Genomic DNA, 1,030,777 nt, shown 5'->3' on the forward strand with positions numbered 1-1,030,777 from the left:
ATCGCTAAATTATTATTATTTATATATTTATTTAATTATTGCGATTTTACGGTGAAAATTTACGCGTTAACTTAAAGAGTTTCTTTCAATAATTATTTTATTTATTGTTAGGATTATTATTTTTTAAGTAAATAATGAGTAGGATGAACTTTAGATGATATTATAAATTATTAAATTTAATTTAAACTTTAGATTTTTAAATATTAAATTATTTAACGCTGGCATTTTCAAGACGAAAAAAGAGGAGAGAGAGAAAGACCTTTTCATGATGCCTTATCATTAAATTTATCCGCACTTATTTTCATAGTTGGGAGATATTAATCAAGAGACATACTATTGGCTGAAAGTATCTTATTAATAACATTATTATTATGTTCAGAATTTTTGCCTTAATTTCAAAATAATAATTAATAATTAATGATGTGAAATTTTTGAAATTAAGGCAATAATATTCAACATTTAATTTTATAAAAAAAATGTCATAATTTTTTTTTAGGACCAATAAGAAAGCCGTAATTTTAATATTAAGATTTTTTTTAATTAGAAAAAATTTGAATCATTAATTATGAATCTTAATTTTGGAATTATTGCTTTCTTATTGGTCGTAAAAAAAATTGACATTTTTTTCTTATAAATTAAATCCTGAATAATTTTAATTCAAAAAAAATTTTTTTACGACTAATATTTTTGCCTTAATATAAAAAATTTGACACCATTTATTTTGAAATTATGGAATTGAGAAATTTAGTTAGTCTTTCGTTAAATTTATATCCGATTTGGCTGATATGATGGATCAACAGGTTTGTAATAGATCGTGAGAAATAAAAATGACATTTATGTATATAGTTACGAGAATAGCTATATAAATATATAAATATATATAGTGTAAAAGAATAAGATATTGAATCAATATTGTAAATGAGAAAAGGTGAAAGTTCTAGGTGGATGTTGCTTTATTTTTATTGTAGTATTATAATGTACTTTAACGGCTTTATTCATCGGTGAAATGGGGAAATGTTTAATTTAAATATGCTAAATGATAACGTCACTTTTAAATTCATTGGGAATACAAAACAGTGTGTGTATGTAGAGCCCATAGGATATTTGCTGTATACGTTTGGGTATTACATATCAGCATTATGTTAAAGAGAAATTTCAGCATTGTCTTTGACGAACAAAAGACCCACTGTACGATCACTTTGATTAGGCTATCAATACCATGAAAACTGAGCGAGTCAAGGAATTCATTTACTTTCTTACATTAGATCTAGTTATAATTATTATTTAAAATTTTACACATAAATTTTTCAGTATTTTGATTCTTCAATTTAATGAAAATTTTTTAAAATTTTTTTATTCACTGATAAAATTCTTTTTAATTGATTAAAAATTTTTTTTTTTATTAAAATACAAGGTAATAATTTTGCTGAGATTGAAAAAATTTTTGGTAATTGTTTACATTAAAAATCATTATTATTATTAAAAATTAACATTTTCAATTTTTTTCTGTTCTGCTCGTTTTTACAGCGCATTTATTATAAAAAATGTCGTGAAAGAAAAAAATAAAGATTTCAATAGCTTTTTTGATTTCAAAAGTGATAAAAAATTTTGGCTCTCATGTTTTTGGATAAAATTTCTATTTTATCTTTTTTTGATATATTTTTTCGAAAAGTACAAAAAAAATAATTAACAATTTAAAAAAAATAATTAGATATCACAATTTTCAAAAAAATTTTTATTTTTTTCTTAAATTTGTTACAATTGTACAAAGGAAAAAAATTTTGGCTCTCATGTTTTTGAATAAAATTTTTATTTTATCTTTTTTTATTGTTTTCGATATATTTTTTTTAAAGTACGTAAAAAAACTAACAATTTAAGAAAAAAAAGTTAAATATCGCAATTTTCTAAAAAATTTATAGTTTTTTTGCAAATTTGTTAAAATTGTACAAAGGAAAAAATTTTGGCTCTCATGTTTTTGGATAAAATTTCTATTTTATCTTTTTTTGATATATTTTTTTTAAAAAGTACAAAAAAAATTAACAATTAAAAAAAAAAGTTGAATATCATAATATTCTAAAAAAAAATTTCAAATTTTTAATTTATAAATTTAAAATTTATAAATTTTTTTGAAAATTTGTTAAAATTGTGATAATTAACTTTTTTTTTAAATTGTTCATTTTTTTATGTATTTAAAAAAAATATATTAATAAAATCAAATAAAAATTTCATTCAAAAGAATGAAAATTAAAATGGTCCTCACTTGTAAATATTTACCAAAATTTTCATTAAAACAAACAGAAAAATTAAAATAATATTTGATTTGTTATAACGTCGTATTTTACGCTTCGTAACAATGTTCAACTTTCCCCGTTACTTTCGTTTTCGTTTGGTTACTCAGTACTCAGTACTTGGTGGGCCGGGTGTCTCTCATCGATATAAAATATATTTTATGTTTTATACTATTTAATAATAAATTTATTACTAAACATAAAACATTTCCCTTTTAGTAAGATTAGGAAATTTGGTATATTTGTGCTTACTACGGCAAAGTTAACATTAAAACAACTTATAACTTAATATAACTAAAGTTATCCTTTCTTGAGCAATGTACACCAAGACCTACGACTGCTATAGAACGGTAGCGGCAGATACAATTTTAGAAAGGGCTACTTATCTTTCTACAGTTCTTTCTTTGTAATATAACTGAACGCTACGCAGAGCCAGTCAATTTAACAGTGTTACAGATATTTTATATAAAAAAAAAAAAAAAAAAATAAATTATATGTAATACCAAGTAACCACTTGAAAAATTACAATGTATAATTTTAAGGATCATTATTTAATCTTCTTATTTTATTCAGCTGCTGTTTTATTTGTACCGTTGAGATTTGATGACGAGATAATCAGGGAAGTGGTGAAATTTTATTTAAGACTTTGAAAGTAGTTCATAGTTGACCGTATTAAATTAATCTTAACTCTTACATCTTTTTTTTAAGTTCATGTTACATGTTATATATACTCTTTAGCACCTCTAACACCTTTTACTATTTGATAAAACTTTCTAATGTAATTCAGAAAATAATTGTATTATTTTTTTACTTCAAGTAAAAAGGCTTTTTAATTTTTTTTTTTCAATTTATTTTATTGTAGTGATGATTTTTAAAATTAAAAAAATTAATTGTTTTGATAGAAAAAAGTATAGTGAAAAAGTTATTCAATTAAATTAATGATAAATTTTTTTGAATTAATAAAAATTTGTATCTTTTTATTTATATCATTAAGAGCATAAGCAAAATTTTGTGGCCGGTGTATTTATATGATAAAATGGATTTTTATGATTAAATTTGGTATTGTTGGAAAAGTCTTGACCTGGAGTTGTGCCTTTTCATGGTTTCATATCATTCTCACCAATAGTCAATTTATGATTATAAGTATTTTGGCTGCATTCATAAATGCTGTATCTCTAGATACATAATTAAGAAATGACCTTGTATCTCGTGAACTATTGACATTTTTTAAGATATAAGCTCATCCCGATGTTACACTCATCGAGACCTTTCATTTAAGTACCCACATCAATTTTTCATATATTTATATATGTTTTATATATGTATATATGAAAAATATATCAAAATGCACGTGGGTACTCAAATGAAAGCTCTTGATGAGTGTTATATAGGGATGAATTTATATCTTTAAAAATGTCAATAGTTAAGAAAGTATAGTGCAATTTAACAGATATCTTGTGAACTATTGACATTTTTAAAGATATAAGCTCATCCCGATGTTACACTCATCAAGACCTTTCATTTAAGTACCCACATCAATTTTTCATATATTTATATATGTTTTATATATGTATATATGAAAAATATATCAAAATGCACGTGGGTACTCAAATGAAAGCTCTTGATGAGTGTAACATCGGGATGAGCTTATATCTTTAAAAACGTCAATAGTTAAGAAAGTATAGTGCAATTTAACAGATAACTTGTGAACTATTGACATTTTTAAAGATATAAGCTCATCCCGATGTTACACTCATCAAGACCTTTCATTTAAGTACCAACATCAATTTTTCATATATTTATATATATTATATATATGTATATATGAAAAATATATCAAAATGCATGTGGATACTCAAATGAAAGCTCTTGATGAGTGTAACATCGGAATGAGCTTATATCTTTAAAAACGTCAATAGTTAAAAAAGTACAGTGCAATTTAACAAAATTCATTATTTAATCAAACAAAATTTTTTTAATTTATATTTCACAAGTCACAGCAGTCACATAGTGACTGCAAGGTTGCTAGTATATCTGAAGTATTCAGAGGATTTTATAACTGCAATTAGTGCAATATATCTATCTTCAGGAAATAATATTTTTAAGTTTAATAAAAGATCATAAAATTTATGAAATTCAACGAGCAAAATATTTTTAGTTAAAATCAAAAGTTTAATTAAAAATAATTTTAAATCTAAATTTTAACTAAAAAAAAATAATAATAAAAATTATTTTTAACACGTATATTTTATTTTCCATTAAAAAATAATGCCATACATACATATTATTATGATATAATACATATAAATATATTTAATTAAGAAATAATAGAATCTGCACAAATCAACTTATTATTTTTATTTCATTTCGGCGCATATCACTTATTCGCCATTAGGTATTTACAGTGTACGTGGAACAGTCTTTTTTACATATACAATACAATATTACATAATTTTAATAATAATAATAATAAAAAATGGAAATAAAAAATTTATTAAAAAAAATTGTAGATTTAAAATCGATTGAGAAATGGAGGAAGAAAAAATCGGTTACATCCTTTTCTCATCGATTTTGCTTTGTTATCTCTCGTGGGATCCCAAGGTCAAGCGGCGAATAATATATTACATTATATATGTCGAATATATAACATATAACATAATAAAATAACGAAATGAAAATAAAAGAAGGGAAACATGCGGTTTCCACGTGTACAAAGGTGTATAGCGAAAAAAGTGTGCAGCTCTAACCTACCCTGTTCCTCCATAAAAACATTCACGAATGTAATAATAATAATAATAAATAATAATAATCATAATAATCACTTATAAAATACTTAGTTATAGTTTTAACTTTTTTTTATTTATTTATATATATATATATATTTATATATTTATCATTTTTTCCTTCAATTCTCACCTCATACTAGTGATTATACTTTACAATTATTTTTTTACTCAGCTACTGAAGATAAATTTGCAAGTAGGTGGCGCGGAGGATTTAATTGCATGGCTTAGCACCAAATATAATAAATAAGAATAAAAATATTTATTTTAATTTACTTAGTTGTCTTACCAAAAGAATTTTATAATTTCAATTCTGTTATTAATTTAACTATTATGTTCGCAATCAAACAAAACGTAGAAAAAATGTCAAGTATTTTTTCTGACTATAACACTGAAGGTCGATAATTTTATTTTTTTATTAAATATATATTAAGTGTAACAAAGGATTGAGATATCAAAAGTACGTTTTATCAAAAAAATAAGAAAGAAAAACATCTTATATCCTTGAATTCATGTCTAATAGAGATAACGAAACAAAAACGCAAATAGAAAAATAATAGAGAAAACCTTGGTTAAATGTCGCCACACCAAAGAGCAACCAAGCATGTACACAACGAGTCTTTGTTGTTAAACTTATAAATTTTTAATTTATGATGATTTTATAGCTCATTTTTTTTTATTTTTTTCAATAGGCAGTGTTATATTTTATTATTATATTGTTAAACATGGAACAATTTTTGTTTAATTGCTTTTTATCGGCAGTGTTTGATTTTTTTTATTATTGAAAACCTGAGAAATTTTAGTCGCATTGCTTTTTAATTATACACGAAAAAATTTTTAAATTATTTATCAAAATTTGGTAAATTTTTTTTCGGACTTTTTCCTAATTTGTAAATTTGGTAATTATTTACAAATAGGGTCAACCTCATTTTGGGTCATAACTAGGTGAGAAATTAAAATTTAAAAAAAATTTTTTTACGGCGTATTTATGATAAAAAATGTCGTGAAAAAAAATCAAGATTTTGATAGCTTTTTTTGTCTTCAAAAGTTGAAAAAAATTTTGGCTCTCATTTTTTTGGATAAAATTTATATTTTATTTTTTTTTATAAATTTTTTTTTGAAAAATACATAAAAAAATGAACAATTAAAAAAAAAATTGAACATCACAAATTTCTAAAAATCTTATAAATTTTTTTGAAAATTTGTTAAAATTGTGATTATTAATCTTGTTTTTTTTTTAATTGTTTATTTTTTTATGTATTTTTCAAAAAAAAAATATATCCATAAAATAAAATAGAAATTTCGGTCATAAAAATGAAAATTAAAATAGTTGACCCCACACGGAAAGAACAAGATGACACTGGATATTATCCCAGATTATACTCAGTAATATCTGTGGTGAAAAAAAATTTCATAGAGTAGCTGAAAAAATCCAGATTATACTGTGTGATATCTGGATTATACTCATTGTTATTTGGATTATACTCATTGTAATCTGAATAATACTAGCTACTATCTGAAATTTTTTTTCTCTCAATATAATCTAGGATGATATCCAGTGTCATCATGTTCTTTGCGTGCACTCATGAATATTTACCGTAAATTTTGATAGTAAAATTTTTAATGTCAGTATTTTTCAATTTTTCTGTCTAAATCTTCGATTTTATCGCAATTTTAAATAAAAAAAATACAAAAAAAAAGCCTTAACAATATTTTCGCACATGACAAAGTACTTTCACCCAATTATCAAAACCTTACAAATATTTATACGGGTAACTATATAAATCCTTAATTAAAAAGTAGTTTGCGCAATTTTTCATAATATTAAATTCCTATTACGGTATTTATATTTATTATTCGTATTTAAATAAATAAATATATATAAATATTTATATAATCGAAGGTCAAATACGACAATGGGATTTACAAAGTATTTTCCGAGTCGGAGGAGCTTAATCGTGTTAACTTTAAACGCAAATAACTAATACGTACATTTATATTCATATATATATATATATATATATATATATATATATATATATATATATATATATATATATATATATATAATATCGGATAGGAGTAAGTCTGTTAGATACCTCCAGTAAATCTATCTCTCCAGTTGGTCGCCATCATTGTCGTACAGAGTACAGAGCAGTATTGAATGCTTGCAAATATCCGAGTTTCGTAATTGAGGACAGGCGCTTCGATGGAAAGAAAGATTTACGTGAGTCAAGAGCGATCGAGTTTCGCATTTATTGGCCTCGTTCCCTCTACGGAAATCAACAAGTCGTTTAACAACAACTATTCGCTGATTCCACTCTAAGTGATTTTATCAATTGTCTTTCATTCTTACCCACTAGAAGAGATTTATCTTTACTTATAACTTACTCACTTTGAATAATATATATATTTATTTATTATTTTATTTACTTATATTTATTTATACAAGTCATTCATGTCATATCAATTTCTTCAGTGGCGTTTAAGCTAATAACAAACATTTTTTATGATCTGAACGCTCATTATTACTACTTCAAATATGCACATAACATAAATAGTATTTATTAAATACATTCATATATATGTATAAATGTTTGCGCAAACGCACGGAGAAACTTTCATTAGTAGTTTATTCAATATTAATACCTATATATTTTTGTCGGAATCGAGAATAAAAATTAGATAATTTTACTTTTTATATTCTGATACACTCAAGATAATTTATTCAGTACCTTCTATAAATTCATCTTCCGATAAATCGACTGTTAAATTATAAATGATCATTACGCAAACAAATAGTAATAAAATAAAGAGTTATTCTATTAATTTTCAATTCCAAGATATATATATATATATATATATATATATATATTCGATTTATGTTGTTATTCTTATTTTAAATTTATGAATCTCTTTTAATCTCGTTTAATCATCAGACTTATTGAGATACGGTTTGATTAAAGCAGCTCGCGGTTGAGCGTCAATTATAAATAGCACAACTTTTACTTTCAGCGTTTGGAAAATACCACCCGGATTGGGTCAAATAGTTGTTGCTGTTGTTAATAATATTATTATTCCTATAATATTTAAGTTAGATAAAATTTAAACATCCTTTACATCATATCAATATTCCACGTGGATCATATCAACTCTTCGTGCCCAAGACATTTCACCCCGACGTCTTCGGCAGCTAGAAAGAAGTTAAGAGTCGCTAGCTCTTTCTCAACTTTAACTATAAATTATGCACTGATAAAAAAATCAATTTGACTCAAGAGCGAAATCTTGAACCAAGAGTACTATTTTGAAGAAAATAACTTTCTTGAGTTAAGAGAATAAATTCTTGAGCCAAGAAATTATTCTTGATTTAAGTAAATTTTTCTTGTCTCAACAAGATTTCTTTGTATTTAAGAAATCATTTTTTAAACATCATTTCTTAGTATTTAAAAAATATTTCTTAGTATTAAAGAAATATTTCTTAGCATTTAAGAAATATATATCGCGTTACTAAAACCATAAGGGCGTATCTCAAAATATACGCCCTTATGGTTCTACAGAACCTTATACGCCCTTATGGTTCTGTAGAACCATAAGGGCGTATAAAAAAATTTTTTTTGCTCCAATCAATGTAAAAATATTGAAAACATTAACATCTATGGAAAAAACGAAAAAAAAATTTTTTTTTGAGATACGCCTTTATGGTCAGGATCATCTGTGTCTAAGATAATAAAAGTAAAAAAAAAGATTTCTTAATTTTTTTTTTAACTAGATAATGACGAAAAAATTTATAAACTATGACCATGGCTGAAAATTAAACTTTAATAATACCGATGATATTTTGTGGGACAGTGCCTGATGTACAAAAATGATTTAGATCATCAAACTTGATCCAAGATATTGGTATTGAAGAATCATAACAATTCTCAAGAATAAAGTTCTTTTTGAATATCTTTTTTAAAATTACAGTTCTAAATGGCTTACAAAACTCTTTTGTTAATTGTAAATAGATCTGAAGTAAAAAAAAATCAATTTTGAAAAACTTTGAGGGTAATTTTATTAACTTGAAGACATACCGATTGTTCTCAAGTTGTTATGAATTTATTTTTTCTTAATTTTTTATTCGTTTTTTCACTCAAATAAATATTTGTTGATATAAATTAAGTTGTGGAGTGATAATTTCTATCACCTTTGCAATTTTTTTTCTTACTCCGACCTATAATTGATAATAAACCGAAAAAACAGGATACGCCCTTATGGTTTTAGAAAAATGTTTTCTTAAAACCATAAGGGCGTATCACAAAAAAAATTTTTTTTTTCGTTTTTTCCATAGATGTTAATATTTCCAACATTTTTACATTGATTGGAGCAAAAAAAAATTTTTTACGCCCTTATGATTCTAGTAACGCGATATATTTCTTAGTATATTTTTTAAATACTATAAAAAATAAGAAATATTTTTTAAATACTAAGAAATAATATTCAAGAAATGATTTCTTAAATACAAAAATTAGGGGTGTGCGAATAGTGTTCGAATCGAATCGAATCGAATAGTACTATTCGATTCGAAATTCGAATCGAATATTCGAATAGTTTGAATAATTCGAATAGTTCGAATAATTCGAATAGTTTGAATGATTCGAATAGTTCGAATAATTCGAATAGTTCGAATAATTCGAATAGTTCGAATAATTCGAATAGTTCGAATATTTTAAATAATTGAAACAGTCGTTTTCTGTCGATAAACCAACTAATTTTTATGTAAAAATTAATTCGTTTGATTTTATTTGACTAAAGGAGTATTCATAATTATTTGATAGTAAAGGCTGCTTATTATATTTGTAATAAATATTTCTTGGTGAATTCGGACCCCCTGTTTCGGGGCACCTCGTCATTTTGACATTTCTCCGGGAAAATTCGATTTTATTTTAAATAAGATCTACGACACGATGGTTCAGACATTGAAAGAAGAGTGTAAAGGTAGCAATGAAAAGCGACAACAATGAATACGTCGCATAAGCTTTTTAATAAAAGATTTTATAGATATGATATTTACACAGTAAAAATTTTGCGTCATTGCGTCAAAAATTTTGTGTTAAAAATTTTATGTTAAATATTTACACTTTTGTGTTAATTTAACATTTTTCTGTGTTAATTTAACACAATTAATGTTAAATTTACACATAAAAGTGTTAAATATTTAACACAAAATTTTAACACATAATTTTTTGACGCAATGACGCAAAATTTTTTACTGTGTATCATATTTGTGAAATATATAAAATATATAAAAATTCGTGTGGGTATTTAAATGATAGATCTCGATAAGTGTAACTCGAGGATGAGCTTGTATCGTTCGTTAAACATATCATCAGTAGACAAAATACAAAGTCATTCTTCAATTCTTGACATTTTTAAGACATAAGCTCATCCTGATGTTACGCTCATCGAGACCTTTCATTTGAGTACGCACACGATTTTTTTCATATATTTTATAAACCTATATGATATTTCCCATATTTGTGGAATATATAAAATTCATAAAAATTCATGTGGGCTATGTAAAATATTACTATAATGTAATATAGCTATAGACGTAATTTATTTCAGTTAAGAGAAAAATAAATTAATTTAAATAATCTTAGCTAGAGATAAAGCTATAGAATTTCCATAGTCTATATTTACACTTTTTCAATGTCTGATCTATCGTGCCTGTAGATCTCATTTATTAAAGAAATCGAATTTTTCCGGAAAAATGTCAAAATAGCGAGGTGCCCCGAGGCGGGGAGTCCGAATACACCAAGAGATATTTATTACAAATAATAAGCAGACTTTACTATCGAATAATTATGAAGACTTTATTTAGTCAAATAAAATAAAACAAATTAATTTTTACACAAAAATTAATCAGTTTATTAACAGAAAACGACTGTTTGAATTATTTGAGCTATTCGAACGATTCGAATTATTCGAACGATTCGAATTATTCGAACTATTCGAATTATTCGAACGATTCATTCGAACGATTCGAGTATTCGAATATTCGATTCGAAATTCGAATCGAATAATTCGATTCGAATTCGAGGCGAATTATTCGTAAACTCGAATATTCGCACACGCCTAAAAATCTTCTTAAATGCTAAGAAATCCTTCTATCAGTGCAAGAAAATCATTTTCTTCAAAATGGTATTCTTGGTTCAACATTTTGACTCTTGAGTCAAGTTAATTTTTTTCTCAATGTACATTTTTCTTGTCTCAAGAATTTTTTCATCAGTGTGTTAAAAATTAAGATTTTCAATTTTAATTGCCATCAGATTAATTTTTGTTTTGTTATTTGTTGATTTTCGTGAACCTTACCACCAAAGTGGCACTCTCGAGTTGCAATTTGTAACTCACCCTATTTCACCATCGTCCTTTTCCTCTCACTTCTGGCTAGTTGCCGGCGACGTGAGCAAAAAAAAAATAATACTCTGTGCTCGATGTGGCGAATTGTCTTTAATAAAAAATAGTCCTTTTTTGTTTCTCCTGCGCCCGCTTTTCCGACTTCTACTCCACTCATTGCTCTGATAAAAGTAAAAAAAAAAATAAAATAGACAGCGATAGTTATCTTACGACTTATTGCCCTCTTAATTAATGTCTCTGGAGCTTTAATGGCGTATAAAAATAAATACGTATCATTATACAATAAGAAGAATAATTGTACAGAAAAACTTGAAAGATTATCCTTAATCACGGAACCGAAAAACGCTTATCAAAGTTTCTCTGACAAAACTATTTTTAATTTAAAAATTTTATAAAAAATTGACACTATAAAAATAAAAAAAAAAAAGTGTTACAGGTTCTATGTTTAATTTTGGGCACGGAACAATCCACGTGATTATTTGTCACCATACTATACGTATATATAAATATAATACATCATTAAAATTTATAATAATTTATCTTACCCCCTAAAAAACTAAAAAAAAATATTCGACCCTGAAAGTTAACATTCCTGGCTTCAAAATATCAGTACATAAAATGTAATTAAAAATTTTTAATTGTCCATATCAATCTTGAGCTGACTAGATATCTCCAGTCCCAACTCATATCTATATCTCTGATTTACTAGCATCTATTATTCAGCAAACACCTCAGATAAATCCACCGAGCGCGTCGTAGAACTCCTGAAGATAGGCAAGAAGCTGGGGCATAGTTGGCCTGTCCCGAGCCATTCCCAGCCAACAGACTGCCATCACGGCAAAAAGCTCATCTGGACAAGGGCGGGGTTGAACAAGTCGGTAGCCGTCTCTCAGACAGGCCATCATTTCGAAGGGATCCACCTCTACGTAGGGCTGCCCGCCCATTGTTGCCAATTCCCACAGGAACACGCCAAAAGACCACTGAAAAATATATTTCCCATTGCATTCATTTGCTCCCCATTCAATTGCAATATAAGTAAAGTGCACTTTTTTAAAAGTTGACAGTTGTTTTTAAAACCAGTAATTAATTTTATACTGTAGGCTAATTGTACAGAGCTTAATGCTAAGTTGAGTCTCGAGGGGATGGTAAGACGGTAATTGCAATAACTTACAACATCGGTAGCCGTACTGTATTGATTATGCTCGAGACTTTCCAAAGCCATCCATCTAATTGGTCGGTTTTCATTGTCACCAAGACAATGATAGTCCTGGGGGAACAGGTCTCGGGCCAATGCTGCGTCTGCTAAACGAACTCGGAAGTTATTCGGCTCTATTAAGCAGTTTCTTGTTGCAATGTCCCTGTTGTTTAGTAAAATATTTCATTTTATTTTATTTATAATTAGCAATTTTTAACTTGTTTACTGATAGAAGGATTTAGTACGGAGTACTACTAGTCATTAATTTGGGAGAAACAAATATTTTGTACCCATCAATTTTATTTGTTACAGTTTAAAAAATGATTTCTTTAGATGAACAAAGCCTTATTACATGGAAATAGATATTTAGTTCCACCAAATAATATTTAGTAACAGGTACTAAATATTTCTTTGGCAAGTATTGTCGGTAGATGGCTATGCATTAATTCCAATGTTCATGTGATACATAACCTATTCACTAACTCAAATTATTTTATTCAGCTCGATTTTGGGAGATTTATTTAACCTTTAAAAACACACATACTCCCAATAAATGTCCCAGGCATTTTTATGATCAGAAAAATTGTTATTTTATTACTAAAAAAAATTTATTACGAAAGTAAAAAAACCTTTCTATTTGGAGCATGGAAAACTAAAATGAAATAAATTTTAGTTTTTTTTTGCTATAAATTCGTAAACCACCGAAATAACAGTCCCCTGGGCTGTCCCATTCCCAAAATTAAAACTTTAAGATTAAATTTTAAGTTATTCGTCCATAATATATAATTTGGTCCATAATGTTTATAAACTTAATTAGTTAACTAACAATCTTCTTCAATAAAAAGTACCGAAAATTAATTTGTTTCATTAAATTCATTAAACCAAAGTTTGTCCCAGGCATTTTAAGAACAGTCCCCTGCCAGAAGTTCAAAGCCAAAAATTCAGCGTGTTATTTTACCTTTTGTAAGGTTTATAAGGACCTAAGCAGCCTTGAGTTAATAACCATAGGGCTGTTAGCGCTTTATCGGCATTTTATTTAGTGTCAAAGCACCGTTTGTGCTGGAAATATGTGTCTGGGCCACTTCAAAACTCAGTCCCCTGGCAACTATTTTTATTTATAATTTATTTATAAAATTGGATCCATAAGTCTTAATATTATTCTAATTAATGTAAACATTCATTGAGAACTTGAAAAGTTGAATGCATTGAAATAGTTTGCTTGATTTTTCTCAATTTGATAAAAAAAACAGTCCCCTGGCAAACAGTCCCCTGTGATGTTATATGGCAAAAGATACACAAACATCGAAAAAGCAAAAATTAAATCGGCTGTTTATTAGGGGTGTGCGAATAATTCGAACTTACGAATTATTCGTTCCGAATCGAATATTAATATTCGATTCGAAATTCGAAATCGAATAATTCAAATTTTCGAATTATTCGAAATTCGACGAATAATTCGAAAAAATTCGAAAAGTTTCGAAAATAACACTTATATACGTGACTGAATAAAATAGTCAGTACTTGTCTCGGATAGCCTAACTGGAAGAGCCCCTTTGGCGCGTAACCGAGAGATCTGGGTTCGATTCCCAGTCTGGGCTGTCTGATTATTTTTTCAATTACGGAAAAAATTCCCCACTGAGTAGGTCCTCCTTTCCCCCTTTTCTATCCGTTCTTTCCCAACTCCCTTAAAATTTGCTTTAATATATGGCTGATATATGAATCATCGAAATATTACTGGATCTTCTATTGTTTCCAATTTGAATCCCATTAGATCGTGTATAAAAATATTATATTATATTTATAAATTATATTTATAAATTTATTTATTCACTAGCTGTTACCCGCCCGCTCCATTGAGCACCTTATAGAATTGTATTTTAAGATCTAGACACGAAATTCAATTGGAGTATTGTTTTGACTTGCACAGATTTCAAATTCCAGCATTGAAAGTTTCAGTTAAAGTAATTGCAGGTCTCATAAGTGAAGTTGAAATCTGCCTAGCTTAAAAAGTGCGCGACGAATTTTCCGTTAATACAAATTTTTTTCCGTGACATCTATTTTGTATAGAAAACTAGAAAATCGAGCGCGCTTCTTCCTTTGTATTTTAAAAAGTTATTAATTAAGAAATGACGGGAATGTTACAGTGATTGCATATTAAACGTTACAATGAATATTAGCTAGAATAATTACATAGTTAAAAGGTACAGGCCAATCCGATGGAATTTGAAATCTGTGCAAGTCAAAACAATACTTCAATTAAATTTCATGTCTAAATCTAAAAATACAATTCTATAAAGTGCCCAGTGGAGAGGGCGGGTAACAGCTAGTAAATAAATAAATTTATAAATATAATATTTTTATACACTATGTAATGAAATTCAAATTGGAAACAATAGAAGATCCAGTAATATTTCGATGATTCGCGAATTTTTCGAACTATTCGGGGTATTCGAAAATTTTCGAATTATTCGAATTTTTCGGAGTATTCAAATTTTTTCGAATTATTCGAAATTTTTCGAATTATTCGTCGAATTTCGAATCGAATATCAATATTCGATTCGATTCGATTCGAAACGATATTCGCACACCCCTACTGTTTATTTATTATGATTAAGCTGATATTTTTGTAGCCCTTGTTAATTTTTTTTCTAATAAAATCAAAAATAATTTGGTCGGACAATTTTGTACAGATTTAAGACGTCCTTGCAGAGAATCACCTATTTATATCTTTTCTCAGTGGAGTTCAGTTTAAATTTTTTAATTTGTCTATTATTGATAAAAACTTGTTTAATTTTAAATATTATAAATGTCTCAAACAAAAAAATATAATTTAATGAGATTCTTTTCTTTATAATACCTTATATTTTTACTTAAAATTATTTATTTTAATTAATATTTTTATTTATTTTAAATTAAAAAGTTAGGTTACACGCTAAAATTAGCTAAAAAATTAATTTCTTTGATACCAATAAACGATTTATTGAGTAGCAATAAATCATTTGTTAAATACTACTAAATATTTATTTGGTGGAACTAAATGGGCTTTAATAAATAATTTAGTACTTGTTACTAAATATTTGGTAATTAAAGGTTTGTTACTAAATCATTAAAATCTTATTAAATCCTTCTGTCAGTGTTCAATAACAAAAAGGCAAGGATGAAGTCCTTACCTGTGCAAGAGACCGCGGCCGTGTAGAAAAGCGCCAGCACGAGACACCTGCACACCGACATTTACCAAATCGCGGGTAACTGGATGATGAAACCCGTCGGTAAGGTAGGTCTTGAGATTTAGCTCGCTGGGTGAACTCGCGTAAGCCAACAGCGGACATGGATTGTCCAGGCATGCAGCCACCAGTGACGCTATGTTCCCGTGCACTAGGCCCGCTAATTGGGAGCCTTCCACCACCAGCAGTGAGGCTTGGTAAGCTGATGCCACTTCTGTTGAAATATTTACGCGTTATTATTTTCAGAATCAATATTTATGCCCTCGTAAGTTGATAAGTTATTGTTATGGATGCTGTTATCTACTTTACCGCAAGTAGTAAAGTTTGATCCCGGATAATTATATTATGAGGCATCAGGCGATTTGGGACATAGCAAGGATATAGGTATTGTGTTAAGGGTGTTTATGTTTTGAAAGCTGTTAGCTCACCTGTTACCGTTTTGATGATAACTTCTTGTTCTCGACCGGCGATGTTCAGCGAACCCTTATAAACTCTTCCGAATGTCCCTTCTTGAATGACACTTCGGCAATAGAGTGCTGATCTCGGGATCGCCATCGCTCTCGCTTTATCACACGGGTCGGTTGTCTGAAATTTATTCATTTTTTATTGTAAATAAAATTATTTTTAGATTAAAAAAAAAAATGCAAAAATGATCGAAGAAAAATGTTAAAAAAATTCAAAAAGGTTTTATTATAGTAAAAATTTAGCTATACCGTATAAATATAAAATTATTTAAGATTTTTTTGAATCAACTAATTTTGGAGTTGTAAAATATCAATAGTTTACAATCGATAATTATAAAATATTCTAATTATTTATTTAAAGTATATGTTTCTTATAAAATAGTTCATGAGCCTGTTTAAAAATATTCATTGAAAAAAATTAAAAAAATTCGCTCTATGCAAATTATTTATCTATATATATATATACTTAGAAATTGAAATCAATTGGAATTATTGAAAAAAATTCAAATCTCATGACAGTGAATTTTTTTCAATGAATATTTTTAAACAGGGTATTTATTATTTAACCTAGTGATAATATCCGTTTAAATAATATTTATTTAAAAATAATATTAATTACATGAATTAAAAGACAAATATTGTAGTTACGAAACTAGATTTTGTTTCCAATAAAATTCGAGAAAATTATCAAAATGGTCTATAATATAAATTTAAAAAAATATGGACAGAATTATTAGATTCGATAAACAAAATGATTAAGTATGTATTAAAAAATTATTAACTCAATAAAAAGATACCTAAATATATCAGGCACTACAATATTTGTATTTTAGTTCAAATATTTTAATTGATGAAATTATTATTATTTTTAAAAACATATTAGTTGAAAAAAATTATTATCAAGTTATATAAAAACTAAAATATTTAATTGATCACTTCTTAGAATTGATTATTAATATATTTCATATTAAATGGTATTTCTATCGAATTTGAAAATAACAACGTTTCGTTGGATACTTTGCGACTAGCCTGTATATGAGTTAACTAAAGAAGTATAACTTCAAAAAAATCACGTTTCTAGAGCTTCAATATCACTTGAAGTAATAACAAAAAAAAATTGAAAGTTTTATCCTTAATATAAAGTAATGGATTAAAGGATCGAATAATAAAAAATTCTATTACGGATAATCTGCAGTAGATTGGATTATTTTTTATGATAATAAAAACATATTTTAGTAAAAGTATAAAGATAATAGAGAGGTAAAAATAATTTTCTTGGACTTTTGTATAAAACCTGAGGGAAAAATCTGTAATAACGATATTACGTTATTAAAGCTTCTTACAACAATGCTGTATATCTATGAGTACCATTATTATTTAGCCGGTGAGGCTTCTCAGTGATACGAATTCTGTTCTGAGGATACATATATATATATATATTTGAGGACTGTACTGTCAGGAAAAGTAAAGCTTCTAGCAGTAGGAATAGCATTTCATCCTCAGAGGATATCAATCCCTCTTTGTTGAAAGTAGACGAGGGTAGTACGCCGCATCAGCTCGCCGAGCGAGCGAGTGGATGGGAAGACCTGGTCATTCATTAATTTCAATTTTACGGAGTTTTGCCTTTGGCATCAAGTCCATCAGCATCGACTCCCTCTTCTCTTGACGCTGTTCTGTCTTTTGTGCTCTCGACAATTTACGCTCGTTTCTATCATTCTTTAAGTACACATTTCTTTTTCTGTATAATATATATATATAGGTATGTATGTGTAGAAATAAATGTTTGAGTTTTTCCCAGTGCTATTTGGCTTTTGTGAGAGCTTAAAAAAAGTTGAAATGCATTAACCGAGAGACAGGACAGATGGATTGAGAAGCTGTTATCCATTACCCTCCTCTCGTACTTTGTATGATATTGAAATCAACAAGGGGATTTTAAATATAATCGAGGGTGAGAAAGCTCCTCTCATCGCCCACCATTCTCTTCGTCACACAGGGATTCCCCTGATGCGCGAATTTTTAAGGTGGTTTATTAAAAAACTTTGTATATGATAAAATACGTGCTAAAAGTTTTATCATGTTTTCCTTTAACTTTTTTTTTTCTTCAAGTTACACCTTATTTATATTTCTTTTAAATTTTTAAATCCTACTTAAATATTTTGACATAATTAAAATTATTATTATGCTGGTCTTGTTACTTTTAGAGTGTTAGTCATTACTTATTTGTCCTGTCATGGAATTAAATTTTTTTGTGAAAATTATTTAAAGGAAAAAAAAAATTTGGGAAATATTGACTAGGGTCAACCATTTTAATTTTTTCGAACGAAATTTCTATTTAATTTTATTGATGTATTTTTTTTTAATACATAAAAAAATGAATAATTAAAAAAAAAGTTGATCACAATTTTAACAAATTTTTTAAAAAATTTATAAATTTTTTAGAAAATTGTGATATTCAATTTTTTTTTAATTGTTCATTTTTTTATGTATTTTTCAAAAAATAAATAAAATAGAAATTTTATCCAAAAAAATGAGGGCCAAATTTAATTTTCATTTTTTTCAATGAAATTTCTATTTGATTTTATTGATATATTTTTTTTTTTTAAATACATCAAAAAATGAACGATTAAAAAAAAAAAGTTTACTATCACAATTTAAACAAATTTTACAAAAAAATTTATAAATTTTTTAAAAAATTCTGATATTTATTTTTTTTTTAATTATTAGTTTTTTTATGTAATTTAAAAAAAAAAAAAAACATCAAAAACATCAAAAGAAGATATAATAGAAATTTTATCCAAAAACATCTTTTAAAGGCAAAAAAACTATCCTTATCTTTATTTTTTTCTTTTACGACATTTTTAATCATAAATGCGCCGTAAAATCAAGCAGAATCGAAAGAAAAAATTTAAAAATGTTAATTTTTGACCCAATTATGGCCAAAAATGGGATTGACCCCACTTATAAGTAATTATCAAAAATTCTTGACTCTAAAATAAATTTTTTTAACTCAAAAAAATAATAATTTATTTTAAATGGAGTTGACTTTGTATAAAAAATAAATATATAAATAAAAATAAAATATTATAATTGAATAAGTTATAAAAAATGAAAATGAAAATATAAAAAAATAATAGCAGTACATAATCGTTTGTTTGGACACAATGACATTGAAATAAATTGTTAAAAAGTTAGTAGCGGAAATGGATTACTATTCTCAGCCCTCGAGGGGTTGAATCGTCGAGTGCATTAGCATGAGAATGAGAATTCTGAAAAATAGTTACAATTTAGCAGTCCCATTCTCGGCAGTTGGGTCAACTAAAAAAGATGCAGCAAAAAATAAATAAAAATAATCGAGAATAGTAGACAAGAGGAAGGAAGGACTACAAAGGAAGCAGCAAAAATAAAGATAAAAAAAAAGTAACTGTATGCCGGAAAAGCGAGTGTGTCGGCAATACGCAATCAGCCGGTCCAATATTGGAATCGGAAATAATTTACGAATCCGTAGTTGTAGTTCGAGTAGAGAGCAACAACCAACAGCTCGCAGCATTTGGAAGTTCGCACGAGCTGTCCCGCGCGAAACGCATTAAATGCAAATGCGCTAATTCCACGGGCTTATAGTGGGTTCGAAGCCTGTAATTATTAGAGAGCCCTCGTTATGCGCATTCACGCTTACACATTGCCGGACAATATTAACGGACATTTATATGTACGATCTGTTAAGTCGAATAAATTCATTTTCATCGTTTAGCTCACAAATGTTACTAAGTGAAATTTCGACGTTTAATTCGTCCAATAATTATTTATATTTAAATTTTAAAATATACTGTAAATAATTATTTAGATAAAGGAGAATTTTTAATTTTAAAATTAACTTTTAATTCTTTTAAAGCCTGCTCGCACATGAGCGCTTCATAAAATAATTATTTAGTACACTGAGAGATAATTTTATTTAATAGTAATAAAAAAGTTTCTTTTGGACTTGAAAAAAAACTTAGTTAATAATAATAAAATTATATTTCACATAAATAAAATTTTATTAGTATTTGATAAAATTTTCTTGAATACTAATATGTGTTTATTAAAATAACCACGAGCGTCGCTTTCGTTTGCTGTCATTAATACGCGTAGTGTGTACTTGTTCCAAAAGTTTGACAGTAAGCAAATAATCTCAAAAAAAAAATTAATATTGATCAATTTAATTTATTAAGGTATATAAGGGTGATTCTCTATAAGGACGTCTTAAATCTGTACAAAATTGTCCGACCAAATTATTTTTGGTTTTATTAGAAAAAAAATTAACAAGGGCTACAAAAATATCAGCTTAATCATAATAAATAAACAGCCGATTTAATTTTTGCTTTTTCGATATTTGTGTATCTTTTGCCATATAACATCACAGGGGACTGTTTGCCAGGGGACTGTTTTTTTTTATCAAATTGAAAAAAATCAAGCAAACTATTTCAATGCATTCAACTTTTCAAGTTCTCAATGAATGCTTACATTAATTAGAATAATATTAAGACTTATGGATCGAATTTTATAAATAAATTATAAATAAAAATAGTTGCCAGGGGACTGAGTTTTGAAGTGGCCCAGACACATATTTCCAGCACAAACGGTGCTTAGACACTAAATAAAATTCCGATAAAGCGTTATCAGCCCTATGGTTATTAACTCAAGGCTAGTTAGGTCCTTATAAACCTTACAAAAGGTAAAATAACACGCTGGATTTTTTTTGGCTTTGAACTTCTGGCAGGGGACTGTTCTTAAAATGCCTGGAACACACTTTGGTTTAATGAATTTAATGAAACAAATTAATTTTCGGTACTTTTTATTGAAGAAGATTGTTAGTTAACTAATTAAGTTTATAAATATTATGGACCAAATTATATATTATGGACGAATAACTTAAAATTTAATCTTAAAGTTTTAATTTTGGGAATGGGACAGCCCAGGGGACTGTTATTTCGGTGGTTTACGAATTTATAGCAAAAAATCAAAATTTATTTCATTTTAGTTTTCAATGCTCCAAATAGAAATGTTTTTTTACTTTGGTAATAAATTTTTTTTAGTAACAAAACAATTTTTCTAATAAAAAAATGCCTGGGACAGCAAAAAACATCCTTACAGAGAATCACCCATATATTAGTATTTAAGAAAATTTTTATTTATATTTATTAAATAATATTAAAATTTTATTACTATTAAATAAAATTGTCTCTCAGTGTAATATTATTTTGAAGTTTGTTAATACTTTTGTTTAATATTCTCTCCACATAATAACATTACATATTTTATCAAAAGTAATAAACTCTAGAGACTAATACTCAGTCAGCGTCGGAAAAGCATTTGGTACCTTTAATAAACACACATACAGTGAAGTACAAATGTATACCTAGTCACTTATACCGAGTGCTCACTAGTATTCGAGATTTGGTTTCGCGAAACTCCATAGAGAGAAAGAGAAGGAGAGTAAAATACATGAGACTAACTTGATTAAAACTTTCTTCATCCGTCAAGCACCACGGTTTATTCACACATGAATAAAGTAAAGAAAACATACTGTACAGTACACCGCAGGCGTATCAAATATATAAAAGCACTGGGTATATAAATGTCTATTGAATCTCCGGAGACTCAAGAGGACTCAAAAGCTGTATACCGGTGTGTATTTACCAGGACGACTGTACTCTGTAGATTCTAACAGTCAGCAGCTCAGAGTCTGTCTGTAGTCATCATAATACGTTGATAAAATAGTCTTGAGGATGTCAACCGTATCGTTTGGCCCGACAGAAGATGTGCAGCATCAATAGAAGCAAGTGGAGTTTAAGACGGATGGTAGAATCGAGTAGAGGAGCGAGCAGTAGCAGAGGGAGACCGTTTTCTGGAAGGACGATTACTTCTATAGCGGGCTGGAGCTTTGGAGAAGACATTCAAGCTTCCAAGGCTGTTTAGGGGGAGCGAAGAGATAAGAGGAGCACAGTAAAGGCATACGCGTACACCCGGTAAATTGATCCAAGATCAAAGCCAAAACAATCACAGGACCTACTTGCAAGCTCACCCATACTACGTGCCTAGTACTACATCGAAACTGTTCAGTTCCTCTTACTCTATTACTCGTGTATTATACCCTCTTCGTTGTTGCTCTTGCTCTTGCCCGGCACGACCTCTGTCTTAACTTTCATCTGTCCGTTAGACAGTCTTTGTCGCACCTCTCTGACTCTTCGGATTGACGCTCTCGATCGGGGATTGCTCAAGAGAAGCAACCGCGTGTGTAACCTTCTCTTCTATCCAACTACTGTTGCTACCACCCGCTTTTGAAATTTCTCCGGTCTGTGTATCGAGTGTACGGAGTTTACTCGGGTGAGATGTCCCTCTGGGATATGCTAAGCCGTGCAGTCATTGAGGTAGAGTCACAAGATACAGATATATATGGGTGATTCTCTGTAAGGATGTTTTTTGATGTCCCAGGTATTTTTTTATTAGAAAAATTGTTATTTTGTTACTAAAAAAAATTTATTACCAAAGTAAAAAAAGATTTCTATTTGGAGCATTGAAAACTAAAATGAAATAAATTTTGATTTTTTGCTATAAATTCGTAAACCACCGAAATAACAGTCCCCTGGGCTGTCCCATTCCCAAAATTAAAACTTTAAGATTAAATTTTAAGTTATTCGTCCATAATATATAATTTGGTCCATAATGTTTATAAACTTAATTAGTTAACTAACAATCTTCTTCAATAAAAAGTACCGAAAATTAATTTGTTTCATTAAATTCATTAAACCAAAGTGTGTCCCAGGCATTTTAAGAATAGTCCCCTGCCAGAAGTTCAAAGCCAAAAAAAAAATCCAGCGTGTTATTTTACCTTTTGTAAGGTTTATAAGGATCTAAGCAGCCTTGAGTTAATAACCATAGGGCTGTTAGCGCTTTATCGGAATTTTATTTAGTGTCTAAGCACCGTTTGTGCTGGAAATATGTGTCTGGGCCACTTCAAAACTCAGTCCCCTGGCAACTATTTTTATTTATAATTTATTTATAAAATTCGATTCATAAGTCTTAATATTAATCTAATTAATATAAACATTCATTGAGAGCTTGAAAAGTTGAATGCATTGAAATAGTTTGCTTGATTTTTCTCAATTTGATAAAAAAAACAGTCCCCTGGCAAACACTCCCCTGTGATGTTATATGGCAAAAGATACACAAATATCGAAAAAGCAAAAATTAAATCGGCTGTTTATTTATTATGATTAAGCTGATAGTTTTTTAGCCTTTGTTAATTTTTTTTCTTTATACCTTGGTCGAAAGTACGCATCTTTTGCACCTATTTCGCGGCAGAAAGTTAAAGATTCGTGCATTGATTAAGCTACACATTCGCCTTCTATAACAGCGGGAGCATAAAATGCTTTCGTTACCGCGACTGACATTAGTCATTTGTTACTAACTATGTTTTGTTTACGCTGATCATTTACGATTGATGGTACAATACAACTTGGTTATATTTCTTTCTTTCTTCTACTTACATGAAATATTTCATATATAGATAGAGATATAGATAAAAATATAACTGTCGTAAGAGTGAGTAGATGATCCGATGTAACTTTATAACCAGGTTGTACTGTACTGAGATTCAGTTTGACAGTGACGTGTGTAAAATGGATCAACTTTATTTAATTAATTAATTATTTAGAAAAATGTACGCAGTAACAACAATTTAATTTGATTTTTATTAATTATTGTTAATTTTCAGATAATATGCTCGTTTTTTCTATTTTTAACCGAGAATAATCTTTATTATGTTTGTTGAATTCAAGAAATTTCAGTTTTATTTAATCTAAAAATTAAAAAAAAAAATGTTTTTTAATTATTTTTTATTTGATTTTACATTAATTTTTTTTTATTTGATGCCTGCCCCCCCCCCCCAGCCCCGACCAGCAGCACTCGCTTCGCTCGTGCCACAAATGTCAGGGGCAGGCATCAATTTTTTGTCGATACAGTACATGAAATATTTTACGTACTTTCGACCGACTATAAAGAAAAATAGTATACACTACACGGGCAGAAGTTTGAGAGCTTTGAACTGCGCGCCGTGATCATAGCGCGCAGTGCAGAAATCTCAAACTTTCTGCCCTGACAGTGTAATATACTATTTCTAATAAAATCAAAAATAATTTGGTCGGACAATTTTGTACAGATTTAAGACGTCCTTATAGAGAATCACCCATATATGCGTGTATTTATATGTAAACAGTGTAAAGTAACACGAGCAGAGAGAGGAGAATATTTATATATGTATTTTCATTGTTTGCCAAGGAAATTAATATAAAAGGTCTGTCTTGTCGAGACTTTGTCGTTTGACGAATAGTTGTTGTGTTCTGGGTTCACTTTTATTTGGAAGTGTAACTAAAGGAGTGAGTGTGAGAGGAAAAGCAAAAGGGTGAGACGGAGAGACGGAAAATAATGGTAAGAAGACATTAGACATGCTGGAAAAATAAATACTGAAATGAGAATGCTATTCGGACCATAAGACGCACGTGGCAAGGGAAATAATAAGTAGGAAAGGAAAGAAAAGGGAAAAATAGGGAGGAAAAATTGAGAGTGAGAAAAGCAGAGATGAAAGAAATAGTCGTAGGGTGAACTGTAAAAGTAAACGCGGCTTTAGTTTTATTTTATTTTAAGATTCTTTATTTTTCTCGTTTTATCCTTTTCTAGTTGCAATGCTCGTACTCTCGACAGAGCATCGTCTTTTTGCCGTAAGCCCGCGTATGCTTTTTTTACTCTTGATCCCATTGCTCGCACGCGGCGCTTCAAAGAGAGTGTACTGGCGAAAAAGTATAGTATAGAGTATAGAGCGAGCCAAACGTCCGGATCGCTCAAGGAACTTTGAGAAAAAAGTAAAATAAAATTTATTTATATGTGGATAGATGAAAAAAAAAAAAAAAGTTGAAATTTGGCGAGTCGAGCTTCTGAAATAATAAAAAATAAAGGGATTGGAAGAAAAGAAGGAGGAGGAGGAGGAGGAGGAGGAGAGAAGATAAAAAAAAGACTAAGAAAACATATTGACTGGAGTTAGTTGGTACAAAATGCCGAGTGGCTTGTGTCGGCGATCGACGGGGGTTGAAATGGGTGAATAAAAGCCGGAAAAGTATGCGCCGAGGATGGACAGAAAGAAATCCGGAGTTCTAGATGAGAGAAAGGGAATTGAGATAAAAAGAGCAAGAGTAAACGAAGGGCAAGCTGAATGAAGGGAGGAGGAAAAGTTGTTCGTGGAAAGCGATTCACTCGACCACAAACTCGATAAACTTTTGAGCCACTACTCTCTACTCTGGCTCGTGGATCTACGTCTCGCACGGTTTCCGCTTCCGGTGCGCACTCACCAAAGAAAAAGGATCAAGAGACGCTCAACTGTTTGAGAGCTGAGGGCTGGTAATACTGCTGGGGATCCAAGAGCCAGAGAGCCGGCTCGCGAGGTAAGGAGGAGAGCCTGTACTGCTTCCAAGCGGCGAGGTAGGTAACTCGAGTACAAAAGTTTAGCTCGGGTTAAGATGGAATAAAAGCTCTGTAGAACCGAGAGCTCAAATTGCTCAGTTACAACGAAATCGGATTTTCCGTTAGTGGAAAACAGTAAACACGAGTGTCGGGGCGAATACTTTTAAGCTACAAGCTTAGTTCTTCAGACTTTTCTCGGATCTTGTTGCTAAGATGATACGTCATAACAGCAACAGCACTCCTGGGTGGTAAATATTGTAGCGACACCCTGCAATGTTGTGTTGTGTGCCGACGAAACATGAGTAGACTAGTGCCTGCATTTTAGGGAGCTCAATAATTCACCAACTACACGTAAGTTGTGACGACCTGCTCTCTTGAATATTGTAGTGATAACATAACACCGTGGGGAGCTCGAGAGGTGTATTTGTTTTTAACAATTTCTATCTTTTTTAACAGTCAAATACTTCTTTTTGTCATACACGGAAAACAGTAAACTGTAATAAATGATAGTTGATTTATAATAAGTTATGATCGACTGGGAAAAATTACGATTTCAAACAGTAAAATTGTGATTTTAATAATCACTTTATAATATTTTTCATTTAAATGCTATAATTTATACTTTACGTGGAAGAAAATATTATTTTAGACAGTAATATTTGCTGTGTGAATGTCGAAAATGTGAAAGTATAATAATTGAGAATTTTGACTGTGATATTTATCATTTCGTACACAGAAAGAAAAATTTCTTGACTGGAGAACAAAATTCTTGGCTCAAGAAAATTTTCGGGTGCCTGAAGGAAGGCCGAAGTAAAAATTTTTCGAGAAATTCTATTCTAGGTGGGTCATTTTTTCTTAATTCTTATCATAAATACTTGATACAATAAATTTTTATATTTGATCAAGATTGTTAGATACTTTAGGGAAGCAGTGCCACCTACTTCAGCTGAGAAAAAAATTTTCTCACCTTGAGAAAATTTTTCTCTTGAATATTTGATACCCATTTTATATTATTTTAGCGTGCAATTATATTGAATGAAAAAAAATGATGAAATATTATTTGATCTTCCTATTTGACATGTTAATCAATAAAAATATTAATGAATATTTACTTCTATCTTTATATTTAATTTTTTGGAGCAAGAGAGAAATTTTCTCAAGACAAGAAAATTTACTTCTATCAAGAACTAAATTTTTTGGAGCTTCGAGGCTGAATTTTCTCAAAACAACAAGATTTTCTTGACTTAAATAAATTTTCTTGGATTAAGATACATATTGACGTTCTAATTAGCAAATTGTCTAACTCCATTTTAGAAAATCTTGCATTTGTACGAAAAAACAATTAGTTTAAAATTAATTATCACTCAAAAAAACAATGTAATATCTAATAAAGGTATAATATTTTGGTTTGGATCATTCAAATTATTTATAATTAGACTAAATGTTAAAAAATCACTCTCTAAAAAATAAGGAGTTAGACCAATTGCTAATTAGACCCTCGATATTTCTTAAAGCAAGAGAATTAATTTTGTTGGAATAAGTGAAATTTCTTGTCAAAAAAAATTTTTTTTTCGTTCAAGAAAATAATTCGGAAGAAAAATATTTTCCTGGCTCAAGTGAACCTTTTTTTCTGTGTACTTTCGTCATAAATATAAAAATATACCATTATACCGGGCTAGGACAATACACGTGTGCATTTATTGGTAGACTGAATGCATATGATAAGATATCAAGAGCGCAGTATAACTTTACATACTATCTCTTCTTACAACTCGACGTCAAGTCTTTCACTTGGACCACCTTCCGGCAACCTATCCGGTGTGTCGTCGTACCCTCAAGAAAGCGTCTTTGAGTCTGTCATTTGAATGGCAACCTAGACAACGAGACTCACAAACCTGCACAATAGTCTCCCGAGATATGATACGAGTTCCTCTCGGCGTGTATACAGAATATAGTACCTAAGGTGGTGTAATGCAGTAAAGTAGAGTACGCCGCAAACCAAATGTACCTGTTTAAAATTCTCCCATTTGCATATCGCGATATACCCAACCGGGAATGTCTTTTGATAGTGTAGTTAGTCTGTACTCCCTTACCCTTACCCTCACCCTCACCCTTGTCTATACGGCGCTGTGGGAGCGGAGAAAAAAAATAAAATAAAAACTAAGCCAGCGGATTTGGCCTTATCTTTGTTCGCTTGAACTTACTAATACAGCCACTGATACTTTGATACTTTAATACTTTATTCAACGAGCATTGTTCTGATAATTATTGTTCTTGTAATGATCATTCTTGGAGCTAATGATGGCTCTTTGGGATAATGCGGCCATACAGAGGATGTTTTTTGTTTTTAAGTAATAATTATTGCGCTATGAATTAAGCGGACATGTGTATTGAAGGTACATTGGATATATGGGCAGTGTATGAAAGATTCTCACCTGGCTTATGTTGGTAACGTGACTTGCTGCGTAATAACTCGCTCTGGAACCGCAGGGCCGCGCGTACAAAGGCTCAAGGTCTGCAATAGTCGCGTAACTTCCGGAATTGGCGCTTCCTGGCCTTGGGTCCACCCTTACCAGCACAGAACTTCCGGTCAGTCCGCCCGTGCCCGCTGCTGAGTAGCTGCAGCATGGCAGTGTTTTCCTGAAATCACCGGCAATTATGCAACACTTTTCTATTTTTTAATAAAATATTTAGATTTTTTTAAATAATTTAACAATTAAATCTTCCGGTTTTTGTAATATAAAATTGCAAATTACTTAAATGTATTTATTAACTTGTATTTTATTTTTTTTCTAACACCAAGTCCACATTAAAAATTCGTTTACTTCCTGAAAATAAATTTTCTTTATTAAAAAAAATTTTTGCACGCCTCATAAGCGAAGCGGATGACGTTGTGCTCTACACTTGCCTTACAAAAATCAAGCGATTTCTTGAACTAAAATTGTCTCTATTTATTTTCGATCGCACTTGTAGAACAATATTTACACATAAATGTACACTGATAGAAGGATTTATTTGTATTAAAAAATATTTGTTAATAGTTAACAAATCATTTATTAGAAACCACTTTTTAGTATTAAACAAATATTTCTTAGTATTTAAAATAATTTATTTGTATTTAATAAATCTGACATTCATTTATTGAATATTATTAAATCTTTTTAAATACTAAGAAATATTTGTTAAGCACTGAAAAGTGGTCTCTAATAAATGATTTGTTAAATATTCACAAATATTTTTAACTATAAACAAATCCTTCTATCAGTGTAATGAAAAAACACTAGTTTCAACACATGACATTTTTAAAAGACATTTCGCTTTTTAAATAAATAAAAAAATATTTAAACAAATTATTCCGTGGACGTCTTGCTGTCAAATCTATGTATGAAAACTGGCGTGATCACGATAACTGCCGAAAAACTTAACTGATCAAGTCCATTTATTTTTTATACGCTCCAGTATGATTTAAAACTAAGTCCTTTCGAAGATCATGGTCTAATTCAACGTAGTTTATTTATAATTAGCAATAAACTAAAAATCCACTAATCGTTTGTAGATCTATATCTATGTAAATAAGGTTCGTTTACAATACATGCGCAGTACCTTTCTTTTCTGGGTGGACAATGACGCGAAAGATTTAAAAGTATTTGTATTTTATTTTAATCAATTTTATTATGAAAAATGAGATTATGAGGCGCGCACTTTTGGATTTTCCAAACTTTTTTGAAAAATGATACATAAAATATCGAGCCAAAATTTGAGTCGAGTATTTTAATAATAAAAAATCTAGAATTTGTAATTTTACAAAAATTTTTAACAGTTTTTTAATAATAGATAATTAATTAGACAATCACTAATTTAAAGTTTAATTTTAACAATAATTATTTTTCGCAATTTTAATACTGAATAATTGAGACATGATATTGATATCAGTAAAAATAATAATTAAATTTTGATTCACTGAATTATTTTTGTAATTAACAATCAAAGTTCGGCTTATATTTAAGTATAAGATGATTTATTTAAGTATAATCAATTTTATTATGAGGCGTAGACTTTTGAATTTTTCAATTTTTTTTTAATATCAATTAAAGTAACTAAAAGAAACTTTTGTATGAGGAATAAAAAATTAAAAACAAAGAGACAAACTAAATTTTTCGCCATTAAAAATTCTAGGTCGAATAGATTCTAGATAACTGTCGGTCTTTGATAGTTTTTGATAAATTTTTTACAAAAAAGTAAAATGATTTCTCGTAGATTGTAAAAGCTGAAATAATTATCGTTAAAAAAATAAAAATCTCTTTGACATATTTAGCTTTAATTCTAAGCGTTTGACGAGGGAGGAAAGAATAGAAAGAATGTTCATTGGTTTTTAACAATCCTCTTGAATATGGTAATGCACAAGCAGCAGCCGCAGTAGCAGCGGCAAAAGCGAGGGTGGATAAAAAATAACCGGAGAAAGAACCGAAGACAGGAACAAATTTTGGCTCACCCTCAATATTCAGTCGTCATCGCCATTTCCAGAGAAGAGGCTCACACCCTCAGACTAACTCATACCTAGCAATAATAAATATATATATGGATATAGATGTAGGTGTATTATGTCGAATTCGATAAGAACGGAGAAGGTTGTTGTGTGATATTGTCGGATGATTTGCATATTGCCCTGAGGGTCGTAGATCGCCGTAGCAAGCGAGATCCGTAGCTCCGTCTGATCTGAAGGGTTCAAGTTGCTTCACCGAGCAGAGTCTACCCCAGAATTGCCAAGTACGAGACATCTTCGAGCATTGTCCTCCTCGAACCTCCATTATTCAACATCCTACGTCCTACATCTAACCATCTACCACAACCATTACCACACGTCCTTGTATCTGGTGAGTTTCCTCTGTAACGAGGTTCTACACTCTCTCTCTCTCTCTCTACAACATATATATACATATATGTATTGAACAGATGAGGCTGAGATGAAGGGAGAGCCTAAGTGGATCCTTAAACACGTTAACTCGTCCGCTTTGTACAAGAGGGGATTGATGCTTATCAACGATGCTTGCGACGTACTTGTGATTAACGGAGATCCAATGACCATAACAATGAATTTGATTTCCCACGAGTTTCTCTCATCATTTATACGGAAATTACATACCTCATGCCTCGAAGTACCTTATGGTATATATCGCGGTGTGTATTGTTCTGCGAGACGTTTAATCAGTCTGTTAATTAACCGTCAGTTCCCATACGAAGTTGCCGATGCTCAACAATTTCCGTTCACTGGCCAAGGCACGGCTACTAATGCTCGGCCAAGTATCGGCGTTTTGTATCGGCCTAGCCTCGGTAAACCATCGGCTTTAATGTTTGGCCAAGCATTGGCGATTTGTACTGGCCTAGTCTAGGTACACGGAAAAAAAAAATTCGTTCTGGTAACCTAACTGTAGAGTTACCACAACTATACACAGTTTACTATTCGTTGTAGAGTTACAGTAACATAATGTTATTTAGTTCTGATAACTCAATGTTGTTGAGCTCTCAGAGCTCTACGGGATTGTTCTCAGAGCCAAACGGTACACTGATAAAAATTGACTTGACTCAAGAGCCAAAGTCTTGAACCAAGAATACCATTTTGAAGAAAATGATTTTCTTGAGTCAAGAGAATAAATTCTTGAGCTAAGAAATTATTCTTGGTCTAAGAAACTTTTCTTGAGTCAAGAATTTATTCTCTTGACTCAAGAAAATCATTTTCTTCGAAATGAAATTCTTGGTTCAAGAGTTTGGCTCTTGAGTCAAGTCAATTTTTTTATCAGTGTATAGTTGGGAGCGCCCTACGTTGCGCAGTAGTGGAGTGCGCTGACATATTTCATAACCTTCTAAAATGACAAACAGAATTATTTTGTTACTCATCCATATTATTAAAAATATATGAGGACAATTAAGTTTTCAGTTTATTTATTTAAGGAAATAGGTTTTTTTTTGTCAAATTGAATTTCGTTAGAACAGTTTTGTATTTGTGGTTTTTCAAGGTTCATTTGCAGTGAGTGTTAATTAAATTTATTAGTTGAATATATTGTGATAAGTAATAAGTTATCGGAATACATTCAAAAGACCCCATTTAACACAAAATAAAATTTGTTTTCGTTTATTTATCTTTTTTTGTGCATATACGGTAGTCATTTTATGTCCAATATTTATTAATATAATCAAGAAAATAAGATAATTTTGTGACGACCATATTTTTATTTTACAAATAATTTTTATTTGGAATATAAGTTCTATTATTATTTTATTTCTATTATAATACTATTCTTATTTGCCACATACAATTATTGTTGGCAATATAAATTCGTTCTGTCGCATTTATTTATTAAATTATCATTGCTAAATCGTAAAAAAAATTATTAATCAGACTGCCAAAAGTTTGTTATAGTCTCAGAACGATCCTGTAGAGTTGTGAGAGGTAAATAACGTTTAGCTCTCAGAGCTCAACGATGTAGAGTTGCAGGAGCCAAACGGTATTGTTACCATAAGAATACGTTAACTTACTGGAACTTTTTACAACTAACTAACTACTATAAAGTTCCTATAGCAAAATTTTTTTCTCCGTGTAAGCCATCGGCTACCGCACGAAATTTATTATAATATAATGGTATGTGATTTGATCATCAGCCATTGCTTGGCCGATGCTCTGGCTAATTTTTTGTTACACTTGAAAACAATTAATACGTGTTAGTCATTACTATCTTGTATTATTGTTTTAATTTAACGTTTGACCAAATTATAAACTAATATGTACTAAAAATTAGTAAATCAATTTTTTAAAAATATCTTACGATATTTTTTTAGGAGAAAACACCAATTTAAATTATTAACAATGTATTTTTTTTTATAAATATTATATTGATCATTTTTTAGTTTTTAATAAACATTTTTATTATTCAACAAGCTCTATTAAGATTAAATCAACATTTGTTTTCACTAAAACAGATTTAATAAGTAATGAATATTTTTTTGGAGGACTTTTTCGATAAATTTTTACATTACCCAATCAGTTAAACCTATTTCTTTTAGTATTAAAAAAAAAAATATTTTAGCAAGAAACTAATGATTTTTAATAAATAATTTATTTACATACAAATAGATTTATGAATATAAATAAAAATATACAAATATAAATATATATATTTATTTACTAATAAATCATTTATTTTTAATTAAGTTTGAACTTCTTGCTTAAAAAATGAAGTTTTAAAAAACTAGGAAGTTATTTTTTATTATTAAAATTCAGAAATTGTTCAATTATGAAATAAATAGAAAAATTCGTAACAACATTCGAGTTAACTCAATTATACTGAGAAAAATTGATTGTTGATCATTGAAATGATTAAACTAAGAACACTACACTCAGATCAGTAAGCAGCGCCCGTGACACCGCTCGAAACTTCCACGTAGACGGACCAGGTTCAAATCCCTTCACATCCAAATTTTTTCAGAATTAATTTCTATCAACCAGTAGTCCATCACCTCAGAATAATAATAATTCAAAAATAAACAACGAAAAAAAATTTTTTCAATTATTTTACCTAAAATTTGATTTTTTTGCCTATGCTTGGCCGATGCTCGGCCAATGCTTGGTTACTATGTTCGGCCGATGCTCAGTCGCCTATATCGGCTGGGTGTTACCATCCGATGCTTGCCCAGTCTTGGCCCAACGATATTTCACGATACTCGGCCGATACTTAAAGATCGGTTACCAGTCTTGGCCCAGTATCGGGCCGATCATAATTTTTTGTATGGGTTGTGCTGCTAACAATAAGACATTTGAATAATGTGCACTCGAAATTTCGATATTTTTAATATATTCGATTAAACTTTGGGTTTGAAAGTCACTCAAGCGGCAGTTATGAGCGAGGATATGACGATGTATGTAATGTATTTTTATTTTTATTTTCACTTTTATTGAGTCCGTAAAAGTTTAAAGTTTGGATTGAATATTTGATGGTCGTTTAAAATTTGATGTAAAGTAACGTGAAAATTTCCACACTATGCACACTCAAGATCTGTTGAAGAACACTTGTATCTGAAATTACTGCTTTAGCCCCTACGGCAAAGAGATTTGCGTGGGAGGGCTCCAAGCCCCTAGTTTAGTGCGCGTTTATTGGAATATAGTGCCCAGAAAGAGAGAATTTAAGAACGGAGCGAGTGGGCAAGAGAGACACGCGACCACTGAGGGGAAAGCTTAAAATATTCCGTCGCGTTTGTGTGGATATATGTTAGCTAGACAATCCGACGGACTGATGGTGATATCAAAAATATATATATATTTTTCAAATGCATATATATATATATATATATATATATATATATATATATATATATATATATATATATATATATATATATATGCGATGGATATCTATATGTGTAATTCATAAAAGAGAGAGTTATAATCGATTTGTCATCGGTTTTGGAAGTCCATAAAATTGTTGCCTAGTCGATTATATCCCAATCGAAAAAAATAAAAAAGATCAAAGGCGCTATCCTGGATGCTGGATTATTGCGAGGGTGAATAGTTGTATACGAATAACTATTACATTTCCTTTAACCACATGGGAAATTCCAATAAAAGTTGATCTTGATATTTGAAACTTTTTTCATTATTTTTTTTTTTCTAAATTTTAATTAAATCGTTAGATATTTTAATTATTTCATGATTTAGTCAAACAAATAAATTATTTTCAATAATAATAATTATAATTAATTTATACTGTATTTTGTTTCTATAAAGTTGATTTCGATTTATTTTTCTTTTCAAAATTTTAATTAAATCGTTAAATGTTTTAATTATTTTATAATTTAGCCAAACAAATAAATTATCTTCAATAATAATAATAATATTAATAATAATAATAATTATAATTAATTTATACTGTCGTAATTTGTGTCTATAAAGTTGATTTTAATATTTAAAACTTTTTTCATATTTTTTTTTATTTTAATTACATCGCAGATGTTTCAATTATTTTGTAATTTAATTGTACACAGAAAAAAAATTAACTTGAATCAAGAGAAAAATTCTTAAGCCAAGAAAATAATTTTGAAGAGTTTTATTGTCTTGGATCAAAACAAAAAAATCTTGAATCAAGTAAAATTTACTTAAATCAAGAAAAATTTCTTAGTTTAAGAATTTTTCTACTCAAATTAAGAAAATGAAATTCTCCAAAATTATTTATTTGATTCAAGTAAATTTTTTTTTCTGTGTACAAATAAATTATTTTAATTAATAAAAATAATTATTATTAATTTTTAAAATAATATATAACCTCTATAAAAATTAAAAACTTCTCGTATTTAAATAAAAAAATATTAAAAAATAAAATAAAAGTAATAACTGAAGCATATCCTTGCATTGTGCTCGTCAACTCATCTACAATTGGATCAAAGACAACTCGAGAACGACTAAAGTACCAATACACGTTGATGCGTCCGAGGAGATGCTTCATAACAAGTACCATTGTTAAATTTGCCGCTTTGCCAAGCGTACGAGACTGCTGCTCAGCTCGTTCTGCTTTGCTCTTACTCGTACTTGTACTTTTGCTACAACACGGTAACTCAGTCGTTGTACTAAGTCTTTATAGCTGAACTCCAGTCCTATCCATCCCCCTGCAAAACTAGAGGGGTCGCGCATCGCCCTCACTCTTACCCTCGTCCCCGTCCCGAACCACCAAGGCGTTATCCCGCCAGCGGAGCCTCAAAAGAGCTAATATATCCCGTGAGAGACAATCGTTTGGCTCCCTCAGACTGTGAGCAGTACAAGCCCTCTTACCGCAGCATTTCTGCCCTCGACGCGTCGTGGCTACACTACGGGCTCCGAACGGAAATTTCCTCAGCCTCCTCCTACATAAGCTCGTTTCCTATCCAAGAGGTCCTCGTCCCGTTATCTTATCCTTATAGGCCATATCCTACAGCCTTATATCCCGCGCTGAATCCTCCGAGAAATCCGGGCAGCATTGCACCCGTGTAATAAAATGTCGGGAGCGATGCCAACCGACCGACAGATCACCCAACTTATTGAAAGGATATTTCATCCGCTCGGAGTCGAGCTATCCTGCTTATCCTACTACATCCCACACTCTGCTACCATTTACCCGATACTTTTTCTTCGTCGGCTTTCTTTTTCGGTTCCTAAAATATCAAACCTCTGGGGAGGAACCTCCCCTCAAACTCTTTCGCTGCACATGCCGACTCTTGGCTCTTGTCGTGGAGAAATAAAAAATAAAAAGTAAATCATCTCCTTCATCTTAACTCATATTGAGGCTTTCTTGGCTTTAGCTCCAACTTGAGCCTTAGCCACTACACATTTTCCATATCATTTATTATTATTTTTTATTACACAAGGATTCCCAGGGATTCACACCTCTTTTGTTGGCAATTGATTTTTCTTAAAGCCTTATGAAAAATACCACGGACCCTCTAAAAGCTTAACGGTTTCTTTCATAACAATTTTCTTATATTTTCTCATATATTTCAAATTTACTTGTATACAATAAGAAAAATTTCTTGACTGGAGAACAAAATTCTTGGGTCAAGAAAATTTTCGGGTGCCTGAAGGAAGACCGAAGTTGTGTTGGCCGAAGTAAAAATTTTTCGAGAAATTCTATTCTAGGTGGGTCATTTTTTCTTAATTCTTATCATAAATACTTGATACAATAAATTTTTATATTTGATCAAGATTGTTAGATACTTTAGGGAAGCAGTGCCACCTACTTCAGCTGAGAAAAAAATTTTCTCACCTTGAGAAAATTTTTCTCTTGAATATTTGATACCCATTTTATATTATTTTAGCGTGCAATTATATTGAATGAAAAAAAATGATGAAATATTATTTGATCTTCCTATTTGACATGTTAATCAATAAAAATATTAATGAATATTTACTTCTATCTTTATATTTAATTTTTTGGAGCAAGAGAGAAATTTTCTCAAGACAAGAAAATTTACTTCTATCAAGAACTAAATTTTTTGGAGCTTCGAGGCTGAATTTTCTCAAAACAACAAGATTTTCTTGACTTAAATAAATTTTCTTCGATCAAGATAATTATTTCTTAAAGCAAGAAAATTAATTTTGTTGGAATAAGTGAAATTTCTTGTGTCAAAAAAATATTTTTGCCTGAAGGAAGACCAAAGTTGTGATGGACGAAGTAAAAATTTTTCTTGACAATACAATAAATTTTTATATTTTATCAAGATTTTTAGATACTTTAGAGAAGCAGTGCCACCTACTTCAGCTGAAAAAAAAATTTTCTCACCTTGAGAAAATTTTTCTCTTGAATATTTGATACCCATTTTATATTATTTTAGCGTGCAATTATATTGAATGAAAAAAAATGATGAAATATTATTTGATCTTCCTATTTGAAATGTTAATCAATAAAAATATTAATGAATATTTACTTCTATCTTTATATTTAATTTTTTGGAGCAAGAGAGAAATTTTCTCAAGACAAGAAAATTTACTTCTATCAAGAACTAAATTTTTTGGAGCTTCGAGGCTGAATTTTCTCAAAACAACAAGATTTTCTTGACTTGAATAAATTTTCTTGGATCAAGATACGTACTTCTTAAAGCAAGAGAATTAATTTTGTTGGAATAAGTGAAATTTCTTGTGTCAAAAAAAAATTTTTTTTTCGCTCAAGAAAATAATTAGGAAGAAAAATATTTTCTTGGCTCAAGTGAAGCTTTTTTTCTGTGTACTCAAAAAGAAATTATTTTAGATTACTTTTTGAATATTTATAATTTTTTAAGTTTTATAATTCATGAAAATTATAATTTATAACAAATAAGAATGTTTCTTTCAATTGAAAATTACTAACGAGAATTGCTGTAATGAATTATGAATTATGATTATGACTGTGAGGGTATTAAAACTTACTGTGATTCTTGCACTCGAGCCTTGCTGTTGCGTATATACAAAGCGCTGCCAACACTTCCGACAACAAGGATAAAAGCACACGCGCAGGTTGCTGCGAGATATAATGCACCTGTACCATTTATGAAGGGACCGGCTTCTAAACGAATTGAGTCGTTACTCGGTGGCGCTTCAACTCCTGTAATCAAAAATATTTTTTATTACAATATAAATATATTTTATAATAATTTTTAATGTTTTGATTTAAAAATTTTCTCGTAAAAGTTATAATTATAAATCATAAATATTTTTTTAATCTAAAATTCAATAAATTTGGGAAAAATTTTATTTTGTATGAAAGAAAAAAATAAATTCATAGTATTTTTATAAAATTTCATTGATAATTATTACTACAATAAACCCATTGAAGAGAAAAGTGAGTTTATTAAAGCCAAGTCTTTGATCAGCCGACAATGTCCAGCAGAAAAATAGTAAGTTTATTCCTTTGGGAAATTCGAGGATTTCTTTTTGATATTATTATTTTTCCGTCCCCCAGTTAGGTGAGCACATTTTTATACGATGTCTCGCTCGAGCTTTGTCGTCTCTTTATCCTGTATGATTCTCTCCGGGATTTTTTTTGTTTCTCATTTCCTCGGCTCTTTGTTCCGACACCGCTGCAGCTGGTGGGCTGCCCGAGAAAGTCGAGGACCACTGTTTCATTTTTTTCCTCTCTTTTCACCGGGATAAATACACCGTAGATAAACCCCGTGAAAGAACAATCGCTAAAAAAAATATAAAATAAGTAAAAACAGAGCAATCCCACCATTTATTTTACATCGATAGCAAAATGATAAATCTTTTATCGTCGATTTTCCCTAAAAAAAAAAAAAGTTTTGTTTTTATAAAAAATTCCAATTGAATTTAGCGGAAGAACAGTTGGGAAAATATAAATAATTCTCCGCACAATTGCCGACAGGTAAACAAACGTAAAGCGGTTATTTCTAAGCAGAAAAAGAAAATGGGCGAAAAATGGAAAAAGGGTAAATGGGACAAAACAAAAAGGAAGACAAAACGCCAGTAAGAAAAGACAAGATAGGTTTGGATAAAAAGTCTTCTAGAGGAAAAAGGAATGAGTAAGGGGCAACGAGAACAAGTTAGCGAGGGCGAGTTTGCTCGGGTGTGATGAGGCGTGTGCAAGTGAAAAAAAAAAAAAAAAAAAAAAAAAGAACAAGTTAAATAAATCACCGGGTAGATCTCGTTGTTCGTATTCGGGTGTATAGCATTCGTTCAAACTGGTATAGAAGGCATAGCACGGCACATCTCGAGTCTACAGTGTAGGACGCTCAGTAGAGCACACACTGCCAGAGCCAAGTAAAGTGTGGCAGGGAATCTTATTTTGTTTATTTACGTCGACTTTCCATTCGGAGCGGTCCGTGTATTCGAGATCTTGCCCGGAAGGCTTTTCAACTTTTTTATTTCCATTTTATACTGTACCCTCATATTTATTTTTTCCTTTTTATTTAAACTCCGCTACCTCTACCTCTACTCCGAACTTGTTCATTTTCTTTGTATTGAGCTCGCTATACTCCGAACTCAAGATATCAGTTTCATAGCAGACGCTTTATACTTGCATTTAACTCAACAGCGAGAATTTTTCTTGAGAACAACTCATCTTCAGTTATAACAAACACAGCCAACTGACTTCTATTCCTTGGTATCTTCTCAGTGAACGGTACTGTAGACTTGTTCCGTTTACTGAGATCTTGTTCGAATGCCCGAGGCAAACAACTCTTAGAGAAAAGTTCCGGCAAAACTGTGCCAGCTTGGACGCCGTATTTCCAGACAAACGCAATTCAACGCCAAGCTCTACTACGGGTACACAGATATTTCAATTCTTCGATATTGCTTAATAATACAAGTTAAACTTTTTCAAATCTTCTCGACCTTTTAACGCGACTTGTTTTTTAACTTATTTCTTTACTTGCTAAAGTATGAGCTACAAAGTTAACAATAATAACAACAACAATTTTATCAATAATCATAGTGATATTTTATGTTTAAATTTTTTTTTAATTAATTAAACTAGTTTAAAATTAAACTAATAAATAAGAGAAATTTTGTGTCCAGAATAGACTGTGATAAAATCGGATTTTTTAGTGAAATTTAGTGTCATTGCACACAGTACAAAATTTTTCGTCAAATTTAACACAAAAATTTATGTTGATGACTTTTTTTACACAATCTGTGTTGAATCAACACTCTATTGAGTTGAATCAATATAATAAAATGTTAAATTCTACACAACAAAATGTTAAACTCTACACAAACATTTTTACACTTTACACAATGACGAAAAATTTTTTACTGTGCAAAGGTCTTGACTTGAATTTGTGCCTTTTCAATTTATTATGATAAGTATTTAGGCTGCATTTGAGAATTCTCTATCTCTAGATACATAATTAAGAAATGACCTTGTATCTCGTGAACTATTGACATTTTTAAAGATATAAGCTCACCCCGATGTTACACTCATCAAGACCTTTCATTTGAGTACCCACATAAATTTTTCATATATTCATAGATATTATATGTATATGTATATATGAAAAATATATCTAAATGCATGTGGGTACTCAAATGAAAGCTCTTGATGAGTGTAACATCGGGATAAGCTTATATCTTTAAAAACCTCAATAGTTCAGAAAGTACAGAGCAATTTTAAGAAATGATCTTATATCTTATGAACTATTGACATTTTTAAAGATATAAGCTCATCCCGATGTTACACTCATCAAGACCTTTCATTTAAGTACCCACATCATTTTTTCATTTATTTATATATGTATATTTGTATATTATATATATGTATATATGAAAAATATATCAAAATGCATGTGGGTACTCAAATGAGAGCTCTTGATGAGTGTAACATCGGGATAAGCTTATATCTTTAAAAACGTCAATATTTAAGAAAGTACAGTGCAGTTTAACAAAATTCATTATTTAATAAAGCAAAATTTTATTTATTTATAATTCACAAGTCACGGTAGTCACATAGTGACTGCAAGATTGCTAGTTTAAAATAAATATATTATCAATATTTTATCAGAAATTTGGTTAAAAAAATTTTGTATGGATTAAAATCGACTCGTAATAAGTTTTAGACCTCTCTAAAATATTTTTTCGCTCAACTTGTAACACAAGCGAAATTTAAAATGAAAAAAGTTAAACGAATCAAGTGAAGTTTTTCAGAATGAAAGAAATATAAGCTCCGAATGCTTGCATACAATCTGGTAGTGTGCTCGGTAGTTTTTTAAAAAAAGTATAAAATTGGAGCAATCTAACCTCACGTATTTTTCATCCTCTTTCTTCTACATTTCTCAGTACTTGTACCTCAAGATCCACTTGAACTTGTATATCGTCATTTTATTGTCCCAATCCTGGTTTCGAAGCAGTAGTCTTACCTGACTGGACATTTCACCGAGTGCCCGGTAGATGAGAGCTCTCAGATGAGAATCGGGAGGGAAGCAAGGACGGAGAAAGAGAAACGAGGAAAAAAAAGAGGATTCGATCTGGTCGTATAAATTGGAACGAAATTCGTGCGCTGTCTAGCTCGTGTGTTTCCTGTACGTGACTCAACTTCACTTGAAAACGAGTATTACAAAGTGCACCAGAGACCTGACAACGATAAAATCCTTCGTTTTCTCAACAACCCGCCGGGGGAGAAATCTCGTATCATCTGAGACGTGACAATTGACAAAAAAACACAACAAATAACGAATAAAAGTCTCGTAAAAACTTTTAACAATAATAAAATAGCCGTAGTTATATTCAACAGTCCAAAAATGCATCCGAAAGTGATAAAAAGTTAAATAAAAAAATATTATCATCGAAATTTTATAATAACAATGTTAGAAATACTTCATCAAATCATATTTATTCTCTAAAAAATTTTTAATTTCAGTGTGGTACTATTTTTTAAAATAAGATGAAGATTGGTATTCAACAACATCTTGTTTTAAAAAATAGTACCACACTGAAATTAAATTTTTTTTTTTCAATTTTAATTTTAATTTTTTCATTTAAAATTAAAAATTTTATTTTTTAATTTTAATTTTAATTTTTTCATTTTAAATTAAAAATTTTTTTTTTTAAACTTATTAAGGTTTAGTTTTTTGATTTGGAATAGAATTATAATCTGTATTATTTATAATCTACTTATAATTCATATATATTTGATTGCAAAATGCACTTGAAAATAATAATGTAAAAATAGGTACTATCTGCAGATAGATTCTAGTTAAATTCCAAATGGACGCCACTTCTCGGATCGAACTGAAATAAACGAAAACTGTACCTACTACAATCTACATAGAAGTAGTAACCATTTGTAAATTTTTTTCACTATAGATGGAACTAGGTTCCGCCCAACATGGAAACCAGTTAAATCTCGTTTTTTCCGTGCATTTAGCAATCTATCTATTAAATTACTGTATTATTTATAAGTCATCTTGTTATACATTATAAATTTTTTATATGCTAATTATTGTAACTATCAACCCTATTAATGGCGTAAGCTGTTGGGTTTGTTTAAATAAATAAATAAATAAATAAATAAAATTGTCATTTTTGAGATACGAGGTTGCGTTAGAAAACCATCGGTATGCACTAATTAATTTTTTAAGCACATATTTGAGATGCTGGAGGCTAAAACCAAAAATACCCGAAGTGCAAAGACTCGCTAATCCAACTATAACATCACTTTTTTTTTTGTTTTCAGAAAGCTAACAGCTCACGTTGTATTCTTTTACTGATTATTATAATTTTCATACGTGTTAATTATCTAAAGAAGTATTAGATTGTTATTAGAAGATTAAAGATTAAATAAAGTGTATAATAAAAGTGTTTATTATTTAATAATTACTGTTAAACAAAATATAAAAACTAATAAATAAATATTGACCAAGTTTCTTCAGTTGAATGTTGCTGCAAATTTGCACTGAGATAGTATTTACTTAGAATAACCAGCAAGTTCGCTGAGATACTGCTGGATTAAACTTCCAATGGAGACAAATGTCGAGGACAAAACCGAAGAGGCGTTCAGATCATCCGGGTTGTTACAAGTATCGTGCGACGTCTGGTGTTGCATAGTCTCTTTCCACTTGCGCAGTCATTTTGTATTAATGCTTCCTTCGCTTGGTGGTTTATCCTTAACCTGATCCGCCCCTTAACCCTATTCCTCTCCTTTCTTGTGCTTCTGGGCCTTGGCCTCTTCCTCATCGCCACAAGTCAGAGATGCCAGCGTCTTCGTCGGGCGACGAGCGCGTACCAGTAGTAACCGCGGTGAGTGGTCAGCCACGATCAAACAGTCTCTAACCGAGATTTACGCTTGACCAGAATTAAGTCCTTCGGGATCAACGGCTTGCTGTATAAATCACTCCGCGTCTCTTGTCTTGCCTCACATGTGAGTGAGTGAGTGAGTGAGTGAGTGTGTATGGGTGTGTTAAAGTAAGCTTGTTTCTTGGATCAAGTAATTTTCCAATTTACTGTGGATTACTTTTTCTTTCTTACTTTAATAGTTCTACTTAATCAAAGTTTTTTATTTTAGTTTTTTTTTTTTTTATTTGAAACTCGTCCAAAAAAAATAACAAGTAAATAAATAAAGTAAAAAATAGGATTTATACGGATGAGATGATGTGAAATCATATTATTCCGCATGATATGAAATAAAATTGGCTATGGCTGTATAGCTTTGAAAAAATGAGGACAAAGATAATTAGCCTCTGTTCTTGGCTAATTGTCCGTTGCTTTGACAATTAAATTTTATTTTTTTACAATTATTATTACTTTTTATTTAAAATTTTATTAAATGAATTCTTAAAATATAAAACGAAATTATAAGCGGGCTTTTTTTGCTTGCCTGACATTGATTTAAGGAAGTTCGAGCGTAACTAATGAGTCAAAATAATGTAAAAATTTTTTTTTAATTTTAGTCTTCCCGATATTTGTAAAAATTCTTTATTTTAATTTAAAATAATTTAAACAATTTAATAATTGATGATTTTTACTTATTTAATAAAGTAAAGTAATAAAATGACTTTGGTATTTATTACTTGCCGGAATAAATAGATTTGGCAATAGCGAACTTTTCTTTTTTCTCAGCTGTTGACGCGATGTTGTCAAATCTTTATTCGAATAAATAGCTGACGATAAACGAGTTACAAACATAAAATTTGACTTTAAATATTTCAAAAATTATATCGGTAATGTATTATTATTAAATTGTTTTTATATTTTGCAATAATCCGAATTTCTTGTGTATAGTTTTTTATCCGTTAAAGTTGGGAGGTTAATATTGAAAAAAATAATTCAAGTCTCGACAAAAATTTGTCCGCCACAAGAGCCCGTGTATAAGGAGATAAAATATGTGATTTTTAAAATTTAATATCTAAGTAACTAAACGGTGAATCTTTTTTAAATTTTGGGATTAGATAAATTACGTACACTGTAAAAAAAACCGGTGTGAGTCCATGCGGTGTACGGTGTTAAATTCAACACCGAAATCGGTGTAGCAGTAACACCGGTCACGGTGTAAATATTTTTTTTCGGTGTTATAAATTTTCCGGTTTTGATAATATTTTAACTAACACAGTTTTTATAATTAAACTTTTTATGTTTAATAATTGAAAATAAATAATCAAAAAAAGTTAATATTTAATTTAGAAAGCTTAAAATAATAAAATATAAAGTAGATAAAAGTTTTTGATTAAAATAAATACACTGTAAAAAATTTCGATTTAAAAATGGACCCAGAGCATTTTACACGGCCGTGTAGTGTGAAATAATGGTGTGAAATTCTCTCGGAGTAAATTTTCGATCGGTGTTACTTTAACACCATTATTAAAGGACAATTTTACGACATCATATAGATAATCGGAAACTCTAAAATAGTGGATTTTAGTAATTATTTCATAACTTTTAAGTATTTTTTTTAAGATTTTCGGAATACTTCTAAGATAATTTTAGAATCAATGCAATTTATTTGAATCAATTTAGTTGAAATTTTGTCCTTAAATCTTATGTGGAACCTTTTTTGAATAATCTTAAAACATTTTTTTAACTATTTGAGAACAAATTTTGAATACATTTGAGACATTTTTTCGGATATTTTTGAGACAATTTTGGAACATTTTTTGGACAGTTTTAGAGTGTTTTTACAACAAATTTGAAACATTTTTAGAACAATTTTACGACAATTTTGAACGTCTTTTAAATGATTTTCATATAGATAATTTATTTTTGCACAGCTGTAGATTTGTCATATTTAAAACATCCATTATATTATGAGAAACATCATGGTTATGATAAAAATAATTATTATATTGTTCCTAAACATTTAATATTGTAAATACTATTTAACTTGTTGTATAACATTCATTAAATCGATTTCTGAGTAATTTTATAAATTGAAAATTCTTAAATAAATGTTTCTTGTCTCAATTTGATAAATATTGAATATTAATTGTGTTTTATGGATCATGTAATATTCATACTCCGATATGGTGTAAATTTATTCTACTGTTACACCGGTATTACACCGGTTTAACACCGGATTTTTAACACCGCAAAAGAGCACCGCAACACCGGTGTTAATACACAGGTGTTACATAGCGGTGTTAAAATGAGTCCATTTTAACACCGCTTTTTTTATAGTGTATATATTTATACGTATACTTAATTTCAAAGCTCAAAGTTAGAAATTATTTTTTACATTAGATTCGCTCGAACCACCTTAAGCCGAGTGTTTAATTCGATTTAAGTCATGAATTTTTTATTTAATTCGATTTATTACTTGAAAATTGAATAAAGTATCGAATGTCGAAAGATGACTAGACAGTTGGAAATGATGAGATAAAAGTAAGTAGAAGTAAAGGGAAAAAACAAAAATAAAAATCGAAGGGGGGGGGGGAAATAAATAAAAAATAAAATAAAAGTGATTGTCGTGTCGCATCACCCGGCACAACGACAGCGATGGGAAGATTTGAGTTCGCGAAAGACTCGGTAGAAACGGATCCGGTTACAAGGCGAGACGGAACAGGGAAAAGCAATCCGTGAGGTAAAATTGAATCTCGTCGGCGGGATTTAATGAAAGAGATCCGACTCTCGAAGCCATCGAGCATCAAGATCAAGGGGCGTCGTCGGAGATCAAGAGACCCACCCGAAGAGGAGAGGAATGGAGTACTAGCGCTGGTACTGGTACTGAGTATAAGCGTAAATAACGTCGGAACATCCTGGTGAGGGTTAAGACGCCGCCGGGTTAGCAAAAATTTAAGGATTCTTGGCTTTCTGGACCCTACTAATACTTATACCACTACTGAGGCTCCCTCTATCATACACTAAAAGTATCCGAGAATACCCCGGGGCTTTTATAAGTAATTGAAAAGCTCCAAGATATTTCGGACAATATTTACACTTGATCGATTACCTTTATAAACTTATTCTACAAACTAATAATTCATCTCAAGACTTACTAACTTAAATATTTACTCTTGTTATACTTGCTACTTGTTATTATCATGCTTTTTTTTTATTTATTCTCTTTTCATAAAATTTATTTGTCGGTGAACGTTTATTAAAATTTCAAATCCAATTGAAATTTTTTAAAATTAATTAAATAAATAAATAAAAAGAGAAATCTTTTTGAGGAAGAACCATCGGACATTAGGAGATAAGAGAGAATAGCACACGGAAAAAAGAAAACTCGAAAAATTACAGTATATAATGCAACGTAGCACCGATAAAAAAAATCAACTTGACTCAAGAGCCAAAATCTTGAACCAAGAATACCGTTTTGAAAAAAAAAATTTAACTCAAATAATGGATTTTTTCACAAGTTACAGTGTTTCCGGGTTTCACACATGACGGACAGGAAAATTTTTTGACCTATTTTGGTGTTTTTTTCCAATTCTATTGCAGTAAATCAATTTTTAAAAAGTATGAAATTAATCTCTATTAAATTATTTCGACAATAGTATGCAAAATATCTTGATTCCGTGAACTAACAAGACTATAATAATAAAAATAGCCGCCAAAATGAGGCGAAAAAAATTTTTCGATCGTAAAGCACTCTCTGATGCTTCGCATCATGAGTCGTGCAATTACTACATAAATTAAATATGTACTTTAAATAAACTATCATTGTACATATTTGCCATTCAGCCAATGCCGTGGCATCAAAATAATTTAAATAAATAAATATAACTTTTACCTTTAAGACAAATTTTGTTCCTTCTAAACACCAAAGTAGTATCGTTATACTTAGTACCAGGAGGCGCCGAAATATTGAGCCGTAACGCCATCGGTATTTCAGCGCTAAGTAAACCCGAGCATGGAATACGTATTCTAAAGACTTGAAGTGTTGTTGGAACTTGGCCTTTGGCTGAGACATTTACTTGCGGTCGTAGCAGTGCCACCGCCTCGGGATTACCACCTTGCACTCCCACAACATCGTAATCTAATTCCATAGAGTACGGGAGCTGTAATAAATTCATAAAAAATATCTCAGTTAGAATAAGTCATATAGCGACATGATTAATAGCTCAATTAAACACTATCTGAATTTATCACGGAAAAAAATATATAATTAATGTGGAAAAAAAAGTTTTTTAACCTCTTTCTTTATCCCCGTATCTTTTTGGCAGTACCACAACAATGCTCTTTATTTATTAGCTGATAAAAGTCCCTCCGTGATAAGAAAAAATAACACAATATGTGGAACGTACTTTTGTGTCCAGGATTTAATATTTATTTATCACTCCTACGCAAGTGCAAATGCTTAGTTACGTAACGTAATACCTAATCCAGAATTCTGCTGATTATTTATATATATATTTTTTTACAAGTCACGTTAAATAAAATCATACAGAAAAATAACGCACGCATGCAGCGAATTTTAGCATGACTTTGCAAGTGAAATAAAAATAATTTTATATTGACGAAATATAAACTCATTGGTTAACTTTTGAGTTTATGGCGGCTACAATCCTTCGTTACGACTCCCAACATCGTTGCTTATGTATAAATATATAAATATATAACTGTCGGTACATTTGAATGGATAAAGGAGAAAATTCATGAGGTTGCGTTGACATTACAGACTGAATTTAAGTAATAAACAACGGAGACGAATGAGTGAATAGAGAAGAGAAAAGGAGAGAGTTAGCGACGAGTATGAGCTCATGACACGCCACAAGTTTTACGAGGTGACATAAATAATAGGGTTAGGCTGTGCGCTGATACATTGTCAATTCTGCATTCAAATACTCCATGCAGTCTCCCCTTGTGTGACGTTGCTTTTTTTTTTTTAGTATTTCGTGACGTGTTTACACGTCGAATTTAAACAATGCTGAAATTGTTAGTGATGTTTGATAATGCTGAATTAAATGTTTGCGAGACTCGGCGGTGATGTAATTATTTTCTTCAATTATGCTTTGATATTGATCAACTCTGATTGTGTTTTAATGCAATACTAAAACATAATACGGTAGAATATTTTATTTTAATGCGGATTGTTCTATTTATATGACAAACGGGATATAACTACTTTTGAGTAATTTATTTGTTTAGATTATTTAATGCTGGCTATTATGCTAATTACAGTTTAGGCGTTCTATGCTAATGGTGTCATTAAAATCAATTTAGATTAATTTTTCAGTGTTTGTAATTGAGGATTCAAATCAGTAGAGATATAAATCTTTTAAATTATAAAATAAAATTAATTAGACGATTAAAAATAGACAAGCAACGTTGCAGTCACTATGTGACTGCCGTAATTTGTGAATTATAAATAAATAAAATTTTGCTTTATTAAATTAATGACTTTTGTTAAATTATACTGTACTTTTTTAACTATTGATGTTTTGAAAGATATAAGCTCATTCCGATGTTACACTCATCAAGAGCTTTCATTTGAGTACCCACATACATTTTGATATATTTTTCATATATACATATATATAATACATATAAATATATAAAAAATTGATGTGGGTACTCAAATGAAAGGTCTTGATGAGTGTAACATCGAGATGAGCTTATATCTTTAAAAATCTCGATAGTTCACAAGATACAAGGTCATTTCTTAATTATGTTAAATTGCACTGTACTTTCTTAAATATTGACGTTTTTAAAGATATAAGCTCATCTCGGTGTTACACTCATCAAGAGCTTTCATTTGAGTACCCACATGCATTTTGATATATTTTTCATATCTATACATATATATATATATATGAAAAATTGATATGGGTACTCAAATGAAAGGTCTTGATGAGTGTAACATCGAGATGAGCTTATATCTTTAAAAATGTCGATAGTTCACAAGATACAAGGTCATTTCTTAATTATGTTAAATTGCACTGTACTTTTTTAAATATTGACGTTTTTAAAATTATAAACTCATCCCGATGTTATACTCATCAAGAGCTTTCATTTGAGTACCCACATACATTTTGATATATTTTTCATATATACATATACATAATGTAAATAAATATATGAAAAATTGATGTGGGTACTCAAATGAAAGGTCTTGATGAGTCTAACATCGGGATGAGCTGATATCTTTAAAAATGTCAATAGTTCATGAGATATAAGGCCATTTCTTAAAATTGTTCTGTACTTTCTTAACTATTGAGGTTTTTAAAGATATAAGCTCATTCCGATGTTACACTCATCATGAGCTTTCATTTGAGTACCCACGTGCATTTTGTTATATTTTTCATATTTACATATATATAATAAATATAAATATATGAAAAATTGATGTGGGTACTCAAATGAAAGGTCTTGATAAATGTAACATCGAGATGAGTTTATATCTTTAAAAATCTCAATAGTTCACGAGATACAAGGTAATTTCTTAATTATGTATCTAGAGATAGCGCATTTTGAAATTCAGCCTAAATACTGATAATAAATTGACTATTGGTGAGAATGATATGAAACCTTGAAAAGGGACAAATTCAAGTTAAGCCCTTTTCAATGACATTGAATTTCACTAAAAAAACCGATTTTATCATATGACTCTTTTGGAAACAAAATTTCGTTTATTCTTTTAATAATATAGATGATTTAAATTGTATAATTAACATAATTATAAATCATAATAGAGCGTCATTATCTTTGTACATTGATGGATGATACTATCTATCTGGATACACTTTAATCATTAAATTAATGAACCAGATATAATTGATAGTGATTATCGATCAACTGATATTCGTCATCAGCAAATATTGGCAGATAAAAAAAATAATAACTCGGGAGGAGTAATTTAGTAGGACGTAAATCGAACGGAATCAGTTTTGAATATCCAATTACGGTAGTAGTAAATGATGAATATATAATGGGGATAGCCATTGAAAATTCGATAACTCGTTGGCTTAAATATCGATCGATAGTGAGTTATGTGTCGACTGGTTGAATTATTATCAACCAGTATCGAGTCTGTTAGCTTAAATTCTCGGTTGAGTCTGTACATACGCTTAGATATACATACAGACCAACAAGACCAGCTCACCGAAATGTATTACCCCAAGACGACACGTGAAGACGGAAAATTTATATTCCCCAAGAAAATAACTTACAGAGAAGCCTTCAGGTTCCCGTCTCAAGTCTCGTTTGCAAAAGAGACAAAGAGACAAACTACTTGTGCTAAAAATTCTTTTTATTCTCTGCTATTGAAAAAAAGTTTAAAAAAACAAACTAAAAAGTTCTCACAATATATTATACTTTTTGCAGTTTGTTTTAGTCCCTTTCGCCGGATACACTTGCTACAAATCAAATTATAAAGTCATTTAAAATGCTGCTGGGTAGTATCATCACGTAGAAAAATTGTTGAATCCTCGAATCGATTTATGGCAGGAAAAGATTGAAGGATTGCTTGTACGCGCTGCACTCCTCGGTGATTTTCTGCAGCTCCAAGCGTTTGCTTAATATCCACTCTCGAATTTCAGTAATAGCGTAAAAATGTTTGCTCGCTGAGCGTCCGTTATACCTCTATACCTCTTTTACTTCTGCTACGACTACTACTACTACTACTACTTGTACTTTTACTTAGACTACTTCCTGTGTAGTAGTAGGACTACTCATACTACTTTTGTGGAGCCAGCCATTTCCGGCGCCCGATGAACAAGCTTTCAACCTCCACTTGCACTTCAATCCCCCCGTCCTGGTATTCGTTCACCTCTAAAATTACCCCAACTGCCCCTTCCCCTTCTACACTGGGTTTGCTCTCATCCTTTTATATCCATAACAACCCCTCGAGCTCCTCTGTGTACTCAACAAACTTTTGTATACTGCACCCAAATATTATCATCATTATTATTATTAATACTATTACCAACTTTGCTAACGTTGTTAAAAAATCTCCATTGATGTAACAGCGATTTAGTTGTTCAGTATTTTAAAATAATCATTCTTAACAGACACTGATAGAAGGGTTTGTTTATATTTAATAAGCTTTATTAACTGTTAATAAATTATTTTTTAACATCATAGGATTTAATGAATATTTATTAACAGTTAATAAGTAATTTATTAACTGTTAACGAATATTTATTAATGGTTAATGAATATTTGTTAACTGTTAACAAATATTTATTTAAAATAAAAGGCAAAAATAGCAATTTTCTTTTGACACTTTTTATAACCCTATAGCTGGAATACATGATAATAATTAAATTCACTAAATAAATTAACGTTTTTAATATTTAAAAATGTAAAAGATAATTTTGAGCTGTGATAGAATTTGATATTTTACAATAAACGACAGTGTAAAAAAAAATCGTCTTAAAATTGTCGTTCGTTTAAGATCTTAAACGTGACACAAACTGACTATTTTAAGACGCCAAAAAAAAAAATTCCGAGAGCAGATTTTTGAAAATTTTGTTCTTGAATTTGTTGTGAAAATTAATTTTTAGGAATATTTCAGACGATTTTACGACTTTCTAACCGCAATATTTTTGAGTAAGATGTTTTTAAATTGAATTTAAAATTGTTAAAAAATTATTATCTGACAATTTTAAGACTTTTTTAAGACGTTCCGTTTTAATGTTCCGGGGCTCTGTCGCTGTTAGCCCATCTTAAAATAGTCTAAATTTTAAAAAAAAAATTTTTTTAAACTAATTTAAGATAATTTTAAGACAATTTAAAGACGCTCCATAATGATTTTCTGGAGCTGTCACGGTGGAATCATCTTAAAATAGCCTAAAAATTTTTTAATAATTATTTTGACTTTTTTAAGACTATTTTAAGATCTTTTCAAGACGATTTTAAGATTTTTTTAAGACTATTTTAAGATTTAAGTCTTAAAATAATTTTTAAATAGTCTTAAAAAAATTTTTAGGCTATTTTCAGATGACATCACAGTGACAGATCCGGAAAATTATTATGGAGCGTCTTTAAATTGTCTTAAAATTATCTTAAATTAGTTCTAAAAAAATCTTAAAAAAAAATTTAGACTATTTTAAGATGAGCTAACAGCGACAGAGCCCCGGAACATTAAAACGGAACGTCTGAAAAAAGTCTTAAAATAGTCAGATAATAATTTTTTAACAATTTTAAATTCAATTTAAAAACATCTTACTCAAAAATATTGCGGTTAGAAAGTCGTAAAATCGTCTGAAATATTCCTAAAAATTAATTTTCACAACAAATTCAAGAACAAAATTTTCAAAAATCTGCTCTCGGAATTTTTTTTTTTGGCGTCTTAAAAGAGTCTTAAAATAGTCAGTTTGTGTCACGTTTAAGATCTTAAACGAACGACAATTTTAAGACGATTTTTTTTTACACGGGCGTTATTATTATGTAATATAATTAATCCAAATAATTTATTATGATGATTTTTGTTTATAAGCAATCTTCATATCATATGACATTACATGCCAAACAAATTCACTCAACAAAATATTTATTAATTGTTAATAAATATTTGTTAACTATTAATAAATATTTATTAACTATTAATAAATGTACTTTCCTCCCAAATAAATATTTATTGAATGTTAAAAAATATTTATTAAAATTTAATAGATTAAATTATTGTCTTCAAATAAATTAAATTATTTATAGTTAATAAATCCTTCTATCAGTAGATAAATTTAACTCTGATTTAAAATTAAACAGTAAATCTTTCTGATTAAAAAAAAAACTGCAGTTTTAAAGTAAAAAAAATTAATCAAATATTGAATTCAATTAAAAGAATCCCAGAAATTCTTCAACCTTTTTAATTGCGATAAAACTAGATTTTCTTTTTTATTTTTTTTTTTAATAAATGTCACTGACAAACTTTGATATTATTCACGGTAGGAGAGCTTTTAATACGATTTCAGAAAGTAATTTCTGGCAGAATGAGATCAGAGCGTGGGGGGCGTGAGTGAGAGCGAGCAGTTTAGTTGTAGTCGGTAGTAAAAAGACCAGAATCATTTTATCCCATTTCGGACAGCGGTTTGTCCGTGGTCGAGTCAAAAAATAAAAAACATACCAAAAGAAATGATAAAAAGCGTAAAAAATCAGGTTGACAAGGGGAGCAAAGGTTTTACCGTTTTAACTTTTATTTTTTTATTTTCATTCTTTGGCCGCGTGCAATAACGACATGCCATTGGTTTCTCCCTTATTCCCATTCTTTGTAAAAATGAAATGAAAGTTGCGAATTCACGCTTTGATTTCATTCCCGCTCTCGGGCTTCTGGCTCTCCTCTTTGTCCCTTACTTCGCGAACCAACTCTAAAACTCCGGCTTCTTCTTCTCTTCTCAACGAGCTTTTACCTACAACTGTTACGGAATGATGACGAAATTCCTCCCTTAGCTGTTGGAAATTTAATCGAGGTGTCTTTGACATAAACGATTCGGAACTAAATTCGACATGCCTGGAATGTGACATTCAATACTTATTTTTGCTACTTTACTTCAGTGTCTGATACTTATTTTCCCTCATCAGATACTCTGTCGTAAAATACAGTCAAAAAATCAAGGCAGCTCTTTTTTTTTTTTATTTACAGCCGACTCACTCAATTATTTATCTCGAGCATACACTGATAGAAGGATTTATTAACTATTAATAATTTAATTTATTTGAAAACAATTATTCAATTTATTAAATTTTAATAAATATTTTTTAGTATTCAATAAATATTCATTTGGGAGAAAAGTACATTTATTAATAGTTAATAAGTATTTATTAATAATTAACAAATATTTATTAACAGTTAATAAATATTTTATTGAGTGAATTTGTTTGGCTTGCAATGTCATATGATATGAAGATTGCTTATAAACAAAAATCGTCATAATAAATTATTTGGATTAATTATAATACATTATAATAACGTTTATTGTAAAATACCAAATTTTATCACAGCTCATAATTATCTTTGATATTTTTAAAAAGTTTGGAAAATCCAAATGAGCATGCCTTAAGCGCTCATGTCATACATAAATTATTTAGATCATAAAAATTATTCGTTTTTAATTTGAATTTTCCCGCGAGTAGTATTATTCCCTCTGTAAGTCGAACTGAAGAAAAATTTTAACAGATGATAAAACAGATAGTAATTATACCATCATGTATGTATAGTTTCTGCTTGTTTATAGTTATTTCAATTCTGTTTATGAAAAATAATATATATGGCTGCCGAAATCGCAGAAAAAGTCACCAAACTGACAATCAAAAAAAATTAACTGTATTGAAACGGAATTATTTTGACACGCAATTTTCACAAGGGTTTTGATAAACTTCCTCAGGAATAAAACAAAAAAAAAATTAAATCGTAAAAGTGATTTTTGACAAAGTTGTGGTGTTATCAAGTCCAGTGCTCCCGTGAATACCACGCTTTTATTCATTTAATTCATCAGAAAAACGAGTTTTTTCTGATAAATCTTATTTAATCGATAAGAAAATTTTTTTTAATGTGTTCTGTAGTTACTATTATTGATTTCAATATGCTTTTTATCCATAATTTTTTTCGTTTTAATTATGAAAATCACGTTTTAATCGAAATCACGATTTTTAGTCGAGAGTAGAGCATACCTGCGCGCTTCGCGCTTAAGGCATGCAATATTAAATGAATTATTATCATGTATTCCAGCTATAGAGTTATAAAAAGTGTCAAAAGAAAATTGCTATTTTTGCTTTTTATTCTAAATAAATATTTATTAACAGTTAATAAATTTTACTTAATAAATTACTTATTAACTCTTAATAAATATTTGTTAACTGTTAACAAGTATTTATTAACATTTAATAAATCGTATTTAATAAACTTTATTAGCTGTTAATAAATGATTTTTTAACATCATAGGATTTAATAAATATTTATTAATAGTTAATAAAGTTTATTAAATACAAACAAATCCTTCTATCGGTGTATACATTATTTTTGGATTACAAATCCAAATTTCATTTTGTTGAGGAAATTTTTTATGAAAATTATTTTTATTCTGAGTAATTTTTTTTTTTCTGAAATTATAATTATAAATATTATTATTATTATTATTATTATTGTAGTAATAATTTTTATTATAATTATAATTATAATTATTATTTTTATAATTATAAATAACAGAAAATTTTCAAGTCTCGAGAGGCTCGTGAGTGTTCATGAATATTTGAATTATTTTTTATTCATCTAATATTGTCAGTCTACATCGACGTATCTTGACATCCTAATACACTATGCTGAAGCAACAAACTTGTGCATTATACACTCTTATACGCCATACGTCGCGTGACACATTACATACTGCCTACGAAAAATTAAGGGAACTAAATTCTCCGGGGTCTTCGTGTGTTTCGGCATCTCTTCGTGGATTGTTCAGGGACACGCGAGAACTCACAACGGTGTATAGCTACTACACTTGAGACCCTGTAATATTTCAATAAAATATTTATTTCTCAATGGTCATGTACACCCGTGCTATTTCATTTTTTTTTTCACTTGAGAATAATAAAATCAAACGCTGGAAGTAACAGATCAAACAAATTTTATTCTCTAATAAATTTTCGATTTATCTCAAGTGTCATTGACATGAAAGTAGATTTCTCGAGCGGTGATTTTGAATTTACTACTAACTTCATTCAAGAAAATAAATATGTTTGTTTGAAATAGTAAATAACATTGAAATACTTTTGTTTCTCATAAAATTATTTTATAAACTACGGATAAATTGAAGTTGAAAAATGTTCCGATGAAAATTCTATTTTTCAAGTATTCAAATTTGTCAATAAATTAATCGGATTTTAAAGAAACTGGTAAATAAATTGAACAAATTGTCGTTTGAATTTGAGTTTACTACAATCGGGGTCTGCTGAAGATGGAAGAGAATAAATCAAGGAATACAATAAACCATTCAAGCGGATGTTTTGGTATCGATCAGACAAACAATCCATAGACAAGAAGGGATAAATCGTAGAAAATATATATAATATAGTTTGGCAAATAATAATAAAGTTAGCATAAATTATGCGCGCGGTGTCTCTCCCTCGTCGGCCCGTCATTTGCATACACGAAAATTTCCAGGGATTATTTAGAGTAACCCTACGGGCAAATCAACTGCGACCGCAGTCATCGGATGACGTGGATTAATTATTATACTTTATACGAGCGCGTTTACGTGGTTTAAACGAAACCGCGCTTTTCGGTTTACATACAATGTCATTGTCATTGTCACTGTTATTCTCATTGATTCTCAACAGTCATAAATTATTATTTATATCATCAGTTTATTTTTTAAAAAATAATTTTATATTATTAATTAATAAATTAAATATACACATAATTAAAGCTTTCAAATTTTTCACAAATGATTTTTTATTTTATTTATAAGTTATATAATTAGCCGCAAAATAATTGTAAATTTAAATCATAAAAAATTTGTAATTTATTTTACTCCAAATAAAATGAAATTTTTAACTTTTGAATAGTTATTTATTAATAACTATAGAAAAGTAAATAGCTGAAATTTTGAACTAAGGGATGAGTCAAGAAGATTCTATTTACACTAACTTTGGACCATCTGTAAAATATAAATTTACACAACCTCAATTTCTATTTTAATTATAAAAGTTTGATTACAATTATTAAGATATTCTGTTTGACGTGCAGATATTTCGTCTTTGCAAAAAATCATTTTTAACTCATGGAAAAAAGAAAACTTGAAAAATTACATTATAAATAGTAATAAGTGTCCCGTCATATTCAAAACTAGAAAAATTACAGTACGAATAAACATTTTTCTGAATTCAAATTTTGAATGTTAATTTTCAGAGCTTTCAATGTAATATTTACATTTTACAATGTAATTCTTACAAAATCTGCATTGATAAAAGGATTTATTTGTATTAAAAAATATTTGTTAATAGTTAACAAATCATTTATCAGGGACCACTTTTTAGTATTAAACAAATTTAATAAATCTGATATTCATTTATTAAATATTAATAAGTATTTTTAAAAATTAAAAAATATTTGTAAAGAACTCAAAAGTGGTCTCTAATAAATGATTGGTTAAATATTAACAAATATTTTTAACTATAATCAAATCCTTTAATCAGTGTGTAATAATTATAATCTGAAACTGTAATTTTTCCACTTTTCATCATGGAGCGCTACGTTACATTATATAATGTAATTTTTCTTTTTTACGTGCATTAAAAGAATACATTTTACTTTAAATATTAAAATTTCGATATCAATATTTAGATATTAATTTTAATAATGTTTAAATTAAAATTTCAAAAGTTATTTAAATAAAAAACAACAATTCATAAAACTAATTACATCCTACGGCTCAAAATTGATGATAAAATAATTATTTATTGACCTTTTTGATTGTATCAATACACAGAAAAAAAATGTTCTTGAATCAAGTTTATAATTTTGAAGAACTTTATCTTCTTGATTTGAATAAAAAAATTCTTAAACTAAGAAATTTTTAATTGGTTTAAGTAAATTTTACTTGATTCAAAAATTTTTCGTCTTTATTCAAGACAATTACCCTCTTCGAAATTATTTTCTTGGTTTAAGAATTTTCCTGTTGAATCAAGTTAATCTTTTTTTCAGTGTACACGGAAAGAACAATAACCCACTGTACATCCTCGTATAGTATACTCCGTGGTATTTGTAGTGAAAAAAAAATTTAAGACTATAGTCAATATCCTTCAAAGTATACTAAATTATTTTTTGACTGTACTCAGTGAAGTCTCCGATTTAATCGATTATTTTTTATGGTTATATCGCGTAAAACTTCACGGGATATAATCTGAAAAATTATTTCGTGTAAATTAAATTATACTCGGTTGAAATTTGGATTATACCCACGGTGACTTCGCCATTTTTTTTTCTAGGGCCTGTGCGTAAAGTGCTGTTTATAATTTGTGAGTTATAGTCAATCAGCTTATTGGACATTAATTAAAATATAATCAGTGAATTATATGAGTGTGTGACTATTTATATATTTTGATATGTAAAAATATTTTTTTCTTAGCCTAACATTTTTAAGTTCGAAGAGTCTAAGAAAAGAAAAAAAAATTTTTTAACCCCAAATTATCGGAAAAATTGTGCTTTAATGCTCCTTAAATGTTTTTGATATATGTAATAATTATTTAAAACAATATTTAACTAACCTAATATTTAAAATACATAATAGATATAATAATGCTAAGTGCGCAGGCGCTAGAAAAAAAATTGGCGGAGTCACCGTGGGCATAATCTAAATTTCAACAGAGTATAATTTAATTTACACGAAATAATTTTTCAGATTATATCCCGTGAAGTTTTACGCGATATAACCAGAAAAATTAATCGATTAAATCGGAGACTTCACTGAGTACAGTCCAAAAATAATTTAGTATACTTTGAAGGATATTGACTATAGTCTTAAATTTTTTTTACTACAAATACCACGGAGTATGCTATACGAGGATGTACAGTGGGTTATTGTTCTTTCCGTGTAGATAAATTTACTAACAACTCTCGATTTGACGTCATTTATTTTCTTAGGTTATAATTTCGATGGAAAAATCTTATATTAAAATTGTTTTTACAAAGATATTTATAAAACTCAGACATTGTGTGTTTTTTCCGAGCTACAACAAAAAAAAATAAATTTTTAATGAAAAAATAGATTGATAAACCTCGCGAGTTAAATTCCAAAATGAAAATTTAATAGAAACTGATATAGGGCTGACGCGCTTCAGCGAGTACTTTTAACGGTTTAATTATTAGCCCGACTGTACTCGAGAGACAAGAGGTTGTTTGCACCCTCGGCGCTAACGCAATACACCCCCAGCTCCGAATTTCGCTCCACTCGTCACTGGGAGACAGAGTTGGTCCGGATAGGAGTGAGACCGCGTGCGAGTAGAGTGAATCGAGTAATTTCCACAGTAACACTCGGTCTCTCATCACTATCAGTCTTTATTGCTTGCGTGTGTTAACGAGTGTCGTAATACAACTCTCAACGTCTATATCTGTGTCTACGTCTACGTCTACGTTTATTCTAGTCCTTAGAGTTGGTCTAGAGTACTGCGTCTCACAACATCCCTTGCATTAAACTTCCCAACTCAGGTTCTATTCTGTATAACTGAACTAAACCCTGATCCTAGATTCTCTCTCGTCTGGGTGTAAGCAAATTCAGGTCCTTTGTAGCGGCGAACGCACGCAATATAATACTCTAGACCGTTAATACGCGACAATCGAACGAACAGCCACCAAAAGCGCCCCTCCTGGCAGCCTCGTGATAAGCAATAAGCTGTCGACCAATCATTCTCCGTTCACCCGTTCTCTATTTCCGTCTCTATCACTCTTTATCGCACTCATGAGAATACTCCGGTTATACCTTTTGCGTTTCTCTACTCACGTTTATATTTATCCACACATCCTCCCACGCTTCGTGTGTGATAGTAATCCGTTTTAAATGTAAAGCACGTTCGATAAAATTGGGATCGGAAAATCATACTTGCTCACTGGAATTTTAATACGAATTTATTAATCGCGCTGTTTATTTCCTTATTTTCATTCCGTCAAAGATTTAAATTATACAAAAATTCAATTGCATCAAAGCTTTTTTTAGTCACTAATTATTTTGTAATTTATTATGAGCTCAACAAACAACAGAATAAAATATTTTTTTTTTATTAGCTCAATTTTGACATGTGATAGATAAATATTTTATTTTATTTTATGATATGCAGAAATTAATTCCCAATATTGATTCAATTTAATTATCTTTTTTTTTTATATTTATAAATAGCCGAGAGACAGTGAAAAATATTCACTCGTATTTATTCGAAATATTATAAAATGCTTTCGATTATTTATAAGAGGTAATTCAATTATGCGTACGTGTTTGTGGAAAAATAGAGTAATAATATTGCGACAATAGATCGATAGACGTGATTACGCAGCTTTACTCTGCTAAATTAAATCCCATTTGACTTAAAATGTAATTAAATTTTTTATTTAATTCACTAGCAAGTTTATTGACCGATTGAGAGAGGACACTTTTATTTTCTCATTTATTTAAACTTTTTCCTCAATTAATCTTGTTCCAGTGTTTTCAAAATTAACTGCCGCTGAATTTTTAAATAGTATTGCTTTTTTAATTGATCAATCTGTTCAAGTCAGCAATGGAAATTTAATTAAAATATAAATTATAAATTTAACATGAAAATAAATTTATTTTAAATAAAAACTGAGGTAATTTTCACAATAATAGTGATCTGTAATTTTCAACTTTATTTTTTTTTTACATGAATAAAATTTTTTCAGAAAAAATTTTATTATTAAATTTTTAGAATCCAATTTTTCGATAAATATTTTTTTAATTAATATTACATTTAATAAGAGAAAAATCTGTCTAGTAGTAATAGCAGAGCTACGGTCATCCAAATTAGACAGAATTTTCACCGTCAGATCGACGTCTATTGTCTCGGTGAAAAAAATCAATTAGCTCCTGTCGATAGAACAAGAAAAAATAGTTCTTTTTTGTTTGACTCTTTTTCAAGGTCTGGTGAACTTCTCGCACGATAGTCAATTCGTTGACCCTGCTCTCTTTAACAATTTTTTTTTTTCGTTTAACCACGATAATGGAAATGCTGCCACGAAAAATAAAAAAAAAAGAAACACAATATCCCAGTCATGTTATCCTTCGTCAATGCAGAATAAAAAATAAAAACTAAATAGAGGAGAAAAAATAGAATAGAGTGAAGTAGAAAAGAATGGAATTGAGTTAGCGTTGATAGAGCAATTCACTAGAGTCTATTTGTAAAAGTGTTTTGTATTTTATCGGATAAAACCAAAAGTAAATTAAGACCATAATTTTCGCAATCAATTTACTTAGCGACCTTTTATACGGGCTGTAGTTGTGGCTGTTGCTGTTATTGTTATTGTTATTGTGTGAAAGCTAACCGAGTGCACTTGGCTGTGGTCTATGTTAGTTAATTGCCGACAAGGGACGCATTAACAGAATGTCATGGGTTGATTAAAGAGGGAAATAAGTGTTGAGAATCTAAGGGTAGAATTCTGTGTCTACTCGGTCTGTTATTTACTCGTAATGTGAAAACATTACGGGGATATACATGAAAGATGTATCCTCCATTTGTGAAGAATAAATAAAAGACTGGCGCTAAAAAAAGTCTCCTGTTGTGTAAAAGTTATTTCAGACTTACAACTTTCACCAAGCTCAACTTAACTATATATATTGCCAGACATAATCTTTTAATCCGTGTTTCTGCCTCCCGCTGCCAACCAACCCATAGGGATTATGAGTAACACGTACAGGCAATTAATCCACTGGATTCATCCGACTTAATTGAAATCAATTGGTGTTTACACCTAACCATAATAATTGCTATTTTTTAGTGTTTTATTCATTTTCAATCTTGATAAATAATTTAATTATTTTTTTTTATACAGAAAATTAATTAATATTTGTCAAAAAATAATTTACTTTTGAAGCAAAAATTATTGTAACTTCTTCAATTTTTAATAAATTTTACAACTGATCCAATTAAAAAATTAATTGAAATAAAAACAGTTTGTATAAAAATGCACCAATTCAAGAAATCTGAATAGAGCAAAAAATAGAGACAAGCTTTTAGCTCATATTTGAACCATTTACATAATTGATAAAGACCAATTAGTCTCGATCGTTAATTACATTAGACTATTCAGGTTTATTGGATGAGGATTTAATGATAATGACATACAAAATGGATCAAGATCGCTTCAGTTTTGCTCTTGGTTTAACTTCTCTTCTGACTTTTTTCCAGCCAAACTTTTCACTATTAATCAAACATTTTTTTTTTTAGTTTGAATCCCAGATGATGAAGTTGACATTCAAGATACGGTGAAAATTTTCTTCTCAGTCTTTTTCATAAAATAAAATTCATATAAATCTTGACTAAGACAGCAAAATGATACGCTTCTTAAAATTTTCTACTTTTTATAAAGAAAATATTGCATGCCTTAAGCGTGAGCGTAGGTATGCTCTACTCTCGCCTAAAAATCAAGATCCCGTGTTTCGTCACAATAATTTGTATCTGACAGACATGATATGCATGTAAATGCTACAAAAAGTACACTGTCAGATAAAAAAATAATCACTGATCATTTAAAAAATTTTTTTAACTATTTTTACATAATTACATAAAAAGCGATTTTTAAGCGCCCGTAGTGTATATTTTTACAAATCACTGTCGGGGTAAACACTATAACTTTAATAAAAATCCATTTTTACATTCTTTTTTTTTTCGAATTGATTCATCATTAATTTACGAACACGTGGAATACAAACTGTAGCTTGAAACCGTTTCGTTTAATTATAATAAATTTTTTTTGGTTGGTCTCGAGAGAAATTTTGTTGTCTTTTAGCAACCATATGTTATTTTTTTTTCTAAATACAGCTTGAAGGCAGCTTAAACTATATCCATACTATATCATAATACTGAATGTCGGTAATGTAGTCTCGATTTACGTGGAAAAATCCAAATGAACTTGAGTTGAATTATACTATAACTTTTAATCAATTTTTTTTTCTGTGATGAATATTTTATTTACTTTGAAAAATTTATAAATAACACAAGCGCTTAAGGCATGCATATTTAGATTTTCCAAACTTTTTTCTAATGCTTATATTTGAGAAATCTTTGACTATTAAGTAAATTAAAAATTAATAAAAAAAGACCATAAAAACTTTATAACTCCTTGAAAACATTAAAACCCGGTATAATTAATTAACTAAAGAGCTAATTAAACATAGAGAGTAATCAAATTTGCCTAATAAAAAAAGTAAGCAAAGACAGTAAAACCGCTGACGAAACATCACGCGATTTAAGCGGGAACAATTCCCAACACAAATACACCGAAATTTACTTTAAACTCATGCACACAAAACACATCTCTAAACAAACACTGGAGTCTTATCAAAATCCCGCACCACGAGTGTAATTACTAACACGTCTCTCCGGCTGGCACACTTCTCGTTATATTCCATCCGCATCTCACTTCCGGAAACTCTGCGTTATATCTAGCTCAAAGCCATTGACAGACACTCACACACTCCTGCTCATAACATAAAACATAGAAAGGAAGCCAGTCAGCTAGTCAGCCAGCCAGGAGCATCGTTTCAGTAATTGTAGTTTAGTAGTAGTGTCATTTTACATATAGCTCACTCGCAATTTATCAAACGCAGTTTAGAAACGTTTATACCCACACTTGCACACATCTAATACGATCTGCAGTGCATCTGAAGCCCCTAACAAGTATAAAGTAACTTTTAATGTATGTGTACTCCATACAATATACATAAATATATGTATATTGCTCCGCGATGAGTTCAATCCAACCTCTCACTTGTTATGCGGAGCTTTAGGCGAGAGTGAGAGGGGTAAGTACACAAAACAAGTCGTATACATGGAAGAGAATAGAGAGATAGACATAGAGGATAAGGATCATCATGCAGATGTAGCTTGTATCTAGCGTGTGTGATAGAAAGAGGAAAGGGAAGGAGGCACAAAAGCAAATTGAATGGAAGGAGGCACGTAGGGCAATTTTCGTGTAATTCGATGGGGTGTGATCGTCATAGCAACTCCCTGTCCATCCTCCCCAGAGGATAGAGCAGCATCAGACTGTTAAAACAAGCTCTAAACTCAGAGCCGGGCCAATCATTTCATCTCACTTTGTTTCTATTCTCAATAATGCCTTTTGTCCTTTTGAACTGGTGGTACTCCTCATTCTCGTCCTCATTATCTGCATCCACGAGGAAAGATATTCATACTCATACTGGAGAGAAGTTCGTTGTTAAGAGGAATAATATAAACTCATGACGCTTATCACGTGCGAGAGAACAACGCGTGTGAAAGCCCTCTGGCGGGATAAACTTGTAATGAGTAGCGGAGCAAAGGTGGAGTTGGTTCGGGAACTAAATAACCTGGATTTCAATTTCAGCACACGACACTCTACTCTACTCTACTCTACTCTGTTATATCCAATCGTTTTCGGGTGTAATTACGAGCTTGTTAGAGAAAAGTTTCGCCGGCAGCTTTGTTTCCTTCGTATGCCGTAGGGTAAAGAGCAAAGAGTATAGAGTACTGAGGCTCTCCTCAGTACTGAAGACTGAGTAAGTGAGGACTGAGAGGAGGATGTGGTTTCACGTCTGGTCCCTTGTCGAGATCTCCAGGTCCGGCAGATTTGACCCTTGTCGCTTCGCATGGATCCTTGCGTAAACACGGGGGGATGCAAAGTGACGTTGGATTGTTGCCGCCTTGCGTTGTGTTAGCTGTCACATTTGATAAACTCACTCGTCGAATCTAGTATGTTGTTGCTAGTGTAATAACAGTCGAGGTCATAGCAACAGAGAGAAGGGAGTTTGAATTTGAGTAAGTCGGGATATTGTGATATTTACTGCTTTTAAAGTTTGCTTTAGTTAGTAATTGCTTTTTGTGATGAAGTTTTCTGGTGTTATTTTGTTACTCGTTTTTATTTATGTTCTAGATGGTAATAATAATAATTGTTGTTTATCTAAATATTTTTATGTAAATTGGAAATGTTTATTGCAGATTATTTCTCTTGAATATGTATCGCGATTTATATAAAAATATGTTTTGAAATAATACTGTATGCTATGACAATCCATTAGCAATAAATCTGGTAAAGCTACGCAGAATGGAACAGTGTCGTAAGTAAACATTTTTTTTAATACAAAAAATGTTTCAATCTCAAAAATAATGTACCTGAGAATTGTGGGACATTGTTTTATTTTTTCCGGATTTCCCTAGATTTTACGGCAATAAAAGTGGAGAATTCTGTTTGAGTAAAAAATTTAACATTTTGTGGAGACTGTCCAAAACGTAATCAAGAAATCTTGTTGTCTTTGCCAGTAAATCTACATCAGACTTATTTCTTTATAAAATTTTTCTTATTTTATTTTTTTTAGACATTACGTTATGTTTATTTAATCAAAGTAATTACTTTTGGATGTTATATTAAAAAGTACACAGAAAGAAAAATTTCTTGACTGGAGAAGAAAATTCTTGGCTCAAGAAAATTTTCAGGTGCCTGAAGGAAGACCGAAGTTGTGTTGGCCGAAGTAAAAACTTTTTGAGAAATTCTATTCTTGGTGGAAGTCATTTTTTCTTAATTCAAATTATCATAAATACTTGATACAAAAAGTTTTTATATTTGATCAAGATTTTTAGATACTTTAGGGAAGCAGCGCTACCTACTTCAGGTGAGAAAAAAATTTTCTCACCTCGAGAAAATTTTTCTCTTGACTATTTGATACCCATTTTATATTATTTTAGCGTGCAATTATACACATTGAATGAAAAAAAATTATGAAATATTATTTGATCTTTCCATTTGACATGTTAATCAATAAAAATATTAATGAAAATTTATTTCTATCTTTATATTTAATTTTTTGGAGTGAGAGAGAAATTTTCTCAAGACAAGAAAATTTACTTCTATCAAGAACTGAATTTTTTGGAGCTTCGAGGCTGAATTTTCTCAAAACAAGATTTTCTTGACTTAAATAAATTTTTTTGGATCAAGATATTTATTTCTTAAAGCAAGAGAATTAATTTTGTTGGAATAAGTGAAATTTCTTGTCAAAAAAAAACTTTTTTTTCGCTCAAGAAAATAATTATGAAGAAAAATATTTTCTTGGCTTTTTTTCTGTGTAACATCAAAATTTTGATTCTTCACTTGCTTTTATTGCAGATCGTTACTATAGGACGGAAGATTTATGAAACACTTTGTTGGAAAAGCTCGAAAATCTTGTTTACTTGTAAAATATAACGGCGGAGTCTTACATATAAAAGCAGGTACGTTTTGACGAATAACAGTAAAGCTTAGTGGAAAACGTGAGTGTGTTTAATGTCTCGAATTTCCAGTGGCAGTCTCGTCGGCGCGTTAACCCAAACGTTTATTTAAGAGCCCTGTAAATTCAAAACGCAGTTTAATTAAAGTAACTTGGATTGATCAATACAGGAGTCTAAATTACCATCTCTAATGCTCTTGACAGTTTCCTTTTCAGGTTATTTCTCTCGAAATCTCAATACTACAAATGGTCACGGTCGGAGCTTTTTTCTTTTTTTTCTCCATAGTTCTCGCTCTTGCTCGGCGAAATAAACTCAACAAAGGGTAAAATAAAATAAATAAAAGAACAAAAGAGAAGTGATAGAACGTAAAAATAATTATCGCGGTTTTCACTAGGGATTGGAATTGTAATTGGAAACTACAAAATCCGAGATTACTTTCACAAGCTCCAAATTAAACGGTACCTTTTTTTAAATATATAGCTTTCCGTATAATTTTCAGTGATACAAGACACCAAAAACTAAACTAAACCAAACCAGACTCACTATTTTTCTCGTCATTCTGTGTTCAATAATACGCGACGTCTCGTCGTCATGAATTTAATGTGCAGCAAGCCGAGTAAAAGATATAAATTAAACGGGAGTTACTGTACGTTATTTGGAAGCCAGTAGCTGCTTGCGCGGGGTTCGGATCCTGCTTAATTATAAAACCGATAAATTTATCCTACCGAGACGTAGGCCAGACATTCAAAATCCTTCACTTGATAAATGAGCTACTGATCCTGAGGAATATATACTTACATACATATTTATGCGGATCCCTATATATATATATATATATATATATATATATATATATATATATATATATATATATATATATATATATATATATATATATATACATATATTTATGTAAAAGCAAGCACTATGTTGTTCATCCAAGCTGCAACTAATTTAAAGCGTCTAAATTTTCGCAACCACTCGATTTCCTTCAAGTGCTTCTATCTGCGAACGCGGTTTACCCACTGCGCCGTTAATGTTGCCGTTCGTTGGAACAGGTGTGTAATTAGATACTACGCTGTCATGTGGATCGTCAACAGCTACTCTCAAAACTACTGGATGCAACCCAACTAACTATTTCAATAAAACACTAATTAATGTGCGATACTCGTAATAAAGTACTTAAATTACTTTCAAAAATTTATAAAAACAAAGAAAAAAATGAAATTCAAGGAGATCCAAGTACCCTCCTAGAGTAAAGAATGTCTATAAAAAATAATACTTTTGTTATGCATCTTAAAATTAATTTTTAAATTAATTAATAACATTTTTGGGAAATTTCCCAATAATTTACTCATTAAATAATTATTAACGTTTAATTGACTGATAAAAAATATAGCACTCTGAATTACCGGTATACACTTGACAACACAAAAAGAGTGTCCCTAACCTTCAAATTTATTTATGTTTACTGTCTAACTAAAATCTAAGATCTTCTAGCATTTAAAAACCCGCGATTACTTATGCGCCGGGTAACTGCGCAAGCGGTGTTGACAAGTTCTTTACAAAATACAAGACTTTAAAAACGGAAGTTCCTTGTAATTTATCATAAAAAATATAAAATATCTCTGTAATACGTTCGAAAAGCTACTTTTTTATTGTTTTAAACGGAAGCTTATTATTTTTCAATCAAATTCAATGAAAATAAAATTTTTTTAAAATCGTTAATTGCATTAAATTCTTAACCAAATACACGGCTGGTGGAATCTACATTTTACATGTACAAATCACAATTTTTAAACCTAATTATTTCATTAATTAAATATCCCGGAAACGCTGTTTTTTAATTTTTTTTATTAATTATTAGGCTACGTAGATTGAATTTACAAATTTTCAGGAAGTTTTAAAAATTTGACTACACTGATAGAAAGATTTATTTGTACCAAAAAATGTTTGTTAATAGTTAACAAATCATTTATTAGAGACCACTTTTTAGTATTAAAAAAATATTTCTTAGTATTTAAAATGATTTGTTTGTATTTAATAAATCTGAAATTCATTTATTAAATATTAATAAATCTTTTTAAATGCTAAGAAATATTTATTAAGGACTAAAAAGTGGTCTCTAATAAATGATTTGTTAAATATTAACAAATATTTTTAACTGTAAACTAATCCTTCTATGAGTGCACAGAAAAAAAAATTTACTTGAATCAAGTGAATAAATTTGAAGAACTTTCTTTTCTTGATTTAAATAGAAAAATTCTTAAACTAAGAAATTCTTCTTGGTTTAAATAAATTCAACTTGATTCAAGAAATTTTTATCTTTATTCAAGACAACGAAACTCTTCAAAATCATTTTCTTGGTTCAAGAATTTTTCTCTTGAATCAAATTAATTTTTTTTTCTGTGTGTACTTCGCGTGGATCTTCTTAAAACAATATATACTTTCATAAATTCATTCCTCGATTACGCTGGAGTGTGAACAGGAATAAGACTCAAAACAAGTGATATAACTCAACGTAAGAATAAAATACAGCGCCCTAAAAAAGTATAATAGCCTGGAAAGCCTTGACAAACGCACGCCGAAAGCTTTTATATAACAAAAATAGCTTCCTCTCTCTTTCCCCGATGTTACACTCACCGTGAGTTAGCAAACTATCAGCAAACCTATCGCGGGGACAAATTTCCTCATCTAACTTTGCGTCGCGAGATGAGATGATCGCTCAATGCCACCTACTACAGCGCAATCACCCGACGTTGAAAGCGTGACTACACCCACCAGCTTTACTTGAGACTACTACATACATTGCCACAGTTTTCCTCTACTCGTAAGACCAATCTTTCTCGCCACCTCCCTCTTCTTTCTGGCCACCGACCCGAAGTACTCTCCCGTGGAAAATTAATGGAGGAATGCACAACTTTTCTCAAATCCACTCACACTAATTTTTTCAGCATTTTTCCTCCTGTTCACAAATCTTTTACATTAACTCCTTTAAATTTATTTATTCCCTATTTTTATTCAACAACTTTTTTAAAATATTAATATTTATAGCTAAATTTATTTTTAAATAAATATATAAACAACAAATAACTTGTAAAAAAATATATTAAAATATTTTAAACATAAGCTTGTCTTATTTAAATTCTCGTTACGTTTTGTATAAGATAGAATAAAAAATCGTTTGGTACACGGGTGGCATTTCTTTCTTTCTGACTTTCTCAATTTTTTTATTCTTCTTTAGCTTCATCTTCTTCTCCTGGTACTTTGTGAAGTTGACATACGATGCACGACGTTATAAAAAAAAAAAAAAAAAAATCTTGCATGCGTACATGGCATAATGCTCCCTCTATTATAACAAAGTACACACGGACACCTTTTGATAGAAGGTGGAAAGCAGCCGCTTTCTTTGGCAGGCGACTAGAATGGAGAGATACGTTATACAGAGCGACACGTATCCGCTTTGCCAGTGGTATAGGTAGATGGGAGTGGAGGTCGAGTCTGTGGACACTTTTGTAGTGTAGTATAAGTTCAGCACAACCAGTACAGAGGGATGGGGGAGTCTTCGATTATTGTACCACACCGTACGGCTTTAGCTACCGAGCCTCTGAAAGAGGCCATGTGGTGTAAAACAGAAGGGTCACCTAACCATTCGGTTCCTAACCACCGATAGCAACTTTAAACAAGGAGCAACATTTTCAATTTCCCCGACTGATCCGCTCAGCTGTCTCGGGCTGCCAAAACTATTTTTTTTAGATCCTGTTCATTTTTTTTCTCGCCTTTATTTGTCCTGTCTATCGCGCTCGATGAAGTTTCTTTACACAGTCGGGTGTCAACAAAAATATAAAAAACTACCAACGAACTGACGTTGACGTGAAAAATTAAGCACAAATATTTTTTTTTAATACAAGGCAAGGCACTTTTGAGTTGTTAAATAGTTAGTTTAAAATTTTATTGATTTTACGGGATATTTTTTAATATATTGATTTAAACGTTTGATATATTTATGATTTTTATTTTTATTTTGAAAAAAAAACATTTACTACACTTATAGAAGGATTTATTTGTATTAAAAAATATTTTTTAAGTTAACAAATCATTTATTAGAGACCACTTTTTAGAATGAAACAAATATTTCTTGGTATTAAAAATGATTTATTTGTATTTAATAAATCTGATATTCATTTATTAAATATTAATAAATCTTTTTAAATACTAAGGGCCAGTTTTTCAATCCTAGATAAAATTTTATCTGAGATAAAAGTACTGCCATTATGATAAAAAAAAAATTAGGAAAACGGTTGACCCTGAAGGCCATCCCTGCAACTTCCCGCCAAAAGTTTTGAGCTCGTCTTCGAGCTCAAAAGTTTGATAGAAGTTTGATAAAAAACTATTTTTTTAATTTTCAAATCGCAATAACTTTTGAATGAATAAACCGATTTTCACGCGGTTGGTGGCATTCGACGCAGTTTTTTAAGCTTTATAAAAAATTTTTAAGTTTATATTGACAGAGTGGAAAATTTCGGAGTAATTCCGAAAAAAACACTTTATTTTAATTCAAATAATTGATAAATAATATTGAAATGTAAACATTCGACGTACTTATGTTTGTATTTTCGGATTATATTTTTATTTTTAATCGAATTGATGCGATAGTAATTGCCCCGGATAATTTATAAAATCAATCGGGCGCGAGTAAACAGACATTTGATAGGGAATTAACAAACATAAAGTAAAAAACAGGAGTGATATTTGAACGAGTTTAATTTAGGTATTAACAGTGGTATCGTAATCTCCAAAAAATAATAATCCGTGATATGGTATTTTAATACCCAGTTATTTGTCGTCTCACAGTGAGTATATAAATTTTACCGGATATTTCATGGGAATTACGCCGAGGTCTCGAGTTTCCAGTGATTATGCTGTATAATCCGTTAGGGTTCCCGGGGCCGGGGCCAGGGCCGGGGGTGTTGAACTGGCGATGGCGATGGCTATGGCGGACGACGGCCTCTAGACTGGCGCTCGCGGATACGTAGAATAGAGCAGAAGAGAGGATAGAAGGTAGAGAAATGGCATACCAGTAACAGAGTGTTTGTCACGGCCACGACGCGGTATGTTTCACGGTGTCGGGTGTACCGTGATATTCCCTGTTATCCGAAACACGAGGCTGTTATCCCACAGGACTTATCGCAGCTAGCCGTCGCGCTGATGCCATCACGAGTAAAGCTTGCTGGTCTGCGTGCATTACCGCTACCACGCTACTCTAACAGCTATATGTCGTGTACTTTGTCCCACACTGTATTAGTAGTTCGTCGACAGAGAACTGCGTACTTCTGCGAGCCGTTTACGCACTGCTGTGCTCTATGTAACAGTGTGTAACAGTGTACACACACCGAAATTTCGGTCGAGCGTGTGGCATGCAATGATGATGCTGGAGGTAGTTAATTAATCACTTTGCGTCGCCAGATCCGATCTCAGTAAATTCCTAATTAATTTGAAATTGCTATCATCAGTGCTGACAGTTATGATGATGCTGGTGTACTCTACCGACTGTTGGCTAGGCACCCGGGCCTCTGAGCTGTATTATTACGGGAGTCAGTGAAGATAATGATGAAGGATCGCTGCACACCGCACATATGCTCCTGTTTTTGGAGCTAAGTCTATTCCTGCGGCAATTTAACCACTTCGTGTGTCACAATCTATGTCACTATTTATTATTCATGGTATTAACTCATTTTTTTATCTTGCTATTTGCATGGAAAATATTAAATTATAGTAAATACTAAGAAATTAAGGGGGAACACCACTGTGACGATAAAAAAAAAGAGATGATTTTCGGGAATTTTTTTGACAGGGAAAATAAAGTAATTTGGGAATCGGGTTTTTTAGTAGATTTCATAGAAATCTAAATATTGCATTGGTCCTTATGATGGAACTTTTAAAAAATTTTGCATAAATGGACGTTATTTTAATTAATAATTAATGATCTATGCGTCTGATTGAAAAATAGCTAAGGACTTTTCGTCTCAGAATTATTTTGTTTATCAGATGCTACAATGGCGTCCGTTACTTCTGGGACACCCTGATTATATATATATATATATATATATATATATATATATATATATATATATATATATATATATATATATATATACGATATAACCGGCCTTGTCTCTTCTCTAACTATCGCAATTCTGTACGGATCTTAATAAAACGTAAAATACTTATTCTTAAGACTATTTCCGAGGTTAAGTTCGAAGATGAGCGAAATCGGTCAATTAGTTTAAAAATCGGAGCAATTCAAAAATTTTCAAAAATTACAAAAATTTTTACTTTTACCGCATTTCCGTGCAATAACAATTAAACGAGATATTATATTCAATTTGTGTGAATTGCATCTGAAAGCTTATTTAATAAGCTTTAATTTGCACACTTATCTATTTTTCGAAATTAAATAGTTTAGGAATGACAGCAATTGAAAAATTATTGAAAATTACAAAAATTTTTACTTTTTCCGTATTTCAATGGGATAACAATTGAACGCGACGTACCATCAAATTTTTGTAAATTGCATCTGAAAGCTTATTAAATTAGCTTTAATTTGCATACCTCATTATCAGTCTAGTCTAAAAATTACCTACTTTCTCAGACAGATTTAATGAAATTTCACTTTTGCATTCGTTTCGATGTCATTGTTTTTTTTTTGTATACAATCCTGCTAGTTTTTTTTATATTTATTATGAAATCTACTTCCATTTCGGCTGCCGAATGGCCTTTTTTGTTTTATTTTATTAAGGGTACATTAAAGATTATTACCCTAAATTTTTGTTAAAAAATATTTAATTATTGCAAAGTTATTAACAATCTTGTAGAGCACTGGAGAAAATTTCACCCCTCCACGGTTAGTTCGATAACTCAAAAACAGATCATATGAAAATAAAAACCCTAGTTGCTTTTTAATCAGTAAAGATGTAGTTATCGTCACACGTACGGAATTCGAGAAATTTTTATTTTAAAGATTTTTTTAGCCGGATTAAAACAAAAAAAAACGATGAGAATAGTGAGAAACTTTTTAATCAGTCGCCATTTTTTTTAAAATTAAAATTTTCAAAATTCCGTACGTGCAACGATAACTATATCCTTACTGATTAGAAAGCAATTTGGGTTTTTATTTTCAGATGATCCGTTTTTGAGTTATCGAACCGACCATGGAAGGGGAAATTTTTTCTAGTGCTCTACGAGATTGTTAATAACTTTGTTATGATTCAATATTTTTTAATAAAAATTTAGGGTAATAATCTTTAATGTGGCCTTAATAAAATAAAAAAAATCCGATTCTCAAATTCCTTTATTTTCCCTGTCAAAAAAATTCAAGAAAATCACCCCATTTTTTCAATCGTCACAGTGGTGTTCCCCCTTAAGGGTAAATATTATTTTTAACTGCAGTGATAGAAGGATTTTTTTATAATTATTAAACTTTATTAACTGTTAATAAATGATTTATTAAATACGATTTATTAAATGTTAATAAATATTTGTTAACTATTAATAAATATTTATTTACTATTAATAAATGTACTTTCCTCCCAAATAAATATTTATTGAATATTAAAAAAAATTCATTAAAATTTAATAAATTAAATAATTGTCTTCAAGTAAATTAAATTATTAATAGTTAATAATTAATTAATTTTATAATAATTATTATTATTATTATAATTATTATTAATAATTAAAATAATAATTAATAACCTTCTATCACTGTATAACAAAAGCTATAAAATTTTAGAAAAAGATTGTGTAGGAATTTATTATTCAAACTTCAATTTTTTATCATATTTAACATAAAAAATTATTGTATGATAAAAAATATTAAATATTGCATGTAAAAAATATTAAAAAAGGTTACTAAATTTGTATAAGAATTTTAATGGAGACAATGTTCATAGTTTAGAAGGTAAAATATTACATTTTTACACTGAGCGATAAAAATGAAACTATAATTATTGACTTGATGCTTTTTACTGTTTAAAACAATAATTTTTAAAGAGAGTCGTTATTTACTGTAGCAACCGCTACAAATCACTTTTTTAAGTATCTAATTAAAAATGTTGCGTAAAATTTAATTTAATGCAACTACCGAGGTCTAATATACTATTTAAAACACTAAAAAGTAACCAGAATCTAATTAAATTTTACTTTTTTCAATCTAGTATTTATAAAATCCTTAATACGATCAATGTTTTTCATGGAGATTTAATTTAAAAATTTTTTCCGATGTTATCAAACTTATTTTACATCTAAAAGTCAGTAATGAGATAGAAACTTTAACTTGACTAATAGGTTTAAGATAAATATTTAAGTTCATTTTGTACTATTTAATTAGAAACTTTTTGTCTGAAATTTAGAGCTTGGATTAAAATTTTAAATACCAATTATATTATAATAATCTAATGAATAAAACGGATTTCATTGATAAAACTTTCTCATGTAAATTTAAAGGAATTTAATATGAAAATTTTATCTCAGTTTCGCAAAGCTTGTATCAGAATAACAGATAAGATTTCAAAATTTACGTTATCGAAATTTTTATGTGAAATAAAATAATAAGACTGTTGAATAAAACATGAGTGATTAATGATCATATGCTTATGATAATCCCAAAAAGTTTTTTTTATTCAAACTGTGCTAATAATCACCAAGTGGAATAAGACGAGCGCGTAAGTAACCAAGCAAAGTGTAAGTAAGTGCTGAGGGTCCCGCATATAGACAACTGTCAACTGTAAGACACTCCTATGACCTCTAAAGTGGGAGCGGAGTGAATAAGAAGAGCCCGGTAATATCTTTTTTATCGAGAGTACGCCCCATCGAGTCCCCATCACCGCTGGGGGCGACAGTATTACAAGTAATTGTCGCCGTAGGGTAAGTTAACTCTCACACCAAGCCACTACTCTCTCTCTTTCTCTTTCTGTCTCTCTCGACTAGTCCCTTACTTACCATTTGGCCCCCCGAGGCGTCGAAAACAGCCTCCCGCTCCAGATCTCGTCTCCGGTTCTCCTTTGGCTTTTCCTCATCTCTTTTTTGGTCCCCCTCCCTTCGGCCCCTTTAATTCTCACATGAAAAAGCCCAAGAGGAGGGCGCGAAAATTTACTCCACTGGAAAGTGGAAGGAACTTTCGTCTAACAAGTGGATGATTCACAAATCATCCCCAATTGCTGGTACTTCTCTTCTTTTGCCTTCCTCTGTGCTGCTCGTATCGCAGCTTAACTTAGTTCTTCGGTGTCGCGAATAAGAGAGAAAACTAAACTAGACGTTACGAACTTTATTCGCGCCCGTATTCATTTGGCTCTTTTATACACTGGAGATAGACGTATATATAAGCTTACACTCAAAGACTCTTACAGCTTGACTCGAAAACACACGTGTATAGATATACTGACAAACGCACTTTGATTTACCCTCGTACAAGCGCTTACAATCTCGTTAACGCTTCGACTCCTATCCTGTTTAGCCGTACATATAGTATTTGTATTGCAGCGCAGACTTAACTGGATCGTGACGATGTTCAATGTGGGAAAATTAAGGTGACAAGTGACTCACGATCCTCGTGTTCACTATTAGTGAGCTTTATTTGCGCCATAGTAGTCACAGATGTGACAATTGATGGGCAGGAACTTTTTCAGGGGTGAAACTATATTAAAGATTAATGTATAGGAGATACTGGTGCCCTTATATTCATAGGGACTAATTTGTTTCTCTTATTTCAATTTTATACGTGCCTGTCTATTAAGCAAACCTCAATACGACCCGCCCAGTGGTAATAACATTAAGTGTCTCAAATCGATTTTGAAATATTTATTAGATAGTAATTGACCAGTGATTGAACTTACAATGAATAAATCATAAGGTACCGGCGGGTAATGAGGCCTAGCTACACTGAGAAAAAAGAATACTTTTATTTATTTTATTTATTTATTTATTTTGGTTAAATGCCAAGGCAGTAGCCGAATGGCAAATGGTACAAAATAACAATTTGAAAAAGTACATGTAAGAGTATAAACAGATCTACATAGATAGATTAACAAGGTAATAATTATAACTAATCGAACAAAGCATAAAGTTTAAAAATTTGAACAATGAAATCCACTAATATCAATCGGCAGGAATGACATGAATAAAATTAACAAGAATTCGTATTTTGAATAGTAAATTTCAAACTTGGGTTTCAATTTAAATTTAAAAATTTATACTTAGAATTTAAAGCACTGCCAATAGCAATAATTAAATTTAATGGTATGGACCGTCATCAGTAATACCAGGTATCCAGCTCTCCTTTAGCTCAAGATCACGGAAAAATTCATAGGCTTTTATCTTGAAAGTTTCAATGCTAAGTGCATTGATGACATCATTAGGTAATTCTTGCCAAAGGCGAATTGATGAAATTAAAAATGAATGCTCATACGAGACCGTTGGAAAATTCGGGATTTTAAATGCAACATTATTTTGTTTAGCAGCTAATCGCTCAGAACCTCTGATATCAGGTGATTCTTCGACGAATAAGCTTCTGAGGAAACTAGGTTCACCAGAGCTGAAAAGTTTGTATAAGAAGCACGCCAGGAAGTAGTATCGCTTTGATTTAACTGTAAGCCACTGTAATGAGTGTCTGTTTTACTCAAAGACTGTTTTACTCAATTAACAATTTCTTCGTTCAAGAAATTCGCTGATGATCAAATATTCTATTATTATTAATTATTAATTTCTGAAGAGAAGAACATCAATATTTATCTTTGGATAATAGATAAACAAAAGAATAGCTTTATTTAAATTAAGTAAAAATTGTTTCAATCATTTTAACAATTTCTTGAGCTAAGAATATATATTCTTAACATTTTTCAGGAACATAAATTCTTGTATCAAGAAAATTTTCTTAATGAAAGTATTTTTTTTTCTCAGTGTAAGAGAGATTTTGAAAAAAATCGAAAATATTGCATTTAATTATTGAAATTTATCATTCATTTTTATATTAATACATTAGCCATGAAATATAATGGAGTAATGGTAATTTTCACCATAAACAAACTCAAAATTAAATTTTTTCAAAAACCTTGCGAATAGGCCTTATTTTACTACAGTAGGGTAATAAGGTCTACGGGTTAAACATACTGGAAATAGTTATACTGTACTTAAATAAAATTGGTATTAGAGATCAATCATCACTTAAATTTAGCAACAATACTTTTTAAGATGTTGATAAAAATTAGAACAATGATTTTAAATTATTTATACTAATATTATAAAGAGGAAAGATTTGATTGTTTGTTTGTTTGCATCGAATAGGCTCCGAAACTACTAAACCGATTTGAAAAATTCTTTCACTGTTGGAAAGCTACACTATCTCCGGGTGACATAGGCTATATTATATCATAATTAATGTTGAAATTTTTGTTAAATACCCATGCGAAGCCGGGATGGACTGCTAGTTAAATATAAAATTATAAAAAATGTTTATCATTTACTCAAACCGCTTTTTAGGAATTATTCTGCGCTACTTTAGCATATGACGGATGATGAAATATAGAAGACAGGGAACGTTGTATCGGAACTCTATAAACTTGTAGCGACATTTCTATGCTAGACGCTTCTACTAGAGAAGCCTTTAGCGGAAGCAGTTATTTTAAATATCATTTCTATCATATAGGCCTTATTACCCGACAGGCCTTATTACCCGCGGGTACCTTATTTTTGCTAAATTTATGAAAAAAATAATTCGAAGGAATTTATGGCTTATTTTTTTTTAATTTATATGGAGCATGTAAGCGATATATAGCGCAAAACAACGATTTTAAAGATGTTTTTTAGAAAAATAAATTGGTGCATGACCAAAATGGCGTTTATATCCTGGGGATGTAAACTTATATTCCAAAAGAAAGAACGCTATAACTTCGATAATATGTTGAGAAATTGCTGCAATCTGAGATCCCGAATTTTTATTTTTATTTTTTTTTAAGAAACTATCAAGTCGTTCCATTTCTACAATACGGTCAATTCAGTTCGGAATAAAAGAAAAAATTACAACAAATTTTTCTCCAACTAGAAAAACTCGATGATTTATCAGCATAAATAAAAAATAAAGTACCTATACTAGAATCGGTAAAATTTATACAAGTATTATTAAATAAAATAATAATAGACAGTAAAAATACACATCACATATCTATAATAAAACTCTACTACCCAAAAAAGTTGGACAATAAAATAAAACTAGCCTTAAATATTGAAATGATTCAGTACAGCAGAAAAATTTGATTTATCTGTGAATAAAAACTGTAATAAATCTGAGATATATCGATAATATAAGATGTTTTGCACTTTCCAGTCTAGTACGACTGGATGATAAAGAAAAAATTTATTGACTTTGTTTATGTTTTATCTTGCGTATCGTAAATGTATAAATTTATTTATATATTTATCTAACCATAAAAAGAATCTAGAGAATACTTGTTAGTAGGACGAAGACGAGGGTCCATTGTCGAGTTTAATTTTATTGGTAATGCTACAAGGCACTAAAGTAATTGATTGATACGGGAGATAAGGATGTTGATGGGTACTAAGGTCGCTGAAGATTAATTGACGGAATGACTCAAGACTATAAGTCAGGGCCATGACATGTTATGACTTTTGTTTATTAGGAAACTTTTAAGACGGCGCAAACGAGAATGACTCAGCCGGATAATCACTCGGGAAAAATCTTAGCAATATACATAAGAATACGCCACGAAACTGCTGAATGTTGCTCTGCTATACAATCTTCTATCTACTCTGCCTACCTACAGATTTATGTGTCTTTTATAGATATATATTTATCAAGAAACAGCCGTAGAAACAGAATAGAATAGAATAGAATGACATCCATAGTTATCAATAGGGACAATAAGAGAAATGGGTGTTCTGGTGGTACAAGTCGTAGTTGTCTGAAAATGTCTACAGGGGTTCTGAAAGTTAAGGATTGATCTTGATAAAGTCAAATAGCTTGTGACTCATTGCAGTTCGTGGGAGCTTTACCGCTGGTACTTCTACTTTTGCTGGTACTTCAACTTCGGCGTTTGCATTTTCACCGCTTCAACGCCAGTGAATGCGCAAAGAGGAAAAATTTATCAAGGATCCTAGAAGAGATAGTATCGCCGCTGAATTGGCGGATGGTATCGGAGATAAACCAAATAAGAGAAACGGGCTATGGGATAAATCAATGTGGTGTGAGTTAAAGCATGCCGACGTGCGAAAGCGCACATACTACCCCTTCTACCTTTTACTTTCCGAAGACGTGCTTGAGACCAAGAATTTGTGAGATCAAACTTGATAAACTGGGGAAACAAATCCCTTTAGTTTTTTTTAAAAGATTTTTGTCTGAGGTTTTTGCTTTGGTTTTTTACTTTACGAGAATAATGCTGGGGGCAATGATGCAGAATAAGCTTTTTACTGAATTTTCTACCTCTGAATTTAAATCCCCGGTTTTAGAAATTCATTTGTTACTAAATCTGCATTTATACTTTATACATTTAAATAATTAACATCATTTTTAAAATTAATAATTATATTTTTATTTTTTTTAATTAATAATTAATACTTGTATTTTTATTATTATATTAAATTAATACACTACTTACAAAAATTAAGTGAATAAAAAAAATTTGCATTTTGGGAAAAAAAAAATTTTTTTTTTGAAAAAGAAGAAAAAAAATTTTTTTTATCTTAATTTTCAATTTTTTTTCTGTCATTATTTTCATTCAAATCTACTGATAAGCCGAGGCAAATTGAGAGCAAAACGAAAATATGTAAATTTTTCATTTTTCCGAAGATTGCAGCACGATAATGGATAAAATCTTATTCCTTTAATTTTTTCAAAATTTTGAATACTCGGGGCGGAAAAACTACTCAATGGATCGATCTAAAAATGTACAAGATTTTTAGGGGTACATTGAAGTGTAAAAATTCCTGCGATGTCTAACTTCCCCGTCGATATTTGTTAAGATACAATCGATTAACCAAAATAAGGGAAAAAGTCACTTTTTTCAATTTTCTTTAAAGCGGTATCGTACATCGATAAGATTTTTTTTTTCTGAAATTTTTTTATCGGATTTTATTGTGAATTTCTTCCAGTTTCCAAAACTGTCTTTTTTTTTGCTGTGCAATTATTGGTTGCAGAGATATTGATGGTTGAAGGTATAAACGTCCTTTTTCGTCTAATCTCGGATATCTTCGCAACAAATGGTCGTATTAAGCTAAATAAAAAATAAAATTAAAGCTGAATAAACAGGTTATCTGTTTTATAAGGTTGCTTTGTCTGAAAAAATTTTTCCGAACCCGTAGAGCGAAAAAAAAAAAACAAAAATTTGGAAAATTTGTTTTTCGCTCTATTTCTTCGGATCATGTTAAACCCGTAATTCTTAAAAAATTTTGACCTACATTTTTAATTTTTGTGATACGATCATTTTCTGCTGAATTACAGCCCTTCAAAAATCTAAAAAAAATTTGCATTTTTTTTTATTCCCTTAATTTTTGTTAGTGTAATTAATAATTATATTTTTATAAAAAACTTTTGTTGAATAAGGGTTAATTTATTAAGGTAACATTTAATTATAATTTTTGAGATTAGGAGACTCGGGAGGAAAATAATTCAAACTTCTTCGGAGATAAATACCTTGTACAGAGCAGACTGCAGTATACTTGAACGCTAAGTAAAGCCAGATTATACCTCGGAGCTTCTCCAGGGGAGTCATATTTTTATATTTCCCAAGTAGAGCCACTTGAGTGTTACAACAACAGACGACAATAATCGCGCCGATAAATTTATACAGAGCTAAGGAAAAATAAAACTCGGATCGAAACATCGCGGAAAACACAGTAATAAAAGACGAGGCCGTGGCTGGAAGTGGAAAAAAAAAATATGATAAAACGAGTCGGTACAGAACCCTCTTTCGTCTTGTCGCGGACAAAGAATTGGAAAAAAGTAGCTAAAAAATAAAAAATAAAAGATAAAATGAACGCGAGTCACTCGGAGATTACCATCAGAGAGTGCTGCGGTGCTCCGGGATTTGAGTTCTGAGCATCTCTCCATTTCTCCTGTCGGACTAACGAACTCTGTTGGAACGAGGAATCCCACAGATAACGGGATGGAAAATGCTCGGATGAAGCTTCAAGCTACCCGACTATCCTGGGTTAGTGGTATGAGAAAAACCAGGTCCACAGAGTAGAGGTAAAAGAGACTGGAGAATGAGGATATAGATCTGTTTCAGTGCAGCGTAAGAGCAAAGGATAAACATTCGGCTGCTACCGTTGCTCTTCCAAACGTCCTTACAAATGCTCTATACATATGTAAAGAAAGGAGTCTCTATGTATGTATGTATGAGCCTGCAATTGCCATTTTGACCCTCCTCTCTCTCATCGCCCCTGTGCTACTACGTACGCCCGGAGATATACAACAGATCTGATCGAAATTCTCCGAGTGGGCCCGGAAAATTAGAGTAATCCAGGAATTCCGTGGCCAAGATATAATACGCTCTTTCCGTTTACTCACGGTCGGAAAGTCGCAAATGCATTTGGTGTAGCTTTTCCCCTTTTATTTATAACTCTTATAAATTCGCTGATATCATTACTATCCGAGTTCCATACTTGAAATAACATTTATCCTACCTTTCTATTGAAAGTTACGCGATATAACGTGACGTGATATGAAAACTCGGAGTATAAACCAACCCGCATAAATATTTATTACGATAATGGGCTTGAAAAATCCGGTTCGAATTTCAGAAATAGAATTTATTGTGAAAAAAAAATAAAGAGGAGATAAATTTTATCAGCAAACGCGCAATAATTTTGTGTGTAACGTTAATTTAATTTTTATCGCTTAAAGTCCGGTGAAAAAAGGCGCCCTCGTATTTTATAATTCGTAAAACCATTATGGGATTATAATAATATACTTTTATGGCTACCGGGTATCGGTATCAAATTTAGCTCGCGGTTTAGCCGGTAAATTTAGGTAAAACCGATACTTATGGATCTAGATATATATATATACATATATATATATGTACATCAGTTAGGGAATCGAAAACTAAATCTCACCGTTTACGAGCTTCCATTCTACAGAGCTTCTCTGACCAGATCGTATACAATCCCACTCATTATTTAACCATAACTCCAGTGTCACGTCGTTATTCATTCTATTATATCCTCGAAATTCCTCGGCTACTAAATAACGAGCTTTTCGTATAAATTCAGTCACTTTCTCACTTGAGCTCACTTCTCGCATAATAAACCCATTATACCGATATTTTTTATCGCGACTATTATTATTAGCTATATAATTACCAATTTTCTCAGAAACTTTACAGAATTTCGATCTTCGCTAAAACTTGGATACTTACAATGTCACAACAGTTCTTTAACTTTTCCTTTTTCTTCTCTTTTGTTTAAAAAGTTGCCCTCGCCCTTAAATTCCTCGTTGATTTTTCTTGTATATAAAACATTTCAATTATCACTCCCTTTAAGTCCTCGAGCAAATTCATTTTTTTCTCCCTCATCGACTTTCCCCATTCCATCATTTATTTAATTTTTTTTCTCTATATATACTTCTGGCATTCTCTTTTTTCTACTTTAACAGTTTTCATCATCTCCTCGCTCCTAACTTTCACTTGATCATCACAAGAAGGAGAATCCACGCAACCGACCCCGCGTTTTCCTGATCCCCCACTTCAGCAAGCTCTTTGCCAAGCAGAACCAAAAGAGCCAGCTTACAAGCTATAGCGCAGCGTCAATTTCCTTGTCGTTTAACGTCTGATTGAGGGCAAAACGGAAGAAACGAATGGCACATTTACCTCGCGGAAGCAAGACAGACATTCAGGAAGGAGAAAGAGGCCTCTGGGGTTGACTGAAAATAAAGGGAATGAGAATTAAGGCTCGGGTGAAAGTATACAAGTGGAAAAGAGGAATCTGAGGAAATAGCAAGAGTAAAGATGAGAGGGATGAGGAAACAAGGAAACAAGGAAGAATAGTACGGTCTCTGTTCACGCTGGCGTTACCAGAACGTTTGGTTTCCTTGACGACCGTAACGTAGTCGGGGGCAGCGGACGCCCCATCTCCAACCTCAACCCCGAAACTAAACCACCGCCACGGCTGTTTGTATTTCATATTGATAGAGTATTGATACTACCCCTCGACGAGAGGCCGACAGGTTTCGCTAACCACCCGATCTCTCGCTCTCAAGCTCTGCTCTGCTGTATATACACTGTATAATGCTGTACAACACACACTTTCACGACTCTGGTACATACTAACTATTACTACATACACGTTAGCCTTCAATTCCAGCATCACAGCCCCTCAACCTTCTCCTCATCTCCAATCTTCAGCAGTCTCCAATTTCGAATCTGTATCGAATAATCCTGACAAGGGCAACAACGTCCTATCAGCTGTCAATAAATTCGGACTACACTTAGGCTCCTTCAGCGGCTCTTGGACTACTAACGGTACAAACTTTTAATGTACTATTGTCATAGTCACTGTCACGTGTTTACTTTGTTTTCCATTCCATTGTCACGAGTGTGTTAATGTGAGCCCCTGTTTTATTTTTTTTCTTCATCCCTCTCACACGATACTTTCACTTTTCACCCCTCTGTATATTCCTACCATGTGTATATTAGTCTATATATATATATGCGGATTTGAATGACCCGCGAGCTCTATTTTTTCGAGGGGACGATGTGATTTCACGATTGTTTGTCTCGGCTCAATTTGGGTTTGAGATTTTTGGGGATTTGAATTCTATTATTATACATTTTATCAAGCTTACGCCAGACTATTTTGATGAATTGATATTTTTGTTCCATAAATAAAAAAAGCGCCATTCGGCCATACCCGACATGGATAAGTAGATTTCTTTGAATATTAACAAAAACACGTTATTAAAAGGCAATAATGTCCTAAAATGTATTTTTTATTATATTTTTGCAAATAACGATATAAGATCGACTACACACACATAGATATTCAAAGACATCTATCTAAAAAATAGGATTTATAACAGATGAAAGTCATTTGATGAGAAAATCTAAAAATTTATTTATTCTAGATTTTTTTTTAATTTTCCCAACTACGAGATAAATTGAAACAAGTATCAAAAGGCGACAAATAATAGCTTAAATTGAAGATAGTTATGTAAATTTTAACATCAATTTGATAGATTTAAACTATCTTTTACGGCCTAAAAATTATTTGAAGAAAAAGAGCCGAAATACGTTCATTGAAAAATTTTTGAAAATTTTCAAAATCACGAAATTAATTGAAAAAATCATTAAAGCTAGACAAATGATAGTTTATATTGAAGGTAATTAAATGAAGTTTAAAATATCTATGATAGATTTTATTTATCTTTTATATCTGGAAAATTATTTTCATAAAATCTACAAAATTCCAAATTTTTTGAAAATGAAAAAAATTTTTGAACACTCATAACTCGTAAGCTAACCGGCCAATTTTGCTCATCTTCGAACTTGATCTTGGTATTTATCCACAGAATAAACCCACAAAATTTCATAACGATCGGTTGAGAACTGTGGGCGCAATCCTGCTGACATGACGCGTTATACATAAATACATATGTCATTTTTCGACATTACTCTAAAATTTTCTAAAAATTACGATATGAGACCGGCTACAATAAATAGATTTCTAAATAAATCTACCTAAAAATAGCGATGCGTGATGTGTGATGTGTGATGCTACTAAAAAAAACAAAAAAGTTTATTGCGTTAAAAATTAATGATGGATTAATATTTTAACGGATTAGGTTTCGGGTAAATTTTTTTTGGCTCATTAATAATAATGAGTATGAAAATGAATAATAAATGTATAACAGAGTTTCATAGACGATTATGTAGTTGCGAAAAGTGCAATCAACCGAGCCCGAGTTCCCCTGAGAGCACTCGTGCACACGGCCCTTAACACGAGCCAGAGCCTGCCAGATCTTCACCCACCCCCTATTACTCGTCCTGCTAACAACATAAATCCGAATTCCTAACGTTGTATATTGCCTTCTTATCTTCGCATTATTTTCTCAATCTCTTGAATCTTGATAGCGAGCATCTACTAATATAACTGACCCCCCAACTCTGACTCCCGGCTTGTGAGTACTAACTACCGGATTATTGAGTACATTTATTATTATGTAGTTACTTACAGGAATGCCAGCCAAGCTCTGCCAAGAAAATTCCAAGTCTGCAATGTTCGCCGGAACGGGAACAACAAATGACATCGCGTATGCATTCACTACGCCCTCTCGCACGTAATACAATTCGGCTTCCAAACCTGAAACAATTACGCTTAATTAAATTCATTTATTGGGCCTGAAGGAAGGCGCTTTTAATGGTCATGAATAATTAACAGCTAGATCAATAGAATAAATACAACAATACAAGTTAATTTATTTTTTTTTTATACTAAAAAAAAATATCTTACATTTTTATCAAGTAATAAAAATTCCAACGATAGATATTACTAATTGTTTTTCTTATCTCTTTGCTGGTAATTGATTTTCGACTTATCTATTTATGATTGTTATTTTGTAATACAATGAAGTTAATAATAACAAAAAATATAAAATGTTATTGTTTGAAAAAAAGTTTGAGTATTCTGTTGAAAAATAAATTATGAGGATTACCCTTCTAATAGACGATAAATTTTTTTTGCATAAGAATCTAAAGCTAATGAAAAAAAAAAACAAGTCAATCCAGTAAATCTCTGGAGAATTATTTTTATTGTTATTACAAACATACATTTATATAGACTAATTTAATTTTTTATTTTTTAATAAACTTTCTTGAGAAAATAAAAATATCACAATAACAAAAATATTTGTCAAAAGTCTTCTTGATATTTTTTCCAGGTCCAAAAAAATGTAAGCCTTAAGGAGGTTCGAGCGAATCTAATGTAAAAAATAATTTCCAACTTAGAGCTTTGAAATTAAGTATACGTATAAATAAATACGTAATTTATCTAATCCCAAAATTAAAAAAGGATTCACCGTTTAGTTACTTAGATATTAAATTTTTAAAATCACATATTTTATCTCCTCATACACGAGCTCTTATGGCGGACAAACTTTTGTCGAGACTTGAATTATTTTTTTCAATATTAACCTCCCAACTTTAACGGATAAAAAACTATACTCAAGAAATTTGGATTATTGCAAAATATAAAAACAATTTAATAATAATACATTACCGATATAATTTTTGAAATATTTAAAGTCAAATTTTATGTTTGTAACTCGTTTATCGTCAGCCATTTATTCGAATAAAGATTTGACAACATCGCGTCAACAGCTGAGAAAAAAGAAAAGGATAGAAATATAGTTACAGAGAGAGAAATGTTTAACTCACACACTCATCCACGTCTCTGTTATGGGTATAATCAAGCACGCTATTGCCAAATCTGTTTATTTGTTCCGGCAAGTAATAAATACCAAAGTCATTCTATTACTTTACTTTATTAAATAAGTAAAAATCATCAATTATTAAATTGTTTAAATTATTTTAAATTAAAATAAAGAATTTTGACGAATATTGGGAAGACTAAAATTAAAAAAAAAATTTTAACTCATTAGTTACGCTCGAACTTCCTTGAAAAAAAATTTATTTTCGATTGAAAAATACGTATTTAATTTTTTTTCACCCTCAGTAGACAATTATTTGGTCTAGAAAAAATAGAAATAAAAATAAGTTTAAATATACATGTTATGTATGATAAATTGTTCGGGTAAATTGCTGTAGGACGTATTCGTTTTGTCCCACGAAATCACAGTGGAATATCCGCAGAGAGAATATCAAGTAGAAATTTAAAAGGTACATTGTGTCTAGATATAAGGTGGTAAGGCTCGTTGATGCTCGTGGTAGCTGAAGGCTCCAGAGACAGGTCCCAAAGAGAGGAAAAGAAGGTGTCTATTTTGAAAGGATGAATTTATGTATGTAGAGTACAGCAGCTAGGTATAAATGACGAGAAGTGTGCTCATGAACCATCGCCCTTTATGTAGTAGCTATCAGTGGCACATCCGGTGTGTCTGGTCTTTTCACAAGTGCCAGTCTCAAGCTGAGTTGTTCATCAAGGTGGAACGGGATTTGTGGTGCCGATCAAGTGAAAATTTCGCCAGAGAAATATCTAAGACTGAAATACATCTCAATGTTAGAATACAGAGCTGAATTTCCTACAAGAGATCTCGGATGAACATATGTTTGTAGACACACATGTTATATGTGCTTATATTATACTCTTGAGTGTCTTCACGAGTGACTACGCAATTCGATATCATGCAAACGTCGTGCTCTTGTAGATCTGCGACAGTCAGACATCAGACATTTCTAACGCCTTTGGATATATAAAGAGACAGGTTTAAAGAGGAAGTATTTCGGATGGAAAAGAATTGGAATCCCGTGTGGACTTAGTATATTTATTTATATTTTTCTTGGAGATGTTTCGTCCGTAAATGGCAACAAGGTGAATGGAAGCACGACGAATACGAGTGTAGTGCTTGAAGTAGCACTGCTAACCAACGTGTATTGGATACGCTACGGTAGTAAGTAATAGGTAGTGGTATAAGCTCTGTTCTGTACTATATACTACTGTACTGGGGATATTATATAGGTAACACACTTCTTGTTCGGTGTACTGAGACGCTCGCTGTCGAGCAGAAAATCGAGTCTGACTTTCCTGGGGGCTTGACTACTGGAAATAGTATTTTATACGTACTTATATACATCCAATTTGGATTGGGAATAAAAAATATTAAAATATCGTTCCATAAAGATAAATTTTTCCTCGGATTTTATTGTTGAAATTTTATATATACTTTTCTTTGATTTTTTGTTCAAAATTTAGGTTTTTAATCACTTCAGTCCTTAGAGTCCTTATTTAAAGATAAAAAAAAATTGTTTAGTAATATTGACGGTGTGATTAGCAATTAGTATAACTCCTTATTTTTTAGAGTGATTTTTTAATATTTTAATGTAGCAACAATTAATTTTTAAATTATTTGAATTATTCAAACCAAAAACATTATACCTCTATTAGATATCAAATAGTTTTTTAAAGTGACTACACTGATGTAAGGATTTGTTTATAATTAAAAAGATTTGTTAATATTTAACAAATCATTTATCAGAGACCACTTTTTGGTCCTTAAAAAATATTTCTTAGTATTTACAAAGATTTATTAATATTTAATAAATGAATATCAGATTTATTAAATACAAACAAATAATTTTAAATACTAAGAAATATTTGTTTAATACTAAAAAGTGATCTCTAATAAATGATTTGTTAACTATTAACAAATATTATTTAATATAAATAAATCCTTCGATCAGTGTAGAAAATCGAGCGCGCTTTAAGCGCTTTTGTCGAAATGTTTATCATCGACAATTTAATTAATTAATATTTTTACAAATTTAACTTATTAACCCTTCGTCACTCGCGTCTTTTATAGTTTCTCGCTCGCACTATAGTGAGTCTCTATAGGTTGAGTAGCTGTTAGGCGGCGATCTGCTTATGGCGCGAGTGACGAAGGGTTAATATTTAACCGTTGCCATGGTAACAGTTGCTGTGGCAACCATTACTATGATAGTCTGCTGTAGCAACGGTTACTATAGCAACGGTTACTATGATAATGGTTACCATAGTAACCGTTGCTATGGTAACCATTGTCATAGTAACCGTTGCTATAGTAATCGTTGCTATGGTAACCATTGCCAAAGTGGTCACCATAGCAACGAAAAGCGACAACAATAAAAACGTCACATCAACTTTTTAATAAAGGATAATAAATTTTGAACTAATTGTTTTTTCGTAAAAATGGAAGATTCTCTAAGATTGCTAATTAGAACGTCGATCTATGAATTTTTCAATTGAAATTAATTCTTTTAATGTCATTAAAATAACACATTTTACCTTAAATATTGAAATTTTGATACTAATATTTGGATATAAATTTTAATAATGTTCAAATTTAAAATTCAAAAGTTATTTAAATAAAAAACAATAATTTACAAAACTAATTACATCAAAATTGATAGTAAAAAATTATTTATTGACCTTCTTGATTGTATCAATAGATAAGTTTACTAATAACCCTCAATTGAACGTCATTTATTTTCTTAGGTTATAATTTCGATGGAAAACTCTTATATTAAAATTGTTTTCACAAAGATATTTATAAAACTCAGACATTGTGTGATACATATTAAACTAAAGCCACGTTAAACATTTTAGTACAACAAATATTGTGACAATAGGAGCATAGACTCTGAGAGAAAATAAATCAATGGAGTTGTGTCTGTTGCTATTGATCACTCTCAGAACTCAGGGTTGCCGAACAGCCGTCAAGTGTAAAGACATTGGGGTTACGAAGGTCGCTCACACTAGCATATAAACCGAAAGTGCACCGGAAAGCCATTAAAGAAAGCATATTATCTACCTACTGCTCTCAAGTATATATAATAGTTCCGATCAGTCTTATTCAACGAGTCTCGCGGGAATATTTCTTTGTTCTTTTATTCTATTTATTTTTTCTCCTTCGTTTTATTTTCCCGGTTGACTTTTTTTCTCAATATAACAGGGTCCATCCTACATAGATAGGTATTCGGTGTCGGACGTCATGCCATCATCGACTCCACGTGCTGGATGCGGCTCCACTGCTAAGTAGAAAATCGTGTCTGGCGTATGAAGAGCTCCTGCCAGAAGCAGACGACGCCAACTGTTAATGCCAGTACCAACTACTCCTACTGTGACTATTATCATCATTATTATTATTATTATTAAATTATTATTGTGATTATCGTTATCGTTATCTAAGGATAGAATAGAGTACAGAGAATCCCTTAAACATAATCTCACGCGCAAGCACACCCGAATAGCGCGGACACACCGCTACGCTAGCCCGACTTCACACCGATAAGCAAATTCAAAGTTTGAGACGAGAACGCCAAGAGAAGGAAAACAGACACTGGTGCACTATTCGAGACACACCTTTACTCCAAGGCATTGGATTGTGAAACTTTGGTAAAATTTCCTTGGCACACCCTGCAACATGCTAATGAGGTGAAATTAGCATCGGGGGATTTCACTAATTCGAAGACGATGTACACACGTGGCTCCGGGGTATATATGCCGCCATACCACCCTCTCACCTCGACGTCGGAGCTGAGCACTCAGCCGAGAGACTAAACTTTCTCAAACTGTTGCCTGACACTTTTATTTCAATTTAGAAACAACATAACACGGATAAACTTTTCTTAAACATCTTAAATACTTGTTGTTGGATAACTAACTTTTAAGACACTTTCTCTTACCGTAATTAGGCTGTCTAATAATGTTTGCTATTTTTTACAGAAAATACTTCTTAAATTAAAGTAATAATTGTATTTTTTAATTTTCTAGTAATAAGTTACTATTGCATGCCTTAAGCGCGAAGCGCGCAGGTATGCTCTACTCTCGCCTAAAAATCATGATTTCGATTAAAACGTGATTTTCATAATTTAAACGAAAAAAATTATGGATAAAAAGCATATTGAAATAAATAATAGTAACTACAGGACACGTTAAAAAAATTTTATTATCGATTAAATAAGATTTCTCAGAAAAAACTCGTTTTTCTGATGAATTAAATGAATAAGAGCGTGGTATTCACGGGAGCTATGGGCTTGACAACACCACAACTTTGTCAAAAATCACTTTCACGATTTAATTTTTTTTTTGGTTTTATTCCTGAGGAAGTTTATCAAAACCCTTGTGAAAATTGCGTGTCAAAATAATTCCGTTTCGATACAGTTAATTTTTTTCGATTGTCAGTTCGTTGACTTTTTCTGCGATTTCAGCAGCCATATATATTATTTTTCATAAACAGAATTGAAATAACTATAAACAAGCAGAAACTATACTTACATGATGGTATAACTACTAATTGTTTTATCATCTGTTAAAATTTTTCTTTAGTTCGACCTACAAAGGAGATAATACTACTCGCGGGAAAATTCGAATTAAAAACGAATAATTTATGTTATGATCTAAATAGTTTATGTATGACATGAGCGCTTAAGGCATGCTCATTTGAATTTTCCAAACTTTTTTTACTATTTTATTAGTTATAAAATAGTATTCTAAATAATCTATATTATTAAGAGAAAAAGAAAAATTTTGTGACCAGTGTATTTATATGATAAAATGGATTTTTACGGTTAAATTTGGGATCATTAGAAAGGTCTTGACCTGGAGTTGTGCCTTTTCAAGGTTTCATATCATTCTCACCAATAGTCAATTTATGATGAAAAGTATTTAGACTGCCTTCGAAAATGCTCTATCTCTAGATACATAATTAAGAAATGACCTTGTATCTTGTGAACTATTGAGATTTTTAAAGATATAAGCTCATCCTAATGTTACATTCATCAAGACCTTTCATTTGAGTACCCACATCAATTTTTCATATATTTATATATATTATATATTTGTATATATGAAAAATATATCAAAATGCATGTGGGTACTTAAATGAAAGCTTTTGATGAGTGTAACATCGGAATGAGCTTATATCTTTAAAAACCTCAATAGTTAAGAAAGTACAGAGCAATTTTAAGAAATGACCTTGTATCTTGTGAACTATTAACATTTTTAAAGACATAAGCTCATCCCAATGTTACATTCATCAAGACCTTTCATTTGAGTACCCACATCAATTTTTCATATATTTATATATATTATATATATGTATATATATATGAAAAATATATCAAAATGCATGTGGGTACTTAAATGAAAGCTCTTGATGAGTGTAACATCGGAATGAGCTTATAACGTCAATAGTTAAAAAAGTACAGTGGAATTTAACAAAAGTAATTATTTAATAAAACAAAATTATATTTTTTTATAGTTCACAAGTCACGGCAGTTTGATATATTTTAAATCAATTTGCAATAATTTTAATACAAAAATAATTCTTGTATATTCTTTAAAAATTTTTAAAGAATAAAAATAAATAGATAACTTTAATTCAAAATTAAATGATAAAATTTGCTAGTTTATTATTATTATTATATATTATATAAACAAACGTAAGATTAAGTATCTTCTAAAGCAAGTATCTATATATATTTGTCTCTAATCCCTCGGTAAAGGCTAAACGGATCTTTACGACATCGAGGAGACTTCTCAGGGTCTCCCTCTGGCTGTGGCGTGTGTCGAGGACACATCTAAACACAATTTACAAGAGCGTATAGAGCGAAAGCAAGCGAGCGGGTGAGTAAAGGAAAGAGCGTGTAGTAAGGTTGAGATCGTAAGGCCGTGGGGGCCATCAAAGGAGCTAGTGGTAGTTCGATCGGGGTTAGGAGCCAAGGTAAATACATTAAGGATACAACATCCTGCGGGAGAATATCCTGTCTAGGGACGAGATTCGATGCGGCTCTGCGGGCTACTTTACTCCGGGCACACTCTCTTCTACACTCCACTCTCTGTCGCTCGCGATATCGAGGGATGAAATTTCTGGGGAAACTCTCGACGCAACTTTTACCTTTATACCCACTATTTTTATTTCATACATGTACATAACACTCATTTACAATAAAAAAACATATACTCCACAGAAGGATACAAAGTTACTGAAAATTTTTCCATCCGGCAATTTTTTATTCGCTCCGCTGAACTTGAAATTGAATCGTCCAATTTAATTTCTCTCATTCACAAAAAAAACAATTCGTTTAATTTGATATTTATTTCTACATGTATCGCTATAGATAAAAGTCTTTTTTATATTTATTTATATATATCTGAACTATATACATATATAGACTATGGCTTTTATCCATATTTTTATCATTTAAAATAATAAAACAAAAATACCACAGCCACAAAAGCTTTTGTCCATAAATCTTTTTGTCGGACGTCCCACTTTCATTAGGTGGAGCTATTTTTATTTTTATTACTATTTATTTTTTATTTTTATTTCGCAGTAGAAAATAAAATAAAAATAGTTTATTTTAAGTAAAGGTAAGATGGAGAAAGAGATAGGATTATTTGTCTTTACGACACAGTATGTACGTGAGGAGTTTACCAAACACGAAGGGACCATATAAAAAATACCTTCCGTGGAAAAATCGTTTATCACGTTCGATCAGAACTGAGCTTACCCAGTTCTCCAATTAATTTTAAGGATCGTTTTTTTACTTTACTTAACCTTATTTGTTTTCATTTGCAGCTCTAGGATAAGACAGTTTCAATCTGAGAGGACAATCACGACTCATTTGTTGCACTTGAAAAACTAGATAACCTTGTTTTCTTTTCCTTCTTTCGTTCTATCTTGTAAACACTTTTGCTTCCACTTACGACCCCACTGGGTTTCACTATCGAGTGCTGAAGAGTTTTTCTCCTTACAGATCAAAAGTACCTTTGAGAAAAATAAAACTTTGAGGTATATCGCCCTAAAACGACGTAAATTATAGAAAAAAAAAAAAAAAGAAACCGATTTTTGTTTACACAGAAAAAAAGACTTACTGAGCCAAGAAAATATTTTTCTTCCTAATTATTTTCTTGAGCGAAAAAAAAATTTTTTTCTGACACAAGAAATTTCACTTATTCCAACAAAATTAATTCTCTTGCTTTAAGAAGTACGTATCTTGATCCAAGAAAATTTATTCAAGTCAAGAAAATCTTGTTGTTTTGAGAAAATTCAGCCTCGAAGCTCCAAAAAATTTAGTTCTTGATAGAAGTAAATTTTCTTGTCTTGAGAAAATTTCTCTCTTACTCCAGAAAATTAAATATAAAGATAGAAGTAAATTTTCATGAATATTTTTATTGATTAACATGTCAAATGGGAGGATCAAATAATATTTCATCATTTTTTTCCATTCAATATGTATAATTGCATGCTAAAATAATATAAAATGGGTATCAAATATTCAAGAGAAAAATTTTCTCAAGATGAGAAAATTTTTTTCTCAGTTGAAGTAGGTGATGCTGCTTCCCTAAAGTATCTAAGAATCTTGATCAAATATAAAAATTTATTGTATCAAGTATTTATGATGATTTGAATTAAGAAAAAATGACTTCCACCAAGAATAGAATTTCAAGAAAAATTTTTACTTCGACCAACACACGGAAAAAAGTAAACTGTAATATTCACTCGGATTCCGGTTAATTTTTATAGTTTCAAACAGTAAAGCGGACATCGGGGTGGTAAAAATATAAATATTACAGAACTTAATCTAGAAAGTATAAAAGCCACAATTTATAATTTAATATCCAAAATAAGTGATTAGTAGCTGTCACTATAGTAAATACGGACTCTTCCATCTTAAAAAATTACAGTTTCAAACAGTAAAAATTGCCATTTCAATATATAGTCCATATTATGAAGAGAAGGGGAACTCAGATGAAAGAGAAGGGGGTCCCACTCTGGGAGAATTTAACATTTGAAACAGTTAAAATTATACTTTTAAAATACACATTTTACCAGTCCAAGCAAGTCAATTATTACAGTTTGATTTTTAGCGTTGCGTTTAAAATTTACCATTTTACTTTTTAAATATTGACGTTGCTTGTATTAGAAATTTACTAACTTTATTTTATGCTTTTTACATATCATTGCGATCATTTTTTAGGTACGAAATGATGAATATCAAAGTCTGAATTCTTAATTATTACACTTTAACATTTTAGACATTTACATAGCGAATATTACTGTTTGAAATAGTATTTTCCTCCATGTAAAGAGTAAATTGTAACGTTTAAATGGTAAATATTATAAAGTGAATAGTAAAATCACGATTTTACTGTTTGAAATGGTAATTTTTAGCAGTTGATCATTACTTATTATAAATCGACTGTTATTTATTACAGTTTACTTTTTTCCGTGTACAACTTCGGTCTTCCTTCAGGCACTCGAAAATTTTCTTGAGCCAAGAATTTTGTTCTCCAGTCAAGAAATTTTTCTTTCTGTATATAATTATATTAATTTTTATTTTTTTTTTCCCGGTGTAAATTATTATCCCCTTGAAAAAAACTCCGGGGTTTTTTATCTCACTAATTTCGGTCTTTGTTATGAATTTAAAAGCCCTGAGTGTACTGAGCACATGCCAATGCTAGGGACAACGGACGTGAACTAGATTTTTTACGGGTTGACATTTTTAAGTTATTTTATGTTGTTTTTTTGCGAACTGAGTAAATAGTAAAATGACGGAACGAGCTGATGGAAGGAGACAGATGAGGGATGAGATAAAGAGCGAGGGGAGAAGGAAGAGAGACCGGAGAATCTCAAAAAGGAGCAAGTAGAATGTATTGTTTTCACGGAGTGGTTCAGCTGGAAGAGCCCGTGAGTTGTAGAGAGATGATGTTTGTCTTTAATTAAAATCAACCCGTTTCCAGCTCGCGATTCCGGCGCTACCCTTCGTACGAGGAATACCAGAGCTCGAGCTCGGGAAGGAGACACTGTTTAAGAGTAAGAGACAGACAATGGAGAGGCACTACTTTGTCAAGTTGAGTTCTTAATATTCAATTATCTCGGCGAGCTTTTAATCATCAACACAATTTTCTTCTCTCTCACTCACTCGCACTCTTGGCTCTTTTATGTTGATCGTGACACTTGTTTGTTGTTTGTTGTTTTAATAATGTACTGCAGCTTAATTAATTAATGCTTACAGTGTACGGAAAACCACAATTACTCGTCACAAAAAGGTAATTAATAATACCGCCGGCTAAAATTATCATTTTCTTCAGCCACAAGGGTTAATTATTTATTTATAATTATAATTATTAAAGTCAGGGGCTTACTTTTAGCCAATTGACTTTTTGTAATTGATTTTTCTAAAGTGCTATTAAGAAATAATAATAGCTGTAATAAAAATAGAAATAGAATTTATGGTTTTGTTATTGTAAATTTTTTGAACGATTAAAATTTAAAAAGTAATTAAAATTTGTCATTGATACTTTATTTTTTTATGCTTCTAATAAAATTAAAGATTAAAATTATGTAGTATAATAGTTGGATATTTATCAATTATATATTCATAAAATTTAGAAAAACCAACTTTCATATTAATTATTTAATCTACTAAATCAACTAACTCATAAAAATAAAATCAATAAACTTTAATAACGATTTTAATGATTTTTTTTGTTTAAGAATTTAATTTATTATCGACCAATAAAATTCACAATTCCCCTTCTATAATTATTCAATACTTCGAATATAAATAACTGAGTCTTAATTTACAGTACAGTTATCAAGAATTTACTTCTCAAGAATAATCATAATACAGTGCAAAAAAAATACACTAGAATTTATAAAAGAGGAATTTCGAAATTTAACTTTAATCGTTATATTTTTTTTCGATCAATAGTTCACATACTTTAATAGTTTCTGAAGCTTAATTATTTTCAACCAATTAAATGTACATTCCCCTACTTCAATTTTGCAACCTTATTATAAATGAGACAGAGCGTTAATTCATAAAATAGTTATCAAGAATTTAATTTTAAAGAATAATCATCGAATTTTGAACAGTTTTATAGTTATTTTCGGCATTATCGTTGCTGCGTATGGTGAAGATCATTCGTCGGCTTTACGAGATGGACCATGTCCCGATATAAAAAATGCTCTATCTATTGATATTGCTAAAGTAAAAAATAAATTTTTTTAATTCACCTTCTATCACTTTCAAAACTTTTTATCAAAAAAATTAACTCAATCTTTATTCATATTTATAAAAACATTTGTTACAGTTTTCCGGAAATTGGTATGGAGCTAAAGAAAATCGGTATGGAGCTAAAGAAAATTCCCTTGATATCCTCGGCCGTGTCAATTGTTCTTTACTAACATTGCAACGTCATGGTGCCGACCAATGGGCTGTACTTTATTCTGGAATCTCACAGAAGTAAATAGATATTGCATAGATTATAATTGTACACTGATAGAAGGATTTCTTAACATTTAAGAAGATTTTTTTGTATTTAAGAAATCATTTCTTAAACATCGTTTCTTAACATTTAAAAAATATTTCTTAGTATTTAAGAAATATTTCTTTGTATTTAAGAAATATTTCTTTGTATTGAGGAAATATTTCTTAGTATTTAAGAAATATTTCTTAAATACTAAGAAATGTTTTTTAAATACTAAGAAATGATGTTTAAAAAATGATTTCTTAAATACAAAGAAATTTTTTTAAACACTAAGAAATCCTTCTATCAGTGTTGATTCCTTGCATTAGTATTAATCTTTTTTTTGTTTATTAAATTATTTAGAACTAAGGAAAGATTATCAGTTACTGCTACTGCCAAAATTTTGGATAAAAAAACTACTATTGTAAATTACAACTTTATATCTTCGGTACCATTAGTAAAAACGTACTGGGTTCTGAGCACAGATTACATCCGCAAGGCCATTGTTGTCAGTTGCGAACAAGTAGGATCTCAACAGTAAGTTCAATTGATTTAATAATCGATAGAATTTTTTAAATAAATTTAAATTTTAAATCATTTTTTGTCTTTGTAGCCAAATCCAGCTTTGGTCGAACAAAAGAAGCCCCGAAGACTGCTCAAGCGATGATGATGAAGAAGATCTAGCAAATGCAATGAGAACCTTGGGTATAAACATAACCATGACTCCAATTAGTCAGTTGGGATGTGTTTACTATTAAGTTATCATACAAATAATACTCCGATGATTTTACAAACATAAAATATTTAATTAATGTAAAAAAAATTTTATCATCAATTTTGTAGCTAATTTCAATCATTTACAATGATTTCGTAATTCTAAGAAATTTAAAATTTATTCTCTGTATACTAAAGCTGTACTTGACCACAGATAATACTCTATTTTTGTGTTTATGTAGAATATCCTCATTATTTTTGTTTCATTTATGAGACATTGAATTTTAATAAAGGAAACAATAATAAAAAAAAAAATTGTATTTATTAATTTAAATATTTATCTACATCCTCCTAAGTAATGAGTATTTCAATTTTAGTTATTTTCGTAATATACATTCGACGGACATACTTTTTTTTATATTGATTATTGATAATACTGCTTACTCATCAGTACTATAAAATGGATCAATTGCAGAAATTGACACGGTCACAAAAAAATAAAAATTTTTAAATATAAATTTAATGGTTTTTCATACAGATTATTTTCACAATTTTCTGCTTAATAAATTAAAACAAACATTTCATTTTTTTATTATTGGTCATAAATATTATATATAAATATTTTTTATACAAAAGTGAATGCAATAATATAAAAAAAAATCTCTTGGATGAAATAAAATTAATTTTCTATAGTAATATTTAAACAAATTGAAAATGTATAAAATAACTTTTGAGATAAAAAAAGAGTAATTAAATTAATAATTATTATTATTAATGTTATTACTATTTTTTTTTTATGTTTCGTCATTTCGACGCTTAGTTATAGCTAAAAATTCCGAAATAAAAATTTATAGATCAATTAGTTGATTATGACAGAAATACAATTTAGTTATTGTCAAAAAAATAAAGTAATTGAAGAAAAAAATAATAATGTTGCAAAATACGATATCAACTACTTTTTTTTATTAATTATCGAAATAGGCTCTAAAACTTAATTATTTTTCGACCAATAGAATTATTTACTCTCTTTAACGCCATGATCTTTAAAACTAAAAAACTTGTTTTTAACATTAATTATTTCAATTAAAAAAAATGATATAGATTATTGGAAGAAAAAACTAGTCAAAACTTTTAAAAGATAAAAATATAACAAGCTACGAATTTAATAGTTTTGTGTTTTTTTCCATCCAATTATATTTCGAAGTATTCTAGTAATTACTACCGCATGATTTTTTTTGCCCAATTGAATTCGCGATTTCCCTTCCGTAGTCAGTATGGAAATCCGAATTTAAGCCGCGGATTTTCAAGTTACATTTCAATTTTTAAAAGTATTTTTTGAGAAATAATCATCGAAACATGAACTTCTTCATCGTGATTTTCTGTGTTATTGCCGGGGCTTACGGTGAAGGACAGTCGCCGTCAACAAAAAATTATTCATGTCCCGGGGTTCCACCTATGCAAAATTTGGAAGTACCTTGGGTATGCGTTAAATATCGCCGTTCTAATTAGCAAATTGTCTAACTCCATTTTAGAAAATCTTCCATTCTTATGAAAAAACAATTAGTTCAAAATTTATTATCACTTAAAAAAACAATTTAATATTTTATAGAGGTATTATATTTTGGTTTGGATCATTTAAATAATTTATAATTAGACTATTGCTACATCGAAATGTTAAAAAATCACCCTCTAAAAAATAAGGAGTTAGGCCAATTGCTAATTAGACCGTCTATATTTCATTTTAAATTTATCTAAACGGCTTTTACTAAAATTTTTTCCAAAAATAATCATTTGAAGAGCAATTTAATTAGTCATCATAAAATAATTGTTTTAGCTTAATAGTACGTTTTATGGATGTGAGGAAAGTGGAACCAATTTTCCTGACTTGAGTTGCACCTCACTGATATTGGTACCCAATGGCCCTAATGGCTGGTCTTCAATTTTTTCTGGATTTTCGAAGGAGTAATTACGTATTCTAAACTCTACTTTCACATTATATAATGATAATAATATATATTTGTCTTCTTCGATTCTTAGAACTGGTTTTCAACAATCATATACAGCTGCATGTACTGTTAATGAAGAAAAACATATAAAAGTAACTTACAATTAATTGGTTGAAGCTACATTAACTTTGAATCTCTGGATTTTGTGGACTGACTATAAATCCGTTGTTTATTTGAGTTGCGACCCTAACAATCCTGAATCGTAAGATCAATTAATTAACACATAAGAATTAAAATTCTTTCTTTTTATTTAAACTTTTACCTCTGATATTTTTTTAATGAATTTTTATTTCTCTAGAATTCCAAAACTTTGGTTACTCGCACAAGATCATAAACTTTGCTCAAGTTATAAAGAACGTTTAGAAACCTTGAAACAACAGTGGGGCCTCAATATAACTACGAACTCAGTTGATCAGAATAATTGTTATTAAATGATCATCAAAATTATTAGAATTTTATGTAAACAATATATTGAGATGTAAAATTATATCAATAATAAAAAAAAAGTATGAAGAAATACTGTCTTATTCATTTTTATTGTTAAAAAAAATTCCCAGAATTTAATGATCGCAATAAATAATATTATTTTTTTTATTGTTATTTGATTGTTTTGAAATCATGTTATTTTCCAAGAGCTATAAGTATTTCAGAAATAATAACCACATCGTGTGTAATTATTTATTTCCTTTTATACAACCCAACAGCCAAAAGGCCAATAACAAGGTCTCTAAATAAGTTGATACAGATTACAAAGTGTAACTTAAAACTAAGTGCACTGTACTAGTAGCTAATACAAAAGAGAAGTAATAAAACAAAAAATATTAAGATATAAAGAAAAAACTAGAGTATTTACAAATATTCCAAAAAATATTGTCATATTATAATTAATTACTAGCAGGTCGCCCTGGCTTCGCACGGGTATTTAACAAAAATTTTTAATTCGCACAAATTCAGACACAGACGAAAAGATATAATTCATCAGTATTATTTATAGTTAATACCTACCCCCGCAATCCCCTGTGGGATGGAATATCGTAAAATTTGTTTATAAACTATTTCTATATCTATTACAGAAGATTCCTTTCAAATTTGGAGTCGATAAGAGCTATATTTAAAAACGGGAATTTTCCATTGTTAACGCCCTCGCAAACCCCTTTGGGGGAGGAATTTCTTAAAATCCATTTTTAGATGACCTCTACATGGCAAAAGTAATATTTCTACCAAATTTCAAATTTCTGAGTCTGATGTTTCCCGAGATATCGTGATGAGTGACTATATAAATAGGAATCTCTAATAATAATATAGATAATTATAATAAATAAAAAATTGACTGAAGATGTATAATTAAAAATGTTTAACTAAAGATGTGAGGGAAAAGATGCAAGTGAGATTAACATTTAGATGGTTTAAATATAGACATGATTATCAATTTATTAATTTGATTTGGCTGTTTGTTATCTGTGTATAAAAAAATTCGGTAAATTTTCCAACAAATAAAAGTAAACTTTAATTGTATTAAATATCATGGATGATAACACAAATCATAGTTTGATTGTATTGTTTTTTTCTCCTACCCTTCAATTCTTCTTATAGCTTCTAAGATAAAATCGATTCTAAACCAATAGAATTTATGTTTTCCCTCCCACAATCGACACAAAACCGCTTATAAGTGGCAATTCTCAACTTTACTATACAGTTATACAATCAACTTTTCAAGAATAATCATAAAATAGATTTGAATAGAAACATGAAGTTCTTAATCGTTATTTTCTGCGTTATTGTTGCAATTTACGGCCACAAACAGAATATGTATAGCCATGGTCGATGTCCTGAGTTCTTAGTTATTGAAGATTCGAATTACGTTAATGTAAGTAGATAATTTTTATAGTTAAAAAATATTTAGAACAATACAAAAAATTTTTAAGGTAGTACTACCATTACTACAGGAGTCAAATCCCAAGATTTAACCTTATTTGATTAACGTAGTAGATTTCTTTATGCTAAATCGCGTTTGAGAAAGAGAGACAGAGATAAATTTTAAATGTTTTTTTATTAACAAATATTCTCATATTCTCTGAAACCATACTGATTGTAATTAAATATATTCTAGATGTTATTTTCTTTCGTTATATTAATTTTTATAAGAATCTGAACGTCCAGTTTTGTGAAATAAAATAAAGTCTGATGTGATTTTCCATAAGGATCAATGGTAAAGGCAAAAATATGTAAATATTAATATCTTTTTTTCAATTCTCGGTAGGCCTCCAAAAATTTAAGTGATTAATTAAGATATTATTATGTAACTATAGGCCAAGTTTCATCAAATTCTAAAATCTACTACCTTAATATTCAACACTAAAATGTTTACACTTTATACAATGACAAAAAATTTTTTACTGTGTAACAACAATTAGTTTTTGTTCAGTTTACAGGAAATTGGTGCATATGTGAACAACACGCCATCGGTCTCCCTGGATTTGACAGATGCATTACAATGTCATTGGAACCAAAAAAATCAAACATTCCGGGTATTTTATTAGACATCACATATTCTGGAGTTTCAGAAAAGTAAATATTTAATAGATTACTTCATATTTTTTGTCTACATTATTGTATACATTTTTTTAATTATTCAAAAGTGGTCAAAGTGTCTTAGTCCATGGCGAAGCACTGTACAAAAATTCCAGAGATATTAGAGCTACATACTTAGTTGGAGAGACTCAAGTAATAAAGCACTACTTCATTAATAAACTTGATAACAATTACGCAATGATTGGCAGTTGTATGGAAGAAGGATCTTATCAGTGAGTTTTATTAGTTAATAACTCAAATTAATGAGCAATCATTTAATTAGAACTTATCAAGTAATTTGGTTCTATTTTTGATTATAGCATTTTTGAAATGTGGGCCGTCGCAAGAGACTGCCTGTCTTGCCTCAACGTACAGAATGGGCTTCAAAAGGAGTTTGAAATTAATCGTTTCAGCTTTAATTTTACCCGAGTTGATCATAGTAATTGCCCATAGACAATTTTTTTTATAAAAAATTAAAATTGTTCTCGGCTTGGACCAATTGTCTCTACTGATTTCTCTAATTCTCATATTTTTACAAAATTTATAATTTTTCATCTTATTAAAATAAATATAAATAAATCATAATTGAATTTTCGAATAATTAAAATTATCCAAAAAATATAAATTGGTGTTTTTATTTAATTAAAATTAATAAAATATTATTTTAGTTGAAATAAAATTAAAAAGGTTAAATTTATTGTTTTATTTTTGAGTTAAATGAAAAAATCGTAAAATATTCAGTCTAAAAAAAAACAAATATTGTCGTAGCTTTGAAGCTTTATAACCATTTCATAATATATTAAAACATACATCGAACAATCGTGAAACGAACAATTCACATATTCGACATAAATCAATCGCCGGTGAATGCCATTGAAGTGTCAGAAAAGCCCGTGGAACGAATAAAAGAAACAAAACAAAATGAAATGAAATAAAATTATCTGGAAAAAACGGTAGGATGTAAAATAAAATAAAAAACTTGAGAGTGAAAAGGGTGGATAGAAAGTTAAATTGTTAGACGACAGAGACACATATGAAACAGCGCTGTGTTCAGCTAATTATCGTCAAGTTTGTTCTTTCTCTGACTTACAAATGTCTACGTTGATAGACCCTTTATACACATACATACTGATGTGTGTATAAACGACTGTAAAACTCGTTAACGTGTATAGTACCGCTGTGGCAACGACAATTGCACCCGACACCTACGATTTTCTGCCCGTTCAATTCAAACAACTGGATATTTTCTCTCTTACTCTCTACTTCTTTCAACAACAATCCCAACACTTTTCTTTATTCTTCCATACTATGTTCAAATTTCCGAGAAATTTTTCGTGTAATTACACTATCATTAAATAGAACAAAAAAATTATGGGTTTTTATCTCCCGTACCCGTACCTCGGATACTTTTTTTTTTATATTAATTATTTGGTAGTTAAGCTCATTATTACACCCATTTTAACAGACACTGTAAAGATAAAACAGGAACAAGATTTTTTTTTTCTTTTAATGAAATAAAATTTGTAACATTGAACGCATGTAAGTTCTATTAAAGTGGCTTTTACGAGCTGGTAATAACAGTCGGAAACAAAGGTTGTTACAGTGGATATAAAAATAGTTAGATAAAAAATAAAAAATAAAATGAGTGAAATGGGTTCAAAGGGAGTTAAATCTACAGATGCTGGTTTTTCCACAATTGTTTACTCCTTTTCTTTTACCTTACATTACTGCTAGTTAAGAGAAACCGTATATAAACGAGTGAAATAGAGGTTTAATAAAAAAAAAAAAAAAAAAAAGTAAAACCAATAGTTTGAGAAAATTGTGGTATCGAAAGAGTCTTCTATTAAAGAGAGAAATAGAAAATATACGAGCGTAATTGAATTAACGAATAATAGCCCAAGGTATCAGCTGTTAAAAATAGGGGTTCTATTGTTATGTGTTTTCAGAAACTGTGACTGACATTGACGGTATAGACAAATATTTATAAACGGATTGAAAGGTTTAAAAGTAATTAATTATAAAAAAAGGATCAAAGCTGGTATTTTTCTCCTTAAATAATTTAGCGGAATAAATAGAGTAAAATTGAAAATTTCAATAGACATGAAGCCCGTTTAAAATTATTTCACGGGAAAAAATCACGGTAAAGACTCAGCTTATTTTATTTACTCGGCTGGGTGAGTTGTTTTGCTTAATGTAGAGCTAAAGAAGTAGTAGAGTAAGAGGGTAACATGAAAAAAACTAATTGTGGAGTTATTGAATAAGATGTTATAATGGTACTTGAGTTTATTTTTACTTTTTTGTAAGATTTAAGGGAAGTTTATCCGATTCCTTGGAATGTTAAATGTTGAATTGAAGGTATGAATACGGGAATTGAGAAAATGAAACAGCGATGAGTCTGTAAATAAGATACAGCTCCAAGCTTGGGGGAAAGTGCTTTAGCATTATTTTTCCTCGTTTTACAAAAAGTATACTAAGAAATATAATGTAAGAATCAAGTGAAATTAACAGCTCAGACTGTCGTCTGAGATATTTGTTATTCAGATACATGACAAAATTCCAAAAGACTATTCTATGAATATTCACAGCATTAAAAAAGTATATTCATTATCTGGAGACTCGAGAGTTGATAAATAAATTTTTTAATAATAAAAGGTTAAATTTAAGACGAGATCAGTCTTGAATCTTGAGAACGAGGACTAAGCCTACTCTCAGCTATTTATACTATCTGGCATTTAACTTCCCGCTCCTCGCGGACTTATTACGGATACTTGGGGAGACTTTGAAGACAGTATATATACCTGGTTCGTCTTTATACCTCGTACAGCTACCTTGCGATTACTTTGGCTCTTGCTCATATTCTCGTTCAGCGATTTTAGCGCCTAGCAAACTCGATTATATCACCTTCCACTTTACTTAACTTTTTTTCACTCTATCAATGCTTTTTTTTATTATTTTTTCAATAAAGCCTGGAATTTTCTTGCTTGATTGAAAATTTAAAAGGCCAAACGAAGAATCAATTTTAGCAAAATAATTATTTATAAAAAATTAAGAAAAATGTCAGACTTTTTTATTAATTTTTAAATAGCTAAATTAAAAAAAAAAAAAAAACGGAATTAAATTTCAAAGCCGAGGAATTAATTGATACGCCAATTCACGCCTTACCGGTCCGAAGTATCTATACTAATAAATGGAGAGCCGATTTTTTTGTCCGGTTATACTGCGAAAACTACAGAACTGATCGGAATAATACTTATACCATAAGATGCAGCGTGTTTCGGAGAAGGTTTTAGTATATGATATGGTGGTGATTACTTATCCGGAGCCTATATTTTTTTGACTTAGAAATAATGAATTTTTATCGTAACTAAATTTATTCTATTCGATTGTCATTTGTTTGAAATAAATTTTTTAGTTCTATTGGTTATGTTTATATACTAGGCAGATTTCTTCACTTATGAGACCTGCAATTTCTTTAACTGAAACTTTCAATGCTTATTAAAAATTTTTTTTTTCATATCAATTATTATTAATTTTTGTAAGAAAGACATGGGAATGTTATAATGATTGCATATTGAAAGTTACAATGAATATTAGCTAGAATAATTACATGAATAAAAGGTGCATGTCAATTCGATAGAATTGGGAATCTGTGCAAGTCAAAATAATACTCTAATTAAATTTCAAGTCTAGATCTAAAAATGCAATTCTATAAAGCGCCCAGCGGAGCGGGCGAGTAATAGCTAGTTATTTATAAAAAATTAAGAAAAATGTCGGACTTTTTTTATTAATTTTCAAATAGTTGAATTTAAAGAAAAAAAATAAACTTTGAATTAAATTTCAAAGCCGAAGAATAAAATCAATCGATACGTCAATTCACGCCTTACCGATCTGAACTATATAGATATATACATACAAATTTCTTAATTAGAGACTCGTTGGCAATCACGCGGCGTACTTGGTCTTATCAATATCGCGTTTAAGAAGGAATTTTTTTATTGAAAAACTGACGAGGTTATTTTTTTTTCTCATTCTTTATTTCCCCGAAGACTCGTCCATTTATTTATTATTTTATTTTATTTTTATTTCCAGCCCAAGCGACAAAACTTTCCGTAATACAGTATTATAGTTGAGTGGAAGAGCGAGGGACAACAAGAAGAAGCAGACTCAGCAGAGAATCAAACTAGGATGAGAATGAGAGTTTGGATGAGGACGCCGATAGATAGAAGGATAGGACAGAGCAGATGACGATGAAGATGATTGAAGCTTTGCTTTTCCACGGCACGCAGACTACTCAATATTTATTAACTCCTCTGTGTGCTATGCAGTGAATAAATAGCGAAAAAATTATAAATAACAAAAAAATTTTAAATTATCATCTCAAGCAGACAGAAACCGTCGGGAGTTGAAGATAAATATAGAATGTAATTACAAAAAAAAAAAAAAATAGACGTGAGAAAATATAATTTTTTTTAGTTTATATTCATTTTATTATTGATACATTTCGATGCGCAATCCCTGGAGTAATTGCATTTTAATTAAATTAAAATTCATTTTCCATTCCCGTGATATTTTTCCATTAAATTCAACCGCAAATAATATAAATAAACAACTTGGTGGATTAAATTGAATCAAATTGTGATTATTCAAGTGTCAAATATTTTTTAATCGATCGTTATGAGTTCTATCGTGATTCATTATTTCAAATCTCACGGATGTACAAAATAAATACATAAAAATTAAATGTATATGATGGCTGGAAACAAAAAATGTTACGAGCGAGAAATTTAACGAGATACTTAGCGGATGAATTTAAAAAAAAAAGAAAATGGAAGAGAGGGTAGTTTATGCCGTCACGGGACAAGAAACTCAACTCTCAAATGTGATTTGCATTAAACAGATATTATGCAGACGTTTCTCGCGGTTGTGGGAGTACTCGAGTTATCATCGGCGTAACCGCGCATCGTTACACCTGTAATTGTCGAGCATTTGCATCCCCAAGTGAATAAAACGGTTCACATCAACAACTTTATTTACAGTCAGTAGTGCTTGTAAAATCTAGTCTTGTTAACTACTGGGATCCAATCAATATTTAAGTGTTTCAAATTATTTAAGTAAAAATAAACATTTTATTAATTGAAAAAAAATCATTTGTTCAGTAAAATATTTTTTCAAGCATCGGAGTGAAATTTCATGAATTACTGAGTGAATATACTTGATATACTATCATAGAGAAACATATCAAACCAGTAACTCACTCCATGCATAGAAGACTCGGACGGATTTGTATATCAATTTTCTCTATAGACAAGAGCTATTAGTGCAATCGTTTGGTGCTTTCATTGCTTACTACAGCGAGTGCTTCTGCTGTTGATGCATTTGGTATCAAATCGGTTTCATGATAAAGCGCTCGGGCGATCGATAATTGATATGCCATGATAGGCACTAACGGGAATCAGCTCTCTCGATATCTAGCCGGTACTTTTAGCTTGACAATTCACATCGCATATCATCGTATATTGGGTCTGCGAATTCCTCTGCGCTTATTTCCCAAAATAAAAGCTATTTATTAATTTCTACACGGAAAAAGTAAACTGTAAAATTCACTCGGTTCTCGGTTAATTTTTATAGTTTCAAACAGTACAGCGGACATCGGGGTGGCAAAAATATAAATAATACAGAACTTAATGTAGAACTTAATAGAGAATTTAATGTAGAAAGTGTAAAAGCCACAATTTATAATTTAATGTAGTACCTCCACAAAAAGCATACTTCAAGAAACTTATGGAATTTTTTTTATCGAAAGATAAATATATTAATAATTCACCACCAAAATTTCAGATCAATTCACCCCTAGTAGAAATGAAATCAAGTTTTTAGCCAGTAACTGGCCAGTTTTACTAGAGATCTAACAAAACATTATGGCGGCTTTCGTGAAACTGTCAGTTTCGAATTCTGAGGTTATTAGGCGTTATTAAAATTGTCAAATAAATTCAAAATAATGTTTAATAAACGATATGATATAAAAAAGTTTCATTTATGTGTACATTATAAAATAGATAACATCATTAGACTGATAGACTAATAATAAATCTAACAATAGAATAAGAAAATAATTATTTTGAATTGGAGATTTGTTTTTAATGCCCACAGTTGCAATTTATATATTGTGTCATTTTTTTTCAATGCATCCATTTTGAAATATATATTGGAAATTATTTACACGTTAATAAACACTAATTTTGATTGATTTCTACTGTTTTTTAATAATAATTACAATAATGATGCGTACAGGTTAATAAAAAAAGTAAACAAACACACACACACACACACACACACTAGTAAAGATACTCTGTCGGTGTAACCAATGTTTATGACTTAGTTGTAGGTGGCGCGATTTCAAGTTTTTACTTGATATCACTGGCCAGTTACTGGTTTATATCCAGTGAAAACTCGATTATTTCTTCTAGGGACCGCACCGTTTTTGAGTAATTAATTTTCGAAATTGTATCTTTTACACGTATGAAATCTTCCGTACCACTCGAGTGATGCAAATAGATTTCATACTAACTTTACCATCTCTCTATACCTCTACGTGTAAAAGATGCAATTTCGAAAATTAATTACTCAAAAACGGTGCGGTGAATTGATCTGAAATTTTGGTGGTGAATTGTTAATATATTTATCTTTCGATTAAAAAAATTCCATAAGTTTCTTGAAATATGCTTTTCGTAGAGGTACTATCTTAATATCGAAAATAAGTGATTAGTAGCTGTCACTATAGTAAATAACGATTATCTCATCTTAAAAAATTACAGTTTCAAACAGAAAAAATTGCCAATTCAATATATAGTCCATACTATGAGGAGAAGGGGAACTCAGATGAGGAGAAGGGGATCTTACTCTAGGAAAATTTATCATTTGAAACAATAAAAATTATACTTTTAAAATATACATTATCATACTTTAACATTTTCGACATTCACATAGCGAATATTACTGTTTGAAATAGTATTTTCTTCCATGTAAAGAATAAATTGTAGCGTTTAAATGATAAATATTATAAAGTGAATAGTAAAATCACGATTTTACTGTTTGAAATGTTAATTTTTAGCAGTTGATCATTAATTATTATTAGGGCCAGGAAGTTGGCGTTTTCTCTTTATTCAAATTTGAGGTTAAACATATGAATGCTCATTTAAACAACTGCGAAATTCCTGGCCCTACTTATTATAAATCGAATATTATCTATTACAGTTTACTTTTTTCGGTGTAAACGTTAAATTATGACTAATATTTCGAATTATATGACGAATATTTGAACGAGTTAAAAAAAAAAACACTTGAAACTTTTGTTTATTTACGGAAAAAAAGGGAAATAAATAAATAATAGATAAAGCGGAAATAAAGTTATAATGAAGTACAAGAGGTAGAGCAACAACAGCAACAACAACAACAACAACATCAACAAGGATCTCGACCTTCTCGGGTTGTTATAGAGTTTCCGGCGAGGAAAGGAAAGAAAAGCTTACGATGGAGACATTTATTATTTATCCCCATTTTACTCGGCTCCAAAGCCGAATGAATAATTAACGAGCTCTTGAATACTCAGCTTATGCACGTTGTGTCTATATATATGTAACTTTTGGCTTCAGTTTCTCTTTCGCGAATTTTAAGAAAAGTATCTCAAATATTCAAAACAACAGAGTTTATTATTTTTTCGCGGAAAAACTTTTACGTATAATTGGAAATAAATTTGGAAGAATTTTATTAATAAAATTAGTCGCCGCAAAAATAAAAATTATTGTTCCAATCGAACGGATCCTTATTAAAAGTGAGCTTACTGCTGGGAACCTGGTCAGCATGGGGATCATAAAGCATAAATGTAATTATAAGTTGAAAGATCGAAATAAAATAAAAATTTTAGATGAAAAAGTGTAACGGGAGACCATCAATTTAACCGACAAACACGCGTCGGAGGTGGTGAGTTAGCCAAATTGCAGTAGTTCGTCGACTGGGGAGATCCGGTTGGGTGATAACGTAAACCGGCGTGGTTTATGGCCTCCTGGACATTTGTCCAGAGCCCATTGCTGTCGGTTATCCTGCTCATCCACCGTCTACCTCTTTACATACAAATACGTACAAATTTACCTTCATATATATGCATGCAGATGCAGATAACTGAATATATATTATATTCACTGTACACAACGAATATCTGCTTTCCTAACCAGTTATGTCTCGTGACTCCTATATTTCCGCATAATCCACCGGTAATAAATTGATCGGGCATTCGTCATGGGATTGACACCAGGACACAACTACGGATCATTAATTTACGACCACTATTTCAACGTCATTTATATCTCATCGTAAATCTCAAGCCTTTTTGTTCGAGACTATAAATTATTTATTTATTTATATGTTTATAAAATCCAGATTTTTTTTAATTGGTCCTTCAGTTTCTCAATCTATATATCTATACACTAAAAAAAAATTAACTTTCATTAAAAGAAAAATTTTGGATCAAGAAAATTTTTTAATTTAAGAATTTTTCTACTCAAATTAAGACGATATAATTCTTCAGTATTATTTTTTTTGATTCAAGTTAATTTTTTTTTCTGTATAAAAAGAATTTTTAAGCGAGAATCTGTTTAGATGTAAACTGTAGTTCGATAATTGTTAGTTTCGATTTAGCTTCAAAGTGATGTTGGCAATTCTCTTTCACTTGATACTGTTTCGAAAATGTTTACATAGTACTGATATTATGGTGCGAGGCTCGGCGTCTGGTCTAGTACAGTCGGTCTGCAGTTATCACCAGAGAAACTCTTGAACCTGGAATGTCCACTCAGACAGAGCAAATAACGACGGGGTCCGGTTGTCAGGATTTGCTCCAAAGCAAATCAAAAATCAATTCAACTATTACCAAGTGCTGTTGGCTAACACTCAGCGCTCAGTCTACTTTTTTCCTCTCTGTATACACCAGAAAAAATTAAAATCTGCCAGTTTGATTACTTTTTTAAACTAATATCCATAGAAATCTTTACAAAGATTCAATTTTTTGATTTTACGCTTGTTAAAATATTTTTACTTAAAAAATAATACTAATATTATTAAGAGAATAAGAAAAATTTTGTGGCCAGTGTATTTATATGATAAAATAGGTTTTTATGGTTAAATTTATTTATTTATTAATTTTAATGCCAAAGCAGTAGCCGAATGGCAAAATTAAACATTTTATTTACATTAAAGAACACGTAGTTTAGTAAAAAAAAAAGTTTTTAAATTATTTTGTAATTTCATTTTGTAATTGTTTGTAATTTCATTTTGAAAATTTTTCAACATTTTTCTGTGAGAGGATTTATATTGAGAAATTTAAAAAGAAAAATAAAATAAATTTGGCATCATTAGAAAAGTCTTGGAGTTTTGCCTTTTCAAGGTTTTATATCATTCTCACCAATAGTAAATTTATGATGATAAGTATTTAGGCTGCATTCGAAAATGCTCTATCTCTAGATACATAATTAAGAAATGACCTTGTATCTCATGAATTATTGACATTCTTAAAGATATAAGCTCATCCCGATGTTAAACTCATGGAGACCTTTCATTTGAATACCCACATCAATTTTTCATATATTTATATATATTATATATTATATATTATATATATATATATATATATATATATATATATATATATATATATATATATATATATATATATATATATATATATATATAAATGGAAAATATATCAAAATGCATGTGGGTACTCAAATAAAAGCTCTTGATGAGTGCAACATCGGAATGAGCATATATCTTTAAAATACTCAAAGTTAAGAAAGTACAGAGCAATTTTAAGAAATGACCTTATATCTCGTGAACTATTGATATTATTAAAGATATAAGCTCATCCCGATATTACACTGATCAAAACCTTTCATTTGAATACCCACATCAATTTTTCATATATTTATATATATATTATATATATGTATATATGAAAAATATATTAAAATGCATGTGGATACTCAAATGAAAGCTCTTGATGAGTGTAACATCGGGATAAGCTTATATCTTTAAAAACGTCAATATTAAAAAAAGTACAGTGCAATTTAACAAAAGTCAAGGTTGCTAGTACTAATTTTATTTGTGAAAATAAATATTTATAATTAAAAAATTTAATTATCAATTTATTGAACGAGAAATGAAAATTATGGATGATATTTATAACAGGATGCTCGGCCCTTTAATTTAAATGAATTTCAAGAACGTTGACCTATAAAATGAGTACTCGGTAATATCAATATTAATTTATCTGGATGATAACCCATACTAAAGCACTCACAATAATTGTGGTGTTGCTAATTGGTTTTAGAATTAGGATTACCACATCATTCATCGAACAAACCGCGAAATGCAATTACGAAATTTCAAACGGTTTATTGTTCCCGCAAAATATATCTATATCTCTTTGTAGCTAATAATAATCAACATTTTTTAATCACAAAACTAATTAATAGCCCAGACTAACACTGATTATTATAAAATATAAAAGGAAAAAGTTATTATAATGATAATAGAATAATAAATTTTAATAATATTACGAGAGCAAAGAGTTGAAGAGGTTAAAGTTGAGAAAAAACTCGAGGGACACTTGGCTGCAATTTCTCTTTGAATAGTTCCAATTAATCCGGTGAAAAGAAGCAATTTTTACTCAAGAACCATTTTAAATCCTATATAGACTGCTATACGCTATAACTAATATTATTTACATTGCGACGCTACATCGTAGAAGCTTCACTTAAGATTTTTTTATTATTGCAGTTATTATTATTCGTCTCTGCTCTGTGAGCTGCGGGTTCGTATACATGGCAGATCCATTCTATGCCAGCGTGTCTGACGATCCATGGAGAAAGAACTTTCCATGGAAGTAAAGTCATTTCACCAGTGCAATCTAAGTTAAGTGACTTCCAAGAGAGACTCCACCAGGCTCAGTGCTTTGCATTCTATATATGTACTCTCTAAAACTCCGCTTGGTCTCTAAGATTTTGACCTGCTACGGAGTTTAGTAACGAGACGTTCTCCGGACGAATGACTTTCTTTAAATTAAACTAAGGGCATACCTGCTAGATTACTAAGTAGTCAGTTACTTAAAAATATTAAAATTTTTTATAATAATCACAGTGAAAAAAAAACACTATCCTGTTATGTTCAATTTTCGTATATTTAATCAACGTTAAAAATTTTTTTCATCGAATATAAGCTTAGAATAATTTTTTTTAAGCTCAATAGACGAAAATAAATAAACTAAATATTAAATTAAAGAAAAGAAATCGATAAAACTCTTAGTCTTTAGTTTTCTTTCTCTACTTGAAATACTCGAGAGAGTTGAATTGGTCGCGCTTGTAGAAGACACAAAACGCGAGTTGTACAAAACTTTTGTTTGAAATTTCATCTCTGCTCTTTAACTTGTAACCTGTTAGCTCCATCCAATCCGGAAATTGAGTGGCTTTCTACTCTTTAATAGCTTCGATGAATCCTTCTAAAGTATCACCCGCAAAACTATTTCATTCGAGTCGACAACTTAGAAACACACCAACCAAATATAATGCGAAAAAAAATTTCATATCCCCTTTCCTTCCCCAACTACAGTTTCGTACAATTTTAAGCTTGAAAGCGGTTGATAATTAATTTTCAAACGTATATAAGTTAGAATTTTTAAAAAAGTGCTTCGCTTTTCGATAGATAATTAAATTATCCTTTTTTGAAAATTTTTACTTATTTATGCGTTTTAAGATTACATTTGTTGTAAAAGTACACTAATAGAAGGGTTTGTTTATAGTTAAAAATATTTGTTAATATTTAACAAATCATTTATTAGAGACCACTTTTTAGTCCTTACACAGAAAAAAAGGTTCACTTGAGCCAAGAAAACATTTTTCTTCCTAATTATTTTCTTGAGCGAAAAAAATTTTTTTTTAACATCAGAAATTTCACTTATTCCAACAAAATTAATTCTCTTGCATTAAAAAATACGTATCTTGATCCAAGAAAATTTATTTAAGTCAAGAAAATCTTGTTGGTTTGAGAAAATTCAGCCTCTTGCTCCAAAAAATTTAGTTCTTGATAGAAGTAAATTTTCTTGTCTTGAGAAAATTTCTCTCTTGCTCCAAAAAATTAAATATAAAGATAGAAATAAATTTTCATTAATATTTTTATTGATTAACATGTCAAATGGGAAGATCAAATAATATTTCATCATTTTTTTTCATTCAATATGTATAATTGCATGCTAAAATAATATAAAATGGGTATCAAATATTAAAGAGAAAAATTTTCTCAGCTGAAGTAGGTGGCGCTGCTTCCTTAAAGTATCTAAAAATCTTGATCAAATATAAAAATTTATTGTATCAAGTATTTATGATAATTTGAAATAAGAAAAAATGACTTCTACCAAGAATAGAATTTCAAGAAAAATTTTTACTTTGGCCAACACAACTTGGGTCTTCCTTTAGGCACCCGAAAATTTTCTTGAGCCAAGAATTTTGTTCTCTAATAAAGAAATTTTTCTTTCTGTGTAACAAATATTTCTTAGTACACTGATAAAAGGATTTGTTAATATTTCAAAAGATTTCTTCGTATTTAAGAAATCATTTCTTAGTATTTAAAAAATGATTTATTAAATACAAAGAAATCTTCTTAAATGCTAAGAAATCTTTCTATCAGTGTATTTAAAAAGATTCATTAATATTTAATAAATGGATATCAGATTTATTAAATACAGATAAATCATTTTAAATACTAAGAAATATTTGTTTAAAATTAAAAAGTGGTCTCTAATAAGTGATTTGTTAACTATTAACAAATATTTTTTAATACAAATAAATCCTTCTATCAGTGTGTGACAGAGATACTTCTGTTTGTCCTATAGAAGGCGAAAGAAAAAAAAGTTTAAACCGTTTTTAATAAAAATAGCAATAATAACAAATATATCTTTAATGAAATTTGAAATTTTTTGCTCACTTAAATATTTCATTACTTTGATGGATTTAATTCACGGTATGCTTTTATGTTTGTGGCAAAAATATTGTGCCAGCTAAAAAAAAAAAGAGTAATAACAAAAAGATGAGTTTAGTTTAGGGTGTGTCGAGGCACGTGCTATTTCAATAACGATATTTTGTTTTCATTTAATGAATAGCTCTCGTCGCTTAAAGTCTCCGCCCCGTGTGTACCTACATACATTTAACTATGAATTATTACCTCGTAAAGTAATATATACGTACTTCTGTATACACTGTATTACACTTATATGCATGCGGATGTGTGTATCTATGTACATTTCATTATTATCATTATTATTATTGTATCATATAGTGGAGTAACTCTTGGTTGTTTTGCTCATATCACACGCTTTACTTATATATACGTTGTTGTACTCTGTACCACTTCCGACAGTAAAGTACTCTGTCCCAACCACGCCGCTGTTTTTCTTGTTTCATAATTTTATTAACTTTTTAGCTTATTTTCCTATATTCGTAAATGCTTCAATAGCAGCTACATATTGTTCCAGCTCAACTTTTATACACATACTAAAAATTACTTTTATATTAAAATTATTTTTCATGTTAAGTTAATATAAATTTCTGTTTATTTTTCTCCAGAGTTTAAAGAGCTTTTACAAAATAAAATACAATTATCAGTAGCTTGACATTTTTTATGAAATTGTTGTGATACAAATTCTTGAAATAGTTTTTAGACAAAGTTAATTTTGAATAAATAAATAAATAAATAAAAAATCCATAATTTATTTAATGTCTAAATTATATCAAAATTCCACAACGTTTCGTTGATAATCTCAACTTCATCAGGCGTCTGTAAATCAACAACAAACCATCATTCACATGTCATCAATATCCAGATAAAAACAAGTATGAATACAAAAATTTCTTTTGAATTATTTTACACTATCTCAGACTATATAAATTACTGAATACATTATAATCTTTTATAAAAATCAAATTCAATAAAAACTAATTTACAGTAAGGTAAAAGCCCCAATAGATGATCATGTACCAGTATATGATCACTCCGTGTATTTGTATACCTATATTTGTGAATATAGATATACAAATACATGGAGTGATCATATACTGGTACGTGATCATCTATTGGGGCTTTTACCTTACATAAATAAAATTTCTATAAAAAAATTATTTATAAAAAAATTCTTTACAAAGATAATAGATAAAAATTAAATAAATTTAATTTACAGTAAATAAATAAACAAAATACCTTCGAATAAATTCATATAGACATCAAAGTCCAAATAAACATGCGCTGTATTACAGTCACATGAAAAATTACTCTCCGTAAATTAAATATTCTCTCAAAGTCCATGTAACTAAGGATTAACGAAACAATAATTGTCATTTGAATATATGACAATTATTATCAACAATATAATATTAATAAATAATATAAATATAATATTTATATAATAATATAAATAAATAATATTTAGCTACTTTCCAAAACATATGATTAAAAACACACAATTAATTATTGTTAATTTTGAATAAAACACAGTTAATTTTGAATAAAAAATTTTGACTCGATTTAAAAAAAAAACAAAGCAAATTTTATTTTAATAAATTTAATACCCCCATGAAAAAAAAATATAAGTTGAAATACATAAAAAATATATTTTTAATACATTAAAAATCTATAAAAAATATTAATTATGTATAGTAATGATATTTTTAATAACTAACTTATGGCAGATTTTCATATATATTTTATATATTTCAAATATATTTTAGATGTATTCAAAACATATTTTTTTTATATTTTAGCTATGTATATTTTATGTATTTTAATAAATAAATAAATTTAAAATATAAAAAATATATATGAAAATCGGCCAAAAGTTAGTGATTAAAAATATATTTACTATACACATTTTTTATATATTTATATATCTTTTATAGATTTTTAATGTGTTTAAAATATATTTTTGATATTTTTCGACATATATTTTTTTTCATGGGGGTAAATGAAAAAAAAAAAAAAAAAAGCTTGGAAATACAAAAACCAAAGAGCGATGATAAAAATTTGTGAACAAAAAAAATTTTTTTTCGCACTGCGGCGGAAGTAGATACCAGTGACGCATACATTTGTTCGCTGTGGTAATTCTAGTGGTTGAATATATTGGAAATAAAGTTTTCGCCTATAGAGATAGATATTACTCGATGGGTTATTTCGAATGGAACGTTAAATCGTTTCCCCGCACCATACGTCCTCTTATTATTCCATTGGTCAGTAAAAAAAAAAATTGTTCAATAATTGCCCCTAATCATTTTGACTTTGTGTAGTAAAAAATTTTTAAAAATAAATTTCAGCAATTTTTAACTCTAACTAAAATGACATTTTTATTTTAACGTCAATTGTCAGTGACATTTAATTAAATTGTGTTGAAGCGTAAAATAAAATGTGAGCAAAAACTGTCAGCTAAAAAAATAGAGATTCATTATTTTCGACTTGTCGTTCTGTGCAAATTAAAAAAAAAAAAGTTTTATCTACATAGGCTCGAGGTCGGACCTCCAACTGGCCTTTTGCCTTGGTAAACAACAAATTAATAAAACAAGCAAACGAATGAACAAACAAGAGTTCCAGATTTAATTTAATATTCAAAGTTTGCTCAGCTTGATGTTAAAATTAAAAGTCCGGATTTTTAAATTATCAATAAAAATAATTATCATTAATTAAACTGTTTCATTCAAACAAACCTCTGGAAGTGATCCAACAAAATGATACTACTGAATTGTTTATGCTCATTAATGTATTCAAAGGACATTTATGGAATTTTATTACATGATAAATGATCAATTATTAATTTTCATCAAACATATTTACCGATAATATATTCAGTTACATTTTCATTTAATTAAAAGTTTATTCGATTACTTTTTAATCATAAACCCGATGATATATTGGACCAAATTAAGGGAAATATTAAATTTCCTTTTTACATCCTATCTCATAATTATTAATTATTATTATTATTAATTATTATTAATTATTAATTCAATAATTTATTGGATAGTATTTTGACAGGAAAAAATTTTTTAAACACTACACGGACAAAAAAAAATCGAAAAATTACATTTTAAATATTAATAAGAGTCCCGTCGTAGTTAAAACTAGAAAAATTACAGTTCGAAATAAAATTTTTTTAAATTCAAACTTTGAATGTTAATTTTCAGAGCATTTAATGTAATATTTAAATTTTACACTGTAATTCATACAAAATCTGTAATAATTACAATCTGAAACTGCACTGATAGGAGGATTTTTTTATATTTAATAAGCTTTATTAACTGTTAATAAATGATTTTTTAACATTATAGGATTCAATAAATATTTATTAATAGTTGATAAATATTTATTAAAATTTAATAAATCAAATAATTGTCTTTAAATAAATTAAATTATTAATAGTTAATAAATCCTTCTATCAGTGAGTAATTTTTCCAATTTTTTATTATATAATGTAATTTTTGTATTTTTCTTTTTTCCGTGTACTAAAATATTTATTAGAATAATTTTATGAATAAAAACTTACCCAATAATTTCATAACTTGGGACTGACTGATAAAAATATTAAGATACCCGTCACTGCAACCAACAATAACAAGAAGGAAAAAAATTCCAAGCCTAATAATTTTAACAGGACTCCACTGCATTGTCACATCCTTCATTGCCCGATCCAATAAAGGATCTCACCTTTCACTCTCAAATTTTTTACACTTAGAGGGTGGCATTTAAAAATAATAAACAATTCCGAGGGACTGAAGCGCATAACATCTTTTCCCTGCGAGAAGTGAAATCAATCCATGGTTAAAAAAAAAAAAAAATATTAGTATAATCCCTGAGAAATTTATTTAAAAAACTCGAGCTGACACGTGGTGAGGCAACGTGATTATAAAAGCGTGGGGATGCTGATAGACTGCGTGAAGTCGTCGACGTCGGTGTCGAGACGCAACTGAAACGTCGCCCAGCGTGTGGTTTCGACGATATCACTTCTAGCGCAGGCGTCGGGTTATTTGTATAGATATATCTAAAACTACCCTCTTTCAATGTTTCGGTCTCACTCGGCGGCCCGCGGACTAGTCCGCTCCCAGGGGCAGTTTGGATGGGGGATGAATGGATAAATGACGAATTTCCGGAAATCGTGCGTACGTGACTTCCCTGCTACCGTAGCCGCAACTCCTACTGCTATTACCTGCTACTGGACTAGTGGATAACCCTAGTCCCACATAAGTCTCTCTAGGTTTGTCATGTCTGCATTGTATACCTTATCAATTTAACCAGGTAATTTATTTAACTTCTGTCAACATTTATTTCATTTAGATATTCTGATTCAATAATTTCATTCCACCTGCCGACTCATTAATTGAAAATATTGAATAAATTTATACTTTAGAGGAAAAAAAATAAATATTAACTTGTGAACTATAAATAAATAAAATTTTGCTTTATTATAAAATGACTTTTGTTGAATTGCACTGTACTATTTTAACTATTGACGTTTTTAAACATATAAGCTCATCCCGATGTTACACTCATCAAGAGCTTTCATTTGAGTACCCACATGCATTTTGATATATTTTTCATATATACATATATGTAATATATATATATATATGAAAAATTAATGTGGCTACTCAAATGAAAGGTCTTGATGAGTGTAACATCGGGATGAGCTTATATCTTTAAGAATATCAATAGTTCATGAGATATAAAGTCATTTCTTAAAATTGCTCTGTACTTTTTTAACTATTGATGTTTTTAAAGATATAAGCTCATTTCGATGTTACACTCTTCAAGAGCTTTCATTTAAGTACCCACATGGATTTTGATATATTTTTCATGTATACATATATATATATATATATATATATATATATATATATATATATATATATATATATATATATATATATATAATATCTATAAATATATGAAAAATTGATCTGGGTACTCAAATGAAAAGTCTTGATGAGTGTAACATCGGGATGAGCTTATATCTTTAAAAATGTCAATAGTTCATGAGATATAAGGTCATTTCTTCAAATTGCTATGTTCTTTCTTAACTATTGAGGTTTTTAAAGATATAAGCTCATCCCGATGTTACACTCATCAAGAACTTTCATTTGAGTACCTACATGCATTTTGATATATTTTTCATATATACATACATGTAATATATATAAATATATGAAAAATTAATGTGGGTACTCAAATGAAAGGTCTTGATAAGTGTAACATGGGGATGAGCTTATATCTTTAAAAATGTCAATTGTTCACGAGATACAAGGTAATTTCTTAATTATGTATCTAGAGATAGAGCATTTTCGAATGCAGCCTAAATACTTATCATCAAAAATTGACTATTGGTGAGAATGATATGAAAACTTGAAATAGCGCAACTCCAGATCAAGACCTTTCTAATGATGCCAAATTTAACCATAAAAACCCATTTTATCTTAATAATATAGATTCACTAATTAAAAGAACTTGATTCGAGGAAAAAAATTTTTTAACTTTCAAAAATTTTTTTCTGGCTTCAATAATTTTTCTCTTGAATCAAATTAATTTTTTTTTTCAAAGTAATAATAATAAATGTAGAAATTTTATATCAAACCATCGGAAGTGAATTTAACCAACAGTACGGTCGTATGGAAAGCATACAGTCGTATATATTTTTTATATTCACTTTATGTATTTTTTAGTCATACGTTTGAGTGTCCACGTGGCGCAAGAATAAAAGGTTGCGGTTGGGTGTGAACCAGCTGGCAACAAGAGGCGCAATCAAAAAGCATCGCATCGCGATTAATGACTGCAACAGAGACACAAACAGCCAAACTACTATATACAGACGAGGATCCATAAAAGAAGCACCAAGAGATAAAAATAACAACCAGGAAAAATATGTGCATAAAGGGATGTTTTATACATACAAAATAAAAATACAGTAGCTGTCGCATTAATTTATCGGACGATCATGGATTTTCAATCGTGCAAGAGCAACGCGCGCGCCCGAGTAAGCACCACGGGGTTTACGAATGCCAGAATTTAATTAAAATAGACGTGCGATCCCGATCCCTTGGTGACAATTCGTACCGATCTACCATCTCTTTTGCTCTTCCTTTCTCTCTTACGTCTGTAGCTGGTGTATTGCCGGTACTACTCTACACCGATGAGCTATTGAGTGTGTCCTCTGATGGTATAACCCTCAACGATATCCTCTTTCTCATTTAACACCCTCTACTCTGCTCCTGATGCTGTGGACAGTTGGACGTGTTTTGTCTAATAGTCTGTCACTGTATCTCCGCTCGCCGAAAACCTCCCAGATACGATTTAGTTTAAATTACTGAGAATGATTTTCCCTAGGATTCGAAAATAGTTCGGAATTAATGAATGTGATTTAATTGAGAAGGAGTGAGAGGAACAAGAGTTTAATTAGGATTCATTTGGGTTACAATTAACTTAATCAAATTTAATGAAATATCACCAAATGTCGAGTATTCCCTTTAGTGATCAGGGCATAATTGCCGCTTGTTTTATTCTTTTTTCTTCTTTTTTTTTTTTTTTTTTTTTTCACGACGGAGAATTGAACGAATTAGTAGCCTAGTGACTGGAGATCTGATACGGTTAATAAAATTCATGTAATAGTTCTAATGGTATGAGTAACAGAGTGATTGCGAAGTATTTGAGAATTGTATAAAGTTTTATAATTAAATCCTATAATATAAAAAAGTTTGGGAAATTCAAAAGTGCACGCCTCATAATCTCATTTTGTACAATAAAATTGATTAAAATAAAATCTAAAAAACAAAATAATAAAAAACAGAAAACTCTAAGAAAATTCTAAGGTGAGGAAAAAAATACTATAATAAAATGTATAGATAGATATACAAAAAAATTAGGAAAACGGTTGACCCTAAAGGCCATCCCTGCAACTTCCCGCTACCTCCATACCTAAGTGCTCAACAATTCACTTATTTTTTAAGCTCTTCGAGCTCAAAAATATAATTTTTGTGTAATTTTGAGCCCTCCGAGCTCGAATAAATCGCTGTTCTGTGTTTTTGAACTCTTCGAGCTCAAAAAGCTAATGGAAGTTTTACAAAACACTATTTTTTGAATTTTCAAACCGCAATAACTTTTGAATGAATTAACGGATTTTATCGCGGTTTACGGCATTAAACGCAGTTCTTTTAGTTCTTTAGAAAATTTTCAAGCGTAAACTGGTCAGACTCAAAATTTCATAGAAATTCTGAAAAAAACATTTTTTTCAATTTTTTTCGACAACGATATCTCACGAACAAATCAACCGATTTTGACCAGACTGGTGGCAATCGACGTGGTTATTCGAGTTTAAGAGCTAATTAGTTTTTTAAATTGATCAGTTCAGCCGTTTAAAAAATATTTCAAAAAAACGAATTTTTGGAAATTTTATTTTTGAGATTTCTCAAAATTGATCGACTCAAATTTTGTAAATTAGTATCAGAATTCTAGGGGCAAAGGAACTCTTCAGAACGCCGCTTATTTCGATCGAATCGGATGCTCCGTTCATAAGTTATGAGAGATTTACATACACACACACACACACACACACACACAGATACGGTGACATCACCGCGGAAATAGTCAGGAAAGCTTCCTAGGACGTCAAAACATCGAGATCTGATGAAAACTCGATTTTCGAAAAACGGGGTGAAAACAATAACTTCCCGATTTTTTTTAATTTTCAATTTTTTTAGCGGGAAGTTAAAAATACACAGTCATATATTAGTTTTTTATAAATAATAATTTAAAGACAGTAAATTGAACGCTCATATTAATTGAGAAAGTCCTAAGTGTGTTACTTTAGATAATAAAAAAAAATTATTCTGGTACGATCATTTTTTTGATCAATTTGATCAATGGGCGCTTTATAGAATTGCATTTTTAGATCTAGACATGAAATTTAATTAGAGTACTGTTTTGACTTGCACAGATTCCAAATTCTGTCGAATTGGTATGCTCATTTTATCCATGTAATTATTCTAACTAATATTCATTGTAACTTTCAATGTGCAATCATTATAACATTCCCGTGCCCGTACTGAAAAAAAATATACGGGGGTAAAAAAAAAAGTATGTGGCGTATATATTTTATATGTGCGACGTATATGTATTTTTGTCAGCATACATGCGCATATATATTTTTTCAGTGTGGGTGTCTTTCTTACAAAAATTAATAATAATTAATATGAAAAAAAAATTTGTAATGAGCATTGAAAGTTTCAGTTAAAAGAAATTGCAGGTCTCATAAGTGAAGAAATCTGCCTAGTAAATAAACATAACCAATAGAATTAAAAAATGTATTTTAAACAAATGACAATCGAAAAGCATAAATTTAGTTGCAATAAAAATTCATTATTTATAAGTCAAAAAAATATAGGTTCCGGACTAGTAATCACCAACATACCATATACTAAAAACTTCTCCGAAACACGCTGTATCTTATGGTATAAGTATTATTCCGATCGGTTCAGTAGTTTTCGCAGTATAACCGGACAAAAAACCGGCTTTCCATTTATTAGTATAGATGTGCCTGACAAATTATTTGACTTGATATTAGTACGCTCATATTAACCTATAAGTGCGATATAAATAAAAAAAATCAATTTCAGTTTCGAGAAAACTGCTTTTTTGAAATGTCGAGAATAGAGCACTACCTCAACGCTTCGCTTATGAGGCGTGCAATTGATAATTGAAGTAAAGTTAGTTTAGTATCAAACACACACACATGTGTATCTCGTATAACTTTCTCGATACTATTCGATAAAATAGACCGTGATTCCTTAGAGGTGTAGGATTAAAGTGCGCGCAGTTTGAATTCTTAGTAATTAAATAAAATAAAAGGATTGTAAATTAAACAAGTTTAGTTTAACTGCTAGTGCCAATTAGACTGGGTAATTTTATCATAAATGAATTTTGTTAAATAGACTCTGTATGCCAAAAGTTTAAGTTTTACATTAGGATAAAGGTATAAAGTTGAACCACCGAGTACCAAGTGTATAAAGAGTCGCGAGCTCACGAAAACTAAAATTTACATAAATTTATTGTTTCAATGAACTTAACGAAGTACTCGATAAATTCACTAAAGTTTAAGATGTTATTTCTTAAACTTTTTGACTCCTAAGTTTTTTGCTTCAACTTCTGCTTTCGTTTCTCTTTTGTTCTTCGATTTTATTTCATCGGCTATGTATAAAACGGTATTTGTCTCATCGATTTTACGAAAAATTTATTATCTTTTAAATTTATTCAGTTGTTGGGCTGCGAAAATGTTCCGCTATTTAAATAATGACCATATAAATGAGAATATGTAATCATCTTAAGCAAAATTTGTTGGTCTGGTTAAATGTAATTGTAAATATGTTTAATAAATTATCGATGCAATCAAATTTGAAAGTAATTATGCAAATTTTAATCTATGAATATTATTACGAACTGTAATTATTTGTGATAATAGTTACCTTATTTAAATACGAATATTCCATTCAAATTATATTGAATTTATTTTATCAAGCTTTCATTAATTATATCCGATTAATATTATGACAAAAATAAATAAAGTACAAGTTTTATGAGTACCTAGAGGCTGTTTTGAACGAATATCTCAAAACAAAGCAATAAAAAAGGCCATTCGGCAGCCGAAATGAAAGTAGATTTCATGATGAATAAAATTAAAAATTACTAGGATTAAATACAAAAAAAAATTAGGAAAACGGTTGACCCTAAAGGCCATCCCTGCAACTTCCCGCTAATTCCGTTAATACCTGGCCGCTTTTTTTGAGCTCCGAGCTCAAAAATACAATCTGTGTATTGTTTTGAGCTCTCCGAGCTCAAAAAGATACCTTTTCTATGCTTTTGAGCTCAAAAGTCTGATAGAAGTTTCATAGAACACTATTTTTTTAATTTTTAAGCCTCATAAAGAATTTCTAATTGGTCAAACTAGAAATTTCGGAATAACTCCGAAAAAACACTTTTGTCGGGTTTCTTTCGTTCACGATATCTCTCGAACGAATCAACCGATTTTGACCGGATTGGCGGCGATCGACGTGGTTTTTCAAGGTTGAGAGCTGATTAGTTTAAAAGTTATCGGGGTAAAACCAATAACTTCCCGATTTTTGAAAATTTTCAATTTTCTTAGCGGGAAGTTAAAAATAAATAATGTTCAATAAAGAAAGAGAAGAATAAAGAATCGAATAACTCGACGCGTTCAAAAGTTATTTGAAGGAGAAGTAGTAAAAGTATCAAATTTTTGAAATTTTTAAATTTTTAAATGCTGTAATTTCTAAACTATTTGACCGATTAAGCTCATATTTGAACTTGACCTTCCTAATAGTTGATAGAATAAGTATGTTGAGTTTCATTGAGATACCTTAAGAATTGTTGACGCTATCGTCGTGACAAGCCGCGTTATGTCGTATATATAAATAGATATACACTGAGAAAAAAAAATACTTTTACTCAATTAACAATTTCTTGGTTCAAGAAACTCGCTGACGATCAAATATTTTATTATTATTAATCATTAATTTCTGGAAAGAAGAACATCAATATTTATCTTTGGATAATAGATAAACAAAAGAATAACTTTATTTAAATTAAGTAAAAATTATTTCAATCAGTGTAACAATTTCTTAAGCTAAGAATATATATTCTTGAAAATTTTCAAGAACATAATTTCTTGTATCACGAAAATTTTTCTAATAAAAGTATTTTTAACTTCTCGCTAAGAAAATTGAAAATTTTCAAAAATCGGGAAGTATTGGTTTTACCCCGTTTTGCGAAAATCGAGTTTTCATCAGATCTCGACGTTTTAAGGTCACAGAAAGCTTTCCTGACTATTCCCGCGACGGTGTCCGTGCGGCTGTATGTGTGTGTGTGCGTGTGTGTGTAAACCTCTTATAACTTTTGAACGGCTCGGCCGATCGGATTAAAATAGGTGGCAATCCAAAGAGTATCATTGCCATTAAATTTCGTGAAAATTTGAATCGATTCGATTCGCTAGATTTTGAGAAATCTCAAAAATAAAATTTTCAAAAAATCGTTTTTTTGAAATAACTTCTACACGGCTTCACCAATCAATTCCAAAAACTAATCAGCTCTTAAGCTTAAAAAACCACGTCGATTGCCCTCAGCCCCATCAAAATCGGTTAATTCGTTCGAGAGTTATCGATAACGAAAAATTTCGAAAAAAGTGTTTTTTTCACATAACTTCACGATTTCTTTTTTGATCGTTTTTGACTAAATAAAATAATTATTAGAGCTAAAAAAATCACGTCGATCGCTACCAAGGACGTGAAAATTGGTTGATTGGTTCGTGAGTTATTGTTGTCGAAAAATTTCGGTTCGATCAGTTTGTGTTCAAAAGTATGTCATAGATTCTGAAAAACTGCGTGGAATACTGCCAGCCGCGTGAAAATCGATTCATTCATTTAGAAATTATTGCAGTTTGAAAATTTAAAAAATACTGTTTTATTAAACTTGTGTCAAACTTTTGAGCTCGAAGAGCTCAAAATAACACAAAAATTGTATTTTTGAGCTCGAAGAACTCAGAAACGTCATAAGTGCAATTTCAAGCGTTTAGGTAACGAATTGGCGGGAAATTGCAGGGATGGCCTTTAGAGTCAACCGTTTTCCAGATTTTTTTTTTCTTAGTGTATATAAACTTTTGAACCATATGTATTTTCTGACTCAGTTCGTCGAGTTAGGTCGAAATATAACAAAATTTATGAAAAGTTACGTCATGAAGACAAATACAATAGTTAGATTTTCATGAAATCTACTAAAAAATAATAAAACATGAAAAAAAAAATTGTAGAGGAAATAAAATATAAATCACAAAGCGGATACATATGTAGACACTGATATCTACTTTCCTTTGAAAATTTTTATTTATTTTTAGACTAGTGTGTATATAACCACGGGGCTATCGACTTCTTGAGGTCAAAAATACAAAGGACACTCACGACATACATATCGATCAGCCGGCGCGTCGGACAGTCGGAGCCCTTCGTTCGTGTTTCATTAATTATTTAAACTTTTCTCATTAGTCGATAGTCATTGATTCAAAGAGGAGAACAACTGCTTCCTTGTCTACGTCTATCACCAACATTATTTCTCTAGCTATATATACTTAAACTAAAACTTTTGTTCACAAGAAAAGGAACAAGCGGTGTAATACTCAAGAATAATATCCACTCTGGAGTTTATACAAACTATATACATTTATAGTGTCTATACTTTATACTTCCATCTATATCATTGGAGACGACACTTGTGAGACAGGCGAAGAAATACATAAGAGCTAGACAAATTAAATCGACGATTGGTTACTGCACTACTCCATTTCATAGACTGGAGAGAAAATAGAAAATAAGAAAAGTTGCCTTCGCTTCTTATACTTCTTCTTCTTCTTGTTCTTTGTCACTGGCTTCTAATTCCTTCCTTTCAATTTCAAAGACAATTAACACCGTGAATTAATCAATTCTAGTTGGACGAGTAATCAGGCCAAATGAATAAATCAACGCGTTGATTAACAACTTTCGTTCTCTTTAATCAATTTATACAAAGAAAAATTGATGGCGCCTAATCGCTTACATTTACTCTATGGCTGAGACATTTAAATTTCCGCCTGAATTGCGTACAACTCCCGCAACTACCGTGTGTGTGAATTTTGATGAGAGCAAATGATCAAGTGGATGTAGATTGACGAGTACACGAGCTAAACTAGGGCTGCAAGGGAATATACACCCGAGCAGAGAGAGAAATTGACCTTCGAAGCGAGACTAACAAGATCCTCGAGACGCAACGTTCTGTATAGCTCTCAATCAGTTGGGTCATTAAATTCTGTAATTAATATCGATCTCCGATCAATCATGAATTCTAGTAATAATTCCCATTGGTTAGATGTACTATCCACGGTATGTCTACGATATATAATATGCATATAGATATATAGGTTGATTTGAGTAAACGCGTCTGCTTATACTGTAATAATACATCCACTACAGAACATTTCAAACGCATGATAATTAGCCGCAGAATTTCGCTGACGACCACCTGGAATTTGTGGCAACCACGAGTGAAGTGGTTGCCTCTCCTCTCTGCTGTGGTTATCGTCGAGTTGCGATTTTCCGGTTTGTAATTATTATACTCTTCGGTATAATTTCTAATGACAGGCATACATTTCGAACGATGAATTTTATTTATTTATTTATTCTGGCATAAATTTATACAGAGGTAGATAAATATCTAGTGTAATGAATTATTTAAATTATACGCTTGTAACGCTTATAATTATTGATAATGATAATACAAACACTGAAAATAAAATTTACTTCAATCAAGAGAAAAATTCTTAAACCAAGAAAATAATTTTGAAGAAGTTCATTGTTTTGAATCAAGACAGAAAATTTTTGAATCGTCAAATTTACTTTAACTAAGAAAAATTTCTTAGTTTAAGAATTTTTCAACTCAAACTAAAAAGATGAAATTCTTCAAAATTATTTACTTGATTCAAATTAATTTTTTTTTTTCAAGAAAATTTTCGGGTGCCTAAAGGAAGAACGAAGTTGTGTTGGCCGAAGTAAAAATTTTTCTTGCAATTCTATTCTTGGTGGAAGTAATTTTTTCTTAATTCAAATTATCATAAATACTTGATACAAGAAATGTTTATATTTGATCAAGATTTTTAGATACTTTAGGGAAGCAGCGCTACCTACTTTAGCTGAGAAAAAAATTTTCTCACCTTGAGAAAATTTTTCTTTTGAATATTTGATACCTATTTTACATTTTTTTAGCATGCAATTATACATATTGAATGAAAAAAAATCATTCAATATTATTTGATCTTCCCATTTGAAATGTTAGTCAATAAAAATATTAATGAAAATTTACTTCTATCTTTATATTTAATTTTTTGGAGCTTCGAGGCTGAATTTTCTCAAAACAACAAGATTTTCTTGACTTAAATAAATTTTCTTAGATCAAGATACGTATTTGTTAAAGCAAAAAAATTAATTTTGTTGGAATAAATTTCTTGTGTCAAAAAAAATTTTTTTTTCGCTCAAGAAAACAATTAGCAAGAAAAATATTTTCTTGGCTCAAATGAACCTTTTTTTCTGTGTGTATACGCTGATAAAAAAGTTAACTTGACTCATGAAAAAAAATCTTAAATCAAGAATGCTACTTCAGAAAAAAAAAAAAAAGCTTCTTGAGTCAGCAAATTATTTTTAGTTTAATCTATTAAAATTTTTTTTTGTTCAAAAATTATTTCTTTTGAATTAAAAAAATGAATTTCAAAATTTTTTATCAGTAGATCAAAACTAAAAATAAAAATAAAAATTTTACCTAATATTTTAAAATATTTTTAATATTTTAGAAAAAAAGTAGTTATAATTTTTTTGGAGTTTCACTTTAATAATTCGACTCATTATTTTATTCCTTACATGCAAAATTAGCGTATTTTCATGAAAATATATATATAGATCCATAAGCAAGGTATAATGCGCATTATTATTCGACATGAGATTCAGCGTTAACGTAGCATTAACGAGGGTCGAGTGAATTTTGTAGAAAGCGACGGATCGAGAACGTCGAGTTGAGTTCCAGTGTTAACGGATTGTGTTTATGTGTATATGAAAGTACAGATGAACTCGATGTGTATGTATACTTATAAATGTACATGTGTATGTATATTATATATTCTTTCGTCTCTCTTTACTTACTGAAACGTGTGGTGCACGGAGCTGATGTTGTACACTCCTTGCCCGACGGTGCGAACGAGCGCGCGTCAAAGTTTTCCCCGGTGACGTTATATACGGAATGCCATTTAATCGCGCACGCCTCGCTGAGAAAATCGCCCCGAGGCGAAATAAGAGTGCACAGCTACAGCTACCAATGCTCTCTCGCTCTCTCTTTCGTTCTCATCTCGGGGATGAAATCAAAGCGCTTGTTTTTCCCTCTGTCCCTTTTACTAAGTCTCAAACTACTTATCCTTCATAATGTACAAACCGCCAAGAATTACGTCTATACTTATACAGTATGCCACAAAATTAGCTGGACATTTCTATCTTCAATTAATATCTGCCATCCCTATCCTAAAACCCGCAATTTCAAGTTAATGAAAGTCTCATTTATTTTAGTGGAAAATTATTTTTGTTTACATTACTTTCATTATTAAATATTTATAATTAATTAATTTTAATTAAAATTTTTTACTCTGGAATTTTTATAATATAAAAAAATAGAAGTTTTTTAAAAACTTCAATTTTAAATAAGTACACTGATAAAAGGATTTATTAACTATCAATAATTTAATTTATTTAAAGACAATTATTCAATTTATTAAATTTTAATAAATATTTTTTAACATTTAATAAATATTTATTTGGGAGGAAAGTACATTTATTAATAGTTAATAAATATTTTGTTAAGTGAATTTGTTTCGCTTGCAATGTCATAAGATATGAAGATTACTTATAAATAAAAATCATCTTTATAAATTATTTGCATAAATTATATTACATTATAATAACGTTTATTGTAAAATACCAAATTATATCACAGATCATAATTATCTTTTATATTTTTAAATATTAATTTATTTAGTTAATTTAATTATTATCATGTATTCCAGCTGTAGGGTTATAAAAAGTGTCAAAAGAAAACTGCTATTTTTGATTTTTATTTTAAATAAATATTTGTTAACAGTTAACAAACATTTATTAACCATTAAAAGATTAATTTAATAAATATTTATTAACAGTTAATAAATTGTACTTAATAAATATTTGTTAATCGTTAACAAATATTTATTAACATTTAATAAATCGTATTTAATAAATAATTTATTAACTGTTAAGAAATCATTTATTAAATCCTATGATGTTAAGAAATCATTTATTAACTGTCAATACAGCTTATTAAATATAAACAAACCCTTCTATCAGTGTAAATCAAATAATAAAATAATAATCAAGCGGCAGGATGGCCGAGCGGGTTAAGTCATTATATCGTTAATTCGTTCGTACATCATGCCGTGAGGCGAGGGTTCGAGCCCCGACCGTTATTCGAATAGTTCCCAACCAACCGTCGGGGGTCGCTCCGGTAGCCGACTTGTACTGGCATGGGTTTTCTCTGTGGTTTCCCCATCGCCACTATTCCAACAGCCATTCGAAAGAGGTGAGAAATAAGGTAAATACAGTACAGGAAGCACAAGTCGGTCCACAGCCGCAAGAGATACGCAGAGATTATAAAAAGTTGAAAGAGCAGGTTGCGATATCTAGGTGCGAAATTTGAAAGGCAGAAACTTTGAACGCAGTGAAAATTTGAAAGAAATTCGAACGCAGTGAAAGAGAGAGAGGCAGTACAATTGTGATGAAAAAAATTGTAAAAAGGCAGTTCTTACTGCTGTACAATGTAACAAATCTATCTATCTAATAAAATAATAATCTTAAATTTTTACCTAAATTCTTAATCCAAATTTAGGAAAATAATTAAACATATATTTTTTTTTTTTTTTTTTTTTTTTTTTTCACGTAATAATTACCGTAACTCCTATTCTTTCCCGCTTCACAGCATTATTTATATTTGTAAAAAATGCTTGCCGTAAGATGGACGGTGTGGTTTAATGTATATAGAATAAGCGAAAGGAAAATTTAGTATAGACCGGATAGCTCAAATGGTAGAGTAGCCGACATGTCTTCGGAAGGTTCTGGGTTCGAATCCCAGTCCGAGCTATCTAATAATTTTTTCTCGCATATTCTATAAACTCACATTAAGATCCTCTCCACATTCCTTTTTCAATCCTTTCCTACCAATATCCTGTTACGTGAATGTGGAACGCTTCACGTAATAATTACCGTAACTCCTATTCTTTCCCGCTTCACAGCATTATTTATATTTGTATACCATTTGGGATACCATTTTTGAAGGGATATCGATATCCAATTAAAAGCATACAACAAAATTTAAAAAACAAATCCGTTTAAACAAATACTAAAAAAGGTTATTAATTACACAGTAAACCTTTGTATTTTATTTCACCAAAAAAGAGAACAAAGTAATCGGTAGAATTGTTACTCGCTAGTGCTCCCTGTGTTTACTGGTGCGAACTATCGCTCATCAAAGTTTTGCTCACCAAATGATATTCAATGATTCCGTCTATATAATGTATATAAACGTATATAATAGCCACAATATGATATATGTATATGCAGCTGTATGTACGCTATAACTTGGATTGTTTGGAGCTGTGTCTCTCGCTTTGTTGGTTCCGCTCCCTTCATTGCTCTATCTCCATTGCAACTTCTATTGATTTATATCATTGCTAGGTAATTAGATATGTTGCATTGGATAAACTATACGTGTATACAGAGGACGAGAGCTAATAGAAATTATACTCGACTGAAAGGAGAGAAATAGATAAATAGCGAAATATTAGTAGAGCACGATTCATCCATACAACATCATCGACAGGTACATAACTCTCGTATGCATACAAAGTTTCCATTACGTTCTTCGTTTGCTTAGTACATCGTGTAAAATAAACATGTTTACTTTCTGATAAGTTTTGTTTAGAACTATTTGATTGTTATATTTTTTCGTATATTATTTCAACTCTTAATTACTTTATTCTTTCATTTTTCAAATGTATTTGTTCTATGTAACGATTCAAAAATATATATGTGTAAATTAATTAATACTACACACTAATGAACATTCATTAAGTCCTTTGTCTGTTAATGATACTTTAATCTCATCTTTGACTCAATTACATTTATTAATTTGATATCGTTTAGCAGAAAAAATATTGTTGTTTCGAAATACCAAAAAAAAATAAAAAATTTTTAATATGATCAGGATCACGAGTAATTGTAAAAAATAATGACTATTTAGACATTGTTGAGGTTAGTCATTGGAATATTAGAATTGTATATTTGTCATGTTTATTAAATTCAAAAATATTTTGTCAATTGTTATATTATTTTTCCAGAACTTGATAAAGTCTTAAGAATAAAGACGAAACGTTGCAAATCATTGATTGTTTAAATTGATTAACATTATTTTTTCCAATTACGCGTGATCCTGATCATATTATTATTTATTAACTGGAAGTGAACCGTATCAAGAAAAAAATTTTTTTAAGCACTGTAATTTTAAGAAAAAATAATTTTTTGAATTTATTCGGTTTCAAATTAAATTTTAGTTTAAAGAAAATTGATAATTAATACATTTATTTGGGTAGGTCTCATATTTAACAAAAATTAATTTGCGCAATATTTTTCTAAGCTGCAGTACTTGATTACCGGATAAATTATTTTTACAAATAAAATAAAGATAAAATACTTCATTTCATGTATTTTTTTTCAAAAATCCACAGCAGTTATTTTTATATTAAGCCTCAAGCCATAAAAAAATTTCTTTTCTGTAGCACCTTGATTTTCAGAAAAATAAAATTTATATCGCTTTATTTGTTTATAATGAAGACCGTTTACAAAAGCCCCGAGCAAAAAATCACAAGGATAAAATAAAAATTTTTTTTTGAGTTAGATAGATTACTTCAAAAATTTAATCATCTCTGTTAATAAAAAAAGACGTCAACTATTCGGGAGATTTCATGAAAGAACAATTTGTAAAAAATTGTTTTTTTTTAGAATTACTTCTGAATTTCTCATTAGATTTTTTCGCAAGAGATAAATTTTTGAGATCGGATAAAGCGAGAATTTTCAGAGATGACCTGCAGGGTCAATAAATTCTCAAATTTTTTCCTCAATTATAGTACCCAGAGATGAGAATTACTCATATATATTGAATCTTCTCTACGCGAATTTCTATCTATCCACCCAAAGCTTTGTATTACAAAGCAGACGTTGATAGGTCTCGCCTGAATATTATGTAAATTTATTCCAAGGTCAAAGAACTCATTCAAAGAAAAATGTTAGACGATCAGTAAATCGATTTTCTGATGCACACAACATTAAAAGTCCATTACGTAAACTCCAATAACGCTCTCATCTATATTCTCAAAGATTATATGATATACACTTCTTTTTTAATTTACATTTTTCAATATTATTCTATTCTTTATCCATTATTTATACCGTATAAAAATAAAAATAAACCAATAATGTTAAAGAATTAAGAATAAATTTCTTGTCATAATATTAATTTTCATCAACTAAATCAACTGAAACGTATTTTTTCGCGAGGAATATAAAATAAAACACCTATGTACACTCGAGATTAATTAAAGTGATTAAATTTCACATCCATTAAGTCACAACTAGAATGACAACAATTTAAAATTTTTATATTTCATCAACAGTTGACTTGTTAAATTTAAAAAAATACCTACGTATACTCTATCGACATTTTTCATTTCCAACAATCAAGTGCAATTCATCGAGAGAACCAAACGCTAAAATAAATACTCTTCACACATCATTGCAAATAAAATTGACAAAGATAAAAACTACCATAAATTCAGTAGTGAGTGTTTATATTTTTTATAAGCAAAATTTCCATTTTATTTTATACTAGCAACCTTGCAGTCACTATGTGACTACCGTGACTGGTGAACTATAAATAAACAAAATTTTGCTTTATTAAATAATGACTTTTGTTAAATTGCACTGTACTTTTTTTAACTATTTACGATTTTAAATATATAAGCTCATTCCGATGTTACACTCATCAGGAGCTTTCATTTGAGTACCCACATGCATTTTGATATATTTTTCATATATACATATATATAAATAGATAAAATATATGAAAAATTGATGTGGGTACTCAAATGAAAGATCTTGATGAGTGTAACATCGGAATAAGCTTATATCTTTAAAAATGTCAATAGTTCACAAGATACAAGGTCATTTCTTAATTATGTTAAATTGGATTCTGCGACCGAATATCCCCGGACAAAATATCCCCCAACAAGATCTCCTTTAGACAAAATATCACAACACATAAGCTTGTGACCGTGTTGTGCCCTTTTATCATGGATTTTGTGTGTGTTTATTCGAAAGTAGACTAACACCGAGGACATTATGTCGAGGGATATTTTGTCGGGGATATTTTGTCCGGGAATATTTTGTCGGGTACCATTAAATTGCACTGTACTTTCTTAAGTATCGACATTTTTAAAGATATAAGTTCACCCCGATGTTACACTCATCAGGAGCTTTCATTTGAGTACCCACATGCATTTTTGATATATTTTTCTTATATACTTATATATATGAATATATAAATATATAGATACATATAAATATTTGAAAAATTGATGTGGGTACTCAAATGAAAAGTCTTAATGAGTGTAACATCGAGATAAGCTTACATCTTTAAAAATGTCAATAGTTCACAAGATACAAGGTCATTCCTTAATTATGTTAAATTGCACTGTTCGTTCTTAAATATTGACTTTTTTGAAGATGTAAGCTCACTCCGATGTTACACTCATCAAGAGCTTTCATTTGAGTACCCACATGCATTTTGATATATTTTTCATATATACATATATATAATACATATAAATATATGAAAAATTCATGTGGGTACTTAAATGAAAGGTCTTGACGAGTGTAACATCGGGATGAGCTTATATCTTTAAAAATTTCAATACTTCACGAGATACAGGGTAATTTCTTAATTATCTATCTAGAGAGAGAGTATTTTTAAATGCGGCCTAAATACTTATCATCATAAATTGACTATTGATAAGAATGATATGAAACTATGAAAAGGCACAACTCCAGGTCAAGACTTTTCAAACGATACACAGTTAAAATTTTTTCGTCATTGTTCAAAGTGTAAAAATGTTTGTGTAGAATTTAACATTTCAGGGTGTAGAATTTAACATTTTAGTATGTTGATTCAACACAATAGAGTGTTTATTCAAAACAGATTGTGTAAAAAAAGTCATTAACACAAATTTTTGTGTTAAATTTGACGAAAAATTTTTTACTGTGTACCAAACTTAACCATAAAAACCCATTCTATCATATAAATATACTGGCCACAAAATTTTGCTTATTATTTTAATAATATAGATTATAGTCGCATGTACTAACAAATTAGTACAGAGCTTCTAGCATTTTACCCGTTCGATTCCATTCGATTAAGTTCCCAGAGCGTCTCGACACTCAGAACATTCATTAACCCCATTCATTAGAGAAGAGCGACTCGTTTAGAGCTTGTGTTTGCCAGTATACCGGTGAAGTATTTTCCTTGTTACACACATACATACATATATACACACATGTGAACATACACACTGGACTAGGGGTTGATGATTCCAAGAGTATGGGGTAAAGATAAAAAGAATAGGTGAGTGAGTGATAGAAAGAGATAAAATTTTCAGTGAGAGTAGTGTATATATGTATAACCACATGGACAAACTTCGATTGGAATTCTGTACGGTAAAGATAAGGGTGGCGACCCTACTTGTACCGAGGATCGGACAATATGCTACCCCTAACACCCTCTAACAATCGAAAGCTCGCTTTCTCCTTTCTCGTCCTGTCAAACCCAACTATACTCTCCAGCACACATACAAGTAAGTCCTATATAAATATCTACATGTGTGTGTACTTTCGCGATTTTAATACTCTTACAGCAATCACACAGATGTAACCCAGAGATATGTATATTGTGCGAAATGTCTCTGCATAGACGGAATGGGCGACTGTATTATCGGACACCCCCTGGTAGGCACAGTAGAGCTGCCAGGAGTTTCTTATCGGTTTGCGCCACGTTGACTAAACGCTCCGAAATACGATTCCGTGATGCTTTGTTTCCTTTCTATGTCGAGAGAGAGATAATTGCGGTGGTATTCGGGACGAGGGTGTGTAGTATGAAGGAGAGCTCTATTCTGCGTTTGAGGGGCTCCAAAATCGTCTTGATCTTGTGCTTCAGTTCGTTTACCGGAGGGTATTAATTACTAGGACACACGAGTCCACTAATTACTTCTTACTGGAGCTATTACTGGGAAATTCTAAATTATTTATTTACTTGCTTGGAAAGTACACTCAAAAACGGCAATTTAATAAAATCTCAGATAATATTTTTTTAATAAATTAATTAATTGATTACTTAAAAATTTGAGTAATTTATAATGAGACAGTAGCGATAAAGAGAATAAATGAATAAAATTTGGCTTTGTTAAATAATGACTTTTGTTAAATTGCACTGTACTTTTTTAACTATAGATGTTTTTAAAGATATAAGCACATCCCGATGTTACACTCATCAAGAGCTTTCATTTAAGTACCCACATGCATTTTTATATATTTTTCATATATACATATATATAACATATATTTTAAAGATATAAGCTCATCCCGATGTTACACTCATCAAGAGCTTTCATTTGAGTACCCACATGCATTTTTATATATTTTTCATATATACATATACATGATGTATATAAATATATGAAAAATTGATGTGGGTACTCAAATGAAAGGTCTTGATTAGTGTAACATCGGCATGAATTTATATCTTTAAAAATGTCATTAGTTCATAAGATATTTGTTAAATTGCACTGTACTTTCTTAAATATTGACGTTTTTAAAGATATAAGCTCATCCCGATGTTACTTTCATCAAGAGCTTTCATTTGAGTACCCACATGCATTTTTATATATTTTTCATATATACATATATATGATATATATAAATATATGAAAAATTGATGTGGGTACTCAAATGAAAGGTCTTGATGAGTGTAACATCGGGATGAGCTTATATCTTTAAAAATGTCAATAGTTCACAAGATACAAGGTAATTTCTTAATTATGTATCTAGAGATAGAGCATTTTCGAATGCAGCCTAAATACTTATCATCATAAATTGACTATTAGTGAGAATGATATCAAACCTTGAAAAGGCACAACTCCAAATCAAGACTTTTCCAACGATACCAAATTTAACCATAAAAACCTATTTCATCATATAAATACACTGGCCACAAAAGTTCGCTTATTCTCTTAATAATAAATAAAATAATTACTTTATTTCTTATCGGGTATCAAATTCAATAGTTTTTAAAATTTATAGTTGCTTTTAACGATTTATTACTTGAGAAAATATTTACTACGGGTTCTTCGTTAAAATTTAAAAGTGAATCATTTTTACGGTTTCAGTTGCTATTAAAGTCTATTTACCTCGAACAAGAGAAATGAAAACATATATTTTCCGCAATTGGAAAATAATTTATCCGCAAGCTCTGTAATAAGGGATACCGGAAAAGTAGCACAAATATCTCGACAAATAAAGTGTCTGAGGGATATTAATTTAATAGAGAGAATCTGGGAAAGTGGTGGATACCAGGAGTAATATAAGGAAGAAGAGGATGAGAAGATAGTGGTGTTTGCGTCTGAAACTCCCTGCGTGACTTCCTACAACATAGTCGGCTTACTTCCGTCGTCGACCAATCACGCGGGGCAAATAGTCCCAATGCAAACGCGTATAAAACTTCTGACATTCATCCTCCGTCACATCCTTTCCTTATGTGTGTTTACATCCTATCCTTCCTATCTCGCTTCTGTAACAGTACGGCAAGCGTACTTTGGTGTGTAGCTTTATACAAATTTCCTTAGATATCTGTATAAACATTGGAAGCAGTTTCTCCTTATGGAGATTTACGAAAACTTGAGTAGTCGCGCAGACTGTCGAGACAAATTTCCATTTTCGTTCAATAATCTTGCTTTTACATTACACATACATAGTCAGCGCTCTTTATTTTAACTTTTTGTCGATAAAAATACTTAGTTAAATTAAACGAAACATAAATCATGGGTAGTTAAATTTTACAGGCGTAATACTTTGAATATAAAATCCAAAAGTAAAGAAAATAAAATTTAAATGTCTAAAGTAGTTGTACATTATTCAAAAAAAAAGAAATAAGAGTAAATATATGGGTAATTCTCTGTAAGAATGTTTTTTGCTGTCCCAGGCATTTTTTATTAGAAAAATTGTAATTTTGTTACTAAAACTAATTTATTACGAAAGTAAAAAAACATTTCTATTTGGAGCATTGAAAACTAAAATGAAATAAATTTTAGTTTTTTTGCTATAAATTCGTAAACCATCGAAATAACAGTCCCCTGGGCTGTCCCTTTCCCAAAATTAAAACTTTAAGATTAAATTTTAAGTTATTCGTCGATAATATATAATTTGGTCAATAATGTTTATAAACTTAATTAGTTAACTAACAATCTTCTTCAATAAAAAGTACGGAAAATTAATTTGTTTCATTAAATTCATTAAACCAAAGTTTGTCCCAGGCATTTTAAGAACAGTCCCCTGCCAGAAGTTCAAAGCCAAAAAAAAAAATCCAGCGTGTTATTTTACCTTTTGTAAGGTTTATAAGGATCTAAGGTTTATAAGGAGCCTTGAGTTAATAACCATAGGGCTGTTAGCGCTTTATCGGCATTTTATTTAGTGTCAAATCTCAGTCCCCTGGCAACTATTTTTATTTATAATTTATTTATAAAATTCGATTCATAAGTCTTAATATTATTCTAATTAATGTAAACATTCATTGAGAACTTGAAAAGTTGAATGCATTGAAATAGTTTGCTTGATTTTTCTCAATTTGATAAAAAAAAAACAGTCCCCTGGCAAACAATCCCCTGTCATGTTATATGGCAAAAGATACACAAATATCGAAAAAGCAAAAATTAAATCGGCTGTTTATTTATTATGATTAAGCTGATAGTTTTCTAGCCCTTGTTAATTTTTTTTTCTAATAAAATCAAAAATAATTTGGTTGGACAATTTTGTATAGATTTAAGACGTCCTTACAGAGAATCGCGCATATATATGCATAATAATAAATGCAATAAACATAACTTTTCCATCAAGATTATAGCGCCAGTGAGTAGTCGAGGCCAATACCAAAGTGACTGAGGGTTAACAAAATATCATAAAGACTTTTTCCCGTTATAGCCTATATTACTGTACAGCATAGAATAAAAAGGGAAGGATTTATTGTTTATTAGACTTGGGTCCCAAGCGGATAGGAACTCCAGACTGTTAAGCAAAGTCCATTGAAAGTTGCCCCGAACCACAGAATAAAATAGCATCACAGCCTCACAAGAGCACGATATAAAAAAAGTTGTCCGCGCAGCAAACTGTACTGCGAAATAGCCATGGCATGTATGTATATGGACTGAGATAGACATTACACATTACAGAGGGTTGGAGATGGCGAGTAACGCTGGCAAGGGGCGGTTTTGTCGGCAGTCGGAGCTTTTTTTGGCTTTTATGAGCTCTTGGCTCGCGAAATTTGTCTGGATGCCATCGGGGTATCCCTCGTCTCTGTACTGAGATGTTCGGTGGATTATACACTGCACGGGATACAGGAAAATCGAGCTAGTGTAGTAATAGCGGAGAGAACGTAAACGACAAAAGACGACAAGAGTTGTATATAGTTGTGGAAAACGAGGACTAAACTCACTAACATACAGCAACTATTGTATTGTACTACCACAGCTACTAATATAAGAGTCTCCGAGACTACTACAACTATGACTTTTAAAATTCCACTGTCCTGGGATCCTTGCACACGTACTTGCCCGCACGTAAGAGAGCTTACCGGCTGGTTGATCCGCGTTACTTGAGAGGGCATACGACGTTCCTCGGAAATCCTCTTGCTGGACCGACGAGTAAATCATCTTTCTCATCGTTACGTTTTCTCAGTTCATGTCGCGATTTTCCGAATAATAAACTCACGTAGTTTATAGTCGTGACATTTTATAATAAAAAAATGTCGGAGAATGTTTTTTACTTGCTCCTAATTTTTTGTTATTTTACTGCTTATGCATGTAGAGTGCATTTATTTTATTTTTTAAAATTTGTCGTTGAATCGTTATCGCTGATCGGCGAGCATCCCGGTGTACTCCGAAGTTGTGCTATTTTTTTTCCTGCTTATATTGCACTTGCGTTCTCTGTTTATCGGGTAGCGAATGTACGCCAAACTCGGGTTATGTTTTGTTATCATTTTTTTTTTTGGTTGAAGCTCGATACGCTGAATACTCAGCGTATGCAATGTCCAACGATCGAGCATCGGGGATTGCATTTTATTTAGCTTTCAACTTTTTTGTTTTTAATCCAAGAGCGCGCTATCTCGTTTTTTCGTTACCGGTTTTTATTTGAGTTTTTTTAACAGACATCTCGAGTATGACGATATCCAAATGTCAACTGGTATTTTTCCGAGATTTTTTTATTAAATGAATATATTTTTTGGGTCGAAAAAAAAATACATCGATCGGTTATTACACTGAACACTTGTAAATATATTGATATGTAGGTTTTTCTTCTGGATTTTCTAACTCGTCAACCGCGAAATTTCAATATGTTATTTTGTATTTTTTTTTTTTTGTTTTATTTCAATATAGCGAGACTGTGTGATTTATTCCAGACTCGTGTGATTATTTTTATGGCAAGTAAAATGCACATTTAAAAAAAAGATATTTTCTTGTGTGCCAGAGTAGAGTTTATTCTCTTAAATCTCAAAATCATTCTACTGTTTTTCCAACTCTCTGGCATCTAACTTGTAGACTATGTTTATTATCTGTTTGTTCTCTTGGCGTACTTCTGAGCATTTAAAAACAATGATTGCTTAATCTGCTACAAATAAACTTTAGAAAAAATAATATCAATTATTTTATTTTTTATTTTTGACCGTCGCTCTTAAAAAATTATTTAAATTCAATTACGGAGAAAAATTCTTGAACCAAAAAAAAAATTAAATTTATTTTTACCTCCAAATAAATTCACTTTTATGTCAATATAAATTTTCATTAAAATTTGCTAAAAAATATTTATAAATAGATCGCCATGATACAAGCGCTTAAATTATGAATAGTGTAATTTAATGTTCCGAATTAGCAAACGACGCAATCCACTACATCGTCTATATTCATGCACATAAATAGTTTACCGTCATTAAAACACATTCTAGCGTACGGTGTGGATGATAATCGTTGGATGGTGCGATACGATACAGAATTCACCGATTCAGTGGAAATAGCCGGCGCTTTTCACTGATGATCGTGCGGCAGGACGATAATGACTCGAACCAGTCATTTGCTTCGACTATCATCCCGTTTGTACATTACATTACATAACATATATACTTACAGTATATTCTATGGAATTAACATGAATATAGGTATTCATACGTATATAATACCCACCCACACTCTAACATACGCGCTAGCGCGACACTGTTGCCGTAGATCAAGAGCAACGATCCATGAACGAGTGTCCACAGCTGGAGAAATAGAGCGTATTTAATCGTTATTAAAATTTCCATCTCAAATAATTATATTTACACTGATAAAATTATTTAAAATCAAAAAGTTACCGTTTTTTTTATTTTTAACTTTTAAATCTGTATAAAAATTGACGGAATTTTTTAATTTTGTTTTTAATCACAGAGAAAAAAAAGCTATATCTACACAAGAATTAATTAAAGCAAAAAAATTAATACATATTAATTTTTTAACAAAAGAACATAAATTTTTGTTCCCATTATTATTAGCAAAAAAAAAGAGCAGCTTTACTTGAATTAAAAAAAAAATTATTTTAATCAATTCGACCAATTACTGAGACAAAAAAATAAATTTTTAAGAATATGTGTTCTTGTTTCAAGAATAAAAATTAAAAAAACAATTATTTTTTTTTCTCAATGATTTATCGAGAATAAATATTTAAATAAGCATAAAGTAAACAATTTAATATGTATTAATTTTTTATGCAAATGAAGTTAGCCGACATTTTCAAATTTTTTATTGAAAAAATTTCAATTAAACAATTAAAAAAAAAAATTTCACATGTAAAAAACTTGAAAAACTATAAGTGCAATTTTTTAGAAATATCTTTTTAGTTGTAATTTAATTAATAAAAAAAATCAAAAATTTTTAGACGTCTGCTAACTTCAGGGTCATAATTTTTTGACAAAAAAACAAATATTTATTTTATTATTATTAGCAAAAAAAAAGATCAGCTTCACTTTAATTAAAAAACAAATTATTTTAATGAATTCGATCAATTATTGAGACGAAAAAGTAAATTTTTAAAAATATGCTTTGTTGTTTCAAGAATGAAAATTAAAAAAACAATTTTTTTTTCTTAGTGATTTATCGAGAGTAAATATTTAAATAAGTGTAAAATAAACAATTTAATTAAGTGTTTAAACAAAAAACTACATGCTGTGTAATGATGGTTTTGATATACCCCCCGGAGATGAGTGAGCTTATAACGTAAACTTTGATTAGAGGATTCTGATAATGACAGGAGATCGAGCGACAGCTTAATCGGATATCCGAAACTGTCTAAGCCATATTATGAATATATAAGACATGTAGGAGCTATATTTGAAGCTGGATTGGAGTCTTTGCTCCTTAGATTAGTATGTATCGTTCAATGAAGATTTCTAGCTCTGAATAATATCACATGCCTAGCATTTACGTACATTGAATTAAAGTCTAGTCTAGGTTTAAGTTTAGATGCTCCAGTCTTGAGTTTACGCTTAGTACCGAATGTTTACTATCAAGCTAAAGAGTTGATCCAGCTTAGCATGCTGAGTCTTTCACCCTTTCATTTTACTGATATTATTCCTTAACATGTAATATACATAAATGCGCATCCTTTAAAAATGCATGCACACGTACGGGTTGAAAGGATAGAAGCGAGGTAGTGTGTGTACGTTGGGTAGATCGAAAGACTGTCGAACAGCATGTGGAAAAGCGTTTGCGAAATGAAAGTGGAAAAAATAAGTGAGAAAGGATGTACCTTAGGATTTGTAATAAGTAGATGTAGATGTATAGAGGAGAAAACGCGTTTGCGGACGCAAAATCTCATCTTGGCAAAGTGCTCGTGCTGGTCTGAACGAGCCGAATTACTCGAGAAGTAGCCGAGAAAGGATATGAGAATAGAGTGAATGTAGACGAGTGGATGTAGAATGAGCTTTAGGTGCCGGAGAATGTGAGGACAAGTGGGAACCCACAAAAAGATAACGATGAGCAAATCAAGTTTAGCTGTTAGATTTTACGCTTATCTTTATAGACGTTGCCACTATTATAGTCTCCGGGTCAGAATCGATCACGATATTGGCTTGATTGAAAGCTATAAATATTATTACTCGTCAGCTGATCATTAAATATTTTTTATCGGCGGGAGTTATCAAAATTAATTAAATTATTCGCTGTTTGAATGATATATAAAGTCTAGACTGGTTGAAGCAATCATTGCTGAACGATTATTCGATTACAAATTGCGAAAAAATATTGTTTTTTATTTTTAAAAAATACTCGGTGTGTTTTACGTTCGATTTAGAAATTTTCTCTGTCAAAGCGAATTTTAATTTTTACAAAATTGTGTTATGCAATGCAATTATTTCTCTACTCGATTTACATGGATTTTGAACGGTATGTGAACCCATCAGCCGCATTTAGTCGATATAATTAAATTTTCCTGCACGGAAAAAAAAGAAATATTCGATCGAAATAAGATTTATTAGTGCCAAAGATATAAAATATCTAGATATGGCAAAATAAATATTTATTTGTGGTAAATAAATCATAGTTGACAAAAATAATGAACTTTTCAAATTTGTTTTATCAATTTTTAGAAATTGGAATATTTTTAAAATGAAAAAAAAATTATTTTTTATTTTTTTAGTGCAATAAAAATATAATTATTAATACAAATCAACTTTATAACTATTTAATTTTTTATGATTGTGAAAATAACAAATATCTAACAATTTCAAGAAAAAATTTTTTTCTAGGTTACAGTTATAGGTTAAGAATAATTTCGATTTGTTTTTGTAAAATATAATATTTTAAATAACTTATCACATAAGTTAGAGATGATTTTTTCTAATCCCTTATTAACTAATAATTCATCCACGAATAAAATTAATGTTCACTACGCAAATAAAAAATTTTTTTGTAAATGTCACTGTCGCTTTAAAGTTCTAATCAAAACAATCAACACTTAGTAATAATGGCGGTGACTTTTGGTGCGGTTCAAGTGACGTCATGAAAGCAGTAATTGAGAGTTTTAATGTTAAAGATATCGTTGCTTTCGACAAATTTAGGATCTTACCACAAATAATAGTTGTCATAAAGAAATATTTAAAAAAATGACTCAAATAAATTGATTTATTTGTGACAAATATTTCTTTTTTTCTGTGTAGTTTTTATCCTGAAAATACTCGAGTACTAAAAAAAGAACCAAAAAATTTTTAGCGATTCTTTGGAGACGAGTGCAATAATTTTTTAAATACTTAATCGCTTTAAAAGCATAAAATTTTTTTTAGCTCACAAAAAATCTAAAAATAATTCCTTAGAAAATGTTTTTGAAGAAAATAAGGACTAATAAAAATTTATGAATGAACTCTTGAAAAGTAAATACTAGTTACGATTTTACAGAGACAAATTTATGTCTGATCATGTTGTTTATGAATAATAAACCTTATAAATATTTACACCTTACATTTAGTAATAAAAAGCATGATTTGATGTTGCACATGAAGTGTAAAGAAAGAAAAAATACGATGAAGATCTGCACCAGTAAAATATAAATAATAAAAAGAAATGTTGGTAGTGGTAGTTGGTGTATGAAGAGAATCATAGAACACGCCCGAGTGCAAGGGTGAAAAATTCAAACGACGAAAAATATCCACATGACTTACGATAAAATGCCCAACAGAATTTTTATGATGCACCTTTATCGTGTCGTTATTGACTCAGAAATACTTTTACGGGCGCGTATGATTTTACGATACCGTTTCTCCTATTAGCCATTATACGTCTCTACGTCCCGCAGGAAGTCATCCTCGTCTTCGTCGAACCATTGGGTGGTCTGGTCTGTCTTCCATTATTTCTGATGTATAAAATAAAAATAAAAATCGAGAATAAAAAAACACACATTTCAACCCCTAGGTTACTTTTCTGTACCTTTTGCCCCTCTGTTCTACTTTCCCCTCGCTACTATACATAGTAAACTTATTTTTTAGATCCTGCAGTAAAGTGTCCTCTCTTTAACGATAAATTGGTCGCCAAGTGCACTGTAAAAAGATTTTTCTCGAATGTTCCGCCACTATCGGTTGAATTGAACGAATTTTCATGTCTCTTATTCTTTCTACATATTATCATTATTATTTTTATTATCATTATTATATCAAGTATAGATATATGGGTGATTCTCTGTAAGGACGTCTTAAATATGTACAAAATTGTCCGACCAAATTATTTTTGATTTTATTAGAAAAAAAAATTAACAAGGGCTAGAAAACTATCAGCTTAGTCATAATAAATAAACAGCCGACTTAATTTTTGCTTTTTCGATATTTGTGTATCTTTTGCCATATAACATGACAGGGGATTGTTTGCCAGGGGACTGTTTTTTTTTTATCAAATTGAGAAAAATCAAGCAAACTATTTCAATGCATTCAACTTTTCAAGTTCTCAATGAATGTTTACATTAATAAGAATAATATTAAGACTGATGAATCGAATTTTATAAATAAATTATAAATAAAAATAGTTGCCAGGGGACTGAGTTTTGAAGTGGCCCAGACACATATTTCCAGCACAAACGGTGCTTTGACACTAAATAAAATGCCGATAAAGCGCTAGCAGCCCTATGGTTATTAACTCAAGGCTAGTTAGGTCCTTATAAACCTTACAAAAGGTAAAATAACACGCTGGATTTTTTTTTTGGCTTTGAACTTCTGGCAGGGGACTGTTCTTAAAATGCCTGGGACAAACTTTGGTTTAATGAATTTAACGAAACGAATTAATTTTCGGTACTTTTTATTGAAGAAGATTGTTAGTTAACTTATTAAGTTTATAAACATTATGGACCAAATTATATATTATGGACAAATAACTTAAAATTTAATCTTAAAGTTTTAATTTTGGGAATGGGACAGCCCAAGGGACTGTTATTTCGGTGGTTTACGAATTTATAGCAAAAAAACCAAAATTTATTTCATTTTAGTTTTCAATGCTTCAAATAGAAATGTTTTTTTACTTTCGTAATAAATTTTTTTTAGTAACAAAATAACAATTTTTGTAATAAAAAAAAATTCCTGGGACAGCAAAAAATATCCTTACAGAGAATCACCCATATAGATATATTTTGTATGAATAAAGTCATATAAATATAAAATCTAACCGCGTGTATAGAGTGTATTTTCAACTGGCCGACCAAGTTATATCAATAAACGTGAAATTGAAAAAGTTTTACTCAACAAAAGTTCTTATCAATATAATTTTAATGTCCATTGTTAAATGAATAAGGTAAAATTTTTTTATGAGATACTTTCTTGACAATTTTCATAATAATTATTAATAATATCACAGAGATTATGAAATAAAATTGCAAATTAGATGAAGAAAAAAGAAGAAAGGTGTAAAAGTGGGTTCAGATTACATATCTCGGACAGCCGCGAGTCTTGTCTTGCCACGTAATCCTCATTGGTCGAGGACACCTCCAATTACAGGATCAAAGGATGGCTCAGCCGTTTCGCCAAGGACTAGACGCCCGAGGGCGCGAGAGAGAAGTATTATCAGGTGTGTCCTTTACATCAGTTACGCCGCAATTTTCTCTTACCCGGGTGGGTCCCTTCTCGTTAATTGGACAATTTTTTTTACCCATTCTTTTCTCCTCTACTTTTTATTCGCAATCTACTCACTTTTTCTCGAGTTTTAAAAGCGTTTCACACACCTCTACACCCGACGGCTTTTATAAGTGAGAATTTCCCTTTGATATACCAACAACAAACTTTTTTAAATTAATTGATGTCGTTAAAAATATTAATAAAATTTATCAGTGACCCGTTGAAGTCACTTTAATTAATACTCCCTTATATTTGTTATTTTTATTCAAAAATCTTAATTAAAATATTTTGATACGAAAATTAAAATTATTTATTATAATTTTATGGGTTTGCTTGAAATAAACCATTGAAATTGCTTAAAATAGTGACACGTAGCTCGTTTAATTTTGTCGAGCCTTTATTTAACTCCAGAAAACTCGTATACGCATATTCGAGTTGTGATATTTGATATTATAGTATTAATATCACGACAAGGTCCTCTTGTCGTATTTATGAGAAATATTATTCGTTGAAATTACATATTTAGCTGCATAGCAAGCCAGACATTAATTTTAAGGTTTAAAAAATCGTAACTATTGGAAAATAAAAAAACGAGCTTATTTGACTTGAAAGAAAAATTTCTCGACTGGAGAACAAAATTCTTGGCTCAAGAAAATTTTCGGGTGCCTGAAGGAAGACTGAAGTTGTGTTGGCCGGAGTAAAAAATTTTCGAGAATTTCTATTCTTGGTGAAAGTCATTTTTTCTTAATTCAAATTATCATAAATACTTGATACAATAAATTTTTATATTTGATCAAGATTTTTAGATACTTTAGGGAAGCAGCGCCACCTACTAGAAAAAAATTTTCTCACCTTGAAAAAATTTTTCTCTTGAATATTTGATACCCATTTTATATTATTTTAGCGTGCAATTATACATATTGGATGAAAAAAATGATGAAATATTATTTGATCTTCCCATTTGGCATGTTAATCAATAAAAATATTCATGAAAATTTACTTCTATCTTTATATTTAATTTTTTGGAGCAAGAGAGAAATTTTCTCAAGGCAAGAAAATTTACTTCTATCAAGAACTAAATTTTTTGGAGCTTCGAGGCTGAATTTTCTCAAAACAACAAGATTTTCTTGACTTAAATAAACTTTCTTGGATCAAGATACGTATTTCTTAAAGCAAGAGAATTAATTTTGTTGGAATAAGTGAAATTTCTTGTGTCAAAAAAAAATTTTTTTTTCGCCCAAGAAAACAATTAGGAAGAAAAATATTTTTTTGGCTGAAGTGAACCTTTTTTTCTGTGTATAACTAAAAATACCGATAATTATTACTAAAACCGCCTTTTTAATCACATTCTTGACCTAAAATATTTTTTATTCGCTATATTTTTATTTACTCCGTGATAAACATACAAGTGACCGTCACAAAAATTCGTATTTTGTGTTCTAAATAAAATAATATAACTAAGTTGATGGTAAAAGTTTATTGTTTATACCCTCGCGGTGAGTTATAGCCGACGATAAAAAATTATTAAAGCAAGTAAAGTGAGATGCGTGCACGCACGCATATAAATACACGCATGGCTGCTAAAAGTGAGCACTGTGTTATATTATGTATTAGGAAGAGAGAAAAAGAGAACATTGGCGACCCTTTCTTCTATTTACATTTTTTTGCTCCTTTACCCGACAATCACTGAGAAAAACTGCCGCGGCTCCCCTCGCGATGTTGAAAACCATTCAAATGAGAATGAACCAGTTGCCACGAGAAGTGAGTCAGAGTAAGGAAAGTGTGTGCCTGAGAGAAATTCCTGGTATAAATTATTACATCCTTGGGCATAAAAAGATCTATAAATATGAGCTCAACGACTAGGCAACTCCATCAACCCTAACACTTTATTGCTCTATATCTTTCTCTATGAGTGCGAGGACTGCCATGTGATTAACCTAAAATCTTTCTTTATACTTTTTGGTTATTTTTTTTCTTTTTGTTTTATTTCTGGTGTAGTTTACCACTTTTTTGCCACCCGACTCGTTTACAAGTGATGCTTCCAGCCCTCGCGAACCGTTTAAGAAAATGACACGGCGGTAAATGAAACTGCGGTGAATTAAAGTGTTTTTTGGTTTACTATCTTTACTTTTGTTATTCTGGCTTTGAGTTATGATTTTAAATTTTATGAGTTTAAGAAACAAGCATTAATACATGCAAAAAAAATTTCTAGTTGATTTGTAATTTTTGAATTAGGTCGAGTAATTAATAATTTCAATAATATCGCAGTATAATTGAAAAAATGATTAAGGGCCAGTTTTTCAACCCGGGGTTTTTATTTAACCAGAGTTTGTGATGATGGCAACATGTTAATGCTTACCGTAAGATGGACGGTGTGGCTTAATGTATATAGAATAAGCGAAAAGAAATTTAGTATAGACCGGATAGCTCAAATGGTAGAGTAGCCGACATGTCTTCGGAAGGTTCTGGGTTCGAATCCCAGTCCGAGCTATCTAATAATTTTTTCTCGCATATTCTATAAACTCACATTAAGATGATCCTCTCCACATTCCTTTCTCAATCCTTTCCTACCAATATCCTGTTACGTGAATGTGGAACGCTTCACGTAATAATTACCGTAACTCCTATTCTTTCCCGCTTTACAGCATTATTTATATTTGTAAAATATATTCTATCAAATAAACATTAGAATAGTACTGTTGGATATGGTTATAAACTCGGGCACAGATAGAAAAATTTGTTTATAGTTAAAAATAGTTGTTAATATTTAACAAATCATTTATTAGAGACCACTTTTTAATATTAAACAAATATTTCTTAGTATTCAAAATGATTTGTTTGTATTTAATAAATCTGATATTTATTTATTAAATATTAATAAATCTTTTTAAATAGTAAGAAATATTTGTTAAGGACTAAAAAGTGGTCTCTAGTAAATGATTTGTTAAATATTAACAAATATTTTTAACTATAAACAAACCCTTCTATCAGTGGGTAAAATTAAAACCCCGGATTGAAAAACTGGCCCTGATTGTCATAATCAAAAGTAAAGTATGTATTGAGAAATCATTTAATTATTAAAAATTAAAAATAAAAAATCTATAGTTTGGAGTCAATTTAATGACAAGTTTACGATGAGTTTTTAGTGAGCAACATTTGTCTAATGTAAGGCCGATAATTTAATACGTCCGATTAAAAATAAAAATTGGTTTTAAAAAATAAAATTTTTATCCACTGCTGCAACACCGCTGCACTACAGCCGTTTGGAAGACAAAATCGCCGCAACACGAAATCTTTATTCTCGACTCGTATAATCGCAACACCGCCGCAACACAGCTGCACGCTGCTTAGTTTTAATCTAAACCATTGATGCAACACAGCTGCACGCTGCTTGATGTTATTCAAATCGTCGCCGCAACATCGCCGCAACATCGCCGCAACACCGCTGCAACACTGCTGTACCCCAATGCTAAAGCATAACTACAATTCCACAAAAAATGGCATCATAATTAATTTATCACACAATAATTAATTAATAAATAACTTGAACATAAATTTTAATGTAAGACCTATTGTTTAATCTCCTTTTATTCAAATGCCTAATATTCAAACGAAAAAAAATTTTTAAATCAGGCCAAAGTACCGCGAAATTATTGATTCTTTTTAGTCGTATTATTGAAGTATATTTTTAATTCTGTCCCCTGGGTTGAACAGAAGCGGCACGCCTATCAAAATACTCTGGAAAAATTTTATATAATGATTAAACTGCAATGGGATTCGAACCTGGGTCGTCTGCATGAAAGTCTCGAACATTACCAACTGCGCTGCAAGTCGTAGTTAACTAAAAGAATTTAGTTTAGCTATTTAAATGATCAACAAATATTTTATTTCAATGTATACCACCAAACGAAGGTAGTGCAGCGGTGTTGCGGTGGTCGATCGAAATTTATTATTTTTTAGTAGAAAATAATAATTTAATTTTTACTCGGGACAGTGCAGCCGTGTTGCGGTGATGTTGCAGCAATCACAATTTTATTATTTCGTCACAGATTTGTTGCAGCTGTGTTTCGGCGGTGTTGCGGGATTTAAGAAGTATTTTAGAAATATTTATTACAGTGCAGCTGTGTTGCGGTAATGTTGCGGCAATTATAATTTTTTTATTTTATCACAAATTTGTTGCGGCTGTGATGCGGCGCTGTTGCGGGCACTTAGACTCCGTACGGCGCTGTTGCGGCTATTTTATGTTTTTACTCGGGACAAGTTGAGAAAAACTTGAAGTACAATATGTAGTACAACTTTTTCACAAGTTCACTTCAATACACTTCAATAGGAAGTTGTTCTCAAATTGCAGTCTTTACAACAACCTTGACCTCTCCAACCTGTCTTCTTCGAATCGACTAAAATTTCCGATCCAACCCTGATAGCTACCTTAACTCAAACTTTTATTCAATCTACTGCCGAAATTTGTCGCCAACTTGATGGAAAGAGTTTGCAAACCAAAACCAAACGGTTTTAGTTAAGTTGTCTATAAGTTACTCTGTAATTTGACGTCAAGACTTTCAGTGCAAGTATTTTAGTAAAGTTGAAAGGAAATTTAACCAAAAATTTGGTGTTAACTTGTATTTAAATAGTAGCCGTAGATTTTCATCAATTTGTTTGCAACTTTTGTACTGTAAAGAATTACCGAAAACTTGATGTTAAGTTAACTGCACTGATAGAAGGATTTCTTAGTATTTAAGAAGATTTCTTTATATTCAACAAATCATTTCTTAAACATAATTTCTTAGCATTGAAAAAATATTTCTTATTATTTAGGAAATATATCTTGAATACTAAGAAATCTTTTTAAATGCTAAGAAATCCTTTTATTAGTGTGAAACAGCTGAAATCCAACTACTTTTAAATAAAGCGTGGTTATCAGGAGAGATTTTATACAAGTTATCATCAATGATGGCTGTTTAATTTTTACCATGCCTGGTTAAAAATTCAGCATTGATAAGAAAGAAGAATTTTTTTTTACCATCTTATAATAATAATAATTTCTACAATAATTAAAATTGTATTTTTGGTACAGCAGTTATCACTTCTATGCGTGGCAGCACTTACCCTGATAGCCACCTCATACTATAAGTTCTTGTAGATAAGTTAGCGACAAGTTATTGATAAGTTAACGTCAAGTCCACAAATGCAGATACTTATATGCAAGTTGACAATAAGGTGGTGCCGAATTTTAAAAACAAGTTATCTATAAGCATATAGTAAACTTGAATAGAAAATTTCGGTAACTTAACGACAAGTGTTTCACTACAATTCGTTAAAGTAAACTTGACCATAACTTAGCGATAAGTTGTAGATTAATACTTATTGCTAACCTACTTTTCTTCAAGTTATCTATAATTCGCCGCACTAAGTTATCTGAAAGTTATAGTATGAGATGGCTATCAGTAGAGTACTTTCGAATTTAAAGCCCACGTTTTCACCCGCCGATAATATAGCTAGCTGCTTACTAACAATCGACCCATGACCATCTGCTCAAGATCCCTTTCACTAACCAATAGAAACTCTCCAGCAGTTTTGAATTTTTTCCGCAGTGAGTCCTTAATGCAAAACTACACTAAAAATGTCGGGCTTCTGAAGCCCACCGAGCACGAGCATGGAATATATGTTGAATAGGGTTGCAAAGGGTCTCAAAAATGGCGACTGTTAACTCCTTCCGGCATTGAGCACTCGTACTAATATGTGCTTTTGACATTATAAACAACAATTATCTAATAAATCTAGCCTGCAATTCTTCACAGCAATATTTACTCCAAAAAAGTCAGTGGTCATTCGAAAAGTGTAAACACTAATCACGTCGGTATTAAAGTGACAGTAAATATAAATAAAGTATTATAAATCCTTTCAATTTCCTTCGGTGACATTATAACCTAACAAGCTTATTACGTTTTTTAAAATTTCCCTTTTCCCGACGATGGCAATGAATGAAAATTTCAATTACTCCGAATTGTGTCGTCTGTGCTCATTAAAATCTAATCATCAGCTCCAAATTTTTGACAAAGAAGGCGAGCAGAGGCAAATACTTTTTAAAATTCGCACTCTCATTGGCTCTGTGGTAAGTTATTTATTTTTAAACTAACAATAATAACAATATTCGAATACATCATACTAAATTAATAAAATAAATTAATTATACAGACAACAAAAGAGGATGTCCTGCCGAAAAATATTTGCCAGAAGTGTCTCTATAAATTGGACATGTTTTTCGAATTTCGGGCGAGCTGTATGGCTACTGAGACTGTTTTAAAAAATTACGCCGATACATTGAAGCAACTTGCACAGTCAGTCAGCAATCAGGTGAAAAAATATTCATAATTATAATTTATAAAAAAATTTTGGCGTATAAATTTCAAGAAAACGTACGTCAAAATAAAATCCCAATACTCGTTTTATTAAATGAAGTAATGCGTCGAGAATGTCAAGACCTTCAGCAGTAGCTGTTGCAATTTGAGGTCTTTAGCTTCTGTTTATTCCTCGGCATCCTCTCGACCTTGTCATCCCTTTAGAAGCAGAGGTGTAAATTCATTTGCCCTTGCTTACATGGTACTTTTACATCCGCGCAACACATTCACATTCACACCCACCTGCATCGAGAAAAATATAATCCATGTAGATAAACATAAACGTGTAAGTAAACACAACACGTGGTTATCCGCGGGAGCGCATTAGACTCTAATTAACGTAGCAATTATCAATGCGTACAAGCTGTGTGTCTTTCCATAAATAACAATCTATTTATAGGCATAAAATAAAATACTAAAAAATGATGGTGAAAAATAATAATTTGGGCGTTGGTGATCGCCTGGTTTAGTTTCTCAACCCTTCAGGGGGCGCGACGCTATCGGCTAGGGGTGATCCATAAGTCTGGACGGGAGCGTAGTTGCGGAGACAATCCCAATAGTTAGTGACCCCAGCGTGGGTGTCGCGGGTCTCGGCGGTCGTACCCTCGTTTATATCAGCAATTCCCGATGCGGGCGACCATCTCAATAATTCCACCCTCTCACACACACGGTGGCAACTTGCTAGATGGTAAATGGTAGAGCATCGCTGTACTATTGATCGGCGCAGGCTGCGTCGCGCTCCGAAAGCGAAAGTCAGTTCTCCTTTCTTCGACGTCTCGCCTCAAGCTGTCCTTGTCGGACTTCGGGATCTGTATGCGTAGCTTCGGTGTATGGCTACTGGCTAAACCAGCAAAGCATGAATGTCTCCAATAGAACCCTTTTTTTTATTTTTGTATCGCATACTTGCAAAGTAACAATAGTCGAATAGGATTGTTGATTTTAATCGGAATTTTTTTATTTGATTTTATTATGCATTGGAATTTTTTTTTTAATTTTGCAGTGAAATATTTTTAAATTAAATTGCAAAAGTAAGTTTTAATTAAAAAAAAAATTTTCTAGACAAATTTCAATTGTTATAAAACTAGAAAAAAATTTTTTAACATAAAAAAATTTTATTTTAACCAAAATATATAATTATTATACTCAAAAAAATTTTTTTGAATTTTTTTTTTAATTTTGCATTGAAATATTTTTAATTAAATTGATTTTAGTGTTAATTACAGTAATATTTTTAAATTAAATTGCAAAAGTACGTTTTAATTAAAAAAAAAATTTTTCTACACAGATTTTAATTGTTATAAAGCTAGAAAAAATTTTTTTGACATAAAAAATTTTATTTTAATCAAAATATTTATTTATTATTTAAAAAAAATTTTTTTGAAGTGTAAAAAATTTTTTTTGCGCGTTAAATTATTTTTTTTAATAATTATATGTTGTTGTAAAATAAAGAATTTTTAAGACAAAATTAAAAAATAATTTTTTGAGATTTAAAAAATATTTGTTAATTTTTTATTAATTTTATTATTAATTAATATAAATAAATTTTAGTGTGTATAATAATTTGTTGTAAAGTATAAATATTGTAAGCTTAAATAAGTATGAGTCTTTTTATGAGTGTAAATACAAAATGTAATGAAAGTAAAGTTGAGTCTAAAATTGGTTACACGTTTGGTTGTTATACGCTGAGAAGAGTCTGAGTAGAGTAACAATATAAAGAGTAAAAGTCGATATTCTTTTTCCCGTTTAGCTGAGCATAGTAGAGAGAGGTACAGGTGCTCCGGCTACCTTCCTTAACTTGCTTGTATTGGTTGTACTGGCTGCTACTATACGCGAGAAAACCTGTTTCGTTAAGATCGACAACAAACACACAATACCCTTCGCAAGTATTGTCGCTTGTAAATGACGAGAGATCATTGGAGGATGAGGTTTGAGGTACCGAGACCTCGCCTCGAGAACCGCAGTACTCGGGCAAAAAATTTTTAAATAAAATAAAATATCATAATACTTAGCCGTAGTACTAACGAACCTATTTATAAAACAACGAATAATATCCGAATAAAGAACCAAAACACTTAACATCTGAATAAAATATCTGGTTCTTCATATTCAGGACAATGACATTCTGTTGACTGAAAATTCAATGCTCAACATTTTTTTACTCCATGTATTTTAATTTTTGACAGAATATTTTTACACCAAAAAAATATTTATATTATTCATGAAATTTTTATTTTTTATTGTATCAGAATTCAGCATCAAAAATAAATATTAGGTCGTAAATTTAAAAATATTTCTACTGAATTCAGCAGACGACTTTTTGACTTTTTTTTTTCTTGAATTCTTATCAAAATTCTTTATCAAAAATATATTAATGGACAAAAAATATTCTACTAACCTTTATAAAGATTTTTTTCGTTTTATTTATCAAATAAATTTAAAACATTATTTGCTCATCACTAAACTGTAAATAAAATTAACTTGATTCAAGAAAAAAAAATCCTAAATCAATAAAATCATTTTAAAAAGCTTCATTCGTCTTGATTTAATTAGAAAAATTTAAAAAAAAAATAATGAAATACTCCAATATAATTTTCTTGGTACAAAAATTTTTCTCTTAAACAATGATAGAAGGATTTATTAACTATTAATAAATTCATTTAATTGAAGACAATTGTTTAATTTATTAAACTTTAATAAATATTTTTTAACATTCAATAAATATTTATTTGGGAGGCAAGTACATTTATTAACAGTTAATAAATATTTTGTTGAGTGAATTTGTTTGGCTTGCAATGTCATAAGATATGAAGATTACTTATAAACAAAAATCATCTTTATAAATTATTTGCATTAATTATATTACATTATAATAACGATTTATGTAAAATACCAAATTCTATCACAGCTCATAATTATCTTTTATATTTTTAAATATTGAAAACGTTTATTTATTTAGTGAATTTAATTATTATCATGTATTCCAGCTATAGAGTTATAAAAAGTGTCAAAAGAAAATTGCTATTTTTGCTTTTTATTTTAAATAAATAAATATTTGTTAACAGTTAACAAATATTCATTAATCATCAATAAATATTTATTAACTCTTAACAAATATTTATTAACATTTAATAGATCGTATTTAATAAATAATCTATTAACTGTTAATAAATATTTATTAAATCCTATGATGTTAAAAAATCATTCATTAACAATTAATAAAGCTTGTTAAATATAAAAAAATCCTTCTATCAGTGAATCCTAAATATTTTTTCAATGTACTAAATAAATTTTCCTAGCTTTTTTTAATGCAAATTTTTTACAGTTTCTTAGAAATTATATTTGTAACTTAATACTTGATTTTTACATCAATAACAGCATTTTTCTTGTGAGCTTTTTAATTAAATAAAAATTAGTTCCCCCAGTTGAAAAAATTCAAATCAAAACTTCTCAATAAGACTACTATAGCCAAAAAAATAAAATTCCCTAAACTCAAGATAAAAATTAGCCGACAATTACCAAAACCCTGAGATAAACTCTAATCCGAGAGTAATATAAAATACAAGTCGAGCTGAATGTCAATGTCAAGGTCACCGGGCCGACGCACTGCGCGGTAATATAATGGTTAGCCGTCTGTCTGTCTGTCTACCTCTACCTATTACACGATTACATGAATAGTTATCATACCATCTATAATAGATCTCTAATCTCTATCTAGCCGGTATAATTGAGTACCCATTACCTAGTAATGCATTGTGTCTGCAAGAAAGTAGTGTACTCAGCGTTAAAATTGCATCAGCAATCTTCTTGCAGAATATTACCTACAGTAGTCCTCTAAAGTACCATACTTAGGGCGATTCCGTACTCGCGTGTGCAACATTTAGACTCACTCAAGGCTTCTTACTAAGAAAATAAAAACTCTTTTTAAAGAAATGACTGGTCGCAGGATTACATTGTAATCTGTTTTACAAAAATTAATATAAAAAACATTTAATAAAATGTCTAAATAGACACAGGAGAGGTTCAAAGTGCTATCGCGGGTGCAACGAAATCGGCCCACCATTAAAGGTCATGAAGCTAGAATGAAAAAAGTCTGTTAATTATGGAATATTTATTAAATTATTTTTACATTCTTTAAAAGAATACAATACAAACTAATTATTAATTTAAATAAAATTATTAAAAGAAATAAATGTTATAAATTATTCACTTTCTATCCAGTCGCGGGTGCAACGTAAAACTATCGCGGGTGCAACACGTCTCACTGTAGTAAATATAAACATTTCCATATAACTTTAAATTGATGCTGTATCACTAATTAGCACTTATTAGCTGTATCACTAATTAGCACTTTCCTATGTAACTAAAATAAATTATTTGTTTGGAATGGTCGGCGATTACTTTTAACGCGTTACTTTTGCGTAACTTTTTTTACAACTTTTCTACGTTTTTTTTTAGTAGCAGTTATCAAAACTAATTTGCTTTTCAAATTAGACTTCGACGTTCGTGCAACACAAATGCTCTTACCCTCCTTAAATTGAAAAAAAATTGGTATAAAAAAAAGTAACAAATACTGTGATTTAAAAATTTATGTCAAAAATTGTCTCCCGCGGAATCGCCCCTTACTTATGGGACAGCGTACTAAAGTGAAAGTTACTTATCAAGGAGGCACTGATTGTGGTCTGCTCGATTACGTCAGACAGTGAACTAGATAAAGTGTCTCATTTATTTATTTACCAAAAAAAATCAACTAACACAGTGCAAGAAGCTGAAGGGTAATGAAAGTGATAGATGATGTACCGAAAGGATACGTGATTGTGATTACTTGCGGAGTACTTAAGCCTTAAAGAGTTAAAGTAGCTTTTAGCTGGTCGTAATACACGTTAAACGTATCTGAGAGGTCCGCGGTGGCGGGACCTTCACGCGGCCCCAGACCCTCCACTTTTTTTCCTCATTCTCTTTCAATCTGTGTTAGTTCATCGAGTCTCATGGACGTATATTATATACAGTATACAGTTTCTTGTATCCACAAGTTTGTTTCAACGTTGTGTGCTCCTCCACTGGTATCACACACAACACAGCGATTCGCGTTTCGGGGCATAGCACACTCGACGACGGTTACAATCGTCGGACGCGCCAGTCTTTCCTCTCTCGTCCGGCACGCTGCATTCCGCGTGTCTCCTTCTGTTTAATTTAACAAGTGTATGTGTACGTGTCCTCTTCATTTTTATTTTTTTAAATATTCTATGACATACATCCGCAATTTTAAAACATCCGTATTTTATTTTTTATGTAATTATTAATGTGCAGCGTAAAAATGGCTCTAAATTTCTAGCCGGTCTGTCTCCACGCATCGCGGTGCTAACTACTTGATTTTATTTTTATTTGTTTTTAACTCTGGTCCTTTCACTTTTGTACGGTTTTATTTTTTTTAGTCGCAAATACTATTTTATTTTTATTCAGTATTTGGTGGGCTTGCAAATTTGTTATTGTAATAATTTTTTTAAATTTTATTTAAAGAACTAATGAGTGATCAAATTAGTCGTAAGTGAGACTTGCTTAGTTAAACTTAAAAAAAATAAAAATGTGCTAAATTTTTATAAAGTGGATAAATAATCGTTTGATTTTTATCAAGGATAATTTTTTGATTGTTCATCGGTTTTGCTGGAGCACTGAAGAATCCAGTCAGCATTGATCGAAGGTCGAATATGTTTTTACAATTACAATTTACCCACAATTTAAAACGTTTGATAAATAATTCGAATTGTTGGGAGAATTTTTAATGAAAAGTCTAGTTTTATGACCATAATATGAGGTATTTTTTTGTTTACTCAAGGGAACAGGTATCTAGATTGAAATTAACGAGGATTAATTTATTTGTTTGTGTTAAATTTCCGGGCGGAGTATACTTGGGCTGAGACATTGATCGCTCTGGTGTATAGAGTTACTATTGTATTGCATCGTAAGTTAATGTGTGGGATACACGAAGTACGGGTCCTATAGTTCGCTGTATATAAGTTGCCTCGGATCGAAAATTTAGCTACTAAAAACTGAAACACCGCAGTTTTAAAATGCTTCGGGGAATAAATAAATTCTAAGAGACTTTAGACGATAAAAAGTTCAATTTTGTTGTTATATTTTTAAAAAAAAATTATTGATGATTTTTTATTATAATTATTTTATTTTAATAGAGATTTTTATTTAATTATAACTCCGGATATTTTCAATTTTATTTTTTAATAAAAAAATGAATTTAATTTCATTTTTAAAAGATAAAACTAATTTAATTCCATTTTTTAAAGATAAAATTAATTTAGTTCATTTTTTAAAGACAAAATTAATTTCATTTCATTTTTTAACGGATAATTAAATAAATCAAATGAAAAATGAGAAATTAAAAAAATTTTCTCTTGTAGTAATTGAATTTTAAATACCAAAAAAAAAAAAATAATAAAGTCTATGTAAAAAAAATTGAATTTTGGATTAAACAAAGTGTCCTTAAATTTTCTCTAAGTAAAAGAAAAAAAAATAATAGTAATAATAATTAACAGAACGATAAAGACAAAATGTCGACAAGCGGGCAGCAGCAACAGCAACGTCCCTCATACGTGGAAGCACATGCAGCAGCGCATACGACACTGCAACAACACATGGCTCAGCAAGTAGCTCAAGCGAGACTCTCTGGTCCAGGACTCCCTTCAGCACCCCAACCACTTAATCCTACTTTCACGTTGCCGGATGATGGCCTGGGTTACGACGATGGACACCGAGTTCTCCGGTCGATTGGCACGTGGTACGTCGCTACAATTTTTCTATCAATAATAAATTGACATTAATAAGCAATAACATCTTAATCATTGTTAAAAAAATTTTTTGACTACAATTTCAGTAAGCAAGGATTTTTGAACCTGCCCAGAAAGAAAGGTTCACTTGAGCCAAGAAAATATTTTTCTTCCTAATTATTTTCTTGAGCGAAAAAAAAAATTTTTTTTTGACACAAGAAATTTCACTTATTCCAACAAAATTAATTCTCTTGCTTTAAGAAATACGTATCTTGATCCAAGAGAATTTATTTAAGTCAAGAAAATCTTGTTGTTTTGAGAAAATTCAGCTTCTTGCTCCAAAAAATTTAGTTCTTGATAGAAGTAAATTTTCTTGTCTTGAGAAAATTTCTCTCTTGCTCCAAAAAATTAAGTATATAGCTAGAAGTAAATTTTCATTAATATTTTTATCGTTAACATGTCAAATGGGAAGATCAAATAATAATAAATCATTTTTTTTCATTCAATATGTATAATTGCACGCTAAAATAATAAAAAATGGGAACCAAATATTCAAGAGAAAAATTTTCTCAAGGTGAGAAAATTTTTTTCTCAGCTATAGTAGGTGGCGCTGCTTCCCTAAAGTATCTAAAAATCTTGATCAAATATAAAAATTTATTGTATCAAGTATTTATGATAATTTGAATTAAGAAAAAATGACTTCCACCCCGAATAGAATTTCTCGAAAAATTTTTACTTCGGCCGACACAACTTCGGTCTTCCTTCAGGCACCCGAAAATTTTCTTGAACCAATAATTTTGCTCTCCAGTCAAAAAATTTTTCTTTCTGTGTGAACATAAATGTGCTATCTACAAAATTTTGAAAACAATTAAGATATTTTTGCTAATTAGCATACGAATTTAATTGGACTTTTAAATTTTTTAATAAATGAAATTCAAATTTATAAAGGTCTCCAGATTATTCAGCAGCGATGGCCCGACCAAGCGGAGTGATGTCTGTGTTTCCAGGTACCACAGATCAGCAATTCTCAAATAATCGAGGCGTGACAATAAACCAGCCATTAAGAACGACAAATAATGTAGGTGGTGTTCGTCCTGGTTCTGTATCGAAGGCAACAAACACTGGGGAGCCAACGACCAAAGCATTCGCTTGCACAGTCTGTGGTAAAGGCTTAGCTCGCAAGGATAAACTTGTTATACACATGCGTATACATACTGGCGAAAAACCCTACTCGTGTGAAGTTTGTGGTACGTTTTTATTTTTAAATACTTTTACCGATTTAATTACGCTTCATTTAACTTAACGGTTTATTTAATGATTGATTATAATAATCAAGCGTTAAATTTTTTTTTTTATTAATTTTTTTGTTAATTTGTTGAACGTTTTCAGGCAAAGCGTTTGCTCGACGTGATAAACTTGTAATTCACATGAATAAACTGCGACACAGACCGGGGGTCACTCCATTATCAACGCCTACTGCTCCTAATACCGACCAACAGCAACAGCAACAACAGCAACAACAGCAGCAACAGCAACAACAACAGCAACAACAACAGCAACAACAACAGCAACAGCAACAGCAACAGCAACAGCAACAACAACAGCAGCAGCAACAGCAACAACAACAATTACGTAGAGAAGTTTCTGTTCATAAATTGAAAGAAGAACCTCTTACTTACGTTTGCGAAATTTGCAGTAGAGTGTTTACCGTCAGAGAAGAATGGACGCAGCATGCACGGTAATTTCTTTTTAATTTATAATTTTTTCTTAAAAAATATCACAAAAAAAAAAAAAATATCTTTCATTAGTAAATGTTTGCTAATTCTCATTTTTACATTTTTATGAGTCAGTTTTCTTTATCACAATATTATGCGAAATATTATGCTGATTACGCTAATCTATATTATTAAGAGAACAAGTAAAATTCTGTGGCCAGTGTATTTATATGATAAAAGGGGGTTTTATGGTTAAATTTGGTATCGTTGGAAAAGTTTTGACATGGAGTTATGCCTTTTCAAAGTTTCATATCGTTCACACCAACAGTCAATTTATTATGATAAGTATTTAGGCTGCATTCAAAAGTGCTCTATCTCTAGATACATAGTTAAGAAATGATCTTGTATCTTGTCAACTACTGAAATTTTTAAAGATACAAGCTCATCTCGATGTTACACTCATCAAAACCTTTCATTTGAGTACCCACATCAATTTTTCATATATTTATATATATTATATACATGTATATATGAAAAATATATCAAAAGTGCATGTGGGTACTCAAATGAAAGCTCTTGATGAGTATAACATCGGGATGAGCTTATATTTTTAAAAACGTCAATATTAAAAAAAGTACAGCGCAATTTAACAAAAGTCATTATTTAATAAAGCAAAATTTCATTTATTTATAATTTACAAGCCACGGCAGTCACATAGTGACTGCAAGGTTGCTAATTTATGCATAAACTGAACGGATAAGGTTTTTGGCGCTCGTATATTAGCACACACGCTTTGCGGAAACTTTTAGAAAGTTTTTTTTATTCATTTTTTAGCAAGGATTTTTTTTCAATTTTTTGTTAATAGAAGAAAAGATAATGAATAATATAGTATTTCAATTTTTAAGTTTGGGAAAGAATTAAAAAAAAATTTAGTCGTAAAAAAAAACTTTGAGAAAGAAAAAATATGATAATTATTGAATAATTGATATTAATTTGTTTTTTTCATTTTCAGATCCCATTTAGTCGACGCCCCAGCCCAAATTCAACATGCAGCAGCATACTTCCCAAATTCGGCGCCTCCACCACAGACCTACACTACGGGAGTTAATTACTGTTTAATGTGTCGCATAGACTTCCCCGACAAAGAGGAGTTTATGTTCCACATACGGACCCATTTTCCTCCCTCACAACAGACACTTCAAAATCAAATTAAACAGGACCCGGCCACCGCTGAAATGATAGCTCGCGGAATGGTTGATCCTACTTTGTGCAGCTAAAATTTTCCTCTATCGTAAAGCAACGTCGACACGTGTCTTACTGTAGTATAAAAAAAACAAATAACATTTTTAATACTAATTATAGTAATTATAATTATTAATCCACATATTGTAATTACGGCTGCATCACCGTGCGTTTTGTGATCGTATTTTTAGATATATTTTTTTTAATAATTCTTTTTTTTTTATTGATTTCCCTAGCATATAAATGCATTGGCTAAATATTGTCAATTAAGTGGGTACTAATTATGTACCACTTGATATTTTTATCGCGATTTTTAAGTATTCTGCGGATAAATATTCTATGACATTTTTTTAACTGTCAAGTCGGTATCTAAGTTTTAATTTACATTCGTTTTTTTTTATTTCATGTTTTATTAATAAGATACACTAGTGTACAGTTAAAAAATTACTTTTATTTTTAAATGAATAATTTAAATATCACGATAATTTAAATATATTTAATATTTATCATAGTCGTCATTGTTCTTGATAATATCCGCACTGAAAAAAAATTTTATCTTAATTTAAAAGCAAAAATTTTAAAACAAGAAAACAATTTTAAGAATTAGATCAAATAAAAAATTTTTTATTTTATATCAAGTTAATTTTTTTTTTAATGCAGGATAATAAAAAGCCACTGTGACTACCTCTTATATCAATTATACACGGAAAAAATAAGATGACACTGGATATCATCCCAGATTATACTGCGTGATATCTGGATTATACTCATTGTAATCTCGATTATACTCATTATTATCTGGATTTTACTAGCTACTATCTGAAATTTTTTTTCACTCAGTATAATCTAAGATGATTTCCAGTGTCATCTTGTTCTTTCCGTGTATATTTAAAAAATTTTAATTATCGAGATATTTATTAAATTTTTTTGAAAAAAAAAAATATTTTCGTACACTAATGTCATTATTAATTTATAATACAATTGAAAGTCAATAAGCTTCCACAGTAAATTACAATGCGATGTATTATTTTTATCTTTAATTATATTTGCTTGAAAAAAATTAAATTTGCTTAAAACATCGCTTTCTTCCTTTACGTCTTCATAAATATAAACATAAAATTAAAATAATTACTTTAATTTTATTCGATATGTAGAGTAAAAAAAATAAGAATTTAATTGAAAAATGAGTATGCAAAAGTTGCCGTGCCTCCTACGCAAACACTATTAATTTTCCACTTTATTTGGACTGGCCAACGACTGATTGCTACTAGACTTTAGCCATTTTATTTTTAAATAGTTAATTAAGAGTTAATTTGTTTGTTTTTATTATTCATTTTAATATTTCACGTTAAATTTAAAATAGAATGAAAGTTTTTTGATGAACAAAAATGTTTGAGTGGTTGTACATATGTAACTTGTTGATAAAAAGTTTAGAGAAAAATGATAAAAATTTTTTTAGCTTAAATATTTTTAATGTAAATTTAAAAATTGGTTATTAATGATGAATGATACTTTTATATTTTTTCAGTGATTTTGTCAAGTAAGCTCTTAGTTTATAAAGTACTTTATTTTTTACTAAATAAGATAAATTGTTAATTTTGTATTTGATTTTTTTTTTATAGACAAGGTGACGTAAAAAATTTTTCGGCTGAGTTATTGAAAATAAAATTACAGTGCAATTAAATAATAATTAAATGAAACTTTTCGCTTCAATAATATTTTATATGGATATTGATATGAATATGATAATAATTACTGAAAGGAAGATACAAATTAATCATAAATAAATTATAAAATAAATAGTAATTACTAGCGTGTGAATAGATAAACAATATGCAACGATATAAAAAAAAAAAGTTTAATATAAATAATAATCGACAAACTGGTTTATTAGATGCATAGTGCCTTGTATTTGGAACTACGTAATATGAATTTATTATTATTATTGTTTAAATAATTTAGTTGTTTTAATAGATTTAACTGTAATGTGAAAAGGAGGCACACTGGCACGCATTTATTATCAATATTATTATTAAGTAGAAAGATAGATAGACTTAAGGTTAATATAAATATATTATTTTATATAAGCATTATTATTATTTTTAGTTATTAATTTTTTATTTTATTTTGTTTAAGTTTATTTTTGTTAAGAAATGTGTATTAAAATGCCATCGCCTCTAGCAGCTGTTTTTATCTACTTTTATACTGTTGATGTCACTTATTGTAAGCTAAGAGTCAGTATATTACTGCCATAATCATTATAATGCAACTGTATACTCATAATATCTTTATATAAATAAATAACATTCAAAATATTTGTCATTTATTTTTTTAATTGAAAAAATTTTTTGAATTTTGTAAAAAAATTATTATTTAACATTAAAAATGTGAAAATAATTTCAATTTGGATAAAATCACCGATTGTAATTAAAAAATTAATAAATTACTAGCAATCTTGCAGTCACTATGTGACTGCCGTTACTTGTGGACTATAAATAAATAAAATGTTGATTTATTAAATAATGACTTTTGTTAAATCATCCCGATGTTACACTCATCAATAGCTTTCATTTGAGTACCCACATGCATTTTTATATATTTTTCATATAAAAATATATATAATATATATAAATATATGAAAAATTGATGTGGGTACTTAAATGAAAGGTCTTGATGAGTGTAACATCGGGATGAGCTTATATCTTTAAAAACGTCAATAGTTAAGAAAGTACAAGGGTATTTTAACAAATATTTTGTGAACTATTGACATTTTTAAAGATATAAACTCATCCAGATGTTACACTCGTTGAGACCTTTCATTTGAGTACCCACATCAATTTTTCATATATTTATATATGTTACATATATGAATTAGGGTGGCGCAAAAAAACCGACTATTTTTTTTTTTTTGAGTTTCGAGTGAAAAAATGTCAGTTTTTGATGTTTCAAGAGCCCTCTCCAAAGAACAGCTCAAACAAAGTTTTTAAGAGGTCGCTCCAAATTTTTTTAAACTTCAAAAATCGTCAAAAATCGAAATTTTTTTTAAAAATTTTTTTTCTCGTTACGTCATAATTTTATAGACCAAAAAAAATAAGTTCCTGAAAGTTTCAATTCAAAATTAAAATTTTGAAAGGTCGTTCATAATTTTTTTTTAAATTTCAGAGTCAAAAAATGGTAATCCAATTAAATAGTCACTAATAAATTAAAAAAAAAATTATGAGCGACCTTTTAAAATTCACATTTTGAACTGAAACTTTCAGGAAAAGCTTTTTTTTTGGTCTATAAAATTATTACGTAACGAGAAAAAAAATAAAAAAAAAAATTCGATTTTTGACGATTTTTGAAATTTAAAAAAATTTGGAGCGACCTCTTAAAAATTTTTTTTTAAGCTGTCCTTCGGAGAGAGCTCTTAAAACATCAAAAACTAACATTTTTTTACTCGAGACTTACAATAAAAAAATAGTCGGTTTTTTTGCGCCACCCTAATATGTATAGATGAAAAATATATCAAAATGCATGTGGGTACTCAAATGAAAGCTCTTAATGAGTGAACATCGGGATGAGCTTATATCTTTAAAAATGTCAATAGTTCACGAGATACAGGGTCATTTTTTAATTATGTTCCTAGAGATAGAGCATTTTCAAATTCAGCCTAAATACTTATCATCATAAATTGACTATAAATAAATTGACTATTGGTGAGAATGATATGAAACTCTGAAAAGGCACAACTCCAGGTTAAGACGTTTCCAACGATATCAAATTTAACCATAAAAACCTATTTTATCATATAAATACACTGACCACAAAATTGTGCTTATTCTCTTAATAATATAGATTCAATTTTGCTTCAAATTTTGACAAAATTGAATTTTTTACGATTTTATGATCTGAAAAAATCAAAATTTTAAAAGTTCAAAATTTATAAATTTTTACAAGTTCAAAAATTGATTATAGTTAATATGTAATTTTTATTTAATTTTGAGATTCGAAACCTTAAAAAATAATTAAAAAATTTTTGCTGGCTCAAGCTTAATTCTGTTAATTATAAAGAAAGAAAGTAAAAATTTATTAATAATCATCAATTAATATTTTCAATACAAATATTTGATAAATTCTTACGAAAGGCTGATAGACACTTAAAAGATTAAAAATAGTTTTTACAAACCATGAAAGTAATATTATAATTACTTAAGTGGTAAATAAAAAGTTAATATGATCTATAAATAAATAAAAGACTTATAAAAGCCGTTATTTCAATTACTATAATTACATACGACAGATTAATGATAGAGTAGATTGAAACCAACAACCGGGTATTGAACTCATGGAATTGCCATTTGGATTTCCATATCCAATTCTTCCATAGATCGCTGTTGAATTAAAATCCGCGAATTGACGTAGAGCGTGGGCTGCAAACCGATCGATTCGGAGTCTGTTGCATCATCGCAAAGGGAGAGTCTCAAAGGTTAAAAGATGAAAGTAAAGTAAAGTGATGTGAATTGAACTTAAGACACCAGCCTTTATTGAGGATTACTGCAAATGTTGCCTATTGCCTGTATTTCCACCAACATTTTGATATAGGGCGTAGTCAAACAATTTCACGACAATTGTTAATATGGTTATTGATTTAATAAATAATTCATTTTTATACCGGTACTCCATAAGTATGCATACTTTCTCGTCATTAAAATATATAATTATCATTATCAGTATCACTATCACTTAATTCCTTGAATATATTAAATAAATTATTCGCGTACTTAACTAGTACGCACGGAAGTTATTTAACGTCGGCTTTTATTCTTACATTTCTCGCAATTTAAATAAACTCGTCGACCTTTACATTGTATCGATACATTTTTATTTTCAGAATAACAGTTTTATTATTATTACAAGTATTTGTCGTTACAAAATTAATATATAAATACATGGAAAGTATATGTTTATTTTTTATAAATATAAATATTTAAATAAAAATATAAGCGCCATACTGACAGAAAAAATTATTAAAAAAAAAACATTCCAAATTTATCACTCGTGTAAAAAAAAATCGTCTAAAAAATGTCTAAAAATTAATTTTCCCAACAAATTCGAGGACCAAATTTCAAAAGTCTGCTTTTGGAATTTTTTTTCACGTCTTGAAAGAGTCTTGGTTTGTGTCACGTTTAAGATTTTAAACAAACGACAATTTTAAGACACTTTTAAGACGATTTTTTTTTTACACGGGCAAAATCTTTTTGAGAATTTTCGTCTATTTTTTCACTAAATTTAAATCAATCTACACAGTAAAAAATTTGGCGTCATTGCGTCAAAAAATTTTGTGTAAAAAATTTTTATGTTAAATATTCAACACTTTTTTGTGTTGTTTCAACAAAATAAATGTTAAATTTATACATAAAAGTGTTAAATAATTAACACTAATTTTTTTGACGCAAAATTTTTTACTGTGTATCAGAATGTTAAAAAAAAATTAATTGAAAATTTAACTCTTATTAAAAGTATAAGAAAAGCCATCAGAAGTTCTGGTAAAATCTAATTTACCTGGCGGATAAAATCTCCGAGGCGCAGGAGTCGTGATCGCATTGTAGCGAGGTCGAGGCGCTGGATTTGTTGCCGTTTGAAAAGAGTACTCGACATAAGGTCGGAGAGTATCAGGTCGCTGGTACTGCGGCTCTGTTTGTTGGTACTGAGGCTCCGGTTCGTTGTACTCTGGCTCTGACTCGGGCTCTGGCTGAAATCGCGGAGGTTGTCTTGGAGGATTGTAATGAAGTTGGGGCTGGTGCTGAAGAGGCTGAAGAGGCTGAGGTCGAGGCTGGTGCTGAAGAGGCTGAGGTTGAGGCTGCTCGGGGGTGTACCGAATCTGCAATCGCGGCTTGTAAGCCGGAGTTGGACGGGGTTCGTATTGGTACTCGTGGACCTCTGGTGGTGGAGTCACAGGCGAGTATTCTGAGTGATATTGGGGCTGGAAGACTATTCGCGGGCGGACGGGTCGCGGTTGCGGGTGAGGCTGGGACTGGGGGTGGAAGTGTTGGCGAGGACGGGGAGGAGGTATTGGGGGTGGGTGTGAGGCAGGAGAGGCCGATTCGTAGGCGAGTTGTCTGATGTCTGGGTCACTTTGGAATTTGTACGATCGAGGCTGTGGTGGCTGGTAGTCCGGGGGGTTGTACTCTGGTAGAGCCTCGTACTCGGGTGTCGGCGGTGTTATTTCGGGGATACCGTCTCCGCTTGCCTGAATATTGATTTTGATTTTTTGTAAAAGTTATTTTTTATTGGAATTATTGGTTTTAATACAGGCTAATGTCATTTTTTAAAAGAAAATTAAGTTTGAATAAATTTAAGTTAAAATTATATTTTTAAAAAAGTTCTTTTTTTTTTTTTTTTTTTTAATTTAAATTCATTTTAAAATTAAAATAGAAGCTTATAAAATTTTTTTAGTTAAAAAAATAATTTTTTTATTCAATCTAAATTAATTAATGAATTTTTAAAAATATAAAATTATCTTAATTACAAAAATTTGATACAAAAAAATTGTCGGTTTTATTTAAATAATTTAAAAAAATATGAGATAAAAATTACAATTAAAATAAATACTGTAAATATAAAAATTAAAAAATTACAATTTTTAAATTAAATTGATTTTGATTTTTTGTAAAAATTATTTGTTATTGGAATTATTGGTTTTAATACAAAATAATGTCATTTTTAAAAAGAAAATTAAATTTGAATAAATTTAAGTTAAAATTATATTTTTAAAAAAGATCTTTTCTTTTTGAAATTTAAATTCATTTTGAAATTATAATTTTCGTTAAAAAAATAATTTTTTTATTCGATCTGAATAAACTAGAAAAATTTTTAAAAATATAAATTATCTTTGTTACAAAAATTTAATATAAATAAGTTATTGGAAAAAAATTGTCGGTTTTATTTATTTTATTTTGTTTATTTTTTATTTAAATAATTTTAATACGGAAAAAATATGAGATAAAAAATTACAATTTTTAAATTAAATTTCTACAAACTGTAAAATTACATTAAAAATTGTAGAAATTATTTTTATTAAAACAGAAACTATAATTTAATTAATAAAATAAATAACTTACCTGAAAGCCATTTTTTCCAGCAGTATAATAAACAGTTCTTCTTTGTCCATTCGGATCTATGTAAGAATAAGAACCTTTACGATCACCATTAGCGTCACTTTCCTCTTTAAACTGCACACCGTCATCCTGTGTATAAGCTGCACCAAATGTACCATCACCAGAAAGATACCTCGCCTCGGATACAATCGCAGGTTGCCGTAAATCTTGAGCTATTGAAGAACCAACTAATCCTAATATCTACAAACATTTTTATTTTATTTTATCAAGCTCACTATTTTATAAAATTAAATCGCTTAATTTTTTTACTACAATTGAAACTTACGAAGACAAGATGCATTATGATATGTCTAATATCTAATCGAGACGCTCTTCAAGAGGAGGAACAAGAATAATGCACCAGGAATGAATAGGAGGGGCGTTTTATACCGGGCAGAGTTCTCGAGTTTCTCATGATCTGCGGGGCCAAAAGGCCTTGATCGTTCTGCAGCCTAGTGTCTCTTTCGCTTCTCCAGAGTTTATACAGTCAATTGTAAATCGACGTCATGAATTGTATCATTATTAGTTTTTTATTTATCGAATTACATGAGCAAGTGCTGCGCAGGATTGCAAAATATTGAGTTTACAATTTTTGCATTTTTTATTGAAATCAAAATTATTAATGAAAAATTTTTTTCGCATTTTTGAATTTTATAAAATTAATAGAGAAATTATAAAACGTAGACAATTTTTTTTTAATTGACCAATCTGAGAGCTTTTAATGCGTTCTAGGGTCAAAATTTCAAACTTTTTTGAATTATGCTGATGCTTTTTTTTTTTTTTTAATGATTAATATACGTTCCAGCCACGCCTGGGCAATAACTTATTAGGCAAATGCATTTCAGAGATCAGGTAGCCGCTAAGAGACAGGTTTATCATTAATAAAGCTCTTTCCTTTGAGCAATACATTTTTAATAGGTGTGTCAGACATAACTAGTTACAGCCCACGGAAATTGTATCCGGTGTGCGATATTGTTATGAAAATTAATGCTTACAAGTGTCTTTACATAGAAAATGTACTGTAGGCTTTTCGATAATTTTTTTACTTAAATTAATAATTTTATCACGTAAAACTATCGTCCGTAAACCGACTTTACAGATAACCAATTTTTTTAATTAAATTAATCAGAGTTCTAATTATTGATTAGATACGATGAAATATTTGTCAGAACTATAAATAGTATTGATAAATACTAAACTTATCGAGGGGCGACCCTCGAGGGGCGACCCTCGCGGATTATGTTTAAAATTTATGGAGGTGTTCTCTATAATAAAAAATAAATTCCCTACAAGTTTCAGCCCTTAATATGCAGCGGTTCTAGAGTTGTGATTTTTTGAAATTTTGAAAAAAAATTTTTTTTAACTTTTTTATTAATTTTTCTGATGAGGAAAACTTTTTTATTAAAATCCACGAAAAATCTTATCTTGTCGGAAAAATTCTCAGCTTTTGAATGAAAATATCCATTTTATCATAAACACATCAGAAGACCCTTTGAAATCCAATTAAAGTGGAAAAATTGATTTTTCTCGGTGTGCGGTGCAAGGTACATCCAATTTGACTTTTTTTTCTAAAAGATCAGAGTTTTTTACACAAAATATATGGTTTTCACGATGTGCATATTTTTTGTTCAATCACAATTAAATTAAACGTTATATCGGCTAAGCGTTATACGATTATTCGGGATAGTAAAATGATTTTCTGTTAAATATTTAGAATTTCAAACTGCTCGTTAAAAAATTGAGTTTATACAATGCAGATGGCGTTCACAACTACGATTCCATTTTCTTATTTAGGATGTAATTTTCCAAAATTTGCGAGAAATACTGATTGGATTATGGAAACTTAATCAATTTATAAAAATTTATTGAATAAATTGATTTGTAATAATCCAACGGGATCGTGCTTCTTCAGAAGTTGTAATAGATGTCCAAACAATGAAGAAATCATTAATTATTTTCATCCATCGTTTAAAGAATTTGATGTAAATGAAATCGAATTTAAAATGTGGACATCAACCGATCGATGTACCATTGTAAACGTTATTTCGGATTCCGATGACTTTATTGATCTTTGCGACGCAACTTGAGAAACTTTTAAAATATGACTTTATAGTAAAAATACAAAGTCGGTTTTTCCCTAATGCGAAATTAAATTTGAAGAGTGGTGAATTAGCGGTAGTTTTTAACTTTGTAGAAAATTGCGTTTGTTGTGCAGGAAGCTGCTCAAGGCTATCATTGAAATAATGACCAAGCTACTATACTTCAAATAGTGGTTTACTAAAACGAAAATGATACTATTAAGCATGTAGGCTTAGTTGGTATCTCAGATTGCCTTAAACATGACACAGTTTTGATTTATTTATTTCAAGAACAATTGATTTCTTTTTTAAGAGAAAAATTTACTGTTATTGAAAGAATTTTTTACTTCTCAGATGGAGCACCTCAGCAATTTAAAAATAAAAAAACATTTACTAATTTATGTTAATATTATGCTGACTTTAGAATCATCGTTGAGTGGCATTTTTTTGCGATTGCCCATGGCAAAGGACCATGCGATGGGCTTGTAGGTCCAGTAAAACGACATGCTGCTAGAGCTTCATTACAAATGGAAAATAAAAAACATATACTGGCACCACAAGATTTGAATTCCGGGGCAATCAAGAATTTTACAGGCGTTGATTTTACTTTCATAATGAATGATGATTATTTAGACAAAAATAATGTGTTAGACGTACGATATTCTTTATCAAAAACGGTAAAGGGTACACAGAAATTGCACACTTTTACCGATAAATGATGAAATTGGATATGCTCTTATTAAAACTGTATCAACATCTGAAAAAAGTTCAAAAATAAAAGTATTTTAATTATAAAGATTTTACGTTTAATTTAATTGCGATTGAACAAAAAATATGCACATCGTGAAAACCATATATTTTGTGTAAAAAACTCTGATCTTTCAGAAAAAAAAGTCAAATTGGATGTACCTTGCACCGCACACCGAGAAAAATCAATTTTTCCATTTTAATTGGATTTCAAAGGGTCTTCTGATGTGTTTATGATAAAATGGATATTTTCATTCAAAAGCTGAGAATTTTTCCGACAAGATAAGATTTTTCGTGGATTTTAATAAAAAAGCTTCCTTCATCAGAAAAATTAATAAAAAAGTTATAAAAAATTTTTTTTCAAAATTTCAAAAAATCATAACTCCAGAACCGCTGCATGTTAAGGGCTGAAACTTGTAGGGAATTTATTTCTTATTATAGAGAACACCTCCATAAATTTTAAACATAATCCGCGAGGGTCGCTCCGTAAAAATGTTCTTATTTGGTGGAATGACCCATATATTAATTTAATATAAAAATATATAAATATCAATCTGCTGTAAATAATTTAAATGATTCAATCTTATTATGTAACATTAGTAATAAAGGTGTTTTTATTTACAATTGTTGAACATTGTAAGCATTATTTATCGAAAATTTTAAAGGAGTAAAATTTTCAAAGTAAAAAATATGTTAATGTTGTTTGAGGTTGAAATTTAACATATCAACTATTCGATAGATAATTTTTTACTACTATGAGATACTAGTTTTCTATTATAAGTCAAGTCATGTCGTATTAATAAAAATGATTTCAAGCTTTATTTTTTTCGACCTTGAGAGAAAAACAACTTTAACCAATAAAATTCACATTAGTATATAATACCTGATAACTTTTGATGGAAAATATCATTTACCGTATGGTCAACTCTTCGAAACAGTATCAATATATAATCAGTAAAAAAATAATTAAATATTTTTAATAAATATATTTTTTTCTATTATTATTTAAATATTTGCCGGTTTGGTTTTTGATAATTATTAAAAGTCAAGATGGTAAGTATAAAGTGTTTGATATTTCCAATAATTTTTAGAATTTTGACTTTAACTCCAATATTTGTTTACGACGATTTTGAAACTTATGATTCTTTCGCGGTAACAGAATGCGTTGATCATGGTTTTCTCGTAAGTATTAATTTCCATGAAACACCATAGCTTGTAAGTAACTTTAATGATAATTATTATCATAAGTAAAAATTTTATAGTGTAACCCCGATCTTGAAAATCCATGCTGTGAAAATTTTACCATATGTGAATTGTATGATTGGCCAAATCAGTATTACTGTTTAGGCAATGGTACGTTAGCAAAATAATATATTCTTATGCTTACTAATTTTTTCTGAAGGAAGTTCGAGCGTAATTAATGAGTCAAAATAATGTTAAAACTTTTTTTAAATTTTACTTTTCCTAATATTCGTCAAAATTCTTTATTTCAATTTAAAATAATTTAAACAATTTAATAATTGATGATTTTTACTTATTTAATAAATTAAAGTAATAAAATGACGTTCGTATTTATTACTTACCGGATTAAACAAACAGATTTGGCAATAGCGCGTCTAATTATACTCATTACAGAGACGTGGATGAGTGTGTGAGTTAAACATTTCTCTCTCTGTAACTATATTCCTATCCTTCTCTTTTTTCTCAGTTGTTGACGCGATGTTGTCAAATCTTTATTCGAATAAATAGCTGACAATAAACGAGTTACAAACATAAAATTTGACTTTAAATATTTCAAAAATTATATCGGTAATGTATTATTATTAAATTGTTTTTATATTTTGCAATAATCCAAGTTTCTTGTGTATAGTTTTTTATCCGTTAAAGTTGGGAGGTTGATACTGAAAAAAATAATTAAAGTCTCGACAAAAGTTTGTCCGCCATAAGAGCCCGTGTATAAGGAGATAAAATATGTGATTTTTAAAATTGAATATCTGAGTAACTAAACGGTGAATCTTTTTTAAATTTTGGGATTAGATTAATTACGTATTTATTTATACGTATACTTAATTTCAAAACTCAAAGTTGGAAATTATTTTTTACATTAAATTCGCTCGAACCTCCTTCAATTCCTTCGTTGCTTGATCACAATTTATTTTAGGTACATTACAAGACTATTGTAAGCTTAACATAGATTGCAACTTGGTAAACAACACGATTTGTTCTAAAAATAAATGCGTTTGCGCTGAAAATTATACGCCATTAAATGCAACAGCATGTGGATCATTAATAAAAGGTGATTGTGATGTTGATGAGCAATGTGTTGCCGAGAATTCGCATTGCGTGAATAAAACATGCGCTTGCAAGCCCGATTTCACCTTTGTTACAGAAAATGAATGCGCTCTAAGTTAGTCTTTAAATATATATTTTACAAAATCGAAGTAATAATTTTTTTTTAATAAAAATTTTTGGAAATTATTAGCTTACACTGGGCAATTTTGCAACTCTGATCAAGATTGTTTTGATGTTAACCGAGCAACATGTTCAGATAACCACAAATGTACATGCAGAGAAAACAGCTTTGCAAGAATTGATAATGATGTTTGTTTATCGTTAATAAAAGGTTATTGTACCAAAGATTCCGATTGCGTTCCTTTAAATTCCGTTTGTCGAAATAATTATTGTACTTGCGATTACATGTTTATAGCTGTATCTGATCACGAATGTAAATTATGTAAGCTAAATTTTCATCTACGTTTTAATCAAAATTTGAAAATAGCAAATTTGATAATTAATTCTCGCCAAATTTCAGCTTATTTAGGGCAGACTTGCAACAAAAATGAAGATTGTATTGAAACTAATCGAGCAATGTGTTCTGAAGATAAAAAATGTGTTTGTAAAGAAAATCATACTATATTTGAAGACGCAGTATGTGTGTCGTTAGTGGGTGGATATTGTTGGCGTCACGAAGATTGTTTACCTGATAACACTATTTGTGTAGGTGATAGATGTCGATGTAAAGAACATTATGAACTTCGATCTAATAATCACTGCGTACGAAGTTAGTAAAAATACTTTAATTGATTTTTACGATTAACTGCGACAATTATCATGCATGATTTTCGTTTTAGAACTTTTGGGACAGCATTGCAAATCTTATGCAGATTGCGATGATATCAGATACGCTAAATGTTCCGAAGACTTATTGTGCGTTTGTAAACACAACCATTATGCAATGGATGATACCACGTGTGGATCATTATTGAACGGTTTCTGTATTGAAAATGGAGAATGCGAAGTATATAATTCGATTTGTGTCAACCGAAATTGTCAGTGTAAGGTCGGATTTGTTCAAGAATCAAAATTTCGATGTGTCTCAGGTAAATCCTCTAATTTAGAGTATTAAGCTAATAATTAATATTATACTATCTCAGGTAGAAAAATTGTAATGATTTATTCACCCATACTTGGTCATTTAAGCTTCTTTGAATAAAAATTGCGACACGGATGAAGACTGTGGAAATATTTGGCGGTCAGAGTGCTCAGATAGTAAAGTATGTGTTTGTCTAGTGAATCATACTGTAGTTGGCGGCTCACGATGTGCACCATTACTTGGCGAATTTTGCCTTAATGCCGATGATTGCGCACCACATCGATCTGTCTGCTTCGAAAGTAAATGTGACTGTCAATCAGGTTTTGTAGTTCAATCCAATACTGAATGTGTACCAGGTAAATGAAATTTTTGAATTCCCGTACAAAAATGGATTGATCAATGATTGATCACTAAAAGATCAATAATTGATTATTGACCGATCAATTATGAGTCTACCATAGATCAACGAGAGATCATTCAGAGAGCGCTCATTGATCACTCTATGGAGACACTATGGAAGAATAGCAGAACATTATTTTTGCAACCATTACGCGATAAATTAATAATCATTAAATGAACAAATAGCGATCACTCAATGATCAATTAATAACCTCTGAGTGATCAGTTAATGATCACTGATAACCCAATTTTTTATCACGAGCTGATCGATTATTGATCACTGACAGGTATCCTATTAATCACGGAAACCAGCGATTGATCACTTCGAGATCACTCAGCGATCAATTTATGAACACTGAATGATCAATTGATGAATACTAAATGATCACTGAGTGATCAATTAAAGATCACTGAATGGTTTATTCTTTATGAATGAGGGATCTATTATTGATCGTGAGTTTATTGAACATTGATCACCGACAAGTTACCTATTAATCGAAGATATCCGACATTAATTAGTTAGAGATCACTTCGTGATAAATTTGATCAATAATTGATCAATCCATTTTTGTACGAGTCATAATATTTTACAAATTTCATTGAAAAATGCTTGTTTTAGCTCTGTTGGGAAAGCCTTGTGAAATAGATGTAGATTGCATTGAAATAAATCATTCAAAATGTTCAAAAGACAATGTTTGTATTTGTCGAGAAAATACTATTGCAGTAAGCAATTCTAGTTGTGAACCACTTTTGGGTAGTTTTTGTTGGAAGAATGAAAAATGCGCTCCAGATAATTCTGTTTGTTTGCAAAATGAATGTCGATGTAAACCTTCTTTTGAGCCACTGTCTTCTAATTGCGTAAAATGTAATTTTGGAAAATGATTTCAATCAAAAATCTATATATAGAGTTTGTTTTGGTTCATTCTTGATGGAATATTTCATTTTTTAGTGCCGTTAGGAAAATCTTGTGTGACAGATTCTGATTGCATCACAACGAGTTATCTAAAATGTTCGCGAGACGACAAATGTGTTTGTAGAGCATTCTACATTGAGGAAGATCAAATCAATTGTAGGCCTCTTTTGAACGGAATTTGCCTGACTAATAATGACTGTTTACCCGAGTATTCTGAATGTATTAATGGCAAATGTAGGTGCCAGGAAAAATTCATACCTGTGTCCAATGATCAATGTATACCAGGTATATTTCTTTTGAATCAATAATTAATGATCTACGTGTTTCTATTATCAGTTATAAGTATCTGTGAATTAATTTCGTTGGATATTTTCAGTTGAACCCCGTAAGCAATGTAATAGTGACAATTCTTGTAACGACCGACACGCAAATTGTAACGAAGTCAATGAATGTGAATGTGCAGTATTATATGAAAAGAGAAACGGAACATGCATGCCATTGATAGAAAATTTTTGTTTCAATGGCGATGAATGTTTTCCCAATCACTCTGAGTGCGTCTATGGTCTATGCCACTGTAAATATCAATTTAAAGCTCACTCCAATAATATGTGCTTGCCAATTGTTTGAAAGGTGAAATATGAGTTTTATGATAAGGAAAATAACACATTGATATGTGATGAATTTGGAATTATATGAAATGTAATCATTAGATTGAATCTTAAAAATTTATCAATAAAAATTGTTGACAATAAAAATTTTGTATATTAATAATTAATTAAATCATTATATTATTACGAAGATAGCTAATTAATTGTGTAAGGATATTATGAAGTGTGATAGAAATATAATAGAGGTAAATTTTGGAAAAATTGGTTTTTTTCAAAACATTCTATTAGAAAATAAAATTAACTCTGATAGCCACCTCATACTTTAAGTTCTTGTAGATAAGTTAGTGACAAGTTATCGTCAAGTCTATAAATGCCCATCCTTATATGCAAATTGACAATAAGATTGTACCGATATTTAGAAACAACTTATCTAAAAGCTTATATTAAACTTGAATAGAAAATAAAATTGTTGACAAAATTTGGGATATTAATAATTAATTAATTCAGAGGCTGGCAATGGCCTGGTCGGCTCGATGCTCGCTTTTCGAAAGAGTGGGACCCGGGTTCGATCCCAGCACGCACCAATATATTTTAGTGATTATAATTAAAAATATGTGCGTTACGTTACGTTGCCAGCCTCTGGAAGTGGCAGAGATAGCCGGGCGGCACACGTCTGACTTGGGCGATCACACATTTATAAATGTAATGTTGCTTATAAGCAACAACTTGAATGGGTGACCACTCTAGTCAACGTTGGCTAGCGCGAGGGATCTTTGCACACTAGGAGAGGGGCCTAATGCTTCAGAGGTCGATAAAGAAGAGTTTCTTATCAATCACTGTAGACTTAGCCCAGCTCCGACTGTACTATCATGGGTTTTCTCTGTGGTTTCCCCATGATTCTGTTCCAACAGCCTGAGAAGGTGAGGTTCAGGGTGAATACGGTACAGAAAGCACAAGAGGGTCCACAGCCGCAAATAAAAAGGGATATATAGAGTGGAGATATAGAATGGAGATAAAGTGGGGATATCAGCCTTGTAAAAACCAGATAACGGTATACAAGTAAAACTCAAAAATAAAAAAAATAAAAAATAATTCATTCATTCATTAAATTATTATGAAAATTGTTAATTAATTGTGTAAGAATATTATGAATTATGATGGAAATATAGTAGATGTAAATTTTGAATAAATTCGATATTTTTTCAAAATATTTTATTACACAGTAAAAAATTTTGCCATTGCGTTAAAAAACTTTGTGTTAAATATTTAACACTTTTATGTGTAAATTTAAAATTTATTTTGTTCAATCAACACACAAAAGTGTTAAATATTTAACATAATTTTTTACTGTGTAGAGAATAGAATCAAAAATTGCAAAATGATTTTTTCAAAGATGATAATTTAAAAATAGTTTGAAAATAGTTTAAAAAATAATTTAAAAGTAGTTTTAAAAAACCCCAAAAAATAGCGAAAATTCGATGTTTTGGCAAGAAGAAAAATTTTGAGATCTAAGGCAAGCATAATTTTCATGTATTTTGATCTGTTAAATACTAATTTCGATCGTACTTTAATCATAAACCGTTTTAAATCTAAAAAAATTGTAAAATATCCTTAAAAGATCTTATTCTGTAATAAATTTAGCCCATATTCCCCTCAAACATTCATAAAACTACAAAAGACCGATAAAATAGCAGAAAATTGCTGCTGAAAAAATGGAAAAAAATCTTTTAAACACAATTAAATAAATTTCTTGTGTTTTTTATTTCTAAAATACAAGATTAAGATCGAAGAATTTACACAAATTGGATTTTTAACGGTTTTTCGAGGGTATTGTACTGTTTCATTCTCAAATGATTTACGACGTGGACACCTCTTCTTCTACCTTTTTCTTTATTTAGTAAAAATTTGCCATCGTGTTGGGATTTCAACTTCTTCGACGTGCAGACTTCATTTCATTGCATGATCGCTTGTACTGGCAATCAGGGCACCTCCTCGGGGTGACGGTGGATAACAGAACGATCTGGCAGAGTCCATGGGTTAACGGCGTAGGTGCCGTCATGACAGGTACAAGTGATGAGTACTTTACGATGCAGGGATTCGGAAACCCAGTATCGGCGTCTGTTCAGGGTGACTTAAGTGAAATGGAGACTAGGTATCAAGGAAATTGGAATATCAACATGATAGCAGACTATTGCTGGACACTCAAAAGAGATATACCAGCAGAAAATAACAAACGAAAGAGAAATCCACTCCGTAGATCATTTGAAAATAAAAATGTTCGATACCACCGCAAAACAGTTTAAATGTTGGGAAAATCATTTTTATAATTTTGTTAATACGTCATTTTCATAGATTTTACAATTTTTTTGCATTTTCAGATATTAATCTTGTATTTTTTCAATAAAAAACACAAGAAATTTATTTAATTGTGTTTAAAAGATTTTTTTCCATTTTTGGAGCAGTAATTTTCTGCTATTAAATCGATTTTTTGCAATTTTATGAATGTTTGAGCGGACTATGGGCCAAATTTATTGCAGAATAAGATCAAGCAAATTAAATGACATAAAAATCTTCATCAATCCGGGCCAACAAAATTTTTTATACCAAGATAATCCCAATTTTCTTCGATTTTTGCAATTTTTTATGATTTTTTATAATTTTTGATGATTTTTTATAATTTCTTTAGATTTGAAACGTATTTGTAAGTATTAATTTCCATGAAACACCATAGCTTGTAAGTAACTTTAATGATAATTATTATCATAAATAAAAATTTTATAGTGTAACCCCGATCTTGAAAATCCATGCTGTGAAAATTTTACCATATGATAATTTAAAAATAGTTTGCGATTTCTTCGATGGTTGATAAGTACCTGGATAACCTGGAAATATAGGCGCTGACATTACCATCATTCGCTTTTTGCTCATATGATCACATATCGAATGATAAAACTCTTTACTCACTTAAAATTCAGAAAATGATAAAATATGATTATAATTTACTAACATTTAATGTTTGAAGTAAAAATTGATTGAGAAAACTTGGAAAAAATAAATAAATTCATAATCGATTGCATATTTAGGACTCTTGAGTGAAAATAAAATTTTATTTTCAATAGAACAATAAAATTTTTCAACTACATTAAATGTAATACTCAGAAAATTCTCATGTAATACGCTTTCATAATTAAATAAAACATACAACAATAAAAATATTATTGCTTCCCATGTTTAACAACAATTTTTATCGTCTAATTTCAGCAAATAAAAGAACTCAAAATTTACGAAAACAATGGATTAACTCTTGAGCGAACTTTTTATGTTTTTAAACATTTTAAATAGATGCATCATTTGTATGCAGTAAATGATCATCATAAATTTTTAAAAAGGACCATAAAAATTCAGCCCAACTTCCGGAATATCATTGAGTTTATTTTAATAGTTATTGTTACTATTGTTACAGCAACAATGCATTTCAAAAGCTTCGAACAATATTACAATATTTAACTGATCAGATAGAAAGAGATCCTATAATATAATAACCTGTGAATTTTTACGAGTCTCTTTACTCGATGGAAACTTTTTACCTCGGCAGACATTATCTCAAAAGTAGTAAATCGTAAAGCAAAGCAGCGGGAATAGAACCACTTACACTTGAGAACCTCAGCCTCTATAAAGAAGTCTCTCGAGTCTCCGCAGCTGATTTCTTCGACAAAACTTGTGTCGCACATCCACGAGAAAAAATCTCTACATATTTTTAACATCATGATATTATTTACCGTGAGTTTACAATTTAATTATTAATTTATTTAATTATTTTACTAGTAATCTATTTATAGACAAGTTAAATTGTGGTGTGATTTTTTATTATTTTTTTCGAGTGAAAAATTAATTAATTTTGATTTTAAATGATTTTAATTAAAGTGAAAGTGTTTTATTAATTATTTTAGTGTCTAAATTTTTCTAAAAATTAATTTGCACGAAAATATTTTTAAAATCCATAAATTATAATTATAGTTCAAAATATTCGTCGTAAAAAAAAATATTTATAGAAATTTTGAATTTTTTCAATTTTATTTTTTTAAAGTTTAATGCAATAAAAAAATTGTTTTCTTGCAAATCAATAAATAAAATTACAATTATTTATTCGTAGTAAATAATTAACTGTAGCGTGAATGAAAAAATGTAAATTATAAATTAACATTATTAATAAGATAATAAGATAAACATCGTATGTTTAATGTATGAAGAATCGTACATTCAAGGATGCGCATGAAGCATGTGTATACTTTCTATCATTAGATTCACCCACGAGTTACATCATCAAGTAACATCGCAAATAACCTTTTGAATTGCTATATTACATGCACTGTTGTTTTTTCTTCCAAGGCATTCCTCTTGGTGACTGTTTCGTCCCAGTTTATTCATGCTGAAGATGCTCCACACCGTAGACTTCGTGCGCCGCAGCAAAGTCGTGCTGACTATCAGGCTCCAGATGGTTAGTCAACCATTTTTCCACAATTATTATCAATTTATTACTAATCATTATTCATTTTAGGATACGAAAAAATTTTCACCCCTAATTCGCAAAGGAAAGCACGCGAGCAAGGACAAAACACGCGACAAGAGCCCATCAGAGCTCCAGTTCAAAAACAGACTGAGTTTTATCAGTACAAACCGTATTCAGCGATTCCGGAAAACATCAAGCAACTACTAAATTATTATTACACACCTCAAGCACCATATGTTAATCCTCATTCATTTTTTTACAACATCAATCCTATGCAAACACTCGCTCAAGATAATTCAGAAGATAATTCTAAACAACAAGAATATTTACCACCCCAAGAATCCAAACAGTTTTCAGCATCGGAACAGTTTCCTGGACCAGAATCTTGGTCCCCATCGACAAGACAACCGACTTATTCGCCTCCTGCTGGTTATGACCAAAACCAACAAAATTCACAAGCTCATCGTTCAAATTACCCGAGTCACACGCTAGCTTCGATAAAAAAAACCCCAAAGGCAGGAATTAAGTACAAAGATGATCTGACTCCCAATCAGTATCAAAATCAAAATCAGAATGATCAACGTTTTGGTTATCGATCATCGGCGAATTCCCGCCAAGATCAAGGCAAAAGGTCTCTAGAAAAGGACTTGGGAAATTTTGAACAGAAACCCAGCCAAGGTTACTCAAATATGCCCCAAGAAATCAGCCAAATTTTGCAGTTCCAGGCTCAAATTCCGTACAATGTTCTCGCGAATCAAATTTTGTTCGAGTTCAAAAAACCATTTGTTCCACAACCATTGCCCAATGACATCCAATACTCAGGACACTATCCTAACAAGGTTTACTACGTGCGACCTGATGGCGAAATTGTCGACCATCCTCCCGAAGAGGCCTCAAGTGGGCAAAATTATAAGTATTAATATTAGTTGGGGCTTTGATTTATCTTATTGTAGAAAGTTGTATAAATTATCACTTATGAATTTATAATGTAAATTGTAATGTTTTGACGTTGATTGTATGCTATCAATTTATGTGTCATATAAAAAAACGTTGTAATTAATGTTGTTAATAAAGAATTATTTTTAATTGATATGCTTTCGTTGGAAATTATTAAGTAAAGTGTTAAGAAAATTTCTAAGTAAGAATTTGAATGAAAAAATCATAGTTTAATATTTAAATAGAAATAAATTGGTGAGGGAAATTAAAGGATAATAAGAATATCCTGTTTAAAATTATTCATTGAAAAAAAAAAAAAAATTGCTCTATGCAAATTATATATCTATAGATATATGCTTAGAATTTGAAATCAATTTGAATTATTGAAAAAAATTCAAATCTCATGACAGTGAATTTTTTTTAATGAATATTTTTAAACAGGGTATGTTTGTAAAAAATTTAGATGAGAAAAACTACAGGAATTGAACATTTTAATGGACGATAAATGTGAAATCATACGCGGCGTATTAATATGCGCTATTGATTGAAAGGAATTTTTCGGACATCATTAATCAGTAATTATCAATAAATCTAATGTACGGGAGGGGGTGGGGGTTAATTTTACTGGATTTCACTTTGGAGAACTGAACAGGATAGTGAGATTTTCTCCGGATCAGGAAGGCTATTTGCCGTTTAAGCGATCCACTTTCGTGGCCTTCACGGTACACTGACTTTACACGGACTCGTTCAAACTATCTTATGCTGGATGTTCCTTTCGTTTTTGCATACCATCAATAATCTATGTAATTTTTGAATTAATACACATCATTTAAGATTTTGATTTTTTTTTAAATTAGATAATATTTCTGTTATATAAGATTTTATAATCGGAAATTAATATTTGCGATGGAAAAAATCGTGTGACATGTAAAAGTGCTTTCCAAAAATTTTCCATTACACATTTGCGAAATACGTATTAAAAAATAGCAATTAAGAAACTGTGAAGCTATTAATTACTTATAACAAGTTCGTTGATCTCCTGAACACGCATCGGAGGTATCTTTTAATCCATATTAGAACTTCCGCTAAAAAGTGAACTCTTACGATATAAAATGCTCGCTCTACAATAGGAAACTTACTCGCCTACTTTACCTTATAAATAATAACAATAATTATAATTCAGTGAGTTTTCTTTTTAACTTAAAGTTCAAAAATAAAAAAACCTCGTAATTACGTCTCGCGGCGATAAAAAACATTATGGTTAGTCCGTTAGACCTCTAACTAGTTTGTTCAGTCGGAGATTTTAACCTGACCCGTAACTCAACTTGTTAAACAATAAATTACAAATGTAATAATAATAAGTTATGATTTATTGTAATTATTAGTGGTATTATTTGTAGAAAGAGACTTGAAGATTGTATCTGTGGAGTTATCAGACAGTAGCTGGGTAACTTGCAACCGTTGAAAAGGGAATGGAGGTGGGTTTCACGAGTCACATCCCCTCGCCTATTACCCTCGCCTATAAAGTGGTTTCGAGAGCCGCGCGCCCGCCTCAGACACACTCCACCCTTGAGCATGACAGGGCATTGCCTCTTCATCATGACGAGATTGCTCGTAAGTTATTTTTAATATTATATATTACATACAATTAACACCTTTTACACTTGTATTTTTAGTTTAATTATTCAGTTTTTGTATCGCGCGATAGATTTTTATTTTTTAGTCCATAATTCAAACAAAATACTAATTATTTAATCAAATTTATCATTTATTAACAATTAATTAAAAAATAAATCATTCTTTGCTAGTTTTTCTTTAAATTTTAAATTAAAAAAATAAAGTGAAGTAATTATTAATTTTTTATTTTGTTCAAAAAGTGTTTTGTGTTTTTTGCAAAAAATTTTTCTGAGTTCTGATTTGCTCTAAAAATAATTTTTTTGTGATTTTGATTTTATTTAATTTAAATAAATAATCTTGCACGGAAAATTTAAATAATTATTATTCATTAATATTTATAAATTTAATTAAAAATTATTTCCTTATTTAATTTTACCGGAAAATTTTTTTATTTACCAAAAAAATTGAGTATAAATTATATTTTTATTCAAAAATATTTCTTTGTAAAATTAGTTATTACTTATTGAGACACAAAAAATTAGAAAAATAAAACAACAGTCTCTTTTTTATCTTAAACACATATAACACGCCCAGAAAAGTTGTAGCAAACAAACATATACGAGGAAAGGCAACTTCTAAATTATACTTCACTTTCTATTCACGTAATATCGGAGTAATGACACGCCTATATAGATTTTATTTAACTGAATTAGACTCAATCATCGAATAAAAACATCGAAAGTTTCTCAACCATTAATTTTCAAATGATGAAGCCCCATAAAAGTGAAATAACCAACAAAGACATCAACCGCAATTGCAAGTCGTTTGTTAAATTTCATAAAGGTTAAATCGCTCTTTAGTCTCATCATTATTGTGGATTCGCTATACGGATAAATATATAATATATAATACATAATGTAAGTCAAAGTCCTTACAAATAAAACAAGCAAAAGCAAATGCAGTTAGTGAACCAGCAACTTTCCCTTCCACTTTACTTGTCGAAGCAGCATTATGCTAATTTACCGAGAAAACAAGATAGTTTATTGCCTCTATAAATATAAACGCGTGCCTACTTACTCTAGATAAGTCTAATTATTTTTTAAAAATTAACACGACAAATATTTATCGCAGGACATTAATTATTATTTTATAATTTCCTGATTCATTTCCGCCACCTGCTGCTTCTATCTATTAGAAATACATTTTACTCTCTCTTATTAAAATTATATTAAAATCTCCGTGGTTATTTATTAACTTGCTTTATCTGATTAATTAACTTCGCAGGTATTACTACTGGTGGTACTGCCATATTGTGCAGCTCAGTTCAGAATTTCAGGACCGAGCGATGGTAATCGAAAAGCTCAAGGATTAACTTATGATAATCAAAAGGGAATTAGTTATGATGACCAAAAAGGTAAATCTAGAGACTCCACAATTAAATTCCAATTTTTTTTTTATATATATCTATGGTCTAATTAGCAATTCGTCTACTTCTTATTTTTTAGAGGGTGATTTTTGAACATTTTGATGTAGCAGTAACCAAATTATAAATTATTTGAATGATCCAAACCTAAATATTATATCTCTATTAGATATTAATGATATTAAATGGTTACTTAAAGTGATAATAAATTTTGAACTAATTATTTTTTCGTACAAATAGTTTGCTAATTAGACCGTCGATATTGAAACCCTTATAGAAATAATCAAGTTTTCATTCGATTTAAATCAGTAACTGGCCAGCGATATTGAGTAAGAACTAGAAAACGCGCCACCTACAACTAAGTCGTAAACATTGGTATATAAATTTATATTCATTAATTTTTTATCAATCGTTGATTTACGTTGAATTTAATTGTTAATTTTTTTAAACAAATCTTTTCATATTCCTGATTGAATGAGAAATTTGATAAGCTCCAAGTTTTCAATTCAAAATTGAGCGTTTTTTCAAAGTCGCCATGTTTTATTGAATCTCTTGTGAAACTGGCCAGTTTCTGATTAAAGTCTAGTTGAACTGGCTAGTTACTGGCCAAAAACTCGATTTCATTTCTACTTGGCAATATTGAATTTATTAATAAATGATTAACAATTGTTTGTCGAAAAAGATTCATTAGGCACTGGGGATTTTTCAATCCAAGGTGCGAGTGATGGAGACACTAATTTCAACATCCAAGGCGCTTCAGACGGAAATACTGATTTCCAAATTCATGGCGCTACGGACGGTAGGGCTCAGTACTACGGACCTTCAGCAGGAAACGCAAACTTCCAAACTCAAGGAGCTACAGACGGAAACGCCAATTTCCAAATCCAAGGAGCTACCGATGAAAACGCTAATTTCCAAATTCAGGGTGCTACTGATGGAAACGCCAATTTCCAGATTCAAGGAGCTACTGATGGACACAGTCAAAGTTCTGTTCAAGGTCCTTATGATGCCAATCAAGGAGGGCAACGTGCTTTGCAGTACAGAGATCCTAATAGCGGTAATTATGTCGTTAAATTCGGCTGCCCAATTTCAAAACACAGTAACTAACATTTCAAAATTTTTTCCAATTTTTTTCATTAAAAAAAAGTTTACCCGCCAAATTGATGAAAAATTTGATTTATGAATAGAAAATACTTTAATATAAATATCTTTAAGAAAAAATACTTGAAATTAAGGTCTAACAGTTATAAAAAATGCAGCAATACTAAAGAAAAATCAGGTATAAAAATTTTGCAGTTACTATGTTTTAAAATTGGGCAGCCGAATTGATCCTAGAGTATTTTACTGAAGCAAAGTGTGTTACTCAGGAGTTAATGTGAACTGGAGGTCTTACCACAATACCCCGCGAGCCCAACCTGCTGCAAATCCTGAAGAATACGCCCCAGCTCCAGCTCCAGTTGCTAGACACAGGAAGCAAAAACAGCAACAGCAACAAGTTTATCAGCAACAACCAGAAGCTCCAGTTCGAAAACAGAATTTGAATTACAAAGTGTTCAACAAAGCGCCACCACAAATTATGCAAATTCTGCAATTCCAACAGCAAATTCCGTATTTAAATATCATTCCTCAACAATTCAGGTGAAAAATATTCTAAAAGTTCAAAATTTATCAATTAGATTCATTTTCATGCTTGCAAATTCATTTTTTTTTTGTCAGGTATGATTTCAACAGTGCATTGGCGTACCAACCTCAACAACAAGCTCAACCCGAACCAGCGCCAGGACCAGCACCAGCACCAGCACTACGTCCAGCTCCAGCACCAGAACCAGCTGTCAATGAAGTACCAGCAGAAGCTCATCAACCGGTTGAACAACGAGCTCGTCCATATCGCGGAAGACCTCGAGGATACAGCCGACAGAAACGTCAAGCTGCTCAGCTTCGTCGTAGTCGCCAGCAAGCGAACCACCAACAACCCCAACAAGCTCAACAAGCTCAACCAGCTGAGCCACAACCAAAACTTCAGACAAATATTCCTTCTCGTATTCAAGAGCTGCTCAACTTCCAACAGCAAATTCCTTATGTAAATCATATTCCTGAGCAATGGAGGTAATTTTATTAATGATAGTTGGCAAATACTTTGACCCTTTGGATAATTGATCCGTTTGATTGCAGGTACGAAGCTTTATTAGCTCAGGAGAAAGAACTACCCCAACCAAAATTCCAACGACAACCTGAACCAGAACCAGTACGTCATAGCCAACGTGTCAGACAAAAGCGTCAAGCTCAACCTCAATACAAATCAAGTCTTCCAGCTCATTTGCAAGAGCTTTTGAAGTTTCAAGCACAGATTCCTTATGTCAACGGTATTCCAGAACATTTAAGGTGTGTAAAAATGATTCTATACTCGAATTTGATACTTTAATAGTCCTGCATAGTTTCTAATTGTTTTTTATATGGATTGGCAATTGAATTGTAGGTATGAAAGACTAGCAGCTCAACAAGGACATCAACGTCAAAAGCGTCAAGCTCAACCTCAGTACAAATCAAACCTTCCAGCTCATTTGCAAGAGCTTTTGAAATTCCAAGCACAGATTCCTTATGTCAACGGTATTCCGGAACATTTAAGGTATCTAAAAATGATTTTATACTCGAATTTGATACTTTGATAGTCCCGCATAGTTTTAAACTATTTTTTTTATGGATTGGAAATTTAATTGTAGGTATGAAAGACTAGCAGCTCAACAAGGACATCAACGTCAAAAGCGTCAAGCTCAACCTCAGTACAAATCAAATCTCCCAGCTCATTTGCAAGAATTATTGAAATTCCAAGCACAGATTCCTTATGTCAACGGTATTCCAGAACACTTGAGGTACTTATTCTGCATTTAACCTTATTTCCATCAACTATCAACCTTATCTAACAAATCTAATTCCAGATACGAAAGACTAGCCGCTCAACAAGGACATCAACGTCAAAAGCGTCAAGCTCAACAACAACCCGCAGCCGAGCCTCAACCTCATTACAGCACGAATCGCCCAGCTCATATCGAACAATTACTGAAGTTCCTAGCACAAACTCCTTACACCAGTGCTATTCCTGAACAATTTAGGTATCTAGATATTTTTATTAGCTTTTGATATTGATAATTAGCAGCTACTAACGAGTTTTGTTCTTTTACAGCGCTGCCAAAGTGATTGGCAATCAAAGACGAAAGCGCCAAGCACCGCAGTACTCTAATCAAGCACCTCAACAGCCTCAATCGGAAGTTGATCTTTCTCAGTATCGCAGAGTAGCTCAACCACAAGTAGAAGCATCCCCTCAATACTCAACAAACCTTCCGAGTTCGATAAAAGAGCTTCTCCAGTTCCAATCTCAAGTTCCTTATGATATCATCGCAAATAGCATCAGTTACAAGTTAGACAAGCCTTATGTGCCTCAACAATTTGCACCTGCGCCAATTGTGCCTTACCAACAACAACCACAGCCTCAACATCAGGCTCAGCCAATTTACCAAGAACCGACTCCACAACCTCAGCCCCAGTATCAGCCCCAATATCCGCAACCGCAACCTCAATCTGTAGCTCCAGTTTATCAACCATCGCCTTTAGGTCAACCTCAACCCCAATCTCAAGCGTATCAGCAGCCAAATCCTTTCTACCAGCAACCTCAACCTCAACCTCAACCTCAACCTCAGTCGCCAGCCTATCAACCCGATTTGCCAGCGCAGCCCCAGTTCCAGCAAGTCAATCATCAACTCAATCAACAGCGGAACCTTCAATCTCAACTCATCCGGCCGCAATACCACCCCAACGCCCTTCCCGCTGCCTTCAATCGGCAAATTCAGGAACAGTACCCGCAGTTCCCCCAGCCACCACAAAATAACGTCCGTCCTGTTACCGAAAATCAGTATTGAGTGTTGAGTAATTGAATTACGATCTATGAAATTGTTTTTTTTTCTTCGGCGATAAAGATATTTTTTTATTTTATTTATTTTAAATAACTAATTATTAATCAACACCGATTGGTGGGGAATTAATATTATCGACGGTTAAAAATATGTAACATAATCTCTTGCAGCTGTGGTGAGCAAAACTGGTTCATTCACGCAATGTGATAGTTTAAAATATGTATAACTAGAAAAACTTTAATCAATTTCATTTATTTTATATAATAAATATTATTTTTAAGATTTTATATTTTTATTGAAAAATAAAATTATTTTGTATAAATAAATAAATTTATTTTCTTATAATTCAAATTGTACTTTTACTTTTTTTTTTCTGTTTTTTTTTTTTTTTTTTAACGTATGGAGTCAGGGCAATGAACTTCAATAAGAAATATGATAATGACTCTGATGAAATTAGCATCTAGATAAATATGATCATAAAATTAAATTGCGACTATTTTATTTATTGACGCGTAAATTTAATATTGCATCAGAAAATTAGTTTACATACTTGAAAAAAACCACTTTTCTTTTTATCGAAAAGTTTTTATATTAATTGTAAAGTTATGAACATGATCAGAAAAATAATTTTTTTTACCAAAAAAAAATACTGTTATTTGATGCATAATTATTATAAGAAATGAATATTTCCCGTTTTAATCAACCTTAGGAAACGAAAAAAATAAAATATAAAACTTGCAATCATTTCCTGGCTTGTAAGCTGTCAACAGGTAGGTAAACGAGAAGGATTACGTGATAGGTTATATATTTTGTATAATGACAATATAATGTATCGCGAGGTTTGCGCTAAAAATTTGTTGCCAATCGGGCATGAAAGTTGGTGGTGGCTGATATATTCTAGTAACTTGAGTAAAGGGTAATGGAAAACGACGCCCATATAGAAGTCTCCTCAAGCTGTTTTGTCTCAGTTCGTTCAGAATCTCGTCCTCTGATTAGAGGACTCCCTTTAAACCCAATACACCAACATCAAAACGCTGCTAATTAACAACTATGAAGTTCTCTGTAAGTTTTTTCAATTTCTATTTCTACACAGAAAAAAAAATTAACTTGATTCAAGAGCAAAATTGTCTTAAATTAAGTAAAATTTCCTTAAATCAAGAAACATTTTATTAAATCAAGAAAAATTTCCTTAAACCAAGAATTTTTCTACTCAAATCAAGAATATTAAGCTCTTTAAAATTGTATACTTGATTCAAGAACATTTTTTTTTCTGTATATCTACTAGTAAGCAACATTTTTTTTCTGTATATCTACTAGTAAGCAACATTTTTTTTCTGTATATCTACTAGTAAGCAATTTTCTTTTTTATTAAAATTTTCTAAGCACTAACTTTTTGCGATAAATTAAATTAAGTACCTAACTTATAAATCATCAGATTATATATCAGTAAAAAAAGTTCTTTTATAAGTAATCTAAATACTTTTCGCTCTGTTCTGCAGATTGCTGTGATTTTAGCGTCAGTAATGACAATTAACGCTCAACATCAGCCTCAACCACAAGCGCAGCCTCAACCACAAAATTACCAAGAGCCGCAATTGAATTACCGACCATTTTCTCAAGCGCCAGCAAACATAAAGCAATTGCTCCAGCTCCAGCAGGCACGAGAGCCAGTGGTCCACCTTCCACCACAACCTGTCCCTAATTTCGGGCCCGCGACACCCGCCAAGCCGGTCCAGACTGCCCAGGGTCAGCTTCCGGCCCATCAGTACCAGCCTCAAGTGCAATACGGCACCAACCCGCAACAGCCGAATTACGCGAATCAAGCTGCTGCGTTCGCGGCCCAGTACCAACCTCAGCAGCCTCAGCAACCCCAAACAGCTCCTGGGCCTCAGTACCCTCAGCCTCAACCTCAGTACCCTCAAGCGAACCCGCAATACCAGGGATAATTCAAGTTTCTTTGTCATTAATCGTTACAATAATTAATTAATTAATTTTTCAAATGAAAGAAATCAAATTAAATAAAACAGTAGTGTTTAGAATAATTGTTAATTATGAATTTAAAAAATTGAAAGTTATTGTGTAGATTAATAGAAGAATCGATTGTTTAATACATAAATTCAAACTGACAAGTTTAGTTTTCGTTTCACTGACCCAATGAATCCGCGCTTAGAGTACTCACGTTTCCTGGCTCGTTTCTCCTGCACAATTGCTTTCACTTTAGCACACGCCGGAGAGGAGGGAGCAAGTGGAGTAACTGCTTGATCTGTATCTTTACTCACTCACTAGACTGCATATTTCTGTATATGTATGTAGATATATTTTTGTAGTTACTCTCGCGACCTGATTGTAAATCTAGTAACTGTGCTTTGTTTCAGTGTAATTTTCTGCAATAATATATGATTTATATACTTAAGATCACTTACTTAATCATGTAATTCAAGCTATACTTAATAAAGAATGTTTTACTTTTCTTTTCATGGCCGCTTTTATTCACCTAATTAATGGTTAATTTGGATTATTTATTAGTTATTTGTTTGATTGAAAAGAAATAATAATTATAAATGTGATTTTTTTTTCCTTTGGATAATTTATATAATTAATAAGGAAATTTTTTGAAAAGGTCTTCGCCTAAATGGATGAACTTTCATGGTTTTATTAATTTTTTTTGCAATAGTAAGTTTATTATAATTTTAAGTTTTTGATGTAATTTCAATTTATGGGTCCTATAAATTTTCTATTAAATTTATTTTAACACTATTTGAATAATGAATAACTAGCAACTTTGCAGTCACTATGTGACTGCCGAGACTTGTGAACCATAAATAAATAAAATTTTGCTTTATTAAATAATGACTTTTGTTAAATTGCACTGTAATTTTTTTTTAACTATTGACGTTTTTAAAGATATAAGCTCATCCTGATGTTACACTCATCAAGAGCTTTCATTTGAGTACCCACATGTATTTTTGATATATTTTTTATATATACATATATATATATAAATATATGTAATATATGAAAAATTGATGTCGGTACTCAAATAAAAGGTCTCGATGAGTGTAATGTCGGGATGAGCTTATATCGTTAAAAATGTCAATAGTTGACAAGATACAAGGTCATTTCTTAATTATTTTTGTTAAACTGCACTGTACTTTCTTAACTATTGACGGTTTTAAAGATATACGCTCATCCCGATGTTACACTCATTAAAAGCTTTCATTTGAGTACCCATATGCATTTTTGATATATTTTTTATATATACATATATATATAAATATATGTAATATATGAAAAATTGATGTCGGTACTCAAATAAAAGGTCTCGATGAGTGTAATGTCGGGATGAGCTTATATCGTTAAAAATGTCAATAGTTGACAAGATACAAGGTCATTTCTTAATTATTTTTGTTAAACTGCACTGTACTTTCTTAACTATTGACGGTTTTAAAGATATAAGCTCATCCCGATGTTACACTCATTAAAAGCTTTCATTTGAGTACCCATATGCATTTTCGATATATTTTTCATATATTCATATATATAAATATATAAAATATATGAAAAATTGATGTGGGTACTCAAATGAAAGATCTCGATGACCGTAACATCGGGATGAGCTTATATCTTTAAAAATGTCAATAGTTCACAAGATACAAAGTCATTTCTTAATTATGTATTTAGAGATAGAGCATTTTCGAATGCAGCCTAAATAATTATCATCATAAATTTGCTATCGATGAGAATGATATGAAATCTTGAAAAGGCACAAATTCAAGTCAAGGCTTTTGCAATTACACTAAATTTCACTAAAAAAACCGATTTTATCATATGACTATCCTGAACACAAAATTTTTCTTATTCTCTTAATAATGTAGATAAAATTAAAAGTAAAAAAAAATATAATTGAGGTTAACTTTCTTCAATAACAATTCTTAATTCTTGGCAATCAAAAATAATTGCAAGTTTCTACTTTTAATTAAATCATAAGACTTTCTTACCCTCACAAAAACAAAAAAAAACATATTGATTGAAGAAATAAGTTTTTTTAATTAAAAAATTCAAGTAACATGAAAAAAAAAGAATCCTGTATCGAATTAATTAAATCAAACAAAATATAATACGTATTTTGTATCACAGGTAAGTTTGTACAAGTAACCACGTGTATGTTGCTTGGTACAGAGTAGTGAGAGGGTGCCTGACTCGTCACTTGAGAAATCAAGGTATCATCGCACCAGTGGTTGCACACAAGGGGCGTATCTGCTATATACAGCGATGTATCCTGACATGTCTCTTAAAGTCCGTCCTTTTTTACATTGAAGTTGTCTTCTTTACACTTAAACTCTGTACTGTCGCTCTGGCCTCCATCGCTTCTATTTTGCAGTCCCTATTTTGATGATCCTTTCAGCATAAGCAGGACGATTACGCGTCGACAGAGTTGGTACGTGCGGCCAGTTCATCCCTAAGTTTGAGCCACGCAGTCACCACCCCTGCTCCTATCCAGTCTCTTCTATGTATTCGGTAATTTTCTATTATATCTGCTCTATAATAATAAATATATACTACACATATGTGTGACGTACAATAAAGTGCCCTCACCGTCAAACAGGGAAGAGGATTAGCGAGTCCATTAAAGTCGCGGACTCTATTATCCGTAGGGCACGTCTATAGTGACATCAACTGTCAACCATTGGCGCAGCCCCAAAAAATTTATTTTTTATCTTCATATTTATTTTTATAAATTTATTTAACTCTAATAATTTATTAAAAATAATTTGTTGATAAAAAAATTAATTTTTTCGGCCTAAAAAAATTTTTTATCGTTAATTTAATGAATAAATTTGTGAAAAAAATTTTTTTATTTATTAATTTTTGAAACGCGTTTAAAAAAAAATTTTTTATTTAGAGTCGGGCATAATTTAGTAAAAATAAAAGCACTTTTAGTATAGGATTGAAAACTCCTGAAGGGCCCGCGCCACTGGCGTCAGGGGGGCATGGAAGTAAATTACAAAGGGAGGATTACCGGCAGCTGGGCTACCAGGCTAACCATCATCGTAATCGTCGTCGTCGTGGGTCGTGGTGGTGGTTTTGTTGAACTCGTATTAGTATATACTTATACACATTATGAATCGCGGGCATTGCGAACTAGAGCCATCAACCATCATCCACGCTCATTGCTCTCGTGCCTGGAGTTCTCCTTGCATCAATTCATCTCTACTCGTTTCAAGAGCTCTTTGTCCTTCGACGCATTGGTAACATAATTATCGGAGTTATTTATACCTAACAAGCCATCAGCCAGTCGCTCGGAGGGTCCTGAGGGGGTTAAGCAAGACGACAATAATGCTGGATTGCTTGGAGCTCTAAAGTGTTAAATCATTTTTGATTTTTATATAAGACTTCGGGATTATTTTTGGAATTATTTTTTTATAAATCAATTTCTCTATTTTAGAATATCAATTCAATCATTTTTTTCAAAAGGTATCATCGATTGTATACCACCAATAATTTTATATTTTCTTGTTTTAATAATTTAATTAATTTATTTTTGTATATTACATAAGATTTAAAAATAAAAAATGAATCTAAAAATTATAACTATAAAAAAATTAAATATTTTCGTATGAAATATTTTAATAAAAGAAAATATTTATAAAAAAATTTTTTTTTGCTTTAAGAAAAATTTTATTTGAGTCAAAACCTTCCTTATTAATTTTCTTAGTTCGAAATAAATTTTTTTTTGTCGATAAATTGAATGTAATAAATAATTAATGTCACCATAAATCAAAAATTGAAAATAATATTTGATCCAAAAATTTTTTAATTATTTTTCAAGTTTATAATGTTTGAATTTTATTAAATTTTTTAACATTAAAAAAAGAAGATCTAAAAATAAGAAATAAATCTAAAAATTATCAGTTTAAAAAAAAAATTAAATATTTTCTAATAAAAATATATTAATACAAGAAAAGATTTATAAAAAAATTTTATTTGAGCTAAAACCTTCCTTATTAATTTCTTTGTTTTAAAAATTTTTTTTTCGATAAATTTAATGCAATAAATAATTAATGTCATCATAAATCAAAAATTGAAAATAATATTTGATCAAAAAATTTTTTAATTATTTTCTAAGCTTATAATGTTTGAATTTTATTGAATTTTTTGACACTCAAAAAAGAATTAAAAATAAAATCTAGAGTTTTATAAATATAATTGATTTTTCCAAACTTTAAGCTCAAAATTAATTTGATTGATTTTACAAGAGATGTTTATTCAAAAAAGATAAATAAAGAATTAAATTAAAATAAATTGTTGTATAGAGAAGAAGCGTGTGAATCTCATTGTGGTTTAGTACGCGATTCCAATAATTGCGCTTAATCCTTACGAGGGTGGTCACACACGCGTCCCGCCAGCGGTGGATGACATCCCTGTAACCCTCTCGTAAATTCGACTCTCATCTCCTACCCTTTCTACTGCACATACCGGGTCTTATTGTAATATCAACCACACACTTATCTGTGTACTGCATGTACACATATTCATATACATATACATTAACGGGTACCTTCGAAACATAAGTACTTGAAAACGTTTTCATATGCTCGAGTTGCATTAACGACAACGTCGACGTCGCACGGGATTTGTTTCAAAAACACTGAAGAGTGCCAAACCAAAAATTCAAATGTTTGCGTTAGAGTCCAGCTAGATTTATTCCAAATACATTCGCTAATCCGTTAACTCTTTGAAAAATAAAAGAATAAAAAAAACATAGACGTCGACTTTGAAGAAAAAAGCCACCTACTATTTAGAGCAAAACGGTTTTAATTCTCCGGTGAAATAGGAGACGATGATCCTGGATCCCAATACAGCATCAGTGATCCTTTTTGAACACGTTTGATTTCATTGTAGTAAGAAGCTAGGCCGTAAAAATTCAGCATGGCCGACGGTAACTGATGGCCAATCAGGATGCACTAGATGACAGCTGCGCATCTCTCGGGACTAAATAGTGCACCCCTCGCCGGCAAACTATATCCAGCATCATATCAGACCTTTAAGAAAGCCGAGCAGTCCCTAACTTTGTGATTTTTGCCTTCATGAAGTCAGCCATTATGAAAAGAGACTAGTTTTTCTCCTGATTCAACGGCACAAAAAACACTTCCATAGTCTTGTTTGACTTCAAAACTTTAACCAGTTTCACCCCTTGATACATTTCTTCTTCGTGCAATCCAAACAATTGGAATCAGTATCCGTTGGCAAATAGTATGTTTTTTTTTCTTTTTATTCAACAGCGATACAATTGTGTAAAGAATTATTTAGGTACTAAATATCTTAATCGAAAAATGAACGAAGCTTTCATTGATCCAAAATATTTATAATTCAATGAAATGATTCGTAAGGTACCCGCGGGTAATAAGGCCTAAGTGATAGAAATGATATTTAAAATAACTGCTTCCGCTAAAAGCTTCTCTAGTAGAAGCGTCTAGCATAGAAATGTCGCGAAAAGCTTATAGAGTCCCGATACAACGTTCACGGAGAAAAAAGTATTGCTATTTTCACGATACAGTATAGTGATGATCACGATCCTCGTATGACTATACTTTAGATGTGCATATGTCCGATCTAGTGGATCGTGATTATCACGATCCACATGGATTCGGATATCGAGTGTCTATATTGCTACACGGAGAAAAAAATATCGTCAGAATAAGGATACGTATCGTTATTCTGACTATACGCCGTATAGTCATTTTTTTTTAGAGATATACGTTGTATAGCCAATTCAGCTATACAGCGGATCATCAAAATGACGATCCATATCATTATTTTAGCGTTACATTTAGTTAATTTAACTATACAGATCCTCACGTTAACGAAACAGTTGCCTGTTTTGACGAAACTACATATATTTACAAGAGCTATTCTCTGTATGCTTTTAATTCAAACAAATGAATCGTTAAATCAGAAATCCGGATTGTTATTTTAAGGAAACGTCATTTGAGGATACGTTGGATAGTCATTTTAACGATATTTTTTTTTCCGTGTATGGTTTATAAGATGATTAAGTTGTCTTTAATTAAATGTTGATTATATTTTATTGCAGATTATTGGTTTTTTAGTTTTTTGGTATATTATTGTTATTAATATTAATAAAAATTCCTATTGTAGCTTGATTAGTTTAAAATTTTTGTGTAGATTATGACAGTCAAGAATTGGGTTAGGTTTAAAAATTTTTAAATAATGACTTACAGCAGTTGGACTTTATCTTATATAACTTTTTTTTTATTTTTACAAATATTATTAGCCTAGAAATTTGTATTATCGAAATATTCATTTAAAAGAGGCAAATATTTTTGTCATAAGAAAAAAATTTTTTAATGGAATTTTTACTCCTTTATTACTGAACGTACTCCATACAATTATATTTTTTTTGTATAAAATAGTATGGGATCAAATCATATATGCTAAAAAAGACTTTTGTGAAAACAAGAATTTTATTTATTTAATACAATATATAATGTACATTGTTTCTTCTTATCAACGCAGTAGAATTATATACAATAACCACGGACACGACATTAACACAGTTAAAATAGGAAGATTTATTTCTTTACTATAGCCTTAAAAAATCGACATAAGTTTTTCAAGATTCCACTCGAGTAATTTATCAACAACCCAATCATCCATATCGCTGTTGATATTAATTAACTAATTTATGTAATTATCACTATTTCATCACCAAAATTGTAAACAAATCTACTCGTAAGAGTTTCAGACTTGGTTCAGGCGGCGCTGAAGGCGTCGTGGATCGTGATAATCACGATCCGTTTCGCCGTAGAAAGGAAACGTTTCTTTATGATCGCAATACGTTTTGACATATTCACTATACCATGGAAAGTTCATATAAGAATCCGAAGTATAGAGTATATCAGGTTATAATATCGTGAAAATGACGATACTGTTTTGAGCTAATCACAATACTACGTTCACGATCCACTGGATCGCTATAATAGCAATACTTTTTTCTCCGTGTTCCCTGTCTTCTATATTTCATCATCCGTCATATGCTAAAGTAGCGCAGAAGAATTCCTAAAAAACGGTTTGAGCAAATGGTAAATATTTTTTATAATTTTATATTTAATAATTTAAAATCATTGTTCTAATTTTTATCAACATCTTAAAAAGTATTGTCGCTAAATTTAAGTGATGATTGATCTCTAATACCAATTGTATTAAGTATATAATATAACTATTTTCAGTATCACGCAGAAAAAAATTTTGTTAAAATAACCTAAGATATGTTATGGTAACAAATTAATTTGTTAACATAGGGATAACAAATTATAAGTTAAAATAACAAAATTTAGGTTCAAACAAGTTATTGATATGTTATAACAACAAAACAGTTTCGTTACTATAGCACAATCTTTAAGTTGATTCGACAAAATACTTTAGTTAGTATAACAAATTTTTTTTTTTAAATAGCAAAATTACTCTATTAAAATTACAAAGAAAATTTGTTGGGTAACAAAGATAATTTGTTAAAGTAATAAAGAGAATACATCATTTAAAAATATGCTATAATCAGCTATAGCTGATTTGGAAAATATTTTAGTAACAAATTAGTTTTGTTACTGCAACAAAATCATTTTGTAACAGCAACAAAGTCATTTTGTGACAGCAACAAAATGATTTCGTTAGGACAACAAATTGATTTGTGAATTAGCAAATTGGTTTGTTGGTACAACTTGAAACATTTTGTTAATGCAACTAATGGATTTATTGCTGTAACTACACTCATTTGTTACCAGAACAAATTTTTCAGTTATCCCGTCTTTTGTTATTTCAACAAAATCGTTTTATGCGTGTATGTTTGACCCGCAGGCCTTATTACCCTACCGTAGTAAAAGGCCTATTCACAAGGTTTTTATGAAAAAATTTAATTTTGTGTTTGTTTATGGTGGAAAATTTTATTTTGTGTTTATTTATGGTGAAAATTACCATTACTCCATTATATTTTATGGCTAATGTATTAATATAAAAATTAATGTTACATTTCAATAATCAAATGCAATATTTTCGATTTTTTTCAAAATCTCCCTTAGCTAGGCCTTATTACCCGCCGGTACCTTATTTGCAACTAAAATTTTGAATTAATGGATTTAGAAATTATTTAAAAGCTTACAAAATAGGAAACAGATGTTCTTTTGTAGATTAAATTGTTGAGAAACTAAAATGTGACATAAAGAAGCTAACACGCAGCAGGATTGAATTTCCAAAAATTTAAACTTTTGATTTTTTCGGAGAATTTGGAATATTTTTATCTAAAAATAAACTTATTTTGTTCTGTTTCCAAGACTCAGTCCATTTTTTAACGTGACTCTGTTCCTGTTATAGATATATTTTCAAGATCTTTCCGGACGGTCGAAACTGATGACTTTGAAGATTAAAAAATCAAAAGAACTTATTATGATTTTAAGAATTCAGTTCATACAATAAGTGGAAATATAAGTTTTGTTGGAAAGGATAATATAGATAATATTTTTAAGCAGGTATGATGAGTCTCATTGTCCATTGTAGAGCATGAAGAAACAGTATCGCTTTGTTGTAAAGAGAAAAATAAGTGTCGAAAAACTGTCATTTTGAAAACAATAAAAGTCAACGGATTACCACTTTCCGAGATTGATGTAAGGCCGGGAAAACTCGTTGAAGCGTGGTGGAATTTTTTGGGCCGTAATGAAAATAGGTGTATCTGTTGAAAGTTGAAAGTGCTCTAAGAGACGTTTAAAAAGTGTTTCAAAAGCCAAAGACTTTAGTAAACATAATCTTTTGAGAAGACAAAATGAGAAATCCTTGACAACCATTCGGCAATGACACCTTTAATCAAGTCTGACTGTATATAACCTGGGTGTATATTCCTCGAAGTCGGGGAAGATAAAGAGAAGGAAATGGAGTCGTTTCGGGAAGGATGGAAGGACCGAGGAAATCTGCTGCGTCATGATGGGATATGACAGGATCAGGTGAAGATTGTGGTCTACCTCCTGATGCGTTTAGTCTATCTAATAATAGCCATGTGACATACTGGCCATCTGAATAATCTGGCGCTGATGGACTTAGTCTTATAAATACAGAAGGCTTTTATGGGCAAACCAGTTGATACCATTATGAGGTTGCTTTTATGTCATTGTTTGTCTTTATTTTCACTTTCGGTAATCGATAAGAGAAAAGTCGGGATGTTTTCATCGCTATTAATTTTTTTTAGACTTTTGAAAGCTAAAAATATGCAAAGAAAAATTATATAATGATCAATTTGATCCTTGAATTGATATTTTTAAACAGTGACAAATTTATAATGAATTTATTTTTTAAAAATTTGAATTTTTTTATATAAATACTAGCTGTTATTCTCCCGCTCCGCTGGGCGCTTTATAGAATTGCATTTTTAGATCCAGACTTGAAATTTAATTAGAGTATTGTTTTGACTTGCACAGATTCCAAATTCTATCGAATTGACATGTACCTTTTATCTATGTAATTATTCTAGCTAATATTCATTGTAACTTTCAATGTGCAATCATTATAACAGTCCCGTGTCTTTCTTACAAAAATGAATAATAATTGATATGAAAAAAAAAAATTTGTAACGAGCATTAAAAGTTTCAGTTAAAGAAATTGCAAGTCTCATAAGTGAATAAATCTGCCTAGGTATATAAACATAACCAATAGAACTAAAAAATTTATTTTAAACAAATGACAATCGAATAGCATCAATTTAGTTGCAATAAAAATTCATTATTTCTAAGTCAAAAAAATATAGGCTCCGGATAAGTAATCACCAACAGATCATATACTAAAACCTTCTCCAAAACACGCTGCATCTTGTGGTATTATTAGTATTATTCCGATCAGTTCAGTAGTTTTCGCAGTACAACCGGACAAAAAAAACCGGCTTTCATTTATTAGTATAGATGTGAAATAAAAAAGTAAGTTCAAAATATAAATTTATGACAAGACTTAATTTTTTGCACGGGTAGTTTTTATAAATTACAATAAAAATCTCAATAAATAATTCTTTTCACCATACCAACCGTAAAATCGTTTCTTCTTATGATAAAATATATTCTACTATTGATGTTTAATATTCCAATCGAAATCTAAATGATAAATGAGTTTTTGAATGCCCAAAAAAACAGTAGGTACAATGATTATTTATTGAACCGATGGCAATTAAAGTAAAACGTTTGATTTGTTTTGAAAATAATAGCCAATAAAATACTGGGTGGTTGCTTGAGCGCATTCTTCTTCATGCTCGCTCATATATAATGAAGTAGAGTATTGCGGAAGAGTGGCATACGCCAAACTATTATAAGCTGATGGATATTGTACACTCATGTGCTCACTATTTTCATTATTATTATTACTATCATGTCATAGAAAATACACGCTCACATGTACATGCACATATTCGATAATTTATTCGAGCAGTGTGTATGAACCAGTGTCTTTTTTCCGTAAAAGACCCCCTCTGGGAGCTGGAGGCAGCATCCGTGTCATGACAGCGATGAACCCCTCAATGACAGCTAGAGCGACCAACATATAATCTGTTCCCATCAACATAGACATAATGGATGCATCACCGGGAGCCAACAATAGAACATTTTGCTTCTGCAGAATGAGAGCTACAGCAACTGAAATAGAAACGTCTGTCCTTCCGTTTTTACCTAACGAATAGAACTGTTGTACACCGAAAGAAAACATCCTATAAAAATTGCTTCAATTTTCCTCAAAAATTTATATATTTATATAAATTTTGAGTTATATGTGTGGATATAAATAATTTGCAAGGTAAATGCACGCCCACCTCAGTCGCTATCTCAGATTTGCTTTATTAAATTCCTGACACGAGGCGCGTCGCACGTGCAAATATTTCGCGTAGGGTCCACGGCGTTTCACTGCTCGGGGATGACTTAAGAAACTTCCTGATTCGTTGGCTCTCTCAACGCCAGCTTCTATAATCTATCTCTGGTTTATAAAATAAAATTCTTTCATTTATAAGGATGGAATTTATTATTATTGAGATTCAGCTGCTAAATTCTCCGTGCATAACTTGCCTTCAATTACACTGTTATCATTGTACATATCTGTGAAATCACTCCTATTGTTTATGTTTTAAATTCTCACACTGTTATTACACAAATTTCTCTCAATGTTTTGTATACAAAAATATTTACTAAAATTTTTTCTATAAAAAATTCAGTCAATTAATATTCAATGATAAAAAAATTTATTTGATTTGAAAGAAAAATTCTTGAAATAAAATTGATTTATTAGTTAAAGAATTTTTCCTGTTTGATTAAAAATTGGTAAATTCTTCAAAATTACATTTTTGATTCAAGATTTTTTTCTCTCTTCTTAAAGAGGTTCGAGCGAATCTAATGTAAAAAATAATTTCTAACTTTGAGCTTTGAAATTAAGTATACGTATAAATAAATACGTCATTTATCTAATCCTAAAATTTAAAAAAGATTCACCGTTTAGTTACTTAGATATTAAATTTTAAAAATCACATATTTTATCTCCTTATACACGGGCTCTTATGGCGGACAAACTTTTGTCGAGACTTTAATTATTTTTTTCAATATTAACCTCCCAACTTTAACGGATAAAAAACTATACACAAGAAACTTGGATTATTACAAAATATAAAAACAATTTAATAATAATACATTGCCGATATAATTTTTGAAATATTTAAAGTTAAATTTAATGTTTGTAACTCGTTTATCGTCAGCCATTTATTCGAAAAAAGATTTGACAACATCGCGTCAACAGATGAGAAAAAAGAAAAGGATAGAAATATAGTTACAGAGAGAGAAATGTTTAACTCACACACTCATCCACATCTCTGTTATGGGTATAATCAAGCGCGCTATTGCCAAATATGTTTATTTATTCCGGCAAGTAATAAATACCAAAGTCATTTTATTACTTTACTTTATTAAATAAGTAAAAATCATCAATTATTTAATTGTTTAAATTATTTTAAATTAAAATAAAGAATTTTCACGAATATTGGGAAAACTAAAATTAAAAAAAAAATTTTAACACTATTTTGACTCATTAGTTACGCTCGAACTTCCTTAAGGATGTTCGAGCGAATCTAATGTAAAAAATAATTTCCAACTTTGAGCTTTGAAATTAAATATACGTATAAATAAATACGTAATTTATCTAATCTCAAAATTTAAAAAAGATTCACCGTTTAGTTACTTAGATATTAAATTTTAAAAATCACATATTTTATCTCCTTATACACGGGCTCTTATGGCGGACAAACTTTTGTCGAGACTTTAATTATTTTTTTCAATATTAATCTCCCAACTTTAACAGATAAAAAACTACACACAAGAAACTTGGATTATTGCAAAATATAAAAACAATTTAATAATAATACATTGCCGATATAATTTTTGAAATATTTAAAGTTAAATTTAATGTTTGTAACTCGTTTATCGTCAGCCATTTATTCGAAAAAAGATTTGACAACATCGCGTCAACAGATGAGAAAAAAGAAAAGGATAGAAATATAGTTATAGAAAGAGAAATGTTTAACTCACACACTCATCCACATCTCTGTTATGGGTATAATCAAGCGTGCTATTGCCAAATATGTTTATTTATTCCGGCAAGTAATAAATACCAAAGTCATTTTATTACTTTACTTTATTAAATAAGTAAAAATCATCAATTATTAAATTGTTTAAATTATTTTAAATTAAAATAAAGAATCTTCACGAATATTGGGAAAACTAAAATTAAAAAAAAATTTTGACTCCGTAGTTACGCTCGAACTTCCTAAAGATAATATTTTTATCAGTATCAATTTAAGAAAAGCGTGCGTAAAAAATAACTATATAAGGGTTAAAAAGTTCGAACGTTTGAAGTTTCAATTTTCAATAGCGATTAAATCATTCGGAAGATTTAATATCAATAACATATAATACAATAATAATACTTGAGTCGATTTTTCAGTCGATTTAACAATAAGCCAAAAAACTAGGCAAGATCACAAGCAAAAACAAAACCGCGACCCCATCACGCGACCACTAATTAGTTGACGTATGGGAGCTGCTCCAGTCTCAGACATGTGAGCATGAGCACACTTTTTTCTGTTTTGTTACCTCGAAACAATGCTGACTCTCGAGTGTTGCAGCTTCGAGCTTTATAGATCTCAGGAGCTTCTAACATAATATACAAACTAGAGGCACAGATTGATACGCTGCCGGCATGACCGAGGGAATTGACCGACCAATTGATGTAACACATAGTCGAGGGTTCATTGTATCGCCGAGTTGCAATTACAGCGGGGCAATGTTCATTGTATGTAGGTATATACACATATATACAAGCATCGATAGCGTTTTGTGTTTTGTTACTGTTACACTTGGACATTTCTTCTAAAGATTGGGCCTACCTCTCCCCTCGATCCTCAATCGACGAGCCTCTTCAGCTCCCGCGTAGAAACTCACCCCTCAATTGTGCAAATCAGCAAAACATACATACGCGACACAGGCGTGGAGGCAAGGTGTAACATTCCCGGTGGGAACCACTTGTCGTTTAAATTTGAAACGCATGCACACTTATATTATTCGGTCCCGCATTTCATGTTCCTTTTATTTCAACTGGTGGAATTTTTTCACCTATTCGAGCCAAATGTTTAATAAAGAGTCTCGAAGAATCGAGGAGGGAGAAACGCCCAATATGTAACTAAATATTGAGGGGTTAGTTTAATTGCCGATGAATTTAATTATTTTCGGCTCAAGTGTCAGTAGTTTGTTACTATTCGATCGTCTGGAAGCGCTACTGTTAAATGCATGGATATTTTTTATGCTTTATTGTTTGTTTCAAGTATTTGGCAGTGCTCGAAAACATACGGATTTTTTTAACATACGGTGTGATTATATAGTGGAGTTTTAATTGCTGTGTTTAATTACTCACCACACTGTAGAGAGAACTGGACCGGCGAAATTGAAACTGGACCGGCGAAATTCTGAAAAAAAAGTCAATTGAATTAATGGAAAATAATTGCAGTAATTTAAAATTCAAAATTTTAGAAATGCAGGAACTGAAAAAAAAAATTGACTTGATTCAAAAAATTATTTTGAAAAATTTCATCTTGAATTAAGAAAAATTCTTAGAATTTTTTTTAGTGTCGACATTTTTTGTATTATTTTTTATTTTTAATGACTGAATTTAATTAAATATTAAATTGAGTAGAGAAATACTTAAAATTGGAATTGAAAATTTGTAAAAGAAATAATGTGATTTTTTTGAAAATAAAGAAATTAATGAATGAACAATAATTGTAGTCATTATTTATAATTTTAAAAATGCAGAAACTGAAACAAAAAATCGACTTGATTCAAGAGAAAAAATTTTGAATCAAAAAAATTACTTTGAAAAAATTCATTTTGAGTTAAGAAAAATTCTTAGAATTTTTTTAACATTGTCGATATTCTTTGTATTATTGTTTATTTCTAATAAATAAATTAAATTAAATAGAGGTAAGCTTAAAACTGGAATTGAAAATTTATAAAATAAATAGCAAGTGATTTTTTTGAAAATAAAGAAATAAAATGAATGAATGGTCAATAATTGCGGTAATTATTTATAATTTTGAAATTCAGGAACTAAAAAAAAATTGACTTGGTTCAAGAGAAAAAATTTTGATTCAAAAAAATCATTTTGAAAAATTTTATCTTGAATTAAGAAAAATTCTTAGAATTTTTTTAACATTGTTGATATTTTTTGTATTGTTTATTTTTTATGAATAAATTAAATTACTTATTAAATTAAATAGAGGTAAACTTAAAACAGGAATTGAAATTTTATAAAAGCAATAAGTGATTTTTTTAAATGATATTAAAGTTAGCTGTCACTTGACTATTTTTTAATTTTATTTAACAAAAAAATTTGTTCCGAAAAATTATTTTTAAATAATTGCATTTTTAATTTATTAAATTTTCTGAATGTCAATTTTTTTTCTTATTTTTTTTATGCATTAATTTATTTTTGGAGAAATTATTAAAAATCCGCTCAATTAATTTTCATTTTTTTTGAAAATAAAGAAATAAAATGAACGAAATAAAATGGACAATAATTGCGGTAAATAGGTGTAAATATTTAAACAACTTGTTGAAATGGATATTATAGTATAATGAATGGTCAGAAGATAGTATAGAAAGTGAAACGAATTATTTGTCACACTAAGCGCTTAGAGCGGTAAATTCACAGGATGTGTTTTTGATTCATAGATATCTTTGGGCGGGCTATTTACCTGAGTAATTTGTCAGGGAGTATAATGGACTCAATAGCGAGGGTAAATCCTGGCAAAGTGAAATGCTGGTGAGGAAATAGTGACGTTAGATGATGGCTACAGTGGCCGAAACGAATCGACGGGCGGTCTCTGGAGGTTTTCACTCAAAATGTTGCCGAAAAAACTTATGTTAAATATAATATAATGTGCAGTACGGTCATATATATTATATTGATCTTGCCGCTGAAGAACGATACAGATGTTGGATGTTAAAAAATAAATACCAGACACCGCATTGATCTCATAGAGAATTAAATTCTGCTTCAACAAATTTCACGGTTGACTTTTCTATTTTTTATTATTTATTTTAGCCGTTAATAATTTTTATTTATATTTTTATACTGCAGGAATTTATTTATTTTATTCATTGGCAATTTGCGATAACGAGTATTTGTCGTAAACACGTTGAACGATGAATTGAGGGGATGCCACAGGGTGCCGCGTATACGTATACACGATAAGTGGCACAACATTTGAAAAGCCAGTCATGCGAAGAACAAGAGTCACTTAAACCATTAGAACGAGCGCCGGTGCTTTTCTCTATCCCGCATCACTTTCGCAACAAGTAAACTTTATATAAAGATCCTTGTTAACATACGCTCCGTTAAGAAATTCGTGAGAATATATTTTCTCAAGTTTCTATTATGCGCTATCCACTTACACTTGAGAAAAAAAAATTTTATACAATACTAGTGAAGATTAAACGTTACAAAAAACTGTTCTTTAGTAAGTAAATATATCTATATTATTGAGAGAATAAGAAGAATTTTTTGTCCTGGATAATCATATGATAAAATCGATTTTTTTAGTGAAATTTAGTGTCATTGCAAAGGTCTTGACTTGAATTTGTGCGTTTTCAGGGTTTCATATCGTTCTCAGCGATGGTTAATTTATAATGATAAATAGTGAGGCTGCATTCAAAAATACACTATCTCTAGATATATAATTAAGAAATTACCTTTCATCTTGTGAACTATTAACATTTTTAAAGATATAAGCTCATCTTGATGTTACATTCATCAAGACCTTTCATTTGAGTACCCACATCAATTTTTCATATATTTATATATATTATATATATAAATATATGAAAAATATATCAAAATGCATGTGGGTATTCAAATAAAGCTCTTGATGAGTGTAACATCGGGATGAGCTTATATCTTTAAAAATGTCAATAATTAAGAAATGACCTTTCATTTGAGTACCCACATGCATTTTTAACATATTTCTTATATATTCATATATATAATATACATGAATATATATAATATATGTATAAATATATGAAAAATTGATATGGGTATTCAAATGAAAGATCTTGATGAGTGTAACATCGGGATGAGCTTATATCTTTAAAAATGTCAATAATTAAGAACTGACCTTGTATCTTGTCAACTATCGACATTTTTCACAATATAAACTCATCCCGAGGTTACACTCATCAAGACCTTTCATTTGAGTACCCACACCAATTTTTCATATATTTATATATATTATACATATGAATATATGAAAAATACATCAAAATACATGTGGGTACTCAAATGAAAGCTCTTGATGAGTGTAACATCGGGATGAGCTTATATCTTTAAGAACGTCAATAGTTAAGGAAGTACAGTGTAATTTAACAAAAGTCATTATTTAATTGAGCAAAATTTTATTTATTTATAATTCACAATTCTCGGCAGTCACATAGTGACTGCAGGTTGCTAGTTAAAATTAATAAAAAAAAATAAATAAATACGCAGTTGATTCTTTAAAAAGCGTGACAAAATATGTCTCCAAGGATAATCGTCTTTAAAAACTAACCCGTTTTTTATTGAAAAAATTTTTTTTTTACAAAATAAAAGTTCAGACCTTGTGTGTGTGGACTCTCAAGTCCATAATAAAAAGTAGCTCCGGAGTCCAAAGTCTTTTTAAGTCGGAAAAGTTTAGAAGGCGATTATTTACCTGCTCGCTTAGTGATTACAGTACCGCGGGTTGTATATAGCCTCGAGCAAATGAAACTTATGTTCGGGCTCTGGACAATGTTACTGAATTAAAGCCATTTAAGCCACTGCTAACAGAGTTGTGAGTTGCGGGCCTTTGTACCAAGATTACCAGTCAAATCACCGTGAAATGCTCGTGAAAATCATGGGCATTGTGACGCAGGTAAGATTTAACAATCTCCAGGCCGGTTTTTTTAAACTACACCCTAACTTTTTCCCAAATTATTTAAACTAAATTTGTGACGAGAAATTTCAATAAAAATAAGTCAAAATTTTTTAGTTTTAGTTCTTTATTAATAATCGCTTAAGCGATTTCTGTACAATATATTATTACCATTAATCTTAGGATTACAATTAATTTCGTAGCGCATGCATTTAATTTTTTATCTACACATTATTTAACTAGGGTTCTGCTAGGCGTTTTGGAAACTTAAGTCAATTGAATAAATAAATAAAATTAATTATTTGAAAAATACGGTATTAAAAGAATCATAAAGAGCGATGGCGCTCGGAATTAAAAGTAAATTTTTAAAAGTTTGACTTAATTTTTTGGATCTTTTAAGAGAAATAGAAGAGGTATAATGTGAAAATTGCAGTTCTAAGCTTTTTCAAACTCTTGATTTTTAATACAACCTTTTTTTACAAAGGTCGAATATTACTAACAAGCTCTCAAAAATTTGAATCTCATTAAGCTTATTAGTAATGATTCAAGCTGTAAGTTATAAAAAAAAGGTTGTAAAAATGAATCAAGAACTTGAAAATGGTTAGAAAAAATTCAAAATTGCAATTTTGACAACATACGCTTCTAATCGATTCATAATAACTATTTTCAAAAAATTTGACCGCTGATTTTTAAAAAATAGGTGACAAAATTTTATCAGAAAAAAATTAGTCTCTAACTCTAAGCGCCCTTCTAATACCGATTTTTCAAATTTAAAAGCTTGCAAAAAATTCAAATTTAAAAGCTTGCTAAAAAATCAAATTTTTAAGCTTCTTAAACTACTTCACTGATAGAAGGATTTCTTAGCATTTAAGACGATTTCTTTGTATTTAAGAAATCATTTCTTAGTATTTAAAAAATGATCGGCTGCCCAAACTGCCAATTTTAAGATTTTTTTAAATTTTTCTTATTAAAAAAAAGTTTGCGCGCCAAATTGATAGAAAATTTGACTTATGAATAGAAAATACTTAAACATAAATATTTAAAAAAAAAAATACTTGAAATTAAGGTCTAAAAGTTATAAAAAATGCAGCAATACTAAAAAAGATCAGGTATAAAAATTTTGCAGTTACTGTGTTTTAAAATTGGGCAGCCGTGATGTTTAAGAAATGATTTCTTAAATACAAAGAAATCTTTTTAAATACTAAGAAATCCTTCTATCAGTGTCCATAACCCTATTTCGAACCTTGCAAATATTTACAAGTAGTTAAACTACGATTTATTGGTAAACCTATCGATTAAACTTAAAAGTAAGTTTATTGCTGAAGCCTATAAACTAATATAAATAATTTTTTATATTCTATACTAAAAAATATTAATAACTCTATATAATATGTTTAATCAAAAGCAAGTATGTAATAAAATTAGTGATATGTCAACATCACAGTTATTTAAACTCTACAATGATTAATGAATAATCTTTAACAATTATTTACAGCATGTAATCTATACACGGTTGCTGAACATCAGCTGTTGTTTTACTTACAATAATATTAACAGATTTTCTTGAAAAAAAAAACGCTCTAAATATCAAGACTAATTTTATCAAAAATTTTAATAAAATTGTTCTTGAAATTTAGAGAGTTTTTTTTCAAGAGTTTCAACTATATTTATTGAGAAATTTACACAGTAAAAAATTTTGCGTCATTTCGTCAAAAAATTTTGTGTTAAATATTTAAGATTTTTTAATGTAAATTTAACATTTATTGTGTTAAATTAACACAAAAAAAGTGTAAAATTGACACAAAAAAGTTTTAAATATTTAACATAAAATTTTTTGACGCATTGACGCAAAATTTTGTACTGTGTAGTAATAAATAAAGTTGTAACCTTAAAAGAAAATCATTGCGACTTATAAACGTCACATATGATCCGTTCAATAGGAATACCACCAATAGTCCGACGGAAAAATAAAGTTTCAATAGCACTACTCGAAACAGACCTCAAAAAGGGGAGCAACAGTAATATTCTGCCGAATCTCAAAGCCCCGTAAGATGAGTGACTGAGCATTTGTCCAAGTGCCAAGTAAACTCCGTCGCGCAGCCGCATGATGTTCACTAAGTCCTTTACTCGGTACCCAGGTGCTAGGGCTGCTGAAGGGGGTGACACTGACCCGTCACTGTTCTGGCTAGCTATTTGTCTCTTGGGGTCCTCGAGAATGGAGGTGAAGAACACGATGGCTCGCAAGCAAGCGAATTCATGGGGGTCCATCGCTGCGGCGTTTATTGCTGTTATTACTTCGCGAAAACGGTGAACTTCTAGCACCAGAGGGCTGTTTTGCTGCTCGGGGATTAATAGAACACCTGGATCCAGTCCTGGTGACATCTGGGCCGTCGATATGAGAAATTCATCGCGCCAAGACGCATCGAGGAGCGTCAGTTGGTCCTCCAAGCAGAGACCCGTGCCCATGGACAAGTCTTTTGCCCAACGGACGTTTAAGAACAATATGCGCGCCGCTTGCTCACAGACAGCGTCTGGGGTGAAGAAGTTCGCCAATGAAATCGATGGGATCGCTGGCATACTCACGGGAATCTGAATAAAGTTCAAAATGTTAAAAATTGGATCGAAAGTTAGTTAAACTTTTTTTTTATCCTTTTAGATATTATAAAAATTTTTTTGCGGATGCAAAAATAAACAGGTGAATTATTAAATAAAATTTTTCAGTAAAATTTAATTATTTTATATTATTAATTAATTGAGACATTAATATGTCAGTAAAATTTTAAATGAATACAAAAAAAGTTATTGCTAAATTAAATTTGACTATTGAAAAATTAAAAAAATAAAAACTATACTAAACTTTCATATAATTTGAAATTTGCATTTAAAGTATACACGGAAAAAAGTAAACTGTAATATTTACTCGGAATCTGGTTAACTTTTATAGTTTCAAACAGTAAAGCGGACATCGGGGTGGCAAAAATATAAATATTACAGAACTTAATGTAGAAAGTATAAAAGCCACAATTTATAATTTAATATCCAAAATAAGTGATTAGTAGCTGTCACTATAGTAAATAACGACTCTTTCATCTTAAAAAATTACAGTTTCAAACAGTAAAAATTGCCGTTTCAATATATAGTCCATACTATGAGAAGAAGAAGAAAGTCTCACACTCGGAGAATTTAACATTTGAAACAGTAAAAATCCTACTCTTAAAATATATATTTTACCAGTCCAAACAAATCAATAATTATAGTTTGATTTTTAGCGTTGCGTTTAAAATTTACCATTTTGCTTTGTAAATATTGACGTTGCTTGTATAGAAAATTTAGTAACTGTAGTTTATATTTTTTACATATCATACGATCATTTTTTAGGTACGAAATGATAAATATCAGTCAAAATTCTTAATTATTATACTTTAACATTTTGGACTTTCACATAGCAAATATTACTGTTTGAAATAGTATTTTCTTCCATGTAAATAATAAATTGTAGCATTTAAATGATAAATATTATAAAGTGATTGTTAAAATCACGATTTTACTGTTTGAAATGGTAATTTTTACCAGTTGATCATTACTTATTATAAATCGACTATTATTTATTACAGTTCATTTTATTCCGTGTAAAAAAATTCATTTTTTTTACATTTTTGTAAAAATTTTCTTTTCGCACACCATAAAAATATTTTAATAATTTAAAAAAAATTTTAGAATATAAATTAAAAAAATACTTACATATGGTCGATAAGAGCCAATTTTAGGTAGCGGAATACTTCCAGAGTAAAGATTAAGATGAGCGGGAGGACCAACATTCCCCATACCAGATAATCGTATCTCATCATTCGAATTTTTCGGTAATGCCAGATTCAACACAGTAGCCGGTGGTGGTGGTGGTGTTATCATGTTAGCCGTCATGTTGCTAATTGTTTCGGGTTCTTTGAAGTACAAAGCCATTTGTCTACGGAGTGTAGCATTTCTGGGTCCCCGTTCATGCTGAACAGCTATTTAAATGAAAACAAAAACAATTTATTAACATACCAATTCAATATTTACATTCAATAAATTGACAAAAAAAAAGACTCGTACCTTCTTTGTTCATGCCAACTTGGATGCACTTTTTGAGCCGACAAGCTCTGCATTGATTGCGGTGAGTTTTGTCAACCATGCATCCACCCTCAGACTTGGCTTTGCAAACGTACTGACGATTACGTCGAATAGATCGTTTGAAGAAGCCAGCGCAGCCATCACAGGCAAATATTCCGTAGTGTTTACCTGATGAGTGATCGCGACAAACTTTGCAAGGTATATCGTACAAAATGCGGCCTAAAAAAAATTTTATTTTAATTTTTAATCTAAAAGTAAATAATTCGTAAAATTAAAACATAAAGCTCGAATTATTTCAGACCATAAAAATTTTATTTACAACTTGGAAGTATATTTTGGCTGCCCAATTTTAAAACACAGTAACTGCAAAATTTTTATACTTGATTTTTTTTAGTATTGCTGCATTTTTTATAACTTTTAGACCTTAATTTCAATCATTTTTTCTTAAAAATATTTATATTCAAGTATTTTCTATTCATAAATCAAATTTTTCATCAATTAGGCGCGCAAATTTTTTTTTAACAAGAAATATTTTAAAAAATCTTAAAATTGTCAGTTACTGTGTTTTGAAATTGGGCAGCCGATTTGTTTTTAATCTGGAGCTTCATACACCTTGCCCACCTTACAAGGGAGTCGAGAATAAAAAATCAAAGGAACTAGACATTAAATGAAGAAATAAGAAGCAAGGAGGTAAGGATAAAAGAAAATAGTAGAGTGTGTGTTGAAATAAAGCATTGAAGAAAAGTATGTACTAGCGTTACATAGTTAAATGGGCGTTTAAATAGGAATAAAGAACCTGAGGATTGATTGGAAGATCGTGATACGATGGAGTGTCGTGTTTCTGGTTGCTCACTTGGCTATTGAATATGCCAGCAGCCACATCCGGTCCATTATTCAAACAGCGCTATTCATAAGCTCTTTTCTAGCTTTTTCTCTGTCTCTCTAGTTTGATTTACGCTTTACTATCTGGCACACATAATACTTACAGCCCGAGGTAGGGGTAGTATTAAAGGAGGCTTGAATGGTGTGAGGGCGGATCGCGAAAATGACAGAAGCACCGAGCATGAGTACGACCGAGAGTCTATTATAAACTCTTGAACCAGTGAGAAACGTACGCGCCTTTTCTATGTCATCTTTATTTTTTTTTATTATTATTGTATTTATATTACTTGGACAGGTATATATGGATAACTCTCCAGTTAACTCAACGGCAAATCGATCCATTCAACAATATACTTTCAATGTGTCATTCATGTGTATATATGTTTTCCTTTTTCGCGTAAACGGGTTTTAACACTAAGTATACGCTGTCCTGCCAAACCTTAAATCGTAAAAGCCCTTTTAAATATTCCGTTTTGTCACGACCTGACGTTGTTGTTATACATCAATAATACACGTCGCACCGTGACCGTAAGTTGATTTTTGTGACAATATATGGTTGATCAATATGAGTGAAAATATTTTTATTTTCTTTTTTTACTGTGAAAATTAATGTCAATAAAATAATCTATTGTTGCTTTTTATAATAATTTTATAATTTTTACTAATAATTATTTTTATTTAATTTTATAAAATAGTTCAAAATTAAAAAATTGAAATATTAAAAAAAAATTTTATCAAAATAAATATCAAAAATATTTTTAAAAAAATATTAAAAATTTTAATTTATAAAAAAATATTTTTATTAAACTAAAAATTTATTAAATTTTATGAAAAAATATTTGGATTTAAGAATAAAAATTATAAAAATATTTTTAAAAAAATATTAAAAATTTTAATTTGTAAAAAAATATTTTTGTTAAAATAAAAATTTACTAAATTTTATGAAAAAATATTTGGATTTAATAATAAAAATTATAAAAATATTTGTCTATAAATTTTTACTAACTTTTTTTAATTTAAAAACTTTTGTTTAAGTTTAAGGAGAATTTAAAAAAATTAAATAAAAATATTTATACTCGTAAAACTATTGCCAGACATCGATTCGTCTAAAAAATTTACCCTTCAATGAAAAAATGTATATTTATTTTTATCCTTCCGAAAACTTGGAAGAAAAGTTTATCTTGGATTATACGCATAAGTATATACTGAATTTTCTATGAATAATCAATCAATCTAATAGTAAGGTAGTACATCAAGTGCATCGAAGGGAAGTGAGCATTGCATTGAAGCTCATGATGTACATGCACACATATGTATATATTCATATTAATGCTTATTCAAAGCACCGCAATAACAGGGTAAGTATTTCCTCACTGGGGAAAGTATTAACGCATGTATATATGAAAAAATAGAGAGAAAGGAAATTGAACTTGAGCTTGAGCTTCAGAAGCAAAACACGCACGCACACAGCAACCGAACCGGTAATTTAAAAAGAATAATAACTATAAAGTTAGTAAAGAAGACTAAGAATAAAATTGTAATTATTATAAAAATAAAAAATAAGAAAAAGAAGATGCTAATGCGAATTGGAGGACAGTTTGTGGGCGTTCTCAACAACTTGTATATCGCGTGAATTTTTTATACCCCACAAGTCTTTTTTTCATAGGTCGTTTGTAACCTGCACCCCGAGTGCGTTATTTCTCCCTCACATTTTTAGTTTTCGTTTGTTTCAACATAAAAGTAAAGTGTCCAGTCTCGTGGCTATTATTAATTTACAAAATTTTAACCTTAAAAGGCCAGTAACCTAAAAGGACAACAACCTCAAAAGTTATACCAGGAAATATTCGAAAGACGAACTTTAATGCACGCTTTTAAATCGAGTAATTGCAAGTCGTTAATAATTACTGTACGAATATGTGATTCACTCTTAAAATTAATATTTTTGTGAAGGGCGAAACCTTGAGCTGAATTTAATAGAAATAAAAAAGTATCTTGTAGTAGCGTGCTATCTACTGGAGTACGCTTTGGGTTCATTCGTTTTTTTTCTTTCTTAAACTTGAAAGTTTCTTAGCTTTTTATTGTCACAGGCGGCTGCGAAGTTTTGTAACTGTATTTAAAACTATAGAAAATTATAGTCAATTGCCTGCTGGAGGAGGACTATACCTGATATAGCAAATTGGTGGCAAATTGCACGCGACAATTGTTTTAATGGAGATGGACAATGTATAACCAGCAATTGTTAAGTAAATATAACAATAATCGATATTAAAGAACAATGATTTTAGTTGTAAAAGTTAAATATAAATAAATGTGAAATTTTTTTATTTTTTAGCTGTTCTATTTTTTTTTTTTTTGCACGACTCATAATGCAAAGCATCAGAGAGTGCTTTACGATCGAAAAATTTTTTTTGCCTCAATTTAATTAATTACACGATTGGTAATCTACGTAGTCTAATTAATTTGCGCATCATTCGACAGACAATTTCATGGAGATTAATTCTGTCACTGGTAAAAATCAATTTAAGATAATAAAACCAGAAAAAAATACCAAAATAGTTAATAGAAAATTCGTGTTAATCAACTCAATTTTCCGTTAAAAACACGATAACTTGCGTAAAAATTTACACGGAAAAAAGTAAACTGTAATATTTACTCGGAATCTGGTTAACTTTTATAGTTTCAAACAGTAAAGCGGACATCGGGGTGGCACAAATGTAAATATTACAAAATATAATGTAGAAAGTTTAAAAGCCACAATTTATAATTTAATATCCAAAATAAGTGATTAGTAGCTGTCACTATAGTAAATAACGACTCTTTCATCTTAAAAAATTACAGTTTCAAACAGTAAAAATTGCCGTTTCAATATATAATCCATACTATGAGAAGAAGAAGAAAGTCTCACACTCGGAGAATTTAACATTTGAAACAGTAAAAATCCTACTCTTAAAATATATATTTTACCAGTCCAAACAAATCAATAATTATAGTTTGATTTTTAGCGTTGCGTTTAAAATTTACCATTTTACTTTGTAAATATTGACGTTGCTTGTATAGAAAATTTAGTAACTGTAGTTTATATTTTTTACATATCATGCAATCATTTTTTAGGTACAAAATGATAAATATCAGTCAAAATTCTTAATTATTATACTTTAACATTTTGGACTTTCACATAGCAAATATTACTATTTGAAATAGTATTTTCTTCCATGTAAAGAGTAAATTGTAACGTTTAAATGGTAAATATTATAAAGTGAATAGTAAAATCACGATTTTACTGTTTGAAATGGTAATTTTTAGCAGTTGATCATTACTTATTATAAATCGACTGTTATTTATTACAGTTAACTTCTTTCCGTGTACGAATTCAATCAGTTTTTTTTTTTTTTTAATGGCTTGGCATTCTTTTTACGGAGATCTCCATTGGAGATGGTAATCTTATTTAATTTTGTTTATTTGTTATTAACGAAAAACTAAAATTAATGAAAAAAATCCACACTCAATGAAAAAATAAATAAAAAAAAGAAATCGTATTTAAAAGTATTTAAAAAAAAAAAAAAAAAAAAGTAGCAAACATCAAAAATAGTTAATTACAAAAGTAATATTTAAATAAAAAAAAAAAAAAAAAATAAAGTAAAATAAAATGAAAAAAAATATTCTTTTAGAATATTAACTATTTTTTTTTAATTATCGAACGAATGAGCATTATAAGTCGTGCACTTTTGGATTTGCCAAACTTTTTTTTATTTTGTCCCTCTGATAATTAACAGTCATTAATAATTAATTATCAAAAATATATCAGGTGTGATTAGTCATTGAAGCATGGGAATTCACCGTCATGTGTTATTTTAAAAAACTAGATGTGTACATCTAACAAGGTAAATTTATTTCGATAAATATTTAAAGGGGATACTTTACGCACGACACCGTCATCTGTTACCCCGCTTGAAAGTTTGCTGGGGGTCGCGGGTCGATTACCTACGCCAGAATTCCGCCTCATCATCAGCGAACCCCTGATACACGTTTACTGACTGCAGACTACCGTACACATGCTTTGTTAATAGTATTTTTATTTTTATACACTATATATTATTGCAATTGCTAAGCTTGCACTGATTGCCCACCAAATGACGCCCAGCAACCTGTTAATTCATATGTGATGTGATTCGTAGGTTTATTTAACGCACGCATCCCACTGTCTATCGCCCCCGAAACATCTGCCGTTATTTTCTCATGGACTTTAAATTGTAATAATATTTATCGTCACTCGGTTCATCAGCAATACACATGCTATTTGTTTCACACGAGATTAGACATATAAAATATAATATAAATACAATACAAAGAGCCTTAATCGGGATTTAGAATTAAAAGTTGATTATTTAAGAAAAAAAATGTTTGCAAGCGATGATTGAATTTATTTTACTTTGACTTAAATTTTGTACTTTTAAAGAATTTTTCTGTGGATTTAGTCAAGAATATTTTGGTTAAATTTTATTGAGGCAATAAACTAATTTTTTTTTTAATTTACGAGGAAAAGAAGTTAAATATAATTTTTATGGTCAAGTTAAAATAGAAAAATATATTTAATTATTTCAACTTATACATATTTTTTTCGAGCAATTTCGTTTAGTTATTTAATATCGATGATATTAAATAAATTACTTTGTTGCAAAGTGACGAAATACAAAAGGTTTGAACTTTATAAATATAAGCTTAAAACTTTTCAGACGATTATTATTTTATACTTTACTAATATTGGACTTATCAAAGTTTTGAGAAAATCATTACTTGTTTGTTTTTATGTTCATTCTATTTATGTGTAATGTGAATTTGAGTCGCAAATAAATATAGTAAATAAAAGTTCAAAAGTATAATTCACGAAATAAAATTAAATTTAAAATAAAAATAAAAAATTTGTTTAAAAATTAACAAGAAAAATATTTTCTCAAATTTACCCGATTAAAAAAAAATTTTTCTTTATAAAAATTCAAAAAAAAATGTAAGTTATATTTATTATTAAAAAAATAAATAAATAATCTACTTACTTGATTGTGCTTGCATTTTTCTACTGGGAATTTGTGTTCTTGGATCATGAACCGAACTCATGAGTGACTTCCGTTCTTTCGCCAGCTTTGAAACGTTTTTATAATCAAATACACAAATGAAAAAAGAACAAAGTTCTAATTTTCACCACTTTCAGCACTTAGGACAACAATAATTGATAATTCTGAGCTATTAAAATTGTAATGAGTAGCGCAGACATACGGATTGGTTAAAAAAAGTTAAAAAAATGTTGTCGCGTGTGTTCAAACGACCGATGAGCTCTGAATACCTGAGACAGTTCCGTAGCAGACTCTTGAATGAATAGTGACTGACAATGATCGAAGTCGAGGCTTTTTGATGGTAAGTCGGGTAAGGTTTTGAGAAAAGCTTTCGATCCTATTGGCCGAAGTTCACCCTACTCTCAGAAAAAGGGCGGAACCGAGGACTTATGTACAACTTGTAGTATATAGAGCTGATTGTACATGTATATAGAATAAAATTTCCCTCTCCTTGAGCCCACGACCACTACTCGAGGGTTGGAGGTTGAACGGTGAGCTTTACGCGCGGCAACGAGCATCAGTTGGCATCTCGCTCCATTCTATACACCCTGTGCTACCACATACATGTGTTTATGCACATATGTATGGGTAAAAATGTACCATGGTAACTATACTGATGACTATGACCCTTTTGTTGTCTGACAATTCATTTAAAGTCTAACAATGTCATCAAATTTAACCCATTTTTGGTGTTTACAAATTATTACTTTTTAAATTCTTACAAATAATTTTTTATGGAAGTTTTAAATTGGTTGATTGTTTTAATGAATAGTGATTTATTTTTTAAGATTTTTGTATTAAAGTTTATGCAGTTTGTACTAAACTAATAAAAGAGTTAACTTAATTTAAGAGAAAAAAGACCATTTGACAGCCGAAATGGAAGTAGATTTCTCAAATTAAAAAAAAAAAAAACAGATTTTTTATAAAATAATATTAATAATAATATCGACGTTTTAATTAGCAAATTGTCTAACTCCATTTTAGAGAATCTTCCATTTGTACAAAAATACAATTAGTTAGAAATTTATTATCACTTTAAAAAACCATTTAATATTTAATAGAGGTATAATATTTTAGTTAGAAGCATTCAAATCATTTATAATTGAACTATTACTATATCAAAATAAATGTTAAAAAATCACCCTCTAAAAAATAAGGAGTTAGACCAATTGATACTTAGACCGTCGATATACATCTTTTGTTACAAAAAAACAATGACATCATTGTTGACACTATTTTGAAAAAAATGAGCTTCTTTTTAATTTTTATATTTTATTAAGTAAATTTTAATAGTTAGGTACTCCGAGTAGATAAAAAAACATAGAAAAATTTCTGTTTCAAACTAAAATTTTCATAAACTCTATAAAAAGTACTTTCAAAATCATAAAAATTAGTTTCAAATAATATCTTTATAAAATAAAACTCTAAATATTTATTTTCAATTTTAAAATGTACCTCTTACAGAACTTGTAAAAATTCTCCTTTAAAATTGTAATTTTTTTTCATTTTTGAGATCAAGATTCATAGAATACTATAATTAATAAAATAAAAAAATACAAGTTAAATAAATAAAAAGAGGCTTCTACATTACAAGCAAAATAAATCATCAATCAAGAGATCTCGAGATAATGGGATTTAATGAGTAGGCGGCTTATTGACTGATTTTTGATGAAACCAAACTTTTACATCCCATTTTTGTCGCCTTAATAATCTTTTACAAATGCTACTAATGTTGTATTGTAAGCTATAATTTACAGCTAACCTTCAGATCGACAATAGGTATTAAGATTGTGAAGTATTGAAATTTTAGATAAAACTTAAGACATAATTACCATGAAAAGACCTCGTTTTAAGTCTATAGACATACAATTTTTACTTTTTTTTTTTTTTTGATTTACTATTACTCTACCTTCAGAAGTTAGATGAATGACATCTTAGTAGAGAAAATTAATGCAAAGAAATTTTAAACAAGTTGAGGTTAATTTTTATGCTGAAATAATTGAATCTAAAATTAAAAAAAAAAAATTTCCTTTGAAAAGTTATTTTTTTTCCTATGCAGGAGTATTTTTTTACGCGTTTACAGTTAAAAGATGCATGGAAGATAGTTAATAAATTAGTTAGAGGTAACACAAGCATTGCTTCTGCTACTGATTGACCGTCACGTTGGCCACCCCAGGAGAGCGTGCGTTGCCGCCCCTCAAGTACGTAACACACGAGGGGTTAAACCGTGTGCGCAGATCACCCAACTCGTCACCCTATTCATTGCGGCGATATAGACTGACAAAAAAGAAGTCACTGTCACGCGCCCTTCTATTACACACTCTATACCTTTCATATATTACAAACTACATACACATGTATAAGACATGAATGTAGTACGAAATAAAAGCCATCGTCAACAAAACTATCATCCTTATTTTATGATGCAGATTTGCCTAATGAATTGCCCTTACAACAAGTAGATACCAATCTAATGGGTACATTTTTTACTTAAAATATGTTTGGTACAAGAGTTATTGTAGATGTAAATCCACTTATTTATGCATAAAAAAAAAGCATTAAAATTTATAAATAAGTGCTTGAAATTTTTTGACTAAAGAACAAAATTCTTGGCTCAAGAAAATTTTCGGGTGCTTGAAGGAAGACCGAAGTTGTATTGACCGAAGTAAAAATTTTTCGAGAAATTCTAGTCTTGGTGGTAATTTTTTCTTAATTCAAATTATCATAAATACTTGATACAATAAATTTTTATATTTGATCAAGATTTTTAGATACTTTAGAGAAGCAGCGCCACCTACTTCAGCTGAGAAAAAAATTTTCTCACCTTGAGAAAATTTTTCTCTTGAATATTTGATACCCACTTTATATTATTCTAGCGTGCAATTATACATATTGAATGAAAGAAAATAATTCAATATTTTTTTATCTTCCCATTTGACATGTTAATCAATAAAAATATTAATGAAAATTTACTTCTGCACTGTTAGAAGGATTTCTTAGTATTTAAAAAGATTTCTTTGTATTTAAGAAATCATTTCTTAGTATTTAAAAAATATTTCTTAAATACAAAGAAATATTTCTTAAATACTAAGAAATATTTTTTAAATGCTAAGAAATGATGTTTAAGAAATGATTTCTTAAATACAAAGAAATCTTCTTAAATGCTAAGAAATCCTTCTATCAGTGTATCAAGAACTAAATTTTTTGGAGCTTCGAGGCTGAATTTTCTCAAAACAACAAGATTATTTTGACTTAAATAAATTTTCTTAGATCGATACGTATTTCTTAAAGCACGATAATTAATTTTGTTAGAATAAGTGAAGTTTCTTGTCAAAAAAAATTTTTTTTTCACTCAAGAAAATAATTAGGAAGAAAAATATTTTCTTAGCTCAAGTGAACCTTTTTTTCTGTATAGGAATAAAATTTTATAATTGTTATTTTAAATATAAGGTCAAAAACTGACATTAATTATTTTCTACAATGTGAATTCATAAAACTAAATCAAGTGAAACAAAAATAATAGTAGAAATTACATAAAAATTTTTTGTAAAACGAAAATTTGAAACCACAAATTACCGTCACTTGACTGATTCTTTTCTCTGGTAAAAATCCCGAAGAAACTAAATACAAAAACGGTCAAATTTTCCACGGCGAGTCAAAGGCGAAAACTTGGGCTACATGTACTTCTTATTGTGCTGAGTATTGTTATAATAAAGGTACAGTATGGGATCCACTAATTTACCGTTGACGTCAGTGTCAGTATAACACAGGTAAGGTAAGTATCATCCTGGGATACGATGAGATCAGAGTCCACGCAATCGTTTACCCCGAGGGCTAACTGATGTTCGGTATCTGCATTGAGAGCACAAAAGCGGTGTATGCGTCGAGAGCAAAACACAAAAAGACGGGAATAGGAGAACGCGTAAGGGAATATTTTCCTGCAGATGTGCCCTAAATATATATATTTATACCTACATGTATATATAATATATGCTCAATAAATAGATGTGTGTTTTGAGAGTGAGTTGATTTAATTTTTTTTTTTTGTTAACTTTTTATTTTGTGCGATATGACTCTATGACTCCATCTTGAATTATATCTGATGGTTGATCCCCTGGCGATGCGCAAGACGATCCCCTTTTATCATCGTTTACAAGTACCCAAGGGGGTGAATATAATCGCATAGTCAACGAGTAAATGATATCATAGAAAATATTAACGCTTCAAGAGATTTTTATTTAAATAATTCATCTGTTCAATAAGTTATGCACCAAAAAATTTATTCATTCATTTTTTCTAAAGAAATTTCTTGAGAAAAAATATTATGATAGACTATCATTCTGTAGCCTACTGAATTCAACAGACGTCTAAGAATTTTTTTGATTTTTATAATAATTAAATTATGATTATAAATATTTAGCAAAAAAAATCTGAATGTACGAAATAAAAATGCGAATTTTTTAAAACATTATTTTTATAATAATTGATTTAATAAAAAAATTGTCACATATCTGCTAATTTTAGTATTATAAAAAATTATGAAAATTAAGTTAGCCGACATTTAAAAACTCTTCGAATTTTTTTTATTGAAAAAATTATTCCAAAAAAAAAAAGAAAATAAAAAATTTCATTCGTAAAAAACTAAAAATTTCAAGTGCAATTTTTAAAAAATATTTTTTAGTTCTTATTTAATAAATGAAAAAAATTAAAAACGTCGGCTAACTTTAGTAAGCTAACTTATTATTAAAAAATTCAGTTGAAAATAACTTGACTGAAAATGTTTGTATATTTTTAAAAAATTCAAACATAAATTTAAAAATAAAAATATTTAGTAAAAAAAAAACTCGACATATCAATCGTAAAAATCACTTAAAAAAACAAGACAAGACTTGTGAATTTAAACTTGAATTATAAAAACTTCCAGGACTGAATGTTCGAGTATATACAGAGAGAATAATAGAAATGTATGTCCGCGTCTCAATATAATAGACATGTATTCCCGGCAATGTGGCACTTCACATTTTAGGAGGCAGCATGTGTATTCAAGGCAACTTTCATCGTGATTGAGATCGAGAGAAGAGAATGAGAGAGTGAGGATAAACCTCTGGGCAAAAAACAAGACGAAGAAAGCCAAAAAAAAACTTCTGGATATATATAATACAGATATTTTTTATACTGTACTGAAAAAGTGGGTAAGGATGCCTTGCAGAGGTTCACCGGGTTTGGCGTATGCTCGGTGAACCATACGTCATTTTGGCTTTAGCGCAATATGTCGGGAAGATTATCCACGCAACTATCCGTCGAAAATCTTAAACACAAAGGCGTTTATATTCCCGTGCTTGCCATCAGTGGGCCTGATTGTTGATGTATATGGATTTATTTTTCCATGGATGTATGAATGTAGGTTTATCCAGTGCACTATAACCTTCAACACTAAATACGAGACTCAAGTCGCTTTGTCAAGAAGGCAAACTCTGTGGCTAAACGGCTGGTAATATGGGGACCAAATCAAAATACGATTGTCCGGACAGGGGTTAAATGTGTATAAAAGCCAAAGAATAAGACTTCATCTCATCGCTATTCAACGATGAGTCTGTTAATGCTGCTTTTGATAATAACAGATTCGATGAAAGCTGCTACGGGCATCCTGAAAATATATTTGTTGTAACAATAATGGGCACCGATGTTTCGGACTTTTTGTTATTTTAGGGCAAATGTCGCGTGTATTTTTTGTCACTTTGTTAAACGTTGACTTAAATGCACTGCTGCGACAGCAGTTGACGGGGTTATTGTCATTATATTTACTATTTATTTAGTCACAATTATTTTCACTCTATAAATGGACAATTTTTAGTAGATTATTGCTGTCAAACACGGACAAAAGAGCTTTTTGTTATTTTTTAAAATATTTTACGAGTGATCGTGTGCTGGTTCTAAACAATTGCGTCGATTTCTGTCCGAAGAATGAAGATTCACAGAAAGAAAAATTTCTTGACTGGAGAACAAAATTCTTGGCTCAAAAAAATTTTCAGGTGCCTGAAGGAAGACCGAAGTTGTGTTGGCCGAAGTAAAAATTATTCGAGAAATTCTATTCTTGGTGGTAATTTTTTCTTAATTCAAATTATCATAAATACTTGATACAATAAATTTTTATATTTGATCAAGATTTTTAGATACTTTAGGGAAGCAACGCCACCTACTTCAGCTAAGAAAAAAATTTTCTTACCCTCAGAAAATTTTTCTCTTGAATATTTGATACCCATTTTTTATTATTTTAGCGTGCAATTATACATATTGAATGAAAAAAAATGATGAAATATTATTTGATCTTCCCATTTGACATGTTAATCAATAAAAATATTAATGAAAATTCACTTCTATCTTTATATTTAATTTTTTGGAGCAAGAGGCTGAATTTTCTCAAAACAACAAGATTTTCTTGAATTAAATAAATTTTCTAGGATCAAGATACGTATTTTTTAAAGCAAGAGAATTAATTTTGTTGGAATAAGTGAAATTTCTTGTGTCGAAAAAAAATTTTTTTTTTCGCTCAAGAAAAATATTTTCTTGGCTCAAATGAACCTTTTTTTCTATGTTCACTTTTTTTAAAAAACTGTCAGTTCAAAAATAAATTGAAATATTTTTCATGATTATGTAATTGATTTTAAATAAAGTTAAAAATTTTTAATTGAAGAACAAAATATTTAAAGCACATTTAATTTTGATCTTGAGTTTAAGTTTGTAAATTACACAGACGCCGAGGCTCCATGGATCCGCTTTTAGAACCGGAAGGAATAATCGCGACACTAGCCAGTTTCGGTTGTAAGTCTCTCTTCAATCACATTGAGTCGACGCCAGTATATAATGAAGTATAACTATAAAAACTCCAGAACAGAAAGCATAGGTGAATACAATCGAAATAGGAAGTGAGGCTCGTGCTTAGCGTCCAAAAAATTTTAATCCACTAGCATCCCTTATTCAGGTATACCTTCGACTTCTCATGTCGCCGCTATCTTCACCATCTTGTTTCCTCTTCCATACCAGTATCCAAAATACATGCATGGATATTTGTATGTGTACGTATAATATAGAATAATGAAGGGATAAAACCAAAGAGTCCAAAAGAAGTCGGCCAAAGATCAAGACCATCAGAACCAACTAAAACGGAGAGAAGGGATAGTTTTCTCTTACTCTTTTTCTCCCTCTGTAATCCTAGTTCTTTGGGCATTCAACTGTTTACGCCTTGTTTTACTGGTATTGCATTTAACGAGGCTCTCCCGTCTTTGCCGCGGTGACAAGACGTTCTTCTTACTTCTTTGCCTCTAAGCTCATCCGGTAAAGCGGCCTTTTTTTCACAGGACCTGAAAGGTGTCTTGCGAACATTGTACTCAAGTCTTCGGTCATACTTTTTTTTTTTCTAACAAAGAAAGATCATTTTTATGGTCATTTTTATTTGCAATAGTTTTGTAGTACTTGATTTTTAATTACCATTATTTATTTACTAAAGTTTTTTAATTTTTCATCAATATTTAAATAATTTGATCTTGGAAATTTGGACAATAAATGGAGATATTAAATTATAAAAATTGCATAGTTTCGCTGATTTATTTCAGCTTCATCAGGCAAACTCAAAATAAAAAAAAAATAATTTTTAGTTAATACAAATATTTGACATATAAAACAAAAATCAATGGTTACTCTTATGGTTAACATCCTCGTCTGGTTTTTACATAGTCAATAGATGTAATAGAGTAAAACAGTATCTTCATAATCTCAAACATTTTTTAAATTACAATTGATTTTTAGTTTGCCCTGATGAAACTGAAATAAATTAGCGAAACATTGCGTATAATTTAATTTCTTCATTTACACTGAGAGACAGTTTTATTAAATACTAATAAACCCTTATTTGTATTTAGTAAAACACGTATTTGGCTCATGCACAAATAAAAAATTTATTAAATACAAATAAAATTTTTATTTGGACCAGTTTTGAGATTTTATTAGTATTTAATACGTATTTAATAATATTTAATAAACGTTTATTAGTATTTAATACGCGTTTATTATTACTGTATAATACGTTTTTATTTATACACAAAATAACTTAGTTTTTTTAGTAATCAATGAATAATAAGATAAAAACATCATAATCGGTTTCGTTTTGTTAATAAATGGTTGTCAACAAATTTTATAATAAATCTATCTATTATCACCAAATAATGTTAAACTATTGACGATTATTCATAGTTTCAAATTAAAAAATGTAAATCAGGAAATGGAATTTTGTAATGCAAATACATAGAAATTTTTTTTTAATTTTTAAAGGTAAATATTTATGACATTGAAGTTGACAGATAAATTAAAAAAAATTTTTTTTTTATTTTACAGCAATTAAATTATTATAAAAAAATATGATCAAAAAGTTCCACATGTGAAAATTAATAAAAATTACAAGTGAAAATTTTTAGAAGTATTTTTTTATTGTGATTGATTTGTTAAAAAAATTTTTAAAATTGACAGCTGACGGCTAACTTCAGTGTTATGAATATTTATAAAAAAATAATTAGAATTTATTATATTTAACTAACTTTTCTTTTATTGAAAATCACTACATGATATAACAATGGTACCATTCGCACTTGTGATGACTTTAAAATTAAAAATCAAGTAAGGCTAACCACAAGCAGGTTATAAACATGCAATATACACATATATACATTGAATTACTTAAAGGAATTTTAATTTTTATTTGCGTTGAAAAATTGGCCACAATGCATCTAAATCCCTTTCTTTTAATAAAACATCCATTGTTTAATAGACACTCTTCACTGTTTAATAATTATTTTAATTTTTATTCACTATTAATAAACAATAACTCCGAATTTTACGCCTTGACTTTAGGATTAAAGATGGCTGCCGTTAAAGCGAGACTGGCGGTGGTTTTAATAAATACATATTAGTATCTAATAAAATTTTATTAAATACTAATAAAATTTTATTCACTGCAAAACATATTATATTCATATGTAATTAATATTTATTGACAAGTAGTACTAAAGTAAAAAAAATCCAAATAAGCGTTTTTATTCGCTGTGAATAAAATTGTCTCTAAGTGTATTGTCCAAATTCCCAAGATCAAGTTATTTAAATATTTTAAATATGAACGAGAACTTAAATATTAATTTTTTCATTTTTAATTTTATAAAAAATTATTTTGAAAACTGTTGAATTATTCTTCAACTTCAATTTTGACATTTTGAATATTAAAAAAGGGAGCTGATCAACGAAAGGGAAATTTTGGGGTCAAAATGCGTACCCAGAAAAACTAATAACGGTATATCATTGCCATTATAAATAAAAAAGTAATATTTTTTGAGTAAAATAAGACAACTGTGAATAAATATATGTATATTTTTTTTTTTGATAAAGTAATTTTCCTTGCCTAGAATCAAAAATATGACGATGTTTCATTAATTCAAATTATGTACATCGAAAACTGACAAAAAACATGTTGTCTTACTTATTTCCGTTCCCCTAATACCGCACAGGATTCCCCTACTTGACTGAACAAATCAATAAGCTGTTTGATTTATTTTTTCAATATGCAGGTTTACATCAATTGAAGGTAAATCTTCGTGAGTAAATTTTATACATACTCGTCGATTATTATTAGACTTGCTAATAAATAAAAAAAAAATATTTTTTACATACTAGATGCAATTATATGAAGTTTCGAAAAGTAACCCTAAATAAAAAATTAGGAAAACGGTTGACCCTAAAGGCCATCCCTGCAACTTCCCGCTAATTCCGTTAATACCTGGCCGCTTTTTTGAGCTCTTCGAGCTCAAAAGTACAATCTGTGTGTTGTTTTAAGCTCTCCGAGCTCAAAAAGATACCTTTTCTATGCTTTTGAGCTCTTTGAGCTCAAAAGTCTGATAGAAGTTTCATGGAACACTATTTTTTGAATGTTCATACCGCAATAACTTTTGAATGAATGAACCGATTTTTACGCGGTTGGCGGCATTCTACGTAGTTTTTTAAGCCTTATAAATAATTTCTAAGTTTCAATTGGTCAAACTAGAAATTTCGGAGTAACTCTGAAAAACACTTTTTCGGTTTTCTTTCGTTCACGATATCTCTCGAACGAATCAACCGATTTTGACCAGCTTGGTGGCAATCGACGTGATTTTATGATGTTAAGAGCTGATTAGTTTTTGGAATCGATCGGTAGAGCTGTTTGAAAGTTATTCCGAAAAATGTCGAAGTTATGTTGAAAAATCCTTATTTCCAAATATTTCGTCGAGGATATCTCTCGAACTAATCAACCGATTTCCACGTTTTCGGCAGCAATCGACGCGGTTTTTTAACTTCTGAAATTATTCTACATCATCAAAAACGATCCGAGAAGAAATGACGAAGTTATGTGAAAAAAACACTTTTTTCGGTTTTCTTTCGGTTTTCTTTCGTTCACGCTATCTCTCGAACAAATCAACCGATTTTGATCGGGTTGACGCCGATCGGCGTGGATTTTCAAGCTTAAGGACGGATTAGTTTTTGAAGTTGATCGATAGAGCCGTTTAAAAGATATTCCAAAAAAACTACTTTCAAAAATGATTTTTTTCTTATTTTTTTTAAGATTTTTCAAGATTTCTTAAAATCTATCGGTCCGAATCGGTTCAAATTCTCAGGAAATCTAAGTTCAGTGTAGCCCTTTCGAATGGCACCAACCGCGATGAAATCGGTTCAACCGTTCAAAAGTTATAAGCGAGTCACATAGTCACACACACACACACACACACACACACACACACACACACACACACACACACACACACACACACACATACATACATACAGACATAGTGACAACATCGCGGGGGTAGTCAGGGAAGCTTCCTGTGACCTTCAAACGTCGAGATCTGATGAAAACTCGATTTTTGCCAAACGGGGTAAAAACAATAACTTCCCGATTTTTGAAAATCTGAGATTTTTAGCGGGAAGTTAAAAATATTTTAATGATGAATAAAAATTTTATTTCTATTGTGTGCATACAAATATGTAATTTAATTGATTGAAAAAAAATTAAAACATCAATTACAAAGTTGCTGACTGATGGGAACTAAGAAAATTTAAATAGGTATTACTGTATTATAATAAATAATGAATAGCGCTTTTATATTTTAATCTACACGTATGACTCTCCTCATTTGTCGGGATTAAATGTCGGCGATGGGAGATACAGAGCTGAAAATTTTTATCGTTAGTGATCGACGGAATTAGGGATCTGGCGAAATTAGGTTGACATATATTTGTTAAAAAGCGCCTGATGCATTGTACCCATTGGAACAAGAGAACGACAAGTCGCGGTAATCCTATGGCAATGATACGCTTGGGTTGTTAGTCTCTGTAGGATCTAGTGTCCGTCAGGACTAAAAATTGAAAATAAGCATTGTAGGCTACTCTATAACTGCAGGGAGCTCAAATACTCACAGACTAGTCCCGCGTAATGGAGGATAAGCCGTCGTGAAGGACTGACTCTGCTAAAGAAATATTTTTACCCTCTGTATATATATTTTATACATATACACGCGCTTATATTTGAATGTCTGTGTGTATATCCTTCCGTTTCTTATATTCATACTTTAAGGTCTCAAATGACGTCTTAACATTTTTGCTCACCTGCTTAGTAACTTTAAAATCTCATAATTGCTAGTTTCGATTTATTTTTAAACAAACTATCATTTTATTTTAAAAGAAAATATTCTACTTAAGATTTTTAAATATTTTTTTATTATTTTAATAAATAGTAATAATTTTATCAAGAATTTTGTATTATTATTTAAAACAACTTGTATTTTTTTTCACCCGTTAGAAAAAATAAAAAATTTAATTTAGTTTAATAAAAAACTATAAAAGAAATAAATTTTTTTATCATTTAAATCAACTAAAGAAAAAATATTGAAATGATCAGCTATAAGAAAATTTTTGACAAATTTATAATAAGCCATATTTGTTTCAAAATATTAATAAAAAAATTAAACTAATATTTTTTGCACAGAATGGATGGCTCATAAATAAAATAAACAAATTTTAAAAAGAGCCAGATTTTCTTTTTAAAAATTATTTGCTAGCATTACTTCGTTCATTGACTTGTACTACTTGTATAAAAAAATTTAAAAACTATTGTTAAAGCTTGACAAAGTAACGCACTATTAATTTTGAACAATAATTAACATTCTATCAATTTCATATCAAAAATCTCCAAATAAAAGTAAATATATTTATATATTTTCATATTGTGCATAGATATACTTGAAAAAACAATTTAATAACTCAATTTGAAACAAAACAATAAAACAAAGGGTTAAAAAAAGACGGCAGACTGCAACCTGTTTCCCTTCTATGAAATATCGATGAATTAAAAACTCGCGGGGGCGCCATGGGAATCTCGAGGCATATGGGCAAGTGATTGTTATTTCTAAATGATGATCTAGTCTGCTCTAATTCTCTGTATACATGTACACTCAACAAGCTCTCCACTGAGCACATTACACATCACTTTGTAGTATAGTGCGTATTTCGACAAACAGGGTGGCGGTCGGCGGTATACATAATCCATCTACCTAGTTGAGGGTGAGGGAGAAAAAGTGAACAGGCCACGGCACGATACACGGAATGATTGTCGATATTTCACCATATGTGAAATTCATAAACTCATGAGAACTATACACTCATCGCTTAGCTACAACTAATATATAACTAATTTAACATGGGAAGTTTGCCGAGTGAACTTTTACTATTTTTCCGTTCCATGTCGATATGAATTTAATTTTCATTCGCTCATACACCCATCATCTCCACCTTATTACGTTTGAATTATTCTCTTATTATAAGTCTATATATACTTATAAAGAAACTTCTTTTATACATATGATTATTCAATAAAAAAAGGACGATAAAAAATTCCAAGAACAAATTCAATCTATACAAGTGCTTATTTTACAAATTATTTGATCAATAATCGATGGTTTTGTTAAAATGAATGTTACAAATGTGAATCACATGTGATTTCTTAATTATGTATCTAGAGATAGAGCATTTTCGAATGCAGCCTAAGTACTTATCATCATAAATTGACTATTGGTGAGAATGATATGAAACTATGAAAAGGCCCAACTCCAGGTCAAGACTTTTCCAACGATATCAAATTTAATCACATAATTTTTCTTATTCTCTTAATAATATAGATAAATCTAATATTAATTACTAGCTGTTACTCGCCCGCTTCGCCGGGCGCTTTATAGAATTGCATTTTTAGATCTAGACTTGAAATTTATTTATTGTTTTGACTTGCACAGATTCCCAATTCTATCGAATTGGCATGCACCTTTTATCCATGTAATTATTCTAGCTAATATTCATTGTAACTTTCAATGTGCAATCATTATAACATTCCCGTGTCTTTCTTACAAAAATAAATAATAATTGACATGAAAAAAAAAATTTGTAATGAGCATTGAAAGTTTCAGTTAAAGAAATTGCAAGTCTCATAAGTGAAGAAATTTGCCTAGTATATAAACATAACCAATAGAATTAAAAAATTTATTTTAAACAAATTAAAATCGAATAGCATAAATTTAGTTGCAATAAAAATTCATTATTTATAAGTCAAAAAAATATAGGTTCCGGATAAGTAATCACCACCATATCATATACTAAAACCTTCTCCGAAACACACTGACAGTTTTAATAAATACTAATAAACGCTTTTATTAAATACAAATAAAATTTTTATTTGGACCAGTTTTGAGATTTTATTAGTATTTAATACGTATTTATTAATATTTAATAAACGTTTATTAGTATTTAATACGCGTTTATTAGTGTATAATACGTTTTTATTTATACACTGATAGAAAAATAATCTTGATTCAAGAAACTTTTTTTCTTCAAAACTTGAACTCTTGAAACTAGACATATATAGATATATTTCTTTCAAGAATTTTTGTCTCTTGGTTCAAGATAGGCGATAACATTGATTCAAGATGTTACCGACTTGTGTTAAGAATGGCTTTTTTTTTGAGTCATTCATTAATTTACTTATTTCCAAGAAATAATTTTTATTTGGTATAACAATTAAAGACTATTTAGTTTTTGAAATATACTTTAATGAATTATTTTAAGTTTTTTAAACGACAATGTTATTTTGATTGAAAAACTTAAATGTATCGATTGAACATAATATAGCTCTTAAGCTAAGAAAATCTAAATCAAGACAAGAAATTCTTAAAGCAAAATAATCATTTGTCTTCCAAAATAAATTCTTAGATCAAGAAAATATCTCTTGAGTCGACATAAATTTTCTGTCAGTGTACACAAAATAACTTAGTTTTTTAGTAATCAATGAATAATAAGATAAAAACGTCATAATCGGTTTTGTTTTATTAATAAATGGTTGTCAACAAATTTTATAATAAATCTATCTATTATCACCAAATAATGTTAAACTATTGACGATTATTCATAGTTTCAAATTAAAAAATGTAAATTAGGAAATGGAATTTTGTAATGCAAATACATAGAAATTTTTTTTTAATTTTTAAAGGTAAATATTAATGACATTGAAGTTGACAGATAAATTAAAAAAAAATTTTTTTTTTATTTTACAGCAATTAAATTATTATAAAAAAATATGATCAAAAAGTTCCACATGTGAAAATTAATAAAAATTACAAGTGAAAATTTTTAGAAGTATTTTTTTATTGTGATTGATTTGTTAAAAAAATTTTTAAAATTGACAGCTGACGGCTAACTTCAGTGTTATGAATATTTATAAAAAAATAATTAGAATTTATTATATTTAGCTAACTTTTCTTTTATTGAAAATCACTACATGATATAACAATGGTACCATTCGCACTTGTGATGACATTAAAATTAAAAATCAAATAAGGCTAACCACAAGCAGGTTATAAACATACACATATATACATTGAATTACTTAAAGAAATTTTAATTTTTATTTGCGTTGAAAAATTGGCCACAATGCATCTAAATCCCTTTCTTTTAATAAAACATCCATTGGTTAATAGACACTCTTCACTTTTTAATAATTATTTTAATTTTTATTTACTATTAATAAACAATAACTCCGAATTTTACGCATTGACTTTAGCATTAAAGATGGTTGCCGTTAAAGCGAGACTGGCGGTGGTTTTAATAAACACATATTAGTATCTAATAAAATTTTATTAAATACTAATAAAATTTTATTCATTGCAAAACAATTGATATTTATATGTAATTAATATTTATTGACAAGTAGTACTAACATAAAAAGATTCCAAATAGGCGTTTTTATTTGCTGTGAATAAAATTGTCTCTCAGTGCACGCTGCATCTTATGGTATAAGTATTATTCCGATCGGTTCAGTAGTTTTCGCAGTATAACCGGACAAAAAAACCGGCTCTCCATTTATTAGTATAGATATTATTCAATAAAAAAATTCCAAGAACAAATTCAATTTATACAAGTGCTTATTTTACAAATTATTCGATCTATAATCGATGGTTTTGTAAAAATGAATCTTGAAAATATAAATTACAGTCTTCAGAGAGGAAAAAGGCAAAAAGCTACATGAATTTTGAATAAAAAGTTCGACGGTTATAAAATAATTTCAATATCATTATTATTTTTAAAAAATTCTTTTGAAATATTTCTTGTCTCATATAAAAGACACACACATCTTCGGGTCTTCATGTTTTTGGCTCGCGACCGGCAAAATATATACATTAATAGCGACCGGTTAATGTCCGTTAGTCGGCAGGAAGTTCAATGTTATGAAAATCAGAGCGTGGATCGACACGAGACGAGACTGGAGAGTAGAGTAAGTGAAAAGAGTCGGTTAAAAACTAAAATTAACAAAAGTTTAATGTTAAAAAATATGCTAAAGCAATAACCGACTGGGATTCTCGTCTTGGCTGACATAACGAACGTTTTTTGCCGGGATAAGTGGGCGTAACGCGTCACAACGATGACAAGTTGCACTGGCTCACTGGCTGGTAGATCAGAAATCAGAGACTATCTTAACAATGCTCGGATTCAATAGAAGGACTAAGGAGTGAACAAGGCGAAGACATCTTCAAGAAGACCTTGCAAGACATACGTACACCCATCCTGGGCGTCAACATCCGGCCTCCGATTACGTATTCACCTATCCATGTTCATTTTTTTCCTTTTTGGTACATAACAACTTGGAATATGTCAACCGGTGGGAATTTCTTTAAATCTTTTTACTCACGGACTTGCTTTTTAACGAGGTACTTTTTTAAAAATTTTTTTCACGGATTTAAACCATAAAAAATAGGATTTAAATAAAAAAAAAGTTTGGAAAATCAAAAAGTGCACGCCTCATAACGCTCATTCATTTTTTAAGAAAACAATTAATTGTGTGATTAAAAAAAAAAAAAAAAAAAATTATAATTAAGTAATTTCTTACAGAGTATTTTTTATTTTTTTTTTAAACATCGGCGCCCTTTTTTCTTGTCATATGCGCACGCAGTCTAAAAAAATCTAGCTTGATCAAGTGGCGCCATAGTTTTCACGTGACAAATAAGAAAAGTTCGTTTGGCTTTGTACGGTTGTATCGTAGTGAATTTTAATAAAAATTCAATTAAAAAAAAAATACACAAACTAGGCCACTGATATGAAATACGGACCCAGTTCATCGAATTCTTAAACTAATAAAAAAGGTCCGGTCTTGAAATATCAATTTGTTCGGGAGTAATCGTTGGTACATCCAAAATGGGGTGACATCCGGACGTCCACGTAAAATTTTTTTCAAAACGTTTTTTTTTTTCAAAATAGCAACTTAAAATGATTTTAGAAATTAAAAGATGGTTTAATTTAAGTGTTTTTTCGGTGTACATCTACTTATATCATTGTATAAGTGTAGTATGCTTGTGATAGAGGCATTTAAAGATCACAAAATTGCTTGAACTTGACGAGTCGAGTATAAAGCACAACCTCACGCGCTTCGCGCTATGAGGGGTGCAATAAGTAAAAATTAGTTGATAAAGCTTTATTTTATTCAATAAATGGCTATGATCTGTTCGTATTATTTGAACCATATAATTTACCCCGATTGAACTAACAGAACTTTTGTTGAGTTAGCAGTAAGTTCGATAGTCATTAAGAAATTAATGCTTTCATGAAATAAAATGTTTCATAATAAAAATTTTAAGAAATGAAACAATTGTTCTAAAAAATTTCATGTGTAATAAATGTTAAAATAATTCAAGGAAAATTAATTTTTACAATACAAATCCAAGTGTTTTAGCAAAACATACATAAAGTGTCTTGTTCCTATCTTGAAGCATTGTAGTCACTTTTAAAACACTTCCACGTGTTTTAATTTCCTAATGTTCAATGCCCATTTGTACACAGAAAAAAAAATTAACTTGTATCAAATAAATAATTTTGAAGAACTTGATCTTCTTGATTTGAGTAGAAAAATTCTTAAACTAAGAAATTTTTCTTGGTTTAATTAATTTTTACTTGATTCAATAATTTTTCGTCTTGATTCAAGACACTGAAACTTTTCAGAATTATTTTCTTGATTCAAGAATTTTTCTCTTGATTCAAATTAATTTCTTTTTCTGTGTAGTCATTTTTAAAATACTTTGATTTACAGTGTGAATAAACATGTCAAAAGTAATTTTGATTTTCAAATTTATGAATTTCATATTTTTTAAATGCAATTATCAACAATAAATTTTGAATAAAAATTGATTTTTCAACAGAAAATTAAAGTTAAGATAATAAAAAACTGACAAATAAATAAAAAATTATAATTTTAAAACGTCTGGTTGAACGGCTCAATTCTATTGTACCTAGCACTTGTCTACGTGGACTAAGATTGTTGGAATTACCATTAATAAGGTCGCGATTCTCTACGCGTGCACCGATATACAGAATAGGTAAAGTCATCAACAAATATGCTATTAATATTGACATTTTTGGAGGACCAGCAGATAAAATAAAAAGTAAAGCAAAAAGGGTGATTCTAAAATAATATTCCAGGTGTACGAATAGTGATTATAAACTATCAGATATATTTTATCAATTAGTGATTAAATTACACTGATAGAAGGATTTCTTAGTATTTAAGAAGATTTCTTTGTATTTAAGAAATCATTTCTTAAACATCATTTTTTAGTATTTCAAAAATATTTCTTAATATTTAAGAAATATTTCGTAGTATTTAAAAAATATATATATTTCTTAGTATTTAAGAAATATTTCTTAAATACAAAGAAATATTTTTTAAATACTAAGAAATGATGTTTAAGAAATGATTTCTTAAATACAAAGAAATCTTCTTAAATGTTAAGGAATCCTTCTATCAGTGTATTAATTACTAAACATTTTTTTCTTGTTTTGTTTTTCTCTTCTTTTAAATTTTTAAAATTTCTTAAATCTATCTTCTCTTTACTGATGCTATTTATTGTATAAAATCATTACTAAAAATTTTACACATGAAAATGTAACATATTGTTGTAAGTTGCCGAGGGCATTTCTTTACAAATAAATAAATAAAACAATTGTACCACTTTACGATTGAAATTGAATAAAATTAGCAAAAATCTTTCATTCGAGCACTAAAAAACGACTAAAAAGACGGTGGTATTTGAAAATGGCGTCAAGCAAAGTCGTCCATAGCAAAAAGTGTAAACTGTTGGGTTCTCGAGGCGTTTGAGGATCCCTCGTGATTCGGAATCTCGCCCGCACCAGCAACCAGCAAGCGATTGGTGAATGGACCCTGAAAAAGCACAACAGCATACATTGTACTGGTGTACAGCCAGTGACGTAACTCGAGCCCTGCGTCACTGTGATGCTGACAGTGCTGCTGTCAGTCTCTCAATAGTGCCTTATCCTACTTATACTCCACACTCCCACTCGTTCCTGTTATATATCAAGTATAAACGAAAGCCCGCAGTGTTCTCATTTTGGCTGTACTCCTCCACATCTCAAATTACCGTGCCCGTAAGAGTGGATGTATACGGACGAAAATTTTATTTTCTCCTCATATATTATGTGTATTTTCTACAACATACCGACGACTCCAGAGCCCTCCCACTTGCATCTTCCAGCGATTCGCCTTTTGACGAAGTGCTTCTTTAGTTTGAAACCCGCGTTATTCAATACCTTCGACAACAAAGAGCTTCCGGAAGCATATAAGATTTTAAGGGCAGGTACCACTCACTCGCTTCTTTATAATTTTCTCTCTTGCGTTTGGTGTTTAGTTCTCTTGGCTCCAGGACCAAGACTTTGCCAGACTCTTGGCTCCAGAGTTTAGGATACGTGGAATTTAAGCGATTTTCGACATTTTTTCTCTTTTTTTGTCTTTTTTTTTTCATGCCCAAATAATATACTTTATTCTAAGGGTGAGATGAAAAAAAAAGATAAAGCTAAAAGTAAATAGACGTTTTTGCTTTCTTAATACTTTGTATTCCCTCGAACAACTAATTTTGAAACCTTTTTTTAGGTGAATAACCTTAAAACTTTTTTAGGTCATTAAAATAAAAAATTCAATTTTATTGTTTCTTGATTTCAGCCTTTAAAACCACAATTAGAGGGTCTTACAAAGAAGTAAGCTGATTTTTTTTGTATTTTAGATGATCTTTTTGTTGCTGCGAATCATTATTTGTATCAACTTTGTTAAAGAAAAATTTTTTAATAGTAAAAAATCAAATCATGTAATAAATTTCTATTTCAAGCTTTTAATTATTGTAATATCAAAATTAAAAAAAACACTTGGAATTTTAATTAAGAACGTCTAACGACACTATCATCTTACAGCTAAGACTATCTCTTAATTTATGTTAAAGCTTTTGTTCCGCAAATCGCATTAAATGTATTTTTCGTTCATTTAAAGTGTCAGAGATAATATCAAAGTACATTTAGTTATATATTTAAATGGCTCATTATTAGAAAAGTAGTATATATATATATATATATATATATATATATATATATATATATATATATATATATATCAGAGACTTCACAAATAGACTTTAGTGCAGAAGTTGTGTTTTTGAATACCTATTGTACCCAATTGCCAATAAGATTGCGACCCAATAATATTTACAACAATTTAAAGTTGACCTTTCTTAAAAAGCAATGAAAAAATAATTCTCCCTTTAAACTTGAGTTCTTAACTGAAGCCATAAGTCAAAACCTTTGTGAACTGACTATTTTGTCTGATTGTCTAGACGTCAGTTCTCTTAATGATAATTTTTTTTTCCCCGATTTAATCCCTTAAGTTTAAATCTGCAGAGAGGTCATCTTAAGTGAATTTAACAATTCATTTCTTAGAGATTATTTTACACATTATTTATGGGTGAGTTAATGAGACAAAATTTCTGGGAGTTTTGTTGATTTTTAAGAGGCAAATATTGTGATTGTTTTATCGTAGTTGACTTTTATCACTTCAAATATTTTGACGTGCTGTAAAATTTTTGATTATACCATAAGTTTGCAGAGAGATATTTTCTACATAAAATAAAAAGAAAAATCAGTAAAAAATTTGAGCTTTCAACGTCAATTTTTTATAACGAAATTATTTTTTTCTTTAAAATATGATTATTTAATTATCTATAAAATCACATCTTAAAAATTAATAATTTTAAGTCGACTAAAAGAATTTTTTTCTTTAAAAAATATTTGAAAATTTTTAAATTAAAATCACTAAAACGACTTTTGGTATTTAAAAAAAAAATGGTTAAAATGAAATAGAATAAAATAGCTTTTAAAATTCTGACTCGTCGTTACTAAAATACATTTTACTGTACCCGTATGTACACAAACTATTTTAGAAAACATTAAATAATTTTTGCGCCTTCTAAAGACTTTAAACAAACTACTTGAAGTGTATCTCAGGTTATCTGTAAATAAGAAAGTAATATCCCAAAAACGAACATAATCTTCTTGGGCAGGTCTAGATTTTCAAAATACAACCTTTTGAAAAATATCTAAAATTTATTGGATGCAATATTTCTCAACTAATCCTATTTTTTCTTCCTTTTAAGCCTCAAACATAATTCGAACATTATTCTGAAGGCTACCGTTAAAAATAAAGTTAAACACTTGTAAGAGCAATTGTGTTATTTATAAGAAATTACGTAGCTAATTTTTTCCATCAATCGTTAAAAAATTGATTTTATTCTAAACATTTTATTAAAATCGCGAATATTGTTTTAATTATTCATAAAACAAAAAATATTAAAAGTTATATTCTGGGTTGTAAATTATATAAATTACGATAAGTAGGAAATAAATAAGATTTTAAAAGCATTATGTGCACCTGTATTATTTACTTAGTTCTAAGAAGAAGTAAAGTCTTCAAGATAAGAAAGAGAAAACTAAGTATTATTGTCAGAGTTTAAAATCTACAACCAAATAAAGACCCAAAGAACTAATACACCTTAAATTGTAAAAATGGAAGTCCCAAAGGCAAGGTTAATAGTAATATTAATTGCAGAAAAAGGTTCTAAGTTTTGAGTTTTTCCGAGGAAAAAAATTTCCCAGCCATTAAAAATTTTACAATGCTGCCAGCTATAATCGGATTACGATAATAACTTCCAGTAATCGAAGGTAATAAAAAAACAAATGTAAAAAGTGTACAGAACAAAATATTATTTATGACTGCAACAGTTTTGTCATATTTTTAAAAGTAAAATTAATTTGCAATAAACTACCGTTAATGTGATAGAAAAAAAAATTCAATTATGGATAGACATCTCTATCACAGAGTAATAAACATTGATCTACAGAACTACAAGATATCATTCACGATGTACCACATATGCTATTGAATACAAGTGTTCACACGAAAACCATTTTTATTAACACCAATCTAATCTATTCTCGACACCTATCATCTATTGTATGTAGAAGCTCGTTTATCTATTTCAATTTATTTCCTCCGTATCGGAGAATCCCCGTGGAGCTTCTATTATCTGGATACAATTTTGTTGATGTGTTATATATTAAGTATCTTGTATGATGATTTTATAAAAATGAAATGTGTTCATCATAAAAAACATCAAACGTTAATAAGCTTTTTTATCTATATTATTAAGAGAATAAGAAAATTTTGTGTCCAGGATAGTCGTATGATAAAATCGGTTTTTTTAGTGAAATTTAGAGTCATTGCAAAGATCTTGATTTGAGTTTGTGCCTTTTCAAGGTTTCATATCACTCTCGCCGATAGTCAATTTATTACGATAAGTATTTAGGCTTCATTCAAAAATGCTCTATCTCTAGATACATAATTAAGAAATGACCTTTTATCTTGTGAACTATTGACATTTTTAAATATATAAGCTCATCCTGATGCTACACTCATCGAGACCTTTTATTTGAGTACCCACATCGATTTTTCATATATTTTATATATTTATATATTTCACAAATACCATATATATAAAATATATAAAAATTGCCATGTGAGTACTTAAATGAAAGGTTTCGATAAGTGTAACATCGGGATGAGCTTATATCTTCAAAAATGTCAATAATTAAGAAATGACCTTGTATCTTGTGAACTATTGAGATTTTTGAAGATATAAGCTCACGCCGACATTACACTCATCGAGACCTTTCATTTGAGTACCCACATCAATTTTTCATATATTTATATATATATGAATATATGAAAAATATATTAAAATGCATGTGGGTACTCAAATGAAAGCTCTTGATGAGTGTAACATCGGGATGAGCTTATATCTTTAAAAACGTCAATATTTAAGAAAAGACAGTACAATTTAATGAAAGTCATTATTTAATAAAGCAAAATTTTAATTTTTTATAGTTTACAAATCACGGCAGTCACATAGTGACTGCAAGGTTGCTAGTTAGAATTGTTATAATAATTTTGATCTGCAATAGAAAGATCAATTATAAATTGATTTTTTTCTCTGAGAATAAATATAATAATAATAATAAGTATGTCAAAAAATGCAAATAAATTTAATTAAAAAAATAAAATTAAAGTTTGGCCAAAAACTCGAAAATCTTTCGGCACTTGAATGATTAAAAATTAAAGTTTGTAGATGATTCAAGTACATAATGACATAGCTTGTGGGTAAATGATAGTTTAAACCGCAATTTCAAGCATTGAAAATTATATTCTCGATGACTTGGTAAAGTTGAAAGGGCACCCCAGTTCCATGAAGATTATTGTAACTATAACGCATAAAATAGCATGTAACACAAAGCGCTTAAAGTGAATACGACAAGGTTCCAGGCGTTGATGTTACGATCAGAGGGTAAGCATCCGAGGGTTGCGTTCTAGTTTGCCACGCCTCCTTAAAACACCCCCGCATGCGTGTTTCGCGCATTCGCTGTCTCTTTCAAAACTACGGCTTTAACTCTACCGCGACACCGATGACACGAACGCATCCACTCTTACACTGTTTTTGTATGTAATATACATTATACATAGTGATCAGAATGATGAACAATTTCAACACGTGACATACGATCCCATGGGAAAATTCAACCAGGGAATAAATCATCAGATGGTGATCATTAGTCACCGGGGATCCGACGAAATTTCTATCAGATGTTACCTGTTTATTCACATCATTTTTTTTCTCATATTTCTTCGAGATGTTTATCGATATTTTGATTTTTTCTAAGCTTTATAACTTGATACAATATAATTGTGTCGCAAATATGTGCTTTGAAATTAATTATCAATTTTTAAAAAGTGACTTTAGTTGTTATATTAGTAAAAAAAAAAATTAAAATTTGTTTAAACAAAAAATAAAATAGAAAGAAAAAAATTTTTTGAACAAACAAATTTTGCATGATACTAAAGTTAGCCGACGTTTTTAATTTTTTTGATTTATTAAATTGGAACTAAAAAATATTTTCTAAAAATCGTACTTGTAGTTTTTCAAGTTTTTTACAAATGAAGATTTTTCTTTATTTTTTTGTAATAATTTTTCAATTAAAAAAAATTCTGAAAATTTTTAGATGTCGGCTGACTTAATTTTCATAAATTTTGCTTGGTTCAAGATTTATTCTCTTATATTAAGTCAATTTTTCTAAAAGTTTTACATGGACTGCAAATTTGTTAGCTAAATATTGTAAAGATTCACAATCCAACAAGCATTTACGACATAAATATTTATTTTTTAAGTGTAAGACTCAAAAAGACCGAGAAAAAAAAAGGAGAAAAAATGTTTTATTTTTTGATTGAGGAGGCAAAGTAGAGAGGTGTCGAGGGTCATAAATATAATGCTCGTGGCGGCACTCCGGTTTATATATTCTCTACTTTGTTCCGTCTGTCATCCGGGTCGGGCTGATGTTATATATTTTTAGAAAACCAAATACAAATGCGATAATAAAGAAGTTTTGAGAGTGGAATTGGTGTACCGGTTTTTGAAACTACCCCTATACCTGTCCTTTTTCCTCTTACTTGGTACCTTATGTGCTCCAGTACATCGGGCACAAGTACTGGACGAACTCGAAGGAGGTCGTTCTTTTATTATTGTTATCACTTATTCCTCTTGGACCCTTTGGTAGCATTTATCGACCCGCATCGTCTTCGCAAAATATACCCTACGATAGATGCGGACTATAGTTTGTAAGGGTTAAAATATGTTGTACTAACATTACTTTGTGAATAATTCAATTGAGGTTTATTTATACTTTTCTATGAATTATTTGGTGTCTCCAAGTTTTGATTCAATGTTTTTTAAATTATTACCTTTACCTTTATCTTTAAAAATTTTTTCAATAGACCAAAAATATTGACAAGATAATTTAATGATAAAAAATTATTATTATATATTCCACTTTTTTTATCATTCTTGAAACAGATGGTTTCAAGAGTGAATTTTTCATTTTAAAAAATTAAATTAATATCGAATGTAGAGCCAAGCTACCCTAGTTATTTATAAATACTAAAAGAAAAATGTATTTTTGACGTGACAAATTATTCAAAATATTTATATGCTCTTGCATTACCAGACATTTTTATTAAAAGAAAATAGCAGAGGATTTAGATCCAAGAGCACTTAGCATTCATTCAGTTTGAATAGAATGAAAAATCATCCGTCACATTCTACCCGTTTTGATAAAATACTTGAATATATACACCGAGACAACTCTGTAATAAATTATTTTAAATAAATAAACAAATATCACAAAATTTTTGGAGGACCAGCAAATAAAATAAAAAGTGAAGCAAAAAAGGTGATTCTAAAATAATAACATTCCAGGTGTACAAATAGTGATTATAAACTATCAATTATAAATTATCAATTAGTGACTATCAATTATCAATTACTAAGAATTTTTTCTTTTTGTTTTTCTCTTCTCTCAAATCTATATATTGTATATAAATATTAACTAAACATTCTACAGATGAAAACGTAACATATTGTTGTAAATTGCCGAGGGAGTTTCTTTACAAATAAATAAAAATAAATTATAAAAAATTTTAAAAAAGAAAACAAAAGGCCAGATAAATTTACTAATAAACTAAAAAAAAATATTTACAAATAAAATTAATGAAAAACAAAAATATTAAATAGTCAGGCAACAATAAACTTCTGAAATTTAAAACTTAGGAAGTAACAAGTCGCAATGTGTGAATACACAAAAAGAAAATATCCCAACAAAAAAAAAATCAAGAGAAATCTTAGAATCAGTTAAGCCAAAAAAATCTTCTCAATATTTTAAACAAATAATAAAATTCTTGTTTAGAAAATTCAATTCAATTGAAAAAAGTGTAGAGGTTGATGGTTGATGTGCTGACGCGAGATGACGAAGATTAAAACGTCTACCGTCTATACTATTAACCGATGACATTTCCAGTTTATTTTGTATTACTTATACTTGAAGGTAGACTCCTCATACATGCATCCACATAATAAGTGTATAAAAAAAAAGAAGCTAAGGAGTAATGAAGAGGGGATGAATGGACGAGATGGCTGTTGAATGGCGAACCAAGAAGCGAGGTATTCAATGTTTTATCAAGTCGAGATCTCAATGTTGCTTTGAATATAGCATATACGCTATATGGTATATCCAGTATGAACTCTGTTAGAATCTTTTTGTCCTGTTGGAGGCGTTCCCATCTCCCATCTCTGCATCACCACTCAATATACTCCGCTAAATACCGGCGTATACTCAAGAAACAAGAAACGCGAGATGAAGATGATGATCAAGACTCAAGACTAATATAAGAGGTAATATGCTACCAAGTAGAGTATAAATATATCATCGGGAGCATTTGATGCTGAACAAGTGATCAAGTGATGGGTTACCAGCGTAGGATACCAAACAACTAAACACAGGTGAACATATGTGTACTTGTAGTAATCCATACGAGGGTTTTATTTCGTCTACATTCTCTAACAACACGATATCGTGTTTTAAGATTTTATTTTTTGTACCTTTACGCACCACTAATTTTTCCTCATTATCCTTTTAAGAACCAACCAAGGACAAAACTCTTTTACTATTTATTTTTTACTGTTTACGGTACTTTCATTGTTATGTCTGCCAAGTACTACTACCACTTACCTGTTCTAGTTCTTCTACTCGCTGTTCTATTGCTGTTTTATGAGCAGCAACTGATTCCACGTTTACAAACCGCTGGATTCAATATTACAGATATAAATTTGGAGTCCCGCAGCGCTGACAAGCTGAAAAAAGAAAAAAAAACTGATCTAGTCGTAATTTTTCTGTCAATTGAGTTCCATTGACTAAAAATAAAACAATTTATAAATGAAAATTAATTTAGCAGATATTTGATAATTTTAATAAATTTTTTAACAAATAAATTATGGCAAAAAAAATTATAAAAAAAAATTGACATGTAGAAATTTAAAAGATAAAAAATGCAATTATTTTTTGGAACAAATTTATTTGTTAAAAAAAAACAAAAAAATAATCAAGTGACTGCTAACTTTAATGTCATAATTTAATTAAAATTAATTTAGCAGATATTTGATAATTTTAAGAATTTTTTAAACAAATAAATTATGGCAAAAAAAATTATAAAAAAAAATTGACATGTAGAAATTTTAAAAAATAAAAAATGCAATTTTTCTAAAATTATTTTTTGCAACAAAATTCTTTGTTAAAAAAAAAAACTAAAAAATAATCAAGTGACTGCTAACTTTTATGTCATAATTTATTGAAAATTAATTTAGCAGATATTTGATAATTTTTTTAACAAACAAATTATAGCAAAAAAATTAACATGTAGAAATTGTAAAAAATAAAAAATGCAATTTTTCAAAAATTCTTTTTTTGAACAAATTTATTTGTTAAAAAAAAATAAAAAATAATCAAGTGATTGCTAACTTTAATGTAATAATTTAATGAAAATTAATTTAGCAGATATTTGATAATTTTTTTAACAAATAAATTATGGCAAAAAAAAAATTGACATGTAGAAATTTAAAAAAATAAAAAATGCAATTATTTTTTGGAACAAATTTATTTGTTAAAAAATAATCAAGTGACTGCTAACTTTAATGTCATAATTTATAAAAGAAATCGTCCTTTGGTATTAATTTATTTAATTTAAAGATTAAATACCTTATTTGTTTAGAGTTTAGAGGAATTAAGTCTGATCGACGTTTAAAAAAATAAAAAGATTTTGGTCGTAAGCAGACTTAACAACTGCTTCGTGATATAGACATAGAAGATACAGATATTGAGGGATAAAAAGTCACGTGTGGCCCTTTGGGGTCTGCATACGTTGTACGTTTACTTTTAACTCATCAGAATCCTCCTGATGACATCAACCACTGGCACTGGGATACAACTAAACTCTAGAATCTATTTTATTTCTATCCGTTACGGGGTCGCGCCCCTGCCGTTTTCGGCTCGGCCACTTCTAAACGCCCTATTGTCTGATTCGATTATCGCGACTGTCATTCCGCGAACTTTATACTACTATTCACTACTATACGTTACGTCAGGGGGTGCGTATGTACTTTGGCTCTGGAAGTAGCTCCGCCAGCTCGTCCTTATGTAGTGGGCTAGGATTAGTATTGCAATTATTTGTACAATGAGAGTGTCAAAGCCTTTTTTCTCCCTTATTTATAAACCTCTGTCTTCTTTCTTGTCATTATTGTCATTTTTATCTGTTCTTTTTATTCCGATCCCAGCTTCGCCATGTAATGGCAGCTCATAATAATGACAGTCTGCAATATCGAGTGCAGTCGCGTGTCCATGTTTACATACGATTCAATTTACAATTACACACACTTATATTCACTGCCCGGCAACTTGTTTCTCTATGAAAATTTATTTAATAATTTTTTTTAATTAATAAATTGTCAAAAAAAAAAAAAATTGACTTGTAGAAATTTTAAAACATAAAAAATACACATTAATTAAATTTAGCGATAATTTTATAATTTTTTTATTTTATTCAACAAATTTATTCTAAAAAATTATTTTTAAAAAATTGCGTTTATAATTTTTTTTTAAATTTTTTATGTCAATATTTTATTCTCATTATTTTTGTCATTTATTTATTTATTTATTTATTTATTTATTTATTTAATAAACAAACCCAACATCATAATTTATTAGTTAAAAAATATTCTAAAAATTATTAAAAATTAATTAGCAGATATTTGATAATTTTAAAAATTTTTTTAACCAATAAATTATAGCAAAAAGTAACCAAATGATCCGGGTTCGAGTCCCGGTCTGGGCTGTCTGAATTATTTTTTCGGTTACCGAAAAATTCCTACTGAGTAAGGTCCCTTCCCCTCTTCATCCTTTATTTCCCCAGTTCCCAAATTTGTCTTTAATGACAAATTTAGCTATAAATTATGGCTCTTTACCGTAAGATGGACGGTGGTGTTTATTACTCGGTAGGTCTTATTAGGTGACGGAATGGTAGTTACGGACAATGTCTCGGATAGCTTAACTGGTAGAGCCTTTGGCGCGTAACCAAATGATCCGGGTTCGAGTCCCGGTCTGGGCTGTCTGAATTATTTTTCGGTTACCGAAAAAAAAATTCCTACTGAGTAAGGTCCCTTCTCCCCCTTTATCCTTTATTTCCCCAGTTCCCAAATTTGTCTTTAATGACAAATTTAGCTATAAATTATGGCAAAAAAGTAGAAAAAAAATTGACGTAGAAATTTTTAAAAATAAAAAATGCAATTTTTTAAAAATAATTTTTTGGAAAAAATCTATTTATTAAAAAAAACTAAAAAATGGTTAAGTGACTGCTAACTTTAATGTTATTAGAAAATACACATTAATTAAAGTTAGCAGTCATTTGATAATTTTTTAATTTTATTTAACAAATTTATTCTAAAAAATTGCATTTATAATTTTTTTGATTTTTACAAGTCAATATTTTGTTCTCATTCTTTTTGCCATAATTTATTGGTTAAAAAAAATTATTAAATATCTATAAAAATTAATTTAGCAGATATTTTATAATTTTAAGAATTTTTTTAACAAATAAATTATGTCAAAAATAAAATAAGAAAAAAATTGACATTTAGAAAATAAAAAATCCAATGTTTTATAAATAATTTTTCGGAGCAAATTTATTAATTAAAAAATTGTCAAGTGACTGCTAACTTTAATGTCATTAAATATCTTTTAAGTTAATGATCATAAAAAAAATTGACATGTAGAAATTTTAAAACATAAAAAATACACATTAATTAAAGTTAGCAGACATTTCATAATTTTTTTGTTTTATTTAATAAATTTATTCTGAAAAATTATTTTTAAAAAATAGGATTTATAATTTTTTTTAATTTCTACATGTCAATATTTTATTCTCATTTTTTTTGTCATAATTTATTGGTTAAAAAAAATTCCAAAAATTATTAAATATCTATAAAAATTAATTTAACAGATATTTAATAATTTTAAGAATTTTCTTAACAAATAAATTATGTCAAAAAAAATTGACATTTAGAAAATAAAAAATCCAATGTTTTAGAAATAATTTTTCGGAGCAAATTTATTAATTAAAAAATTGTCAAGCGACTGCTAACTTTAATATCATTAAATATGTGCTAAATTAATTATCATAAAAATACTATTTATTTAAAATAATTATTTGGAATAAATTTATTTAATAAAAAAAATTATCAAAACTTTAACGTCATTCTCCGTCTCACTCCCGAACTCAAGTAACGCCAGTGACTTCAAGATGGCGGCACTGACCGTTATTTTTGAACGCTGTCACTTTTTTACCAACTGCGCAGCTCGCCGCGCAACTACGCAGTAAGATGTCGGCTACCGATATTTCAGTCGCTTACTGTACCGCTCGTGTGTCAACCGCTCTATTTCGTTTAAAATATTGTAATTATTATATTTTTAATAGAAATTTAAATTAAACTTACTTTAATTACAAATGATGTTATTGTTGAGAAAATCACTCGGTGAATTAAAATAATATATTAAATGAAATGTTTCAAAAGAAAAGTTTCTTTTAAATGTGTATTATTATGTAAATTAGTATGTCAAGTTTTGTTTATTTTTTTTTATTGCACTTGCACACGATCTTCCGGGATGAAAATTGCTGGGTATAACCTTGGGGATTAAATTATTGTTGTTTAATAATTATAAGGTTTTTTTTTAAATTCTTATTTATTATTGTTATTTCGAGTAATTGTAAAATTAAGTTATTAATATTATTTTACAGCTTAACAGGTACCGGATGAAGCTGAAGGATGATACTATAGCAGACATGCAATTTTTATGTTTTTTAATAAATTTTCTAGATAAAAAAAAAATTAAAAATTCATAAATTGAATTTTTTAATTTTTTTTTTTTTGTATATTTTAAAATTCAATGAAAATAAAATTAGCAGACAGCTGATTATTTATAGAATTTTTTTTTTTTAATAAAACTATTACAAAAAAAAATACACATGCAAAAATCTTGAAAAACTATACGTGTAATTTTTTAAAAATATTTTTTTATTGCTAATTAAATTAATAAAAAAAAAATTAAATTTTTTCACTGTCGGCTAATTTTAGTTTCATAAATTAGTCGACAGCGAAAAATTTTTATTTTTTTTTATTAATTGAATTAGCAATAAAAAAATATTTTTAAAAAATTGCACTTATAGTTCTTTTAATTTCTTACATGTTTAATTTTTTCTTTTAATTTTTTTGTAATAATTTTATTAATAAAAAAAATTCTGAAAATTGTCAGCTGTCTGCTACTTTTATTTTCATTAAAATATGTAAAAAAAATAATGATGTTAAAATTAGCCGACGTTTAACAATTTTTCATCAATTAAATTACAAGTAAAATAAAATTTTTTAAAATTGCGCGTATAATTTTTCAAATTTTTTACATGTGAAATTTTTTATTTCAATTTTTTTGTGATAGTTTTTTCAATAAAAAAAATTATTAAAATTTTGAGATGTCGGCTAATTTAATTTTCATAAAAAATTGATGAAAATTAAATTAGCTGACATCTAAAAATTTTAAGAATTTTTTATTATTGAAAAAATTATTATAAAAAAATTTTTTATTTGTAAAAACCTTTAAAAACTATAAGTGCAATTTAAAAAAAAATATTGTTTAGTTATAATTAAATAATTAAAAAAAATTAAAAACTTCGGCTAATTTTATTATTATAAAAATTGTCTGCTATTTTGAGTATCATGTTGGAGATGAAGATATTGATGCGGATAAAATACAGTGAGTCAATAAAGAACATTTCAATTTATTTATTTATTTATTTGTATAAGCCAATAATTAAGCAATTAATAATATTTGCTATCGGATTAAAATTATTGAATCCTTATGGCAATGACAATTAATAATAAATTTATCAAGATGAAGTAACGAAGCTTATTGTAATGATAAAAATTTAGCCCAGAGATGATAAAAAGTATCTTAAATTTATTTATATTCTGTCGAATGCAAATGTGGATTTTATCGTGAAAGCACAAACCAATTACTGGAATAAAAGGGTATCGTCCAGCTCGGTATATATAAGAAGCATGGGCATAAACGGAACCATACGCAGGACCAAGGACGTTCAGTGCCCTCGTCGACCAAAAATACATGTGCATACCTAACGGGCTTTTCGTGTTCTCCCACTTTTATTTAACCATTTATTTTTATTTTATCGCAATGGGTACACGCCTGAATACTTCGTCTTTCATGGCGCCACACGTACTTCTAATTTATTTTCTTTTATATATTTTCAATATATTTCATCTTACACGGCGTATTTATTTATTTATTTTTTTTTTATTATTATTTAATACAAGTAGATTTTATTAATACATATTTATACAAAGATTTTTTAATCGCCTACATCGCTTTATAGTTGATCAAAACTCTTGACAATCTGTTGTCAGACGCTGTCAGCCCTCGGGCGGTCTTCAATTTTTTGATGTTTGACTTCTGAAAATATAATAATTTAAATTAAATAATCCATTTTTTTATATTAATCTCTTCAGGAAAGCATGGTAAATAATTTTATGTAATCATAATGAATAATTTATTTTAAAAAAATTGTTTGCATAAGGTTGAACTTGAAATCAAAATAATCTAGACTGTTCAAGTACACAGAAAAAAAGGTTCACTTGAGCCAAGAAAAATATTTTTCTTCCTGATTATTTTCTTGAGAAAAAAAAATTTTTTTTTGACAAGAAATTTCACTTATTCCAATAAAATTAATGCTCTTGGTTTAAGAAATACGTATCTTGATCCAAGAAAATTTATTTAAGTCAAGAAAATCTTGAGGCGAGAAAATTTTTTTCTCAGCTGAATTAGGTGGCGCTGCTTCCCTAAAGTATCTAAAAATCTATCTAAAAATGACTTCTACCAAGAATAGAATATCTCGAAAAATTTTTATTCCGGCCAACACAACTCCGGTCTTCCTTCAGGCGAAAATTTTTTTTTGACATAAGAAATTTCACTTATTCCAACAAAATTAATTCTCTTGCTTTAAGAAATACGTATCTTGATCCAAGAAAATTTATTTAAGTCAAGATAATCTTGTTGTTTTGAGAAAATTCAGCCTCGAAGCTTCAAAAAATTTAGTTCTTGATAGAAGTAAATTTTCTTGTCTTGAGAAAACTTCTCTCTTGCTCCAAAAAGTTAAATATAAAGATAGAAGTAAATTTTCATTAATATTTTTATTGATTAACATGTCAAATGAGAAGATCAAATAATATTGAATCATTTTTTTCATTCAATATGTATAATTGCACGCTATAATAATATAAAATGGGTATCAAATATTCAAGAGAAAAATTTTCTCAAGGCGAGAAAATTTTTTTCTCAGCTGAAGTAGGTGGCGCTGCTTTCCTAAAGTATTTAAAAATCTTGATCAAATATAAAAATTTATTGTATCAAGTATTAATGATAATTTGAACGACGAAAAAATGACTTCCACCAAAAATAGAATTTCTCCAAAAATTTTTACTTCGGCCAAAATAACTTCGGTCTTTCTTCAGAGACCCGAAAATTTTCTTGAGCCAAGAATTTTGTTCTCCAGTCAAGAAATTTTTCTTTCTGTGTACGCTTTGAGTAAAAATAACAAAATTTATGTGAATATTAATATTTATTCAGTAAAATAATTAAATTAATACTGAGCTTAAATAATAAAATTTAATAATTTACTTAAAGTGCACTTTGACATTGCGTGACTAAAGTCTTTAGCTTGGTACAGGATAATTTTTCACTCGAATCGATCGTTACTTTTTTATCTCATAAATTATTAAAGATAAAATATTTCGCAATAATTTAGAACTAGAGTAATGAAAATATTCAATATTAATACAATAATAATAAATCATAAGAAGGATATTGAATTGAATTAAATTAAATAATAAAACAACATGATTTATTTAATTTATAATTCACTCAATAATTGACTTTGTCAATTTAGTTGTTTAATTAAATGTCATTGCACAAGGGGTTGTTTACGAGTAAGTGTGTGTCCAAGACAGCACCAAGTTACATAACATGCGTTTATTCTCGAATAACATAGTACGATCTTCGTTTTTTTCATTCTTATAATTCGTACAGGATTTATATTTTTGTATAAACGTGTATTCGTGTAAAAAGCTAAAGCTCCGAGCACTTACAGCCGATACACGAATATCTTAGCCGCGATCCTTCCCTTTTATTACATTACTTAGGCCCACTGTGATTTTGTTGTGCAATAACTACAATAACAACAAGTAACTCGAGAGCAAAAGAAATAAAAAAAAATCAAATCGAAGCGAATAAATATATAAAGCAATACAAAGTTTAAATGAACACGTGCAATATAATTGGGAATGTATTTAAAGATGCTGAGAAAAAATTCCAGCTATGCGAAATAATTATAATTATTTTTTTTACCAACCTAGTTATTAAATAATTTAAATTCTTGGCTAATATACACTGTAAAAAAAGCGGTGTTAAAATGGACTCATTTTAACACCGCTATGTAACACCTGTGTATTAACACCGGTGTAGCGGTGCTCTTTTGCGGTGTTAAAAATCCGGTGTGATATCGGTGTTAAACCGGTGTAACAGTAGAATAAATTTACACCGTATCGGAGTATGAATATTACATGATCCATAAAACACAATTAATTTTCAATTTATAAAATTACGCAGAAATCGATTTAATGAATGTTATACAACAAGTTAAATAGTATTTACAATATTAAATGTTTAGGACCAATATAATAATTACTTTTATCGTAACCATGATGTTTCTCACAATATAATGGATGTTTTAAACATGACAAATCTACAGCTGTGCAAAAATAAATTATCTATATGAAAATCATTTAAAAAACGTTCAAAATTGTCGTAAAATTGTTCTAAAAATGTTTCAAATTTGTTGTAAAAACACTCTAAAACTGTCCAAGAAATGTTCCAAAATTGTCTCAAAAATATCCGAAAAATGTCTCAAAAGTATTCAAAATTTGTTTTCAAATAGTTACAAAAATGTTTTAAGATTATTCAAAAAAGGTTCCACATAAAATTTAAAGACAAAATTTCAACTAAATTGCTTCAAATAAATCGCATTGATTCTAAAATTATCTTAGAAATGTTCCGAAAATCTTAAAAAAAATACTTAAAAGTTATGAAATAATTACTAAAATCTACTATTTTAGAGTTTCCGATTATCTATATGATGTCCTAAAATTGTCCTTTAATAATGGTGTTAAAGTAACACGGATCGAAAATTTACACCGAGAGAATTTCACACCATTATTTCACACTACACGGCCATGTAGAGTGCTCTGGATCCATTTTTACATCGAAATTTTTTACAGTGTATTTATTTTAATCAAAAACTTTTATCTTTTTTATATTTTATTATTTTAAACTTTCTAAATTGAATATTAACTTTTTTTTTGATTATTTATCTTTAATTATTAAACATAAAAAGTTTAATTATAAAAATTGTGTTAGTTAAAATATTATCAACACCGGAAAATTTATAACACCGATTTAACACCGAAAAAAAATATTTACACCGCGACCGGTGTTACTGCTACACCGATTTCGGTGTTGAATTTAACACCGGAATTTTTAACACCGTACACCGCATGGACTCACACCGGTTTTTTTTTACAGTGTACATGCCAGTAGCTGGTTGAGTTTTTGTTTAAAACAATGAAACTTTACATGCTTATAAAATTAAAAAAATTATTAACAAGTGTCGAGCGCTGAATTTTACTCGTTAAATAATGGGGAAGGTATGACCAGGTCCTGCGTTAAAGGACAATGATTATCAGAGGGAGGTCTACCGTCTGCGTCATCGTAAGATAGTGATACTCGAGTACATTAAATCACAAATAAAAGAATTTCCCTGGAGTACGCCCATGCCTTGAGCCACATGGAGACTGATCAAGGTCCTATCCCCCAACTGGAAATTAACGACTGATATGTTTATGTAAATTAAACTTGCAATAAGGAGTCTCTTGTGTTATCCTTTAATTCATCGATCAAGTTAAATTACACGTCATTTTATTGCCGCGATACTCTGGAGGTAACTACTTTATTCAATTATTTGGTTCCTTTATTCTGCGACGAGTGTTTTTTTATTTAATCGACGGTATTATCTGCAATGAGAATAAGTGCAGAAATTAAAGTAATAGTTCTTTGAAAGCTTTCGAATAGACTGAAATAATAAAAATTATACATAAAATTAAATATTTTTATTTTCTTTTGTAGCAAATGATTTATTTTTTTTTTTTATATTCGGTTAATTTATAAGCAAGATAATTTATTTATTTATGACTAAATTTTAAATGCATAACTTGAACTAAAAAACTTTTTTATTTAACGATCTTGAGCCTAAGTTTTAATATATTAAAAGTATTATATGAAATTAAAAGTATTTCTATTAAATAGTTGTTTAGAAAAATTTCTTATATATTTTTTACAACCTAAATTATTTTTAATATCTTATCAAAATTCTAAGTCTTAAAATATTTTAAGCTAGAAGACTTAAAGATTAATAAAAAAAAAAAAATAAATAAAACATACAGGAGTCAAATGTTAATTTTAATTATTTTTTTATTTGGTTTATATATGGATATATTCATACATATATATGGTTTTAAACTTTAAACGACATCAAAGATATAATCATTCCTTTAGCAGTTTTGTTGGCTGGATTGAGAAAAGTCTAGGTATGGGAAACCATTTCTTCTCAAAGCATTTTGAGCAACGTTCCTTACCGAAAATCTTGGGAATTGGTCTCGTGTCTTGACCCAAATTCCGGGAACACTACAAAAATTATTTGCCAGGCATTAAAAATTAGTAATGAAAAATCCTGATAGAATTATCTTTTTTTTTGGTTATAAGAACTTACGAGTTACTTCCATCGGTGATGCATGCGTAATATATGGCGTAGCTGTAATAATCTGTGTCAAGAATGGAGTGCTTGACATTAATGTTTTCGATAATTGGTACTACGATGGTCATGTTGTATGTATTAGCGTTAAATGAAAGATCAGTAACAACTTCTGAGTAACCGCCGAGTCTGAACCATAAAATTTATGTTAGTAAAATCTGTTATTAAATAAAAAATGAATAATAGATTATAAAAATAAATGTTCATACACTGGTGAATAGGCAGACAAAATAACTTGTGCTTTATTTCCATTAGGCTGGTTCCAGAAATCTCGTTTGCAAGTTTCAGTATCATGTTGAAGACCAGTGTTGCTGCTAATCAATTGTAAAAACCATCTGCCAGTCATCTAAAAAAACAAATAATTATTAGGGCTAAAATTTAATTCCAACAAACTATTTTTAATGCAACTCATGAATTTTAATAAATCAATTAATTTAAAACGATAAACTTACTCGGTTTAAGTTGACATAGAAGGGACGGACTTTAGGGCACGAAAGAGAGTCTGGGGCTTCATTTTGAGTGACTCCATATGAAGTTTGTTTTTGAGCTGAAGCTCCAAGCACAGCAATGGCACAAAAAGCGATCAAATAGTACAACATTTTGTACAGGATTATTTTTTAGCGTCTTCTGAACAAGATACTCGTATCAGATGATGTATTAACTGCTCGTCGGAGTCTTTTTATACTCAATTTCTGCAGGTCTTTGAATATAACAAATAAATTAGCAATATATATTTAATTTGTTTATTCATATCTTGTTTAATGTCCGATTGCTGTTAAAAAAATATTGCAGTAACCAGTGGGACTCTTTTTTCTAAATTTAAACTTATATCAATATTTAAATTTGTAGCGATTGCAAAAAAATCAAATTTTTTCATAAAAGTCAGAATTATAATTTGTTATTTTCATAAGGCAAATATTTTACAACTTGATAAATTATAATCGATCGGTTGAATTTATTTTTTATGTTATTTAGCTTATCAAAATTTATATCAAAATTTTTTCAGTACAACAATTTGCTTTCTTATTGCATAATATTTCATAGGATTTTTTACTTCCCGCTAAGAAAATTGAAAATTTTCAAAAATCGGGAAGTTATTGTTTTTACACCGTTTATCGAAAATCGAGTTTTCATCAGCTCTCGACTTTTTGAGGTCCTAGAAAGCTTCCCTGACTATTCCCGCGATGGTGTCTGTATGTATGTATGTATGTATGTATGCATTTATGTGTGTGTGTTTGTGTGTGTGTGTGTGTGTGTGTGTGTGTGTGTGTGTAAACCTCTTATAACTTTTGAACGACTTGACCGATTTGATCGCAGTTGGCGTCAGTCGAAAGGTCTTCGCCAAACTTAGATTTCCTGTAAGTTGGAACCGATTCGGACCGATAGATTTTGAGAAATTTAGAGAAATCTAAAAAAAAATAGGAAAAAAAATTTTTTCAAAAGTGGCTTTTTTGAGATAACTTTTAAACGGCTTTACCGATCGATTCCAAAAACTAATCAGCTCTCAACCTTGAAAAACCACGTCGATCGCCGCCAATCCGGTCAAAATCGGTTGATTCGTTCGAGAAATATCGTGAACGAAAGAAAACCGAAAAATGTGTTTTTTCGGAGTTACTTCGAAATTTCTAGTTTGACCAATTGAAACTTAGAAATTCTTTATGAGGCTTAAAAAACTGCGTAGAATGCCGCCAACTGCGTAAAAATCGGTTCATTCATTCAAAAGTTGTTGCGGTTTGAAAATTCAAAAAATAGTGTTCGATGAAACTTCTATCAGACTTTTGAGCTCAAAGAGCTCAAAAACATCATAAATGCAATTTTAAGCGCTTAGGTATGAAATGAGCGGGAAGTTGCAGGGATGGCCTTCAGGGTCAACCGTTTTCCTAATTTTTATTATAGCATTGTTAGTTCACGGAATCAAGATATTTTGCATAATATTGTCAAGATAATTGAATGGAGATTAATTCCATACTTTTAAAAAATTTATTAAGTGCATTAGAAACGAAAAAAAAACATCAAAATAGTTTAAAAAATTTTCCTGTCCGTCATGTATGAAACCCTGAAAACGGTAACTTGCGAAAAAATCCATTGATTGAATAAAATTTTTTTTTTTTAACTCCTCAAAAGAATTGTAGGTCACCGAATGCGAATGGCTGGGTATTTCAGAGTAGTTTATTTGCAATTAATAAAAAAAAAACAAAAATTAGGATGACGGTTGACCCTAAAGGCCATTCTTGCAACTTCCCCCCGCATGGAAAAATATATATGCGAAAAATATATGCAAATATATATTTTCACATATATTTTTTTTGCGCTAAATATATGCCCGCATATATGTTCACATATATGCGTAGATATATGTTCACATATATGCGTGCATATAAATGTCTAGAGATAAACAGAAAAAAATTTAACTTGAATTAAGAAAATAATTTTGAAAAATTTAACTTTATTGATTTGAGTAAAAAAATTTTCAAACTTAGAAATTTTTTTTTTCAGTGTATGTTTACATATATGTAAGCATGTATATCTGCATATATGTCAGCATCTATGAGAAAAATATATGTTGACATATTTTTTTTTTGCGTAAATATATACGGCATATATATTATATATGCGACATATATTTTTGACATATATATTTCTCCATGCGGGCCGCTCATTTTGTACTTAAGCGCTAGAAACTACACATTACGTTTATGTGCTCTTCGAACTCAAAAATACGATTTTTGTGTCAATTTGAGCTCTTCGATCTCAAAACTCTAATAGCAGTTTGATAAAACACAATTTTTTGAATTTTCAAACGGCAATAACTTTTAAATGAATGAACCGATTTTCACGCGGTTGGCGGCATTTGACGCAGTTTTTAAAGCTCCATATAAAACTTTCAAGTTTAAATCGATCGAGCCAGGAATTTCGATCTAATTCCGAAACTTTTTTCGGTTTTCTTTCGACAATGATAACTCACGAACGAATCAACCGATTTTGACCGGGCTTGCGGTGATCGACGTGGTTTTTTGATCTTAAGAGCTGATTAGATTTTGGAAGTGATCGTTGAAGCCATTTCAAAAAAATTTTTTTGTAGTTTTTTTGAGATTTCTCAAAACCTACTGGTTTGAATCGGCCCATAAAGTTATAAGAGGGTCACATACATACATACATACATACATACATACACACACACACATACATACATACACTAAATATCAATAATAAATAAATAATAGTTTAAAAAAACTAAAAAACACGCTTTTTATCAAAAACTAAACTTAAAAATAGAAAATAAATATTAATAAATATAAATTAATAATAGTGTAAATAAGAAAAAAATGTTTTATTGTAAAAAAAGCGTGGGGTGCATGGTGTCAATAGTTATAAATATTTCATTGACAGATATGAGAAGGATTACCATTTCAATAATATCTTAAAAAGCACCCTATGCTTTTTTTTTAAATAAAACATTTTTTTCTTATTTACACTATTATTAATTTATATTTATTAAAATTTATTTTCTATTTTTTAGTTTAGTTTACGATAAAAAGCGTGTTTTTTAGTTTTTTACTATTATTTATTTTTTACTTCTTAGTTTGGTTTATTTATAAAAGTGTTTTTTATTTTTTTCAAAATACTATTTATTTTTTTAAATTAAAATTCTATTTGGTATTTGTTAATATTAGATAAATCGGTTAAAGATAATGATTGGAAATTAAAATTTAAATCAATTCCTGTTTTATCGGCTATTGATACAATTAATATAAATTAACAAAAATCTTATTTTGCAAATTGAAAAATGGAATAATCTTATCAAATTAGTGTATTGTCATCGGTCCTCAATAAATCTACAAAGTTTAAACATGCCTCTCAAAAATTATACAATTCTACTCGTCAAAAAAAATAACATTCCAACAATAACTTCAAAAGAGGTTTTTGGATATGAAATCGAATAATATTAGATTCTAAAAAGTTAACATAAGCTCATTTAACTAAATTATTAAACACGATCTTAATTTATTATCTACACTGATAGAAAAACAATCTTGATTCAAGAAACTTTTTTCCTTCAAAACTTGAACTCTTGAAACTAGATATAGATATATTTCTTTCAAGAATTTTTGTCTCTTGGTTTAAGATAGGCGATAACATTGATTCAAGATGTTACCGACTTGTGTTAAGAATGGCTTTTTTTTTTTTGAGTCAATTAATTAATTTACTTATTTCCAAGAAATAATTTTTATTTGGTATAACAATTAAAGACTATTTAGTTTTTGAAATATACTTTGATAAATTATTTTAAGTTTTTTAAACGATAATGTTATTTTGATTGAAAAACTTAAATGTATCGATTGAAGATAATATAGCTCTTAAGCCAAGAAAATCTAAATCAAGACAAGAAATTCTTAAAGCAAAATAATCATTTGTCTTCCAAAATAAATTCTTAGATCAAGAAAATATCTCTTGAGTCAACATAAATTTTCTATCAATGTATGTTTATAGCCTTAAAACTAAAGGTTTAAAAATAATAAATAAAATGTATAACTATAAAATATTATTTTTTGTTAATTTTATTATTTATTTGGCACTGGGCGAAATTTCAAAGATATAATTATTAGATATAATTAATTATTCGATTAGCAGTTTTGTTGACTGGTACGAGTCACTGGTACGTATGAGAGACCGTGTCTAGCCAATGTATTACGGATTTGGTTTTCTACTTGGGATCCTGGGTATTGGTCTCTGGTCTTGATCCAAAGGGAGGTGGTGCTAATAATAAAAAAATTATTTGCCAAACATTAGTAATTAGCATGGAAAAATAACTGATTTTTTTTTTTGGCCATATACTTACTAGGTGGATCCTTGGTTGAGACATTGGTAGTAGATGACGTAGCTATCGTAGTCGGTGTCGAGGACGGCGTGGTTTAATGAGACGGATCCAACATTTGGTACTTCAAATGAAATGGTGTATTGGTTGTCATTGTAGAATTTGATGTCAGACACAATTTGTGACCAACCACCGATGCTAAACCATAAAATTTTTGTTAGGAAAATCTTTGAATGAATATAGTATAAATCGCGTTATTGATACCATAAGGGCGTATCCCGAAAAAAATACCCTTGAAAAGGCATAAGGGCGTATAAAATTTTTTTTTCCGGGAATCGACGTAGTTATGTCTGAAACGGGCAGAAATGCAAAAAAAAAACCCGGGTGCCATAAGGGCGTATAATAAGCTGATACGCCCTTATGGTATTTGTAACGCGAAATAATAAATTATGTAAAGCAGTCTTCATACAATGGAGAGTAGGCAGATTGGACTAATTTTGATTGACCATTTGAGGGTTGGTTCCAGTTGTCGTATCCACATCTTTGTCCGTTCAAGGGATTATTGCTGCTACGTCCCCAATCGTACCATTTTCCTACCATCTAAAGAAACAAATGATTCTTTAGAGTAAAATTTACTTGCAATAAACTATTTTTAATGGAACTTATTAATTATAATGAATAAATTAACAACCAGAAAATGAAAAACTTACTTGGTTAGCGTTGATACGGCTGGCTCTGAACGACGGACAAGAACCATTTTCCATAGTTTGAGCATAAGCTCCAGCAATGGCACAGAAAGCGATCAAATAGTACAACATTTTGTATAGTAATTGAGTGATTTCTTGGTAAGAAATTCTTATCAAGTGATTTAATAATGCCGATTGGAGCCTTTTTATACTTAGTTTCTACGAGATACCAGCTTTAAAAAGTTATTTAATAATACATATTTTTTTGATGTTTATTCATGCGTTAATAAAAAGTCAAATAATTAAAGAAATTATTGATCAATACCCGTCTTTCTAAAATTGAAAAAAAAAATATCAATATTGTATTATGGCTATTGTAATAATTTCCATTCAAGTTTTATTTTTATTTCTTATCGACATTTGTTTCAATACTTCTTCAATTTAACGGCTGATTCTCGGATTGCGCAACATTATATGCATATCAATGCCAAAAAAATTATTATTCTTTAGAGACCCATAAAAAAACTATAAGGGGACAAGCCGAGTAAAAATTCCTATAGAAAATGTCTAAATCATATCCAAAAATATCTAAATTTATAAAACGGTACGCCATAGTTGAAAAAAATAAAAACCATTTTTCTTGCTTAAAAAATCGGATTTCCTAACAAGTTCTAACTGAATTATTGAAAATTATACTTTTATTTTTATATATATTTTATTCAAATTAATTAATTACATTGAAGTAATGAAAAAAAATTTATTTACTTACAATAAAATAGTATGTTTGTTGAAAATTAATAAAAATATATTTTTACTTATAATAATTCTTGGTATGCATTTGAAAAATTATGAAAAATACAATCGTTTTAATTAAAGATCATATTTGATAGAATATTATATTTTTTTAATCAAATAATTTATAAACAACTTGAGAGTGGCTTTTAGTTCTTTTTAGAATTTAATTTTCGATTTCGTATAAAAAAAAATTCCTCTTATAAATTATTTTTAGACAATACTATTATTTTAATATTATCGTAATTTACATAAAATACAATTTATCTAATTAATTATTATTTAAATTAAATCATTTGAAATTTTTTTTTATTTTTATATTTACATCCACAAAACTAACTTAACACTGAAAAAAATAATCGGTAGAGGCAACCGATTAAAATCGGTAGAGGCAACCGATTAAAATCGGTAGAGGTTACCGATTAAAATCGGTAGAGGTTACCGATTTCTTTTCGGTAGCAGCTACCGATTTCTAATCGGTAATCTCTACCGATTTTAATCGGTTGCCTCCACCGAAAAATCGGTAGCCTCTACCGAAAAAAAGTCCTTATTATTATCCTGATAAGCAGCCTGGAGTTTGTCATGGTGCTCCACCTGATAAAAGTCCTTATTATTATCCTGATGAGCAACCTGAAGTTTGTCCTTTTTAATTTTTTAATAGAAATCCTCATTATTATCCTGACAAGCAGCCTGGAGTTTGTCCTAGTACTATACCTGATAAAAGTTCGTCTTGTTATCCTGATGAGCAGCCTGGAGTTTGTCCTGGTACTCCACCTGATAAAAGTCCTTATTATTATCCTAATGAGCAGTCTGGAATTTGTCCGCTCAATCGTAAACATCAAATCAATTTATTGTCTCCATTGTCAATTTATTTAATTACTTTCTAGAATTTTAAAATTATTTTTGTAACTAAAAAATTAATTCTATTTTGAAGGTTACATTCGTTTAAATTCTTTGAAATTATAATTATTTAAAAAAGTAAAAAAAAACAAAAGTAAAGCTTGAAGTTGGAAGTCGCAACGCAGCCAAATTTATTATTTATTCTTTTGCTTTTTTTTTAAATGCTAAATCTCGTATCTGATTGGTCAACTAAAATTTTTAATATCTCCGAAACCACTCAAAATTTTCAATCACGACTCAGGAGTTTTCTGCTCAAAATTGTCTCCTCTATCGGAATATTTTCGCTGTAAAGGTAATTCTTAATCACCGTGTACAATATATATAAATATATGAAAAATTGATGTGGGTACTCAAATTAAAGGTCTCGATAAGTGTAACACCAGGATAAGCTTATATCGTTAACAATATCATTAGTGGACAAAATACAACGTCATTTCTTAATTATTGACATTTTTTAAAATATAAACTCATCCTGATGTTACTCTCATTGAGAAGTGTCGTTTGAGTACGCACACGACTTTTACATACATTTTATATATATGATATTTTTCATATTTGTAAAATATATAAAGTACATGAAAAATTCGTGTGGATATTCAAATGGAAGATCTCGATAAGTGTAACACCAGGACAAGCTTACATCGTTAAAAATATTATTAGTGGACAAAATACAACGTCATTTCCTAATTATTGACATTTCTTAAGATAATAAGCTCATCTTGATGTTACGCTCATCGAGACCTTTCATTTGAGTACGTTTTGGACAAAATGTTTATCATCGAAAATTTCATCAATCAATATTTTTACAAATTTTAATTAATAATATCTAACCGTTCTCATGATGGTAATCGTTGCCAAAGTGGTTGCAATAGCAACAAAAAGCGACATCAATGAAAACGTTACACCAATTTATAAATAAAGGATTGCCTGCCACATGAAAATTATGTTACTACCACATGAAAATTATGTTACTACCACATGAAAATCATGTTGACATGTCATTTATACTTTAGTTATAAGCCCCAAAAACGATTTCTTCGGTAAATATAAATCGGTAGCCTCTACCGATTATTTTTTTCAGTGAATAAGCTTTATTAGTAAATATATCTTTCTATTATAAATTTGTTCTCAAAATCTAGTTAATTTAATGCTTAAAATTAAAAAGGTCATAGGATAAAAATTCTCGAGAGATTTATTTATTTCAAATTTATTTTAAGCTTGCACATATCGCCAGTACAATAATTAAAATAATTTTTAATCGTCGCTGAAACAATCAGCGCAACCAGCTCGTTTTTCTTTGGTCAACTGTACCATTGGAAGACCACGTTTCTTAAGTGCATTTTTAACTATCGCCTCAAGACCATTTACTGAATCTAGACTTCGAACTTTGACATAAACCGTAGGTATGCTGAAAATGGATATTAATCAGATTTGGAACCTTAATAAAATTATTTAAGCTTAACCATGCTTAATTGATACAAATATTTTTTCATCTGTCAACTTATTATCCCTTTCTAAATTGTTGACAACTCCACACAACATAATAATTGTCGTAATCGTTTTCGAGCATGTAATAGGTCATATTTGTGATAATTCCCAAAACCGGCAAATGAAGATCGATGGTTATTTTATTTTGATCAAATCTTGCTATACCACCAAGTACGGAATTACCTCCTACTCTGGGTCACACAATAGAATCGAATAAAATTATAAACAATGATAAAGAAAAAAGTGACGTAAAGATAGTAAAAATATTTTTTTTGCCCTCCGGGCGGAAAGTGACAACTTTCGTCCCGCTGCGCTAAACTAAGTTGCCGCTTTCCGCCTTCGTCGGACAAAAAAATAGTATACACTCCACGGGAAGTAAATAAGAAAGCCTCAGATCACATGTTTGTTGACCTCGGCTTCGCCTCGGCCAACAATTACATGTGATCTGAGACATTTCTTACTTTACTTCCCTAGGTGTGTAATATACTATTAAATTACATTGAAGAAGCTGCGGAAAAAATCAATTTTACATCGCCGTTGGCGTCGGGTGCGGAAAACGATAATTTTCCGCAACTCTCAGTCTCGTCCTTAGCGTTAGTACTACGTTCCCATTCCTCCCAATCGCCAACCAACTGAACAAATTATATCGCCGTAAAATTTCATTTTATTGTGACAAAATTTACCATTAAATAAAAATATTTTCAAGAACAATACTTACTCGAGTTACGTCAACGTCTTTAGGAGTTATAGTAGGACACATCCCACATTTTGGCTTGATGGAAGAAGCTCCTCCTATTATTACCAAAGTTATAAAAAGCCCCCATATTTTGATCTTTAATAGAAAATTTTGGATAGCTGATAACTTTCTGCCTTTTATATGCCTTTGTTCTCCCAATTTTTTTCTTTTTGGCATATAATTTTTCAAGGTTTATAAAATTTTTTCACTTGGAAAAATATAAAATTTTCTTGAAATAATAAAAAACAAATTGTGTAATTTTTTAAGAAGTCAAAATTACGAAATACTTTTTCCTGTTTTTTTAAGTTATCGATAAAAATTATTACGAAATGTGGAAAAAAAAAAATAAAATCAAAACAAACAATTTTTTACAAATGATGAATTTATTAAAATTTTTTCAATAGTGGCACATTTTTTCTTAAATATCAATTAAAACTATTTTTTGACAGTTTTATTAACTAAAATTACAAAAAGTATGACTCTAAAAATAATCATACAGCTTAAACCAAGATTCAGATGACAATTTATTTAAAAAAAGGGTTTAATTATTGAAATATCCAAATAGTTATTTGTAATTACATGATTACAATATTTGAAAAAATCAAATAAAATTACGCTTGAGCATTCTCGACTGTCTTCAATTACAGATTATTTATACAAAGTTACAATCGAGTATCAGTCGCCAATGGCTAAATACGTACATCGTACATACAAGTATTTTTAAAATTATTTATCCCATAAATATTTTCAATAATTACAATTAAAAATTTTCGTAAACCATAATAATAACTCAATAAATTAATTTAAATTTATTAAAAGAATTAAATTAAATAAAAATTTTCTTGTTCAATAAAATAAATACTTTTAAGAACACTTGCATTGCGAAATTTTACCATCTAATCACATTTTAAATTTCACAACAGCACATTATCGTTCTTACATTATTCCCAACAGTTAAAAAATCTAAATATACATTATATTAAATATAAATTAAATTACATTCATCATATCAATGTTAAATATAAATATCAATGGCAATTGCCGATTGCATCTCAAGCACCACTTGAACATTCACATACAAAATTTTATAAAAAAATTTTTAGAATAATAATTTAGTAAAATTTATTATTTTCAATTATTTAAAATTTCACAAAAATCACAACTATTGCTAAATAAAAGGCAAGAAAAACTATCTCAATAATTGAGGTAATGAGAGGAGTCTGAAATAAAGTAATTAATAATTAATTATTTAAAATAAAATAACAATTACGAACCCCACAAAATTTCTCACTTGAGACTTTTGACTAGGGTTTTTTTTTAAATTACAAAAAAAAGTGGAAACGCTGCCGCGACAAGTTGGCTAATTATTATTATTTTTGTTTAATTTTATTATTATTTATAAGCCTCTTCGTCACAGAAGCGTTTCTACAAAAAACAAGACGCACACACTCTTGACTTGTATGCATCTTGTCGGTGATCATCAGCGTCGATCAATTATTAATAATCCCACAGTATCGAATCCTTAGTAATCTATACATATATAGTAGGAGGATATAAACCGTGAGCTAGTCACGACGTAACTCTGATCTACCGTGCGAAAGGGTAGACCGAACATCATTTCTCACTATATTAAAGCATAATAAGAAGGACGCCTTCAATCTGGCATTATCGAGAAAACTTAATCTCGTGTTTCTCTGTAATAATAAAACCGTAAGTAGGAAAATTGACCGTTATTAATGAATTTTTTTTTCCTTTAACTTTACTTTATTATTCATAAGAATCATTAATGATGAATTATAAAAAAAAAAAAATAAAATAAAAGTAAACTAGCAATTGAGACATGTTACTGTTAAAATGAAAAAGGTCATATTGTCAAGGGTGAGAGGGAAAAAATCTTACAATCTATATTTATATATTTATAATTATTTAATATTACAAGTTGAGGCAGTTGAGTTGGCAAGAGCGAAGAAAATAATAATCAGTCGTGTTCGTTATTGCCTATATGAATACGGCATTTAAACTTCCCTTTATCATATTATTACCCTATAAAACGCTGCACAGAGAAAAAAGATGTCTTGATCAAAAGATTTCTCAATAAAAATAAATTTTTAAATAATTATGGTAGTACGAACACCAAGGCAACTTTTGATAAAAGGCTTGATATTTTTTTTAATATCGACGTTCTCATTAGCAAATTGTCTAACTCCATTTTAGAGAATCTTCTATTTGTACGAAAAAAACAATTAGTTTAAAATTTATTATCACTTTAAAAAACCATTTAATATCATTAATATCTAATAGAGATATAATATTTTGGTTTGAATCATTCAAATAATTTATAATTGGATTATTTACTACATCAAAATGTTAGAAAATCACCCTCTAAAAAATAGACAAATTGCTAATTAGACCGTCGATATGAAGTTTAAATATGTCTAAATATATTCCGAAAATTTGAAAGAGATTCCCGGATTATTTAAATAAATAATTAACTTTGTTGAGCAATTTAACATTGGTCTTATGGAGTAACCTCCAAACTTTGATACATTTCCGTATTTTTCTCGTAAAATTGTCAGTGAATATTTTTAAAAAATTTGTCGATCAAAGTAAATATATTAGTGATAAATTTAATTCAAAAAAATCTACACTTGCCCGACTAATTGAAGTGTATTAATTAAAAGAAAAATAAATGCCGCCATTATCCAATGTTAAATGTATATCTATATATTGAGAAAAATGACATGGTTACAAAATTTCTAATAAACTAATCCTGTACGAAAGATTTTTTAAAAATTTAATTATTTAATTTTTTAAAGAAATTTCTCATTCAAGAGCCTTTTTTCTGTGTAATGCGATTATTAAAGTTTCTTTTAATTAAAGAGCAAGAAATTTCATCAACGCGTCGTAAATTAGCCTAGGATTTATGGTTCCATCAGCAGTGTAACGAACACCCCGTAAAGAACCATCATCATGGCTAACAACCCCGTATTCTCCGACGATAAATCCGTCGGGCGTACGCTCCTCGACGCGGTACTTGCGATAATTTCTTCCCTCGACCACGTACCCAACTTTGTTGTGCCCGTCTTCAGAAGCGTCGACTGCACCCGAGTTTGGCGCTTCTGTGACCCCTTGAGGACCGTGAACATTTCCATTGCTGCCAACACTCACAGCCTCATCTACCTCGTAGTTCTCTTCTTCGGGTTCATGGTTAATCGGCTGCCCATCCAGCCCGTAAATTTTGCTGGGCTCACTGTAAACCTTAGCGGGCTCACTGTAAACCTTAGCAGGCTCGCTGTAAACCCTAGCCGGCTTGGAGTAAATTTTCGCAGGCTCTCCGTAGACTTTTTCGGGCTCCCCATAAACTTTCGCAGGCTCGCTGTAAATTTTCGAGGGCTCACTGTAAATTTTCGAAGGCTCACTGTAAATTTTTGAAGGCTCACTGTAAATTTTTGAAGGCTCACTGTAGACTTTTTCGGGCTCACCGTAGACTTTTGCCGGCTCACTGTAGATTTTGACAGGTTCTCCGTAAATCCGCGAGGGTTTTCGGTAAATTTTTGAAGGTTGGGGATAGACCTTGGGCGGCTGATTGAACAAAGAGCTGTCGTAGTGCCTGCCCGCTTTGCGAGCCTGCAGGTGAGCGACATCTTGGACCTCGTGGATTTCCGAGTTCTCGTCGGGCAGCTCGTAACTCTGCTCGACAGGCTCTGAGCTAGTGGCCATCTCAAGAGAATCTTTGTGCTCTTGCGATTTCGGGAAGCTTGACGAGGTTGAAAATGGCACTGAGTGTGTGATCGTCGATTCTGGTGTCACAGATGACCTTGCTCGCCAACTGGTTCGCGGAAGGCCTTCGTCCACTGAAAACTCGCTGCGGTTTGACTCCGATACAATATTGGTGAGCTCCTCGGTGACTAATTTAGCAGGAATCGGAGTCGACGTCTTAACAGTTGACGTTTTTACGGGTGTCGGAATAGTTGACGTGGTCCAGGTTGAAGTTTCGGTAGTAATCATCGAGCCCGATTTAGCGGTACCGGTTCCAATACCGGTTGCTGCTAAATTGCTACTTGCGGCGAAAGAAGACCCGCTAATTGGCGGCCTTGTTATCATTGTCAGCTGCTCGTTGTCGTAGTGCTCAACTCTTACTTTGTAAGGTGTCGCCTCGACTGTGGACGTGACACTAACCCCGATAACTTTTCTGCTGATGCTTTTAGGCTTGGTTGTGTTTCCGTTGATCCGTTTGTCGCTTAAAGGGTTATGCGTTACCGACATAAGAGGTTTCAAACGGACTATGTCTTCTGTTCCCAAATCGTCAGATAAATGCGTGTGCTCTCGATTAGGGGGCTCCAAAGACTTGTGGCTAACTGGGTAAAGTTTCGCGCCGATTTCCCGGTGACTCGGTCGCGATGTCGTTGGCCTTGGACTGGAGGGCGCACGTGATATCCGGTAAATTGATGCCTCGCTGTGTCGGGATTCAGCTACTGCATTGTCCTGGATCGAGTGCTGGTTGCGTCTGAAACCTCGACGTCGTGGTGTTGGTGCCATTGCACCGTTTATAAATACACTTAAAAATTCAGTTCCCGCTGAAACGTCGTTACGTTTTACTGGTGCTGCGTTTACCTGCTTCCATACGAATGCTGCATCGAGCAGTACCTGAAAACATAAATTGAAATTTTTTATAATTAGTTATTATGAATAATCATCAACACGGAAAAAAGTAAACTGTAAAATTCACTCGGATTCCGGGTAATTTTTATAGTTTAAAACAGTACAGCGGACATCGGGGTGGCACAAATGTAAATATCTCAAAACTTAATGTAGAAAGTGTAAGAGCCACAATTTATAATTTAATATCGAAAATGTGATTAGTAGCTGTCACTATAAGGTAAAAGCCCCAATAGATGATCACTCCATGTATTTGTATACCTATATTTGTGAATATAGATATACAGATACATGGAGTGATCATATACTGGTACGTGATCATCTATTGGGGCTTTTACCTTAGTAAATAACGACTCTCTCATCTTAAAAAATTACAGTTTCAAATAGTAAAAATTCCCGTTTCAATATTTAGTCTATACTATGAGGAGAAGGGGAAAGTCTCACACTCGGAAAATTTACCATTTGAAACAGTAAAAATTCTACTCTTAAAATATATATTTTACCAGTCTAAGCAAATCAATAATTATAGTTTGATTTTTAGCGTTGCGTTTAAAATTTACCATTATTACTTTGTAAATATTGACGTTGCTTGTATAGAAATTTAGTAATTGTAGTTTATATTTTTTACATATCATGCGATCATTTTTTAGGTACGAAATGATAAATATCAAAGTCAAAATTCTTAATTATTATATTTTAACATTTTCGAGTTTCACATAACGAATATTACTTTTTGAAATAGTATTTTCTTCCATGTAAATAATAAATTATAGCATTTAAATGATAAATATTATAAAGTGATTGTTAAAATCACGATTTTAATGTTTGAAATGGTAATTTTTTCCAGATCATTACTTATTATAAATCGACTATTATTTATTACAGTTAACTTTTTTCCGTGTATATAATTAGGAAAATAAAGGAAATTATTGTTGAAAAAGATATGACTTAAAAAAATAAATACTTTTTTTATTAAATTATTGGAACAATTTTAAAAAATTTGTTATTTTTATAAATTATTTATTTATTTCGTCATATTTTTGAATAAATTTTCCATAATGAATTTGGTGATTACAATCTTGTTTTCAATTATAAATCATTGTAAATCATTGAACCAAAGATCTTTTGTTAATAATTTGTAATCCTCAACCGTTATTTAGTGACGACAGGTTGCCAGTTAATTATTCCATTTTATTCTGCAAACAAGCAGATCAGTCATTTTAGATTATCAAGATGACAGCAATAAAATTTTATTAATGTCATAAATTATTGGATACTATTGAGTGATCTAATTAAATGTAAATGTTAATTTAATATTTGTATCTATACAAGCAATGAAAGGTAAAATGGGGTGTTAAAAATAGACCTTGGTTGTAGAAAAAATAAATTGGCATGGAGCTTGTGTTATAAAAAAATAACAAATAAAATTGACTATAAAGCTTGTTCACGAGTTACCTGCAGTCACTTGGCTGCATACCCCGTAAATCATGCGTAGTGAACGAGCAAAATCCGTGACACTGATATAGATGGAAGACTAACTGTTTTTTTCAGCTTTCAATAACAATTGCGTATTCTTTTTGTATGAGTAAAGATATAAGTTGCTCGAATTTAATTTAAAACTGTCAGAGATGCTATTGCTGTAAATTACGATGGACGTTTGTGTGTGAAATATAAAAATAAGTTACTGTGAATTTATCAGCAGACAAAGTACAATAAAATTTTTTAGAGGAAAAAAGTGAATTTTACATTGACATTTTATTTGATAAAATTTTTTGAGATGGTGAAAAAATTTTTAGACAAAATTTATTTTTTAAATAATAATTTTCAATTTTTATCACCTTAGATAAAATTTTACAAGTTTTTAAATCGTAAATTTTTGCTTCCAAGAAAGGAAGTATAAAATTTTTTTACAATCAACTAAAAAAGCCAAATTAAGTTGCCGTGAATTTTATTACTGGCTTGTAATCATCCTATAAAAATATGTATAACTATACAGTCTAGAGCTAGACTGTATTAGAAAAATTTTAAATTGTAGTCAGATTCAAATAAGATGCAAAATAATTAGATTCCCGCATTTAACGGTGACATTTATTAGATAAATTTTTTCTTGACAAATTGTAACGCATTTTTCGAGTGTAATTATTTGAAAACGTGAATAAAGACGTAAACGTCGTTACAAAAAAGAATAACCGGATTTATACGTCAGTGTCTCAACAAATCCCATCACTTTTTTTTCTGAGAATGAGTTCATTACATTATAAAAAAGAGTTGACTCACTTCTATAATTGCAACGATCTAAATACATTATTTCTGCACATCAGATACGATCAAAATATTACAATAAAAAATAAATTAAAATTTATAAAATTTTTTAACCAAAAATTTTAATTATAAAAAATCTAATTTACCATTAAAAAGTGCCGACTTGTTCCTAATTGCGATCATTTAGGAGAATTATCACTCAATCAATCTTTTAGAGAAAAAAATCTTGCATATTTTAATTAAATATTAGCTTGAAAAAGCGATAAATTATATATAAATACCGTTAAAAATTTAATAAAGGGATAGTGAGCGATATGCATCTAAGTCACGATAATATCCTTCCATATACATATATGCATAATTATATTTTTTCCAACTTGGCTCATCTCGCAGACTATAACCACAATAAAGTGTGACATTTGCACATAGTTAAGTCGAACTTACCACCTCAGGGACATCCGATCTCTTCGCTTTCGACCCGCATGCAACTCAAGATATCAACTCACCTGACCTTGATTCCCTGTCTCTGTCTTATTTATATTTCCCGTACTATCTTTGATGCACACGTCTTTTACAATTCCTTAAAAAAGTAATTATGCTAATGTAAAGTACTTTTTTATTGAGATTGATAAATTTATCTACTCAACTTCTCTATTGCAAGTTTAATTATTTTTTTTACCAAGAATGCTAATTAACAAAAGGTTATCTTGATTTACTGTGAATTATTTTGGCTCGACATAATTTTTAAGGCTAAAAATTACTCGATTTACTTGTTCGCTCCTTATGAAGTTTTTGATTAAGATATAACTTAAAAATAATAATTTCTTCCTTTTGATCCAAATTAACCTTTTGTAATCTACACAGTAAAAAATTTTTCGTCAAATTTAACATAAAAATTTGTGTTGATGACTTTTTTTACACAATTTGAGTTGAATCAACACTCTATTGTGTTGAATCAACATACAAAAATGTTAAATTCTATACACTAAAATGTTAAATTCTACACAAACATTTTTACACTTTACACAATGACGAAAAATTTTTTACTGTGTATATTATTAAGAGAATAAGCAAAATTTTTTGGCCAGTGTATTTATATGATAAAATGGGTTTTTATGGTTAAAATTGGTATCGTTGGAAAAGTCTTGACCAGGAGTTGTGGCTTTTCATAGTTTTATATCATTCTCATCAATAGTCAATTTATGATGATAATTATTTAGGCTGCATTCGAAAATGTTTTATCTCTAGATACATAATTAAGGAGTGACCTTGTATCTTATGAACTATTGATATTTTTAAAGATATAAGCTCATCTCGATGTTACACTCATCGAGACCTTTCATTTGAGTATCCACATCAATTTTTCATATATTTATATATATTATATATATGTATATATGAAAAATATATCAAAATGCATGTGGGTACTCAAATGAAAGCTCTGGATGAGTGTAACATCGGGATGAGCTTATATCTTTAAAAACGTCAATAGTTGAGAGAGTACAGTGCAATTTAACAAATATCTTGTGAACTATTCACATTTTTAAAGATATAAGCTCACCCCGATGTTACACTCATCAAGACCTTTCATTTAAGTACCCACATCAATTTTTTCATATATTTATATATATATATATATATATATATATATATATATATATATATATATATGTATATATGAAAAATATATCAAAATGCATGTGGGTACTCAAATGAAAGCTCTTGATAGGTGTAATTTCGGGATGAGCTTATATCTTTAAAAACGTCAATAGTTGAGAAAGTACAGTGCAATTTAACAGATATCTTGTGAATTATTGACATTTGTAAAGATATAAGCTCATCCCGATGTTACACTCATCAATACCTTTCATTTAAGTACTCTCATCAATTTTTCATATATTTATATATATTATATATATATATATATATATATATATATATATATATATATATATATATATATATGTATATATGAAAAATATATCAAAATGCATGTGGGTACTCAAATGTAAGCTCTCGATGAGTATAACATCGGGATGAGCTTATATCTCTAAAAACGTCAATAAATAAGAAAGTACAGTGCAATTTAACAAAAGTCATTATTTAATAAAGCAAAATTTTATTTATACACAGTTCAAAAGTCACGGCAGTCACATAGTGACTGCAAGGTTGCTAGTAATCAATTAATTAATTAATTTATCAATTGTCGGTTTTTATTTCAACGAAAGTTAGCATAAAAATACCATTTATTTGATCAATCAAGTGGAATGAGCTAGTTTTATTTACGGACCTATAAAATAAATCTCGTTTATAGACACTCTCCGTGTATTCGTAGATGGATATGGATAGGTTCGTTACTGTAAAATTGTTTGTACATTTATTACACGTGTGTATTGATACAATGGTGGTAATAAAAGGGCAAAAACGAATTTAAATGTAGGCGTTTCTTCGTACGCCTTTATGTCTCCTTGTTCTTGCGGTTACAGAGTGACCAGTGAAACTAGAATGGTTTCCTGTTGAATGTTGAAAGGCGAACCGTAATATGCCACTGTCTATTATAAACGGGACCGCGTTTCAAAAGACTTACTTACTTATTATTCATTCATATTCATATGCTATTGATTTATTAAGATTGAAGACTTAATAACCTAGAGTTTTTCGACTAAGACCAATTAAAAAAACTTATTTTCGTATGCTAATCGTCTGTATAACTTGTCGATGTATTTTATTTTTTGTGTTTTTACAAACTGAATAACAATAACTACTTACTTTATTTGATAAATAAATATCTGTTATATAACTTGAAAAATTGTTTACAATTTTTACAGTCTCTTACATGACAAATATGACGTTAAATAATAAGTGTTTGATAAGATGTCGTAATAAAATTCAATGTCAATATTGAAAATTTCTTTTGTCAAATCATACGATTACTTTCTTTTAACGCGCTCGTGCTTGTAATTATGCAAGAAACCGAATAATTAAAAAGTATGATTCATATAAGTTTAAATTAAAAACAGATGTAATTAACTTCAATGTTCATATTAACATCTGCGGCAGTGAAAAAAAAAATATTTAAATTTAAAAAATTATCATATCGTTCGATGAAGAAAAATATTTAATTTAGTATTTTTCGTCATTTAATCAATATTTATTTTAATTTGAACGGTATTTTCCTGATGAAAAAATTATTACAAAAAAATATGTGTTAAAATATTAAAAGTAAATAAAAAATTTATGGAAATATCAAAAAAATATATATTTTTAGATGTATTTAAATTACATTAAAAATATATTTTTTAATTATTTTATTAAATTTTTTCCATAAGGATTTTTGTAAAATAAAATATAAACTATGATTCCTCATAAATCTCAATTTTTCTACTTAACAATCATCTTAAAAATAATCATAATCATAATTTACTACTATACAAAATTTTATTCTGACCAGTAATTCTACGAGCGACAGTAACACCTTGAGTGAAATCTCGATAACTTCATTACACTCAGCAGCAAATGAAATTTATTTACGACAAAATAAATTACTAGTGGCACATCCAGACCATGATTAATAATGAAACACTCACCAGATTTTATTATTTTAAAATAAAACAGTACTGAGTAATTAAAAAAGTTGATTAAGAATGAATACTTTTCAGACAACAATATTAAGTACAGATAAAAGATAAACCTAATTGGACTGGTACCGGTTAAAAATATAAAATATTTGTATCTAAGAATAAGTTACCTTGAGAAACCGATCATTCAACTTGATACGCGTACAATCATATCGCTTAAACATTGCTCGGCTTAGCATCATATCAACAAACATACATCCTGTTAATCCCACGTTAGTCTCAAGTATCTAGACCTCATTAATAAAAACATACTTTACGAATAAATGAAATAATCTTTTTAATATGTTAAGCCTTAAACAGAGAAGAGTACACAGAAAGAAAAATTTCTTGATTGGAGAAGAAAATTCTTGGCTCAAGAAAATTTTCGGGTGCCTGAAGGAAAACCGAAGTTGTGTTGGCCGAAGTAAAAATTTTTCGAGAAATTCTATTCTTGATGGAAGTCATTTTTTCTTAATTCAAATTATCATAAATACTTGATACAATAAATTTTTATATTTGATCAAGATTTTTAAATACTTTAGGGAAGCAGCGCCACCTACTTCAGCTGAGAAAAAAATTTTCTCACTTTGAGAAAATTTTTCTCTTGAATATTTGATACCCATTTTATATTATTCTAGCGTGCAATTATACATATTGAATGAAAAAAAATGATGAAATATTATTTGGTCTTCCCATTTGACATGTTAATCAATAAAAATATTAATGAAAATTTACTTCTATTTTTATATTTAATTTTTTGGAGCAAGAGAGAAATTTTGTCAAGACAAGAAAATTTACTTCTATCAAGAACTAAATTTTTTCGAGCAAAAGGCTGAATTTTCTCAAAACAACAAGATTTTCTTGACTTAAATAAATTTTCTCGGATCAAGATACGTATTTCTTAAAGCAAAAGAATTAATTTTGTTGGAATAAGTGAAATTTCTTGTGTCAAAAAAAATTTTTTTTTCGCTCAAGAAAATAACTAGGAAGAAAAATATTTTCTTGGCTTAAGTGAACCTTTTTTTCTGCACAGAAAAAAAATGTTCTTGAATCAAGTATATAATTTTGAAGAATTTTATCTTCTTGATTTGAGTAAAAAATTCTTAAACTAAGAAATTTTTACTTGGTTTGCGTAAATTTTACTTGATTCAAGAATTTGTCGTCTTGATTCAAGACAATTACCCTCTTAAAAATTATTTTCTTGGTTCAATAATTTTCCTCTCGAACCAAGTTAATTTTTTTTTTCAATCTACAAACGGTTAGAGTCGATGCACCGCGTTTCCGAGGAATCTCAAGAAAGAGCTGATCAAGGTTACGATTGATTGGCCAGCGACATATGTATATCGTATTCCCTTTTTTATTTTTTATTATTCACAACTTACTATCTGCATGTAGTCCTACGCTGCGCTCCTCATTACAATGTGTGTAACTACATGCATTACATTTCTGGTCGCGTGTATATTCCACTCACGATATAACCAATAACACATGCATGCAAGTCACACGGTTAGTTCTTTAATCCATTCTCTCTCTTTATACTGTTTATAAATCGGTGCATGGCATACCATTGGAAACAGCACATCTTAGCTCCCACCCGATCAAACTAATTATCTTAGTACTTGACTGCAACACACAACTCAGTTGCTGATTCTGTTTCTGTTGCTGGGCTTCGGCCTTGGCAAAACACTGCTCAAGATTACCGAGAAGCCTCTCTTAATTACCATCCTGCAGTCCTGCAGGATACTGCTCAATATTTGTATCAACATTTTTTAATCTTTTGTAAATACTCAATTATAAGAAACAAGACCCGAGCCTTCTCTTCTTTCCTCTGATTTTATTTTATTTTCGTCTCGATAGACCAGCTAATTAATACATGCCGGATAATAAGTATCGAATAATAAAAATGTTGATTCAATATCTTCGATATTAATGCGCACCCCCAGTGCGAAGGCGTTCACTATCACTTAACCGTCGCAGCCTGATTTAATTCCTCTTGCTATTATTACCTGTTTACATTTGTATCATAAGATCTTTAACTGAATATTATGTTTATATTTGTAATTAACCTTTTTTTTTAAGTGTGCGAAGCAAGTTTGAAAAAATTACACAGTATTATAGAATATGTTTTTATTTCAGCTGCTAAGTTGATAAATATCTTTTTGCTGATAAATAAAAATATGCTTTAATAATATTCGTGAACTTCCTGAATCGTGTAGGAAAAGTCGAAAAATAAATTAATAATTGTAATTATAACGAGGAAATCACGCTTTCATTTTTTTTCAAGGTGTTTTCTAACTAATCAAGCGTTACTTTTATTCACTAACATTTATATTCCTGTGATATAATGAACGTATGGGATTAGCCAGTCTCAGGCGTGTGGCAATTAATCGCGATGTTTAAGGTCTTGGTCAAGTTAATAATCAAGCTCTTCGTATTCTCTGTTAACGGTTCATAGCTTTGTGTATTTTTATAACCAACGTAATTTTTTTTATTTTTCTGAAGCATATAATTATTATTTTCTGGTTTGATATTTATTTATATAAAAAATAATTACACGAATTTTACAGATTAAAAAATTACATAGAAAAAATCTTGCTCCAAAAAATTTATTTTTGAGTTGAAAAATTTTTAAACTGCACAGAAAAAAAAATTTATTTACTAGAGAACAAAATTCTTGGCTCAAGAAAATTTTCGGGTGTCTGAAAAAAAGACCGAAGTTGTTTTGGCCGAAGTAAAAATTTTTCTTGAAATTCTATTCTTGGTGGAAGTAATTTTTTTTAATTCAAATTATCATAAATACTTGATACAATAAATTTTTATACTTGATCGAAATTTTTAGATACTTTAGGGAAACAGCGCCACCTACTTCAGCTGAGAAAAAAATTTTCTCACTTTGAGAAAATTTTTCTCTTTAATATTTGATACCCATTTTATATTATTTTGGCGTACAATTATACATATTGAATGAAAAAAATGATTCAATATTATTTGACCTTTTCATTTGACATGTTAATCAATAAAAATATTAATGAAAGTTTACTTCTAGGATAAATACCCCAATAGATGGACGGTTAAGCAAACTCTCGTGTTCTATTAAAAAAACAATATAGTAATATACAGATAAATTGTGATAAAGTAAATTATATTTATGTAAAAATATATAATTAACCCGGAAAAAATAAGTAAAACTTCGTAAAACGTTGTAGTAATTACTAAAAAAGAAAAAGTCCAAAACCCCAGTAGATGGACAGTCAATACCAATAGATGGACACTACTTACAAGCGATATTTTCAATTCATTATTTGTATCAGAAATAATTAATTCATTAATTTTTTCCACTAAAAAATAAAGCTTGATAAAATTAAAGAGAAAAGGTGATAAATCGGATAGTAATTTTCAAAATACATCATAAAGTAATTTTATTCATTTTGAACACGTGATGCTTTCTCATGCAAAGTAACATATAAAATATATTAATATAAAGAATACTAATAATTAATAAATTATCAATATAAATTTATAAAACACAACGTTAAATACATTTTATGTTGTTTTCTTCTTCTTTTTAATAGGTCTGTTCTCTTTTGCTTTTGAATTTCCTTCTCTCAATTTTCTCTTTTATTCAGCGTTTTCTTTTTTCTCTTCAATTTCTTCAATAATCATAATAATACTTCCATTTTCAGTACATGTCTGTTTGCTATGATCTTTACTCTTATTCTCACATGGATCCACCAATAAAATTAAAAAAAAAAAAAAATAAGAAAATTCATCATATAAACTCAATGTCCATCTATTGGATAAAGGTTAGAAAAGTGTCACCAATAGATGGACACGAAATTCTATTATTTCTTTTCGATTTTATCATTAAAATATTATATTTCTAGCTTTGTTAGTAAAATATAAGCGTAATTATAAGTACAAATCTTACTTTTTTTATTATTTTTAATAATAATAACAAATAATGTCCACCAGCTATCTGTCACACGCTTACTAGTGGTGGCGCTCTCGGAGCAAAACCTCGAGACGTCCAATTTAAATAATTTTTTTAAACTATTATTATAAATAAAAAGTTTAAAAAAAATTACTTTTTGCTCTCAGAACTACTTGTAGACATAAAAAAATATAACGACTTAAGATTTTTGTTCTCAAAACTAATGTAATTGCTTCTAGAAATAATATCTGTCCACCTATAGGGGGGTGTCCATCTATTGGGGTATTTACCCTATCTTTATATTTAATTTTTTGAAGCAAGAGAGAAATTTTCTCAAAATAACATGATTTTCTTGACTTAAATAAATTTTCTTGGATCAAGATACGTATATTTTAAAGCAAGAGAATTAATTTTGTTGGAATAAGTGAAATTTCTTACAAAAAAAAAATTTTTTTTTCACTTAAGAAAATAATTAGGTAGAAAAATATTCTCTTGGCTCACGTGAACCTTTTTTTCTGTGTAGTAAATATTTCATGTCTACTTTAAATAACTTCTTTTTTAAATATTAACAAAATTTATCTATCCTGAAATATTTTGAGTAAAAGTTGACTTGTAAAAAAGTTTCTATTTATTTTTTAGCTCATACATCTTTACTAATTAATATTTAAGGCGGCACGACGGTACACCTACATCACTTATCCTCCAATATATCATAAAATATCTATAAAATATAAAAAAAAAAATTATTCAAATTGAAAGAAGATAAATAAATAAACCAAAAATCAAAAAATTAGTCAAAGCCAATATTAATAAAGTAAAGTGCTCGGAAACTGCCAAGTGACAGCGACTTTCACACTGTTATGTTGTGCGTTTTGTACCGTACGGATTACAATACTCTACACTTAACTTACATATGTATGTATGTAAAAATATTAGTGGATATGTGTACCATAGGACTATGTAATGTTTAATGTTAAATCGACGGGGGCGTGATCGGGTGATTCACTCGATCGAGTGGCAAAAGTATGTATAGTAACACAAATAAAACACATAACATGTTGTGTGAAAAATGTTTAAATCTCGTGTACACATACATAAACACATTTGTCGTCGCTATATACTATCTTCGACCCGGCGAGGACGCCAATCGTCCTCGTGAACTTAAATCTTTTGTTGTCCTTGTTCCTTGTTAAAGCGGAGGACTACGCCATCCGGATATACGGCATTCAATGCTCTCTTTCTCTTGAGGATTGTGTAATTCTCGTGAAGTAACAACTGGTTACATGGTTATATTATATTATATTATTATATTGAGATAAAAATAAGTTAATTCCATTTTTTTCCGATAAATTGATATATTTGAATAATTATTTTAATTTAATATAATTAAATTTTAAACGCTAACAAATTTAATTGTATATTTTTTGATAATGGACTGGGACTGTGAACTGGGTCGGTATTTATGAAAGAGAATTATTTCAATAAATTCACTCGCTCGAGACTCTTAAGATAAAGGTATAATTAAATAATTATTGTTTATGATTGAATAAGATAAAGTATTTAGGTCAAAAATAAATAACGTGGCCTTCCGTATCGATTATCAATCATCCTTGCATTTTATGCTCAAGTGCGTGGGTGCTGTAAGTCATTTTGTTACTTGTTTGTGCATTGGAATTTAAAGTTACTACATCAAGGTAAAATGAGCTAAACTAGTTATTGATATTAAAGCCAGAGAAAGAAAGGAAGAAAGACGGTACGAGATTCTCATTTTATGCTTGGGTTATATGAATAATCCTGAAGGAGTTTCACTTTCAATTTTGCCCTCCTGATCAATAACTTTTTTATTTTTCAGTAATCCTCTGTTAATGGGCATTTAAAATTAAAGAAATTAAGTAATATAATTATGATTATAAATAACTGTTGTTGAGATAAAGGAGATGATAAATAAATGGTGTTAATGTTGAGGGAATTACGGAAGGGGAAGAGGTTGTATTACTTTTTTCACCATACATATTAATGTGTCTTCTGTTCTGTAAATTTTAGTAACATGCAATGGAATTTCATCACCTACTGTTACGCGTGAAGTTTTCTGGCGCCATTTGACATCTGATTCGCGGCGCTTAAGTTACTTAATGTTCCTGTAAAAACGTAATTTCACTTTGTGTTTTTTATCGATGGAATTTTTTGGATTTTATAATTTTTTTTTTTTTTTATTTATTGTGACTCACTGTTTGATTCTACACTGATAGAAAGATTTAGTACGGAGTACTAAACTGATTTAGTAACAAAATTTTTATTCATTTATTTGGAAGAAACAAATATTTTGTACCCATCAATATTATTTGTTACAGTTTAATAAATGATTTCTTTATGTGAACAAAGCCTTATTACATGAAAATAAATATTTAGTTCCACCAAATAATATTTAGTAACAGATACTAAATATTTCTTTGGCAAGTCTTGTCGGTAGATGGCTATGCTTTAATTCCAATGTTTATGTGATACATAACCTATTCACTAACTCAGATTATTTTATTGAGCTCGATTTTGGGAGATTTATTAAACCTTTAAAAACACATATACTCCCAATAAATGTCTTTTATTTATGTCTTTTCTCAGTGGAGTTTGGTTTATATTTTTTAATTTGTTTATTATTGATATATTAAAAACTTGTTTAATTTTAAATTTTATAAATGTCTCAAACAAAAAAATATAATTTAATGAGATTATTTTCTTTATAATACCTTATGTTTTTACTTAAAATTATTTATTTTAAGGTAAAAAGTTAGGTTACACGCTAAAATTAGTTAAAAAAATAATTTCTTTGATACTAATAAACGATTTATTGAGTACCAATAAATCAATTGTTAAATACTACTACACGGAGAAAATTTTATAGTAGAGTTTATTATCTAGTTATGGTAAAATCTATTAACTGAATTTGATAGCAGTAAATATTATTTAAATAATTATGTAAACCATCTGAATTGTAGTAGATACCATCCTGATGGTAACTACTACTATTATGATGGTAATCAGTAATAATAGCTTTTATTATTTTAATTAGTTACTACTATTATCAAAATCGTAATTCCTAATAGAACCTGATGGTTGCAGTTACCATCAGTAATAATAATAGTTACTATCTAAGCTAGTAAAAAATATTTAAAAAATTAAAAATCTGTGTTAGCGTGGATGCATTTCTTAATTAACTAAAAGCAGTTGTAGCGCAGTGTAGAGTACAAAAAATCGGGATTAAATTCGTATTGAATTTATATTTAAATTTTTATTAGTCTAAAACAAGTTTCAATGCCAAATTTTTCAAAAAAAATTTGAAATTTCAAAAAAAAAAAAAATTTTTAATTTTACAAAAAATTTTTAAAAAACATAATTTTCAAAAATTATATCCTTCAACGTAATCAATAACAGTTCTAATATTTGAAAATTTTTATCATATATGGATTTAAACGATTTTGTTATTACTTGTTTTAATATTTTAAAGGAAAAAATGTACATAACTAAAATATGGATGCAAATAAAATATTTAATTGAATAAATTTATATTATTTTCTTTCAGAATTTTTACAATCTAAGATGGTTACAGTTACCATCTTCGATTATAGCAGTTATAATTTTTAATAATTACAATTATCATTTTCGATAGTAATCGTTACCATTATTAATAGTAACTATTACAATTTTCAATTCTACCACTTATTAATTTGTGACTAATTAATGTTATTACCATTTCAGATAGTAGGAGTTTATATTTTTGTATAGTAAATAGTACAATTAATTTTTCTCCGTGTAAATATTTATTTGGTGGAACTAAATGGGCTTTAATAAATGATTTAGTAAGGTAAAAGCCCCAATATATGATCATGTACCAGTATATGATCATTCCATGTATTTGTATACCTATATTTGTGAATATAGATATACAAATACATGGAGTGATCATATACTGGTACGTGATCATTTATTGGGGCTTTTACCTTACCTATTACTAAATATTTGGTAATGAAAGGTTTGTTACTAAATCATTTAGTATCCGTTACTAAATCTTATTAAATAGAACCAAATCCTTCTATCAGTGTAATTTTATTTAATTAAAAATTTTTTTTTATTGAAAAATATTTTTTCTCACAGTAAAATGCAAATATTATAGTTAAGATAAAAAAAAAAAATAAACAATGATGTGATGAGTTTTATTTCTAAAACAATAAATATTCATAAGAAAGATAGTAAAAGTCTAAAAACTAATAAAGTACGTATACTTATCATATAATGATGATAATAATAATATTAACAACAAATAATAAATAATAATAATAATGACAGCAATAATTAATTTAACAGTAAGATAGCAGAGAGTAATATGGGAATAAAATGAGCAGAGAAAGATCTTTTAAAAGTAGTAGTACGAGTTTACGTCGAGTAACTACATCGTAATTAATATGTAAAGTTCATCGAACGTATGCCCTGGGTTTTCTCGGGGTCGCTGTATTCAATTTGAAAACTAATGTAAGGCTTTTACTGCCTCGCTGTCAATAAATAATGATCTAGTTTTAGAAAAAAATTTACGTATATAACTATAGTTAACTGCACACGTTGATGATAGTAATGTTTCTGTTTAAATTATATTAATATATAATATACATAATTATTGAGTAACAAAGAGTAGTAAGTTACACGCGAACGGAATTAAAGTTATAAATATATACTATTAGTTTTTTGTTATTATTATTTGAAAAGATAGGTTTTTAATTAAACACTAAATCATTAACTAGTCACTTTTAAAATATTTGTAACTTTTGAAATATTGATTTTTGGGAAAAAATCATAAGAATACAAAATTTTAGCTTAGAAAATTTCCTATAAAAAATGTATTTGTTCTATGGGGCTATCTTCAGTATTTTAGAAATTACAGAGTCTTAAGTAGTGCTCATTATCTAATCATTTAATATGACCATAACTCCTACTAAATATTTATTATAAAAATTATTATTATTATTACTAGCAACCTTGCAGTCACTATGTGACAGCCGTGACTTGTGAACTATAAATAAATAAAATTTTGCTTTATTAAATAATGACTTTTGTTAAATTGCACTGTATTTTTTTAACTATTGACGTTTTTAAAGATATAAGCTCATCCCGATGTTACACTCATCAAGAGCTTTCATTTGAGTACCCACATGCATTTTTATATATTTTTCATATATTAATATACATAAATATATGAAATATATGAAAAATTGATGTGAGTACTCAAATGAAAGGTATTGATGAGTGTAACATCGGGATGAGCTAATATCTTTAAAAATGTCAATAATTCACAAGATATCTGTTAAATTGCACTGTACTTTCTCAACTATTGACGTTTTTAAAGATATAAGCTCATCCCGATATTACACCTATCAAGAGCTTTCATTTGAGTACCCACATGCATTTTGATATATTTTTCATATATACATATATATATATATATATATATATATATATATATATATATATATATATATAAATATATGAAAAAATTGATGTGGGTACTTAAATGAAAGGTCTTGATGAGTGTAACATCGGGGTGAGCTTATATCTTTAAAAACGTCAATAGTTCACGAGATACAAGGTAATTTCTTAATTATGTTAAATTGCACTGTAAGTTCTTAAATATTGACGTTTGTAAAGATGTAAGCTCATTCCTATGTTACACTCATCAAGAGCTTTCATTTGAGTACCCACATGCATTTTTATATATTTTTCATATATTAATATACATAAATATATGAAATATATGAAAAATTGATGTGAGTACTCAAATGAAAGGTATTGATGAGTGTAACATCGGGATGAGCTTATATCTTTAAAAATGTCAATAGTTCACAAGATACAAGGTCATTTCTTAATTATCTATCAAAAAAATGTGTAAATACCCATTTTATCATATAAATACACTGGCCACAAAATTTTGCTTATTCTCTACATAATATAGACCATTTTTTATATTAAAATTAAATTTTAAGTATGATTCGTTCTCATAAAAAAAATAATTAGAACCATAAATAGACTCTAGCAAAACCAGTGGCTAGTACACGTCATTTCAATCTCCATTGGTGAGTGTTTAGCTTTCATGTGTCAAGGACATTTAATCCATCTACCGGCAAACTTATTTGCTATACATTTATAATTTATATAGTACCAAAACCAGAGTAATTAAAACATGAAGTGTGTAATGGTTAATTACTTAATATTACGGATACTGATATACCAGCTGTTAGTTTAGATTTATTACATTTAACCCTTAAAGTTTAGTTTCACAAGCAGAGCCAACAAATTTAACTTTGGCAAATATTATTTACGGTACAGCGTGTAATAACTAATGAACCACGGCGGTAAAGTGAACGGTTATGTCATTGAGTACGGTGGTAGTACACGGTTGTTCAATTTTTCTATGCATGTAGAGCAAATCAGTCAATGTGGGTCAAATATAGTTTATGTTACACAAATATTCCTTCGGTAGATTTATATTGAATTTTAACGTGCAATTAATCTCAATTTTACAATATGTTGGATCAAATTTTTAAAAACTAATTTTTATTTATTTTTGTGTGATATGTAGGGTAAAGTTAGACAAGTTTAGTTCACTGTGCTGTTAATAGTATTTAGTGTAACAGAAAAACTCTGAATAAATTACTAGATTGTGGTTACACAAACATATAGATTAATTGAAGATAATTTTTATTAATCAACTAATTGTAGACATGAAATCATTCTAGTCATAACTGCATAACAGTAAAATTAATATTAATGATAATGACATAAGAAAGCAAAGTAAAAGTAAACGTCAAATTTGTATAATTACGAACTAAATGTGCTAGATTTAATACACAAGCCATAATTATATTATCCATAAAAAATTTGTTACAATATAATTATAATCAAATTGACTTTTAATAATTTCTCCAACGTGAATTTAATTGTAATAAAAAAATAAAGACAATCTCTATCAGCTAATTCGGGTGTACAACAACAGTAATTACAAAGATAAATTATCCGAGCATGAATAACAATTAGAGGGTCTAAAGACGTTGTGACTTACGATGAAACATTGCAATGTAATAAATTGTAAAAAAGTATTACGTCAATAGTAAGAGTATAAAAGCTTTTAACGACACATTTATTGAATAATTTATTAATAATAGTCTTGAAGTAAAAAATATTTAAATTAAAATTGTTGACAGTATGAGGGTCGAACCTGCACCGAGAATTTAATTTAAGACGCATCAAATGTATGTACATTTTACATTATAAACACAAAAAGATTAAAAAGTCTGTTATTTTAATGGTTTGGCATTGGATTTTTGTGACTAAGCCCGGTGATGCGGCGCCGAGGAACACCCGCTGGGGTCCAGACATACAAGAAGTTACCTCGGAAAAATATAACGCGCCCTTATGATCTTTTAAGCCGCGACCGTAAAAAAAATACACAAAATACACTTCAAGCACCTTTTTACGGTTTAATGTTGCGGTTTTCAGCGACGGCTCATCGTACAATTGAATTTTTTAATGACCCACATATTTTTCTATTAAAAAAAAAATATAAATTTATTTTTCCTCCAAAATTAAATATTTTAATTGCACAGAAAGAAATATTTTTTGACTGGAGAACAAAATTCTTGGCTCAAAAAAATTTGCGGGTTGTGTTGGCCGAAGTAAAAATTTTTCGACAAATTCTTTCCTTGGTGGAAGTCATTTTTTCTTAATTCAAATTATCATAAATACTTGATACACTAAATTTTTATATTTGATTAAGATTTTTAGATACTTTAGGGAAGCAGCGCCACCTACTTCAGCTGAGAAAAAAATTTTCTCACCTTGAGAAAATTTTTCTCTTGAATATTTGATACCCACTTTATATTATTCTAGCGTGCAATTATACATATTGAATGAAAGAAAATAATTCAATATTTTTTTATCTTCCTATTTGACATGTTAATCAATAAAAATATTAATGAAAATTTACTTCTATCTTTATATTTAATTTTTTGGAGCAAGAGAGAAATTTTCTCAAGACAAGAAAATTTACTTCTTTCAAGAACTAAATTTTTTGGAGTTTCGAGGCTGAATTTTCTTAAAACAACAAGATTATTTTGACTTAAATAAATTTTCTTGGATCAAGATCCGTATTTCTTAAAGCAAGAGAATTAATTTTTTTGGAATAAGTGAAATTTCTTATTGAAAAAAATTTTTTTTTCGCTCAAGAAAACAATTAATAAGAAAAATATTTTCTTGGCTCAAGTGAACCTTTTTTTCTGTGTGAATTTTCCAAAACTTTAGCTTTGATTTTTAAAAAAATTTCTCGATAAATAAATGCAGCAACACCTCTCTTATTATCATTATAATAATTATTATTATGTAAATAAACATAAAAATAAAATACAGTTAAGAAGTAATAATTCTAAAAGCAATTCCGGAACTCGGTGTCAGATTTCGTAGCAATCAACAGAGTCTATAATTAAATAGATCAATAATCACCTAATATAAATCGGTTGCCTGGTGTAGAAATTAAAGTTGAGTCGATGTGCGTAGCCGGTGAGATAACAATCGGCACCCAAGGAATTATTTATTCCTTATAAAAGTTCTTGATAATAATAAAACTATTGCACTAATCTACATTAATGTAATCTAATGGAGTTCTGTAGAAAACTTGTGTTGTCGACAACTAGCTTACGTTAGCTCAGTGTCCGTATTATTACAATCTACCTTTATAAATTTATATATTACTAACTAATGTAATAAATATATCTCTGTATTCAATAGTGTACTGTATAAAAAGGGATACATATGTTTGTTACATTGATCGATACGATGTCCGAGTTAAGTTCACGCGGCCTTGTGCAATTACTTGAAGGAAAAGAGATCAACACTCAACTAAGATTGTATTATTGTATACTTGTGTTGTGAACAATTTATACACACACATTGATATTTTTTACTCGGAGAAAATAAAAGGAGATTAGGTCGCGGCAGGCGTGTTGTTTAGTTCATTTGCCCCGGGTGTTTGCATATTTTTTGACATTACATTAAATATACTAATGATATACGCTCTATCTGTCAAAAATACTATAATTATTTCCACGTTATAATTTCACGTAGCTTTTATGATGATAATAAATTTAAAATGTATTATTTTTTTTCGGAAGATATTTTTCTTAGATAGGAGAATAAATATTTATAAGTGCAATAATTCCCGTTAATTTATCTTAAGAATATTTTAAATTGCGTAATAAATTCCGGTGGTATGTAGAGTCTTTTGAGTGACAGACAAATTTAAGCAGGTCAAATTTTTATTGTAATAACAGATAAAATGAATTGTCATTTATTATTTTATTTTTTATTGTTAATGCTCTCAAAATGTCTGTCATATTTTTTAAAATTTCTAATTCATATTTTATTGGGACGTATTTATGTAATAAAAAAAAATTCAAGAGGAAGTAATTATGTTGATCATCAAAATTATGAAACATATAAGCGTTCGGTTATACCCAATTCAAACCCGGACCACAAATTGAAATGAACAACTCCCCTTTAATCTTTGCTGACTATTATTATTTCATTTTTTACACCAGTAGCTCAATTATATTTATCGCAATAACAATAATAACCATTCACAAGGCTGTTCGAACTAATAAATCGAAAAAAAAGGATTAAAATAAATAAAATGAAAAAAAAAACATAAAACTACAAGTACTAATAATTTCGAAAGGAAAAAAATATTTACTTCGAACAATAAAAGCCTCGAACAAAGGAAATAAAACTCCGGATTCAATTCATCAAGGTCGAGTTTATTTTGAACTTTTTATACCGAGATCTAGTTGCATATTTTGAGTGTGATAATAATAATAACTGTTAATAATTTTAATAAATGCACGGTCATGGACATTCTTGAACTTCTTAATTAAACTACTCATCAAAATTAACCGGCTCAATAATAATAATAAATAAATAAATATACATAATGTTAAATTATTCCTGACGATTCCGCACGAATTTCTCATTAAGATGTCGATGGTACCCGCTGTTACTCAATTAAATTCCAATTACACGCTAATTTAATTCCATACCACTGTAAGATTGTTTTTTTTGTCACGACTTACGACTTAATAAATCCTCTTTATAATTTAAAAAAATCCAGTACATCACTTGAATCTATCGAGCTATTATAAATTGATAAAAAAGAAAATTGAGCCAAGAAAATATTTTTCTTCCTAATTATTTTCTTGAGCGAAAAAAAAATTTTTTTCAATAAGAAATTTCACTTATTCCAACAAAATTAATTCTCTTGCTTTAAGAAATACTTATCTTGATCCAAGAAAATTTTTTTCAGTCAAAATAATCTTGTTGTTTTGAGAAAATTCAGCGTCTTGCTCCAAAAAATTTAGTTCTTGATAGAAGTAAATTTTCTTGTCTTGAGAAAATTTCTCTCTTGCTCCAAAAAATTAAATATAAAGATAGAAGTAAATTTTGATTAATATTTTTATTGATTAACATGTCAAATGGGAAGATCAAATAATATTTTATCATTTTTTTTCATTCAATATGTATAATTGCACGCTAAAATAATATAAAATGGGTATCAAATATTCAAGAGAAAAATTTTCTCAAGGTGAGAAAATTTTTGTCTCAGCTGAAGTAGGTGGCGCTGCTTCTCTAAAGTATCTAAAAATTTCGATCAAGTATAAAAATTTATTGTATCAAGTATTTATGATAATTTGAATTAAAAAAAATAACTTCCACCATGAATAGAATTTCAAGAAAAATTTTTACTTCGGCCAACACAAATTCGGTCTTCCTTCATGCACCCGAAAATTTTCTTGAGCCAAGAATTTTCTTCTCCAATCAAGAAATTTTTCTTTTTGTGTAAAAACTGAGCTTACATTTATTGAAATATTTGTTAAATATTTAATACTTAATATTACTTTAATATTTAATATTATTAAATATTTAATAAAATGTTTAATTTAATGACTAAATTTATAAAACTTTGAAAATAAATTCAACTAAGGTCATGTATACCATAGCATAATATAAATCAATCTATTATCTATTATTAAATAATTATTCTCTCGAATAATTCTTAATTAAATTAAAAATCATGAAGGATCTCACGCTTGACGAAGTGAATAAATTTCTAAATATTTTTATTTGCTATTCGCTGTTATTTGTTTATCCAAACTATTAGGAAATATAAATATTTGACATTACGAAATAATAACTAACAAGTAATAAGAAATAATAAGTAAAAATAAAACAGACAATTGTAGGGATTTCGTAAAATCGCCCTTTTAAAATCTTCTTCATATGCGATGCGTCAATTGTTAACAATCCTTAAGTTTACCGAGACATTACTCAATAATAACACATTACACGTAACCTGCCGATTTTCGATGACCCTCGGCTCGGATCGGCATGGCACTGGCTCAATTCTCCATCTGGTCTAACTTACATTATGTTCTATTCCATGGACTTATAATAGACAGAGTCAGCGCGATCACGGGTCCAGGCTACCAGCAGAGTACAGAAACATATTTTTATTGTTATTCTGTTAACTAGCGTTTATAACTAAACGTATGTACGGACTATTATTATACAGGCACGGGTACGTATGGTTAACTCGAGTGCCTGGCATTTACTCTCTTAGCAATGTGAAAGGTGTAGTATCGGAGTCAGGTTCGATCAAGGTACTGTTCTATCTACCACGTCAAAACACGCACACTTTAGAGAAAGACTCTTCAGGTCTATCGTCTATCGATTGCCTGCTCGATCTCATTGCACTTGTCTGCATTCCTCATATCTTCATTCACTTTTTATATTTACATTCGTAATAAATTTTTTTAATTCTTTGAATTTTATTTCGATTACTTTTTTATATTATTTCATTTTTATTTTTTTATTATTTATTTTACTTTCAAAAAATTAGAAAATTTTATAATTTTTTTTAGATAATTTATCAGTTAGAAAAAAACTAAAAAAATTTTTGTAATAAATTTATCGATTATTAATTTTTGTTAAACAAATTAACAAATTTTTAAATGATACTAAAATTAGATTTTTTTTCAATAATTAAATTAGAACAAAAAAAATAATTAAAAAAATTTATCAATTAACAATTTTTGTAAAACAAATTAACAAATTTTTAAACCATACTAAAGTTAATGAAAATTAAATTAGCCGACATTTGAAAATTTTTATAATTTATCTTATTGAAAAATAATTTTTAAAAAATTTAAACAAAAATTTTCACATGTAGAAAATTTTAAAAATTATCCGTGGAATTTTTAAAAAATAGTTTTTTAGTTCTAATTTTTAATTAATAAAAAAAATCAAAAATTTTTTAGTGTCGGCTAACTTAATTTTCATCTAAAGTTAGCCGACGTTTTTAATTTTTTGATTTTTTTTCAATAATTAAATTAGAACAAAAAAATATTAAATTAAACTTTCTAGTTTTTTACAAATGAAATTTTTTTTAATAATTTTTTCAATAAAAAAAAAATTCTAAAAATTTTTAAATGTCAATTAACTTAATTTTCATAATTTTGAAATGTCTTATAATGATTTTTTGAATCTATTTTTGACAAATAAATTATTTTAAAATAAATAAAAAAATTTGCACTTAAAAAAAAATTAAAAAAAACTTATTACAAATTTTGTGAAATTTTTTTTTTAAATAATTTGTGTTGAAAAATTAAAAAAAATGTTCTGTAAAAAATTTTCTAAAACAAAAATACAATAATAGATTTTTAAAATAAAATGAAAACTATGATCGGTAGTGAATTTCGATGAGTAAATTTGATTTGAATAACATATTTGTATATACAAATGATTCCAAGGCTCAGAAGTTAAGTGTTTAGCTGCATTGAGTAGAGACAAGAGATGGTAAAAGAAATAGTGAATAGTGATTTAGTGCCCACGGCGACGGGTCAAGATCCCGAGACATTGTAGCCACAAGTCATGCTTCACTTGTGTATCCACCAGGTAACTCAAGAGAATAATAGGATGGCTCTTTATACTATTTTATCACGACCAACTTATAGGCACATTTCGACATTATGCAAAAGTTCAAAACATCATTGCTAACTATTCTGTTCTACAACAAATTATAGAAGCACCTTACAGTCGCTCGACTCAAATTTTCACTAAAATATTTAACGTGTAATAAAAATAAAATCGATGAATGAAGTTATTAATTAGATCCCGGATCCATTAAAGAAAGTGAAGTCTTGGGGATTAAAAATTTGAAACGGCGCGAATTAATACATTGCGTTCTCAATTAATTGATTCGGCAATTGAAAATTGAATTAGCGTGTAAGACCGAGATCTTCAATTAATATCTATATTAATATCTATATAAACGGATAATAAATAATCAGAGAAGAGAAGTTGAGGATAGTTCTCTAGCTAGCGAGGTCGGTAATTATTTATAGTTTTTTAAAAATTAAATGCCGACAAATAACACTCCAGCTGCGTGGTGGCTGTTAAACCATTTTATTTAGCATTCACTTTACACAGCTTCATATCAATAAATAAAGATATTATAAGTCTGAATGTTGTTGGATTTAAAAAGAAGTTGGGAGTAATAAAAATGTCGTCAAATAAGTTGATACTCTGGTAATCCAAGTACGTCAGTTGTAAGCCTGGGATTTATTTATTTGTTGAGTTATTTATAAAATTTGCTTCATTGTAATTTTATTTAGCCGATAATTAGAATTTTTTGTTTTTTTTTTAATTTTGGTGTTTAAGAATAAAACTGTTTTAATTTGAACTAGCAAGCTTGCCAGTCACTATGTGACTGCCGTGATTTGTGAACTATAAATAAATAAAAATTTGCTTTCTTTAATAATGACTTTTGTTAAATTGCACTGTACTTTCTTAAATATTGACGTTTTCAAAGATATAAGCTCATCCCGATGTTACACTCATCAAGAGCTTTCATTTGAGTACCCACATGCATTTTAATATATTTTTCATATATTCATATATATATAATATATATAAATATATGAAAAATTGATGTGGGTACTCAAATAAAAGGTCTCGATGAGGGTAACATCGGGATGAGCTTATATCGTGAAAAATGTCGATAGTTGACAAGACACAAGGTCATTTTTGATTATTTTTGTTTAGTTGCTCTGTAATTTCTAAATATTGATCAAGATATAAGCTCATCCCGATGTTACACTCATCAAGAGCTTTCATTTGAGTACCCACATGCATTTTAATATATTTTTCATATATTCATATATATATAATATATATAAATATATGAAAAATTGATGTGGGTACTTAAATGAAAGGTCTTGATGAGTGTAATGTCGGGGTGAGCTTATATCTTTAAAAATGTCAATAGTTCACGAAATACAAGGTCATTTCTTAATTATATGTCTAGAGATAGAGGATTTTCGAATGCAGCCTAAATACTTATCATAATAAATTGACTATCTGTGAGAATGATCTAAAACCTTGAAAAGACACAAATTCAAATCAAGACCTTTGCAATAACACTAAATTTCACTGAAATAAACGTTTTTATCATATAACTATCCTGGAAACAAAATTATTCTTATTCTCTTAATAATATAGATAATTTATTCCAAACAATTAATATTCAATAAAAATATCCTGTCCAGAGAAATCTAACATGTTTTGCAAAATTACTCCGTTTTTCAATCGAAGTAATGTGTGTAATTGACTAAAAATAAAAATAAAAACAACAAAGAAGTGATTGATAATTCCTGAACGATAACTCGTTTGGTACACACTTATCCGGGATATATTTAACATTAATTTCTACTTTATTCAGAATCATTATTGTGACACACAAGCTCCAGAGAGTTCAATTTTGCAGATAGGCTAATTACATACGATCACGACCGGCTATTTCTTTAATTTAATGTGTACTTACTATACAGCACTCTGGTATTTTATTTTTTTGAATTGAGTTAAATTAGAGATTACTTTCAGAGAAATTCTTTTGAGATGTTTCATATGGCGACCACCCCTTTTTTCTCGAGCAATAATTTCTCATGAAATAATTTATCTAGTAAAATTTCTCAAGTAGAAAATTTTTCATTGTCAAAATTTCTTAAGGACAAAATTTATTATGTCGTAATTTATCTTATGTTTAATTTCCTTATAGGCTTTGTATTGTCAATTTTTAACGATTATAAATGACACACAAAAATCATATTAAAAAGGTGTAACACGATTACCCGCGTTTATGTTGGTCTAATGTCGAATAAACACACCCAAAAACCATGTTTAGTTTATAGTGTTTAAGAAAATATTGATATGAGAAATTTTAGAGATGAGAAATTTTTGTCAGGAGAATTTTTAGCTGAGAAATTTTTGCATGATAAATATTGCAGGATTAATAAAGGAGGGGATTCATTTCATATGCGTTATTGAATTGCGGTGTGAGTTTATAGTGATAAAAATTATATTTTTTATTGCTAGATAAATTTACAGAGCGCTTAGTAAAATTTTTTTTCTTGGAAATTTATTATGAGTTCTTTGAACGGCTTTAAAAAAAATTAACAAATCAAGAGTATCCTTGAAAATTAATTTAATATGATTTTTTAAATAAATTACAAGACAAAAATCCTGTTTTTCTAAAAACATACAACACTACTTAGGCTCTTTATAATCAAATTGCAATTTTATTTTACGCGTAGCATCAAGTCTGATGAGTTTAACTTTTACAAAAAAAATTTATAATGTCAAAAATTATCTAGTCTATGACATTTATCTCACTAAAATTCCGCGAGAATAAGTTTTATTAATTAACTAAATTTCAAGTGGTTCATTTAAATTGTAAAATATTACTCGAGGAAATACCAACTGGTATAGAAATTAAGATAAGAATTTTAATTATAAATTGGTTAAATTTACTTTAAAAAGTTATAATCATAAAAAATTTGATTTTTTATTAAATTAAAAATTTTTTTATAATTTAATTTTTTTTCTGTTTAATTTACAACTTCACATCTTGAAATTTGAAACAATCAGACAGAATACAAATTAAATAAATCAAAAAAGATCAAACTATTGAATCATTAATGAGTGCTTTAGCGTTAATTCTCTTGTCTAAGAGACAATAGTATCTACTCATACTTTCCTTTCCTGTATATTTTTTCTTCTATATTAAAATTATATCATTGTAAAATCTATATTATAACTAAGTGTATTTTGTTGAGATATTTTCATTTTTTTTTTTTTTTTTGTCATTTATGTCAATATTTTTATGTCAAATAATATCTTAATGGCACTTCATACTGTTACACTGTATCGCTGTATATATTGTTAGAATGACCCTGTTAATGGCTAATGCTGTTGGGTATATGTATAAGAAATAAATAAATAAATTAATTTTTTTATCTCATACACAAATACGAATCAAAAATAAACGAATGTTTTATCACATTAGCCTTCTGTCGGACTTTAAATTTATTCCGTGACGGGAGTTCCCGGCGCCTAAATAATAATAATAATTCCCTGACGTAGAAACAATAATAATAATAATGCCGTGAATAACAAATTAAAGTTCATTAACTTTTGACTCTAATTTTTTTAGCATTTAAATAAAAGTATAATAAATAAATTTCGCGATAAGCCACTAAATCACTTTCTATAATAAAACACCGTGAACAATTAATTGACCAATTAATTAACTAGAATATTTAAATCCGTATTAATAAGCACAAGCATAAAACAAAACATGACAACCGTGACCAATGATTTTATTAAATAGATAAATTAATTAGCAACTTGTCAACGCGCGCACTTTTTTATAAATTAAAATTTTATTTATTATATAATAAAGAAGCGAGCAAAAATTTTTATTTAATGTTAAAAACATGCCAGCTGACTTTTAATAATTTAATATACATTGTACATTTACGGCGGTACAAATATGTACATAAATGTGAGAGAAGAAGTAACAGGATATAAGTAGAGTCTGGCATGAGCGTGGAGCAAGAAGATTGAATTACTATTCTGATAAGTACCATCAGTAGCAGCCCAGAAGACAACGACCACGAAGAGGACGCAAATAAATCCGTAGAAGGGAGCAAGAGTTGAGACAAGACACAAGCCACAAGACCCGATTTCCGAAGGTCGTTCAATGCCACCTTTCCGATCCAAGATCCGACTACCCTTCTCAGGATTCCTTTTCCTTTATATTACTGTTACATATATTGTATACTGTACTTAACTGTAGACCTGGAGAATTAAATTACTCTCTTGCTTTTTTTGAATAAAAGTATTCGCCAATACTTATTAATAGATCTTTCACTTTATATCAGCTGATGGTCGGCATCCTTTTTATTCGTATAAGCTTTCTTCCTTTTTTTTTATTTTCAATGTATTGTGCTATTTACTCCATTGTTGAGTTTGTTGTGCAATAGACTTTTATAAATACCAAACGAAGTGATCATTAGGCTTTTACACTCTGAGAGAAATTAAAATTATATTATCTAGATTTTTCGATACAAATTATCGGTTTATTTTTTTCTTTTAAAAAAAATTTATATTGAATTACTAAAAATATTGATAAAAAATATTTTTTTTTATATATTTTTAATGAATCCCGGAAAAAATTTTTAAGTTTTGAAAAATTCATATTATTTCATTAAAATTATAAAATAAAAATTATAATAATAATGTAACAAAAAAATGGAGTGATCCTTCTGGGGGTGCTTATTTTTCAGGCAAATTGTGGGCGTAGATATTATAATTCTTATTTTATAATAATTTTAATGAAATAATATGAATTTTTAAAAATTTTTTCTGATTACCATTTTTAATTTATATTAATTATAGTTAAAATATATGAAATAAATACTAAAATCGACCAAAAGTTAGTCTTTTAAATAATTTATTTTAAAAAAATATTTTTATTTATTTATTTAGAATTTATTTTAGATATTTTAGCATTGATTTATTTTATGAACTTGATAATTTAGTACTAATTATTTGACTATAAAAATTTTAGTGAGTGAGAAGAATTAATAAATTAATTAATTAATATTGCAAGTGAGAAAAACACGTTTTCTGTTAATATAATCTTGGACATAAAAACTAAAAAAAAAAAAATAAATAAAAATGAACTAGCCGGATGTGCAGACGTGAGCGTAAAATACAATAAATAAAATGTTTTTCTGAAGTGTCAAAGCAATTGCTTTAAAGCAAGTGTTGCCGCATGAATTATTGCCTACAATCGAGTGAAATATACTAACGAAAATAAATATGAGAATAATGAAAACAGACTTACAGGTAGAGGTATTAAAGATAATTTCGCGCAAAGAATAGCGACTTAAGGGGATAATACGTATGAACTCAAAAAATTCCGATCCTTGGTGTGGTTTTCTTTCACTACAGGGTCATCTAGTCTCGCTCGTAAAAAGAAAGGCTATAAAAGTGATAATAAAAGTAGTCGGGCTATCTCGCGCACTGCGATGATACTGCTAGGAACGAGGTGAATAAATAAAATAACAATAAAACACACATGTGCTTAGTATACAATGTATGCTTGTAGTATTGATCGAGAGAAAAGTGACAAAATGTTCAAAAATAACATCAACTCGATTTAAGAAAAATTTACTTTTATTTGCACAGCAGACGAAGTATTACATTTTTTTATCATTTTATTTATTTCTATACGAATGGATTAATTCGCGTGTCGTTGGACTGAAGTCATCGGTTTTACTTCTCTCGGTTTCTCGTCTTCGTCCTTGTCGAGGTCTCACACCTAACGCCACGTCAATGGCCCAAATAATATATGACGCAAGTTATACACATACATGCGGTAAGATAACACCTTAGTAATCCAAAAATAATGGACATTTTTTTCATACAAGTTTTTACTGATAAGGGCAAGGAATTTCTCAAACTTATTTATCGTCCATTGACGGAAATTTTATTCGGGTTTATTTTTGGCTTTAATATTTCCGGTGAACCCATTTCTTTCTGTGTAATTTAATATTATTATAAAAATTAATATGTAATATTAATACTTATACAGTTTTTATTTTTCTGAGATATCGTAAAAGTGTAATATCATGGGCGTTTTAGTTACAAAAAAAAAAAAAAATCACTAATTCGCAGGTCGTTGGAGCTCCGGGGTTATTGCCCGTACCGAAACTAAATCTTATATTGGGGTGGTATGGTGTTTCCCGAGTTTTTTATTTACTTTCGGACTCACATTCCACAGATGGCATTCCACCCAAAACCAGTAAAAATAAACTGCTACTAAACTAATAAGCATATTTGAAAAATTTTTTTAAAATGACGTTTTATAGATAGATATTTATTATTTATACCAAGGCAAAATTACATATTTAATAATATACAGTACAAATAACGATACACATTATTAATTTAACTGATTATTTTAATATTAATTGATTCAGTTTCAATTTATTATTTACTAGCTATTTCTCGCCCACTTCGCTGGGCGCTTTATAGAATTGCATTTTTAGGTCTAGACTTGAAATTTAATTAGAGTTTTATTTTGACTTGCACAGATTCCCAATTCTATCGAATTGGCATGCACCTTTTATCCATGTAATTATTCTAGCTAATATTCATTGTAACGTTCAATGTGCAATCATTATAACAATCCCGTGTCTTTCTTACAAAAATTAATAATAATTGATACGCTGATAGAAGGATTTATTTGTATTAAATAATATTTGTTAATAGTTAACAAATCATTTATTACAGACCATTTTTTAGTATTAAACAAATATTTCTTAGTATTTAAAATGATTTGTTTGTATATAATAAATCTGATTTTCATTTATTAAATATTAATAAATCTTTTTAAATACTAACAAATATTTGTTAAGGACTAACAAATGGCTTCTAATAAATGATTTGTTAAATATTAAGAAATCTTTTTAACTATAAACAAATCCTTCTATCAGTGTATGAAAAAAAAAATTTTTAATGAGCATTGAAAGTTTCAGTTAAAGAAATTACAGGTCTCATAAGTGAAGAAATCTGCCTAGTATATAAACATAACCAATAGAACTAAAAAATTTATTTTAAACAAATGACAATCGAAAAGAATAAATTTAGTTACAATAAAAATTCATTATTTCTAAGTCAAAAAAATATAGCTTCCAGATAAATAATCACCACCATATCATATACTAAAACCTTCTCCGAAACACGCTGCATCTTATGGTATAAGTATTATTCCGATCGGTGCAGTAGTTTTCGCAGTATAACCGGACAAAAAAACCGGCTCTCCATTTATGAGTATAGATGATTTACTTAATATTAGCGTACAATAACTTAAATATCTAATTTAAGTAAGTAGTCAAATAATCTATTCTTGAATGCTTCGAGACTAGTTGCATTTATTATGTCAGTTGGTAATTCTTCTTAGAGAAGAATTGCAATAACAACAAAAGATGTTTCATAAAAATTTGGCATTTTAAAGTTAATGTTGTTTTTCGTTGCCGCTAAAAACTACTGAAACTACGTTTTATTCTTAAAAAAAAAATGATAAAAATTATCGTAATAAATCTTTTCAGTAAAATCAATAAAAAATTGATGTATAAAAAAATTATTTTGATTAAAAAGTCGCCATTAATCTTTACGTTAAGTCCGAAAATAATTTTTAACAAATAACTTTCATTACTTCAATAAAAAGAGATTTATTAAACCAACGAAGAATAGAGTGATAAAAATAAAAAAATAAAAAGTTAAATGTAAATTTATTTCACCCTTAGACTCATAAATAAAATTAATTATACTAAATTGACAAGTAGACTACCTTCAATGAATATTATCCATGTCCGGTATTAAATGAGAAAGCTTACACAAGCAGTATTAAAAGCCATCTTTATCGATAAAGTGACGGCACACCATACCGCAGTGCGACATCCCGACAACAAAAACAAATAATAAATATTAATAATAATATTAATATACTAAATAAATAATATATTAAAATAATTAATATATTAAATAAATAATAAATATAAAGTTAAACTTGAGAATGTCTGTCCTGTGATCGTACAAATAAACAATACATGTTAACAAATGATTAATGCCCAACAAAAGTACTCACTGGAAGTGCACAATACGTGACATTTTGATATTAATGGTAGTCAATAAGGAATAAAGGAACGAGGAATAACACTAGAGAGTAGATAGGAGGTAGCATATACAAATGGATGACAGAAATTTAATCGCGAGATTATCCGATCACTCTTGACGTCTCATGTAACTATCTAACTATGTAACTATTCCTGTAATGTAAGTAGATATAGTGGTGTGTATGTATGTATGTATATGTGCGTGCATAACCGGACATGGACTTCATAAATCGATAGACACGTGACGTCCAACAAGTGGTCACTGTTAAAAACAAGCATGCATTAAAATACAAAATAGAATATATCGGTTGACGTAGGACGTCTAGTCAAGCTGCCGGTGACCTGCGGGGGTGGAATAAATACATGGCTCAACATGTAAGTGTCAATAAATGTTGAAGCTAAAAATTATCATACGTAATAGCTATAAAACAGTATTACTTATAAATAAACAATTAAATTATTCTCTCAAGGTGGTCGCCAATTTGAAATCTTACACAGTAAAAAATTTTGCGTCATTGCGTCAAAAATCTTAGTGTTAAAAATTTTTATGTGTAAATTTAAGATTTATTCTGTCAAGTCAACACAAAAAAGTGTTAAATATTTAACATAAAAATTTTTACCACAAAATTTTTTGACGCAAAATTTTTTACTGTGTATTCTTTAAAAAAAAGAATGTGGCGTATATATTTTATACTTAGCGTAATTTTAATAATTATAAATTATTAATTTTACGAAATATAGTCGACAGTATGCAATTTTTTCCACGTTTATAAACATGACGTATTTTGAAACACTAATAAAAAAATAAACCTGAGTCGAGGAAAAAAATTTTGAACCAAAAACTTTATTTTAAAAAATATAATCAACTTTAAAATTATTTTCTGGGTTCAAAACTTTTATTCTTGAAATAAATCGACGGTCTAATTAGCAATTGGTCTAATTTCTTATTTTTTAGAGGGTGATTTTTTAACATTTTCATGTAGCAATAGTCCAATTATAACTTATTTGAGTGATCCAAAAAGAAATATTATCCTACCTCTATTAGATGTCAATGATATTAAATGGTTTTTTAAAATGATAAAAAATTTTTAACTAATTTTTTTTTTCGTACGAATGGAAGATTCTCTAAAATGGAGTTAGACAATTTGCTAATTAGAACGTCGAAATTCCGTTTTTTTTTTTTTTTATTAATGTACAAAAATAAAGAGTATATTATGATGTAAAAAACTATGTAAATATTTGATAAAAAAAATAAAAATATTTGATAGAAAAAGAGACTAATAAAATCGTTAAAATGCCGTCCAAAATTCTCATTCCTTTCGATGATGATTTCAGTCCGCAAATCCTTCAACTTCTTCGCTTTATCCTTGATATATTAAAGCGTAATTATCCGTGAAATAAAACATTTCTAACAAGTTTATTGATACTATAACCATTAACGCCTGCTTGCAATTGAGCATAATATTAAAATTAATTTTTATTCCGGCAGTAAAATAATTCGGCTATTAAAAGCAATGATTAAATTTTGCAAATTATAAAAATATCCATTGAAATTTAGATTATTTGACAGTAACATGGAAAACAATGGAAGTTTTATTATAAAAACCTTACTAACCCATAAAAAGTATGAATTTGATTTTGCGCATCAGGCAGCGACAATATCAGCAAGCATTAAAACTTAATTTATGAGTATGGGTGGGGACAAAAAATATATATAAACTGGATAGTTAATAAATTTATAGCGTTATAATGTAGCAACCTTCGTCATATATCTTGTCTCTTTCTCTACACCCCTTTTTCAACAAAAGCATCAAAAGTCTGTGGGATAGGAGATGAGGACATGGACATGAGAGTAGAGTACAATTCAACTCTCGAAGGTTATCACGTAGGCCAATCGTTTCTGCGAGAAAAACACGTAGGCCTTGGAAAACCCGATCATCAGAAGGAAATGAAACTGCCTACTAGCATAAGTAGTTTATTTTTTGTTCCACCTTCCACCTTTTTGCCTCCGGGGAAATTCTCCAATCTGGAACGTCCGAACGGGTGGAGTCGGAAGCATCAACACGGAATACGGTATATTCGTATAGTACGGACATAAGCCGACAGCTGCTCCAAGCAATACTGATAGGTGGACCAACTTAAAAATTCAGTCTGGCTTGGCTTACTTTGTTGATTCGATGCTAACCTGTCATTTGATGCACGTAAAAGTGCATGAGCAGGATGTATAATGCTCTGCAGCACGTCTGATGCGAGACGAATTGAGTGAGAAGAATTTGAACTTGACTTAAGACACCAATTACTGGCTTTACTGACTAAAAAAACAAAGCACATTGACTTATACAGAGAGTAAAGCAAGCTGATAATTTTTTCTACTTTTAATTTAACATTTGAATATATAAATTGGTATTTAAATTTATACAATTATTTCGGAATTACAAATGAGGAAAATAAATTTTTACACTGATAGAAGGATTTATTAACTATTAATAATTTAATTTATTTGAAGACAATTATTTAATTTATTAAAATTTGATAAATATTTTTGAACATTCAATAAATATTTATTTGGGAGGGAAATACATTTATTAATAGTTAATAAGTATTTATTAGTCGTTAACAAATATTTATTAACAGTTAATAAATATTTTGTTGAGTGAATTTGTTTCGCTTGCAATGTCATATGATACGACGATTGCTTATAAATAAAAATCTTTTTATAAATTATTTGCATTAATTATATTACATTATAATAACGTTTATTGTAAAATACCAAATTCTATCACAGCTCATAATTATCTTTTATATTTTTAAATATTACAAACGTTCATTTATTTAGTGAATGAATTATTATCATGTATTCCAGCTGTAGGGTTATAAAAAGTGTCAAAAAAAATTGCTATTTTTGCTTTTTATTTTAAATAAATATTTATTAACAGTTAACAAATATTCATTAACCATTAATAAATATTTATTAACAGTTAATAAATTGTACTTAATAAATTACATATTAACTGTTGATAAATATTTGTTAACCATTAACAAATATTTATTAACATTTAATAATTCGTATTTAATAAATAATTTGTTAACTGTTAATAAATATTTATTAAATCCTATGATGTTAAGAAATCATTTATTAACAGTTAATAAAGCTTATCAAATATAAACAAATCATTCTCTCAGTGTACACTGATAGAAGGGTTTATGAACTATTAATGATTTAATTTATTTGAAGACAATAATTTAATTTGTTAAATTTTAATAAATATTTTTTAACATTCAATAAATATTTATTTGGGAGGGAAATACATTTATTAATAGTTAAGTATTTATTAATAGTTAATAAATATTTATTAACAATTAATAAATATTTTGTTGAGTAAATTTGTTTCGCTTGCAATGTCATATAATATGAAAATTGCTTATAAACAAAAATCATCTTTATAAATTATTTGCATTAATTATATTACATTATAATGACGTTTATTATAAAATACCAAATTCTATCACAGCTCATAATTATCTTTTATATTTTTAAATATTACAAACGTGAATTTATTTAGTGAATTGAATTATTATCATGTATTCCAGCTGTAGGGTTATAAAAAGTGTCAAAAAAAAATTGCTATTTTTACTTTTTAGTTTAAATGAATATTTGTTAACAGTTAACAAATATTTATTAACCATTAATAAATATTTATTAACAGTTAATAAATTGTACTTAATAAATTACATATGAACTGTTGATAAATATTTGTTAGCTATTAACAAATATTTATTAACATTTAATAAATCGTATTTAATAAATAATTTATTAACTGTTAATAAAGCTTATTAAATATAAACAAATCGTTCTATCAGTGTATAAAGAAAATTAAATGTCTTCTTTTGGAATTCCTTTTTAGGTTAATTTATTTCTTGATACATTTGAATTATTTTTTACTTAACATAAGTGCAAGTGAGCATTAGCAAGATAACTTGAGATGGGTCTCTGGCATTACCTTGAGACTCGTGCATGATATTGATAAAAAAGCTCGGGCTTTGTTCTTCAATGCGTGAAAAAATTTTGTCGAGAATTACTTACCGAGAGAAGGATATATATTTATTGAATAACATACAACATTGACAAAGGTATTGAAGTGTATAAATTGCCCTGGAATTTTCGACATGAAGAGTGTCGTGGCCAAGATGTGAACAAAGCGTCAGCAGACAGAGGGTATCACAGAAACCGCGACGCCGTCTCGACACAGTATTGAGATAAATAATAAAAAAAGATAAAAATAAAACAAAGAAACACGAGGGTTTCAACTTGTAGGAGAAAGAACAGACCTTCGAGTTAAAATCCCATGACTGCGGCACGTTAATCCGCGTCTTGATCTCCGCTAAGGGAATATCTTGGAGAGAAAATATCGCGATCTCGACGTTTCGTTTCATGTAATAAGTATCGTCGATCTTGAGGATTGATAATATTCCATCGGCTCAAACTTTGACATGTTAATTGACAGTTACGCCTATCATCGCTCCTTACATATCATTACACGCGATTACTACTAATTTATTGTTTTTTAAATAACTTCTGATTGTGTATCAATTGTCTATTGACTACAAATTACTTTTATTTATTTTATTATCTATATTATTAAAAGAATAAGAATAATTTTGTGTCCATAATAGTTAGTGTCATTGCAAAGGTATTGATTTGAATTTGTGCCTTTTCAAGGTTTCATATCATTCTCACCGATAGTCAATTTATTATGATAAATATTTAAGCTGCATTCGAAAATACTCTTCTCTAGATACTAAATAAAGAAATTACCTATTACCTTGTGAAATATTGACATTTTTAAAGATATAAGCTTATCTCAATGTTACACTCATCAAGACCTTTCTTTTGAGTACCCACATCAATTTTTTATATATTTATATATATTATATATAAATATATGAAAAATGTATCAAAATGCATGTGGGTACTCAAATGAAAGTTCTTGATGAGTGTAACATCGGGATAAGCTTATATCTTTAAAAACCTCAGTAGTTAAGAAAGTACAGTGCAATATAATAGATATCTTGTGAACTATTGACATTTTTTAAGATATAAGCTCACCCTGATGTTACACTCATCAAGACCTTTCATTTAAGTACCCACATCAATTTTTCATATATTTTATATATTTATGTATATTATATATATATTAGGGTGGCCCAAAAAAACCGACTATTTTTTTTTTCTCAGTCTCGAGTGAAAAAATGTTAGTTTTTGATGTTTTAAGAGCCCTCACCAAAGGACAGTCAAATTCGAATTTTTTTTTTTTTTAATTTTTTTTTCTCGTTACGGTATAATTTTATAGACCAAAAAAAATAAGTTTCTGAAAATTTCAGTTCAAAATTTAAATTTTGAAAGGTCGCTCATAATTTTTTTTTTATTTTCATTAATTAGTCATATCGCTGACTTTAACTGTTGGAAGTGGTACGTTGGGGTCTTTTTGGTTTGTAAAAATCTTAACCTACGCGGCAAGGTCAAATCTCAACCAAGCTGATTTCTAAGACCAGCTTGGGATTCGAACCCACGCCTGGCAGTTGATTAAATAAAATTATTAAATTAAAAAAAAATTATATTTTCTATGTTGTGCTTGATTTTTAGTTCATCTCGTGATGTATTTTTATCGATTATGATACTAAAAAAAAAAAATTGCATGGAATTTTAATTTGAATAGTAAGAGGTCGCTCGAAAAAATCTAAACTAATGCACTAATAAAATTGAAAAAAATTATGAGCAACCTTTTAAAATTTTAATTTTGAACTGAAATTTTCAGAAGATTATTTTTTTTTAGTTTATAAAATTATACCGTAACGAGAAAAAAAATTAAAAAAAAAAAAGTTCGATTTTTGAAATTTTAAAAAATTTGGAGTAACCTCTTAAAAATTTTTTTTTGAACTGTCTTTTGGAGAGGGCTCTTAAAACATCAAAAACTAACATTTTTTCACGCGAGACTCCAAAAAAAAAAAATATTCCGTTTTTTTGGGCCACCCTAAATAAATATGAAAAATATATCAAAAATGCATGTGGGTACTCGAATGAAAGCTCTTAATGAGTGTAACATCAGGATGAGCTTACATCTTTAAAAATGTCAATAATTAGGAACTAACATTGCTATCTTGTCAACGAATGATATTTTTAAAGATATAAGCTCATCCCGACATTACACTCATCAAGATCTTTTATTTGAGTACCCACATCAATTTTTCATATATTTTATATATTTATATATGAAAAATATATCAAAATGCATGTGGGTACTCAAATTAAAGCTCTTGATGAGTGTATAATCGGGATGAGAATATATTTTAAAAAACGTCAATATTTAAGATAGTACAGTGCAATTCAACAAAAGTCATTATTTAATAAAGCAAAATTTTATTTATTTATACTTCATAAGTCATCGCAGTCACATAATGACTGCAAGGTTGCTAGTTATTATTTAAGTGTTTATTTGGTCGAAAAGCATATATGCTTTAGAAAGTAGCTAATCTAGAGTTTACTACAAATTTATTTAAATTGAAACAAAAGATAAACGATCGTTGGACAAAAGAGGAAATCTCTCGTTGACCAACAGGAAATCCGTGTTAGGTAGGATTAATGTCATCTTTTAAATTGACTGCATATGAAATATACTTAATATTCATCATATCGTTCAATAAACCTGTCACGATTTTAATTTTTAATGCGCTCCATAATAAAATGACCGTTTTGATAACATAATGCACTCCTGTATTTTGGGGAAATTCATTATACTTGACATTAATGTTTTTTTTCTTACTTGTAATTTATTCATCAAATAAATTTTAATCATGATCATGATAAATTGTTTTTTCATATGCAAATTAAAGTAGATAAACTCAGTAATTATAGATACACTATTTCCTTCCTATCTGCAATTATTTTACCAAAACAAACCATTAATCTTGTATTGAGTAACATTACCGATCAATATCTTACATTCGAATCCTTAAGATTATCTTTAATTGCATGAAGAAGTTTTGCAAAGTCTACGAGAATATTCATAACATAATTAACAATCGAAATCGATCCGCAAATAATTTAATTTTAATTTCAGGCCATGAATTCACGGATTTTTGAAATCAGGATTGCAACCATAGATAATTTATACTGTACGTACACGTGCGGGATCAGTTAATGCAACAGATTTGAATATTTGCATTTAATATTTACTTGATATACTTCTTAAATGCGGAGAAGTACTTTTAATTATGCAGTTTAACTTTGAAATTCTTCAGAGTGACTCGTCTTTGAATAAGACTAGTCTTTTCATTAAAATCATATTTTTCATTTAATTACATGTAGTTTGCTTTAAAGTCACTCTTATTTCCTTTGTAAGTACTGTATAAAGACTAATACACCGTTATATGTTTATTTTTACTCTAAGTACATGCATTATGTATGCACTTATACATGTATGAATATATTTAGCTTAATACGGTCACGAGAAACACAACGGAAGTATCGTATCCCATTATAAATAAGTCCTACTTAAATTGATAACATCCTCTATGTTAATATTAAGATTTAATTATATTAGTGACTCTACTCTCACTGAAAATGTTACTGTGATTTCTTAATTAATTTCTGTTATATCATAGTTTTTATTTTTATTATTATTATTATTATTATTATTATTATTATTATTATTATTATTATCTATATTATATTAAGAGAAGAAGAAAAATTTTGCATCCAGAATAGTCACATGATAAAATCGATTTTTTTAGTGAGATTGAATGTCATTGCAAAGGCTTTGAAAAGTATTTAAGCTGCATTCAAAAATGTTCTATCTCTAGATACATAATTAACAAATGACCTTGTATCTCGTGAACTATTGATATTTTTTAAAATATAAGCTCATCCCGATGTTACACTCATCAAGACCTTTCATTTGAGTGCCCACATCAATTTTTCATATATTTATATATATTGTATATATGTATATATGAAAAATATATCAAAAATGCATGTGAGTACTCAAGTGAAAGCTCTTGATCAGTATAACATCGGGATGAGCTTATATCTTAAAAAATGTCAATAATTAAGAACTGACTTTTCTATCTTGTCAACTAATAATGATATTTTTGAAGATATAAGCTCATCTTGACATTACATTCATTGAGACCTTTCATTTGAGTACCCACATCAATTTTTCATATATTTATATATATTATATATATGTATATATGAAAAATATATCAAAATGCATGTGGGTACTCAAATGAAAGCTCTTGATGAGTATAACATCGAGATGAGCTTATTTCTTTAAAACCGTCAATATTTAAGAAAGTATAGTGCAATTTAACAAAATTATTATTTAATAAAGCAAAGTTTTATTTATTTATTGTTCACAAGTCACGGCAGTCACATATTAACTGTAAGGTTGCTAGTTATTATTATTATTATTATTATTATTATTATTATTATTATTATAAAATTTAAGAAAAGGTGATAAAATATTTTTTTTACTAATACAAACTAATACAAGTAAGATAATATTATGAAGGTAATTAATTTGAAGATACAAATACATACGAAAATAGTTAAACACTGATAATTTAGTATAAAAGTCTGCATTAAAGTGCATTAAGTGAAGACGGAAGTAATTTGTTGGGAAAAGAGTTGAGAGTATGCATATTTCAAGAAGCCAAAACAAAACCAGTTAGATAGAATAAAATAAAATAAACAAATGGTGAATGAACCACAAGAAGTTATTTTCTGTATAGTAGTATAGTGAATCTTGTTGCGAGGTGTGAGCGGAGATGTTCAGAGAAACACAACTTTAAGGAGATATCTCCGTCTGATAGTAAACAGTGGAATATTTTCACGGGCATAGTTTACTCCAAGTGGAGAACATACGCGTTCCACCGTACATTTGTATACATATCTACCTTATTTTGTACTTCTACTTATATGGAATATTTATTTTTAATTTATATTAACAGTAAATTTTTTTTATTTTCTTTTAAATCAATAATTTAGCATAATTATTGAACTAGTGACGTGAAATTGAACACTGCACGGAAAGAACAAGATGACACTGGATGTCATCCCAGATTATACTCAGTGATATCTGTGGTGAAAAAAAATTTCATATAGTAGCTAAAAAAATCCAGATTATACTGCGTGATATCTGGATTATACTCATTTTCATCTGGATTATATTCATTGTAATCTGGATTATATTAGCTACTATCTCAAATTTTTTTTCACTCAATATAATCTGGGATGATATTCAGTGTCATCTTGCTCTTTCCGTGTATCAGTATCAAATGACCATTTAAAAGTGTCGCTTAATTTAAGCAAATTATTAGCGGGATAAAAAGGAAATAATAAATCAAATAAAATAGAAAAAATTAAATTTATATACCAGAAGCTAAAATTACCGATAAATCTTTTTTTTTTTTTTTTTTTTTTTTTTAAATAGTTGACTCGTGTTAACGCCGCGGGAAACCAACAACCTGGAATTAATACTATCATATCACAGCGATCACACCAATATTATTTAATTGAGTCCAGCACATTCAGTATCGCTGGCAGCAACTTTCTGGCGCCGCTTTAAATCTCTGGTTTGAACATCTTGCCACCTAAACACGTCCTATCACCGTTTTATCTATTCATCTTTATGTTATCTCCGTCCACACTACACCTGACTCACATAACAACCGAATAATAATTAAAGTTTAATGTTAATTTTCACTTTGCAGCAATAAATTATATATATTTTATTTAATTTATAAATAATAAGTTAATGTTAGACAAATATAATTTCCTTCTTTGGAGTCTTAATTATTTAATAACCGAGATAAGAATCAACAGTAGGTAGTAACTTAATAAAAATCGCGCCTATAATTAACGCGAGTGTGTGTAATATCATACAAGGTCCGCGACACATACTTATTTATTCATATGCTTTTAATTTTCTTATCAATAATTAATCGTATTTGTAACAACTTCATTGTCACGACATTTAATTATTTCCACTGGCTTACAGAACGCACACAGTCGCCTCAGAATCCTGATCTCAATCAATCAACTTATGTATTCACAGTCGCTTAACAATTAATTTATATAACTACAATTTATATATTAAAATTATAATCCAAAGCCTGAGGAAAAATGTAAGGATTAGTATTAAACATAAAAGTATAATAGATGCACGGAATTTACGAGTTAAATAATCGCACAATTGTTGCAATCAAAGTAAAAGTTGATCTTCATTGTCAACCGACTTATTTATTTATTTATTACCTTTATATTTCATTAATAATTACTCATTTTATCAAAACTAGCAACCTTGCAGTCGGTATGTGACTATAAATAAATAAAATTTTGCTTTATTAGATGACGACAATTGTTATATTGCACTGTATTTTCTTAAATATTGACGTTTTTAAAGATATAAGCTCATCCTTATGTTACACTCATTTTATTTTTTATTTTATTTTATTAAAAAAAAAACAAACCCAACAGCTTGCGCCATTAACAGGGTTAATAGAATTATACATAAAGTAAATATAAATTTATATATTTACAAAGCTTAACAAGATGTCCTATGACTAGTATAATATTTAATATCGAATATAATATTTTTAATATAATATTTAATAAAAACTTAATATTCAATATAATATTTATGCGTAACTTTAACGTTAAATAAGTAGCTCATCAAGAGCTTTCATTTGAGTACCCACATGTATTTTTCATATATACAAATATATATAATATATATAAATATATGAAAAATTGATGTGGGTACTCAAATAAAAGGTCTTGATAAATGTAACATCGGAATGAGCTTATCTTTAAAAATGTTAATAATTCACAAGATACAAGGTTATTTTTTAATTATGTTAAATTGCACTGTAATTTCTTAACTATTGACGTTTTTAAAGATATAAGCTCATTTAGATGTTACACTCATCAAGAGCTTTCATTTGAGTACCCACATGCATTTTGATATATTTTTCATATATACATATATATAAATATATGAAAAATATATAAATATATGAAAAATTGATATGGGTACTCAAATGAAAAGTCTTGAGAAGTATAACTTCGAGATGAGCTTATATCTTTAAAAATGTCAACAGTTCACAAGATACGAGGTCATTTCTTAATTATGTTAAATTGCACTGTACTTTTTTAACTATTTACGTTTTTAAAAATATAAGCTCATTCCGATGTTACACTCATCAAGAGCTTTCATTTGAGTACCCACATGCATTTTGATATATTTTTCATATATACATATATATAATATATATAAATATATGAAAAATTGATGTGGGTACTTAAATGAAAGGTTTTGATGAGTGTAACACCAGGATGAGCTTATATCTTTAAAAATGTTAATAGTTCACAAGATACAAGGTCATTTCTTAATTATGTATCTAGAAATAGAGCATTTTTAAATGCAGCCTAAATATTTATCATCATAAATTGACTATTGGTGAGAATAATATGAAACTTAATAATATAGATATTATTCTAGATCTTATTCTCTTAATAATATAGATTATTTCTTATACAAATTCAAGTAATTATTTTAATAAATAATTTAAACTAATAAATTTTGCATAAGTTCAAAATTTTATTTTTTTTTGTTATTAAATAAAAACGATTCAAATTGTCAGAGCTGAGGCTCGATCACAAGTCGAGTCTTACCCTATACAAATTTACTTTCACTTTTATCAATCTCAATTAATAAATTTTATTAAAAAAAATATATTTTCAAAAAATCTGGCTACAAAATTACATAAATTATCGTTAAATTAAGAAAATTTTCATTGATTAGTATTATTTAACTCCTAAAAAATACGTAAAATATTTTCAATAAAAGTTCCTAACCTCTCCAATATTTAATCCGAGTGACCTCAAAATCGTAACACTTTTATATTGACAGACCAATTTTTACTTTTACCAGCAGAGCGTTTTATATTATACTACTATATTACTATTATCTACACTACAGCACGTCAACAGTTTCGAGTCAATCAATCACTTTCTCTGATAGTATCTAAGGTCATTTAGCAAGGTTACATTCCGTTTTATTTTTTTTTGAAACATTTTTTTATATGTAAATATGTTTACCATATAATAAAATATAATACTAATTATAATTAACTAGCAACTAAAATCATAATACGTGTAAATATCATTACCCGTTAAATTAGATCGTAGATAAAAATAATAAAAAAAGAAGCCAGACATCCGCGTGATTCGTGAAAAATTTGAATAAAATATTACTTAAAAAAACAATTACAAGTGCGGGCACTCATATTGTCCAGATAACAGGCATATCCTTGACTCCTGTGACATACGCGTTCGCGTAGGTGCGTTTTATTCTTTGTTTATGTCATGTGGGTCTGTTGTGTTGAACTGATCACTGATCTGTGATATGATCGCGATCGAATTATACAAACCGCGAGTGGAATGGTCATAAGAAATTACTGAGTGACGGGATTATGTTTTCAATTCATAAAGTTAAGGCTGTTATGTGAATAATCTTACACATGTATATTATTGTTATTATTTATGTGTGTAAATATATGTAGGCAAGTATATTGCTGTATTGTTAGATTACACATTGCATTACAATGTGTACCAGAGTTTAAATTTAAAATTACCGTAGAGTTCGGCTAGAGTTCTATTCTGTATTGATCCGACACGTGTGCAAGGTAATTTTACGAGAAAGCGTAATGTAATTGGTCTGTGGCATAAAGAGATAGCAATGAGCGAAACGGGACACATTACCCTATTTATATTTATGTATTATATATCCACCGGCTCGAGCCTTATGACTCGGACTGCTCTTACAAAACAATACCGCTGGAATGCTAACTATTCTGACTATCAAGTATTTACTAATAAGAGGTGTAATAAAAAAAAATTAACATGCTCATTTATTTATATGCGATCGTTATTTTTTATTGAGTCGAATTACTCATTTTTTTTTTTTGGAAAAATTTTATGCACTGATAGAAGGATTTGTTTATAGTTAAAAATATTTGTTAATATTTAACAAATTATTTATTAGAGACCACCTTTTAGTCTTTAACAAATATTTTTTAAAAAGATTTATTAATACACTGATAAAAGGATTTGCTGTGAAGCGGGAAAGAATAGGAGTTACGGTAATTATTACGTGAAGCGTTCCACATTCACGTAACAGGATATTGGTAGAATAGGATTGAGAAAGGAATGTGGAGAGGATCATCTTAATGTGAGTTTATAGAATATGCGAGAAAAACTTACTAGATAGCTCGGACTGGGATTCGAACCCAGAACCTTCCGAAGACATGTCGGCTACTCTACCATTTGAGCTATCCGGTCTATACTAAATTTCCTTTCGCTTATTCTATATACATTAAGCCACATCGTCCATCTTTGGTTTGATCAATTAATAATCAACTATTAATAATTTGATTTATGTAAAAACAATTATTTGATTTATTAAATATTAATAAATATTTTTTAATATTCAATAAATATTTATTTGGGAGGAAAATACATTTGTTAATAGTTAATAAGTATTTATTAATAGTTAACAAATATTTATTATCAGTTAATAAAAATTTTGTTGAATGAATTTGTTTGGCTTGCAATGTCATATGATACGAAGATTGCTTATAAACAAAAATTATCTTTATAAATTATTTGCATTGATTATATTACATTATGATAACGTTTATTGTAAAATACCAAATTTTATCACAGCTCATAATTATCTTTTATATTTTTAAATATTAAAAATGTTTATTTATTTAATGAATTTAATTATTATCATGTATTCCAGCTATAGGGTTATAAAAAGTGTCAAAAGAAAATTGCTATTTTTGCTTTTTATTTTAAATAAATATTTGCTAGCAGTTAACAAATATTCATTAACCATTAATAAATATTTATTAACAGTTAATAAATTGTACTTAATAAATTACTTATTAACTGTTAACAAATATTTATTAACATTTAATAAATCGTATTTAATAAATAATTTATCAACTGTTAATAAATATTTATTAAATCCTATGATGTTAAACAATCATTTATTAACAGGTAATAAAGCTTATTAAATATAAACAAATCCTTCTATCAGTGTAAACAATAAATAGGGTAGAATTACCGTTTTTGGCCAGAACATCTGAATTAATTTATAAAAAATTATAATATTATAACCATATTTTTATAGAGTTTTAAAAAATTTCTATTAAAAAAAATTGAGTTTGTAATGGTTTATTAATATAAATTCATTTTTATCGTTTATTTGAACAATAAATGGCCATAAACGGTACAGTGGCTACAAACAGTACTTCAAAACTTTAAAATACTTTAGAGATATTTTTTCTTGGATTCAGTAGTGCAAATTTTATTTCAGTCTTACTGATAAATTTACGCAATTATCTGCAATCAAATGAGTAATTCTGCTGTCTCATTTTTAATTGCAAAATTTTTCGGTATTATTACATTTTTTTTTTAATTTAAATTATCAATCTGAGTTTTTTTTTTTTAATTTTTTGAAATATTTTTTTGCATAATTTTTTTTTTTTCTAAATTTAGAGTTTGAAATTTTGTCTAAAAAAAAATCTTAATTATTTAAAAATAAGGCTGCAAAATTAACTTTGATTATTTTTATAAAAATTGATGCAAAAAATTTTATTTAAATAATTTAATTAATCCTGATAGTAAAATAATGTGTTAAAAAAAATTATCAACCCCTTGAATTTTTAATTATTGACTTCCTTAAATTTATAAAAATTACTAATAATTATAATTATCATAATAATAGCTGATAAAAATATAAAAACAAGACTAATAAAACAGAACCTAAAGAAATTGATGAAACAATTGATGCAAATTGCGTAATAAAATAATATAAAAGTGGCAGAGTGTAGAGTGGAGTGAGTAAATACGTCACAGTCACACATAGGTGAGCACAGCGAGATAACCTTACGAAATGTGTATGTAATAAAAAAGATAAAGGATAAAAGACAACAGAAACTTACCAGCAGGACGAGAAGTATCGTGCTCGTTGCAGTGCTTTTCTCGTACGATAATCTCCACGCCATCTCTTCTCGCGACTCTCCGGGGAGTGATGCGATTCTCCAGCGCTACCAGGACATCCTTAGGCACGCTGTGATATGAGCAATGACCTGCCCTCTTATTTATATTTATTATTTTCACTTGGTACAAGTCACTGAATTTTAAAAAACACCACAAACTATTCAATTTATTTATTTATTTATTTATTGCAATTTTTTATAAAAAAAAAAACCTCTAGCTCACGACTAGACGAGAATCAGGTTGATTGTGTTTGACAATAATAATTATTTTTCTAATAATAACTTTAAAAACAAATAAAAATTGCCTATCGACTCCTCGTGATGCCTTTCGTCTTTCAGTCGTTAGACTGATAATGTGACGGTCCTAACCGTGGCACAGGGCTCGGGCAACTGACAGCAGGTCACAGTCACCGCGGTCGACGGCGCCGCCACGCCGCTCACAGCTGATCTCTCAGCGCTTGTTGCTCGCTGCTCTCAGTTTCATCTACCCTCTCTCTAAATAAACAACCGAGATACATATAAACATATAAGATATACTTCAGCTGTATCTACTTGAGAGCAGTAGAGTGAAAAACAGCTCGAGCAATCAGAATAAGTAATATAAGTAAATGAATAATCGTGCTCAAGAGATTTTAAGTAGTATCCTGGATGCCCGTCATCAGAGTATCATTTACTGGCTTGTTGCTTCAGATAAGGAGTCACTTGGACCTGATAATCCTCACGCAGAGCCTCTAGGCGCCTTCTTAATTAATAATCAATTTTTTTCCTCTAAAGAGGAGCATGAAGTTCAATAATTGTTAATGATTGTTGAGAATTAAAAGAAGATCTATTTTTTGAATATCGATCGGAATTAGAAAATTTATGGATAGAATTATTTATTTATTAAATTTTGATCCTAGAGCAAGTGCTCCCTAAGGAACATCATAATTAATTACATTTCATAATGATTACATCGATAGATAGATAGATAGATAGATAGATAGATAGATAAATCATTTTATTTGATCTTGGAGCCATAGCTCTTTCAAGACCATCATATATAAGGGTGATTCTCTGTAAGGACGTCTTAAATCTGTACAAATTTGTCCGACTAAATTATTTTTGATTTTATTAGAAAAAAAATTAACAAGGGCTACAAAACTATCAGCTTAATCATAATAAATAAACAGCCGAATTAATTTTTGCTTTTTCGATATTTGTGTATCTTTTGCCATAGAACATGACAGGGGACTGTTGCCAGGGGACTGTTTTTTTTTTATCAAATTAAGAAAAATCAAGCAAACTATTTCAATGCATTCAACTTGTCAAGTTCGCAATGAATGTTTACATTAATTAGAATAATATTAAGACTTATGGATCGAATTTTATAAATAAATTATAAATAAAAATAGTTGCCAGGGGACTGAGTTTTGAAGTGGCCCAGACACATATTTCCAGCACAAACGGTGCTTTGACACTAAATAAAATGCCGATAAAGCGCTAAAAGCCCTATGGTTATTAACTCAAGGCTATTTAGGTCCTTATAAACCTTACAAAAGGTAAAATAACACGCTGGATTTTTTTTTTTTGACTTTGAACTTCTGGCAGGGGACTGTTCTCAAATGCCTGGGACAAACTTTTGGTTTAATGAATTTAATGAAACAAATTAACTTTCGGTACTTTTCATTGAAGAAGATTGTTAGTTAACTAATTAAGTTTATAAAAATTATGGATCAAATTATATATTATTGACGAATAACTTGAAATTTAATCTTAAAGTTATAATTTTGGGACTGGGACAGCCCAGGGGACTAACATTTCGGTGGTTTACGAATTTATAGCAAAAAAACCAAAATTTATTCCATTTTAGTTTTCAATGCTCCAAATAGAAATGTTTTTTTACTTTTGTAATAAATTTTTTTTAGTAACAAAATAACAATTTTTCTAATAAAAAAATGCCTGGGACAGCAAAAAACATCCTTACAGAGAATCACCCATAAATACATATTTGATATAATATAGTAGTACAATGTTTTAAATCTTATAATTTATAAAAATAATCTTCAAAAATAATAATAAATAATATATATTAAAATTCATGTGATATTGGAATGATAGAACATAATAGATTAATCATAGATAATATAATATGATAAGTAACATGATAACATAACATAATAAATAATAATAAAAAAAACAAAATAGTTATTGTCATTGACTCTTCACAATATTGCTGTGCACAATTTCAAAAATCTCTATTAAATAATTTAATGCATTAATTATTGTTGTTATTGTTGTTGTTGTATTAATTTTTACTATGCCATTATACTAGGAAGTAGGCAAAAAATTGGTAGTGATTATTGTAAAAGTGCTCAAAATATAATCGTGAGTGATCATGTGATTCCGTATGTTAAGTCAGTTAAATATTTAGGTGTGATCATTGATGATACTCTAATGTGGGAGAATCAAGTAGTAAGTGTATGCAATCGAGCGATAAAAACGTTAGCGCAGTTGAAAATCAATAACGAAATTTTCAGTGAACAATTACGCGTAAAATTGGTTACGACCTTGATTTTTCCCATCTTTGACTACTGCTGTGCCGCTTACACAAATATCTCAGGCAAATTACAGCAAAGATTACAGCGTAAAATAAATTCTTGTATCAGATATATTTTTAAAATTTCTAGATTTGAGCACACTACTCCGTATTATAAAGAATTAGGCTGATTAAAACTTAATGCGAGAAGAGATTACTTCATAGCTTGTTTATTTTACAAAGAGATCAAACTAAATTATAATCAATTATTCAGATCAAAATTAGAATTTCTGCCGATTGCATTAAGGTGAGGCGATGTCAAGAATGACTATCTGCATATACCAAGAAGTAATTCGGCTATCTATGAAAATTCTTTTCTGATTCGTGGTATAAAAATTTGGAATTCATTACCAGCTAATATCACAGTAATTGACAACTTTGAAAATTTCAAACAGGCTTGTTTTAACTTCTTCTTGCAATCAATGTAATTACCATTAATCGTGCAGTTTAACGTGTTAGTTATTAATTAGTATTAATTAGTTATTAATTAGTAGCGATCTCTAAAATTATATTGCGAACACTGTATCAAATGTACATGTGTAAATTATTATCTTTATGTATTGTTGATGGTCCTGAAGGAGCTTAGAACTCCAGGATCAAATAAAATCTATTATCTATCTATGTTTTTAATCATCAACTTATTTTTCTTGCTCTCCTAGCCGAAAGTACGCTCTTCCTGGCAGCAATTTACTCCAGGAAGAGCAACTTTTATGGCCTGCTCTAACGCATGCGCGCGACGCATATTTTCTGGCTCGGCAGCACAGAACCTCGCTTTCTTTCGTATTTTCGTGGTGCGACCGGCATATACGGCTAATTTAAACTGGATAAGGTAAAAGCCCCAATTATTGACGGGGGTCTAAATATTGACACCCTAAATTATTTTTAAATATATTAAATTATCTGTAATAAGAATAACGATCAAATAAATTTTTATTAAATTCTAATTAATTAAAAAATTGAAAAAAATCACATTCAGTTCAAAATATTAAATATTAATTATTAAAAAAAAATAAAGTTAGCACCAGTTCATCAAATCAGCTTACGAGCGTCTATTTTCTTAACAACTTTGATTAGAAAAGCATTTTTTTTAACTGCCGAGTTTAAATTAATTTTTTCATGTAATTATATGATCTATTTTTTTTTTAATTAACAATATATGAAATATTTATAAAATTAAATAATCGAAATTAATTGTATGCTTTACGATATTTAAATAATGGGAGTCAATAACTAGTTCATAATTTTTATGGTGAATCCCATATTGACAGCCAGTCAACAGCGCTATGACGCCTTTTTTTTTAAGTATAAATTACGTTATATACGCGATTATATTCAAGGCTTTTAACTGTCAAATAACTCGGCGTGTTTTAGTGTTAAATAAGTTTTTAAATAAATTGTTATATTTTTCATAATAATTATTCATTCATAGAAATTATTATTAATTAACTTTAATAATATTGATTACTTTATATCAAGTTTTTGATATTTAAATAACAATATAACCAAATGATTCGACGCATGTGCAGTAGGGGCGTCAATAATTGGGGTTACGGTACGTCAATAATTAGATCAATCAGTTTTTTAACCCGTCAATAATTGGTGTATCCAGATCATATATTTAATTATTTAAAATTAATTAGTAAATATTACTGATTATCATTTTAAAAAAAGAAATTGATTAGTTAAAACATTACTGAAGACATTACCACAAACAAAATTCATCGATATTTATATTTGATTGCTTAAAAAAAATGAAATCATAACTTTGTCTCTTATAGCGTCAATAATTGGGGCTTTTACCTTATATAACAGTCACAACATCGTCTGTATGTAACATGTCAGCGCATAAACTAACCAAAAAATGTCAAAAAAATAAAAATAATTTTTAACTAGATCATTGTTAATGAACTATTTAATAATAATACTGCATAAATAATTTATATAAAAAGTTTAAAAAATAAAACATAATAGTTTTGTGAATTTTATTTGCTTTTTTTTTATATTTTGATAGTTAGTAAAGCAATGTTTATAAAATGATCCATGTACTCTACAAACTTGTAATAATTTAATTTCAATCTTTCTTAGCCGTCGATTACTAATTAAAAACTAATTTTTAATCAACTTAAAAAAATAAATTCTGTAATTAGAATGAGTTTTAATATTTGTGACAAATTCTGTGCATGATATCACTCTTAATCAGAGCATTTGTTAGTAAAGTTTAAAATAACATTTTTTTTTCAATTTATTAACTTTTATTTTTTTTTTTTTTTTTTATACCCGCCCCGACCAGCAAAGCCTCGGCTTTGCAAAAGTCGGGAGGTGCCCCCCTCACGCCCGGCAAAACCTCGGCTTCACCTCGGTTTTGCAAAACCCCTTCCACGGGGTTGCGTACTTTCGGCTGGAGAGCAAGAAAAATAGTATACAACCCATGACCAGAATGTTGGATACCCTGACGTATGTGATATGATGGCCTCGGCTACGACTCGGCCATCATATCCCATACGCCAGGAAATCCAACTTTCTGGCCTTGGGTTGTAATATACTATTAGATTTAAAGGGATTTAAAATAAAGCTGACGAAATTAAATGAATAAATTAATATTAAGTTAATAGTTTATTAATTAGAATTTTAATTATAAAGATTGTTAGGAAGATTTAACTTGAACGGTATTGAAAATTTGAACGGTATGTTCGGTTAAACAGCCGCGGTATGCGTAAGTGCTCGTGGTATTACGTTAACTGCTTGATGAAGACTGTGCATTTTTTTGAAGTTTCGATTTTGCGTTAAGATTGCATACTGGAAAAGAGTCGAAGATAGGGGCGGAGTATTTACGAAAGTACAGTACCTATTGGTAATTGTCGAAGGGTCGGTGTGAATTCTGGTCTCAAGAAGGAAGAAAATATTCAAAATTAAATTAGAAAGAGAAGAGTAGTGATTAGAAAGAAAAGGTAGGTTCACGTGACCATCTTCGAAAATATTACTTTAACTGGGAAAAAACAAGGTATAATAAAGCAATCAAATAAATACGTTTCAAAACAAAAATTTCCCAGAGAGGGATTAAAAAAGGGCCTGAGCGGATTAAGTCATAAATTTAAACTGAATAGGTCTGCATCTCATTACCGTTCAAGTTTTACAATTAGTACAAATATGTTTTACAACAGTTCAAAAATTATACGGTAAAAAAGAATGTTTAGTTAAAATACTTTAAACATGAAGGTATTATAAACTAACTCAATTTACAAGTAAAATTTTTCTAAAATAAAATAAAACAAATTAAATATGAAATTCTTAGAAATTTACATTTTTAAACATACTAATAGTAAATTTTAATTAATAGTCAAGGTAAAAGACCCATTTACTGACACGGGCCTAGTTGTTTAACACTTGCAATTTTATTTTAGTTAAAAAATAACTCGAAAATTTAGTTAAAATATGACTTAAAAATTATATTTATTAATTTGTTAAAATTGATTTTTTGTTTAATTAAAATAAAATTGCAAATGTCAATTACTGGGTTTTTTTGCTCTAATTAGTTTTAAAATAGTTCAATGTTATGAGTGAACTTGATGAGATAAATTTCCTCAACTTTTTTGACGCAATTTGTAGCCTTGATTTTAAAATGACACATCAGAAATACGAAATTTTAATCTGAATCACTCGTGATTCAATTATTTTTTATGAATTAAAAGAATAATCGCGGCTTAGGTGACGAATTTTATAAAATTTTAGTCCTTGACATATATTATTCATATTAAAAATGTTTTAATTGAATTTTTGACATTGTTATGAATGTTATTATGAAACAGTAGAAAAATTCTTAAGCTAAGAAATTTTTATTTATTCGAATAAATTTTAATTCAAGAATTTTTTGTCTTGATTCAAACTGAAAAAACTCTTCAAAATAATTCTCTCGAATGAAATTATTTTTTTTTCAGTGCACAATTTATCAATTTACTAACCTTGAATAATTAAAGTACTTCAATTTGAACTTAACTTTCTAACTGTTTAAAAAAAATAATTTATTTGTTACATTTACGACAATCATCAAAAAGTTGACAATAAATATTTCATAAATATAAAAATATTCCCTTTGATCATTGTAAAGCCAGAAAGTCGGCTTCTTTGCCAATAAGAATGAGCTAATCTTCAAAGGGATGATTACTGTTATTTCCAAGTCTTCTGGAGCCTTGAACGAGATGATTATGATAAAAGTCATACTTAGTATAAATAAACTTATTAAATTAGTTTCCTCGGTAACATGAGTTTCCCTTAAATTAAATTTAACTCCGCGGTTTGGACCCCAAAAAATTTTTTTATTTTATTGCCTTTCAGGATAATGTGGCACTTTATGGCTGTTTTTTTCCCTTCCTTTTTATATATCCTAAAGCTATTAAACTTTTAACCGTATCCGTAAATCCTTAATATATCCAATATTATTTTTATTTTAATTTTAAATTCAGAACTTGAATTGTAATTTTGTATTTTAAAAATTTTTATTTATAAAAATTGATCACTTTTTTTTGCAAAAATTACAATTTACAAATTAAATATTTATTTTCTTCATTATATTTAAACCGGACTATGTAATTAACTCTATTACCAAGTAATTAATTTTAAAAATAAATCGACACTGCAAAAAAATTCTTCCATCAATTTAAATTAATCATTACTCTCGACGGTAACATTTAAAACTTATATAAAAAAAAATCACTAAAATAAATAAATAATTAAAATGATTTATAAATTATTTATTTAAATGAGCGTCATAAAAACGTTGACTAATAAAATAACTAATAACTTATTAGATAATTGAAGCAAAAGAAATGTATTCATAAATATAAATATAAATAAAATATCCTAGTCACATATGTACAAATGAAATGAAATGCAATGTCATGGACGTGATTAAAAACCCGAAGAACCTGTCACATGACTGGAGTACGGCATACATAATTATATACACAGTATACCGATAAATACACAAGCATCCGAAATGTAATTTGTTGTTATTCAGTCATGGGTTCCGGGCACGTTCCAGCTGACGAAGCGGTATCTGGATCTGGAAATAATGTGAGCCAATTTGTGAAATCTTTAAACTGTTGACTGTTGAGTAACCACTTACAACTTACACTCTAGCCGGGGATGTATCTGCGTCCTTGGGCGTGAAAGTGTTATATTAGTCTTCCGAATATAATGCCGAGACTTATTTACTTTCTTCGTGTCGTGGCTCAGACTACAAATCGCTGACTAGCTTCTTGATCTATAATTAAGGCTTAACTACTTTATTTTATTTATTTACGGGACTAGAGACTCTTTCAATTTTTTGTGAGCTATCAATACATCAAAAATATTTAACAATTCGAGTAATTAATAATTGTTACATGATTTTTTATCCTGTCAATAATTGTTGCTATTTTTTTTTATTCTTGCGTAAATATTTTTATTTATTATGAAATTTAGATTTTGTTGCAAGATTTTTCTTTAAATTAAAAAATTAATTTATTTTTTTTACTTTCAATTCGAATTTCAGAGTAAGAAAATTTTTTGCATTAAATTAATGAGGTGAAATATTTAATTTAATTGTTGGTTAAAAATATATGATTTTATAATTATTCAATTTTTTTATTTTTAATTTTTTATAAAGTATTTTTTTTTTAGTTACTTAAAAAAACAATAAATTATAAAATTTAGAATTTATCACATAATTATCTCCTAGATGATTTTATCTCAGAATTTAATTGAAATATTAATATGTGCGCAAAATTTTGACTATTAAAAAATAAAAAATAAATATAAAATTTTGGAATAATTTTGAAGAATGAAAAAAAAAAATTACGGTAATTACTAATTAACATTTTTTAATTTTTTTTTTATTCTGCTTTTTTTACGGCGCATTTGTGGTAAAAAATATCGTGAAAGAAAAAAATAAAAATTTTAATAGCTTTTTTGCCTTCAAATTTTGGCTTTTTTTATTTTGATGTTTTTGATATATTTTTTTTTTGAAAAGTACATAAAAAAACGAGCAATTAAAAAAAAAAAGTTGAATATCACAATTTTCTAAAAAATTTATAAATTGTTTTGAAAATTTATTAAAATTGTGATAATCAACTTTTTTTTTTTTAATTGTTTATTTTTTTATGTATTTTTCAAAAAAAAATATATTAATGAAATCTAATAAAAATTTCGTTCAAAAAAATAAAAATTAAAATAGTTACCAAAATTACTAAATCCGGCTTATAATTTTTTTTTTCTATATTTTTTATAAAAAAACTTAAAACAATTTAATTCTAAATTTATTATAAGGTCCTATTGGTTTAAATATAAGAAATTGATGGCCCATAAAAATTTTCTTGCATAAAATAAATATAAAATAAGTACGCCTGTAAAAAATGAAATTATTTATAAAAATAAAAAGCAGTTTCGCAATCTAATAAGAATTCAACAAAAACAATGAAGCGAGGTCCATAATTCAGAGAATACCCAGAACAACCATCGAAGCTCCACCCGTAAGATAATTACAGGCAAACTATAGTTATATCCTCGGACGGATCGCACGACTTATTCAATTAAACTTGCACTGTACACCGAGTACCGAGTACCGACAAATTTTTATGTCTTCGTCCCAGTTAAAAAGTTGATCAGAATCCCGGACAATAGCCGAGGTTCAGGTCCAGGCGAGGGACCTAGAGCAGGCGCCGACTGCATTATCTTTGAGTTTTACCTTTATCGGAGATTTTTCGCATGCTTATCCGCCCTCTTGTCGTGTAATGCATTTCGCCGCCGGGAATTCCTCCAACAATGTTGCAGTACTATACAGTGTACGTGCTATGCTCATATAATAAGAACAAAGGGTCAATGGTCATCTAAAAATATTTTAGCACATTGTTCAGCTTTAGCATTGTTCGAGAACTCAATTCGTTTTTTACTTCGAGCAACAATATAAATATAAACATAAAAATAAATAAGTACTGTAACGTAACAATGAGCCCTACCGTACACACTAAATAAATAAAGCATGATCGCAGCCACATAAGGTGAAAAATTCACTCAATCCAGTATTTTGATTTTGTTATTAAGCGATTAGGTATAACAACTCCAAAAGTAAATTGAAATTTACTAGCAACCTTGCAGTCATTATATGACTGCCGTAGCTTGTGAACGATAAATAAATAAAATTTTGCTTTATTAAATAATGACTTTTGTTAAATTGCATTGTACTTTCTTATATTGAAGTTTTTAAAAATATAAGCTCATCCCGATGTTACACTCATCAAGAGCTTTCATTTGAGTACCCACATATATTTTTGATATATTTTTCATATATAATATATATAAATATATGAAAAAATGATGTAGGTACTCAAATGAAAGGTCTTGATGAGTTTAACATCGGGATGAGCTTATATTGTTTAAAATGTCAGTAGTTGACAAGATACAAAGTAATTTCATAATTATTGACATTTTTTAAGATATAAGCTCATCCCGATGTTATGCTTATCAAGAGCTTTTATTTGAGTACCCACATACATTTTGATATGTTTTTCATATATTCATATATATAAATATATAAAATATATGAAAAATTGATGTGGGTACTCAAATGAAAGGTTTCGATTAATGTAACATCGGGATGAGCTTATATCATTAAAAATGTCAGTAATTAACAAGAGACAAGGTCATTTTTTAATTATTGATATTTTTAAAGATGTAAGCTCATCTTGATGAAACGCTCATCAAGAGCTTTCATTTAAGTACCCACATGCATTTTGATATATTTTTCATATATTCATATATATAAATATATAAAATATATGAAAAATTGATGTGGGTACTCAAATTAAAGGTCTCGATGAGTGTAACATCGAGATGACCTTATCTCTTTAAAAATGTCAATAGTTCTCAAGATACAAGGTCATTCCTTAATTATGTATTTAGAGATAAAGTATTTTCGAATGCAGCCTAAATAGTTATCATAATAAATTGACTATCAGTAAAAATGAAACGAAACCTTGAAAAGGCACAAATTCAACTCATGACCTTTATAATGACACTAAATTTCACTAAAAAAAACTGATTTTATCATATGACTATCCTGAAAACAAAATTTTTCTTATTCTCTTAATAATATAGACGATTTATAAAAATATTCCTGTGAATTTAAAACTTACAACCATTGAAAGGCACTTCATACTGAGTCGGATAGTTAATAATGATTTTTCAGGTAGTTTATTACATAGATTGGCACGGCGATTGCGTAAGTCATGACTCAAATCCTTGATACCCGAGTAAATCAGTTGAAACTACAGTCTATTGATTTAAAAGAGAAAATTAATCGGTAATTACATGGGATTTTATTTTCAATCTTCGATATCGTTTTCATTGTTCTTACATAATCGAAAAATCAATATTTTCCAATAAATCAATCAATCATTTTGTAAATTCAATTTAACTTTTATTTTTAATTAACTCAAATTACACAGTTGTAGGGAGATTATTTATTTGTTTATTTAATTATAATGAATATAATTATTAACTGATTAGAAGAGACTGAGGAAAAGAGAACGATCTAAAGGACGATTCAGTTTATCTTCTTTGATTCGCATATTGCGTCGCGCTCTTCTTTCAAGTCTTTTTATGTGCAAACGTTCCATTAATTCGTCCATACATCCGCGTCTTTTTTCACGACAGTCCACTGGTATTCCACCCGCTGAACATTTACAGTAATGACAGTAGGTTGAAAAATCTTCTAGTGGTGTACATTCTCGATCATCTATTGATATATATTATTTATATTATTAAGAGACTAAGAAAAATTTTATGTCCAGAATTTAGGCTAAATTCGAAAATTTGTTCTCTAGAAACATAATTAAGGAATGACCTTGTATCTTGTGAACTATTGACATTTTTAAAGATATAAACTCACCCCGACATTTCACTCACCGAGACCTTTCATTTGAATACCCACATCAATTTTTCATATATTTATATATATCATATATATGTATATATGATAAATATATCAAAAATGCATGTGGGTACTCAAATGAAAGCTTTTGATGAGTGTATCATCGGGATGAGCTTATATCTGTAAAAATGTCAATAGTTAAGAAAGTACAGTGCAATTTAACAGATATCTTGTGAATTATTGACATTTTTAAAGATATAAGCTCACTCTGATGTTAGTCATCAAGACCTTTCATTTGAGTACCCACATCAATTTTTTATATATTTATATATATTATATAATTATATTATATATATTACGTATATGTGTATATGAAAAATATATAAAAATGCATGTGGGTGCTCAAATGAAAGCTCTTGATGAGAGTAACCCCGGAATAAGCTTATATCTTTAAAAACGTCAATATTTAAGAAAGTACAGGGCATTTTAATAAATATCTTGTGAACTATTAACATTTTTAAAGATATAAGCTAACCCTGACATTACACTCATCGAGGCCTTTCATTTGAGTACCCACATCAATATTTCATATATTTTATATATTTATATATATTATAAATATGTATATATGAAAAATATATGAAAATGCATGTGGGTACTCAAATGAAAGCTCTTGATGAATGTAACATCAGGATGAGCTTATATCTTTAAAAATGTCAATAGTTAAGAACGTCCGGTGCAATTGAACAAAAGTCATTATTTAATGAAGCAAAATTTTATTTTTTTTTAATTTTTAAAAATAAATTTTAATATATTAGATTTTATTATTATTTTAATTTATTGTTTAATAGCTATAAAGTCAAAGCTTCATAAATAATTAATATATTTATTTATTTATAAATAAATAAATTTCAATAAAAATAAACTTACGAATCGGTCTCTTGAAAGTTTTAGAACATGTAACTTGTTCGCACAAACTGCCATACCCGTGGCTCTTACAAATGCACTCAGCGCAACCATCCAAGTCTAAATGTTTTTTATTCGGCTCACAAATTGAATTTTCATCTAAAATATTGACGATAATATTTAATATTAAATATAATCAACCAGTAATAAAATTTATTATACGACATATAATAAGATACTCAAAACTTACATTCAGCAGCTCGGCGTCCGCTGAATGCACTGAAACCCGATCCGTATGCTGAAAAAAAATCATTTTAACAAGTGATGATTATTATAATAAAAAAAAAAAAAAAAAAAAAAAAAAAAAAAGTAATGGTACAGCGATTTAATAAAACAGAAATGCGAGAAGGAAAATGGTTGTGTGAATTTACTTAAATTGCCGAACGTTCGTTGTAATTGTAATGGCTTGGTGATTTAACGAAATTGAGAGTCGCGAAAATGGAGATGAGGATAAGAGAGTAATTTAATAAAATAATGAAAATGTTGACAGTTAAATAGGAGTAATTTACCAGGTAGTGCGATAATAATAAATATTACAGCATGCGAGTGTAACGACATTGTGGGCGTGAATCGAGAAGCTCTTGCCGTTAGAATGCCCTATATACTCTTGTATGTACCACTCGTCTTGTTATGTTGAGTTTGTCATTCACGAGCAGCTCGACCGTGAAATAAGCTCCATGCAGTGTCAGGAGGTGTTTTAACAGCTTGATAACCAAGTAGAACTTGATTTACGGCTTAACTACTTCTACATTTTCCATCTATGTACGCACATAAATATGTGTATACTTTATTATTATTTTTTCTTACTTTTATCGCTGTGACGCAAATAAATAATGGTTTTTATTTTTTAATCAGACTATTAAGGTAGATTTTTTTAGAAAACAATTGTAGCCGGCCTTTTATGGCAATTTTAAGGAATTTTGGTCATAATCTATATTATTAAGAGAATAAGAAAAATTTTGTATCCAGGATAGTCATATGATAAAATCGGTTTTTTTAGTGAAATTTAGTGTCATTGTAAAGGTCTTGACTTGAATTTGTACCTTTTCAAAGTTTTATATCATTCTCATCAATAGTTAATTTATTATGATAAGTAATTAGGCTGCATTCGAAAATACGCAATCTCTAGATACATAATTAAGAAATGACGTTGTACTTTGTGAACTATTGACATTTTTAAAGATATAAGCTCATCCCGATGTTACACTCATCGAGACCTTTCATTTGAGTATCCACATCAATTTTTCACATATTTGATACATTATATATATGTATATATAATAAATATATCAAAAATGCATGTGGGTACTCGAATGAAAGCTCTTGATGAGTGTAACATCGGGATGAGCTTATATCTCTAAAAATGTCAATATTTAAGAAAGTACAGTGCAATTTAAGATAATTAAAAAATGAACTTGTATCTCGTGAACTATTAACATTTTTAAAGATATAAGCTCATCCCGATGTTACACTCATCAAGACCTTTCATTTGAGTACCCACATCAATTTTTTATATATTTCATATATATTATATACATGTAAATATGAAAATATATCAAAAATGCATGTGGGTACTGAAATGAAAGCTCTTGATGAGTGTATCATCGGGATGAGCTTATATCTTCAAAAACGTCAACAGTTAAGAAAGTATGGTGCAATTTAACATAATTAAGAAATGACCTCGTATCTTATGAACTATTACACTACATTTTTAAACATATAAGTTCATTCTGATATTACACTCATCGAGACCTTTTATTTGAGTACCCACATCAATTTTTCATATATTTGATATATTTATGTATATATGAAATATATATCAAAAATGCATGTGGGTACTCAAATGAAAGCTCCTGATGAGTGTAATATCGGAATGAGCTTATATCTTTAAAAATGTCAATATCTAAAAAAATACAGTGCAATTTAACCAAATACATTTTTTAATAAAGCAAAATTTTATTTATTTATATCGAAATTTTCGCTCAAAAATTTATACGAATTTTTATTTAGTAAATTTTAGAATTATTTTTTCAACCGTAAAAAATATCTAAAATTTATCTTTAATTTAAGTTAATTAATTATTCTTTTCTTTTTTTTTATTTCTTGTGACTTCAGAAGTAAAAAACATTTTCAAAAACTTAATTTCGGGGCTTTATCTCATTTATAAATCCATTTTTTTTTATATTTGTCTGAAAAAATCTACTTACCCACAACTGGTGTGGCCAAATGACCCGTTTTAAGTATATTCACAGCTATCGAATCGGCGCGTCTCCAACAATATCCTACTACAGAAATAAATTAGCATTTATAAATAATTAATTAATCAATAAAACTTTACTCGGCTTCTGAACTTCCAGCAGACAGAACTTGAATAAACGCGTGTAAAACAGTAGTAGGCCTCCAAGATTGTCATCTTATAGCTGGAATAATTGCCGTTAATTTATCTCGGAAAATTTAAATGCTTGACATAAAAAATTATTGCCCTGTAATTAACATTAATAGTCGCTCTTAATTTGAGCAATATAAAAATTTTTTTTAAATAAAATTTTTGTCACCGCGTTATTTAGTTTTTAATCCTCAAAAAGACCATTTTATCGCAGTTCCTTTACCTCTGTGGCAAAACGAAGGAAAATGAAGTAAAAGAAGCAAACCAAGGTCCACTTATTTTTATTTTTTTTCTTTTGCGATTAGACCTGTTGTGGTATTCGTATTAAACATATATAAAGAATTTAGCGATCTCGAAAATAAAAGAAAGTGAAAAACTTATTTGACATTAATAGCTGGGAAGGTGCCAATCGGAATAACGTCTCACCGAAATTACTAACACGAATGAGTCGATTTTACGATGGTAACTCGATTTAACACACTTACTATTAATATATATGTGTGTAATAAAGAACTTAACATTAAAAGAAGACGCCTTTATGTAAAACATGAAAATAAAATCCCAAAATCAAAAATATTAACGATCGTTCTTTTAATCTAAAATGTCTATATAAATTATTTGGATTTTAATAATCGCGATAATAATTATGTTTATTAATAATAAAACAAATAAAATTAAAATATTTTTTTTTTTTAATATTTTATTATGGAAAGTATAAAAAGTTTTATAAAAAATAATTTATAATTCAACTTGCGATTATATGATTAAACCTTATATTTAATACTTTGCGTATTACTTATTGTTCAGATGTGATGTAATACATTATAAGGACTGTCTAATTAGCAATTGATTTTTTTAAATTTTGATGCAGCAATTATTCAATTATAAATTATGTGAATGATCCAAACCAAAATATTGTACTTCTAATAGATATTAAATGGTTTTTTAAAGAGATAATAAATTTTTTACTAATTGTTTTATCGTACAAATGAAAAATTCTCTAAAATGGAGTAAGACAACTTGCTAATTAGAACGTCGATAACAATTGTTTAAAATCATTATAATTTTTTTAATATAAAATATTAGATCTTTTCATCCGTTGCTAAAAAAAAAACTTAATATATCATATCAAATAACTTGTACTATCAGAAATCTTATAAATAATATTGATCTTTGAATGCAGATTTTAAAATTAAAAGTCTTACAATTTATCGATTACGGATTTTTTTACTTGTATTTTATGAAAAAACTTAAACTAATTATTTATTAACTGGACAGTTTTCACTTGCAATTACACATGGCAACGTATCAATACTTTCTATATTGCGTTCCAAATGCCAAAAGAGCGTATAAAAGTTATACGCCCTTTTGGCTTTGCAAAACCAAAAAGGCGTATAATTTTTTTTTTTTTTTTTTTTGGTACCAATTGTTTTATTAACATGCCCGTGCAAAAAAAAATCTGATTCAAAATGAATTTCATCGAAATTTGAAATTTATTTGTAGATAGAAATTAGCACTTCCTAAGAACTTTCATCCTGCTTCAGAATTTTAACAAAGGTTTAAGGAAATTCGAACGTAACTAATGAGTCAAAATAATATTAAAATTTTTTTAATGTACTATTATTAAATTGTTTTTATATTTTGTAATAATTCAAGTTTCTTGTGTATAGTTTTTTATCCGTTAAAGTTGGAAGGTTAATATTGAAAAAAATAATTAAAGTCTCGACAAAAGTTTGTCCGCCATAAGAGCCCGTGTATAAGGAGATAAAATATGTGATTTTTAAAATTTAATATCTAAGTAACTAAACGGTGAATCTTTTTTAAATTTTGGAATTAGATAAATGACGTATTTATCTATACGTATACTTAATTTCAAAGCTCAAAGTTGGAAATTATTTTTTACGTGATAATAAATTCTTAACTAATTGTTTTTTCGTACAGATGGAAGATTTTCTAAATTGGAGTTAGACAATCTGCTAATTAGAACGTCGAAATATTTTTAAGTCTTTATTAAAATTCTGAAGTAGGATCGAAAGTTCTACAGACGTGCTAATTTCTATCTATAAATCAATTTCAAATTTAGATTTATCTCAAAACTAATTCATATTTGTGTCAAAATATTAATTTCAATCTTAGATTTATTTTGAATCAGATTTTTTTTGCACGGGTGTTCTTAGTTTAATAATGAAAAATAAATTTCCAAAGCCAAAAGGGCGTATGTCTCAAGTTATAAGCTTTTTTGATTTTAGAACACTGAAAACTTAATGATCTAAAACCAAAAGGGCGTTATAATTTTTAATTTTCTGCTCTTAATTAAAAATTTTCTAAAATCGGGATGTCATTGATTTATACGGGTGTATAAATTTGGCTTTGCAAAGTCAAAAGGGCGTGTAATTTTTTTTTTTTTGGTGCCAATCGTTTTGTAAAAATGCTCTAAGCCTAAAAATTAAAAAAAAAAATTCCTAAAGCCAAAAGGACGTATAGAGTAGAAGTACCGTTTTTGGCCAGTTAACATTTGAATTAATTTATAAAAAATTACAATATTATACACGGAAAGAACAAGATGACACTGGATATCATCCCAGATTATACTCAGTGATATCTGTGGTGAAAAAAAATTTCAGACAGTAGCTAGAAAAATCCAGATTATACTGCGTGATATCTGGATTATACTCATTGTAATCTGGATTATACTAGCTACTATCTGAAATTTTTTTTTACTCAATATAATCTGGGATGATATCCAGTGTCATCTTGTTCTTTCCGTGTAGCTATATTTTTGTTGAGTTTTAAAAAATTTATATTAAAAAAAATTGAGTTTGTAATGGTTTATTAATATAAATTAATTTCTATCGTTTATTTGAACAATAAATGGCCACAAACGGTACTTCTACCCTATCTTAAGATACACCCTTTTGGCATTAATACGACAAAAATTTTTTTTCTGCAGATCTTTACGTTTCAAGCGATTCTAAAAATGGCAAAAAAAATTTTTTTTATACGCCCTTTTAGTAGGGAATCTTATCTAACTGCTGTAATACGCCTTTTTGGAATTTTGCACGCGATATCTTATTCTAAAAAATAACGACAAATTTTAATTATAATTTAGACGATAAAGTTAAGTGAAAAAATACTCATTGAACAATTGAACACCAAAGACGAAAAATACCATTAAAAACGATAACAAAAACGTCACATTTATCCCTTAAACTTAAAGTCAATAATTAACAAATATTTATTATTATAATTTATTAAAATTACTTTTGATTATCGTTCAGTATCTTTCTCGGTGGAAGATTCTCGTTTAAAAAATTTAAGCAATGAAACCGCGGGACTTTTGATCCTCGTTTCTGTAGACCTTGATCTCGATCGCGCTTTTTTTCTCCCCGGCGTTGTTTCTTGACTATTATTATTATTATTATTATTATTATTATTATTATTATTATTATTAACAGCATTATTATTATTATTACTATTATTATTACTACTATTATTACTACTATTTACACTACTGGAGTTAACATTACCAGGATTGTTTTCAATCTGCGACAAGAACCTTTCGTAGCGTATTTTCGTAAGCCAGTCGACGTTCTCTTTGCTTTTTATCGGCGACCTGTGAATAAGATGCGGCGCGGTCCCGTCGATCGCGAAGTTCGGCAAGTTCATCGTCGGCGAGAATAGAATAGGCCTATCTGGCGAAGTCGACGTGCCCGGTTGAGGCTCGAAGCATTTATTTTTTGGACCAGTCACGTCTTGAGAATTTGTCGGGCTAAATAGTCTCCTTGCGCCTCGGTTCTCAAAGTGTGCTCGCTTGGACGGCTGCTCGTTCTCTCGTATCGGTGATAATATTGTTTTGAACTTGCTGTTCTCCGTGGACATTTGGGAGTATTTTCGTTTGGCAGAACTTCCGGGTGTCGCTACGTCCGGTGATTCTACGGTACTGTGATCGGTATCACTTTCTGTAAAATTAAAAAAAAAATTTATTAATATTTTTAGGCAATTATAAGGCTGCATTCAAAAATGCTCTATCTCTAGGTACATAATTGAGAAAATGACCTTGTATCTTATGAACTATTGACATTTTTGAAGGTATAAGCTCATCCCGATGTTACACTCATCAAGACCTTTCATTTGAGTACCCACATCAATTTTTCATATATTTTATATTATATTATATATATATATGTATATATGAAAAATATATCAAAAATGCATGTGGGTACTCAAATGATAGCTTTTGATGAGTGTAAGATCAAGATGAGTTTACATCTTTAAAAATATCAATAATTAACAAATGACCTTGTATCTTGTCAACTACTGACATTTTTAAAGATATAAGGTCACCCCGGTGTTACACTCATCGAGATCTTTCATTTAAGTACCCACATCAATTTTTCATATATTTTATATATTTATGTATATTATATATATGTATATATGAAAAATATATCAAAAATGCATGTGGGTACTCATATGAAAGTTCTTGATGAGTGTAACGTTAGGATGAGCTTATATCTTTAAAAACGTCAATAGTTAAGAAAGTACAGTGCAATTTAACATAATTAAGAAACGACCTCGTATCTTGTGAACTATTAACATTTTTAATGATATAAGCTCACCCCGACATTACACTCATCGAGACCTTTCATTTGAGTACCCACATCAATATTTCATATATATTATATATATATATGTATATATGATAAATATATTAAAAATGCATGTGGGTACTCAAATGAAAGCTCTTAATGAGTGTAACATCCGGGTAAGCTTATATCTTTAAAAACGTCAATATTTTAACCAAAAAAATACATACTGTAAGCAACATCAGAATCAGGTGAACAAAAAAGATGTGATTTTTTGAGCCCTGAAAACGTCGGCGTAGATTCAAGCTTAGATTGCTGAGGGTGCATAGTAAAAGTAATCGGTTCAGCACGGCCTTGTACTTCAATCTCATCATTCTCGCCTTTTTCCTCCAAACCAACCCTCCAAATCCGGTGATATCCGTCATCACAAGCTGTAGCGATCACCGGCTCACCGTAGGGCTTCCAAGCAACTGAAGTGACTTCCTCAGTGTGGCCACACAATTTGAATATCGGCCCACCAGGCTTGCTTGTCTTCCAAATATACGCGAACTCATCCGTCGAACCACTCAAGAGATACTTGCCATCCGGACTGAGGCAGCTTTTAACATAATACGACTCATTTCTGTGTCCATAGTACTCGGCTATCGGGTTCTGATTATAAGACGATAAATTGTATGAATAAATAACATTATCTCTACAATTTACGTAGAGAATCAGTCTTGACGGACAAATTGCCAGCGATGTGAAACCATACTGCGTGCTATTGCCTTTGTATTTGAAGGTGTGCTTAGGAAGTGGCTCCTTTTTGTGTATCGTGTAGTGCTTCCTCATGTCCCAGACCTTGATAACACCGTCACCGGCTCCGCACGATATCAGAGTATCGTCATCTTGGAAGACTAGTCCTGTAATACTTTGCGCTCTTTCACCGCTTATCAGCGACCGTCTACGACACCGCGGTCTATTGTTGCTATGGCTTGTCAGTACTTTGGTAGTACCGTGAGCGTTGTAAATTCCGCTGTCGGGTTTCGGGTGGTCGTGAGGGTGCTTTGCGCGAATGTCCCAGAGAAATATGTTTCCGTCTCGGGCTCCAGATACGAACACTGACTTGTCTTCGGGCCGGAACACGGCTGTTTTAACGCAGCGGTCATGACAATTGAAAGTGTTTACTAATGTAATTTTTTCTTCGTCTAAATCCCATAATTTTATCGAGTGGTCTCCTGAAGCTGTTATGAGCTTCATTTCACCTGGCATCCAGTTTATGTCAAATATTGCGTTATAGTGCGCCTGAAAAAATATTTATATGTTAGTATTTATTTTAATTATGTAACTGGAAGTTATCAGACAGATGTCAATTTTTAAGATTTTTTCAAATGAATAAATTTTTATTAAAATTTATTAAAATAAATTTATTCAAAATAAAAATTTAATTTATTAAAATTTTTATAAATATATTTTTATATTATATATCAACTTGTTCTCGTGCCAATTGCTACGATAATTCTGTATTCTGTTACATACAATAAATACCAATAAAAAATTTTTATAAAGAAACAAAAAGTGACTTTTTTTATAAAATATTTTCAAGTAAAAATATGTTTTTTTTTTAAACTTTAAAATTTATAAAAATAAAGTTAACAAAAATCTGAAAATTTCTAGAATTTCTCTTATCAAGAAATTTATAGCAAAAAAAAATTTTTTTTTTATTTTACAAATAGTTGATTGACACTTGCAATTTTATTCTAATTAAAGAAATAAAATGTTCTCAAAAAATCAATTCTCTAAAAATTTATAATTCAAAAATGATATTTATTAATTTATTAAAGTTGATTTGTTTTATTTAATTAAAATAAAATTGCAAGTGTCAATAACTGGGTCTTCCACATTAAATAAGTTAAAAAACAATGCGTGGAATTTTTTAATAATATTTTTTTTCATTTTAATTTAATTGATGAAAAAAATTTTTAAACGTCTGCTAATTTTATGAAATGAAAATTTCAATTGACTAAGAACAGAACTGCAGCAGGATATTATAAATTCTCAGAGTTTAAATATTTTTAAAAGTAAAGTATTTGACTTTTTTATGTCACACGAGACTGAAAAAAAATATTAAGTTGATTTTTGTCTTGAAATTACCTTTATTTCTTTTCTCTTTCTAAGCTTTCATTAAAAACGACTCTAATAAAATTGAATATTTTGCATCTTAAATTCTTTAAATTCTATAAAAGTAAATTTACATATTAAACAATGTTATTAAAAATGTGAATATACGATGTTTATGTATTTTTTAGCTTGCCAATCGGCCTATGGAGCCTTAGCATAAATGTTGATTAATAAATAAATAAAATAAATGTTAACTTTGTTAAATAAAAATTTAATAAATACTCACAGTAGTGCCTTCCATTGACAAGTGGGGTTCCTCTGATTTAACAGTAGTGTCCTGTAACGCAATTCTGCCATCTTCAGAGGCCAAAGCCAGTGTGTCTTCCCAACCAGCGCTTGTAGAAAATTTGCAAGCAAATATGAACGGGTCTCGCGTTAAGTCTTGGTGACTGTCAGGATTTACCGAGACACCACGATAGACATCACAGTAATAACATATTAAACGTCTGATAGCGATGTCATGGTCTAAATTTGTACCTGAAAGAATATTAATAATTATTAAAATATTTTTTTTTTATTTTTACAAATGACTACTTGTCAATAAATATTTTACATCAACAATTTACAGATGAAAAAATAATAAAATAATATTATTTAATATTAAATTAGTGAATTAAATATTAAATTATAAATTGTAAACTATAACATAGATTATAACCTCAAAAAATACGGATAATAATGTTCAAGGGTTATTAAATTACAACAACAGTGTTATTACTTACCAAAACCAGTGTATCGCTGCTCCAATTTTTTAATAATATTCTTCATTATTTTTTGTTACATAAAAATTTTAATTAACGATTATTAAAATGTGTTTTATATATTTATAACTTTTTAACAACAATGAGTTTCGCGTGAACGCGGGAATCTGTCACTTTTCCCGCAAACATGCAACAGCACTAAACAAATTTATTTTTTATTTCTTTAAATATTTCATTTAAAAGAATAATATTTATGGAAGTATTAATAAAAAATTATTTAATCGTCAATTAAGTATATTAATTATGTAATTTATAACATTTTATGTTTGTGTTAGATGAAAAACGTTTTTAGTTGTCTTAAGGTTTATTTTCATGAGTGGAAACTCGAAGCGTGTAACGTCAGTCGATAGAATAATTTTTTCACTCATGAAAATTATCATTTGAGTAATTTTAATAATAATAATAATAATATTAAAAATAAGTTTTTAAAATATTAGCTGTGTTTAATTTTTTTTTCATTTATTAAATTGATACAAAAATATTTATTAATAATTTCGCTTAAGTTTTGTAAATTTTTTACAAATGAAATTGTTTTTTTTTTTATTAATTTTTTTTATTTATTTATTTTTTTTAACAAATAAATTTGTTCAGAAAAATTATTTTTAAAAAATTCCATTATTTATTTTTAAAAATTTTTACATGTAAATTTTTTTTTCCTAATTTTTTTTTTGCAATAATTTATTTATTATTAAAATTAATTTGGATAATAGATAAATTATTGCAAAAAAATTAGGAAAAAAAAATTTACATGTAAAAATTAAAAAAAAAAAATAAAATATAAAATTATTAAAATTTCTACTAAATTAATTTTCATTATTTATTAAAATAAAATTTATTTCCCGTGCAAAAAAAATTTCGCTTCATTCTGAACTTAAATCTTAATTTCATTTTGAAGTTCATATTATGACACAAATATGTATTTATTTCTAAAATCAATCTAAATTTAAGAAAAGTTCATATGTAGAAACAAGAACGGCAAAAAAATTTTGAAAAATTTATTTCAAAATCAACTTCACTTATGACAACGCACTATCGTTATTAAAACGATAGTGCAGAAACTTACAATCACTCTAATAAATTCATTTTCAATTCATAATCATATTAATTTTTTTATATACTAATTAATATCCATTACATATTTATTACATAGCTTTGTAAGATTATTTTTAGATTTAAAATGTACACAGGAAAATATGAATTTAGCACATCGCTTGAAGAAATAAGATAAGAAATAAGGTATGTGTGATTTTAATTTAAGTTTAAAGTTTATTCATAGATAATTCATTACAAAATATGTATTGACAATTCAATTAATAGTTTGAACTTAAAGTAAGTTTAATTTAACTTTAAATCATGTGTAATTAATGAGTAACTGTTTGTAACAAAATTATTTTTCATTATTTGATTACTTTTTGATTAAATCATTTTAAATTTATAAGAAATGTGATTAAAAATTATGTAGCGTGTAGTATGAAAATTCGTATTGAAATTATGATAATTTGAATAATTTTTTTTATAATTGAAGTTTTAGAATAGATTTTAAAAGAAATATTAGACTAGTTAATTAGTCTAAATTAACAAAAAATTAGACTCAAAATCGTGATTAAATAAAAAAATTATTGCTTATTTATATTAAACTCATAAAAAAAGGATTTTAAATGTTAATGATAAATTTGGTGACACGCGTTAATCTCTCCGGACAAAATATCCCCGACAAAATATCCCCGCGTTTTTGTTGGTTTAATTTTGAATAAACACACAAACACACTAAAAAAATAATGTTGAGATTAATTTTCAAATTATTATTGATGAATTTTTATATTTTTAAGAATTTTGTCGCGGGGATATTTTGTCCGGGGATATTAATGCACGTAACCGATAAATTTAGCCTAATTTAAACTAAGATAATTTCAGTACTTCAAATAGTTGATATTTTAAAATATTTTAAAATATCTAAATTTAGATTGATTTTAGAAAGAAATTCATATTTGTGTCATAATATGAACTTCAAAATGAAATTAAGATTTAAGTTCAGAATGAAGCGAAATTTTTTTTGCACGGGTTATTAATATTAATAAAATTAATTTCATGAAAATTAAATTAGCCGACATTTTTAATTTTTATTTTTTATTAATTTAATTTGAACAAAAAAACATTTTTTTAAAATTGTACTTACAGTTTTTTGAGTTTTTTACAAATAAATTTTTTTTTTATTTTTTTATAATTTTTTTAATGAAAAAAAAATTTTTTTTATTTTTAAATGTCGGCTAATTTAATTTTCATATAATTATGTCAAAAAAATAAAATAACAAAAATTTTTAAATGTCGACTAACTTAATTTTAATGTTTTAAAAAAATAAACTTGAAGATATATACAGTAAAATATTTTGATAACTTCATAGCTGATAAATTTTGATGGTTAAAAATTACAAAGATGATTTACAAATGAAATGGACAATGGAAAACCCAAGGAGAGAATTTTACCTCCGAATAACGTAATAAAAACATTAATGAAAGTGTCGCAACTCCATTCCTCATCTTCCTCATTGTCCTCTCAGTCAAATTACTCTTCGTGTGTCAATAATGAAGATATCAGCTATCAAAAACTGCAACACATATCCCGAAAACTGCCAATAAAAAACTTTAAAAAATTATCAAGAGTTAATGAAAAAAAATTAAGTGTTGCAAGAAAAAAATTACACGAAAAATTATTGCAATTGGAGTGGAATAATTACATCCAGTGGAGAATACTCTTGACATTTAGTTTAGGACTTTGGATTCTTCTTTGTATAACAGATAAAATTCTTTTACGATCATCGGCTTTGGCAAAGGAAGGTAAAATTACAAGAGTACCGCCAAGTAATCCTGAAACAATTAATTTTAATTTGTCCAATGAAAATAAATTTTCAAAATGGTTTTCGGCGTTTTACTCAAGTATAAGTCATGCAGCTAGTTTTGTTTCAAATTCAACAGATACTTATATATTTGCGCTTTTTATTGGAATATTTATTGGCATGGAAAAAAAATTGAAAAAAAAATGGAAAAATACGCGCGAAAATTGGACGTAAGTTTTTTAATATTGAAAAATTTTAATTTTATTAAATTATACTAAAATTAACAGACATTTGACAATTTTTATAATTTATATTATTAAGAGAATAAGAAAAATTTTGTCTCTAGGATAGTAACAGGATAAAATCTGTTTTTTTTTTTTTTTTTTTTTTTAATGCAATTTAGTGTCATTGCAAAGGTCTTGAATTAAATTTGTTCCTTTTCAAAGTTTTATAGCATTCTTATCAATAGTTAATTTATTATGATAATTAGAATTTAAGCTGCATTCGAAAATGCTTTAGCTCTAGATACATAATTAATAAATGACCTTGTATCTTGTGAACTATTGACATTTTTAAAGAGATAAGCTCATCCCGACATTACACTCATCGAGACCATTCATTTGAGTACCCACATCAATTTTTCATATATTTATACATTTATATATATGTATATGTGAAAATATATCAAAAATGCATGTGGGTACTCAAATGAAAACTCTTGATGAGTGTAACATCAGGATGAGCTTATATCTTTAAAAATGTCAATAGTTAAGAAAGTACAGTACAATTTAACAGATATCTTGTGAATTATTGACTTTTTAAAGTTATAAGCTCACCCCAACATTACACTCATCGAAACCTTTCATTTGAGTACCCACATCAACTTTTGATATATTTTATATATTTATATATATATGTATATATGAAAAATATCAAAAATGTATGTGGGTACTCAAATGAAAGCTCTTGATAAGTATAACATCGGGATGAGCTTATATTTTAAAAAATGTCAATAATTAAGAATTGCCTTTGCTATTTTGTCAACTAATGATATTTATGAAGATATAAGCTCATCTTGATATTACACTCATCAAGACCTTTCATTTGAGTACCCACATCAATTTTTCATATATTTATACATTTATATATATTATATATGTAAATATGAAAAATATATCAAAAATGCATGTGGGTACTCAAATGAAAGCTCTTGATGAGTGTAACATCAGGATGAGATTATATCTTTATAAATGTCAATAGTTAAGAAACTACAGTAGACTTTAACAAAAGTCATTATACAATTAAGCAAAATTTTATTTATTATAAAAATCCAAAAAATTATTCAATGTCTGTTAAATTGAGTGTCATAAATTTAATCAACATTTATAATTACAGACAATACTGTGATGATTCAAAATTTAATTTAAATGATTCTAATGGAAACGAATTATCTATTAAATTACTCGACAAACAATGTCAACAAGTTAAAAAAAATTACAACAGCGATGGAAAATTTAGTATAAAAAATTTAGAGTTTAAACAATTAATAATAGACCCAGATCTGTACTGGCAATTAAAAATCCTTGATAATTCCAGCGAAATTAAATACATTAAAAATACCGATAATTATTTAAAACAAGTTGAAGTAATGAACCAAGTAAAAGAAGTTGATACAAGTATTTACCATTTGAATAAATTTGATGAAAAAAAAATATGTTATTGTGATAAAGAATCATTTGTTGAGACTTATGATTTAGAAATCAGTAACTTTATAAATTACGAAAAAAAACCAGTTACATTAGATAAATCAACAGATACTAAATTAGACAGGCCCAGTAGAATAAAATACAAAAAAAAATCAATTTTGAGATTAAAAAATATCAGTAGAAGACCATCAAAAAATAAATTAAAAAATGATCGTTTAAATAATAAGTTCATTAGTTCTTCACCTGCATTTAAAAAATTTTTACTAAAATTAAATGACACAAATCCATTTGATCCAATATTAAATTTATAAATTTTATTACATACTAATTATACATTAATTTGTTCTTTACTATTTTGATTACATATTTATGTATAAAATTTTTTAACTTACAAACTAAAAAAAAATATTGTACTGCTTTATAAAAATAGACTGATACAAAAATGCAGTACTTATTTAATTTATAAAGTATTTTTTTAGACCGACATAAAAACGAAAATTTAAATTAAAAATAATTTTTTGTTCAATGCCTTGAGGCACTAATTCTAAGCCATAACTTAATTTAAGAATAAACCATATAAATTGTCATTAATTAAAAAAAAATATGCACAGTAGATTAAAAAAATAGTTCTTAACTAAATTGCTGTCATATTTATCTCGGTCACGCCCTCAGTCTCTTTGAAAAACTTCAATCTAGAATGAGATTTTAAAAATAAAGTTTAAAAAATGTATAATTAAATCTAATTTAAGGTGGGAAATACGTGTAAAAGGACGTTTTTCATGCTGATTTTTTATTAATTTTTTTAAGGTAAGAAAATTAGTGTTATTTATTGAAACTATCAGGTTATTTTATACATTATATTTTTCCATATTTTACAATATAACTTAAAAAGTAGCGGAGATATCAGCCGATACACATCGTAGGTTGTCTTCCAACTCAGAAGTTCGGCTGCCCAATTTTGAAACACAGTAACTGCAAAATTTGTATGCTTGATTTTTTCTAGTATTGTTGCATTTTGTATAATTTTAGACCTTAATTTCAAGTATTTTTTCTTAAAAATAATTATATTCAAGTATTTTCTATTCACAAATCAAATTTTTCATCAATTTAGCGGGCAAATTTTTTTTTAATAAGAAAAATTGAAAAAAATTTTTAAATGTTAGTTACTGTGTTTTGAAATTGGGCAGCCGCAGTTTGTGGGCACTATGGAAGCCACAATTTTTATCTGAAATCAATGCCACAGAAAAATTACTTTTCTTTATACAATTACGCTGAATATGAACCTCCATCAAGCGATACTTTTATTTAAACTATTTTTTTTTAATAAACAATGCATGAAAAAATGTTAAAAAATCACGACTTAATTTCCCAGCCCTCTAAAAAATGCAAATTTTTACTTTTTTTTTTGGAATTGAGGTTCATACAGAAGATACACATATAAAAAAAGTATTTTTTCTGTGCCGAGTGATTTCAAATAAAAATAGTGACTTGCATATTGCACACCAACTGCTAAGTCGGATGACAACCTACGGTGTGTATCAGCTATCTCCGCTATTTGTTAAGTTACTGTTGTTTAACACTAAAAAATAACCTATGAAATAACCTGATAGTTTCAATAAATATTAATTTTCAATGAAAATTAAATTAGCCGACATTTAAAAATTTTGATAATTTATTTTATTGAAAAATAATTTTTAAAAAATTAAAACAAAAATTTTCACATGTAGAAAATTTTAAAAATTATCCGTGAAATTTTTTAAAAATATTTTTTTAGTTCCGATTGTTAAAAAAAAAATCAAAAATTTTCAAGTGTCGGCTAACTTAATTTTAATATGAAAATAAAGTTAGCCGACATCTAAAAATTCATATGATTTTTTTTATTAAAGAATTATTACAAAAAAATGAAAAAAATTTTTTTTTCATTTATTAAAAACTTCAAAAACTATCAGTGCAATTTTTAAAAAATATTTTTTAGTTATAAATTAATAAATTAAGCAAAATAAAAAAATTAAAAATGTCGGCTAACTTTATTGTTATAATTTTCATACCTTATAAAAATCAGCCTTTTACTTTCCCCCTTAATCTCAATATTAACAACAACTAAATCTGAGAAGTATTATTACTCGAATTAGGATTCTGGAGCATAGTTTTGGTCCTCTTGACATTCCCTAGCTTGCAATTATTAACATTACTCGCGAATCTCAAAGAATTAAGAGTTTCATTATAACAATCATCCAGCGGTGAAATATTAAGCAACATAAGCGTCTTAGAATTCCCACCAAGAGAAGGCATGAGTAAATGCGTGAGCTTAGAATTCCTGTAGGGAATATGATCCTGTTTCTTCAACAGCGCAAGAATAACATTACCCAAATTAGCCAAGGACTTGTTAATATTCTTAGTCTCAGCAGTTCTAGCAGCCTCTTCTCCCTTGAGCCTTTCCGACCCCGCTAAATCAACTAAATTAAGATTCCCGATGCACATCTCCTCTTTCTCCACATGAGTCCCAATCAACCTGATCCTCGCGACAGAGTGTGACCTCGAGGACCTTTCATTAGACTTAGTAGCAGCAACTGCGCGATTTTGCTGCGCAATCCTTAAACACTGATGAAGCTCCTCGGGGCTGTGGATCTCCTCGACTTGCAAATTAGTAACATACAAATCCTGGCCCTTGGAATCTACCATACGAATCTCATGACTCTTCTGATTAAAATCCAGAAGATCAACAATGTGCTCGTTGTAAATCTCCAGGAAACTCGCCTCTATTTTATACTCCCAGCCAAGTAGCTCAAATTCCTTCATCTGGTCAAAAATATGCCTGACCGTTCTGGGGATCATTCCTTCTAACTCCCGGTCATTAGAGCCCTCCATCGTGTAAGTTTTACCAGAGCCAGTTTGTCCGTAAGCAAACACACAGACATTGTAGCCCTCAAGCGCTGATTGGACTAACATTGATAGTTCTTCAAAAACAGTAGCTTGAGAAGCAGTGGGAGGAAAAACTTTGTCGAAGGAGAACTCCTGCTTGCCACCGCGAATTTTCCCGCTGCAGCTCAGCGAATCAGAGCCGTCTGCTCGTCCAATTTCTAGAGTGCTCTCATCAATGTAATTTATCGCACAGAGTGTCTTAGCAGACTCTTTAGAAATTCTCGGACGCACTCTACAAAAAACTCTGATGTTACCTTTCATTTCTTGGATTGTATTGTGAAGAACTCGCCGATCTTTGTCCATTTCATGGCATAAATTCTGCAAATCTTTGACACGCTCAGTAAGTTCATCAACAGTTTTACTTTTAGAGCTCAAAGTAGTCTCAAGATCTTTTATATGATCAGCGTTTTCTTCAATAGTCTTGCCTTGTTTTTTACAAAGCTCCCGGAATTCTTTTAAAGAAACATTTGCTTTGTCTAAAGAATCTTTGGTTTCCTTTAACTCATTTTCTATTTCTTCATTTCGCATAGTTATTTCTTTCATGTCCTTCTTCACTACTGTTAACTCCTCACTCAATTGCGAGTTAGCTGCTTCTAAATCTACGATTTTTTTAGTGCTCGTGTCCTCTTTTTCTTGGAACTCATCGACAATTCCCTGCAGCTCGTCGCGTTGATCAGTAAGTTCCTTAGTTTTGCTTTTTAAGGTTGTTAGCTCGGTATTAACCAGCTCGAACCTTCCCTTCCAGTCCCACTTGCTGACAGACTTCGCGGGCGCAGCTTTTGCGGCTGTTTTTGATGGTTTGAGGGTGGTGTTGGTTGAAGATGGAGCAGTTTTAGGAAGAGGCCTGATTGTGGGACGCTTGGAAGGAATCGGGTTCGTTGCAGCTCCGGGTCTTTTTACGGCTGCTCGGCTGGTTGGTGGCTCTTGGGGCGGGTTCTTACGGGCCATAGAGGCCATTGTTTTAGCACGAGCTAGTGGTGGCTGGGATACTGGAGGTTTGTTCTCCTTTCTGGTCACTTTTGGTGGATCATCTGTGATTATTGTTTTTGATTTTCCTAAGTCTTTTAAGAGAGTCGTTGATGTTGTGGTTTTTGGGACTTGTAAGGAACTGTTTGAACTTCCAGCAGTGCTTGTACCATTTACTGGCTTTTTTATACCAAATTTTGGCTTCGGTAAACGTGACTCCATCTGAAAGTATTTTTTATAGTTAATATTATTATTTTTTATACTTAAGATTTAATTTTGGAAATTCTTTTTATTATAATAAAGTCAGCCGACATTTTTGATTTGTTGACGGCTTAATTTATTAAATTAGAACTAAAAAATATTTTTTTTAATTGCACTTAGTTTTTTAAGTTTTTTACAAATGAAATTTAAAAAAGAAATTTTTTTGTAATGATTTTTTTAATAAAAAAAATTAGAAAAAATTTTAAATGTCGGCTAACTTAATTTTCATATAATACTAAAGATAACCAACGTTTTTAATTATTTGATTTTTTTAACAATTAAATTAGAACAAAAAAATTATTTTAAAAAATTGCATTGACAGTTTTTAAAGTTTTTTACAAATTACAATTTTTTTTTTTAATCATTTTTTCAATAAAAAAAAATTCTGAAAACTTTTAGATGTCGGCTAACTTAATTTTCATTATTGTCATAATTTTTTTATTAAAGTTTTAATTAAAAGACATTTAATAATTTAAAAATTTTTTTTTAACTAATAAATTAGAGCAAAAAAAAATTATTAAAAAAATTCTGTATTTAGAAGCTCAAAAAAAGTATAAATGCATTTTTTTTTAAATAATTTTCTAGGCTTAATTTATTTTTAAATAAAAATCTAAAAGTTGTTAAGTATCTACTAATTTTAAGATCATAAAGTTTTAATAATAATGATATTTTTTATGACATTAAAATTAGCAGTGATTTTACAATTTTTTAATTTTATTTAAAAAAAAATTGTTTTTAAAAAATTGCATTTTTTATTTTTTAAAATTTCTACATGCCAATTTTTCATGCCATAATTTATGTGTTATAAAATTCTTAAAATTATTAAATATATGCTAAATTAATTTATAATAATAAAGTTAGCCGACAATTGTGATTTTTTTATTTTGCTTAATTTATTAAATTATAACTAAAATATATTTTTAAAAAATTGCATTTATAGTTTTAAAAATTTTTTTACAAATGAAATTTTTTTTTCTAATAATTTCTTCAATAAAAAAAAAATTTTAAAAATTTTTAAATGTCGGCTAATTTAATTTTCATAATTTTAATATATTTTTTAAATAATTTACTGATTCATTCATCTTGAGAAAATTTTTATTAAAAATATTTTCTTCAGGAATTTTAGTGTAGGTAACCAATAAATTTAATTATGAACTTAAATGTCACTAAAAGTAAGGTTAGAGTAAACAAACACCAATTTAAATAATTAGAATTAAAAAATAATAAACAAATGAAATACATTTATAAATAAAAAAAAAATAATAATTAGTAAAGAAAAAAAAAAGTTAAAATTGTGATTAGTGATAAAGTAACCAACCTGGATGCTGATAAATAATTTATGTATATATTTAACAAAATATATATTATTAATCCACGAATAATCAACAGACCACTGTAGACTTTTAACAAAGCACTGATAAATAAATATGGCACTAATAAATATAAAATACTTATTTTAAATTAAGCGTGATCAACAGTGTGTACTAGTATATAAATACAACAATTGTGCCGGTGGCCGTTACTGCTACAAGTTTGAACTTGAACGGAAAACAACGCTTGGAGTTTTAGAAATTATCACATGGTACTTGCGAGTAATTTTCGTAAATGCGTGACGTGATTGGTTAAAAATACTTGCTAGCCAATAAAAATGTTCTATTTGTACCACGTGGTCTGCTTAATATTGGGTATCACCTGACAGTACTCCGACAGTGCTGACATCATGGCAATTCGATGAAATAATTCTAGCGTCCGCCACCATGCTTTCAGTGGCGCTTCGAATAAATTAAACAGAGCTAGATTTATATTTTTATTTTTTAAGTCATCACAATAAATCAAGAAAATTTTATATACACATCTTCAATTCATGTAAGTTGATTAATAAATATTGATTAAATTAATTTTATTGTTGAGTTATAAGTTGGAGTTTATTTACATGTGACTTTTATAATTTTTTTATCGTTTATTTTTAACATCCAGGGAAATGTTATTCAAGAGAATCTTTGTTTATAGTAAATGAGGTCAATGACACAAAAACATTTTCACGGTTGTGACATTTGACGTCTAAATTCAGAAATCAACCTGATTAATTTAATTAATTAATTTTTTTTTTTTTTTTTAACTGGGCAAAAAGATGAGAGTGATATTCAGGCATCTAAAAAATTTTTTATCTAAATAAATTACAATAAACAAATTATTGTAAGATGTGATCAAAAAATCACATTACAGTTAAGTCACTTGATAATTTTTTAATTTTATTTAATAAACAAATTTTTTCTGAAAAATGATTTCTAAAAAATTGCACTCATAATTTTTTTAAATTTCTACGTCAATATTTTTTTTCATTCTTTTTGTCATGATTTAAGTGTTTTAAAGAATTCTAAAATTTATTAAATATCTGCTAAATTAATTTTCATGATCAAAAAATTAAATTATTTATGGTAAGTTTTATATGATACTGAATTTAACAAGGATTTAATTTTTAAAGTTACATACTAGTGTTTTAAACAATTTTTTAGATTTTTATAATAATTAAATTATAAAGAAAAAAATTTAACAAAAAACTTTGACTTATAAAAATTTTAAAGATTATAAGTGCGAATTTTTAAAAATATTTTTTTTATAATAATAAATTTTGATAATTTTTCGATGTCTACTAATTTTGTGACATTAAAGTTAATCGATTGACAATTTTTTAATTTTTTTTAATAAATATATTTGCTCCAAAAAATTATTTCTAAAAATTTGCATTTTTTATTTTTAAAATTTTTTAAATGTCAATATTTTTTTTTTCATTTTCTTTGACATAATTTATTTGTTGTAAAAAAATTCTTAAAATTAAAAAATATCTTCTAAATTAATTTTCATAATTTCATGATATTAAAGTTAGTCGTTTGACCATTTTTTATTTTTTTTTTTTGATAAATAAACTTGCTCCAAAAAATTATTTCTAAAAAATTGCATTTTTTATTTTTTTAATTTTTTAAATGTCAATTTTTTTTTTTCATTTTCTTTGACATAATTTATTTGTTGTAAAAAACTTCTTAAAATTATAAAATATCTTCTAAATTAATTTTCATTATCAATTAATGTCAGTATCATAGTTTTAGCTTGGTACAAATTATGCGATTTATTTTTTCATTATTCGCTAAATAATTGGTCATTAATAATATTAAAAAAAAATTTATATTATTGCAGTGATCATAATTTTAAATTAATTTTAAATGAAATAAAAATAATTTTAATGACACTGAAATTAGCACACTTGACAATTTTTTTCACGACACTTGAAAATTATTTTTAAAAAATTGCATTTATAATTTTTCAGAGCTTCTAAAAGTGAACATTTTTAAATAATTTTTTTTATAGTATAATAATTTATTTATTAAAAAAATTATCACGTGTCTCTCAATTTCAGTATCATTAATTTTATTAGAATAATAAAATTATTAAATTTTATGTAAATTACATTAATACAGTAACAATACTTCAGTCTATTAAAAATATTTACACCTAAGTAATATAAAAATGAGTAGTGTTAAATTAAAACTTGAAAAAATTTTTATACAAAATAAATATTAGATAATTTATTACATCTAATCTATAAATATAATCAGATAATTAAAAAATAAAATATCAGCAATCATTCACACATTAGAAGACTGTAAATTTTTTTCACTCTCAAGAGCTGCTTTAACGTACCCCTTATCATTAAACTGACCCGGCGTGCCATTAAGCTCGTCAATAATAGACTCAACACTTCTGCCCTTCGTTTCCGGGACTAGGAAAAACGTGAACAAAAATGTGAGCCCACAACAGCCCCCGAGGAAGAAAAAGCAGCCATACATTCCTAAAACGGCGATTAGCAGTGGGAATACTTTAACGACCACAAAAGCGCTGAAAAACAGCACAATCATATTGACAGTGCTAGCAAGAGCAGCAATATCCGGACTGAAGACTTCCGAGGCAACAATAAAAGGAGCTGGACCCATTCCTATGCAATAAACGACGCAGTAAACCGAAAGAGCCAGCAGGGGTATCCACCCGAATGAAGACACGTCGTAGGATTTGTACTGCAAGTACAGAAATGAAGCGAGGATCCAGTGACAAACGAGCATTCCTATACAGGAGATAAGAAGAAGAGGTCTTCTGCCCGCACGTTCCATCAGCATTGTTGATAACCAGGAGCCGAATAATTGTATTGCGCCTACTACGATTGTTGCTGAGTTTGGCGATAGTGAACTTCCAGCCATTTCAAAAATCATTGCTGTATAAGTCAGCTGAAATTTTAATATTTTAATCGCATTATTAATTATTTATATTAGCAATTTGGGATTATTTAATTAATGACAGTGGAAGAATTAAAGATTTGACAATTTTTTTAAAATTATATTGCTCTAGATAATTATTTTTAAAAAATTGCATTTACAATTTTTTAGAGCTTCTAAAAATTTAATTTTTAAAAGAAATTTTTATTGCGATAGTTAATTTGATAAAAAAAATCTAAAAACTAATAAATGTCTCTCAATTTCAGTATCTTAAATTAATGACACTGAAATTAAAAAAGATTTGACAATTTTTTGATTTTTTTTTGAAAAATAAACTAGCTTCAAAAAATTATTTAAAAAAAATTGCATTTATAATTTTTTACAGCTTCTAGAAATTGAATTTTTTTAATTTAATTAAGTTTTCTTGTTATAATTAATTTGATAAAAAAATTCTAAAAACTATCAAATGTCTCTCAATTTCAGTATCATATATTATTGACATTGAAATTTGCAGACTTGACAATTTTTTTATCTTTCTTGAAAAATAAATTAGCTTTAAAAAATTTCGTCTAAAATTTTTTAGAGCTTCTAAAGATTGAATTTTTTAAATTAATTAATTTTTCTTACTATAATTAATTATAAAAAAACTATTAAATGTCTCTCAATTGCAGTACTATAAATTAATGAAACTAGTTTTAAAAAATAATTTTTAAAAAATTTTATTTACAATTTTTTAGAGCTTCCAGAAATTGAATTTTTTAAATTAATTAATTTTTCTTGCTATAATTAATTTAATAGAAAAATTCTAAAAACTATCAGATGCTTCTCAATTTCAGTATCATAAATTAATGACACTGAAATTAGCAGACTTGATAATTTTTTGATTTTTCTTGAAAAATAAACTAGCTTTAGATAATTATTTTAAAAAAATTGCATTTACAACTGTTTATAGCTTCTAAAAATTGAATTTTTTAAATAAATTTTTCTTGCTACAATTAATTATCAAATGTCTCTCAATTGCAGTATTATAAATTAATGACATTTAAATTAGCAGAGACTTGACATTTTTTTGATTTTTCTTGAAAAATAAACTAGCTTTGGATAATTATTTTTAAAAAATTGCATTTACAATTTTTCCAAGCTTCTAAAAATTGAATTTTTTAAATTAATTAATTTTTCTTGCTATAATTAATTAGACAAAAATCTATCAAATATCTCTCAATTTCAGTATTCTAAATTAATGACCCTGAAATTAACAGAGACTTTACAATTTTTTTGATTTTTCTTGAAAAATAAATTAGCTTCAGAAAATAATTAAAAAAAAATTGTATTTACAATTTTTTACTTCTAAAAATAGAATTTTTTAAATTAATTAATTAGACAAAAAAAAATTCTAAAAACTATCAAATGTCTAATTGAATTTTTAAGAAAAAGCGTACCATAGCTGAAATCCCACAGGTCTGTTGTCCACTCAGAAGTGCAATAGCTATGGCAAGACCCTTGATAGTCGCTTTGTCTCTGATCAAGTCTCTGAGCCCGACGGCTTGACTGACGTCAGAAGTCTCTTTTACAAGTGACTGGAGCCTGAGTAATTCACGGTCAGCAGCAGTTTTGTCATCGTTTTTCAGCCACATCAAGGACCTGACCAGCAATCATACGATAATTATTCACTTGGCGCCGAATCAACTTAAACTTGAAACTACATAAAGATGATTCAATAATTATCAAGTATTGAATTGAATAATTGCTACCGTCTGTCTAGTACGAATAGAATTATTTATTTAAATAAAACCTACTTGAGCGCGTCGTCGATCCGTTCTTTGCGCACTAGATACACTGGAGTTTCTGGGACGAATACGAAAGAGCCAAGAAAAACCAGGGGTACTATCAAAGCAACTATTGCGAAGAGTTGATAGGACAAAACAGCTCCCAGTATGAATCCCATAAGGATTCCAATGTTGACTGAAAATACCATCAAGCTGCCGAGCTGTCCTCTGATGCTGTCTCCGGAGATCTCGGCAACGTACAACGGTACCAGGAAGAAACAAATCGCGCCTCCAAAACCTCCGAAAACTCTTGCCATTAGGAGATACCAGTAATTAGTCGCGAACAGAGTGAGTAGCCAGGAAGTTACGCAAGGAATGCTCAACACATAGCCAGTCATTTTGCGCCCATATTTTTCTGATATCCATCCACAGAGTGGGATTACTAAAATACCCGCTGCAAGCATTATACTGTTTAGCCATGATGCCTGGTCGTCGTTTAAAGGCGTTTGACCAACCGGTGTCTCTGGGCTTTTTAACACTGGTATCGTTGGAGATGCCCAGCCCAGCATCATTCCATACACCAGAATCGAAATGTTAACTGGGAGAAAAAAGAAGAAAATTGATTATTTAAAAAAAAAATATATTTTTTAATTTATATTCTTAAGAGAATAAAAAAAATTTTGTCTTCAGGATAGTCATATGATAAAATTGATTTTTTAGTGAAATTTAGTGTCAGTGCAAAGGTCATGACTTGAATTTGTGCTTTTTCAAGGTTTCTTATCAGTCTTACCGATAGTCAATTTATTATGATAAGTATTTAGGATGCATTCGAAAAATGCTCTATCTCTAGATACATAATTAATAAATAACCTGTTATCTAGTGAAATATTGACATTTTTAAAGATATAAACTCATTCCGATGTTATACTCATCGAGACCTTTTATTTGAGTACCCACATCAATATTTCATATATTTATATATATATATATATATATATATATATATATATATATATACTAGAGTGGTCCAAAAAAAACATTTTTATTTTTTCAAGTGCTGCTGTCTTAAAACTTCTCTAAGGTATAAAAAATTCTCTCCCAAGCGCAGCTTGATATCTCAATTCTTCATGAAGCTCAATGAATTTTTATTTTCCCATTTAAATAACACGTAAAAAAATTTTATTTACGTTTTCATTCGGTAAAACTACGAAAAAAATTTTTTTTTGTATTTTTCGTCAATTATTCTTGTAGGAAATTTAATTCTCTACAAAAAAGTACTGAGGTAGTTTTTTCGTAATCCTAACAAGTAAAAAGTTATTAAGCTTTAAATACTCGCAATAAAAGAAAATTTAATCAGATATGATTTTAGAATCCACGTTGTATCACATTTTCTGTTTCAAAGTATTTGATTATGTAATTTATATTTTTTTCTTAAAAACATGGTATACAGTCTGATATCGGTAATTCAGTCTTGACCAGTGACAACAAATGACGATTGAATTTATCAGTTTGTTTATTTGAACCACATGTAAAATGCATTGAAGGAGATTACCAGACTTTGTAAATACTCTAACCACTGCTTAAACAATTAAACTAGATAATTTACTTTTAGCACTCTCTTGCGGCCTACATGAAGATATATAGTAAATTAAATTTTTTGTTGATAATTAGTTTTAATAATTATGTCTTATAAGTAATATAAACTAAAATAAAAAATAACCAAAAAATTAAATAAGTCTTATAGATTATATTGGTTGTATATTTATTAGCAATTTCTTTATAGTCAAGCTTATCCCATAATAAAATTGAGATGAAATGTATGTGGCATCAAACTATTCGTAACGTGATTGGTCGAATGTATCATAAGCATGAAAATATATGCAAACTCTATAGTCAGGCGCGCGCTTGCGCGCGCAAATTTAAATTCTAGTCCACTCTTATAATTTAGATGAAAAATATGAAAATATACACAATTAGACAAACTATTCGTAACGTGATTGGTCAAATATATCATAAGTATGAAAATATAGATAATTCCATACTAAATTCACAAGCGCTTGCGCGCGCAACGTATACTAGTTTACTTAAATATGTGATGACTCCTGAGATAAGGCAGTTTTACGAACGAACTCTACCTGTTTATTTATCATTTTTTCAAAGATTAAATTTAAAAACAAGAGAATACACTCACGAAGGACTTCTGTTTACGTTCTACTGCAAAATTTCCTGCTCTTTCATTCGGTCACACTGCTTCCCAGCATCGAGCTCAAAATTTATCTATTCACCCGCCCTACATGTTCTTAAATAAAAAAATTAAATTCAGTATACATCCGGAAGGACTAGCTTGCTCTTGATTCAGATTCCGTAATGAAATTCAAGTTCAATTTTAAAAATCATTGCTCATAGGAAAAAATATCCAAATTGTAATGAGAAAAATTATTCATAATTCACAGTTAATACTTCACCAAAAGACACGTGTTAATTATATTAGAAACAGTCTAGTTTGATAAATTTTGAAATAAATACATGCAGTTACCAAAAAAGTTTTCGAAAAGATGCTTTGAAACTATCTTCGTTCAAATTTTCTTTTGTGCGAGTATTTAAAGCTCAATAACTTTTACTCGTTAAGATTACGAAAAACTACCTCAGTACTTTTTGTAGAGAATTAAATTTCCTACAAGAATAATTGACGAAAAATGCATAAAAAATTTTTTCGTAATTTTACCGGATGAAAACGTAAATAAAATTTTTACGTGTTATTTACATGGGAAAATAAAAATTCATTGAGCTTCATGAAGAATTGAGATATCAAGCTGCGCTTTGAAGGGAATTTTTTATACCTTAGAAAAGCTTTTAAGATGATAGGCAAAAACTTTGTTTTTGGACCACTCTAATATATATATATATATATATATATATATATATATATATATATATATATATATATATATATATATTAGGGTGGCCCAAAAACCGAATATTTTTTTTTTAAGTCTCGAGTGAAAAAATGTTAGTTTTGATGTTTTAAGATCCCTCTCCAAAGACAGCTTAAAAAATTTTGAAGAGGTCACTTCAAATTTTTTAAAAGTTGAAAAATCGTCAAAAATCGAATTTTTTTTTTCTTTTAATTTTTTTTCTCGTTACAGTATAATTTTATAAACTAAAAAAAAATTCGATTCTGAAAATTTCAGTTCAAAATTTAAATTTTGAAAGGTTGCTCATAATTTTTTTCAATTTATTAGTGCATTAGTTTAGATTTTTTCGAGCGACCTTTTACTATTTAAATTAAAATTCCATGAATTTTTTTTTTTTTATTTAGTACCATAATCGATAAAAATACATCACGAGATGAACTAAAAATCAAGCACAATATAGAAAAAATAATTTTTTTTAATTTAATAATTTTATTTAATAAACTTCCAAGCGTGAATTCGAATCCCAAGCTGGTCTTAGAAACCAGCTTGGTTGAGATTTGACCCTTGCCGCGTAGGTTGAGATTTTTACAAACCAAAAAAACCCCACCGTACCACTCCTAACAGTTAAAGTCGGCGATATGACTAATTAAAGAAAAATAAAAAAATTATGAGCGACCTTTCGAAATTTAAATTTTGAACTGAAATTTTCAGAATCTCATTTTTTTTAGTCTATAAAATTATACCGTAACGAGAAAAAAAAATTAAAAAAAAAAAAATTCGATTTTTGACGATTTTTGAAATTTTAAAAAATTTGGAGTGACCTCTTAAAAATTTTTTTTTAAGCTGTCTTTTGGAGAGGGCTCTTAAAACATCAAAAACTAACATTTTTTCACTCGAGACTTAAAAAAAAAAAATAGTCGATTTTTTTGGGCCACCCTAATATATATATATTATACATATGTATATATGAAAAATATATCAAAATGCATGTGGGTACTCAAATGAAAGCTCTTGATGAGTGTAACATCGGGATGAGCTTATATCTTTAAAAACGTAAATAGTTAAGAAAGTACAATGCAATTTAACAAGAGTCATTATTTAATAGAAAAATGCAAGGTTGCTAGTTTTAAATTATAAAAATTCAAAAAAAATTTATCTTTAATTTTCATGGAAATTTTCGGAAAATTTTTGTGTTTATATTTTTAATTATATAAGTACTTTATTTCTAAACAGAATCGTCTGACGTCTGTCTATTCTAGTATCATGTTGATAGCAAAAACTATAAACATATTACATAAAAATAAAAAAATAATTAATATTAAATTTTTTTAAAAAGTAAATTTATTAATAAATAATTACAATAAATTAAATTTATTTTGGACAACATACCACTGACAGCAGCCAGAAATTGCCGAAATTTTCCTGGCTCCGCTGGAGGCAAAACTTTAGTAACTTCCATTGAATTTTTCGACTTCATTGATAAAACCACAAATATTTTTTTTAATTTAAATAAAAAAAAAAGGATGCAATGTATATAATTCACAATTATACTAACTTAGTCACTTATTGCAAATTTATCAAAGATTAATTACAAAAAGCACCGAGTACATGTCGGTCTTGAGTTTGTTAGAGGCTCGACTGTTGATGCAACTTGTGGCTTGTCATCTTTTGTATTTCAATTTATAGCGATTGGCTGTCTCCGGAGGTGGTTGTGTAGTTCTTATCATTATTTACCACGTGAGACTTGCAATATTAAGAATAATTACGGTTCAAGTGACTCCCAAATTTTTATTTAATTAAAAAAAAATTTTTCCATCCTCTAATTCAATTTAAATTTTAAATAAAGATTTAATTAAATGAAAAAAAAAATTTTTTTCAATTTTTTTATTGGTAGTTAAGCAAAAAAACTAAAAGACTTACAAGATATCTTATTTGTCTTTGATTTATATTTAATAATAAATTAAAATTAATAATATTTCTTCAACGTCACTGAAGTTACAGATTAACTTTTGTCACAAGTAATTTATGATATTAAATTTAAATATAAATTACATCTATGTAATTTCTAAATATACAAACGTTTTATCAAATTATAATACAAAACAAAAATATCATATGCAGTATTGTGAATCATAAATTATTGTGTACGTTAATTAAAGAGTAAAATGTAGTAAAATTTTATTATAAATAAATTCCGTACTTATATTACATATTATCGCGTAATTGTTTATTCTATTAAATCTTTTAAAAAACATTCCACTGTAATTTTTTTTACAGTATCAAGATTTACCATTTTTTTTCTAATTATATTTTTATTTTTTTAAAATTACAGATAGAAGTTTAATTCAAAAAATAATTGTACGATGACATGGCACTGCAATGGGACTACAAATCAAGAGATGATTGACAAATTAAAAGGTATTAAATAATAACATACAGTTATTTTATTTAATTGTTATTTTACATCGATTTATTTATTTCATGTTTTAAATGTTGAAAAAAAATCAAATCTCTCAATTTTTTATTTTTTAACAATTTATTCAGAATTATTAAAAAATAGTAAATAAAACATGCAAATAAAAACAGAAAATTATAAATTAAAAAAAATAGATTATAGTCAATTTAATGATATTAAAATTTTTTTAAATTTGATAATTTAAAAAAATTTTTTGACTTATAAATTATAATAAGAAAAATTTACTTAAAAAATTCTTTAGAAATTCTAAAAAATTGTAATTGCAATTTTTTTGAAATAATTTTTTAAAGTTCATTTTTCAAAAAAATTAAAAAATTGTCAAGTTTCTAAATTAGAACTAAAAAATATTTTTTTAAAAATTGCATTTATAGTTTTTCAAATTTTTTACAAATGAAATTTTTTTTTTCAATGAAAAAAAAATTCTAAAAATTGTAACTAAATTTTCATAATTAATTTTATGAAATCATACAATATTAATTTATAATTTTTTTTTTTTTTTATTAAAAATCATAGAATAATTTAATAATTATTAAATTCTATTTTTAGAAGTTATAAAAAATTGTAATTGCAATTTTTTAAAAATAATTTTCTAAAGTTAATTTTTCACGAAAAATCAAAAAATTGTTAAGTTTATAAAATTAAAACTAAAAAATATTTTTTAAAAAATTGCACTTATAGTTTTTCAAATTTTTTACAAATGAAATTTTTTTTAAAATTTTTTTCTAATAATTTTTTCAATAAAAAAAAGTTCTAAAAATTTTAACTTAATTTTATAAAATCATACAATATTTATTTATAATTTTTTTTCTTACTAAAAATCATAGAATAATTAAATAATTACAATAAAATTTTTCAGAAGCTAAAATTCTAACATCTGACACTGCAGAAGCGGCAATGATAGCAATCGACCGCGGAAAATACTGCCACGAGCCAGATCCTTATTTAGATCGTCCCCGAAGAATAGGATACAACGTAACAATCAGTGCTCCACACATGGTAATTTTCTTTTAACCATTTTATCAGTCAATTCATATTATAATATAATAAGTATTATATTATAATATATAATCATCGTTAAAGTCATCGACCAACTAAAAGACTTTACGTCAATTCATTAAAAAATAATTATTTTTAAATTACTCAACTATCACGTAGCGGGTCGAGATAAAAAATACATGATTGATAATTACATAAATGACCTATTATCTTATTTATGATTTATAATAAATGAAAAATAAATAAAGACTTATAAATATAATTCACAATATTTACGGTGTTGAGAGGACAATTACTATTACTTATTATTTTTTTTAAATTAAAATCTTTATTTTTAATTAATTTATTTTATTTTATTTTTAAAAATTTAATTAAATAATTTGAAAACTCACTAAAAAATGATTAATTAACAAGTAATAATTTTAAATCTTTTAATCAATAAAATATTTTACTCTTATCATTTTAAACAAGTAAACTATCACAAAATCAATGAGCAGTACGCTGATAAAAATTGATACTACGTTTATTAGCAAACATAAATAAATTAGGGCTAACAGGGTCACTGTATTATCTTAGCATGTCGCTATTGTTTGAACAAAAAATTATTTTATCATTAATCGGAAAATTTCCAAGATATAAAACCATTCATTATTAAAAAACATTTTCAAATCTTAATAGTGATAATAATAATTCATTATATTGTTTATTATTTCAGCATGCATACGCTTTGTCCTTCCTGAGCGATCAACTGAAAACAGGAGCACGTGCGTTGGACGTCGGATCTGGTTCTGGCTACCTGACAGCCTGTATGGCGAACATGGTCGGCCCAAAGGGCCGCGTTATTGGCATTGAACATATTCCCGAGTTGATTGAAATATCAATAAAAAATATTCAGAAGGATTGTCCGAATTTTATCGAGGAAGGACGCATTAAATTCGTTGGTAAATTTTTTTTATTTTTTTTTTTTTGGCTTTAAATTATTTTTAAAATTGTGTGATTTTTCCGAGTTTCGAATTTCTGTTCAATATTAATAACAGGTCATTGTAAATGAAACTTAGAGGCGGATGGAAGGGAAGGATATCCAACTGATAGTCCCTACGATGCTATTCACGTTGGTGCTGCTGCTGATTTTGTACCTGAGCAAGTAATTATCTTTTTATTTCGCTTTATTTTTTTTTTACTATGACAGACAAAATTTTTATTCAATGTATTAATTTGATTTATTTTCATAAAATTTAACAATTATTGTGTTACATAATTAAATAAAAAAATTAATCATAATTAATACATCATTAACAAATGACCTTGTATATTGTGAACTATTGACATTTTTAAAGATATAAGCTCATCCCGATGTTACACTCATCGAGGCCTTTCATTTGAATACCCACATCAATTTTTCATATATTTTATATATTTATAAATATGAATATATGAATATATGAAAAATATATCAAAATGCATGTGGGTACTCAAATGAAAGCTCTTCATGAGTATAACATCGGAATGAGTTTATATCTTTAAAAATGTCAATAATTTAAAACGTACAGTGCAATTTAACAAAAGTCATTATTTAGTCAAATATAGTGTCATTGGAAAGATCTTGACTTAAATTTGTGCCTTTTCAAGGTTTCATTTCATTCTCATCAATAGTCAATTTATTATGATAAGTATTTAGGCTGCATTCGAAAATGCTCCATCTCTAGATATATAATTAACAAATGACCTTTGATCTTGTGATATATTGACATTTTTAAAGATATAAACTCATCCCGATGTTACACTCATCGTGACCTTTCATTTGAGTACCCACATGCATTTTTGATATATTTTTCATATATATATATATATATATCACAAATGCATGTGGGTACTCAAATGAAAGCTCTTGTCGAGTATAATTAGTATAACATCGGAATGAGCTTATATCTTTAAAATATATATTATATATATGTATACATAAAAAATATATTAAAAATGAATGTGGGTACTCAAATGGAAGCTCTTGATGATTGTAACATCGAGATAAGCTTATATCTTTAAAAATGTCAATATTTACGAAACTACAGTGCAATTTAACAAAAGTTATTTTTTATAAAGCAAAATTTTAATTTTTTATGGTTCACAAGTCACAGCAGTCACATAGTGACTGCAAGGTTGCTAGTTAGATTGATTTATTTGCATAAGATCTGCCAGTTATTGTGTTACATAATTAGATGGTGAAATTAATTACAATTTTCCTAATTTGATATTAAATTTTTGATATTTTAAAAAAAAATTTATATCTATTTAAAATTACTTTAAAAATACTTTTATGATATTATATTATAATTATTTGTATTATAACTAAAAATTATTTTTAAAAATTCATTATTTTTTAAATGAATCATTAAATATTTAAAAATTAAATATAGCTGTTAAATTATTAAGTAACAGTTAGACTTTCTAATTATCTTTTTAACAAGATTTTTTAATAACACTTAAATTTTTTCCAATGTTAAAAATCTAATTATTAAATGATTATCTAAAAAATTAATTAGTATGTATTTTTTATAGTTAATTGAACAATTAGCACCAGGCGGTCGCATGATCATACCCGTGGTAGCAATGGAAGGATTTCAAAAATTTCAGGATCTCTTGCAAGTGGACAAACATCAAGATGGATCTATTACTCAAACGAAATTGATGCACGTTTCTTATGTGCCATTAACAGACCCTACGAGTCAATTACAAAATTAGATAATTAAATATTTTAATTTTTTTTTTTTATACAAAATAATTAAATTAGCAAAGTAGAAAATTTTAATTATTTTATTGTTAAAAAATACTAAAGTATAGATTGTATTATTAAATTTAAAATCTAGCAAATTTATTAAAAAAATTAAATTATAAATAGTAAATAAATTTAATCAATAAATATATTTTATTAATACAGTAATTTCTGTTTTTCTGACTGCGTAGAAAATTGAAGTCATAATGTTAAGAAAGTTATTGACTTCACAGCGTGTATTGCATTTGCGTAGACATTGTAAAAAAGGTCATTGGGATTATCATATTTCATGTGAAGCATAGATTGTACAATTATATTAATTTATTAAATTTACATTGAATGTTTATAAATATATCGTATATTGTTTTAAAAATTTGGAATGATAAACAAATTTTTTAACAATACAAAATTCATCGAGAAGGAACTTTGAATAGGTTGATGGCCAGCTAATAAAAAGATTATTAATCACTGATGAAACAAAGTTTACTTGATGTAAAAGTCGTTGAAAATATTTTTATTAAAAATTATCTTACTAACCAATGAAACATAAGCAGAACATGTTATAGAGTAAGAAGACAGGCTTCAAGCTCCGCAGAGTACTATTTACTTTAATTAAACAGTAAACTCTTCAGCTTGCAAGCAGTAGTAATAATATTTTTTAATACAATAATTTTTTTGCTTAAGTGATATTGTATTATATATTAATTTATATAATAATTGAAAAAACTTGATATAAGATAAATTGATCATTTTAAAGATGACGTTTGAGTCTGGTAAATCCCGACAATTTCTCGCAGCAGTTGTTGGTATGTTTTTAATTTTTATTTTTGAACTAAATGAAATTTGTGAGAGTAAAAAATGTATATTATTAAGGAAATAAGAAAAATTTTACTCCAGGATAGTCATGTGATAAAATCGTTTTTTTTTAGTGAAATTTAGTGTCATTGCAAAGGTCTTGACTTTAATTTGTGTCTTTTCAAGGTTTCATATCATTCTTACCGATAGTCAATTTATTATGATATTTAGGCTGCATTTGAAAATGCTCTATCTCTAGATACCTAATGAAGAAATGACCTTGTATCTTGTGAACTATTGATATTTTTAAAGATATAAGCTCATCTTGATGTTACATTCATCGAGACCTTTCATTTGAGTACCCACATCAATTTTTTATATATTTATATATATTATATATATGTATATATGAAAAATATATCAAAAATGAATATGGGTACTCAAATGAAAGCTCTTGATGAGTATAACCTCGGGATGAGCTTATATTTCAAAAAATATTATTAGTTGACAAGATAACATAGTCAGTTCTTAATTACTGACATTTTTTAAGATATAAGCTCATTCCGATGTTATACTCATCAAAAGCTTTCATTTGAGTACCCACATGCATTTTTGATATATTTTTTATATATAGATATATATAATATATATAACTATATGAAAAATTGATGTGGGTACTCAAATGAAAGCTCTTGATGAGTGTAACATCAGGATGAGCTTATATTTTTAAAAACGTCAATAGTTAATAAATTACAATGTAATTTAACAGATATCTTGTGAACTATTGATATTTTTAAAGATATAAGCTCACCCCGATATTACAATCATCAAGAGCTTTCAATTGAGTACCCACATCGATATTTCATATATTTATATATATTATATATATGTATATATGAAAAATATATGAAAATGCATGTGGGTACTCAAATGAAAGCTCTTGATGAGTGTAACATCGGGACGAGCTTATATCTTTAAAATATATATTATATATATGTATATATGAAAAATATATCAAAAATGTATGTGGGTACTCAAATGAAAGCTCTTGATGAGTGTATAATCGGGATGAGCTTATATCTTTAAAAACCTCAATATTTAAGAAAGTACAGTGCAATTTAACAAAAATCATTATTTTATAAAGTAAAATTTTATTTATTTATAGTTCACAAGTCACATAGTGACTGCAAGGTTGCAAATTTTTCTTATAAGCTTATTAATTAATTTTTCAGTGAATTTATCAGCACTATTACATGGCTTGGCAATTGGATGGCCTTCACCAACAATGCCTCGTCTCCAAAGTCCAGAAACACCTGTTGGAAACGAACCTTTGTCGGACTATCAAGTTTCCTGGTTAAATAGTGTCGTATATATAGGATCACTCACTGTCTTACCAATTTGCAGATATGTATCCGAAAATTATGGACGAAAAAGAGTTGGCTATCTAATAACAGTGCCTCTAATGACCTGCTGGATTCTCACTTTATCAGCGACTAATTTTTGGCACTTACTTGTTGCTCGCTACCTAGCTGGTGTCGGCGGGACAACAAGTCTCTTTTTAACACCTATTTACGTGTCAGAGATCTCCGGTGACAGTATCAGAGGACAACTAGGAAGTATCTTCATGTTCTCACTTAAATTTGGAATTTTACTCGGTTATATTATCGGTGCATTTTTGTCGTATCATTTATTCGCTGTGTGCGCACTTTTTATGTGTTTTCTTTATTTTTTGTGCTTCAATTTTCTGCCAGAAACTCCCATTTATCTTCTAAGGAATGAAAAAGAAGTTGCGAGCACCGAGTAAATTCATTTTTTCATTTTTAATAATATATTTTTAACTAATATTTATAAATAAAATTTATCTTGCAGGTCTTTAATGTGGTTGAAGAATAATGACACAACTGCAGTTGAACGTGAATTATCTCGGATGAAAATTTTTGTAGAAAAAAATTATAATGCTAAAAATACTGTAAGTTTGAAAGATTTATTCCGTGATAAAGGCACTATTAAAGCTTTTATAATTGCGATGACACTATTGTGCGGCCAACAAACTTGCGGAATTATGATTGTTGTAAGTATTTTTTTGAAGTAATAATTAATTTATTAATAATCATGATGATACTGAAATTATAAAATATCTAACAATTTAAATTCTTCTAACAAATTAATTATTCAAAAAAAAGAAGTATTTTTTTTTTATTTTATAAATTTTATATTTTATTTTATTATATTTATATATATTTTTTTATTATAATTGTTAGATTTCTATAAGTTTCATCATTATCATATTAATAATTAGTAATACTAAAGTTAGCCGGCTTTTTTAATTTTTTTATTTTTCATTAATTTTTTATTTATATTATAATTATTGTAATGAAAAAAAGATAGCAATTTGCTAAATAAAGAATGTTATTATTAATTAAATTAGAATAAAAAAATATTTTTAAAAATTGCACTTACAATTTTTCAAGTTTTTTTACAAATGAACTTTAAAAAAATTTTTTTATAATAATTAAAAAAAAAAAAAAATCTAAATTTTTTTTTTTATTGAAAAAATTGTTATAAAAAAATTAAGAAAAAATTTCAATTATAAAAAACTTAAAAAACTGTAAGTACACGGAAATAACAATATGACACTGGATATCATCCCAGATTATATTGAGTAAAAAAAAATTTCAGATAGTAGCTAGTATAATCCAGATTACAGTGAGTATAATCCAGATATCACGCAGTATAATCTGAATTTTTCTAGCTACTGTCTGAAATTTTTTTTCACCACAGATATCACTGAGTATAATCTGGGATGATATCCAGTGTCATCTTGTTCTTTCCGTGTACAATTTAAAAAAAATGTTTTTTTGTCCAAATTTTATTAATAATAAAAAAAAAAAAAAAAATTTCATTTGTAAAAAACTGTAAGTGCAATTTAAAAAAAATTTTTTTTTGTCTTTATTTTATAAATAAAAAAAAAAAAACAAAAAAAATTAAAAACGTCGGCTATCTTAACTTTCATTAATAATTATGATGATGATGATTGATACTAAAATCAGCTGACATATGTCATTTTTTTTTAATTTTTATAAAAAAAAAAATTTTTCATGGTAATTTTTTTTTTAATTTTTAAATGTCGAATTTCCCTGAATAAAAAAAAAAAGTATTGAGACAAAGACAAAGAAAAAAGTATTGAAAAGTATTGGATTGACTAGAAAACCAATACTTTTCAATACTTTTTTCTTTGTCTTAATACTTTTTTTTTATCAGGGTTTTTAATTATAATTTATTTTTTTAAAAAAATAAAAAAAAATGACAGATGTTTAATTTCAGTATCATGATTAATAAAAATAAAATTAATAAAAAAAATCTGATTACTTTAGCTGGCATACACGGCAAAAATTTTCGAAATGGCAGGAAGTACATTGCATCCAAACATATGCGCAATTATAATTGGCTGTATCCAAATAATAAGCTGCTGGTTGTCGATACTGCTGATGGAACGAGCTGGAAGAAAAACATTGATATCAATTTCATGTATAGGAATTGTAATATGCAATTGTATTTTAGGAGTATTTTTTTACCTCAAGTATCACTCGTATGACGTGTCCTCAGTAAATTGGCTGCCTCTAATAGCACTTTCAGCATTTTCAATATTATATTGCCTTGGTATGGGCCCAGCACCTTTTGTTGTTATGTCCGAAATATTTAGCTCCGATATTTCTGCACTCGCTTCTTCCATCGCTCTTCTTTTTATGGGTCTGATGGGTTTCATTAATATGAAAACTTTTCCTTTTCTTGTTGATTTAATAGGAATACACAGTAATTTCTTCTTATCTGCTTTGGTTGGTTTACTTACTCTTATTGTAATTACTTGCATGTTACCAGAAACCAAAGGAAGAAGCTTACAATTTATTATTCATGAACTAAATGGCATAACTGAACATTCGAGAGTCAGTAAATCAATTAAAGGAAAAATTTCAAACCGAACATTAAGTAAAAAAAAAGAAATTAAATAATTAAAAAATTTTTAAGATTATTATTTTATTTTATAGTAATTTATTAATAAAGAAAATTTTTTAAATATCTTTATAAAACATTTTATTTGTAAATAAAACTAATAGAACTAAAAGGACTCTTTGCTGACGACAAATATGCTTATCTTCATTTTAACCATTCTCAATTGAATGATGCAGCAAACAAACTTATGTCTGATGGTAATGCGATAATTGACTGGGCAAAGGAAGTCGGTCTTGAAGTAAATTTTCATAAAACTAAAGTTATGATATTAGGGAGTAATAAAAAACTAAGAAATCTGAACAACTGGGATTTGCCTTAAATTATAATTGATGGTAATATTATACCTTATGTAAACTCAACCAAACATTTGGACACACACCTAACTAATAATCTCTCTTGTGTAACGTCCACGTTTTCAAAAATTATAAAAATAAATAATTTATTTGTCCCCGGCTCGAAATTTGCTCGCCGGAGTCCAGGGTCATAAACGGGGATTACATTATCAATAACAAAATATAAACCAAACACTTCATTTTAAATAAATCAAAGAAAAAGGAAAACCTCTTTATTGGCCTGATCATGTTAAAAAACGATATAAACAATATAAACAAATTAAACAATATAAACAATATATTAGAACACTCTTTTCACACATATTCGCGGTTCAAAATCGCGAACTAACTGTCAAGAGCTGGTTCCCCGCTTCCCCAGGAGACTAGCCGTCACCCCTGGGCCTAAACCTCTACCCCGAGAGCGAATGGAGAGTGTCCTCTTCGCCCCCACCTACACGGCTTATGATCACCTACCGTACCTCTGCTGAAGGCTTCGGCACGGGGAGAAGCACTTTCATCCGGTCGGTTCATGATACTTACCTGGGCCTTGGTCAGACTCCAGGTAGAGTATCATCCTCTGGAATTACTTGGTGAAGAGTATTCGCCCGAGTAATTCTCCCGAGAAAGAACTGCTTGCTTTATCGAGCCAAATTTTGGCGTTTATCATTTTTCCCCCAACTCTCTTGTAACGAACCGGAAGGGTCGTTTTAGATACCTGTCCGGTGCCCTCGAACTAGCATTCAAAAATAATTATTTATTATTTTAATCGTAATTTCCTTCATTTTCTATCCATTCGTCTCGCCAAATTCTAAGTTTTTATTTTCGAAACTCAATTCTTTATTATTTTAATCGTAATTTCCTTCATTCTCTATCCATTCGTTTCGTCAAATTCACAATTCTTTATTATTTTAATCGCAATTTCTTTCATTATATATCCATTCGTTGATTTTCCATACTAAATTGTCCTCGGGACTTATAAAATCTTCGCTTACCTAAATTATTTCTTACAAAATAATAATCGTCATTTCTTTCATTTTATATCCATTCATCACTTTCCCATACTAAATCTTGTTCGGAACTTAGAATAAATTGCCCAGTCTTTTAATTTCTTTTACAATTAATTCGCTCGGCTTCGTAATAATTTCTCACACGCTTAATTTCTTAATTTAATCATACCTTCAGTAACAATAATATAAAATTATTAACTAAATAAATACAATAATTAAATAATAATCGCCGCACTAATAACAATAATTGTTTCTATTAATTTTTAAGTAATTAATAAAAAATAAACTAAAATACTCAAATACAAAAAGTAAAATTTGGGTCATACATGGGATATCCATGTGGCTTACATTACTCGTAAGGTCTATGGTACATTAAATTGTCTAATACACAGAAGAAACATACTCTCTACTTCAACGCGTAAACTACTAGTCATGACTACCATAATTCCAATTGTTGAATACTGTTCCATAGTTTTGATTGACTTATCCAAAAGGCTAGACTACAAACTTCAACGTCTTATAAACAATACCATCAGATTCATCTTTAATTTAAGACGAGATGAACATATCACTCCCTACAGGCATTCATTAAACTGGCTCACGGTTAAATCTAAACGAATGTACTCGTTAGCGTGCTTCATCTACAAACTTCTAAAATCAGGTGAACCAAAGTTCCTTAGAAGTCTCTTCATTGAAGAATCCACAGATATTAGAAGATCGGAAAGAATTGCTGCTAAACAAATCAATGTGTCTTTTAAAATGGCAAACTTCTTAACTACTACTTTTGAACATTCCTTCGTAGTTTCTGCGATCAGAATTTGGAGGGAATTACCATTTGAAGTCACAAATTCACTTAGCTTAAATTCTTTTAAAACTAGTACTTTTGAATTCTTCATGAAACGTGAACGAGATAATGAATCTTAATTTCAAACTTTTAAAGAAGACAATGAATCCTAATTTTCAAACCTTTGATATTCATTTACACATTTCTGTTACATGAGTTTATCATTCTAGATCATCTCAGATTATCATCTTATATAATTTGTATAATTTGTACCATTGAGTTTAACGCTTAAATTTTTAATGCTCAATTTTTATACTCAAATTTATTAGTAGATTTTATAAAAATCTAACTATTGCAGCCGTCCTCATGGCGCAACTTAAAAAAAATTTAGTCGTTTTCTGACTTAGTTTGTCGAGCTGAGTCAGAAAATGTATATAGTTCAAAAGTTTATATATGTATGTATTTATATATATATATATATATATATATATATATATATATATATATATATATATATATATATATATATATATATATATATATATATATATATATTATATATATTATATATGTATATATATTATATATGTATATATATTATATATATATATATATATATATATATATATATATATATATATGTATGTATTTATATATATATATATATTTATACGATATAACGCGGCTTGTCAGCACGATAGCGTTTTCAATTTATAACCGATTCTTCTCAAACTCAACATGCTTTATCTATCGATCAAGACCAAGATTAAGTTCGAAGATGAGCTTAATCGGGCGAGTAATTTGGAAATGACAGGATTTTGAAATTTTGAAAATCGTAAAAATTGATGTTTTTACTGCTTCAACTTGATATAATTACTGATCGAGACAAGATATCAAAATTCGGTAAAATGCATCGTAAAGCTCTTTTAATAAGCTTCAATTTCCATTACTCAGAAGTGGTAATAGCCTCAATATTACTCCTCTTAGAGTTCGTTTAATAAAACAGTTTTACTGTTGCAGCCGTTTTAGAATTATTGTCTGCATCATAGCTTAGTCATGATGTAAATTCAATAATTACGATAATGATTAGTCTTTCGTGTAATGTTTTCAGGTAATTCGTCAGTAAATATGTCACAAATTAGTTCTATATATTGTTTTTTTCAATTAAAATTTTATCCGGTTTCAAACATCTGATTGATTTGCAAATTGTTGTTCCTAAGCAGTTATTTAAAATTTGGTCATTTATAATTCAAATTTTATAATCTTTGCAATTCTTTGAGAAACTTTTTCTTCAAAAGTTAATTTTTTTTCCAAAATTTGTTCTAAATAGTTTTAAATTTATTATTGACTTTTGTTTTTAATTCATAAATTAAGTTATACATTATTAGTGTTATTATATTATTTTATTAAAAATCAATTTTCTTTATTTGAAAAATCTACTTCCATTTCGGCTGCCGAATGGCCTTTTTTTTTTCTTTTATTTGTCATAATTTTATTCCATATTTTAAGTAAAGTAAAGAAAAACGATCAATTCTTAATATCTAATATTTTTGAAATTTTATATTTTCATTAGTCATACGTGTACTTTTATTGTAACTCTTTTTGTATACTTTTGCCATCGGGCTATACTGCCTTGGCATTGAAATTAAATAATAAACTAGTATACGTTGCGCGCGCAAGCGCGCGTGTGAATTTAGTATGGAATTATCTATATTTTCATACTTATGATATATTTGACCAATCACGTTACGAATAGTTTGTCTAATTGTGTATATTTTCATATTTTTCATCTAAATTATAAGAGTGGATATATTTGACCAATCACGTTACGAATAGTTTGTCTAATTGTGTATATTTTCATATTTTTCATCTAAATTATAAGAGTGGATAAATAATATTATTTTTAGGTTTAATTTCTTTTTGTAATAATAAAAACACTGAGGTTAAGAAATAAAATTTTTTTATAATTTTATATCAATTAAATTAATAATAATAAAGTTAGCCGACATTTTTAATTTTTTTATTTTGCTTAATTTATTCAATTATAACTCAAAAAATTTCACTTACAGTTTTTGAAGATTTTAACAAATGAAAAAAATTTTTTTATAATTATTCTTTAATAAAAAAAAATCATAAAAATTTTTAGATGTCAGCTAACTTTATTTTCATATTAAATTAATGAAAATTAAGTCAACAATTTTTTATTTTTTTTATTAATTAAAAATTATAACTAAAAAACTATTTTTAAAAATTCAACAGATTTTTTTTTTTAATTTTCTACATGTGAAAATTTTTTTTTAATTTTTTAAAAATTATTTTTCAATAAAATAAATTATTAAAATTTTCCAATGTCGGCTAATTTAATTTTCATAATTTTTTTTATTGTTATTCATTTTTTATAAGTACTTAAAAAATTAATTTTTTCAGATATTTAATAATTTTTGTAAAAAATAACGGCAAAAAAATGACGTAGAATTTTCAAAAATTAAAAATGTAATTTTTGATTGTTAAAAACAAATTTTTAAATTTCTTCAATTACTTTAGAGTCGGCAATAAAGTTTTCATTATAAAATTAATATTTCTAAGTGACCTCTGGCTGTCAAGTTTTACAAAACAATCACAACAAAGAATCACAATTGTATTAAACGAGATTAAAATAAAAATAAATTAATAACTGGTGAATTTAATTTTTATACTTTTTTAATTTTTTTATCATTTTTATTGATGGCTTCATTTGGAAGATACAATGGCCGATCTAATCAAGAGCTTGTCAATTACCTTAAACGTAAGTAAATAAATAAGTATTGTGGTTATTATTAATACTGAAATTATGAGACTTCTGATAAATTTTATAATTTTTTTTAACAAATAAATTATTGAAAAAAAAAATTATCCTTATAGAAGCTCTAAAAAATTATAAATGAGATTTTTTTAAAGTAATTATTAAAAAAAAAAAAAGTAATAAAATCGACAAGTATCTGCTAACTTCAATTTCATATTATTTAAATTAATACAATATGTTTATGTTATATTTTTATTTCAGGATCAGGAATTATTAAGTCTGATCGTGTGTTTGAAGCAATGAGTTCTGTTGATCGTGCTAAGTACGTAGTTAGAGGAAACCCGTATGCCGATTCACCTCAAGGTATTGGTTATGGCGTGACAATAAGTGCTCCACACATGGTCAGTATTTTGTTTTAATAATTACTAAAAGATTATACTGAAATCTGGAATTTCTTTTTTAATTTTTATAACAATTCAATTATAAAAAAAATATTTTTAAAAATTCGTATTTATAATTTTTTTCATAAAAATTAATTTAACCAGATATTTGACAATTTATAAAAATTAAATTAGCTGACATTTGAAGATTTTAATAATTTTTTTTATTGAAAAAATTATTAAGAAAAAAATGAGAGAAAAAATTGACTTGTAGAAATTTGAAAAAAATTAAAAATGCTATTTTTTAAAATAATTATTTGGGAACAAATTTGTTTGATAAAAAAAATTAAATAATGGTCAAGTAATTGATAACTTTAATGTTATTTTTTTGTTAATTTCTACACGTGGATTTTTTTTACTAAATTTTTTTATAATAATTTAATTTTTATAATAATTTAATTTTTATAAAAATATACGAAAAAAATGAGAGAAAAAATTGACTTGTAGAAATTAAAAAAAAAATTAAAAATGCTATTTTTTAAAATAATTATTTGGAAACAAATTTGTTTGTTAAAAAAAATTAAATAATGGTCAAGTAATTGATAATTTTAATGTTATTTTTTTGTTAATTTCTACACGTGGATTTTTTTTACTAAATTTTTTTATAATAATTTAATTTTTATAAAAATATACGAAAAAAATGAGAGAAAAAATTGACTTGTAGAAATTAAAAAAAAAATTAAAAATGCTATTTTTTAAAATAATTATTTGGAAAAAAATTTGTTTGTTAAAAAAAATTAAATAATGGTCAAGTAATTGATAATTTTAATGTTATTTTTTTATTAATTTCTAAATGTGGATTTTTTTTACTAAGTTTTTTTATAATAATTTAATTTTTATAAAAATATAAAAAAAATTGTAAAATATCTGTTAATTTCATTGTAAAAAATATCATTATAAAGATTAACAATTCAGAAAAACAAAAGATTATTTTTTAGCACGCTTATGCATTGGAGTATCTTGAAGACAAATTAAAAAATGGAAAACGCGCACTGGATGTTGGTTCAGGTTCTGGATATTTAACAGCATGCATGGGAACGATGGTTGGTCCTGATGGAGTTGCCGTAGGTATTGATCATATCTCTGAGCTCCAAGCTCTTGCTACCCGCAACATCAAAGCTGATAAGCCAGAATTACTTGAAAGTGGTCGAGTAAAATTAATCGGTAAGCTTTAATTCTTCAAAAGCATTTTTTAAATTAACTATTTAATAAAATTTTATTTTAAATAATTGCTTATAGTTGGAGATGGAAGACAAGGGTATCCAAATGATGCACCGTACGATGTTATTCACGTTGGAGCAGCAGCCAAAGAAACACCATACGCGGTAACTATAATACTATTAATTACTTTTAACTAAAATTAATTGTTCTTCATCAAGACAGTTTAATTAAATAAAAAAACGTAAGAGTTAATATTATTTAATTTAATAGTAAATAAATTGAATTATTTTGCAGCTAATTGATCAATTAGCACCAGGAGGTCGTTTAATAGTACCGATAGGTCCCGAAGGTGCTGACCAAAAACTCGTACAAATTGATAAAACAATCAATGGAGACATACAACAACGATCGTTAATGGGAGTCGTTTATGTACCTTTGACTGATAAAGAACGACAATATTCATGAAATAAGTGTTTGCTTCAATAAATTATTCTATTTTTTTTTTTGATACAATTCATTGATATTTAATTAAAGCAATGCTCAATATTTAGAAAAAAAATTTTATTTTTTTCTCTAAAATTTTACTGAGATTTAATCACTTTGTTTTTTTCAAAAAATTTTAGCGGCCTAAAATTTAAGCTATTTTAAAAATTTTATTTATATATGAAGGTAATGACTAATGCTTTCAAATTTTTTTACACTTATTCTATTACTTATCAACTACACAAAAATGAAAATCAAAACAAAGAAAAAATTTTTTTTAATTAGAAAAATGCAGCTGAGGTTCCCCTCTCCAAAAAAAAAATGGATCTAACTGGTGCTTGTCGATTGATCTCTCCCTCTAATCTGAAATAAAGAAAAATGACGGATTTTTAATTAGTATAAGTATAGTTATCGTCGGTACCAGAATGAAAAAAAAAAAAAAAAATATTTGACAAAATGGCGCGTAGTTAAAGTACGAATCTGAAACTCGTTTTCAAAAAATACTTTTGACTACGTGCCATTTTGTCAAATATTTTTTTTTTTTTTTTTTTTCATTCTAGTTCCGACAATAACTATACTTATACTCATTAAAAATCCGTCATTTTTAGTAGATTTTATAGAAATCTAAAAGTTATAATATTTTTAGAATTGAAACTTTATTGTTACTATTGTGAAGTTAGCAACCTGCTTATATAAGAAGCACAGTGCTACTCCCGTGTATGCCACGCACGGTTCTTTTTAGATAAGAATATCCTAGAGTAACGGACAATAAGGGATATTAAGGGAGAATACAAACTTCACATGATAAAGTTTACAAGCATGAACAATGTCTTGACGCCTTACCAACTTGGCTACTGTGGCACTGCACAGTATACGGTATAATATTGTCATATTAAAGCAATATTAAAGCAAATTTTTAAGGGAGTTGGGAAAGAACGGATAGGGGAAAGGGGGGACCTGCTCAGTGGGAATTTTTTTTTTTTTTTGGTTGCATTTTTTTTTTTTGTTGCATTGGTCCTCATGACGGAACTTTTAAAAAATTTTGCTATATTTCGACTCAGCTCGTCAAGCGGATTCAGAAAATGCATATGTTTCAAAAGTTTATTTATGTATGTATATATATACGATATAATCGGTATTGTCTCTTCTCTAACTCTCGTAATTCTATAGGGATCTCAATAAAACGTAAAATACTTATTCTTAGGACGATTTCCGAGGTTAAGTTCTAAGATGAGCCAAATCTGTCGATTAGTTTAGAAATGAGAGCAATTCAAAAATTTTCAAAAATCGTAAAAAATTTTTACTTTTACCTTATTTCCGTGCAATTACAATGGAACGCGACATCCTATCGGATTTCTGTAAATTGAATTTGAAAGCTTATTTAATAAGCTTCAATTTGTGTACTTATTTATTTCTCCAAATTAAATAGTTTAGGAATAATAGCAATTCAAAAATTTTCAAAAATCGCAAAAATTTTCACTTTTACCGTATTTTCGTGCAATTACAATTGAACGCGATATCTTATCAAAAATTCTATAAACGGTATCTGAAAGCTTATTAAATAAGCTTTAATTTGTGTACCTCATTATCAGTCTAGGCCAAAAATCACCTACTTTCTCAGACAGATATAATGAAATTTTACTTTTGCATTCGTTTTGACGTCATTGTTGTTTAATCAGACAGAAATTTATTATTTTTTTTTTTTTTTCGTATGCAACCCTAGTAGTATTTTTATTATTCATTATGAAATCTACTTCCATTTCGACTGCCGAATGGCCTTTTTTTTTTATTTCAGCGCCATTTTTCTAATTAAAAAAAAAATTTTTTTTTGTTTTGATTTTCATTTTTGTGTAGTTCATAAGTAATAGAATAAGTGTAAAAGAAAATTTGAAACCATTAGTCATTACCTTCATATAGAAATAAATTTTTTTAAAATAGCTTAAATTTTAAGCCTCTAGACCACCGGGTCCCTTTAACATGTGTGTTAATATGCACTTTCTTACATCACTTATTATTAAACTATAAATCACAAGTGGAAACATATTAATTAGATTTGTTAATTTAAAAACTTATAACAGATTTATTTTTAATTAAAATTGTATACAATTACATAAAATATGAATTAATCTAGCAATTATTTAAATAGTTGCATAAAAATAACCATCTAATAACTTAATTTAATTTAATGACTGATTTTCAACGAGTCTATACGTATTAAGTATCAATAATTAAATAAATACTATTTTTACTTAATTTAACTTTATTTGTTTGCGCGATATATTCCTTTTTTTTTTTTCAATATTTTTACTAGGTACATACGTAATCATTTTTTTTATTGCAATATTTTATATAAATAAAAAAATTATTTATATAATTCTGATATGATTGTTTTTTTATTTTTAAAATTTTTAACTTAAAAAAATTTATTTTAAATAAATACACATGAAATTATTTAATTGAAAGAAAATACTTTTGTCATTAAAATAAAAAAATTAAATTTTTTAATCATTAAATAAAATTTCTATTATTTAAAATTATTAATCTAATTTAAAAAAAAAATTTATTATTTAAAGCATTAAATAAAATAATTTTTTAAATAAATAAATTACAATTTTATACATCTAAAAATTTTTTAATTAAAATTAATTACTAAATTAATATTAATTATTATTAATAATAATAATAATATAAGTATAATAAAATTATACGTCAAATATTAAAATTAATATTAAGAGATTTTTTGATCCGTAATTGTCTTTAAAAAAATTTTTCAAATTTTCAAATTTTTAATAAATTAAAAATTATACGTCATTGATAATTAAAACTACAGTTTAGTAATTTTAAATTTAAAAATAATAGCACATACAATTGAGCATTAGTAATAAAATCATAAGTAACTAAAATAATTAAAAATAAAATAAAAAAACTGTTCGTAATATATACGAAAAAAAATTACTCGTTAAATAATCATTAATAAATGGAATAATTAAAAAAATAAATTACGCTATTAATAAATTTTGGAATATTAAAGACACTTAATTAATGCGATACTCAAAGCCGAGCCAGTTGTTATTCCTAATCCAAGAAAAGCTCCCATCATTGTCGAGGCAACTTCTTTATCTTGAGACTCAACAACACTGCAAAAAAAATTAATATTAAAACGAATAATAGTAATACGACTTAATGAATCATACTGTATGCTCTAATTAATCGCTTACGTCGGAGTTAGGATGAATGCAATGTTGCACAAGTATCCGTTACTAATGGCAAATAATATTGTGATTAAAATATAATAAATATCACTTTGAATATAAACTGGTAGAAAATGACGTGGTTGGGCGTTGCATATCATGAACACTGGGATAAATAAAGCTCTTAGTAAACTGAAAGTGAGAACAAGCCACGGCTTTTTTTGAGGCTGAAAAAAAAAAATAGTTTTATTATCTAAATAAATAAATTTTTATATTTTATAACTAGAGCGAAATTTCAAAATTAATGGTATCAAATTTTTGATATTAAGGCGAAAATATTGGTTGTAAAAAAAAAACTTTTGAAATAAAAAACTTACTTAAATCTTAATTTTGAAATTATTAATTATTATTATTTTGAAATTATGGAAGAAATTTTGGTCATATTTATGACTAATTTTTATTAAACATTTTAGTTGTAATTAAATTACTTCGCATACTATTTAATTACCAAGATAAGACACTAATGAAAAATTAATTAATGATTTAATTTATACTTGGAATTAGAAAAGAATACGAAGCATTGATAGAAAACATTGATGATAAAAAAAAAAATCTACTAACCCACAAGAGTATTCCAGATAACAGACGTCCAAGATAATCTCCACAGCTGAATGTAAGATAAGTAACAACGGGTACAAAATAAACATCATTCCAAGCATGTCCTTGACCGAAACCTTGGCTCTCTATTAACACAGTAACTCCTGGATAGACTGCCATAGTTACGAAGAATACCGAAAACATTGTCAACCCATAGGGTAGTATCCTTTTAAATATTCTCCGATAAGATATCTTCGGTTCGTCGATAAAACTAACTTCGGCGTTGACTGAAAAATTTGGCTCTTCTCTTGGCTTTTGTATCATGTGATGTTTGAAGAATTCCTTTAAAATAAAGTAAAAAATGTATCAAGACGTTTACATTTAAAAATTTATCAGAATAAAATTATCATTACAGTTGAGGATTTAAATAAATTACTAGCAACCTGCAGTCACAATGTGACTGCCGAGAATTGCTAACTATAATAAATAAAATTTTTCTTCATTATAAATTGACTTTTGTTAAAGTGTACTGTACTTTCTTAACTATTGACATTTATGAAGATATAAGCTCATTCTGATGTTACATTCATCAAGAGCTTTCATTTGAGTACCCACATGCATTTTTGATATATTTTTGATATATACATATATATATATATATATATATATATATATATATATATGCTATATATATATATATATATATATATACATGAAAAATTGATGTGGATACTCAAATGAAAGGTCTCGATGAGTGTAATTTCGGGGTGAGCTTATATCTTTTAAAATCTCAATAGTTCACAAAATACAAGGTCATTTCTTAATTATTGATATTTTTAAAGATGTAAGCTCATCCTGATGATACACGCATCAAGAGCTTTCATTTGAGTACCCACATGCATTTTTGATATATTTTTCATATATACATATATATAATATATATAAATATATGAAAAATTGATGTGGGTACTCAAATGAAAGGTCTCGATGAGTGTAATCTCGGGGTGAGCTTATATCTTTTAAAATCTCAATAGTTCACAAAATACAAGGTCATTTCTTAATTATTGATATTTTTAAAGATGTAAGCTCATCCTGATGTTACACTCATCAAGAGCTTTCATTTGAGTACCCACATGCATTTTTGATATATTTTTCATATATACATATACATAATATACATAAATATATAAAATATATGAAAAATTAATGTGGGTATTCAAATGAAAGGTCTCGATGAGTGTAACATCGGGATGAGCTTATATCTTTAAAAATGTCAATATTTCACAAGATACAAGGTCATTTCTTAATTATGTATCTAGAAATAGAGCATTTTTGAATGCAGCCTAAATACCTATCATTATAAATTAACTATTGACAAGAATGATATAAAACTTTGAAAAGGCACAAATTCAAGTCAAGACCTTTTCAATTAAACTAAATTTCATTAAAAAAATAGATTTTATCATGTAACTATCCTGAAGACAAAATTTTTCTTATTCTCAAAATATAGATTATGAAAAAAATATTTACTTCTTCTTCCAGAACAATGTAAGCAATAAAAGAAAATAAAAGTACAACATCTCCGATGATGAAATAAACTAGACCGGATACTACAGGACTAGCTCCGATCCACAAGGAACATATTTCGGTAAGGGCAGTGAAAATTCCTCCAAGTGCTTGTCCTCCGGACATTGCTGTGATGTATCTCGGAGAAAAACGTCCGACGATGCCCATCAGAGTCCCACCAAATATTGCGCTCAATGCTTAAATTAATTTTCAATATTAAAAAAAAATTAATATTAAATAATTTATTTATCGCTTACCATTTACAATTGCAAAAGTAGTCAAAGTTATTATCAAAAATGTGTTTTGCCCTAAAATAATAAAAATTAATGAAGAAATAATTAAAAAATTTTTTTTTTAATTAAAAAAAAATATCTTACACTCGTCGGTGTTTATTTTAACGAACACTGTCGTCATAATAAAGAGAATAAATATTAACAATTGCGAAGAAATCATCCGGAATTTTTGTGACAGTCTGAAAATCAATTTTTTTTAACAAGATTAATCTTCAGTAAAGCTTTAATTAAAGCTTTAATTAGAGTATAGACTCACCGCTTGCTAAGAAATGTATTTATTATCAAAAATAACATATTGGGTAAAGCACTGGAGACATTTAAGTACGAAGTGAAGCTAACTTGCAAGTCTGTTTTACTCTCTAATATTTCTGTGTGCGTGTAATTATTAGTTCCGCTGTTATTTGGATGGATTTGTCGGAATTTAAACATCCAGTAGTCGTCGGCAGTGATGAAAAAACTCCATGGTATTAGAGTATTTATTCCAAGTAAATAAAAAACAATGTATGCTAAATGATATCTGAAAAATTTACAATTATTTAACGTAAAGTTTGTTCAAAAAAAATTTTTTTTTTTAAACTTAAAAGTACCTGTCAGCTGGTTGGGGTTTAAAAAATGGTTTTTTGTCTGGTATAGAAACACTAGCGTCATCAATTTCTGTTTCTATATCTTCAGATTCACTATCGCTTGCAATATTACTCAACAATGGTTTTCTATTTATTGGATACGCCATTTTCTGTAAGCAAAATATTATTAAATAATTAAATTAGCCGAGATTTGAAAATTTTTATTATTTATTTTATTAAATATCTTTATTGAAAAAAAAAATCAAAAGAAAAAATTTTACATGAAAAAAATATTAAAAATTATCCGTGTACTTTTTTAAGTTCTAATTTATTTAATAAAAAAAAATCAAAAATAGTTTTGGCTAATTTTAGTATTATAATAATGATGAAAATTAAGTTAGCTGATATCTAAAAATTTTTAGAATAATTTTTTATTTAAAAAATAAAAAAAAATTTCATTTGTAAAAAACTTGAAAAATTGTAAGTGCAATTTTTTAAAAATATTTTTTTATTGCTAATTCAATTAATAAAAAAAAAAAATAAAAATTTTTCGCTGTCGGCTAATTTTAGTTTCATAAATTGAAAGACAATTATAGAAATTTTTTAACTAATAAAATATACCAAGAAAAATATAATAATAAAGTCAGCCGATATTTTTTATTTTTGTATTTTGCTTAATTTATTAATTCATAACTAAAAAATATTTTTAAAAAATTGCACTGATAATTTTGAACAAATGAAAAAAATTTTTTTTTATTTTTTTGTAATAATTCTTTTATACAAAAAATCATAAAAATTTTTAGATGTCAGCTAACTTTATTTTCATTTTAAAAATTCCATCTTTAGAAGCTTTAAAAAGTTACAAGTGTAAATTTTTATAAATAATTTTTTAGACCTGGTTTATTATTTAAGAAAAATTAAAAAATTGCAATTTCAATGTCGTAAATAATTGATCTGTTGTTAGTAAGAAATTAAATATTTCTTCTAGCCTAGAGAAAGTACAAGGACTTGTCACTCCAAAAGAAACTGAATAAAAATTAATACTAATAATTATAAAAAATAATTTACTTACTTTAAAAAAATACAATCCAACTTTGAAGTAACATAAAGCACTGACTTATAAGATTCAGTACAGATAAATTAATCTATTGTCTAAGAGTATAAAAACATAACAAAATAAATGGAGCTTGCTCATACATATCTAGAGCTGTCGATACAACTGGCAGCAACTAATAAATACTAGTCTGTACTTGGACTCACTGAAAAAAATTTTAATATCATTATTATTATCATTAATGATTGATGATTAATTTATTGTCTGTCACTAATCTCCATATCTTGTTAATTTTTTATTAAAATAAAGTTAGCTTACATCTTACAATTTTTCTTATTGAAAAAATTAATAAAAATATTTTTAAAAAATTCCACATGTAGAAAATTTAAAAAACAATGCATGCAATTTTTTATATTTTTTTTTCTAATAATTTAATTAATTAAAAAAATTGCTAAATGTCTGCTTATTTCACTATCACAAATTTTTTTAATGAAAATTAAGTTAGAAGATATTTGATAATTTTTAGAACTCCGGTTTCTTAAGAAATAAATCACGGCAAAAAAAAATTGACATGTAGAAATTTAAAAAAATTAAAAATGCAATTTTTTAAAAATAATTTTTTAGAATTAATTTAATTATTAAATAAAATTAAAATGTTAAAGTATATGTTATATTCAATAGTATAATAGTAAAACAAATACTTACACTTATTGACATTTACAACAAAGTTATGAAATTTAATGTAGCATATATTTAATAATTTTGAAAATTTTATAGCAAATAAATTATGGCAAAAAAAATTAGAAAAAAAAATTGACGTAGAAATTTAAAAAATAAAAAATGCAATTTTTCTAAAATAATTTTTTGGTGCAAATTTTTTTGATAAAAAAAATTTAAAAATTATTAAGTGACTGCTAACTTTAATGTCACAACAAAGTTAATGACGAAAAATCTCGTAGACCAATCATTTTCTTGCAACAGTCAATTTTTTTCACTTGCACATTGTTATTACAAAGATACCTGTCACTAATGGATGATTTGTACTCGAGTGGTTTGGTATTTAAATTTTTAAAGATCAATGACGTTTAAATGTGTCAAAATTCACATTTTGTTTCTTTATTCGCGTAATTTAATTCCGATAAAAACAAGTGAGACAGAACAGCCTGTAGAGAATGAGATGACTGCTCTATACAAACACAAATCAGCTGATATGAATCTATGTACATGTTTATATACACGTAATATAGTGTGTGTCCATTTGAATTCGGAGCTTTGACAGTAACTGTACATTGCAGTGTTGTGAGGTTAAAAAAGTGTTGTGTGCATTTTTGGAGTTTATTTACAAATATTTGACAGCACGTGGCAACTGTCAAATTAAATAAAATAAATAAATAAATAAAATGAGAGACAGCGATTATTTGGCGAGATCCACAAATACTTCTAGTACCTCCTCTATTATAGATCTTGTTATTGAACCAGCGAGAAAAAAATTTCCATTCTGTATCGTGTGGACTCCAATACCTTTTCTGACGTGTGTATTTTTATTTTTTTCATAAATGACACTGAAGTTGACAGGCAGACATATTTTTAGAATTTTTCTTACTATAAAATTATTGTGGAAAAAAATTATGAAAATTAAGTTAGCTGACAATTGAAAATTTTTAGAATTTTTTTTTATTGAAAAAATTATTACAAAAAAATAAAAAAAAAATTTCACTTGTAAAAAACTTCAAAAACTGAATAAGTGCAATTTTAAAAAAATATTTTTTTGTTTTAATTTAATTATTAAAAAAAAATTAAAAACGTCGGCTAACTTTAGTATTATCAAAAAATTAATAAAAAAATATGAAAATTAAGTTAGCCGGTATTTAAAAATTTTTATAATTTAAAAAAAAAAAAAATTTAATTTGTCAAAAATTTTAAGTGCAATTCTTAAAAAATATGTTTTTGTTATAATTTAATTGATGGATAAAAAATTAAGAAATTAAAAACGTCGGCTAAAATGAAATAAATTAATTAAGTCGACTTCTAAAAATTTTTAGAATTTTTTTTATTGAAAAAATAATTTTAAAAAAATTATCATTTGTAAAAAACTTATGACAATTAATTTAGCAGATATTTAATAATTTTAATAATTTCTTTAATAAACAATTACTGCATAAAAAAAATTAACATTTAGAAAATTTAATAAATTAAAAATGCATTTGTTTAAATTTTTTTGTTAGAAAAATTAAAAAATTATTAAGTGATAGTTAACTTTAATATCATGAAAAAATTTAAAAAACTATAAGTGCAATTTTAAAAAAATATTATTTAATTCTAATTTAATAATTAAAAATTGCGGCTAACTTTAGTATAAAAATTAAAAAAATTGATAATTGTCAGCTAATTCCAGTATTATTGCTCATAATTAATTTTTTTTGAGAGTTATTAATTTTTATAAAAGAATTTTTATTTATTTAATCTCAAATAATTGATAGAAATTCGTTTTTTTTTTAGATATTTTTTTCCATTCATTGGTCATATGGGAGTAGCAACTTCAGCTGGTGTAATTCGTGATTTTGCTGGACCATATCATGTTTCTGAAGATAATATGGCGTTTGGAAAACCAACAAAATACTGGCAATTAGATTATTCACGAGCACGTGGTGGTCTAGCTGGATGGGATGCTGCTGTTTCAGAAGCTAGTGATATTTATAAGAAAAAAATGGTATAAATTATTTTTTTTATTTTAAACTTTGCAATAAAACTTTATGACTATTATTAAATTATTTAATAAAATATATATATATATATATATATATATATATATAATTTTAGCACAATTTATTTTGTGATAATTGCCATTCGCATGTAGCAACAGCTTTAAATTTAATGAATTACGACAATTCAAGTAATTGGAATATGGTGAAGCTAGCATTTTTCATGTTAATTAAAGGAAAATATGTTGGGTAAATAAATATTTTTTTAATTTATTCAAAGTATTACATATAATAAATAATGAATATTTATAAAGTTTAACATTACTTTATTTTTTAAGCTTCTTAGGATTTGTTAAGACGTGGTTGCCTTTTGTTATAATCATAACAATTATAACAATATTTTTCATCATCTTTTAAGGAATTTTTATGGAAATAAAAAATTATATTGATTTTTCATTAACAATAATAACTTATGAAAATATATGTAAGTATTTACGGTTTATTTAATTGTTAATTACTTAACAATTAATCCAGCATTTACAAAACTATAACTAAAATTTAGAGAGCTTTTTAATTTTAAATGCATTTAGTTTTAAAATCTAGAAGAGCATCAATTGTTATTTAACTATTTTCAATCAACACAAACTTTCACATCAAAAGTTGTTATTGTACGTCAGAGTAAAAATAAAAGGTAATTATTTACAAGTGGGGTTCACTATTTTAATTTTCAATTTTTTTAACGAAATTTTTATTTGATCTTATTGATGTATTTTTATTTTGATAAATAAATAAAAAAATGAACAATTAAAAAAAAAAGTTGATTATTACAATTTTAACAAATTTTACAAATTTTCAAGAAAATTTATAAATTTTTTAGAAAATTGTGATATACTACTTTTTTTTCTAATTATTCGTTTTTTTATGTATTTTTCAAAAAAAAAAATCAAAAAAAGATAAAATAGAAATTTTATCCAAAAACATGAGCCAAAATTTTTTCCAACTTTTTAAGACAAAAAAGCTATTGAAATCTTTATTTTTTTCTTTCACGACATTCTTTATCATAAATACACCGTAAAAACAAACAGAATAAAAAAAAAAAAAATTAAAAAATGTTTATTTTCCTCCTGGTTATGGCCAAAAATAAAAAAAAAGGCCATTCGGCAGCCGAAATGGAAGTAGATTTCATGATGAATAATAAAAATACTACTAGGGTTGCATACGAAAAAAAAAAAAAATAAATTTCTGTCTGATTAAACAACAATGACGTCAAAATGAATGCAAAAGTAAAATTTCATTATATCTGTCTGAGAAAGTAGGTGATTTTTGGCCTAGACTGATAATGAGGTACACAAATTAAAGCTTATTTAATAAGCTTTCAGATACCGTTTATAGAATTTTGATGATATCGCGTTCAATTGTAATTGCACGAAAATACGGTAAAAGTGAAAATTTTTGCGATTTTTGAAAATTTTTGAATTGCCATTATTCCTAAACTATTTAATTTGGAGAAATAAATAAGTACACAAATTGAAGCTTATTAAATAAGCTTTCAAATGCAATTTACAGAAATCCGATAGGATGTCGCGTTCCATAGTTATTGCACGGAAATAAGGTAAAAGTAAAAATTTTTTTCGATTTTTGAAAATTTTTGAATTGCTCTCATTTCTAAACTAATTGACAGATTTGGCTCATCTTAGAACTTAACTTCGGAAATCGTCCTAAGAATAATTATTTTACGTTTTATTGAGATCCCTATAGAATTACGAGAGTTAGAAAAGAGACAATGCCGATTATATCGTATATATATACATACATAAATAAACTTTTGAAACATATGCATTTTCTGAATCCGCTTGACGAGCTGAGTCGAAATATAGCAAAATTTTCTAAAAGTTCCGTCATGAGGACCAATGCAATAGTTAGATTTCTATGAAATCTACTAAAAGTCTGATGGCCAAATAGCAAGCAAAAATAAAAATACATTTAATTACAAAATTCAAAAATATTGATAAAAACAATTTTACAGTCATTAAAGGACTCTGATTGCAATTATATAAACTAACTATAATTATGATTTCTCTTACAATCTCCAAGATATTTATAAAACTCTATTGATACATCTAGATTGAACAAATAGTCAAAAATTTTATTCTTGAAAACCTCAAGTCTGTAAAAATAGGGTGAATCCCACTTGTAAATAATTACCAAACAAAATTATATGTTTATAAGTTTATTATAAAAATAATTGTTCACCAGGTGACCGCGAGTGATATTTTACAATTTTACAATATTGCATATAATTTATTATTACATCATTACGTATAATTTAAGCAGATTAACAATCTCATTATTATCCTAATAACTAAATTACTATCGATGACACAATTTTTTATCTAATTTTGATTTAGCAGCATAACACACAACATAAATTTACAGATAATAATTTCAATAATTTTTTTTATTACCTTGATTTAAAATTTATTGTGAAAAAGTTATAAATCTATTTTTACAATTTTAATAATTTAAAATCGCATCATTTATGGCCAAGTTAAATATCAAATATTCTTAATAAACTAATTAAAAAATATTTCATAGTCGGCTGCCCAATTTAAAAAAAAAAAGTAATTGACAATTTTAAGATTTAAAAAAATTTTTCTTATTAAAAAAAAAGTTTACGCGCCAAATTGATAAAAAGTTTGATTTATGAATAGAAAATACTTGAATATAAATATTTTTAAGAAAAATTACTTGAAATTAAGGTCTAAAAGTTATAAGAAATGCAGCAATATTGAAAAAAAATCAGGTATAAAAATTTTGCAGTTACTGAGTTTTAAAATTGGGCAGCCGTAGTATTTTTAATAAAGTTCCAGTAAATAATATAAAAAAAAAAAATTTATTTATAATAATGCCTCATTCTGTTGCAGCGTCCATTTCATTAATGACACCTTTCTCAACGCTAAAATCATACTGATAATCTTGACTCATAATACGGGTAATAAAATTAGCAATCTCGTCAACACGAAGCCTATCTAACTCAATGTCTCTATCTAACTCTTTATTCAATTCAAATGGAATCACACTTAAATAAGCTTGAGTATCACCTAGTGCATTTTGATCAGCTAAAGCCGATGATCTTGCTCCAGGTAGAGGAGGAACGATTGGAAGGTTCACACCACGATCACCACCCAAGGTCGGGTAAAGTCCTCCTGATCCTGATGGAATATTACTAACACCTTCTGGACCCAGTGCAAATGGATTTGCCTGCTTTTCAATTATTATATAATCGTCATTTTGACTTGACGGTGATGATATCTCCTCCGTTGACTCTGTTGGCGATTCTTTGTTCTTTTTCTTTCCGAAAAACCACGACATTTTAAACTGTTTAATAAAATAATTCCATTAATAAATGTTAAATATTTATTATAAGAATTTTTATTTAATATTTAAAATTTGAATATTTATTCAAATTATACAACAAAAAAATTTAATAATTAAATATGACATTAAAGTTAGCAGTCACTTAACAATTTTTTAATTTTATTTATCAAAAAAATTATTTTAAAAAAATTGTATTTTTTATTTTTAAAAATTTTTACACCAATTTTTTTTTGCCATAATTTTTATAATTAAATTGTAAATTTAATCAGGTTAAAATATTTTTTTTTAATTTATTTTAATAAGATAATTTTTTAATTATAAAGAAAACATTATTTATAATCTTTAGATAAACTCCAATTGATTTAATAATATATGGAGCTGCTAAAGTGATTTATTAATGATTTATTTATAAAAAAAAAAAAAATGATTTTAATAATTATTGTAAATGTCTTTGTTAAATCACTGAATATTTATTGAGAATAATATAATTTTATTTTTCCTTACTGTAATTTTAGAAAATTACAATTTAGCTCCAAACACTTGAGGTTAAAAATAGAATAACAAAATTAAAAACAATATAGATAAAAATATTTTTTTAAAAATACATAAACAAAGTGCAAAGAATGTTAAATAAATATAAATGATCTACACAATTGTTTATTTAGTAATAAAAATAAACTTACTTGGAAATATAGACCAATAAAAAATATTTTATCACAATGACATCACACTTGAGGTTTGAATTAATTTAAACGAAATTAATTACTTGTGTGAGTGTTTTGGACAAGTATTAATTAATTTGTCACAATATGACAAAATAAAACTAAACAGCTGACACTCGTGCGTTGTTCTCATACCATATCTCTAGTATTTGTAATCGTTTATAAATATATAACACATGAGTAATTTTAAAGGTTAAAAATTAATATCACGATACTGAAGTTAGCTGTTAATTTTAAAAACTTTTGTAACAAATTAATTACAATATAACAAATGCCTTTAAAAATTTTCACTTATAAATTTTAATTAATTTTCACACGTCAAATTTTTATTTATAATAATTTCACTGCTATGAAATTTAAAAAAAAATTCTTATATCAGTTAACTTCAGTTTAATAGTATCACAACGTGAGTCATAATTTATACAATTTTAATAATTATTTCTTACATTTTTTTATTTATAAACTATTTATTTTTTATGATTTTAGTTCTTAATGATATTAAAATTAGCAATCACTAGAAAATTTTAAAAATTTTTTTAACAAACAAATTTGTTCAGAAAAATTACTTTTAAAAAATTGCATTTTTTAGTTTTTAAAATTTCTACATGTCAATTTTTTTTTTGATGAAAATAAATTAGCCTTTGGAAAATTTTTATAATTTATTTTATTGAAAGATAATTTTTAAAAAATTGAAACAAAAATTTTCACCTGTGGAATTTTTAAAAAATAGTTTTTTATTATGACATTCAAGTTAGCTGTCACTTGATCAATTTTTAATTTTATTTAATAATTAAATTAATTCTAAAAAGTTATTTTTTAAAAAATTGCATTTTTTATTTTTAAAATTTTCTACATGTCAATTTTTTTTTCTTATTTTTTTGCCGTAATTTGTTTTGTTAACATAACTTCTAAAAGTTATTAAATATCTGCTGAATTAATTTTCATTTTTTTAGTTCTAATTTTTAATTATAAAAATAATAAAAAATTTTTGAATGTCGGTTAACTTAATTTTCAATAATAATAAAGTTAGCCGACATTTTTAATTTTTTTATTTTGCTTAATTTAGTTTATCAATAAATTATGCCAAGGCAGTTGCCGAATGGCAAAGAGTATAAATATACATACAATTTTACATTATTGTGCAGTTTAACTTATAAACATTTAGAATATTTTACATAATAATATTTTTAGATAGGTGATAATGATATATAATACGTTATGATGAGTATAAAAATTTAATTTGTAATGAATTAACTAACAATTTTAAGAATCTTTGATGTTACTATAAAGAAAGGTAGGTAACTTTAAATTATAAGAAGCTATATAATGAAAGTTTACTAAAGTTTGAAGATTAATAAAACGAAGGTAGAAACATTAAACAGTTTATGATCAAACATCAAGATTACATAAATAATCAAAAATTTTATTTTTGAAAACCTCCAAGTTTGATGAATTTATAATATCCTCTGGTAGTTTTTCCCATAATCGTATAACTGTAATTACGAAAGAAGATTCATAATGAGTGGTATTGAAATTCGGGAATTTAAAGAGGATATTATTTTTCTTAAGTGCTAGTCTCTCAGAGCGTCTTACAGTAAGGTCTTCTTGAAATAATTCTCGCAAATAACTAGGTTTACCAATTTCTAATAATTTATAAAAGTAAAATAAATTCGACGACTCTTTATCGAGAGCCATCCCAGTTCACGTCTATTCGCTCTGAGTGAAGCCATGGTAGGGGAAATGAAATCGACTGAAGCGTTCGCAGTGGTTACTTTCGGAGTTACGGGAGGCTATTATTCCTAAAATTATAAGCAAGTACACGTGGAAGTATTTATTTTGTTTTAATTTTAATAAATTAAAAAAAAATGAGACACCAGAGTTGTTGTGTCTTAAAAAATACCAGCAGAAATATTTACTGCATTCTTTTTTATTTTTTATCATTATACGTACTTGTTGTTGATTCGTTTAACTAAAAAACAAAACTGCAATTATTACACTGATAAAAGGATTTATTAACTATTAATAATTTAATTTATTTGAAGACAATTATTTAATTTATTAAACTTTAATAAATATTTTTTAACATTCAATAAATATTTATTTGGTAGGAAAGTACATTTATTAATAGTTAATAACTATTTATTAATAGTTAACGAATATTTATTAACAGTTAATAAATATTTTGTTGAGTGAATTTGTTTTGCTTGTAATATCATATGATATGAAGATTTCTTATAAACAAAAATCATTTTTATAAATTATTTGTATTAATTATATTACATTATAATAACGTTTATTGTAAAATACCGAATTGTATCATAGCTCATAATTATCTTTTGTATTTATAAATATTAAAAGGTTAATTTATTTAGTGAATTGAATTATTATCATGTATTCCAGCTATAGGATTATAAAAAGTGTCAAAAGAAAATGCTATTTTTGCTTTTGATTTTAAATAAATATTTGCTAACAGTTAAAAAATATTCATTAACAAACAAATCCTTCTATCGGTGTATAAAATTGTCACATATTTTTATAACTTTTTTACAATTATTTATAAAATTTATTTATTTTTATGTTTCTTGCTATTGACATACGTATAAAAACATACTCTGACAGCCTCCCGTAGTTCATATTTTGACTGGCGCTGCAGTCACACTCATAGCGAATAAGGCGAGACATGTTCATCTCGCTTTAAGTTGAAGATGAAGCGTATTGGTAACTAGCCGTTACCCGCCCGCTTCGCGTGGCGTACAATATACATGTATTTGTATATCTATATTCACAAATATAGGTATACAAATACATAGAGTGATCATATAATGGTACATGATCATCTATTAGGGCTTTTACCTTATATAAAAATTTTTAATTTTTTTTATATTTAATGCCTTCTTATTATCCTTTAGGAATTGAATTTTATAATTTTTTAATTAACGCCCACGCAAGGATTTGTGAGGGTGGCATTTCATAAAATTCATTCTTTACAGCTCAAAAACTCCAAAAAAATCAATCTGGCCAAGTTTCAATCCTTTAGCTGCTATAGATTAAAAGGTACAATTTCTTTTAATTTTACGCCCACGCACGGACATGATTTGTGAGAATTTATTGAAATTTATTTTTAACACCTCAAAACGCCAAAAAGCATTCTGGCCATGTTTCAAAGTATTAATAGCTATAGATTGAAATTTACGAATTTTTTCTTAATTTGACGCCCACGCACGGGCACGCCAGGGGGGTGGAATGTCACAGAATTCGTTTTTAAAAAATTTATAAATGTAATTTGAAACATTCTGACCAAGTTTTGAACTATTAAAAGCCATAATTGAAAAATATGAATTTTTTTTCGTGAACACCCCCGCAACCCCCCTTGTGGGTGGAATTTCGTGAAATCCGTTCTTAGCTGACCTCTACTTGGCAAAAGGAATATTCCTGCCAAATTTCAAGTCTCTAGGTCTTATAGTTCCAGAGATATCGTGATGAGTGACTATCTATATCTATAGAAAGTCTCCTATATATATATATAGATATAGATTACTTAATAAGTAATTTATTAATTTGTAACTAAAATTTTTTTTTTTTAAATTGCACTGATAGTTTTTGAAGTTTTTAATAAATGAAAAAATTTTTTTTTTCATTTTTTTGTAATAATTATTTAATAAAAAAAATCATATGAATTTTTAGATGTCGGCTAACTTTATTTTCATTAATTTTCATTTTTTTTGCGATAATTTATTTAAAAAAAAAATTCGTAAAATTATTAAATATCTTCTAAATTTATTTTCATTAATTCTTAACTCTAAAATTGACATTTTTTTACTTAAAAGCAAATTATTTAGTCATTATCGAAATATTTGCGGGAGTTGATTCGATTGTACTGACAGTCGATTATCGAATCGAAAATTAAAATTATTTTTTAAAAAAATAATTAAAAATTCTCAATTTTTTCTTAAAAATAAAAGTGTAAAATAATTAATAACACAATTTAATTAAAAATTTAGAAAGTAAAATAATTTTTAGTAATCACAAATAGAAAAAAAAAATTCAAATCGATTTAAAAAAAAACAATCGATAGTTTTTATCGATTCTAGTCAAATCAGAAACAGTTTAAAGCAAAAAGTGATTAAAAAATTAAAAATTAAAATGAAAAAATTAATTAATTAATTAAAAATGTAATTTTTTATATTGAATTTCACTACGCAAGTCAAATAATTAATTTTTTAATACTTAAAACTCAATTAGCCGCCGATTAAAGTTTTGTTAAAAATAAAAAAGTGTTTAAGATAAGATTAGATTTTAATTGCTTCTAGGAGTTTTTTTTTATAATTATTTTATTATCAAGGATAATAATAATAAAAATGTCGATATATATCGATAGATATTTATGAGTGTAATAAATAATGAATAAAAATATTAATAAACGCATGCGTATTAAAATATAAATAAATATCTAAAATAACTCAACTTTATCAGCTCATTCTTGCCGAGGCATAATCGGATTTGGTTAGCGCGTTAGTTTTAAATGTCGCCGCGAGGTGGCGCTGCAGTCACATTGTTTTCGTGACTGTTGTACATACTCGGCGTCGGAGGATTTTGTTTTATATTCGTCCTAATTAAATACCTTATTACAGTAACTTATAATAATTATTAAATTCCGAGTCATTAGATGGTTAAAGTTCGTGCTGGGTTTTAATTGTGTCAAGTTTTAATCACTATTATCATCAAGTGTTTTGGTATTTCGCGCCATTTACTCAAGGTGATTAGTAGTGAGGTAATAAAATATATTTTATACTTATTTTTATTTTAGGATTCTATTTTTTAATTATTTTACTAATATTTGTGCGTAGTTATTTATAAATACGGGAGTAGAATTTTATTTGTGGATTTTTTTGTTATGATTTCAGAACGAAATAAATTGACCTCGAGACTTGCTTGGAAGAAATAAAAATCAAGATAGTGGAATGTTTTTTTTTTTTTTTTTTTTATATATTATTATTGGAGCTAGTGATTGCTTGATCACATTTTTTAGTTAATTGATTTTTTTTTATACTAAAGTTAGCCGACATTTTCAATTTTTTGATTTTTTTTTATAATTAAATAAGAACGAAAAAATATTTTTTAAAAATTGCACTTACAGTTTTTCAAGTTTTTAACAAATGACAATTTTTTTTTCTTTTTTTTGTAGTCATTTTTTCAATAAAAAAATTCTTTTTAATTTTTAAATGTCGGCTAACTTAATTTTCATACGATATTTAATATTTTCTAGAATTTTTGTTAACAAATAAATTACGGCTAAAAAAATTAGAAAAAAAATTATCGTAGAAATTTAAAAAAATTAAAAATGAAATTTTTTTGAAATAATTTTTTTAAATTAATTCAATTTTTAAATAAAATTAAAAATTGGTCGTGACAGCTAACTTTAATGTCATTTATTTAATAGATTAATTCATTTTTTTTTGTATCAAGTAAATTTTTAATTCATTTTTATTTTACTAGCTAAAAAAATACTGTCAGTCTCTAAAAAAAAAAAAAAATCGCATTAAAATTAACAGTCGCTTGACCATTTTTTAATTTTTTTTTTTTTAAATAAATTTGCTCCGAAAAATTATTTCTAAAAAATTGCATTTTTAATTTACTAAACGTCAATTTTTTTTTCTCATTTTTTTTAACATAATTTATTTGTTGAAAAAATTCTTAAAATTATAAAATATGCTAAATTAATTTTCATAAAAAAAAAAACATTAAAATTAATTTAGCAGATTTTGACCAATTTGAAGAATTTTTTATTTTAAGAAATAAATTATGATAAAAAAATTGACTTGTAGAAATTTTAAAAAACTAGCAATGCAATTTTTTAAAAATAATTTTTCGGAACAATTTTGTTTTTTTAAATGAAATTACTAAATTGTCAAGTGATATCAAACTTTAATGGTATAAAAAAAACAAATATTTTTTAAATTGAAATATTATTTAATTTATTTATAATTGGATCAATTTTTATAAAAAAATTTATCGACTGTTGCAATAAAATAAAAAAAAGCCAATAGTCATTGCTGTCAATTAAAAGTTATTTTTAATAAAATAACAATGCTATAAAATTGCATTCAATATATTTTATGTTTCAAAAAGTAAAATTCTGATATTGTTAAACTGAAAAGTAACAACTAAATTCTATTTTAAGAAACATAGTAATCTTTCTTTGAAAGTAGGTCATCCTGCTACTGTTAATTTAATTATTCAATGAAGTTTTTTTTTATTTTATATAATTTTGAATATATATTTATTTTATTTATTAAAAGAGTCAAAGCTAGATAGATCAATATCAGACGCGTATTTTAATATATATACCTGAAAGTGACAAGCATTTCTAGTCCCATCTGTGCCAAGTGGAACCCTGATGTATCATCGGGAAAATCCAACACGTGTCTCATCTTTTTAATTTACACTGTACATTTGCTTACATGTTTCTTAGAACCTAATATTGAATTTTCAATAGATGGTAATTATTACATAAACTCTTCGAGGCACTGAATATTTTATCACACATAAAAAATTAATTCGTTCGCAGTAGAAAAAAAATGTGAGCTATAAAATTTATAAGGAAAATGATCTGTTTAAATAAATTTCAAAAGTTAGTAATTAATTTTGATTTAGATTTATTTTTAATAGAGTACTTTAATTAATAAATTTATAGTTAGCAATTAAAATCGATTAAACATTACAGAAATGTATTGATAAATACTTACCCTTTGACCTTTAGTTCATTTTCCATCAGAAATTCTCTTGACACTCTAAAATATTTCAAAAACTTAAATAAAAATTTCTACAAGTCCTTTGAATTCTTTTAAAATTCCTCGATATTCATATTATTAAGAGAGGTCAGTGTATTTATATGATAAAATGGGTTTTTATGGTTAAATTTGGGATCGTTGGAAAAGTCTTGACCTGGAGTTGTGCCTTTTCAAGGTTTCATATCATTATCACCAATAGTCAATTTATGATGATGAGTATTTAGGCTGCATTCGAAAATCCTCTATCTCTAGATACATTATTAAGAAATGACCTTGTATCTCGTGAACTATTGACATTTTTAAAGATATAAGCTCATCCAGATGTTACATTCATAAAGACCTTTCATTTGAGTACCCACATCAATTTTTCATATATTTATATATATTATATATATGTATATATGAAAAATATATAAAAATGCATGCGGGTACTCAAATGAAAGCTCTTGATGAGTGTAACATCGGGATGAGCTTATATCTTTAAAAATGTCAATAGTTATGAACGTACAGTGCAATTTAACAGATATCTTGTGAATTATTGACATTTTTAAAGATATAAGCTCATTCCGATGTTACACTCATCAAGACCTTTCATTTGAGTACCCATATCAATTTTTCATATATTTATATATATTATATAAATGTATATATGAAAAATATATCAAAAATGCATGTGGGTACTCAAATGAAAGCTCTTGATGAGTGTAACATCGGAATGAGTATATATCTTTAAAAATGTCAATAATTAAAAAAGTACAGTGCAATTTAACAAAAGTCATTATTTAATAAAGCAAAATCTTATTTATTCATAGTTCACAAGTCACGTCAGTTACATAAAAAAGAAAATTATATTTAAAGTTCAAGTTAATTTTAAAAAATAACAATAAAAAAAAGTTAAATAAATTTGGATACTCCGAATATAATAATAAATCAATCAGGACACTTTTAATTGGTAATAAGTAATAATAATTCCATTGAAAGACGCAAATATTATTTATAGACGTATAAATATGAAATTACATCATAACACGAATTTATAAGCAAATATATTAATAATTAGTAATACATAAATATATAATCCACTGTTGTCATAATTTATAAATGAATATTTAATTATGCATTCATTCATGCAATGATTGTCATTTAATGTTATTTAAAATCATTTTTTTTTGTGTTCTCTGTTTCATTTTAGCGCGTGTGCACGCATGTGACCAATAAGGAAGACTGTGTAGCTAGTGTTGGGGGCGTACCGGGTCGCCAGGGGGTTGGGGGGGCAGGTGGTAAATGCAGTGTATGATGGACATTTGAGGTAATTGTGAGAATATGTCCAGTGAGCCACCGCCAGCAGACATCAATCCTGTTAATGGTAAATATTTAAATTATATTAACAATTTTATGTTTACTTTATCTTATGAATATTTTAAATATTTATTAATAAGGCGTTATTTATTTCATGAATATTCATAAGTTTACTCAAATATTAATTTTATCATTTTTAGGCATTAAAATTTTTTTTTTGCATTTATTTAATTTTAGAAAAATTTTAGGTACATTTTTTTGAAATATTTTCAAATTAAAAAATTTTTTCAAATTAAAATCAAACCCTACAAGATTTGCAATTAAAGAAAAAGCAAAAAAAAATTTTAAATTTCATTTCCAAGGAAAATTTAGAAACAAATTTAAATATCCTGGGAACCACTAACTCAATTATAGGAAAAAAAAGTAACAAGTTAAAATAAGGAAGTTTATTTTTTGTTATTGTAACTTGAGGGCATTCCGGATACGCTGTCTCTAGAAATAGACATATCGCTTTGCTTGGGGTGCGTTAGTATATTATAGTTGATGGGCTTCACATTTACAATTCACACCCTTCCCCACATGACCGCGCCTGATACTTTACTTGCCATCCGCATAATTTGCGTATTTATAGATTATGCACTTTGGTACATGTTAGTAATACGTTATCTCTCCTTCCCTCTCATTGGCTCCCTTTTTCTCTCTATATATGTATGCATCTATATAAATCCATATAGATAGATAAATATATAGTCTACCGTATATCCAAGTACTTACAATACCACATACACCGGCACTTTCCCGATAGTTATTTTTAATAAATCGAAGATTGATTTAAGCGTCCGAAAATCAGACAGCGAAAATTTAAATAAAAATCCGGGTAAAAATAGTTAAACATTTTAGGTTAACTGATAAATTTGTAATTTATAAGTTAAAAAATCCCCGAATTTTCATTAAAAATTCATGAATATACCCCGAGTAAAAACAGAATTTAGCCGCATCACCGCTGCACGGCATTTTAATCGCCGAAGCACCGCCGGCACCATAGCCGCGACTGTTTAAGTAAAAGTGGGTTCGCTGCACTACCGCCGAAACACCGCTGTACGGCATTTTAATCGCCGAAGTGCCGCCGAAGCATCGCCGCACTATGAATGTGATCATTTGAATTTTTTTATGGTTGCCGAAGCACCGCCGCACCACCGCCGTGACAGGTTAAAATTTATCAATTCGCCGAACCACCGCCGCACCACAGCTGTGACGAATTTAAAATTGTCAACTTTTAATAAATTTTGTTCGACCGCCGAACCACTGCCGAACGACCGCCGTTTGGTGGTATACATTGAAATAAAATATTTGTTGATCATTCAAATAGCTAAACCAAATTCTCTCAGTTAACTACGACTTGCAGCGCAGTTGGTAATGTTCGAGACTTCCACGCAGACGACCCAGGTTCGATTCCCATCGCAGTAAATCTTCAAAATTTTTTCAGGGTATTTCGATCGGCTCGTCGCTTCTGTGCAACCCGAGGATGAAATTAAAAATCTACATCAACAATATACGACTACAAAAAATCAATAATTCACTTCAGTCTGAATCAAAAAAATTTTTTTGTTTGAATATTAGTCATTTGAATAGAAGGAGGTTGTACAATAGGTCTTACATTAAAATTTCTAGTCGGGTTATTTATTAATTAATTATTGCGTGATAAATTAATTATGAAGCCATTTTTTGTAAAATTGTAGCTATGCTTTAGCATTGGTGCGGCGGTCGTTCAGCGGTGGTTCGGCGGTCGAAAAAAATTTATTATTTTTTCGTAAAAAATAATAATTTCATTTTTACTCGGGACGTCGAGACTATTTTATTATTTAAAAAAATATTGCTTTGTTTAAAAAAACTTTGCCGATTTTTAATCAGTTTCTATTTTTACATTATAGACAGTTATTATTTATTCATGAGGATTGAATTCAAATGTCTTGGTTGTTAAATTTCAAGTATTTTTATTCATGTGCTTATCTATTATGGATGTGTCGTTAATTAACGTCCAGACTTTATAAACATTTTCGTAACTATTTCAGTAAAGTTATCAAATATAAACAGGTGATAAATAATTTGTCTGATTAATTTTTGTTAATTATTTTATTAAAATAGTTTTGCCGGATGCATTAAAGAAATTAATATTCTGTAAAATAAAAAAGGTCATTTGGCAGCCGAAATGAAATTAGATTTTATGATGAATAGAAAAAAAAACTACTAGGATTGTATAAAAAAAAAAAAAAAAAACAGTGCAACAGCAAATTTCACAATTGGCATAGCGGAATAGGATATAATTTTGAGATTACACACATGATATGGTACTCAAATTGAAGCTTATTTAAAGAACTTCCAGATAAAATTTACAGAGCTTCAATAAGTTATCCCATGGGGAAATTATTTGAGTAAGAAAGTGAAGAAATATGAATTACAATGATTTCGAAAATTTTGAAATTCTGGCATTTATAAATTAGTTTAGTTTAGTTTTAGTTTATTAACAAATTATGCCAAAGTAGGTGCCGAATGGTAAAGAGAAAATATACACAGAAAGAATGGTTCACTTGAACCAAGAAAATATTTTTCTTGCTAATTATTTTCTTGGGCGAAAAAAAAATTTTATTTTTGACACAAGAAATTTCACTTATCCCAACAAAATTAATTCTCTCGCTTCAAGAAATACGTTTCTTGATCCAAGATAATTTATTTAAATCAAGAAAATTTTCTTGTTTTGAGAAAATTTTTCTCTTGCTCCAAAAAATTAAGTTCTTGACAGAAGTAAATTTTCTTGTCTTGAGAAAATTTTTCTCTTGCTCCAAAAAATTAAATATTTCGATAATAAATTTTCATTAATATTTTTATTGACGAACATGTCAAATGGGAAGATCAAATAATATTGAACCATTTTCTTTCATTCAATATGTATAATTGCGTGCTAAAATAATCTAAAATGGGTATCAAATATTCGAGAAAAATTTTCTCAAGGTGAGAAAATTTTTTTCTCAGCTGAAGTAGGTGGCGTTGCTTCCCTAAAGTATCTAAAAATCTTGATCCAATATAAAAATTTATTGTATCAAGTATTTATGAAAATTTGCATTAAGAAAAATTACTTCCACCAAGAATAGAATTTCAAGAAAAATTTTTACTTCGGCCAAGACAACTTCGGTCTTCCTTCGGGCACCCGAAAATTTACTTGAGCCAAGAATTTTATTCTCCAGTCAAGAAATTTTTTTTTTTCTGTGTACAATAGAATTTTTACATTATTGTGCAGTTTAACCTATAAACATTTAGAATGTTTTACATAAGAATATTTTTTAGAATAGATAATATTGGCTTTATAGAAAATTATGATTGAGTATAAAAATTTAATTTATAATTAATTAACTAACAATTTTTAGAATCTTTGATGTTACAATAAAGACAGGTAAGAAAATTTAAGTTAAAAAGAAGCTATATCATGAAGGTTTACTAAGAGTTTGAAGATTAATAATATAAAGATAAGCACATTGATTAACAGTTAATGATCAAACATCAAGATTAAATAAATAATCAATTATTTTATATTTATTAATAAATACTATAATATTAATAAATAATATTTATTAATATATTACTTGACCGATTAAGCTCATCTTCGAACATGACCTCAGTATCTAGCTGTGGAATAAGTATGTTGAGTTTGGTGGAGATCCGTTGCTAATTGTAGACATTATCGTCCTGACAAGTCGCGTTATATCCCATATATACATGAACTTTTGAACCATATGTATTTTCTGAATCAGTTTGATGAACTAAGTCGAAATATATCAAAATTTTTAAAATTTCTATCGTAAAGACCATTGCAATAGTTGGATTTCTATGAAATCTGCTAAAAACAATAGTTACAATTGTTAAATTAATACACAGAAAAAAAAATTAGGAAAACGGTTGACCCTAAAGGCCATCCCTGCAACTTCCCGCTAATTCCGTTAGTACCTGGCCGCTTTTTTGAGCTCTTCGAGCTCAAAAGTACAATCTGTGTATTGTTTTAAGCTCTCCGAGCTCAAAAAGATACCTTTTCTATGCTTTTGAGCTCTTTGAGCTCAAAAGTCTGATAGAAGTTTCATAGAACACTATTTTTTGAATGTTCATACCGCAATAACTTTTGAATGAATGAACCGATTTTTACGCGGTTGGCGGCATTCTACGTAGTTTTTTAAGCCTTATAAATAATTTCTAAGTTTCAATTGGTCAAACTAGAAATTTCGGAGTAACTCTGAAAAAGCACTTTTTTCGGTTTTCTTTCGTTCACGATATCTCTCGAACGAATCAACCGATTTTGACCGGATTGGCGGCGATCGACGTGGTTTTTCAAGGTTGAGAGCTGATTAGTTTTTGGAATCGATCGGTTGAGCCGTTTAAAAGTTATCCCAAAAAAACCACTTCAGAAAAAATTTTTTTTCCTACTTTTTTTTAGATTTCTCCAAATTTCTCAAAATCTATCGGTCCGAATCGGTTCAAATTAACAGGAAATCTAAGTTTGGCAAAGCCCTTTCGAATGGCACCAACCGCGATGAAATCGGTTCAACCGTTCAAAAGTTATAAGAGGTTTACATACTTACACACACACACACACACACACACACACACACACACACACACACACACACACACACACACACACACACACACACATACATACAGACATAGTGACACCCTCCCGGGAATAGTCAGGAAAGCTTCCTAGGACCTCAAAACGTCGAGATCTGATGAAAACTCGATTTTCGAAAAATGGGGTAAAACCAATAACTTCCCGATTTTTGAAAATTTTCAATTTTCTTAGCGGGAAGTTAAAAATGTTCTTGAATCAAGTATATATTTTTGAAGAGCTCAATATTCTTGGTTTGAGTAGAAGAATTCTTGATTTAAGAAAATTTATCTTGATTTAAGGAAATTTTACTTAATTCAAGAATTTTTCGTCTTGATTCTAGACAATTACCTTTTTTAAAATTATATTCTTGGTTCAAGAATTTTTCTCTTAAGTCAAGTTAGATTTTTTTTCTGTGTATATGCGACACTTATCAAAATTAGACCCATTAAGCCACGGTTTTGACATTTAAAAAACGGTCCTAATATAAATTAAATTATTAGGCAATCTAAAGTGCTATTACGTGTAATTTTTAGGATTAAATAATTATTCAAGAGCTTCGAAGACATTAAATCCAGAATAGAGAGATTTAAGCGAGTTAATGATAGTATTATAATACATAATATACATTGATATGGGTCTATTTAATTATGCAAGTGGATATATTCGTATGGATAATGTATGACGTGACTTTCGTTTATTGTTAAACTATTTTTAGGCATTGCCATGTCAGTCTAATGTCTATTACATATTTAATAGCTCAATAGACGTAATGTGAATGACTAATGTCTCGTTAATACATACTAATCATTTTGCTGCTGATGACCGCGACACATTTATAATTGTAATAAAATCACATAATTGAACAATGATTTTAATTTGAATAATATTTTGATCTATTTACTGGAACTCAAGGCCTTTAAAAAGTCATAAATCATTCGTATAAGACTGGAAATTTTTAAAAAAATTAATTTCTTATAAATTTATTTTTGTTTATATTTTTTTAATGTAGCGTAAATTTATTGCGGTACTAATGATCGGAAGCAAAGCAAAATAAAATTTTTTTTTTATGTCATAGTCAATTATTACCGTAACAAATTACCTTGCACACTATTAATTAATGTTTTGACGGTTATTATTACTTGTCACTTGTCATCAACAAGTGGCATTTAGGCGTTTTAAATACTACAGTGTAAAAAGTATTTAAAAATACATGTAATTAATGTATCATGTAATAATATTAACACTCATAAAATTATATATAAAATTTATTTAACCATAAAATTTTTTAAATGCCTCTTGCTAAATATATGGTGATAAAATTTAATTAACTTATTTACGAATTTTATTTTTTTACACTTACCAATTTATACTCTGAGATAATTAATAATTCGCCAATAAAAAGAACTCTTAGAATTTTTCAGACTATTAAGTTTATTTTCTTGGAACAATAAAAAACAAAGACCATTTGGCAGCCGAAATTGAAGTAGATTTCACTTTATTACTTATAAATCAAAATTACAATTGAATTTTAACGTATGATTTTTATTATAATCATTACAATAAAAGTTTTCTAATGAAAAAAATAAAATGAAAATTTTATAAAATGAATGCAATAGCAAATTTCATAATTGGCATAGCGGAATAGGATATAATTTTGGGACTACACATATGATATGGTATTCAAATTGAAGCTTATTTAAATAGCTTTCTGATGCAATTTACGGAGATTCAATAAGTTATATCATTCAAAAGTTATTCAAGTAAGAAAGTGAAGAAATATGAATTTTTATGATTTTGAAAATTTTTAAATCCCGGCATTTCTAAATTACTTGACCGATTAAGCTCATCTTCGAATTTGACTTCGGTATCTATCTGTAGAATAAGTATGTTGAGTTTAGTAAAGATACGTTGTAAATTGGCGACGGTATCGTCGTAACAAACCGCATTATATCTGAAATCCTCCATGATAAAAAAAATATATTTCGAAATCCATAAAAAATATACTTTTAATAACTAATTTTTGGCCGATTTTTATATATATTTTATATATTTCAAATATATTTTAGATATATTCAAAATATATTTTTTTTTCATGGGAAATATATATATATATAAACATATATACATACATATATATATATATATATATATATATATATATATATATAAACATATATACATACATATATAAACTTTTAAACCATACGTATTTTCTGACTCCGCTCGTCGAGTTAAGTTGGAATAAAGCAAAATTTTTTGAAAATTCCTTCATGAAGACCAATGCAATAGTTAGATTTCTATGAAATCTACTAAAAATGTTTATTATTCTATTGAATGTAAAAGACAATTTACTAATAATCATTTTTTTACGTTTGAAATCCTTTAGTAAAAAGTTGATGTGACTTTTTCATTGTTGTCGCTTTTCATTGCCATGGTAATCGTTACTATGGTAACCGTCGCCATAGTAACCGTTGCTATGGTAATCATCGCCATAGTAACCGTTGCTATGGTAACTGTTGCTATGGTAACCGATGCTATGGTAACCGATGCTATGGTAACGGTTGCTATGGCGAATTTTTTCCATAAAAATAATCATAACTTTATTAAAAAGTTGATGTGACGTTTTCATTGTTGTCGCTTTTCGTTGCTATGGTGACCTTTTTTGGCAATGTTTATCATAGCAACGGTTACCATGGCAACGGTTAAATATTAATGAGTAAAATTTGTAAAAATATTGATTAATTAAATTGTCGATAATAAATATTTTGAAAGAAGCGCGCAAAGCGCGTTTGATTTTCTAATTATTTTAAAAAATTGCCTCAATTTGTCGGTCTTCAAACAAAAAAATAAAATGAATTTTTAACAGATATAAATTGTAAAAAAAAAAAAAATACTTAGTTTACCCGAGACCAAAAAATTCTGAATTTAGACGAGATAATAATATGAATGAAATAGTGTTGTGGATTGGGCAAGTCGCCGGGTCGTGTGGCAGCCATATGTTTGTCACTTTTTTCTGCACTATTTTTGTTCCTTTTTTCAAGCATCATCAGCATGTACATACAGATAATTATGTCCGCTGCTAAAATACATCTATTTGCATGAAAAGTGTCTTGGTGAGCGTGTAACCGACCAAATTAGACAAAAGCTCCTCATCATATTAGCTGGCAGGTTTTAGCATGAATGAATAGAACCGGTTGATTCTGCCAATATTGACTAGAACGTAAGAAATGTTATACAACTGGTATTATATTTATAAACAAAAATACAATTCTGGTGATTTGTATTAGATTTATTAATAAAGATCAGCAGTGACGTAAATAAACATAAATAAAAGTATGAGAGAGTGAAAATAAATAAATAAAAAACTTGATAAAAAATAAAAAAAAAAACTAACGTGGGACTAGAAAAGACCGAGTGGAGTGAAGAAACTTATGTCGGGGCTCTAACGCTCATTTAAGACGTAGTTGTGATAAAATTAGGATTTTTGTTTACGTATTTTCACATGAATGAAGAGCAAGACGATCCTGTCACTGCCAAAACAGACTAGAAAGGAATTGGGTGGGAAAATAAATTTGTTTATTGAGTGAGAAGAGGATTTTGTAGTAAACGAGCGACTTTTAATTTTAAAATCAAGTGGGATGGAATTCAGCTACTGTTAAAAAGCTGATGCAATATCTTACACATGTTATGTGCTGTAATACATGCTCATATAGTACTTTTCAGCGGATATAATTTGAGAACTCACAGAACTCCCACGATTCGGCATTTTGCCGAGTAAAATATATTGTTTAATATCTAATGGGAAGAACTGGTCTACCGTTAAGAGATATAAGACACTAAATACCCAAAGACTATAATTAATCGAAAGTGTCGTGCCAAGCTTTCAAAATAAACCACTTCCAAGAGTTTAGCAAATGCTCAAACGCCTCGTACCTCTGTATTTGCTTCTCTCACGAATTTCTTGACGCTTAAACTATAACGCTATGCATAATTAATTATGATGTTGAGGGTTTACCAAATAGAAGCCACTGTAAAAAGTCCAAATCGCGGTGATTAATCGAGCAGGACTTTTTTTAAATCTGTTGGCACCTAAATTAGCTGATGTTTGATGTCTATTGTTTCAATCGAAATTAATTTCATTTTATGTTATATTCAATTTTAATTATATTTACATTTAATTATGTATTTATTGACATTCATTATTGATTATCGGAGATAGTAATTAATTTTATCAATCACTGCGCGTTGTGTTTGCTTTATTAATTACATCTTTCAATATCGATTAATTCGTGTGTAATTTATTCTTTTTTTTCGGTTTTAAAATATATTTAATATTTTATTTGTTAAATTAAATATTTTTGACAATTTTTATACATATAGTGTTATATTTTAGTGGATTGGTTTTTTATTTACATAATTAATAATAATTAGTACTAGCAACCTTGCAGTCACTATGTGACCGCCGTGACTTGTGAACTATAAATAAATAAAATTTTTCTTTATTAAATAATGACTTTTGTTAAATTACATTGTGCTTCTTTAACTATTGATGTTTTTAAAGATATAAGCTCATCCAGATGTTACACTCATCAAGAGCTTTCAATTGAGTACCCACATGCATTTTGATATATTTTTCATATATACATATATATAATATATATATAAATATATGAAAAATTGATGTGGGTATTCAAATGAAAGGTTTTGATCAGTGTAATATCAGGATGAGCTTATATCTTTAAAAATGTCAATAATTCACAAGATATCTGTTAAATTGCACTGTAGTTTCTTAACTATTGACGTTTTTAAAGATATAAGCTCATCCTGATGTTATGTTCATCAAGAGCTTTCATTTGAGTACCCACATGCATTTTTATATATTTTTCATATATTATATATATTCATATATATAATATATATAAATATATGAAAAATTGATGTGGGTACTCAAATGAAAGGTCTTGATGAATGTAATATTGGGGTTAGCTTATATCTTTAAAAATTTCAATAATTCACAAGATATCTGTTAAATTGCAATGTACCTTCTTAAATATTGACGTTTTTAAAAATATAAGCTCATCCCAATGTTACACTCATCAAGAGCTTTCATTTGAGTACCCACATGCATTTTGATATATTTTTCATACATTCATATATATAATATATATAAATATATGAAAAATTGATGTGGGTACTCAAATGAAAGGTTTTGATGTGTGTAACATCGGGATGAGCTTATATCTTTGAAAATGTCAATAGTTCACAAGATACAAGGTTATTTCTTGATTATATATCTAGAGATAGAACATTTTCGAATGCAGCCCAAATACTCATCATCATAAAGTGACTATTGGTAAGAATGATATAAAACCTTGAAAAGGCACAAATCCAGATTAAGACCTTTCTAATGATACCAAATTTAACTATAAAAACCCATTTTATCACATAAGTACACTGCTCACAAAATTTTTTTTATTCTCTTAATAATATAGATATTAAATAGTTGACTGGTTTAAAAAATGTTACTTTTTAACAAAATTTTGTTTTTTCTCAACTATTTACTAGCAAAAAAAAATTTCATGCATCATTACAAAAAAAATTTCATTGCTTTTTTGATAAATTAATTACAAAGTCATATTTGTTTAAAAATACAAATTTAAGAATGAAATTCCATTTTTTTTTCCCCGGTTTCATTCTATGCGTCTTAATTCGAAAGCGAAAGCATAGTAATAAACACACAATTCAATTATTCGGCAAATTGCCATACCGACAATTGATTGTGACATGTAAATGAATCTAGCATACAGCACTAAGACAACTAATTATGAAAGTCATAGGTCTTAAAAGTCTAGACTTGGCTTGCGGCTTAACTAATTGTCTAGGCGATAAATTTTATAATACATAATTATTCAATTACACTTTACGTATTTCATTACTGCAATTTAACAAAACCTATAAATAAATTCACAATATTATAAAATAAATAGAAAAAAAAAAAAATCGCTACTTTGACGACAAAAGATTTTATTCAGCAATTATTACAGTACATTTACATTGAGTATAATAAAATTTTAGCCTTCGTAATATACACAACATTTATAAAATAATCTTGGCTTCTTTAAATGACATTTATTGCTTTACCGTGGGTGTATCGTATATATTTGTATCATTTTGTCCTTGAACGTTAAATCCACTTCCGTTTGTTCTTAAGGAAGCCAGACTGTAATAAAGAAGGAAATTTTTTTTTGTACTAAGTAATGTAACGCAACTAAGTCTTTAAACTGAAATTAAGTGAGCGGTATTAGAAAAACAAATTTAATAGTTAAGAAAATAAATCAGAGTTCCAACATTGGTCTAATTTTATCGCTAGATCATTGTATATTTATGGAAAACCTTTGCAGCTTTCGTGACTAGTCATTTGGTAATCACGACCAATAATCACAAGTTGATTTAATTTTTAAACGTACTTCGATAGATACAGTTAATGTTCTGCAGAATTAATTCTTAATACATGCGCATTTTGTTTTTGGTTTGTACATTTGTCAGGCAATGAAGAGTAAATACTTTCATATAATTGAAGCTGAAAAGTACTTAATAAGAGAAGCGCTATCTGCAGTGACGTCTATTATAAAATGACAAAGTGTCGTATAAAAAAAAATTATTAATATTTTTTTATTTTATTTTACTTGATATTGAAAAAAAAAAAAATTGTAAAATTTTCTAAAATAAAAAAATTTTTTTTTTTTTAATTTAAAAAAAATAAAAAAAATCAGCCCTGTCCGGGCTGCGCGGGAATAGTTGTCAAATTGATTGAAGTTTTTTTTGAGAAAAAAAAATTAAAAAAAAAAGTGACCAACTTTGAAAAAATAACGATTTTGCTCAAAAAAACCGATTATTTTATAGAATTGATCATATTTAATTTTTTTGTGTATTTTTTCGAAAAGTTCATTCAAAAACAAAAATTTTTTTAAAAAAAAGATACCCAAAGATCAATATCAAAAAAAGTTATGGCTATTTGAAAATAAAAAAGCCATTTTTTTGAAAAATTTATAACTTTTTTTGGGTTGGACAAAAAAATTTGAAAAAATTCTCAACAATGTTTTTCAAAAGGTAGAAAAAAATGATAAAGTTTCAGCTAAATCTAAAGGGGTCGAGTTCAAAAGCAGTCGATTTAGCATAGAATACCCCGTAAATATGTGGAATTTGATATAATTAACTAGAAATTTGAATAGCGCGCCTTAATTTTAACCGTATGAATGAATCGTAGTCCGTTTTTCGCGAGTTTAGATCAATGATTAACTTCAATACTTTCATGTATTTTAAATTAGAGGATTTATACGGGCAATAAACATTCCTTTGCTCAGAATAAATTGTGAGAGCTGTTCACTAAAATAGATTTAACCAAGTTAAATGTAACTGTGGTCATCCTGAAGTTAACGACTCATATAAGAGAAATCGTTAATATGTTTGTTACCATTTCCTTCATTTTTTCTATTTATAAAGTTGTTTTAAAATATTTTCAAGGATAAATAGCTACTAAATTACGCAAGCCTAAGTAAAATAAATCAGATAAATTATTTATTTATTTATTGTTTGAAATAAAACTTTAGGAAAACTATATTTGACATATATACGACCCAAATTCTAATTTTATTCCGTCACATTAAATATATTTTATATAATGCTGCTCTTATTGCTTATTATTTTCCGCAAATTAGTGAAAATTAAAATAATTACGCGAATTTAAATTGTTGGGTTGATTGTACTCAAATTAATTTAAAAAATCAATCAAGTATTTTTTTTATAAATAGAAATTTATTTTAGTATGTTTGTTTTATATTTACGATTAATTACAAGCCGTAAGTGATTTCAAATGATTTGACACGCATTAGGTGTCCGGCTTGTTCTGTACCAGTTGACATATGTTTCTTGGCATTGTTAAAGTATGTGAAGTCGTTTCTTCTAAAAGACAATGTTTCCGGATTGTTGTGTATTAATCTTTATTGTTATTTATATTTTATTTGATCATAGCCTGAATACTCAATTCTATTTTTGTAAACATATTCGTTCAAATAGACACAATCATTATTATTCTTATTATTATTATTATTTTATGTAATAAAATAATAATAATAATAATAATAATAATAATAATAATAATAATCATCTTTATTTATTAGCAATTTGCTATTCAATTTTACATTATAAGAAAATTTTATTTACAGATTACAACAAATATAACATGTTCAATCAAGTAAATGTTTTTAATAATAATACTATATACAACAATCAGTCACTCGAAATAACAAAAGGGTAGAATATTTTTCTTTCTGTTTTATTCTATAGTTATTATTAAGGTAGTAAAAAATTTTGCATCATTGCGTCAAAAAATTCTGGGTTAAAAATTTTTATGTTAAATATTTAACACTTTTTTGTTAAATTTACACATAAAAGTGTTAAATATTCAACACAAAAATTTTTAACACTAAGTTTTTTGACGCAATGACGCAAAATTTTTTACTGTGTAGTTGGGTCATTTGTAACGTCCACGTTTTCAAATAAAACTATTCTAATTAATCCCCGGCTCGAAATTTGCTCGCCGGAGTCCAGGGTCATAAACGGGGATCTTATTATCAATAACAAAATATAAAAAAAACACTTCATTTTAAATAAATCAAAGAAAAAGGAAACCTCTTTATTGGCCTGATCATGTTAATAAACGATATAAACAATATAATCAAATTAAACAATATAAACAATACATTAGAACACTCTTTTCACACATATTCGCGGTTCAAAATCAAGAAACAATATAAGCAATATACACTAATACAATAGAAACTTTCTATCCAAACATACACGACGGTATTCACGGTTGAAACTCAAAAACGCGGTCTACAAAATACTAACTAGTTTCCCAATAACACCCCGTCCCCCCCTCAGGGCGACTAGCCGTCATCCCTGTGGGGTCCTAAACTCTACCCTGAGAGCAAGTGGAGAGTATCCTCCTCGCTCCCACCTACACGGCTTATGATCACCTACCGTACCTCAGCTGAAGGCTTCGGCACGGGGAGTAGCACTTTCATCCGGTCGGTTCACGATACTTACCTGGGCCTTGGTCAGACTCTAGGTAGAGTATCATCCTCTGGAATTACTTGGTGAAGAGTATTCGCCCGAGTAATTCTCCCCGAGAAAGAACTGCTTCTTATCGAGCCAAATTTTGGCGTTTATCATTTTTCCTCCAACTCTCTTGTAACGAACCGGAATGGTCGTTTTAGACACCTGTCCGGTGTCCTCGAACTAGCATTCAAAAATTATTATTTATTATTTTAATCGTAATTTCCTTCATTTTCTATCCATTCGTCTCGCCAAATTCTAAGTTTTTATTTTCGAAACTCAATTCTTTATTATTTCAATCGTAATTTCCTTCATTTTCTATCCATTCGTTTCGTCAAATTCACAATTCTTTATTATTTTAATCGCAATTTCTTTCATTATATATCCATTCATTGATTTTCCATACTAAATTGTCCTCGGGACTTATAAAACCTTCGCTTACCTAAATTATTTCTTACAAAATAATAATCGTCATTTCTTTCATTTTATATCCATTCATCGCTTTCCCATACTAAATCTTGTTCGGGACTTAGAATAATTTTCCCAGTCTTTTAATTTCTTTTACAATTTAATCATACCTTCGGTAACAATAATATAAAATTATTAAATAAATACAAAAATTAAATAATAATCGTCGCACTAATAACAAAAATTGTTTCTATTAATTTTTAAGTAATTAATAAAAAATAAACTAAAATACAAAAAGTAAAATCTGGGTCATACATTCGAGCAAAATTTCAAGAAACCTTCTAAATTTCAAATATAAGTAATTAAATGCATAATGCACATGCTGTTAAAATTTGGAGACGATTTACTACGTCTAACCGGAGATAATTGCAATTGAAAATTACATTTTTAAACGGGCGGTATGGAAAAAGAGAGAGAAAACCGCGAAGTTTTATTATTTTTTCATTGAAGAAATTTTGAGAATTTCACGAAAAACTAATATTACTTAGATTAATACGTATATAATTACCCTAAAAAATTCTGGAATTACCTACCACATACCAAGTAGACAAATAAAGTCATATCGAGGGTTTTCTAACGCAACCACGTAGCTTTTTTGAAGATGAAAGGGTTCAACTGAAAAATTAATAATTAATTATAAACGCGTTACTGAAAAAAAATATTAACCAGATTAATAATAAATACGATAGTATTTTTAGAAAATATAATTGATAAATCGTGTGCCTAATGTCAAAAGGGCGTATTACAGCAGTTAGATAAGGTTCCATGCCAAAAGGGCGTATAAAAAAATTTTTTTTTGCTATTCGTTTTAGAATCGCTCGAAACGTAAAGATCTGCAGAAAAAAAATTTTTGACGTACTATCGCCAAAAGGGCGTATCTTAAGATATACGCCCTTTTGGCTTTAGAAAATTATCGGTCTAAAGCCAAAAAGGCGTATAAAAAAAAATCAGGATTTTTCATAATTTCGAACAACAGTCTTCAAAATTATCCGGAGAAAATTTGTGTAAAATAAAATTTTGAAAGTCAACATTTTCGATAGTAGTAAATTTAAATTTTCATCATTTTTGACAGTCCAATGATTAAAGAAGCATATGAATTAAAAATTTTTCTCGTACTAAAATTTTATATTTTTTATAAATTTCATTCTTTTTCGTTGCATAAAATTGTAGTTAAAATCCATAATATGTATATATAGAATGAAAAACATCTTATTATCAGTAAGAAATTATTAACTAATCGTTAAAAAATTTTTTGAGCTGAGTATAGCTGAATATAGATCTGATGAAAATTCTATTTTCAAAAAACGGGGTGAAACCAATAACTTCCTGCTTTTAGAAAATTTTTAATTTTTTTAACGGGAAGTTAAAAAATATACGCCGTTTTGGCTTTAGATCACTAAATTTTCCGTGTTCTAAAGTCAAAAGGGCATATAACTTGAGACATACGCCCTTTTGGCTTTAGAAATTTTTTTTTCATTTTTAGGCTTAGAACGTGTTTACAAAACGATTGGCACCAAAAAAAAAAAATTATACGCCCTTTTGGTTTTGTAAAGCCAAAAGGGCGTATAACTTTTATCCGCCCTTTTGGCATTATACACGCGAAATATTGTTTTTAGATGAATATTAATTTTTTTATAAGCTATTTTTTACCTCATCTCTAAAATCGTCATTTTTGAGATACGAGATTGCGTTAGAAAACCATCGAGATGTTGAAGTAAGTGAGCAATAGCCCGTAAGAGAGGCGATACTAGCGAATGAAAAAGACAGCGGTAGCATAAACTATAAGTTGAGAAAGAACTACCTTAATCAAAATTTTAAAAGCCTCTCTTCTACATTTTATTTATGCTAACAGAAATTATTAATCAAAAAACTCATAAATTCGTACCTTTCAACTGCCAATATAAAACTAGACAGTTAAGTGAAATCTCTATTGTTTTCACAATATTTTTTATTGAGATTCTTTCAAGTCTTTTATTTATCGAATTTATATTTTAGAGTATCTAAAAAATAAATACGAAACAGAAATAACAATCGATTTTACTGTTATCAAATTGAAGCTTAACCGATAGCAGTATTTTAATTTATTTTTTCTAACTCGATTGTCCAAACCTAATCTATTTATTTCAGGCTGACTGATGATATTAGTTTCAGTACATACGTAAAAAAAAATAGCAATAAATAACATGACATTAAATCAATAGACATCTGAAAATTTTTAAAATTTTTTTAACAAATTAATTATTATAACAAAAAATTTTTTTCAATTTCTAAGTGTAGAATTTTTTATTAAATTTTTTTCATAAGAATTTTATTTAAAAAAATAATTAGATATCTGTTGATCTCAATATTATTAAATAACAATAAATAGTCAGTACATACGTAAAAAAATAGCAATAAATAACATGAAATATTAAATCAACATACATCTGAAAATTTTTTTAACGAATCAATTTTTATAAAAAAAAAATTTTTTTCAATTTTTACGTGTAGAATTTTTTATTAAATTTTTTTTATAAGAATTTTAAAAAATAATTAGATATCTGTTGATCTAAGTATCAATTAAATAACAATAAATAATGATAGAGTTGAGTAAACGGAAAATTAAAGGATAAATCAGTGTAAAGAGTAATAGTTATAAACAAGTATTATTTAATAGAGTTAGATCATGTAAACAATTGATTCATAATATTTCCTATTATTATATGATTGATCTTTTGTCCATATTAATTAAATTGTTCAATCCTCTTATTATATATTATCCTTAAACTGCTGTTGAATATGTAAGATACAAACATTGAATGACAGTTGCACAACAAGAGTTTGTTACTCTTATGTAACTGTTTGAGAATAAGCCCACGAGGGTATATCCGAGATAGGTATAAATAGAAAAACTTGATTATGTAGACCCCGCGTATTACTCGGTTGTGTTACGCATTTACCTGTTCATCATCAGAATATAATGCATTCATATTCATCTTGCTTCTTTAGAACATCTATTAGTATAACTATTGGGTATTTATACACTTCCTTATTACGTATTCTCATTATATTATATATTTACAATTATAAATCGATTTTTTAAACTCGTCTTATGTTATATAGGCAAATAATTGTTTTTGTCTTTATTTCTAGTATACATTTAGGTGTCCTTGATATTTATTTTCGACCAGTATTTTATTTACATTTGCTTAGTATAAACTCTTCACTTAACTAAAAAGAATTAATTATTTTTGCTGTTAATTAACGAAAAGTAAATGAATTATTTGAAGAAGTTCAAAATAAGTAGCGTGAATTTATGATTAAAGTAAAATAATACAAAACAAAAGAGAGCAAGAGATAAATATTTCAGTGTTTTTTAAAGTTCAGAAGCTCATTACTTGTGAGTTTATAGTCTAGAAATGCACCGAGGCGAATAATTAGCCGTGTACAAAATGAAGTTTTCCCTTATAGTTAGCGAAATTTCCATTCCGTGTACATTTGAATCAACTGTACGCGGTATATAACTAAAGACAATGTTACTATGTGAAAATGAGATTTGTAACTTTAGCGGTTAACTTTTAATTATTTTATAAAAATGTTTAATTATTACATTAATTTTCATTCACTGTACAAAGCATAAAAGTCAGTAATTTTTTATTTAAATTCTGAAAATAAATATACTTACTTATTTAATATTTAATATCTAAAGAAATTATTAAGATAAGATATATTCTCATCTTCTCTTGTCGTCATCTTTAATTGAGCGAATAATACCTTCGTCAACTGGCGGAACTAACTTGGAAATTCGCCAGATGGTGTAGCTTTTAACAGGTGTTTATTCATACATTTTACTACATTTCTTAATTATTACTACTGCGTCAATTTTTGCTTTTATTTTTTACTTCTGCACACGGAGAAAAATTAATTGTACTATTTACTATACAAAAATATTTACTCCTACTATCTGAAATGGTAATAAAATTAATTAGTTACAAATTAATAGGTGGTATAATTAACAATTTTAATAGTTACTATTAATAATGGTTACGATTACTATCGAAAATGATAATTGTAATTATTAAAAATTACAACTGCTATAATCGAAGATGGTAACTATAACCATCTCAGATTGTAAAAATTCTGAAAGAAAAAATAATATTAATTTGTTTAATTAAATTCTTTATTTGCATCTATATTTTAGTTATGTACATTTTTTCCTTTAAAATATTAAAACAAGTAATAACACAATCGTTTAAATCCATATATGATAAAAATTTCCAAATATTAGAGCTGTTATTGATTACTTTGAATGAAATAAATTTTGAAAATTATGTTTTTTAAAAATTTTTTGTAAGATTAAAAATTTTTTTTTTTTGAAATTTCAAATTTTTTTTGAAAAATTTAGCGTTGAAACTTGTTTTAGACAAATAAAAATTTAAATATAAATTCAATCCGAATTTAACCCCGATTTTTTGTGCACTACACTGCGCTGCAACTGATTTTAGTTAATTAAGAAATGCATCCACGCTAACACAGATTTTTAATTTTTTTTAATTTTTTTTACTAGCTTAGATAGTAACTATTATTATTACTGATGGTAACTGCAACTATCAGGTTATATTAGGAGTTACGATTTTGATAATAATAATAACTAGTTAAAATAATAAAAGCAATTATTACTGACTACCATCATAATAGTAGTAGTTACCATCAGGATAGCAACTACAACAATTCAGATGGCTTACATAATTATTTAAATAATATTTACTACTATCGAATTCAGTTAATAGATTTTACCATAACTAGATAATAAACTCTACTACAAAATTTTTTCCGTGCAGTAATTATTGACTGCATTTGTCTTTTATAATTTTCATGGTACCAAAAATTTGTAGATCAGTAGTTTAAAATTTTATAAATCGTTAATAAATTACAATAAAAAAGTTGAAAATGTCTTGAACTTTAAATTCTGGCTTTATAGTAATGACTGATGACTATTATAAAGAAAGTTTTGAAATAAAGTAATAATTTTTTACGATTTGTCTCTGAGATAATCGACCTTTCATGTCGGAATTTTGAATAAAAAAAAAACGAAGTTTGACTACCGAAAAAAATTTACAATTCAATTCGATACTTGTCTATAAATATATAATATTGTTATAAATATCGATCTAACCTCTTATCGTGCTTGAATATCTAAATGCTTTTTATATGGAAAAAGTACTTTTTATACCGATTTATCATGCTATATAAACTACCAATAGCACAATACACTTGGAATGTAAATAATCGTAACTAAAAATTTAAATTATAAAATAATGAATTGAAAGATCTTGAAAATTATTTTTAAAAAAATTACAATGACTTGTAAGATATATTTATTCTGATGAGTAGTAAGGTCAGTGATACGTCCGACAATGTACGTTTCTATTACCCGTAACATTTTATTAGTGTAGGTTACATAACGAGTTGTGATAGTCAAGTATGATAATAATAATGATAATATAATAGTAATTGCATCGGAAAATGTCGAAGGTTATCAGAGTATTTTTACCGGCAACACGTGTTTAATTTGAAGAAAAAAATAATTATTACAATCAAGGCCGACTTTTAACACACTAAGAAATGTTTCGTGCACTTAATAATGTAAATAAATGCTAATATTTTCCGTCTTACCTCTGGATATATTTATAAAATTATTGACGAATAATTAATTAACTACTTAATCTTTACTTTGTTGAATAATAAATATAAGATTAATTTTTTTTTGTCTATAATTGTTTCATGGATAATTTTTAATTTTAATTTTTTGAATCCCTTGAGGACACGCAATAAGTAAAGCAGCTATTTGCTTCGAAAAAATATCGGTATTTATAAAAAATACATCAGAAAGCTGCTAACACCCGATGAACCTGCTCGCGGTTACAAAAAAAGGGAAAATTCACCCTCCGGCGAGGATTCGATCGATATTGTAGCCTTTAGCTTGATTAATAGAATCATTTTGCCACGTGTTTCTTTTTTATTTATAAACTTTGACAGCTTTCAGCGGAAAAAATTCAATCTTTTTTTTCTTCGTAATAAAATCTTTCTACACACTGTCGTCTTAATTTTTTCTGAGAAAAACTCCTCGATTTATTTTTTATTTCTGTGATCAATTTACTTTTTTAAGCTTTTAATTGAAATTTCATTAAACCACACCAATTATATTATTATGCTGATCAATAAAAATTAATTATTTCTAAGTGATCAATTTTAAATGACTTTTGTTATCTTTTTAGTAATAACGTGTCAATATAATTACGTGAAAGGTATTTAAAGAAATTAATAATACAATTTTTTTTTTATTTAATTTGATTTAAAATTTGAGTCATCGATTAAAGTGCGATAAGTTTTAGATAATGATTTAAGAAGTAAGAAATAAAAAAAACAACTTTCAAAAACTTCTTTATTTATGGCCAATTATTTTTAAATTATCCTCAAATTCGGTCCTTTTGAAGCATTAATTTAACCTTGATAAAATTAACTTTAATTGTTAATTAAAATTGTTTATCATAAAAAAACAGCTCGGCTGTTTAAATTCTTTACTTAAATAATGCAGTAGAATAAAAAATAGCTTTGCATTAAGGGAATTATTTTTTAATATCACACAAAAAGAAAAATTTCTTGACTGGAGAACAAAATTCTTGGCTCAAGAAAATTTTCGGGTGCCTGAAGGAAGATTGAAGTTGTGTTGGCTGAAGTAAAAATTTTTCTTGAAATTCTATTCTTGGTGGAAGTTATTTATTCTTAATTCAAATTATCATAAATACTTGATACAATAAATTTTTATATTTGTTCAAGATTTTTAGATACTTTAGGGAAGCAGCGCCACCTACTTCAGCTGAGAAAAAAATTTTCTCACCTTGAGAAAATTTTTCTCTTGAATATTTGATATCCATTTTATATTATTTTAGCGTGCAATTATACATATTGAATGAAAAAAAAATGATGAAATATTATTTGATCTTGCCATTTGACATGTTAATCAAGAAAAATATTAATGAAAATTAACTTCTATCTTTATATTTAATTTTTTGGAGCAAGAGACTGAATTTTCTCAAAACAACAAGATTTTCTGGACTTAAATAAATTTTCTTGGATCAAGATACGTATTTCTTAAAGCAAAAGAATTAATTTTGTTGGAATAAGTGAAATTTCTTGTATCAAAAAAAAATTTTTTTTTCACTTAAGAAAATAATTAGGAAGAAAAATATTTTCTTGACTCAAGTAAACCTTTTTTTCTGTGCATGCGTATTAACAAAAAATATTTAATGATATCTAAGTGGAAATAGTACAGGGTAGGATTTGTATAACGATCAATATAATAACCCTGAGACTATTACAGTTACTAGCATAAAATCGTAAAATACCTTTGTGATAAAAATCAAAAAGACATTTCACTGAATTAGTTCTATATTTTTATTGGCCTTTAAAAAATTTTTTACAACATTTTAATCTTTCAAACTCATTGTTTATTTATGGACTGTATATTTATCCACCTTACGCTTTAGTAAGTAAATAAAATTAGTTTAAAAATAATCAAAACCGTGACAGTAATAAAATTAAAAAAATATCGTTTTATTACATTCAAACTAACTTTTTTTCTTATCAACATTTAAATCTTTTCCTCCTTCTCACCCCCTGATACTATCCTGCAAAATGTGCTGGTGTTCCCATAGCAGCATTGACCGCTTCTATTAATATACCACTCTATCATGCTCTATATACTTATAACCACGACTATACTGCCTCTTTTCTACCCTTGTCGAGCTCACTTTTGCTCTTGACGTGACGCGGAACGGTTTTTAAGTCAACTCGTTCATTTCATGAACGGAAATTGAAATTATTCAATCTCCGAATAAAAAGAAAAAAATCAATAATTAAATGGAAGTATTTTAATCAAAATTATAAGTTAACTTAAATTATTAAACGCTTCATCGATCGGTTCTTGGAAATTCTTCCTTCCGTAGAATAACAAAGTAGAAGAATAATATTAAGGGAAAGTTTTACAAGTTTATAACTTTTTGATCCTTATGGTCAAGCCAAAAGTTTTATGCTCGACAAATTAGAGCACGCATACTTTGCATCTGACTGAAATAGTATGAGGGAACTAGTCTTGAGTTATGTTACACTTTAAATAGTTTAATTTAAATTTTTTGCGCGTGCTTATGAGTTTTTTTTTATCATAAATTTATATAAAAAATATTTTTTTAACAAATAAGTAAATAATAATAATGACGAGCTAAAAAAACTCTGACTAATACTTGACTTTTCCATTTACTGTATTTAAACTTAAAGAGTCATTAAAAATTAAATAATAAATCCAAGCCTTTTGAAAATAATTTGTCTCCACGAAAAGCTAAAAAAACTCATATTAATTTTTAATCTTTATAGGTAAAATTTTTCCAAAGGCTGTAGTTTAAATCTATATTATTAAGAGAATAAGAAAAATTTTGTTTCCAGGATATTCATAGGATCAAATCGGGTTTTTTAGTGATATTTAGTGTCATTACAAAGATCTTGGCTTGAATTTGTGCCTTTTCAAGGTTTTATTTCATTTTTACCGATAATCAATTTATTATGATGAGTATTTAGGCTGCATTCGAAAATGCTCTATCTCTAGATACATAATTAAGAAATAACCTTGTATCTTGTGAAATATTGACATTTTTAAAGATATAAGCTCATCCTGATGTTACACTCATCGAGACCTTTCATTTGAGTACCCACATCAATTTTTCATATATTTCATATATTTATATATATGAATATATGAAAAATATATGAAAATGCATGTGGGTACTCAAATGAAAGCTCTTGATAATTATAACATTGGGATGAGCTTGTATCTTTAAAAACGTCAGTAGTTAAGAAAGCACAGTGCAATTTAACAGATATCTTGTGAATTATTGACATTTTCAAAAATATAAACTCACTCCGATATTACACTCATCAAGACCTTTCATTTGAGTACCTACATCAATTTTTCATATATTTCATATATTTATATATATTAATATATGAGGAATATATCAAAATACATGTGGGTACTCAAATGAACGCTCTTGATGAGTGTAACATAGGGATGAACTTATATCTTTAAAAACGTCAATAGTTAAAAAAAGTACAGGGCAACTTAACATATTTAAGAAATGACCTTGTATCTCTTGAAATATTGACATTTTTAAACATATAAGTTCATTCTGATATTACACTCATCGAGACCTTTCATTTGAGTACCCACATTAATTTTTCATATATTTATATATATATTATATATATTTTGAGACACTGCAAAATGTCCCGATTTTATCAGCCTGGCGAACTACCACCCGAAATTTCCGTTACCGACACTAGCTAAAATAATGTGTAGTCCCCGTGACGTCACAAGACGACACGAGGAGGGGAAAATCAGCTACGAACCTCAAAACCTGATTGATCGACACTTCGATCTATCCCCCGGTGTCAACCACCACGTTTGATTTTTTTTAGTCAATTTACTACTATACCACTCTATTACCACTATTAGGTGATTACTCACCAAAATTTATAAAACTTACTACTAAAACCTACTAAAATTCTATTAACAGTTTAATACTAATTATCAGAAATATTTTATATTAAGGTAAAAGCCCCAATAGATGATCACGTACCAGTATATGATCACTCCATGTATTTGTATATCTATATTCACAAATATAGGTATACAAATACATGGAGTGATCATATACTGGTACATGATCATATATTGGGGCTTTTACCTTACTTCTATTAATTTTATTATTTTGGATTAGGTGATTATTCACCACGTTTATTATTATTATTCAATTATTTATAACATTAAGTTTAATTATTCTATCCCTACAAGTATTTTGTTAAATTGCGTTACCGAAATACTACAAGTTTATATTTAAAGTGTTAATTTGGTGTAATAAAGTTAAGTTTGTTATAATCTTTATCGCCAATCACTATTAATTATTGAAAATACCAACATCTCTTTACCACGACTATCTACAACCTGCCAAAGGGTCAGTCAAGGACGAAGGGTCATCGTTGCAGTTAAAATTTGTAAGTAACTAAGACAAGTTAACTGGCACGCGTAAGAACTTCTGTCTAAATTAATAAAATCATTCAAAGACAAAGACATTCATTGGTTCGACGGAGCGGAATATCCCAGAGCAGCGAATCCCATTTTTTAGAAGTTTAGGCGATTATTTTCTTATCCGTGAGGTCTAATGGCCTAAATAATTAAATTTTTTAAATCAAATAAAAATTTAGTGTTTCAATGTATATATGAAAATGCATGTGTACTGATAGAAGGATTTAGTTCTATTTAATAAGATTTAGTAACAGATACTAATTGATTTAGTAACAAACCTTTCATTACTAAATATTTAATAATAAGTACTAAATCATTTATTAAAGCCCATTTAGTTCCATCAAATAAATATTTAGTAGTATTTAACAAATGATTTATTGGTATTCAATAAATCGTTTATTAGTATCAAAGAAATTAATTTTTTAACTAATTTTAGCGTGTAACTTAACTTTATAACTTAAAATAAATGAAAATAATTGAAATAAACAATTTTAAGTAAAAATATAAGGTATTATAAAGAAAAGAATCTCATTAAATTATTTTTTTTTTGTTTGAGACATTTATAAAATTTAAAATTAAACAAGTTTTTAACATATCAATAATAGACAAATTGAAAAATGTAAACTAAACTCCACTGAGAAAAGACATAAATAGAAGTTATTTATTGGGAGTATGTGTGTTTGTAAAGGTTTAATAAATCTCCCAAAATCGAGCTGAATAAATTAATCTAAGTCAGTGAATAGGTTATGTATCACATAAACATTGGAATTAAAGCATAGCCACACAGAAAGAAAGGTTCACTTGAGCCAAGAAAATATTTTTCTTCATAATTATTTACTTGGGCGAAAAAAAATTTTTTTTTTGACACAAGAAATTTCACTTATTCCAACAAATCAATTCCCTTGCTTCAAGAAATACGTTTCTTGATCCAAGACAATTTATTTAAGTCAAGAAAATTTTCTTGTTTTGAGAAAATTTCTCTCTTGCTCCAAAAAATTAAGTTCTTGACAGAAGTAAATTTTCTTGTCTTGAGAAAATTTTTTTCTTGCTCCAAAAAATTAAATATCTTGATAGTAAATTTTCATTAATATTTATATTGACCAACATCTCAAGACAAGAAATTTTTTTCTCAGCTGAAGTAGGTGGCGCTGCTTCCCTAAAGTATCTAAAAATCTTGATCAAATATAAAAATTTCTTGTTTCAAGTATTTATGATAATTTTAATTAAAAAAAAATTTCAAGAAAAATTTTTACTTCAGCCAAGACAACTTCGGTCTTCCTTCGGACGACCGAAAATTTACTTGAGCCAAGAATTTTGTTCTCCAGTCAAGAAATCTTTCTTTCTGTGCATCTACCGACAATACTTACCAAATAAATATTTAGTACCTGCTACTAAATATTATTTGGTGGAACTAAATATTTATTTCCATGTAATAAGGCTTTGTTCATATAAAGAAATCATTTATTAAACTCTAACAAATAATATTGATGGGTACAAAATATTTTTTTCTCCCAAATAAATGAATAAAAATTTTGTTACTAAATTAGTTTACTACTCCGTACTAAATCCTTCTATCAGTGTGGGTACTCAAATGAAAGCTCTTGATGAGTGTAACATCGGGATGAGCTTATATTTTTAAAAACGTCAATATTTAAAAAAGTACAGTGCAATTTAACAAAAGTCATTATTTAATAAAGCAAAATTTTAATTTTCCATAGTTCACAAGTCACGGTAGTCATATAGTCGTGTAGTCATATAGTCATAAAATTTATTAAAATACCACTCCAGAAATAGACATTAAAATTAAAAATAATTAACCAGTATTGATATTGATGTTGATAATAAAATTACGATGTTTGTGTCATAGCAACGTGGTAATAAAATTACGACACTATTATGCTCTATTATTAGAAAATGAGGATTCACAGTCGCCGCGCCGACTGCAAGAGACGAGAATCTAGTCTCTCAGGTCACGATAAACGAGTTCCTTTATTGAGAATGTTAAGATACATATCGCGTTTATCTTCTCTCTTCCTACTCTATTAATATTGCCGTTTAATTAAATTTATTTTATATTTATCATTTTCTTATCTCGCAAATAAGTTAATGCATATAATATATATTAGAACTTGATGTTAACTTTTTATTTAATCTTTTTCATTACACGAAGTACAAGGGTACGTATTAATAATCACAAATACATATTAGAATTATTTATCGCCTTACAGATATTGATTTTTAAAAAATTTTTCAAGAATAATTCTTTAACGTTATCTTTCTACACTTATTTAATGACGAAATGCTAACTTAGAATATATAATTGAAACCTATTTTTGTCTTCAATTTTAATTTACAGCATATATTATATTTTATGTGAAGTTTAACTACAATTTATCATTAAAGTAAACAATCCGACACTTGCCATATTGAAGTTGTGAATTTAATATAATATTACGTTATAACTTTAAATTATACGATGAAATAAAATTGTATAGTTTAAAGTAAAGAGAATTTCTCTCAAGTTATAATAATAATAATAATAATCAATATTTTTAATCTCATGCAATATTTATAAAATAATTACAACAATAATAATAAAAAATTGATATAGTATGAACAAATAATACTGAAATTAAAGTAGAAAAAAAAATTTGCTGAAAAATTTAACAAATTAATATTTTTTAAAAGCATATAAATATTTTACCTTGACTGTGAAAGTTACTTCAGAAATATATGATTATATTATAATTATTTGTTTAAATGTTTGAGATATTTGGTTAATAGCGATCATTAATCACGTGCCTTAGCTAAATATTAATCATTAATTTAAGTGACTTACGCCTACTCTAGATTTTCTATCAGTAGAAATATTAAAATACATAAAAGCGTGTACAAAATAGTACGAGCCTTGAGAATATTTTTGGCAAGCTTATTTATTTTCGTAGTTGCTGTTTTCCAAGAATCACCAATTGGCTGACTAAATTTCTTTGAGTTTAAAAGCTCTCACTGGTCTATTACATTCTTCATTTATTATTTTAAAAAAATATTAAAAATTTTTAAAATTTATTATTTAAAAAAAATTAATTTTTATCTTAGTTTAAAAAAATTAATTTTTTTCTTAATTAAAAAAAAATTGGTCCTATACAACACAAGTCGCGTTTTTTTAAATTTGAACCCTTAAAAATTCGCGTTATTAAAGAAGAAAATAAATATCAGTAAAACAATATTAAAATATCTCGAGATTTGTTACGGTGACATTAATACGACAAAAATATCCTATACGGCATGATATAATATCTCGAGAGAACTTTTATCAGCGAGATACTCTGTTTCGACAGCTGAATAGAAGAGGATAAATAGACAATAAAGACTATATTATATATTTATGAAATAAAATATGACACAATACAGTCTTAGGGGTAAAATTATTGTGTCTTGAGAGACATTAAGGGAAAATATATAACAACAAGATGATAAAATATAAGGTATACTTATAGCTTGAATCTATTCGAGTCCTGGCTCTGGTATAATGCCAATTCTATTTTCTCATGCGAAGGCGGGTACTCATTGTGCTGCGCTAATTTTGTTGTATGTTAGTGTATTGCTGTTTAATACGACAGTGGGTGACAACTGATGGGCTTTTATTGCTAAACACACCCTCTATTTTTTTTTCTTTTCTATGTTCTTTTATTGATTTTCCAAAAATACATTTCACTTTAATATTTATTTGTATAATCTAATATACTGAATTATTATTTTTATAACGATAAATAGTGGAAAAAAATATTACTAATATCACTGAGCTTTAAAAATTACACAGAAAGAAAAATTTCTTGACTGGAGAACAAAATTCTTGGCTTAAGAAAATTTTCGGCTGCTTGAACGAAGACCAAAGTTGTGTTGGTCGAAGTAAAAATTTTTCTTTAAATTCTATTCTTGGTAGAAGTCATTTTTTCTTAATTCAAATTATCGTAAATACTTGATACAATAATTTTTTATATTTGATCAAGATTTTTAAATACTTTAGGGAAGCAGCGCCACCTACTTCATATAAACTTAATACTTTATTTAAACATAATACTTCATATACTTCAAATAAACATTTGACATGTTTATCAATAAAAATATTAATGAAAATTTATTTTTATCTTTATATTTAATTTTTTGGAGCAAGAGAGAAATTTTCTCAAGAGAAGAAAATTTACTTCTATCAAGAACTAAATTTTTTGGAGCAAGAGGCTGAATTTTCTCAAAACAACAAGATTTTCTTGACTTAAATAAATTTACTTGGATCAAGAAACGTATTTCTTAAAACGAGAGAATTAATTTTGTTGGAATAAGTGAAATTTCTTGTGTCAAAAAAATATTTTTGCCTGAAAGAAGACCGAAGTTGTGTTGGCCGAAGTAAAAAGTTTTATTGAAATTCTATTCTTGGTGGAAGTCATTTTTTCTTAATTCAAATTATCATAAATACTTGATGCAATAAATTTTTATATTTGATCAAGATTTTAAGATACTTTAGGGACGCAGCGCCACCTACTTCAGCTGAGAAAAAAATTTTCTCACCTTGAGAAAATTTTTCTCTTAAATATTTTATACCCAATTTATATTATTTTAGCGTGCAATTATACATAAGGTAAAAGCCCCAATTATTGACGGGGGTCTAAATATTGACACCCTAAATTATTTTTAAATATATTAAATTATCTGTAATAAGAATAACGATCAAATAAATTTTTATTAAATTCTAATTAATTAAAAAATTGAAAAAAATCACATTCAGTTCAAAATATTAAATATTAATTATTAAAAAAAAATAAAGTTAGCACCAGTTCATCAAATCAGCTTACGAGCGTCTATTTTCTTAACAACTTTGGTTAGAAAAGCATTTTTTTTTAACTGCCGAGTTTAAATTAATTTTTTCATGTAATTATATGATCTATTTTTTTTTTCAATTAGCAATATATGAAATATTTATAAAATTAAATAATCGAAATTAATTGTATGCTTTACGATATTTAAATAATGGGAGTCAATAACTAGTTCATAATTTTTATGGTGAATCCCATATTGACAGCCAGTCGACAGCGCTATGACGCCTTTTTTTTTTTAAGTATAAAATACGTTATATACACGATTATATTCAAAGCTTTTAACTGTCAAATAACTCGGCGTGTTTTAGTGTTAAATAAGTTTTTAAATAAATTGCTATATTTTTCATAATAATTATTCATTCATAGAAATTATTATTAATTAACTTTAATAATATTGATTACTTTATATCAAGTTTTTGATATTTAAATAACAATATAACCAAATGATTCGACGCATGTGCAGTAGGGGCGTCAATAATTGGGGTTACGGTACGTCAATAGTTAGATCAATCACTTTTTTAACCCGTCAATAATTGGTGTATCCAGATCATATATTTAATTATTTAAAATTAATTAGTAAATATCACTGATTATCATTTTAAAAAAAGAAATTGATTAGTTAAAACATTACTGAAGACATTACCACAAACAAAATTCATCGATATTTATATTTGATTGCTTAAAAAAAATGAAATCATAACTTTGTCTCTTATAGCGTCAATAATTGGGGCTTTTACCTTATTTAATGAAAAAAAATGATTCAATATTATTTGATCTTCCCATTTGACATGTTTATCAATAAAAATATTAATGAAAGTGTACTTCTATCTTTATATTTAATTTTTTGGAGCAAGAGAGAAATTTTCTCAAAACAACAAGATTTCCTTGACTTAAATTAATTTTCTTGGATCAAGATTCGTATTTCTTAAAGCAAGAGAATTAATTTTGTTGGAATAAGTAAAATTTCTTGTGTCAAAAAAAATTTTTTTTTTCATTCAAGAAAATAATAAGGAAGAAAAATATTTTCTTGGCTCAAGTGAACCTTCTTTTCTGTGTAATTTAAAAAATCACGAGTAATTTTTTCAGAGAACTAATAGTAGAGAAAAAAAATCAGTAAGTAGAAAAAATAATCCTAATTAATGAAAATAATTATATAAATGATAAAACACTTCGAATGACACGATCATTGAATAAAACATAAATATTAATTATCCAGGTAAACATAAATAATGATATATTATTTATACAGTATGACATAAAGCAGAGCTTTTAGTAACTGGCAATTACGGCAGAGTACAGGTCGAATAAAAAATTTGGCACAGTTAGACAACGGAATAAACTCACAGAAGCCATGCCACAATATCACTTCTAGCATATGCGTTCTGCCAAATTTCGGGGTTAACTGACAGGTTGTTTTACTCTGTTTTATCTGCCAATCATCCGCATTTTGATTTTCCCCTGCAATGAGCAACGTTTCTACTCCCCTAATTAAACGTCAGTCCACAATTACCATCAATATGTTCAATGTATATTTATATTACAGCCGTAGAGTCTAATGATAAGGAATATTCAACCCCAAATTTATATTAATAAACTCTTTAAGTTAAAAAATGGGATTGCGCAAGTAAATACACTTGAGTAATTACCCTACATAAGCCACTGCAATTCCTCAAAGATTTGTTAGCAAATACTCCCCGGACTATTTCTGAGCCAATTATTGACATAAGACGCCCGAGGCTTACAAGGGTTTACTTTCCCTTTTATTATTAAATTTTGTCAGTGTTTCTAAAACATTAGCTTTAAAAATAAGACTTGAGAAAGTAAAAATACATTTTAAGCACTCAGTTAATCGAATTTGAGCAACAATAAAATCAATAATCCGCTCAGATAAATAAAAGACAAGGATATAGTACATGATAGTTCTTGTTTGTATAGTAAAGGTCATTAGGAAGAAGTATAAAAAGTATTATGTTTAAAAATAGAAAGTCGATAAGAGAAGCAAAAAGAGGAGATCCAATAAGATGACTCGCGAACTCTATTTATAGTAAAACCACCCTTTCAAATCTCCTTACCCCTCATCCCACGAAAATCTCTCGAGTTATAAATAGAACTCGACCCCGCGCTTATGTGCGATTCTAGCTTCATCAACCTCGGTGGCAACCAGCTGGTGGTAGAATCTGACGCATTTACAGCGCAATTCCACACTCATACTCAGATTCACATGTCTGTATATGTGTATTATATTAACCGTCGACTACCTCGATGGATTTCAATTTTACATGCAAATAGACGTGAGGGAAGAGAATTTAAAAGATATAACATAAGTTAATTGACAACTTGTTCTGATGGATCTGGGTGTAATCAAATTTAATTGAGCTTCAGTATATACAATTACGAACGAATTACAGTTCTGCCAAGTCTTGATCTCAATAAAGTATTTTTTTTTTTTTGGTATTGTTAGTGTTATTATTTATTATAAATAATTTGATTAATGGTTTTACGGTAATTGACAAATTGATGTCGTTAGGAAGAAAGCCAAAATAGAGATTATTAAATTTATGACAGTAAGAACAGATGTAATTGAGTGGCGTAAATACCTGTAAGATTAATAGTGCCTTTTGATTAAAGTTTGTGTGAAAGAGAAAGAAGGAAGGAGAGTATGTGTTGAGGTAATTGAGTCACCTGAGTCAGCTCGTAATCTCCGGTGGTTTCATCCCACGCGGATTGCTTTTGTACTTGTCATCGTTGTCTTTGTACTCTTGTTGCTCTATCGGGCAAGTTGTAACAAGGGTCTTCGACGTGCTGAACTCTGAGTCAGAAAATGGCGCCATACTGACACGAGGCGCCACTATATACTTACTTGAGACTTTTAGGCTTTTAATTCTTTTCTTCTTTTAATTTTTGCTGGTTTAAACAACTTGGATTTGACAAATCTCCAGACGACTAGACAGTTTAGACTATCAATTAAAAGTCACGTTTTTATTTTTGTCTCACTTTTCGTTATTTCTTGTGCTTGTATTTGATGTAATTACATTGTAGATTTTAATTTTGAATTATACTACTGGTACTAGTTAATTTAGTTTAAAATTTAGGCATTGTTATTATTTATTTTTAATTATAATTTGGTGATCTGGCCTTGGCATAAATAAAATATCTATCGATATTTTAAGGATTCATGGAATTGTAAATTATTATATAAAAAAATTTAAACCTTCTAATAAATTTTTGAACATTGTTTAAAATTATCCTAAATAGTTTCTACACAAAAAAAATTTCTCAAAATTAATAGACATAAATCTTATAAATTGAATAAACCCAGTATATTTTTTATAAAAATTTCACGAGTTGAAACAAGAATAAATTTTCGCTACCCTCTTTCTATTCCCATCAAGAACAATTTATCAAATAGAGAGACGAAAAATAATTGCGAGAAAACAACCTGCTACTATATCTACACTATCGATCTCTGGGAAATAATACTGGTCAAATAAGCATTTTCATAAATTTTACGAGTTTAACTGAGACAAGTTGACGCTAGAAATAATGTGTCGACAATTTATACGATGTTTACTTGGTTTTTTGCTCATCCGCGATTTAACTGGCGCCGAATGTATTTTTGGAATTAATATTAATTACTCGTCACTCAGGATTACTCATGCCTATTTTTTTAAGAACCAGATCCATATTAAAACAGATCGCATAATTACTTGATATTCTAATAAATGAATACTAGCAACCTTGCAGTCACTATGTGACTGTACTTTCTTAAATATTGAAGTTTATAAAGATATAAGTTCATTCTGATGTTACACTCATCAAGAGCTTACATTTGAGTACCCACATGCATTTTTGATATATTTCTCATATATACATATATATTAATATATGAAAAATTGATGTGGGTATTTAAATGAAAGGTATAAATGAGTTTAATGTCGGAATGAGCTTATATCTTTAAAAATATCAATAGTTCTCAAGATACAAGGTCGTTTCTTAATTATGTTAAATTGCACTGTACTTTCTTAACTATTGACGTTTTTAAAGAAATAAGCTCATCCCGATGTTACACTCATCAAGACCTTTCATTTAAGTACCCACATTGATTTTTCATATATTTCATATATTTATATATATTATATATATGTATATATAAAAAATATATCAAAAATGCATGTGGGTACTCAAATGAAAGCTCTTGATGAGTGTAACATCGAGATGAGCTTATATCTTAAAAATATATATTATATATATATGTATATATGAGAAATATATAAAAAAATTGATGTGGGTACTCAAATGAAAGGTCTCGATGAGTGTAACATCGGGATGAGCTTATATCTTCAAAAATGTCAATAGTTCACAAGATACAAGGTTATTTCTTAATTATGTGTTTAGAGATACATTTTTGAATGCAGCCTAAATACTTATCAGAATAAATTGACTATCGGTGAGAATGATATGAAACCTTGATAAGGCACTAATTAAAATCAAGACCTTTGCAATGACACTAAATTTCACTAAAAAAGCTAATTTTATCATATGACTATCCCGGACACAGAATTTTTCTTATTCTCTTAATAATATAGATTAAAATTCTACTAAAATTTCCTCTTGAATATCAAACGAGGAGAAGATGAGTTCAGTAAAATATTTATTATATTGTGACATTTAAAATGTTGTGATAATAAAAGTGGGATAAACTTGAGGCTGTACCTGTCAATAAATAAAATAAAAAATAAAAAGTTTGTAAACATGAAATAAATACACCCTGTTAGGATTACATGTTTACATATTGTAAAAATACCGATTTTAAATCCATCTCAAAGAAAGCGTTTGAGCTTGCATGAAATATGTTGCTTCTCTGAGGCAAGTGGCACTATTAATACTTAAATGTTCTTTCTCTCTGTGAAGTCAAGTTCATGACAACCTCCCCTTTATACTTTGGTGCTGATGTCTCATCGGGTATGAGCTAGTTGAGTCACTCTAATTTTCGCGGCTCGTAATATTTAAGCGCGACATTAAATAATCAAAAGCCATCAGAGTTTACTCTGGCTTTCAATCATCTTTTATCTGAGGTCCTCTTTTGAAATAATTATTTAAGTGTCTCGGCTTTTTTTGAGTGCTTGAAAAAATTTTTAAACCAAAAAACACAATAAAATTTCTTTTGTTACCAATTAAATTTATAATATATTTAAATCATATAAAACTTAGAATTTTAAAAGCAATTTAAATTTAAAATTTTTACTAAATGTTAAAAAAATGATTGGAATAGTTATTATGAAGCTGAGTTCCATTTAACGTGACCTCAAATGACCTAGATTTCAAAGGAGACACATAAAGTAATAAAACGTTTTAATCGTATTTGCATACTATAAATAAAGATTAGTATTTACCATTTTTTATAATCTTTTTTTTTTATTTTATTTTTCTTCAAGTTATTTTTATGTAATATATATTATATATTTTAATTAAAATAGTTTAATTTTTATTTTTTTAAATAGTAAAATTTTTTTAAAAATCTCTTCTATATTTTAAAGTTTAAAAATTTTTCTAGATGTTAATTTTTTATTTATTAAAATATTCATTGCATAACAAACAATATATTAAATTTATTATATATCTAGTGAGGATTTTATTCAAATCTGTAGAAAAGAATCAAACCTGAATTTCATCGTCACAAACATCAGTGAATATTAATGCTTGTTTTTACACGTGCAGACGTTTATTTTTGTCTGTATTTTTAGATCCGATATTTTCGAACGGGTCGTCACTATTTTTGAAATATTCTTTAGTGTGTTATAGTGTCTATATATACAAATATATATTTTTAATATCTATCTATACACACATTAATTTTGCTAAATTTTTAAATAAAAAAAAAATAGTTTTAATATTAAATAAAAGGCCGTTCGGCAGCTGAAATGGAAGTAGATTTCTCAAATAAAAGAAAAAAATTGTTTTTTATAAAATAAAATTAATAATAATATGTAACATAACTCATTAATTAAAGAAAAATTAAATAATTAATTTAAAACTATTTAGAATTAATTTTGTTCAAAATAAACATTTGCTGGTTTTAGTACAACAATAGTGTGAATTCAGTAAGTAGAATTCTAATATCGACTTATTGAAAATGTTTCTATTTAATATTAAATTACAACCATCAAACCAAACAAAACGACTGCAAGAGTAAAATTTCATTGAAACGGACTCAGAATAGATATTTTTTAGTCTAGAAATATATTTAAACATGTAAATTAAAGCTTATTTTCTGAAATTTTATATGTATTTTACAGAATTCAAATATTTCGACGCGTTTTGAAGGAAAAACGGTAAAAATATGGAATTTTCGAATTATCAAAATTTTAAAGTGCTGTAATTTCTAAACTAATTAACCGATTTGGCTCAAATTTAAAATTGATCTTCATAATCGTTCATAGAATTAGTATGTTGAGTTTCATTGAAATCCCTAAATAATTGTAGACGCTATCGTGCTGACAAGCCCCGCGTTATATCGTATATACATATAAATATATATACATATATAAACTTTTGAACCATATGTATTTTCTGACTTAGCTCGTCGAGTGAAATCGGAATACAGCAAAATTTTTCAAAAGTTGCATCATGAGGACAAATACAATTCATAGAATAAAAAAATTTTGCGTCATTTCGTCAAAAAATTTTGTGTTAAATATTTAACACTTTTTTATGTAAATTTAAAATTTATTGTGTTAAATTAACACAAAAAAGTGTAAAATTGACACAAAAAAATGTTAAATATTTAACATACAAATTTTTAAAATAAAATTTTTTGACGCATTGACGTAAAATTTTTTACTGTGTAGTTAGACTTTTATGAAATCTACTAAAAAAAAGCATCATTACATATGAAATGTTTAGAAGCAATAGAAAAATTTTTTCTTACACTTTAAACGACTTGGTATAAAAACTCACCCTTATTTTTCATAAAAGTAAGTCTCGCATAATTTTTTTATTTTGTTTTTTCTAAAAGAGTACAAAGTATTTTTACCACGACCTCACGCTGAGAGCAGACGTCTTTTAATGCATTTATAATATTTTTTTTTAGTAAAGAATACAATTTTTTATAAAACTATTTTAAGCTCGGCAAAAAAATTAAGCGATTTAGACGTATTTAAACGTACATATCCTATAAATACTATAGGATAAAAATAAAAAATCAATAACGTCTTTATTTAATACAAATCTAATAAAATTAATTGTCATGTAATATAAATTAAAATTGAATATAACAGTAAGCTTATTTTATAACTTTATTATTATCAACAACGTAACACCGTTGTGATAATTGTAGTCCATCCACGTACCGGTTTTGCAACTTATTTGGTTAGTCAATTAAAATTGACTAAAATAGTCTTACATAGTATCCTTTAAATAAGCATAGTAGATACGTAACAAAATAAAGTCGTAATTAACTGACGATGTTTTAAATTTAAAATAGATCTATCTAAATTTATTTTAAAACTATACAATCATTCTTATAGATCTAAGATATAAATAAATTTATAATTATATAAACTATACATACTAGTATGCTCTTAAAAAAAAAAATCTTGACTTAATATTAACCAGAAAAGTTATAAATAATTTATTGAGTTATATTTATATTTTTTGTCCAGTATTTTTAATTTATTAGCCTAAAACTAAAAGTGAAAGTCATACATTTAATCTTATACACACACAATAACCTCTTTTATTATTGTTATTTTTGTTTCAGGTAAGTGGAGTTTTTCTACCAATGTCTGATGTGAGAGTTACACAAGTGTAACAGGGTTAATAGCATGAAATAAAACTGACAAGGATAGAACGAGTTTTAACGTTAAAAAAAAACAATTAAGCCGAAAAAAGGTAAATAAATAAAATATACACACAGAAAAAAAGGTTCACTTGAGCCAAGGAAATTTTTTTCTTCTTAATTATTTTCTTGAGGGAAAAAAAAATTTTTTTGACAAGAAATTTCACTTATTCCAACAAAATTAATTATCTTGCTTTAAGAAATACGTATCTTGATCCAAGAAAATTTATTTAAGACAAAATAATCTTGTTTTGAGAAAATTCAGCCTCGAAGCTCCAAAAAATTTAGTTCTTGATAGAAGTAAATTTTCTTGTCTTGAGAAAATTTCTCTCTTGCTCCAAAAAATTAAATATAAAGAAAGAAGTAAATTTTCATTAATATTTTTATTGATTAACATGTCAAATGGAAGGATCAAATAATATTGAATCATTTTTTTTCATTCGATACGTATAATTGCACGCCAAAATAATATAAAATGGATATCATATATTCAAGAGAAAAATTTTCTCAAGTCGAGAAAATTTTTTTCTCAGCTGAAGTAAGTGGCGCTGCTTCCCTAAAGTATCTAAAAATCTTGATCAAATATAAAAATTTATTGTGTCATTTATGATAATTTGAATTGAGAAAAAATGACTTCCACCAAGAGTAGAATTTCTTGAAAAATTTTTACTTCGGTCTTCCTTCAGACAAAAATATTTTTTTGACACAAAAAATTTCACTTATTCCAACAAAATTAACTCTCTTGCTTTAAAAAATACGTATCTTGATCCTAGAAAATTTATTTAATTCAAGAAAATCTTGTTGTTTTGAGAGAATTCAGCCTCTTGCTCCAAAAAATTAAATATAAAGATAGAAGTGAATTTTCATTAATATTTTTATTGATTAACATGTCAAATGGGAAGATCAAATAATATTTCATCATTTTTTTTCATTCAATATATATAATTGCACGCTAAAATATTATAAAAAGGGTATCAAATATTCAAGAGAAAAATTTTCTCAAGGTGGGAAAATTTTTTTCTCAGTTGAAGTAGGTGGCGCTGCTTCCCTAAAGTATCTAAAAATCTTGATCAAATATAAAAATTTATTATGTCAAGTATTTATGATAAGAATTAAGAAAAAATGACTTCCAACAAAAAAAGAATTTCTCGAAAAATTTTTACTTCGGCCAACACAACTTCGGTCTTCCTTCAGGCACCCGAAAATTTTCTTGAGCCAAGAATTTTGTTCTCCAGTCAAGAAATTTTTCTTTCCATGCAGACATTTATCGACGTTTATAAGGATTGAAACATGAGAATAAATTGCTACAGGTAAATTGTATGCTAAAAATAAATCCAATTTATCGAGCGACTTATAAATAGTCTTAATGTGTGTACAAACTGTTTGAGTGAAAAAATTAATAGTGGTTTTTAAAAATAGTTTTTTTAACACTATCATATCGCTTGTAGACAATGTAATACAATATAATATCGTACATTGTACCGAGAAAAGCAAAAAGGGGAACGAACGTATTGTCCGTCTACCCCAACTTATATCGCAATACTTAATTCTCGTTTTTTTTTAAAATGTCCCAGCCGACTCCGCAGAACGTAAATAAATTGTAGACTAACGTATAAATGGGAGCTTCGGCAATGCCATGAAAAGCAGATCAATGAGGGGGCGTTTTAAGGGTGTTCATTCTACGTAGGCGTAATTGTCCGTTGGTTAGCGTGAGCAAAAGCATCGAGTTAGCAGTCTATTTTTATCCGGTATGTTATAATAACCAAGACAAGGGTTTTATTGTCCTTGTTTACTTTTTTATCGGTCTTCCTTTTCTGTTTAATGGCGTCCAATGTATATAACAAGCACCCGACTAGAAATTTCAGTGAGGCAGTGATTTGGTGCAAGTAAGGCATGCCGAATTCCAAACTTGCGGTAAGTGAGGCATCCAAACCAGGCCGAAGTTTGGGATGTAACGCAGTTACGTGGCTCAGCCTAACTTGGCTTCCTGATTAGGCTGCAGTTTGGAAACCACACTTGCTGGTGGTTATCTAAGCCTCATTCGGTCCGAATTTGGCTATCTAAGTAGGCAGCATTTCGGAAACCAAATTCGCAAGGAAGAATCCAAATTTAATTCTTTTTGGGTTTTTAGCTTTTTTATTATCAAGTGAAAATTAATAATAACAAATGCTTATTTTTTTTATCTACTTTTACTATTTTAAGTATAAATATGAAATTTAGGACCAAATTTTTCAAATATTTCGTGAATAAAAAAAAAACAAAGTTTTTTTACTTTTATTTAATATTATTTTCTATTATTTAATTTTAGTTTTTCGGTAATTTTTTATTTTTTGGAGCGTTTTTTTATATGAAGAAGTTCTTTTGATTGGTAGATTTGATAAGTCAAGGGGGAAGGAGATGATGTAGGAGTTAGATACATTAGTCACACATAACACTTAACTTTACTTCACACTCGCCTTGATGGTAATTATTAATTATTAAAAATCGTACATGTCGAACGCGAGACTCGAACACCGTAGCCGACGCACGAGAGCCCTATACCATACCGCGACGCTATGCCGATGATGAGCGACTTCGTGCCTCAAGATACTTATAAGTATGACCAATGTTCGGCTTGCCTAATTTAAAACAAATAAGATTCGAATTGGGGTAGCCTAAGTTCGGAAAGCCAAGTTCGCTCCAATCTGGCAAAACTCAGGTTATCGTTACTTGAAACCAGTTCGGCATTCCCATGATATATCAGACTTAAGGAATCCATGAGACTTTTCTAGTTACGTCCAAGTTTGGCAAGCCGAACTCCAGCAATTATTTATGGTTACCGTTATTACAAATCAATCCGGCATTTCCATAATATGCCGGACTTCGGCAATGCCACACAGTTTCAGGATCACAACCAAATTTGGAATATTTTCGGCATGCTAATTTTCGTTCTGCCTATCTTGGTTTTTATGAGGCGCAACTTAGGCAGGCCTGAATTAGGCAAACCAAACTTGTCCCTCACTAATTCTTCGACATTCCTCACTACAATTTCTAGTCGGGAGTTTGACATACTATTAGTAAGCCTGATTTGCATGAAGTTACGGTTACCGAAGTTTGGTTTGCCAAACTTAGTCATAGCTTGGAAAACTAACGGCAGTCCAAAATTTGACATACTATTGGCATGCCTGACTTGCATGAAATCACAGTTACCGAAGATTTGCCGAAGTTTGGTTTGCCAAACTTAGTCATAGCTTGGAAAACCTACGGCAGTTCGAAGTTTGACATACTATTGGTATGCCTGACTTGTATGAAATCATTGTTACCAAAGATTTGCCGAAGTTCGGTTTGCCGAATTTGGGCGTAGCTTGGAAAAACTACGGCAGTGCTGAACTTTGGCTTACCTATATTGGAATTAATAAGGCGTGAATTAGGCTTGCCAAAGTTCGGAAAGCCAAACGCCCCGAATTGATTGTTCGGCAATGCCTCACGAAATTTCTAGTCGGGCAACAGCACGTAATCATTAATTAATAAGCTACCTTGTAAGTATTTTCTAACTGCTTGGTAATTATTTAATAGATTTCAAAACCCAATGCTGCATAACGCTTATGAATGTACTATTGTACTCCTCTTTATCCGTGTCTTGTGATGATAAATTAACTTCCGGTCTAATGATCTCGGATACGCAAACGTCCCACGGACTTTTCGATAAACATTTTTTTAATCCGTTGTTTTAATTTCTTACAATTAAAATTATTTATTTTTTTTTTTTTTTTTAATTATTCGAGCACTTGTGGTTGATTCTAATCAAGAGTATTTATTTATAATTGAATAATTAGCAAATAAACACGCCAAATTTATTATTTTACTGGGGATAGAGAGCACGGACGGTAATATAACTGCGTCAAACTTAATTTAATTTATTGATTTTGACAACTATTAATTTTATTCTTTAAGATTATTCAAATTAAAATAATTTTATTCGTATAATTAATTTTTAATTATCAAGTAATAAAATTTAATTGTCTTTCGTTAAAAAATTTCTCGGAATTCTTAAGGAATAACTTTTTTTGAAAAAAGTAAACTGTAATAAATAATAGTCGATTTATAATAAGTAATGATCAACTGGAAAAAATTACCATTTCAAACACTAAAATCGTGATTTTAACAATCACATTATAATATTTATCATTTAAATGCTACAATTTATTATTTACATGGAAGAAAATACTATTTCAAACAGTAAAATTCGCTATGTCAAAGTCCAAAATGTTAAAGTATAATAATTAAGAATTTTGACTTTGATATTTATCATTTCGTACCTAAAAAATGATCGCATGATATGTAAAAAATATAAACTACAGTTACTAAATTTTTTATACAAGCAATGTCAATATTCACAAAGTAAAATGGTAAATTTTTCAACGCAACGCTAAAAATCAAATTATAATTATTGATTTGCTTGGACTGGTAAAATATATATTTTAAGAGTAGAATTTTACTGTTTCAAATGTTAAATTTTCCGATTGTGAGACTTTCCCCTTCTCTTCATAGTATAGACTATATATTGAAACGGCGATTTTTACTGTCTGAAACTGAAATTTTTTAAGATCAGAGAGTCGTTATTTACTATAATGACAGCTACTAATCACAGTTTCGATATTAAATTATAAATTGTGGCTTTAACATTTTCTACATTAAGTTTTGTAATATTTACATTTGTGCCACCCTGATGTCCGCTGTACTGTTTTAAACTATAAAAATTAACCGGAATCCGAGTGAATTTTACAGTTTACTTTTTTTCGGGTGACATTTGACATTTGACATTCACAAAAATAGTTGAATTGCATTTTTCCGCTGGATTTTTACTTATAAAACTGATAAATAGTAAACATGTTTGTCGTATTAAATTGCTAGTTGATCAATTTTCATCAAGATCTATTGTCCTCAGAGTCACATTTATTATTTTGCAAAAATAAAAAAAAATGTAGATATTGAGGATAAAAATAAATATACTGTTTATTTATTATGTATAGGAAAAAAAGCAATTTTTTTCTATTTATAAAAAATAAATTACTTCAATAATAATAAAGATTGATAAAGTATTTTTGGAAATCATTTTGTTACGTTGAAAAATTTGATTTGATTAAATCGCACAGCATGATTACTCTCTTGTGAATTTGAGCTCAATATAAACGGTGATAAAAAATATATAATTGCCCGATAACATAAAAAACGAATAAAAAAGTCTTTATCGAAAGCTATTTGACCCACATTGTTTCGATTCAATCATACAATTATATTAATATAGTTTATATTAATAAATAATAAATAGTAATAAAAGATTACGAGTAAGTTAACCAAAAAAAAAATGTATAAATAGTTTTTCCAGTAAATTTTTTTTATTGATCACAGTATTTTGAATTCTATTTATATTTATAAATATCTACTATTACTAAAATCAATCATTGTTGCCTCCAATAAAGTCCAGAAATAAACCTTCGAAAAATAATAATCAGATAAACGCTTACTCGGAAAAAACAATAACAAGGTAATTAACAACATATCCAATTGATTATAGTCTAACTAGTTTTTATTTCGACGTTAACACAGATTAAAGAAAAAAAAAATAATAACCATCAATTACAATATTGTGATTAAGATATATGTTATCAAAATTACAACATATCCAAATGGAATTTTTTCGGCCTCCAATTTTAGATATTTTCATTTCCTAATTAGTGTCGTTGAACATTATATATTATTAACGAGTTTTTATATATTCATGTAATCTATACAATTAAGATAATATATTTCACTTCTTTATTTTTACATCATTTGTATTTTTGCATCATCAGCCATTAGAAAGGTCTTGAAGTGAATTAATGCCTTTTTATAGTTTCAAATAATTTTTTACAATAATTTATTTAATAAAATTTTTAAATTTTAAATTAAAAAATTACTGAGCTTCAAAAATTGTTAAGAAAAACTTCTAATAATTTTTTTATGCTAAAACAATTTTTTTTATACTAAATCATAATTTTTGAATACATAATTTATGTTAGTGCGTGAAGTTTTCAATTTTATAGTAAAAATTCCTTTTATTTCATATTCTCTATTTGTACATAAATTTTTAGTGTTCAAAATTTATTTAAAAACTAGCAACCTTGCAGTCACTATGTGACTGCCATGACTTGTGAACTATAAATAAATAAAATTTTGCTTTATTAAATAATGACTTCGGTTAAATTGCATTGTAGCTTCTTAAATATTGACGTTTTTGAAGATATAAGCTCATCCCGATGTTATACTCATCAAGAGCTTTCATTTGAGTACCCACATGCATTTTGATATATTTTTCATATATACATATATATAATATATATAAATATATGAAAAATTGATGTGAGTACTCAAATGAAAGGTCTCGATGAGTGTAACATCGGGATGAGCTTATATGTTTAAAAATGTCAATAGTTCACAAAATACAAGGTCATTTCTTAATTACGTCAAATTGCACTGTACTTTCTTAAATATTGACGTTTTTGAAGATGTCATCTCATCCCGATGTTACATTCATCAAGAGCTTTCAATTGAGTACCTACATGCATTTTCATTTACTTTTCATATATACATATATATAATATATACAAATATATGAAAAATTGATGTGGGTACTCAAATGAAAGGTCTTGATGAGTGTAACATCGGGATGAGCTTATATGTTTAAAAATGTCAATAGTTCACAAAATACAAGGTCATTTCTTAATTACGTCAAATTGCACTGTACTTTCTTAAATATTGACGTTTTTGAAGATGTCATCTCATCCCGATGTTACATTCATCAAGAGCTTTCAATTGAGTACCCACATCAATTTATCATATATTTTATATATTTATATATATATATTGTTATATGAAAAATATATCAAAATGCACGTGGGTACTTAAATGAAAGGTCTCGATGAGTGTAACATCGGGATGAACTTATATGTTTAAAAATCTCAATAGTTCACAAAATACAAGGTCATTTTTAATTATGTTAAATTGTACTGTACTTTCTTAAATATTGACGTTTTTGAAGATATAAGCTCATCCCGCTGTTACACTCATCAAGAGCTTTCAATTGAGTACCCACATGCATTTTCATATACTTTTCATATATACATATATATAATATATACAAATATATGAAAAATTGATGTGGGTACTCAAATGGAAGGTCTTAATGAGTATAATATCAGGATGAGCTTATATGTTTAAAAATGTCAATAGTTCACAAAATACAAGGTCATTTCTTAATTACGTCAAATTGCACTGTACTTTCTTAAATATTGACGTTTTTGAAGATGTCATCTCATCCCGATGTTACATTCATCAAGAGCTTTCAATTGAGTACCCACATCAATTTATCATATATTTTATATATTTATATATATATTGTTATATGAAAAATATATCAAAATGCACGTGGGTACTTAAATGAAAGGTCTCGATGAGTGTAACATCGGGATGAGCTTATATCTTAAAAAATGTCAATAGTTTACAAGATTCAAGGTGATTTCTCAATTAGGTATCTAGAAATAGAGCATTTTTGAATGCAGCCTAAATACTTATCATAATAAATTGACTATCGGTAAGAATAAAATGAAACCTTAAAAAGGCACAAATTCAAGTCAAGACCTTTACAATGACACTAAATTTCACTAAATAAACCGATTTTATCATATGACTATCCTGGAGACAACATTTTTCTTATTCTCTAAATAATATAGATTAAATTTAAGTATTACAATTAAATTTTTCATTAATTACCACAAAAACTAAATGAACAGTCCAGCGATCGAATCTTAAATAAAAAAAGGAAAAAAATCAGACAAACTGAAAGTATATAGCTGCGCTTTAATAAAATATGTCTGAGATAATATATCCAGCATTCGGTACAGTGTCCTCTGTATACTTATTTAACCACTTGCACACCATAGCACGTACCCGACTTGATTGTAAACGACAGAACTACTGTACAGTACCATTACCATTACATACATTACATACCGGCGTAACGGAGTGGAAAGAGGTACGAGGTAAGCGGCAGGATTATATAGCTATACTATTGTATAGATCCATGCAATACACACTGATACCACACAGACAAAGTAACAACGTGGATGCAACAATGCGAAAGATCTAAAAATAGAGTTGAAAGTTGCTAACCGCGTCCGTTTGGCGGCGCTCTGGTCGGCGCGGCGCGAAAGTTCTACAAGACAGAAAAACGACTCCTCAGTTCTTGTTCGTCACGCGTGTGAAAACGTTCATATTTACGATCCATTAGTGTGCCATTTATAATTATCGTCATGGATTTTTATTACTAATAGTAATCATAACTATCATTAATATCAATAATAACAATAATAACACCCGTTATCTCCTGACAATTGGTTTTGCGATCAATTATATTGATCACTACGCCGATCTGTTTTATTCGTCTTTAATCGATAAATAATTGCCGAGTTAATAAAAAAAAATTTGTCGAAAAATTTTTTAGCTTTTAACAAAAAAAAATCTAAATTCTCCGGTGAATTTGTGTAAGTGATAATAACACCGTGTGATCTACAAGCATTATCTCATTGTCGCGTGTATCTGTTGATATAAGTGTGTACCATATATTTATATGTATATAAATATAACAACTGATGACAGTTTTGTTGGTCAAGACAGTTTGCAATCGTGTGATCTAGTCGCTAATTGGGCTCCTGTGTCCCAAGTGATATTTTTTAGTTTTATTTAACGAAAAATACAAATATTAATTTATTTAATTGATTTATAAAACTTTTCACTCATTTTTTTTATCTAAAACCCTGATTGGCTATAGTTTATGTTCATCTCAGTGAGATTTATGTTTATTTACTCGGATGTTGTGTGACTTTTTTTTTTAGATCAAGACCAGAGTCCAAGGTAAAATTTCCCTCGTTTTAATATATAATGACGTTTATTTATTAACATACTCGAGCTGTAACATCATCTTTTAATTCTTAAAGAGTATCTCAAGTCTTTGGGAGAGTAATTATGATGTGGGACTTGCGCAAACATTTTTTTTTAAATCAAAAAATTTAGCAGTCATTCAAAAATAATTTTTTTTACAAAAAAATTAGCTATAAAAATTTGATAGCATATAATTTTTCTTCTAAATTAAATTTCTAAATTTTTTAAGTCTTCAATTTTAGTAATATTATTTGTCAAAAACTTTAAACACTCCATTTTGTCTATTTTAATTTAATACTCACATATAAATTACGCCGTTAGATGTTCAATAAAATTTTCCGATAATTTAATATTATTTATCAGTGAATAAAAAATATAAAACAGTAAAATTTAAATATGTAGGTGCTAGGTGGAAAATGATGTGGGACTTGCGCAAACATTTATAAAAAACCAAAAATTTAGCAGTCATTCAAAAAAAAATTTTTTTACATAAAAATTAGCTATAAAAATTTTGGCATATAATTTTTCTTTAAAATTAAGTTTATAAATTTTTTTAATGTTCAATATTAGTGATATTATTTGTCAAAAAATTTAAACACTCTATTTTTTTATTTTAATTTAGTACTCGTATATAAATTACGCCGTTAGATGTTCAATAAAATTTTCTGATAATTGAATATAATTTATCAGAATAAAAAATATGGAACACTAAAATTTAAATAGGTGAAAAAAAAAAAAAAATACTTGAAATTATTTTGTTGAATAAACAAGCAAAAGTTAAATATTTTATATTAATATTGGAGCAATATTATTTATTTATTGAAGAGACTTTTTAGACTAAAGCATTTTTCGTTTGAAATTGCCCGGTAGTTATAGTTTCTTTGGAACTGTGTTAATTTGCTATAAGTTTTGCGGCGTACATTGCAAAGGGGAAAAACCTATAGGTCATGAGGAGTAAGAAAAAATATGAGAATAAAGTATTAGTATGTAATATAAAAAGAGTAGGCGAATCAAAGTGCACACGGGGTCGACGTTCCCGGGGCTCGTGCGACCTCGCTTAACGTCGTCGGTGGGTCGTTAAAACGGACCGAGGGAAATGGCTTCGTCGCGAACACCTGTTGTGCGGATTGCCGAGGACGCGGTGTCGACGGTTCGTAATTTTGATCGTTGACAATATTCACCGTGACGCCACTAATGGGTGCCAGGCAAGCCTGAGCCTTTTTTTCATGTCACTGAACACATTTGCTTTTTATTTGTACCTAGTTTTTTTTTATTAATCTATAATTAATTGGTTACTTTTATTTTCATTAATGTAATATTAACATTAAGATTTGTATTCAAGGAAATTTTTTGCTGGCATAATAATTTTTTAATTACCTGATGACTGGAATTGAGAGTAATTTTTAGAGTTTAAATACATATTTATAAACAGTACATATAAGTAATTGAATAAATTATACCTCAGGTACTTAAGACCAATAAAATTTTTTTTTGAGTATAACTTGCATTGCAAGAAAAGTAAATTTTAGTTTAAATGTTTCAATTAAATGTAAAGTAGTTAAAAAAAATTAGTAACATTATAGATAAAAAAATATAGAGTGGTAAAAAAAATTAACTTGATTCAAGAAAAAAATTTGGAACCAAGAAAATAATTAAAATAAATTTTTTTAAGGAGGTATTGCGGCAAATAAAGACACCAATAGGTTATGACTATTGGTTTCTTTCTCACGCACCAGTGCTGCCTTTCTTTACAGACTATCGCTCACTTACTTCCACTCATATAACATATCGAAAGTCGCTAACTTCAAAGATTTTTTATAAAAAAATGAATACCGTTCGTTTATGTTATTTTTGATAAAAAATACTTGTTATAACTTCAATTAAATATTCTGTTTTTCAGAAAAATTCTAAGAAAAGTATGGTTGTTATTCAATAAATGTTCACTCTAACTACGGTCAGGATAGGGAATACATGTTAGATGTACGATTTTCAATTACTAATATTTCGAAAATTACACTGAAAAAGTAAACTGTAAAATTCACTCGGATTCCGGTTAATTTTTATAATTTCAAACAGTACAGCGGATATCGGGGTGGCACAAATGTAAATATTACAAAACTTAATGTAGAAAATGTTAAAGCCACAATTTATAATTTAATATCGAAAATGTGATTAGTAGCTGTCATTATAGTAAATAACGACTCACTGATCTTAAAAAATTACTGTTTCAAACAGTAAAAATTGCCGTTTCAATATATAGTCTATACTATAAGGAGAAGGGGAAGGTCTCACACTCGGAGAATTTAACATTTGAAACAGTAAAAATTCTACTCTTAAAATATATATTTTACCAGTTCAAGCAAATCAATAATTATAGTTTGATTTTTAGCGTTGCGTTTAAAATTTACCATTTTACTTTGTAAATATTGACATTGCTTGTATAAAAAATTTAGTAACTGTAGTTTATATTTTTTACATATCATGCGATCATTTTTTAGGTACGAAATGATAAATATCAGTCAAAATTCTTAATTATTATACTTTAACATTTTGGACTTTCACATAGCAAATATTACTGTTTGAAATAGTATTTTATTCCATGTAAATAATAAATTGTAGCATTTAAATGATAAATATTATAAAGTGATTGTTAAAATCACGAGTTTACTTTTTATGGTAATTTTTCCCAGTCGATCATTACTTACACGGAAAATAATGTGCAGTATCATTTACTACAAGATTGCAGTAAATGTTTCTGTAGTTACAAATATCATATAAATGATAACAGTTATTCAATATGCGTCAAATTCTACTAAGTCAATAAGTTAAATTTACTCCAATCTTGCGGTAAATTCTACTGCACACTGCAGTAACAAATACTCCACGCGGGAGTTGAAAGTACTACAGAAGGAACCGTTCCCGCTATTTCGCCATTTTGGGGTTAGTCTCTTGTTAGTATACTCGTTAATTTTACCGTCTCATAAATAATCATCTGTAAATAAAATACTAAACGTCATATAAAAATAAAAATTAAAAAAAAAAATACAGACATCTTTTTTAAATTCATACTTTTTTAAAACCCAAATATATTTAGGGTAATTATTTACAAGTGGGGTCCACCCTATTTTCGGCCATATCTAGGTGAAGCATTAACATTATTTAATTTTTTTTTATTCTGCTTATTTTTATGACGTATTTATGATAAAAAATGTCGTGAGAGAAAAAAAATAAAGATTTCGTCAGCTTTTTTGCCATCTAAAGTTGCAAAAAAAATTGGCTGTCATTTTTTTGGATAAAATTTCTATTTTATCTTCTTTGATGTTTTTGATATATATATATTTTTTTTTTTTTTTTAAAAATACATAAAAAAACGAACAATTAAAAAAAAATGATCAATTTGATAAAAAAAAAAAAAAAAAATTAACATGGCCCAGTATGGGTGAACCCCACTTGTAAATAATTACCATATTTATTATCTATAAATAACTCAGTAAGTAATTTTTGATTATAAACTATAAAAATTTAAGGTTATATACCGTTTATTTTTATGCAATTGGTTAACCGTATATTAAGTAAATTGAACTACAATTGGAGTTACAAATACCGCATGCTGTAGCATATCTTACTTTTTACTACAGTTAACGCTTAACTACAATATTGGAGTAAATCTACCTACAATTTGGAGTTGTCTCAGGTCATACTCCAGCCTGCGGTAAATGGAACTACAGTTGTTGTTGCCACTACCACAATTTATTTTCCGTGTATTATAGACTATTATTTATTACAGTTTACTTTTTTACGTTCAAATTATTTTCATGGTTCAAGAATTTTCATCTTGATTCAAATTAAATTTTTTTTCAGTGTCAATGGAGTAATTTAAAATGATATTATTTTATTTAATTATCAATATTAGTAACATCATAAATAAAAATAAATATTGTTAAAAAAATTAACTCTATTAAAGTGAAAAATACTGAACAAACATTTTTTTCTCCACTTAAATAAATTTTACTTTGTTCAAAAATTTTTCTCTCGAATCAATTCAATTTTTTTTTTTTTTATCAATGTAGTACTACACATCCATCCACATTAGCCCAAGATAAAAGTATTGAAATACGGAAATGTAAATAATAAGTATGTGTTAAATGAGTGTATGATATGTGTAAAAGATAGCAAGTTTTATAGTATTGTATGATTCCTTCTTATTCTACTTGGACTCTACTTGATTTAACGCTCGAGGAACATTTCGATATCGATTCGGTCACGCGCATTTATGATGTACATGCATAATTCTGTACCCAGCCAAAGCTATTCTATTATACCTACTGTATATCGTTCTTTGACCCATAGTCTTTTCACTTATTTTTTCTCAATTTGTTTAATACAAAGGCTTTTGTTCGTATAACTCGATACTTTTTAGATAAAGAACAAAAACCAGTCATTTATGGATGATAAATAAAACACAGATTAATTTATCGATGAATAAATTAGTGGATAGGTAAATTAAAGACTTAAGCTGACCGAACCGGGAATTATTTACAGATTAATTAAACTAAAAAAATCGATTACGCGACCAGAGTCGCAGAAATATATTTATTTATTAATTATCTCACGTCAAATTTTAACACGAAATTGACTTTATATGCCAAAGAATAAATAAATAATATTTTATAGAATAAAAATAAACAAAACTTTATAAATATCAAAAAATTTCTCGTTATTTTTCATTAAAAATATTTATATACATATTTAACTTTTATCTTTAAGTATGTGGCTAAAATCTCGTACAAGTCCTTGGATTTCGATTTCACTTTTATCGCGTTAATAAATCTAGTTATAGATATAAATAGAAATTTATATTTTTTAGCAATAAATATATAAAGTTTTATTTAGAGAAATTTATTTATAAGTTTTCACAATGAATATATTAACATCTGGACGTTTTTTTTTTTTTTTTTTTTTAGTTCATAATATTTCGTGATCCCAGTATCGTTTCTTAAACTTTTTTATTTTTGTTTTTGTTTCTGTTTCGGTTTTATTTTTTTCCTCTTCCTCGTATTCTTTTGCACAACAAGTCAACGAGTAAAGGAACGTCCGGGCGGTGAATACGGGTAGAAAAAGTGGTCCGCCAGCAGCTCGTTAAGTGCCATTTCGTGGAGATAAAAAATTGCATATAAGACATGGTAAAAGAATTGGCGGAAAGTCTTCTGTTTACTTGATTTATTCAAACCAAAAATATATTCTTTAAATTTATATATTTCATTTTTAAAATATATATATATATTTATATATTTACATATTTATAATATAGGGGATTGTATCGGGCGGTTACGAAGTAGGTTTTGTAAATATGCCATTGGTTATATGCATGTAGTAAGATATGAATTATAAATATGGAATATGTATAGTATAAGTCAACAATGATATACATGTAATAATTGAAGGCTGTCTTTTGTTATGTTCCGTTCGATCGGTCTTTAGATGTTTTATACACATACATATATACACCACGTCAGATATCATATAAACTACTGTAATATAATATTGCTACTCTATATTGCATGTTAGTCAGCCAGCTTAAAAAGTTTTCACATAATAATTTTATAGCGAACAAAACTTCACCCCTTGAGTTAGGGAACGTATGAAAAATATACACGTAGAAAATTTATGTACTGTTCAATTTACTTTCCTTCAAGAAAATTTCAATTGTTGTTTTCTTAAATTACTTTTTTAATATTTAAAACACCGCGATAAAATTTTAATCAGGTTAGGTATGATATCAAAAATTTGTATTTTATGATCAAAGAAAATTGTTTTATGATTAAACTACTTAAAAAATTTTTTATTCAGTTATTGACAAAGAAATCTATATTAATAAAAGAGTAAGCAAAAAATTTTGTGGCCAGTGTATTGATATGATAAAATGGGTTTTTATGGTTAAATTTCTTACCATTAGTCAATTTATGATGATAAGTATTTAGGCTGCATTCGAAAATTCTCCATCTCTAGATACATTATTAAGAAATGACCTTGTATCTCGTGAACTATTGACAATTTTAAAGATGTAAGCTCATCCCGATGTTACACTCATCGAGACCTTTCATTTGAGTACCCACATCAATTTTTCATATATTTATATATATTATATATATGTATATATAAAAAATATATCAAAATGCATGTGGATACTCAAATGAAAGCTCTTGATGAGTGTAACATCGGGATGAGCTTATATTTTTAAAAAGGTCAATATTTGAGAAAGTACAGTGCAATTTAACATAATTAAGAAATGACCTTGTATTTCGTGAACTAATGACATTTTTAAGGATATAAGCTCATCCCGACATTACACTCATCGAGACCTTTCATTTGAGTACCCACATCAATTTTTCATATATTTATATATATTATATATTTGTATATATAAAAAATATATCAAAATGCATGTGGATACTCAAATGAAAGCTCTTGATGAGAGTAACATCTAGATGAGCTTATATCTTTAAAAACGTCAATAGTTAAGAAAATACAGTGCAATTTAATAGATATCTTGTGAATTATTGATATTTTTAAAGATATAAGCTCATCCCGACATTACACTCATCGAGACCTTTCATTTGAGTACCCACATCAATTTTTCATATATTTATATATATTATATATATGTATATATAAAAAATATATCAAAATGCATGTGGATACTCAAATGAAAGCTCTTGATGAGTGTAACATCGGGATGAGCTTATATTTTTAAAAAGGTCAATATTTGAGAAAGTACAGTGCAATTTAACATAATTAAGAAATGACCTTGTATTTCGTGAACTATTGACATTTTTAAGGATATAAGCTCATCCCGACATTACACTCATCGAGACCTTTCATTTGAGTACCCACATCAATTTTTCATATATTTATATATATTATATATTTGTATATATAAAAAATATATCAAAATGCATGTGGATACTCAAATGAAAGCTCTTGATGAGAGTAACATCTAGATGAGCTTATATCTTTAAAAACGTCAATAGTTAAGAAAATACAGTGCAATTTAATAGATATCTTGTGAGTTATTGATATTTTTAAAGATATAAGCTCATCCCGACATTACACTCATCGAGACCTTTCATTTGAGTACCCACATCAATTTTTCATATATTTTATATATTTATATATATGTATATATGAAAAATTGATGTGGGTACTCAAATGAAAGGTCTCGATGAGTGTAATGTCGGGATGAGCTTATATCTTTATAAACGTCAATATTTAAGATAGTACAGTCCAATTTAACCTAATTCATTATTTAATAAAGCAAAATTTTTATTTAAATTTTTACTTGCTTTGTATTAAAATTTTTTTGGTTAAAAATACTTTACTAAGGCTTAAAAATAGTTATCTTACTAATAGGCTTTCTGTTTGCACAAATAATATGCGAGAAGATCTAAAACTGATTAATCTTCCTCGCCACCTAGTGGTGTACGCGTCATCTATTTCTAAACTTGATAAATGTAATTGCCCAAAGTATTTGATGGGAAGCTCGGAGTGATTTAGATCATCAAGTAGTGCAGAGACTAGTGTGGTGCATAACATTATAATCAACTGTCAATCGAGTATCTGGGAAGCTGATCGCTATCTCATAAATAGGTTATGTCCTCAACGGGGTAATAAGGGTTGAATTGATGTTGAGTAGACAAGGCAAAGGGTTATACCTAGAGATATACATCTAACATATTACATGCAGATTGAACCGTGAAATTAGGAGCCAAGAATAGAATTCTCCAGCGCATCGTCTCGTCATATAATGCCTGTTATAACTCGAATCATCTTAAAATATATAATATCGCAACTTTTTTAGATTCTTTGCAAGATAAAAACTTTTTGTTCAATATGAAATTATGCCTTATAGATCTGATAAAGATATTACATTATTTTTTGATTCTGCTTTTTTTAGGAGTTTTTTTTTTATTATTCACCATATTTGAACAAAGAACAGAATATTGAGGTCACCATGTTAGATTTTAAAGACTAGGATATATATAGTATGAAGGGGAACTGTACGAACACATGTTTAAACAGCTAATATTTTTAAAATCTACAAATCATTTTTTTTTTACTGTAATTTATTAGATTTATATTAAGAACACGATTAATTCTTTATGATAAATTATTAAGATAGAAAAAAATGTTCTAGTCTATTTTTATCCGAAAACTAACAGGATATGTTGAATAAAATAAATCTCATTAAGAAGCTTTAATAATTAATTACAGAATTTAAACAGAAGACAAAATATTTAAAAATATTCAGAAGAAAACCTAAAATTTTCGCTGTTAAATTAAATCAATATTGAGTATCAAATTAAATTATCTTAAAGTGTCTACTCTGTAGAAAATTACTCTGTGGTACAGACAGGTTAAGTGAATATTTTGCACGATAAAAATTATATTTGCTTATTTATTCATAATATATTAATAAAATTTAAAAAAAAAAAACAATTTTATTACACTGATAGAAGGATTTAGTAACAAAATTTTTATTTATTTATTTGGGAGAAACAAATATTTTGTACCCTTCAATATTATTTGTTACAGTTTAATAAATGATTTCTTCATATGAATAAAGCCTTATTACATGGAAATAAATATTTAGTTCCACCAAATAATATTTAGTAACAGGTACTAAATATTTATTTGGTAAGTATTGTCGGTAGATGGCTATACTTTAATTCCAATGTTTATGCGATACATAACCTACTCAATAACTCAAATTATTTTATTCAGCTCGATTTTGGGAGATTTATCAAATCTTTACAACCACACATACTCCCAATAAATGGCTTCTATTTATGTCTTTTTTCAGTGGAGTTTAGTTTACATTTTTCAATTTGTCTATTATTGATATGTTAAAAACTTGTTTAATTTTTAATTTTATAAATATCTCAAACAAATAAAAATAATTTAATGAGATTCTTTTCTTTATAATACCTTACATTTTTACTTAAAATTATTTATTTTAATTATTTCGATTTATTTTAAGTTAAAAAGTTAGGTTACACGTTAAAATTAGTTAAAAAATTAATTTCTTTGATACCAATAAACGATTTATTGAGTAGCAATAAATCATTTGTTGAATACTACTAAATATTTATTTGGTGGGACTAAATGGGCTTAAATAAATGATTTAGTACCTATTACTAAATATTTGGTAATGAAACGTTTGTTACTAAATGATTTAGTATCTGTTACTAAATCTTATTAAATAAAACTACATCCTTCTATCAGTGTAGGTACTAAATATTTCTTTAGTAAGTATTGTAGGCAGATGGCTATACTTTAATTCCAATGATTATGCGATACATAACCTACTCAATAACTTAAATTATTTTATTCCGCTCGATTTTGGGAGATTTATCAAACCTTTACAAACACACATACTCCCAATAAATGGTTTCTATTTATGTCTTTTTTCAGTGGAGTTTAGTTTACATTTTTCAATTTGTCTATTATTGATATGTTAAAAACTTGTTGAATTTTTAATTTAATAAAATTTAAATTTAATAAAATTCCTTTCTTTATAATACCTCATGTTTTTGCTTTAAATTATTTATTTTAATTATTTTGATTTATTTTAAGTTAAAAAGTTAGATTACACGCTAAAATTAGTTAAAAAATTAATTTCTTTGATACCAATAAACGATTTATTGAGTAGCAATAAATCATTTGTTAAATACTACTAAATATTTATTTGGTGGGTCTAAATAGGCTTTAATAAATAATTTAGTACCTAATTACTAAATATTTGGTAATGAAAGGTTTATTACTAAATCTTATTAAATAGAACTAAATCTTTCATCCATTAATGAATTTTTTTTATAAATTCAATTTTACACTTAAAATTGAATTTATAAAAAAGCAAAATCACAATTTCACCTCATTCATTGCTTATACTTCAAGTAACTATAAAATTACATGTATTGTAAAAACAAAAGTTCAAATGATAGTTTAATATTTACATTAAAGGTTACAAACAATCAATAGCGTCTGCGAAAGTTTATCCCAACAAAGAAATAAATAAATAAAAAAAATTGCAAAGAAATAATTTAAAAAATTTCTTTAAACATTGACTTAGTGTCGTTACATCGCCTTTTACGCGGTCATTGGACTTCTCTGGAGTGTATAGTAATACTTATTCCATTGTATTTGACGGCAAAGGCGTAACTGCTCTATCACAGCTACAACTTTCAATGTGTCCATATTATTGCATAATACTATTATTGATATTTTCATTATATCAACTTTACGTATTATACAACTGGTACGATGATATAAATTCAATTTTTTATTACACTTATCCATCAAACTTTTTACCTTTCTCAATTCGTAAAAGGGCTCTATTTTAAATACCTAAATATCTTAGCAGAACAGAAATAAAATTTTAATTTATTTTAAAAAAGAACTGACCTTCGAGACGTATTATTTCGTCGACGTAAGTCCCACGCACCATTTCTTTATTTTCTTCCAAGACTCGGTTTACTCCCATCCTATTCAGAAAGCCAGCATCTAATCATTTAGCTGCTATAATTATCTCTGATCTTTTCTTATATTATAGATGCTCCAGGGGATTTTTAAAAGAAAAAACGCATGAGCAATTATGAATAAACAAGGTGTGATTGGAATGCCGTATTGAGAATAAACTATAGATAAATTTATTGTTCAACACCTATAGTTCGTATCAATAAACGCGATAAACTATTTTTCATTTTTTATTCACCAGAATAGAACATTATTGTAATTTATAGTGACATATTTATATCTTTTGGATATCAAAGTGGAAATTTATTGTGTCTAAAATTAAATATTGAAAAAAAAAATAACACTTTGTGGAGAAAAATATTATTTTGTGTGGTTTGTGATTCACTTTTACAAAATACGTTAGCTAGGTTATCAAAGCAGGGCATATGGCCCTGGACTATGGTATCTCCAGTATGCACCATCCAAATCATTTAGGTACGTATTTTTTCTTGCTATTTTACCAAAAAAATGATAACAATGTTTTTACTATTTTTTTTACTTATATAAGAAATGTAAAATGGTTTTTAAAAGGTTTTTATTTATCAACATTTTCTCTCGTATATAAACAGGTAATAATATCCTTAATTATTAAATAACATACTTTAATTTACAATTATATTTAGAATTTTTATCAATGATGTTCTTATCAAAAATCAGTTATTGAAAAAATATAAATATTTTTTAGATATTATTAATTTTCTCTTAATATAAAATAACAATAATATTAGTAATTTAATTTAAGTGTGTAATGCTATGAAAAATTTTAAATTTAAAAATATCAAAAACCATTGCAACGTTAAAGTGTAAAATGGTTAGATAATACAAGCGGTCAATTTTTGGCCAGTTGAGTTGTTTAATTTTGGCAAGATTGTAGACTTAATTTTAGCTTTTAAATAATAAAAAAATACTTATTCTATTGATATAAATGTTTTAAGATGGATCCACGAAAATTTAATTTTTTTTGAAAAATAGAGATTTAATGTCATGCAATTTATGGTATAATTTTAAAGATTAAATTGTTGAATAACTAATTTTTAATGAATAGTCGGTATAATTCGTTCTAATCTAACCAATTATAATAATGAGCTATTTTTATCATCTGTTAAATAATTTTTTAAATAATTTGAACATTTTTTAGATTTGAAATTTGAATTACAAGAAAAAAGTTTACACGAAATTTTTAAAAAAATTTATTCGGCCAGAAAATTTATCAACAAAAAAATTTGTAAAAAAAATAAACCTAAAATTGTTCAATTAAAGTAATAAAAAATTCAACAATACTTAAAAAAACAAATTAAGTTTAAAAATTTGAGTTATTGTTTTTGAAAATAGAACTAATTTTTTTATAAATTAATCTCGTATCAAAATAAATATAAATACAAATATCATTAATCACTCGCTGTTTAATAAATCGATCGATAGTCAAGTTACGTATATTTAATTTTAATTGTCATCGTTTATAAATAAACAATTATCTATAAGAATAAACTTAGCTCGGTTGTGTATCAAGTGTTTATCATAAGAGCTATTGTGTATTACAACTTGTACGTACACTTGCGTAACTTTTTAGATAATGACTATGGCTTAGACAACAATCACAGGTTTATTACTGTATGATATTTTTCGCGACATGCCTCAGGGATAGATACAGTCGTCTGGATAATAATAACTCGATCGATAAGGATAACAATAGCTGTCACTTCCCTCTTTGTGGGTCTATACTCCATTCTGTGTCATATTGCTCACGGTATAACTTTTAATTTATAAATCAGAGCCAGAGTGTGCTGGTGGAACAGAAAAAATCAATTTCATTATACAACCGGTCTATTATTCGCGTGGAGAATTAAAAAAAAAAAAAAAAAGATAAATCAACTTTTTATCATAATCTGTTAGAAAAAGTTTTATTAGTAAATAAAAGCTGTGGATCGAGTTTTAAATTCATTTTATCGTAATTGCGCAACACTGCTATTAATAGAAGCCTCAACATTGACGCATTGACAATAAAAAAAATTCACGTTATCAAAGTCACGATGACATTTTAAAAATACGGTGGACATTCAAGAACAAAGAACCAGAATTCAATACAAATGTGTGTGCTGTATTATTACATTTTAAATGTTGAAAACTAAAAAAAAAAATAGTGGATTAATCATTTATATTATTATAAACTCTATTTCTAGAGTATAAGTACGTAATCAAAAGATACGCACACATGACAACGCAAATATTGCACAAGAGGATAAAGTTTATCGTAATTCGAGTTTAAAAAACTCATTGCTATTATTTTTAGAAAACAATTGGTGATTAAGCGTTGAAATTTTTCATTCATTTTTTTTATGATCAATATAATATCTTGACGAAAAATTGAACAAGACCTCTGTAATAATTTTAGTATCATCAAATGCTTTTGAAGTTATTTTTGCGAATAAATCTTTTTAGAATTTTCTATCTCAAATCCTATTTATTACGATAATATCTAAAAAGAAGTGCTCTTTATTACATGAACAGACTCTCTTTTATGCCATTGAATTATTGGAATGCTCAATATACATCAAAAGTATCGTTTTTCTATAAATCATTCTCAGTTATGTTCCAATGTAAAGTCAAGAGTTTATTTGATACAAATAAAAATTGATCAAGTTCAAAATTGGCACTAGTTCAATTTTCAAGTGTTTTACGCTGAACATTGTGAATTATTTAACGCTTTGTTCCGGACTTATTTCAAAAATCCTGTTTATGTTTCATAAAAAAATCATTCTTGCACTGATAAAAAAAATTAAATTGACTCAAGAGCCAAATTTTGATCCAAAAATACCATTTAGAAGAAAATTATTTTCTTGAGTCAAAAAATTATTCTTGATTTAAATAAATTTTTTCCCGTCTCAAGAATTAATTCTTTATTTTTTTTCAAAATGGTATTTTTGGTTCAAAATTTTGGCTCTTGAGTCAATTAATTTTTTTATCAGTGTGTAACATTAATTAAATTAAACATATAACCAAAATTTCATTTAAAAAAATCTTATAATGTGTAAAATATTTTTTCTCAATCTCTACACTTGAAATATTCAGTATAAAAATTTTTCTTTACCAAAACAAATATTTTGCATAGATTTTTTTTCAACTACAACTATTGAAGATTTGATTTTCTTCCAACTGTAAAATGGAATAAATTATCTAAAATATGGCATTAACATTTAATAACTTGGAAATACAATAAAAAGTGACACTTACACACGGTATTAAATCATCCAAAGCATTCATACGCAAAATGTAAACTCACGAATGTCAACAATAACCGTTTAAGATCCGCAGCACGTGTTTGATTTATATTACACATATCTACATATCTCGAGATTACATAAAGTAAGGTAACGATTAATTTACCAGCCACCATTTGCTTATTAATTTTAGCATACATTATATCCGTATCAAAAATCCTCTTTGCTCTCTTGTAAAATCTTTGTTTTCAATGAATAATTTATCCTCATATAAATTAAACTATTGTATTTACATTTATTTATTCGACTATTTTTATTGCTTTTTCAAATTAGTTTTCCGTCAGCACAGCACCTTCGCTGATACTCTACGGGCGAGCATGTTTCAAGAGCTACTGTACACAAATGTCAAACTATATATAGAAGCCAAGCGTCTAATATTAGCAGTCGGCCACCGGACAGAAATACAAACTCAAGCCAAAAGATTTTGTCTCATCAGATTTATCCACCCCCGTACTACACCCCCATTTTTTTAGCTCCGTTATTTTTTAATCCTACTTTCCATCAAAACACAGAAAAAAAGGTTCACTTGAGCCAAGAAAATATTTTTCTTCCTAATTATTTTATTGAGCGAAAAAAAAAATTTTTTTTTGACTAGAAATTTCACTTATTCCAACAAAATTAATTCTCTTGTTTTAAGAAATACGTATCTTGATCCAAGAAAATTTATTTAAGTCAAGAAAATCTTGTTGTTTTGAGAAAATTCAGCCTTGCTTCAAAAAATTTAGTTCTTGATAGAAGTAAATTTTCTTGTCCTGAGAAAATTTCTCTCTTGCTCCAAAAAATTAAATATAAAGATAGAAATTAATTTTCATTAATATTTTTATTGATTAACATGTCAAATGGAAGGATCAAATAATATTTCATCATTTTTTTTCATTTAATATGTATAATTGCACGCTAAAATAATATAAATTGGGTATCAAATATTAAAGAGAAAAATTTTCTCAAGGTGAGAAAATTTTTTTCTCAGCTGAAGTAGGTGGCGCTGCTTCCCTAAAGTATCTAAAAATCTTGATCAAATATGAAAATTCCTTGTATCAAGTATTTATGATAATTTGAATTAAGAAAAAAAACTTCCACCAAGTATAGAATTTCTCGAAAAATTTTTACTTCGGTCAACTCAACTTCGGTCTTCCTTCAGGTAAAAATATTTTTTTGACAAAAGAAATTTCTCTTATTCCAACAAAATTAATTCTTTTGCTTTCAGAAATACGTATCTTGATCCAAAAAAATTTACTTAAGTCAAGAAAATCTTGTTGTTTTGAGAAAATTCAGCCTCTTGCTCCAAAAAATTTAGTTCTTGATAGAAGTAAATTTTCTTGTCCTGAGAAAATTTCTCTCTTGCTCCAAAAAATTAAATATAAAGATAGAAGTAAATTTTCATTAATATTTTTATTGACTAACTTGTCAAATGGCAAGATCAAATAATATTTCATCATTTTTTTTCATTTAATATGTATAATTGCACGCTAAAATAATATAAATTGGGTATCAAATATTCAAGAGAAAAATTTTCTCAAGGTGAAAAAATTTTTTTCTCAGCTGAAGTAGGTGGCGCTGCTTCCCTAAAGTATCTAAAAATCTTGATCAAATATGAAAATTCCTTGTATCAAGTATTTATGATAATTTGAATTAAGAAAAAAAACTTCCACCAAGTATAGAATTTCTCGAAAAATTTTTACTTCGGCCAACACAGCTTCGGTCTTCCTTCAAGCACCCGAAAATTTTCTTGAGCTAAGAATTTTGTTCTCCAGTCAAGAAATTTTTCTTTTTGTGCAGAGACCTCTGTCTACCTGTGTGTTTTTTAAAACTCGCATTTTATCTCAAACGTTCGTCTATTTATTTATATACGCAGTAAACTCACATGTTAATGCAATATAAATTGGCTAGATGACTACATCAAAGAAATTTTAACATTAAAAGGGTAAAAATGTAAAATGGGTTAAAAAAATTATCTGGCTGGGTGTAAAAATATACTTTAACATTAAACGTAAACATTTCATCTTAAATATCGGTAGTTTTGAATTATTATTGCTATAAAAAACTATATCGGGTTTATTATATTACTCGGAATGTGTAGTAGTGTGTAGTGACTTTAAAATAAACTATCACTGATACTATACTGGCGTATTGCAGTCACTACTCAGCAGAATCAAATGTAACTATGTATCTGTGTATGTAGTTTATTTCGCGGTGATGTGTGCAGCAATTTCAGCTATACATATTTGTTGTGTAGATGATGATGATGATGATGATAGTATGTTGTGTTATGTGTGTGAGGAGTAGACGAAAACGAGAGAAAGAACGACGCCTGTTTCTAAACACGTGGAAGTCCTAAGACAGAAATAATCAGGGTGGCTTCTAGCCGCCAGCCATCGTATTTTTAGTTGCCACATTTCTAATTTTGTCACAAAGAGAGACAAAGCCGGGCCGAAAGGGAGTTAGACGCTTGCCGATAATGTTACGAAATACTATTTAACAGTTATTTATGTCGAATTATGTATTATTATTGAAATTTTAAATTTTTATTTGAAATATTCGGTGTATTTAATGTAATGATCTAATGATTAATGACTAATTACTCAAATATATATATAGCCAGTTAAATGTAAAAAAAAACATGTGCGCTTAAAAATAAAAATACATTACTCAGAATTACTCATAAAATATTTTACCAGCTATAAATAAAGCTTTAGAGTTTAAAAAAAAATGTTTATTGTATATATAGCGATTTTTATATATTTAGCCAAGGTTATATCGAAGGGTCTTAAACTATTTTTAAATCGCGAGCGCTAAAAAAATTTTTTCTTCAAATATTCAAGGCAATATTGACGAGTGATTTCGTTAAGTGATGGATATAGAGTCGGGTTGAGTTAGGCAACAAAAACTAACAGTTGTATAAAAAACTTTTACTCTTATATTATTTTATAGTGAAATTTTTTATTTTCACCAATATCACCTTGACCCTACACAACAATCATTATTTGCGTGACTGTTCACACTCTTACCCCTTCTCGCCGCTGGATTTTTGTGTTAAATTATTCATTTCTTATTACATTGTTTATGAATTAAAGTTAACGGTAAATTTTTTTATGATAATAGCTGTTCTTTTCAAGTATTAACTTACCGACCTAGTCCACATTCCAATCAAACTTATAACGATTATATGTCGGGTAGTTTAATGTGGATTGGCTTGCCAAGTTAATGTTCAAAAAGAGAAATTTTGAGCCAGTCAAAGAGATTATCATTATCTATATTATTGAGAAAATAAGAAAAATTTTGTGTCCAGGATAGAAATATGATAAATCGGTTTTTTCAGTGAAATTTAGTGTCATTACAAAGATCTTGATTTGAATTTGTGCCTTGTCAAGGTTTCATTTCATTTTTACCGATAGTCAATTTATTATGATAAGTATTTAGGCTGCATTCGAAAATGCTCTATCTCTAGATACATAATTAAGAAATTACCTTGTATCTTGTGAACTATTGACATTTTTAAAGATATAAGCTCATCCCGATGTTACACTCATCGAGACCTTTCATTTGAGTACCCACATCAATTTTTTCATATATTTATATATAAGTATATATGAAAAATATATCAAAAATGCATGTAGGTATTCAAATGAAAGCTCTTGATGAGTGTAACATCGACATGAGCTTATATCTTTAAAAACGTCAATGTTCGAGAAAGTACAGTGCAATTTAACATAATTAAGAAATGACCTTGTATCTTGTGAACTATTGAAATTTTTAAAGATATAAGCTCATCCCGATGTTAAACACATCGAGACCTTTCATTTAAGTACCCACATCAATTTTTCATATATTTATATATATATTATATATATGTATATATGAAAATTATATCAAAAATGCATGTGGGTATTCAAATAAAAGCTCTTGATGAGTACAACATAGAGATGAGCTTATATCTTTAAAAACGTTTATAGTTAAGAAAGTACAGTGCAATTTAACATAATGAAGAAATGACCTTGTATCTTGTTAACTATTGACATTTTTAAAGATATAAGCTCATCCCGATGTTACACTCATCGAGACCTTTCATTTGAGTACCCACATCAATTTTTTCATATATTTATGTAATATATATATATATATATATATATATGAAAAATATATCAAAATACATGTGGGTACTCAAATGGAAGCTCTTGATGAGTGTAACATCGACATGAGCTTATATCTTTAAAAACGTCAATGTTCGAGAAAGTACAGTGCAATTTAACATAATGAAGAAATGACCTTGTATCTTGTGAACTATTGAAATTTTTAAAGATATAAGCTCATCCCGATGTTAAACTCATCGAGACCTTTCATTTAAGTACCCACATCAATTTTTCATATATTTATATATATATTATATATATGTATATATGAAAAATATATCAAAAATGCATGTGGGTATTCAAATAAAAGCTCTTGATGAGTGTAACATCGGGATGAGCTTATACCTTTAAAAATGTCAATATTTAAAAAAGTACAGTGCAATTTAACAAAAGTCATTATTTAATAAAACAAAATTTTATTTATGTATAGTTTACAAATCACGGCAGTCACATAGTGACTGCAATGTTGCTAGTCATAAATAAAATCTTTAACTTAAAATATCAATAATAATAAATAAATGAAAAAGAGGAAGATTTACTGAAATTTCTTATATATCTTATTATGCAAGTAAAGCTAACAATATAATAGTGTTAAAACTATCAATTACGCAGCACTTAGCTGAACTTAGGTACTTGAGCCACACATGAGCCACTGTTCAACGTAAAATATAAATTGTTATTTTCTCAACGTATTAGCCACCAGGTTATAATAATATAAGCCTATTATTTATTTACCATGTAATATTCTTAATAATAAGTTTAATTTTTCACTTTAAATTAGATCCCAATAATATTTTTCAACTATGTTATTAAAAAATTAAAAATACAAGGGATATAACTTTAATATACTTGAACTTTTTTCAACTACAGACAATAGAGACTTCTATAAATAAGTACCAATGCATGATTCATTAGTAACCTAAACATAATTTATAATAAACGTCACAGTTATTAATTAAGAGATCGGTAGATATTTATCGTTTGACGCTAATTGAATATTTAAACAGTCCACAACTTCCATTACAGTGCTGCATAATGCATGTAAGGTCATATTATTACGATTAGATTGTTTACGATATAATCTGGTGATTCACTCTTTCATTGAATAAAACAATACTTTGTTTTCTACGAATTAACCTCTAAACGTTTTATTTTGTAAATTTAACGATTCCATTTTTATTTTTATTATTTTATAAATTACATAGCTGCTCATATATTGCTATGAGTCTATCAAATGATTCACGTATTTATTTAACATTTACTCCGGCCCATTAAATGTTAAATATTTGCTCTGAGAAGAGGTGACTATCGATCAAATATATTTTTAGTTCAGTATTTCATGCAATCAATGAAATGGAATAATTTAATTTTTGTATCTTTAATTCATTAATAATTTCTTCTTTCAAGTAACAATTAAAAATCAATAGAAACATCTGGCTATTTGCATATATCGATTATAAAAATTACATTGATCATCAAAGTTAATTATCATATCTAAATAACACCTTGATGAATAATTTTTGTAATTTATATCAATTAATACCAGCTGCGAAAAAATGTTTACAACAAAAAATATTTGATCTAAAAATATTGCGTACTTTTAAGACAATTTTTACATCATCGAGAAAAATTACGACGTTAATTAAAACTAGCAACCTTGCAGTCACTTTGTGACTGCCGTGATTTGTAAACTATATTTAAATAAAATTTTGTTTTATTAAATAATGATTTTTGTTGAATTGCACTGTACTTTCTTAAATATTGACATTTATAAAGATATAAGCTCATCCCGATGTAACACTCATCAAGAGCTTTCATTTGAGTACCCACATGCATTTTTGATATATTTTTTATATATTCATATATATAAATATATAAAATATATCAAATATTGATGTGGGTACTCAAATGAAAGGTCTCGATGACTGTAATGTCGGAATGAGCTTATATCTTTAAAAATGTCAATAATTCACAAGATACAAGGTCATTTCTTAATTTCGTGAAATTGCACTATACTTTCTTAACTATCAACGTTTTTAAAGATATAAGCCCATCTCGACGTTACACTCATCAAGAGCTTTCATTTGAGTACCCACATGCATTTTGATATATTTTTCATATATTCATATATATAATATATATAAATATATGAAAATTTGATGTGGGTACTCAAATGAAAGGTCTCGATGAGTGTAATGTCGGAATGAGCTTATATCTTGAAATAGTTCACAAGATATAGTTCACAAGATACAAGGTCATTTCTTAATTATGGTAAATTGCACTGTACTTTCTTAAATATTGACGTTTTTACACGCTTTTTATTAGCTTCACTTGTATGTCCGTTAGTCAGTTCGCCAGTTTTTCCGTTTGTCAATTTGTCAGTTTGTCAGTTTGTCAGTTTGTCAGTATGTCAGTATGTAACTCTCCTTCGCATAAAGAGACTACCATAATGATATTATTTAAATTTTGATTATTATCAACCTAGAACCCAGGTGATGACCTTCCTAGTCATCCTCTGATGACCATCCCGAAGTTATATCTCGAAACCAGGTGTTTTCCTCCGTAGGTTTTCATCGGGAATGGCACAGATAAACCTGTACATCAACCCGGAATCCTCTGATGACCATCCCGAAGTTATATCTCGAAACCAGGTGTTTTCTTCCGTAGGTTTTCATCGGGAATGGCACAGATAAACCCGTACATCAACCCGGAATCCTCTGATGACCATCCCGAAGTTATATCTCGAAACCAGGTGTTTTCCTCCGTAGGTTTTCATCGGGAATGGCACAGATAAACCCGTACATCAACCCGGAATCCTCTGATGACCATCCCGAAGTTATATCTCGAAACCAGGTGTTTTCCTCCGTAGGTTTTCATCGGGAATGGCACAGATAAACCCGTACATCAACCCGGAATCCTCTGATGACCATCCCGAAGTTATATTTCGAAACCAGGTGTTTTCCTCCGTAGGTTTTTTACACGCTTTATATTAGCTTCACTTGTATGTCAGTTTGTCAGTATGTAACTCTCCGTGGGTAATTTGCGCGCCTGAATATTTTGATAATCAACAAATAATAGTTTAAAAACTAAAAATCACGCTTTTATAAATAAACCAAACTAAAAAGTAAAAATAAATAATAGTTTAAAAAAACTAAAAACACGTTTTATAGAAAATCAAACTGTAGAAAATAAATTTTAATAAATTTAAATTAAGAATAGTGTTAAAAATTTCAATAAATATAAATTAATAATAGTGTAAATAAAAAATGTATTTTATTTTAAAAAGCGTAAGTGCATGGTGTCAATAGTTATAAATATTTTATTGACAGATATGAGTAGAGTGATTATCATTTTGATATCTTAAAAAGCACCCCACGCTTTTTTAAAATAAAATACATTTTTTATTTACACTATTATTAATTTATATTTATTGAAATTTTTAACACTATTCTTAATTTAAATTTATTAAAATTTATTTTCTATTTTTTAGTTTGGTTTTCTATAAAAAGCGTGTGTTTAGTTTTTAAACTATTATTTTGAAGATATAAGCCCATCCCGATGTTACACTCATCAAAAGCTTCCGTTTGAGTACCCACATGCATTTTTAATATATTTTTCATATTATTTTTTTCATATTATAAATTTTTTATATTATAAAAATTATTATATATATATATATGCAGCATATATATATATATATATATATATATATATATATATATATATATATATATATATATATATATATATATATATAAAATATATGAAATATATGAAAAATTGATGTGGGTACTCAAATGAAAGATCTCGACGCGTGTAACATCGGTATGAGCTTATATCTTTAAAAATGTCAATATTTCACAGAATAAAAGGTCATTTCTTAATTATGCATCTAGAGATAGAGCATTTTCAAATTTTAAATACTTATTATAATAAATTGACTATCGGTGAGAATAAAATTAAACCTTGAAAAGAAATAAATTCAAGTCAAGACCCTTGTAATGACTAAAAAAACCAATTTTATCATATGACTATCCTGGAAACAAATTTTCTCTTATCCTCTTAATAATATAGATGTCAATTATAATTAATTAAAGTCTAAATTCTTTTTTATTACAAAAATAAAAAAAAATCAAAATAAAGAAAATGAATGAAGTAATTAAACAGCATCAAATTACAAATCATCTACATCCTGACAGTAGTTTATTTTGTGATGATGAGCATAATAAATAGACCTTTCATGTCTATGACATCACTAGAATCTATTTAAATAGTTATAAATAAAATAAGAGCGTGAGGTATTAAAATTAATCTTAATCATAAGTTATAAAATGAGGGTCTAAGTGCGTACATCCGGACTGTGTATGCTCCAGCGTACATAAAATAGTACATATGTATGCATCTGTATATACTTTGCTGTTTGGTATGCTTGACGCAATTATCTTAATTAGTGTAGGCCCTAATTATTTTTATTTTCAATATTAACTGGTATATATCCTATATAATATGTGTTGTATACATTGCGCGTATATTTGTATGACAAAGAATAAAATAAAACTCAATTGTCGGTCATTGACCGTTGTTATTATCATTATTGTTGCTATTGTACACACCAGTGAGATACATACATAATGTTAAATTTAATAATAATAAATGTATGGACAAGCGAGTGGTGAATTATCTTGCTGAGATAAATAATCATTGATATTAAAAGTCGTAGCAGTAATAAGAATGATTGACTTTTTTATATCCATATTAATTTATTGGTTGTCTCAGTTGATGATTTGTTGACTGCTACTCAATCTCTTTAATGTAACAACACTCTCGTTACATTTTGTTGAGCACATGGATAATAATAGTGAGAAGGAACACGTATGACCGGCTACTTTTCTTATATTATCTTTTATGTTTTATTATATTATTATATTATAGTATAGAGTGTATATAGGCATAGCATATAGAGTTTTTTATGTTTGGCTGGATTATGTTAGTAAGTTAAAGTGCCAGTACAGCAACTATAAACAGACAAAGATAGTAAAAGCGTATTTTAAAGTAATATAATGTTAAGGGGCTCGACTGACTTTGTGCTACTCAGAGTAAAGTGTGCGGTTTTCTCTCAACTGTACTGTGTATAACGTGATTGCGCCCACACGTTGTAAATCGACAAGCGCGACCGCAATATATATTGCGTTACTGCCGATTTATTGGAATATTATCGTCGACGGCTGATTAATGGCTCTTCCGAGTGGTGTAAAGCAACAAGATCCCGTTCTTTCGTGATATATTTTATGATAAAACCCAAATGCCAATCTTTATTTACTTTTTTTTTTTTTTTATTTATTATCATTACATGGTCAAAAATTGCGGGTTGATTTTTTTTAAATTAAAATTTTTAATTACACTGATAGAAGAATTTAGTACGGAGTACTAAACTGATTTAGTAACAAAATTTTTGGTCATTTATTTGGGAGAAACAAATATTTTGTACCTATCAATATTATTTGTTACAGTTTAAAAAATAATTTCTTTATATGAACAAAGCCTTATTACATGAAAATAAATATTTAGTTCCACCAAATAATATTTAGTAACAAGTACTAAATATTTATTTGGCAAGTATTGTCGGTAGATGGCTATGCTTTAATTCCAATGTTTATGTGATACATAACCTATTCACTAACTCAGATTATTTTATTCAGCTCGATTTTCGGAGATTTATTAAACCTTTAAAAACACACATACTCCCAATAAATGTCTTCTATTTATGTCTTTTCTCAGTGGAGTTTAGTTTACATTTTTAATTTGTCTATTATTGATATGTTAAAAACTTGTTTAATTTTTAATTTTATGAATGTCTCAAACAAAAAAATTAGGAAAACGGTTGACCCTAAAGGCCATCTCTGCAACTTCCCGCTAATTCCGTTAATCCTGGCCGTTTTTTTTTTGAGTTTTTCGAGCTTAAAAATGCAATCTGTGTATTGTTTTGAGCTCTCCGAGTTTAAAAAGATACCATTTCTATGCTTTTGAGCTCTTTGAGCTCAAAAGTCTGATAGAGGTTTCATCAAACACTATTTTTTGAATTTTCAAACCGCAATAACTTTTGAATTAATGAACCGATTTTTACGCGGTTAGCGGCATTCTACGCAGTTTTTGAATCTTATAATGAATTTTTAAGTTTAAATTAGTTGAACTAGAAATTTCGAGTAACTCTGAAAACACTTTTTTCGGTTTTCTTTCGTTCACGATATCTCTCGAACGAATCAACCGATTTTGACCGGATTGGCGGCGATCGACGTGGTTTTTCAAGGTTGAGAGCTGATTAGTTTTTGGAATCGATCGGTTGAGCCGTTTAAAAGTAATCCCAAAAAAATCACTTCAGAAAAAATTTTTTTTCCTACTTTTTTTTAGATTTCTCCAAATTTCTCAAAATCTATCGGTCCGAATCGATTCAAATTCACAGAAAATCTAAGTTTGGCGAAGCCCTTTCGAATGGCACCAACCGCGATGAAATCGATTCAACCGTTCAAAAGTTATAAGAGGTTTACACACACACATACATACAGACATAGTGACACCCTCGCGGGAATAGTCAGGAAAGCTTCCTAGGACCTCAAAACGTCGAGATCTGATGAAAACTCGATTTTCGAAAAACGGGATAAAACCAATAACTTCCCGATTTTTGAAAATTTTCAATTTTCTTAGCGGGAAGTTAAAAATATAATTTAATGAGATTCTTTTCTTTATAATACCTTATATTTTAACTTAAAACTATTTATTTTAATTATTTTCATTTATTTTAAGTTAAAAAGTTAGGTAACACGCTGAAATTAGTTAAAAAATTAATTTCTTTGATACCAATAAACGATTTATTGAGTAGCAATAAATAATTTGTTAAATACTACTAAATATTTATTTGGAGGAACTAAATGGGCTTTAATAAATGATTTAGTATCTATTACTAAATATTTGGTAATGAAAGGTTTGTTACTAAATCATTTAGTATCTGTTATTAAATCTTATTAAATAGAACTAAATCCTTCTATCAGTGTAAGGAGATCCAAGTACCCTGCTAGTGTAATGAATGTCTATAAAAAAATAATTTTGTTATCTTAAAATTAATTTTTAAATTAGGTAATAACATTTTTGAGAAAATTTCCGAAACATTTACTCATTGAATAATTATTAACATTCAATTGACTAATAAAAAATACAGCACTCTGAATTACCGGTAATCACTTGACAACACCGCAAGAGTTCTCTAACCTTCAAATTTATTTATGTCTTCTGTCTAACTAAAATGACGATCTTCTAGCATTTAAAAAACCGTGGTTACTTATGCGCCGGGTTACTGCGCAAGCGGTGTTGCCAAGTCAAATACAAGACTTTAAAGAACGCAAGTTCCGAGTGATTTTTTATAAAAAATATAAAATATCTCCGTAATACGTTCGGAAAGCTACATTTTTATTGTTTTAATCTTCAGCTTATTATTTTTTCAATCAAATTCAATGAAAGTAAAATTTTTTTAAAATCGTTAACTGCATTAAATTCTTAACCAAATACACGGCTGGTGGAATCTCCACTTTAAATGTAAAAATTACAATTTTCAAACCTAATTATTCGATTAAATATCCCGGAAACCTGCTGTTTTTTAATTTTTCTATTAATTATTAAGCTACGTAGATTGAATTTACAAATTTTTAGGAAGTTTTAAAATTTTGACTTCGCTTGAATCTCCTTAATTGTTGAGCTTGCAATTTTCATTCAAATTCTACCGCTAAATTTTATGAAGTTTGTTATTGACGACCTTAGTGGTAATTTTCCTCTCTTTCATGGTTAGGAAGTCAGAAGTGATAAGAAAACTTGTTAAATTATGTTAGTGATAAGAATTTTTTTAATTGCTAGCAATTAACTCATCGACATTTTTTTTTGCTTACCTTCATTGTTGAGTTTAAACAATTATAATTAATTTTACAAACTACAATGGAAAATTTACTTGATCAAATTTTCCATTCTTTATCAAAGCATGAGCAAGTAAAAACGAGTTTTTTTTATAAATATATTTATGAAATATATTTTACGCTCTTATCAGTATTCATTTTAACAAAAGCATTTGACGTTTAATAAAATTAATTATTAATTTGCTAAAAAGTTTATTTATTAAATGAAATAAAAAAATTACGTCCACGTAAAAGATCACAATTTTTCTTTTTTTTTATGTGACAGCAGTTCAAGCTTGGATTTATTAATATCGTCATTTGAAACCCGCCGGATGATTTATTATTTACGTAACTTCATTACTCTGAAGCTCGTACCGATAATCCGATGCTCTAAGAATATCAACCAATCTATCCCACGAATACTTTCTGAATAATTTAATTCACGTCACAGCGATGATTCCCATCATTGTTTTATATAGACATACAATATATATAATATACACTACTCCGTCCTATTTTATCCTTCTTATAATTTTCGACGTCAATTATTCGCTCTCTTTTGTTTCAATGATACGTCTATTTACGGATATACATATGTAGGGATTTAATTGAATTTCATATGTAAAAGCTTTTAATTGAACACTTATTAGATAGTATCAAAAATATCTTATCATCCCGTGCAATGACCTCGACAGAAGATTGTATTTTAATTTTTTAAAATCTCCTTTAAATTATTATTAAATAATTATAATTAGTAAAAATTTTTTCCATACAAATTAGATTCAAAAATGCGTTAAAAATTAAAATTAAAAAAAATTACAATAAAGCTTTTATAATTTTCATTTTTTAATTAAAAATTGACCTTTAAAAAATTTTTGATTAAAAAATTACAATAAAATTTTTATAATTTTCATTTTTTAATTCAAAATTTTTTATTAAAAAATTCGCGATAAAATTAAATTAAAAAATGCGTCAAAAATTAAAATTAAAAAAAATTACAATAAAATTTTTAGAATTTTCATTTTTTAATTCAAAATTGTCCTTTAAAAAATTTTCAATTGAAAAATTCGCGATAAAATTAGATGAAAAAACGCGTCAAAAATTAAAAGAAAAAAAATTACAATAAAATTTTTATTTTTTAATTAAAAATTGTCCTTTAAAAAATTTTTATTAAAAAATTCGCGATAAAATTAGATTAAAAAACACGTCAAAAATTAAAATAAAGAAAAATTACAGTAAAATTTATAAAATGTTCATTTTTTACTTTAAAATTGTCCTGTAAAAAATTTGTTATTAAAAAATTTGCGATAAAAATACAAAATAAAGAGACTATCCTCTTGTACGCATTTATTTTATTTATTTATTTATCACTTTATCAGGAAATAAAAATATTAATGCTTGAATGCTTTAAAATAAAAGAAAATTTGTCGAATAATCAAAAAGTAACACAGAATTGTTGGCTTATAAAATAAATTCAATATTATTTATAATATGTATATACAACACCGGTTGTCGGCAAACAGTCTCGTTCGTATTCGGTCGATTCTTAAGTTGCCCTTGAATTTGCGGTATGTTTGCTATCGCTCGATTGTAACCGACAAGCAAGCCAAGCACGTGCAACTTGTGTTGGAGGTCGAATCAAAAGACCACGAGCTGAGAAACAAGAATAAGGAACAAGGGCGCATGATACGAACGGGGATAAAGATTTTAATATAAAACGTGAAGTGTGTTTTGGAATTAATCAGCACATACTAATGTAATTATTTAAGAAAATCTTTATTCTTCAGTCCTTATTACATTGGTTTAAATTACCTAATAGTTTTTTTTTAAAGCAAATATTTTACCAATCCATTGTAAAAAGTCGCGCAGTGATAAAAAATGTGTTACGTCAGACTAAAAATTGAATAAGCTAGTAGACAAATAGAGTATAACTACACAGAAAGAAGAATGTTTTTGACTGGGGAACAAAATTCTTGGCTCAAGAAAATTTTCGGGTGCCTGAAAGAAGACCGAAGTTGTGTTGGAAGTAATTTTTTCTTAATTCAAATTATCATAAATACTTGATACAATAAATTTTTATATTTGATCAAAATTTTTAGATACTTTAGGAAAGCAGCGCCACCTACTTCAGCTGAGAAAAAAATTTCCTCACCTTGAAAAAATTTTTCTCTTGAATATTTTATGCCTATTTTATATTATTTTAGGGTGCAATTATACATATTGAATGGAAAAAAAAGATGAAATATTATTTGATCCTCCCATTTGACATGTTAATCAATAAAAATATTAATAAAAAGTTATTTCTATCTTTATATTTAATTTTTTGGAGCAAGAGAGAAATTTTCTCGAGACAAGAAAATTTACTTCTATCAAGAACTAAATTTTTTGGAGCAAGAGGCTGAATTTTCTCAAAACAAGATTTTCTTGACTTAAATAAATTTTCTTGGACCAAAATACGTATTTCTTAAAGCAAGAGAATTAATTTTGTTGGAATAAGTGAAATTTCTTGTGCCAAAAAAAAATTTTTTTCTCGCTCAAGAGAATAGCTAGGAAGAAAAATATTTTCTTGGTTCAAGTGAACTTTTTTTTCTTTATGAAAGTAATTTTTTCTTCATTCAAATTATCATAAATACTTGAAACAATAAATTTTTATATTTGATCAAGATTTTTAGATACTTTAGGGAAGCAGCGCCACCTACTTCAGCTGAGAAAAAAATTTTCTCACCGTGAAAAAATTTTTCTCTTGAATATTTGATACCCGTTTTATATTATTTTAGGGTGCAATTATACATATTGAATGAAAAAAAAAGATGAAATATTATTTGATCCTCCTATTTGACATGTTAATCAGTCAAAATATTAATCAAAATTTACTTCTATCTTTATATTTAATTTTTTGGAGCAAGAGAGAAATTTTCTCGAGACAAGAAAATTTACTTCTATCAAGAACTAAATTTTTTGGAGCTTCGAGGCTGAATTTTCTCAAAACAAAAAGATTTTCTTGACAAATAAATTTTCTTGGACCAAGATATGTATTTCTTAAAGCAAGAGAATTAATTTTGTTGGAATAAGTGAAATTTCTTCTCAAAAAAAATTTTTTTTTCACTCAAGAAAATAACTAGAAAAAAAATATTTTCTTAGCTCAAGTGAACCTTTTTTTCCGTGTACAACAGCGCGATTTGAGGCGTGCAATAACTCCCAGCCGAGGAAGAGACGGTGGTAATAATAATAAGAAGTAGATGAGGAAAGAATTGAGAATAAAGGTTTAGAAGAAGAAGCCGCAGAACGAGAGTGTCTTGAAATTACTGGCGATGGCTACGCCTCTCAGAAGAAAGTCAAGCCATTTTGTACGACAGCTTCAAATGCCTCTTCCAAACCTATTATTTTCCTTGCTATAGCTGCGTGTACGAATTCCGTCGGAAATTATTCTTAATATAATATAATATAATACTGATTAAATATAATCCAAAACTACACCTTGTAATTTTATTTGTTAAAGTATTTACAATAAACACTTGTTAAACAAATTAATAAATATTATTTTAAGTGAATTAAATTTTTTATTTAAATATAAATTTTATTGAAATTTAAATGCGTTTATAAATAGAAATTCCGTAAAAATAATTAAAAAATATAATAACAATATTTTTTTAAATATATAAATAATATTGTAATGTCTCTGTACACTCTTGGCTGGAAATAAATAAAGATAAGAAAAAAAAATATGACCTTAACAATTCAGACGGGTGTAAGTGTCTTTGTGTGAACAATAAAATTACATTGTTTCAATCAACTAATGGTTTATGTAGTTAAAAAAAATAACGTCTTAATAACATCCGCATTAACGTCTTATAGTTGATTAAATTTTTTTATTAATTACTGATATCTGATCGTTAATTATCAAAAGCACTTAGTTCCGCGGTAATAATTGAAGAAAAAAATTTTTTATGTTATTTAATTTTTATCAGTTGCTTCGGTATTAATTCAGCCGAATTAATTGATAAATATTGCCACATATATATTATAATTATTAATAAAACTGTTAACAAAAATAATTATCCCGCCAATCGATAATTTATTGTAAATAAAAATGATTATTGGAAAAAATCAACTTCGATAAATCTGTTATCAAATTTTCCAGTCTCGTCAACATTAATGCATCGTAATTAAATATTTATTATTAATATAAATATTATTATAAATTTATTTATAAAATTAAATCGTCTTACTTAAATTTAATAAATGTAATAAAAAATTACTGCTACCAATCGAAGCTCTTTTTCAAACCCAAGAATTTATTAATGACATTTTACGATAAAGTTATCGCACCAGAAAAGTTGTAACGCGTTCCCGCGGGTCGACATTGAACGCTACAATATAGAACAGATATCAACTTATTCTTATTCGTGTGTTCTTCTTCTTCTTTTCGAACTTTTTATTCTTTTTTGGAACAGCGAGCAGAAAAAGAAGACATGGAAGGTCTGCGTGCCCCGAGGAATGCCGTAATATCAATCATCGACGAAACCCACGGGTTCCACGAAAATCTTGGTCCTCTACATTGCAATTCATCTCCGTCTTTTTCTCTCTTCCTTTATCTTTCAATACTCCTGAATTCAAAACTTTTCTCTCAATTCTCATTTTTTTGTTTTTTTTTTTTCAACTTATCTTTTAACCGTTCTGTCATTTTTATTTTTACCTTATATTACGTTTCCTCGTTATGACTTGCTTTACGACTCTAACTCTTTTCACACGCGGCATTGCGCAATAACAATTTAATTCCTGTATAACTACTTATAGTTTCGTTTTATTTTTGGAACTGATACTTCATGAAATTGATTGGATATAATAATAATTTTAGTTTTTTAATTACATCAACCGTGTAATTACGATTTTGTAACTGCGATTAGTTGAAAAAAAAACTGCGATATCGTTCATTGACAAATTTATAAAAAAATTTAGAACTCCATTCAATAAAATTTTTTATTTTTAAATTGAATAATAGAATTAACTAGCAACCTTGCAATCACTATGTGACTGCCGTGACTTGTGAATTGAAAAAAATTAAAATTTTGTTTTATTAAATAATGAATTTTGTTAAATTGCACTGTACTTTCTTAAATATTGATTTTATTAAAGATATAAGCTCATCCCGATGATACACTCATCAAGAGCTTTCATTTGAGTACCCACATGCATTTTGATATATTTTTCATATATACCTATGTATAAATATATAAAATATATGAAAAATTGATGTGGGTACTCAAATGAAAGGTCTTGATAAGTGCAACATCAGGATGAGCTTATATCTTGAAAAATGTCAATAGTTCACAAGATACAAGGTTATTTCTTAATTATGTTAAATTGCACTGTACTTTCTTAAATATTGACGTTTTTCAAGATATAAGCTCATCCCGAAGATACACTCATCAAGAGCTTTCATTTAAGTACCCACATGCATTTTGATATATTTTTCATATATACCTATATATAAATATATAAAATATATGAAAAATTGATGTGGGTACTCAAATGAAAAGTCTTGATAAGTGCAACATCGGGATGAGCTTATATCGTGAAAAATGTCAATAGTTTAGAAGATACAAGATCATTTCTCAATTATGTTAAATTGCACTGTACTTTCTTAAATATTGACGTTTTTCAAGATATAAGCTCATCCCGAAGATACACTCATCAAGAGCTTTCATTTAAGTAGCCACATGCATTTTGATATATTTTTCATATATACCTATGTATAAATATATAAAATATATGAAAAATTGATGTGGGTACTCAAATGAAAGGTCTTGATAAGTGCAACATCAGGATGAGCTTATATCTTGAAAAATGTCAATAGTTCACAAGATACAAGGTTATTTCTTAATTATGTTAAATTGCACTGTACTTTCTTAAATATTGACGTTTTTCAAGATATAAGCTCATCCCGAAGATACACTCATCAAGAGCTTTCATTTAAGTACCCACATGCATTTTGATATATTTTTCATATATTCATAGATATAAATATTTAAAATATATGAAAAATTGATGTGGGTATTCAAATCAAAAGTCTTGATGAGTGTAACATCGGGATGAGCTTATATTTTTAAAAATGTCAATAATTCACAAGATACAAGGTCATTTCTTAATTATGCATCTAAAGATAGATTATTTTCGAATGCAGCCTCAATGCTTATCATCATAAATTGTCTATCGGTGAGAATTAAATGAAACCTTGAAAAGTCACAAATTCAAGTCAAGATCTTTCTAATGATACTAAATTTGACCATAAAAACCCATTTTATCATATAAATACACTAGCTACAAAATTTTTCTTATTCTCTTAAGAATGTAGATTAGGTTCTTTTTTAATTAACACAATTATGAAATAATTTTTGAATAATTAAATTTGTGAATAAATAAATCAAAACTGATTTTAAAACAAAATATCTCATTGATAAAATTTTCTTATCAGTAGACACACCCAAAATATCTTTTATTGCATCATACCACAGTTGAGTGTTAAATTTAAACCTCACATATTTTTATAATAAAACAATTCTAATTAAAGGGAGCTATCATTAGTCCGAACAATTTTATAAATAACCTGGACTATTATTTTAAAGAATTTTTGGAAAAAAAAAAAAAGTAAAAACATTAAACCGAGATCGAAAGAGCATTAAAGATAGCGAGTAAGGGGCTCGCGAATGAAGTGGAGGGATCATAACGAAAACTAAAGGTAAAAAAGTACAAGAAGTATCGAAGAAGAGGATTGAAGCAGCCGGATCCTCCTCTGACTCGTAGCCTTGGACTTGACTCGAAGGAATGCGCCGTACACTGACCTCCACTCTACTCACTCACCTACTCGGTTACTCGCTTGCTCCCTCAATTTCCTTCCATCGTGTGGGCGCCGCCGCCGCTGTCGCGTTCCTCAGCAACTCTGCGGTACGCGGCCTCCTTTATTTCATCTTCTCATCCTTTTTTTTATTTTTCTTTTGTCTCGTCAAGACTCTTATTCGTTCTCTCTATACATCTATCCTCTTGATGCTATATTTCTGATAAAATCGACTTAAATAACCATTTACATTGTTTATTTATTTATTTATTTGTCTTCGCCCTAATATTGCGGGAATTACTAATTTTCGTCGGTTTATTTTTAATTAACTATTAATAATTAATTAATATAGATAGTTTCACTTTATTTACAATTTTTATTTTATATTAGTCGTGCTCATAGATTTACTTAATATTAACTATAAATAGTCATTAGTATTTTATTGCTCATATTTATTTTTATTTTCAATTACGATGGTTACGATTGTATACATCTAGTATTTGTATTTATAATTAGTCGTAAGCTTATAGTGATTGATGATAAAAAGTGAATTTATAGATTTATTATTAATCAAAATTCAGAAGATTAAAAGTTGTGACATAGTATGATGTCATTCTTTTCAATTATTTATTATTTATATAGTATATCAATTTATATACATCAAATTTAGAAAAAATTTAGTTTTAATTCTAAATTAATTGAAATAAATATAAAAATTAATTTATTTGTTTGAATGAGAATATTTATATTCGATGATATTTTGGTTTAATTTATAATACTAATTTTGGAGTATCTAAATTAATAAAACTAGCAACTTTGCAGTCACTATGTGACTGCCGTGACGTGAACTATAAAAAATTACAATTTTGCTTCATTAAACAATGACTTTTGTTAAATTGCAGTGGACTTACTTAAATATTGACGTTTTTAAAGATATAAGCTCATCCCGACATTACTCTCATCGAGACCTTTTATTTGAGTAGTCACATGCACTTTTGATATATTTTTCATATATACATATATATAGTATATATAAATATATGAAATATTGATGTGGGTACTCAAATGAAAGGTCTCGATGAGAGTAATGTCGGGGTGAGCTTATCTTTTCACAAATATCATTAGTTAACAAGATACCAAAGTCAGTTCTTAATTATTGACATTTTTTGAGTTATAAACTCATCCCGATGTTACAATCATTAAGAGCTTTCATTTGAGTACCCACATGCATTTTTGATATATTTTTCATATATATACATATTTAAAATATATATAAATATATAAAATATATGAAAAATTGATGTGGGTACTCAAATAAAAGATCTTGATAAGTCTAATATTAAGATGACCTTATCTCTTCAAAAATATCATTAGTTAACAAGATACCAAAGTCAGTTCTTAATTATTGACATTTTTTGAGTTATAAACTCATCCCGATGTTACAATCATTAAGAGCTTTCATTTGAGTACCCACATGCATTTTTGATATATTTTTCATATATACATATATATAATATATATATAAATATATGAAAAATTGATGTGGGTAATCAAATGAAATGTCTCGATGAGTATAACCTCGGGATTAGCTTATCTCTTAAAAATGTCAAAAGTTCACAAGATACCAAGGTTATTTCTTAATTATGTTAAATTGCACTGTACTTTCTCAAATATTGACATTTTTTAAAGATATAAGCTCATCCCGATGTTATAATCATCAAGAGCTTTCATTTCAGTACCCACATGTATTTTTGATATATTTTTCATATATACATATTTATAATATATATATAAATATATGAAAAATTGATGTGGGTACTCAAATGAAATGTCTTCGATGAGTATAACCTCGGGATGAGCTTATATCTTTAAAAATGTCAAAAGTTCACAAGATACAAGGTTATTTCTTAATTATGTTAAATTGCACTGTACTTTCTCAAATATTGACATTTTTTAAAGATATAAGCTCATCCCGATGTTATAATCATCAAGAGCTTTCATTTCAGTACCCACATGCATTTTTGATATATTTTTGATAACATAGATTATTTGAATCAAATAAATATGAACCAATTAAAAATTTCTTCTTAAAATTCACCCTCATTAAATTTATCTCTCAGTAATTTTAGATAAATACATTACTCTTACAGAGTCAAAAACACAAAAATAAAGACGCAGACAGTATGGCTACAGCAGTCAATAAAACTTGATATATTTTTCATAAAAAGCCATCTATCTCCCCGTGTAACACGCTGACAGTAGCGCAAGTATGTGTACCGATTATTTCTAGTCACTGCTATCTAATATTTTTGTTTTATTTTTATTTTTAACCGTCAATAAGTTATCGATAAGAAAAAATACATTGTCTTGGTACTAAATAAAGTTGAAAAAGATCCGAGTTTTATTCGCAATCTTATATATTTTTATTCTTGTTATTATTGAACCGTGAAGATAAAAAATTTTTTTGTGACGCAGGTGGATGATATGATAGGGAATAAGTGTGTGATATGAAGCCGTAATCGATGTTTGATTTGATAATAATAGAATAGTTGTGATTATAAGAAAATATAATGTGATATCAAGGACACTTGATGAATATTCTGATACACGATTTTTAAATCTTCTACTACTACTACGTACAACCTTCGATCTTAAAATAGATCCCGGATGACTTTAAACCAATGAGAGAAAATCGTATAGAGATATAGAGGTGGACACACAAGTTTGCTCGTTTATCTTATTGTAAATGCGACTGAATAGAGATGAGCATATGAATATATGTTTACATCTGTACACACATCACACATATACATCATCAATATACATATGGGAGAATTTGTATGTATGTGTTTGGATTGTATTAATAATCAGACCGGTTCTGTCGTTAAATAACTGCGTTAATGAAATTTATAAAGTGATTATGTTGATATTGATAAATAGAATAATTGTTTTACTAATAATTATTTTATCTTTGACGTCATTCTCATTTTTTGACATAGTTTAAATATAATCTTTTGATAATATAATTAATGATAATCATTTATACCAAATAAAAACTCATCAAATTTTTTGCACTTGATTTCGACGATTAAATTTATCCAACAATTTTTTTTTAGATGTAATTTTATAGATAAAAAAATATTTTTATCGGCTCTTCTTTATCTATAAATTTATTGATTATAAAGGCATGTAATTTATATTTTGATTTAACTTTTTTATTTTTGGTGAATATCTGTGACATAAATAAAAATTAATCAGAGATTAATGACCTGAAGAATTATTTATTTATTTTTTTTTTTTACTTAATAGGTTATCGTTTTTTATTTATATCTTAAAAGTATAAAAATTATTGGTCAATGTAAAAATTGTTTGGTTAAAAATTTTTTGATTTAAATTTGATGTTTAATTTTTTTAAAATGATATTAATTTCATGACATCATTTTATGAAAGTTATTATATATATATTATAAAAAGTCTTGAACGTAAAAATTAATTCATGATGAGTCAAACTTTATTTTATGTCACAATATAACTGCGTCACAATAAAAATTCCCGAGTTCATGACTTTTTATTGCATATATATTATTATCATAAGTTCAAATAATATATTTGTAAAATAATTAAAGGGAAATTTATTTTAAAATTTGTTCCAGAAGACGTGAGCTATAGAAACGTCGAAATCACGTCTGCCTTTACGCACCTGCCTCAAAAAGGTGAGTACTCTAAAAATATTTTCTATTTTCAAAAATAACAAAAGTATGCATTTATATAAATAAATGAGTATTTTTCCACCAACCTGAGGCACAATCGGACTTTAGAAATTTTACTTGACAAAAATAAGCATTTCTGTTATTAAATATAAATGTATTAATACTCCAACACAATAAAATGATTGAATAATTGGTCAGTATATTGAATTACATCAGACACCAGTTATATATCTTTTATTAGCTTATTTTATTATAAACATCAAAATAACTCAGAGTTTATTAAACGTCAGTATCGATTATTTATATAAGTATTGCATGCCTCATAAGCGAAGCGGATGAGGTTGTGCTCTACAATCGCCTTACAAAAATCAAGCGATTTTTTGAACTAAAATTGTCACTATTTATTTTCTATCGCACTTGTAGAACAATATTTACATATAAATGTAATGGAAAAAAAACTAGTTTTAACACTTATGACATTTTTAAAAGGCATTTTGCTTTTTGAATAAATTAAAAAATTGTTTGAAAAAATTATTCCGTGGACGTCCGGCTGTCAAATGTATGTATGGAAACTGGCGTGATCACGATAACTGCCGAAAAACTTAACTGATCAAGTCCATTTATTTTTTATACGCTTCAGTATGATTTAAAACTAAGTCCTTTTGAAGATCACGGTCTAATTTGATGTAGTTTATTTAAAATTAGCAATAAAATAAAAATCCACTAATCGTTTGTATATCTATATCTATGTAAATAAGGTTCGTTTGCAATACATGCGCAGTACCTTTTCTTTTCTGGGTGGACAATGGCGCGAAAGATTTAAAAGTATGTGCATTTTATTTTAATTAATTTTATTATGGAAAATGAGATTATGAGGCGTCTACTTTTGGATTTTCCAAATTTTTGCACGCCTCATAAGTGAAGCGGATGAGGCTGTGCCCTACACTCGCCTTACAAAAATCAAGCGATTTCTTGAACTAAAATTGTCACTATTTATTTTCTATCGCACTTGTAGAACAATATTTACATATAAATGTAATGGAAAAAAAACTAGTTTTAACACTTATGACATTTTTAAAAGGCATTTTGCTTTTTGAATAAATTAAAAAATTGTTTGAAAAAATTATTCCGTGGACGTCCGGCTGTCAAATGTATGTATGAAAACTGGCGTGATCACGATAACTGCCGAAAAACTTAACTGATCAAGTCCATTTATTTTTTATACGCTTCAGTATGATTTAAAACTAAGTCCTTTCGAAGATCACGGTCTAATTTGATGTAGTTTATTTAAAATTAGCAATAAAATAAAAATCCACTAATCGTTTGTATATCTATATCTATGTAAATAAGGTTCGTTTGCAATACATGCGCAGTACCTTTTCTTTTCTGGGTGGACAATGGCGCGAAAGATTTAAAAGTATTTGTATTTTATTTTAATCAATTTTATTATGGAAAATAAGTTTATGAGGCGTGCAATTCGGATTTTTCAAATCTTTTTATTAATATTTTTTTCATTTATTAAAAACATAGTTAAAAAATTATTTTTTATTGTACTAATTACATTAACTGCGCCAGGATTCGATCCCTAAACTCCGCGATCTTAACTTAACTTTAATAAAAAATCATTTTTCTTTTTTTTAAATTTTCGATTAAAATTTTCATTTTTATCCTAAAAAAATTAATAATAATTCGACCAAAAATAAAGATTTTTCAAAAAATGATCTTAAACCAATCAATAAATTCAATTTAATATCCTCCAACATATTAAAGCTATAAATAAATTGAATTTCATCACCTTCAAATTGATATCAATTAATTGAGTTAACAAAGCCAATACAATAAATTGCTATATTACCACTGAAATAAAAATTATTTTGACTTATAAACCAATAAACAAAGACTATAAACTAAAAAAACAGCTCAATTTTACAAAAATAAATCCAGTAATAATAATTTTATTATTATTCTTCACAATAATTAAATATCACAACTTATAATTAACATTATATTGTTATTATCAGTACAATTATTATTATAAATTTTAAGCTTGTTATCTTCCCTACTCTTACTTGACTTCCCCACTATCTTCTCTCAACTTCTAAGAATTATTTACAAAGAATTATCAGTTGCGCGGTTGGATCACTCAGTCACAACTCGACAGTTGAGTCGAGAGTATTAAATTTGCTTTATTCTCAGAAATAAATCTAAATTGGTCTCGACTCATCATTTAAATTACTAAATATTCCACTCAGTTTAAAAAAATTAGACAGACAATTAATTAACAATAATAAATCTACCTTTAATAAAAATCATTAATTGTGCAACAAGTAAAAAGTAAAAAGTGCATAATAAAAATAATAATAAAATAATCATAGGGGGGTCTGTCAGTAATTAGAGATACAAGCAAAGACAAATTGTTTAAATTCTTTACTGGCAATTGGCCTAGTTGATCGCTAACTCTCCGTATAATTTATCCACACAATACAAACATAAAAATTAATACTTACTAAAGTTTGCTCTTATATTAACATACATATGATAGTTATTATTATATTATACAGCATATCATATGTAGCGTATGTACTTTATTCGTCACAATCTATTTAATTCCCTTCTCTCCCACTCTCAATCTTATTTTTTCCCTCTCTTTTGAGCTCTTGAATATCAACAAACATACTCACACTTGCAACAAACAATTTACTTACACACATGCAAGTAAAGGATTTAAGGCAAGTAAAGTGTTCAAAAGAGTCCAAAGAGAATTATCTTCGTTGTGGTCTTCTCAACACGTAGTTTCAAAAGCAAACCCTCTTTTTTCCTCACAATCATAGACAATCTCACTGCTCTCGTTACACATTTGCAAGTGATCTAAATTTGTACGTGACTAACACTCTACTCTGCATGTCGGAGTAAAGAAGAGATAATTAAATCTTAAGTCTTAGTTTATTGTTTACACAAATAAATAATTTTATTTTTGGTTTATTAATTGCTGATAATTTGTGGAGTGAAATTAAATTGCATATTTAATATTTTACAAACGTCTGGGATATTATTAATAGTCAGTTCATATCATTGGCTAGTGGTTAAATAATAAATAGAGTGTTAGATAAATTATTTAAAGAGTCGTTGAATTTAAAATTAATTTTTTTTAATAATTTAACAGATCATTTTTTAAAAATTAAATTTAAACTTAAACTATTGGAAAAACGTACTGATATCAACAAAGAAATAAAATACTAGGCTGAAAATAACAAAGCATTATCGAAAGATAACATTGTAGAGTTTTATTGAACTATTATTATTTTACGATGAGTTATTATTATTTTTTAGATGATTGTTAAATTTATTAGACATTCTACACATATTTTTTTATTATATTATCGTCAAAAATATAAAAAAACTTGATAATAAAAGCTATAAAAAAATACTTTTAAACTGTTGAGCTGTGATAAGTGAGTTTGTGTATTTTTATTTATGTGTGTATGTATTAAAAATAGCTGATGAAAAAAAAAATAAGCCAAATGTTTGATGTTTGATAATAAAGTTAAACAAATCTAAAATAAATTATCAAAATAAAATATGAAGGTGTCGGTAGACCAGAGAAGTGCATTTAGTCCGTACAATTCTAAAACCGTGCGTGCCTCACCTGTGTACTTAGCACCAAGCTTACCGGACATGTGTATCGTATGTGTAGACATGGCGAGGGACACGCCGGGCTCGCCGATGTCGCGACCACGTGACCTGGCCGCTGGGGGCGCTACGGCAACCCTTACTTCCGGCGCTTATCATGTCTCCACCACCGACCCACAGACTTTGCATGATCACGCGCTCCAGCAAAAAATACTCGAGGTAATGTAATATTAAGATACTTTTTTATTATTTATAAGCTGAGCTGTTTTTGTTTTCATCAAACGAATCGTCGTCAAAATAGTTAGATGTTTTTGTAGACATTAAATCAATTGATAAAAAAAAAATAAGGGTATTTTTTAAATCAAAATTTTTAAGTTCAAATTTTTGTCAAGTAAACATAAAAATATGGTAAATATTTACAATCGGGGTCAACCATTTTAATTTTCATTTTTTTTAATGAAATTTCTATTTGATTTTATTGATATATTTTTTGAAAAATACAAAAAAATTAACAATTTAAAAAAAAAATTGATTATCACAATTTTAACAAATTTATAAATTTTTTAGAAAATTGTGATATTCAATTTTTTTTTATTGTTCGTATTTTTCAAAAGAAATATATCAAAAAAATATGAAGTAGAAATTTTATCCAAAAACATGAAAGTCAAAATTTTTTCCAACTTTTGAAGGCAAAAAAGCTATCGAAATCTTAACTTTTTTTTTACGACATTTTTTATTACAAATACGCCGTAAAAACAAGCAGAATAAAAAAAATTCGAAAATATCAATTTTTTACCTAGTTATAGCCAAAAATAGGGTTATCCCCACTTGTAAATAATTACCGAAGAGGTAAATATTTACAAGTGGGGTCAACTATATTAATTTTCATTTTTTTGAACGAAATTTCTATTTGATTTTATTGATATATTTTTTTTTTTTGAAAAATACATAAAAAAATGAACAATTCAAAAAAAAAAGGTTGATTATTACAATTTTAACAAATTTTCAAAAAAATTTATAAATTTTTTAGAAAATTGTTATTCAACTTTTTTTTTAAATTGTACTTTTCAAAAAAAAATATATCAAAAACATCAAAAAAATATGAAATAGAAATTTTATCCAAAAACACGAGGGCCAAAATTTTTTCCAACTTTTCAAGGCAAAAAAGTTATCAAAATTTTTATTTTTTCTTTCACGACATTTTTTATTATAAATGCGCCGAAAAAACAAGCAGAATAAAAAAAAATTTGAAAATGTTAATTTTTCACCTAGTTATTGACCCCACTTGTAAATAATTACCAAAAGTTTTAGAACTTGGGGTAAAATTTGGTGTCTATGTATAAAAAAAAATTAAATCATCACTTTAACATACAATTGAACATGTTTTGCGCAATGAATAAAATTAATCTGTACTTAATAATATCAAGAAACTTTTCTAAAAAAAATTGAAAAAAGTTTACTCTCGAACGGTCAAGTTAAATGTAGACCCAGATGTTTTATCACAAAGAATAAGCATCCGTACAAAATTTTCCGCATAATTAACTACCCGAATTAGTTGTATGTAACTGAATTACCTTATCGTCTTCAGTTTCAAACTTAATATCTGAATAAACAATTATATTGGAACCTTATTTAAAATAACAACAGCTTCTTGGAGCGCTAATTAAATTACTTAGTATACATTGTCTCTAAGACTTTGAATAAATAAGTCTAGAAACTGAATAGAAAGAAATTTAGACTGACGTATTAATGTAAATAATTAAAACTTTTAATCACAATTTCCTCGTCACAATTTACATAATAAAGAGATTTAATTTATTGATTACTACCAAGTACTTAAAACGAGAGCCATTGTCCAATTGTTAGAATTTATTGAGAGTAATTTATTTAACTGTAAAATATTTTTAATTACTTTGATTAGATTTTGAGATTTATTAGAAAGAGAATTTGACAAGAATAATTATTAAAGTTTTGATAATATACGAGATCTCATAAGGGAATTAAATACAAAGTTCATTCTCAATAATTTAGTTAAAAACTCGTGCATTGTATTTGCGTCCCAGATAGCATTTCGTGCACGCTAGTCTACTTTGTTGCTGGAATTCACCTGCTATTTCAAGTGAGTTTCGATCCAAGCACGTGGATCTGAAGTTTCATGGCCAAGTTCAAGGACGATGGATTAAATTGCATTGATTCGAAGCCCTGCTTTTTTATTAAAATACTTCTTTTACTCAATTGGGCTTCGTTCATTGATAGAAAGATTTATTTATATAAAAAAATATTTGTTAATAGTTAACAAATTATTTATTAGACACCATTTTTTAGTATTAAAAAAATATTTTTTAGTATTTAAAGTGATTTATTTGTATTTAATAAATCTGATATTCATTTATTAAATATTAATAAATCTTTTTAAACACTAACAAATATTTGCTAAGGACTAAAAAGGGGTCTCTAATAAATGATTTGTTAAATATTATCAAATATTTTTAATTATAAATAAATCCTATCAGTGTGTATAAATAAAAAATGCCATTCGGCAGCCGAAATGAAAGTAGATTTCATGAGGAATAGAATTAAAAACTACTAGGATTAAATACCAAAAAAATAAATAATGTTCAATAAAGAAAGAGAAGAATTATTGTACTTCAGTACTTTTCAGCCAGTTTTGTATAGATAAAACGACTGCAAGAGTAAAATTTCTTAAAAATGATCCTAAGATGGATATTTTTTGCTTTAGAAAAAAATCTGAGCACATAAATTGAAGCTTAATGACGCGTTCAAAAGCTATTTGAAGGAGAAGTAGTAAAAGTATCAAATTTTCAAAATTTCAAAATTTTTAAATGATGTTATTTCTAAACTATTTGACCGATTAAGCTCATATTTGAACTTGACCTTTCTAATAGTTGATAGAATAAGTATGTTGAGTTTCATTGAGATCCCTTAAGAATTGTTGATGCTATCGTCGTGACAAGCCGCGTTATATCGTATATGTATATATATATTATTTTTTCGGTGACCGAAAAAAGTTTCACTGAGTAAAAAATTAACTTCTTTGCTTAATCTTAATTAAAAATAAAAAATTTTTAATTATTAGATATATTCACCTGAAGATGGTATTGAGTGCTCATACCAACAATAAAAGTAGTAAAAATAAATTTAATAAATAAAAATTTAATGTAAAATTTAAAATTTGTCTAACATCAATTTGGATCGGGGATAATGGCTTTGAAATATAGAACTCTTTAATTAGTAAAAACACCGATCTTCGGAAAAAATAGTAAATTATATATATATATATTTGGATCGGGGATAATGGCTTTGAAATATAGAACTCTTTAATTAGTAAAACACCGATCTTCGGAAAAATAGTAAATTATATATATATATATATATATATATATATATATATATATATATATATATATATATATATATATATATATATATATAGCTGTATATATATATACATAATACAATATGTATATAGCAGCAACATGTGTATGTATGTATGTAGCATATGTATATGTATGTATATATAATGGCCATATTACATGTAGCTGCTGCAATATGTTACATATATATACATATATATATATATATGTATATATATATATATATATATATATATATATATATATATATATATATATATATATATATACATATATATATATATATATATATATATATATATATATATACTAGGGTGGCGCAAAAAAACCGACTATTTTTTTTTTTTTAAGTCTCGAGTGAAAAAATGTTTGTTTTTGATGTTTTAAGAGCTCTCTCCAAAGGACAGCTTAAAAAAAATTTTTTAAGATGTCGCTCCAAATTTTTTTTTAAATTCAAAAATCGTCAAAAATCGAATTTTTTTTTTTTTATTTTTTTTCTCGTTACGGTATAATTTTATAGACTAAAAAAAAATAAGTTTCTGAAAATTTCAGTTCAAAATTTGAATTTTGAAAGGTCGCTCATAATTTTTTTCAATTTTTTAGTGCATTTGTTTAGATTTTTTCGAGCGACCTTTTACTATTAAAATTAAAATTCCATGCATTTTTTTTTTTTTATTTAGTACAATAATCGATAAAAATACATCACGAGATGAACTAAAAATCAAGCACAACATAGAAAATATAATTTTTTTTTAATTTAATAATTTTATTTAATCAACTGCCAGGCGTGGGTTCGAATCCCAAGCTGGTCTTAGAAACCAGCTTGGTTGAGATTTGACCTTGCCGCGTAGGTTAAGATTTTTTCAAACCAAAAAGACCCCAACGTACCACTCCCAACACTTAAAGTCGGCGATATGACTAATTAAAAAAAAAAAAAAATTATGAGCGACCTTTCAAAATTTAAATTTTGAACTGAAACTTTCAGAAACTTATTTTTTTTTGGTCTATAAAATTATACCGTAACGAGAAAAAAAAAAAATTCGATTTTTGACGATTTTTGAAATTTTAAAAAATTTGGAGTGACCTCTTAAAAATTTTTTTTTAAGCTGTCCTTTGGTGAGGGCTCTTAAAACATCAAAAACTAACATTTTTTCACTCGAGAATCAAAAAAAAAAAAAATAGTCGGTTTTTTTGCGCCACCCTAATACATACATATATAAATTTTTGAACCATATGTATTTTCTGACTCAGTTCGTCGAGTTAGGTCGAAATATAGCAAAATTTATGAAAAGTTACGTCATGAGAACAAATACAATAGTTAGATTTTTATGAAATCTACTAAAAATAAAAAATAAATAGTTTATCTATTTTATTTTTATTAATATTAATATTATTATGTTAATTAATTGTGAAGAATAAACGGCGCGTTTATTGAAAATTGTTAATATAAATTAATGAGAGTTCAAGTGTTACACCTATTAATCACGTCAACTTATAAGCATAAAAACTAGCCTTCCCGGATACGTCCAGTAATTTTCTTTTCATACTTTATATTCAATAAAAACATCACGTAATAAATACTAAACTTGAGAATTAAACATTAATAAAAAAATTATTACTTTACAGTGGCGAATAATTACATTATTTATTCTATTTTTAACTTAAAAAAAACAATAATAATAATAACAAGTTATTAAACAATTTTTTTAATTTCATAAAAATATTTGAATAATATTACTAAAACCGGTTTTTATGTTGTAAAAATAGTATTATGTAATTACAAACGTGTTTTTAGAAATTATAATTACGAAAAATGTTGTTACGATCTTTAATTAATCTTCATTTCATTTTTTATCGAGATTAAGAATAAATAGAATTAAAATTAGAGCCTAAAATTATTTCTTCTTTTTTTTTGGATTAATATGTTTTTTATTTAATTAAAAAAGAAGTTTTCTTTAAGTCCATCGGCTACTACGCCGAAAAAAAATCAATTCTGAGTATTTTTTGTTTGACTAGAATCGAATCAATATTTACGTTAAAGAAGTAAAGATGGAGGTTACTTCATCTTCGTTATCTCTAAGAGTTTTTTCTTGGATCAATAATCGTTATTTTTAACTTGAGTAAAGTCATTCGATTTAACTTATGTAGAGATTACATAGAGAGAAAAAAGGAAACCACTTGAATTGCAAGAGTAAACTTATATTATTACGGGACGGAAAGTTGCTATAGGGCCACCGGATAAGAAATCAATTTTGATTAAAGGTTCAAGGTCAAGGAAAATTCTATTGCGCATTTTAGAATTAATAATTATTGAGAAGTAAATAATTTATATTGAAAGCTATGAAATATTCACTCATAAAAAAAATTTATGTTGTAAGTATATCTAAAAATATATAATATATATTAAGAATTTGGTGTAAAAATATATTTAAAAAAATTATCGAGTTTAAAATAAATTTTTAAATAATTTTTATTATATATTTTTAATGGACTGTAAAAATATATTAAATGAGTATAAACATTAACTATTAAATATATGTTTTATTTATTCATTTTTTTTATATTTTTTCATGTTTGTTTTACGAAAAAAGAAAAATCGAAAAATTACATTATAAATAGTAATAAGTGAGGGGATTTTGCCCCGATTTAATAATTTATCATGTAAAATTTTTTATATTATGGCGAAAATATTGGTTGTAAAGAAAAATTTCAAAATATAAATTTTTCAAAATTTAATTTAAGAGAAAAAATGCCTAATAATTTTTTTAAGGCAAATAAGAGAGCAGTTATTTTAAAATTAAGATTATCATGAGATAAAATTGAAATTATTTACTATAAATTTTAATTTTAAAATCACGGGATAAATATTTATCGTATGAAAGACATTTATTATAGAAAGTTAAATTTCTTAAAAATTTGTTCTAAAATTTTTGTTTAAGATTTATATTTTTGCCGTAATATCAAAAATTCAAACTACTTATTTCAAAATTAAAGCAGAAATTCTGGTCGTAGTAATAAGCGTCACTTTGTATAAAAAAACTAGAAATATTGTAGTTCGAAATAACATTTTTCTAAATTTAAACTTTGAATTTTAATTCTCAGAGCTTTCAATGTAATATTTACATTTTAAAATTTAATTCTTACAAAATCTGAAATAATTACAATCTGAAACTGTAATTTTTCCAGCTTTTTTATATAAAGCGTGTTTATTTATTTATTTATTTATTTGTGTTGACAAGTTTTGAATTTTTTAATGATCGGCAAAAAAAAAAAATCTTTAGACTCAAAATAATTGTATTTATTGGAATAAAAATTTCTCCATAGTCTTAACAAAAAATAACTTCACAAAACAATAAATAAAAATAACAGTTATGAGTAAAATCGTGTATAATAGCAATTTACCTTATGAGAGTAATTTGATCGATGGGAAGCAAAAATTATTGATATTTTCAAAGCAATTCTAGTTTGCTTAATCACATAGTAATTTTGCGAACCTTTTTCAGCGTATCCAAGCACACGCTATTATTATATTGAATAGAGTATAATAAAAGTATAAAGCTAAAGTATAAAGCAGCCGCTTTATACCAGTAAAATCCATGTCCATAAATAGATAACTGAAAAATAAAAGTAACAAGATTAATTTTACTCGTTACACTGCGGACGTGTTCAATTGTACCACCAGTTTGGTCACTCGTTTCGTCTCATTGCCCACACACTTCCTTAGAAGTATTTAATTCGAGAATTTATATCTTAACTCTTATTTACTTAATAACTAAGCTTATCAAAAATGAATAATTAAAAAAAAATAACTTAACATAGCCACCAACTAGCTAGAATCCTGAACGTGTTATCTAACAAAAGCTTTGATGGAAAAAAAAAGAGTCGAGGGTAGAACGTAACCTTTGAGGTATCTGGGTTTGGTTCCAGCTACAGCAGCATCATCAGCTCCAGCAGCAAATTCTACGGCAGCAGTACCAGGCACAAGAGCGACATCTTGTCGAGGTGCATGAACATCAATTACATCAATTGAAGGTAGTCCATGACTCATTTATATTTTTTTCGCTTACTTTCAATGAACTATATTCTATTTTTACACGTTTATTCGATTATCCAAATTGAATTAATTATTATTATCGAAAAACTCGAGGTGGAATTTTACAAAATAAAATTCCGGAGTGACAGGCAAAGTAAAAAAGATAAATATAAATGAGTCATGAATGTTGACTAAAAAACATAATTATGTAGCTAGCGCGGGTGACCTTAATTTTTTTATTTATTCCTGGTCTATAAATAGAACAATGAAAAGTAATGACGGTATCTAGCATTTGATTACATTAGATTTTAGCTCGTACGTCGAAAGTTCGTTGGAATATTCCATAAGTGACCGATTGCGGTATTATATAGTAGTAAAAGACATCAGAGACAAGCTAAGTTTGCTTGAGGAAGAGTACAAAAGTTGATGCTAAGGCAAGAGGGAATAAATTGGATAAAAAAATACACACTTTACTTTATTACCAATAGATACTCGTGTTTATCCTGTACGACCTTTCTCATTTATTTTTCTATTTATAAATACCAATACCTCTATTGTGTGTGTAATGCCAGACATGTTGACTATTTTTATTATTATTTTATCTATCATTGATTATGTATACAAACTTTATACTGTATAGACTGTATAAAGTACACTTAACTCCGCGTATTATATATGTAGCTGCATTTTATAAAATAATACAATGTATTAAAAGTTTAGTTGACACTGGCAGTAATAACTAGAGCTTTCAATTCATTGATAATGAAAAAATATTTTTCCCGAATAATCGATAAAGCAACAATACATTATGTTATTTTTTTATTTATTTTTTTTAGTGTATTTAAATAAATGTTTGAATATTTTATTAGGTCAGGGTTATTGGTTAATCGAATAAGGACCTTTGTTGTCAATTAATTCATGACACGTATATATATGTATATACGTCAATCAAACAGGAAGTTGATAAAATTACAATTACAGACATTGACGTATCACTCATCAAGTGAAACGGCTTCAGTTATAGAGTTGCGCAGGGATTGTTTATTTCTTTTTTTAATTTTTGACGCGGGCTTAATGATACTTTGAATTTAGTGATAATGATAATTTTTAATTAATTTTAAACTCTCCGTCGATAATTATTTATAATTTCGTCGTTATCGTCATATTCTTTCAATTATTTTATGCATTTCTATTTTTTCACATTGACCTAAATATTTTATCAATTATAATCCGCTTACGTGATACTTTTGTGTTGTTAATTTAATGATAAATCTTAATATCGGGATATTACTTTTTTTATTCAAGTAGTGTCATTTTTTATCTTTACTTGATTGATTTTTTGATAATGATTTTTGACTATAAAGTTTGATTTGAAATTCAAATTTATAAAATCAATAATAATAATAATAAATTTTAGATAAACATCATACGTGTTAATTATATGATAAGTAAATAAAATTAATGAAATTATAATATTTCGAATCTTATTTAAAAATGTTTCATTGCGCAGATGTACTTTTATTTTTTTAAGACAAGTGTTATTTTTTATAGTTTAATTTTAATGTTAAACATTAACTATTAATACAATTTTACGTATTAAAATTTATTAAACACTGTCTGTAATTAATACGTCTTATTTTGCTACATAAAAAAAAATGTTCTTGAATCAGGTATATACGGCTGCCCAATTTTAAAACACAGTAACTGCAAAATTTTTATACCTGATTTTTTTTAGTATTGCTACATTTTTTATTATTTTTAGACCTTAATTTCAAGTATTTTTTCTTAAAAATATTTCTATTCATAAATTAAATTTTTCATCAATTTGGCGGGCAAACTTTTTTTTAATAAAAAAAATTTTGAAATGTTAGTTACTGTTTTTTAAAATTGGGCAGCCGTATAGTTTTGAAGAACTTCATCTTCTTGATTTGGGTAAAAAAATTCTTAAGGTAGTACTGCCGTTACCCCAAGAGTCAAATCCTAAGACCTAACCTTATTTGATTAACGTAGTAAATTTCCCTATACTAAATCGTGTTGGAGAAAGAGAGACAGAGATAAATTTTGAATGTTTTTTATTAACAAATATTCTCATATTCTCGGAAACCATACTGATTGTTATTAAATATGTTCTAGATGTTATTTTCTCTCGTTGTCTTAATTTTTATAAGAATCTGAACGTCCAGTTTTGTGAAATAAAATAAAGTCTGTGATTTTCCATAAGGATCAATGGTAAAGGCAAAAATATGTAAATATTAATATCTTTTTTTCAGTTCTCGGTAGGACTCCAAAAATTTAAGTGGTTAATTAAGATATTATTATGTACCTATATGCCAAGTTTCATCAATTCTAAAAGCGGTAGTACTACTTTAAACTAAAAATTTTTGACTTGGTTTAAGTAAATTTTATTTGATTCAAGACAATTGCTCTCTTCAAAATTATTTTCTTAGTTCAAGAATTTCCCTTTCGAATCAAATTAATTTTTGTTTCAGTGTACAAAAATTTTATAAATTAAAAATTAATTTTCAAACCAAAAATTACAAAAATAAAAACAAACTGACGTATAAAAAATAAAATTTATAGTATGACGTATTAACAGGAATCGCCTGAGGTTGTGTGCCACCATAAAGAACAGAGGAACTAAACATCATATTTATAAATACCTATCTGATAAATAAAATAAAAAATCACATAAATCGTAACTTGGCGTTATGAAGCATAAATAATCTAAACTATTGTCGTACTTTTACTTAGGGGAAAGATTTTCTGTTGATATGATTCATTGCGAAAGTGAGAGTGTTCAGAATCGCTTACAACTGGATAGGATTATGCCGGAGTTGCTTTAGCGTATTAGTCGGTGGATTAACATCACAGAGTATTAATAATTAAAAAAAATAAAGTTCTGCTGAAAGAATATATCTTTTTGATCAATATTACGTTTACGCCGAGATTATAGAGTATGTAAAATAAAAAAATTGGTACGTGACTTATATTATTGAATCACGAGTCGCGTGTAGCACGTGCAAACGGATTTATCGATCTTTTAGACTATAATATCATCATGAGTGTTGATGTGCTTTTCATATTCCCTGCAGTTAATATCTCTTGTACTTACACTATTTTTTATGTTGATTTTATCGATTACAAAATGTGCTTTCATTTATTCATGGATTGAAAACATTTTTTTTTACATTATCTATATTATTAAGAGAATAAGAAAAATTTTGTGTCCAAGATAGTCATACGATAAAATCGGTTTTTTTTAATGAAATTTAGTGTCATTGCAAAGGTATTGACTTGAATTTGTGCTTTTTCAAGGTTTCATATGATTCTCACCGATAGTCAATTTATTATGATAAGTATTTAAACTGCATTCGAAAATTCTCTATCTCTAGGTACATAATTGAGAAATTACCTTGTATCTTGAGAACTATTGACATTTTTAAAGATATAAGCTCATCCCGAGATTACACTCATCGAGACCTTTCATTTGAGTACCCACATCAATTTTTCATATATTTTATATATTTATGTATATGTATATATGAAAAATATATTAAAATGCATGTGGGTACTCAAATGAAAGCTCTTGAGAAGTGTATCATCGGAATGAGCTTATACAGGGTGTCCCAGAAGTAACGGACGCCATTGTAGCATCTGATAAACAAAATAATTCTGAGACGAAAAGTCCTTAGCTATTTTTCAATCAGACGCATAGATAATTAATTATTAATTAAAATAACGTCTTTTTATGCGTTAGAGAGAGAGCACTAGTGTCCAGTCAAGTGCGTTCAAAACGAAGACGCTTGCACGTGTGAATGTGTAAGTAAATATGTGTGATTACGTTAGCTATAGAAACTAGTTAATCATACAGTTAGTTGTGTCTTTGTTTAGCACGTACTTTACTGGACACTGGCGCTCTTTTTCTAACAAATAAAGAGACGTTATTTTTAATTAATAATTAATTATCTATGAGGTTAATTAAAAAATGGCTAAGGACTTTTCGTCTCAGAATTATTTTTTTCATCAGATGCTACAATGGCGTCCGTTACTTCTGGGACACCCTGTATATTTAAAAGCGTCAATGTTTAAGAAAGTACAGTCCAATTTAACATAATTAAGAAATGACCTTGTATCTTGTGAAATATTGACATTTTTAAAGATATAAGCTCATCCCGATGTTACACTCATCAAGACCTTTCATTTGAGTACCCACATCAATTTTTCATATATTTTATATATTTATGTATATGTATATATGAAAAATATATCAAAATGCATGTGGGTACTCAAATAAAAGCTCTTGAGAAGTGTATCATCGGAATGAGCTTATATATTTAAAAGCGTCAATGTTTATGAAAGTACAGTCCAATTTAACATAATTAAGAAATGACCTTGTATCTTGTGAAATATTGACGTTTTTAAAGATATAAGCTCATCCCGATGTTACACTCATCAAGACCTTTCATTTGAGTACCCACATCAATTTTTCATATATTTTATATATTTATGTATATGTATATATGAAAAATATATCAAAATGCATGTGGGTACTCAAATGAAAGCTCTTGAGAAGTGTATCATCGGGATAAGCTTATATCTTTAAAAACGTCAATACTTAAGAAAGTACAGTGCAATTTAACAATAATCATTATTTAATAAAGCAAAATTTAATTTATTTATAATTCACAAATCACGACAGTCACATAGTGACTGCAAGATTGCTAGTTATCCTTTATTTCACACCGTACCATCTTAACAAAAAAAAATATTTTGGATTTTTTTAAGAATTTTTACGATCTATAAAAATTTCTTGGCTATAAAAAATTCCAAAACATTTATTAGTTTCTATTTAAAACGTAATTTTTAGTGATAACTTTATTTTTATAGTTCCTATTTTGTTGAACGTCACAGTTTCTTAAAATAGATAAAATTTTTGTTTTAATAGTTTTGTTTTCAGACAGTTAATTTTAAAATAGAATAGAGTAATAATTCTTTTTTTTTTTCCAAGTGTTTATCTTTAAATTAAATGTCATATAAATTTAAAAATGACGTCTAACAAACTTTCCGTCAACTAAATTCGTAACTAGTGAGCTCTCAAAATAACATTTTCTGAACCCTTATAATTTTACCGAGCTCTGTAATTGATATTATGCAACACCTTACGTTTATTATTCAACTCTTAAATGAAAAAATTATTAGTAAAAAGAGCGACAAGCAATTACTTCATTCGTAAGCCTCAAAAATGTAACACATTAAAACTATAAACATAAATATAAACATAGTTAAATGTTTTGTTACGTAACAATCTATTTACGAGAAAACATACTTAAAAATTCTTATTTCATGGATCAATAAACTTAACAGAGAAAATATTTGCATTGCTATTTAAAACTATTTGTGTGTAATTTAATAAAAATTTTCAGCTTTCACAAAATAATAAAAAATTCTTTATTAAATTAAAAATAAGAATAGTCCAAATGAACTTTCTCTGTAACTATTTATAGAATTCATGAATAATCTAGAAAACTGTCAGAGTATTGAGTAGGCACGTCGACACGCGAATCAACAAACAGGAAAAGTAAAAACGTGCCCGATAAAAATAAAACAGATACAGAATAAAAAATATATTGGAATAAAATAAAAGTACAAAGGTGCGGACGCACATGGTGACAGTAAAGCACATATTGTTGATGTGCAAAGTCGCGCATTCGTTACTAAGCCCGTTGAATTATACATACATTTATGTCTCTAAGCTTCTGTAGGATATAGCTGCTCTATAGCCTCGCAAATTGCGTTTCTTCAAATTTATATCTATATACATATATAAATAAATACATATATATGTGATGATTTTTTTTGTAGCGATTTTTTTCATGATATTTTATGAACTAGTTTTTTTTTTATTTATTTAAAAAGTGGAAAAATATCAAACAATAATTGAAATAAAAATTAATTTTATTAATATTTAAATTTTCGTTTATATTAAAAATATTTTAAATACTTTAATTTTGAGAATTTGGACAATAAATGAAGATAATAAATTTCAATGGTTTATTTTAGCCTCATCAGGCGAACTAAAAATCAAAAAGTTTTAGTTAATATAAATATTTGACATGAAAAACAAAAATAAATGAAAATAACAATAGCTATTTACTCTTATGGTTAACACGGCTGCCCAATTTTAAAACACGGTACCTCAAAAGTTTTTATACCTGATTTTTTCTAGTATTGCTGCATTTTTTATAACTATTAGACCTCAAATTCAAGTATTTTTTCTTAAAAATAGGGTAGAAGTACCGTTTGTGGCCATTTATTCTTCAAATAAACGATAGAAATGAATTTATATTAATAAACCATTACAAACTCAATTTGCTTTAATATAAATTTTTTAAAACTCAACAAAAATATCGTTATAATATTATAATTTTTTATAAATTAATTCAAATGTTAACTGGCTAAAAATAGTGCTAAGGTGGCCAAAAACGATACTTCTACCCTATTTATATTCAAGTATTTTCAATTCACAAATCAAATTTTTCATCAATTTAGCGGGCAAACTTTTTTTTAATAAGAAAAATTGAAAAAAATTGTTAAATGTTAGTTACTGTGTTTTGAAATTGGGCAGCCGAACATCCTCGTCTAGTTTTTACACGGAAAAAAGTATACTGTAAAATTCACTCTGATTCCGGTTAATTTTTATAGTTTCAAACAGTACAACGGACATCGGGGTGGCACAAATGTAAATATTACAAAATATAATGTAGAAAGTTTAAAAGCTACAATTTATAATTTAATATCAAAGATGTGATTAGTAGCTGTCGTTATATATGTGACTGAATAAAGTAGTCAGTACTTGTCTCGGATAGCTTAACTGGCAGAGCCCTTGGCGCGTAACCGAGAGATCTGGGTTCGATTCCCAGTCTGGGCTGTCTGCTTATTTTTCAATTACGGAAAAATTCCCACTGAGTAGGTCCCCCCTTTCCCCTATCCGTTCTTTCCCAACTCCCTTAAAATTTGCTTTAATATTGCTACTAACTATGCCTACTACTTAATAACTACTGATATAGTAAATAATGACTCTCTCATCTTAAAAAATTACAGTTTCAAACAGTAAAAATTGCCGTTTCAATATATAGTCTATACTATGAGAAGGGTAAGGTCTTATCTTACACTCGGAGAATTTAACATTTGAAACAGTAAAAATTCTACTCTTAAAATATATATTTTACCAGTCCAAGCAAATCAATAATTATAATTTGATTTTTAGCTTTGCGTTGAAAAATTTACCATTTTACTTTATAAATATTGACGTTGCTTGTATAGAAAATATTACTGTTTGAAATAGTATTTTTTTCTATGTAAATAATAAATTGTAATTGTATTATAAAGTGATTGTTAAAATCACGATTTTACTGTTTGAAATGATAATTTTTCCAGTTGATCATTACTTATTATAGACTTTTATTTATTACAGCCCGTGTAAAAATGATATATGATATCATTATGAAGCTCATTATGAATCTTATATTTTGGCACTAATATGAGATTCATATAAGAGCCATATCAATACTTTAGAAACCCGTAATAAATAAAATACCTGTGAGAACGAATCTTTTTTAAGTAGATTAGTAAAATTTTCATTTTTTCTGTTAATCAGAGGAAATGTATAACAATTGAGAAAAACAGTATTTTTATCATGCACTATACTGTTGAAACTACTTAACTTCCCTCCTTGACTTTCTTAACATGAAAGAATATTTAGAAAAACATTGACTATCTTGGTTTAAAAAAAATTTTTAACTGAAAAAATTTTTTCGATAATTATTTTTTATTTTGAAAACAATTTATATCGTCCTAAAAATTTCTTTAATTTAATTGTTTTGCATTATTTCCTGTATATGGTTATGACTCAATAACTATATATCACGATTTAAAAAGGCTAACAATATCATTATGATTTCATAATGAAATTATGTTAATGTCATTATGGAGATATTATCCTAACGAATTTCCAACAGTAATAAAAAATTTTTTTCTTGAATTATGAATAAACGGCAACAATATCATTACAATATCATAATGAATTTGAAAAATTTCAGCCTGATTCCATTATGAGTTTACGCAGATACTATTATGACTTCAGTATGAAATTATGCGTTTGTAACTATGGATTGGTCACGAATCCCCATGTGACCGATTCGTGTAGATCAAATTTTATAATAAAACATAATCAAATTACTAGAAATTTTCTTTCTCCAACAAGAAAAATAAAAATTTTATAATCTAGTTAAAAAAAAATCTAGGAAAACGGTTGACCCTGAAGGCCATCCCTGCAACTTCCCGCTAATTCCAGACTTAGGCGCTTAAAATTGCACCAATGACGTTTTTGAGCTCTTCGAGCTCAAAAATACAATTTATGGGTTATTTTGAGCTCTCCGAGCTCAAAGAGATTGCTTTCTTATGCTTTAAAGCTCTTCGAGCTCAAAAGTCTGATAGAGATTTGATAAGACACTATTTTTTGAATTTTCAAACCGCAATAACTTTTAAATGAATAAACCGATTTTTACGCGGTTAGAAGCATTCGACGCAGTTTTTTAAGCCTCACAAAGAATCTTAAATTTTGAATTGATCGCGCTAGGAATTTTTTGAGGTTAAGAGCTGATTAGTTTTTGGAATTGAACCTTTAAGCCGTTTAAAAGTTATTCCAAAAAAACCACATTTGGAAAAATTTTTTTTTTCAGTTTTTTTAAGATTTATCAAAATCTATTGATCTGAATCGGTCCAAATAGTTTTCAAAATCTAAGTTTGGTCAAGCCCTTTCGAATGGCACCAACCGCGATGAAATCGGTCAAGCCGTTCAAAAGTTATAAGCGGTTCACATACTTTCACACACACACACACACACACACACACACACACACACACACACACACACACACACACACACACACACACACACACACACACACACACACACACACACACACATACATACATACATACATACATACATACATACATACATACATACATACATACATACATACATACATACAGACACCGTGACAACCTCGCGGGGATATTCAGGGAAGCTTCCTGTGACCTTCAAACGTCGAGATCTGATGAAAACTCGATTTTTGCAAAACGGGGTGAAAACAATAACTTCCCGATTTTTGAAAATCTTCGATTTTCTTAGCGGGAAGTTAAAAATTCGTTTCCATAAGTATTTTACTTATTACAGGTTTCAAATGTACTGATATGGCTTTTATATGAATCTCATATTAGTGTCAAAATATGATATTCATTATGAGCGTCATAATGATATCATATTATTACTTGTATTTTTTAAATCAGCCGACATTTTATTTAAGAGTGGCAATTAAAAATCGCTAATTTTTACGGTTCAAATTTAACAAATTTCTTGCCAATATTAATTAATAAAATAAAAATATTATAATTATATCAATATAAATATCTAATACGATCAAAACAAGGATAAAAGGGTTAATGTACTTTTATCATTAAACATTCTCGCGAACGTGGAAAAATACTGTCTTATGTGGTAGGACGGTAGATCATTAAAATGATAATTCATAAATTTTCATTCCCGACAAGTGTTTTTTAATTAATTCATTGACCTAAAAATAGTTTCACATATCTGGTTTTCATGTCTGAAGACACCGAGGTTTTAATGCTAAATTTTTCCTCTACTTATGTTTCACTATAAAGATATTTTTTTTTTCCATTGACAAAAAAATAACTTTATAAGTATATATTTTTTTCCATTCTATTTAATACCATCACAATACACACACTCTTCGGTATATGGATGGGAACTCCATCAGACTAGATCAATCGCTCATAGGGGGATTACATATGAATAAATAATTGAAGCTTGTGAGTTCTCTCACAACTCGACAAATGTTACCCACTTTAGTGGAAAAGTACGGAATGAAACATAGTCGTGTTAAATATATGTATGTACATAATACATGTTAAATGTGTACAAATGTAATGGGTGAGAGCAGGCGCCAGCTGCAATGATATTACTCGAGATCTCTTCTTGGTTGCTAATTTATTACAGACAACCTATTCACTTCCATTACAAGTGCCGTACAGTTTTCTTTTTGCATTAATGAAATTTAATCACACCCATCAAAACTTTCCCTGTTATTCTATTCCTATATTTAATTACTTCGTAACAATTATTCGGGCTTTTGTAATAACCCGGAAGAATTGAATAGATAAAAAAATAAGTTTATTTTTTGTTATGTATCGAAAAGCTAACAGATAAATTTATGAAACGAAACTATAGTCCATAGATAACAGTAAAATATTACGATGTACTATTTTTTATCATTTCTTTATCGAAATTTAATGTTTTATGTAGACAAGTGTGTAATTAATATTCACTGTTAGTTTAAATGTTTAACAACATCGGATTCTTCAAATAGATATTTGGTTAATATACAGAGCAAGAAGCTTCAAAAATTCATCACATTCATTGTTATTATTATTATTATTATTATTATTATCCCCTGTTTATTTATTTAATTAACATATTACATAGATTACTGTTATAACTACTTTCGTTTCACTTAAATTACGGCGTAATTTAATCGTCTATTACGTCGTTACTTTTTAGACAATAAATTAAAATTTTTATCAAAATATTTATTTTATAAAATTGAAAGCTCATCAAACAAGTAATAAATTACCCTTTTGCATAATTTATAATTATCAATATTTTTTTTTCTCAAATGGAATAATTATAAAGCGTAATTCAATTATGTAACAAGTAATAAATCAAAATTAGTTCATAATATTTGTCTTTAAAATAAAATAGAGCAAATGTCGTGGCAAAAAAAATTGATTGCGACTTTAATTGCGATACGTAATTATAAAACCAATATTATATTTCATATTTTTTAAGGCACCTATTGATTTTATCGTAGCTCTGGGAACAGCAGAAGCAGCTCGAGGATCAAATGAGGGAAAAAGAGCGGATTGAGGCACTGAGAAAGAAAGACAAACATGATCACAGCGCTATCGCTTCTACGGAGGTCAAATTACGCTTGCAGGTAATTATTTATATAAATAAAATTACTTTCAATTTTCTGCGTTTGCTTCTTCGTGATTTAATTTTATAAATTTCCATTTTTAGAGTTTTCTCGTCAATAAAAAACAGAGAGAAGCTGCAGCCGCGGCTAATGGAGCCGTACCCGGTACTCCTGGCTACAGAAGTTGGTTAGTTAAATTTAGATTTTTTTTAATAAAAAAAAAATATCCAAAAAATCTTCATAAGGGCTTACGTGACCGCGTGAATTAATAGACAGACTCAAGTAAAATTTATAATTTTTTTTTTAAAACCTACGGGATGAGAGAGTCAATAACCTTGAGGTAAATGGCTTTTTTTCTGCCAATTGTCATCCGTTGTCCCAATACAAGTATATATATTTGGTAAGATTGATTGAAATGCAGCTCGACGAATTCTCAGGGGATATATATTTATTTTCTTAGAATTGCTTCTGGAATTTTCATTCCCGCCTACGTGACTTCCTATCAATTATCCTTTTTTTTTTCTTTCATTTATTCAAAATAAATAAATTATCTAGTGTCATGAAAGTACGATCTAATTTTTTTAATTGTTATGTAATCTATTGGGGGTAGAGTAACTCATGGAATTTTTTACCGTTCACTTATTTGCAATTAAGTATGTCATTATCATACCGTTTAAATTGTCAAAGGAAATTGAGCTTTAATAAATTTTGATAAAAAATAATTAGGCATTTTATCATATTATTTTTGAAAAAAGGAAAATTACAAACTTTTTATTAAAAAAATTAGAGTTTTCTTTCAAAAAACAATTATTTTAATTGTTCACTTGCAAGAAATAAATAAATTAAATTTTTTTTATTTATTAGATAAATATTTGCAAATTATCATTTTAATAAAATTTATAATTTTATAAAATTCACTTAATTTTTTAAAGCTTTTTTTCAAGTAAATTATCAAAATTTTAAATTTATTAATTATTAAAAAACAAAAATAAAATTTTTTATAATTAAAAAAAATTATTAAACTTTTTATTTAATTAAAATTTGAAATAATTTTTATATTTTGTATAAAATAATTGAATAAAAACTAAAATCTTATAAATTAAAAATATAACAAAGAATTCATCGAATTTTTTAAATTAATTAAAACTTTTTAACTTTAAAAAAATTGTATTGTTGAGGTTTTACGCTGCTACTACCACAGAAAGTTTTTTTTTTACATTTTTAAACTACGAATATGTTCTTTTGTAAACTGGTCGAAAAAAAATTATACGCCCTTTCACCTTTAGATCACCCAAATTTCAAATTCTTAAAAGTAAAAGGGCGTATAATTAAAGACATACGCCCTTTTACCTTTATAACTTTTTTTTTCAATTTTAAGCGCAGAATGTGTTTACTACTCGATTGGCAATAAAAAAAAAAAAATATGCGCCCTTTTACCTTTACAAAGACAAAAGGGCGCATAAATTGTTATAAGCCCTTTTACCTTTAGGCACGCGAAATATTTGCAAATTTTTATTTTAATAAAATTTATATTTCAATTAATTTTTTTAAAGCTTTTTTTTAAGTCAATTATAAAAATTTTTAATCGACTAAAAAAAAAATTATTAATCATTTTATTTAATTAAAATTTGAAATAATTTTTTTATTTTGCGTATAATAATTGAATAAAAACTAAAATCTTATAAATTAAAAACATAAAATAATAAAATATAACAAAGAATTCATAGAATTATCCTTAAAGGCAAATCACATAAATTAAGTATAAATAATAAATAGTTTACGAGGGCAATTGAGGCGGGTAAATTTTAAAGTAGTTTTAGTTTATATCGAGGGCAAACAGTAGTGAATAGTCACTGCAAGTGCAATTTTACTGGACTGCTTTGACTGTACAGCTGTAAGTCTCGTGGTGTAACGATAATAGCACAACCTGGCCCAGTTATTCATTTAGCACTGACGAGTGTTGTGACCGAGGATATTTTCCTGTCCTTCCTATGCAATAACCACTTGCTTTAAATCGTTAAACCGTCCGTACCGTCTTTACCCATTACTTTAAATTTGTTTTTACTCCTAAAATATTTAACAAACTTTATTTTTAATCCTCGACTCTACCCCGATTAATTTTTCAATTATCGATCATTTTTCGCTTGGCAGGATACAGTCACAGTCCGAATCGAGCAGCTCGACGAATACTTCGCATCCTTATCGGATGCCTCAGATGCTGCAGGAAAAATTCGGGGACGATTTTCCGCTTCGTAAAACAGGTATTAATTTAATGTAACATGTGCTTAGACTATTTATTGAGTGATATAAATTTATTTAATTTTTTTTTTTTCGTCAAACAGTTTGTGTGCTAGTAGACTGCTTACTAAAGCATGATTTTAACGTCGTCATAACTTGGTTTTATTGTTTATTTTATTAATTATAAATCAATGTTTTGTTAATCAAATTTCATGGGAATTATTCGACAATAATAATAATAGATAATTATTAAAATTGGTAATTATATAAAATTTCAAAATTTTATTTGGATTTTTTTAAGGGGGTATTATTCTGGTCTAGAAGCTTGAATTTAAGGTAATTTTTAAAGTCCCGTAAAACAAAGGCAATCAATATTTTTGCTATTAATTTTTTTATAAGATTTTTATTGATATTTTATGAATACAGAAAAAAATTCAAAAAGCAGCTAATAAAGTGGAGGGGTTTCAAAAAATTGGTACGCGACCATATTTACGATTCTAACCCTCCGAGCAATCTGGGAAAAAAAAAAGATTATTAATTTAGAGTAATGCCGCTACCGTACTAAATAAAAAAAAATTGAAAAAAAAAAAATTTTTTTTCACAAAATAACTCACTGAAAAAAAAAAATTAATTTTTGTATTACTTTTTTTGTTTTTTGAGTTTTCCAAATTTTTTAAAAATAGTGAATATTGAAATTTGGGGATGAGGATAGTTGATCCTCATAGAGAAGCCTATAAAGAAGACTCACACCAAATTTCAATTAATCCACAGAAAAAAAAATGTTCTTGAATCAAGTATATAATTTTGAAGAACTTAATCTTCTTGATTTGAGTAAAAAAATTCTTAAAGTAATATAATTTTTCTTGATTTAAGGAAATTTTACTTGATTCAAGAATTTTTTGTCTTCATTCAAGACAATTATACTTTTCAAAATTATTTTCTTGGTTTAAAAATTTTTCTCTCGAATCAAGCTAATTTTTTTTCAGTATAACTAAAGACATATTCTTAAAGGGTTAAGCTGTGAAAATATGAAAAAAAAAAAAATCAAATTTCTAGACCAGGATTCCCCCTTAAGTTAAAAAAAATTTTTTTTTAGTTCTAAAAAATTCACATAAAACTTTTAAGCTGTAATTTATTGAAAGCTTTTATAATTTATGAAAATTGACTGAATAAAAAAATATAAAATCAATATTTAGCGTGTTGAGGTGTCACTTTAATCTTTCTAAAGGATGACATGACAAAATAACTCTATATAAATAATCTACCGAGCAAAATAAATAAATAAACAAACTTGACACATTTCAATTTTTTTTTGGGTGTTATTTTACGGTTTATTTTTTTTCCGAGTCACTTTATTAAAGTGATTCGATTTTTTATGATTTTATAAATAATTAATTTCTCACCAGCATATAATTACCAAAAGTAAATATAATCAAGAGTAAATATATAATGTTTGGTAAACAGAGCTAATTGGAACAATGTTTTATTTAATTAATTAAAAAGTTCTGACGATGTGTTTTGTTAGGCGTCTGTGCACTTTGTTTAAAATTAGTTTAATACAATTGCAATACAAATAAAAAATTTTAAAAATACTCTACTGGTGTGCCGCGAGCACAACAAAGTCCGTATAGTCCCAAAGTTAAAAAAAAAATAATCAAGTCATGTAATAATAATAAAAAATAACTAACACCGGGTGAATTGGCCAGCCTCGGAGCCAAACTTGCTCAAGGTGCGACTTAAACAGCGTGTGATGGAGCGGAACATGGCAGCGACACGAAATTCACCCCTTACGGCACGTCGGAAGGATCGACTCCTGTCGCATCTCAAGCGGAAGTCACTCCTCGCAAGTACGTCCCAATACTAATTTATCCTCATCTCTTCCATGCCAAAAGCACTTTATAATAAATCGTGTTATTAATGCTAAAAAGGCGTATAAAAAAATTTTTTTTTACTCCAACAAATCTAAAAATGTTTATAACATTTTGATTTGTAAGAAAAGTGAATAAAAAAGTTTTTTTTTGTAAAGGGTAAATGCACCAGTTGTTGACCGGTCACCAATTAGTTGACCGATGTATATAAAAGTTAATTAATTAATATTTTACAAGGGTTTTTTTTTCTTATTATAAGTATTAAAATAAAAAAAAGGCCATTCGGCAGCCGAAATGGAAGTAGATTTTTCAAATAAAAAAAATTGATTTTTAATAAAATAATATAATAACACTGATAATATATAACTTAATTCATGAATTAAAAACAAAATTCAATAATAAATTTAAAACTATTTACAACAAATTTTGGAAAAAAAATTATCTTGTGAAGAAAAAGTTTCTCAAATATTTACCAAAGAATTGCACAGATTATAAGATTTGAATTATAAATGTCCAAATTTTAAGTAACTGCTGAGAAACAACAGTTTTCAAGTTAATCAGAATTTTGCAACCGGATAAAATTTTAGTTGAAGAAAACAATGGTTAGAACTAATTTGTGACATATTTACTGACAACCTACCCGAAAACATTACACAAAAGACTGATCAATATCGTAATTATTGAATTTACATCATGATTAAGCTATGATGTAGACAATAATTCTAAAACGGCTGCAACAGTAAAACTGTTTCATTAAACGAACTCTAAAAGGAGTAATATTGAGGCTACTACCACTTCTAAGTAGTGAAAATTGAAGCTTATTAAAAGAGCTTTACGATGCATTTTACCGAATTTCAATATTTTGTCTAGTTCAGTAATTATACCAAGTTGAAGTAGTAAAAACATCAATTTTTACGATTTTCAAAATTTCAAAATCCTGTCATTTCCAAAATACTCGCCCGATTAAGCTCATCTTCGAACTTAACCTTGGTCTTGATCGATAGATGAAGCATGCTGAGTTTGAGAAGAATCGGTCATAAATTGAAAACGCTATCGTGCTGACAAGCCGCGTTATATCGTATAAATATATACATATATAAACTTTTGAACTATATATATTTTCTGACTCAGCTCGACAAACTAAGTCAGAAAATGGCTAAATTTTTCAAAAGTTGCGCCATGAGGACGGCTGCAATAGTTAGATTTTTATAAAATCTACTAAAAATATGGCATTTAATCATCATAAAAAAAATTACGCAATTTATTGTGTAGTGATTACAGCTTTAAAAAAAATATTTTATGTTTTTAGGTAGATTTCTATAGAAATCTAACTATTGTAGCCGGTCTCATGTTGTAATTTTAAGAAAATTTTATCATAATATGTTTTATTTTATCGAGTAATGTCGAAAAATGGCATTGGCTCAAAAGTTTATATATGTATTTATATATATATATATATGTGATATAACGCGCCATGTCAGCAGGATTGCGCCCACAGTTCTCAACCGATCTTTATGAAATTTTGTGGGCTTATTCTGTGGATCAATACCAAGATCAAGTTCGAAGATGAGCAAAATCGGCCGGTTAGTTTAAGAGTTGTGGGTGTTTGAAAATTTTTTTCATTTTCAAAAAATTTTGAATTTTGTTTTTTTTATGAAAATAATCTTCTAGATATAAAAGATAGATAAAATCTATCAAATTTATCTTAAACTTCATTTAATTACCTTCCATTTAAACTATTATTCGTCTAGTTTTTATGATTTTTTTTATTAATTCCGTGAATTTAAAAATTTTTCAATTAACGTATTTCAGCCCTTTTTTTTTAATAATTTTTAAGCCGTAAAAGATAGCTTTAATTTAATAAATTTATGTTAAAATTCACATAATTTTCTTCAATTTGAGCTATTATTCGTCACCTTTTGATACTTTTTTCAATTTATTTCGGAGTTTGGAAAATTAAAAAAAAATCAAAAATAAATTAATTTTTAGCTTTTGTCATCAAATGACTTTTATCTGTTACAAATCCTATTTTTTAGGTAGATGTCTTTGAATATCTATTTGCTGCAGCCGGTCTCATATAACTATTTGCAAAAATATATTAAAAAATAAATTTTAGGACATTATTGCCTTTTAATAATGTGTTTTTTTCAATATTCAAACAAAAAATCTACCTATCCATGTCGGGTATGGCCGAATGGCGTTTTATTTTACAACGCGACCAGCCATAAACCGGTCAAAAATAACTAGCGTACAATTGGAGAGTGAGTGCATTTCATTATTAATTTAGTGATATTAATTGACATAATATAAAATATTTTAATTTTATTATGTTAATTAAAGATTAGATTCCAACTTTTATGGAAAAATACAGTAAAATTATCAGTTTTAATATTATTTTAAGACCGGTCAACTATTGGATCCGTCAGAAGCTCATTACCCAGTAAATAATTCATTCGGTCGTTTATTAGACCCTCTGATTTTATCACAATCCAATTAATGACCGTATACTTATAATACAAACTTCTTAATCTCAAAATTAAATTTGTCAAGTGTTTAAAGTACTTTAGTCATTCAATGTTTTGTAAATATAAAAATAATGATTATAAAATGTATATTTATAATTAAAATAATACTTACAATTTTTTTTGATTATTAAATTTTATTTTGTTCTAATTTTTTTAGTGAACAGTTATATCAAAGAAGGAATTATTAGAAAAAAAAATTGCTAAGCAATTAAAAAAAAAAAAAAGAGTTACAAGCTAGTAAAAAAGCTTTAATTGAAAAAAAGAAGAAGAATAAAAAAATTTCAAGTGAATCAGAAGAATTATCGTCATCAAAATTATTTGTTACTTAAAGAAATGTGACTTTATGTTAATTATTGCTATTATTTATATTATTTTATAAAAAAAGTACGATTTAAAATTATATTGGAGGTTTAGTTTTGTTAAAGATGTTGTTAATACTTCCAAAGTACTGAATAAATTTAATTATATACATGTAGTTTAAAAAATTACTTATAATTATTTCAGCGGTCAATTAATTGGAGAACGCTCGGTCATTTATTGGGTTTTTTCGGTCAATAATTGGTGATTTTAGTATTTCAAGATTTAAATTACAAAATTAATATAATTTTGTTTAAGTGGCATGATGGCCGAGCGGACTAAGTCATTATCCCGTTAGTTCGTTCGTGTATCATGTTGTGAGGCGAGGGTTCGAGCCCCGACGGTTGTTCGAATAGTTCCAACACCAACCGTCGGAGATCGCTCCGGTAGCCGACTGTACTGGCATGGGTTTTCTCTGTGGTTTCCCCATCACCACTATTCCAACAACCGATAAAAAGGGGTGAGGAATAGGGAAAATACAGTACAGAAAGCTCAAGTCGGTCCCCAGCCGCATTGAGAATAGAGTTATGTGCGAAAATGATATGTTGATTATAAAAGCGGATAACATGTTGATAATAAAAAGTGGAGAACATGTTGATTATAAAAAAGAGTGGAGAATATGTTGATAATAAAAGAGTTGAAAGATTGTGTTGATAATATAGAGCGGAGCATATGTTGATAATAAAGAGTTGAAAAAAAAAAAAAAAAAAAAAAGACTATATGCGGAGAAGCTGAGACAATTAGCCTTGTAAAAACCAGAAAACGGTATACAAGTAAAACTCATAATAATAATATAATTTTGTTAATTTTTATTATAAATAGTTATTAATTATTATTAATTGAGTATTTAACTTTAATAAAATCCATTACAAATTGTAGTTAATAAGTTAATAGTTTTTTTATAGCTTAGTACAAAAAAAGAAAACCTTAATCGGTCAATAATTGGTGCATTTACCCTACGTCCTTTTGGCTCTAAGACAAAAAAATTCTAAAACCAAAAAAGCGTATCATTTTTTTTAATCATAATTAATTATTAGCCTTAAAAAAAAGAAAAGTTATAACACTGGTAAAAATAATGACTCTTCTACTAATTTTATTTGAAGAGAATATGTATTTGATTAAAGAACAAATTAAAATATCAATTTAGCTAGGCACTACTCCGATGCCATCTCTATTATCATTATTTTTTGCTTCTGAAAGTAAAAAATGATAATAAAAAATAAATAACAGATTTTTGTAATTTCGATGATATTTTTTTGAAACTGTGCCTGACGTACAAAAATGAATTGAAATAAAAATCTTGTAATTGAGTCAAATACATTTTTCTTCAAATAGAATGTTATTGTTATTTTTTTTTTTTTTTTTTTTTTTTTTTAAATTAAAATCCATATTCTTTTTGAATAAAATGAGTTGAAAAGTCATTATTTTTACCGGTGTTATAACTTTTTTTTTAACGCTAATAATTAATTATAATTAAAAAAAAAATGATACGCCCTTTTGGCTTTAAAATTTTTTTGTCTTAGAGCCAAAAGGACGTAAACAAAATAAAATTTTTTTATTCACTTTTCTTACAGATCTGAACGTTATAAAAATTTTTAGGTTGGTTGGAGGAAAAAAAATTTTTTTTAAACGCCCTTTTGGTATTAGTAACGCGATTTATTATTTATAATAATAATAATTAATATTTTAACATAAATTGTTAAAATGCTATTTTGTATTATTTTAAATTTATTGTTATATAATTTTATTTATCTTCCCCGACAATTAATTTTTTTTGTTTTTATTCGCCTTATTTTTTAAAAATTTACTTCCTTTAAAATAAATTTAGTCAAACTAATAGTTTTATTATTTTTTGTGCATAGTTTGAATTTAATTTGATTGTCGATTTGAATTTTTGATGTTTAAATAACTGCATGAATTAACAATTTTGTTTTTTAATTATAATTTATCGGATTAATAAATTATATTTTTCCTTTATTGATAAATTACTTAATAATTTTTCAATTTAAAATTCAATTATCTATTTAATGTTCACACATATTGAAATTTTCATTAAATTCACTTATAATTAATTTAATTTTTTATCAGACTCAGGTTCGAACCCCGAATCCGGGCCTAATTCACCGCCAACAGGGAACAACTCCCAAGCAAGTCCTCCTGCTGGCAGTAATACACCTATTCAAGAGGTAAATTTAATTACAATAACTTTTATTAGCTAGTTGCTTACTTTAATATTGTTGTTAAATTCTTACGACGTATAAATCAATATTACTTCACACTTTAAAGTTAACTAGAACACGCGAAGTTAAAACATTTTAATAGAGTTTTCAAACTAAAATTGTTTAACTTCTAAACTCAATAATACTATGATTTATTATTATTAATGATTTATTGATACTGAAACAGGAAAATGAAAATATACAGTATGGAGGCCCTTTAACGAGTAGTAGTCAACAGGGAAGTCTTTCTGATTTATCATTATTTAGTTCACCTTCAATGCCGAATATATCATTAGGAAGACCTCACGTACCGTCATCTAGTTCTTCTTCCGTAAGTTTTTATCATTTTTTAATAATTAAGTTTACAAAATTTTAATTAACAATAAAATTTATTACTTCTCAGAGTTTAATTTAATTTAACAGTTTTATCAAAATTTTTATGATTAAACAATGAGAATATTCAAGTATTTACTAAAAATCTTGCTAATTGGCAAGTAAAATTGATAAACATGCTAGTAAAAAAAAAGCTGTAATTTTTTTTTACTATTGAAAATTAATTAAGCAAAATAAATTAAAAGTTAAGGTCTGAGAATATTTATAGATTATTAATAAATAGCAACCTTGCAGTCACTATGTGACTGCCGTGACTTGTAAACTATAAATAAAGAAGATTTTGCTTTATTAAATAATTAATTTTGTTAAATTGCACTGTACTTTCTTAACTATTGACGTTTTTAAAGATATAAGCTCATCTCGATGTTGAACTCATCAAGAGCTTTTATTTGAGTACCCACATGCATTTTGATATATTTTTCATGTATACATATATATAATATATATAAATATATGAAAAATTGATGTGGGTACTTAAATGAAAGCTCTCGATGAATTTAACATCGGGATGAGCTTATATCTTTAAAAATGGTAATAGTTTACAAGATTCAAGGTCATTTCTTAATTATGTATCTAGAGAATAAGAAGCAAAATATTTTGGGAATTTTTAGAATAACTGTTGAAGACACAAGATTAGTCTTCAATAAAAAATTAAATAACTTATAATTGTAAATTTATTCAGTAAATATATTAATACTAACAACCTTGCAGTCACTATGTGACTGCCGTGACTTGTGAACTATAAAAAATTAAAATTTTGCTTTATCAAATGACTTTAGTTAAATTGCACTGTACTTTCTTAAATAGTGACGTTTTTAACGATATAAGCTCATCCCGATGTTACACTCATCAAGAGCTTTCATTTGAGTACCCACATGCATTTTCATATATTTTTCATATATACATATATATAATATATATTTTAAAAATATAAGCTCATCTCGATGTTGAACTCATCAAGAGCTTTTATTTGAGTACCCACATGCATTTTTGATATATTTTTCATATATACATATATATAATATATATAAATATATGAAAAATTGATGTGGGTACTCAAATGAAAGGTCTCAATGATTTTAACATCGGGATGAGCTTATATCTTCATAAATGTTAATAGTTCACAAGATACAAGATCATTTCTTAATTAAGTATCTAGCAAAATCGTTCTTATTCCCTCAATAATATAGATTATCAAAAATAATTATGATAATTCTTTTAATGATGAAATCAAAACTAAAAATTTTTATTTGAACGGAAGCTTAAAAATATTCTCATTAAAATAACAATCTAAAATAACGAAATTATAAAAATAAATTTCAGAGTGGATCAAAACTCGCACCAGTATCAGAAGCCGAAGTCCGTGCAGCATTTACAGCGCGACTAGGTATGCCATTAACAGGACAAATGTTACCTGGAACCCTGCCATTTTATCCATCACTAACCGTAATTGAGGGCGAGCCGTCATATATTCACAAACAAATGCAAAATTTGGAACAGCAAGGAAGCCGACAGCATACAGTATATCATAATTCCCCAATAACGGACACTCAAGTAGCTCACGCAAGACTTCATAAGGCTGGTCACCGGCCTTTAGGTAGTATGTTCACTCTTCATTCTCACCTTCGTACGTGTCAACTCTTGGAAGACAGAAAAGACCACTGAGACAGAGACACCACCAACCAATCAACCTCAACAATAACTACTCTAATAATATTATTTACCTGCTCTTTAAGGAGGTTCGAGCGAATCTAATGTAAAAAATAATTTCCAACTTTGAGCTTTGAAACTAAATATACGTATAAATAAATACGTAATTTATCTAATCCCAAAATTTGAAAAAGATTCACCGTTTAGTTACTAAGATATTAAATTTTAAAAATCACATATTTTATCTCCTTATACACGGGCTCTTATGGCGCACAAACTTTTGTCGAGACTTTAATTATTTTTTTCAATATTAACCTCCCAACTTTAACGGATAAAAAACTATACACAAGAAACTTGGATTATTGCAAAATATAAAAACAATTTAATAATAATACATCACCGATATAATTTTTGAAGTATTTAAAGTTAAATTTTATGTTTGTATCTTTTATCGTCAGCCATTTATTCGAATAAAGATCTGACAACATCGCGTCAACAGCTGAGAAAAAAGAAAAGGATAGAAATATAGTTACAGAGAGAGAAATGTTTAACTCACACACTCATCCACGTCTCTGTTATGGGTATAATCAAACGCGCTATTGCCAAAACTGTTTATTTATTCCGGAAAGTAATAAATACCAAAGTTATTTTATTACTTTGCTTTATTAAATAAGTAAAAATCATCAATTATTAAATTGTTTAAATTATTTTAAATTGAAATAAAGAATTTGGACGAATATTGGGAAGACTAAAATTTAAAAAAATTTAATATTATTTTGACTCATTAGTTACGCTCGAACTTCCTTAAAGACTTGAAATCTTCCAAGACCCTACACCCGCGTAATCCAGTCTCTCCCCGGAATTACCGACGACTAACCCCGCCGATCTCTGTCCAACAGGTAGAACACAGTCCGCGCCACTACCTCTGGGCCACCCGATGCTCCAGGGCGGGATAATACCGCCCCCGACGACTCACTACGAAGAATACCTCGCGGAAAAGCAGCTCCATGAGCAGCAGCAGGCTCACAATTATCTCAAGCAGCAAATTCGCCAGACAGTCTTGACCCGAGTGGTCTCTCGCAGCGGAGGCGGTCAAGCCAACCAGCTCGAGGAAGCTCCCGAGTCCGAGGAGTCTGAAGTAATAGACCTCACGGGGAAGAAAGAAGTCCCGGAAGAAAGCGAGATCTCCAAGCAGCAGCGCGACCGCGAGCAATTCCTCCAGCAGCAGCGGGACCTCATGATGCGACATAACCTCCAGGGTAACGAGAGTCCGGCCTACGTCGCCAGCAGGAACTCCCAGTCAGCTCGTCCGCTCTCCAGAGCACTCTCCAGTCCACTTGTTCATCTAGGTATGACATCTTGATGTTATATCAAATTAATGATCGTAAATTTACTGCCGGATTTTACTTGATAAAAATGTAAATATTTAATATGCTTTTTCTGGGTGCTCTTTTTAATTTATTAATTTATTGTCTGGTATTAAATGACTTGATTAATTATAACGAGGGATTATTATATGAAACAGGACCACAGGGTACCAGTGGAGATGTGTTTGCAAGGGGATCTCCTCACCGACCCACCACCGGGCTGGCCTACGACCCGATGATGCTCAAGCACGCGTGTGTCTGTGGGGAAACGGTTAGAGGTCATCCCGAACACGGGGGTCGTCTTCAGAGTGTTTGGGCTAGACTTTCTGAGACTGGGTTGCTACAACGCTGCGATCGTATTCGATCGCGAAAAGCTACGCTAGAGGAAATTCAAACCTGCCATAGTGAAGCTCACACACTTTTATTTGGTGAGATTTCAAATTTTTTTTTTTTTTTTAGAAATTATGATATCAAATTAATTTATTTTTGGTTTCAATAATTTTTTTTTATTAATTAAAGATTTTTATGCTATTGTAGTCTTGCCCTTTAATTAATAAAAATAAATAGTCATAATAATAAAAATAATTTTTTTTTGTAAAATCAATATGTGGCCATATATTACCATATGCATGGCCATATATATAGCCATATACATGGTCATATATTACCATATATTGTCATATATATTGCCATACATATGTGACCAAATATTACCATACATATGTGGTAATATATTGCCATATATTGTCGTATATTGCCATACATATGTGACTAAATATAACCATATGTGGCCATATATTGCCATATATATGGCCATATATTGTCATACATGTGTGGCCATATGTTGCCATATATTGTCATATTTATGAAGCCGTATATATGGCAACATGAACATATAAGAGCTCTATATGGCCATATCTATATATATGAAGCTATATATAGCCATATTGATCCATATATGGCCGTATCAGATTTCATTTCATCTGAAATAGATAATATAAAAAATTAAAAATACAAATAAAAATAATTAATTAATTAATTTTTGTAAAATCAATATATGGCCATATACATATGGCCATATATATGGCAATACGAGAGATATATGAAGCCATATATTGCCATATGAGCATATATGGAATTCTATACGGCCATATCTACATATATGAAACCTTATATGGCCATATTAATCCATATATGGCAATATCAGACTTTATTTGATCTCTCATAAATAATATAAAAAAATTAAAAATAATTAATTAATTAATTTTTGTAAAATCAATATATGGCTATATGTATGTAGCCATATATGGCCATATATATGGCAATACGAGAGATATATGAAGCCATATATCGCCATGTGAGCATATAAGGAACTCTATATGGCCCTCTATATATCTACATATATAAAGCCATATATGGCCATATTAATCCATATATGGCAATATCAGACTTAATTTGATCTGATATAGGTACTATAAAAAAAATTTATTTCTAATTTTTTTTACTAAATTAATTAATTAGATTATAGCAAAAAAATTTTTTTTATGCCTTTTTGGTCCTTAATTAATTATAGTGCAAGTGAAACTATATCAAAAGAAAATTAATTGTAAAAATTGTAAATAAATAATGAATATTAATAATTTTTCAGGTACAAATCCGCTAAACCGTCAAAAATTAGATCTATCAAAGCTATCGCCGCTGCCAATTAAAAATTTCGTACGACTGCCGTGCGGCGGTGTGGGTGTTGACTCAGATACAACGTGGAACGACCTCCACACGGCACCCGCGGCGCGAATGGCTGTTGGTTGTGTTGTTGACTTGGCCTTCAAAGCAGCGATGGGTGACATAAAAAATGGGTTCGCTGTTGTCAGGCCGCCAGGTCATCATGCCGAGCCGAATCAGGCCATGGGCTTCTGTTTTTTTAATTCTGTAGCTATAGCTGCTAAACTTTTGCAACAAAAGTTGAATACCAGAAAAATTCTTATTTTAGACTGGGTAAATAATTTTTAAAGTTAAATATAAATTATTTATTTACTTACTTAGTTGAACTTGTCAATTAATTATTAAAAATCTATTTACAAATGTAGGACGTCCATCATGGCAATGGAACGCAGCAAATGTTTTACGACGACCCACGTGTACTTTACCTGTCAATCCACCGACACGACGACGGAAACTTCTTTCCTGGAACTGGAGGCTCGACAGAGTGCGGAGTGGGCGACGGACTCGGGTACAATGTCAATATTTCATGGTCAGGCATGCTGAATCCTCCCATGGGCGACGCTGAGTATCTAGCGGCCTTCAGAACCGTCGTGATGCCCATTGCCAAGGAGTTCAATCCGGACGTCGTTATTGTATCCGCGGGATTCGACGCAGCGACTGGACACCCGGCTCCTTTGGGCGGGTACAATGTTAGTCCAGCGTGTTTTGGAAGAATGACGCAGTATTTGCTGGAACTCGCTGACGGCAAAGTCATTCTTGCTTTAGAGGGTGGCTATGATCTCGCTGCCATTTGTGATTCTGCTCAGGAATGTGTCAGGGCGTTGCTAGGGGATGAACCGACTCCGATTCGCGATGAAGAACTCACGAGGGTGCCCTGTCAAAATGCTATTGATACTCTACAGAAAACTATTGCTATTCAGGTAGATAATTTTGTCTTTGTTATTATAAGGTGTGAAAAAAAATTTATTATATGGCCTGATATACGAATTAATAATTTTTTAATATGACCATTACTGTCCTAATATGGAAATTGGCCATATCAGTATACATAAAGCCATATATATAGCGATATGAGTGTATATGAAGCCATATATATGGCCATATGATTATATAAAGCCATATACATGGCCATATGATTATATAAAGCCATGTACATGGCCATATGATTATATAAAGCCATATATATGGTGATATGAGTGTATATGAAGCCATATATGGCCATATGATTATATAAAGCCATATACATGACCATATATATGGCCATATGATTATATAAAGCCATCTATAGGGCGATATGAGTGTATATGAAACCATATGTCGCCATATATACTAATTACATGCAAAGCCATATATTGCCATATCAATACATATGAAGCCATATATTGTCATATCAATTCATATGAAGCCATATATGGCCATATGAGTATATATAAAACTCCATATGAAAATACATGAAGTTCTATATGGCCATATGAATGTATGCGAAGCTTTATATGGCCACACTAATATATATGAAGCTCTATATGGCCACATCAATATATATGAAGCCATATATGACCATATGAATATATGTAGAGATCCATATCAATATGTATGGCCATAAGAATATGTATGAAGCCATATTTGGCCATATCATTACATGTGAAACCATATATTGTCATATAAATACATATGAAGTCATATATGGCCGTATGAGTGTATATATGAAGCTCTATATGGCCATATCAATATATATGAAGCCATATACACCCATATGAGTATATATGAAGCTCTATATGACCATATTAATATAGATAAAGCCATATATTGCCATATAATTACATTTGAAGCCATACATGGCCATATCAATACATATGAAGCCATATATGGCCATATGTGTATATACAAATCTCCATATCAATTTATATAAAGCTCTATATGGTCATATCAATATATATAAAGCCATATATTGCCATATTAATCTATATATGGCCATATCAGACTTCATCTGATCTAATATGGGTACATATGGCCTGATATGATGGTCATATATGGCCTAGTATGAAAATTATTTAAATAAAAAGATATCAAATCATACATAGCCATATATTTAAAAAAAATTTTTTCACAGACATATTTATTAATTTAAAATTATTGATTGAATAAAGAGAAAGACAGTGAATTCTATAATTATAGAATGAATTTAATGAATAATTTATAATACAAAATATTTTATAAATAGAAAAAAATCAATAGAAAATTGATATCAATTGAGTTCATGAGACATTAAGTCATTAAAAAATAATCTCTGAAATTCAGATATCATTTTATATTTCATAATTCGTAGTAGTAGTCTACTGTCCCTACTACGAAGTGTTTGGCAACAAAATTATAAACCGGGCAAACTTAATTGATTTTTATGTAAAAAAATGTGAGGAATTCAATGATGCTATTTGCCAAACTGCATGAGTAACAGCAAATTAGTTATTAGCAAAAAAGTGTGCAAATCGATGCTAGGTCATACTTTAATCGCTATTTATATTATAGTTAATAAAGATGATTGCCTAAAATATTTTTTTTTGGCAAGCTCCATTATTGGTTCATACGAACCAACCATTTTTTTTATAAAAATCAATTAATTATTAGTCCAAAATAATTAATAAACTTTTACAAGCGAATGCTAACAGCTGAGTGAGTTACCGACGCAGTGCGCGCAGCTCCGAGCGACTGGCGGCGATGCGCGCGCAACTGTTTCGTTCAAATTACCCTTCTAGGTGATGTCTCTGATAAAAATAATTTAACGTGATAATAATTATTTAAGTATAAAAATAACTACGAAAAAACCATTTATACTAACTTATACTATAATTAGCTATTTGCAATATTATAATTAGTTTTTAACGTCGTCATTAAAAACAAATTAAAATATATTGTAGCCTTTTGTCAAATTAAAATCAGAAATTTACTTAGAATTTTTGAATATATATTATACATTGATGTGAAAATAAAATCACTTAGTCTTACAGCTCAGGTATAGAGCCCAACGTTTCGGTTAACAATAGATTAGATTGTCAGGCAAGGGTCCTAAGCTGACCTTCGAAAATTTCAACATCTGCTTTACTTCTCCTTCTTATACTACCTTCTTATACTATCATGTGTTTAACATTTGTCTATACTACTGATGTTTTAGAAAATATACTACCCGACCTGATGAGACTACGCCATTCTGACTCAGATATTCTGTACGTATAGACGTTTTACATACGATCTTGTATTTTAAAACTTTTCCTTCATTCACAGTGCGATAAAATAACATTTAAGTTATTCAGTTAATTTTCAATTTAACATTTAAATATATATATATATATATATATATATATATATATATATATATATATATATATATATATATTTATATATATATATATTTATATATTTTTATAAGTACAAACTAGTAATAAAATATTAATACAGTGTAGTGAGTGAATCACGAGGTAGTAATTATTCGTTATACACGTGTTTTCATAAATTTTAAACTCAGTATTGAAAAATGGCCAATCAAAACTCAAATGATATTTGCCTTATTTGTCATTCTGAAATTGTGAATGATAGAACTAGGGTTCTTTCAAAAGGTGCAGTGAAATTGATTGAAGCAAGTAAAACATTTGATGATGATCTGTGGCTGCAGTGGAAAGATTTAGAAGTTGTACATTTACACGATAAATGCAGAAAAGCATATTTAAGTAGAGCAAGTTCAAAATCTGCATTACAGAAAGCTGAGACTTCGAGAAAAAGAGCAGCAGAGGTGATAAGAGTTGCTGATGATGATTCTCCAAGCAAATCAGATGCATTTGACTATTCTCGCTATTGTTTTATTTGCAATGAAGTGTGTAGTGAAGATCGGGAACGATTCAGGCCGAAAAATAAAAGAAGAAAAGTGTGTGTATACTCAGGAAAAACGGACTTGCTTCAAAAAATACGAGTTGCTGCTGCCGTTAAAGATGATCATCTCGGGGTCGCTGTGACGAGTCGTTTACCAGAAGATATTGATTTGTTTGAAAGAAACGCAGTTTATCATAAGCCATGTGTTTCTAAATTTTTATTAAGAAAGCCGACTGTTCAGGAACATCAAGGACGCCCTGCTGATCTAGAAACGCAGGACACTTTTAAAAAAGTTTGCTCTTTTATTGAAAATTCGTCCGATTGCCAATTTTACCTTGATAAATTATATGATCAAATGGGAATGCAGCGGCCAACCAAAAATCATTTTATCAGACTCTTGAAAGATCATTTTGGAGATCGAATGTATTTTTCACGTACTGGCTCAAGTAAGTGTGTGTTAACTTTCACCGGGAAGGTAGATAAACTTCTGGTTCGACATTTGAAATTGATGCAGAATTCCAATGCAGAAGATCGGCGTCTGCAAGTAGTTAAAGCTGCTGCAATAATATTGCGAGAAGATATTCGGAAGCAGATATACAGAAACGACGTTTATCCACCACCCAATAACTTCTTGGAAGATGCTGAAGATAATATCCCTTCTTCTTTGTTAACATTTTTTAATTATCTGACTATGGATCCTAATAAAAGCAAATTTCGAAAAAGTGATGCACCCAGCCATGATACATCGGCCATGAGCCTTGACGAATCTGCTGATGGTTTGACCGATGACAGCGATGGTGAGGAAATTACAGATCCAAATTTTGCTGAACGGATAGACAATGATGAATCATCTCAATGTGATGACAAATTGAAAAGAAAAGTCACGAGCATTTGTCATTCTATAATATCATTGGTGCGACCACGTTCATTTATTTCACCTGTATTATTAGGTCTGTCAATCAGTTTACATCAAAATTTTGGTTCTGAAATGCTTATAGATCTAATATCGTCAATGGGTTTTGGTGCTACTTATAAAGAAGTTCGATTGTTTGAGGCTTCATGTCTTTCAAGAAAGGAATGTACTTCAATGAAAACGATTACATATTCTCCTGGTAGATTTGTTCAATTTGCTTCATATAACGCTGATCATAACACGCGAACAACTGATGGCAAAGGAACTTTTCATGTTTTGGGAAATATTGCAGTAATTGTTCCAAAATCTAATGTACCATCTTTACCATGTATTCCAAGGTTATCCACTGTTCCTGCAGCTGCTGAGGTGGAAATAGAAAATAAAGTGCCGATTATTCCTTTTCAACCCGAAATGAACCGGTCAATGAAAGACATTCTCATTCAAGATGTATTAAATCTAAGAAATTCCGCAGCATCACTTGGTACAACAACTTCAATCGACGAGTACATTCCGGAATCTGAATACATTATGTCTAAAGAAGAAGTGTTATGGAGCTTAGGAGTGTTTTTAAGAATAGAAAATCATCCCCCATGGGCAGGTTTTATGGAAAAACACACCCGTCATCGAGCATATGAAGTTTCACAAACTCTTTTCATGCAATTTATTGATTTGCCCGCAACCTCTGAGGACGCTTTAAACACAAGCATGGTTGTCGCACGAGAAAATGCTGAAATACTTAAACAAGGTACCACTTGTATAACATTTGATCAACCCTTACACTGGAAAGCTAGGAAAATTATTGCTAGCACTGACCCAAGTCAGTTTGAATCAGTCGTAGTTAAACTAGGTAATTTTCATTTACTAATGGCTTACCTCGGTGCGATTGGACACATTATGAAATGCAGTGGAATTGAAGAGTTATTTGGAACGGTTTATGCTGGGAATTCCATTAAAGAAATGATGACAGGAAAAAGTTATGCCCGAGCTATTCGAGGGCATTTCTTAGCTCAAACAGCTTTATTACTGATGATTTTAAAAGAATCAGAACTAACGGACCTTGAAAAAGAAGCAGCAGAACGTATTTTATCATCAGATGTAGATTCAACATTAGAAGGAATGGTATCAAATCACATTATTGCTGACATTACAATAAAATTAAAATCCACGATGGATAAACTAGAAAAAAGAGGCAAAACTTCGAAACTTTGGATTCAATATGTTCGCATGATATCTCTAGTTCGTTCATTGTTACATGCAGACCGATCTACCAACTGGAATCTTCATTTATCTACAATTAAATCAATAATGCCATTTTTTTATAGTGGTGGACGGCATCAGTACTTAAAATCTGCTCATCTTTATCTTCAGGATATGCTAAATTTGAAGACAAAAATGAAAATCAACTCTGAAAAATTGTACAATAGTGAATTGAATCGCTTGCAGGTGGAAAATAATAACTACTCAGAATTATGTGAAGCTGCAGAGGAAGAAATAAAAAATTATTACAACGATTACTTAGGAAGAAAGGTTGTGGATCTTTATCATGATAATCTAACTGATTTGAAGACCAGATATCAAGAATCATCCATGGAATTTGAAGAAGAAAAAGAGAAACTTCAATCTCGTTTCGGTGACAGTTTAGATAAATTATGTGATGAATTATGTGCCGAAGAAATTTTAAAATTGCAAAAACATTATAAAAATCTATCCGACTCAAATAAAGAAGCTCAAGATAAGTTAATCGATCGATATGGTGATAATTTCTTGCAAGAATATTTTAATTGTATCAAAAACTTTACAATTAGAAGATCTGAAAAGTTTTGGTGTGGTCTTTCACTTGATTTAAACACGGAGCAAACTCTTATGCGAGTGGGAAAAGATGTTGGTAAAGGATTTACCCACGGACGTGGAGTAACACCGAGTGTACTGTCAACCTGGATTCATAGCTTGCCATTTACGGTGCCAATCTGTCAGTGCATTGAAGATTTCACGGGAACACATTCGATACACAGCGAGCAACACAAAGATTTAAATGAGGGTAACATTAAGCGTTTTTACAAGGATTTAAAACTATTTTCTAATTGGTTAGAAAAGCATCCGCCATTTTTGGAGTTGGCACAAGTAATTAATATAGGGACGGGGATTGTGGGTGGACCTGATGTTAATTGTTTTGATGCTCAAAGAATTGGCGAAGAATCTTATAATCAAATGTTACTAAACAGTACTAGTTTCGATAATTTAGCTGTATCCAGGAGCAAAGTGATCACAATTGCGACCAGCAAAAGTAATTTCGTTGTCAATGGTAAAAAAATACAGATCGACCCAATGATGTTGTATGAACGAATGATTCGTTTATCTCCGTCAGAAGAACAATTGAACAATTTTTTCCAATTTGAATTATGTCCGTTTCCTTTGACATTATTCGAAGATTTTGAAACAATGCGTGTTCCGAAAATTTCATTTTTTAAATTTTTTGACAGTTATAAATCAAATTTCAATAAAAATGATTGCTTCTTCGTTATAGACGGAGAGTATTTATTAAAGAAAGTAACTTGGACTGGAGCAACAAACTACAGAGGAATTTTCAACAAGTATGTCGAATTTGTCAAAAATAATTTCAAAAATAATGTCAAAATTTACTTTGAGGGTGAAGGCTTCCTTGATCAAGATCCAATAGCTGCAATGAAATATAAACAATCATTATTATCTTCATGTTGCACTATTGAATTTACAGAAGCTAATGTTGCTACTCATGCAAAAGATAAATTACTATCAAATTCCGCAAATAAATCACGTTTCATCAATCTATTGAAAAAAGTGTTGATCGAAGAAAATATACAGGTTGAAGTTATTGAGCCTAAATACTTTGCAAAAACTGTTGTTGATTCCATTGTTTCTGTCACGTCTACCGGTGTGAAGTGTCTCGCCAGTGAAAACATCGATCTCCTTGTGCTTTTAAGCTCTGTTGTGACAGAGAAACATTTCTATTTTTTAAAACCAAATGTCGGTGCAGCCCATGAACAAATTTATTCAATTGATTTAATTCGCGAGAAATTTGTCGATTACTGTAAATATTTACCAATTCTACACGCTTTCACAGGATGTCAAACTACGTCTGCTATTTATAATTATGGTAAAATATCCATAATAAATAGCTTCATGAAATCAATGGACGTTATGAAAATTTGGCTTGATTTATTTAATAACCCAGCAAACGAAATTGACGGTATCGCCACCGCTGGAAATTTTCTTTTTTATAAGATTTATAAATTAACGGACGCTACATCATTATGTCAAAGTAGACATAAAGTTTATCATCGGGTATGTGCTAGTAAAAAAAATAAAATTACTCCTGCTTTATTGCCACCAACAGATAACGCAGCTAAATTCCATTCTTTACGAGTATTTTACCAAGTACAATTATGGACCGGAAATCGAGAAATCAATCCAACATATTGGGGGTGGAAAAAAAATGACATCCTTCATTACTTACAACCTATTACCACTACCCATCCAGTAGCACCTGATGCTTTACTAAAAAACATTGATTGTGCCTGCAAAACTGCATGTGACAGTAGCCAATGTACATGCAGAAAATCCGGAATGCCGTGTACAGATTCATGCAAATATTGCAGTGGGGACGCTTGTACAAATTGTGAGAAAAATCAACCCCATAACGACGTTGATTCAGATGACGAAGAAGCTATTGAAAAAGAAAAATCCCTTGAAACCAGTGTAGCGGCTGAAGAAGACGATGAAGAACCTTTTAATATTGTATCCCATTTTTTTAAAACCGTAAAATGAATATGTATTTTTTGAACAAATAAAAATCAATACTGTATATATGTGTTTACCTAATTTATCTGACATCCTAAAACACTTATAATACTTTACTTAATTTCAGAATTTTTTAAATATTTATCGAGCTTTGTAATTATATAAAAGATTTTAGTAACTGTTCGTGGCTTAAAAAGAAAATGATGTCTAAGTTTCCTGGTATAAGTGAGTATAAATGATTTTTTTGCAGTAATATTTACTGATAATTAATTAAAATTTTTATACTTAAATATTGAATGAGTATAATGTCAATATTAAAAGTAAAAATAGTAACAACTATCAGTTGAATGTAATATTAAATAATTATTATCACGTTAAATTATTTTTATCAGAGACATCACCTAGAAGGGTAATTTGAACGAAACAGTTGCGCGCGCATCGCCGCCAGTCGCTCGGAGCTGCGCGCACTGCGTCGGTAACTCACTCAGCTGTTAGCATTCGCTTGTAAAGTTTATTAATTATTTTGGACTAATAATTAATTGATTTTTATAAAAATGGTTGGTTCGTATGAACCAATAATGGAGCTTGCCAAAAATATTTTAGGCAATCATCTTTATTAACTATAATATAAATAGCGATTAAAGTATGACCTAGCATCGATTTGCACACTTTTTTGCTAATAACTAATTTGCTGTTACTCATGCAGTTTGGCAAATAGCATCATTGAATTCCTCACATTTTTTTACATACAAATCAATTAAGTTTGCCCGGTTTATAATTTTGTTGCCAAACACTTCGTCGTAGGGACAGTAGACTAGTAGGGGGATTTCAATTAATTATATAACGTATGAATGGATTGATGATTAATTTTTTAATTTTGAACGGAAGATAGTAGTCTGGTACTTTCACACATAATTTAAGCTCATCAAGATCTATGAATAATTTTCTGATGGTTAACAATTTATCAATTGTTACAGATGTCACACTGGCCTTGTGTAAAGTTAGCTGCTCATACCGTAGCAATGAGTGCTGTCCAAGCGAGCCAGAAAGAACACGATGAAACAGATACTGTGTCTGCAATGGCTTCACTATCAATGCAGCAGCCGACTAATTTAACGTAATTACCATCATAATTTTAAATAATAAGTACATGGATTTAAATAAAAAATAAGTACTTATAAAATTTATTTTTTAACTACAGAAAAACGCCCGAACATTCCCGTGAAGTTTCCGAAGAGCCAATGGAGCAGGATGAAACAAAGTAAATGATAAAAAAAAAATCCTCAATGTTTTTATGAATTTTAAATTAATTGTTGATGGATCTTCGTATGAATTTAATTAGTCTATTGAGAGAAAAAATTCAAATATTTTAATAAGTTTAAAATACCTGCCGTATTTTTACATAAATTAAAATACCAAATTTATTAAATTAATTAATTAATTAATTAATTAATTAAATGAATTTTTTCATACCGGAGCCCTCCATATTTAAAAAAAAAATTTTTCAATGGAGATTTATTGAAATTGAAGTTTTCACGGCTGGGCCGTAATTTTAATTATATTGTAAAAAAAAAATTATTTAAGATTTGATAAAAAAAAGTTGATAATTTTTTTGTTAATTTTATCTTGAACAATATTTGAATATTGACGTTGTTTAACAATATAAAATAATTATTTGTAAATATATCTTAATGATATAAAAATATTATAAATAAGACAAGTAAAGGTTTTGAGAACCGATACGTAATTTGTAAATAATTATATTTTTTTTTTTGTTTCATTTTAATATAATTATAATTATAATTTTGCTTCTATTATTATTATTTTACACCTTTAATTATTAAATTTATATAATTTATAATTATATAAATAATTAATTAATTTTAAATAACATATTAATTGTATGAGTGTCTTAAATAGACAACGAATCATTTATTGTAAATTCAATATTTTACTATTATTAGAAATAAATATATAACACTTAAATTTACATTATGTAAATGATTCAACGAAGAATTCATAATTATCACGCCCAATGTTCTAATCAAGCCACTGTAATATTATTTTAAATAACGCTAAAAAATAAAAATAAATGTATAATAGTTGAATATGAACAAAACAATTAAATGTTACATCATTAAATGTGTAACAGTAATTATGAGATGAAATAAAAAGACAATAGAGTTAGATACAAATTTTTTCTCTCTATTAATCGAGAATTTGTGTGATTGCTGGTCAATAACACAATTACTTTTTTTTTATGGTACTGCGTATTGAAATTATGTTATATTGATTATTTTTCTTTGTTTTTAATGTTGAGAAAAAATTTTTTTATTATTGAAAATTTTAATTAAAATATTATTGTGATTATAAGTATATTTGAATATATTTACTAGAAATAAATTGTAATATGAAAGTTGACTAATGTAAATCTTATGTTGTAAAAATTTTGATTCGGTATATTTTGTAAATATATATCTATATTATTAAGAGAATAATAAAAAATTTTGTTTCCAGGATATTCATATAAAAAAATTCGTTTTTTTTTTTAGTGAAATTTAGTGTCATTGCAAAGGTCTTGACTTGAATTTGTGCCTTTTAAAGGTTTCATTACATTCTCACCGATAATTAATTTATTATGATAAATATTTAGGCTGCATTCGAAAATGTATCTCTAGATACATAATTAAGAAATTACCTTGTATCTTGTGAAATATTGACATTTTTAAATATATAAGCTCATCCCGATGTTATACTCATTGAGACCTTTCATTTGAGTACCCATATCAATTTTTCATATATTTTATACATTTATATATATGTATATATGAAATATATAAAAAATGCCATGTGGGGACTCAAATGAAAGGTCTCGATGAGTTTAACATCGGAATGAGCTTATACTTTTAAAAACGTCAATATTTAAGAAAGTACAGTCCAATTTAACATAATTAAGAAATAACCTTGTATTTTGTGAGCTATTGACATTTATAAAGATATAAGCTCATTCCAACGTTACACTCATCAAGACCTTTCATTTGAGTGACCACATCAATTTTTCATATATTTTATATATTTATATATATATGTATATATGAAAAATATATCAAAAATTCATGTGGGTATTCAAATAAAAGCTCTTGATGAGTGTAACATTGGAATGAGCTTATATATTTAAAAGCGTCAATATTTAAGAAAGTACAGTCCAATTTAACTTAATTAAGAAATGACCTTGCATTTTGTCAACTATTGACATTTTTAAAGATATAAGCTCATATCGATGTTCCACTCATCGAGACCTTTCATTTGAGTACCCACATCAATTTTTCATATATTTTATACATTTATATATATATGTATATATGAAAAATATATCAAAAATGCCATGTGGGGACTCAAATGAAAGGTCTCGATGAGTTTAACATCGGAATGAGCTTATATCTTTAAAAACGTCAATATTTAAGAAAGTACAGTCCAATTTAACATAATTAAGAAATGACCTTATATCTTGAAAACTATTGACATTTTTTAAAATATAAGCTTATCCCGATGTTACACTCATCGAGACCTTTCATTTGAGTACCCACATCAATTTTTCATATATTTTATATATTTATATATTTGTATATATGAAAAATATATCAAAGTGCATGTGGGTACTCAAATGAAAGCACTTGATGAGCATAACATTAGAATGAGCTTATATATTTAAAAGCGTCAATATTTAAGAAAGTACAATGTAATTTAACAAAAGTCTCTATTTAACAAAGCAAAATTTTAATTTTTCATAGTTCACAATTCACATCAGTCACATAGTGACTGGGTTGCTAGTTTTTATTAGAGGTCAACTTTCAAAAAAATTTTATTATTTTTAAATATATCATTTGTAACATATATATATTTAATAACGATAAAATGAAGTAATTAAATTTCTTAAAAAAATTCTAAAAAAATTTATCTTTGGAAATAATTTTTCGCTGGCCAGTACAATCTGGTAAAATATACAAATAATATTAATTTTAAAATACTCAATACTATCTTAACTAATATATAATATATATATTAATAAAAAAAAAAAAAAAAATGTAATTGAAAAAAATGTACAGGGTATTGAAAAAACGATGCACGTTAAAGTGTAAAGATAAATTGCGCGTTTCCCATAAGAAGTAAAGATAATTGTAACTGTTAATATGTACATATGATTATCATTATTATTATTATCATTAAAAAAATTATTATAATTATCTATCACTATTATTAATAAAAATAATTATCATTTAACATTTATGATTAATATTATTATAATTATAAAAAAATAAATTATAATAAAATAATTATTGTATTATTATTTTATTTGTTAATTGTTAATTAAATTTTTTTTTCTGGTGAACAAAGGCTGGTGCGATTTTTGTGATACATTGTAAAAAGTCAAGAAAATATTATCGCGAATGGGGGCATAAATTAAAGAAGAAATATATACATATTAAATATTTAATAAAAATATATAAATAATTATATTATCAAAATACAAGCATTTATTTTTGTGTCATGCATTTTATGAAAGCACAGATGATATATATATATAAAAAAAAAAAAAAAAATAAATAATTAAATTAAATACATAAAAAAAATATTTAAAAATTTTTTGACACATTAAGATGCATATATATATTCAAAGTCATATATATTATAAATTAATATTTAATCCACTGTAATTAAATGGTGGGTAAAGCACGAGAATCTCAAATTATTAATAATTGTTGTATGTTGCCCTTATTATTAAATGTATCTTAAAAAAAAAAAAAAAAAAAAAAAAAAATACGTCACAAGTGAAGCTAAAAAATGTTCGTTATATAATTAATAATTATAAATAATAAAAGTATGTAAGCCCAGTCTATGTGAGCAAATATATATAAATATTATATAAAAAAATTATAAATATAAATATAATTATGATTATTTACACAATAAGCACATCTTTAAGGATGTTAACACTTTAATTATTGATTATTGATAAATATATAAATTATTTTATCGCGATGTTATTAAGGTACGATAAATCAATTTTTTATTACTATTAAATTATTTATTATAATCATAATTATTCATTGAATTTTTTTATATGAATAAAATTATTTTAGGTCAAATTTTATTGGTAAAATTAAATTTTTAGAGAAGAAATATTTAATTTTTATTTAAGTAATATGAATTATCCTAAAGAGCTTGGCCTAAATTTTTCGATAGTAATAATAATAATGAACAGGTATTTTTATTTTCATATAAATTTGTTGTTATGTTTTAGTAGTATTGATATATTATGTGTAATTTTTAAAGAAGAAATAATTAAAAACGTGCGAGATAAGCGACAGATACTTATTACATTCCGGTATCATTTATTGTTTAAGTTAATAAATAATAATAATTATTATAATTATTATTAATATTATGATGATAAAAAAAATAATATTGACACGTTTAAAAATATACTATATATTTATAAGTTATATTATTGTATTGATTAATAAAAATAATCAATTGATTAATGATGCAAGTCCATGTTAAGACTTAAGCACGAAAATAATATAATGTCTATGTTTTATTGAGCATAGCTTTATTGTAATTGTAATAGTAAAAAAACTACACATTTTTTATGTATATAAATGTACCTTTTAAATTAATTTTCAATAAAAATATAGTCATTGTGTTTAAATTTTTTTTGTTCAGAAAAATTTATTTTTTTTTAACTAGAAGTAAGTTTTTTTTTAAAGCTCATCCTGATGTTACACTCATCGAGACCTTTCATTTGAGTACGCACATCAATTTTTCATATATTTATATTTATATATATATATATATATATATATATATATATATATATATATATATATATATATATATATATGAAAAATATATCAAAAATGCTTGTGGGTACTCAAATGAAAGCTCTTGATGAGTGCAACATCGGGATGAGCTAATATCTTTAAAAACGTTAATATTTAAGAAAGTACAGTCCAATTTAATATAATTGAGAAATGACCTTGTATCTTGTGAAGTATTGACATTCTTGAAGATATAAGCTCACCCCGATGTTATAATCATTGAGACCTTTCATATGAGTACCCACATCAATTTTTCATATATTTTATATACTTATGAATATTATATATATGTATATATGAAAAATATATCAAAAATGGATGTGGGTACTCAAATAAAAGCTCTTGATGAGTGTAACATAGGGATGAGCTTATATCTTTAAAAACGTTAATATTTAAGAAAGTACAGTACAATTTAACATAATTAAGAAATGATCTTGTATCTTGTGAACTATTGAGATTTTCAAAGAAATAAGCTCATTCCGACATTACACTCACTGAGACCTTTCATTTGAATATCCACAATAATTTTTTATATATTTATATATATATATGAAAAATATATCAAAAATGCTTGTGGGTACTCAAATGAAAGCTCTTGATGAGTGTAACCCCGGAATGAGCTTATATCTTTAAGAATGGCAATATTAAAGAAAGTACAGGGCATTTTAATAAATATCTTGTGAACTATTGACATTTTTAAAGATATAAGCTCACTCCGAGATTACGTTAATCGAAACCTTTCATTTGAGTACCCACATAAATTTTTCATATATTTATATATATTATATATATGTATATATAAAAAATATATCAAAAATGCATGTGGGTACTCAAATGAAAGCTCTTGATGTTCATAACATAGGGATGAGCTTATATCTTCAAAAACGTCAATATTTAAGAAAGTACAATTTTTTCATTTTATTTGATAAAGAAATTTGTTTTAAAAATTATTTCTAAAAAATTACATTTTTAATTTATTAAAATTTTTTTTTTTTTAATTATTAGAGGATGAATAAATAAGCGAAATAAAAAATAATTGTTTGCTAAAAGCTCTGAGTATAATGTATTATAGTAATAGAAGTAGTATTGGATTATATGAAACGAAATTTAATAAATTTATAAGAGCTGAATTATATTACGCAGACGGTCGTCTCGTACTCGAGTTGATATTAAACTTGAGAATTAATAGCAGAGTTGAGCATAAAAAAAAGCGAATATAAACTCTATAAAACTCTTGATTGTTTTCCGAGCTTATATATTATTAGCAAACTTTTCCGTCTCATAAAATATAAATCGTAGGGTATTAAACTAGATGAAACGAGAAAATTAACATATAAAAATTCTGTTTAAATAAGCTGTTTAACTACGTTATTATCGTACAATTCCTAGCTTTACTGGATTTAAAACTTTTAACATTACTAAACTTTCCTTTCTACTTGTTAATAAATCATTCTTTTTATTTTTTATTTAATCTCTCCTTCATAAATAAACTCATTTGAATTAAAAATAAATCACAAACTTTGTTAATTTTTATTATTTGAATTTCAACTTAAAAAATGACATAAATTAATTTATTATTATTATTGTTACTATTTATTTATTAAGGCCATTAAGTCAAGACTCCCTGCGGCCCTCCAAAGTAAATACAAAATTTTTATACAATAATGTAAAACAATATTGAAAAATTATTAAATGACTTTAGCTATAACATTCCATCATAATTAGTAAAAGTAAGTATTAAAATTTTTTTTTTATTCTTTCACTTTTTTACAACAAAAATGGATTTTTTATTTTTTTTCAAAATTAAAATTCAAAAAAATAAATCTCTTACTTGCAAAATAAAACAAATATATATATATATTTCTTCTTAAGTTACAGCATTTATCCACGCGTGAATCAACTTGTACGTCTTCTTGTTTTTTGTGCTTTAATAATTAATAACTCAGCAACAAATAATCGTAGAAACTTGAAAAAAAAATTCATTTTTTTCGTTATTAAGTCCTAAAATTAATCCGATCTAATGCTCTACTATCTCTGAATACATAATTAAAAAATTACCTTGTATCTCGTGAACTATTGACATTTTTAAAGATATAAGCTCACTCCGACATTACACTCATCGAGATCTTTCATTTGAGCACCCACATCATTTTTTCATATATTTATATATATTATATATATGTATATATGAAAAATATGTCAAAATGCATGTGGGTACTCAAATGAAAGCTCTTGATGAGTGTAACACCGGGATGAGCTTATATCTTTAAAAATATCAATAGTTAATAAAATACAGTGCAATTTAACATAATAAGAAATGATCTTGTATCTCGTGAACCATTAACATTTTTAAAGATATAAGCTCATCCCAGTGTTACACTCGTCAAGAGCTTTCATTTGAGTACCCACATGCATTTTTCATATATACATATATATAATATATATAAATATATGAAAAAATAATGTGGGTACTCAAATGAAAGGTCTTGACGAGCGCAATACTGGGATGAGCTTATATCTTTAAAAATGTGAATAGTTAAGAAAATACGGTGCAATTTAACATAATTAAGAAATGACCTCGTATCTTGAGAACTCGTGACATTTTTAAAGATATAAGCTCATCCTGATGTTACACTCATCGAGACCTTTCATTTGAGTACCCACATCAATTTTTCATATATTTATATATATGTATATATGAAAAATATATCAATAATGCATGTGGGTATTCAAAAGAAAGCTCTTGATGAGTATAACATCGGAATGAGCTTAAATCTTTAAAAATGTCAATAGTTAAGAAAATACTGTGCAATTTAACATAATTAAGAAATGACTTTGTATCTTGAGAACTCGTGACATTTTTAAAGATATAAGCTCATCCTGATGTTACACTCATCGAGACCTTTCATTTGAGTACCCACATCAATTTTTCATATATTTATATATATGTATATATGAAAAATATATCAATAATGCATGTGGGTACTCAAATGAAAGCCCTTGATGAGTGTAATACCGGGATGAGCTTATATCTTTAAAAACGTCCATATTTAAGAAAGTACAGTGCAATTTAACAAGAGTCATTATTTAATAAAGCAAAATTTTATTTTTTATTCATTTATAGTTCACAAGTCACGGCTTGTGATCCGGTCACGTAGTGACTGCAAGGCTGCTAGTTAACTTTAAATACTATATTAATTTTTTAAAATTAAAGGAAAGTTATGAGAAAGGAAAATTAAAAACAATTAATAAATTGGGATTGAAATCGTTTAATTAAGTTTTGTTTTTTGTACAGAAAACAATTAATAATGAACATAAATTCATTGCAAATCACCATCATATATTAGCATTTTATGCGTAGTGACTATTTACTACAATAATATGTTTTATAACTTCAAGATTTTTAACTATATGTATGTTATCATTAATATAATTATTATTATTAATATTTATTATTATTATCATTAATATTTATCTATGTAAAATGGTGTTTTGTCGGGCATTGTACATGATTAAGGGATTTAGTATTTTTTTGTATTGTGTGCACGATAATATTATTATTATTTTTATTATTATCATTATTATTTAATAATAATAATTAATTTCTTCACAAAAAAATTGATAATAAAATCCGACATAATGATAAATAATATCGATTGATATTATTACAATCAATAATAATAATAATATTAATAATAATATTTAAAATTTATATCCTAATATATTTATTTTTTCTTGTAATTTATCATAAATCATTATTAATATAATACAGAGCTGATTATGTATACAGTATGTTCTATAATTCTATTGATTATATTTATGTATTTACAATTAATAATTAATAATTAAAAACAAATAAAAAATATCTGGAGCGCGATTGGAAAAAATCTACTTAAAACTCTCATAATATTTTAAAATTTTTTTTTTCACTTTATATTTATTTAAAAAATAAAAAAATTAACTTTAAATACGTCAACAAAACAGAAATTTATTATAATTATTATTTTATTATAATTAATCTTATTCTGCCTGCAGTCTCGATTGTTAAATAATTTTATTACACAATGTGCGTTTTAGTTATAATTAATAATTAATAATTATATAAAAAATTTTATTCATTAATTAATTTAAACTTAAGACAATTATCTCAATAATTAAAAATATAAAGAAGAATTAAAAATAATTAAGATAATTGTCCTAAATTTTTTATAATAAAAAAAATTAAAAACAATCCTGCAGTCATTTTATAATATTTACTTATAAATTAATAATTAATTAATTAATTAATTATAACAAAAAAAATAATAAATGTGTACTGTAGGTACATCGCGCATTTATCGCTGGCTATTTAATAATACCAAATTAATTAATATTAATTAATACAAAATAATATTTTAAAAAATATAAACGTAACATTTAAAACTCCTGATGCTGGCACAAATAAATTTTTTTTTTTTAATTTTTAATAAAATACTGCAAGCAATAGTGACTGTCAAGGTTCATTTTAAATATAATTATTTATTAATTAAATAAAGTTTCATGTAATTAGACAATGCAATTGTTATAATTTTTATTATAAACATTTAATAAGTATATATACGCATACGTATACGAAGTTTACTTTATTACTATAAATATAATGGTAAAAATAAAATTTATTCAGGATTACAATTATTGCCAATTAATTTTTTTTTTCTCTGTCTGTACTCATTTTTTTTTTTTTTTTTTTTTTTTTTTAATATTTTTATTGTACTTTAATGACTATTAAAACTGTCAAATATGCAGGTAAATATTATCGATAATACACTTTAATATTAATACATTTTTAGACATTTATGTGTATACACTGACATAAATATAGTGAAATAAATAAATCAGGAATGTGACTTTTAAAAGTCATTTAATTACGGTAGTACATTCAGTTCATATGTATATAAATATTTTATTATTTAAGATGAAATTTATCGTATTGAGATACATGAAAAATACACTTTTTCTTATAAGTTCAAATAAAATTATTTGAATTAATTTTTAAGTAAAATCAAGACCCGTGTAAGAATCATCTGAATTTTATATTTTGACACAAATATGAGATTCATATAATAGCCATTTAAATAGTCATTAAAAATCCGTAATAAGTAAAATGTGAACTCATTTTTTTTTTAGCAGATTAGTAAAATTTTCATTTTTTCTGTTAAAAGAGAAAAAAGTATAATAATTGAGAAAAAAAAAAATTTTTATATCTTTGGTGAAAAAAAATTTCAGATAGTAGTTAGAAAAATCCAGATTATACTGCGTGATATCTGGATTATATTAATTGTAATCTGGGATGATATCCAGTGTCATCTTGTTCTTCCCGTGTACTGTTGAACTTCTTAACTTTCTTTCTTGGTTTTCTTAACTCAAAAGAATATTGAAAAAAACACTATCTTATTTTTAAAAAAATTTTTGACTGACAAAATCAAGATAATTCTTAAATTATTTTTTTATTTTAAAAATAATTAAAATCCTTTTAGTAATTTTTTTAATTTAATTAATTTGCATTATTTTCTAGGTATAGTTATGACTCAATAATTTTTATAATTTTTAATATCATAATAATTTTACAATCAAACTAGTAAAAATTTTCTTTCTCCAACAAAAAAAAATTTTATAACCTACACAAAAAGAACAAGATGACACTGGATATCATCTCAGATTATACTGAGTGAAAAAAAATTTCAGATAGTAGCTAGTATAATCCAGATTACAATGAGTATCATTTAGATATCACACAGTATAATCCAGATATCACACCGTATAATCCAGATATCACACCGTATAATCCAGATATCACATAGCATAATCTGGATTTTTTTTTTAGCTACTACCTGAAATTTTTTTTCACCACAGATATCACTGAGTATAATCTGGGATGATATCCAGTGTCATCTTGTTCTTTCCGTGTAGAAGTAATTTTTTTTTTTTTTTTTTTTTTTTTTATAATTAGAGAATGAATAAATAAGCGAAATAAAAAATAATTGTTTGCTAAAAGCTCTGATAATTTATAATAGTAAAAAAAAAAATTGTTCCCATAAATATTTTACTTATTACAAGTATCAAATGTATATTAATATGGCTTTTATATGAATCTCGTATTTGTTTCAAAATGAACCTCATAATATTTACACGAAAGAGTTAATAAAATAAAAATTTTTTGATTTATACTAAATTTTACAGTGTAAAAAAAAATCTGTATTATTGTTATGTAAACGTTCAATCAGATAATGTCTTAAAAAAAAAAAAAAAAAATAATAGTTATCATTATCAATATTAAATAATTAATTCAACTTTTGTTAAATAATAAACAACAATTTCTTCTTGTTAATAATTCACAGTCAAATAGCTCATTAGCCTTCTCAGTTGGCGTAATAATAAATTGTAACCGCATTTACCAGATAGACAGTCGTTGTCAGATCAAAAATGCGTGATTTGTCTCCCAGCAAATCAGAATTCATGTTTGTCTTATTAAACTTTTTTTTTTTTTTTTCTTCTTTTCTTCTTTTAATTTTAATAATTAACTTATGTACATATATATTGTGTAAACTTATTTTACTTTAACGGGTCAACAGGCCCACAAACTCGTGGGTTATCATTTTAAAATTTATCTTAAACGTTATTTTACGATACGAGTAAATTATAAACTTGTAACTTGTGGTACCTAGTATAATCCAAAAATTATCTTCCTTAATTATTATATCAATAATTTATTATTAGTATTTTTCTTCTTTAATTTACTTAACCGTTGAAAAATTCGATTGGGAATTTTGGTTGGATGCGACCCATCCGGTGAACACGTCCCTGTAAAAATAAAATAAATATTTAATTATTAATTGGTTGTTTTTTTTATTTTTTGGTAAATTAAAAAATCGGTAAAAATTGAATGCTCACACAAACCTGCAGTGGCTAGCCACGCACTCATTACTGCAATACTCATCTTCCCACTCGCTATTGACGATCGGAGGATTGGGACATCCGTGACGCATGCATACGTTTGAGGGTGGTGGTCTCTGCACGTGAGATGATTGAGGACCGGCTACTGGTGGTGGACTCGATAAAGGATCACCGCGTGGTGGACTCATGTGCATTATTTGCTGCTGTTGAACTTGAACTTGTTGTACTTGTTGTTGAGGTATCTGTTGTTGACATTTAATAAAAATTATTATTATTATTATTTAATAAAAAATTATTTTTATTTAGTAAAATTAATTTTCTGCTTTAATTATAATATTAAATTTCATAAAATTGATAATAAAAGACATAAAAAAAACATTTATTTTTAATTTTCAATTTTTTTTCTTTTAATCTATATTATCAAGAGAATAAGAAAAATTTTGTTTCTAGGATAGTCATAAGATAAAAAGGTTTTTCTTTAGTGAAATTTAGTCATTGCAAAGGTCTTGACTTGAATTTGTGCCTTTTCAAGGTTTCATTTCATTTTCACTGATAGTTAATTTATTATGATAAGTATTTAGGCTACATTCGAAAATTCTCTATCTTTAGATGCATAATTAAGAAATGACCTTTTATCTTGTGAAATATTGACATTTTTGAAGATATAAGCTCATCCCGATGTTACACTCATCGAGACCTTTCATTTGAGTACCCACATCAATTTTTCATATATTTTATATATTTATGTATATTACATATATATATATATATATATGAAAAATATATGAAAATGCATGTGGGTACTCAAATGAAAGCTCTCGATGAGTGTAACATCGGGATGAGCTTATATATTTAAAAACATCATTATTTAAGAAAGTACAGTGCAATTTTACATAATTAAGAAATGACCTTTTATCTTGTGAAATATTGATATTTTTAAAGACATAAGCTCATCCCGATGTTACACTCGTCGAGACCTTTTATTTGAGTACCCACATCAATTTTTCATATATTTTATATATTTATGTATATTACATATATGTATATATGAAAAATATATCAAAAATACATGTGGGTATTCAAATGAAAGCTCTTGATGATTGTAACATCGGGATGAGTTTATATCTTTAAAAACGTCAATAGTTCACAAAATACAAGGTCATTTTTTAATTATGTAAAATTGCACTGTACTTACTTAAATAGAAAATACAGTGGAATTTAACAAAATTCTTATAAGTTTTTAATATTATTTGATAAAAAAATTTGTTCGAAAAATTATTTTTAAAAAATTGCATTCTCAATTTATCTAAATTTTTACATGTCAATTTTTTCTATAATTTATATTATATATTGACATATTATATTATATATTCACATTTATATTTAAATGACAAAAAAAAAGCTATAAAAAAAATTTTAAAACGTTTTCTGCTCCAATTTTTATACATTTCAACCCTAAATAATAATTACAAAAAAACCTAATTTCTCTTTTTTTCTTTACACATACCTCTTGCATTTTTGAATACTAATAAGATTTATTGTAATTAATTCATGTGTTAATTACAATAAACACAACCAAATTGTGACTGAAGTAATTTACCACGTGGGTACTCAATAATCAGTTTTCTGAACTTCTAACAATAAATTCACTGATAAGTTAATAATTCATATTTTTATATATTTATATTAGTAATTACTAATTTTTTTTTTTTGATTAAACTGTCACCGTAAAACTAATTAATTTATACTCCTATTTACATAATTGACTAAATTTTGAAAAAAAAAAAAACGGTCTTGCGTATTTGAATGTACGAAGTAACAAAAACGTAAAAAAAATGAAACTAATAAAATAAAACTTTGAAAAATAAATTTTTGAGATATTATTATTACTGCATAATTTTAATAAAAATATATTTTACAATTGTCATTTATTTACAAAAAATAGTTGAAAAAAAAATTTGAAATTTGAAATTTCCTAGGTTAGTTTTCAATTGATGTGAGAAATAAACAACGCTCAACGCTTCCTGCACGCTTCAATGACTACATTAACGCCACAGTTGGTAGAAATATTTTTTTTTTTCATACTGCCAGTTGATAAAATAGAAATTATAATTTTAACTTCAATTTTGTAGAAAATTAAGTACAGAAGATCTAATTGAAAAATTAACAATTGAGTAGTTCAATTTTTGATAAAAATTAATTTTAATTGACTTTTTTTTACTCAAGAAATGTAAGTATTAAAAAATATACAAATTAATCAAGTTTTTTTACAATAATTTATTTCTTCTTTGATATAAATTACTATTTTATAAATTTTAAAAAATATTGAAGTTAACTTACATTAAAAATTTTTTTATAATTTTATAAAAATTAAATTATTATGAAAAAAATGTAATAAAAAAATTCTAGATGTAAAAATTAAACAAAAATTATTAGTAAAAATTTTGATGAGATTAAAAGCAATTATTGGACAATTTTTTAATTTTATTTAAAAAAAAATTATTTTTAAAAAATTGTATTTTTTATTTTTTTAAATTTTTACACGTCAATTTTTTTTTTGCTATAATTTATTTGTTAAAAAATTAAAAAAATTATTTTTTGCCATAATTTATTTGTTATAAAATTTATTAAATGATTAAATATATGCTAAAGTAATTTTCAAAAAATTTTTTTCATGTAATTAATTTGTTATAAAAATTAAAAAAATTGACAGCTAACTTCAAAATAATTTTTATAAAAAAATTAGGAAAACGGTTGACCCTAAAGGCCATCTCTGCAACTTCCCGCTAATTCCGTTAATACCTGGCCGCTTTTTTGAGCTCTTCGAGCTCAAAAGTACAATCTGTATGTTGTTTTAAGCTCTCCGAGCTCAAAAAGATACCTTTTGCCCTCCGGGCGGAAAGTGACAACTTTCGTCCCGCTGCGCTAAACTAAGTTGCCGCTTTCCGCCTTCGTCGGACAAAATAGTATACACACCACGGGCAGTAAATAAGAAAGCCTCAGATCACATGTTTATTGACCTCGGCTTCGCCTCGGACAACAATTACATGTGATCTGAGACATTTCTTATTTTACTGCCCTAGATGTGTAATATACTATTTCTATGCTTTTGAGCTCTTTGAGCTCAAAAGTGTGATAGAAGTTTCATAGAACACTATTTTTTGAATGTTCATACCGCAATAACTTTTGAATGAATGAACCGATTTTTACGCGGTTGGCGGCATTCTACGTAGTTTTTTAAGCTTTATAAATAATTTCTAAGTTTCAATTGTTCAAACTAGAAATTTCGGAGTAACTCTGAAAAAACATTTTTTTCGGTTTTCTTTCGTTCACGATATCTCTCGAACGAATCAACCGATTTTGACCGGATTGGCGACGATCGACGTGGTTTTTCAAGGTTGAGAGCTGATTAGTTTTTGGAATCGATCGGTTGAGCCGTTTAAAAGTTATCCCAAAAAAATCACTTCAGAAAAAATTTTTTTTCCTACTTTTTTTTAGATTTCTCCAAATTTCTCAAAATCTATCGGTCCGAATCGGTTCAAATTAACAGGAAATTTAAGTTTGGCGAAGCCCTTTCGAATGGCACCAACCGCGATGAAATCGATTCAACCGTTCAAAAGTTATAAGAGGTTTACATACTTACACACACACACACACACATACATACAGACATAGTGACACCCTCGCGGGAATAGTCAGGAAAGCTTCCTAGGACCTCAAAACGTCGAGATCTGATGAAAACTCGATTTTCGAAAAACGGGGTAAAACCAATAACTTCCCGATTTTTGAAAATTTTCAATTTTCTTAGCGGGAAGTTAAAAAAAAAATATCTTCAGTAAAAAAATAGAACTAAAAAATTTCTGCGGTTTTTCTAAATTATAAGGAAAAATATTCTTTTTCATCAACTAAAAGTAAAAAAAGCAACTGTTTACACAATTTAGACATTTATCTTTCATTAAATCATCTAACAAATAAAACAAAAAGCAAAAAAACGTTTGGAATGCTCGTCAAAGCCAATAGAAAACCGCGTCCTGTGCATTCCAACATCGACCGTGACTTTTTGTCCATCTTACTTGCATTATTGCTTGTCTCCCCTTTACAATTTACATGCAAACTTGTATTACAAAAATACATATTTATAAAATTACTATCAAATTATGGAAAGCAGTTACAACACGGAAGATAATTAATGGTAATTTTAACTAATGTACTGGAGTTAAAATTACCGGGTAATTTGACGCAATCTCGCGTTAATATAAGCCCGCTGTTTAACGCTCGTTCTCCACCAAGTTAAAAAATCTCTACGTTGCTAAAATGATAGCACATACAGCATACAGCGCTATTTATTTCTTCGCCATTATTTACGATCCTTATAGCTCGTAAGTGCTATACACCATTGATGTTCATATGAACTTTAAGGAAAACACGAATTACAACCGAGTTACAAGGAGAGTAAAAACTTTTGTTTAGTGATTATATTACTGTACTGAATTAAAACTCAAACCTGTGAGTATTTAACTTTTCATTAGTGTAGTTAAGATAATTTTTTATTAATAAATAAAAGTTATTTTATCAAGGGTAAGTTCACTGACCTGCTGCATATATTGCTGCTGGGAGACTTGCTGTTGCATATGTTGCTGCTGCGTCATGTGCGACGCCATTGGATTCCCCATTAAACCCTGAAACCATTTATCATTTTAGTTATCAGTTTTTTATTCGAAAAATCGCTTACAAGATAAATAAGATTTTTTTTTGTCAAAAAAAAAATTCTTATTAAATTTTTAACTTCCTGTTAAGAAAATTGAAAATTTTTGAAAAAAGGGAAGTTATTAATTTCAGTCCGATTTTCGCAAAGTCAAGTTTTCATCATTTTGACTATTCCCGCCAAAATGTCCGACCGTGTGTTTGTGTAAAATAAATTTTGGTCGTATGGTTTCTCAAAAACTAATCAACCGATTAAATTCTACGACACGATATTCGAAAGGGTTTATCAAAACTTAGATTGGAAATAACTTTATAAATCGTGCGAAAAAATCATATTGAAACCATAAATGCACACAGAAAAAAAAAGCCATCTTGAGTCAAGTAATATTTACTTGATCCAAGTATATTCAACTGAAGATAAAATATATTCTTGAGTTAAGTAAATTTTTTTCTTGTATTGGTCAATCTTGGTTTAAGGTAGTTGTAGCGTGATAGGCATTTCAACAGAAAATTATGAAATTTTTTTTATTGAAAGATAAATATATTAATAATTCACTACCAAAATTTCAGATCAATTGACCGCACCGTTTTTGAGTAATTAATTTTTGAAATTGTATCTTTTACACGTAGAGGTATAGAGAGATGGTAAAGTTAGTATGAAATCTTCCATACCACTCGAGTGGGCCAAAGATTTCATACTAACTTTATCATCTCTCTATACCGCTACGTGTAAAAGATGCAATTTCAAAAATTAATTACTCAAAAACGGTGCGGTCAATTGATCTGAAATTTTGGTAGTGAATTATTAATATATTTATCTTTCAATAAAAAAAATTTCATAATTTTCTGTTGAAATGCCTATCACGCTACAACTACCTTAAGCAAATATTCCCTAGTTCCAACAGGCTTACCAACTTAAGTCAAGAAAAAAACCTCTTAATCCAAGTAAATCATTCTCTTGGTTTTTGAACTTGCTTGATGTACACACGAGCGCGTCGAGGCCCGAGTAAGACAGCAGCCGCGCGGAAACCCATTTTATTTATTTTATTGCACGACTCATGATGCGAAGCATCAGAGAGTGCTTTACGATCGAAAAATTTTTTTCGCCTCATTTTAGCAACTATTTTTAGTATTATAGCCTTGTTAGTTCACGGAATCAAGATATTTTGCATACTATTGTCGAGATAATTTAATGGAGATTAATTCCATACTTGCTAAAAATTGATTTACTGCAATAGAAACGGAAAAAAACATCAAAATAGGTCAAAAAATTTTCCTGTCCGTCATGTATGAAACCCCGGAAACACTGTAACTTGTGAAAAAATCAATTGTTTGAGTTAAATTTTTTTTTTTTAAATTCTAATCGACGATTGTAAGTCACTGAATGCGAATGGTTAATTAATTCAGTGTAAATTTCAGACTAAATTGTTTTTTTTTCGGTATTTTTTTAAGATATCTTCCAGATTTCTCAACCAATAAATATAAACCTGTAAATCTTCTTATTGTGCTTTAAAAACTTCGTCGAATGCTTTTTTAACAAACTTAGCGGGAAGTTCTCCAAAAAAAAAAAAAACTAACTTCTTGCACCAAGAAAATTTTAAGAAAAACAAAAGTTATTTTAGAACAAGAAGAAATTTTCTTGAAATTTTCTCAAGAAAATGTTCTTGGCTTAAGATACTGTGATTTTATTCAAGAAATTTTAAATCTTCCTTAATATTTTCTTGAGCCAAAAAAATTTACACTCCAGTCAATAATTTTTTTTTCAGTATAGGGTTAGCTGCGCGGTCAACCGATTTCCAAATTTTTTGTGAGTTAATTTTGATGAAAATTAATTCATAAAATTAATTAAAAAAATTTACCTGTTGTTGAGGTTGCTGCTGTTGCTGGTGAGTAGGTTGCATCCCAGAAAGATGATGGGGAGATTTTTTGATGGCCATTTGCTGTTGCTGCTGATGCTGCTGGTGCTGCTGCTGAGGCGAGGGTGGTTGGTGAGATTGGGGACTGTAAACCTGATAAGCAACCTGGTTTCCTGGTCCTTGGTTGGCCCCGTACCCGGTGTAAGCTCCGTATTGAACTGCTTGTTGTTGTTGCTGTTGCTGTTGCTGTTGCTGTTGTTGCTGCTGTTGCGGCGGTTGTTGTTGCTGTTGCGGGGGTTGAGGGGGCTGGGGCTCGTTCTCATTGGCACTCTTACTCACTACAGACGCTCTGTATGCCGCTAATGCTTTCAAGTACTCTTTTTTAGCGGCTTCAGTCTTCTTCTTGTAAACCTATTGTGTTGACAAAAAGTTATTTGTTTAAAAATGCACTGTTGCAGTTTTGTTAAATATTGTTACAGCGGGAAGTAAAAATAATAGTCGCGGTGAAAAAAAAGGTGTCATTACACTCGGAATACTTTTAAAAGAATAGGTGTTCGTTTGAACGAGATTTAATTATCCCTTTGACCTGGAATCAAGCGCGTGGTAATGGAAAAATATATATTTAACGATGCAATAGATATTTTACACTAGGTTGTGTTTTATTTTTATTTGGTTCTTTTATATTAATTTTATGATAATAAAAAATTTAAAATTTTTTGCGAGACGTCGGTGATTTTTTACATTGTAAAAAAATTCATTTTATTCAAAAGAAAATTTCTTGAATCAAAAAGATAAATTTTTTAATCAAGTAAGATTTACTTAAAGTAAGAAAAATTTCTCAAACTAAAAATTTTTCTTTTAAATCAAGTTAAATTTTTTTTTTAGCGGACTTAAATTAAATTACAGTAATGTAATAATGACTAGCGACCTTGCAGTCACTATGTGACTGTCGTGACTTGTGAATTATGAATAAATAAAATTTTACTTTATTAAATAATGACTTTTGTTAAATTGCACTGTACTTTCTTAACTATTGAGGTTTTTAAAGATATAAGCTCATCCCGATGTTACAGTCGTTAAGAGCTTTCATTTGCGTACCTACATGCATTTTCATATATTTTTCATATATTTATATATATATATAATATATATAAATATATGAAAAATTAATGTGGGTACTCAAATGAAAGGTCTCGATGAGTGTAACATCGGGATGAGCTTATATCTTTAAAAATGTCAATGGTTCACAAAATACAAGGTCATTTCTTAATTATGTTAAATTGGACTGTACTTTTTTAACTATTGAAGTTTTTAAAGATATAAACTCATCCCGATGTTACAGTCATTAAGAGCTTTCATTTGAGTACCTACATGCATTTTCATATATTTATATATATATATATATATATATATATATATATATATATATATATATATATTTATATATATATATAATATATATAAATATATGAAAAATTAATGTGGGTACTCAAATGAAAGGTCTCGATGAGTGTAACATCGGGATGAGCTTATATATTTAAAAATGTCAATAGTCTACAAGATGCAAGGTAATTTCTTAATTATTGACATTCTTTAAAATCTAAACGAATTTTGACGTTACGCTCATCAAGAGCTTTCATTTGAATACCCACATGCATCTTTATATATTTTTCATATATACATACATATAATACATATAAATATATGAAAAATTGATGTGGGTACTCAAATGAAAGGTCTCGATGAGTGTAACATCAGGATGAGCTTATATCTTCAAAAATATCATAAGTTGACAAAATCTAATATAATTTCTTAATCATTGACATTTTAAACGAGTTTTTGATATCTTTTTCATATATATTAATATATGAAATATATGAAAAATTGATGACTCTTTAACTGTATTTGAGTAAATAAAATAAATAAATTTTATATCACAGCTATTAAAAAGAAAGTAAAGAAAAATAACCAAATATGAAGAATACTAAAAATTAATTATTGAAATAGTACTTAATTGCTTCCAAGTACCAGAAGTATCTAGAATATTCGTTTATGATTATTATGTAGTAAAAAATAGCTTTTAATGCATTTCCACTTGGTTTGTTTCGTCTGAACAATCTCTTTGCTGCATTTCCACCTTCAATTATTTTCCTTTTAACAAGTTTGAGCTTTTTACGTCTAGCCAGTCATAAATATTTATAAATATACATATTGTCTAATATATTATCCTTTATCACTCTTAAAATAGTATTTTTGAAATAACTGTTGGTGTACTCGGAATACATATACATAAACATACTGCATTCCCCTTCATGATTATTACCATTTTGTTATTCTTTTATCTCTAATCATTTAACAATATCCTTTTTGTCTCAACTCTCTCAACTCTCCACACCGCCTGGCTAAAATTTTTTGCCCCGAAGAAGGAATAAATAACGAGGCAGTAAATACGAAAATAACCACTAAAAATATATTTAAAAACGTAAAAGAAATAATAAAAAAAAAGTTTTAAAAGTAATTTAACACAACTACTTATTTGCGAAGGGATATGGGATATGGAAATAATTATCAGGCTTGAAATGGGTACCACAATTTCATATCGATTCTCATATAATATATCTACTCCACCTTTTATATACATATATAGATATAATACAGCTACACACCTTTAGTTATTATTATTGCGCTTGTATTAAGAATGTTATGTGCATATAGATTGGATAATACATATTATATACTTGAATAATGTAATATATATGACAGTGTATATTGAACATTGTAGAATTTTGTTGTATCAGCGTAATCTTGCTTCGTGTAATTATTCTAACGTACATTGTATGACCTTTGCAAGGTGGATTTGATTTATGAACTAAGATTATATTATTTTATTTTTTTGAATCATTAAATTTTTTTAAATCAATAATAATAATTATTATTATCTATATTATTAAAAGAATAAAAAAAATTTTGTCTCCAGGATAATCATATGATAAAATCGGTTTTTTTTAGTGAAATTTAGTGTCATTGCAAAGGTCTTGTATCTCTAGATACATAATTAAGAAATGACCTTTTATCTTGTAAAATATTGACATTTTTAAAGATATAAGCTCATCCCGACGTTACACTCATCGAGACCTTTCATTTGAGTACCCACATCAATTTTTCATATATTTTATATATTTATATATTTCACAAATACCATACATATAAAATATATAAAAATTGCCATGTGGGTACTCAAATGAAAGCTCTTGATGAGTATAACATCGGGATGAGCTTATATCTTTAAAAATGTCAATATTTAAGAAAGTACAGTGCAATTTAACAAGTCATTATTTAATATAGCAAAATTTTATTTATTTATAGTTCACAAGTCACGGAAGTCACATAGTGACTGCAAGTTTGCTAGTTATTATTATTTATTTATTTATTATTATTATTAATATTTTTAACCTTACGTTAAAAATTTTGATTTTTATTGAAAATATTTAAATAATTTCAATTTTAGCATTGAAAATTTTATTCATGATTATTATTATTATTATTGTTAAAAAATTGATTAATTAACCAGATTAAGTTTATACAAAATGATAACTTTTTATAATAATAATAATAATAATAATAAATTAAATTAACTTGCTATGATAAATGATAAATAATAAAAAATAAATCTAAAATGAAATTAAATTTTATCATAAAAAGTAAATTGTTAAAAATAGTACAATATCGATAAACGATCTTATCTTCCGACTAAGAATAAAAAAAAAAACGTGACTGCGTGTAAAGAGGACACGTTATGTTTTATTCAAAGCATCCGTTACCGCAATACAGTACTGAGTTTCAATATACAGTAACAGTAACAACATACAGTAGCGATCCATCCACTACTAAATACACCTTATACGTTAGTTGTCTTTTTCTCACACTTGCTCTTATTCTCAGTCACCTCTTTTAAAATTTATTTTATTTTCAATTGGCTTTTTTGCATTATTTTCCTCTTAAAGTCTCTGACATACACGCGGAGCAAAGTGTCTCTTTATTCTTAACTGGCAAGCAAATACAATCGCATGAATAATTAAATCAGGAACGTTACTGTCGCATTAAACGTCGATCTTTCTTGACTTAAACATTTAAACAGTTAAGTTCTGTCTTAGTTTCGAAAAATTCTCTTTAACTCACTTATAATGGAACCGAATAATTTATCGCTTTTATCTCATGACTCTTAAATAAGAAATAATATGTATTATTAAATTTAAATTCAACCCGTACCGAGCAATGCTAATATATAATATACTATAATGATATAATAAAATCCGATTCGCTGATTAAAATCAGGAAGTCTTTCAATATCTTCCATTATTATTATTATTATTATTTAATATTTGTTACTTTGACAATATACTATTTTATATTTTATTTCAATAAAAACCAGTGGATCTGACAACGTAATAGAAATAATTGATTTCCCGATCAGGGAAGTGATTCAGCAGAGTAACAGTCCCTTTATAAAAGAAAAAAAAAAAATAAAACTCACTTAAGAAAAGCGAATTAAATTAAACTTCATTTCTTGATAAAATAAATCGATGCAAGGAAGAGTAAGGAGGGTTGAAAAGTTTTCTTATGGGCGGAGCGTAGCAAAATTCCTAATAAAACATGTCTCCAAAGTTTTATATAAAAAAATAAACACTAAATTTATTAGTTACAACTTCGTATCGATAAAGCTACAAACTTTATTTTTATTTTTTAACCTTAATATCTTTAATGTGTTTTTTTACTTTATTGACTTTTTTATTTCTTATCAAATACGCAATCAAGATAATTGAAGGAAAAATAAAAGTCACTAGCAATCTGCAGTCACTATGTGACTACCGTGACTTGTGAAGTATAAATAAATAAAATTTTGCTTTATTAAATAATCACTTTTGTTAAATTTCACTGTACTTTTTTAACTATTGACGTTACCCACATAACTATTGAGTAACCCACATGCATTTATATATTTTTCATATATACATATATATGATATAATATAAATATATGAAAAATTGATGTGGGTACTCAAACGAAAGGTCTCGATGAGTGTAACATCAGGGTGAGCTTATATATTTAAAAATGTCAATAATTCACAAGATATCTGTTAAATAGCACTTTACCTTTTTAACTATTGACGTTTTCAAAGATATAAGCTCATCCCGATGTTACTCTCATCAAGAGCTTTCATTTGAGTACCCACATGCATTTTTGATATATTTTTTATATATACATATACATAACATATATAAAATATATGAAAAATTGATGTGGATACTCAAATGAAAGGTCTCGATGAGTGTAATGTCGGGATGAGCTTATATCTTCAAAAATATCATTAGTTGACAAGATAGCAAAGTCAGTTGTTAATTATTGACATTTTTTAAGATATAAGTTCATCCCGATGTTACACTCTTCAAGAGCTTTCATTTGAGTACCTACATGCATTTTTGATATATTTTTTATATATACATATACATAACATATATAAAATATGTGAAAAATTGATGTAGGTACTCAAATGAAATGTCTCGATGAGTATAACCTCGGGATTAGCTTATATCTTTAAAAATGTCAAAAGTTCACAAGATACAAGGTTATTTCTTAATTATGTTAAATTGCACTGTACTTTCTCAAATATTGACATTTTTAAAGATATAAGCTCACCCCGATGTTATAATCATCAAGAGCTTTCATTTCAGTACCCACATGCATTTTTGATATATTTTTCATATATACATATTTACAATATATATAAATATATGAAAAATTGATGTGGGTACTCAAATGAAATGTCTCGATGAGTATAACCTCGGGATGAGCTTATATCTTTAAAAATGTCAATAGTTCACAAGATACAAGTTCATTTCTTACTTATGTATCTAGAGATAGCAATTTCGAATGCAGCCTAAATACTTATCATAATAAATTTACTATTGGTGAGAATGATATAAAACCTTGAAAAGGCACAAATTCAAGCCAAGACCTTTGCAATGAAACTAAATTTCACTAAAAAAACCGATTTTATCATATGACTATCCTGGACACAAAATTTTTCTTCTCTTCTTAATAATATAAATAATAATAATAAATTCAATATTGTATTATCAAGATTTATTGAGTTTACTAAAATATATATGCAATATTTTCCTCAGGGGATAATCAATAAATCTGATCAATATTATCGACATAGCCACTAATAATTGCTGTAATTTATATCGTATATTTGCAATGTTACAATAATTTAATACCGTGGGAAGTAAATCGATTTTTCATAGTTTTTAAATGTTTATTACTAACCCTGATTATAAAAAAAAAATTAATGGTTAAAAAGTGAAATGTAATTGACAGATTATGACTAATATGATCTTGATAAATCGCTCAAAGTTTTGAACCTAACAACTGAAGAATTAATAACTCATAAAATAAAATGACTGAATGGTATAATAATTTTGTTAAGCCCAGTGATTATTATTGTAATTATGGGCATAAGTATAAACCGTAAAAACCACACCTCAATATAAACTTAAGATTAATGAGCGAACATGAAAAGTTGACATGATAATTTATTATTGTTAATCATGATACACGAGTTCGCGGAGTGTTTTGTACGTTGAATAAAATAAACTAATACGATAAATCTAGAATAATGATTTCATTACGAAAGAGCAGAGAAGACAAAGCAATGAAAAAAAAACAACTGTATAAAAGTTATTGTTGCTTAATATACTTTTGTTATAAATTAATCTCTTGATTCAATCAGTGAATTAATCGTTGGTTATATTAACACGAAAGAGGAATAGTTGAGCAATTTATCTGATAATCGATATGTGATAAATGGTTTAATCCACTGGGGTACTAACTTGCGTGTTTGTTATTATTTTTATTATTCGAAAAATATTTTTCGATTTAAAAAAAAAAATTGCTAGAATTTAAATATAAAATTTTTAAATGTATAGAAAAATTTGTAATCATAATTTTCTATTTGAAATAAAGTCATATCACAATATTTATCTAGATTCTAAAACATTATATAACTTGTTATACATTAATAAATATGCAAATATCAGGATATGAATATTTAAAATGCATATATTTAAATATACATATTCTAAAATAGTTTCAAGTAAAACTTAATTTTTACAAAGTTAGTTTTGATTGTTGCATAAACAAACTAGTTTTAATCGTAAAATGTCTTTTTTTTTATTTTTAATTAGAGTTGAAAAAAAATTACTTTTTTTTTTTTAGAATAAACTTAACTTTAATTGATTTGTTTTGTTTGCGTTTGAAATACACGACTGTTTTCCGTAACGCAGTTAATTGGAAAAAAATCTTTTTTTCTCTTTTAAAAAATATTTCTGAAAAATCAATTTTTATTTTGGTAATTACTTACAAACCTATTTTTGGCCATAAAAAATAGATGAATTAATAATAAATCATAATTCTTTATTTTTATGGAAAATTTATGGTGGTGATATTGAAAATATTAAAAAATTAATATTTTAATTAAAAAATCATTTTTGAATGTTGGAAAAAATTTTGGCTCTCATATTTTTGGATATAATTTTTTATTTTATCATTTTTGATAAATTTTTTTTTTTAGTTTATAAAAAAATAAAAAATTAAAAAAAAAAATTGAATATTAGAATTTTCTAAAAAATAAAAAAATTTTTTCGAAAATTTGTTAAAATTGTGATAATTTAATTTTTTTTTAATTTTTATGAATTTAAAAAAAAATATATTAATAAAATCAAATAGAAATTTTGTTCAAAAAAATGAAAATCAAAGTATAAATATATTAACAAATATTTTTACCTCTATATAAATATATTTACCTTTTTATTTAATTTTTTTTTAAATATAAAAATTCTAATTAATAAAATCCGAATAAAAAAATAAATATCAGGATTTAAATTTAAAGCTATATTTTATAAAAAAAAATTGATACAAGCAGGAAGTAAAAAATATAAATTATTATCAAATTAGCAAAGAGTTTCTGTAAATAAATCACTATTTATACAGAGGTATATATATCTAGCTAAATATAAATCGTAATCCGAGTTGGCGGTCTTACTCGAGATAAACCTTTAATTGAATTAACGGTACGAGAACTGCAACTGAAGAACATATATTGTGTATGTACTCAGAGTAAACTCAAAATATACGAGTAAAATAATTTAATATATAATATAGAGTATAATAATAATTTAAAGACTGGGACAAAAATGAAAATTAATTAAAATACAATTATTATTATATTATTTGTTCCATATTAAATAAATTGTAATTAATTGTTTAATTATTAAATTTAATTAATGTGTATTAAGTTTGAGTGAGGTACTGTAGGTAGATTGGAATTTTTTAATTATAATTTAATATTAAACATAGAATATTGTGATGGAAAAAATTTTGTTTGATGAGTTTTTTAATATTATTAGCTTTAAAGATGTATTCTTTAATATTTTACGTCAATGCTGGATAAATATATATAGCGACGTGACCCATATTGAATATTCAATAATAAAAAAAGAGGGAAGAAAAAAAAGAAGAAAAGGGAATGTAATTAAAATTCCTTTTAACTTTTCAAGCGTCAATTTTACTGGAATCCAATTAAAATCGAATGCCGAGCAAAATTAATCATTCTATATTATTTTTTATATTGTCTACTTAATTAAAAAAGTATTAAATTGCTTTTACACTCGATAGAATATTACTTATTCATTTATTTCACATTCAATATTAAATATTAAATATTTAATATTGAAGAATTCACTTTTAATAATTTATGCTTTATTAATTATTAATTATTATATTAATCGAGCAATAACTATTTTTAGTAGATTTTATAAAAATCTAACTATTGCAGCCGTCCTCTTTTTTCTTATTCTCTTAATAATATAGTTTTGAAAAAAAATTTGACACAATTTTGACAAATAATTTTTTTAAAAAAGTTAAAAAATATTAAAAAAAATAAAAATTCAAACGCAATAATTCAATAATAATATTAGTAAATTTTTAATAAGTTTAAATAGCCATGAAATAATAATTAATTATAATGAAAAATATTTAAATAGCCATTAAATTTAATATAAGGCTAATAAAATTTAACAAGAAGGAATTAACGATAATATAGTAGAATAATTAACAATTTAATTAAACAGTACAATGTAGAGTGTATAATGTATAATGTATAATGTATAATGTATAATAGGGAGTTTAAATGAGTAAGAGAGATGAAGATTATGGAAATGACTGTCAATGAGTGAGATTTAACCAAGCGAAACTGATTGAACATACATAGCACAGTGGCTTTACTGTTAGGATTATGATAGTATAGTTATATTAGCACTTGCATTAAACTCAATACAATAAAGTAGATGATACTTGTGTAATATAATGTAACTGTAGTTATAGTTATAGTTAACTTCACTGCAACCATTACTATCATCATTACAACTACTCCTATAAACTACAACAAACGTTAGTTCGTATGGATGATCCGCGATACTAGACTATATGTATTACTAAAGTGTAAATAATGATGCGGGATGATATCGATAATTAGATACTCCGAATTTATCACCTCGTATAATATTATTAACTTTGCGTATGGAAACCATATAATTTAGGGCAATTACTTTAATCTTTTAATCAATTGCATTCCCTGTAACTTGTAACTAATAATAAAAAAAAAAATAATTCCGCGAATGACGATAGATAGTCATATGATAAAATCGGGGTTTTCAGTGAAATTTAGTGTCATTGCAAAGATGATGACTTGAATTTGTGCCTTTTCAAGGTTTCATATCATTCTCACTGGTATTCATTTTATTATGATAAATATTTAGACTGCATTCGAAAATGCTCTATCTCTAGATACGTAATGAAGAAATGACCTTGTATCTTATGAACTATTGACATTTTGAAAGATATAAGCTCATTTCGATGTTACACCCATCGAGACCTTTCGTTTGAGTACCCACATCAATTTTTCATATATTTTATATATATATATATATATGAAATATATATCAAAATGCATGTGGGTACTCAAATAAAAGCTCTTGATGAGTGTAACATCGGGATGAGTTTACATCTTTAAAAATATCAATAATTAAAAATGACTTTGTATCTTGTGAAATATTGACATTTTTTAAGATATAAGCTCATCCCGATGTTACACTCATCAAGACCTTTCGTTTGAGTGCCCACATCAATTTTTCATATATTTTATATATATATATATATATATATATATATATATGCTATATATATATATATATATATAATATATATATATATATATATATATCAAAATGCATGTGGGTACTCAAATGAACGCTTTTGATGAGTTTAACATCGGAATGAGCTTATATCTTTAAAAACGTCAATATTTAAGAAAGTACAGTCCAATTTAACATAATTAAGAAATGACCTTGTATCTTGTGAACTATTGACATTTTTAGAGATATTAGCTTAACCCGATATTACATTCATCGAGACCTTTCATTTGAGTACCCACATCAATTTTTCATATATTTATATATATATTATATATATGCATATATGAAAAATATATCAAAAATCCATGTGGGTACTCATATAAAAGCTCTTGATGAATGTAACATCGAGATGAGCTTATATCTTTAAAAACGTCAATATTCAAGATAGTACAGTGCAATTTAACAAAAGTAATTATTAAATAAAGCAAATTTTTATTTATTTCTAGTTCACAAGTCACGGCAGTCACATAGTGACTGCAAGGTTGCTAGTAATAATAATCATAAAATTTTTATAATTATTGAATTAATTTTTTATTAAAATTAAACTTTAAATACCTCGTTAAATTTTTTTATATAAAAAATAAAATTTTTAATAGCCAACGAATTTTATTACATTTTTCTATTGGAAATTTTAATGTCAATTTTTTATCGACACTTAAATTTAATTTCGCGAAAATAGTAAATATTAATAATTTAAAAAAATAAATAAATATTTTACTCACACTTTTGTGATCGCTGTCAAGAGCGTCCCACATGGATGCCACAATTTTGGAAACTTCTCCAAAGCTCGCATTTGGATTTTGTCCCTTGATAGCTGCCTGCGTGTCACGGAAGAAAAGTGCGTACGCTGAGACCGGCCTAGAAAGCCAACAAATTCCAATAAATAAAACCAATAAATACCGAAGGAGAATTAAAAAAAAATTCAATTTAAAAATCAATAAAAATGATCAGACTGCCTATTAAAAATTACATAACAAATTAAAGTAAAGCAAGTAATGTAAGAATAAGAAATATGAGAAAAATATTGCACGTGTCGCTTAACGTCCGCTCAATAATTCATAGTTTCAAATGGTTTAATTGGACGTTTATTAGCTCTGATTCTTAGACTTGTATTTGTGTTAAATAAAATCTATACAGAGTTAGAAAAACAATAAAAGTAAAATCTGGGTAATGATAGGTTTCATTAGGTAATATCAGCTTGAGTATTACGAAAAAGCATTGTATTATTATTGAATAATATATTCGAACATATTAACACAAGCTGAAATAATTTATATGCGAATAGAATGGAAGATTAATCAAGTGTCTTTATAATAATAGAGTATATAGACTGGTATTATTATTACCGAAGGTTTGCATATGCATGATAAATGTACACGTCAAATGTTTGATTATCCTGTCAGTTATTGAATAATTTAAATGATTGAATTAATTTCAAGAATGCTGAATTATCAGGCATTGTTGTTGATAAATTTTTACCCCACAGATCATTTCAAATAATCTGATATTAAATGTGAATGTTAATTATGTGATGGTGCATCAAGCTGATTATATTAATTTCAGGATAATATTGTGATTGTGGAATTTTGTCGGAACTATTGTGCAATTATTTTACTGAGCTCTGAAATTCAGTAATAAGAGTACCAGGAGGAATATAGAAGCAAAGAGAGTTAATTCTGATGAGCTGTCTCTATCTTTCTCTGTTTGACTCTTGTGGTTCTTCCTCAGAATGCTATTTCGAAGTAGTTGTAATGCGACCGCTTGTTTCACCAGCTGGACTCATGTCCTACATTTACGGGGTTGTAATAGTAATGGTAATTGCCAATTCACAGCAGTAATAACTTGAAGCCCCGTCGACTGCGGTAACTCCATTAAAGCGAAACAATCGAATAAAATTTTTTTTTTTTTTTTTAAGTCTACTCTGGTTATTTCAAGGTAAGAGTTATGAAATTATTTTAAATAAATTTTTTAATTTTTTAAAACAGAAAAATTTTAATAAAATTGGAAATTGTAAAATAGATTTTATATTCAATAAAAGTTTGTGAATTTATTACGTCACTTCTTTTTTAATTATTAAGGATAACAAGAAATAATTTATCTAATTAGGACGTAAATCATTAAGCTGTAATAGCTATTATTATCAATTATAATTGAATCAAACATTTTTATTGATTTTTAATAAGGTTGGAAGAAAATTTCTACATACTTTTGTGGTTCGTTCGGGTCCCTTTTCTTCTTTTTCTTCTGGACTTTTGGTTTTTTCTGTACCTTAACCACATCTGCGGGTTCCGGTGATGGTCGCTTAATTCCAGCTACCTATAAACATAAATTAAATTATTTATATTATTAAGAGAATAAGCAAAATTTTGTGGCTAGTGTATTTATATGATAAAATGGATTTTTATGGTTAAATTTGGTATCGTTGGGAAATTCTTGACCTAGAGTTGTGCCTTTTCATGGTTTCATATCATTTTCACCATTAGTCAATTAATTATGATAAGTATTTAAGCTGCATTCGAAAATGCTCTATCTTTAGATACATAATTAAGAAATGACCTTGTATCTCGTGAACTGTTGACATTTTTAAAGATATAAGCTCATCCCGATGTTATACTCATCGAGACCTTTCATTTGAGTACCCACATCAATTTTTTATATATTTATATATATTATATATATGTATATATGAGAAATATATCAAAAATACATGTAAGTACTCAAATGAAAGCTTTTGACGAGAGTAACATCGGGATGAGCTTATATCTTTAAGAATTTCAATAGTTAAGAAAGTACAGCGCAATTTAACATAACTAAGAAATGACCTTGTATCTTGTGAATTATTGACATTTTTGAAGATATAAGCTCATCCTGATGTTACACTCATCAAGACCTTTCATTTGAGTACCCACATCAATTTTTCATATATTTATATATATTATATATATGTATATATGAAAAATATATAAAAAATGCATGTGGGTACTCAAATGAAAGCTCTTGATGAGCGTAACATCGGGATGAGCTTGTATCTTTAAAAACGTCAATATTTAAGAAAGTACAGTGCAATTTAACAAAAGTCATTATTTAATAAAGCAAAATTTCATTTATTTATAGTTCACAAGTCACGGCAGTCACATAGTGACTGCAAGGTTACTAGTTAAACATTAAATTCATAAATAATTTTACTGAAAAAAAAAATTTAAGTAAACAATTTACTCAAATTACACAAAAATTTTAATTATTTTAAATTATGGCAATTTAAAATCGAAAACTCGTTTAAAAATTTTTTTATGCAAAACTGATTGAGCGCATTTATGTAGTTTAATTATAAATAAATTTACGTTGTAAATAATTAGTAAATAAATGTGAATAAATTGCTAAAAGATTATGACCTTCCTTACACTGTTAGTTGTAGGCTATAGTCATAAGAATCGCGTGAGTAATTCCACGAGCGGTAATTGAAATAATTTCAGCCAATCAACTGCACTGATTTGTCTAGTTATATTGTCACATGATTTAATACACTTAGCTTTCATGGACGAATATAATTGATGGCTTATTTTACGACGTTAATTAATGAAAAATGCAAAATTTATTTATCGATATTTAAATTAAAAAAAAAAAGTATTTTAAGGTAATTAAAAAAAATTGATAAATAAAAAAAGTTCTCTTTTTTTTACAGTTGGTTGAGTTGTAAAAAAAATTAAAACTGTATTTCCTATAGAGTTCAACAAATAAAGGAAAAAAATCACGAAGCAAAAATACGTATTTACAGAGCAGAATAATGAGTGCTAGAGAGGAAACGAAAAGAGCATTGTACTATAGAAGTTGTAGGGGCTCTTGTCAGTATTGTCGGGAATTTTTTTTTCTCTATCCCTTATGGTAGTTTCCTAAGTAATTTTGGTTGAACAAAAAGAAGCTCAATCTGAAGCACAAAAAAGCCACTACACTGTAATAATTTCTACTTGTGATTAAATTTTTCAATTTTATTATTTTTAATTAATAACAATCGCTTAATTATTGCATCCCGCTATTAAGTTGTTAAATTACCATTAATTTATCATAATTATAATAATAATTATTCCGTCTGTAGGTATATAACATAATGCGCAATAATTATTCGAATTACGAAGATAGAAAATGGGTTAGAGTTATTAATAACTTATTGTGAGAGCTATGCGATGATTTATATAAATTGATGCGTTTTAAATTCTTCGAGCAATTTATTACAAAACCGCATTATGCTAAATTTTTGCTTGTTAGAAAAAATTTAATTTGTAAATTTTTTTATGATGAAAAATGTATTTAAATAATTATTATTCGATTAAAATTACTTTTGAAATTTCAAATAAAATTTACTAGCAACCTTGCAGTCACTATGTGACTGCCGGAACTTGTTAACTATAAATAAATAAAATTTTGCTTTGTTAAATATAAAGAATTTTGTTAAATTGCACTGTACTTTCTTAAATATTGACGTTTTCAAAGATAAGCTCATCCCGATGTTATACTCATCAAGAGCTTTCATTTGAGTACCCACATGCATTTTTGATATATTTTTGATATATACATATATATAATATATTTAAATATATAAAATATATGAAAAATTGATGTCGGTACTCAAATGAAAGGCCTCGATGAGTGTAATGTCGGGATGAGCTTATATCTTTAAAAATGTCAATAGTTCACAAGATACAAGGTCATTTCTTAATTATTGATATTTTTAAAGATATAAGCTCATCCTGATGTTATACTCATCAAGAGCTTTCATTTGAGTACCCACATGCATTTTGATATATTTTTCATATATACATATGTATATATATATATATATATATATATATATAAAATATATAAAAAATTGATGTGGGTACTCAAATGAAAGGTCTTGACGAGTGTAACATCGGTATGAGCTTATATCGTAAAAAAGATCAATATTTCACAAGATAAAAGGTAATTTCTTAATTATGTTAAATTAAACTGTACTTTCTTAATTATTGATATTTTTAAATATATAAGCTCATCCCGATGTTACACTCATCAAGAGCTTTTATTTGAGTACCCACATGCATTTTTGATATATTTTTCATATATACATATATATACATATATATAATATATATATAAAATATATAAACAATTGATGTGGGTACTCAAATAAAAGGTCTTGACGAGTGTAACATCGGGATGAGCTTATATCTTAAAAAAGATCAATATTTCACAAGATACAAGGTAATTTCTTAATTATGTTAAATTGAACTGTACTTTCTTAATTATTGATATTTTTAAAGATATAAGATCATCCCGATGTTACACTTATCAAGAGCTTTCATTTGAGTACCCACATGCATTTTGATATATTTTTTATATATACATATATATAAATATATAAAATATATGAAAAATTGATGTGAGCACTCAAATGAAAGGTCTCGATGAGTGTAACATCAGGATGAGTTTATATCTTTAAAAATGTCAATATTTCACAAGATACCAGGTCATTTCTTAGTTATGTATATCGAGATAGAGCATTTTCGAATGCAGCCTAAATAATTATTATCATAAATTAACTGTTGGTGAGAATGATATGAAACCTTGAAAAGGCCCAACTTCAGGTTCAGGACAAGACCTTTCTAATGATACCAAATTCAACCATAAGAACCTATTTTATCATATAAATACACTGGCAATAAAATTATTTTTATTCTCTTAATAATATAGATTGTTCAATTAAAATTACTTATGGAATTTAAAATAAAATTTATGAGTAAAATATTGTCCACGCTCTAAACATATTAAAAAAAATTAATTACAAATTTAATTCAATGTTACTATATCGAACGAGCTTGTTAAACTAAAAAACATTGAACTGATCAAACCGTAACTGTTTGTTACTTAAAGTAAATAAAATTGCATAACGGTCACAGATAAGTACGATAACTAACCATGAAATAGCTTTTAATTTTTTCCCCAGACAAATATTCATTTTTTTTTATTAATAGTTATAATAACATGCTAAAAAAAAAATAAAATATTGTTCATCAATCAATCTCTTCAGAATTCTCTTTCAATAAATCGATTTTTACGGATTTCAACTTTCTGATAGATTTTATTTACAGTTCATTTAATGTTAGAACCGTGACTAAACTTTAAAAGTTATTAACATTTCTTTTTATAAAAAAAAAATAAAAAAAAACTATTCTAAATTAAATTCTTAGCCTTTTTAATTGATTGAAAAAGTTAAGCTTTTTTTTTATTTGCAACAAATTAAATTTATTTTACTTATCCAATTATTATTTTTTTTTCTGTTACAATTACATTTTTATTCTGTTCAGTTTAGTCTACATTATCAGGGCTGTCACTCACGTCTGTCAGAAGAATTCTTTTTCGTGGCGGAAAAAAAACGATTTATTATGATGGAGTGTGCTTGATAATTTTTTTTTAACGCGAATTAATAAATTGTTCGTGACAGTTTTAGTTATTTAAAGTTGATCATAATCTTTTAATATTAGTTGATAAATTTTTATTTAAAAATATGTTAAATTTCTCGCATAAAAATTTGATCAATTTTTATAATTAAACTAAGTATCTAATAATTAAAAAAATACAAAAAAATTCCATTGACTTTGTATCTAGTGAATTATTGATATTTTTAAAGATATAAGCTCATCCTGACATTACACACATCGAGACCTTTCATTAGAGTACCCACATCAATTTTTCATATATTTTATATATTTATGTATATTATATATATGTATATATGAAAAATATATCAAAATGCATGTGGGTACTCAAATGGAAGCTCTTGACGAGTATAACACCGGGATGAGCTTATATCTTTAAAAATGTCAATCGTTAAGAAAGAACAGTGTAGTTTAACGTAATTATAAAATTACCTCGTATTTTGTGAACTATTGACATTTTTAAAAATATAAGCTCATTCCAATGTTACACTCATCGAGACCTTTCATTTGAGTACCCACATCAATTTTTCATATATTTATATATATATGTATATAAAAATATATCAAAAATGCATGTGGGTACTCAAATGAAAGCTCTTGATGAGTATAACATCGGGATGAGCTTATATCTTTAAAATATATACTATATATATGTATATATGAAAAATATATCGAAATACATGTGGGTACTTAAATGAAAGCTCTTGAGGAGTATAACATCGGGATGAGCTTATTTCTTTAAAACCGTCAATATTTAAGAAAGTACAGTGCAATTCACCAAAAATCATAATTTAATAAAGCAAAATTTTTTTGTTAGTTAATTAATTAATTTATTAAAAATCAAACTTACAACTGCAGTAGGAGCACTGTCATCACTGTCCTCACTAGTAGTAGTATTGTTATTTTCAGGAACGGCGGTAGATTGAACAGCAGGAGGACTTCCGCCCGTAGGACTTCGGTACTGAATTTGTTGCTGTTGTTGCTGTTGCTGTTGCTGCTGCATTTGCTGCTGTGAGTGCATGTACTGCATGTGTTGCTGCATTTGAACTTGCTGTTGATGTTGCTGCTGTTGCTGTTGCTGTTGTTGTTGCTGGTGCTGATTGTGTTGCTGCTGCATCATCAGTAACTGCTGATTGTTGTGCTGCTGGTTCGGTGAACTCATTGATGTGTAAGAACCTTGGGGACTTGTGTACGCAGAGCTGCAAATTATAAAACAAAAACTTCATTAAAAAGTTGAGCGATAAATAAAAAACAAAATATTGTTTTTAAATGTCTGGTAGAAGAAAATGAAAACTAAGCAATATATTAAAGCCTTGGAGTTATAAATTAAGTGTATCTAGATCGTGAAAATAAACCAAGTCACTAGGGAACGAAAACATAGAACATGAGAAAATAAATAGCTTGAAAAGTTATGAAAATTTACACATTCATGAATCACAACTGTCAAATAACAAAGTTATAGAGCGTGAAGGAATCTCATCTGAGATAACAATTATTCATGTTAGTTATAATCAGGGTAAGATATCATCATCATCATCATCATCATCATCATCAGCGCCAGAATCTTAAAGCAGAGTAGAGTAAAGTGACTTAAGTCGGCATCTACTGCATCTTCATATGTATATAACACACATGCATATATATATATATATATATATATATATATATATATATATATATATATATATATATCGAGCTTTAACAGTTATGACTCGGGGTATATAATAATTTTGAATTTGGTCGGGTTGAAACTTTAATTTAATTTAATTTAATTTAATTAATGGACAAACGAAGATATATAATTAATTAATACTCAAGAGAAGGAGGACTTGTAATTTATAATAAAGTAACTTTAGTTTCAAAGGGAGCTGAGAAAAATAATATTTTGAGCAGTCTACACTTTAGGATAGTATTCAACGGTTGAATGCTACTTTAACACAAATTGGATAACTTTTGAGATATGGCCAGCGCTGCGTCAGCAAAGGAAAATTTACAGTCTACTCTACATCACCTATCCTACCTCCTTATATATCCAACTCATACTTTAGTTATCCTAACAACCAGAAGATGACTTATGTGTACGTACTCTCCTACTTCAACAACTCCCGGAAATTTCATATTCAGCATTATGCATTTACTTTTTTTCTTATAATTATTTGCGCAATATTAGCTGTCAAATTGTGTTTTATTATATGAATTAAAAAAAAATTTCAACCGCGCCGGGATTCGAACCCTGGACTCACTGTTTAGCTAAAAAAACCTCCAGAAATTTTTTATTCAGAGTAATTTTTTATTGCACGCCTCATAAGCGAAGCGAATGAGGTTGTGCTCTATACTCGCTTTACAAAAGTCAAGCGATTTCTTGAACTAAAATTGTCTCTATTTATTTTCTATCGCACTTGTAGAACAATATTTGCATATAAATGTAATGGAAAAATACTAGTTTCAACACTTGTGACATTTTTAAAAGACATTTAGCTTTTTAAATAATTAAAAAAAATGTTTAAAAAAATTATTCCGTGGACGTCCGGCTGTCAAATGTATATATGAAAACTGGCGTGGTCACGATAACTGCCAAAAAACTTAACTGATCAAATCCATTTATTCTTTATACGCTTTAGTATGATTTAAAACTGTCCTTTCGAAGATCACAGTCTAATTCAATGTAGTTTATTTATAATTAGCAATAAACTAAAAATCCACTAATCGTTTGTATATCTATATCTATGCAAATAAGGTTCGTTTACAATACATGCGTAGTAGCTTTTCTTTTCTGGGTGGAAAATGGCGCGAAAGATTTAAAAGTATTTGTATTTTATTTTAATAAATTTTATTATGGAGAGTGAGATTATGAGGCGTGCAATTTTGGATTTTCCAAACTTTTTATTAATATTTTTATCATTTATTAAAAACATATTGAAAAATTATTTTTTCTTGTACTAATTACATTAACTGCGCCAGGATTCGAACCCTGAACTCCGCAATCTTAACTTAACTCTGCCAAAAAATTATTTTTTAAAGTTTTTCGATGTTTAAAGTTCCATTTTATTAAAAGTAGGCTTCTTAGTATTATTTTGCACTCAATATTAGACATATATTTATTTATTTCAATTATTAGACTTGATCTGTATAAGACATTACCCGGACAGATAATCAATTGATGGATGGTCAATTGGTGTTATTTACGTCGGTAACAGAGTGTGACGGCTAACGAAAACAAAAAGATTAAATGAGTTTTAAAAATGTCAGTATGTGATAGAATAAATAAAGCAATAATGAAAAAAAAATCAGATAGTGGAATATGTGAACCGGTAAATCGGGCAATTGCAGCCAGCCCGAAACGACGTGTGTCTATCTGTTCGACCGTAAAGAACAAGTCAAGCAAGTAAAGTAATACATAAATAAATAAATAAATCTATAGCATTAACACAAAGTTATAATTTATAATTTACTATTGTAAGCTAACGACATCTATTATCGAGTTCTACAACTCTGGAATTGTTTCGAATGACACTTGTAGTGCTACTTTGATTGCACTTGTACGGGCAACTATAACTACTGCACTTATACACTAGAAAAAAGTTATTTATTTATTTTAATTAAATTAGTAATTGTAATGAGCTTATTTAATATAATTATTTTATTTAATTAACTCTTGCGCTAGCTCGGTGAAATTGATATTGGAGGTAATTGAAAATAATTGCTTACGATTTGTATCAGTTTAATTAAATGACCTTTTTTTATTTGTTAATTCGCTCTAATTTGAAAGTTTCATTTTCTTTTATTAAATAAATTTTAAACTAAATAAGTAAAGTGAAAATAGTTGATTGATTTATTGAATTATAAATTATAAATAATTTATATAAGTAAAAAGGAAAATTATGTTGAAATTAATTAAAGTTTAAGCAAATTTGAGATAGTTAAAATTAAAAACTTTCAATTTATATAGATTGTATTTATGTTCATGCATGAAACAGTTATGAAACTTTAATAATTGAGTATTTATATTTCTGCTTCGTATAATTTTATAATTTATGGCCCAAGTACTGAAGTTGTACTATAAATTTACCCATACATATATTATATAATACTGATAGTAATAATAATAACAGTACTTTTTAAATTATGTAATATATTATAATTAGTCATAACTTTATAAAGTAATAATTAAATTATTAATATATATTTAAGTAAAAAATTTAAATTTTAATTCTCTATAATTTATACTTGAGCCATTTATCAAAAAAATATAATAAAAAGTTATTTCTTAAATATTATTTCAAGCTAACTATAATTTATAACGTTCGTTTTTTTTTGAGGAACAAAAAGAAAATTTATTATCATCCATGTTCTCTTTCACTGTGATATTAAACCATAAATCTCTTTGATATTTATTAAGATAACGATCAAAGCACCTTAATAAAAGTGCTAATTTCGAAAATAACCAGACTATTATTTTATTTTATATTTTTTTTTGTTTTTGATAATGATTGAGATGTTTGTTGATAAAATTTAGCGATATATATCTTGACAGTAATTAGCCAATTAAAAATGCAACGCTGACAGGTTTATGCAAATACCGCCGCTGTTAGAAGGTTGATGAAGTAAAACGTTTGTGCTTCAATCAACTCCATTATAATAATAATCATTATAATATACAATCATAAAAACTGAATTAGCAAAACGGAAACTTTAAAAGTAAATGCTAACTTTTTTCTTCCAATTTTTAAAACAAATATTTCGCGTGACTAATGCAAAAAGGGCGCATAGCTACACGTTAGTAGGGATTTATGCTAAAAGGGCACATAAAAAAAATTTTTTTTGCCACACTGATAAAAAAATTGACTTGACTCAAGAGCCAAACTCTTGAACCAAGAATTCCATTTCGAAGAAAATGATTTTCTTGAATCATGAGAATAAATTCTTGACTCAAGAAAAGTTTCTTAGACCAAGAATAATTTCTTAGCTCAAGAATTTATTCTCTTGACTCAAGAAAATCATTTTCTTCAAAATGGTATTCTTGGTTCAAGACTTTGGCTCTTGAGTCAAGTCAATTTTTTTATCAGTGCATTCTTCTTGAAATCGCTCAAAACACAAAGATCTGTAAAAAAAAAATTCGAGTATCCTAAAGCTAAAAGGGCGTAACTCAAGACATGCGCCCTTTTAGCTTTTAGAAAAGTAGTGCCTAAAGCTAAAAGGGCACATAAAAAAAATTTAAGTTTTTATAAAAAATTTTGATAAATAGCTTCACAAGACATAAAATAAAAAAGTTTAATGAATAAAAAAAAAAATCTCTTAACAGCCGGTCCCTACACGGAAAGAGCAAGATGACACTGGGTATCATCCCAGATTATACTCAGTGATATCTGTGGTAAAAAAAAATTTCGGATAGTAGATAAAAAAATCTAGATTATACTGTGTGATATCTGGATTATACTCATTGTAATCTGGATTATACTAAATACTATCTGAAATTTTTTTTTACTCAATATAATCCAGGATGATATCCAGTGTCATCTTGTTCTTTTCGCGTACGATTGCAGCTTCATATTTCTCTTCTAGACAAAGAAGAATTTTGAAAAAAACACTCTGCTACGTAATAGATTTTTTAATTATCTATTTCGTATAGCAGGGTGTTTTTTCAAAATTGTCATTTGTTTAAAAGAAAAACATAAAACTTCAATAGCTTTATAATCATGAATGCACTGAGGATAGTACCGTTTTTGCAGTGAGTGCGACGCGAGAAAAAGAAGGGATCGGCTGTTTTTAAGTACTTAAACAATATTGAAAAAATAATAATTTCTAACTATTTTAATTAATTTAATCGAAAACTAATGGGATTGAAATAATTTTCAAATAAAAATTAAATTAATACAATCACGCATATTTTGCAATTTTTTAAAAATATTTTTAATTGTAATTTTAAAAGAGTGTATGTTGAGTTAGAATACGCCTTTCGTGTGAATCGACCGTTTTATTTTTAATTTTTAGGCTAAAAATGAGCACTTTAATGAATTATTTAGAAAAAAAATTCGTAAGCCCTTTTAGCTTTAGGTCATAAAATTTTCAAATTCCTAAAGCTAAAAGGGCGCATAATTAGAGACATACGCCCTTTTAGCTTTAGGTAATCAATGCTTGATTTTTCGACGAAGAATATGTCAACTAGACGATTGGTGATAAAAAAAAAAATTATGCGCCTTTTTAGCTTTGCAAAGCTAAAAGGGCGGATACTTTGCCATGCGCCCTTTTTGCATTAGTCACGCGATTTAAATTTGAATAATAGAGTTTCTTCAAAAAAAAAACAAACTTTTGTCATTTAAATAAAAAATTTAGTACACAATAACAAAAACATAAAATTAACAAAAGATTGGCGGTTGTATTCCGAGGGCCGAAGGTCGACGCTTGTAGGCAAATCATCCTGGCAACTTTCTTGACGGCTTATCTCTTTACCTCTTCAAAATATGTACACGTCTCGGAGCAACGTCTTATAATCTTGAAGCAACTTTTCTTCATCCATCCTTAAACTTTTCCCTTGCGTTAACTTCATATTTATTTTTTCTCTTAACTTATTCATTCATTTTATTTCATTTCATTTTACTTTATTTAGCTTATTCTATACTCTGTAAAGACGATGTAACTCTTGCGCGATTCTTAAAACCGTCTGACTTGTCTGAAAGGATCTGTTTATGCATTTGGCGTCTTATCAAATTTATTATACCTACAGGATCCTCATAAATACTCCCTTTATTACTTTTACACTCGTCTAAACCTGTCATAATATTACCTAACAATAAATAAGTAATAAATTTACCGATAATATTATTCATTTATCTGTCTAGTTAATTTTTTAAAAAAAAGTTTGGAAAATCCAAAAGTGCACACTTTATAATCTCTTTTTTTAGAATAAAATTAATTAAAATAAAATATAAAAAATACTTTCAATAAAATGAAACTTTAAACATCAAAAAACTTTAAAAAATAATTTTTTGGCAGAGTTAAGTTAAGATTGCGGAGTTCAGGGTTCGAATCCTGGCGCAGTTAATGTAATTAGTACAAGAAAAAATAATTTTTCAACTAATATGTTTTTGATAAATGATAAAAATATTAATAAAAAGTTTGGAAAATCCAAAAGTGCACGCCTCATAATCTCATTTTCCATAATAAAATTGATTAAAATAAAATACAAATACTTTTAAATCTTTCGCGCCATTGTCCACCCAGAAAAGAAAAGGTACTAAGCATGTATTGTAAACAAACGATTAGTGGATTTTTAGTTTATTGCTAATTATAAATAAACTACATTGAATTATACCGTGATTTTCGAAAGGAATTAGTGTTAAATCATACTGAAGCGTATAAAAAATAAATGGACTTGATTAGTTAAGTTTTTCGGCAGTTATCGTGACCATGCCAGTTTTCATACATACATTTGACAGCCGGACGTCCACGGAATAATTTTTTTAAACATTTTTTTTAGTTATTTAAAAAGCAAAATGTCTTTTAAAAATTTCATAAGTGTTGAAACTAGTGTTTTTCCATTACATTTAAATGTAAATATTGTTCTACAAGTGCGATAGAAAATAAATAGAGACAATTTTAGTTAAAAAAATCGCTTGATTTTTGTATAGCGAGCGTAGAGCACAATCTCATCCGCTTCGCTTATGAGGCGTGCAAAAGTTTGGAAAATCCAAAAGTAGACGCCTCATAATCTCATTTTCCATAATAAAATTGATTAAAATAAAATACAAATACTTTTAAATCTTTCGCGCCATTGTCCACCCAAAAAAGAAAAGGTACTAAGCATGTATTGTAAACGAACCTTATTTGCATGGATACAGATATACAAACGATTAGTGGATTTTTAGTTTATTGCTAATTATAAATAAACTACATTGAATTAGACCGTGATTTTCGAAAGGAATTAGTGTTAAATCATACTGAAGCGTATAAAAAATAAATGGACTTGATCAGTTAAGTTTTTCGGCAGTTATCGTGACCACGCCAGTTTTCATACATACATTTGATAGCCGGACGTCCACGGATTATTTTTTTTAAACATTTTTTTTAATTATTTAAAAAGCAAAATGTCTTTTAAAAATTTCATAAGTGTTGAAACTAGTGTTTTTCCATTACATTTATACGTAAATATTGTTCTACAAGTGCGATAAAAAATTTATAGACAATTTTAGTTCAAGAAATCGCTTGATTTTTGTAAGGAGAGTGTAGAGCACAACCTCATCCGCTTCGCTTATGAGGCGTGTAATAATACCAATAAAAATATTCATTAAATCTGATTGTTAAAAATAATTGACTTTTGTTTTATACTTGCGATGTATTACATTGTATTTCAATAAAAATTTTTTTCTGTCTAAAAAAAATACTTATTCATTATTTTTAATTGGAAATCTTTTTTTTATCAACAGTTACTGTGAAAATTTAACGAGTTATTTATTATTTTTAATTAACTATATTAAAAAACCTTTTTTTTTTTTTTTTAGATTGTGTACACAGATAAGATAATTACTGGAGAAGAAGATCGATAGATTATTAAAAAACAGTGTAATGATTTTAAGCGGACTCGTTAATTTACGTTTTATTTGTTCCGCCTACTAATAGCGAGCTTTTACGCTCTCGTCATCCCCGTAATCGTCGGGATTTTTACCATCCCTTCAGTTTCAAATGAAGAAACGGTGACGGAAGCACTTATAAAACCATCGAGGATATAGTCTGCTCGGCGTATCACAGAAAACATGACTTAAAAAGGAGATTGTCACCGTGGCTTTAAAAAACTTTAAAAAAATAAGAAGTATATCTGTTGAGTTAAGTGCCACAGAGACAACGGACAATTCACTTTAATTTAAGTAACTAGAAGACTTTTTAATCCTTTGTTTCTATTCATAAAATTATCAAGTATTATTGCGTCATATAAAATAAATTAAATGATTCAAATAAAAGATAAAAATCGATAATTTAATTTAATTACTGCATTAAGTAATCGATTTTTAATAATAAAAATTTTAAAACAATAAAAACAATTATTGTCCGTAAAATAATAATATGTGTTAGTTAGTTGTAAAAATATATGAATAGAAATATAAATTATAATAGAATTCATTAGTGAAATAAAATTTATGAGACATAATGCCTTTTTTTCTCTCAGGTTTTTATTTTTTATCTAGTCACGCTGGCTGTGACTTAGTGCCGGACCAATCGCCGGTTCAATTAACGTCTGAACACCTGATAATTATCTTCCCTCGAACTCGAAAAGGATAAATTAAGAAAACGAAGAGAAGAAGGAAAAAGAAAAGAAAAAGAAGAAAACAAGGTAAATACATTGGGTTTAAGAGTGATTATGAACAAGATTGTAGTTTTAATAGTTTGGATATAGCAATGTAAGGTCCTTCATCACTTTAGATCTGATCAGCCGGCTTTTAAGTTGCCGTGTTGCTTACCTGACATTGATTGGCTGCATTGAGTGTTCTTGCTGAAGGTATAAGGGCTGTTGGTATCCGCCGGAATCCAGACTCAGCCCATCTGGTGATTGTTGCATTCCACCACCTTGCATCATCTGTAATTAAATGTTAAACATTTTTATTGTAATGTAATTGTTGTTATTTATTTTTAGGAAAACATTTTTTTTTGTATTCTGGACAGGTTAAGTATTTCAATCAATGATACAGTCAAAAGTTTGGATGAGAATAAAAAGGAATTAAAAAAACTGGGTTCGAATCTCGGACTGAGTAATTACTTAAATTTTATTAGAAAATTTTTTTTCTTTTAATTAAAATTTTGCTTTATTAAATAATGATTTTTGTTAAATTGCAGGGTACTTTCTTAAATATTGACGTTTTTAAAGATATAAGCTCATCCCGATGTTATACTCATCAAGACCTTTCATTTGAGTATTCACATGCATTCTTGATATATTTTTCATATATACATATTTGTAATATATATATAAATATATAAAATATATGAAAAATTGATGTGGGTACTCAAATGAAAGGTTTCGATGAGTGTAATGTCGGGGAGAACTTATATCTTTAAAAATGTCATTAGTTCACAAGATACAATGTCATTTCTTAATTATTGATATTTTTAAAGATATAAGCTCATCCCGATGTTACACTCATCAAGAGCTTTCATTTGAGTACCCACATCAATTTTTCATATATTTTATATATTTATATATGTATATATTACAAATATGTATAAATGAAAAATATATCAGAAATGCATGTGGATACTCAAATGAAAGGTCTTGATGAGTGTAATGTCGGGGTGAGCTTATATCTTTAAAAATGTCATTAGTTCACAAGATACAATGTCATTTCTTAATTATTGATATTTTTGAAGATATAAGCTCGTCATGATGTTACACTCATCAAGAGCTTTCATTTGAGTACCCACATGCATTTTGATATATTTTTCACATATTCATATATATAAATATATAAAATATATGAAAAAATGATGTGGGTACTCAAATGAAAGGTCTTGATTAGTGTAACATCAAGATGAGTTTATATCTTTAAAAATGTCAATAGTTCACAAAATACAAGATCATTTCTCAATTAAGTATCTAGAGATAGAGCATTATAGTCATGAATTTATTTTTTTTTTAATTAGTTGTGAATTTCAAACAGCTGAGAATTTCATATAATATTTCCGATGGTTTAATACTATTTCAGAAAGTTAGAGTTAAAGTTACTGGAACATTATTCCAACAAATTCTAGAGGTGACTCAAATTCCATGGAGTGTTTGCGACAGTATTAAAATATTCAAGCATATCTATTTTATGGAATGTTTTAAGCAGTTATAAAATGTTTCTCAATCTGGAATTTCTCGATACACTATTTCAATTGGACTTTAAAGTTTGTAGTACTTTAAATATATATATATATATATATATATATATATATATATATATATATATATATATATATATATATATATAAGCTTATAATTTATTTGTTAGTTTAAAATAATTATTATAATTTGTAAAACTTTGTTTCATTTTATTTTACAACAAAAAAACCAATTATTTTTATTTCTAAAAAAAAACTCTAGATGCTATTTTACAATTTAAATTTAAATGATAACCAAACAAAGAAAAGAATAAAAATTTTAAATCCAATTGGAGTTTTACTTTTTTACGATAAAAATAATTGCTCTTGGGAAAATAATAAAAAGATAACAAATTTCAGCGTATAAATATAATAAAAGGAAAATATTTTACCGTACGTCTGAGATAAAAATTTTTAAAAACGGAATTTTTTGATTAGGATAATTAGTTCCTATAGATTAAAAATAAAAATAGTAGAATTCAAAGTAAAAAACAAATAAATTTATAACAGAAGGTCCGTGAACGTTTAGCGGTGTTACGTAGTAAATAGTCGGAGTGTAAAGATTTATCTAGGTGATATAACGTTGGGAAAGAAGTTTAACTGTGAAGATTCACTCCTTGTTTTCTCACTCGTTTATATAGAACGACACGATCGAGGTCGAGATCAATGCAACTGATTTAATATTCACGATCCGCGTGATCGTAGATCACCGAGTAATAAAAAGACTCCTATGTAATAGTACACGGAAAGAAAATTGAAGGAGTTTTTACTATTTTACTATTGTAATTTTTACTGAATAAAATAGTAACGGTGGACAATACTTCTCATTTAGTAATTTTTACGATCTACTATTGTAAATTTTATCCAACAAATAAGACTCGCAAGAGTCTTAAAAAGTCGAATACTATAGAGAAAATTATACAATATGTGTTTGTGAACTTTACAATTCAACTATTGTAAAAATTCACAGTTGGTTTTTTTAAAAGAAATATTAGGGAGGGAGAGAGATAGAAGATTGGACTAATTGGTACCTGTACAGTAATCGAAAAAAGAAACCGATATTTTCGTGCTATCTGGGAATCGAACCCAGAACTCTGTGTTGGCAGCTAGAGACTCTCCCTCTACGCTATCCGAGGTAAACTAAGATCCATATCCTTTAACATTTACATAAACTCGGAGTCTAGCGCTGTGCACGGCCATCACTCACACTAATTGAGAAACATTCCAATTCAACTATTGTAAAATTTGCTATAGTTCTATTGGAAAGATACAGAGGCAGCACTGGAAATTTTCATCTCTTACTTTTTACAATAGTAATATCGCATTTTTTCATGAATAAATAGTATTTTTTCTTCTAAAATATTTGACAATCAATAGTAATAAAAGTATAGTCCAGCTTTACAATAGTTGTATCGTAAATTTTCCCAGAAATTTTTTCCCGTGTACCTTCTATTTTTATCTATATATAGTTTTTTTCTGGAATAACACCGCTAGTTCTAGAATCCTCGATCCGTATATGTGATTTCATTAAAATTAGATAAGACGAAACGGAACAAAAGTCTTCGAAGTATAAATTATATCACAGTACAATTTCGAACAAATAATTGTCTTATAGATCAAATTAATTTGTTTTGTTAACGTTGAAACTTTTAATTAAATGAGGAATGTGGCCTCAATAAAATAAGGGTATAATATGATTGAGCTGTTTGAATGAAAGAGACACAGCAAATGCAATTGTACGACTTGAAGATCATTATTATCTTGTTTGTATTGTACTTTGAAATATTGATTTATTCAATTAATTTCTGGGTTAGGGTATTATTGTGCTTGAAAATAATTTATTTAAGACAAAAAAATTTTTTTTTAATTTTTTAATGAAAATTTATGGTTTTATATTTAATTTTTAAATTTGTAAAATTTTATTTAAAAAAAAAATTTACTTGATTATTGTTGATGTATGAACAGACATTGTCAATTTTAATCTCATGAATTTAAACGAGCACTTATCCACTTACTGGCGTGCTTGTTAAAATTCGTAATAATTTTTTAGTGAATTTAAAGTGAAATCTTTGAGAACATTCCAACAAATTTGTGGTGAAAGTCGGGTTTTATAATTTTTATCAATAAAAATGAAATTGATTTTAAATTACACATTACAAGGTAATAAGATGTATTACGATTCATATTTTGTTCATGATTTGATCTACATATAATATTGTATTTATAGTTTAATATTATTAAGAGAATAATAAAAATTTTGTCTCCAGGATAGTTATAAGATAAAATTGAGGTTTTTTTTTTTTTTAATGAAATTCAGTGTCTTGATTTGAAATTGTGCCTTTTCAAGGTTTCATTTCATTCTCACCGATAGTCAATTTATTATGATAAGTATTTAGGCTGCAGTTGAAATTGCTATCTCTAGATACATAATTAAGAAATGACCTTATATCTTGTAAACTATTGACATTTTTAAAGATATAAGCTCATTCCGATGTTACACTCATCAAGACCTTTTATTTGAGTACCCACATCAATTTTTCATATATTTAAATATATTGTATATATACATGTATATATAAAAAATATATCAAAATGCATGTGGGTACTCAAATGAAAGCTCTTGATGAGTGTAACATCGGGATGAGCTCATATCTCAAAAAATGTCAATAATTAAGAACTGGCTTTGTTATCTTGTTAACTAAAATGATATTTTTGAAGATATAAGCTCATTCCGTTGTTACACTCATCAAGACCTTTCATTTGAGTACCCACATCAATTTTTCACATATTTATATATTTATATATATGTATATATGAAAAATATATCAAAATGCATGTGGGTACTCAAATGAAAGCTCTTAATAAGAGTAACATCGGGATGAGCTTATATCTCAAAAAATGTCAATAATTAAGAACTGACATTGTTATCTTGTTAACTAATGACATTTTTAAAGATATAAGCTCATCCCGATATTATACTCATCAAGACCTTTCATTTAAGTACTCACATCAATTTTTCATATATTTATATATTTATATATATGTATATATGAAAAATATATCAAAATGCATGTGGGTACTCAAATGAAAGCTCTTGATAAGAGTAACATCGGGATGAGCTTATATCTCAAAAAATGTCAATAATTAAGAACTGACTTTGCTATCTTGTTAACTAATACTATTTTTAAAGAAATAAGCTCATCTCGATATTAGACTCATCATGACCTTTCATTTGAGTACCTACATCAATTTTTCATATATTTTATATATTTATATATATTACAAATATGTATTTATGAAAAATATATTAAAAATGCATGTGAGTATTCAAATGAAAGCTCTTGATGAATGTAACATCGGGATGAGCTTGTATTTTTAAAAACGTCAATATTTAAGATAGTACAGTGTAATTTAATAAAAATCATTATTTAATAAAGCAAAATTTTATTTATTTATAGTTCATAAGTCACGGCAGTCACATAGTGACTGCAAAGTTGCAAGTAAATAATAAAAAAATATACCTGAGATTGATATCCACGCATGGGATCGTGTTGTTGCTGGTGATGTTGTTGCTGTTGATGTTGCTGTTGATGCTGATGAGGATGAATATTGGGAATATCGAAGTCTTCATCTCCGAAACTTGGAGTGTGAAATGTCTGAGAAAAAAAAAAATTCGAACATTAATATAATGTACACATTAGCTTTTACGGCTTAATAAAAAAGTAAAAAAATTTGTAAGTAAAAAAAATAAGTCTGATTTATTATTTAATATTTAATTCATAAAATAGTGAATAGGATAAATATCTAGTGGAATGATTTATTGACAAAACAAATACTTTAATAACAGAATAAAAAAAATATTAAAGACATAAAAAGTTTAAGAGGTTGGAGTTGAGATTAAGGACCTTGAAAAGAAGGCACGAGACATATAAAATAGAGAGGAAAAAAAGAAGGTATAAGGGGTATGGAGAACATGAAAGTCGAATCAAAGAATCCAACCCTCGTGGATCCACCCACGCGAATGATAGATAGCGTTATATTGTTCAAAATCCTTTTACCAATTTATTCCCGTTCTCGGGATAGGATCTTTCAAAGGAAAACGAAAGAAAATAAATTTGCTGCAGAGCCACATCAGTGGTATTGGAAAAAAATAAAATAGAAATAATAAAAATAAAGAAAGTTAAAACAAAAAATATAATAAAGGAAAATAATAGAAAAGTAAAGGTGAAATAGGAAATGAAAGTTTTTAAATTGGATTTAATAGCGTCAGGAATTTTCTTTGTGAAAGACAACCTATCTATAAATTCAAAGTTATTGCTATTGTTATTTTTATCATTTTTATTTATCGTCGATAGAAATTTATAAATTTTTTTTTCAAATTATTCATTTTTCAATTTACCTTTTACTTATGCTTATATAATTTTTTTTTTAATTTTTTATTTTTAAGAATAAGAATAGTAGTTTCTTTATTTAGATTTAAATAATGAAGTTTTTTTTAAGAATAAAAAATTTTACTATTATTATCAGAAGTATCTTGAGAATTTCTTTTTAATTGTATACAGAAAAAAAGGTTTACTTGAGCCAAGAAAATATTTTTCTTCCTAATTATTTTCTTGAGCGAAAAAAAATTTTTTTTTTACACAAGAAATTTCACTTACTTCAACAAAATTAATTCTCTTGTTTTAAGAAATACGTATCTTGATCCAAGAAAATTTATTTAAGTCAAGAAAATCTTGTTATTTTGAGAAAATTCAGCCTCTAAGCTCCGAAAAATTTAGTTCTTGATAGAAGTAAATTTTCTTGTCTTCAGAAAATTTCTCTCTTGCTCCAAAAAATTAAATATAAAGACAGAAGTAAATTTTCATTAATGTTTTTATTGATTAACATGTCATATGGGAAGATTAAATAATATTTAATCTTTTTTTTTCATTCAATATGTATAATTGCACGCTAAAATAATATAAAATGGGTATCAAATATTCAAGAGAAAAATTTTCTCAAGGTGAGAAAATTTTTTTCTCAGCTAAAGTAGGTGGCGCTGCTTCCCTAAAGTATCTAAAAATCTTGATCAAATATAAAAATTTATTGTATCAAGTATTTATGATAATTTGAATTAAGAAAAAATGACTTTCACCAAGAATAGAATTTCTCTCAAAATTTTTACTTCGGCCAACACAGCTTCGGTCTTCCTCTAGGCACCCGACAAATTTCCTTGAGCCAAGAATTTTGTTCTCCAGTCAAGAAAACTTATTCTTTGTACCAATAGTCTATTTTTGTATCTTGTTTTGTAATTATGTTTATTATCTATAACAATTCTATTTAAATAGTCTGACAATAAATTATTTTTCATCTTGTATACAATCAATAAATTCAAAGTTATCGCTATTGTTATTTTTATCATTTTTATTTATCGTCGATATAAATTTATAAATTTTTTTTCAATTATTCATTTTTCACTCCTACCTTTTACATTACTTATGTTTATGCGTATATAATAGTACTAGTACAGCAATATATCCGCGATTTGAATTATTAACCGCTATCACTCAACGAGAAGTAGTCTGACGCTGACAATATCGCCCGTAGTATCACACAATAACTGCTACACACTTAAAACTATCCAGCTCTCTTTATATTATTTTTTTTTATCTTTGTTTGTTTTTTGAGTCATTTATTTATTTCTTTTTTTTCGTTACACTTTTCTATTTTTAGTTGTCGCTGAAATTGCAGCTATTTTATTTGCAATATGTCTGCAAAAAGTTTTTATGAGTGTCGTTCAAGAGTCATACTTTTTTGACGTTTTAACAGTAAAAGTTATTTTAACATTATATATATATTTTTTTTTCAAAACGAATATCATTTTTTATAGCACGTAATTTATCCATTACTTTTTTATTTCCTCGACACATGTAACGATTTTAATTTAAGTGGAAAAAACCACTTTGACCTTTCAAGTTCGCAGATCAATAAGAGTTTTTATTTTATTTTAGTATGAATTTTATTTAAATTGTTTCATTAAACTTTAAGGAGATCCACGCGAAGTAGTCAAATTTTTAAAACTTCCTGAAAATTTGTAAATTTAATCTACGTAGCCTAATAATTAGTAAAAAAATTAGGAAAATGGTTGACCCTAAAGGCCATCCCTGCAACTTCCCGCTACCTACATACCTAAGTGCTCAACAATTGACTTATTTTTTAAGCTCGTCGAGCTCAAAAATATAATTTTTGTGTAATTTTGAGCTCTCCGAGCTCAAATGAATCGCTGTTCTGTGCTTTTGAGCTCTTCGAGCTCAATAGGCAAATGGAAGTTTTATAGAACACTATTTTTTTAATTTTCAAACCGCAATAACTTTTGAATGAATTAACCGATTTTCTCGCGGTTCACGACATTCAACGCAGTTTTTTGAGTTCTTTAAAAAATTTTTAAGCGTAAACTGGTAAGACTAAAAATTTCATAGAAATTCTGAAAAAAACATTTTTTTCAATTTTTTTCGACAACGATATCTTACGAACAAACCAACTGATTTTGACCGGGCTGGTGGCAATCGACGTGGTTTTTTGAGGTTAAGAGCTGATTAGTTTTTGGAATTGATCGGTTCAGCCGTTTAATAGATATTCCAAAAAAACGAATTTTTGGAAATTTTATTTTTGAGATTTCTCAAAATTGATCGACTCAAATTCTGTAAATTAGTATCAGAATTCTAGGGACAAAGGAACTCTTCAGAACGCCGCTTATTTCGATCGAATCGGATGATCCGATCAAAAGTTATGAAAGATTTACATACATACACACACACACACACACATACATACAAACACGGTGACATCACCGCGGAAATAGTCAGGAAAGCTTCCTAGGACCTCAAAACGTCGAGATCTGATGAAAACTCGATTTTCGAAAAACGGGGTGAAAACAATAACTTCCCGATTCTTGAAAATTTTCAATTTTCTTAGCGGCAAGTTAAAAATTAAAAAACAGTAGGTTTCCGGGAAATTTAATCAAATAATTACACTGATAGAAGGATTTGTTTATAGTTAAAAATATTTGTTAATATTTAAAAAATCATTTATTAGAGACCACTTTTTAGTCCTTAACAAATATTTCTTAGTATTTAAAAAGATTTATTAATATTTAATAAATGAATATCTGATTTATTAAATACAAACAAATCATTTTAAATACTAAGAAATATTTGTTTGATACTAAAAAATGGTCTCTAATAAATGATTTGTTAACTATTAACAAATATTTTTTTAATACAAATAAATCCTTCTATCAGTGTAGGTTATAAAATTGTTATTTTTACATGTAAAATGGAGATTCCACCAGCCGTGTATTTGGTTAAGAATTTAATGCAATTAACGATTTTAAAAAATTTTATTGTCACTGAATTTGATTGAAAAAATAATAAGCTAAAGATTAAAATAATAAAAAAGTAGGTTTCTGAACGTATTACGGAGATATTTAATATTTTTTATGAAAAATCACTCGGAACTTGCGTTCTTTAAAGTCTTGTATTTGACTTGGCAACACCGCTTGCGCAGTAACCCGGCGCATAAGTAACCGCGGTTTTTTAAATGCTAGAAGATCGTCATTTTAGTTAGACAGTAAACATAAATAAATTTGAAGGTTAGGGAACTCTTGAGGCGTTGTCAAGTGTATACCGGTAATTCAGAGCGCTATTATATTTTTTATTAGTCAATTAAATGTTAATAATTATTCAATGAGTAAATTTTTCGGAAATTTCCTCAAAAATGTTATTAATTAATTTAAAAATTAATTTGAAGTACAACAAAAGTATTTCTACGTATTATTTTTTTATAGAAATTCTTTATACTAGGAAGGCATTTGGATCTCCTTAACAATTGTAAAGATTAAAAAAAAATTTATTTAAAGTTAAATTGATTGAAAATAAAAATTTTTATTTAAAATATAAAGAATTTATTTGATTATAAAATGTATTTATTTAAATAAAAAATAAATTTTTATGCGCATATGAAGTATAAAGAAATAAAAATTTATCAATTACAGTACATACAAGTTGTTGGCTCGTGTGAGTTAGATAAATGGTAGTAGAACTAACGTTAAGAGGATTTCGAACGTTATCGTATTTCTTGGCTGAAGCTTTGAGGGTGGAAAATGTAAACGGAGGAAGATACCACCCCTTAAAGTCGTTTGCCGCGTAATAACCAACATTTTCCATACACTTTTTGCTGCTATAAACTCCCTGAATTACATCTTCATACATATATAAATTTTATCTGTATACATTAAATTTACTTTTTTATTTATCGTGATGGAAATTTTAAATTATTTTATACGACTTTTTGTTTACTTATTTTCTCTATTTAAATAAAAGAATAATAAAAATAAAAGGCAATATAAGATTTAAGAAAGAATTTAATTTTGTGTAAATGGTTATAGAGCGCCGAGAAACAAGTTCACGATATCGAATAAAATTCTTCGAGTGTATGGAATTGCAAGCGCGACCCTTGACAATTAATGATCATTGAGAATAAAACGAGACTGTACTAACGAAATAATATAATACAAATGCAGGTAAGCGAACGCAATATTAAAATAGTATTGTGGATTAAATAATTACACTTTCTTTGTTTAAAATAACTTACAATTAGTACGCGGAATTTTGAATATTTACCGAAGTTTGTACTTTTGTGCTATTGTTTAATTTTTAATAATAATTTTTCATTTATTAAATCCTCCAATTTTTTCATAATAATTATAATTATTATTATGATAAGTGGAGTTGATAGTATAGTTGAAAAAAAGTTTTAAAATTGGAGTAAATTTACGATGATTGAACACATTATTTTCACTTAAAAACTTTACCAGTTATATTTCTCATTTAAATGTCAAAATAAATTGAAAACTTTTTGTGTTTTTTGACGATCAAAAAGTTTGACAAGTTGATACCTAAATTAAGAGACTATAATTATGCAAGTTTTATAAATTTATCGAACGCTAATATACCCAGGGGTGCGTAACTTTGTTTTTTAAAAAGTAAACTGTACTTTGATGTTTTAGCGTTTTACTTTTCAATATTTTTCGTTAAAGTATCGAGGCCTTTTGACGTCCTAATCATTTCGAACTTCAAAGCTCGGTAATATTCCGAGGTACGGGTAATTGTATGAAATTATATGTTTTCGTCTTTTTCGAACATTTATTTTTTTTATCGCGTAGTTTTAATAATAGTAATGGAATTAAAAGGAAATAAATTAAAGAGAAAAATAAGTATATAAATTGGAGTAGCCTTGTCCCTGTTTTATTACTTGAGTTATTAAATATAATTATACAAATATTCAAGTTAATTATATGGAGTTACTATATAAAGAAATGCTATTAAGTTTAATAATAAAATAAACATTTTTTTCAAATAAAATAACTTAAATTTTTTTATATTTAATAAGCTTATCTTTAAAAATATCAATAATTAAAAAATGACATTGTATTTTGTCAACTATTGACATTTTTAAAGATATAAGCTCATATCGATGTTACACTCAACAAGACCTTTTATTTAAGTACCTACATCGATTTTCATATATTTATATATATATATATAGCAGTATATATATATATATATATATATATATATATATATATATATGAAAAATATATCAAAAATGCATGTGGGTACTCAAATGAAAGCTCTTGATGAGTGTAACATTGGAATGAGCTTATATTTTTAAAAGCGTTAGTCATTAAGAAAGTACAATGCAATTTAACAGATATTTTGTTAATTATCGACATTTTTGAAGATATTAGCTCACTCCGACATTATACTTAACAAGATATTTCATTTGAGTACCCACATCAATTTTTCATATATTTATACATATGTATATATGAAAAATATATCAAAAATTCATGTGGGTAATAAAATGAAAGCTCTTGATGAGTGTAACATCCGGATGAGCTTATATCTTTAAAAATGTTAGTCATTACGAAAGTACAATGCAATTTAACAGATATTTTGTTAATTATTGACATTTTTGAAGATATAAGCTCACCCCGACATTATACTTAACAAGACCTTTCATTTGAGTACCCACATCAATTTTTCATATATTTATATATTTTATATATATGTATATATGAAAAATATATCAAAAATGCTTGTGAGTACTCAAATGAAAGCTTTTGGTGAGCGTAACCTCGAAATAAGCTTATAATTTAAAAACGTCAATATTTAAGTAAGTACAGTGCAATTTAATAAAAGTGATTATTTATTAAAGCAAAATTTTATTTATTTATAGTTCATAAGTCACGGCAGTCACATAGTGACTGCAAGGTTGCTACTTAAATATAATTATACAAATATTTAACTCAATTATATAAAGTTGTTGTATAAAGAAATGTTATTAACTTCAATAATAATATAAAAATTTTTTTCAATTAAAATAACTCAAACTTTTTTTATATTTGAATGAAAAATAAACTGATTGGTAGAATAACACAAGTATAAAATGGTCATTAAACGTTCATTTCATAATCATTTGCTTTTATTGGATCACTCGAAGTTATTTCTACCAATGGTATATTTTTTTCTGTTATTTAGTAAAGGGAGATTTGATAGGGGATTATTTAACTTTCCCTCCAGTCGTTTCTTTCAATTTTTTCTTTTATTTTCTCGAACACAAATAACAATATACTAGACAGTGGAATGATAAGAGCGAAGAGTAGAGAGTGTGAGCAAATGGGTGGATTTGAAAAGTAAAACCAATGTTGAATGCTAACAAAAATTAATGAGAATTTACAGGAATGAAAGTGGACACAAAAGAAGATTTAATTATTTTGTAATGATAAAAGTTTTATTGTGTTTGATCTCGTTTTTTTTTTCTTTTTAATAGATTCACTGGATAATTGCATCTTTTACGTCGATTCAATCGAGTAATTAAAATTTTAATTAAAAATTCAAATATATATATTGTTCTTTTTATTACTCTATAAATCATAAATAAATTATTTAATAATTTTATTGCTCGATTTTAATTTATTTTATCATTTTACGTAATCTTCAATTACGGTGTAATAGCTAATAATAAAGGTTGTATCATATTTAAAAATAGATTATATTAAAGCTACTTAAAAACTCAATTTTAGTAGGCTATTTTAATTTATTTTAATAAAATAATTTTTTTATTATACTAATTTATATTTTTTAAATAATGTTAAATTATAAAATAAATTTATTCAATTATTTAATTTAAATTAAATCGTAGTTAATTCTATTGACGTCATTTATTGATAATTTTTTTGCTTACGTCATTAAAAAATTAAATAAATTTCTAGTGAGTTTAAAAAATTTTTAAAAATAAAATTGATATTTTTTTTAAATAATAAAAAAATTACTAATGTTGAATTTTTGTATTTAATTATTATTAATTTAAAAACAAATATTAAACTAGGCTGTTTAATAAATAAATAATAAAATATTAGTTAAAAAAACGCGAGCTCTAAAACTTCATAAGCAAACATAAGCATAAACGTAAAAAGTTTAATTAATTTAAAAATGTTAATAAAATGGTATGGTGTAAATAAAAACTAGAACGACGTAATTACTAAGTAATAAATTAACTTAACAACTACAACTACTTATTTACTGTGTTAACTAATGTATATAAAAGTAAAAGGCTAGAAAAAAAAATAACCAAGTCATCTAATCAATGTTTGCCTTATGAAGTAATAAAAATAAAATAAGTAATATTGATCAAATAATCTAACCTCATTCTGATGAATCATCAAATATTTTTATCTTGTAATAAAATCAATTACTTACAAATATTATTTACAAATCATTAAAATAATTTTTACCGCTTCCGAAGAATTATTAATTGCAATAAAACGTTTGAGCAATATAATATGCTAATTTTTCTAAAAATAGTCAGAGTATTTCCTTATTACCTGTAATTATTTTAATTACACGACCGGTTTCATTTTTTTGTACTGTAATGATTAAGAATTTAATGATTTATTGTTAATTAATTTCAAGTACAAACAAAATTGATTTTTATTTATTAATATTGTTATTTTTATTTTTATGTTTACCTACTCGAGTAATTATAAAGGAGTTAATGCAATCCGAATATGTTATTTGATTTTTTTTTGGTTATATTGTCATTACAAAAATAATTTTAAGAATAATTATACTTTGTACAGATTATTAACCTTGTTAATGGTTACGGCTGTTGGGTTTGTTTGTTTATAAATAAATAAATAAATAAATTAATTAATTAATTAATTAATTAATAAATAAATAAATTAATTAATGAATAAATTAACTAATAAATAAATGAATAAATAAATAAATAAATAATGAAATTATTTAATTATTTACTGATCAAAGATTGGCAATTACCGATTTTTGATCGAAATAATAACTAATTGCATGCCTTAAGCGCGACGCGCGCAGGTATGCTCTACACGCATAAATAGTATATTACACACCTAGGGAAGTAAAGTAAGAAATGTCTCAGATCACATGTTTGTTGACCTCGGCTTCGCCTCGGCCAACAATTACATGTGATCTGAGACATTTCTTACTTTACTTTCCTAGGTGTGTAATATACTATTGTTGAAATAACAAAAGACGGGATAACTGAAAAATATGTTCTGGTAACAAATGAGTATAGTTATTGGTAAGTGGCAATTGCAAGACACCGCCTCGTAGTCGAAAACAGCACTACTCAAAACGGGTCATGTATTCTTATGGCGGTGACGTACTTGACATCTGGCGTTAAAAAATTTAATTACTCAAAGCGGGTTTTGGCAATAGGCCTTTTTACACGGTGCCATTTATTAATTTACCAATAGTAACAAATCCATTAGTCGCACTAACAAAATGTTTCAAGTTGTACTAACAAACCAGTTTGTTAAATCACAAAACCAATTTGTTGCCCTAACGAAATCATTTTATTGCAATAACAAAACTAATTTTTTGCTAAATATTTTCCAAATCAGATATCACTGATTATAGCATATTTTTAAATTATGAATTTTTATAAAATTTAATGTAAATTTATTTGTTATTTTAATAGAATAATTTTTCTGTTTCAACAAAAAAATTTGTTATACCAACTAGAGTATATTACACCTAGGGAAGTAAAGCGTCAATGTCTCAGATCACATGAACTGAAATTGCCGCTTCCTGCCTTCGTCGAGCAAAAAAATAGTATACACTCCACGGGAAATAAATAAGAAAGCCTCAGATCACATGTGATCTGAGATATTTCTTACTTTACTTCCCTAGGTGTGTAATATACTATTGTCGAATCTACTTAAAGATTGTGCTATAGTAACCAAATTGTTTTGTTGTTATAACATATCAATAACTTGCTATAACCTAAATTTTGTTATTTTAATATATAATTTGTTATCCTTGTTAACATATTAACAAATGTATTTGTTACTAGAACATATCTTAGGTTATTTCAACAAAATTTTTTTCTGCGTGTACTCTCGCCTAAAAATCGTGATTTAAATTAAAACGTAATTTTCATAATTTAAACGAAAAAAATTATGGATAAAAAGCATATTGAAATAAATAATAGTAACTATAGAACATGTTAAAAAAAATTTTTTATCGATTAAATAAGATTTCTCAGAAAAAACTCGTTTTTCTAATGAATTAAATGAATAAGAGCGTGTTATTCACGTTAGCTATGGGCTTGATAACACCACAAGTTTGTCAAAAATCACTTTCACGATTTAATTTTTTTTTTGTTTTATTCCTGAGGAAGTTTATCAAAATCCTTGTGAAAATTGCGTGTCAAAATAATTCCGTTTCGATACAGTTAATTTTTTTCGATTGTCAGTTCGGTGACTTTTTCTGCGATTTCGGCAGCCATATATATTATTTTTCATAAACAGAATTGAAATAACTATAAACAAGCAGAAACTATACATACATGATGGTATAATTACTAACTGTTTTATCATCTGTTAAAATTTTTCTTTAGTTCGACCTACAGAGGGGATAATACTACTCGCGGGAAAATTCAAATTAAAAACGAATAATTTTTATTATGATCTAAATAATTAATGTACGACATGAGCGCTTAAATTAAGGCATGCTCATTTGGATTTTCCAAACTTTTTTAACATATGTTAGCTCTTGTTTTCTCACACAATCTGTTTCTGTGCACAAATATGTATTTTTACAAACCCAGGATGAGTTTGATTCCCTCTTATTCATTCTACTATCTACTTCTCGGTATTTTCATGCGTATTGTCTGGACTCCCATAAGCAATTAGCGGCAAATGCTCCTCGTAAAACTTAAGAGAAATGAAATAAAAGCCGTTTGAAGCATAAAAAGAAAAAAAAAGGATTTAAATTGTTTATTTCGCAAATTTTTTTCATAAAATAAATTCTTTTTACTACCGTACTAAACTCGTGATTTTTTTATTCCAGATGAATATGAAATTGAAAGAGATATATTGCTTGCTTTGAATACAGCTGAACTTGACAGTTTCCTTTCATCTTAAATTCTCTCTTTTCTTGTCACGATAAATAGATGAAACATCGGATGTAGAGTTGGTAGTAGCTATAAATTTACTCGGTTGATATGAATCGGGAGTGTCTCGGGGTTCAATGTGACATACAAATAAAACCAGACATTAAGAACATTGCATTCATATGTATTGTAGGCATAAAAGTGTTATTGTATCTATAAGACGAATAATAAGCTCTGTAATGAAGATTACAGATAACATTATCGTTAGATTTCAATCATTTATGGGCTTAAGAGTCATTTTTGTTGTCTAACATACAAATTGAAGAGTTTTTAATTTATTCATTGACTTAAAGATCATTTTATTTTAATAATAATTGATTAAATATTCTTAAAAATTTAATTTCTTACTGAAGAATAAAAGATACGCTAAAATTTGGTTCTATGATTCTTGATCCTCCGACAAAATATGCCCAAAATAAATATCCCTGGACAAAATATTGCACGACTCATGATGCGAAGCATCAGAGAGTGCTTTACGATCGAAAAATTTTTTTCGCCTCATTTTAGCAACTATTTTTAGTATTATAGCCTTGTTAGTTCACGGAATCAAGATATTTCGCATACTATTGCCGAGATAATTTAATGGAGATTAATTCTATACTTTCTAAAAATTGATTTACTGCAATAGAAACGGAAAAAAACATTATAATAGGTCAAAAAATTTTCCTGTCCGTCATGTATGAAACCCCGGAAACACTGTAACTTGTGAAAAAATCAATTATTTGAGTTAAATTTTTTTTTTTAAATTCTAATCGACGATTGTAGGTCACTGAATGCGAATGGTTAATTAATTCAGTGTCGTTTAATTACAATTAATAAAAAACGAAAACTACAAGACTGTATATCTATATATATCCATGTAAAATTAACATGGATGGTGATATATCTATATCTATAGATATTATGTACATTTTATTCCACCAGGGGCGCTTGTGCAGTACCTTCCTACTACAGCTGTTTTTTCGGCAATTAATTTTGAACGACTAAGTTTTTTTTTTTTTTTATATATTTCATAATTAAATGAGCATTATGAGTCGTGCACTTTTGGATTTTCCAAACTTTTCTTAAATATTTAAATTACCAATACATAACGACGGTCTAATTAGCAATTTGTCTAACTCCTTATTTTTTAGAGGGTGATTTTTTAAGATTTTGATGTAGCCCCACAGTAAAAAATTTTGTGTTAAAAATTTTTATGTTGAATATTTAACACTTTTTTGTGTTAATTTAACAGAATAAATGTTAAATTTACACATAAATGTGTTAAATATTTAACACAAAATTTTTTGACGCAATGACGCAAAATTTTTTACTGTGTATAATCCAATTACAAATTATTTGAATGATTCAAACCTCAATATTATATCTCTATTAGATATTAATGATATTAAATGGTTTTTTGAAGTGATAATAAATTTTGAACTATTTGTTTTTTTCGTACAAATAGAAGATTTTCTAAAATGGAGTTAGACAATTTGCCAAGTTTGATCAAGACGCCTGATACGCTAAAATTTATAAGGATCATTATTGTAGAGAATTAAATTTTCTGTAAAAAATATTCCTTATTACACTGATAGAAGGATTTTTTTGTAGTTAAAAATATTTGTTAATATTTAACAAATCATTTATTAGAGACCACTTTTTAGTCTTTAACAAATATTTGTTAGTCTTTAAAAAGATTTATTAATATTTAATAAATGAATATCAGATTTATTAAATATAAACAAATCATTTTAAATACTAAGAAATATTTGTTTAATACTAAAAAGTGGTCTCTAATAAATGATTTGTTAACTATTAACAAATATTATTTAATCCAAATAAATCCTTCTATCAGTGTATTTTTTACTTTGATTTTTCCCTCAGAATTTAAAAATATAATTAAAAATTAAAAATTATATTATGAAGATTATTATTTATTTGAAATTTAATAAGTTATTGCTTAAGAGAAATTTAAATTTCTTCTCAAGAAAGATAAAATTTATCTCGATGATAAAATGATATTTGTATGTAATTTAAAACTTTTTAATTTAATGATTTATCATGCTATCAACGCGGCTATAATAATTTGAAAAGTCGTTTGTAAAGATATTTATTATGAAGTTACTTAAAATATATATCAATAATTGTCATGTTATAAAGTATCACATCGAGAGAAGGAGAAAGCTGGGAAAGTGAATATCTGATACTTATGTCGTAATTCTCTTGTCTTTATGGTTAATAAACGATAATAAAATTTAGTGTAAAAAAATTATAGTAATTTTTTTTGATAATTATACGAGGAAACAATTCTCTATTCATTTAAATTATCTTTAATGATTGGCATTTTCTTATAATTTAAAAAAAAAAAATTGACTTACAAAATGATTTAAATTTCAATTAAAAAAAATAAAAATAAATAAACGAAGATTAAAGATTTAAAATTCTAGAAGTTTTGCTAAGATTTTTTTGCAGTAATTAAAACCCAGAAGTTATTTTCAGTAATTGTAAACAAAGCTAAGTAAAAAAGTAGCCTGTGTAATGAATTTTTTTGCTTAGCATACATATGTAAAAGACAAACATGATTAAATTCAAGGCAGAACTAATTGCAGTGTTGTTAATCCTCGGTGCCTCGTTAAGTCGGTTTTGCAGGACACTAATTTCGCACCCGCGACACATTGAAAACCGGTTTTTAAGAACACACCGTTTTATTATACTATACTACTACTAAACACGCTGTGTTGGACTCGCTAAAGAGTCTAGATATGATAATGATAACAACAATAAAAGCAAAAATGTTAATTCAACGATAATGACAGTATAATGTAGAGAAAGAGAACAGAATAGCAAAATTTGAGCGGAGAATAATAGTGTTAATTATTTTGCTATTTATTATAATAAAAAAATATTTTTGCTCTATTCAGGTCTAAATTCTTGTATAATTAATTGAAATCAAAATGTTGTAGACCAAAATGATGTTATGTTTTTTATTCTATTTATTTTAAAATGCGACGTTTCGTCAATTTTATTCTAAAATTTTCTTTAAAATTTTTACAATATAAAAATACAGTCCTCAATTCAAAAAATTACTGCGCATGACATTTTTAAATACAACTATTAATAAATGATTTTTAACATCAATTGATTTAATAAATATTTATTAACAGTTAATAAATTATTTATGAAATACCATTTATTAAATGTTAATAAATATTTGTTAACAGTTATACGTGACTGAATAAAGTAGTCAGTACTTGTCTCGGATAGCTTAACTGGTAGAGCCCTTGGCGCGTAACCGAGAGATCTGTTCGATTCCCAGTCTGGGCTGTCTGATTTTTTTTTCAATCACGGAAAAATTCCCACTGCGTAGGTCCCTCCCTTTCCCCTATCCGTTCTTTCCCAACTCCCTTAAAATTTGCTTTAATATGGCTTTGCTTTAATAACAAATATTTATTAACAGTTAATAAGTTATTTATTAATACAATTTATTAACTGTTAATAAATATTTATTAATGGTTAATGAATATTTGTTAACTGTAAACAAATATTTATTTAAAATAAAAAAGCAAAATAGCAATTTTCTTTGACACTTTTATAACCCTACACAGTGAAAAAATTTTTTCGTCAAATTTAACACAAAAATTTGTGTTGATGATTTTACACAATTTGTGTTGAATCAACACTCTATTGTATTGAATCAACATACTAAAATGTTAATTTCTACACACTAAAATGTTAAATTCTACACAAACATTTTACACTTTACACAATGACGAAAAAATTTTTACTGTGTATAGCTGGAATACATGCACTGATAGAAGGATTTTTTGGTATTTAAAAAAGATTTGTTAATATTTAATAAATGATTTATTAGAGGATAGGTCTTTAACAAATATTTATTAACAGTTAATAAATCATTTATTAGCAGCTATTTTTTGTGCTAACCAAATATTTATTACTATTTAATAAACGATTTATTAACATATAAAAAATGATTTATTAACATCTATAGAATGATTTATTAATATTTAATAAATCATTTATTAGTATTTACACACTGGATTATTAATATTTAAAAATTCCTCAAAAATATGTTTCAATGTTTTATTTTAATTGTAAAATTACAGAGAATTAGATATTTAATGAAGTAAATGAAAAATGAAATTAAAGAATAAAATAATAAAAAAGAGAAATTACAATTAAAAGTTTACAAGAGAAGTATTAGAGAAGTTTACAATTAATTACAAAAAAAAAAATTCTATAGAGGTGCGTATAGCACCTGTGCATAGAACGAGTACATATTAACAAAATATATTTTATTATCAACAATCTCTTAATATATAAGATAGTAATATAGTAATACTTAATACAGTGCAAGCTAAAAGGAAATCAACCTAGCAAGCTAGTTATTTATATAAGTTTTATAAGTAATATTGTTGCAACACTTAAATTAATATCACGATTTTTAACTAATTATCTATTTTTATCCATTCTCTCAGTTTTTTGTTTATTAGTTTCTTCTTATCATTCAAAGTTTTCATCTCTATTTGTAATTTATTGTAATATTTTAAATCTACATAATAAGCACATTGTGTGTAAATTGTTTTACTTATTTTTGGTAGTGACAGTTGTTTATGTCTTGGACAAGTTTTTTATCATTATAGAGATTTATGCAATCTTGATAATAGAAAGATAACGCAGTGGTAATGAAAGTTTTTCTGATCTCAAGGGGAGTGTTGTTGATTCACAGATTCGGTAGAATCTGGCGCCAAGTTTCGTTCAAATCTGCTGTAAACGGAGCGCCAGACTACCGACTATGTTTACTGTAAGCAGAACGGTTATTTTGAGGTTGCAAAATTTTTTTGAATTCTACGGTACTTTTTTTCCTAAATTGTATATTATAACAGTAATTCATACTTTATTTGACTGTTATTAATTAATTATATTCACTTATAACAATTAATCTACTTGAAATTATTAAATTTAATCAGCACAAACTATAGCAACGCAAAAATTTCGATCCTGGCATTTTTTTTCGATGGGCAAAGTGATCTGCCACAGACTAAATAATTCGAGAATGCATAGTAATCCTTCATTAGATGGAAAACTACAGTTAAAAATAGATATTTCACAGCTTGCATCTACACGGAAAGAAAATTGTACGAAAAAATTACAATGAAAACATCGTAATTTTAGTATAGGATATGCAGTGCCGGACCAGAACTCAAACATCGTAATTTATACGATGCAACATCGTAAATTTCTATCATTCAAATTAAAAAAAAGTTTAGGTCACCGAAAAAATAATTCTGTATCATCCAAGAATCGAAACCGGTGTCCTCTCCGCCTCAAGTCCAAGGTTTATCCCCTCACGCTATCGGAAGGATTATCTAATGTTTCTGTTCAGTCACATAATAAGACCGTCGAGACAGTAGTTGGTTATCTTTCGGTGGTGGCGTCGCAAACTACTAGACTCTGTCTCTCTTTCATTAATAGTATATTACACATCTAGGGCAGTAAAATAAGAAATGTCTCAGATCACATGTAATTGTTGTCCGAGGCGAAGCCGAGGTCAATAAACATGTGATCTGAGGCACTGCCCATGGTGTATACTTTTTTTCTCCTCGGCGGAGGCGGAGAGCGGCATTTTCGTTTAGCGCAGATGGAGAAACGTTGACGCTTCTCGCCCGGAGGAGAGAAAAACATATAGTATGCGTCCTTATTCACTTGCTCTTACGGAAAAAAATTTACTAAATAACATCGTAATTTTCAATAATTCAAATTGTATTCTGTAGACGGCAGCATCGTAAAATCGAGATACTGAAAGTCTAGTCCTGGATTACGATGTTACTATAGTAATTTTTCATAGGATTTTTCCGTGTACACCCGCCAGGGTGCCGCTGGAATTATTTTTACATAAACTGTAGTTTCAAGGGGATAGTTTGCTATAAAAATGCAACCAACGCGAGATTTAATTAAGTTGGTACCAATTGTAAATTTTTATTAATTACAAAAATACTAAAATCCGAACAAAAACAGTTTCACTGTAAAAATCGTGCCAAGTCCACGTTCATAAGACTATTAAGAAAAAAAAAATTTGTTTTTCTTTACAAAATATATAAAATAAAAAAATTAAAAAATCCAAGTAACCGATATGATTGTTTATGATTTTCGGAAATTAAAAAAAATTTTGTTATAAATTTAAAAATTAAGAAAAAAATTTTGGAACGTACTTCGTGTGCGTCATTGTGTATTTCAATTTTTTTAAATTTTGCAACCGCACACACTAAATACGTTCCAAACTTTTTTTTTAATTTTTAAATTTATAACCAAATTTTTTTTAATTTCCGAAAATCATAAATAATCATATCGGTTACTTGGATTTTTAAATTTTTTTATTTTATATATTTTTGTAAAGAAAAAAACAAATTTTTTTTTTCTTAATAGTCTTATGAACGTGGACTTGGCGCGATTTTTTTACAGTGAAACTGTTTTTGTTCGGATATTAGTTACGCACAATTTACTTAGTAATCTATTTTGTATATCTAAGATGATTTTAATTGCAAACATACATTTAAAATCGAAGTAATTACTGTACAATAATCGATTATTGATAAAAATTTTTAAAATTAATTGATAACTTTTCAAGATTAGTATATTTTACAACTTGACCAAACTTTACAACATGTTTAAATCCTTCTGCTTTGATAAATTTTTCGCATAAGTCAAGTTGCAATTTTTTCGCTAGAGTAAATAAAATATTTACAACTACGCGTTAAGTACAGCCATCTACCAACACTGACCACCAACAAAATATTTGTTAACTATTAACGAATCTTATTTGGTGGAAATAAATACTTTTTTCAATACATTAAAGCTTCTTGATAGTTACAAAAATTTTGTTCTCATAAAAAATAGATTAAGTTAATATTAACGAATATTGTTAATAGTAAAAAAATATTTTTTCCACTTAAAAAAATATCTGAAAAATATTTTAATAAATTGATTTATTAAATACAAACAAATCCTTCTATCAGTGTGATAATAATTAAATTCACTAAATAAATTAACGTTTTTAATATTTAAAAATATAAAAGATAATTATGTACTTTCCTCCCGAATAAATATTTATTAAATGTTAGAAAATATTTCTTAAACTTTAATAAATTAAATAATTGTCTTCAAATAAATTAAATTATTCATCTATTATTTCCTAGTTAAACATTATTTTGATCTACAACATTCTGATTTTAATTTAATTATAAAAAAAATTAAAAAATACCTGGTCAGCCATATTGTAACCGCCCTCGTGGTGATACGATGTCTGATGGTGCTGCGGCACGTTCAGTGACAAATCGAGATTGTCGCTTCTCTGTAACAGAAATAATTAAAATAAATTAATCAATCATTGTCGTAATTCAAGTCGTTAACTTTTTATAAATGACAAGATTCTTTCATCGTTATTTTATCTTTTATCAATTAATAATTACTCGTAAGAGTTTCATGGCAATTAAAATAATTACCGTGATATTTAGCAAAAAAGGCGAATAAATTATTTTATATAGTTTCCTGCCGGATTAAATTTCGTAATTAATCTAAGAATAAAGTCAATAAATTACGTCAGTTTTTTTTTCTTTTTTTTTCAATTAAGCGGATGTTTGTGTCTATATATCATTTGTCAGTATTAAATTTAATTGTGAAATAAGGTTTCAATGGACCGGAAACATTTGTCGAGAAAAATTAATAATTCAATAGTAAAACAGTGAATACTAGAGTAATAGCTTTTTCTACATCACTAAAATTGTCGGTAATATATATTTTATGCAGGATAATTAATTACATCATATGATATCGATCTATTAATAAAGTTAGCACAGAGATGAGCTATAATGATGTTTTTTACGTAATAGTATAACAAATTAAAATTATCTAACATTGTAAATATAATTAAAATTAAAGAATTTTTTAATTTAAAAAATTAAATGGATAACAAACACAAATTACTTTTTTTTTATTCGTATAATTTAATTAATTTAATATTATTAATTTAAATATCAATTGATAGTATGTGGTTATAAATTTAAAGGTACAATTATAATAATAACGACAATTTATTTAAATAACAGCAATAATTAATTATAATGAGAGTAGCGAAAGACAAAAAAGAATAAAAGTAAAATATAATGTTAAAAAATGACGATGGTATTTTAAAAAAATTTTATTATTAAGGCTTTTAACGTCTGTGATCAGTAATAACATACGCGGTAGAATCGCATCATTCAGATGAGTGAGTGTATGAGTGAGCTCATGAACGAACAACGAACAAGTCACATAATTCTCGGTGTGTCCCTGGTGGGACGCCGGAGCGAATGCGAACCACATGAATTACCGCAATTACGCACAAATTACTGTCTCTATCTCTATTATGTTCCGCCAGTGGCCGAGACGACTATTACTTTCGTTTCTTTCTTTATTCCTTTACTCTCTTTTTCAGGTTTTATATTTACCTCTATACTACTCGTACCGGGCTGCCCGGTTTACCTCAACCTCAGAACAGACCAGACACTGATCTTCCCTTTTAACCACTCTTCGTCCCTTTGTATTGCATTTATGTGTGTATGTATTATACAATGTGTACATATAATAAAAAATACAATAAGATGGGCAACCACCTTTTCACCTTCACCCGCTATTTTGTTATACACGACTATTATACGGCTCCAACTCGTCGCGGGAATTATTTTTCATACTATACTTTTATATTAACTTGACCGTAACTATTAATTTTGTCAAGATTTACTAGAATTTCTTTTTTCTTTTTAATTAAGTTCATTTTAAATTTAATTATAAAATTTTACATGAGAGTCTAATGCTTTTTATTATTCTATTTTTATCTATATAATTAAGAGAATAAGACAAATTTTGTGTACAAGATAGTCATACGATAAAATCGGTTTTTTGAGGGAAATTTGACCTTTGAGGTTAAAAATGCTCTATCTCTGGATACATAATTAAGAAATGACCTTGTATCTTGTGAACTATTGACATTTTTAAAGATATAAGCTCATTCTGATGATACACTCATCGAGACCTTTCATTTGAGTATCCACACCAATTTTTCATATATTTTATATATTTATATATATGTATACATAAAAAATATATCAAAAATGCATGTGGGTACTTAAATAAAAGCTTTTGATGAGTGTAACATCGGGATGAGCTTATCTCTTTAAAAACGTCAATATTTAAGAAAATACAGGGCATTTTAACAAATATCTTGTGAAATGTTGACATTTTTAAATATATAAGCTCATCTCGATGTTACGCTCATTGAGACCTTTCATTTGAGTACCCACATCAATTTTTCATATATTTATATATATTATATATATGTATATATGAAAAATATATGAAAATGCATGTGGGTACTCAAATGAAAGCTCGTAATTAGTGTAACATCAGGATGAGCTTATATCTTTAAAAACGACAATATTTAAGAAAGTAAAGTGCAATATAGCGTAATGACGAAATTACTTTGTATCTTGTCAACTATTGACATTTTTAAAGATATAAGCTCATCCCGATGTTACACTCATTAAGACCTTTCATTTGAATACCCACATCAACTTTTCATATATTTATATATATTGCATATATGTATATATATTACATAAATGTACATATGAGAAATATGTTAAAAATGCATGTGGGTACTCAAATGAAAGCTCTTAATGAGTGTAACATCGGTATGAGCTTATATCTTCAAAATATATATCATATATATGTATATATGAAAAATATATTAAAAATGCATGTGGGTACTCAAATGAAAGCTCTTGATGAGTGTAACATCGAGATGAGTTTATAACTTTAAAAATGTCAATATTTAAGAAAGTATAGTGCAATTTAACAAAATTCATTATTTAATAAAACAAAATTTTATTTATTTATAGTTCACAAGTTAAAGCAGTCACATAGTGACTGCAAGGTTGCTAGTACTAAAAAAAATTAAACTGATAAAAATTAAGAGCGTTAATTTTTTTATTCCATTCATTGACTAAAAATAATTTCTCTGAAACAGTTCAAAGTTCATTGAACTCTTAATAATAGAATAAATTACAAGAGCATAAAATTATTTAAATTACAGAGTAAAAATTTTTTCGAACACGCGACTCTGAGATAATTATTCGCATTAATAAAACAGAACTGACATTGACGAGTTCAATAACTTGTAGAAAAAAAATTGTCTAAAAGATATGACTAATGGCATATAATTTATAATAATAAAAATAAGAAAGCATAAGTGACAATAAGAATATTTAGTGACCGCAAAAATGGTTAGAGTGAAATTAAAGTTAAATAAAAAGAGAATCTAAAGCATCTGTTTCTAGCTGGTGGGTAAATAACAGATGGCGGCGGTGTTTTCATGTTGGTATTTGACACATTTGGATCGGTGGTTTGTCGAACACCTTTCGGTGTTACTGAACCCACAGTCCCAGTTCAAGTACACTCGTATTAGATAGAAAGAAGAAGAATGCTATGAAAACAATGTTAGTGTTAATATAACGACCGCTCTGACGTTCCTCGTTTGCCGGGATTTCTACTAGACACATAACTTGTGTGGTTGCATACCTACCGAGATTGCCCCATACCCATTTCCGGGCTATTTTCTGATGCATATACTCTGATATTGATATTATTTAACCGTGAGATAGATAGATAGTTATAATAACAAAAAATTAGAGGTATGAATACTATCTGACAGCTAAATTGATATAAGTGTCTATATAAACGCGGAATAATGCGAGAAATGTTGTAAAAATAGTGTGAGAAATATTACTACTTTTGTATTTTATGCTGCAATAAACGTAAATTGTATATGAAAATAATAAAATGCGTGGAAATTGGTTTGGATTATTTTGTTTTTTATCAGAAAATTTTATTCAACTTGCAATTTTATTTTAATTTAAATTTGAGAGAAAAATAATTTCTAAACAATTGGGAATTTTTTTTTTTAATTAAAAAGCTTAAATTATTTGGGTCTTGAAGAGGTTCGAGCGAATCTAATGTAAAAAATAATTTCCAACTTTGAGCTTTGAAATTAAATATACGTATAAATAAATACGTAATTTATCTAATCTCAAAATTTAAAAAAGATTCACCATTTAGTTACTAAGATATTAAATTTAAAAAATCACATATTTTATCTTCTTATACACGGGCTCTTATGGCGGACAAACTTTTGTCGAGACTTTAATTATTTTTTTCAATATTAACCTCCCAACTTTAACGGATAAAAAACTATACACAAGAAACTTGGATTATTGCAAAATATAAAAACAATTTAATAATAATACATTATCGATATAATTTTTGAAATATTTAAAGTCAAATTTTATGTTTGAAACTCGTTTATCGTCAGCTATTTATTCGAATAAAGATTTGACAACATCGCGTCAACAGCTGAGAAAAAAAGAAAAGGATAGAAATATAGTTACAGAGAGAGAAATGTTTAACTCACACACTCATCCACGTCTCTGTAATGGGTATAATCAAACGCGCTATTGCCAAATCTGTTTATTTATTCCGGCAAGTAATAAATACCAAAGTCATTTTATAACTTTACTTTATTAAATAAGTCAAAATCATCAATTATTAAATTGTTTAAATTATTTTAAATTAAAATAAAGAATTTTGACGAATATTGGGAAGACTAAAATTGAAAAAAATTTTAACATTATTTTGACCCATTAGTTACGCTCGAACTTCCTTAGAAATACTTTGTAAAGTCGGAACTTTAATTTACAGGCTAGAAAATAAAGAAAAGTGGAGTTTTATTATGGTTATAAATAACTCTTGAATGTTTGCGATAATAAAAAAATAAAAAAATAATAAGATTAGGTAATAAAGCATCGATATTGGTAGTAATATTTTTTAGCACTTAAAGAAATTTATTTCTACGGAACAAAAAAAGCCAGTGGGATATAAAATTTGAGTGCGGTAAATATGGGGCTTGTAATAATAAAACTTAACTTTGTTTAAAAGTAAAAATATATAGGAGCATAAATAAGTGACTGACAGGTGCTTCCACTAAATTACCAAAATAGAAATAGGTATGACAAAGTGGAGAAAAAAATAAAAGATGAAAGGTGGACCGATTCAAGTTACAAAGACTCAAGTTGAAGGGAGGTAAATTTGTAAAGCTTGAATTTTTACAAAAGATCCTTTTTCAGGTCAAGGAATTCAACAAAGAATTTTATTTATAAAACTAATTGAGTTTTTTGATTTTTTTTAAATATTTTCTCATTGAATAGAGTAATTGAAATAATTGTTAGCCGTCAGGAGAACATAAAGCACGTTTATCTATAAAATTAGCATTTTATTTAAATAATTTGATTTAATATCGCTTATAATTGTGTAAAAACTAATTACTGCGGTGAGCAATGAAAAATAATTAATAATAGAGAGGTAGGTACTACAATAAGTGCTGTGAAAATAACGAGTAAAAAAATGAGTTTAACACCTGTTCGACACATGCGTGTCGTGTTAAGTTAATTGGATTTTTGATATATTTGATGCTACTTCAAGTCTTACACGCTTGTTTCTTTACTTATCTTGCACTTGCTTGTAAGATTGAATTTATTATTTACACGGATGTTTTAAAAGTATTAACTTACATTTCTCAAGAATTTTTAATTTAATTCATATAAATTAATAAAATTTATGCATGAGAAATTAAGGGTTTAAATTTGGAATACGTAAAAAGGTCACAAGTAATTAAAAGTTTGTTAAGTTATCATTGTTTATTATCACGGAAGATTATTTTCTTGTAAATTAAGAAAGTTTAAAATAAATTTTTGAATCCGGTTTTTTTAATCGAGGCAATACTACTCATCAATTTGAAAATAGATAAAAATAAAAGTGTCTTCAATCTTGATGATTCAATGTTGTCTCGATTAGATAGCCTTGGTACTCAAGAAGATGTTGAACTTGCTTTTTATTTTATAATTTAAGTAACAACTGAAGCGGAATAGGAAGATGGTGATTTAAAGATTTATATTGTTAAAAACACTGCATTTTAAATTGTGAATTTTTTAATGCACAGGAAGAAAAATTTCTTGACTGGAGAACAAAATTCTTGGGTCAAGAAAATTTTCGGGTGCCTGGAAGAGCGAAGTTGTGGCCGAAGTAAAAATTTTTCAAGAAATTCTATTCTTGGTGGTAATTTTTTCTTAATTCAAATTATCATAAATACTTGATAAAATAAATTTTTATATTTGATCAAGATTTTTAGATACTTTAGGGAAGCAGCGCCACCTACTTCAGCTGAGAAAAACATTTTCTCACCTTGAGAAAATTTTTCTCTTGAATATTTGATATCCATTTTATATTATTTTAGCGTGCAATTATACATATTGAATGAAAAAAAATGATGAAATATTTTTTGATCTTTCCATTTGACATGTTAATCAATAAAAATATTAATGAAAAGTTACTTCTACCTTTATGTTTAATTTTTTGGAGCAAGAGAGAAATTTTCTGAAGACAAGAAAATTTACTTCTATCAAGAACTAAATTTTTTGGAGCTTCAAGGCTGAATTTTCTCAAAACAACAAGATTTTCTTGACTTGAATAAATTTTCTTGGATCAAGATGCGTATTTTTTAAAGCAAGAAAATTAATTTTGTTGGAATAAGTGAAATTTCTTGTGTCAAAAAAAAATTTTTTTCGCTGAAGAAAATAATTAGGAGGAAAATATTTTCTTGGCTCAGTGAACTTTTTGTCTGTGTTGAAGTAATTTTTTCTTAATTCAAATTACCATAAATACTTGATACACTAAATTTTTATATTTAATCAAGATTTTTAGATACTTTAGGGAAGCAGCGCCACCTACTTCAGCTGAGAAAAAATTTTTTCACCTTGAGAAAATTTTTCTCTTGAATATTTGATACCCATTTTATATTATTTTAGCGTGCAATTACACATATTGAATGAAAAAAAATGATGAAATATTTTTTGATCTTTCCATTTGACATGTTAATCAATAAAAATATTAATGAAAATTTACTTCTATCTTTATATTTAATTTTTTGGAGCAAGAGGGAAATTTTCTGAAGACAAGAAAATTTACTTCTATCAAGAACTAAATTTTTTGGAGCTTCGAGGCTGAATTTTCTCAAAACAACAAGATTTTCTTGACTTAAATAAATTTTCTTGAATCAAGATACGTATTTCTTAAAGCAAGAAAATTAATTTTGTTGGAATAAGTGAAATTCCTTGTCAAAAAAAAATTTTTTTTTCTAAAGAAAATAATTAGGAAGAAAAATATTTTCTTGGCTCAAGTGAATTTTTTTTTTCTGTATGTGTTCGGTAATAGTAATAATAAATATTCATTTATTAAAATTCTATATGTAGCGAAGCTATATTTTTCAGAATTTATTTTCCAACAATACAATGAATTAGCGATTATTTTTTCAGTTAAAAAAAAAAGTTTCAATTGAAACTTTGCATGGATATTATTTTTTATTCAAACTCTGATTTCAATTGTTACGTGTATTTTATGCAACGGTGAATAAAAGGTATTATAGGCATTGTATTTTAAATTATCTGAATCAAATATTTTTTACACTGGAGTCTTTATTAATCGTGAATTTGAATAAATATATTTTTATTTTTTTCTGCTCGAATTAAGTAGCATTGTTGATTTTTTATTTAATTGCATTGATGTATTAAATAAGCATTAATGTATTTTAAATAAATTGTAGAAAAATTCCAAAGAAATTAAAAAAAAACTTTATTATTAAAAAAAAAAATATAATTCATAATGAATATTTATTTGTTTCGGCGTTTTAATATTGATGATTTATTTTCATGGAAATAATTAATGAAAAAAATTTTAATAATTTATATTTTATTATTAAAAAGATTTATAGTCCACCTTTATACTGATATTAGCATTTTTAAAAATATATTATTCAAATTTAATTAACGCAGTGAATGAAAAGACATTTAAAAATAAAAATAAATACGCGGTATATGTTTGACAGCTTTGACATTTGATAATGAAATTGAAATTAAATTTTAATAATGCTTTTCATAGTAAATGAATTTGTGCATAAAAAAAAACAGTTAATTAAAAAATTCTAAGCGTTTCATTACTTTGGTAGTATTTTTATTTTCTTTTGTTCAATAGACGCGTGGAGCTGTAAAATTTAATTAAATGCTTGACAAAAGAATTTTTATAAAGTCACTATAGTATTTTTTGTAATTAATTAATATTACTTTAAATAAATAACAATAATGTGTTAAAAATTTTTATTAAAAACAAAAATAAATAGAGTTGAAGCATTGTCGAAAATTAATTGAAAATTAAAAAAGTTATTTAACTTTTCTATCGCTTATAATTGAAACTATTTTTTGTTTACTTCTATTATAAATGTATAGAGGTATATATTAAAGATAAAAATTGTAGAAGGAGGCAATCTCATTTTTCAGTAAAACGAGGAAAAGTTTAAAGAATAGAAGGAAGGGAAGAGGAGAAAAGAAAAGAGTCGGTAACAAAAAATAACGCTGATGACGCGCTTCATTTAATTTTTTTCCTGTCTACCCTCTACTCCAATGTTTGATCAAATACCTCTCTTATCAAGCTCCACGCAGGCCTTTTCTTTTAAACAACTTTATTTTTATTTATCAATTCATTATTTTATTTTTTAAAACGCGCACTAATTTAAGTAACTCGTTTGTATTCGTTTATAAACAATGCAAACACGAGCAAAAACGAATATTTGAATGAATTTTTTTATCTAAATCCATAAAATGCAAATATATTCACAATAAATCATGCAAACGCGTTGGTCTGTAAAAAATTTAGATAGACTCTTCTACTTTACTGCTTCGTTATTTATTTATTGAAAATACATGCTTCACTATTTCCAATAAAATCTTTTTAGTTTGCAGTTTTAAGCAAGATAAATATTTTATTTTATTTATAGAATTACAACTAGTAACCTTGCAGTCACTACGTGACTGCCGTGACTTGTGACGTATTGACGTTTTTATAGATATAAGCTCATCACGATGTTACACTTATCAAGAGCTTTCATTTGAGTACCCACATGCATTTTCATATATTTTTCATATATATACATATATATAAATATATAAAATATATAAAAAATTGATGTAGGTACTCAAATGAAAGGTCTCGATGAGTCTTATATCGGGATGAGCTTATATCTTTAAAAATGTCAATAGTTATCAAGATACAAGGTCATTTCTTAATTATTGACATTTTTAAAGATCTAAACTCATCTTGATGTTACACTCATCAAGAGCTTTCATTTGAGTACCCACATGCATTTTGATATATTTTTCATATATGTACATATATATATAAATATATAAAATATATATATATATATAATTGATGTGGGTACTCAAATGAAAGGTCTCGATGAGTGTAACATCAAGATGAGCTTATATCTTTAAAAATGTCAGTAGTTCACAAGATACAAGGTCATTTCTTAATTATGTATCTAGAGATAGAGCATCTTCGAATGCAGCCTAAATAATTATCATCATAAATTGACTATTAGTGAGAATGATATAAAACCATAAAAAATACCAAATGTAACCATAAAAACCCATTTTATTATATAAATACACCTACCATAAAATTTTTCTTATTCTCTTAATAATATAGATAATTGTTTAAACTTAAAAATTACTCGATAATTTGCCAGGTAAATAAGATAAAAAGTCGTAACCTGCGATAATATTGTATTGATTAAATAATAAATATCAAATCAGTGAACTTGAGAAACTACAAAAAAAAAAAAACACATTCAATATTATACCAAAAAGATAATATTACATGAAAGTGATATTTATCTTATCGCATATATGAGTCAGTGTTTATAAATTGATTGGATTAAAAATTTTTATTGAACGATAATATGGAAGTGTCAAAAGTGTTCATGCAAAAGTCAAATAACTTGATATTTTATTACATTTAAATATTTTTACTTTAATTTTTTAGTATATTAAAGTCACTATTTAGTCATTAATTTTTTAGTATATTATTCGCGCTGAACAATTTAATATCCGGAAAAATTGAGAGAATTTTTAGGAAATAAATTAAATCGCGGAAAAAATTTTAAAGAGGAATGAAAGATGTTTGTGATGAAAATTTTTTTACTCTTATTCTGGTTTTCGTTGAGGTATTTAGATCATAATATAATGTGAGTGGAAAAAGCTTAAGCCTGGCCGTGGCGTATTTTGCGTGAGAAAACTCAACCGACTGAAGGAGAATTAAAAAATATTTTAACTACACGGAAAAAAAAATTTCGTTCTGGTAACGTAACTGTAGAGTTACCACAACTATACACAGTTTACTGTTCGTTGTAGAGTTACAGTAACAAAATGTTATTTAGTTCTGATAGCTCAATGTTGTTGAGCTCTCAGAGCTCTACGGGATTGTTCTCAGAGCCAAACGGTATAGTTGAGAGCGCTCTACGTTGCGCAGTTGTAGAGTGTGCTGACATATTTCATAACCTTCTAAAATGCCAAACATAATTATTTTGTTACTAATCTATATTATTAAAAATATATGAGGACAATTAAGTTCCCAATTTATTTATTTAAGGAAATAGGTTTTTTTTTTGTCAAATTGAATTTCGTTAGAACAGTTTTGTATTTATGGTTTTTCAAGGTTCATTTGCAGTGACTATTAATTTAATTTATTAGTTGAATATATTGTGATAAGTGATAAGTTATCGGAATACATTAAAAAGAACCCATTTAACACAAAATAAAATTTGTTTTCGTTTATTTATCTTTTCTTGTGCATATACGGTAGTGATTTTATGTCCAATATTTATTGATATAATTAAGAAAATAAGATAATTTCGTGACGACCATATTTTTATTTTACAAATAATTTTTATTTGTAATATAAGTTCTATTATTATTTTATTTCTATTATAATACTATTCTTATTTGTCATATACAATTATTGTTGACAATATAAATTCATTCTGCTGCATGTATTTATTAAATTATCAATGCTAAATCGTAAAAAAAAATTATTAAGCAGACTTCCAAAAATTTGTTATAAGGTAAAAGCCCCAATTATTGACGGGGGTCTAAATATTGACACCCTAAATTATTTTTAAGTATATTAAATTATCTGTAATAAGAATAACGATCAAATAAATTTTTATTAAATTCTAGTTAATTAAAAAATTGAAAAAAATCACATTCAGTTCAAAATATTAAATATTAATTATTAAAAAAAAATAAAGTTAGCACCAGTTCATCAAATCAGCTTACGAGCGTCTATTTTCTTAACAACTTTGGTTAGAAAAGCATTTTTTTTAACTGCCGAGTTTAAATTAATTTTTTCATGTAATTATATGATCTATTTTTTTTTTTTAATTAACAATATATGAAATATTTATAAAATTAAATAATCGAAATTAATTGTATGCTTTACGATATTTAAATAATGGGAGTCAATAACTAGTTCATAATTTTTATGGTGAATCCCATATTGACAGCCAGCCGACAGCGCTATGACGCCTTTTTTTTTTAAGTATAAAATACGTTATATACGCGATTATATTCAAGGCTTTTAACTGTCAAATAACTCGGCGCGTTTTAGTGTTAAATAAGTTTTCAAATAAATTGTTATATTTTTCATAATAATTATTCATTCATAGAAATTATTATTAATTAACTTTAATAATATTGATTACTTTATACCAAGTTTTTGATAAATAACAATATAACCAAATGATTCGACGCATGTGCAGTAAGGGCGTCAATAATTGGGGTTACGGTACGTCAATAATTAGATCAATCAGTTTTTTAACCCGTCAATAATTGGTGTATCCAGATCATATATTTAATTATTTAAAATTAATTAGTAAATATCACTGATTATCATTTTAAAAAAAGAAATTGATTAGTTAAAACATTACTGAAGACATTACCACAAACAAAATTCATCGATATTTATATTTGATTGCTTAAAAAAAATGAAATCATAACTTTGTCTCTTATAGCGTCAATAATTGGGGCTTTTACCTTAGTCTCAGAACGATCCTGTAGAGTTGTGAGAGGTAAATAACGTTTAGCTCTCAGAGCTCAACGATGTAGAGTTGCAGGAGCCAAACGGTATTGTTACTATAAGAATACTTTGACCTACTGGAACTTTTTACAACTAACTAACTACTATAGAGTTCCTATAGCAAAATTTTTTTCTCCGTGTAAAATAGTGAATGTAATGCAAATATTGCGAAGTTAAAAGAATTCAGAGCATAAAATATAACACGATCTAAATTATTTAATTGTTTATGTAACAGCAGAAAAATTTATGTTTAGAGATAAAAATACGCGAAGCATTTTATTATTGTTATGCCTGATATTTATATTTATAATCTTGGCATATTACATATACTTAAAATATTTTTTAATCACATAATATGTAATGTAACATATAACTTAAAATATATTATATGGCTGATAGGATATCTGACAGGCTTAAAAAGAGTACAATGACTCAACTCTAATAAAGTGACGACGATAAGCTGCTGAGGATAAGAAAAAATAAAAAAATATAAATGTTATGAAACAATAAAAAGACAATGAGTTTTAGTTTAAGGAGAAAGAAAATAAAGGACGGAATAATTGAATGAATATTAAAATTTTAATGTTGCTGTCTTTGATGACTTGACATTTCTATCAATTTTAATTAAATCGACTATAAAAATATGAAATAATTACTTTACAGCAATAAAAATAATAACTTTAAATTGAATGTATTTGTTGTTCGCTCAGATAATTTCAAACTCTTATAAAATTCAATTGAAGTGATAAAACATTTTTTATCGACGAATGTTAAAAATAAATATAAACGCTGATTCAATTTATTGATAATTTATATTTTTATTTTAAAGCTTGTAGACTCGTATTTTAACAATTTTAAGAGAAATAGAAAATTGTGTATTATTAAATAACTAAAACTTTTATTCATCTCATTTTTACTGATTACATTACTCAAATTTTTGATTATTCTCACTGTTCTATCAGCCATGATCCAAATATTGTTAAAATATTTATGTAGATCTGTTTATATTCTTACACAGAAAAAAAAAATATTCTTGAATCAAGTATATAATTTTGAAGAACTTAATCTTCTTGATTTGAGTAGAAAAATGTTTTAACTAAATAAATTTTTCTTTATTTAAGGAAATTTTACTTGATTCACGAATTTTTCGTCTGGATTCAAGACAATTTCCCTCTTCAAAATTATTTTTTTGGTTCAAGAATTTTTCAAATCAAGTTAATTTTATTTTGAGTGTATATGCACTGATAAAAAAATTAACTTGACTCAAGAGTCAAAAACTTGAACCAAGATTACCATTTTGAAGAAAATGATTTTCTTGAGTCAAGAGATTAAATTTTTGAGTCAAGAAATTATTCTTGATTTAAGTAAATTTTTTTTTGTCTCAAGAATTTATTCCCTTGACTCAAAAAAATCATTTTCTTCAAAATGGTATTCTGGGTTCAAGATTTTGGCTTTTGAGTCAAATTAATACACTGATAGAAGGATTTCTTAGTATTTAAGAAGATTTCTTTGTATTTAAGAAAACATTTCTTAAACATATTTCTTAGTATTTAAAAAATATTTCTCAATATTTAAGAAATATTTCTTAGTATTTAAAAAATATATATATTTCTTAGTATTTGAGAAATATTTTTTAAATACAAAGAAATATTTTTTAAATACTAAAAAATGATGTTTAAGAAATGATTTCTTAAATACAAAGAAATCTTCTTAAATACTAAGAAATCCTTCTATCAGTGTGTACTTTTTACACTGAAAAAAAAATTGACGATTCAGGAGAAAAATTCTTGAACCAAACATATAATTTTAAAGAGGGTAATTGTCTTGAATCAAGACGAAAAATTCTTGAATCAAGTAAAATTTGCTTAAATCAAGAATTTTAAGATCTTAAATCAGATTTTAATTCTATTCAAATTAAGAATATTAAGTTCTTCAAAATTATGTACTTGGTTCAAGAACACTTTTTTTTCTGGGTACTCTTCTATTATATATTTTTTGCCATTCGGCCATTGCTTTGGTATTTAAATTAAATAAATAAATAAATAATTAAATCATATTTTTATCCGACTGCAAATTAATATCGATATAATTTGGTATTATTCGTCCGCTTATTCGGTTATTATTTGAAACGCTCGGATAAATCTAATATTGACTGAGATTCGCCGATTGTAAACCATCATTCGATTATTTCCGAACAATGAACAAGATCGAATTATCCAATTTATGGTACAATCATGCGTGCTGGCTCGGTATGTTTCTGTTTAATAATTTAATTGGGTTCTCTCCTTTTTACTAACCAATCATCGTTGTAATTTACAATTATAATCTCTAAGTCTAAGTCTTATAATCTCTAAGTCTTGAAAGAGTCTAAGAATGGTCAATTATTTTTTTTCGTTAAATTCTTTTCGATCATTATCATTATCGTTATAACAATAAATTTTTCTGTTCAATGTCTTTCAATTTCTTGGTATCAGGAGTTTTGATCCTTCGACAAAATATAAAAAAAAAAAAATATTCCGGGACAAAATATCACACAAAATCCATAATAAAAGGGCACAACAATATTTTAAGTTTTTGTAAAGTCGTGTTACGAATATTTGTTGAAATGCCATTAATAAGTATTGAAATAAAATTGATAATTTTTTTTTTAATTTATTGTTTTGAATTGTTTTATTAAAAAATTTAATTATTTAAGATAATTTGTCCGGGGATATTTATTTTGGAGATATTTTGTCCGGGATATTTTGTCGGAGGATTTAAAATCATGGAACCCAATTTTTTAGCTCTATAATTGACTAAAAAAATGACCATAATTTTTTCTACGTACATCTGATTTATATTCATGAATATAAAGCTTTTAAAATTAACAGTAGACACAAGATTATAATCAACATGACAAATGAATTGACGAAATCGTAATTGGAAAAAAAAAAATTCATTGTCATCCATCATGTGTCATGTAAGCTGTATTCAATATAAATATAATCCGAGAATATTTTTTAAACTTCAATCTTGATAGAGTAATCCATTAAAATGATCAGTTGAAAATATAATTAAAATAATAGTCATTTATTTCAGCCCTTAGACAAACAAAAATAAAAAAAAGGCCATTCGGCAGCCGAAATGGAAGTCGGTTTCATAATGAATAATAAAAATACTACTAGGGTTGCATACGAAAAAAAAAAAATAAATTTCTGTCTGATTAAACAACAATGACGTCAAAACGAATGCAAAAGTAAAATTTCATTAAATCTGTCTGAGAAGGTAGGTGATTTTTGGCCTAGACTGATAATGAGGTACACAAATTAAAGCTTATTTAATAAGCTTTCAGATACCATTTATAAAATTTTGATAAGATATCGCGTTCAATTGTAATTGCACGAAAATACGGTAAAAGTGAAAATTTTTGCGATTTTTGAAAATTTTTGAATTACTATTATTCCTAAACTATTTAATTTGGAGAAATAAATAAGTACACAAATTGAAGCTTATTAAATAAGCTTTCAAATGCAATTTACAGAAATTCGATAGGATGTCGCGTTCCATTGTTATTGCACGGAAATAAGGTAAAAGTGAAAATTTTTTTCGATTTTTGAAAATTTTTGAATTGCTCTCCTTTCTAAACTACTCGACATATTTGGCTCATCTTAGAACTTAACCTCGGAAATCGTCCTAAAAATAAGTATGTTACGTTTTATTGAGATCCCTATAGAATTACGAGAGTAAGAGAAGAGACAATGCCGATTATATCGTATATATATATACATACATACAGAGTGTCCCAGAAGTAACGGACGCCATTGTAGCATCTGATAAACAAAATAATTCTGAGACGAAAAGTCCTTAGCCATTTTTTAATCAGACGCATAGATAATTAATTATTAATTAAAATAACGTCCTTTTATGCGTTAGAGAGAGAGAGAGCACTAGAGTCAAGTCAAGTGCGTTTCAACGAAGACGCTTGCACGTGTGAATGTGTTAATAAATATGTGTGACTACGTTAGCTATAGAAACTAGTTAGTCATACAGTTAGTAGTGTCTTTGTTTGGCACATACTTTACTGGGCACTAGCGCTCTCTCTCTAACAAATAAAGAGACGTTATTTTTAATTAATAATTAATTATCTATGCGGTTAATTGAAAAATGGCTAAGGACTTTTCGTCTCAGAATTATTTTTTTCATCAGATGCTACAATGGCGTCCGTGACTTTTGGGACACCCTGTATATACATACATATATAAACTTTTGAACCATATGCATTTTCTGAATCCGCTTGACGAGCTGAGTCGAAATATAGCAAAATTTTTCAAAAATTCCGTCATGAGGACCAATGCAATAGTTAGATTTCTATGAAATCTATTAAAAATAAAAAAATGAAAGGGTAATAATTAATAGTTTGACACCATCTGCAAACTCGTTCAACTATAATATCATTGTCATTATTATATTGATCGCAGTATCCCAAGGATTTTATTGTACTGGGGTCAATCGCCCCCAACGATTACAATGACTAAGTCTCTAATAATTGTAGCCAAGTACATCCTCTGTAAATATATCAAACATCAATATAAATCCCCTCGCGGATGAATGTGATATTAAAATTAAATTATAAGATCAGCACACTATAAAGATTGACAGTGACTATTGTTAGTGCTTACTTGCATTTTTAATTGTTTGAAATTGTATGTATGTATGTAACTTGTTCGACATAATACCTGCATTATTGGCAATGAATAAATCAGTATGTTATTTATAGAGCCATCTATCTATTGACAGTCATTAGCTCACACTCGTGTGGCGTTTTGTTTTATTTCTAGAATTAATTTACTTGACTAAAAAATCCACTTCCTGCTTTATAATTGCATGTTTAAATAGTGCTTGACAGCTTTATGATTTATGTATTGTACGAACAAACCAAACGTTGTTATAATAAGATACACATGTAGATCTAAGTGTAAATATTAAAACAGGCAAACTAATTCTTTGATAACATCGTATCATTTATTTTTTATTTTAGTCATTATTTTTAATCCTGATATTAAAGAGATCCACGCGAAGTGATTAAATTTTTAAAACTTCCTAAAAATTTGTAAATTCAATCTTCGTAGCCTAATAATTCATAAAAAGATTAAAAAACAGTAGGTTTCCGGGATATTTAATCAAAAAATTAGGTTTGAAAATTGTTATTTTTACAAGTAAAATGGAGATTCCACCAGCCGTGTATTTGGTTAAGAATTTAATGCAATTAACGATTTAAAAAAAATTTTATTTTCATTGAATTTGATTGAAAAAATAATAAGCTAAAGATTAAAACAATAAAAAAGTAGCTTTCCGAACGTATTACGGAGATATTTTATGTTTTTTATGAAAAATCACTCGGAACTTGCGTTGTTTAAAGTCTTGTATTTGACTTGGCAACACCGCTTGCGCAGTTACTCGGCGCATAAGTAATCGCGGTTTTTTAAATGCTAGAAGATCTCAGTCATTTTAGTTAGACAGTAAACATAAAAAGTTTGGAAAATCCAAATGAGCATGCCTTAAGCGCTCATGTCATGCATAAATTATTTAGATCATAACAAAAATTATTCGTTTTTAATTTGAATTTTCCCGCGAGTAGTATTATCCCCTCTGTAGGTCGAACTAAAGAAAAATTTTAACAGATGATAAAACAGTTAGTAATTATACCATCATGTGTGTATAGTTTCTGCTTGTTTATAGTTATTTCAATTCTGTTTATGAAAAATAATATATATGGCTGCCGAAATCGCAGAAAAAGTCACCGAACTGACAATCGAAAAAAATTAACTGTATCGAAACGGAATTATTTTGACACGCAATTTTCACAAGGGTTTTGATAAACTTCCTCAGGAATAAAACAAAAAAAAAATTAAATCGTGAAAGTGATTTTTGACAAAGTTGTGGTGTTATCAAGCCCATAGCTAACGTGAATACCACGCTCTTATTCATTTAATTCATCAGAAAAACGAGTTTTTTCTGAGAAATCTTATTTAATCGATAAAAAATTTTTTTTAACATATTCTATAGTTACTATTATTTATTTCAATATGCTTTTTATCCATAATTTTTTTCGTTTAAATTATGAAAATTACGTTTTAATCGAAATCACGATTTTTAGGCGAGAGTAGAGCATACCTGGGCACTTCGCGCTTAAGGCATGCAATAAATTTGAAGGTTAGGGAACTCTTGCGGTGTTGTCAAGTGTATACCGGTAATTCAGAGTGCTATATTTTTTATTAGTCAAATAATTTATTCCATTTTAGTTTTCAATGCTCCAAATAGAAATGTCTTTTTACTTTCGCAATAAATGTTTTTTAATAACAAAATAACAATTTTTCTAATAAAAAAATGGCTGGTACAGCAAAAAACATCCTTACAGAGAATCACCCATATAATGATTTATATATAATTATACAAAATTATAAATAATTTTTTTTCCCCGGGTAGCGATTTCATTTTATTAATTCTTTTATATCGATAAAAAAAATATTTTTCAAATAATTTAGTATAAATATTTAAAAATAACAATAAATGTCAGGATGGATAAAATAACTTTTGGGTTAATTAAATTTCGTTAGACTTAATGTCCTCATAGCCAGTATAATAACGCTCCATCTCTGGCTATTATATCTAAGAGTTTAACCACTTTAAAGAAAATTAAACGTCAAATATTAACGCAAACATTTATCGCCTCGAGTGATCTAACAAGAGATTATCATAAATAATATTTAACTTTAATTTATGTGACATTTTAAATCGAATTTATGTTTAAAAGAATCTTGAATATACTCAAAGTTATTACAACTATAAAAGTTCAATAGATATTTATATTAATAATAATAATAATAATAATAATATTCGAGTTGTGATATTTCAGGCTTAGGCGCGTGTCACATAATGTGTGGGAAAACTTGTAAGAGGTAAACTTTACAAGACCACGATCAATGGTTTACTAAGCCTGAGACTAAGTGACACATTCGATAGATTCACGAGGGAATTAAAACAACATTAAATGTATGTTTTAATTCCGGTTGTCGTGAGGCGTGAACAGGTGCCGAAGACTATTTACAAGTTACCTATGTTAATGTATTTGTATATACACAAATAATAATAATAATAAGTAAATAACATAATGTAAGATAGGAATAATAAATTTGTTAGATTAAATCCAAATACACGGAATAGAACATAATATATTATTATATTATTATCTTACATGTTAATAATTTATTAGCTGAGAACTAGTCTATTATAAATTAGCTAAACTTTTTAATCTTTATCTATTAAATGTCATTTAACATAAAGTTCATTTAAGTATGGCGAATCGTTGCCATGTATATAATAATAATAATAATAAGAAAATTAAATCTCAAGTTAAAAAAGTATAATTCAGCTGCAATCAGGATCAGATTTCAGATCTTATTGTTTATTAGTTAGGCTTGTACTGTATATAATTTCATTGTACTTATTGCCTAATCTGTTGTGCAATTTTCAATTCGTGAGTGAAGAAACATTTTTGTTAAATTTATTATAAATCGCGTGGAAAAAGTAATGAAATTTAATGTTGAAAAATGTAAATTTTTTATTAAAAAAAAAAGTGATGTTTTATTACTTGCAATAAATTTACTGTTATGAAGTTTAAGATCTCATTACATCGATAAATATGAATTATCGGATTAAATCCTGATGAAATAAAGAGGAAAGAGTATTTTATGAACTTTATAAAGTTAAATGGTTATTAAAGTGCAAGATTAAAAGGAAGTTAATATTTAAATTTTTATTTATAGCAAGAGGTTGTGCTGACAAGTGTTGAGATTAAAAATTAAGTGAGATTATTGATTTTGTAAAATATTTTTTACGAGAAAAAAATTAACTTAAATCAAATAAATAATTTTGAAGAACTTCATCTTGATTTGAGTAGAAAAATTTTTAAACTAAGAAATAATTGTTGGTTTGAGTAAATTTTACTTGATTCAAGAATTTTTCGTCTTAATTTAAGACAATTAAACTTTTAAAAATTACACTGTAGGATTTATTTATAGTTGAAAATATTTATTAATATTTAATAAATGACTGTTAGATTTATTAAATACAAACAAATCATTTTAAATACTAAGAAATGTTTGTTTAATATTGAGAAGTGTTCTTTAATAAATTAGTTGTTAACTATTAACAAATATTTTTTTAATTCAAATAAATCTTTTTATTGGTGTATTTTCTTTCACAGAAAGAAAGATTTCTTGACTCGAGAACAAAATTCTTGGCTCAAGTAAATTTTCGGGTGCCCGAAGGAAGACCGAAGTTGTCTTGGCCGAAGTAAAAATTTTTCTTGAAATTTTATTCTTGGTGAAAGTAATTTTTTCTTAATTCAAATTATCACAAATACTTGATACAATAACTTTTTATATTTGATTAAGATTTTTAGATACTTTGGGGAAGCAGTACCACCTACTTCAGCTGAGAAAAAAATTTTCTTACCTTGAAAAATATTAATTAAAATTTACATCAAGATAATTAATTTTTTGGAGCAAGAGAAAAATTTTCTCAAGACAAGAAAATTTACTTCTGTCAAGAACTTAATTTTTTGGAGCAAGAGAGAAATTTTCTCAAAACAAGAAAATTTTCTTGACTTAAATAAATTGTTTTGGATCAAGATACGTATTTCTTGAAGCAAGGAATTAATTTTGTTGGAATAAGTGAAATTTCTTGTGTCAAAAAAAAAATTTTTTTTCGCCCAAGAAAATAATTCGGAAGAAAAATATTTTCTTGGTTCAAGTGAACCTTTCTTTCTGTGTGGTTAAAAAATTTTTCTCTTTATTCAAGTTAATTTTTTTTTCTGTGTATTTAAAATTGTATTAAAAAAAATTAATTTGATTTAAATTTAACATTTATATTTATTCAAACAACTTTTATCTATTGTTAAAGCTAGTTTAGTCAGAGTATTTAATGTCTATTTATCCAAAGTTTGTATATTTAGCGTAAATTATTCGAAGATAAATTTTGTTGTTAATGCAGTCCCGGCAAATATAGAGCGAACATGAAACCGGAATTTGTCCTTTAAAGAGAAAGAGAAAACGAGGACTTGTGCATAGCAGCATTAGTTTATTTACGTATATTTGTGTAATCAAAACTTTGACGTGTAATTAAATACACACAGACTAGATCTTGCATTTAATATTTAAATAGACCGTGTAATTATTTTTGTAAAAATGAAATTTAATCAAATATTTTTTCATTTGATTTTTCATTAAAAATTTTTAACTAATAAAAACTAAAATTTGAATAACAGTATTATCAATTTATTATTTAAATTTCAATAAAATTTACATTAATGATGTTATTTACTGTTGTAATTTAGCAGACATAAAAAAATGATAAATATGCCGGGTAGCATAAATTTTTTTATGGATTTTAAAAATATTTTTCGCTTATAAAAATTCAAATATTCCATTTATGAGGATGAATCGCTCTTAAAGTAGCTGTCCAATAAATTCTAATACCCTACATAATACGCCCGCAGGTATATACATAACGTCCATCTTTTTTTTCCTAACCTAGCCTCACCTTTTTCATCTCTTCTATTTTCTCAATATACATTCCAGAGATAATAAATAAGTATGTCACGCGATAATTAACTTTTTTAAATTCGATAGTTTTAATTCAACGATTTTTACGACCAAAATACGTCCTGTAATTTATCTATAAATTATATCCCATATTTAACAGTTTTAATTTCAATTCTAAGAGCTCTTATATCTCTTACACTGATAGAAGGAATTATTTGTGGTAAATAATATTTATTAATCATTTATTAGAGATCATTTTTAGTATTAAACAAATATTTCTTAGTATTTAAAATTATTTGTTTGTATTTAATAAATCTGATATTTATTTATTAAATATTAATAAATCTTTTTAAATCCTAAGAAATATTTATTAAGAATATTTATTAAGGACTAAAAAATGACTTCTAATAAATGATTTGTTATTTATTAACAAATATTTTTAACTATAAGCAAATCCTTCTAACAGTGTATTAATTTCAATTCTAAGAGCTCTTATTAATCAAGTTTAAAGTATAAAAAGGCCATTCGGCAGCCGAAATGGAAGTAGATTTCATGGTGAATAATAAAAATACTACTAGGGTTGCATACGAAAAAAAAAAAAATGAATTTCTGTTTGATTAAACAACAAAGACGTCAAAACGAATGCAAAAGTAAAATTTCATTAAATCTGTCTGAGGAAGCAGGTGATTTTTGGCCTATACTGATAATGAGGTACACAAATTAAAGCTTATTTAATAAGTTTTCAGACGCCATTTATAGAATTTTGATAAGATATCACGTTCAATTGTAATTGCACGAAAATACGGTAAAAGTGAAAATTTTTGCGATTTTTGAAAATTTTTGAATTGCTATTATTCCTAAACTATTTAATTTGGAGAAATAAATAAGTACACAAATTGAAGCTTTTTAAATAAGCTTTCAAATGTAATTTACAGAAATCCGATAGAATGTCGCGTTCCATTGTTATTGCACGGAAATAAGGTAAAAGTGAAAATTTTTTTCAATTTTTGAAAATTTTTGAATTGCTCTCATTTCTAAACTAATCGACAGATTTGGCTCATCTTAGAACTTAACCTCGGAAATCGTCCTAAAAATAAGTATGTTACGTTTTATTGAGATCCGTATAGAATTACGGGAGTTAGAGAAGAGAGAATGCCGATTATATCTTATATATATACATACATATATAAACTTTTGAACCATATGTATTTTCTGAATCCGCTTGACGAGCTGAGTCGAAATATAGCAAAATTTTTCAAAAGTTCATCATGAGGATCAATGCAATAGTTAGATTTTTATGAAATCTACTAAAAATAACTATCCAAATAAATAAATAGATAACTTTTAATCATAAATATAAATTTTCGATGTTCGGTGTTTTATACGGCTATTACGATACTTTCTCGATTTATCCTTTTTTAAGTTGTACGTACACATTTCTCAGAAAATGTAATGGCTTTTCTACCAAATACTCGCGTGCATTTATTCTTGCACCCGTAAATTCTCCAGGAATAGTCGATTCATGCGATAAATTGGTTTTCCTTCTCACTTTAACACTCTATCTCTTCACTTTCTATCTGGTATACACACCTCTTACATCTTTTATTGAGTACTCAATATGAACATTCGTAAATCGTTATCGTAACGCTGTCACATTTTATCACCAAGTAAGAAAAAAATCGTTATATATTGCCGTTAGTTATCTTTTTCAATATTTTCACACGTTTTACTCTTCAAAAATTCATCAACTACTCTATACACAGAAAGATAAATTTCTTGACTGGAGAACAAAATTCTTGGCTCAAGAAAATTTTCGGGTGCCTGAAGGAAGACCGAAGTTGTGTTGGCCGAAGTTAAAATTTTGAGAGAAATTCTATTCTGGGTCGAAGTCATTTTTTCTTAATTCAAATGATCATAAATACTTGATACAATTAATTTTTTATATCTGATCAAGATTTTTAGACACTTTAGGGAAGCAGCGCCACTTACTTCTGCTGAGAAAAAAATTTTCTCACCTTGAGAAAATTTTTCTCGAGAATATTTGATACCCTTTTTATGTTATTTTAGCGTGCAATTATACAAATTAAATGAAAAAAAATGCTGAAATATTATTTGATCTTGCCATTTGACATGTTAATCAATAAAAATATTAATGAAAAGTTACTTCTATCTTTATGTTTAATTTTTTGGAGCAAGAGAGAAATTTTTTGAAGACAAGAAAATTTACTTCTATCAAGAACTAAATTATTTGAAGCTTCGAGGCTGAATTTTCTCAAAACAATAAGATTTTCTTGACTTAAATTAATTTTCTTGGATCAAAATACGTATTTCTTAAAGCAAGAGAATTAATTTTGTTGGAATAAGTGAAATTTCTTGTGTCCAAAAAAAATTTTTTTTTCGCTCAAGAAAATAATAAAGAAGAAAAATATTTTTATTATTAATTAATAACTATTATTATTAATTCACTAATTTATGTAATTATCACTATTTCATCACCAAAATTGTAAACAAATCCACTCGTAAGTTTCAGACTTGGTTATGCGTGGTGGCGCTGAAAGCGTCGTGGATCGTGATAATCACGATCCGTTTCGCCGTAGTAAGGAAACGTTTCTTTATGATCACAATACGTTTTGACATATTCACATACCACGGCAAGTGAATATAAGAATTCGAAGTATTGAGTATACCAGGTTATAATTTTGTGAAAATGACAATACTGTTTTAAGCTAATCACAATACTACGTTTACGATCCACTGGATCGCTACAATAGCAATACTTTTTTCTCCGTGTACTAATAACATCAATAAAAATACGCTAATGTCTAAATTAATCCTTTTAACCTCTTGATCCGAAACCTTATACACACATACTATGTTGTGTAAGACTAACGGTTATTTAAACTCAAATAATTGCCGTTAATAATTAATTTTAGGAACATCAATTTACCGATTTGTAAATAAATTAACAGCAATAAAAACTAATTAAATAAAAAAATCTCTTTTATTTTTTTTTTTTTTTTTTTTTCATTAAATAAATTTGTTTGGTATAAAAAAAAAAACTTTACCTCATGGATATTGATAAATTAATGTTACTTGTGTGTGCTCATTTATTTTAATGCTCATTGAAACCAATCATCCGGATTAATTGCTTGTTCAACTGCAATGAAAGGATGAAAGAGAAAACAGAGCACTGAGAGTTTATATATATGTATATAGATGTAAAATAATAAAGTGAATGCTCAGCTACAATAGTATATGTAAAATAGTCTATTAACAATTTTCCAGGCATTTATTATGGAGCGCTTAATTTTGAAAATTAGGTTAATACCTTGTTTACCATCTTCTCAAGCCCGTAATCGTCATTGCAATGACAATAATTCATACATGTAACATAAACTAATAGTTTGTTATTAACAAGATTTATATCTCACTCTACTTACAAAAAAAGCATTTTAAATTTTCTCTAAAATATGTCTTCCATTAGTTGTTAGGAAATCCGTTTTATCCCATTAGTCTTAACATTTTTCTCTTTCTTCCTTTTTTTTCTTTCTTTGGTCTGCTCATATTACTTTCCGCGAACCATTTAGGAAATTTAATACAAAAAATTTTCTTCCACATGATTTAATGCGTTTAATAAATTTCTTTCCTTGATGCGCGATAAATTTCATTTCAGTTTTAGTTTTTTTTTTTTTTCTAGTGAAAGTTTCTCTGTTGAAAATATTTTTTATTTAATTATAATTTATGTCGCTGTACAATAGATAATTTGAGTGATATTTTATAAAATAAATAAATGGGTTAATAAAACAAAGAATTAGAAATTTAACAGATAATTATGTATCATGACCGAGTCATTAAGTTAAGTGAATGTTATTAGTAAAAATATGTATTTAAATTGATTAGATTGAACGTTTTATTAGAAGTGAAAGTCTGGTTTATTGTTATTGCTTTTTAAAAACGATAGTTTGTTAGTAAATTAACTGTAATATATATATATATATATATATATATATATATATATATATATATATATATATATATATATATATATATATATATATATATTGAATATTGAGTTTATGTTTATGTAATATTTAAGATTGAAATAAGTTAATAAAATTGGCAATAAGAAAAGTAATAAACTAAATAATTAAATTAAACTAGCAACTTTGCAGTCACTATGTAATTTCCATGACTTGTGAACTAAAAAAAATTAAGATTTTGCTTTATTAAATAATGACTTTTGTTAAATTACACTGCATTTTCTTAGGCATTGGGATTTTTAAAAATATAAGCTCATCCCGATGTTACATTCATTGAGACCTTTCATTTGAGTACCCACATGCATTTTTGATATATTTTTAATATATACATATATATAATATATATTTTAAAAATATAAGCTCATCCCGATGTTATACTCATCAAGAGCTTTCATTTGAATACCCACATGCATTTTGATATATTTTTCATATATTCATATATATAAATATATAAAATATATGAAAAATTGATGTGGGTACTCAAATAAAAAGTCTTGATGAGTGTAATGTCGAAGTGAGCTTATAGTTTTAAAAATGTCAATAGTTCACAAGATACAAGGTAATTTCTGCATTATGTTAAAATGCACTGTACTTTCTTGAATATTGAGATTTTTAAAGATATAAGCTCATCCCGATGTTACACTCATCAAGAGCTTTCATTTGAGTACCTACATGCATTTTGATATATTTTTCATATATACAAATATATAATATATATAAATATATGAAAAATTGATGTGGGTATTTAAATGAAAGGTTTCGATGAGTGTAACATCGATATGAGCTTATATCTTCAAAAATATCAATATTTCACAAGATACGAGGTCATTTCTTCATTATGTTAAATTGCACTGTACTTTTTTAAATATTGAGATTTTTAAAGATATAAGCTCATCCTGATTTTACATTCATTAAGAGCTTTCATTTAAGTACCCACGTGCATTTTTATATATTTTTCATATATTCATATATATAAATATATCAAATATATGAAAAATTGATGTGGGTACTCAAATGAAAGGTCTCGATGAGTGTAACATAAGGATGAGTTTATATCTTTAAAAATGTCAATATTTCACAAGATACCAGGTCATTTCTTAATTATGTATCTAGAGATAGAGCATTTCCAAATGCAGCCTAAATACTTATCATAATAAATTGACTATCGGTGAAAATGAAATGAAACCTTGAAAGGGCACAAATTCAAGCCAAGACCTTTGCAATGACACTAAATTCACTAAAAAAACCGATTTTATCATATGACTATCCTGGACACAAAATTTTCTTATTCTCTTAATAATATAGATAATAAAAAATTACAAGGTAACATTACAAAGATACTTAGTGCATAAATCACCGGTAAATTTGGTCCGGGAATATTTTATTTATGAAGAAGTTAATATAAAGGATAAAATGTGACAGGAAAGATAAAGAGGGGGTGGATGTGCATAAGTATTTAGCAGTATAAGTCCAGACGCTCCGGACATTAACGTCGTATCAAACTTGGATGAGAATAAGTTAAGGGATAGATAAATATAAGGGAATTGAGTAAAAGGGCAAGACTTATTTGACGGGTGAAAGATCAACCACTAAGATTGCCAGGCGAAGAGTTATCGATTTGCGATTATCATAAATTACAACGCTGAGTTCTGGCTGCATTGAGTAGAGTAGAGCCAACGATTAACGGTAGAGTTAACGACGGGTTAGCCACGTTAACTCTGTTCTGAAGGACGAAATAACTAGCGAACATAAAGAGCCAATGTGAGCGACAGAGATAACGTCTAGGAGTGCGTTAACATGTGTGTGTATCATATATGACTCCGGTTTAAGCCACGGGACGACACAGGAAGCAACTGAGATAATGTCTATTCCCATGTGAATTCAATTAATTCCTTAATTATTCTACGGGAATAATAAAATCTGTCATGAGTCATGAAAGATATCTTTTTTTTTATTATTTATAATAATAATAATGATAATAAATATGTAATAATAAGCCCAGGAAATCAAACACAAAAGTTGCGTGTCAAGTTGATTGATCGTGTACTATTTTAGCTTATTTGCTTTTATATAAGTTGATTGTGTCAAGGATAATGTGCTTTATTAATTGCATTATTTTGATTTGAGATCAAATCAATCTGGTAAAAATAATTAAGGACAATTATTTTAAGATGTAATAAAAAAAATCTAACAAATAAATTACATGAAAATTTCATTTCCGATACGGAGATGCTGCTCTACTTTTTTTATTTTAATAGAATAAATAAAATCCAGTTTTTATTTACGAACAATTTTGATTTACTTAAAGTTATTGGAAAATAATATAAATTTATTTATGACCTTATTTTTAAATTGAAAATCAATTTTACACGTTACCTTTTAGCTCTACTTTAAATTAAAGATTTCAGATAACTATTTTTACTGTTATTTTTTATTTATTGTTATTGTTAATACATATATGGAGAAAATAAATTTAAAATTAAATTTTTGTTTACGATTATTTGGAGTTAATTGAAATTTTCATAAGCTCGGGTCGATTAAGTTAATTAAATATTGAAAAAATATAAATAGGGGATTGTATTAGTTAATGTAACAGCTCACATGATGCAACATTAATATCGATATAAATGTATATATTATGAGTGTTCGATGCAGAGTACATAATATAGATCCCTTATATTGTAGTTGAGCGAGTGATGCTTATTAAGAGAATCTATTCTGCCATCTTAACTGGAAACGTCGATAATAATCAATTCCAGACCAATAGAATTACAAGTCTCCCGGTAAATTAAACTCTGTAATCAAGTGGTTTATTGATCCATAAAATATTACAATCCATCAATGTCAATTGATTTATAATTATTCAATATTCATTAGGCTGTAAATATAAATCTAAGCTTTGACATTAAAATCGAACGATTTATTTTTTATTTTACGGCTGGATAAATTATCTTAAGATGTATTTTAAAATTTGATTACTTTTAAATTAATTTTCAATAATAATAGCAACCTTGCAGTCATACATGACTGCCGTGACTTGTGAACTATAAGTAATAAAATTTTGCTTGATTAAATAATGGATTTTGTAACATTGCACTGTATTTTTTTAACTATTGATGTTTTTAAAGATATAAGCTCATTATGATGTTACACTCATCAAGAGCTTTCATTTGAGTACCCACATGCATTTTGATATATTTTTCATATATTCATATATATAAATATATCAAATATATGAAAAATTGATGTGAGTACTCAAATGAAAGGTCTTGATGAGTGTAATGTCAGGACGAGCTTATATCTTTAATAATGGTAATAATTAAGAAATTATATTGTATTTTGTGAACTTATGATATTTTTAAAGATATAAGCTCATTATGATGTTACACTCGTTAAGACCTTTTATTTGAGTACCCACATGCATTTTGATATATTTTTCATATATTCATATATATAAATATATAAAATATATAAAAAATTGATGTGGGTACTCAAATGAAAGGTCTCGATCAGTGTAACATCGGGACGAGCTTATATCTTTAAAAATGTCAATAACTAAGAAATTATATTGTATTTTGTCAACTTATGATATTTTTAAAAATATAAGCTCATTATGATGTTACACTCGTTAAAACCTTTCATTTGAGTACCCACATGCATTTTGATATATTTTTCATATATTCATATATATAAATATATAAAATACATAAAAAATTGATGTGGGTACTCAAATGAAAGGTCTCGATGAGTGTAATGTCAGAATGAGCTTATATATTTAAAAATGTCAATAGTTCTCAAGATACAAAGTCATTTCTTAATTATGTTAAATTGCACTGTACTTTCTTAATTATTGACGTTTTTAAAGATATAAGCTCATCCCGATGTTACACTCATCAAGACCTTTCATTTTACCCACATGCATTTTAATATATTTTTCATATATTCATATATATAAATATATAAAATATATAAAAAATTGATGTGGGTACTCAAATGAAAGGTCTCGATGATTGTAACATCGGGATGAGCTTATATATTCAAAAATGTCAATAGTTCACCAGATACAGTCATTTCTTAATTATGTTAAATTGCACTGTACTTTCTTAATTATTGACGTTTTTAAAGATATAAGCTCATCCCGATGTTACACTCATCAAGACCTTTCATTTGAGTACCCTCCATGCATTTTGACATATTTTTCATATATACATATATATAAATATATAAAATATATAAAAAATTGATGTGGGTACTCAAATGAAAGGTCTCGATGAGTGTAATGTCAGAATGAGCTTATATATTTAAAAATGTCAATAGTTCTCAAGATACAAAGTCATTTCTTAATTATGTTAAATTGCACTGTACTTTCTTAATTATTGACGTTTTTAAAGATATAAGCTCATCCCGATGTTACACTCATCAAGACCTTTCATTTTACCCACATGCATTTTAATATATTTTTCATATATTCATATATATAAATATATAAAATATATAAAAAATTGATGTGGGTACTCAAATGAAAGGTCTCGATGATTGTAACATCGGGATGAGCTTATATATTCAAAAATGTCAATAGTTCACCAGATACAGTCATTTCTTAATTATGTTAAATTGCACTGTACTTTCTTAAGTATTGACGTTTTTAAAGATATAAGCTCATCCCGATGTTACACTCATCAAGACCTTTCATTTGAGTACCCTCCATGCATTTTGACATATTTTTCATATATACATATATATAAATATATAAAATATATAAAAAATTGATGTGGGTACTCAAATGAAAGGTCTTGATGAGTGTTACATCAGGATGAGCTTATATCTTTGAAAATGTCAATAGTTCACAAGATACAAGGTCATTTCTCATTTATGTATCTAGAAATAGAGCATTTTCGAATGCAGCCTAAATACTTATCATCCTAAACAGACTATTGGTAAAAACGATATGAAACGATAAAAAAGCACAACTCCAGATCAAGACTTTTCCAACGATACCAAATTTAACCATAAAAATTTTACTTATTCTCTTAATAATATAAAAAATATTAATAATAATAAAATTTTCAAACTATTAATCATTTCCGTATCGATTAACTAAAAAAATGCTTGAAATAAAAAATAAATACAATGTTAAATTAATAATACAGTGACTTTCTCTTTTAAGTCATTTCATTAATTATAACGAACGAGATTAGAGAACATTGAAATCACGAATCACGATCACGCACGCTAAATAGTTGCAAGCTCATCATTCTTACAACTTTCTCCTCACATATTTTACCTATACCAATATTTTTATTAATTAAACTGCAACTCATTAATCCACTTAAAAATTTATTGAAAATCATCATCACAATCAAAACTAATATCCTTATTTTATTATCTCTCCCGTAACTTTTAAAAAATATTTATCATGCGTAAAAGATAAAAAAAAACCTTAAGCAAACATTTGTGCATCATTATTTTTTTAACCAGATAATTTATATATTATTCGAGCGTTTATTTATATTTTTTCTTTGTATTTATTGAACCTTAAATCGCAGACCGCAAAAGTTATGCTTGGAGTATTTTAAAGGAAATGACATGTCAACTGTTACCATTCAAGAATTAAACCACTCACTGGCTGAAAAAACATTAAAATATTTTTTATTAGTCTGATAGCGAATCTACAGTTTATCATTAAGAATTTTTTTGCTTAAGAAACAGGTTTTTTTTTTAATGCTGGTAATAACTTTTTCATTATTTGATAACCTGCCATAAAGTAAGAGATTAACAAAAAGTAATAAAAAGTTCATTTATTCATTTATATTAACTAAATTATACGATGCTAATATATTTTATCATGTCGATAAGATAATACATAAAGCCGGAAGCATCAAATTTTAATATAATACATCAACGAGATGGATGTGTATATTATTATATTAATATTATTATTATTATTTTATATAATATATAAGCAAGACTGTGCAGGTAAAGATTATAATGTTATTGTGGGCTGGTCCATTGAGATACAAGACGGAGGATCTTCTCTATACGATCGACTTAAGCTTTTACGAGTAAATAAGAAACGTCAGCAGGTAGACGCCACGAGTCTTTATTCATTAGTTCTTACTCTTGTTCTTCGTGTACTTTGTTTATTCAATATTCTACTTGCTTATTGTTTGTGCGCATTAATCTACATCCAGGTTTATAGCTTAAGAATAAAGATGCTATTATACCTCGAAATCTTTCATTAATTTTGAGCATTTGCTTGTTTAAAAATGGTAATTACTTTTTGTATCACTAATACCGACTTGATCTCAAAGATTTTGCAATAACAGTAATTTTATTTTTTAATCTATCATTACATTTACTTTTCTTCTTCAAATAGTATGATTCATTTTAATTTATGAGTCATAAATGAAAAAACGATTATATTTTATTACATTTCCGGTTTACTTAGTAATATAGTAATTATTCTTCGTTTTCTCAACCTCATTTTTTCCGGTAAAATTATTGTAATATTTTTCTAATTGCATATTTATAAATATTTTTACCGGGAAATATTTTTTAAAAGTTAATTTATAAGTAAAAAAAAATGTAAACATGTATGTATCTTGTGAAATATTGACATTATTAAAGATATAAGCTCATCCCGATGTTACACTCATCGAGAGCTTTCATTTGAGTACCCACATCGATTTTTCATATATTCATATATTTATATATATATGTATATATGAAAAATATATCAAAATGCATGTGGGTACTCAAATGAAAGCTCTTGATGTGTGTAACATCGAGATGAGCTTATATCTTTAAAAACGTCAATATTTAAGAAAGTACAGTGCTATTTAACATAAGAAATGACCTTGTATCTTGTGAACTATTGATATTTTTAAAGATATAAGCTCATCTTGATGTTACACTCATCGAGACCTTTCATTTGAGTACCCACATCAATTTTTCATATATTTATATATATTATATATATGTATATATGAGAAATATATCAAAAATGCATGTGGGTACTCAAATGGAAGCTCTTGATGAGTGTAGCATCGGGATGAGCTTATATTTTTAAAAACGTCAATATTTAAGAAAGTACAGTCTAATTGAATAGATATCTTGTGAAATATTGACATTTCTAAAGATATAAACTTATCCTGATGTTACACTCATTAAGACCTTTCATTTGAGTACCCACATTATATATTTATATATTATATATATGTATATATGAGAAATATATCAAAAATGCATGTGGGTACTCAAATGGAAGCTCTTGATGAGTGTAACATCGGAATGAGCTTATATCTTTAAAAACGTCAATATTTAAGAAAGTGCAGTGCGATTTAACATAATTAAGAAATTACCTTGTATCTTGTAAACTATTGACATTTTAAAGATGTAAACTCATCCTGATGTTACACTCATCGAGACCTTTCATTTGAGTACCCACATCAATTTTTCATGTATTTATATATTGTATATATATATATATATATATATATATATATATATATATATATTATATATATATATATATATATGTATATATGAAAAATATATCAGAAATGCGTGTGGGTACTCAAATGGAAGCTCTTGATGAGTGTAGCATCGGGATAAGCTTATATTTTTAAAAACGTCAATATTTAAGAAAGTACAGTGCAATTTAACAGAAATCTTGTAAAGTATTGACATTTTTATAGACATTATAGATATAATTCACAAGATGCAAGATCACTTTTTAATTACGTATCTAGAAATAAAAAATTTTCGCATGCAGCCTAAATACTTATCATAATAAATTGACTATCGGTGAGAATGATATGAAACCTTGAAAAGGCACAAATTCAAGTCAAGACCTTTGCAATGACACTAAATTTCACTAAAAAAACCGATTTTATCATATGACTATCCTGGACACAAAATTTTTCTTATTCTCTTAATAATATAGATTCTTTGAAATTCTGTGATTGTTTGAGTAAGTTATAAAATTAATTTGACATTTATTTTTTAATAATTAATCACAGAAATTTCCAAAGCACATTTTTGACATAACGCGCAGTTACAGTTGAAATTTTCTCATCAAATCAATTAATCCACCGGAAACGATAAATTTTTCACAATATGTGTAATAAAAAGTATCTCATTTTGCCCCGAGTTCTCTTGAAGAAATTTCCCACAAAATATTCTATTTACGTCTTATTATCTTTATGGACAACATAAGTTTTAAAAAGCTAATCTTTTTCTCATAAAAAAGTACACATATGTTAACTTACATAATAAAATAAAAAACAGCAATTCCATAAACATATTTTAAAAGATAAAAAACGACTGATTTATTACAACTTCTTTCGTATCATAAAAAAAAACTTTTATCTCTTTGATATTAAGATCTCACACTTTTCTCTTTCACTGCTCATATGTGATGAAACCGAATTAAACAAACGCGTATAATAATATTTGAAAATTTCCAAGACATTTAATTTTATTATAGTTATTATATTATATTATACAATTTTACAATTAGTCGTTTTACATAATTTCAATTAATGTTCTTTGCTCAAATGATTATATAACTTAGAACTCTAATTGCATTTGATAAATTATATGTCTGGGTAATATAATATACACAGAGAAAGAAAGAGAGCAATTTATAACTGTTAATAATTAGTGGAACATGCGAAATAGATCAGTGATTACAATAAAGGTTTACTAAAATGTAAATTGATAAATTAAAATAGTAATTTATTTTATAAAATAAATTGTTATAGAAAGTTGTATAATTAAACGTTATGTGTGTAAATTAACTCTCAAATCATTGACAATAAGTATGAAAGTTGTTAACAATATTTATCGATTAAAAAAAATTAATGTCTATGTCTGTATATAAAAATCCAATTTTATGTATATTTTTTATTATTATTTTAAAAAAACTAAGAGACATTACTTTCGTGTCCCACTTAATGACAAGAAACTGGTTTTAAATTCTTATAAACCTAAAGAACGTGTCCTTAACAACTCGTGACTCGTTGGTACTTATGACAACTATTTTTCGATAAAAACAACGTCACGAACAACTCGAACGTATGAAACCCACCAAGGAGCTCCTCATATCTGCCCTGAATAGATTGCCTTTTAACTATTTATTTAAACATTCTTTTAATCATCCTCACAGATAATTTTTAATATCCTTTTCCTGTTAAAAAATTATCATAAATTTATAAATATTCCAAACCATTTATTATAATAACGCATAACGCACTTTTTTATTTTTCTACAATATATACAAATTTTTATTTTTTTTTCCACAAATATTTTTCAACTACTTTCCGCTGTATAAATGAAACTTTAAACAAGTTTATTTTTTTCATATAAAAAAATATTATTTTTTTCTTTAAAGTATTATTAAAGTTATGGTTTATTCTATATTATAAAACTAACTTTGAAAATTTATTTTTATTAGAAAAGTTCATATAAAGAGATTTTTCAGAGGCATACTTGATAATAATAATTTATAACTTTTTTAATGTTTTATTGAAAAACATTTTAATAAAAACTTTTTCATTATTCGCTTATTAATTTCATATATTCATATTAATATTTTTTTTTTCATTTTAAATTGTTAACTTTTAAAAAATACTAGCATTCTTGCAGTCACTATGTGACTGCCATGACTTGGAAACTATAGATAAATAAAATTTTGCTTTATTTGATAATGACTGTTGTTAAATTGCACTGTATTTTATTAATTATTGACATTTTTAAAGATATAAGCTCATCCTAATGTTACACTCATCAAGAGCTTCCATTTGAATACCCACATGCATTTTGATATATTTTTCATATATACATATATATAATATATATAAATATATGAAAAATTGATGTGGGTACTCAAATGAAAGCTCTCGATGAGTGTAACATCAAGATGAGTTTATATCTTTAAAAACGTCAATATTTCAGAAAGTACAGTGCAATTCAACATAATGAAGAAATGACCTTGTATCTCTTGAACTATTGACATTTTCAAGGATATAAGCACATCCTGATGTTACTCTCATTGAGATCTTTCATTTGAGTACCCACATCAATTTTTCATATATTTATATATATATATATATATATATATATATATATATATATATATATATATATGAAAAATATATCAAAAATGCATGTGGGTACTCAAATGAAAGGTCTCGATGAGTGTAATATCAGGATGAGCTTATATCTTTAAAAACGTCAATATTTAAGAACAAACAGTGCAATTTAACATAAATTAAGAATCGTTATGACCTTGTATCATGTGAACTATTTACACTTTTTAAGATATAAGCTCACTCCGACATTATACTCATCGAGACCTTTTATTTGAGTACCCACATCAATTTTTCATATATTTATAAATATTATATATATGTATATATGGAAAATATATCAAAAATGCATGTGGGTATTCAAATGAAAGCTCTTGATAAGTGTAATTTGAGGATGAGTTTATATCTTAAAAAACGTCAATATTTAAGAACGTACAGTGCAATTCAACAAAAGTCATTATTTCATAAAGCAAAATTTCATTTCTTTATAATTCACAAGTGACTGCAAGGTTGCCAGTTTGTATTAAAAAATTATAACTTTATTTTTCTTAAAAAAACTATTTCTTTGTTTCATGTGATCATTAATTAACACAGACCGGATGTGTGTGGCCATAGTTTCTCCATCGTTAAAATAGCTTTCAACCCTAATAATAATACAAATAATTACCCATAAACCAAAGTAACAACTTGGTGTTATATTACTCAAGAGATAAAATTTATTTATTTACTTTATTTTTACTTTTTACTATCCACGTTATTTATATTTCACTCTTTTAGTTTTATTTTTTCATTAAAAATAAAGTGCTCGGATTTTAAGCAATTTACCGTAAATATATAAAGGGATTTATATAATAAAAAAAAGATATTTTTAGAAATTTTATGTTTAAATTTACGGTAATAATTTTTTTTAGCGAAACTTTTTTATTAATTAAGTTTAAAACTAAGTCGCTTAAAGTTAATGAAGTCTAAGTATGTATTTATAAAGATATTAAAACAAATTGCCAATTATTTTATGAAGTTTTGGACTTTTTCGTGACATTATTTAAGCATTAATATTTAAGAGACACACCCACAAGATTTCCAGTTTCAACAACAGCCACGACCATGGAGAACTTGTATTTAGTTATGCACAAAGTGAAATGTGAAAGTTGGACGAATATAATTATAAATTCAACGATGAGTTTCCGGTTACGATAATTTAATAAAAAAAATTGCAATTAAAACTAGAAATAAATAAATTGAATTATAAAAATAATTCGATGCAGATATTTTTAATCACATAATAAATATCTAAATTCAATTTAAATAAAAAAGTATAAGAGATTAAGTTTACATTGAATAGAGAGACCATTGAATAAAGACCAATAAGAGAAAGGTTAAAGCAGAAAGAAAATTGAAAAATAAATAATTGAAAAGAAAAATAAAGGAAAAATTGCAATATGATTAAAGTATAAATAAAATAATAGAAAATAACTAAGTATGATACACTAGAAAATAACAAAGAAAATTTTTCTACAAAAATGAAAAGTTTACCCATTGAACTGAAGACAAAAGAATATAAACGTCTTAAAAAAATATTTGACGGAGAAGAGAGGTATAAGTAGACAAAGAATATCAAGGAGTTTATTCTTATTCTTACATTCTATTATATAATAAAAATAAAAGGAATAGAAGGTTCAGTTGAGCTAGAGTTATTTTTACTTTAAAGTTCTCGTTATATTTAGCATTTAAGCATATCGAAATCGAACGACAGATGTTATAAATAGTTTTACAAGTTGTTATTACATTAATTAAGACCAAAAAATTTTGAAAAATCCAAAAGTTGACGCCTCATAATCTCATTTTCCATAATAAAATTAATTAAAATGAAATACAAATACTTTTAAACCTTTCGCGCCATTGTCCACCCAGAAAAGCAAAGGTACTAAGCATGTATTGTAAACGAACCTTATTTACATAGATATAGATATACAAACAATTAGTGGATTTTTAGTTTATTGCTAATTATAAATAAACTACATTGAATTAGACCGTGATCTTCGAAAGGACTTAGCTTTAAATCATACTGAAGCGTATAAAAAATAAATGGACTTGATCAGTTAAGTTTTTCGGCAGTTATCGTGACCACGCCAGTTTTCATACATACATTTGACAGCCGGATGTCCACGGAATAATTTTTTTAAACATTTTTTTTTTATTTAAAAAGCAAAATGTCTTTTAAAAATGTCATAAGTGTTGAAACTAGTGTTTTTCCATTACATTTATAGGTAAATATTGTTCTACAAGTGCGATAGAGAATAAATAGAGACAATTTTAGTTCAAGAAATTGCTTGATTTTTGTAAAGCGAGTGTAGTGCAAAAATTTTTCGAGTAGCCTCGACCGAGAATTGAACTCGGAACTTTTCGGTATCAAGTTTTATTTTTTATTACGCTTAAAATAGCTAAAAAAACCTTTTTATTTAATTTTTGACAACTGAATAATAAATTTAATTACAGCACAAATAATTATATTAAGCAACGGCAATCTTATTCCGTTATTCCAAGATTAAATTCCGGAGAAATTAAATTTCTTAAAACGATTAAATTTTATAGAATATTTAAATCAAAATTAATTTCTTCCTCGAGAAGCCATCTATCATCTGGCTCTTAAAACTATAAATTTTATATATGACTCAAAGGCAAGATAACGACCGCCATTTGAATATTAATATGGCTAATCAATACTCCGTAATTACGGCGGATGAAATTATGTACGGCGATGAATATATTTACCTTATATATTCAAGCATTATTTATTCAAGATAAAAATATTTTATATTTATTTAGTTTTAGTTTGAACTCTGTCAAATAGTAACGAAATAATAAAATCGATTATTGCTATTCGTGATCAAATTTGATAAGGCGCACAAAGGCGATAAAATTAATCGAGTAATATTCCTGCGATCGCAGCAACTCAGATGTTATTTATAGCTTGGAAATAATTAAATTGCTTTACTATACAGCCATCAACCCTAAGGTAACGTTTTTTCCCTATCTCGATAATTTTTATCGGAGTTTTAACATTTATATCTCTGTTTAATTGCAAGAAAATAAAAATCTCGATAAATCTCCAAGTGTTCGGATTAAAATAAAAATTAATAAAGTAATTATATATATATATTTTTTTTTTAATATTTATGGAAGAATTTTATGAATATAATACAGCAAAAATATGTTTTTTAGATCATTGTTATTAATTTGTTCCATTGAAATTCATGAAAGAGAAGACACCTGAGAACACACCTGTACTAGAGGACTTTGTACCATCTGTCGTGCAAAGAACTGACGATCAAGAATACGCGATGTATATAATATATATTAATAATTTTAAAGTCATTCTTCGGAATAGAAAGTCATTGTTATTGATTCAGTTGTATCCTTAAAATATATTTTTTGTGACTAATAGAAGCATTAAATTTGGAAGAAAAATAACAATTATTTAACATGACTCGATTATTTTTAAAAAATAGACAAACAATTTTTAAACTCGGTTAAATATTCTTAATTAAAAAAATTTATTTTATCAAGATATGCAGGAAAGTAAATGAACGTTTTTTTCGCAATTTAAATTATTAAACTTTTTAGAGCACAAGTTAAACAAAATAAAAATAAATAAACAACTAAAAAGTAAATAAATATAAACTAGCGGAGATAAAAATAAAAAACTGGAGATACTTTGAATAAACAGACTCTATAATGATGATGCTTTACACGAAATTCGGTAGAATAAACTTTGAATTTGTATAAAGAAAAGCTTTTCCATTATATTATGTTAACTCACGTCTGTCTGCTTTTCTTTCAGTTAAGACTGCTTCTAAAATATTTTCTTTGTAAATTCATTAATATTGAAAATATATTTAATATATAAATATGAATTTTTAAAAGGATTTTAACAATTGAAATTTTTTTAATTAAAAAACAATATTGAGATAAAAAATTGGAAAAATCTTGAGATGAAGTGTGAAAAATTTTAAGTTTAAAAGACATGAATTAAATACACAGAAGCTGAGATCTATTGATTACACAATAGAGTAAAAAGTCTCGAATTATGCAGCAGAAAGCAGGTACTGAATAAAAAGAAGATTTTCAAATAAAACCACCTTCATTATTGTATTGTTAAGCCTAATTATTGTGGTGTATGGTGTGAAATATGTTACAAGTTATAACTTAAAACCCAAATCAAAATAAATAAACCTTGTCATGATTTTAATAATAATTTATTATTCAAATTATTATTACTAAACTAATAAATCTTTCTTAGCTTTGTGGTTTATGAATTTAAATATTTTAGTGTCAGTAATTTATTATAAAAAAATTACGATTTTTTCTCGATGTAAAAATAAGGTTTATTTTTAGAAAAAATTGCGTTAAATCTGTGTGGAGATAAATTAATTAAAATTCTTTGGAGCAAATACAAAAAATAATCTTTTCTTTTTTTTTTTTTTTTTTTTTTAAATTCGTAATGTGTGCTTGAGAATTCTCTCGTGCTCGACGAACCATGAATAAACCGTGAGTCAGACTTTAAAACGATATGTTATAGAAAAAGAAATGAGAAAAAGAAATGAAAATAAATGATCTGTTCACTGATATTAGATATTTTAATTTTCTACATGATTTTTTTTTTCATTTACAATTTACAATTTACGTTAATTAGAATCATGATGGTAATATACTGTATAAATACACATATTAAATAATGACGTTTGTTAAATTGTACCATACTTTTTTAACCATTGACGTTTTTAACGATATAAGCTAATCTCGATGTTATAATCAAGAGCTATCATTTGAGTACCCACATCAATTTTTAATATATTTTTCATATATACATATATATTTTAGAGATATAAGCTTATCCTGATGTTACATTCATCAAGAGCTTTCATTCGAGTACCCACATACATTTTGATATATTTTTCATATATACATATATAATATATATAAATATATAAAAAATTGATGTGGGTACTCAAATGAAAGGTTTCGATGAGTGTAACATCAAGATGAGCTTATATCTTTAAAAATGTCAGTAGTTCTTAAAATACAAGATCATTTCTTAATTATGTTTAATTGAACTGTACTTTCTTAACTATTGACGTTTTTAAAGATATGAGCTCATCTCGATGTTATACTCATCAAGAGCTTTCATTTGAGTACCCACATGCATTTTTGATATATTTTCATATATATATATATATATATATATATATATATATATATATATATATATATATATATATATATATATATATATATATATAAAATATATATAATATATATATATATATATATATATATATATATATATATATATATATATATAACATATATATATATATAAATATATATATATATATATATAAATATATAAATATATATATATATATATATATATATATATATATATATATATATATATATATATATATATATATAAATAAATATATAAAATAAATGAAAAATTGATGTGGGTACTCAAATGAAAGGTTTCGATGAGTGTAACATCAAGATGAGCTTATATCTTTAAAAATGTCAGTAGTTCTCAAGATACAAGATCATTTCTTAATTATGTTAAATTGCATTGTACTATCTTAACTATTGAAGTTTTTAAAGATATAAGCTCATCTCGATGTTTCACTCATCACAAGCTTTCATTTGAGTACCCACATGCAATTTGATATATTTTTCATATATACATATATATAATATATATAAATATATGAAAAATTGATGTGGGTACTCAAATGAAAGGTTTCGATGAGTGTAACATCAAGATGAGCTTATATCTTTAAAAATGTCAATAGTTCACAAAATACAGCGTCATTTGTTATTTTTTTAATAATATAGATTATTAATAATAAATCCTTCTATATATAATAATAAAAATAATAATAATAACAATAATTAATAAATGTCACATCGTTGAGCTTTTAGTAAATTAAATTGCAGAGTAAGTGATACAAAAAAAGCGAAAGAGAAAAAAATAGCATGCCGAGTCGAGCCGAGGCTTACAAAAAAAAATCGACTTTTTGGTTTATTTTTAATCAAGCTATTTTTAAATAAAACGCATGTGCATGTAAAAGAATAATAAACGTATTCATAAGACCACATGAAACACGTAACATTTTATTTAGACGTTAATTTATTTTTATTGTTTATGAATTTTGTTTAAGCCCAAGGTCTGTGACACGAGTAGTGTTATGAAACGTGTTAATGCATACACACGAGTGTACTATGCAAAGAACTGAGGAACTAAAACGTAACCGAGTACATACTGCTAAAAAAAAAAAGTGCAAAGGGGTGTTGTGTCACGTGAGACAGAAAAATGAGAGAGAGTAAAACGAGAGGCTGAGTGATATCAAAGTCAGGATGACTTTGAAAGTGTTAATTGCAATTAAAAGTGTAAAACCGCTTGGAGACATCAAAGAAAAGGTGGATCAAGCATTATGCGTATAAATTTCTCAATCGCTCTGTCCTGGGGGAATAACATGGTAATTTATTGTTGAATTTTAAGTTTAATAAAAAGTGAATAATTCATGAATATTTAAGTCGGGGTACAAAAGAATGCTATTATTTTTAAGACTTTAATATTATTTTTCGAAATAAAAATGTTAATTGTTGAAACAAAAATTTTAGTAGAAAAACTGAGATGATTTTATTAGACAAAAAATTATAACGGAGTAAAATGTAATCTCTGCGAGATATTCCGATGAATAATTTACATTCTGAGTGGTTTGTTCATTCGCTCGCTTGCTTTTATAGTTTTAATGTATTTAGATAATACATTAAAAGTTGTACTAGCTACTAAGTTGTTTACAATTGTAAATTATTATAATATTATTACTGGATTTAATTTGTGTTAAAAAATTTAATAAGAAATTAAATTGTAAAACTTGTAATTGAAAATAAATTAAACATGACATTTTACTGTTATATATAATAAGGAAATGAAATTGATTTAGTTATAAATTGATTGGTAATCCTCCTTCACTCCTCAATGCAATTCATCTACGAAAGTTTTGTCCTTTATTCGACAATAGAACACGAATGCATTCAACGTAAAGTTAAATTGTCTTCTATCTTATTATTATTATTATTATTATTATTATTTTTATTATTATCATACCTAAAGATAATATTAAAATATATACTATTCTCTCTTCCTCTTGAATTTCATCTCAGCCCAGCTCGTAACTTAACTTGTAATAATAATATTAACGACATTGATGAATGCAATTAACCCACTTTACTCTAATATATATCGGCACAATTAATTTATTAATTACTAGTTATTGCCGTGAGAATAAATTAATTCCATTCGTTCATTAGTTTTTAAATTATTTCTATCTCTAATAAATATTTATAACGATCCATTAAATTTTATTATTAATAACTACATCCATAAAACTATGGTTCATTTCTTCCAGTTTTATTGTATTAAGGAGGTTCGAAGGAATCTAATGTAAAATATACTTTCCAACTTTGAGCTTTGAAATTAATTATACGTATAAATAAATACGGAATTTATCTAATCGCAAAATTTAAACAAGATTAACCGTTTAGTTACTTAGATATTAAATTTTAAAAATCACATATTTTATCTCCTTATACACGGGCTCTTATGGCGGACGAACTTTTGTCGAGACTTTAATTATTTTTTTCAATATTAACCTCCCAACTTTAACGGATAAAAAACTATACACAAGAAACTTGGATTATTGCAAAATAAAAAAATAATTTAATAATAATACATTATCGATATAATTTTTGAAATATTTAAAGTCAAATTTTATGTTTGTAACTCGTTTATCGTCAGCTATTTATTCGAATAAAGATTTGACAACATCGCGTCAACAGCTGAGAAAAAAGAAAAGGATAGAAATATAGTTACAGAGAGAGATATGTTTAACTCACACACTCATCCACGTGTCTGTTATGGGTATAATCAAACGCGCTATTGCCAAATCTATTTATTTAATCCGGCAAGTAATAAATACCAAAGTCATTTAATAACTTTACTTTATTAAATAAGGAAAAATTATCAATTATTAAATTGTTTAAATTATTTTAAATTAAAATAAAGAATTTTGACGAATATTGGAAAGACTAGAATTATAAAAAATTTTAACATTATTTTGACTCATTAATTACGCTCGAACTTCCTTAAAAAAATATTAAACAGACATTTAAGTGAAGTTAATTAGATCCCGTGTCTCCGACGCGGGAGTCCAGAGTTCGATCCCCAGCGCCGTCTAAATGTTAAAAATAGTATTAACATTTTTTCCAAATTTTTCTTTCGATTATTAATCATATATTTAATTTAAAAGAATATTTAAAACCACAAAGAGAAAATTTGCCGTTTGTATAATTTATTAAAAAATAAATTTATCGATTATTTTATTATTTAAATAATTTAAATAATAAATAAATTCAATGATAATTACTCACGTACTGACAGGCGTTTAACGAGTTTTATACATTCGTTTGACCTTAATTAAAAATAAAAATCAATTATTCAGTGCGTTAAAATTAAAATATAATATTTAGTCGATTTATTTGTTAATTAGACTGTGTTTAATGTCTCCAAAAGAACCCATTCATTTATACTAAAGGTATGATTAATTAAAATGCATAAATTTTATATTCTATATTTGCAAACGTTTGATATTCGTTCGTTCAATTGAATCAATTCAATTAAATGGTTTATGGAGTGTGTATTACGTTTTATTCAACTATCACAGATTCGGAGATAATAATTATATATACGCTCTCGTTATTATATATAATAATTATAAAAAACCCGCATTTAATTGCGGCTTAAATCAGTTAAGTTTAATGCAATAAATTTTTGTAAAATAATTATTTTATTTTTAACTAAACTAAAAAACTTTTTTGTTTAAATTATTCTTGGACTTTTGCTTTAAAATATAATGAAGCCCGGATCAATATTCAATTTATATACCAAGCTATTAACAAGTAAAATACAAAAAAACAGAGTTTAAAACTTTTTTAATTATGTTCCATTAGTTTTTTACTTTAGCAAAAAAAAAAGAATAACCCGGAAGAAAAGTATTAATAGGGTCCTTAAAGAATAAACGAGTCAGGTAATATCTTTTTTTTTTCTCTTTTTTATTAACGATGCCAAGCAATCTGACAATGAATGATGGAATAAAATGTTGGAAAAGAATCTAAACTGATTTCTACCATCTCTTTCTTTCTTTTTTATCGATACTACTTTCATCTCGCTTCTTTAGTTTTTATTATTACTACACGTAAAATACAAAGACGATAAAAGTAATAAGTAAATTTTTTTCCTTTTATGTGATTATTTTATTTTTACCAGATGTAAAAAATTAAGTGTCATGGTTTATTAATTCTAAAAGAACGATTATGCCACTTGATGAATTATAACTAATAACCTTGCAGTCAAATTTTTCTCTATTAAATAATGACTGTACTTTCTTAAATATTGATGTTTTTAAAGATATAAGCTCATATTGATGTTATACTCATCAAGAGCTTTCATTTGAGTACCCACATGCATTTTTGATATATTTTTCATATATACATATACATAATATATATTTTAAAGATATAAGCTCATCTTGATGTTATACTCATCAAGAGCTTTCATTTGAGTACCCACATGTATTTTGATATATTTTTCATATATACATATATATATATATATATAAATATATAAAATATATGAAAAATTGATGTGGGTACTCAAATGAAAGGTCTCGATGAGTGTAACATCGGGATGAGCTTATATTTAAAAAAATGTCAATATTTCACAAGATACAAGGTCATTTCTTAATTATGTTAAATTGTACTGTACTTCCTTAACTATTGACGTGTTTAAAGATATAAACTCATCCCGATGTTACACTCATCAAGAGCTTTCATTTGAGTACCCACATGCATTTTGATATATTTTTCATATATTCATATATATAAATATATAAAATATATGAAAAGATTGATGTGGGTACTCAAATGTAGGGCTTGATGAGTATAACATCAAGATATTAGCTTATATCTTTGAAAATGTCAATATTTCACAAGATACAAGGTCATTTCTTAATTATGTTAAATTGTACTGTACTTCCTTAACTATTGACGTGTTTAAAGATATAAACTCATCCCGATGTTACACTCATCAAGAGCTTTCATTTGAGTACCCACATGCATTTTGATATATTCATATATATATATAAATATATAAATATATGAAAAATTGATGTGGGTACTCAAATGAAAGCTCTCGATGAGTGTAATATCAGGATGAGCTTACATTTTTTAAAATGTCAATGGTTCACAAGATACAAGATCATTTCTTAACTAGATTAAATTAAACTGTACCTTCTTAACTATTGATGTTTGTAAAGATATAAGCTCATCCCGATGTTACACTCATCAAGAGCTTTCATTTGAGTACCCACATGCATTTTTGATATATTTTTCATACATACATATATATAAGTATATAAAATATATGAAAAATTGATGTGGGTACTCTAATGAAAGGTCTCGATGAGTGTAACATCGAGATGGGCTTATATCTTCAAAAATGTCAATATTTCACAAGATACAAGGTCATTCCTTAATTATGTATCTAGAAATAGAGTACTTTCGAATTCAGTCTTAATACTTATCCTAATAAATTGACTATCGGTGAAAATTTTTCTTATTCTCTTAATAATATAGATTATAATTATTATCTGAAAAATTTTTGTTTCGAAAATTAGTCTTGAAATAAATGACAGCTTATAATTTTAAAAATTAGGATATTTTAAAAGAAAGAAAGAATGATAACTTGTAAAAATAAAAAATGAAGGTAAAATATTGAAACCAATTGTCGGACATTTCAAGAACAGATGTTTCTACCTGGGTTAGACGACGGTCAAAGTTAATAAATACCCGTGTAGAAATTTTTAAAATTTTAACAACCGAGAATAAAACAAACTTTAAGACAAACCGGTATTTTTTATTTCCACTAGAAAATTAGGTCTGACGGTTTACGATATATTTTTTCATTTTTTTAATGTACCTACAATGTATAGGTATGGGTAAGGGTATGGATGGTTATAGTTATAGCGCGAAACGTACAAGGTAATAAAATTTTTTTTCCGTCGGTCGTTGTTAAGGATTTTAATGGCATTAAAAACAATAAATAAAATGGAATGAAAAATAGGTAAATAAAACTGACATAGTATAAAAAATAAAATAATACTTCTAGCGATGAATTTTCTTGAAATTCATGACAGGTGAGCGTGTCAATCAATGACAAACCCAAAAAATAAAGATAAATTACAAAGAAAACGCGAATAAAAAATTTATGAATAGAAGGAAGAGATATATTGAAGCGTTTGTCATCGGTTTGCTGGAAAAACTCTGGTGTCAACGTTACAAACGATACTTTATTCCCACCGTGCCACCGCATCCAGCTATGACAACTAAACTCATCAATCTGTCGATTCCAATCACCGGATGTCGTCTATCCTAATGACTTTCCAAGGACCAACTACTCGCAAACTCTCTTATATATTTTGGCTATTTTTCATTTATTAATCGCCGCACGGAAAAAAGTAAACTGTAATAAATAATAGTCGATTTATAATAAGTAATGATTAACTGGAAAAAATTACCATTTCAAACAGTAAAATCGTGATTTTAACAATCACTTTATAATATTTATCATTGAAATGCTACAATTTATTATTTACATGGAAGAAAATACTATTTCGAACAGCAATATTCGCTATGAAAAAGTCCAAAATGTTAAAGTATAATAATTAAGAATTTTGACTTTCCCAGTAAATTCGAGTCCCGTTTTGACCGTAAAAATGTCCCAACTCTTTGAAGTCTAATATGCCGCTAAAAATCGAGTCTATTTTGACCGTACAAGACGGTATCGGAGAATAAGTATGGTTAAAACAGGCGTACGCAGGTTTGTTTTACCGTAAAATTTCCAGGAGTATAATATTATCATTATAAATATTATTTCTATATTTGTCATCTTGTTGATTATTATTATTTCTCTTGCCATCTTGTAGTTCTTAGGCGCGAAAATTTAAATTAATAAAAACATGAAAAGTTGACATTTAAAAATTAAAAATTTAATAATAATAATAATAACAACAATAATAATCTCAGAGAAGGGTTTTTCTTTCAAAAATTTGAATTTTGGAAAAAAATATTATTCTTTTCTAAATTCAGCTTAGTTCACATATTTTCACTGAAAAAGTTTTAAAATATATAAGAATCGCAGGTAATTGTTTAATTTCACATTTTTTAAAAGTAATTAATTTTTGATATTTTTCATAGTTTTTTTAATCCAACAACTGACGTTTTCATATTTTTTTACTCTAAAATTGAAATTTTTCAAAAATTAAAAAAATTTTTCTATTTTAGATTTACTCTGATAAAAAATATTTTACAAGTAGAAAAAAAATTTTTTAATTATCGATTTTTGATATTTTGCTAAAACTTTTTTTTAATCCAAAATTTGAAAGTTTTCATAATTTGTGTTTAGTTAAAAAATTGAAACGTTTCATAATTTTTCTTATCCCAAAATTAACATTTTTGAAAAAAATTTTGAAAAATTTTTCTATTTTAGATTTATTCTAAAAAAAAAAAAAAATATCTATTAAGTAGAAAATAATCTAATCATGTTGATTTCACACCCCATGAAAATAAGCAATTACCGAATCTTACAATTGAAAATAGAAGTATAAGATTAATAATTGAGAATGGGTAACTAAATTTCAATTTTGAATGTCTATAAATATAATTATTACTATTCATTTAATTTCTCCGTAAAGTTCTTTTTCAGATTCCACTCAGAACTTAGTCATTTCAAGACGCGTCATTTAAAAAGTTTATGAGACTACTGAGATTCGCCTTTTACCAATCGGCAGTGTAGCGATGCGGGTAGCGCGTAAGTCTTGACGAGCGATAGGTTCCAAGTTCGGTTCTCGGTTAGGGCAAAGCGACTTTTAATTATTTCTTTATTTACGAAGCGTATTAGGTTAAGTTACCATAAGTAATCCTTTCCTCCTATTTCCTTACTCCTTAATATGTATAAACTGGACAATAAATAACCCCTGTTCGTAAAAAAAAGACTCAAATTTGGGAAATCATCCATTTTTGTTTTTTTTATTACAAAATTAATTTTATATATTTTTTTGTGCTCATAAACAATCTTGATAGTAGTAATTGTAATAATTGTTAATTACAAATTTTTATGTTAATGACAATTATTATTAATTACTATTACTTATTTCTTATAACAATAATAATTATTAATTATAATAATAATTATTATTGCAGTGATTAAAACAAAAAAAAAATAAATAAATGTGATTTCAATTGGATTTGAACCCGGACCCCTAAGAATTTTAAAATTTAATTTATTATTATTTATTATTATTATTATTATCATTATTTCAAGCCTGGTTTGACCGTAATCGTGGTAGAATGGGACAAAACTCCACTAGTTACGGTGAAACCAGGCTCAGTTTAAATGAGCTATCAATACAGCGCCAAGTCTGTTTTGACCGTAAAATTGAGATGGGAAAAATTACGGTTAAAACGGAACTCGAATTTCGACTCGGGTTGATATATATTATTTCGTATCTAAAAAATGATCGCATGATATTGAAAAAATATAAACAGTTACTAAATTTTCTATACAAGCAACGTCAATATTTACAAAGTAAAATGGTAAATTTTAAATGCAACGCTAAAAATCAAATTATAATTACTGATTTGCTTGGACTGGTAAAATATATATTTTAAGAGTAGAATTTTTACTGTTCCAAATGTTAAATTCTCCGAATGTAAGCACGGAAAAAAATAAACTGTAATAAATAATAGTCGATTTATAATAAGTAATGATTAACTGGAAAAAATTACCATTTCAAACAGTAAAATCGTGATTTTAACAATCACTTTATAATATTTATCATTGAAATGCTACAATTTATTATTTACATGGAAGAAAATACTATTTCAAACAGCAATATTCGCTATGAGAAAGTCCAAAATGTTACAGTATAATAATTAAGAATTTTGACTTTGATATTTATCATTTTGTACCTAAAAAATGATCTTATTATATGTAAAAAATATAAACTACAGTTACCAAATTTTCTATACAAGCAACGTCAATATTTACAAAGTAAAATGGTAAATTTTAAATGCAACGCTAAAAATCAAATTATAATTATTGATTTGCTTGAACTGGTAAAATATATATTTTAAGAGTAGAATTTTTACTGTTTTAAATGTTAAATTCTCCGAGTATGAGACCTTCTTCTTCTCCTTATAGCATATACTATATATTGAAACAGCAATTTTTATTGTTTGAAACTGTAATTTTTTAAGATGAGAGAGTCGTTATTTACTATAGCGACAGCTACTAATCACTTATTTTCGATATTAAATTATAAATTGTGGCTTTTACACTTTCTACATTAAGTTTAACCCGGAATCCGAATGAATTTTACAGTTTTATTTTTTCCGTGTAGCAAATTAGGGGGATGAAAAAATAACGAGTAATAAAAACTTTAAAAAAAAAATAATAATAATAAAAGTTTTAAATGTATAGTTGTGCACGGATCCACGTTAATTCTTAGCGAATTTGATAAGCCACTCGATTACGATTTCCATTTTAGATAACGCGGTATAAAAGCTTTTAATTTTGTTAAACTTGAATGTGTTTTCGGGTAACAGTCTTCTGTATCGTGTTATTAAATAAGAAAAGTTATTAAAAAATAATTAAAAATTGTTTAATTACTTTAATATCTCTTCTGAGAATTTATAAGTAAAAATAAATATTAAATCAGATATTTGCCTATCTTAATTGCCGATCGTAAAGGAAAATTAATTAATTACCGTTGGTTAATCATGTATCCGCTCTACTCATAAAATCATCTTTTATAAATCATTATTTTTTAAAATCAACGCATTTACTTATTTTTTATTGTATCCGCATGCTAATTATTTATTTTTTGTACTTTGTTTTTCATGAATTAATAAAAAATTAAAAGTTCCAAGTAATTGTTTCGTAAATTCATCACATAAAATCTTTAACTTTTTTTAAATTTTATTTTAATGGCTGTAAAAATGACAGCGTTAATTAAAAATGATGTAAGAGGTTGTAAAATATTTTAAAGTCTATAAAAAATATTTTCTACAGTAAAAAATAACTATTTTTCCATAAATTTGATACATAAAATTGATTTATGTAAATTAATAATTATCTTAAATGACTTATTGTAATTTTTAATAAATAAATAAAAAAAGCCGCTATTTTGACATGAAAATTAATTTAACAGATATTTAATAATTTAAAAAGCTTTATAGCAAATAAATTATGGCAAAAAAATTGACATTTAGAAATTTTAAAAAATAAAAAATGCAATTTTTTAAAAATAATTTTTTGGAACAAATTTTTTTGATAAATAAAATTAAAAAATTGTTAAGTGACTGCTAACTTTATTTTCATTATTTTTACAACTAATTTAAGTATGCAAATATTAAATTGTTTAAATTTACATAAAATAAAACTCAACAAAAATATTTATAAATTTCCCCGAAATAACTTTTCAATAAAAAAATTTAAAAATTCTTTCCAACAATAGAAAAACATTTTTATAGAATTTCTAGCAGCAAAGCTTTGCGGACAAACATCACTTTTTAACCAATAAAAAATTTGAATAGCCCTCAGCCTTATAGGAAGAAATTTTTCATTTTATTTCAAACTTTTTGGCTTGAATTCAGCGTAAATGCTAACAATACCCAGCCATTGGTCTTTTTGAATTCTAAACTCCATTATTTGTGCAAGTCTTACAGTTTTACGTATTGAAAGTTTATTAGAACAGCGCAAGATGGCGCCAGGCTTCGCGAATCCGACGCTACTGTTTTTAGAGTAAGTAATAAGTGGTGAATAAATAGTTTTTTACAAACTTTTTCATGAAAATTAAGTTAGCCGAGGTTTAAAAATTTTTTTTCATTAAAAAAAATTTTTATTTGCAGAAAAAATTAAAAAACTAAGTGCAATTTTAAAAAAATATTTTTTTCTAATGTAATTATTAAAAACAATTAAAAATGCCGGATAACTTCAGTATTATTAATTTTTTTTAATAATTTAATTAGAACAAAATATTTTTAAAAAATTGCACTTAAAGTTTTTTTATTTTTTTGTAATCATTTTTTTAATGAAAAAAAATCTTAAAATTTTTTAAATAGCTAACTTAATTTTAATAAAAATATAATACTAAAGCCGGCATTTTTAATTTTTTTTTAATAATTAAATTAGAAAAAAATATTTTTTTAAAATTGCACTCAGAGTTTTTTAATTTTTTTACAGATAAAAATTAAAAAAAAAAATCTTAAAAATTTTTAAACGTCAGCTAACTTAATTTTCATAAAAAATTTTGCCGACATTTAAAAATTTCTATTTTTTTTTCTTTATAATAAAATAAAAAAAAAAAATTTCACTTCTAAAAAACTTTAAGGGCAATTTTAAAAAAATATTACTTTGTTTTAATTTAATTATTAAAAAAAAAAAAATCAAAACATTAAAATCGTCGGCTAACTATATTAATAAAGTTAGCCGACATTTTTAATTTTTTTATTTTGCTTAATTTATTAAATTATAACTAGAAAATATTTTTAAAAAATTGCACTTATAGTTTTTTAAGTTTTTAACAAATGAAAAAAATTTTTTTTTAATCTTTAGTAATAATTCTTTAATAGAAAAAAATGACATTAAAGTTAGCAGTCGCTTGACAATTTTTAAATTTTTTTTAATAAATTAATTAGCTCCGAAAAATTATTCCTAAAAAATTGGATTTTTTATTTTTTTAATTTTCTAAATGTCAATTTTTTTTTCTAATTTTTTTTGACATAATTTATTTGTTAAAAAAATTCTTAAAATTATAAAAGATGTGCAAAATTAATTTTCATTAGAAAAAATCATAAAAATTTTTAGATGTCGGCTAACTTCAGCTAAATAAATAAATATTATGTCAGCTAACTTCAGTATTGTACTTTTTCATTTTTTAACCTACAAAATAAATAATCTAAAAGATAACTCAATCTATTTATTTGTTCGTTTATTTGAAGATAAAAAAAGATGGAGTTAGTGTAAAACTTTTTTTTCTCAAATAAATTATAATTAATTCACTGGATTAATTTCACTATTAAGACAATTTAAAAAAATAAATAAAGGATTTTATTTCCGAAACTTACCGGCTCAGCCGGGTACGTTGATAAAATGGAATCCAGTTTAGCACCTTACACTTTCACCATATAGTAATTAAATATTTATTTATTAATTATTTATTAAGTTAAATAAATATTTGAAGTATCGTAACCGATCACTTAAGTTAAGAACGTTAATCCGTGTGTGGCACTACACACTAGTCACTTTTATTAATAATAATAATAATTATTATTATTATTAAAAACCAAAATCCTCCAAACGGAAAATATCCCAGAGTGTTTCACTTTGCTCGAACATTTACAACATAAATAAATATATTATTTAATATGTTGTGTTGTAAATTGTCGTCGAAATTATCCACGTGATTGTGATTCAATAACTCAGTCCACTTGACTGATTTAATTTGTTGAGTAATAATAAATACTAAACCCGGTAATTACTTACCGATGTTTATTTAAATCGAGCGATTTAGGAGCTGTGATAATATAATACGAGCGAGAGCAAAACGTGGTTATGTTACTACGCGAACTCGTGGTAATGGAGTAATCGTGGACAGAAATAAAACGACGCGCGCTCCTCGTGGCGGTCGGCGCGGGAATGACTGGAGGGACGCGATGTCTAAGGACCTTGGTGGGGGAAAAACACTTTTTTAGGTGGGGATATTATAGTTTTAAGTGGGGGATAAATCACCGGAGAGGTAGAGAATAATGTTTTGGTGGGAGATTAATTTTATAGAATGGAATAGAAGGAAAATTTTATCCTGGGTATCTTAAATATGACAACGCGACGTTTTATTTGCTTTAAGGTAAGCTGTAATTAAAATTGAGAGATTTTATTTTTTTTTTTTATTTTAGTGATGATTTTATTGACAGGTCTTTAAATTAGTTGAAAAGTTTATTTATCGTTGTATTATTTAATTTAATATTATAAAATAGATACATAATTAAGAAATAACCTTTCATCTTGGGAAATTTTGACATTTTTAAAGATATAAGCTCATCCTGATGTTACACTCATCGAGAGCTTTCATTTGAGTACCCACATCAATTTTTCATATATTTTATATATATTATGTATATGTATATATGAAAAATATATCAAAAATGCATGTGGGTACTCAAATGAAAGCTTTTGATGAGTGTAACATCAGGATGAGCTCATATCTTTAAAAACCTCAATAGTCAAGAAAGTACCGTGCAATTTAACATAATGAAGAAATGACCTATTATGTAAATTATTGACATTTTTAAAGATATAAGCTCATCCTGATGTTACACTCATCGAGAGCTTTCATTTGAGTACCCACATCAATTTTTCATATATATATGTATATATAAAAAATATATCAAAAATGCATGTGGGTACTCAAATGAAAGCTTTTGATGAGTGTAACATCAAGATCAGCTTATTTCTTTGAGGACGTCAATATTTAAGAAAGTACAATGCAATTTAAAATAATTAAGAAACGACCTATTTTGTAAATTATTGACATTTTTAAAGATATAAGCTCATCCTGATGTTACACTCATCGAGAGCTTTCATTTGAGTACCCACATCAATTTTTCATATATTTATATATATTATATATATGTATATATATATATATATATATATATATATGCTGCTATATATATATATATATATATATATATATATTATATATATGTATATATAAAAAATATATCAAAAATGCATGTGGGTACTTAAATGAAAGCTTTTGATGAGTGTAACAACGAGATGAGCTTATTTCTTTAAAAACGTCAATAGTTAAGAAAGTACAGTGAAATTTAACATAATGAAGAAACGGCCTTGCATCTTGTAAACTATTGACATTTTACAAAATATAAGCTCATCCCGATGTTACATTCATCACGACCTTTCATTTGAGTACCCACATCAATTTTTCATAGATTTATATATATCATATATATGTATATATGATAAATATATCAAAAATGCATGTGGGTACTCAAATGAAAGGTTTTGATGAGTGTAACATCGGGATGAGCTTATATCTTTAAAAATGTCATAAGTTGACAAAATAAAATATAATTTCTTAATTATTGACATTTTTAAAGATATAAGTTTACTCCGACATTATACTTATCGAGAGCTTTCATTTGAGTACCCACATCAATTTTTCATATATTTTGTATATTTATATATTTGTATATATAAAAATGCATGTGGGTACTCAAATGAAAGCTCTTGAGTGTAACATCGGGATGAGCTTATATCTTTAAAAACGTTAATAGTTAAGAATGTACAGTGCAATTTAAAAAAATTAATTATTTAATAAAGCAAAATTTTATTTGTTTATGGTTCATATAAGTCACGGCAGTCACAAAGTGACTGCAAGGTTGCTAGTTTATAATTAATCATCTGTGAAAAATTTTTAGCGCAGGTAATTTTATCGAAAAGAAATTTATTTGATTTAAGAATAAAAAACTATTATGACGAATTTCTTAAACGAAGAAGATAAAAATTTTGAATGAAGAAATATGTTTTATTTTAAATAAATTTAATTTAAAATGAAGAAATTCCTTAAAAAAATTCTCTAGAGTAAACTAGTATCATTTACGAAGAGTAAATGAACCATATGGAGTAGAGCTGCTATAGTGTATTTGCATTCACTTGTTAGTCTATAAAATAAAAAAAATATATATTGAAACTATCAAATCGAAATAACAGTAACAATAGACATAACAATAATCCTTTTGATGTTTTTTAAAAAAAGGTTCATAAAAGATACGACCCCTCCGTCATGACTTGTAACAGTTGTCAATCTGGCAATCAGGATAATCCCTCATGCCTGTCAAATTTATATCCACTTTTCAACGTCTTCCCTTTTCTCCGTTAAACGACCCTTCACAATGAGATTAATAAAATAATTTATAAAAACTTTTAAGGTAATTAATGAAACACCGTAAGTCACTTACAATATTCAATTAAATAATATGATCGTCATCAAAAGTTATGAATAATTTATTATATTAAACAGGAAAATTAATTTTTTTAAAATTAGTTTGTTAGTTTAATGAGTAAAAAAGAAATTACACTTTGTAGCATTCCATAATAATCACTTGTAATTATTATTAATTGCGATAAAAAATGTAATGAAAAAATTAATTCATCAATCATACTATACTGGGATTAGTTTACTTTACATTATAATTATAAAATTCACGATAATGTTTTAAATAACAAAATAATTATAATCATGAATAGTGTTATGTAAAAAAAATTAATTTAGGGAAATTAATTGATTTTACATTTAAATTATTTATTGTGTTTAAGTATTCGGTCCTAGCGTGTTAGGCTAATAGACCGGGAACTTCCAAGTTTCTATTTATTGAGAATGATAGTTTTGTTGAATAAATTGGACGTTGAATAATTTCAATACATATATTGTTTAAATCAAAAATTAATATCATTAGTTAAATTACAATAATTACAATTATTACACAGTGATTCAAAGTTAACTTTTTCTTTCATATAACGATTTTACGATATTATTAAATTCACAAATATTAGTTATTAAAAATGTACCTGATAAAAATGATGAACTTTGTTGATTTGACTTACTCTTTAGATTTGATTCACTTCATAATTATACTTTTAATTTTACAATCTTTTATTCGTTATTCGGTAAATTTAACACGTGGTCTATTCAGACTTATTAAAACTTTAGGTGATGTTAACACTAGGACGTCAGGACAACGAGAGAGATTTTCTTGTGAAAACTGTAAGGTGTCGAATTTTAGGGCGTTACTAATTTCCACTCATTGGGGGGAACCAAATGTCCAATTATTTGTCTATTGTCTTGGGCCCTTACCCTCTCTCTTAAGTTGTTCAAAAATATCGCATGAGTCCCCTCTACTTGGGTCAGAGTGCAATATAGTTTTCTTACTTACTCTTATGTTCTATTAAACATCTATGTGTTTGTGTATACGTAAGCGCATTTACGTATAGACAAAGACAAAGGCAAAGATAAAGTACATTTGTACTGTTTAACAATAATTTATTTATTTAAATCGAATAAATAGATATGTACTTGATTCTAGCATCTCTTACGTTTTTTGAATTTAATTATTTATTTGTAGAAATACTTCTGTTTTATCATTTTATAAATTTGTTGCATTATTTTAGAATTTCATTATTTAATATTTCTTTATTTTAAATTGTTTAACTTTCACGTTCTTTTTTTTTTTATCTGTTTCATATTCGTAAAGTTCATTTCTCATTTAATATTTAATTTTGATTATCTAAAAATTATTTAAAACTTGCAATATTAAAATTCATTTAAACATTTGTCTCAACACTCAAAATTCTGTACTTAAGTTACTCTAAAATCTTTTGGTTTAAAATAAATCTTTTTATCTAATATTCTTTGTCATTACTTAAGTATTTTTTTATTTTAAGTATAAGTGAATTTGCTTACGTATAACAAAACTCCCATTTATCTATTTAATCTCTTAAATGTACCTGGGCCCAAACTAATTACGGGAAATTCCCTGGGCCTCTTACAGGAGTCGAACGAGACACTTAATGATCACACTCGAATTATATTTTACAATCGTTAAAAATGCAATAAAATCATACTCGAATTTTTTATAATTAATAAATATGTAAAGAAAAATTCTTTACATAACAATAGATTATCCAATTGTTTTAATGATTTATAATATAAATATATACATGAATATTTTTCTGTATATGGGTGATTCTCTGTAAGGACGTCCTAAATCTGTACAAAATTGTCCGACCAAATTATTTTTGATTTTATTAGAAAAAAATTAAGAAAACGGTTGACCCTGAAGGCCATCTCTGCAACTTCCCGCTAATTCGATACTTAGGCGCTTAAAATTGCACCAATGACGTTTTTGAGCTCTTCGAGCTCAAAAATACAATTTATGGATTATTTTGAGCTCTCCGAGCTCAAAGAGATTCCTTTCCTATGCTTTAAAGCTCTTCGAGCTCAAAAGTCTGATAGAGATTTGATAAGACACTTTTTTTTGAATTTTTAAACCGCAATAACTTTTGAATGAATAAACCGATTTTTACGCGGTTAGAAGCATTCGACGCAGTTTTTAAGCCTCACAAAGAATCTTAAATTTTGAATTGATCGCGCTAGGAATTTTGGAGTTATTCCGAAAAAACACTTTTTTCGGTTTTCTTTCGTTCACGATATCTCTCGAACGAATTAACCGATTTTAACCGTACTGCTGGCGATTGATGTGGTTTTTTGAGGTTAAGAGCTGATTAGTTTTTGGAATTGAACCTTTAAGTTTAAAAGTTATTCCAAAAAAAACACATTTGAAAAAAATTTTTTTTTCAGTTTTTTTAAGATTTCTCAAAATCTATTGATCTGAATCGGTCCAAATAGTTTTCAAAATTTAATTTTGGTCAAGCCCTTTTGAATGGCACCAACCGCGATGAAATCGGTCAAGCTGTTCAAAAGTTATAACCGGTTCACATACTTTCACACACACACACACATACATACAGACACCGTGACAACCTCGCGGGGATAGTCAGGGAAGCTTCCTGTGACCTTTAAACGTCAAGATCTAATGAAAACTCGATTTTTTCAAAACGGGGTGAAAACAATAACTTCCCGATTTTTGAAAATCTTCGATTTTCTTAGCGGGAAGTTAAAAATTTAACAAAGGCTACGAAACTATCAGCTTAATTATAATAAATAAACAGCCGAATTAATTTTTGCTTTTTCGATATTTGTGTATCTTTTGCCATATAACATGACAGGGGACTGATTGCCAGGGGACTGATTTTTTTTATCAAATTGAGAAAAATCAAACAAACTATTTCAATGCATTCAACTTTTCAAGTTCTCAATGAATGTTTACATTAATTAGAATAATATTAAGACTTATGGATCCAATTTTATAAATAAATTATAAATAAAAATAGCTGCCAGGGGACTGAGTTTTGAAGTGGCCCAGACACATATTTCCAGCACAAACGGTGCTTTGACACTAAATAAAATGCCGATAAAGCGCTAACAGCCCTATGGTTATTAACTCAAGGCTACACTAAGAAAAAAGTATTTTGATAATCAAAATACCAAGTATTGTAATTATCAGAATATAAGTCAGTTCAAGACCTATACTCTGCGCAGTAAACTATAATATATGCGCTGTCACTGCCATCGACGTTCTAACACTAACAGTTAGTTTATTTGATTTATGCACTGGTAAAAATAGAATTCAACTGATATTTATTATATTAGCTTGAAAAAAAATTATTATTACACTTTTAATTTTAATTTTAATTTGTTTTTTTAGCTTTATAAGTCAATTGATTTGTGCCAGTAAAGTGAGGTTATAAACATCTAATAGTCTGTTACATTGGTATACTGATAATCAGTATACCTACACTGATAGAAAATCAATCTTGATTCAAGAAACTTTTTTTCTTCAAAACTTGAACTCTTGAAACTAGATATAGATATATTTCTTTCAAGAATTTTTGTCTTTTGGTTCAAGATAGGTGATAATATTGATTCAAGATGTTACCGACTTGTGTTAAGAATGCCTTTTTTTTGAGTCATTATTTAATTTACTTATTTCCAAGAAATAATTTTTATTTGGTATAACAATTAAAGACTATTTAGTTTTTGAAATATACTTTGATGAATTATTTTAAGTTTTTTAAACGATAATGTTATTTTGATTGAAAAACTTAAATGTATCGATTGAAGATAATATAGCTCTTAAGCCAAGAAAATCTAAATCAAGACAAGAAATTCTTAAAGCAAAATAATCATTTGTCTTCCAAAATAAATTCTTAGATCAAGAAAATATCTCTTGAGTCAACATAAATTTTCTATCAGTGTAGGTATTGTGAAAATCAGTATACTTATTGTGATAATCAAAATACCACGTATTCTTAGTAGCACAATACCAAGTATTCTGATTATCAAAAAAAATATCCTTAGTAGCAAAATACTTTTTTCTCAGTGTAGTTAGATCCTTATAAACCTTACAAAAGGTAAAATAACACGCTGGATTTTTTTTTTTGGCTTTGAACTTCTGGCAGGAGACTGATCTTAAAATGCCTGGGACAAACTTTGGTTTAATGAATTTAATGAAACAAATTAATTTTCGGTACTTTTTATTGAAGAAGATTGTTAGTTAACTAATTAAGTTTATAAACATTATGGACTAAATTATATATTATTGACGAATAACTTAAAATTTAATCTTAAAGTTTTAATTTTGAGACTGGGACAGTCCAAGGGACTGACATTTCGGTGGTTTACGAATTTATAGCAAAAAAACCAAAATTTATTCCATTTTAGTTTTCAATGCTCCAAATAGAAATGTTTTTTTACTTTCGTAATAAATTTTTTTTAGTAACAAAATAACAATTTTTCTAATAAAAAAATGCTTGGGACAGCAAAAAACATCCTTACAGAGAATCACCCATATAAGAATAATATAAGAAGACGTCACTGGTAATTACTTTAATTCACGTGGAAATTCAGAGAAAAAATTTATTATTTTATCTTGATCGTTTGATTTATACATTTCAATTACAAAAAGACATACGTCGTAATAACATACAATTTCCTTCAATTGAAATCATTTTTCTCGGCGTAGAATATTACGAAAAAATAATGATTCATTAATTTATTAATTTTGTAATAACATCAATCAATAAAACTGATGGGAAGACGTTGTAATAATCAATAATAAATCACTGTAAATTTAAATTGCGTTGTACTTTTAAAATAACTCTATTAACTTATTGAATCTTGAGATTCAATTGACTTTTCGAGGTCTTAGAAATATTATCTTTGCAAATCCTGTTTAAACAAACCCATATCATAATATAACTGTTTACTTGTCATATTTGCTATTGTAAATATATTTTTATTGCTCATTTAATGAAGCTTTATAAACAGCAAAGACATTTAAAGTATAAAATATTTATTTTAGTTTATATTACGGTATTAATAAATTGAGAAAGTCTTAATTAAAATGAATATTTTGCGAATTATCATTGGTTGAACCAATATTTAATTATCGGGTTTTTATAGCTTGGAAATTTTTGGGATTTATGTGAAAATTTTTTGCTAATCAAATGAAATGAATATTTAATATTGCTGAACGTTTTACAAGGCCAAAGAGTTGATCGGAATATTTGTTTGAATTCCTCTTGAAATATTACAGGTACATGTATGATATGATTAATTAACGACGGGGATAGAGGAGAAAAAGGGAACGCTTGATAAAAAAATTCCAATGACTTTATTTGGTGTTTAATTATTTTTAATTGTTATTAAATTGACGGTGTATGTTGAAGGAAATTACAGAAAAATGTTAATAATTTTCAACTGAATAAAGGAATATAATTTCAGTTTTTATTTAATAAAAATACACACGAAAAAAAAACAGGAATAATTACAGTATAAAATGTAAAATCAGTCCAGTCGTAATCAAAACTAGAAAAATGACAGTTTGAAATAACATTTTTCTAAATTCAAACTTTGAATGTTAATTTTCAGAGCTTTCAATGTAAATATTACATTCTACAATGTAATTCTTATAAAATATGTAATAATTACAATCTGAACTGTAATTTTTCAAGTTTTCTTTTTTCCGTGTAGAGTAAGAAAAATTTCTTGACTGGAGGGCAAAATTCTTGGCTCAAGAAAATTTGTCGGGTGCCTGAAGGAAGACCGAAGTTGTGTTGGCCGAAGTAAAAATTTTTCGAGAAATTCTATTCTTGGTAGAAGTCATTTTTTCTTAATTCAAATTATCATAAATACTTGATACAATAATTTTTTATATTTGATCAAGATTTTTAGATACTTTAGGGAAGCAGCGCCACCTACTTGAGCTAAGAAAAAAATTCTCTCACCTTGAGAAAATTTTTCTCGAGAATATTTGATACCCTTTTTATATTATTTTAGCGTGCAATTATACATATTGAATGAAAAAAAATAATGAAATATTATTTGATCTTGCCATTTGACATGTTAATCAATAAAAATATTAATGAAAATTTACTTCTATCTTTATATTTAATTTTTTGGAGCAAGAGAGAAATTTTCTCAAGACAAGAAAATTAACTTCTACACTGATAGAAGGATTTCTTAGAATTTAAGAATATTTCTTTGTATTTAAGAAATATTTCTTAGTATTTAAGAAATATTTCTTTGTATTTAAGAAATATTTTTTAGTATTTATATTTCTTAATATTTAAGAAATATTTCTTTGTATTTAAGAAATATTTTTTAAATATTAAGAAATGATATTTAAGAAATGATTTCTTAAATACAAAGAAATCTTCTTAAATGCTAAGAAATCCTTCTATCAGTGTATCAAGAACTAAATTTTTTGGAGCACGAGGCTGAATTTTCTCAAAACAAGATTTTCTTGACTTAAATAAATTTTCTTGGATCAAGATACGTATTTCTTAAAGCAAGAGAATTAATTTTGGTGGATTAGGTGAAATTTCATATAAAAAAAAAATTTTTTTTTCTAATAATAAAGAAAATAATTAGCAAGAAAAATATTTTCTTGACTCAAGTGAACCTTTTTATCTGTGTATAATACTATGAAAAAAAAAATTGTTCAATTAGGGTTTGATTGAAAATTGTAAAATAATATAAATGTAGTCTGACGATGCAACAAGACTTGTACCAGCGCTAGTAAGTAAAGACATAGTTTTGCTAGATACAGACAAGTTTTAAAATTAGGTTGACGTTTATCGAGGTTGCCGCGGGCTGCTGACTATAGTGTGTAGGTTAAATTATATGTACCCTCAACATAAAAAGTTGTTTGACATTTTTTCTGGCTCGAGCATAAACTAAAACTTTTATTTCTTTCTTGAGAGTTCACTTTACCCGTTGGATTAGTATAGTATAGAACCGACATTAATTAAACACGACTAATCCTCTTGCCTATTATATTCTCACTTTTTTTTTTCATCTGCCCTTTACGCGTGTTATCCAAAGGGTTTTAGCTTAGTAATTCTTTTTTATTCTTATTACCGTAACAGTATTACCGGAAAACTTGTTATCTGGGTTAACGTAATTGGTTTAGACGCAATTCATGTCATCTTAATGTATTTATACAAGACAGTGTAATCATTTAAAACAGCAATGCTCAAGCGATAAGTAAATGAATCATATATTTAATATTATCGCTTTATAAATCTGATTAAATTTTATTCCTTTATTTTTCATTATAAATATTATTTTCTCAATACTCTTACTTATGCTAATGTATTTACTTTTTTTTTTTTTGTTTCATATTTTCTTTTAGTCTATTTAAACATATCTCATTTTATCTTGGAAGCTTGCCATAACTTTTTATTTAAAACTCTTTTTTTTTTTTTTCTAATAAAACTAAAAGCTTGTTTTAGTTTTATTATTACTTTTTATTGCTTTTACTTGTGATTCAAGAGATGGGAAATTTTTTTTACATTAAACTTCATTTTTGTCTGAGTTATTGATCAATAAAATTAACTTATGTGCCTTAAAAAATATTAAAAATAACAATTTTTTATTTTTTTTAATTGAAATCAATAAATTTAAACATTAAATTCATCATCAATTTTCCATAAAACAATAAAAAATTTCCAAGACCTATTTTTATCTAATCTCCACAATAAAAAGATACATTACAAAATAAAATTAAAGCTTTGAGTGATAAGAGAATAAACTGAAACATTTAATAGATAAAATTATTTAATAATCATAACAATAAACATTGTGACAAAAGTTTGTTATAATCTCTCTATTATTGAGAGAATAAAAAAAAATTTGTGTCCAGGATAGTCATATGATAAAATCGATTTTTTTAGTGAAATTTAGTGTCATTAGATACATAATTAAAAAGTGATCTTGTATCTCATGTTATATTGACATTTTTAAAGATATAAGCTCATCCCGATGTTACACTCATCAAGACCTTTCATTTGAGTACCCACATCAATTTTTCATATATTTTATATATTTATATATATGTATATATGAAAAGTATATCAAAATGCATGTGGGTACTCAAATGAAAGCTTTTGATGAGTGTAACATCGGGATGAGCTCATATCTTTAAAAACCTCAATAGTTAAGAAAGTACAGTGCAATTTAACATAATGAAGAAATGACCTTGTATCTTGTGAACAATTAACATTTTTAAAGAAGTATAAGCTCCTCACGATTTTACACTCATCAAGACCTTTCATTTGAGTACCCACATCAATTTTTCATATATTTTATATATTTATATATATGTATATATGAAAAGTATATCAAAATGCATGTGGGTACTCAAATGAAAGCTTTTGATGAGTGTAACATCGGGATGAGCTCATATCTTTAAAAACCTCAATAGTTAAGAAAGTACAGTGCAATTTAACATAATGAAGAAATGACCTTGTATCTTGTGAACAATTAACATTTTTAAAGATATAAGCTCATCCCGATGTTACACTCATCAAGACCTTTCATTTGAGTACCCACATCAATTTTTCATATATTTATATATATTGTATATATGTATATATAAAAAATATATCAAAAATGCATGTGGGTACTCAAATGAAAGCTATTAATGATTATAATATCAGAGTGAGCTCATATCTTTAAAAACCTCAATAGTCAAGAAAGTACCGTGCAATTTAACATAATGAAGAAATGACCTATTATGTAAACTATTGACAATTTTAAGAATATAAGCTCATCCCGATGTTACACTCATCAAGACCTTTCATTTGAGTACCCACATCAATTTTTCATATATTTATATATATTGTATATATGTATATATAAAAAATATATCAAAAATGCATGTGGGTACTCAAATGATAGCTCTTGATGAATTTAACATCGGAATGAGCTTATATCTTTAAGATATATGTTATATATATGTATATATGAAAAATATATCAAAAATGCTTGTGGGTACTCAAATGAAAGCTCTTGATGAGTGTAGCATCGGGGTGAGCTTATATCTTTAAAAACGTCAATATTCAAGATAGTACACTGCAATTTAACAAAAGTCATTATTTAATAAAGCAAAATTTTATTTATTTATAGTTCACAATCCGCGGCAGTCACATAGTGACTGCAAGGTTGCTAGTAGAGTATAAAAATAAAAATATTCATTGTTATAAATATAACAATTTAATAATAAGAAAGTTTATTGTAGTTTTATTTACATTTATAAATATATATATAGATACCAATAGGTATTATGAAAATATAAGTAGGACATCAGGAGAATATCTCGGGGTGGGAGAGAATAAGAGATTCTTAGTAATAATGAATTGGTGTAGTGGGGAATAAAAAGATGAAGATGAAGCTGAGAAGAGGTAAATAAGGCTGGAGTACGAATATGAGTAGAAGGAGGATAAAAAAATATATATATATATATATATTGTTGAGTAAGAGCGTTATTACGTTTCCACGTGGACGTCATGGGAGGGCTTTAATTTTAGAAGTATTCAAATTTATTTAAATCCAATTTCCTCCGGCTTCCATATTAAATCCGTTGTGTCGTGGTTTCCACCCCCGTGTTCCTTTTCCCTTTTCCCCTCCCAGGCCATCAACCCTCTGACCTCTTTCTCTTTCTTCGGGTACTTTATTATCGCGTACTCGCTCGCTCTTTATTCATTCATTAACTTTCTGGGCAATACTTTTATACATTTTCACCACACTGAATTTGTTTTCATTATTGCGTTTATAAACTATTCATCTATAAAGTCTCGGGTCAATATTTTCTTTCATAACTTTATTAATTATTATTTATCATTATTAAAGCGAATAAAATAATAATAATAACAACAACAACAATATTTACACAGGAAAAAAGGTTTACTTGAGCCAAGAACATATTTTTCTTCCTAATTATTTTCTTGAGTAAAAAAAAAATTTTTTTTTGACACAGGAAATTTTACTTATTCCAAAAAAATTAATTCTCTTGCTTTAAGAAATACGTATCTTGATCCAAGAAAATTTATTTAAGTCAAGAAAATTTTGTTGTTTTGAGAAAATTCAGCCTCGAAGCTCCAAAAAATTTAGTTCTTGATAGAAGTTAATTTTCTTGTCTTGAGAAAATTTCTCTCTTGCTCCAAAAAATTAAATATAAAGATAGAAGTAAATTTTCATTAATATTTTTATTGATTAACATGTCAAATGGGAAGATCAAATAATATTTCATCATTTTTTTCATTCAATATGTATAATTTCACGGTTAAATAATATAAAATGGGTCTTAAATATTCAAGAGAAAATTTTCTCAAGGTGAGAAAATTTTTTCTCAACTGAAGTAGGTGGCGCTGCTTCCCTAAAGTATTTAAAAATCTTGATCAAATATAAAAATTTATTGTATCAAGTATTAATGATAATTTGAATTAAGAATAAATTACTTCCACCAAGAATAGAATTTCAATAAAACTTTTTACTTCGGCCAACATCTTCGGTCTTTTTCAGACAAAAATATTTTTTGACACAAGAAATTTTACTTTTCCAACAAAATTAATTCTCTTGCTTTAAAAAATACGTATCTTGATCCAAGAAAATTTATTTAAGTCAAGAAAATTTTGTTGTTTTGAGAAAATTCAGCCTCAGCTCCAAAAATTTAGTTCTTGATAGAAGTTAATTTTCTTGTCTTGAGAAAATTTCTCTCTTGCTCCAAAAAATTAAATATAAAGATAGAAGTAAATTTTCATTAATATTTTTATTGATTAACATGTCAAATGGGAAGATCAAATAATATTTCATCATTTTTTTTCATTCAATATGTATAATTGCACGGTAAAATAATATAAAATGGGTATTAAATATTCAAGAGAAAAATTTTCTCAAGGTGAGAAAATTTTTTTCTTAGCTCAAGTAGGTGGCACTGCTTCCCTAAAGTATTTAAAAATCTTGATGAAATATAAAAATTTATTGTATCAAGTATTTATGATAATTTGAATTAAGAAAAAATAACTTCCACCAAGAATAGAATTTCTCGAAAAATTTTTACTTCGGCCAACACAATTTCAGTCTTCTTTCAGGCACCCGCACACAAAAAACAAATTTCTTGCGCCAAGAAAATTTTAAGGAAAACGAAAATTATTTTGGAGCAAGAAAAAATTTTCTTGACTCAAGAAAATTTTCTTGGCTCGAGAAACTTTGACTTTATTCAAGAAATTTTCAACCTTCCTTAATATTTTCTTGAGCCAAGAAAATTTACACTTCAGTCAAGAATTTTTTTTTTCAGTGCGAAAATTTTCTTGAGCCAAGAATTTTGTTTTCCAGTCAAGAAATTATTTTTTCTATGTATTAATTTAAATGAATAATTAAATACAATTGACTTAAAAAAAGTTTTTTTATTTAGACTCAACCCGAATTCATTAAAATAAATTGGGATGTATTTAATAATGATAATCCAGTTGTAACAAGACATTAATCGAGCCGGCATGGGACAATACATAGCATGACTGAAAACAATAATTTAACGTCGAATAATAATAAGAAGATAGGATGTTTTCATAAAGTTATAGCCTGGGTGCTGAGGATTAGCATTACGCGCCACGTGAATCAACTTAATCATCTAGATGCATCATAATAATATATTATAGATACAAGAGGCCTTTTAATTCTTTGGATCATTTGTGTTTAGTATGCCGTCGATCTTTTTTTATTAATTATTAATTTATTATATTATTCCGTTATTGGCTCTTTGTTAATAATTGAATTCATTTACCTCCGCTTAATAATTAATTTAGCGAATCTCTTTATTATTTAATCCATCAGTAATCTAGTCTATTCAAGTCGAGCCAATCAACTCACTAGTCTCTACTCTGCTGATCCGCGCATCGTAATCGCGAATTAAAAAATGGATAAACTATCTTAATTGGTTGGGATTCGAGATTGCTTGATCTTAATTGCGAGACTTGATAAAACATTCAAGTCTTAAAGTATCTTTTTTGAGACATGTACCTCAGGTACTTTTCATTTTTTTATTTTTACTTTGTTAATCTAGTTAAAAGTTACTCAACTGCAAATCCCATCAATCAATCTTTCGTTGATTTTGAATTCAATTAATCAGGGCAATGTTCTTATTTAAAGTTTGATTGTATAATCCTCATCACTTTTCAAATTCTTTGTCATCCATGCGGAGAAGTATAAATAGAATTGTTAGGCTTATATAAAGTGAACTTTAGAAATTGACCTTTAGAATAATCACTTGGAAATTTTTATTTTAAAATTTTCAATTTATATTTTTTAATTAAAAAGCATCATCGGAGTTAAAAAAAATCTAAAGAGTTCTAAAGAAAACATTTTTAATATAAAACTATGACTGCCGTGACTTGTGAACTATGAATAAAAAAAATTTTGCTTTATTGAATAGTGACTTTTGTTAAATTGTACTGTACTTTTTTAACTATTGACGTTTTTAAAGATATAAGCTCATCCCGATGTTACACTCATCAAGAGCTTTCATTTGAGTACCCACATGCATTTTTTATATATTTTTCATATATACATATATGTAATATATATAAATATGTGAAAAAATGATGTGGGTACTTAAATGAAAGGTTTTGATGAGTGTAATGTCGGGATGAGCTTATATCTTTAAAAAAATCATTAGTTGACAAGGTAGCCAAGTCAATTCTTAATTATTGACATTTTTAAAGATATAAGCTCATCCTGATGTTACACTTATCAAGAGCTTTCATTTGAGTACCAACATGCATTTTTGATATATTTGTCATTTATATATATATATAAATATATAAAATATATGAAAAATTGATGTGGGTACTCAAATGAAAGGTCTCGATGAGTGTAACATCAGTATGAGCTTATATCTTTAAAAATGACAATAGTTTACAAAATAGGTCGTTTCTTAGTTATGTTAAATTGCATTATACTTTCCTAAATATTGACGTTTTTAAATATATAAGCTCATCTTCATGTTACACTTATCATGAGCTTTCATTTGAGTACCAACATGCATTTTTTATATATTTTTCATATATACATATATGTAATATATATAAATATATAAAAAATTGATGTGGGTACTCAAATGAAAGGTCTTGATGAGTGTAATGTCAACATGAGCTTATATCTTTAAAAATGTCAATAGTTCACGAGATACAAGATCATTTCTTAATTAAGTTAAATTGGACTGTACTTTCTTAAATATTGACGTTTTTAAAGATATAAGCTCATTCCAATGTTACATTCATCAAGAGCTTTTATTTGAATACCCACATGAATTTTTTATATATTTTTCATATATTCATATATATAAATTTATAAAATATATGAAAAATTGATATGGGTACTCAAATGAAAGGTCGCGATGTGTGTGACGTCGGAATGAGGTTATATCTTTAAAAATGTCAATAGTTCACAAGATACAAGGTCATTTCATAATTATGTATCTAGAGATAGAGCATTTTCAAATGCAGCCTAAATATTTATCATCATAAAATATGAAAATGAAGTTAGCCAACATTTCAAAATTTTTAAAAATTTTTTATTGAAAAAATTTTAATTAAAAAATTAAAAAAAAAATTTTTACATGTAAAAAACTTGAAAAACTATAAGTGCAATTTTTTAAAAATATCTCTTTAGTTGTAATTTAATTAATAAAAAAAATCAAAAATTTTTAGACGTCCGCTAACTTCAGTGTCATGATAAATTAACTATTGGTAAGATTGATATGAAACCATGAAAAGGCACAAATTCAAATCAAGACTTTTCCAACGATACCAAGTTTAACCATAAAAACCCATTTCATCATATAAATACACTGGCTAAAAATTTTTGCTTATTCTCTTAATAATATAGATTATAAAAGGCAATATTTTTTAACTGAAATTACCCATTTTCCTTTTAAGTATTCATGTGGAATTTCAATTCAGATTTTAACAAGCTAAATTCTGTTTTTTTTTTTTTTTTTTTTCTTACATAAATTACTTCAGTTCAATTTGATTCCGAACAAGTTTAAAGTGACTTATTTCTGTTAATTATGTAGATTAAAATGTAATTTTAGTTTTTTAGCTCGTTGTAAGTCCATTAGAGTCTGATTTTAACAACCAATTTTTGTCACAGCCATAATGAAATTTTTTATTACAAAATTGAAAAGATTTATTCACAAAAATTATTGATAAAAAAAATTAAATTATCTGTCAATCAAAAATTTCATAAATTTGAATCAAAACAACGCAAAAAAAAAATCCCGGACAATACAAAAGTTTAAAAATTAATTTTAAAATTTACTTTTATTTGGTTTGAAAGTTTGTGGGAGGACTTTGACCTTGGGGAATGAAAGAGAGAGAAGATAAAAAATATAAAAGACTGTATATAGTAGAGAGGATGGGAAAAGTGTCGATTGCAATAGTGAGATAACAATTCCCTCAGGTATATAACCCTCTCCTTAAGATAGCGGGTAAATGTCTTACAGTATGCTGATAATACTCGTTTATATCTAAAATATATTTTTAACATTATACTTTTATTATAGTTGTGAAAGTCGTAGTTTTTTATTTTTTTAAAATTTTATCTTTCGAGTAATTAAGCCATCATAGTAGAAAACAAGTATAAATGTTTACAAGTATGTAAAGATAATTAAAAATGATAAAAATGAATATTTGAAATTGCAGGGCCGATTATTAATTATGATTTTAAAAATAAAAGTCCTTTTAGTTTTATTTTATTTCTTCGAAATTCTCCAGGTGAACTGATTGGATGTAATTGGCGGCGTGTTTCTAAATCGTAGAACGACGCAAATACTCGTTAGCCCGGAATTTATGCAGGGGTTTTCAATGAAATTCATGTGTGTCCTGGCTACCGCGTTCGTTGGGATTGATTTACATCTCAATTATATTCAATACTCAGATGTTTCATATGATAATGTTATTACAACTTGATAATTAATTAATTGATTATAATAATACGCGTTATACTAATAAGAAAGTACTTATTAGAATAACTAACATTTTTTTTAGGTCATAAACAATAATAATTTACTATAATTAAATTTAAATTGCTAATGGAATTTTCAATTAAAGAATATAATTAAAAATACAATACCAAGGTCTTTTAAATCAACTAGACTTTTTGAAAGTTTAATAAGGTAAAAGCCCCAATTATTGACGGGGGTCTAAATATTGACACCCTAAATTATTTTTAAATATATTAAATTATCTGTAATAATAATAACGATCAAATAAATTTTTAACTTCCCGCTAAGAAAATTGAAAATTTTCAAAAATCAGAAATTTATTGTTTATTTTACCCCGTTTTTTGAAAATCGAGTTTTTATCAGATCTCGACGTTTTGAGGTCATAGGAAGCTTCCCTGACTATTCCCACGATGGTGTCCGTGCGGCTATATGTGTGTGTGTGTGTGTGTAAATCTCTTATAACTTTTGAACGGCTAGGCCGATCGGATCGAAATAGGTGGTGATCCAAAGAGTATCATTGCCATTAAATTTCGTGAAAATTTGAATCGATTCGGTTCGCTAGATTTTGAGAAATCTCAAAAATAAAATTTTCAAAAAATCGTTTTCTTGGAATAACTTCTAAACGGCTTTACCGATCAATTTCAAAAACTAATCAGCTCTTAAGATTAAAAAACCACGTCGACTGCCATCAGTCCCATCAAAATCGGTTGATTCGTTCGAGAGTTATCGAAAACGAAAAATTTCGAAAAAAGTGTTTTTTTCACATAACTTCGAGATTTCTTTTTGGATCATTTTTGATGAAATAGATTAATTATTAGAGCCCAAAAAATCACGTCGATCGCCACCAAGAACGTGAAAATTGGTTGAATGGTTCGTGAGTTATCGTTGTCGAAAAAATTCGGAAAAAAGTGAATTTTTCAAATTTCTCTAAGATTTTCCGTTTGATCAGTTTGTGTTTAAAAGTATATCATAGATTTTGAAAAAGTGCGTGGAATACTGCCAACCGCGTGAAAATCGATTCATTCATTTAGAAATTATTGCAGTTTGAAAATTCAAAAAATACTGTTTTATTAAATCTCTATCAGTCCTTTGAGCTCAAAGAGCTCAAAAGCATACAAACGTTATTTCTTTGAGCTCGGAGAGCTCAAAATAACACACAAATTGTATTTTTGAGCTCGAAGAGCTCAGAAACGTCATAAGTGCAATTTCAAGCGTTTAGGTATGAAATTGGCGGGAAGTCGCAGGGATGGCCTTTAGGGTCAACCGTTTTCCAGATTTTTTTAATTAAAAAAAATGTATTTGTAAATTTATTAGATGATTTAGGACTTTTGAAGTATAAAATAAATTTTTTAAGCAAACTAAATATACTCCAGCAAATAATTGAACAAGTATACCCGCGATCAGAATAGCCAACCACAAAATTTTTTCCATAAACCCAAAGAGTTTTTAAAGGGCTAAAAATATTAACAATTCGTTAGTTCTGTATTTATATTTTGTCCGTCTTTACGTCTGTATTTATCAAATAATAACAACAATAATATTAACGCATCGACCAATTAAAAAAAGAATAAATAAATCTAGTGTGTATTTGCGGATAAACATATATAAATTGACAAAACCAAATAACTAAATTAAGTATAAATAAAACTACAGCGATGTAATAATAAAAAAAAAAAAAAAAAAGTAGTGTTATTTGCTTGAAAGGATAAACTCAATTGAATCAACAGACTGTGTATTTACGTTTGGTATTACGACGTAACGACGACAAACTCGGAATTTATTGTACACCTGTATGTATTTGACTTGTAGGGTTTTTTATCAGCATACATATATTTACAAACGTTTACACGGAAGTTTGCACAGAATTAAAATCTGGATCAAAATATAGATCATAAATAACAACAACAACAACAATGCTTTAAATATTTTATTTAAAATTTAGATTACTAAAAAAGTAATTGTTTGTAAGCTTTAAAATAAATGCTGGATTTTCAACAAATTCAACTCGTTTCAATTCGCCTTGACCTTTCATACTGACCTACATTACTCAAGTTAGAAAGCTTTTTTTAATTAGGATATGACTTTTAATAGTTTATACTGCTATTCTTTCATTTTTCCTCTTTATATTTTTCGTCCAAGACCTGAATTTGAATATTTAATTTGGGTAAATGCACTTTTTGTAATTGCTTTATATTTAAATATAATAAAAATCCAACCCTTAATTATCGTACTTTTAAATTCTACTGAAAAAAAAAAATGCTTTTATCACCTGGACTTAAAAAAAATCATAGAGATAGCTTCAGCGTTAATTTAGCGTTGAAAGTGATGAATTATTAGAATGTTTTAAGGAGGCTTAAACATAACTTAGTATCAATAAAAGATGAATAAATTGAGGAGAGGAGAATACGTGTAAAGAAAGGGATAGCAGGGAGCAAACGACAGCGGAGAGCTTAATTGGGACACGGAGCGTGGCAAGCCGCGTTCGTAATCCCGGATTGTTTAGAGCAATCCACAGGAGTTATCCGAACTAGTTAAGTCGGACAAGTTTAGTTTAGTTCACTTTAGAGCATTGAAAATCGCAGTAACGTGGTCGCAAAACCCGAAACCTCAGTCTAAGTTTCCCGATCTTGGTGACTCTACAAACAACCGCCGACATAATAAATATACTCATGTATTTACGGACACACATATATCACTGAGATAATTAAACCTTTTAATTTATGATTATGCTCTTGAACTTTTAAAAATGTACATAAAACAGGGGGAAAAAGTTTTAGAGTTATTCCTCTCATTTTTTGGGTTTATAACTTTTTTTTAGCGCCGACTGCAACTTCCGTTTGAAACAATTTAAAATAAGAAGGAAGCAGTAAGGAAGTACTAAATTTTTAGCTCGTCAAGAGGGAATAATTAGATTTTTTATCCTTTGTTTTGTTTACTTTATTCGCTTAGACGCTTAATTTTAACTTCTATTTTATTTTACTTGCACACAAATAAAAGGATTTATTAACTATTAATAATTTAATTTATTTAAAGACAATTATTTGATTTATTAAAATTTAATAAATATTTTTTAACATTCAATAAATATTTATTTGGGAGCAAAGTACATTTATTAATAGTTAACAAATATTTATTAACATTTAATAAATTGTATTTAATAAATTAGTTATTAACTGTTAATAAATATTTATTAAATGCTATTATTTTAAAAAATCATTTATTAACAATTAATAAAGCTTATTAAACATAAACAAATCCTTTTATCAGTGCAGCTTGGAGTAATTAATTATATATTCATGTAGTTAGACCGGGGAGTAAAGTACAGAAGAGTGAATAAATAAAAATTGATCTTCATGAAAAGATGTTTGACACAAATAAGGGAAGAAATTCCGGCATGTTCTCACAAACAAAGAGGTAAAACAAAGTACTTTTGCTATAGTGTATATATATAATACGCATCTCGATATAATAACAGTGTTGTCCATGCGTTTCAAGTTGAAGATACACCATGGCATGGTCCACAGCTCGGACCTTATACTTACGTTATTATCTTTTGAATACAGGTATACCATTCCTTATTATCTTCATTATTTTTTAGTCATTACAAATTTTAATATCCCTTCTATTTTACAATAACTTTTTTTAACTTATAAAATTGTTGGTCTTTTTTCAGGTACACGTGGCGGTACAGACGGTTTTTTTCTGTCTGAAAATTCTACAATGGTATTTTAATAGCTGATTTTGGTTTAGTATTATGTTCACGTTGGTTTTAATTGAGACCATCAGTTTTATGAATTTCGGGGGGTGCTTTTTATGCCGAGTTTGGTTTGTAATAAAAATAGATGGGTTGAAATTTAGAGACTGGATATGTGTGTCTATTTTTAGATACACAGAGAAGATTCACTTGAGCTAAGAAAATATTTTTCTTTTTAATTATTTTCTTTAGAAAAAAAAATTTTTTTTTGACAAGAAATTTCACTTATTCCAACAAAATTAATTCTATAGCTTTAAGAAATACGTATCTTGATCCGAGAAAATTTATTTAAGTCAAGAAAATCTTGTTGTTTTGAGAAAATTCAGCCTCGAAGCTCCAAAAAATTTAGTTCTTGATAGAAGTAAATTTTCTTGTCTTGAGAAAATTTCTCTCTTGCTCCAAAAAATTAAATATAAAGATAGAAGTAAATTTTCATTAATATTTTTATTGATTAACATGTCAAATGGGAAGATCAAATAATAATGATCATTTCTTCTCATTCAATATGTATAATTGCACGCTAAAATAATATAAAATGGGTATCATAGGGGACGGACGGGCAAGACGGAGAGGGCGGGTAAAATGAATAATCGTTTTAAATCGCTGGTCGGTCGATAGAAACATTTTAGACAGCAATCTATCAATCTATTATGTAACTACACTTACCGTTATCGATAAAGCATTGGTTTTGCATACTTGTGGGAATTTTTTTATAAATATTGAAATTTAGGAAAAAAAAAATTTTTAAATCGTAAGTATACAGTACTTAGTTTAATGTTGTTAAGGACGATGCAGATTTGATTTTTCTTCATATTCAGGACGCGGTTGATATTTTTGCGACGATTGTTTTGATTGAAATGTATTTTCCAATCAGTATTCGTTTTACGCGACCTGAGTATTCATTTTGCCCGCCCTGGTAGGGCAAAACGGATAATGTTGGTTTTTTTTAATTTCGAAGAAGAATTTCTTTGTTATTATTTTTATTTTACTTTAATTATAAACTTCAATTACCCAAAAATTATTAGCCAAAGTTAAGAATGGATATGATTGTAATATATATTTGTTATTTCATTTTCAAATTAACATATCCGTTTTGCCCGTCCTTCCCTATATTCAAGAGAAAAATTTTCTCAAGAAGAGAAAATTTTTTTCTCAGCTGAAGTAGGTGGCGCTGCTTCCCTAAAGTATCTAAAAATCTTGATCAAATATAAAAATTTATTGTATCAAGTATTTATGATAATTTGAATTAAGTAAAAATTACTTCAACACAGAAAAAAATATTTACTTGAGCCAAGAAAATATTTTTCTTCCTAATTATTTTCTTGAGCGAAAAAAACATTTTTTTTGACAAGAAATTTCAGTTATTCCAACAAAATTAATTCTCTTGCTTTAAGAAATACATATCTTGATCCGAGAAAATTTATTTAAGTCAAGAAAATCTTGTTGTTTTGAAAAAATTCAGCTTCGAGGCCCAAAAAATTTAGATCTTGATAGAAGTAAATTTTCTTGTCTTGAGAAAATTTCTCTCTTGCTCCAAAAAATTAAATATAAAGATAGAAGTAAATTTTCATTAATATTTTTATTGATTAACATGTCAAATGGAAGATCAAATAATATTTCATCATTTCTTCTCATTCAATATGTATAATTGCACGCTAAAATAATATAAAATGGGTATCAAATATTCAAGAGAAAAATTTTTTCAAGGTGAGAAAATTTTTTTCTCAGCTGAAGTAGGTGGCGCTGCTTCCCTAAAGTATCTAAAAATCTTGATCGAATATAAAAATTTATTGTATCAAGTATTTATGATAATTTGAAATAAGAAAAAATGACTTCCACCAAGAATAGAATTTCTCGAAAAATTTTTACTTCAGCCAACACAACTTCGGTCTTCCTTCAGGCACCCGAAAATTTTCTTGAGCCAAGAATTTTGTTCTTCAGTCAATAAACTTTTCTTTCTGTGTATAATAAAAAAATGTTACTTTATAAATTTAAAATTCATTATTTTGAATGACATTTTTTTTATTAAATTTAATTTAATTGTCAGTCATTTTGTTTCGTGATGAATTAAAATGAATACTACTTTAATGTAAAAATAAAATGATCTATAAATTAAGAGAATCATAGAACATAAATGTGAGCAATAAACAAACTAAAATAATAAAATAAACTAGTGCCCTCGACTAGTACTTAACGACACCGACCTCCAATTCATTCTAATTTCACATCGTTAAGTGAGTTATTCTAATCTTAGGTCGTTAAGTGACATTAGAAAAAAAAACAACACTATTTTGCGGGTTAAAAAATAAATACCAAGCAACTGTAATAAGGACATTAATCACAGGATGGGGGAAAAAAAAAAATAAAAACATAGAATTAAATTGACAATTTAAAAGTTAAAAGTAACGATTAAAGTTAAAAATGCAAATTTTAAAGGGACATAACACAGTTACAAGTGAAGTGTGTGCTAAGAAAACCAGTTGGGTTGCGATATCATCAGTTGGATCTTGATTCCGATAAACGATAAATGGAATTGGTTGAAGCAACCGTATCAGCAGTGATGGTAGTTAGCTAACGAAGCAGTGATTGATCTTGATGCAGCCGCGACATGACACACACAAACCACACATGAATTGGACTTTACTTCTATTCAATTGATTATAGTTTTAATGATTCGAATAAACTTCAAGGTTTGGACTGATATCAGTGGTTGTCAACGGTCAATGGCATTTTAATTAAGAATTATTTCAGTTTTTAATTCTATGAAAAAATTTTTATATGGCCAATTTGATCATATATGGCAATATCAAAATTTCTCGTAAGCTCATACATATACGGCCTAATATTATCATATTTAATTTTTTACATGACCATATATGGTCTGATATGGAAATTAGCCATGTTGCCATATAAATTGCCATATAAAAAAATTGTATATGCTAATATCAGGCCATATATAATCATATCAAGGTATATCAAGTTTAATATGGCTATATATGGTCTGATATGGCAATTAGCCATATTGCCATGTAACTTGCCATATATAAGACGATATAAAAATTATATACGCTAATATCAGGCGATATATAGTCATAGCAAGCTTTTACATGGCCATATATGTTCCGATATGGCAACTGCCATGGCTAATTAGCCATATTGCCATGCATATGGCCATATAAAAAATTATATATATTTATATCAGGCCAGATATAATCATATCAAGTTTAATATGGCTATATATGGTCTGATGTGGCAATTAGCCATATTGCCATATAAATGGCCATATAAAAATTACATATGCTAATATCAGGCCGTATATAATCATATCAAAATATATCAAGGTTAATATGGCCCGAGAAAGCAATTAGCCATATTGCCATATAAAAAAATTGTATATGCTAATATCAGGCCATATATAATCATATCAAGGTATATCAAGTTTAATATGGCTATATATGGTCTGATATGGCAATTAGCCATATTGCCATGTAACTTGCCATATATAAGACGATATAAAAATTATATACGCTAATATCAGGCGATATATAGTCATAGCAAGCTTTTACATGGCCATATATGTTCCGATATGGCAACTGCCATGGCTAATTAGCCATATTGCCATGCATATGGCCATATAAAAAATTATATATATTTATATCAGGCCAGATATAATCATATCAAGTTTAATATGGCTATATATGGTCTGATGTGGCAATTAGCCATATTGCCATATAAATTGCCATTAAAAAATATATATGCTAATATCAGGCCATATATAATCATATCAAGATATATCAAGCTTCATATGGCCATATATGGTAGGATATGGCAATTGCCATGGCTAATTAGCCATATTACCATATACTTGGCTATATAAAAAATTATATATGCTAATATCAGTCCATATACGATCATATCAAGATATACCAAGTTTAATATGGCCATATATGGTCTTATATGGCAATTAGCCATTATTGCCATATACATGGCAGTAATAAAAATTATATATGCTAGTATCAGGTCATATATAATTACATCGAGGTTATGAAGTCTAATATGGCCATATATGGCCCGATATATATGGCATATATGGCCATATAAAAAATTATGTGCGCATTTCAGACAATACCAAAAAATTTTTTAAAAAAATTGTACACAAAAAAAATTCACTTGAATCAAGAATTCTTCTTTTGATTCAAGTTGATTTTGTTTTTAGTGCACTGATATTATTATTGATATTAACAGTAATAGTAACAATAATGATAAATGATAAGTTTAAAGCCAAAGTTAAAGGTAAGGCAAAATATATGTATCAAATGTCACCCCACACATAAAACTTTTAATAGCCAGTAGTTAAAAAAGTTATAATGTCTCTTAAAGGTTACGATCATTGAGCTGAGTCTCCAAGAGTAAGACTAGACCCTCTTACTCAACGTCCAATGATATCGAGTTTGTTATAACTTTATTTCCCTGCGTTTAAAATAATATTTAAGCTCATATTTATCGGGTGTACATTATTATTTTTATGTCGAGACAATTAGCGATATAAAATAAATAAAAATGTTTGGCATGACACGGCAATATATGAAAACCGGATAAATGATAAATTTATGTGGAACAATTAAAATATCGTTAAATATTTTTTTTTTTCATTAAATTTAAAGTTATTTATTGTGTGCATTTAATGTTTCTTATACAAAATTAATGTTTCTTGGTAATTCTTTTCACGTTCCGTATCTTGTTAACGCGCTAATTACTTTGGACGAAAGCACTTGCGGAATAAAGACAAGACCATTAGGTACACAACGTCGTCGAATCATAAACGAATATAACGGATAAAGAAAGAATAGCTTTAATAATAATAATCACAACAAAGATGATGATGATGAAGAAGAAAAGAATCTTGATTACTTGAGAGAAAAGCGACAATAAGTAAATGACGAAGATGAATGCCCTCGCATTAATCGAATTCGTTTTATTTATTTTATAGTTTATGTAATAATCATGATGTTTATTTTCGGTTCGCCTTGTACGTTTTGTTTTAGTAAATTTATGGCCGAAATAAAATTTAATTTAAGTTACATGCTATTTCTGTCGTCAATTTATTATATCTCAGTGTGTATAGTAATTATTTATTTTTTATTTTTAGCGAATTTTGATAATTAATTTTTTTTTAGTTTCTTTTTAGTAAATTTCATAAAAATCTAACTTTTAAAAACGCAACTTTTAAATAATTTAGTCATTTATTGAGTCAGTTTGTCAAGATGAGTCAGAAAATGTAGTTCGTTTAAAATTTTATATATTTATGTATTTATACGATATAACGCGGCTTGTAAGCACGATAGCGTTTTCAATTTATAACCGATCCTTCTCAAACTCAACATGCTTTATCTATCGATAAAGACCAAGGTTAAGTTCAAAGATGAGTTTAATCGGGTGAGTAATTTGAAATTTTTAAAATCGTAAAAATTGATGTTATTACCACTTCAATTTGGTATAATTACTGAACTAGACAAGATTTTGAAATTTAGTCAGTTGTATCGTAAAGCTCTTTTAAAAAGCTTCAATTTTCATTTTTCAGAAGTGGTAATAGCCTCAATGTTACTCCTTTTAGACTTCGTTTGATAAAACAGTTTTACTGTTGCAGCCGTTTTAGAATTACTATAAAATCAAACGCGCTTTGCGCGATTCTGTCAAAATGTTTATTATCGATAATTTAATTAATCAATATTTTTACAAATTTTACCCATTAACATTTAACTGTTGCTATGGTAGCCGTTGTCATAATAACCGTTGCCATAGTAACAGTTGTCATATTAACCGTTGCTATAATAACCGTTGCCATAGTTACCGTTGTTATAGTAACGGTTTCTATGATAACCGTTGCTATGGTAACTGTTATCGTAGTAACTATTGCTACAGTACCCTAGTAGAAATGAAATCAAGTTTTTAGCCAGTAACTGGCCAGTTTTACTAGACTTAAACCAGTAACTGTCCAGTGTAATATCCAGTTTCTGTCTAGTAACTGGCCAGTTTTACTAGAGATCTAACAAAACATTATGGCGGCTTTAGTGAAACTGTCAGTTTCGAATTCTGAGGTTATTAGGCGTTATTAAAATTGTCAAATAAATTCAAAATAATGTTTAATAAACGATATGATATAAAAAAGTTTCATTTATGTGTATATTATAAAATAGATAACATCATTAGTCTGATAGACTAATAATAAATCTAACAATAGAATAAGAAAATAATTATTTTGAATTGGAGATTTGTTTTTAATGCCCACAGTCGCAATTTATATATTGTGTCATTTTTTTTCACTGTATCCATTTTGAAATATATACTGGAAATTATTTACACGTTAATAAACACTAATTTTGATTGATTTATACTGTTTTTTAATAATAATAATTACAATAATGATGCGTACAGGTTAACAAAAAAAATAAACAAACATACACACACTAGTAAAGATACACTGTCGGTGTAACTAATGTTTATGACTTAGTTGTAGGTGGCGCGATTTCAAGTTTTTACTCGATATCACTGGCCAGTTACTGGTTTATATCCAGTGAAAACTCGATTATTTCTACTAGGGTAATGGTTTCTATGGTAACGGTTGCCATAGTAACCGTTGCTACAGTAACGGGTTCTATGGTAACCGTTGCCATAGCAACCGTTTCTATGGTGACCGTTGCCAAAGTGGTCACCATAGCAACGAAAAGCGATAACAATGAAAATGTCATATCAACTTTTTAATAAAGGATTGGCTGTATCTTAGCATAAATGTGTTAGAGTAGGTCGTCAGTAAATATGTCTCAAATTAGTTCCAAATATTGTTTTCTTCAATTAAAATTTCATCCGTTTTCAAAATTCTAATTAACTTAGAAACTGTTGTTTCTAAGCAGTTACTTAAGAGAGGTATTACTCTCGGTTTTAGAATTGACGTTCAGAATTTAATGAAATTTGGTATATTGGTACTTTATAATATCATAATTAAGCAGTAAAATTTTTGGAAGCTTGGCGAGTCCTGAAAAAAAGATATTAATATTTACATATTTTTGTCTTTACCATTGATCCTTATGGAAAATCACAGACTTTATTTTATTTCACAAAACTGGACGTTCAGATTCTTATAAAAATTAAGACAACGAGAGAAAATAACTTCTAGGACATATTTAATAATAATCAGTATGGTTTCCAAGCATATGAGAATATTTATTAATAAAAAGCATTCAAAATTTATCTCTGTCTCTCTTTCTCCAACGTGATTTAGTATAGGGAAATCTACTACGTTAATCAAATAAGGTTGGGTTTTGGGGATTTTACTTCTTTGGCAACGGTAGTACTACCTTAAAATTTGGACGTTGATAATTCAAATCTCATAATCTTCATAATATTTTGACAAATATATTTGAGAAACCATTTCTTGACAAGATAATTTATTGAAAAAAATTAATTCTGAATAGTTATAAATTTATTATTGAATTTTGTTTTTAATCAATGAATTAATTTATACATTATTAGTATTGATATTATTTTATTAAAAATAAATTTTCTTTATTTGAGAAATCTACTTCCATTTCGGCTTTTTTTATTAATTGTATTTTTCAAAAATTTCTAGTTCGTACTAAACTTAAAAAAAAAATTTTTTCAAATAATTAATTGAAATAAAAGTTGTTCGCCTTCTATTGAAAGTGAAAGATAAATTGCCTTTAATTACAGATTACAGATAGAAAATAACTAAAAAAAAACGAGAGCATTAATTTAAATAAAAAAGGAAGGAACAAATAAATTAATTATATTGTTGATGTTGAAAAAAAAATAAATGTTACATGTGTATAAAGTTAATTCCTCTATAAAAGTTACGCAACCTCGTGCAAAAACGTACTCGTCATTATTCAATTATATTACGTGGCATGACGAAATAATCTTACGATTGAATAATTACAATCGCAATGTGAAATAGTTTGAATTTTATCTGCTGATTATTCAAGATTCAATTTTTCTATTAATTTAGTTTCATTTATGTTAATACTTGTTAAAAAAAAATATATATATTTAACTAAAACTTTTCTTAAGCTACTTTCCGTAAGTTTTTCCATCTAAAATAAATAAAGTAATAATAATTCAGAGCGATAACAACGAAAGAAAAATGATATCTGAATACAAAATTTATTAAATTGCAAGTAGAATTTAAATTTAAGTTAAAAAATAGTAAAATGACATTATAGTGTCGCTGAATGTATAATGTAAAGAGAACAGAAAAGTAAAGAGAGCAATAGAAAGCAAAGGACTGAAAAAAAAATATAAAAGAAAAGAAAAAGGGGGTAGGGATGTCGCGATATTAATGTAAGATATAGAAGTTTCAAAAGTTTCACAAGTAAGTCATCTTAACTTTGGTTCTTAGAATACATAACAGTCGAATTTCATTAAAATATAATTTTACTTATAGCCCGACTGCTATATATTTCTCAAAAGTTATATTAATATACATTATCTCCCGTTATAATTGAAATAATTTACATTACTTTTGTGTTGCCAGGGCAATGCAATTATAAATTATATTATATATTATATGCCTTGTATTGTAATTCAAATTACAAAGTCTCATTATAATTATTCATTGTAATTAGAATTATGTATGAAGAAAAATAAGAATCTGTTTTAACGTGATCATCACTTGCGATTGCCTTGAACAATAATAACTCTGATCCAACGTTAACACTTAGTACATATTTAGTGGTAATGTCTCTGCAATTATAACTAGCCTATTGAATGACACTGATCATTTCTAAGCGGATATAATACATTGTAGTTTGTTTTATCGTATGAAATCTTTGTTTATTAAAAAGATAAATTAATTAAAAAATAATTAGTAAATTAAAAAGATAAATTAAGGAGTCAAATTTTTAAAACTTCCTGAAAATTTGTAAAACTACGTAGCTTAATAATTAATAAAAAAATTAAAAAACAGTAGTTTTCAGGTATATTTAATAATTAATCAAATAATTAGGTTTGAAAATTGTAATTTTTACATGTAGGTAAATGAAGATTCCACCAGCCGGTATTTGGTTAAGAATTTAATGCAATTAACGGTTTTAAAAAAATTTTATTTTCATTGAATTTGATTGAAAAAATAATAAGCTAAAGATTAAAACAATAAAAAAAGTAGCTTTCAGAATGTATTACGGAGATATTTTATATTTTTTATGAAAAATCACTCGGAACTTGCGTTCTTTAAAGTCTTGTATTTGACTTGGCAACACCGCTTGCGCAGTAATCCGGCGCATAAGTAACCGCGGTTTTTTAAATGCTAGAAGATCTTAGTAATTTTAGTTAGACAGTAAACATAAAAAGTTTGGAAAATCCAAAAGTGCACGACTCATACTGCTCATTTAATTATGAAATATAAAAAAAAAAAAAAAAAAAAAAAACTTAGTCGTTCAAAATTAATTGCCGAAAAAACAGCTGTAGTAGGAAGGTACTGCACAAGCGCCCCTGGTGGAATAAAATGTACATAATATCTATAGATATAGATATACCACCATCCATGTTAATTTTACATTGATATATATAGATATACAGTCTTGTAGTTTTCGTTTTTTATTAATTGTAATTAAACGACACTGAATTAATTAACCATTCGCATTCAGTGACCTAAAATCGTCGATTAGAATTAAAAAAAAAAAATTTAACTCAAATAATTGATTTTTTCACAAGTTACAGTGTTTCCGGGGTTTCATACATGACGGACAGGAAAATTTTTTGACCTATTTTGATGTTTTTTTCTGTTTCTATTGCAGTAAATCAATTTTTAGAAAGTATGGAATTAATCTCCATTAAATTATCTCGACAATAGTATGCAAAATATCTCGATTCCGTGTGCTAACAAGGCTACAATACTAAAAATAGTTGCTAAAATGAGGCGAAAAAAATTTTTCGATCGTAAAGCACTCTCTGATGCTTCGCATCATGAGTCGTGTAATAAATTTAAAGGTTAGGGAACTCTTGCGGTGTTGTCAAGTGTATACCGGTAATTCAGAGTGCTATATTTTTTATTAGTCAATTAAATGTTAATAATTATTTAATGAGTAAATTTTTCAGAAATTTCCTCAAAAATGTTATTAATTAATTTAAAAATTAATTTTAAGATGCATTACTAAAATATTTCTACGTATTATTTTTTTATAGGCATTCTTTACCTTGATATTTTAGGAGGGTACTTAGATCTCCTTAATTACAATGTATTTTTCTCCATCTATTACATTTTTGTTAAAAATAATTTTTATAAAATTTTTCAACAAATTACAACAATAATTCTCTTAAATTTTCGTAAATAATATTTTTTAATTAAAAATACTTGTTATTTAATTATTATTTTTTAATCGAGAATAATTAATATTTTTTTAAATATTTTAATTCATTAAAAAATATTAAATTCTTAATGCAAAAAAAAATTAGTTTTGGTAAAAATTATTTTATTTTTCAATGAAGAATTTAATTGTATCGATCAAAGATAATATACTCTCAAAATTGTAGAATTTTTTAGGCTAAGAAAAACGAGATCTAAGACAAAAAACTCTTGAATCAAGACGTAAGTTTCTCTTAAAATTACTTTTTTTGGATCAAGAATATTTCTCTTGGATAAAACATTTTTTTTTATGGTGTAAGAGTAAAGATTGATCAACTCGTCATCTCCCAAGAACATCTAAAATCCAAAATTAACAAAAATTTACTTCCTCCGTCATAAATACTGTTTTTATGAATATATTTTATCTCAGTATTTATTTATTATTTGAAATTTATTCCATTGTAGTCGGTACAGAGTATTCCAGAAATTTATCACAATTTCAAGATAAAGCCTCGTTTTTTACAAAGATTTACTAGGGTAATAAATTAAAACTAATGTATTGCACAATATTTGGCAAGAGCGGGTCCTAAAAATGATAATTAATTCACTAAATAAAAAAATAAAAGGATATCTATTTCTGAACATCTAAATAAATTCAGGTGACTAAAGTTGCAAAAACAGATTCGCGATGTTAATGTTCTTGACAGCTGCGGCTGTGTCTTGCGAGATCGGAGCGTGGCCAATTGACCTGGCAACAAGTTAATGCAGTTATTCTGTACATACGGAAACATTAATAAGTCTCCATAATAGTTTCATTAAATTATCTCTGTCAGTAATTCAAGTCATAAAATAATAATTTTTAATTATAATAAAAAAAAAAGCGCCATTCGGCCACACCCGACATGAATAGGTAGATTTCTTGTAAGAATATTGACAAAAACACTATTTAAAAAATAGGAATTGTAATATATGAAAGTTATTTGGCGATAAAGCTAAAAATTATTTTCTTTTAACTTTCCCAACTACGAAATAAATTGAAAAAAGTATTAAAGGGCGACGAATAATAGCTTAAATTGGAGATAATTGTATGAATTTTAAAATAAATTTGATAGATTACGGTATCTTTTACGGCTTAAAAATTATTTGAAGAAAACAGGCCGAAGTACGTTTATTGAAAAATTTTTAAAATCACGGAATTATTTAAAAAAATTAGAAAAACGGTAGACCCTGAAGGCCATCCGTGCAACTTCCCGCTAATTCCATACCTAGGTGCATAAAACTGCATTAATGACGTTTTTGAGCTCTTCGAGCTCAAAAATACAATTTATGTGTTATTTTGAGCTCTTCGAGCTTAAAAGTCTGATAGAAGTATCATAGAACAATATTTTTTAAATTTTCAAACCGCACTAACTTTTAAATGAATCAACCGATTTTCACGCGGTTCGCAGTATTTGACGCAATTTTTTTAGTTTCATGACGAATCTTCAAGTTTGAATTGATAAAACTAGGAAATTTGGAGTAATTCTAAAAAAACACTTTTTTTGGTTTTCTTTCGTTCATGATATTTCTTGAACGAATTGACCAATTTTGACCCGGTTGACGGCGATCGACGTAATTTTTTCATGCTAATAGCTGATTAGTTTTTGAAATCGATCAGTGCAGCCGTTTAAAAGGTATTCCAAAAAATGTTGGAGTTATGTTAAAAAAACACTTGTTTCCAAATATTTTATCGAGGATATCTCTCGAACCAATCAACCGATTTCCACGTTTTTGGTGGCGATCGTCGCAATTTTTTAAGTTCTGAAATTATTTTACATCATTAAAAACGATCCGAGAAGAAATGACGAAGTTATGTCAAAAAACACTTTTTTCGGTTTTCTTTCGCTCGCGATATCTCTCGAACGAATCAACTGATTTTGACCGGATTAGCGACGATCGGCGTGGTTTTTCAAGCTTAAGAGCGGATTAGTTTTTGAAGTTGATCGATAGAGCCGTTTAAAAGATTTTTCAAAAAAACCACTTACAAAAATGATTTTTTTCTCATTTTTTTTGAGATTTTTCAAAATTTCTCAAAATCTATTGGTCCAAATCGGTTCAAATTCTCAGGAAATCTAAGTTTGAGGAAACTCTTTAGAACGCCGTTTAGTACGTTCCGATCGGTTCAGTCGTTCAAAAGTTATAAGCGAGTCACATAGTCACACACACACACACACACACACACACATATATACAGACATAGTGAAAACCTCGCGGGGATAGTCTTGAATTGAATTGAAAGTTTGAATTGAAGGTGATTAAATGAAGATTAAGATAAATTTGATAGATTTTATCTATCTTTTACATCTGGAAAATTATTTTCACAAAATAAACGAAATTCAAAAATTTTTTAAAAGGAAAAAAATTTTCAAACACCCACAACTCGTAAACTAACTAGCCGATTTTGCTCATTTTTGAACTTGATCTTGGTATTGATCCACAAAATGAGCCCACAAAATTTCATAAAGATCGGTTGAGAACTGTGGGCGCAATCTTGCTAACATCGCGCGTTATATCACATAAATATGTAAACTTTTGAGCCAATGCCATTTTTCGATATTTTCTTAAAATTACGAGATGAGACCGGCTACAATAGATAGATTTCTGAAGAAATATATCCAATAAATAATTCCGCTGTCAAGAAAAAAATTTAAATAAAAAAATATATTATAATAAAATAATAGCCAGTAGTCACTAATAACTAAAAGAATTAGGTTTATTTTCTTATATTTTTTTTTTAACCTAACGGTTATTTTAATTCAGGTCATGGCAATCGTAATGTGTCATATTAAATATATACGCTAAACCCGTTATTCTATCAAATTCTTTAGACGAAACATTTATTAAATAATTGTTTATTACTTTTATTTTAATTCACTAATTTTTTTTTGCAACTCTATTGTGAGATAATATCTTGATGGCTCATTACAAAGTAATTACAAGCATATATATAATGATTAAAACATAAATTAATGTTTTTTTTTTTTTTTTATACAAGCCATAAAATAAAATAAAAATTTTTTTCAACATTAATTCACAAAAATAAAAGCGCATTTTTATTTTTAATTTTATAATTTATAAATTAAAATAAATGATGTACTTTTTAGTTATTTATAACTTAATATCTTAATTAAATAATAAAAAAATACCGAGAAAAATATCTCTGGTCTTTAATCGTGTTTAATTATAAAAATTCCGCAAATAACCGGCATTTATGTGAAAATAAAAAATATTAACGACGTAATAAATCATGAAAATTGTCGTCTATTTATGTTCCGCAATTAGTTACAAGCTTATGGTCGGCTCGAAAAAATATAAAGCAGATATATTACTACTGTTAAGTTAAACTTTGAATAAACTAATGGTAATAAATTATTAAAGATTTGTTTTAATATAAACAATAGTTTTGGTTTGTCATTTATCGCGCTTAGATGTTTCATTATTGTATTCAAGTGCATAGTAATAAAACTTTGAGGTTTGAAGTACTGTTCCAGTGACAATAAGGTTATTATTTGCACTTGGTTTGTAATACATCATAATAGATGAGAGAAGGATATACAAATGAAAGCCCAGCCACATACAACATATATTCGACTCATGCATATGTTAATTCAAAGAGATAGTTGTTAACTTGACTCGGACACCTGTTTAATCCATCGAGGCCCTTCCGGTTGTCAGTTCACATATTCCAGATTACATTGCTAAGAGTTGACAGACCCCAACATGCTAATATTTAATATATATTTAAAACATATACAAATAATCTTTGGATATTTTTCAAAATTGGATTATTCATAAAATATAATCCTTAAAGGCTTTTTTTAGGAGAGGGCTTGGGTTACGATAGTAGATAGTGTGAAACTGAAATCCACAGATTCGGTAGAATCTGGCGCCAAGTTCCGTTCAAATCCGTTGTAAACGGAGCGCCAGACTACCGAGTGTTTTTACTGTAAGCAGAACGGTATTTCGAGGTTGCAAAATTTTATTTAATTCGACAGTACTTCTTGTTCCTAAATTTTATATTATAACAGTAATTCATACTTTATTTTACTGATATCAATTAATTATATTCAATTATAACCATTAATTTACTTGAAATTATTAAATTTTATCAGCACAAACTATAGCAAGCTCAAAAATTTCGATCCTGACTTTTTTTCGATGTAAAAAGTGACATGCCACAGACTAAGTAATTCGAGAATGCATGGTAATCCTCCAATAGATGGGAAACTACAGTTAAAAAAATAAATTTCACAGCTTGCATCTACACCCGCCAGGGTGCGCTGCAATTATTTTTACATAAACTGTAGCTTCAAGGGGATAGTTTGCTATAAAAAATGCAGCCAACTTGAGATTTAAGTTTGTACCAATTGCAAATTTTTATTATAATTACAAAAGATACTGAAATCCGAACAAAAACAGTTTCACTGTAAAAAAATCGCGCCAAGTCCACGTTCATAAGACTATTAAGAAAAAAAAAATTTTTTTTTTCTTTACAAAAAGATATAAAATAGAAAAATTAAAAAATCCAAATAACCGATATGATTGTGTATGATTTTCGGAAATTAAAAAAAATTTTGTTGTAAATTTAAAAATTAAGAAAAAAAATTTGGAACGTACTTGGTGTGCGTTATTGTGTATTTCAATTTTTTTAAAGTCCTAGTAAATAGATTTTACGAATTTCATTAAAAGTAAAATATTTTGCAACCACGCACACTAAATACGTTCCAAAATTTTTTTTTTAATTTTTAAATTTACAACAAAATTTTTTTTAATTTCCGAAAATCATACACAATCATATCGGTTACTTGGATTTTTTAATTTTTCTATTTTATATCTTTTTGTAAAGAAAAAAAAAATTTTTTTTTTCTTAATAGTCTTATGAACGTGGACTTGGCGCGATTTTTTTACAGTGAAACTGTTTTTGTTCGGATTTTGGTTTAATTCAAAAGTCAATTTTTTTTTCTGTTTGAAGTTCACCTTGTATCTGATGAACTATGGGCATTTTTGAAAAAATAAGCTCATCCCGATGTTACACTCATCAAGACCTTTCATTTGAGTACCCACATCGATTTTTCATATATTTATATATATTATATATATGTATATATGAAAAATATATCATAAATGCATGTGTGTACTCAAATGAAAGCTCTTGATGAGTATAATATCGGGATGAGCTTATATCTTTAAAAACGTCAATATTTAAGAATTGACTTGGCTATCTTGTCAACTATTTATTGATATTTTGATGATATAAGCACATCCCGACATTACATTCATCAAGACCTTTCATTTGAGTAGAGACATCAATTTTTCATATATTTATATATATATTATATATATTTATGTATGAAAAATATATCAAAAATGCATTTAGGTACTCAAATAAAAACTCTCGATGAGTGTAACATCGGGATGAGCTTATATCTTCAAAAATATCAATAACTACACTGACAGACAATTTATGTTGACTCAGAGATATTTTCTTGATCTAAAAATTTATTTTGGAAGACAAATGATTATTTTGCTTTAAGAATTTTTTGTCTTGATTTAGATTTTCTTGGCTTAGGAGCTATATTATTTTCAATCAATACATTTAAGTTTTTCAATAAAAATAACATTATCGTTTAAAAAACTTAAAATAATTCATCAAAGTATATTTCAAAAACTAAATAGTCTTTAATTGTTTTATAAAAAAAAAATTATTTCTTAGAAATAAGTAAATTAATGACTCAAAAAAAATGTCATTCTTAATACAAGACGGTAACATCTTGTATCAATATATCGCCTATCTTGAACCAAGAGACAAAAATTCTTGAAATAAATATATCTATATTTTGTTTCAAGAGTTCAAGTTTTGGAGAAAAAAAGTTTCTTGAATCAAGATTGTTTTTCTATCAGTGTGAGAAAGTACAGTGCAATTTAAAAAAAGTCATTATTTAATAAAGCGAAATTTTATTTATTTATAGTTGACAGGTCACGGCAGTCACATAATTACTGCAAGGTTGCTAGTGTTACATTAAAAAAACTTGAAACTTATAGAAGACATTTTTTTGAACGATTCACATACCAAAAAAAAATATAACATTTTCAATCTGATATTCTGCATTACATAATTTTATTACATAAAATTTTTTATTAAAAGATCCATTAAACATTTGTCTTCTTTTAAACTAAACATGAGCAATAAAAGTCAGCAGATATGATTTAAATAAAGTATTCTCTAAAAAAACTTGACTAACATAAGAGTAAAGGTGAATTTAAGGTGTGCAATTTTTTGCCGTTAGATGACAAAAATAACAAATAAAAAGAATTAATTGAAGAACAGATCGGATAGAAGACGACTTAATAGTTTTGTTTAATGAAAAAGGTTGCACGTGCCTTGTCATTGCATATATAATAGTAGTTTGTCGATTAGATGAAAAAGAAGTTCTTAGCGAGGTCAGCGAGATTGAAATTAATGTCGATTGGTTGACGACAGCCCGTCACGTTTAAGAAAAGAGATGACAAGAGACTGGCAATTAACAATCTCCTAAGATTAAATCTTCCTCGTTTTAACATCCTTTTACTTTAGTTTTTTATTTAACTATAAATAATAACATTTATTCCGTTAATTTATAGAGTTATAAATGTTTCTCCCTTTCACATATTACACACGTATTTTCTTTATATATCTTTATCTTAACTAATTTATTATACAAACTCAAGTTTCGTAAGAGTGTAAGTGATGCGAAAAAATAATTTATTAATCTCCATTATTTTTTAATGAAAGTTTAAATGTTTTGTCGATACCTGTAATGATATAAATTATTCTTATTTGCACAATATTTGCAGTATACATTTGACTTACAAGTTACAACTTACAAGTATCATAAGTAACATATTTATTTCATAATGTAATGCATTAGAGTAAGCATAAAAGTCACCGATTTTTATTTTTATAATCTAGATTTTTTGTTAAGGAGGTTTGAGCGAATATGATGTAAAAAATACTTTCCAACTTTGAGCTTTGAAATTAAGTATACGTATAAATGAATACGTAATTTATCTAATCCCAAAATTTAAAAAAGATTCACCGTTTAGTTACTTAGATATTAAATTTTAAAAATCACATATTTTATCTCCTTATACACGGGCTCTTATGGCGGACAAACTTTTGTCGAGACTTTAATTATTTTTTTCAATATTAACCTCCCAACTTTAACGGATAAAAAACTATACACAAGAAACTTGGATTATTGCAAAATATAAAAACAATTTAATAATAATACATTACCGATATAATTTTTGAAATATTTAAAGTCAAATTTTATGTTTGTAACTCGTTTATCGTCGGCTATTTATTCGAATAAAGATTTGACAATATCACGTCAACAGCTGAGAAAAAAGAAAAGGATAGAAATATAGTTACAGAGAGAGAAATGTTTAACTCATACACTCATCCACGTCTCTGTAATGAGTATATTCAAATGCGCTATTGCCAAATCTATTTATTTAATCCGGCAAGTAATAAATACCAAAGTCATTTTATTACATTACTTTATTAAATAAGTAAAAATCATCAATTATTAAATTGTTTAAATTATTTTAAATTAAAATAAAGAATTTTGACGAATATTGGGACTAAAATTTAAAAAAATTTTAACATTATTTTGACTCATTAGTTACGCTCGAACTTCCTTAAGGAGGTTCGAGCGAATCTAATGTAAAAAATAATTCCCAACTTTGAGCTTTGAAATTAAGTATACGTATAAATAAATACGTAATTTATCTAATCGCAAAATTTAAACAAGATTAACCGTTTAGTTACTTAGATATTAAATTTTAAAAATCACATATTTTATCTCCTTATACACGGGCTCTTATGGCGGACAAACTTTTGTCGAGACTTTAATTCTTTTTTTCAATATTAACCTCCCAACTTTAACGGATAAAAAACTATACACAAGAAACTTGGATTATTGCAAAATATAAAAACAATTTAATAATAATACATTACCGATATAATTTTTGAAATATTTAAAGTCAAATTTTATGTTTGTAACTCGTTTATCGTCGGCTATTTATTCGAATAAAGATTTGACAACATCACGTCAACAGCTGAGAAAAAAGAAAAGGATAGAAATATAGTTACAGAGAGAGAAATGTTTAACTCACACACTCATCCACGTCTCTGTAATGGGTATATTCAAATGCGCTATTGCCAAATCTATTTATTTAATCCGGCAAGTAATAAATACAAAAGTAATTTTATTACATTACTTTATTAAATAAGTAAAAATCATCAATTATTAAATTGTTTAAATTATTTTAAATTAAAATAAAGAATTTTGACGAATATTGGGAAGACTAAAATTTTAAAAAATTTTATCATTATTTTGACTCATAAAATTTTTATTAATTTTTTTTCTACCCAGCTTTGAAAGGGGAAGCAATATAAATTTATTTTTAATCAATACATGTATATTTATATATTTATTCGAGAGATGTTTCTATTTAATTTTGAAAGTTCAATATTGGATCCAGTCTATTCATTTTTATCTTTATACCCGTTACGTTTAAATAAATATGAATATAAATATACACTGCAGTATCCAATTGAATCTCAAGGCATTATTGATATTTAGTGAGAATGGCTAATGATCAAATAAATTTCTCAAGATGCTTTTTAAAAGTGTAAATAAGTACTGACGTAATTAGTAAGAGTAATGAGGAGCTGGTAATTAGCAAGATTTTGATAAAATCAAACAAAGTTATGTGAAAATAGAAATAAAAATGAATAAAGTAAAATGTGTACACATAAATTGAAAAGAAAAAAGTGTGACGAGGTTGAATCCAATTTAAATCTTTCATTACTTTGACTAGGGAAAAAAACAAGTATTTCATTAAGTATTTCTTTTCATGAATATTACTCGAGTACTTTTATTTTAAAGAAAAAAAAATAGAAAAAATTTATCTATTCAGAGAAGGTTCGAAAAAAAAAAGAAATTAAAATTAGCGTACTATTTTTCTTTATATAATTTTCTAACAACGTCATGTATGTCAATATGACATACTGTAATCTTCTGAGCCTTCTTTGGACTTATGACATTACGGTAAAGGATTAATTTGACATTGTAAGTGTGTAATCGTCCTAAGTAGACTTTAGGAAATTATAAAACCGCAACAATAGTACCTAAAGAGAGTTATAATGTGACGTCAAAGGAATCGGTAATTATAAACTTTAGTCTAGTTATTAGAATATGAGTAAGTTGTCTTATTAAAATTTTTGAAACTGTTTTTTTTTTGTCTATACTAATATTATAAAGAAGAAAGATTTGATTGTTTGTTTCTTTCCGAGTCGAAATTTAAGTTGTAGATTTAATTTATTGAACGTTCAAATCGTAAATTCGATGTATTGAACGTAACAAACGTTCAAATCGTAAACTTAACATTTTGAACGTTTAAACGTCATGCCAAATCGATCACTTTTGAACGCGACCCCTTTAGATTTTTTTTTTATCCAACTCAGAAAAAGTTATGAATTTTTCAAAAAAATGGCTTTTTTATTTTCAAATAGCCATAACTTTTTTTGATATTGACCTTTGGGTACCTTTTTTTTTTGAATGAACTTTTCAAAAAAATATACAAAAAAAATTAAATATGATCAATTCTATAAAATAATCGGTTTTTTTGAGCAAAATCGTTATTTTTTCAAAGTTGGTCACTTTTTTTTTATTCTTTTTTTTCTCAAAAAAAACTTTAATCAATTTGACAACTATTCCTGCTCATCCCGGGCAGGGCCGATTTTTTTTATATTTTTTTTATTTAATTGAAAAAAAAAATTTCAAATTTTCTAAAATAAAAAAAATTTGTTTTTTCTAGGTATAGATTCAACATTTTCAAAAAAGAATAAATTCAACTGTTTTAAAAAAAATATATGATCCATGTACCTTCGAAGAAAAACATTTTAGAAACCATTCCTTAAGTATAAAATTCGGACTAAATATTTTCATCGTACAGATGGTAGAATTTCAACTAAAAAACTGAAATTCTTCCTAAAAGAATTGAAAAAACATTTTTTTTTATCATATACAGTGCAATAAAGTGAAATTCGCAACCGTCCTAACCGAGATTCGAACCCGAGCCGCGCGCTTGCCAGACCGATAACTAACCCCTAGACCGTATGACTGATGTCTTGATATACATCTCATGATTATCATAAACTAAATCTATAAGGTGACGAAGTGTGACGGTTTATTATTTATATAATTTATGATATTTATTATTGTGTTTTGATGAAAATTAACTATTTTTTACAAATGTTTATTAGGTAAAAAAATGCAAGAGTCAAGTTCTTATATTACTTTAGACTTTGTAAATCGTTCTGTACATTTTTAATATTTTATTATAAATTTTAAAGTTTAAAATTATCAATATTAAAAATTTAACTAAATTATTATAAGGTAAAGGGCCCAATAGCGGAACGACGAAGACCGTGTATCAGTATTTATTATTTTAAAATTATACAGGCAACTTTGAAAAAGAAATAATTTAATAGATCGGTTGAAACAAACATTTAGTTGTGTGAAAACAAATTCAAATAAGGTAAAAGCCCCAATTATTGACGCTATAAGAGACAAAGTTATGATTTCATTTTTTTTAAGCAATCAAATATAAATATCGATGAATTTTGTTTGTGGTAATGTCTTCAGTAATGTTTTAACTAATCAATTTCTTTTTTTAAAATGATAATTAGTGATATTTACTAATTAATTTTAAATAATTAAATATATGATGTGGATACACCAATTATTGACGGGTTAAAAAACTGATTGATCTAATTATTGACGTACCGTAACCCCAATTATTGACGCCCCTACTGCACATGCGTCGAATCATTTGGTTATATTGTTATTTATCAAAAACTTGATATAAAGTAATCAATATTATTAAAGTTAATTAATAATAATTTCTATGAATGAATAATTATTATGAAAAATATAACAATTTATTTAAAAACTTATTTAACACTAAAACACGCCGAGTTATTTGACAGTTAAAAGCTTTGAATATAATCGCGTATATAACGTATTTTATACTTAAAAAAAAAAGGCGTCATAGCGCTGTCGACTGGCTGTCAATATGGGATTCACCATAAAAATTATGAACTAGTTATTGACTCTCATTATTTAAATATCATAAAGCATACAATTAATTTCGATTATTTAATTTTATAAATATTTCATATATTGTTAATTAAAAAAAAAAAATAGATCATATAATTACATGAAAAAATTAATTTAAACTCGGCAGTTAAAAAAAATGCTTTTCTAACCAAAATTGTTAAGAAAATAGACGCTCGTAAGCTGATTTGATGAACTGGTGCTAACTTTATTTTTTTTTAATAATTAATATTTAATATTTTGAACTGAATGTGATTTTTTCAATTTTTAATTAATTAGAATTTAATAAAAAATTATTTGATCGTTATTCTTATTACAGATAATTTAATATATTTAAAAATAATTTAGGGTGTCAATATTTAGACCCCCGTCAATAATTGGGGCTTTTATCTTATAAGTTTAATCAAAGTTTAATAAATAAAAAAAATGTTTTTCGAAAAAGCCCAAAAGACCCAGTACCGGAACGCTAAAAATGACTAGCCCTAACAGCGGAACATAGTTGTCCCAATACCGGAACAGTGAATCATGAAAATTTCTCCAAATGCTAAAATTATGCTTCATCTAAATTATAATGAAGTTAATGATTAGTTGAGGAATTAAACTTATTAAAAATAGTATTTAATTATAAAAGAGATAATTTTATTTATAAAAAATATAATTTTTATACTGAACATTTATTATTTCCTTTGACCTTTGGCATCTTAATAAAACCTGTACACAATTTATTAATTGATATATAAATTTAACGACGAATATTTTTTCATAGTGTGAAATACTCTTGAATTAAATAATATTTCATGAAAAAATATATCATTTCAATTTGGTAATACAAATAAACACAAGATTTAGAGGTTAAACTTTATAAATTAGTTTTAGAGAAAAATATCAACTACAAAAATTTAGTTTTATTTTTAAAACTGAAGTTTATGCATATTTGATGATATTGTTATAACAAACGTACGCACTGTATTAATTATTAAACCACAAATAATTTTTTTATTGCACTAAATCTTGCTCTTTAGTACAATACACTGCATGTGTCAGGCGGCAGAGTAAACATGGCAGTCTGTTCCGGTACTGGGTCGAGCTAATTTTAAGTGTACCAATAGACGAACAGCAACAATTAATACTTTTAATTAATTTTGTTTTTATAAACACTTAAGACTGTGAATTCTTAATAGCTCTACGAACACATAAAACAAAAATTACTGAAAAAGTTGCTTTTTAAATTTTTTACAAACTTAAGACTACTGACTATTTTCTTAGCAAATTCCTTAAGGAATCGAGGTAAGTCATAGGACTCAGCTTGGTCCGATAACTTTTATTTTTTTTTTAATATTTTTGATAGACTTGTAAATTTTACTTATATTTTATTTCATACCCAAAACATTGAGATTTCGAAAAAATAAAAATTCTTAAAATTCCACATCATACTCAACAAGATATAATATAATAATCCTGAAATCGTTCCGGTACTGGGTCTCGTTCCGCTATTGGGTCTTTTACCTTATTTTAATTATTTTAATACCATATCAATCTTGATGATGTGTAATTGTTTTTGTTAATAATAATTAAATAATAAATTTTCGATTGTAGCATTAGCTAATAAATATTCGTTAAACAAAAAATATTTACTGTCAAAAATTATATTACTTAATGATTATTTAACTTTGGATTTTCCATTGAATGACCAAGACTAGGTTACCCATCCTTGGCCCAAGTCTGGCGTACCATCAAATGGCCAGAGCTAGGTGAGCCAGTCTTGGGCCAAGCCTGGCGCGCCATTGGACGGCCGAGGCTAGTTAACTCAGCATTGGCCAAAGTCTGGCGTACCATCAAATGGCCAGAGCTAGGTGAGCCAATCTTGGGCCAAGTCTTGTTTACCAAAGGACCGGCCAAGGCGGAGTTGCCCAGTCTTGGCCCAAGTCTGGGACGCCAAGCCTGGCGTCCCAGTGTTGGCGCAAGCTTGGCCCCGTCGTTCAACTCTGGGGACTCCTACATGGGACATAGTGACTGCAAGATCGCTAGTATTTATTAATAAACAAAATTATTTGTTTTAGAAAATTGCACAAAATTTTATTGTTTAAAAAATTACTGCTTACATAAATAATTTTAAAATAATAAAATTTTAAAAGTAGTTAAAGAAGACAATATATTTAGAGGATAAAAAAAAATGAAGAAATATTATCCCGAGAAAATGAGAATCACAGGACGAAGGAAAATAATTTCGATTAACGCTTGCCGGCGCTTTGTTTTTTAACTTAACTTAACGAGCTTTATTTTTACAGAGTACAAATACTAGCAACGTGCTTGGAACTTTTATTATCTTCAACATAAAAGTTTCCTTTTGATTTTTCTTATAGCGTTTTAAATCCCAGAGTTTTTATTATTTTTAAAAAAAAGTCAAATCGATTATTTATTTTTATACTCTAGTCAAACACTAGAGTAGAATAAACAAGTTATAAATACAAAGTGACGGGTTATTATTAAGAAAAATATTTTCATTCAAAATATATTGGAAAAGTTTTGTTTTAAAACTAATAAAACAAATATTATAGAGAATGACAAATAATAAAAAATTAAAAAAAAAACTGGAGAATATTTAAAATAATACGTGACCAGAATAGTTAAACTTTATTGTGTTATGTATTTAGAAAAAATATAAATGAGTAAACATTATAACTAAAGTGTATTTTTTGTAACCGTGAAAGTTATTATTTCCGATAACGAGCAAGTTATTTTTTAGTTTTTCAACCGATAGTGATTATCAGCTGCGCAAACGTTAAACTAACAAATTTGTAAAATCAATATTTGCAAGGAGTCTTAAAAACACTGTTAATGGATTCTCGTACAAACAGGAGAGGAGTGAGGAGCGGTCGAGCGTGACGTACTTTCTGCATGGAATAATAATATATCAAGTGTTCTACTAAAATCTTAACTCACCATCACTTTCTCATTATTTTAATAATTTAAATTTCTATCTTGCATAATACTTACATGTATAATTACCGCTACAATATAAATAATTAGATTACTATCAATTTATTTATTACTCTCTTTAATCTCTTTCTCTTTTATTCCATATAATATAACATCAGCGTGTGTATCCGTGATAAAATAAATCAGATCAAATATTTAAATAGTTTGGAAAATCCAAAAGTGCACGCCTCATAATCTCATTTTTCATAATAAAATTGATTAAAATAAAATACAAAAAATACTTTTAAATCTTTCGCGCTATTGTCCACCCAGAAAAGAAAAGGTACTAAGCATGTATCGTAAACGAACCTTATTTAAATAGATATAGATATACAAACGATTAGTGGATTTTTAGGTTATTGTTAATTATGAATAAACGACATTGAATTAGACCGTGATTTTCAAAAGAAAGGAAGACCGAAGTTGTGTTGGCCGAAGTAAAAATTTTTTGAGAAATTCTATTCTTGGTGGAAGTCATTTTTTCTTTATTCAAATTATCATAAATACTTGATACAATAAATTTGATCAAGATTTATAGATACTTTAGGGAAGCAGCGCCACCTAATTCAGCTGATAAAAAAATTTTCTCACCTAGAGAAAATTTTTCTCTTGAATATTTGATACCTATTTTATATTATTTAAGCGTGCAATTATACATATTGAATGAAAAAAAATGATGAAATATTATTTGATCTTCCCATTTGACGTGTTAATCAATAAAAATATTAATGAAAATTTACTTCTATCTTTATATTTAATTTTTTGGAGCAAGAGAGAAATTTTCTCAAGACAAGAAAATTTACTTCTATCAAGAACTAAATTTTTTGGAGCTTCGAGGCTGAATTTTCTCAAAACAAGATTTTCTTAACTTAAATAAATTTTCTTGTATCAAGATACGTATTTCTTACAGCAAAAGAATTAATTTTGTTGGATGAAGTGAAATTTCTTGTGTCGAAAAAAAATTTTTTTACCGCTTAAGTTAATAATTAGGAAGAACAATATTTTCTTGGCTCAAGTGAACCTTTTTTTCTGTGTGGAAGTCGTTTTTTCTTAATTCAAATTATCATAAATACTTGATACAATAAATTTTTATTTTCGATCAAGATTTTTATATATTTTAGCAAAGCAGCGGCACCTACTTCAGTTGAGAAAAAAATTTTCTTACCTTGAAAAAATTTTTCTCTTGAATATTTGATACCCATTTTATATTATTTTAGCGTGCAATTGTACATATTGAATGAAAAAAAATGATGAAATATTATTTGATCTTACCATTTGACATGTTAATCAATAAAAATATTAATGAAAATTTACTTCTATCTTTATATTTAATTTTTTGGAGCAAGAGAGAAATTTTCTCAAGACAAAAAAATTTAATTCTATCAAGAACTAAATTTTTTGGAGCTTCGAGGCTGAATTTTCTCAAAACAAGATTTTCTTGACTTAAATAAATTTTCTTGGATCAAGATACGTATTTCTTAAAGCAAGAGAATTAATTTTGTTGGAATAAGTGAAATTTCTCGTCAAAAAAAAATTTTTTTTCGCTCAAGAAAATAATTGGGAAGAAAAATATTTTCTTGGCTCAAGTGAACCTTTTTTTTTGTGTGTGGTAAAATAAATCAGATCAAATATTTAAAAAATCATCGAAAATTTTCTTCACTTAAAATAACTTCCAAAACATTTGTTTTTGTTCGAACTTAGAAAAAATTTTTTTTATTGGATCAATAAATACAATGGAATGTCATTGATTTAATTCTATTGGGAGAGTTAAGCACGTCTATAAAGCACAACTTTTTTAATTTCACCGTCATGAGTGTTACATAGCTTCCGATGTGTATAAATATATATCGAACAGAAGGATCGGTATAAAGGTGAATGACCCAAAAGAGTTGTAGCAAGCTTTCGAAAGAGGACAGTGTAGCATGAGAATGAGAAGAATTCTCTCAACTGCACCTGTTACAATTCTCCCTCATCAATCATTGACTTTCATGCTATTTCGACAGTAAATTTACTTTAATCGCTTTCTACTATTTTGATTTATTTATTTTATTATATCATTAACAATAGATCACCTTCATTCACTCTATAAATATTTTACACGTGCATCTCGATGCATAATAATCAGATTATGTATTCCAGTGCATTAATTTATTCGAGTTTGTTCAGAAATACAGCTATTATTTCATACACAAATTATTTATTTTATACATCGTAAATTTTTAAAAATAACTCACTCTATTTTATTATTTTCTAAAGATAAAATTGCTCGAATTATTTTTAAATTATTGTTAAACAAAATTTCAACAATTGTGCTTTAATAATTTACAATGTCATAAATCTCAAAATTTGCATGCATAAAATTCAATAATTACCATAAATTATTTATAAAATAATAATAACTCAAACTTAAAACTAAATAATCTGGAAATAATGAGGATAAATCGGAAGTATCTCTATGCTATGTATATTAATTCATTTTTGTAAATAGCTGAGTAAGGCAGATAAGAGATTTGTGTGGCACTTGGCGTGGCGTTTATCGATAGCACCAGAAATAGCTGATGTTTTCTCTACATCCAAGTATCATACTCCCCTGATGCTTTCCTATAGACCCCCTTTCTATCAGCCGCCCACCTACCCCCTGACTTTCTCTCTCTCATACCACTTATGAACATCACCCTTGCAGATATTTCCGTTGGTACGTCAATAGCTGAACCTACATGAAAAGGGAATTCATGGCTTTTGTTCTCTTTTAGCTGACATATATTAAACTTTTCTGCAAATATCAATCGTACTCTGGATTTTTAATTCATCAAAGTAATTTTATTGTTTTTGTTATTCAATCACTTTTGTTAATTTATTTATTAACGATGATTCAAAAATTAATTATAATATAATATAGCCTATGTCACGCGGGGATAGTGTAGCTTCTCAACGGTGGAAGAATTTTTCAAATTAGTTTAATAGTTTCGCAGCTTATTCAATACAAAGTTGAAATTTAAATCGTAGATTCAACGTATTGAACTTTCGAATCGTAAGTTTAGCGTATTAGACGTTAAAAATGTAAGTTTGAAGTATATTGATCGTTAAAAACGTTAATTAAACGTATTCAACGTATTGTGAGCGTAAATCGAACCGACAAAGAGTGAAAATAAGAAATATCAAAACGATTCAGATAACTACATGCTTAATGGAAGTATACACAGAAAAAAGGGTTCACTTGAGCCAAGAAAATATTGTTCTTCCTAATTATTTTCTTGAGCGAAAAAAAAATTTTTTTTTGTCACAAGAAATTTCACTTATTCCAACAAAATTAATTCTCTTACTTTAAGAAATACGTAGCTTGATCCAAGAAAATTTATTTAAGTCAAGAAAATATTGTTGTTTTGAGAAAATTCAGCCTCGAAGCTCCAAAAAATTTAGTTCTTGTCTTGAGAAAATTTCTCTCTTGCTCAAAAAAAATAAATATAAAAATAGAAGTAAATTTTTATTAATATTTTTATTGATTAATATGTCAAATGGGAAGATCAAATAATATTTCATTATTTTTTTTCATTCAATATGTATAATTGCACGCTAAAATAATATAAAGTGGGTATCAAATATTCTCGAGAAAAATTTTCTCAAGGTGAGAAAATTTTTTTCTCAGCTGAAGTAGGTGGCGTTGCTTCCCTAAAATATATAAAAATCTTGATCGAAAATAAAAATTTATTGTATCAAGTATTTATGATAATTTGAATTAAGAAAAAATGACTTCTACTAAGTATAGAATTTCAAGAAAAATTTTTACTTCGGCCAACACAACTTTGGTCTTCCTGCAGGCAAAAATATTTTTTTGATACTAGAAATTTAACTTAATCCAATAAAATTAATTCTCTTGCTTTAAGGAATACGTATCTTGGTCCAAGAAAATTTATTTAAGTCAAGAAAATATTGTTGTTTTGAGAAAATTCAGCCTCGAAGCTCCAAAAAATTTAGTTCTTGTCTTGAGAAAATTTCTCTCTTGCTCCAAAAAAATAAATATAAAAATAGAAGTAAATTTTCATTAATATTTTTATTGATTAATATGTCAAATGGGAAGATCAAATAATATTTCATCATTTTTTTTCATTCAATATGTATAATTACACGCTAAAATAATATAAAGTGGGTATCAAATATTCTCGAGAAAAATTTTCTCAAGGTGAGAAAATTTTTTTCTCAGCTGAAGTAGGTGGCGCTGCTTCCCTAAAATATATAAAAATCTTGATCGAAAATAAAAATTTATTGTATCAAGTATTTATGATAATTTGAATTAAGAAAAAATAACTTCCACCAAGAATAGAATTTCTCTCAAAATTTTTACTTCAGCCAACACAACTTCGGTCTTCCTTCAGACCCCGGAAAATTTTCTTGAGCCAAGAATTTTGTTCTCCAGTCAAGAAATTTTTCTTTCTGTGTACTTTCCTAACTATTGACGTTTTTAAAGATATAAGCTCATCCTGATGTTACACTCATCAAAAGCTTTCATTTGAGTACCCACATAGATTTTGATATATTTTTCATATATACATATATATATAATATATATAAATATATGAAAAATTGATGTGGGTACTCAAATGAAAGGTCTCGATGAGTGTAACATCGGTATGAGGTTATATCTTTAAAAATGTCAATAGTTTACAAGATACAAGGTCATTTCTTATTTATGTATCTCGAGATAGAGCATTTTCGAATGCAGCCTAAATACTTATCACAATAAATGAACTATTATTGAGAATGATATAAAATCTTAAAAAGGCACAGATTCAAATCAAGACCTTTCCAATGACACTAAATTTCACTAAAAAAACCAATTTTATCATGACTTTCCTGGACACAAAATTTTTCTTATTCTCTTAATAATATAAATAAAATGTAGTTGGAATTTCCATTGAAGGGCTGAAGATAAGGACAACAAATATTTATCTAATTTAGCATCCCTCGTGAATATTCAATCTCATAAAAATATTTAAAAAACATAAACCGACGTTAATCAATTTATCGACTCGTAAAAAAATGTCGAAAATAAAAGAGTAAATGAAAGAATGAAAAAATTTAGCTGAGATTTAGTGCAAATAACTGTAAAAGAATTAGTACTAGGGTGCAGTCACAGGGGAAATATAAAACTCACGGGTACATTTTACCAAGAAAGAAGGGTAGTTATATCGGCGGTGGTCGTAGAAGTGGAAGTACATAGAACAGTACATAGTAGTCATGGGAAAAGGGGGTTGGGGGAGAAAAGAAGGGAAAGGGGAGGGGGGTACAAAGGGATGGTCCTTCATCACGATTTTCCATTATTTCACAGACCTGGACTTGAATCTAATCGGACTTGCACGGGGTATACGTTGACTCACTCACGTCGACGGTGGGCAATATTTTAGCGCAGTTATTACCGAGTTATTCTGGAATTGATGGCCGCCACGTAAATCATCCCGTCAAAATTGATGTACGGACGTACGTACACTACGGCTCCCTTTTTTTGCCACTCATTCTTTGTCTCCCATCACACATACGTGCATAAAAATCTATATCTATATCTATATATTTACCATATACCTTTTTTCTCATCCTCTTTACATCTCCATACTCTCTACTCTTCTTTTCTCTTACATTTAACTCTTATACACTCTTGTCTGCTACATTTTAGTATCAACGACCGGCCAAGGACGAAAAAATTTTTTATTTCATCCACATTTACAATTACCAATACATTTACATTCGCGGACACTATGTATAACAAGAACATTATGAAAAGACGGATATGAGTCAAGTAGAAGAATTAAAAAAAAAAAATAGGAAAAAAAATTAACATTAATTCCCAGAATTTATAAGTTTATTTACTTTTTTATTTATTGTAAATTTTAATAAGAATTAAAATGAGAAAATTTCAATAATGCATATTCATAAATTTTTGTGTTATCATTATTAGTTTGTTTTAATTGATAATTTGTATGCAGAGCGTGAGCGACATTTTAAAAATCATTTTAAAATAAAACAATGCTTATATATTCTTTAATATAATCGATAAATATTATCATAGTTTGTTTTTTTATTAAATATTCATTAATTTGCATATTATCGACTGTATTGATTATCTATATTATTAAGAGAATAAGCAAAATTTTGAGGCCAGTGTATTTATATGATAAAATGGGTTATTATGATTAAATTTGGCATCGTTGGATAGGTCTGGATCTGAAGTTGTATCTTTTGAAGGTTTTTTATCACTCTCACCAATAGTAAATTTATGATGATAAGTATTTAGGCTGCATTTAAAAATACTCAATCTCTAGATACATAATTAAGAAATGACCTTGTATCTTGTGAACTATTGATATTTTTAAAGATATAAGCTCATCCTGATGTTAGACTCATCAAGACCTTTCATTTAAGTACCCACATCAATTTTTCGTATATTTTATATATTTATATATATGAATGTATGAAAAATATATAAAAATTCATGTGGGTACTCAAATGAAAGCTCTCGATGAGTGTAACATCAAGATGAGCTTATATTTTTAAAATCATCAATAATTAAGGAGGTGCAGTGCAATTTAGCAAAAGTCATTATTTAGTAAAGACCTTATATCTTGAGAATTATGGGCATTTTTAAAGATATAAGCTCATATTGATATTAGACTCATCAAGACCTTTCATTTAAGTACCCACATCAATTTTTCGTATATTTTATATATTTATATATATGAATGTATGAAAAATATATAAAAATTCATGTGGGTATTCAAATGAAAGCTCTCGATGAGTGTAACGTCAAGATGAGCTTATATCTTTAAAATCATCAATAACACCGGCACACAAAAAAAAAGTTGTCTGTACTTGGGACGCGCCACATATATTCCCATGTAATTTGACCCGCTGAACCCGAATTTGAGGTCCGTTTGGCCCTACACCCTAGGATTTTGAGAAAACTGTAAAACCGAAAAAAACGGGAAAATTGGGGTTTTGGTGATTGAAAAATTTTTTAGATTCTAACTATGCATGATTTTCATGTATTTCGATCTGCTTTATACTTATCTGAAGTGTACTCAGACCAGCAGCCATTAAAAGTCTAAGTAAATCCCGAAAACCCATGAAAATTGCGAAAACAAAAAATTCCCAATATTGTGATAAAAAAAATGTATTGAGCTAAATATATGATGATTTTCATGTAGGTTTATCGACGACATATAAATCTCCAACTTTTATAACTCAGACGTCTCGAAAACATCAAACAAATGTGCAAAACCCCGAAAATTGGAAAAATCAAATGTAATATAATAAAAATCGAGTTATTATTCAAAATAAATAAAAAATCATATCATTCGATCTGTGGTGCATAAAAAGTATTTCGTCTTAAGACTTAAAAATTAATTTTTTCGGAAAATATCATCAAAACCCTTTTGGATTTGAATTTTAATTCGTTCTCCGCTTATATCTCACCCTTTTATCTTCAAACGTCCTGCATAAAGGGTTTCTCTTTCGTTTCCTCTCTTCTTCGGGTAAATCTCTTCAGAGTCCAACAATGATCTACCATCATATTGACATCCACTCATGTTTTGATGGAATGTTTCTTCTCTTTCTTCACTGAAATTACCAAGATTTTCAGGAAAGTGTGAAAGATGAGATTGTAAATAGTGCAATTTTGTATTCACATTCCCTAAGAAATATCCAGATACTTCCTTAAACCTTGCCCAAGCTGCTCTCTCAATCTTGTGCATCTCATACTCAAGATTAGCATCCTGAATTGAGTCCGAATTTGGGGTACATAAAAATTCCTTCTTTCAATTTATTGTCACTTATAGCTGGAAATTTTTCGTCCAAGTACTTAACACAGTTGCCATTTTTATCGAGAGCTTTGACAAAATGCTTCATAAGGTCAAGCTTGATATAAAGTGGTGGCAGCAAGTACTTGTAATGATTAATGAGAGATTCTCGCATAACGTTGTGAGAACCATGATTCAAATTCTTTCTTGTTGGCCGTTCTTTTCTACTGTAGGGAATTTTCCGATCGTGACTATCCTACAAACATACAAGAAGGGATATATTGTGAACCAGATTGTTGGCTTAACTAGTGTAGCAATTTTCAGATCACCACAAACTTTTCAATGATTTTTGGTCAAATGAGCTACTGGAGTCGGTGCTTTGAGACTTCGCTTAGACAAAGCACTGGAAAACTTCCGTACCACTACATAAAAGTGTTCGGCTTTAACTCATCAATCAAACTTCTTACATCTGAACAGTCCACTAATGAATTTTCGCCGTTTTAAAAATGTTATCAGATTTTTTTTTCCCTATCACGATAAAAATAAGCTGTTGTATTTTTAGTTAATAAATTTTTTTTTTTCTTTAAGCTGATGTTTCAGGGTTTTCACTTCTAGGAACTTTTTGGGCTCAGAATCGATTTCTTGCTTAAATGCTTGTGCCTGTAACCAGGGCACCTCCACGTGGTGACGGCGGGCAACAGGACCGTCTGGCATAGTCCCTGGGTTAACGGCTTGAATGCCGTCATGGCAGCAACAAGTAATAAGTGTTTTACGATGCAGGGACCCGGAATCCCAGTATCGGCGTCTGGTCAGAGTGAGAAAGCAGGCTCGCAGGCGTCGTCATCAAGTGACTGCAGCTCTTCATTAGTGGGTGACTTGGCTTCTGGAGCGTTTAATATGACAAGAAGTGTCTCTCACATATGTAACAAAAACTCCAATTGCTTCTGTTACATATGTGGAGAATTTGAAGTAACGAAAAGTCGTAGATCTTTTTCAAAAAAATTGAAAAATGTCTACGAAACCTGCTTCGGTATCCAGATTACGAACTGGGAAGCAACTTGGGTACCACATTCACTTTGCAATCGGTGTCACACGATGCTTACTCGTTGGGAGCAGACGAAAAGTAAACAGTGCTTGAAATTTTCAAAACCTGTGATTTGGTCTGCACCAACGAGTCAAAAACTGCTATTTTTGCACGACGGAAGTTTCAGGTTTTTCTTCGACAACCAAACATAAAATTCAATATGCCAACGTAACATCAGTTGTGCCAGCAGAAAAGTTTTGAATGTCGAAGAACCTGCAGCTCCTGAACCAGTGAATGAACATGAAGAGATGGAAGTTGAAGATAACTTTGAAGAAATCGATCCTGAACCCGAAGAGATCCATTCTGAGGATGAAGAATACATCCCGAGTGGTGTTCCTAGAAGTAAAGACCCTGAAGTCTTCGATCAACTTGAATTGAATGACCTTGTACGAGACTTAGGACTATCTAAGGTAAAAGCTGAACATTTAGCCTCAGCTTTAAGGAAAAAAAATTTATTAGCTAAAAATACAACAGCTTATTTTTATCGTGATAGGGAAAAAGAGTTGGAAGTATTTTACAAAAGACAGCGAAAATTCATTTGTGTACTGTTCAGATGTAAAAGGACTGATCGATGAGTTGAAGCCAAACACTTACAAAGACGAAGAATGGAGGCTTTTTATTGACTCCTCTAGGCGAAGTCTTAAAGCTGTGCTTCTTCATAATGGAAACTTATTGGCACCGATTCCAGTAGCTCATTCGACTAAACTAAAGGAGACTTATGACAATTTACAGGTTGTATTAGATAAAATAAACTATTCAGAACATCAATGGAAGGTTTGTGGTGATCTGAAAATTGCAACAATATTGCTAGGCCAACAATCAGGGTTCACAAAGTACCCCTGCTTCTTATGTTTGTGGGATAGCCGAGACCAAAAGAATCATTACATTCAAAAAGAATGGCCAACAAGAACAAATTTGAATCCTGGTTCTCACAATGTTACGCGACAATCTCTAATTGATCCTTCCAAGTACTTGCTGCCCCCACTTCATATCAAGCTTGGCCTTATGAAGCAATTTGTCAAAGCTCTGGATAAAGATGGAAACTGTTTTAAGTACTTGGGCGAAAAATTTCCAGCTATAAGTGACGCTAAATTAAAAGAAGGAATTTTTGATGGACCCCAAATTCGGACTCTATTCCAGGATGCTAATCTTGAATATGAGATGAACGAGATTGAGAGAGCAGCTTGGGAAGTTTTAAGGAAGTATCACAGCAATTTTAGGGGAATACGGAAAGTGATAACTACGCAACTTTAGTTGACGAGTTGTTATACAACTATAATACTTTAGGTTGCTTAATGAATACAAAATTGCACTATTTACATTCTCATCTTTCACACTTTCCTGAAAATCTTGGTGATTTTAGTGAAGAGCAAGGTGAGAGATTCCATCAAGACATTAGTGTGATGGAAAAACGATATCAAGGAACGTGGGATGTAAATATGATGGCAGATCATTGTTGGACTCTGAAGAGAGATTTACCCGAAGAAGAGAGGAAACGAAAGAGAAACCCTTTATGCAGGACGTTTGAAGATAAAAGGGTGAGATATAAGCGGAGAACGAATTAAAAATTCAAATCCAAAGGGTTTTGATGATATTTTCCGAAACAATTAATTTTTTAAGTCTTAGGACGAAATACTTTTTTATGCACCACAGATCGAATGATATGATTTTTTTATTTATTTTGAATAATAACTCGATTTTTATTATATTACATTTGATTTTTTTCCAATTTTCGGGGTTTTTTGCACATTTGTTTGATGTTTTCGAGACGTCTGAGTTATAAAAGTTGGAGATTTATATGTCGTCGATAAACCTACATGAAAATCATCATATATTTAGCTCAATACATTTTTTTTTATCACAATATTGGGAATTTTTTGTTTTTTTTCGCAATTTTCATGGGTTTTTCGGGATTTACTTAGACTTTTAATGGCTGCTGGTCTGAGTACACTTCAGATAAGTATTAAAGCAGATAGAAGTACATGAAAATCATGCATAGTTAGAATCTAAAAAATTTTTCAATCACCAAAACCCCCAATTTTCCTGTTTTTTTCGGTTTTTACAGTTTTCTCAAAATCCTAGGGTGTAGTGGCCAAACGGACCTCAAATTCGGGTTCAGCGGGTCAAATTACATGGGAATATATGTGGCGTGTTCTAAGTACAGACAACTTTTTTTTGTGTGCCGGTGTAATTAAGAAGGTGCAGTGCAATTTAGTAAAAGTCACTATTTAGAAAAGACCTTATATCTTGAGAATTATTGGTATTTTTAAAGATACAAGCTCATCCTGATGTTAGACTCATCAAGACCTTTCATTTAAGTACCCACATCAATTTTTCGTATATTTTATATATTTATATATATGAATGTATGAAAAATATATAAAAATGCATGTGGGTACTCAAATGAAAGCTCTCGATGAGTGTAACATCAAGATGAGCTTATATTTTTAAAATCATCAATAATTAAGGAGGTGCAGTGCAATTTAGCAAAAGTCATTATTTAGTAAAGACCTTATATCTTGAGAATTATTGGCATTTTTAAAGATACAAGCTCATCCTGATGTTAGACTCATCAAGACCTTTCATTTAAGTACCCACATCAATTTTTCGTATATTTTATATATTTATATATATGAATGTATGAAAAATATATAAAAATGCATGTGGGTATTCAAATGAAAGCTCTCGATGAGTGTAACGTCAAGATGAGCTTATATTTTTAAAATCATCAATAATTAAGGAGGTGCAGTGCAATTTAGCAAAAGTCATTATTTAGTAAAGACCTTATATCTTGAGAATTATGGGCATTTTTAAAGATATAAGCTCATCCTGATGTTAGACTCATCAAGACCTTTCATTTAAGTACCCACATCAATTTTTCGTATATTTTATATATTTATATATATGAATGTATGAAAAATATATAAAAATTCATGTGGGTACTCAAATGAAAGCTCTCGATGAGTGTAACATCAAGATGAGCTTATATTTTTAAAATCATCAATAATTAAGGAGGTGCAGTGCAATTTAGCAAAAGTCATTATTTAGTAAAGACCTTATATCTTGAGAATTATGGGCATTTTTAAAGATATAAGCTCATATTGATATTAGACTCATCAAGACCTTTCATTTAAGTACCCACATCAATTTTTCGTATATTTTATATATTTATATATATGAATATATGAAAAATATATCAAAATGCATGTGGGAACTCAAATGAAAGCTTGTAATGAGTGTAACGTCGAGATGAGATTATATCTTTAAAAATGTCAATACTTAAAAAAGTACAGTGTAATTTAACAAAAGTCATTATTTAATAAAGGAAAATTTTATTTATTTATAGTTCACAAGTCACGGCAGTCACATAGTGACTGCAAGGTTGCTACACAGAAAAAAAAATGTTCTTGAATCAAGTATATAATTTTGAAGAACTTGATATTCTTGATTTGAATAGAAAAATTCTTGATTTAAGGAAATTTTTTTTGATTTAAGGAAATTTTACTTTAGTCACGAATTTTTTGTCTTGATTCAAGACAATTACCCTCTTCAAAGTTATATTCTTGGTTCAAGAATTGTTTTCTTGAATCAAGTTAATTTTTTTTTCAGTGTAGTGACGGATTATTGTCCTTAATAAATTTGAAAGCTCACGATCGGTGTGTTTTAATTTACAGGACTTGTGTATTACTAAAGTGTTTACTTTTATTCAGTGAAATAAAAAAAGATATTGTATTGCGTTCCCGAAAGTACATCCACTTTATTAATTACGATATTGTCGAAAGAATGGGTAAACATTTTTTGTCATCTAACTGGAAATTAATTAAAACATTTTAATTTTTGATTGCACAACAAATATTAATTACAATTACTAATTAATATAAGTGATTGTTAAATATTCAGAATTAGAAAGCACGATAAAAATTCTATTTATATTGTAATGAGATATGAGTTTTTTTTGTATAAAAATAAAAAATAAAATGTTATTTCTATTTTTATTATGATTGGAGATTATGCTTTAGTTGGGGTCATTGGCTTTTGAGACAGCCTGCTGGTAATGTGAGTCATCATTGAGACTATTGAAAAGTTAAGAATCATCAATGTACATAAAGGTGTGTCTCGTTTATATAACCTATTGAAATTTTCTCTTCTATTGCGCGAGGTAATTTATTATTGATTCAATAAAACATATTTATTACCACCAATGTCCGTGCAAATTATTTATGCATACAAATAAATTTCTCATGCAAATTTTATATAATATTTTTCATTGTTTATATTTATATTTATCCAATTACAATCACATAGAAATGAAAGCTCAATTAATTATATTTACAGCGAAACTGTAAATTAATAATTGAATAATAAAAAAATTCTATTTATACAAAAAAAAAAGTTTAGAAAATCCAAAAGTGCACGCCACATAATCTAATTTTCTGTAATAAAATTGATTAAATTAAAATACAAATACTTTTAAATCTTTCGCGCCATTGTCCACCCAGAAAAGAAAAGGTACTAAGCATGTATTGTAAACTAACCTTATTTACATAGATATAGATATACAAACGATTAGTGGATTTTTAGTTTATTGCTAATTATAAATAAACTACATTGAATTCGACCGTGATCTTCGAAAGGACTTAGCTTTAAATTATACTGAAGCGTATAAAAAATAAATGGACTCGATCAGTTAAGTTTTTCGGCAGTTATCGTGACCACGCCAGTCTTCATACACACATTTGACAGCCGGCCGTGCACGGAATAATTTTCTTAAACATTTTTTTTATTTATTTAAAAAGCAAAATGTCTTTTAAAATTGTCATAAGTGTTGAAACTAGTGTATTTCCATTACATTTATATGTAAATATTGTTCTATAAGTGCGATAGAAAATAAATAGAGACAATTTTAGTTCAAGAAATCGCTTGATTTTTGTAAGGCAAGTGTAGAGCACAACCTCATTTGCTTCGCTTATGAGGCGTGCAAGAGTTTAAAAATCCAAAAGTAGACGCCTCATAATCTAATTTTCTGTAATAAAATTGATTAAAATAAAATACAAATACTTTTAAATCTTTCGCGCCATTGTCCACCCAGAAAAGAAAAGGTACTAAGCATGTATTGTAAACGAACCTTATTTGCATAGATATAGATATACAAACGATTAGTGGATTTTTAGTTTATTGCTAATTATAAATAAACTACATTGAATTCGACCGTGATCTTCGAAAGGACTTAGCTTTAAATTATACTGAAGCGTATAAAAAATAAATGGACTCGATCAGTTAAGTTTTTCGGCAGTTATCGTGACCACGCCAGTCTTCATACACACATTTGACAGCCGGACGTCCACGGAATAATTTTTTTAAACATTTTTTTTAGTTATTTAAAAAGCAAAATGTCTTTTAAAAATGTCATAAGTGTTGAAACTAGTGTTTTTCCATTACATTTATATGTAAATATTGTTCTGCAAGTGCGATAGAAAATAAATAGAGACAAAAAAAGAATTATAATAATTTACCAGTCAATCTAAAAAACTTACACCTAGCAAATAAAGAAATTAGAATAAAGATAAGAAATTGGTTAGCATCTCAAAGATAGATCAGACCTTGATCTCAACATCACTAGTTGTAATTTTTTTACTATTATAAGTTTAGATTAACTTTATATATTTATTACTCTTACTAGTAATGTACCTTATATTTGTAAGAGTTTTGAGAAGGATGGATGTCAAGTTATGTACAGTTAAAAATGTTGATATTGTATATGTATGTATATTTATGTATGTATATATGTTATAACCTGGTAAATAAATAAATTTTAGTTCAATAAATCGCTTGATTTTTGTAAAGCGAGTGTAGAGCACAACCTCATCCGCTTCGCTTATGGGGCGTGCAATAACTAAAATTTTATTTTTCTATTTATGCCAACCATTACTTTAAAAATAAAATAAAAATGTAACAATATTTTTTTATGTTGATTTTCGCTTTTTCAAGTGTCTAATAGTGTAGCACGCCGGATTTTATATTTCTCTTTGGCATTAACTATTTTAAATAAAAGCAATTGTCTAGAACAGCAATAATGAGATTCTCTCAATTTTATTTCCATTAACATGTTTCCTCTCTTTGCAGTAATCGTTTAAAGCTACTTTGCCTAATCGTCCCGTACTCATAATTCCGGTAAACTTTAGCAATTCCACATGCCATTAAAGCAGATGGCACACGTGTTCAAGTGCTTCAGTTTAACTCATAAACAAAGCCTCCAAGATAAGAGTATAAAAGGAAGTTTTAGATAAAGAAGAACATATAAATAAACAGACTAAGATTACAAACTACTCTTATGCTAATTCAAACTTAACACAATAACAATATCATATTTATCTACCTTCATTTCAAATCCTACGTTGATTATTAACCTTTGTCCTCATTATCGATCTAATTTGTTTGACAGGTTTATCATTAAATATATTATTACAGCACTGTATTTAAATAGCGATAGGCAATAGAAAAAAAAATACAATTTATTTAAGTATAAAATTATCTCCATAAATTAAATTAAATGTCTTATTCAATTGAAAATTTTTATTAAAAATCGAGCTGGTCTTTGTTACTGTTTTTAATTGAATTAAATCTGCCAATTAATATAATAATAAAATTTTATCACTATTTATATCGATATACAAACAATGTCTATTTAATCTGTAAATAACAATAGAATATTTATATATATATATATATTAATAAATATTGATTAAGCAATGAATTACGTCAGATTTAATTACATGAAAAAATAAATTAAAAATTGTTAAGTATTGAAACACTTAATTAATGATCAGAATAATTGTCGATAAATATACGTTGATTGAAAATAAACATATATATTGAGTAAGCGCAATGTGAATATGTATATGCTGGTTTAGTATGTGAATAGTGAGAGTATAAAATATCAAAGGATATTAACAAGCCATTGATTGACGTTAATTACGATGGATAGCAAGGTCAACTGAAGAAAATATTGTCATGTTTTAAATATTAATTACTGTATTTACATTACATTGTACGGTTTTAGTATCTATGCAATAAACTGCTTGGAAAATTCTTTTAATTAAAGTCTAATGATTATTTAGATACTTCTGTAATTATAATTTTTTTTTTTTAAATCTTCTTTAATTAATTTTAAAAATTATTGACGTCAATAGATAAAATTTTTTATTCCAAAATTGAATTAATTATCAAGTATTTCCTAATGAAAATTCATTAAATAATTTTTATTGTACTTTTATGATCGAAAATCAATAAAACAGATTTCGCAATTATATGCGTCTAGATAAATCAATAAAAATCATAGCTGTTGCTAAATTTATTACTTCTATATGTATGTACATAAATTAATCGGTTAATGAGTTATTAAAAATAATCAAATAAAATTTTTCTTTGTTTCTTTTTAAATTATTGGCAATTTTCATGATTATATACGTCCACAAAAACAGACGAAATTTTTCTCCCTTCGGTATTTTTAAAAATTAATCTACATTAAATGTTCTCAGAAAATATCTGAGTTAAGTATAGTGTTTTCTTAATAATAGTATCGTTTTTATTATACATAAAAGCAGCGTAAAATTCATAGAAGCGATTTAGCTGAGTAAATCGAACGACCTTGAGAAGTCGATAATAAGCCAGTATTTTAAACGCGTTCGCGTTATGAGGCGTGTAATGACGGGTGTTAATAATTAGTTCATTAAATTTTAGTAGCAGTTTCTAGTGATAGAAAATCACACTGAATGTCACAACCTCTTTCTTCAAATAATAAAATTTAAAATTAATTAAAATATTTTACATTTTTCCACAAAAAATAAAATTTTGCACACTGATAGAAGGATTTAGTTCTATTTAATAAGAGTTAGTAACAGATACTAAATGATTTAGTAACAAAACTTTCATTACCAAATATTTAGTAATAGGTACTAAATCATTTATTAAAGCCCATTTAGTCCCACCAAATAAATATTTAGTAGTATTTAACAAATTATTTATTGCTACTCAATAAATCGTATATTGGTATCAAAGAAATTAATTTTTTAACTAATTTTAGCGTGTAATCTAACTTTTTAACTTAAAATAAATCAAAATCCAAAAGTGCACGACTCATAATGCTCATTTAATTATGAAATATAAAAAACAAAGGAAGGTAATGCACAGGCGCCCCTGGTGGAAAAATGTACATAATATCTAAAGATATAGATATATCGCCATCCATGTTAATTTTACATGGATATATATAGATATACAGATTTGTAGTTTTCGTTTTTTATTAATTGTAATTAAACGACACTGAATTAACTAGACATTTGCATTCGGTGACCTACAATTCTCAAGACAAATTAAAAAAAAAAAAATTTAACTCAAATAATGGATTTTTTCACAAGTTACAGTGTTTCCGGGGTTTCATACATGACGGACAGGAAAATTTTTTGACTTATTCTGATGTTTTTTTCCGTTTCTATTGCATTAAATCAATTTTTAAAAAGTATGGAATTAATCTCCATTAAATTATCTCGACAATAGTATGCAAAAATATCTTGATTCCGTCAACTAACAAAGCTATAATAATAAAAATAGTTGCCAAAATGAGTCGAAAAATTTTTCGATCGTAAAGCACTCTCTGATGCTTTGCATCATGAGTCGTGCAATAATTTTAAGTAAAAATATGAGGTGTAATAAAGAAAAGAATCTCATTAAGAGCGGTTTATAGTTGATTTTCAAACGTGTTTTTTCATGTATGTGATAAAATTTTGAAAAAAAAAAACGCTCCGCTCTTCGATAGATAATTTAATTATCTATCGAAGAGCAAAGCGCTTTTTTGGAAAATTTTCATTTATTTATGCATAAAATGCGTTTTAAGATTCTATTTGTTGTACAAGTATGACAGAGATACTTTCGTTTGTCCAATAGAGGGCGAGAGAGAGAAAAAATGTAAACCCTTCTTAAAATTTATTTTTTTGTTTGAGACATTTATAAAATTAAAAATCAAACAAGTTTTTAATACACGGAAAAAAAATTTCGTTCTAGTAACATAACTGTAGAGTTACCACAACTATACACAGTTTACTATTCGTTGTAGAGTTACAGTAACAAAATGTTGTTTAGTTCTGATAACTCAATGTTGTTGAGCTCTCAGAAATTGTTCAACGGGATTGTTCTCAGAGCCAAACGGTATAATTGGGAGCGCTCTACGTTGCACAGTAGTGGAGTGCGCTGACATATTTCATAACCTTCTAAAATGACAAACAGAATTATTTTTGTTACTAATCCATATTATTAAAAATATATGAGGACAATTAAGTTCCCAATTTATTTATTTAAGGAAATAGGTTTTTTTTTGTCAAATTGAATTTCGTTAGAACAGTTTTGTATTTATGGTTTTTCAAGGTTCATTTGCAGTGACTGTTAATTTAATTTATTAGTTGAATATATTGTGATAAGTGATAAGTTATCGGAATACATCAAAAAGACCCCATTTAACACAAAATAAAATTTGTTTTCGTTTATTTATCTTTTTCTTGTGCATATACGGTAGTGATTTTATGTTCAATATTTTTTGATATAAATACGAAAATAAGATAATTTTGAGACGACCATATTTTTATTTTACAAATCATTTTTATTTGTAATATAAATTCTATTATTATTTTATTTCTATTATAATACTATTCTTATTTGTCTTATTTAATTATTGTTGGCAATATCAATTCATTCTGCCGCATGTATTTATTAAATTATCAATGCTAAATCGTAAAAAAAAAAATTCATCAAAAAGTTTGGAAAATCCAAAAGTGCACGACTCATAATGCTCATTTAATTATGAAATATAAAAAAAAAAAAAAAAACTTAAGTCGTTCAAAATTAATTGCCGAAAAAATAGCTGTAGTAGGAAGGTACTGCACAAGCGCCCCTGGTGGAATAAAATGTACATAATATCCATAGATATAGATATATCACCATCCATGTTAATTTTACATGGATATATATAGATATACAGTCTTGTAGTTTTTGTTTTTTATGAATTGTAATTAAACGACACTGAATTAATTAACCATTCGCATTCAGTGACCTAAAATCGTCGATTAGAATTAAAAAAAAAAAAAATTTAACTCAAATAATTGATTTTTTCACAAGTTACAGTGTTTCCGGGGTTTCATACATGACGGACAGGAAAATTTTTTGACCTATTTTGATGTTTTTTTCCGTTTCTATTGCAGTAAATCAATTTTTAGAAAGTATAGAATTAATCTCCATTAAATTATCTCGACAATAGTATGCAAAATATCTTGATTCCGTGAACTAACAAGGCTATAATACTAAAAATAGTTGCTAAAATGAGGCGAAAAAAATTTTTCGATAGTAAAGCACTCTCTGATGCTTCGCATCATGAGTCGTGCAATTATTAAGCAGACTTCCAAAAATTTGTTATAGTCTCAGAACGATCCTGTAGAGTTGTGAAAGGTAAATAACGTTTAGCTCTCAGAGCTCAACGATGTAGAGTTGCAGGAGCCAAACGGTATTGTTACTATATTTTTTATCTATCTATCTATAAGAATACGTTAACCTACTGGAACTTTTTACAACTAACTAACTACTATAGAGTTTCTATATCAAAATTTTTTTCTCCGTGTATATTAATAATAGACAAATTGAAAAATGTAAACTAAACTCCACTGAGAAAAGACATAAATAGCAGCCATTTATTGGGAGTATGTGTGTTTGTAAAAGTTTGATAAATCTCCAAAAATCGAGCTGAATAAAATAATTTGAGTCAGTGAATAGGTTATGTATCACATAAACATTAGAATTAAAGTATAGCCATCTACCAACAATACTTACCAAATAAATATTTAGTACCTGTTACTAAATATTATTTGGTGGAAATAAATATTTATTTCCATGTAATCAGGCTTTGTTCATATAAAGAAATCATTTATTAAACTGTAACAAATAATATTTATAGGTACAAAATATTTATTTCTCTCAAATAAATGACTAAAAATTTTGTTACTAAATCCTTCTATCAGTTTATAATTATTAAAATTCATTACTTTAATAATTGTAATTTGTATTCTTGCTTTCCTAATCGTAATTACAGAGTTATTTTTCATCCCTTTTAGTAAGTTGAGCTTTCCGTCTCAGATTATTGTACAAACCAGCAGTCAAAATTGCAGATTAGCTTAAATAATTAAAACCGTAGCTCTGATTCTAACAATAAGTATTAACTTACGCTTGATGACCTTTCTACAATTCCAATTATTTATTAATCTCCCACTTGAATCGCGTGAATTAAGAGTGCATTAAGAAGACAAAGGATTTTTGCTAAATAAATGAAGCCGAAAAAAAAGATACGCCGGCAGGGAGGAGCTTAAGTCGACGTATAAAATATACACCGGCTAAGGATAGGAGGGTTGTAAGAAAACATCAGAGTAAGACACAGAATAAGCACGAGGGCAAGGGTGAATTCAATCTTATCATCCTCAGCAAGACTTTTAATGCTAACACAAAGATTCTTCCTTTTTATTTTTTTTTATTTTAGTTTCTTTTCAATTTTATAACAAACCCCTCCAGCCTTGCCTCGAGCATTTAAATTCACATAACAACACACTAGTCAGTATTTATTCAAAACTATCTCCCGGCTTTTGACGTAATATTTGCTCGAAGAAAAAATCTAAATAAACAAATTAAAGGATGAAAATAAACTTCCAGTTAATTAGCACGTACTGCAATAATTATATAAAATAAAAAGCCACTTTGTCAGATTTAAAATTTCTTTGTTGGATAAATGTTTTTATAGGCACCCGCAAACACACAAACAATTTCCACATAAAAGAACAAAATGTAAAGGCAAAACATTATCTGAAAAAGAGTAAAGAGCTTTCATGATAAAACGGGCTGCTATGCCGGACTAGACTACTCGGGTGGATTTCCTTGTCGGGAGATGGAATAGCCTCGGGTCCATGGACGTCGTCGGCGACCCAACGGCCCGACCACCGAGACGCAACTCAATCCCAAGAGAAAGAGGAAGAGGAAGAGTATCAGGATGAGGATGAGGACGAGGATGAGCCAGAGGAAGTTCAAGAGCAACGAGGAAAGGTGTAGTTGCTGGCTGTAGTACCAGCAACAAGTGGGATCTGGCCACGGACCACATTCAGACGGGGCGTCGTATTCTCAGAATGGCATTTCCTCTTTGATATTTATATATATGTATACACTCGTCCACTTACACACGACCTTTTTTCTTCTTCACGCGCTGTTGTATTACTACCCTTTACTGGGACTCGACACTCTTTGGTCTGTATAAAATATAGCACAGCTTCTAGTTTCAACTATATTTGCTCATTTTTTGGTCCCGGGATTCGACGCTTTCCATAATTTGAAACTGATGATTGGTTGAGGGGTAATTTTGAATGGGTGGATCAAAGATATGATTTTTATTTGTAAAGTTCGGCAAAATTAAGCAAAGTTTTTAAATAAGCTACATGTAAATTAAGAAATGACCATGCATCTCGTCAACTATTGACATTTTTAAAGATATAAGCTTATCCCGATGTTACACTCATCAAGACCTTTCATTTAAGTACCCACATCAATTTTTCATATATTTATATGTATTATATATATGTATATATGAAAAATATATCAAAAATGCATGTGAGTACTCAAATGAAACCTCTTGATGAGTGTAACATCAAGATGAGCTTATATATTTAAAAACCTCATTAGTTAAGAAAGTACAGAGTAATTTTAAGAAATGACCTTGTATTTCATGAACTATTGACATTTTTAAAGATATAAGCTCATCCCTATGTTACTCTCATCAATACCTTTTACTTAAGTACCCACATCAATTTTTTATATATTTATAGGTATTATATATGTATATATGAAAAATATATCAAAAATGTATGTAGGTACTCAAATGAAAGCTGTTGATGAGTGTAACATCGGGATGAGCTTATATCTTTAAAAACCTCAATCGTTAAGAAAGTACAGTGTAATTTAACAAAATTCATTATTTAATAAAGCAAAATTGTATTTATTTATAGTTCACAAGTCACGGCAGTCACATAGTGACTGCGAGGTTGCTAGTTTTTCAATAATCAAATTCGGTTTGCCAAGAGTATTTTACAGTACACACATGTCAAAATCTCAATCAGTATTTGTATGCTGATACAAAGTCCGAAAAATTTCATTAAACATATCCCCTTATTAAACTTTTTGCGGAATTTTTTGTGACTTCTTGATTGTACAGATAAATATTTAATTGTAAAAATAAAACAAAAGCATGAAATATGATTGGTGAATTACAATACAAAGAAATTGTTTGTCAATGACAACAAAGAATCCACACCGCGACGACACATTCATATATTCTGATATAAAAGAAAAGAGGGTGGCTAATATATATATATATACATGTGATATGTATAGACTTGTATCGAGTTTGTAAGCTGATGACTCGTCAATCGTCTTACAACAGACATACAAAATACAGAAACTCGTCTCGAATAAACTTAACATCGATCTGCGAAGGACGGACGTGTAAAAAAATGTCGGCGAGTTTTATGTACAAAGACTTGAACCTCTACAGTTTATACTATCGGTCCTGAGGAACCCGAGAAAAAGACAAAGACTAGACGGAGAACCAGAGCAAGAAGACGCTGAAGAAGCTCAATACTATCTCTAAGAATAAGAATAAGATCCTCTAAACAGATCGATTAATGTAAAGGGACAAGCAGACCTCGAGAGAAAGCTACTGCACGAATGGGCATACATTTGCATTAGCAATCATGCTCTACTCACTAACATTATATTACAGTATAGTCGATCCGCTTTTATTGGTTTCTCTACTCTACACTCTCCTCCCATCTCTTCGGCTCAATATTAGTCTTTCTCTATCCAACTAGACTCTAACCGACATAATTTATCTGATTCTATCTCTTTGTTTCGTTTGTCTTTCTACCGAAACTTTAATACTCCTTCTCCTCTGTTTTCTATATTCTAGTCAGCAAAAAACTTCAACGATAAAAAGCTCATTTTTATTTAATTAAAAAAATGAGATAAAAGTTTGGTAGAATTTTCGACCCGTGAAAAAATTTTCTAATGCAGCCTAATATGTCTAAAAATTTCTATATCAGGACATAATATGATATTAGCAACCTTTTAGTTTTCCAGAAATCAGTGCTCACTACAATTTCAGCTCGTGCGCCAGTATTTTGTCGCGGGAACGAAAAAAATACGTTGAAAATATCCCGAAGACCGTATCGGAGTTGGGTGAAATTTTATTTGAAAAAAATATGGTGCAAGGTCATGTACAAAGTAAAGGAGTATCGGCAATAATTTTTACGAGTGATGTCTTATTACAATTATTAAACAGCAGTAATGAATTATTCATGGATGGCACCTTTGAGGTATTTTTGTTTTAACAATATTGATGTTTGTAATTTGTACTTAAGGTAAAAGCCCCTAGATGATCACGTACCAGTATACACGGAAAAAAAAATATTGCTACTGGAGCCATCTACTAGAGAACTACTCGTAGAGCGCTACGACAGCAAAACGTTTTCCTACAGTAGCAATACTGTATGGCTCTGGTAGGAATACTTTAGTTAGCTAGAATCGCTAACTACATTTTTCAACGGCGCCGTCTAACATAACCACATACACACGTACCAATATCTATTAACTGAATAACAATATTTATAAATAATGATTTCAATTCATAATAATATTTATAAATAATAATTTCAAGAATTATATTTATTAATTGATGAATTTGTAATTATTTATTTAATTTTGATTGAATAAAAAAATTAAATTAAATGACATAAAAAAGGTCAATGAAAAATTTTCATAATTATCATAATAAATTATAATTTAAACAAAAATATGCTTCCATATTATTTATCACTAATAAATATAATTGAAAATTAATTTAGCAGATATTTAATAATTTTTAGAATTTTTTTAAAAATAAATTATGGTAAAAAAAATGAAAAAAAAATTTGACATGTAGAAATTAAAAAAAATCATAAATCCAATTTTTTAAAAATAATTTTTCAGAAAAAATTTATTTTTTAAATAAAATTAAAAAATTATCAAGTGACTGTTAACTTTAACGCCATTAAATAAAATTATAATCAGAAGTTTGACAATTTTAAAAAAATAATAAATAAATATACAAAAATAACAATTAAAAAAAAATGTCTAAAAATTAGAAAAAAAACTTTCAGTATAATTTTTTTATTTTAACTAAGTTTAAATTTGTTTAAAAATAAAAAAAATATAAGCTAAGCACTAATTTATTAGTTGTCCATTACTATAGAATTAATTTATTACTCGATATCATAAATAAATTTACATCATTCCATAAATAATATTTTATTTGGTAGTCATCAGTGAATTCACGATTAACAAAACAAATATTTTTGAGGTTATGAAATATGTCAACACACAAGACTGCGCGCGAAATCTGAGACTACAGCGAGGCGTTTACAGCTCTCAGCAATCCCGTTTGGCTCTCCCAGCAATACGGTTTAGCTATTTTAGCTAACTAATGTATTCCTGTCAGAGCGATCTACTAGATGGCTCTAGTAAGAATCTAACAGTGAGTCAAGTGGGGATAGCTTCAGTAGTATTACAGTATGGCTCTGAGAGCGATATTTTTTTTTCCGTGTATGATCACTCCATGTATTTGTATATCTACATTCACAAATATGATCATCTATTGGGGCTTTTACCTCGTAAGGAAATTAATTAATATTGTTAAAATTCCAGAACTCATCAAAGAAACCGAAAATTCACCAAATTTATATGATCCATGTGAAGTTAGCAAGCACGGTATTTTTTAAATAATTTCTTAAAACATAAAATTTTAATAAATACTAATTTATTTTATTTTTTTTCTAGTACATCGCTGTTGCAGTTATTTTAATGGAAAAACGAACATCGGATTTATACGATGCTGTCTTCGAATGGATAAATTCAAAAGCAGAAGATTTAAGTACTAATGAAAACTTAATAATCCTTACGGACTATGAAAAGGCGAAAATTAAGTCGCTAAGGAAAAATTTCCCCCTAGCCAAATTACACGGATGTTATTTTCATTACGTGCACGTAAGTTTATTCAATATTTCAACTTTTTTATTGATTACTTCAATTAATAATTATTTTAACTGTTTTATTTATGTTTCTATTAATTATTATAAATCTATATTATTAAGAGAATGAGCAAAATTTTGTGGTCTGTGTATTTATATGATAAAAGTAGTTTTTTATGGTTCAATTTGATAAAGTTGGGAGTCTTGACCTGAAGTTGAGCCTTTTCATGGTTTCATATCATATCCACCAATACTCGATTTATGATGATAAATATTTAGGCTGCATTCGAAAATGCTCTATCTCTATCTCTAGGCACATAATTAAGAAATAACTTTGTATCTTGTGAAATATTGTCATTTTTAAAGATATAAGCTCACCCAGGCATTACAATCATCAAGAGCTTTCATTCGAGTACCCACATGCATTTTGGATATATTTTTCATGTATACATATATAATATAATTGAGGATAATTGAGGATAGTTTTACTTGTATCATTGTAGAGTGTTTTACAAGGGAGGGTGGGGAATTATTGTCTCTCCACTTTTTTCTCCGCAATATAATCTCTCAACCCCGTCATTATAACTCTCAACCACTTTTTTTCGTCCCCACCCCCCTGCATGCCGGGATTTTTTTCTTTCATGCCCGACACACATGTGCTGCGACTGTGGCCGACTTACGCGTTACAATCAGTACCTGCATTTGCATTACGGTCTTAAATAATATGGAGGTACTTCTATAATGACATTTTACCTCCATAACTATATGGGAAAACCACAGAAAACCCGACCGGTACAGAGGCTGGCAATGAAACGTACATATTCTTTGTTTATAATCATTGAAAAATATTGGTGCGCGCCGGAATCGAACCCTGGTCCCACTCTTTCGAAATGCAGGTACCGAGCCGATTAGGCTATTGCCAACCTTTACATATATAATATATATATATATATATATGAAAAATTGATGTGAGTACTTAAATGAAAGGTCTTGATGAATGTAACATCGGGATGAGCTTACCCCCATGGAAATAATATATATTTTGGATATATTAAAAATATATGTCATTTAATATTTTGAATACAAATAAAATATATTTTGCGTATATTTTTCTTATATCAGAAATATATTTTTTATATACAAAAAACGGCCAAAAGTACTGTAATTAGAATATATTTGAAATATACGTGAAATATATTATTATATATTTCACGTATAAAATAAATATATTTTATTTATATTCAAAATATAAAATGACATATATTTTTAATATATCAAAAATATATATTATTTCCATGGGGGTATATCTTTAAAAATGTCAATAGTTCACGAGATACAAGGTCATTTCTTAATTATGTATCTAGAGATAGAGTATTTTCAAATGCAGCCTAAATACTTATCATCATAAATTTACTATTGGTGAAAATGATCTGAAACCTTGAAAAGGCACAAATTCAAGTCAAGTCTTTTTCAATGATACCAAATTTAACCATAAAAACCCATTTTATCATATAAATACACTTTTGCCACAAAATTTTGCTTAGTTTCTTAATAATATTGATTATATAATCTGATATGTCGATCCATAATTTTTTGACTAAAGATAGTTTTATAAATTTCCGACAGGTGGCTTCTAAGCGTTAAATTATCTCGCTACTAGATTGATTATTTTGAAATATTAAGTTCTAAAATAAAAATCTTTATTTTTTCACATAACTATGTACGACTAGATCAGACTATATATATGACAATATGAACCATATATGGTAAAATGTGAAAATCGAACATATAGAGCTAAATCAGAAAATTTTTTCACCAGTATAGCATTGCAACATTACAAAATTAATACTACTGAGGTATAATAATAAGGTATGTAATGTTTAAATATTATCGATAAAAACAGTAACACTTAACTTAATAATATCTTACACATTACCGCATGTCGCTGGTTTATTATTATAAAATAAATGATTAAGATAGAAATAAATATTTGAGATTACCGTTTAGTTGTTTCACTATGTACAACATAGCTACACTTGTAAAGTTAATGAGGTAATTGTACTATCTCAGAACACAAAGTTCTCACGAGTTGGGACGACGAGACAATACTTGAGTTATTAGTGCATGTAACAATTTATGGAGATATGATAAATTTTCATCGACGTCTAAGATACTAATGCATGTATTTAAAAGTTAAGAGACAAGTGATATGGCAATAATTCAACATTCAACCCAGCTTGTTATTATTGAGTGTTGTTACTGTTATGACCCAGATTTTACTTTTTGTATTTGAGTATTTTAGTTTATTTTTAGTTAATTACTTAAAAATTAATAGAAACAATTATTGTTATTAGTGCGGCGATTATTATTTAATTATTGTATTTATTTAGTTAATAATTTTATATTATTGTTACCGAAGGTATGATTAAATTAAGAAATTAAGCGTGTGAGAAATTATTACGAAGCCGAACGAATTAATTGTAAAAGAAATTAAAATACTGGGAAAATTATTCTAAGTTCCGAACAAGATTTAGTATGAGAAGGTGATGAATGGATATAAAATGAAAGAAATGACGATTATTATTTTGTAAGAAATAAATTAGGTAAGCGAAAATTTTATAAGTCCCGAAGACAATTTAGTATGGAAAAATCAACGAATGGATATATAATGAAGGAAATTGCGATTAAAATAATAAAGAATTGTGAATTTGACGAAACGAATGGATAGAGAATGAAGAAAATTGCGATTAAAATAATAAAGACTTGAGTTTCGAAAATAAAAACTTAGAATTTGGCGAGACGAATGGATGGAAAATGAAGGAAATTACGATTAAAATAATAAATAATTATTCTTGAATGCTAGTACGAGAACACCGGATAGGTGTCTAAAACGACTCTTCCTTTTCGTTACAAGAGAGTTAGGCAAAAAATGATAAATGCCAAAATTTGGCTCGATAAAGCAAGCAGTTCTTTCTCGGGAGAATTACTCGGGCGAATACTCTTCCCCAAGTAATTCCAGAGGATGATACTCTACCTGGAGTCTGACCAAGGCTCAGGTAAGTATCATGAACCGACCGGATGAAAGTGCTTCTCCCCGTGCCAAAGCCTTCAGCTGAGGCACGGTAGGTGATCATAAGCCGTGTAGGTGGGGGCGAAGAGGACACTCTCCATTCGCTCTCGGGGTAGAGGTTTAGGCCCAGGGGTGACGGCTAGTCTCCTGGGGAAGCGGGGAATCAGCTTTTGAAGTTTAGTTCGCGATTTTGACGCTCACGGTGAGTGAGAGTATGTGTGAGAAGAGTGTTCTAACATATTGTTTATATTGTTTAATTTGTTTATATTGTTTATATCGTTTATTAACATGATCAGGCCAATAAAGAGGTTTTTCTTTTTTTCTTTGATTGATTTAAAATAAAGTGTTTTGTTTATTATTTTGTTATTGATAATGTAATCCCCGTTTATGACCCTGGACTCCGGCGAGCAAATTTCGAGCCGGGGACAATTAAATAAATTATTTTATTTTTATAATTTTTTGGAAAACGTGGACGTTACACTGTTGCTGTTATTAGCGACTACTATTACAACCGAGTGTCTTAGCTATTGGTTCGCCACTCCCCCGTTCGCTCGTCAATACATTCATCGTCGCTTACGATCGTAAATAGTCATTTTTTAGTCGGTTATTGTTTATATTTTTCTCTCGGCGATGAATTTCTTTGACGCAATTTGTCACGTGTTTAACTCTAACGCTATGTATTTACGATGCGCTAATTCAATGCTTAACATTTTCTCGGTCCTTGATTGCTGCACCGTTAGTTTAAGAGTTGTAGAATTTTTAACAGTTAATTATTAATTCTTGACAATGACAATTTTATCGTTGAGTTTATAATGCAGTGTAATTAACCTTCGACATTTATTATTCATTATTATTAGTGATGTCTACGTGTGAAAAAGTTTAATTTGGTCTTTTAGCAATGATGATTATTTTTTAATCAGTTGGTCGATAAAAATTTAATTAAAAAAATTCGCAAAGTTAATTTTTGAATTGAATAATTTTTTAGCTGCTCAGAACAAGAAAAGAATAAGCAAAATTTTGTGGCCAGTGTATTTATGTAATAAAATGGGGTTTCAGGGTTAAATTTGGTATCGTTGGAAAATTCTTGACTTAAATTTGTACCTTTTCAAGATTTCATATCATTCTCACCAATAGTCAATTTATGATGATAAGTATTTAGGCTGTATCCGAAAATGCTCTATCTCTAGATACATAATTAAGAAACGACCTTGTATCTCGTGAACTATTGACATTTTTAAAGATATAAGCTCATCCCGATATTACACTCATCAAAACCTTTCATTTGAGTACCCACATCAATTTTTGATATATTTATGTATATTATATATATGTATAGATGAAAAATATATCAAAAATGCATGTGGGTACTCAAATGAAAGTTCTTGATGAGTGTAACATCGAGATGAGCTTATATCTTTAAAAACGTCAATAATTAAGAAAGTACAGTGCAATTTAACATAATTAAGAAATTACCTTGCATCTCGTGAACTATTGACATTTTTAAAAATATGGGTGATTCTCTGTACAAAAAATTTGTTACGAAAGTAAAAAAATATTTCTATTTGGAGCATTGAAAAATAAAATGAAATAAATTTTGGTTTTTTTGCTATAAATTCGTAAACTACCGAAATAACAGTCCCTTGGGCTGTCCCATTCCCAAAATTAAAACTTTAAGATTGAATTTTAAGTTATTCGTCCATAATATATAATTTGGTCCATAATGTTTATAAACTTAATTAGTTAACTAACAATCTTCTTCAATAAAAAGTACCGAAAATTAATTTGTTTCATTAAATTCATTAAACCAAAGTTTGTCCCAGGCATTTTAAGAACAGTCCCCTGCCAGAAGCTCAAAGCCAAAAAAAAATCCAGCGTGTTATTTTACTTTTGGTAAGATTTATAAGGACCTAACTAGCCTTGAGTTAATAACCATAGGGCTGTTAGCGCTTTATCGGCATTTTATTTAGTGTCAAAGCACCGTTTGTGCTGGAAATATGTGTCTGGGCCACTTCAAAACTCAGTCCCCTGGCAACTATTTTTATTTATAATTTATTTATAAAATTCGATCCATAAGTTTTAATATTATTCTAATTAATGTAAACATTCATTGAGAACTTGAAAAGTTGAATGCATTGAAATAGTTTGCTTGATTTTCCTCAAATTGATAAAAAAAAAACAGTCCCCTGACAAACAGTCCTCTTTCATGTTATATGGCAAAAAATACACAAATATCGAAAAAGCAAAAATTAAATCGGCTGTTTATTTATTATAATTAAGCTGATAGTTTTGTAGCCTTTGTTAAATTTTTTTCTAATAAAATCAAAAATAATTTGGTCGGTCAATTTTGTACAGATTTAAGACGTCTTTACAGAGAATCACCCATATATATATATATAGATATATATATATATAGATATATATAGATATATATATCTATACTACTATATAAATCTATTGACTCTGTCTGTACATTCAATTTTTTCATATAATTTTGTGATAAATAATCGTTTTATGATGCGCTGATTCACATCCAACTTTTTTTTTTTTTTTTTGTCTGTCTGTCTGTCTGTCTGTCTGTCTGTATGTCTTCTTATAACTCAAGAACGGCTTGACCAATCTTAATAAAAATTGGTATACAGTCAGAAGACGTTATTCTGCGAATGATAGGACATATATGATGTCGGTCAACCCAGTGGTGGTTATGAAATAGGAGTCCTAATCTATATTATTATGTGATTCCTATCTATATATAGTCACTCATCACGATATCTCGGGAACCATCAGACCTAGAAACTTGAAATTTGGTAGGAATATTACTTTTGCCATGTAGAGGTCAGCTAAGAACGGTTTTTAAGAAATTCTTCCCCTAAAGGGGTTTGCGGGGGCGTTAACAATGAAAAATTTCCAGTTTTAAAATATAGCTCCTATCGACTCCAAATTTGGTAGGAATTTTCTGTCAGAGATGTAGAAATAGTATATGAATGAATTTTACGATATTTCACCTCGCAGGGGATTGCGGGGGTGAGTGTTAACAATGAAAAATTTTAAGTTTCAAACTGTAGCTCTTACAGACTCCATATTTGGTAGGAATTTTCTGTAAGTGATGTATAAATCATTTATGAACGAATTTTACGATAGCTCACCCGACAGGGGAATTGCGAGGTGGGTGTTAACAATTAAAATTTTTAATTTCCAAGCTATAGTTTCCATAAACTTCAAATTTGGTAAGAATCTGCTACATATGAGATAGAAATGATCTAAGAGCGGATTTAATGACAACCTAATCCAAATATGAACTGCGGGGTGGGTGTTAACAATGAAAATTTTTAATTTCCGAGCTATAGCTCTTATAGGTTCCAAATTTGGTAAGAATCTGCTATATGTGTGGTAGAAATGATCTAAGAGTGGGTTTTGTGACAACTTACTCTAAATATGGATTGAGGGAGTGGGTATTAACAAAAAAAATTTTAATTTTCAAAATATAGCTCCTACATGCTCCAAATTGAGTAGGAGTCTTCTATATGTGATATAGAATTGATCTAAGAGCGGATTTTACAACGAATCACCTCAATGAGGATCACGGGAGTGAGTGTTGACAATAAGAACTCTTAATTTCCAAAATATAACTTCTAAAAAATATAAATTTGGTAAGAATCTTTTATTTCTTATGAAGAGATCATCTCAAAATGGATTTTAATAAATTCTACTCCTGATAGAGATTGCGGGGTTGGGTTTTAAAATCTAAAATTTTAATTTACAAATAATAACTTCCAAAGACTCCAAATTTGGTAGGAATCTTCGTGTATGATGTCAAGTTCAGCTAAGAATGGATTTTCTCGAATTCTAACCCCATAAGCGATTGCGGGCGCGTTAACAATGAAAATCTCTCATTTTCAAACAATAGTTTCTATGGCCTCGAACTTTTGTTGGAACCATTTGTTTATAATGTAGAAATCATCTCGAATAGGATCTTACAAAATTCCTCCCCTACATAGGAGTACGGGAGTGATGATTGTCAAAAAATTCAGATTGTTCCTACAGATATAAAATTTGATAGAATCTCAAGAAAAATAGGAAATCACAGGGATGGCCTCCAAGGTCAACCGATTTAAATATTTTTCTTTCTTAATAATTATATTTTCTTACAACAATCGTCTCTTTGGCAGCGGCTAAAAGTCATTTTAACGTTTCCAAAATTTTACTTTCCATGTAGCTATTCAGTCAACGGACTAAAAGATTAACATACATTTATTTTTACTGATCACTAACCGATGAATTGTTCTTTTTACGGAGGAAATTTTAATGAACAGCAAAATTCGCTGCACTTTGAGCTAGACAGATTTCAACTTCACTAATGAGACCTACAATAACTTTAACTGAAACTTTCAATGCTCATTTCAAATTTTTTTTCTTCGTGTCAATTATTATTTATTTTTGGAAGAAAGCCACGGGAATTTTATATTAATTGCACATTGAAAGTTACAATAAATATTAGCTCGAATGATCACATGGATAAAAGGTAAATGCCAATTCGATGAAATTTGGAATCTCTGTAAGTCAATACAATACTCCAATTAAATTTCAAGTTTAAATGTACAAATACAATTCTATAAACGCCCAGCAGAGCGAGCGGGTAACAACTAGTATATATATATATATATATATATATGTATATATATATATATATATATATATATATATATATATATATATATATATGGATATAAGAAAAATATATCAAAATGCATGTGGGTACTCAAATGAAAGCTCTTGATGAGTGTAACATCGGGATGAGTTTATATTTTAAAAAACATCAATATTTAAGAAATTACAGTGCAATTTAACGAAATTCATTATTTAATAAAGCAAAATTTTATTTATTTATAGTTCACAAGTTACGGCAGTCACATAGTGACTGCAAGAGTTATAATTAATGATCAGAGATTGCGCTAATTAATAAAAAGTGATAAAATATTCGATAACTTCCGACATAATAATAAAAAAATAAAAAAAAATGGCTAACATTGTAACCTTTTAAAAAGAGTGGGAATAATTTAAAAAGTTATTCGAATGTGCTCTAAAATATCAGTGATATATTGGTTGTACTCAACGTCTGAAAGTTGCAAATATATCCCGAAGATTAACGACCACCGGGTGCGTTAAATCTCGAACGTCATAATAACCAATGTAACTTGCTCTTACTTATATACATTATTTCTCTCTCCGTCTAGTCTTTCATGTTTTTGCACCGTAAATACTGAGACCATTTGTGCGAACCTATAATTTAAATAAAGGATCATTTTGCAGCTGAAATAAAAATATATAAATAAAAGTAATTAAGTTAAAAAAAAAACAACTTGGTTTTGTTTTGTCTTGGCAAAAAAAAACATGCAATCGTGTGCTGTGTGATGTTAAAGCTGTTTATTCTGACGTAGGCTGGAAATAATTGAGTTAATTATCGATAGTTAGTTATTTACAGGCAATCACGCGAGAAATAGTTAAATTTATAGTACGTCATTTAGATAATTTTCTTAAGTTGCCGTTTGGAAAAGTGTGATGGTGGGAATAGAAGGGCAAAAAGGGCAGCAATCTTGGCGAATTGGTAATAACGAGCTCAGAAAATAACGAGCGCTAATTTGTTACTGAATTAACAGCTGTACTGAAGAAATAAAATTGAGAAAATAAATGAGTTTTGTTAAAAAAAAAAGGATAATTTTAAAATAAAAAAAAAAATATAAGTTTTAAACAAGAAACAAAAAGTAAACAAGTTTCAAGATAAAAAGAGAATTATAAAAGATGTTATTACTGTTATTATTATTATTATTTTTTACGTTATATTTTTCATTTTATAAAAAGAAAAAAAAATAAAATTATAGCTGGGCTGTTCGTAACTCAGTCATAAAATATTTATAAGATGTATAAATAAGTCAGTTTGTTAAATTCGCCTTAGTACAGAGTAGAGGTGTCAAGCAATTATATAGTTGCATATAGTTCCTTGATAATAGATTACATGCATTGATACCATATCATTTATTACCACCGGGATATTATCTGAGAGATAATTTCAGTGATAAGTGTATACTTATAAGTTTTCGATCATCATAAAAATGATTTATCGAGGGTTTTTTTTTCCTTTTGTCATTACGTGAGCTTACTGACCTTTTGTTATTATCCTGAGGAGCTAATTGACCTTTATAATTGATTGTTAGCTAGTTTATGTAAATTTAAGTTGCGAAAAACCAATTGATAAATTAACACGGTTTTATATTATTGCCTCAGTGTTTCATTGTTTTATTCAATTGACTAAATAATTAATGGATTGAATTAACGGTGAGTTGTTTTAGAAATAATTGGGGCGATAAATACACCGGGCTGGTTGTGTTCTGTTAATTATTAATCGGTTTATAAAACTTTCCACGAGATATATTTGTCTGAGTATTGATCTACAAGTATCATTTATTATTTTTTTAACGAGCTCTTTTTTGGTCTTTTTATTTCAATGCTTTATTTGATATGAAAAAGTTTGTTTCTTATAATTGATCGGCTAAATAATTCATTATTGAATAATAATCAGGTTAATTTTGTGACGGTATTTTTTTTACATGGAATATAATTATAATTACAATTAATAAGTCCAGTAGTTTATAAAATTGTTTAATTTACTCTAAAATTCATAAAATAGATAAAAATTTGAATTTTTTTGCATAAAAATGAATTATTCAACTATTTCTCGAGTTAAAATTCAAATCGTAGATTCAACGTATTGAACGTTCAAATCGTAAGTTTAGCGTATTAGATGAAAACGTAAGTTTAACGTATTAGACGTTAAAATCGTTATTTGAACGTTGAAAACATTAGTTGAAACCGATTCAAACCGGTAAGGAGTGAAAATAAGTAAAATTAAAATTATTCAGATAATTACATGCTTTTAAACGGAAGTACAATAAAAAATGTTCTTTCAATTCTGTTAGGCAGAATTTCAGTTTTTTGGTTGAAATTCTATCATCTGTTCGACGAAAATACTTAGCCAGAATTTTTTACTTGTGGAATGGTATCCAAAATGTTTTTTTCGAAGGTATATGGCTGTTTAAGAATACTACCAAGTATTTAATTAAGAACCAGTGATACTTGCACTTGAAAACAAATATTTTGATAATCAAAATACCACGTATTGTGAATATCAAAATCCGAACAAAAACAGTTTCACTGTAAAAAATTGCGCCAAGTCCACGTTCATAAGACTTTTAAGAAAAAAAAATTTTTTTTTCTTTACAAAAAGATATAAAATCAAAATATTAAAAAATCCAAGTAACCAATATGATTGTATATAATTTTCGGAAATTAAAAAACATTTTGTTGTAAATTTGAAAATTAAAGAAATAATTTTGGAACGTATTTAGTGTGCGTGGTTGCAAAATATTCTACTTTTTATAAAATTCGTAAAATCTATCCACTAAGACTGAAAAAAAATTTGACATACACAATGACGCACACCAAGTACGTTCCAAAATTATTTCTTTAATTTTTAAATTTACAACACAATGTTTTTTAATTTCTGAAAATTATATACAATCATATCGGTTATTTGGATTTTTTAATATTTTGATTTTATATCTTTTTGTAAAGAAAAAAAAATTTTTTTTTCTTAAAAGTCTTATGAACGTGGACTTGGCGCGATTTTTTACAGTGAAACTGTTTTTGTTCGGATTTTAGTACTTTTTGTAATTATAATAAAAATTGACAATTGGTATCAACTTAAATCTCGCGTTGGCTGAATTTTTTATAACAAACTATCCTCTTGAAGCTACAGTTTATGTAGAAATAATTCCAGCGCACCCTGGCGGGTGTAGGTTCAAACTGTGAAATATTTTTTCTAACTGTAGTTTCCTATCTATAGAAGGATTACCGTGGATTCTCGAATTATTTAGTCTGTGACATGTCACTTTCTCCATAAGAAAAAAATCAGGATCTAAAAATCTGGGTCGCTATAGTTTGTGCCAGTGAATTTAATTAATTTTAAATAGAATTTATTATTTTCAAAGACCATTATTAATTAATATTGATAATATAACATATAACGTATTATTATAGAGCATCATTGAAGAAAAAAAAGGTCTGTAATATGAATAAAATTTTGCAACCTGAAAATATCGTTCTGCTTATGGTAAACATACTCGGTAGTCTGGCGCTCCGTTTACAACGGATTTGAACGGAACTTGGCGCCAGATTCTACCGAATCTGTGGATATAAGTCAGTTCAAGATCTATATTCTGCGCAGTAATACTATGTGTCAATTATATTACACTGATAGAAGGATTTATTTGTATTAAAAAATATTTGTTAATAGTTAACAAATGATTTATTAGAGACCACTTTTTAATATTAAACAAATATTTTTTAGTATTTAAAATGATTTGTTTGTATTTGATAAATCTGATAATCATTTATTAAATATTAATAAATCTTTTTAAATACTGAGAAATATTTTTTAAGGACAGAAAAATGGTCTTCAATAAATGATTTATTAAATATTAACAAATATTTTTAACTATAAACAAATCCTTCTATCAGTGTAGTCAGTTCATTTGATTTGCGTATTGATGAACATAAAATTCAATTATTATCTTGATGTTAGCTTGAAAAAAGTTTATTGCTACACTTTTAATTTTAATTTTAATTTGTTTTGTTATTTTTCAAAGTAAATTGAGTTGGGCCAGTAAAGTGAGGTTATAAACATCTAATAGTCTGTTATGTTGGTATACTGATAATCAGTACACCTAGGTATTCTTATAATCAGTAAACTTATTGTGATTATCAAAATATCACGTATTTTTAGTAACACAATACCAAGTTTTTTGAAAAATTTATCAAAAATAATATTCTTACACGGAAAAAAGTAAACTGTAATAAATAACAGTCGATTTATAATAAGTAATGATCAACTGCTAAAAATTACCATTTCAAACAGTAAAATCGTAATTTTACTATTCACATTGTAATATTTACAATTTAAACGTTACAATTTTCTCTTTACATGGAAGAAAATACTATTTCAAACAGTAATATTCGCTAGGTAAATGTCTAAAATGTTAAAGTATAATAATTAAGAATTCAGACTTTAATATTTATCATTTCGTACCTAAAAAATGATGTTATGATATGTAAAAAGTATAAAATAAAGTTAGTAAATTTTTAATACAAGCAACGTCAATATTTACAAAGTAAAATGGTAAATTTTAAACGCAACGCTAAAAGTCAAACTGTAATTATTGACTTGCTTGGACTGGTAAAATGTATATTTTGAAAGTATAATTTTTACTGTTTGAAATGTTAAATTCTCCCAGAGTGAGACCCCTTTCTCTTTCATCTAAATTCCCCTTCTCTTCATAATATGGACTATTTATTGAAATGGCATTTTTTACTGTTTGAAACTGTAATTTTTAAAGATGAAAGAGTCGTTATTTACTATAGTGAAAACTACTTATCACTTATTTTGGATATTAAATTATAAACTGTGGCTTTTATACTTTCTACATTAAGTTCTGTAATATTTACATTTTTGCCACCCCGATGTCCGCTTTACTGTTTGAAATTATAAAAACTAACCGGAATCCGAGTGAATATTACAGTTTACTTTTTTCCGTGTAGTAGTGAAATACTTTTTTTTCAGTGTGGAATATCTTTGGGTACTCTCACAGCTAGAAAATTTGTCCTTAAAAGCTATCAAGCTTATTTTTCTTTCAAAAAGAGCCTATCAGACGTCAAATAATTAACTAGAAAAATAATTTTGAGTATCCGAATAACGATCTTTATAACATTTGATTTTTATTACGGATCATATATTTTTTTAAAACACCTGAATTTAATCTTTTTTGAAAATGTTGAATCTATATTTTTTACGTCCAATACGTCGAATTTACGGTTTGAACGTTCAATACGTTTTTTTTTTCTTTTTTTTTAGACAAGATAAGTGTAATAATACAATATTGCCAAAATGAATGAAAAGTTTCAACCAAAAATAACTCTAATTACAATATCCGGTTACAGAAAGTTATTTGATGTAAAATTTCAGAGTATTTAAGTCAAACGCTAAAGCTAAATTTAGACATTACAATATATCTAGACAAACATTTACCATTCTATTGCATGACAATCCAGAAATAACAACGTTTAAATACCGACAAAATATATCAATATTATTATCAGTAAGTTTTAAATTCGAATGGACTAATTTATTAATGAAAACCTCAAAATACTCGGATTCTGTCTCCGAATATAGAGTTATAAGTTATAATTTTAAAATTATTCTAAATAAGTTAAATTCTGAAATTATTCGGGACTTAAATAGTTTTGAAATAAAATAATCTGTATTGATTTGATGAAATTCTAAATATTTTAGAACAGTTCAATAGCCACTAAAATACCAGATCAATAATTTAATAAACTCGTCTTATTAATTGAACTTTAATATAATGAATGTTCATTCTTATATTTATAAATTATAAATATGTGCGGTTTTACACCATGTTTATTGATTTAAAGCTATGAATTTTAAGCAACGTCTATTTACATAAGTATTATTATAAACGTTAGTTGTAATAATAAACTACTTTTAAAGTAACTATAGATAATGTATGATGATAATGATAGAACATGTATTTCGTTTTGAACAATCGATAGTCGTATTGTAGAATGGCTTCATAATAGACAATAGAATACGAGAAGCAATGAAAATGGATTTTGTGGCATATAAAGTAATAACTTTGCAGTAATATGAAAATTTATAACGGGAACTATCGACATACTTGTACATATGCATTTTATTTTATTGCTAAGTAGGTTAATGCGTGAGATTTTGGATTATGATTTTATTTATAAGTAAACTATGATAAAAATATTTTATTATGATTTATTTTTACTCTCATTTTATATTTATGATTTTTAATGGAAAATTATTTATATCTCTACGTATCACTCGGTACATTGTAAATTTATAAACATAAATCAATAATGGTAGGAGAACATACAAAACAAACTTTCAATATTATTTACATTTGATGAGAATTTATTTGTGCTTTAAATATGGATAACTCTTTGTTTTTTTTATCGAGTATGATTATAGATTTTTAAAAATGTTTTACAAGTTCATTCACATTGTATATTATTTTGTAAAACATTGTATGAGAGAAAATAAAATATGTAAGGAATACAAAAGTGCATGTTTCAATCACTTACGTGATAATAGTTTGAAAATTAGTGAGTATAACAACAAAAATAGTAATTGCATGTTGCCAATGTGTTTGAGGGAGTATTTTACTCTTTGCTGGTCAAAATTATCTTTTACAATTATTTTTAACCATGTTTGTTTGTAAAAAAGTTACATAAAGTGGCGTTTTGCAGCCTAGGAAGAAAAAAACGGTAAAAAGTTTGGAAAATTCAAAAGTGCACGCCTCATAATCAAATTTTCCATTATAAAATTGGTTAGAATAAAATACAAATACTTTTAAATCTTTTGCGACATTGTCCACTCAGAAAAGAAAAGGTACTACGGATGTATTGTAAACGAACCTTATTTGCATAGATATAGATATACAAACGATTAGTGGATTTTTAGTTTATTGCTAATTATAAATAAACTACATTGAATTAGATCGTGATCTTCGAAAGGACAGCTTTAAATCATACTGAAGCGTATAAAAAATAAATGAACTTGATCAGTTAAGTTTTTCGGCAGTTATCGTGACCACGCCAGTCTTCATACATACATTTGACAGCCGGACATCCACGGAATAATTTGTTTAAACATTTTTTTTATTTATTTAAAAAGCTAAATGTCATAAGTGTTGAAACTAGTGTTTTTCCATTACATTTATATGTAAATATTGTTCTACAAGTGCGATAGAAAATAAATAGAGACAATTTTAGTTCAAGAAATCGCTTGATTTTTGTGAGGCGAGTATAGGGCACAACCTCATCCGCTTTGCTTATGAGGCGTGCAAAAGTTTAGAAAATCCAAAAGTAGACGCCTCATGATCTAATTTTCTGTAATAAAATTGATTAAAATGAAATACAAATACTTTTAAATCTTTCGCGCCATTGTCCACCCAGAAAAGAAAAGGTACTAAGCATGTATTGTAAACGAACCTTATTTACATAGATATAGATATACAAACGATTAGTGGATTTTTAGTTTATTGCTAATTATAAATAAACTACATTGAATTAGACCGTGATCTTCGAAAGGACTTAGCTTTAAATCATACTGAAGCGTATAAAAAATAAATGAACTTGATCAGTTAAGTTTTTCGGCAGTTATCGTGATCACGCCAGTTTTCATACATACATTTGACAGCCGGACGTCCACGGAATAATTTGTTTAAACATTTTTTTTATTTATTTATAAAGCTAAATGTCATTTAAATGTCATAAGTGTTGAAACTAGTGTTTTTCCATTACATTTATATGTAAATATTGTTCTACAAGTGCGATAGAAAATAAATAGAGACAATTTTAGTTCAAAAAATCGCTTGATTTTTGTAAGGCGAGTGTAGAGCACAACCTCATTCGCTTCGCTTATGAGGCGTGCAAGAGTTTAGAAAATCCAAAAGTAGACGCCTCATAATCTAATTTTCTGTAATAAAATTGATTAAAATAAAATACAAATACTTTTAAATCTTTCGCGCCATTGTCCACCCAGAAAAGAAAAGGTACTAAGCATGTATTGTAAATGAACTTTTTTTACATAGATATAGATATACAACCTCATCGACTTTGCTTATGAGGCGTGTAATAGAAGCCTGTTCAATAAAATTTCTGAGTGACTACAATAGACTTAAGACATTCTTGACAGAACAATGACTTGGAAATAATTGTTTTTTAATTATCATCGTTAAAAAAATAATAATTCAATAACAAGTCTCATTTTTAGATAAAAAATTTTATTTACCAAAATTTGAAGTGAGTTATTGCTGTGGCTTGCTCAGAAATTTTATAAAAATTATTTTTAACAAATATAATAATAGGTGGAGAGAAATACCTTGTAATTAATTTGAGTATTTTATTGTTAAAAATAATATTAATTAACAAAGATAATATTTGCTTTAACATTTGAATAATGTTTAAAATGAAAAATGTGAATGGTAATTTATAACGAAGAGATAAAAGCCGTCGAGAAGTTCGCAACGTAATTACTAATTAGCGAACCCTCGAGATACGATTGAAAATGTAATACGGAAAAGACTAATTACATAAACTGCATTGTTAGCCAGACATTGGAAGAAAATATAATAATATTTATAAAAAGAAAATAATAATTAAATGCGCTAAAAATTTTTAATTAAAAACTTTTGACATTATTAATGAAAGTTTTAAAGTAATAATCTGAGCTGCGAATTAAAAAAATATAAAAACATTATTATGTAAAATTATAAATTAATAATTAGGAAGAATTTTTTTTTTTTATCGTAATATAAAAATATGAAATATTGTCTTAAGTGAACCACAAAGTAGATTAAAAATTAATAATTTCATCGAGTTACTCCATCGTAATATAATAGAAGTCGCGGTAAAACTAAGAAGTTTCCTAACAAACTTGCTACGTAATTAGTCATTACCGTGGAAGGTAATAAAGTAAAGCGTCATTGAAATTATTATTTATGAGAAACTTTTTCTATAATGTTTTGTTTATTATTTTAATTTTAATTTTAATTATAATTTTTTTTTTCACTGTTATTTATCTCTGCTAGTAATAAGATTTTTATAAATCAAGTTTAAGATCATTAAACACGTGTACAAACATTAAATTAAATACAAACACTGGCACAGCGCACACGCACGAGTATACGGTAGCAAATAAAACACACACGTGTTAGGTTATTCAATTAAGAAGCTAACGCTGGTATAATTATTTTACCTAATTGAAGTATTGTTCGAATTTCCATTTACAATTCTGTTAATTAAGATAAAAGTTTTATTCAATAATTAGAGATAACTTTAATAAAATTAATAGTAGCATGTCAATTTTATGGATAAGGAAATAAAAAAAGGATCGTTAATGTTTATTAGCAACCTTGCAGTTACTATGTGACTGCTGTGACTTGTGAACTTTAAAAAATTAAAATTCTGCTTTATTGAATAATGAGTTTTGTTTAATTGCACAGTAATTTCTTAAATATTAACGTTTTCAACTATATAAGCTCATCCTGATGTTACACTCATCAAGACCTTTCATTTGAGTACCCACATGCATTTTTGATATATTTTTTATATATACATATATGTAATATATATAAATATATGAAAAATTGATGTGGGTACTCAAATGAAAGGTCTCGATGAGTGTAACGTCGGGATGAGCTTATATCTTTAAAAAATTCAATAGTTTACAAGATACAAGGTCAGTTCTTAATTATTGACATTTTTTATGATATAAGCTCATTCTGATGTTACACTCATCAAGAGCTTTCATGTGAGTACCCACATGCATCGATATATTTTTCATATATTTATGTCAATAATTAAGAAAGTACAGTGCAATTTAAAATAATTAAGAAATTACCTCGTATCTTGTGGACTATTGACATTTTTAAAGATATAAGCTTACTCCGACATTACACTCATCGAGATCTTTCATTTGAGTATCCACATCAATTTTTCATATATTTATATATGGGTGATTCTCTGTAAGGATGTTTTTTGCTGTCCCAGGCATTTTTTTATTAGAAAAATTGTTATTTTGTTACTAAAAAAAATTTATTACAAAAGTAAAAAAACATTTCTATTTGGAGCATTGAAAACTAAAATGGAATAAATTTTGGTTTTTTTGCTATAAATTCGTAAACCACCGAAATGTTAGTCCCCTGGGCTGTCCCAGTCCCAAAATTATAACTTTAAGATTAAATTTCAAGTTATTCGTCAATAATATATAATTTGATCCATAATTTTTATAAACTTAATTAGTTAACTAACAATCTTCTTCAATAAAAAGTACCGAAAGTTAATTTGTTTCATTAAATTCATTAAACCAAAGTTTGTCCCAGGCATTTGAGATCAGTCCCCTGCCAGAAGTTCAAAGCCAAAAAAAAAAATCTAGCGTGTTATTTTACCTTTTTTAAGGTTTATAAGGATCTAACTAGCCTTAAGTTAATAACCATAGAGCTGTTAGCGCTTTATCGGCATTTTATTTAGTGTCAAAGCACCGTTTGTGCTGGAAATATGTGTCTGGGCCACTTTAAAACTCAATCCCCTGGCAGCTATTTTTGTTTATAATTTATTTATAAAATTGGATCCATAAGTCTTAATATTATTCTAATTAATGTAAACATTCATTGAGAACTTAAAAAGTTGAATGCATTGGAATAGTTTGCTTGATTTTTCTCAATTTGATAAAAAAAAATCAGTCCCCTGGCAGTCAGTCCCCTGTCATGTTATATGGCAAAAGATACACAAATATCGAAAAAGCAAAAATTAATTCGGCTGTTTATTTATTATAATTAAGCTGATAGTTTTGTAGCCCTTGTTAATTTTTTTTCTAATAAAATCAAAAATCATTTGGTCGGACAATTTTGTACAGATTTAAGACGTCCTTACAGAGAATCACCCATATATTATATATATATATATATGTATATGTATATGTATATATGAAAAATATATCAAAAATACCCACATGCATTTGATATATTTTTCATATATACATATATATAATATATATAAATATATGAAAAATTGATGTGGGTACTCAAATGAAAGCTCTTGATGAGTGTAACATCGGGATGAGCTAATATCCTTAAAAACGTCAACAGTTAAGAAATTACAGTGCAATTTAACAAAATTCATTATTTAATAAAGCAAAATTTTATTTATATATAGTTCACAAGTAACGGCAGTCACATAGTGACTGCAAGGTTGCTAGTAAATTATTAATATTAATTGTTTAAATTAAAAAAAACAATAAATATTTATGAAAAATAAAATTTACCGCAAGCTACGAATTACCGTGTAATGAAGGACTTCCGATTATCGACCGTGGTAAAGAAAATTTTTGTTATAATTATTATTTATAATTTTTCTAGAGTATTTTATACTAGAGTATTTTAACTCGAGCGAGAAAATTCTCAATTATTTACATGACATATTTATTTTTTATAAAAACTAATTTCATTCGAATTTAAAGTGGTACAACAAGAAAATATAATTTATGATTTTTAGTTTGTTTTTATTTTCTCAATAAAGTTTTTGAATAAACTTCAGTAAATGGAATTAAGACATATGGGCGTTGTGAAAAGTTTTAGTTTGAAATTGAGTTGGGATGAATGTACAACGGTAACGGACTGGAGAATGGAGAATCAGAGATGAGAGATGAGAGATGAGCATAGACAAAATACGAGATAATCAATATATTCTGGCTTGTAGACACCGGAGTCAAATGCACACTATTTCAAGATAATTTAACCCTTGCCAAACGTTATCGATATTTCATTTTTTATCTCTTTGCTCTTTACTCTTTTTTTTTCGTATTTTTAACAATAATTCATGCTGCTAATTACAACAACATTATTCCAGCGCAAAAATAAACAATTAAATTAAAAAAAAAAAAGGTAATAAATACAACTTAAACCCTTGAGAAATGAGTGACTGGATGATGGACGGGTTTTCATTTGTTTACTTAAACCGAAATGACAAGGGAGAAAAAGCATTTGTCATATAATAAAAACTAATATTCAAGAAAGTAATAATAACGCGATGAGATAGTCCTACTATACAACAATATAACTACACTTAAATATTTTTATATGACAGTTCAAGGCAAGATAAATATCTAAAATGATGATAAATAACTACACATTAAATAAATACCGTCCAATTTATGTTATATGTATTTATTTATTTTATCGTTCTTTATTGCCCTATAAATTTTATTATTTGCCGTCATTAAATCGGAAAATAGGATTTTTTTACATAAACATTATTAAGAGAATAAGAACAATTTTGTGTCCAGGATAGTCATATGATAAAATTGGTTTTTTTAAGAGAAATTTAGTGTCATTGCAAAGGTTTTGACGAATTTGTGCCTTTTTAGGGTTTCATACCATTCTCACCGATAGTCAATTTATTGTGATATGTATTTCGGGTGCATTCAAGAATTCTCTATCTCTAGATATATAATTAAGAAATTACCTTGTATCTCGTGAACTATTGACATTTTTAAAGATATAAGCTCACCTATCTCGACATTACACTCATCAAGAGCTTTCATTTGCGTACCCGCATGCATTTTTGATATATTTTTCATATATCCACATATATATAATACATACACGGTGAGAAATTTCCATTATTTTTTATTCTGCATGGATTTTAGATATTACAATGGTGCATATTACTAGTGAACCTTATTGACTCAGAATAAAATTTTACAATGGCCCATAGTAATTTCCGAAACAAATGAAATCAGACATAGTAAATGGTAGAAATTGAAATGTACCATAGTAAAGTGAAATATGCAATAATTTAAATTTCCGAATGTACTATAGCAAAAAAAATAAGAAAACGTTTGTAAAAAATAAAAAATTTTAGAGTAAAAAATGTTTTTAGCAATCAAAAAAAATATCAAACCAAACAAGATTTTTTTTGTTTGCAATAATTTTAAAAATATTTTTTAAAATATAGTTTTATTTTTTTTTTCATTTTTAACAATGAACGTAGGATTTATTTTGGCAGTTAATTTTATTATGAATAATTATAAACACAATATATAACTTTTAAATTATTTTTTATTATTATTAGAAGTGTCGGTTGCAGGTTAACCATCAAATGTTTGTTTTCATTTTAATTTTTCACGGTAAATTATTAAATATTTTATTATTTATGAATCTTACAAATTTTCATTAACTATTCATGTGTTGATGGATTTATAAACTAATATTTATTTAAAACTTAATTTTTATTGCAATTTTCATAACACCGTTAACCACTACTGATAGCGTCTGTAGACTTATGTTGACAAAACAAAGCAGTACGAAAAAATGAAAGAGCGCGCGTCACGACTGACGCGCATACGTTTACTATGGGACGTTTGAAAATTTCATAGTCACAATTTTAAATTATGAAAAATTTTGATAAAAATTTGATAAATTTGTACATAAAAAAATGAATTTACTGCGACCTAACTAAGTAAGAAATGAAATAATAGACTATTATGAAATAAAAGATATTTTTTTTTAAGTTAACAAGTTTTAAAGTTTATAGTTACTTTATCAATTGATGAACGAGTCGATTCACATAATGGGATTTTTCGTAGCATCGCGAAGAGTTCAACCTAGTTGGATAAGCTCCAGCACAATTTCCATCTCAATAAGTTTCTACATAAAATACCAACGCCATTCTCGTTTAATGTGAAGCTAAACTTTCCACGATATTCTAAGAAAATTGATTGTCTTCATAACAAAATCAAACTACCTCCAACATTTAATAGATTCAAGAACAAGAACTACTAAATATAGAATATACAATATAATGTAATATAATATATAATAATACAAATAAATTATACCCAAAGTTTCGTATACATTCAATAATCAATACCTTGCCAATAATAAATAATAAACTATAAACTATAAGCTACCCAACGCAGTACGTACTTATTATTTACAATGACAATGCCAATAATAATAACGTCTAATTGTATAAAAAGATTTATATGGATATGCTAAATTATACATAGAGATTATCGAAGAGAAACTCGGATTTGCTGGATAAAAATATGTGTACTTACAGTAATATAAATATAGTACAGTAATGTTGTAGAGGAATACATGTAGAGAAAAAATAAGCTCGATGCATTTACAGAAATATATGTACTATGTACTCGTATGCTTTCCTGATATTCCTTGAGCAGCCGTGTCGTTTATTTACATTACATTTCACCTATATCATCCCGTAATATCATATCATATTTTTACTTTCCCAATACTTTACATTAATATTTTTTAATATATATTTTAAATAATTTTTCTTCTTCCGTACTACATTTATTTAAATCCGCTGGCGAAAATAAAGTAATAAATTGCAGAGGATGATGAAAAAAAAAAAAAAAAAAAAAAAAAATTTACTTTGAAGAGGAAAAATGAATTGAAAAAAAATGGTAATAATATTCAAGGTCATATTTTCAGTATGACTTATATTACGATTGAAAGGATATGTGTAAAGAATTATATATATGTAGATATATCCCAGGAGAATATAGCATTGAGAGAGTTATTTTTTTCTATTGGCATCGACCTCTTCGGGACGCTTTTTAAAATTGATGAAAGGCCAAATAAAAGGAAAACTAATGCTCCTTTTTTTTAGTGAAAAATATGGATGTAATAATTCAGTCTATTTGAGTGAAATATAAATTTATAGATTTGACAAATTATTAAATAATTTTAGGGAAAAATTAAAAGTTTATAAGGTAAAAAGAAACTTGAAAAATTACAATATGTAATTTAACGTGTATTGATAGAAAAATTTTTTTATAGTTAAAAATATTTGTTACAATTAAAAAATATTTATTAATATTTAAAAATATTTAATATTTAAAAATATTTATTGATATTTAAGAATATTTAAAAATATTTATTAATATTTAAAGAAATTAATAAATATTTTTAAATATTTTTAAATATTAATAAATGTTTTTAAATATTTTTAAATATTAATAAATATTTTTAAATATTAAGAAATATTAATAAATATTTTAAAATATTAAGAAATATTAATAAATACTTTTAAATATCAATAAATATTAAGAAATATTTTTAAATATCAATAAATAATAATAAGAAATTAAAAATATTTATTAGTATTTAAAAATATTTATTAATATTTAAAATTTTTTATTAATATTTAATAAATGAATATTAGATTTATTAATTTAAATACAAACAAATCATTTTAAATACTAAGAAATATTTTTTTAATACTAAAAAGTAGTTTCTAATAAATGATTTGTTAAATATTAACAAATATTTTTAACTATAAACAAATCCTTCTATCAGTGTGGCGCTTCGTGATGAAAACTGGAAAAATTACAGTTTCAGATTGTAAATATTACAGAAAATTAATAACTGTAATTATTAATAATTGTAATTATTACAGAAAGCTCTGAAAATTAACATTAAAAGTTTAAATTTAGAAAAATGTTAATTAGAGCTGTAATTTTTCTAGTTCTGAATACGACGAGACACTTATTACTGTTTATACTGTAATTTTTCGAGTTTTCCTTTTTCCGTGTACTAAAAAAAATTTTAAATAAATAAATAATTTTAAATAAAAATGTGAAATATTATTTAATTAAAGGTAAAATATTGACTAGCCAATGTATGTATACAAATGATATTATAGAAGGATGTGTAATTTAGTTAGCAGTAGACGTCCCTTAGTGCAATTTGCAACGCGGCATTAAATCTCGATGGCGCGAGACCGAGCGTCGTACAGTAATATATTTAGTCAGAAAAAACATCAGGGGTAAAATTTTCTATAACGTTGGTTGTTTTTAAATCTAAGTTCTGCGAACGTGTATAGAGACACGAGAATTTATGATCACGACTATGTTGATCGAGCCCTCGTTTTGTTATCCCCCTGTCTGCTTTCATATACTTTTACCGTCATCGATAAAATTTACAAACAAAAAATATATACGGCACATGTTATGTATTATTATTTTATTTTATTAATTCATTTAAATATTTCCGACATATTTCATTATTCAATCTTTATATTTTTAATCATAACATTGCCGATAATAAATATTTTTATGGGCCATTATTTAAATTCATTTATGCTTTTACATATATACATTTCTATTAAGGGGATGAATTGAAATGTTAAAAAAAAAATAAATTTCAAATTATTTTTTTCACTTTAATTTTCTTTCACTCTCTTATAAATACACGGAAAAAAGTAAACTGTAATAAATAATAGCCGATTTATAATAAGTAATGATCAACTGGTGAAAATTACCATTTCAAACAGTAAAATCGTGATTTTAACAATCACTTTATAAGATTTATCATTTAAATGCTACAATTTATTATTTACATGGAAGAAAATACTATTTTAAACAGTAATATTCGCTATGTAAAAGTCCAAAATGTTAAAGTATTATAATTAAGAATTTTGACTTTGATATTTATCATTTCGTACCTAAAAAATGATTGCATGATATGTAAAAAATATAAACTACAGTTACTAAATTTTCTATACAAGCAACGTCAATATTTACAAAGTAAAATGGTAAATTTTGAGCGCAAAGCTAAAAATCAAATTATAATTATTGATTTGCTTGGACTGGTAAAATATATATTTTAAGAGTAGAATTTTCACTGTTTCAAATGTTAAATTCTCCGAGTGTAAGCACGGAAAAAAGTAAACTGTAATAAATAATAGGCGATTTATAATAAGTAATGATCAACTGGTGAAAATTACCATTTCAAACAGGAAAATCGTGATTTTAACAATCACTTTACAATATTTATCATTTAAATGCAACAATTTATTATTTACATGGAAGAAAATACTATTTCAAACAGTAATATTCGCTATGTAAAAGTCCAAAATGTTAAAGTATTATAATTAAGAATTTTGACTTTGATATTTATCATTTCGTACCTAAAAAATGATTGCATGATATGTAAAAAACATAAACTACAGTTACTAAATTTTCTATACAAGCAACGTCAATATTTACAAAGTAAAATGGTAAATTTTGAGCGCAAAGCTAAAAATCAAATTATAATTATTGATTTGCTTGGACTGGTAAAATATATATTTTAAGAGTAGAATTTTCACTGTTTCAAATGTTAAATTCTCCGAGTGTAAGCACGGAAAAAAGTAAACTGTAATAAATAATAGGCGATTTATAATAAGTAATGATCAACTGGTGAAAATTACCATTTCAAACAGGAAAATCGTGATTTTAACAATCACTTTACAATATTTATCATTTAAATGCAACAATTTATTATTTACATGGAAGAAAATACTATTTCAAACAGTAATATTCGCTATGTAAAAGTCCAAAATGTTAAAGTATTATAATTAAGAATTTTGACTTTGATATTTATCATTTCGTACCTAAAAAATGATTGCATGATATGTAAAAAACATAAACTACAGTTACTAAATTTTCTATACAAGCAACGTCAATATTTACAAAGTAAAATGGTAAATTTTGAGCGCAAAGCTAAAAATCAAATTATAATTATTGATTTGCTTGGACTGGTAAAATATATATTTTAAGAGTAGAATTTTTACTGTTCCAAATGTTAAATTCTCCGAGTGTGAGACCTTCCCCTTCTCCTCATAGTAAAGACTATATATTGAAACAGCAATTTTTACGGTTTGAACAGTAATTTTTTAAGATGAGAGAGTCGTTATTTACTATAGTGACAGCTACTAATCACATTTTTGATATTAAATTATAAATTTTAACTTTTACACTTTCTACATTAAGTTTAGTAATATTTACATTTGTGCCACCCCGATGTCCGCTGTACTGTTTGAAACTATAGAAATTAACCGGAATCTGAGTAAATTTTACAGTTTACTTTTTTCCATGTATTCGCTAAGTAAAAGTCCAAAATGTTAAAGTATTATAATTAAGAATTTTAACTTTGATATGTATCATTTCGTACCTAAAAAATGATTGCATGATATGTAAAAAATATAAACTACAGTTATTAAATTTTCTATACAAGCAACGTCAATATTTACAAAGTAAAATGGTAAATTTTGAGCACAACGCTAAAAATCAAACTATAATTAGTGATTTTCTTGGACTGGTAAAATATATTTTAAGAGTAGAATTTTTACTGTTCCAAATGTTAAATTCTCCGAGTGTGAGACCTTCCCCTTCTCCTCATAGTAAAGACTATATATTGAAACAGCAATTTTTACTGTTTGAACAGTAATTTTTTAAGATGAAAGAGTCGTTATTTACTATAGTGACAGCTACTAATCACATTTTCGATATTAAATTATAAATTGTAACTTTTACACTTTCTACATTAAGTTTAGTAATATTTACATTTGTGCCACCCCGATGTCCGCTGTACTGCTTGAAACTATAAAAATTAACCGGAATCCGAGTAAATTTTATAGTTTACTTTTTTCCGTGCATAACATTGTCAATAATAAATATTTTATGGGCCATTATTTAAATTCATTTATGCTTTTACATACATACATATCTATTAAAGAGATGAATTGAATTGTTAAAAAAAAAAAATTTCAAAACATTTTCATAAATAATTCCAATTTCAATTGACAGTCAATTGATATTATCAGAATAAATAATTGCATGCCTTAAGCGCGAAGCGCGCAGGTATGCTCTACTCTCGCTTAAAAATCGTGATTTCGATTAAAACGTGATTTTCATAATTTAAACGAAAAAAATTATAGATAAAAAGCGTATTGAAATAAATAATAGTAACTAGAGAACACGTTAAAAAAATTTTCTTATCGATTAAATAAGATTTCTCAGAAAAAACTCGTATTTCTGATGAATTAAATGGATAAGAGCGTGGTATTCACGGGAGCTATGGGCTTGATAACACCACAACTTTGTAAAAAATCACTTTCACGATTTAATTTTTTTTTTGTTTTATTCCTGAGGAAGTTTATCAAAACCCTTGTGAAAATTGCGTGTCAAAATAATTCCGTTTCGATACAGTTAATTTTTTTCGATTGTCAGTTCGGTGACTTTTTCTGCGATTTCGGCAGCCATATATATTATTTTTCATAAACAGAATTGAAATAACTATAAACAAGCAGAAACTATACATACATGATGGTATAATTACTAACTGTTTTATCATCTGTTAAAATTTTTCTTTAGTTCGACCTACAGAGGGGATAATACTACTCGCGGGAAAATTCAAATTAAAAACGAATAATTTTTGTTATGATCTAAATAATTTATGTATGACATGAGCGCTTAAGGCATGCTCATTTGGATTTTCCAAACTTTTATTAGATTACAGATGACTCAATCGATCTGATCATGCATAGCAGAGTAGATAGAACATACCCGACGAGAGCAAAGACTAAAATAAAAGAGCAGCGCATAAAATCCGTAAACCAATATAATATTTCAAGTGTACTTTTAAAGTATGAGTCCGTAAATAATTGTCAGGGCACACATTGACTAACAATATCAGACGATAATCTTAGCACGTTAGAGAATGGAAAGTCGCGTAAATCACAATCCCGTCCAATTTCAATATACATTCATACAAATACAAATACAAATACAATAGCAGCGTATTAGAATGAAGGGAGAGTTTTATTGAGTTTACTTCAATAGTTGCCTGCGAGTCGATAATAATGTGTTCGATTATTCTTCCTGCAGCTTGTACCTCTCTCCTATTCCCTTTACTCATTCTTTCTTCCTTTCTATCGCTACATATTATATTATTACACAACAAGCACACACGATAACCCTTTACAGACTATTTATTTACAACACACACACACACACACACATACACGCAAAATAATGTAGTGCTCGATCGAACTATCTGTTGGTTAAATATTGCAACAGTGAGCTGGTCCCACTGGAATACACTCTAGCAGGTAGTCGTGTTCGCATCGGGCCCGTTAATGGAACAGTGATGGCCTTAATAGTTTCTCTAATGCCAGTCAAACCTTCTTCTTACCCCATTACATTATGTACATCTATATATTCGCGATCAAGCTCTGCCTAAACTGTTTTACGCGTTTGAATATCTATTTGCTTAATACTCATTGTCATTATTATTAAATAGCATTAAATATTATTAAACTCGTTTTCTATTGCACTAATTTCTGCACATGATTAATCGTGGATTTTAAAAATATAGCAAGCCTATAAATCACAGTTAGTCATACTTGAAGCAATAAAAATAAATAAACGTTCAGCCCCTTTTTATCTCTTACTACTAAGCCTAATTTCGGTTTAATAGTCGCTGCAAACGCACTGCAGAGAATTGAATCGATAGTTCTAGGCTTCGATATGATGTCATTTATATTTAAAGGCTGATTTCTTATCTAATAGAATTCAGTAGCCGTTTCACTGATTAATATACGTGATTTATTGCGATATCATGTCATTTGAATCAGTTGGAATTATATTAGACTTTAAGTTAGGCATTTTTAAAATAAAATTCATTATTTTTATCTGTACACTGAAAAAAAAAAAAAATTAACTTTGATGCGAGAGAAAAATTCTTGAACTAAGAAAATAATTTTGAAGAGAGTAATTTTTTAGAATCAAGACGAAAAATTTTTGAATCAAGTAAAATTTCCTTAAATCAAGAAAAATTTATTAATTCAAGAATTTTTCTACTGAAATCAAGTTCTTCAAAATTATATGCAGTCAAACCTGAGTAAGAGAGAACTGAGTAAGCGAAAAAACTCTATTAGTGAAAATAATTCTCAGGTCCCGGGCTTTGACCTCCCAAAAACCTCTATAAGTAAGAAGCAAAAACCTGTATAAGTGATAGTCGTTTTTTTCGCCCTGCACGCAGAAAAAAATTTTGTTTAGATAACCTAAGATATGTTGTGGTAACAAATGAATTTGTTAACATCCACAGATTCGGTAGAATCTGGCGCAAAGTTCCGTTCAAATCTGTTGTCAACGGAGCGCCAGACTACCGACTGTGCTTACTGTAAGCAGAACGGTATTTTGAGGTTGCAAAATTTTATTTAATTCTACGGTACTTTTTTTTCCTAAATTGTATATTATAACAGTAATTCATACTTTATTTTACTGTTATTAATTAATTATATTCACTTATAACAATTAATCTACTTGAAATTACTAAATTTAATCAGCACAAACTATAGCAACGCAAAAATTTCGATCTTGACTTTTTTTCGATGGGCAAAGTGATCTGCCACAGACTAAATAATTCGAGAATGCATAGTAATCCTTCTTTAGATGGGAAACTACAGTTAAAAAAAGATATTTTACAGCTTGCATCTACACCCGCCAGGGTGCGCTGGAATTATTTTTACATAAACTGTAGCTTCAAAAGGATAGTTTGCTATAAAAAATGCAGCCAACGCGAGATTTAAGTTGGTACCAATTGTAAATTTTTATTATAATTACAAAAAATACTAAAATCTGAACAAAAACAGTTTCACTGTAAAAAAATCGCGCCAAGTCCACGTTCATAAGACTATTAAGAAAAAAAATTTGATTTTTTCTTTATAAAAAGATATAAAATAAAAAAATTAAAAAATCCAAGTAACTGATATGATTGTTTATGATTTTCGGAAATTAAAAAAAATTTTGTTGTAAATTTAAAAATTAAAAAAAAATTTTTGGAACGTACTTGGTGTGCGTCATTGTGTATTTCAATTTTTTTAAAGTCTAGTAAATAGATTTTACGAATTTCATTAAAAGTAAAATATTTTGCAACCACGTACACTAAATACGTTACAAAATTTTTTTTTTAATTTTTTATTTTATATCTTTTTGTAAAGAAAAAAACAAATTTTTTTTCCTTAATAGTCTTATGAACGTGGACTTGGCGCGATTTTTTTACAGTGAAACTGTTTTTGTTCAGATAGAGATAAGAACTTATAAGTTAAAATAACAAAATTATTGATATGTTATAACAACAAAACAGTTTTGTTACTACAGCAAAATCTTTAAGTTGATTCGACAAAATACTTTAGTTGGTATAACAAATTTTTTTGTTGAAACAGCAAAATTATGCTATTAAAATAGCAAAGAGAATTTGTTGGAGTAACAAAGACAATTTGTTAAAGTAATTAAGAGAATATATAATTTAACAATATGCTATAATGAGCTATAGCTGATTTAGAAAATATTTTAGCAACAAATTAGTTTTGTTATTGCAACAAAGTCATTTTGTGACAGCAGCAAATTGATTTTGTGAATTAACAAATTGGTTTGTTAGTACAACTTGAAACATTTTGTTAATGTAACTAATGGATTTGTTGCTATAATTTCATTCATTTATTACCAGAACAAATTTTTCAGTCATCCCGTCTTTTGTTATTTCAACAAAATCGTTTTATGCGTGTGTACTTCTATTTTCTTCTCTGTACCTCTATAAGCGACAATTTGACAGTGGCAATGTATGACTAATTCTTTGTTTTTCATGAACTGTGTGTGTTTTTGTTTTTTTATAGTTTGAAGAACTCATAATCAACTAAATTAACTAACTTGCAATGCTTACTACAGTTGATAAATATCCCGAGTCAGAATAATGAACCTACATTAGCCTACATGAACCTACATGAGCCTACAGGACAATTTTTAATTGTTTTGATCGATATTTTTATCTTTAATTGTTTTGATTGATCAATATAACCTCGCAAAATATACTTATAGCAATATTAAATAGTACAATACAAATAAATTTAAATAGTAACTAAAAATTTATTGATAAAAAAACTTAAAAATTCAATTTATAAATTGAATAATATCGATCAAAACAATTGAAAATTATTTTGTAGGCTCATGTAGGTTCATGTAGGCTCATATAGGTTCATTATTCTGACTCGGGATTATTTGCAACGTGTTATCATTAAGTGATAAGCTTGTAAAATGCTTTTTGAAAAAATTCCAAAAAAGCAAGAAGCTTTAAAGGCTTTGGATACACTCCACAAGTTTTTTTGTATACTCATTAGTTGTAATAATAATTGAGGAACTAATTAACTAATTAACTAATATTTAAAAGTTCAAAAAACTGCTCTTTTAAAATATGAAAAAATACTCTTTTGAAAATCAGTTCCTCAATTGTAAGATTATTTGATTTCATTGTAAACTTATCACTCTAATGAATTATACTTATCTTGTTTATAACCTGATTTAAGAATATGTTTTTTTCTATGCGTTTGCCAAGAGCAAATAGTAATATGTATGAACAATCTTTTATAATCAATGGTATACGTATCTGGAACTCGTTGCTACCTGGGCTGACAACTGTAGATAATCTTCCTGAATTTCAAAATGCATCTTTTTCATTTTTTCTGGCTAATGACAATTAAAATCATTATTATATTTGTTTAATTAATTATAATTTCTGTTTCAAAGTGTCTCAAATTGTTTATAAATTTACTAACTAACTACTGTAAATTTATTAAGTAACTTTATTGTATTTAGGTAACTTTAAAACCTTGCTGTTGTTATATTATCAAACTCACAGTACTATTGTAATTGTATTTTTATACTGTATACTTATACATATATATATATAAAAAAAATGTATTGCTTATTGATGGCCTTGAGGGAGCTTCGGCTCTAAGGACAAATAAATATATATCTATCTATGCATAATCAAGTTATGGATCAAAAATTTTTCAATTTAGTCTTTTCTGTCTTTATAAAATGTAATTTTTACTGAAGTGAAGAAAATTTTTTTATAAACAAGTGCATTGTTCAAACTACACACAAAGTGGTAAATAATATTTACATATATATTCATCCAATAGTTGAAGAAATTTTTTTATTTAAAACCCGAGTAAAAACAGAATTCCGCCGCACCACCGCCGCAACACCGCTGCACGGCTTTTTAAGCGCCGCACCACCGCTGCACTACAGCCTTGACAATTTTGGTTATTTTATAAGTGCCGTATCACCGCCGCACCACCGCCGTGACAAGTAAAGAATTTATCTATTCGCCGCACTACCGCCGCACCAGCGCCGTGACAAGTAAATAAATTTCTATTCGCCGCACCACCGCTGCACCACCGCCACACCACAGCTGTGACGCGCCTGGGTAAAAATAAAATTATTAATTTTGACGAAAAAATAATAAATTTCGTTCGACCGCCGCACCACCGCTGCACCACCGCCGCACCATACCACTGTTTGATGGTATATACATTGAAATAATATATTCGTTGATCATTCAAATAGCTTAACTAAATTTTTTAAGTTAAGTATGGCTTGCAGTGTAGTTGGCAATGTTCGAGACTTCCATGCAGACGATCCAGGTTCGAATCCCATCACAGTTCAATTTTTAAAATTCATTCAGAGTATTTCAATAAGCGTACCGCTTCTGTGCAACCCGAGGACGAAATTAAAAATCTACATCAACAATACGACTAAAAAAATCAATAATTTCGCGGTGCTTTTGCCTGATTTAAAAAAATTTTTTTTTTTAATATTAGGCATTCGATTAAAAGGAGGTTGATCAATAGGTCTTACATAAAGATTTTTAGTCGCATTATTTATTAATTAATTATTGCGTGATAAATTAATTATGATACCATTTTTTGTGAAATTGTAGGTATGATTTAGCATTGGTGCGGCGGTGGTGCAGCGGTAGTGCGGCGATGCTAGGGGGAGTAAATTTTTAGCGTGCGGCGTAATAGTCCACCAAACGGCGGTCGTGCAGCGGTGGTGCGGCGGTGGTGCAGCAGTGGTGCGGCGGTCGAACGAAATTTATTATTTTTCCGTAAAAAATAATAATTTCATTTTTACTCGGGAAAACATCAATATGAACAGATTGAAGAAAAATGTTGCAGGTGACCTGTAAGGCGAAAAAATAAATATTTTCTTGGGAAGTAGTGATGCCACATTGAATATGCTATTTCATTCTTTACGATATCAATACTGAATACAATATTGAATCCACAAGAGACCGCGCTGGCTATCATGAGAAGAAATGAAAATATATATCTTATGTTCTGCTTTGAATATAAACGGTTTTATATGGATTTTATAAAATGTAAGATGAATAATATATTGATAAACATATAAGACTTGAAACAATAAATTTCATTTCATATCAGGTTTTTTTTTTTTTTTAAATAAACTGAATATTTTCACGCTTAGATAAATTAAAAATTAATTTAATATTTTAAATATTCGTGATTGCTGATAGTGACATGAATAGACAGTTAATGTGTATATTTAATTTGTTGACGTTGAAATCGTGGGCTTTCACCCGACCCTTGGCGAAATAAAGACCTTTTATTCGCAAGTTTTTCAATGCCATTGTCAATGGGCAGCTCAACATTTATGGATACATATGTAGCGTGTATAAGCTGTATGTAAGGGCCATTATCACGATTCCCTTGAAGTGAGGGTTATTGTGGTGCCTCAAGAGCTATCATTTTCTCGAATAATAGTAATCGAGGATAGAATTTAGCATTAGATATTCATAATATGTGATGATAAAAATATAAAAAATATAATAATTCGTTATTCATAGTACTGAGAATTGGAAATGTTTTTTACGAGCAAGAAAAACGCTTTGAGAGGACAAGAACAATGGAGATAAAGAAATGTATTGCAGACAAACGATATCCTGGAGAGAAATTCATTGAAATTATAATCGATTTACGTCAAAGAAGCTCATTCTACTTTAATCCAACTAAGAGGAAGATCAAAGAAAGATTTATATCCGCGTACATTGAGATATAAATTCAATTTAAATGTGCATTGTCATTTGCGATTGGAAAAAATTAAACCTTTCGAAATGATATCGCGAGATAATTTAATTTTATATGGAAAATATATTATTTAAATTTTTTTTATACGTTTTAAAATATATAGGAGCAATTAATTGAAACTACTATTATGAAAAGTGAATTGGATATAATTCCCTCAGTATTTATTGTATTTTTGTACGTAGAATAATAAATTTGTTTAGTTTATATCGATGAATCTAGTTTTAAGACTCTACTTCATTCTAAATGCTGTAAATATTTCATTTGTTGTATATTTGTCATTTGGCTGTTCGGCTGCCCAATTTTAAAACACACTAACTCCAAAATTTGTATACCTGATTTTTTCTAGCATTGCTGCATTTTTTATAACTTTTAAACCTCAATTTCAAGTATTTTTTCTTAAAAATATTTATATTCAAGTATTTTCTATTCACAAATCAAATTTTTTATCAATTTGGCGGGCAAACTTTTTTTTAATAAGAAAAATTTAAAAAAAGTTTGGAAAATCCAAAAGTGCACACCTCATAACGCTCATTCATTTTTTAAGAAAAAAGTTAATTATGTAATTGATTAAAAAAAAAAATAATTAAGTAATTTCTTACATATTTTTTATTTTTTTTTTTTTAAATATCAGCGCTCTTTTTTATTGTCATATGCGCACGCAGTCTAAAAAATCTAGCTTGATCAAGTGGCGCCATAGTTTTCACGTGACAAATAAGAAAAGTTCGTTTGGCTTTGTACGGTTGTAGTGAATTTTAATAAAAATTCAATTTAAAAAAAAAAATACGTAAACTAGGCCACTGATATGAAATACGGACCCAGTTCATCGTATTCTTAAACTAATAAAAAAAGTCCGATCTTGAAATATCAATTTGTTCGGGAGCAATCGTTGGTACATCCAAAATGGGGTGACATCCGGACGTCCACGTAAAATTTGTTTCAAAATGTTTTTTTTTTTTTTCAAAATAGCAACATGAAATGATTTTAGAAAGTAAAAGATGGTTTAATTTAAGTGTTTTTTCGGTGTACATCTACTTATATCATTGTATAAGTGTAATATGTTTGTGATAGAGGCATTTAAAGATCACAAAATTGCTTGACGTTGATGAGTCGAGTGAAAAGCACAACCTCACGCGCTTCGCGCTATGAGGCGTGCAAAAAATTTTTAAATGTTAGTTATTGTGTTTTGAAATTGGGCAGCCGGGTTGTGCCTTGGTATAAATTAATAAATCTAAATCTAATCTTATCTAATTGAAGTTAAACAGTGTAATTAAAGAAAAATTATACACGGAAAGAAAAATTTCTTGACTGGAGAACAAAATTCTTGGCTCAAGAAAATTTGTCGGGTGCCTGAAGGAAGACCGAAGTTGTGTTGGCCGAAGTAAAAATTTTTCAAGAAATTTTATTCTTGGTAGTAATTTTTTCTTAATTCAAATTATCGTAAATACTTGATACAATAAATTTTTATATTCGATCAAGATTTTTAGATACTTTAGGGAAGCAGCGCCACCTACTTCAACTGAGAAAAAAATTTTCTCTTGAATATTTGATACCCATTTTATATTATTTTAGCGAGCAATTATACATATTGAATGAAAAAAAATGATGAAATATTATTTGATCTTCCCATTTGACATGTTAATCAATAAAAATATTAATTAAAATTTACTTCTATCTTTATATTTAATTTTTTGGAGCAAGAGAGAAATTTTCTCAAGACAAGAAAATTTATTTCTATCAAGAACTAAATTTTTTGGAGGTTCGAGGCTGAATTTTCTCAAAACAACAAGATTTTCTTGACTTAAATAAATTTTCTTGGATCAAGATACGTATTGCTTAAAGCAAGAGAATTAATTTGGTTGGAATAAGTGAAATTTCTTGTCAAAAAAAAATTTTTTTTTCTCAAGAAAATAATTATAAAGAAAAATATTTTCTTGGCTCAAGTGAACCTTTTTTTCTGTGTAATATTGTAAGAAAAATAAATTTTGTTATAAATTAAAATATTTAAATTAGAAAAAAATTTAATTAAAATTATTAAAAGGACTTGTATTAAATTTTAATTAACTCTTTAAAACTTTTTGAGTAGCTGTTAGGATTGTTTTGAATTTATTTGTCAGATTAAATTAAAACGTCGTATTGGTATGAATTTTCTTAAGACATTTCAACGAGATTGAAGAAATAATAATGGACGATTTGATGAAAGGAAAATAAAATAAAATTTAAGAGTAAGAGGAAGAATATATAAGTAGTCGGAGGTCTATTTTACAGGGTGAAAATCGGGAATAAGAGCATCATTGAAAAGAGGGTAACTCGTTGGCAAGTAAAAGATGTAGATGTAAAAGAAGTCGAGGAAGGGGGAGTTGAAAGACGGGTGTGCATCACGCAAAAAGAAGCTTGGGGTTTTAAAGCAGTTAGAATAACTGTAAAGCCGAGAATGAAGAAATAGAGAAGCAACGAAGCTAACGGCTTGGAACGGTAGGGGATGTTTTTGAAGGTGGGTTTGAGTAAAATATAAGGAGCCCATATAAAGCTTCACTCAGAATTCGATTTATCTTCTTATGCTTTTATTTTCTATTCACTTTTACTTATTTGCTCGAGATGATATCATTTTATTTCTCACTGTTGTTTGCTATTGATAGCGTATACATACTATACGGTGGCGTGCGTTTCCTTTCGATTTTATTCCACCCTCTTGACTGACTCGGTTCGCATGCTTGACCTTTTTCGCTCAGATGCTTTCTGTGTGCTGTGGTATACATATATAAGCTCTACTTTGCTTTGACTGTCATTGAAATGTGCGGAAAATTTTACCGGGTCACTTTCAAAGCAACAGGTGTCTTCGTTTTCGAAATAGTCGAGGTAGAAAATAGGACAAATTACTGACTTTATTTGTTTTTCTAAATTATTATTACTGACAACTATGAATAAATAAAATTTTGTTTTATTAAATAATGAATTTTGTTGAATTGCACTGTAATTTTTTAACTATTTACGTTTTTAAAGATATAAGCTCATCCTGATGTTCCACTCATCAAGAGCTTTCATTTGAGTACCCACATGCATTTTTGATATATTTTTCATATATGCATATATATAAATATATAAAATATATGGAAAATTTATGTGGGTACTCAAATAAAAGGTCTTGATGAGTGTAACATCGGAGGAGCTTGTATCTTTAAAAATGTCAATAGTTTACAAGATACAAGGTCATTACTTAATTATGTTAAATTACACTGTACGTTCTTAAATATTGAAGTTTTTAAAAATATAAGCTCATCCCGATGTTACACTCATCAAGAGCTTTCATTTGATTACCCACATGAATTTTTATATATTTTTCACATATACATATATATATAAAATATATGAAAAATTGATGTGGGTACTTAAATAAAAGGTCTTGATGAGTGTGACATTGGAGGAGCTTGTATCTTTAAAAATGTCAATAGTTTACAAAATACAAGGTCATTACTTAATTATGTTAAATTACACTGTACGTTCTTAAATATTGAAGTTTTTAAAAATATAAGCTCATCCCGATGTTACACTCATCAAGAGCTTTCATTTGAGTACCCATATGCATTTTTATATATTTTTCATATATACATATATATAAATATATAAAATATATATAAAATTTATGTGGGTACTCAAATGAAACGTCTTGATGAGTGTAACATCGGGATGAGCTTATATCTTTAAAAATGTCAATAGTTCACAAGATACAAGGTAATTTTTTAATTATGTTAAATTGTACTGTACATTCTTAAATATTGACGTTTTTAAAGATATAAGCTCATTCCAGTGTTACACTCATCAAGAGCTTTCATTTGAGTACCCATATGCATTTTTATATATTTTTCATATATACATATACAGAGTGTCCCAGAAGTAACGGACGCCATTGTAGCATCTGATAAACAAAATAATACTGAGACGAAAAGTCCTTAGCCATTTTTTAATCAGGAGCATAGATAATTAATTATTAATTAAAATAACGTCCTTTTATGCGTTAGAGAGAGAGCACTAGTGTCAAGTCAAGTGCATTCCAACGAAGACGCTTGCACGTGTGAATGTGTAAGTAAATATGTGTGACTATGTTGGCTATAGAAACTAGTTAGTCATACAGTTAGTTGTGTCTTTGTTTGGCACATACTTTACTGGACACTGGCGCTCTCTCTCTAACAAATAAAGAGACTTTATTTTTAATTAATAATTAATTATCTATACGGTTAATTGAAAAATGGCTAAGGACTTTTCGTCTCAGAATTATTTTTTTCATCAGATGCTACAATGGCGTCCGTGACTTTTGGGACACCCTGATATATAATATATATAAATATATGAAAAATTGATGTGGGTATTCAAATGAAAGGTTTCGATGAGTGTAACATCGGGATTAGCTTATATTTTTGGAAATGTCAATATTTCACAAGATAACAAAATTTTGCTTATTCTCTTATTAATATTGATTATTACTAGTTTCAATTAATAAATTAAATTTCTACATCTAATTCTTTAATTGATATTTGAAGCTATCCATTTTTTATCTATATTACTTCCTCGCATAAATAATTCACCGTGGCATTAAAATTTGTGGCGACTGTTTTTTTATTTGTGTAAATTTCAACGTTAAATGTCTAACTCTGTATACTAAACATGTAAATAAAATGAAACTATTATTTTTTGATGAATAAATGAATTTTAATGACATAATCTGCATGTAATTGAAAGATACTACAAATCAACACACAAAAATGAATTTTTCATTAGAAATAATATTTTTTTTTAATAAAAATTCAAATTGAATCATTTATATTTTTGTTCATTTCAATACTTCAAAATTACTGAAAAAATATTTATTGCGAGTCATAAATCACAACTTCAATAGTACTTGAAGATTAAATGTAACATTTCATATTTTTAAAGACGGAAGTTGAGAAAAATATTTTATATACTTCTCAGTACAGTGGGAAAACAATTTTTAAAAATAAATCGAGTATTACTTCATTGAACTGAAAACTTTTTCCTCTAGTGCAAATAAATATTTCCAAAAAATATGAGATTTAATGGGCGAATGGAAAACAGTAAATATAATTCATTGGAGGGGTTTTTTATTATTTAGCGAAAATTTATGATGCAATAAATGAATAAATAACAGTGTAATATAAGTTATTGGGTTATAAAGCTTTTCAATTTATATGAGTACAGCAGTATTGATCCACGGGCATAGGGAGTTGATCTATCTAGTCATGTATATTAAATGAAAGTAATGACGCTATAAATGTGTAACGATCTTATAGAAAGAAAAAGAATTGTTACTAGTTATTTTTACGACAAAAAGTTGAATTTTATGTCTATTAATATTCTGTAATATGCGATTGTCTGAAATACATTCAAATATTTATGGAGGTTATAAGTAGAGTCATCTTAAGCTATAAATCAAACACTTTGATTATTTTTAAATGTACGAACATTTTTCAGACTGTAGACATAATAAAAGTACTTAAAAAGATAATTTAAATGAAAATATAATCGCAGTTGTCTATTTATAAAATTACAGGTATCGATTTCTTATATAATAATTTAATACCGGAGCAAACGTTTAAGCAGCACACAAAAATAAAATAATTGATCATAAATAAAATTATATTTGGCGTCTAGACAATCATATTATTAAAAGTTAGAATGAGTATATGTATTATTTACTTAATGGACGCAACAAACGAAAGAAAAGGTAAAAATGGACTAATAATAATAAAATTACGCGAAATATAAAACGGAAAGAAAAAAAATAATAAAATAAAAAGCTAAAGTATATTGTAGCAATGACTTAAATTAGACGAATAAAAGTTTGACACACAGAAAGGAAGGATAATAGAGTTTTCCGGACTGTAGAGTAAAATTGCATTATAAACTTTAATGCAGAACCTACCACAATCGATACTTGGCTACGAAAACCCAACTTTTCATAGCGCTATAAAAAGTTAATTTGCTGTTTTATTATTTCATAATTAGTTTTCTGTTTATTATTCTCAGAAATACACACACGCTACGTCCTTAAGTGTGTCGCGTAGCCAATTTAAAGAAATTATTTTTACCAATATTTATTTCAGCTTATTATTAATATACATTACCTATTATTAAAACAGTTAATAAATTCTTTATTAACTGTTAATAAATATTTATGAAATCCTATGATTTTAAAGAGTCATTTATTAACAGTTAATAAAGCTTATTAAATATAAAAAAATTTTTCTACACTGATAAAAAGATTTATTAACTATTAATAATTAAATTTATTTGATGACAATTGTTTAATCTCTTTTATTAAAAAGGTGATGTGACGTTTTTATTGTTGTCGCTTTTCGTTGCTATGGTAACCACTTTGGCAACGGTTACCATAGAAACCGTTACTGTAGCAACGGTTGCTATGACAACAGTTACCATAGCAACGGTTACCATAGAAACCGTTAATATAGCAACGGTAACTATGGCAACGGTTACCATAGCAACGGTTAATATGACAACTGTTACTATGGCAACGGTTAATACGACAACGGTTACCATAGCAACTGTTACCATAGAAACCATTAATATAGCAACGGTAACTATGGCAACAGTTACCATAGCAACGGTTGCTATGACAACAGTTACCATAGCAACGGTTACCATAGAAACCATTAATATAGCAACGGTAACTATGGCAACGGTTACCATAGCAACGGTTAATATGACAACTGTTACTATGGCAACGGTTAATACGACAACGGTTACCATAGCAACGGTTACTATGCATGGAAAAAAGAAAACTCAAAAAATTACAGTATATATAGCTGAAACAGCTGAAATTACAAAAGCCGAAAGTTTCGAAATATTCCGTAGACTGTGCTATGATTATTATTTCCAAAATTATTGATCTGCTATATTGAACGTTTATTACTGCTATTGAAGGTTATTGAGCTTTGTATAACACAAGTATTATTTATAAGCATGATAACATGTTATTACTGTTAATTACTATATTTATTTTGATTTTATTTTTTATGTATCTAAAACTCTGTACATCATACACTAATTATAAATGTATATTTGAAGATGGTTCTGAGGAAGCCTAGGCTCCAGAATCCAATAAAATTATTATCTATCTATCTATCTATATAAAGCAACGTGGCGCTTCGTGATGAAAACTGGAAAAATTACAGTTTCAGATTGTAATTATTACAGATTTTATAAGAATTACATTGTAAAATGTAATATTTACATTGAAAGCTCTGAATATTGAATTAAAAAATTAAATTTAGGAATATGTTATTTCAAACTGTAAATTTTTTAGTTTTGATTACGACGGGACCGATTTTACATTTTATATTGTAATTTTTCGAGTTTTCTTTTTTTCCGTGTGGCAACGGTTAAATATTAATGAGTAAAATTTGTAAAAATATTGATTTATTAAATTGTCGATAATAAACATTTTGACAGAAGCGCGCAAAGCGCGTTTGATTTTCTAGTTTATTGAATTTTAATAAATATTTTTTAACATTCCATAAATATTTATTAGGGAGGAAAGTTCATTAATTAATAGTTACTAAATATTTATTAATAGTTAACGAATATTTATTAACAGTTAATAAATATTTTGTTGAGTACATTATAATAATGTTTATTGTAAAATATTAAATTCTATCACAGCTCATAATTATCTTTTATATTTTTAAATATTAAAAACGTTAATTTATTTAGTGAATTTAATTATTATCATGTATTCCAGCTATAGGGTTATAAAAAGTGTCAAAAGAAAATTGCTATTTTTGCTTTTTATTCTAAATAAATATTTTTTAACAGTTAACAAATATTCATTAACCATTAATAAATATTTATCAACAGTTAATAAATTGTACTTAATAAATTACTTATTAACTGTTAATAAATATTTGTTTAATGTTAAAAAATATTTATTAACATTTAATAAATCGTATTTAATAAATAATTTATTAACTGTTAATAAATATTTATTAAATCCTATGATGCTAAAAAATTATTTATTAACAGTTAATAAAGCTTATTAAATATAAACAAATCCATCTACACTAATAGAAGGATTTATTAACTATTAATAATTTAATTTATTTTACGACAATAATTAATTTCTTAAATTTTAATAAATATTTTTTAACATTCAATAAATATTTATTTTGGAGGAAAGTACATTTATTAACAGTTAAGCAGTGTTTATTAATAGTTAAAAAATATTTATTAATATTTAATAAATTGTATTTAATAAATAATTTATTAATAAATATTTATTAAATATAAAAAAATCTTTCTATCAGTATATACCCATATATTTACACGCTAAAACTATTTTCGTAAATTTTTCTCAGCAGTATATTTTTATTACATCAGAGCTATTTATATTTAGTAGATATTAACCATGATCGAATAAGTTAGTTGAAAAGTTTATTTTAATTAGTAATTTGTTTATAAAAAAAAGTTTTGCAATTTAAAAGTTATCTCGTATATTTACTAAACTAACAAAATGAGTTTTCAAAAGCACAAACTTCAATCTCGACAGTTTAAATAACTTAATTGCCTTAAAGTAAACCTTTTTTTTTTTCTTATTCCATTCATTTTACTTTTTTCCGTCTCTCGATAAGAGGATAAGTACCAATTTTAGCAAGATTGTTAGTCGTAACATTTCTCGTTAAATAACTTCGAAACATTCACTGCGGTCATTTACGAAACAATAACTTTACCTAAAAGAAATTAAATAAGGGAAGGGGGCTGACACACATTCACCCTTCTTCTTCTACTTTCTGTATATATTAATGCACACAAATGCGTGTATAAATATATAAACGTGTTGCTAAGTACAGAGAAAGAGAGAAAGACATAATCGTGATAAAAGTTTTAAAAAAGTTGGCTTGCGGCTCATAATGAAAACGTATGTGCATTACCAGGTTTCATTTTCTCCACATCTGACTTTTTTTACATTTTTATATTTTTATATGTATATATATATATATTTGTTTCATCCCCTTGTGTGCGTCCCCGGGCAATATAAATGTTGCTTTAACGTCCACTTTCTCATTTCCTATTTACGCGCTCGATAAAATGTTGACAAAAAACGAAAAAAATTATTGCGAAATATACGTACACTGTAAGCATAATAATAATTAAAAAAAAAAAAAATGCTTCATTAAAATGAAAATATTAAGTAATTACATTTTTAATTAATACATATATGAACATTGTTTACTGCAGTGTAACAAAGGCTCTAAGAGTTTAATTAAAAAATATGAATTCATTTTTGTAAATATGAAATAATTAATTTATGAAGAGACTGAGTAAGTAAATTTTGTGCTTATTATCAAAGTCTATGAGTAAACAAATTTTTTTATGTGACCTCATATGAAGTTATAAAAATTTTATCAACATAAAAATGTATAAAATATTTTTTAATGTCTGTTATTTATCATCCGGACATAAATTTTCAATGTCATTAATTTAAAAAAAAAACGTCGTAAAACATGAAATTATTTAACATTAACTATTTTTCACAACACAATAATTTATTGTCCTTATAAATTACAGTTTATAAGTTAATTTATCGTTGAGTTACGTCGATATTATGTTATGGATATATTTTAAATTTTTATTCGAAATAACCAGCAGAATTATTTAACACCGGCGTCGTTAATCTAGCAGCAACTATCACACATCAGTGAATATACATTTGTAAAAATTTTAAACTCCCATAAACCAATCGGTTAAGCGGTAAACTCATTAATAAATGAACCATTGAGATATGTACAGCATAATAAATTATTTTAAATAAATGTCATAAAAATTTAGCAATTGATCATAAAATTAAAAGCTAAACTGTAACAACTCGCGTTACATCTCGGTTGTTTGACTATATACATCGACACCAACTCTAATTTATGTGTTGATTTGTATCGAAAACCGGTTTCCTAACGATTGGAAACATCGAATTCGATTGGTAAAGGTTGCCGCGGATCATGTTTCAAATGAAGCCAATAAAATTTATAAAATAAAATTCAAATCGTAAATTCGACGTATTGAACGTTGAAAACGTGTTCAACGTATTGGACGTTGAAATCGTAATTTGAACGTATTAAACGTTGAAATCGTAATTTGAACGTATTGAACGTAAAAAATATAGATTCAACTGTTTTAAAAAAAATATACTTGGATCATATATTTTTTTTAAAACAGTTGAATCTATATTTTTTACGTTCAATACGTTCAAATTACGATTTCAACGTTCAATACGTTCAAATTACGATTTCAACGTCCAATACGTTGAACTTACGTTTTCAACGTTCAATACGTCGAATTTACGATTTGAACGTCTAAAACGTTGAATCTACGACTTAAATTTCGACTCGGAATGTTAAATTAAAGAGGGAAATACGTGTAGAAAGACGTTTTCATGTTGATTTTTTATTAATTTTTTTAAGGTGTGAAAATTAATGTTATTTATTTAAACTATCAGGTTATTTTATACATATATTTATAACTTTCCATATTTTACGACAGTATAACTTAAAAAGTTTGGCAAATCCAATAGAGCATGCCTTAAGCGCTCATGTCATACAAAAATTATTTAGATCGTAACAAAAATTATTCGTTTTTTTTTTTTTTAATTTTCCCACGAGTAGTATTACCCCCTCTGTAGATCAAGCTAAAGAAAAATTTTAACAGATGATAAAACAGTTAGTAATTACCATCATGTATGTATAGTTTCTATATTTTTAATAAACAATGTATGAAAAAATGGTAAAAAATCACGACTTAATTTCACAGCCCTTTAAAAAATGCAAATTTTCACTTTTTCTTTGAAATTGAGGTTCATATAGAAAATACACATATCAAAAAAGTAATTTTTCTGTGCCGAGTGATTTCAGATAAAAATTGTGGCTTCAATACTGCACACCAACTGCTAACTCGGATGACAACCTACGATGTGTATCAGCTGATATCTTCGTTATTTGTTAAGTTATATTGTTGTTTAATACGAAAAAATACTCATAAATTTATCTATAAAATAACTTGATAGTTTCAATAAATAATATTAATTTTTTATATCTTAAAAAAATTAATGAAAATCAGCATAAAAACAGCCTCTTATACAATAAAATAAAGTTGATTGACTATTTTATTAAATAGAAATTTTTTACGACCCTTAAATAGTTTAATTATTGTCATTTAATTAAAGTGTTAGCGTTTATTCCATTAAATTCAATCGTCACCCCAGTGATTTAATTAAAAATGACAAAAAAGAAAATAAAAGGCAGAGAATTTGAAATGCTTTTTGCTAATCAAATTTTAATGACTCTTTCGACGCTATTCAATTAATTAAAGTGCCTCGTAAAATACATTTAATTAAGTTAGAATAAAATATAAAAAGAGAAGAGAGATAAAAATTGCTATTAATCATCTGGGCGTTACACCGTATAGTAGTCCACTTCACAAACATATCGCTCAATTTAATGAGTTGCATTAAATCGGATTGTTTGCACGGATTGCAACTTCCATGGTTAGATACATATCTCCATCATTATTACGAGGTACTATTTAATAATACATACACGCTGAACAACATTATTCTGATCTTATATATTTATATTTGAATTTAAATGGGTTACGTGGGTTCCTGACCTTTGTAATACAGACGAGAATGTTATTAAACACATCGTGTATACTTCCATGTTTATTTGCTTTTTATTTTCGTCAATAGACATGTTCAACAGTACTTACACGATGGAAAGTTATCTTTGTTGTATTAATTTAATTATTTAATAAATTACTTCGAGATAAAGTAATACAATGTAAATAAATTATTTTAATCAATTTTAATGTTAGAACTGTAGATAAATTTTTACAGTTTGAATTTTTAGTGAATCTATATTATTAAGAGAATAAGCAAAAATTTGTGGCCAGTGTATTTATATGATAAAATGGATTTTTATGGTTAAATTTGGTATCGTTGGAAAAGTCTTAACTTGGAGTTGTGCATTTTCATGGTTTCATATCATTCACACCAATAGTCAATTTATGATTATAAGTATTTAGGTTGCATTCGAAAATGCTCTATCTCTAGATATATAATTAAGAAATGACCTTGTATCTTGTGAAATATTGACATATTTAAAGATATAAGCTCATCCCGATGTTAGACTCATCAAGACCTTTCATTTAAGTACCCACATCAATTTTTCATATATTTTATATATTTATATATAAATGAATATATGAAAAATATATCAAAATGCATGTGGGTACTCCAATGAAAGCTCTTGATGAGTGTAACATCGGAATGAGCTTATATCTTTAAAAACGTCAATATTTAAGACAGTACAGATCAATTTAACATTATTAAGAAATTACCTTGTATCTCGTGAGCTATTGATATTTTTAAAGATATAAGCTCGCCCCGACATTACACTCATCAAGAACTTTCATTTGAGTTCCCACATCAATTTTTCATATATTTTATATATGAATATATGAAATATATATCAAAATGCATGTGAGTATTCAAATGAAAGCTCTTGATGAGTGTAACATCGGAATAAGCTTATATCTTTAAAAACGTCAATATTTAAGTCAGTACAGAGAAAGTTAACATTATTAAGAAATTACCTTGTATTTTCCGAACTATTGATAATTTTGAAGATATAAGCTCACCCCGACATTACACTCATCAAGACCTTTCATTTAAGTACCAACATCAATTTTTCATATATTTTATATATTTATATATATGAATGTATGAAAAATATATCAAAATCCATGTGGGTACTCAGATGAAAGCTCTTGATGAGTGTAACATCGGAATGAGCTTATATCTTTAAAAACTTCAATATTTAAGACAGTACAGAGCAATTTAACATTATTAAGAAATTACCTTGTATCTTGTGAACTATTGACATTTTTAAAGATATAAGCTCACCCCGACATTACACTCATCAAGACCTTTCATTTGAGTACCCACATCAATTTTTCATATATTTTATATATTTATATATATATGAATATATGAAATATATATCAAAATGCATGTGGGGACTTAAATGAAAACTCTTGATGAGTGTAATATCAGGATGAGCTTATATCTTTCTAAATGTCAATAATTAAGAAAGTACAGTGCAATTTAACATAATTAAGAAATGACCTTGTATCTTGTAAAGTATTGACATTTTTAAAGATATAAGCTCATCTTGATGTTACACTCATCAAGACCTCTAATTTGATTACCCACATCAATTTTTCATATATTTTGTATATATATATATATATATATATATATATATATATATATATATATATATATATATATATATATATATATAAATATGACAAATATATCAAAATGCATGTGGGTACTCAAATGAAAGATCTCGATGAGTGTAACATCAGGATGAGCTTTATATCTTTAAAAATGTCAATAGTTAAAAAATTACAGTGCAATTTAATAAAATTCATTACTTAATAATTGAAATTTTTTTAAATAAGTAACACCTTGGGGGTGTAGGTATTCAACTATACTATATGTTTTTGTTTTTTTATTTTATGTAATTATAATTATAATTACTTTGATGATTATTAGCGCAGTAGTAATAGTATTATTTAGTATGTGTTTAATTAAAATATTGCAAGGCTGTAAATTAAATTGAATTCGATGGGATACCGAGGAGGAAGTAAGAGTGAACTATAAAGAGAAGGAAGCAAGATCTCAGGAGAAGATTACCGCTTTTGAGATTTGATTATTGCCACTTGAATCGTGCTACTTATACTATAGTTCAAAGACTTTAAAGTATTTCACTTTTTTATTAATAATTTTATTTAATTTATTTCATAATATTCTTATTCATTTCATCTCAACTGTTAAATTTAATTATATTTTTGCCTTATAAATGATATGAATGCTTTTTATTAAAAATCCAGTAATAAAGAACAATATATTGGATTAACAGTTGTATAAAAAAATTATAAAATGGGACAATGAATTTAAAAAGCATAGAATTTCATTGAATTGAATGGTGTTAAAAAAAAAGTGTAATATGAACTAAATTTTTTGTATTTTTTCGCAATGAATCAAATGCTCAATAATTACAAAGCGCTTGAAAAAAAAAAAAAAAAGATAAAAAAAAAAAACAGTAAATAAAAATAGTCCCTGTAAAATAAAATTTATGAATTCTTTGATTTTTCATCCCTCTGTTTTTGTTGAAACTTTTATTTCATTTTTTATTTACCCGACTCGCTTTTCACAGTGTGAATAAACAATCTAAAAAAGCATGAAGAATAAATTGTGAAAAATTGCAGAGCTTTCGTTCAACCTTTATCTCTGTAGGTATTGCAATGAATACAGAGGATTTCTCTAGATAGATCAGCTATATTGTACAGATATAAAACGTTGAGCTCGGGTATTCGTTGAATTTATTTCCTAGTCTTTCAACGGCTTCGTTTCGGGTTTTAACGTTACCATTAACCACTAAATATTTTTTTTTTATTTGACCATTAATTATTAATCGCTTTAAATTTCTAGTTATTCAACGATTTTTAATTGATTCCATTGGAATTAAAAATATTTGTCAGCAATTAAGCGCTAATTATTTTTACTACACAGAAAGAAAAATTTCTTGACTGGAGAACAAAATTCTTGGCTCAAGAAAATTTTCGAGTGCTTGAAGAGAGACCGAAGTTATGTTGGCTGAAGTAAAAATTTTTCGAGAAATTCTATTCTTGGTGGTAATTTTTTCTTAATTCAAATTATCATAAATACTTGAGACAATAAATTTTTATATTTGATCAAAATTTTTAGATATTTTAGGGAAGCAGCGCCACCTACTTTAGCTGTGAAAAAAATTTTCTCACCTTGAGAAAATTTTTCTCTTGAATATTTGATACCTATTTTATATTATTTTAGCGTGCAATTATACATATTTAATGAAAAAAAATGATGAAATATTATTTGATCTTCCCATTTGACATGTTAATCAATAAAAATATTAATGAAAATTTACTTCTATCTTTCTATTTAATTTTTTGGAGCAAGAGAGAAAGTTTCTCCAGACAAGAAAATTTACTTCTATCAAGAACTAAATTTTTTGGAGCTTCGAGGCTGAATTTTCTCAAAACAACAAGATTTTCTTGACTTAAATAAATTTTCTTGGATCAAGATACTTTTTTCTTATATCAAGAGAATTAATTTTGTTGGAATGAGTGAAATTTCTTGTGTCAAAAAAAAATTTTTTTTTTGCTCAAGAAAATAATTAGGACGAAAAATATTTTTTTGGCTCAAGTGAACCTTTTTCTCTGTGTGAAAGTAATTTTTTCTTAAATCAAATAATCATAAACATTTGATACAATAAATTTTTATATTTGATCAAAATTTTTAGATATTTTAGGGAAGCAGCGCCACCTACTTTAGCTGTGAAAAAAATTTTCTCACCTTGAGAAAATTTTTCTCTTGAATATTTGATACCCATTTTATATTATTTTAGCGTGCAATTATACATATTGAATGAAAAAGAATGATAAAATATTATTTGATCTTCCCGTTTGACATGTTAAACAATAAAAATATTAATGAAAATTTACTTCTATCATTATGTTTAATTTTTTGGAGCAAGAGGCTGAATTTTCTCAAAACAACAAGATTTTCTTGACTTAAATAAATTTTCTTATATCAAGATACGTATTACTTAAAGCAAGAGAATTAATTTCGTTGGATTAAGTGAAATTTCGTGTCAAAGAAAAAAATTTTTTTCGCTCAAGAAAATAATTAGAAAGCAAAATATTTTTTTAGCTCAAGTGAAACTTTTTTTTTGTGTAGCAACCTTGCAGTCACTATGTGACTGCCGTGATTTGTGAACTATAAATAAATAAACTTTTGCTTTATTAAATAATGACTTTTATTTATTCACTTAATAATATAGATTAAAAATTTATCCAAAATATTATTTTTATCTAATGACAATAACTAAAAATCTTTTTTATGGACGCACTAAAAGTCCACTTACAACTCCCGGCCTTTGTCCCTTATTTTAACAACAAAATAACATGATCCTATTATCTTTATTGAAAGGACTGTGATGATAAAACAAAAAGGAAAATTAAATGGCGAAAAAAATAAATGAGATTAAATTGAAAATATTATTTGAAGGGATATCGCGATTGTAAGCTCGACCTGTGGATGACTCGAGGGTCGAACCCTAAACATGAAAACACACGATACTACTACATATTACTTAAATACATTACTATCTCCATGCATGTATAATAAAATAATACACTAAGCATAAAGGAAGCACAAATGCCAGCGAATCTCTTTGTAAAGTGTTGAAATGTAATTTAGATTATCAGTAAAAGCGTCAGCCACAAGGACACAGTATTATCGGCTATAAACCACCTCATAAAGTTGACACACCATTGAACCACTATTTCCACAACTAAATCGGCGAGCAAAGTCTTTTCTTTCTCCAACTACGGGCTAGAGTATATAAAGAAAAAATAAAATATAAAATAAAAAAAAAAGAGAAATAAAAAAAACTCGGTATAGTATGAAATAAATTCACAGAGGACGCGATGAAAAAACTTTTTTCATAATTCTTTTCTCAGACGAGTTTCTTCTTCTTCGTTATTCTCAAGAACCAGCTATTGGGGAGGGTTAGGATAAAAATAAAAAATTAAAATAATAATAATAATGGTTTAATAAAATTTGAAAAAAAAACTACACCGATTATTCGCTTGAGTGTACAGGGTTTTCAATTAAGAAAATAATTGAGATTGTATAATGATACACGGCACACAAGAGAGAAGCATGCTACTATACGACGATGAGACAAGTGATCGGATTGAATCAAGAATCAAGACCACCGGAGTGAATCGAATCAATCGATGTATCAACTATTTTTTTAGGACACTTCTTTTTTTTTAATTAAATAAATAAGATTTTTTTTATCGAGTTTTTTTTTTAACTCGACTGCAGTGAAATATTTGGTCATCATTTTTACAATTTTATACATAAATCTATATCAAATTTTTTTCCAGGATAGTCATATGATAAAATCGATTTTTTATTGGAATTTAGTGGCATTGCAAAGGTCTTGAGTTTAATTTTTGCCTTTTCAAGGTTTCATGTTATTTTCACCAATAGTCAATTTATTATGATAAGTATTTTGGCTGCATTCAAAAATGCTCTATCTTTAGATACATAATTAAGAAATGATCTTGTATCTTGTGAAATATTGACATTTTTAAAGATATAAGCTCATCCCGATGTTATACTCATCGAGAACTTTCATTTGAGTACCCACATCAACTTTTCACATATTTATATATATTATATATATGTATATATAAAAAATATATCAAAAATACATGTGGGTACTTAAATGAAAGCTCTTGATGATTATAACATCGGGATGAGCTTATATATTTAAAAACGTCAATATTTATGAAAGTACAGTGCAATTTAACATAATTAAGAAATGATCTTGTATCTTGTGAACAATTGACATTTTTTAAGATATAAGCTCACCCTGACATTACATTCATCGAGACCTTCTATTTGAGTACCCACATCAATTTTTCATATATTTTATATATTTATATATATGTATATATAAAAAATATATCAAAAATGCATGTGGGTACTCCAATGAAAGCTCTCGATTAGTGTAACATGGGATGAGCTTATATTTTAAAAATATACATTATATATATATGTATATATGAAAAATATATCAAAATGCATGTGGGTATTCAAATGAAAGCTTTTGATGAGTGTAACATCGGGATGAGCTTATATCTTTCAAAACGTCAATATTTAAGATAGTACAGTGCAATTTAATAAAAGTCATTATTTAATTAAGAATAATTTAATTTGTTATAGTTCATAAGTGACGGCAGTCACATAGTGACTGCAAAATTGGTAATCATGACTTATTTTACATTTTATATTTTAAATAAAACAAAAATATTTCTAGCTGAAAAAAGTTCATTAGAATCTGACTTATCTTCCCGAATAATTCCTCTAATATTTTAAAATGTAAAATATTTTCCCCAACACAGGAAATTAGCGTGTTAACTCGAACAAATAAGTACACACACGAGTCAGTGAATTCCCATAGCAACAATCTAAATCTCAATCAGATATGAAGGGGTTAACACACATCAGAGGGAGATAGTTAATGCAAATAAGAGTGATAAAGATAGGTGTGTGTGTGCCCAAAGCTAGTAGAACAGTATAAGAGAGTAGTAGAGAGCTGAGAGTGTGGATAATGCATTCGATACCAGTGGTAATATATAGTGCTCCAGATACAATATTTATGTCCAAGCGTATTTCACTATAGCAGCCCATTATTCACTCTCGGGCATTGAATAAGCATTGGTGTATCATAGATCCGAGCGGTTTCTTGAGGCTCGTATTCATAAGACTTGGTACATCTTGCAGCGGTATGGACAAGTAAAGGGAAACTCACAAGAAACAAAACAAACAACTTTAAATAAATAAACTAAAAACTAAAACTATAGACTGTACATTCGATATAAAGCCTTATTCTTAACACCCTCTCCTCTTTCTTCTCCTTACCTCCTTTGTCCTCTGCTCTACTCGGCTTTATATCTCTTTAGTCTTCGAAAGTTTTCATACTTATGCATTCGCAAATACGCATCGATGCAAAATGTTAAGAAGTTTTTTAAAAAAAATTTTTCTTTTTATTCTAATGGATTTTTAAATTTTAAATATTCAATAATAGACTTTTTTTAAATTGCTCTGTACTTACTTAACTATTGACATTTTTAAAGATATAAGCTTATCCTGATGTTACAATCATCAAGAGCTTTCATTTGAGTACCCACATGCATTTTTATATATATATATAAAATATATGAAAAATTGATGTGGGTACTTAAATGAAAGGTCATGATGAGTGTAATGTCGGGTGAGCTATATCTTAAAAATGTCAATATTTCACAAGATACAACATTATTTCTTAATTATGTTAAATTGCTCTGTACTTACTTAACTATTGACATTTTTAAAGATATAAGCTTATCCTGATGTTACAATCATCAAGAGCTTTCATTTGAGTACCCACATGCATTTTTATATATTTTTCATTTATACATATATATATAATGTATATAAATATATGAAAAATTGATATGGGTATTCAAATGAAAAATCTTGATGAGTGTAACATCGGGATGAGCTTATATTTTAAAAAATGTTAATATTTCACAAGATACAAGGTCATTTCTTCCTCCACGGAAAAATTAAGTATCCTAGTATATATTCAAGGATATATGCTGAGTATAAGAAAATTCGCCGAAAAATATATCTTAGGATATATTCTAGAATATATCCTCCGATATATTTTAGAATATATCCACATATATCGTAGCATATATTTTTTGGCGAATTTTCGTATATCGATCCCAGCATATATTCTAGAGTATATTCTAAGATATATTCCCAGTATATATTCTAGGATACATAATTTTTCCGTAGGGGTTCATTATGTTAAATTGCACGGTACTTTTTTAAATATTGACATTTTTCAAGATATAAGCTCATCCCGATGTTACAATCATCAAGAGCTTTCATTTGAGTACCCACATGCATTTTGATATATTTTTCATATATACATATATGTAATACTAGCTGCCCCCCGCCCGCTTCGCTGGGTCTCTATCAATGTTTATCTTTATTTCGTATATTATTTAAAAAATGTCTATTTTCGTATCGATAAATGAAGTAAATTTTTAAAATTTTTAGTCAGGAAAAATAGTACCAGTCAGTGCATTTGTCATACACAGATTTCCGCATCACCTATGAGTTACTGTGTATTGGGATGCGTCCCCTCCATTGAACGTGGCGGGATCCCCAGGAGGATGTTTCGCAAAATGTGTTTATTTCGAAATAACTTGAAATATTCTCGTCAAATCGATTTTTGAGCTTGGAGAGCTTAAATATTTGCAAATTTATATAGATTTGAGCGTCATTAACTTAATTATATCTTGAAGTTCCAGGTTTTGCCTGCAAGGTCAACCTTTTTTTAATCATTACGTTTAGTTCTAAAAGCTTAACATAAAGCTTTTGAAAATATAATTTTTCTTAAAACTACTAACTCAATCATGTTCTTTTTCATCCACACAGTATTTCATTTGTGATGCAAGAATTTGTTGATGATCAATTAATTAATAATTCATAGTAATATACTATTTTTGATATAAAATCTCGTATATTACATTCAAATTAATCATGAGCCCAGTTATGCAAGGACATCTTAATTATTTTTCAAATGAAAAAGTATTTTCTCTTTATTATAGTGATGTATACGGTAATCATAACAACGGTAACCATAGCAACGGATCATTGCTTTTATGAGCGGGGGGACAATAAGTGAAAATTCATTTCCGATAGGAATTCCGTAATATCCCTTCTTATCTCTCATCTACGGTGAAAAAGGAGTACCTATGCCAAATTTTAAATGAATCGGTCCAATAGTTTCGGAGATCTGGTGATGAGTCACTGGTATTTCGCTTCTATGTATATAGATATATAAATATATGAAAAATAGATGTGGGTACTCAAATGAGAGGTCTTGATGAGTGTAATATCAAGATGAGCTTATATCTTTAAAAATGTCAGTAGTTCACAAGATACAAGGTCATTTGTTAACCATGTTAAATTGCACTGTACTTTCTTAATTATTGATGATTTTAAAGATATAAGCTCAACTTGATGTTACACTCATCGAGAGCTTTCATTTGAGTACCCACATGCATTTTTACATATTTTTCATACATTCATATATATAAATATATAAAATATACGAAAAATTGATGTGGGTACTTAAATGAAAGGTCTTGATGAGTCTAATACTAGGATGAGCTTATATCTTTAAAAATGTCAATATTTCACAAGATACAAGGTCATTTCTTAATTATGTATCTAGAGATAGAGAATTTTCGAATGCAGTCTAAATACTTATCATAATAAATTGACTATCGGTGAGAATGATATGAAACCTTGAAAAGGCACAACTCCAGGTCAAGACCTTTCTAATGATACCAAATTTAACCATAAAAACCCATTTTATCATATAAATACACTGGCCACAAAATTATCTTTATTCTCTTATTAACATAGATTAATAGAAAAACAAATCGCAGTCGCATAATTTTATTAAACATTAAAATTATAATAACAACTTTTTGTTTAATTGTATAGGTAGTTGAAAAAGTTTAATTAAATGTTAAACTTGAAATCAGTCGTTTGATATTTTAATTTTATATACAATATTCAGTAGAAATACGTAAGTCCATCTTAGAGAGACGAGAGAAATTTCAGATAATTCTCAATAGTAAATTAAGATATAATAACTTTCGTGAAAGTTATGTAGACGATGGTTGGCGAAAGCGAGGGAGGAGAAGAACACTAAAGAAACGAGGAGAGTCAGTAGGATGAGGTTGAGAACTCCATTAACTTTTATTTCTTCAGGAAACTAACTTTTATTTTTTTATTATTTTTGACTTTGTTTTTTTCCTTCCTCTCTTCGTGTTTCTATCACCTTCTTTTTCTTTTCTTCTCACTCTCCCTCCTCTCTTTCATCATTTTCCTCTCCTCTTCTCTTCTCTTCTTTTACTCTTATTCTCATTCAACTTTTCATCCCTTCACACCCTCTCGTCTTCTTTCACGCGGAAACTTTGTTAAGCGACTTTACCAAACTTTAATAAATTCCACCGTGGAAGTTTGTTACGGCATGTCCTTGTCGCTCATGATCGTGCGGAGCTCAAGATAAGCACTTTTCAAAATCGTTGCATTTTTTAGACCATATATATACATATATATTAATAGTAAGTCCTCTTAGAAGATATAATCTGTTATTTATTAAGTTAAATTGTGTTTACAAACTGATAAATTATTTTAGCTCCGTCTTTACAAAAGTTCAATTACAAAACTCTTTAAATTTATTACTAAACTATTTATTTTAACAATCAAGCCTTATCTATATTATTAAAATAATAATAAAAACTTTGTGTCCAGGACAGCTATATTATAAAATCAGATTTTTATAGTGAAATTGTGTCCTGAGAAAGATCTTATCTTGAATTTGTAATAGTCAATTAATTATGATTATTTAGGCTGTATTCGAAAACGCTCTATCACTAGATACATAATTAAGAATTGATCTTGTACCTTGTGAAATATTGACATTTTTAAAGATATAAGCTCATCTTGATATTACACTCATCAAAACCTTTCATTTGAGTACCCACATAAATTTTTCATATATTTATATACATTATATATATGTATATATGAAAAATATATCAAAAATGCATGTGGGTACTCAAATGAAAGGTCTTAATCAGTGTAATATCGGAATGAGCTTATATCTTTAAAAACGTCAATATTTAAGAACGTACATTGCAATTTAACATAATTAAGAAATGACCTTGTATCTAGTGAAATATTGACATTTTTAAAGATAAAAGCTGATCCCGATGTTACACTCATCGAGATCTTTCATTTGAGTACCCACATCAATTTTTCTTATATCTATATACATTATATATGAAAAATATATCAAAAATACATGTGGGTACTCAAATAAAAGCTCTTGATGAGTGTAACATCAAGATGAGCTTATATCTTTAAAAATGTCAATAGTTAAAAAAGTACAGTGCAATTTAACAAAAGTCATTATTTAATAAACCAAAATTTTATTTGTTTATAGCTTATAAGTACTTGCAGTCACCTAGTGACTAGTTTTTTTCAAATTAATTTCTGAGCATGCGAAGCAGTGGAAAAATTTGAAGATGTTGCACATCAGAAGCCATCTAAGTGAAAAAGTGCACTAGCTATGTGGAAGCATAAAAAGTGCTATAGCTTCAGAAAAAAAACTTTTTTTTCCGAGTGATAAATTGATGATAGAACAGTTAATAAAAGTTATCTTGTTTGGTGCGGAAAAATCACATTGAAAATAATTAATCATAGTTATCATTATTACGTTGCTTTGCTTCCGACTAATTATTACTTTTTGATCATGCTTCTAAATTAGAAAAGCTTACTTATAAGACTCTCATTCACAACTGAGTTCATTTCCTGCAGAAAATTCATGTAATACAAAATGTTTTTTTTTAAATAATTATTATTAAAATTTTTACGTTTGGTTAATATTACTATAGAATAAAAAAAAAGTTATAAGTTGATTCAGCGTTCGTTTTTAATCTTTAAAGCCTTGGAGTTTGATTAAAATAACTCTGCATACGAAATAACTATACGGTAGGTTCAACATCAAGCTAAATAGTGTTATTTTCTTTCCTTCCGTAACTCGTTAAAAAATAATTAAACTCTGTAATAACTCAATACAAACTCGACGGAATATTAAGAAAATATTTAATGGTGGAAATGCTATAAATAGCAATGGGGTGACTTTTAGTGAATTGAGATTTCAGTCCTCGTTATTCATAATAAAAAGAAAGAAAGCAACTTATTATAATTTTCATTTGATTAGCAAATTTTTATTAATTTAACTTCATTGTTTAAAATTTTCTGTATTAATAATTATTAATTTATCGAGCTTACGAATACAAAACTACGGACATGATGTTCCAATATAGACCGGGAGGTTAATGGAATTTTTAAATATTTAATTATCGATGTTTTAATTAAAATGTGAAATTGAATTACTTCGACGGCTTTTAATATCTTTGCGATATGAATTCATAGCTGAATACAGAGTTACTGTATAATTATAAAAAGCATCGGATATACAATTGGATTATATAATTTTAATTCTGATGAAATACTGGATCAAATATAAATTTACATTTTGAAAAATCAATTAACTTACGATTGATATGATTAAAATTTGAAATTAATTTTAGAAATAAATTGTAGCTTGTAATTTTTAAAATGACCCAATTATTTTATTTTTTAAATTGCAGCTTACTAATTTTTAAAAAATTAATGAGAAGAAGTAATACACTGATAGAAGGATTTGTTTATATTTAATAAGCTTTATTGACTGTTAAGAAATTATTTTTTAACATCATAGGATTTAATAAATATCTATTAACAGTTAATAAATTTTTTATTAAATACGAGTTATTAAATGTTAATAAATATTTGTTAACAAATATTTATTAACAGTTAAAAAGTAATTTATTAACTGTTAATAAATATTTATTGATGGTTAATGAATATTTGTTAACTGTTAACAAATATTTAATTAAAATAAAAAGCAAAAATAGCAATTTTCTTTTGACACTCTTTATAACCCTATAGCTGGAATAGATGATAATAATTAAATTCATTAAATAAATTAACGTTTTTAATATTTGAAAATATAAAAGATAATTATAAGCTGTGATAAAATTTGGTATTTTACAATAAACTTTACTATTATTAGTAGTAAATAAATCCTTCTATCAGTCTGGAATATAATCAGTGTAGTTATTTTGATAAAAAGTATTTTACAATAATTAAAAACTAATAAGCTAGTGAGGAATAAAAACAGAGCCGAGATTTATGAAAGAGAAGTTTTTTAATATTCACGATTTTCCGCTATAAATTACACAATAATTTGATTCCAATAAATTGCTTAACGATGTAGCAATAACAATTTAAAAAATTATTGCAATAATTCCCGGATAAGAAATAATCATTATTTACAAAATATTAAAACATTCGAAATATTTCATCAACTTTTCCGAAAGTAAATTAATTGAAACACAAATTACCGCATTATATCTTCGATACTTCGTAAACTTTTCTCATAAATAAAAATTTAAATTTATTAGAAAAATTAAATTAAATCTGACTTTCTGAAGAATTTTATCTAGATTTGAAAGATTAAAAATAATTTAAAGCATCTGTCATATTTAAATAGAAAAATAATAACAACTGAAAAGTGCCGACACATATCAAGAAAGATTGGCTGAAGTTTTGGCGGAAATGAGCGTAGTGTGAGAGAAATGAAGCTGCTGTCTGAAGATCTTGAGGGCATCTATATAAGCGTTTTGTGCTTGAAGTTATGCACCGATGTACTCGACTATATAATTACGCAATTACTTTGGCATATAACATGCGTACAAATATGCAGCCAGGATTAATCGTAAAATGTGTTGAGAACTGGTTGAACCGAGCTGAGTTGAACGCAGTAACTAACATAAGAAATAAGCAAAGATGTGTATGCCAATGAAATCACGAAGAAATATCATTCTCTTTTTTCCAGATGTCAGATTCAGTGCTCCTTGCTCCATATACATATACATACCCTTTTATATCCAATTCTTCTTCATCTTCTCCTACTTTAACTTATACTCCTTTAGCGACTTATTTTTTCCACTGTTCAGACCATTTTTTTCCCTTTTTATATATATTTTTTCGTCTTCCTGGAGTCCCAAGCCGTTCACGACAGGCCATTTATCACAAATCAATGGCTCCAGATAGTTTTCTTTTGAAATTTAATGCACCGAGAAATCGACGATTCTATATATTTCACCAGATATACATTTAAATCTCACTGTCGTTACACAAAACAAATAACTATTTATTTGAGAGAAATGTTTATCGATGATGATTCTAGGCGATCGGAAAGAATTGCAATTAAAAATCACAATGTAAATTTTTTAATACCTAAGTTCACAACATCTTGCTTAGAACATTCTTTTTATATATCAGCAATACAGTTATGGCAAAATCTTCCACCGGATGTTTTAAATGTGAGTTCTTTAGAAGTTTTCAATAGTATATTACAACCCAAGGCCAGAAAGTTGGATTTCCTGGCGTATGGGATATGATGGCCATCATATCACATACGTCAGGGTATCCAACATTCTGGTCATGGGTTGTATACTATTTTTCTTGCTCTCCAGCCGAAAGTACGTAACCCCGTGGAAGGGGTTTTGCAAAACCGAGGCGAAGCCGAGGTTTTGCCAGGCGTGAGGGGGGCGCCGCCTGACTTTTGCAAAGCCGAGGCTTTGCTGGTCGGGGCGGGTATAAAAAAAAAAAAATAAAAGTTAATAAATTGAAAAAAAATGTTATTTTAAACTTTACTAACAAATGCTCTGATTGAGAGTGATATCATGCACAGAATTTGTCACAAATATTTAAACTCATTCTAATTACAGAATTTATTTTTTTAAGTTGATTAAAAATTAGTTTTTAATTAGTAATCGACGGCTAAGAAAGATTGAAATTAAATTATTACAAGTTTGTAGAGTACATGGATCGTTTTATAAACATTGCTTTACTATCAAAATAAAAAAAAAAAAGCAAATAAAATTCACAAAACTATTATGTTTTATTTTTTAAACTTTTTATATAAATTATTTGTGCAGTATTATTATTAAATAGTTCATTATTGGTTCTGTGCTGCCGAGCCAGAAAATATGCGTAGCGCGCATGCGTTAGAGCAGGCCATAAAAGTTGCTCTTCCTGGAGTAAATTGCTGCCAGGAAGAGCGTACTTTCGGCTAGGAGAGCAAGAAATAGTATATTACGACCCAAGGCCAGAAAGTTCGGCTACGCCTCGGCCATCATATCCCATACGCCAGGAAATCCAACATTCTGGTCGTGGGTTGTATACTATTTTTCTTGCTCTTCAGCCGAAAGTACGCAACCCCGGGGAAGGGGTTTCGCAAAACCGAGGCAAAGCCGAGGTTTTGCCGGGGGTGAGGGGGGCGCCGCCCGACTTTTGCAAAGCCGAGGCTAAGCCGAGGTTCTGGTCGGGGCGGGCATAATAAAAAAGTAAAAATTAATAAATAAAAAAAAAATAAGTTATTTTAAAGTTTACTAACAAATGCTCTGATTAAGAGAGATAACATGCACAGAACTCGTCACAAATATTTAAACTTGATTTAATAACAAAATTAATTTTTTTAAGTTAATTAAAAATTAGTTTTTAATTAGACGACTAAGAAAGATTGAAATTAAATTATTAGAAGCTTGTAGAGTACATGGATTGTTTTATAAACATTGCTTTACTAGCTGTCAAAATATAAAAGAAAGCAAATAAAATTTACAAAACTTTTATATTATTTTCTAAAATTTTTATATAAATTATTTTTGCTGTATTATTATTAAATATTTCATTAAAAATAATCTAGTTAGAAATTATTTTTATTTATTTGACATTTTTTGGTTAGTTTCTGCGCTGACACGTTTCATACAGACGATGTTGTGACTGTTATATACAGTTGAAACTCGCTGTATAGGCCGGTTGCGCCACGAAAATTCGAAAGAAAGCGAAGTTCTATGCTGCCGGCCAGAAAATATGCGTAGCGCGCATGCGTTAGAGCAGGCCCTAAAAGTTTTAATATTTTTAGTTCCACAAGAATTATTGTATTTCATATCTTGCCATTTGGCCTGTACCTTGGCAATTTTTATTAATAAATAAATAAATAAATATTTAATTTATTATCGATCTGGATAAAAATGAATATTTTAAGCTCCAGCTATCAGCTATGACGATTGACATTGTAAGTTTTTATGCTTCTGATAATTCCATTAATTATTGAATGAATTTGAATAAGTAATTGAGGAACAGCTGAACATAATAGAATTATTGAGTGAATAATTAATTGAGTAAAATTAAATTTATGAGTAAAACGTAGTTTCAATGGAATTTCTTTAGTTTTTAATTTTTAATTTAATATAAATAAATTTTTTTTTCGGGGCCAATATTTTCATCTAAAAAAACTGATTTAATGTAAGTAAATAAACATCAGCATGTTATTGTCAAATAAATAGATCCCTTCTGTTATTTCCTCGAGAAAAACTATCAAAGGACCTTTAATAAATTCTTTTCTTCCCGTCTTATACCACCGACTTTTAATCTTCGACGTTTGGGCAATAAAATAGGGGAAGTAAGGGTGAATTGAGACAAATTGCCCGTCGTCGGGTTCTGATAAGAATAAAAACACTCTAACAAAGGATGTATGATTTTAAAAAATTCCTCTATAAATTTTTTCTGTAATTAATAAAACAATTATAAGTTACTAGCAACCTTGCAGTCACTACGTGACTGCCGTGACTTGTGAACTATTTACAAATAAAATTTTACTTTATTAAATAATTACTTTTGTTAAATTGCACTGTACTTTTTTAACTATTGACTTTTTTAAAGATATAAGCTCATCCCGATGTTATACTCATCAAGAACTTTCATTTGAGTACCCACATGGATTTTTGATATATTTTTCATATATACATATATATAATATATATAAATATAAATATATGAAACATTGATGTTGGTACTCAAATGAAAGGTCTTGATGAGTGTAATTTCGGGGTGAGCTTATATTTATAAAAATATCAATATTTTACAAGATACAAGGTCATTTCTTAATTATGTTAAATTGCACTGTACTTTCTTAAATATTGACGTTTTTAAAGATATAAGCTCATCCCGACGTTACACTTATCAAGAGCTTTCATTCGAGTACCCACATGCATTTTTTATATATTTTTCATGTATACATATATATAATATATATAGATATAAGAAAAATTGATGTGGGTACTCAAATGAAAGGTCTTGACGAGTGTAACATCGGGATGAGCTTATATCTTACAAAATGTCAATAGTTCACGAGATACAAGGTCATTTCTTAATTATGTATCTAGAGATAGAGCATTTTCGAATGCAGTCTAAATACTTATCATCATAAATTGACTATTGTTGAGAATGATATGAAACCTTGAAAAGGCACAACTCCAAGACCTTTCTAATGATACCAAATTTAACCATAAATACCCATTTTATCATATAAATACACTGACCACAAAATTTTTCTTATTCTCTTAATAATATATTGTAGATTATATAATCATAATTTACCTAAAATAAAAAACTAACACCAAAATTTTTCTCATAAATAACCCAAATAATTAATTTATCTGTGTAGAATACTGTTGCGTGTTTCAGCTTTTTATCATTTAGATAACAAAATGTCTAGACCGTTATTTAGATTCCTGAGTTTTAACGAAAGAGAAGAGCCGAGAAAGAAAAAAGCATAAAAACAACAGCAGATAATAAAAATAACAAACAAGTGTCATTAATTACAGACACGATAGAAAGTAACATTAAGTTGTGTCGTGGCAAACTAGTACAGAGTTACTAACTAACAAGTAAGTAATATTACTGAGCAAGTAATTCATATGGACCTGAGTGTAAGTACATTACCTCGGGTAACTGCATCGAACTTGCCTCATAACCTAACACGTACCTGCCATACATTAAGTAAACGTTATCATTGTCTTCCGATTTATCATGTGCAGTACGTTTAATATTCTAAACATCTAAACACACGGGAAAAATTTACTTCTAATTATATATAATTATATTTTGTTTTAAAAAAATCAAAACAATAATGACTAATAATAAATAACGTTATTAAGTGTGTGGTATGTATTATTTTTATATTTCAATCAATGCAATTACACTAAATTGTTTTTTAACTGCATAAAATTAATGGTGTAACGTTAGGTTTAATAGTGAGCGTAATTATGGATAATTCCAAACGCCATTGACCTACTTAATATCATGTCAGTTAATATTTTCTTATATTAGTTGTAAGCCAGCATAATCTAAACTCTAGACAACTACTATATGTAGTATTTATGTAGTTTATCTATGTACCTACTATACTGCACAATACGCCAATCGATGTAGATGCTGCCAGCAATTATTATAAGGAAAATACTACGTGCATAGTTAATACTATTTACATAGTTATACCAGAGTAAGAACATCTAGGATCATTTCGTAATTAGAGTTGCCAGTTATTTCGTAATAATTTTCCACGGGATTAAATAATTGTAAATCTTTTTTAAATTTAAAATTGTTGCATAATTGCTCCAAATGAAATGATAATAACAGAGTAGATAAGTGAGGTTACTTCTTGTTAATTAAATTAAATTTATGAGATCTAAGTGATAATCAGCAACGTAATATTGCAATCAATTAAATTGTTAATCAATTGTGTAATATGTATGCCGTTTGTTGGATAATATTTTTAATATTCATGATTTGTTTGTCAACTTTGATAAATTTGATAGATTTATAAGGACTGTTATTAATGGGTAATGTATCATATTATTTTAATAAATTGGATTATAATTTGCATGATGCAAAAATTGTTTTACTTTGCAGTTGATCGTTAATATTTATTTCATTATTCCTTTCAAATTTTTAAATAAAAATAAGTTGGGTATTGAAGAATTGTAATTTTTTTAAAAAAATTTAGAGGAAGAAATTAAGCTGAATTTTATGAATTTTTTTCTGTATATCAGCGGATTTTAGATTATATAAAAATTAGTTTGAAAAATTGAATATTCAATTAAATTTATAATGAATAAATTTTTTTTTTGCATAACTATATTTATAAGAAATAATCTAAACTACCGTCAGTTCCCAAGTCGAAATTCAAGTCGTAGATTCAAAGTATTGAACGTTTAAAACGTCAGTTTAACGTATTGGACGTAAAAAATATAGATTCAATATTTTCAAAAAAGAATAAATTTAACTGTTTTAAAAAAATATATGATCCATAGTAAAAATCAAAAGTTATAAAGATTGTTATTCACATACTCAAAATTATCTTTCTAGTTCATCATTTGACGTCTGATAGACTCTTTTTGAAAGAAAAATGAGCTATATAGTTTCTAAGGCCAAATTTTATAGCTGTAAGAGTATCCAAAGATAGGGTAAAAGTACCGTTTGTGGCCACCGTACCATTTATGGCCATTTATTGTTCAAATAAACGATAAAAATGAATTTATATTAATAAACCATTACAAACTCAATTTGGTTTATTATAAATTATTTAAAACTCAACTAAAATATAGTTATAATATTATAATTTTTCATAAATTAATTCAAATGGTAACTGGCCAAAAATGGTGCTAAGGTGGCCAAAAACGGTACTTCTACCCTACTCCAAGTATCACTGGTTCGTAATTGAAGACTTGGTATTCTTAAACAGCTATATACCTTCGAAAAAAAACATTTTGGAAACCATTCCACAAGTAAAAAAATTCGGACCAAGTATTTTCATCAAACAGATGGTAGAATTTCAACCAAAAAACTGAAATTCTGCCTAACAGAATTGAAAAAAAATTTTTTATCGTACTTCCGTTTAAAAGCATATAGTTATCTAAATAGTTTTGACATTACTCATTTTCACTCTTTATCGGTTTGAATCAGTTCAACTAACGTTTTTAACGTTCAAATAACGATTTTAACGTCCAATACGTTGAACTTACGTTTTCAACGTCTAATACGCTAAACTTACGATTTGAACGTTCAATTTAATTCTTATCTCTTTAAATTCACACAGAAAAAAAAATTAACTTGAATAAAGTAAATAATTTTGAAGTACTTCATCTTCTTGATTTGAGCTAAAAAATTTTTAGACTAAGAAATTTTACCTGGCTTAAGTAAATCTTATGTGAATTTTTCGTCTTGATCCAAAACAATGAAACTCTTCAATATTATTTTCTTGGTTCAAGAATTTTTCTTTTGATTTAAGTTAATTTTTTTTCCGTTCAATGTTTTGCCTCGACTACTACATGTTTAGAAAAAAACACCTATCACTATCATTAAATTATTGTTATTATTTACGTTGGTGATAATAGTGATTATCACCGTGCAAAAAATATAATTTGTTTGAAATGTCAAGAATTTATTTAGTTGTCTTCCTGTTTTAAAATTATCCTTCCAGATATCTAATACAGATATCTCGAGATCCATTGACATCTTAACAATCTGGGAAACTTTGAGAAATATTTATCTCATGGAAAATAGCCAGTGCTTCAATTCGCATTGTATATGTACGTATTTATATTTATATATGTATACACACAATACGTAAATTTAAATTATACATCGAATATTTGCATTATGTCCTGCAGAGTGTAGACCGGTAAGAAGATGGAACATTGTGTGTATGTATAAAGGTTTGTTTTGAGCATCAACAAAGTTGTAAACGATCTCGACTGGTGACCAGAGTGATAGAAAATAAACCAGGAGATGAGTAAAATGCGATTTACACCACGTCACTGATAAAATTAAGATAAATCGTCCAAGTAACATTGATTTACGAGAGACCAATGACACCTGGGACCAATGTCCCGTTCTATAGTAATACTATCTTGTCTCAAGTCTCTTGTCTTGTCTGGTTGGAACAAGTCTCTCATGTTTTTAATATATCTGTGTATATATTGCGTAATACCCTGCGTGCAACCTCCACTTACACTCTTCAAGCTGAATTACTATACACTGCATGCATATTATAGACAACAACTCTGTTCTACAGCTCTGTGCAAGCTCTTGTGATAGATGTCGAGTTCGAAGCACCTGTGGCTTTTAATGTCTTGGATAGTGTAATTTTATTTATTTTTTTTTTTCTAACAAAACTTTCAGAACAGATAATTGACCTTTTAACAAAATATATAGGTTACTATTACCATGAACGGTAATGGAAAATAAATTTATTCCAACCGACAAATTTATTACACGTAAAAATAAATTCTTTGAATTTTTATTCCATTTTTTTTTTTATTTAATACGTGTAAACTTTAAGTTTATTAGCATTCGACATGCGTAAACTTGCTGCTACTATTACAGATTAATTTATTATGAATAAATACTGGTTTTAATTAAAACTAATAGTAATAATAAAATCTGTCTTGCAATAATCATTTATAAGGTATAATAAATTTTATTAACATCTAATAAATTTTTACTTCTGTTTATAGCATTTAAAAAAATTTTTTTTCATGTTTTTGACTTGGATAATTTTAAAAATACTATTTTTTTTTTTCCTACTTAAGCAATTCAAGCGTTCAATTGCTTACTGTGTTGAAACAACAGTAGAGTATTGTTATTGTGAAATATTAAATTTAATAGTTTTGCTGACAAAAAAAATTTATGAGAAAACATGATGTTAATCGTATTACGGCGTTTCCTATTAAAGTTACTCAACATAACTTCTGGAGCAAAGTAAAAGTAAATAAAACACTTAGAGGACCTTCAGGGGAGAATGGGCTTCTGCTCTGACAGGCAGACAGTGCTAAATTTTTTTCCAAGGCCTCATTGCATACACCGTTCAACTGCTCACAATATATAAGTGTAAGAAAGTATCATCATTCTTTTTGTCATTTTAACGCAAATTAATTGAATTTATTTTACGAAACTCCAGTCCATAAGGATTTTTTTTCTCATTTCCTTATTTCGGAGAAAGGTAATAATGTAGCGTCATTACTTTTTATGATCAATAAAATTTAATTTAATTGTCAGTTGGCTTTAAAGTTTTGATATTTACATAAGTTTTTGTCCGAGATAAGAAAAATATTTATGTACTATTATTTTACATTATAAACTTGGTTAAAACTAATTTTTTTGTTGTAAAGTCTTCAAATTTATGTCAACCCTGCAATTTCCGTGAACAAGTTTCTAATTTGGCCAATTTTCATGTCTAAACTTATATTTTCAAACTTAAGTCACTAGTAACGAGAAGATTTGGCGACCATGCGCCGCCTGTTGGAGATTTTTGGTACTAAAATTAATCAAAAAATTATTTATGGGTTTATCAACTCATATATGTATGTATTTATCCATATATGGCTAAATATGGCTTAATATGGCCAATTTTTAAATTTATATATTTTTTAAAAGGTTCTATTAAATAAAATGTCCGTAATTTTTATTATTAATCCAAACGGTCTTGATATTTAAATAAAAAATTACTAATTATAAATAAAATTATTATCAATGTAATATTCTCCGCGTTGTCAGTAGTCTTGCATCGTATATACTCAAACTTAATTTAATTTTATGAATGGTACTCTCAGCAGGACTCTGATCAATGCTATTAAACATATTATGTAGAAAATCTATATATATATAAGCGAAATACCACTCACTCATCACGAGATCTCCGAAACTATTCGCCCGATTGACTTGAAATTTAGCATAGTTACTCCATTCGTGATGTAGACGCTCACTAAGAACGGATTTTACGCAATTCCTAGCCAAAATGAATTTTTCGTCTACCATCACATATGCCCTCCCCTCCCCTCCCTCTCATTCTTCTCCTCCCCTCCCGTGCCCTATAATCTTTCCCCTTCCCTATATCTCTCTCTCTTTTTTTGGGAGCGAAATATCATTTTGACCCTCTAATCTAAGAAACCATCAGTGGCACCCGTAAATTATCGAACTCAACCCCCCTACAACCACCCACGCTAATCAACCGTTGCCATGGTTACCATTGTCATGGTTATCGTTGCCATGGTTACCGTTGCTATGGTTACCGTTGCCGTGGTTACCGTTGCCATGGTTACCGTTACCATGGTTGCCGTTACCATGGTTACCGTTATCATGGTTACCGTTGCTATAATAACTGTCAAAATGATTGATTTTAAATTTTATCGATTGACTGTTGGGACAGTAGGAATTCATAATCATACGTTTTTTAAGAAAGAATAGCTAAATCATTAATAACTGAAATAACTTATATGTATTGGAATAATCATGAAGGATGAACTCGATTATATCATAACACAGATAAATTAAACATAAATATTATCAAGTTGATATTGTTAAATGATTATACTGATTTTAATGATTAAAATTAAAATGGTAAATTGTGTCTGATGCGTCTTCTCTAAAATTTTACAACGATATCGTTAAATTATTATAAAAAACGGTCGATTTAAGATAATCTATATATATATAAGCGAAATACCACTCACTCATCACGAGATCTCCGAAACTATTCGCCCGATTGACTTGAAATTTAGCATAGTTACTCCATTCGTGATGTAGACGCTCACTAAGAACGGATTTTACGCAATTCCTAGCCAAAATGAATTTTTCGTCTACCATCACATATGCCCTCCCCTCCCTCCCTCTCATTCTTCTCCTCCCTCCCGTGCCCTATAATCTTTCCCCTTCCCTATATCTCTCTCTTTTTTTGGGAGCGAAATATCATTTTGACCCTCTAATCTAAGAAACCATCAGTGGCACCCGTAAATTATCGAACTCAACCCCCCTACAACCACCCACGCTAATCAACCTTTGCCATGGTTACCATTGTCATGGTTATCGTTGCCATGGTTACCGTTGCTATGGTTACCGTTGCCGTGGTTACCGTTGCCATGGTTACCGTTACCATGGTTGCCGTTACCATGGTTACCGTTATCATGGTTACCGTTGCTATAATAACTGTCAAAATGATTGATTTTAAATTTTATCGATTGACTGTTGGGACAGTAGGAATTCATAATCATACGTTTTGTAAGAAAGAATAGCTAAATCATTAATAACTGAAATAACTTATATGTATTGGAATAATCATGAAGGATGAACTCGATTATATCATAACACAGATAAATTAAACATAAATATTATCAAGTTGATATTGTTAAATGATTATACTGATTTTAATGATTAAAATTAAAATGGTAAATTGTGTCTGATGCGTCTTCTCTAAAATTTTACAACGATATCGTTAAATTATTATAAAAACCGGTCGATTTAAGATAATTTCTAATAAAATGAGTAATAATAAAATATTTTTTTTAATACCACTTAATTTGTTATGAATTTATTAATAACTAGCTGATACCCGCCCGCTTCGATAGGAATACAATAAATTTTTATGGTGTAACCTAGATGAAAAAAATAAACAAAATGGTTAATTTCAAAAGATAATGAATATAAATTTTGAATTAGAGAAAAGTGATTGTTTGTGATGACCGGTGTTAGCGAGTATTAAATATATGAGAAAAGTATTTTATTATTAACATTTTTTTAAAATTAAAAAAATTATTGACATTTTTTAAAATTAAATAATACTATGAAGCGGAAAAGAATAGGAGTTACGGATAATTATTACGTGAATCGTTCCAACATTCACGTAACAGAATAATTGGAGGAGGAAGAGATTGAGAAAGAAATAGGAAGGACCTTCTTAATAAGAGTTTACAGAATATGCGAGAAAAAATTCAGATAGCTCGGACAGGGATTCGAACCCAGAACCTTCCGGTGACATGTCGGCTACTCTACCATTTGACCTATCCGGTCTAGACTAAATGTTTAGGATAACATTATTATAATGGGAACGCATCTCACTACACACAGTACGTCATGGGTGATGCGGAAATCTGTCTAATGACAGATTTACTGACTAACTGACCCATTGATTGATTGATTATTAATAATAAAATACTTTTCTCATATATTTAATACTCGCTAACACCGGTTATCATAAACAATCACTTTTCTCTAATTCAAAATTTATATTAATTATCTTTTTGAAATTAATCATTTTGTTTATATTTTTCATCTAGGTTACAACATAAAATTTTATTGTATGCCCAGCGAAGCGGGTGGGTATCAGCTAGTATATATATAAAATACATTAATACAACATAATATACTTTGTAAAGTAAATTATTTGAATAAGACATGAGAGAAGGCTTTGAAAGGTGGGAAGATAGACATTTAGTACAGTGCATAAAAGCAGGTTTTGATCAAACGTTGTAATCTCAAAGAGGACTTTAATTTGTTGGAGGAAGCACTTACCTCGGTATTAACTGTGTTTAATTATATTCCCAAAGGATCTTTTGGTAGTAATTTGAACGTGCTTCAAGAGACTTACCTGAAAAACAAAACGAATAACAAATATTATATTATTAATTGAAAGTAAATTATTTGAATGAAAAAATAAAAAAATATTGAATTAAATTGTGGTATTATTATTAAATAAGAATTAAAAGAATACCCAAGAAAATTTTTTTAGCCGTTGTTAGTCCAAGCTGTGGATTTCCCAGGTAATTAGATTCCCTCATTAACACCTAATCGGCAATCTCGCTCAGTTGAATGAGAAGTAAAAGGGCGGGGGGCAAAAAGCTTACTTGGTAAAGTCGGGACCAAGCTGGTTGATTGCCACGATCGATAGTCCTCCTTAAATTGAATCTCTGTGGCGATTGTGAATCCTCAGTCTTTCCCAAACAATTTTAACTTTTATTTGACTTTTTAAACTTTGTTTTCTTTTAAAACTAACCAACAATTAGCACTACCTCAACGATAATCACCGTGTTTACTCGTGTAAGTAATAAACCTTTCATTTATTTATCCTTTTTTGGGTACGACAAAAAAAAAAAAATACAAATAAATATTTTTTAGTTTCATTTTACACGCATAAAAATGATTTTGTTGAAATAACAAAAGATGGGATAACTGAAAAATATGTTCTGGTAATAAGTGAGTGTACACTAATAATAGGATTTATTTGTATTGAAAATTATTTGTTAATAGTTAACAAATCATTTATCAGAGACCACTTTTTAGTATTAAGCAAATATTACTTAGTATTTAAAGTCTGATATTCATTTATTAAATATTGATAAATCTTTTTAATTACTAAGAAATATTTGTTAAGGACTAAAAAGTGGTCTCTAATAAATGATTTGTTAAATATTAACAAATATTTTTAACTATAAATAAATCCTTTTATCAGTGTAGTTATAGCAACAAATTCATAAGTTGCATTAACAAAATTTTTCAAGTTGTACTAACAAACCAGTCTGTTAAATCACAAAATCAATTTGTTGCCCTAACAAAATCATTTTATGGGTATCACAAAATGATTTTTTTGCTGTTATAAAGTGATTTTAGCACTGTAAAAAAATAATAACAAAACTAATTTGTTGCTAAAACATTTTCTAAATCAGCTATAGCTGATTATTGAATATTTTTAAATTATGTATTCTTATAAAATTTACTGTAACTAGAAAATCAAACGCGCTTTGCGCGCTTCTGTCGATATTTTTGTTATCAACGATTTAATAATCAATATTTTTACAAATTTAACTCTAATATTTAACCGTTCCCATAGTAACCGTTGCCATGGTGACAGTTGCTATGATAATCGTTACCATAGCAACGGTTACTATGAAAATGGTTACCATAGTAACCGTTGCTATGGTAATCGTTGCCATAGTAATCGTTGCTATGGTTATCATTGCCATAGTAACTGTTGTTATAGTTATCATTGCCATAGTAACCGTTGCTATGGTTATCATTGCCATAGTAACCGTTGCTGTGGTAATCATTGCCATAGTAACCGTTGCTATGGTTATCATTGCCATAGTAACCGTTGCTATGGTTATCATTGTCATAGTAACCGTTGCTATGGTAACCGTTGTTATAGTAACCGTTGCTATGGTAACCGTTGTTATAGTAACCATTGGCAAAGTGGTCACCACAGCAACGAGAAGCGACAACAATGAAAACATCACATCAACTTTTTAATAAAGGATAAATTTATTTGTTATTCCAACAATTTCTTATTGTTATTATTACAAATTTCCTTTATTACTTCAACAAATTGTCTTTGTTACTCCAAAAAATTCTCTTTATTATTTTAATAGAATAATTTGACTATTTCGAGAAAAAAAAATTTGTTATACCAACCAAAGTATTTTGTCAAATCAGCTTAAATATTTTGTTATTTTATACATATAAAGTTAACAAAATACTTGATAAAAAAAAAATTAACGCATCTGGCTTTAAAGTTATCAACAAAATATTTTGCCATCGAGATTTTAATTGTAAAAAGATAAAAATCACTGCGTACAGCAGATCAAAGCACTGGTAGTTTCGGTTATTAAAAATAAAAAGTTAATAAACTCTTTGATCTCGGATAAAGTAACACAGTTTGTCAGAAGCAATGTCTTCAAAGTAAAATACCGTATTTAAAGTTATATTATGTTGCAAAAATAAAAAAAAAAAAAAAAAACTGATGACTGAAAAAATAAGCAAACAAAATCGGGAATATCAACAGAAGAGTCTAGAGATGTCTAGAATAATATGTAATGTTTAAGTTAGCGGTTAAAAAAATGAAATAAAAAAATGTAAAATGGTTACATCCTTGGAAGAAGGGCATTGGGCAAAGGAATGTTCATAGTTCCCTTTGCAAAGCCAGTCGGCCTCGGAAGCTTCTGAATAATGGAACAAGTCTCATGCGAAATTCATGTCCAATTTAGTCTCTCAGTTAATTTACGATCGGTACAAAAGTTAAGAGTCCTACTATACTAGCTACTTGTGTCTTTCCATACTATAAGTCCTTTTCTTTTCTTTCTTATCCCTCTTCACTTTCGGGTATGTCTATCTTTATATATTATGCCTTTCCTGTTCATGTATCAGTTACTTTTATTTATAAGTGGACACCATACTACTCCCCCTACTACTACTTTATAAAGCTAATACTTAACTTATATACTAAGCCTGTCGCGTAATTTTCTTGTCGTTTAGAGACAACAGTATAAAGACTGCGTCCTAAGGAATAAAAACGGCTTTGCAGTTTAACGTGATCATTACGAATGTTGGCAGGACTCACACCAACAGAAAATTAGCTTCACTGATTTAAGCCTTCACTGGTTTTTAGTCAAGTTCCATGTGCCGTGAAAGAAAGAAACAAGTGAATTTACTTTTCAGAATAAAAAATAACAATAAGACAAATTGCGATAACAAATGGGCTTGAGAAAGCGTAACGCTTGTTTTAATATTAATAGTGTAATAAAACCTCTGGTTTATTTTTATTCTTATTTATTAACGTGTAATTACGCTTTTTTTTCACTTTATTTATTTATAAAATAATAATTTAATTATGTATTTATTCTTCGTAAATGATTTCACGCTGTAAAAAATCCAGAGCAATTATAATAAAATAAATTTGTTTTTTTTTAATAAAGTACAAATTCAATTAATTTTAATAGTTTTGCGACCCGTTTTATCAAGTGTCGTATTACGTTTATCAAATGGCAAATCAATACTCCCGAAGAAATATGTTATGAATAAAAACAAAGTTAATAAAATGAGAGGAAAGACAACAAAAGAAAAAATGAATGTGCTTTTTATAGCGTACATAAAATTCTATTGCTTATACTCAATAACGAAACGGCGAATAAAATAGAAAAAAAATAAAAAAGAAAAACAATGAAGTAAAATATAAAGAAATGAGAAAGAGAAAGAAAAAAAAAAGTTTTGTAAACTTTGTTTCTATAAATTCAACGGTTTTGCTTCCTTCTATCAGAGTTTTAAAAATATAAAAAACAAACTTTAATTTTTCATCCCCTTATTCATTCTTTAAATTTTGTCTTCGCAATTATATATTATTTTTATTTTTAAACTTTTTAAATCCTGAAGATTTTTCATACGATTTTATTTATTTATTTTTAACTTCTCGCTAAGAAAATTGAATATTTTCCACTAAAGGGAAGTTATTGACTATTCCCGTCGAGGTGTTCAGCCGTGTGTGTGTGTGTGTGTGTGTGTGTGTGTGTGTGTGTGTGTGTGTGTGTGTGTGTGTGTTGTAAATAAATTTTTGTCGTACGGTTTCTCAAAAACGAATCAACCAATTGAATTCTTCGACACGTTATTTGAAAGGGTTCATTAAAACTTAGATCTGATTAGATTTGAGAGTTAATCCATCCAGCCATTCCGAAGAAATTAAAAAAAAAAAAACCAAAAAAAAATTTGAATTTTTATGTTTTTTTTAAAATAACTTTAAACTTTAGCTTTATTTAAAGCGTGCGAAAAAATCATAATAAAACCATACATACATTTTTTGTGCTTAAAAAACTGCGTCGAATGCATTTTTGAAAATGAAAATCGAACAACGCATTCAAAAGTTATAGTTTAAAAATTCACAAAATTGTGTTTTTCGGTATTTTTTTAAAATATCTTCAAGATTTCTCAACCAAGCAATATAAAACTATACACTGATAAAAAAAATTAGAAAAACGGTTGACTCTGAAGGCCATCCCTGCAACTTCCCGCTAATTCCATACCTAGGCGCTTCAAATTGCAGTTATGACGTTTTTGAGCTCTTTGAGCTCAAAAATACAATTTATGTGTCATTTTGAGCTCTCCGAGCTCAAATAAATAGCTTTGCTATGCTTTTGAGCTCTTCGAGCTCAAAAGTCTTATCAAAATTCGATGAAACACGATTTTTCTAATTTTCAAACTGCTGTAACTTTTTAATAAATTAACTGATTTTCACGCGGTAGGCGGCGATCGATGTGGTTTTTTGAACTCTATAAAAAATTTAGACCAAAAAAATTTATCTGATGAAAAATTTCGGAGTTATTACAAAAAAAACGTTTTTTTCGATTTTTTTCGACAACGATATCTCACGGACGCATCAACCGATTCTGACGCTATGTGGCGATCGATGCGGGTTTTCAAGGTTAAGTAGTTTGAGTTGAGTAGTTTTTTAAGTTGATCGGTTCAGCCAATTCGGAGATATTTAAAAAAAAATGAAAAAAAAAAAAAACAAACTTTTTTTGTCACTTTTTTGCAATTTCTCGAAATCTACTGGTTTGAATCGGCTCCAACTTACAGGAAATCTAAGTTTGGCGAAGCCCTTTTGAATGACGACAACCGCAATGAAATCGGTCAAGCCGTTCAAAAGTTACGAGAGGTTTACACACACACACACACACACACACACACACACACACACACACACACACACACACACACACACACACACACATACAGACGTACGGACATCATCGTGAAAATAGTCAGGAAAGCTTCCTAGGACCTCAAAACGTCGAGATCCGATGAAAACTCGATTTTGGTAAAACGGGGTAAAACCAATAACTTCTCGATTTTTGAAAATTTTCAATTTTCTTAGCGGTAAGTTAAAAGTTAACTTTATTCAAGACGAAAAATTCTTGAATCAAGTAAAATTTACTTAAACCGAGTAAAAATTTCTTAGTTTAAGAATTTTTTTACTCAAATCAAGAAAAGTTCTTCAAAATTATATACTTAATTCAAGAACATTTTTTTTGTGTACGTTTTCTTTTTGTGCTTTAAAAACATTGTCGAATGCTTTTTTAGAACAGAAAATCTACACTGAGAGACAATTTTATTTAATAGTAATAAAATTTTATTACTATTTAATAAAACGTTTATTTGGCTAATAAAGGCGAAGAGGAAATAAACAAGTAGGTTAGGTTAGGATGTCTCGTTGAAACATCTTTATACTATTTATTTATTAAACGATTTTACTGTGAAAATATATTTGAATATATTATGATTAATTGATGAATATTAATTTTTTTTTCGAAATTATTTGTTTCAATGACTTAATATTCGTATTAAAAACACATATTAGTATTTAAGAAAATTTTATTAAATACTAATAAAATTTTATTCATATGGAATATAATTTTATTACTATTAACTAAGTTTTTTTTTCAAGTCCAAATAAACTTTTTTATTACTATTAAATAAAATTGTCTCTCAGTGTAACGACGCATTCAAAAGTTATAGTTGTTTTAATAAATACATTTTGAGCTCCGTCAGAAACGTTGTTTTGAGCTTGAAAAGCTCAAATAATAATCAAAAATCACATTTTAAGGCGCTTCAAATTCAAACTTAGTTTCGAAAAAATTCAAAATTCCAGATTTTTTATTTTTTTTTTGAGATTGACTCAAATATAGCCCGTGAAAATAAAAAAATTAACAATTAAATAAAATCTGTAAAATATACGATATAAATTTATAAAATTAATTAATCTCTTGACAATTGAAAATTCTAGCGGAAAAATGAAAAAATGTATCCCACTCGGCTCGTTGAACTTGTTTAATCCTTAAACAATATCAATAAATATTTAGCAAGAAAAAATTTTTTCTCAATGGTGTCTTGCTTTGTCTGAAGTTCTACTAATTGTGATTATAATCATTACAATTACCTCTATCTCAATGCAATAATTGTTCATTAAACTAATTATAGTTTTATTTAGTATAGTTTATGAGTACACACACACACACACACATAATGTGTATATATTCCCTTCACGAACCTTCGCTGTTCTAATTAGTGTCATCGATCCAACGGCATTCACCCAGAATGATTTATCGAGAACGCGTAATTACTCTCATTCGCGCAATTACCCTCCTCTGATCTCCTAAGGTATATCTATAGGTAATATCTATTCTCTACAGTTCGTAAATACAATGACGCATTACTATCTCGTATATATCAATAACATATACATTTATATATATCTTTATACAGCACCATAACCCAGACGCTCACATTAGCAGCTCATACATAATAAATAATAATATACAGCGTTAGCGGTAATAATAAAAATTCCGTGTGAATCGAAATAGTTTATTGCAAATTCCTCGGACTTGAAATTCATTAGAACCGGTTATTAAAGCATAAATAAAATAAAAGTAAAATAGAAGATTAAAAAATTAATTACAATTTATGTGAAACAAAACGATAAGATTTTTAAATTTATCGAGGCAATTAGATTTGAAAGTTTTTAAGGAATTTTATTAGCCGAGAATTTATTTTTATTTTTTTTTTTTCTTAACTCTGATTTTTATTAGTCGATATTTTAATTTATTTCTTTTAATCGCGTGGGAATAATTGGATAAATTTAAGCATCAAAAGATTAAAAAGATATTTAAATATTATGATAAATAGCGAATAGAAGGTTTTAATTTTATGGCAAAAGTTTATCCGCTATAGTTAATAAACAAATAAAAAGGTGCAAGTTGATACCGATTAAAAACTTTCAATAAATGCTCACATACTTGCACTCACACGGATACTCTGTAAACGAAAGTTTTTAGTGGTTTAATTAAAATACAAATTACAAATGTAAATGACAAAACATTGGAACAAACTAAGGTAAATTATGTAAACGGAACAAAGGAAATAGAAGGGGGGCGGCTCGAACGATGATGCAACTCGTCGAATGAATCGAATTATTGTTGTTACCTCGACTTGGATTGCTTATACTCTGCTCTCTACAACTCTCTACACTATCTCTTGCTCGAGCCATCATGTTACTCATCCTCGCAGTTACTGATCTATATACTGCCGTATTTTCGTGTATACTACTTTGATGCTGGACTTTGCACGGCTCAAGTTGTACCTATTATGAAATAAACCGATTCAGCTATCGATCATTCATCTCGATATTGCTAAACTTTTGAATAATTCAATTATTAAATAATCATCTCGTGATAAATTGTTGTTTAATAATTGTACAATTGCGCTGAGTGAAAGACTAAAACTCAAGTTGAAATTTAATTTAGTCGTAACAAATTTTTTTTTGGTACGACCTAATATTTTATATGGACATATAGTTCCATATATGGTTTGATATTCCCATATATGGCAATATACGGCCATAGATAATTTTTTATAAGACCATATATGTCAATACATCCTCAAATTGCCATATGTATAATCATATGGCCGAATATGGCCTGATAAGAAAATAATCTAAGCAAGCCATATCAAATGCGGATATATGAAAAATCACATATGCATATCAGGCCATATATAGCAATATATTGCCATATATTGCCATATTAAAGAATTGTATATGCTCATATTACGCCATATGAAGATATATCAAGACATATGGCAATACATTGCCATATGAGGCCATATATTGCCATATTAAAAAATGATATGTTCATATCATCTCATATGAGGATATTCAAAGACATATATGGCTATATATTGCTATATCAAACCATGAATTGCCATATATGGCCATAAATTGCCATATAAAAAATTATATGCCCATATCATGCCATATGAGAATATTTCAAGACATATATTGCAATTTGTTTCCATAAATTGCCATATTAAAAATTATATATGATCATATCATGCCATATGAGGGCATTTCAAAATGTATGGCTTAATATTGCCATATTAAAAATTATTCACTCATAGCGTGCCATATGAGAATATTCCAAGACACATATGGCAATTTATTGCCATATCAAGCCATATATTGCCATATTAAAAATTATAAATGTCCATATTATGCCATATGAGGATATTTCAAGGCATATATGGCAATGTGTTTCCATATTGTGCCATATATTGCCATATTAAAAATTATATATGATCATATCATGCCATATGAGGGCATTTCAAAATGTATGGCTTAATATTGCCATATTAAAAATAATTCGCTCATAGCGTGCCATATGAGAATATTCCAAGACACATATGGCAATTTATTGCCATATCAAGCCATATATTGCCATATTAAAAATTATACATGTCCATATTATGCCATATGAGGATATTTCAAGGCATATATGGACACTGTTATGCATTAATGTGTTAAGTGATATGGAAATCCTATGTACTTAACACACTATTGCATAACAGAGTCCATATGGCAATGAGTTTCCATATTGTGCCATATATTGCCATATTAAAAATTATATATGATCATATCATGCCATATGAGGGCATTTCAAAATGTATGGCTTAATATTGCCATATTAAAAATAATTCGCTCATAGCGTGCCATATGAGAATATTCCAAGACACATATGGCAATTTATTGCCATATCAAGCCATATATTGCCATATTAAAAATGATACATGTCCATATTATGCCATATGAGGATATTTCAAGGCATATATGGCAATGAGTTTCCATATTGTGCCATATAATGCAATATTAAAAATTATATATGATCATATCATGCCATATGAGGGCATTTCAAAATGTATGGCTTAATATTGCCATATTAAAAATAATTCGCTCATAGCGTGCCATATGAGAATATTCCAAGACACATATGGCAATTTATTGCCATATCAAGCCATATATTGCCATATTAAAAATTATACATGTCCATATTATGCCATATGAGGATATTTCAAGGCATATATGGACACTGTTATGCATTAATGTGTTAAGTGATATGGAAATCCTATGTACTTAACACACTATTGCATAACAGAGTCCATATGGCAATGAGTTTCCATATTGTGCCATATATTGCCATATTAAAAATTATATATGATCATATCATGCCATATGAGGGCATTTCAAAATGTATGGCTTAATATTGCCATATTAAAAATAATTCGCTCATAGCGTGCCATATGAGAATATTCCAAGACACATATGGCAATTTATTGCCATATCAAGCCATATATTGCCATATTAAAAATGATACATGTCCATATTATGCCATATGAGGATATTTCAAGGCATATATGGCAATGAGTTTCCATATTGTGCCATATAATGCAATATTAAAAATTATATATGATCATATCATGCCATATGAGGGCATTTCAAAATGTATGGCTTAATATTGCCATATTAAAAATTATTCGCTCATAGCGTGCCATATAAGAATATTCCAAGACACATATGGCAATTTATTGCCATATCAAGCCATATATTGCCATATTAAAAATTATACATGTCCATATTATGCCATATGAGGATATTTCAAGGCATATATGGCAATGTGTTTCCATATTGTGCCATATATTGCCATATTAAAAATTATATATGATCATATCATGCCATATGAGGGCATTTCAAAATGTATGGCTTAATATTGCCATATTAAAAATTATTCGCTCATAGCGTACCATATGAGAATATTCCAAGACACATATGGCAATTTATTGCCATATAGAGCCATATATTGCCATATTAAAAATTATATATGTCTATATCAGGACATATATGGCAATGCATTTTCATATCATGCCATATTAAATATTATATATGATCATATCATGCCATATTAGAGCATTTCAAAATATATATGGCCATATATTGCTATATTAAAAATTGTGTGCCCATATCATGCCATATGAGGATATTTCACAACATATATGGCAATTTATTGCCATATCAAGCCATATATTGCCATATTGAAATTTATACATGTCCATATTATGCTAATGAGGATATATCAAGACATATATGGCCATATAGAGATATATCAAGATGAATATGGCAATATTAAAAAACAAATTCATGCACATGTATATTATGGCCATATCAGAAATTTTTTCCACAAGCAATTACAAAGATAATTTTACCCTTTAATATAAAAAGATTATATAAATTATAATTATATCGGTTGTTTGAATAAAGCTCATCAGCAAAAAGTCATTGGGTAAATGTTCTTCTGCACGAGATAAAAAAAAAATGAGAAGTGATAATTAGGGGCAGAGAACGATAAAAAAAGTAAAAGCGGAAATCGTTGACGACACTCTCGATAGTTCTAATAATGGTTAAACCGTTTAGTATTTATATATATGTATATACAAAAGTGAGATCGTTAACCTCAAGTTGGATCGATAGATCACCGGCTGCAGCTTTCTTCGCCGTCCAATTAAATTCCCCCCCGACCGTAAAGGATCGTTACGGTATCCTTTTGTAGCATTTACATAAATAACGATTTTCTCCCTCTCCCTTGGCTTCCACGGCAACGAGGCGACTAATGTTTCTATTCCTTTCCTTTTGCGTTCGTTCGCGAGAGAATAAACCCCAATGGGTGCTCGTTTGCGATCCAAATGCTCAGAATGTAGCATAAATCAACATCGTCATAACCTATGAGAAAATTTATTTTTTACCGAAAATAACTAAAATACACACACAACACCCACCATTTTATTTCATATTTCGTGTTTTTCAATAACATGTAAATGTCTATTCACTCTTCTGTCGCTTTTAAAACAATTAAAGTCCGTATTATTTATTATTAATTATTAAATGCATCAGTGGTCGCAGAAAATAAATGATCGCGGTCGTATTAATACATTGTAATTACAATTCATTATAAATTTATTTAATTTATGTATAAATTATTGGATAAGTCTGGTGTGTTGTGTTATGATAAATAAGATTAATAAATTTAATTTAACTGTCGTATAATAATATTAATATATAATATTACATAATAAACTAGCTGTGTGTACCCGCGCGAATTATTCTCACTGAAATTAATATATCCGAGCCGATAAATTAAATAATTTCAATTTTAAACTTTAATTTTATCAAGAATTTGCGTTTAAATCAAATATTTAATTTGTCATTGCATAAATAATCTTAAAATAAAAGAAATTTTTTTTTATTTTAATTTTAATGAATAAAATGATAAGTAATTATGATAATACAGTGGCATAAAAAATAAATTTTTATATTTTTTTTTAAGTTACTGCGGAAGAAAATTCTTTTAAGTTATTAAAAAATACTAAAAAAATTTTTAAAGACGTAAAATTATACAGAAAGAAAAACTTCTTGACTCAAGAAAATTTTCGGGTGCCCGAAGAAAGACCGAAGTTGTGTTGGCCGAAGTAAAAGTTTTTCGAGAAATTTTATTCTTGGTGGGAGTAATTTTTTTTTAATTAAAATTATTATAAATACTTGGTACAATCAATTTTTATATTTGATCAAGATTTTTAGATACTTTAGGGAAGCTGTGCCACCTACTTCAGCTGAGAAAAAAATTTCATCACCTTGAGAAAATTTTTCTCTTGAATATTTGATATCCATTTTATATTATTTAAGCGTGCAATTATACATATTGAATGAAAAAAATGATGAAATATTATTTGATCTTCCCATTTGACATGTTAATCAATGAAAATTTACTTCTATCTTTATATTTAATTTTTTGGAGCAAGAGAGAAATTTTCTCAAGACAAGAAAATTTACTTCTATCAATAAATTTTTTGGAGCTTCGAGGCTGAATTTTTTTAAAACAACAAGATTTTCTTGACTCAAATAAATTTTCTTGAATCAAGATACGTATTTCTTAAAGCAAGAGAATTAATTTTGTTGGAATAAGTGAAATTTCTTGTGTCAAAAAAAAATTTTTTTTGCTCAAGAAAATAATTAGAAAGAAAAATATTTTCTTGACCCAAATGAACCTATTTTTCGGTGCAGTAAAAAATTTTGTATTAAAAATTTTTATGTTAAATATTTAACACTTTTTTGTGTTGATTTAACAAAATAAATGTTAAATTTACACATCAAAGTGTTAAATATCTAACAAAAAAATTTTTAACATTAAATTTTTTTAAGCAATGACGCAAAATTTTTTACTGTATAAAAATATAATGAAGATGAAGTTCAATAGTCAATAATTAATAATTAATGTGGAACTGAGTTAATAATTGGTACCGTAATTATACTTCATTGTAATTTAAAATTAAAACCGCAATAATTAATGTCCTTCAATAATATCAGAGCTTTAATGCATGAATTAACGAACGTGTTTTAATGCATAAAATAAATGAATCAATGAAGAAATTAAAAATGCAAATATAATTTTAACTGAAGTATGCATTCGTAATGAGACATTAAAAAGACAATCGATAAAAAAAACCTCCATGAATTACTTCAATTACATCATTATAAAATAAATAAAAAAAAAAAAAAATAATTTTTATTTGTTTGCATAAAAACAGTTTATCTTAATTAATGGAACGATGTAAGTATTTATTTCCATCGTATGTCTTATAAGCTATCGATAAATGTCTTTAAATGGCGACATTAAGTTGAATGTCTTAATAGTAAAACCTTGTGAGTGGTATCGCGTCAATATTTATTGCCGGAAGAAAACTCAAGCATTTAAATTAAACGAATGTTGTCTTACTTAAGTTAATAAATTTTATTTTTATTTAAAATATATTACCGAGTGTATTATGAAATAGTTTTTAGCTAGATATTAAATTAATAAAGTTATTTTCGTTTGAAGTAACTGGATGTATAATTAAAATTAATCACTTAATTAAAATTAATAGGATAATTAAAACAAAATTGTACGGGAGTAATTTAAATTACTCAACAATTTTAAATAGTTTAGTAGTTACAAGGATTAATTAAATAATTCATCATTAATTATTTTATAAATTATTAAATATCACATCCTATCACATGATGTACTTCTGACGCTCGGAGATATATATAATATATCTATATATCTATCTATATATGTGCGTTTAACATCAAACTATCTCGCGGGCCTCACACCACTAGCCAACTTTCTTAAGCCTCTTCAACGAGATTTCATTAAACTTCTCGAGATTGATTAAAATTATTCGCAATTCTCGGCAAATTAGTGAAGCTCTTGCTTTCAAGAAGATTATTAATAGAATATCGAATTTGAATTTCCAAGTTATTGAAAAAACTCACATTTTTAATTGAATAAATTATTGCTATTTGTAACTATTATTTTAAATTTTATCTATATTATTGAAAGAATAAGCAAAATTTTGTGACAAAATTAAGAAATGACCTTGTATTTTGTGAACTATTGACATTTTTAAAGATATAAGCTCATCCCGATGTTACACTCATCAAGACCTTTCATTTAAGTACCCACATCAATTTTTCATATATTTATATATATTATATATATATGTATATATGAAAAATATATCAAAATGCATGTGGATACTTAAATGAAAGCTCTTTAAGAGTGTAACATCGGGATGAGCTTATATTTTTAAAAATGTCAATATTTAAGAACGTACAGTGCAATTTAACATAATTAAGAAATTACCTTGTATCTTGTGAACTGTTGACATTTTTAAAGATATAAGCTCACCCCGATATAACACTCTTAAAGAGCTTTCATTTAAGTACCTACATCAATTTTTCATATATTTATATATATTATAAATATGTATATATGAAAAATATATCAAAAATGCATGTGGGTACTGAAATGAAAGCTCTTGATGATTATAACATCGGGATGAGCTTATATCTTTAAAAATGTCAATATTTGAGAAATTACAGTGCAATTTAACATAATTAAGAAATTACTTTGTATCTTGTGAACTATTGACATTTTTAAAGATATAAGCTCATCCCGATATTACACTCTTAAAGAGCTTTCATTTAAGTACCCACATCAATTTTTCATATATTTATATATATTATATATATGTATATATGAAAAATATATCAAAATGCATGTGAGTACTCAAATGAAAGCTCTTTAAGAGTGTAACATCGGGATGAGCTTATATTTTTAAAAATGTCAATATTTATGAACGTACAGTGCAATTTAACATAATTAAGAAATTACTTTGTATCTTGAGAACTATTGACATTTCTAAAGATATAAGCTCATCCCGATGTTACACTCATCAAGACCTTTCATTTAAGTACCCACATCAATTTTTTATATATTTTTATATATTATATATACATGGGAGATTCTCTGTAAGGACGTCTTAAATCTGTACAAAATTGTCCGACCAAATTATTTTTGATTTCATTAGAAAAGAAATTAACAAGGGCTACAAAACTATCAGCTTAATCATAATAAATAAACAGCCGATTTAATTTTTGCTTTTTCGATATTTGTGTATCTTTTGCCATATAACATGACAGGGGACTGTTTGCCAGGGGACTGTTTTTTTTTATCAAATTGAGAAAAACCAAGCAAACTATTTCAATGCATTCAACTTTACAAGTTCTCGATTAATGTTTACATTAATTAGAATAATATTAAGACCTATGGATCCAATTTTATAAATAAATTATAAATAAAAATAGTTGCCAGGGGACTGAGTTTTGAAGTGGCCCAGACACATATTTCCAGCACAAACGGCTTTTTGACACTAAATAAAATGCCGATAAAGCGCTAACAGCCCTATGGTTATTAACTCAAGGCTAGTTAGATCCTTATAAACCTTACAAAAGGTAAAATAACACGCTGGATTTTTTTTTTTTTTGGGTTTGAACTTCTGGCAGGGGACTGTTCTTAAAATACCTGGGACAAACTTCGGTTTAATGAATTTAATGAATCAAATTAATTTTCGGTACTTTTTATTGAAGAAGATTGTTAGCTAACTAATTAAGTTTATAAAAATTTTGGACCAAATTATGTATTATGGACGAATAACTTAAAATTTAATCTTAAAGTTTTAATTTTGGGAATAGGACAGTCCAGGGGACTATTATTTCGGTAGTTTACGAATTTATAGCAAAAAAACCAAAATTTATTTTATTTTAGTTTTCAATGCTCCAAGTAGAAATGTTTTTTTACTTTCATAATAATTTTTTTTTAGTAACAAAATAACAATTTTACTAATAAAAAAATGCCTGGGATAGCAAAAAACATCTTTACAGAAAATCACCTATATATATGTATATATAAAAATATATCAAAATGCATGTGGGTACTCAAATGAAAGCTCTTGATCAGTGTAACATCAGGATGAGCTTATATCTTTAAAAACTTCAATATTTAAGAAAGCACAGTGCAATTTAACAAAAGTCATTATTTAATAAAGAAAAATTTTATTTATTTATTGTTCACAAGTCACGGCAGTCACATAGTGACTGCAAAGTTGCTAGTAATTAATTTTATTTTATTATAGGTGATAATTATTTATAGTTATAAATAATTGTGTTACAGATATAAATATGAATGTGATAAAAAAGTATGAGTTAAAAGAGGTGAAAAGAAGAGCTCGTTTATTTAAAAGAAAAGATAAGAAAAAATGTTGAATAGTGTAATGGTTTCTTCATCTCAAGGAGATCGAGAGCACGGTTATAGAATAGAAAGTGGTTATGTACCTCAAATGGAATTTACCAAGAGGTAAATGTTCGAGATTTGTTTGATAGAGAACTATTAAAATATTAAAATTTTTCTTTTTTTCGTATTTCAAATGCAAATTTATACAATTATTTTCTGCGGAATTTTATAATAAATAAACAACTTTTATTTAGTTCGAGATTTTGTTAATTACAAAATGAATTCGACTGTAATTAAAAATAAAATAAATTTCAATTAATTTTGCTTAATAAGATAAACAGAAACCCATATTCATAAGTGAAAATAGTTCAAACTACGATTGTAATTAATTTAAAGTAAATACTCGAATCGTGAGTAATACCTTCTATTGCATTTAACGACTGCTACATTCCGTTATCATTAAAATTAATTTTATACAGACATACTTATGAGCTGATTTAAGCTAAAATATAAATCGTTGGTTAAATCTAAAGAAATTTAGTCCAATAAAATATTATGAATGGTTTCAAAATAATTATGCGAAAGCACGTGAATGTATAATTAAATTGTTCGGAACAATATTATTCACAGGTAAATTTTACTCGGTGAATTATTCACAGTGGATTCGACAAATTTAATGAGCTAACAAAGATGAGAAAGAATAGAGGGAGTAATTTGAAGTTTAAGCTTATCGATATTGTATCGGAAACCTTTATAGTGTATTATAAGTTAGGGTATCACACGTGTACACTGATAGAAGGATTTATTAACTATTAATAATTTAATTTATTTGAAGACGATTATTTAATTTATTAAATTTTAATAAATATTTTTTAACATTTAATAAAAATTTATTTGGGAGGAAAGTACATTTATTAATAGTTAATAAGTATTTATTAATAGTTAACAAATATTTCGCGTGACTAATGCAAAAAGGGCGCATAGCTACAGGTTAGTAGGGATGCATGCTAAAAGGGCGCATAAAAACATTTTTTTTTGTCATTCTTCTTGAAATCACTCGAAACACAAAGATCTGTAAAAAAAAAATTCGAGTATCCTAAAGCGACATGCGCCCTTTTAGCTTTTAGAAAAGTAGTGCCTAAAGCTAAAAGGGCGCATAAAAAAAATTATGTTTTTATAAAAAATTTTGATAAATAGCTTCACAAGACATAAAATAAAAAAGTTTAATGAATAAAAAAAAAATTTCTCAACAGCCAGTCCCTACACGGAAAAAACAAGATGACACTGGGTATCATCCCAGATTATACTCCGCGATATAATCACTTTTTTTTCACCATAGTGTTTATATTTGTGGTGAAAAAAAATTTCAGATAGTAACTTAAAAAAATCCAGATTATACTGCGTGATATCTGGATTATACTCATTGTAATCTGGATTATACTAACTAATATCTGAAATTTTTTTTTACTCAGTATAATCCGGGATGATATCCAGTATCATCTTGTTCTTTTCACGTACGATTGCAGCTTCATATTTCTCTTCTAAACAAAGAAGAATTTTGAAAAAAACGCTCTGTCACGTAATAGATTTTTTAATTATCTATTTCGTATAGCAGGGTGTTTTTTTCAAAATTGTCATTTGTTTAAAAGAAAAACATAAAACTTCAATAGCTTTATAATCATGAATGCACTGAGGATAGTACCGTTTCTTGCAGTGAGTGCGACGCGAGAAAAAGAGGGGATTGGTTGTTTTTAAGTACTTAAACAATATTGAAAAAATAATAATTTTTAACTATTTTTATACAAGCAATGGATAATTAAATTAATCGAAAACTAATGGGATTGAAATAATTTTCAAATAAAAAATAAATTAATACAATCACGCATATTTTGCAATTTTTTAAAAATATTTTTAATTGTAATTTTAAAAGAATGTATGTTGAGTTAGAATACGCCTCTTTCGTGTGAATCTACCGTTTTTTTTTTATTTTTAGGCTAAAAATGAGCATTTTAATGAATTATTTAGAAAAAAAATTTATAAGCCCTTTTAGCTTTAGGTCATAAAATTTTCAAATTCCTAAAGATAAAAGGGCGCATAATTAGAGACATACGCCCTTTTAACTTTAGGAAATCAATGCTTGATTTTTCGACGAAGAATATGTCAACTAGTCGATTGGTGATAAAAAAAAATTATGCGCCCTTTTAGCTTTGCAAAGCTAAAAGGGCGCATACTTTGCCATGCGCCCTTTTTGCATTAGTCACGCGATTTATTAACAGTTAATAAATATTTTGTTGAGTGAATTTGTTTCGCTTGCAATGTCATATAATATGAAGATTGCTTATAAACAAAAATCATCTTTATAAATTATTTGCATTAATTATATTACATTATAATAACGTTTATTGTAAAATACCAAATTCTATCACAGCTCATAATTATCTTTTATATTTTTAAACATAAAAAACGTTGATTTATTTAGTGAATTAAATTATTATCATTTATTCCAGCTATAGGGTTATAAAAAGTGTCAAAAGAAAATTGCTATTTTTGCCTTTTATTTTAAATAAATATTTGTTAACAGTTAATAAATATTTTTTATCTGTTAACAAATATTTATTAACATTTAATAAATCGTATTTAATAAATAATTTATTAACTGTTAATAAATATTTATTAATTCCTATGATGTTAAAAAATCATTTATTAACAGTTAATAAAGTTTATTAATTATAAACAAATCCTTCTATCAGTGTAAGGATACTTGGTTGTAGTTATACATTCCAGCGTATAATATGAAATTTTCAAAGCACATAATAATAATTCGTTGTACGTTTAATTAGTGATATTTGCAAGTGTCCAACTAAATAACGTCAAACGAGTTTATTGTTTTATATAAATAAATGAATAATAATAAAAATAATAATAATAATCTGTAAAAAAATTTTCATAATATATTACGCGAGCTCTCTTGTTTCGGCTGCTAATTAATTTTCTTGAGCTTGAACAGTAAAAATTAAATTATCGTTTATAATTAAATATGTTTAATTGAATTGCTGAGTACTGAATACCCAAGAATAAAATTATTTCACTGCAATGCAATTACCCAGTAAGCTAACTACGTAGCATAAACTTTAAGCTTTTATTTAATTTTAAAATTAGATTTAACTGTTTAAATTTATTTAAATAAAAAATACAACTTTTTCTATAATGACATTTCTAATTTATACAAAAATAAATTGCTGGCTGTTTGGATTAAATTATAGGGCAGAATATTAATTGAATAAAAGATAAACTCTATTAGGATTCAATGAATAGCTGGCAGAATAAACCAAAAACGCATCAGCCGTATTACTCAGCTGCGAATTTGATAGATAATACCATCCATTCGCACACTACTAATAGTTCAGTATTGGTTCATGACCACTTTCGATGATAACTTTGATATATATATAAAATGGATTTTATATTACCAAGCTACTCGATAAATATTACAAATCCGGTGGATTTAATATTCTACCTCTCACAATAACTTCACGATTGACCTAATGCCATATTGCGATATTTTATTCGCTAGTTCTTATATTATATTCTCATTGTTTCATGTTTGTTTCAATTTGTAATCTATAACTTACACGTCTTATTGTTTACAATTACAGTCCATATATCAAATAAATTTATGAATAAATTTTCTTATATATCCCAGTATTTTTTATATTCCAGACAGATAAATTAAAAATTTTTATTATTATATTAATTGAGGAGCTGAGTTTCAAAAGGGTATCTTTTGATTTTTGATTAATCGAGACAAAAAACTAGTTATCTTCAATTATAAATATTTGTTTTGAACTTTTTTTAATTTAACTATAAAGTGCTAGCGGTTATGAAGCTGCAATTCGATTTTCATTTATAAGTCTTTATAATTCTCGAAGTAATTAATATTTAAAAGTTCAGAAAACTGGTCTTTTAAAATATGAAAAGATACCCTTTTGAAAATCAGCTCCTCAATTATTACTTATTATGTTATGTTATTATATTACTCATCATTGTATATTATTTATAATTTATCTATTATGTTCTATTATTCTAATCTATATTATTAAAAAAATAAGCGAAATTTTGGGGCCAGAATATTTATATGATAAAATGGGTTTCTATGATTAAATTTAGTATTGTTGGAAAAGTCTTGACCTGGAGTTGTTCCTTTTCATGGTTTTATATCATTCTCACCAATAGTAAATTTATGATGATAAGTATTTAGGCTGCATTCGAAAATGCTCTATCTAGATACATAATTAAGAAATGACCTTGTATCTCGTGAACTATTGACATTTTTAAAGATATAAGCTTATCCCGATGTTACACTCATCAAGACCTTTCATTTGAGTACCCACATCAATTTTTCTTATATTTTATATATTTATATATATGAATATATGAAAAATATATCAAAATGCATGTGAGTACTCAAATGAAAGCTCTTGATGAGTGTAACATCAGGATGAGCTTATATCTTTAAAAAAGTCAATATTTAAGAACGTACAGTACGATTTAACATAATTAAGACATGACTTTGTATCTTGTGAACTATTGACATTTTTAAAGATATAAGCTCATCCCGATGTTACACTTATCGAGACCTTTCATTTAAGTACCCACATCAATTTTTCATATATTTTATATATTTATATATATGAATATATGAAAAATATATCAAAATGCATGTGAGTACTCAAATGAAAGCTCTTGATGAGTGTAACATCAGGATGAGCTTATATCTTTAAAAAAGTCAATATTTAAGAACGTATAGTACGATTTAACATAATTAAGACATGACTTTGTATCTTGTGAACTATTGACATTTTTAAAGATATAAGCTCATCCCGATGTTACACTTATCGAGACCTTTCATTTAAGTACACACATCAATTTTTCATATATTTTATATATTTATATATATATGTATATATGAAAAATATATCAAAAATGCATGTAGGTACTCAAATGAGAGTTCTTGATGCGTGTAACATCGAGATGAACTTATATCATAAAAAATGTCAATAATTAACTGCTTTTGCTATCTTGTCAACTAATGATATTTTTGAAGATATAAGCTCATCTCGATATTACACTCCTCAAGAGCTTTCATTTGAGTACCCACATCAATTTTTCATATATTTTATATATTATATATATGTATATATGATAAATATATCAAAAATGCATGTGGGTACTCAAATGAAAGCTGTTGATGATTGTAACATCGGAATGAGCTTATATCTTTAAAATCGTCAATAGTTAATAAAGTACAGTGCAATTTAACAAAACTTATTATTAAATAAATCAAAATTTCATTTATTTATAGTTCATAAGTGCTAGTATTAGATTAATTTTAACATGTGCTCATTTTGTAATGTACTTAATTATGATGGCCTTTAAGGAGGACTTGCTCTAGGATCAAAATTTAATCAATAAATTACTTTTATCATACATATAAAAATTATTAAGTCCTAGTACCTGAAATTGTGCTCCCTATATGATTTGTATCAATTAATATAAATCACAATATTTAATTTAATTTGTTATTGACATGGCTCACTGCTGAGTTGTTTCTTTCTTGTTCGGCAAAGTATTATTATTGAAATATAATGAAGCTTTTGTTAGGACAATTAAGTACATGCTGAAACAAGTTCAGTAAAAGAAAAATAAAAGAATAATAATAATATAAAAAATAAATAACTATAAGAGAGTGAAATGGAGTACAGGGAGAGTATCTGTTGAAGCAAACAATGAGTACAATGTCCAGTGGTTCGTTAGGAGCTCTTCTTGTCCAACTGCGATCGATTCGATAGTTAATTGGCTCGTGGACGAACTCATTTCGCTAACGAGCCGATTCTCCCACGTACAAACGATTCATCCCCGATTCTTTACTTTAAAAGTATTTTTATTTTTTTTACCTTTTTATTCATTTCAGATTAAAGCCCACAATAATCAATAAAAATAAATAATATTCATCACAATTCCAATTTGTGATAAAATAAACCAACCTATTGAGTCAATTAAATATTTAATCTTTTACCCGATCGATCTCGACGCTCGTAAAATAAAAAATAACTTAATAATGCACCGATATTCCATTTAAATCCGCAGACAATTGATGGAATTTAATGCAAATACTTTGCTGAAATATTTAATCAATCTTCACGACAAAGAAACAATCTTGAAAGATAATTTGTAAGAATAAATAAGAAAAAGGAGAATGATTTTATATATTTTATCGATAAAATAAATTGCGAAAATTGTATGTATGTACATCAGATAAATGTTATTTATATTTTTCTATCATTGTCTATCTCTCGTAAACTTTAAATTTGTTTCAATATAAAATCTCTGGCAAGAAATGCAATTTTGTTTCTAGGACGCTGTAGAAGAATTCAATTTGTACATGATAAATATGCAGGGGGTTAGTTTGCTTTTATACTAGAAATATTTTCTCTCTTTTCGAATCCATCATACTACTATACCACTATACTGTATTTTACTGTTTTCTTTTATCTCTACTCTCAACCAATACAACTCTCTTTGGCACGTACTTTTTTTAATATTCGATGAAGGATCGCCGCTACGAAGATGTTAAATCTTTTAAAGTCAATGCAATCTGTATTTATCTGCTGTCCAAACTTTTTTAATATCGTATTATTTATTTATTTCATTTAAGTTACAATAATTTCACTGTCCGTCTTATAAATTTTATTTTTCTTTTCTCCACAAAATTGAGAAATAAAAAATTTTTCTATAGGATTAAATTTTTAATTTATCGATTTAATCATTTGAAGGTAAAAAAAAACAAAAAAATATATAATAATAAATATTAGCAATTGTTTAGTGAAGGGAAAAATTATTTAACAAGAATTATAGGGATAATTCCTATCAACGTGGGACTTAATCAAGTATCAACTGTACGTGTAACACAATATCGTATAAAACATATACTATCACAAAGGACACGATGGGTATTACGTGATGATTAATTTTGATATTCATACTGAAGGAAAAATTAAACTTTTTTATTAATTTTTAAACACTATTAAAAATAAAGAAATATTGAGAAATATTATTAAAATGATTGCTTATAATTATAAATAGAAACTTTGCAGTCACTATGTGACTGCCGTGACTTGTGAACTATAAATAAATAAAATTTTGCTTTATTAAATAATGACTTTTATAAAATTACACTGTACTTTCGTAACTATTGACGTTTTTAAAGATATAAGCTCATTCTGATGCAACCCTCAACAAGAGCTTTCATTTGAGTACCCACATGCATTTTTATATATTTTTCATACATACATATATATATAATATATATAAATATATGAAAAATTGATGTGGGTACTCAAATGAAAGGGCTCGATGAGTGTAATGTCGGGGTGAGTTTATATCTGTAAAAATGTCAATTGTTCATAAGGTACAAGGTCATTTCCTAATTATGTTAAATTGCACTGTACTTTCTTTATTATTGACATTTACAAAGATATAAGCTCATCCCGACATTACAATCATCAAGAGCTTTCATTTGAGTACCCACATGTATTTTTGATATATTTTTAATATATAAAAAGTTTGGAAAATCCAAAAGTGCACGACTCATAATGCTCATTTAATTATGAAATATAAAAAAAAAAAAAAAAAAAAAAAAAAACTTAAGTCGTTCAAAATTAATTGCCGAAAAAACAACTGTAGTAGGAAGGTACTGCACAAGCGCCCCTGGTGGAATAAAATATACATAATATCTATAGATATAGATATGTCACCATCCATGTTAATTTTACATGGATATATATAGATATACAGTCTTGTAGTTTTCGTTTTTTATTAATTGTAACTAAACGACACTGAATTAATTAACCATTCGCATTCAGTGACCTACAATCGTCGATTAGAATTTAAAAAAAAAAATTTAACTCAAATAATTGATTTTTTCACAAGTTACAGTGTTTCCGGGGTTTCATACATGACGGACAGGAAAATTTTTTGACCTATTTTGATGTTTTTTTCCGTTTCTATTGCAGTAAATCAATTTTTAGAAAGTATGGAATTAATCTCCATTAAATTATCTCGACAATAGTATGCAAAATATCTTGATTCCGTAAACTAACAAGGCTATAATACTAAAAATAGTTGCTAAAATGAGGCGAAAAAAATTTTTCGATCGTAAAGCACTCTCTGATGCTTCGCATCATGAGTCGTGCAATATACATAATATATATAAATATATAAAAAATTGATTTGGGTACTTAAATGAAAGGTCTCGATGAGTGTAATATCGGGGTGACTTTATATCTGTAAAAATGCTAATTGTTCATAAGATACAAGGTCATTTCTTAATTATGTTAAATTAAAATGTACATTCTTTATTATTTTTATTTACAAAAATATAAGCTCATCCCGATGTTACACTCTTAAAGAGCTTTCATTTAAGTATCCACATGCATTTTGATATATTTTTCATATATACATATATAATATATATAAATATATAAAAAATTGATGTGGGTACTTAAATGAAAGGTCTTGATGAGTGTAACATCAGAATGAGCTTATATCTTTAAAAATGTCAATAGTTCATAAAATACAAGGTCATTTCTTAATTATGTATCTGAAGATAGAGCATTTTTGAATGCAGCCTAAATACTTATCATAATAAATTGACTATTGGTGAGGATAAGATGAAACCTTGAAAAGGCACAAATTTAGGTCAAGACCTTTGCAATGACATTAAATTTAACTAAAAAAAAACCGATTTTATCATATAAATATCCTGGACACAAAATTTTTCTTATTCTCTTAATAGTATAGAGTACACTGATAAGGATTTGTTTACAGTTAAAAATATTTGTTCATATTTAACAGATCATTTATTAGAGGCCACTTTTTAGTCTTTAACAAATATTTCTTAGTATTTAAAAAGATTTATTAATATTTAATAAATTAATATTAGATTTATTTAATGCAAACAAATTATTTTAAATACTAAGAAATATTTGTTTAATACTAAAAAGTGGTCTCTAAATAAATGATTTCTTAACTATTATTAAATATTTTTTGATAAAAATAAATCCTTTTATCAGTGTATAATTGAAGAAGTTTAAGAGTTCAATTTCATCATAATCATTAATATAATTTTGTTCTACTTTGTAGGTCTGGGTAACGTCAAATTCCGAAGTAGTTGAAATGTTCTATCGCTTCTTACGAGTGGAAAGAGTCGATAAAGCAGAATAAATTTCATCTGTGTAATTAAACAAAACTTTGAAAAGTTTCGATCATATTTCAAAATTATAATTCACATTTATTGAAATATGAGGGCTTTTAGTAGGTAAAAGTTTTAAGTTTCAGTATCATAAATTGTTTAACGCTATTGATAATAAAATTTAGCTGTATAACTTTAGCGCAATAAATTTACGCAGATAATAATAATAGTCATAATAGGTTTATGCATATATTTTTTTTATCTTATAATTAATTACAATTTTTGTTTGGAAATTTTTCATGTAAATATTTTCTGTGTATATTTGTACATGTAGTGGATAAAATGGACAGAAAATAAAATATTTAGCAATATATCACAGAGATAACTGATTTATTTTTTCATTTTTATTTTGTAAATATCCAACTAATGAATTTTACCTCTGGGATTGAGCGACCCCGCGAGGAAAAGGATCAAAGTAGAATGACAATAAAATTGTAATTTCAAGGGAGTGGGTGTATGTGAACTGTGTGTGTAAAATACAATAAAATCATTCGATATTATTATTTTTTTTTGGCAAGTGTGAGGCGACAAATGTTCGAGTATTTATTTTTCCTCGTCGCATCACTATTTAATCGGGAATCAATCAATAAATTTACGATTGAAATGTTTGATTTCGAGTTGTTGATAGAAAAATCCACTAACTTGGCAATTTTAAAACTTTGCATATATATTTGCAATATATACAGTAAATCCGCGTTGTTGTTCGAAGTAAAAAAAAACATGGAATTATTTAAAGTAAATCAAACTGATGGAATATAAATATTGATTTTATTTAAATGAAATATATATAATTTTATTATAAGTTTGATTAATTAACGAGGACATATTTGAGAAATTAATTATCTCCATTGTGTAATCATTAAAAATAATTGATGAGATTTAATTAAAATTTTAATGCAGAATCAAATACTGAATATGTGAATAGGCTGGGTTATAAACTTTTTAAACATTATTTCAATTATGTAGAAACCGAGTTATTAAATGAGCAGTTATTGTTTTTAAATAATCAGTGTTCTGCATTGTTCGCGGAAAAATATCCGAGAAATAATGAGTACATTTAATCCATTGTTCGATTATATAAAAGCTGTATGAAAATTTTTCTAAGAGGTTTTATGAAAATTAATAATTAACAAATTTTTTGGGATAAAAAAATCTAATAAAATTCGTAAAATTTGTATTTTTTTAGGATAAAACATAAATTGTGTATATTAGCGAATGATAAATTATTTAAAAATAATACTTTAGTAATAAAAAAAAATATAAGACTCATTGAAACATACATTCATAAGAATAAGTTATTTGAAAAATTAAACAATGACTAATTGTCTCCTCGGGATTTCTCACATCGTTATTATTTGAATTCCCGTTAAAAGTTTGTCTAGTGGTCTGTAGACTACTTGAGAAAACAATTGTTCAGCAATATGCCAACGGGTCTTAATTATTTTTTCATCATGTTCATGTAAATTTAAACATACACACATATGTAGTCATTAAAAAAAACTCAGCAATAGTTTACCATAAATATATTACGACTACAATTATGAGCAAACAATAATAAAAATTCATACATCCTACAAACATAATATTATGTGCTAGTATAATAAAATACAATAAAAGTAAAAAGGAAATTAAAAGTGACACAACAAAATGTGTCACATTGTGAAACTTATTATCTCATAATTTCAGACGTGCATGCGTTACGCATGCCGCAAAAATATTAATTATCGTTATCATAGATCTTTATTAACTTAGTAACGAATTTCCCAGAAAAATTTCATTTAATATATTTTACAAAGATTTCAGTAACGATGATGTTACAACAAATCATTTAAAATATTAAAAAATATTTGTTCAATACTAAAAAGTGGTCTCTAATAAATGATTTTTTAACTATTAACAAATTTTTTTTTAATCCCAATAAATTCTTCTATCAGTGAAGAAAATAAAATAATAGAGTTGAAATTTAAGTCGTAGATTCAACGTATTGAACGTTACAAACGTTTGTTAAACGTATAACAAACGTTCAAATCGTAAATTCAACTTTTTAAACGTTTAAAACGTCAGTATTGGACGTAAAAAATATAGATTAAACATTTTTAAAAAAGAATAAATTCAAAAATACTCCAAGTACCACGGGTTCTCAATTAAACACTACACGGTGAGAAATTTCCATTATCCACAGATTCGGTAGAATCTGGCGCCAAGTTCCGTTCAAATCCGTTGTAAACGGAGCGCCAGACTACCGACTGTGTTTACTGTAAGCAGGACGATATTTTGAGGTTGCAAATTTTATTTAATTCTACGGTACTTTTTTTTTCTAAATTGTATATTATAACAGTAATTCATACTTTATTTTACTGACATTAATTAATAATAGTCGATCATAACAATTAATCTGCTTGAAATTATTAAATTTAATCAGCACAAACTATAGCAACGCAAAAATTTAGATCCTGACTTTTTTTCGATGTAAAAAGTGACATGCCACAGACTAAATAATTCGAGAATACATGGTAATCCTCCAATAGATGGGAAACTACAGTTGAAAAAAGATATTTCAAGGCTTGCATCTACATCCGCCAGGGTGCGCTTGAATTATTTTTACATAAACTGTAGCTTCAAAGGAATAGTTTGCTATAAAAAATGCAGCCAACGCGATACTTAAGTTGGTACCAATTGTAAATTTTTATTATAATTACAAAAAATACTAAAATCCGAACAAAAACAGTTTCACTGTAAAAATCGCGCCAAGTCCACGTTCATAAGACTATTAAGAGAAAAAAATTTTTTTCTTCACAAAGATATAAAATAAAAAATTGAAAAATCCAAGTAACCGATATGATTGTATACGATTTTCGAAAATTAAAAAATTTTGTTGTAAATTTAAAAATTAAAAAAAATTTGGAACGTACTTGGTGTGCGTGGTTGCAAAATATTTTACTTTAATGAAATTCGTAAAATTTATTTACTAGGACTTTCAAAAAATTGAAATACACAATGACGCACACCAAGTACGTTCAAAAATTTTTTTTAATTTTTAAATTTACAACAAAATTTTTTTAATTTTCGAAAATCGTATACAATCATATCGGTTACTTGGATTTTTCAATTTTTTTATTTTATATCTTTTTGTGAAGAAAAAAAAAATTTTTTTTTCTCTTAATAGTCTTATGAACGTGGACTTGGCGCGATTTTTTTACAGTGAAACTGTTTTTGTTCGGATTTTTTATTCTGCATGGATTTTAGATATTACAATGGTGCATATTACTAGTGAACCTTATTGACTCAGAATAAAATTTTACAATGGCCCATAGTAATTTCCGAAACAAATGAAATCAGACATAGTAAATGGTAGAAATTGAAATGTACCATAGTAAAATGAAATATGCAATAATTTAAATTTCCGAATGTACTATAGCAAAAAAAAATAAGAAAACGTTTGTAAAAAATAAAAAATTTTAGAGTAAAAAATGTTTTTAGCAATCAAAAAAAATATCAAACCAAACAAGATTTTTTTTGTTTGCAATAATTTTTAAAAATATTTTTTTAAAATATAGTTTTTTTTATTTTTTTTTTTTCATTTTTAACAATGAACGTAGGATTTATTTTGGCAGTTAATTTTATTATAAATAATTATAAACACAATATATAACTTTTAAATTATTTTTTATTATTATTAGAAGTGTCGGTTGCAGGTTAACCATCAAATGTTTGTTTTCATTTTAATTTTTCACGGTAAATTATTAAATATTTTATTATTTATGAATCTTACAAATTTTCATTAACTATTCATGTGTTGATGGATTTATAAACTAATATTTATTTAAAACTTAATGTTTATTGCAATTTTCATAACACCGTTAACCACTACTGATAGCGTCTGTAGACTTATGTTGACAAAACAAAGCAACACGAAAAAATGAAAGAGCGCGCGTCGCGACTGACGCACATACGTTTACTATGGGACATTTGAAAATTTCATAGTCACAATTTTAAATTTAAACCGAGTACACGTGACTAAATGTGAAACTTTTTTATAAATTTTTATTGTCGACTGAGCAACAGAAATTTTACTATGGAACTATAATGAAAAGTTTTAAGCACACTAACAGTTTTTGTTCTGTCAGTTTACGAAAATTTTTTATATATGTTTATGTAACAGTTGCATGGTCAAATTTACTATGGTCCCTAGTAAATATTTATTGGTACAATATGATATTCTTAAATTTTTATGGTAATATTTTGAATTGAGTCATTAAGGTTCAGTCTTATTATGTATGCATAGTAAATTTCTACAAAAATTTCTCACCGTGTAGCTAGTCTTCTTAAACAGTCATAGACCTTTGAAAAAAAAACATTTTGGAAATTATTCCACAAGTAAAAAATTTGAACTGAATATTTTTATCGAACGCACTGATAGAAAGATTTGCTTATCTATACTAATATTATAAAGAGGAAAGATTTGATTGTTTGTTTGTTTGTTTGTTTGCATCGAATAGGCTCCGAAACTACTGAACCGATTTGAAAAATTCTTTCACTGTTGGGAAGCTCCAATATCCCCGGGTAACATAGGCTATATAACATCATAATTAATGTTGAAATTTTTGTTAAATAGCCGTGCGAAGTCGGGGCGGACTGCTAGTATTTAATAAGCTTTATTAACGATTTTTTAACATCATAGGATTTAATTAATATTTATCAACAGTTAATAAATTATTTATTAACTGTTAATAAATATTTGTTAACTATTAATAAATACTTATTAACTATTGATAAATGTACTATCCTCCCAAATAAATATTTATTGAATGTTAAAAAATATTTATTAAAATTTAATAAATTATATAATTGTCTTTAAATAAATCAAATTATTAATAGTTAATAAATCCTTCTATCAGTGCGAATGGTAAAATTTCAATCAAAAAAATGAAATTTTCCCCAACAGAATTGAAAAAACATTTTTTATCGTACTTATGTTTAAAAGTATAATATTTGATATTACACGGAAAAAAAAATTTCGTTCTGGTAACGTAACTGTAGAGTTACCACAACTATACATAGTTTACTGTTCGTTGTAGAGCTACAGTAACAAAATGTTATTTAGTTCTGATAACTCAATGTTGTTGAGCTCTCAGAGCTCTACGGGATTGTTCTCAGAGCCAAACGGTATAGTTGGGAGCGCTCTACGTTGCGCAGTAGTGGAGTGCGCTGACATATTTCATAACCTTCTAAAATGACAAACAGAATTATTTTGTTACTAATCCATATTATTAAAAATATATGAGGACAATTAAGTTCCCCATTTATTTATTTAAGGAAATAGGTTTTTTTTTTTTGTCAAATTGAATTTCGTTAGAACAGTTTTGTATTTATGGTTTTTCAAGGTTCATTTGCAGTGACTTAATTAAATTTATTAGTTGAATATATTGTGATAAGTAATAAGTTATCGGAATACATTAAAAAGACCCCATTTAACACAAAATAAAATTTGTTTCCGTTTATTTATCTTTTCTTGTGCATATACGGTAGTGATTTTATGTCCAATATTTATTGATATAATTAAGAAAATAAGATAATTTTGTGACGACCATATTTTTATTTTACAAATAATTTTTATTTGTAATATAAGTTCTATTATTATTTTATTTCTATTATAATACTATTCTTATTTGTCATATACAATTATTGTTGGCAATATAAATTCATTCTGCCGCATGTATTTATTAAATTATCAATGCTAAATCGTAAAAAAAAATTACTAAGCAGACTTCCAAAAATTTGTTATAGTCTTAGAACGATCCTGTAGAGTTGGGAGAGGTAAATAACGTTTAGCTCTCAGAGCTCAACGATGTAGAGTTGCAGGAGCCAAACGATATTGTTACTATAAGAATACGTTAACCTACTGGAACTTTTTACAACTAACTAACTACTATAGAGTTCCTATAGCAAAATTTTTTTCTCCGTGTACTTATTTTCACTCCTTGTCGGTTCGAATTACGCTCACAATATATTGAATATGTCCAACTAACGTTTTTAACGTTCAATATATTCAAATAACGATTTTAACGTCCAATGAACTTACGTTTTCAACGTCTAATTCGCTAAACTTACAATTTGAGCATTCAATACGTTGAATCTACGATTTAAATTTAAACTTAAAAGAAGACAAAGTGTTGTGTTGGTATTAATGTTGATATCACAAAATGAAGTGACAATTACAATAAAGACTTAAGTTGTCTCGCTGAAAGACATACAATATAATAGAAATAAGAAGCGTTGAAAAATTATACAAGTTAAGCCGACAGGACAGGATAATATGGAATAGAATTGAATAAATAAACGTGGTGACGTTATTATGCGTGGTAGTATGTCTTCCAAAGCCAACATGTCCCGGCGATGATCTGAGAGTGCAGGTTTATAACATAACAGTAGTGATGTGAACTGGATTGGACGGACTAGAAGGAAACTAAAGAGCAGACCACTTACTACTTTTCTGAATTTACTCCTGGAGAAGTAATGTAGTGGGTAGTGTATAGTCTGCACTGGAAGCAGGACATAGCGGAGAAGTAAAGCGCAAAGAAGTGCATCCCGTAGATTATAGTTCGAGGATAGAAGGAGAAGGAGTAAGGTGCTCATGTCGGCTATTATAACAAAGAAGGAAGGACAAGGTAGTCCCGACATCCTGACGGCTCTCATCTCTTCTCTCTTCTATTCTCATCCAGGAGATCTTTCGAGTCAACGTTTTTTAGCTCGTTTTAATCTCGGGCTCCTTCCTTCTCCAGCTTTTTTCTTATTTTGGTTAAACTTCTTCCTTATTCTTCTTAATCTGGTTGTTCTTCTGGTATACTGTGCTATGGTTGTTCTTTTCACATCACCCTCTTACACTTCTTGCCGAGCAGCGGCCTGGGCCTCCTTGATTTACGAGCATAATTTATAATATTTTCGCTACTATTGTATGGTAATACGAACGGCAAAAAATATGTTAATGGTCGCCATAAAGGAGATATACAGCGTATATACCTCATTCCGTGCCATATACCCGGTGGCCGCATAAACCACACGTTCTACACGCTCCACGTACCTTCTTCCCTTGTTCTCCACTCTGCTCCCCTTATTTTACTTTTTACTTTACTTTCTATCTAAGTTTATTTTGCTTCCTTTTTCTCCGATTACTTTTTTCGGTCTTTCTTTCGTTTCTTCTGTATAAACTTTCGTCATGTGTATTTATTTTCGACATTCAAACTATTCAACTGTTTTATTATACTCGGACAAGAAAAAATTATTGTCGATTGAGAAATAAAACCAAAATGATATTACTTTCATTTTTTGTGACATTCAATTCCGAGAGCTAACATTCTGAATTTTTTGCGGGGATAATAAAATCGGAGTCAAAAAAAAATTTTATAAATTCAAAAAAATTTAATTATTAAGTAAAAAAATTTTGAAATTGATTAAAATTTATTTCAAGCAAGAACAATTGCTTAATTTAAAAATTTCTCTATTTAATAATAAAATTAAAAAAAAAAATAATTTTTTGTCGGTCTAAAAATAAATTTATCGATTAATTTAAAAGATTATTTTAGGCTTTTAGTTTAATAGCTAAAATTTTAGCACTATTGTTGAATCAAAAGTTTGCATAACGTATGGCTTAATTAATAGGCAAAAAAACTTTTCATTATTGCTCGATTTTACACCAAAGGAACGTTTACAATTTAGCCTCTTACAGTTAGAACTTTCAGTAAATTTAAACGTGTGTATTTTTCCGAAAGTTTGTGTACTTGCCGTTAAATTATAGCTTCATTATAAAAAGTTTCCTCGAACAAAGTTCAAATTTACCTACAAGAGTTATAATTTCCGAGCTCAGTTGAGCAAATTGTAATTTCTTAAACTAGCGCGGTCATCGTAGCGAATTTAAATAATCAATACTTAATTTCTTAATTTCCCGAGGCAAGAATTTGAAGCTTGAATTGAAGCTATTGAGGCTGATTTCAAACTTAGGTTAAACTGTTCAAGCTGAATTGAACTTAATATGAAACTGACTAAGTTGAATTGAAACTAAAATCAAACTGTTCAGCGTGATATAAGCATTAAGGTTCAAACTGATTTGAAACTGAATGGAACCAAAGTATTATTTAGGCTTTCCAATTATTTCTAAACATTAACGATAATCACCCATAAAAAAAAAATATAAAAAAAAATATTTTGAAATATAAAAAAAATATATTAAAAATCTATAAAAATTATATAAATATATATAAATTATGAATAATATATATATTTTTAATAATTAACTTTTGGCCGATTTTCATATATATGTTATATATTTCAAATATATTCCAAATATATTTTTTTTATTTTTTTAGCTATGTTATTTTTCATGTATTTTAAAATATATTTTGAATATATCTAAAATATATATGAAAACCGGCCAAAAGTTCATTATTAAAAATATATTTACTATAAATATTTTTTATATATTTTTTATATTTTTTTTTCATGGGGGATGACTAAAAACTCGTTCAGCTTAGAAATAAAAAATTAATCAGCAAAGAAACTTAATCCCAAAACAAATTAGTAATCAAGTAGGGCAAATTAATCAGCCTTCACGATTGATTGAGAGATTAGCAAATTTTGTACGGGCCTTGCAGGGTCACTGGGGGCTGCTTCCCCATTCTGTTTAAAGACACTCGAGTAAGTGGAAGGGGTCGCCGAAGAGCTGCACATTGACGACGTAGACTTAAAGTAAGGGTAAAGGTGACTTGTTTAGGGGATTTAAGAGAGTGCAGTGAGTGGAGCTGAGCAGAGTACCAAGGGTTACACCATCCGTGGGCTCGCTGTTTGGTTAAATTGAGTTTTGAACAGATGTCGTCCATGAACTTTATCCCAAACTTATATATGTATATACTTATTCCCCTCGTGTAATTGTTTACTCTAGTCCTTCAATTACCAATTAATAACTTAAAATACCGTGACACCCGGTGTTTGATAAATATTTATCAATGTAATATATTCAAAATACGGATATACAGACACATTAATGAATACTAGCAACTTTGCAGTCACTCTGTAACTGCCGTGAATTGTGAACTATAAAATATTAAAATTCTGCTTAATTAAATAAAGAATTTCGTTAAATTACACTGTACTTTCTTAAATATTGACGTTTTTAAAGATATAGGATCATCTCAATGTTACACTCATCAAGAGCTTTCATTTGAATACCCACATGCATTTTGATATATTTTTTATATATACATATATATAATATACATAAATATATGAAAAATTAATGTGGGGACTCAAATAAAAGGTCTTGATGAGAGTAACGTCGAGATGAGCTAATATCTTCAAAAATATCATTAGTTGACAAGATAACAAAGTCAGTTCTTAATTATTGAAATTTTTAAAGATATAAGCTCATCTTGATATTACACTCATCAAGAGCTTTCATTTAAGTACCTACATGCGTTTTGATATATTTTTCATATATTCATATATATAAATATATAAATATATGAAAAATTGATATGGTTACTCAAATGAAAGGTCTCGATGAGTGTGATTTCGGGGTGAGCTTATATGTATAAAAATATCAATATTTTACAAGATACAAGGTCATTTCTTAATTATGTTAAATTGCAATGTACTTTCTTAATTATCGACATTTTTTAAGATATAAGCTCATCCCGATGTTAAACTCATCAAGAGCTTTCATTTGAGTACCCACATGCATTTTTATATATTTCTCATATATATTTATATATATAAATATATAAAATATATGAAAAATTGATGTGGGTACTCAAATGAAAGGTCTTGATGAGTGTGATTTCGGGGTGAGCTTATATTTATAAAAATATCAATATTTTACAAGATACAAGGTCATTTCTTAATAATGTTAAATTGCACTGTACTTTCTTAATTATCGACATTTCTTAAGATATAAGCTCATCCCGATGTTAAACTCATCAAGAGCTTTCATTTAAGTACCCACATGCATTTTTATATATTTCTCATATATTCATATATATAAATATATAAAATATATGAAAAATTGATGTGGGTACTCAAATGAAAGGTCTTGATGAGTGTAACATCGGGATAAGCTTATATCTTTAAAAATGTCAATATTTCACAAGATACAAGGTCATTTCTTAATTATCTATCTAGAGATAGAGCATTTTCGAATGCAGCCTAAATACTTATCACAATAAATTGACTATCGGTGAGAATGAAATAAATGACACTAAATTCCACTAAAAAAAATCAATTTTATCATATGACTATTCTGGAAAATTTTTTTTATTCTCTTAATAATATAGATAATTGAATTCATAGCTTGAAATATTTTAAAAAGATTTATTAATAAGGATAAATTTGAAGGTTGGCAAATAATAGAAAAGGAATTTTAATAATTATACATTTACTTGTTGGACAAATGTTTAAGTTGAGAACCTACGACCATTAAAGAGCGACGCGACGAAACTTTAGCAATAAATTATGTCTAGTGAATGGCAGAGAAAAAGAATAGAAGTTGTTACAGGAATAGGAGGAATAGAAAATGTGCAAGTGAAATAAAAAATAAAAAATTTAAGAATAAGAGTAAGAATGTTGGGGAAGAAAGTTAAAATAGAAGAGAATCTTCGAATTTATATATGCTTTAGAACATTAAAGCTTTGTCATTATTTTTGAAATATATATTTATATTACATACGCGCCATTAATCCGAGATTTAAATCGCTTTAACAAATATACGTACGGATAATTTTAAAGTATTTAAATTATTTAAAAAAAAAAAAAATTTTTCGTTTTAACATTTGTCATTTTAAGTACTTGAGTACACTTGCTGTGTAATAAATTACTCACATTTTCTTTATTGGAAGAATAAATTTTTGTATCTTCGGAATACTCAATAGTTTTGTTTTTAATAAAATTTGAGAGTATTTTTTACATAAATTAAAATTTTTAAATAAAAATTTAGATTAAAAAAAAATAAAGATATTACGTGAATAGCGATGTAAAAAAAATGAGCGTCAGCTTAACGAGTCATGGTTGTTAAGGAGGTAAAATGTTAAATGATAAATCACATGCTGAGTAAGACATATAAAATAACATTGGCGGGAAAATAAATAATTCATTTGAGAATAAGGAAATAAAATTATTATGATTGAGGATGATAACAATAAATAAAACTACAAAACGAAGAAAAGACGAAGAATATTGTGGATATTATGAAAGAGAAATTTATGGAGGCAATGTTTCACCAGTAGACGGTATTATTCTTTATTATTTTTTAATTCATACCATAAATATATAAATATAAATATATAAATGTATTGGTGAGATGATGGCAGTCACATCAACGTCAGATCTGAACATCTGGTGTTATGGTGATGTCGTGACTGGATACGAAATTAAAAATCATCAGGACGCCCGTAAATCACTTGAGAACACACGTGGGCAGGTATACAAGCTAGACAGGTTAAAGCGGCTAACACAGTGGTATCTAATTACACACCTACTTTCCCTGACATTATTTATTTACCTTGTTACTTTTCCTAACCCATTGCTGATGCTAAATTTGCGGGCACGCTCTAGCGCTAGAGAAAAATATCCATGCAAAAAATACTCTTATAAATAAACATCACATTATTAACTCTTTATGATCCTCTCTATTGCTTCTTTTTCTTTTATTTTTGCATACTTAGTCATATACACTCTCTGTATCTTTTTGCTCAGTTCATTTCTTTACGTCAGGCTGTGGACGGTCAGTTTTGTACACCCACGGCTTTACAGCAGGTGGAATTTCATTTTTCATTTGCAGTTATTAGAGCGTGACTTGTTGATTTATTCTTTAGAAAAAAAATTAATTAACATTATTTATTTATTTTATTTATTTATTATTACCAGGATACAAAATTAGTATATACATACAAAATATGCACCTATAGAGGTGTTATAAAAAACACCTGTACATAGACCTGGAGAAACAAAAACTTATCAATAAAAAGACTTAATATTAATGTATAAAGTATCATTTTAAAATGAAAAAAGAAAAACAAGAGAGAATATTATGATAACAAAGATGTAATCATGAAATTAGATATCAATTGATGCTATCCACTGAAATACTTTTTTTTTATTAAGCTTATTTTTTATATTTAACGACTTTAAAGTCTGAGGTAGTTTATTAAAATACTTAATTGCTATATATTTAGAATTTTTGCGCGAAATATTTTTATTAATCTTTGGTAATTGTAAGGATTTAACTCTAGTTTTACCCTTATAATCATTATATTTTTCTTTACAGTAAGAGTAATGATAACATAGAGACTCTGCAATTAACTTATTTTTAATTCTCATTATCGGAGTTTTATCATCGTTATCATGTAAAAATCAGATTAATTTATTTTGAGTATTCATTAGCACTTTCATTATTTAACTAATTTTTTATGATTGCTATCAGAAGTTTTCAATATTTATTAATAATTGTACCGATTTTAATTAATATTTATTTTAACTTCTATTTTTTTTTGTATTAAAAATTTGACAAAAAGAATTTCGAACTCGGTCAAAAATTATATGATCGAGCGAGCTCGCCGAAGGCGAGCGAAGTTCAATCGCAATTATCACGATCATTTTGTTCGATAAGATTATACTTGAAGTAATGTTCCAGTACGCAATAATTTTCACCAACTTCAGATTATATAAAAACAAAATAATAAATCTAGCTTTCTTTTTTTCTATTTAAGGGGGAACACTATTTTCGGGAATTTTTTTGATAGGGAAAATAAAGGAATTTGGGAATTGGGATTTTTTATTTTATTAAGGGTACATTAAAGATTATTACCCTAAATTTTTATTAAAAAATATTTAATTATTACATAGTTATTAACAATCTCGTCGAGCACTGGAGAAAATTTTCACCCTCCACGGTCGGTTCGATAACTCAAAAACAGATCATCTGAAAATAAAAACCTAAATTGTTTTTTAATCAGTAAGGATGTAGTTATCGTCGCACGTACAGAATTTGAAAAATTTTTCTAGCCGGGTTAAAACAAAAAAAAAACAGTAAGAATAGTAAGAAAATTTTCAATCAGTCGTTATTTTTTTTTAAATAAAAATTTTAAAAATTCCGTACGTGCGACAATAACTACATCCTTACTGATTAAAAAGCAATTTGGCTTTTTATTTTTAGATTATCTGTTTTTGAGTTATCGAACCGACAATGGAGGGGGAATTTTTTTCTAGTGCTCTTCGATATTGTTAATAACTTTGTAATAATTAAATATTTTTTAACAAAAGTTTAGGGTAATAATCTTTAATGTAAAAAAATTCCTTTATTTTCCCTGTCAAAAAAATTCCCGAAATTCACCTCTTTTTTTCGATCGTCACAGTAGTGTTCCCCCTTAATGAATTTCATTTGAATAATTTATTTTTCTATTTAATTAATTGTGTTTAAATAATTTATTTAATCCGTTTTTCAGCCTAAATTTCAATTTCAGTTTAAACGAAAAACTGATTGATAAACAGCGATTTTTCGCGGAAAAGTTAAGGAAGTATCAGAAGCTGTTAGATTGTTAGTTTTATTTTTTATTTTTTTTGTGTCAAAAAGTTGACAAGAAGAGAAATGAAATTCGGACTTTTTCGTTTCGGAGTCTGTCAAAAATCCAATTTTCAAAATTTTTTTTTTATTATAGTTAACTCAATGTATTTAAGTATACAGATTAAAACCTCGTCGGGTTTTTTTGTTTCAGATAAGCCAATTAGCTGATATTATGGAGGGATTAAATTAAGTTTCAATTTTTTTCGAGGCGAGTGTCTTCAGACTACTATAACTTTAATTCTACTGAATGTTTTTAGCTAAAAATTCAACTGTGTACTCTTGAAATATGTATAAATGAATAGTAAAAAGTTCAAAGTTCTATCTCTTTATTGGTCTTTGCAAAAAAATTCCAAAAAAATAATGAAAAATCAGGGTGTTAATTCAGAAATTTCATTCATTTGGTAGTAGTCTGGTAACTTATGCCTATTTTCATGACTTCTTTGGAGGGTGGTTTTTTATAGGAAAATACAAATGAATTATCTTGAATATTTAGAGTGTTTTTATTTACATATTGAAAATATAAAAAAAAATTTATTTGAAAAAATTTAATAGTTTATTACTATTATTATTGTCACTCGAAGTTGGAACCTCAAAAAAAATGCACGTGGGTGGCCCGGGTCGTAACTTTTTTTCTACTGAACCGATTGCTTTCAAATTTTAACAAGCTGTTCTACACACTTATAGTTCTCGTCGGTACTAACGAGAATTTTTTTCACCCCTAACTTTTTATTTTACAACCCTTTATTTGCTAAATTAAAAGGACTTTTTTTTTCAAAGTCCGCCATTTTGTTATGTACCCTTGAAATTTAACTTCAGTAGTTCCGACCAGAATGACATGTCTATAGATTAAGAATAATCAAGAATATTTGATTTCAGATAACATCAAGAGCCAAAATCACCCGGGCCACCCACGTGCATTTTTTTTGAGGTTCCAACTTCGAGTGACAATAATAATAGTAATAAACTATTAAATTTTATCAAATAAATTTTTTTTTATATTTTCAATATGTAAATAAAAATACTCTAAATATTCAAGATAATTCATTTTTATTTTCCTATAAAAAACCACCCTCCAAAGAAGTCATGAAAATAGGCATAAGTTACCAGACTACTACCTTGTTAATCAATCATTTTATTTATTCTGGCTTAATCAGGGATTTTTATTGAAGTCACTAAAGTTCGCTGATTATTTGCTTGATTTTTGACTTCGCAATTAGTGTTTATAAAATTGAATTAGTCGAATTTGTAATAATTGAGTAATTTAGTGAATTGATTTTTTTGTGAAACTTTTTTCTTGAAATTCAATTCTTTTTAATTAAATTTTAGAATAAATTTCAGACAGACAAATAATACTTTTACTTTGAAATGAATTTAAATATTGAAAGTTAATAAAATATCTTTACAACTGAGAAAAGTTGATTTTGAGGAAATAAAAGTTTTATAAAAATATTTGAATAAAAAACTTTCTCAATAACATTAATAAATTCATTCTCTAACATTTAGATGGATTTTAAAATTCAATTTAAACTTAGTTCCAGTAAGAAGTCAAAAAATACTTTATTGTTCATGAAAAAGAAATAAATTATGTAAAAATTTGATTTTTTTCATGGAAAAAAAATAAATAAAGACTGGATGGTGATTTAATGAATCCTCATTAAATCTTTTTTCGCATAATATATATCGAGGAATATTTTAGGCATTATAAATATTTGTGCATACAAATTATAATTGGCAAATTGCTATAATGGCAAAATAAAAGAACAACTTACACGCATTGGTTGCTTTTGTCGTTGATGCCGTTATCGTTGTGTATAAAATGGCCTGCCGCGCGTTAAGGGAATTGGTACACCACAAACACTCGATCACGCACGATTCGTGACACGTGCAAGAGCACATCTATACTATATACTCCCGATACTCTCATGGACACTCTACCCTTGTATAATACATGCAATTGTACAGATTAAATTTTAATTGAATTTCGTTCTTCATAAAATTTTCTGATGAATGCACATTCTATTATTATCATCGTTCAATTATTCCACCGTGAGAAAATGTCTCATCATCAGTTCACTCAATTTGAAAAATTAATAAAAAAGTTCAACTTTTATCAGACAACGTGAAATTACAAAATGTGTAAGCCTATCATTATCTGCGGATCAATTGAATTAAATTAAATTATAAATTAATTCAATTTCAATCTTCATACACTGAAAAAAAAATTAACTTGAATCAAAACAAAAAATTAAGTAAAATTTACTTAACCCAAGAAAAATTTCTTAGTTTAAGAATTTTTCTCAAATCAAGAAAATGAAGTTCTTCAAAATTATTTACTTGATTCAAATAAATTTTTAATTTCCCGCTAAGAAAATCGAAGATTTTCAAAAATTGGGAAGTTATTGTTTTCACCCCGTTTTGCAAAAATCGAGTTTTCATCAGATCTCGACGTTTGAAGGTCACAGGAAGCTTCCCTGACTATCCCCGCGAGGTTGTCACGGTGTCTGTATGTGTGTGTGTGTGTGTGTGTGTGTGTGTGTGTGTGTGTGTGTGTGTGTGTGTGTGTGTGTGTGTGTGTGTGTGTGTGTGTGTGTGTGTGTGTGAAAGTATGTGAACCGCTTATAACTTTTGAACGGCTTGACCGATTTCATCGCGGTTGGTGCCATTCGAAAGGGCTTGACTAAACTTAGATTTTGAAAACTATTTGGACCGATTCAGATCAATAGATTTTGAGAAATCTTAAAAAAACTGAAAAAAAAATTTTTTTCAAATGTGGTTTTTTTGGAATAACCTCTAAACGGCTGAAAGGTTCAATTCCAAAAACTAATCAGCTCTTAACCTTAATAAACCACGTCAATCGCCACCAGTCCGGTCAAAATCGATTGATTCGTTCGAGAGATATCGTGAACGAAAGAAAACCGAAAAAAGTGTTTTTTCGGAATAACTCCAAAATTCCTAGCGCGATCAATTCAAAATTTAAGATTCTTTGTGAGGCTTAAAAAACTGCGTCGAATGCTTCTAACCGCGTAAAAATCGGTTTATTCATTCAAAAGTTATTGCGGTTTAAAAATTCAAAAAATAGTGTCATCAAATCTCTATCAGACTTTTGAGCTCGAAGAGCTTTAAAGCATAAGAAAGCAATTTCTTTGAGCTTGGAGAGCTCAAAATAACCCATAAATTGTATTTTTGAGCTCGAAGAGCTCAAAAACGTCATTGGTGCAATTTTAAGCACCTAAGTATGGAATTAGCGGGAAGTTGCAGGGATGGCCTTCAGGGTCAATCGTTTTCCTAATTTTTTTTTCAGTGTACTTGTGAAAGAATTTTCAAATTTGGTTATATGTGGCCAATTTTCATACTTCGATTAACCATAGAAAATTTTCTCATTAGTATGAATAATTTAATTATTTATTAGATTTATATGCCAAGGCTTAGCCGAATGGCAACTATACAAAGTTTAGGTATAATTAATAAGTAATAACTAAATAGTGTAATTAAATAATAAAACAGAAACATTACAATCTTTTATTAAAAAGTTAATGTGACGTTTTAATTGTCGCTTTTCGTTGCTATGGTGACCACTTTGGCAATGGTTACCATAGAAACGGTTACTATGACAATGGTTACCAAAGCAACGGTTATTATGGCAACAGTTATCATAGCAACAGTTACTATAACAATTAGGGTGCGTCAAAATTTAATCTCTAAAAGCAACCTTTTAAAATTGGAATTTTGAGTTCCGCTTTTGGCAAGAGTTAGGTTTGGGCATTTTCTGAAATATTTTGATATGTCAGGATTCATTTGATATTCACATAATTTTTAACAAGAGTTTTATTTAAGCATTTTTTCTGGAATTTAAAAATTTTTAAATGTGGCCAAATGAAGCTCCTGTTAAAAAATTCTGTGAATATCAAATTAATGGTGACATATCAAAATATATTAAGAAATGCCCAAATACAACTCCTGTTAAAAGCAAAACTCAAAATTTCTATTTTAAAAGATTGCTTTCGAAGATTAAATTTTGACGCACCCTAATAACAATAGTTACTATGATAATGATTACCATAGCAACGGTTACTATGGTAACCATTGTCATAGTAACCGTTGCTATGGTAACAATTACCACAGCAACTGTCACCATAGCAACGGTTACTATCACAACATTTACCATAGCAACGGTTAAATATAAATGAGTTAAATTTGTAAAAATATTGATTAATTAAATTGTCGACAATAAATATTTCGACGGGAGCGCGCAAAGCGCGTTCGATTTTCTAGTACAATAAATTATATGAGTTACATGTGAATAACTTCAAACAAACCAAACTGGATAATTTAATAGGGTTACAAACTGCTTGGTAGCTCAAGATTAAGGAAGAATTCAAACGCTTTATTTTTTAAGCTCTCGAGAGAATAGAAGTTAATAACATCACTTGGTAGCTCTTGCCATAAACGAATACTAGATACAATAAAAAAGTGCTCAAAGGGGGAAGTAGCAAAATTAGGTTTTTTAAAAGAGACGTAATTGTTCTTAGCTGCAAGTTTATTGGACGATCTTATATCAGAATCTTCATTTTTGAATATGCAGCGAAGGAATTTCGGTTCTCCAGTCTCTAATAACACTTATCTGTAAATAACACATGCTAGAAAATAGTGACTTCGTGATTTTACACTAAGCCTAATCTTAAAGCCTAATAATCTTAAAGTGTGATACGATTTACGATTTACTATAAATAATTTAAATAACAAATGTAAAATGAAAAATTTTAATGCATTTATATGATTTAAATTATAAGATATAAACATCGAAAAAATGTCAAGTAAATAAATAAAGGTCTATTTAACGAGAGATTAAATTCAATAAATTTCAAAAAATGTTTACTATGCGACTATAAGGGTTTTTTATTTCGTATAAATTATTTCTTTGCCCGAATATAAGAGCGAGACCTAAAATTTAAAATACACACGAAGAACGAAGAGAAAAGACGGAAAAAAGTACTACGAGAGTGAACTTTAGCTTTATTTTGGTTCACTCATACATTTACTTTTCATACTCAATCTTGTACAACTACAGTAGAAAATTCTAATATTCATTCTCTTTTCCCACCCACATCCCAGCAGTGGCTTTTCCACCCAATCATGCATTCACCTTTATGCCCCGCAAACATTGCAAAAGCTTTGCCCATAACTTGAACAATTCCAATAGTCGTTAATCTGTCGAAAACTTTGGAAAACTTGGGGGTTATTGCAGGTGGATGGGCGTTTACTGTGTAGAGCTTTTAGTTATGCTATGTATATACATAATACATACTCGTATATTTATGTGAGCGGACAGAAGAAAGATATTAGAGTGTAAGGTAATCAGCAAGGACAGGGCGGGGTGCAAAATGTATGTAGTGTTACAGACGACTAGGGTGTAAAAGAGAGCGTGGATGAAAGCAGAGGGGTGAACTTGTGAGTGTAAAAAGAGGTAGAGGTGGCGGCGGAAGTGGAGGAAGGTCCAGGTAAGTCTATCTGGGGGTGAAAAAGACGGGGTGGTGTAAGAGGGTGGGCTCCTCCAAGAGAAGTTAAATAAACTTGTTTAGGTTTGGTAGAAAGTTCTCTGCACGGGCATTGTATTCTACTGCAGCCTGAGTTACCAGAAAGTTTGGAATACGAACGAATGAGCTCACTTCCCCATTACGTTTTATTCGCTTGTTTTGCAGTTGTACACCAACCAACAGATCTAACTACTTTCTATCACTCATAATGCTCCTTTTTTGTTTTACAAATGTGAACTTTAACTTACTTATGATGATAATTGCGATTTATTTTATAACTACATCTACTGTAATTTGTTCTGTTAATTACAAGGAAGAAATTTTTTGCCGAAGTGTACTCTTATAACTGTTAAAAAATTTTCTAATATGGTTTGGTATGTCCATACACAATTTTTCGATCAAATGTAGTGTTAAAAATCTCCGACGGAGGGCGCACGGTTGCTTAATCATCTCGCTTTAAGAGAATTCAGTTTTAAAATATAAATCAATATCTTCATTTAAAAAAAAAGAATTATATTTATTTTTTCTTAATTTTCTAGCTTGTGACAGATAAAAATTATCTACACTGATAGAAGGATTTCTTAGTATTTAAGAAATATTTCTAAAATACTAAGAAATGATGTTTAAGAAATGATTTCTTAAATGCAAAGAAATCTTCTTAAATGCTAAGAAATCTTCTTAAATGCTAAGAAATCCTTCTATCAGTGTATATTATTAAGAGATTAAACAAAATTTTGTGGTCAGTGTATTTATATGATAAAATGGATTTTTATGGTTAAATTTGGTATCGTTGGATAAGTCTTGACCTGGACTTGTGCCTTTTCAAGGTTTCATATTATTCTCGGCAATAGTTAATTTATGATGATAAGTATTTAGGCTGCATTCGAAAATGCTCTATCTCTAGATACATAATTAAGAAATGACCTTGTATCTTGTGAACTATTGACATTCTTAAAGATATAAGCTCATCTTGACGTTACACTCATCAAGACCTTTCATTTCAGTATCCACATCAATTTTTCATATATTTTTATATGTTATATATATATATATATATATATATATATATATATATATATATATATATATATATATATATATATCAAAATACATGTGGTTACTCAAATGAAAGCTCTTGATAAGTGTAACATCGGGATGAGCTTATATCTTTAAAAACATCAATATTTAAGAAAGTACAGTGCAATTTAACATAATAAAGAAATGACCTTGTATCTTATGAACAATTGATATTTTTAAAGATATAAGCTCATCCCGAAGTTACACTCATCGAGACCTTTCATTTGAGTACCCACATCATTTTTTCATATATTTATATATGTTACATATATGTAAATATGAAAAATATATAAAAAATGCATGTGGGTACTCAAATGAAAGCTCTTGATGAGTGTAACATCGGGATGAGCTTATATCTTTAAAAACGTCAATAGTTAAAAAAGTACAGTGCAATTTAACAAAAGTCATTATTTAATAAAGCAAAATTTTATTTATTTATAGTTCACAAGTCCTGATAGTCACATAGTGACTGCAAGGTTGCTAGTTTTTTTTTTAAATTAATTTCTGAGCATGCAAAGCAGTGGAAAAATTTGAAGATGCTGCACATCAGAAGCCACCTAAGTGAAAAAGTAACTTCAGCGAAAAAAAAACATTTTTTTCTTCGAGTAATATCTTTAATAAAAATTTAAAAAAATAATTTTTAACAGTTTAGTTAAAAAAATAGATTAATTTTAAAAAATGTTGTCTAGTAATTAAATGAAAATTTTATAGCTCAAAGACGTATATGTGTATTTAATATTTTTATTTCCGAAGCACTGCGGGAAACAAGCGGTGTGCCGCTCCGCACGTGCGCCTTCCTACTGGTTTGCGGTTACGTCTGTGGTCCCGTCATCACGAATTCAACTTGTGTTAACTACTCTCTTGAGCTTCAACGAAAAACTACTTCCGTTTTTTTTTATTTTTTTGTTCTCTTTTCGTCTTGCACAATTAAAACCTTATATAATAAAAATAATCACAGAAAATAAAAAAAGAAGTAAAAAAGCAAATCAAGTAAATTAATTAACTTAAATCTGATTAGTAGTTCGTAGACTTTAGCAGTTTGGTACAATAGCTTTTGCAGACAATGCTCATATGAGGATTAACGTTAATGTACTTCCTAAAATCTAATTAGATGGATTATAAAAGTAAGGTTTCCGGCTCACAAATAGTAAAATGGGGAGATGTTATATTGTTGTCGTGGTCTGTCTGTGTAGTCAATAGTCTGCACACATAATCACATATATGATAGATATGAGAGAGCAGGGAATGGCTTATTGATTTCGCGAGAGAGAAAGACAGTGCAAGGCTCAGTGGGAGGCTTCATAATATGAGAACGCAGAGAAGAAGAGACGAGAAATGAACGATGAGAAATGAAAGAGAAGGATAAATATCTGTAAGCATATATTTATAGTAGTTTTATGATGCGAATGAGTGTGATGTGTATGTGTATGGAAACACAAATAGTGGGTGAAGAGAGAGATAAATTAAACGGCGAGGGATTACGTGAAAAAGTTAAGAAGTAGATTAAAAGAAAAGCGAATAACTAAAGTACCTTCCATCCAGAATTTAGTTCTTTCAAACATTACAGTCGCCATTTTGCTTCTCTATAGAGACTGATTCTGCGCTCGATAGGTCGAAGAGGAATTCATTCAGCATTCCTTATATCTATCCGCGAAATTTCATTGTATTTATCGTACATATTTTTTTTCGTTTTATGGTTAGATGGTTAATTAATGAAGAAAATTTGAAAGTAAGAATGATTATAGAATTTTTTTAACTCAATATATTTTTCATCATTACAAAACAAGTAACGTAGTCATCTATTTCATTTCAGTTCAAAGTGAATAAATCGATTGTGATATTATCGTCACATCACACAACAAAACATGCAATTTACATTTATTATTTCATTGGAAAAATACTGGTTTATTTTATAATCAATAGACAGTATGTGCATTTTTAAACCCTTAAAATGAATTCACACCATCAACAAATTATTTTCAAGGTAATCACGATCTTCGATTACGATTTTGCTTGTGTTTTTTGATAGTCTTTCGGCGTTTAAAGCGCTCAATTTTTGGTTGCCATAATTTATAGCTAAATTTGTCACTAAAGACAAATTTGGGAACTGGGGAAATAAAGGATAAAAGGGGGGAGGAGGGACCTTACTCAGTAGGAATTTTTCGGTAACCGAAAAAATAATTCAGACAGCCCAGACCGGGACTCGAACCCGGATCGTTTGGTTACGCGCCAAAGGCTCTACCAGTTAAGCTATCCGAGACATTGTCCGTAACTACCATTCGGTCACCGAATAAGACCTACCGAGTAATAAACACCACCGTCCATCTTACGGTAAAGAGCCATAATTGTAGGACGGAGAATATTCAAATTTTGGACAAAAGACTGAGACGCTTTTTGACCAAGTAATTTTTGAACAAAAAATTATTAAACTTGGCCGGAGTATGTTAGTAATAGTCCTTTGTAAATTGATTCTTCTATTTTTAAATTTTATCATTGAAAAAAAATAAGAAAATGATAAATAAATAGGTAGAGTTCGCGCGTAAAACTGCCTTATCTCCGGGCCCATCATATATTCAATAATTAAGCTCGAAGAGCTCAAAAGTACAGAACAGCGATTTATTTGAGCTCGGAGAGCTCAAAATTACACTAAAATTATATTTTTGAGCTCGAAGAGCTTAAAAAATAAGTGAATTATTGAGCACTTAGGTATGGAGGTAGCGGGAAGTTGCAGGGATGGCCTTTAGGGTCAACCGTTTTCCTAATTGTTTTTAATGCATCAGGTACCAAAGGTAAAATAAAGTCCTAGCCTCCCTACACGCAACAGTAGTAAACAGTGAGCTGTAATTTAAAACAGAACGCGATCAATATAAATTTAAATTAGTAGAAATAGTAGAAAAAATATACCAGCTGATGTATTGCTTCCAATTATTTAATTCCTAAAATTAATTGAAAATGATAAGTGACAGTAGTATCAAAAATTATCAATTACAGGTATCTGACTCATCAATTTGTAGAGTAGTGATAACTTTCCCTCAGTTTTTTCGAAGTAATCAATAAATTTTGTTCCGTACAGTGTGATAGTTAATTTGAGCCACAATTGAAGGAAATTTTTACACAATTAGCGTACGAAAAATAAAAAATCCAGGCTTAATTACCATTGCATATAATGGCCATTAACCAATTACCATTGTAGTCTTATAAATGTTGATAAAACTCATATTTATTAGCCAGCTTCCTTTCTCATTACTATTCTTATTTTCTTGTCTCTTACTCTTAATTATACTGCATCGCTATTTCCATTCATATTAATCATCCCACGACTCAACTATAAGTTATTATCAAGAAAGTAACGATTATTATGCAACAATCAATAACGAAAGATCGAATCGAAAATATCCTAGCTAAAGTTGATGCATCAAACGAAATAACAAAGTGCATTCTACCGAGCAATTTTAACCAACAGTGTCAATTGGAATGTTTGAGAAAAAAAAACACATCCACATTCTCGACAAACGATAATAAAAATAACGAAACCTCGACCTCAAATATTTCAAAATCGATTGAAATTCTGCTCAATACAAATTAATCTTGTCCCGCTGATAAATGCGGTGTGAATTTCCATTCAAATTTCTTTGTTAATTAAAAGCGTCAGAGAATTTCGATATTAAATTTCTTCTCGACTTTGCAATAAATTTTATATAAAAAAAAACTGTTATCATTGTTTTTTTTTTTTTTTTTACTATAATTACGAAATTCTTTCGTAATTTTCTCTGTTAATACTCCGTAATATACATTAAATAATTTATCTACGTAGATATATTTTATCTTCATTTATTACGATTGTCTGAAAGAACTGTCAACAAAGTTAAATTACGAGTTATGCATTTTTTATTTTTCAAAACAATAATGACAAATGATTTACATCGTCGATCGACACAAACCCATTCGTTTAACGGTAATTAATTATCCTCAGGACGCTTTGATTTCAGTACGTTGTCATTAAGAATGATCAAGAACTATTGTGTACAAACATTTAATACCCAGCGTTATTTTTTACTTTAATGGTTTTTTTCTTTCTTTTGCGTCGACATTTAATTGCATAGAAGCGTCCGTAAGAAACTATCAATCAATGTGAACACGATTTATACCTACTCATCATATTCTTTTTGTCTAAATACATATGTACTTATGCTTGTTATTTTTATCTAAAATAGTTGTAATACATTACAGTGTCAATAGAATTTATTATTGTTTTTTTTAATTCATTATTTTAATATCACACTGAGAAAAATAAATATTTTTACTCAATTAACAATTTCTTGGTTTAAGAAACTCGCTGACGATCAAATATTCTATTATGATTAGTTATTAATTTCTGAAGAGAAGAACATCAATTTTTATCTTTGGATAACAGATAAACAAAAGAATAGCTTTATTTAAATTAAGTAAAAATTATTTCAATCAATTTAACAATTTCTTGAGCTAAGAATATATATTCTTGAAAATTTTCAAGAACATGAATTCTTGTATCAAGAAAATTTTCTTAATAAAAGTATTTTTTTTCTCAGTGCAAAATGAATTTTAATATCAAAATCACAGAAAGAAAAATTTGTTGACTGGAGAACAAAATTCTTGGCTCAAGAAAATTTTCGGGTGCCTGAAGGAAGACCGAAGTTGTGTTGGCTGAAGTAAAAATTTTTCGAAAAATTCTTTTCTTGGTGGTAATTTTTTATTAATTCAAATTATCATAAATACTTGATACAATAAATTGTTATATTTGATCAAGATTTTTAGATACTTTAGGGAAACAGCGCCACCTAGTTCAGCTGAGAAAAAAATTTTCTCACCTTGAGAAAATTTTTCTCTTGAATATTTGATCCCCATTTTATATTATTTTTGCGTGCAATTACACATATTGAATGGAAAAAAATGATGAAATATCATTTGATCTTCCCATTTGACATGTTGATCAATAAAAATATAAATGAAAATTTACTTCTATCTTTATATTTAATTTTTTGGAGCAAGAAAGAAATTTTCTCAAGAGAAAAAAAAAAGTTTGGAAAATCCAAAAGTGCACGACTCATAATGTTCATTTAATTATGAAATATAAAAAAAAAAAAAAAAACTTAAGTCGTTCAAAATTAATTGCCGAAAAAACAGCTGTAGTAGGAAGGTACTACACAAGCGCCCCTGGTGGAATAAAATGTACATAATATGTATAGATATAGATATATCACCATCCATGTTAATTTTACATGGATATATATAGATATACAGTCTTGTAGTTTTCGTTTTTTATTAATTGCAATTAAACGACACTGAATTAATTAATCATTCGCATTCAGTGACCTACAATCGTCGATTAGAATTTAAAAAAAAAAAATTTAACTCAAATAATGGATTTTTTCACAAGTTACAGTGTTTCCGGGTTTCACACATGACGGACAGGAAAATTTTTTGACCTATTTTGGTGTTTTTTTCTCAATTCTATTGCAGTAAATCAATTTTTAAAAAGTATGAAATTAATCTCCATTAAATTATCTCGACAATAGTATGCAAAATATCTTGATTCCGTGAACTAACAAGGCTATAATAATAAAAATAGCCGCCAAAATGAGGCGAAAAAAATTTTTCGATCGTAAAGCACTCTCTGATGCTTCGCATCATGAGTCGTGCAATTTACTTCTATCAAGAACTAAATTTTTTGGAGCTTTGAGGCTGAATTTTCTTAAGACAAGCTTTTCTTGACTTAAATAAATTTTCTTGAATCAAGATACGTATTTCTTAAAGCAAGAGAATTAATTTTGTTGGAATAAGTGAAATTTCGTGTCAAAAAAAAGTTTTTTTCTGAAGAAAATAACTAGGAAGAAAAATATTTTCTTGGCTCAAATAAACCTTTTTTTCTGTGTATGTGTTGTTATTTGTTAACTGTGACGGCTAACAGTTGAGTGATCTCGCTTTAAAAATATTAACGACTCTTCTATTATCTATTATCTGTTCGCGGACATAAAAACTAGTTGCAGTGTGTGACTAGTATATATATGGATGAGAATAAGAGTAGCGTAAGTAAAGAGGGTTACCTAGTTTTCGTTTCAGGACTTATAAATGCATTAGGCAGTCGGAGTAATATTTACGAGCTCGTATAAGCCACGTCAGTTAAATAGTTTTATGAGCAATCGAACTTGCTTGCTTCACTTAACTTATATTTAATGGATATATATCATAGAGAAAGTTGATTTTATTATTTGCTTGTAAATGTGACGAGTGCACATATCACGTATTATAGTACTGTACTATAAACCAAGTATTTATTCTCATTCACTCTTAGATAAATATAGTATGGATGAAAATAAATCAAATAAATTGATTAAAAGATCCGAGAAGAGATATTTCATTTAAACTCTCTTTAGACGGAAAAATAGTTTAGTTTAGTTATTTTAGAGCGAGCCAATTTAGATTCAAAATATTTCTAGTGCATGAGCTATGTTTAGAGATGTCAGATTTAAGTTGAGATTTTATTTGTAATTTATTGGATTTAATACGATTGCTTTCCTGAAGTTAGATTTCCGTATTGCTTTATTTGATTACGTAAAATTTAAAAGTTTTTGTTATTAAAATTAATTAATTAATTATATATTTAACTTGCAGCTCTGATTTTGTAGGTAATTATGTCCACAAATCAATTTATCTTTCGAGTTATTTTATTTAAAATTAATATTTTAAGTAATGGAGGAAGTCAACTGTCAAGTATATTCTATTTTAATGAAACGTCAATCATCATTTTTAATGGACGTTTCTATAAATATAGATTTATTAGGCATAATTTATTTTTTATTTATAGAGTTGAAGGATTTGATTTAAGAGATTTATTCTAATTTAAAAAATGATTGGTTTTTTTGTCTCCAAGAAAACAGTTGGAGGATTATTTAATTGGCTGTTTCTCTTTTAGAGAAATAATTTTTTTATTTCTACAATTTACTTGACATTACAGATGATTTAATAAAAAATAAAAAATGATGTTATACAGAAAAAAAGATTCACTTGAGCCAAGAAAATATTTTTCTTTCTAATTATTTTCTTTAGAAAAAAAAAATTTTTAATTTATATTTTTATTGATCAACATGTCAAATGGGAAGATCAAATAATATTTCATCATTTTTTTTCATTCAATATGTATAATTGCACGCTAAAATAATATAAAATGGGGATCAAATATTCAAGAGAAAAATTATCTCAAGGTGAGAAAATTTTTTTCTCAGCTGAACTAGGTGGCGCTGCTTCCTTAAAGTATCTAAAAATCTTGATCAAATATAAAAATTTATTGTATCAAGTATTTATGATATTTTAAATCCGAACAAAAACAGTTTCACTGTAAAAAAAAATCGCGCTAAGTCCACGTTCATAAGACAATTAAGAAAAAAAAATTTCTTATTTCTTTACAAAAAAATATAATAAAAAAAAAATAAAAAAATCCAAGTAACCGATATGATTGTATTTGATTTTCGGAAATTAAAAAAAATTTTATTGTAAATTTGAAAATTAAAAAAAAAATTTTGGAACATTTAGTGTGCGTGGTTGCAAAATATTTTACTTTTAATGAAATTCGTAAAATCTATTTATCAGGACTTTAAAAAAATTGAAATACACAATGACGCACACCAAGTACGTTCCAAAATTTTTTTTTTTAATTTTCAAATTTACAATAAAATTTTTTTTAATTTCCGAAAATCAAATACAATCATATCGGTTACTTGGATTTTTTTATTTTTTTTTTATTATATTTTTTTGTAAAGAAATAAGAAATTTTTTTTTCTTAATAGTCTTATGAACGTGGACTTGGCGCGATTTTTTTTACAGTGAAACTGTTTTTGTTCGGATTTTAGTATTTTTTGTAATTATAATAAAAATTTAAAATTGGTACCAACTTAAATCTCGCGTTGGCTGCATTTTTTATAGCAAACTATCCTCTTGAAGCTACAGTTTATGTAAAAACAATTCCAGCGCACCCTGGCGGATGTAGATGCAAGCTGTGAAATGTATTTTTTTAACTGTAGTTTCCCATCTATTGGATGATTACCACGCATTCTCGAATTATTTAGTCTGTGGCATGTCACTTTTTACATAGAAAAAAAGTCAGGATCGAAATTTTTGAGCTTGCTATAGTTTGTGCTGATAAAATTTAATAATTTAAAGTAGATTAATTATTATAATTGAATATAATTAATTAACATCAGTAAAATAAAGCATGAATTACTGTTATAATATAAAATTTAGGAACAAGAAGTACCGTAGAATTAAATAAAATTTTGCAACCTCAAAATACCGTTCTGCTTACAGTAAACACAGTCGGTAGTCTGGCGCTCCATTTACAACGGATTTGAACGGAACTTGGCGCCAGATTCTACCGAATCTATGGATTAAGAAAAAATGACTTCCAACTTCGGCCAACACAACTTCGGTCTTCCTTCAGGCACCCGAAAATTTTCTTGAGCCAAGAATTTTGTTCTCCAGTCAATAAATTTTTCCTTCTGTGTATAATAATATTTATCAACAGTTTAGTCGCTTAAAATTCTTTTCATAAAATTACGTCCATAAATCTTAACATTAATTAATCAATAAAACCTTGTCATTTGATCTATTTTCATTAAAAAACAATTATCGATCATGCAAATGTGTTTACCATGTCAGAAGATAATAACACCTTTAGAGAAAGGTCCGCGCAACATGCGGTTCATTTTTTACTTTGATTATTATTTATTTCATTTCATTTTATTTTATGTATAACGAGCAATTACATGTCGTCTTTTAGTGAACATACATCTTGTTCATGTCAATGAATTTAAATTAAATATGTGCATGTACGTATACTCTGTGTGGTATATGTAATATGTATAAACAAAGTGAAAGTTTGTTCTTCGCCCTATTTGAAGTTACAGCGTAGAGTACTTACTCCAGTTCGGATAAATGTTAGTATAACTAAAAATAATAAATTATGGCTCAGAGCTGACGACAAGTGAGATTAAAAAATTTATTGATGCGAGAATTTGATAGGCTTGAGATAATTATGTGAAAGTTTTATTTATTGTTTAATTAGTTAATAGATTTATTGGTTGATAATAAAATAATTTAAATAAAATAGTAGCTATACCGTTTAATTGTTTTGCTTTCTGTCTCGCTAATTAACTGAGAGAAAAATACAATTGCTATTTATGTTAATCGTTAAAGTTTTATTGCTGAAAATTTACTGCACTGATACGGAGAAAAAATATTGTTTAAGATTGAAATAATATTTTTTTTTAAGTAAATTTTAATAGCTTGGAATTATAATTTTTAAAATAAATTCCAGTTAGTAAATCAGTATTTTTTTAAGCAGATTATTAATACATGCACAAACGTGTAAATGTAAGTAAGAAATTAATTTATTTAAGTCTTGTATTATTACGACACAAATTATTATATAATTATTTTTTCTTTTAGATCAATAAAAAACTTGATTGACAACTACGTCACCCAATTAATCATTTTTTTTTTTAACTATTAATTATAAATCTTTGTACTTCATGTCATCGTGATATATTCTCATTAAAAATTTAATGTCAGCCTACCAACAAATACGCTGTATCTAATTATGATTTTTTTTATTTAAATTTAATGAATAAAAAAAAGGCTGTTACACGGAGAAAATTTTATAGTAGAGTTTATTATTTAGTTATGATAAAATCTATTAACTGAATTCGATAGTAGTAAATATTATTTAAATAATTAAGTAAACCATCTGAATTGTAATATTTACCATCCTGATGGTAACTATTACTATTATGATGGTAATCAGTAATAATAACTGTTATTATTTTAATTAGTAACTACTATTATCAAAATCGTAATTCCTAATATAACCTGATGGTTGTAGTTACCATCAGTAATAATAATAATTACTATCTAAACTAGTAAAAAATATTTAAAAAATTAAGAATCTGCGTTACCGTGGATGCATTTCTGAATAAACTAAAAGCAGCTGTAATGCACAAAAAATCGGGATTAAATTCGGATTGAAATTATATTTAAATTTTTATTTGTCTAAAATAAGTTTCAACGTCAAATTTTTGAAAAAAAAAATTTGAAATTTCCAAAGAAATCAAAATTTTCAATAAAATTCAAACTAAAAAAAAAAAATTAAAATTTCAAAAAAAAAATTTTAAATTTTCAAAAAAATAAAATTTTTAAAAAAAAATTTTGAAGGGAATTTAAAATATTTTAATATTTCAAACAAAAATATGTAAATTATCTAGAATATGGATCTAAATAAAGGATTTAATTAAGTAAATTTATATTATTTTTTCTTCCAGAATTTTTTCAATCTGAGATGGTTACAGTTACCATCTTCGATTGTAACAGTTATAATTTATAATAACTAGAAAATCGAACGCGCTTTGCGCGCTTCTGTCAAAATGTTTATTATCGACAATTTAATTAATCAATATTTTTTCAAATTTTACTCATTAATATTTAACCGTTGCCGTGGTAATCGTTGCTATGGTAACCGTTGCTATGATAACCATTGCCAAAAAAGGTCACCATAGTAACGAAAAGCGACAACAATGAAAACGTCACATCAACTTTTTAATAAAAGTTATGATTATTTTAGTGGAAAAAATTCGCCATAGCAACCGTTACCATAGCAACGGTTACCATAACAACGGTTACTATGACAACGGTTACCATAGCAACGGTTACTATGGTGACGGTTACCATAGCAACGGTTACTATGGTGACGGTTACCATAGTAACTCAAAACAATTTTATTACTATTTTAGATAGTAGGAGTTACTATTTTTGTATAGTAGGTAGTATAATTAATTTTTCTCCGTGTATGTCTTAAAATAATTTAATTGAACTTTTATATGTAAATAAAACCTACTAAAAAAATATCGCTAAAAACAATTAAAAATTGTTCTGTTTATTATTCTGACTCGGGATTTAAAAGTTCAATTATTTTATTTTTCACAAAAAAATCTTTATATTTCTTTTTACATCACTAACGCCCTTAAATTACAAATTAACGATAATAACATAAATTTTTTTCGAGATTTAAAAACGTGATGTGAACCACGTGTTCTATTAGTCACGTTTTATTTTCTTATTTATCTTTTTCTAACTCGTATTTAATCATCTCTCTTCATCACGATTTAAACCTTTTTTTTTTATCATCTTGCCCCGTTAAGGTACTAACGAAGACGTTTCTTCATCGTCGTACCCAACAGAGTTAAGCAAGCAAAAAAAAGGTAATATACAATATATACACACGTTGGACGAATAATTTTGTGATTTATTTCCTCCTTTCAAAATTATAAATTAACGTTATCTCAAGAGTTTAAAGTATAAAAATGTTATATTATTTTTTATCAAATATTAATCATCTTTTTTTTTTAAAAAAAAAACCGTCGCCATAATTACCTAATAACTTAAAATGTTGATTTAATGACCAGAAAGATTTTTTTTTGGTCGTTAGAAAATATTTTTTTTATTCTTTGCTGTATTATGTTTATAACAAAGTTGACCGTAACGTGAAGAAAGAAGTAATGAGCTCGCTGAAGACGAAAGGGTTTTAAAATACATATATATAAAGGCCTCAACTCTTACGCCAGTGGATTGTGTCGATCCATGTTGTCGAACCGGATTCCTGACTGCCAAGGTCGCACCACATGGAAACATACACGCACTACACTTATATATATATTCACAATTCACATGAATAGTATTAAAGTCACAAAAGACTTTATATTAATTCTTCCTATATTGGCTCCCACAAATTTAATGAAAATCCTTTTTATTTTTATTGATTGTTTGCATGAGAAATAAAATAAAAAAAAAAACTTTTTTACACTAATTATATTTAAATGTATCAGCTTAACGAGGAGTCACATTAGCATTTGATTGTGATATTATGCAGGACTAGTTTTTTCGTGATTACAGTTAAAAAGCGTGTAACCTAACGGAAAAAAATGATCCAACTCCAGGTTTTAATTATGACTTTAAAAGGTCATTTAAAATGTTTGTTATTTACCATATAAGTGTAACAGGGTGGCTATAAACCGAGATTATCGGGACTTATCGGAGAATTCGATGCGATCGGAAAATATCAGAAGGTTTTAATTGCAATTAAATTATATTTTGTAAGTTGAAATTTTTTAATTTTTAATACTTTTTTTATAATAAAGAATTAAATAAAATTTTAAGTGAAACAAATAATTTTTTTGGGCAACTCAAGTGCTCTTGATAAATATTTTAAATTCAAATTAGCTCTTGAAAACTTAAAAATTATTTGCATTGATCTGAAGAGAGCCGATTTTGCTTCCCTTGAATTTTTTTACAGCCGAAATTTATATCAGTCGCAAATATTTATTTATCATTGAAAAAAATACTGCATAAGATATTTTTGTTAAGTGAATAATTTATACTTGACAAAAAAATTTGAGTAAATTTTTTGTAGTGCTTTGATGAGCTTCAACATTTCAAGTGTTTCTATACACAGAAAGAAAAATTTGTTGACTGGAGAACAAAATTCTTGGCTCAAGAAAATTTTCGGGTGCCTGAAGAAAGACCAAAGTTGCGCTGGTCGAAGTAAAAATTTTTCGAAAAATTCTTTTCTTGGTGGTAATTTTTTCTTAATTCAAATTATCATAAATACTTGATACAATAAATTTTTATATTTGATCAAGATTTTTAGATACTTTAGGACAGCAGCGCCACCTACTTCAGCTGAGAAAAAAATTTTCTCCTTGAGAAAATTTTTCTCTTGAATATTTGATACCCATTTTATATTATTTTAGCGTGCAATTATACATATTGAATGAAAAAAAATGATGAAATATTATTTGGTCTTCCTATTTGACATGTTAATCAATGAAAATATTAATGAAAATTTACTTTTATCTTTATATTTAATTTTTTGGAGCAAGAGAGAAATTTTCTCAAGACAAGAAAATTTACTTCTATCAAGAACTAAATTTTTTGGAGCTTCGAGGCTAAATTTTCTCAAAATAACAAGATTTTCTTGACTTAAATAAATTTTCTTGGATCAAGCTACGTATTTCTTAAAGCAAAGGAATTAATTTTGTTGGAATAAGTGAAATTTCTTGTCAAAAAAAAATTTTTTTCTAAAGAAAATAACTAGGAAGAAAAATATTTTCTTGGCTCAAGTGAAACTTGAAATTTGCCTCATTAAATTGTTATAATTTGCTCTCAACATTTAAGCATTTCCCTTATTAGACCCTATTATTTTTATTTCCTCAATTAATAGATATTGTTCTATTTCTCATCATAATTATATTTCAGAGCTTATATCTATACTATTAAAATTATTTCAAATCATAAAGCTTCATAAAATTGATCCTGTTCGTCTTTTAAATTTAATTTTATAACACGTGTACTTTACTATAAACTTATCAATACTTTTGTTATTCGTCTATTTGCCTAGGCATAAAAATTGAATAAATAAATAAATAAAATAAAATAAAATTTGAAAAGTTTGATATTTTTTTTGGCAATGAGTGGAAATGTCTGTATGTATAAATTTGTAAATGTATCGACGCGAGTGTAGTTTAGGATCGTTCGATTCACGACTGGATTTGGTGGGACGGATAAACTTAACCCCCAGGGTATTTATAACTCTTAATCAAGGCGAATCTAGGTCCAAGTTAAACCCTCACGATCTAGCGGATATGAGGGAAGCCTATAGTCATATCTCCGGTTTCGGATAACGTCACCGGTAATCTCCGTGTAATTAGACACAATGAATTACGAGGAGAAAAAAGTACCTCCAAATAGCAAATTGGTTAAAAAGAGTTTATTCAAGTGCTTGATCGCTGACAAAAGAATTTATTTTTTGGAAAATTTCAACGTACGATTGAATAGTAACGTTAATATATCGTACAGAGACAAGCAATTGGATAAAGAAGAGAATTTATTTTACCTTGAGAACGAGTTCATGAAGGACATTAAAAAAATGAAAAACACAAAAAAAAACAACTAATGCATGAATAGTAGATGGAATTCAGTGACAAAAAGAATAAAATATAAAAGGTATAATCGTAATGTATACCGAGAGTTTCTTTCATGGAGAATTCAATGAATATCGTACCTGAAGGCTCAGAATGTCAAATGTGCATGCATATCATTATTTATGTATTCATAAAACAGACTTGAATATCGTTTTCACTTTATGGATATAAAACGCATGCACTTAAGATATCAGATGTTACCCTAAAGTTATCAAAATGATAAATACGGATAAATATTAATAATAATAAATGCATAATAATATTGCATTATCGACATTTCCATTCAAATTCTTTGCAAATTAAAGTTTATACAAATTTATTACATGTGTCATTTTGAGGTTTAAGTTTTTAACATACCTGTTTCTCGTACTTCCTGTATTACATTGTTTGGATTTATATTAAAAAACATTGAAAAACAATTTGTCAATATTGTAATTTTTAAGAGTCATAAAAAGTAGAAAATTTTGTAAATTGATAAAATTACAGTAGCGCTCAAAAGTATTTTGACAATATTATGCGTTAGTTTTTTTCAACAATGTCAAAATACTTTGGAGCCACCATTTTCCAAATATTTTAAAAACTAAACTTTCTGTTACGAACAACGACCGGTTTAATTAAACCATTAAATATATTTGTCAAAGTACTTTTGCACGGAAAAAAAAATATTGCTACTGGAGCCATCTACTAGAGAGCTACTCGTAGAGTGCTACGACAGCAAAACGTTTTCCTACAGTAGCAATACTGTATGGCTCTGGTAGGAATACTTTAGTTAGCTAGAATCGCTAACTACATTTTTCAACGGCTCCGTCTAACATAACCACATACACACGTACCAATATCTATTAACTGAATAACAATATTTATAAATAATGATTTCAATTCATAATAATATTCATAAATAATAATTTCAAGAATTATATTTATTAATTGATGAATTTGAAATTATTTATTTAATTTTGATTGAATAAAAAAATTAAATTAAATGACATAAAAAAGGTCAATGAAAAATTTTCATAATTATCATAATAAATTATAATTTAAACAAAAATATGCTTCCATATTATTTATCACTAATAAATATAATTGAAAATTAATTTAGCAGATATTTAATAATTTTTAGAATTTTTTTAAAAATAAATTATGGTAAAAAAAAATGAAAAAAAAATTTGACATGTAGAAATTTAAAAAAATCATAAATCCAATTTTTTAAAAATAATTTTTCAGAAAAAATTTATTTGTTAAATAAAATTAAAAAATTATCAAGTGACTGTTAACTTTAACGTCATTAAATAAAATTATAATCAAAAGTTTGACAATTTTAAAAAATAATAAATAAATATACAAAAATAACAATTAAAAAAAAATGTCTAAAAATTAGAAAAAAAACTTTCAGTATAATTTTTTTGTTTTAACTAAGTTTAAATTTGTTTAAAAATAAAAAAAATATAAGCTATGCACTAATTTATTAGTTGTCCATTACTGTAAAATTAATTTATTACTCGATATAATAAATAAATTTGCATCAATCCATAAATAATATTTTATTTGGTAGTCATCAGTGAATTCACGATTAACAAAACAAATATTTTTGAGGTTATGAAATATGTCAACACACAAGACTGCGCGCGAAATCTGAGACTACAGCGAGGCGTTTACAGCTCTCAGCAATCCCGTTTGGCTCTCCCAGCAGTACGGTTTAGCTATTTTAGCTAACTAATGTATTCCTGTCAGAGCGATCTACTAGATGGCTCTAGTAAGAATCTAACAGTTAGTCAAGTGGGGATAGCTACAGCAGCATTACAGTATGGCTCTGAGAGCGATATTTTTTTTCCGTGTGAGCGCTACTATATATCAATTTAGATTCAATCTATTAAAAAAAAAATTTGGAAAAAAAAACAAGTAGTTATGGCTGTCAATAAATATAAATTGAGATTTTCATAACACAACAATATATTTTTCATTATTACATAGTAAATAACATGATAATATATTTCATTTCAGTTCTAAGTAAATTAATCCATTGATATATTATCATCACTCATCACACAACAAAACATGCAATATAAATTTATTATTCCATTGAAAAAATACTGACTTATTTTAAAATCAATACACGGTATGTGCGTTTTTAGACCCTTAAAATAAATTCACACTATCAAAAAATTATTTTCACGGATACCATGATCTTTTATTACGATTACGCTTGTGTTTTTTGATAGTCTTTCGGCGCTTAGAGCGCTCAATTTTTGGTTCAACTTTTGACATCGTTTGTTTATGATCGATTTTAGAATAAGTGGATATTTTTTCTATTATTACTTCGACACAAAAGATTAATAACGCTATGATCAAACTAACTCCAAAAATTTTGTAAGTAGGTATTAAGTCGTTTTCAGTTACTTCGTCCATTCACTCAGAGGCTCTAATTCTATCTTCCTTTCTTATTTTCTTTAATCGATTAATAATCTTGAATCTATCATCATAATTTGTAAGCCCGGAATCAAATACTCTCCGTCCGATTGTGTCAAATTTATTTTTCAGGGCCCAGTTCTTCCGGGTCCACGAAGCATAATATTTTGTAAAAACTGGATTTTTAGAAATGTACAAATTTGAATTTTTTTTATGAATGTTAATTGTAAAGAAGTTTTATAAATACAAGCGATTGTAGAATTTGCACGAGCATTTTTGGAGCATTGAAATAGTTTACTATAACCACAAGCATGCAAAAATTTTTTGTCATCGTCAGTAACCCATATATTTTGATTTAAGATATCCTGATCCAATTCCTGATCATAAAAGACATGATAACGATGATCGAACAAGTTTTGCAAAGTGTCAATACTGTACCGAGACGGTCCCGCTAAAAGAGCCGATATTTCATTCTGAATAGCTGAAGATGCCGAAAAAATAAAAAAAGATGCTATGACAAACACAATCCGCATCGACAATCTACCGAGAGGCGTCATTATTCCCATATTAAATATCAGACTAAAAACATCTAGAAGAGAAACACTGAATGCAAAGTAATTGTGTATTACTATACAAATAGCAACTGATAGTATAACAATGATCGAAAGTAAAATTATTTCATAATTGTGTTCACTGACAATTTGACAGGTTATTGCCAAGAAAGTACGTTTTTAAGTTAATATTGAAAATTGAATTACTCCATAATAAGTCAGTATATCAGTATATTCATAATTAGTTTTCGCAATAGGCATATTTCTTCCGATAATGTCGTAATTGCCACTAACTAATGCTTTCAGGTATCCTTTCTTTGAAGCATCAATCACAGCACCCGGGTGAATAATATATAGAGATGGTGTTATATTCAAGACATCGAATAAGAGATTCACAGATGGTTTTTTTGGATCTTCAATCAATTTAAAATTTACATTCCTAATATCAATCACATCATCACGAGTAGCATTTGGTAATGAAAATGTTATCATTGTCTTAATTTTATGATTGCCAAGCGTTTTAGTTTTGTCAAAGGTAATGTTGTGACAAACTCTCTGATCTGTAATTCATTATAAAATTTCGTTAGTCAAAAGTTATGAATCAAATGATTTATATTAATTTTATAAAAATTTACCATTATCGAAATATTGATGAAATAATGTTCCCTTCTCAGCAATTTCTTGACTAGTTGTTTCAGCGCTTCTCCATGGATATGGTGCATAGTTGGTAAATGGGTTGTAATTGTAGATGATCAAATTGCCAGAATCAGATTCTCGACACAAATAATAAGATGACAGTAAATCCATCTTCTATAATAATTTGAGAATTTCATTAGCGTTTTCACAAGTATTTTCTACTTCAACGATGAAAAAGTAAGACTCCACACTCCACGTTGTTGTTGATTTTAAATTATCGAACAGCGCTTTTAATTTATGAATCGGCCCAGAAACCGACAGTACATATGTCGGGTATCTCGGATTAAAAACTTGAATTTCTTTGGATTCAAAATTTTTATCGAAAATAATTGTAGGTGGCTCTACGATTTCTCATGGAATCTTGTGAATTTTATCATACAAATCTTCAGTAATAACAACAGGATTGAGGAGGTTAGAAAAACAAAATTCAAGGAGTCGTTTCTGTAAATTATAAGTCAGTGAAAAAATCAAATTAATTGGTGAATAGTATTAAAGCAAAAAAATAATCAATTACCACATGGCTGTAAAAAAGAACGTCTGAATCAGTTTGAAGCGAACTGTAAGTTGTTATCTGACAACAACTTTTATAAACATAAAAATCAATATAATCTCTTTCATTCTCATTTTCACAATCAACATAATCACATCGATTCACATTAACTGATTTTTTTTTTAATTAAACAACTTATATTTTACATTGCAGATATCTTTAGACATTTGAAGATGGCATAACTACGTATAACGATGTATAAGTTAGTCTGTTCGTTTCTGAATCTCCATCGTAACTGACCTAATATTTGCTAGAACAACATAAAAAAATGTCCGTTTCTTCCATTATAATAACGAATTTTGCATTGTTACTTCAATCGATTGTCATATATTGCAGCTTTCAAAGTAATGAACGCGTGTTTCAATACTTTGTTTTCATTTTCGTTGCGTGGAAACACTTGAACATCAATAAAAAAAAAAATGACCACTCAAGTGAAGAATATTAAAAAATAAAATAACAATATTTGTTCAGTGATAAAATAAAAACCAAATATTTAATAATCAATATTCACGTTGTAAAAATTTTAGAGAAGTAGGTTATGAAAAAATTAGCACTTAGAGGACGATAAATACTTGAATAAATAAATATTTTAATTTTAATTTTTTCACACTCAGCATACGTACACATCTAATGTGTGTAAAGTTAATTTGAGTATGCAGCATTAAATAATAAATCGTTAGTTGAGAATAAAAAGTATGAAATATGAGTATTAAATTCCATTTTCATTGTTGTCAGACATTGAATTGATGCAATGTTTGTTGAAGAAGGATTAGGAGTGAGCGTGGAAACTTCTAAATGGATTTTTAAACGCTCGCTCAATGTACAATCATAAATAACGGAATACATAAGCCCAGGAGAGTGCTTTTGCTTCATGGGAGAGGCAAGAAGTCCAAGAAACCAGGAAATAAAGTGCAACTGCGCATTCTTTACTTCTGGTACTCTGGTACATATAAATATATATATGTATATATTATATTATAAATCTTCCTACTGTTATTTTTTTCCATACTAAAACGCCGTGTGACAGCTAAAGTTTTCAATACTTGCATGTATAATAAATAACATTTATTTTTAATACATTTGTTCGGAAAAAGCTCTTTGTTTTACCGGACTATCAATACTGAATACCCTTCAAAAAAAGGTTCAATGACTCTTGAGCACGTATTCCCATTTAAATAATACCTTATTTTATTGACCGGTATTGCAAACATAAATCATTATTCGCGACAATTTAATTTATAAAAATAAATAATTATATACAGTGGATAAACGCCAGAGATGGGGGCATTAAACTCACTTGAAGAATATAATGAGATGAATATGTGGAGTGCAAGTAAAGAGCATGAGGAGAAGAATACGCTGCTGGAATAGATCACTTTGAGAAGAATGACAACGACATAAGTGTATTACAACGACATATTACTCTATAAAGTGTTGTATATGCACCGAGTTTCGATTTTCTTGTCTGTAAGTCTTAGCGACAAATTACTCAAGTCTAAACTATCAAATACTATTAACACATGTGTTGCGTCAACTAATGCAATAAATTTAAATAGATCAACATTCTTACCAGACGTTAATACCTGCAAACATTAATTTATCTATTTATATGAATAATATATAATATAATATCTAACATCGAATATTATTACGCATTAATTACTAAATCATTAGATATACTTCATGTTTTTCAATCGGCATATTTATGATGAATTAATTAACCACTTAATCCAGTCATACTCATTATTATAAATCACGCGTAACTAATTTACATAAAATCCAAAACTTTTATGAACAGAAAAAAAGGTTCATTTGAACGAAGAAAATATTTTTCTTTCTAATTGTTTTCTTGAGCAAAAAAAAAAATTTTTTTTGACACAAGAAATTTCACTTATTCCAACAAAATTAATTCTCTTGCTTTAAGAAATAAGTATCTTGATCCAAGAAAATTTATTGAAGTCAAGAAAATCTTGTTTTGAGAAAATTCAGCCTCTTGCTCCAAAAAATTTAGTTCTTGATAGAAGTAAATTTTCTTGTCTTGAGAAAATTTCTCTCTTACTCCAGAAAATTAAATATAAAGATAGAAGTAAATTTTCATTAATATTTTTATTGATCAACATGTCAAATGAGAAGATCAAATAATATTTTATCATTTTTTTTCATTCAATATGTATAATTGCACGCAAAAATAATATAAAATGGGTATCAAATATTCAAGAAAAAAATTTTCTCAAGGTGAGAAAATTTTTTTCTCAGCTGAAGTAGGTGGCGCTGCTGTCCTAAAGTATCTAAAAATTTTGATCAAATATAAAAATTTATTGTATCAAGTATTTATGATAATTTGAATGAAGAAAATTACTTCCACACAGAAAAAAAAGTTCACTTGAGCCAAGAAAATATTTTTCTTCCTAGTTATTTTCTTTAGAAAAAAAATTTTTTTTTGACAAGAAATTTCACTTATTCCAACAAAATTAATTCTCTTGCTTTAAGAAATACGTATCATGATCCAAGAAAATTTATTTAAGTCCAAAAAATCTTGTTGTTTTCAGAAAATTCAGCCTTTAGCTCCAAAAAATTTAGTTCTTGATAGAAGTAAATTTTCTTGTCTTGAAAAAATTTCTCTCTTGCTCCAGAAAATTAAATATAAAGATAGAAGCAAATTTTCATTAATATTTTTATTGATTATAATGTCAAATGAGAAGATCAAATAATATTTCATCTTTTTTTTTCATTCAATATGTATAATTGCACGCTAAAATAATATAAAATGGGTATCAAATATTCAAGAGAAAAATTTTCTCAAGGTGAGAAAATTTTTTTCTCAGCTGAAGTAGGTGGCGCTGCTTCCCTAAAGTATCTAAAAATTTTGATCAAATATAAAAATTTATTGTATCAAGTATTTATGATAATTTGAATTAAGAAAAAATGACTTCCACCAAGAATAGAATTTCTCGAAAAATTTTTACTTCGGCCAACACAACTTTTGTCTTCCTTCAGGCACCCGAAAATTTTCTTGAGCCAAAAATTTTGTTCTCCAGTCAAGAAATTTTTCCTTCTGTGTATACTTGATAAATATTTCAAGTATACTTGATAAATAATTTTATGTTAAAAATTTCACAATCTTAGCTATCGATAAATCTGAATTCAAAGATGTAGAACTAAAGAAGGAGTTTAAGCAAAGACTGTTTTAGAATCACGCGTGAATAAACAATGCAAATTCACGGGATCGTGTCCAGTGATACGTAGCCCATTAGCCAGGACTATAGGGCTCTGAAATAAAAGAATAAAAAAACTAGCGTGAATCTTTTTTCCATGACAGTGTGTATAGCTCGTATCCGGCGACGTAAATTCGGGTCGGTCAACGCTTGCTTTGTCTCTTGGTCCACGTGTAGTAGTCCAGAAATAAAATCCTGTTACAAGGCTTTTATCCGAAATTTACGATCTCTTGTTGCTCCTTTATCGTCCTCTTTACGTCCAACAGCCCTCTGTTTGCTTGTATATTACTGCCCTAACTAACCAATTATCAACGAAAATATTGTTCTTTATCCTCGCAAGCGTGCTATTTATTTTGGGAATTTTTAATAGATTTTTTAAGGGCCGTGTTATTATTTACATCTCAAGGTCTATTTTTGACATATCGCCCACGCATTACTGTACTGCATTGTAGGACATGCAATTGTAAATTTATTTATCAATTCAAGAAGAATATGACTTACCAGGAGAAGAATATTTACTCTAGTTAAAATTCGGTTCATTTACCTGGAACAAAAATACACAAAAGAACGTTAATTATTTGAATAAATAAATAAAATAAATGTAGAGTCGATAAAATAGATGAATTCTTCTCTGACGGAGGGTTATTTATTTGGAATTGTCGGTGTTTGCATTAATATTAATATTAAAATAAATAATAATGAATGTTGAGCGAAATGAAATGAAAAAATGTGAATAATCACCTCGTTTAAATATTCGCAGACCGGTAATTGCGATGAATTATAAAACTCATCATTTAATATGTATATGCGGGAAGATATATCTATATGTGCTGCATGAAGTTGTAAAATAAATAATGTTCCGTCGGCTAATGAACGTTGACCATTAAAATTGTAATCAATATTCGAGGATTGAACTCATTGTGTACATACCAACAATAGATTTTCAATAAATATGAATATTATAAAATATCAGAGGAAGCTCTGATGACGATAATATTTCAATGTGAAATAATAATTTATTTCAATTTTAATTAAAATACTCTGTTGGTGTGGGTCTACATATTACTCGTGAGAAAATTGCATGAATTCATTTTACAATTTTTGTTTAATAATTAAATGATATCATTGTCCAGAGGAAAAGAGATATGCATATTTTAAATATACAAAAGAGGTATGAATGTTTAATATGAATATATATAAACCTACAAATTATATATGTGTGTGACGTAAGGTAAACGACCTACGGTACGGTTATGAAAGAATAATCAATACTCAATAATAGCGTTCTGATACAGAACATTACTTTTTAATTATTATTAAAAGTTTCATTTTTGTGAACAAAACACTTTTATAAAAGTTTGTTAATATGGCGTTGATTGATTAAATTTTTTACGCGTTCAATTGAGTGAAAAAACCAACAAAGTTTATTTCTATTTTAATTATTATTATTCATTTAATTAGTTTTGAAACTTATTTATCGGGGAAAAAAATGATTGGTGCAGAAAATTTTATCATAGGTGTCAAAATTTATTTCTTGAAAATGAAGACAAATTAATTTTTTTTGTCAACTTGAAACATTTTTATTCTACTTAATTAGTTTAATATTCATTATTAAAAGTATGTTTATTAAAAAAAAATCCAAAGAATCTAATCAAGAGTAAAATCTCAATTAAAAAAATCAAATTAATGCACTGAAAGAGAAAAATTCGTAATTGAAATTAAGGAAAAGAAATCTTGAGCCTCACAAGTTCAAATGATTATTTATATTATTAAGAGAATAAGCAAAATTTTGTGGTCAGTGTATTTATATAATAAAATGAGCTCATCTTGATGTTACACTCATCAAGACCTTTCATTTAAGTACCTACATCATTTTTTCATATATTTATATATGTATATATTATATATATATCTATATATGAAAAATATATCAAAATACATGTGGGTACTCAAATGAGAGCTCTTGATGAGTGCAACTTCAAGATGAGCTTATATCTTTAAAAACGTCAATAGTTAAAAAAAAAAGTACAGTGCAATTTAACATAATGAAGAAATGAGCTTGTATTTTGTGAACTATTGACATTTTTATAGATATAAGCTCATCCCGATGTTACACTCATTAAGACCTTTTATTTAAGTACTCACATAATTTTTTGATATATTTTATATATTTATATATATATGAATATATGAAAAATTTATCAAAATGCTTGTGGGTACTCAAATGAAAGCTCTTGATGAGTGTAACATCGGGATGAGCTTATATCTTTAAAAATATCAATATTTAAGAAAGTACAGTGCAATTTAACATAATTAAGAAATGAGCTTATATCTTGTGAACTATTGAAATTTTTAAAGATATAAGCTCATCCCGACATTACACTCATTAAAACCTTTTATTTGAGTACCCATATCAATTTTTCATATATTTTATATATTTACATATATGTATATATGAAAAATATATCAAAATGCATGTGGGTACTCAAATGAAAGCTCTTGATGAATGTAACATCGGGATGAGCTTATATCTATAAAAAATTCAATAGTTAAAAAATTACAGTGCAATTTAACAAAAGTTATTGTTTAATAAAGCAAAATTTTATTTATTTATATTTCACAAGTCACGGCAGTCACATAGTGACTGAGATTAATAAAATAACAATTAAATTGATTAAAAAAAAAAATCCCGTGTGAAGATTTTCCTCGAGCTTTAAAAATAAAGTGAATGTAAATAAACCTTGAATAATACAAGATGATATATGTATGATAGGTGTGAGTTTGTTTTTAAGATTAAATGTATAAAAAAGGGGTTTTAAGTTTATAAGCTTATGTGTGGTGACTTTGAGCAGAGCGTAGATACACATCGTAAGATTGAAATATGCGGTTAGGTATCTAAATCAGTGGTTCAACTCACGTAGACACAAAACACAAATACTAAAGCGTGCAAGTGTGAAGAGAAGCGCGAGTCCCTTGTCAGTTTATCGGACTCGTTGTTGCGTGCGGGTTGGCTTAGCTGGTTGACTCTGCTCGTATGCCTCAGCTCGAGAGCCAAGCGGCCCCACGGGCACTCAAAGTAAAGAGGGAAAGAGCACAAGGAAGCCTGGTGGCAAAGTAAAGCCGATGCCGACGTAGTGTACCGTGGCGAGGAGAAAAACCCCAGCTGAGATTCAGTGAGAGTAAATGAGACGGAGAGATTGAGCGTAGAAGAGGAGAGACGACGAGGTCGCGTGCCGTCCCGAACGCGACTTTATCGTGAGCTACATAAACCGTACGCTTTCTCTTTCTTTCTTTCTTTATTCTTTTCTGTCTCGGCAGTCTTGCTCTTGGTCGTGGTCTTGGTCTGGGTCTTGCTCTTGCTCTTGCTCTTGCTCTTGCTCTTGGTCTTGGTCGTGGCCTCTCCGGTTTGCTCAATTCGCAGTGAGGTAGGTTGTGGCTTGCCCATAAAGCTACGTTCACGTGCCACAACATCTTATAGTTATGTTTATATATTTATATATATTATATATGCATTAACAAGACGTCGTACTGACCAGGACAATGTAGTCGCACTTTTCTCTCAAGTTATGCTCATTTTATTAGTCACTTTATTTATAACACTCGTCTTTATGAATTTATTTTCCAGAAGAGGTTTATGTGTAGCTAAGTCATAATATCTATTGCAAATGTGTAAGAATTAGAGTATCTTTTATGGAAATATGTTAGTTTATAATTTTTTCAGTACTCTTTTTATAATTATCAGATTAATAAATTTTTTACTGGTCGTTAGAGATTTTTAAAAATTTTTTAAATCGTCAAAAATGAAATTTTACTTTAATTTTACTCTTATTTTATTTTCTAAGTTGAAAATTGTTTGCAATAAGACTTGTTAAACTTTCAAAAATATCCGAAAAATATTTTTTAATTAAAATATATTGATAATAATTTTTTTTTCTGAGTTCTAAAAAATTTTAACCCCTTAAAAATATTTTATTACGCTGATTTTGAAAAATAAAAATAGTTAGTATTTTTTTGTGTCACTCTAATTTTTTACTAGTCGCTAGAGATTTTTAAAAATTTTATTTTAATTTTTCTCTTATTTTATATTCTAAGCCGAAAATTGTATCTGAAAATTTTAAATCGAAATTTTTATTGCACTAAAGACTTGTTAAACTTTAAAAAATACCCAACAAATATTTATAAATCAAAATATATTAATGATAAATATTTTTCTGAGTTTTAAAAATTTTTAACAACCCTTAAATAGTATGTTACAACCCAAGGCCAGAAAGTTGGATTTCCTGGCATATGGGATATGATGGCCGAGGCGAAGCCGAGGCCATCATATCACATACGTCAGGGTATCCAACATTCTGGTCATGGGTTGTATACTATTTTTCTTGCTCTCCAACCGAAAGTACGTAACCCCATGGAAGGGGTTTTGCAAAACCGAGACGAAGCCGAGGTTTTGCCGGGCGTGAGGGGAGCGCCGCCCGACTTTTGCAAAGCCGAGGCTTTGCTGGTCGGGGCGGGTATAAAAAAAAAAATAAAAGTTAATAAATTGAAAAAAAATGTTATTTTAAACTTTACTAACAAATGCTCTGATTAAGAGTGATATCATGCACAGAATTTGTCACAAATATTTAAACTCATTCTAATTACAGAATTTATTTTTTTAAGTTGATTAAAAATTAGCTTTTAATTAGTAATCGACGGCTAAGAAAGATTGAAATTAAACTATTACAAGTTTGTAGAGTACATGGATCGTTTTATAAACATTGCTTTACTAACTATCAAAATAAAAAAAAAAAAAGCAAATAAAATTCACAAAACTATTATGTTTTATTTTTTAAACTTTTTATATAAATTATTTGTGCAGTATAATTATTAAATAGTTTATTAACAATGATCTAGTTAAAAATTATTTTTATTTTTTTGACATTTTTTGGTTAGTTTATGCGCCGACATGTTACATACAGACGATGTTGTGACTGTTATATATACAGTTGAAACTCGCTGTATAGTCCGGTCGCGCCACGAAAATTCGAAAGAAAGCGAGTTTCTGTGCTGCCGAGCCAGAAAATATGCGTAGCGCGCATGCGATAGAGCAGGCTATAAAAGTTGCTCTTTCTGGAGTAAATTGCTGCCGGGAAGAGCGTACTTTCGGCTAGGAGAGTAAGAAAAAATATTTTATCACACTGATTTAAAAAAAAAACTTAAAAAATAAAAATAGTTGGTTTTTTTTTTAGTCACCCTAATAAATATATAATATATAAAAAGCTCATTAACTCGAAGTATTTATCCCCGAAACAATTTTTCTTTATTTGCTATCATAAAATGCAATAAAAATTTTTCATTTACTTGAAATGACTCGTAAACCATAAATTGTTTAATCTCGAACTTCAATAAATTCCAAAGCCATAAAGACTTAAGATTGCTGTAACAGTCAATCGTACATTGCTGAAAAATTTATCAGATCAGTATATATAGTAAATTAAATTAACTCGAAAGAAGTCATGAACCAAAAGTAACTTCTTTTCAAATGAACTCATTTATGTTGAGCAAATTGCAATAATCTACGAAATCAATTACATCGGGTGATTGGTTTTTGATATTAGATTATTAGCTGGCTGTATTATAATAGTATATACCTTCCGAACTAAAATAAAAACGTTCAATTACATTTCTCCATTTTGTATTCGATTAAATTTTTTTTAAAGTCGATAACAGCTGAGAAATAAAATAATAAAAGTAGAATAAAAAAAATGTTTAAGCTTGCTGTAATATTTTTTAATCAAATGTAAGCTTGCAAACATACTGGCTGTAAAATTTTTTGTATTAATAATAAAAGAAGTGGAAGCACCTGGGTTTCTCTGAGTTCAAAGGTTGTAAAACAAGAAATAGTTTCAGCCTAGAATAAAAACGTAAATTACTTTTTTTATTTTTTGTGTCTTTTGACAATATTTATACATTGGATGTTTTTTTTTTTTTTTTCTAAGGAAAGTTATAATTTTTTTGCCTTTAAATTGTTTTATAATGAAATTCAAAACAATTCAAATTGAAATGATGAGAAAGTCTTTTTAAAATTTATTCATAGTCAAAATAATATTGGAGTTTACAAACCGGGACGTTTATCGAGCGAAGAACGAAAGGTCAGGACAAAAATAATGAAAATGTCGAGGCTAAAATTTAAGAGAAATTTAATTTGATTTTTATTAACGAAAAACATGAAAGAGCATTAAATTATTGGGTGATGTTTTATGGTTATTTAATGATGATGTGAAAGTATGATCTTGGGAACAACTACTGTGTACTTCTCGATGAAAAAATTACCCCTGATAATTGAAAATTGTTCCGAAGAAACTCGAGTTTATTAAGAACAAACATGTAAGTATAATGTTATGTTGCATTGATCCAGCATCTGCCTCACAAGATCACGAAAATAAATTCTCTTATACACGGGAAAAAGTAAACTGTAATATTCACTCGGATTCCGGTTAATTTTTATAGTTTCAAACAGTAAAGCGGACATCGGGGTGGCAAAAATATAAATATTACAGAACTTAATGTAGAAAGTATAAAAGCCACAATTTATAATTTAATATCCAAAGTAAGTGATTAGTAGCTGTCACTATAGTAAATAACGACTCTTTCATCTTAAAAAATTACAGTTTTCAAACAGTAAAAATTGCCATTTCAATAAATAGTCGATATTATGAGGAGAAGGGAAACTGAGAGAATTTAACATTTGAAACAGTAAAAATCATACTTTTAAAATATACATTTTACCAGTCCAAGCAAGTCAATAATTACAGTTTGATTTTTAGCGTTGCGTTTAAAATTTACCATTTTACTTTGTAAATATTGACGTTGCTTGTATAAGAAATTTACTAACTTTATTTTATACTTATTACATATCATAAGATCATTTTTTAGGTACGAAATGATAAATATCAAAGTCTGAATTCTTAATTATTATACTTTAACATTTTAGACATTCACATAGCGAATATTACTGTTTGAAATAGTATTTTCTTCCATGTAAAGAGTAAATTGTAACCTTAAATGGTAAATATTATAAAGTCAATAGTAAAATCACGATTTTACTGTTTAAAATGGTAATTTTTAGCAGTTGATCATTACTTATTATAAATCGACTGTTATTTATTACAGTTTACTTTTTTCTGTGTAACATTTTAAGGTATTGTACATCTGCACAGAAAGAAGAATTTCTTGACTGAAGAACAAATTCCGTGGCTCAAGAAAATTTTCGGGTGCCTGAAGGAAGACCGAAGTTGTGTTGGCCGAAGTAAAAATTTTTCTTCAAATTCTATTTTTGGTGAAAGTATTTTTTTTTAAATTCAAATTATTAAAAATGATACAATAAATTTTGATATTTAATCAAGATTTTTAGATACTTTAGGGAAGCAGCGCCACCTACTTCAGCTGAGAAAAAAATTTTCTCATCTTGAGAAAATTTTTTTCTTGAATATTTGATACCCATTTTATATTATTTTACCGTGCAATTATACATATTGAATGAAAAAAAATGATGAAATATTATTTGATCTTCCCATTTGACATGTTAATCAATAAAAATATTAATGAAAATTTACTTCTGTCCTTATATTTAATTTTTTAGAGCAAGAGAGAAATTTTTTCAAGACAAGAAAATTAACTTCTATCAAGAACTAAATTTTTTAGAGCTTCGAGGCTGAATTTTCTCAAAACAACAATATTTTCTTGACTTAAATAAATTTTCTTGGATCAAGATACGTATTTCTTAAAGCAAGAGAATTAATTTTGTTGGAATAAGTGAAATTTGTTGTGTCAAAAAAAATTTTTTTTTCGCTCAAGAAAATAATTAGGAAGAAACATATTTTCTTGGCTCAAGTGAACCTTTTTTTCTGTGTGCTTCACAAGATCACGAAAATAAATTCGCTTGTAACATCTTAAGACATTGTGCATCGATATACTTTCGTTTATTAAAAATTCTAACAAAGTATAATTAATCATTTTCCGCAGAAAGGACTTTTCTAAAACTCAAAGCGTATTATTAATTACTAATGATCATCACTTATTATTAATAGCTCATTAGCGTAAAGTTCTGAGCGAATGAAAGTCAAAGTTACAAGAGTATTACTGGTACTTAATAAAAATGACTAATGCAAACTCCACTAATGGTCTTTTTAAGTCTTATATCCTCTCAGTGTAAATTAAAATCCATTACTATTAATATTCAAGAAATAACTTTTCACTAAAAGTTTTTTTCAATTATTCATTTTTTAATTGCTATTGGAAAATACTATTTATAATTATATAATAATAATTATCTTTATTTATTAGCAATTTGTTATTCAATTCTTACATCAAAAGAAAATTTTCAAAACAGTTTACAGATTATAACAAATAACATGCTCAATCAAATAAATGTTTTTTTGTCAATACGTATTTTTAACATAGTCCTTTAGTAGTCGTTTAAAGCTTTTCAATCTATTTTCTAGTCTTATATCGTCTGGTAATTTATTATAATAGTTAAAGCCTTTGTAAGTTATACATTTTTCTGCTGAATGTGTACGAGTAGATATTACATCGATAGAAGAACAATTTCGCGTTTTATATCTGTGCTTATTTCCATTTTTTACAATTTTTTCATACAAATATTCAGGTTTTTTATTTAATATGACTTTATGTATTAGTATACAACAATTATATATTAGTCTTTGTTTAATGTTCAACCATCCTAACGCTGTTAGCATACTGTTAATATTAGTATATTTGTTTACCCCCAACACTAAACGCATAGCTCGGTTTTCTATTTTTTGAATCTTTGTTAACATCTGTTCAGTGTAATTTAACATTACGCTACTACAATAGTCAATGCTTGGGGCAACGATTGATTTATATATAATATTTTTAACTTCCCGCTACGAAAATTGAAGATTTTCAAAAATCGGGAAGTTATTGTTTTCACCCCGTTTTGCAAAAATCGAGTTTTCATCAGATCTCGACGTTTGAAGGTCACAGGAAGCTTCCCTGACTATCCCCGCGAGGTTGTCACGGCGTCTGTATGTGTGTGTGTGTGTGTGTGTATGTGTGTGTGTGTGTGTGTGTGTGTGTGAAAGTATGTGAACCGCTTATAACTTTTGAACGGCTTGACCAATTTCATCGCGGTTGGTGCCATTCGAAAGGGCTTGACCAAACTTAGATTTTGAAAACTATTTGGACCGATTCAGATCAATAGATTTTGAGAAATCTTCAAAAAACTGAAAAAAAAAATTTTTTCAAATGTGGTTTTTTTGAAATAACTTTTAAACGGCTTAATAGTTCAATTTAAAAAACTAATCAGCTCTTAACCTCAAAAAACCACGTCGATCGCCACCAGTCCGGTCAAAATCGGTTGATTTATTCGAGAGATATCGTGAACGAAAGAAAACCGAAAAAAGTGTTTTTTCGGAATAACTCCAAAATTCCTAGCGTGATCGATTCAAAATTTGAGATTCTTTGTGAGGCTTGAAAAACTGCGTCGAATGCTTCTAACCGCGTAAAAATCGGTTTATTCATTCAAAAGTTATTGTGGTTTAAAAATTCAAAAAATAGTGTCTTATCAAATCTCTATCAGACTTTTGAGCTCGAAGAGCTTTAAAGGATAGGAAAGCAATCTCTTTGAGCTCGGATAGCTCAAAATAACCCATAAATTGTATTTTTGAGCTCGAAGAGCTCAAAAGCGTCATTGGTGCAATTTTAAGCGCCTAAGTATGAAATTAGCGGGAAGTTGCAGGGATGGCCTTCAGGGTCAACCGTTTTTCTAATTTTTTTTAAATATGCTGTGTTGTATAATCTGGAAATGATATTCAATTTTTTTGCCATCTTATTAATTATATTAAAAGTCAAATTATCGTCTATTATAAGCCCTAGATATCTAGTCTTACGTACTTCTTCAATTATAGCATCTTCCATTTTAATTACACACTTTTTTCTTACATCATTTCTCCTCAGGTCATGTATTATCATAAACACCGTTTTCTTTAAATTTATTTTTAATTGCATGCACTGAGAAAAAAGTATTTTGATAATCACAATACTAGGTATTTTGATAATCAAAATACCAAGTATTGTGATTATCAGAATATAAGTCAGTTCAAGACCTATACTCTGCGCAGTAAACTATAATATATGCTCTGTCACTGCCATCGACGTTTTAACGCTAACAGTTAGTTTATTTGATTTATGCACCGGTAAAAATAGATTTCAACTAGTATTTATTATATTAGCTTGAAAAAAATTTATTATTACACTTTTAATTCTAATTTTAATTTGTTTTGTTAGCTTTATAAGTCAATTGATTTGTGCTAGTAAAGTGAGGTTATAAACATCTAATAGTCTGTTACATTGGTATATTGATAATCAGTATACCTAGGTATTGTGAAAATCAGTATACTTATTGTGATAATCAAAATACCACGTATTCTTAGTAGCACAATACCAAGTATTCTGATTATCAAAAAAAATATCCTTAGTAGCAAATTACTTTTTTCTGTGTGCCTTAAGCGCGAAGCGCGCAGGTATGCTCTACTCTCGCCTAAAAATCGTGATTTCGATTAAAACGTGATTTTCATAATTTAAACGAAAAAATTATGGTTAAAAAGCATATTGAAATAAATAATAGCAACTTCAGAACACGTTAAAAAAATTTTCTTATCGATTAAATAAGATTTCTCAGAAAAAACTCGTTTTTCTGATGAATTAAATGAATAAGAGCGTGGTAATCACGGGAGCTATGGGCTTGATAACACCACAACTTTGTCAAAAATCACTTTCACGATTTAATTTTTTTTTGTTTTATTCCTGAGGAAGTTTATCAAAACCCTTGTGAAAATTGCGTGTCAAAATAATTCCGTTTCGATACAGTTAATTTTTTTCGATTGTCAGTTCGGTGACTTTTTCTGCGATTTCGGCAGTCATATATATTATTTTTCATAAACAGAATTGAAATAACTATAAACAAGCAGAAACTATACATACATGATGGTATAATTACTAACTGTTTTATCATCTGTTAAAATTTTTCTTTAGTTCGACCTACAGAGGGGATAATACTACTCGCGGGAAAATTCAAATTAAAAACGAATAATTTTTGTTATGATCTAAATAATTTATGTATGACATGAGCGCTTAAAGCATGCTCATTTGGATTTTCCAAACTTTTTTTATGTTTTATTTTGTTTTATTTTTTAATTAATACAAAATACGTCAGTTATTCATTAGAAACCGTAAATAAAGTCTAAAACTTTTCGTATTTATTAAACAAAAGTTTAACATAAAAGAAATAATAAAAACGAAGCTAAAGTTTATGGAAAACGTTCACATGAAATAAAATCCGTGAATTCTGAAAAATTACTCTCTATTGTGTGACTGAAGTTTCATTAAATCCATTTATTAAACTTTCTTTACAGTAAACTATTGTACGAATTTTATTGATTACGTCATTTTATTTTATTTTCAAAGTTTATTGATTACGTTTAAAAGCACACGTCAAAGCATAAATAAAACGAGAGACGGAGTTTCTGTGAAAAATATACAGTATTCTAGTTTAGTTAGTCTCAATGAATACATGCAAGTGTACAGAGTTCATATTTTAGTTTTACACAATCTAGGTATTTGTCTGTACGATATATTTTAAAAGTATGTGTGTTTGTTACTGTTCCCTACAAATGAATCTATGGTGCTCGTTTGTCTGCTAGAAAAAAATAACTATTTGCTATTTACATTTATACACACTACCATACTCTTGTTAGTGTTTTTACTTTTATTTTTTTACTTATATTTTTCTATTCACTCGTGCGTTTGCCAGTGACGGATAGACGCAAATTTTTCATTACATTAATTTGACAATTTATTTTGTGCATATACATTCGTTAAAAAATTTTTTTAACAAAAAAAATCACTTGAAAATTTATCTTGTTGGATTTATTGTCACTTAATTGAATATAATTTTATTGAAAAAAAAATCCTAGTCATTAAAACTTTTGTTAAAAATTATTATGTCAAAATATACGAACGATACATCAAAAGGGGACTCGAGTTACTTTTAAAGAAAGTTCAAAATTACGATTAATTACTGTCTATTAATACAATAATTATACAGCAGAAACTCTCGAACTTAAACTTGAATTCACGATATCAAAGTTGTAGAACTGACTGCAGAAGACGAGCCCCTTTATTACTTTTTTTGTTAGAATTGAATGATGTGAAGTCAAAGTTAGAGCACAAAGAAGTTGGGTAAATTTTGCTGAACTGTAATTACGTCTGTTTCTCTTTTAAATTAAATTACTACGAATACAATTTGCTGACTATTTAAAATATGTTTGTGTTTTTTTATCTTTAGATTGTTTTTGATATGCATAAAATTAAACTTTAATCCTAATGGTCAAAAATAAAGTTAAATACTTTCATATTTTTTTCAACGAGCCACAACAGATGGTTATTTTACAGTTTATTTTTTTAAAAAGATTCTCAAAATTTATTACTAATACACGGAGAAAAATTAATTGTACTATTTACTATACAAAAATTTTAACTCCTACTATCTGAAATTAATAAAATTAATTTAAGATTTAAGGTAACTGTTAGAGCCCTTGGCGCGTAGCCGAGAGATCTGAGTTCGATTCCCAGTCTGGGCTGTCTGATTATTTTTTCAATTACGGAAAAAATTCCCACTGAGTAGGTCCTCCCTTTCCCCTATCCGTTCTTTCCCAACTCCCTTAAAATTTGCTTTAATATGGCTTTAATATGGCCATAATTTATAGCTAAATTTGTCATTAAAAACAAATTTGGGAACTGGGGAAATAAAAGATAAAGGGGGGAGGAGGGACCTTACTCAGTAGGAACTGTAATCATCTCAGATTGTAAAAATTCTGATAGAAAAAATAATATAAATTTATTTAATTAAATTCTTTATTTGCATCCATATTTTAGTTATGTACATTTTTTTCTTTAAAATATTAAAACAAGTAATAACACAATCGTTTAAATCCATACATGATAAAAATTTCCAAATATTAGAGCTGTTATTGATTACTTTGAATGACATGATTTTTGAAAATTATGCTTTTTAAAAATTTTTTATAAGTTTTAAAATTTTTTTTTTATTGAAAATTTTGATTTTTTTTGAAATTTCAAATTTTTTTTGGAAAATTTGGCGTTGAAACTTGTTTTAGACAAATAAAAATTTAAATATAAATTCAATCCGAATTTAATTACGATTTTTTGTACACTACACTGCGCTAAAACTGCTTTTAGTTAATTTTTTTAATATTTTTTACTAGCTTATATAGTAACTATTATTATTACTGATGGTAACTGCAACCATAAGGTTATATTAGGAATTACGATTTTGATAATAGTAGTATCTACCCGTGTAAAAAAAATAATCTTAAAATTGTCGTTCGTTTAAGATCTTAAACGTGACACAAACTAAGACTGTTTTAAGACTCTTTTAAGACGCCAAAAAAAAATTCCGAGAGCAGATTTTTGAAATTTTGATTCTCGAATTTGTTGTGAAAATTAATTTTTAGACATTATTTAGACGATTTTACGACTTTCTAACCGCAATATTTTTTAGTAAGATGTTTTTAAATTGAATTTAAAATTGTTAAAAAATTATCATCCGACAATTTTAAGACTTTTTTAAGACGTTTCGTTTTAATATTCCGGGGCTCTGTCGCTGTTAGCTCATCTTAAAATAGTCTCAATTTTTTTTTAAGACTAATTTAAGATCATTTTAAGACAATTTAAAGTCGTTTCTTAATAATTTTCCGAAGCTGGACTAAATAGTAATTGTGGACAGTGTTTTGAATAGCTAAGCAGGTAGAACCTTTGGCGCGTAACCAAAAGATCCAGGTTCGAGCCTTGGTCTGGGCCGTCCAAATTATTCTTTCAGTCAAATTTATCTTTAATGACAAATTTAGATGTGAATTAAGGATAAATTGTTTATGCCTGGAGGGAAATACAGGCTAACAATATTACGAAAAAATTAGAGAAAAAATTGTTGTATTAAACTGGACAGCCAGTAAACTAAAAATTTTAAAGTATTATAAAACTAGTCTTTAGAAAAAATAAATATTAAATTGTTATTTTAGTTTAGAATTTTTTGAAAGAAATATCGAAATTTATTACTAATAGATTAAAAAATTATAAAGCATAAAACATTGCGCAAATACAAAAATCTTTAACATAATTTCGCATTTATTTTAATTATTTATAAAACTTGATAATTAAACAAAAAATTCGCCTTCGTAATTCTGATCTTTATACCTTTTCTCCATAAATAATTTATTTATTTTTATCTTCAAAAATATTCTGCAGATTATTTTTTTATACGCCATAAAACCCGAAACAGTAATAAAATAAGTAGTAAAAAATAATTACAGAAGTAATAAAAAAAGATAATAATAAAGGCGAGCTAAATATTAATGAAATAACTTTTCATTGTGAAAAAATTTACGCAGGAATAAAAAAAGTCTTTTTAGAAAGCAATTTCCATGAGAAAGTATATATATTTATGGATTCGGGACTTTTTTATTGAAAACAAATTCTTTGGATGATTTATCGAAATTTTTTTAGCTGAAAATGAAAAAGTATAATAATAAAAATATATGTGTGTAAACTAGCCGTACTCTTGAAATATATTAAACGATAAATCGACAGTGGCGTGCGGAAAAAATTAACAAAAATAGTGAATATACATCTGCGGTTTCTCTTAGCGATTTGCATGATAATAGCTGGACTAAAACCGCAATATCTTATCCGTGTAGGCTTCAACAAAAGTATTATGTATAAAATATAACTATGGACGGTATGGAGAGAATTATAATAGACAATTTAAGTGAACTAGTTAGTAACACCTGACACAATGAATCACGATATTCTATTTCTATTTTAAATACCATTAAATTACTCCGGTACAGTTAATTGTATAATAACGTGTAAAAATAATCTACCTTAATCTACCGAACTGTTATATGTATCCAACTAGGTAATAAATCACGGATTATTACTCCGGTATAATAATAGCAATAATATAAAGTGTGCAATTATTTCAAAAATTTAACAAACAATTGTTACTTTTTGCGATTAAAATAGCAAATAAAACGAATTAATGAAATTTATTTTTCATCGGATATAATTAAATAAAAAAAGTCATGATAAAAGTGGGTCATGTATATAAAGCACACGATTTTAATATGATATAATTTTTTCTCAAGATTTAAATTTATATGTTTCAGAGCTCCAATTTATTACTTTATTTAATTTAATGCTATAAATTCACGTCATAAAAATATATTAAAAGAACGGTATTTTTTAAAATAAACTACCGAGAGTTTAATAATTAAATTTCTGTCAAAGTTATTTTTGAAAATTAATTTTCTTTTTTTATCTGGGATGATATTTTAATATTTGTTCATTTGATTTATTTCTCTAATAAAAAATATTCATGACCTTTTTGGAAAGAATAAATAATATCTCTATTTACTTCTACCAAAAATAGAATTAAAAATTTCCAACAGATGGCGCATGGCCGCTGAATTTTCTCCTTAGAAGAAATATAATTTTAAGGAGCTAAATTTCAACTCTTCGCTGCAAGAAATAATTTGTTTGTTTATTTTTTATGAAAAGTTCAATGTCACCATGAAGATAAAAATAAATATTACTTGCATAAACACACATTGTTACATTAGATGACCCTGGTGACTCCACAGCCCGGTAATAGTCTATATATACCCGGAGAGTTATATAATAAGTCATAATTACGACGTATACTGCCATTTTGACCTCATCGACAATCCCTTCATCATGAATTATGTATTACCGGATATTAGCTGCATTATCAAAATGATTATATTACGGATTTTCGTCTGAGCCCAAAACTCATCAATGCATCTGCACATATACCACTACCGGCGGTACAGACATCAATTAAATCACCTCATTTATACCAACTGCATCAGAGATATAATCTTCGAACATACTTGCTCTAATTTACTGATATGAACAAACCATTCATGTACATAGAAAAAAAATGTTCTTGAATCAAGTATATAATTTTGAAGAACTTGATATTCTTGATTTGAGTAGAAATATTTTTGATATAAGGAAATTTTACTTGATTCAATAATTTTTTGTCTTCATTCTAGGCAATTACCCTCTTCAAAATTATATTCTTGATTCAATAATTTTTCTTATGAATCAAATTAATTTTTAACTTCCCGCTAATAAAATCGAAGATTTTCAAAATTCGGGAAGTTATTGGTTTCACCCCGTTTTGCGAAAATTGAGTTTTCATCAGATCTCGACGTTTTAAGGTCACAGGAAGCATGACTATCCCTGACTATTCCCGCGATGGTGTCCGTGCGGCTGTAGGTGTGTGTGTGTGTGTGTGTGTGTGTATGTGTGTGTGTGTAAACTTCTTATAACTTTTAAACGGCTTGACCGATCGAATCGAAATAGGCGGCGATCTAAAGAGTATCATTGCCATTAAATTTCGTGAAAATTTGAATCAATTCAGTCGGCTAGATTTTGAGAAATCTCAAAAATAACATTTTCAAAAAATCGTTCTTTTGGAATAACTTCTAAATGGTTGCACCGATCAATTCCAAAAACTCTTCCGCTCTTAAGTTTGAAAAACCACATCGATTGCCACCAGTCCCGTCAAAATCGGTTGATTCGTTCGAGAGTTATCGAAAACGAAAAATTTCAAAAAAAGTGTTTTTTTGGGATTACTTCGAAATTCCTTGTTTGATCGATTTTAACTTAAAAATCCATTATGAGGTTTCAAAAACTGCGTCAAATGCTACCAACCGCGTGAAAATCGCTTCATTCATTCAAAAGTTATTGCGGTTTGAAAATTCAAAAAATAGTGTTTCATCAAACTTCTATCAGACTTTTGAGCTCGAAGAGCTCAAAAGCATGAAGAAGCTATCTTTTTGAGCTCGGAGAACTCAAAATAATGCAGAAATTGTACTATTGAGCTCGAAGAGCTCAAAAACAAAATAAGTGAAATGTTAAGCGTTTAGGTATGGAGTTAGCGGGAAGTTGCAGGGATGGCCTTTAGGGTCAATCGTTTTCCTAATTTTTTTTTCAGTGTATATGATAGAAGGATTTAGTACGGAGTACTAAACTGATTTAGTAACAAAATTTTTAGCTATTTATTTGGGAGAAACAAATATTTTGTACCCATCAATATTATTTGTTACAGATTAATAAATGATTTCTGTATATAAACAAAGCCTTATTACATGAAAATAAATATTTATTTCCACCAAATAATATTTAGTAACAGGTACTAAATATTTATTTGGTAAATATTGACGGTAGATGGCTATACTTGAATTCCAATGTTTATGTAATACATAACCTATTCACTGACTTGAATTATTTTATTCAGCTCGATTTTGGGAGATTTATCAAACCTTTACAAACACACATACTCCCAATAACTGGCTTCTATTGCACGCCTCATAGCGCGAAGCGCGTGAGGTTGTGCTTTATACTCGACTCGTCAAGGTCAAGCAATTTTGTGATCTTTAAATGTCTCTATCACAACCATATTACACTTATGCAATAATATAAGTAGATGTACACCGAGAAAACTTAAAGTAAACCATCTTTTACTTTCTAAAATCATTTCATATAGCTATTTTGAAAAAAAAAAAAACGTTTTGAAAAAAATTTTACGTGGACGTCCGGATGTCACCCCATTTTGGATGTACCAACGATTACTCCAGAACAAATTGATATTTCAAGACCGGACTTTTTTTATTAGTTTTAGAATGCGATGAACTGAGTCCGTATTTCATATCAGTAGCCTAGTTTACGTATTTTTTTTTTAAATTGAATTTTTATTAAAATTCATTACGATACAATCGTACAAAGACAAACAAATTTTTCTTATTTGTCACGTAAAAACTATGGCGCCACTTGATCAAGCTAGATTTTTTTAGATTGCGTACGCATATGACAAAAAAAAGGGCGCTGATATTAAAAAAAAAAAAAATACTTTGTCAGAAATTACTTAATTATAATTTTTTTTTTTTTAATCAATTACACAATTTTTTTTTCTTAAAAAAGGATGAGCGTTATGAAGCGTGCACTTTTGGATTTTCCAAACTTTTTATGTCTTTTCTCAGTGGAGTTTAGTTTACATTTTTCAATTTGTCTATTATTGATATGTTAAAAACTTGTTTAATTTTTAATTTTATAAATGTCTCAAACAAAAAAGTACAATTTAATGAGATTCTTTTTTTTATAATACCTTATATTTTTGCTTAAAATTATTTATTTTAATTATTTTGATTTATTTTAAGCTACAAAGTTAGGTTAAACCCTAAAATTAGTTAAAAAATTAATTTCTTTGATACTAATAAACGATTTATTGCGTAGCAATAAATCATTTGTTAAATACTACTAAATATTTATTTGGTGGAACTAAATGAGCTTTAATAAATGATTTAGTACCTATTACTAAATATTTGGTAATGAAAGGTTTGTTACTAAATCATTTAGTATCTGTTACTAAATCTTATTAAATCTTTTTATCAGTGAGAGTGCAATTAATCTACCAAAAAAAGTTTCTCAAAAACAATGTCAGATTTCTTAAGATTTAATTTATTAAAGGAAACGCTGTACTTTTAACATGTACCACAAAATCCACTTATGTGTGTGATACCTTAATTTAATATATAGATGTATGCATACCAGCTCATCATATATAATAGAACAAGGCGCAACGGAAATAATTAACATTTAATTAAATGCTAATTAAAATTAATGATATCCTCATATTCAAAATTATCACAATAAAAATAAAAATAATTTAATTATTAAAAATAACATGAGAGGTTATTATTATTAATCAAATAAATTTAATTTTTTTTGAAAGCCAAATATGGCTTCGGGGAATAAAATTCATATTTTAATGGCAAAAAATAAAGGCCTGAGGTTCATTTAGTGTTGGCTGTACAAATTACTAAATAAAGATCTCTGTAAAAACATAACTCGTCTAAATACCTGAAGCCATATGGCATCTTAACGCTTTATTTATTGAAGCGTGGCGGAAGAAGCCAAATGACTCAAAAGTACTGAAAAAAAAAAAAAAAAAAAAAAAAAAAAAAAAAAAAGAACAACTTATGGTAGCAAGAGAAGAAGTACAATTTTCTTGAAAAAAAAAATATAAGCACATCTATAAAAGTGACGGGAAAATAATGCTAATTTACTTTAATTGAAGCTCTCATCTCAACTCAGAGCGTTCGTGTATCAAAGTTTGATGCTGGCGTCAATCGCCTGCTGTCCTTTTACAGTTGCGATCGAACGTATCATCAAAGACAACGTGACATTCGTAATTAGATAAGTCCGTAATTTATTTCATTATGCCAGGCTATAAATCTGTCGTATTTTTTATCGGCACTTATCTTTCTCTTATTCTTGATTTCATCGGGTAAATGTTAATGTTAATTGTATTATATTTATCGAAAGAGAAAATATTGTAACTTCTGATGAGTTTAATCGTTTTATCTATATATACACTTTTGATATCTGATTTATTATTAATTATTACATGAGTGGTGAAATAAATTACAAGATTAATTGCGTGACTTTTGATTATTATCTTTTTTTCTTAATGTCAATAGGAATTAATGAATGGAATAATTCATTCATAATAAATGATTAATTCTAAAAGTTTCTTCATTAATTTGGTTGATAATAATATTATTAATTTAAAATCTTTATTGACAAAAAATTAATCCAACATCTGTAAGAATATTTTTAAAACACGTATATTCATATACGGAAAAAAATAAACTGTAAAATTCACTCGGATTCCGGTTAATTTTTATAATTTCAAACAGTACAGCGAACATCGGATTGGGACAAACGTAAATATTACAAAATTTAATCTAGAAAGTGTAAAAGTTACAATTTAATATCGAAAATGTGATTAGTAGCTGTCACTATAGTAAATAACGACTCTCTCATCTTAAAAAATTACAGTTTCAAACAGTGAAAATTGCCGTTTCAATATATAGTCTATACTTTGAGGAGAAGAGGAAGGTCTCACACTCGGAGAATTTAACATTTGAAACAGTAAAAATTCTACTCTTAAAATATATATTTTACCAATCCAAGCAAATCAATAATTATAGTTTGATTTTTAGCATTGCGTTTAGAATTTACCATTTTACTTTGTAAATATTGACGTTGCTTGTATAGAAAATTTAGTAACTGTAGTTTATATTTTTTACATATCATCCGATTATTTTTTAGGTACGAAATGATAAATATCAAAGTCAAAATTCTTAATTATTATACTCTAACATTTTCGACTTCCACAAAGCGAATATTACTGTTTAAAATAGTATTTTCTTCTACGTAAATAATAAATTGTAGCATTTAAATGATAAATATTGTAAAGTGATTGTTAAAATCACGATTTTACTGTTTTAAATGGTAATTTTTACCAGTTGATCATTACTCATTATAAATCCACTATTATTTATTACAGTTTATTTTTTTCCGTGTAAAGAGCGGATAAAATTAGTTGAATAATATTATCTTTTGGTAAAAACTCACCGACAAAGCTAGTACGTATTTTATTATTAGTGTGTACGTTTACGTAATTGTCTATCACATCGTTCTAACGTATGACAAGTCCAAACAAATATATTACAAATGAATTTAAATGTTTGCTGTTTAGTTTCATACAAAGGAGGTCACAGCTGCGATAAAGTAAAAAATAAAAAAAAATAGTTCAACCACCTACTGTAATTTAAGATAAGTTACCGATAAAGCAATCTAACTATTTTCCACTCAGAAACTCAACGCATATATTTTACAAGTTAAAAATTAAAATAAACGGAGAAAAAATTTCGAATTTTAAGTTTTATTATAAACAAAAGTATATTATATGATTTTTTTACGTCGTTTAAGTTTACACCTTCGAGGTCAACAGCTGGACGTCAGCTGGGACGCAGCAGAATCTTGGTTGAGAAAAATATACTGGATTCTCCTGGTATAATACACTCGGTATGAGATCGAGTAGGGTATTAGTATATTGGACGTTAACTTAAGATGGGAGCGACCCAAAACGTTTATGCATACAAATAAAAATATTTGCGTATATATAATATAATACACACACATAAAATTGTGTATGGTGAGTAAGAGTTAGTAGTCGCGTGCAGAGCACCTTGCGTCACCCACACCTTAAATCACCCAACAGTACACTTATCTGAGGGGCATTACACGCGTAATTGGGTATTAAAACGGTATTACGTCACGCAAAGAGCTGATATTCTTAAAGGGGTTACATTACTCCGAGGTTTTCAAAAATTTAATTATTTCGCTTCAATTTATTACATCGGATTTGTTTTGAAACTTCCTGAGAAAATTTTTGGTCGGGCTAACACGTAAAAAAATTATTATTTAACATTAATTCGTCTGGTAGCTGATAAAAATAAAAATTTATGTCAGATAAGCTCTTTAATAGAAAAAAAAATTTTTATTAGTAGTCTAGAAACTAACTCTCTTATAACGAGACGATTTAACGACCATGCGCCATCTATCGGAAATATTCAAAACTAATTTTAATCGAAAAATTATATATGAGTATAAAAAGACATTTCGAGCCACATATGGACTTATCAGGCACTGATAGACGGATTTCTTAGCATTTAAGGAGGTTCGAGCGAATCTAATGTAAAAAATAATTTCCAACTTTGAGCTTTGAAATTAAGTATACGTATCAATAAATACGTAATTTATCTAATCCCAAAATTTTAAAAATATTCACCGTTTAGTTACTAAGATATTAAATTTTAAAAATCACATATTTTATCTTCTTATACACGGGCTCTTATGGCGGACAAACTTTTGTCGAGACTTTAATTATTTTTTTCAATATTAACCTCCCAACTTTAACGGATAAAAAACTATACACAAGAAACTTGGATTATTGCAAAATATAAAAACAATTTAATAATAATACATTACCGATATAATTTTTGAAATATTTAAAGTCAAATTTTATGTTTGTAACTCGTATAACGTCAGCTATTTATTCGAATAAAGATTTGACATCATCGCGTCAACAGCTGAGAAAAAAGAAAAGGATAGAAATATAGTTACAGAGAGAGAAATGTTTAACTTACATACTCATCCACGTCTCTGTAGTAGGTATAATCAAACGCGCTATTGCCAAATCTGTTTATTTAATCCGGTAAGTAATAAATGCGAAAGTCATTTTATTACTTTACTTTATTAAATAAGTAAAAATTATTAATTATTAAATTGTTTAAATTGTTTTAAATTAAAATAAAGAATTTTGACGAATATTGGGAAGACAAAAATTAAAAAAAAATTTTAACATTATTTTGACTCATTAGTTACGCTCGAACTTCCTTAAAAAGATTTTTTTTGTATTCAAGAAATCATTTCTTAAACATCATTATGTGAACTCTTTTTTTTCTATACTTTTAACGTAAAAAATTAAAATTAAAATTTATAAGAGAATTCGTTGAAAAACGAGCCATTAAATAAAAGTGAGTATAACAATGATTGAAAATATAACGGACAATTGGATATAAAACGGTAAATCACGTGAATAAACACGGTGTTTACGTATTGAAAATTTTGAAAAGTGAATTTCACGAATCGTTTGGTAGCATTGACGATTAAAACGCGTTTCGAGCAGAGCAACGAATAGAAGCCACGAGATTGAAAGCATTTTAGCGGTGGACCGCGTCCCCACTGGCCACTGGGTGTCCGCTGACAGAATCATGAGCCACTTGTTGATTCCTGATGACCACTCGTGCCAAACCACTGTTATCCGGAAAAGCAACCATTGTACAATATCCTCCCAGTAGTACTGTAATAAATAACTTCAAAGACGTTAATTCAAACCGTCGCCTTTGGGAGCTTGGAATTACCCACAAGTACATCTCTATCCGCTCAACTGATGTTGTATGTTTCTAGCCAATGTTCTTTCCCGTATTTGTCGCTGAGAGGCATATCATCCATTATTATTTTCCCATAAAACAATCTCTTATTTTTTTAGTCAATAAAATTTCTTTATTTTCTTTTGCGTTCATTTTATTATTAAAAAAAAAATATTATTTTATTAATGTACAAGACACTGATGGCAAATTACTAAATCGATAGTTGAATCTGATGTCAATGTTGTTCCAGGTCCTCAATTTTTATGAAAATACTCATTCTATATCCATTTTCTATTCAATACCGATTTAATGGGCAACGTCTCTTCTTTCTATTCTGATAAGCACATCTACGTAATGTTTTACTGTCGTCTTCATCGAGATACACATCTTTCAGTATTTTTATAGTACGCCAAGTAAATTTCTGTTGAAAAATTTTCTGACATCGCCCACTGATAAAAGGATTTCTTAGTATTTAAGGAAAATTTCTTAGTATTTAAAAATTATTTCTTAAATACTAAGAAATATTTTTTAAATACTAAAAAATCTATATTATTTAGAGAATAAGCAAAATTTTGTGACCAGTGTTTTTATATGATAAAATGGGTTTTTATGGTTAAATGCTCTATTTCTAGATACATAATTAAGAAACAACCTTGTATCTCGTGAACTATTGACATTTTTAAAGATATAAGCTCATTCCGATGTTACATCCATCAAGAGCTTTCATTTGAGTACCCACATCAATTTTTCATATATTTATATATATTATATATATATGTATATATGACAAATATATCAAAATTCATGTGGGTACTCGAATGAAAGCTCTTGATCAGTGTAACATCGGGATGAGCTTATATCTTTAAAAACGTCAATAGTTAAGAAAGTACAGAGCAATTTAACATAATTAAAAAATGACCTTGTATCTTGAGAACTATTGACATTTTTAAAGATATAAGCTCATTCCGGTGTTACATCCATCAAGAGCTTTCATTTGAGTACCCATATCAATTTTTCATATATTTTATATATTTATATATATGTATATATGAAAAATATATCAAAATGCATGTGGGTACTCAAATGAAAGCTCTTGATGAGTGTAACATCGGGATGAGCTTATATTTTTAAAAACGTCAATAGTTAAAAAAATACAGTGTAATTTAGTATATTTAAAAATGACCTTGTATCTCGTGAACTATTGACGTTTTTAAAGATATAAGCTCATTCCGATATTACATCCATCAAGAGCTTTCATTTGAGTACCCATATCAATTTTTCATATATTTTATATATTTATATATATGTATATATGAAAAATATATCAAAATGCATGTGGGTACTCGAATGAAAGCTCTTGATAAGTGTAACATCAGGATGAGCTTATATTTTTAAAAATGTCAATAGTTTAAAAAGTACAGTGCAATTTAACAAAAGCAATTATTTTATAAAGCAAAATTTTATTTATATATAGCTCACAAGTCACGGCAGTCACATAGTGACTGCAAAGTTACTAGTTTAGTTTACTCTTTTTTGTTTTCAAAAATTAAAAAAAAAAAAAATTTTATCAAATTTAAAAAAGACAAGGAATCATTTTATTAAATAATGCAAAGCGATTTATTTATCAACCGAATTATTGAATGTAAATGTTGAATGATAGCGCAACAAGTGCTATGATTTGATGAAAATCACTAAAATTGTTGAAAATACCGAGGTCAGAGAGAATATTAACAATTAAAAGTTTGCGGAGAGTACACCAGAAACATAATAGTCAATTGATAGATACCTATGTTGACATATATATGCAGAGCGACCACAATTGCATCATGTACTATGAATATATATCTACACTTATAGAGAAATATAATTGGTGTTTGGTGATGAATTAATAACTAGTTTGATACAGTCGAAACTCCGTTACAGTAACGTACAATCCGGTAATTGCAAGCATAAATCACAAAGACCTCATGCAATTAATATATCAAAACCGTCATTGATGATCTATGCTTTAGATGATTTAGCAAAAACCTTTCTATTACAAGCCCTGTATACACAACAACATAGTTATAAAATACACAAATATGAAGGATAATTTTTTTCGCTTAAATAAATTCCCACGCACATTAAAATTGATATAGTAACCCCATAAATAGTGAATGTCAATCGCAAATTCTTTATCGACGAAATATGAGCCGTAGAAAAAAAGAAATAAATTATATATAATATTTTATAATCTATAATAATGATAAAATATAAATAAAGTATTGATTCAAATGGTCTTTGGTATCGACACATCCTAGCGCAATAAATAATACTAAAATAATGATGATAATATAAAATGCAACATAAAATCAATGAACCGTACAGTTATACTGCAATTTACAAAACGCAAAACCAGTCTTACCATATAGTCTGAATGTCACTACGATAACTTAAACGAATCACGATCCATCTGGCTTTTCTTGCTAAGGCGTATTAAATCGACGAATCAGCGACCCGTATAATCAACATATAAATCAAGATAAATCTGTCTTTTGCAATCGCAACATTTAAAATCTTTTCTTATTTAGCTTTATGCTATGACCAAACCATTAGTATTATATAGACTTAATTTAAACATTCGTTAACTTGCTGAACGACTCCACAAAAAAATTTTGCATTAAAATCAGTATGGAGGAATTTATAGAGGAGAAATAAATTATTTATCGTTCATACATTTCGTTATATTTTAATAAGGGTATATTCGTACTCGTTTAAATATTCGTTTGTAATTTTTTTCTTCACAATAAATAATTTAAGAATTACTCAAAATTAAGCTCGTTACTTTTAAAGTCTTTTTTAGTTAACAGTGAATTTATTTACGCAAGCTATTCTCGTTTTTGTCAAAGAAATTTTAAAGTAATTGCTGACTTGACATTCCATAAAAAGGAGGTATGAAATAAATAAAAATTCAATGAGAAGGAAAATAAAAGACGAATTTTTTACATTCGGTTCAATAAAATTGAATTTTTTAGCTGAAAAGAAATGAAGTGAATAAAAAAGACGTAAAGATAAGTACATATGGCAAAAAATACATCCATGTACAATAATATACATGCATACATACATACATTGTCGGTAAAAACGAGGATAGTATAAGTAATATGAAGCGTTACATTTTAAGCCCAGAATGACAACGACTTACGACTGGGTTTCAACTGTACAACATTTCTCATGTGTGGTCTTGTAACCATTATACTGTGACGTCATACTAAAAAGTATTCTTTTATGTTGCTTAACTATTTATTCGCGCTGATCTTACCTTCTTTTCGCAGCAATATTTTTTTTAAGGTTTATTATACTGAAGATCAAGATCAGCGTTAATTAAATAATTTATTTATTTATTTCATTTTAATGCCAAGGCAATGGCCGAATGGCAAAAATACAAAAATAGAAGAGTATAAAGTATATGTAAAAGTATAAACCGATCTAAATGAATATTTTAACAATACTAGAAAATCAAACGCACTTCTGTCCAAATGTTTATTATCGACAATTTAACTAATCAATATTTTTACAAATTTTACTCATTAATATTTAACTGTCGCCATAGTAACAGTTGTCATATTAACCGTTGCTATAGTAACGGTTTCTATGGTAACCGTTGCTATGGTAACTGTTGTCATAATAACCGTTGCTACAGTAACGGTTTCTATAGTAACCGTTGCTATGGTAACCGTTGCCACAGTAACCGTTGCTATGGTAACCGTTGTTATAGTAACTGTTACCATAGTAACAGTTGTGATATTAACCGTTGCTATTGTAACGGTTTCTATGGTAACCGTTGCTATGGTAACTGTTGTCATAGTAACCGTTGTTATAGTAACTGTTGCCATAGTAACAGTTATCATATTGACCGTTGTTATTGTAACGGTTTCTATGGTAACCGTTGCTATGGTAACTGTTGTCATAGTAACTGTTGCTACAGTAACGGTTTCTATGGTAACCGTTGCTATGGTAACCGTTGTCATAGTAACCGTTGCTATGGTAACCGTTGTTATAGTAACTGTTATCATAGTAACAGTTGTGATATTAACCGTTGCTATTGTAACGGTTTCTATGGTAACCGTTGCTATGGTAACTGTTGTCATAGTAACCGTTGCTATAGTAACGGTTGCCATAGTAACCGTAGCAATGGTAACCGTTGCTACAGTAACGGTTTCTATGGTAACCGTTGCTATAGAAACCATTGCTATAGTTACCGTTGCTATAGTAACCGTTGCCATAGTAACCGTTGATATGGTAACCGTTGCTATGGTAACCGTTGCCATAGTAACCGTTGCTATGGTAACCGTTACCAAAGTGGTCACCATAGCAACGAAAAGCGACAATAATGAAAACGTCACATCAACTTTTCAATAAAGGATTTGGATTTCGCTAATAGAACAGTGAAAACAATCCAAAATTTGAGAAATGTAATCAGCTATTTACAATAAATAAAAATTCATTTTTTTTTTAATACGGGTCACTTCCAGTTTAATAAAATAGTAATATGATCAGGATCACGAGTTATTGGAAAAATTAATGTTAATCAATTTAAACAATCATTGATTTGCAACGTTTCTTCTTTATTCTTAAGACTTCATCAAACTCTGGAAAAATAATATAAAAAATTAACGAAATATTTTTAAAAATAAACAAAAATGAATGGAAATAAAAGTTGTAACGTCCACGTTTTCCAAAAAAAATTATAAAAATAAAATAATAATTTATTTTTCCCCGACTCGAAATTTGCTCGCCGGAGTCCAGGGTCATAAACGGGGATTACATTATCGATAACAAAATAATAAACAAAACACTTTATTTTAAATCAATCAAAGAAAAAAAGAAAAACCTCTTTATTGGCCTGATCATGTTAATAAACGATATAAACAATATAAACAAATTAAACAATATAAACAATATGTTAGAACACTCTTCTCACACATACTCTCACTCACCGTGAGCGTCAAAATCGCGAACTAAACTTCAAAAGCTGATTCCCCGCTTCCCCAGGAGACTAGCCGTCACCCCTGGGCCTAAACCTCTACCCCGAGAGCGAATGGAGAGTGTCCTCTTCGCCCCCACCTACACGGCTTATGATCACCTACCGTACCTCAGCTGAAGGCTTTGGCACGGGGAGAAGCACTTTCATCCGGTCGGTTCATGATACTTACCTGAGCCTTGGTCAGACTCCAGGTAGAGTATCATCCTCTGGAATTACTTGGTGAAGAGTATTCGCCCGAGTAATTCTCCCGAGAAAGAACTGCTTGCTTTATCGAGCCAAATTTTGGCATTTATCATTTTTTGCCTAACTCTCTTGTAACGAAAAGGAAGAGTCGTTTTAGACACCTATCCGGTGTTCTCGTACTAGCATTCAAGAATAATTATTTATTATTTTAATCGTAATTTCCTTCATTTTCCATCCATTCGTCTCGCCAAATTCTAAGTTTTTATTTTCGAAACTCAAGTCTTTATTATTTTAATCGCAATTTTCTTCATTCTCTATCCATTCGTTTCGTCAAATTCACAATTCTTTATTATTTTAATCGCAATTTCCTTCATTATATATCCATTCGTTGATTTTTCCATACTAAATTGTCTTCGGGACTTATAAAATTTTCGCTTACCTAATTTATTTCTTACAAAATAATAATCGTCATTTCTTTCATTTTATATCCATTCATCACCTTCTCATACTAAATCTTGTTCGGAACTTAGAATAATTTTCCCAGTATTTTAATTTCTTTTACAATTAATTCGTTCGGCTTCGTAATAATTTCTCACACGCTTAATTTCTTAATTTAATCATACCTTCGGTAACAATAATATAAAATTATTAACTAAATAAATACAATAATTAAATAATAATCGCCGCACTAATAACAATAATTGTTTCTATTAATTTTTAAGTAATTAACTAAAAATAAACTAAAATACTCAAATACAAAAAGTAAAATCTGGGTCATACCCCTCTTTCCTCGGAAAGAAAAGTGGTGAACTTGGTTTGCCACTTTTCTTTTGGTCCATTCTTCTATCTTTCTGAAGTTCAGTCAACATCTTGTTGATCTTTGACATCTCCATGGTGGTGAAAACGACAAAAACGCTATAAATGGCTTTCGCACGCCATGTCATTCAGCTTACAAACAAAAAATAATTTTCTTTTCACGTTTTCAGGTCAATAAACAGGCTCGGTACTAGTAAACTATGTAACTAAACAGACTCTCGAATTTAAATTTGGTATCTTTTGAAAATTGGGGTCTTTACTCGGTTTTACGCGGATCTTCTTTCGGTGTCCTCATCGCTGAGTCTGGTTCACAATCGGGACCTCGGATGGATCTTCCTCACGGTCATTCTACGGTGATGCGTCGTGGTTCAAGTTCTGCTCATACTCGGCTTCGGATTCAACTTCAGGTGCCTGCCCACATAGTGGCACACAGGACTTTTACAGGTGCCTGCCCACATAGTGGCACACAGGACTTTTTCAGGTGCCTGCCCACATAGTGGCACACAGGACTTTTACAAGTTCTGATTTCAACGAGTTCCTCAACTTCGTGGCTATTTCAGTGACTGGTAATTCTTGATGACGGTGACTCCTACCTCCAGGGCATGGTCTCATCTTTGAATTGCTCAGAACACTGCGGACACTTAGATTTCGGTACTGGTTTACATCAGAGATTCAAGGTTCTAGTTTCATCCTTCATCCGGTTGAACGACTTCTTTTCGACAACACATTCACATCCCGGCTAATCGCGTTTTGGAACGATTTTTTTTTTTGTCTCGTTCCTCAAGTTCCAAAAGATTTACAATAATATGAATTTACGATAAGTCATCTTTAACTACACTACGTGGCCCGTTACCAAAAATTAATCCTGTCCCTGTTCGAGCGCCATCTGTAACGTCCACGTTTTCCAAAAAAAATTATAAAAATAAAATAATAATTTATTTTTCCCCGACTCGAAATTTGCTCGCCGGAGTCCAGGGTCATAAACGGGGATTACATTATCGATAACAAAATAATAAACAAAACACTTTATTTTAAATCAATCAAAGAAAAAAAGAAAAACCTCTTTATTGGCCTGATCATGTTAATAAACGATATAAACAATATAAACAAATTAAACAATATAAACAATATGTTAGAACACTCTTCTCACACATACTCTCACTCACCGTGAGCGTCAAAATCGCGAACTAAACTTCAAAGCTGATTCCCCGCTTCCCCAGGAGACTAGCCGTCACCCCTGGGCCTAAACCTCTACCCCGAGAGCGAATGGAGAGTGTCCTCTTCGCCCCCACCTACACGGCTTATGATCACCTACCGTACCTCAGCTGAAGGCTTTGGCACGGGGAGAAGCACTTTCATCCGGTCGGTTCATGATACTTACCTGAGCCTTGGTCAGACTCCAGGTAGAGTATCATCCTCTGGAATTACTTGGTGAAGAGTATTCGCCCGAGTAATTCTCCCGAGAAAGAACTGCTTGCTTTATCGAGCCAAATTTTGGCATTTATCATTTTTTGCCTAACTCTCTTGTAACGAAAAGGAAGAGTCGTTTTAGACACCTATCCGGTGTTCTCGTACTAGCATTCAAGAATAATTATTTATTATTTTAATCGTAATTTCCTTCATTTTCCATCCATTCGTCTCGCCAAATTCTAAGTTTTTATTTTCGAAACTCAAGTCTTTATTATTTTAATCGCAATTTTCTTCATTCTCTATCCATTCGTTTCGTCAAATTCACAATTCTTTATTATTTTAATCGCAATTTCCTTCATTATATATCCATTCGTTGATTTTTCCATACTAAATTGTCTTCGGGACTTATAAAATTTTCGCTTACCTAATTTATTTCTTACAAAATAATAATCGTCATTTCTTTCATTTTATATCCATTCATCACCTTCTCATACTAAATCTTGTTCGGAACTTAGAATAATTTTCCCAGTATTTTAATTTCTTTTACAATTAATTCGTTCGGCTTCGTAATAATTTCTCACACGCTTAATTTCTTAATTTAATCATACCTTCGGTAACAATAATATAAAATTATTAACTAAATAAATACAATAATTAAATAATAATCGCCGCACTAATAACAATAATTGTTTCTATTAATTTTTAAGTAATTAACTAAAAATAAACTAAAATACTCAAATACAAAAAGTAAAATCTGGGTCATAAAGTAAACAAAAAATTTTAAGATGAATATCAGACTAAGTTTAGATTTAAACCACTAAAAATCACTCCAATTTTAACGATTTGAAATCAGAAATTAATGTTCATATGAGGTAGTTGAAAAATTGGGAATAAAAATTTTTATTATCATTATTAGAAGCATTTCTTCTAAGTTGTATAAAAAAATAAAATTTTTTCTCTAGATTTTTAAATAAAAAAAAAACTCTAATTGAAATTTTTTAGTCTAACTTAAAAATGTTGAAGACTTTTTTAATTTAAAAAAAAATTAATGGTTTAATCATTATGTCGCCATCAATTTGATCATAAATAAAATGTAATAATAAAAATTGGCCGTGTAATGATGTCTTTTTATTAGTTGAGCAATGTCACATTCATGATGAAAAATGATGGTTACAAAGAGTACGAATGACATATACGAAATGTGTGTCTCGTAAACATGGCAAAAAGTATTGTGACTCTGACTACACACAGCGGAATAATTCAGGTTCCACCAGGCAATCGTAAAACGAATAAAGAGATAAAGCAAAAGAGGGTGAAGAAAGAAAAATAATAACTAAAGAGAGTCTGAGAGGCGGGGAGGCAGAAAAATAATACATACCAAAAATAAAAATAATGAACAAGTAAAAGAAAAATTATCTCGGATGATTTGAAGGTAACTAAAATTGGCGGTACGTGTTTATCGATGGTTTTAGTGCGGGTGAATACACTTTAAATGCTACAACTCTTAAGCATAAAGATATCACAGATGTCAGTTATAAATCAGTAAATGCAATAATCGGAAATAAAACACAGATGAGTGGATTCCATATTCGGAAAGAGTATTGTAAATAAAACTTGGAATGTAACCACGAATAATGTGACATTGTTATGGATTTTGCTGGACACTTTTGCCACAATCATTAATGAAGAAAAAGTGAAATGCGATAAATATTTCTAGTAAATATTTTTTACGGTACACAGTAAAAAATTTTGCGTCATTGCGTCAAAAAATTTTGTGTTAAAAATTTTTGTGTTAAATATTTAACACTTCTTTGTGTAAATTTAACATTTCTTGTGTTAAATTAACACAGAAAAATGTTAAATTAATATAAAAAAGTGTTAAATATTTAACATAAAAATTTTTAACACAAAATTTTCAGACGCAATGACGCAAAATTTTTTACTGTGTACCTAAATGATCCAGTACTTTATTTTCAACATCTTTTTCTATTCAAGTTTAATAGAAATTTATTATTGCTCTGAAAATTATTTATTTTTAAAGTCAAATGTCAGTTGATGTACGTGATAAAAATATTTATTTCAGTATAAATTATAGTTTATAATTAAGCTGTCAAAGTTTGGACGAAATACAATTAAATTAAATTAATTTTTAAAGCAACTTTGTTCTATTCTTAACCAACAAATTAATATATATATATATATATATATATATATATATATATATATATATATATATATATATATATATATATACTAGCAACCTTGCAGTCACTATGTGACTGCCGTGACTTGTGAACTATAAATAAATAAAATTTTGCCTTATTAAATAATGACTTTTATCAAATTGCACTGCACTTTTTTAACTATTGACGTTTTTAAAGATATAAGCTCATCCCGATGTTACACTCATCAAGAGCTTTCATTTCAGTACCCACATGCATTTTTTTATATATTGATATATATGTATATATGAAAAATATATCAAAATGCATGTGGGTACTCAAATAAAAGCTCTTGATGAGTGTAACATCGGGATAAGCTGATATCTTTAAAAATATCAATAGTTCACAAGATACAAGGTCATTTCTTCATTATGTTAAATTGCACTGTACTTTCTTAAATATTGATATTTTTTAAGGTATAAGCTCATCCCGATGTTATAATCATCAAGAGCTTTCATTTGAGTACCCACATGCATTTTGATATATTTTTCATATATACATATATATAAATATATAAAATATATGAAAAATTGTTGTGGGTACTTAAATGAAAGGTCTTGATGAGAGTAACATCGGGATGAGCTTATATCTTTAAAAATGTTAATAGCTCACAAGATACAAGGTCATTTCTTAATTATTTATCTAGAGATAGAGCATTTTCGAATGCAGTCTAAATACTTATCATCATAAATTAACTATTGGTGAGAATGATATGAAACCAAGAAAAGGCACAACATCAAGTCAAGACCTTTCTAATGATACCAAATTTAACCATAAAAACCCATTTTATCATATATAAACACTGGCCACAAAATTTTGCTTATTCTCTTAATAATATAGATTTGACAATAATAAATTAAAACCAAGAGGCAGACATCTAAGCAATTATGTTTTCTATCGCAAACAAAAAAAAAAATTTAATCATAGACAAGCTTTAAGAATTCAGAAGTGAAATCTCAGATCTTGATTGATATCTTGCAATGAATAAAAATTCAAATAACATAAATAATAATAGTCCGTCATAAATCATCCATCGGAAAATAATAAATAAGCTTCCAAAAAAATATTTATGTTTAATTCACCAGGATAATTTACTCTGTCAAAGGTGAAAATTGAGTTTTGAGCTTCTCAACATTTGCAAACACTCGTTATCATATAAGATCTGCAATAATAAATGCATAAACGCCTTGAGAAATATTTGTGAGAGTGTGTAATATGTACACAGAGCCAAAATATATATTTCAAGCTAATAATAGTTACACAAACTCAAACTCTCTGTAGATGATGAGTGGTTATGGAAAATTATTATGACCGGTGGGTATATTATAGAGGGAAATCGTTAGGTTGAGTCCGCGAGGAGAAATCTCTTCTGGGCGTGTACACCATCTATGCGTACATATTAATGCACGCGCATTACTCCGAGTCAAACTATGTCATTTATTATTTCCGAAAAATCCATTACTTTTATTAATATATTAATACCGCTAGAAAGCATAAACAAAACTTCAAAGCTTCAAAGCCGAGCATTGTTACGCTTGCAGTTTTTAAAGTAAACTCAATAAATATTTATTGACGTGACATACATGCTTTAATCCGGGAATCGATAGAAAAACGTTTAGTTTTCCAATAAATAACTTGAACTTTGACACAAACGAAAAATTTATTTTTTTTATTTCATTATTAAATTTCAATCACTTTAAAAATTTAAGCTATTCGAAATAGCTCCGGTAAATCTATTCGATTTTAACATTACGGCGACGTGTAAACATTTTATTCGGCAGTCTTACGTTATTTATCGTTAACGCTTGACATAACTCATAAAGTATTATACTTTATGCCTCGAAACCCAAGTAAGAAACCAATTCAACTAAGGTTAGGTATTGAACGAAAGATGAGTTTTCGTTAGACATTGTAACTTAACTTTCATGACAACTGTACAACTCACATTGAGTTATGGCCTTCAATATTTTGCTCTTATTTATAGACATCCACACGGAAAAAAAAATTTCGTTCTGGTAACCTAACTGTAGAGTTACCACAACTATACACAGTTTACTATTCGTTGTAGAGTTACAGTAACATAATGTTATTTAGTTCTGATAACTCAATGTTGTTGAGCTCTCAGAGCTCTACGGGATTGTTCTCAGAGCCAAACGGTATAGTTGGGAGCGCTCTACGTTGCGCAGTAGTGGAGTGAGCTGACATATTTCTTAACCTTCTAAAATGACAAACGAATTATTTTGTTACTCATCCATATTATTAAAAATATATGAGGACAATTAAGTTCCCAATTTATTTATTTACGGAAATAGGTTTTTTTTTTTTTGTCAAATTGAATTTCGTTAGAACAGTTTTGTATTTGTCGTTTTTCAAGGTTCATTTGCAGTGACTGTTAATTTAATTTATTAGTTGAATGTATTGTGATAAGTAATAAGTTATCGGAATACATTCAAAAGACCCCATTTAACACAAAATAAAATTTGTTTTCGTTTATTTATCTTTTCTTGTGCATATACGGCAGTGATTTTATGTCCAATATTTATTAATATAATCAAGAAAATAAGATAATTTTGTGACGACCATATTTTTATTTTAATATTTTTTATTTATAATATAAGTTATATTATTATTCTATTTCTATTATAATACTATTCTTATTTGTCATATACAATTATTGTTGGCAATATAAATTCGTTCTGTCGCATTTATTTATTAAATTATCAATGCTAAATCGTAAAAAAAATTATTAATCAGACTGCCAAAAATTTGTTATAGTCTCAGAACGATCCTGTAGAGTTGTGAGAGGTAAATAACGTTTAGCTCTCAGAGCTCAACGATGTAGAGTTGCAGGAGCCAAACGGTATTGTTACTATAAGAATACGTTAACCTACTGGAACTTTTTACAACTAACTAACTACTATAGAGTTCTTATAGCAAAATTTTTTTCTCCATGCATGTTTTACGCATTGACAATGGGAATTCTTGTGTACTATAAAAAAGTTTGGAAAATCCAAAAGTTCACGGCTCATAATGCTAATTTAATTATGGAATATTAATAAAATAAAAAATATAAAATAAAAAAATTTAGCTCTGTCAAAGTACCCTCAATATTATTATTATTTTTTTTTTTTTTCATTATTTTTATTATATTTAAAAAAAAAATCTAGATCTACATTCAGCTTTAAAATTTCATGACTTATATTAAGCAAAGAGACAATATACATTTAGTCGTAAAATACCTTTATTACACGAAATAGTCGGGATGTTTTTTACGTTATGAAAGGCACGGATATTACATTTTATGTAAATGGAATGCTCCAAGGCATAAAAAGAAAAAAAAGCTCTGAACAAAAGCAAATTAAATTCGTTCCCGGCTTTTGATTTTATACTCGAGACATTTCAACTTTAAAACTCATCAATGGATACTATAACATGGATTTAAATATAATTTAACAACATAAAAAAATTTCAATAACCAAATTATATTTTTCAATCTGATTAATGAACAATCAATAATTAAACAGAAAAATTTCGGACGATGAGGCTCATTAAAAGCACGGATATTGGATTTTAATGGTCACTTCAAAGTAGCACTCTGTCCATAGCCGTTGCAAAGAGTCTTAGAGATTAACGGTTTACTTTTCATCGTCGCGCTTGGACAAGCACAGAGCTTGACTATCGATCTCTAGCCGTCTGTGTTTCTCTTTCAGTTGCTCCCAATTACTCACGATCGACAGTTAATTAACGTATTCATTACCCTTTATTTTTCATTGAATTTTTTTAGTACCCTTGTCCGAAAATAGACTCACAATATCCTATTTTTCATTGAATGCTTTCTCCTTTTTTGGCTTTTATTAAAATCGATGGTATTTAATTAGAGGTTTAATTAGCTTACTAACGAGATCAAATTGTATTTAGGATATCAAATTTTAATTAAAGCTTAAAGTAATAAAAATACATATTTTAGCGACTATGTTGCGGGTATTTAATAAAGAATAGAAGAAAATTAGCCGCACTGAGAAAACAGTTCATTTAAATGAAATGAGGCACGTTAACTATAAATAAATCTCTTATTTAAATATCACAAGAAATATTTATTTGATACAAATAAATTGATTTATTTGAGACAAAGTTACAGTATATTTGAATGAAATCCACATTTGTTTATAGTTAACAAATATTTCTTTGGTGCTAACAATGATATATTTCAACCAAATCAGATTTGTTAACTATAAATAAATGGTATGTTTGAATATACTCAAAGCAATGATTTTTAGTTTTAGATTAGGAAAGTAGTAAAAGTAGACATATCGAACGTTTGGGGTTAAATAGGCAATTCCTTTGGAATTATTAATTATACTGAAATTAACAATAATACTATAAAGTTAGTCGACCTTTTTAATTTTAATTTTTTTTTTTTTTTTATTAAATTAGATTTAGAAAATATTTTTTTAAAATTGCACTTATAATTTTTCAAGTTTTTTACGAATGAAGTTTTTTAAAAAAATTTCTTTTGTAACAATTTTTTCAATAAAAAAATTTCTAAAAATTTTTAGATGACGGTTAACTTAATTTTCATAAATCAACAGACATCTGTCAATTTTTAGGACTTTTATAATAATAAAATTATCACGAAAAAATTTTAATTAAAAAGTTCCACGTCTAAAAATTAAAAAAAAATTACAAGTGCATTAAAATATGTTTTTTATCGTTGATCTGTAATAAAAATTAAAAAAATTGACAGCTGTCTGCTAACTTTAGCATCATAATTATTAATGTCTATTATAGTTAACTATTTCAACACATATTTGTCTAAGCATATATATATATTTTTTTATTTTATTTATTTCTACAAAAATTAAACAAAATACATTTGTAAACTGAGTTAATTTTCATTATTAATTTTTTACAAATCACGTCGAGAAATAACAGTGGCGATCGTAGCGACACCAAGCGTAATTTACTTACATGGAGAAAAAAATTTTGCTATAGGAACTCTATAGTAGTTAGTTAGTTGTAAAAAGTTCCAATAGGTTAACGTTGTCTTATGGTAACAATACTGTTTGGCTCCTGCAACTCTACATCGTTGAGCTCTGAGAGCTAATACACAAATATAAATAATGCTGTGAAGCGGGAAAGGATAGGAGTTACGGTAATTATTACGTGAAGCGTTCTACATTCACGTAACAGGATATTGGTAGGAAAGGATTGAGAAAGGAATGTGGAGAGGATCATCTTAATGTGAGTTTATAGAATATGCGAGAAAAAATTATTAGATAGCTCGGACTGGGATTCGAACCCAGAACCTTCCGAAGACATGTCGGCTACTCTACCATTTGAGCTATCCGGTCTATACTATATTTCCTTTCGTTTATTCTATATACATTAAGCCACACTAAACGTTATTTACCTCTCACAACTCTACAGGATCGTTCTGAGACTATAACAAATTTTTGGCAGTCTGATTAATAATTTTTTTTACGATTTAGCATTGATAATTTAATAAATAAATGCGACAGAACGAATTTATATTTCCAACAATAATTGTATATGACAAATAAGAATAGTATTATAATAGAAATAAAATAATAATAGAACTTATATGACAAATAAAAATTATTTGTAAAATAAAAATATGGTCGTCACAAAATTATCTTATTTTCTTGATTATATTAATAAATATTGGACATAAAATCACTACCGTATATGCACAAGAAAAGATAAATAAACGAAAACAAATTTTATTTTGTGTTAAATGGGGTCTTTTTAATGTATTCCGATAACTTATTACTTATCACAATATATTCAACTAATAAATTAAATTAACAGTCACTGCAAATGAACCTTGAAAAACGACAAATACAAAACTGTTCTAACGAAATTCAATTTGACAAAAAAAAAAAACCTATTTCCTTAAATAAATAAATTGGGAACTTAATTGTCCTCATATATTTTTAATAATATGGATGAGTAACAAAATAATTCTGTTTGTCATTTTAGAAGGTTATGAAATATGTCAGCGCACTCCACTACTGCGCAACGTAGGGCGCTCCCAACTATACCGTTTGGCTCTGAGAACAATCCCGTAGAGCTCTGAGAGCTCAACAACATTGAGTTATCAGAACTAAATAACATTATGTTACTGTAACTCTACAACGAATAGTAAACTGTGTATAGTTGTGGTAACTCTACAGTTAGGTTACCAGAACGAAATTTTTTTTTCCGTGTTAAGTGAGATTTGTTAATAGTTAACAAATCTTTATTTAAATGAAATAAATGAGTCGATTCAGTTAAATAAACCAAAACGAGGTAGTATTTGATTCAAAGTAATATATATTTGAATAAAAGAAATTTGTTAACATTAAATATATATTTTTAATTTATTTAAAATAAATCTGCGCATTTGAGCCAAACAAACTGTTTTCTCAGTGCAGGAAAAAAAATTGGGAATTTATTGTAAGCTTTATTACTTTAATTAAAAATCTATTAATTAAAAATTTGAATCAGTTTGTTCAGTACAACGACCTTCATTATTATACTATGGAATTTATAATTATAGAAACGGTCCAAGGAGATCGAATGGAATTTCTTCGTAATTCATAGATCGTGCTCAGGCCCGTTAATTGAAAATTCACTGTAGAATACAATTTCACCAGACTGGAAATTGCTGTAATACGTAAGGATTATCTTATAATGTCTTATATTTTTTATTACTTATTTAAATAATTATATATTAATTAAATAAAACGAAATAATAGATTTTAAACTCGAAAAAAATTATATATTCATTTTGATAAATAAATTAGTGTTTGAAAGTGAATTTAATAATAAATAGCATTGCTAATTGTACAAAGGAATATCGCAGTAATGTATTCACTTTTGATGTCAAAAGAGAGCTTGATAAATTCTTTCTTTTAATTAATTTTAAATTCCCTCGCAATTGTTAATTTTTTTAATTGAAAAATAAAAGAAAGGAAACTTTTATGTTCTATCTCTGTACTACAGTTATATTGATTAGCTTTTATTAAAAAATAAAATTTAGCGACTAATTATTTTTTACATCCTGTCACATTTGTATTAAGGTGTCTGTGCATATACACGTCGGTGTTGTAGCTAACGTATTTGAGTCACGCTAAATTTAACAGTCACGCAAGGCCAATTGAAAATATCGATTGCACCACTTATATTTGCAAAAAGGATAATTACTTTGCTGTTATTAATTATATTTGACCTCTGTATCTAATAATTCATTTTGATAAAATTTATTAATGTTAATTCTTGTGTAGAACAAAACGTTCAAAATAATATCGAAAATTTAACAATTTTTATTACCAAAATCACTAAAAAAAATCTCCGTATTATTTTTATTTATTTAATTTGTATGCCGACACAGAAAGAAAAATTTCTTGACCGGAGAACAAAATTCTTAGCTCAAGAAAATTTTCGGGTGCCTGAAAAAAGACCGAAGTTGTGTTGGAAGTAATTTTTTCTTAATTCAAATTATTATAAATACTTGATACAATAAATTTTTATATTTGATCAAGATTTTTAAATACTTTAGGGAAGCAGCGCCACCTACTTCAGCTGAGAAAAAAATTTTCTCACCTTGAGAAAATTTTTCTATTGAATATTTGATACCCATTTTGTATTATTTTAGCGTGCAATTATACATATTGAATGAAAAAAAATGATGAAATATTATTTGATCTTCCTATTTGACATGTTAATCGATAAAAATATTAATGAAAATTTACTTTTATCTTTGTATTTAATTTTTTGGAGCAAGAGAGAAATTTTCTCAAGACAAAAAAATTTACTTCTATCAAGAACTAAATTTTTTGGAGCTTCGAGGCTGAATTTTCTTAAAACAAGAAGATTTTCTTGACTTAAATAAATTTTCTTGGATCAAGATACGTATTTCTTAGAGCAAGAGAATAATTTTGTTGGAATAAGTGAAATTTCTTGTATTAAAAAAAAATTTTTTTTCGTTTAAGAAAATCATTAGAAAGAAAAATATTTTCTTAGCTCAAGTGAACCTTTTTCTCTGTGTGGAAGTAATTTTTTCTCAATTCAAATTATCATAAATACTTGATACAATACATTTTTATATTTAATCAAAATTTTTAGATACTTTAGGGAAGCATCGCCACCTACTTTAGCTGAGAAAAAAATTTTCTTACCTTGAGAAAATTTTTCTCTTGAATATTTGATACCCATTTTATATTATTTTAGCGTGCAATTATACATATTGAACGAAAAAAAATGATATAATATTATTTGATCTTCCTATTTGACATGTTAATCAATAAAAATATTAGTGAAAATTTACTTCTGTCTTTATATTTAATTTTTTGGAGCAAGAGAGAAATTTTCTCAAGACAAAAAAATTAACTTCTATCAAGAACTAAATTTTTTGGAGCTTCGAGACTGAATTTTCTTAAAACAACAACATTTTCTTGACTTAAATAAATTTTCTTGGATCAAGATACGTATTTCTTAGAGCAAGAGAATTAATTTTGTTAGAACAAGTGAAATTTCTTGTGTCAAAAAAATTTTTTTTTTTCGCTCAAGAAAATAATTAGAAAGAAAAATATTTTCTTAGCTCCAGTGAACCTTTTTTTCTGTGTATAATAGTGATAAATGTTATTTTAATTATGATAAATAAAATAAAATAACATGTTCCGTGTTGCAGCCCGATAATTTTCCGTGAAATTGAATGAGAAGGAAAAGATTATATTGTTAATGAGCAATAAAAAGTAAGTAAATGAAGAAAATGAGCGTGACGAGCTACACAATACATGTATAAATATATATTTCATATACCCATTCATTTATGAATGTATATATTATTTGTGTACACTCTAGAGTGTACACGGAACTTAATAAAGCAACAGAATCGACTCAACCGTGCACGATGATTACTGTTCGTTAGTAGTCATCTAATTTTATGGAATAATAGTCAGACAAACACGAGAAATATATAATATGTATACAGCATTAATTTGTTGCCATGCCAAGTAATTGAGTATACAAAACGCAGACAGAATCAAATAGAGTGGAGAGGTGAGATGAGATAAAATACAAGACTTTAGTTTATTGAGCTTATAACCATCACCAAAGCTTTACTTAGACTGTTCTCTTATCCGTTGTATACTTCTATGTATTAAAGTAGCGTAATTAAAGAATGCGAAGTTGCATTTCATTTCTCGGTTTTTTGGATTTCTTGCCTCTCCTATAAAGCAGAAGCACTCTCCCGGGCTCATATATTCCATCATTTATGATTGTACATTGAGCTAGCGTTTAAAAATCCATTGCAAAGCTTCCACGATTACTCCTAATCCTTTCTCAACAAACATTGCATCAATTCAATGGCTGACAACAATGAAAATGAAATTTAATACTTATATTTCATATTTTTTATTATCAAGTAACGATTTATTATTTAATACTGCATAATCAAATTAACTTTACACACATGCGATGTGTACGTATGCTGAGTGTTGAAAAATTAAAATTAAAATATTTATTTATTCAAGTATTTATCGTCCTCTAAGTGCTAATTTTTTCATAACCTACTTCTCTAAAATTTTTACAACGTGAATATTGATTATTAAATATTTGGTTTTTATTTTATCACTGAACAAATATTGTTATTTTATTTTTTAATATTCTTCACTTGAGTGGTCATTTTTTTTTTTTTATTGATGTTCAAGTGTTTCCACGCAACGAAAATGAAAACAAAGTATTGAAACACGCATTCATTACTTTGAAAGCTGCAATATATGACAATCGATTGAAGTAACAATGCAAAATTCGTTATTATAATGGAAGAAACGGACATTTTTTTATGTTGTTCTAGCAAATATTAGGTCAGTTACGATGGAGATTCAGAAACGAACAGACTAACTTATACATCGTTATACGTAGTTATGCCATCGTCAAATGTCTAAAGATATCTGCAATGTAAAATATAAGTTGTTTAATTAAAAAAAAATTCAGTTAATGTGAATCGATGTGATTATGTTGATTGTGAAAATGAGAATGAAAGAGATTATATTGATTTTTATGTTTATAAAAGTGTTGTGTTGTCAGATAACAATTTACAGTTCGCTTCAAACTGATTCAGACGTTCATTTCTACAGCCATGTGGTAATTGATTATTTTTGTACTTTAATATTATTCATCAATTAGTTTGATTTTTTCACTGACTTATAATTTACGGAAACGACTCCTTGAATTTTGTTTTTCTGACCACCTCAATCCTCTTGTTATTACTGAAGATTTGTATGATAAAATTAACGATATTCCGTGGGAAATCGTAGAGCCACCTACAATTATTCTCGATAAAAATTTTATATCCAAAAAAATCCAAGTTTTTAATTCGAGACACGCGTCATATGTATTGTCGGATTCTGGGTCGATTCATAAATTAAGAACGCTGTTCGATAATTTAAAATCAACAACAACGTGGAGTGTGGAATCTTACTTTTTTATCGTTGATGCTAAAAATTTTTGCGAAAACGCTCATGAAGTTCTCAAATTATTATGGAAGATGGATTTACTGTCATCTTTCTATTTGTGCCGAAAATCTGACTCTGGCGATTTGATAATTTACAATTACAACCCATTTACCAACTACACACTATATCCATGGAGAAACGCTGAAACAACTAGTCAAGAAATTGCTGAGAAGGGAACACTATTTTATCAACATTTCGATAATGGTAAATTTTATAAAAATTCATACAAATCATTTGATTCAAAACTTTTTACTAACGAAATTTTATCATGAATTACAGATCGGAAAGTTTGTCACAACATTATCTTCGACAAAACTAAAACGCTAGGCGATCATAAAGTTAAGACAACGACAATGTTTTGAGTACCAAATGCTACTCCTGATGATGTGATTGACGCTAGAAATGAAAAGATTCTAATTATTAAGGATTCAAGAATGTCATCCGTATATTCTTTTTTCAATTTGTTGAATATCGCACCATCTTTATATTTTATTCATCTGGATACTGTGATTGATGCTTCGAAAAATGGATACCTGAAAACATTAGCTAGTGGTAATTATGATATTAATAATAATAATAATAATAATAATAATAATAATAATAATAATAATAATAGTGATAATAATAACAGTAATTTCTCATTGCAGTGAACTGAGCTTTTCGATAAAGATAGTAGTAAAGAGGAATAATGAATATCTATAATAAGAATGGAAAAAAAGGTAATTAAATTAATTATACCAACACATTACATTAATAATTAAAAATGAACATGATAAAAATTAAATTTAAAAATGTTAGAATTTAAATTGCATTTTTTCTATTAAAAATTGTTCTTTTCTGTTAGCGCGTGGAAAACGACAAATGCGCGTTGTGGCTGAGCGTCCGCAATTACCACCAAAGCGGAGAATCACTCGCAGGACTGGAAGTCAGCCGAACCCGCCGTTGCCGCCAGAGCTTCCAGTATTGCCGCCATTGCCTCCAGGACCTCTAGCTAATCCACCAGGACTTCCAGCTGATCCATCAGGACCTCCAGCTAATCCGCCAGGACCTACAGCTGGTCCGCTAGGACCTCCAGCTAATCCGCCAGGACCTCTAGCAAATCAACCAGGACTTCCAGCTGATCTACCAGGACCTCCAGCTAATCCGCCAGGACCTCCAGCTAATCCGCCAGGACCTCTAGCAAATCAACCAGGACTTCCAGCTGATCTACCAGGACCTCCAGCTAATCCGCCAGGACCTACAGCTGGTCCGCCAGGACCTCCAGCTAATCCGCCAGGACCTCTAGCAAATCAACCAGGACTTCCAGCTGATCTACCAGGACCTCCAGCTAATCCGCCAGGACCTCCAGCTAATCCGCCAGGACCTATAGGTGATCCACCAGGACCTCCAGTTAATCCGCCAGGACCTCTTGCTGATCCACTAGTACCTGTGCAACCTCCAGCTAATCCGCCAGGACCGCCAGCTGATCCGCCAGGACCTCCAGCTGATCCGCCAGGACTTCCAGCTGATTCGATGTTACCTCTTGGACCTCCAAATAATGCACCATCACATCAACAAGTTCCTACTGATCGACAGTCACCACAAGGAGCTGCAGTCAACCAAAGGTTACTGCAAAGACCTCCGCAAAATCCGCTGCGACCGCAAGGTTTTTCAAATCCAAGGTTGCCGCAAGGTCCTCGTTCGAACGATTTAGGTGCAGTAGGTTTATCAAACCGGTCTATGAAGGCAATTAGACGGTTCAATCAAAACTATGAGAGATTTAAAGCTGAACAAGGACAAAAAATGCTAGGTGGAGTAGAACTCTATAATAAAAAATTGAAGATTGAAGACAATGAGCAACCCTCACGATCAGTTTCGATACGTCATGATAGTTCTACTGAATGTCGACACCACTGCACACTTCCTCCGCCTCCTTCACTGTCGCCAATGCCACCACTGAGTTCTGGGGAACATCCCTCTCAGTACCCTGCTTTCCCTCAATATGGTCAAGTTCCCCATCATACTATGCCTCCAGTTCATCAACATCCAGCCCCTCAGTACTTTATACCTTCAACCTCTCAATATCATATGCCCCCAGTCCCTCAATACTCCATGCCTTCTAACTCTCAATATTCTATGCCTTTAGTTCCCCAGTACTCTATGCCTTTAACCCCTCAGTACTTTATGCCTCCAGCCCCTCCGTACTCTATGCCTTCAGTTCCCCAGTATCCGCCACCACAAACTCCTCAAAATTCAATGCCGCATCACTACCCATATTCTTTTCCCGCTCCATACTATCCGCCTCGTTTTTAATGACTGATTACACAGAAGAAAGTATAATTATCATGATTATTAATATTATTATTATAAAGATTTTAAATCGAACATATATGTAGATCAAGATAAAAAAATGATAAAACTTTTATTAAAACGAATATATGAAATTTCTTTATTAAAAATAACCTTAGTGTTCCAAAAATTTTATTACTTAGCAACTTTAGGAGCTGAATTTGATTGCTTGGCTGAAAAGACAGTGTGCTAAATAAATACGTGTCTTATAAAAAAATAAAAGGTAAGCAGACAAAAGAATAAAAGATAAGTGGAAATTTATTATGTGAAATACAGAAGTAAATGAATAAAATTGTTATTTATATAAAAGAAGAGAAAGTAGGTGAAAAATGAAATCAAATATTTTATTTATTGTAAATAATTAAAATAATCCCTTTTAGGCCGTATAATTTATTTATTCCTTGGTAACGTTTTCTAATCGAGTAACTTGGTACTGATAAAAACAAATAAAATTGCACAGTTCACAAAGTAAATATTCCGTAGTTGAAAAATAGGTGCATGATTTTTTTTAGGGTTAGTTTAAAAAATTATTGATCCTGTTTTATGCTGATTACATGATTTCAATTCAACTGATAAAATTTTTGGAAAGTTTGTACTGTTAGTAGTAATCATATTTGTAGAATATTATTGTGTGTAGTGATTTTGTTGACTGGAAAACATGTCAACTTCTGATATAACCGTTGTTTTCAAAATTTACCGCCATAGTCTAGGTATTTTTGAAAAGTTCGTTGCAAATAAGCTAGAGGGCTGACCGTGGTGACCTGTTGTTTACAACATTATAAAAATATCAATAACAAACTATGTTAATACTGACGGAAATTGGATTATTAATTTCTGCCGAGATAATATTATATATACAAATAATTAAATCACAACAAGAAAAATTCAATTTTTTTATAACCAAAAGCATTTTAATACCGGAATATAACCTCGAATCATAACCAAGGATTTTTCTAGTAAGTACTCATTTATTCACTGATTGTTTTTTTAATAAATTTAATTGTTTAATATTAATTGTTTATTTTGTTATATTTCTAGGTTTATAAACTAAACATTCCTTTAAAGTTAAACTACATGAGTGTCAACATGTAGAATGTGACCTGCGAAAGAAGTTATAGCTGTACGTACAACTATCAGCAACTACACAAATTTGTACATTGTAGACCCGAAGAAAGAAAAAAGATTATTATGCAGAATTGAGATTCTGTCATTGTTTTATCGGTGGTAGTATTTTAAGTGGACTAATTCAGAGAAACCATTTATCAGGACAAAGTTATTACCAATCTTTGTCGAGCGCATAATTTGAATAGAAAAGTGTTGACAAAGTACTTCTAATTTTTTGAAGTATCAGTTTCCGTAACTGTCATAATATATGCTCACTCTTAGGAAACTAAAAGTACATTGTAAAATCAATTAAACTTTGACAGATTACGGTCGGGGAAGGAATTAAATTTTTCAACTGTATTCATCTATGTAGGTGACATAATTTTACACTCATAGTAGAACTTAAAATCAGGACTCAGGATCTTCTAGTGTTTTGGGAATTCTTATCATCGTTGGGATACCTTGAATTGGTTTCGTAAAGGGTTCTATTCCATTCATGAGTTTGTTCTTCTGATCAATGCTCCAGGTAAGAATATTACAATTATAAGACTTGCAATTTAAATATATTCATAACAATTTTTAATTTGCAGGTGTAAACAATGTCAGTGTAATCAACTATGATTGTCACAGCTGAGCATATATTTTCGTGCAAAGACTGTCTGGGTAGAAACAAGTATGAATTCAAGCTTTTATTTCTTTCGACTGGATTATTTTTGGTATGTCAATTTCTTGTAATTATTTGTTAGCGTACGTAGTAGATAAATTTGCATGTTGTAGAAATAAATTAAAAAATTTTTTTTCCCAAACACCTTTTAGGAAACTAAAAGTGCGTTAAAAAAATCAATTTGATTTTAATATAACGCCGTTGAGGGAATTATTAAAATTTTTTTGTAATTATTTGATGAATTAATATTCTTATATTATACAATAATATTGTTATATTATTATTATTATTATTTATTTAATATTTATGTAATCTCTTATGAGCTTGAGGAGCATGATAAATTTTCAAAATGGAAAATTAAATTTTTTCCCAACATCTTTTAGGAAACTAAAAGTGCGTTGAAAAATCAATTTGATCTTGATATAACGTGGTTGAGGGAATTATTTAATTTTTTTGTAATTATTGGATAAATTAATATTCTTACATTATATAATAATATTGTTATATCATTATCATTTTTTATTTAATATTTATGTAATTTCTTAGGAGCTTGAGATGCATGATAAATTTTCAAGATGTAAAATTAAATTTTTTCTTAAACACCTTTTAGGATACTAAAAGTGCGTTGAAAAATCAATTTGATTTTGATATAACGCGGTTGAGAAAATTATTTAAATTTCTTGTAATTATTTAATGAATTAATATCCTTATAATATTATTATTATTATTATCATTATTATTCATTTAATTATTTGTAATTTATTACTTGCTTTAGTTGCACGTTAGATTTGCATATTGTAAAATTAAATTTTTTCTCAAACAAGTTTTTGGAAACTAAAAGTGCCTTTAAAATTCAATTTCATTCCGACACAACGCGGTTGAGGGAAGTATATAATTCTTTAGTAATTTTTTACTAGCTTAATTAGCATGATACATTTGCATGTTTTAAAAATAATTTAAAAATAGGCTTTTATCCCAAACACCTTTTAGAAAACTGAAAGTCCGTTGAAATATCAATTTTATTTTGATATGACGCGGTTGAGGGAATTACTTAAATTTTGTTTGTTATTATTGTATGAATTAATATTCTTATATTATATTATAATATTGTTATATTATTATCATTTTTTATAAAATTTTTGGAATTTTTTACTTGCTTTAGTAGCACGATAAATTCGCATTGTGTAAAGTTAAATTTCTTCCCAAACACATTTTAGGAAACTAAAAGTGCGTTAGAAAATCAATTTTATTTTTATATAACGAGGTTGAGGGAATTATTTAATGTTTTTTTAATTATTTGTCAAATTAATTTTCTCATATTGCATAATAATATTATTATATTATTATTATTTATTTAATTTTTTATAACTTTTTATCTTGCTTTAGTGGCACGATCGATTTGCATTGTGCAAAAATCAATTTTTTCCGAAACAAGTTTTAGGAAACTAGAAGTTCGTTGAAAAATCGAATTAATTTTGACCCACCGCGGTTGAGGGAAGTATTTAATTTTCTAGTAATTTTTTGCTAGTTAGGGTAGCGTGATACATTTGCATGTTGCTAAAATAAATTAAAAAAAAATTTTTTTTTCCAAACACCTTATAGGAAACTAAGCGTTCGTTGTAAAATCAATTAGACTTTGACAGATCATCGTCGGAGAAGGAATTAAATTTTTCGATTCTACTCATCTACGTAAGTGACATAATTTTACACTCATAGTAGAACTGAAAATCAGGACTAAGGATCTTCTAGTGTTTTGGTAAGTACTTAAATGTCAATATATCGTCGTTCAGCTCTTGCTTTTAACTCTTGATTATTAATTATTTTTTTTTTTCAGTTTAACAAAATGGGAATTCTTATCATCGTTGGGATACCTTGATTTGGTTTCGTAAAGGGTTCTATTCCATTCATGAGTTTGTTCTTCTGATCAATGCTCCAGGTAAGAATATTACAATTATAAGACTTGCAATTTAAATATATTCATAACAATTTTTAATTTGCAGGTGTAAACAATGTCAGTGTAATCAACTATGATTGTCACAGCTGAGCATATATTTTCGTGCAAAGACTGTCTGGGTAGAAACAAGTATGAATTCAAGCTTTTATTTCTTTCGACTGGATTATTTTTGGTATGTCAATTTCTTGTAATTATTTGTTAGCGTACGTAGTAGATAAATTTGCATGTTGTAGAAATAAATTAAAAAATTTTTTTTCCCAAACACCTTTTAGGAAACTAAAAGTGCGTTAAAAAAATCAATTTGATTTTAATATAACGCCGTTGAGGGAATTATTAAAATTTTTTTGTAATTATTTGATGAATTAATATTCTTATATTATACAATAATATTGTTATATTATTATTATTATTATTTATTTAATATTTATGTAATCTCTTATGAGCTTGAGGAGCATGATAAATTTTCAAAATGGAAAATTAAATTTTTTCCCAACATCTTTTAGGAAACTAAAAGTGCGTTGAAAAATCAATTTGATCTTGATATAACGTGGTTGAGGGAATTATTTAATTTTTTTGTAATTATTGGATAAATTAATATTCTTACATTATATAATAATATTGTTATATCATTATCATTTTTTATTTAATATTTATGTAATTTCTTAGGAGCTTGAGATGCATGATAAATTTTCAAGATGTAAAATTAAATTTTTTCTCAAACACCTTTTAGAATACTAAAAGTGCGTTGAAAAATCAATTTGATTTTGATATAACGCGGTTGAGAAAATTATTTAAATTTCTTGTAATAATTTAATGAATTAATATTCTTATAATATATTATAATATTATTATTATTATTATCATTCATTTAATTATTTTCAATTTATTACTTGCTTTAGTTGCACGTTAGATTTGCATAATGTAAAATTAAATTTTTTCTCAAACAAGTTTTTGGAAACTAAAAGTGCCTTTAAAATTCAATTTCATTCCGACACAACGCGGTTGAGGGAAGTATTTAATTTTCTAGTAATTTTTTACTAGCTTAATTAGCATGATACATTTGCATGTTGTAAAAATAATTTAAAAATAGGCTTTTATCCCAAACATCTTTTAGGAAACTAAAAGTGCGTTGAAAAATCAATTTTGATTTTGATACAACGTGGCTGAGCGAAGTATTCAAATTTTCTGTAATTATCACCTAGGTTGAGTGGTACAATAAATTTGGATGCTCTAAATATAAATTTTTGAGAATTATTTTCTCAAACACCTTCAAAGAAACTAAAAATGCGTTGAAAAATTAATGTGATTTTCACACATCACAGTTGAGGGAAGTATCTCAATATTTATCATTATAGCCTGAGTAGCACGATAAATTTTAATGTGGTAAGAATTAATGGCGACGAATTTCTTTTCTCGAACATCTTGTAGGAAGCTGAGTATGCTTAGAAATCGATTTGATTTTGGTATACTGCTGTTTAAACAATTATGATATTTTTGTCTACTTATTGCTAGGAATTTTACATATTTTTGTGCAAGCTCTGGACCAAAATTAAAATTTTTTTTTTCTTTTGAGTACCTTTTACAAAGTTAAAAGTGCTTCGAGAAATTGATAAGATTTCAAATCAATGCTGTTCAGAAAAATGATTTACTTATAAGCAATTATTATTATTTATTTACATTTTACAAATAACAACACTGCGAATTGTATCTGTAAATTTACCTTCATAAACAAAACATCCGGTTGCAAAGTATTTCTATTCTAATATAAAAATTATATTTTCACAGTAAATCCTTTGCATCATTTAAGTTATAAATACTCAAAAGATGGAATTTTTCGAGAAACCTAAACGTCCCTTAGAAAAAATATTTTTTTTTTTTTTCATGAAGAAATTACAATATAAATTTTTTCACTAACGGATCGTAAATTTCTCAATTTCCATTGAAATACATGCCCTACTACATACATTTGTGTTTGAAATTATTTTCATCCAAATGATGTATTCGAATATTTTTTCCAATCTCAGAGTAATTCTGAAATAATTTTATTAATTGTACATGAAATTATTTTTATTTCCCAATTGTCGTAGTAGACAAATACTTATAAACGACTTAGATGTCTCTAATCTACAGTATAAGTTTGATCCATAAGATTATTTATTTTTAAATGAATATTTTGCCGTTGGTGGCGTTTGCTGTCATGGGTGCAAGACTGAATTACCGACAGATCACTATCCTACAGGTTCTTAATGAAAGATATATGCCCATTGCAAATACTAATTATAAATATACTGATATGCTGACTTATTATAAAGAAAATACATTTTCAATAATAACTCAAAAACGGACTTTTTTGGCAATAACCGGTCAAATTGTCAGCGAACACAATTATGAAATATTTTTAGTTTCGATCATTGTTATACTATCAGTTGCTATTTGTATAGTAATACACAATTACTTTGCATTCGGTGTTTCTCTTCTAGACGTTTTTAGTCTGATATTTAATATGGGAATAATGACACCTCTCGGTAGATTGTCGATGCGGTTTGTGTTTCTCATAGCAACTTTTTTTATTTTCTCGGCATCTTCAGCTATTCAGAATGAAATATCGGCTCTTCTAACGGGACCGTCTCGTTACGGTATTGACACTTTGCAAAACTTGTTCGATCATCGTTATCATGTCTTTTATGATCAGGAATTGCATCAGGATATCTTAGACAAAAATATATGGGTTACTGACGATGATAAAAAATTCTTGCACTCTTGTGATTATTTTGAACTATATAAATGCTCCGGAAATGCTCGTAAAAATTCTACAATCGCTTGTATTTATAAAACCAGTTTACAATTAAAGTACATGAAACAATATTTAAACATGTATATGTCCAAAAATCCAATTTTTACAAAATATTATGCACCGTGGACCCGGAAGAACTGGGCCCTAAAAAAGAAATTTGACAAAATCGGACAGAGAGTATTTGATTCCGGGTTTATAAATTATGATGATGGAAAAGATATTATTAATTCATTAAAGAAAATAAGAAAAATAGATAGAATTAAAGCCTCTGAACAAATTGACGAAGTAACCGAAGACGATTTAATACCTACTTACATAATTTTTGGGGTCAGTTTGATCATTGCGTTTTTAATTTTTTGTGTCGAAGTAATAATAGGAAAAATGTCCACTCTTTCTAAAATCGATCATAAATAAAGGTTGTCAAGAGTTGAACCAAAAATTGAGCGCTCTAAGCGCCGAAAGACTATCAAAAAACGCAAATGTAATCGTAATAAAAGATCATGGTATCCGTGAAAATAATTTGTTGATGGTGTTGATGGTGAATTTATTTCAAGAGTTTAAAAATGCACATTCCATCTATTGATTATAAAATAAACCAGTATTTTTAATGTAATAATAAATTTATATTGCATGTTTTGTTGAGTGATGAGTGATCATAATATATCAATCGATTAATTCACTTAGAACTGAAATGAAATGGATTATCATGTTATTTACTATGTAATAATGAAAAATATATTGTTGTGTTATCAAAATCTCAATTTTTAATTATTAACAGCCATAACTACTTGTTTTGTTTTTATTCTTTTAATTTATTTAACAATAGATCAAGTCTAAATTAAGTTTGATATGTTTCTATTTTTACTTTAGTTAATTGTTGTATATTATTTTTACCCTCAAGATTTTTTTAGTTGTAATTATTAATGAGAGTTTTCAATTTTATCTCCCCTATTCCACATTAAATATTTAATATCAGCAATTGGTAATTATTAAAAATTGTTTATTAGCATTTCTTACTCGACTCGATACTCAGTAGAATGTACAGTGTGCAGTGAGTACATTCGGATCCACCACTGGTGATTATTGAGATTGGATAATCATGCGATGTAAATCGAACGCACACGTCGGAAGTAAATTACGTTAGTTGTCGTGCGTATACGCTACATATGTTCCGGCATTATAACACAACACACAGCATTGTTATACACCTACAGTACTCTTGGGGGTTTAATATATACAGATAATGCGTATACATACTAACATGAAGTAATATTGCTGCAGTGGGAAAATTTACCAGCTTGCACGTAGTTCAAGGCTCGACTCTGCTAGTGTACTATTGAATATATATATTTATATGTTGTGATTACAGCTTCCAAGCACATCTCAACCTGAATAATCTTTTTGTTTACTCTGTTATGTCTGATAAAATTACCAATAACGAGATTTCGTTATAAAAATAAATCGCAATGTAGGAAAATACGTTAAAAAAAATCTGGAAAACGGTTGATCCTAAAGGCCATCCCTGCAACTTCCCGCCAATTCCATACCTAAACGCTTGAAATTGCACTTATGACGTTTCTGAGCTCTTCGAGCTCAAAAATAAAATTTGTGTGTTATTTTGAGCTCTCCAAGCTCGCAGAAATAGCTTTTGTATGCTTTTGAGCTCTTCGAGCTCAAAAGGCTAATAGAAGTTTAATAAGACAGTATTTTTTGAATTTTCAAACTGCAATAATTTTTAAATGAATGAATCGATTTTCACGTGGTTGGCAGTATTCCACGCACTTTTTCAGAATCTATGATATACTTCTGAACACAAACTGATCGAACCGAAAATCTTAGAGAAATTTGAAAAATTCATTTTTTCCGAATTTTTTCGACAACGATAACTCACGAACCAATCAACCGATTTTGATGGGACTGGTGGCAATCGACGTGGTTTTTTAAGCTTAAGAGCTGATAAGTTTTTGGAATTGATCGGTCAAGCTATTTAGAAGTTATTTCAAGAAATTTTTTGAAAATTTTATTTTTGAGATTTCTCAAAATCTAGCAAACCGAATCGATTCAAATTTTCACGAAATTTAATGGCAATGATACTCTTTGGATCGCCATCTATTTCGATCCGATCGGCCGAACCGTTCAAAAGTTATAAGAGGTTTACATACACACACACACACACACACACACACACACACACACACACACACACACACACACACACACACACACACACACACACACACACACACACACACACACACACACACATACATACATACATACATACATACATACATACAGCCGCTCGGACACCATCGCGGGAATAGTCAGGGAAGCTTCCTAGGACCTCAAAACGGCGAGATCTGAAGAAAACTCGATTTTCTAAAAACGGGGTAAAAACAATAACTTCCCGATTTTTGAAAATTTTCAATTTTCTTAGCGGGAAGTTAAAAATATGTCCAAAATTCGAGTATAAAAATACTTCCCTTGAGCCAAGAAAATACTTTCCTTTCTTATTGTTTTCTTGAGCGAAAAAAAATTTTATTTTGACACAAGAAATTTCACTTATTCCAACAAAATTAATTCTCTTGCTTTAAAAAATACGTATCTTGATCCAAGAAAATTTATTTAAGTCAAAATAATCTTGTTGTTTTGAGAAAATTCAGCCTCTTGCTCCAAAAAATTTAGTTCTTGATAGAAGTTAATTTTCTTGTTTTGAGAAAATTTCTCTCTTGCTCCAAAAAATTAAATATAAAGATAGAAGTAAATTTTTATTAATATTTTTATCGATTAACATGTCAAATGGCAAGATCAAATAATATTTCATCATTTTTTTCATTCAATATGTATAATTGCACGCTAAAATAATATAAAATGGTATCAAATTCTCAAGGCGAGAAAATTTTTTTCTCAGCTGTAGTAGGTGGCGCTGCTTCCCTAAAGTATCTAAAAATTTTGATCAAATATAAAAATTTATTGTATCAAGTATTTATGATAATTTGAATTAAGAAAAAATGACTTCCACCAAGAATAGAATTTCTCGAAAAATTTTTACTTCGTTCAACACAACTTCGGTTTTCCACCTATAGTTAGCTGATAAGCGAAACTTTGAATAAAATTAAAATACAAAATGAACTTGTAAGTAATAAATCCAGCGGGGCAATGTAAATAATTATTAATTTGAATGGAGGTTGAAATACATAACAGTGTTCAAACAGGAACTTTATCATCATCTGTTAAAATTATAGCAAAACTTTACCCTCAGACAATTTAAAATTTATTATTACTTTTTATTTTTATTAATACCATAAATAACTTTGTAATTTTAAGTATATTCTTCGATAGTTATAAATTATAGCCGGGTATTATTTTTAATTTTCATAAATAAAATAGTTAAACCATAAAAAACAAAAGTTTAAAAGTGAACTCATTTTTTTTTTTCGCTGAGTTCAGTAATAAAAAAGAGAGATTGTCGTTTAAAAGTTGAATAGTAAAGTTTAAATTAAAATTTAAAAAAGTTTTGCTGCAGTAAATCAAGTTGATTTCTCTCTATAGCAGTTGTTGGTAGTATATCGCACTCACTTTATACTCCACTACACTCACACTGACACGTACTAAATATTTATTCACAACTACAAAAATTCATTTTAAAAAATTTAATAATCATTCATAAACAATATCAGGATAAATTTTATTTATCTATCTATTATCTCGACAGTTAATTTAATTCACGATAGCAGTCGAATTTATCTAAACTCTAAATCTTTATTCATTGATGACTAACACCTAAATAATTGCAACAATAACATAAATAATGAGATCTAAAAAAAATAAATAGTTTATTCATTATTGTAGTGATTTAAAAATCTATTTTTATTTACGAGATTAACCCAAGATTAACCCTTTCCATTGTCTTGGGCTGCCTTTTGACCTAAAATGAATTTACTGGTTGTAGAAAGGCATCGATTTGTACTTCCTTGATTGTATCAGTAAGAACACGTTAAACTTTATTTCTCGATTGAATGATAACCTACTCACAACACAGTTGTAATCGTTGAATCAAAATGAATGTTTAATTTTGTCTATATAAATATATGTCTACACTCAATGCTGTATATACGCCAAGGATAATTTAAATATTACAGAATTTAACGATCGCAAAGTTATTTTACAGAATTAAATTGTTAAATGACACGTTATGTAAGTTCTTAATTTAACATAACTACTAACGCTATTAAAACTAATATTCAGCATGTGTGATATCGTATAATATATATATTTCTCTATTTAACATTTAGTATAATGGGAAAAGCGTGCAGAGCAACTGTGGTTGCTATTTTAATTAAATTTTTTGAAAGTTACTCGATTAAAATAATAAAAATAACAAGTTAATAATACGAATAAAATAGTGGTAATAAAATGATTCTGAGTTATGAAAAGTCATTAAACATTTCCTTATATCCGACACATATTTTATGGGCTTTGTTTTTTAATTTGCTTTAACTTCCTTTTTCCCCCTCGTGAAAATTTTAGTGCCTCATTTTGTCAGGGAATAAATTTTGTTTATTTGCCTCGTTATTTCGAAATGACGCCTGTCAAATTAATAAGTTTTTACTTTCGGTAATTACATTTAGTATGGCGGATAATTTTATCTTATTGTTTATTACTTTCAGTGTTTTTATAAAGTATACGAAAGAACATTTATTTAAATTTTTTAATGTCTATAGTTTTTTTATAACAGTTTATTGATCAATAATTGGTAAAAATTTATTATTTTTTTATCCATGATTATTCAATTAAAAGTAACAATCATTGCAGTCATTATGTGACTGCGGTAACTTGTGAACTGTAAATAAATAAAATTTTGCTTTATTAAATAATTACTTCTGTTAAATTGCACTGTACTATTTTAACTGTTAACGTTTTTAAAGATATATGCACATCCCAATGTTACACTCATCAAGACCTTTCATTTGAGTACCCACATGCATTTTTGATATATTTTTCATTTATACATATATATAAATATATAAATATATAAATATATGAAAAATTGATGTGGCTAGTCAAATGAAAGGTCTCGATGAGTGTAATGTCGGGGTAAGCTTATATCTTTAAAAATGTCTATAGTTCACAACATACAAGACCATTTCTTAATTATGTAACATATATAATATATATTTTAAAGATATAAGCTCATCTTGATGTTACACTCATCGAGAACTTTCATTTGAGTACCTACTTGCATTTTTGATATATTTTTCATATATACATATATATAAATATATAAATATATGAAAAATTGATGTGGCTACTCAAATGAAAGGTCTCGATGAGTGTAATGTCGGGGTGAGCTTATATCTTTAAAAATATCAATAGTTCACAAGATACAAGGTCATTTCTTAATTATGTAACATATATAATATATATTTTAAAGATATAAGCTCATCTTGATGTTACACTCACCGAGAGCTTTCATTTGAGTACCCACATGTATTTTTGATATATTTTTCATATATACATATATATAAATATATAAATATATGAAAAATTGATGTGGCTACTCAAATGAAAGGTCTCGATGAGTGTAATGTCGGGGTGAGCTTATATCTTTAAAAATGTCAATAGTTCACAAGATACATTTCTTAATTATGTTTCTAAAGATAGAGCATTTTCAAATGCAACCTAAATTCTATCATTATAAATTGACTATTAGTGAGAGTGATATGAAACCTTGAAAAAGCACAATTCTTGGTCAAGACTTTTCCAACGATGACAAATTTAATCATAAAAACTTATTTTATCATATAATTACAAAATTTTGCTTATTCTCTTAATAATATAGATAATTTAATTAAAATTGTATAAATTTTTTCTGACAGCGATCAAATTTTCAAACAATGGAAATGCAGAATAAAAAATTCATAAATCGAGTCAATATTTTATAAGTTTGATTATTAAATAAAATGTCAATATCTCGAAATGTACATTAAATTTTAAGACCACCGGAAATCACTAAATATTGTCAATAAGAAAAAGACTCTTACATAATAACAGAAGTTCGATTTTATTGTCTTTCAATAAAAATAATTGAAATTTCACTTTAATATTTACTGAAAAGTAAAACTTGAAATTGAATCTCAATTTTTTAAAAAGAAAATTAAATATTAAAAATTTATATTGAAGATACAATATTTAACGCAAAGAAAGTTTTAATAAAAAATTCACAACCATCCTTGAGAATTTCAGTGATTTAACTTCTACTTTACAACATTATTATTTATAAGCTGAGAGATTTGAATAGTTTAGTGCTGTAATAAAATTTTTCATTAAATTATGAAGATAAAAATGCATAATGAATTTGGTAAAAGAATTTTAATAATATTTCAATTACGCGAGCAGAACAAAGGTGAAAGTCTCTTTTAGATCTGCAATATATGTGTGTGTAAGAGTATATATATTGTTAAACATGATTATTAATCGAATCGTTCCACTTTCTAACTTGAACCAATATATTACTTGTGATGATGTAAAATAACTTTGAGAAATGAGATAGAGTAAATAAAGCAAATATAAAGAGAGGAATAAGAAATCGCGTGACTTAGAAGATTGTCACGACAGCTGACTCGCCGGAACTTTAAGCGAGAAAGGGATATAGCGCATTAGATATGCATGAACCCCTAGGATATTTGCATCAACAAACGTATGCATCGAGAAACAAATCTCGACTTAAAACTAATTCATTATAATATTCGCTTTTCATTTTATATTTTATTTTCGCGAAAAATTATTTCATTAAATAATAAAATATGAAAGTGCTATTGCATAATTCATAAAATGTTTTTCTTGTAATTTTATGCAATTACATTATTTTAATTTATAATAATTTAAATGTCGGAGAATTTTATATCTTAATATATAAACATGTAATTTTATACCGTTAAGTTTATTGTAGGCAAAAAAGTTAATACTCCGACAAAATAATTAATGTTTACTAACAAAAAATAAATTGTTTATAGGAAAATAAATTATACATGTTGAAAACTTTTTCATTTACTTTTAATTCAATTTTTTATACAATTTTTAGATATTTATCATTTGTAATTTATATCATTACGAGAATAAGAAAAATTTTGTAGCCGGTGTATTTATATGATAAAATGGGTTTTTATGGTTAAATTTAGTATCATTAGAAAGGTCTTGACCTGGAGTTGTGCCTTTTCAAGGTTTTATACCATTCTCACCAATAGTCAATTTATGATGACAAGTATTTAGGCTGCATTTGAAAACGCTCTATCTCTAGATACATAATTAAGAAATTACCTTGTATCTTGTAAACTATTGACATTTCTAAAGATATAAGCTCATACCTACATTACACTCATCGAGACCTTTCATTTGAGTACCCACATCAATTTTTCATATATTTACCTGTATTATATATATGTATGTATGAAAAATATATCAAAAATGCATGTGGGTACTCAAATGAAAGCTCTTGATGAGTGTAACATCGGGATAAACTTATATCTTTAAAAAAGTCAATATTTAAGAATGTACAGTGCAATTTAACATAATTAAGAAATGACTTTGTATCTTGTGAACTATTGACATTTTTAATGATATAAGCTCATCCCGATGTTACACTCATCGAGACCATTCATTTGAGTACCTATATCAATTTTTCATATATTTATATATATATATATATATATATATATATATATATATATATATTATATATTATATATGAAAAATATATATATATATATATATATAAAAAATATATCAAAAATTTATGTGGATACTCAAATAAAAGCTATTGATGAGTATAATGTTGGGATGAGCTTATATCTTTAAAAACGTCATTATTTAAGAACGTACGGTGCAATTTAACAATTAAAAAATGACCTTGTATCTTTTGAACAATTGACATTTTTAAAGATATAAGCTCATCCCGATGTTATATTCGTCAAGACCTTTCATTTGAGTACCTACATCAATTTTTCATATATTTTGTATATTTATATATTATATATATAGGTATATATGAAAAATATAACAAAAATCCATGTGGGTACTCGAATGAAAGCTCTTGAGTGTAACATCATGATGAGCTTATATCTTTAAAATATATATTATATATATGTATACATGAAAAATATATCAAAAACGTATGTAGGTATTCAAATGAAAGCTCTTTATGAGTGTAACATCGGGATGAGCTTATATCTTTAAAAACGTCAATAGTTAAGAAAGTACAGTGCAATTTAACAAAAGTCATTATTTAATAAGGCAAAATTTTATATATTTATATTTCACAAGTAACGGCAGTCACGTAGTGACTGCAAGGTTGCTAGTTCGAAATTAATAAAATATTGCATTTTTTATTACAATTAATTGAGCAAAAATTACCTTTATAAAAAAATACAATTAAGAGTCGGATTTAATAAGTTCAATTTAATTACTTAAGTATCGTGAATAATAAATTATATTTATGTGTACTGTAAATGTTATCTCAAGCTTTTATTACAATGACAGCTTACATGAATTCCGACACTTTGTACAGATAAAGACATAATACTTATCACAATATCAATGTCCATATTAAATTTAATCATGTTCAATTGATTTAAAAAAAAAAAAATTGAATTAATTTCAATTTATTAAATTTTAAATAATAATAAACAGACAATAAAATATATTAAAAATAGCATAATTTAGTAACTGAGCGCAACATAATCAGTGTCATTCTCATTTTGTTATGAAACGCAGTGTAATGAGAAAATCTGTAGCACCAGTAAAGCCGGAATTTCTCATCCGGCAGTAACATTGACGAATGCTCTCATAAATAACGGGAGCACAGAAACTAATTGGAGTTTCTTGTTAAAACAGTAGCCGTGTACATGACTTTACCAGTTACAAATAATCTGGGTTACTATATTTTTTCTTTATCACTATCATCATCATTATCATTTTCATTATTATCACCGTAATTATTTACTTATTCATAAATTCACTTTTACTCTAAAAGTTTTTATTTAAAATAAAAATAAAATTAACGATCCAGTAATTATTCACCGTTAATTTATTATTAAGAAATAATTCTCTTAAAATAAGTGCGCGATAATTTATTATCTGGAAGGTAAATCTCGATTTAAACAAAAGTTTAGAGCGTAAATAATTGAAGATTTATGTTTAAGGTCAAAAGTCAACTAATGGTTCAACGAGGGTACCGGTGGTTAAAATGCAAAATAGAACAAATAGGTCATAAGATAAATTTGTTGTAAAGCTTGATACGATATAATTTGATAATAGTGAAAAGCATAAAACTAAAACAGCTTTTCAAATGGAATCAATGTTGTAACATCTAAGACACTGAATAGCAGCAAGTCTGGACGCTATCAGGGGAAAATTGATTGCTCGCGACTGTAAAGGATCGGACAGTTACAGTAGATAGCTTCACTGTTCCCGAGAACTCTCTACTATACTATATTATATACAATATATATTACTTACTACACTTTATATAACATATACAAACAATAGCAAACTTGGACAGCTGTGAGATAACATTATTTATTGCTGCATCCGTTATCTTTGAACAAACTCACCCCGATGTATCCATCAGTACACTCTAATCCAATCGATTTCTGAGCTCACTATTCATTTGACTGGTTTCTGCTAATAATTAACCACCTCCATTATCTTAGTAATCTTTTAATGCTCTCTATAGCGCAGAAAAGTACGGAAAAATGTCATTTAGCTTTATCTGGTACACTGATAGAAAGATTTTTTTATGTTTAATAAGTTTTATTAACTGTTAATAAATGATTTTTTTACATTAATTATTTATATAAAATAAATTATTTATTAAATACGATTTATTAAATGTTAACAAATATTTATTTAAAATAAAAAGCAAAAATAGCAATTTTCTTTTGACACTTTTTGTAACCCTATAGCTGGAATACATGATAATAATTAAATTCACTAAATAAATTAACGTTTTCAATATTTAAAAATATGAAAGATAATTATGAGCTGTGATAGAATTTGGTATTTTACAATAAACGTTATTATAATGTAATATAATTAATGCAAATAATTTGTAAAAATGATTTTTGTTTATAAGCAATCTTGATATATGACATTGCAAGCCAAACAAATTCACTCAACAAAATATTCATTAACTGTTAATAAATATTTGTTAACTATTAATAAATACTTATTAACTATAAATAAATGTACTTTTCTTCCAAATAAATATTTATTGAATCCCAAATAAATATTTATGTTAAAAAATATTTATTTAAATTTAATAAATCAAATAATTTTCTTTAAATAAATCAAATTATTAATAGTTAATAAATCCTTCTATCAGAATAAAAGAAAATTTCTTTTGTTTAATAAAAAAGGAAAAATTTGAATTTAAAAGGAAGGAAAATTTTTAAAAAATACTCATTTGCTTAAAAAATATTCCAACTGAATGAATTTATTTTATAATATTTTTATTTATACTTTAATGTATCCCCTTCATGGTCTTTTAATCTACGTTTATTCATTCTTTAATGACAGCAACCGTAGTCTAGCTCTTCCATTTTGTATCACCGAGAAAAAAGGACTGAGTGAAGTGGAGAAAAGAAATAAAAATAAAAATTATATATAAATGAGGGAAAGAGAGAAGCAAAGTTAAAATAAATGTAGAGAGTGAAAAAGCTGGAGAATAATAAATAAAAATAATAATAAATAAAAAATGTGACGAAAAAGTATAGAGAAAAAACGGAAGTTCTGCAGAAAGTAATCATGATAAAGAAGAAAAATATATACATTTATATTTCTTTCACTCCGTGAATTGTATTTACAATTTTAAATTGCAAGAAAGAGGAGAAATGAGTTTAAGAACGAAAAAAAAGCTTTATTCAGCCCGCCTTATTTTTTAATCATTTAATATAACCAGTTTAGACGGAATTAAGTTTAAAATATTCGAGGAAAGAATAAAGAGATTGAGTTATTGTATACTCTATTATATATTGTGTGCGTGTGTGTGTATATATTATGCAACTAAACACTTTATTAATTTAATGAAATTATATAGTCGCAATGTTGTGTATTATAGATTTTATTGAAATGAATCAAAGCTTGTGGTATTGAGCTATTAATAGAGTTCAACGCCACTATCAATCATGAGTAATAACGGTGTTTTTGTTCGCAGTCACACCGTCCGAGGCTTGTGATGTGTGATGGTGAAACGGTTTTCTCTCCGGTGATAAACGAGCTTTAATAGCGCTCGCCATTGTGCCATTAGTTCTTCTATAATTTGATATTTAAGTTAAACCCTACACGCATTATTTACTTTTTACATTCTATCGATTTTATCAAATATAATTGTATGCAATTACTCAAATTTATTTCAACACCGCTGCATGTAAATTAAAATTATTAATAGTATATTACAACCCAAGGCCAGAAAGTTGGATTTCCTGGCGTATGGGATATGATGGCCGAGGCGAAGCCGAGGCCATCATATCACATACGTCAGGGTATCCAACATTCTGGTCATGGGTTGTATACTATTTTTCTTGCTCTCCAGCCGAAAGTACGTAACCCCGTGGAAGGGGTTTTGCAAAACCGAGGCGAAGCCGAGGTTTTGCCGGGCGTGAGGTGGGCCCCTCCCGACTTTTGCAAAACCGAGGCGAAGCCGAGGCTTTGCTGGTCGGGGCGGGTATAAAAAAAAAATAAAAGTTACTAAATTGAAAAAAAATGTTATTTTAAACTTTACTAACAAATGCTCTGATTAAGAGTGATATCATGCACAGAATTTGTCACAAATATTTAAACTCATTCTAATTACAGAATTTATTTTTTTAAGTTGATTAAAAATTAGTTTTTAATTAGTAATCGACGGCTAAGAAAGATTGAAATTAAATTATTACAAGTTTGTAGAGTACATGGATCGTTTTATAAACATTGCTTTACTAACTATCAAAATATAAAAAAAAAAGCAAATAAAATTCACAAAACTGTTATGTTTTATTTTTTAAACTTTTTATATAAATTATTTGTGCAGTATTATTATTAAATAGTTTATTAACAATGATCTAGTTAAAAATTATTTTTATTTTTTTGACATTTTTTGGTTAGTTTATGCGCTGACATGTTACATACAGACGATGTTGTGACTGTTATATGTATACAGTTGAAACTCGCTGTATAGGCCGGTCGCGCTACGAAAATACGAAAGAAAGCGAGGTTCTGTGCTGCCGAGCCAGAAAATATGCGTAGCGCGCATGCGTTAGAGCAGGCCATAAAAGTTGCTCTTCTTGGAGTAAATTGCTGCCAGGAAGAGCGTACTTTCGGCTAGGGGAGTAAGAATAGTATATTACACACCTAGGGAAGTAAAATAAGAAATGTCTCAGATCACATGTAATTGTTGGCCGAGGCGAAGCCGAGGTCAACAAACATGTGATCTGAGGCTTTCTTATGTACTTCCCGTGGAGTGTATACTATTTTTTTGCTCAACGAAGGCAGAAAGCGGCACTTTCGTTTAGCGCAGCGGGCCGAAAGTTGACGCTTTCTGCCCGTTGAGCAAAAAAAATTCATTCTACACTGACGAAAGGATTTATTAACTATTGATAATTTAATTTATCTGAAGGCAATTATTTAATTTAATAAATATTTTTTAATATTCAATAAATATTTTTTAATATTCAATAAATATTTATTTGGGAGAAAAGTACATTTATTAATGGTTAATAAGTATTTATTAATAGTTAACAAATATTTATTAACTGTTAATAAATATTTATTAACTGTTAATAAATATTTGTTAATTGTTAACAAATATTTATTAACATTTAAGAAATCGTATTTAATAAATAATTTATTAACTGTTAATAAATATTTATTAAATCCTATGATGTTAAAAAATCATTTAGTAACAGTTAATAAAGCTTGTTAAATATAAACAAATCCTTCTACACTGATGGAAGGATTTATTAAATTTAAATAAATATTTTTTAACATTCAATAAAAATTTATTTGGGAGAAAAGTACATTTATTTATAGTTAATAAGTATTTATTAATAGTTAACAAATATTTATTAACAGTTAATAAATATTTTATTGAGTGAATTTGTTTGGCTTGCAATGTAATATGATATGAAGATTGCTTATAAACAAAAATCATCTTTATAAATTATTTGCATTAATTATATTACATTATAATTATGTTTAATGTAAAATGCCAAATTATATCACAGCTTATAATTATCTTTTATATTTTTAAATATTAAAAACGTTAATTTATTGAGTGAATTGAATTATTATCTTGTATTCCAGCTAGGGTTATAAAAAGTGTAAAAAAAAATTGCTATTTTTGCTTGTTATTTTAAATAAATATTTGTTAACAGTTAACAAATATTTTCCAACCATTAATAAATATTTATTAACAGTTAATAAATTGTACTTAATAAATTACTTATTAACTGTTAATAAATATTTATTAACTTAACAAATATTTAACATTTAAGAAATCGTATTTAATAAATCATTTATTAACAGTTAATAAGGCTTATTAAATATAAAAAAATCCTTCTATCAGTGTATTTTATTAAATTCATCAACTATTTTATTGTTAAATACATTCTTGTTGGGAATAAAAAAAAAAAAATATAATTTTTTTGTTCAATTTCAAGCTCATAAATATTAATATAATGGAAAAAAAAATAATAATAAATTGATCATTGTAATTTAGTATTATTTATCGTCCGTAAAGTATAATTAAGTTACTAAATATAAATATATATTTAATTATAATTATATGGTGAAGCTTGCAGGTAAAACGCAATCAGGCATACATCACTTCTCGTGAGTCATGAATTATAATTCACCGTACTGATTTTTTTGTAAATAACATTCTTGTATAAATTTTTTCTTTTATTAAATTAAATATTACTGTAAAAATTTAATAAGCCTGTGACAAAAAATAAACTTTTTTTTTTTTTTATTTTAATGTATGCAAACTGTATATTAATATCCAAGCGGATCGTTTGAACGAAGATGAAAATTTTAAATGCACTGTATTCTTGTAAAAAAAAAAAGAGTAAAAAAGTTTACAATGTAGAGTAAGGTATAAAAGAAATTGTAAATATTTCCTTATGCATTCATACTTTCTCTCTTAACTTTTTATGAGAATTTCGCAATTTCGTGATATAATACATTTTGCAAAGTATATTAGTATATTTATATAAATAAATTTACTATTAATTAAATTTAATATTTATAAATAATAAATAAAAAAAAAACAATTTGAATTTCATTTAAATGTTAATTTAGAATTTTTATCGTATAATGTATTCATTTATATACTGAACAATTATTTAAATAAGGAAGTTAATATTTATGGATATTTTTACGTTATATTTATTTAAATAAAATAACAAAGAAAAATTTCCAATTGTTACTTTTATATTTTTTCAATTTTTACATTTAATTAAAATCTATTTTGATTACTCGTAGGATTTTAATTTAAAACATTTCAATACAAAAAATATTGAAAAAATAATATAAAATTGATAACAAGTATAAAAAATTCACGGATAGTAAACAAAAAAAAAAAGGTAATAAAATTGAAAATAAAAACAAATTTACATTCTGTCCTCCTACACAAGTCTACTGTGTGTAAGCTTGCATGTTCCCACAATCCTCCGCTCCCACTTTATTTCATTATCCAGCATGTAAAATCGCTCGTATTTTATTGTTTCAGTCAACGTGCGTTGATTGAATACATTCTATACATATATATCTACAGTAGCGCTCAAAAGTATTTTGACAAATATATTTAATGGTTTAATTAAAAACAAATATGAAACACAATAATCATTTATTTATTTTTTTAACACCTTTTGAATAAACTACAGAATAGTGTCAAAGAGGTTCTTATTCGTAATAAAAGAAAGTTTAATTTTTAAAATATTAGGAAAATGGTGGCTCAAAAGTATTTTGACATTTTTGAAAAAAAAACTAATTTAACGCATAATTATAATTTACAGCAATAAATATATTAGTATTTGGTAGCATATCCCTTGGCCTTTATGACAGCCTTGCATCGCTCCGGCATTGAGTCGATTAGTTTTTGTAATCGACTTATTGGAATTTGATCCCACTCATTTTTTAGAGTTTCAAACAAAGCGTTTTTGTTTGAATAATTTTGGGTTTTTACACTACGTTTCAATTCTTCCCAGAGATTTTCTATCGGATTCAAGTCGGGACTTTGACTTGGCCACTCAAGAACTTTAACTTTTTCACGATTTAATAAGTCACTAATATGCTTTGATCTGTGTTTGGGATCATTGTCTTGTTGAAAATACCACTTAGCTGGCATGTGATGTTTAGCATATGGTAACATCTGAGACTTTAATATATTTGCATACATGAACCGATCCATTTTTCCTTCTATTCGAACTAATGGTCCAACTCCAGACCGTGAAAAACATCCCCAAACCATCACACTACCACCTCTATGTTTAACTGTGGGTATTTGATACCGATAATCGTATTTTTTGTTTACTGGACGCCGAATGTACTTGATACCATCAGATGACATTAAATTAAATTTACTTTCATCACTCCATAAAACTTTAGATCACTCTAAACTTGACCACGATATATGCCGTTTCGCGAACTCAAGACGAGACTTCCTGTTTTTTTTCGATATTAAAGGTTTTTTAGCCGGTCTTCGGCCATATAACCCTAGGACCTTTAAGCGTCGTTTAACAGTAGAAATATGAATATCTACGTTATATTTTTCTTTTAATTCATTTTTTATCATTACAGCGGACATCCGTATATCATTTGCTGATAACTTTTTTATAATATGATCGATGTAAGAAGAAGTTTTTCTTGGGCGGCCTGTTCGAGGCTTACTTTCGACAGTTTTTCTTTTATTATAGACTTTATTCCATAAGCTAACTAACTGTCGAGACACTTTAAACAAACGAGCAACTTCTGTTTGTTTCAATCCTTGTTTTAATGCATTAATAACGGCTTTTTTAAAATCACTAGAATATTCCTTGCACTTAGGCGTATTGAAGTAACCACAACAAGTAAATATATGTAATAATAAAAACTAAGGAACAAGTAATCTGCGAGAGTTTTTCAAGTCAAATGCGTATCAAAATAACAAACAAGTTGTAATTTGATACGCTTAAATAGTCGCAATTACTCTACTCTACATTATACTCAATACATTTTCCGATAGGCTTTTATTTTAAAAAAATATTAAAAAATTTTATGTTGTCAAAATACTTTTGAGCGCTACTGTATCTACTATGTATGTAAACTATTTATAAATCTGGATGTACTTGGACAAATAATAACAAAACAGAAAAAAAGCTTAATAATCAACTGAAATTGAATTGCGGAATAATTTGAAAATTTTATCATTACCAAAATTTTTATTTACTAGTAACCTTCCAGTCACTGCATAAATAACTAAAATTTTGCTTTATTAAAGAAGGACTTTTGTTAAGTTGCTCTGTACTTTCTTAAATATTGACGTTTTTTACGATATAAGCTCATCCTGATATTACACTCATCAAGAGCTTTTATTTGAGTACCCACATGCATTTTTGATATATTTTTCATAAATACATATACATAATATATACAAATATATGAAAAATTGATGTGAGTACTTGAATGAAAGGTCTTGATAAGTGTAACATCGAGATGAGCTTATATCGTTAAAAATGTCAATAGTTCACAAGATATAAGGTCATTTTTTAATTATGTTAAATTGCACTGTACATTCTTAAATATTGACATTTTTAAAGATATAAGCTCATTTTGATGTTACACTCATCAAGAGCTTTTATTTGAGTACCCACATGCATTTTAATATATTTTTCATATAAACATATATCTATAATTTATATAAATATATGAAAAATTGATGTGGGTACTTAAATGAAAGGTCTTGATAAGTGTAACATCAAAATGAGCTTATATCTTTAAAAATGTCAATAGTTCACAAGATACAAGGTCAATTCTTAATTATGTTAAATTGCACTGTACATTCTTAAATATTGACATTTTTAAAGATATAAGCTCATTTTGATGTTACACTCATCAAGAGCTTTCATTTGAGTACCCACTTGCATTTTGATATATTTTTTATATAAACATATATAAATATATAAAATATATGAAAAATTGATGTGGGTACTTAAATGAAAGGTCTTGATGAGTGTAACATCAAAATGAGCTTATATCTTTAAAAATGTCAATAGTTCACAAGATACAAGGTCATTTCTTAATTATGTTAAATTGCACTGTACGTTCTAGAATATTGACTTTTTTAAAGATATAAGCTCATCCCGATGTTACACTCATCAAGAGCTTTTATTTGACTACACACATGAATTTTGATATATTTTTCATATAAACATATATATAATTTACATAAATATATGAAAAATTGATGTGAGTCCTCAAATGAAAGGTCTTGATGAGTGTAACATCAAGATGATCTTATATCACTAAAAATGTCAATAGTTCACAATATACAAGGTTATTTCTTAATTATGTATCTAGAGATAGAGCATTTTCAAATGCAGCCTAAATACTAATCATAATAAATTGACTATCGGTGAAAATGATATAAAACCTTGAGAAGGCGCAAATGTCGAGACCTTTGCAATGACACTTAATTTTACTAAAAAAACCAATTTTATCGTATGACTATCCTAGAAACAAAATTTTTCTTATTCTCTTATTGCTATAAATTACACAACAAAAAATTTCTTGGTAAATTTTTAAAATAATTAAATTATGGATATTATTTATTTAAACATTCTCGGGAAATTTGAATTTTTTATTATAATATATCAAATTTAAAATAGTTCAGTTAAAATAATAAAAAAATAATCAATGGAAAAAATATTTTAATTTACTTTTGAGTGATAAATAGTCAACGGTGCATTTTAATGAGAACTGACTCTCGTCTATTATTTGAAATAAAAATAATGAAAAGTATAATGGAATATGAAATGGAAGAAAAATCGTTTAGACAGTTGGCAATTAGTTATATCTAGATATTAAATGACTGTCATTCGAATGAAACAAATTTACTTTCTCTATCTTTCTCTCTCTTTCGCTGTGAACTTTACCAGTATATATTGTTTTATATCTGATTTAATAAATATGTCAAATTAATTTCGCATGAATGCACACGTCATAGAGTTTTATCAGGAAACAAATTAGTATTTAAATGATAAATAAAAAAGTTATGTCAATTTTTATTTCAATAAATATTTCTCAGTTTTTAATTATTATTTGAATGATAAAAAAAATTTCCTTCTTTCCCATCATTAATTAAAAAAGAACCATTAATAAATATCTAATTGCTATTATTTAAATATGCAAATTTATCGAATAAAGTAACTTTATAATTAATTAAAATATTTTTAAGCCCATATTTAAAAAAGAATTTTTTAAGAAAGAGCTACTTGATTTATTGTAGATACATTCGAAATGAATGGCATACTTAAATCTATTATAAAAAAATGCAAATAATGTCCAAAAAAAAAATCATCCGGCTAAAATTTTAAACATTTACAAAATTAGTTACGACGTTAAAGCATTAGCCGGCGTTTAATCACTAGGACATTAACTTTAATTAGACATTTAAGATATTTTTCCAATGAATTTAAATGGCGTATTAGCGTCATAAAAATATAAGACGCCTCGGGATATAATTTTATGATCGATAAGGTCAATTATTAAGATTTATTTGATAATAACACCCGATATTAAAAGTTACGAGTTATTATTTTCTTGGTAAATTTTTAAAATAAAATTTATTAAATAAATAATTAGTATAAAAATTTATTCAACGGGTATTTTATTTTACAAAGGTATTATAATAATTATTATAAAAGTTAATTTTCTAACAAAATTGATATCTATAACCGGTACTAAGATATATCCATAACCGGTTTTATTTGGTCAATTAAGTCTTTTAGACCGAACTAAACGTGATTATGTTTTTTTTATCGGACCCTACATGCTGGCTAATACTTTTTTTATCTCACTGAAGAATTTGGTTTTAATATAAATTAATTTAATTATTTATTCAATTTTTTTTCCCTCCAAAGAGATTATTTATCTCGAAAATTCATATTAATATTTATGCTGCTAATTAACTTGAGTTGAGTTGAGTTGTTTAGAAAAAAATTTAATAGTTCTACTCGATAGTAAAATTTAAATATGAATATGTATGTTGTGTTTTTGTTTTACTCCATTAAATACACTGTGATTTTAAAAGGCTATTTGATGTATGCATTAAACTAGTTTTAGCTGTGCTCATATATATCAGCAACTTTCCTTGTTGTATTTTCGCTTTGCATCAGCAAACGTTCTATTATCGAGAGAAAGGGTTAAAATACATACATACATCCTTAACATGTGTATGTTTATTACCACGTGTGTAATGTATTAATCTATATTATTAAAAGAATCAGGAAAATTTTGTGGCCAGTGTATTTATATGATAAAATGGGTTTTTATGGTTAAATTTAGTATCATTAGAAAGGTCCTGACCTGGAGTTGTGCATTTTCAAGGTTTCATATCATTCTCACCAATAATCAATTTATGATGATAAGTATTTAGGCTGCATTCGAAAATGCTCTATCTCTAGATAAATAATTAAGAAATGACCTTGTATCTTGTGAGCTATTAACATTTTTAAAGATATAAGTTCATCCCGATGTTACTCTCATCAAGACCTTTCATTTAAGTACCCACATCAATTTTTCATATATTTATATATTTTTATATATGTATACTAGAATTCACATTTGCGCGCGCAAGCGCGCGCCTGACTATAGAGTTGGCATATATTTTCATGCTTATGATATATTCGACCAATCACGTTACGAATAGTTTGCTTACATGATATATTTTCATATTTTTCACCTAAATTATAAGAGTGGATATGAAGAATATATCTAAAATGCAAGTGGGTACTCAAATGAAAGCTCTTGATGAGTGTAACATCGGGATGAACTTATATCTTTAAAAAAGTCAATATTTAAGAACGTACATTGCAATTTAATATAATTACGGAATGACCTTGTATCTTGTGAACTATTGACATTTTTAAAGATATAAGCTCATTTTGATGTTACACTCATCAAGACCTTTCATTTAAGTACCCACATCAATTTTTCATATATTTATATATATTATATATATGTTTATATGAAAAATGTATCAAAATGCATGTGGGTACTCAAATAAAAGCTCTTGACGAGTGTAACATCAAAATGAGCTTATATCGTTAAAAATGTCAATATTTAAGAACGTACAGTGCAATTTAACATAATTAAGAAATGACCTTGTATCTTGTGAACTATTGACATTTTTAACGATATAAGCTCATCTCGATGTTACACTTATCAAGACCTTTCATTTAAGTACCCACATCAATTTTTCATATATTTATATATATTATATATATGTATATATGAAAAATATATGAAAAATTGATGTGAGTACTCAAATGAAAGCTCTTGATGAGTGTAACATCGGGATGAGCTCATATCTTTAAAAAAGTCAATATTTAAGAACATACATTGCAATTTAATATAATTACGAAATGACCTTGTATCTTGTGAACTATTGACATTTTTAAAGATATAAGCTCATCCCGACATTACACTCATCAAGACCTTTGATATAAGTACCCATATCAATTTTTCATATATTTATATATATTATATATATGAATATATGAAAAATATATCAAAATGCATGTTGGTACTCAAATGAAAGCTCTTGATGAGTGTAACATCGGGATGAACTTATATCTTTAAAAAAGTCAATATTTAAGAACGTACATTGCAATTTAATATAATTACGGAATGACCTCGTATCTTGTGAACTATTGACATTTTTAATGATATAAGCTCATCTCGATGTTACACTTATCAGGACCTTTCATTTAAGTACCCACATCAATTTTTCATATATTTATATATATTATATATATGTATATATGAAAAATATATGAAAAATTGATGTGAGTACTCAAATGAAAGCTCTTGATGAGTGTAACATCGGGATGAGCTCATATCTTCAAAAAAGCCAATATTTAAGAACATACATTGCAATTTAATATAATTACGAAATGACCTTGTATCTTGTGAACTATTGATATTTTTAAAGATATAAATTCATCCCAATGTTATACTCATCAAAACCTTTTATTTAAGTACCTACATCAATTTTTCATATATTTATATATATTATATATTGTAACGTCCACGTTTTCCAAAAAATTATAAAAATAAAATAATTTATTTAATTGTCCCCGGCTCGAAATTTGCTCGCCGGAGTCCAGGGTCATAAACGGGGATCACATTATCAATAACAAAATATAAACAAAACACTTCATTTTAAATAAATCAAAAAAAAGGAAACCTCTTTATTGGCCTGATCATATTAATAAACGATATAAACAATATAAGCAAATTAAACAATATAAACAATACATTAGAACACTCTTTCACACATATTGGCGGTTCAAAATCATTAACGCGGTTCAAAATCAAGAAACAATATAAGCAATATACACTAATACGATAGAAACTTTCTATCCAAACATACACGACGGTATTCGCGGTTCAAACTCAAAAAAATCGCGTTCTCAGTTCGCGGCGCTAGTGGGTCAATTTCCTACTCGGGATTCCCCCGGAGAAACGAGAGGATAGTCTCCAACTCCCTTCTCCCGCGGTGCTGCCACCCAGGTCCCCGAAGTCGAGGTATCTAGCCGACTTCCTCGACCTCCTAATCGCCGTCCCCAAGGATCGAGAGGATAGTCTCCAGCTCGATCCCACCTACACGACTATGATCACCTACCGTACCTCAGCTGAAGGCTTCGGCACGGGGAGAAGCACTTTCATCCGGTCGGTTCACGATACTTACCTGAGCCTTGGTCAGACTCCAGGTAGAGTATCATCCTCTGGAATTACTTGGTGAAGAGTATTCGCCCGAGTAATTCTCCCGAGAAAGAACTGCTTGCTTTATCGAGCCAAATTTTGGCGTTTATCATTTTTTGCCTAACTCTCTTGTAACGAAAAGGAAGAGTCGTTTTAGACACCTATCCGGTGTTCTCGTACTAGCATTCAAAAATAATTATTTATTATTTTAATCGTAATTTCCTTCATTTTCCATCCATTCGTCTCGCCAAATTCTAAGTTTTTATTTTCGAAACTCAAGTCTTTATTATTTTAATCGCAATTTTCTTCATTCTCTATCCATTCGTTTCGTCAAATTCACAATTCTTTATTATTTTAATCGCAATTTCCTTCATTATATATCCATTCGTTGATTTTTCCATACTAAATTGTCTTCGGGACTTATAAAATTTTCGCTTACCTAATTTATTTCTTACAAAATAATAATCGTCATTTCTTTCATTTTATATCCATTCATCACTTTCCCATACTAAATCTTGTTCGGAACTTAGAATAATTTTCCCAGTCTTTTAATTTCTTTTACAATTAATTCGCTCGGCTTCGTAATAATTTCTCACACGCTTATTTTCTTAATTTAATCATACCTTCGGTAACAATAACATAAAATTATTAGCTAAATAAATACAATAATTAAATAATAATCGCCGCACTAATAACAATAATTGTTTCTATTAATTTTTAAGTAATTAACAACGAATAAACTAAAATACTCAATTACAAAAAGTAAAATCTGGGTCATAATATATGTATATATATGAAAAATGTATGAAAATGCATGTGGGTACTCAAATGAAACCTCTTGATGAGTGTAACATTGGTATGAGCTTATATCTTTAAAAACGTTAATAGTTAAAAAAGTACAGTGCAATTTAACAAAATTCATTATTTAATAAAGCAAAATTTTATTCATTTATATTTCACAAGTCACGGCAGTCACATAGTGACTGCAAGGTTGCTAGTATTTTATTAATTGAAACTAGCATTGTAGGTGTAGCGTGCAGTGTGTAAATTGATATAATCGTTTGAAACAGTTGACGTTTTAAATATTAAATTTTCAATATATAATATTAATCTGTCAATACGCTGTATGTTATTTTATAACCATTTTTATTATTTCTCACATTGCAGTTATTGATTATTGATCAATATAAGTGTCGTTAAAATCGAATTAACACTTATCGAGTCTTTAATATTAATTTCTCTAATAATGTTTTTTTCATCAAGTATTTCGTTAGAAAAAAATACTTAGTAATTGACCGTACAATTTATTGATCTTTAAATTCCTTAGCAATTAAACCAATCAAAGCTTTAACATCGTTGTTATGAAGTTTTTTATTTTATGATCGATCAAAAACAATAAAACGTACATTATAATTGATTAGATACTACAGTTATTGCATACGACGTAAAATTAAATTAATTTTCAACAATCGTGATATGGATTGCAATTTATATCCGAATTCCTTATCAAATAAATTCTGATCGTGAATGGAATTCAACTGAATATTTGATACAAACTAAATTCTAAATGAATCAACTATTTCAATAAAACTCAATACAACTTTTTAATTAATTTATCGTTTTACGATTTATTGTATGTTGTATATTCTACGAGAAATTTAATTATTACATTTATCTATTCGGCGAATTCAAATTATTGAACACGATAATTGACGTGTTAAATATAAAAGTAATAAAATAATTTTATTAATTATTTTTAAAAACTGCTCTATACACGGAAAGAAAATTAAAAGAATTTTTACTACTTCACTATCGTAATTTTTATTAAATAAATTAGTAACGGTGGATTATACTTCTCATTTAGTAATTTTTACGATTAACTATTTTATGTTACTTACGTAAATTGTAAAATTTCATTAATAAGTAGTAAATTTTCTTCTAAAATATTTGACGATTAATAATAATGAAAGTATAGTCCAGCTTAACAATAATTGTATCGTAAATTTCCCCAGAAATTTTTTTTCGTGTAGATTTATATTCGTACTAGTTGTTACCCGCCCGCTCTGCTGGGCATTTTTATAATTATATTTTTATATTTAGACTTGAAATTTGATTGTAACTTATAATAGAAAATATAACTTTTAGTAGAATATTCCTACAAAATTTGGAGTCTGTACACTGATAGAAGGATTTATTTGTATTAAAAAAGATTTGTTAATAGTTAACAAATCATTTATTAGAGACCACTTTTTAGTATTAAACAAATATCGCGTGCCAAAAGGTAAAAGGGCGCATAGCAAAGTATGTGCCCTTTTAGCTTTGCAAAGCTAAAAGGGCGCATAATTTTTTTTTTATCACCAATCGACTGGTTGACATATTCTTCGCCTAAAAATGAAGCATCGATTTCCTAAAGCTAAAAGGGCCTATGTCTCTTATTATTCGCCCTTTTAGCTTTAGGAATTTGAAAATTTTATGACCTAAAGCTAAAAGGGCCTATAAATTTTTTTTCTAAATATTTCATAAAAATGCTTATTTTTAACCTAAAAATTAAAAAAAACGGTAGAGTCACATGAGAGAGGCATATTCTAACTAAACATACACTCTTTTAAAATTACAATTAAAAATATTTTCAAAAAATTGCTAAATATGCATGATTGTAGTAATTTATTTTTTATTTGAAAATTATTTCAATCTCATTAGTTTTCGATTAATTTATTTATCTATTGCTTGTATAAAAATAGTTTTAAATTATTATTTTTTCAATATTGTTTAAGTACTTAACAGCCGATCTCCTCTTTTTTTCGCGTTGCACTCACTGTAAGAAATGGTATTATCCTTGTTGCACTCATAATTATAAAACTATTGCAGTTTTATGTTTTTCTTTTAAACAAATGAGAATTTCGAAAAAAACGCTCTGCTATGAAATAGATAATTAAAAAATCTATTACGTAGCAGAGTGTTTTTTTTCAAAATTCTTCTTTGTCTAAGAGAGAAATATAAAGTTACAATCGTATAGGGACTGGTAGTTAATAAATTTTTTTTTATTTATTAAATTTTTTAATTTCATGTCTTGTAAAGCTATTTATCAAAATTTTATATAAAAACAATTTTTTTTTTATGCACCCTTTTAGCTTTAGGCACTACTTTTCTAAAAGCTAAAAGGGCGCATGTCTTGAGTTACGCCCTTTCAGCTTTAGGATGCTCGAATTTTTTTTTTTACATATCTTTGTGTTTAGAGTGATTTTAAGAAGAATGGCAAAAAAAATTTTTTTTATGCGCCCTTTTAGCATGGATCCCCACTAACCTGTAGCTGTATGCCCTTTTTGCATTAGTCACGCGATATTTCTTACACTGATAGAAGGATTTATTTGTATTAAGAACATGTAGGACAGAGAATATTCAAATTTTGGACAAAATACTGAGACGCTTTTTGACCAAGTAATTTTTTAACAAAAAATTATTAAACTTGGCCGGAGTATGTTAATAATAGTCCTTCGTAAATTGATTCTTCTATTTTTAAATTTAATCATTGAAAAAAAATAACAAAATGATAAATAAATAGGTAGAGTTCGCGCGTAAAACTGCCTTATCTCCGGGCCCCTCATATATTCAAGTAAATAAACTTTACTATAAAGAAATTACTCATAAACTTACAACCAATATAATCTTTGAGATTGATTTAATTTTTTGGTTAATCTTTACTTTAGTTTAGATTACTTATAAGACAAAATTATTAAAATGCAACTAGGTTTGAATAGAAAACTAATTATCAACAAAAAATTTCATTTACTATAGTAAATAAACTATAGTTTAATTTTTTTGAACAGTGTTGGGAGTATTGACAGTCAGCCTGATAATCTTCAGTGCATTTTATGTGTTTCAAATAAACAATCCGATATATTCAATTGGCATTTATTATCACTAGTCCAGACTGAATTACCGACAACAGACTTTATTACATGCTCTTAAGGTAGTAGAGTCCCGCATGGAAAAATATATATGCGAAAAATATATGCAAATATATATTTTCACATATATTTTTTTTGCGCTAAATATATGTCCGCATATATGTTCACATATATGTGCGCATATAAATGTCTAGAGATACACAGAAAAAAATTTAACTTGAATTAAGAAAATAATTTTGAAAAATTTAACTTTCTTGATTTGAGTAAAAAAATTTTCAAACTCAGAAATTTTTTTTTCAGTGTATGCTTACATATATGTCTACATATATGTAAGCATGTATATCTGCATATATGTCAGCATCTATGTGAAAAATATATGTTGACATATTTTTTTTTTGCGTAAATATATGCGGCATATATATTATATATGCGACATATATTTTTGACATATATATTTCTCCATGCGGGGTAGTCTGGTAACATGCCTATTTTCATGACTTCTTTGGAGGGTGGTTTTTTATAGGAAAATAAAAATAAATTATCTTGAATATTTAGAGTGTTTTTATTTACATATTGAAAATATAAAAAAAAATTTATTTGAAAAAATTTAATAGTTTATTACTATTATTATTGTCACTCGAAGTTGGAACCTCAAAAAAAATTATTGTTAATACCCACCCCCACAACCCCCTGTGAGGTGATCTATCGTAAAATTCGTTCATAAACTATTTCTACATCTCTTACAGAAGATTTCTACTAAATTTGGAGTCGATAAGAGCTATAATTTAAAAGCTAGAATTTTTCATTGATAAGATTCCCGAGATATCGTGATGAGTGACTATATAAATAGGAATCTCTTATAATAATATAGATTTAAGTGGTTGAAAATTAATTTAAAGTGTTATTGAATTTTTTAACCTAAATAATAACTCTTATTTTAGTTCAAGAAAATCAGAAATAACAGCGATCATCGATTCATTCTTCAATGACTTTAAAATAGTCTTGATTATTGAAATAGTTTTAACTGTACTGCTATTTTAAGTATTTATTGTACTTAATTATAGAAGAAGTATTATTTTGTAGGAAAATTGGTAGGATTTTTACGTAAGCGCTTCCCGCTGATATCGACTTAAAATTTGCTTCAATGTGGCTCTTTACCGTAAGATGGACGGTGGCGTTGTTTACTCGGTGGGTCTTATATACGTGACTGAATAAAGTAGTCAGTACTTGTCTCGGATAGCTTAACTGGTAGAGCCCTTAGCGCGTAACCGAGAGATCTGGGTTCGATTCCCAGTCTGGGCTGTCTGATTATTTTTTCAATTACGGAAAAATTCCCACTGAGTAGGTCCCCCCTTTCCCCTATCCGTTCTTACCCAACTCCCTTAAAATTTGCTTTAATATGGCACGACCACTCTAAGGTAGCCTGATTAGCTCTAACTGTATGGTATTATTTTATCGTCGAAAATGATTGTTAATTATTTTATCAAATTTTTTCTAGATGTTTTAGATTAATAATATTTATAATATTTATTAAAATCTATCTCTAAAAACTGGAAATAATATTTTTGATATTTTATACTAATGTGTCAACATTATTAATGATTAAATAAATTAATAATTATAATAAAAATAAAACTGATAATTTACAGGCTTAAAAATGTATTAATTTAAAATGCAAATTAATTTTTTGCATCCAAAAGTAAAAAAAAAAAAGATACTCGATAAATAAAAAATTGATCAACTAAATTTAATTAATTTTAATTTTTTTTTTAGAATAAGGATAAAGTTTGACGAAAGAATAAATTAATTATATTTATTTCGTGGAAATAATTTTGATTAATTATCAATCAAGTCTGAGAAGAAGGTATCCAGCCAACATAAACTTAATCAACTTCAATTAAAGTTACTGGGACTTGATAAACTTCTATTAAGCTCAATCTATTTAACTACAATAATGAATTACCGTTAATTTAATTGAATCTAAATTAACCAATATACTAAGAAGAAGAAAGTTTATTATGATAAAACGTGGGAAGACGTTCTTTAATATTCTTCACGTTCAATAAATCTACAATTTTTTTACGCTTGCAATAAATAATTACGAATTCAAAAAAATATTTATTTGATCCAATAAGATCAATAAAGAATATTAAAATAATTTTTTATTTATGCAATAAATTTTTTATTTATGCAATAAATTTTTTTTTGCTTAAAAAAATATTCTTGATAAATATTTTAGAGGTAAAAAAATGTTTTTCATTCTTTAAAAATTTATTTTTTTATGCTCAAAATAAATAATTACGAAGTCAAAAAAATATCTATTTGATTTAATAACATCAATAAAGAATATTAAAATAATTTTTTATTGATGCAATAAATTTTTCTTCGCTCAAAAAAATATTTTTACGGTAAAAAAATTATTTTAATTCTTCAAAAATTGATTTTTTTTCCTACAGAGCTCTGATAAAAAATCCAAACTCTGACCTTGTATGAATACTGGTCAAACATCCTGCAGACGTCAAGATCACCACCAAGCATCGCATATTCCGAATCCATGGTCTCGTGTCCTCGCTTCTTCTTCTCGCCGCCTAAAATTCAGCTCTTGTCAATTAAGAAGCTTCTGTTTTCCTTTTTTTTAAATAATTATCTATCTTATTTTTTAATTTAATATTTTTCTACCACGCACCACTTGAACTCGTACCGAATAAACTTATTGCGATAGCACCGACAATTCCGTCGCTCATTGTACACCTCCGGGTGTTATTACCATCAAAGCCTCAGTATTGTTTCTTATTTTTATAATCATTAATATCCAAGCATTTAGTCACTGTAAATATTCTCAAACTTATTTCCTAAATACTCACTTATAGTTAAAATAATTCAAAAATATTCCTAATTAATACAAATTACACTAAAAGTCTAAATATAGTAAAACTTAACAAAAATCTGTTTATTTCACTCTTGCCGGTTTATTTTTCACCAATCAACACTTGTCACTACAATTATCAATTAGCAATTAGTGTGATTAGAAAATAATAAAAAAAAATTCTTTAAAGCTTAAAAAAATTCCCTTGGATACTTAAAACGTCTCGCGAGTTGGGAATAAAAACAAAAAATGGCATACAGTTGAAATAAAAAAATAAAAATATGGCGTCCTTCGATTGAAAACGAATAGATCCGATTATTCCCGATTCAATAGTCTCTTTATATATTATTCAACTCTTTGCGTAATCGTTTTGTTACCAGAAATGGATATTAAAAATAGATTTTAATTATATTCAAAATATTAATGATTAAAAATTCAATATTAAATTAAGCCGTAATATTTTAATATTTAAAACTTAAATTTTAATTATTAAATCCACCATAAAAAAAATAAAAAATTTTTAACAATTAAAAATCTATTTATAAACCCTTAAATATGACACCGATGTCTTTTATCTGAATTTTAATCCTTTATTATCACTGAAAATAATTTTTTTATAGTTAACGAGTAAATTTAAATCAGAAATAAAGGAATAAAAATTTGAAATAAAAGTTTTAAGCACTTTTTTAAAAAAATTAAAAATTACACTTGAAAACTTAACAAGTGTTAATCCAATTATTAAATTGAGAGTTTTGGAGTAATAACAAGAGTATAAATGAAGTTACACGTGGATGCACTGATAAACAACGACACTGTCAAGATTACAGGTGCAGTCAAGTGTCAAGTGACGTACACATACACATACATATACTTGTACACATATAACACGACACTGTGTGTAACATCAGTGACGCGCAACACGCTCAGTTACTATACGGTAAGTAGGGACCAAGTGTGTAAGTAAGTGAGAGGGTGGCTGTAAGTGAGTAAAGAGTAATGTATGTAATGAATGTAATGAATGTAATGAATGAATGAGTGTCGGAAAGTAGTGCAATTTTTTTTATGCGAATTATGTAATTTATTAATGATAAGACAGTGTGTAAAGCATTTGTATGGATGTATATTGAATGTATGTATGTATGTATGTATAAATTTGTGAGAGAGAGAGTGAGAGTGAGTCCGATGAAAGAGCGCGAGAGAGATGAATGTAAATAGATGATATATAGGAGTGGGAGAGTAGAGGGTCCAGTGGTTGTATTTCAACACAGTTGCGTCTCGGATCAGGCTGGGTTGAACATTGTGGGTAGGTTAGTTCAACGTGTATATTTAGTTAGCCGTCCTGCGCGTGGTGTAGTGCGTGTTGCTGCGATAGTTGCCGTAGGTGCAGTGCGCGGAATACTTCACCCCACTCCTCTGGCACTGAGCCATCACCACTCGAGCCACCACCACCACCACCACCACCACCGGCCCAGTCGCCACCACCTAGGTGACTTTTCCAAGCTTCTCCGCTCGGCTAACATACACCGTACACCCTCCGACCCTCTATGACCGAACCGAGCTCCCAAAACCCTCGAGATCTCAGGATTCAAAGATTTTTTCATGCGCAGTAACACCAACAAGTCTGGATATCCCGCGTCGAAGTCATTTTCATGCTGTTTTTTTTTTTTTTTTCAGTTGTACTTTGAAGGAAATTTTTTGAGGAAAAGTTTCGTTTGAGGGATATTAAAAATATTTTGAGCGACAAGATGGACGATTGGGGGTTAAGAATGAAGTATTTTATATTAACTATGGGAATTTTTGTTTTATTAATCGCAAAAAATTGTTTTAGTAGATGGGAATTCGTTTTCGAGCGTAATTCTCGGCATTCTACGGATTTTTGTGAAAATAAAAATATATTAAATGTATATTTATGTTTGAAAATGTTTAACGAGAGTTATTTCTAAAACTAATAATGTAAAAAAATATTATAGGACTAGCAACCTTGCAAAATAAAATTTTGCTTTATTAAATAATGACTTTTGTTAAATTGCACTGTACTTTTTAAAATATTGTCCTTTTTTAAGATACAAGCTTATCTCGATGTTACACTCATCAAGAGCTTTCATTTGAGTACCCACATGCATTTTTGATATATTTTTCATATATATAAATATACATATATATAATATATACAAATATATGAAATATTAATGTGGGCACTTAAATGAAAGGTCTTGATGAGTGTAACAGCGGAATGAGCTTATATCCTTGAAAATGTCAATAGTTCACAAGATACAAGGTCATTTCTTAATTATATTAAATTAAACTGTTCGTTCTTAAATATTGAATTTTTTAAAGATATAAGCTCATCCCGACGTTACACTCATCAAGAGCTTTCATTTAAATACCCACATGCATTTTGATATATTTTTCATATATACATATATATATTATATATAAATATATGAAAAATTGATGTGGGTACTTAAATGAAAGGTTTTGATGATTGTAACATCGGAATGAGCTTATATCCTTGAAAATGTCAATAGTTCACAAGATACAAGCTCATTTCTTAATTATATTAAATTGCACTGTTCGTCCTTAAATATTGAATTTTTTAAAGATATAAGCTCATCCCGACGTTACACTCATCAAGAGCTTTCATTTAAATACCCACATGCATTTTGATATATTTTTCATATATACATATATATATTATATATAAATATATGAAAAATTGATGTGGGTACTTAAATGAAAGGTTTTGATGATTGTAACATCGGAATGAGCTTATATCCTTGAAAATGTCAATAGTTCACAAGATACAAGCTCATTTCTTAATTATATTAAATTGCACTGTTCGTCCTTAAATATTGAATTTTTTAAAGATATAAGCTCATCCCGACGTTACACTCATCAAGAGCTTTCATTTAAATACCCACATGCATTTTGATATATTTTTCATATATACATATATATATTATATATAAATATATGAAAAATTGATGTGGGTACTTAAATGAAAGGTTTTGATGATTGTAACATCGGAATGAGCTTATATCCTTGAAAATGTCAATAGTTCACAAGATACAAGGTCATTTCTTAATTATATTAAATTAAACTGTTCGTTCTTAAATATTGAATTTTTAAAAGATATAAGCTCATCCCGACGTTACACTCATCAAGAGCTTTCATTTGAATACCCACATGCATTTTGATATATTTTTCATATATACATATCTATAAATATATAAAATATATGAAAAATTGATGTGGCTACTCAAATGAAAGGTCTCGATGAGTGTAATGTCGGGATGAGCTTATATATTAAAAAATCTCAATAGTTCACGAGATACAAAGTAATTTCTTAATTAGGTATAAATAGAGATAGAATATTTTCAAATGCAGCCTAAATACTTATATAAATACACCGGTTACAAAATTTTGCTTATTCTCTTAATAATATTGATTAAATGTATACATATATTTTTAAATGATTAACGAGAGTTATTTTTAAAACTAATGATGAAAAAAAATATAAAAAGATGATTAATAACAAAATAAAATAATACTTAGTGATTTATTGTTTTTAATTAATAACTTTTTAGTATATTACTTTCATTCATTAAATTTTTATTGCTTAAAAGTTTTAATTGCTCTTTAATTAAATGCTTGAAAATAGTCACGTTAATTTAAGAGTTTATATATATATATATACATATATAAACTCTCTTGGCGACTACTACAGTTCAGAATAAACTTAACATCGTGATTAATTAATTAAAATTACCAACCAATTTAGGAAAGTTATTTTTTGTATTAATTAATGGAACTTTTAGATAGATAATTATAATTACTTCAGCAACTACTTTTGTTAATTTAATTTTTTTTATCATTATCATGATTAATGATACATTTTGTCAATCGTTAGATTGGAAATAATGAAGAAAAGTTAGAGAATTTTTTTTTTTTAATTTTTGTACAAAGTAAGAAAAGTTTTCTTATCCATTTCTTTATTGCAAAACAATAAATTTCTCAATATATAACATTAACTTTTATATATCTGTACGCCATCGTTAATTTTACCCACGAGTATATACTCATAAACGTCAGACTTGGGAGCTCTACGAAACGACCAAGCGTTCCTCCTCGGTCAATGCAATTACAGCCGCCGCTTCTCTCCCACATCGGCTTTGATCGATAATTCATTACTGCCCTGATTCTGAAAGCCCTTAATGTGAACAACGTCAAGTTTAATTATAAACTTTGTTATCGTTACGTATACGGATATTAAATTCTATCCTCTGCAAAAACTAATTTCATTTGACAATTGAAATAATAAATAAAATATATATAAAAACAATATCACTCACCCAACTATTAAATAAAGAAACAATAATAGAACAAAAACAGAGAACCGTTTCAATATCCCATTTATTCTTTATCTCCTTCGAGCATCAGAAAAAAAACTTTTAATGCCAATATAAATTCTTCTTTTCCTTTAAATAACATTTGTAAAAGTCTTCTCCAAGGTCACAATCATAAAATAACCATATAAATGTTATTTATTATTTATAACACTATTAAATTAAATTTAATTAAATTCGTTATTAATATTAATAGTTTCAAAGATAAAGTAGCGTTACATTTACATTTATTTTAAATTACACAGTAAAAAATTTTGCGTCATTGCGTCAAAAAATTTTGTGTTAAAAATCTTTGTGTTAAATATTTAACACTTTTATGTGTAAATTTAACATTAATTGTGTTTTTAACACAAAATTTTTTGACGCAATGACGCAAAATTTTTTACTGTATATTATCATTATTTTTCATGAAATTATTAAATATTATTAAATTATTTTTCACTGAAATTATTAAGTACACAAACTTATCATATCGTGTACTTGCAAGTAGTTGGATTTTATTTTAGTTTATCATAACAGTCATTATCGCTCTAAAAGTAATTATTATAATAAATAGCGATATGTGTCCTGTATTTATGTTAAAAATATAACTTGTCATAGTTATCTTTTATGATAAACAATGACTTTCTATTTAGACATTATAATTATACCGATATTTAATTATCAAGAAAACACATTCGCAGTTAATTATTGGTTGTTAATTTCCGAGGAAATAAACAGGTTTTGATTGTTCGCTTTAAATAATAAATTAATCTATATTATTAAGAGAATAAGCAAAATTTTGTAGCCAGTGTATTTATATGATAAATTGGGTTTTTCATGGTTTCATTCTCACCAATAGTCAATTTATGGTGATAAGTATTTAGGCTGGATTTGCAAATGCTCTATCTCTAGATACATAATTAAGAAATTACCTTGTATCTTGTGAACTATTGATATTTTTAATGATATAAGCTCATCCCGATGTTACACTCATCAAGACCTTTCATTTGAGTACTCACATCAATTTTTCATATATTTATATATATTATATATATGTATATATGAAAAATATATCAAAATTGGGAGTGGGTACTCAAATGAAAGCTCTTGATGAGTGGAACATCGGGATGAGCTTATATCTTTAAAAATTTCAATAGTTAAGAAAGTACAGTGCAATTTAACTTAATTAAGAAATTATCTTTTATCTTATGAAATGTTGATATTTTTAATGATATAAGATCATCACGATATTACACTCATCAAGAGCTTTCATTTGAGTACCCACATCAATTTTTCATATATTTATATATATTATATATATGTATATATGAAAAATATATCAAAAATGCATGTGGGTACTCAAATGAAAGCTCTTACTGAATGTAACATCGGGATGAGCTTATATCTTTAAAATATATATTCTATATACGTGTTTATAAAAAAAATATCAAAACTGTACTTTTTTAACTATTGAGTTTTTTGAAGATATTTTATTTTATTTAAATAAACAAATCCAACAGCCTAGGCCATTAACAGGGTTAATAATACAGTAGTTAGTAAACAAAAAATAATTTTTGATGTATGACAAGATGACTTATAGCTAGCATAGTGATTTCACATACAAATTCCAAAATACTGAGTGAATGGACTAGCAATGAGTTAGCTATTGCTACTCATTCACAATATACACAATTGCACATCTTCAACGCCACTTAGTTGCTAGTTTGCCAAGTAATACTGCCACATATCCATGAGGACAATTAAACGGATCAAGTGAGGCTTCTAATTGACAAAAAAGATTCACTGTACTAGAGATGCGATAGATCGGCGCTGCCTGAGATAAGTTAGATTTAGCAACAGGTATATACATTGGAATTTGATTTCTCATACCTAAGACTGGTATCTTAAATTTAAACAGTGATAGCAGTTGAGGACAATCCACCAAGTTATTGAATAGTTTAGTTGCAAAGGAGAATTCTGCACATATTCGTCTTTCATCAAGAGTAAGATATTCGCATTCGTTGCAGAGCGTCAGATCTGCAATTCTCTGAGCCGGATAATGTCCAGTTTTCTTCCAAATTAAAAATTTTAAAAATCTTCTTTAAACTCTCTCAATCTTAGTGGACTGTCCTGACTGAGTGGGAGACCATACCAGCGAAGCATACTCGAGTTTCGGTCTAACAAAGGTATTATACAATAGTTTAATGGCATTAAGATTGTTAAAGTTTTTTGAAATTCGAGTAATGAACCCTACACGGAGAAAAAAATTTTGCTATAGGAACTCTATAGTAATTAGTTAGTTTTAAAAAGTTCCAGTAGGTTAACGTATTCTTATAGTAACAATACCGTTTAGCTCCTGCAACTCTACATCGTTGAGCTCTGAGAGCTAAACATTATTTACCTCCCGAGAAAAAATGTTTCTATATAATTATATATAATTGTATATAATCATATATGATTATATATGGAATCACATATATAATTATATACAATTATATATAAGTATATAGAATTATATATAATCATACATGATTATATATGGAATTGTATATGAGATTAAATATAATCATATATAATTATATATGACTATATATGGAGCAATATACAACCATGCACGATTATATATAGTTCCATATACAATTATATATAAGTATATAGAATTATATATAATCATACATGATTATATATGGAATTGTATATGAGGTTATATATAATCATATATAATTATATATGACTATATATGGAGCAATATACAACCATGCACGATTATATATAGTTCCATATACAATTATATATAAGTATATAGAATTATATATAATCATACATGATTATATATGGAATTGTATATGAGGTTATATATAATCATATATAATTATATATGACTATATATGGAGCAATATACAACCATGCACGATTATATATAGTTCCATATACAATTATATATAAGTATATAGAATTATATATAATCATACATGATTATATATGGAATTGTATATGAGTTTATATATAATCATATATAATTATATATGACTATATATGGAGCAATATACAGCCATGCAAGATTGTATATAGTCCCATATATAATTATATATAAGTATATATAATTATATATGCTTATATATAATTAACAGACATAAAAATTTTTTCTTTGAAAAAAAAATTTTTTTTTGGTAATCACAAAAAGTGTAAAATTATGTTTATAATTACGTTTAAATAATTCTGAAATACAAAATTTGTCACATTTCCTATGAGATGTTTTGGTCTGCTCTGCTATTACCTAATAGTAAAATCATTATTTATTTTATTATTTAAATAAGTGTTATATTATAATGAAATTCGGTAAAATAAATAAATTATGAATAACGACTATCCAAATATATATTAAAATCAATTTTTATATTCCATTTATGATAAACTCATATGATACATTATGTAGATCATAGAATCATTATTATCTAAGACAGTAGCACATCAGACACTTCAAGACGCACAGAGATCACCAAAGTTAAGCAGCATTGAGCAGCGTTAATAGTTGGATGGGTGACCGCTGGTATTATAGCTATAAAATTATATCTAGATATTTTTTTTTTGCATTTTAATTGGTTACACAGAATTGCGTAGGACTATATTAAATATTCTATCCATAAAATTAACCCAATAATTAATTAGATGTAATAAATATATAATTAAATATTGTTATATATAATTATATATAGTTATATATAATTAGATATGATTATATTTGGCCATTTTTCATATATAATCATATATAACCAATTTATATATAAATATATATAATTATAGATAAATATTTTTTCTCGGGCTCTCACAACTCTACAGGATCGTTCTAAGACTATAACAAATTTTTGGAAGTCTGCTTAGTATTTTTTTTTTTACGATTTAGCATTGATAATTTAATAAATACATGCGAAGAATGAATTTATATTGCCAACAATAATTGTGTATGGCAAATAAGAATAGTATTATAATAGAAATAAAATAATAATAGAACTTATATTACAAATAAAAATAATTTGTAAAATAAAATATGGTCGTCACAAAATTATCTTATTTTCTTAATTATATCAATAAATATTGGACATAAAATCACTACCGTATATGCACGAGAAAAGATAAATAAAAGAAAACAAATTTTATTTTGTGTTAAATGGGGTCTTTTTAATGTATTCCGATAACTTATTACTTATCACAATATATTCAACTAATAAATTAAATTAACAGTCACTGCAAATGAACCTAGAAAAACCACAAATACAAAACTGTTCTAACGAAATTCAATTTGACAAAAAAAAAAAACCTATTTCCTTAAATAAATAAATTGGGAATTTAATTGTCCTCATATATTTTTAATAATATAGATTAGTAACAAAATAATTATGTTTGGCATTTTAGAAGGTTATGAAATATGTCAGCGCACTCCACTACTGCGCAACGTAGAGCGCTCCCAACTATACCGTTTGGCTCTGAGAACAATCCCGTAGAGCTCTGAGAGCTCAACAACATTGAGTTATCAGAACTAAATAACATTTTGTTACTGTAACTCTACAACGAACAGTAAACTATGTATAGTTGTGGTAACTCTACAGTTACGTTACCAGAACGAAATTTTTTTTTCTCATCTCCGTGCGGAAAGCGTCAATTTTCCTCCCGCTGCGCTAAACGAAAATGCCGCTTTTCGCCTCCGTCGAGGAGAAAAATAGTATACACACCACGGGCAGTAAATAAGAAAGCCTCAGATCACATGTTTATTGACCTCGGCTTCGCCTCGGACAACAATTACATGTGATCTGAGACATTTCTTATTTTACTGCCCTAGATGTGTAATATATTATTTCCGTGTAGGGTTTTCCATGCTTCAAACATAATGTTATTGATGTGCATAGCAAAAGTAAGTTTACTGTCAAACGTTACTCCAAGTAACGTAGTCATCATTTCAAGACTGGACACAATTTTAAATTTAACATGGCAACTATTTTAGATATAGAAGACAATTGGTTCAAGAGAAATATTAGTGAAATGATCCATATAAAAAGAAATAATACAGTAAATTTAAGAACAGACACCAACAATTTAAGTAGTATTTACAATGATATTCTAAATGTTTCCGTGAGAATTTAATTGACAGAAAGATCATAGATGTCACTGTAATATTATTATTGTAACTTAGTTATTATACACTATCTAAGGGTATAACAGTATTACAGTTAATATTGATGTTGATACATTTGTAATAATTTTGTTAAATAACTGGTCTGTTTATGTTTTCTAAAAATAATGTTAATTGACATTGAATTCATTACAACACTATTACCAATGGTTCTTACGTTTTATATAATAGCATATAATAGATTGTAAACCATAATGATTAAGGTATGGTTATATTATGTTATATGTTTTTTATATGTATAAAAAGGTTATAATATTTATGTTTTTAATTTTAGTTGCTGATGAAGTCCTAATAAAGGACGAAACGTACAAAAAAGATCAAATTGATGGTTTGAATTTTATTTATTTTGTCCCGAATTCCTGTGAACATAGTTATTATATTAATTTTCCTGGACGTAATCTGATTATTTATAGTTACTCCAAGTATTTTGACTGAAGTACTCTTTATTTTTATATATTATATATATGTATATATGAAAAATATATCAAAAATGCATGTGGGTATTCAAATGAAAGCTCTTGATGATTATAACATGAGGATGAGCTTATATCTTTAAAAACATCAATATTTAAAAAAGTACAGTGCAATTCAACAAAAGTAATTATTTAATAAAGCAAAATTTTAATTACTTATAGTTTAATTATTGCTAGTTAACAATTAACTTGTATGCATTCTACATAAAAAAAGTGAAGTCGATTCCAAAAAAATTCTCAAATAATTCTAAAAAGATTAATCACATTAATTAATAATAAAACAATATGAAGTGTGAAATTTTCCACGTGTACATATAATTGCTATCCACATGTTGAGTTCGCTGACACTGAAAAGTAGTAAAAAGAGCCAAGGGCACAGGAGTACTGACATGACGACAGACTAGCGTATAACCATCAGTAGCAGGATAAATAAACGAAAGCGACAGTGCAGCAGAGTAGAATAGAGCTGTACAGCACAGTAGAGTGCAATGCAATGCAATCCAATGGCATGTAGCACTCTACACTCTACTCTACATGCCGAGTGTAGAGTGCAGTAGTAAAGTAAATAAGCGAGCCAGCGTGCCAGAGTGCGACGGAAAAAAACTAACGCATGCACATATTCTCTTATTCGCTTTGTACACCTGCTGGCACACACAAGTGCCCGAGGGAGGTCATAACTGCTACGATAATCAGGCTTTGCCTGTACGAGCGTGTAGTAATAGACATGAGTCGGCAGTAGTCAGTAGTAGTTGGCACGTGCTGCTCCAAACACGTGGGTTTCATTCACAAACTTCTGTGTTAATACATACTCCTGTCTATGTATTTCCCACAACACACCCGTGTTTGTACATCACTTCTACACTCACACCTACTAAATCTACATGGCCGTACATCCAGCATTACCGGTACCAGCAACAGCACCAAGAAGTGCTATCACCAGAGGCTCTTCTCTTCTCTTCTCTTCTCTGCTCCTCTCTGTAAAACGTACAGCTAACCACACCACAGCTCCAGCAAGGACAAAAATAAAGTTTCATTCAACGAGAAAGAGAAAGAGAGAGAGAGGATCCTCGTAGTAGCTCAGTAGTATATAGTATAACGGCTTGTAGGTTGTAGCACACGACAGCAAAGGAGTAGAGTGGAGTAGAGACACCAACGCGTCGGTGGTTAGGAGCCACTTTGTAATGGTACTGCTCCGCCATGCCTTGCCAGTATAATATAAGTACACGGAGAAAATTTTATAGTAGAGTTTATTATCTAGTTATGTTAAAATCTATTAACTGAATTCGATAGTAGTAAATATTATTTAAATAATTACGTAAACCATCTGAATTGTAATATTTACCATCCTGATGGTAACTACTACTATTATGATGGTAATCAGTAATAATAACTGTTATTATTTTAATTAGTTACTACTATTATCAAAATCGTAATTCCTAATATAACCTGATGGTTATAGTTACCATCAGTAATAACAATAACTACTATCTAAGCTAGTAATAAATATTAAAAAATTTAAGAATCTGCGTTACCGTGGATATGCATTTCTGAGTAAACTAAAAGCAGCTGTAGTGCACAAAAAATCGGGATTAAATTCGGATTGAAATTATGTTTAAATTTTTATTTGTTTAAAACAAGTTTCAACGTCAAATTTTTGAAAGAAAATTTGAAATTTTCAAAGAAATCAAAATTTTAATAAAATTAAAATTAAAAAAAAAAATTTTTAATCTTCAAAAAAATCAAATTTTCAAAAAAAAATTTTGAAGGGAATTTAAAATATTTTAATATTTCAAAGAAAAAAATGTACATTAGCTAAAATATGGATGTAAATAAAGGATTTAATTAAGTAAATTTATATTATTTTTTCTTTCAAAATTTTTACAATCTGAGATGGTTACAGTTACCATCGTCGATTGTAACAGTTATAATTTATAATAATTACAATTATTATTTTTGATAGAAATCGTTACCATTATTAATAATAACTATTACAATTGTCAATGAATACCACCTATTATTTTGTTACTAATTAATTTTATTACCATTTTAGATAGTACACGGAAAGAAAATTATGGGAACTATTCCTATACCATTATGAGAATGGTTCCCATAATATTATAGGAATAATTTCTATACTATTATAGAAACTATTCCTATATCATTATGGGAACTAATCCCATAATATTATGGGAACTATTCCTATAATATTATGGGAATGGTTCCCATAATGCTATAGGAATCATTCCTATACTATTATAGGAATGGTTTCCATAATTTATGGGAACCATTCCCATAATAGTATAGGAATGGTTCCCATAACATATAGGTTTAAATCCTACAAGGAAGAAAAAAAAATTGGGGCTGCCGCATGATATATTCCTGTGGAAGATCCATGACTTTCATATGACAGCAACATGATTTTCATGGGGCAGGCAATAATAGTTAAAACAACAATAATGATTAAATAATAATCATAATAATAATTTATATTATTAATAGAATAAGAACAATTTTGTCTTCTGGATAGTCACATGATGAAATCGATTTTTTAGTGAAATTTAATGTCATTCCAAAGGACTTGACATGAATTTGTGCCTTTTCAAGGTTTCATATCATTCTCGTCGATAGTCAATTTATGATGATAGTCAATTTATAATAGATATTTGTTGCATTCGAAAATGCTCTATCTCTAAACATATAATTAAGAAATGACCTTTTATCTTGTGAACTATTGACATTTTTAAAAATACAAGCTCATATTGATGTTACACTCATCGAGACCTTTCATTTGAGTACTCACATCAATTTTTCATATATTTATATATATTATATGTATAAATGAAAAATATATCAAAAATGCATGTGGGTACTCAAATGAAAGCTCTTGATGAGTGTAACATCGGAATGAGCTTATATCTTCAAAAATGTCAATAGTTTACCAGATACAAGGTCATTATGTATCTAGACACAGAGCATTTTTGAATGCAGCCTAAATTCTTATTATAATAAATTGATTATTGGTGATAATGATATGAAATCTTGAAAAAGCACAACTTCAAGTAAAAACCCATTTTATTTGGGAAAATTTCCTATAATTACGGGAACAGTTCCCATAATTGATGGGAACAGTTCCTATAATTGCCTGGGAACTGTTCCCATATAAAATTATGGGAATAGTTCCCATATTTTTCTTTCCGTGTAGGAGTTACTATTTTTGTATAGTAGGTAGTATAATTAATCTTTCTCCGTGTACCAGAAGCAAGTTGTAGAATGTGGTTGGGTTGCTGTATGTGTTTGTAGTGGTGGTCTGAAGCTGAAGGTAGACTCTGCTTGCAGACAGGAAGTTAACCCAACCCGTACTACGGTAGCTACCGCTTGAAGCGAGAGAAGAAGCGAGTATATATGTATATAAAAGTACAAGTAACCAGCTTGATGCCTGTGCTCTGGAAGAGTAACGAATAAGGCTTCAATGATTGTGAGAGAGAAAAGGAGCGGGTCAGGCGTGATATCTGAATTTGCTCTCGGTTTTATTTGGGTCTGTGGTGCTTTCCAACTGTGGAGCTTAGAAATACTTTTATCGTCTTGTGACTGTCTCTCTTGTGCCTTACGCTACACGACCTATACCACCAGTCAGTGGTGTAGGCTCTACTCCGAGGATCGTGCTCGAGTACTCCATTCACTCTCGCTTTCCTTTCCTGGATTCACGACCCCTTTAGCTAAGCGCCGACAGCTCTGCTACTGGCACGTCTCTGGTCTCCGTGTCGACTGGAAATCCTATCTCTTACTATATACTATACGCTACGGCTCGTCGCCAGGATCTTTGCCCTCAGAAAGGTACTTTGACCCTGTCACTACGCCACCCGGCAGACAGCCACTCGCTTATCCGCCATCGATCTGCTCAATCGCTTGGAGGATTTTCTGCCATGACCTAGATCAATTTGCTGATTATCTTTGTGAGGTGTTGATGCAAAGTAAAAAATTTTGCGGCAAAAAAAAGTGTTAAAAATTTTTGTGATAATATTTTAAGAATAAATTTAACATTTATTCTGTTAAATCTGTTGCTATTCTGCTAACTTAGTTGTAAAATAGCGATAAATTATGTCTACACGGAAAGAATAAGATGACACTGGATATTATCCCAGATTATACTCAGTGATATCTTCAGTGAAAAAAAATTTCAGATAGTAGCTACACAGTAAAAAATTTTGCGTCATCGCATCAAAAAACTTAATGTTAAAAATTTTTGTATTAAATATTTTAGACTTTTATGTGTAAATTTAACACTTATTCTGTTAAATCAACACAAAAAAGTGTTAAATATTTAACAAAAAAATTTTTAACACAAAATTTTTTGACGCAATGACGCAAAATTTTTTACTGTGTAGAAAAATCCAGATTATAATGCGTAATATCTAAATTATACTCATTGTAATCTGGATTATACTCATTGTAATCTGGATTATACTAACTACTAGCTGAAATTTTTTTTCACTAAGTATAATCTGGGATGATATCCAGTGTCATCTTGTTTTTTCCGTGTAGAATTACTCAAATTTTTTTTTTTTCTTACAAATTTGTTACTTTTTCTTTTGTTATTTTAATTTTATGTTTACCTACTCGAGTAATTATAAAGGGATTGATGCAATCCGAATATTTATTTAATTTTTTTTTGATTATCTTGTTATTACGAAAATAATTTTAAGAACAATTACTTTGTAAAGATTATTAACCCTATTAATAGCTACGATTGTTGGGTTTGGTATTTATAAATAAATAAATAAAGTAATTAATTAATTAATTGATTAATAAATCAACAAAAAAAGTGTTAAACATTTAACATAAAAATTTAACACAAAATTTTTTATAGGAAAATTTAATATTTTCCGGGGAAATTTCAACAATTACTTTTGGAATTTTTAATATATTGATTTTTTAGCCGTCTTAATTAATTATTCATCTTATAAAATGGAAAAAATTTTTCCCGTCGATTAATGTCATAAAACTGTCAAATTAATTATTAAATTAAATTTCAGGTAATAAAATTTTCATTATACATCTCATAACAATTTATATATTATAGTTTGACAGCTCGATATATTTTTACTCTTCTCTGCTCGAGTATTATTTTATATATTTTATAAAAAAAGAAATTGCTATAAAAAAAAATTACACAGTAAAAAATTTTGCGTAAAAAAAATTAGTGTTAAATATTTAAAATTTTATGTGTAAGTTTAACATTTATTCTGTTAAATCAACACAAAAAAGTGTTAAATATTTACCATAAAAATTTTTTACTATGTAGAAATATAATAATTTTAAAAAAATGTAATATTATTAACGTAAGCCTTTAATAATATCGCGTTTTAACCTCTTTACTTAGTAAAAAAAAGTAATAAAAATAAAAGCCCAAGTCGTTAATGGTTTTATTTTAAACCTCTTAAAAACATAAGAGAGAAGAAAAAGGGATTTATTATCCCTCCTACTAATACAAAGCTTAAATCTTTCATTTAATTTATTTCTTGTCTCTCCACCCAGCGACAATTCTGTACAATATTGTTTATAGAGACGTGTATCTTCTATCCTGTAAACTTGTATGAATGCAACATAATTTTATCAAGTTACACTGAACTTTACTTAATAACTTTAATGTTTGATCTTGTAAACTTTGGAGATCCCCCATGCGAGACTAGATCTTGTCCCGTCTTTGATATTTAGTTTCATCACGTACTAAAAAGATGAAAAAAGGCGATAAGTAAATGTCTGAGCATTAAAAAATAGTGAATAGAAAGATAAAATGTAAAAAATTGACACAGGGTGTTTGCAAAGCATCGAAATGTGTTGTGTGTGTTACCAGCGATCTATATATATGCGATGTGCAAATATACATATATTGTTGATATGAGAACCACATTCGCACATAACACACTATAGTATGAATATAGACCGAGTAGTTCTGACTATGACGAGGAGTCTCGTCGCGCGCATCCCCACGGGAATCAATATCGCGAGTTTTCCCTTTACTTGCTCGCTCCCCTATCCTCCACCCCTTGTCCCGTTGCTCACCCGCGCCGCCAACTGTTTCATTCTCTTCTGCGGGTTATGAGATCGAGAGGATAGAGGGGAGCTAAATAAGGGTGTGAGTACACCACTCTCCCACGACTCCCCCACTCGGTCTCACTCCGACGGCTGATAAACGTGATTTAGAGGCACACACTATAGAGTAAGAGAGAAATTTAACTCAACCCTACAGACTATTTTTCTCCTCCTCTGTTTACACCCCTCTTTTCTCTCCACATCACCATCTACTTCCACTTCTTCTCTCATATATTCCCTCTTACTCCCATCCCTTCCCCCGCAAGCCTACGTCCCTCGTCGGGAAACTCTCTATACAACTACAAAACATTCAATTTCAACGTCAAGTTAAAATGAAATGGATTTTACAGCCGACGTACAGTCAACAGCCTTGTTTCTAAGTAATATATGGTATTAAACATTTTTTTTATGGTTATAGAAGGATTTAGTAATTTAAAGACAATTATTTGATTTATTTAATTTTAATAAATATTAATTAATATTTATTTGGAAGGAAAGGATATTTATTAATAGTTGATAAATATTTTGTTGAATGAATTTGTTTCGCTTGCAATACACAGAAAGAAAAATTTCTTGACTGGAGAATAAAATTCTTGGCTCCAGAAAATTTGTCGGGTGCCTGGAAGACCGAAGTTGTGTTGGAGGAAGTATAAATTTTTCGAGGAATTCTATTCTTGGGGGTAATTTTTTCTTAATTCTATCATAAATACTTGATAATATAAATTTTTATATTTGATAAAGATTTTTAGATACTTTAGGGAAGCAGCGCCACCTACTTCAGTGAGAAAAAAATTTTCTAACCTTAAGAAAATTTTTCTCTTGAATATTTGATACCCATTTTATATTATTTTAGCGTGCAATTATACATATTGAATGAAAAAAAATGATGAAATAATATTTGATCTTCTCATTTGATAATTTAATCAATTAAAATGTTAATGAAAATTTACTTCTATCTTTATATTAAATTTTTTGGAGCAAGAGAGAAATTTTATCAAGACAAGAAAATTTACTTTTATCAAGAACTAAATTTTTGGGAGCTTCGAGGCTGAATTTTCTCAAAACAACAAGATTTTCTTGACAAAGAAATATTCTTGGATCAAGATACGTATTTCTTAAAGCAAGAGAATTAATTTTGTTGGAATAAGTGAAATTTCTTGTATCAAAAAAAATTTTTTTTCGCTCAAGAAAATAATTAGGAAGAAAAATATCTTCTTAGCTCAAGGGAACCTTTTCCTTTGTGTGGAAGTAATTTTTCTTAATTCAAATTATCATAAATACTTGATACACTAAATTTTTATATTTAATCAAAATTTTTAGATACTTTAGGGAAGCAGCGCCACCTACTTCAGCTGAGAAAAAAATTTTCTCACTTTGAGAAAATTTTTCTCGAGAATATTTGATACCCATTTTATATTATTTTAGCGTGCAATTATACATATTGAACGAAAAAAAATGATATAATATTATTTGATCTTCCTATTTGACATGTTAATCAATAAAAATATTAGTGAAAATTTACTTCTGTCTTTATATTTAATTTTTTGGAGCAAGAGAGAAATTTTCTCAAGACAAAAAAATTTACTTCTATCAAGAACTAAATTTTTTGGAGCTTCGAGACTGAATTTTCTTAAAACAACAAAATTTTCTTGACTTAAATAAATTTTCTTGGATCAAGATACGTTATTCTTAAATCAAAAGAATTAATTTTGTTGGAATAAGTGAAATTTCTTGTCAAAAAAAATTTTTTTCTATAAAGAAAATAATTAGGAAGAAAAATATTTTCTTGGCTCAAATGAACCTTTTTTTCTGTGTATTAACAAAAATCATCTTTATAAATTATTTGCATTAATTATAATACATTGTAACAATGTTTATTGTAAAATTCCAAATTCTAACACAGCTCATAATTATCTTTTACATTTTTAAATATTAAAAACGTTAATTTATTTAGTGAATTGAATTATTATTATGTATAGGGTTATAAAAAGTGTCAAAAAAAATTGCTATTTTTTATTTTAAATAAATATTTGTTAACAGTAAACAAATATTTATCAAGCATTAATAAATATTTATTAACAGTTAATAAATTGTACTTAATAAATTACTTATTAACTGTTAATAAATATTTTTTAACTGTTAACAAATATTTATTAAATTGTACTTAATAAATAATTTATTAACTGTTAATAAATATTTATTAAATCCTATGATGTAAAAAAATAATTTATTAACATTTAATAAAGCTTATTAAATACGTTTATATGTATATATATATATATATTTTTTTTAATTTTTATTTTAATTACAATTCTACTGGCTATTTTAATTATTTTATTTGCAGACAAATTTTTTCTCCCACATTATTTCAGTGTATTTATTTAATATTTACCTTTTGTTAAAATTGAAATACGGAGGTTATATCTTTTGTTTATTACTGTACACCTGTACGTGAATAAAAAATTTCATTGCCGGATTTAAAAAAGTAACTATTGTTAAGCAACCTTTTTCTTTATTAAATTTTAAATATTTAGATTAATTAATTAAAACCTATGTAGAATATATTTTTTACTCATTGTTATTTTATGAAATATTGTCGAAACTTTTAGCAAAAAAATGAAAATAGATTGAGAGAAAAAATGTATAAAAAATATTGATGGAAATGTAAAAGTACAATAGTATAAAAATACTGCAAAGTAACAAAAAAACCCCGAGTATTCATCATAAATATAATAGTGAAATAATAATAAAAAAAAAATTGAATGATATAAAAAATGAATGAAAAATAAATAATAATAATAAAAGTAGATAAATAAAATGAAAAAGCATGAGAAGAGAATGAAAAAAAATTTTAAACTATTTCAATCGCGTTTTCAATTTTATTTTACCCTCAACGCGAATTTTTTTTTTTTTTTTATTATCTTTATTTCTGTGCTTTGATCCTCAAAATGCATTTGAGTAGGGGCACTAAGAAGGGGCGCGAAGGTCTAGGGGGTGAAAAGAGCATCAAGACATCTCAATGAGATTTGTATCTGAATATGCGTTTTCTTTCTTATCTCTATCTACAATTCCCTATTTTTGTTCTTTATATCTTTTTTTCATACAGCTTTTAAGTTCCTCTGGGAAAAGCTTGTGAACTTTTTCTTTTTCTTCGTCTTATTCTTGTAAAATAAAAAAGTAACTATTTCTTCTCTAGTAATTCTTCTCAACTCATTTATTCAAGATAACTAGAAACTTCTTTCAATTTCTTATTGTATCCAATCTCTCAGAAATCTTGTCTACTTTTTTTTTTTGTATTTTAAACTATATTATATAAAAACTTTTTAAATTAAATTTAACTTTGATATTTTATAAATAACAAAAACTTAACTCGATCAATTTTAACACAATTACCATATAAATAACATAAATTTATATACTGTGATTGACACCTTCAGATTGTTTTCTTTATTTATTTATTTATTGCAAAAGAACGTCATTCGGCAGTATACATTAATAGGAACAATAAAAAAGTTTGGAAAATCCAAATGAGCATGCCTTAAGCGCTCATGTCATACATAAATTATTTAGATCATAATAAAAATTATTCGTTTTTAATTTGAATTTTCCCGCGAGTAGTATTATCCCCTCTGTAGGTCAAGCTAAAGAAAAATTTTAACAGATGATAAAACAATTAGTAATTATACCATCATGTATGTATAGTTTCTGCTTGTTTATAGTTATTTCAATTCTGTTTATGAAAAATAATATATATGGCTGCCGAAATCGCAGAAAAAGTCACCGAACTGACAATCGAAAAAAATTAACTGTATCGAAACGGAATTATTTTGACACGCAATTTTCACAAGGGTTTTGACAACTTCCTCAGGGATAAAACAAAAAAAAAATTAAATCGTGAAAGTGATTTTTGACAAAGTTGTGGTGTTATCAAGCCCAGTGCTCCCGTCAATACCACGCTCTTATTCATTTAATTCATCAGAAAAACGAGTTTTTTCTGAGAAATCTTATTTAATCGATAAGAAAATTTTTTTAACGTGTTCTGTAGTTACTATTATTTATTTCAATATGCTTTTTATCCATAATTTTTTTCGTTTAAATTATGAAAATCACGTTTGAATCGAAATCACGATTTTTAGGCGAGAGTAGAGCATACCTGCGCGCTTCGCGCTTAAGGCATGCAATATGTACAATATGGTTGTAATAGAGGTATTTAAAAATCACAAAATTGCTTGACCTTGACGAGTCGGGTATAAAGCACAACCTCACGCGCCTCGCGCTATGAGGCGTGCAAAAATCTATACTAATAAATGGAAAGCCGATCTTTTTGTTCGGTTATACTGCGAAAACTACTGAACCGATCGGAATAATACTTATACCATAAGATGTAGCGTGTTTCGGAGAAGGTTTTAGTAAATGATATGTTAGTGATTAGTTATCCGGAGCAAATGGAGGTCCATATAATTATATACATGACTGAATAAAGTAGTCAGTACTTGTCTGGGATAGCTTAACTGGTAGAGCCCTTGGCACGTAACCGAGAGATCTGGGTTCGATTCCCAGTCTGGGCTGTCTGATTATTTTTTCAATTACGGAAAAATTCCCACTGAGTAGGTCCCCCTTTTCCCCTATCCGTTCTTTCCCAACTCCCTTAAAATTTGCTTTAATATGGCTTAATATGGCTTAATATGGCTTAATATGGACCGGAACAAATATTTTTTTGTCTTAGAAATAATGAATTTTTATTGCAACTAAATTTATTCTATTCGATTGTCATTTGTTTAAAATAAATTTTTTAATTCTATTAGTTATGTTACTGAAACTTTTAATGCCCATTCTTATAATATTATAGGAACCATTCCCATAATATATTGAAGCTATTCCATTATTGTACAGAAATGTTTGCAATAAATTATGGGTATGGTTCCCATAATGAGCATAATGAGCATAGGATTGATACCTATAATGATCATTTTATTAAACACGGAGAAAAAATTTTTGCTATAGGAACTCTATAGTAGTTAGTTAGTTGTAAAAAGTTTCAGTAGGATAACGTATTCTTATGGTAACAATACCGTTTGGCTCCTGCAACTCTACATCGTTGAGCTCTGAGAGCTAAACGTTATTTACCTCTCACAACTCTACAGGATCGTTCTGAGATTATAATAATTTTTGGCAGTCTGATTAATAGTTTTTTTTACGATTTAGCATTGATAATTTAATAAATAAATGCAACAGAACGAATTTATATTGCCAACAATAATTGTATATGACAAATCAGAATAGTATTATAATAGAAATAAAATAATAATAGAACTTATACGACAAATAAAAATTATTTGTAAAATAAAAATATGGTCGTCACAAAATTATCTTATTTTCTTGATTATATTAATAAATATTGGACATAAAATCACTGCCGTATATGCACAAGAAAAGATAAATAAACGAAAACAAATTTTATTTTGTGTTAAATGGGGTCTTTTGAATGTATTCCGATAACTTATTACTTACCACAATATGTTCAACTAATAAATTAAATTAATAGTCACTGCAAATGAACCTGGAAAAACCACAAATACAAAACTGTTCTAACGAAATTCAATTTGACAAAAAAAAAAAAACCTATTTCCTTAAATAAATAAACTGGAAACTTAATTGTCCTCATATATTTTTAATAATATGGATGAGTAACAAAATAATTATGTTTGGCATTTTAGAAGGTTATGAAATATGTCAGCGCACTCCACTACTGCGCAACGTAGAGCGCTCCCAACTATACCGTTTGGCTCTGAGAACAATCCCGTAGAGCTCTAAGAGCTCAACAACATTGAGTTATCATAACTAAATAACATTATGTTACTGTAACTCTACAACGAATAGTAAACCGTGTATAGTTGTGGTAACTCTACAGTTAGGTTACCAGAACGAAATTTTTTTTTCCGTATAGGAATCATTCCCATAATAATAATAAAACTAAACTCAACGAAGTCATTAGAACATTAGATATTTGGTTAAAAAAAAATCAGCTCAAAATAAACATTAAAAAATCTGTATTTATGGTACTACATGATCAAAGAGTAAATAATATCAGAGGAAAATGTAAAATAATGATAAATAAATAAAGTTTGGAAAATCCAAAAGTGCACGACTCATAATGCTCATTTAATTATGAAATATAAAAAAAAAAAAAAAAAAAAAAAAACTTAAGTTGTTCAAAATTAATTGCCGAAAAAACAGCTGTAGTAGGAAGGTACTGCACAAGCGCCCCTGGTGGAAAAATGTACATAATATCTATAGATATAGATATGTCACCATCCATGTTAATTTTACATGGATATATATAGATATACAGTCTTGTAGTTTTCGTTTTTTATTAATTGTAATTAAACGACACTGAATTAATTAACCATTCGCATTCAGTGACCTACAATCGTCGATTAGAATTTAAAAAAAAAAATTTAACTCAAATAATTGATTTTTTCACAAGTTACAGTGTTTCCGGGGTTTCATACATGACGGACAGGAAAATTTTTTGACCTATTTTGATGTTTTTTTCCGTTTCTATTGCAGTAAATCAATTTTTAGAAAGTATGGAATTAATCTCTGTAAATTTTATTTTATCATTAATTATTTATTTATGCCGGATCTGGGTGTTGAAAGAAGTTAGACACTCATTCGTGGTTTTATCATTTATTCTATAAAATATCACAGATAACTTAATGAACACGTTTGATTCTTATTAACTAGTGTGGAATTAACTTTGTGATTTATTTTAAATATGTAATTAATTAATACGAATAGTTATTAGTAAAGCATATAAAATAGTGCAATTACAATTTGCAGATGAGTTATCAATATGTTGGCACCATACACAAATATCAATAAAATTAGTAAGAGCGTGAATAAATCAATTGTAACAAGATTCAGATGACGAGCTCAGAGTAAATTAATTTTATGAATTTGTTGAGTTATTATTTTATCACAATAAAATTATTGATGACGCGACAATAATTGGTACGAGCGATGATATCGAGTTTATTAATACATAAATATAGATTATTATTAATAATTATTAATAATTATAATTGTTTAGATCACTTGATTCTAATTAATTCAGTAATATCACAGTATTATTTGATGACGCGACAATACTGTTGAACGATAAATGAACCGAGTGATGAACCGAGTTATGAACAGAGTGAAGTCTGAACGTGAACTGACTACTTTGCAATCACAAGTATGATAATTGAAAGTAATTAGAGATTATGGGCATACCTGGCTGGGTTGGTGATGATATCACCTTAGCCAGGGATGACTAACTAATTATCGATTGTTAAATTGATGAGTCATTAGATCAATGGAATGTTAATGAATATTATTTAATTCCTTGTGATTGCAGAGTATAAATATTAATTATTGTATGAATGCAAAATGTAGATGGATTTCTAAAAGTGGAAAATAACACTCGGCATGGAGAAGCCAGCACGAGGTTAGAATATGCATGATGTCAACCGGATTATAATTTAATATAAATTCGATCAATAAATACTCTAATGAATACCTGAGTTGCCAAACTGAATAATTGTCGATGATTGGCCTTGTGACTTGAATCAGAGCGTGGATTGAGCTTAATTGATTTTCACAATTGGATCATTGAGCTGGAGCACGTGGAGGCTAATAATAAAAGATTGGCGCGTAGCTGAATCCCGAGAATCAGAGGGCGCGTCCGTAGCAGTACCTCTGGTGTAGTAGATTGCGAAGTTACCAAGTGTTCTGGCGCGAATACTTGATAATTACGCAACAATCTCCATTAAATTATCTCGACAATAGTATGCAAAATATCTTGATTCCGTGTACTAACAAGGCTATAATACTAAAAATAGTTGCTAAAATGAGGCGAAAAAAATTTTTCGATCGTAAAGCACTCTCTGATGCTTCGCATCATGAGTCGTGCAATAATGAGTCTTTGAACGAAGTTAGAAATACGAAATACTTGGCCATTATAATTGACGATAATTTAACGTTTGATGAGAATGTTAAATACACAGTTTGTAAAATATCAAAAAAAATAAACTTATTATCTAGACTCAGTAACAGTCTTTCTAGCTTTGCCAAATGTACTCTTTATAAATCAATTATTTTTCCACACTTCGATTATTGTAGTTCCATAATGTTAAATTATAGTAAAATGAATGTAAATATGCTACAAAGACTTCAAAATCGAGCAATGAGAATAATTTTAAATGTAAATAGATACTTCAGTATTAAATTAATGCTTGATACGCTCAAATGGCTTTCAGTTAAACAAAAAATAATTTTTAATTGTTGTGTTTTAATCCAAAAAATGATTATTGGACTGACACCGAACTCCTTATCAAATCATATTCAATTAGTTAAAGATAAACATTTTTATAATACCAGACAAAAAAAATCAATTAAAAATTGACAAAACTAGAACACATACTGCTGAAAAATCCATAACATATTTAGGATTCAATTTATACAATCAATTACCTGATAATATCAAAACTGAAGCCAGGATTAACATATATAAAAAATTACTAAAGAATTATATCAAAAGAAATATTACGATTTAGATCCAGATGTACGGGCAAAATAATAAATTAGAGAAAAATGAATATAAATCAAACGAATTATGTAAATAAATAAAAATATGTTAATATAACTGTATATATATTTATAAATATTGTAAAAAAATAGCAAGTTGCTAAACATGAATAAACTATATTATTATAATTTTTGGAAGGGTTCCTATAAATTTCTCTCCGTGTACTGTAGTTAAATTTAAAGTCTAGATCTAAAAATGCAATTCTATAAAGCGCCCAGCGGAGCGGGCGAGTAACAGCTAGTGCTAATATAAATATAAAAATAAAATGAAAATTAACTGGTAGTACTCTTTAATACGTATTCTAAAATGATTCTAGCTTTTAATAATGAATATTAGAATTTTTAACGCATAATTTAATGTAATGAGAAAATAGCGATGATACCGTCATAATAGGGTGTCTTTTTTACAACGGGGTTAAAGTTGTCACCTCGAGCAGCTGCTGGTGAGTGCCGAGATAAAAATCACGGCGGTATTAAACGAGTATTTTAATGTCATCGCATTTAATGTTGCTAATTTTTTTTATTTAATATTTATCATCAACAATATACTTGAAATTTAATTAAAACGGCAAAGTGTTACAATTTAAAACCTAATAAAAAAAAATTAGGAAAACGGTTGACCCTAAAGGCCATTCCTGCAACTTCCCGCCAATTCTATACCTAAACGCTTGAAATTGCACTTATGACGTTTTTGAGCTCTTCGAGCTCATAAATACAATTTGTGTATTATTTTGAGCTCTGAGCTCAAAAGTTTGATAGAAATTTGATAAAACACTATTTTTTGAATTTTCAAATCGCAATAACTTTCGAATTAATGAACCGATTTTCACGAGGTTGGTGGCATTCAACGCTGTTTTTCAAGTTTCATATAGAATTTTTAAGTTTTAATTGATAGAGCGAAAAATTTCGGAGTAATTCCGAAAAAACTCTTTTTTCGGTTTTCTTTCGTCAACGATAACTCACGAACGATTCAACCGATTTTGACCGGACTGGTGGCAATCAACGTGATTTTTTTTATGTTAAAAGCTGATTAGTTTTTGAAATTGATTGGTAAAGCCGTTTAAAAGTTATTCCAAAAAAACCACTTTTGGAAAAATTTTTTTTTGTAGTTTTTTTGCGATTTCTCAAAATCTACCGGTCCGAATCGTAGAACGATTCGGACCGGTATAAGTATATTCAAAATCTAAGTTCGGTCAAGCCCTTTCGAATGGCACTAACCGCGATCAAATCGGTCAAGCCGTTCAAAAGTTATGAGAGGTTTACATACATTTAAAGAGGTCCTTTCGCCGCCAATGTAAAATCAAAAATATTAGATTATGAGTAAATTTAATTTTTTTCTAATAGTTAAGGTCCTTATTTATCTTATAGTGAGGTTTAAATTATACTTTACCGGACAAATTTTTGAAAAAATAACATTTTTAAATGTTAGTATTTGTTCAGAGTCTTACGAGAAAATCAGACGTTTGCAGTATTTCTCGAATTATACTATCAGTCATTGATTAGATGAAGTAAAAAAAAACTAAAAATCAGATTTTCGAAATATTCAGGTTTCTTTTTTTGCAATAAAATATATCAGTTACCGAGATATTTATTGAGAAATTAATATTTAAAAATCACAAAAAATTCTCAAGTTATCTACTATAAAATGGAGTCAAAAGATTTGGCAACGTTGCGTAGCGCGCGAGCTTCAGACCATTCAATAAATTCAAACTAAACTTTAACGCGCTTATGTTTTTCATGCATACTTATTAGTTAATTTATTGTTAGCAAATTTTCATAATTCATAATTGAAAAATAAAACAATAATTAAAAAATACTAGCATTCCTGCCATGAGACATTAGAATGTTATGGTTTTGTGACTAAACATTTTTAATTAATTTATTTATTTACACTGACTGCAAAAAGTTAAACACGGTTAAGGTTATATTGTGCAAATAAAAATGTAAACAACCGAAATAAAGCGTTGCCAAATCACGGACAGGTTACTAACAGCTGATTTACAACAGTCAAATTAATTTTTGTATTTAACTATTTTTTTTTTTAATTTTCAAAATTTCAACGATTAATGCCTCATATACTATTTATTTTTTAATTTTAGGAATTTTTATGGGTTTTGTATTTTAATTTATTGAAAATTTACTACTACAGTTGTTATGACTCAACTGGAGCGAAAGGACTTCCTTAAGTTAAAATCTGGAATCAATTACCAGCTGATTGTACGACGTTACCAACGTTTATGGAGTTTCGAACTGCTTGTTCTGAATATTTTTTACAATCTGATAGATCATAATATGTATTCATTGTATTAGAATTTAGTGATGATTGAGTGATTGAGTGACTGAGTGTTTAACACACTACATTATATATACTACTTTATATATATACTTTATATATACTACTTAACACACTACTTTATATATTATATTAAGATTTTTTGTATCAATTTTGGATGGCCGCAAGGAGTTTCGACTTCATGGCCAATTAAATAAATAAATAATAAATAATAATAATTTACACACACACACACACACACACACACACACACACACACACACACACACACACATACAGACATACAGACATACAGACATACAGACACCATCGCGGGAATAGTCAGGAAAGCTTCCTAGGACCTCGAAACGTCGAGATTCGATGAAAACTCGATTTTCGTAAAACGGGGTGAAAACAATAACTTCTCGATTTTTGAAAATCTTCGATTTTCTTAGCGGGAAGTTAAAAATAAATTTTCCATTGAAGTAAATGGTGATATGAAGAAAAAATGTCAACATTTATTACAGCAAATAAAATGAAATGACAAGCTGACACCTATAAATTTGCCGAGGGATGTGAGTAAAATGAAAACATCAAGGAGAATGATCTCTTTGAGTACTTTAGACTGTTTAGAATAAATTTTGCTATCTCGTAAGAAGAGGGTGACAGTGATAGTGAGTAGGTACCATACCGGTACTGTAAATGCAAACACATACACATAGATCTATATAAAATACATTCCTCTTTCTTATATTCCCCTACGCTGGGTCGCTCTTCATAATATTCGAGCACGACCGAAAGTTAGTTGATGTAAGCCTTTTAGTCAAGATCAAAGCTTCAATGTAATGGAAGCTAGTGCAACTATTGAAGAAGTTCTGGGTATGAATGTGGTGTGTATTTGTGTGTTTTGGTGGGTACGAGTAATTGTAACACGAGAGTCTCGGTATTAGAGAAGAGAAAGAAAAGGAGAAAGATAAATGTTGCTTTTATATAAAGAACCAATCATCGTAATATACATTCATGAAAATTAATCGTAAAACTACGTGTTCTTGTGCAGAGCTCAGCTATTTTTTCTCTTTGATCCGCTCTCAAAAGAATTTACTTTTTTTAAATTTCCAACCGATTGATCAACCAAATGGGTCACACTCTACCGTTATCCTCACATTTTTCTTTTATTTCTCACATTCTTTGCACTTTTAATTATTCATACTCATATTTATGCTTTATAAACAATATTTATTGATCATAACATTCATTGATGCATCTTTAAACTTATTTTTTGTTTATTTTAAATTATGCATTGTCTAGACGGTTTTTTGTCTACAATTTATTATTTAATAATATTTAGGGGCGCATTTATATTTTAGGGCTGAAACATTGCAATTATACGCTCAGATAATTTGTCAATAAAAAATTCTGTAAATATGTGTCATATTACATGTACATTCGTGGATCCAATATGACTATGGAAGATGTATAAAGCCAATTTAAAATCGATACACTGATAAAAAAATTAACGACTCAAGGGCCAAAATCTTGAATCAAGAATACCATTTTGAAGAAAATTATTTACTTGAGTCAAGAAAATATTTACTCTCTGGAGACAAAAAAAAGTTTACTTAAATCAAGAACAATTTTTTGACTCAAAAATTTATTCTCTTGACTAAAAAAAATCATTTTCTTCAAAATGGTAGTTTTGGTTCAAGATTTTGGCTCTTGTGAGTCAAGTTAATTTTGCACGCCTCATAACGCGAAGCGCGTGAGGTTGTGCTTTATACTCGACTCGTCAAGGTCAAGCAATTTTGTGATCTTTAAATAACTCTATCACAATTATATTACACTTACACAATGATATAAGTAGATGTACACCGAAAAAACACTTAAATTAAACCATCTTTTACTTTCTAAAATCATTTCATGTTGCTATTTTGAAAAAAATTTTACGTGGGCGTCTGAATGTCGGTGACACGCGTTAATATCCCAGGACAATATATCCCCGACAAAATATCCCCGACAAAATATCCCTGACAAAATATCCCCGCGTTTTTGTTGGTTTAATTTTGAATAAACACACAAACACACTAAAAAAATAATGTTAAGATTAATTTTCAAATTATTATTGATGAATTTTTATCTTTTTAAGAATTTTGTCCGGGGATATTTTGTCGGAGATATTTTCTCCGGGGATATTGACGCATGTAACCCTGGATGTCACCCCATTTTGGATGTACCAACGATTACTCCCGAACAAATTGATATTTCAAGACCGGACCTTTTTTATTAGTTTAAGAATTCGATCAACTGGGTCCGTATTTCATATCAGTGGCCTAGTTTACGTATTTTTGTTTTTAATTGAATTTTTATTAAAATTCACTACGATACAACCGTATAAAGCCAAACGAACGTTTCTTATTTGTCACGTGAAAACTATGGTGCCACTTGATCAAGCTAGATTTTTTTAGACTAAGTGCACATATGACAAGAAAAAAGGGCGCGGATATTAAAAAAAAAAATAAAAAATACTCTGTAAGAAATTACTTAATTATAATTTTTTTTTTAAATCAATTACACAATTGATTTTTTTATTAAAAAATGAATGAGCGTTATGAGGCGTGCACTTTTGGATTTTCCTAACTTTTTTTTTATTAGTGTAGTCTCCTCCAATTACACAATTTACTTTTTTCTTAAAAAATGAATGAGCAATTTTGGATTTTCCAAACTTTTTATTTTTATTAATATGTGCCAACAATTAATCTGAAATAATAAAAAAAATATCTGACATATAATAATATCTCGCACGGAATTTTCACGATGAATTTTAAAATTTGACAGATGACGAATTGCACCTTGCTTGTCAACATGTTTATAGTTGTATTTCATATTGAACTGTTACGGAAAGTCACGAAAGAAGTCTATTAACTACACGCCAACGGTTTCAGACATTCTTGCACTACATCATTGTCCTAAACGATTGAAAACTTTGACAAAAATAAAAATAAAGTTTAATGCAATAGTACTATGTGAAACAAAAATATCTGAGAAGTTAGAAGAATAAATTTTAAAAGTATATTTTTAAAGAATGAGCGCTGTCCAACGCTACATATTTATGCGGCAAAACTTATGAGAAAGACTTTTTTCCACTACATTCATTTAAAAGTTCAATTTTAAATCGAAAATTTGACAGTTTTTATCCCAAACTAAAGAAAATTTTTTTCTGTAAGCTTTTACAATTTTTATTTTATAATTTTCAATAAGGAATAAATATAAATTGACAATTTAATTAATTATTTACTTATTAGATGCAAATTGAAATAATCGACATTTAGATAATTGAAAAATAAAAATAACCAATCTATTTTCATTTCCTGAAAATTTAATATTCTCTCTTAGCTAATATTTTATTTGTTTAATTTGGTTATTATAAATATTACGTTAGTTTTCCCTTTACCATTTATACTGGACGTAAATTTGCTACTACACTATTTAGGATTACGCTGCGAGACAGAAGCGATGAAAAAACAGTTTATTCCCAAGCTCGTTTCAGCTGGATTACTTCCAGCATTGAATTTTTTAGGCATCACTTGCAGTCCGAATAAACTCTTTTCTTCTCATTTTATTTTATATATTTTAAAATTTATCCAACAAATAATAAAAATGGTTACTTTTATTCTTATCTAAAATTGGCTATCAAAATTCTTATCGTAGATCTATATTTTATTTACGGCCGAATTTAAATTATTTTCTCTGTCACTATGTCAGTTTATATGACATTTAGCCCTTCCATTATCTCTATCTCTCTCAAAGTACTTCATGTACATCACTGTAAAATATAAAGCAACTGAGAAACGTTTTATTTACTATTAGCAAAACAGGAAGTACAAAATGACCGTCATAAAGGTTTATTATTGTTGTTTTGGAGTGGATAGTAAATATGTATCTATATTTTACTGCCGACAAAGCTGATGATCTTTTACCTAAATTATATTCCGACTGTAAAATTTTAAATTTGAATTTTTAAATTAATAATACAAGTATTTATTTTCAATTTTTTAATTCTTTAATAAATTTAAGTTATTAAAAATGAATATTATTTTTTTTTCCTTTTTTTTCATAATAATAATAATAATAATAATAATGTAATTTAAAAAAAATTCGTACGAGATAATGAAAAGAAAAATAATAAAAGTGGATACTATTAAAAAATACTAAAAATTTAATATTATTTTTTAATAATAAAATTTAATGTCCATAACTTTATTCAACTTGATTAAAAATTAAATTATATTAAAAATATAATTAGAAATAAATTAATAAATAATTAAATTTTATTGATTAATATTGAAGTTGACGTCTAGAGGGTTTAATTAAATTTCATAATATAAATCATACATGTATATTGTACAACATGAACTTTCAAATTTTATCAGAAATTAAATTATCTGAATTACTGAGTAATGTTCATGAATAAAAGTCATTTGAGCTTTAACGAGCTCCCCGGAAAACTTTCAAAGTTCAACCGTTAAATATTGGCTCAAACATTCGTTTTAATAAAAGAATTTAATAAAATACTGTCAATAATAAAATTTTATCACGAAATATAAATTGAAACAATGGTACTTAGATTAATAAATGGAAATTTGATGGGTTTTACAGTCAATATAAAATCCCACATAACTCGAGTGCTCTGAGAAAAAAAATACGACCAGCAATATTCCTCGTAAAATAAGTATTTGCATAACTTTTATGTACATAGATAAGTACATGCATGTATATGGTTTCCCCTACTCTGATTATATTATATGTTATATCGTAGCCATACCGCGTCGTTAAACTCCCTCACACGTGCCATGACCATCCACCGTAACTCTTTCCCCTATTTTTCATTTCCTATATCTCATATTAATCGCCATTTTTAGCGAACATTTATGTACATTAATCTCATATTAATTGCCATTTTTAGCGAACATTTATGTACACTAATATCAACCCTTATTTTCACTAATGTTTTTCCGTTTTTTATTTTTATCATCTATATTATTAAGAGAATAAGAAAAATTTTGTGTCCAGGATAGTTGTATTATAAAATCGGTTTTTTTTAGTGAAATTTAGTGTCATTGCAAAGGTTTTAAATTAAATTTGTGCATTTTCAAGGTTTTATATCATTCTCATCGATAGTCAATTTATTATGATAAGTATTTAGGCTGTAATCGTAAATGATCTATCTCTAGATACATAATTAAGAAATTACCTTGTATCTCGTGAACTATTGACATTTTTAAAGATATAAGCTCATCCCGATGTTACATCCATCAAGAGCTTTCATTTGAGTACCCACATCAATTTTTCATATATTTATATATATTATATATATATGTATATATGACAAATATATCAAAATTCATGTGGATACTCGAATGAAAGCTCTTGATGAGTGTAACATCGGGATGAGCTTATATCTTTAAAAACGTCAATAGTTAAGAAAGTACAGAGCAATTTAACATAATTAAAAAATGACCTTGTATCTTGAGAACTATTGACATTTTTAAAGATATAAGCTCATTCCGGTGTTACATCCATCAAGAGCTTTCATTTGAGTACCCATATCAATTTTTCATATATTTTATATATTTATATATAAAAAATATATCAAAATGCATGTGGGTACTCAAATGAAAGCTCTTGATGAGTGTAACATCGGGATGAGCTTATATTTTTAAAAACGTCAATAGTTAAAAAAATACAGTGTAATTTAGTATATTTAAAAATGACCTTGTATCTCGTGAACTATTGACGTTTTTAAAGATATAAGCTCATTCCGATATTACATCCATCAAGAGCTTTCATTTGAGTACCCATATCAATTTTTCATATATTTATATATATGTATATATGAAAAATATATAAAAAATGCATGTGGGTACTCAAATGAAAGCTCTTGATGAGTGTAACATAAGGATGAGCTTATATATTTAAAGACGTCAATATTTAAGAACGTAAAATGCAATTTAACAATTAAAAAATGACCTTGTATCTCGTGAACTATTGAAATTTTTAAAGATATAAGCTCATCCCGATGTTACACTCGTCAGGAGCTTTCATTTGAGTACCCACATCAATTTTTCATATATTTATATATATTATATATATGTATATATGAAAAATATATCAAAAATGCATGTGGGTACTCAAATGAAAGCTCTTGATGAGTGTGACATCGGGATGAGCTTATATCTCTAAAAACGTCAATAGTTAAGAAAGTACAGAGCATTTAAACAAATATCTTGAGAGCTATTGACATTTTTAAAGATATAAGCTCACCCCGACATTATACTCATCGAGTTCTTTTATTTGAGTACCCACATCAATTTTTCATATATTTTATATGTTTATATATATATATATATATATATATATATATATATATATATATATATATATATATATATATTGTATATATGTATATATGAAAAATATATCAAAAATGCATGTGGGTACTCAAATGAAAGCTCTTGATGAGAGTAACATCAGGATGAGCTTATATCTTTAAAAACGACAATAGTTAAGAAAGTACAGTGCAATTTAACAAAAGTCATTATTTAATAATCTAAGATTTTATTTATTTATAGTTCACAAGTCACGGCAGTTACATAGCGACTGCAAGGTTGCTAGTTTCTTATTAAAAATATAATTTACAATTTTATTTTTCCTTCAAAATAAAATTTGTGAAATCAAGTCAGTAGAAATTATTTTTGTATAATTACTTTTGATTTAATTAAATAGTGATTAAGTAGAATTCTTTAGTCTACAATAAGCCCATAAAATATACTTTTTAATAAAATTGTTTCTGTCTACATCTGTGTCAAGATAAACCCTATTTTAGAGTCATCTGTCTAGTAACGTGTTTTTCTTTTTCCACCGACGAATTATTTGTTTTCCTCGACAATCGAGTTCAATTGTAGCGCCGTACCTATACAACAGTGTCTGCACCCAAGACATCCACACAATTTCAATCATGTCCTCCAATGGAATAAAAATAAAATAAATAAATCAATAAAAGGACTCACTTCAAACAAATCGAATCAATAAATAAATAAAACATATTTTCAATTTTTGCGTCGGAAGTCCCAATAAATGAAACGATAAAGAATAAATTAAAAATAAACAAACATTGAAGCATGATATTGATTTTCATCAATTTCGTAAAATTCACTGGAACAAATAAACTGAAATTAAAGAGTTTCAATCTTTGTTAGTATTATCGTTAAAAAAATTGCCAGAATTTTTTATAGTGAAAAATTATTGGAAAAAGTTGTTATTTTTTAGTTAAATTTTCCAAGATACAAAAGTAAATAAGATAAAAAAATGAGTTCACAAACTCCATTTACAACTTTTGTCTCTTTATTCTCAAAAGTCGTATGAAAGCAAAGTGAGCTTTTTTCTCGTAGAAATAGAAATAGAGTCTTGTAGTACGGAGTCTGTAGTATTTGGAATGGAAAACAAGATAGAAAACTAAATAGTGCAGTAGAACTCAAGTAAAATAAGAAGCAAAAAGTACCGAGATTGTTTTTATATTTTATGAATGTTCAATTTAAACTTATGGAGAACATTTTAAAACTAAAAAGAGTATTTTGTGCCTTATTGGGTTGGTTATATGTTATATGTCTGTTGAATGTTAATTGGGACGATTTTTGTTAAATTGCTCAACTCTTTCTTAACTATTGACGTTTTTAAAGATATAATCTCATCCTGATGTTGCACTCATCAAAAGCTTTCATTTGAATACCCACTTGCATTTTTGATATATTTTTCATATATACATATATACAATATATAAAATATATGAAAAATTGATGTGGGTACTCAAATGAAAGGTCTTGATGAGTGTAACATCGGGGTGAGCTTATATCTTAAAAAATATCATTAATTGACATGATAGAAAAGTCAGTTCTTAATTATTGACATTTTTAGAGATATAAGCTCATCCCGATGTTACACTCATCAAGAGCTTTCATTTGAGTACCCACATGCATTTTCATATATTTTTCATATATTCATAAATATAATATATATAAATATATAAAAAATTGATGTGGGTACTCAAATGAAAGGTCTCGATGAGTGTAATATCGGGATGAGCTTATATCTTTAAAAATGTCAATAGTTTACAAGATACGAGGTCATTTCTTAATAATGTATCTAGAGATAGAGCATTTTCGAATGCAGCCTAAATACTTATCATAATCAAATTGACTATTGCTGAAAATTATATGAAACCTTGAAAAGGCACAAATTCATATCAAGAACTTTGCAATGACATTAAATTTTCGATTTTATGATATGACTATCCTGGACACAAATTTTTTCTTATTCTCTTAACAATATAGATGAAAATGTCGAATTATACTTTTCTTTTTACAAATTTAAGAAAAAATTCTTCCATAAATAACTTTGTATATTTTATAAAATTAATATTTATTTTTCATAAGAGGTTGGCAATGGCCTGGTCGGCTCGGTGCTCGCTTTTCGAAAGAGTGGGACCCAGGTTCAATCCCAGCACGCATCAATATTTTTCAGTGATTATAATTAAAAATATGTGCGTCACGTTACGTTGCCAGCCTCTGGAAGTGACAGAGATAGCCGGGCGGCACACGTCTGACTTGGGCGATCACACATTTTAAGCAACAACTTGAATGGGTGACCACTCTAGTCAGCGTTAGCTAGCGCGAGGGATCTCTGCACTTTAGGAGAGGGGCCTAATGCTCCAGTGGTCGATAAAGAAGAGTTTCTTATCAATCACTGTAGACTTAACCCAGCTCCGACTGTACTAACATGGATTTTCTCTGTAGTTTTCCCATGTTACTGTTCCAATAGCCGAGTGGTCCTCACCATGAGGATCAGGGCAAATGCGGTACAGAAGACACAAGTCGGTCCACAGCCGCAATGATAAGGCAGAGTTAACTAAGCAGAATGATAAAGCTTAGGGTGTTAAAGGGCGTTATCACGCCTGTACACTAGAAATCCGTATATAAATGTAAATAATATTTATTTTTCATACAAAATTTTTCTATAATAAATTTTCATTTTAACCTGAATGAAAAAATATATCCGAAGTATACTTACACAAACTGAAGTAAGACGCAAACTAGAACAGATTTATCTGCGAGATATTGAATTTTGAAGTCAAAAGCTAGTAGAGTGAGCATGAAGATACTTGAACGAAGTTGAATATTATTATTTAAAATACATTATTCATATTTCACTTACAATTCTCTCTTCTTTTCATAGAAAATTTCCCCTCTTTCTTTTTTCAATAAATAAAAGCTTATATTCAAAATTTTCCGCTATTGACTAAAAATTCCCGAAAGGAAATTAACAATAAGACGTTTTAAATTAATTAAAAGCAAAATTCTCTGTCCAAACTGACATGAGAATTAGGAAATTAGGCCGTCGGTTAAGCCAGAAGATTCCAAGTAAATGCACATCGCTTGACCGGAGCATCAGCTAGCGAGACCTTGAACCAGACCTACTTAGGAACAGAGGGAATGGAGTAGAGAGGTCGGTTAACCCCGAGAGAACGTTCGTAGACAGTTCTCAGCTTACACCCTCGTGAGTGTCTGCGTGTCTGTGAGTCGGTGTTATTCGAGTTGAGTAAGGGTGGCCGAGCAGCGTAAAGCTGAGTCGGAGTGGAGCAAAGAGACGGGCTATAGAAAGTTAACCCGGAGCAACGAGGAGAGAAAGTGTGCGAAATTCCCTAGCTTAGGTGGCCTTTGCTTCCTACTGCCTTCTATCTTCTGGTGGCTCCTATTATTGTTACCATTACTGTACATGCACAAAATACATACCAGTATTCGGTGTTCTGTATTCTATGTGCTCCGCTCACCACTTACAGATACAAATACAAATACAAATACAGACCTGACTACTACACAGGCTACACTACTTGATAGCGTAGTTGTTGCTGTTGCTGGTACTGTTCGCTGGTACTACTGCCAGAGTTACGACCGGAACGAACGATTCATCTCCCCGGAAACTCTCTTTCACTTGAGGTCAAACTGGTTTGTCTCTTGTTTCAAACAACGTTTTGTTCCGCAAAGATGTCACTCTTGTCTTAGGCATTTGCTTCTTTTAATTTTTTATTGTTGGTTTTTTTTCATCGTAGTTTTATTTAAATTTTTAATTTAAAGACAATATAATTAGATTATTTATTTATTTATTTATTTATGCAAAAGTCTGATGGCCAAATGGCAAAGTAAAAATAAAAATACATTTAATTATATATTCAAAAATATTAATAAAAACAATTTTACAATTATTATAAGCACTCTGATTGCAATTATATAAAATAATTATGATTATGAATGTGGAGAGATAGCAAATTGAAAAATAACAGTTTTTGTAGTAATAAAATATTAGTTTTTAATTTCGAGTGTAATTTTAAGAATTTTAAATTTACTTTTTACAATTGTTTAATTTTATTGCAGAAATAAAAAAACTAACTTGATTAATTTAAAGGAAAAAATTTTTGTAATTATTTCCAAGTGGGGTGCACCATTTTAATTTTCATTTTTTTGAACGAAATTTCTAGTTGATTATATTGATATATTTTTTTTTTTTAAGTATATAAGAAAATGAACAATTTGAAAAAAAAAGTTTGATTATCACAATTTTAACAAAAATAAAAATTTTATCCAAAAATATAAGAGCCAAAATTTTTGAAGACAAAAAAGCTATCAAAATTTTTATTTTTTTCTTTTACAACATTATTTCTCATAAATGCGCCGTAAAAACGGCTAGAAAAAAAATTGTATTTTTTATACCAAATGGTCAATAATAGTTTCACAAGACAAGTTATACTCAAATAACATCCTTTGTATCTATAAAAAGTGAAAATACACTGATAAAAGGATTTGTTTATAGTTAAAAATATTTGTTAATATTTAACAAATCATTTATTAGAGACCATTTTTTAGTCCTTAAAAAATATTTCTTAGTATTTAAAAAGATTTATTAATATTTAATAAATGAATATTAGATTTATTAAATACAAACAAATCATTTTAAATACTAAGAAATATTTGTTTAATACTAAAAAGTGGTCTCTAATAAATGATTTGTTAACTATTAACAAATCTTTTTTAATACAAATAAATCCTTCTATCAGTGTATAAACAAATAGAAAATAAATCAATCAAAAACAAATTACATAAAAATTAAGTAATAAAAAAAAAATCACAATGACAGAGAACATTCAAATATTTAGAAATTTTCCGCTTTAATCGCCCTATTGAATATTATACCCAAACGGCACAAATTTTTTTTTTTCCCCTCCGGGCGTAAAGCGTCAACTTTAGCCCCGCTGCGCTAAACGAAGTTGCCGTTTTACGCCTCCGTCGTGGAAAAAAATAGTATACTCTCCTCGGAAAGTAAATAAGAAAGCCTCAGATCACATGTTTGTTGACCTCGGCTTCGCCTCGGACAACAATTACTTGTGATCTAAGACATTTCTTACTTTACTTCCCTAGGGGTGTAATGTACTATTCTCCCATCCGGGCGGAAAACGTCAATTTTCCGCCCGCTGCGCTAAATGAAAATGCCGCTTTCCGCCTCCTTCGAGGAGAAATAGTATATTACATACCTAGGCCAGTAAAATAAGAAAAGTCTCAGATCACATGTAATTGTTGTCCGAGGCGAAGCCGAGGTTTACAAACATGTGATCTAAGGCTTTACTTTTTACTGGCCAAGGTATGTATACTATTTTTCTGCTCGACGTAGCCGGAATGTGGCAACTTTGTTTAGCGCAGCGGCCAGAAAGTTGCCACTTTCCGGCCGGAGGGCAGAAAAATAGTATTCTCACCATGGGCAGGAAATAAGAAAGCCTCACATCACATGTTTGTCGACCTCGGCTTCGCCTCGGTCAACAATTACATGTAATCGGAGACATTTCTTATTTCCCTGCCCTAGGTAAGAAATATACTATTCTTCCCTCCGGGCGGAAAGCATCAATTTTCCTCCCGCTGCGCTAAATGAAAATGCCGCTTTCTGCCTCCTTCGAGGAGAAAAATAGTTTTTGTTAATGTTTTGTTGAATTTAAGTTGACGATTATTAATTTTTCAACTTCTGGTTGAGTGAAATCTATGAAAAAGTCAACATTTTTTTTGTGACACTTGGGTAACTACTGGTGCCGTTCACACAACAGTTGTTTCATCATGATCAATAATCCAGGATCCAAATTTTATAATAACTATTTCTTAAAATAAAAAGCAAGAAAATAATCACGCGTAATTTATTATTTTTTTTTTGGAGATATTTTCTTTTTTAACTTTAAAAAATTGTATAGTTGAGGTTTTACGCCGCTACTACCACAGAAAGTTTTTTTTTCACATTTTTAAACTACGAATATATTCTTTTATAAACTGGCTGAAAAAAAATTATACGCCCTTTCACCTTTAGATCACCAAAATTTCAAATTCTTAAAAGTAAAAGGGCGTATAATTAAAGACATACGCCCTTTTACCTTTGTAATTTTTTTTTTCAATTTTAAGCGCAGAATGTGTCTACTACTCGATTGGCAATAAAAAAAAAATATATGCGCCCTTTTACCTTCGCAAAGGTAAAAGGGCGCATAAATTGTTATGTCCTTTTACCTTTAGGCACGCGATGTACTTAAACCTAATAAAAAAGCTTGATTAAAAAATTTTCTTAGCTTAAAATTTTCTCTCTTAAATCAGGATATTTTTTCATCAGTATATTAATAAATTTTTAATAATTATCAATGAGTTTAATTAAATTACAGTCTCAAAAAATTCAATTTATTTAATAAAAATATTTGACACCACAAACTTAATCATCCGTGAAACTAAAACAATTATTATATTAATAATTGCTAATGTGTATTAGAAAATAATATCAGATACATGAAAGCACTATTTAATATAGTGTAGAGTGAAATGAAGCGTATGGTTCAATTAACCGTCTTTAACTACAAACAGAAATTATTCTGCGGTACAGAGATATTTCGCTCGCACCATCGCACGACAAAGCCAGCCTGCGTTAAGTAAAGGGCAATTTTCAGACGAGTAAACACCAAGAGAGGAACACTGTTACGTGGAGTGTGTATTATTACATATATTGTGTGTGAGGAGGGCGAGAGAGTGCCATGAAGAAAAATAGATTAAAATAATCTAAGAAGCTTTGAAAAGAAAGATTTTTATATTAAACAAATTTATTTTGTTTACTTTATTTTTCCGTTGCCGCTAACAACCTAAATTGCTCGAGACGAAACTTTAATAATAAAAACAATATTAAACCAGGTTAAGTGCGGAAATAAAAATAAATAAGTTATAAATTTATTTTAATGACGTTTTTATTATTTTTGAATGTTATTTTTCAATTTCATTTAAATTTTATCGCTTGCAGTAAATTTTATTTTATTGTTTAATGAAAAATGTTCAATTAAAATACTTAACATAGAAGTGTTGACTTTATTTTTAAATAACCTAACTTTTAATAAAATTAATTAAATAAAAACATTAATTTAAAAATGCATCCCATTGATCAATCTTGGTAAATCGTATAAATTTATCTAATTGAAAGGATGATTGATAATTAATAATTAATCATTGATTAATTATTACGTTTCAGTGATAATTTACAACCAGCGAATGATATTGTCGACGAATTAATTGGATCGGGACATTGGCAATTATTGATAACGATATTAATAAGTTTTTGTGTGTTTACACATATGCTTAACACCGGAACTGAAACTATAATGCGTCCTGAAGGTTGGTGGTGTAAAAAACCAGATTTTCTTTCCAATTGGACCAATAGCCAGTGGATAATTTACAGCCACAGTGCAGATTACGTAAGGCTATTTATACACTGATAGAAGGATTTGTTCATATTTAATAAGCTTTATTAACTGTTAATAAATGACTTTTTAAAAATACGATTTAATGAATATTTATTAACGGTTAATAAATTATTTATTAAATACGATTTATTAAATGTTAATAAATATTTGTTAACAGTTAATAAGTAATTTATTAAGTACAATTTATTAACTGTTAATAAATATTTATTAATGGTTAATGAATATTTGTTAACTGTTAACAAATATTTATTTAAAATAAAAAGCAAAAATAGCAATTTTCTTATCTTTTTATAACCCTATAGCTGGAATACATGATAATAATTCAATTCACTAAATAAATTAACATTTTTAATATTTAAAAATATAAAAGATAATTATGAGCTGTGATAGAATTTGGTATTTTGCAATAAACATTATTATAATGTAATATAATTAATGCAAATAATTTATAAAGATGATTATTGTTTATAAGCAATTTTTATCAACAGACTCGATAGAGTCTGGCGCCAAGTTCCGTTCTCAAGCCAGACTACCGATTGTGTATATACCGTAAGCAGAACGGTTTTTTGAGGTTACAAATTTTTTTTTAAATTTATTTTGATTTTTTTTTTATATGATATTTTATAATAGTAGTTCATGCTTTTTATTACGCGTATTACTTGATTATTATCAATTATCTTTATAATTTCTATTTAAAATTATTAAAAATAATCAGCACAAACTATAGCGACCCAGATTTTTAGATTTTAACTTTTTTCTTATGTAAAAAGCGGACGGCCAGAGACTAAATAATATAAGGATGCATGCTAATCTTATAATAGATGGGAAACTACCGTGAAAAAAAGATATTTGACAGCTTGCAATTACACACGCCAGGCGGCGCAAGAATAACTTTTACATGAACTATAGCTTAAAGGGGATAGTTTGCCACCGGAAATGTATTAAATTAAAATTGACAATTTTTATTATAATTACAAAAAATACTGAAATCCGAAAAAAAAAACAGTTTCACTGTAAAAAAATCGCGCCAAGTCCACGTTCATAAGACTATTAAGAAAAAAAATTTTTATTTCTTTACAAAAAGATATAAAGTAAAAAATTAAAAAATCTAAGTAACCGATATGGTTGTATTTGATTTTTGGACATTAAAAAAAATTTTGTTGTAAATTTAAAAATTAAAAGAAACAATTTTGGAACGTACTTGGTGTGCGTCATTGTGTACTTCAATTTTTTTTAAAAGTCCTAGTAGATAGATTTTAGGAATTTCATAAAAAGTGAAAATTAATTAAGTTCAAAATTAATTGCCGAAAAAACAGCTGTAGTAGGAAGGTACTGCACAAGCGCCCCTGGTGGAATAAAATGTACATAATATCTATAGATATAGATATATCACCATCCATGTTAATTTTACATGGATATATATAGATATACAGTCTTGTAGTTTTCGTTTTTTATTAATTGCAATTAAACGACACTGAATTAATTAATCATTCGCATTCAGTGACCTACAATCGTCGATTAGAATTTAAAAAAAAAAATTTAACTCAAATAATGGATTTTTTCACAAGTTACAGTGTTTCCGGGTTTCACACATGACGGACAGGAAAATTTTTTGACCTATTTTGGTGTTTTTTTCCAATTCTATTGCAGTAAATCAATTTTTAAAAAGTATGAAATTAATCTCCATTAAATTATCTCGACAATAGTATGCAAAATATCTTGATTCCGTGAACTAACAAGGCTATAATAATAAAAATAGCCGCCAAAATGAGGCGAAAAAAATTTTTCGATCGTAAAGCACTCTCTGATGCTTCGCATCATGAGTCGTGCAATTTACAACAAAATTTTTTTTAATGTCCAAAAATCATATACAACCATATCGGTTACTTGGATTTTTTAATTTTTTATTTTATATCTTTTTGTAAAGAAATAAAAATTTCTTTTCTTAATAGTCTTATGAACGTGGACTTGGCGCGATTTTTTTACAGTGAAACTGTTTTTGTTCGGATATCATATTACATTGCAAGCGAAACAAATTCACTCAACAAAATATTTATTAACTGTTAATAAATATTTGTTAACTATTATTAAATACTTATTGACTATTAATAAATGTACTTTCCTCCCAAATAAATATTTATTAAATATTAAAAAATATTTATTAAAATTTAATAAATTAAACAATTGTCTTCAAATAAATTAAATTATTAATAGTTAATAAATCCTTCTATTAGTGTATAATGATAATTGTTATTATTATTATTATTATTATTATTATTATTATTATATAAATAAATTATGGTAACAATTATATATAAATTCGTGCGGTCATAATCACATAATCCGACAATTAGTGCATCGGTATTTGCACTCGTAAAATGTGGAATCAACAATTAGTGGATGATGGTTATTTTCAAGGATGCACTGTATTCAATATTAATTACAGCCAATTAGTTGATATTAGCTACACAGAGAGGCCAGTAATAACAGTCAAAGATACCATTCCATGCCCGTACGGCATTCATTACAGTACTGTCGGTGGTCAGAGTTTAGCGGAAAAGGTATTTATTGTTTTTTATAAAATTTTGATTGGAAAAACTATTTATTTTATCGGGAGATTAAATCCTCTTTAATAAGTTTTTTAAGCTGCTTAAAATTCAACTTCCTATTTGTAATACGTAAATTTTTATAAAAATCAAAGAAATTTATTTGAGAGCATTAAATTTTTGGTAAAAAAGCTCTTAAATAAAATCAGATAATTTTTTTAAAGAAGAAAATTAATTTTATTTTTTATATAAATTGTTAAAGTATTTAATTATTTTAACAAAAAGCAAATTTAGTCTATTATTATTAAGAGAATAAGAAAAATTTTGTGGCTAGTGTATTCATATGATAAAAATGGGTTTTTATAGTTAAATTTGGTATCGTTGAAAAAGTCTTGACCTTGACCTTTGAGTTGTACCTTTTCAAGGTTTCATATTATTCGCATCAATAGTCAATTTATAATGATAAGTATTTAGGATGTACTTGAAAATGCTCTATCTCTAGATACATAATTAAGAAATGACCTTGTATCTCGTGAATTTTTGACATTTTTAAAGAGATAAGCTCATCCCGATGTTACATTCATCGAGACCGTTCATTTGAGCACCCACATCAATTTTTCATATATTTTATGTATTTATATATATATATATGAAAAATATATCAAAATGCATGTGGGTACTCAAATGAAAGCTCTTGATCATTGTAACATCAGGATGAGCTTATATCTTTAAGAACATCAATATTTCAGAACGTACAGTGCAATTTAACATAATTAAGAAATTCCCTTGTATCTTGTAAAATATTGATATTTTCCAAGATATAAGCTCATTCCGATAGTACACTCATTAAGACCTTTCATTTAAGTACCCACATCCATTTTTGATATATTTTATATATTTATATATATATATATATATATATATATATATATATATATATATATATATATATATATATATGAAAAATATATCAAAAATGCATGTGGGTACTCAAATGAAAGCTCTTGTTGATTGTAACATTATGATGAGGTTATATCTTTAAAAACATCAATAGGTAAAAAATTACAGTGCAATTTAACAAAATTCATTATTTAAATTCACAAAGCAAAATTTTATCTAATTATAGTTCACAAGTCACAGCAGTCACATGGTGACTGCAAGGTTGCTAGTTTCAATTAAAATAATTAAAAGAAAAATTTAATTATTTCAAAAAATAAAACATCCATATAATTATTTTAATTTAATTATTTTTCAGTTCAACATGGGCTGCGACAATCATACAATAGTACCAATTGTCTGGCAGTCTTCAAGTGTATTTGGTAGAGTGGCTGGTTACATGCTCATGGGAATTTTAGGCGATTGGATAGGTAGAAAAGTTGTTATTTTCATTTCATGTGCGCTCTCACCCATAACGGCCCTCATTGTCGCCACTTCGAATTATTACACCATTTTCGTAGCTTCAAACGCGATAAATGGATTTTTCGACGGTGGATTTTCAGTTTGCCTTGTTCTTATCCTCGAAATAGCCAGCAATAACCGTAGATCCGAATTTCTAATCATCGGATGCTGCAGTTTTGCCCTCGGAATAGGTAAAAAAAAACAAAACTTTCCACCTAACTTAATTAATCTTTATTTACCCTCACATAAATGTTCAAAAATTTATCACAATATAATTTAGCTAGTTAGTATTTTTTAAAAATAAAAATTTGAATAATTCTTTCATTAATATTCCAGGATTAACCCCAACAATAAATTATTTTTTCCACTCATACGATATTATGATAATTATAATAAATGCTTTCTTTTTAATAATGTTTATATTTTACGGCATAATACCCGAGTCACCGGCGTGGCTTTTTTGCGTTGAAAAATTAACACAGTTGGAAGAGCTTATAAAAGAAGCTTCAAAAATGAACGGAAAAAAATCAATTCCCGATGATTTTAAGCTAGTTTACGTCGAAAATGATCTAGAGCGATACAAAATTTCGAAAAAACGTCTCTACATTTGGAACATTTTGTCGCAACCGGAAATAGCCTACGAAGTTATCGGCATAACATATTTAACAGGACTGTATGCACTCATTTTTGGTTCGTCATACTACTCAATACTGGCGTCAATTACCAAATCATACTTGGCAAATAGTTTAATCGCATTTTCAACATTAGCCGGAATGTTATGCGGACAATTTTGCCTGCTTCTGATGGGACATCGTAAAATATTGCAAATATCAATATACTTAGTATTCATGAGTTGCTTTATGCTGACAATTGATCTTTATGAAATGAAGCCGACCAATACCGGCCCGACAATAACATTTCTCCTGATAAATGTTTCAGTAGTTAGTTTGAGTTACGGCGTATTACTTAATTACAATGTTAGAACAGTTCCGACGTTATTGCGTGGAAGTTTGTCCGGAATTTGGAGAGCTACTTGGGCAGTCTTTGTTTGGATTGGAAATCATAATTATATTCAGTTTCCGACTACTGCTATTACTCTCATCCTGGCCTGTATTATCGCCGGGTTTTTCAGCCTCAATATTAAGGATCTTTATCAGCGTGAATTGCCTGACACTGTTTTGGATTCTGTTTATTTCAAACTGTAAATTTATTTGGCATTTATTTTTACGTCTAAATATTTGATACAATTTTTATTTTAAAATATATTTTTTAACCGTAAAAACGTCTCGAATTAAATCCTTAATTTATTGCAGCAGAAAGAAATTTTTAAATTAAATACTAAAATAATTTAGCCGCTCTGTAGATTAAAAATAAGGTAAATATTTACAAGTCGGGTCGACGATTTTAATTTTCATTTTTTTGAAGGAAATTTCTATTTGATTTTATTAATATATTTTTTTTGGAAAAATACATAAAAAAATGAACAATTTAAAAAAAAATGATTATCACAATTTTAACAAATTTTACAAATTTACTAAAAAATTTATAAATAAATAAATAAATTTTTTTTAAAATTGTGATATTCAACTTTTTTTTAAATTGTTCGTTTTTTTATGTACTTCTGATAAAAAAATCTATCAAAAAAAAATAAAATAGAAATTTTGTCCAAAAACATGAATGCCAAAATTTTTTCCAACTTTCAAAGATGATTTTTTAATTGAAATATTAAATTTTTTGATATTTTTTATATCACTACCATAAATCTGCCGTACACAAAAAAAAAACTTCACTTGAGCCAAGAAAATATTTTTCTTCCTAATTATTGTTTTAAGCGAAAAAAAAATTTTTTTTTGACAAGAAATTTCACTTGTTCCAACAAAATTAACTCTCTTGCTTTAGAAAATACGTCTCTTGATCCAAAAAAATTTATTTAAGTCAAGAAAATCTTGTTGGTTTGAGAAAATTCAGCCTCGAAGCTCCAAAAAATTTAGTTCTTGATAGAAGTAAATTTTCTTGTCTTGAGAAAATTTCTCTCTTGCGCCAAAAAATTAAATATAAAGATAGAAGTAAATTTTCATTAATATTTTTATTGATTAACATGTCAAATGGTAAGATCAGTTAAGATTTCATCATTTTTTTTCATTCAATATGTAAAATTGCACGCTAAAATAATACAAAATGGGTATCAAATATTCAAGAGAAAAATTTTCTCAAGGTGAGAAAATTTTTTTCTCAGCTGAAGTAGGTGGCGCTGCTTCCCTAAAGTATCTAAAAATCTTGATCAAATATAAAAATTTGTATCAAGTATTTATGATAATTTGAATTAAGAAAAAATGACTTCCGCCAAGAATAGAATTTCTCGAAAAATTTTTACTTCGGCCAACACAACTTCGGTCTTCCTTCAGGCACCCGACAAATTTTCTTGAGCCAAGAATTTTGTTCTCCAGTCAACAAATTTTTCTTTCTGAAAAAAAAAAAAATAAATTTTTTCATTTACTAACGATTAAAAAAGTTGAAATAATTGATTGTATTATTCAGTATTGAATATTTAGACGTATAGCCAATTAAGTAAGGAATTTTATCAGCTAAAATAATAAATTTTTTCTAATTAATCAGCAAAACTAAACCAAAACGTTGGTACGCAATAAATACCGATGATTCTATGGGATCGTTTGAAAAACGTACTTCAGACAGTGGATCGCGGATGAATTGGAGTCTATTAAATTATCTGAGAAAAAAAAATTCAATTAATCCCGCGCACCAGGAATCGAACGATGAGTGACCGAATTACACTTCAGGCAGTCTAATAATTTATTTAAAGGCTTCGTAAGTAAAAAATATTTGAAATTGTGAATTATAAAACAGATAACTCGGTTATGTGAATTTTTTTGTCGGTATTTTTTTTATTTATACATCCTTGTTTATGGTTTTATATTTATATATATATATATATATATATATATATATATATATATATATATATATATATATATTGTGAATTTGAGGTATTGACGCCGCAACATAAGTCCTCTTTCCATCGGAATTTTATTTTAAACTCGGCAACACCGCAAACGCCCAATCGATTTACATATACACACAAGAGCTTGTGGGGTGCATAGCTACACACCTTCCTGAAAAAAGGACAAAATTTTTTTATCTTTATTCCGCTATTCTCTACGGCTCGTAAAAAATATTAAGACCCATCACAAATAAATTCATTTTTCCCGATTTCTCCCTTTTAAATCCGTCCTAACATTTTAGATTTAACTTTATAATATTTTATGTGTGTCTCATAATTTATTTAACGATAATCTGAATTTCAATTTATAAATAGGTGATTCTCTGTAAGGACGTCTTAAATTTGTACAAAATTGTCCGACCAAATTATTTTTGATTTTATTAGAAAAAAAATTAACAAGGGCTACAAAACTATCAGCTTAATCATAATAAATAAACAGCCGATTTAATTTTTTCTTTTTCGATATTTGTGTATCTTTTGCCATATAACATGACACACGGAGAAAAATTAATTATACTACCTACTATACAAAAATAATAACTCCTACTATCTAAAATGGTAATAAAATTAATTAGTAACAAAATAATAGGTGGTATCATTGACAATTGTAATAGTTACTATTAATAATGGTAACGATTACTATCGAAAATAATAATTGTAATTATTATAAATTATAACTGTTACAATCAAAGATGGTAACTGTAACCATCTCAGATTGTAAAAATTCTGAAAGAAAAAATAATATCAATTTAATTAAATCCTTTATTTACATCCATATTTTAGCTAATGTACATTTTTTCTTTGAAATATTAAAATATTTTAAATTCCCTTCAAAATTTTTTTTTAAAAATTTGATTTTTTTGATTTAAAATTTCTTTTTTGAAATTTTAATTTTTTTTTTTAATTTGAATTTTATTGAAAATTTTGATTTTTTTGGAAATTCCAAATTCTTTTTGAAAAATTTGCCTTTGGAAATTGTTTTAGACAAATAAAAATTTATTTTTTTAATATATTAATTTTTTAATATTTTAAATTAAAAAATTAATTTTTTTAATATTTTTTACTAAATTAAGTAGTAGTTATTATTATTACTGATGATAACTGCAACCATCAGGTTATATTAGGAATTACGATTTTGATAATAGTAGCAACTAATTAAAATAATAACAGTTATTATTACTGATTACCATTATAATAGTAGTAGTTACCATCAGGATGGTAAATACTACAATTCAGATAGTTTACTTAATTATTTAAATAATATTTACTACTATCGAATTCAGTTAATAGATTTTAACATAACTAGATAATAAACTCTACTATAAAATTTTCTCCTTGCAGGGGACTGTTTGCCAAGGGACTGTTTTTTTTTTTTTTATCAAATTGAGAAAAATCAAGCAAACTATTTCAATGCATTCAACTTTTCAAGTTCTCAATTAATGTTTACATTAATCAGAATAATATTAAGACTTATGGATCCAATTTTATAAATAAATTATAAATAAAAATAGTTGCCAGGGGACTGAGTTTTGAAGTGGCCCAGACACATATTTCCAGCACAAACGGTGCTTTGACACTAAATAAAATGCCGAGAAAGCGCTAACAGCCCTATGGTTATTAACTCAAGGCTAGTTAGGTCCTTATAAACCTTACGAAAGGTAAAATAACACGCTGGATTTTTTTTTTGGGTTTGAACTTCTGGCAGGGGACTGTTCTTAAAATGCCTGGGACAAACTTTGGTTTAATGAATTTTCTTGCTCTCCTAGCCGAAAGTACGCTCTTCCTGGACGCACTTTACTCCAGAAAGAGCAACTTTTATGGCCTGCTCTAACGCAAGCGCGCTACGCATATTTTCTGGCTGGCAGCAGAGAACCTCGCTTTCATTCGTATTTTCGTGGCGAGACCGGCCTATACAGCGAGTTTCAACTGTATATAACAGTCACAACATCGTCTGTATGTAACTTGTCAGCGCAGAAATTAACCAAAAAATGTCAAATAAATAAAAATAATTTCTAACTAGATTATTATTGTTAATGAACTATTTAATAATAATACTGAAAAAATAATTTATATAAAAATTTTAGAAAATAATATAAAAGTTTTGTAAATTTTATTTGCTTTTTTTTATATTTTGACAGCTAGTAAAGCAATGTTTATAAAACAATCCATGTACTCTACAAGCTTCTAATAATTTAATTTCAATCTTTCTTAGCCGTCTAATTAAAAACTAATTATTAATCAACTTAAAAAAATTAATTTTGTTATTAAATCGAGTTTAAATATTTGTGACGAGTTCTGTGCATGTTATCTCTCTTAATCAGAGCATTTGTTAGTAAAATTTAAAATAACTTATTTTTTTTTTTATTTATTAATTTTTACTTTTTTATTATGCCCGCCCCGACCAGCAAAACTTCGGCTTCGCCTCGGCTTTGCAAAAGTCGGGCGGAGCCCCCCTCACCCCCGGCAAAACCTCGGCTTCGCCCCGCGTTTGCAAAACCCCTTCCCCGGGGTTGCGTACTTTCGGCTGGAGAGCAAGAAAAATAGTATACAACCCACGACCAGAAGTTGGATGCCCTGACGTATGTGATATGATGGCCTCGGCTACGCCTCGGCCATCATATCCCATACGTCAGGAAATCCACCTTTCTGGCCTTGGGTCGTAATATACTATTAATTAAACAAATTAATTTTCGGTACTTTTTATTGAAGAAGATTGTTAGTTAACTAATTAAGTTTATAAACATTATGGACCAAATTATATATTATGGACGAATAACTTAAAATTTAATCTTAAGGAGGTCCTTTTGCCGCCAATGTAAAATAAAAAATATTAGATTATGAGTAAATTTAATTTTTTTCTAATAGTTAAGGTCCTTATTTATCTTATAGTGAGGTTTAAATTATACTTTACCGGACAAATTTTTGAAAAAATAAAATTTTTAAATGTTAGTATTTGTTCAGAGTCTTACGAGAAAATCAGACGTTTGCAGTATTTCTCGAATTATACTATCAGTCATGGATTAGATGAAGTAAAAAAAATTAGATTTTCGAAATATTCAGGTTTCTTTTTTTGCAATAAAATATATCAGTTACCGAGATATTTATTGAGAAATTAATATTTAAAAATCACAAAAAATTCTCAAGTTACCTACAATAAAATGGAGTCAAAAGATTTGGCAACGTTGCGTAGCGCGCGAGCTTCAGACCATTCAATAAATTCAAACTAAACTTTAACGCGCTTATGTTTTTCATGCATACTTATTAGTTAATTTATTGTTAACAAATTTTCATTATTCATAATTGAAAAATAAAACAATAATTAAAAAATACTAGCATCCCTGCCATGAGACATTAGAATGTTATGGTTTTGTGACTAAACATTTTTAATTAATTTATTTATTTACACTGACTGCAAAAAGTTAAACACGGTTAAGGTTATATTGTGCAAATAAAAATGTAAACAACCGAAATAAAGCGTTGCCAAATCACGGACAGGTTACTAACAGCTGATTTACAACAGTCAAATTAATTTTTGTATTTAACTATTTTTTTTTTAATTTTCAAAATTTCAACGATTAATGCCTCATATACTATTTATTTTTTAATTTTAGGAATTTTTATGGGTTTTGTATTTTAATTTATTGAAAATTTACTACTACAGTTGTTATGACTCAACTGGAGCGAAAGGACTTCCTTAAAGTTTTAATTTTGGGAATGAGACAGCCCAGGGGACTGTTATTTCGGTGGTTTACGAATTTATCGCAAAAAAACCAAAATTTATTTCATTTTAGTTTTCAATGCTCCAAATAGAAATGTTTTTTTACTTTCGTAATAAATTTTTTTTAGTAACCAAATAACAATTTTTCTAATAAAAAAATGCCTGGGACAGCAGAAAACATCCTTACAGAGAATCACCCATACACATATAAATAATTGATTTTATTTAACATAAATAATTAATAAAGCTTCATTAATTAAAAATTTTCAAGACTCCTTTACTTCTCAACAAACTTAACTTATTCTTTTATTGTACAATGAATCCTTGCGCTAACATTAAACTCTAAGGTATTACACCAACTGATTTTCTTAAGAACTTTTAAGCCTCATTTAAATCCTGAATAATTTACAGCCCGGATATTTTTCTTTCACTAATAATAAATTAAAGTTATTAAGATAAGTAGACAAAACAATTTAAAATAAAATAAATAAATTGTGTTTAAATTAAATTAAAATAAAAATATATTTTCATTATTGCAAATGATTATCCGTTTTATTTTAGTCGCATTATTGTTCATCCGATCGTAAAATATGCAGCTTTAATAAAAGTCCCTATTGTAAAATCAACAAAAAAAAACCCATGCAATTTTCCAGAGTAATCTGACAGAAAAAAATAAACAGATGAAATTAAAAAAAATATTTCGCAATAAAGTTTTAACATTGGTATTAAAAAAACAATTTATATATTTTTATTAAACACATATATGTATTTAAATATCATACCAAACATTTTTATTTATTTTTACAAGTACATTTTCCTCTTTCATTTTCATATCCGACTCTTTATTTTCATTCAAATTGAATAAAAAATATTTTTTTAGAGACGTAAAAAAATGTTATGTTTTTATATTGAATTATTTTTACAAGCAGTAAACTCACCCCTTATTTTATTTTCACTCGTTTCCACCCTCTTGTTTTATAAATATATTCATCCATACATAGTCATGGCCCTCACAACACATTCGAGCGGTCCCTCTAAATATCATGCTATTTTTTTCCATTTTATATCTCGATATTTTCAACAATTAAGTTTAAGCAATTTTACATACTTTTTAGCTCATAGTTTTATTTTCAAGCCCTTGAAAGTAAAAGTGACCCTCGTCAAAAAGATCTGCCGTCTAATTAATAGCCTTGGATTGAGTTACAAACCCCTCTTTGCACGCCTTCACCCCACGAGTTCATTGATCTTTTCAACGTCAACAATCCTTTTAAAACTTGTATTATTTTTATTTATCTCTGCTAGGAGATTTACAGAATTAAATAAAAATAGTTTTTATTTAAATAAAATGAAATTACCATGGGTCCCGGGTTTTTGTAAATGAAAAGAGATTATTTTTTATTACACATAAAATAAAACAATATCAATTCAATATTCAATTCCGAGTACACGTTAAATATTAAATATTCCAGCCATAAAAAATGAATGGTAATTTATTGACTAAATTAAAATAAATTTAACGAAAGTTGAACTCAAAAAAAGGGACATATTTTATCTAATGTTAGACTTTTATTAGACTTTAATTTCGTCGTATACTGAAAAAAAAAAATCCTTTGACTCAATTAACAATTTCTTGGTTCAAGAAATTCGATTATGACGATCAAATATTCTATTGTTATTAATTATTAATTTTTGAAGAAAAGAGCATCAATATTTATCTTTGAATTATAGATAAAGAAGAGAATAGCTTTATTTAAATTAAGTAAAAATTATTTCAATTAATTTAACAAATTCTTGAGCTAAGAATACCCCCATGAAAAAAAAATATTAAAAAAATATGTGTCAAAATATATAAAAAATATATTTTAAATATATTAAAAATCTATAAAAAATTTATAAATTTATAAAAAATATGTATAGTAAATATATTTTTAATAACTAACTTTTTGCCGATTTTCATATATATTTTAAATATATTTTAGATATATTCGATAATATCTTAAATATATCTTAGATATATTATATCTTAAAATACATAGCTAAAAATATAAAAAAATATATTTTTAATATATCTAAAATATATTTGAAATATATAAAATATATATGAAAATCGGCCAAAAGTTAGTTATTAAATTAGTATATTACATACCTAGGCCAGTAAAATAAGAAGAGTTTCAGATCACATGTTTGTCAACCTCGGCTTCGCCTCGGCCAACAATTACATGTGATCTGAAACTCTTCTTATTTTACTAGCCTAGGTATGTAATATACTATTTCTTGCTCTCCTAGCCGAAAGTACGCTCTTCCTGGCAGCAATTTACTCCAGGAAGAGCAACTTTTATGGCCTGCTCTAACGCATGCGCGCTACACATATTTTCTGGCTCGGCAGCACAGAACCTCGCTTTCTTTCGTTTTCGTGGCGCGACCCGCCTATACAGCGAGTTTCAACTGTATATATAACAGTCACAACATCGTCTGTATGTAACATGTCAGCGCATAAACTAACCAAAAAATGTCAAAAAAATAAAAATAATTTTTAACTAGATCATTGTTAATGAACTATTTAAAAATAATACTGCACAAATAATTTATATAAAAAGTTTAAAAAATAAAACATAATAGTTTTGTGAATTTTATTTGCTTTTATTTTTTTATTTTGATAGTTAGTAAAGCAATGTTTATAAAACGATCCATGTACTCTACAAACTTTTAATAATTTAATTTCAATTTTTCTTAGCCGTCGATTACTAATTAAAAGCTAATTTTTAATCAACTTAAAAAAATAAATTCTGTAATTAGAATGAGTTTAAATATTTGTGACAAATTCTGTGCATGATATCACTCTTAATCAGAGCATTTGTTAGTAAAGTTTAAAATAACATTTTTTTTTCAATTTATTAACTTTTATTTTTTTTTTTTTTTATACCCGCCCCGACCAGCAATGACCAGCCTCGGCTTTGCAAAAGTCGGGCGGCGCCCCCCTCACGCCCGGCAAAACCTCGGCTTCGCCTCGGTTTTGCAAAACCCCTTCCACGGGGTTGCGTACTTTCGGCTGGAGAGCAAGAAAAATAGTATACAACCCATGACCAGAATGTTGGATACCCTGACGTACGTGATATGATGGCCATAATATCCCATACGCCAGGAAATCCAACTTTCTGGCCTTGGGTTGTAATATACTATTATTTTTTTTTTATTTATTTAAATGCCAAGGCTAAAAGCCGAATAGCAAATGGTAGAAATTACATAATGGTAATGGTACACGTAAGTAACATTATGAAACAATTTTACATCTTTGTATAGTAGTGAGAACACAGCATAAATATCTGTAAAGTACAGAGAAAAATATAAAAAAGAAATACAATTGTTTATATAATAGCAATTCATATAAAACATTAAGTTTATAGATAATTTTAGATTTAAATTTAAAATCAGTTTTTCAAATCAGTTTGGTAATGAAACTAATTTTAGTATCAATGAAATTTATCGTTTATAAATCAATAATTTATTAGCACATTTAATTTTCTAACTCCAGATGTTGAAAGAATTCAAAAGCTTTTATTTACTATACATGATTTATAAAAATTTATTAGGGTGGCGCAAAAAAACCGACTATTTTTTTTTTTAGTCTCGAATGACAAAATGTTAGTTTTTGATGTTTTAAGAGCTCTCTCCAAAGAACAGCTTAAATACAAATTTTTAAAAGGTCGCTCCAAATTTTTTTAAAGCTGAAAAATCGTCAAAATTGCGTCATAATTTTATAGATCAATAAAAAAGGTTTTCCTGAAAGTTTCAGTTCAAAATGTGAATTTTAAAAAGTCGCTCATAATTTTTTTTTAATTTATTAGTGACTATTTAATTGGATTAGCATTTTTTGACTCTGAAATTTAAAAAAAATTATGCGCGACCTTTCAAAATTTAAATTTTGAATTGAAACTTTCAGGAATTTATTTTTTTTGGTCTATAAAATTATGACGTAACAAGAAAAAAAATTAAAAAAAAAAATTTCGATTTTTGAAATTTAAAAAAATTTAGAGCGACCTCTTAAAAATTTTTTTTTTGAGCTGTTCTTCAGAGAGGGCTCTTAAAACATAAAAAACTGACATTTTTTCACTCGAGACTAAAAAAAAAAAAATAGTCGGTTTTTTTGCGCCACCCTAATATTTATATATTTTTTTATAGATTTATAATATATTTTTTATGTATTTCGACATATATTTTTTTTTCACGAGAGTATATATTCTTGAAAATTTTCAAGAACATGAATTCTTGTATCAAGAAAATTGTCTTAATAAATAGTATATTACATACCTAGGCCAGTAAAATAAGAAAAGTCTCAGATCACATGTAATTGTTGGCCGAGGCGAAGCCGAGGTTGACAAACATGTGATCTGAGGCTTTCTTATTTACTGGCCAAAGTGTGTATACTATTTTTCTGCTCGACGTAGCCGGAATGTGGCAACTTTGTTTAGCGCAGCGGCCAGAAAGTTGCCACTTTCCGGCCGGAGGGCAGAAAAGTATTTTTCATATAACCTGCATTGAAAATGTGAGTTTCAATGCCTGTTGAGCCAACCGAAACTAGACAATTTCAGACCAATGCAACTGTGCCGGGCAGGTATCAATTATTTCTTCCCGGCGGACAGAAAATGACGATTTTCTGTCCGTGAGGTGAAGTTGCAGCTTCATTTTCAATCCTATCAATTGTTTGTTTATTTTATACCTTTATAATTGTCATTCTAACCGTTAACTGTATTGACATATCATAATTCTGTTATTAAGCATAAATAAGAATGATAAAAGAAAACTTGTCAATTTACGAATAATGTTTGGTAAAAAATAATGAACCAAAAAGTTCTGAAAATGATCTATTATGCACTGTTTGATAGTATTGTTAATTATGGAATAATTGCTTGGGGGGGAAGTTACAAAAATGCAATAAATGTACTTATAAGAATACAAAATAAATTAATACAAGTATTATGTAATAAAAATGATAATTCACCGATACTAGATATACAAGATAAATTCATATACGAATCGTTATGTTATTATTATAATTTTTGTAAAGAAGGATATAATAATTATAAGGGTAAAACTAGGTCTAAATCATTGCAATTACCAAAGATTAATAAAAGCATAATGTGCAAAAGTGCAAAATACATAGCAATTAAGTACTATAATAAATTACCATTATCACTAAGGTCATTAAATATAAAAACAACGATAATAAGAAAAAAATTATAAAATGGATTGCAACATTGAACGACCAATCATGTATATAATATAAAATAAGTTAAGAAATGATTGACATATTTATACTAAATATGTTCTTTAATGTTTAATAAGATTTTCCAGGCCTGTGCACAGGTGTTACTTATATCACCTCTACAGGTGCATACTCTGTATGTATATACTACTGTATCCTGGCCAATAATAAATAAATAAATAAACTATTACTTTCTATTTTATTATAAGTTTCATAATAAAATGGTATTTTCGCTGTTCGTCTGAAACTATCTAGTTCTGGTTGGCTCCAGACATTGAAACTAGCATTTTTAATGCAACTTATATGAAAAATATAATGTGTGACGCGGGATGAAACACGATTTCAGACCGAGTGATGCCAGCCCTCGCTTCGCTCGGGCAGGCAACTTCACACTGGTCTGAAATCGTTTTGTTTCATCCCTAGTCACACAATATACTATTTTTTTTCTTAGTAAATACAAGACGACTAAACACACGGAAAAAAGAAAACTCGAAAAATTACAGTATAAAATGTAAAATCGGTCCCGTCGTAATCAAAACTAGAAAAATTACAGTTTGAAATAACATTTTTCTAAATTCAATTTTTTAATTTAATATTCAGAGCTTTCAATGTAAATATTACATTCTACAATGCAATTCTTATAAAATTTGTAATAATTACAATCTGAAACTGTAATTTTTCCAGTTTTCATCACGAAGCGCTACGTTGCATTATATACTGTAATTTTTCGAGTTTTCTTTTTTCCGTGCAGAGAAAGATCATCAGTATCTTGTCAACTGTCCTAAGCTTGCAACCGCGAGTTTCATTTCCTTAGAAGCTGACTAGAGAGTATAGAGAAGCTTGTCTATATACCCTTTGTCAGTGTTCCCGTTTTAAATTTACGAGGCTAACTTTTTGCATGATTTATAAAACAAAATTACACTTGTAAATGCCGATAAAGCGATCAGATATCAGGACAGTTGCTGTTGAGAATTTACGATCATTTTAGTCACTTGTCTCCATTGATAAATTTAAAGAAACGATCGCCAGTGGAGAGCAATAATTTTAAAAAATTTTAAAAAGATATGTACCTAATTTATTAAAATTTAGGGTCCATTTTTTCGGGAATGGACCACTCTATTATTAAATATGACGTCGTAGTGGATAAATAAATTGGTCGTGACATTTTTAAACGATCACAATAACAAAAACAAAAAACCGCGGAGAGTTTCGTAAGACAATCCTAATTTCTGATGACACTGAATAATATTCCCCGGTGCCGGTGTACGGTGACGAGGAGCCTGTTGCTTCTTTACATCCTTTTTCCAGTTGATCAGACAAGAAATTTAGTAAGCAGGTGGCACCTATTACTATATACTGGCTGGATCCAATTCCTCGTTGAAAAAGCCGAGAAGAGAAAATAAAGAAGAAGTAAAATAAGATTAAACTGATGAATATATAAATATATTCAAAGGATCTGTTATCGTGTTGTGTGTGGTGTATATATTGTAAAATACGAGATTTTTGACGGGACTTCTGCGAATACCGTGCCCCAAGAATGGATCAAGAGATACTATTTCTGTTACCGTATGCTAGCTAGTATGGTTAAATAATGTGCACGAGCCCATGAGAAACAGGTGGCAAATACTGTACACATTTTTACTTTTGTTTTATTTTATTGCCTTACCTTTGAGCATCCGTTATATTATGTTAGTTGGCCGAGAGAATTATCTTTGAAGAGGAGAGACGCCGAAAAGGCGGCACAAAAGACCCTCCGCTCAGATATATAAAATATATGGTATATATATACTGGGCTCGAGGGTTAAACTTCAAGAGCCAACATATATATTGGATCCGTGTAAGAATATGCCGGGTGGTAAGAGTAGTTAGAGGATCTGCTCACCACCTGACGGCACTCGTGCCTCTCTGGTAACTTGAAACTCCAATTACACGCTATCGTTGTTTGTATTTTTGGATATCATGTCACTTACTGTTTATCTGGATAATTATAGTCTATTAATGGTTAGCGAAAACTACCTCTTAAGTACCGTTATAAATATCTGTACTTATTTAAATTTGGTAATTTATTATTTTATCTAAATTGAGAGTTTTTATTTTAAAAAATCAAAGCAATATATATTTTTTTTTAATTAAAAGAAATTTTTTTCCAATCAAAGCAGCGTTACAAAATATTAAATTAAAAATTTTTTACTTAAATTAAAATTATGAATAATTTAATTATCTATTTTTTAAGGGATTAATTATCTGAAAATTTAATTAAAAAAATGTAATAAAATTAGTTATTTTTATTTTAAAATTCAAATGTAATAATTTTTACATTTTTCACCAAATAAATTTTCAAAAAAATTGAATTAATTATTTAAATAACAATTAAATATTAAGAAAATGTATTTTTTCAATTATCTGAGACTTTAATAACATAAAAAATTTTATAAAATTAGTTATTTTTAGTTAAAATTTCAAATAAAATAATTTTTACATTTTTCATAAAGAAAATTTTTGAAAAAATCGAATCAATTATATAAAAAAAAATTAAATTTTAAGAAAATGTATTTTTTCAATTATCTGAAAATTTAATAACAAAAAATTTAATGAAATTAGTTATTTTTATTCAAAAATTAAAATAAAATAATTTTTACAATTTTTTACAAAATAAATTTTCAAAAAAATTAAATTAATTATTTAAAAAATAATTAAATTATAAGAAAATGTATTTTTTCAATTATCTAAAAATTTAATAAAATTAGTTATTTTTATTTAAAAATTAAATTAAAATAATTTTACTTTTTTCACAAAATAAATTTACAAAGAACTGAATTAATTACGTAAAAAAAAAATAATTTTCAAGAAAATGGATTTTTTTCACCCTGATTCCAATTACGAGAGCATTTATCGGGAATAAATAATTTAATTACTCCGACAAAGGTAGCGTTACTTTGACAAATTATTTTCTATTGAAATTCTATGACATTGACTGTTAATGAAACGGTACTTGCTTATTTTCTATCCTTTGACTTAGAAACTTCAATAAACAATAAAATTTAATTTCGTTCAATTAAATTAATTAATTAAAGAGCCGGTAAATTGCGATCGGAGCTAATCTAGAAATTTCAAATTGTAAAAGAATGTTTTTGATGTTTAAAAGCGATTTAATTTAATCATCAATAATTTAATTTTCTTTCCAATTACGGTGTTTATTAATTAATTTTACAACCATTTATTATTACGTCAAAACGATAAAATGTTTTATGACGCAATCAATTCTTTCGAACCTATAATCTGTAATAGATTACGAATTTATTAAATAAAATAAAAATGTAAAACACCAATTTTAGTATAAATAAAAAAAATTCTTAATATTTATTAATATGTAACATTTTAACAGTAATGTAATACACGAGATAGATTATTAACTAAAAAAAAAAAACTCACACGATAGATGGTGTCGTAATGACCGTTATTACATGCAAATCAAGACGAATTACTCGCAAATCGGCTATAGAACGATGCGTTTCATTAAACTAGAATCGCGGGCGATTTAATTTGAGTAAATTGTCGATGAGCATATATAATTTGTCTTGCTATTTTTATTCAAACTTTACCAACACTTATCTTCGTAATTTCAAAATCATATACCAGCGTAAATAATTTTGAAATTAACTTGACTAAAGAAAAAAGTTTTAATTCCATTCCAAATAATTAATTAATGATAAACTGGGAGTGATCACATTATTTATTATTCAAACACTAGATTAAGATTTAATTATTAATTAGCTCACTTTAATTAGAGAGTTTAAATTCACCGGAATTATTAATCGTCAGCAATAAATAATTACTGAGATGTAGATTGATTAGTATTATATTTCATGATTTAACCAAAAAAATTTATATCAATTTTTTTCATCAAACAAGCGACATTATAACTGATTTTTCAATTTTGACAATTGATAATCTATATTACTAAGAGAATAAGCAAAATTTTGTGGCCAATGTATTTCTATGATAAAATGGGTTTTTATGGTTAAATTTGGTATCGTTGGAAAAGACTTGACCTGAAGTTGTGCTTTTCAAGGTTTCATATCATTCTAATGTATAGTCAATTTGTTATGATAAGTATTTAAGTTGGATTCGAAAATGCTCTATCTCCAGATACATAATTCAAAAATGACCTTGTATCTTGTGAACTATTGACATTTTTAAAGATATAAGCTCATCCCGATGTTACACTCATTAAGACTTTTCATTTGAGTACCCACATCAATTTTTCATATATTTTATATATTTATATATATATATATATATATATATATATATATATATATATATATATATATATATGAATATATGAAATATATATTAAAAATGCATGTGGGTACTCAAATAAAAGCTCTTGACGAGTGTAACATTGGGATAAGCTTATATCTTTAAAAACGTCAATAGTTAAGAAAGTACAGTGCAATTTAACATAATTAGGAAATGACCTTGTATCTTGTGAACTATTGACATTTTTGAAGATATAAGCTCATCCCGATGTTACACTTATCAAGACCTTTCATTTGAGTACCCACATCAATTTTTCATATATTTATATAAATTATATATATATATATATATATATATATATATATATATATATATATATATATATATATATATATATATATATATATATATATATATATATATATATATGAAAAATATATATATATGAAAAATATATCAAAAATGCATGTGGATACTCAAATGAAAGCTCTTGATGAGTGTAACATCATGATGTGCTTATATCTTTAAAAACGTCAATAGTTAAGAAAGTCCAGTGCAATTTAAAAAAAGTTATTATTTAATAAAGCAAAATTTTATTTATTTATAGTTCACAAGTCACGGAAGTCACATAGTGACTTCAAAGTTGCTAGTATAACTTTATTTGATTACCGAATCACATACAACAGAGTAATACTTAATACAAAAAAAAAATTTTTATTATGGAGCCTAGCGTTTATTTTAACTTACCTGTTTATGAATAATTCATAAAGCACATATTTATATTCTTCCTATCTATACACGTGAATATATTTTTACCATAATATAGTGTAGAAGATGTACAGTCATTAAGCTCTCTGCTCAGAGGTATAATTGAGAGCACTTTGCCAGTCGATCATTAACGATAATTGGTTTATTAGTTACTGGCATCTAATAATTCGTTGAGATTACAAATTGCTTCGATTAATAATTTTTTAATAAAACAATAAAAATTCACAATCGATCCGTATTTATTTTCAATTAAATCTCTTGAGCATGCGTCAATAAATAAATTTTCAGTCTAACTAATAACTTAAAAAAAAGTTTATAAACAATTAATTAAATAAAAAAATATTTAGAAGAACAGGAGTGAGTATTCATCATCAGAATTTTTGCCTCCACCCCTTAATCAACTGATACGACATGACTATAAAACCGGGGGGGTAGTTATAGCCAAGAAAGACGAATGTATAATTTATATTTGTCATTCATCTCAGTCTTGTTTATCTTTGTTATTTTCCCGGTATTGATCCAGCAGTTGAGTTCCGAAGAGTAAATGGGTTAGGGGCGGGAGAGAAAGAGGAGAAAAGCAATAGAGGTGACGTACATGAGGATGCAGAAAATGAGAGAAAGAGGAGAATAAAGTTTTACGAAATGAGAAGCTATGAGAAGAGAGAAATACTGAATGAGTTACCTCAACTTTCAAGAGTACCTAATACCAATACGTTTCAGTTTGTGTAAATACAAAACTTTGAGAAACGGATAATGTCGTAGATAAATCAAGAAAATTTTATAAATCAACATTCAGCTTACTCACTACTAATTATCTCTTATTTTCTTTATTTTTCATAATTTTATTTAACTTTTCTCAGACTTTTCGCCGTTTTCATTTCATCCCTCTTCTTTATTTCTTATCGTAACTTTTATTTTATTTTACACTCAAAGTCCATTATTTTTAATACCATTACTCCAAGAATTTTAAGTACCGTATCAATTTCACGTCATATCATATTGTATCCTTCCAAGTACTTTTTATCAACCGTACACCGTATTTCCCAAATATTTATTTATATTTATATTAATATGTATGTACGCGTTTACTTTTACATATTACTTTTAACTACTCCCGAGAGATTCCCTAAAATTGTATCTATGCTTTCACTGGATATGGCTTTTAAAAACTAAATATTTCACTCAAGGGAAATTTAAAATTTTTATATTTTACTTTATTTTGATTACCAAACTTTCTCGATGAATTTTTTCAGCCGTTCTGAATTATTCGGGGTCGTGTCCTGAATATATATTAGTAGTTTTTCTTTGCAATACATAATTTTAACCAATTGTAATTTTAATCAAAAGTACAAAACTCAATTTTATTAAATATTAAATGAAACAATAAATAAAAAGTATACAACAATTCTAGTGACATTAATTGTACAGTGAAAAATGGCACGGATAGTTTTAATGATAAGAAGACATTTAATTTATTTCCTGATGCTCAGTGAGCTGCAGTGACCAAAAATGGCAATCACTCAAGATCAGCTCACGAAGGGTGGCTTTAATTTTCGATTATGTTGAGACGAATAATAATAATAATAATAATAACTAGCAACCTCGCAGTCACTATGTGATTGCCATAACTTGTAAATCATAAATAATTAAAATTTTGCGTAATTAAATAATGACTCTTGTTTAATTGCACTGTACTTACTTAAATATTGACGTTTTTAAAGATATAAGCTCATCCCGATGTTACTCTCATCAAGAGCTTTTGTTCAAGTACCCACATGCATTTTTGATATATTTTTCATATATGCATATATATACAAATATATAAAATATATGAAAAATTGATGTGGGTACTCAAATGAAAGGTATTGATAAATATAACATCGGGATGAGCTTGTATCTTTAACAATGTCAATAGTTCTTAAGATACAAGGTCATTTCTTAATTATGTTAAATTGCTCTGTACTTTCTTAACTATTGATATTTTAAAAGATATAAGCTCATTCCGATGTTACACTCATCAAGAGCTTTTGTTCAAGTACCCACATGCATTTTTGATATATTTTTCATATATACATATATATAATATATATAAATATATGAAAAATTGATGTGAATATTCAAATGAAAGGTCTTGATGAGTGTCACATCAGAATGACCTTATATCTATAAAAATGTCAATAGTTCACAAGATACAAGGTCATTTCTTAATTATGTGAAATTGCACTGTACTTTCTTAAATATTGACGTTTTTAAAGATATAAGCTCATCCTGAAGTTACACTCATCAAGAGCTTTCATTTGAGTACCCACATGCATTTTTGATATATTTCTCATATATACATATATATTCAAATATATAAAATATATGAAAAATTGATGTGGGTACTCAAATGAAAGGTCTTGATGAATATAGCATCGGGATGAGCTTGTATCTTTAAAAATCTCAATAGTTCAGAAGATACCAGGTCATTTCTTAATTATGTTAAATTGCCCTGTACTTTCTTAACTATAGACATTTTAAAAGATATAAGCTCATTCCGATGTTACACTCATCAAGAGCTTTCATTTGAGTACCCACATGCATTTTGATATATTTTTCATATATAATATATATAAATATATCAAATATATAAAAAATAGATGTGGGTACTCAAATGAAAGGTCTTGATGAGTGTAACATCAGTATGAGCTTATATCTTTAAAAATATCAATAGTTCATGAAATACAAGGACATTTCTTAATTATGTATCTAGAGATAGAGAATTTTTGAATGCAGTCTAAATACTTATCATAATAAATTGACTATCGGTGAGAATGATATGAAACCTTGAAAAGACACAAATTCAAATCAAGACCTTTGCAATGACATTAAATTTCACTAAGAAACCCGATTTTTCCATATGACTATCCTGGACACAAAATTCTTATTCTCTTAATAATATAGATTATTATTATAAATTATATTCTAATAATAGTAGAAACAACAAAGACATTAAGCTAATGGAATTCTACTTAATGAACTATTATTCGATTGTAAAAAAATAAACGTACCGGAATCTCATCGATTGTTGATTGAAAAAATATACAGTAGAGCTTGTACATTTTTACATTATTTTTGTACATTTGTGTGCAGCAGCACGGCATTGCTATTGCTCCTGGAAACGTATCTTTACACTTGAAAGAATTTGTGACCCAAATTCCTTTACGACACGAACGCGCAATTTTATTAAAGTTTCAAATAAATTGCATTACCCCATTACATCAAAGTACTGGTAATAGTAGTAGTTGCAGTTGGAGTAGTAAGAGAAGAAGCTAAAACAGAACGAGCCAGAAAGTTTTTGTTTTAAAGTTCTTGGATAATGTAATCAAATGAACTAACGTCAACTCTTTCAAGTACCTACTTTTTCGTGTCAATTTAGCAATCATTATTTAACTCTGTAATTTTACTCTTATTAATGTGAATTTAGTCTGAATTACTCTGCATGATTTCTTCATAAACTTTAATAAAATTCAAGTTTTAAATTAAAAAAATAGTATATTACATACCTAGGCCAGTAAAATAAGAAAAGTCTCAGATCACATGTAATTGTTGGCCGAGGCGAAGCCGAGGCGAAGCCGAGGTTGACAAACATGTGATCTGAGGCTTTCTTATTTACTGGCCAAGGTGTGTATACTATTTTTCTGCTCGACGTAGCCAGAATGTGGCAACTTTGTTTAGCGCAGCGGCCAGAAAGTTGCCACTTTCCGGCCGGAGGGCAGAAAAAATAAATTTCCAGCTTTTTAAAGCAACGATTAGATATTAAGGAAGTTTGAGCGTACTTAATGAGTCAAAATAATGTTAAAATTTTTTTGTAAATTTTAGTTTTCCCAATATTCGTCAAAATTCTTTATTTTAATTTAAAATAATTTAAACAATTTAATAATTGATGATTTTTACTTATTTAATAAAGTAAAGTAATAAAATGACTTTGGTATTTATTACTTGCCGGAATAAATGAACAGATATGGCAATAGCGCGTTTTATTATACCCATTACAGAGACGTCGATGAGTGTGTGAGTTAAGCATTTCTCTCTCTGTAACTATATTTCTATCCTTTTCTTTTTTCTCAGCCGTTGACGCGATGTTGTCAAATCTTTATTCGAATAAATGGCTGACGATAAACCAGTTACAAACATAAAATTTGACTTTAAATATTTCAAAAATTATATCGGTAATGTATTATTATTAAATTGTTTTTATATTTTGCTATAATCCAAGTTTCTTGTGTATAGTTTTTTATCCATTAAAGTTGGGAGGTTAATATTGAAAAAAATCATTAAAGTCTCGACAAAAGTTTGTCCTCCATAAGAGCCCGTGTATAAGAAGATAAAATATGTTATTTTTTAAATTTAATATCCAAGTAACTAAACGGTGAATCTTTTTTAAACTTTGGGATTAAATAAATGACGTATTTATTTATACTTATGCTTAATTTCAAAGCTCAAAGTTGGAAATTATTTTTTACATTAGATTCGCTTGAACATCCTTAAGTGGCCGACAGTTTTTTGCATTAATTTTCGATCAATTTCCATAAATTTTAAATTGCTATAAATAACTACAGCGTTAATTTATCAGTTTTTAATACATCAAATATTCTTTGGTTATTTTGCATTTTAATATATTCATGAAAGAAATAATTGAATTATTGAATTCTCTTCTCTTATAAAGAGTTTATAATAAAAATAATAAATAATATTTTAATTAAAATTCGGTGACAATAGAGAGACTTAAAATAGTTTTATAACAAAACTGTGTTTATACTTAATATTTATACGATCTTGAGAATAATTTGTAGAGTTGCTGAGAATTTAAGCACTCTTTTATACTTGAAATATTTACGTCTCTTCGTCTGGCAAGTGAGTGGAAAGATTAAAGCAAGCTAGAGTACATTGTCTCGAACAATGTATGCACAAGACTCGACAATGCCATCAACCTTTATTAAACAAAAATACACCTATTTTAGTTTTAGTTTTTAGCAGAATTAAAATTAACAATAGAATTTTTTTTTATTAATTTAATTATTTTTAATGGAACTAATTAATATAAGTAAATTTATTTTTTAATTACAAAAAAATTATTAGTCAATTTTTATTTGTAAATTCATGAATAATACTTAAAACCTTCAGAGACCTTTTTTCGTGCTCTGTTTATTCGATCCTTGATGGTCACCTGCCCTTCTTATAAAAACTTAAGTAAAAAAAAAGAAGTTTAGACCTTCGACGAAACTTGAGATAGCAATCGCGAATAATTGCCCACAAACTGGCTCTCTGCTCTTTTGTCTTTAGGTCCTGCAAAACAACAAACAGGAAAAAAGTATCTAAAGGCAAAAAAAAAAACATTCTAAAATAAGGTATACCTGATTTCTTTGAAATCCAATTTCTTAAATCTGAGAAATAATAAAAAAAATATTACATTTTGTTTTTTACTAACGACGTTAACTCGGTAGACAGGTCGAAAAAATAACCGTATTATCGATGGAAGAATTATGGATACAGTAAATATAAAAAATATTTTTTTTTTACTTTGTAAAAAGTTGAGATCGTTAATATATAAGTAATGTAAATTCTAATTGAAATTTTAGTTATAATAATTATCAAATATTTTTTTATTTATAAATAAATACTAGCAATCTTGCAGTCACTATGTAACTTCCGTGACTGTGAACTATAAAAAATTAAAATTTTGCTTTATTAAATAATGAATTTTGGTAAGTTGCACGGTACTTACTTAAATATTGACGTTTTTAAAGATATAAGCTCATCTCGGTGTTACACTCATTAAGAGCTTCCATTTGGGTACCCACATGCATTTTTGACATACTTTTCATATATTCATATATATAAATATATAAAATGTATGAAAAATTGATGTGAGTACTCAAATGAAAGATCTCGATTAGTGTAATGTCGGGGTGAGCTTATATCTTTAAAAATGTCAATAGTTCACAAGATACAAGGTGATTTCTTAATTATGATGTTAAATTACACTGTACTTTCTTTAATATTGAATTTTTTAAAGATATAAGCTCATCTCGGTGTTACACTCATTAAGAGCTTCCATTTGGGTACCCACATGCATTTTTTATATATTTTTCATATATTTATATAAATAATATATATATTAAAGATATAAGCTCATCCCACTGTTACACTCATCAAGAGCTTTCATTTGAGTACCCACATGCATTATTGATATATTTTTCATATATACATATATATATATATAATATATAAAATATATGAAAAATGCATGTGGGTACTCAAATGAAAGATCTCGATTAGTGTAATGTCGGGGTGAGCTTATATCTTTTAAAATGTCAATAATTCACAAGATACAGTCATTTCTTAATTATGTTAAATTGCACTGTACTTTCTTAAAATCGACGTTTTTAAAAATATAAGCTCATCCCGGTGTTACACTCATCAAAAGCTTTCATTTGAGTACCCACAAGCATTTTTGATATATTTTTCATATATATAAATATACAAAATATATGAAAAATTGATGTGGGTACTCAAATGAAAGGTCTCGGCAAGTGTAACATCGGGATGAGCTTATATCTTTAAAAATGTCTATAGTTAAGAAAGTACAAAGATAATAATTAAGAAATGACCTTGTATTTTAAGAACTATTGACATTTTTAAAGATACAAGCTCATCCCGATGCTATATTCATCAAGACCTTTCATTTGAGTACCCACATCAATTTTCATATATTTCATATATTTGAAAATATATGTATATATATGTACATATGAGAAATATATCAAAAATGCATGTGGGTACTCAAATAAAAGCTCTTGATGAGTGTAACTTCAGGATGAACTTATATCTTTAAAAACGTCGATTTTAAAAATGTACAGTGCAATTTAACATAATTAAGAAATGACTGTATCTTGTGAACTATTGACATTTTTATAGATATAAGCTCATTCTGATGTGACACTCCTCAAGACCTTTCATTTGAATACCCACATGCATTTTTGATATATTTTTCATATATTTATATATATAAATATACAAAATATATGAAAAATTGATGTGGGTACTCAAATGAGAGGTCTCGGCGAGTGTAACATCGGAATGAGCTTATATCTTTAAAAATGTCAATATTTCACTAAAAAAAACCGATTTTATCATTAGAGTATTCTGGACACAAAATTTTTCTTATTCTCTTAATAATATGGATTAAAACTTCATAAATTAAATTTTTCTATTGTATAAAATTTTTTTTAGCAAACTCATGCAAACTTTAATACAATATATTGTAATTTTATTTTTTATAAGCATATTTTTTTCCAATTGTACGGTAAAATTAATTAATTTTAATGAAAAATGAACTCTACATCACGCATATGTAATCAAAGGACATTTAATTAATGTATTCTCATATTTGTTTTTAATTAAACATTGTAATAAATCAGTTACAAATTCGTCATGTAATAATTTATTATTTCGATAAATTAACTCAATTAAAAGTTTAATCATCCTGCATTAATTTTTCATTCTTTTGTACCAATTAATAACTCATTAAATAAATATAATTAAAATAAAAAATTAAAGTTTTGAAATTTTTTTGACAACATATATAATAAAATTAAACACGGTTAACTTAGTTTTGTAATTAAAGCAATAAATGCTTGAGTTAACACCCTCACGACGAGAGGATTTCCCAGATGACGTTGCACACTGAGGACCAATGAATGTTTGCGAACGTGGTCGCGTGACCACCAACGAAAATGGAATAACGACGTCACTAGGGAAATGTTGAAAGGATTTTGCGCGTTCAGCCACAACCAAATATATGTATATACTTGTTAGGGTAGAAGTATATGAGTTCCGGGGTTTTTATAAATTAGAATAAGTGCGAAAAAAATAGCTGAAACCAAAAGAACGCTCGAGTAATAATAAAAACAAATAAAATTAATGAAAACGAAATAGCCGACTGGAATACAAACAGAAATTCAGTTATGGTAACCACAATTACAAACTAAAGCACTTTATTTTAATTTTTTTTTATTAACATATTTATTATTTATGTAAATATAAAAGGTTCTATTTTTTTTTCCATAAAGTTCGCCAGGGTAAATTATTGAAAATTTATTTATAAAATTTTGCTCTATTAAATAATGAATTTCGTTAAACTACACTGTACTTTCTTAACTATTGACATTTTTAAAGATATAAGCTCATCCTGGTGTTACACTCATCAAGAGCTTTCATTTAAGTACCCACATGCATTTTTGATATATTTTCCATATATACATATATATAAGATATATATTGAAGATATAAGCTCATCTCGATGTTACACTCATCAAGAGCTTTCATTTGAGTACCCACATACATTTTTGATATATTTTCCATATATATATATATATATATATATATATATATATATATATATATATATATATATATATATATATAAATATACAAAATATATGAAAAATTGATGTGGGTACTCAAATGAAAGGTCTTGATGAGTATAACATCGAAATGAGCTTATATCTTAAAAAATGTCAATAGTTCATAAGATACAAGGTCATTTCTTAATTATGCTAAATTGCACGGTACGTTCTTAAATATTGACTTTTTTAAAGATTTAAGCTCATCCCGATGTTATACTCATCAAGAGCTTTCATTTGAGTACCTACATGCATTTTGATATATTTTTCATATATACATATATATAAAATATATAAATATATGAAAAATTGATATAGGTACTCAAATGAAAGGTCTTGATGAGTATAACATCGGGATGAGCTTATTTCTTTAAAAATGTCAATAGCTTACGAGATACAAGGTCTTTTTTTAATTACGTATCTAGAGATAGAACATTTTCGAATGCAGCCTAAATACTTATCATCATAAATTGACTATTGGTGAGAATGATATGAAATCTTGAAAAGGCACAAATTTAAGTCAAGACCTTTGCAATGACACTAAATTTCACTAAATAAATTGATTTTATCATATGACTATCCTGAATACAGAATTTTTCTCATTCTTTTAATATAATTAAATTTAATAATTATTAAATTATTAAATTATTAAATTATTATTAATTATAATTAAATACTACAGACTTTGTAAATTTTTAAACTTTTATAATTATTTCTATAATTAAATTAACATAATAATAATAAATTATAGCTCTTAACTTATTATTTATCTTATTACGCTCACTTGTAGATAAATAAAAGTCATTTTACGAACTATTTGTGTTTATCTTTGGAGGTTTTAATCAAATTACAAATTAGTAGTGAAGCTCAGCGTAGAGTGAATAGTAACATACATTCAGATACTCAGTTTGGGACTGATGGGAAGCATATAGTGTCCAGTGGAGTTGATTACTCGGTCAATTGGCAAACCCTGTTTGATCATAAACCAAAGATACGCTATTTTCCACATTGACCGCACACGTTTAAATACACATTCAGGTTTGTGTACATTTTAAATTGATTTAGTAATTTACATAACTTTGCTGTCAGCTGTAAAAAATAACATCAAATTAATAAATATCACCCAATAGTCACGTTTTGTTGAAAAATAAATTTTATTATTAATCCCACTGAATTTAATCATTTCATCCACGAACAATGGACCTATAAATATTTTATTAGCACTTCTGTCATTGGATTTATCACAAATTTGATCACATTATAATATACGTGATAAAAGTGAATTTAAAAATATATATGCATTTTAACGAAGGTATAAATTGATGCAGAAATTTAAATTTTAAATTAATAAATAATATGACGATTAAATTTTAATGATTTTTACTGAATAAATCTTTTTAAAGAGAATTAATCTTTATTTAATTATCAATACAATTATTTGCATATTATTTTAGTTCAATTTTTTAACAATATTATAAAAACTAGCAACTTTGTAGTCACGATGTGACTGCCGTCACTTGTGAACTATAACTAAATGAAATTTTTCTTTATTAGATAATGACTTTTGTTAAATTGCACTGTACTTTTTTAATTATTGACATTTTTAAAGATATAAGCTCATCCCAAGGTCATTTCTTAATTATGCTAAATTGCACGGTACGTTCTTAAATATTGACTTTTTTAAAGATTTAAGCTCATCCCGATGTTACACTCATCAAGAGCTTTCATTTGAGTACCTACATGCATTTTTGATATATTTTTCATATATACATATATATAAATATACAAAATATATGAAAAACTGATGTGGGTACTCGAATGAAAGGTCTTGATGAGTGTAACATCGGGATGAGCTTATATCTTTAAAAATGTCAATAATTCACAAGATACAAGGTCATTTGTTAATCATGTTAAATTGCGCTGTACTTTCTCAAATACTGGCATTTCTAAATATATAAGCTCGTCTCGTGGTTACACTCGTCGAGAGCTTTCATTTGAGTACTCACATCCATTTTAATATATTTTTCATATATTCATATATATAAATATACAAAATATATGAAAAATTGATGTGGGTACTCAAATGAAAGATCTTGATGAGTGTAACATCGGGATGAGCTTATATCTTTAAAAATGTCAATAGTTTACAAGATACAAGGTCATTTCTTAATTATGTATCTAGAGATAGAGCATTTTTGAATGCAGCCTAAATACTTGTCATCATAAATTGACTATCGGTGAGAATGATATAAAAGTTTGAAAAAGCACAACTCCAGGTCAAGACTTTTCCAACGATACCAAATTTAACCATAAAAATTCAATCTACCATATAAATACACTGGCCACAAAATTTTGCTTATTCTCTTAATAATATAGATAAAAATAATTTAAAAAAATTTTTAATAAAAAAAATCATAAATTTAAACATAATAAATATAAATGACGATGTCACAATTTTAATCGATAAATATAACTAATTGGCGACATTAAGTAATTTATTAATCCATATAAATCACAAGATTTGTTCAATTAATGGTAAACATGACAGTAGAGCAGAGGAAGATCGAGGAGTGACTTATATTATCCTCAGCGGAATTAATCAGTTATTTTGACAGAATGATCCGCCTTTAAATAAACGGTCACGCTATTGACAGAATAAATAGATACCTACATGTGTATACGAATTATTGAATAACCTTGTTGAAAGAGCCAATAAATAATTACAGAATGATTAGGGATAAGAGGAAACATGACAAGTGTGTAACACCCCCGTAAATTCTTGTCAGACATCCAATTTCACTAATAGTAACTATAATGATAGTGATGGATTACAATTGTCGGTAAATAATGCCGTAAGTACATTATCGATCTTTAAATTGTCAACTGAGTATGTCAGGTATATACAGTAAGTACATAAGATATTACTCACCCCTCAAAAGCTTTTTGAACATACCCAGCTTAATCGACGTCAATTGCTGTCTTTACCCTCTAGCCTACGACCATTTATTTATATTATTTTATTTTCAACAAAACTGCTGTCATGCAATTAGACTCTTATCTATTATAATTATTACTATTTACTTGAATTTTTTTTTAATTTTATCGACATAAATTGGTTATGCTTGGACAAGTAAATATTATATTATATTATATTTAATGATATAATTAATATTTCAACATATCAAATAAATTTTAAAGCTTTGTTCATAATATTTTAAAGCGGTTGCTATAAATATTTATCATCAATTTTATTTAATACTCATATAGCGGATACAAAATTATACAATGTAATTAATTAAATGGTAAATAAAGATAAAAATGCAATGCATTGAGTTTCAACTAAAATTATAAAGGATATTGATATATATCACATTTACGTATTTGTTATTCATGAAAAATATCAATCAATCACTGACAACAGTTATACCATTGAAATTTGTTACCCTTTGTACAGTTTTCATTAGTATAATAAATCAAAAAAATCGATCAATTTCATTGGACAATAGTCTATGTAACATTTTGCTAAATTAATATATTCAATATTGAAGCGTAGGAAAATATATTAATTTTAATAAATACATTATTAAATTACCTTATAAGGTGATATGAATTTATAAATAATTACAGTGGTCTCTAAAAGCTCCAGGCAATATTCCTTAACCAAAGTAACCCTTTAATATTTTTTTTCAAGAGCTTTTTCCTCTCTCTATTCTTTTCTTCATTTTCTTTTATACTCTCCAGCATTTCTATTTCTCCCCTTTTTTTTTTTTTTTTCAGACACCTTAATAGCAAAAATAGTTAAATAGGCTCTAATTTTTATTTTTTTTCCTTCTTTTGCACAAATTAAACGTACAAAAGTTTCAAATTAACTCGTTTCTTTCTCATTTTTTTTTTTAAACACATCATAATTGTATTTTACAGAAAAAAATAATTTATTCTAATAAAAATATCTTCAAAAAAATAACTTTAATTTAAAATTAATTTTTTCTCTAATGAAAAATAAAAAAAAACTTTTTCTTCGATAAACGTAAAAATATAAAGTACACAGAAAGAAAAATTTCTTGACTGGAGAAAAAAATTCTTGGCTCAAGAAAATTTTCGGGTGCCTGAAAGAAGACTGAAGTTGTGTTGGCCGAAGTAAAAATTTTCGAGAAATTCTATTTTTGGCAGAAGTAATTTTTTCTTAATTCAAATTATCATAAATACTTGATACAATAAATTTTTATATTTGATCAAAATTTTTAGATACTTTAGGGAAGCAGCGCCACCCACTTCTGCTGAGAAAAAAATTTTTTGTATATTTCTTGTATGTTTTGATATCCATTTTATATTATTTTAGCGTGCAATTATACATATTGAATGAAAAACAATGATGAAATATTGTTTGATCTTCTCATTTGACATGTTAATCAATAAAAATATTAATGAAAATTTACTTCTATCTTTATATTTAATTTTTTGGAGCAAGAGAGAAATTTTCTCAAGACAAGAAAATTTACTTCTATCAAGAACTAAATTTTTTGGAGCTTCGAGGCTGAATTTTGTCAAAACAACAAGATTTTCTTGACAAATAAATTTTCTTGGATCAAGATACGTATTTCCTAAAGCAAGAGAATTAATTTTGTTGGAATAAGTGAAATTTCTTGTCAAAAAAAAATTTTTTTTTCGCTCAAGAAAATAATTAGGAAGAAAAATATTTTCTTGGCTTAAGTGAAGCTTTTTTTGTGTGTGGAAATAATTTTTTCTTAATTCAAATTATCATAAATACTTGTTACAATAAATTTTTATATTTGATCAAAATTTTTAGATACTTTAGGGAAGCAGCGCCACTCACTTCTGCTGAGAAAAAAATTTTCTCACCTTGAGAAAATTTTTCTCTTGTATGTTTTGATATCCATTTCATATTATTTTAGCGTGCAATTATACATATTGAATGAAAAACAATGATGAAATATTATTTGATCTTCCCATTTGAGATGTTAATCAATAAAAATATTAATGAAAATTTACTTCTATCTTTATATTTAATTTTTTGGAGCAAGAGAGAAATTTTCTCAAGACAAGAAAATTTACTTCTATCAAGAACTAAATTTTTTGGAGCTTCGAGGCTGAATTTTCTCAAAACAACAAGATTTTCTTGACAAATAAATTTTCTTGGATCAAGATACGTATTTATTAAAGCAAGAAAATTTATTTTGTTGGAATAAGTGAAATTTCTTGTCAAAAAAAAATTTTTTTTTCGCTCAAGAAAATAAGTAGGAAGAAAAATATTTTCTTGGCTCAAGTGAACCTTTTTTTCTGTGTGGATATTTCAAAGCTCAGACAATTTTAACAGATTAACTATCCAGACTATGTAATTACAACTTAAGTATATTATATAACGCACAATAATAAAGTAATTATAATTGTTACCAACGGAAATATTTTCATTTGTTAATAGCTCTAGTTTAACTAATAATAAGAAAAGTCATCGTGCGCCTTGAATAATGCAGAGAGAAGTTTAACTCTATATAAAGCCAAGTAGAACACTCGACTATGATAAAACGACGGTAAGAACAAGTTGTCTTTTATTTATTTCACACAAAGTCCACAAAGACCATTGTTAAATTGAATATAATTTAACGTATACACTTTGTACCGAGTAGACTAAAATTAAAAATTATAAAGGTATAAAAAAAAAAAGAATCTACCCTCATACTAAAAAAATAATTAATTAATGCTTTTTCATTTTGTAAACTCTAAATGTTTTTTTACTTTGGTATTATATCTTTTGTTTGAAAAAGTTGATGGATGGAAAACGTAATAACGAGACGGTGCTTGATGCAGAAAAAGAGAATTTTATTAAAGCCACAATACGTATGCATATTTCCAGGGACAAAAGAAGATAAGAGTATTCCTTTTCTCTTGCAGTATTTTTCCTTGTAGTTGTTCTCATTCTTTTACATCCATAACTACAACTCCAACTATTATTATACACTAAAACTACTGGTGTATAGTACCATACCACCAGTTACCTTTATCTCCTTTTATTCCTTTTTCTTCCACCCTCTTTTCCTTCTTGTCCCCTCCAGTCCCGGAAACTTCTGCCCCAAGCAGTACCCCTTCTCCGGGCAATTCTTTTTAGATAACTTTACACAACTCATACCCGGTTTTTATTTTCCTCAACTACTTTCGCCTTCTCTATTGTGTATCATCCCTCTGCTCAGAAATTTTAAACCTCAGCGATGGTTATGTCTACTGAAGCTTTTACATAACTGAGCAGAGCAAATGTCGCATCGGGATTTCGATACTTAGCAGTTAAGGGGAGAAGAGAAATATGTGTAGAAGGCCGTTTTCATTAATTTTTTTAAGGTATAAAAAATTAATATTATTTATTGAAACTATCAGGTCCACAGATTCGGTAGAATCTGGCGCCAAGTTCCGTTCAAATCCGTTGTAAGCGGAGCGCCAGACTACCGACTGTGTTTACTGTAAGCAGAACGGTATTTTGAGGTTGCAAAATTTTATTTAATTCTACGGTACTTCTTGTTCCTAAATTTTATATTGTAACAGTAATTCATGCTTTATTTTACTGATATTAATTAATTATATTCAATTATAATAATTGATCTACTTGAAATTATTAAATTTTATCAGCACAAACTATAGCAAGCTCAAAAATTTCGATCCTGACTTTTTTTCTATGTAAAAAGTGACATGCCACAGACTAAATAATTCGAGAATGCATGGTAATCTTTCAATAGATGGGAAACTACAGTTAAAAAAATACATTTCACAGCTTGCATCTACATTCACCAGGGTGCGCTGGAATTGTTTTTACATAAACTGTAGCTTCAAGAGGATAGTTTGCTATAAAAAATGCAGCCAACGCGAGATTTAAGTTGGTACCAATTGTAAATTTTTATTATAATTACAAAAAATACTAAAATCCAAACAAAAACAGTTTCACTGTAAAAAAATCGCGCCAAGTCCACGTTCATAAGACTATTAAGAAAAAAAAAATTTGTTTTTTTCTTTACAAAAATATATAAAATAAAAAAATAAAAAAATCCAAGTAACCGATATGATTGTATTTGATTTTCGGAAATTAAAAAAAATTTTATTGTAAATTTGAAAATTAAAAAAAAAATTTTGGAACGTACTTGGTGTACGTCATTGTGTATTTCAATTTTTTTAAATTCCTAGTAAATAGATTTTACGAATTTCATTAAAAGTAAAATATTTTGCAACCACGCACACTAAATACGTTCCAAAATTTTTTTTTTAATTTTCAAATTTATAATAAAATTTTTTTTAATTTCCGAAAATCAAATACAATCATATCGGTTACTTGGATTTTTTTATTTTTTTATTTTATATCTTTTTGTAAAGAAATAAGAAATTTTTTTTTCTTAATAGTCTTATGAACGTGGACTTGGCGCGATTTTTTTTTACAGTGAAACTGTTTTTGTTCGGATTATTTTATACACTGATAGAAAGATTTGTTTTTATTTAATAAGCTTTATTAACTGTTAATAAATTATTTTTTAAGATAGGATTTAATAAATATTTATTAACAGTTAATAAATTATTTATTAAATACGATTTATTAAATGTTAATAAATATTTATTAATGGTTAAGGAAGTTCGAGCGAATCTAATGTAAAAAATAATTTCCAACTTTGAGCTTTGAAATTAAGTATTCGTATAAATAAATACGTCATTTATCTAATCCCAAAATTTAAAAAAGATTCACCGTTTGGTTACTTAGATATTAAATTTTAAAAATCACATATTTTATCTGCTTACACACGGGCTCTTATGGCGGACAAACTTTTGTCGAGACTTTAATTATTTTTTTCAATATTAACCTCCCAACTTTAACGGATAAAAAACTATACACAAGAACCTTGGATTGTTGCAAAATATAAAAACAATTTAATAATAATACATTACCGATATAATTTTTGAAATATTTAAAGTCAAATTTTATGTTTGTAACTGGTTTATCGTCAGCCATTTATTCGAATAAAGATTTGACAACATCGCGTCAACAGCTGAGAAAAAAGAAAAGGATAGAAATATAGTTACAGAGAGAGAAATGTTTAGCTCACACACTCATCCATGTCTCTGTAATGGGTATAATCAAACGCGCTATTGCCAAATCTGTTTATTTATTCCGGCAAGTAATAAATACCAAAGTCATTTTATTACTTTACTTTAATAAATAAGTAAAAATCATCAATTATTAAATTGTTTAAATGATTTTAAATTAAAATAAAGAATTTTGACGAATATTGGGAAGACTAAAATTTACAAAAAAATTTTAACATTATTTTGACTCATTAGTTACGCTCGAACTTTCTTAATGAATATTTGTAAACTGTTTACAAAGCAACAATAGCAATTTTCTTTTGAGACTATTTATAACTCTATAGTTGAAATACATGATAATAATTAAATTCACTAAATAAATTAACAATAGCAATGTTATATGATATGAAGTATGCTATTAAACAAAAATCATCTTTATAAATTATTTGCATTAATTATCTTCGTTATATTAACGTTTATAGTAAAATACCAAATTCTATCACAGCTCATAATTATCTTTTATATTTTTAAATATTAAAAACGTTAATTTATTTAGTGAATTTAAGGAAGTTCGAGCGTAATTAATGAGTCAAAATAATGTTAAAATTTTTTTTTAATTTTAGTTTTCCCAATATTCGTCAAAATTCTTTATTTTAATTTAAAATAATTGAAACAATTTAATAATTGATGATTTTTACTTATTTGATAAATTAAAGTAATAAAATGACTTTGGTATTTATTACTTGCCGGAATAAATAAACAGATTTGGCAATAGCGTGATTGATTATACCCATTACAGAGACGTGGATGAGTGTCTGAGTTAAACATTTCTCTCTCTGTAACTATATTTCTATCCTTTTCTTTTTTCTCAGCTGTTGACGCGATGTTGTCAAATCTTTAGCCGAATAAATAGCTGACGATAAACGAGTTACAAACATAAAATTTGACTTTAAATATTTCAAAAATTATATCGGTAATGTATTATTATTAAATTGTTTTTATATTTTGCAATAATCCAAGTTTCTTGTGTATAGTTTTTTATCCGTTAAAGTTGGGAGGTTAATATTGAAAAAAATAATTAAAGTCTCGACAAAAGTTTGTCCGCCATAAGAGCCCGTGTATAAGAAGATAAAATATGTGATTTTTAAAATTTAATATCTAAGTAACTAAACGGTGAATCTTTTTTAAATTTTGAGATTAGATAAATGACGTATTTATTTATACGTATGCTTAATTTCAAAGCTCAAAGTTGGAAATTATTTTTTCTGCCCTCCAGGCGGAAAGTGGCAACTTTCGGCCCGCTGCGCTAAACGAAATTGCCGCTTTCCGCCTCTGTCGGACAGAAAAATAGTATACAAACCTATGGCAGGAAAATAATAAATATCTCAGATCACATATATGTCGACCTCGGCTTCGCCTCGGGCAACATATATGTGTTCTGAGACATTTCTCATTTTCTTGCCACAGGTGTGTAATATACTATTTACATTAGATTCGCTCGAACCTCCTTAATTATTATCATGTATTCCAATTATAAAGTTATAAAAATTGTCAAAAGAAAATTGCTATTTTTGCTTTTTATAAATAAATATTTGTTAACAGGTAATAAATTGTAGTTAATAAATAACTTATTAACTGTTAATAAATATTTATTAAATCCTATGATGTTAAAAAATCATTTATTAATAGTTAATAAAGCTTATTAAATATAAAAAAATCCTTTTATCAGTGCATTTTTTTTTTCTTTTATATAATTTTAATAATTATACTTTGTAATTACTTACTCTTAAAACAAACTAAAATTAATTAACAAACTTTTATTGCATAAAATGATGTCGAAGGTAATTAACATAAATTTAAATGAAAATCTGATTAAAAAGTTGAGTGGAGTAAAAATAATGAAAAATAAATTTTATTACAATAGAAGAATGATAAAAACGGTAAAATAAATAGAATGATATTAAAGTTGTTGGCTCAAGACAACTTGTCACTCGTCTTATCTACTTTTCTTGAAAAATTTCTCGGCATTTCTCATTGATTCTTTCATCTTACTCGCGCATTCTCATCTTGAACCTGCTGGGACTTTCTCGGTTCCTCAACTCGCAAAGCAAGATAGAAAAAGATAGCGAGGGTGGGAGAAGGGTAGTTTTCTCAGGGGAATCAATAACCGACAAGGGCGTACTGTGGTGGGAGACCAGTTGGAGACACGTCAAACAAGGGGTAACAGGGTGCCGGTGGGAGGCCAGAATAGTCCCGCCCCTGGCACGCGACTCGCACGCGAACGATGCGCCATCCTTACTGTAACAAGTATAAGACTTTTTTTTAATAACGATAAAGATAATACTCACCCTTACCCTCGGTCTTTTACTTACAATATTATCTGTTACAGATAAGCCAAAATTATTTCGCTTTAAATTCATACATCACTTGCATTATCACTTCTAGAATGACAGTCGCTGATCCGTTGATAAGCCACTCTTTTATTTTGTTCAATTATTTTGATAAGAAGTAATTTTTTACTTACTTTTTAAATATTCGAGACATGTGAATTGGTTTTTAAATTTATTATTTGAAGATTTGAATAAAAAGTTTACAATTTCTGGGATTACTTAGAAGATAATTGAATAAAGTAACATTTTTATGAATAATTACTTTAGTAAAGATAAATTTACGTTTCCTGACATGAATTTTATAGTATAAAAAATTGTATTGTAAAAATGAATATGGTAATTTTAGTAGATAATAAATATTATATTTTTGACATTTATTATTTAACTATTGTTAAGGTTATTTTAAATAAAAATTATAGAAATTAATGTGAATTTTAGTTTTACTTTATTTATGCACTGATAGAAGGATTTGTTTATATTTGATTAACTTTATTAACTGTTAATAAATTATTTTTTAACATCATAGGATTTAATAAATACTAGCAATCTTGCAGTCACTATGTGACTGCCGTGAGTTGTGAACTATAAATAAGTAAAATTTTGCTTTATTAAGTAATGAATTTTGTTAAATTGCACTGTACTTTCTTAAATATTGACATTTTTAAAGATATATGCTCATTTCGATGTTACACTCATCAAGAGCTTTCATTTGAGTACCCAGAAGCATTTTGATATATTTTTCATACATACATATATATAATATATATAAATATATGAAAAATTGATGTGGGTACTCAAATGAAAGGTCTCAATGAGTGTAATGTCGGGATGAGCTTATATTTTTGAAAATATCAATATTTAAAAAAGTACAGTGCAATTTAACATAATTAAGAAATTACCTTGTATCTTGCAAAATCACAAGCATTTTGATATATTTTTCATATATACATATATATAATATATATAAATACATGAAAAATTGATGTGGATGCTCAAATGAAAGGTCTCGTCGAGTGTAATGTCGGGATGAGCTTATAATTTTGAAAATATTATTATTTTACAAGATACAAGGTAATTTGTTCATTACATTAAATTGCACTGTGCTTTCTTAATTATTGGTGTTTTTAAAGAAATAAGCTCATCCCGGTGTTACACTTATCAAGAGCTTTCATTTGAGTACCCACATGCATTTTGATATATTTTTCATATATACATATATATAAATATATAAAATATATGAAAAATTGATGTGGATACTCAAATGAAAGGTCTCGATGAGTGTAACATCGGGATGAGCTTATATTTTTAAAAATCTCAATAATTCACCAGATACAAGGTAATTTCTTAATTATGTATCTAGAGATAGAGAATTTTCAAATGCAGCCTAAATACTTATCATAATAAATTGACTATCGGTGAGAATCATATGAAACTTTGAAAAGGCACAAATTCAAGACCTTTGCAATGACACTAAATTTCACTAAAAAAACCGATTTTATCATATGACTGTCCTGGACACAAAATTTTTTTTATTCTCTCAATAATATAGATTCTACAAGAAGAATTAATATTAGCGAAAAAAAAATTAATTTGAATCAAGGGAAAAATTCTTCAACCAAGAAAATAATTTTAAAGAGATGAAAAATTCTTGAATCAAGTAAAATAATTTTAAAGAGATGAAAAATTCTTGAATCAAGTAAAATTTACTCAAACCAGAAGATTAAATTCTTCTAAATCATTTACTTGAGTCATGTAAATTTTTTTTTTATGTGCATTTATAAATTTTCCAAACAATTTGTTAATTATTGTCATCAAGAAAAAAATGAAAGAAACAAACTCATGAATTAAGAGATAAATCGTTAGTAATCGTGCAGAAAAGAATGTAATGATGTGCAGGTGTAGGTCATGGACTACCAACAGGTGTTGAAGAGTATCTCTAATGGGCCGGCACCGGGGAATAAAGCCTAGGGCGTCTGTAGATGCGGGATTGAGAGAGAAGAATATATATATATATTACAAACTAAAGCACGCGGTTGACTCCGTGGTCTCGTATTCTCGTCTCCACTCGGTAGTTCCGGGCCACTGACACAAACGACAAACCAGGCGTGCAATGCTGATGGTGAAACGCCAAGTGGCAAAGGATGTAGGAAGAAGATGGTTAGGGAAGTCTGTGGAGCAGAGAGAGACCAGACATAGACACCGCCGGAGAGATGAGCAGAAGAGGCTTAGTCGGACATTAAAGTCGAGTGACACGAGTAGTAGGGAGTAGAGACGATGCTTTACCTCTTCTACTTGCAGAAAAGGAACAGAGAAATAGCTTAAAGCTACTCTACGAGTGGTTCTATTATATGGACTAGGGGTCGGCGCGTGCCGTTCCGCTATCGATTCACTTTATTCCTTTTCTACTTACTTGCTTGCTTTACTCTACTTTGCTATACACTGTCATACAAATTGCTCTTTTGAGTCTCGGTACTTGACGCTTTTTATCCGAATTTCACGTTGAGTTTATTTTTGTTGGATTGAGATTTAATGACGTTTTAACTAGACAGAAAGAAAAATTTCTTGACTGAAAAACAAAGTTCTTGGCTCAATAAAATTTTCGGGTGCCTGAAGGAAGACCAAAGTATGAAAATAAAATTAGCAGACAGCTGACAATTTTCAGAATTTTTTTTATTAATTAAATTATTAAAAAAAAATTAAAAGAAAAAATTGCGCATGTAAAAAATTTCAAAAACTATACGTGCAATTATTTAAAAAATATTTTTTTTTTAAGTAAAACTTCTTTAGGCGCGACTAGGGAGTAACTCAGATTTTTTAACTTCCCGATAAGAAAATTGAAAATTTTCAAAAATCGGGAAGTTATTGGTTTTACCCCGTTTTTCGAAAATCGAGTTTTCATCAGATCTCGAGGTTTTGAGGTCCTAGGAAGCTTTCCTGACTATTCCCGCGAGGGTGTCACTATGTCTGTATGTATGTGTGTGTGTGTGTGTAAGTATGTAAACCTCTTATAACTTTTGAACGATTGAACCGATTTTATCGCGGTTGGTGCCATTCGAAAGGGCTTTGCCAAACTTAGATTTCCTGTTAATTTGAACCGATTCGGACCGATAGATTTTGAGAAATTTGGAGAAATCTAAAAAAAAGTAGGAAAAAAAATTTTTTCTGAAGTGGTTTTTTTGGGATAACTTTTAAACGGCTAAACCGATCGATTACAAAAACTAATCAGCTCTCAACCTTGAAAAACCACGTCGATCGCCGCCAATCCGGTCAAAATCGGTTGATTCGTTCGAGAGATATCGTGAACGAAAGAAAACCAAAAAAAGTGTTTTTTCAGAGTTACTCCGAAATTTCTAGTTTGACCAGTTAAGCTACCGGGTTTAAAGGGAGGAGGTAGCATAGTATTGACAACTACTGAGAGTTAAGTGTATACTGAGAGAAAGTAAGTGGAGAATGACCCGGTAGCTTAACTGGTAAAAGCATCCTGACATGTAATCGGGGAGATCCAGGTTCGATTCCTGGCTTGGTTAATTTTTCATGGATTTTTTTCAAAAAGTTGCCCTTTATTCTCAGTAGCTTTCCATCATTAATACTTAACATATAGTCGAACAGATACTAGCATTCACCAGCTAACTAGTGTTCAAGTTCGATGGTTACCCATCGACCTAACTATCCGAAGACGAATTGTCTCAAATCGTTAGTGAAGATGGAAATTTCCATCCACTTGAAATTAGATTTATACTAGCATAAAAATGACCGAATAGGTGATAACGGGTTAGAAGAATAGCCAATAGCAATTGTAAACATAGTCAATTTACAATTGTAAAAAAAAAAAAAACTATATATATATATATATATATATATATATATATATATATATATATATATATATATATATATATATAATAATAATAGTAAAAAAATGAGTACTTGTAAAATTTTGCAGCTTTATTATAGAAGTACCAGGAAGTTACCAAATAGGTAATGTAATGTTAGTCTTGGCAGTTACCGATTCTTCTTTACTCTGTCGCTCTTTCTGCCGATAGCAGTTCAGATAAATGTAAATTCATGGATATTCACGGTTCGGTGCGTTTGGCGGCTAAGCACAATGTGGTAACGAACCAAAGCTCTTGCCATTAGGGAATTCGATTTGTCGGGCAGCTCCGGACTGCCAGGTTGCCCTTCTGCGGACTACAGACATTTTATTTAGTCACCGAACCGGAAACTACGATAGATCCCCTTCCGGAATTATCGATCAGATTGATATTTCAATACTTCATCTGATTCTCACGTTGTGTAGCTGGTGTAATTCTGTACTTGGGCATGTTGTCTGCGTGGTTCATAGGGTTCGACCATGCACGCATATGTTTTATCAAATTGAGACCGATGATCGAATAACTGGGAGGATTTCATCTATGGTATTAACTTGCTTGTTTAAATTGCCAGAACATTTGCAATGGTTCATAATAAACTCTGTTTTATGGATACCGCGAATTGTTTATCGATTGGCAATTCGATTACTTTATCGCTGTCAATTTCAAATAAATTCTAATTAAATTGCATCAAGTCTCATATAATGAACGTTTGACTTCATTTAAAAAATTTTTAAGATACTATTTATATCTTTAAGGAGGTTCGAGCGAATCTAATGTAAAAAATAATTTCCAACTTTAAGCTTTGAACTTAAGTATACGTATAAATAAATACATCATTTATCTAGTCCCAAAATTTTAGAAAGATTCACTGTTTAGTTACTTAGATATTAAATTTTAAAAATCACATATCGTGTGACTAATGCAAAAAGGGCGCATGGCAAAGTATGCGCCCTTTTAGCTTTGCAAAGCTAAAAGGGCGCATAATTTTTTTTTTATCACCAATCGACTAGTTGACATATTTTTCGTCGAAAAATCAAGCATTGATTTCCTAAAGCTAAAAGGGCGTATGTCTCTAATTATACGCCTTTTAAGCTTTAGGAATTTGAAAATTTTGTGACCTAAAGCTAAAAATGCTCATTTTTAGCCTAAAAATAAAAAAAAAACGGTAGATTCATACGAAAGAGGCGTATTCTAACTCAACATACACTCTTTTAAAATTACAATTAAAAATATTTTTAAAAAATTGCAAAATATGCGTGATTGTATTAATTTATTTTTTATTTGAAAATTATTTCAATCCCATTAGTTTTCGATTAATTTAATTATCCATTGCTTGTATAAAAATAGCTAAAAATGATTATTTTTTCAATATTGTTTAAGTACTTAAAAACAGCCGATCCCCTCTTTTTCTCGCGTCGCACTCACTGCAAGAAACGGTACTATCCTCGGTGCATTCATGATTATGAAGCTATTGAAGTTTTATGTTTTTCTTTTAAACAAATGATAATTTTGAAAAAAACACCCTACTATACGAAATAGATAATTAAAAAATCTATTACGTAGCAGAGCGTTTTTTTCAAAATTCTTCTTTGTCTAGAAGAGAAATATGAAGCTGCAATCGTACGCGAAAAGAACAAGATGACATTGGATATCATCCCGGATTATACTGAGTAAAAAAAAATTTCAGATAGTAGTTAGTATAATTCAGATTACAATAATACAGATATCACGCAGAATAATCTGGATTTTTTTAGCTACTATCTGAAATTTTTTTTCACCACAGATATCACTGAGTATAATCTTGGATGATACCCAGCGTCATCTTGTTCTTTCCGTGTAGGGACCGGCTGTTAAGAAATTTTTTTCTTATTCATTAAACTTTTTTATTTTATGTCTTGTGAAACTATTTATCAAAATTTTTTATAAAAACTTAAATTTTTTTTATGTGCCCTTTTAGCCTTAGGCACTACTTTTTTAAAAGCTAAAAGCTATGCCCTTTTAGCTTTGGGATACTCGAATTTTTTTTTTTTACAGGTCTTTGTGTTTTGAGCGATTTCAAGAAGAATGGCAAAAAAAATTTTTTTTATGCGCCCTTTTAGCATGGATCCCTACTAACCTATAGCTATGCGCCCTTTTTACTTTAGTCACGCGATATTTTATTTTCTTATACACGGGCTCTTATGGAGGACAAACTTTTGTCGACTTTAATTATTTTTTTCAATATTAACCTCCCAAGTTTAACGGATAAAAAACTATACACAAGAAACTTGGATTATTGCAAAATATAAAAACAATTTAATAATAATACATTACCGATAAGGTAAAAGCCCCAATTATTGACGCTATAAGAGACAAAGTTATGATTTCATTTTTTTTAAGCAATCAAATATAAATATCGATGAATTTTGTTTGTGGTAATGTCTTCAGTAATGTTTTAACTAATCAATTTCGAATCAATGTCGAATCATTTGGTTATATTGTTATTTATCAAAAACTTGATATAAAGTAATCAATATTATTAAAGTTAATTAATAATAATTTCTATGAATGAATAATTATTATGAAAAATATAACAATTTATTCAAAAACTTATTTAACACTAAAACACGCCGAGTTATTTGACAGTTAAAAGCCTTGAATATAATCGCGTATATAACGTATTTTATACTTAAAAAAAAAGGCGTCATAGCGCTGTCGACTGGCTGTCAATATGGGATTCACCATAAAAATCATGAACTAGTTATTGACTCCCATTATTTAAATATCGTAAAGCATACAATTAATTTCGATTATTTAATTTTATAAATATTTCATATATTGTTAATTAAAAAAAAAAATAGATCATATAATTACATGAAAAAATTAATTTAAACTCGGCAGTTAAAAAAATGCTTTTCTAACCAAAGTTGTTAAGAAAATAGACGCTCGTAAGCTGATTTGATGAACTGGTGCTAACTTTATTTTTTTTTTTAATAATTAATATTTAATATTTTGAACTGAATGTGATTTTTTTCAATTTTTTAATTAATTAGAATTTAATAAAAATTTATTTGATCGTTATTCTCATTACAGATAATTTAATATATTTAAAAATAATTTAGGGTGTCAATATTTAGACCCCCGTCAATAATTGGGGCTTTTACCTTATAATTTTTAAAATATTTAAAGTCAAATTTTATGTTTGTAACTCGTTTATCGTCAGCTATTTATTCGACTAAAGATTTGACAACATCGCGTCAACAACTGAGAAAAAACAAAAGGATAGAAATATAGTTACAGAGAGAGAAATATTTAACTCACACACTCAAAGTAATTTTATTACTTTACTTTATTAAATAAGTAAAAATAATTAATTATTAAATTGTTTAAATTATTTTAAATTAAAGAATTTTGACGAATATTAGGAAGACTAAAATTAAAAAAAAATTTTAACACTATTTTGACTTATTAGTTACGCTCGAACTTCCTTAACATCTTTAAAAGTTGGAAAAAATTTTGGCTCTCATGTTTTTGGATAAAATTTCTATTTTATCTTTTTTTGATATTGTATTGAAAAGTGCATAAAAAAACAAATAATTTAAAAAATAAAATGATTAATTCAAAATAGGCTATATTATGCACTGAGAAAAAAATATACTTTTATTAAGAAAATTTTATTGATACAAGAATTTATGTTCTTGAAAATTTTCAGGAATATATATTCTTAGCTCAAGAAATTGTTAAATTGATTGAAACAATTTTTATTTAATTTAAATAAAGCTATTCTTTTTTTTATTTACTATCCAAAGATAAATATTGATGTTCTTCTCTTCAGAAATTAATAATTAATAATAATAGAATATTTGATCGTCAGCGAATTTCTTGAACCAAGAAATTGTTAATTGAGTAAAAGTATTTTTTTTTCTCAGTGTGGATTGACCCCCTTCGTAAATAATTACCAAATATTTATAGAACAAAAATAATATTTATAACAATTTTTTTAGACAATAAAATACTTGCCATATTTATGAATGCTTTAAAAAAAAATTTATCGACAATCAACAAATAAAAATTTATTACTCACCACGAATTATGCAAGCTCTTTTCTACTTTAAGCTATCACGTTCTAGCAATTTACACATAATTCTTCTCAATAATTGCCCGGGATTTTTTTTCCTATTTTTCCTGACTCCGACTAACATTCTAGGTCAAGAAATACATAAAAAATCCATATAAAATCTGCGAAATTAGTTTGACGATATATTAGGCGCACGTGAGTGCTAACAAACAGTCGCGATTTTAATCTCGCTAAAAAATGCGCCAGAATTAAAATAGTGGTACAATAATATCCGAACAAAAACAGTTTCACTGTAAAAAAAATCGCGCCAAGTCCACGTTCATAAGACTATTAAGAAAAAAAAATTTGTTTTTTTCTTTACAAAAATATATAAAATAAAAAAATTAAAAAATCCAAGTAACCGATATGATTGTTTATGATTTTCGGAAATTAAAAAAAATTTTGTTACAAATTTAAAAATTTAAAAAAAAGTTTGGAACGTATTTAGTGTGCGCGGTTGCAAAATTAATAAAAATTGAAATATACAATGACGCACACCAAGTACGTTCCAAAATTTTTTTCTTAATTTTTAAATTTATAACAAAATTTTTTTTAATTTCCGAAAATCATAAACAATCATATCGGTTACTTGGATTTTTTAATTTTTTTATTTTATATATTTTTGTAAAGAAAAAAACAAATTTTTTTTTTTTAATAGTCTTATGAACGTGGACTTGGTGCGATTTTTTCACAGTGAAACTGTTTTTGTTCGGATTTTAGTATTTTTTGTAATTATAATAAAAATTTACAATTGGTACCAACTTCATTAAATCTCGCGTTGGTTGCATTTTTTATAGCAAATTATCCCCTTGAAACTACAGTTTATGTAAAAATAATTCCAGCGCACCCTGGCGGGTGTAGATGCAAGCTGTGAAATATCTATTTTTAACTGTAGTCTCCCATCTAATGAAGGATTACTATGCATTCTCGAATTATTTAGTCTGTGGCAGATCACTTTGCCCATCGAAAAAAAAGTCAGGATCGAAATTTTTGCGTTGCTATAGTTTGTGCTGATTAAATCCACAGATTCGGTAGAATCTGGCGCCAAGTTCCGTTCAAATCCGTTGTAAACGGAGCGCCAGACTACCGAGTGTGTTTACTGTAAGCAGAACGGTATTTCGAGGTTGCAAAATTTTATTTAATTCGACGGTACTTCTTGTTCCTAAATTTTATATTATAACAGTAATTCATACTTTATTTTACTGATATCAATTAATTATATTCAATTATAACCATTAATTTACTTGAAATTATTAAATTTTATCAGCACAAACTATAGCAAGCTCAAAAATTTCGATCCTGACTTTTTTTCGATGTAAAAAGTGACATGCCACAGAATAAGTAATTCGAGAATGCATGGTAATCCTCCAATAGATGGGAAACTACAGTTAAAAAAATAAATTTCACAGCTTGCATCTACACCCGCCAGGGTGCGCTGCAATTATTTTTACATAAACTGTAGCTTCAAGGGGATAGTTTGTTATAAAAAATGCAGCCAACTTGAGATTTAAGTTAGTATCAATTGCAAATTTTTATTATAATTACAAAAAATACTGAAATCCGAACAAAAACAGTTTCACTGTAAAAAAAATCGCGCCAAGTCCACGTTCATAAGACTATTAAGAAAAAAAAAAAATTTTTTTTTCTTTACAAAAAGATACAATAAAATAGAAAAATTAAAAAATCCAAGTAACCGATATGATTGTATATGATTTTCGGAAATTAAAAAAAATTTTGTTGTAAATTTAAAAATTAAGAAAAAAAATTTTGGAACGTACTTGGTGTGCGTCATTGTGTATTTCAATTTTTTTAAAGTCCTAGTAAATAGATTTTACGAATTTCATTGAAAGTAAAATATTTTGCAACCACGCACACTAAATACGTTCCAAAATTTTTTTTTTAATTTTTAAATTTACAACAAAATTTTATTCAATTTCCGAAAATCATATACAATCATATCGGTTACTTGGATTTTTTAATTTTTCTATTTTATATCTTTTTGTAAAGAAAAAAAAATTTTTTTTTTTTTCTTAATAGTCTTATGAACGTGGACTTGGCGCGATTTTTTTACAGTGAAACTGTTTTTGTTCGGATTTAATAATTTCAAGTAGATTAATTGTTATAAGTGAATATAATTAATTAATAACAGTCAAATAAAGTATGAATTACTGTTATAATATACAATTTAGGAAAAAAAAGTACCGTAGAATTAAATAAAATTTTGCAACCTCAAAATACCGTTCTGCTTACAGTAAACACAGTCGGTAGTCTGGCGCTCCGTTTACAGCAGATTTGAACGGAACTTGGCGCCAGATTCTACCGAATCTGTGGATTAAAAAAAAATTGTTAAAATTGGTCTAATTATTATAGTTATGTGTGCATTCAATGACCGGTCTCGTTTAGTTCAATTGCCGTAGTTTTAAAAAAAGCTTGTTATAATTGAGTGTAAAAATAGAGCAAATAAATCAATAACTCTAAATATTACGTCCATAATAACTCTCAACAAGGAAAATAAAATAAAAGCTTGCAATTTTCTGTAATTTAATCACTCAGCAGCTATTTCTAGTCAGCATTAATGGTGTAATAAAGATACACTCATCAATAACTCGATCATTTCCGGTAGTTAGATTGACCGTTACAGTAGCAACCGTAGCTTCGATGCTTTCTTCAATAAACTTTGATCTTTTTTACCTCTATTTTACACGTACCGATAAAAAATAATATTCTTTATATTTACAGTAATTACTTACTAAAAAAAAATCGATAAATAACATTGAACATAAATACAATCTTGTTTTATATCACTTAAAAATTATTGATCATTAATGTAATAGTAAAAGTAATTTGTTTTATCTTCAATCTCTCTAACGGCAACTTTAAAAATTTATAACTTCTTAATGCGAAAATAATTAGCTTTTTTTTTCTCATTTATAAAATTACACTGTACAAATAAAGTTAAATAAGTAAATATAACTCTGAATTATTTTTACTAACTACATTTTTTTCTCCGTCTAATCCTTGAAGATTAAATAAAAAGTTTATTTGACTTCTAGGAAATTAAGTTAATTTTCTTGAAAAAAAAAAAAAATTAATTCGAATTAAAAAATATCTTTTTTTAAAGTCTGAACTTTTAAACCCCGCTAAAAAATATATAATAATACACAACACTTGTATTTAATCGAAATGCATGTTTAAGTAATATTATTTTATTATAATTCGCATTCTCTAAGAGTTTTTTTAAAAAGTTTACGAATAAACCAAAGCCCGCAAGTTTTAAAAGCTCTAATGAAAGGTAAATAAAATAAAAGAAAAAAGCAACTCTGACTAAACTTTTGATATTTTAATTTTTCTAAACAAAAAAAAACTAAAAAAATTACATCGTACGCTTTTATTATTCAAAGTTCGTTTATATTAAAAACTTTGGAGGAAAACTACTTAAATACACTTGTACCAATGGCATAGAAAATTAAGGAGTAATCAAAACTTTGACCGTTGCTTTTTATTTGGAAGCTAAAAGAATAAATCACTAAAACCGAAAGAACGCTAGTGTTTATCTATATTATTAAGAGAATAAGCAAAATTTTGTAATAACAAGTCGATCAAAATTTATTAAAAAATAAACTGAGCTTAAGGAAGTTCGAGCGTAACTAATGGGTCAAAACAATTTTAAAATTTTTTTTAAATTCTAGTCTTTCCAATATTCGTCAAAATTCTATATTTTAATTTAAAATAATTTAAACAATTTAATAATTGATGAATTTTACTTATTTAATAAAGTAAAGTAATAAAATGACTTTGGTATTTATTACTTGCCGGAATAAATAAACAGATATGGCAATAGCGCGTTTGATTATACCCATTAGAGACGTGGATGAGTGTGTGAGTTAAACATTTCTCTCTCTGTAACTATATTTCTATCCTTTTTTTTTCTCAGCTGTCGACGCGATGTTGTCAAATCTTTATTCGAATAAATGGCTGACAATAAACGAGTTACAAACATAAAATTTGCCTTTAAATATTTCAAAAATTATATCGGTAATGTATTATTATTAAATTGTTTTTATATTTTGCAATAATCCAAGTTTCTTGTGTATAGTTTTTTATCCGTTAAAGTTGGGAGGTTAATATTGAAAAAAATAATTAAAGTCTCGACAAAAGTTTGTCCGCCATAAGAGCCCATGTATAAGAAGATAAAATATGTGATTTTTAAAATTTAATATCCAAGTAACTAAACGGTGAATCTTTTTTAAATTTTGCGATTAGATAAATTACGTATTTATTAATACGTATGCTTAATTTCAAAGCTCAAAGTTGGAAATTATTTTTTACATTAGATTCGCTCGAACCTCCTTAAGGAAGTTCGAGCGTAACTAATGAGTGAAAATAATGTTAAAATTTTTTTTTAATTTTAGTCTTCCTAATATTCGTCAAAATTCTATATTTTAATTTAAAATAATTTAAACAATTTACTAAAATTGATGATTTTTACTTATTTAATAAAGTAAAGTAATAAAATGACTTTGGTATTTATTACTTGCCGGAATAAATAAACAGATATGGCAATAGCGCGTTTGATTATACCCTTTAGAGACGTGGATGAGTGTGTGAGTTAAACATTTCTCTCTATGTAACTATATTTCTATCTTTTTCTTTTTTCTCAGCCGTTGACACGATGTTGTCAAATCTTTATTCGAATAAATGGCTGACGATAAACGAGTTACAAACATAAAATTTGACTTTAAATATTTCAAAAATTATATCGGTAATGTATTATTATTAAATTGTTTTTATATTTTGCAATAATCCAAGTTCCTTGTGTATAGTTTTTTATCCGTTAAAGTTGGGAGGTTAATATTGAAAAAAATAATTAAAGTCTCGACAAAAGTTTGTCCGCCATAAGAGCCCGTGTATAAGAAGATAAAATATGTGATTTTTAAAATTTAATATCCAAGTAACTAAACGGTGAATCTTTTTTAAATTTTGCGATTAGATAAATGACGTATTTATTTATACGTATGCTTAATTTCAAAGCTCAAATTTGGAAATTATTTTTTTCATTAGATTCGCTTGAACTTCCTTAAGGAAAATCGACCCGCTGTTTTTATGATTGTATTTAATTATTAAATACCTTCA

The 1,030,777-nt window shown here is 27.9% G+C and overlaps 26 protein-coding genes, 9 long non-coding RNA genes and 1 pseudogene across 60 annotated transcripts; 20 read left to right on the plus strand and 16 right to left on the minus strand.

Annotated features, from left to right (window-relative positions):
* Window positions 1-11,591: 11,591 nt before the first annotated feature.
* On the minus strand, window positions 11,592-249,901 carry LOC123269049 (tyrosine-protein kinase Drl). 4 transcript variants are annotated; one of them, XM_044734562.1, is made up of 11 exons: window positions 249,187-249,901; window positions 248,164-248,277; window positions 207,922-207,973; window positions 85,356-85,483; window positions 47,010-47,277; window positions 37,766-37,940; window positions 28,281-28,485; window positions 16,318-16,474; window positions 15,836-16,103; window positions 12,642-12,828; window positions 11,592-12,450 (listed from the first exon to the last, which is right to left on the minus strand). In XM_044734562.1, the coding sequence occupies exons 4-11, from the start codon at window positions 85,428-85,430 to the stop codon at window positions 12,202-12,204; spliced, it is 1,584 nt and encodes a 527-aa protein (XP_044590497.1). In that variant the 5' UTR covers window positions 85,431-85,483; window positions 207,922-207,973; window positions 248,164-248,277; window positions 249,187-249,901; the 3' UTR covers window positions 11,592-12,201. The 4 variants fall into 4 exon arrangements, 3 of the variants coding, with proteins under 3 accessions (XP_044590497.1, XP_044590503.1, XP_044590487.1); XM_044734568.1 differs by lacking the exon at window positions 249,187-249,901 and having other exon boundaries at window positions 248,164-248,335; XR_006510346.1 differs by lacking the exons at window positions 207,922-207,973; window positions 248,164-248,277; window positions 249,187-249,901 and adding an exon at window positions 119,006-119,412 and having other exon boundaries at window positions 11,592-11,631; window positions 12,016-12,450.
* On the plus strand, window positions 99,124-100,229 carry LOC123269158. The gene is made up of 4 exons (XR_006510352.1): window positions 99,124-99,283; window positions 99,639-99,766; window positions 99,842-100,012; window positions 100,109-100,229. It is a non-coding gene; the product is annotated as an uncharacterized LOC123269158 (long non-coding RNA).
* LOC123269169 lies at window positions 101,979-118,739 on the plus strand. Its single transcript, XR_006510354.1, has 3 exons — window positions 101,979-102,066; window positions 115,525-115,529; window positions 118,728-118,739. It is a non-coding gene; the product is annotated as an uncharacterized LOC123269169 (long non-coding RNA).
* LOC123269076 (ras-interacting protein RIP3) lies at window positions 153,806-164,394 on the plus strand. Its single transcript, XM_044734591.1, has 6 exons — window positions 153,806-154,258; window positions 154,342-154,500; window positions 161,093-161,334; window positions 162,272-162,570; window positions 162,713-163,061; window positions 164,051-164,394. The coding sequence occupies exons 1-6, from the start codon at window positions 154,118-154,120 to the stop codon at window positions 164,313-164,315; spliced, it is 1,455 nt and encodes a 484-aa protein (XP_044590526.1). The 5' UTR covers window positions 153,806-154,117; the 3' UTR covers window positions 164,316-164,394.
* Window positions 169,718-171,860, minus strand: LOC123269096 (leucine-rich repeat extensin-like protein 3). The gene is made up of 3 exons (XM_044734629.1): window positions 171,706-171,860; window positions 171,384-171,620; window positions 169,718-170,512 (listed from the first exon to the last, which is right to left on the minus strand). The coding sequence occupies exons 1-3, from the start codon at window positions 171,718-171,720 to the stop codon at window positions 169,766-169,768; spliced, it is 999 nt and encodes a 332-aa protein (XP_044590564.1). The 5' UTR covers window positions 171,721-171,860; the 3' UTR covers window positions 169,718-169,765.
* On the plus strand, window positions 175,280-179,582 carry LOC123269011 (tenascin-like). The gene is made up of 10 exons (XM_044734502.1): window positions 175,280-175,426; window positions 175,507-175,597; window positions 176,406-176,651; window positions 176,727-176,978; window positions 177,057-177,305; window positions 177,376-177,624; window positions 177,725-177,973; window positions 178,636-178,881; window positions 178,966-179,214; window positions 179,306-179,582. Exons 1-10 carry the CDS (start codon window positions 175,295-175,297, stop codon window positions 179,554-179,556), a joined length of 2,214 nt encoding a protein of 737 aa, XP_044590437.1. The 5' UTR covers window positions 175,280-175,294; the 3' UTR covers window positions 179,557-179,582.
* On the plus strand, window positions 183,110-185,137 carry LOC123269106. Its single transcript, XM_044734637.1, has 3 exons — window positions 183,110-183,317; window positions 183,927-184,035; window positions 184,096-185,137. The coding sequence occupies exons 1-3, from the start codon at window positions 183,303-183,305 to the stop codon at window positions 184,965-184,967; spliced, it is 996 nt and encodes a 331-aa protein (XP_044590572.1). The 5' UTR covers window positions 183,110-183,302; the 3' UTR covers window positions 184,968-185,137.
* LOC123269006 lies at window positions 186,456-192,086 on the plus strand (annotated as a pseudogene).
* On the plus strand, window positions 192,844-194,408 carry LOC123269148 (DNA translocase FtsK-like). The gene is made up of 2 exons (XM_044734723.1): window positions 192,844-192,993; window positions 193,431-194,408. The coding sequence occupies exons 1-2, from the start codon at window positions 192,982-192,984 to the stop codon at window positions 193,875-193,877; spliced, it is 459 nt and encodes a 152-aa protein (XP_044590658.1). The 5' UTR covers window positions 192,844-192,981; the 3' UTR covers window positions 193,878-194,408.
* Window positions 213,322-221,839, minus strand: LOC123269089 (nuclear receptor subfamily 2 group E member 1). The gene is made up of 4 exons (XM_044734616.1): window positions 221,497-221,839; window positions 215,546-215,782; window positions 215,195-215,460; window positions 213,322-214,042 (listed from the first exon to the last, which is right to left on the minus strand). The coding sequence occupies exons 1-4, from the start codon at window positions 221,555-221,557 to the stop codon at window positions 213,353-213,355; spliced, it is 1,254 nt and encodes a 417-aa protein (XP_044590551.1). The 5' UTR covers window positions 221,558-221,839; the 3' UTR covers window positions 213,322-213,352.
* Window positions 249,902-253,219: 3,318 nt separating the features above from the next.
* Window positions 253,220-364,911, plus strand: LOC123269113 (protein-L-isoaspartate(D-aspartate) O-methyltransferase-like). 2 transcript variants are annotated; one of them, XM_044734654.1, is made up of 7 exons: window positions 253,220-253,287; window positions 284,400-284,504; window positions 360,959-361,044; window positions 361,959-362,098; window positions 362,814-363,039; window positions 363,157-363,242; window positions 364,655-364,911. In XM_044734654.1, the coding sequence occupies exons 3-7, from the start codon at window positions 360,990-360,992 to the stop codon at window positions 364,835-364,837; spliced, it is 690 nt and encodes a 229-aa protein (XP_044590589.1). In that variant the 5' UTR covers window positions 253,220-253,287; window positions 284,400-284,504; window positions 360,959-360,989; the 3' UTR covers window positions 364,838-364,911. The 2 variants fall into 2 exon arrangements, with proteins under 2 accessions (XP_044590589.1, XP_044590582.1); XM_044734647.1 differs by lacking the exons at window positions 253,220-253,287; window positions 284,400-284,504 and adding an exon at window positions 351,461-351,546.
* On the minus strand, window positions 258,424-259,199 carry LOC123274383. The gene is made up of 3 exons (XM_044741985.1): window positions 258,922-259,199; window positions 258,679-258,815; window positions 258,424-258,598 (listed from the first exon to the last, which is right to left on the minus strand). Exons 1-3 carry the CDS (start codon window positions 259,066-259,068, stop codon window positions 258,424-258,426), a joined length of 459 nt encoding a protein of 152 aa, XP_044597920.1. The 5' UTR covers window positions 259,069-259,199.
* Window positions 263,013-264,156, minus strand: LOC123269134. Its single transcript, XM_044734697.1, has 4 exons — window positions 263,996-264,156; window positions 263,755-263,885; window positions 263,310-263,483; window positions 263,013-263,227 (listed from the first exon to the last, which is right to left on the minus strand). Exons 1-4 carry the CDS (start codon window positions 264,101-264,103, stop codon window positions 263,095-263,097), a joined length of 546 nt encoding a protein of 181 aa, XP_044590632.1. The 5' UTR covers window positions 264,104-264,156; the 3' UTR covers window positions 263,013-263,094.
* On the minus strand, window positions 266,854-268,049 carry LOC123269131. The gene is made up of 4 exons (XM_044734681.1): window positions 267,870-268,049; window positions 267,650-267,783; window positions 267,169-267,342; window positions 266,854-267,071 (listed from the first exon to the last, which is right to left on the minus strand). Exons 1-4 carry the CDS (start codon window positions 267,909-267,911, stop codon window positions 266,918-266,920), a joined length of 504 nt encoding a protein of 167 aa, XP_044590616.1. The 5' UTR covers window positions 267,912-268,049; the 3' UTR covers window positions 266,854-266,917.
* Window positions 270,694-319,062, minus strand: LOC123269034. 2 transcript variants are annotated; one of them, XM_044734536.1, is made up of 2 exons: window positions 318,596-319,062; window positions 270,694-272,534 (listed from the first exon to the last, which is right to left on the minus strand). In XM_044734536.1, the coding sequence occupies exons 1-2, from the start codon at window positions 318,656-318,658 to the stop codon at window positions 270,762-270,764; spliced, it is 1,836 nt and encodes a 611-aa protein (XP_044590471.1). In that variant the 5' UTR covers window positions 318,659-319,062; the 3' UTR covers window positions 270,694-270,761. The 2 variants fall into 2 exon arrangements, with proteins under 2 accessions (XP_044590471.1, XP_044590478.1); XM_044734543.1 differs by lacking the exon at window positions 318,596-319,062 and adding an exon at window positions 279,808-279,940.
* Window positions 329,681-331,888, minus strand: LOC123269140. The gene is made up of 4 exons (XM_044734711.1): window positions 331,608-331,888; window positions 331,289-331,336; window positions 331,063-331,197; window positions 329,681-329,997 (listed from the first exon to the last, which is right to left on the minus strand). Exons 1-4 carry the CDS (start codon window positions 331,654-331,656, stop codon window positions 329,765-329,767), a joined length of 465 nt encoding a protein of 154 aa, XP_044590646.1. The 5' UTR covers window positions 331,657-331,888; the 3' UTR covers window positions 329,681-329,764.
* Window positions 336,555-341,176, minus strand: LOC123269019 (protein lethal(2)denticleless). Its single transcript, XM_044734513.1, has 4 exons — window positions 340,953-341,176; window positions 340,457-340,707; window positions 338,301-339,354; window positions 336,555-337,443 (listed from the first exon to the last, which is right to left on the minus strand). Exons 1-4 carry the CDS (start codon window positions 340,996-340,998, stop codon window positions 336,752-336,754), a joined length of 2,043 nt encoding a protein of 680 aa, XP_044590448.1. The 5' UTR covers window positions 340,999-341,176; the 3' UTR covers window positions 336,555-336,751.
* On the minus strand, window positions 345,997-351,243 carry LOC123269027 (protein claret segregational-like). The gene is made up of 3 exons (XM_044734523.1): window positions 350,999-351,243; window positions 347,655-349,641; window positions 345,997-346,223 (listed from the first exon to the last, which is right to left on the minus strand). The coding sequence occupies exons 2-3, from the start codon at window positions 349,639-349,641 to the stop codon at window positions 346,219-346,221; spliced, it is 1,992 nt and encodes a 663-aa protein (XP_044590458.1). The 5' UTR covers window positions 350,999-351,243; the 3' UTR covers window positions 345,997-346,218.
* On the minus strand, window positions 353,314-360,292 carry LOC123269070 (facilitated trehalose transporter Tret1-like). The gene is made up of 4 exons (XM_044734576.1): window positions 360,016-360,292; window positions 355,742-356,309; window positions 355,385-355,586; window positions 353,314-353,957 (listed from the first exon to the last, which is right to left on the minus strand). Exons 1-4 carry the CDS (start codon window positions 360,101-360,103, stop codon window positions 353,325-353,327), a joined length of 1,491 nt encoding a protein of 496 aa, XP_044590511.1. The 5' UTR covers window positions 360,104-360,292; the 3' UTR covers window positions 353,314-353,324.
* Window positions 364,912-365,228: 317 nt separating the features above from the next.
* LOC123269081 (facilitated trehalose transporter Tret1-like) lies at window positions 365,229-370,069 on the plus strand. Its single transcript, XM_044734604.1, has 4 exons — window positions 365,229-365,674; window positions 366,896-367,463; window positions 367,533-367,734; window positions 369,038-370,069. The coding sequence occupies exons 1-4, from the start codon at window positions 365,626-365,628 to the stop codon at window positions 369,671-369,673; spliced, it is 1,455 nt and encodes a 484-aa protein (XP_044590539.1). The 5' UTR covers window positions 365,229-365,625; the 3' UTR covers window positions 369,674-370,069.
* Window positions 370,070-371,346: 1,277 nt separating this feature from the next.
* Window positions 371,347-371,675, plus strand: LOC123269163. The gene is made up of 2 exons (XR_006510353.1): window positions 371,347-371,527; window positions 371,568-371,675. It is a non-coding gene; the product is annotated as an uncharacterized LOC123269163 (long non-coding RNA).
* Window positions 371,676-374,412: 2,737 nt separating this feature from the next.
* On the plus strand, window positions 374,413-376,670 carry LOC123269125 (protein-L-isoaspartate(D-aspartate) O-methyltransferase). Its single transcript, XM_044734667.1, has 5 exons — window positions 374,413-374,582; window positions 374,841-374,980; window positions 375,958-376,183; window positions 376,259-376,344; window positions 376,475-376,670. Exons 1-5 carry the CDS (start codon window positions 374,522-374,524, stop codon window positions 376,643-376,645), a joined length of 684 nt encoding a protein of 227 aa, XP_044590602.1. The 5' UTR covers window positions 374,413-374,521; the 3' UTR covers window positions 376,646-376,670.
* Window positions 376,671-379,590: 2,920 nt separating this feature from the next.
* Window positions 379,591-385,099, minus strand: LOC123273978 (equilibrative nucleoside transporter 3). Of its 3 annotated transcripts, none has more exons than XM_044741480.1 (10): window positions 384,868-385,099; window positions 384,633-384,658; window positions 382,898-383,043; window positions 382,567-382,827; window positions 382,395-382,489; window positions 382,275-382,325; window positions 381,982-382,214; window positions 380,476-380,793; window positions 379,882-380,081; window positions 379,591-379,800 (listed from the first exon to the last, which is right to left on the minus strand). In XM_044741480.1, the coding sequence occupies exons 2-10, from the start codon at window positions 384,642-384,644 to the stop codon at window positions 379,689-379,691; spliced, it is 1,428 nt and encodes a 475-aa protein (XP_044597415.1). In that variant the 5' UTR covers window positions 384,645-384,658; window positions 384,868-385,099; the 3' UTR covers window positions 379,591-379,688. The 3 variants fall into 3 exon arrangements, with proteins under 3 accessions (XP_044597415.1, XP_044597421.1, XP_044597429.1); XM_044741486.1 differs by lacking the exon at window positions 384,633-384,658 and adding an exon at window positions 383,946-384,132 and having other exon boundaries at window positions 384,948-385,097; XM_044741494.1 differs by lacking the exon at window positions 384,868-385,099 and adding an exon at window positions 383,946-384,132 and having other exon boundaries at window positions 384,633-384,664.
* Window positions 385,100-385,197: 98 nt separating this feature from the next.
* On the plus strand, window positions 385,198-389,694 carry LOC123273999 (transmembrane protein 222). Its single transcript, XM_044741503.1, has 5 exons — window positions 385,198-385,458; window positions 386,427-386,637; window positions 386,748-386,878; window positions 386,968-387,113; window positions 389,554-389,694. Exons 1-4 carry the CDS (start codon window positions 385,328-385,330, stop codon window positions 387,044-387,046), a joined length of 552 nt encoding a protein of 183 aa, XP_044597438.1. The 5' UTR covers window positions 385,198-385,327; the 3' UTR covers window positions 387,047-387,113; window positions 389,554-389,694.
* Window positions 389,463-390,946, minus strand: LOC123274009. Its single transcript, XM_044741513.1, has 2 exons — window positions 390,691-390,946; window positions 389,463-390,007 (listed from the first exon to the last, which is right to left on the minus strand). The coding sequence occupies exon 2, from the start codon at window positions 389,999-390,001 to the stop codon at window positions 389,540-389,542; it is 462 nt and encodes a 153-aa protein (XP_044597448.1). The 5' UTR covers window positions 390,002-390,007; window positions 390,691-390,946; the 3' UTR covers window positions 389,463-389,539.
* A 1,491-nt stretch (window positions 390,947-392,437) lies between these two features.
* On the minus strand, window positions 392,438-392,719 carry LOC123274018. The gene is made up of 2 exons (XR_006511428.1): window positions 392,680-392,719; window positions 392,438-392,528 (listed from the first exon to the last, which is right to left on the minus strand). It is a non-coding gene; the product is annotated as an uncharacterized LOC123274018 (long non-coding RNA).
* Window positions 392,720-395,221: 2,502 nt separating this feature from the next.
* LOC123273887 (histone deacetylase 5) lies at window positions 395,222-527,742 on the plus strand. 17 transcript variants are annotated; one of them, XM_044741410.1, is made up of 18 exons: window positions 395,222-395,500; window positions 398,713-398,886; window positions 481,250-481,309; window positions 485,001-485,155; window positions 492,259-492,363; window positions 503,320-503,445; window positions 503,529-503,611; window positions 505,576-505,685; window positions 507,369-507,509; window positions 512,501-512,598; window positions 512,819-512,962; window positions 514,348-514,624; window positions 515,574-516,023; window positions 516,200-516,469; window positions 517,690-518,036; window positions 518,129-518,683; window positions 527,292-527,431; window positions 527,516-527,741. In XM_044741410.1, exons 2-18 carry the CDS (start codon window positions 398,844-398,846, stop codon window positions 527,577-527,579), a joined length of 3,168 nt encoding a protein of 1,055 aa, XP_044597345.1. In that variant the 5' UTR covers window positions 395,222-395,500; window positions 398,713-398,843; the 3' UTR covers window positions 527,580-527,741. The 17 variants fall into 17 exon arrangements, with proteins under 17 accessions (XP_044597345.1, XP_044597356.1, XP_044597351.1 ...); XM_044741421.1 differs by having other exon boundaries at window positions 481,253-481,309; XM_044741416.1 differs by having other exon boundaries at window positions 395,222-395,485.
* A 10,966-nt stretch (window positions 527,743-538,708) lies between these two features.
* LOC123275055 (TOX high mobility group box family member 3-like) lies at window positions 538,709-937,266 on the minus strand. Of its 3 annotated transcripts, none has more exons than XM_044742959.1 (12): window positions 936,697-937,266; window positions 936,495-936,598; window positions 595,114-595,203; window positions 576,839-576,973; window positions 571,922-572,037; window positions 563,320-563,668; window positions 558,206-558,315; window positions 556,722-556,857; window positions 545,690-546,097; window positions 543,719-543,805; window positions 539,130-539,368; window positions 538,709-539,033 (listed from the first exon to the last, which is right to left on the minus strand). In XM_044742959.1, the coding sequence occupies exons 1-12, from the start codon at window positions 936,752-936,754 to the stop codon at window positions 538,967-538,969; spliced, it is 1,899 nt and encodes a 632-aa protein (XP_044598894.1). In that variant the 5' UTR covers window positions 936,755-937,266; the 3' UTR covers window positions 538,709-538,966. The 3 variants fall into 3 exon arrangements, with proteins under 3 accessions (XP_044598894.1, XP_044598893.1, XP_044598895.1); XM_044742958.1 differs by having other exon boundaries at window positions 539,124-539,368; XM_044742960.1 differs by lacking the exons at window positions 936,495-936,598; window positions 936,697-937,266 and adding an exon at window positions 647,979-648,557 and having other exon boundaries at window positions 539,124-539,368.
* Window positions 669,183-669,755, plus strand: LOC123275059. Its single transcript, XR_006511612.1, has 3 exons — window positions 669,183-669,311; window positions 669,373-669,460; window positions 669,571-669,755. It is a non-coding gene; the product is annotated as an uncharacterized LOC123275059 (long non-coding RNA).
* LOC123275060 lies at window positions 676,340-681,377 on the plus strand. Its single transcript, XR_006511613.1, has 3 exons — window positions 676,340-676,426; window positions 680,250-680,251; window positions 681,367-681,377. It is a non-coding gene; the product is annotated as an uncharacterized LOC123275060 (long non-coding RNA).
* Window positions 760,132-776,889, plus strand: LOC123275063. Its single transcript, XR_006511616.1, has 3 exons — window positions 760,132-760,234; window positions 773,996-773,998; window positions 776,853-776,889. It is a non-coding gene; the product is annotated as an uncharacterized LOC123275063 (long non-coding RNA).
* On the plus strand, window positions 805,678-807,995 carry LOC123275062. The gene is made up of 2 exons (XR_006511615.1): window positions 805,678-805,886; window positions 807,855-807,995. It is a non-coding gene; the product is annotated as an uncharacterized LOC123275062 (long non-coding RNA).
* Window positions 825,209-831,803, plus strand: LOC123275061. Its single transcript, XR_006511614.1, has 3 exons — window positions 825,209-825,221; window positions 829,278-829,284; window positions 831,726-831,803. It is a non-coding gene; the product is annotated as an uncharacterized LOC123275061 (long non-coding RNA).
* LOC123275057 lies at window positions 851,327-852,582 on the minus strand. The gene is made up of 2 exons (XM_044742962.1): window positions 852,287-852,582; window positions 851,327-852,211 (listed from the first exon to the last, which is right to left on the minus strand). Exons 1-2 carry the CDS (start codon window positions 852,456-852,458, stop codon window positions 851,832-851,834), a joined length of 552 nt encoding a protein of 183 aa, XP_044598897.1. The 5' UTR covers window positions 852,459-852,582; the 3' UTR covers window positions 851,327-851,831.
* Window positions 899,906-901,617, plus strand: LOC123275056 (basic proline-rich protein-like). The gene is made up of 2 exons (XM_044742961.1): window positions 899,906-899,978; window positions 900,104-901,617. Exons 1-2 carry the CDS (start codon window positions 899,948-899,950, stop codon window positions 901,549-901,551), a joined length of 1,479 nt encoding a protein of 492 aa, XP_044598896.1. The 5' UTR covers window positions 899,906-899,947; the 3' UTR covers window positions 901,552-901,617.
* Window positions 937,267-980,151: 42,885 nt separating the features above from the next.
* Window positions 980,152-986,131, plus strand: LOC123264133 (carcinine transporter-like). Its single transcript, XM_044727276.1, has 5 exons — window positions 980,152-980,352; window positions 981,593-981,926; window positions 982,072-982,936; window positions 984,352-984,561; window positions 986,096-986,131. Exons 1-4 carry the CDS (start codon window positions 980,170-980,172, stop codon window positions 984,515-984,517), a joined length of 1,548 nt encoding a protein of 515 aa, XP_044583211.1. The 5' UTR covers window positions 980,152-980,169; the 3' UTR covers window positions 984,518-984,561; window positions 986,096-986,131.
* Window positions 986,132-1,030,777: the final 44,646 nt, after the last annotated feature.

The sequence above is a fragment of the Cotesia glomerata genome, linkage group LG1 (genome assembly GCF_020080835.1).
Source record: "Cotesia glomerata isolate CgM1 linkage group LG1, MPM_Cglom_v2.3, whole genome shotgun sequence".
NCBI lineage: Eukaryota > Metazoa > Arthropoda > Insecta > Hymenoptera > Braconidae > Cotesia > Cotesia glomerata.

What these genes read in the sequence shown, in the direction of transcription:
- LOC123269049 (XM_044734552.1), bottom strand. Translation starts at nt 119,141, where the DNA reads ATGAAGGATGTGACAATGCAGTGGAGTCCTGTTAAAATTATTAGGCTT. An exon ending in TATCATCAAAACGGTAACAG is followed by an intron (nt 16,104 to 16,317) that starts GTGAGCTAACAG and finishes ATATTTCAACAG; the next exon opens with AAGTGGCATCAGCTTACCAA. An exon ending in ACAGTACGGCTACCGATGTT is followed by an intron (nt 12,451 to 12,641) that starts GTAAGTTATTGC and finishes TATATTTTTCAG; the next exon opens with TGGTCTTTTGGCGTGTTCCT.
- LOC123269076 (XM_044734591.1), top strand. Translation starts at nt 154,118, where the DNA reads ATGGCAATGAATGAAAATTTCAATTACTCCGAATTGTGTCGTCTGTGC. An exon ending in CTCCGGTCGATTGGCACGTG is followed by an intron (nt 161,335 to 162,271) that starts GTACGTCGCTAC and finishes AAATTTATAAAG; the next exon opens with GTCTCCAGATTATTCAGCAG. An exon ending in CTACTCGTGTGAAGTTTGTG is followed by an intron (nt 162,571 to 162,712) that starts GTACGTTTTTAT and finishes GAACGTTTTCAG; the next exon opens with GCAAAGCGTTTGCTCGACGT.
- LOC123269096 (XM_044734629.1), bottom strand. An exon ending in CTGGAAAAAATGGCTTTCAG is followed by an intron (nt 170,513 to 171,383) that starts GTAAGTTATTTA and finishes ATCAATATTCAG; the next exon opens with GCAAGCGGAGACGGTATCCC.
- LOC123269011 (XM_044734502.1), top strand. Translation starts at nt 175,295, where the DNA reads ATGGTAAGTATAAAGTGTTTGATATTTCCAATAATTTTTAGAATTTTG. An exon ending in AGAAAATGAATGCGCTCTAA is followed by an intron (nt 176,652 to 176,726) that starts GTTAGTCTTTAA and finishes GGAAATTATTAG; the next exon opens with CTTACACTGGGCAATTTTGC. An exon ending in TGATCACGAATGTAAATTAT is followed by an intron (nt 176,979 to 177,056) that starts GTAAGCTAAATT and finishes GCCAAATTTCAG; the next exon opens with CTTATTTAGGGCAGACTTGC.
- LOC123269106 (XM_044734637.1), top strand. An exon ending in TGACTATCAGGCTCCAGATG is followed by an intron (nt 184,036 to 184,095) that starts GTTAGTCAACCA and finishes TATTCATTTTAG; the next exon opens with GATACGAAAAAATTTTCACC.
- LOC123269089 (XM_044734616.1), bottom strand. Translation starts at nt 221,557, where the DNA reads ATGAGTTCGGTTCATGATCCAAGAACACAAATTCCCAGTAGAAAAATG. An exon ending in AAAAATGCAAGCACAATCAA is followed by an intron (nt 215,783 to 221,496) that starts GTAAGTAGATTA and finishes AATTTTTTTTAG; the next exon opens with GCCGCATTTTGTACGATATA. An exon ending in TTGGCTCTTATCGACCATAT is followed by an intron (nt 214,043 to 215,194) that starts GTAAGTATTTTT and finishes AACTTTATTCAG; the next exon opens with ATTCCCGTGAGTATGCCAGC.
- LOC123274383 (XM_044741985.1), bottom strand. Translation starts at nt 259,068, where the DNA reads ATGTTGTACTATTTGATCGCTTTTTGTGCCATTGCTGTGCTTGGAGCT. An exon ending in TCTATGTCAACTTAAACCGA is followed by an intron (nt 258,816 to 258,921) that starts GTAAGTTTATCG and finishes TTGTTTTTTTAG; the next exon opens with ATGACTGGCAGATGGTTTTT. An exon ending in TTGTCTGCCTATTCACCAGT is followed by an intron (nt 258,599 to 258,678) that starts GTATGAACATTT and finishes TTTATGGTTCAG; the next exon opens with ACTCGGCGGTTACTCAGAAG.
- LOC123269134 (XM_044734697.1), bottom strand. Translation starts at nt 264,103, where the DNA reads ATGTTGTACTATTTGATCGCTTTCTGTGCCATTGCTGGAGCTTATGCT. An exon ending in CAATCTGCCTACTCTCCATT is followed by an intron (nt 263,484 to 263,754) that starts GTATGAAGACTG and finishes TTTATGGTTTAG; the next exon opens with CATCGGTGGTTGGTCACAAA. An exon ending in CTCAACCAAGGATCCACCTA is followed by an intron (nt 263,228 to 263,309) that starts GTAAGTATATGG and finishes TTTTATTATTAG; the next exon opens with CACCACCTCCCTTTGGATCA.
- LOC123269131 (XM_044734681.1), bottom strand. Translation starts at nt 267,911, where the DNA reads ATGTGTCCTACTATAACTCCTAAAGACGTTGACGTAACTCGA. An exon ending in TTTTCCGCAGCTTCTTCAAT is followed by an intron (nt 267,343 to 267,649) that starts GTAATTTAATAG and finishes TGTGTGACCCAG; the next exon opens with AGTAGGAGGTAATTCCGTAC. An exon ending in CAACAATTTAGAAAGGGATA is followed by an intron (nt 267,072 to 267,168) that starts ATAAGTTGACAG and finishes ATCCATTTTCAG; the next exon opens with CATACCTACGGTTTATGTCA.
- LOC123269034 (XM_044734536.1), bottom strand. Translation starts at nt 318,658, where the DNA reads ATGGCGTGGAGATTATCGTACGAGAAAAGCACTGCAACGAGCACGATA. An exon ending in CGATACTTCTCGTCCTGCTG is followed by an intron (nt 272,535 to 318,595) that starts GTAAGTTTCTGT and finishes TTATGTTTTCAG; the next exon opens with GTACTGCTCGATGCAGCATT.
- LOC123269140 (XM_044734711.1), bottom strand. Translation starts at nt 331,656, where the DNA reads ATGTCGTTACACTCGCATGCTGTAATATTTATTATTATCGCACTACCT. An exon ending in CGGACGCCGAGCTGCTGAAT is followed by an intron (nt 331,198 to 331,288) that starts GTAAGTTTTGAG and finishes TCAATATTTTAG; the next exon opens with ATGAAAATTCAATTTGTGAG. An exon ending in AACTTTCAAGAGACCGATTC is followed by an intron (nt 329,998 to 331,062) that starts GTAAGTTTATTT and finishes ATATATCAATAG; the next exon opens with ATGATCGAGAATGTACACCA.
- LOC123269019 (XM_044734513.1), bottom strand. Translation starts at nt 340,998, where the DNA reads ATGAAGAATATTATTAAAAAATTGGAGCAGCGATACACTGGTTTTG. An exon ending in GCAGCGATACACTGGTTTTG is followed by an intron (nt 340,708 to 340,952) that starts GTAAGTAATAAC and finishes ATATTCTTTCAG; the next exon opens with GTACAAATTTAGACCATGAC. An exon ending in TGTCAATGGAAGGCACTACT is followed by an intron (nt 339,355 to 340,456) that starts GTGAGTATTTAT and finishes ATATTTTTTCAG; the next exon opens with GCGCACTATAACGCAATATT.
- LOC123269027 (XM_044734523.1), bottom strand. Translation starts at nt 349,641, where the DNA reads ATGGAGTCACGTTTACCGAAGCCAAAATTTGGTATAAAAAAGCCAGTA.
- LOC123269070 (XM_044734576.1), bottom strand. Translation starts at nt 360,103, where the DNA reads ATGAAGTCGAAAAATTCAATGGAAGTTACTAAAGTTTTGCCTCCAGCG. An exon ending in ATTTCTGGCTGCTGTCAGTG is followed by an intron (nt 356,310 to 360,015) that starts GTATGTTGTCCA and finishes TTTTTCTCCCAG; the next exon opens with TTAACATTTCGATTCTGGTG. An exon ending in CCTGTGGGATTTCAGCTATG is followed by an intron (nt 353,958 to 355,384) that starts GTACGCTTTTTC and finishes TTAAAATTTCAG; the next exon opens with CTGACTTATACAGCAATGAT.
- LOC123269113 (XM_044734654.1), top strand. Translation starts at nt 360,990, where the DNA reads ATGACATGGCACTGCAATGGGACTACAAATCAAGAGATGATTGACAAA. An exon ending in GATGATTGACAAATTAAAAG is followed by an intron (nt 361,045 to 361,958) that starts GTATTAAATAAT and finishes AAAATTTTTCAG; the next exon opens with AAGCTAAAATTCTAACATCT. An exon ending in CAATCAGTGCTCCACACATG is followed by an intron (nt 362,099 to 362,813) that starts GTAATTTTCTTT and finishes TTATTATTTCAG; the next exon opens with CATGCATACGCTTTGTCCTT.
- LOC123269081 (XM_044734604.1), top strand. Translation starts at nt 365,626, where the DNA reads ATGACGTTTGAGTCTGGTAAATCCCGACAATTTCTCGCAGCAGTTGTT. An exon ending in ATTTCTCGCAGCAGTTGTTG is followed by an intron (nt 365,675 to 366,895) that starts GTATGTTTTTAA and finishes TTAATTTTTCAG; the next exon opens with TGAATTTATCAGCACTATTA. An exon ending in AAAGAAGTTGCGAGCACCGA is followed by an intron (nt 367,464 to 367,532) that starts GTAAATTCATTT and finishes TTTATCTTGCAG; the next exon opens with GTCTTTAATGTGGTTGAAGA.
- LOC123269125 (XM_044734667.1), top strand. Translation starts at nt 374,522, where the DNA reads ATGGCTTCATTTGGAAGATACAATGGCCGATCTAATCAAGAGCTTGTC. An exon ending in CAATAAGTGCTCCACACATG is followed by an intron (nt 374,981 to 375,957) that starts GTCAGTATTTTG and finishes ATTATTTTTTAG; the next exon opens with CACGCTTATGCATTGGAGTA. An exon ending in TGGTCGAGTAAAATTAATCG is followed by an intron (nt 376,184 to 376,258) that starts GTAAGCTTTAAT and finishes AATTGCTTATAG; the next exon opens with TTGGAGATGGAAGACAAGGG.
- LOC123273978 (XM_044741480.1), bottom strand. An exon ending in ACATTGTTCTGGAAGAAGAA is followed by an intron (nt 380,794 to 381,981) that starts GTAAATATTTTT and finishes TTTATTTTAAAG; the next exon opens with GAATTCTTCAAACATCACAT. An exon ending in GCATTCATCCTAACTCCGAC is followed by an intron (nt 379,801 to 379,881) that starts GTAAGCGATTAA and finishes TTTTTTTTGCAG; the next exon opens with TGTTGTTGAGTCTCAAGATA.
- LOC123273999 (XM_044741503.1), top strand. Translation starts at nt 385,328, where the DNA reads ATGAGAGACAGCGATTATTTGGCGAGATCCACAAATACTTCTAGTACC. An exon ending in ACTCCAATACCTTTTCTGAC is followed by an intron (nt 385,459 to 386,426) that starts GTGTGTATTTTT and finishes TTTTTTTTTTAG; the next exon opens with ATATTTTTTTCCATTCATTG. An exon ending in ATTAAAGGAAAATATGTTGG is followed by an intron (nt 386,879 to 386,967) that starts GTAAATAAATAT and finishes TTATTTTTTAAG; the next exon opens with CTTCTTAGGATTTGTTAAGA.
- LOC123274009 (XM_044741513.1), bottom strand. Translation starts at nt 390,001, where the DNA reads ATGTCGTGGTTTTTCGGAAAGAAAAAGAACAAAGAATCGCCAACAGAG.
- LOC123273887 (XM_044741372.1), top strand. Translation starts at nt 484,886, where the DNA reads ATGAAGGTGTCGGTAGACCAGAGAAGTGCATTTAGTCCGTACAATTCT. An exon ending in TGGTCACCGGCCTTTAGGTA is followed by an intron (nt 514,625 to 515,573) that starts GTATGTTCACTC and finishes TCTGTCCAACAG; the next exon opens with GTAGAACACAGTCCGCGCCA. An exon ending in AGAAAACTATTGCTATTCAG is followed by an intron (nt 518,684 to 527,291) that starts GTAGATAATTTT and finishes CAATTGTTACAG; the next exon opens with ATGTCACACTGGCCTTGTGT.
- LOC123275057 (XM_044742962.1), bottom strand. Translation starts at nt 852,458, where the DNA reads ATGGATTTACTGTCATCTTATTATTTGTGTCGAGAATCTGATTCTGGC. An exon ending in TCATCAATATTTCGATAATG is followed by an intron (nt 852,212 to 852,286) that starts GTAAATTTTTAT and finishes AATGAATTACAG; the next exon opens with ATCAGAGAGTTTGTCACAAC.
- LOC123275056 (XM_044742961.1), top strand. Translation starts at nt 899,948, where the DNA reads ATGAATATCTATAATAAGAATGGAAAAAAAG. An exon ending in TAATAAGAATGGAAAAAAAG is followed by an intron (nt 899,979 to 900,103) that starts GTAATTAAATTA and finishes CTTTTCTGTTAG; the next exon opens with CGCGTGGAAAACGACAAATG.
- LOC123275055 (XM_044742958.1), bottom strand. Translation starts at nt 936,754, where the DNA reads ATGAGCGACGGAATTGTCGGTGCTATCGCAATAAGTTTATTCGGTACG. An exon ending in TTGACAGCGATCACAAAAGT is followed by an intron (nt 546,098 to 556,721) that starts GTGAGTAAAATA and finishes TCAACACAATAG; the next exon opens with GTTTACAAGAAGAAGACTGA. An exon ending in AGCAGCAACCTCAACAACAG is followed by an intron (nt 543,806 to 545,689) that starts GTAAATTTTTTT and finishes AAATGGTTTCAG; the next exon opens with GGTTTAATGGGGAATCCAAT.
- LOC123264133 (XM_044727276.1), top strand. Translation starts at nt 980,170, where the DNA reads ATGTGGAATCAACAATTAGTGGATGATGGTTATTTTCAAGGATGCACT. An exon ending in GTCAGAGTTTAGCGGAAAAG is followed by an intron (nt 980,353 to 981,592) that starts GTATTTATTGTT and finishes ATTATTTTTCAG; the next exon opens with TTCAACATGGGCTGCGACAA. An exon ending in GATTCTGTTTATTTCAAACT is followed by an intron (nt 982,937 to 984,351) that starts GTAAATTTATTT and finishes CTAATTAATCAG; the next exon opens with CAAAACTAAACCAAAACGTT.